The sequence below is a fragment of the Cervus elaphus genome, chromosome 4 (assembly GCF_910594005.1).
Source record: "Cervus elaphus chromosome 4, mCerEla1.1, whole genome shotgun sequence".
NCBI lineage: Eukaryota > Metazoa > Chordata > Mammalia > Artiodactyla > Cervidae > Cervus > Cervus elaphus.
The window spans coordinates 22,763,960-23,917,392 of record NC_057818.1 but is presented as its reverse complement, the minus strand read 5'-3'; the positions used below and the strand labels follow the sequence as shown (position 1 = coordinate 23,917,392).

At 41.7% G+C, this 1,153,433-nt stretch overlaps 7 protein-coding genes, 4 long non-coding RNA genes and 2 other non-coding genes across 39 annotated transcripts; 6 read left to right on the top strand and 7 right to left on the bottom strand.

Annotated features, from left to right (window-relative positions):
- The first annotated feature begins 46,016 nt into the window (after positions 1-46,016).
- IRX3 (iroquois homeobox 3) lies at positions 46,017-49,418 on the top strand. Of its 5 annotated transcripts, XM_043898489.1 has the most exons (5): positions 46,017-47,033; positions 47,203-48,352; positions 48,481-48,547; positions 48,741-48,871; positions 48,992-49,418. In XM_043898489.1, exons 1-4 carry the CDS (start codon positions 46,767-46,769, stop codon positions 48,826-48,828), a joined length of 1,572 nt encoding a protein of 523 aa, XP_043754424.1. In that variant the 5' UTR covers positions 46,017-46,766; the 3' UTR covers positions 48,829-48,871; positions 48,992-49,418. The 5 variants fall into 5 exon arrangements, with proteins under 5 accessions (XP_043754424.1, XP_043754428.1, XP_043754425.1 ...); XM_043898493.1 differs by lacking the exon at positions 48,741-48,871 and having other exon boundaries at positions 47,203-48,319; XM_043898490.1 differs by having other exon boundaries at positions 47,203-48,319; positions 48,741-49,418.
- A 79,316-nt stretch (positions 49,419-128,734) lies between these two features.
- Positions 128,735-128,841, bottom strand: LOC122692916. Its single transcript, XR_006340729.1, has one exon. It is a non-coding gene; the product is annotated as a U6 spliceosomal RNA (small nuclear RNA).
- Positions 128,842-184,320: 55,479 nt separating this feature from the next.
- On the bottom strand, positions 184,321-184,444 carry LOC122693001. The gene has a single exon (XR_006340807.1). It is a non-coding gene; the product is annotated as a U6atac minor spliceosomal RNA (small nuclear RNA).
- A 13,654-nt stretch (positions 184,445-198,098) lies between these two features.
- On the bottom strand, positions 198,099-620,101 carry FTO (FTO alpha-ketoglutarate dependent dioxygenase). The gene is made up of 9 exons (XM_043898487.1): positions 619,891-620,101; positions 507,164-507,241; positions 491,508-492,135; positions 473,533-473,676; positions 452,932-453,011; positions 443,638-443,781; positions 435,073-435,192; positions 383,528-383,652; positions 198,099-200,489 (listed from the first exon to the last, which is right to left on the bottom strand). Exons 1-9 carry the CDS (start codon positions 619,933-619,935, stop codon positions 200,336-200,338), a joined length of 1,518 nt encoding a protein of 505 aa, XP_043754422.1. The 5' UTR covers positions 619,936-620,101; the 3' UTR covers positions 198,099-200,335.
- LOC122691717 lies at positions 342,839-362,962 on the bottom strand. The gene is made up of 2 exons (XR_006340486.1): positions 348,908-362,962; positions 342,839-346,118 (listed from the first exon to the last, which is right to left on the bottom strand). It is a non-coding gene; the product is annotated as an uncharacterized LOC122691717 (long non-coding RNA).
- A 119-nt stretch (positions 620,102-620,220) lies between the features above and the next one.
- On the top strand, positions 620,221-718,520 carry RPGRIP1L (RPGRIP1 like). 3 transcript variants are annotated; one of them, XM_043898483.1, is made up of 26 exons: positions 620,221-620,316; positions 623,575-623,666; positions 625,215-625,359; positions 628,488-628,786; positions 631,137-631,239; positions 632,778-632,921; positions 644,053-644,158; positions 646,157-646,303; positions 647,613-647,686; positions 653,333-653,472; positions 658,387-658,493; positions 658,724-658,774; positions 659,451-659,630; positions 660,181-660,298; positions 669,751-670,203; positions 672,876-673,027; positions 676,012-676,390; positions 680,319-680,509; positions 680,661-680,741; positions 682,200-682,301; positions 683,145-683,307; positions 684,504-684,577; positions 699,761-699,944; positions 708,040-708,124; positions 712,967-713,100; positions 715,580-718,520. In XM_043898483.1, exons 2-26 carry the CDS (start codon positions 623,582-623,584, stop codon positions 715,690-715,692), a joined length of 3,810 nt encoding a protein of 1,269 aa, XP_043754418.1. In that variant the 5' UTR covers positions 620,221-620,316; positions 623,575-623,581; the 3' UTR covers positions 715,693-718,520. The 3 variants fall into 3 exon arrangements, with proteins under 3 accessions (XP_043754418.1, XP_043754420.1, XP_043754421.1); XM_043898485.1 differs by lacking the exons at positions 699,761-699,944; positions 708,040-708,124; positions 712,967-713,100; positions 715,580-718,520 and adding an exon at positions 690,010-690,111; XM_043898486.1 differs by lacking the exons at positions 684,504-684,577; positions 699,761-699,944; positions 708,040-708,124; positions 712,967-713,100; positions 715,580-718,520 and having other exon boundaries at positions 682,222-682,301; positions 683,145-683,301.
- Positions 706,186-742,557, bottom strand: LOC122691716. The gene is made up of 4 exons (XR_006340485.1): positions 742,459-742,557; positions 709,354-710,228; positions 709,045-709,265; positions 706,186-706,344 (listed from the first exon to the last, which is right to left on the bottom strand). It is a non-coding gene; the product is annotated as an uncharacterized LOC122691716 (long non-coding RNA).
- Positions 742,558-799,245: 56,688 nt separating this feature from the next.
- LOC122691710 (AKT interacting protein) lies at positions 799,246-808,478 on the top strand. Of its 4 annotated transcripts, none has more exons than XM_043898481.1 (10): positions 799,246-799,462; positions 801,914-802,027; positions 803,210-803,415; positions 805,495-805,559; positions 805,644-805,744; positions 806,207-806,295; positions 806,375-806,473; positions 806,577-806,684; positions 807,453-807,513; positions 807,679-808,478. In XM_043898481.1, exons 2-10 carry the CDS (start codon positions 801,986-801,988, stop codon positions 807,784-807,786), a joined length of 879 nt encoding a protein of 292 aa, XP_043754416.1. In that variant the 5' UTR covers positions 799,246-799,462; positions 801,914-801,985; the 3' UTR covers positions 807,787-808,478. The 4 variants fall into 4 exon arrangements, with proteins under 4 accessions (XP_043754416.1, XP_043754411.1, XP_043754415.1 ...); XM_043898476.1 differs by having other exon boundaries at positions 807,676-808,478; XM_043898480.1 differs by having other exon boundaries at positions 799,349-799,485; positions 807,676-808,478.
- Positions 808,479-808,533: 55 nt separating this feature from the next.
- Positions 808,534-852,331, bottom strand: RBL2 (RB transcriptional corepressor like 2). Its single transcript, XM_043898475.1, has 22 exons — positions 851,937-852,331; positions 849,357-849,487; positions 846,554-846,754; positions 842,149-842,213; positions 838,504-838,632; positions 836,974-837,134; positions 836,817-836,881; positions 836,044-836,230; positions 831,281-831,447; positions 829,023-829,132; positions 828,185-828,288; positions 826,981-827,118; positions 825,989-826,153; positions 825,064-825,175; positions 822,174-822,443; positions 821,703-821,980; positions 821,434-821,610; positions 815,213-815,284; positions 814,421-814,526; positions 813,391-813,596; positions 812,617-812,781; positions 808,534-809,995 (listed from the first exon to the last, which is right to left on the bottom strand). Exons 1-22 carry the CDS (start codon positions 852,174-852,176, stop codon positions 809,825-809,827), a joined length of 3,420 nt encoding a protein of 1,139 aa, XP_043754410.1. The 5' UTR covers positions 852,177-852,331; the 3' UTR covers positions 808,534-809,824.
- LOC122691713 lies at positions 851,212-902,856 on the top strand. The gene is made up of 3 exons (XR_006340484.1): positions 851,212-851,323; positions 875,925-876,017; positions 902,771-902,856. It is a non-coding gene; the product is annotated as an uncharacterized LOC122691713 (long non-coding RNA).
- CHD9 (chromodomain helicase DNA binding protein 9) lies at positions 879,675-1,099,224 on the bottom strand. Of its 18 annotated transcripts, none has more exons than XM_043898458.1 (39): positions 1,099,107-1,099,224; positions 1,008,519-1,010,138; positions 969,349-969,680; positions 956,144-956,255; positions 952,201-952,347; positions 951,229-951,297; positions 951,091-951,146; positions 950,333-950,450; positions 946,942-947,028; positions 946,574-946,711; positions 943,286-943,407; positions 939,894-940,137; positions 935,931-936,107; positions 934,387-934,530; positions 933,812-934,067; positions 932,495-932,705; positions 930,380-930,575; positions 928,873-929,040; positions 928,010-928,189; positions 923,284-923,394; positions 918,304-918,500; positions 917,656-917,855; positions 914,526-914,685; positions 913,995-914,084; positions 907,521-907,624; positions 906,913-907,030; positions 906,259-906,316; positions 903,888-903,930; positions 903,301-903,520; positions 900,971-901,173; positions 897,841-898,749; positions 896,476-896,639; positions 895,483-895,755; positions 894,584-894,752; positions 890,645-890,784; positions 890,122-890,343; positions 887,794-887,922; positions 884,122-884,226; positions 879,675-883,137 (listed from the first exon to the last, which is right to left on the bottom strand). In XM_043898458.1, exons 2-39 carry the CDS (start codon positions 1,009,971-1,009,973, stop codon positions 882,268-882,270), a joined length of 8,697 nt encoding a protein of 2,898 aa, XP_043754393.1. In that variant the 5' UTR covers positions 1,009,974-1,010,138; positions 1,099,107-1,099,224; the 3' UTR covers positions 879,675-882,267. The 18 variants fall into 18 exon arrangements, with proteins under 18 accessions (XP_043754393.1, XP_043754399.1, XP_043754402.1 ...); XM_043898464.1 differs by having other exon boundaries at positions 896,476-896,636; XM_043898467.1 differs by having other exon boundaries at positions 895,531-895,755; positions 896,476-896,636.
- LOC122691711 (small integral membrane protein 11A-like) lies at positions 989,523-990,065 on the top strand. The gene is made up of 2 exons (XM_043898482.1): positions 989,523-989,568; positions 989,652-990,065. Exon 2 carries the CDS (start codon positions 989,739-989,741, stop codon positions 989,913-989,915), a length of 177 nt encoding a protein of 58 aa, XP_043754417.1. The 5' UTR covers positions 989,523-989,568; positions 989,652-989,738; the 3' UTR covers positions 989,916-990,065.
- On the top strand, positions 1,078,539-1,081,398 carry LOC122691712. Its single transcript, XR_006340483.1, has 3 exons — positions 1,078,539-1,078,659; positions 1,079,426-1,079,554; positions 1,081,276-1,081,398. It is a non-coding gene; the product is annotated as an uncharacterized LOC122691712 (long non-coding RNA).
- Positions 1,099,225-1,153,433: the final 54,209 nt, after the last annotated feature.

Below are 1,153,433 nucleotides of genomic sequence, written 5' to 3'. Positions count from 1 at the left end.
AAATCCTTGGAGACAAAAAGCATATTAGTGGTTGTCAGGGACCAGGCTAGGGCAGGGACTCAGAAGTGACTGCTTTATGGATATGATGTGATAAAAAAGTGTTTTGGAACTAAATAGAGGTGATGGATGTGCAATGTTTCAATGTACTATGTGACACTGAAATTTAAGTATAAAATGTCCATATTTTTTATGTAAATTTCGCCTCCATAAAAATAAATGAATCATAGTCAGAAACTTCTTCATGCTGGACCCTGTGTTTCACTCACCATGATTTCATTTCATCCTCAAAACAAGCCTAGGGGGGAAAAAATTGAGATTTATTACCCCATTTTACTGATAAGAAAACTGAGGCTCCAAGAGATGATATAATTTGCCCGAGGCCCCATAGCTCATGCTCTGCTCTTGGCAGAGCAGAAAACTTTCTCACTGCATGGAAGCTGTCCCAGAATTGCCCAGAAATTCTTCAAGGTTGAGTAAGTTGGCTCAGCAGGGTGCTGAGAACAGACATCCTGACCTGGGTGGTGAGGGGTCAAGGAGTCTCAGGGATTCCATGCAGCGCTGGGTGCTGGGATTCTGAGAATGACAGCGAGGCCTAAAGAACAGCTTGGTCTGTATGAGAATTGGGATGGGGGTGGAGCGGGGGGGTTGCTGGGCAGAGGATGGAGACATCAAGACTCTGCCCTCGGGGAACCAAACATCTTGGGTGGCAAACTGTCCTTGATCCTGCAGACCAACTCTGCCTTAGCTCTCCAACCCTTTTCGTGAAAACTCAGAACAGAGGCTACACAAGGAAATCCAAAGAGCACTGGCTTTAACGTCACAGCCACCGAGTGGGATGTTGAGAGGTAGATCTTTTTCACCTTCTCCTCTTCCTTTTCCTCCTTCTTTGCTTGCATAGCGATTAATAAGATTTACTGAGCACCTCGACGGCTCAGTGGGGAAAAAATCCACCTGCAATGCAGGAGATACAGGCATTGCAGATTCAATCCCTGGGTCAGGAGGATGCCCTGGAGAAGGAATTGGCAACCCACTCCAGTATTCTTGCCTAGAGAATTCCATGGACCGAGGAGCCTGGTGGGCTATAGCCCATGGGGTCACAAAGAGCTGGACACAACTGAACGACTAAACATGGATTGAGCACCTACTCTGGTCATGCCCTGTTCCAAACACTTAAGTGTGGATCTCAACCCTTTGATGGCAGTCACAGTGGTTGACTTGACATCATCCAAACCCTCCCCTCCCAACCCCAATAATTCCCAGTCCACCCCACCTCACCCCTAAGGTGTTGACTCTAGACCAGATTTGGCCATCCCATCCCTCATGCTGTCTGTGGAATCATGGATAAGCGTGGGACCTGATTTCAGACGACGAGGCATGAAGGGGAGATGGAATCTTCTGAGCAAAGTTTCCTTGCCCTAGGAAGAAACAGCCCCTCCTCTTCCCCGGGACATTGTCACATCTGGATGTGACGCCAGAAACTGCTGCAACCATTCCACCTCCACTAGAGGAAGAAGTTAATCTGGAGACGGCAGAGCAGAGAGACGGAGAGATGTCACAAAGACACAGCTGACACAGGGCTGGCACCTCCAGTTATACGAGAGAATAAATCTCCTGACTGTTTAAGCTGGTGTTTGTGCTTGTACATGTGTGTTCAGTTGCTCAGGCATGTCTGACTCTTTGCAACCCTATAGATTGTAGCCCGCCAGGTTCCTCTGTCCATGGGATTCTCCAGGCAAGCACACTGGAGTGGGTTGCTGTTTTCTCCTCCAGGGGATCTTCCCAATCCAGGGATCAAACCCATATCTCCTGCATTAACAGGCACATTCTTTCCCACTGAGTCACCTGGGAAGCCTGGTGTTTGCTCTTATTTGCAGCCAAAAGCATTCTCACTGACAGGTACACAATACAAATGAAAACTCTGAGGCTCGCAGGAGTTAAGGAACTGGCCCAACATCCCACAGGTGGTGGACTGGGACTTGAGCCCAGACCATCTGGCCCCGGACCCGCCCCCCCCCCCCCCCCCCCGCCTCTTCACCAACAGGAGGTGATGCCTACCTCTTTGGATTGCAAATAAAATGTCTGGCACAAAGGATAAAGCTATCTACTGCACAGGAAAGGATAAAAATACCTGCCCCACAAGAGACACGAAGTGTCCAGTATTGGACCTACAGCAGATGGCTGCTCAAGGAACTTGAAACCCACACCCTGTTTCAGCCCTGACTTGATGTCCATTTATTACCAAAGGTTCAGCAGCTAGACTGCCTCCACGCTCCTGCCAGTTCATGTCCCTCCAAGAAGAGCCCGGTTTCCAAACTCTGGCCACAGCCCTCCTCTTCCTGGCAGCCTTCCTAGATAACCCAGTGCATTCTCTAGCCCCACCCATAGTAGCCTGCTTATCGTCCCACACAGGCTTCAAGGATCTTGAGGTGATCTACTGCTATTATCTACACAGCAGCCAGAGGGATCTTGCAAAAGTCAGATCAGAGTCATGTCACTCCCTTGCCTAAAACCCTTTCACTTCTTTCCACTGCAAATGGAGTAAAACCCAAACTCCCAAGCATGAGCCGCCAGGCCATATAAGTCCATCCCCTGCTTTTCTTTCAACTTCATCTGGTACAAACCTTCTCCTCCCTGACTCTGCTGCGGCAACACTGACCTTTTAGTTTCTCAAACCTGAAATGCTTGCTCCTTGGAAGGGAAACTATAACAAACCTAGACAGTGTATTAAAAAGCAGGGACATCACTTTGCTGACAAAGGTCCATATAGTCAGAGTTATGGTTTTTCTAGTAGTCACGTACAGATGTGAGAGTTGGACCATAAAGAAGGCTGAGCACCAAAGAATTGATGCTTTCAGACTGTGGTGCTGGAGAAGACTCTTCAGAGTCCCTTGGACTGCAGGGAGATCAAAGCAGTCAATCCTAAAGGAAATCAACCCTGAATATTCTTTGGAAAGATTGGTGCTGAAGCTGAAGCTCCAGTACTTTGGCCACCTGATGTAAAAAGCCAACTCTTTGGGGGAAAATAAAAAAGAACCCAGATTCTGGGAACGATTGAAGGCAAAAGGAGAAAGGAGCAGCAGAGAATGAGATGGTTAGATGGCATCACCAACTCAATAGACATGAGTTTGAGCAAATTCCTAGAGACAATGGAGGACAGAGGAGGCTGGCCTGGTGTTCTGCAGTCCGGCAAGTCACAAAGAGTCAGACAAGTCACAAAGAGTCAGTCTTGTTTGTACAGCTTTACTTCATTATTCTCCATCATCCCCTTAGAATGTAAACTCCGCCAGAAAGAGAGATGTCAGTTTGATTCCCTGCGAAATCCTCAGCACCTCAAACGACACACAGTACACAGCAGGTGCTCAATAAACACTCACAGAAGGAGTAAAACTTCCTCTCCACTTGCCATCTTAGTAAGACAAGAACTCGTTGATGGGAGTGTGTATTTTATACTTGCTCTTATCTTGACATTTCAAGAAACTTGAGGTTGTTAAAACATACTTTTCTCGGATTCACAGCGAAAAGCACAGACTTTTGGCTCTCACCCTCAGCTCTGCCAGTTTCTCCATGATGGGACCTCGAACAAGTCACTTAACCTCTTTCTGTGTGTCTCCGCAGCCCTGACTGTCAAACAGAAATGATCATTCTCACAGTGTTATTGTGAGGAATGCGTGAGAAAATACACTTGCATTGAGCGTGATGTCTGGTACACAGAGCACTCAATATACAGGCACAGACATTGCTTTGCTTGTTTTATCAGAATGTAAAAGAAAGAGGTGGGGGGGGGGGGAATGGAGGGAGGAAGGGAGGGCGGGAGGGAAGGAGGGGGGAAGGGAGGAGGGGAGAAAGAAAGAAAGATGGAGGAGGGATGGGAGGGAGGAGGGAGAGAGGGAAGGGAGAGGGAGGGAGGGAAGGAGGGAGGAAGGGAGGAGGGGAGAAATAAAGAAAGATGGAGGAGGGATGGGAGGGAGGAGGGAGAGAGGGAGGAAGGGAGAAATAAAGAAAGATGGAGGAGGGATGGGAGGGAGGAGGGAGAGAGGGAAGGGAGAGGGAGGGAGGGAAGGAGGGAGAAAGGGAGGAAGGGAGAAATAAAGAAAGATGGAGGAGGGATGGGAGGGAGGAGGGAGAGAGGGAGGAAGGGAGAAATAAAGAAAGATGGAGGAGGGATGGGAGGGAGGAGGGAGAGAGGGAGGAAGGGAGAAATAAAGAAAGATGGAGGAGGGATGGGAGGGAGAGAGGGAAGGGAGAGGGAGGGAGGGAAGGAGGGAGGAAGGAAGAAATGAAGAAAAATGGAGGAGGGATGGGAGGGAGAAGGGAGAGAGGGAAGGAAGAGGGAGGGAGGCAAGGAGAGAGAGAGGAAGGATGGGAGGAAGAAAGGAGAGAAGGAAAGAAGGAGGGAGGAAGGGAGGGAAAGTGAGAGGGAGGGGAAACAGCAGGATCTGAGTCCTAGCTGCAGGTTCTGGGACAGGCAGCCTGCCTGTGGGTCAGAGAACCTGCAACATCTCAAGGGGGGCCTGGGAAGAAGCAGCAGGAGGTTGGGGTAGGCAGCAGCCGAAGCCTTCCCTGTGGGTTCCCTGGTAGGGTCAGACAGTGCCCAGAATGCAGCACTCCTCCCAGGCTTAATCTGGGGAACGAGTTTTGGGACACCAGGGGGAGAAGCAGGAAATCCACCCCGAGACCCAGGCTCTCAGCAGTGGCAGCCACTGCTAGGGAAAAACTTCATGCCAGGATGAGTTGGGTCTTAATAGCTGCTAATTGGTCATGAGGCAAATGGGGGAAGGTATTAACGAGCAATCCATTTGGCTCCAAGTGAACGGACTATAACCCAGAAGGATTTTATTGGTCTGTCTCTGCTTTTTAAGTTTTCATTTCAGGAGGCCCTAAAATGGTCTGCTGTGACCAAAGCTATGTGATAATGAGCAAAAGATCTGAGGAGCTCAGGCTTCAAGCACCTGCCATCCACCCCTCCCACTTTCCTGTCTACCTGCTGAGTATGGGCTCCTTCAAAGCCCAAGTCCACTCCACCCGCTCATAGCATCACAGGTCTTTCTTTCCACCCATCTCACTGACCCTTCCAGGAGGAATTACCTCCACTCTACTAGGGCATCCACTCTCATTTCTACCCTGAGTAGTCAGGAAGAGACATGCTCACTTTAACTGAGAATTAGCACATCTAACATGCACAGGTTACCAATTTCCTCTTTTTCTTCCTTTTAAAAATGCTTCTACAAGTAATGTATACTACTTAAAAATCCAACAGACATATATAAAGTAGAAAATGAAATACACTCTCCCCCATAATCTTACTCCTCAGACATAACCACCATTAACATTTTGATATAGAACCATCTAGATGGATGGATGGATAAATCTTACTTTGATATTAAATATTTCAGAGATCAATGTAATGAATATCCAAGAACGCACCATCCATCTTAAGAAATAAAACATTACAGACAAAATTGAAAGTCCTTGTGTCTCTTCCTTATATCATTCCCTTCCTCCCTCTCCAGAGGTAACCTTTGTCTGGAAATTATCATTTTGATACCCCTGTTATACTTCCACTTCGTGTATTTGTAGTCATAAAACAACATATAACACTGTTTTATTCAATGCTGCTCGTTACAGAAATAGTATCACAATATGGAAGCCGTCTGCAGCTTGGTTATTCCCCTTCTACATTGTTTGCAGATTCTCCATGTAGTTACATTGTAATACCGCTTTATTCTTTTTTAACCCAGTATCATATTTTACGGTGTCCTTGTACCACAATTTATTTATGCGTTCTCCTGTAGAGAAATACTGGTGGTGTTTCTGATTTTTCACTTTGTGAACAATGCTGCGATGAACATTTTTGTATCCATCTCCTTGTGTACTGAATACATGGGCATAAGTTTCTTCAGTATAGAGCTAGTTGGAAGGTCTGGATATAAGTATCTTTCTCCTTACTGCACATTCACAAATGGCTCAGGAAAATGGCTGCCCTAATTTGTATTCCTGCCACTAATATTAACAGAATAACTTCAGAGAACGATTTTGCAATATCCGTTGGTGTATGAAAGTTTGTGTTGCTCCACATTCTCTACTCCCAACACAATGTTGTCATCATCAGACTTGTGCTAATTGACTGGGTGTGAACTGATATTTCATGGTTATTTTCATTGAATTTCATGGTTACCAATGAAATTGAGCATCTCTTGTATATTTACTGGCCTTTTCTATTTCTTCTTCTGTGAATTGCCTTTTCGTACTCTTTTCCCAATTTCAATGGATAGATAGAAGATAGATAGATAGGAACAATATATATGGAGAGAGATGGATGATAGATGGATAGGTAGATGATAGGCAGAGATAGTTTTTAAAACAATTTTCAAAAAGACCACCATAAAACATTTCCTGACATATAAGAGACATATATAATCCACCTTCTATATAATATTCTGCAATATGCCTTTGATACTCTCACTAAAATTAGTACATCTCCAGGCTAGTACTTTTTCATAATATTTTGCAATGGTGTAATATAGGAATATTATGATTTATTAATTATTTCTCTATTGACATTTAGATTATTTTCATTTACTTCCAGTATAAACAGTGAGTGTTTTTGCAGCAATTTATTTAGGTATAATCACAGCTGTTTCTATGGAAGATTGTCAATTCTCAGTGACTTGTAAGTAGTGTAAGAAAGAGGAAAATAGAATTCAATAAAATTCAGTGAAATAAATTCAGCATTAACTCTCTTCTAAACTTAATTCCTTCTCTTAAAAAGATCCTTAACAAGTCAAAAAGTAATGTGTGAGTGCTCACTTTGGAAATGTTTGGCGAGATCTTCTGAAGTACACATGCATCTAGCTATGACTCAGCAACTCCATTCCTGGATATCCACCCAACAAAAATAAGTTCAGATATCCATGAAAAAACAAGTGGGAGAAGGTTCACAGCAGCTTTATTCGTAAGTAACTTAAAGTTGGATATGACCCAAGTGCGTACCAGTGAACATGTACGATAACATAGATGTCCACAGATGGATATATACATGTTCACATATGTTATCCACAGATAACATAGATGGATCCGAAGACACCATCTTGAACTGAGAATGCAGACACAAGAGTACATACTCTATTATTTCACTGATACGAAGTTCAGGAACAGGCAAAACTAATCTATAGTATTAGAAATAAGGATAACAGGTGTCTCAAGAGCATTGATAGAAAAGAGGCACAATGGGGCCCTGAGAGATGCCGGAAATGTTCTCTATCTTGATCTGAGTCATGAACATATTTGCAAAAATTCATTGAGTTTCACCTTTAAGAGGTATATACTTTTTGTGTGCTGGAGAAGACTCTTGAGAGTCCCTTGGACTGCAAGGAGATCAAACCAGTCAATCCTAAAGGAAATCAACCCTGAATATTCATTGGAAGGCCTGATGCTGAAGCTGAAGCTCCAATACTTTGACCACCTGATAAGAGCCCACTCACTGGAAAAGACTCTGATGCTGAGAAAGATTGAGGGCAAAAGGAGAAAAAGGTGACAGAGGGTGAGATGGTTAGACAATATCACAGACTCCATGGGCATGAATCTGAGCAAACTCCAGGAGACAGTGGAGGACAGAGGCTGGCTTTCTGCTGTCCATGAGGTCACCAAGAGTCAGACACAACTTAGCAACTGAACAACAACAACTTGAGGATGGACGTAGAGAGTATTGTGCTTAGTGAAGTAAGTCAGAGAAAGACAAATACTCTGTTATCACTTATGTGTGGAATCTAAAAAATATGTCAATGTATGGCAAAAACCACTACAATATTGTAATTAGCCTCCAACTGATAAAAATAAATGAAAAAAAAAGAAGAATCACATTCAGCCCCTAAAAAAATAAATAAAAATAAAAAATAAACAAATGAAAATATGTAAGAAAACAGAAGCGGACTCGGGATACAGAGAACAGATCTGTGGTCACCAGTAAGGAGAGGGGAAGGAGGAGGACAAGAAAAGCACAGAAGATTAAGAGATGCAAACTACTATGTATAAAATAAATAAGTGGGAATTCCCTGGTGGTCCAGTGGCTAAGACTCCGTGCTCCCAGTGCAGGGGGCTGGGGTTCGATTCCCAGTCAGGGAACTAGACCTCACATGCCACAGTTAAGAGTTGTTTACAGGTTACAACTAAAGATCTCACAGGCTGCGAGGAAGATAAAAGCTGTTGAGTGTTGCAACTAAGATTCAGTGCAGTCAAATAAATAAATAAACAATTGTTTTAAATAAAAAATGGAATAAATAAATTTTGTATTTTTTAATTTTATAAATTAAAAAAATAAAGAAATAAGGATATATGGTACAGCAAAGGGAAATACAGCCATCATTTAGTAATAACTTTAAATGGAGAATTATCCATAAAAATATTGAATCACTATGCCGTACACCTGAAACTAATATAATACTGTGGTCTTCCCTTGTGGCTCAGCTGGTAAAGAATCCACCTGCAATGCAGGAGACCTGGGTTCGATCCCTGGGTTGAGAAGATCCCCTGGAGAAGGGAAAGGTTACTCACTCCAGTATTCTGGCCTGGAGAGTTCCATGGGGTCGCAAAGAGTCAGATGTGACTGAGCGACTTTCACTTTCACTTTAAATCCACTATTCAATTAAAAATTAATTAAAATTTCAAAGAACACTATAATAAATATCATTGCTACTAAAAAAAAAAGAGATCAATGTATACTTTAGATTTATTATGCTTCAATAACTTTGTTTTTCCTTAAGGAAACAATGCTGTTATTTTAACTGACCATTTGTTTGGATCCAGTCTCAGTGAAAGGAAGGAAACTAATTTTATTGAAAACCAATGCCCTAAGCATTTTCCTAAGTTTTTATAATTTTCAATTATGATTTTTGAAACTATCCTCATAACACAAGGGATGATTGTTCCTTCATTTGCAGATGAAGAAACTGTGGCATGAAAAATGTAGGTAACCTATCCAAGGTCACAGAGCCATTTCAGCTTGACTGATAACCATTTGAATGGAAACTGTATTAGCTGACTACATGTGAGGCATTATTCTGAATGTTTTCCATGTATTATCTCATGTTACCTGCAGTGTGACTCTACGGGATAAGCACCATTATGCATTCCCATTTCACAGATGGAGAAATTGTGGCAGTCAGTCACTTCCCTGAGGTTTGTTGTTGTTCAATCACTAAGTCATGTCTGACTCTTCATAATCCCATGGACTGTAGCGCAAGAGGCTCCTCTGTCCATGGGATTCTCCAAGCAAGAATACTGAAGTGGGTTGCCATGCCCTTCTCCAGGAGATCTTCCCGACCCAGGGATCAAACCCACGTCTACTGCATTGACAGGTGGATTCTTTACCACTGAGCCACTAGGGAAGCCCTTCCTGAGGTTGCACAGCCAATAACTGGAGGACCCTTCTCATTTCTGTATGACCCCAGCCTCGGTTCTGAGTTTTCTGGCTCCGAGATGGTGAGTGGAATTGGCCTCACGGAGGTTATGCTGGAGATGTTTTTGCTTCATTGATGCTGGCAGCTATTCACTTTGTTTAAGGTCTTCTGATGGAAGCTTATGTTTCTGTGTTGACTTCTTTTTCACACTCACTCATCTGTTTAGAGAGTCGGAAAACAGACCCATTAAGCTGGGAAGCCCAAACACTCCAAGATAAATTAGCAGGCAGGTCTCCCCAAGGCAGAGAGGAGCAGGCATGGGAGGGAGATGCAGAATCCCCACTGTTTGCCTCTGCATGGAGCCAGGCCTTACCACCCCAGACGCCAGGGACCCCAGCACAGATAATAACCAGCAGCAAGAGGCTTGTGGCTACATGTTTGTTGCAGAATTGGACCTCACCTGGAGGCCACAATTTAATGGAAAATATAGCTCAATGGAGGTAAACTTTTGAGGGTTATGAAGAAGTGATGGTTTAAGTCAACAGGACCTTTTAGCCATCCTGGGAAGAATGTGAGTAGTAGCAATGTCTCTCTCACACAAGGGAGGAAAGAAGGGATCGGGGATGAGATAGTCAGAAAAGGAGGGAAGATGCCTGACCACCAACCAGTTTACTGTTCACTGAGAGAGCCTGTTACACAGCCTGCTCTCCTTGGTGCTGCTTCCCAGCCACAGGGGTTCCATCTCAGACCATGATCATCCGTCCCAGCTGGTAAACCACTCTTCAAGAGGGAGGGAGAAACCCCCATCACTGGGCATCTCCAGCCCTCAGACTCACTCATCAGAGCGAGCCACAAACATGTGTCCCATTCCCTTTCTCGGTAGGGTAGGTAGGTTCCCACGGGGTCCTTGGTTGGAAGAAATCGGGTGGCTTTCTTCTCACCTTCTCCCGTAAACTGCTCTTATTTCTGCTCCTCTCAGCAACGTGTAAAGTTCACTTAGCTGCCTGAGCAAAACTTCTGAGCAAAATGGCCCAAGTGTGTCTCTTTCCCTGCCCCCCTGCTCTTGGTCCTTTAAGAGACGGAATCCATTTCCCCATCCCATGCATAAGGGCTCCCCTGGGAGCTGACCTGTGGCTACATGACAATGATCCACTCTTCTCATGTTTCTAACCCCTCCCAGCCCTTCTGAGAGCATGCTCTGGCTACCTTCTTGGAGGATGAAACATGCGACAGCCCTGAGTCCACCGGACACCTCAGACTTGTGAGAAAATCCATCCCAGCAAAGCCACCTTCAGGCCCACAAATAAACCCAGACCAGTGAGTGAGTCCTCCAGTGAACTCAGAACAGCAGAACTGCCCCTCCATCAACCCAGAGACCCAGGAGCACACACACACACACAGAATGTTTCTTGGTCTATGCGGTTGGGTTTTTTACATTTGTCATGCAGCGTCATTGGAGTCATAGATAGCAGATACACTCCTCCATATCCTATCAATTACCAAATCGATGTTCAGTTTTAAGAGGGTGACATTGGAACCACACCTCCTAGTTTCAAATCCCATCTCCAACTCCTAGGCAGCTGTGTGAACTTGGCCAAGTTATTGTGATGATGCTAGAAGAACCTACCTCATAGAGTGGTTGTGACTATTAAATGAGTAAATAGTGTGAAATGCTTAGATGAGTCCCTGGTGCATAGTTAATGCTCTGTAAGAATTTGCTTGTAACAGTATGCTCTCTGCTAAATACATTATAAATCTATTTTTCTCTGGATATCCTCCACTGATATTACCCTAATCCAGAACACTCTCTGGATGCTTTTCTGCCCTATCCTACTCCCATTAATCCACTCTCTAGAAGGAAGCCAGAGAAATGTTCCCAAAGTGGAGACCCATTGATGTCATGCTTTGATTAAAAGCTCCAGGGCTGCCCCTTTGTCTTTGGACTAGTTTGAATTCCCCCAAATGATTACAGGGCTTTCATAAACCCACCCCTGTTTAATTCTCTGCCTTTCTCTTCCCCAGTTCCCTACACTCTCCTCAGTACTAATAAAAGTAAGGGGCAGGGGGAACTTCCCCAGTGGTCCAGTGGTTGAGAATCCGTCTTCCAAGAAAAAAAAGAGAATCTGCCTTGCAATGCAGGGGACATGAGTTCAATCCCTGGTCAGGGAACTAAGCTCCCACAAACCTGGGGGCAACAAGTCTGCACTAAGCAACTAGAAAAGCCCCCACACCACAACTACTGAGCTGGCATGCTCTAAAGCCTGTGTGCTGCAGCTAGAGAACCCATACACTGCAACTAGAGAAATCTGGCACTGCAATGAAGACCGAACACAGCCAATAAATAAATAACAGGAGCCTTATTGAGCACTTACTCTGTGCCAGACCTGATTGTAAGCATGTTGTTACGTGATAACATCGACTGATACTGTATACTGTAACCATAAGCATGTTATCACATGGTATCATTGATTGATAGATACAATCCCTATTTTACAGATTAGGAAACTGAAGCCTGACTTGGCCAGAGTCACTCTGCGAGCAGCGGGGAAAGGATGGAAAGCCCATCCCTGCTTCCTTGGCTCTAGGAACCAGGCTGCTCTGTGGGGACATCTTCAGAAGAGTCAGAAACTCTTGAGGGGGCAAAGCTCCTTTCTGCTCTGCCCTTGGCTTTGGGCCCAGACCCCACTAGGGTCTGGAAGGTATATGAGAATAAGAAAACATCCCTGGTATGGTCATGGATTTTCATTCCGTAAAGTGCAAGAAAGTTGGCAGAGAGGGAGGAATCGCAAAGAGCTGCAGCCTGGCAATGCCTTGCTGATCTCAACACCCCTAGTCTAGCACCAAGCTGGCCTGAGATTTACGTTCCTGTGGATCTTGTAGCCTGATTCATAACACACATTTGGTGCCGCGGGTAACAGAACTAAAACAGAGCTTTCAGAGAGCTTACTGTGTGCCAGGCAACTTCCTGAAGCGTATTACACACATGGACAATTTAATACTGACAATAAGTCTCAGAAACATGTACTGTTTTGTCTCGATTTGAGAAAGTGAGGGTCAGAAATGTTAGACTATTTCCCTGGGCTAGATTCAAACCCAGGAAGTCTGGCTCTAGAATCTGTGCTTTTCACCACTGCGCTACACCGGGTCTGAAGAAGGTCTAAGACAAGTTCTTCCAAAAGGGCTCCAGTGAGACACAGCGTGGGAAGGAAAGGGTGGGATGAGTTGAGAGAGGCGCATTGAAATACATTCAGTACCATTTGCAAAATATCTAGCTAGTGAGAAGTTGCTATATAGCACAGGAAGATCAACCTGGTGCTCTGTGATGACCGAGAGGGGTGGGATAGGCTGGGGGTGCAAGGGAGATTCAAGGGGAAGGGGAAATATGTACATTTACGAACAACTCATGTTGTAGTATGGCAGAAACCAACACAACACTGTAAAGTGATTGTCTCCAATTAAAAAAACAATTTTTTTTTAAAAAGGACTCTACTGAGAAGTGCACAGGGGTGGGGGTTGGGAGGGTCCCAAGCAGAAAGAAAGCACTTGGGCTTTGCGGAGAGTCATACAGAAAGGACCAAAAGCCCAGGGGCTTCAGTGGGGCACAGACATTCCTGTCACCAGGATCTACTTCTCTACTGTGGGACACGGGAAGAATGGTAATCCCCTACCTCTAGCACTAGTCATTGAGTCCTTTGAGTCGGTGATGCATCCCTGACTCAATGGATCTGAGTTTGAGCAAACTCTGGGAGATGGTGAAGGAAAGGGAGGCCTGGCATGCTGCAGTCCGTGGGGTCGATAAGAGTCAGACACAGCTGAGCGGATGAACAACAACAACACTAGTCATGGCCAATGAGATGCGAGCAAGCTCAACTCTCTGGCCACCACTTCCCCTGGTAAGAAAGAGCCCTAGAAGCTTCGTGTGAAGATGCCCATGGCATCAGGTGGGCCCTTCCCTCAGCCTGAGCCCCTGAGAGACCAACCACATGGAGGAGAGCCCCCCTTCCGCTAGCCCGCAGGTCCCACCCCAAGCCCTGTCAGACATGGAGTGTGAGTGTGTAATGTGTGTGGGGGGTGGGCGGGCGGATGTGTGCGTGTGTGCATGCTCACTCACTCATGTCCCACTCTTTGCAGCTCCATGGACTGTAGCCCGCCAGGTTCCGCTGTTCATGGGATTTCCCAGGCAAGAATACTGGAGTGGGTTGCCATTTCCTTCTCCAGGGGATCTTCTCAACCCAGAGATCAAACCCACGTCTCTTGCATCTGCTTCACTGGCAGGCAGATTCTTTACCACTGTGCCACCTGGGAAGCCCCCATCAGTGAGTCATAAACTGTGGCTTAAAGCCAGTGACATGTGACATGAAGAGGGTGCTATTTGTTACGACATTGTAACCTAGCTTCTCCTGACTAGTATAAGCAGGCCAGGCATGTGAGAAAGGAGGTAATTTCTGGTCTCTCTACTCTGGCGACCTTTAGGGGTTCCATGCAGCAGGGAGGGAGGAGAAGGGAGAGGATTCTCGGAAACCATCAGGTCTTGTTACTTAGATTTCAGTGGGAATAGGATGTTCTTTCTGCAGATGAACAGACAGATCTTTCCAATCTGACTGGAACATGATCCAAACATTAAAATTAGAGACAAAACTTCATGGCAGAGAAAAACACCAAAACATGATCCATCATGAGACCAGGGTGAAATAGAAGCAGTCCTATTGCATCTGTGGTGGCTCGCTGGGGGGAGGGAGCAGGGAGACGGCATCAATGTCTGGGTCAAATGTGGAGCAGATCTGGCAGAACCAGGATAAACCCAAGCCTTCCCTGGTGACGCAGTGGTAAAGAATCTGCCTGTCAGTGCAGGAGATGAGGGTTCAATCCCGGGACTGGGAAGATCCCCTGGAGAAGGGAATGACAACCCACTCCAGTATTCTTGCCTGGAGAATTCCACAGACAGAGGAGCCTGGCGGGCTACACAGTCCATGGGGGTCGCAAAGAGTCAAACAATGACTTAGCAACTAAACAGCACCAGCCCCCAGTATCCAACAGCAGGATGGGCACCTCCCTCCTACTCCACCACCAGCCTCCGCAGGGTTGAACCTCCGTCTAACCAGAAATCTGATCTCCTTAGCCTTCCAATTCTGCTTCATGAGTACTTTTCAAGTTATGCCTTTCAAAATGTAATCAAGTCCCAGAGATCGCTGATATCACAGCCTGGAGACACTGTTTTGATGCTTAGTTCAGCCTCCTTAGCGGGGACAGAGGCACTGAGTCTTGTCTCAACACCACCCAGTCTCTGAAGGATTCCCCAGCAACCTACCGTCATCCAGGTTAGACTCCAAATCCCCTGCTGCCCCGCCACAGTCAGGGGCCCCGATCACTGGTACCAAAGAAAGGGTCCATATTGTACAATCACTCATATGTGAAAAATAAGACATAGAAGCTTGTGAAAGCTGAAGGAAAGTTGTATTGGGGCTGAATTTAGGTTGGACATGAGATTCTGGCTGGTACTGAGCCAGCAAACCTTTATTAATCTGGCCTCAACTAGCTGAGCACCCGTGGACCCACCAACTGCTTCCGAAAGCTACAAATTCAGAGGGAGGGAGGGGCAGAGATCTCCTAAAAGGTGACCTCTTTGGGAAGTCAATGCACAGGCAAAGACCCAGGGGGCTTCACCATCTACTTCCGGTCTACCCCACGTCCTTCTCAGCTTCTGGGGGCAGTGGAAAGTCAAGGCAGCCCAAGGCAAAGACTCAAGAGGATCAGGAAGCGTGTGGGCAGGGGAAATAGCATAGGAGCCTGTGCTCCACCACTGGCCTTGGGTCCGGCACTGACTTTCCAGGCTGCAGGTGACCCCCTGACACCTGGATTTAGGACTGATACCCCGGGCTTCCCAGGTGGCGCTAGTGGTAAAGAAATCGCCTGCCAATACAGGAGACTCGGGTTTGATCCCTGGGTCAGGAAGATCCCCTGAAGGAGGGCGTGGCAACCCTCTCCAGTATTCTTGCCTGGAGAATCCCTTGGACAGAGGAGCCCAACAGACTACAGTCCATAGGGTCACAAAGAGTCGGACACGAGTGAAGCAACTACTGACGCCCCAACTTCAAGCTTTCCTGCTCCAGATTCGTGATTCTGCCCTCTGCATATGCCATTACTTACCTACAATTTCTCCTAGCTTTGTTAAGTGTACCTCAAAAGAAAACTTTGAATCCAGTGGATATTTGGAAATGGAAAGCCAGTATTCTTTGTCCTCGATTAAAAGGCAACCTTAACAGTAAACGTGACATTTTAGACTAATGCTATTCAAGGCCACTTTGATGCTATTACCTACCACAACCTCTGCTGTGGTTGTTCTCTGAAGCCTGCTGTCTTTGTTCTTGTTTTTGGCTGTTTTTATCATGGCAAAATACACATAACGTAAGATTTACCATTTTCACCATTTTTACATGTCCAGGTACTTCAGCAGTTTTGTGTCCTCTCCACATTGTGTATATATTGTGTGCATGCGTGCTAGATCGCTTCAGTCATGTCTGGCTCTTCGCAATCCCATGGACTGTAGCGTGCCAGGCTCCTCTGTCCATGGGTTTCTCCAGGCAAGAACACTGGAGTGGGTTGCCATGCCCTCCTCCAGGGGATCTTCCCAACCCAGGGATCAAACCCGCATCTCTAACATCTCTTTACCACTAGCACCACCTGTGTACATATTAACACTATTAGCACTCTTCATTTCTAGAGCTTCTTACATCTTCCCAAACTGAAACTCCATCTCCATTCAATAGTAACTCCCCATTCCCCCTCCTCTCAGCTCCTGGCAACCAGCATTCTATTTTCTGTCTCTATAACCTGTCTTTGTTTAAAAGGAGATTAGAAAGAGTTGGGAAAGTGTTGAGGGCACATTAGCACCAAACTGAGATTCTCTTTTTTACTTAATTATGATAGAAAGAGGATTGAAAGGCAACACAGTTCATGCTCTGGAATTTTATGTCACAACGTCACCCAGCGCCCCTTCTTGCAGGGCCTAAACCCCTGATAGTCATCCCAGAGTCAGCAAACAATGCATCCGTGGTCCTTGGGTTTATTTTCTAGATCTGTAGTCTCCTGGCAAGCACACAATAAAATTGGAATCTAACCTACCAGCGAGCAAAGGGAAGAGGATCATACCTCTAAAAGGAACCACAATTTCCTTTACTGCTCCCAACAATGCTGAGAAAAATTATTCCCATTTTCCCAAAGAGGAAACTATAGCTCATGCAGACAGTAACAGCCGAAGTGACACAAGTCACCCACACCAAGGCTTTTTGATCTAATGATAAGCCTCTGTCCTTCCCAGCCCATCTTGCTGGTCTCCATGGGCAAGTTTCAGGAGAAACCAAACCGGACACTGTGAACAATGACAGGGACCATCCTCAGAGGAGCTGCCAGGAGGCTCTGTAAACACAGAGGACTCCTAAGCAGTTCATCAACGTCAATCAGAACAGTGCATGCCTGATACCTGGTTCAGAAGTGGTGCAGTCACTCTCTGGCCATGGGGCCACTAAGCTGGCCCTTTAATGAATGCACAGAAGCAAGACTGGGCACCAGGCAATGTGGGGCCCTCTGCGCACCCCCAGGGGAGAGGGAGCAGCCCTGCTCCTTCCCTGACCTTCACACTGGCAAATGGCTGTGCATACTCACTCTGCATTTGGGTCTTTCTGCCCTGCAGGATTCTGATGCAAATGGATTTGACACAAACCCCGAGCAGCTCCCTCCCAGCTGAGCTCTCCTGTTTGCTGACTGTTTCCATATCCTCCCTGGACTGCTTACCTTCATCTTTTGTGTTTATTTAAATAACAGTCAGGTAGAGACCTCAGTTCAATATCTTCCAAGATGCCAAGACTGGAAGTGTTTCTTTCCAGGGCACCCCACCCCCCAACAGCAGTTTCTCTGTTTGCTGTGGCTTCCTGATCATCTTTGGCTGGTCTCCACTGATTTACAAGCCTGGGATGGATCCACATGAATAAAGCTTGCACATTAGTAGGATTCTCGTGCATTTCCAGGCTGAGGGATTCAGCCAGGTACCCAGCCTGACCCTTCAGCTGCCCACAACCACTTTATTACCAACCCCCCGCCCAGCATGGGATGGCTTATATGCACTGTCCCCCAAGACCTTGTACACACAAACATTTCAGAAAGGGTAATCATATTCTTATTTTTTTTTTAAATCTACCATTGCTGTCTAGTCATCTTTTTTCCTTATTATCATGAAACTGACCTTTTAAAAATGAGTCTATGCTTTGCCCAAGATGAGCTCGTTGCTGGCTACTGAGAGAGAAATGCTCTCTGCCAAGCAGTCAAGAGATGATGGGGTGGATGAAGGCAACTCTTGGGCAAGGAAATCAGGAGTCAGGCTCCAAGCTGAGGGCCTGGTGTGCTTGATTCAGATGGGGCATTGGGGCTATCTTCTGTATGCTGGTGTCCTGGGATTGGAATCAGCCTCCTTCACACCCCTCCAGGGCTATAGTAGCCACATAACTAAGGCCTGGAGATTGGGAGCAGAGACCCTGGAGGAAGACAGATCTAAATTGAACCACAGTCATCCCCCCACCCTCCAGTCCTGGGCTTCTCTGAGCCTCAGTCTCCCTAGCCTTCCTACAAAGCCCTTAGTCTAACTCCTGACACACAGTCATGCCGGATACTGTGGCAGACACAACCAGCTGTCTTCCCTTCACCATCCATCCTGCCTGCTCTTGCTAGCTGAGAGATCTGATTTTGTCCAGGGTGGCCCTGGGCCCAGCACTCCACTGATTACGGCAGGCTGGAGTTGCACTCCCAGCATGCCTTGCAGCTAGAGGGGGTCAGATGACTTTGACCTGACCAACGGCACAGAAGGGGACGGGGGCACCAACTTTCAGGAAAGCTCTTCCTGCTTTTCAGCCCTTTCCCTTCCTCTACCGTTAGTGTGGTGGCCATTTTGTGACGGTTTTGCAAAAAGACTATGAGTGAAAGGCCATAATAGGCCTTTCAGTGAAAGGCTGATAATAGCAGAAGGGATTATAAAAAGAGCCTGGGTCCTCCATGATATGGTTAGACTCCTGGCCCAAACTGGAACTGCCCTCCTCCAGACCTTATTGTGGAATATGATTCGATGGGTACACTGTTTCAGCCTGTCGGTACGGTCTTATACTTCATCCTGCAATTTGCAGCCTAAAGCATTTCTACCCATCCTTCCCAGACTTACCCATATTTCTTTCTCGCGTGGGGATTGGGAAAGAACCCTAGCAGAATGGATTTCCAAAGGAAGACAATCTACACTTGAAAGATAATTATTTTCATGACGCAGAGGTTTCAGTGGTTCTAAGACACCAACTTCAAAACCCGGAGTGACCCCCTGCCTGGGCTGTGACCGCTGAGCTGAGGGGGACGAGCTCTGGGCATCTGTGTGAGATGTGGTCCCCTAGCCACCACAATCTGCCCCAGATACCTCTGGCCAGGTGAGCTGGAGCAAGCCCCTTACCCTTCCATCTACATGCCTCTACTTTCTTAGCTATAAAACTGGGAATCATGATACCAGCTCTACAAAGTTGCTGACTTTAGATAAAAGTTACCCTTCTCCAGACAGGGCCCTTCTAAAGCAAAAAACCAGAGCCCTGTCTGTACCTCCGGGCTCAAGGTCCGTCCTCACCTAGCACCTGCCGACGTCCCGAGCCTCCGTCCCTTGTCGCTCATACGCGCCACCCCAAAGCCCAGCCATGCTGAACTGCTCAGACACACCACGCTCTACATCTTCCGTGCCTTCGCCAATGCAGTCACCCCTGCCTGGAACACTCATTCCCCTGCCCAGCACCTGGCTGGTTCCTGCACCACTGAAGCCTCAGCTTCAAAGTCACCTGCTCCTGGAAGCTTTCCTTGACTCTACTAACACTCACACACACACACACATGGATCTTTTTTAAAGGAGCTCTGCCCTGTGGTCCCACTATCTACTCCACAGCTGTCTTCCCACCACCTGTGTGCTGTGTAAGGGCAGCAATCAGACCCCCAGGCTCATCACGGTACCCCCAGCACCTAAAGCTCATACACAGTCACGGGTATGTGTGCTTAGTCACTCGGTTGTGTCCGACTCTTCGCAACCCCATGGACTGTAGCCCACACGGCCCCTCTGTTCTTGGGGGCTCTCCAGGCAAGAATTCTGGAGTGGGTTGCCGTGCCCTCCTCCAGGGGACCTTCCCAACCTAGGGATCAAACCCAGGTCTCTCTTCATAAATCAGTATTTACTAAAGGAATAAATACTCACAGAAAGTGGTGCATATAAAGAATTTAGCACAGTCCCGGGCACTTGACAGGCACACAGGAAATTCACATCTGCTAAGAGACAGCACCCCAGCAGTGGTTAAGCGCCCTTTCCGTGAAGCAGTCCTTCCTGGGTCTTCTGAATTCCAGCTGAGCCACTTATCAACTGTGTGACCCTGGGCAAGTCTCTTAACCTCTGTGAGCCTTGGTTTCCTTATCTGTCAATGAGAATTTTAGGAATCACAATCTCATAGTATTCTTGTGAGAATTAAATATGCTGATAAAAATAAAGTAGCGGAGACTTCCTGGTGGTCCAGTGGCTAAGACTCCTTGCTTCCAACAGAGGGAGATTGGGTTCCGTCCCTGGTGGGGAACTAGATCCCACATGCCACAACAAAGATCGAGGATCCCCTGTGCTGCAATTAAGACTCGATGCAGTCAAATAGATGGATGAGTGTTAAAAATAATAATAAAGTAGCAGTACTAAGTAAGTGCTATGCTGTGCTTAGTCGCTCAGTCGTGTCTGGACTCTGAGACCCCATGGACTGTAGCCCACCAGGCTGCTCTGTCCAGGAGGATTCTCCAGGCAAGAATACTGGAGTGGGTTGCCTCCTCCAGGGGATCTTCCCAACCCAGGGATTGAACATAGGTTTCCCACATTGCAGGTGGATTCTTTACCATCTGAACCACCAGGGAAGCCCAAGAATACTGGAGTGGGTAGTCAGTCTATCCCTTCACCAGGGGATCTTCTCAACCCAAGTAAGTTCTAGCTATGATTATTGTTATGATGATCACAACTGTTTTTATGCCAGAGCTATCCAAATAAATTCTGGAGGAGGCTAGGCCACCAAGGACCCCCTAGCCCAGGTTTTTGCCATTGCCTAGACTCTGCCAACTCCATGGCTGCCCACTCCACCACCAGTCAGGAAGGCCACCTACCCAACCCGAGGTTTGCCCTCTGCCGCCCCCAGCCTTCCCGCCTGTCCACCGGCGGTCACAGGCGCATTCGCCTGATTGATAAAGTCCCTATCTGGTCATTTACGATCTGGCTGCTGAAGAGGCAGCTCCTGCCAGCTCGAAAAGCAATTAATCTGCAAACAAGCTGGGCAACAGCAGGCCTGGGCATTGCAGTCTCGGGCCGCGGCCGCTCCGGAGAGCAGATAAGGCGGCAGTCGGCTATTTATTGTACATTTTAATTAAGTGCTTGTTAACGACAGTTATTTTAACAGTCATAAAATTACTGTTGTAATGCATTTTGTTGGAGGGAGAATGGAGGGGCCTCAGGACTTTATGAAAGCAACCACAGATTGCCTTCACTTTAAATCAAAGAATAAATTCTGAAGAGGAGGGACGGTCCTGTGATCCAGGCCGAGACGCTAATGGTTATTTAATGCCCTCATCAGTGTTTGTAAGTCCCGAGCATACGGCGCGGACACAACAGCCTCCAAACCGTCTTTAACACTTATTTGAGATGACAGGAAAAATGAAACCGTTTGTGCTTTCAATGGAAAAGCAATCATTGGGACATTATATTCGCCTTGCCCTACCATGCTAATGCATGGTAAAAATGTCACCAAATGTATTTAAGGGCCTGATGGACTGTTACCGTTGGATCTCTGGTACTGGACTGATTAATAAAAATCTTCAATTTGTATGTAAATGCAGCGAGGCCTCCTATCATCCACATACCTGCACCCAGAGAAAATAATAAACTGAAGCTTAATGCAACAATTATCAGCATTTATGGAACTCTTAAAGCAATGGTGGCCCTTGGAAGCAGGCATGGAGGGAGGGCTGGGGATGGGCAAAGATGCTCCTTCTGAACTGCCTGGGCTTCTCCCGGAGGACCAGCATTGGCTAAACTGGTCGTGTCATACCATGGGATCCTGCTCTCATCTGAGGGGTGAGCCAAGTTGGGGGTGAATTGGGCCTGCTGGCAAGATGTTCCTAGAGGAGGCTTCTGTTCCACTAACGCCGTCATTTCAGAACGCGTCTGCAACTTTCCCTACTCTGATTTGTAAGAAGCAGAGGGAGTGTCAGGCTACCTGCCGGGCCAGGTCAAGTGTGGGGATGAGAGACACATCACATGTTTGCAGGGACTTGATATCAGGGTACAAATGGCAACAGTGACGAGAGCAGCCCGCTGCTGCCTGTCTCTGTATCAGGTACAGAGCTAAGTAGTTTATTATATAGTATCTTAATTCTCATAATGTCTATGCCAGAGACTGGCTCACTATTCACCAGACCTATTTCCTTTCCCTCCTGGATACCCAGATAAACTACATTTCCCAGACTCCCTTGCAGTTAAGAGGAGGCATGTGCATTAGTTCAGGTTAGCTGAGAAGTAGACATCACGATAGAATTAGACATGCAAGGGTTTCATTGAGGGCAGGAGAAGAAAGAATGAAGAATTTTCAGGACACATGAGGGTCTGAGTCCTGTGGGAATAAAGTTAGGAGGACGAAGGAGTAGGAAAAGTCTCAGACTGCACCACACCTCCAAGAAAGTCGCTGCCAGGCCAACGTGAGGTCTTCAAGCTACAGTCACCCATTGGAAGAGTCCCTGGTCTCTGCCATGATTAGTTTTGGCTGAGAGCAGTCCAGAAGAAACATGACCTCCATGCTTACTTCTCCTTGTCCACTTGCTACACACAATATGGGAACTTTGGAGCCATGTGTTAAAGAACCAAAGATGGAAGAAGCATCTTTGACCAAAGATTAAAGAAGCCCATCACTTGCAAAAGGGCTGCCCACCAATCAGAAACAACCATTTAGGACATCACTTGAGTGAGAAATAATCTTCCGTGTGTTAAACCACTGAGATTAAGGCTTCCTATTACAACAGTTAGGTTAAGAACTAACCGAATGAATATCATAGCCACAAAAATCAAATATTCTGGTCTCCATTTTTCAGGAAAGAAAAGTCAATCTAGAGAGATAAGTGACTTGCCCAAACTTATACAGTCTAGATATGGCAGGGCTGGAATTCAAATCCAGGTCTGTCTGATTCTAGACACTGATCTCTCCCCTCCTGATTGGCCAGGAACACATAGACCAGGAACATGAAAATATTTCTAGCACCTGTGTGCCTTCCAGATCTTAAAATGCTCCACTCTCCAGAATCTCCCTGAAAAAGGAGAGGGAATGAGTTCCTAACGGAGCTTCAGGAAGGTGGGAGTCTGTGAACTTGAGAGTAAGGAAAGAGTGGAAGTTATGTACTTGGGATGGTCAAGCCTGCCTTCCCACTTGCTCCCCTGTCTGGCTCATGACAGCGCTGAGACCACAACAAGCTCCTTGCCAGGGACAGAAAACCTCATGAGCGCCGAGACACAGTCCATGATGCTTTCCCCTGGAGGCTTTCTCACCCTCCTCGCTTCACCCCTGCTCTATCCTGGGAGCCTACCTCCCTGGGATTTTTCCCAAATCAGCTACCTGCATGCCTGCTTTTGCCTGAGAATCTGCCTTTGGGGGAGTCCAAGCAAAGACAAGGCTTTAATAAGAAATAATCAGTTTCTGGAGAGCTAGAGGTTTGAACTGGGATTTTAAGTAGAAAGTAGTAATAGCTTGGCAGAGAGAAATGGGACCAGAAACCCCAGAAAGACAGGGAGAAAAATTAAGCCAAAAAAAAGAGAGAGAGAGGAAAAAAAAAAACAAAAAAAACGCAATTTGCCAGTTAGCCCACTGCTTTTCTCTCTTTCCAAGTGCCAAATTGCCTTCACTTTCTCTGAATTCCAATCAAGACTATTCCAGAGGAGGCAATTTCTGCCTGTAGACAATCTCGCCTCCTTCCAACCCAGAAGAAGATCTCAACACTTTAGCTAAAAAAACCCCAGCGGACATTAGCAATTTAACTGGAAAAAGAAAAAAACAAAAACTATCCACAGGTCATTGCAGCGTGTTCCAGCTGACACAATAGGTTCACTCACTGCCCAGACACTAAAGAGAATGTGACCCGGAAACCTGGGAGCTTTGTGACAAAAGGGGAGACAGTCAGGTCTCTATAGCCACAGATACTCACACGGACCAACGGAGCAACCGCAAAAACTCACACATTTCCCCCTTTTCCCTCAACGACACACAGATAATAATAAGACGCTTCCCCCCAAATTTCAAAATGAATCAATTTTTAAAAACCTCCTGGCTGCCTGAGCCACTGGCTCTGTCGACCCTCTCACAGTGCTGGTCCTTCTCAAAGGTGGAGTGAGGATGGGTCTTGGCCATGCAGGCCCTCTCCCAGCAGGATATCGGGGGGTCTCGATGCTCTTGGTCACCACTAACACCACCACACCACAAATTCAGGGCATAAGCAAGAGATGGAGTCACTGACTGGGGCGACCACAGCTCCCAGATTAGCAACAAAAAGACTCAGAGGAAATTGAGTCCTGTCATCCCTTTCCTGGGGCCAGAAGAGGGGCAGCATTTCATTTTTTGGGTTTTGTGGATTTTTTGTGGTAAAATACCCAGAACAAAAAATTTACCATCATGGAACTTCCCTAGTGGTCCAGAGGTTAAGAATCTCCTTGCCAATGCAGGAGACAAGGGTTCAGTTCCTGGTCCGGGAATGAAGATCTCACATGCTGTGGGACAACTAAGCCTGTGTGTCACAACTACTGAACTAGTACTGCACCTCCTGCAGCCCTTGCACCAGAGCCTGTGCTCTGAAACAAGAGAAGCCACGACGAAGAGAAGCTTGTGCAGCTAGAGAAAGCCCGTGTGCAACAATGAAGACACAGAGCAGCCAAAAATAACTCATTAAGAAAGGTACCATCATAATCATCTCAAGTGTCCAGTTCAGCATCATGAAGTCCACTCGCACTGTTGGGCAGCCAAACCCACCAGCCATCCACAGCACTCCTTCCATCTTGGGAAAATCAAAGTCTGTACCCATTAAACACTAACTATTCATTTCTCCCTCCCCTAGGTCCTAGGAGTCACCACTTTACCAGCCATCTCTCTGATTTTAACTACTCTAAGTACCTTGTATAAGTGGAATCATACATTAAGTTGTTTTTTGGGGACTGGCTTATTTCACTCAGCATAGAATCTTTAAGGTTTATTCATGTTGTACTATATATATATGTCAGGACTTCTTTCCTTTTTAAGACTGAATTATATTCCAATGTAGGTATTTACATTTGTTTATCCGTTCACCCATCAATGGCCATGTGAGTTGCTTGTACTCCTTGCCTATGGAAGTAAGGTTGCTAGGGGAATATTTGTACAAATATCTCTTTGAGATTCTACTTTTCATTCCTTGGGGCATACAGGGAGGGGATATTTTTGTAACTACAAGTGGCCCCATCCTAAGACTGAAAGAAGGAGGCAGGACCATTGTTATAAACACAATTTTGCTACCAGATAAAACTGGTTTCCAATTCAGATTCTGCCTGTTACTCTACATACAACAGAATAATTAACACTTGTTGGACACTTACCGTAAGAAAGCATTCTTCTCAGCTCTTCTACATATGGATTGACCTTTCTCAATCTTCACAGCAATTCCACATGGTGTATATTCTTAATAACCTTTTTTTACAGAGGAAGAAGGTGCATGGAAGCTAAGCAGTTTACTTGAATCCTAGTAAGTCCTAGAGTCAAGATGTTAATTCAGGCGGCCTGGTCCCAGAGCCCATAAAATGATAATCTAATGAGAATAAGAAGGAGGAAATGGGGGAGGGGGGAGAAAGGCAGAGGGAAAGGGGAAGGAGAGAGAAGGGGGAGCAGAAGAGGAGGGAGGGGGGGAGGAGGAGGAGGAGCAGAAAAGGATGAGGAGGCGGGAGGGGAAGGATGGTGGCGCCAGTGTTGAGGGTTCAAGGGAAACTGGATTCAAAGGAAACTGAGTTCAGTCACTTCTCTCCTGGGACAGAAGAGGACCAACCTTTCTTTTCTCCGTGCTGGTGAAAGACATTTCAGGATGGTGACGGAATGAGCTCACTCCATGTCAGGTGCTGGAAGAACATCTCAATAAATTAACTCATTTGACCCTAATAACTCTCTAAAGTAAGTAGGTTACTTCCCTGTTTTTCTCACAAGGAAACTGACTTTCCAAATGGCTTCATCACTTGCATAACGTCACGCGGCGAATGAGGAGAGGATCCAGGATCCAGATGCTTCGGTTAGCCAAGTCCTCCTTCATCACTGATTTCAGCATGAGTCCCTCTCTGAAGAATGAGGAAGGACTCCGAGCAAAGAGCTCATGTGTTCGCCAACCCTTCTAGCATGTTCTTTTGGCCAGAGCGGACATCCCAGGGACATCTGGCAGAGAGGCCATGTAGAGTGACGTGTGGGAAGGAGGAAGAGGAAATGCCACAGAGGCTACAGATGAGGAACAGACTTGGGGGCATCTGGAGAGCTGGCATCTCTGCAGTGGCCTCAGGATGTGTGAGGACCAGAGAAGAGGGAGAGAGGGGGGCGTTACCATAGGAGGCCTGGCTCTAGATTATGAATTAAATCCACATGGAAGTGTCCCGAGAGTCACAAATAAAATAAGAATTGTTTTAAAGTCCTGTGTATTTTTTATTTTGGACCCTGTTTCTCTAAATCCCACACTGAGGTAAGACTAAGCCACAAACGGCCCCAGCTTATATTGTGGGTTAAACCAGTTGAATAATATGGGCTTCCCAGGTGGCGCTAGTTGTAAAGAACCCATCTGCCAGTGCAGGAGACACAAGAAAGGCAGGTTCGATCCCTGGGTCGGGAAGATTCCCTGGTGGAAGGCTTGGCAACCCACTCCAGTATTCTGGCCTGGAGAATCCCATGGACAGAGGAGCCTGGCGGGCTACAGTCCATGGGGTCTCAAAGAGTCAGACAGGACTGAAGCAAGATAGCAAGCAGCACAGTTGAATAATATCAGTTTTCGGATATGCTAGGTCTGTGGCAATAACTAAGACAGAGATGTCCATCCTCACAGGTCAGGAAGCCCAGCAGAGGGCTGGCTTAAATCAGGAAATGGGGTGCTCAGAGACACTTGGGGTTCTGGACATACTACAGCTTCTTTCTCTTTCTTCTTTTACAAACCACGTGAGGGAAAATCCAAGTGCATCCAAGCTGTCCTTTGGCGTGGGTATCTGTCCTTGGGGTCTCTCCTCTGTCCTGATCCACCCCTCAGGGCTGGGTCCTCCCCAACTCCTTCTCATCCCCTCTCCCCACACTCGGGCTGTCCTTCCACCATGCTGCTCCAATTCAGATGGTGAGTTCAGCATCAGCCCCTTCTCTCTCATTCAAGGCTCCAAAAAGGAGTCTCCCACCCTAGACCCCAGCCCAGGCTTCCATGACCCACCTGAGCCCACGGGCTCCCACGCTGTCCTCAGAGAAAACTGATGTCTGTCATCGATTCCTGGATCCAGGGCCCCAGATGACTGATGTTTGCCTCGAATTCCACTCTCTCTTACCTCCTCTCTCTTCTTACCTAATGTTCTCCCGTCTTTCAGAAACTCTCTTCATTTTCCAGAGTCAAGATTGCTGGGAGAAATATCAATAACCTCAGATATGCAGATGATACCACTCTTATGGCAGAACGCCAAGAGGAACTAAGAGCCTCTTGATGAAAGTGAAAGAGGAGAGTGAAAAAGCTGGCTTAAAACTCAATATTCAAAAAATGAAGATCCTGGCATCTGGTCCTATCACTTCATGGCAAATAGATGGGGAAACAATGGAAACAGTGAGAGACTTTATCTTCCTGGGCTCCAGAATCCCAGCAGATGATGACTGCAGCCATGAAATTAAAAGATGATTGCTCCTTGGAAGAAACTCGATGACCAACCTAGACAGCATATTAAAAAGCAGAGACATTACTTCGTCAACAAAGCTCTGTCTAGTCAAAGCTATGGTTTTTCCAGTAGTTATATATGGATGTGAGAGTTGAACCATAAAAAGAGCTGAGCACCAAAGAACTGATGCTTTTGAACTATGGTGTTGGAGAAGACTCTTGAGAGTTCCTTGGACTTCAAGGAGATCAAACCAGTCAATCCTAAAGGAAATCAGTCGTGAATACTCATTGGAAAGACTGATGCTTAAGCTGAAGCTCCACTACTCTGGCCACCTGATGCAAAGAACTGACTCATTAGAAAAGACCCTGATGCTGGGAAAAGATGAAAGTAGGAGGAGAAGGGGATGACAGAGGATGAGAAGGTTGGATGGCTTCACTGACTCAATGGACATGAGTTTGAGCAAGCTCCGGGAGTTGGTGATGGACAGGGAAGCCTGGCATGCTGTAGTTCATGGGGTTGCAAAGAGTCGGACACAACTGAGTGACTGAACTGAACTCAACTTCATTTTCCAATTGCCCATATTGATTTTCTCAGATTTCAAAACATTTACGTGTAACTTGCACAAAAATTGGAAAATAAGAAAAAGAACAAAGAAAACTGATAGCACTCCAGTCCCTCTACTCAGGGATCACCACTATTCCCGAGGTATTGGGGCACTTGATGTCCATAACCATACTGGAAAAGTAGAGATACGGATATTATTAGCCTAATGCTATTTCACTTAATGTTTTGGTGAAATATCTGGGCCCCTGACAGAGTAATTTACCTAAGGTCACAGAACATGGTGTCAATACCTTGAAATGTAGTTAGAATCTGTGGAGGATGGACTTCCCGGGTGGCACAGTGGATAAGAATCTGCCTGCCTGTGCAGGGGACACCAGTTTGATCCGTGGTCCAGGAAGATCCCACATGCTGCAGGGCAACTAAACCCACGTGCCACAACTACTGAGCCTGCACACTGCAACTTCTGAAGCCCGCGTGCTTCGAGCCTGTGCCCTGAAGCAAGAGAAGCCTCCACAGTGAGCAGCCTGAGTGTCACAGTGAAGACTAGCCCTGCTCATTAGATTAGAGAAAGTCCAGGCGAAAGCAAGAAAGACCCAGTGCAGCCAAAAGTAAGTAAATAAATAAATAACCATAATCTAGAGGATGTTCGTGGGTTCTGGGACTGGCATGGTAGATCCGAGTTTGCTAAGGCACTGTCCTAATCTGGTGCTTAAAAGCAGAGTCTGATCTACTAAAAAAAAAAAAAGCAGAGTCTGAGAAAAGAACTGGAGTGCAGGGAGTCTATTAGGGGGCTGATCCCAGAAGCACAATAAGGTGGGGGCAAAGCGAGGCAGGGAAGGGAGGCAAGCCATGAGAGGTGCATCAGTGGGCAGGTTACCAAGGGACTCAGGCCCTGGGACCCTCAGAGGAACCACGGACACCCCGCCTAAGAGTCATCCCCCAGGGAGACGGGTAAGCTGGGCTGTGTATCCATATGATCCTGGTTGTTCCCCCATCAGTTAGCTAACTAACTATAAATATAAATGTGAGTGAGAATATAAAAGTCCCATCTCACATGACCACCCTGCGTGATATTCCACGTGTGTTTCTCAAGAGAATTCTTTTGTTGGTAGCAAATGTCTCTAGCAAACCATGATCTTCTGGAACCTTACTGTGGCATTTCTTTTCCCTTTGAAATGATGGAAGGGCTCATGACAGCAGAAGTGGGGTTCCTCTCAGATCCTGAGGGGCCCTGTCTACAGCTGCCCCAGACCTTCCCTGACAGTGTGACTGGGACAGAGGGTCTCCCGGGACACTGGGAACATTCTGGAGGACCAGGCCAGGATTTGGATTCTACCAGCGACTCTTCGAGCCTCAGCTGGACTTGAGGCCATAGCTGGATTATCAAAGCACAACAGAGATGGCCCAGGGTCACAGCCCGATGACCCGACTCTGGTCACCAGCCCATCCGGCTCCCTGAGCTACCCGGGACAGGCCCTCTGTTGAAGAGCTCCGTTTCCCTCCCCAGAGGCCTGGAAGTCCAAGGGCCCAGCACTTGGACACTCTCTGCTTTTCAAGTGCTCTTCCTTCCTTCCTTCTGGCTTACACAATGGAGAAAGCCCCTTTATCATTAATCACCCGGGGCCTCCAGGGACGGGAACTGCAGGATTTCTAAGCCCTGAAAAGCCCACATCAAAAGCAACTGCCCCATTTGTGTCCTAATTTGCTCTCCCCAAAGCCTCAGTGCCAGGTTCAGAACTTGTAAGATGTAGAGAAATGAGGGGAAAGGAGGAAACTGAAGAGTCCTCTAGGCTTAGCCCTTGGGGTGTTTTACATGCAGTTTCTTTGTCCCTCACCCCAACAACTGGGAGGACCAGCTACATGATCTACAGGGCCCAAGACAAAATGAAAAATCGGGCTCCTTGTTCAAAAATTATTAAGACTTTTTGGGGACTTCCCTGGCAGTCTAGTGGTTAAGAATCTGTGCTTCCAATGCAAGGAGCAAGGGTTCAATCCCTGGTTGGGGAACTAAGATCCCACATGTCATGAGGCTCCATCAAAAAAAAAAAAATTTAAGACTTTTAGGACAGGAAGAGCAGAGCATCACAGCAAGGGCACAGATCTGCACACCCACGAGGCTGGCCATGCTCAGCATTTGTAAATATTGAGGTATTTCTAAATATTAGGGTATTTCTAAGCTGACGCCTGGTGTCTTTTCCCTGGTCTGTCTCCAAGGCCACCCCTCTTTCTGATTTTTTGCTTTCTCATCTCCTTGTTTTATTTATTTTTTTCATTTTCTTATCATGCTCTGAAAATATTTGTGTCAGTTGGTTTGGGTCCGTGTTTGTGTCCACATTCCCCAGAAGGTAAGCAGAGAGGACAGGAATCCAGCTGACCTCCTATACCACCGTGTCCCTGATGTCCAGCTCGGGGGAGGCCACGCAGAGAGAGCTTAGTCGACGTTTGGCCGTGAGCAGAGGGGTCACTCCATCACACTGGCTCTGTGGCTTCACAGGGTGAGAGGGGCTCGGTGCCTGACTCACACCTGCCCAGGAACACTGTCAGCCCCACTGCTACTCCGCCTTTCAGCTCTAACAGCCCCATCACGAGTCCTGCATGGTTTGCCCTTTCGGCCAACTTTACAGGAAGAGGATATCCTGCAGAAATTAAAGAAAGGTGGGATGTTTAACAAAACCCCATAAATAAGCCCCTGGCGTGCCTTGATGAGACTGCCTGCCACTAGGTCCAAATGTCACATTTTATTTCCACTCAATGGTCAGAAAGGGAAATCATTTGCAAGATATCCAACCCCCGATCTCATTCCCCACCATCACCACCACCACATGGCGTCCTGAAAGAAACTTTGGCGAACTGTTTAGCACAATCTACTGAAGCTGAATACATGCCCATCCTACACCCCGTTCCTAGGTGTATATGTGACAGAAATGCATATATATGTCCACCCAAAGGCATGTGCCAGGGACTTCCCTGGTGGTCCAGTGGTTAAGACTCCGCCTTCTAATGCAAGGGGTGCGGGTTCAATCCCTGGTTGGAAGCTAAGATCCCACATGCCTCCCAGCCAAAATATCAATACGTACAACAAAACCAACATTATAACAAATTCTAAAGACTTTTAAAAGATGGCCCACGTCAAAAAAAAAAAAAACTTAAAAAGGAAAAAAAAAAGGTATGAATGTTCCTAGCAGCACCGTTCATGAAAATGACCCAAACGCCCACCAACAGTAGATAAATTATAAATGAGATCCCATTCAATATGAGAATAAATAATCTACAACCACAAGCAACAATATGCCTTAATCTTATAAACATAATATTGAGCAAAACAGGCCCAAGTCAAAAGAATACATGTTGCGTGATTCTGTTTGCATGAAGTATAAAACTGGACAAAACTAATCTCTGCTGTTGGAAGTCAGGCTAGTCTGGTAGCAGGTGGGAATGGAGTGACCAGAAGACCCAGGCGGCGCCTAGGGGACCACCAGCTTCCATTTTCTGGTGTGGATACTTACATGTTTACATGGGTGTTTTCACTTTGTGAAAATAAATGCATTCTTAGAGTTAGGACACATGCATTTCAAGTAAGTCTCTTATTCTTCAATAAGAAGTTAAAAACATTATTGAAAAACGAAAAATCTTAAATGTTTAGCAAAGTTTGAGTTGTATGTATGAGCAGATCCCAAAGGGTAAGGGTTGGGGGCAAGGGCGGGTGGTGACCATAGGGCTAAAATCCTGAGTGTCTCTTGGTTCTAGCTGTGTGGCCTCAGGCAAGTTACTTAACGTCTCTGAGCCCCAGTTTCCTTAGTCTCTAAAATGAGGGGCACATCAGTCCCTAGCTTATAACGTCATTCTGAGGTTTGAGTGAGGTAATTCTTGGAGAGGGCTTAAAACTGCACCTGGATGTAAAGAGCATTATATACACGTGTTTTTTTTTTTTTTTTTATACACGTGTTTTTATGGATAGACATATGATGATGGAGAAAATAGTATATCCATACGTAATAATATGTGGGAAAGATGTCTTTTAAAATATGTTATACACATATACTTCTATACCATAACACTTAATTATGAGTTCTAAGTACTTCACATGTATTAAGTCATTTAATCCTCCTCTGGGCATTTTACAGATGGGAAAATTGAGGCACAGAGAGGCCAAATAGCTTCCCTGAGGTTCCTGAGAGTAAGAGGCAAAGCTAAGATTTGAGCACATGCTCTTATCCAATGGATCTAGCTGAAGATGGAACCTGAGTTATAATCCATACCCACATCTTGATTGCCTGTGGCAGACCACGAAAAAAAAAAAAAGATAAGGAGCCATCACTGGCACCTGATGAGCCAAAAAAACAATCCTCCAGACCAAGGTGTGAATTTAATGAGGGAAAGACACAAGCTACTGAAATCTTTGCTGGCGAGAAGGAGGTGAGTCCACTGATCTGGAAAAGGAGGAAAGATATAGTTGCCCAATTAAGATTTCACTTTCAGGATAAACCCACTAAATGCAGATGGCTCAAATGGGTACAAACCCTGAAAGAGTCTGGGTTTCGGTTTTCTCTCTTTTTCCCTTCCCTTTCTCCTAAAAGCCTAGAGGAGCCAGGAACGGGGAGGGAGTTGAGAACCCACACACATCCCAGCATGCCAGCCTGTGCCCTGCTGAGAGACTCGACTTGTCTACTGCTTCCAAACAGCTGGAAAAATGTCAAACTGTCATCCGTGATTTAAGTGGGATTTTCCAAAGGCTTCAAAATATTTCAGAATTCAAGACCTTATTCCTCTTGCAGAAAATAAATCCAAGAATTCCCTGAACAGAGGCATTATGGGACCTGGTTTCCTGGTTGGAGTTCCTCTCGGGGTTGCCATGGTGGAATCAGGCAGGCTTGGCCTTTGCTGCATACTCTTTGCAGCTTCAAACAGGTCTTCTGGGCCGTTTTCCCCCAACATAGATGCGTGGGTGCACATGCGCAGGGCTGACGCTCCCCTAGGATGTGTATAGCTCTGTGATGTGATTACCTTGGGTCCATCCGCCCACGCAGCAGGCATGCGAAGCTTCCAAGGAACAGAATTGAGCCTCACCCACCGCTGTGTGCAAGATCCTTGCATAATCTTGGGGCTGGGCACACAATGAAAATGCGAACCCCTTGTTCAAAAAGTACTTAAGAATCTTGAGATGGCAGCAGCAGAGCATTAAACCAAGTCCAGGGTGTTTTTAAGCATGGGGCACTGGGCACAGGTCACATGCCCAGGAAACCAGTCCTTGTTCGCATCATGGAAAGCCCGTCAATGCTCTGTGCACGCTGGCCGAATGTGCATCTTGCCATTTCAAGACCCGCTCTGAGTGTATTCTTCTGGCCCCTAAACTCTTCTTCTAACATTTGCTGAGTACTTACTAAGTACAGGTATTATTCTTAGCACTTGTGTTAGTGCTATCTTTGTATTATTAATTTATATGTAATTATATTATAGAGGTATAATATATTGACATGCAACATATATACATATATATATATATTATGGGACTTTCCTGGCGGCTCAGACAGTAAAGAATCTGCCTTCAATGTGGGAGACCTGGGTTTGATCCCTGGATTGGGAAGATTCCCTGGAGAAGGGAATGTATACATATATATGTGTGTGTGTGTGTGCGTGTGTGTGCTTCTGTGATTAGTCATTCAGTCATGTCTGACTCTTTGCGACCCTTTTGGACTGTAGCCTGTCAAGCTCCTCTGTCTGTCGGATTTTCAAGCAAGAATACTGGAACAGGTTGCCACCCTCCTCCAGGGGATCTTCCCAACCCAGGCATCGAACTCACATCTCCTGTGTTTCCTGGATTGCAGGAGATTCTTCACCTGCTGAGCCACTAGGGAAGTAAGCCATTGGGGAAAACCATATATATACACACACATATATATGTAATTATATTACTTTCTCTTTAATAAAAATGCCATGACGTAGGAACCATTGTTGTCACAGAGGAGGAAACTGAAGCACAGAGAACTGAGTTGCTTGCCTGAGGTCAGAAGTGGGTTTGATTATGAACAGAAGGTCTGGCTACAGACCTTCCCATGTCTTATTGTTCTTTGCATCCTCTCCCCTGTTAATCCCATAAAGGAGCAAATGTTCAGTAGATGCCTGTGAATTCTGTCAGCTTTGTTGAGTGTCTCTTCTGGACCAGGTTGAGGTCTGGCCTTGGAGAGCAGTGGTGATGGGCCCTCTTCTTCCACAAGCCAAGACTGAGGTGGAGCAGTGGCTGGCAGTCGGGGTTTTGTCTTTGGGTGATATTAAATATGCCACCATCAGCATGACATGGGAGTTGACCAATCAGTGTGCGTGCATGCTAAGTCACTTCAGTCCTGTCTGACTCTTTGGAACCCCATGGACCATAGCCCCCAGGCTCCTCTGTCCGTGGGATTCTCCAGGCAAGAATACTGGAGTGTATCGCCATGCCCTCCTCCAGGGGATCTTCCCAACCCAGGAATCAAATCCTCATCTCCTGTTTTGGCAGGGGGGTTCTTTACCACTAGCGCCACCTGGGAAGCCCTACCAGTCAGGGTAGACCCTAAAGACTTGGAAGGCCCCTGCTGTGCCTGCCTTATGCCCTTTGGTTGCTGGATCATTGGGCCAAGGGTCAGGGTGACGGGGGGAGAGGAAAGGGGGTGGTGGGCTGCTGTGGCAGCAGGAGAGCCCTGAGAGGCTTAGGACAAGGTGATAGGAACGTTTCCAGAGTTTACCAACCAACAAACGTACTTAGCAGTGGAACATGTTTGCTTTCTGCTCACCACCCCATGATTACAGAGTCTTCCGTTGTGTGTCCTGCTAATTCCAATCTCTAAAAGGCAATTTAAATCCACAGACACCTGTCACACCTACAGAATGTCATCAACTGCAGAAGTGCCTGAGGGGACCATAGATAAAGGAATGAATGCAGCATTCTGGAATATGATTGAGACTGGGCCCAGCACACAGTAAATGCTCAGTTCACATTTAACATCATTAACATACTAGTTTATTTTCAGTCGCTCAGTCTTGCCCAACTCTTTGGGACCCCATGGACCGTAGCACGACAGGCTTCCCTGTCCTTCACCAACTCCCAGAGCTTGCTCAAACTCATGTCCATTGAGTCGGTGATGCCATTCAACCATCTCATCCTCTGTCATCCCCTTCTCCTCCTGCCTTCAATCTTTCTGAGCATCAGGGTCTTTTCCAATGAGTCAACTCTTCACATCAGATGGCCAAGTATTGGAACTTCAGCTTCAGCACCAGTCCTTCCAATGAATATTCAGGATTGATTTCCTTTAGGCTTGACTGGCTTGATCTCCTTGTTGTCCAAGGGACTCTCAAGAGTCTTCTCCAACACCACAGTTCTAAAGCATCAATTCTTCAGCACTCAGCCTTCTTCATAGTTCAACTCTCACATCCATACATGACTATTGGAAAAGCCATAGCTTTGACTAAATGGACCTTTGTTAGCAAAGTAATGTCTCTGCTTCTTAATATGCTGTTTAGGTTGGTCATAGCTTTTCTTCCAAGGAGTACGTGTCCTTTAATTTCACAGCTGCAGTCACCATCTTGCAGTGATTTTGGAGCCCAAGAAAATAAAGTTTGTTTACTGTTTCCATTGTTTCCCCATCTGTTTGCCATGAAGTGATGGGACTGGATGCCATGATCTTAGTTTTTTGTAATGTTGAGTTTTAAGCCAGCTTTTTCACTCTTCTCTTTCATCTTCATCTAGAGGCTCTTTAGTTCCTCTTCACTTTCTGCCATAACAACGGTGTCATCTGCATATCTGAGGTTATTGATATTTCTCCCGGCAATCTTGATTCCAGCTTGTGCTTCATCCAGCCCAGCATTTCACACGATGAACTCTGCATATAAGTTAAATAAGCAGGGTGACAATATACAGCCTTGGCATCCTCCTTGACGCAACACCTACTACATGGAGCTAAACTGAAAGCAGAAGCCTTAACCCATAACATACAAGCCATGTTAGGCCCATTGTTCTAAATCCTAAAGTCATTGTATTAGTTATTGTTGTGTAACAATTATTCTAAAACACAGCATCTTAAACGGGAATCAATGAACTTTTCCTTAAGGAGCCAGATAGTAAATACTTCAGGCTTGTGGGTTATATGACATTCACTGCAACTACTCAACAGGTTCTGCTGTGGAGTCTGAAAGCAACCATAGACAATGGGCATTCTTGTGTTCCAATAAAACTTTATTTATAAAAACAGGCAGCCTACCCGCCTGTAGTTTGCCAACATTTAGCTTCAAACCACAAACATATATCATTTCACAGTTTCATGAGTCAGACTCCAGGTGCAGCTGGCTCAGGATTTCTTATAGGGTTACGCTCAAGTGGTTGGCCTGGGCTATAGTCCCCTGAAGACTCAGCAGGGACTGGAGAATCCACATCCAAGCTCACCCACATGGTGGCCAGAAAGCCTTATTCCTTGCCAGGTGGGCCCCTTCAACAGTGGTCTAAGCATCTTCACAACATGGCAGCTGGTAATCTCAAGGACAGAGAGTCAGAAGTGCCCAAGACAGAAGCCATAGTCTTTTTATAGTCTCATCTCAGAGGCAACATCCCACTGTCCAGAGTATCCTTTTGTGACCTGTGTCTTAAAAGAACAAAATTCTAGCTTTATAAGTGGACTAATATGGTCTTTGAAGTTCACTTTGCAAAAGCTGTGGGTTTGGGGAGGGTGGTCCCTGCTTATACATCACCCCTGGGCCTCAGCACAAGGACTTAGGCCTCATTATAAGTCCTCATGTTAACAAGCATAGGGAGAGGATGAGATGAATGTACCAAGCAGAAAGGATGGCAAAGTTTGTGTCTAAGAGTGTTGGCAAAGAGAAAGGAGACACCATTCAGGTTGAAGGACTGAACTTCATGGCCACTCTTTCCACTGAGATGGAACAAAGACATATTTACTCTTTGTAAGTTCCACAGGGCTTCTCAGATCAGCTCCCCATGTCTAGCAACATCACCAAATAAATATCAACATGCAGGCTGAGTATTGAAACACTCCTCCCTGCCACAGGGCCTTTGCACATGCTGTTCTTACCTTTAGAATAACACCATGCAATAGAAATATAATGTGAGTCACAAATGTAATTCAAAATCTCCTACTGCCCACATTTAAAAAGGTAAAAGAAGCAGGTGAAATTAATTTTAATAATATTCTTTATTTAACTCAAACTATCCAAAATATTGTTTCAATGTGCCATCAATATTAAAAAATGAATGAAATGGTTTACATTCTTTTCTTTTCATACTAAGTCTTTGAAATCTGGTGGGTGTTTTACTCTTTCAGCTTATCTCAATTTGGACCAGCTGCATTTCAAGTGTTCTATGGTCACATGTGGCTAGCAGCTACCGTATTGGACTGAGCAGCTCTAAAACACACTTCTCTGAGAATTTCACGACTGACTCCATCTCAGCTAAAACATTGTCTCCTCCTTGCAGATCTGTGATTGTGCTATCTAAAGTAACAGCTCGCTTATCCCTCTGTACATTAGTTTCGTAGGGTTGCTGTAACAAATTACCACAAACTAGATGGCTTGAAACTACAGAAATTTATGGTTCTGAAGACTAGATGTCTGAAATCAAGGTGTTGACAGGGCTATGCTCCCTCAAAAGGCCCTAGGGGAGAATTCTTTCTTGCCTCTTTCTAGCTTCTGGTGATTGTCAGCAATTTTTGGCATTCCTTGGTTTACAGATGCATCAATCCAATTTTTGCCCCAGTCTTCACATCACCTTGTTCCCTTCTGTCTGGCTCTGTCTTTTCTCCCCTTCTTACAATGACACTGGTCTTACTGGATTCCAAGCCCATTCTGCTCCAATAGGAGATGAAACCCCAATGTAATGAAAACTCAGTTCATTACATCTTCAAGGGCCCTATTTCCAAATAAGGTTGGGTTCTTGGGTTCTGGGAAAGATATGAATCTGAGGAAGACATCATCCAACTCAGTACACCCTGTATTACTGGTTGTGCTGTTTTGTAGAACTTAACACATCTTAATTTGTCCTCCTTGTTTTCCTCATTGGTATTTGATTGTCCCACTAAAATGTAAGCTCCGTGAGAACAGGGTCCTGGCCTGTCCAGCTCATGTTTCCCAAAACTTAGCACAGTTCCTAGCTTGCGGAAGCCATTCAATAAATGTTTGTTGCAAGGAGAAAGGGAAAGGGAGAAAAGAAGGGAGGAAGCAGGCTTCGTGGCTTAACATTTTTAAGACAGCGCATGGGAACGAAGAAAGGGTTGATGCACAGGATTTCCCTGGTAGTCTAGTGGTTAAGACTCTACCCTCCCAATGCAGGGGGGCTGGGTTCAATCCCTGGTCAGGGAACTAGATTCCCATCCCTCATTCAACAACAACTAAGACCCAGCGCAGCCAAATAAAAAAAAGGGGGGAGGGGGTTGATGCTAAGGATGGGAAAGCAAGCGGGTGGGGGCATCCTACAAATGACTGTTTAGGGACCAGTCTTTCTATTCTGTTCCCAGAAGCTTTAGAATTGGCCTAGCTGGGTCTCCTGGACATCTCTCAGAGCTACACATTTCTTCGACTCCTGAAACCTGCCCTCAACCTGGTTAGCTGGAAAAGCATCTACGCAGCTAACCAGGAGTGTGATAGAGAGAAAAGGAAAGAGGCTCTTACAACACCTTGCCCAGATCACACTCTGTGCTATTTTCTTCACAATGGAGGAGCAGCATCTACTGCAAGGGCTTCCATTCTCTCAATTAAGGATGCAAAGCAGTGCTACCACTCAGCTGCCTGCAGGCAACAGAGCAAATCGGAGCAAATGGGTGTCCAGATACATGAGTCGTTGCTGTGATCTCATTGAAGACAGTCTTGGATTTCTTAAGCCTTCTGGTTTTACTAACAAACTGAAATCTAGATTTTTAAATAAATTCACCTAATTAGCAAGTGTTGGCAAGCAATTCAACTTAAAAAAAAAGACTCTATGGAGACAAAACTTCCCCCCAAAGATGTCTATGACCGGAAAAAAGTGTTAGATACTCAATTGTATCCGACTCTTTGTGACCCCATGGACTGTATCCCGGCAGGCTCCTCTGTCCTTGGAATTTCCCAGGCAAGAATACTGGAGTGGGTAGCCATTCCCTTCTCCAGAGGTCACCCTAATTCTCAGTCTCTGATGCAATGCAATTCCTGCTCGCCCTTAAGAATCTGAAACTTGTTAACAATATGGATGGCAACAAAGCAGGACTCTGGGCTATAAACTCATGCAGGTAAACTGAACCAAAAAAAAAGGCAAGGAACAGCTGAAACACCCATGGTTAGGTCAAGCAAAACAAGAACATCTTCTCCCCCTGCCCCAACCTGGTTGCTAGCTGAGATAACGTACACGCGATTTACTGTATTTTTACCCAAGTCCTCTCCAAATACTTGCAAGAAGTGTGAGGGTCGAGGGGAAGGGAAAACACAGCAGTCCTGTTGCCTTTGTGTGTGTGTCTTTGCGTGTGTGTGTGTGTGTGTGTGTGTGTGTGTGTGTGCACGTGCGCGCTCAGTCGTGTCCAACTCTTTGCAACCCCATGGATTATAGCCCACCAGGCTCCTCTGTCCATGGGAATTCTTCAGGCAAGAATTCCAGAGTGCATTGCCATTTCCTACTCCAGGGGATCTTCCCAACCCAGGGATCGAACCCAAGTCTTTTGCATCTCCTACATTGGCAGGCCCATTGCCTTTACCTTTGGTCAAACCAGGGACTAGCCTTCCAGTAACCTCCTCCCAGACCCCTACACCACCTCCCCCAATCACCCAAAGGTCCAGATCTTCCTCCCAGAGGAGGGATAAATATTAGATGGGGGCTCCAGCCTGGGCTTTGCCAAGCTCTCTAAGTCTTGTTTCCCCTTCTCTAGGGCTGGGTCATACCCCAGCTTTGTGAAGATTAATCTGCTTTTCCTGGAGTGCAGCCCTGAGCACGGAAAGACTGGACTTCAGAGCCTCTTAGCTCTTCAGCGAGGTGCCCTAGTTCAGTGAGCATCCTGCACAACCAGACGTGGTCACCCTAAGCTAGTCTCTCCCTCATAGGTCTATTGTGAGAATTAAATGTGATTTTGTGTGACCATGCTAAACGCAATTATTTGGTAATTAATAATAACTCAACATGTTATTTTTTATCTTGAATTTTTTACACACTCTTCAACAGACTCTGGTAAACCCTAAACCAATGCAGCTTTTAGGATCCTGAACATAATATTAGGTAGTGTGGAGACAGAGAATTAGCTAACATTATTAAATAGTGAGAAACATTTCAATTCTCTCATCTTCTAGAAAGATTCAGTATTTGACATTCCCAACATTTGCTAAAGGGGATGACAGAGGACAAGATGGCTAGATGGCATCACCGACTCAATGGACATGAGTTTGAGCAAGCTCTGGGAGATGGTGAAGGACAGGGAAGCCTGGTGTGCAGTCCATGGGTGCAGACATGAATGAGCAACTGAAAAACAACACTTACTAATACACACACACACACGCACGCACGCACACTGGCACACACACACACACGCACACACACACAGCTGGACCTCTAGAAGTCATTCCCAAGCAAGCAATCATGGCTAAAATGTATTAACATTGCTTGGTTTTACTTGGGTTTATCTTTTACAATTTACTTTTATGGTGAGTAATAGCCACTTGTCCATTTACAGTAGTAATATCAAGTTTTCTTGTAAAAACATGTATTTAAATATTTAACTTGAGTCAACAAAAGGAAAAATACTAAGCAAATAATAGGTGAGGTGGTAGTGGAGGGCTTTAAGTTCGGGGGACAAGATCCAACACAATTCCAGACAAGGCCAGAGCTTGACTTTTTTTTACTTTTAAACCAAAAGCTCTCAACTTTCCCAGTATGAAGTTGGAAGAGAATGGTGGTGGTGGTGGTGGGGTGATTAATGCAAAAGTCTAATGCCCAAAGAATCCCCACTCCACTGTGTCTCGAAAGGGTGAGGTTTCACGCTCTCTGAATTTCCAGCAAGCAGTACGTCGGTTCCATCTTAGCTCAATTCAGAGTTTGTGCTCTTCGAGATCCTGACTTTCACAAACCACCTCTTGGAGAGGCGAGCCTGGGCCCGGGTCCTGAGCTTTGCAGACCTGCTCGGGAAAGGACAAGCCCCTCTAGAAAGACTGGTCCTCCAGGTCGGCTGAGAGCCGGCAGAGCGGACAGCCAAGGGCTTGAGCGCAACCTTCCCTGACCAAGCGCGGCCACTGCGCGCTGCAAGATTAACGAGGAGAGAGCCGGCACGGTACACAATGCGGCTGTGTTTGATCCCGCGACGTGTCACTCGGAATCGCAAACAATTTATTGCCATTAGACGTTGTTGTCAGGCACTAATTTCCTGGTGGCGCTCCATCCCAGGCCTCAAAACAACAGGGGAGGGGGGTCCGAGGCCCCTGGGCTGGGGGCGCCGAAAGAACCGTCGCGAGCCAGGCGGGGGTTCCCATAACGAGGCTTTAATGAGGGGAGAGCAGACAGCCTTTGTGGAGGAGCGCAAGCAGGCGGCGGCCCGCCCGGGCCCTCGCCGAGGTCACTTCCTTCCCCGGGCCCCGAGCACCGTGAACCCGCTGAGGGCCAGCTGCGACCATCAGGCCAGGTGCCCACTCTGGTCACTCTTGGGCCCGCGACACCCTTGCCGGCTCCGAACTGCGGCAGGAAACGCAGCATCTCCACGCAACAATGCAAACGCGCTCATTACCATCTCGTCAATATGCATGAAGAAAATGCGCTAGGCTGGCCGAGCCCCATCACCCAGCTCTGGCCTCAGCATCTAATAAAGCGACATATTCATCTCCCAAGATGGATGAGGAGGGGGCGCCGCCGGCAAAGCAGATCCACGGGGGGGAGGGGACGAATGCTGGAGAGGAAGAGCAGAGAAAATACACGCAGAGAACCTGAGAGACAGACCAAGACATCCACGAAGGAAATAGATTAGGATGAACGAGAGGGACGGGGGAAAAAAGAAAAGAAAGAACGAGAAATGAGGAAGAGGGGGAGAGACGCAGAGTCAGAGAGGGGAAAAAAAGAGACATAAAATAAGGGAAGAGGGAGGGAGCCAAATTGAGAAAAGTGAACTGAAAAGTGGTCCAGACAGGGGAGAAAAAGATAACAGCGAATGAGGGAATTGAGGGAAGAGAAATAAAATCAATGACCTAGAAATCAAATATATGCAAGGTGGGAAAGACAGACAGAGAGAGGAAAAACAAAAGAGGGGGAGGGAGTGAAACTGCTGGAGTCAGGTGGAAAAGATGATCCTGGAGAGGTAAAGAGAAATAACATCACTCGCGTTGAGGGCCGTTTCCAATCCTGGCAGCTCTGGGTGCTGCTGCGCGTCGCGGCTGCTTGGAGACCCAGGGGCTCGGGCCATTTCGAGGAGGGGCAGGAGCGGATTGGGGGAAGCGAGGGGCCCGCTGCCGGCCGGCCTCGCGCCGCTCCTTGGGCAGCCTGGCCACCTCCGAGTGCCCGGGCCTGGCTGGGGGCGCACCCCGCCCGTAGCGACCAGTCGCTGGCCCGGCCCTTCGGGCAGCCTCTCCCTCGCCGAGAACAAAGTTGGCAAACTTTCTCCCAAAGTTTCCCAGTCGCTTCTCTGGGCCCAGAGTAGGGGTCCGAGGCCCTGATAACCGGCAGCAAGAGGCAGTCCGTTCCGGGGCGGCCCACGAGGCCGCGCCCTACGCCTCCAGGGATGCTGGGGTCTGGACTCTTAGCCTGATACAAACCCCTCCCGGTGCGGACACCAGGCCGCGAACTCGGGCGTCCACGCGGCTGCTAATAGCGGAGAGAGAGAGAACGCAGAAGAGAGAGAGAGAGAAAGAAAAAAATATTCTCAGCTCAATTTAAGTCTCATGGAAAGGGCTTACAACTGTAATTAAATCATTAAATTCTTGTCTACGCTTCACAGAGCGGAGAGAAATTAACTTCCCACCAACCTCATTTTCTATTTGAACATGAAATAATGATTTTCTGCCCGTCTAATTACAAAGCCAACATCTGATCAAGCCAGCATCCAGAGGGGATTATCGCATGCACGAGTATTAGACCTCATTACCAGCTTGAGTGCAAAATTATTACATCTTGTAATTGGATGGTGAGATTTATATACAGATCGGCCCGGTTTCTGTAAGATTGTAATTACAAGCTTCGTTGGTTAGCTACTTATCAGAACTTTGCAGGAAAACAAAACAAATGGCTGAGGAAAACGAGCATTTCATTAACCTGTAACCCGAGCGCGGGGGGAGGGAGCGGTGGGAGCGTGCGCCGCGGCGTCTGCAGGAAGCAGAGGGATCGCCGGTCCGCACTGCAGCCCAGGGACTTCGGGCCTGGGAGGGAAGGACAGAAGATGGGCCTCGGCGGAGAAACTTAGGGCTACAGCGGCGCCCCCCGATTGGGACGCGTGGGCGCCGTGAGGCCGAGCGAGGAGGGGGCAGAAGGGGGGCTGGTGACTGGAGGCCCGGGTACAGTGCGCGGCGCAGCCCTTGAGCCAGGCGGGCCACCGGCCCTGGGCACACGTCGGGCCAGCACCTCCAAGGGTGAGACCCGGGAGCGCTGCAGTGAGTGAGCGCTAAGCCAGTGCTATGGACGCCCCCTGCTCATTCCCCACACCCTCGGCCGCGTTGAGAGAGCGTCTACAGCAAGCTTCCGAAGCATTTTGTGCTCTGGGAACGTTGGAAGAAAGCGAGATGGTGGAGAAGGGTTTGTGTGCGTTTTTGCGCGCACGACTTTCCCAAATCAACTTCCCGTGCACCTGCTTTTCCTCCCTGTGCGAGTGTCACTTTGACCCCATCTCTTGGATTAAAAATCCCTGGAAAAGGCTCGGCTGTCCTTGGACCCGTGAGTTCAGTTCAGAGCCGGATTCCACTGGCCTGGTGGCATTGGGGAGCTAGCGCCACGTCGGGGCTCGGCTGCCTAGGGCTCTGGGTCCCGAGGTGGGGCTCGGATCGCCCGGGCTAGGGTCTCTGTTGGAGACCAGGGGAGCGGAGAGGCTGTTCTGCTGAAGACCTGGGGCTCCTGGAGGTATCTAAATAATCGAGTTCCTTGGGTCCTCATCTGGGTTGGAGGTTCGTCTTCCGGGCCATGGGTTCCCTGGTCCGGCGTGGTTAATTCATTGAGCACAGCCTCGCCCCTTGCCTGGCCTCTTTCCCGCCTCTCGCAGTCCAACGCAGCCAGGTCGATAGCGAGTCAATGCGGGCGGAGGAAGCATCTTCTGGACTCATTGTTCTCTGTTTTCTCGAAGAGCTGCGCGTTAAACAAGGGCCCAGCGCAGCCCCAGTTTCTCCACTTCGGCGTCTCGCTCTTGGCTCTCCCCGGGGCGGGTCTTGTGCAAACTCTATAGATTTGTAGGGCCGTCGAGGCTCCGCTTAGGGAACACTCCCGGCAATAACGTTACCCTCAATTTTGTAACCCTGAGATTTTTCTTGAGTCGGTGAGCCCGTGATTCCCTATGCCACTCGGCTGAGCGTTTTAACTGAAAACGAAATCAGGCGCCGGGGAAACATTTCAAAGCTTCCTCTGATACCTCCTCTTCTGGGGAGATTTCAGCTAAGGCCAACACCTGGCATCAGGCAGAAGCAGGTGAGTAGGAGGTTAGGGAAGCAGTCTGACCCAGTTTGAGAAGGCCGCATGTTACTTTCCGCAATCGAACCCCAAACCTAGCTGCCCCAAAACTTTCCCTTGTATCCCGCCCCCCCCTCAACCCAATTTTCTCGACTTTCATGCCCACTCGAGGCGCCGACCTGCACGAAGACTGGTAAAAAGAGGCGGGGAATAGGGGCGAGGTCAAAACTGGGTTTCCAAGGGACTCCCAGCGGGGCTCCCTGGAGCTGCTGAGACCAGAGACTGCTGGGGCCAAGATTCTCCGATCCCTCCGCTCTGCTAGAATTTGGATTAGCTTCTATCAATTAGAGTAAGGAAGCCACTTTCTGCCTCCGAGCCGGGACCGGCAACTCCAAGACTGGCACCGCCTGGGGGTTGTCCCCGGAGCGCTCCTGCTGCCGGCCTGGCCTTTGCGTAGGTCGCTGCAGCGGCCTAAAGCGTTTAGCCCGGAGTCGCCGCAATACCGGGAATTTCAATCCTGCTCTCGGCTGCACGCCCTAACCTGTGAAGGTGGGCGCCCGGATTCTGGGATTTCAGTTTTGGTTTAGGAAATACCCCACTGTGAAACTAAAAATCTTGCCTCCCATCCCCACCCCCGCGGATGGGAGGATCTCTGCCGAAAGAAAACAGGTTGGCGCGGAGACCCCGGGAGCAGGAGAAGGGGGAGGGAAACGAAGAATCTCTACGGACCGAAAATTCCAGTATATTAACTTCTCCAAGCGCTCCCTGAAAGTTCCTGGAGCCTCCGCCACCCGGCTCCCTGCTCCTCCCCCATCCCATGCCGGCTTGGGGCTCCGGCGGGCTCCGTTTCCCTTACATCGCTCCCCAGGATGCCCGGGGCGTCCACTCTGCAGCACCGCCCCCCCCCAACACACACGCCATTTCTAAGAAAGGATTCTGCACCCTGACATCGGCGCGGCGTGAACGCGGTTAATTGCAGGATTTGGTCCTCTGGGAAGGGGGCGACCTCGCCTCCCCGCCCCGCCCAGGGCAGTGAGATGGTCCTTGAAGACTCCCTTAGAGCACACGCCCCCACTTCCCTCACGCCTCTTCCAATCCCTCCCTAAGCCGCTGAGAGTGGCCCAGAGTCTAGAGGTGCGATCTGGAAAGCGGGCCGGGGCAGAGTAAAGTCTCAGCGCCTACCCCGGACCAGGCTCTGTCTGGTCCCGACCCAGATCCCACGCGCTGGGGCAGGGGGAGAGGTACCGAGAGGCGGGAAGCGAGAGGGGTGAGCTGACCCAGTGCTAACCCCGGTCCCCGCGCCTCCCGCGCCCCCTTCCGCCGCGGGCCAGAGGGGGCGGGAAGGGACTCGCTGTGCCGGGGCTCCCGCCCCCGCCCCGCCCCGCGCGCCTTCTCTGCGGGATGGGCGGCCTCGCCTGCAGGGCGCCCAGGCGATTGGCGACTCGCGAAGGAGACGCTAGGAAAAGTCGAATAAGAGGGCGCGACGTCAGACCCGAGATTTGGGGAAGGGCGAGGGAGGGGGTGAGGGCGGGGATGGACACACCGACACAGATATGGACACACACACACCCTCCCCCCCACCCCACCCCCCGCGCACGGCACCCCGAGTGTCCACAAGTTTAGGCCGCCTCAGCCCAGGGCTCAGAGGCCGGGGGATGGGAGTGTGGGGAGTGTGGTGTGTGTACAGAGAAAATAGATTTTAAAAAGAAAGAGTGACGGGAACAGAAGGGAGAGAGAAAGGAACAGTGAGAAAGGGAAAGACGAGAAAGAAGAGTTCCGTAGTCCAGGAGCGTGAAAGAGCCCGAAGGAGCGGAAGCGATCCTGGGGGGAAGAGGAGCGCAGAAAGGGGAGGAGAGAGGAAGGGCGAGGAGGGGGAGTGAAAACTAGAGGAGGGCGAAGGAAGCGAGGCGCGACACTGCTCGGGGAGAGGAGGGCAGCGAGGAGCCAGGCGCGGGCAGAGGCAGCTCCGGCGGCCGAGAGGAGGGAGCGCGGCGCAGAGAGGAGGGGCTTGCCGGCCCGTAGAAATGTCAATCAGATTCCGGAGCCCCGGGAATCTCCGCCAATCTGTTCGGACCTGACCTGGCTCCTCGCCGCCGCCGCCGCCGCCGCCGCCCCGGAGCAGATCAATAGGCGAACGCGGAGCGCAGCGCAGCGCAGCGCGGAAGGCAGCGCGGCCGCAGCCGGGCCCAGCCCCCGATGCGCCCCGGAGCCCGCGGGCGGCGCTGAGCTGGGCGGCCCCGGGGGGCCGGGCCCCCTCTCCGTCCGTGCCCCGCGGGCCACCATGTCCTTCCCCCAGCTCGGATACCAGTACATCCGCCCGCTCTACCCACCCGAGCGCCCGGGGGCCGCCGCCGGCGGTGGCAGCGCTGGGGCCCGGGGCGGCCCGGGAGCCGGCGCCTCGGAGCTGGCTGCCTCAGGGTCCCTGTCCAACGTGCTCTCGTCCGTGTACGGGGCGCCCTACGCCGCGGCGGCAGCCGCAGCCGCAGCCGCCCAAGGCTACGGCGCCTTCCTGCCCTACGCCGCCGAGCTGCCCATCTTCCCCCAGCTGGTAAGTGCCCTGGGAGCCGCGGAAGGGAGGTTAGAGCTGGGGCGCCGGACGAGGTGTGCGCGCTCAGAGTAGACTAGCGTGGCCTGGGCCGGGAGGGTGGAGGCGGCGACGGCCGGGGCTCATCCACGCTCCCTCCGCGCGTGTCCCTTCCTTCTCCATGTGCGTACAGGGCACGCAGTATGAGCTGAAGGACAGTCCCGGGGTGCAGCATACGGCCGCGGCCACCGCGTTTCCGCACCCGCACCCCGCCTTCTACCCGTATGGCCAGTATCAGTTCGGGGACCCATCCCGTCCCAAGAACGCCACCCGAGAAAGCACTAGCACGCTCAAGGCCTGGCTCAACGAGCACCGCAAGAACCCCTACCCCACCAAGGGCGAGAAGATCATGCTGGCCATCATCACCAAGATGACCCTCACCCAGGTGTCCACCTGGTTCGCCAACGCGCGCCGGCGCCTCAAGAAGGAGAACAAGATGACCTGGGCGCCCCGTAGCCGCACCGACGAGGAGGGCAACGCTTACGGGAGCGAGCGCGAGGAGGAAGATGAGGAGGAGGATGAAGACGACGGCAAACGCGAACTGGAGCTGGAGGAGGAGGAGCTCGGGGGGGAGGAGGAGGACCCCGGGGGCGAGGGCCTGGCGGACGACGAGGAGGACGAGGAGATCGATTTGGAGAACTTAGACGGCGCGGCCGCGGGGCCCGAGCTGGCCCTGACCGGGGCGTCGCACAGGGACGGCGACCTCGGCCTGGAACCCATCTCAGACTCCAAGAATAGCGACTCGGACGACAGCTCCGAGGGCTTGGAGGAGCGTCCGCTGCCCGTCCTGAGTCTGGCCCCAGTGCCACCGCCCGTGGCCACGGCCCCGCCATCTCCGCCCTCGCCCCCAACGGGCCTGGACCCCTGCGCTCCTGCACCGGCGCCCGCCTCGGCCCTGCAGAAACCCAAGATCTGGTCCCTGGCCGAGACGGCCACAAGCCCGGACAACCCACGCCGCTCGCCTCAGGGCGCGGGGGTCTCTCCCCCGGGGGCAGCGGTCGCGCCCTCGGCCCTGCAGCTCTCTCCGGCCGCCGCCGCCGCCGCGGCTCACAGACTCGTCTCGGCGCCGCTGGGCAAGTTCCCCGCTTGGACCAACCGGCCGTTCCCAGGCCCGCCGCCTGGCCCACGTCCGCACCCGCTGTCCCTGCTGGGCTCGGGCCCGCCACACCTGCTGGGACTTCCCGGAGCCGCGGGCCACCCGGCCGCCGCCGCTGCCTTCGCTCGGCCGGCGGAGCCCGAGGGTGGAACAGGTGACTGCGGCGCGCAGGATTCGGAGGGAGGGGGTGAGTCTGGGGGTCGCGCCCGGGCAGGTCCCTCGCGGGCGCAGGGCGCTTACCACGCCGCGCCCGCCTCCCGAGGCCCGGAACGCCGAGCGCTCTAAAGGCCCTCCTTTTTCTCCCGCTTCCCGTAGATCGCTGTAGTGCCTTGGAAGTGGAGAAAAAGTTACTCAAGACAGCTTTCCAGCCGGTGCCCAGGCGGTAAGAGACCCCCGAACTGGGGAGGGGGTGTTGGGATTGGCAGGCCGGGGAAGGAAGGAATGCGGAGGAAACTAGGTTTCAGGTCCCTCCACCCCTCCCCGCCCCGGGGGAACACAGCTAGGAAGCGCTTTTACAAGGGGCCGAAACACACTCCTCCTTCGTCCCCGCGGGCTCTGAGACGGCTCTCCGACAGTCCCAGTCCAGACACCGGGGCTCCAGTGAAGCCCACCTCCTACCAGCCTCAGACCTCGGGTCCTGACGCCTCCCGCCCAACCTTATAGTTAAACTGAAAGACCAGCGTCCACAGCTGGACCTCATTTCACAGTGAGATCTGCGTCCCTCATTGCCCCCCGGCCTCCACCCTGGGTTGGGTCTCCCAGTCCTAGGGTGCGTCGGTCCCCCCTAAAAATCTCTTTCTTTACTACCATCGCCTCTCTCTTGCAGGCCCCAGAACCACCTGGATGCCGCTCTGGTCTTATCGGCTCTCTCCTCATCCTAGTTTTTTTTTAAAGAAATTTTTAAATCGTTGTAATAATTGTAAAAAAAAAAATCGCTCTGTATAGTTATGACTTGTAAGCATGTCGGTGTATGAATACCTAAAAAGAAAACTAAAGAAAAAAAAAGGAATAAAACAAATCCCCCCCTCTCAGTCTACCCCCCAGTGGCTTCTGTTCCCCACATTAGCTGAGTTTGTGAGGTTTGTTTGTTCGGTTGGTTTTGGGGGGTGGAGTTTCAGTGAGAATAAGCGCGTCTGACTTTTTTTTTTTTTTTTTTGTATATACAGAAAAAAATGTACATATGTGTGAACCAAATTGTACAAGAAAGTATCTATTTTTGGCTAAATAAATGAGCTGTTGCCACTTTGACTATACACCGCCTGTCTGCCCCGAGAGGGGTCTGCCTGGTGCGTTTTGTTCTGTTTTGTTTTACTCTCCACCCCACGCCCATGTCTGAAGAGTCGCCGGAATCAGCAGAAAAGAAGGCGAGGCGAGTCAGGGACAGCAGAAGCGGAGGAGAGGCCGAAGCGGCCGGGCTGGGGGCGCCGCTGGAGAAGAGGCGGTTGGAGAAGCACCCCGGGCGCTGGAGAGAAAGGGCAGAGGAGACAGGTGGGAAACGGGGCAAGATTCCCCTCAAGGAGCCGGGAAACTGGGCCCAGCTCGCAGTTCCACGGAAGCAACCGCGGGGCCTTGGGGCCTTGTCTGATGACACAGCAGAAGGACTCACAAGAAGGATCTGGAAGCCTGCCCCCCATCCTTCCATAGACACAACTGAGGCTTTCTCAGTCTTGTATAAGGGACTGTGCAAGCTCCGTTTCAGATCCCCTTCCAACCACACGGACCCCCAGAACCTCCTTATAGATATATAGATGTGGGGTGGCAGTGAGTGGGGGTGTATGGAGGAGCAGGAAATCCAGGGGTGCACATCCTTTCCCCTTGTTGACACTGCCCAGCCCGCATTATGAGTTGAGGGGTCGGTTCCGCGCGGCATCTGTGCGTCTTGGCACCCCAGTGAGTTCTCCCCAAGTGCCCAGGAAGGGCAGCTTTCTGAGGTCCCTGCGCAGGGAAGGCGGGGGAGCTGCGGTTCGGGCCGATGCAAGGGTCCAACCCGGAGTCCGGCTCCAGGCCGGACAGGGGTGGGCGGGCCGGGGGAGGGAGCCGGGAAATTTGGGGCTGGAGCTCCCTCTACAGGACAAAAGGGCCGCTCGGCGCTTGCCTCGGCGGCCTCTCCAGCCAGGCCGCGCGTCTCGTCCCTTCCGCGCCTGCTTTTTCTCCGTTGAAGTCAGCCTGCCCTGCCCAACTTTGACTTAAGTTGTAGAGATGCTGGAAGAGTGGCGCCTTGGGATACAAAGTGGGAGTATCCTTTTTGCATCTCCCTTCCTACGTGGAGTTGGTAGATGTATAGAGCGGCCAGACACCCCGTGTTTGCCCCCGCACAGTGGGGCATGTGACAGTCTCGCGGGTCCCGGAAAGTTTGGGGTGGGGAGGGGGGAGCCTGCACACTCGAAGTCATATTGTGCATCTTGGTGGAAGCGGAGGGAGTCCGGCAAGGACCCACCTTGGGGGGCACAGCCGCCAGTTCTGCACCCCAGCTGATCCTCCTGGAGGCTGGGAGAGCCTGGTGTGGCGGCTTCCCGAGAGCGGGCGGGAAGGAGGGTCGGTCTTCAGCCTTTGGGGCCCACTGTGGACGGGTGAGACAGAAGCATATACCCAGCAAAGATGGGACTTGTTCCTCCAGCCCCTAACCCAGAAGAGAGACTTCAGGCTCCTTCCCAGGTGGCCGGCAGAGACTGTGGTTCATCCCTGGCCCTGGATATAGCCCCTCCCGACGTGGAGTCCACTTCCAGCTGCCTGCCCCTTGAACCTCAGAGGCCAGGCCTCCATTCCCCGGGCAGAGGCCTCTGGTTCACATGAGTGTCTTCACATGGACAAGCCTGATAGCCCCTCAGCTAGTAACTCACGGGCTTCATGGAGCACAGACCAGTTCCCCTCTCTGCATCCTGGGATACTCTGGGCAGACAATGAACTTCTCTGCACCCTATTTCTTCACCTGGAAAATGGGAATAGTGACCTGGTAGGGTGGTGGTGAGGATGAGAGACAAAGCGTGTCCAGTGCTGGCACGTGGTAGGAGGAGTAAATAGCTCTAGTCTTGTCCTTATATTCCAGAATCTCGATCCCCACGCCTCAAACTCCTGCTAGTATTCTGCCCCACCCTCTCCCATCAGCCATAAAAGTCAGACATCTGAGGACCCAGCTGAACTTAAGGAGAAGGGACACTGTCCAGGTAGGAGTGCGGCAGGAAGAGCAGAAGTTGGGTGGACAGCCTTTCCACACTGACCGTCCAGCAAGAGATTGAACCATGCATCCGTCCGTTCACAGGGAGATGGGCGTGGACAGGCCAGCCTCAGCTTGGAGAGGTCTGATCTGGTTGCCTGCTGGCTTGGTCAGCATGTCAACTGTCCTATTCTGGGGATATTGGTTCTTGGAGGAGGCCGATCACACCCCACTGAAAGGGCAGGATATGTGATACCAGAGGAGAGCTGAGGTACACCTGGGAGAGACCCAGCGTGTGTGTGTCTTGCCTGTCCCATAGAATACACGGCCACTTCAGATGGCCCCGAGTGTTATTGTTTGGTCATTCAGTTGTGTCTCTTCGAGACCCCATGGACTGTAACCTCCCAGGCTCCTCTGTCCAGGGGATTCTCCCAGCAAGAATACTGGAGTGGGTTACCATTTCCTCCTCCAGGGCATCTTCCCTACCCAGGGACTGAACCCAGGTCTCTTACACTGTGGGCAGATTCTTTACCATCTGAGCCAAGAGGGAAGCCCCAGTGGTCCCAAGGTGACCCCAATAAGATAATGTGATCAAGACAGAAAGGAACCCCATAGGCTTTTCAGCTAATAGGGGGGAAGAGGAGGCCATTTCTCTGCACCACTTTCATTTCACCAGGAAACAGAGTCCCCAGCCTCCTCTCAGGACCTCCTCCTTGAGTTCCCCACCTCATCACTCTCCATTCAGGGATCCCAGAAACTGCCTCTGTCCTTTATCACCTGGCCCTATGATTTAAAAAGGAAGCTAGGGAAGAGAGGAAGAGAAAAACAGGAAGCCAGAGAATGAGAGAGAGAGAGAGAGAATATTTGGGAATCTCATCCTTGGTCCTGATTAAGCTTCAATTAGAAATAAAATATGTCAATCACTCCGCCTGGAAGGAGTTCCTGCTGTCGGGGCTGGTTATGCAAAGCACTGGGAGGTGTGTGGGGATAATCAACTAGGTCAGCGGAAGGAGTAGATGTCACTGCTTCTCTCATTATCTGCATGGAGCTGGAGGTGGGGGGTGTTTCGCCGGGCCAGTGAGCCAGACGAGAATAAAATTATCTCCCTAAGTGATGGCCCACCTCTGGAACCAGCAGGTTCATGGTTTCCAATTGAATTTATTTTGGGGTGGAATGCAGCAAGGAGGAAGCAGGGTCTCTAGTCAGAAGGCAGCATAGAAGGGCCAGGGGGCTTTGGGGAGAGGAACGGATGCTCCAGCCACTCACCTGCTCCAGAGGAGGAGTGGGGAGAGGGAGGGACCACCTCCTGGACTGCTGTCCTCTGGGCACCTGGTGGCCAGGCAGGGCCAGTGGGTCCTCTGTCTTAGGCCTGGGTTCTGGAAGATTAGAGAGAGGGACTGAATGCTTGGGAAGGAATGTCAGATGCCTTCACTGGTTTGTTGGGAGTTTCTGTCAAGAACTCACTTTGGGCCTAATTATTTATATCCTTCTAGAAATGTCCTCTGCATCCTGTAGTTTCTGGTTGTATGTAGTACCTTCTACCTCCATCAAATGAAAATGAGCAATTGCAGGTGTGTAAAAATTGCATCTGTGGTTAGAAGCATTTGCAACTTGAGTGGGGGCAAGCTTCATACTCTCTCAGGCTTTCATCAGCTGCCACTTGGAGGAGATCAGATTAGATGAATTTCTTCAGAATTTCTTACAAATCCAACATTGGCTAGGATGAGACGCGAATGAAAGAAATGTGGGTTCCCAAGACAGAGACATGGAGGAAACGGCCCCGTGACCCCTCTAGAAACCACCCCTGGATCCTAACTGGTCACTGTCACATGGTCCAGCCAGCCTACTTGACCACGTTAAAAAATATCCATCTATTGTGTCACCAACCTTGCTTTAATGTTGCTGCTATTTGCCTTTGAACAGAAGCTCCAGCCCCTCTTAAGGCCATCCTGATGGTCTGGATGGAAAACCCCACAGGCATCTCTTCCTGAAGCTGCAAAGGATGAGTACTCAGGGCGAGAGACCCAGAAGAGCTCCTAAGAGCAGTTGTCAACCAGGTAATTTCCACCCCCCCCCCCACCAGCCCCACTTCTGGGGCAGATGGCAATGTCTGGAGACACTTTCAGTCGTCGTGACTGGGTAGGGGTGCTACCAGCATCTCATGGATGGAAACCAGGGAAGGTCCTATAAGGCAAAGTCAGGCTCCCTGCCACGAAGAATTATCCCAAATGTCAACAGCGCCAAGCTTGAGAAACGTGGAGTTGAGAGAGGGGAGAGGTATCTGGGGCAATCAAGGAAGGTATTTTCTCCCAGAAACCACAGCTTTGCGGAGGTAAACATTAACACAGGGCGCTAAGTGGAGCATTTTTGTTCTTTAAAAAAAACTTTTTAGCCCTGGAATGGGGAAGCGGGAGTGAGGGAGGCAAACAGGAAACTATGCCAGCCTGGGAAAAAGAAAGAGCAGATTTTCAGCTCAGTCTGGTGCCTGAGGAGCCACTGGAGGTGGCATCGTCTTGGGCCAGAGGGACAGAGTCAACCCCAAAGAGGATGCGTGCCTGGAAAGTTAGAGCCTTTTCCCCTGGATATTTATATCAGGAGCAGGTTACGGGAATATGGTCACAGCTGAAAGCTTAACTCCTGCCTCCTAATTATTGCCACCTCTTAACTGTTGCCAGTCCGTCCATGCACATAAATGCATTTGTTTATTTACTTGTTTATTTAACCCGGAGTGCGTGTGTGTGCACATGTGTGCGTGCATGAGCGTGCCCCAGGACAGGGAGCTGGAGCCAGTTGGAGGCAGGCGGGGTAAGGTCTTACTCTGGGGCTGACCGTCTAGGACGAGAAGGCTGTGATTTCATGGCTTTTGTCCTGCATTCTCTCACTGCTCTGGGCGGCTAACAAGTGGGCCCACAGCCCTCGGGGCCTTTGGAGTGCACTCATCTGAGAGACTGTGCTCTTCTCAGCCGCTCAGATTTATTTTGCCAAAGTTACAGGGCAATTATGGAAATGCGCCCTTTGAAGCTGGGCTGATTTCTCTTTATTTCCTTCTCCCTGACAAAGCAGACCTTCCCTGCCTCTGGTGGGCTTTTCTTTTTTTTCTTATCCCCCCTCCCTTTCCTTTTCCTCTCTCCTTTTTTTCAAAAATTATTAGATAGTGGGAGTTTCCAAGGGTAATTTGAAAAAAATCTTTTAAACGGTGATAAAAAAAATATGAAGAGATTAGAAGAAACTTGCTATTATTTAAATGTTATGTTGGGGTCTTTTTTTTTTTTTTTATGGGATTTCAATGGCTAGGAGGAAAGAAATGAATTCATGATAGTAAGAGACCCACCTCTCATGCCCAGATCAGTGTGGGCCTATGGCACCGTTGCCAGCCGGACGTCCAGAGTGGGGAGCCAGGCAGGCCATCTGCCTGGGTCGCAGACTGTTCCAGTCTCCAGGGGTCCTGCCAGGGCCCTGGAATCGTAGCTCCACAAACTTAGCAGGGCAAGAGCTCTGCTCCCCTCTGCTCACACCTCTATATGAATAAGAGTCCTGGACCCAACCAAGCTGTGCGTTTTCTGGGCCTTGGACATTATTCATCACTGTAACATGGAATCTAGAGGCTCTGTGTGAACCAACCCCATTTATTTCTTTGCTCCCATCCCACTTCTCTCGACTGGATGCTGGGGTGTGGAGGGAAAGTGTCTGAAGCCAGACAGTGTCCACCTCAGTGCTGGCGAGGCCGTTGAAAGGGGGTGAGGGTGGGGATGGGGGGGGCTCAGGTCCTATTTTTCAGAGTGGTTTTGAAGTTTTCTTCGTCCATGTTTTGGTTTGCTCCTTCCTTCCTCCCTTCCTGTCTTCAGGGGTGAATGGCTCATTATCTGGCCACAGACTTCAGCAGGAAGTCTCCTCACCTTCAGGAGCTGGGATTGGCCTCCGAGGCCTGTCCAGAGCGGAGGCCATTTCAACTCTTACTTCTGTTACCCTGCTTCAATAAAATACAATCAATTAGATGGAGTGAAGTGTTTATTATTCGATAGGCCCCATGGTAAACACTTTCCGTGCATTTTATTCAATGTTCATCGCCACAGATGAAGACATTCAGGCTTGGGGGAGGGGGATGGAGTTTAAGAAAGTCTTCTGGTAAAGTGAATGATCTTCATGGAGTGAAAAATATCCAGGCAGAATACTCCAGATGGCATGCTATTATCTGAATTAAAAGGAGAATATACATTTGTTTGTATAAGAAGCTGGTAAGAGTGGTCGCCTTAAGGAAAGGACCTGGGTGGCTGGGGATCGGGGCCCTGAGGGATATTTTTCAGTTTCTATCTCTTTGTTCCTTTTGATAAATGTGAGTATGTTAGCTCTTCAAAAAGCTTTTTTTGTTTGTCATTTTTAAATATCTAATATACTTGAGAGAGATAGAGAGCAATTTCTCTGGACCTCACAGTGGAGCTGAGAATCATTCATTCATTCATTCACCAAGCACCCCCAGATATCCATGAAGCAGCAGGGTCAGATGCCCTTGGTTCAAATCCCAGTTTCATCACTCCCTAACTGTGTGACCTTGGGCTACTCACTGCGCTTCTCTGAACTTTTCTTCCTTTAAAACATAAAGAATAATTATAATAATGACAATTTTACCTCCCTCATAGGTTTTATTTTTAGTTTTTATTTTATTTCTTTGTTTTCTTGCAGCACTGTGCAGTCTGTGAGATCTTAGTTCCCCGACTGGGGATCGAACCCAGACCTTCAGCAGTGAGAGCTCAGAGTCCTAACCACTGGACCACCAGGGACATCCCCCCTCATTAAGAGAGTTAAATGAGTTCAGTCACGCTTAGAACAATGCATCGTGCATAATGATTTGCCTCTTGCCTAATAATTACTTACCACATTACAAATATTATTTTTATGGATGACAACAACGAACCTAGGCAATAGCTCTTATTGTCCCCAGTGTGTGCATAGGGAAACCCAAGCTCAGCCACTTGTTCAGCTTGACCGAGTGTTCTGACCCAGACCCTGGGACCCTGATGCCCTTGGGCCTGGCCTGTCTCAGATAGGCCCAGTGCACCCACTGCACGGAGGGCGGTGCCTGGGAGCAGGGCCTGGGCCTGGGAGCAGATGTGCCAGAGGGGTAAGTCTGAGTCTGTCCCCTTAGATTTTATCCTTTTAAGTGAGCACAGGACAGGATGAGGGGCTCTGTCTACTCCTTTCATTCCATCTCCAGTCCTGGTAGAATAGGGTTTCCAATAGAGTTCACACACCAATGGTTTGCTGTAAGAGACCATCCACATTAGCAGCAGAAAGGCTTGTCCTACTTCTAGGTCTCTGGTACTCAATGTGTCATCCCTGGAGCAGCAACATCAGCATCACTCCCAGAGCTTGTTGGAAATGCAGAGTCTCGGGCCTCTTCCACATCCGCTGAATCAGAAGCTGTATTTGCTTAGGACTCTCTGGGTGATGAGAGAGCTTACTGAAGTGAGAGAAGCACTGGCCTAGATGCTCCTCAGCAAAGCCTGTGGTCCTTCCAGGATGGAGACAGGAACCGGCTCTGAGAGGTGGACCTCTGTGGGATGCACAGGGTGGAGGATGCTGGAGGGCGGGCAGGGAAGAAGGGAATGAAAGCAGTCAAGGGAGAAGGCGCTGTATGCCAACCCGAGGCTGAGATTGCCAGGGCTCAAGAGGCATCTCGCCCCTCCTTCCACCTTCGCACGTGTTAAGATCAGCTGTGAGTAACACCAAGTCCCTCATGGCCACGGCCTCTGCCCACATGCCCTTCCAGACACCTCACGGTGTGGTGAGCGTGTGCCTGCTAAGTCACTTCAGTCGTGGCCGACTCTTGCAACGCCATGGACTGTAGCCCGCCAGGCCCCTCTGTCCTTGGGATTCTCCAGGCAAGAATACTGGAGTGGGTTGCCATGGCCTCCTTCCAGGGGATCTTCCTGGCCCAGTGACGGGACCTGTGTCTCCTGCAGCTCTTGCATTGCAGGCAGAATTCTTTACCACTGAGCCACCGGGGAAGCCCTGTTTCATAGCATAGGTGTATGTGTGTGCATCAGTCACTTAGCTGTGTCCGACTCTTTGTGACCCCATGGACTGTAGCCCGCCAGGCTCCTCTGTCCATGGGATTCTCCAGGCAAGAATACTGGAGTGGGTTGCCATTTCTTTCTCCGGGATATACATAAATAGAAAGTGTAGGACTCGATTCAGAATAACTGATTTCTTTTTTTTTTTTTTCAGAATAACTGATTTCTTATAGACTTTCTCACGGCTGATCCCCACTAAACTTGGGGACATCTCATGAAGAGCAGGAAGGAGAGGTGGGAGGAAAAGAGAGAAAGGAGAAGGGGAAGGAAGGAAGTGGGGAGAGAAGGAGGAAGGGAGGGAGGGAGGAAGAAGGAAGGAAGGAAGGAAGGGCAGCTATACCAGATGGGCACAAAATAGGTAGGAACTTCTGGGTCAAGGACTGACTCCTTTGCTTATTTTTATTCATTCATTCATTAAAGAATATTTATCAAGAATAACAATTCATTTATTAATTCATTCAATAATGTGCCAGAGGCACAAAATGAACAAAGTCTCTGCCCTCCTGGAGCTTTCACTCTGTTGGAAACACATAATTTATTCATAATAATAGTCATAATAATAAAAATGCCAGACAGAGGATGAGATAGTTGGGTGGCATCACTGACTCAATGGACACGAGTTTGAGCAAACTCAGGGAGATAGCGAAGGACAGGGAAGCCTGGCGTGCTGCAGTTCACGGGGTCGCAGAGAGTCGGACACAACTTATTGACTGAACAACAGCAACGTGAAGGATAAGAGCACAGTGCTGTAAGCATGCCTAAGGAAGGGGGAATACCCTAGCTTGGGGTGGAAGTTGGACCCCAACATCTTGAAAGGGTGACAAAGGCCAGAAGGATGGGGTCAGATTCTTGGGGACCATGTTTTTCTTAAAGTCATGAACACGCTTGGCATGTTCCCTTCTCTTTAATTGTCCTTCTCTCTCTTGCCCTTTTGTACTTGAACCTGAGCTGGGAGATGCATCTTTAGGCTGGAGATCATCTTGGTGCTGGGTACCTCCCAGAGCCTAGCATTAGTGATCACTCAATAAAGACATTGCTGCTTTGGAATGCAGCAATCAAATTAAGTTTTTTCTAAAAGTGTACTTAGATGGTTAGGGAAACCACCTACAGATACTTTACAAAGTAAGAATTACTACATGTTATCATTCTAAATAGAATTTTGGAGAAATAGTTTAGTAGTCATCAAATACAACAACTTTAAATACATTTATAACATGCAATCATTATACGAGACAGCAAGAGTTACCCTTTGTTCAGGTATGCCCTGTGTCAGGGACTTGTCATCGTGTTTTGCTATATGAAGTCAGCCCAAGAGCATGGTTTGAAGGCAGTAGCCACTCCGTATTCAGTTGTCCTCTGCCCTCCCCCTGCCATACCTGAGTACCCTAAATATATGCCCAGTTCCTCCTGACCACTCATATATTATGGTGCAGTCAGGACTTGTCATGAGGCCAGGCAATGAGGCTGGGGAAACCTGTCATACGCTCTCACTGATTTTTCCTAAGACATTCCTTTACTGGCCATGTAACAGTTGGGCCAGGAGGGCTTCACACCACAGTCTGTTCCCCTGGCAAGGCCCCTGACCTTTCGTGTCCTGGACTTCAGCAGAATAACAGGATGGCACGGCCCTGTTGGAAATAGTACTTGGGAAAAGGCCATTGACTCGACGGTTCGCGCCACAGCACGCAGAATGGCCATTGCCAAAAATATAATTATCCAGAAAGGTGGAGCGAAGACACTGAAGGAGAGAAGAGCTGAGCAGAGATGGGGGCGGGGGGCGCAGAGGGGCGGGCAGAAACGGAGTTCCTCTGTGCCTGGGCACGGTCCCTCTCCGTGGCCCAGCAAGCTGCAGATACAGGGCCCTAGAAGGCACCAGACACTAGTTGTTTTTTGTTGTTTAGGTGCTAAGTGGTGTCTGACTCCTGTGACACTGGACTGTTCCGCACACTAGAGGAACATCTTAGACACTTAGACAACATCTAAGGAAGTTGTCTCGACCATTTCACCTTTCCAGGAAAGGGAGAGGCTCCTTCCATCCCATAAAACGGTGCACAGTCAAACTCACTCTGAGACTCAGGCTAACCCCCTAGGAGATGGCAGAGGAGGAACCCACCCAGCTCATCTCCCTGGTCCTCAGATGGCACATTTGTGATGGGAACATCAGATGGGTTAGAAGTTTGCCTGTGGAGAAACCACAATAGAATGTTCTCTTCTTGCCGACTGAGATCTTTGGCTCACAGGTTTTCATGCAACTACTGAGCTCATTTTGGGGGCAGGGTCCACCCTTGTCTAGTCCTCAATGATGTGCTAATTACAGAAGAGCTGACCTTTCTCTTTGCTCTAGCAACACCCCCTCCAGGTACAATACATGGTTATTAATGGCAAGTTACGGGATTTCTCTGAATTGATATTGGTATCACCAACCCTGAGAATGTGTCACAACACACACCAACACATAAGTGTAACATTTGAAATATTGAACAGCTGGGACTTCACCAGCATCAGGGCTGGCAGGGACCTGAGGCCTTTCACTGGGCCAGACATTGACAAGTTGTTCTGTGAGTGGTGGGAATGTCCAGGAAGTGGAGGAACTGTCCGAGCTAAAGAGGGGACACAATTTACAAACTGGCACAGAACTATTTCTATATTTTAAAAATGGAGACAACGGGATATCCATGTACAAAAGAACCAAGTTCGACCCTTCCTCATTCCATATATAAAAATTAAATCAAAATGTTTTAAATGTCATAGACTTAATTGAAAGAGCTAAAGCTATAAAACTCTTAGAAGAAAATACAGGCAAAAATACTTGTGACCCTAAGCAAAGTAAAGCCTTCTTAGGTATGAAACCAAAATACAAGTTGAACTTTATCAAAATGTAAAACTACAAAGGATAACTATAAAGGTGCTGTAAACGTGCTATGAAGGTGAAAAGATAACAAACATAATGGGGGAAATATTTACAAATTATATATTTGATGAGAGAACTGTATCTAGAATATATATATTAAAACACTATTTCAACTTAACAATAAAGCACAAATAATCCAATTTAAAAGTGGGCCAAGGATCTGAATATACATTTCTCCAAAGAGAAATGACCAATAAGCACATGAAAAGATGCTCAACATGATTAGTCAACAGAAAAATGCAAATCAAAACCACAATGAGATATCACTTCGCATTCATTAGGGTATCTGTAATAAAAAAAAAAAGACAGGTTTCCCTGGTGGCTCAGATGGTAAAGAATCCTCCTGCCAAAGCAGGAGACTTGAGTTCAATCCCTGGGTTGCAAAGATCCCCTGGAGAAGGAAATGGAAATCCACTCCAGTAGTCTTGCCTGGGAAATTTCATACACAGAGGAGCCTGGTGGGGTCCACGGGGTGGCAGAAAAGTTGGATATGACTTAAAGGTTAAATGATAGCAATAAAAAGATAGACATTAACATGTGTTGGTGACAGCATGAAGAAATTGCAACCATGATACACTGTTGATGGGAATGTAAGATGGGCAATCCCTTCAAAAAAATTTGACCTTTACTCAAAAAGTTAAACGCAGTTTCTATATGACCCAGCAATTCCATTCTTAGATACACATTCAAGAGAAATGAAAACAGACATCCACAAAAGCTTGTCCAGGAATGCTCACAGCAGTGTTAACAGCCCCAAAGTGGAAACAACCCAAATGTTTCTCAACTGATGAATGAATGAACAAAATGCGGTATATCCAGTACTACTTGGTCTTAGAGAAGAATGCAGTACTCATATATGCTACAGCAGCAGAAACTAGTTTCATGGAATTTTTCCATGGACCAGAGCTGGGGGGAGGTTTGCGGGTTATTCAAGCACGTAATACCTATTGCACTATATTTCTATTATTATTACATCAGTTCCACGTCAGATCAGCAGGCATTAGACCCCAGAGGTTGGGGACCTCTGTGCTACAGCATGGATGAACTTTAAAAACGTGCTAAGTTAAAGAAGCCCACTTTAAAAGATCACATATTACATAATTCCATTTATCTGAAATATCCAGAATAAGCAAATCTATAGAGACAGGAGGTTGGTTAGTGGTTTCCTAGGGTTGTAAGGGCAGGGCAGACGCGGGGAGTGACTGCTAAAGGGTACAGGGTTTCTCTTGAGTGATTGAAAATGTTTTGAAATTGATTACGGTAACAGTTGCACAACACTGTCAGTTTACTAAAGCCATTGAATACTGTACCTTTAAATGAGTGAATTACAATTTCCTGTGAATTGTATCTCAGAAACTGTTGGGTATGCCCCACTGGCCAACACATACTATTTAAAGACTCTCCCCAAAATGTTCAGACATGTGCTCACACACATACACACACACACACATACACACATACACACACATACACACACATGCGCGTGCACACACACACACACACATAAACACACGCATACACACGCATACACACATACACACACATACACATAGACACACACATACACACATATATACACAGATACACACACATACACACATACACACACATACACACAGATACACACATACACACATACACACACAGATACACACACATACACACACACATACACACACACATACACACACACACACACACAGCGACAACCAGACACAGTGCAAGAAGATAAAGCAACTGAGAGATCTAGGTCAACACAAGCAGGCTAGTGAAGGAAAGTGAACTTTTGTTGCAGAGTTTTGGCATAAGAGGTCCTGTTGAAACTACTTAACAAATTTTACAGATGATTTTACCTCCCCAAAGAATAAGCTTTTGTACCCGCAAATAATGATGTTCTGAAATGTTCTTATTCGAGGAGCTCCTGGGTTGTGCTCATCTCCCTATTATTACAGTAATAAGACTCTAAATGGTCATATTTGAAGGGAGACCTGCATGGGGCTTAATAAAGCAGACGACCTTCCCTCCACATCAGCAAACTGCTGTTGTCCTACACTCACTATGAAGAGGCATGGAAGAAAATGCTTTCTGGAAAACTGCACCACCACGGTGCCTTTCTGTGTCCAGGAAAGATGGAAGTTTGAGCTACACACACCCCCAGGCCAGGGCAGGGAGCCCTCAGTTACACACCGTGTGGGAAAGACTGGGGGAAGAATATTTGCCAAGCAGATTAAACCCACGTATTTATTCCAAAGGCCATGAAATCTATCAAACACACTGGCTGGTTAAATGAAATTCCAGAGAAGATGAGTTTGGGTTCAGGAAAGCAATGTGGTCTTCCCAGTGGCTCCTCTTTTGCACTGCTGCACAAGATCACTGCCATCAAATTCTACTACCATTTAACGTTCGCTGATGCTAGAATAAACACCTATATGCTTTATCTCTTGTAATCCTCAGAACCACTCAGCAAGGTCAGTACCATTGTCATGCCCCACGTTGCAGGTGGGGAACTGAGGTCCCAAAGGCAGAGTGAGGTTTTCTTTTGTTTTTTTTTAAATTTTTTATTTTTTTTTTTCCATTTTTTTTCCATTTATTTTTATTAGTTGGAGGCTAATTACTTTACAATATTGTAGTAGTTTTTGTCATACATTGGCATGAATCAGCCATGGATTTACATGTAATTCATTTATTTGTATTAGTTGGAGGCTAATTACTTTACAATATTGTAGTGGTTTTTGCCATGCATTGACATGAATCAGCCATGGATTTACATGTGTTCCCCATCCCGATCCCCCCTCCCACCTCCCTCTCCACCCGATCCCTCTGGGTCTTCCCAGTGCACCAGCCCCAAGCACTTGTCTCAGGCATCCAACCTGGCGCGGTACATATACACCATGGAATATTACTCAGCCATTAAAAAGAATTCATTTGAATCAGTTCTAATGAGATGGATGAAACTGGAGCCCATTATACAGAGTGAAGTAAGCCAGAAAAATAAAGACCAATACAGTATACTAACGCATATATATGGAATTTAGAAAGATGGTAACGGTAACCCTATATGTAAAACAGAAAAAGAGACACAGAGTGAAGTTTTTAACCCAGTTGCCAAACTCTGAATCACTCAGGTGCTCTGAACACATATTAACAAACTCCTAGCTGGAGAAGACTCTTGAGCATACCTTGGACAGCAAGGAAATCAAATCAGTCAATCCTAAAGGAAATCAACCCTGAAGAGTCATTGGAAGGACTGGAGCTGAAGTTCCAATACTGTGGCCACCTGATGTGAGGAGCCAACTCATTGGAAAAGACCCTGATGCTGGGAAAGAATGAAGGCAAGAGGAGAAGGGGGTGACAGAGGATGAGATGATTGGCTGGCATCACTGATTCAATGGACATGAGTTTGAACAAATTCAGGGAGATAGAGAAGGACAGGAAGCCTGGCGTGATGCAGTTTGTGGGTCACAAAGAGTCTGACAGGACGTAGCTACTGAACAAGAGGGGGAATGGCCAACGAGGGAAAAGACTCATTCCTTTCTTTTTTTGGCCATTGCGTTGAATTACTATTGAAACCCTAGGGAAGCAACATTTTGAAATATAAGAAGCCTATGAGAGGAATGGCCCTATCCAAGGTAAGTGAAAAGAGTTAATAAGGGGAGGGATATATCACATTGAAAAAATCTTCCTGCACATGTTTAGGGAAGACAGGAAGATCAGTGGGTAAGTGAGGAAGATAGCGTGCAGAGAAGACCCTCAAAGGCTGAGCCACACCCCCTTACCTGTGTCCACAAGGGGACCGAGACAGACACCTCCTGATCTAGTGCTCCAGCAGCAACCAAAGATCCTAGAGATGTGGCCTCAGCCCCACGGAGGGTACCCGCTCCTCTTCTGTGCGCATGTCAGATGCCAGGGATCCTTCCCACCAATGAATGAGCAGGGGATGGGAAATCCACTTGCCCTGTGTTGACCTTCACCTGAGGTTCCTCCCTAGGTCCACACCCAGAAGGAAGAGAAGGTTGTGCGACAAGAAAGAGACCCCTGACCGGGGACCTGAAGGACTGGGTTCAAGCCTCAGTCTCAACTCTCACAAGCGAGCCATACGTTTTCATTTCTTTTAATTTTTCAATTTTGACCTCCTTTCAGATTTACAGAAAAATTTGCAAGAATTGTAGGGAGGGGTTCTATACATAACCCCTACCCATTGTACCTCCAATTCCAATGAACACTGTACTTCCAATTCCAATCCAACATGTCAGACTTCGTTAGATCTTTCTTTTTTCCCTATATGTGATTCCCTTCCCTGTCAATGAGAAACCTGGCTCCCATTATGTACAATGTATTTACTTATCTGCTCAATTCCAGTATTTTCAGCATTGCTAACCTATACACCTGCAAAAAAGAAACCAACTATCTAGAGTTTAAGACTCAAGTAGGATTCTTTTTATCTTTCATCCAAACACTGTGTTCCAAAATCCCTGGGGTCAGCTCTCCCTGACCCTTCCTTTCCCTGTGGCTGTGCATTTCTTTTGAAAAATGGTTCAGTTCATTTGTTTTCACTTGTATCTCATTTTAAGACTTTTCCCCAACTCTGATTTTAATTCTCTTTTTTTAGCACATGAAATAATAACATGGTTCCAAAAGTCAGAAGTGTACAAAAAAAGTATACTAGAGACCTGTTACTCCCTCCCATTCCTTCTCCTCTTTCAACCCCACTCCCACTCACTTCCTGTGACTAACAGTTTCATTAGTTTCTGTCTTATCCTTCTAGCACTTTTTTTGCACAAATGAGCAAATACATATATATTTTCTACCCCCCCCCCTCATTCTACACAAAAGGTAGCATCCTACTTTAACAATATGTCCTTTAAATCACTCCCACTTAAGGCCACAGATCTTATCCTCAATCATTTTTATAGCAGCATAGAACTCCATTGGGTAGCTATATCACAATTATGCAACCAGTCTCATATTGTGGATTTTTAGAGGTTTTTCAATGTTTTGCAATTACAAATGATACAGCAGTGAACAACCTTTCATACATACATATTTTCTCATTGTTGGAATGCCATCTGCTTTTAAGTGTTATATATCAGTAATGATTAGACCCAATTGCATGTAATAGAAAACTCAAAATAATAGAAACATTTAACTGGTTATTGTTACATATATGAAAGAAATACTGAGGTAGGCAGTTCAGGGTTGGTACAGTGGCTCCATGGTTCCTCAGGGACCCAGGCTCCTTCTGTCATTCTATTCTTCCATTCTTCTTAGTATGTTGTTTCCATCTGCAGCTACCTCATGATCTAAAATGGCTGCTGACACTCCTGCCATCACATCTATGCTTCAGAAGGGAGAAGGAAGTAAGATAAAAAAAAAGGCCTTCCTCAGCAGTCATTATTTATGGAGACATCCTGAATGGCTCTCCCAACAATTTCTACTTGCATTTCACTGGCCAGAATTAAGTCTCAGAGAAGGTTGGGGGAAATAGTCTTATAGCTGACTGCACTACTATGTGATCAGAGTCCTTTTGGTGAGGAATAAGGGGAGATTAGGCATTAACTGGGCAACTAGCAGTCACTACCATGTTACTACAATGAACGTTTCAGCCCTTCCATTCTACTAAACAACCAGTAAATGTTTCACATACAAGAGTGAACTAAAAAAGTAATTTCTTTTCCTAGGGTACCTGGGACAATTTTAGGAGAATTCTCATAGCTCTGAGGCAGTGCAAGGCCCTCCTCCCCTTGGAGACCAAGAATGCCCCTGAGACAGCAACCACTAGGGACCACCCCTGTTATCTGAGCACAAGGAGGGTCAGTATTTTGGGGAGAAGAGGAAATACAGTGATCCTTCATCAAGCACAGGAGATAAGCTGAGAAGCCAGATGCCACTGTCTTTCACCAGAGGTGAAAGCAACAAGGTATTCAATGTCAGCCAGAGAACCAAATGCATTAGGAGACATTGAAAAGTGCCCTGGTTCATTCCAGTGGGGGATGAGGACTGTCATTTGAAGCAGCATAAGTACAAACTGAATGATGTCGGAAGTTCCAGAAGAGCAGCGTTTCTGTATACGTCTGGGAGCAGAGGCTAGGGTGGGATGAGGTTAGGTGGGGAGGTGGTGAGGCTGAGCTGATGGACTCAAGCACCAGGATACAGAGAGGGGATCCCAGGGATGCCGTGGGGAAAGACACTAGGGCTCTGGCGTCCAACAGAGGTGAGTTCACACCCCAGCTTTACGTGTAACAACCACAAAATCGCTTCCCCTCTTTGGGGCTCCGTTTTTTCCTCCACAAACTACTCTCTAGCTTGGAGCACGTGGAAGGAATTAAAAGATGGATTGAGTCAGAAAGAGAAAAACAAATATTGTGTATTAACACGTATTTATAGAATCTAGGAAAATGGTACTGGTGAACTTGTTTGCAGGGAAGCAGTGGAGACGCAGATGTAGAGAACGGGCTTGTAGATGCAGTGGGGGAGGGCTAGAGCGGGATGATTGGAGAAAGTGGCATCGGCATAGATACACTCTCACGTGTAAAATGCATAGTCTGGCGCTCTGTGATTACCTAGCCGGGTGGGATGGGAGGAGAGGAGGGAGGCTCAAGGGGAAGGAGATATACATATAATTATGGCCGATTCACATCATTGTATGGCAGAAACCAACACAACATAGTACAAACTAAAAAGCAAACAGAAGATCCAGGAAAGTGATTATTTCATCAATCGTTACTTTTGTAACACTGACCACAAAGGCTCTCAGGGCCCTCCCCAGGGGTCAGTGACTAGTCACCGGCTCCTCCCGCACAAGGCAAGTCTGCCTGTGGGAAGCCCTGGGAAAGCAAGGACAGAAACCCAGCATTAAAGGATTCTCCACTCTCCTTGGCTGAACCTCGTAACCCTCCACTAGGTAAGGCTAGAAGGATGGCCTCAGGGGCCAACAGAGGCCCCCTCACATCAAGATACGGGCGGACATTTGACGTTTCCTTTCTCACGTTTCAACATGCTGGGTCATAAAGGACTTTTGTCCCCAAGGCGTTGGCCATTAAGGAGTCAATTCCCTCATACTCAGGACTCCGGGGATGTCAACCTATAATTTAGTGATGTCCCGGTGTCCACTGGACGTGCAGCCCTGAACACATCTCAGCCTCTGGAAACGTCCCTTGTTTCTCCCTCAGGCTGTTTGGAGAAGTCAATCAAATCCCTGCTCTGAATAGTTAAAGTATCAGAAAGTGCTCATGCCCATAAGGCAAATGTGTGGAAAGCACAGTAGTTCTGACTCATTGGATTCTCTTAGATAAGGGGAAAAAAAAAAACTCACCATTTATTGAGCACCTACTATGTTTTGTTGTCCCTGTTACTGTATCTTACCTTCAGTATTGCTATCATCACAGTCTGTAATCATATAGTCACTAAGAGTACACTACACTTATTTCAAAATATTTAAGCTGGGTCTAGGTGGCTCACTGATAAAGAATCCACCTCTAATGCAGCAGACCTGAGTTTGATCCCTGGATTGGGAAGATTCCCTGGAGAAGGAGATGGCAATCCACTCCAGTATTCTTGCCTGGGCAATCCCATGGAGAGGGGAGCCTGGCGGGCTACAATCCATGAGGTCACAGAAGAATCAGACATGACTTAGCCACTAAACAACAACTATGCTTTTATACTGTATATGCGTATCTCCTCTCAGCCTGACAACCATCACGCAGGTATAGGAAGCAATTGTTATTATCCCCATTTTACTGAGACTGAAGTGAGATTTGGAGAACTGAAGGGGCATGTCCGAAGTTACAGATCTACTAAACAGTGGGGCTGGGACTGAAACCTAGTGCCATATAACCCAAACTTAGAGTCATAAAAGGCTAGGCCCTTTAGCAGAGGACCTTTCAAAGAGCAGGCCTTGGATGGGAGGGCGTGGGGCGGGTCCTCAGGTCCCAGAAACTTCCTTGCCTTGGGAGACCCGCCCGAGTCCAGTGACAGTCGCTGGCACAGGGCATCCACATTTCAAAGTCCAGACGCCCCACCCCGACTTTGCTTCTCAGCCACAGTGAAATCAAAGTTTATTTTCATTCTCCCCTTCTCCATGTTAAAGGAAAGCAGAGCTTGGGCCCCAAATTCCATTCTAAATAAGGGATTGGAAGACTGTTCAATCTAATTAAGATGATTGTGTAGTTTCAAAAGAAGTATTTCACATGCACATGTGTATGCCTGCACACACACACACATACACACACACACACACACACACACACCCTTCCAGGCAGACCTAGAATATATTTTGAGAAACAACACTCTTCCTTGTAATAAAGGCAACCAGAGTCCCTTGTATTACCTTCAGGAGAAGGCAGCTGGGATGTGCATGTGACACTACATTTTTAATAATCAGTTCTAAGACCACAAGATGCATAAATCAGGAACCTATTTTAAAGGTGACAGGGAGTCTTGCATCACTTAGGTTTCATCAGGGCCACACCCTCATTGCTTCAAGATTCCAATCTGCATTCCCACAAATGCAGTCCCTCAAACCCAGGGTCCCCGACCCAGCCTCATTACACAGGGACCCTCTCCCTTCACAACAGCACTCTCCTCCCAGGCTCTAGAACTGTGTCTTCACTCCCTCTCCCTTATTACCTCTCACTCCCCTCCCACTCCCACTGCCAATCTCCTCCATCTAATCCATCACCCAGTTCATCGTACTTTATCTCTGTTATATCTTTCAGCCCTCAACATCCTTCTCCTTCCCACTCTGACTATCCGGTTTCCTGCCTCCTAAGCAACCCCTGCCCTCATTTCTCCATTATTCATCCTACCCACTGCAACTGGAGTGATTTCTCAATGCACAGATTCACCTGCTCAAACAATATCGTCCTCAGGCATCATTGTGGGTGAGGTTTACTAAGCACTTGCTTTGCTCTATGTCTTACATGATTTTTCCTAGTCTGAAGACTTGGAAATTGAAGCACATGGAGGCTAAGCAATTTGACTTACATTTAGGAAATGATGGCAAGAGTAGGCTTAGGGTTGGGCAATATGGCTCCAGAAGCTGAGTGCTTCACCCGTTCATGGTCCCACCTGCCTTCACAGGCTGCCAGGAAGGTTACCTTAACCTTCCACCAGCCCTGCTGGCTCCTCCTGTCCCAGCCACGCCAGGCCCATCGCTCGGATGGGTAGTGGTACCCTGACACATCTTCACCCATCAACATCCTCTTGACATCTTTGCTGAAACACGTTTCCTCCGTTGCCCAAACACACCCCCCCAGCTGCTCTTATTAGCGGAATCCTTAATCACCCCTATGAGATGGTCAACTTTCTGAGGGTGAGGATCCGACCTTACCTGTCTATGCCTTTCCTGGACCTCACACATGGTCAGTGCCCCTCTGCCCCCAACCCCCACAGCCCACTCTCCACTCTGCTTTAAAAGATCTGGAGAGAGCTTTAAGTCTTTTTATTACGGAAATTTCCTAACACACACCAAAAAAAATATTTCTGTAAACAGAAGCAGAGAGAACAGTTTGATAGGCCCCTGTCAACTATCTTCAGCAACTATCAACATTTTGTCAGTTTTGTCCTATCTGTTTATCCTTGATGTTTTTGCCTGAGATAGGAAATAAGTCTCAGACATCATGGCATGTCATCCACAATTCCTACAGTCCCTAGCTCTAGTAGATAAGAACTTTTAAAAAACTATAATTATAATATTGTTATCACTGACAAAATTAACATTATCGTACAAAAGGTGTCAGTAAACCTCAGACCTCAGGCCAAATCTGGCCCTTTGTCTGTTTTTGTAAATAAAGTTTTATTGGAACACAGTGACACCCATTTGCTTTCCTGTTCCCTAGGGCTGCTTTCAAGCTGCAACATCAGAGTCGAGCAGTTGTAACAGAAGCCATACATTCCACAGAGCCTAACATATTTACCCTTGCCCTTACAGAAAGTTTGCTGTCCCCTGATATGTAATATCCCATCTGCCTTGAAATATCCCATATTGAAAAGACATCTCTTTATACTTCTTTTATTTTTTTATTGAAGTACAGTTGACGTATATTATGTAAGTTATAGGTATACAAAATGGTGATTCACAATTTTTAAAGGTTATAGTCCATTTATAATCATTATAAGGTATTGGCTATACTCACTGTGTTGTAAAATATAGCCTTGTATTAACAGCTTAGTTTATACATAGCAGTTTGTACCTCTTACCCCTCTACCTCTATATGGCCCCCCGTTTCCCTCTCTCCATTTTAACCACTAATTTGTTCTTTTTGTCTGTGAGTGAAAGATCTTTTTAAATCACAGTTCTGATCCAGTCTCTTACCTCCTTAATTTTCATTGACCTCTTGTTGCCTGAGAGGTGGAAGATCAGAAATATAGTGGAACTTTCCAGGCTCTTACTGCCCACTGCTGCAGCCTAATCTTACTTGTCCTTCAACCCCATGCTCTCTCTGTCCCAGCTTGTTGGTCCTTGTGTAATTCCTCAACAATCCCTTTTTTGGGCCTTTACACAAGCTGTTCCCACCAGTTATCTTCCCCTCCGCAATCACTGTCTTTGCTCAGTTAAACCAGTTCTTTCCTCGGTTGTTAGCTCAAAGCCACCTTCTCCAAAGGGTCCTCTCTGAGCCCCCAAACTTCCGTGAGACCCCAGAACCCTCTGTCGTGGACAGTGTTAGTCTTCTGTTCTACATCATGAGCACACTTGGAACCACGCACATCCTCGTTGTTTGTTGGACCACCGTCTGTTTCTCCGCTGGATGCCAAGTCTAGGAGAGTGGCCAGTATCTTCTTTCTCATCTTTGAGTCCTTGGACTTTAACATGTTGCCCAAAACACAGTAGGAGTTCAATAAATATTTGGCAAGTAGATGAATTGATTAGTTTATACTTGTTGAACTGAAATGTCCCAGGATAAGGAGGCAGACTAGGGCTTCCCAGGTGGCTCAGTGGTAAAGACTCCGCCTTCCAATGCAGGAGACGAGGGAGACATGGGTTCGAACCCTGAGTTGAGAAGATCCCCTGGAGAAGGAAATGGCAACCCACTCCAATATTCTTGCCCTGGGAAATCCCATGGACAGAGGAACTTAGTGGGCTACAGTCCAGGGAGTCGCAAAGAGTTGGACACGACTGAATGACTGAGCGAGCATGCAGTTAAGTGCAGATGATGAAGAGGCAGATATCTGAGCATGCCAGGACAATTTTCCCATCCTCTTAATCAAGAACAAAGAGAGTCATGGGGAGACAAAGATGTTGAGGTCACACAGCAGGAAAATATTAGAGCAAAAACTCCCATCCTGAGTCAAAGTTGCTTCATTGGATATCTTTCTGTTTAATTTTTAATTACAAAAGTAATATAAAAGTGTGAAAAACTACTAAAGAGCATAATGGCAAAGTTCCTCCATTCCAGTTCTGAAATCACTGTTGGTGTATTTTCCCAGGCATTTCTATTCACCTATAAATGTACCTATATGTGTATATATGTATCAGTTCAGTTCAGTCACTCAGTCGTGTCCAACTCTTTGCGACCCCATGAACCGCAGGACACCAGGCCTCCCTGTCCATCACCAACTCCCAGAGTTTACCCAAACTCATGTCCATTGAGTCAGTGATTCCATCCAACCATCTCATCCTCTGTCGTCCCCTTCTCCTCCTGCCCTCAATCTTTCCCAGCAACAGGGTCTTTTCAAATGAGTCATCTCTTCCCATCAGGTGGCCAAAGTACTGGAGCTTCAGCTTCAACATCAGTCCTTCCAATGAACACCCAGGACTGATCTCCTTTAGGATGGATAAATGCACCTATAAATGTATGTATATGTGTGTATGTATATATATATACACACACACACTTACATGTGTACCTACCAATACTCACACACATAGGGAGTTGTACAAACACAGGAGTAATCTCTGCATGTGCTTCTGAATGTGTCCTTGGTGTACCCCACGATCCCTCCCTGTGTCCTCTAGCTTGTCCAGTATGACTTGCATTAGGATCAGGACCAAGGTGAGGCGAAAGAGGCAGCCTGCACTTTAATGACCCCTTGGATACCTCTTTAAATTTTGCACCTTGGGCATCTCATTTTCCTCATCCTAACCTCGGCCATGGCCCTGCTTTGCAATATACAACATCTTCTTATTTAACCCTCACGGGACATCTGTGTTGTAAGTAGGTGCTATTATTATTGGACTTCCCTGGTGGCTCAGGTGGTGAAGAATCTGCCTGCTATGTGGGAGACCCAGGTTCAATCCCTGGGTCAAGAAGATCCCCTGGAGAAGGAGATGGCAACACACTCCAGTATTCTTGCCTGGGAAATCACATGGACAGAGAAGCCTTGTGGCTACAGTCCACAGGTCACAGAGTCAGACATGACTGAGTGACTAACATACTTTCAACACACTATTATTATTACTTTTTTTTTTTTTTTTGCTGTACCACACAGCATGCAGGATCTTAGTTCCCTGACCAGGAATCAAACCCATGTCCCTTGCAGTGGAAGCTTGGAGTCCTAACCACTGAACCATCAGGGAAGTCCCCTCATTATTATTACTACTATTATTTTCATTTCACAGATAAGAAAACTTAGGTCAGAGAGGTAAAGTGATTTTCCCAAGTTGATTCCGGATTGAACCCCAGACTGTCCAACTTCGAAGCTATGTCTTAAACCACGGGCTCTGTGTGATTCTTTGAAGGTTAGAGAGCAGCACAGATGAAGTCTGTACTTGGCAGACTGTCCTGACATTCACAAGAGGAGAGCTGGGCCCTGTAAGGGACAAGGACACGGCTGGAAGGATGGGGAGCGCTCGGAGGAGGTGGCGTTTGAGATGAGATGGAAGGACGGCTACGAGTGCAACAGGAGGTGCTTTGCAGGAGGTTACTCCAGGAGGAGAGAAGAGGAAGTAGGTCGGAGGCGGGAAGGGCAGGGGCTATTCCAGGAAGGTGTATGGTCGAGTTTGGCTGGACCACAATCAGAGACACAGAAAGGAGTGGGAGAGGCACCAGCTGTGGGGCGTGCCCACACAGGGATGCCCCTGGCTGGAGGGCTTCACCCAGCTATGCCCAGGGGCTGGGCAGCTTCTCTTGGGGCTGGGGTGGACTCCAAGCCCCTATTGTGCCTGGGAGTTGCCTACATCTGTGGGCCTCAGATTAGAGCAGGACTTTGCCCCTTCTCACTGGATAAAAAGGAGGAGAATCAAGCAGGGATCTGCAGGTTGCTTGGAGAAAATCTCTCTTGTTTCTTGGCACCAAAGTTTTCAGCTGTAAATCCTGACCCAGAAAGTTCTGGTGAGTCCCGGGGCACAGGGCAGAGTCTCAGAGGTACACATGAGAGACGGTTCCTGGGCTCTCGGGGAGGCAAAGGCAAGGTGGCAGGTGTGATGGGAGGGCTTGCCTCCTGCCCCCGTGATGGAAGATGCCCCTCTTCCCTCCCCATGAACAGACAGCTTGATTTCCTTCATCCTAAAAAGCATGGGAACTTTTAAGGACTACTGGAATGCCCAGGTTTCAGGAAAACAGGCCCTTTCTCAATGATTTGTACCCTCTCTGTGGATCATCTGTGGAAAATCATTAATTCCTTAATGGGCCCCCAGAGCCACCCAGCTGGTTTCCCAGTGACCTCCCAGCAGGTACTTCCCAGAGTGTCTGCCTGGCTTCTCTCTTTGAGCTCTCCGTCCTCAGCACAGAGGGGCATGCCAGGGCCAGTGGTCCACACAGACAGCCTCACCTCGACTCCTCACCTCTTCCCATCAACTGCTTCATCACCTGGGGAGACAGACCAGCATGGGATCCATCCGAGAAGGCCTGTCATTGTGACCATCACAGCCTCACTGCCGGGCACCTAGGAGGTGCTCAGTGAATTACAGGAAGTAGTGAGTCTTTCAAGTGAGGTCCCTGCCAATCCCCAAAGCTGACTTCTTGGTTACCAGACAAAGATCCCTCGGGCAACTCTTACAGGCGTCTACAGCCACTAAGTTTTTCCAGTAACTTAACCCAGCTGCCATGTCTCCTTTATTACAGTAAAATATACGTAACATAAAATTTACCATTTTACCCTAAAGTTAACAATTTGGGGACTTCCCTGGTGGCTAGGACTCTGCACTTTCACAGCCCTGGGTTCTATCCCTGGTAGGGGAACTAAGATCCCGCAAGCTGTGTGATGCAGCCCAAAAATAAAATAAAATTTAAAAATAAAGTACACAATTCAGTGACATCTAGTACATCCACATTGTTGTACACCCATCATCGCTACCTAGGTTCCACAATATTTTCATTACCCTAAAAGAACCCCTACAGTCATTAAGCCTTCTCCCTGTAGCCCTAGGCAGCCACTCATTTGCTTTCTGGTAAGGATAATCCACTTAAATGGAATCAGGCAATACATGGCCTTTTGCATTTGGCTTCTCTCACTTAGCATAATGTTTTCAAGGTTCATCTCTATTGTAGCAGGGGTTAGCATGTCATTCCTTTTTATGGTCAAATAATGTTCCATTATGTGGATATACCACACACTATGTGTTCATCCCTTAGAGGACATTGGGTTGTTTAATGTCCTCTGTCTAATCTGAATAGCACTGCTCTGAACATTCAAGTATAAATTTTTGTTTGAACACCAAGTATATAATCAGGGGTGGAATTACTAGATCATACAGTAATTCTGTGTTTAACTTACTGAGGAACTGCCAAAATCAATTACCAGTTTTTCCCAAAAGGCATACATCTTTATCGTGATTGTTTAGAAAATGTGTGCAGAGAGAAGAAAAAGTTAAAATCACCCATAGTCTTGGCATAAGCCTTGTCAACTTCTCTGAATGTTTCCCACCAGGATTTTTTAGAATGCTAAGTTGATCCATATTAGTACACTTCCTTAAAAATTTTATTTTATTAAAGAATAGTTGATTTACAATGTGTTATTCCTGCTACGCAGCAAAGTGATTCAGTTATGTATACTTCTCATGTTCTTTTTCATTATGGCTGTCATGGGGTATTGAATACAGTTTCCTATGTTAAACAGTAGGACCTTGTTTATCCATTCTGTTTATAATAGTCTGCATCTGCTTGCATTAGTATACTTTTCATTGACCAGTTCACACAAAAACAGAAATGTCATTTTATGCCACCTTCCGGGTGACGTCTTTTTTAAATTATTTAATTATTCATTTTGGGCTGTGCTGGCTCTTCGTTGCTGCACAGGTTTTTCTCTAGCCGTGGCAAGGGGGACTACTCTCTAGTTGTGATGCGTGAGCTGCTCATTTCAGTGGCTTGTTGCGAAGCACAGGCTCTAGAGCACATGGGCTCCATCGCTGTGGCTCACAGGCTCAGTCGCTTCGAAGCACGTGGGATCTTCCTGGACCAGGATCAAACCTGTGTCTCCTGCATTGGCAGGCAGATTCTTTGCCACTGAGCCACGAGAGCAGCCTGACAATAATTTTTTAAGTGAAAACCTTGGTCCTCCCTATCTACTTTCCTGCTATACTTTACCCCCTTACATTCATTGCCATCCAACTCTCCTGTGCTTATCAGAAACCCTGTCAGATGGGATTGCCGACTATTTTGTTCACGGCCCCGCATACTGCAGAGATTTGCTGAGTATTCGTTGAATCAACTAATGTTTGTGAATGAATGAAACATGGCTGCCAATTTAAGATATCAACTGGGTTTTCAATGCATTTGCTGGAGCACAGCAGAAAAGGTTATCCATTATTCCCCACGGATCACCAGCCACACTGGAGTCTCCCCTCCAGCCCTTATTTTTCTTATGAAGAATAAGGAAGCCTGGAGGCAGTCCCTGGAAATTGCATTGGCTCAAACTGAGTGTCTGCCCATCCTTAAACTTTCCACATACTATTTTGCAAGGAGGCCCCCCTTCTCATTTTCACCCCAGGCTCCTGTAAGGGGCTGGAAAAGACCGTCCTGAAAATCTCAGAGCTCCGAGCCCATTTGGTCCTAATTTCAGGACGGGTTTCTTCCGAACTCCAACCAAAGCCAAGGGTCCCCAAGAGGGACCATGTCTCTGCCTCTACCTTCCTGTCCATGTCAGAGCAATTCTCCCAGCCACCTTGTCACGAGCCCGCTGTGCTGCTGATATTAGTTACAGATGATGGCAATTAGAGGCCGAATCTCCCTGGCTCCTGGTAGAATATTGAGACAGAGCTACAGCTATTTTAAGATTTTAAGCAGATTTATACTTAGTGCTTCAAAGCAGGCCAGTCAGCAAGGAAAATATGGTAACTGTTGCTTTAAATTATAGCTATCATTACTTCAAAAGGAGATTCAATCAGAAACCACTGAAGACTAAAACTATTTACATCTCCTGACACTTAAAAGCAAGCGAGCAGTTTTAACCTGTCAGCCTTGGACATGTTGGCTACAGAGAGAAAAGAGCCTCACCGGCCTGCGAAGAAAAACACTTTCAAGGGAGCAGGACCTGGGAAGGGATCTTGGGGGTCCTCTCCATCAGAGCTTACTCCCCTCTCTCTCGAGTGGCCCAGGAGGGATTTGGGGTCTAGGGTGTGGGACTCTGCCCAGGTCTACAGGCAGCAGTCTCTGAACCCCTGGGAAGCCTGGCTGTCCCCAAAGCAGGACTGCCCTTTTCTGTCTGGCCTCTGGCCCCCAGGTCCCTGCCTGGGGGAAATCCCGTCTCATCTCATTAACACGAATCCCAGGACAGGACTGTCCTTGCTTTCTCCAGGCTCCACTGCATGGACTGGACAGGAAGGCTGGGTTATGTATCGATCAACTCAGAGCCTTAGACAGTGGTCAAAAGCATTAGCTGTGGAGACAGACTTCTCTGGGTTAGAGTTCGGGCTCTTGAATTTACTGGCTGTGTGACCTTGGACAAGCCACTTAACCTCTCTGAGACTGAACTTCCTCATCTGTAAGGATGAGGTGATCCCAAATCCCCGTTTTATAGGATTGTTGAGATGCTTACATGAGAGGATGTATGTAATGCAGCCTGCCCCCTCTACACACACACACTCTCACACACACATGTGCACACACACACATGCACACACACACACGCATGCACACTGGCATCTGGCTCTGAAGCTTACAGCACCTGCAACTTTTCCCTGAAGGTTTACCTTGCCTCCCCGAATAGGTCTTTAGCTCCTTGAGATCAGGAATACTATTTTAGAATTCTTCTGGATTTTTCTCTGGCCCAGCTGGGCCTGCCAAGGAGGGACGGAGGCTGGGGAGCACCAGCTTTACTGTCAGGAAGAACTGGCTTGCAGCGTCACCCAGCTGTGTTGCCCCGGGGAAGTGCCTGGAGCTCTCAGAACTTTTTTCCTCACCTCTGAGTGATCCATGGAGATGTTCTGAGGACCAAAACGGGAAAACACAAATAAATTACCTAATGCACTAAAAGGGGCTATTGCTATTATCACAATCATTACTGACACACAAGCCTGAAGGCAAATGAATGTCTTTTCAGTTGCAAGATGGATTCAGTTCTTTTCCAGGGGATGGTGGTATCAAGGAAGGTTTTTAATGAGAACTCCAAACTTGGAGAACTCTCCCGGAGGCCCTACCACTCAGATTCCCCTGTTAGGTTCTTAGCACCTGTTTTGTGTCAGGCAACTCCCCGGGTGCTTCCAAATAAGCTTTCTGGAAGCCAGAAGGTCCAGGCAATAAATAAGTCCCTTTCAGTTCCTCTTTTTTTTTTTTTTTTTCCGAGAAAGAGGAGTGTTGCAGAGAGATCTCATTTTCTAAATGGGTGTGGTCTGTTTTTCTGATGAGGCTCCTTCTTTGCTGCAGGGACACACCCTCAGGCTGTCAGGGTGAGTTCTGAAGCACAAGGGAGCCTGTGGGGTGTTCTGGGCCTGGGAGCACTGATATGAGGTCATCGGATGTCCCCAAAGGGCAGCCATTGGTCCCCAGAAGAAGCCAAGCCGAGGGTGAGACCCCAGGCTGACCAGAGCGCTGCTCCTCGCCTCCACGGAGGAGAGCGGCAACTCGGGACCCAAGGGAGCAAAAAAAGGCCATGGAGCCGTGGCAGGCAGGGAAGATGGTTTCCCAAACAACAGGGCTCTGGGCAGAATCTGCCGGGCGCTGACCACCTGCGTGCCTCACCCCTCAAAGTTGCAGTCCTCTCCTCTCCCTGCTCGGTGGCCCTGGAAGCTGATCCAACCGGTCTGGATCAAAGAGGTCCAGTGTGCTTCCTGCTCACCTCCCCCCGGGGAATTTATTCTCTGGCTCCCTCCCTGGGGCACCTGGGACAGGCAGTGAGGTCAGCAGAGAGCTCTGGGAGGTCCTTTCTAGAGATTCTGACTTCTCGATTCTGATGGCTGCTCCTTACCCTGGTCCCTTTGGGCCAAGAGGTGGCAACAGCTCACTGTCATCCTTGGGTTTCTCTGCCCCCTGCCCATATCTTTGCAAATACAGTAAGTCCCCTACATATGAAAGAGTTCTATTCCGAGAGAGGGTTCGTAAGTCAGGTTTGTTCATTAAGTCCAACAAACTTAGCCTAGGTTCCCAAATAACACAACTGGCTATATAGTACTGTACTATAATAGGTGTACAATGCTTTTCATGCAAATAATACATAAAAACAAGCAAAAAATTAAAGAAAACATTTTAACCGTACAGTACCCTGAAAAGTACAGTAGTACAGTACAACAGCTGGTATAAGGGGCTGAACAGGCAAGAAGAGTTACAGAGAGAGGAGGGAGAGGAACTGGGAGATGGCAGAACTGAAGGCTCGCCAGCAACAGGAGACGGAGGGCAAGCTGCAATTTCTCTCCATGGTAGGTCAGCTGGTAAAGAATCCACCTGCAGTGCAGGAGACCCCGGTTCGATTCCTGGGTTGGGAAGACCCCCCCGGAGAAGGCAACGGCTCTCCACTCCAGTGTTCTTGCCTGGAAAATCCCATGGACAGAGGAGCCTGGCAGACCCCAGTCCATGGGATCGCGCAGAGTCGAACACGACTGAACGACTTCCACTTTCACTTTCTGACGTTGATGACACAGGTTCTGGTTCCCTGCTGGAACCAGAGGCATGTTCGAGTGTTAGTAAGTTGTTTGTGTGTAGGGGACTTACTATAGTGCCTTTCAATGGCCTCCTCGAATGAGTCTGTTTCCTACTGAAGCTCAAACTGCCAGGCTGGCATCGATGGTACCAGCCCTCCCCAGACCTTGTTTTCCGTCAGTATGTGTGATGGGGACACCCCTTCCAACCTCTCCAGAGAGGTGGCTGTGACACAGCGCACCCTCAAGGAGGCCTTGAGGAGAGACAAGGAACGTCACCCCTGCCAGGCCATCAGGGCCCCCAGGCAGCCCAGGAAAGCCCACTTTCTAAGAAACTGACAACCATAAATCATTGTAGGCAAGATGTTGTGAGTGTCCCAGCCAAGCAGAGGAGAGTAGTAGAGCAGGGAGGGAGGAGCAGAGGCAGGAAGGGGTCAGAAAAGGGTTGGAGGAGACAGACAGACCTTACCTAATCTCCTGATGACCCCGGGGAATTCCCTCTATTTCCAAGTGATCATAAAATACTCACCTAATTTAGGAGGAATTGGAGACAAAAGAAGTTGCTTCACCACGAGCACTTTGCACAAGACAGTCTTCATGATAAGTTGTGGAGGATTTAAAAGGTTGCTGACATTTTCCGTTATGTATCTTTTCATTAGAGGTAACTATCACTTTAAGCAAATTGTTTCAGGGCCTGGAATGTGGCAATAAGTGATCTAATTAGTGTAGGTTGTAATTTAGGAAGGTTCATTATGTCACAGACATTATGACTCCTGGGTATTACTAAAGGACTCATTTGTAGCCCTTGAAATGATTTTCTCATGAACACACATAATGTCACCCATCAGACTCGTGTGGAGCCTTCAGATGCCTGGACATGTACGAAACTCCAGCTTTCTTGGGAACTAGGTTTCCAGACGGTAATAAACAAGTGAACAGACAGTTAGAGGAAAACCCAGTTTTGACTAAAACAACACTGGACCCTTCAACTCTGTTACCCAACGTCAAACTAATCATTTAGGACAAACGTGGCATTCAGTGAGAACCAAGGAGCCTATGACCTCTAAATATTTTCAATCTCATGGAGCCAGAAAGCCTGAGAAATGGCTGGCTTTGAGTTTTTGCTATTTTCTTTGGTACCTTTCTGTCGCCCCAAAGAAAGCACACTTGTGATATTCATAGTTACGAAAAGAAAACATGCTGTCAGCTGAACCACCAACTTGTAATGGTGTCACTGGAGTGCAGCAGAGCCTAGCTGCTGTCTACCTACATGTTTCCCTTCCTCCTGGGCAACAAGGTAAACTACATTTCCCAGCTTCCCTTGCAGTTAGGGTGGCCATGTGACTGGGTTCTAGCCAATGGAATATAGGCTGATGTGCATCACTGCTAGGCTTGGCCCATCAAACCTCAGCATCACACTCCATGCTTTCTCTTCCTGCTGCCTACTATCAAAACTCAAAGATCCAGAGTAGGGTTGGCAGATGCTGGGGATGGCAGAACCACGGGATGGAAAGAACCTAGAGTCTGAATGACTGGAGGAAGAGAGTTCCCTCCTACCCACTGTCAGGAGGACAGGACATGGGTGAAAACTAAACTGTGTGTGTGAAGTCACTGAGCTTCATGTGCTTTTACATCAATAGTTAGACTCTGGGTTAATACATGCCATTGCATCAGTCTTTCTCAGCTCCACTGGCTAAGATCTTGAGGTCTCTCCCTTCTATAATTTGTGCTATAAAAGCAATGGGGTTCTTTTCCAGTATTTTCAATATATATTTTTTAAAGAACTATAAAAACATACTGACTTTCAAAACTTTGCAACTACAGACATTCACAGACATGAACAAAGCTGACTGCCAGAGTTGGATCTGCTCCCCATGAACAAAAGTTGCTGATATGGTGTCAGGGAATTGAGTAGCTCTGCTTCCAACTAGATGGGACCAGTCACTGAAGCAAGGTGGATGCACTGCTCTGATTGACCAGGCAGGGGTCATGTGGCCATCTCTAGTGCTAAGAGAAACCCAGGGACTGAGGGTAGAGAAGAGATAGCTTCTGAAGGCAAATCAAGGTGCTGTTATCAAAAGGGAGGAGAAGTGGATGCTAGGCAGGTGAAAACTAGAGGTACCAATTGGACACACGTTCAGATGAGGAAACTAAGAAAAAATTCTAGGCATTTCTCTTGGATTGGTTTAAGAAGATGTGGTATATATTATACACTCAGCCATAAAAAAGAATGGAATATTACCTTCTGCAGAAACATGGATGGACATAGAGATTATCATACACAGTGAAGTAAGTCAGACAGGAAAACACAGATATCATATATTGCTTATATGTGGACTCTAAAAAATAATACAAGTGAATCTATGTAGAAAACAGAAACAGACTCACAGACATAGAAAACAAACTTATGGTTACCATGGGGGAAGTAGATGGAGAGGGGTATAAATTAGAAGACTGGGATTAACAGATACAAACTACTATGCATAAAATAGATAATCAACAAGGATTTACTGTATAGCAGAGGGAGCACTATTCAATATCTTGTAATAGCCTATAATGGAAAATAATCTGAAAATACATATATAACTGAATAACTTTGCTGTGTATCTGAAACTAACACAATATTGTAAGTCAACCATGCTTCAGTTAAAAATGAACGTACAATAAAAAATGAAAACAATTCTCGGGACTTTGCCAGCAACAAACAGCTAAGAAAGGCAATAAAACAAACCATCCGCCCCATGTCAGCTTTCTCCCCATCACCCCTGTGGTAGCACGGGACAGCATGTCCACAGGGCAGATGTTTTTGGCTCTGTGACTCTCAAACTGCCAGCAACTGTGGATAATTATAACCACAGAGCAACCGTGTTCCCTAATGCATGGGCCATAAACCCATCGGCTGTCCAGAGACTGCAGAGGGATTTATAAGAGGCCATTCGTCTAATTAATAATTGGTCTGCTGCCAACTTAAGTGGTTTTGTGCTGTTAACCAAAGTATGTTTTTAATGTAAGGAACTTACTCCCATTAGCTGTCTTCTCTTTTGAAAATATGACCAAGTAAAAGGCAGAGATTTCATAAGCTGAGAGAATCACCTGGCATTAGCTGGCCTCTTAAGAGTTTACCTGCTCAGCCAAGTTTATTTTCGAGATTAAGCCCCAAAGGACCAAACCCATCTTTCGTGGAATAAATATTGAGGGAGAATCCCAGGCAGTGCTTGTCCTTTGGCACTTAATTTTATTCTAGCTTACAGCATCAGGGACCAGGCATGAAATAAAACTTCCTGGGTCGCACTTCCTGGGTGACACTGTCACCTACCTCAGTGATTAGGACTCTTATGTTTTTTGTGCTTGCTAATGCAGAAGCATTTCTAGCAGATATAATTTTGGGAGGTGCTTGTGTCTTGATTTGTTAAATGTTTTGATGGTCTCAAGGTGCTATTGAATAAGTTGTGCCTCCCCCAGATTATTACACTGAAGCCCTATCTCCCAATGTGATTGTATTTGGAGGTGGAGCCTTTGGAGGTAATTAGGTCATGAGGGTTGTGTCCTTGTGATGGGATTAGTGCCCTTATAAGAAGAGATAGGGGCTTCCCAGGTGGAGCTCCTGGTTAAGAATCCAAACCTGCCTAACAATGCAGGAGCTCCAGAAGACACAGGTTTGATCTCCGGGTTGGAAAGATCCCTGGAGGAGGGCATGGCAACCTACTCCAGTATTCTTGCTTGGAGAGTTCCATGGACAGAGGAACCTGGTGGGTTACACTCCATAGAGTTGAAAAGAGTCAGTTGGAAACGACTGAAGTGACTTAGCACACATGTACACAAGAAGAGATACAAGAGAAAAATTCCAACTAATAAAAATAAATGGAAAAACAAAAACATCAAGAATTAAAAAAAAATAAATAAAAGAGCTGTCTTTCTCTACCACACAAGGAACCATCTACAAGCCAGGAAGAAAGCTTCCACCAGTAACCAAATTGGCTGGAACCTTGAACTTGGACTTCTCAGCCTCCAGAACTGTGAGAAATAAGTCCATGTTGTGTAAGTCACCCAGTCTATGGTATTTTGTCATAGCAGCCTGTGCTAACTAAGACACTTGGCTAGGTCATTTTCCATCTGCCAGTCACCCCACTGAGCACCCTCCAGTTCGGAATAAAACAAATTCTTCTTTCTTTTAGGAGCAATGGCAATAATCTGCTTCCCCAGCCTTCTTACTGGTGATCCTTTCAAAATATCCTCAAGAATGTTCTTCTGGACCAGGCACAAACCAGCATTCCTCCAGCTGATTGTGATTTAAAAATACGAGTCATTGAAATGTTTAATTTGGTCCAAAGCTTGCCTTAGCTGCTTGATCTGCTAGATTAAAACAAAAGAAAAAAAAATTTAAAATCCTCCTAGGACTTTTCCAGACTTTCTCTGCTTTTGCCAGGCTGTGATCTAATCCTAGAAACCTCTTAAGGACTCTTTGGGCCTAGTTAGAGTTATTTAAGGCAGGCCGGCCACTCGCTCTGAAAGTGGCACTCAACACCTACCAATAATCAGATGCCTGGGACCTGGATGCTTATATTTAAATAGCAGCTGCACTTTATGACCTCAAGCTTGTTTAATCTGCCCTATAAACATTTGGAAGTTTCAGGAAAGCCCTTTGCATAGAGAGAATAGAGTTGGTTAGGGAAGAATCAATTCGGATAAAGCCTTTCTTTGAGTGGGAAGCAGCTTTAAAAAGATGCTAGGCATGTTAGCCATTTTCCCTTAAACATTTAACTGTTTCTTCTAACTGCTTCCAGAAAATGCAGACAGAACAGTCCAAGAGGAAAGAGCCCAACATCACAGAAAAATAAAAACAAACCCCCTCCTCCAGCCCCCACTGGAGGCACCTCACCTCTTCTTGTTGAGACTTTGCATGTGGGGCCAGCAGTCACACCTACATGGGTGTGCAGTCTGCTAAAGGGTACCTGCCTCTTCCTGAGGTTCACTTGCCCACCAGCCAGTTTCGCCCGCTCTTGCCTATCTGCAGTCAGACCCAGATGTGAAAGAGATTACAGTTTATGTAATTTTTTGAGAGAAAAAATACAAATACTCCCATCTCCTCAGCATTCCCTGCAGTGAAACCAAGCCAGTTAAAGAGAACCCTTGGGAGGGGAAGGGAAGAATTGGGAGTTTGGTGGGTTAGCCAATACAAACTATTATATATAAAATGGATAGACATCAAGTCCCTGCTATATAACACAGGGAACTCCATACTCAATATCCTGTGATCAACCATCATGGAAAAGAATATGTAGATGTATAGCTGAGTCTCTTTGCTATGCAGCAGAAATTAACACAACATTGTAAATCAAATACAGAGAACCCAGGGGAGAACAGGACTGGAAGAGTTGGTACCCAATAGCCCACTCCAGACAGTGCTGTCTCTGCAGTCCTGAAAACATCTGGAGTGTGGAGATGAGGCTCATCTCTCCTCGAACTGGAAAAACACGCACAGCAGAGAGACTGCCAGGGACCTCGGGGAAGGCTGCAGACTTCCCAGCTCACCGCGGCCTTCCGAGGTTAATATTCCAAAGGTAAGGACTCCACCTGAACACTGTGTTCTGTCGTAAGCCCGTACTTTGCTGAATCACTCACTTGATGATTTTTAGCAAGTTTGAGGGCAAGGGCAGCAAAAGGTCTGCAGACAGAAGATGCTACATCCAGAGCAGCGACTCTGTTCATTTGTGGCATCTCGTACTCAGACAAGGGCTTTTAAATCCATTCTCTTATAGGATTTCTGCAATAAAGCTGCCCACAGTGGCCAGACAGTCAGTGACTGGCTCCCCCACTTGATGGATGAGAAAACTGATATATAGAGTTTAAGTAGCCAAAAAAGGACCTTTAGGAAAATCTCCTGTAGGAGCCGCCATGATACCTTCCATGCTGTTGGGTTCAAGTCAAGTCACTGAAATCATTCTTGCTTGTTTTACCACTTTGTAACTGTGTGATCTTTGGTAAATCTCATCCCATCACAGATTTCCGAAACATGGGGCTATAATCATACCTATTTCATAAGGTTGTAGCAAGTAAACTATGTAATTGTATAGACCTCTTAGAATAATGCCTGGCTCATAATGGTTTTGTTGTCCAGTCGCCAAGTTGTGTCTGACTCTTCATGACCCCATGGACTGCAGCACAGCAGGCTTCCCTGTCCTTCACCTTCTCCTGGAGTTTGCCCATGTTCATGCCCATTTCACCAGTGATACTGTCCAATTATCTCATCCTCTGTTGCCTTCTTCTCCTCTGTCCTCAATCTTTCCCAGCATCAGGGTCTTAGCCAATGAGTCGGCTCTTAGTATCAGGTGGCCGTATTAAGTGCTCAGTCAGGGTCAGCAATGATGATGATGATTTTGAAATATATAATTTGTATAGGTTCCTGGAAAATACTAGGTATAAACTTGCCCATCAGAATTCCAGATAAAAGAAGACTATAATTAGATGATATGATGGGCCTTTCATTTCTTCCCAATGTCAAATATTTAAAGAGATGAGAATATGACCTTCTTTCCTCCACTTTGGAGCAGGGTCCTGTGGTCATATTTTAAAAGTTTTGAATTCAGGGATCAGAAAAACTTCTGCTATATATGAACTAGATAACCAACAAGGTCCTACTGTATGGCACAGGGAACTATACTCGATATTTTATAATAGCCTATAAGGGAAAAGAATCTGAAATCAACATATATGTATGTATAACTGAATCACTTTGCTGTATGCCTGAAACTAACGCAGCATTGTATATCAACTCTACTTTAATAGAAGAAGAAAAGAAAGACAGAAAAACTTTTCTGCTCTTCAGTCTTCTATCTTCTCTGCTCTCCAGTGGCCAGTAGAAGAATCTCCCACTTTGGCAGCAATCAGAAGTGATGCAGATAACATCTAATTTGATGCTTAGGGAATAGAGAAAATCTGGAAGCTTTGAACCCACTTCTCTCTCTTGGTCTCTGACATTTTACTGTTTCTTTAGGATCAAGAGCCGTCCAGAGACCCAGGGGCAGAGACACCTGGCACTCCCGATGCCTGTGTTCTCTTTGTGTTCCTGGGCCTTACTTAGGCCTTACTTAGGCCACTGGAATTTGGGAGTGATGGTTTACAAAGTTAGCCTGCCCCTGATTAACAAGGCCACAGTTGTGGCAAAGTCTAAAGCAGTGACTTAGCTGGATGCTGTGCTATGCTCCGTCACTCCAGTCATGTCTCATTCTTTGCAATCCCATGGACTGTAGCCCACCAGGCTCTTCTGACATGGGATTCTCCAGGCAAGAATAGTGGAGTGGGTTGCCATGCCCTCCTCCAGGGGATCTTCCTGGCCCAGGAATTAACTGGGGTCTCCTGCATTGCCAGCGGATTCTTCACCAGCTGCTACCAGGGAAGCCAGACTTAGCTGGGGTCACACAGCTAATTGGTGATTTGGGCTCCAACTTCTTGTTGAAAGCTCTCACTATTAAAAGCCTATTAAAAGATCCCATCCATCAGTTCCTAAAGGCTCTCTAAAGTCAGACGGATGGATGGATGGGTGGATGGATGTATGGGTGGATGGATGGGTGGATGGATGGGTGGGTAGATGAATAATGGGTAACTGCAGGGTTGGGATAGCAGCAGGGATTGTCAATGGATGGATAGATGGATGGGGTGGTGGATGGATGGGCAGATAGGTAGATGGGTGGGTAGGCAATATTCCCATGGTCACTTATCTGCTTAATTGTCTTCAGTTCAGAGAGGAAGTGATCACTCTTAAGTCCTCAGAGGGATGAGCAATCCTGCTTGGAGCTGTGAATCCTGACCAAGGGCAGCTGGATATAGGTTGGAATCACTAGGAAAATTAACCACTCAGACTCACAGAGATCCCCATTCATTCTTACAGTGGCCATTCAGCCCCTCAAGACAAGACAGAAGACAGCTCTCTAGACTGGCATTGGCCAAAGAATAGATTGTATTGATCAAGAAATGGCGGGTGTATCAGCTGGCTGAGCCAACTCCGTCCCATTCATCCACGCTTATCTCCCCCAGCGTGCCGCCCACCTTGAAGCGCAGGATGCTAGAGTCTCCCCTCTGCCCAGGATCCTCCTCCTGCGGGGTGGCAGGGGCTGGGTCCCCGAGCTCAGTGCTCCGCGGGGACACACCAGGCTCTCTGCCTCTGGCAAGCAGGCCCTTTAAGCCTGTCTTTATGTCCTTATCAGGACTCCACGGCAGGCCCAGGTGCCAGGCCTCATTCACTCAATTACCGTCTTCACAGGACACAATGCTCTCTTCTGAAAGCCTACACTGGGCGCAGATAGAGACACTTTCATGGCAAGGGTTCAGAGCTAAATCCTCTTTTGATACTGTCAGAAACTCCCTGCCAAGCTGACACTGTACGTTAGAGGGAAAAGAGCTCACCGGCGCAGAAAGCCGAAATTAAATTAAACAGGATATTAATACCTAGTCGTTAAGGAAATGATATTTCCTTTTTTTGATTCCTCCCTCTCTCTCTCTCTCGATGCCGAAGCCAAAAAAAAAAAAAATGCATCCCAGCTTGGCTGAATCAGCCAGACCCTGGGATTTTAAAAGGAAAACACCAACATGATTCTTCTCAAAGAAGAATCTTCTACAGGGTCTCTTCCCCACCCCCAGCAGCCCCCTGAAATCCAGTTTCTCTCTGTTCTATTGAAATGCAGTCGGTTTAATCCCTCTGGAATAGAAGGAAATTGAAACGCCATGAAAATGGTTGGATTATAGGTGGAGTGTTTTTTTTTTCCTTCTCTAGTCTCTAAATTTTAAAACTTAGGGCTACATTACCTTTATAGTAGAAATTGTGTTTATATGACGAAAAAAGAAAGCGCCCAAGGCCTTCCCGGTGAGCCTGCCTTTCTGTGACATTTCTCTATCAAATGCTTGGCCACAGATCATCATTAATAATAATGACTCTATTGTCATTGAGCCGTTAGTGAATGGTGTTCTTACGGCACTTTTTCATGTGTCAGGCTCTGCGCCAAGCAGTTTATGTGAATCGTGTCATTCCATCCGCGTGACAGTCGGGTCAGGTAGATGACTCCTGGCATCTGCATTCTAAAAATGAGGTGTGCACCCATGTTCAAGCAGTGTTATTCATAACAGCCAAAAGTGGAAGCAATCCAAGTGTCCATCCATGGATGAGCAGGTAACCGAAATGTGGTCTCTACACACTATGGAACATTAGCCAGCTTTAAAATGGAAGGAAATTCTAACACCTGCTACAATATGAATGAACCTTGAGGACATCAGGCTAAATGAAATAAGGCAGACAAAAAAGGACAAATACCACATGATTCCACTTACATAAATTACCTAGAGCAGGGGTCCTCAACTTCTGGGATCTAGTGACTGGGCGATCTGAGATGGAGCTGATGTAATAATAATAGAAATAAACTGCACAATGAATGTAATGCTCTTGAATCATCTTGAAACCACCACCCTCCCAGGTCTGTGGAAAAATTGTCTTCCGTGAAAACGGTCCCTGGTGCCAAAAAGGTTGGGGAACTGCTGAGTCAAATCCAAAATAGACTGGAAGTATTGGTTGGCTAAGATGGTATGGAAAACCCTGAACAAACTTTTTGGCCAGCCCAATAGAATGGAACTTGTCAAGGGCTGGGCAAGAGGATGGGAGGAGATACAGTTTAATGGGTACAGGGGTTCAGTTTGAGGTTATGGAGAAGTTCTAGAAACGGGTGGTGGGGACGGTTGCTTGACAATGTGAACGTGCTTAATGCCACTCTCGAGCACATCTAAAAATGGTTAAAAGGATACATCTTACACTAGGTATATTTCACCCCAGTAAAAAATAAATGAAACAATTGAGACTCAAGAAGGTGAAATGACTTGTCCAAGGGCAACAGCCCATCCGTGGCAGAAGCAGACTCATCTATGCCAAAGCCATGGGCTCACCCTGCCAGGAATTCTGCTTTCCTGTGATAGAGCCCAGGTACTGTCATAAGAAGTCCCTCTTACACCCCAGACCCTCCCATGGATTTCTGTCACTGCTTAAAATACAATCCAAGTAGGAACACCATTTAGAAATAAAAGGGGCTGAACCGAATATACGAGCTAAGACAGGGGCAAATCTCAAAAAAACAAAAAACGCTATACTCAGTGAAAGAAGCCAGACAGAAGAGATGCCATTTGTAGGGAACTTCCAGAAAAGGTGAAGCTATAATGACAGCAGAAAGCAGAGAGTGGATGCCTGGGGTGGGGGCAGAGGGGAGTGGGGATTAACAGTAAATGAGCACAAGAGCTCATACTGGGGTGATGAAAAGGCTCTCAAACAGATTTAGGGTGGTGGTGGCACCATTTGGTAAATTCACTTTAAAAAGCATTGAGTCACTCAGTTGAAAAGGGCAAATTATATACTGTGCAGAATATGCCTCAATAAAGTTATTTTATTTAAATACAATCCAATCCAAGCTCTAAAGGCTTCTCTGATGACTTTCTCCAACTGCTCTCCCCGCTGCTCACTCCACTCAAGTCAAGCCTCTCCCCTGTTGCTTGAACACATCAACTACACGTGTACCTCAGGGCCTTTGCACTGACTGCTCCCTGTTCCTGGAATTATGTTCCCTTGGGTATCCACACAGCTTCCTCACTCCATCCAGATCTCTACTCAGAGGTCGCCAAATCTGAGAGCCCTTTCCTGATCACCCTACCTAAAGGAGCCCTCCTAACCACTCTGTCCCTTTAACCTGCTTCATTTTTTTCTTCTGAGCATGTATCGTAGCAGCCTCCTGACCTGTTATGTCTTTGTTTACTGTTTCCCCACATAGAAACGTAAACTCCACGAGAGAGCAGAGACTCTGTATTTGTCCACCACAGGACTCCCAGAGCCTGAAACAATGCCAGGCATGCACTGGGTATTCAATATGAATATGTTGAACAAACAGATGAATCATCGATTCAGAAAGTAAAAGCAACTCCCTCGGTAAATATCCTCACCCTGTTGGGAAAACAGGGCTTCCCCGGTGGCTCAGTGGTAAAGAATCTGCCTGCCAATGCAGGAAATGTGAGTTTGATCCCTGGGTGGGGAAGATCCCCTGGAGAAGGAAAAGGCAACTCACTCCAGTATTCTTGCCTGGAAAAATCCCAATGGACAGAGGAGCGTGGCGGACTACAGTCCATGGGGTTGCAAAAGGGTCAGACACGACTTAGCAACTAAACAACCGCAGTTTGGGAAAACCAGCTCCTTTTCTCATTTCCGTCCCTCTCGAGTCTGCTGGCCTCCATATCGTGGGGTGGACATTTCCAGTCACCCCTCATCTTTAGCAAAGTCTCAGGGAAATCATGGACATTAATCTCCCAGGGAAGGTTCCCCTCTGGGTTAAGGTGAGGTGGCCTTTCTGATAAGCCAGACACATTCCTTGGCACAACTTTACAGGCACTCAAAGTCACTATCATTATGCTGAACATAGACGTCTGTGTTCAGACCTTGAGGTGAGGAGTCCAAAGATTCCCCAGGCCCATCCCAGTCCTGGAGAAGCTTGCAAAGACCACCAAGGGAAGGAAGCCACTATTTCTGCCAGGGGCTCTCCCAGTCCTGGAGAATGCCTGACTGCCCCGTGACTTCCTGTCCTCTTAGGAGACTCAGAAATGAGTCCAGCAAAGCAGATTTAACTTCTCTTGGGCCACCCTTGTAAATCACATCCGGGTATAGAAAGATTTCAGAGAAGTGGGCCTCCAAGGTCAGAGAGATCCCAGAAATGCTGCATCCACAAGGGCTCTGAGAAGTCCTGTAAGGGAACTTGGTCTGACGGTTCATCTCAACCTTTCCTAAATGAACTTGACCACAGAGCCCGTCTCTCCTCTTCTTTTGCCCACTGAGCTATATAACATGGTAATATTCTTATAATCTCAGGTCAAACTTGGAGAAATGCTGGTTCCAGTCTAGGAGAGAAACCTGAGTCCCAGAGAGGAGATGGGACCCATCCCAAGGTCACAGAGCTGGGACCAGAAGGCAGATATTCCAGCTCCCAATCCCTTCCTTTCATAATTAACCTTCATTTTTAGAGTCCCCACAGATATAAGACATTGTGCCAGATACAGAAGAGAATCAATGTGCCCTGTTTCCCAGAGTTCACCCTTGAGAATGGCAGAAGTACCGAAGAAGACACTTAAAACTCTCACTGCAGCACTGTGACCTTTCTGTATTCACCAGCACTTATTGAGCGTTAACTGTATACAGTGCATTATGTCCACTGCTTCACACACATCAACTCTTTTCACAGGACACTAGCTCAGTGAGGAAGTACCATTTTACAGATGGGAAAACTGAGGCTTTGGCAAGGTCACCTGACTGGCCCAGGACCACACAGCTAGGAAGGCCTGGAGCCTGGATTTGCCCTTCAGTTGTCTGACTTCAGAGCTCATGTTCTCAGTCTCCTTGCGACCGGCTGCCCCTCACCAGTCCCCACTGGAACCTTCCTGTACCCCTAAAGTTAAGAGTTTTACAAATCCCCCTTATTAAACTCTCCCCCGGGGTCTTTAAATGAATAGATATGAGAAGCTGCAGCTTTTTAAAATGTGTGTATTTATTTACTTAGGCCGTCCTGGGTCTTCGTTGCAGTGCATGGGCTTCTGATTGTGGGGGCTTCCCACAGAGGATGAGCTCTAGAGTGGGCTTCAGTAGTTGTGGCACATGGGCTTAGTTGCCCCAGCAGCATGTGTGGGATCTTCCCAGACCAGGGCTTGAACCCATGTCTCCTGCACTGGCAGGCCGAGTCTTAACCACCAGACCTCCAAGGAAGCCCCATAGCTCAGCTTTTTAAGCTTCACATCCTTTATGGATTCCAGGTAAGGCGGGGTTGGGAGAGAAGTCAGTTGACCTAGGCCAGAGTTGGGCTTGTTCTCAAGGTACTGTCTCCATGCGTGTGGCTGGGTGGCCCTTAAATAATAAAAGGTGCTGTATGGAGTGGACAGAACTTTGTTCTCTGAGCTCCACATCTGCAAGGGCACACTCACTGTCTCACTGTTTGTTTTCTCTCTTCTGGTAAAATGAGCTTCTCTGACAAACTCCTGGCACGGAACCCTGCGGAATGGAGACCAGCAGAAAGATTGATCCTCCATAAATCAGTACAGTTCAGACTAACAAGTAATTATGTGATTGCAACAAGCGCTGTCAGAGGGGGCAGACGTGGCCGGCAGCTCTGTTCACAGGACACGCAGCCCTGGTCCCATGTGCTTTGTAGTTGCTGCTGTTGGCTTTTTTCAAACAAAAATCACAAGATCAAAATTCATAGAAAATAAAAGCAAATATAGCCCCAACTGGAAGTAAATTTTGCCTTCCCCCAGTGTCCGCTGAATGAATGCATTTGTCAGGAGTCAGCCAGGGTACAGGGCTGCCTTGTTAAGTGCTCAGGTCAAGGGCACTATGGTGCTCTTACCACGTACTTTGCACATTTTTTCTGCTTGTGAATTTCTGATGACTCCATTAGTATATACTACTAGGATGAATCATATGAAATTGCCATTGACTGTTTCTGATCTATACAGATGCAGTTTCCTGTGGTTTGGTGTCATAACATCATTCCCATTTTGCTGATGAGTAAATTGAGGTTACAGAGAAGGGAAGTCACTTGCCCGAAGCTCCCAGAGTGATGGAGTCAGGATTCCAAACTGGACAATCTGTGGTACGAAGTTGGGCTCTGAATCACCCACCTGCCTCCAGACTGTCTTGTCAGAGTAGTCCTGTCACTGGTCAGGCACTGGTGGGCTTTATTTTTCAGGTGGATGTGTGGTCTGATAGATTAAGAAAGAGCAGCCCAGGAGCCTGACCCATCTTAGGGCCAGCAGACCAAGAAAGACACTTCCAGATGCCTCCTCCAGGTAGCCCAAAGGATCTTGGGGCGTCAGCTGGCTTCTTGACTGAAGAAAAGTGTAGTTATGGGCCCCTGGAGCTGGGAGGTGACAGTAGAAGTGGACATACCTGTAATTTATTATTGTTGGTGGATCACTCTGGGGAGCACAGACCACGTTTGCTCTCAAAGGACAATATCTTCTGTTAATGTCCCAGCATTTATGGCTGAAGGGCTCCTAAGCAACATTCCTAACTTGAAAATTCCTTCTGGCCAAAATCCACCAGCTCCTTTCCTACCATCTCAGAGGTTTCTAGACAGTGGGAAACTCCAAGCCAAGCCAAGGCCAAGCCCCCAAATCACAGCCTTAGAGTTCTTGGGCACCCACTGGGCCCAGATCCAAAGGGCCCAGTCCACTGGTCACTTTCAAATGCCAACTCAGAGCTGAAAAATGAACCTGGGCACAGGACCAGGGTTCAAGCTGTGGGAGCCAAGAGTTGAAAGCCGGTGCACTTTCTTTCTTTAAGTAACAACTTCTGTTTTCTTATTCAAAATAATAAATTTCCATATGAAAGAAACTTAGTGATTTAAATACAAAAATCAGCTGATCTTTATAACAATCACAGGAGGATCTGTTCTACACAGAGGGGAAACTGTGACCCAGATTGTACTGTATTCAAGGTCATGCAAACAAGAACCTATAAAGCTAAGACTCAACTGAAATGTACTTTTTATTATGATGATTTTTCAAGTTTCATCTTTTAGCAGAGACAACCAAGCCTCTGGAAGCCCTGTCCTTAGCCCCTGGGAGGGGCTCCGAGTGGGCACGTTCCCATCCAAGCACAGGCTGGTGAACATACACTGTTCTGACCTCCCTTCTCCATCCATCCCGGAGAGACATCTGGGCCCAAGAACTCTTATCTGATGCACACAGCTTCCCACGCCCACACTCCACTCTATTTCTGATTTAATAGTTAACACGGGGTCTCCAAACACAGCCCCAGTGGGAAGAGTCAAAATGAAGGAAAACCAAAAACCTGTCACTCCCCTTCTTTCCTCATTTTCTCCCCAGTTTTGGCGGGCAGATGATGGTGAGCAGGACATTGGGAGTTAATATTTGAATCCCCTTCCCTGGTAGCACCCGTTCCCTACGTCTCTGTCTTTTGTGCAAGTTTAATAAAATAAATTTTGAATATCAATAAGGTGGGTCCTATTTTTCTTGGCATGTCCTGGCCCTGCTCCATCCTTCTTTTGCAGAAGTCATGCTACAGACAGATCACTTTTCCACAGATCATTGATGTAGTGCCACGAGGACTGCAGATGATTTGCTAAAATGCTCCAAAGGTATTCAAATTTCTTTAAAGAAGAAATTCAATTTATGTGCATTTATATTACAATGTCTGTCAGGAAGAAAGGTTATAATCACCAGCATATTTCAGATTTACATTTTCTTCTGTACATGAGGTAATGGTATTAGAGGAAACTCTGAAGCTCAGAGTTGAATTGGATGCACGGTCCTATTTTCATTGCTGCTAAAAGCAGGTTTTTGAAGTTCTGGAGGAAAGCATATGTTAGCATATGTTAGGGAAATAGCAAGAACAGGAGGCCGGGTGGCTGAGAGTTTAAAACATTTGTCTTTCCTTCTGGCCTCTCCATGTGGGGCACAGACAGGCTATTTCTCTATGCCTCGAACCCTCGGGAAGCCGTCTGGGGTTTCAGCAGCTGACACCAGACTCAGGAACACGGAGTCCAAGCTGAATGAGGCTGTTCCAAGGGCACTGTCCTTCCTCGCTGTGGGAGCACCCAGAGAGCCAACGCAAGGCTCCCGTGAGCAGAAGGTGGTAAACCACTCACGGCCCCAGCAATCCCGGGCCCTGGGTATTTTAAAATTACTTTCAGAGCTTTCTTCTGGGAAAAAAAGGTCTCCATCAGAGGTGCTCAGAAAGTTTCTGACTTCAACTCTGACCAACTGATGGGCCAGTACCGGCAAGATGGCGGCTGACCCTGCTTCATGTAAACAAAAGGCTGAAGTCTCTGTTTCCTTTCTAAGATCCCAAAGCTGGTAGCAGTCCAAGCCAGGATTTCAATCCAAGAGGTCTGTTTCCACCAGCCACTGTGTTAATCCAGTTGCCTTGGGCTAGCCAGGTGGAGACCACATTTAGGTTTTTTGAGCTATGCTCCCTAAATAAGGATCTGTGGGAAGCTGAGTGGACAGATGTCCCTTAGTGATACTGACCAGGTCCTCAGCATCTCACTCTTCCGCTTCAAGGTGGAGACATGGACACCTGGCCTCACTACTTCCAAATCATGCATTTAAAAGATATTCAGTGAGGGCTTCCTTAGTGGCTCAGTGGTAAAGAATCCACCTGCCAACGCAGGGGACACGGGTTCAATCCCTGATCAGGGAAGATCCCACATGCTGCAGGGCAACTAGGCACAATTACTGAGTCTGTGCTCTAGAGCTGGGAGCTGCAACTACTGAAGCCCTCACCCCCTAGAGTCTGTGCTCCACAATAAGAGAAGCCACTGCAGTGAGAAGCCCGTGCACTGCAACTAGAGAGTAGCCCCTACTCGCTGCAACTACAGAAAAGTGATGAAGACCCAGCATAGCCAAAGATAGATAAATAAATATATTAAATTGTTTTAAATTTCTTTAAAAAAAGATTCAGCAAGGGAAGGAGGACAATGTTTCTCCAACTTCCCTTCCATATTTAATACATATTTTGTTTGAAGACTATTTTTAAGTAAACATCACCACTTCTTCTATTGTGTTACCTCCTAAAACAAAAGCAATTAACCACTGAGTGTAGAACATTTGGGAACTATTTAAAATACATAGAAAAGCTGGGGAAAATAAACTCAAAATCAATCTTAGTTCTACTTCCCAGAGGTAACCATTGTTAACATTTTGGTATAACTCTTTCTGTACATTTTATACACATCTGTATTATAACATATTTTATATAAATACATTTTTTCATAAAAGCAAAATCACACATAATTAGTTATTGAATATGGGTTTGCAACAGATTTTGAGCATCTTTTTATATCATTGCATGCTGTGCTTAGTCGCTCATTCGTGTCCAGCTCTTTGCGATCCCATGGCCTACAGCCCGCCAGGCTCCTCTGTCCATGGGGATTCTCCAGGCAAGAATACTGGAGTTGGTTACCGTGCCCGCCTCCAGGGGATCTTCCTGACCCAGGGATCGAACCTAGGTCTCCCATATTGCAGGTTTATTCTTTACCATCTGAGCCACCAGGGAAGCCCCATATCATTAAGTAGTCTTCTACAAAAAAATTTTAACAGCTGCATAGCATTCTTTTCTATGGCTATAACTTATAAGTATTTGATAATCCCCTCTTATTGGAAATGGGGGTTGTTTCCTATTTTTCACTAATACAATCTGTACCATAATATACTTCTGTGTGTAGCTAAATCTTAGCTCACAGCCACAATTATTTACTTAAGACAAGTTCCTAAAAGTGAAATGTGGGACTCATAGGATATATATTTTTTTCATTCTTTTTATCAAGATTGCTACATTGTCTCTAGAAATTTGTATCACTTATTTTGTCATCAGCAGGGGTAAGATTCCATGTTTCATTGCTGTAAATTCTTAACTCAGCTGGTTAAGAAAGCCTCTGGTAGGCTATTATTCCACCTGGAAAAATGACAGATTTCCTGGGAGTTTGACTTTCATCTGGGGGAACAGGAAAAAAAATCACCTTTGGTTAATAGAGGATTGGGGAAGAATTCATGAGAAAGAGTCCATGGCTTGTAAACAGGTCTTCATGGGACACCTATGAGCCTTTTGGGTGATACGAGAGCTAAGGCTCAGATTTTATTTTTTGATTCACTAGGAATCACTAAAACACGATAGGATGAAAATTCCTAGCTGGGTCGTCACCATGAAAGAGAAGATCTTTTGTGCTTAAAAAAAAAATAGTAATACCAAATAGGAGTTGGATGAAACAGTACAATATACATCTTCCTCCAATCCATGAACAAGCAGAGAATTGGAGGAGAGTGAGCAACTAAAAGGAAAGACACAGAGGTTGGCTTAGAATAACAATACCGTTATTCAATACCTGGTTCTGTGGGTTGGCTGGGCAGTTCTTCCGTGGGTTCGGCCTGGCCTCAGTCATGTCAGCTGGGCTGGAAAGTCCCAGAAGGCCTGTCACACTGGCTGCTGATTGGGGTGCTCTGTGCCCCTCCAAGTGGCCTCTCGCCCTTTCGAAGGCTAGACTCGGGATGATGGTCTTTGCTTGGTGGTCTTGGGGCCATGTTCTAAGAAGGCCAAAGCAGAAACGGAAAGGCCCCTTAAGGCCTAGGCGCCAAACTTGCCCACTCTCACTTTTTAAAAAAATTTATTTTTATTGTGATAAAACACTTTTAACATACAAGTTGCCATTTTAACCATTTTTAAGTGTCCAATTCACTGAGATTAAGTACATTCACTTTTTTGGGCCACCATCACACCATCTATCTCGAAGAACTTTTCCACCTTTCCAAACAGAAACTCTGTACCCATTAAACACTAACTCCCCATTCTTCCCACCCCCTAGCTGTGGGTAACCACCCTTCTACCTCTGCCTTTATGAATTTGACCACTCTAGGAAAATTACAGAAGTGGAATCATTAAATATTTGTCCTTTGTGTAACTGGCTTATTTCTCTTAGCATCGTGTCTTCAGGCCTCATCCTTGACACAGCATGTGTCCGAGTGCCCTACTCTTCCCATGCTGAATAACATTCCTAGCATGCGTGCATCACATTTGTTTCATCCATTCTTCTGTCCTTGGACACTTGGACTGTTTCCACCTTTGGACTCTTGCAAATAATGCAACCTCACTTCTGCTACATTCTTCAGGTTAAAGCAAACCCCAAGGACAGCCCATACCCAGGAGGGAAGAGTAATAGATCAATGGTTGGGAGGCGCAGCAGCATCACATTGTGAGACCCGTGGACATAGAGAGACCAGATTCCTTAGGACCATTGTGTAATACTCATCTACTACAGAAGCAAGTGATAGGATTGACATCAAGAGAGCTCTCGACCGAAGCACAATGAAATGAAACAGGTTATGAATGCAAAGTCCAGGGTTAGTTCAAAGAATAACTTGCATGTCCAGAGTAAAAGGAAAGTGGGTGCGTTTGGGGTAGATTTGGGATGAAAGAACTCTGCTTCCTTCCAATTCAAAGATGTAATGATTTTAGTGCTACACTCACGAGTTAAATAGAAACAAGCTCTGTGTCATGAGTGGGCTGCTCTGCACAGTAGTGGTCCCCAAACTTTTTAGCACCAGGGACTGGTTTCCTTTAAGACAGTTTTTCCTTCTGGATGATTCAAGCATGTTATATTTATTGTGCACTTCATTTCTATTATTATTACGTTAGCTCCCCCTCAGATCACCAGGCATTAGATTCTGGAGGCTGGGGACTCCTGCTGTACAGAAGTATTAAAAAAAAGGGGGCAGGAAGAGGCACAGAGGGTCTAAGTCCTAGTCTCCCCAACTCGCCAGGCTACCGATCATAAGCTAATCCCTACCTTCTCTGCACTTAACATTTTCTCAGCAGTAAAATGGAAATCATGGCATCTAGCTTGCCTTGAATAGATGAACTAATGTTTGTGAAAGTCATTAAAAATAAGGAAAATGTTATTGTGTATGGATCCTTCCTCCGTCCCCGGGTGATCTCTTTCAAGTAGCCACAGGCCCTGTTTTGGGGTCTCACTCTCCCTTTCTTCCCATCTGGGGTCACTGACAATGGTCTTGTCTTTGCTCTATCTGATTTCTCTCTGAAGTACAGCCAGGTGCCCCCCTCCTCAAAAGACTAAAGAGCTAAGTTTACCAGGATGCTTCCTGGTACATTTCGATTTCAAAGTGCGCTGCAGGGTCTGATGCATGTTAAACAGTAACGGCGACCACAACAGAAACGGCCCAGCTGCCCCAGCCTCCTTGCTATCCACCGTCTATTTTCCTGTTTCCCTGTGAGGGGTGGATGAACAGAGGCCCCCAGAGGACCATTCAGAGCAGAAGGAAGCTGCCTGCCTGGTCGTGCTTCCGTGCGCTCTCATCACTCAGTCGTGTCCGACTCTTTGCAACCCATGGGCTGTAGCTCACCAGGCTCCTCTGTCCACAGAATTCTCCAGGCAAGAATACTGGAGTGGGTTGCCATGCCCCCCTCCAGGGGATCTTCCCGACCCAGGGGTCAAACCTGCGTCTCCTGCGTCTCCTGAATTGGCAGGCAGATTCTTTACCACTGAGCCACCTGGGAAGTCGATCTGTCTGGTCACTACCCTTCGGTTAGAAGGCCCTGAATTACAAGGCAGGAGCAAAGGCAGTCTCCCTGCACCTCAGTTTCTTCTTCTGTAAAATGGGGATGATGCTGGGCCAGGATTAAAGGTGAGGTGAGCGAGGGCGGGTCACAAAAGTGTAGAGTAGGATGTCTTGTTATTTAAAATGTTGATAATGTGTTCCTCAGAAATTTTTTGCATTGATGTTTTAAAGTGGCATTAAAATATTTTCTTTTGGGACTTTCCTGGCAGTCTGGTGGCTAAGACTCTGTGCTCCCAGTGAGGAGGGCCTGGGTTCCTCCCTGGTCAGGGAACTGAATCCCACATTCCTCAACTAAGAGTTCCGATGCCACAGCTAAGATCCTGCAGAGCCAAATAAATAAATAAAAATAAATAATTTTTTAAAATGTGTTCTTTTAAAATTCGCATTTCTTCATTCATTCATTTATTTATTTGGCTGTGCTGAGTCTTAGTTTCAGCATACAGGATCTTTGATCTTCCTTGCAACATGTAGGCTCTAATTCCCTGACCAGGAATTGAGCAACCTGGGCCCCTTGCATTGGGAGCTTGGCGTCTTAGTTAATGAACCACCAGGGAAGTTCCTAAAATATTGTCTTGATTATTGAATTTTGGGTACCTCTTTAAATTGGGAGCCCGTGTGAGCGACTCACTTGCTTCACCCTGGGCTTGGTCTTGCATGATAGTGCCAATCTCATGGGGTTGCCGCAAAGACTAAAAGAGTTGATGTCGCGGAATCAGTGATAGGCACCCAGCAAGCCCCAGACACAGGTGAGCTGTGGTGATCATCACTGTGTTCTTATCACCCATCCCCCTGCCTAGACCTGGAAACCATGGCTCAGAGAGGTCACACCACCTACCCAAGCTACCCATGCCCAACTACAAAGACGTCCTTCTAGTCTATTTTCCTCCATGCATAGTCGCAGATGGAAGAGGAAATGACAACCCATTCCAGTATTCCTGCCTAGAGAATCCCAAGGACAGAAGAGCCTGGCAGGCTACGGTCCATGAGGTCGCAAAGAATCGGACACGGCTGACTAAACACCAGAGTCACAGAGGCAGGAAGCATAGTTTGGGAGGGCAGGAGAGAAGCCATATTTTTCCCAGGCTAGATAAGCTTTGTCCTTTTTTTCCTTTAGACAAGGTTTTACATGTTGCTGTCCCCAGAAAGGGCCTCTGTCCAGGGATACAGGCCTCAAATTTAGGTCAGGCACGACTGCCCACCATCTCTTTCCACGGTACCAGGTATAGTGCCAGCAGATGCCGCTGTCATGGAGCTGCGTGAATGCACATCATCCATGTCCTCCGCCAGGCCAGGCCGGAACTCCTCCCAGGCAGGCACATCTCTCTCACACTCTGTCCCTGTGGCCACAAGCAGAAGCTGGCAGAGAGCAGACACCCTCAGAACACTGGCAGAATGAAAGAACATTCAAGGGCTTCCCTGGTGGCTCAGAGGTAAAGAACCTGCCTGCCAATGCAGGAGACGCGGGTTCAATCCCTGATCGGAGAGGATCCCATGTACCTTGGAGCAACGAAGCCTGTGCACCACAACTATTGAGCTGGGAAGCTGCAACTGCTGAACTCACGTGCTGCGACTACTGAAACCCACACGCCCTGGGGCCCGTGCTCCACATCAAGAGAAGCCACTGCCCTGAGAAGCTCGAGCACCACAACTAGAGAGTAATCCCCGCTCACAACTAAAGAGTAGTCCCCGCTCACAACTAGAGAGAAGCCCAAGCAGCAGTGAAGATGCAGCATGGTCAAAAATAAAATAAATCCTCTGAAATGAAGATAATATCAAAAGGAAGAAGAAAAATAATAGCTACAACATTATGGGAATAGATGACATTACCTGAGGGTTTCCGGGGCTTCCAATGTGTGCTTGAGGCTGTATATATGTCACTTGTCATCTTGACAGCATCTCTGCAAAGTAGCTGTTATGGACCCATCTTCCAGATGAGGAAAGTGAGGTTCAGAGAGATCAGATAGTTTGCCCAGAGCCACACACCAGAAAGTGGCAGGTCTGGAATTCCAGCCAGGTGGGCCTAACTCCAGAAATGCGTTTTTCCCACAGCTCCATTTTTGTGCCTTTCAGGAAAAAAAAAAAACCTTTCCATCTGGGTTCCCATTCCTAGTTCAAGACTCTCCATCTGACAGTCTGTCTCTCCACCTCTCAGCTCCCATCCCCCACCAGATGTTCCAGAATGAAACTATCTGAGAAAATGAGCTGAATTTCTAAAAACTTCCATCCAAACGTCTGGAAGGCTCTTGCACGGGTGATTAAATTAAGAGAAAGTATGCTTCAACAGAAAGTGCCCCTGCCAAATTGAATTCTTGTTCATCATGTTGTTTTTGGATAAAGAACAGGACCCTCCATGCATGGTTAGGGCTGAGAGGACTCTGCCCCCAGAAGCCCAAAAGAAAGTGTACAGGCTCTCCCGGGCCCAGGGCACAGGACCCTTCTTCTGATTTTAATTTCTGAAGCTCCCCTAGGGAAATGTCTCCACTTGCACCATCCAGGGCCATCTGGTCATCCCTCCACCGCCTCCAGATCACACAGCAAAGATGAAGAGGGGCTGCTGGCACCAAGAGGCTTGTCACAGCTGCTCAGAGTGTGGTCCCCAGACGGCAGCAGCAGCAGCACCTGGGAACTTGTAGAAATGCAGATTTTCAGGCCTCCTGCACCCCTGACCTATCGAGTCAGAAACTCTGTGGCTGGGGCCCAGAAATCTGTGTTTTTCTCAAGTCTTCCAGGGGATTCCCATGCCACAGCAGCCTTCAGCATTTTCATATGATGGATTTCACTTCCTGAAGGAAAGAGTTCTCTCTGATCTTGGCCAAGATGAAGAATTTAGGGTCCCAGAAGAAGAAAGAAGTTATCTGAATCTTGTATGCAAAGCCTAGAGAGGAAGTGATGTAATGGAAAGAGCAGAAACAGGGGGCCCAGTGAGAACGAGATGCCCCTGCAGATGAGCAAAGGATAGAGGTCAGAGCTGAAAAAGACCAACATTTCTTCTTTGGTCTCTGGGCCTTCAGTCCCACCCAATGAGTTGGCCAAGAGATCTTTCTAAGTCACAGATCTCTGATGTCACTTCCTTCCGAGGCTCCCCATCAGCCTCAGACTCGAGTCTGAAACTCCCTAGCACAGGCCCTCTGTAACCTGGCCCTACGACCTCCCCTAAAGCTGAGCACCCATTGGTACCCACAGCTTCTGGTTCCCACCCTCCGCCTGGGCTCTTCGTCTCCAGACTCTGTATGCCTTTCCTTTTGCCTGAGATTATTCATCTACTGGAGTGTCTCAAGGTATCTGCTCCCAAGAGGTCAACCCCAACAGTCATGGCACTCTGTCCCCTCCCCTAACCTCCACCCAATTCTGTTATAAAAGACGTCCATCTGCTGTCAACTCTTCTTAACCTTGAGCCCAAGGGATGAAGCTTCAGCAAAGCCACGTCACTCGGTGAGGGCCACCAGGAGTTATTCAGAAAAAAAGTTGGTACCACTTAGGATGCTTAGCTGGGAATGAGCAAAGTTTTGGGGCCAGAGGCCTTGTACTGGCAGAAAAGTTATTCCGTGCACCCCACCATCCCAAGCCCCTCTGATCCATGATGAAGGTGCACCTCTATTGTCATATTCCAAAGAATCCCTCCTTTCTTCCAGGTCGACTTTCCTAATAGCCACCTATGTTGAGCCTCTGAAAAGCAGGACCTCCTCTGTTAAGAAACTACAACCAACTTCTAGAAGAAAAATTCTGGGCTTTTACCTTGACCCTTACTCATGAATGGGGCTCAGCTGGTAAAGAATCTGCCTGCAATCTGGGAGACCTGGGTTTGCTCCCTAGGTTGGGAAGATCCCCTGGAGAAGGTAATGGTTACCCCTTCCAGTATCCTGTCCTGGAGAATTCCTTGGACTATATAGTTCATGGGGTCACAAAGAGTCAGACACAACTGACTGACTTTCGCTTACTTATGAAACAGCTCAATTCAGTCGCTCAGTCATGTCCGACTCTGTGACCCGATGGACTGCAGCACACCAGGCTTCCCTGTCCATCACTAACTCCTGGACCTTGCTCAAACTCATGTCTATGGAGTCAGTGATGCCATCCAACCGTCTCATCCCCTCTCGCCTCCTTCTCCTCCTACCTTCGATCTTGCCCAGCATCAGAGTCTTTTCCAGTGAGTCGGTTCTTAGCAGGTGGCCAAAGTATTGGAGCTTCAGCTTCAGCATCAGTCCTTCCAATGAATATTCAGGACTGATTTCCTTTAGGATTGACTGGTTTGATCTACTTGCTGTCCAAGGGACTCTCAAGAGTCTTCTCCAACACCACAGTTCCCCAGGGATCAAACTCAGGTCTCCCGAATTGCAGGTGGATTCTTTACCGTCTGAGCCACCAAGAAAGTCCACTCACGAATGAAGTTGTTTGGTAATTATTACCCAGCTTGCTTTAATATTTAACTAGCGTCTTGGGCAGGGGAACACTTGCTTTCCATTGACTTAAAAAAATTAATTTTATTTAGTTAGTTATTTTGGCTATTCTGGGTCTTCACTGCTGCACGCAGGCTTTCCCTAGTTTCTGCGGATACTCCCTCGTTAGTGTGCAGGTCTCTCATTGCAGTGGCTTCCCTTGTTTCAGAGCATAGGCTCCAGGCACACCGGCTTCAGTAGTTGTGACTCTCAGACTCAGTAGTTGCAGCACACGGGCTTAGCTGCCCCGCCGCATGTACGATCTTCCCAGATCAGGGATCGAACCCATGTCCCCCGCATTCGCAGACAGATTGTTAACCTCTGGATCACCAGGGAAGCCTTTTTCCATTGACTTTCACCATGTGTGCTGGGCTTAGTCGCTCAGTCGTGTCTGATTCTATGACCCCATGGTCTGTAGCCCGCCAGGCTCTTCTGTCCATGGGGAGTCTCCAGGCAAGAACACTGGAGTGGGTTGCCATGCCCTCCTCCAGGGGATCTTCCCAACCCAGGGATCGAACCCAGGTGTCCCACATTGCAGGTGGATTCTTCACCATCTGAGCCACCAGGGAAGCCCAAGAACACTGGAGCGGGTAGCCTATCCCTTCTCCGGGGGAACTTCGCAACCCAAGAATCAAACCGGGTCTCAGGCATTGCAGGCCGATTCTTTACCAGCTGAGCTCCCAGGGAAGCCCGACTTTCACAATGGTTCTCCACAATCTGACAACTTTGAGACATCTTTTTTCAACTTTCCAAACCACAGTGGACATGTGCCTTGCAGAGCCCGCTCATGGTAGCCCAAAGCAGCAAGCGTTGTGACCCTGAGACCCACCCAAGGGAAGAAGTCCCCACCAGCTGCAGGGGACACCTGGCAGAGGAAGACTCCCTGAGAGATGAGGAGGAAATTAACAAGGACGACAAAATCAGGAGAAAGCCGACAGCAGGACCCAAACGGTTAAGTGGCGAGGGGGAGGCTGGATCCTGTGCCAGCTTATAGTGAAGTGACACATGTTTCTGCTTTGCGTGATCAGTTTTTACTTTTAACATTGAAGATTAAAATTAAGTGCATTACCATAGATCAGTTTACAGGGATTTGGTACATCTGTTTTGGAAATGTAAAACAAAACTGAGTAACATCATTATATGTATTACCAGAATTGGGGAAAGGTATCAGTAACAGCCTGGACCGCCTCCGCGCCACCTCCTCATTTCAGCAATCCTCACACTTGGAAGGTGTTTGACTGGGGCTGGCAGAAGAGCTACCCCTCCAAAACTGCAAGGAGGCAGTGAGATGCAGTCCAGACCCCCTGGTGGCCAGGCCCCCAAAGCAGCCACCTCCTCAGCAGAGGCCCCAGCCAGCGTTTCCCCCACGCTGTACCCCATGCCTGGCCCGACACCCCTCAGCGCCTCGCATGCCAAGAGTTTCACACTGACCCAGGAGGTCCAGCCAGAAGGGAGAAGACTGGCAAGTTCGATTATTGCTTCAATAATGAGCGAATGGTTTCTGGTTTGCTATTTACACTGCTCTCCGGGAGAGAAAACAAGTCGTCCAACTGAAGTCCTCCAATTTCTACTATTTATCCAAGATTACACATCTAATCCCATAATAAAACACCATTCCTGCCCAGAAAGCAGAGTGATTGCCTACAGATGTGCCCAGACCAAAACATCTGCACATCCGAAATGGCCACGGGCAGGATAGCTTATCTACCCAGGGCTGATGACCGAAAGGGCTAATTAACTTCTGGAAATTTCTGAGTGGAAATCCCAGACAGGGTATGAAGAAGGCAGCCTGGTGACAGAGGCCCTGTATCTTGATGTGCTGCCTGTTAACAGAAGACCGCAACATGCCTGCCTTCAAGTCACACCTTGTAGGAGGATGAAGTTTGGCCCCAACGGCACGCCGTCACTGACACGTGAAAATAAAATGCTTTCCTAATGTGACTGGCACAACATCAGGAAAAGACCTCATCTGAATTTTTATTCCGCTGACAAATGATGTGCGTCCCCATCTTTATCTAGCTGCTTAGATTCAATATCTGAGTGCAGCAAAGATTTCTTAATTTGCTCGTTTCTCTTGGTACCATTTAAACGGAGAGCTTAGAATGAAAACATATCGCGAGGCAGAGAGAGATGTCTACCTTTTTATCGCAAACCCCTGGAAATTGTTGGGCCCCCTTGGATCACATCACAGCATCATCTCAGTTCTACCTTGATTTGTCTCTCAATCTACTGTTTAGAAATGTAACCCAATCACCAAGCCCAACAAGCAGTCTGTTTATTATTACTTTTGATCGAAAGGTTCATAACATCCTGTAATGTGTGTGCATTTTTTATTCTGTTTGGCTACTAGACACTGAAGCCATTTGGGACATTTATTAAAATGCATTCAGCTGCTCTTTAGGATGAGGTTAATGTGGGATTTATGCCTCGGTGGTGTGCAGTGCACAAAGCGGTAATAATGCTTGTTTAGTACTTAGTTCACGTACGAAATGGTCGGCTATAAAAATCGAAGGAATACAAAGATGGGCTGGAAAAAAAAATGCACAGGACGGGAAGGGATTTCTTCAAGTTGGGGGCCTCCAAAGAACACCAGACAAGGAAGAGAAATCTATTTTCATGAAAAATCGAATTCCCTGGTTGCATGAGACAGGCTGGGGGATGGGTGGGGACCCCAGAAGGAATTCTGGCTTGATAGACTCAGGTTTGCCAACCTGTCCAGCAAGTCCTGCGCCCAGGGATGCATTCTGTGAGACCAGGTTTCTGCCTCACGTCTAATTGCTTTCTACCCCAGAGGTCTTCAGATAGACCCAACCCTGCAAGAAGGCCAGAAGCTCGGGGGTGGGGGCGTGGGGAGCCAGTCAAACATCAGGGCCTAGGCCTCTTCAGTATCCAAACCAGATGGACCCAAGGAGATGGGGATAAAAATTCCAAGTAACTTCCTAATGGTTGGCTGGGCATCTGGGCGGCAGGCAGAGCAGGCATGTTGCCTACACCTCTTGGTGATGTGCTTGCCTCCAAGAGCGGAAGTGATCCAGAAAACCCCTAGCAACCTACTAGTGCCACCTCCAGGGCAGGTGATGGGCAGCATCCTGGTTCCCTGGAGGACAGGAGGGGCTTTGAGGGACCTAGGCATGGGAGGGGTCTTCCCTCCTGCTGCATCTTAGCTCAATTCCCTGAGGCCGGGGGGTGCACAGTGAGGAGGACCGAACCCATTCTCCAGCCTGCATTTGCCATTCCAGGGGATTGAACTGGAGGCTCTTCTCTCTGCTTCCCGTCCCAAGAGAGAGCAGGAGGGCTGGAGGCAGACATCAGCAGGGACAGCTGAGCTGCTAGCATCTCAAGGTGGCAGGAGCCCCTTCGCTAGTCTCCCTGCTTCTGCTCACGCCCTTCAATCCGCTGTCCCTGAGCCGCCCCAGGGATCAGCTGAGACTGAAAACCCAACCAAGTCCCTTTCTCACCTGCTCAAATCTTCCCAGGACCTCCCACTGCACTCACAGCATCCACAGTCCTTCCAGAGCCCACGACACCCTACGGGATCTGGTTCTGGCCTCTTGCCACCACGTCACCCCCTTCTGCTCTCACCATGGATCACCCTGCAGCAGCTCCCAGGCCTCCTTTCCATCCTTCCTCTGCTCCAGGCTCAGGACCTTTGCACATGCTGGCCCCCCGCCCAGGATGCTGGTGCTCCAGACACTTGCACGACTGCCTTCTCATTATCTCAGGTTACGTGTTCTCTCCTCACAGAGACCTTACCTTACCACTCAGTCGAATGTGGCCCCCCCCTTCACACTTCACACCACCTTCTAAATATCACCATAGCATCCGATGCCACCTCTTTGCTCTTTTTTTTTTTTAATTGGTGTATAATCACTAGTGGTAAAGAACCCACCTACCAATGCAGGAGACATAAGAGATGTGGGTTCAATCCCTGGGTCCCAAAGATCCCCTGGAGAAGGAAATGACAACCCACTCCAGTATTCTTGCCTGGAGAATCCCATGGACTGAGGAGCCTGGCGGGCTACTGTCCACAGGGTCGCAAAGTTTCAGACACAACTGAAGTGACCTAACACACACACACGCATAATTGCTTTCCAATGTTGTGTTAGTTTCTGCTGCACAACAACATGAATCAGTTACATGTATACATATATTCCTCCCTCTTGAACCTCCCTCACACACCCCCATCCCAGCCTTCTAGGTCATCACAGGGCATCGGCTTGGACATCTCTGAACATCACTGCCTTGTACAGCAGCTTCCCACTAGCTCTCTGTTTTACACATGGTGGTGTGTGTGTGTCAATGCTAGTCTCTCGGTTTGCCCCACTCTCCCCTCCCCTGACTCTGTGCATAGGCCCCTTCTCTATGTCTGTGTCTCTATTCCTGCCCTGCAGATAAGTTTGTCTGTACCATTTTTCTAGATCCCATGTATATGCATTAATATACAATATTTGTTTTTCTCTTTCTGACTTACATCACTCTGTATGACAGACTCTAGGACCATCCACATCACTACGGATGACCTAATTTCATTCCTTTTTATGGCTGAGTAATAGTCCATTGTGTGTATGTGTATATATACATATACACACTGCATTTTCTTTATCCATTCCTCTGTCAGTGGACATTTAGTTTTCTTCCATGTCCTGGTTATTGTAAACAGTGAAACAGTGAACACTGGGGTACATGTATCTTTTTGAATTATGGTTTTCTCAGGGTATTGCCTTTGTGTATTTATTATTGTTGTTTTGTTGTTCTTTCTTCAACCTCTCTGTTTCAGGATATAAGATAAGCTTTCTGAGGACAGGGACCATGCCTGCCTTGTTCACCCCTGTGTGCCAGCTCCTATGTGAGTGAGGCCAGGCACGTAGTAGGGCTTAACAAGTAAAGAGTTGTTGGATGGTTGAAGGGCAGCACTTACTATGCACCAGATGGTGTAAGTACTTTACAGACATGACCTCGTTCAATCCTTGTGACAATCCTGTACTCTGGCTACTGGACTATTATACTGCCCGTTTTGCAGATGCAACAACAAAACTAGATGAAGCACTTGCCCGAGATCACACAACCTAGCAAGAGGAGGTGGTGAGGACACATGCCCAGGGTTGTTTCTGACCCCAGAGCCTGTATTGTTGACCACTAGGCTATACGACCTCAATTGTGGATGACCCAAAAGGAGGATGCTGTGTCTCCCACATCACCCACGTGAAAGGCAAGGCTGTTTTATAAGAGCTTCTGAGTAACCGGGCCTGGAATCACTTCCCTGCTTTCCCCACCCCAAGACTAGTCTGAATTCTTGGTCTCAGCAGATGCCATGCACAAATTTAGCTTCCATGAAGTCCTACAAGTGGCTTAGTGGTAAAAAAAAATCTGCCCACCCAATGCAAGAGACACAAGAGACACAGGTTTGATCCCTGGTTCAGGAAGATCCCCTGGAGGAGGAAATGGCAGCCCACTCCAGTATTCTTGCCTGGAATATTCCATGGACAGAGGAGCCTGGCAGGCTACAGTCCACGGGGTCGCAAAGAGTTGGACACGACGGAGCGCGCACGCAGCAAGTCCAAGGGGAATACAGGAGAGCACATCCCCTCCCCAGCCCCTCCCTCTGGGAACTCTGGCTCCGCCCCCAACCACCTCCTAGAGCACCCAGGATCCCGGGTCATGCCTTCCACCCTCACGCACATGCCTCGTCTCCTTCCCGAACTCTTGTCGGTCCCACCACTGTCTCCCCACCCACACCCCAGTGAGAATGACTTTCTTTAAATGCACAGCGTCCAAAGCATAGCAGAGTGTGAGAAAGTGATGGAGAGCGGCTCAAACTTGACTGTCAGTCAAATCTTTAAAAATGGGTTCTCTGGCTTCCGACAGCTTTCACTACGTGCCTGTGGCTCATTTGAGGAATTATCCTGGGGTACCGTTTGCTCTTCTGGCACCGCATCTCCAGCGTGTGTAATAGACCCATCCCAGGGCGGGGCGCTTTGCTTGGTTACACTGAATGTCGAATGTTTCCACAGCTGCAAACAAGACACTTTGGCTAAGAAGTTGGGGTTGTCAGAGCAGCAGGAGGACCTTATTATTGGTGTTTGAAAGAAGAAAGAGAAAGGAGGTGGCAGAGATCCCTCTAGAAAGCATCAGGGCAAAGGGCAAGCCTAAGAAAGACGGAGTAAGCCTCTGCTGGTACCTTAATAGGCAAGGCATTTGACTGGAAATATACCGAATAATTGGGCTTCCCTGGTGGCTCAGATGGTAAAGAATCCACCTGCAATGTGGGAGACCTGGGTTCAGTCCCTGGGTTGGGAAGATCCCCTGGAGGAAGGCATGGCAACCGACTCCAGTATTCGTGCCTGGAGAATCCCAATGGACAGAGGAGCCTGGCGGGCTATAGTCCATGCAGTGGCAAAGAGTCAGACATGATGACTGAGCAACTGAGCACATATTGAATAATTACAATTGGTAGAGTCCCGCTGTATGCACCACTGGAAAAACAATACAGCAAGCCAGCAAGGATCAAGAGCTTGCTATATGCCAGGCATATATATAACTTCCCTCAATCCTCACCAGAGCTCTACAAATTGGATATTCTGATTGTTACAGATGAAAACAATGACGCATGGGAAGATCAAGTAATCTGCAAGATAAGGAGACTTCCCTGGCAGCCCAGTGATTAAGACTCCATGCTTCCCTTGCAAGAGGCTTGGGTTCCCTGGTCAGGGGACTAAGATCCCATACTGTGTGTGAGGCCAAAATAAATTCTTAATTAAATTAAGAAAAAAATTTTTTTGAATTTGCCGGGGTTAGAAATGGACCCAGAGTGCTCAGTGACATATGTCAGACTCAGCTCCTGCACTAAAATCTTCCATCCTCTACTCTTCAATTCAGATGAAGTAGTGTTTTTGAACCCAACTGCACAGAATCACCTGGAGTGTTCTTTTCAAAACACCGCTGCCCAGACCCTTGCTCAGATTAATTAAATCGGCATCACTGGCAGCGCGGCCCCAGACATGGGGATTCTTCAAAAGCTTTCAGAAGGTGACGTGAATTGCAACCAGACTTGACATCTACTGATCTGGTTAGAATAGTCGTTCTCCAAGTGGGGTTCCCTGGGCTAGCAGCAGTGGTACCTGGGGACTAGTTAGAAATGCAAAGTCCAGGCTGGTGACTCAGTGATCAAGAATCTGCCTGCTAATGCAGGTTCGATCCCTGATCCAGGAAGACCTCACGAGTCTCAGAGCAACTTCCACTGAGGCTATGCTCTAGAACTGGGGAGCCAAAACTACTGAGTCCACGTGCTGGAACTATGGAAACCCATGAGCCCTAGAGCTTGTACTCGGAAACAAAAGAAGTCACTGCAATGAGAAGTCTACACACTGCAACTAAAGAGTAGCCCCAGTTCGGCACGACCAGAGAAAAGCCCGTGCAGCGATGAAGACCCAGAACAGCCAAAAATAAATACATAATAAATAAATTATAAAATTATATTTTAAAAAAAAGAAATGCAAAGTCCAGAACTGACCCTAGACCTGTTGAATCAGAAACTCCGGAGCTGGGAGGAGCCCCGCAACTGATAGTTTAACAACCCCTCCAGGTAATTCTGAAACGTTCTAAAGCCTAAAAAACACTGCTCTAGGCATGGTTTAAGATGTCTTTGAGATGCTGATTTCAGGGGGGTTTTTTGGATGTAAACCCAGAAGCGTGACCGCTGGATCATATGGCAGTTTTATTTTTAACTTTTTGAGGAATTGCCGTATCATTTTTCATAGCAGTTTTACCATTTTGCATTTCCACCAACAGTGCTCAAGTGTTCTAATTTCTCCACATCCTCACCAGCACTTGATGTCTTCTGATTCTGCAGATTGTTTGTATGCTTTACCTGGGACCTGATAGCTCAGTTAGTAAAGAATCCACCTGCAATGCAGGAGACCCCTGGTTCTATTCCTGAGTCGGGAAGACCCTCTGGAGAAGGAATAGGCTACCCACCCCAGTATTCTTGGGCTTTCCTGGTGGCTCTGCTGGTAAAGAATCTGCCTGCAATGTGGGAGACCTGGGTTTGATCCCTGGGTTGAGAAGATCCCCTGGAGAAGGGAAAGGCTACCCATCCCAGTATTCTGGCCTGGAGAATTCCATGGACTGTATAGTCCATGGGGTCACAAAGAGTCAGACACAACAGTGACTTTCACTTTGCTTGCTTTGATAAAGCTATCCTGACATTTGAGATGATGGTGGTTTTAGTTTGCATTCCCATGATAACTAGTGACAAAGTACATTTTTTCATATACCTGTTGGTCATTTGGACAAGCCTGAGTTCATCGTAGCACTAAGCAAAATATCTGAGTGCTGTTGGATATGGAAACAGCCTCAATGTTCTCTGACAGATGAATAGATCAAGAAAATGTGGTGGATCCATACAGTGGACTACTATACAGACTTCAAAAAGTAGGAGGTCTTCATTCTTGGCCAAAGTGGCAATAAGTGCCAAGGCCGTGCAGTCTGATTTAAAAAAAAGGAAGAAAGTCCTGCAATATACAACAACATGGATAAACTTTGAGGAAGTTATGCTCCTGAAATAAGCCAGACACATATAGACAAGTACTGCATGATTCCATTCAGATGAGGTATTTAAAAGAGGCAAAATAATAAAATCAAAGACTGGAATGGTGATTACCAGGAGGAGGAGGGGCAAAGGGGAAATGGAGACATATTCATCAACAGGTATAAAGTTTCAGTTAAGTAAGATGAATCAGTGCTCGAGATCTGGCCAGCATTGCACCCATAGTCAGTAATAACATACTGCACATTTAAAAATTAAAAGGCTAGATCTCATGTTGTGTTCTTATCACAATTAAAAAAAAGAAAAAACACTACTCTTTCTAGAATATAAACTCCATAAAGGCAAGTTTGGTTTACCTGTCTATTGCCAGCACCTACAACCAAAATACTTATACAATGAATGAATGAATGAATGACTACTTGCTATATGATGTTGATGATCTTTCCATTACACTGATAAAACTTGAAGTGGTAAAGATTTAGATCCTACTTTGCAAAGTTAATTAAGGATTTGCCTAGCTATCTATATTGGCAAGATTAAAATCTTTGCAGTCCAAAGTGCTTAGTTAGTCTTTTTTTTTTTTTTTCTTTCAAACAGGCCACAGAGACAATGAAATTGACACCAACCACAGTGGTAACTGCTGGTCTGGCCCCTATTAAGCAAGTAGGTAGCTGATCTGCCAGGCTGTTTAATTTTCGGCCATCACACCCCCAGAGGGTGGAGGGCCACCCATTACTGACAAAGACAGGGAAATTTTCCTAGCAATTGAAAGAGTCAATCCTGCATTCTTCTGCACAGCCCAATACCCAGACTGAGCCGTAGCATAATCAGAGAGAATTAACTAGCCTTCCAGCTCTCCTCATTAAACGATGGAAATGTGCTGTATCTTTTTGCAGTAGCCTGCTTCTCTCACAATTTCCCTTCCCGCAGCCTGACCACAATTTTACTGTGTGTGAAAAATGACTTGGAATTGCAACAGGACTGCAAGGGAGCAATGATTAAATTTGTCCCCACAATTAATGTGGCTATGATTGGCAGAGGGGAGGGGCAGGAGGGCTTGAGAAGGGGGTGTTAAGGAGCAGTCAACAATCAATGGTGGGAAGGTGACCTGACAACCACTGTCTTCTGCCATTGTAATCAATATCACTCCAGCTTCAGCAAGCGCCTCTCAATCTACACTGCTTCATCTCGATAGAGTCTATTCTTGTATAAATATCTTAAATAAATAGCGCGAGGAGAACACCCAGGGATACTTTAAATTACATCCATATCATACAAAGGCAAAAGCGAGTTCCACTGGGGAGAATCTGTCTCTCAGAACCAAACAAGCTTCTCCTTTAAAAACCTCATAATTGGTTATTTACACATTCGGCAACTTTGCATGTAGGCTGCAATCCCGATTATCAAAAGCATTTCCAAACTGACAGAAGCCGACTACGGTGAATATGCAAGCTCTTCTAATTTCCAACGCGGGCTAACTGGAGATGGTGTGGAGCAATGATTTATCTGTTTGTGATTTGAATAGGATAATGCCTGGAGCGTCTCGAAGCCAGGGCTATTTTCTGGGAACATGTGTTGTCTTGAAACTCTGGCTGACACTCTTTAGGAATCACAAAGATGATAGGGGCCAAGATTTTTTGCTGTTGCAGGGTGCGCCTCCTCCCTTCATCTGGGAAGGGGAGGGGAGGAGGGTTCTGCAGAGCAGTTGTGCTGTGGACAACGTCACAGCCCCATGGATGCAGGTCCAGTTTGCAGACCGGTGAGAAGCAGCATCAGTTACATGCAGATCAATTTAACCACAAACAGCAGAGCAGATGGAAAACAAAGGCACTCCCAGAGCTGCTGGCGATGCCAGGGAGGCAGCAACACTTAGGACCCCTCTTGAAAACAATCTTATTGATGAGATCCCCCATGTTGGGATGGAATCCTGGACTACCGGCCTCTCTCCTGCTAATGTGTCGGGTGAATTGGCCCACCTCTGTCTGTGTCTGTTGCTGCCATCAAGCCTGTGTCACCTGGAGTCCAGACTACCCGGAATACTCCTGGGAGCAACCCAGCCCATCCCTGCTTCTTTCCCGCCCCCATCCACCCTTCAGAGGACAACCAAAGAGGTCTTTTAAAAATTATCCATCAGGTCTTGGTGCTCTTATATATAAAACCCTCCATGTCTTCCCACAGTGCTTAGAGGGACAAGGCTTCTCAGGAAGTGGCCCCTACCCACCCTTACCTCTCCAACCCCTTGTAGGCTACTAGCCCACACAATCAGCTGTTCTCTTGAGCACTCCAAGTTTATTCTGACCTCGGGGTTTTCTCCAAGGCTGTAGCACCCTCCTGGACCGCTTTTTGTGCCTCCCCCATGTCTTCAAATGCTGGATTGTGATGTGATATGATGTATCATTACATAATATATCATACACGTAGGCTTCCCTGTTAACTCAATGACTGCCAATGCAGGAGACGCAAGAGACATGGTTTTGACCCTGGGGTTGGGAAGATCCCCTGGAGAAGGAAAAGGCAACATGCTCCAGTATTCTTGCTTGGAAAATTCCACAAACAGAGGAGAGCTCTTGGGGTTGCAAAGAGTTGGACATGATGGAGCACACAAATTCCTTCCTTCCTATATCATGCATATGTATATCTATGTATCTCTGTATTACATCTAGAGGTATCATCTTTTTAAAGATTTTTTTCATGTGGATCATGTTTCAAGTCTTTATTGAACTTGTTACAACGTTGCTTCCATTTTTATATTTTGGGTTTTTGGCTGCAAGCCACATGGAATCTTAGCTCCTTGACCAGGGATCAAACCCACACCCCCTCCATTGGAAAGAAAAGTCTCAATCACTAGACCACCAAGGAAGTCCCTATAGATAGCATCTTATACCTGCCTCAGCTCCAGTGTTACCTCCTCAGAGAAGCCCTTCCCTGACTTCCTACCCAGTTCATCTCCCAGCTGTTCCCTCCATGACTCCATAGCCAGTGCCTGGCACATAGTAGGTGCTCAGGAAATAGTCAGTGAATGAGCTCCAAGAAGGAAGCTCAGTGGCTAGACACCCCTTTGCCCTAAGTCCTGGTTCCACTCACTTGACTCAGTTACTCCACGTGTAAAATTATGACCCAGCTGCCATGGAACTCCTTGATCAGATATGCTAGCCATGTTGAGCAGCCACTGCCAGACCTTTGCTTCTGCTATTTCTGCCTCCTGCCTCCTTCCATATTTCAAGCCCTTTGGAGACCCAACTGAAGATCCACAAGTCTCCTATATCACTTGCACCATCAAGGTATCCGGTCCGTTTAAGAAGGTCTAGTCCTCAAGCTTCCAAAGCTCTACCTAGAGCGGTCCATGGGCCCTTCTCTGCCTCCATCCCCTTCTCTCCATTTGAGAAGAGCCTTCACAGGGAAGCGGCACTGGGCTCCAGTGTTCCCAGTGAAGTGAAGTCTCTCTGTCATGTCTGACCCTTTGTGACCCCATGGACCACAGCCCGCCAGGCTCCTCCATCCATGGGATTCTCCAGGCAAGGATACCGGAGTGGGTTGCCATTTCCTTCTCCAGGGGGTCTTCCCGACACAGGGACCACACCTGGGTCTCCTGCATTGCAGGCAGACTCTTCACCATCTGTGCCACCAGGGAATCTGAAAGCCTACGGCACCCTGGTGTTCCCAGGCAGTCTCAAGTACTATCCAAGCCCGACCCTGCTTAGCTTCTGAGATCAAATGCGACTGTGCGCATTCAGGGTGGTGTGGCCTTAGACATAGTGTTCCCTGAGTGGGAACTATTCTTCTTTCTTCTGGACCCAGCTTGCTGAAAGAAAAGAGAATCATGTGTAGTCACACACACACACACACACACACACACACAGTCCCTGGAACCCCAGCTGCCCAAGCAGCGCCCCTGAAATCCAGGCGTGTACCGGTCCCTGAACCTCCCACACTATGCAGTGCCCGCCCTCCACAGACCAGGAGGTGACCTGTGGTCCTGGTCACGAGCTACCGGCAGAGGAAGTAGCCTCAGCAAGCTCCGGAGAGAGGAGAAAAGTCAACGGCCACCAGGTACCAAGGAGGAGGCCTCACAGATGAGGGGCTCAAAATGTGACCCGAGGCCTCTCTGCAACCTCTCGGCAGAAGAAAGCGAAGTGGGAGACCCAGCCGGGACGGGGCCCAGTGTGTAGCACTTGAGCTCCCCTGGGTCCACGCAGCCACCAACAAGCCCAAAGGGCCTGTGCTCGGAGCTCCTGGCTATTCAACATTTGGAAAGTCTCCCCATGAGCCTCTGGTTGGACCAGTTTTCTCATTTACCATCCACAGACTCAGGGCCACCACCCGCTTTCCCTGTAGTAAACACCCAGTTCTGGCTGGGCTGCTTCTGTTGTCAGGGTAATTGACCTAGTTCCCTTTCCCCTATCTTTCCAAGAAGGCTTCCCCACTTCCACTTCCCCTAAATTTCACCATTAGGGATTCATTCCTTTGTGCTGACCAGATGCAGTATTAAAATACAGATTACTTGGGAGAAGTCCATGCATCATGCATTCACCACATGAAGGGGAGGAGGCCATGGATCAGTGGTTCTTGATCACGGCTATATGTTAGAGTCACATGGGTCATGCTTCAGAATAATCGAAACTAAGTCTCTTGGAGACAGAGCCCAGGCATCCAGAGTTAGGAAAAGCTCTCCAGGTCCTTCTGATGCAACTTGAGTACTGAGCACCACTTCCCCAGGCAAGTCTTCACCTACTGAAATGTACCAGGAGACACACCACTGACCAGTCTTTGTGGATTGCCCACAGAGAGGCCAGGGACTGTTTCGTCTGGGGGCTGCACTGCTCTCTCCCCTGGCTGAGTTCTGTTTTCTGGCCAAGGACCTGGGCCAGGTATGAGATGATGCCTCAGCCTACCTGTGGTTTCTCCATTCTCCTGATGTAGGGACTGTAGAAAGGACTCTGGATTATATGGAGGAGAAGAGAAGAACTGGCTGATGATAAGTGAGCACAGATGTGTAGCCAGGACAGTGACCAGAAAGATGCCTGGCAGATGGGAAGATGTTCTAACTCAGAAATCAGGAGTAAGTAACAAGCACATTCCAGTCCTCACTGCCTCAGCCCACAGCCTGCCTCAAAGGATCCAGGGAAAATGAAAATTAATGGAGTGGGGAAGTAATCAGCGGTGAGTCCCACTTTTGTTAATAACCACCCTCCATCATGGGTAGAATGAGACAGAGCATTCATTCAAGGCCAAGGTCACCTTGAGAAAGGAGGGCAGGAGCCTTTGAAGGGTCTCTCTCCAGCCTGGGGCCTCGCCAGGTCATGGAAGATGGTCTCAGAAATGCGCTGTCCTTTTTGAGCTTTCCTGACCTGAGATGGCTTTAAAGACTGGCTCCATGGATAGAATGAGAAGGTCCACCAGGTCCCTGGCACTAAGTGGTCAGCCCTGCCCACTGCCCCACCCCTCTGCCTTTGCTCCCAGGATTCTTCCACTCTCCTGTCTTTAAGCCCACCCTTCTAGCCCCTGCTGCCTTGCGCCCACTACCAGTGTGTGTGTGTGTGTGTGAGTGTGTGTGTGTGTGTGTGTGTGTGTGTGCACGCGTGTGTGTACTCAGTCATTTCAGTCATGTCCAATTCTATATGACTCTATGGACTATAGCCCACCAGACTATAGTGGATGGAATTCTCCCCACAGGATTCTCCAGGCAAGAACACTGGAGTAGTTCGCCTTGCCCTCCTCCAAGGGATCTTCCCCATGCAGGTATCGAACCCACATCTCCTGTATCTCTTGCTTTGAGGGCAGATTCTTTACCCACTATGCCACCTGGGAAGCCCCTCACTGCCAGAGTCATCATGAAAATGGAGATGCTTTGAGATCAAAGCTGCAAGCAAGTAGGGCAGTCATCAGCCTCTGCCCCCAACACTGCCTCCCAAGACCTCCACATCTAATATGATACCATCTCACTGCCAATCACCCCCACCCTGCCAGCTACCTCAAAAATCACAAGGCCCTATAGACAAACACCTCTTCTGAGGTGGCTCTTTGTTTCCAAAGCCATTTTCATCTCGTATGTGCTTACTCAGCCTCCCCACAGTACTGTGTTGCCTGGTGATGGGTGAGATGGGCAAACAGGAGCCTCCCACTGTAGGTCTTTGATGTGTGCTGTTGGGAGCTGGGAGCAGTGCAAGGCCTGCCATGGAAACCCTGCAATGCGGCTCATCTGGCTCTTGCAGGCATGGAGCATGATGGTTAACCTGCCCATGAGGTCACAGGTCAGCAGGGAAAGTGAGGAACTTCTGCTATTTCCCACATGCCAGGCACCCGGAGAAGCCCTTTACACATGGTATCTCATTTATTCTGCACACCAAGCCTTGGCTAAGTACATACAGATTCATCATGAAGGCTTGGATTCTGGAGCCAGCCTGCCCGCCACTGACTAGCTGTGTGTCCTCCAGCAAGTGACTTAATCTCTCTGGGTTTACAATACCTGTAACTGATCTGTAAAACATAAATATCAGCACCTTGCGAACATGGTTGTTGTAAAGCTTCAATAAGGCAATAGAGAGAGAGACAAAGAGCATTTAAAACAAAGCCAACCTAAATGTCCATCAACTTAGGAATGGATAAAGAAGATATGGTACATATACACAATGGAATATTACTCAGTCATGAAAAATGAAATTGGGTTATGTGTAGAGACCTGGATGTACCTCAAGACTGTCTACAGAGTGAAGTAAGTCAGAAAGAGAAAAGCAAATATCATATATTAAGCATACAGGTGGAATCTGAAACAATTGGTATAAAGGATCGTATTTACAAAGCAGAAACAGAGACAGAGACATAGAGAACAAATGTTTGCATGCCAGGGGGTAAGGGGAGGTGGGATGAATTGGGAGATTGGGATTGAAATGTATACAGTACTGTGTATAAAATAGATAGCTAATGAGAATCTACTGTAGCACAGGGAACTCTACGAGGGGCTCCATGGTGACCTAAACGGGAAGGAGATCCAAAAAAGAGGTCACATATGTGTACCTGTGACTGATTCATTTTGCTGTACAATATAAACTAACAATACTGTAAGACAACTGTACCCTAATTTAAAAATTTCTTCAAATAACATTTGCTTCTAATAGAGAAAACAAAGAAAGCCAAGCATGTTAGTCTGCGCGGGTTACCATAATAAAATATATAGACTGAGTAGCTTAGACAACAGAAATTTATTTCTTATAGGTCCAGAGGCTGGGAAGTGCAAGATCAAAGTGCTGGCCAAGTTAGTTCCTGGTGAGGCCTCTCTTCCTGGCCTGCAGACAGCCACCTTCTCACTGTGATCTGGCCTTCCTTCTGTGTTCACAAGGAAAGAGAGACTCAGTGACTCTTTTTCTTCTTAGAAGACACCAACCCTTGGGACTTTCCTGGTGGCCCAGGGGTTAAGAATCTGCCTTCCAATGCAGAGGACACAGGTTCAATCCATGGTCAAGGAACTAAGATCCCATATGCTGTGGAGCAACTAAGCCTGGATACTGCAGCTACTGAGCTTGTGTACTCTGGAGCCCACATGCCACAACAGAGATCCTGTGTGCTACAGCTGAGACTCACCTCAGCCAAATAAATAATAATAATAAAAAAGACACCGAACCTGTGGGTTAGGGGCCCACCCTCATGACCTCATTTAACCTTAACCACCTCCTCAGAAGCCCTATCTGGAAGTAGAGTCACATTGCAAGTTAGAATTTCAACAAATAAGTTGGGCAGGGGGACATAACTCAGTTCATACTAGCAGGTACTTAACATGTTCTATGAGTGTTACCCATGTGTATCATAACCATCACTACCCCAGTTCACATGAGATGCTGAGGCCCAAGAATCTACAATACTTGTGCATAAACGTGGTAGAGTCCAGATCTGAACCCAGTCCTTGGCAGAAGCCAGATGCTAAATTAGTGACTCTTCCCACCAGATCTCATGGGCTCCTATTCCCCTGCCAGGTACCGTCTTGGAGAATGGCTACTCCTATGGGCACTCAAGAAGCAGTCATACTTCTCGGCCAGCAAGCCAAGATTGTCCGGTTGTGGGTAGGGGCTGGGTGCCAAGCCCAGGGGAGCCACAGCTCAGGGAAATGGAGAAGGTCTCCCCCTTCTTTGTCCACCCTCCCAGAAACTTGCATCTTTGTCCGGATTCCTTTTCTAGCCCTATGTTAGCTGCTTTCAAGGTAAGGCCAGAATTTGGTCAGGTAGGAAAACAAAAAGAACTTCAGCCACAATCACTGTTTCCTATCAGCGAGGCTCTGATCCCAAGAGCTAAACAAGGTTGACCTGAACAAAATTCTCTCCTTATTTAATTGTACTGGAAGGAGCCAGGCACTTCCTCAGTCTCAAAACAAGACTCTGGTGGTAAGTTCTGTCGCAGACATCTGCCTGCCCAGCACACCTCCCATTCTTCTGGAAACAGCATCTGGGTTTCCACCCATTACACATTCTGTCTGTGCAGTTTGATGGGGCCAACTCTAAGCCATCATGTGACCTCAGCCTGACCCATCTGAGCATCACATCTCTCTGGATACTGCAATTGACTTGGGTATTCATGCTGTGTCCAAATCTAGGCAAACCAGAGTAAGAAAGAGTCAATTCCAGGATTATCATGACTGTGACCAGGGAAGAAATTCTCTTCACTGGACTTGTGCCTGAGGGCACGGGGGGACAACCTGGAGCATCTGGCCACCATCTTGCTACCACGAGAATAGAGTCAAAGAGAGGGCATCAGAGCTGCGAGAGGCTAGAGGAAGGATAGAATCCCAATGACAGTGTCTTAGCCCCTGGATAGACCTGTGCCTGAAGACCATTATAGTCAACTAAGGCAAAATATTTCCTCTCTTACTAGTCTGACTTGGGTTTGGGTAACTAGCAAAAATTAAAAGGCCATTTAAAACAGAGGGAAGGAGAAAGGAATTAGAAATTCTGAATAGGGTCAGAGGGGATCAGGAGCCAGCTTGCTCCATGGGCTGGAGATGAGAGTCATGGCCTCTTCTTCAGCACCAGCTTTTCCAACATTACCCCCAATCCCCAGGAGAACCTTGAGAGGTGGGCATGCTATCTCCATTTTACAGATGAGAAGACTGAGGCTCAGAAAGATGAGCTGGAATTTGATTGGAAGGTTTGTAGGTGAGGAGCAGGGGTGGGTGCCAGGGAGCACACCTTCCCTCCTGCCCTGGTGCCAGGATCAATGGTGCTGGGGCTGGCCTGGCCCCTGCTCTGTCTGCTGGACCCAGAGTCCACGACATCTGGAAACCTGCCCTTGCTAAGTTATGGCCTCACTTAACCAAAGTTTGTCAAAGGGCACCCTGAGAGAAGAAAGTCTTATCTCACCAGAGCCCTGCGAAAATCCCAATAAGCCCATTGCGAGCTGGAGATTGAAGTGCGATTTTGGCATCTCTCCTCTGGTGTGGAAAGAGATTACACTGAGTCATATTTCAAAAAGGCAAGCCTGACACAGTATAATCTCTGGTCTTAACTCCCCCTGACCTTGAGAAAGCAGCAGTAGAGCGGAGGGGCTGGAGCACCAGGGAGCAGAGATTTAGACAATCAGGGAGAAGCCGGGCGGGCAGAATCCCATCAGACACTGGTGGGGCAGCAGCGCTGCGGCAGGGACCACTCAGAGCCTGCTCAGGAGTGGAGGCTTTACAGTGCCCTCTTCCACCGCCCCCGTCAGGGACTGACGGGCAGCCTCATCTTCCTGGGACACCCCCACCCCCACCCCAGCTCAGCCCCTTCCCTAGCTCCTCGCCGATTCAAGCCCCAAAGGACCCACCGTGACCTCCTCTCATCTCTCCCCAACATCTGCCTCCCCCAACCCCACTCCCGGCTTTTTCCAGTGACAATAATGAAGCTGAAAATGTCGCCAGAAAAGGCATCGATCTGTTTATCTATCACTTGCTAATCAAAAGTTTCCTGCCTCCTGTTAAAATACCAATGATTTCCTTTGCGGAATCAAACAGGTCTACTCTCAGAGCCTGAGCGCATCAGTGGGGACAGTTTAATTACCGTCTTTGACGCTCCTTCCCCGAATACCAATCTTCCCTGGGTTACATGATGAACACACATTAGGGGGAAGGATTAAATCAAAAAGCAGGAACTGACTCATCACAGGGCGTCTCACGTGGAATCAGGCTTCCCTGTCGTGCCCTCCAGCTCTTCCCAGGACCCAGCTATTCCCGAGTATATACCTGAGGAATTCCAGAACAGTCCCGGGGGCCCCACTATTTTATCCTCTGAGTCCCTTTAATCACATAATAAATGCCATGGTTAGACCGTGGACTTTTGAGTCAAAAAGTCTGGTCTAACATTCTGGTCCTAGCTCTGGCCACTTAATTTCCAGGAGCCTCCGTTTTTTTGCATGTAAAATGGGAATGTTAAATACCCATATAAAGGACTGCTGGGAAGATCAAATCAAATGAAACAGGCAGTGGATGGACTCAGAGGGTATTACGCTAAGTGAAAATGTCAGATAGAGAAAGACAAATGTAATATCACTGATATGTGGAATCTAAAAACTACAACAAGCTGATGAATATAACAAAAAAGGCATAGACTCACAGATACAGAGGACAAACTAGTGCTACCAGTGGGGAGAAGGCGGGGTGGGGAAGGGAAGTACAGGGGAAATTAAGGGAGATGAACTATTACGTATAAAATAAGCCACAAGGAGGGAACTTCCCTAGTGGTACAGTGGCTAAGACTCTGGGCTTCCAATGCAGGCAGCCAGGGTTTGATCCCTGGTCAGGGAACTAGATCCCTCATGCTGCAATTAAGGGTTCAGATGCCAAAACTAAAGATCCTGCATGCTACAGCTAAAATCTGACACAGCCAAATAAATAAATAAAATGTTTTTAAAGTAAAATAAAAATTAAAAAAAAAAGCCTACAAGGGTATATTGTACAACACAGGGAATATAGCCAATACTTTATAATAACTATAAATAGAGTATAACCTCTAAAAATTGTGAATCACTGTATTATACACAGGTATCTTATATAACATTGTACATCAAGTATACTTCTACAAAAGATAAATTTTAAAAATTATTGATAATCCTGCAAAAATAAAACAGGCAAACCTTGATTATTGTGTGTGAGAGCAATTAATGAGCACTGCTATTATCCTTATTCTGATTTAAATAGATCAACAAATAGATGTTTATAATAGATGATATCCTATTTTATTTTAAATACACCACTAAACATTTATACTTTTTTTTAAATCTAAGATGTTATTATAAAATGTGATAGACAGACTGTCTTCTTTATACATCATTGTATGTTCAGTGTCTAGAACCGTGCTGCCCACAGGAAGAGTTCATAAATTTGGAGAATGAATAATTATAACAGGCACAGGGAACGACACATGGTCACACATATGACCTCTCTTCCTGAATGCCTGGCTCTGCCGTGAAGAGATGAAGCAAACAGTCCCTTACAGGGATGCTGACTCGGATCACCGCCGCCCAGACTTTAACTCCTAAGTCACCCTGCAGGAGGGCGCTGACAACATGTGTGCCCACTGACGCAGCCAACTGGCCACGTAACAGGGATGACAGGGTGGTGGACATTTCCACCCTCTCCTGATACCAAATTCATTTGTCAGGAACAAATGACTGTTGTACGATGCCATTTATACACATAACAACCAAGCTTAGATGTTAGATTTTCAAAGAAGCAAATGGTATTTTTTTTTGGCTGTGCTAGGACTTTGTGGCTTTCTCTAGTTGCGGTGAACAGAGGCCTCTCTCTAGCTGCTGCGTGTGGGCCTCTCATCGCGGTGGCTGCTCCCGTCGCAGACCATGGGAAGGGGCCTGGGGGCTTCAGTAGTTGTGGCACCCGGGCCCAGCTGCCCCAAGGCGTGTGGAATCCTTCCGGACCCAGGATTGAACCCATGTCCCCTGCATTGACAAGAGGATTCTTAACCACTGGACAAGCAGGGAAGTCTGATAACATCATTTATAAAAATCAAGAAAGATAATTCCCCTCTTCTATCTGGGAAATAACAAGGTCCTTGACCCCCCTTCCCTCCTTCATCACCCCCAGGTCTTCACCTCTCTGTTTCTGTCTCTCTCGCACACTTGCCCGCTCTCTTCCTACACTGATAATCTCACACCTTCCCATGTGGATGGAAATTGGGTTTCCCCTGCAATTCATCAACTGCCCCTGATGCCATGCTGGGCTCCTCAGTCAGAAAACCAGCCGGAAGCCATGTTCCCAAATCGCTGACTCTTTTTTTGTCAGTGACATCAGGAAGCATGACCTCGTTTGAAGGTTAAAATCTTCAACCTCAGGTGATGGGGGCCTTTCTGCGATGGTCCCACCGACAAGCTTATCCCCATGGCAGCTTCCTGTCCTTCCATGAGTGTCCTGAGTGACATCAGCAGGAGAAGAGAGGCTCTCCATCCATCCCTGGGCACTCCCTGCCAGCACCCAGGGGCACAGGGGACTTCTCCTGTGGACGTTCTTCCAATCACAGTGTAGCCTTCCAATCACAGTGTAGCCTTCCAATCACAGTGAGACTCAGTGGGGTTATCCACTCCCCACACTAAGACTCTGAAGAAAAACCTAGATGCATTATTCTTTAAGATCCTTTCTCCAAAACATCACATTCCTCCATCTATGAGAACTAGGAGGAAGACCCTTTTCTGGAGACTCTACTAGAAGAAACTAAAATGGTGCCATCCAAGTCAACAAATACACACAGAGGGTCAGACTCACATATGTACGTACAGCCAGGACCGTGTGCTTATGTGCAGTGGTGATGAACCTCAGAGCCAGAAGTCCCGCGGGGGAGAGGACAACTCAACAGGCAATTACAACACAGCATGAGACATCTGGGAAGGCTGGGGATGGCAGGACACAGAGGGAATTTTCAGGAATCAGGCAGGGCTTTGTGTGGAGGAGGGGGTTGGCCAGGGAAATGCAAGGCGTGCAAGGGCGGAGGGTAGGAAGAGTCAGGCCACACCGGACTGGTGAGCCGTGTTGCAAGTTCCTCTTGAGGTCAATGGCGAGTCATCAAACCACTTTAAATAGTGATGCAATCTTATTTGCACTTCGCTTAGGGCTTCCCTGGGGGCTCAGATGGTAACGAATCTGCCTGCAATGCAGAAGACCTGGGTGCAATCCCTGGATGAGGAAGATCCCCCGGAGGAGGGCATGGCAACCCACTCCCCACTCCAGTATTCTTGCCTGGAGAATTCCAAGGACGGAGGAGCCTGGTGGGCTAACAGTCCACAGGTTCGAAAAAAGTCGGACATGGCTGAGCAACTAAGACTTCCCTTCACTTTGGGTCATGGGGTGGGTATTTGAGAAACAACCCCAGGAGTCTGATGGTTTGGCTCCTGCAGTGCTTCTCTTCCCATAACTAACACACCAATCTAATGAGACAGCATCGCGGCTACACGGGGTCACCTGGACTCTGCATCCCCATCTCTCTGGGCTTGTCCCTCTCCTCCTGGGCTCCCTTCCCCTCCGTCTGTCTTTTCTCCCTCCCACCCTCTGTCCTCTTTTTCCTCTGGCTCTGTCTCTCTCCCTCTCCCACACCCTCTCCCCAGCGTCTGCATTTCCACCATTTCTCTGTTCTCAGCCCGCCTGGATTCCCCACCTTTTCCGAACCTCTGGCGGCCGCAGACACAGGGAGCTGGATGTCATTTATTTGTGTGATCCCCCCTCCCCACCCCGCTGTCAGCACACACACAATTCCCACCCAGCTCATAATGTAAATATGACCTTTCTGATACTCATTATCAATTAAAGGAACAAATCCCCTTCTCCGAGAGTGCTCCAAGCAGCGCCAGAGACCTTTCCAGGCAAGAACACAAAAGGGCCTTTCACGTGGGCTGCCAGATCGTCTATCTCCCGTCCCTCGGAGGCCTCGGGGCTGGGTGGGGAGACGGGCACAGACAGGGCGGACCTGCAGAAACAAGTGTGGCTCGAGGCCCCTCAAACGTCCTTGTGTCTGTGGATTGCACCGTGTGGCCAATGCCCCGGTCAAACCACGGTGAGTCAGAGGAAAGGCGGGGAATGCCGGCTTTCCATTCCTCTTCCCTCTGTCACCGTGTGGCAGACACAAGTCAGGCTTCTCTTCAGGCCCCTTCTTGCCCAGCTCCGGCCACTGGGGCTTCAGCGGCCATCCTTTGGCCCAACTCGAGAGTCCCTTCTCTCTTCTGGCTGATGGGATAAGCACCCACTTTCAGCCAAAGATGGATCTCAGCCCATGGATGGAGCAGCTCTGGGACCCAAATAGAAGCACCTTGCAAATAACATTTAAAAAAGAAAAAAAAAGTTTACATATTTTATGTTTTTTTTGGACAGCCAGATATCTGGCACGAAACTACCCAGGCAGAGCTGGATGAAGGACAGGACAACCTGCAGGATGGAACACGGGCTCTCCAGAAGGTAGCCGCTTCCCACGACTGCGTCCCCAGGGCCTCTGTCCCAGATTCCCTGACACCGCAGGCCCACAAACCACCCAGGAGGAAACCCTTCGGACAACACCCGACCTGCGGGGCTGTCACAGCCATGGCTTCACGGCTGCTTCGGGAGGGGTGGTAGATCCCCGACACGCCCGAGATGCGTCGGCGGGGACTAACCACACCCGTCTGGGCACGTCTGAGGCCATGCTGTGTGCATTAGAGGCCCGACTCGTGCCAACAGCTTTGGGCATGGTGGTTGCCCCAGTCTGGTTCCCATTCCTAGAGCAACTCACCCATGAGCATCCACAGGAAGAGGGAGGAGGCCAGACTGCCGGGGCGAAGGGTACAGTCGGTGGGCTGGGGTGCGACGACACAGAGGGAGGGAGGGGAAATCTCAGCACCTGCAAATTGTTAGACAGCGTGGCCTCGGTGGCTGAAATGTGGTGAGCTGAGGCCCAAGGTGGATCGCGTTACTGACTCCTGACAACCAGAGGAGTCTCAGAATTCAACCTGAATTCACGACGTGAATCAGATCGTCTTCTCGTACGACCCTGGGCTACAGCAGCACGGGGTTCCAGGTTGTCCCCTGGTGTCTGTCCCTGCCTCTCCTTTCCAGGAGATGGAAAGCCAGGTTCAAGAGCTGATCTCCAGAAAGGCCCAGGGGTCCGTGCGGGTTTGCAGCACCAGATCCCTAGGAGGCCAGCCCGCCTGACTCCAGGCCTCCCTCCCTCAGCATCCGGCCTCTTTGGACCTTCCCTCCAGGATGAGATGCACTCTGGTGGGGCCATAAGGCAGTGCAGGGACACCGCAAAGGTCAAGGCTGAGCCAGGCTAAGAGGAGGGGTCAACATGGGTTGGTCCACAGTGCCCAAGGGACATACTCACACACACACACACAGACACACACCCAGGAGCCAGGGTGTGTGGCTGACAATCTTGCCTAAGTAACGTAAGCCCCTCCATCTGGCCGTCTTTATTTAAGATGTGACACGTAGGGACTTCCCTGGTGGTCCAGTGGTTAAGACTCCACACTTCCAATGCAGAAGGCCCAGGTCTGATCCCTGGTAAAGGAGCTAGATCCCACATGCCACAACTAAGACCAAGAGCAACCAAATAAAATACTTTTTAAATATGATACGTACTGGGGGGTAGACAAGGGGAAAGAGACCCTCTCCCCCACTCCCCTCCCTTGGAGCATGATTTTCTCCTCTAAGAGGACTACCTGCTAACCCTCCTGTTACAACTCTGGCATCTCCTGTCATAATGGTATCTCCCCAGATTCAGCAAATTAAGAAATATAGCATTCTATATAGATACACAGTACCAGGAATTTACCCTATGGGTAGGCCAACCAAAATTTTCCAAAATATCTTCATGGCAGCATTACTTTCAATAGCAAAATAACTGGATACAGTTAAATAAATACAGTTATTTATGGTCTGATACCAGAATCTGGCTGAGTACAAGGTTATGTATCCTAGGCATTACAACAAACAAGGAGTGGGGCAAGAAAAGCAATGCATCTCAGGCCCAGCTCCACAGAGCTCACAGGCCAGTGGAGGGGAGGTGGGCTAAGAATAGCCAGGCCGGACAGCTAAGTGAGCCTGGGAAGAACAGGCCTGCAGGCCTGGAGAGGAAAGAAATTTCCTAGCTGCTCTTGCTTCCACCTCTCCCCAGTCATATATGGTATCCTTTTTAAAAACTTTTTGTTTTATATTGGCATATAGCCAGTTAACACTATTGTGATAGTTTCAGATGGACAGCAAAGGGACTCAGCCATACATATACGTGAATCCACTCTCCCCCAAACTCCCTTTTCATCCAGGCTGCCACATAACACTGAGGAGACTTCCCTGTGCTACACAGCAGGTCCTTGCTGGTTACCCGTTTTATTTTTTTTTTATTTTTTTCTTTTTTTTTAAAAATATGGAACGCTTCACGAATTTGCGTGTCATCCTTGCACAGGGGCCATGCTAATCTTCTCTGTATCGTTCCAACCCCAGTATATGTGCTGCCGAAGCGAGCACTGGTTACCCGTTTTAAATGTGGCAGTGTGTACATGTCCACCCCAAACTCCTTAACTATCCATCCTCCCCTGGAAACCATAAGTTTGTTCTCTAAGTCTGTGGATCTGCCTTGCAAATAAGTTCATTTGTACCATTTCTTTTTAGACTCGGCATGTAAGGGATGTCAACGGTGGGAAGATCTCCAGGTTATGAAGAACATGGTGTCAGCATGTAAGAATTACTCTGTGATTCCCCCTTTACTCCTCACGGAAATGAAATATTCCTTAAGCTAAAAAGTTCAACTATCAATAAACCATGTTTCCTTCTGAAGGAAACACTGCAGTCTAGGCCTGGGCTCAAGAATGTGTCATTTTAGTTATTACATTAACTATTTATTGTCTAGGCATTACATTGAAAAATCACCTGGGGGTAATGTTTAAAGCCCTAAACTTAATAAGACAATAAACGCTTCTTATCTCACATAGTTTCTCCAGGCCAGGAATTTGCGAGCAGGTCCAGGGGTTCTTCGTGAGGTTGCAGTCACCAGGAGGTGTGACTGGGGCTGGAGACTCCGTTTCCAAGGTGGGCAAGGGGCCTAAGTTCATCTCCATGTGGCCTTCTCCAGCAGGCTGCTTGAGCAGCCTCACAGCATGGCCGCCAGCTGCCTCCAGAGAAAGTGATGCCAGTGAAAGTGGGATGAGAGCCAGGTGTCTGGTATGTCCTGGCCTTGGAAGTTGCACACCACCATTTACATAATGTCCTACTCGTGACACAGGTCATTTCTATTGAGTATGAGAGGGGATCACTCAAGGGCATGCATTCCAGGAGGCAGAGATCATTGAGGGCCATCTTTTCTTTTTTGACTGTGCCATGTGGCATGCAGGATCTTGGTTCCGTGGGATCCAAGCACGGGATCGAATCCATGCTCCCTGCAGTGGAAACGTGGGGTCTTCAGCACCCCAAGGGAAATTCTCATTGGGGGCCATCTTGAAGACTGGCTACCGTAGTAATTACCATTCATAATCAATAACACCAAGCACCACCACCTCTGACTCTACTCCACCCACCACTGGCCCCCAGTCCCCCCACCTGCCCCACAAAGACTCCCACTTGCTACCATCTCTCAAAGCCCTTTTGGAACAGAAGAAAGCATAAGTTAACGTATTCACTTTAATAAAACAGTGCCCACCTATCATCCTGTGTTAAAGGTCCCAGGGGATCTGACACTCTCTCTTGTCTTGATTCTACCATTTCTCTTCCACCACCCCATGTTTCAGCCATCTGCAATGACCTGAAGACCCCTAAATATGGATGGTCACCACCCCACTCCCAGCTGTGTATTTGTTAAAACTAGCTGTGTGACCTTTGACAGGTTTCTTAACCTCTCTGGGCTTCTTTCTCCTTATCTGTAAAATGGGGGCTAATAAAGTAGCTGCCTCTCAGAAGTGTTACGAGGATAAAATGAGACTCCATGTGTCAAGTACTTAGAATGCACCTGGCATGGAACAGGCGCTATTAATCTTCCCATTCCTGTTACTCTATCAACATTGTATCCTTCTGGAATCCCCTCTCACCAGCCCTGCTTATCAACATCCTACCCCTGGATCTTCTCACCTCCCCAGGCAGGAGTGAGACCCCACTCCCCTGCTTTTCCAGAGCCCATTTCCACTTTCCTCAGCCTGGTGACATTCTGCCTTACAATGCACAGTCCCCATTCTCCCCCACTCCTCAACCCACACCCACTAAAATGTGAGCCCCTTGGCACTGTCTCCAGTCCTTAGTGCACAGTGGGAGTGCATGTGATTTACCCTCATTAGATGATCAGTAAGCATGTGCTGAAAAGTCATTAGAGGGGTTTCTTTCATGTAGTCCAGTGGGTAAGACTTCCCCTTCTAGTGCAGGGGGTGAGGGCTCTATCCCTGGTCAGGGAGCTAAGACCCCACATGCTTCCTGGCCAAGAAACCAAAACACAAAACAGAAGCTGTATTGTCACAAATTCATTAAAGACTTTAAAATAGTTCACATTAAAAAAAAATTTTCTTTAAAAAAAGTCATTAGAGAACTGAATTTCCCTTAAAAGGTGAAACTTTTGTGCTACTTCCATTTTCCTAGAGCCCATTTCTTCAGCTATAAAAAGGATAAATCATTCTTTAAATCTACATAAATTTTACCATTTTAACCCTTTTTGAGTGTACAATTCTGTACATTCAACTCACAATTATTGTACAGTCATCACCATCATCCTTTTCCATAACCTTCTGTCCCATTAAACAGTAACTCTCCACCTTTCCCTCCCCGTAACCTCTGGCAAACACCATTCTACTTTCTTTCTCTGTGACTTTGACTCTTCTAAGTACTTCATATGAGTGGAATCATACAGTGTTTGCCTTTCTAAGTCCAGCTTGTTTCACTTAGCATGAAGCATTAGTCACCAAGTCATGTACTACTCTTTGAGACCCCATGGACTGTAGCCCACCAGCCTCCTCTGTCCATGGGATTTCCCAGTCAAGAATCCTGGAGTGGGTTACCATTCCCTTCTCCAGGGGATCTTCCCGGCCCAGGTATCAAACCCAGGTTTCCCACATGGTAGACAGATTCTTTACCATCTGAGCTACCAGAGAAGCCTCCTGGTATCTGATAATGTTTATTATTTAAAGCTCACTTAGCATATCTTCAAAATTGTAGCATGAATCAGATTCTTTCCTCTTTAACCCTGAATAATATTATTTTGTAGGTATAGACTACATTTTGTTATCCATTCATCAACTGATGGACATTTGGGTTGTTTCTACCTTTTGGCTATTGTGAATAATGCTGCTATGGCAGACCTTGCTTTCAGTTATTTAGGATATAAACCCACAAGTGGAATTTCTGGATCATACAGTTGTGCCATACATACTGTGTTTTTCACAGAATTTGTACCATTTTACATTCCCACCAGCAGTACACAAGGGTTCTATTCCTTTACATCCTTGTCAATATTTCTTTTCTGATTTTTGGAGAAGAGCCATCTTCATGGGTATAAAGTATGTAAGTCTTATCCTCTAGTGGCTTTTAATTTTTATTATTTAAACCTCCAGCTCAAATGACAATATCACCAGGAGGAAAGGACACTGAAGTCCAGTCATGACTCCAGAAGCAAATACCCCACTTAGCATCCAAAGTGAAAGTGAAAGTCGCTCAGTCATGTCTGACTCTTTGCGACCCCATAGACTATACAGTTCATGGAATTCTCCAGGCCAGAATACTGGAGTGGGTAGCCTTTCCCTTCCAACTGAGCTATGAGGGAAGCCCTACTTAGCATCCAAAGCAGATTCCAAAGCCAGCACCAGCTCGGTCACCTGCCCCTGTGTCTCTTTGGGACGAACAGACCACACACCTGTCTCTATGTGTGGCCTCCGTCTCTTCTCTCCCTGGAGGATTTCAGGAGGAGAAGAAAATGATCACCCCAAATGTAGAAAGGAGAGTGATCTAAAGATCGATGATTCCCCAGCGAGACTTGTCTGAGACCAGTTCCTGAACAGAGCTTGGAGGGTAACTTTCATAAGAAAGAAGACGCTCTTCTAAGACCAGTTTGGAAAGTGCAGTTCCAGAGGCTGGCAAGTCCAGGTCACAGTGACTCAGCTTTGCCTGGTGCCCTGAAGCCTGTCAGACAGCTCCAGAGCGTCCCTCCATTTGCATTCTTCACTCCAGGTGAGCTGACTCTACTGGGCATGCTCAGGGTCTCCCGGAAGTCCTCAAACAAGAGACCCTGTGACGCAGTGGTTGACAAGCCTTGGCTCCCATCTCTGCCTTGTCTCTGGCCAGAGGGACAGGAGGAACTACTTCAACTTTACGAGTCTATGCGAAGGGAGAAGGCAGGGAGCAATGTCATGACCCAAGTGTACCATACCATACCTTCCCTTCCTACTCACAGCTGCAAGTATATACGACAGCCATTCTGCAAACAACCTATGTGTCCAACAAGAGAGGACTGAGTAAATAAAAGTATGTCCATATGATGGGATATTGTACAGCCATTAAAAATGATGCTGACAATGTTCGGAGTTGAACATTAAAAGGAAGTCTACAAAATGCCATGCGCAATTTTATTTTTGTAACACAGGTAAGTACATGTGTCTATACATAAAAGAGGTTTTGGAAAATAGCCCTGAAAGAAGTAAGAGTAGATTTTTTTTTCTGGATGAGAGAGACTGAGTGAGTTTTCCCTTTTCTTCTTTTTACTTCTATTTTAAAAAAAAGAAAAAAAAATATCGCTTTTGTAATAAGAGATAAAAGTCTGTTTTACAATTAGCCCCATACCTAGTAAATGTCAAATGTGGGATTTGAACCTATATTGCTCTCTAGGACACCATGCTGATTTCTGTCCCAGCAGCAAATGTCTGCTCTTGAGTCTCTGTTCACTTTAGGATGATCTCTTTCCCAGGGGGACACCCGCCTCCCCCACCAGCACCACGCCTCACTGAATGACCCTGCTCATAATTTCAAGTACTTCTGCAGGTCTCAGGAGGTTTCATAGGTTGATAAAACCTGGTTTCATCACTCTGCTAGTGGCCTATTCTAAATTATTGGCTAAACCAGTCTCAGCTTTTTTGCTTATACACAGTAAGCCCTAATCACCATTTCACTTGGACATTAAAAAGCCACTCCCTAGGCCACCACACCTGTTCCATGCTGCCTCCAGACCTCTTCCACTAAGCATGAGTGCCAAAGCCAAGAATGGGAATGACCAAACGGTTAAAGTAAGATATTCCCATTTCTGAGTCTATCAAGGTGTCTTAGCAAATTTCCTCTTTAATTTACGTAATTTCGGTTCGCATCACCTCCCTTCCCAAGAGGCTTTTTTGTATCAAACATAAACGGGAAATACGAGCCAGTACTCTCACCTTTGCCAAAGCCTAAATGAAATCAAATAAAGAACAGTAATAAAATAAAATAAATGATGGTCATCACCTTGCCACAGCTATTTCACAGTAACAAGGTCTGACAAGTATTAACTCACAGAGCAGCCATATACATGCCCAGACTATAGGCAGCGAAATTCACTTCCCAGTCCTGTGAACTAAGAATGTTTTTATCCCAAAGAATCTTCAGAATTCAAGTCTATGAAATTTGACCTGTGCAGCGTCTGCAAGAATAAAATTTCACCAGGGAAGGGATTCAGATAGAAGTCCACTGACGGAGGGTTCCACTTGGAATTCTCAGTTTTTAAGAAAGAAGCAAACCTTATCACAAATCCAGGAACACTTTGCCACCAAGAGTGGAAAACAGAACCACTGGAAAATCATGCACTCACAAAAAGATGCTAAACCCCTAAAATCTTTAACTTGGGCAGTAAGGAGTCCGTTTTATGTTTGAAGAGCAAGCCCTTTTCTGGCATGAACTCTTGCGAACTTCAAGGGGACCTCAGAACGTAGAGCAGTGATGCCTTCAGTTAGAAAACTCACCCTGGGTTCAGCAGAGTGGGGAGGGTGAGCTTCATTGGACCTAGGAATTCCTGGGAAAGAGCTTATCCTACAGGAAATGAGAAGCAAGCTGCAGACCTACCGTGTTACAATGATGGGTCAGTGTGGGAAAGGAAGACTGTCTACTACTCAGATGGTCATCCAGCCCAGCCAGGGAATTGATGTCTGAATTCTAGGAATAAGAAGCCAACAGAAAGAGGGAGTAAAAATGAAAAGAGCTAAGAGGAAAATGATGTTAGCTTCACTAGAAAGCTGATGAGAAAAACTTCTCAAAGCATCATAAGAGTTCTTTAAATACTGAAAGCATAAACTAGGCCTGCTCTGTCACTGAGGCACAAACAGCAGGGCTAATATTAAAGGAATGAATGAACTCGGGGGACAGGACTGCCTGCAGATGCACTGGAAAAATGGACAAGACTTCACGTGTGGCGTTAGCAGTGGTAATTGACCAATTAAAAGTAGGACGCAAGGAAAATGGTGGACTCTTGATTGTAGCTGAGATGACTGGAGTGTAAGTATTCGTGAGACACCTCTGATCGCTCCCAGAATGAGCTGGAATGAGTCCAAATGGGTGGAGCGTACATAGAACCGGTGGAAGGAGACTTAGAGCAAGGAGGTCATTACTCTTACTAAGACTTTCTGGTTGGTACCATCCCCGCTTGGCAACAAGGTTGTACACACACCCGCCCTCACTAGATCAAAGACTCAGTTGGTTTCTACTGGGAGTTTATCAATAGAGGAACCCAGATGCCAAGTCAATCGGTTTTAATGAAGCACCTCCTAAGATGTATTCTGAGATTGTTTGGCTTTGATGATGAGTGAGAGCTGTCAGAATCACAGCTGGGAGGATGGGGAGAGGAAGGTCATTTATGTGAAAGAGAACTTAGTCACATCAAGACTGAAAACAGGCAGAATAATCCAAGATCCTCTTCTTCTAGACCCTTACTTCTTTATCAAGCAAGGGCCTGACCTCTCTTCCTTTGTTAGGGCCAAGTCCTGAAATGATTGGGTCATAGGCAAGTTTTTCTTTCTTTGATACCTGCTTCTATCTCCCACCCTCCCCAAACTCATCCCAAGGAGTCTGAATACCTGAAATATCAACTGGAATTTGCAAATTCATAGAAGATTCTAAGTAGTGTAAAATTTCTCCACACTCATAGGAATGGAACTTTAAATGGTAGGAATTCCATGGAGACAGCAGTGAGAAAAAAGTGGAATGATGAGCACAAAAGCTTCCCAGGTGGTTCAGCAGTAAAGAATCCACCTGCAATGCAGGAGCCACGGGAGATGCAGGTTCAATCCCTGGGTCGGGAAGATTCCCTGGAGGAAGAAGTGGCAACCCACTCCAGTATTCTTGCCTGGAGAAGCCCATGGACTGAGGAGTCTGGCAGGCTACAGTCCTTGGGGTTGTAAATAATCGAACACGGCTGAGTGACTAAGCAGTAAAGCAATGCAAGACCATAGGATCCAACAGGAAGACCTGCGCTTCCAGGGCTTTGTACCCTAAGGATTAGAAACGTGAGCTCAAACATTTAGTTCTAGGTGTTGGTCTGCACCACTTTAGAGTAAAACAGATCCGAAACCAATCAGGCTGTGTTTCACCTGGGTAAGTGGCTTTCAGCCTCAATTTGTTTTCTGTAAAATCGGGACAATGAACTTCTGAGAGTTGTTGGGAGACACGAGCACAGTGACTGGTCCACAACATTATTCTCCGTATTGATAACATTGTTCCCCTCCCCGACCTTCTGACATCCACATCTCACATTCCAATTCAAACTGTTTCCTAACAGAGGAGACGAAGTGAAATCTCTCTCCTGGCCTTGCCCCCTTAATGATATCAGAACATGTCAAGATCCTTTTGATCACAAGTGACAGCTACCCAAGTCAAACTGGCCTAGGCAAAGTAGGAATTTACCTGTTCATCTAATCAATTCTTTTAGGGGTGGTATCACTTTATGGCTTTCAGGCATGGCTGGATCCAGGGGCTTTTGTACTATCATTAAGACTTTGTTCTTCTAGCTGAACTTCTTTAGTCTATTTTTCTCTGCTTCAACCATACTATCTGCACATTGGTTTTCTTGGCAACTTCTTAAGCCAGCAATCTCTGCATTAAAAGAAAGGCTCTATTTTTCCAAATAATTATAGAAGTTCTGAAACCAATAACTGGCCAGGATGATGGGATGCTCTAATTGACCTGGAGACAAATGGACTAAATCACTGGGGAGGGGTGTCTCTCCCTGAGGAAACTGGAATTGTATTAACGGAAGAGGAAATGCTATTGAGGCATAAACAACAGAGGTATATGATCAACCTCTTGAAAGAAGGAAACATCAAGAAATGAAGGAATTCCCAGATTTCCATGCAGAGGCTGAAGAATATGCCCAACTCTCTCCAGTACTTGTCATGAGATATGAAATAGAAGGAAACAGAATCGAAGTCTCCAAGAGTATAATATCCACCAATAAGAATTACAATTTTACTCCTGAGAAACCAAAAGCTTAAACTAAGACTTCTAGAAGGGAAAATGTATTGGTCAAACCCATATCAAAGGAAGGGAAGAAAAAAAGAAGGAAAAGGGAAGAAAAAGCATACATGGGCCATCAGGTTTTGGGTGATCAGATTCTGTTTCCCTGGGATCTATTAAAATGTTTCAAACCAAAAAACATATACTATGTTTATTGGCTCCAAAATTCAAAAAGAGAACCATGAAATTGAATAGGTGTTCAATTAAAATGTCTGCAAAACTTAATATTATGTCAACTTTGTTAATGGCTAAATTTGGTATTCATAAAAATTCCATTACGTAGGACAACAGTTTGAAAGGTAGGTCTTTCTCTCCACAGGGATTCCTAGGTACATGTGATGATTGCCAGGAAGTCTTAGCCATCGTCAATGAAATGAGGTACCCATGGCCAAGTCATTGCAAAGGCGAAATGATTTTTAAAAATCTTGTCAACAAAGACTTCCCTGGTGGCCCAGTGGTTAGGACTTCACCTTCCAGGGCAGGGGGCTCAGGTTCGATCCCTGGTCGGGGAATAAGATCCCACTGTGGGCACCTAGGACCCAGTGCAGCCAAAAATAAATAAATACATATTTTTAAAAAATATCATGTCAACAATCTTAGCGACGATGAGAGAGGTAGGTACATTTGAATACGTGTGATGTGATGGGGGAGTCTCCAAAAGTAGGGGTGCCCACGTGTCAAAATAGCACAGCACTTGGGCCACCTTGGAACCAGGGAGGCAGCAGCCAGGGGAATTCTGCTCGGTACCATCCCCCAGGCCCCTTCGGGTGGCCCAAGTCCTGCCCGGCTCCCAGCGCCTCCCTGGCTAAGCCCCTTACCTCTCTTTTAAGTTTCTATCATAGCAACAGCCCCAGGGCCAGATCCCTAATTGCCAGCTTCTTCTAAGTGCCAGGAAAAAAAAAAAAACAACCCTCTCCCACCCTCCCCCCACTCCCCAACACAAGCCCAGGGGGTCAGGCAGGTTCAAAAGGTGAAATAAATGAATCTTTACACATTATAAGGACCCAAGCAACATTCTCTGTGGCATTAGTGCCTGAAATGGCAGCAAGTAAAAGCAGGTGTGCCGGGCGCCCTGTCAGCTAACGACACTGATAAACCTGCCATGCCCGGTTCTGCTTCATTTCAAACAGACTGCTGGAAAAAAAAGGAGGGGGAAGCCAGAGCAGAAATAATTGCTGGAGCTTCCAGTGAGCTGAGAGCCTGCAGGCAGAGATCAACGCTCCTGATTTCATCCTCTTCCTTTTATTTCTATAACCTTAAACGTTCTGCTATTATAAAAGTCATCATGTCAGCTTTCTCCCCAGCCTCTCCGGCTGCCCATTTTCAAATTGTATCAATTGGTAAGGCTTTGGGGCTGTAGGATTTTCATCTTGATTTATGGTTCCTGTGCTTTAAAGATGAAGCAAACTCAACTAGCCCGACTCCAGCATGGAGCCACGCTGTCCTGGGTGTGTGTTTGGAATCAGACCCTCCCCAAATGGTGCAGAAAACGAGGGGAGGCTTGGTGTCTGTCTCTTCTTTTCTTTCTTTAAAAATAATAGATCATTAAAGCATGTGGCAAGTGGATAGCATTTGTCAAGAGTCTCTGGTTAAAGTGGGTGGAGGGGAAGTCTTTGATTCTTAGCAGTAATTTGGGTCTGGGGCAGCAGGCTTTCAGTTCATGAGGCTATTGATAAACTATTGATGACCACTGGCTTCAAAACTGGAGAAGTCGGAAATAAGAGGAAGTGCAGACAGAGCGGGGACCTCGCAGTGGGTTTCCTTCTGAACCACCACTTTCTAAGTAAAGAAAGAAAGGGGCCAAGAAACAAGGGCTCAGCTGGCCTTTTTAACCAGAGGAGTGCATACATGGCAAAGAAAAAATAAATTTAAAAATACAAGCCCGAGCTGCCGATTTTGGAAAGTCCACAGACTTGCTTTCTAAGTACACGTGGCGGGGTCCCTAGAGAGTGAATTACGAAAATGTTGGCCTGCATCCTTGGGGGGGCTGCAGAGCAAGCAGTCACCTCCACAGCTCTCTTCACGCACTGCCCATCGGGAACACTGGCCTAAATGAACTACTTGGCTTGGTTACATAGAAAAGTCTGCCCAGGTTCCACCTGTCACTCAACAGCCCCACCAGGGCAGCAGGCAGTAACTAAGATAGGAAACAGGAGGAGAAAGAAGGGGTTACAACAGATGCAGAACCAGGAGTTGACTTCTCCATCAGGCTCCCACGCAGCATCTTTGGAGCGCGTTTGGAGCTGGGGGTGAGCTGGGTGCAGTGCAGTCGAAGCAGGAGGAAGACTGCTGTGGATGAATCTGGAAACCGTGGGTCAGACTCAGGGGCCCGTGGCCCAGATGCAGCCAAACACAGGTCTAAATTAATCAGACACATGCACTGAGCATTTATCAATGGGACTCTCGGGGTGGAGGTGGCAAAGACGTACGAGGCCCCATCTATGAATTTCCCCAGGAAGGATGATGGCGGCTCCCTGTAGTCCCTTCCCTAATTCTTTCCAATTAATCTCAGCGTGCAGATTACCGGCCTATTGAGTAACAGCATTACCTTTCAGAGCCTCCAAAAATCACTCTTTCCCGAGACTTTAAGCCTCTTTCAAAGGCTGCTAACAAGGGAGGTGGCTCTCCAAGGCCCAGGTAAAGCTGTGACAAGAAATAAACCTCAGTCTTGAAGGAGAAAGAGAAAGGGAGAGGGGGGAGGTTGGGGAGAGAGAGAAAGAAAAAGGGAATGCTAATTGCTCCAGGGATGCTGACAGCTTTGACAGAAGGTGTCTTCATTGAGAAATTGCGATCTGAAGCTCCCCCCTCCTTGTTCCTTCAGAAACCGGAGGAGAGAGGCACGGGGGAACCTGACAGGAAGTGAGGATTCTGGGACTTCAAATACACAGATTAGAAAAAACAAGCAACATCTGCAAACAGTAAGTACTTATTTATATTTTATGGAGTGTGTGCTTGGGATTCTGACAGGTTTTTAAACAGAGACCATATTAGGCCCACTCAGAGGCGAGAATGTCCCTTTTAAAAATGCATTACCCCGCTGCTCGGGCAGGTCGGCCGGGCTCCGCTGGCCTCAGGTGAGCGCTGACCCCTCCCGACCTGGTCTAACGAAACACACATGCGGGGCTGCGCGATGGAACCGTTTAGGGCCCCTCTCTCAAGGTCAGCGCAGGCGGGCGCTGGAGGGTTAGTATTCAGCAGGCTTCTCCCTCAGCTGACAGAGCCGCTTTGAACTTTTCCCTTTTGAACAAATCGGAAGGGAAACCGCCAAGAAACAAGTGCTGGGAATCATAGCAAAGAGTGTGCGGCAACTAAATAAATAAGCCGCAAATAAATAAATAAGTGGCCAGCCGTGCGTCCCTGGGAAAATAAAAGCATCCTTCTCAGATTTCCAGTGTTCCCGTGCATGGGGTGCCTACGAGAAACTTTAAAATAAAAACAATAGGAGAAACCTGCTATCTTTTTTTTTTCCCCTCCCCCTCTGAAGGATGAACCCTTTATTTTTGACAACAAATAAGAAGCAGTTGGCAGGTATGGTGTGCTGTGCACCATGAAATATTTAGTAAGGCAATAACGACTCCCTGGACAGCTTAAGAAAACCACGATTCTATTCAGAGAGAAAGGCACGAACAAACAGAGGGGGGAAAATACAAAGAAAGATAAAGGAAGCCCTTTCATCCGGACTTCCTGTCCAATAAGGCAGCCAGGCTTGATCCATATGTTTTGAGAAAAATCAAAGTGTCACAACTATCCAAAATGTCAATAGCTCCGGTAAGGAATATTGTCTAACATTTTCTATTACACCGTTCAAGAATTTGCCTCCCAGCGCAATTTGGAAGAAAAAACTCTTTTATTTCGAAAACACTCAAAGAAAAGAGACGAGGAGGGGGAAGGAAAAAAATCAGAACAAGGCGCGTTTCAGTGCTGTGTGTAATACAATAATGCTCTGGGCTCCCAGACCATCCTGAAAGCCGATCCTTTGATGAAAGTGAGTTCTTCTCCACACCTCTCATAGGTTCCGTTCTTTCATCGCAGACACTCTTGCAAAGGCACTTCCTGGACAGTTGCATGTAACGGAGCAATCTCCATGCAGAGGGAAACCAGAGACACCAAACTTTCAGCACCCTTAATATTTGGTTTCCCTTGTAGTTGAGTTGGTAAAGAACTTGCTTGCAATGCAGGAGACCCGGGTTCGATTCCTGGGTTGGGAAGATCCCCTGGAGAAGGAAATGGCAACCCTCTCCAATATTCTTGCCTGGAGAATCCCAAGGACAGAGGGGCCTGGCGGTTTACAGTCCATGGGGTCGCAAGAGTTGGACACAACTTAGCGGCTAAACCACAACCACAATATTTGGTTAATTCTGCAGCATGATTTCAGAATTAATTCTGGAAGACTCTCCTGGCTCCTCTACACACCAAGTGTCTGGGCCATTGGGTGACCTACTTTATTTAGAAGGGGATGGGGGAAAGGACCCTGACATAGAAGCAGACAATTGATGCCTGCCTTGGCAACATGTAAACAAAATCCACGCACCTTGCCCTGGGGATCACCTTGGCAGTATCTAGTTTGACAGAATTTGCCATTCAGCATCTCCTGGACCGGCAGCCTCAACATGCTAGAAATTCTAGAGGGAAAAATCACACCTGAATGACTGCTGTCTGTGGCCTGTGGAATCCTAAATAGAATGAAGCAGGCCTCTGACAATCAATATTACTGACATACTAATCTCTGTGAATAAACCGTTGTGCACTTTAAGGCTGTCCCAGTCCTCCCAAATAATCATTTAAATGCAGTGGAGGCCCTTGCGCCAGTGTGTGGGTAGTTTTCCTGGTCATCTGCCTGTGGGTAGCACTCAGATTGTCCAGAGGGATTTGATTTCCTAAAATAAAATCATACAGGAGGCTCAACTTTGCTCCCTGAATCCCCTCTCTACTAGGACTTTCCCTCTGCTTCAGAACAAACATTTGCAAATGCTGAGAAGATTTAACCTACTTAACAGAGGGAGGAGTACAGAGGAGGGCAGGTGGTGGTAGTCTACATCTTTGCCCACACTCAGAGATTTTCAGGGCTTCCCAGGAGGCTCAGCGGTAAGGAATCCACCTGCCATGCAGGAGACACGAGTTCAATCCCTGGGCTGGGAAGATTCCCCAGAGGAGGAAATGGCTACCCACTCCAGTATTCTTGCCTGGAGAACCCCATGGTCAGAGGAGCCTGGTGGGCTACAGTCCATGGGGCCGCAGAAGAGTCAGACACGACTTTGCAAATAAACAAGAACAGTTTATCAGGAATAGTTTGGAAGCATGCGGCCATGTCAAGGTTTCAAAATTCTAGCCTGTTTTTTCTTAAGGAATGGGACGGGCACACAATACATCTAAGAATTCCCAAAGATTCCTAAATTTGTGGGTGGAGGGACTCATATCCAGGGCTAAAATCCACCCAGTGAACACCAATAGTAAATATTGGGATATTTTGAACTAGCTGATAAACAGTCATTTTAACCCAAGCCCTGTGCTGCCCATTGCCCTAGCCTTTCCCCAGAACCTCCTCCCTTCCCTTAATTCAGCACCTAAAGGGTTAACAGCTGGCAAAGCAGGAGAACCTCCAGGACATCTCTGCCACGAGCTGATTGGTGAGGGCCACTGCCCACCCCACGCCTGTGTTAGATATTTTGATATCACCCGAGCTTAGCTCTAGCACATCCATTGCCCAGTCTGAGGTCACTCAGCCTTGGCGAGTTCCTGCAGAATTTCTTCAGGAGAACAAGAAAAACAGCAGACAGACAAGGCTTTTCTGAGCTCTCACCTCCTTGGGACCAGGTCTCTGACTGCCCTCCATCTGAGCCATGGGTGGAGGTTTCAGAACCCTCATGTACATAGAGAAACCAGGCAAACCCCTACTGCGTCTTTCCCAAGTCACGAGCAGTAAACAGCAGCAGAAATCAACAGCCACAAGGGTATAATTGTCATTAGTATGTAAATTTTAAAAGCTCAGTCAAAAATATCAATATCTCCCACTTAATTTATTACTATATAAAGATGGATGGTAGTGAAACATGGCATTGATTTTCAGAGCCCTTTAAAAGAAAAAAACAGCAAGGAAGAAAATAGTCAAAGACAACTTAACACAAAATGCTGTGTCTCAGAATTAATCATTGTGCTTTTTTAAACACACACACGCTTCCCCAAACACTGTACCAACAGCCTGTGTGGTTCGATTTTGCTCAATTGCCTTTTCTGAAAATGAAGAAACGGCATAGACCGTTTATGTAAAGAGTGCTCTCAGAATGGATTAGAGGTAAAGACGGGTGAGCATTTTTACTGTATCGACAGCACACCATTAGGCAGCCACACTCCAGCCTGGCCACTGAGAGGAAATCGAAGAGAATAGTTGCCTGGCTGGGCTGGGCAGGGCAGCCTGTCAGCTCCCCGTCCCCGGCCGGCTGGGCTGGTCACCGTCCCTCCTCCTCCTGCCTGGTATAATTACACCATCACCCTCATATGTACCAAAGTGTTAGTAGAAATCGTCATGACCACTAGATAAATAAGTGAATTCATCACCGTCAGGTTTAAAACTGTTCCAGGGAGCCCATAAGCCGGGGAGATGTATTTGTGTCTGAAATGACGCGGCACTCAGAACATCATCGTTTGGTGTGCGGTTAAAGGATGGGTCATGTCTCCGCTTTTGACATTTGGAGGTGTTTGCATTTATCCAGAGGGAGAAGAGGGGTGGAGAGGAAAGATGGTGAGGGAGCTAAAAAGGAAAAGAGAGCGATAAAGATGTAGAGACGTATTGATTTGGGAAATGTCTGTGCCGTCAAGCCACTCATTTTGTTTTGTTTTTCGGGAACTGTGGCTCTGCGTCTTTGAACAGTCTCCTGATTAAAGCAAGTGAGCCTTTTCTGTAGCCTGGAGAGGGGTTACATCTCTCTACATCTCCTGGAGAGCTAAGATTTCCAAAAGGATAGAAATGTCCATGTTTTAAAGTAAGAAGATAAGGATATTGCCTGCCTCGTGTTTCCCGGATTCCAGAGCACGCTCTCTTTCTCTCGCTCTCTTTAACAAACCCTGTGAACTATGGATGATTGTCTTGGGCTTTATTATGGCATCTGGGGAAACATTTTTTTTATAGAGCTGTTCCCCTCGTAATCAGGCTACAAGCCAAGGGCAGTACCTCACATTCATCAGACTAGAAATATGCACCTTTAGAAGAAACATTTTGTGAAGAGAACCCGTGTCTCCAATAAGGGTTGTTCAGCAGGAACCGTGCTATCGGGCTGATATTGCTAATTTATCGAGATGCTTCTACTGTCTTGAGCAGGGACATCGTTCTCTTCCTCACTTTGCTTACCAAGTAGAACTGTGGTTCCCAATGAACATCCGGTTGCTGGCTGTCTTCTTGCTGTAATTGGATTTAATTCATTATCTTTCATTTCAATAAAATCACAGGAAAACACAAGGATGAAAACATGTAGGCTAATTGCTTATGGAAATTCAAGTGCTGTCCTCGGTATAAATTTACCCCTTGCACGAAGAAGACACAGTTGTGTCATTATCCTGGAATTTTTACAACAATATGTAATTATAGAGAGGAGCAGGTGTAATTAGCCAGTCTTTCCACAAAGCAGGTAGCATTCTTGGTTAAATATTTACAGCTGCGCAAACAGCCGGTAATAATGAGAGTTTTCTCAGGTACACGTTACAGAGCATCCAACAAATACTATGAAAAGTGGTCATTATCAGCCAGGCAAGCACTGCTTTGCCTTTTTGCTGGTAAGAGATGCTTCTGTGCAGTTTGCAGGACAGGAATCCAGGCTGAATCGGCAGTGTAGTTTCAACAGGGATGAAAACACAGAAGATCACCTCTCCCCTTGTTGCTGCCGAGAGGAGCAATTAAAGCTGCATATTTAGAGATGACATCAGCTAGGACTCCTGCACACAGAGAAAGAATGAATCGCGCTTTTTTCCCCTTCCTTCTTCCCTTGTTCCCTTTTCTGTCCAAAGGAAACCCACGGCAAACTGCCAGAGATGCCGAAAGCTGCAGGCTCGCAAACTCCAAACAGCTCACCAAGGGTCAGCCTGACCTGCAGCTGTCGCACAAAATAAAATCAATGCAGCCCCCAGTTCTGTGCAAACACCCTCTGTGGCTCTTTATTACCAAATGATATGAACTTTGACCCAACCTGAGCAAAATTTAATATTTTCTCCCAAATATTTAAAAAATTCATTCTGGGGCGCGAGAGGAGTCAGGCAGTCTGTGAGCCGTAATTTGACATCTGAATTATTCTGAGGCTAATACGGAAAGCTATTCACAAGCTTATTTGGAGATGTGTCAATCAAGATATACTTGTGCAGGGAAGATGGACGCAGGCTTAGGATTGCAGATAGCTTTCTGGGAACCGCAAAATAAAAGGAAGACGAGCTCTGATGAATATGTTACGTCTTCATTCTTGACGATGACATATTTTTTTTTCCTTGAGAGAAGAGTACAAACCTAGGAGATAGGTATCCCAGGGATGTGCTTTTTTTCCCACACCTGTAAAAACACTTTAACGTTTATTAAAAATGATAACCATAAACAACAAACACGGTGTCAAAACTCGCCTCTGCTAATTTCAACACGCTGATTAAGATTTTAAGCAACGCTTCTAAATTAGACTGTCAGGCGGCCATCCTCGAATGCAGGGTTGGGGTTCTGATCTCACGCGGGATTGAGCCAGCAGCCTTTCTGCGTGGATCGCCAGCCGGGCTGAGCGACTTTCAATGTTCTTTTCATTCATTTTCGATGAGATGTGGGTGAGTCAATTAGCCCCGATTGTCCCTGAGATGTGGCCCAAAATAAAGCGGTGGGGCTCTGATCTCCTCCTCCCGGAGGTATTTCCCAGCTGACAAGTAACAATGTTAATTACCCATTGTTGTGATCTGAAAGACACTGGAATTTTAATTATGTAAATTCGGAGCCATTTTGTTCAAAATCAGCGGACTGTTTTTCCATAGAGGGAAATGTAGTCCCTGTTTGGAATCTCGGCACACTTAACTGCAAGGCATGGGATGTGGCAGAGAAGAGTCAACTCCATCCTGGCCTGAGCAACCTGGGGATGACTTATTTCCCAAGAGACAAAGAAGAGGACATTATCTCCAACATCCCGTTTCTCCTGACATCCTTCTTCGGAGGTTCTGACAGCCAGCTTGCTTGGCCATGTCTGCTATTGCAGAGGGTGTCGCTAATGGATGACTTTGCAGTAGGCAAACACCTCCAACTTCAATACCTGTGAGGGTTAAACTGTTACCAAACAGAAACTACATCAAGCACCTCCAATAGGTGCCTCAAAGAAGTTGGCAATGTTTCCTGCTAACTACTAACTCTACTTAGAAAAATTTTGCCAGCTGGAAAAATCAAATCAGAATCATAGTTCTTGTAGAAGATGTAGAGAATTCAGGAACCCTCCTCCCATTTCCCAGGAGAACACTTTATTCCAACATGATGTTCCCCATGGCTGTTCCTTCATCACTTCATCATCCCCTACATCATTAGGGATCTGTCAACTATCCAAGAGGTCCATGGTATCCAAGGAGAACATGTGGGTGTTTATGGGGATCAAGTTGAACTTGATCTCAAGTTGGACCTGCTCTCCCAGGGTTATAAGGTGGTGTCTTTCAGAGGCTTGGGAAAACTAACAGGATGGGGAGGGATCATGAAACTCAGCTAGAAAGGGATATAAAATGTTTATTATTATATTAAGATGCACAGTGATATATTATAACTAGAATTTAAATCTATTGATTTAAAGATGAAACAGGAGACTTGAAAGAAAATGTTTTCCTGGAGTTTAATACCTAACACTTACCTGCATCATATCCCAAACCCTGGGAGGCTGGGTGAAGGATGGTTCAAGTTTATTCTCCTTTGCTTTGAAAAGGTCTGGTATGCCTGGGCCCTCAAAGAGTTTATGATCTGGTGCCTTTTTTTCCTGCTTCCTAGTATGATAAAAATGGCCAGTAGCACTCCTCCTAACCCCACGAATGGGACAATCAATCCAGACATTGCCAAATCACCGGGTGTATGGATGGAGGCCACAAAACCACCCTTGGTTGAGAACCAGTGCTCTAGATGCAGTTCAATGTCTTTAACTCTTGCTTGTTGTTCAGTTGCTAAGTCATGTCCGACTCTTTGCAACCCCATGGACTGCAGCATGCCAGGCTTCCCTGTCCTTCACTGTCTCCCAGCAAATGTCCGTTGAGTCAGTGATGCCATCCAACCATCTCATCCTCTGTTGGCCCCTTTTCCCCCTGCCCTCAATCTTTCCCAGCATCAGGGTCTTCACCAATGAGTTGGCTCTTCTCACCTTGTCGCCAAAGTATTGGCGCTTCAGCTTAATTCCTGCTACTATGTATTTAATTACCAACCACACATGTGAATACAGACCATCTCTCAAATGAGATTGTAGTTCAGACCTCTCTCCCAAGTTAGGCCTTACTTATTGTCATGTAAAATCAGATCTTGGAGATCTCACACGTGCCTCAAACTCAACGCACTCTAAACTGAACCTATTAATTCCTGGGCCCCTCAAAGCTGCCTCTCTTTTAGGTCCCCAGTATCAGAAACAGCACCAGAAACCTGGGAGTCATCCACTATTACCTCTTTTCTTTCAATCTCTACCTCCCTGCCCCCCACACACCCCTCCAACCAGCTACTAAGTCCTGTGGCTTCTAACTTTTGGCTTCTCCTACATCCTTTCACCGCTTCCCATTTTCAGTGCCCCGTTTCCTCCAAATCTGGGGACATCAACCCCAGTGATGTATTCTTAAGGATCTGATCATGGTAACTTCCCTGCTTTTTATGACCCTGTAGTAGTTTCCCACTGCCCTTACCAGAAAGTCTGAATGCCCATCGTGTCTGGAGGCTGGCCTGACCTGGTCCTGGTGCCCTTGACAGGCTCATCTCAAGCCATGCTCCCTGGCCTTAGGGCATCTCACTAAGTGTGGCCATTAGCCTTTCATATATTGGTTATGCCCACCAGGAATGCAGACTTCTCACTTAACAGAACCCCCATTCATCCTTAAGGATTTAGATTTTCCCTGAATTACGTGTCAGGATCCTCCATTCCACTCTCACCACCACTGTAACTTTCATTGTACTATTTTGTTTGCTTGCTTAATTATGGGTCTTCTCTGCTAGATTCTGAGCTCTGTGAGGACAGAGACCATGATGGCTTCACACACCACTGTCTATACCTGCACCCTTGTCTACACCTGCATGCACGGTTCAGCATAGTAGCCACTGTTCCTTTGGAATGAAGCAAGTTGAATTCCAAAGGGCTGGAAGAGTAAAAGAAACACTGGATTTCAAAGATGTAGAACCAAGACAACGTAAAAGGTATTGTCATATTTCAGATCCATTTGTTAAATAAAATAGTAAGCCTATCACCGGTTTTGTTTACTTTTTTCAACGTGAGTGTGTGCTTAGTCATTCCAGGCTCCTTTGTCCATGGAATTTTCCAGGCAAGAATACTGGAGAGGGTTGCCATGCCCTCCTCCAGGGGAATCTTCCCAACTCAGGGATCAAACCCAGGTCTCCCACATTGCAGGTGGAATCTTTATCATCTGAGCCACCAGGGAAGCCCAAAAATATTGGAGTGGGTAGCCTAACCTTTCTCCAAGGGATCTTCCCAACCCAGGAATTGAACCAGGGTCTCCTGCATTGCAGGCAGATTCTTTACCAGCTGAACTACCAGGGAAACCCATGTGGCTACTAGGCTTCAATGTTTCGATGTGACTAGTAAGAAATATAAATTTACTGATGTGGCCTACATTATGTTTCTGTTGGACAATGCTAGTCTAGCTCCAGCACAATATTGGATGTAGAATAGGGGTTTATTTTTGTCTGTCTTAATAAATACAATGAGCAAACTCATCCTCCAGGCAGATGATCTGAAATGCCAATCAGACCTTGTCACTCTGCTACTTAAAATCCTTCAGGAGATTCAAAAAGGAATCCAAGCTCCTCACCACCACCTGCAAGGTCCTTCCACACCTGGTTCCCTCCCGGGTTCCAGCCTCAAGTCTCACACCCCACGGAACCTTCATGTCTTTGTATAGGCTGTTCCTTCTGTCCTTCCATCACCTCTCTGCCCAGCTCTCTCCAACTACTCTGTAAGTTCATCTCCAGGAAGCCATCCTCCAGTCCCACAGGATGGGGAAGAGGCTCCGTTGTATTACAAGTCATCCATTCACTGTTAGCTCCCAGGGATCTAACAGTGAGCAGAAGAGATGCTTCTTGTCCCTAACCCTAACCCTCTGGGAGCTTACAGGTCAGACTCTAGGGAGCCACATCTCTCATCTCTGAAGCCCCATCCTTAGCCCAGAGTCTGATACACAGCACAGGCTTCATAAATGTTTTTATAGATAACAAAATACTGTACCCCCCTCCGCCTCGGGTCTTGCACGAAAGCATTTCCCAGCAGGTGTGCTCCGTTCAGGCTCCAGCCTGGGGTGCTCACCTTCTTGCTGGCTGTTGCCCCCGGGGGAGAGAGGCCGGCTCAGCCAGGGCCTTACCGGTTAGGCCAGCATTTGCTCAGAGATTACTGGGCCCCTTCCAGAAGAGGATTACCCTGTGTCCAGACCCACCGGGCGTGGGAACAGCCCTCCAAATATTTGCAGAGAGTTCCTGACCTTTCCCTCCTGTCCCACAGCCCCCCAGGTCAGGCACGTGAGCCGTGCCTGGGGTGACCCAGCGGCTCCAAGCTTGCCCTTCCCCCTTCCTCCCTGCCATTCCTTTGGTATTCAGACCAGGTCTGGCTGCAAGGGCAGTGTCTCTGCTTAGTCACCTTCCATATTAAATAAGGATGCCGATGCTCCCTGCTGTTGACTCTGCTAAGACCATTCATGCCCTGGGTGGCATCACTTTAATTTGTGCTCTTGAAGCAAACTGCTGCTGCAAGAGCCCTGGCTGGGAAGATATTGCTTATATTAAAGATCAGGCTGGAGGAGGAAGCCAGCCCTGACCTGCTCCAGGGCAGCTCCGGGAAAGAGGAGCCCATGACTGAACATATGGAACCAGGCACAGGAGGTGGAGACAGGGCCTTTGACTGCTGGAAGTTCCAAATTTCCCCCCATCCCCCAGATCAAGATGAGCCACCGAACTAGTCCAAAGGTACTTCATGTTCTCCGCAATGTTGGGGTTCTCCCTGCAGGCCGAGCCAAGAGGACGGGACAACATGGTCACTGCTGACCAAGAGGCAAAAAAAAAAAAAAAAAAAGAAGAAGAGGAAACAGGCTGAGCAGAGTCTCAGCCAGCCACCTCCCATCCTTTCAGGCTGCAGGTTGAGCCGAAGGAGCCGAGCGGCTTTCCTGGTGGAGAGGAGACCCCAGAGTTCCTGCAGCGATAGGAACCACGGTGCCCCATAACATCCTGGATGGCCAGTTAAACGTGGATGGCAGAGAAAACACACCATTCTTAAACAACTTTTTGGTGATACCTTTGATGTATAAAAATCATATATGTCTCTAGCAGACATAAACTACTATGTAAAAGAGAGAAACAAGGTCCTACCGTATAGCACAAGGAAATACTCCGTGTCTTGTAGTAACCAGTAACGAAAAAGAATATGAAAAAGAATGTATATACATATAGAAGCATAACTGAACCACTTTGCAGCACACCAGAAACTATCACATTGTAAATCAACAATACTGCTATTTTTAAAAATATATAAAAATACTAAAAATTGTGTATATCTAAGATGTACTACTCAGTGTTTTGATATATGTTGTTGTTTAGTCGATAAGTTGTGTCCAACTCTTCTGCGACCCCATGGACTATATAGCCTGCCAGGCTTCTCTGTCCACGGGATTTTCCAGGCAAGAATACTGGAGGGGATTGTCATTTTCTTCTCCAGGGGATCTTCCCGATCTAGGGTTCAAACCTACGTCTCCTGCATTGGCAGGCAGATTCTTTACTGCTGAGCCATCAGGGAAGCCCTTCATATATGTAGACATTGTGAAAAGATCATTGTAATCAAGCTAAATAACCTATCTGTCACCTCACAGAGTTTCCATTTGTGTGTGTGTGTTGAGATATAAATGAAGTCTATCCTCTTAGCAAGTTTCAGATAGGCAATACTGTATTGTTGACTATCATCTCCATGCTGTAATCAGATCCCCAGAACTCATAACATCCTGTATAACTCAAACATCATACCCTTTGGTCAAAAGAAATAGTGGTCTGTTTGTACAACGAAATACTGTTCAGCCCTAAAAGAGGGACATCTGCTGTGTGAGACATGGATGAACCTAGAGGGCATTATGTGGAATAAGCCAGACACAGAAAGACAAATGCTGCATGATCTCACCTATATTTGGAATTTAAAACAGTGAGGCTCACAGAAGCCAAGAGTAGGGTGGTGGTTGCCAGAAGTGGGGGTGGTGGGTGGGGAGCTAGAAATAAATAAAGAGGCATTGGTCAAAGGGCACATCATTTGTTTGTATTGTGGTAAAATATGCATGGGGCTTTCCTGGTGGCTCAACAGTAAAGAACCCATCTGCAACGCAGGAGGCGCAGGTTCGATCCCTGGGTTGGGAAGATCCCCTGGAGAAGGAAATGGCAACCCTCTCCAGTATTCTTGCCTGGAGAAGCCCATGGATGGAGGAGTCTGGCGGGCTGACCATGGGTACACAAAGAGTTGGACACAACTTAAGAGACTAAACCACTGCCACCATACATAAGGTAGTACTGGGGCGCTTTGCCACATTCTCCACAAAATTGTCATGTGTCTCTGCTACACGGGAAAGGGGTTGATTGTAAATGGAGCCCTGGTTATGGGGAGAACTCCAGGCAGGTACTGGCAAGTAAAAAAAATGGTGTGTCTTGGGAGTTCCCTGGTGGCCTAATGGTTGGGATTTGGGTGTTTCACTCCCATGGTCCAGGTTCAATCCCTTCTTGAGGAATTGAGATCCCACAAACCTCAGGGCACAGACATAAGAAGAAACATGCTGTGTCTTGCTTCTCTACTAGGCAGGCCGGTGGGTTTTGCCAAGAGACAGGGCCTAGACTCTGGTGTGAAGGATCCCTTTGTAGGCCCCCTATGTCAGTGGCTCCCCACCTTTGGCCTGCATGACTGACACCTCCTTAGAATGGTATACTAGTGCTGGCAGACACAACTTCCCTTACCACGCCCCCCTCCCACCCCTTCAGGCTGGCCTCCCAGAGCCTCTTGTCGAGAAGCAACCATCGACACCCCTAGGAAAGAAAAGAGCACCTTGAAGAGAAAGCAACTAACCTCTCCCAGGAGGGCAGACACCAAACTGAGCTCTCCAAGGAGGGCAGGGTACCTGAAGAAGGAATAGTCCAGAGGAGAAATAGGGGACTTCCCTGGTGGTCCAGGGGGCTTCCTTCGTGGCTCAGACAGTAAAGAACCCCACCTGCAATGCAGGAGACCTGGGTTCAATCCCTCGGCCAGGAAGATGCCCTGGAGGAAATGGCAACCCACTCTGGTATTCTTGCCTGGAGAATTCCATGGACCGAGAAGCCTGGTGGGCTACAGCCCATGGGGTCGCAAAGAGTCAGACCTGACTCGGCAACTAACACTACTACTGGTGGTCCAGTGTTTAAGAATCTGCCTTCCAATGCTGGGGACGTGGGTTTGATCCCTGTTCGGGGAACTAAGATCTCACATGCTGTGGAGCAACTAAGCCAGGGTGCCCAACTACTGAGCCTATACACCACAACTAGAGGGAACTCCCCGCACAGCCCCTTAACCAGGGATGAAGACCCTGTGCACCAAAACTAAGACCCGGCACAGCCAATAAATAAACAAAGGAGAAATAAACACTCCTTCACAAGGTAGCTGAGAAACTTCCAATGCTCCCTGGGTCCAGAGGGGTGCTGGCAGAAAGAAATGAACAGGCACTAGGAGGTCGTAGGCCTAATTCTAAATGACAGAGCTATGACCCAGGTGAAGCTGGGCTGCCTTACCCAGGTCCCCCACCCACCCCACAGTGACAAACAGCTGTGGCAGAGGGGTGGGGGCTCGGGGAGGGAGTGTTTAGGCCCATCACCCTCAGCCCAGCTCAAGACTGATCTGAGAGGCCATCCCAGCCTCTCAGCTCCTGGGAGTTCCCCAAGGCCTCTACCTATGAGCCCATGTCCTCCCTCCTTCTCCTCCTGCAAGTGGTGATCCCAGGCACACTGCTTGTCACAGAGTCCCCCTGCTTTGGGGGAACCCCACCTGCCTCACGAATGCTGGTCCCTCTTCCTCCACTTTCCTGCAACCTGTTTGCTCCCTGTCATCTCTCGGCTCCAGCGCCACTTCCTCCAGGAAGTTCCCTTGGACTGCCCCTCTTCCCCCCTGCAGTCAGGGTCTTGCCAGCATTGGCTTCCCCAGGACTCAGGTGTGCCCTCTTGGGGACTTGATCTCAGTTTGTGATGAGAGTGTTTATGGGGCGACTGTTGGAATCTTGCATTCACAGCCCCGGGGGACAGGGCCAGTGTCTGGTTTTGTCCACTGCATATCCTCACAGCCATCCCATGCCTGGATATATATGTTTGATCAACAAGGGTTCCTGGTAGTGACAGGAGTCAAAGCGCTGTTCCAAGTGGTGTTTCCGGCCTTATGAAGACCCAACCTCAATTATTCCATGAGGCCAAATCCCCTCTTCTGTGACGACCCTTCATCAAAGGTGGGATTTCTCTTCTCATTGAAGAATAGCCCCGTTACCAACCCACTGCCGCACCCACAAACAAGGGGAGGGGATTACCTTTTACCTTGGACCAAAGTGGGGTTTCCCTCCAGGTATACGGGTCTCCTGTGTCTGGCCACCACATCCCCATGATGCCCAGCCCTGGGCTTGGTCCCAACACAGGTAGCTTGTTCTTCTTCCTTTGTTCACAGATCATAGGAGGGCTGGAAGCTGGAGGCCCCGCCAGGGCTGAGGGCTCAGCACCTCTCATAATAGGAGGTCAAACGAAATGAAAACCCACCTCCCTTACCCCATCATCTGAATTCCTACATTGGCTATGACATGGCTAAGGGGAAAATATTGGATTTATTTTTATGAGTTAGTCATCACCCTAAGGCCCTTAAGAGGAACCGTGTGAAGTGAATCCATTCAGAAGGTCAGAAGGTCATCACTAACTTGTAAAAATAAATCCAATATTTTTCGCTCTGTCTTATTAGATTTATATGATGCAGACATCCGAGGAAGGTTTGTTTTTAAAAAAAAAAAAATGGTCATTTTCCAATGCTATTTAGAGTATTTCTTCCTGGCCTCAACCAAATACCCATTCCATCTAGAGGTTTCCATTGATCATTTGGCCATCTAGCAATTTCTTGATTTAAAAAAAAAAATTATTTTGAAATGTTTACCTGAGAGTCTTCACTTCCCTCCCGTCCATCACTCCACCTCTACAGAGACCAGCACCAGTGTTTCTGAGCCTAAAGTTGTCAAATACGGAGGTTGGAAATAAATGAAACTATCTGATGGGTGATGCCCCTCGTGGGTTCAAAAATTCACTTTTCATCTGAAAAAAAAAAAAGACAGGGTAGGATCCATGGACCCACTGCCATCACTCAGGAAACCAGCTGTGCTATCCACACGCTTCTTTCCCAAGTTCTCAGGCTGCTTCCGTCTTGGCCAGCATCTCTCAAGTGAAAAGGAGGGCTTATCCCCAAGGGTCTATGGGGGAAGTCCCTTGCCCTCCTGGATGTTTCCTCAAGCTCCTTCCCCTTTTTCTCTCTCCTTGCTCACTGTCTGCACATTTACTTTCTCTAGCCAGTTTGACACTTAGTTATGACTGTGTTCTGCACCCGAAGCCAGTTTCCCCTCTGGTTACCAGGGCTGCCATAAAGAGTGCCGCAGGCTGGGTGGCTCACACAAGACAAATCGATTTTATTCCAGCTGTGGAGGCTGCAAGTCCAAGGTCAAGGCGTCGGTAGCTTTGGTTTCCTCTGTGGCATCTCTTCTTGGCTTGTGGGGTGGTAAGGAAGAGAGACTACCTCTTCTTTTACACACTGCCCTCCTAGACCCGAGCATGAGAACTGCAACATAGACTATGCAGTCAATCTCTCTAGAACGATCACTTAACCAGCCAGATAATTTCGGGTAACTGTAGATGAAAGCCAACATGAAGCGCATTTTCTTACTTTGGGCCTTTGCAGAGCTTTAATGAGTGGATGTGCCTTAGGAAAGGGCAAGAGAGAGAGCTTCCTTGAAAACATATTTGGGACTATTGAGAGTCCCTGGAACTGCATGGAGATCAAACCAGTCAATCCTGAAGGCAATCAACCCTGAATATTCATTGAAAGGACTGAAGCTAAACCTCCAATACTCTGGCCACCTGATGCAGAGTGACTCATTGGAGAAGACCCCAATGTTGGGAAAGATTGAAAGCAAAAGGAGAAGAGGGCAGCAGAGGATGAGATGGTTAAATAGCATCACTGACTCAACAGACATGAACTTGAGCAAGCTCCAGAAGACAGTGAAGGACAGGGAAGCCTGGTTTACTGCAGTCCGTGAGGTCGTAAAGAGTCGGACATGACTTAGCAACTGAACAAAAACAATATTCCCAAATCCAGTTAATTGCCAAACTGAGATGTTCTTGTTCTCCTGTGGGGTAGTTTTTTTTCTTTTTTGGGGGGTTTAATTTTTATAGATGAAGAGTTTCCTGTGCTGTGTGGAAGAAGAACATTAAGAAGCGAGTGAAGGGGCATAAACCTGATAAAATGGCCTTTGGGCAGACTGAGAAGCAGTTGCATAGACGCGGACCTGTGGAAGACCTGGAAACCTCAAGGACCTCAAAGCCCACTTCATGGAAATCCTGATGGAGAGTGTTATCTCTAGAAGGCATCTGGTTGAATGTTTCAATTACATCGGGCAGGGAGAGAACATAGCATTTCAGAGGAAGTTGATTTGACTTAAGCGTCCATCTTCAGATGAATGGGTAAAGATGTGGTATATGATCACAATGAAATATTACTCAGCCATAAAAAAGAACAAAATAATGCCATTTGCAGCAACATGGTTGCAACTAGAGATTATCATACCAAGTGAAGTAAGTCAGAAAGAGAAAGAAAAAGACCATATGGTATCACTTACATGTGGAATTTAAAATATGACATAAATGAACCTATTTATGAAACAGAAATGGATTCATGTACATGGAGAACAGTCTTGTGGTTGCCAAGGGAGGAGGGGTGGATCGGGAGGTTGACATTAGCGGATGTAAGCTATCATGCATGGGATGGATGAAAAACAAGGTCCTACTGTATAGCACAGAGAACTCCATTCAGCATCCTATGATAAACCATAATGGAAAAGAACATTAAAAATAAAAAGAAAGTGAAAGTGAAAGTCACTCAGTCATGTCCAACTCTTTGCGACCCCATGGACTATACAGTCCATGGAATTCTCCAGGCCAGAATACTGGAGTGGGTAGCCTTTCTCCAGGGGATCTTCCCAACCCAGGGTTCGAACCCAGGTCTCCCAAGTTGCAGATGGATTCTTTACCACCTGAGCCACAAGGGAAGTCCCCACTGAAAAAAAACAATGTGTGTATATATACATATATGTGTGTGTGTGTGTGTGTGTGTATATATATATATACACATGTATACATATATATATAGCTGAATCACTTCACTGTAGTAGAAGTTAACATAGCATTATAAGTTAGCTATACTTCAATTTAAATATATCAGAGGAAGTTGATTTGCATGGATCTGTCCCTGGGTCCCCTGCAGATGTCTAAGGCGGGTAAATCTTCCAGGGATCCAGAAATGAGCAGGAGTTGGGAAAGATGAGGAAGGAGGAGAGCAGGGAATTCAGGGAGAGGGCAGAGCCATAGAGGCAGCCAGGGATGGGAAGCTGGTGCCCCAAGGAACCCTGAAGACGAGGGTCACAGTCATGCCCAAGCCTGACCCTGCTCCCTGGTAACCATCAAATAAACACAACCTCATCCTTAAGAGGGACTTCCCAGGTGGCTCAGCGGTAAAGAATTCACCTGCCAATGCAGACGTCACAGGTTCGATCCCTAGGTCAGAAAGATCCCCTGGAGAAGAAAATGGCAACCCACTCCAGTATTCTTGCTTGGGAAATCCCAACCCACTCCAGTATTCTTGCCTGGAAAATCCCATGGACAGAGCAGCCTGGCAGGGACTATGGCCCATGGGGTCGCAGAAGAGTCAGACACAATTTAAGCAACTCAACCACAACAATATCCTTAGGAAGCTAAGTCCTCTCTTCTCATTCTGGAAAAAGAGAGACAGGGAGAGAGACAGACAGACAGCACAGCTCCTATCTCTCAGAGCTTCAATTTAGCCCTCCCTTTGATGAGCTGCTGGCACGATGTGCACAAAAAACAAGGGCAATTTAAAACTTGGGAAACTCAGCTTTCAATAATTCCCTGCTAGGTTTCTGGCTGCAGAAGAGTAAATAACACAACGGCTACAAACGCTGGGAGCAAAATCGCCAATAACAGCTCCATGCTTATGATAACTTTCCCAATTTTCTGCAATCTCCACCGCTTCTCTCTTGACTTGGGTCTGTATCAGATTTTTTTTCCCCTCTTTATTGAACATCTGCCTTGGGAACCACTGTCACAAAAAGTAATAAACACATCAATCCAAAAGAAAAAGAGAACTACTTAACCAATCAAATGGGGCAGCTGGTGGAATGAAATGGGGAGGGTGGGTGAGAGCTTAGAGACCCACTTCCCAGAGAACGTTTCTAACGATGGTATCCACCCGCGGCTGAAGATGTACCCAAACTGCACCGGGGCTACAGAATAAGTTAATTGTATTTCCTAACGCTAATTATAGATTTCAACCTTTGTTGAGATTTCAAGCCCTGGGATTAATTTGTAAGTCTTTCATTCAGCCAAAATTTGATGGCTCTTGCTTTGCCTCTGCCTCTGCCTCTGCCTCCTCCCAGATAACAAGAGGAAGATTTGTCTTGGAATAAAGATTTTCTTTTCTTAAGAAATAAACCCAAACAATCATATCGCCTCTTAAATTTTTATCAGTGGATTCTGCAAACGTGTACAGGAGAGGGCAATTATGATGTTCGCTGTCCCTGAAGGTTCCCCCCTCCCCACCCAAATAACAACAACAAAAAATGATGCCTGAAAGGGAAACAAAAGCAATTTATGTTTTCCAGTTATCGTCCCAGAAATAGCCAAAGATTACTTGCATACCGAACAGACGAAATCAAATCTTTCACTACTGCTTAAAAAAAAAAAAATCCTATTACAAATTACATTTAACTCAGGTGTGTATAGTTTGCTAGTTCTTATCCCATTGTAAATTAGACCAGGGTTGCCTGTTGGGAGGGAAAAGTGGCTTTTGAAACATGTCTTATTGACTGGGTATAAATTACCTGCAGCAGATTTGTGAAGCAAATTTGAAGCAAGTGATGCCTTCAGGCAACATTGTATTGATTGTAGATTGATATTCAGCTGATTTTAAGGTGAAAAATAAATATTGTTTTAGCAGCAATTTAATTAACAAATCATTGCAGAAACGGTAAGAATATTGTGTTGTCTAATATAGGGATTTAAGCTTTTTTTCTTTTTTAACAATTGTCTGATAAGTGCTTACTTTCCCATGTAGATTAATTGTCTTGAGTCATCACTCCAAGTCTCTCTGTGAATCCGCATAAAGTTAAATAATGGTTATGGGCACTCTGCTCATTTTTCTTCAGACGCTAGGAGTGAGATTTTTCCCTGCTCCTGAATGAAATGAACAGGCTTCCCTTCTGCACTGGAAAAGCTTGAGTTGTGCTGTTTTTAGCAGAGCCCTTGTGGGATATTTGGCTGGAGGAATTTGAGAGGCCCCAGTTGTCAGGCCAGCTCTGTCCTCAAGCTGTCATGTGACCTTGGGCAGATTACTTCTCCTAGGCACCGCCCCCTCCCGGTTCCTTCGTGGATTAGATCATCTCTAAAGTGATGGTGTTCTGATAAACAACCAGCTCTTACAGAGGGAAGGCCCCTGACTGGCAGTGTTTGCCCATTCCCATGGTGTCAATACTCCCACTGCTGCTGATTTCAAGCCTCGGGTTTGACATGACTGGACGTACATGATGCCTCAAGCCACCTTGAGCGAGTTCCAGCTTTACCACTGCCCCTGAGATCCCTTCTAGTTCAAGAATTTCATCACTTTATGAATGTACTGGCTTTCAGAGAAGGAATAAAAACAAATTTTAAATGCGCATCCACAAGAAGAGAATTATACTTTTTGTATCTGAAAATTCAGAAATTGTTTCAGAACCCTCCAGCATACCAGGGTCATAATAATGGACATCAATATGATTTCTCAAGGAAAAGGATGCCCAGAATATCCACTCTTTCTCATTTTGTTCTTTCAGGGGAGGGGGAACAGCAAGACAATAGCAAGATCATCTAATATTGAGGTAACGTCTATAAGGATTCCCAGAAATCTTCCAATGAACTAATATTTTAAAGAATAACTTCTTTCTAGAGCCTATTATACAGAGTGCAGTAAGTCATAAAGAGAGAAATAAATATCATATATTAACACATATATTAACACATATATATGGGATGTGGAAAAATGGTACTGATGAACCTATTTGTAGGCAGGAACAGAGACACAGGCATAGGGAGGAGACTTCTGGATACAGTTGGGGGAAAGAGAGGGTGAACTATGAGAGAGTAGCATTGAAACATACATATTACCATATGTAAGGTAGATAGCTAGTAGGAAGTTGCTATATAACACAGGAAGCTTGACCCCGTGCTCTGTGACCACCTAGCGGAGCAGAATGGGGTGGGAGGTGGGAGGGAGGTTCAAGAAGAAGGGGGTATATGTATACTTATGACCGATTCACTTTGTTGTATGGCAGAAACCAACACAACAATTTGAAACAATTGTCCTCCAACTGAAAAGAAAAAAGGAAAAAATATCTTCTTTTCCTCAATACCAAAGCATTATATATGCACTAAAGAGAATATAGGTGAAATCAGGAAAGAAAAAAAATGTTTAAATCTTGGTAGTTAGCCTCACCCCGAGATTAACATATTGCTATATTATTATTCAGGCTTCCCAGGTGGCTCAGTGCTAAAGGATCCATCTGCTGATGCAGGAGACATGGGTTTGATTCCTGAGTCAGGAAGATCCCCTGGAGGAGGAAATCCAGTATTCTTGCCTGAGAATTCCACAGACACAGGAGTCTGATGGGCTAGAGTCCATGAGGTCACAAAGAGTCAGACATGATTGAGAGATTAAGCATGCATATTATTATTATTCTGTTATTTCTCTCTCCTTTCTATTACACACACACACACTTATTTATACTATTTTTATCAACAAATGGGATCAAACAAGGTTTTGTGACTTTGTACTTGCTTAACAATGAAAATATGCCCATGAAATAAAATAGTCCTGCTCAATTTTGAAGGGCTGCATCACCAAGCTTTAACCAATCGATCAGTCCTTTATGTTTAGACCTCTAGGCTGCTTCCAGTTGTATGCTAATGTAAGACCACTGTGTATTCAGCATCGTAGACTGAATCTTTGTACACTGCCATAATGATTGCATATGAATCAATTTCAAGAACAGGAGATGCTACATCTACTAATGTACTTGTTAAAAAAAAGATCAAACTTGTCACTGAAAGAAACCTGTTAGCATTAACTCTGTATGAGATCAGAGAATACCCATGATCTAGGGACAGCCTCAGATTGATTGAGTGATGTTACATGGCTTTATTTTGTTTCTCCCACAAGGCAGTGAGGAATCAGTAGAGTTGGTTGGTGTTGTCTTGTCTGTCACATATCACTGCCCTTTGTAAGGATGACCAGAGACTTGAGGGGAGAGTTCAGGAGACCAGTTCTTCATCCCTCTTCCCATTTCATAGGAGCTGCTTGGGAAGTACATGGAGGAGACATTAACAAAAACCCACAGAACTGTCCTTTCTTGGAGGAGAGGTGGCAGAGAGAGCCAGCCTCCTGCTATTGGGGCAGAGAAGGCACTGGATGCTGAAACTCCTGCAGGTCTAAGAAAAAGGCCACCTGAAGGGCTTTAGAAACCCCTTTTCTCACCATATAGACTTGCTGCAAGAATAGACAACTTTAGGAAATGTCTGATTTGCTTTTTCAACGGTATTCAAAGGACACTGAGTCCAGAAACTAGAGCAAGCAGGATGAGAAAGAAACAATCTGAGATAAGAGAAGAGCAAATAGAGAAAAAACACAATTGATTAATTAAAAACCATCATCTGAACAGCAGGTTGGATACTGCAGAAAATCAATTTAATGAGGTAAAAGACAAATTCAAGACATTTTCTATTATACACATGGGAAAGTCAGAGAGATACCGACTTTTAGTGACAGAGAAAAATGATCAAAGATGTACTTGAAAAACTTAAGGACTGCTACTAACAGAACAAAATTGGGGTCTGCCTTTTTAAAATTCTTTAATAAAAGAAAGAAATTAAACATTATATTAAAAAAAAAAGAAGAGGAGAGCAAATAAGCCTAAAAGCAAAATGAAATAATGGAAAGCCAAATACTAGTCATAATATATAAATAGATTAACTATTAAATACAAAACCAGATAAATGAGTTAACTCTATTAAATTCAGAGATTCTCCAAATTTTAAAAATGTTATTTAATTAGATAATCCTCAAACAAAAGGACTCAAGAGTATTAAATAAAGATATAAAATTTGAATAATATAATAAGGCTGATTTAATATCAAATTATATTCCCTACAAAGGAAAACTATAGTCTTTAATTTTTCCATAAAACATGTGCAAGAACTATCTTTTAGTTTCCAATATTGATTTTAATCAATTCTAAAAAATGTACCAAGCTCCCAACAGGTGGTTTTAAGATGGAAAATCAAGGCAACAATGATTTCCCCTTCATTTCCAAAATCCCCAAAGGGGGAAAAAAAAATCCCCAAAGAAATTCTTGAAGAAATCTAAGAATAAGAAACTATCTGCTGTTGTCCTAGGAAACTGAGAAGAATACAATTCAGTGGACTCAAGTTTTAAAGAACTTCTGGAAGCTTCAGAAATAGGTTGCAAAACACTCCATCCAGTGACAAAGATCCTGCATTGAGTATCAGGCATGGAGGAGCCCTAAGAAGTACCTGGACACTTCAAGGAGTCCAGGAGAACCTCTAATACCAGAAAGGCCACGCTAAGGATGAAGATGACCCAGAAGCATCCAATAGGGGCACTTAAACACAGTCCTTTTTAAGATTCTGATGACAATCCAGCCCCTACCAGTGATGGGTAGGGTCACTGGGGTGAAATTGATGTGCCCTTCCTGTCTCCTGGGTTCCCTATGGTCCCCAGGCTCTGGTCCCTTGCCTTATAGGTAGTGATGGGTGGTGAAGACCCAGGGAAAAGTCATCATTGTGTCATGCTTTTTCAAAGCATAAATTTTTCACAGTCCTTGTATGGAAAAAAAAAAAAAAGCAGCATCTTCATTCTCAGATTCTAAAATGCTGAGTTTAGAGATTTTTGTCTTTAAATTGGAGGTGGGAGATGGGAACCAGAAGCCAAGCCATATCTTCATTTTAAAAGTGAAGCCAACCTAGTTTTCTCATTTTCTTTCTGGTTTTTGTTTTTCTTGGCGGGGGGTGGATATATATATATATGAATGTCTTTTGAGTTCTTTCCCAAATTCATATTGAATAAAAATCATATAGTCTCATGTTTTACAAAGTGCTTTGAGACAGACATAATTTCATTTGCCCCTCAAACTCATCCTTGTAATTAGGTAGCCTAGGTATTATTGTGCCCATTAAACAGATGATCATTGGGAAAACTGAGGCCCAGAGAATTTAAGTGGCTTGCCCACAGTCATAGAGTGCAGAGCTGACTCTCGAGTCCAGAACCACTTCTAAGAGTGGTATTCTTATTCCTTTGCCAATGACCATAAAACCTTGACCTAATAGCCTTCATGAAGGAAGAGCTTTGGCGTCATTCATGGGAACTGAAATGGTCCTAAAAAACTGAACAGAACTAAGATGAGCAGCTATTACACATGACATTTTCTGTTGAGAGCTCGCCTTGGTCTTCAGCTCATTCTCTTTAATCAATCAGAAGGGTAGTGGGAGCTGCCGTCGCTCCTTCCTGGTCCATTCCCTGCCTCCTGGTCCACTCCTAGGAGCCTCGGAGGATGCAGTGGGCAGCCCATCACTCAAGCAGCAGCAGCCCGAGTGACTTCACTGCAGGGGGACCTGGAGATGGGTGGTCGGAGGCCCCCGGGAGGGAAGGTATCTGCCCTCTTAATGCAGATGAGGTCTCCAAACCTCTCCCATGGGACTTGCCCGTGGCTGAGGACAAGGCTCTCTGAACTCTGGAGTTAGTCGGCTTTTTAGTTCGAGGCTTGGCACAAAGATTTATGTTCCTGATGTGACCGTACTCACCATCCATCACGATTAGTTACAATAAAATCTCTCTTCGTGTTTTTAAAAGCCCTTCGAGTTACATTCCATTATGCAGTTAACATATCGCAGATGGTCGGGCCATTGTTCAACCGGGGAACCATTTTTTGATCTCTGAAGAGGAGGGCAGGGAACCAGCACTTGACCTCCCCAGAGGCCCTGGAAATCCTGAGCCCGGAGTAGAGGAGAGAGAACAAAGAGGGGAGTGGGGGCCCTGGCTCACTCCGGAGCACTCAGTGGTCGGGCTGAAATGAGTGGCTGAACAAAGCAGGTGGGCTTGGATTACAGGCCTTTTTCTTGGGGGAACTTAACCTGTATGCCCCCTGGTCTCTAGAATATCTTGTCTGTCTTCTCTGAAACAACTCAGCGCTGCCGCTAAGGCAGACATTCTCCCTAGGCTGGTTCGTATCCAACTCATTTAGTTCATGTGGGATCAAAGCCCTTGATGGGAATTCAGATGATGAGAAGGGATCGTTAAATGCTGTCCCCCCCGCAAAACTGCTCCCTATCTCTTCCCATCACTGCTCACCCCGCTCTCAATAAAAGGCATGAGCTGCTAGCCCAGGCCTTTCGATAGATTTTATTCTGTTCCAAGGGAGCCACTCCCCACCTGAGATTTGCACTGTGTCTTGTGGGAGGAGTGTACAACTTGCCCTTGCCATTGACTTGGCCACGTGACTAGCTTTAGCCAATGGCACACGAGGGGACGTGAGGTAGGCAGAAGCTTTCCCAGTTTTTGCCTGTTTCGGCTTGTTTTCTTCCTCTTTCCCCCTAATCTACCCTGAAGAAGAGAGGCTGTTCCTTCAGGCCAGATCCTAAAGTGAAATAGACGTGGGAAGAAGACAGCACCCAGTAACCTTCAGGTGGCATGGGACTTAAGTGAAAAATAAAACTGTTTTGTAAGCGACTGAGATTCTAGAGCTGTTTGTTATTGCAGCGTAACTTGGTAAAATTGGATGAATTCACACCCTGAATTGAGGGCTTGTCCCGATCGCCTTCTTTCCCTTAGCCTCCACATCCATCTGCACCAGGCTCTGCCATCACTACCATCAACTCTGTCTGGGATCCACCCACTTTTTTCCATCCCTCCTGTTCCATCTCCATACTCTGCCTCCTGGACCACTCAGCACTCTGCTTCCAGTTCACATTCTTGCTCTTCTCCCATCCTTTCTCCACTCTGTTTTTCAACAATGAAAAATAAATAACGCCTCTCCCATGCTTAAACCCACTTCCAAGATTTCTCATAGTTTTCACAAGTCAAACGCCTCACCCTGCCCACAGTCTCTGCTCAGTAGCTCAGATTTCTCTGCTCTCTCTTCCTCAAACATGCCCATTCTTTTTTTTAACTGTTTATTTTGTATTGGAGTATAGCAGATTAGAGTTGGCTTGAGAGTGCCTTGGACTGCAAGGAGATCCAACCAGTCAATCCTAAAGGAAATCAGCCCTGAGTATTCATTGGAAGGACTGATGCTCAAGTTGAAACTCCAACACTTTGGCCACCTGATGCGAAGAACTGACTCATTGGAAAAGACTAAATCTTTCCCAGCATCAGGGTGGGAGGAGAAGGGGACGCCAGAGGATGAGATGGTTGGATGGCATCACCGACTCGATGGACATGAGTTTGAGTTGGTGATGGACAGAGAAACATGGTGTGCTGCAGTCCATGGGGTTGCAAAGAGTCGGACACGACTGAGCAACTGAACTAGTCAGCTGATTAGTTGATTAACTAGTCAGTTAGCCCATTAAGGATGCTCTGATAGTTTCAGGTGGACAGCAAAGGGACTCAGCCACACATATACATGTATCCATTCTCTCCCAAACTCCCCACCGGTCCAGTCTGCTGCATAACGTTGAGCAGAGTCTCCTGTGCTATCCAGCAGGTCCTTGTTGGTTATCCGTCTACAATATGGCAGTGTGTACCTGTCTATCCCAAACTCCCTAACTATCCCCTCCCTCCACCCCGAACATGCCCATTCTTTTGCTGTCCCCAGATCTCCTCCTGGAATGCTCTTCCCCAGATCTGACTGCTTCTCCAGGAATCAGTACAAACGTCACCTGCTCAGAGAGTTTGTCCCTGAGCAACTCCCCCTCCTCCCAACTCTCAGCGCAAAGGTGGTTCCCATCCATTTGTAATTGTCTTGTTTGTTGGTTTCTTGCTTCCTGTCTGCCCCCTCCATTACAGAGCAGAACGTAAACCCCATGAGAGAAGGGACAGTTATCTTCACTGGTGCATCCTCTGGCACATGGGCACTTGATAAATATTTGCTAAATAATGTCTAAATAAATGGAATGATTTTAGTCAACCTTCTCACCGTATGGGTGAAGAGACCAGGACTGATTCCCAGGGAGTTTGTACCTGGCTGGGACCCCTGCTGTCCCCCAGTTAGCGAACAGCATCACCTGTAAAAGAACCCAGATCTCCTAACCCCATCCAATCAACATTTTCCTCTCTAGGTCACACCTTTTTCCCTCCTTCTCAGGTTCTTTGGTCTCTTTTCCTTCCTCGTTCCTGTATGTAACCTGTACTGAGATCAGAAACTCCTCTCTGTTTAATATATAACCCTCAATCAGCAGTTTATAACCCAATGAATCTAACCACTGACTTATTCATATTCTGGCTAAAGAAATGGCCATGATTCCATCCCCAGCCTATAAAAAGATGGTGCTAATAACAGCTAACCTTCCTTGAGCACTTGCAGGTATTAACTCATTGAATCTTCCCAGCAACCTATAAGGTAGACACTATTATTAGCTTCACGTTTTGGTGAAGACTTGGAGGCACAGAATGGTTACCTAACTTATCCAAGGTCACACAGCTACTGAGTGGTGGGCCTGGGACTTGATCTGGGGCAGCCTGGTTTTGGAGCCTTGGCACTTACCCACAGTGCCATCATGACCAGATCAGTGCTTGTAGGGTTCTTCCAAGTCACATTCAACCACAAATAACGCTACAGTACACCTTTGAAGAAAATACACACATTTTCAAAATCCAACCACACTTCTTCCTTCCTGTCTCAAGGTTCCCGCAATTTTATGGGGGGAATAAAATGGACTCTAAGGCAGAAAATCTGGGTCAGCTATCATTTATTTCCAGGCACAGAGCCACGATCATAGCACATATTATCTCATTTGACAGATAAGGAAACTGAAGCTTAGGAAGGCTGAGTAGGTTGTATAAGCTCACAGTCAGAGAGAGAACATTTCAGCTCAGGCAATTGGACTAAATTACTCCAGTTAAGACACTTAATCCCTCTGAGTCTCATGTAACTCCATCTACGTGTGTGCATGCATGGGTGCATGCTCATTTGCTTCAGCCATGTCCGACTCTTTGTGACCCCATGGACTGTAGCCTGCCAAACTGCTCTGTCCATGGGATTCTCCAGGTAAGAATAATGGAATAAGTTGCCATTTCCTTCTCCTGCGGATCTTCCTGACCCAGGGATCAAACCTGAGTCTACTGCATCTCCAGGTTTGCAGGTAGATTCTTTATCACTGAGCCACCGGGAAACACAACTCCATCTACACAATGATCCAAACAAATAATACAGGAACTTCTCTAGTAGTTGAGCTCCCAATGCAGGGGCTGGGGTTCAATACCTGGTCAGGGAACTAGATCCCACATGCAACTAACGTTCCTGCATGCCACTACTAAGACCTGGTGCAGCCAAATAAATAAATAAATAAAATACTAACAATAAAAATAAATAAAATCTCACATTTCATTCCCTTCTATGGATCAGGCATCAGATGGAAAGGGACTGCCAGGCCTGTGGTCAACCCTGTCTGCCTCCCTGCCCCACAGTTAACCCATCTTGCTTGAGTGGCAGCCATTGAGGCTCACTTTTCCTTCCGACAGGCTTCCCAGGTGGCGTGAGTGGTAAAGAACCCGCCTGCCAACGCAGGAGATGCGGGTTCCATCCCTGGTCAGGAAGATTCCCCTGGAGAAGGAAATGGCAACCCACTCCAATATTCTTGCCTGGAGAATGCCAAGGACAGAGGAGCCTGAGGGGCTAGTCCATAGGGTCACAAAGAATTGGACATGACTGAGTGACTAAGCACAGAGTTCATTAAAAAAAAAAATACACACACACATACACATATATCACAAACAAAACACCCAGAGCGCTGATGGTAGCTAAAAACTAGGGAGGCGTATCACCACTGGGCACAATTGCTCATTAGAAATAACTACCTCTGCTCAACTCTCAAGCAGCCAGGGATTTCAGAGACTCCTGAGAAAAGTATTGATCCACTAACGACCCACCTAAATCGCTAGAAAGCCATCTGCAAACAAAACGCACTTGAGAAATCAGTTGTCACCAGCTCCTTGACCTTCATGGCCGGTGGGGTCAGACAGCAAACTTCATTCCCTAATGTTCTGGTCCCCCGCCCCCAACACTTCCAGAGCTCTGAGCACGCTGGTTAACAGCTTCGGGGACAGGCAGCTAACCTTTCCAGACTCTCCACCTCCCAGCTAAAAAGGAATCGAGCCCAAAGTGACCCCAGAGAGCTCCAAATGAGATTCATTTTCTCTAAGTCCTAATAAATGAGAAGGAGGCAGAGTGTTTCATCTCCCACTTATCAATTGCATGATCTATCCTGGGGATGCGGCCGTGAGGCTGGGAGCATGACAGATCCATCTCATTAGGCGGTGAATTCATCATACTTTCTATCTCTATTCGAGGTGCCTTCTCAGCCCATTCCTGCCTAGTCTTCGTATCCCTGCTATCTACTCAAGGGCATATCCACTGGCCAATCCATAGGGGAGTGGACTTAAAGGGCCCACTTGAAAAATACCAGGGGTCCCTTCCTGAAAGCTTTACTCCCACGGGCTTCACAGGTGGCACCAGTGGTAAAGAATCCATCTGCCATTGCAAGAGAGGCGGGTTCGATCCCTGTCGAGAAGAGCCCATGGAGGAGGAAATGGCAACCCACTCCAGTATTCTTGCCTGGAGAATCCCATGGACAGAGGAGCCTGGTGGGCTACAATCCACAGGATCGCAAAGAGGGACATGACTGAGCAATTGAGGACGCACACAGCATGCACAGTTCTGGAACTCTGGCTGTGCCCAGGCTTATAGTTGGAAGCTGGCAGCGGGTAGCAAGACAGCAGAGATGGAGGAAAGCTAAAATTTGACTTCAGACCCCACACATCCAATGTCGGGGATCTTAATTGGGTGAGGAGAGCAAGATGGCGCCCTCAAGTAAACAACAGGCATCTCCCAAATTCCAGAGTGCCGCCATCTGCCCAGGACTCCTGTTGGGTCCTTCCTGCTCTGGGACAGACTAGGTTTCTGAAGGACACTTTGAGGACTCCAAGCGTTCTTATGAGTAAATTCCTTCAGAGCCCAGAGGCAGGTTTTGTTAGAATCACAAGTCCTTAAGAGGGCAAAAGCCATAATTGGTCATTCAAAGAGATAAGGACTGCTGTGGCTCAGACCATCTGCTCTGTAGAGAGTAGGACAGAGGGGATGCCCTGAGGCATCAAGATTAGCAGAACAGGGACTTCCCTGGTAATCCAGGGCCTTCCAATACAGGGGCCCAGGTTTGATCCCTGGTCAGGGAACTAAGGTCCACATGCTGTGAGGTGTAGCCCAAAATTAAAATAATAATAATAAAGTAAAAAATATATATATACACACACATCAGCAGAAAGTACCACTGATCTGGATCAAGACAAAATCAGGTTTCCCTGCCATCCAAAGCCTGATCTCCATGGAGGAGGAAATTGTCACTCAGTCTAACCTTTATCCTTGACCAGGAGGCAAGAGGCCAAGGATGCACATATGTGCATGCTCAGTCTGACTCTTTGTGACCCCCTGGGCTGTAGCCTGCCAGGCTTCTCTGTCCATGGGATCCTCCAGGCAAGAGTACCGGAGTGGGTTGCCATTTCCTCCTCCAGGGGGTCTACCTGACCCAGGGATCAAATCCATGTCTCCTGCATTGGCAGATGGATTCTTTACCACTGAGTCACCTGGGAAGCCCCAAGGGGAGATTTGAAAAAGCTCATAGGGGAGAATTCAGTATCTGCCTCTACTTTTTAGAGTTTGAAAGCAAATAGGAACTAGTTGCTCTTGCTAAGCGAGGTAAAAGAAAGCTGTAATTGGCTATCGTCGTGGCTCAAAATGTGAACATTTTCTGTCCCTACACTTGGGAGCAGTTTCCCAGCTGTGTCCATAGTGCAAGCCCTCCATATTTCTCCCTCCCCAGAGTATTTTGAAAAAGTGTTGGTCAGCTCAAACAGGAAAAGAGTATTTCTTAAAAGAGAGATGTGCAGTTACCATCTGAATGTTGCTCAGTATCATCTTGGACAGGAAATTAAAGGTGCTTTTAAAAGTCTTTGAACAGGGATTTCCCTGGTGGCTAAGACTCTGTGCTCCCAATGCAAGGGGCCTGGGTTCAATCCCTGGTCAGGGAAATGGATCTCACATGCCAACTAAGAGTAGTGATGAACCTATTTGCAGGGCAGGAATAAAGATGCAGGAGTAGAGAATGGACTTGTGGACATGGGGATTGGGGGGAGGAGAAGGTAGAACGAATTGGGAGAGTGACATTGACATATATACACGGCCATCTGTAAAATAGCTGGTGGGAAGCTGCCATGTAGCACAGGGAGCTCAGCTCAGCGCTCTGTGATGACCTAGAGGGGTGGGATGGGTGGGATGGGGGGATGGTGGGAGGCCCAACAAGAAGGGGAATATGCATACATATAGCTGATTGACTTTGCTGGACAGCAGAAATGAACACAACATTGTAAAGCCATTAAACTCCATTTTTTAAAAAAAGGGTTCACATGACACAACTAGAAGATTGTGCTTGCCCCAACTAAAGATTCCATGTGTTGCAACTAAGACCCAGCACAGACAAATAAATATTTTAAAAGTTTTTGGATAGATAGGATACAAAAAACACAAGCAACCAAAGGGAAAATTAGGTAAATTGGGCTTCATCAAAATTAAAAGTTTTTGTGCTGCAAAGGACAGACCCAAGAAGGTGAAAGATAACTCACAGAATGTGAGACTATTCGGAAGTCCATATCAGATAAAGGATTAATAGCTATAATATATAAAGAGCACTTATTTTTCAATAATAAAGAAAACAGAAATAACTCAATTAAAAGATGAGCAAAGGATATGAAAAGTCATTTTTCCAAAGACAACATGCTAATGGAGAATAAGTACCTGAAAACACTCCCAACACCATTAATCGTTAGGGAAAAGTAAATCAAAACGACAAGAAAATACCACTTCATACCTGTTAGGACAGCTATTATCAAAAATATGGACAATGATAAGTGTTGGGAAAGATGTGCAGAAACCAGAAATCTCATAAACTTCTGATGGGAATATAAAATGGTGTATCTGCTTTGGAAAACAGTTTGACAGTTGCTCAAAACGTTCAACATAGACTTAATAAATGCACAGCAATTCCACTCCTGGGTATATATGCAGGAGAACTTGAAACACATCCATTAAAAAAAAAATTGCACACAAATGTTCATAGCATCATTATTCATGAAAGCCCCAAAGTAGAAGCAACTAAAATATCCATGAATTGACGAATTTTTAAAAAATTTAATGTGAATGAATCTTCTTTATTTATTTGGCTGTGTTGGATCTCAGTTGGGGCACATGGGGTCCTCCACTGTGACCTGGGCTCCTTGCTGTGGCGAAGGGCTTCTTTAGATGCCCAGGATTGTCTCTAATTGTGGTTGGCAGGCTCAAGAGCATGCAGGGTTAGAACCTGAGTCCTCTTCATTGGAAGGCAGATTCTTAGCCACTGGGCCACCAGGGAAGTCCCCACAAATTAATGAATAAATAAACAAAGTGTGGTCTATCCATGTGATGTAATATTATCTAACCATAAAAAGGAATGAAGCATTGATACATCCTACAACATGGATGAACCTTGAAAACATTATACGAAGAAGCCAAAGCCAAAAGCTTCTTCGTATAATGAAAACATTATACAAGCCAAAGGCTACAAATCATATGACTTCATTTATATGAAAGGTCCAGTGAAGGTAAATCTATAGAGACAGAAAATAGATTAGTGGTTGCCAGGGGCTGGGGAAAGGGAGAGTGGGTGTGACTTCTCATGGGTATTCAGTTTCTTTCTGAACTAATGAAAATATTGCTAGTGGTGATAGTTGCATACCTTTGAGAATGTTGAAAAATCACCGAATGGTATACTTTAAGAGGGTGAATTTTAGTAGTCATGTATGGATATGAGAGTTGGACTATAAAGAAAGCTGAGCATCAAAGAATTGATGCTTTGAACCGTGGTGTTGGAGAAGACTCTTGAGAGTCCCTTGGACTGCAAGGAGATCCAACCAGTCCATCCTAAAGGAAATCAGTCCTGAATATTCATTGGAAGGATAAATGTTGAAGTTGAAACTCCAATACTTTGGCCACCTGATTCAAAGAACTGACTCTTTGGAAAAGACCCTGATGCTGGGAAAGATTGAAGGCAGGAGGAGAAGGGGATGACAGAGGATGAGATGGTTGGATGGCATCACCGACTCAGTGGACATGAGTTTGGGTAAACCCGGGAGTTGGTGATGGACAGGGAGGCCTGGTGTGCTGTGGTCCATGGGGTCTCAAGGAGTTGGACACGACTGAGCGACTGAACTGAACTGAACTGAATTATTTCTCGGTTAAAGAAAAACTCTTTGGTAGTGAACACAAGGATCAAAATCAGACTTAACCTGGGGAAGGGCGCCTTCGCTAACTTTAGCAGATCCCAAGCAGGCAGTGGGAAGTACAAGAAGAACGTGAGTGGGGGCACAGCATTGACCAGAGCTGGGTGTGGGGAAATCTGCTGGTGAATGGAAGGGGAGCGATGGAGCAAGAGGACCAGTCAGGCTGCTGCTGGCTTCTCAGGCGAGTGGTTCAGATACAAATGAGTCAGACTTGAGTTTTTAAAGGCAAAGGAAGCTCCTTCTGCTTCCAGTTAACATAAACCCACATGAGCTTAAGGCAGCTGAACAAATCCTTCTGGGTCCTTCAAAGCCTCAGGCACTCAGGATCCCCTGAGAGCATCCCTTCCGTCCATGACACATACATACACTAAGGTCTGGTATTTAGGAATCCTGGTGATCGGCCCCAGTTTTGACTTTACAAGCTATACGACCTCGTGCAACTCATAAATATTTTGGCTCTCAGCCTCCTTCCTCAAAAGTGAAGACGTTGGGACAATGTCTCTAGCTGCAGCAAGCCCCCACAGCAAGCAGAGGCTGTTCTTTGCAGCAGCTTCTTTTGTTGCGGAGCACAGGCTGTAGGCTTGTGTGGTGCAGTAGTTTGGCACAGGGGCTCAATAGTTGTGGTGCATGGGCTTAGCTGTTCCATGGCATTCAAGATACTCCCGGACCAGGGATCAAACCTGTGTCCCTTGTATTAGCAGGTGGATTCTCAGCCACTGGACCACCGGGGATTTCCTGGGCCAGAGTCTTGACTCCCCCACAGGATCTGGCAGGCAGTGCAGCTCTGGGTAGTTTTCCAGTGAATGCCAATGGACATTGAGTTGAAATGTTCTTTGGGATTCAGTCTAATGATGTAGTTGATATCTCCCTTCAGTTATGCAGAGACTGGCCACTCTGTGGGTTGAGAATTAGGAAATCTTAGCAGGAAGGTCTGAGATTGGAGCCCAATATTTCTTAACTCTTGGTAGTTTCAATGGTAGATGCTGGGATTGTCCTTCAGGGTAACTCCCACTTTGGGAGGGACCACTTGGTGGGTGAGTTTATTCATGTAGAGATTAAGTAAGAACCTCCCATGCTATATGAATGGAATCACCCAGAGACACGTGATTCTGAAGAAATGCTAAAAGGCCTGTTTCTTCATGTCAAAGGCTGACCTCATGAAGGACAGGGCTTGTTTCTGCAGACTGTTACGATGTTCACCAATTAAAAAACAAAACAAAACGACTTTTCTCTTAAAAGAGGTCAGGAGTGATGCCTTTGGGCTGGAGATGGGGAGAGAACCATTAGAAAGGAGTTCCTTGCCTGGGAAGAAAATCTAGCACCTACCATATGGTGTGGAGTGGAGGGTAAAGGGGAGAGGTGACAGGTACAGGCCCTTGGTGAAATTGAGGCACTGCTGGCTTCCAGGTGGAGAGATTCCATGTTTCAGGATTTTCTTGTTAGGTTTTCCTTCTTGGTGTTGGCTTCCCTGGTAGCTCAGGCAGTAAAGAATCCGCCTGCAATGTGGGAGACCTGGGTTTAATTCCTGGGTCAGGAAGATCTCCTGGAGAAGGGAATGGCCACCCACTCCAGTATTCTTGCCTGGAGAATCTCCATGGACAGAGGAGCCTGGCAGGCTACAGCCCATGGGGTCACAGAGTCTAACACAACTGAGCGTTAACACTTTGACTGGCTGGTCCCTGTAGTTATCATCAACCTGTCGTCAGCCTTGACATAACCCTTGTTCATCATTGCTGTTCAGTCTCCACTTTCTTATGAGGAACTATAAGAGGGATTCGCGTCTTCCTTTGTGAGCAGGAATCTAAAAGAACATGTGTTTCCCCATGACGGCTCTTCTTACAGGACTCAGGAGGTGCCCAGGAGCAATACAAGCGGCACCCTGACAGGAGCGGAGGTGGGCAGGCGAAGCCCTGGTTCCACTGGCCACAGCTCCAAGCCCTGGACTTCCCAGGGGTGGCAAGAAGCAGCATGCCCAGTGTTCAGGTCCCAAGACACCCAGCTAAGGAGTGATGGTGCCCCTCTGGTCCTCACTTGGAAGCACTGTCAGAGCCAATGATGTCACACTTGATCATAGAATCTCACAGGCCTGGCTGACCAGACCCCCTCAAGCCTGAATCTCCATGGTAGAGCCTTAGCCCCATTCCAAGTGCTCACAGCAGTCCTCACATTCTACACAGACTTCACTTGGAGGGACCTTAAGAACATCTCAGAATGTTAGGAGTCCAATTAAAGGCTTAGTTCCAAAGAAGATGCTGAGTTTTATAGTTGAGCTTTATGTGTTCACCAGGAAACTTCTGGATAAAGTCATAGAATCATGCTGACACTTAAAGAGCATGGAAAAAATATTTTAAAAGGATGTGTGTGTGTGTGTGCGCATATACACACTTGTATATAACTCAATCCCTTAGCTGTACAGCAGAAATTAATACAACACTGTAAATCAACTATATTTCAATTTTGAAAAAGGGAGAAAAAATGATTGGGAATTGGGATCGACTACTAACAAGCATAGGAGCTTCCCAGGTTGGTGCCTGCCAATGCAGGAGATGTAAGAGATGTGGGTTCAATCCCTGGGTCAGGAAGATCCCCTGGAGGAGGGCATGGCAACCCACTCCAGTATTCTTGCCTAGAGAATTCCTATGGACCGAGGAACCTGGCAGGCTATAGTCCATGGAGCTGCAAAGAGTCCGACATGACTGAAGCAATTTAGCATGTACGCACGCACTAGCAGACATAGGGTTTTTTAAGGGGTTGGGGGTGGGGAGGGTGATGGAGTCAGATAGTGTTCTAGAATAAGATAGTTATGATGTTGTACAACCTTGTAAATATATTCAAAACTACTGAATTATGCACTTTTAAATGGTTTATATGGTGAATTGTATGCTATCTGACATTTATATAAATTTTTAAAAAAGGATTAACAAACTGAATTCTTAAAAAAAATCCAAAAATGTAAAGACACATCCGAGAGAGCCTAACTCCAAACACAGTAAACCAGAAAGCTGCACAGAGACCAGATGGAGGCTTGGTTCAGGATGTGGCTTGTGGGAATGAGGCATCCTTCTGGTGAGGCATTCTTGTCTATATGATTTCCGGGGTGCCTCACCCCACACATCTTTCTCACTGAATTTTGTACTTATGCCATCAGCAATGTATTTTTCTGAGTGAATGCTGCCCCCGCCCCAGCCTTGTGTTTAAACAACAAATGCTCCCAGGAGATCTCACGCTCTTCTTAGTATAAATAAGTGCTTTGGTTGAGAAGAGGGCTTGTCAGGAGAGGCATTTGGAAATGGGCATAAGACACAAGAAGAACAGGGATAAAAGACTGAATTCAGCCATATCAGAGTCTGGCTAAGGGCTGCTTTCAAATCTAGACTGGAGCTGAAAGCATTTTCCCCATTTTTAGGGACAACAAATATGGCTTTGTTCTCCTATGGCAAGGAATGAATCAAAAAGAAATTTGGACCACAGTGAAAAACCACTTCGTACCCATTAGGATTGTTAATATTAAACAAACAAAGAAAAAAAAACAGAAAACAATGTGTTGACATGGATGTGGAAGAATTGAAACCCTGTTTGTTGCTAGCGGGAATGTAAAATGGTATAACTGCTATGCAAAACTGTAGAGCGATTCCTCAAAGAGTTAGAAACAGAATTACAATATGATCCAGCAATTCCACTTAGGGGTATAGTACTCAAAATAATTGAAAACAGGTGCTGGAACAGATATGCATAAACCAGTGTTCGTAGCAGCATTCCACCAAAGGTGGAAATGACTCAAACGTCCGTCAATGGATGAGTGGATAAACAAAATACTATTTAGCCTTAAAAAGGAAAGAAATTCTGACATGTGTTACAGCATGAATGAACCTTGAGAACATTATACTAAGTGAAATAAGCTAGTCACAAAAGACACATAAGTATTATTCTCCTTAATGAGATACTTCAGTTCAGTTGCTCACTTGTGTCCGACTCTTTGAGACCCCATGGCCTGCAGCATGCCAGGCCTCTCTGTTCATCACCGATTCCTGGAGCCTGCTCAAGCTCATGTCCATTGAGTCAGTGATGCCATCCAGCCATCTCATCCTCTGCCGTCCCCTTCTCCTCCTGCCTTCATTCTTTCCCAGCAGCAGGGTCTTTTCCAATGAGTCAGTTCTTCACATCAGGTGGCCAAAGTATTGGAGTTTCAGCTTCAGCATCAGTCCTTCCAATGAATATCCAGGACTGATATCCTTTAGGATTGACCGGTTTGATTTTCTTGTAATCCAAGGGATTCTCAAGAGTCTTCTCCAATACCACAGTTCAAAAGCATCAATTCTTCAGCGTTCAGCTTTCTTTGTGGTCCAACTCTCACATCCATACATGACTACTGGAAAAATCATAGCTTTGACTAGATAAATCTTTGTCGGCCAAGTAATGTCTGCTTTTTAATATGCTGTCTAGGTTAGTCATAGCTTTTCTTCCAAGGAGCAAGTGTCTTTTAATTTCATGGCTGCAGATACTTAGAATAGTTGAATTCATTGAGACAGAAAGCAGAACAGTGGTTATCAAAGCCTAGGTGATGTGACCCAGCAATCTCACTCCTGGGCATATATTCAGAGAAAACCATCACTCAAAAGGATGCACGCACCCCAATATTCACTGCAGCACTATTTACAATAGCCAAAATATGGAAACAACTTAAATGTCCATCAATGGAAGAATGGGTAAAGAAGATGTGGTACATATACACAATGGAACGTCAGTCAGCCGTAAGAACAAATGAAATTGTGCCATCTGCAGAGACTTGGATGGACCTAGAGATTGCCATACAAAGTGAAGTAAGTCAGAAAGAGAGAAACAAATATTGTATAATATTGCTTCTATGTGGAATCTAGAAAAATGGTAGAGATAAACTAATTGACAAAGCAGAAATAGAGTCACGGGTGTAGAGAATAACCTTAGGGTTATAACCAAGGGTGGTGCAAATAGGTGGATTGGGGTTGACATATGTCCACTACTATGTATAAAATAGATAACTAATGAGATCCTACTCAGTAAACTGTGCTGACATAAACAGGAAGGAAATCTAAAAACGAGGGTATATATGTATACGTATCACTGATTCCCCTTGCTGTGCAACAGAAACCAACACAGCCTTGTAAAGCAACCATACTCCACTAAAAATTAATAAATTTTTTTAAAGTTCCGAAGACAGATAGTAGTGATGGTTGTACACCAGTGTGGATGTACTTAATGCTGCAAAACTGTATACTTAAAAATGGTTAAACTGGTAAATTTTATGTTATGTACAAGATGTTTTGCTACTAAAAAAATCTTTTTAGGAAAAAAAAAAGAAATTCAGTAACTGAAAAGTAAGCTTCCCTTCCCTTTCGTCTAGGAATACAGTTATGGTCAGAATTCGGATGAGAGCGGATGTGCTAGTTGTGACAGGTTAGGTTATGCTTGGTGACAAGCACTGCCTACATTTCTCACTCATGCTGCGCTTCCATCATGGGTTCCCGGGGGGCTCTGCTCGTCCTAATTCGGAGACTCCAGCTGACAGAGCAGCACATGCCAGAGTGAAAAGGTGTCCAGAGGACCTTGTTTCATGTGTGTGAACATACTCAAGATGGTTCTCCTTTAAAAATTAGAATTTAGGGACTTGCCTGGTGGTCCAGTGGTTAAGTTCCCTGGTCGGGGAACTAAGATCGCACGTGCTGCAGAGCAACGAAGGCTAGGTGTCACAGCTACTGAGCCTGCACACTCCAGAGCCCACGCGCCACAAAGAGAGTCTGGGCACCACAGCAGCCAAAGACCCAGCACGCCACGAAAAAGATCTCACGTGCCGCAACTAAGATCCAATGCAGCAAAATAAATAAACTAAAAATACATACATTTTGAAAATTAGAATTTTTAAAAAGATGAATTTTCAAATCAGTGTAGGAATCATTGATTGTCCATTGACTGGTTACAAGGCAAGTGGACACACTCGGGGGAAGGCACAGAGCCAGAACTTTTTCTGACATCATTCACCACAATAAACGTTAGGTAAAATGAAGATTTGAAGTTAAACAGAAAACAGACAAAGCACCAGCAGAAAACAAAAAGTAATTTGTGATGGGGAGTGCTCGTAGGACAGAAACAAAAGAGAATAATGGAAAATATGAACAGATTTGAATATATTAAAAATCCAAATGTTCATATATGATAAAATATACAATATGTGATAAAAGATACCATAATCAATGTTAAAATACACGTGATTGACCAGGAGACAATACTTGAGACACATACAAGAAAGTGATGATATTCAAAATATATAAAGTTTCTAGGAATCAATTTAAAAGGACTGATTTTTTCTTTTTCTTAATAACAAAGGATATGAAAGTGTTAGCTGCTAAGTCATGTCCAACTCTTTGTGACCCCATGGACTGTAATCCACCAGGCTCCTCTGTCTATGGCATTCTCCAGGCAAGAATACTGGAGTGGGTTGCCATGCCCTCTTCCAGGGGTCTTCCCAACCCAGGGATCGAACCGGGGTCTCCTGCATGAGCCACCACGGAAGCCCCTGACAAAGGATAGGAAGGAGCAGTTCTCAGAAAAAGAAATGGAAATGACTGGCATACCAAAAATATATGTTAAAAATACCCATTCTTGATCCTTTCTTTTTCCTGTCTAATATAGATTATTTGAAACAAAAATGGTTTTCTCACAGTGTCCACTTTGTCTCCACTCTAAATCCATTGCGATCAATCTCCACCTCTCTGGTGAATGTCCCAGTGGAGTCTGTTCAGCTCCCTGGAAGGACTGGGTGTATTTAGGAAACGGAAAGCACCATTAGATTGGAACCAGAGGCTTGGCAGGACTCAGGGAGGAGAGGAGTCAGGCACAGAGATGGGAGATGAGACCAGAGGAGTGTTTGGGGACCCTACTGTAAGGCTGGGTCACATGTGTTTATTCTTTTGAAAGAAGCTGGTTCTGGCCATTGCTGTAGATAACAGACTCAAAGGGCCCAAACTGGAAGAAAGGTCCCTGGGAAAGCTGCTGTCATTGTCCCAGAGGAAATAACAAGGAACAGAAATAAGGTGTTGGCAAATAGAGAAGAAACAGGATTCTGAGGCTGCAGACTTAATGGATGGACGGAGAGTGTAGGTGGGGACCAAGAAAGAGCTGAGGGCAAGCCCCCAGGAGTGCTTCAGGGCAACGTGGTCAAGTCCCATAGAGAGAGAGAGAGAGAGAGAGGGACTCCAGGCATGAAGACACTTTTAAAAGACATTCATTCACAAGCCCCTCCTATTCACCTCTAGATTGTGTTTAGGTTTTGAAGAAAGACCAAGAAAAGAAAGCATTATCACTAAGTAGTATGGTTTTTCCAAGGGTCTGTCTGCTACAATAAATGAAAATCTAGATGCCTTAAAAATGTTATTTGGGAAGATAGCCAACCAAAATAAATAAATAAATTATCGAATGCCCTATAAAATAAGTCGTTAAATATTTTATAGGATCCCTCTTCCTTCAAACATGATCTTTATGAACCAGCCATCTACTCCGCTCCCACCCTCTGTAGGAAGCAGTTGATCAGAGATCTTGGCGTGTCTTTTCTGCAGCCCGAGTCCGGTTAATTGCAGATTTGATTCAAATGATAGCAGTGTTGGCAGAATGAGTCTGTCTTCACTGCATTGATTCCCCTCCCTCCACCCTCATACCAGCTGGGAGCTCTCCTGAAAGAACAATAGATTTATAATACGAGCAAAACAAAGGAGTCGGGAATGAACAGCTCTTGGAAATAAGTAGGTCAAGACACAATCAATTTCCAAATCTAAAATTATGTTTGAAAAATGTACCTTTAATACCAGAGCCGGCTTCGGCCCTGTGGGGCAACGCATGTAAAGTTTAAAGTTCCTGAGTGCCTGCTTTATCAGTAGCCTGAAGTTTACCCTGGAGGTTAAGCAATAAAATGGAAACAAAAATAATTTAACAGTTTTGCAGTTAGTTTAACCCAGCCACGGCTTCTTAAATGGCATTCACCTTCCAGGAGCTTGCCACGCTCATAAAGCTACAAGATGCATTTCAAAGCTATGAATTTGCTAAATAGAACTTCATTTCCTCTTCTTATTAGAGGTAATTAAATTTATTAGACGTCAGTAAAAGCCTTGTAAACAGAAAATATGAATGCTTATAAAAGTCTGCCCTCTCTTTGCAGTCTAATAATTAAGATGCAACGAGAAAGCAGCTAATAACAGCTCATAATTTATGAAGTGTCATTCACCCCCGAAACTGAGACATATTGTGGAGGAATTACAGACTGAAATGAAAATAATACCCACTGAAACACATTATTTATTAAATACATAACCACTCAGAGAAATAAACACATCACACTCAGAACTTGATATTTCTGATGGAAACAGTATATACATCATCTCCTGCTTTGGATATATTACCCATCAAGTCAAATCCTTAAATCAAAGTCACCACTTGTTTAAATGCAAACGGCCTGTGGCAGCCCAGCAAGCCCCAAATTTCCACTAGACATTCACCTTGATGTCAGTTTTCAAAGACTGAGTCGCTGTGAAGGTTTTTCATTATGATTGTTTTTAACATTCTCAAAAGAAAAGAAATCCCTCAGCAAGCGTTAGAGAGAGAGAGAGAGAGTGTGTGTGTGTGAAACAGGAGGGAAGACAAGGAAAAGATTCTAAATAGAAGAGCAGGACTCATAAATTAACAAAAACATCTCCGGCACAGATGAACTCAGAAGCAACTGCAGAATCAATGCCCCCACCCCAGTGATGCTATCTCACTCCGAATGGAATCTCTTTTTATTGCAGCTTAATAATGTACTTTACATCTTTATCAACAGTCCAGCTCTGTACTTTGAGCTCTTTAGAGTAAATGGTGATAGAAATTTTAGATGCCACATTTCGTCAATGCAAAGAGACCCTTGGTTATGCACTATACTGTTATTTTCTGCATTGTTATGAAAGAAAAAATAAAATGCTGCTAATGAAACTATGACGTGCCATTGTTGTAAGATACATCATGATGTCAGAGATGTTAAAACTGTGAGGGGGGAAGGCATTTTAGAATTCACTCAATATAATCCATAAAACTAGATGAGGTAAAGATTAACATCAATCTTAAAACTGTTATCTTGGTTACAGTAGGTGAATTATAGCTCAATAAAGCTGTTATTTTTAAATGTTATTTTCGGACTCAATGCTGAAAATCCTAATACTCAATTGTTAGAAGGTAGCCTAGAAAGGCCTCACTTTGAAGGTGACAGTTGAAGAAGGACCTAAAGAATATGAAGGAGCTGTGTGGGTACCTGGAGGAAGGGGGTTCCAAGAGAGCCAAAAGCAAATGTAAAGGCCCTGGGGCGGGTGAGGACTTGGTGTATGGAAGCCAGAGTGAATGATGCAGAGAGAGATAACCAGGGCTGGAAGTGAGAGTGGAGAGGTTCACAGGAGATGAGGTCAATAAGGTGACGGCAAAAATAAAAGTTTCAGATTTAAATAGACGTTTCCCCAAAGAAGACATACAGATGGACCAAAAAAAAATGTGAAAAGTTGTTTAATATCACTAATTATTAGAGAAATGTAAGTCAAAACTACAATGAGGTGTTGTCTCACACCAGTCAGATTGGCCATCGCCAAAAAAATCTATAAACAATAAATGCTGAGAGGGTGTGGAGGAAAAGGGAGCGTCCTACATTGTTGGTGGAATGTAGATTGTAACAACCACTATGGAGAACAGCATGGAGATTTCTTTAAAAAAATAAAAATAGAACTACCATATGAGCCTACAATCCCACTCCTGGACATATATCCAGAGGAAATCACAATTAGAAAAGAAGACTCAGTCTCCTCAGTGTTCACTGCAGCATTATTTACAACAGCCAAGACATGGAAGCAACCTAAGTGTCCATCAACAGAGGAATGGATAAGGATGTGACGTATATATACAATGGAATATTACTCAGCTATAAAAAAAGAAGAAAATAATGCTATTTGCAGCCACATGGATGGACCTAGAGATCGTCACACTGAATGAAGTAAATCAAATACAGAAAGACAAATAAATATGATATCATTTATATGTGAAATCTATAAAAAGGGTATAAGTGAACTTAGTCACAAAACAGAAGTACATAGACACAGAAAACAAACAAATGGCTGCCAGGAGACAAGGGGGAAGGAGGGATAAACTGGAAGATTGGGCTTGACCTAGACACACTGTGATACACAAAACAGATAATTAATAAGAGCCTACTATATAGCACAGGGAGCTCCACTCAAAACTCTGTAATGGACTGTATGGAAAAAATCTAAAATAAGAGTGCATATATGAATATGTAGAACTGATTCACTTTGCTGTACACCTAAAACTAACATGGCATTGTAAATCAGCTAGACTCTAAATAATACAATTTTTTTTAAGTTTCCTCCAGGTCATAAAAATTTCCTCCAGTTTTCTATGAAGCGGAACAAAAATTTTTTAGGACTATTAAGACTATTCTTCAAAAAACATTTTGGGGGTGGGTTAGGCAGCTCAGTGGTAAAGAATCTTTCTGCCAATACAGGAGATTCAGGAGACGTGTGTTCAGTCGCTGGGTTGGGAAGATCCCCTACAGGAGGAAGTGGCAACCCACTCCAGTGTTCTTGCCTGGAAAATCCCATGGACAGAGGAGCCTAGTGGGCTACAGTCCATAGGGTCGCAAACAGTGGGACATGACTGAGCAAATGAGCATGTACGTATCAATTTCACACCTAACCTCCACCTTGGTAGCTTCTTGAATGGTTTAAGAATCAAGTGACCTTAGCAGTCCTGCCATCTTTGCAGGTGGTTCCTTCCAAAGCAACTGCCGACTGTTCAGAGGGGACATGATCGTTAGACCACCTCCAGGCTATGAAGTGCATGGACTGCTTTCAAACTGTGGGATCCTTGAGGAGGTGCCTTCATTTTTTCATCAAGGATCAGCAATTGCTCTCTTCTACAATAACACTCATGGAAATGTGCCCCTCTTCCCTACTTACTCCCCAACACCGAAGAGCAAAGTCTCTTCCTCAAAAAACTAGGCTTCCCTTTTTTGAGAAGTTACTCTGTTTTGCCCTAAGCTAAGAGCTTTGTGGACTCTTTCTTTTTAACCCTCAAACCATCCTATGTCAAAGATGTTGTTAGTAGTCCCATTTAACAGGAGGGAAGCTGGGGTGCAGAGAGGTTAAGCAACTTACCCGTGGTCACACAGCTGTTTGTGAGTGTGTGTGTGTGTGTGTGTGTGTGGTGGTGGTGGTGGAGGTCTGTTGGGACTGGAACTCGGGTGGGATTTCCTCCAAAGTCCAGGGATCTAACTGCTCCACTATAATGCATTGCTCTTATGTGGCCGTGGCTAAAAGTAACTCTGGTTCCTGACTTTACCAGATCTGGTACCTTCTAGGTTTAGTGGAGCCAGTAACTCGGATGGAATTGAGAACAGTGTCAATCTCAAGCTGGGCAAGAGATATTAAGTGTGCTTAGGCTCTGGAGCCAGATTCCCAGGGTTCACATCCTGTCTCTGCCAGCTACTACCCATGTGATCTGGGGCAAGTTATTTAGCCTCTCTGTGCCTACATTTCCTCACGTGGGAAAAAATGGAGTTAAACAACAGTAACTATCAGATGGGGTTGCTGTGAATGTTTGTGAGACAGTGATGTCTCACACATCAACACAGGCCCACATGGTAGTTATCGTTTCTGTCCATGGGTTTCAGAGGACACTTAGGAACACAGTCTAGCCCAGTGCACCCCAAATATGTTTGGTTAAAGGATCATTTCGGATTATTGGATGTGCCTGTGACCTTGTCTGAAGCAGTCTTATGCAATCAATGCTTGGGGAGAGGGGTCTCCTTCCAGCAGGATTCGTGAAGACACAGCAGCAATGCCCAAGGGAAGCTCGGTCCCCAGGGATGAGTGTAGTTCTAAGGTACAAGCATGAGCGAGCTTGGAGTTTCAGGAGTACAGTCACATCTTATGTGCAAGGAATCATCTACAGTGACAATTACTCTTGAGAGTCCCCTAGGGAGGTGGTATGTTGGAAATGGGAACACTGACTTTTATTTTGTTCAGCCTGACTAGTTTTTTTTTTTTTAATTTTTTAAATTGGCATGTGATTGCTTTACAATATTGTGTTAGTTTCTGCTGTACAACGTGAGTCAGCCGGCCATATGTATACATATATCCCCTCCCTCTCGAGCGTCTCTCCCACCCCCCGACCCCCACTCCTCTAGGTCATCACAGAGCTCACTGTGCTGAACCAGAGCTTCCCACTAGCTAGCTATTTCACACATGGTAGTGTGTGTATATATATATATATATATGGCAATGCTGCTGTCTCAATTCGTAACCCTCACTACCTCCCCCCACTGCGTCCATGAGTCCGTACTCTACAAAAGCAGTGGTTAGATGCCACGAATAGGTGGCAATGCCTTAACCATGTGGGTGTTGTCAGGCCCAAGGGCCTCTTCCAGTTCTGTCAAGGGAGTGCTAACCTTCTCCCCTCTCATACAATACCTGAGCAGTTTCTTTTTTAACTTTTTATTTGGGAATAATTATAGATCCTCAGGAAGTTGCCCCCCAAGTATACAGGGAGGGCCTCTGTGCCCTCCAGCCAGTTTCCCAGGATTGTGACATCTTCGATAACCGTAATACAATATCGAAGTGTCCTATGATACCAAAACCAGGAAACTGACAGTGCTGCAGTCCATTGAGCTGCTTCAGATTTCAACAGCTGCGTGTGCATGTATAAACAGTAAGCACAATTTTTTCCTGTGTGTAGATTCATATAATCCCCACCACCAGCACTGAGATACAGAACTCTTCCATCAGCACGAGTCTGCCTGTACTCTGCTCCTTGATAGCTACTTCCCATCCCTGATCTCTGGCAACCACCAATCTGCCCTCCAGTTCTATACTTCTGATAGTTCAAGGTTATTTAACTGAAATCATTTGTTTGCATACCTGTATAGCATATAACTGTTTGAGATTAGATTTTTTGGTGGTGGTTGTTCTTCAGCATAATTCGCTGGAGATCCATTCAAGTTGTTGTGTGTATCAATAGGTTATTCCTTTTTTATTGCTTAGAAGTATTTCATGATATGGATACACCCAAATTACATCCCTTGTAGTTTGTTTACAGTTTGGGTTATTATGAATAAAGCTGTGGACAGCCATGTACATTTTTAGGAGTAGAGGCTTTATTTCTCAGGGATAAATGATTGAGTATGACTGCTGGGTCCTACGGTTAATTTCCTGTTTCATTTTTATAAGAAACTGCCCAGCTCTTTTTTGGAGTGGCTGTACCATTTCACATTCCCACCAGTCATTTTTGATGCTTCAGCTTCTTACATCCTTCCCAACAAGTGGTGTTATAAAACTATAACACCACTTATACAACTTATAAAATTATAGCTGCTCCTATTGGTGTGTAGTGGTTTAAATGTGCATTTCCCTGATGGCTAATGATATTGACCATCTTTTTATGAGCTTATTTGCCACCGGTAAGTTCTCTCTGGTCAAATGTTTAGGCAGCTTTGCCTCCCCGTTGCTGGAACAGATTGTGTCTTTTCACTTAAGCTCCAGGTGAAGTAACTGTGTTTAGAAGCCATGTGGTACCTTCCCCAAAGAGAAAACAGGACTCTTGTCCCCCATCTCATACTCCAGGCTGGGCACTTGCTGACTGCCATTTGGGGATGGAATCATTATGCTGTTTTGCCCTTTGCTTTGTGTGTGTTTGCTGTGCCTGGATAATTGAATTCTTGAGTAGCCTAATGACCCCAGGTCAGTGGGATCTGAAATTAGTCTTGCCAACCCAAGTCCAGTGCCCCAAGTCCATGTCCACTGAGCTCTTCCAGTCTTCCCTCAGTCTCCATTGGCCAAGGCAGGTGTCTTTGTGATCTTGCTTTCAGGCACTGGCCCTGGATGCCTATACTGAGTGCTACACGACTTGGCTTGGCCTTGACTTCACATGGAAGGTTTGTTTGCACCTTCCTGGGGGTGCCTCCTCTGTTCCCTTTCATCTTAGGCAGAATCAAGGCTCCATATAGTCCCTGCTGCCATGTCCCAATCACCATCTCAGATGCTTGGCTATCATATCCGTGCCTCCTTGATCAAATGCCTCTTTGGGACACAGACTTTGTTGATCAAATTCTCCCCAGCTCCACCCATTCTCAGCTTTATCCTATTGCCTACTGCTAAGTCCCACCATGTTCGAGGCCACTCATCTAGATGCAGAGCCAGAGCCACGGGAGAACTCAGGATGTGGTGCAAAATGAGGCATGGCTGGAACATGGTGAGAAGTAAGTTTGGGGGAGATGAAGTTGGACAGAGAAGTTAGGGGTAAATTTCAAATAGCCTTGTAAGCTGTGGTCAGAAAAATCTTAGGGGAAGGGGGCCTGCGGGGTTGTGGGCGGATTTTAAAGCAGGGGAGAGTGATGATAGATTTTTTGCTCTAGCAAACAGTCAATCAACACACATTTATTGAGTATCTATTATGTGTCAGATAAAAGTTAGCTGGATTGATAGCTAATAAATATTAAATGCTTTGGGAGAGATGAAGTGTGATTCTGGGTGTTACAGAGCCTAATAAAATGGAAGTAAAAATCGGATCCTGTGAGCTCTGCCTTCTGGTATTTCATAGTCCAATATGGAAACTGAATTTGACAAAGTGAAGTAGTATTTATAAACACGCTGGTGGCAGAACAAATGGAAATGATCAACAAATGAAAATGGAGTGACTTATAAGTGACTCAGGGATTCAGACGGCAAGAGATTAGTGCGACGGGAAAGACCTAGGGCATTCCTGGAGAGTTCGGCTGGTAGGGCAGAATGCAGAAGCTTTAAGGAGGCAAAAAGAGCCTGACAGCACAGTGAATGGAGGAGAAATCTATGGACAGCTAGACTCAGCTTGCAACTTCGTTACAATGGTAACAGTCTGAACAAAAATGATAAACTGTGAATTCCCTCATAAAACTCTATAAGCCACCAGAGCTTTTGGGGTGATAAGTTCAACCACAGAATAAGCAGCAGCTGTGTTTTTCTGATCCTTTATAATGACACATTAGTCAGCCCTGTAAGTTATAAAGCACAGGTCCACCCCTCCTCCTTCCTGCCACTCACCTCCACGAAAAAAAATCGTGGACCAGATAACCACCTCTCCTAATGAGACATTCGAATAACCTTAGCAGTGTTACAGGAGCAAGAGAGATGGGGAGCGCTCAGAAACGATTCTTCACCTATCTGTTCAAGGAAGATGAGCCTGCAACTCGCTCTCCTGCAGGCCTGCCCTCCCTTTAAGCAAGATGCCTGACCCTGAAAGACAGGCAGTGGCTCCACCCTCTTGGGATGGCTTGCCCTTGTCCCCTGCCCACCTCACTCAAGCTCCTTTAATTCAGGAAGAACCACGGCTCTTGCTACTAGCCTGTTTTGCTCCTTAACGGTGTTGCCCTTGAATGTTTTTTTTTCTCGTGTTGCTGTATAGAGAGTGGCCTTGGCATGAGTGTTTTGGTTGGGGCACTATAGCAAGATTTAGCATCATCTTTTATATGTGTTGAGTAATTAGTAAGTAATAGACATGATGTGGGTTTGATCCCTGGGTTAGAAGATCCTCTGGAGGAGGGTTTGACACCTAGTCCTGAATATTCATTGGAAGGACTGATGTTGAAGCTGAAACTCCAATACTTTGGCCACCTGATGTGAAGAACTGACTCATTGGAAAAGACCCTGATGTTGAGAAAGATTGAAAGCAGGAGAAGGGGATGACAGAGGATGAGATGGTTGGATGGCATCACCAACTTGATGGACATGAGTTTAATTAGGCTCTGGGAGTTGGTGATGGACAGAGAGGCCTGGCGTGCTGCAGTCCATGGGGTCACAAAGAGTTGGACATGAATGAGCAACTGAACTGAAATGAATGGCAACCCGCTCCAGTATTCTTGCCTGGAAAATCCCATAGACAGAGGAGCCTGGTGGGCTACAATCCATAGCATTGCAAAGAGTCAGACAACTGAAGTGACTTAGCACACGCACACACGCAGACAAGATGTGACTCAAACCGAAGGATCACAGGTTACACAGCAGTCCTTTGAGCTAGGCTAGGGGTCAGCAAAGCTTTTCTATATGGGACCAGATAGTAAAATATTTTCACCTTTGTGTCTCTATCATAACTACTCTGGGAGTGCAAAAGCAGCCATGGACAGATAACATGTAAACAAACAAGTGTGGCTGTGTTCCAATAAAACATTATTTATAAAAACAGGGGGTGGGCCAGATTTGGCTGTGGACCATCATTTGCTGACTCCTGCTCTAGAATTTACTATTGTGACTTCTGCTTAACCTGCCAGTGATTAGGATGATGAATTTGGCCTTTGATTTTAGTTTCCTGTACCATACAGACTGGTTCCAAATAGGAAAAGGAGTATGTCAAGGCTGTATATTGTCACCCTGCTTATTTAACTTATATGCAGAGTACATCATGAGAAATGCTGGGCTGAAAGAAGCACAAGCTGGAATCAAGATTGTTGGGAGAAATATCAATAACCTCAGACATGCAGATGACACCACCCTTATGACAGAAAGTGAAGAGGAACTAAAAAGCCTCTTGATGAAAGTGAAACAGGAGAGTGAAAAAGTTGGCTTAAAGGTCAACATTCAGAAAACTAAGATCATGGCATCTGGTCCCATCACTTCATGGCAAATAGATGGGGAAACAGTGGAAGCAGGGTCAGACTTTGTTTTTTTTGGGCTCCAAAATCACTGCAGTTGGTGACTGCAGCCATGAAATTAAAAGACACTTACTTCTTGGGAAGTTATGACCAACCCAGACAGCATATTAAAAAGCAGAGACATTACTTTGCCAACAAAGGTCAGTCTAGTCAAGGCTATGGTTTTTCCAGTAGTCATGTATGGATGTGAGAGTTGGACTGTGAAGAAAGCTGAGCTCCGAAGAATTGATGCTTTTGAACTGTGGTGTTGGAGAAGACTCTTGAGAGTCCCTTGGACTGCAAGGAGATCCAACCAGTCCATCCTAAAGGAGATCAGTCCTGGGTGTTCATTGGAAGGACTGATGCTGAAGCTGAAACTCCAATACTTTGGCCACCTCATGTGAAGAGTTGACTCATTGGAAAAGACCCTGATGCTGGGAGGGATTGGGGGCAGGAGGAGAAGGGGATGACAGAGGATGAGATGGCTGGATGGCATCACCGACTCAATGGACATTAGTTTGAGTAATCTCCGGGAGTTGGTGATGGACAGGGAGGCCTGGCATGCTGCAGTTCATGGGGTTGCAAAGAGTTGGACATGACTGAGCAACTGAACTGAACTGAACCAAAAATGCCAATGGTTTATGTGAGTAGTTAAAATTACCAGAATTTTGTGGACTTTTGTGGCCTAAGAGAAAACAAATTAATGGCACTTGAACTATTTTCTAAATCAAATCCCTTATGATTACACAGTGGAAGTGACAAATAGATACAGGGGATTAGATCTGATAGACAGAGTGCCTGAAGAACTATGGACAGAGGTTTGTGACATTGTACAGGAGGCAGTGATCAAGACCATTTCCCAAGAAAAAGAAATGCAAAGGGGCAAAATGGCTGTCTGAGGAGGCCTTCAAATAGCTGAGAAAAGAAGAGAAGCTAACGGCAAAGGAGAAAAGGAAAGATATGACCATTTGAATGCAGAGTTCCAAAGAATAGCAAGCAGAGATAAGAAAGCCTTCCTCAGAGATCAATGCAAATAAATATAGGAAAACAATAGATTGTGAAAGACTAGAGATCTCTTCAAGAAAATTAGAGATACCAAGAGAACATTTCATGCAAAGATGGGCACAATAAAGGACAGAAATGGTATGGACCTAACAGAAGCAGAAGATATTAAGAAGAGGTGGCAAGAATACACAGAACAACTATACAAAAAAGATCTTCATGACCCAGATAACCATAATGGTGTGATCACTCACATAGAGCCAGACATCCTATAATGTGAAGTCAAGTGGGCCTTAGGAAGCATCACTACGAACAAAGCTAGTGGAGGTGATGGAATTCCAGTTGAGCTATTTCAAATCCTAAAAGATGATGCTGTGAAAGTGCTACACTCAATATGTCAGCAAATTTGGAAAACTCAGCAGTGGCCACAGGACTGGAAAGGGTCCGTTTTCATTCCAATCCCAAAGAAAGGCAATGCCGAAGAATGCTCAAACTACTGCATATTTGCACTCATCTCACACGCTAGCAAAGTCATGCTCAAAATTCTCCAAGCCAGGCTTCAACAGCACATGAACTGTGAACTTCCAGATGTTCAGGTTGGTTTTAGAAAAGACAGAGGAACCACAGATCAAATTGCCAACATCCACTGGATCATCGAAAAAGCAAGAAAGTTCGAGAGAAACATCTATTTCTGCTTTATTGACTATGCCAAAGCCTTTGACTGTGTGACTCACAATAAACTGTGGAAAATTCTGAAAGAGATGGGAATACCAGACCACCTGACCTGCCTCCTGAGAAATCTGTATGCAGATCAGGAAACAACAGTTAGAACTGGAAATGGAACAACAGAACTGGTTCCAAATCGGGTAAGGAGTACGTCAAGGCTGTATATTGTCACCCTGCTTATTTAACTTACATGCAGAGTACATCATGAGAAACGCCGGGCTGGATGAAGCACAAGGTGGAATCAAGATTGCCAGGAGAAATATCAATAACCTCAGATATGCAGATGATACCAACCTTATGGCAGAAAGTGAAGAAGAAGTAAAGAGCCTCTTGATGAAAGTGAAACAGGAGAGTGAAAAAGTTGGCTTAAAGGTCAACATTCAGAAAACTAAGATCATGGCATCTGGTCCCATCACTTCATGGCAAATAGATGGGGAAACAGTGGAAGCAGGGTCAGACTTTGTTTTTTTGGGCTCCAAAATCACTGCAGTTGGTGACTGCAGCCATGAAATTAAAAGACACTTACTTCTTGGAAGGAAAGTTATGACCAACCTAGACAGCATGTTAAAATCAGAGACATTACTTTGCCAACAAAGGTCCATCTAGTCAAAGCTATGGTTTTTCCAGTAGTCATGTATGGATGTGAGAGTTGGACTATAAAGAAAGCTGAGCTCCGAAGAATTGATGCTTTTGAACTGTGGTGTTGGAGAAGACTCTTGAGAGTCCCTTGGACTGCAAGGAGATCCAACCAGTCCATCCTAAAGGAGATCAGTCCTGGGTGTTCATTGGAAGGACTGATGCTGAAGCTGAAACTCCAATACTTTGGCCACCTCATGTGAAGAGTTGACTCATTGGAAAAGACCCTGATGCTGGGAGGGATTGGGGGCAGGAGGAGAAGGGGATGACAGAGGATGAGATGGCTGGATGGCATCACTGACATGATGGACGTGAGTTTGATTAGGCTCTGGGAGTTGGTGATGGACAGGGAAGCCATGCATGCTGCAGTTCATGGGGTCGCAAAAAATCGGACATGACTGAGTGACTGAACTGAACTGTTTTCTAGACTCCACAAAAATTTCTCCCCTTCGGGCTGCAATTGGAGGGGTAGGCTATTCTTGTCCTTGTTTTTCTTCCTCATATCTTAGGTTTATTTGGGAGGTGGATTTAAGAAAGTCCATATTGGACTTCTCTGGTGGCCCAGTGATTGAGCTTCTGCCTGTTGATGCAGGGGACATGGGTTTCATCCCCAATCCAGGAAGATTCCACAGCTACTGGTAATGCAACAAAACTGCTGAGCCCCTGTGCCCTACAGCCCATGCTCCATAACCAGAGAAGCCACCACAATGAGAAGCCCACAAACTGGGCTGAAAAGTGGCCCTGCTCACTGCACCTAGAGAAAGCTCATGTGTAGCAATGAAGACCCAACACAGATTCCTCATATTCTTTCTTAATCTCAAGATATATCAGAAACTTGAAAACCCACTTCTGTAATTCTTAAATAACTTAATTCTTCTTATCCAGGCTTTAATTGCCTCATCTGTAAAACAGGTACAACATATGAAAACTTTTCTTTGGGATACAGGTCTTGCTTCTATGACTAAAATACTCTTTTATTCTTGAAAGAGCAGAACTGAAATTAAATTCCCTAAGTGGCGTCCAGCTCTTTGCAACCCCATGGACTGTAGCCCACCAGGCTCCTCTGTCCATGGGATTCTCCAGGCAAGAGTACTGGAATGGGTTGCCATGTCCTCCTCCAGGGGATCTTCCCAACCCAGGGATCAAACCCATGTCTCTTTTGTCTCCTGCATTGGCAGACCAGTTCTTTACCACTAGCACCAACTGGGAGCCTGATGACCCCTAGCACAGAGTCTGGTAATTAGGAAGGAATCAGTGAATGTTTGTTAGAAGAATCCATTTTGGCTAAGGAAGGGTCAACCTACCAAGAGATGGCGGTATCTGCCGCCTCTGCCCCAGCAAGGATGCCCCTGACACAGCCAAACTTCTGTTGCTTTGTGCTGGACAGACTTTCGTCAGCCCAAGGCTGTCAAATTCACTTCGATTTTGGCCTCGACTGGGGCTTCATGCTTTCAGAAAAATTTCCCCCACTGCCTTTCACTTCAGATCCCTGGCAGGGATGGTTCTCCCATTCTGCATGCCCAGCTCACTTAGTGGGCACAAAGAAATGGGAAAAAGCTCGGGAAAGGAAAAAAAAACACACACAAACTCAACTCAGTCTAAACCTTGGGAAATCTACCAGGGTCTGCATCTCTTTAAAAACTATACACAGACATTTCTGGTCGAAGTAAAACCATGCTTGTCACAGAGGACTGGAGACAGCAAATGAAGCCTTAGTCATACACAGTTAGTTTCAAACTTATGTTGCCGCTCACAGGGAGAAATCAATGTACAGTATATTAAAAACAATCACCGTGGCCCTTAAATGATCCAATAGTTTAGCTTTGAATGCATTCAAGCTAATGGGAGCTTTAATGGCTTCTGACAGATCATTCCATTGATCAAGAGGCATGTATGAAATAACGCTGCCTACTAAATTCTGTTTTGATTTTGAGAAAAGAAAACTAAACGTCCATGGTAAACAGGGCTTGATTGTTCAGTGTTCACCAAGAGCCCTCTCAGCCTGACCCTGGTCGGGAGCAGAGGCGGGAAGGACAATGGGAATCCTATATACCTGGCTTGCCTCTCTCTGGGCTCTAATCAAGGCGTAATCAACTGAAAATCTCTGTCTGAAGAGCTGGGGGGCGAGGGCGGGGGCGGGAGGGTGACCAGAGGTACCGTTCTCTGAGTTGGATGAGTTATGAGCTGGAGCTCAAGTTGCCCTGAGAAATTGACTCAGCCCTTTTGGGGCTCTGAGGTTGGTGGGTTAACTGCACTTGCTCCAAAGTGGGAAAATCTCAATTCCCTGTTTGAAAAGATAAAAAGCATTTTAAGCTGGGAATGGCCAATTTGCAAAGAAACAAATGAACGTCTGCTCCCTGTATCTGTGTGTCCTGAGGACCCAAGATTATTTTAGCAAGGACTGAACAGTTCTTCACTCTGGAAAGGTATTTTCTCGGGGTTCGTGGTATCTGAAAAAGTTTTAAAAGCAGCCTTAACAATATTTTTTCAAGACTGTTTTTGTGAAAGTACAGCCAAGCTCTGGCTGTTTGCTGTGGCCTCAAAAGGGAGTTGTAGGTCACTAAGGGTCAAACTGGCTTTGCCTGATCAGAAGTGATAAACATCCATAAACTTTTCCATTACACATCCAAATGAAACTGATCTCACAAAATAAATAATAATAATCCTCCTTCTTTGGATTTGCCTAGGGCTTTGGTATTTATAGGCTTCCCTGGTGGCTGAGACCATAAAGAATCCGTCAGCAATGCAGCGGATCTGGGTTTGATCCCTGGGTCAGGAAGATATCCTGGAGAAGGGAATGGCAACCCACTCCAGTATTCTTGCCTAGGAAATCCTATGGACAGAGGAGCCTGATGAGCTACAGCATGCAGGATCTGAGCAACTAACATTTGGTATTTACAAGGTCCTTCCAAACATTGTCTCTGGCGGGAGAGGTGCTAGCCTCATAGAGCTGGTGAAATTTCCTGTCGGTTTCCTGTATATCCTCTGGCTCTCTGTCTCAGAAGCTGGGAAGGGCAAGCAGGGTACCTTTGAGACCCTGGCACCACTAACGGGTGGGTAACCTATGGTCTCTACTGAAAATTGAATATGAGAGCCGGGATCAGCTTCCTGCGGGCAGTCATTCACCAGGCAGTCTGGGATGGTTTCAAATACACAGAGTCCGGAACCACTGGGCTTTTCCTAAACTTCCCGTAGAATGGCCTTCACCTTTTGGTCCCAATCTGTGGGGCACAGTGCTGTCCTGAGCCAGCACTTCCCATCCCTCAGCAGGAAGCCACAGCACTTTACCAGATTAAAAACAACGGGAAAACCCACATGCTAGAAGCATTTATTTGTATTGGTGCCATGTTTAGTCAGTGGCTTTTGTAAAATTGATGAATTTTGTCTAAAGGCAAGTGCAGACAGGCAAACAGATCTGTATCTGCTGTTATCCATTTAGCTTGACACACATGTGCAGCGGAACTATTTTACCTCAGTTCTTTCAGGACTGATGAAAAGAAAATGCAAGCAAAAGTCACGAACTGCATCATTGGAAAAGAATCACTGGATCTAATGCTGGGAGTTAATTAATGCTTCCTTCCCCTGGCAAGAGACGGACCCTGGTACTTAAGACATTCAGAGTCAATAAACAATTGTTGAACACAGATCATCCATTAAAAGGTGATGGCGAGAATTTTTAAAGCAGATCTAAAATTGCAAGGGGGTGACCTAATCCCGTTGTAGTAATGGGGAGTACGAGGGAATCATTTTTCAGAGCATCTCATTTATAAAAAGGTCCACACCATCTGCCGAGAGAAAAAAAAAAGTGGAAGCTGGGAGAGGAAAATGGGATAGAATGGGAGGGTAACATATTGTTCTGGTACTAAGAAGGAGACACAGTGTGAACCACCACGGTGACAGGACAGTTAACCAGCTAGGCGTTATAGAAACAAAGACTGGATCACAGGGAGGTCAAGGGATTTGCCCCAGTCATGAAGCTACAACTGTTATCACAAGAAATCGGGATCGTAATTATTAGAGCCGGCATGCCACCGAAGACCCAGCCCGGGCTGGAGGCATGCTGCGTGCCCATCAACATCTTCATCTTCACGCCAGCCTCAGGTGGTAGATATACTATGACTGTTCCCATTTTGCAGATAAGAAAACAAAGGTTTGAAAGGGAGGCTAGCCTTAGGATCACACACAGAACCAGGACTCTGCAACCAAAAGACTCTCCTGACATCCAGGAATCAGAAGATTCTGAAAATCTGATCCACAGTGACCGGATACAGAGCAGGGGTATTGAGAGGACTGGTGTGCAGTCGTGGGAAGAGGATTTGGGGGCTCCCTGTGATCCAGTCTTTGTTTCTATAACGCCTAGCTGGTTGGGCTATCCTGTCAGCACAATGGTTCACGCTGTATCTCCTACTTAGTTCCAGAACAATATGTTACCATCACATTTGATACCTGGACAATAGGCTTCCCAGGTGCAAAGTGGTAAAGAACCTGCCTGACAATGCAAGAGATTCAAGAGACTTGGGTTTAATCCCTGGGTTGGGAAGATCCCCTGGAGGAGGGCATGGCAACCCACTCCAGTATTCTTGCCTGGAAAATCCCATGGACAGAGGAGCCTGGCGGGCTACAGTCCATGCGGTTGCGAAGAGTCAGACACGACCGTGACTGCACAACAATAACTTGGATAATATTAATAGACTGTGTTGCCATGACAGGTTATGGGGAGAAAGGAAGGGGATGGGCTGAAGGATGGGGGGTCAGCCCTGTTCCGGAGTCAGGCTGGGGTGAGGCTGCAGCACAAGGTCTGGGGGTGCTCACCCATTCTCCTTGTTAATGAGGGACTCAGGTAATCGAGAGAGCCAGGTGTACCCCTTTTCCTGATAATGCCTACAACCAGTCCCCCAGATGCAGCAGCAGCCACGGGAGCCCTGGGCATCGTGCAGGAAGTCATCCCTGGCTGCCCGCTCCTTCCTCCCCCTCCCCGGCGTCTCCCCTTCCTCACCCCAGCCTCTTAAAGCTGCCCGGCTCTCCCTGCAGCCGCAATCATTACAACACTCCTGGGCCTTCCCTCCCCCTTTATGGTTGTCAAATTGATTTCACCACTGCCATACCTATGGCTCCCAATGAAACTTAATTAAAAATACCATTTAATCACAAAGTAACAAAGGCAAACTGGATAAACGGTATTACCACTTCAGCGCATTTTAATCCGCACTGCTCCTCGGTCCTTCTCAATCTGTTTGGATCAGAATTGCCTTTTCAAATAAGAACCCCCTCCCCACCCCTACCCCCGCACCCCGTCTTCCATGGGCTTGCCTCTGACAGATCTCCAAAATAAACAGTATTTAGCATGGCATAGATCCAAATGTATGCAATTTGCCCAGTGGTTAAAATCAGCCTTAACTAGATCAGGGAAGAAAAAAAAATGTTGCTTTCAAAAATACTTTCCCTTGAAATACACACCAAAAAACTACTGAATGTGGTGTGTCCATTTAATAGGGTGATGGAATCTCATTTCTAGCATCCCTCGGTTCGGTTAGTGATGGATTTGGAAGCTTATTACTAAACTTGTGTCACAAGACATGCCACGACCACCCCCCTCACCCCTCTCTTCTCTCTAGTGAACTCCCCTGAGCAGAGGCTGTCTGTGAAAGCAGGGCGCAGGGGGCGGGGTGGACACAAAGTTGTGGGCGCTGCGGGGAGGGAAGCAACAGGAGAACGGGGTGCCGCCTCACGCTCTTGGAGGAGCTGGCAGGACATCTTCCCCACCTGGCCGCAGGAATCGGGAAATTCAAGCCGTGCCTTCAGACTGAGACCCTTCGGAATCCAGAGATCAACCAGGCAATGATTGGAAGCGTGAGACTCTCACACCAATGACCCCCACCCTCTGGCACAGAGCCTTCCGCATTTCTCGGGCACTTGACAATCACATTCAAACGCTGGTCCCATCTCCTTCCCACCTGCATCTTCTTCCCTCCTTCGCCTTGTTTCTCGGCTTCAGCCATCATGGTGCTTTTTCTTCCTTGATCTTCCCACTCCAAGCACCTTCCAGCCTCGGGGCCTTCGTACCTGCTGTCCCCTTTCCTGGGAAGCTCTTCCCCCATCACCCCCTTTCCTGGACTTCCTAAGCCAAGCCATCCTTCCTCAGTCCCCTGCTATGCTCTGTCCCCTTGCCTTATGGGTTTCCATCCTGGTGTTGAAAATGATTGGAAACCATTGTGTTGTTTATTTGCAGGCTGACTGTGTTTCCCCACTATATAGTTAAGTTCCTATTGGGGTCACCACATCCCCTGATCGAGCCTGGGGGTCGGTACACGGGAACCCTTGGAAAGCAGGGACCTCCTTGGATGCCCAGGGCTCACTACACCCCTGAGGTGCAGTAGGTGGTCAAGAAACGTCTGTGGGAAGGGAAAGTCAGTAGCATCTTAGCAGAAAGGGACCTATCTCTTCAGATAACTTCCTGATGATAGTTGGGATGGGGGATGGGGAAGCCTTCCAGGTAGCAGTGAGGACCGCGGACTAAAGGTGGTCCCGGGGCAAAGCTTCCTCCCCACCCCCACTACCCACATGGCCCATGTCCCCAGAAGAGTCCTTCAGTAGTTCACAGGGGAGGAGCAGGAACTGAGTTGACTGTCAGATTAGCACCCCCAGCCATCCCTTTTTTTTTTAATCATCTCTTGCCCTTCTCCCTTCTACCTGTCTGAAACCTACCCTACCCTTCTCCGAGAGCAAGCACAGGTAATTCTCAAACACGCTGAGCTCAAGCTCATTGAAAGCCACCACTTCTGAGAAAACATGATCTCACCTTTTGGATTCACTCCTGGAAGTGGTTTGGAGAAGGCAATGGCAACCCACTCCGGTGGGTTCTCTTGCCTGGAGAATCCCAGGGACGGAAGAGCCTGGTAGGCTGCTGTCTGTGGGGTCGCACAGAGCCGGACACGACTGAAGCGACTTAGCAGCAGCAGCTGGAAGTGGTTTCTCCAACACTGGCTGTTTCCCCACCTGAAAGACCCTGAGCACACTCTTCACTTGCTACCCCACCCCCCTGGGCCCAGGAAGCATGCTCACCTGCACCTGTGAAAGGAGAAATAGAGCAGGCACTCTCTTGATTTCTTATCTCATCCTTTCAATATTTTTTATTGTTTATGCATGTTTTATGAGGTACATGGCATATTAGCACAAGCAGTCCACAACAATAGCCGGATAGTAATACACATATATTGGGGTAAGCACACAACATTATTATTTATTTCTACTCTAGGGGTGCAAGCAAGCAGGTGTTGATGTGAAGGGGTAAAGATGGTCAGGTTCACAGAAAATGATAACAGGGAGCGACAGGGGCCATGGAGGGTTCATGCCCCACCTAAGAGGATGCTACCTAGCTCTCTGCCACATCAGGATGGAGGTCGCTGGATCTCTGAATTTTAAAGAGGATGCACACATCTTTATGTTATATGAAATCTTCCATTTTTAAATACTGGCTCCTCATGAACTATGATAAGGAACAAACATTCTGGGGGGTGAAATAAAACACGAGGCTATGTGGTCCCGAGGCTGCCCTGCACACTCTGCCTCCATGATTTCATCTTTCCCGCAACCATAAGAGGGAGCACTTTATCTTTTACTGATGAGGAGACTGAGGCTTAAGGGCATCGGGGAACTCATCTAAAGATTTGAAGAGTCTCAAGATGGTGAAACCCCGCCTGCCTTGTGTGACGTGTCTCTCTGAGGTTAACTCCGTAGAAACGAGCCCATGCCTTGAACCACTGAGATTCTGATGGTGGGAGAGTTTGGTTCTCAGGGTACCTCTGAATGGGTAAAAAAGCTCTTTGGCTTCCCAAATACTGCAGATGACAAGAGAAGGCAACAGGCTGGGGAGAGGGGCTGACTAGTCTCGTGATTTCTGGGGCCGTCATAGGGTGAGAGCCAGGCCCGAAAGGGAGAGGTGGGTTCACAGCATCATGAGACAAACTGGCACCAAGATTGAGAAAGGGAGGGGAAAATGCCTACAGCAGGTCAGCTTACTGATATATAATATTTTACTAATATTTACTGTGTGTTTAACTACGTACCAGAGATTGTTCTAAATCTGTAGCTAGGTTATTTCATTTCTTCTTCACCTTGGGAATCGGTTTGCCTGTAGTATCCCCATTATACAGATGAGGAAACCGAGGCACAGTCACATATCAAAGATCACAAGCCAGTGGGCATTTGCATCCAGACACTCAAAAACCAAAGCCCAAGTTCTAACCTCTTTCTCATCTCTCTGGTGCTCCAGCATTATCAGGATGGGGCACTAAGATTCTTCAAGCCTCAATTCTAGCATTATGTGTGAAGAGGGGAATTAAAGGAAAACAAATATGTAGTGTGTTGATTAAATCCAAGAAGCAATGTAAATAGAGTTTTGTCTCTTTCATTAGCTCAGGGGAACTTCCTAAAGACAGGATGTCAGTTTTATTTTAATCTTCAACACTGCTCCATTCCTGTGTGCAGAGTACAGAGCTCACAACCTTGGCTGTTTTAGAGAAGGGAAAGAGACTACTTTCCAACGAGGCATTGCTCTCTTCATTTATTCTGCCAGTGGGGAGAGCAGCTACAGAGAACTGGAAGCCAGACTCTCCTGCTCTCAAACTTTTGACAGAAGTACTATCTAGAAGGGCTTTCTACAATGATGAAAACGTTCTATGTCCAATACAGTAGTCTCTAGCCACACCTGGGCTATTAAGCACTTGAAATGTGGCTCGTGCAACTGAAGAACTGAATTTTTAATTACAATTAAAATGGAATTTAAACGGTAGAAGCCCCATCTACCTAGTGGCTACCATACTGAACCACAGAGCCTCTGAAGGGTATAGTGAGAAAATGGGCTAAACGTCTCTAAGTTCAGTCTTCTCCTCCATGACTTGAGAGATCCCCTGTAGAGACTTTGCAAAGGCTTGGGAAAGAGGAAAGGTTAGGTTCTACCAAAGGTGGGCTCACCCTGGTTGCTTCCCAGGCCTCAGGAGTGGAAGGGCTTGCATTAAAAATCCAAGTGGGGAATAGTTTTGTTTTGTTTTGTTTTTGGGGGGCGGGGGGGATAGTACATTTTTTTTTTTTGTATTTTTCATTTAATACCAAATCACTATAACACTGTGTCATTTTCAAACATTTTAATCTTCATGGGTTCCGCTCCCTACTTGTTCCCAACTGGAAATAATCTCCAAGGCCAATCTCTACCATCTCAACAGTTTCTACAATGTCAAGGCCAAGTCTACCCCATACTGCCCTTGCCTAAGCCCATGACAGGGTTGGAGAAGAGGAATTGAAAATAGCCTTTCCTCCTCCATCTGAGAACTGTGCTCTGTCTTTAGGGCCTGGTTTCCAGAAGCAGACCTCTGAGTTCAGAAACGATCTCTGTGAGGTCAAATGGCAGAGGCATCGAAGGATCACCCTTTTCCCAATACGGCCGGCATTCTGGCTTCTGATCAGCAGGCAAAGTTCGGGCAATTCGAGACTGGCACCTGGAAAGGTAAGAATAGGCAGTTAATTCCCAGAAAGAAATGACTGCAAGACCCATGCTCAGGCAACTTGGGGCAACCCTGGCAATCCGCTGTGATGGATGGGTGGTGATGAGGAGGAAGGAAAGACGAGTTTGGGAGGCAGAAAGCAGGTGTGTTTACAAGAAGGAAGAACTGTTCTTGATGAGGCTGGAACTTTTTTATTTCAATTCCCAGATTTGTATTATCTCTCAAGGCTTTGTAGAAGCCAATCATGGGGAGAAATTCAGTTACTCTGCCTTTAAAATGGTGAATTATTTTTTCATTATCTCGACTGTTATTTAAAGTGTGTGATTAAGCCATTATCAGATTTAAATGTTTGTGGGATTTCCATGTATTACTAGATTACTGGGAAAGATTAAATTGAATTTACTGCATTAAAACATCCAAGAATAGATTAAACAATATTACAGACTGGGATTGACTTCGGAGATCCTGGAGATTTACAAGTGTCCCAGCTTGCTGTGCTTGGAAAAAGGCACTCCAAGGAGAGACCGATTTATAAGGATATATGCAAATAGAGGTTAATAATCATTTCCACTGATGAATAGGTGGGGAAAACTTCCACAAAATTAAATTAAGAGGCTAGCAAGAGTGACTCCCTAAGGAAAACACTTAAATCACGGTTTTTATTAAATGGATTATTCATCAATAGTAGAGAAATTAATTATCATATGCAACTAAATTATAGCCTGGGAGGAAAAAAGTTGGGGCCACATTGTCACACCTTGGCAGGCAGCTACCTCTCCAAGAGACCAGCTTACTGGAAATTGGTCTGGGAAAACTCGGTGGCTTTGGCTTTATGTATCCGAGAAATGAGGATCAAAGAGAAGAAAACACAGATTGCAATAAGAAATGAACAATTTCTCTATTCTCGGGACAGTGCGTGCCCCTAAAAAGAATTATTCTTGAGTACATCTGCCTGGTCCTCTCCCACGCCACCCCCACCTTCTCGGCCTTATCCTCTAAATCAATTCAAAAAGTGGCCCTCCGCATCCATCATGTGCCTTCCGTGATCACTATGAAGAGATCAAAGAATGGACCATCCCGACCCTATTTCCAAGCCTTGACGGTCGAGAAGGGTCCTAACTAAAAGACATCTTCTCCTCTGGGGAATTATTAATGGTGAGGGGATCCCCATGGGAAAACATGCTTCAACTTTACACCTATTTTCTCGGGTGGTTAATTGCTCCACCGGCATGCTGTGCACTCAATCCGTCGTACATTACACATAACATTCCAATATATCTTCGGCTCTCCGCATCGGGCCCTGATAATAGCGTCTGTTAACATGCGCTAAGTACTATTATGTAGCACATCACTTCATAAATAATAAGATTAGCTGACCTCAGGGCCCCAAGAAGAGTAATGTGTTTAAATGTTCTCATTATTTATTTAAAACAAGAATTAAAGCAACAGAAGCTGCTTTTGACAATCCTCTTAGCATAAATATTAAACTGTTTGCACTGATAAGCCCACATAGCACTGAAGAACAGAGGCACGTTCTACAGACTACTTAATAATAATAGGTGTTTGAGACGCTGCCGCTCACTTCAGTTCTAGAGATATAGTCTCTAAATCACATGAAAGGGATGGGGGGGAAATTAATATTCAAGGGAAGCTGCGACTAATTACAAAGGAACTCTGTGAAGCTTTTTAAATTGCGCTGTCTCTCGGCCTCGGAATCAGAGAGTAAGGCTCAATTTACCAGAGAGGGAGAGTTATTCCAAATTGAGCACTTCCATCTCACGGCAGGGAAATGATCTCTGCACACGTTATCCTGGTTGGCAGATTAAAGGGCTATGATAAGTGCTGATCCATCTCGGCTAGTGTAAGGTTTGTCCAAAGTCAATAGAGATGCTTTTTCACCTGTCAAATGGGTTTGGCCCCCTCATTTTGAGAAAGTGTTAGAAATATGAACACCTGCTGCAGAAGTTTGCTGACACCATATTGCACAAGTCCACAAGCCCATCCAGTTTTCTTCTGAGTGAAGTTGCTCTGATTTTCTACTATTGTTCTTCTGATGGAAGGGCTGACTGACGTGGGGACTACCTCCTTCTCATGCTGGCCCTGAAAGGCTAGGAGCTGGGTATACCCACTGCCTCCCTCTGGACTAGAGACAGAACCCCTTGCTGGGGCTCTTCAGGGCCTTAATTCAGATCTTTCAGGATCACTTTATTTTTTTTATATATATATTCATTTATTCATTTATTTGGCTGTGTTGGGTCTTGGTTGCAGCACTCAAGATCTTCACTGCATCATGTGGGATATTTCATTGCAGGGCAAGGACCCTCTAGTTGTGGCCCACGGGCTCCAGCAGTTTAGAGTTCATTAATTTAGGGTTTAGTTGCTCCGAGGCACGTGGGATCTTAGTTCCCTGACCAGAGAACAAACCTGCATCCTCTGCACTGGGAGTGCAGAGTCTTAACCACTGGACCACCAGGAAGTCCCCTCAAGAGCACTTTAATGATCTTCCTTTAGGGACTTCCCTGGTGGCCTAGTGGCTCAGACTGTGTGCTCTCCATGCAGGGGACCCAAGTTCGACCCTTGGTCGGGGAACTAGATTCCACATGCCACACTAAGAGTTTGCAAGCTGCAAAACAAAACCAAAACTCTTCCTTTAATGCTCAGCGCTCCTTGCCACTTTGTCAATGATCATGACTGGGCTCCGCAGAGGGCTTGCTGTTGAGGTCATGTATCCACCTACGAGAAAGGACAGTCAGCCCCGACTCAAATCATACCATCCGCTTCAACACCATGCCAGACAGTGGGACTGAAAAAGAAAGGCTTGAGAATGACTTGAAGGCATATCTTCCTGTACTATGCTTAGTCGCTCAGTTGCATTCGACTCTGTGACCCCATGGACTGTGGCCCACCAGCCTCCTCTGTCCACGGGGATTCTCCAGGCAAGAATACTGAAGTGGGTTGCCATGCCCTCCTTCAGGCTATCTTCCCGACCCAGAGATTGAAGCCATGTCTCCCCATTTCAGGTAGATTCTTTACCGTCTGAGCCACCAGGGAAGCCCAAGAATACTGGAGCCAGTAGCCTATCCCTTCTCCAGGGGATCTTCCCAACCTAGGAATTGAACCAGGATCTCCGGCATTGCGGGCGGATTCTTTACCAGCTGAGTTACCAGGGAAGCTCCTGCTCAAACCACGCATTCAGTCTCTCTTCCATCCTAATTTCCTAAGATGGGGAAGCACAGTGGTGAAGGTATCCTCTGGACATGGGGCGTTGCTGCTTCCCTGGGGCCTGACATCTTGAGTATCCTAAACTCACCAAACCTCAGTTTATCATTTGTCTCATGAGAATAATGATGATGACAATGATAGTACCTTACGTATGGGCTTGTTGTGAAAGTTATAGGGATTAACGCATGTGAAGTACTTAGCACACCGCCTGGCACATTATACTAAATACTACCGTCACTATTGTTATTTCTCCTACCAGTAGTGAACTGGTGTCTCCAGTGACGACAGGAGATGCCAACGAGGGGGCTGCCTGTTCCTCCTCTGACTGTCCCCTCCCTTCAACAAACTGAGTGGGGTGGCCTCTGGATTGGCTCTTTGTGGGGGAAACTGGAGAGCCAGAGCGACTCTTTCTGGCTTGAATCAGATGAAGCCTGAGGCTGAATACTAGCACAATGTGACATTCCAGGATGCCAAGGCTTATGTATGCAAGCTGCTGCAACTCTCCAGTGAGAGGCTAAACTACTCAGACTCAGAAAAGACTTAGCGGTTGCTCCTAGAGACCCAGAATTCTTAATGGGCACTCTTGTTGGACTACTTCAGTGGCAGTTGTTTCAGACTGACTTGGCATTTCCAGGAAATGAAGTTGGATGGTTTCTCAGCGTGCAAACTCTGTGGTTCTTGCAAAATCAAGGGGCCCTGAGTTCTCTTAAGCAATGATTTAGGAATCCTGACAGTGGTGGACACTGGCTGTCTTGTGTCTATTCCCATCTTTGCCACAAAGAAGACTCTAATTTTCCTATGGGGAATTTGTCCCATCTCTATGCTTGGCCACGTGGTTTGAGTGGAATTCGTTCCATCTCTTATAGACAGAGGAGAGAAGCCAAGTAGTAAGAAACTCAGCTAAACAGCAAAAAACTCAGCTAAACAGTAAGAAACTTACAGTTTCCCCTTTCCACCTTGTACTCTCTTCTCCCATCCTTAGGGAAAAAAATCCCTCCTTTGAATGCTTTGGGTTAACAAATAAACTTTGATCTACTTAGAAAAGAAAGAAAGTGATGTCACTCAGTTGTGTCCAACTCTTTGCAACCCCGTGGACTGTAGCCCACCAGGCTCCTCCATCCAAGGGCTTTTTCAGGCAAGAATACTGGAGTGGGTTTCCATTTCCTTCTCCAGCAGATCTTCCTGACCTGGGTCTCCTGCAAACCATCTGAGTCACCAGGAAGTCTTGGTAGCTTTCACTTTCACTTAGAAAACCCTGCTCCTTTTATGGAGCATTGCCAGGGGAGCAGAGGAAAATGACATATACTTCATCTTGCTCCCTCCGAAAATCACATTATTTCAATTCAAAGGACTCTATAAGCCACCCTCAAAACTCCCGCTACTGAGGAAGGGTTCTCCCTGAATGACCTAGTGACGTAACAGGAAGCAGCTGAAAGGTGTCATGCTGGCCGGTCTGTGAGCCGACTGTCCAGAGGTCCCACCTCGTCTCCGTCCACAGGTGTAACTCATGCAGGGCCCCACTGCTCGCTGATTTCCCCCAGGGCTACACTTCCATCTGGATCATCAGGACGGCAGCTACATTAGGGAGCACTGGTCGCCATGCTGAAATTAACCACTTTAGCTAAAGTGTGTGTTAATTATGGGTATGCAAGCAGTCAATAAAAGGTTAATGCAAGAGTCAGAGGATAAATTTCTTGCCTTATTGCATCACTTCACAGACTAAATGACTAACATTATACTTTGTGTTTTTAATCAATAGGTTTTACAGTAATGTGCTGGCCATTGATTTTAAGAAAACATGTACGGTCTTCCTCTTCGTCCTTAAATTTTGTGACAAATAAAGAAGGACAGGTAACATTTCCATTAAGTATGCTTGATGAAATGACAAAAAAGATTTCAGGAGAAATGGTTCCTGCTAAAAGATGGGCTGGGATAAAGCAATCATAAAAAAAAAAAAAAAAGAAGAAGTACCAGAAACTAGAACTTGATGGATTAAATATTACCAAGCACAGGCCTTGAGGGGACAAGGAAAACAAACTCCTAAGAGAATTCTTTAATGTGAAAGAAGAGAGTAACTCCTGATAAAGTAAGTACATTCTGTATATTGTTTGAGCATCCTGAAGAATCCTAACACGCAGCACTGATGTGCTCAGTTTTCACAATAATCTGAGAGAGGAAGAGGCTGGTATTTGAACCATGTTTCACAAGAGGGCTGCCTCACCCAAGGTTAATTCAATGGCATGTGGGAGAGCAGGGGATGGGCAGACCTTGGACATCTGGTAGGCTGCCCTTTCTACCATGTTCCATCTTTCTCATGGATTCCCATTTGGACCAAAATGGGCCCTATCCCCTGACTCCTTGGCTATTCTCGCCAAATTTAGATATTCAGGAGATTCCAAACCATTTCAGGGGAACGAAAGGAGCAAAATGTTTTCGTCATGTTTCTACAACAATAATTACAGCAAATGAGCTGATAAAACTTTCTTCTTTTCATTCCAATGACTTTGAGGTTGTCATAGCATAAGTATCTTTTGACTACAGATGTAAAAGATACACCTTCATCTTTTGACAGAGTTTTTTTTTGGCCATGCTCTGTGGCATGTGGGATCTTAGTTCCCCAAGCAGGATCGAACCCATGCCCCCTGTGGTGGGAGTGTGCAGTCTTTACCACTGGGCCATCAGAAAAGTCCCACACCTTTATCTTTTAAGAGTCTAAACTACTTCTAATTATACAGTTATCCCCAGGTACAGACAGTCATCCCCAGGTATATAGAGTCATCCCTCAGTATTTTGGGGGAATTGATTCCAGAATCCCCTGCTTGGGTACCAAAATCCATGGATGCTCATATCGCTTTCAGCGGGCCCTCCATATCCTTGGGTTATGCATCCACCAATACAGAGGTCTGACTGTATATTTATTTTTTTAAAAATCCACGTATCAGGGGACCTTCTTAGTTCAAATCTATTCAGGGGTCAACTGTATTCCTGGGGTGATCCTGAAAAATTTCTTGACCTCTTAGTTTCCTCAACTGCTATGTGAAGTCCATGTTTTGCTGCTTCACTGGACTATGTGAAGATAAAAATTAAACAATGTATATAAAAGTCCATTAAAATATGTAGGCTACTGCACAAATGTTGAATTACACCTCCATAGTCAGTTCCAACTTCTCAGGTGGCTCAGCGGTAAAGAATCTGCCTGCCAAGAAGGAGACACAGGTTTGATCCCTGCGTTGGGAAGATCCCCTGGAGAATGAAATGACAACCCACTCCAGTATTCTCGCCTGGCAAATCCCATGGACAGAGGAGCCTAGCATGCTACAGTCCATGGGGTCGCAAAAGAGTTGGACATGACCTAGCGACTAAACAGCAATAACAGCCCTTTCCAACGAGACACAAGTTCTATTTTTAAAACACAGCTCAGGCAACATTGGCTGGGAGGCCTGTAATACTTCAAAATGTGTGGGGGAAAAATGAATAAACTATGTGCATCCAGACAATGAAATATAATGTAGCCGTTAAAAAGAAAGCACTAAAAAAAAGCCAGTGTGAAAGACATCACTCTTCTAAAGACTAGAACAATTTAGACCCACAGCTTCATCAGAAAATACCCAAGGACTAAAAAAAAGTGCACTCTCCTCCAAGTCAGAGTTTTTTCCTGGAATTTTCATTCATGCTGAGGAGTTGACTGTCCTTCTGATTCACATCAAACAGAAGCCTTTTTCAGGATATCAGCCACATCAGAATACATTCATTCCCTCAAACAGTGTCAACCAGCACCGAGGTTTAAGAGGCTTCACTCAAGTAGAAAATCCTGACGTGTCACATCAAATCGATTAATACATTTAACCTGCAAAACCCAACTGCCAGGACCAGCGTGAACAGTGTGGAAAATAACAATGTAAAGGAGTAAAACAGTTTCTTCAATGGCGTCTATGCTTTGGATGGAGCTCGGACCAATATGAGACTATGAATGCTCTCTGCTCTTAGTCTCCCCAGGCCCAGAAGAATAGAAACATCTCGCCAGGCAGAGTAATTCCAGTGTTTAAAGAAAAGCAGTACTTTATGTGTAGGCTTCCTTGGTGGCTCAGTGGCAAAGAATCCGCCTGCAAGGCGGAAGATGCGGGTTCAATCCTTGGGTCAGGAAGATCCCCTGGGGAAGGAAATGGCAACCCACTCCTGTATTCTTGCCTGGAGAATCCCATGGACAGGAGCCTGGAGGGCTACAGTCCATGGGGTGGTGCAGAGTCAGACACGATCTAGTGAGTAAACAACAACAACTCTGATCCTATACTGTTCTCTCATCGGGAGGGGAAGGGAATAACCCAAGCAAAGCCCAGCTGCTGTAAATATTACAGCTGTTTTCCACATTTGTTTGGAACTCAACATTTTCTATGTAAACAGTGGTTCTCATAGTTCCTAATTCTTCTCCTCAACACCAGTATTACCTATAATTTCTCTGAAATGTAATATTAATATATTAGGTAGCCCGGTAACCATAAATAGCAGGGTGTCAGAGTTCCAACTTGGGAGTCAAGAAGAAATTGCCTTTGACCAGGGTTTCCGGTCCACCTGGTGTATGGACCCAGGACTTCGTCCCACTCTGGATCACTGAAAGAGCCCCTGTGACCTGTGGCAGAGGCTCCGCCAAAGAGGAGAAGCACTGGGGTGAGGGATACGGTGCTCAGATAGTACCTCCAAGAGGTAAGAGATGAAAAGGCAAGGTCCCAAGACCTCTTGCTGGTATAAAAATCAGGGATACTTTTTGGCAATGGAATGGCTTACTGAGCCATTTAACAAGCCTTAAAGGCATCTCTGTTCTTTCTTTCAGGGCCCAGGAGGATTTTGTGTTTCCCTTCTACGGTACAATGCTGCCTCCCCTAGGGTTTTCTCCCAACCCACGTGATTATACTGTGTAATCCTGCCATCTCCTTACCCTCTGCCCTTACGAGTTTTTCGGAGGTTCTGTTGCTATGGGAGATCCTGTAAAGAAATTCTATTTCATGCCACTGCTTCCCTGATGACATCTCTCAGACCAAATGAATAGTAATAATAGTAATAGAGACAGTAAACATAGCCAATCATATACACTGGGCTTCCCTTGTGGCTCAGCTGGTAAAGAAACCGCCTGCAATGCGGGAGACCTGGGTTCAGTCCCCGGGTCGGGAAGATCCCTTGGAGAAAGGAATGGCTACCCACTCCAGTATTCTGGCCTGGAGAACTCCATGGACTGTATAGTCCATGGGGTCGCAAAGAGTCAGACACGATTGAGTGACTAACACACACACACAGTCATACACACTAAGTGTCAGGCACTGTGAAAAGTGAAAGTGAGAGTTGCTCAGTCGTGTCCGACTCTTCGTGACCCCATGGACTATACAGTCCATGGAATTCTCCAGGGCAGAATACTGGAGTGGGTAGCCTTTCCCTTCTCCAAGGGATCTTCCCGACCCAGGGATCGAACCCAGGTCTCCCGCATTGCAGGCGGTTTCTTTACCAGCTGAGTCACAAGGGAAGCCCAAACACTGTATAAGTCTTCTTATTAAATGTATGTCCTCAAACAGGAGTGGAGGTACAGAAGATTAACTAAAACTTGTCCAAGATTTCACAGCTCAAGAAAGGACTGAGGTGGGATTTGGCAAAATTGTCTGATTCTTAATCTCCAGCTCTTTGTAATATTCCAAAATACAGATATTGAAAGAATCATTTTGGATTCTGGTTAAAAACAGTTTTCCGAAGGCACCTAGCCCCAAGCTAGACTTCCTAGAGGAAGGTCCTGTCCATGTGAATTTCTGCATGTGACTCTTCAGACTATGCCAGTCTGCGAAAACACACACCATCTTAACCTGCCACAAAGGACCACAAAATGCTGAAGGTCATATGTGGTGGGGGGACATAAGGGTTGCTTTGGGTCCGTGGAGAACTCACATTAAATTCATCTCCATTTCAGAGGATACTAGACTGAGCATCGGTTCCTGAAGACCTGCAACTTGGCCCCCTGAGCAGGCAACTGGTGACTTCTCAGGGTCCAACGCAGAGAACAGGCCTCCTGGACTCCTTCCCCTTACTTCAGGGACTCTGGCAGGTCCGTGGAACCACTTAATATGTGAGACTGCTTGGCCCACCACTGGGGTGTAAGCCCAGGAGGCGGAGGGTAGAAAACAATTTTATCCCCAGCTTCATTTGTCGGCTTGTCAGTTACATAATGAGAGTGATGAATGGGCTACCTTGACAGCAGAACGTTTAGGAGCTGCTGACCTTTGATCTCTGGTCACATGATAGGGTCATCTGAAACTGGCATGACCTCTACCTGGCTGAGGGAAACAATATAAAGGTCAAATCGGCTGGACGATTATATGGATCAGGTCTGAGGCAGCTTGGTTAGGAGTTTTAAGAGAGGCCGGGTTGGGTTCCCCAGCACACAAAGCTATGGAACCACTGCACGACTGTGCTCAACAAAAGATATACAATTTCAAAGCGGTCTAGAGTAACTTTCCTTGCAAGGGAATAGAATGAATTCATTATTTTTAAAGGGCAACAATGAAAACAAACACTTTGGAAGAAAATATATTCTGCCAGTGATTCTGCCATTGGGAGGGAAAGCATACGGCCCTATGACTTAATGAGTGATATTAATGCTATACCTGCAACACGGCAGAAGGTCCGATTTGAGGCAATTACTGGAACACAATCCCCACGGGGTAGTATCAAACCCTCCTTTCAGCCATCGAATACAGTCTCTCCTCCATCCTCTGTCAGCACCGAACCCCACAAAGGGCCATGATTGATAAAAGATAACCCTTTCCAAATTTCATGACTTCCCCCATTGCCTGAAACTTAAGTAAAGTCTGCATGGGACAGTCTCAAACTTCAGAAAGCTCCCAGAATAACTTACGATCAGAAATTCAAGGCAGCTGTGATTTTTCAGATGCACTGTAACATTTTTAAAAAATGTTTCTTCTTGCAAACCTGAAGATTTTTGCTTTTTGACTATTCGGTTAAATTCCATTTACTCAGAATCAGATAATAGCCATGACAGAGATAACGAATATAGTTATGAAAATGAAAGCTAAGGGGCCAAAGCCATCGATTTTCAGGGTCTAGAAACTTCATAACCCATGGAAGAAGCAGACATTACAGAGGAATCTGGTTACATCAAGAGCTTGTTTCCTACAAAGGATTTTCCCCTGCAAAGTCAAAGACCGACAGACAGACGGCCACTGCCGCATAACCTGCTCATACTCTTGAGAGATGAGCAAAGCAAAGGACAATGGCTTACAGCATAAAAGGCCAGCTGTTCTGACTTTGGAATGCTCATTTGAGTTGTAAGCTGTGAAATAAATTTGAGTTGATGGTTCTCCCATCTGCTCACCTGTCAGTCTCTTTCCACTGGGCTGCTGTTTTTAGAAATACTTGCGAGTAACCTGCTTAATTGGTTTTTGGAGGCCGAGAAGCATCTCCCAAGTTTATTTTAACCTTATACCGAACGTGAGGCTAACTGGGCCTTTGTTCCTCTTCTCTCCTTTAAGAACATTTGTTAATAGGTCAAGAGCACTTACACAGAAAACTCAGTGGAGCCCCAAACCAACAGTGGGGCAGGGGAAGGCAGTCCAAATGTGGAATGAGAAAATGGCAGGCTGAAACAGAATGCCAATTAATCAGGGATATCACATGGACAGAGGAGCCTGGCGGGCTAGAGTCCATGGGGTCACAAAGTGTCAGATATGACTGAGTGACTCACACACACACATCCCAGTCTTTTGATGAATCTATGCTCCACACCCATTTAAGAGCTGAGTCCTGGTGCTTCCTGGTGGTCCAGTGGTTAAAGATTTGGCCTTCCAATGCAGAGGGTGTGGGTTCTATTCTTGGTTGGGGAGCTAAGATCCCTCATGCCTTATACCCCAAAAAATAAAACTATAAGACAGGAGCAAAACAAATTCAATAAAGAATTAAAAAATAAAAATAAAACAAAAACTGAGTCCAAGTCAAAATTCTTACAATGGTCCTCAAGTCCCTACATGACCTACCCCTTGCCCACCCCTACTCCTGGCCTCTCCTTCCACCTGTCCCATTATTCACTTTGATCCAGTCCTACTGGCTTATTTGCTCTTCCTTAATCAGGCAAAGAACACTCTCAGGTATTTGAATCTGCTGTTTCTTCAGCTTTGAAAACTCTTTCCTTAAAATATCCCTGTGGGTCATTCCCCTGTTCCTTCAGGTCATTGATTAAACATAATCCAATGATCAAGGCGTTCCCAGATTGCCCTACGGAAAACAGCAGCACCTCCCCTTCCTCTGTATCCAACCCCCTGCTCCCCACTCCCCGTCTTCTTTTCCTGCCCCATTTTATGCTCCACAACACTTGATACCGTGTGTGTGTGTGTGTGTGTGTGTGTGTGTGTAAGCTCCCCGAAGGCAGGAATTTCTGTTTTACTCTTTGCTATATCCCCCGAGCCTAGAGCACAGTTTGGCACATTGTAGCCACAATAAATGGGCTTTCCCAGGCAGCGCAGTGGTAAACAATCCACCTGCTAATGCAGGAGATGCAAGAGACGCAGGTTTGATTCCTAGGTTGGGAAGAGACCCTGGAGGATGAAATGGCAGCCATTTATAATAAATGGGGTGGGATGCACACATGATGGAAAGCAACTTGCATCATGGGAACTTCCAACTGTACAAAGATGAACTCATCTCTCTGTGATAGCACCCATTTTATGATGATGACAGTAAAAGTACAAGGCACAATCAGAGAAGGAATAATGATAATATCTTATTACCCACGGATAAGGGGGATGAGAGGAAAAAATATTGGTCTGGAAATTTAAGACCTAGCTCTACCACTAACCTATCCGGAGACTGGGGGCAAAACCCTGACTTTCTGGCCACTGGTACTCAGATCTGGAAAATGAAGGGCTGGGTTAGACAATCTCTAAGGTTCTTCCCATCTTTAAAAAAATTGGGATTTTATATAAAAATATATTTAACAATATTTATTTTATTTATTTATTTTTGGTGGTGGCAGGTCTTAGTTGCAGCATGCAGGATCTTTGTTGTGGCACGTGGACTTCTCTGGAATTGCGGCTCTTGGGCTCAGCAGTTGCAGCATGTGGGATCTTAGACTCAAACCTGTGTCCCCTGCATTGGAAGGCGGATTCTCAACCACTGGAGTACCAGGGAAGTCCGTCCCTATATATAAATACTATGGTTTACCTCCACATACCTTATCTCAAGTGACCCTCACTACTCGGATAGGAAATAATCTCCCAGTTGGGGAGATTGGGATGTGGAGGCCTTGCTCTAGTTCACATGGCTGTAAATCATGTAGCTGGGACTCAAATTTAGGTTATTTGCTAGTTCAGCACTTTTCTAGGAAACCTCACGTCTTCTGGTGGAATTGGAAGTACTACCAGTCATTGTTACTCTGATTCAGAAACTATTTTTGCCGGCAAATTCTCATTCCCTCGAGGTAACACATGTGTATCACAGACCCCACTGGACACTGTTCTATTCTAGCCCAAGAATCCACGGATTCTCTAAGCTGCCATTTCAAGATTAGAGATAATAAACAGCTCCCTCCACCTATGGGTGTTTTATGACAGGAATAAAACTATATTTCAGTGGAGCTCTTCAGCAGAAGGGCAAGAAGTCTAGGCAACTGTAGCATCAAGCTTGCTATAATAACAAGGCCCCAAACTCCAAAGATGTCAGCAATGTCCTCATCTTAAAGCCAAAGCAAATCTGCGTTTTATACCCCTAGGAACCGAATGATGTTTCTACAGCTAATGTTTAGAAATTAAAATTGCTTTTACCCACATAAAAAGCTATGCTCCTGGGTTCAGTGATCAAAAAGGAGGAAAACTCAGTAAACTATAATGGGAAAGAATTCAAAAGCATAGATGTGTATATATATATATATATATATATATATATATATACATATACATATATATATATATGCTGTTGTTTAGTCACTCGGGCATGTCTGACTGTAGCCACCAGACTCCTCTGTCTATGGGATTTTCCAGGCAAGTGGGTAGTCTTTCCCTTCTCCAGGGGATCTTCCCAACCCAGGGACTGAACCTAAGTCTCCTACGTCTTCTGAATTGGTAGGCAGATTCTTCATCACCGAGCCACCCGGGAATCCTTATACATATATGTATATATAACTGAATCACTTTGCTGTACACATAAAACTAATAAAATATTGTAAATCAACTATACTTCAATTTAAAAAAAGGATGACAACTCAGTGTGGCTTACCAAGTGCCTGCCTACTGACCTACTGATCAAGATGGGATTGGGGCAGCAGGGGTTTGGTTAGTGCTCTGTGTGTGTGCCTGAGTTCATTCATTCATTCAACAAATATTTACTAGGTACAAGGATCTAGTGGACAAGGAAATGGCAACCCACTCCAGTATTCTTGCCTGGAAAATTCCATGGACAGAGGAGCCTGGTGGGCTACAGTCCATGGGGTCTCAAGAGTCAGACACGACTAATTTTCACTTCACAAGGATCTAGAGATACAGTAATGAACGAGACAAAGTTCCAGGTCTCATGGAGGTAACTATTCTACTGAAAGAAGACAGAATAAGCACATGTATTAGTTATAAGGGGCTTCCCAGGTGGCTCAGTGGTAAAGAATCCACCTGCCAAGCAGGACACACAGGAGATGCTGGTTCAATCCCTGACTTGGGAAGATCTCCTGGAGAAGGAAATGGCAACCCAGTCCAGTATTTTTACCTGGAAAGTCCCATGGATAGAGGAGTCTGGAGGGCTACAGTCCATGGGGTTGCAAAGAGTCAGACCTGACTGAGCGACTCGACAACGGCAATATTAGTTATAAACTGCATCTAGCTGCCAGCAAGAGGGATTAGAAGTTAACAGTGTGGCTGAAGAAGAGGGAAGCTTGTTTTTTCTTTTTCATGGAAGGTCTCATGGCAGCAATCCACAGACACCCAGGACTCGGGCTGCTCCATCTACCTTTCTGCTCTGCCATTCCTAGCTGACGGCTGCCCTCTTTGAACTCAGCTGAAGGTCCAGGTGCTCTGGCCACTGTATCTGGTATCCCAGGCAGGAGCAGGAAGGAGAGAGGGGTGAAATACACCCTTACCACCTCTATCTAAGGAAGACAGCCAACCAACCTCCACCTCTAGCTCACAGACTAGAACTCAGCCCCTGGGCTACAGAAGAGGCTGGGAAGTGCTGGGTTTTAACTGGATGTGCTACCTTCTTTCCTCCATCAATACTGGGATTCTACAAACTTATGGTTGCCAGGGAGGAAGGAATAGCTAGGGACTTCAGGATCGACACGTACACACTGGTATATTTTAAATGGTTAACCAACAAAGGCCTACTCTATAGCACAGGGAAGTCTGCTCAATGTCATGTGGCAGCCTGGATGGGAGGGGAGTTTGGGGGAGAATGGATACATGTATACTATATGTATGGCTGAGTCCCTGTGCTGTCCTCCTGAATCTATTACAACATAGGTAACTGGCTATACTCCAATATAAAATTAAAAGTTGGTTTTTTTTTTGTTTTTTTTTTTAACCTGGGATTCTATACTCAGGAGCAAGGAAAGAAAGGGGACAGGATGAGAAGCTAGTATTCTCTGCCACACGAAGTCAGTGAATAGACATTAAGAAAACTTTCTTCTTTAGGAACTGGGTGGTCATTTCATGAGAGGAAACTTCGACGCTCAACGTACTCGTGGTGTTGAGTTGATGAAGTGAAATATTCTTCTTAAATCTCTTTCCTGGCCTGATGGGCCCTCCCCCCAGGCTGGCTGAGAGGGAGGGGGCAGCACTGAACCTGACCATCCCCATCACTTTGACGCTTTGTTCCCGTTTGCGCTGGAAGAGAAAAGCAGAGCCTCGCTGTATTCCAGAGTTCACTGCAAGTGTATCTTTCGAACGCGACTCACATCCAATTTTCGTTTTTCTCTTCCTTCCAGGGGGCTGTGGATTCAGGCTGAGGAAGAAGGGTAATCTTAGATGCTGGGAGCCACAGACGACTAAGCAGGGCTCTGAGTCAGTGCGGGGATTCCCTCTAAAATGACTGGGTTTGAAAGCAGTGTTTCTTTTTTTTTTTTAATTGCACTTCAATAGAAAGCGGACCAAATTCTGAAATCCTCCAAGCAGAAGCCTCTGCTGGGCTGCCGGCATCGCCACCCATGGACAAAAGCCCGTGGGCGCCTCGGCGAGGAAGGAAGAGTTGCCCAGAGACTGCCTTAGGGGCTGCGCGTGGCCTCCAAACTGCAGGTTAACGGGGCGGGTTGATTCATTAATCATCACAGCCACCGGGTTCCCATCCGAGCATCTCCACGGAGCAAGCAGGCAGAGAGACCGGCCATTATCTATTTATTACTTACAGCCTTGTAGGGTCTCGCCTTGCGCAGGCTGGTGCAAAGCCTTCTACTCCGCGGCTTTGAAAGCTTGGGTCTGCAGTTCCCTCACTGTTTGGGGTGGTGGTGGGGGAACGTGTTCTCCCCACATGGGTGTTGGCTAGTGGGGTGACCTTGGCAAGGGCGCTAAGACAGCATTTTCTCATCTGTCAAGGCGAGACAGCCACCAAGCCCCGGAGTCTCGCCTGGTAAATACTCACACCTGGGCCAAGTACCGGCCACCTCATCTCCGAGCCCCCTTGGCTCCGGAAGAAGGCTTTTTTCCACCGGGGAAAAATGAATGAGGCCGCGTCCTTGCCTGCTGCCAGTGAGAGATGTGGGTGGAGGCGGGGGTGGAAGACCAGAGCATCTCTTTGCAGGAAAGACATCCTTGGGCCCTCGCCGTGAATCCCAGGCGCTTTCTCATTTGCCAAAATCCAGAAGGTCACAGGGAATCAAAGGACGACTCTGCCTGTGCAGAATGTCATTATAGAGGAGGCTGGGAACGAGAGGCCTGTTACAAGTCACCTCTCCGGCTCCCGCGAACAGGCCGATTAATGGAGAGGTTCGGCTCCTGACTGAGCGCAACAGGAGCGGGGTCAGCGGGGAATGGGCCAGGGCGCGGCGGTGAGTCAGGCCGGCACTGCGAGGGCCTGATTAGCGGCTGTCACCTCCTGCCCCCGTGCCTGGCCTGCCAGCGAGCCAGGCGTCTCAGCCGACTGCTAAGTTAGAATTTTACACTTTTTGGAAGAACGGTTCTGCAGTTGAGACCACCTGGGAGTTGGCACAGACTACCCGACTGAGGGCCATTATGCTTTCTCCGCATCTCCCCCCAGCTGCTAGGGGAGCCCGAGTGAGATGGAAGGAGCGTGCTGTTCCTAATTTAAATTGCTCTTTCTAGCTGGAGATGGACTGGCCCAGGTCCTAGTGCCCAACAGCACCCACTAGTAAGTTACAAGGCTGGGGTCATCTGTGTAATTGTCATTGGCAGGTGGCCGGCCCACGTGGCAGGGAGCACAGGTTTTAGGACAGCCTCCTCACTGCAAACAGGTCTTGCTCTGGCCTCTAATCCATGCCAGAAAGTGTACCATTCATTCATTCTTTTTCCCCCCAGTGTACAGAGAAAAAAAGGAAAGGCATTTAAAAACGCAACTGATTCTAAGGAGATGATTTTAAGTCACCTCTTGGACTGATCACGTTGTTTCCTTGATGGAGCAGAGGGACATGTGAACTCCGCTTTCCCTGGGGTGTGAGGAAGGGGGATTCTCTGGAGCCCGATTTTACCTCCGTAACAGTTTCACCCAGGGCTGACCACGTGAGCAGCCTTCTGGGAGAAATCCGTCCAGGAGGCCAGCAAATACAGACTAGCAGCAATTTAATTGGTTCCAAGTTAATGTCCTTTTCCACTTGGTCTCGTGTAAGCACCTGGGAGTTATGGCCACTAACTTAAAATGATTTATAAAGTTCTGTCCCAGGAGAAGGTCTCTGGACAGGCAGCCAGTGAGGCTCTGAATTATGCCTCCATAGTGGGTAGAGCATGAGGATAAAGGAACAGGCTCGGCTGTAAAGAATCTCTCGGAAAAGGGAGGGGAGTCTCATGTTTCAGCGAGGTAATTTTTGACAGTCGTGGCTCTTTTAGATTTCGGATTTGACACAACCTCTATTCTCGGGAGCTCCTCTTAGCTTATATCCTTCTCAGTTGGAGGCTGAGGTTAACAGACTTGCTCAGCTCATCTGTGGCAGAGCTGGGCTTCCCTGATGGCTCAGATGGTAAAGAATCTGCTTGCAATGCCGGAGAGCTGGTTCCATCCCTGGGTCAGGAAGATCTGGAGAAGGGAATGGCTACCCACTCCATCCACTCCAGTATTCTTGTTGGAGAATCCCATGGACAGAGGAGCCTGGCAGGCTGCAGTCCGGGAGGGTTGCAAAGAGTCAGACACAACTGAGCGACTAACACTTTTCACTTTAGGAGACTAAGGATCTGGTCTGAGCATCCAGTTCACCATGGGTTTGTAGGCTTCTTCTCTTTTAAAGGTATAGGTGTAAGAGCTGACATTATTTGAGGGTCTGTGTTGCGCCTCATCAGCATTCTAAACGCTTTATTCATGTAATCCTAATCACCCTATGATGTTCTGATTTTGTTTTCAAGTATCTACTTATTTATATATTTATTTATTTGTGTGCCAGGTCTTGGCTGCAGCACTCAGGATCTTCAGCCTTCACTGCAGCACGTGGAATCCTTAGTTGTGCCATGTGAGATCTGGCTCCCTGATCAGGGATCGAACTTGGGCCCCCTGCACTGGGAACTCGGAGTCTTAGCCACTGGTGCTTAGCCACAGGACCAGGCTAGTCCTGAGGTTATGATTTTTATCCCCAGCTTACAGATGGGAACACTGAGGCACTGAGTGGTGACGTCATTTGCCCAAAGTCACAGAGATTATAACTGATGTGACCAAGATATGAGCCCAGGTGATCTGGCCCCAGAGCCATACTCCAAACTACCCTATCATGTTATTGAAACAGTGCGCATCCACAGTTTTAAATCTAATGATATGGAGTCCCCTGTTCTAATCCATCTCAGCCTGGATTTGTTTCCAACAGTGGTTACCTGGTGTATCTCACACCAGTATGCACCACACTCCTATTCCTTGAGCCTTCAACTTCAGATATAATCCTTTGTCTTCCTGCAGTGTGACATTAGGGTTTGACTCTCCTTATCCTGTGCAAGTGAGACTGGTGTTTGACATAACTAGCCTCCAAACACACCCCCAACAGACCTCGCTTCCAGGATTTACCCATATTCCGAGGCTCAGCTGGCCCTCTCTGTCGTCTACTTGAAACAGTAGATTGCAGCATGGGCGACCCTAGAACAGTTCTTTTAAAAAGCCTGGCAGCTTCTGCTTTTGTGCACTTGGGTGTCTTGAGCCTCACTGCAAGAAGTCTGGGTATCTGCACGACAGACCGCACAGAAAGGCCACGTGGAAAGATGGAGGCTGAGTGATCCCAGAGTCCCCAGCTGAACCCAGCCTTTCTGCTCCGGCTGCTGCCTGACTACAGTCCAGGTGAGAGACCCTCAGTGAGGACAGTAGAAGAGGCTTCTGTCCAGAGGAGTCAACCCACAGAAGACCAGGGTCTTGTATGAGAATTAGTAACTGTGGCTGAGGGTTTCTCTGCTGGCTCAGATGGCCAAGAACCTGCCTGCCAATGGAGACACGGTTCGATCCCTGGGTCAGGAAGATTCCCCCTTGGAGAAGGAAATGGCAACACACTGCAGTATTCTTGCCTGGGAAATCCCATGGACAGAGGAGCCTGGCGGGCTACAGTCCATGGGGTCGCAAAGAGTCAGACACAACTTAGAGACTAAACAACAACAACCGGGTTGTTGTAGGCTGCTAAGTTTTACAGTGATTTGCTATGAAGCAAGTAACTGCAATAGAGTTTTTCTGTATTTTTAGGTCCTTAATTGTATACCTTTGGAATTTTAGATATGCTTAAGTTCTAATCTGGTTCCATTAACTTCTCCTACTGTGTTAAAAAATATATAATGTACAATTTGCCATTTTACCTATTTTCAAGCATACAATTCAGTGGTATTCATTGCATTCACAATATTGTACAAGAATCACCGGTATCTGTTTCTAAAATTTTTTGATCATCACCTCGAAACAGAAATTCATTATGCAATTCCCCATTCCCTCTTGCCGCAGTACCGGTAACCTCGAATCGAATTTCTGTCTCTCTGAGTTTGTCTATTTTAGATAGTTCGTATAAGTGGAATCATGTATTCGTCCTTTTGTGTCTGGTTTATCTCAGTTGGCATGTATTTTTGAGGTTCATACATGTTATAGCATGTGACAGAATTTTGTTCCCTTTTATGGCTGAATAGTATTCCATTCCATGTATATAACATGTTTGGTTTACTCACTCATCTATATCTGCTTGTGGATGCTTGGGTTGCTTCTACTTTTTAGCTATTGTGAATAATGCTATGATGAATGTTGGTATACAAGTATCTATTTGAATCCCTGTTTTCAATTCTTTTGAGTTTATACCTAGGAATGGACTTACTGGGTCACATAGATGGTAATTCATTCAACTTTTTCAGGAATTATTTTCCAAAGGCATTGTGTGGTTTTACATTACTACCAGCAATGTACGAGGGTTCTAATTTCTCCACATCCTTGCTAACTCTTGTTATTTTGTTATTTAAAAAAAATTATTATAGCTGTCTTAGTAGGTGTGAAGTAGTCTCTCATTGTGGTTTTAATTTACATTTCCCTAATGATTAATGGTCATAAGCATCTCTTCATGGACTTATTGGATATTTGTATGTCTTCTTTGGAAAAATAGCTAATCAATTCCTTTGCCCATTTTTTAATTGGGTTATTTGTCTCTTAGTTCTTGAATTTTAGGAGTTCTTTATAGTCTGGATAGTAAACTTTTATCAGATACATGATTTGCAAGATTTTTCCCCCTATTCTGTAGGTTGTCTTTTCACTTTCTTGACAGTGTTCTTTGACACACAAAAGTTTTTCATGTTTGATGAATTTATTTATTTTTTCTTAGGTTCCACTAACTTTTGGCAGAATCTCTCAACTTCCCCCTTTAGAAGATAAGGATAAGAGTGCCCAGTATAGAATGAGAGACTGGGCCAGTTAACAGCCTCAATGGAGTTGCAGGAATAAGAGATACCTAATGTTTCATGAACTCTGGTGGAAGGATCTTTTCCATCTGTGTGTCACTCTTAAGTCAGTTCTTGGTTTTCAGCAAAGCTAAATACTACCTGACAAGATTGTTAACCCTAAACCTAACTGTAGTTAATGTGAATTATTTAAAAAATAACTTAGAATCTTTACACCCACTCAGATTGGAAGTTTTTCATTCTGCACTTCCACAAATGTATAGAATCTGACTGTGTACCTGCCTTATTTCTTCCATTAACCCAGAGGGAGCCGATGAGCATCTCAGCACCTATCCGATTCTAGCCTGGAAGAATGACAGTATCTGATGTCCCTAGTAAGCATTTTCATGGAACTTACCCCTCAAACCTTCTGGCCAAAGATTTTAGTCCTTTAAAAGAATTTCCTGCCATCTTCAATTAGATTTTAAGAGACCAACTTATGGTTATTAACACCATACACGTATGTGTATCCTAATCGGCAAGTCATCCTTTACATAATCATAGACACCTCTTTATAGCATGAGTGTTGGTGAACAAGGCAAATAGAGAACTCACTACCATGGGGGAGAGTTTCCCAGGATGCAACTGCAGTTCAGGGCGCATAGTCTGACCTTCAGTATAACTCAGTCTGCATAACAGCAAACTCACCACAATGACAGTCTCCTTTAATAACAGCTCTACTTGGGCATTTCTTACAGCTGATTATCATTCTTCCCCCTATTGAAAACATTTAATTCACTGCCATCTGGAATGTCTATTTATGTGTGGGGTGCTTATGATACCAAATGTCTCATAATTGTTTTGGTCCTTCCCATCAGAAAGGAAACTTGGCTTGGTAGAAAACATTAAAAAAATATGGGGTCAGGTCAGTATTGAACTATATCAGGTCAGTATAAACATTCTAAAAACTGTATTTGCAAAAGCCAGCACTGCTGTTAAGACAATTACACGTACTCTATCTTGGTTCTAAACGTTTAATGGTGTTTTGCAGAATTGCTTATAATTTGAAAAACTGGAAAAAACTTAAATGTCCATTATTATGGGACTAACACTGAAGGACGGTATATACAACCTATGGACATCTCTGCAACAATTAAATAGGTTTATATCATACGTTCTAATATAGGGAGATACCCAAATCTAGGTACGTTATTGAGTAACAAAAGCAAGCTGGGTACTGACTGGCAGAACCAGTGGTGGTTTGTCATGACCATTTAGGTAAAACAAAGAAAACATATTTGTCTGCAGTCCATCTATAGGTCTATAAATGCACAGAAAAATATTTGGAAGGGTGAGAAGGTCTGAGATTGAGGGGTAGTGCTCAAAGAGGACTTGATGAAGTTTTAATGGTGAAAAACCCAAAATACCTTAGAGTTAGGGATGTGAATCAGCTGTTAAAGAATATAACAACTTCAGTTCTCACTTCTGTTCTACCAGTCAGAATTCTGGAAACTCAGCAAGAAGTAAATTCTTGGTTTAGTCAATATAGGAATTTGAAGTCAACCAGGTAAAACAACTCCTTTGCATCTTAAAGGAGAATTTACCTACAACATCCTGGTTGTTTCAGTAAAGGCAGAGTCCTCTGAGGATTGGAGTAGAAAAGGGATTTATCTAGACTATTTCATCTTCCCCAAACTCCTGCCATTCCACTGAAACTGAAGCCTTGCAAGGAGGGAGAGGAAAAATATAGGACCAGTGGCTATACTTATTTTAAACACCTAAGCTTTATAAAACTTCTTTCATCTACATGTCTCTTAAGAAAACTGTCAAAGCAACAAAGCAGCAAAGTGGAAACAGATGTTTTTCTACCAAAAATGCTCTCAGGAATGGTTTCAGATATTCATGTTCATTTTCTAAGTAACGGTACCAAACCAGCTCTTCTTGTCCACCATTACAGCCCGTGGCATGTTTCTCGGGGCCCCTGACGCATGCTCAGACAGGACCTGGCCCCAGCAGCCGAGGTTCCCAGCAAGCCCTGTGGTCGGAGGCAGGCACGGAGCTCCTGGTCAGCTCAGCCTCTGGGCATCTCAATCTACAGGCCGAAGAGTGCATGTTCTGCAGGCCAAGTGAGGGCAATGGCGTTTTATTCTCCGACTGATTTGGTTTTTCCCTTTGGGGGCAGGGCAGTCCACTAGAACTCCTCTGCGATGTGAAGGGTCCTGGGAACACAGGCTCTTCCCCTCCAGTTCACGACCCCTCCCCCAAGTCTCTGCTTTTAGGCACCTCAGTTGCTAAAGGCATTTAACTTTAATTCCATTTGACTTCAATTGTGTCCAAATTACTGTAAAAAGGAAGAAGACAACAAGCTGTAAATATGAAGAGAGACAGAAAATCATTGAGAATCCTGCCTTTATGAATATTTGATGAAGAAAGGTTAGATCCATAGCTGGTAAATTATAAGAAATTATGTCCATCATGTGACTCTGTCAGCAAAGGTTAATACAAATGGGTTGGGACTTAGTTGGGATGACAACGCAGATTAAAAAAGATTTGTCCTGTCCTCTCTGCAATTAGTTTTTCTCCTATTATTAGTGTAATAGACTTGATCATTAGGATTATGGCAACAGAACAACTGCTCTGCGAAATCATTTTGTTTTGCAGACCCAGCGTTGCATTTTCACAATAAATTTTTCATCTCTGCTAATCTTGCCCTTAATTGTGTGGTTGCTGTGGGCAGGATCCAATGATTAACTCTTTTGATCCTACAATGCCCTTGCCATCAAGTACGCTGATTACATGCAGACTGAATGTGCGAGCCTACATTTTTCTGTAGCTGGATACATGGCTCTCGTGGTTCATTTAGCGCAAGCAGAAAAATGGTTATTTTTGCTCAAATAACAGCGCCAGTCAAGTGTGAAATTGTATATAATTGTGTTATAGGATTTTGCCCAGGTTAAAGGGCTTCTTGGGGTTTGCATTATGAACCTCATTTCTCAGGTATTTATGATTCGTTTTCCACTTTTAAAAAATCTGAATTAGGCTTAACGTTCTCTGCTCCGAGCCCTTATTGTCGTTGTTGTTATTATTATTTTGCAAAGGGGATTAAAGTACTCATCTCGAATTCTTTGAACCAAAGCAGAGAATGTAATTGATGTGAAGCACAATGAGCTGGGAGGTAGAACAAATAGCATGATGGACCCCAACAGCTGAAGGCGTAATTTATCCAAGTGGTGGCTTGGATTTTCAGTGGTACCTTGATGCCCTTTCAACAAAGTTGAAGACCTTGGAGATGGAAGCCAAATAGACGGTGGAGTGAATAAATAACAAGTTAAAGAAAGACAAATCAGAGGGTTCTGAAGTTTCTAGCTATTCCAGACCAGACTTTAAATAAGCAACTGATAAACAAACTGCAGTGAATGAGGCAGTGCCAGCTTATTCATCATCACTCTGTGCTTTTTATAGATAACTCTGCTGCCCTTACTGAGGACCACTCTTTCTTTTGATACCTACACACTGTGTATCACATACCGCTGAGTTGCTACGTAGTTTTTAAAGGAGCGATGTGGCTGATGGAATACTTAAAGATTAGTACCAGATGAGAAAGGCAAATATGACTTCTGCCATGGTGGGGGGCGGGGGGGGGGGGTGTTGTCCAGGAGGGGAAATTGAAGAGAATGGAGCGCACTCACAACAGAAAATAAAAAATAAAAACCTAAGCACATAAATGTCATAAATGCTAAGAAATCAAGAGACCCTAGAGGCCCAATGCAGAAGACAAAGTGTTTTCCCAAGTCTAACGTAAGGCTACAAATGAACTTATTTACAAAACAGAAAGAGACTCACAGACCTAGAGAATGAACTTATGGTTGCCAGAGGGGATGGAAGTGGGGGGGGAGGGACAGTTAGGGAGTTTGGGATCAACATGTACACACTGCTATATTTTAAATGGTTAACCAACAAGGTCCTACTGTATAGCACAGGGAACTCTGCTCAATGTCATGTGGCAGCCTGGATGGGAGGGAAGTTTGGGGGGAGAATGGATACGTGTATATGTATGGCTGAGTCCCTTTGCTGTCCGCCTGAAGCTATCACAGCATTGTTAATCGGCTACACTCCAATATAAAATAAAAAGTTTTAAAAAAAATAAAGTAAGGCTAGAAAATGTAGATAACTAGGGAAAAACAGTCTCAGGAAGGGTTAAGTGTGACAGCTGAAAGAATAATGGGAACTGTCATGCCTGCAGCAATCTCACTGTAGGAGCGGTGTCTAAGCAAGGTCCGCCGAGAGATACCTCCCAACTGAAGCATACACTCTACCCCCACTTACAGTCAGCCCAAAGGAGGAGAATTAACACATCAGGGAGCTTGCCGGATTATCAGATCAACTAATCAATAGCATTGACAATATTCTTGCCTAAAAGCATGGGTGGGGGGAGCAGTAAGTCAGGCACCAAAGCAGACAGAATCTTTGCCAATACATTACCTTGGACCTTTGACTTCTGCCAAGGGCCCCAGAGGCATGGGACTTTTCTTCCCAAGACCTGGGATTTTATGCCTAAGTGACTTTGACCCCCTTGAGCTGAGTCAATTGCATCATTCACCAGCGATGGGTACCGGGGACGTACGCAAATGGCGCAGACCTGGTCTCCCAGGCATCGGAAGCAGCGTGTCGGGTCATGCCATTACTGGCTCCCAGCAGCCCTCCCTCCCAGCCTCTGTAAATCTCAGCTGTGTGTGTGCAACATCGCCGGGCTCAGTGGAATACAAATGGCTTCTCCATGTACCTGGATGGCTCCTGAGACTTGAACCACCTGAAGAGTTCTCTTCCCTCCGTGTGACCTACACCTGGAGGCTCTGAAAAGACATTCTTGCCCCTCAACTCACTGAATTTAATGCTCCAGAAAGTAACCCGATTTCATCACTGAGAATGAAGCTAACTCAGAGAGACAAATACACTCTTCACGTCCCCACATCTATAAAAGAGCGTTCGGGGCCATTCAGAACCCAGCTTATTAAATCCATGCCAAAAATGCTCTGTGGAGTTTGAGCATCTCCCCAAAAACTGCTGCTTCTACTGTGGCATTGTGGATCCTAGCCCCTAAATATCAAGCTGAACCCTAAATTGAGAAACACATTTGTAGCTGGTAAAGCCTAGAGCAGGACCATCAAGGGAAGAGGATTTAATATATAAGTATCTGCTATGGATTAGTTGACTTCCCTGGTGGTTCAGATGGGAAAGACTCTGCCTGCAATGCAGGACACCCCAGTTCGATTCCTGGGTTAGGAAGAGTCCTTGGAGGAGGGAAGGGCAACCTGCTCCAGTATTCTAGCCCGGGGAATTCCGTGGACAGAGGAGCCTGGCAGGCTACAGTTCACGGGATTGCAAACAGTTGGGCACATCTGAGCGACTAACACTACTACTATGGATTAGTTACTTGATTTAACTTAAAAATTTTTTTTATTGAGTTATAATTTATATACCATACAATTCACTTTGCTTTACTTGCACAATTCAATGATAGTTCCCCGACCAGAGATGGAACCCAAGCCCTCGAGATTGTAAAACAAGTCTTAACCGATGAACTGCCAAGGCAAGTTCCGGATTTAAGTTTCTTAACTCTGCATAATCATTTAAAGTTTACTGATGAAGAATCTGAGACTTAAGACAAAGAGATTACATAACTTTTATCCAAGGACACGGAGCTTCTCCAAGGAAAGACTGGAATTCAAACTCAGGTTTGGCAGGCTCCAAACCACTACCCCAAACTCTGAGTACCATCCGATGTTGCCTCATTTCTACCAGAGGGACAAAAGACAGCTTAGTAGACACAGTAAAAGCTAATAGAGGAAATGTCACTCCATCAAACTTCCAAGCTCCCAGAGAATTAGATGCACACTTTGGAAGGGATACTGCTATGGGTGTTTGTTCTGATCTCCATCACGACATAGCATGGGGGTATAAACATGGGCCCACAAGAATTTCTGTGAACACAGAACCCTCATGGTCCACATCTATACCAGTCACTGGGCTCTCTTACCCATGACAAAGCCAAGGTTTTCTAAAATGGGCAGATTATTGTAGTCTGCCTGGCTGTGCTGTAACTATTTCAAGGACTATTAAATTAAACCCTGGAGACAGTTTCCCTTAAGATAAAGAGCATGCTTTTTATTGTGCCATCAAAGGAGACCAGAAAACCTGAAGCTTTCAGCTTTAGAGACAACATAATGAGATCAGAGATTTTGCTTGCAAAGAAATTAACTTTCGGTTAATTAATGAAAGTAACCTTAAACAGCGGGCGTGGTGCCAACAACCAGGACACTGTAATAAAAAGGAGGCGGGGAGATAATGGGCTGCTTTCAAGGGGCCGGGGCTCAGCAGCCCAGAAAAGAAATGTGATGAGGATGCTGCTTGTAAATTTGACCTCAAATTCTTAAGATGAACAAATAATAGTCTTATCTGTAATAAAGTCGGCTACAAATGCTTTCTTTTCACCCATAATTTTCTGTTCAATTTAGATAGAAGATTTAATTAGATGCTGGTGAAACACTAGTTATTTAATAAAACCCTTAATCAAAATCTAATTGATGGTACATAGAAACCACTGTAACAGAATCACAATTTTTAAAAAATACATTTTAGAGTATTCACTTTTTACAATTAAGAAAACCTGCGGATGCAATATATTCTGTTTCCTGCGCGAGGCAGGAGCTAAGAAGGCAAACCCAATTTAAAAAGAACCCCCAAACTGCAACCCTTTCTCCCTTCTCATAAAGTTTGCTTTTAAAGATTTTCTTTTGTCCGTGACAATCAAAAGGGGTCCTTGAGCCAAAATGAAGAATGATCCCTCCCACCTCATAAAGTTTGTAAACTAAAATTTGCTTATCATGAGAAACTGACTTTTAAGAATTCCTAAAATTGTCTGAGAAACAATATGGGCCCCTCAATCTGTTAAATTCAATTGTAGTTTTGCCATTATAGACTATGGGAATCCTGAAATTTCCAAAGAGTATGATAAATTAATGAATCAAGAGTGACACAGCACATATGAAGGTGATGTTAAGGATACTGTGAGTATATGCCCAAGCTTCTAAGTACTTTAACCAGAGGCAGAATTCCAAACTAAACATTCTGAGCACCTCCCAGATTTTACTCAATATGGTGATTTTTTGAGGTCACATTTCCTACATAAACTTTAAAAAGATTGATTTATTTATCTTTGGCTGCACTGGGTCTTTGTTGCTGCAAGTGGGCTTTTTCTAGTTGTGGTGAGCAGGGGCTACTCTCTAGTTGCTATGACGTACGGGGCTTCTCACTGCAGTGACTTCTCTTGTTGCAGAGCAGAGTCTTTAGGCACAGGAGTTTAGTAGCCATGGCGCACATGCTTAGTTGCCCTGGGCTATGTGGGATCTTACTGGACCAGGGGTTGAACCTGTGTCCCTTGCACTGGCAGACCACCAGCGAAGTCCCCTACATATAACTTTTATATTTGTGGGAATGTTGGTTTCCATGTGAAGTTGCTCCTGTAAGCTCTCAGCCTCTGGAGCAAGAATTAAATGGGAAAATTTTTGAAATGTTGGTCATCCGTGTTCTATAGATTAGTGAAAGCTGCTGGAGAGCTTGGAGGCAGAGACACTGCCCTTGACTCAACAGTTCAAATTGTATTTCCTATATGCCACATCTCTTTCCTGACATTGCATAGCTCTGACTGAAATAATTTCCTAGACTCACAGACTGGGGGTGGGATTTAACTTAGTAGAAGCGATAACTCCCTGGTCCAAGATGCTGGTGGAAATCAGTCTCCTTTCTGCTAATATCTTTAACTGACCCAGCACTGAAACTCACAAGCCTATGAAGTGAACTCTCTGTGTCCTTGACCGCGGCCATGTGGTGTCTCTGCTCATGTCTGATTTGAGAAGGTCGATGTTTAATGCATCTGGATGTTGCGATCATCCAGATTTAATCATCAGAATGGGGGTTCCAGTGGCTTCTGCTGTATATAAATTTAAATAATGGCCCCTCCTCTCTTGAAGGAAGGAAAGTCCATAGAATTCGCCCATCTGTTCCACAGGGGCTGTTCATTGTGACTTTCTGATTAGATATCTCCTACCATCCAGGGCACGCCGTAATCTCCAAACAATGCTGCAGTGTTTGGGGGCAGCTGATGATTTATAGTGCTTGTTATTTTTGGTTCAAATCTGCTGCCTCTTTGGCTATTGACCCGAGGGCAGGGCATGGCATGGACTGGACACAGAGCTTATTTCAATCCACTGTGCACAGAGGCGGCCAGTGTGTGTGGTGGCGGGGTGACCATCGGACACTCTGGGGCCACGTAGTCACTCGAGAATGTGTCCTGCGTGGGTGTCAGGCTGGATCTCATTTCTGTGTCTGCCATGCCGACACCTGCACGGCTGGCTCAGCCGCTAGTGCGAGCCCAGCCCCAGACTGGGCTGGAGGACAACAGAAATTGGGGACCTGCCACAAGGTTCCTGGAAAATAGAATGCGGACACGATCTGAAATAAGATCTCATTGCCTCCTTTGGGAAGGCGGGGCTTCAGACAGCCCCCGGAGCCCCTCTGCCTGTATCTCTTTCCAATGGGAGCCACGGCCTATGAGTCACCTTCCCTCCCTACCCTCTACACACTGGCTTCTTCTCTGCCTCCTTGCCAGACCCAGGGACAAGAGACACATTCTTTTGTTGAAAAAAAAAAAACGTTGATGTGCTTCCAGATCTGAAAAGCAAAATAGGGGAAAGAAAAATCCCAACCCCATTTTTTTGGAGAAAGCACAGAGGCGGTCTCTAAAGCTTTCTTAAATATTAACATTATAATGAGAAGACTCCATTTAGCTCCAGTTGTGGGTTTTACACAACATCCTGCCCCAACAGGATCTTCTGAGGCCCCGTGATGCCTCCAAGCACGAGCTGTTCTTCCAGAGGGATGTTGACTTTTGTGGTCTATTAAGCAAGCAATGCATAAGTCAAAGTATATTCTTGCAGGAGAACGCTGACGCAAGTGCTCCAGGGCCAAACTGTCTGAGTTGGTCCCTTCTCCCAAGGGCTTTTGCTAAAGAGAAGTTTCCATAAAGGGACAAGGGTGGTGGCCAGCTTTGGTGTTCAAGCAATTATTGACCAGGTGACAAAAAGCATGGAAGGAGACTGTTACCTTTGTGTTCCCGGGGAAGCCGCTCCTGGGTGATGGGTGGCATTCAAGGCAACCTGGCTCTGGCGTCCTAGTGTAGTGAACAGAGGCCCCACACCACGGGGCAGCTTAGGCTCAGGGGTTGAGACCTTGAGCTCTAAAGTCCAAGACAGGCATGGGCTGGAGTCCTGACTGTATGATTGAACTTGGGAAAATGACAAAATCTTGCTGAGCGTCCTTATCCCTAAGTGGAGAAATGAAAATCCATTTCATGGCACTGCTTTGAAGACTCCCCAAGGTCACAGCTGTGAAGGGTAGGACAGCCCAATGCCTGGCACAGAGTCCTGAGCTCAACAGATGACAGCTACGATTCTCAGCGTAATGTCTTCCCTGGTGCTTGGTGACTGCAAGTGTTAGTGGAAGTGTTATTGCTCAGTCGTGTCTGACTCTTTGTGACCCCATGGACTATAGCCCACCAGGCTCCTCTGATCATAGGATTCTCCAGGCAAGAATACTGGAGTGGATTGCCATTCCCTTCTCCAGGGGATCTTTCCAACCCAGGGATCGAACCCACGTCTCCTGTATTGCAGGCAGATCCTTTACTGCCTGAGCCACCTGGGAAGCCCTGGTGACTGCAAGCTGTGACAGTTTTTGTGACAGTTATTCCAGCATTATCTTTTTTTTAATTAATTTATTTCATTTATTTGGCTGTGCTGGCCTTGGTTGCAGCACTTGCGATTCTTCGTTGAGGTGCACAGACTCTCTAGTTGTGGTGCGTGGACTCACTAGTTGCAAGCAACTAGTTGCACTAAGTTGCTCTGTGGCATGTGGGATCTTAGTTCCTCAGCCAGGGATTGAACCCACATCCCCTGCACCGCAAGGCAGATGCTTAACCACTGGACCACCAGAGAAGTCCCCATCACTGTCTTTAAGTCAAGAGTTGTCTCTACTTTCCTCCTTAATGTGATTCTTAGCCCTCTCTAGTATTTCAAGGCATGACTTCATCCTATGGTTAGCATCACGTGAGAATGGCAGGAACAGTGTAAGACTCTGGTGCAGAGGTGACAAAATGGTGGCTCAAGGGTGACATTTGCTCCCAGATATTTATTGAGGCCCCAATAGTTTTGGCTTTTATACTTTTTTTTTTTTAAGAACTGAATCAGTTGTTTCTTGAAAAGGAAAAAGAAATCTAGAGATTTTGCTCAAACAGTCAGATGCCTGGCTTTGCTTGAAAAATCAAAAGACGTGCTTATCTGGGTCAAAATCCCCCCAGGATGATAACTGGGGGGAGCTGAGTAGCGGCTGCCCCCCTTTAGACAGGACACACGTGCTCCAGTGTGAATCAAATCCCACCTCTCCACGCTCGGCGGGCTTCATTCATCTCTGCTACGTTCTGCGCCAGCTCACTGGGCTGTGAAAGAGCCAGCCCGTGTCTGTGGCCAGCACCACCCACTGGCTGTCTCGCGTCTTCTAGGATGCTGCCATTTTGCTTTCTGAATTCTCAGTTCAGAAGGGCCTTGGTTGAGGAGGGCTTCCTTGTCGTCTCCTGAGTTGCCCCACTCCACAAGAGTTCCTTGGTGGGCTCTGCATGCTTTTCCCAGGGTGACCATCAACAAATAGCCTGTTCCTCATTTATTTTTATTCTCTAACTCTAGGTAATAGGAAAATTTGGCCTTGGAGTACATAATGAAGCAAGGCAAAGGCTTGCTTTTGCCAAGAGAACGCACTGGTCATAGCAAACACCCTCTTCCAACAACACAAGAGAAGACTCTACACACGGACATCACCAGATGGTCAATACCGAAATCAGACTGATTATATTCTTTGCAACCAAAGATGAAGAAGCTCTATACAGTCAGCAAAAACAAGACTGGGAGCTGACTGTGGCTCAGATGATGAACTCCTTATTGCCAAAATCAGACTTAAATTGAAGAAAGTAGGGAAAACCACTAGACCATCCAGGTATGACCTAAATCAAATCCCTAACGATTATATGGTAGAAGTGAGAAATAGATTTAAGGGACTAGATCTGATAGACAGAGTGCCTGAAGAACTATGGATGGAGGTTGGTGACATTGTACAGGAGACAGGGATCAAAACCATCCCCAAGAAAAAGAAATGCAAAAAAGCAAAATGGCTGTCTGAAGAGCCCTTACAAATAGCTGTGAATAGAAAAGAAGTGAAAAGCAAAGGAGAAAAGGAAAGATAAACCCATTTGAATGCAGAGTTCCAAAGAATAGTAAGGAGAGATAAGAAAGCCTTCCTCAGTGATCAGTGCAAAGAAATAGAGGAAAACAACAGAATGGGAAAGACTAGAGATCTCTTCAAGAAAATTAGAGATACCAAGGGAGCATTTCATGCAAAGGTGGGTTTGATAAAGGACAGAAATGGTATGGACCTAACAGAAGCAGAAGATATTAAGAAGAGGTGGCAAGAATACACAGAAGAACTGTACAAAAAAGATCTTCATGACCCAGATAATCACGATGGTGTGATCACTCACCTAGAGCCAGACATCCTGGAATATGAAGTCAAGTGGGCCTTAGGAAGCATCACTACAAACAAAGCTAGTGGAGGTGATGGAATTCCAGCTGAGCTATTTCAAATCCTAAAAGATGATGCTGTGAAAGTGCTACACTCAATATGCCAGAAATCTGGAAAACTCAGCAATGGCCAAAGGACTGGAAAAGGTCAGTTTTTATTCCAATCCCAAAGAAAGGCAATGCCAAAGAATGCTCAAACTACTACACAATTGCACTCATCTCACATGCTAATAAAGTAATGCTTAAAATTCTCTAAGCCAGGCTTCAATAGTATGTGAACCGTGAACTCCCAGATGTTCAAGCTGGTTTTAGAAAAGGCAGAGGAACCAGAGATGAAATTGCCAACATCCACTGGATCATCGAAAAAGCAAGAGAGTTCCAGAAAAATATCTATTTCTGCTTTATGGACTACGCCAAAGCCTTTGACTGTGTGAATCACAATAAACTGTGGAAAATTCTGAAAGAGATGGGAATGCCAGACCACCTGACCTGCCTCTTGAGAAATCTACATGCAGGTCAGGAAGCAACAGTTAGAACTAAACATGGAACAACAGACTGGTCCCAAATTGGGAAAGGAGTACGTCAAGTCTGTATATTGTCACTCTGCTTATTTAACTTATATGCAGAGTACATCATGATAAACACTGGGCTGGATGAAGCACAAGCTGGAATCAAGATTGCCAGGAGAAATATCAATAACCTCAGACATGCAGATGACGCCACCCTTATGGCAGAAAGTGAAGAAGAACTAAAGAGCCTCTTGATGAAAGTGAAACAGGAGAGTGAAAAAGTTGGCTTAAAGCTCAACATTCAGAAAACTAAGATCATGGCATCTGGTCGCATCACCTCATGGCAAATGGGGAAACAGTGCAAACAGTGTCAGACTTTATTTTTGGGGGCTCCAAAATCACTGCAGTTGGTGACTGCAGTCACGAAATTAAAAGACGTTTACTCCTTGGAAGGAAAGTTATCACCAACCTAGACAGCATATTAAAAAGCAGAGACATCACTTTACCAACAAAGGTCCATCTAGTCAAAGCTACGGTTTTTCCAGTGGTCATGTATGGATGTGAGAGTTGGACTATAAAGAAAGCTGAGCTCCAAAGAATTGATGCTTTTGAACTGTGGTGTTGGAGAAGACTCTTGAGAGTCCCTTGGACTGCAAGGAGATCCAACCAGTCCATCCTAAAGGAAATCAGCCCTGAATATTCATTGGAAGGACTGATGCTGAAGCTGAAACTCCAATACTTTGGTCATCTGATGTGAAGAACTGACTCACTGGAAAAGACCTGGATGCTGGGAGGGATTGAGGGCAGGAGGAGAAGGGGACGACAGAGGATGAGATGGTTGGATGGCATCACTGACACAATGGACATGGGTTTGGGTGAACTCTGGGAGTTGGTGATGGACAGGGAGGCCTGGCGTGCCGCAGTCCATGGGGTCGCAAAGAGTCGGACATGACTGAGCGACTGAACTTCACTGAACTGAACTCTAGGTAAACTGATGGATGTGTCTCCTTCTGTGATAGCATTCCTGGCTTCACTTTGGGGGCCAGTTTAGATGCAAAGAATATCAGGCGATATCAGATCACAAAGTCCAGAATCAAGTTCTTTTTGGGTTTGGTCATCCTGTGCATATGTTTCCTTATTATTATTGATTATATCAACAGGCTCTGAATTCACTGTAGTAGCGTTAATCACTCAGTGTGTCCAATTCTTAGCCACCCCATGGACTGTAGCCTGCTAGGCTCCTCTGTCCATGGAATTCTCCAGGCAAGAATACTGGAGTGGGTAGCCATCCCCTTCTCCAGGGACTGAATTCACTCGGTACTCATAAATACTACCCCATCTCCAGGGACATACTTAGCATATGTGACAGCTGAAGCAAATCATTTTTCATACCCCTTGCCTCTATATCATAAAATTTTCTCAATAATTAGCATATTATAATCAGTAATAATATTTTCCTTGATTTAGTCTTCAATTTAAAATAATCAACGAACAATTAAAGAATATATTTAACTTCAAAATGTGATTCAAATTCAATAAAATAGTTTACCTAGGGAAGTGAAAGTTTCATTTACCAAATAAAAACTATTACACAGAGAGATTCTTCAGCTGTTTCACAGCTTTAAATTTTAAACAAAAAAGAAAAACTTCAAGCGGTCACACGGTATGGAGGAGTTGAAGTACCCCAATTATTTTCTGGTCTCGTTGATCACTGTTTATTTCCCATCTTCTGTTTAGATGCAGGAATATGGCAAGCATATATACCACACCTGAAGCAAGGTTCAGTCATTTCCAAATGACTGAAGTGTAAGTGATGAAGTTACTCTTGAGATGAATGGGTACAGTTGAGTACGTACGTGTCAGTTGTTGACTGCACAAATGAGTGGATGTCAGCTGTTGACTGCACAAATTCTCTGAGTGGATGTCTATGCTGAACACAATGTTTTTTAAAGGATGTCTTACTAAAATGTGCTAATCTGATGTTTGTACATACATGAGTAAACTTCAGGAGTAATTCAGAAATTGGATGGATGTTAGACCAATACAAGATTTCTTTAGAGAGGAAGGCGTATTCCATCATGGCTGTTGTTTAGAACTGACAGAGAATGGTGATAACGAAAGGCAGATAGACTCTTATCTGTTTTGTTATTGTTTTTCAACCTTCTATAGACAATGCAGCCCTTTCCTGCCAGCATGGAAGGGTTCTGAGCGGGAGAGCTGGGGTGGACCCTCGCACTGCCCCACCCTTGGCATGTCACTGCCCAGCTTTTAAGTTGATTTCAGTTTTTCATGGTTAAGACATTCTGGTCCAGTTTCCAAACACCTTTTGGCCTAGAACTTCAGTCGGAGCCTTTCCACTCAATCTGGATCCTTGCAACGGCCTGCCATTCTGGCCTCCAGACCTTGCCAGCCTCTTCCTTCGGACTCAGCTCCCCACACCCAACCCCTCATCTACCTCTGTCCTGCTATCTGCTTTTTTTTCCAGCTTACCATGCTTTAGACCTTTCATGATTTCTCGAAAAATGAGCACTTGCCTAACCAAGGGGACTTGATAAATTTTCTGCCTTGATAAGTTTAGCTGAACTCTTGGCACAAATTCCACTGTTGCTGCCTAAATCTCCACGTGACAACCACAGGATAAGTATCATTTTGATAGGAGTAGCCGTGGGGTGGGGTGCAGAGGGGGCCGCTAGGGATGTACACTTGGCCTTGGGTATGACTCACTGGTGGTGTTAGTGACAACCTGCTCAAGGGCATGGATGGGTTACAAATGGCAGCCAAGCTTACCAATAACCAGGCTGAAAGAGGTGACAAGGCTGCAGATGTTGGGCTGGGTCTGGGATTTAATGCTTTATCTGACTCCACGCTGTGTCTACTGGGCTCCCAGAGGCAGCTTTGGAATCCATGATGTCTATTTCTTAGGACAGTATATTGCCCGATAGCAGAATTTATGGTCTTTGGTTCCAAGATGTCAATAAAATCACCTAGCCACACGAGGGTTTTCTCCAGGACAGTCTAATATAGAATGCTTATCTTATTCAGGCACAACATCAGCTTTTAATATCCTACTAAATCTGCAAATCAATCCATGATTTTTAAGATTTCTTTGAGAGGGGGCTTAGGCAGCCTGCAGGTCCTTTATATATGCCGAAGATGACGATCAGTAACTTTATCAGAGAATCACACATGTCAGTAACCACACAGGCCAGTTACTGGGAATTGTTTTTCTTTGCTTTTGCTTAAAATTCTGACCTATTACTATCAGAAACAAGAGCTTTCAAAAAGAGTAGTGGTTGTGTCTCATCTTTCTGGAAAACCAAGACAGAGGTTCAATACTTCATTCTAAATTCTTGGCATCCATTATTAACATATGTGTCTTTACTCATTTGCACCAAGGACCAATAACCCCAGGCTTTCATCTCATTTCAAGTGAAATAATACAAAGGGAACATTTTAAGACGTAGCTATGATAGGCTGAATTATGACTATGTCGTATTTATTTAGCCCCTAAAATCTAACAAAATATCAATATCTAATCCGACAGGCTACCTAACTCCACAAGATAATTTGTATGTATGTAACATATACATAGCACAATGTATACATACATGTGTTACATATACATTCATAAACATGTATGTGTATATGAAATGCTTAGGATATAGACAGTTTCAATGGGAGGGTTTACATCAATGTACTTGAAGAACAGTATTCAAATGATATTTTAAATATTCTTTTCCATACATGCTTGCTTTCTGCGATTCAGATGTTGCCCAGTGCTGCATGGCTGTTATATGTTTCTAGGAGGCGGTTTTGAAAAACCTCGGCCACCTTCAAAGATTTTTTAAAGTGATTCCTTTATTCTCATAAAGAGGAGAAAGGCAGGTTAATCATCTATTGACTCCTCAGTCTTATTACTGGCGTAAAGCTCCGGCTTTAGTAAATTTCCGCTTTTTAGTTACCCAACAAACATACATCAGCAGGAGGTGCAGATAAAGATCGAAAGATTAAGCTTTGTCACTCAAATGATAATTAAAAAGAGTATTTTAAACACACTGTAAATATACACAAGCCATCATAAAATCATCAAAACCCTGCCAGGGCTCACCACCTCCAGAGTATATAGATTATCAGAGAGAGGGATATTGATGTGAAGTCCTGCTTGTCTTGGAAGATTGTCATTAACTGTCCCAAGCCTGCACTCAGCCAGCCATCTGAGCTAGGGCAAGACGGGGAATCCGGCTTCACACATTCTAGTAGCAGATGAGTGGGATTTGGGACAAGCAGTTTAATATGCATTTAATTGTCATCCTTTTCTATCCCATTCCAAGATGCCTTAAAATATATTATTAATATTCTGAGCACTTAAATGAAAACAACAGAAATCAAGATTCTGTTGTCCTGCTTTTAAAACGTAATTTCATATACAGGAAAGATTTGACGAGGGCAGATTAATTTCTACTAAACATTTCATTTATAACATGTCATAAAAAGACACATGAGCCCATGTATATTAGAAGCAAGCAGTAGCATCACCTTTCATAAAAAGAAAAGCTTGTCATCACAATCTTATTAGGATGTCATGCATTGTTAAACTGGTAAAATATTTCTGTATATTCCAATTAGTGCGACCATTTACTGGCACAGACATTACAGTGAAAACTATCTTCTTTCAAAAAAGTCCTTTCCACTGGGAACGAATCCTTTGTTTGACAATTCAGAGAACGTTATTTAGAGATTTTAATTGCTCAGTTGATCTGTGGCTGGATCTCAATAATCAAAACAATAAAATTGTTGGGTTTTTTTCCTTTTTTTGACAACTGTAATAAAATGCTGGTAGTGTCCTGGGATAGTTAACTCGAGCTGGATTGACACTGTCAGATTCTTTCCCATATATCTTTTTTATCAGCGGCAAACAGCCATTTTTTAAAAAGTAAGAAGTGCATGAATAATACTGCCATTATCAAGACATTCCAAATATAACTTAATGTCTTCATGAAGAATCTAACTCGACTGTCTATAGCAATCTCATCTGATTATCTATGAAAAGAGCCACAATTTTTAACTGAAAAGAAAACAATTCTTCAAATCAATTAGAAAAAGCCAAGCACTTCAATAAAAATGGGCAAAAGAACTGGACAAATATTTTACAAAAGAAGACATGTTAAAAAAAAAAAAAGAAGACATGTAAATAACTGTTGAAATAGAAGAAAACACTTCTACCTCATTAGTAATCAAAAAACTGTAAATGAAATCAAGGAGACACTGTTTTCCTAATCTGTCAAAATGAAAACACACACATACACAGGCATGCTCACAGACTACTGGGGGAAGCTATATAATCAGTTCAACCTTTTGGAAGAATATTTCGGTGACATGTATTAGAAACTCTTAAAATGTGCATATTCTTTGACTCAGTAATTCAATTTCTAGTAATTTAAGGTGATACACACACACATAAATTTCAGACAGGAATACTTATCCTGGTGCTTTATATAACACAGAAAAAAAATAGAAATTAACCTAAGTATTCAACAACAGGAGAAAAATGAAATTAATACTGGGTTAATACTATAGAAGGGAATTCTAGTTTCTATTAACAATCATGTTCTCAGGGAATATTTAAAGATATGAAAAACTGCTTATGATATAATAAGTGAAAAAAATTATAATTTTGCTTTAATAAGTATAAATAGCACAGGGAACTATATTCAATATCTCGTAAAAACCTATAACGGAGAAGAATCTGAAGAAGAATATATATATACAGGCACACATATCACTGAATCACTTTGCTATACACCTGAAACTAACACAACATCATAAAGCAACTATATTTCATTTGTTTTAAAAAAGTATATACATGGGTATATATGTATTTTAAAAAGACTGAGAGACAATACACTAGAAAATGTTCATAGTGGTTATCTCAAGGTGATGGGATTATAGGAGACATCTCTTTTCAGATCTATACATCTTTAACTTTTAAAAAGCGATTCAATAAAGTGAAGATTACATGCTTATTTAAAACATGCTCATGGAAAAAGGAAACTCAGAGATACTGTTTATTTTTAAATGTTCCCTACCCTATTTTTGAAATAATTTCCCTTATGGAAAGTACACTTAGATCTACACAAATTTCTTTTCTGAAGAAAAAGAGTCTGGGGTATGTACACAATGGCAAACTTTACAGATACATGGAAATTAGGCATTTTTAAAAGTTGACAAGGCTGGACCTGGATGTTAGGCTGGTCAGGCCCCATAGTTTGTTTTTACAATGTTAACGTGCTGGACAGAACGCAGGACACCCAAAACATGACATTTGGTGCCAAGGGAAACTGAGCATTTGGTTTAGCACAAACAACTGGCTGTCCTAACAGTCCATAGGAGAAACACAAACCAGCAAGGATGTGCACTTAATTCTGATTTTAAAATTCTGTCAATGGGGAAATTTTTATTTTAAATATTCATATTCAGAAGAAGAGTTTCTCTCAGCCATTATCACACCTTTCTCAACCCCAAACACAAATACACAGGGACATTCTGATTTCTTTTTTTCAGGGTCTGCGAAGCCCTGGCATGAACTTAGGGATCACACCCACTACTGAAATCCAAGGCCCACCTAGCTTGACCGTGAAGATGATGACCATTACGACCTTGCTTAAGAGGTGAGATGTTTCACAGTCACAGGATTTTCCACTCTGAGAGTGAAAATTCATTAATTTGCCAACTAAAGAGTCAGGGCAGAGAGAGATCCTCTTATCTTCTCTAACTTTATCTGCCTCCTGCCCAGCATCTGTGCTTCTGCATTTTTTTTTTTTTTCTTTTCTGCTGGATTCCACTTGGGAAGAAAGGCCTCCTGATCCTTGAGAAGGCCATCAGTTCTGGTCTAATTTGAAGGATGGGGAGGAAGGGAATGCATAAGGAATGGAATAGGACATGTATGAAAAGAAGAAAAATGAGTATTGGGCAGGTCAGCAGTTATTGGTGGACTTCCCTGGCGGTCTAGTGGTTGGGAGTCCACTTGCCAATGCAGGGGGCGCAGGTTCGATCCCTGGTCCAGGAAGATTCCCCTAGTTGTCGTGGGGCAACTAAGCTTGTGCACCACAACTACTGAAGCCAGCATGCCTAGAGCCTGTGCTCGGCAACAAGTGAAGCCACTGCGATGAGAAGCCTGCCCACCATAATGAAGGGGAGCCCCTGCTTGCAGCAACTAGAGAAAGCCTGCATAGCAACAAAGACTCAGCACAGCCAAAAATAAGTAATAAATAAATAAGGTTAAAAAAAAAAAGTCATTGGTCTACTGATTGAGCACTCACTATGTGCTGAGTGCTTTATCTCATTTGCATATTATCTCATTTGATTTTGCATATCACAGAATTCCAAACTATAGCCTTGTAAAGTCCTTCTGTCCTCAAACTCCAGCTAGGATAATTCATTATGACCATCAATATTAAGGCATGTTTCAAAACACAAAGTGTAAGAACTAGCTCAGCTGCGGATTTCTTCATTTTTAATACCAGGGGATGGTTTAGACTCATGTCTAGGCAGAAGGTAAAAGTGGCCAGCTCTTCTTTCTGAACTACGAAGATGGGTTGTTGCTGCTAAGTCATGTTTGATTTTTGTGACCCTGTGGACTGTAGCCTGCCCGGCTCCTCTGTCCATGGGATTCTCCAGGCAAGAATACTAGAGTGGGTTGCCATTTCCTCCTCCAGGGGATCTTCCCAGACTAGGGATCGAACCTGGGCCTCCTGCACTGGCAGGTGAATTCTTTACCACTGAAACACCAGGGAACCCTGAAGATGGGGAAGCTCCTCTAAAACAGGAAACCCACTGAGGCACCGGTAGCCAGTCTGGTGCGGAGGCGGATTAACATTGGGGGAGGGGCACAGAGCTGCAGCCTGGGCAAGGGGAAGACGGAATATCTCTGAGCCATGCCTCTCTCACACCAAGATTTCTGAGACTGCTTTTGTTCCAAAGCTTAAATTTTCAAATGCAGAGCAGAATCTGCCATTCCCATCCTCCTCTCAAGCCTGAGAGCCGCACCGCCCCCCACCCCCACCCACCCACCTCCTCAGACCCTAGCTCGCTAAGCGGCTGCATTTATAAATGACTAGAAGGAATGCTTTATGCTTGGCCACCCCTCCAGCAGGAGACAACTGGCTTTCTCTGCGGTGTTCAGCGAGCCCCACCGAGCCACTGCCGATGCCTCATTAGAACGCAAGACACTCCTGCCGGCCCTGGGCGTTGGATGCTAGCCGCCTGTGGTCCGCATCTGTAGTCATGACAGCCGGCCCAGACTGTTGCCTTCCACTGAAGACCGAGTACATGATCCACTGCAGTTAATCAATAGGATAATGGAATGAATCAATAGGAAAGATTTTTAGAAGGTCTTAATTAAAGAAACACTTGCAGATACAAATGATGTCTTCAATCTATTGATAGTGCCAAGGTGAAGGGTTAAACACAAACAAAACCATCAACTTTATTTTGCCGGCATGCCTTCCACGAGAGAACAACCCAGTAGCCTCCTGGCCCCAGGGTCGGCCCATTAATCAGTCCCTTGTCAATTTCACGGCCACACTGTATGGGAAAATCAGGCTATGATCAAAAATTTTAATTACTAAACAGCGGCTCAAAACAACAATGAAAAATAGATCCACACATACCCTGGCTGGCTTTCCTTGGCCCCTAAAGTGGGAGCAGCCTTCTCCATAAAAACCAGATCTGCACACAAACTCCCCTTCTGATGGGATGCACCAAATTAGAATAATTAAAGAAAGTCTAAATTGATGGATCCCATTTAGGCAGGGGAATTCTCCAGTGGGCCTTCTGCTCAAACATGTTACATCAATATTTTTGATTCCCTAGACACCCCTGCAGTAGGTACTGGTTTAAAGAGACATCAATCTCTGATGTCAGCATTTATCTAATGAACCTTCAAAAATCAATGTCCAGGATGGCCTGTTACATGCCGGCACCCCATTTGTCCACCCTCCCTAGACTCACTGGCGAGAACTTGAAGCCCTAAGAAACAGGACACATGGGCTCGAGTGGTCAGGCGGGATGGTTAGACCAGAAGAGGTTGGGATCCTATACTCAGTTTCAACCCTGAGAACTCAGAGGACACGGGGGCGAAATGAGGAAGCCGAGAGACCCCCCTAAGGTTTCTGAGGGTCTCCTGACTCCAGACAGGTACATCCCCAAACAGTATGATTCTTCAGATCATCCTGTCTCCAAATGCACCTTCCCCTCTCATAGTTTCACTCCCTTGACTGTTGCCTGACAGGACTCTGGTCCCACTCCTGACAGCTATGGTAATTTTCTGCTTTTTGGGATTCCATTTAGCTCCACTCCACAGGAGGCCTGTGCTAAGCCCTTCTCTTGTTAGTGTTTATGCTCAGCTCACCCTCACCCTTCTGTGAAGAGGGCTCCTTGACACTGATATCTTGACACCCTAACAGGCAGAAGAGAGGGCCTAAGTTTGTTTCACTTCTTTTTGCCTCTTTAAAATAAATTGGCCTGTACGGGCTGCCACGAGGCTGAGCTATTTTGAGTGCGTAACTCGGGGTGACAGGTATGCCATTCAGCAGGCCAGGGCTTGGCCCGCCTCATCATCTCTGCTTTCATTCGCTGTGGTTCTCTCTCTCCTGACTGCAAGAGTCCGTCCTGAGAGCCGCGAGGAGCTCGGGTGCTCGCAAGATGATGCGTGGTGTAGGCTGAATTCGTTGGCGCACGATTCCTGTCTGTCTCCTGGAATACAGCTTTCAGCAAGCCCCTCGTGCCAAGTTTGAGTCCAATTAAACTACAATGAGAGGTACCATGATTTCATTTGCTTGGATTGTCACATTTCAGAAGTTCAGCAGCCTGCAAAATGTTCGCTGTCTCTCATTAAGCCGGTTCCAGCAACTGTGTAAAGTCTCTAATTTAGCCGCTTTTTTATACTCTGCTTTCAGCCCTGAAAATGGCTGCCTGCAGGGAAGAACCTCTGCTGTCCGGCGTATTAGAAAGTGCTTCTGACCACACAGATAGAACAGCAAAACTGACCCCAGGACAAAAATGAGATGACAGTCTGAGGGTTCCAGTTACGTGTGTCTAGCGTTTCTCCGGAAGAATCCTTGCTTCAGAGAGGAGGTGTGTGTGTTTGCATGTGTGCGTGCCTGTGTACACATGTGTGCATGTGTGTGCACATGTGTTCATGTGCGTGTGTACATGTGTGCACGTCTGTACATATGTTTGGGGGAGGAGTATATTCTATGCTAAAGAATTCTCAGTATGGTGATCACAGTTTCAGAACCACAAATAAAGACCTATAAGGTTTTCTTTTTTCCTGATACAAATGTTTGTTTCTTTAAAAATCCTCTAATGATGGTACTTTGTGGTGGTCCAGTGGTGAGTAAGTAAAGTCGCTCAGTTGTGTCTGACTCTTTGCGACCCCATGGACTGTAGCCTTCCAGGCTTCTGCATCCATGGGATTTTCCAGGCAAGAGTACTGGAGTGGGCTGCCATTTCCTTCTCCAGGAGATCTTCCCAACCCAGGGATTGAACCTGGGTCTCCTGCACTGCAGGCAGACACTTTACCATCTGAACCACTAGGGAAGCCCTAGGGAAGTGGTGAAGACTCCGTGCTCTCAATGTGGGGTGGGGCCCTAGGTTCGATCCCTGATCAGGAAACTAGATTGTGCATGATGCAACTAAAGATCCCGCATGCCGCAACTATGACCCAGAGCAGCCAAATAAACAAAATCATAATAATAATTTAAATTTTTAAAAATCCTAACAAAAACATAAAGTTTCATTTAGATAGACATTAAAAAATGAACTGCCTTTAGTCAAAGAGTGCTACAGGAAATCAGAGTTGTCCTGGAATTCTGAAATATATTAGACCCTGGGTTGATCTCACTTGAGTCTTGGTTGGGCTTAAGGAGGGAAAAAAAAAAAATCACCATCCTGTGGACTGTGAGTATGCTAATTTCTATTATGGCTCTGGTATGACAAGGAAATTGCTATACAGATGCCATTCATGACAATTACAGTTTACTGATGGAGTACTAGAAGCCAGGCATTGTGTGAAGATCTTACACACAGAATCTCACGGCATCCTCTCAATAGTCCATTTTCCAGAGGAGAAGACAGAGGCACAGAGAAAGTTAACTTACTCAAAGGCCTGGCTGGCAAGAGAAAGAACCAAGAATCAAACCTAGGTCTGTCTGACTCCCAGACCAATCTTTCCAGCCATTTCGCCCTACATTTCAAAGGCAAAGGTTGGCTCAATCCCCGTTAGAGTCACAAAATACAAACCAGTAGGTGCACAGTGACAGTCAGGTCTGTCTTGCTAACCTCGGAGCAGAGACAAGCACGGTCACTGAGTCCATTTCACCCTTGGCTAAAGTATTCACTGTGGGAGACAGGAAACTTTTGGAGTTCCAATCCTACTAACCTCTCCATTTTGAAAAATAACACTTCTGAGTAGGATTCCTTTTCTAACTCCAAAAGAAAATTTGGAAAATGTAGAAATGCCCATAGCAGAAAATTTAAATCACATATAATTCCAACACTTAGATATAATCACTCTTGGTGCAAATTTTCTACTGCTTTTTTTTTTTTTTTGGTCTATAAAACTTATGATTTCCACAATTATTGGCTCAGTGTTTGGTAATTTTTTCGGTGAATATACACATCCACCTATATCATGTCCTTCCTGTGGAGAGATGTGTTTATAATCACCGGATTAAATTGGCCACTTCTTGAATGTGAAACCCCTGGTTCTTTTAAATGTGCTGTCATCTCAACTGATTCCATAGAGGCAAAACATGGAACTTTTTTTTTTTTTAGGTCCAGGTGCTGAGAACAGCCCCAGCTGGTTGAGAACCGAAGGTCAGAGAGGCCCTGAGTCTGGCTGAATGTGCCAAACTCTGAATCCCAGAGGCTTAAAATGTAATCAGAGTTCCTCCTACCAGCTCAGAGACCCATGGATCTTCTAGTATTCCTTAAAAAAAAAAAAAAAAAAAGACAGAAAACACTCAATATAAAACTGAAAAGATCAGTTTAATTATGTATTCATAAAACTAATCAAGATCAAAAAACGCTTTCATTTTCCTGGGTAATTTTTTTTCTTTTGAAACATATATGGTTGATATTCTTGCTTAGAAGATGGAAATGATACTTTGGCCTACAGCAGTCAAGGGTTTAACAGAATGGGGGCTGATGCTCTTGGCCTGGCCCTGGGAAGGGTGTGATGAACACGGTCTGAGATCAATATCAGGGAACAGTTACTGCATCTCAATATTATTTGCCGAGATGGGCTGCTGGAAGGGGATGGGGGAAGAGAGAGGTATGTCGATAGCTTTAACGAAGCACTCCACAGCCATGCACAAAGGGAGGTCAAATAACTATCAGCAGACCAATCCCCATTGTAAGTAGTAAAAATGATAAAATCAATATTATTAAATAAAAAGTTAGCACTGCTATTGAACCCTCTCACGGTTTCTTGGCAGTGCCTGGCTGAGAATGAAGGAGGCTATTTTCCAATCTCTTTAGGGGTAAATGTTTAGGATCAGAAACATTTGCAAAACATAGGGGGAGAAAAGAGGTATTTTTCACATAGAGACTGAGCCACAGGAACATCTGAACAATAGGGCCAGGTAACTGCCACCTCAGAAGATGACGACCCTTCCCACCCAGGTGAACATACGCCCCAAGGGCCATGGAAGGTGACTTAATTTAGAACTGGACCTGGCGCCTCTGTCCTTCAGGGTGACAGAGGTCGGGCTGGCTCAGGGCTTTCCAGGAAAAGAGAAAGGTCCTACTTGCTGTCTTTCCAGATCTTGAGAATTAGAAATGTACCAGAAAAAAAAAAAAAATCATGGAGGACAAAAAGGAAACAGGAAAAAAAAAAAAAAGAAAGAAAGCCAAAGGAAAAAGAGGAAGAAAACAAGGGCATTCAACAACCGAGGACTGACCTGTTCATGTCAGCCCAGAGGACTATGGGGAAGCTTCGGGAAGCCAAGGAGGCGTTCTTTGCCGCTGGTGTTGGGTGGGTAATTGTGTAAACCAAAGCAGCCTATAGCAGGTATTGAAAAAGATAAATTTAGACTAAAGATAGCCCAGCCAAAAATTCCTATGAAAGCAGCAAGCTCCAGTCATATCTGGAGGAGGAAAGGAGAAAAAAAAAGAGAGAGAAGAAGATGAAGAATGGGTAAAACTGAGTGACAGCCGGCGGCAAGCCTGCATTGGCTGCTCTGACCTGCATTTAAGCAGAGCTGCTTAGCCTTCTGAACACCTAAAGTTGGCTCCCTTGTTTGCATTTCATAGAAACTACTATAGAAAGTAAACAAGAACCTTTGGTGAATTATTTAGCATACAAATAAACCTGCGAAGAAGGCTAAGTAGGCCTATATGAACTAACTGGATTGAAATATTCATCTGTAAATAACCTTCCAATCTGGTGCTTTCACGTACAAATACTACATGGAACATTAGACACAACTAGCTTCTAGGGATATTTAGGCTCACTAGAGAGCAATTTTTATGTCTCCTGGCATCTGTGGCTAGTGATATGGACTGACTGTTAATATAACCTACATAAAATTTATGTGAACACTCACGGAAATAGGAACACACTGTCAGACAGCTGGTGTCTGATTCGAAGCACATGCGGGTTTTATATGCACTGCGTAAACTAACCTTTGCAATAAAGATTTAGCAGGTTTATTAGTTTAGGAAATCGCTATAATTAAGGATAATTCATAATGGCCGCTTATCCACTCTCCAGCAATAGCTAGCTTCATTTAGGCTCCATTTCTTTGAGCCATAAATAAGTGAGCTGCTATCTTCTGCACAGATGTGCCATTCAACCTGTTCATGTTGGCTGGTTTTTGCTTGTGTTTTAATCAAAAGCATTAGTAAGATAAGACTATAAAAAAGCACAGGCTTTGAAATAAATTAGCAAGAAATGCATAGGTGAAGTTTTATTTTTAACTGCTCAAAAAAAAAAAAAAAAAAGGTAACCTCTCCCTCCAGAGGTAAAACAATTAAAAATAAATAATCCTTTTAAATGTACTTAAAGGAACTTTCATTTACAAACCCAGGGAGAGAGAAAGTGATGGAGCAATAACATTAATGAAGGCTGAAGAAATATGAGTGTGACCTCTCTACAGTATTTCCATTTAACTGTGCATGTAATTAAAGCCTGACCTTTGCAAGGCAGCACACTTGGCCTTGTTGTAGCTTCCCCTGTGATTCAAGATCCTAGCCCGGGCTTCGGGGATGGGAGCCTTCCACAGCTATCTCCCTCTCTCTCCTGCCTCCAGGGTCTGCTCTGAGGGATGGCTGCGTCTGCAATCTGTCCCCCTGCCAGGGACACCTTTCCTCAGCAATACCTGACACTCTTCTTTCATTCATCCACGCCATCTTTGCATTACAGCCCCTGCCCTTTGCAAATACTCAGGGCGTGAGTCAGCGAAAGGCAATCAGTGCCAGAATTTGGGTCCCAGTCATCAGCATCTGCGATGCCAGTGAATTGGTGAGCACGCCCCAGATGAGGGGCACCCCACTAAGCCCTCTCTGGTTCTGGTCTCAACAGCTGGCCAAAGGAGACTTTCTTTTCATGAGATCTCCCCACAGGGAATTGCAGCTTGACTGACAAGGGAATTTGGAATCATCTGAAGGGTGATGCTCTACAGAGACTTAAGGGTAGCTTTGTTCTTGAGGTTTTGTTGATTGCGGGGTTAATCCCACTATAATGCAAAGGGTGTTGGCCTAAGAGATGGAAGGTCTGGGGTATGTTTCCCAGCTGTGTCATCTGTCACCTGCTGTGTCCCCAAGAGAACTAGTCAGCCTCCCTAAGCTTTGGGCTCCCCCTCTGCAAAGTGGGTCATCATCGCCTGTCCCACCTATGGCAAGGAGTGCTCTAAGGACTCTGGGAAACACTGCCCACAAATCTGCTGGGACAGGAAATTCAGCCCAGCCACTCGGTAATGGGACCTCTCCATCTCCAAGTTTTCCAGTAATAGAGCAGGGCCAGTGGTATCTGCCTAGTCACCTCACCACGTTAAGAGGATCAAAAAAATAATAGTGTGTGCAAAGTGGACAGTCAACCCTGAAGAGCTCTGCTGTGCTCATATTTGAAGCCAAGTCTCCTCTTGAGAATCTCCAAAGGTGCTGGTGGCCCAAGGGTCCCAAAGACACCAGTGTCCCTCACAGTCACTCGGACCGAAAGCGGATTGGTGAAGAGGATGTGAGGAGGCTGAGGCAACGTCAAGTGTTGGTGGGCACGATACAAAAATGGGCCGGCCACATCAATTTTGAAAAATTGCATCTTGGGGCTTCCCTGGTGGTCTAGCAGTCAAGGATCCACCTTGAGGTGCTCTGTGACCACCTAGAGGGGCGTGATGGGGTGAGAGATGGGAGGGGGGCTTAGGAGGGAGAGGACGTGTGTACACTGTGGCTGATTCATGTTGATGTATGGCAGAGGCCAACACAATATTGTAAAGCAATTACCCTCCAATTTAAAAACGAGAGAGAGAGAGAAAAGAATCCGCGTTGCAATGCAGGGGACTTGGGTTCGATCCCTGTTCGGGGAACTAAGATCCCACATGCCACGGGCAACTAAGCCCACAAGCCCCAACTACTGAGCCTGCACTCCGCAACCAGAGCCTGTGCACCACAACAAAAGATCCCGTGTGATGTAACTGAGGCCCAACACAGTCAGAGAAATAACTAAATAAATATTTTTTAAAAACAAGTTAAAAAAATCTTAATACCAAAAAACGCTTTTCGATTCCTGGGAAGGTAGCACATGTGGGTGAATTATCTCTGTGAACAGTGACTAGGTGAACACAGGGAGGGCCAGTGATAAGGTAGGTTAAACTCTCCAAAAGAAACTTCTCTCCCAACGCACTCTCATTGAGAATTTGGGTATGGAGCTAAAACTGAGGATGTGAGCATCATGTGATACAGTTTTTAAATTGTTTATCTATTACTGGCTGTGCTGGGTCTTCACTGCTGCTCGGGCTTTTTCTCTACTTGCGGACGGCAGGGGCTACTCTCTAGCTGCAGTGCACAGGCTTCTCAATGAGGTGGCGTCTCTTGTTGCGGAGCGTGGGTTCTAGGGCACATGGGCTTCAGTAGTTGCGGCTCCCGGGCTCCAGAGCACAGGCTCAGAAGTTGTGATGCCCGGACTTAGCTGTTCCCAAGGCTTGAGGAGTCCCCCCAGACCAAGGATCAAACCTGTGTCTCCTGCATTGGCAGGCAGATTCCTTACCATTGAACCACCAGGGAAGCCCCATCTGATGCATTTTTAGTGACAAATTCTGGTAATTGGTGTCCTGGCCATGAAGTTGGCATACACACAGAAGAACAGCAAATAGATGGAGAAGAGAAAGGGTAACTATGACAAACATTAGCACAACTCAGCTGTCCCTGGCCTCAGGGCCCCCTGACAGTGGCCACTGTGGCCATCCAATGAGAAGAAGGAGCTGGATAACTTCCAGAAGAATCTGTGCACATCAGAGTAAGGAGATCTGTAGCTGGGAAAAGCCCCTGGCTTGCATTGCATCACCAAGGCCCCAAGAAGTAGCGTGACCTTGGCTCTCAAATGAACAAAATAAGCCAAGAGTTCCCTTTAGGCTCTGGAGTTCCGGGTACCTGGCAGGTAAGTGGTCCACCCTCTTTTTTAATTCACAGACAGGCCTATGTAATCAGGTGTGCACTGGGAGATCTCCATCCCATTACAAAAGGGATCTTGGCAAAATAAAAATCGAATGCCCTGGGTTGTAAAAGAGCACTGCATCACAGAAACAGGGAGTGAGTGGGGTCAGAGAACGGGCTGGCCCTTCCCCATTCCAGCCTTCAGACTGAAAGTATTAGCCCAAAATGAGGAACATATTTATCAGGAAAATCTTTTATTCTTTTAAAATCGAGTTTCCTTTAGGAGTCAAAGTTCACAGGAACATTTACCATTCTGGGGGCACAAATTGACATCTTTAATAAGGCTTCTGGAAATTCAGAATTTAAATCATGGCTAGAATGATAGGGTCAAAACATGTCAAACTGAGAACCTGGGGTCAAAAGAAAAAAAGAAAAACACCCAAAAAAACCTGTTTTCATTATCATTGAATGGCTTTAAAACAATCTTAGCCTCCCCAAATTATAAACTAAAAGAATCTTAAAACCAACAAATAGGCCCCAGGGTGTTCTAAAGAAAAATCTCATTGCAAGGGTCTGCTGAGAGAGAAGAATAAATGTTTAAATATATACAGCTCAAATAGAAGTGGTAGCAAGCAAAGTAGCGGCAGCATTAGTAATAGTTTAAGCTACATGTAACCAGTTTTGAGGAAACAAGAGTTTCAGAAACACAAGGTGCTCTAGATTAAGCTCCTAGAAGTAAAATTAGCAGAGTAGGTACAACTGACATAAATCAAGGACATTTTCAGGGCTTCCCAGGTGGCACCAGTGGTAAAGAACCTGCCTGCTAATGCAGGAGACATAAGGGAAGTGGATTCAAAAAAAAAGAAGCGGATTCAATCCCTGGGTCAGAAAGATCCCCTGGAGGAGGGCATGGCAACCCACTCCAGTATGTCTGCCTGGAGAACCCCATGGAGAGAGGAGCCTGGAGGGATACGGTCCATAGGGTCGCCCAGAGTTGGACACGACTGAAGAGACTTTGCCTGTGATAAAGGTAAGTGGCAAAAATGACATCAGCGGAACAGGTCACGAGGACTCATTTTGCGGGGGGGAGAACATATTATGGTAATCCTTTTCTTTAAAAATGATGACATTAAAATAGTCAGAACAAGGGTTTGCTAGATGAGCCTCCATGTGCCACTTACAAACATCACCACCAGTGATACAGAAAACAGATTCTTGATTATGGGTTTGCTTTCCTTTCGCCGTCCTGCTAACCTGCACGTAAGACTCGGGGCCCACCCTGCCTGAAATCCTTGGATCCCCAATGTGGTTACACTCATCCATGGGGTCAAACAGTCCTTCTAGGTAAAAGAAGAGCTCTAGATGGCTTTTGCCCCGATCCCTGATGGGGAGCCAAGGAGGTCTTCACTCTTATCGGGTATGCTTAATTGTCACCTCAAATCTCTTTCATAACTTTCCAAGAAGATGACAGGACACACAGCCAGGCTTTAATGACCTCAAGAATAATTAAAACAAAGATGGCATATCCCACACGGTAACACAATGGATTTCAGGACCTGACCAGAGTTCTGTTTGCATCTCCAGCCCAACTGGGAAACAGCAGGTCCAGCATACAGCCTGTTTTTTTTTTCCCCCCAGTGATTCCCTCTGAATCTCTTTCAGTGAAGAAAAGCAGATTCTTAGCCAGAAATAACAAGCCTCTCCAGCATAAAAGATAAATTTAAGCAGCCCCTCCGCGCCTCCCTGGCTACCTCCTGCCCTTTGCCTGGTGCCCCTGACATCAGCGGCTTAGCAGTCATATTTTGCTAACTATCAAGACGTGGATTCATTTGATTTGCAGATGGGGACCCCTATTGGCATGAAAAAAATCCCAGGGAAAGAAAATGGAAATGAAACACAGCCTTCTTAACCAAATAGGCCTGAACTTAACCAATAAAAAGACACAACACCCAGAGTTTCATTTCACCAAGAAAAGGACAGGGAGAGCATTGAAATCCTCTCCTGTCCACCCCCACCGCCACCATCCGCCCCAACAAACACCCCTTGGGAAAAGCCTCCACCCTCCCCAGAGAGGCTCTGAAGCCGACCCCCCGACGCCCCGCGCCGGGGCACGCATGCGCACGCGTCACTCCCGCCGCCGGTGTCACCCGGGCTGCCGTCCATCTCTTTGCTGACAGATCTCCGTGTTGGGCAGGATTTCCAATCCTTCATGACTCTCTATTTGTCACTGCAGGTGAGTGGTGGCACTCAGCCTGATCCCCAGCCACTTTCACAGTTACTTATCTGTCTTTATGGATTCATCCTGTGTGTCAAGCCAGCGCATAACAGCATTACTGTCAGGGTGACAAAACTCTCCCCAGAGTGCCACAAATGATTCTCTCTCCTCACGGCTGCCGGCAGGGGAAGCGCGGTGACACTGCCTCATCTCACTCACATCCTCTCTCCAGCCCGAGCCTGGTTCTGCCACCTCCTCCTGCGTGGAGAGCGAGCTGAGGATGGGTTTAGGGGAGATGTGTGGTCTCTAAAAATTAGAGAGAAAAAGGAGGCGGGGCCGGCATTCACCCCTGCCCGCAAGGCACCCAGGCTCTTGACACCTGCGCGGAGGTGGGACATCCGAGTGATGAACATCTAGCACTGCGGAGGCCCGAGAGTGGGTGACCCCCCTCCTCTCCAGCCCCCAAGGCCTGTCACTTGGCCACCCTCCCCAGCCCACATACAGCACGCAGTGAGGGAACCTCAAGGCTGCTCCCCGCCAAGCCTGTAAATCTGAACGGCCACGGCCGGCAAGCCAGGACCCGAATGTTGTCGTTTTTTTAGAGCAGAGATATTAACTGGAACTAATAATAAATAAGGACTTGGAGGGCACGTTGGATTTGCCAAATGATTTGTAATCATTTTCGGGAGCTGACTGCTTCAAAAATAACATCTCATTTCTTTTCTGTTTTGAGACGGGCGCCCCGGCTCCATTTTCCTCCCCACGCTTCCTTCGGAATGTAATTTTGACAGCAACGTGGTGCCTGTGGCCATGTTAGTTGGAAGGAAGGTTTCTGCCTTTCCTTTATTTTAATCCCACAACAGTGTGCTGAAATTAACACAGGAAGGGGAACACGGGAGTTTTTATTGCCACTGGGAACTTGCTCGAAGATTCTACATTAAGCCATGCTAGTGTCAAAGCAGGCCCACGATCCTTTCACCGGCCTGCCCAGTGACCCTCTAATGCCACCCCACAATTTCACAGATCCCTCCAAAAGCAAGGTCAGCAGAGCCTAGCCCGGCTCACCAGGGCCATCACACTATTATTTGGGGGCTTCAATAGATGCGGAAAAAAAAAAATAGTCAACAAGACATTTTACTCACCAGGTGGAGTCAGGGATGATAGTCTATTGGAAGGTCAACTGGAATACAAGTGCAAGGCAGGGGTGTGCGCACACACACAAACACACGCGCCAGTTCAGACGTGTCTTGCACTCCGCTTTGTTCTTACCCTGATGAGCACTCACTGTCTTGAGTTTTGTTTTTGTTTTTTTTTTTTAAATAAGTTCAATCTGATTTCTGACACTGGAAAAACAAACCTAAAAGCAATTTAGAAAACACCTGCCCGTGAAGTCAGATGGCAAAATATCTAAAGCTTCTCTCGAAATCTGTGACCTCAGAGGCTGACATGGTTTGATGGGAAATTTAATGTAATAGGCTGCGAAAGCCAAGAGGCCTGTTGTCAGCAATGAAGTCTGAAAGTTAGCAGAATTAATAACACTGTACAATGGAAGAGCCCTCAAGGGACAGGCCTGCAGAACCGGGGCAGTGGGGAAAAATGACTTTTGAAGTCATTTCACTATGACATTCTGTCATCACTGCTAAACGGAAATAAAAAATCATCCGAATCGCCACATGTTTCTTTGTGTGTCCTTCCCTTATCTAATATAAAGTAATAACACCCCACCCAGGCTGGGAATGGACCCTCGAGGGATTCCCAGCGCTCCATTTTGAATCGCTAAATGCAATAAGAATAAATGCAAGTGGGAGTCTGTTTAGCAGAGAGTGATGCCTGGTCTGCTGCCCATCGAAAGCCAATAAATCTCAATGCTTCAACAAGAGATGAAAATAGTTATCTCATCATTGCAGTGCCAGGGCGAAATTTTCTCTGAGCCAGAGTATTTTTATAGATGATTTATGTCCGGGAAGGATAGTTATTTAGCAAAATGGCAGATAATGATGAATAGAAAGTAAATATGAATAGCAGCAAGGGAGTGGTACTCTGCTGCTGCAAAAGACCAGACAAAATACCTCCATAAAGTACATGCCATAGATAATTGCCATTACACTGAAACTCGGCATCCCTGGATGACTGGGAGTGAAATACAAATGAGCCCATCTGATTCACTAAGTGACGGCTTTTCGTTGTTCTAGAATACATGCCCCAGGAGTCTGCTAATTTTTCGTGAAAGTGTACTTTGTGTCTTTAGAGTTCTAGTTATGAGCACGGGCTCCAAGCTACGTTGACTGGATTAAAATCTCAGCGCAACTTCCTACTTCTGAGACCCTGGGTAAGTTGCTTAACCTTTCTCAACCTCAGTTTCCCCATCTATAAGATGGAGATACTAGTAATCCCCTCTTAGGTTTGTTGTAAGGATGAATCTAGGGACCCTGTACCATGATTCCTGGGCACAGAATTAATACGACATAAATACTGGCTATTAGTTAGGGACTGGTCACCTGGAGAACTATCTATTACTCTTTTAATTTTATCCAGTCACTGAATCTTCCAGTTGAACCCAGAGTAAGATTTGAAAAGAGAAGAGTTATCCAGGGAAAATTTGCCGTCTACTGATTGGGTGGAGGTCAACATTTTCCCAGCACGTTTTCTGAGCCTTTCACCATCACTAGCTTAATTCTCAAGGCAGATGAGATGGTCACATGATCAAGTTGAAAGAGAAGTAAGGAACAAGAGAAATTATTCATGGAGTTACAATGGAAAAGAAGTCTATTTGAACAATAAACAGAACTGAATTTTTGGAGCCTTTGAATAAAAGATAAGTTGACTGCACACAGAATGTCAAAATGGAACGGAAGGTATTTTTTTTAAACACTGTTTTCCTGTACTGAAGCACCACACAAGGAAAAAAAAAAAACTAATTATAGTTTTAAATGTCCAAAACGCCATGTCCACCAAAAGCCCGGTGCTCATTAGTACTAGTAATTAACTTTACAACTGTCAACACAAACAGCCCACAGGCTGACAGATAGAGAGGAGCTCTGAGGGTGCTAATAAATCCGGAAATAACAACTTGACACACAGATGCACAAAAGGATGCAGGTGATAAAGAAATGTTGACATCAAATCTAATTATCTTCGAAACGGCCAACTACAGCACGAGCCGCGGTAATGCACTGTTATTGCTGGTGATGAGCCCCACTGGAACGGGGCTTAACCGCTGCCTACAACCCAGCTTTTACAGCCCTTGTCAGAGCTGGTGAGGACAATATCAAACAGGAAATTATGAGTGCCATGACCCCTCCAAGTCAAAAATCCAGTGATGAATATGGGCTCAGCAAGGCATAGCAGATTACCCCCTCACGAGTTCTAAAGCTGGGATGATATATGACATTTTTATCAGGCACTTTCTCAGGAATGTCACCAAGAGGGAAAATAAAGGCCCTGCAAAGAGGCGACTAGGTGAATTATGCAACTGTAATTGCCGATCATAACCTGATATGAGTTGAAATTGCTCTGTTTTCATATTGAGATAGCAGAAAATTGTCGGGAAATGCAATGGCTCCTTAATGTGGGCTAGATGAGTCTAATATTCTGATCATTTTTCACTCGGCTGCAAGGTAAATCGAGCTTCCTTAACACAGCCACTGTGGCCCAGGGCAATCGAGGGGCCCAATTTTACACTTGAATTGAGCAAATATGTGTAAACTACGATTTTTCATATTTTCTGCATGCATAAGAAGATGAAACATCTTTATCATCTGTATTGTCTGGCTGAGCTTATACAAAATATTAGTTTATCTCTCCTACTTTGGTTCATTCCATAAGCGAGACACATAGATCTGAAGGACAGGCAATATCCCATATATAAAACAAGTCCATCTTTCATGCAGTCTCATTTCACAAGTTCTCCTATTTAAAACAACAACCACCACAACAAAAAACAGACACTGCCGCAGCATACAAAGGAGGCGCTTTTTCTTTCTTTAAAGGGGAGGAAAAGAATCCAAACAAAAAATTCCTACACACCACCTATGGCTCCTCCGTTCTCCTGGTCGTGAACAGGAGGTGGGAAGAGCCCAAACAATCTTTGGTGTCTCTCCTAGGCTGCCTCCCTTCCCCCCCTCAAATCAGTTATACCTGCAGGAGGACAGTATCAGCATCTTATTGCTTTCACACTGCAGCCTGTGGCAAAAGGAAAAAGAATGTGTCTGCTCTTTTCCTCCTCGGAGTCATCTCTAAAGCTGGGAGCATCCTGACAGTATTATTGTGGTTCTCTGGTGCCTCTTCCTTCTTGTTCCTGAGCCCCAGCCCCTAGAGGGTAGAGGACCCAGGCCCGGCAGAGCTGCTTCTTTATTGCAAAGTGAATTCTCCCCTCTCTGTCACCCATCCTTGGTCAGCCATAGAACACCATCCCTGTGCAGGGAAAGCTTGCTTTAGCCTAGAGGATGAAGTTCTGGAAATGGGTCTACTAATGAATCCCCTGTTCTAAATGGTCCCTACAGAGATGCATTCCTTTCAATTTAACACTGATCATCAATATATCAGGGTGGGACTTCCCTGGTGGTCCAGTGGCTAAGACTGCACTCCCAATGCAGGGGCCCTGGGTTCAATCCCTGGTCTCAGGGAACCAGATCCCATGTGGCACAACTAAGACCAGGGCAGCTAAACAAATAACAAAATACGGGTGGCTCAGTGGTAAAGAATCTGCCTGCCGAAGCAAGAGATGTGGGTTTGATTCCTGGGTCAGGAAGATCCCCTGGAGAAGGAAATGGAAACCCACTCGAGTACTCATGCCTGGAAAATTCAGTGGACAGAGGAGCCTGGTGGGCTACAGTCCACGGGGTCACAAGGAGTCAGACACGACTGTGAAACTGAACACACACAGACACAAAGACACACACACACACACACACACACACACACACACACACACACACACACACACGGGCTATATTGGCTGATGTCTTTATCTTCTCATCATTTTCTAAAAGCATTCCATTGGTGGGCCCTCTTCCTCCTATCGTGTTCAGCCTCCAGCCGCAGTGAAACAAGTGTTTCTACGGCCAGCAAACATACAAAGCATTCAAACAGTCTCATGGTTTTTTGTTCTTTTAAAAATAATCAAACCATTTGTTTCTAATCAAAAGGCTCCTGGATAATAGAGTGTTAGTGACAGAGAGATCAAGGGAGGAGAAAGAAAACGGACAGACTGAGAACAACCATTCAAAAGGAGTCAAGTTCAGCATGGGATGCTCACACTCCAGGGCCAAGAACTTAGGACGTTTCTTCTGTAGTGGCAGACTCGCTCTACGACGACTCAATGCTATGTGGATGGACACCGAACAAAGTTTGCTGAGACTGTTTAAAGCTAAGCTAAGTTACAACTGGGAAACAGTGTCTCCTGTGATGTACTTGTGTGTATATGAGAGGCCACTGTGTTGGTCTTAGGGGACCCTCCCACCCCACCCCGTTCCAGCTTTCTCCTTTGTATGTCCACTGCACCTCTATGGGCAGTGCTTCAGGGCTCCCTGCTTACACGTCCATCTCCCTCTCCTAAACTCTAAGTCCTTGATGGCAGGGCCCTTGCCTTATTTGTCCTGGTGTTCCCAGCATCCCACACAGTCCCTGGCAGAGCTGGCATTCAACAAGGACTCACTGAATGAAAAAGTGAATAAAGTGATGCCTATGGCAACTGACTAGTATATCCATTATCTATTGCTGTGTAACGAATTACCCACCACATCAGGGGCCTAAAACAGTAAGCGTGAGTATCTCAGTGTTTCTGTAGGTCAGGCATTTGGTTCAGGGTCTCTCACGAGGATGCACTCTATGTGTCAGCGGGTGCTGCAGGCACCTGAGGCTTGATGTGGGCTAGAAGGTACACTTGGAAGCTCACTGCCACGGCTGTTGGCTGGAGGCCTCAGTTCCTTACCATGAGGGCTTCTCCAGAAGGCTGTTCACAGCATGGCAGCTGGCTTCCCCCAGAATGAGTGGTCCAGACAGAAAGACTTTTGAGAGTTACCATGATGACCTAGTTATGACCTAGTTTCCCCCCTTATTCTGTTTGTCAGAAGCAAGTCACCAAGTTTAGCCCTCACTGAAAGACAGAGGATTTCACTAGGCTGTGAATTCTGGAAGCTGGGGATCATGCAGGGCCATCCTGGAGGCCAGTTACCATTGCTGGATTCTAAGAAAACAATGAATTCAATCAATAGCTATTGAGTTCCTTCTATGTACAAGACCCTGTGCTGGGTGCTAGGGCTACAACAGTCAGTGGAGAGCAAGGTATGTCTCCTCCCCTCACAGAGTTTACAATCCAGGAGGGAAGCTGGGTATTAAGAAACTAGAATGTGAATATTACATATGGAAAAGTGATGGGAGTGGGGGTAGGAATGTAGGAGCACAGGGCACCCTTAGCTTAAGATATTTAAACTGGAACCATAGGCCGTTAGACAGACTGTGTTACTATACATGCTATTATTATGCCCTAGCCATCATTTTGGCTTCTTCTCAAATAATTATACAGTGTCCTGAAAATACAGTATTGGAGTGTAAGTGAGGATGAGCCTTTAATAGGTAGCAGGCAAGAATCCGAGATGGTTATCAACTTCCTCTCTCCAGCGAGGAACTTCAGGCCAGGAGGGCAAAGACTTGCTCAACTGCACGATAATAACTTTTTATCAAAACACCTTCACTCTTCAGAGAGAAAACAAGTCATAGGTGGAGATAGAAAATCTGCTTTCCAAGCTTGAAAGATGCCCTTCTAATCACTACATAATGGGGGATTCCATTGTGCCTGTAAGTGATCTGAACCCGACTAAACCCAGACAAAACCTTCTTGTGTCATGTATTTACTATTTAAAATGTTCTTTTTTATTTTTCAAGTAATGGAAAGGCAGTGAGTGTAAGTTTTCTTTTGGGGGGGGTGGGTTCTGTTTTTCTTGTTTTGTTTTGTAATCCAAGGATCGACTTCTTTCTTCCTGGGGAATCTTTATTGAATTGCAACGCACTCGATATTATTAAGAATTCCAATCAGAGGTAAACATGCAAAACACTCATTTGAGGGGATTAAGACTCTTTGTTAGTGTTTACATTATCTGTTTTTAATTCCTATATATCCTTTCTTTATCTCAGTGTTTCAACACTAATTGCAAAACAGCTCTTACCAGTGGTAATGAGCCCCGGACCTTTGCAGACCTCCAGATGTAGCTCCTCATGTAGATAAGGCAGCCCCTTAACAAGGCTCCGTATCTGGATCAAGGCCATAGTCTGCTTCTCTACTTTCTTTGGCTCATCTGGCCTTCTAGAGGCTAAACCAGCTCACTAAATAAATCAGGGAGTTCAGGGTGATGGCTTAAGTCTGCCGCGTGTCTCAACTCAGCTGACTCTAATGAAATGGATACGCTGTTCTCGGCTTCTTCAAGATACTTCCTGACTTCACATGAATCAAGATGGAACATCTGTATCTGAGAGTACCAATTCCACCTGGTGCCAAAGTAGGACTGAATCAAAACTGGACCCTGTCCCCCAGTTAACCCCAGCTCGTTGGTATGAACTAAAGTTGGTATGAATTAAGCTTGTCCTCAAGATTTCAAGAATCAGGCATGACTCGAGTCTCCTTCTCTCCCTTCCGTGCATTTTCACGCTGTACTTGGGATAAAGATCGCTCCCTGAGTTCTGCGTGCACTGGAATCACAAAATGTCGAAGAAAGAAGATGAGCTTTTGTATTAATGGGGTTGGTTCAACTGCTGCTTACTCTTATTTTATTTAGCAAGGGAGCAACTAAGTCCTGTCTTTTCTCTCCCGTAGCCCCAATTTTCCACTCAGCCATTTCTATGATTACAAATACCTTTTACTCTTCTTTCATTACCGACTCACCTACCCGTCGAAATGGTACCTATTTCATCTTCCTGTCTTGTCTCTTCCTGTTTGCCCCTTTCCAGAGACTTAATTCAGAGACCGTTGCTAGGCAACTATACATCATAGCAGCCAGTCACCAATAACTAATTGCCCTCAGCACTTTCGCCTGACAAATCTGGACCGCCTATGACAATGGCAAGTAGTTCCGATGGCCAAAAACACACCAACAGGTTTTCTTAGCTCAGGGAAGGCAAAAGCATGAAAAATAAGGTACCACCATCACGACAGAAACAAAAACTTCCGGTCTCTCATACCCACCAAAGCACACGGCTATAAAGTCATCAGCTTGGCACTGCCCTCCGGCCCTGCTCAGGTATCAAATCAGAGGTACGGCTGGAAGCGTCTGAACACACACACTGATGGAAAAGTGAACACTGGTGTTTCACGTTCACTCACCTTCCTCCCTGCTGGCCCGGCCCCATTTCTACAGTCTCTAGTTGAATTGAGGGTCTATGAGTAATCAAATTTCAGCCTCAATTTTATGGTGAGTGTAATGGAGTTAATTTCTTTAATGCTAGCAGTTCATGGAAGGGGTCTCTTGTGGCCGCACAGACCTGGGATTCGCAGCAGCTGTCAAGAGATGCCGCTGAGGAATTCCTTATTAGCTAAGATGCAACCAGGCAGAAAACTCATTACACAGTGCTAAATATACTTAATCACATCTATTAGAGAAAAATGAACTTGATAATTACAACAAATAACTAAACTGCAGAAAGTGTTCAAGGAAAAAAGAAAAACAAAACAAGACAAAACCCAAGAAGAACCCACACCAGGATTTAAGAACACAGGGAGTGTGAGCCGCCCAAGACTAAAGGGAAGCCAGCACTGCAGCTTTGCACTGAAGGAGACACCCTGGTCTCAAGGTAGGTGGGGCTGATCTAAGTTGCCTACGAAAATGACAAATTTCCATTTCAAACGTGCCCTTGTTTATTGGGTATATGTAAAATTTTAATTAGAAAGAAATCCTCAGAGGGTAAATGCTTTGTTTGTAGACAGGTTCCTGGTACTGTGGTGGTGGGGGGGGGGGGCAGTGGGGAGGGTGGAAAGGGAGCCCACGGTAAACACTCCGTTTGACAAATAGAGATCGCTAACAGCTCAGTGGCACACACGACTTTCCCTGGAGCCTCGCCAACGTTGAGAGTCAAATCTGTCTTTCTCTCTAATCACAAACATTGAAGTCCTTGAGTTGGGGGACCTTTGCCATGCCTGACTGAGGAGTTACGCAAAGAGAGCCACTGTAAATATCTCCTACCCATTTTCCCAGTGCCTGACCTCACCCGGGAAAGTCACTACCATTGGAGGTGGTTCAAGGTACTTCTGCTTCTCATGGCAAGACCAGCAGACCAAGGGAACTTTGAGCAGTGACCCAGCAGGAGATGATCTTTGAAAGCCTTGAGGAGGAGGAAAATGAGGGTGGCTAGAGAGAGGAACAGGTAGAATAAAGACCAAACGGGTGCTTTCCTATCCTAGAGGTCAAGGAGAGTCCTGAGGATGTGTGATGAGCAAGGGTCAAAGCCGGCCAAAGCCTAGAGGGGTCCCTGACTCTTTGACAACTTCCTATCCGCAGAAGTCGCCAGATGGATGTGGTTTTTAAGCACAGACATGGCAGGATGGTTTCATCTCCTTTAAGTCTGCTGAACAAAAATACACTGTCACCTGGGGCCACTGCGAGCAGCAGCAGAAAGACACCCACCCACCCGGAACACTGGGAAAATAGGAAGCCAAGCCTGGACATCCGCAGGAATAACTGAGCAGCCCCTCCCTCTTATTATCCATATTTTAAAGGGAATGGAAATAGAAGCAGTGAAAGTGACTAACCCGTGACACCAAGTTTCCTGATCAAAGAGGTCTACTTTCCTGTCTTAATGTTTTGGTGGAATGGCCTTTGGTATAATCTTGGTCTTTTGTGGTTTTTTGGTTTGGTTTCAATATTTATTTATTTTTGGCTGCATCGTGTTACTGAATGCAGCCTCTTCACCGCGGCATGCAGGCTTCTCTCTAGTTGTGGAGCTTGGGCTCCAGAGCTCCCGGGCTCAGCAGTTGCGGCGAGAGGTCTTAGCTGCCCCATGGTCTGTGAAATCTTCCTGGACCAGGGATTGACCCCATGTCCCCTGCATTGCAAGGCAGAGTCTCAACCAGTGGATTTCACTATCCAAGGAAGTCCCCCAGGATACTCTTGCTTTGGTCACCAACTGAGGCTGTGACCTTATCCAAGCTGTCCTCCACGAAAGCTCTTCATTCCAGACTCTGGGCCCCAGGCCGTCGAGTGCAGCCAACCCCAGCCCTGGCATCACCCTGCTCCCCTAGCTTCCATCAAGGCAAAGGAACACCTGTGCTGGGAACACCATGGGATATGAACATGGAAGGAAAGAGCATCAAGAGCAACTGGTCAACATCTTGTGAGCAAGGGAAGAAAGTCTGACTGACAGTGGGACCACCACTGTTGGGAGGGCGTAGCACATGGAGCAGAAGAATGTAGGTCACGGCCGCCTTATCCAAACTCAAGGTCATACTGTACTAAAGTCAGATATCCTTGACCTTTTCAAACACGTGCGTATGTGCTATGTCGCTTCAGTTGTGTTTGACTCTTTGCAACTCTATGGACTGGAGCCCGCCAGACTCCTCTATCAAAGGGGATTCTCCAGGCAAGGATACTGGAGTGGGTTGCCATGCCCTCCTCCGAGCGGATCTTCCCAACCCAGGGACTGAACCCATGTCTCCTCATAGCAGGCAGATTCTGTACCACTGAACCACTGGAGAAGCCCCTTTTCAAACACATGAGCCAATAAATCATCTTTGCCACCACCTTCCCACACATCCCAGCCAGGCTTTTGCCCCAGTTTCAACTTTAAAGATCCTGATAGAGTGTCACCTGCCCACTGTCAACTACAATACTTCCCATGGACTCCGCCTGCCGCCAAGGGAAAGTTCAGGGGATAACCATATGACTTAAGAGGAGAGACCTGAGCCAGCTGACTGTTGACTCTGTTTAGAGCATGCATTCTGCAGTGTAGGTGCCCTGCAAATGAGCGTTTCAGAACCCAGGTACAGCACAGCGGGTCACTGGGCACCCACCCTTAGAGCGGGTAGAGAGATCAGAGGATGTGGGAATATCAGCTCCAACCAGCCATCCAGCTGCACTGCGTTTCATCACGTATCAATTTTTACTGAAAAGAAAACCATACAAATTTAATCAGCTCTTCATATGGAAATATTTAACTTTTTTTTCCCCTGGAGTTGTTTGATATTATTGTTTTAAGAGTCAGGATTACAAAAAATATCAAGATGTGTGATAGTGGCGGACACAGAAAAGCATCCATTTCTGGCAAGAAAGCAAGTCTCATTTCCAGTAGACTCGAGTCTTAAATGCACTGGCGTCTCCGTCAATTGCCCGGCTCAATGAAGAACATATTACTTGCCCATAACCATGAAGCATAAGATGAGAATGATCCATCCTGCACAGCCCTCACCCGTGGTCGAGGCAGGATGCTCTTATTGGTGAGAATAATATGATCTCAGAAAAGCTCCTGTTGTCCCCAGGTTCTGGGAGTGTGCTGTGTTGGCATCCAGACCTCTATGGTTTCTATCTGCTCCTCTGTCCTTCAAAGATGTTATCAAACAGCCTTGTTCCAGAACTTTTAACCTCTGAAAACCTATAACGTGGAACTCTCTTTCACATATACCTATTAAAGAACTATGCTCTCTCTCCATAGTCATAAAATATAAAACACCTCTTAAGAGACTGCCTTTGTTTCCCAGCCAAGGAAGGGCACATGAGACGAAAGAGGCTGCCTTTTAAATATAATTTTAAAACATTCCATGAAATAAAATGAAGTATCGATATACAGAGTGATTGAAAAACGAGGACTGCTTTTGAGATCATGGGGCATTTTGAAGTGTAAAAGTGATGTAAGCTATGCGCCAGTGCCAAGAATTTCGCATCTCAGAAATGGGTCATCAGAAACTTAGGGGTGAGGAAAATATAGTGCATTTGAGGAAGACGTGTGCATCTGAAGACCACACATCACTTGGGCCAGTTTTTGAGGAGGGTGGGTCAGCTACCTGCAGAGTCTAGCCCACCTCAGCTGGGACAAATGTCCATACTGTCCTGAACTGCCTCCAACCAAAGTCTCAAATCCTTAGGGTTAGAAACTTCTAACCCTAAGACACTTGCTAAGTGATAATGTGTTCAAGAGATGCACCTATTAGGGACCTGCCTGTGGTCCAGTGGTTAAGAATTTGCTTTGCAATGCAGGGGGCCTGGGTTCAATCCCTGGTTGGGGAGCTAAGATCCTACACGCTACAACTACTGAACACGCATGCCACTATGAAGACCCATAACAGTCAAAATTTTTAAAAAGAGAGAGAGAGAGCGAGATGTAGCTATTAGGTCATCAATCCAGATTGATTTTCTCACTGCTGTTTCACTGAATGGTGGAAGTGAAAGTTGCTCAGTCGTGTCCGACTCTTTTCGAGTCCATGGAATTCTCCAGGCTAGAATGCTGGAGTGGGTAGCTGCTCCCTCCTCTAGGGTATCTTCCCAATCCGGGGATCGAACCCAGGTCTCCCGCACTGCAGGCGGATTCTTTACCAGCTGAGCCACTAGCCCTGACCTGTCTATTTACTAAATGCCATGATATCTGCCAGGTGGGCAGAGTTAATCTCCCAGGCTCCTGTGAAGATGTCTTCTGGCCTTCATCATGTTAGCAACACTGACCTCTGCCCTTGAAAAAGCGGTGAAAACTGTTAGCAGCAGAGATGAGAGAAGCCTATTCTTGAGAGGTGGAGTTTGGAGAACACAAATCGCAGAAAACTTTATGTCAACGCTATGCAGCATGCTTTTTTTCTTTTTAAGAGGAAGAAGAAAACCCATTTCTATTATGCAGTCAGGAAATTGAAGATGTCTATCTCCAGATAACCCACTGCTTGTGGTGCGATTTCAGATGGAAACTTGCATGTAGAATGTTTTCCTCCTGTCTGTTCTGGTGTTTCTGTCACTTTGCATTGACTTTTTTTTTTTCACTTCTCTGTAGCAAATAAATCAGAAAGTTAATAGTTCTGTTGATTTGTTGGAGTTCCCTCCCCCCCTTAAAAAAAAATAAAAGAACAGATTTAAAGGAGGGAAAAAACTGATCCCAGCGTGTTAACAACTCCATCGTGGTTTCAGGCTGCGGTCATGCCAACTGTCTAGTAAAGAGAGGAATTCCAACATAGCAGAAGTCATAAAATCTTCTTTAAAAGCACAAATACCATGCAGGGCAGAAACCTACACCCTTGCACTGGGACCAGGAAGGTGGGGGTGGTACAAAGGAAAATATGGACTGGAGCGCTGGGGATTAGTGGTCACCACACTGCCTTGGAGGATCTTCCACCAGAAGCAGCTGTTGCCTTGACCCAGAACCTTCTCTTCCTCTTAATCCATCACCCGGAGGATTTTACAAAGATGTCAGCTATTATCTGAAGCTATCTTCATTGTTATTCATATAACAAAATATTTATCACTGACCCACTCTGCTTTTTCAAAGAGGCTGATCTCCAAGATGGGTATTTGGGAGTTTCTCACCAGCACAGCAGCAGGCTTACGACAAGGCAAAATGTGACCGCCCTGGGAGACAGACAGGTGGATACAGGGAAGAAACATGTGCTGTCTGTTCACCAAACCACTGTTATCTTATCCGTCCCCAGACTCCAGAGCCGAGCCTTTGACAAGAGCCCCCTATCTGGATTTCTAGATCTCATAATTGACAAATAATTGACTTGCCTTCCAATCAGGGTCAAAGCTCCCCCCAGTTACCACCCCTGGTGATGAACACAGTGGGCTAAGTGTTCCCCAGGCAGCCGGGAGGAATCCTGTCTGCCCCACAGGCCCCCACTCAGTTACTCCAACAAAAGGCAGCCGTTGAATGCAGAGAAAAAGTCAAGCGAAAAGAGCTCGGATCCTGTGACACGAGGCATTCAGCAGCCAGATTGCTTTCACACAATCACTCAATATCTCTTGATGATGGCCAGACCGAGACGGGGGATCCGTTTGCCAGGTACCGCTCTGACGCTGGGAGCCGGTGGGCTGGGGGCAGACTGCAAAGCCAAATTCCTGTTTCCGAATTCAAGCACTTCGTGAAAACATCCACCTCTTTGACTGCAGAATCCTGGGAAAAGGAGCCGGCAGAGCAAGAGGGCAGGGCCCCACGGAGGGACCTCTCACAGTCTCTACCCCCTGATGGGCTGTCCCTCTTCCCTTTCCCTGAAAACTCTGCTCGAGGGAAGGAGGGGGCCGCTTCTGGGGAAGTGGAAGGCAGTAGCAGCAGCAGCAGCGGCAGCCCAAGCCACCCCCTTCACACTTGAATGAATTAAACGCCCAGATACAAAGACGTGTATTTCATGTCATCTGCCATTTCCTCCGCCCTCCCACCACCCGAGCTGTATGTAAACATTACGATTTCCCCCCCTCACCACTTTGGATTTAATTGTATTCCTAATTGAAAATGAAAATTAATTTGCTTTTGATCAATTCCAGGTGGCAGATCAGCCGGCAATGGTAGCTGAGCGTTTGTTCCCCCCCAGCCCCAGCCCCACTCTCTGAGTGACCACACACACGTGCCCATAAACACCAGCCTGCGTCAGGGGTGTAAACAGGCAGCAGCTTCTTTCTGCACAAGGCCTCCTAGTTCCCAGTGTCTCTCATCCCTTGGCTGATTGGCACCATTCAATTTTCTTTTTTTTTTTAAATAAAAGATTTACCAAAGTGACGATACTTGTGGAAATCAACTGCTGACAGACTTGCAGAGTTAAGTACATAATTAAGGCTGTGGAAATACAGATGTTGAACAATGGCGGCTTACATCAAGATGTATGTGGGGATCCCAAATAACCCAGCATCTGGTTTCTTTATCTAAGTACCTTTCTTACGGTTTGGATCTTAATTTTTTACAGTTGACAGCAGGGTTATTTGAGCCACTCAGTGGCATCTGGCTGCTAGGGGAAAGCAAAAAAAAAAAAAAACAGAAAGCAAGGAAGAAGGGGGGAAAAAAATCTCCATGCACTTTAATTAATTGTGGAGAAATTACATGGTCCTTCAACCGTGTAGTTTGTCATCAGCACACATTACAGATTTATATTAGATGTTTCTCCACAGTGTCAGGAATAATTAAAAGGGGGTAGGAAATGATGCCAACCAGCAATGCTTTACATCAGTGGTGAAAGTTTTATATTTATTACAGCCAAACAATTTTAGAAGAAGATGTCAACTCAGAGGCTTGACTGTGCGTGGAATACATATCAGGCTGGAGGGGAAGCCAAGGCTGCAAGAATAATGGGAGAGCGCTCATGTTTAATCTGTCAGGCCAACCAGAATTGGTGTGGCATGCCAGAGTTATTAAGGACACGGCATCCCCTTTTTAAATCCTAAAAACATTCACCCCAAACAATAAGTAACATATGCCCTTTTTTTCCCCTCTGAAATGATCTGCATCCAAACGTCCTTTCTGATCCTAATAAAGACAGAAAGGCCAACTGAATGCAGGTCACTTTTTTGCTCAATTAATTTGTGCTGCACTTTTGGCTTGGGGAGCACTGGCAGAATTACTTAGTAAAGAGATATCAAAACGACGTCTGCCTTCATTGAGTACACGATTATAGCATCCCTGCCAGGGCTTTCCATGGAGGGGGCCAGGCCCAGACAAGAGCCAGCATGAATGGGGATCACCATCCTGTATCTTAGCTTCCTTATTCCTGGTGCCATGGAACAAACCTGGGCCATATTCCTTTACCTTTTCTAGAGATCACGGCCAAGGACTATTTAGAAACCAAAGGTCACAAAAAAAAAGCTCTTAGAAACGGCCCACGTCAAAGGGCGTGATCCTCCTCAGGACATAAATCTTCTGGTTAATTCTTTCGAAGGACCAGACTTCCTTTTGTATCAGGAGTTCATCAGGCAGCACATTACCGGGCGATGATTAGACGCCCTCAGCCTTCATGATGGGTCTTGCAGGAGAGTCAAATAATCCCCTAATATGCAATGCCTGTCACTTCTTATTTATTAGCTTCTTGCCCTGGATATTTTCATAATTTCCATTTAGCTCATGTGGCCCCAGAAGTGGGGACTTTCTGGGAATCACAGCCTCAGGACATCTTCACCTTTGCTCGCGTGGACTCAGAGGACAGCACTGAGCCAAACCAGGACCCTCTCCTCACTGTCTGCGGGTTTACATGGCGGGAAACCTCCTCCCCGAAGCCCTCACGATGTATGGAAAATGGCAACAGGGTCCTCAGAGCGACGGAGGCCTCAGGGAACGGCCAGGTCGGTCCAACAGGGAGAACTGGCTTCTCCCACCAATAATGGTTTCCCTGATGGCTCAGATGGTAAGGAACTGGCCTGCAATGCAGGTAGACCTAGGTTCGATCCCTGGGTTGAAAGATCCCCCGGAGGAAGGGCTGGCAACCCACCCCAGTATTCTTGCCTGGAGAATCCCCATGGACAGAGGAGCCTGGCAGGCTATGACTGAGCGACTAACACTTTCATAAAGTAATAAGATCTTCAATGGTGTTAAACGATTTCATAACAATATCTTTAAATGTACAGTGTTTTAAAATTTTCAAAGCAGTTTTGTAAATATGATTTGATTTTACCAATCCTTGCATAACTCAACGTGGAGGCACCAGAAGGGGAAGAAACCTCTGTGCGTTCTTCAGTCCTAAATAAAACATACACCTTTGCTGAAAAGTCTGTGTTTGGTTGTCTAAAGTACTCTCTGGACTTCCAACACAATTGAAACTTCTTCCTGTGGCCCTGTGTCCTCTCTGACTATTCTCATCTCCTATCGCTCTGCCTTGAACATGGTTCCCACCTCCTCCTCTTCCCCTAAGACAGCAAGCCCAATCGTACCTCAGGAACTCTGACTCACCGGGGTTCCCTCTGTTGGGAACACTAACTCTATACCCTTACATAGATGTCTCCTTCTTGTCTTTCAAATCTCAGCTTAAATATCACCTCTCAGAGCAGCTTTCTCTGACCTCTCTACTATTACCCACACTTCCACTCCCATTTCCTAAGTCATTCTCTGAAAGGATCTTATTTTTATATTGTTGCTGTTCATTTGCTAAGTTGTATCTGACTCTGCCACCCCAAAGACTGCAGAATGCCAGACTCGTATACCCTCCACTATCTCCCAGAGTTGGCTCAAATTCATGTCCACTAAGTCAGTGATACTATCTAACGATCTCACCCTCTGTTTCCCCCTTCTTCTCTTGCCCTCAGTCTTTCCCGGCATCAGGGTCTTTTCCAACGAGTCGGCTCCTCACAGTACTGGAGTACTGTGCTTCAGTACTGGAGTACTGTGCTTCAGTACTCGAGCTTCAGTTTCACCATCAGTCCTTCCAATAAATATTCAGGGTTGACTTTTCCTTTACGATTGACTGGTTTGATCTCCTTGCAGCCCAAGGGACTCTCAAGAGTCTTCTCCAGCATCACAGTTCAAAAGCATCAATTCTTTGGTGCTCAGTCTTCTTTATGGTCCAACTCTCACATCTGTACATGACTACTGGGAAAACCATAGCTTTGACTATATCGACCTTTGTTGGCAATGTGATGTCTGCTGTTTTATATTGGGTTGGCCAAAAAGTTTATTCAGGTTTTTCCATCAGTGTTACACAGAAAACCTGGAATGAGCTTTTTGGCCAACCCAATACTGGTTTAAAACTGATCTCTCCTGCTGACATGTCAGTACTAAGACAGATTGGCAATATACCACTTCATGGAAGATTTCCCTATGTGCTTAAATGATTAGTCTTGAATAATCTATGTGTCAAATTTTTCTTTAATTCCGTAGAAAGTCTTTAATCTGGTTAGCATAACTGAAATTTTGACCATGTCAATGATTTTTCTTCATCCCATTTGGGTTTCAAAGCCACAGATGGAACCTCTCTTTTGGCACGGCCCTAATGGAATTAACCAAATGGAAAGAGATGTTGACCTGAAATCACTATTATTGGAAAGAAAAGAATCTGAATAAAAGGTCAAGTAAGTGCATCTTGTGTCTCTAAAAGGATTATTTTAAACTCATTTTTTTCTTCCCCCACTGTTAGTATTAAAGCAGTTTGCTCACCAGTCAGGAGGTTTGAACTCTGATTTGAATTGAGGTTTGCAGAGGCTCAACCCTCAATCCCTGCTAAATGCAGCTTCAGGGAGGTGCGACTAAGTGGAGCTGTGGCCAAGGTAACAGTGATGCCTCGCAGGGCCCCGGGGACTCCAGGGCACGGAGGCCTTTTTGTCCCCCATTCCTCCTGAGCAGGAATCTGGCCTCCATGACCTTCTGAGTTTCAAAGGGCAGCACAGTTGCTCATCAAAGGAGAAGCAGCAAGGAAACCACCTGAGGCAGAGGTTCATTGAGATTAGGAGAGGAGCACCTGGGACCCTGCACACACCCTAATCTTGTCAGCAAACCCCACCCTTTTGAAACTGCAGAAGAAAGAATCTAAGACAGTTACTGCCTTGAGCCTTATCACATATTCCTGCCTGACCATAAAACCTTTCCCTACTCACCACGGACAGCTAATACTGTTAGTCACTTAGTTGTGTCAGACTCTTGTGACCCCATGGTCTGCAGCCCACCAGGCTCCTCTGTCCATGGGATTCTCCAGGCAAGAAGTCTGGAGTGGATTGCCATTCCCTTCTCCAGGGGATCTTCCCGACCCTGGGATCGAACCCAGGTCTCCTGCACTCCAGGCAGATTCTTCACTGTCTGAGCCCCCAGGCAAGTCCAAGGCACAGTTCTTGAGGCATTAGCCCACTATGTTTCCCCTTGCCTGACAAAGTTATAAAGCTACTCTTTCCTCTTTTTTTCTCCTCCATAACTCTGTATTTCTGTTTGGCACTGGGGCACAGAGAGCCAAGATTTTTGGAAACAAGAACTGTTGTTTCCAACAATAGTTGGCTTGTGGACTTCCCTGACCCCGGAAGATTCTGAAACAGTTTATCTCAGATTGGGACTTGAACTCAGATGCTGGGACTCAAACCCAGCCAAAACCCATGGTACCTGGTTTCAGGAACTAATGAAGCTCTTGATGTCTCATCACAAAAAGAATTCAGTGAGAGACATAGTGACAGGTAAGAAGCGGATTTATTCAGATTCAGAGAGGAGCACACTCCACAGTGTGTGGGCCATCGCAGAGGCCGAGTGCGGCCTAGAAATGTGGCATGGTTAGTTTTTATAGGCTGGGTAATTTCATACGCTAGAGAGCAGGAAGGAAATGGCAACCCCACTCCAGTATTCTTGCCTGGAAAATCCCATGGACAAGGAGCCTGGTAGGCTACAGTCCATGAGGTCACAAAGAGTCGGACAGGACTGAGCGACTTCACTTCACTTCACTTTAGTGAGCCAGGAGGATTATTCCAACTATTTTTGGGAAGGGGCGGAGATTTCCAGGATTTGGGCCACCGCCCACTCCTTGGTCTTTGGACAGTGCCTTGGAACTGTCATGGCACCTCTGGGTCTTTCATTTCACTTGCTGATTGACGATTAAGGTCTAGTCTTGTCTACCATCTTGCTCCCATTTGATTCTAATCAGTTTATGTTGTGTCCTTGGGCTATGTCATTCTTTCAAAAGTTGTGCCCTGTCCCTTTCCCTCCTGTTACAATGCCACATGCTGTGGACCAACCAAGCCTGGGTGCTAGAAGCAACTACTGAAGCCCGCATGCCTAGAGCCGGTGCTCCACCGCAATGAGAAGTCCGCACACCGCAACAAGGAGCAGCTCCACTCACTGAAACTAGAGAAAGTCCCCACAAAGCAATAAAGACCCAATCCAGCCGAACTAAAAGAAAAAAAAAATTACATAAAGAATCGTTGGCTTGCGCTTCAAACAGCAGGTACCAATGGCAATCTTGCATGCTGAGGGCTGGCCAGGACCAGAAAAGCAATTAGAACAGGGAAATTAGAATCCAACCAAGAAAACAAATATCTACCGGAAGTGAGAGGCCTAATAAGTGACGAACTGACTACAAATCTCTGGAGAGATTACAATTAGGATCCATTCCTGACACTTGCACTTCCTGAGGACTCTGTTGGTTCACCTTTATGACTCATAGTACCTAATGGGCTTCCTGGGTGGCTCAGCTGGTAAAGAATCTGCCTGCAATGCAGGAGATCCTGGTTCAATTCCGAGGTGAAGAAGACCCCCTGGAGAAGGGATAGGCTACCCACTCCAGTATTCTCGGGCTTCCCTGGTGGTTCAGATGGTAAAAAATCTGCCTGCAATGTTGGAGACCCGGGTTTCGTCCCTGGGTCAGGGAAGATCCCCTGGAGAAGGGTATGGCAATCCACTCCAGTATTCTTGCCTGGAGAATCCCCATGGACAGAAGAGCCTGGCGGGTTACAGTCCACAGGGTGTAGCCCGCCCTAAGGACTCAGACATGACTTAGTGACTAAGCACAGCACAGCATGGTACCTAATATATTAAGCACTCAAGATAGATGTGGTGGAGTGAGTCTGGAGGACGTCTTCCCTGTAAACTCCATGAAGACAAGGTCCTGTTTCTCCAGTACTCAGCATAGTGGGAGGTAAAAAAGTTTGTTGAATGAAAAACACAGATCCATGAACAAATCTGTCAATGAATGAATAGGCCAGATCATTCCTATAGGGCTAAGATAATCCTGTAGAGGTGTTGAAATTTCTCACCCAAACTCTACGTTTCTTTCCGGATAGTGAAATATCTTTTGTTCTCCGCCATCCCTCTGTATCGACTCTGAAACAAAGACTGTCCTACTTTTAGAGAAGCAGAAGTGCCTCGGTGGAGGCTCCTGACAACCTGTCCTCTTCATCAAATTCATTAAGCACTATCTTCATTAAGCCCCAACCACACAGCACTGTTACATGTGGTAGAAAAAGCCAGAAGGAGCAGGTTCCTGGGGTCTAAGAGCTAATGGCTTAAAGGCATCTGACAGGTGTGGGACATGTAGTGTCAGCTTGCCTCTTGATCCCTTCCCTTTACTTCTCATGCTCCTTGACAATCTGGTTTGCCCTTTTCAAGTAGAAAAGGAGTGTGCAAGCAAAAGGCCTCCTTTCCGAGGTGCGCCCTCCAGCCCTCACAAGCCCTGCTGGCTGTTCTAGTTGTCCTGTCTTGCTTTACACATGGACTGCCATAAGGGCAGATTAAAAATCAGATGGTGTCTAATGAGTTGCATTTTCTCCCGCAGTTTTGCAGTCAGAAGTAGACAGCAAAGCTTGGGGGTGGGGCGGGGGGAGGGCAGTGGAGAGGGTGGAGAAGGCCTTTTCCAGGTGAAGCACAATCTTTTCTTTTTTTTTAATTTTTTTTTAATTTATTACTGCCTCAGGTCAGTTGCAGCATGCATGATCTTCATTGTGTTGTGTGGGCTTCTCTTAATTATGGCGCACAGTCTCAGTAGCCCCTCAGTTTGCGGGATCTTCATTCCCCGACCAGGGGTTGAACCTGTGTCCCCTGCATTGGAAGGCAGACTCTTAACCAGTGGACCACCAGGGAAGTTCTGAAGCACAATCTTGATGCATCTAATTTCCCTTGCAGAAAGCACTTCACCGAGAGGCTTCTGCAATGAGAGCCCCCATCTGGATTTTAACCAAACTTTTGCCTCTACAGACCTGCAATGCTCTACACTTCTATCACTTCTGAAACCCAGTGGCTCTGAAATTACATGATGTGAGGTTATTCCCAGCTCCTAGATTCTGATTCTACTAAGTGCTTGAAAACATCCTCTGATTGCTTCTGGGGATGGGCCATCTTTCTGGGGTCAAGTCTCTGCTTAGACCCTAATTTAATGCAGCTGGAGCCACAGTGATGAGGATTTCATTTTTGATGTGTTCACTACTGGAATAAAGATTCCAGTGGCTCCGAAAAATACAGCATTATGTTAGGGCAAGTTCACTTCTGTGAGCAAGAATACTAGGTATACAGGTTCGGGAAACCCCACAATGAGAAGTAGGGTAGGTTGTCTTCTTATTAAGTGTACTTTCTAAAATACTAAAAATAACAACAGTCTTAAGGATAATTGAATGTTACATACAATACCACCATTCTAAAAAACCTAGCTGACATTCACACGAATATTTTTACATTCGAACATAAAGAATATAGAATCATTAATTGGCTGTTTTCATTACATCATAAACATTTTTCCATGTTTCCCTGTTGTCTTCACAAACATTACCTATGTTTTTGCTAGCATAGAAGAGTCTATAAAAACCTAAAACAAACCATCTATTAAATAACGGACTATAAATATAAATCCCTTGTAATCCAAAAATTTCTAGGCAATAGGAAAAAATAACACCTGAAGTATGTGTAGCTGTGATACAGCAGGAGAAAACTGAATAAAGGATATATTGGATGATTTTTGCCTAAAAGCGTGAGCACTGGACACTATTCCCTAGCTTTAGGACCTCTGGGAAATTAATCACTTTCTCTTTGCCTTCACTTTTTTCTCCCCCAATGAGACACAGAGGGTAGGGTTGGGTGAACTTTAAAATCCTTTCCTGCTCTAAAATTTTATGTTCAAGCCTTAAAATAACTCTATTTTGAGGGATACAAGGAACTATAGATACTTTAACGTACTCCTTAAAGAAGTGGTACGATGGAAATACACTGGATTGCCTCTCAAACACATGTGACTTCGGCAGTAGGGTCCTGGCGGCCATGTTTGTTCAGGGCGGCCTCACTTCCTGAGCCAGCGTAGATTATTCCAGAACCGGCAGCCATCTTTCAGTCAGTCGTGCGGACAGAGAGACAGCAGAAGTTGGTGTGCAGAAAGAAGGGAGCAAGCAGACGCGCAGGGAGATGCGGAAATCAAAGACAGAAACGTCCCCATCTTATTCCTAAGATCGGATTTAATGAGACCTTCTGAATCGGTCACAGAGTTCTACCAAAACAATCGTGTCCCTTATTTCACTGGTATATCTGCCCTAGCAAAAAGCACTCAGAGTTAACAGTCCTTATTCAGGGTCCTCAGTATTTCTACACAGCTACACACCTCCTGGTAATCTTAAACAGAAAGAAACAAAACAGTATTATTTGTTCCCATCAATAGAAGAGGAGCAGAGGCAATGTGCTTGTAAAAACCCAAACAACACAGGATTGTACCAGCGGAGCTAAAGCTCAATGCACAGCCTCTTGCTTAACACAAAGACTACCTGTTAATTATTTCTGACCCTAGAGCTTAACTTCTGTTTGACAGTGTGGGAAACCATGAGAAGGAGCTAGAACTCTCAAAACTTCAGCATTTTCAGAAATGAACCCATTTCTGAAAGAGCTTGAGAGTTTTTAGATTTTTAATTTTGACCCTTGGATCTGTCTTTATGACTCAGGGTACCTCTTAATTCATTCTGTCTTCAATGCTGGGGACTTGGATTCCAGGCCCCCAGAAATGGGGTCTGGCCTTTTGGTGGATTTCCCTCCATCCAACCCTAATGAATGTTCTCTTATAGATGCAGAGATGTTAAGAGATAGGCAATGTGAAAGCTGGGAACTGAGTCCACCCAGAATATTGGAAACATTAAAGAGCTAAATGTTAGATTAGGACTAATGTGGTAAATTCTGAATACTGAGGGGCAACTGGAACCTGAAAATAGGATAGACAGCTGAAAACATGAGCTTTCTTTTGTGCTCTGCCTTAATCCACCATCTATCTGCAGGTCTAATCTATCAGGTATTTAACCATATACCAGAGATATTTCCTTCAGTCCTTAGGGGAAGAAGGCAAGGAGGAATTGGTTCCATATGAAACAATGTGGTTTTATTACGCTGCTAAATTAAAGTTTCACAGCCCCTGGATGTGATAACTGTGTTTGTTCATTACACCATCTCCACCACCACACCACCACCAAAAATCGCAACCTCGAAAGCAAGAAATTGAAAAGGGAAAGAAATGTATTCAACATACATCCAGCACCCAGGGATCTATGTACCACCAAGGCTTGATTTATTTAAGAGGGAAAAAGTGAGGGGAAGATACAATGAATCTGACAATTCCAGTTATTTCAGCACAGACATAAAGAATATGCTTGGGTTTGTCTCCCTCAGAACTTTCCCAGGGTTTCCCGTAAGTGGCAAGAAGCTGCTTTGTTAAAGACCCTGAAAAGCCCTTGTAACACACTGGGGCAATGATCTACAATTAAGTGTTCTCTAGTGGGCCTAGCATGACAAACCCTAATGGCTCCAGAGGAGCCCTTAAAACCCACCATGTCAGTGAGCTCCCCCAAGCATGGGGATTTAGAGTTATGGATTAGACCTCTTAACCCTTCTCCTCCCCTCAAAATACCTTAAAGACCCTCTGTCCCAGGGGAGGAGCTGTTAGAGCCAGTGTCTGGTTAAGAGATCTTTGGGAAGTCACGTGTTGACATGGTTCCAGGACATCTAATGAAGACTGTGCATTTGGCTGAGACGTCCCCCTTCGTGTTACTGTAAGTCAGACTGAGGGGTCAGAACCACAGCGGCTCCCACCAAAATGAAGAAAAGGCCTCATAGTGGGTCTCATTTCACTTCTGGATGTGAATAGCTATGTGGTCTTGGAAAGACACCTATTTTCTTGGTGCTTTAACTTTTATACCTATCAAGTACTAACTGGCAAGTTATCTTGCAAGTCTGAATTCAGGAATACCTTAAAGTAGATGATCTGACTAAAGAGAATATCTGTTTTACAGCCAAAATAACAAAATGGACACTTCAGTTCCTGTTCCATCAATAAGGTACTTCCTGCTATTAGTCATGTTGAGAGATATGTGAGTTCTTTCAGACCATAAGGAAAAAATTGGAATCAGCTCTGCATTTTCTGACCTCAGTGGTTACAGTAACACACAAAAATGATATTAAGTGGGTGACTCCAAGCTTTGTGTATTTAGCAAGTATTAGCGTTAGTTGCACAGACATGTGACCGCATGGACTGTAGCCCCTCCAGGCTCCGCTGTCCATGGAATTCTCCAGGTGAGAATACTAGAATGGGTGGTCATTCCCTTCTCCACAGGACCTTCCCGACCCAGGGATTGAACCTGGGTCTCCTGCATTGCAGATGGATTCTTTACCATCTGAGCCACAAGGGAAGCCCATACTTAGAAAGGTGATCATATATCATTATTTTGAAAGGGATTTATTCCAATTATGTTTTGCTGGAGACTCATTGTGCTTTGTCCTCTAAGCAGCCACTAATATAATACATATATTAGACTGAGAACCTAATATACGTATAGCTACAGACACCAGATTATTATTGGAAATTATTTCAAGCCAATTTATGTGAAAATGTGAACCATGATTATAAAAAAAAAAAAGTATAGCTCCAGAAGAATTAGAGAAACTGCAGTGGCTTGAAAGCAAAGCATTAACGACCTTTTTATGATCCTAAAATTACTAAAACAGCTCTCTTACCTGGTCTTATGTTCACACCATCCTATTGGTCTCAAAAGCTCAGTTCATTCCCCACCTGTGGCTATGCAGGTTCCAGGCTGAAGTACCATACATAGCACAGCATTTGGGAAATTTTGAGGATAATGACTGTAACAGAGCTGGAAATGATTATGTCCTAATAAAAGCCCCATCCTCCCAGGGTGCTCATGCCAATGGGCTATGCTGAGACGGCAAGGTGAGGTACATTTTTTTTGCGGGGGGGAGGCCCAAATTTTCCATCACTCTTTCCTTTTTCTTATATAGTCAGGGAATTCTTTTCATTTTAGAATCATAAAGCTCTTAAACCCTCATTTTAAGATGGAAAAGCGACGGGATCTTTTATTAGAAGAGTGCTTTCTTTCCTTGTTACATAAACGTCTGCCTTCCCAGAGAGAGGAAACCCAATATTTATCGTAAAGTCTATTTAAAAAGGTGATTTCACATATACCACCTCTTGGTAACAGGGGAAATAACCACTCTTAATTTTATTTTCCGATTTGTAAATGGTTTCAGAATTTGGCCAGCACGGCTCTGCCCCCTCAAAGTGTCAGGGGGCCTGTGCCACAGACCTCTGACCTTCAACTTTCAGAAGTGATGCTGAGATGGCTAAATTGTGGACAGGGCAGCAAAAGACTGAAGACACTGTAAGTGAGACGCTTGGAAAGTTGTTAAGGACCTTAAAGGCCACCGCCTGTTAAAAAGTCACATAGTTTAGAGCTCACACGACTTCAGTGTTTCTGATGAACATGGAATTTTCCCTGTTCTCTGAAATGGGGTGAGTGCAAGTTTCATAAAGACAGTCTTCAACTAGACAACTGTGTGCACTCAATTCAGTCTTTAGCCCGGATCTTTTGGGTTGGCCAATAAGCTTGTTTGGATTTTCCCATCACATTTAATGGAAAAACCAGAATGAATTTTATGGCCAACCCAGTAGATTCCAAGGGCGAGGCAACAGGTTTGGCAGGAGGTACAAGGATTTTCTGCTCCGTTTCTCCTCACTCTTCAAATTTGAGGGTGTCACCCCAGAGAATTCCTGGCCCCACAGCCTCAACTTCGTTGCTCCATTAGACAGAAAGCAGCCAATTCTTCAAGGATTACAGAGGCTAAGTCACATCACTAGCACTTGTTCTTCAGAGACAACAGAATCTCGGTAAACAGCTAAAAAACAGGCAGTTGGGAATTGACAGGTCATTGGTCAATTTGTCAGTTTCTGAGAACCAAGGTGATATGAGTTTTAACCTAAATAGGAACAAAGAGGGAAAATCTGGCCGTCCACTGGTGGAAGCGTCACCAAGCCCTTAATCACAAGGCCCCGTAAGAAGACAGTTTAAGGTAATTACTAACAATGCAATAAAATATCAAAATCATGAAAACATCTGGCAATCTGTTTACTTTCAATTACTGGCTTTGTACTTTAAGTATTCTTACAGCTCAGGTTGCTGAGTTGACATGAAGACTAAAGTAACTCTTTGTAGGACAATTTCATAATTTTCTCAACCAGGAGAATGTCAAGGCAGTGCTTCTTTCTTTGCATTGTAGGTCTTATCAATAGCTATTCACATGGCTGTATCCTTAGAACTTCTCCCTGTGCCTAAGCTAAGTGTTGGTATGCACAACTCGCTCCCTCTAAATGTCTATTTACTGCTAGGTTTGAAATCAAGAATCACCCTTGACTCTGTCCTCTTCTTCATCTCTGTAAATAATTGGTTATAAAATTCTCTCACCTCGGAGGTCCTTTGAAATTCGTATTTCCTTTCTGTATCACTGCTCTGCAGAGGACATGTCCACATCATGTTATTACAAGAATCCTGCTTTCCTCCAAATACATCCCTTTAAATAAGAACAAACCAAATCCATTGTACACCTGCCACCAAACTAATCTTTCTAAAATATTAATATCATGAGCATCATGTCACACTTAGCACTGGAAATCTTTGATGGCTTCTCAGAACTCAGCCATCTCTTAGTATCTCCTACGTACTTGGTCTAAGTTTCTGAAACTTTCTATTTTAGCCAGGAAGCCCAACACACCGAACCTGGTTTACACTAGGTTCTCCTGACCCTCCTAATGAATTCTACCTAATTGGAATGATCTCTCTTCACCTGCCTACATCTAATCCAACTTGAAAGCCGACTATTCCCCCAAAGTCTTATCAACTTGGCTTGAAATGAACCCATCAGTGAACTTGGATCCTTCCAATGAAATGACTAGATTCTGGGTCTGTGAGCCCCACTGGCATCTTCTCAGAGGTCTGTGAGTTTTATCAGAATTTTAAAATTTTATGCTTTTGCGGACTAAGTTGCTTCAGTCGTGTCTGACTCTTTGTGACCCTGTGGACTATAGGGTTCCTATAGACACCAGGTTCCTCTGTCCCTGGGATTTTCCAGGCAAGAATACTGAAGCTGGGTTGCCATGCCCTTCTCTGGGGGATCTTCCTGACCCAGGGATCGAACTCACGTCTTTTATATCTCCTGCATGGGTAGGTGGGTTCTTTACCCCTAGTTCAGTGATAATCTAAAGTAATTATTTTATAAGTTACATAGACCAGATTTCTCTTTAGCTGACATTTTGAAATTGAAAAGCATCTTTATAGAGTAGTACTTAATATTATGGGGATTCAGAACTGGTATCTATGAGCTTTGACTATTAGAAGGATCTAAGAATATGTTTCTTCTAAGAGAAATCTGTGAATGTCTTTGACAATCATGTGTTGTCATGTGACACATCTTCCCCAGTGTTATCTTGAACTGCTATTTGAGTCCTTTTCTTGTTGTTCAGTCGCTCAGTCATGTCCAACTCTCTATGACCCCATGGACTGCAGCACAGCAGGCTTCCCTGTCCTTCACCATCTCCCAGAGTTTGCTCAAACTCATGTCCATTGAGTCCATGATGCCATCCAACCCTCTCATCCTCTGTCACTCCCTTCTCCTCCTGCCTTCAATCTTTTCTAGCATCAGGGTCCTTCATGTTTCTGTCTTATCTTCCCAAATAGATGGCAAACTCTCTGGGGACAGGGATTATGTCTTAGTCTTCTTTGGGTTTAGGATGCACCAAATCTAATCTTGCAAAGAGCAAGTGCTTGGTCAAAATTGGTCATTCTGGTTTTGACTATGAAGGGCTGATCTGGTCAATGGATTCCCTGATGGATTCCCCTTTGATCCATCTACACTGGATGCTAGAGGGGAATAAAACAATGAGGACAGTTTCACCAGCTATCCAACTGAAAATTATGGAAAGGAAGTACTTAAGCAGTCCAAATGTGAGTACTTATCTGCACGAGGTAAGCCTTATCTGTACAAGGGCTGCATTATTTGAAAACATTTCCTGTCCAATCACAGGGCTCCTCGATGAAGCTTTTTATACAACAAAGGCTTTCATTATTCCTTTCTTCTAATAAGACAACAAAAATCAAGACCATTTGGAAGCATTTCTTTCTCATAGCTGGTGAGAGGTACTAGAATTTTTTTAAAAGGTGGTAAATCTGAGTTATTAAAGTTTCTGGTAAATCCTTAATCTATGTTAATTGCATGCTATTGTACAGAGAATCCTAGAAGTACCGTCCATCTGCCACATGATCGGGGTGGTCCTGTGTGTCATCCCAAAGACTTCATTAGTAGCAAAATGAAGCCAGGAGAAGTCAAGGAGACAGGATTAGAAGGAGCAGAGAACCTCAAAATGGGATTTTCCCACTTGAGGACTGAGAGAGGAGTGGAAAATTAATTGGCTCCTATCCATACACAGTGCATCATTGATTACCTGAAATTTTTTCTCATGCAAGTATGTAGACTTGATATATATGGATTTACAGAGTGTACTTTATCATGTTAGTTAAGGACTCAGGCAGCAATCGACAGTAGAGGCTAGCACAAATGAAGCCACGGACTAATTTACTAGAAGAAAGAACATTCTTTAACCAGTGCCTTTCCCATTGTCGTCACCTGCAGACAGGAATGGGATCAACCAGGGAGGTCTAGGACACAAGACAGCTGATGGGATGTGAACTCATCCTGTGGTCCAGTGAATGTCATTCTTCACTAGAGAAAGAGACTTGTGTGGTTTCACGAAGAGAAAAAGATCAAAGCTGAAAATCAGCTGGATTTTACAAACCGGTAACAGATAAATACATAAGCAAATTCAGACACACATTACTTCTTCAAAGATCATTTCAAAGAATGTGCAAGGACTAGGGAAGAAAGTAGGCAGTTAAAGGAACCAATGATGAACTTCTTGCAAAACAGCCTGCCATATGCCTCCCATCTCAACAAACAAAAGGGGACAGGGAAGGTAGTTTTAGGAAGAAAATAACTAAGTCAGGGCAAGTGAGGGAGCTTCTCTTCCTCTGGGAACTGTTCTTTGTTCAAGTGTTACTGTACATTCAGCATGAAAGTTAATTAACACACAGAACACTGCTGCCCGGAACACCTTACGTAACTACGTAATTATGTGTGTGCTTTGTCGTTCAGTCGTGTCTGAGTTGTTGCGATCCCATGGACTGTAGCCCACCTGATTCCTTTGTCCATGAGGATTCTCCAGGCAAGAATACTCAAGTGGGTTGCCATACCCTCCTCCAGGGGTTGTTCCCAACCCAGGGATCAAACCCAGATCTCCCGCATTGCAGGCGGATTCTTTACCATCTGAGCCACCAGGGAAGCCCAAGAATTCTGGAGTCGGTAGCCTGTCCCTTCTCCAGCAGATCTTGCCAATCCAGGAATCGAACCTGGGTCTCCTGCATTGCAGGCAGATTCTTTACTAGCTGAGCTACCAGGGAAGCAACTACATAATTATACTTGGAGTCTAATTAGGTAATGCTCCACTCTTCTTATCTCAGTCAGCTCTCAAGTGTGACGAGTGTTCATTTAGGAAGCCGTGTGACATACCTGTGGAACTGAAAAGTTGTCACTTTCAACATGCTGGATACTCTAACAGTGTAAATGAGCTTTCCCATGTGCCTTTCATGTAGAAACTGAAACCCTGAGAATTTCATCTTCCTGGATGCCTTTAGATTTTCTTCTGGTGTTTCACAGACTCCAGAACAGCATGTTAGGAGAATTCCATTTTATTCAGGCCATAACTCATTGGTATTTGTACTGTTATTTAACTTTCATAGGATGAATTAATATTGTTAATATTAACTCAGTGTTGATGGAATTCTGGGAAATTGAATTTTTTTTCCCTTAGACTTTTCTGGAATTTTCCAAACACTTTACAAGGAAATATCTTTATATTTATCTTTATAAAGATATGTACATCTATATAAATATATGTATTTACATATAGATGATGTTGTTAAAGTGCTGCACTCATTCCAATCCCAAAGAAGGACAATGCCAAAGAATGTTCAAACTACTGTACAATTGTGCTCATTTCTCATGCTAGCAAGGTAAAGTTCAAAATCCTCCAAGCCAGGCGAATGTCCAGAAGTACAAGCTGGATTTAGAAAAAGCAGAGGGACCAGGGATCAAATTGCCTACATCTGTTGGATCATAGAAAAAGCAAAAGAATTCCAGAAAAACATCTACTTCTGCTTCATTGACTATGCTAAAGCCTTTGACTGTGGATTACAATAAACTGCGGAAAATTCTTAAAGAGATGGGACTATCAGACCACCTTACCTGCCTCCTGAGAAACCTGTTTGCAGGTCAAGAAGCAAGAGTTAGAATCGGACAGGAACAAAAGACGAGTTCAAAGTTGGGAAAGGAGCATATCAAGGCTGTATATTGTCACCCTGCTTATTTAAATTATATGCAGAGTACATGGTGTGAAATGCCAGGCTGGATGGATCACAAGCTGGACTCAAGATTGCTGGGAGAAATATCAATAACCTCAGATATGCAGATGACACCAACCTTATGGCAGAAACTGAAGAGGAACTAATGAAGGTGAAAGAGGAGAGTGAAAAAAACTGGCTTAAAACTCAACATTCAAAAAACTAAGATCATGGTATCCAGACCCATCACTTTATAGCAAACAGGAGAAAAAGAAAACAGTGGCAGATTTTATTTTCTTGGGGCTCCAAAATCACTGTGACTGCATAATAACAGCAGCCCTGAAATTAAAAGACATTTACTCCTTGGAAGAAAAGCTATGACAAACCTAGATAGCGAATTAAAAAGCAGAGACATCACTTTGCAACAAAGGTCCATCTAGTCAAAGCTGTGGTTTTTCCAGTAGTCATGTATGGATGTGAGAGTTGGCCCACAAAGAAGGCTGAGCACCGAAAAATTGATGCTTTCCAACTGTGGTGCTGGAGAAGACTCTTGAGAATCCCTTGGACAGCAAGGAGATCAGGTGGCCAAAGTATTGGAGCAACTTCAGTAATATACACAGTGTAACTCATTACTTTGGGATTTTATTTCAGAACTTAAAATATTGTGTACAACAAAATACTAATCTACAACAAAAGCTTTCATTTATACTATCAAATTGAAAAAAATGTACAAGCTATGCTGTAAATTGCCCCCAAGTATGTACAACTCAGTCACATAGGGTACAGATTTTAGTGACACATGATATGACAAGAATTGTAATCAATAAAGGTTACAACAGATTCACTTCAGTTGCTCAGTTGTGTCCAACTCTTTGTGACCCCATGGACTGCAGCACGTCAGGATTCCCTGTCCATCACCAACTCCTGGAGTTTACTCAAACTCATGCCCCTCAAGTCAGTGATGCCATCCAACCATCTCATCCCCTGTCAACCCCTTCTCCTCCTGCCTTCAATCTTTCCCAGCATCAGGGTCTTTTCCAATGAGTCAGCTCTTTGCATCAGGTGGCTAAAGTATTGGCGTTTCAGCTTCAGCATCAGTCCTTCCAATGAATATTCAGGACTGATTTCCTTTAGGATGGACTGGTTGGATCTCCTTGCAATCCAAGGGACTCTCAAGGGTCTTCTCCAACACCACAGTTCAAAAGTATCAATTCTTCCACGCTCAGCTTTCTTTATAGTCCAACTCTCACATCTATACATGACTACTGGAAAAACCATAGCTTTGACTAGATGGACCTTTGATGGCAAAGTAATGTCTCTGCTTTTCAATATGCTGTCTAGGTTGGTCATAGCATTTCTTCCAAGGAGCAAGTGTCTTTTAATTTCATGGCTGCAGTCACCATCTGCAGTGATTTTGGAGCCCTCCCCCCCAAAATAAAGTCTCTCACTGTTTCCACTGTTTCCCCATCTATTTGCCATGAAGTGATGGGAGCAGATGCCATGATCTTAGTTTTCTGAATGTTGAGCTTTAAGCCAACGTTTCAGTCTCCTCTTATACTTTCATCAAGAGGCTCTTTAGTTCTTCACTTTCTGCCATAAGAGTGGTATCATCTGCATATCTGAGGTTATTGATAATGTCTCCCAGCAATCTTGATTCCTGCTTGTGCTTCATCCAGCCTGGCATCTCACATAATGTACTCTGCATATAAGTTAAAAAAGCAGGGTGACAATATACAGCCTTGCTGTACTCTTTTCCCCAATTTGGAACCAGTCTGTTGTTCCATGTCCACTTCTACCTGTTGCTTCTTGACCTGCATACAGATTTCTCAGGAGGCAGGTCCCATCTCTTTAAGAATTTTCGTTTGTTGTGATCCACACAGTCAAAGGCTTTAGCATAGTCAATAAAGCAGAAGTAGATGTTTTCCTGGAACTCTCTTGCTTTTTCAATGATCCAGTGGATGTTGGCAATTTGATCTCTGGTCCCTCTGCCTCTTCTAAATCCAGCTTGAACACATGGAAGCTCACGGTTCACGTACTATTGAAGCTTGGCTTTGGGAGACTGGAGCATTACTTTGCTAGCGTGTGAGATGAATGTAATTGTGTGGTAGTTTGAACATTCTATGGCATTGCCTTTCTTTGAGATTGGAATGAAAACTGACCTTTTCCAGTCCTGTGAGCACTGCTGAGTTTTCCAAATTTGCTGGCGTATTGAGTGCAGCACTTTCACAGCATCATCTTTTAGGATTTGAACAACAGATTATGTTTATGTTTTTCTCTGACCATCATTTCTAAGTGATACCATAAATTACCCTGGAGATTTGTCACTTGGGCTTAGCACACCTTTGTTATCAGGTGAGAATGACAAAGGTAATGCCATGTTCCTAAAACTCTTGATGCCATGAACAGGAAGTTCAGAGGAGCTGAATATCACCTACGGGATTCTGAAAATTGGTGGGAGGGGACGAAGGACTGGGGAGAGTGAAAAGCAGAAGTTAATTATCTGAAACCCTGGGTCCACTGCTTAGGCTCAGCCACACTACCTAAATGGTGGACCAAGCCAAAGGGATCAGAAACAAGTCTAATATAGCCAAGTTTACACTCTGCCGGAAGCCGACTGTCAACTAATGATAGATTAGACAAATCTGATTGCTCTATCAAAACATTCATCTCAAATCTTGATTAGTAAGCCCATTGAATTATGATTAATTCACAAGGGTGCTGCTGACAGATAAGATACTTTATCTGACAATGTGTACTACTTGCTTTGCCTGAAGCAAAAGAAAAAGCAACACAAAACAAAATATAAACTCCTGAAGTTGCTAGGAAAATAAACAGTATCAAGTACAGAACATTGAGAAGGATAATGAGGCTACATGCACCTTTTAATTTACTAAGAGCTTGTTTGTGAGAATCCAGCCCTGATAACAAAACAAGAGGGATTAAGGGAAAGACATACACTGGGAACAATAAATTGCAAACAAGAGAACCCCAGGGTGCCCTCTTGCCTTTTGAGCAAGCAATGTGTAAGAGCTGGGTACTTGGGGTTGCTGGAGGAGGTGTCACCCTCAGTTTGGTAACATCCCAGTTATTCAAGGGCCCTATAGTCAAAGCTTGTGAACTGTGGTGTTGGAGAAGACTCTTGAGAGTCCCTTGGACTGCAAGGAGATCCAACCAGTCCATCCTAAGGAGATCAGTCCTGGGTGTTCATTGGTAGGACTGATGTTGAAGCTGAAACTCCAATACTTTGGCCCCCTGATGCGAAGAGCAAACTCATTGGAAAAGACCCTGATGCTGGGAAAGATTGAGGGCAGGAGAAGAATGGGGTGACAGAGCATGAGATGGTTGGATGGCATCATGGACTCAATGGACATGAGTTTGAGCAAACTCATGTGAAGGACAGGGAAGGATAGTAAAGGACAGGGAAGCCTGGTGTGCTGCAGTCCACGGGATCACAAAGAGTTGGACACAACTTAGCAACTGAGTAACAGTTCCTCAGGCCAGAGCCAGAGCAGAATTGGCCTTCCTTTTTCAATGTTACCATCCAATCATTTTTGTCTCTGGGATGAAGGTGTCGTCGGCACATAGAAATATTCAGCAGATCTAAACTCCTGGAATTGTCAGAAGGTGGTTGTTAATTTTTGTTACTGTTAGGGATTGAAATGATGAAGAGCAGGGAAAGAACTACTACTTTTGTTCTTCGTTTTCTTAAGAAAAGGGATTAGAATGAGTCTTTTAAAATATTTTTCTTTCTTTTCCTTTTGGCTTTGTTGGAGGCAAGGAAACCTTCAATATGATATATGTGAAAGTCTGAGTTTAGTGCTTAAAGACTAAATGACTCCAGAAAAACCACCACAGCATCTCTCATTCCCTTATCAAGCCAGTTCATCCCAAGTCCAAACCTAAGCACTATCAATCAGCCTCTTTCCTTTCAGGGCTTTGTCGATCCCCCAAATTTGGCTGCAGTTGTTGGGGGAAGGGAGGTACACAGTAAGAGGATGCTAAGTACTCGAAATCTCATGTAATTTTAGACGGTATCATTATCTTATCCCGACCTTATGATTTTTCCAAAAGCCTAACGTCCTATAATCACGTTTCTCTTTAGCTAGTATTAACCTCTCGGTGACTTCTCCCTTTTCTCTCTCTCTCTCATAACTACTCTCTGTTAATCAATTCTGCACTGCAGATGGGGGTCAAGGAAACCTACTTCCTCCTTTGATAGCCTCCAATGTTTCTACTCTTGGGGATAAAAGTGCTTTAAATGGAGTTATATTCTAGGAAAATCAATATATGATTACTGCAAAGATTTGTATTGATTGTCCTGTTGCATTGCAAAAAGGCTAAAGAAAAATGGCAGGGCACATTTGCCTTCAATTTCTACTCCACAGAGTTTGTTGTGAATGTTTGGGGCAAGAAGAAAATGTTGGAACTTTATTTGATGACCTAAAGTTTTCATCATTCAATCCACTTCCTTCTCTCTCTACCTGAGAAAACGTTTCATTATAACTCTCCTGGCTTCTCGTCTATAATAGTGGTGTGACATCAGGGACTCCTAGGAGAGAGCTGAAGAGTATCTACGCCCCACAAGGGGACTCTAGCCGAAATTGCTGGCTCCCTTCCTGCATCCATCCTCCTTTTCTCCCTCCCTTACTGAAACCTGCTTTTGTTGGGAGTCACATTGTACTCAGCTGAAAAATATTTCTGTTTCCTTTATCGACAGGTGTGACGAAGTTTTGACTAATGTAATCTAGAGGGAGATTGTTATGTGCTAAGGAGGAGAAGGGGACGGCAGAGGACGAGATGGTTGGATGGCTTCACCAACTCAATGGACGTAAGTTTGAGCAAGCTCCGGGAGATGGTGAAGGACAGGGAAGCCTGGTGTGCTGCAGTCCATGGGGTCGCAAAGAGTCGGACACGACTGAGTGACTGAACAGCAACTAAGTCGCTGCAGTCGTGTCCAATTCTTTATGACTCTATGGATGGTAGCCCACCAGGCTCCTCCAACCATGGAATTCTCCAGCCAAGAATATTGGAGTGGGTTATCGTGCCCTCTTGCAGGGGATCTTCTCAACCCAGGGATAGAACCTGAGTCTCTTAACATCTCCTGCATCGGTAGGCAGGTTCTTTGCCACTAGGTAAGGGCTCCCAGGGAAGTTCTTTAAAAGGGGGAGTGAGTAGAGGGGTGACTATATTGTCAGGCACGTTTACCTTCCCCTCTTTCTTCCTTCTTCCAACCTGGAATGTAGATGAGATGTTAAGAGCTGGAGCAGTTCTATTGTGATCATGAAGCAAACCTTAAGACAGAAGCCATGCCAAAAGTCTGACACAGCAGAAAGACTGAAGGAGCTCCGAACATCGGTAATATTGTGAAGTGTCCATAATGGCCCTAGACTTTGTGGATTCCTCTCACATGAAGGAAATATAAATCTCCATAAGGTTGAAGACACTGTCTTTCAGATCTGCAATATTTATAGCCAAACATGAGATATTTCTCCTACAAAATACCTGATTATGTGGGTCCTCGATGTCATAATGACTAATAAAAATGAGTTACGTTTGTCTCTAATGTCATAGGCAATAGCTATCATAGGCAATAGCTACTGGGTGGTCCAAATACTTCATGATGTCTATAATCATTTAGTTGCTTTTCTAATCATTAGTGTAGAGGAATTACTATAGTAATACAATCTTAAAAGTTCAGCAAATATTTGTTATTTTCAGCTGTGCAGTCTCCATTTCTTTTTCATATAACTCCTTCTAGTAACACGACTCCAATTTTCTCCTGGGAAATTGTTTCCCGCAGTAGTGGGACTTAGCGGGAGTGCCCTACTACTTAGCAGCAGTCTTAGCGGGACTGCCCTCAGGGTGATCGGGCCTCCCCCAGCCGAGAACCAGGCACACGATTCGGGCTGGTGTAAAGATTCACATTACTTTTATGTTTGTTTATTTAAAGACTGAAAATTTGTTTCTTTCTAATTTTATTGATTTTTGGCTGTGCTGGGTCTTCGCTGCTATGCAGGCTTTTCTCGCGTTGAGGCGAGCTGGGGGGGGTCTACTCTCTAGTTGCAGTGCAAGGGCTTCTTGTTGCGGGGGCTTCTCTGGTTGTGGAGCAGGGGCTCCAGGGCACGCAGGCTTCAGGAGCTGCGGCACACGGGCTCAGCAGCTGTGGTATGCAGGCTTAGTTGCTCCGTGGCATGTGGGATCTTCCCAGACCACGGATCGAACCCATGTCTCCTGCATTGGCAGGCAGGTTCTTTACCACTGAGCCACCAGCGAAGCCCTGGGCCCCATAAGATTTTGATTCTTGAGTGGAGCAGAGCTTATTCCCTCCTGATGAGTGTACACGCTTCCCTGCTGCCTGGATCCTAGAAACGACATTGTTTCCTCTCCCGTCTGAGTCATTTTTCACGGGTACTGTAAACCACCCCATAGCCTTTTCTAAAAAGAATCTAAAAAAAATAAAATAAAATAAAAAGAATCTTTCTCTCCTGCCCTTTTTTTTTTTTTTTTTTTGACTTAAGTTAACTGGCATTTGTTTCTGTTGCTTGCCATCAAAGCATTCTAACTCAGAAATTATCCTCAGAAGGGAACTATGACGCAGCCACCTTCCTTTTGTTTAAAAAATGGTCTCAGGGAAAAGTGATTTCCCGTCTCTGCCTGGGGTGGGTAACGCCCAGCCGAGTCTAACCAGGGGTTCTATGGTCAGGCAGGGCAAACTGTTCTGACTCCCTGCTTTGGAAAGCACTGTACTCAGGTCTCAGTAAGAGGCAGCAGATGCTCTGCAACAAAATCATCCCATGAGATAATAAGATTCGTTCCAGTTTTTCTTTGAATAAATTTGAAATCGATTTTCCAAAATTAAGGGACCCAGGAAACCCATTCTTTGTCTTACTGAAAAACCAGCAGACACCTGACATGATTTAATGCACAGCCCAATACCTATAAACAAGTAGGAAACGTGGGTTCTCACTGAATCTAAGAATTGCAGAATGACTGCACCCTAACCCTACAACTTCCAGGTCCATTTAGAGAGGCATTTTATTATTATAAATTAAGAGAGGGGGCTTCCAAAAACCTCTACTTTACGGACAGAATATTCACCCCATTAGCAGGTCTTCCTAATGGCCCATGGCCTGAGCAATTTAACTTTTTCATTGAAAAAGGACAGAATTTGCTGATTATACATCATGATTATGGATCATGAGATAAGTCTGCTCATTATGGATTACAACAATGTTTGCTTTAAAAACCGCACCTTAAATAGAAGGTGATATTAAATTAGGAAAAATGTATAATTTTAGTAATAATCACAGTAATATTGACAAAAGGTAACCTTTATTGAGTGCTTCCTGTCCCCAAAACTTGACATATATAAAGTAATATAATACTCATAATAATCCATGAAGTAAGCACTATTATTATCCCTTTTATTCAGATGGGGAATAATGAGATTCAGAGGAGGCAGGGAGGTTAAGTTATTTGCCCAAAATCATTTTGTTTGTACAAGGAAGAACCAGGATAAACCTCAGTACTGCTCTGATAGATTGTACATTCTTCCTACACTGCTGGTAGTAACATAACCTACCACAACTAGTCCAGGAAGCTATTTAGGTCATGTAAGGCAAAAAGCCACACACACATCTATATCTTTTACTTAACAAGTGCACTTCTAATACTACACTCCAGGTAGACAATCTACACAAAGAAAGCACCTGAAGAGATTTTTATCACAGCATTATTCATAAGCGTGAAACTCAGTGGAAGTAACCCTACTTTCCAATAATGGGGAATGAGTAAGTAAAATACACTATTGAACCTTAATGGATTATTAGCATTATTATTAAAATGCACGACTATTAAATTATAAAGCAACATCGGAAACACTGGTATTTAAAAAAACAGAATACAAAATTAGATGTATTCAATCATGATGTCTAAATTCAACACGGTACTCAGAGCCACACAGCCCACAGCTGGAAATTGACTTTCAAAATGAAAATGGTTATGTTATGACAGTGAGACTGTGGCTATATCCCCTCTTCGCTGTGCTTCCACCCCGCCGAGTTCTTCTCTATCATTTTTAAAATCTCAGGAAGGATGAAAAAGGACACAGGAAAAATGCTTTGCAGAAAGGAGGAGAAAAAGCACCAAGTTTCCACTGCCCCTAGATGCTTCTGGATCTTGATTGGGAAAGTCTATCGTCACCCCTTCACTGTAGATTAACTAGAATGCTTCGAAGGAGGGGAGGCTTAGCCACGCAAGGCTCTTTATCCAGTCAAGGTAAATGAAGTTCGGCTGGTCAGCAGAGTAAATAAGATTAGTTATGGGCTCCAGGTCATCCACTCATGGAGGTCAGCGAGTGTGAGATTATTATCCTTGGTAGAAGAGCAGCAAAATAGCATTAAGGAATAAATTAATGAAAAAGGTAGAAGATTATTTGAACTAAAGCCCTAATCAGTTTAGAGATTTCACTCAACTGCTCTACCGGCCATCAGTCAAGCTCACAAAACAAATATGCTTGTTCTCTTAAGTAATTCCAGGAGATTTCCCTTTCTTGCTTCAAAGACATCCAATCTAAGGAAAGTCATGAATAAAGTTACGCCAGTCTGCTGTTACACCTCATACAAAATCCACCGAAGCATTAAGGTGCATGCTACTAAAATAGTAAGGCAGACTATTTATACTAGACGCATAATTGCCAGTCCTATTTGGTCTCTGATTCCAAATAGAACAGCATTCTACATCCATTCAGAAACACTGAATTCACCAATGCGCAAACTGCATATTTTATTAAATAAACACAAACTGGGAGATAATGACATACATTTGTTTTCATTACAAGGAGTAATGCAATATTTCTCCAAGGCTTACAGCATTAGCATTTCTTGCCACGTTTCAAATGCCTTTGAACTTTCTGAAAAGCTACATCTGTTAGCTCCCGTGTATACAGCCGAAAGTTACCAAGTGAATTAAGTTTTAATATAAATTGCTTTGTTCACTATTAAGATTGATGTCGGACACACTGTACTGTAAGTTGCAAACTGCAATTACAATTCGTTGCAATTATCTGTGGTTGTTAATAGCACAAGATAGCATGTCACTTTCTACCGAGTGTATAATTCATCATTTGTGTGTTTTTTTCCTGGTGAACTCTTGTGGTATTCCAAATGTATAATCTTGTTGTATTTATTTCCCAGTGGTCCAACAAAATGCACAGCAAGTGCTGACTAGAACAAACTAAAAGGCACTGCTATTGACAAGCCGTCACTTGTGCGGTAATGAACATTCCGCCTTCACTTTCACCTCGACCAACCGGCAGCTTTAATTTATGATAAAGCAAAGGAGAGGCAACCTCCAGGTTTATTATACCCCCAGTGCTGTTTCAAATAAAGTAATTAGAAGGTCAAGAGACAGGTCTGGAAAGCCAAATATAAATGCAACCCTTCTGTACCGACATTGAAGAAGAAGGAGGAAAAAAAAAAAAAAAAAGCCTGGTGTGTTCAAAGAGCATTTTATCCATCTTTCTTCTCCAGAGCAGGGCAAGTCAATTTTTTTCCCCCAATACTACCGTAACCAATCAGAAACAGTGGCAACTCCATCCTTTCACTCTCTAATTTGCTCCATATGGACTACAGGCAATACACCTAAGAGATACTGTCCTTAAGAGAAAGTCATGAACTAGCCCCCCAAAACTCTTCTGAACTGTAAACTCAGGAGAGTGATTAGACACTGTATTTTATTTTTTAATAAAAAAATTCAATAGGTGAATGATGGAAAAGTTCTAGAGAAATCTGAGTAATATAACAATAAGCCCGTCCCCTCCCTTCAAAAAAAAGGCTTTAAACATCTATTTAAAAACCTTCTGCTTACAATTTTTTCTTGAAAAGAAATAAATAGGAGTGGAAGGGGTTGAGTTGGAAAACAATCACCCTTTCAATATGTTTTGTTATCGGTGATGAAAAAACAGTTCTAATAAACTAGCATGCTGTTTCTAAGGAATTGTCTGTAATACCATTCTTCCTTTCAAAGGCTCCTAATTTTAATACATACATTGTAGTCTGTTTGCCTTCTCTCTACCTTTTTTGTCTGCTATAGGACAATGATACCATGCTAAAAAAAAAAAAAAAGGCTTGTGAAACCCAATGGACCTTGACCTTATACCCAGTCTACTTTCTGAGGAGTAAGTTAGAAGATTTTAAGGACCACATTCTCTCTTCTAAGCCAGCTGCCTTAAAGTCTTTTCATCCATGGACCCCTTCTGTGGGCGGTAAAGCCCCAGGGATCCACGCCATTTCTTCCCATTAGCCTTGTTGCAAACCCTTGTCCTGGCCCCTAAATGAGAGGAAGCGGGTAGGGGAAGAGGAGACAAGCGTGGGACGGGGAGAAGAGAAGCAAGTGCCAAGGCAAAGAGGGAGAGAAGGTGAGGCCAAGAAGGAGACCAACCAAACCAGAACTTCCAGAACTCCACCGGCTCCCTCGCAGGTTAACTTTAGGAGGGCTACACGAGTCATCGTAGGTGTCATAACCTATAAAAGCTCTAACAGCTACTTGAAGGCTATCACAGTCATCTGGATCCGCCTCTTTTGAGGGACTGTGGAGCACACACTCCCAAAGCCTTTCTGAAACAGCATTTTGTTGTGTCATTTTTGCGTCAGGGACTTTTTACCATCGTCTATCCAAGGAGTTGGTATAATTACGCCTGATTATGTAAGTGGTGGAAATGTATGTAATCTCATAATTAGGACATGTAATTATGTTGTAAAAATCCTTAGGAAATTGTAAAATAGAAAGCCCAAGAAAATAGTAGGTGGGGTTTCTTTTCCTTTTTTTTTTTTTCAATCCCCACTCCCAAAAAAACAACTGACTCAATGACTCCATCATGGCATGCTAGGAAATGGGTAACTTTGGGGCCCCCATTTACCTGGGTGAAGGAGCTGGCAGCTCTGACCCAAGATCACCTTAGGATCCCTGGTGCCAAAAAGTATTTGCAAGTCATGCACTGACAGAGTCAACATGTGTCTCACATGACCGACTGCATACGTGCTGTGTGCTAAGCTGCTTCCGTTGTGTCCGACTCTGCGACTCTGTGGACTTAGCCTGCCAGGCTCCTCTGTCTGTGGGATTCTCAAGGCAAGGCCAGAGTGAGCTGCCATACAAAATGCAAAATAGTACTGACTTTCTGAGGCATACGGTGTCTAGGTTGGTTTCTTCACTTTCCTGGTGGCTCAGTGGTAAAGACTCTGCCTGCCAACTCAGAAGATGCGGGTTCAATCCCTGGGTCAGGAAGATCCCCTGGAGAAGGAAATGGCAACCCACTCCAGTATTCTTGCCTGGAAAATCCCATGGACAGGGAAGCCTGGTGGGCTACAGTCCACGGGGCCGCAAAAGAGTCGGACACGACTTAGTGACTAAACAACAGCTGGCTTCTTCAACCAGAAGACAGGTGGATTTTTTTTTTTTTTCTGTTGTAGCTTTAAAAAATGTTTTTATTTTACCCTAAATTATAATGTTCCTAAATAATCTGTGCCACTAGTGGGGAAGTATGTGTAGAAATAAAGTAGATTCTTTTCAAAATATGCTTTGAGGCAGGAATTTCAGCCATTCCTACGAGGAGATCAAAAGTATGTGACTGACGTGAATTCCTCAATCCCCCTCTTCTTTCCTGGTCTTTTCCTGGAGGTGCTAATGAGGACTGAAATGCTGCGCGGTAGAATCAGATGCACAGAGCCCGGGAGATGCCATCTGGACAGCGAGGCCTGTCTCATCAGGCTGCAAACCTTCAATCTCAGCAGCAGCCCTGACCATGGCATTGCTAGATGTCAAATCTCTACCAAACAGAAAACCCTCCAATCTCTACCTCTTCCCCCCAAGGAGACCCTCAGCACCGAAGGTATACGAAAATAGAGGAGTTCCTGGTTTCCATCTTAGGGGCCCAGCACTGAAGTCAGTTTTTAGAAAAATGTAAACGAAATAGCTGAGAGCGATCAGCGTAAGTGAGGACCTTACAAGCGTCTGCCCAGAACGGGCCAAACCAGTGCTTGCATATATTTTGCATATATTCATTAGATGCATGAACTGTTACTAAAGAATTTTAAATGGTTCTGAGAGTGTGCCAGAGACTGAAGAAAGAAAAGCATGGTGACTGTGGGAGGCACTGTTGGTTACCTCCCCAGCAACCATTTCCTTCTTGTTCCTTGCTAACAGAACCTCTATTTTATTCAGGTGTTCAATATTCAGAGGAAATGGACCCCAGTGCTGGCTCGGGAGGAAGTCTTGGTTAATAAAGCCAATAATGGTGTTTCCACTTCCCTTGCCAGTCCTTGGTTTAGGAGGAGACATCTGACCCAGACCTGGGCAATGAGACCAGAGGGAAGGCCAACTGGGAGTTCTTGTGAAGGATTTTCTCACTCTAGAGAAGGAGACCCTGGAAGAGTTGATCTGTTTCTATTGCTGCTTCTGCATCTGGATGTGATGCCTGGAGCAGCTGCAGCCATTTGAAACATGAAGGAAGCCTGCATAAGGGTAAAGGTTACAATGGCAGAGCTTAAAAGAGAGGAATCCAGGTATTCAGTGACATCATGGGACCTATGATCATATCAACCTACAGCTGTCTTACTTCTGAACTTCCTGTAATGTGAGATAATAATAGGCCTTGTTTAAGCCAACTTGAGTCAGAGCACAATTTGATACTGTATCCATTTGTCCATTAAGGAAACTAGCATTTATATTTTTAGCTTAGCTACAAGCATAACAACACATCTGATTTTAAATCTCATTTACTAAAACTCAACTGGCATCTGCATATATTACTGGTGGGGTTTGTTTTCTTTTTAATTGGTATAATCCTTTTGGAAAGCAGTTTGTCAATATATATCAAGAGTCATAAAGAAGCTTATAAATTTTGATCCAGCATTTCATTTTGGGCAATTTATCTCAAGGAACTAATCTAAAACATGGAGACATATTTTTAATAGAGTATTATGCATTCATTAAAAATGATGATTAAAACTGTTAGTAAAGTGAAAAATATTTATAAGAGGAAAAGAAAAGATTATAATAATAATAACACTAAATCAACAACAACAAAGCTCAACATGTACATAGGTTTATGAGCTCGAAATAAAACCTATGAAAATGTCATGGTAGGAGATTAGGGATGAGTTACTTTTCCCTGTTCTTTTGTTTCCAAATTCCCTAAATACAAAAAATATATATATTTGAAATTTCTACCCTGTATTATTCAGCTGCTTAATACAATTTGTGGGCAATGCTGATTGAAAACGTCTGAGAGGGAGATTGGGCTAGCCTGGGGAAAAGACTTGAGGCAGATGCAGAAAGCTCATTAGCCCCAGGATTTCTTCACAACTAGTTGGATTTCTCTCCTTTAAATTCTGGCTTCCTTTTTCTTCCTTCCTTCCTTTCTTTCTTTCCTTTTTTTTTTTTTTTTTTTTTAAAGAGATGATTATTTCATTGGGTAACAAGAATAGTTACGAAGTATGGGACAGCGAGCTAACACACCACCACCGAAAGCAGCCCACTGGGGGAAAATTCCTATTTCTAAATAAGAGAAAAAAAATTTCAACTGCTTTGATTTGAGTGTTCTGCTTCAGAATAAATTTGCCCAGAAGCACAAAGGGGTACAAGGTGGGAACTGGGAGGCATTAGGGCATTTTTAAAAAAACAATAAAAAGCAGGGACATAGATGCTTCTTCTAGTTCTAAGCCAACAACGGCACTATTGACAGACTCCCAAAGACGCTCACGATATTCCACATAATTAAGAGGGATTGTTGGCATCACAGGGACCAGAAATGTCCTGCAGATTAACTGCTGACTTCATTGCTAATGACTGCCCAATTTCTTTAGACTAATTGGTGCAATCTACATTTTTGCAGCAAAGATGAAGTATCAACTTGATTTGGTGTCGATAAAAAATTGATGGATGCTTCTGACTGCTACTTCTCAACAATACACGGATTATTACTACCATAATTATCATAAATGACAAAACATGGGCAAGTGGTGATTACAAGTCTAATTCTATCTTGAGGTTTTAATGGCATAAACCACTCAGGCTTTACACTCATGATTTACTGCATCATCAAAATCCCTGAAAGGATTACCCTTGGGTGAATGCCACTCATTATCTTACCAATAATGCACTGGTTGGGCCCGACATGAAACAAATAATCGAGACTGAGCTCTTGGAAAAGCCCTTTTAAAATATTTAAATCTTTAGTTTGAGAAGGAGGCAGATACTTGCCAAAATCCTTCTCTGCATGTCTGGATGTTAAGAGTTGCGTTTTGCTCTGACATGCACAGAGGCCAGGAATCTCTGTGTCACACAACAACCTACCAAGCTGTGTGCCAAAGCCTGGAGACGCTGTTACCACCTTGGTTACTGCCAACCAAGCACCAGAGTGCCACTGACCAGGCAGACAGAAAATGTTATAAACCTCACGTGCTCCCCACCTGATTGGGCGCAAACTCTAGACCTGCAGGAACTGGGGGAAGAAGACGGGGAGGAAGGCAGGGAGGAGGAGTTTGCTGCTATTTAGGGGAAATGCACAGAATACTTTGTGCTGCAATAAAAGCCATTTAGGCTACTGCAGAGGAAGCTCCAGCACTAGGGAGACCACAGATTGGAATTGCAAGATAAGAAGCCCACGCCAGGTGGGCGACCAAAGAGTAAACACAGTGGAAGTGAGGGGGCAGTGCCAACCAGGTAAGAGATGCCTGCTCCCTGTAAAACAGGCAGCTACCCATTGCTGCCAAATGATTGTCGCCAGGTGGAAGGGGACCAGTACTGTCCAATCATCTGTTCTTTTTATTTTTTAAAGGGAAGTTGACTTGGTTTTAAAATGTTGGCAAACAAATAGAAAAAGTCTACAAGTAATAAATGCCAGAGTGTCGAGAAAAGGGAACCCCCCCCCCCCACACTGTGGGTGGGAATGTAAACTAGTGCAGCTGCTATTGAGAACAGTATGGGTGTTCCTTAAAAAACTAAAAACAAAGCTACCACATGATCTAGCAATCCTACTCCTGCCACACAGATCTGGAGAAAATGCTAATTTAAAAAAATACAAGCACCTGAATGTTCATAGCAGCACTATTTACAATAGACAAGACATGCAAACAACCTAAATGTCCATCTATAGATGAATAGATAAAGGAGATGTGGTTTATTTACACAATGAAATATTACTCAACCATAAAAAAGAATGAGAGACCTCCCTGGCAGCCTGGGAGTGGTTAAGACTTCACCTTCCAGGGCAGGGGTTCGCTCCCTGGTCAGGGAGCTAAGATGTCACAAACCTCAGGGCCAAAAAACCAAAACAGAAAACAGAAGCAATAGTGTAACAAATTCAATAAAGATTTTTAAAATGGTCCACATCAGAAAACAGAAAAAAAGAATGAAATAATGCCACTTGCGGCAACATGGACAGACCTAGAAATTATCATACGAAGTGAAGTAAGTCAGAAAGAAAAAGACAAGTATCACGATATCACTTATACGTGGAATCTTTAAATAAAAAGATATAAAGCTTATATACAAAACAGACCCACTGACACAGAAAATAAATTTATGGCACCCAAAGGAGAACAGGGTGCACAGCAAGGGATAAATTATGAGTCTGGGAAACACACACTGTGTGTGCATGCATGCAAAGTCGCTTCAGGTGAGTCTGACTCTCTGCGACTCCACGGACTGCAGCCCGCCAGGCTCCTCTGTCCATAGGATTCTCCAGGCAAGAATACTGGAGTAGGATGGAGGAAATAGAATTGAAAGAGACATGTGTACCCAAGGTTCACTGCAGCACTGCTTATAATAGCTAGGGCATGGAAGCAATGTCTATCGGCAGATGAATGGATAAGAAAGTTGTGGTACATATACACAATGGAATATTACTCAGCTATAAAAAAAGAGACTGCATCCGAGTCAGTTCTAATGAGGCGGATGAAACTGAAGCTTATTATACAGAGTGAAGTAAGTCAGAAAGAGAAACACCAATATAGTATATTAATGCATATATATGGAATTTAGAAAGATGGTAACAAAGACCCTATGTGCAAGACAGCAAAAGAGGCACAGATGTAAAGAACAGACGTTTGGACTCTGTGGGAGAAGGCGAGGGTAGGATGATTTGACAGAACAGCATTGAAATGTGGATATTACCCTATGTGAAATAGATGACCAGTGCAAGTTGGATGGATGAAACAGGGCACTCAAAGGGGGTGCTCTGGGACAAGCCGGGGCTCTCTCCCCACCCCACCCCCCGAGGGATAGGAGGCAGGGTTCAGGATGGGGGACACACGTGCACCCGTGGCTGACTCATGTTGATGTATGGCAAAAACCACTACAATAGTGGAAAGTAATCATCCTCCAATTAAAATTAATTAATTAAAAAAAAAAAAGAATACTGGAGTGGGTTGCCATGCCCTCCTCAGGGGATCTTCCCAACCCAGGGATCGAACGTGGGAACCACCTGGGAACCTAGCACCACCTGGGAAGCCCCCATATATACCCGGCTACATATAAAATAGATAACCAATAAGGACCTACAGTATAGCACAGGGAACTATACTTCTGTAATAACAGAATAAACTATATTCTGTAATAACCTATAACAGGGGCTTCCCTGGTGGTTCAGTGGAAAAGAATCCGTCTGCCAAGGCACGAAATGAAAGAGAGGAGGCTTTGATCCCTGGGTTGGGAAGATCTCTTGGAGAAGGAAATGGCAACCCACTCCAGTGGGCTTTTCTTGCCTGGAAAATCCCATGGACAGAGGAGCCTGGAGGGCTACGGTCCATATGATTGCAGAAGTTAGACATGACATAGTGACTAAATAACAACAATAACAACCCATAAGGGAAAAGAATTTGAAGAAAAAAAATATATATATGCATAACTGAATCACTCTGGTGTATGCCTCACCTGAAACTACCACAAATTATATATCAACTATACTTCAATTAAAAAAATTTTTTTATTACAGAAGTGTTGGCAAGCAACTGCTTTTTTTTTTTTTTTTTTTTAACAAAACAGTTAACAGGTTGGATTCTGGGACCAGACTGTCTGGAGTTGCATCTTAGCTGTGCCAACATTTGGGATACATTACTTAATCTGAATGTCACTTCTCCTCACACGTAAATGGGGATAGTAACCACTGCCTACTTCATGGAGTTGTTTTGAGGATAAAATGAAGGAATAAAAGAAGGTACATAAAACAATCCGGACACACAGTAATTGCTCCATAGCTACTCTTGTTACCTGAGGCCAGACCTGGCCTCCTGGCTCTTCATGTGTGACCTCTGCTGCAGGAAGAAATGATACATGAGGTAAGATAAAAAAACAGCCAAGAGCAAGCGCTCTGAGGCCGACCATGTGAGCTGAAAGTCTGTATTCCTTCCCTGCTGGATGCTGTCACACCCTGAGTCACTGGGTGAAGTCTCAGCTTTCTTATCAGGCAAATAGGGATAACAAAGCATCTGCTTCAGAGAGTCTTGTAAAGATGAAATTTAACCATCTACACAATCATGTAGCATAGGATTTGGCATACGATAAGCAATTAAGAAACATGATTGTTATCATTACTCATGTTATATTTTAAGTTGACTTTTTCCAACGTCTTAACATCTTTAAATCTTTATTTTCAAAAGCTAGTCCAGGCTTTCTGCTCTGGTCCCAGTCCCTTCTGCTATGGATACAGCTTTATTACTTTATTATTATTATTATTTTTTATGTGGACCATTTTAAAAGGCTTTATTGAACATTTTACAATATTGTTTCTGTTTTATGTTTTGGTTTTTTTGGCCGAGAGGCATGTGGTATCTTAGTTCCTCGACCAGGGATCGAACTCACACCCCCTGCATTGGAAGGCGAAGTCTTAACCACTGGACTGCCAGGCAAGTCAAGTCTCTGTTATTTTATTATTAGTTATTAGTCACAGGAAATTCCTTTTTGAAAATGAATCTCTTCTTGCCGAGTGTAAAGAACTGTGGTAACACACAACTCTGTGTAAACAGAACAAGGCATGTAGAGTCTTAGGAGTGAACCTTGCTACACTACTTTACATGAAGCCTCATCATTTCTGTGACATGGAAATATCTGACGACATCCAGTTCAAGGCACTCTGCCGTTGAAATAACCAGGACATCTCTCTTCATTTAAAAATGCCTGAAAACCCGGCAGGACTTCCCTGGTGGTCCAGGGGTTAAGAATCCACCTGCCAATGCAGGGGACGCGGGTTTGATCTCTGGCCCTGGAAGGTCCCACCTTCCACAGAACAACTAAGCCCGGGTGCTATGACTACTGAACCCATGCGCCGCAACTACTGAAGCCTGTGTGCGCTAGCACCCATGCTCCACAAGAGAAGCCACTACAAGGAGAAGCCTGTGTACCACAATGAAGAGTAGCCCCCACCTGCCACAACTAGAGAAAGCCCATGTGCATCAATGAAGACTCAGTGCAGCCAAAATAAATAGATACATAATCATTTTCAAAAATTAAAAAATAAAATGCCTGAAAACCTCTCACATCTTATAGCACACACTTTAGACAAGCTTCAGACTCAGGCCAATGAGACTAGCATTCTCCAGGTGAGCCATATGAGTGATGACTTGGTTTAATGGACCAAAATCCTCACACACACATGGGACTAAAGGAGGTTCCCCAGTTTGCCTCCTGGTGCAGCTCACATTGGGGAACCCAATTTCCTCTCTGAAAAAGACAAGAGCTTCAACTGAAGCACTACAGGCTCTTGAAAACCAAAGCCCATCTATCAGTAGCAAAGAAAACTGCATTTCCTTCCAAATATTTGTGAGCAATATAGGATACAGAGTATATAGCAGAAGTATCCGCAGGCACACGCTGCCTACAGTAGACATGCTTCAAGTCACCACAGGCCTTCTATCACTTAACTTATGACTTTCAAATACCCTTGCGAGTGCATGGAGAATCTTATACGTCACAGTTATTTGGAAGAAACAAATTAAGGATATGATCTGGTATTCTGAGAATCACCAGAATGTCAGGTATAGACTTCTGTTTTCCCGATATCAAGTTTTACTCGGTGAGTCACCAAGTAAATCCCTAGGGCTCTCCAAATCCCAAATCATTGAAAGTGAGTCAGTTAACACAGATTTAGAGAATGACCTACAGTTACTGGGGTAGAGGAGTATGGACAGGGGGAAGGGGTAGGTTGGGAGTTGGGGACTGACATGTACATACTGCAACATTTAAAACAGATAACCAACAAGGACCTACCATAGAGCATAGGAAACACTACTCGGTATCCTGTAAGAGCCTAAATGGGAAAAGAATCTGAAAAAGAATAGATATATGTATAACTGAATCACTTTGGGGTATACTCCAAATTAACACAACACTGTTAATGAACTATAGTCCAAAAAAAAAAAAAAAAGTGAGTCAGTTAATAATAAAGGCTGTGCTCTGCAACTGAAAGTTCTTGGAAAATTTCCAAAAGAAATTTCTTCTTTAGATAACCATCAGCATACTTTTCTTGTTGTTTTACACTCCTAGTCAAGGATATTACAACAACTGGATCTAAGTTAACTTTGTTTTCTCTGAGATCACTGAAATATTCAAAAGAGTCATGTTCATAAAGTTATCCTCAATGACTTCAGTGTCATGCCCTTGTAAGTGTGGAGACCATCCAATGCAGGAGAGTCAGAGGTGGGTGAGATTAAAGGCAGGTTCCCTCTGGAAATAGTCTATCGTAACCATCCACCCTTCTTCCTTCCCTGCTCCAAAAGACTCGCGACTTAAAAATGCCCAAATCCAGTAAGAGATATCGCTTACTGTCGGGGATGCACATACCAGAGGAAGTGCTGGGGATAAAGGAAATCTGTGAATCAGAGAAAGATGTTGGTATGCAAGATTGAAGATATACCAGCTGGCCCACTGCTTCAGCTGGTTTCCAGAGGCCAGGAAGAAATTAGTCTCACAGTTCAGTTAAAAGAACACCTGGCCATTCACCCAGAGGCACAAATTCACTCTTGAACAGGGTTATCTTTGTTTCCATACCAAACACACCTAGGAGTTAAACTATTTAAAATCCTGTGACTCTTATCGTCTTAAATCACTCATGTTCATAAAGCTCGAGAGGTGAGGAAGAGGGGCTGGTTGTGAAAATATGAGTGTCAACAGGCCTGATTTTAAAGGCTACAATGGTCTTTCTTTGACCATCACAATTGGGTTGGGGCATGTCATATTGATTTCCCATGTAGGCTCTACTGAGTCTTTACAAATGTGAAGAGCTAGAAGGGAAGGAATTATATTAAAGCCAAAGAACGAGCACTCTGCCCACAATCAAAAAGACCTAGAGCCACTGAGGCTCAGAAAGATGGGGACAATAGCTCTATGTTCCCATGTCTGTTAGGGTCTGCGGAAAGCTCACGGGGATGGTCAAAAATAAACTCTAGTTCCTCAGTGGCTGATGGGTGGGAAATGTCACTCTACAGATGAACCCTCATCTCTGACACTAACTCGTCTTTCTCTAAAGAAGGGTCAGGTTGAGTCTTGCCATGAAGTGCTGAGCAGTGTGCCTGGGTGGCTGAGTCATGGAGGAAGCTACATGATGGTGGAGGAGATTACCGGGCTGGACTCACAGCAGAAAGACCAGTTGTGTCTGGAGGCGGGGGGAGTGGGTGGACAGAGAGCAGAGGGGTCAGCAACCTGTGAAGACAGAATGTGCTGGCAGACACCACAAGCACAAGGCTTGTTGGGAGGCCAGGGCAGACCCGAGGTGGAATGCAGTCTGGGAACTGGGCTCTTGGGAGATACTATCTTGAAACCACTATCAGGCACTGATCTTTGGGAAAATCCCAAGCTGCTGAATTGATTGCTCACTTGTTCTTCTTCTCCCAGTAAATTTCCACCCTCTTTTCTTGACCTGTTTTACGGGCACCCTCCATTTTCTTTTTTTTGCTCCTATCTCTCAAGCTTGTTAGACCTTGAAATCTTTTTTTTCTTAAAACTGAGGTATAATTTACACCGTTTAAGAGCACAATTTGATCGAAAGAAATTTTAAATTTTGGAAATCATTTCAATAGTGCAGAAAAGTTACAAGAATAGGACCCCCAAATGCCCATCCACTCTTTATCAGAATTCATCTCTTGTTAACACCTCCTGTGATTGATATACATGTATCTGTATAAAGTGGTCAGTGTCCGACTCATTGCTACTCCGTGGACTGTAGCCCGCTAGGCTCGAACCCCCATCTCTTGCTTTGCAGGCAATCTCCAGCACTGCAGGCAGATTCTTTACTGACTGAGCCACCAGGGAAGCTGGTGGCTATGTACGTCTCATATATATATGTATGAGACAGCATTCAACGTACATTTACTAAACGCTTACCGTGGAAGCTTGATGCTGGCGAGAGGACAGGATGACAGTCTCTTTCCTCAAGAAACTCAGAAATCAATTGTTAGGCAGCAACAAGATGGCCACTGCCACACTCAAACTGAAAACAAAGTCTGAGTCTTCGGAGATATGTTTACCTGTAGAAGCTGGCACAGGGAAGAAACTGGTGGCAACTACAGTTCTAACAGGAACTGTAATTGGACAATCCAGCCTTTCCCCTCATGGGTCAAACAGCATCAGCAACCGGGCCTATTCAGATGCGTTAACTGGGGATAAAGGAGGAGGGGTTCAGTTTCCCCCTCTAAGCCTTTAGTGGGTTCTGCTAATGGGCTTTGTGAATCTCCAAGAACGAGCAGGGGATTGTATAATACTCTCCAAATGACACTGGCTTAGCTCACAGAATTAGTGTCCCGTGGAACACCTTTGGAAGCATGAAGGGAGCTCGTACTCTCAAAGAAGAAAACAAGAAAAATTTGTGAGCAATATGCAAATAACTGCAAAATATCATAGCCCCAATCCCTTCAGTACCGATGTGATATCAAATAAAGTAGTTAAGAAGGTGAACCAAAGAAAAACCAGGAAACTTAAAAGGAATAGAGATTTGGGAGAGTGTTTCTGCAATAGTATTTGTAGGTTCATTCACTTCTAACCGCATCACAACGACTATTCCATAGAAATCTGAGTTAGCTCCCAAACACGTACTGAATCAAGTCTAGACTCATGGTAAAGGGAGCTGGAACCTACATTTATCGAGTATCTATTGAGTGCCAGGTGTTGCCTTCTCTTCAAAAGCCTTATAAAGTGTGTGTGTTCCTCAGATTGTCTGTCATGGCCTCTACTGCAGCCCGGGCACTTAGGAGAAACTCCGTGAATATTTTTGGAACCAGAATGAACCTGTTTCATAGCGTGAGAATTAATTCATTAGATGGATTTCCACAAGCTCCATTAAAATGTTTCCCTATTAGACCAAAGAGGTCATGAGCTGGTGGCCCATAGCCTGCAGACAGAGCTTTATTTGGCTTGTAGAGGACTTTAAAATAAACAAACTGCAGTGAAAAGAGTTGGGTGATTTTCAATAGAACCCAGATTGTTCAGCTTCCTCTGAAATACCAGAAGATATGGCAACGTGGGACAAGGTCACATCCAGGGCCGTGTGAAGTGGTGGTCCCAGTGAGTAGTCTGCACCGTCCCCACTCACTCCGCCCTGTCTCTACTGCCAGCGATGACTGTGCTGGTACTCCTGGGTGTTGTGAGCATTCAAGTTTGTGATTTTTACTCTATAATATTAACAACCAATTTATGTGTTGCTTATACCATGCCAGATACCATTTTCAACACCTTCACATGTGTTAATTCACAGCAACTTTACGAGGTGGGTACTCTTATCATCTCCATTTTACAGATGATGATCCAAGCAGAGAAGGGATAAACAACTTGCTCCAGGTCTCATTCCCAGGAAGTGGCAGAGTGGGCTTTGAACTCAGACTGATTCCAGAGTTGTGCCCTTCAGTACCAAGGTCCACTTGCCTCTGTCACACACACACACACACACACACACACACATTTTATTATTATGAATTGTTTTTGCATTTTTCATGAAAGTGCATCTTGTGTTTCCCAAAACCATAGTGGACTCAGCAGTATGCTGTGCTGTGCTTAGTCACTCAGTCGTGTCCGACTCTTTGTGGCCCCATGGACTGTAGCCCACCAGGCCCCTCTGTCCATGGGGATTCTCCAGGCAAGAATACTGGAGTGGGTTACCATGCCCTCTGCCACCGGATCCTCCCAACCCAGGGATCGAACCCAGGTCTCCTGCATTGCAGGTGGATTCTTTACTGTCTGAGTCACAGGGAAGCCCAAGAATACTGGAGTGGGTAGCCTATTCCTTCTCCAGCGGCTCTTCCAGACCCAGGAATCGAACTGGGGTCTCCTGCATTGCAGGCAGATTCCTTACGCTGAGCTACCAGGGAAGCCCACTCAACAGTATAAGATGCATCAAATTTCTTTTTAAATTTATTTTTAACTGGAGGATAACTGCTTTATAAGGTTGTGCTGGCTCCTGCCATACATCAACATGAATCAGCCACTCTCTAGAACCTCTCTCCCACCTCTCACCCCATCCCACCCTTCTAGGTCATCACAGAGCCCCAGGCTGAGCTCCCTGCGCTATGTGGCAGTTTTTCAATAGCTATTTTACCCTTGGTAATGTATATATTTCAATGCTACTCTCTCAATTCATCCTACCCTCTCCTTCCCCGGCTGTGGCCACAGTCTTTTCTCTATGTCTGAGTCTCTATTCTTGCCCTTTTGACAGACTTTTTTTTCTCAAATGCCCTTTGATTTCATTTGATCAGGATGATCTGTATATAAGTAAGTATATTTCATAATTCCCCTCACCTCCATTAGGAAGCTAGCCAAAGCTGGCTCCTTAACGAGCAAGCCTGGTATTGGCCCAAACTGCCACAGGCTGGTAGCCCCACATGGTTGACAATGGAGGTCAGCCTTCACACTTCTCACACTGACAAACCCGAGGAGCTTGCGTTACACAGACTCTATGCTGATGGCTGGAATACACATGTATTAGGTTTCATTAGTCCCCCCATTTGGTTCAGTGTGGATTTACCCACACAGCTGGCCTGGAGCCTATTCTTTCACTTAAATTAGTTCTAGTTCTCTGCAGTTTTGATTTACTGACAAAGCACTCTCTTCATGTAGCATAAGAGTTTCATCTGGGTGGCAGAAGACAAACTGTGTTCGTCTGGGTGTACAGAAAGCATGGTTGGTACAATTCGGCCAGTTGGGTCATTTAGCATTTCCACATGGGGCACTCACCACAGAAAGGTATTTTAATTCCTAATTAGTCCATATCGGCAAAGGAAATGTATTTTCCATTATATCTTGACTGGGCATTCTGATTCATAAAATATCTTAAGGAAAACATATTTTACGTTACCGAGTCTTTGATTTCCCAGGGAAACTAATAAATAATCAACAAAAATATGATTAAAGACTGCTTGAACTACCCTCCGAAAAGGAACTCTAGCCGGCAAAGAATCTTTCTGATCCGAATCTTTTTATTCCTAGAAACAGAATTCTTACTTAGCCTTTCAAAAGCCTGATGAAGGCTTCGGCTAAGTTTTGACATAAGATTTTCATATTCAAAATATCTGTTGAAATAAGGAGAGAAGGGATATGAATCTTGAAACTGCATTAGTCTGAAAGAGAGCTTAGTAAGCTAGAAAGGAAAATTACTTCTCTGTAATTGGAATTCTCTCCTAAAAAATCCCTTTGAAATCATGTTCAGCCACTTTCCCATTATGTGTCCCAGAGAAGCTGAGTTTAACCCTTTCTGGAACCCATCATGAAAATTACTTGATGTTTATAAAATGCTCTGGGAAGAGATTCTTGAGCAATGGTCTGCATCATCAAAGAACTTAATAATGAACGAGTAGTTCCCAAGAGTCCTACATACATTTAATGAAATGTTCTCCATAACACCTTTTCCCATTAGCACAGTGATCTTACATTTATGTATCAATTTATCTTGGCCATTGAGTCCTAAGACAGATGCCCCCAAACTCAGTTTGAGTTGTTTTACCTTTGAAATGACATAGCTGAATTCTGTTCCAGCACAGGACTTCCCTGGTAGCTCAGTTGGTAAAGAATCTGCCTGCAAAGCAGGAGACCCCGGTTCAATTTCTGGATCAGGAAGATCCTCTGGAGAAGGGATAGGCTACCCACTCCAGTATTCTTGGGCTTCCCTTGTAGCTCAGCTGGTAAAGAATCTGCCCACAATGTGGGAGACCTGGGTTCGATTCGTGGCTTGCCACTCCAGTATTCTGACCTGGAGAATTCCATGGACCCCAGTCCATGGGTCTCAAAGAGTCAGACACAACTGAGCAACTTTCACTTTCACGACAGGATATTAGACTTGGATTAAGGGTATTTCTGGTGGCTCGGATGGTAAAGGATGCATCTACAATGGACCTGGGTCCAATCTCTGGGTTGGGAAGATTCCCTGGAGGAGGGCATGGCAACCCACTCCAGTATTCTTGTCTGGAGAATCCCCATGGACAGAGGAGCCTGGCGGGTACAGTTCATGGGGTCACAAAGAGTCAGACACAACTGAGCAACTAAGCACAGCACAGGTCTTTAAGTTTTTTGAAGGCAGTGACTGTGTTTGATTTCTCTTTGTATATTTAATGCCTGTACATAGTAGTTGCTTGATAAATGCCTCATGAGTCATGAGTGAGAGGTGGTTGGGTAATCAGAGCAAGTCAATTCTCTAGGTTTTTCACCCCTAAAATGCTAAAAAAAAAAACCTCTCATGAGGATCAAATGAGTACATACACAAGTAATATGTACTATATATATTACATTAGTACAGTTCTTGGAAAACAGTTATGTTATATAGCTACTACTATAACTAATAAGATAATAAAATATAGTACAATACTACAATTATATATGTACATATAAATATACATCCTCCTCTCTCTACCTTGACGTGAAGACAAGAGATCTGGTTCTGCCTGGAGATAACCCATAATGCTAAGGCATTCCATTCAATTTCCCCATCATCAGGCTACATAACTTCATTACATTAGAGTTGGTGACTGGTATCAAAATCAAGAGTATTCATTTGGCCTATGGGAAAACTCTCATGTACATGTGTGACATCCCGTTTTGTATCTGTCCTCTTTGGTTAAGGATGTGAATTCATCAAATAGCATGTGGTATCGAATGTGGGTGTTTTGTAATCACTTGACAGTGACACTCTACTTTCAAGCAGTAGCTCAGCTCATTGTAATGATGAGCAAACATCAGCTTCAATTCGATTTACAAGATGGTCAAAGAATAACCCAACATGGGAAATTCTGCTGCTTTTACTTACAAAAGTCTCATAGGATCACCTCCCTGAAGTTGCAACATGCTAAGTATGTGGCTCAGCTGGTAAAGAATTCGCCTGCAATGCAGGAAGGAGACCTGGGTTCAATCCCTGGGTCAGGAAGATCCCCTGGAGAAGAGAAAGGCTACCTACTCCAGTATTCTGGCCTGGAGAATTCCATGGACTGTATAGTCCCTGGGATTGCAAAGAGTCGGACATGACTGAGCAACTTTCACTCACTTACTCAAATACAATTAGACATATTCTGAGCCCATTTCTTAATTATATTTCTTAAAATATAATTCACATTCCATATGATTTACCAACTTAAAGAGGATACTTTGGTGACTTATACTACTGCCCACACCAGCCCAACAACCACTGAACTACTTTCTGTCTCTTAAGAGATTAGTCAATTCTGGACATTGCATATAAATGGAATCATATTATATGGTATTTTATAACTGGCTTCTTTCACTTAGCAATTCACAATTCATCCATATTGTAAGCATGTATCAGTATTTCATTTTTTATGGCTGAAGAATATTCCATTGTATGGATATACCTGAGAAATCTACATGCAGGTCAAGAAGCAACAGTTAGAACCCGACACGGAACAACAGACTGATTCCAAACCAGGAAAGCAGTGCGTCGAAGCTGTGTATTGTCACCCTGCTTATTTAACTTATATGCAGAGTACATCATAAGAAACGCTGGGCTGGGTGAAGCACAAGCTGGAATCAAGATTGCCAGGAGAATTATTAATAACCTCAGATATGCAAATGATACCAACCTTATGGCAGAAAGCAAAGAAGAACTAAAGAGCCTCTTGATGCAAGTGAAAGAGGAGAGTGAAAAATTTGGGTTAAAACTCAACATTCAGAAAACTAAGATCATGGCATCTGCTCCCATCACTTCATGGCAAATAGATGGGGAAACAATGGAAACAGTGAGAGACTTTATTTTTGGGGGCTCCAAAATCACTGCAGATGGTGACTGCAGCCTTGAAATTAAAAGATGCTTGCTCTTTGGAAGGAAAGTTATGACCAACCTAGACAGCATATTAAAAAGCAGAGACATTACTTTGCCAACAAAGGTCCGTCTAGTCAAAGCTATGGTTTTTCCAGTAGTCATGTATGAATGTGTGAGTTGGACTACAAAGAAAGCTGAGCACTGAAGAATTGATGCTTTTGAACTGTGGTGTTGGAGAAGACTCTTGAGAGTCCCTTGGACTGCAAGGAGATCCAACCAGCCAATCCTAAAGGACATCAGTCCTGAATATTCATTGGAAGGACTGATGCTGAAGCTGAAACTCCAATACTTTAGCCACCTGATGCAAAGAGCTGACTCTTTGGAAAAGACCCTGATGCTGGGAAAGATTGAAGGCAGGAGGAGAAGGGGACGACAGAGGATGAGATGGTTGGATGGCATCACTGACTTGATAAACATGAGTTTGAACAGGCTCCAGGAGTTGGTGAATGACAGGTAAGTCTGGTGTGCTGCAGTTCATGGGCTCGCAAAGAGTTGGACATGACTGAGCAACTGAATTGAACAGATAGATATACCACATTTTGATTACACATTCATTATTCAAGGAACACCTAAGTTGTTTCCATTTTTCCTTTATGAATAATGTTCCTTTTAATATCTGTATGAAAATTTTATGGCGATATATATTTTTATTTCTCTTGGGTAACTAGGAGTGAAATTGCTGGATCACATGGTAATTCTGTGTTTAATAATTTTGAGAATTTCTAGACTGTTTTCCAAAGTTACACCATTTTACATCCACACCGGCAATATACAAGGACTGCAATCAATCCCTATTATCATCAATACTTGCTATAATTTGTCTTTATGAGAACATGTTTTTAAGAGATCACAACACATTTTTTTAGTAGCACCACTTTAAAAATAATTGTGAAAGTCACTATTTATTAAGAGTTTTGAAGGCCTGAAGTACTTCTGGAATTGTAAAAGGAAATGTGAATATCAAGAGAAATAGAAACTTCCTTCCATACAGTAGACACCAGGGAAACATAAGGATGAAGAGGTTAAAGTGGAAATCTATAATCTAGCTTAGAATCAGTTAAAAATGCATGCAGCTTCATAAAGAGACTATAATACTCCTCTTAGTGTCTTCTCCTTCTGTTCTTCAATTCAGTTGCTTTTAGGTGGTAAAAAAAAAAAAAAAAAAAAAAGATGTATTAAAGTAGAAACTTGTGGTCTTTTTCCTGAAGTGTTTAGAACACAATGTCACTAATCATCTAGCTTAAAGGAAGCCCTTTCTGAGGCCAAATTCTACTAGGGTTGGAAGGCTGAGCACCAAGCTGGTGGCTTACGTTTGTCTACGAGCACAACCTGGTGACCACATGCTGAAAGGCAAGTTCCCAAGGGACACTGAGAAAGACTAAGTCTCAGGAGGCTAGTTTAGTAGCCCTAAAAGCCATAAAGTACCATGGGTAGGCTCTGACATGGTTTCCCATTCCAGATTCCACTCTTATCGTTCCTTAGACCAATTGCAAGCAGAGGAAAGGCTCAAAATCTAATGGTGTTTATCGATGAGTCCTATCTTATGCTTTGGAAGTAGGATAAAGGGCAGGGCTATCAGACTCTAAAGTCATCAGAGAAAGCAAAAGCTATAAAGGGACCAAATTACACTAAAAAATCCTTCAAAGTTGAACTCAAATATTTACCTGTCACTTGTAGGTCAATATACCATTTTTCAGTTAAGTCCAGCAGAGCCAGGTTTTCCCCCATCACTGGTATGGCTCTTCACTTAACCACCAAATGTGTAGTTAGGCGTTGAACAACTGCCTTATGTTTTGGGGCCATATTGTGCAAAAACAATATATGTCTTAAAGGTGTTAGAATCACACTCAAAATAGGAAGATATTCACCCTCTGAAAGGCAGGCATAGATTCCTAACTCCTGTCTCACATTTATTCCAGGGCAAATGCTCACAGCAGGGAAAGAACTATTTCTATTGCTATTGCTTTTTTTTTTTCTCTCTCTCTCTCTTGCTTAATATAAGTTAGTTAAGATGTGTATGATGCAATTCACTGAAATCAGTTTCAAAAATCCAAAGTTTAGACAAAAGTCATCTTTGTCATAGATTAAAAAGGAAGAGACTCAATTGCTAAAGAGACATAAGATCCCTGAACTCAGTAATAAAATTCCAGACACTAGAAAAGGTTTCGGATTTTTTTGGGAAATGGAAGACTACTTAGATTTGATCTAGCATAAACCACTCATTTTAGAGCTGAGGAAAATGAGATCCAAAGATATTTAGTGACTTATCCAAGGTCACAAGGCTGATGAGTGGCAGAGCCCAGCTCAGCCCAGCTGAGACTTCCTAATTCCTATTTCATGCTGTTAAATAAAATCTGATGAATCAAACACGTTGCTCAAAGGTGAAAGTATACCTGGTGGTTCCCACTTAACTATTCGTCACACATTATACCAATTAAAATGCAATATAGAGGTGATTATTGCTGGGCTTTAATCATACTGTGTTGTCTACAACATGCTGATGGACATGTGTTCTGGAAAATCAAATAAAACCACAGGGTTGGTTGTCACTGGCTCTATTTCTTTAATTTCCATGGTCTCAGCTTGCCTTTGGGGAATGTACAGACCAAAGCAAACCAGTCCCCTAGAGACACTGTGGCAACAGTTCTTAAAGCTGAGCTATCCTTTTTGTTGTTGCAGTCACTTATAATCAGAGGAATCAGAATAGTGGCATGATTCCACAGGATTACATGGCAACTTCAGCTGGATCAGAATCTCCTCCTGCTTAGTGGCCCCAGGAATCACCAGTAGCTGAGAAAAATATCCACGATCCAGGATCTGACTTGGTTAGGAGAGTTTTTTTACCCCCCTGTAAATATATCTGGCCTCCATTCCCCTAGCCTGACTCCCTTCCTTTTCTTTGAAATTTGAGTATGACTTCTATGTCTGGTGACCTGTTGGAATACATTTGCTTGTTTGCTTTCTTCTGTGTTTTCTTTAATGCAATAACGTGAAATGTCAACATGAGGTGACAAGTAAATCCTCAGTTAAAATAAATTTGCAATCAAACAGGAGGAGGAAGAGAAAAAGGGGTGCAGAAAGCCGACCGTGGAAGCTGTTGAATGGCAGCCAAATCCACAGCCAGAGTGCTAATGGAGCACGGTGTTGGCCACACAAGATCATCCCTGCTTTCCTGTTCGACAGGCTGCCTTCTGGATCTTTTTCTTTGAGTCTCGTCGTTCATTCTGACTTTATATCTCATGCAGCAAATAGGTAAACAGAGTAAATCGCATGCTGTCTGGATACAAAGTCTGGCTCCTCACTGAAACATGTACATTACCACATGCAGGACAGACAGCTAGTGGGAAGTCGCCGTGTAGCAGACGGAGCTCACCCAGTGCTCTGTGACGACCTAGAGGTGTGGGATGGGGTGGGGTGGAGTGGAAGGGAGAGGGAGGTATGCTCATGGTTGATTCATGTTGTTGTAGGGCAGAAACCAACACAACGTTTGAATTTTTTAAAAATTTTAAAGATAAGTTAAAAATATAATAAATTTTTAAAAAATAATAAAAAAATAAAAATAAAACATAAAAAAGATTTTTTTTTTTTTTTTTTAAAATGCTGGCTACTTTTCTCCAAGCCAGAGGTACCTCTAGGAAGAATGTCTGGCAATGCAGACATTCTGTGTGCAGGTTTTTAAAATCTCCTCATGAGGCAGAAACTTAGCAAAGTAATGATGTCCTCTATGATTCAGACAGGGAGAGAATCCAGATCTTCACATTCTAACTTGCCTCAGAGTTTGGGAGGAGGATCCAGCCAATTTATGGCACCGTCTCTATCAGAGGAGAAATGAAGGTCACGGAGTTGTAAACCGCAGAGAGGGGACAACGCCTACCACCCAGCAACGGGCTGTTTTCCCTGGGATCTTTAGCCACAGCTCAGGATTACCAAGTGTCCTGAAAGCAGAAACGCATCCAGGGCGACAATATGGAAAAGTCACATGTTCAGCAGTTTCCACGTTGTCACCATAAATCCTACCCCACTCTTCCTCAGTTTCGTTGTGTTGGCCCCAAGGCGGCCACGGCAGCTCGTCTCTGTGGGACCCGAGCTGAGACGGATGAGTTACAGACCCAAATCCCAGTGATTGTTAAGGGGATTTATGCATTAGGTTCTCTGAAACTTAACCCGGAAAGTCTTCCTCATTCCTCTGGTGGGTTTCCGGGAGAGAGAAATCCCCTTGGCGTATCTCTTTTTGACTCAGTGCTGGCTACAGGCATATATAAATCCTGCTAATGACTTCTGCCTGTGGCTGACAGGTTCTGGTCTTTGGTGAAAGCTGGCTTCTCAAAAACTGCTTTTTGTTTCTTTCTAAAGAGGATTTCTTGCAGGACTTCTTCAGTGAGCATCAGTCAGTATTCCCCAGGATGGCTGTCAACACCCTTGGCTTACTTGGGTGCTCCACACAGAGGGATCTAATTCACGCTGTCAGATGTGGGATGCTACACAATCTGACATTTAGAATTTAAAATCACCTTGGGTAAAAACCTAAGGGTCCTATTTTGGGAGTTAGTTTCCTTTCTTAGAAAGTAAGAGGGAGTTACTTTTTTTTTTTTTTTTAACATATTCAACTCTTGAGATACAGAATTCTTGGTTTTCCTTATGGGAATTAGCACCATTCATGGGAGGAAGGTGATGAGGGTTCTTGGGCACTGACTGATTTAAGTACATTCCTTATCTCCTAGCTACAGGGCTTGATGCAAGGAAGGACACATAATTCACTCAAACTAAGGAGGTATGGTGAGAGGCTAGGGCTTCTGAGAAAGGAAAGCTTTTCTTCTACTAGAGGATTAGTGGTGTGATGGTAGATGTGAAATCTGGACCTGCAACCGTATTACAAACAGAAGAGGCCAAAGCTGCTAGGAGCTGTGTGGAAGCTAAGAATGTGACCAACTAAGAACTTAAGAGCAGAGAGATGGGTCCTGATGATATGGTTAATCTGCATTAAGCTATGCCTGAAGCCAGTTACCATGCACTTTTTGATGACTCGAACCACTAAACTCTTTCTCCTTAAGTCAATTTGAGTTGGCTTTTCTGTCTCTTGCAACTGATAGCTAAATTCAGTAAGGAGACTCTGGTGTGTGTGTGCATGTGTGTGTGTGCGCGTGTCTAGTCTCTGATCTAGAGTCCTACTGACAGCTAAATTCAGTAGGGAGACTCTGGTGTGTGTGTGTGTGTGTGTGCGTGTGTGTGTGTGTGCGTGTCTAGTCTCTGATCTAGAGTCCTACTGATAGCTAAATTCAGTAAGGAGACTCTGGTGTGTGTGTGTGTGTGTGTGTGTGTGTGTGTGTGCGCGCATGTCTAGTCTCTGATCTAGAGTCCTACACAGGCCTAGTACATGGAAACACAGTATTATAACTCTGGGGTGTGTGTGTGTGTGTGTGTGTGTGTGTGTCTAGTCTCTGATCTAGACTCCTACACAGTCCTAGTACATGGAAACACAGTGGTGTGTGTGTGCGTGTGTGTGTGTGCATGTCTAGTCTCTGATCTAGAGTCCTACTGATAGCTAAATTCAGTAAGGAGACTCTGGTGTGTGTGTGTGTGTGCGCGTGTCTAGTCTCTGATCTAGAGTCCTACACAGTCCTAGTACATGGAAACACAGTATTATAACAATCTTGACATCTTGAGCAGAGATGCTGGCAGAATTTCTTCAGGATTCTATCCCTCTTAGAATCTCAAGTACCTTGCTTGCCTTCCCAATCATGCACCCCTGCTCCTGTGTCTATACCCTCCCTCACCACTGCTTTCACCCTTGGTGTAGACACATGCTCTTCACTCTCCCACTTTATGAAACGTCTCTCTTTACTCAGACCCCAATCTAGTTGCCATCCTATAAATCTACTTTCTTTCTCAGTCAGGCTCTCTGAAGGAATAGTCTATACCAACCCTTCTCAAAGCCTCAATTCTGTAGACAGTTGCCTAAAAAAGAGTGTATGGTCAAATATATGTGGGGCAATGATCTAAGCAGTGGCCTCCTTTTGGATAGTTACAATTAACATGAGAGTATTAAGGGCTCTGGGGATTCTTGCAGGAATGAAAACTATTCAATTTTATTTAAAACCAGTGTTTCCCAAATTTATTTGGCCATATAAACCACTCTTCTCTTTTACTCTGCTTAAAATCATTGAACATTCCAAGGATCTAGAGTGATGCACTGGGAAATAAGGCTTTAATGGTTGGGTTTTTTTAAAGATTTTTTTTTTTTGATGTGGGCCATTCTTTCAAGTCTTTATTGAATTTCTTACAAGTTTGCTTCCGTTTTATGTTTTGATTTTTTGGTCACAAGGAATGCAGGATCTTACTTCCCCAACCAGGGATCAAACCCACACCCCCTACACTGGAAGGCAAAGTCTTAAACACTGGGCCACCAGGGAAGCTCCAGTACTTGTTGCTTTCATCTCTTATTTCCCACTTATTCACTTAAAATTTATTATGAATATTTTAAAATACCAAAAGTATACAGAACATTTATAGCTATCACAGTTTTGCCAAATCTTAATGAAAAAGGTCTAGAGCAAAGATGGCAAGATTCTTCAACTTTTCCAAAGTTCCACTCTTACGCTTTTTCCCCTTTGTCTTGAGTGTCCCTTCTCTCCTTTCCCCACCATTCTTCAGCTGGCAAAATCCTATTCCTTCTTCAAGACTCAGATATCAATACCTCCAGGAAATCTTTCCTAACCCTTCCTTTTCCCCAGCCTATCATGGTTCCATGGTTTCCTCTGAATTTCCAGAGTTCCTGAATATACCCCTATCAAAAGATAGCAATGATCACATTCTTAAATTAACTGCCTGCTTATTCACCAGTCTCCCTTAGTAGACTAAAAGTTCCTTAAGGATAGAAACTGTTGATTTTTAAAACCTCTGTATCCTCAACCTCCTGCCTAGTGCTGGGAACATCAGAGATCACTTTCATGTTTCTTGAATGATGATTGTTCCAGGCCTTCTCAGTGAATCTTCCCTGTACTTAACAGAAGTGGACAAGTCACCCACCCCATTTCTTGACCACTATGTTGTCAAGACTTCTCCACATTTTATCCAGTCACTATCTTTCCTCTTAGAATGCTGTCTTCATTTTTATTTTTCCTTCAAAAAGCAATTGAATCAGCTAGGATGTGCTCCGCTGATAGCAGAAAACTAACTCTCAAAAGTTGCATCCATCAGAACACAAATGTATTTAATAAGTCTGGAGGTGGGAGGTTTTGAGTTGGTCATAATGGATCTAGGCTCTTTCTGTCCATCCATTCCTCCAGCATTAGTGTAGCTTTTTGTCCTCATAACTGTCCCCTCATGGTTGAAAACTGGCTGTTAAAGTTCTAACATCATGTCCTCTCGCTGGGTACCAAGGCAGGAAGCCTCTGAAAGGACAGAGGATAAGGCTCTGTCTTTTTACTGGAAGGAAACCCTTCCTAGAAGCCCTTGCAGACTTTGCCTTATATCTCAGAGGTTAAGAGTTTGTCCCATGGTCCCCTATGTGCAAGGGAGGCTGGGAGTGTGAGCATTTAATGCCATGACTTGCTTAACTCAACTCTGATTTACCCCTGGGGCTGGCAGAAGGTCCCTGCAATCAAAGACTCTATCGACCAGCTGAACAAAATTCAACTGTCTTAGCAGGCTGAAGAAGCAGGCTTGGGACAGGGGGTTGGCTGTCAGACAGGCAACAGAGTGTGCCTGCCAGAACAACAGTGGTACAGCTGCCAGGGGATCTGGCTGTGAAACCAGAAGATTCAAGTTTCTAGGCCGTGGTTTCTCACTGGCCACCCTTGGGTTCTTGGCCAGCTCCTGATGATCTCTGAGCTTAACGATCATTAGCTCCAATAGGAGGTTTTCTCAGTCATATCATGTGGGCTGACTAATGACTTTCAAAATGTGGGAAGGGAGGGGAAGCACTTCTATCCACCCAAATTCTTAGGTCAGGCATCCCCTGACATTTCTTAAGGCCAGAAAATATTTGTTCATGCATTCAAGAGTCACTGCCCCAGGTGGTGCTAGAGGTAAAGAACCTGACTGCCAATGAAGGAGACGTAAGAGATGCAGGTTTGATCCCTGGGTTGGGAAGATCCCCTGAAGGAGGGCAAGGCTACCCACTCCAGTATCTCTGCCTGGAGAATCCCATGGACAGAGGAGCCTGACAGGCTACGCAGTTCATGGGGTCGCAAAGAGTGGGACGTGACTGAAGTGACTTAGCACGTGCATCTTCCATGTGGCTGGCTGGGTCACAGAGGGGGTTAAGACCACCTCTGCCCTCAAGAGGCTGGGTTTTGAGTGAACACGACAAACATTCATACAAATAGCTAAGCTTAATGTGATAAGCGTAAGAATTAAGATCAGTGGAAAGTGCCACGGACTAGAGAGGAGGTCAGTTCGCTGGGCCGGGGAAAGGCTGACAGGGAAGCCGCAAACATTGTACACATGTCACATGGGGTGTAGGAGGAAGCCCCAAGTAGTGAGTGAAAAAAGGCCTCTTCAAGGAGGAAACATCTGCATTGGAGGCAAAAGAAAAGTGCAATTTGCTGGGGCAGGCAGTGAGGGACCAGGTGAGCGGGAGAAGGAGGCAGAAAAAAGAAGGAATACACGGAGGGAAAAAAACATGAGCAGAAGAATGGCAACTGGAAAGTACAGTAGATGGAAAAGCTGGGTTACAGTAAATGCTCTGGAGCAGACCCACCATTGGTGGGGAAAATGGGTCAGAGGAAATGAAGGAGGCTGCAAGGCACGTAAGGGCTTTTTACAGCCTGAACCTACCTTCTCCTTCAGTCAGCCGCTGAGAGTCAATGGAAGTTTTAAAGCATTAAAAGTAACCCTTTCCTTCAAAGGTTAGAGAGGCCGACCCCATTTGCAAATTCAGTGGCTACTAAATTGCAGCACTCCTCAATGATTACAAGTAGGTTTAATAAACAAAGACGTTACTATAATGTTAGAGAAACCACTGTCAACTGCCTTTCCAGGTTTTTAAGAAACTCTGATGAAATGAAAAACCTGTATTTTGTCCTCCCATAAAACTGAACAGGTTGGGGATAGATCCCATAAATCCTGCAATTATTTAAAGCACAAAGCCTAGCTTTACTACATTACCGCTTTTTTAAATAACACATCACCAGATCCTGGTTCCCCAAAACCACTTTGGGGAAAAATTGCTTTCCTAAGTGACATCACCCCCATTTTCCACATAAAACGAAAAAAATAAAGTTTCATATTCAGAAGTAGTAGGCTACAAAAGGGTTGCTATACCTTAAGAGCCTGCTATGGAACCCCCTATTGCCCTGAGAGAAACAAAGAAATAAATTAAAAATATAAAAATCCCCAAATACACAGAGTTGAGCTTAAGAGAGGTGGGCTGGTTTTCCCCCAAATCCATTAATAAAATAAATCACTGCATTTCATATTCACAGTCATCTCTGAAAGTTCTCCTCTTAATTGCTCCATGGCATCATGTTTTATTTTAGTCAAGTTCAGGTTTTATGGCCAGGGACTAATGGGCATGGAGTCCCTGAAGAACTTGTTTTAAAACATCAACCAGTCAACCGTAAAAGGGATATTAAAACAGCTACAGAGGCTAAATAAGAATTAAAAAGTATAGCCACTTATTTTGAAATTAGAATCCTCTTTCACATTTAGGAATACAATAAAATGTGTCATAAACTTTCTACTTTCATTCCAAAGTATTGTTGTAAGAATTGACATGGATGCAGACACAAGCCTCCTGTGGTTAAACGGCACTCATTAAAATCTAGCGCTGTTTTTAGGCATTATGAGAGGCACTTAAAAATTATAAATGATTACAACGTCATAAAAACCTTCCAGGGAGAGAAACAGAAAAAGAGCAACGGGAAGGGTCTAATGAACGAGGTTGTTAATAAATTCATACCATCGATGGGTCAAAATTCACAGGCAAGGCAAGGTCAAGTCTTAGTACAGATCTGGATGGAACGTGGAGTCCAATAGGAGACAATGATATGTTCAGATGAGAGCTGTCTGGATCACTGCTGAATCATTTCGTGTGCTCCCTCATGGGGCTTCCCTGGTGGCTCAGAGGGTAAAGAATCTGCCTGCAATGCAGGAGACCTGGGTTTGATCCCTGAGTCAGGAAGATCTGGTGGAGAAGGGAATGGCTACCCATCCCAGTATTCTTGCTTGGAGAATCCCATGGACAGAGGAGCCTGGCGGGCTACAGTCCATGGAATTGCAAAGAGCTGGACACAACTAAGCAACTAACACACTCATGGGGTAGATTTAAGGCTTGAACTTTTTTCATAATCACTTAGCATCTTTCACTTCACTGATATACTATAGTCTCTTTTTTAAAAGCCATTTTTAATTTAATTAATTAATTTTGGGGGCTGCACTACACAGCACTGTGGGATCTTAGTTCCCCAACCAGGGGTCAAACCCACACCCCTTGCATTGGAAGCGTGGAGTCTTAACTGCCAGAGAAGTTCCCTAATAGACTAGGTTCTTGACAAAGGTTTGTGTCAACAATTCGTGAAGTGGCTTCATTTTGCATGCATGTTAAGTTGCTTCAGTCAACTCTGACTCTTTGTGACCGCATGGACTATAGTCTGCCAGGCTCCTCTGTCCATGGGATTCTCCAGGCAGGAATACTGGAGTGGTTTGCCACGCCCTCCTCCAGGGGATCTTTCCAACCCGGGAATCGAACCCATATCTCCCGCATTGGCAGGCAGGTTCTTTACCACCAGCGCCACCTGGGAAGCCCCAGGGAAACTAGCCAGGAGAGAATACATTCGGCCTAGCCTCAAGTTCAAGCTGAGTGGGGCCCTCAGATTCCTAGGACTCTGATAACGAGTTCCTCTCTTCACCCAGTGGCCGAGAGGAGGGAAGGACTGTGCACCCAGGAGGGGACAGCCACTCTGACAAAGCCATGCAGGCGTCCGATCACACACAGAACCTAGAAATGACTTCTCAGGTATAACGGGGAACTAGATACAAAGACAAAGAGGATGGCCTTTCCCAACGGAAGCGCTCTCTTAGCCAAATAGGACAAACACAGGATGTGTAGCAGAAAGGAACCATCTTTGAAGTAAACATGATCTCTGAAAAGGCTCTTAACAGAGATCTCAGCAGAAATCCAGGTTAATGCCAAAAAAGAGAGAAAGAGACAGAGACAGCAAGCTCGGGGCGGGGAGGCCCAGATGCCACTCTCTTTCTAATTCTGAAGCACCTTCCGTTCCTCTGAACAGTTTTCAATAAAAGCATCTTGAACTGGTTTAGATTAGTCCCCACCAGGCACATTTGTAAAGATAAAAAGAACATGGTTGTTTTCCTTCCTCTGAAAGGGGGTTGGGAGGAGAGGACAGGAATGTTTCGGCTGGTCTCAGGGAGGAGAGAAAATAAGAAAAGTCAAGCTTGTTCTTATGCCCACGTTTAAACAGTCATGCCAGCTTGCTTTGAAACTTCACACTCTCTAAGCTGTCCTCCTTTCGATCCCTGGTCTCAGAGACAGCAATGGTTGGGGACTGGGGGGAGGATAGAGGTGGAGAGAAGGGTGTTTTTCTGTCCATCCTGCAGTGCGTGGCAGCCACTAGCTTGTGTAAACATTCGGTAGCCCATCTGAACCCTATTTGAGAACAAAACCATTTCAGTTTTAAAGTGTTTGAATGACTTTCGCTCAATCTGAGGATTTGCCTATTGAATCTGGTGCTGTTCCCTTTCAACTCTGAATGAAGGAAGAATTATGAGACTGGAGTGATTCAATGAGACTTATCTGTCCTGGCACTCAATCAAAGGGATTAGGATTTGGAAAGAAAAGCCTACAGGTGATTCTCCAGGAAGCATACCAAGCAGTTATCAAAAACATACAAGTTCAAAGCAGCTCAATTTTCATATGTTAAATGTACTTGGATGCAGCCTCAGGCTCCTTTCTAGGTAAAAAAAAAATTGTGTTAAAGCTGTTTGTACTTGCATAGTTAGCAGACGGGGGAATAAAAAAAAGCATGTGGTACAGTAGTGCCAGGTCCACCTCGCCCTCATGGAACACAATCAATCAATCTTGTTCTCTCAGTGAAACATGCTCTGACACTGTGTCCAGGACTCCCAGACTCATCCTTGACTCCTGCTACCACGGCAGATACACATTTGCCTCATGGACGCAAACAAGCTGTCACAACACAGGCGCTAGGAGGTCAGCCACCGGCATCAGCAGCTTTTAACAATTAACAGTGAGGACTATTCACAAGTCTTGGGCGTTGTTTTCCCAAGCACCACGATCTGGGTTTAACCAGGTATTACCTACTTAATAGCTTAACTTGGGCACAAAAGGAGAAAAAAGAAAAGGACACACACCGAGATGTAGGTTAGAGAAGTGGGTACGTTTTGGGTGGCCTTCCTGTGCCAGCAAGTCATCAAGAAATACAGTTTACATTGTCATGAACATTCTGCAGGGCACACACTGATGGTTACCGATGCCTTGGGTGGACCCAAAAGACTCTGAAAAAGTGAACGCCTAAGTTACCAAAGAAAGCAAAGGGAGAACATTTAAATCTACATTCTGTCATTAGAAATGCAAGGGGGGCTGCCCTGGTGGTCCAGTGGTTAAGACTTCACCTTCCAGTGGAGAGAGTGCGGGTTCGATCCCTGGTCGGGAAGCTGAGATCCTGACCAGGAAACCAAAGCATAAAACAGAAGCAATACTGTAAGAAATTCAGTAAAAACTTTTAAAATGGTCCACATGAAAAAAAAAAATCTGAAAAAAAAAAGAAATGTAGGCAAAACATACAGCCGCACACTAGACACACAATCCATGCTCAACAAATGGCCATAAAAGGCATAAGAGGGGACAGTACTGGCTTCTGCGAGGCCCATCCTCTATGGAAAAAAGGTCAAAGTCACACCACCACGAGATTTACCCTGACACTGTACAGTATAGAGCACTGGACTAAGAATCAAGACTACTGGTCTGTACTCAGCCCTGCGAGCCCTTGCTGAATGCAGGACTTTAGAAAGCGGCTCCACCCACCCAGACTTCGGTAGCCTCATCTCTCAAATGGGGATGAAAGTCCGCTCACCCAAAGCAAGAGGTGATACTAGTAACTGATACTTACATATTGTGTGCTTTGAGGCACTATGCTGAGCCTGCTACAGCTATTAGCTTATCCCCAACAATATTACGGGGTAAGTATGAAGACTGTTTCCATCTGAGAGATGAGCAAACTGGGAGTGAAACAAATAACCGGCTCAAAGTCACTAAACCATAAAGAGGGAAAGAACAGATTCAGACCCTGGAATATCTTTCTCTCTTTTTTTTTTCTTTAAAGATTTTTTCTTTCTTTTTTTCTTTTCTTTCTTTCTTTCTTTTTTTTTTTTTTTTTTTTGATGTGGACCATTTTTAAAGTCTTTGTTGAATTTCTTACAATACTGCTTCTGTTTCATATTTTGGTTTTTTGGCTGTGAGGCCATGTGGGATCTTAGTTCCCAGATCAGGAATCGAACCTGCATCCCCCCGCATTGGGAGGCAAAATCTTTAACCACTGGACCGCCAGGGAAGTTCCACAATCCAGGACTCTCAGAATAAAGGGTCCATGTTCTTACCTGATGGACTGGATTCTGCCCTCCTAATTACATGATGTTTCTGGAATGATGAACGTCACTATTAGCCTACTGGGTCAGAGACCCCAGTATCCTCCTCAAATTCTCCCTCACCCCCTCCTCTTGCTAATTGATTGCCAAATCTCAACCCCCTGCCTTTGCAAGGTCATTCTATTTCCTGAGTTGTGCTCTTCCTGCCAGTGGCCAACTGAGGCTTCAGCATCTCTCACTTTTAACTATTTCAATAGGCCAGCTTGCATTTTCTTTTTCTAAGTTTTTGCTCATTCTATTCTTGAAGCTTGAAATACCACCTGTATTACCACAATCCTATACATTTCTTCCAGGCCCAGGTCAAGGGATGTTTCCCATGATCTTGATGACTCTGATCTGGGCTCCCAGAACACGTCAGCTGAATCTTTATTTAGTATTCCATCGTCCTTGGTGGTCTTTTTCTCCATATCCCTTACCCCAACCCCTCACAAAGTAGTCTGTAAGTACAGTGAGCACCATGTCTTATTAATTTTTATTTCTGTGTCACCTAGGTCTTTCAAACGTGGCTTTCTGAACTGGGAAAAGGGGGCTATGGGGAGGCAGTCTCTCTTGTTTTTCTAGCTCACAGATGCTTGATTTGGATGATGGAACCAATAAAAAACAAAGAGATGACAGTAACAGCAAAACTCCTGGTATTACATGAGGTATGGAGAAGTACAGGGGGTAAAAATCTAGGTCTTGGTGCTAGATTGCCAAGGTTTAAAGTCTTAGCTCTGTCACTTAGTAGCTATACAACCTTGGGAAAATTCTTAATTTTGCTGGTCGTCTTCATTTCTCTAGATTTCTTCACTTCCCACAAAATGAGTGGGAGAGGGATAAATTGGGAAATTGGAACTAATATATACATATTACCATATATAAAACAGGTAAACAACAAAGACCTACTGTATAGCACCAGAAATTATCCTCAATATCTTGTAATAATCTAAAAATGGAAAATAATCTGAAAGACGGTATATATACTTATAAATGTAAAACTATTTATCCTCTTTCAGATTACTCTGAAAATATTATATATATAAAACTGATTGACTATACACCTGAAACTAACACAACATTGTAAATTAACTATACTTAAATAAAAAATTATCTAAAAAATGAAGGATAACAACAGTAACTATTCATGAGTTTGCTCTCAAGGATGAAATGATATAGGAAGCATTTAGAATAGCACTTGGCATACAGTAAGTATTCAATAAGTGCTATATAGACCATTACATGAAGGGTAGATTTCTTTTCCCTGCCATCTAAAATACTAACTTCTTAAAAGAGGTATGAAAAAGATGTTAGCAATAAAACCCATGCTCCCTCTTTCATAATCAGGGATGGAAAAGCTCTAACAAGTTGGACATGGCAAACCCTGCTGGAATTTTTTTTCTTCATAGCTCAACCTAGGGCCCCAATGTAACAGAGCAACGCCATAAAGCTGGCTCCTCCTGGCTTCATATTGTCTTGGCACTGAACAATCAATTTGAAAGTACATTAAGTTATTTAACAGGTCACCAAGTAGCAGAAAGCTAAAAGTTTAACCATATTTACAAGGAAGAATTATATGAAAATATTTTTATGGATGCTATAAAAACCACCATTAAAAATGACTGCATTGAAAAGCTGAACATGTATGGAACAAATGGGCAACTCTTAAAATATTACCTGGTTCCAGACAGTCCAAATTTTGTGTCTCGTTAGCAAGTAAGATAGATGACTTTGTCTGAAATGATGTTTTATAAATCCTATTAAGAGGCTGTAAGGGACGCAATGGCTCCCAAAACAGGAGAATTAATTTCTGAGTTCAGTCCCCACTGTACACACAAAAATGTAAGAGGGGGAATGGGAGGGGACTTACTGTTGATGCTGTTTTTGGATTAATATACTAATAATGCTCTCTGACAGTTACGTTCTATACTTTTCAAAATACACATACGCTTACCTCACTTTGATCCTCGCAAAAAGCCTATGAGGCAGTTTAAGTAAATATTATTACTCGTGGATTGTTTTTTTTAAATAATTATTATTGTTGTTTAGTTGTGTTGTTGTTTACATAAGCCAGGGATGGTGGTGGTTGTTTAGTTACTAAGTTGTGTCCGACTCATCTGCGACTCAATGGACTGCAGCCTGCCAGGCTCCTCCATCCATGGGATCTCCCAGGCAAGGATACTGGAGTGGGGTTGCCATTTCCTCCTCCAGGCGATCGAACCTGGGTCTCCTGCATTGTAGGCGGATTCTTTACCACTGAGCCACCTGGACCTAAGGCTTCACCAAAGTCAGTGAAAGCCAAACTGAGTTAGACCCTTGCTGCTCACTGACTCCACAGGATGTGGGGTTGTAAGAGCTTGTGTTTATGATGTGGAGATGGTGCAACTCTGTCTGCACAAACCCACAGGATGGAGGAAGCTACATTGTCATTTTAAACTCTGTATCAGATAAATTAAAGGCATTTGTTTGTTCTTTTCCTTAAAAAAAACAAAAACAAAAACAAAAACCTGAAGTGATGTACTCTCACCACCACATAAATAATAGCATAGTGCTTTGTATATTCTATTTTTTTTTAAGAGCAAGACTTACTCCAATGATTGGTGCAATTTTGTTTTTTGCCTTGCCTTGCCAAAAAGAAAATATGGCTTTAATAGAAGTTTACATCTGCGTGGTATTACATGCATGTAAAACAGATGTAACCTAATTACATTTTCATTTAAATTGCTAAATAGCTACTTAAGTAAAAAGCTAAAATAACATACAAACAACAGTTACTATAATAACAAGTGTACTTAGAATTAAATGAAAAGGATCAAAGCTACGGCATATAGAATTTGAGTTGGTCTTTCAAAAAGACAGTGACATAACAACGCTGCCTTCAATTACTCAGTAATCTAATGTCTCTAGAGCTCAGCCTAGACCCGTGGAAGAAAATCCATCGAGTTTTTATAAAGACTCTGGGTTTCATGAAGATTAGACACACTCTACTAGAGATTATATAGCAAAACCCTAAATTGGAAATTAGAATTCCAGGGCAATACAATCAGCTTGATTATAGTTTTAAGCAGACCTGTCTAGGCTGAAATCAGAAGTCGGCTCCCAACTTGGAGATCAGGACGCCCTTTGCGTATTTTTAAAAGAAGACAACGTGACACATGAGGCATTGCATATTCATGTCCCAGCCCTTCCGGGGAGCCGCACAAAGGCTCCACAGAAGGCTCCAGAGCCTTGGGATGATGTTCAGCTTTGGAGCATGGCGAAAGAACACGTGGTCAGTCTTCACAAAGGAGCAGAGGAAAACACCACGTGCTGGGCTGGGGTGGCTGAAACCGTAAACGGTGGACTCGCAAAACTCAACCCGGTTTAACCTAGATTTGTGGGGGTAATGTCCTGTCCTAGCTTTCCCTTTTCGATTTCAGTTTTAACCAAAGTGAATTTCAGGCATTTGGAGATGGTGGTGGTTGTGATTTTAAGCAGTTGGAGAGGAAAACTGAACTTTGAGAGGGTGTGAGTGGTATGAACTCATTTCAAAATGAGAACAGCCTATCACTAAACGCAGACCATTTACAGTAGGACTGCATTTTGAAAATAACCCCCCATTAGCTTTCTTCTCTAAACTAGTCCAGCCAGTTTTCCTAAATTTTGCTCAGGAGTGTAGAAAATAAAGGGCTTCCCAGGTGACGCAGTGGTAAAGAATCCAACGGCCAAAAAAAAAAAAAAGAATTCAACGGCCAATGCAGGAGATGCAGGTTCTATCCCTGGTCTGGAAAGATCCACTGGAAGAGGAAATGGCAACCCACTCCAGTATTCTTGCCTGGAAAATTCCATGACAGAGGATTCTGGCAGGCTACAGTCCTTGTCCTTGTTTTTATTAATCGCTCAGCCATCTCCGACTTTTTGCAACCCCATGGATGATAGCCTGCCAGGCTCCTCTGTCCATGGGATTCTCTAGGCAAGAATACTGGAGTGAGTTGCCATTTCGCCTCCAGGGGATCTTCCCTACCCAGGGATCAAACCCAGGTCTCCTGAATTGCAGGCAGATTTTACCATCTGAGCCACCACCAGTGAAGTCGGGCTACAGTCCACGGGGTCACAAATATCTGGGCACGTATGCACGTACACACACATGTAGAAAATAAAAGATTTAGATCCAGTCAGCCCTTTTGATCATGGGGCTAAAATGTTGAAGAACTGGAAAAAAATTTTTTTCTGCTAAAATTGAGGATTATGCTCTTCAAACTGAGAACTTCCTTATCAAAGACATGGGCAAATTCTTTTCAAAAGAAGCTTCAAATTATACCCCAAAATACCTGACTGTAAACACTTATTTAGTTTCTGGCTTCCCTTTTCACTTTATTCAGCAAATGTCCTCTCTCTAGAGGTGGGATAGGATGAAGAGACTAAGGGTTAGGGGTGAGGATATGAAAGATTTGAAAAATAGGGCCAATATTTGGTGTCAACCGTGGCATTTACTCCCTCAACTCCACCTCACACACATTTTTTTTTTAAAGCCTTTAATTTTATATTGGAGTATAGCAGATTAACAATGTTGTAACAGCTTCTGGTGGACAGTAAAGGAGCTCAGCCATACACATACATGTATCCAATCTCTCCCAAACTCCTCTCCCATGCATGCTGTTCTAAGTCGCTTCAGTCCTGTCAACTCATGATTTCATGGACTGGAGCCTGCCAGGCTCTTCTGTCCACGGGATTTCTCAGGCAATCATACTGGACTGGGTTCCCATTTCCTGCTCCAGGGGATCTTCCTGACCCAGGGATTGAACCTAGGTCTCCTGCATTGCAGGCAGATTCTTTACCACTGAGCCACCAGGGAAGCCCCCTGCCATATAACACTCAGCAGAGTTCCGTATGCTATACAGTAGGACTTTGTTGGTTATCTATGTCAAAAATAACAGTGTGCACATGTTGACCCCAAACTCCCCAACTATCATGTCCTCCCATCCTACCCACCCCCGGTAACCATAAGTTTGTTCTCTAAGTCTGAACACCAGCTCACACATTTTAATGGGTGAAGAAAGGGCTGCAAAGACGCATACTGTCTCTCACTCACGTTCTTTTGCGAATGCCCTGTACTTGAATCATAAGCAATGACTTAAAAGGGCTCCCATACATTTAACATTGAGTGGGAAACATTTTCTTTTTCTTTTCCCTAACCAGGCCTGCTACACCAAAAATGTGGTGACTCCCTGTCTGAGACTGTCTCTGGATCTAACAGTGAGGTGTGTATTTGTGAAGAGGAGAGCAAATGTTCTTTGAGAATCTTCTTGTCCCATCGCTGTTCCCTGGGTCGAGTGCCCTGGATTCATCTCCTCAGGCTGGCTGCTGTTTGCTTTCTGCAGACTGTTCATAAAGTTTCACAATGTGTTGAGAACAAGTTTGCAAAAGGCAAGCGAAGGCTTGCCTTGATTTTGTAACCAATTATTTCATTTGTATTGTATAAATCGGTCATAAATGTCATGGACTAATTGCTGCCCTGTCCCCCTTCCCCACCCCCATACGCCCACTGGAATAAACAGGCAACCTTGTACCACTCTTGCCAGAGGCCAAGAATTAATGGTGGGTTTTAAACTAAACTTCATCTATTTGGAAGGACATCAGTGGTAGCTGAGGGCACACTGTAATTTCTCTGCTCACCACCACTCCCCTCTGCCCCAAAACAAACATATTTCTATCACGGCACTCTTTGCCCAAGAAACTCAGATGCCAGTTAGACATCCTGAAAGAAACCAAAAGAAACAATATTAAAATAATCATGTCATAACATCACTGACTTAGCCAAGGTCTTTTCTTGTCTATCTGATCATTGCTAAACCAGTCATTACTCAAAAGCACACATTAAGTGATGATTTATCTGTTTGACTGTTGGTACAAACACTATCTTCTGTTGATGTTTAGTGGCTCTGGGAAAGGAAACATGAATAATGTCCTGCCTCCGAATAAACTTTGAAGAATAACCACATTCCAAAAGTTGATGGGCGGGAGGAGGAGAGAAAGTAATTACTGTTATGGGTTAAAAGTCAGTAAGAAAAGAAAGCTGAGGGCGGCTCTGCCCTACAAACATTTCTGGAACAACTCCCTTAAGTCGGCCTTGAGAAAGGATCTGTGTCATTAAAAGGAAATGAAATAAATGTGACAAGCTGCTCTCAACCTCAGAGTAACTCTGCACTCTTTGCAGGAAGGTTTAAAACCACAGAACAGTCTTCATCCCAAATACGTTTGTGTCCTTGTGTTCAGTCGGTAAGTTGTATCCGACTCTTTGCGATGCACGGACTGCAGCCTGCCAGGCTCCTCTATCCATGGAATTTCCCAGGCAAGAATACTGGATTGGGTTGTCATTTCCATCTCCAGGGGGTCTTCCGGACTCAGGGATTGAACCCGCGTCTCCTGCATTGGCAGGAAGATTCTTTACCGCTGAACCACCAGGGAAGCCCCCATCCTGGATATACCAGCCTATGAACACTTTCCCTGGGGGACGAGTAAGTATTGCCACTAAGCTGCCAGCTCCACCTTCTGTGGTATTTGAAAGCTGAAGTCACAAACACATGGCTTGCAGGTAAATTCTAGCCTTCAACACGTTTAAAAACACTTTAAAATGTTAGTTGCCAAAATGTTTACACAAGTACACTTCATATAAAAGTCAGGATTTCCGGCTTCTGTCGGAAAAAAGATATCTGACAAGTCCACCACAGTGGGCTCGTTCCCTCATGGCAGCTGGTTGTCCTTTTTAAGCCCAAGGTGGACTTCTGGCTCTTCCTGATCTCCATGCCTTCCTATCACATGGCACCTGGCTCCTGTACGGATCTGCTCCTTTGTGTAACTACTAACGAACTGCCCACCAACACTACTTTTTCCTACTTGAAGGCAGAGAAGAAAAGGATTTCAGAAGCACCAAGTCCTCTCTAGCAATTCCAGCTGTGATGAAAATTCCACTCCACTGAGTCAGTGTTTGAGTTTTGGAAAAAGGTACCACAGACCCTTATATTTGCCTGAAGACGTGCTGGGACCTAATCCACTCAGACCGGTCAGCAGCTCCTCTAAATAGCATCTGGTTTCCTAGGGTCCTGGGCTTCTCTGGTGCTCAGCAGTAAAGAAGTCGCCTGCCATGCAGGAGCCACAGGAGATGTGGGTTTGATCCCTTGGTTGGGAAGATCCCCGGGAGGAGGACATGGCAACCCACTCCGGTATTCCTGCCTGGAGAATCCCATGGACTGAGGAGCCTGGCGGGCTACCGTCCACAGGGTCAGAAAGAGTTGGACATGGCCGAAACAACTTAGCATGCATACAACCCTAGGCTCTGGTGCATGTTTTAAAGGCATACTATGAAAATGAATCTTACTATCCTCTAAAGGAAAAATCCATCACATTCTTACTTATTAATCCAAAATTAAGTGCGTTAAAAGTTGAACTATCCAACATGCATTTTCAGCCTGACTCTTACAGTTGCAATGGACAAAATCTTCTCCTTCCTCATGATATATTTTTTATAATGAGGGCGGCAAAAAAAAAAAAAAAATGCAGAGAGAAATCTCAGAATCTTTGACGATAGAAATGCATGTACATATTTTGCACCGGCCAGCAGTAATTATTATACTACGTGAGGCCCCGGGTAGGTAGTAAGATGCAATACCTTTCAACTTGGCACCATCCCCAAAAAAGACAGAAAAAAAAAAAAAACCCTGACCTCTGACCCTGTTTTGAAGCATCACTTCCCGCTTGGGTAGTGTTTGCATGTTAAAATATTTATTTCCTTCATAAAAAAATCTATCTGAATATCCAGTCTCTCAGCAGTAAAGATTCTGATTTCCATCTTAGCAGAAGCCTTAAGTAATTTGGGGCTATGATCTAAACACTACAAGCTTTACCCACTTAAAACTTTGCCAGCTTCGAGCTGCATATTTTTCTCACTGGCTCCTCATTTGCAAATCATAGTAGAGATTCAGGTGAAAGGTGATGAAGCTTCAACAGCTGCAAAAGCCCAGTTAGAAAACTCTTGTTTCCTGGACAGAGCTTCCAAGAGAGTAATATTTCTGAGCCTTCTGTCACTTGAAGATGTGAATTTGTACCAGTGAGGCTGAACAAGTTCTCGTGAGCAGGTATTATAATGGTAACTTCTGCATGTGGTGTGGGAGAGAATCAAGCCTCCTGACCTCTATGTTGTTATTCAGTTGCTAAGTAGTATCTGACTCTTTGCAACCCCGTGGACTGCAGCAGGCCAGGCTCCCCTGTCCTTCACTATCTCCTGGAGTTTGTTCAAACTCATGTCCATTGAGTCGGTGATGCCATCCAACCATCTCATCCTCTGTCGCCCTCTTCTCTTGCCCTCAATCTTTCCCAGCATCAGGGTCTTTTACAATGTGTCAGCTCTTCACGACAGGTGGCCAAAGTATTGGAGCTTCAGTTTCAGCATCAGTCCTTCCAATGAATATTCAGGGCTGATTTCCTTTAGGATTGACTGGTTTGATCTCCTTGCTGTCCAAGGGACTCCCAACAGTCTTCTCCAGCACCACCTCTAGGCAAGCTGACCCCTATAGGCAAGGTTTTTCACTAAAATCCCTCTGTATAACATGAGGGCACATGAACTACCATCAAGTTCTTCTTCTTCTGTCTGCTGTTACGGTATTTGAACAACAAGTCTAATAAAAAGGATTTAAAATTTAAATTCCCCCATGAAACAGGAAAATGTAAATATCACATAAAGCACGCTACTCTAGCATATTCACCAGCTGAGGCAGGCAAAATGTGCTTGAGGTACGCCATGCCCTTCCATAACAGTGTGACTGTCAACCTACCTCAACAATGAGCTTGAGACTTACCCCAACGCTTCCTTTCTAATGGTTTCTAATCACAGAGGGTGGTGGGGTGAGCCTTTGCTTAATTTCTCAATGAGGTTCAGGACTGTGATACTGAAATTAGGCTCAGAATCGCTCTGAAGAGCAGAAAGGCTTCAGATTTTCCTTCGTGTCTACTGGGGCTTCTCTAGTGGCTCAGACAGTGAGGAATCTGCCTGCAATGCAGGAGACCCAGGTTCAGTCCCTGGGTGGGGAAGATCCCCTGGAGATGGGAATGGCTAATCCACTCTAGTATTCTTGCCTAAGAGAACCCCATGGACAGAGAAGCCTGGCGGGCTACAGTCCATGGAGTCGCAAAGAGTCTGACACGACTGAGCAACTACACTTTCAATTTCTACTGATACTACTCAGAGAAAAGCGACTTCATTTTCTTTTGTGTTTGTTTGTTCGCTTTTGGTAGGAGATCTAGAGAACACAAAGGAATATGGTCCCTCACATGTGGATGCCATTAGAACTTTCCCTCCAAATTTAACAGTAGCTTGTCTACTATTAAAACACTGGAAAACCCTGCTATCTCACTGAGAGGAAAACTGGCGACATTCTGTTTAGAATTGTGGATAACATGACTCTATGGGAACTGAGAATTTTGTAACAACAAGCTGTATCAGAAAACAGCTTTTGTGTCTAATCCTGTGTTAGTTACGGTCACTTCAGAAAAAACAAAAAAATAAACAAAGCCCCAGTGTTGCAATAAAAAATATAACAGTTGTACACTGAATTATTTAAACAGTTTCTTAAGAAACTTTCTATCTAGAATTTAATAATTTTCTGTTTAGATTTATTGATAGGGACAAACCTAAATACTAGAGCAAAATTATGTCCTCAACAGGCTGTATTACCAGTGGCTGTCTAATGCCACTCTTGATTTACAGACAAAAGGTTTTATGGACAGTTTTGTGGATCCAGATCTGCTTGCAGGGAAAGGCTCTTAAGTTGTAGAAACTGTTGATTAGGGTTTTGGAGGCCTCTTTGGCACCTTTAGGCAAATTAGCAGAAGGTGCCCCTATGGGTAAACAGAGTCCCAGTTTGGAGAGGGGAGAGTACCTTGGATTTCAGCTCCTCCCCGCCTCACACCAGCCCCTCCCTCTGCTGGGAGCCTGAAAGAAAAGAGTCTAACTTGTTTACCTAGTACTGAACCTGAAAAATGCATTAAGAGGTCTGTTTTCAGCCACTCTGTTGGTTTCTGGGTAGCAAAAGTCTTGTCAAATAATCTCACCACAGAGCAGAGGTCAGTGACCGTTTCACAACTCTTTAGTAAAATGACTCCCACAGCACCAAGTCAGAAGAATTAGGAATAAATCAAGAGATTCTATAGAGAGACAACACAGAAAAGAGCAAAGTCATGTGGTTTCATTTCATGACGAACCAGTTCTTCTTGACTTCAGGGTGGGACTGGTTCTATCTTCATATTTTTGACTCAGAAAGGGCACGCACATAGCTGAGATCAGCAGGTCTGGTTCGTTCAGTGGCATGAAGAGCCATGAGTGGCGTTCTACTGGTGAGCATCATAAATATGGAAGCCAGGTTTTAAGGTCCTGAGATCTGACTTAATGAGGCAACATGCTTTGGCTTAACGCTTCCTAATAACCCAAATAAGTTTCCAAGGAGACAGCAAACTGAAGCGCTCCTGTAAGGAGGCACGCATGGAAGGAGCTTCCAAATTTACCAAGATTTTACCAAAAGATTATTATTTTACCAAAATGTTACTCCTCTTAAAATTATTTTTAGTCTTCAAAAAATTTTTATTGGGATGCAGTTGATTGTTGTGTTAGTTTCTGCTGTATAGCAAAGTGAATCTGACACACATATATGTACAGATACGTACACACATACACATATATGTATAGATCCACTCTTTGTTTAGATTATTTTCCCGTATAGGTCATTACAGAGTATTGAGAAGAGTTCCTTATGCTATACAGTAGTTCCTTATCAGTTACTTATTTTATATATAGTAGTAGGTATATCGGAGAAGGCAATGGCACCCCACTCCAGTACTCTTGCCTGGAGAATCCCATGGACGGAGGAGCCTGGTGGGCTGCGGTCCATGGGGTCGCTAAGTCGGACACAACTGAGTGACTTCACTTTCACTTTTCACTTTCATGCAATGGAGAAGGAAATGGCAACCCGTTCCAGTGCTCTTGCCTGGAGAATCCCAAGGATGGCGGGGCCTGGTGGGCTGCCGTCTATGGGGTCGCACAGAGTCGGACACGACTGGAGCGACTTAGCAGCAGCAGCGGCAGCAGTACGTATATGTCAATCCCAATCTTATAACTCCTTGATTGCATAATTATTGTTTAGCAACAATAAAGTCTTACCAGATGTATAGAGACTTTTGAAGTTCTCTCCTTTACCTCCTTATTGGGATTTCCACCCTGCTAACATTAGCTCCAAATGTAAATTAGGTAGCAGCATCTTGTTAATGAGTTCAGAGCCATTGTAGCTATTAACCATTAACATGTATGTCTCCAAAGGAAGGATAAAATGCGCTGAAGACATAAGAAGTTCAAACACACACACACACACGCACACACACACACGTGTGTGTGTGTGTGTGTGTGTATACATGGCCAATAAGCATGAAAAAAGTTCAACCACAGAAGCAATAAAGAAGTAAGATATTACTTTTGCCCATAAAATTGGCAAAAAAAGTTTTTTAATGGCACTATTCCATGCTCACAAACATGAGAAGGGATAGCAGTCTTAAAAACTGTTGATGAAAGTGTAAATTGGCACATCTTTCTGGAAATCAAATGTTTTATGTTTTATTCAAAAATTCACTGCACACTTTTATTTATTAGGTATCTATGATTTGTTAGGGATTTAAAATGTATAGTCCCTTCCTCCTTGTAATTTCATACCTGGAAATCTGTTCAATAAAGGGTCAAAGATTCTTGTAAATGGATGTCTGTCATAATATTTAAAAGTGAAAAACAAAAGAGATGTGGTTAAATAAATTATTGTATATTTTGAGGAGAATGATTCTTGAATGAAGTGGAATAGTGAGAAAAAATGATAAAAAAATCTTTTCTGTGAAAAAGACAGGGTACACAAAATTTAAAAACAAACATTCCTAATCCCATCCCAAATATTTACAGTTCTGAATAGCAGCAGCAGTATGGGTGTTTTTTATTTTCTTCCAGTGTTTTTCTATAGTTTTCAATTTTTCTACAATGAACATTTATCAATTTTAAAAGTAGTAGGAAGTAGTAAACAACAAAAAAGGAATTAGCTAAAGAGCAGATGTATTTAGAATCTGAAAAACATATAACTGAACAAGAAAACAGCAAAATGGTAATAGCAAAATTACATATGTACATTTGGGTGAAGATTTACAAATCCTCAAGATATATACATTTGGGGCCCTGAAACAACGTTGAAGGAACGTGTAAAAAGCATCAGAAAATGTTCAAAACAAAAGATCCATTAGAGATTACCTAGTTTAATCTCTTCATTGCACAGTTGTGGAAACAAAGATTAAGTATTACAGTGGCTTGATCCCTCACTGCAAGTTAAGAGACGAAAAACCTAGGACTCCCGCTTTCCAATCTATGCCATCTCCATAACTCTAGGAGCTGCAAATAGGTTTCATCTAAATTACAAGTGCCAGGAGTAGCTGTTTAATATCCTGTGTTGAGAAAGCTCAGGAGGAAAATGTGCATTAAGATCAGTGCTATCAGCCATAGGTAGGAGAAAAGGGAGTAAGTGCTAGGCATGCCAAATGTTTGACATTCCTGCCGAAACTTATATAATACTGTCTTCTCCAAACCAGGTGTTTGTCCCTATAAAATAGGAAATGTCTATTTCTAGGGAGACATTTAACATTAATTAGGCATTAATAAAACTACAGCTTTAACATGGAAAAAAATGAAGAGAGAGAAAAGTTTATCCTTTCCAACTGAAAAGGGGCAATTACAGGTTTCATAAAGGTGCAGCATCATGTTTCAATGAAATATTTATACTCTCTCTCCATAAAGAAGCTGGGAGGCAAGAGCGAAAAAAAAGTTGAAAGAGCAAACTCACGCCTTGACTCTGGAAAGCTATAAATAGAAATAAAGTTCAAAGACATGAGCGAAGCTGCATGCAAAAGCCTTGATGCTAAAATAGCCAAAAACCAATCATGCCTTGGACAAACTTCAAAAGGGTCAACTTCACGTAAAGGTTAGGAATGAATGAGTTCTACTGAGACCTGTTAACACTACAGTCTCTACAAGGCAAAGACATCTACAGGGAAATCTCACTTATGAAAACAGACACAAAAACAATAAATAAAACACCAGAAAATCAAATCCATCTTCATATTACATCAGGATCAAGTAAGGTCTACTCCAGGACTGCAAGGATGGTTCATCAGAGTAAAATCTAATAATCTAATATATTACATTTACAAATTAAAGGAAAAAACATATGACCATCTCAATAGACAGTCTCCTCCTAAAAAAAGAGGGATCTGATTAAATGCAATATCCACTAAAGAGAATAAAAATTCCCTTATTCCGTAAAAGATATTTACCAGAAATCTCAAACTTACTTATAAAACATTAGTATTCTTATTACCAACAGGAAAACCATAAAGATGTCTACTATTCCTACTACTATTCAACTTTATTCTGAAAATTTTAGCTAAGCAAGCAAGAAAGAAAATTTTAAAGTACCTGTGTTAGAATCAACTGATAATCTACTAGAACTAATAAAAGAGTTTAATAAGATAGTTTAATAAATGTAAAAAACCAACAGCTATCTTACATACTTGTAACTCTACCACAAGAGCAATAGATACCATGAAATATCTAGAAATAAACTAAGGAAGATGTGAGGAAAACTTTTAAAACTTACTGAAGTACACAAAAGATGACATAAATAAATATGAAATATATCATCTTAACGGATGAGGAAACAATTTTTTAAAAGTTCTCTAACATATAAATCTATAAATTCAATGCACTCAATAAAAATACCAATGGGATGTTTTGTTTTGTTTTGTTTTCCAATGGGATGTTTTTAAATGAAATTTGACAGATCCTGAAATTCATCTGGAAGAAAAAGGCATGAGAACAGCAACAAAATTATTTTAAAAATAGGAAGGGCAGGCATTATAATATATCAGAACATAATATTTTGGTAATTAGGCAAAAATATAATTCAAATAGAATTGATAGTGCAGAAACTGACATACACATTTGTGGGAATTTGGTATATGATAAAAGTGTCTTTTCAAATTAGTAGAGATAAGAATGGTTTATTTTAAAAATGTTATTGTTCCAATTGGTTTGCCCATTTGGAAAAAAAAAATTAGTAAAGTTAATCTCTACCGAACAACCAGTCACAAAGGTAAAATTTTGGTAGATTAAACAGATAGACATTAAAAACAAAATTATGAAAGCACTAGAATACAATAAAAATGGATTCCTTTCAAAACATGGCGTAAGAAAGGCAGTGTTAAGAAAGCTATACTATGCAAAAACTATACAGGAAAAGATAAAAGATTTGACAAAAGTATCTGAAAAGAATAATATATTAAAATACACCTGAGATAAAAGATATCACAATAAAAAAATTTGAAAATTAAATAATAAGTGACAGACTAGGAGAACAAATTTGTAACACAGAAAACTGAAGAGAATTAAGATATAGAAATATAAATAACTATAAATGAATAAGAGAAAAATAAATAACAGAAAGATGCATAAAGTATTACTTGTATAAACTTGTATAAACAAGTAATATGAGAAGAAAAAAATTTAATGTTCAAAAATAACATGAAAACATGTTCACTAGTGATCAAAAAGTATAAATTAAAACCACAAGATAGAATTTTTCATCTATCAAAGTGGCAAAAATAAAATAATGAAGATTAATAAATGAGTAACAACTCTTCATATGCAAGTGATGGGAACAGAATTGACACAGCTTTTTTAGAGATGATTTAACAGTCACCGAAGTTTTAAATGTGTACACACTTTAACCTATTATTACTATTTCTTGAATTCTAAACTATAGAAATATTCGGTCTATATATGGACCAAGGGGCATGAAAAAGGACATTCACTACAATATGGCTTGTGATAGCAGAAAAAAAAGAAAAGAATTCATACATCACCCATATCTAAGTAGTTAAATAAAGTCAGACATGGAATATCATGCAGCAGTCAAAATGAATTACTTAGATTTGTATGTACTAACACGAATAGCTTTCAAAGTTAGTTTACAGTAAATAAACACAAGTTGTAGAACTATACAGTTTGCACTATTCATAAAAAATAAAGAGAGGAAAAAAATAAAAAAATAAAGAGAGAGGAAAGAAGGAATGAATACAGAAAGGATGAAATTAAGATAAGACATTGCACAGAAAAGAAAAAAGAAAGAATGAAAACAATAAGATAATACCATTATTTTTCTATCAGTACATATATAAATGTGCACAAGAACATAAGAGGCAGATTTAAAAGGATACACATCAAGCTGATTACATGACTTTTTGCAGGGGAAACCAATATTTGGTGATAGAGCCAAAGAAAGTTTGCTTTTCTGGAGAGGCAACATAGAGCAATGATTACAAGCACTGGAGGTAGGATGCCTTGTTCTAACAGCTATTTAAATCAATCTGTGCCTCAGATGTCATCTGTGAGTTGGGGTAATAATAGTACCTACTCATAAGATTTACTGTAATCAATAAATTCATATACATTAAGCACAGGTCTGGCATATAGCAAACATAATATAAATATTAACAGGTAGGGTAATTTGTATAAATTTGCTGATATGTGACTGTTTTGATGTATGAAAATAGTAATTTTATATGGTTCAACTTAACATTATTTATATTTTTTTATTCTTTTAAATATGCATTACATGTTTTTTTTTTAAGGACTGTAGAGAAGGAAGGTTCCGGGTAAGATTAGTAGAGTACAGAGGGAATGGAAGAGTCGGTATGTACAGATGTATTAAATAATTTCAATATCTGAGTGTAGAAAGATCTTATCTTAAGGGAAGAAAGTCAATATTTAGAATACCTTTGCCAAGTAAAATTTGAGATATGCTTTCAAAATCTACTTTGTACATATTTCCACATAAATTCACTGGACCAAATCTTTCTATAGATGACTATTCTGTATAATAGTTATAATCTGATTAAACCTGGAATTTCAAAGAAATACTACAATAATGCATAAATTAGCATAAAATAAATAATAAATTTTCTTTTGTCAAAGTATTACACACTACTTTATTCTAAATAAACAGCATGTTTTCAATCTGTTATAATGATAACATTCATATCATATACAGGACATAGTTGTAACACACACACATGAATATTACAATATTGGAAACCATACGAAATGGATCTTTATATTTTAAAAAGGTTAGGCTGGCCTTAGTTTTATTTTGAATGCTAATATCAATTTTTAAATGCACTCTCTATAAAGACTAGTGAAACAACCTCAGCTGAAGTTAATTTAGAAATAGAAAACTATACATAAATATAAAAACAAATCTCTAGTATTAAATACACAAACAACTCAAGGAGAGAAGAGATTCCTAGGAAACGTTTCCATAAATAGTTTGACATTATTACACAATCTGCTCTGCATATCTCGTAATGGAAACATTGCTACGGGTGATTGAAGAAATAAGCAACTTTGACATTTCTAGATGTAACTTGAGGAGATTATTTCATCATAAAGGATTGGTATAGAATATACTAACCAACAACTCAATATCAAAACTCTCCTTGCAACTCTAAAACAGTGCAGAATGACATTTAAGATAATCCATTTATCACCATCCAATACAGGCTGCTTGTTCACAAAATGTCAGTGACAAGATAGAGCATTCCGATTTCTGGGCAATGAGTGCCTGCGACAAGGAATCTTTAATACAGCACTCACTGCATTTCCTTATATGCTACTGCCATACCTCGGACTTCAGCTCCCAGAAGTTTTGCAATTTATATGAGCAGCTGTACAAATGAAACGCCTTCTCTTTTCCTCACACTCCACAGAAACATTCTCCTCCAAGGATAATGAAAAGTCTGCATGTTCATTTGCAGGCAAGCAATGGACTCCTGGTGAATTCTTGATGTTTTTATTAGCCATCCCGAAAAAGCCCAGTGCTTCTGTTCTGGACAGCAGCAGTTCTAAAAATCTAAATAATTCTTTTGAATAACAATAATGGTAATTGTGACTTGGCTTTACACGCTACTTATTCATGTTTTACAGTGGTTTTGGACAAGGTACTTCATATGCTCTTCACCAGATCCCTGTAAAATTAGCCATGGATTATCAACGTTTTATAGGGGAAGAAAACTGAAGTTTGATTTTCATTTTTTAATTTAAGGTTCAAGCACAATTTTTTGGTTTAAGGTCTGCTAGCAAGCCAGAATCATTCAATATTACAGCTCAAATGATACTTCAGGTAGACTTAAGAAGCCTCCAATTCAAAGAGCACAAACTGATGTTCTGGTTGACTAAACAAGGCCCACAAACCTACATAATCTGAGATTTTATAAAAATATCCAAATTCCTGACTTTTCTTGAAAATGTAGCCACACTGGGGCCACCTTCTGCAGAGAAGCAACTAGATGAAGCTCATCACTATTACCTTCATTTATTTATTTTTAAATGTATATCAGTTATTTTTATTCATAAATAAATTACATAGACTCAATGTTACTTTTATTTTCTCAATTTGATTAAACAGTAGGAAAATAGGCTATAATGATAGTAGCATGTTTTTTCATTGCTGTCTTTAAGTAGAGTACGTGTCCCCCAGTTCACGAGGTTGTCCATTTTACTTACTTTATCTACAATAAAATGCACAGATCTCAAGTAATAAGTTCAGTGAGCTTTGAAAAACATATATAACCATATAACCATCATGCAACCAAGGTATCCATTCCACATCATCCCCAAGTTCCCTCATTTCCAGCTACTTCCCTCCTCTTTCTCTTCCCTTCTCATTCATGTTTGTTATTAGCCAGGTAATAAATGTTACCAGCACTTGACTTTGAAGTTCCTGACCTACTTCAAATTTCCTCAGATTTCAGTCAGGAAACTAAACCCTAAGGAGAGGGAGAGCCAGGAGGAGAAGCGAAGCTCCCGAACCTCTGGTTCCTAACACCACCCTCAAGACGTAGCCCTCTCAACCTGTTGCCCAAGAGGTGACCTGAAAGAAATGCGCCCAAATACCCTCATCGCACGGAATCCCAGGATCACAGAGGATGGGTGAACGATGAAGGCTGTGACTTCACTGGGGATGAATCAGGTTTGGAAATAGCAATTAAGCCGCTAAGAGAAGTAAGTTAAGACAGAGACTTTTCTGGGAGGGTCACTGTGACCTAGATATGAGCAAGTTTACTCTCTCGGAAGCTGTGATGGGCCTGCTCCATCCCCACCATCGAGGGAGCATCTGGGGTCAGCGTCCTGCTGTGGAGCCTCGCCTCTGCTAAACTCTGAAATGGCAGGAGCCCAGAGGCAAAAATAACCTCTGCTGTCCGCGCCAGGCCACCTGCTTCTCGTCTGGGGCTTCTCATCTTTGCTTAGGAGGCTAAATGCCATATGGGATCCTGAACCCCTATTTTTTTTAAAAAATGATATTTATGAAATTAAACCTGAATGCACGTCTGTGTGGAGTCGACTCAGTGCCTTTTTCTTTCTCCCTTAATCCCTTTGGTTGATTCAGCTTCCACCTGAGGGTAAAGGTACTGTATGAGGAAAACCAGAAATAAGGTACATTCCTACTTTTACATTTAAGAGGTGACAGCATCCTTGGGCCAAAGTAAGCAGTTCCATATGGCTTTAAAGCAGCCATGTGACAAGGGTACCTCAACTACTCCATTCTGAGAATTTTTCTGTACTCTCTGGGTGCACGCTGGCACTAGTAGCAAAGAACCCGCCTGCCAGTGCAGGAGACCTAAGAGATGTGGGTTCAACCCCTGGGTCAGTCAGGAAGATTCCCTTGGAGGAGGGCATGGTAACCCACTCCAGTGTTCTTGCCTAGAGAATCCCATGGACAGAGGAGCCTGGTGCGCTACGGTCCATGGGGTCGCGCAGAGTCGGACACGACTGAAGAGACTTGGCTCACGTGCACTTTGTGCACATGGAAGAGTGAAATTCCTCCTTCCTAAAAGTTTGCCCTTTCTTCCCAAGAAAAATGGCTCAGGGGGTTGGATAACCCTGGCATCCAGAGTTGACTTAACCTGCATGCAATCATCAGTACAACCCCTGGGAACTACATAGGATTTTTTCTGTTTATTTCCCCTCACCAAGGTTTGAGTCTGTAGCCAATGAGAAGATACTATAGTTGAAAGCAACCAATGAAAATAATCTGGTCCTGTACTTACACTTTATGAATGAAGAAGCTGATCACCGGAGAGGTAAACTAGTCAAAAACTACACCTTTGTGTACACGTCCTGGGTTCAATACTCAATGCAACTTAATAATAAGTGTGTTTGTGTGTGAGTATGCTAAGTTGCTTCAGTTGTGTCTGACTCTGTGTGAACTTATGAACTGTAGCCCTCCAGGCTCCTCTGTCCATGGGATTCTCCAGGTAAGAATACTGGAGTGGGTTGCCATGCCCTCCTCCAGGGGATCTTCCCACCCCAGGGATCAAACCCACATCTCTTCTGTCTTCTGCATTGGCAGATGGATTCTTTACCTCTAGCGCCATCTGAGAAGCCACCTTAATAAAATACAGGACATCATTTTGGTTCCATGCCAATGTTATGGGTGAAGAGAAGCAACTCCATCTTGCAGATGAGAAGACTGAGACCTTGAGTAATGAAAAATTCACTTTCGTCCAGAACAATGAAGTCTGACACTAGACAAACAGTCATCTCTCTGAGCTCCCGTTTCCTTACCTCTATGGGATAATGACATTTTCTACTTAGTAGGATTGTTATGAAGATTCAATAACATATGAAGAATGCTAAGAAAGTATCTCAACATTCAATACATTCTTGTTGTTAGCTATTATTAACCAAAGGACAGAGCCAATAACAGAACCTTCTTCCATATTACCGGCTCGAGGCCCATTCCATTCGATCATGTTATAAGAAACTCAGATTTTACCTCATCTATACTGTAGTTAGAACACGCACGAAACACAGAGGTGAAGGACGGAAGTGGGGAGGCAACAGAAAAACTATCTGACACATGAAGATTGGCTGTTACTGAAAAAGGGCATCAGGTAATCATCATTCAGTTTTGCAACTGCATTTCATAGAAGAGTGTGGACGGGATTTTATTAGAAGGCTCTGCCAGAAGCATATTGGCAGATACAGTCCTGAGCTTGCAGTTCACCAGACACACAAGAGCCCCTCTTTAGGAAGGGGACCCTGCTTGGGCGCTGGCTCAAGTCCAAGTTAATGCACAGTTAAAAGTGGCAGCTGCAGCCGTGCTGAGACAGGGGGTCCCCTGGAGGAGGGACTGGCCAAGGAGGCTCTTCCCAAATTACTTATCAATTGTTAACAGAGACAACTTTAAACCACACACACAAAAGCAACCAAACCTCAACAGAATTTAGCCTCAGAAAATACAGATGTTAGAAGAATAAGTACAATTAGTCAACAGATGTATGAAAAACCTCAAATAAAGGCAAATCCAAACATCAGTGAGGCTGATTTTTACCTACCAGTTGGCTAGAGGGAATCTCTAAACTATAAGAATGTTGGCAAGAGTACACTGAAAACTTGCATACTCCTATTTTGCTGATTGCAGTGCATACTGGTGCAACCCCTTTGGAAACCAATTTGGCAATACGGACTGAAAACCATAAAAACAGTCATATCTTGATTAAGCAATCCTCCTTTCAGAGTCTAAGGAAGTAATCCAAAATAAGGAAAAAGCAGTATCAGTAAATATGTAATTGCAACATTACTTATAATGGTGGCAGATCAAAAGCAACTTAAATGTCCAACAATAGAGGAATGATTTTGCATATTCAATACATTTCCTTGATGGAATATCTTGCAGTCATATAAGAAAACTGCCTATAATTGTAAGTGAGAAAACAAAGGCTATGACAACTATTTTAAAACATCTGTATAAAATGCATATGCACTAGACAAAGACTCAAAGGGAAATATTCCCAAAACATTACTACTTGTTTGTGGCTGAGTGTCTTTCTATTTTTAAAAAAATGTTTCCACATGGTCAATTTATTACTGAGGAGATCCCCATTTTGCTAAAGTTACCATATTATGCATATATGCATATCAGTGTGTACTAACTAGCAGCCTGGAAAGCACAGCTTACTACAGATGATTTGATCTGACTAAAATGGTTTTATTTATTTTTAACTTAACATTTTAAAAATTTATTCAGCTACACTGGGACTTGGGGCTTCCCTGATGGCTCATGCGCGTAAAGAATCCGCCTGCAAAGCAGGAGACACAGGTTCGATCTCTGGGTCAGGAAGATCCTCTGGAGTAGGAAATGGTAGTAATCCACTCCAGTATTCTTGCCTGGAAAATCTCATGGACAGAGGAGCCTGGTGGACTACAGTCCATGCAGTTGCAAAGAGCTGGACACCACTGAGTGACTAAGCATTCATGCGTTGGATCTTAGTTGCAGCACACGCGATCTTTGGTTGCAACATGAGAACTCCTTAGTTGTGGCATGTAGGATCTAGGTCCCCGACCAGGGATTGAACCTGGGCACCCTATATTGGGAGCATGGAGTCTTAGCTACTGGACCATTAGGAAAGTCCCTGGCCTGTACGGTTCTACAATAGTGAATTACCTGCTAATATCAAAAAGTTCAAACAGTTTCACATCCATAGCTCCTAGTGAGAAATCCAAGCATTCTTCACATCCCCACAAGGTACATCTGGTCAGAATGAAGATGCTACTGATCCTGCAAAAAGTCTAAGTGCTGGCCTGCTCATCACAGCTGCCGCAAGTCTTTTCATCCAAGCCTGCTTTACTGTAACCTGTCACCTCCCTGATTGCCGGTCTGTATGATTAAGAGGGGGGAAAAAAAAAGAACAGATGATGGAAAATGGTACCTAACTGAAATCCTTCTCTAACGGTGAGTCACTGCACATTAAGCTTAGGCTTTGGCCGGACCATTATATCACCAGAAATTCATGGTCCAGTCCACTATTATTTTCACAATACATGGCATAGGTGATTCTGGGGTCTTTCCTACTAACAAAAGGACAGTTGTACCCACCTGGATTCTCAACCCTGGTCATGTTCCTCAAGCGATATTTCTGCCACTGCAATCGGTCTGCTTTTTCCTTGAAGCTTGTCCCTGGCAAAGTCCTGGCCACCTTCTTTCTCCGAGCTTAACAGGACTACAGAGCCTGACACAATTCAGACACCAGTTCACAGCCACATTGCCCGAGCTGCTTTTCCACATTAAAAATCCAAATTATTTTCTGAGTTTCTTGAGATAGAGAGCCAGCAGATTAAAGAAGGTGCTTGCTCTCTCCCTGTATGTATTTGAGCTGTGATCTCACAGAACTCCGGCTCTTTTTACTGCAGGCAGATGTTGGCATTTTTCTTTTCCCAGGGGCAGAGGGTATAAGAACAGAGCCTGTGTCATAGAAAAGTAGAGAGGTAGCATTGCAAGGTATAGGGACCATCATATCTACTGCATAAGGATGCTGCATGTTTAGAATGTCTGGGAGCCTGCTGTTTGCAAATTTCTACCCAAAAGTCACCAATTACCATTAACACTCTGTGTTACATTCATTTACATAAGCCTCTGCCAAAGCTACAACCTTGGTAGATAAATGAATTAGAAAGAAAACAAGCAAAAAATTTTTTTCTTAAGTAATTTACTAGTTTTCATATCTGATCACATAAAAGCCAAAGGAGTGACTCTGGAATGAGGACCTTTAGCAAGCACAAGGACTCCAAGCAGAATGTCCTTAACTGTTTCCTAAAGCTGGGAAAACTGTTCTTCAGGCAAGAGAGAAGATTTATTTCAGATAAAGGACAAATGCTGTCCTTTAATTAACAACATCTATCTCTGGGACAAGCCCATCAGGTATACAATACAGAAGATTCTTTTAATATAAAGGACAGATGGCAACTTCACTCTTGGGACTTTCAAGGCTGCCCCAGAAAAACACACAATTTTAAAAGGCTTTGAGAATCCCCTAAGGAGAGCCAGGCAGGAGACAAGAAAGCTTCATCGCCCCATTTACAAAGTAAACCAGAAAGTGTCTCCGAACCATCCAGAAACACTTGAAGAAGAGCCGGGGGAAGCCGAAAGGGGAAAATAATAATGTCTGCCTCGTAGTCAGACTGTGAGTCTCGTGAGTTTCCTTTCCTCTCAGCCTGAAGGGCACCTGATGAGAAAGGGTATTAATCGAAAGTGCTGAAGAGCATGCCAGGCTCCACCATCAAATAACGAGAGAGCAAAACACAACTTTCAAGCCTCCTCATTTTTTCGTCTTCATCTTTTTTTAAATCGAAGTACAGTTAATTTACAATGTTGAGTCAGTTTCAAGAGTACAGCACAGTGATTCAGTTATCCATATATATCTATTCTTTTTCAGATTCTTTTCCATTAGAGGTTATTATAAGATACTGAGTATAGCGCCCTGTGCTATACAGTAGGTCCTTGCTGTTTACCTGTTTTATAGACAGTGGTGCGTATATGTTTTGTTAATATCAAAAACATCCAACCGGGCCACTGCCACCCAGCCGAGCACTGGGTTTGCTTGGTAAAAGGAGGCTAAGATGAGGTTCCCCAGCCCGAGTGGAATGCCTCTCCTTTTATGGTTCTCATTAATTTGACTCCACGCACACATGTGTTGCTACAAGATTCCTACAGCATGTGTTAGACCTGCCTAACTGGGTGCTAACATTGTAAACCACACATCAACACTTCTTGCCCGGGTGTTAATGTCTGTTAATGTCCTGCTGGGGAAAAGGCTCTTAGAACCAGCCCAGCGCCACAATTCAAGACAAGTTCGAGCCTTGGCGTGTTGACTCTAGACGGTGTATTTTATTAACAGCACTTTGGAGGGGGAGGGGTGCTATGGCACGGTACTTGGTTTCAAGTTGCTGAGATGATCTCCACACGAGAAGCTTAAAGAGCCACACAAATCTGCAGGAATTTAGGGTTGAGGACTTAACCATGTGGAATTCAGCTACTGATACCCCAGATACCAAATTAGGCTTTTCTTCTGCTGCCCTGTGATGCTTCTAACACAAGGATATGGGGAGGAAAAGGGCTTGCCAATGTCATGGTGAGTTTCCCTGTCTGCACGTTTTCTACAATGCCTCTGAGATGGTGTATATTTTCCTCAAACTGTATTTCCTAAGTTCCCAAGAGCACAGATAATTTGCTTATATATGCAAAATGCATATATGCGGGCCACAGATAGAGGTGAAGGAAGTATATACTGTGGGCTTCTTTTCTATAACATAGAAGAATGCACATGCACACACAGATGCACATATATGAAAACAAGCTAATTAAATGACAATTTTAATCATTTGGTGGAGTTTCCTTGAGCTTTGTTTGGCACCACACAAAGTGCATATCTAAGCCACACAACTCCACTCCTGCAAAAAACTGAAGGAAAAGAAAAAGACACACACACAAGCACAACCGTCAAAACCGGATTTGCCCTTCTCTAAATTAATCCAATTATTCAAATGTCAGTTATATCTGTCACAGCCTGGCTCCTTGGGCCGAACCAAACTGTTAAAAATTAAAACTGTTTTACTTCGTTTAGTCTTTCTGCCTTTTTAGTGTTAAATCCACAGTCTCGACAAAAAGTTGTGGGATTTGACACCCAGTGCAACACAACCCTATTGCTGTCATCCATGCATAATTCACTTTGGAAATATGCACTTGCTTTAAAATGTTACTAAAATATACATGTAACATATGCTAATTGCACTGCGTTGGCTTGTAAGCTCCAGCCACTAGGTTAGATGTAAACTTCGCCAAGTGCATACACTGTACATAAAGGGATTATAAATGAAAGGAAATATCTCTGTCCCTAGCTCTCTGTCTCCAGCCTCGGCCAAACTGACAGCCCCAAATCCCAGTACCATCTAACATGCCCTTCCCGTGGAGAAGACAGCCTGTTCTCAGAGTCTTAATTACATCCCAGCTGACTGCCCAGCATTGCCAAAATCAGGCAACAAACGCTGGCCCTTCACTCACAATATGGTCTGCTAAACAGACTCCTGGTCACACAGAAAGAAACTTTCATGACGTGGAGAAATAAAGGGACAAGCAGGAGATCAAGGGAGAGCACAAATAGTAACCTAGGGGATGGAAGAGACAGAAACAATGCTTCCCCACCATGCCAAAAAGGGAAAAGCAGAAAAGAGAGGAGAAGAGAAAAAAACACAAACCTCCTCTTCCCAGAATCCTTGGGTACCACCGAGCCGCAGAATTTTAACAAAGCTATCCTTAATACAATGAAATCAAAGCCCTACTCAGCCAGCCAAGCACTGCTGCTCCTCAAGATGGGATGCTGATACCAAGACTCAGTAGATTAATGATGGTTAAGCAAGACTCACCCGCCCCACACGGATCAGGCCATTATAATTACAGAAGAACAGCGTGCAACATTCTACCATTGCAAATGGTATCATATGTTTTCCTGGCTGGCTTTTTGGGAAGGGTTTAGCTTATTTGACATGGGCAGAAGGTACTAGAATCTTACGGTTTGTATCCACCTGTCTCTCACATCTACATACAGAAAATTAAGTTTCTTTCTGTTTGTGACCACATTGCATATAAGTGACAAACAAGACGGTCACCCAACATAGAGGACATTCTTCGTTTGGCTCAATTCTAAATACAGACGAAGGACATAAATGAAATTTACTTTCAGGAGCTTTGGAAGGTAGTTCTCCAGAGCAATAAAAACCAAGATCAGCAAAAGATCCTAAAAGGGGGGTAAAAGAGAAAAAATTGCCCTGTGTATTAAAACGTCGTATGCTGAGAGAACCAACAGTGGTTTCAAATAATGAGTGCCAAATTAGCAGTTACAAGGGAAATGAGAAATGAACACTTTTCAATAGGTTTCCCATATTTTTCTACATTTGCTTCTTTTTGTCTCGCTTCTCTACAAGGATGGTGTTTTAAAAAATTAATGCACATTTAATTTTACTAATTCATTTTAGTACTGAAATTGTGTTTCTGAGGGTACCATGTATTCAACACAATGGGAACAGTGCCCCCTGGCATTCGATCATGGACCCATCCTGGGTCCATGGACCCATCCTGGTTGATTTGAAATTAAGCTGCTTCTCACATGGGCAACTCCACGAAGTTCCAAAAGGACTATGGACTTAGCTATTTTAATGATAGTAGAGGAGTCTCCCAAACAAAGCAAAGGCAGTCTCTAGTCAAATAGCAAAAATGACTCATAGGTAGCAAGTACCATTTACAAAGCACTTACACATATATACATCTGCACTAAGTTTCAAAGTTACACTGTAAGGTTGGTATTAGTCTTCCCAATTTTATAAAAGAGGCCACTGAAGGTCAGAGAAGTTAGATGGCTCATCCAAGATAATAGGGTTTTTGACCGCAAAATGCATGCTGCCCTGTGGTGTTGCTCTAGAAAACACAGAAGACAGAATGAAGAAACTAAATATTGTGTGTGTACAATGTTGAATAAATCAGAAGAACACTAGTGCCTTACTTTATAGGAAGAGTAGGGAGAGCAGACACGGGCTTCAGGCAGGTGGCAAGGTGTTGAAATGCAGCTCCTTCTACTATCTTCCCTCCTCCCCAACACAGTTACCCTTGGGCAGGGAAGATGAGGACATCAGAGATGCCTTTATTAGGACTTTCAAAGAGCACAACTAACTGCTTGCGCATGCCACCACTTAAACAACACTACCACTATCATCCTAGTACCACTACTAATTCCTTCCTTGTAAAGGAAAATTATGCCACTAGTCCCTATTATACCTGACAACATGATGGGATGTTTTATAAAAGGGGTCATTATTACAGGCCTGGAGTAACAACAAGGAAACTATTACAACTGTTAGGATAAATGATTCTGGGACTCACAAACTAGTTTTTTTCTTTTTTTTCTTTTTTGGTTGTTGTTTGTTTTCAGTTTTACCTCAGGGAAAATTGTGAGTTGAAAAAAAAAAAAGTTTCGTTATAATCTGAGTTTAGCATGGCTTAGCTAGAAATCATAATCTAATGCCTTATACGCAGCCCTAATATTAAATCTTTATACTGTTTTATCCTTTGAGCTGGTATAAAGCTATAAGACAAGAAAACAATGGGTCCAGTATACCTTAACAGTGCTGAGTAACAGCCATGTCAATGATTCATTATTTTCTCTGGAACTTAAATAATGAAGATTTGGAATCCTGCTTCCATTATAGAAACAGACTACATTCAAATTGCATCTTGAGAATTGATACCAAACATCCTTTGGGGATAAATTCGCTGCAATTTGAAGTCTGGGAAGGCAACCAAGATATTTAATGGAAAGAACATGGACACATTAAACATGTGCTTAAAGAAGAAATTTTTAAAAAGAGAAAGAAAACAACTTTAAAATCCAAGCCAACGGGAATGGTTTCAAATTATGCTGAGAGGACATCTCCCTTCCTAGCAATCTATGTATCAACTAATAAATGAAAAGAGAGTAATTCTGCTTGTGTTCTGGTTCCTGTAAACATGTGTCTTCCTCAAGGCTCTTAGGCCAGGGTTTGGCAAGCTAAGGTCCATGGGCCAAATCCTGCCACCTGTTTTAGTAAATAAAGTTTTACTAGAACACAGCCCCCCCAACCCCACCCTCCAGGTTCATTTATATATTGTCGACAGCAGCTCGTGTGCTTCGAGAGCAACCGTGACAAAGACCGTGTGGCCCAAAGCCTAAAATATTTACTATCTGACCTTTTACAGAAAAAGTTTGCCAACCCCTGGCCTTGAAAAAGACCTGCTATGATCCATGTGGCAGGGAGCTCAACCGATTCTAAATAACTCAGGCTTGTGAAAACAGATTTAAAGTTTATATTTGAAGAATTACACTTTGTTTTACGCTCTGGCAGGGTTTTTCGTTTTCATAGTAGTGGCCGAAAGCCTAGTGCTGGGTTAGCATTATTATTAGGAACAACTACAGGGAATTTTAGCAATCTGCTCAAAGTTCCTTGCTCAAAGTTCCACTACCTTCCAAGACAAGAGGAAGTCATCTCACAGAGGCACAAATCTCAAGCTGGTGACCGTAGCTTCAGAAGCAACAGACCCAAGTTGAGTCCCTACCACTAACATGACTTTAAAAACGTGAAGCGGAGGGTTCTCTGGTGGTTCAGTGGTTGAAACTCTGCCCTGCAATGCAGGGGACATGGGTTTGATCCCGGGTCAGGGAACTAAGATCCCACATGGTGAGTAGCAACTAAGCTGGCGCACCACACTAAGCCCTGACCCAGACAAATAAATTAATTAATTAAGAAATAAAAACGTGAAGTGGGAATTATTTCATCAGCTTTCAGAGACCGAGCTTCTTCATCGGGAAAGTAAGGAAAAACCTCTCTGCATGAAGGTGAATGAGATGAGTTGCTACAATGAGTGCGACGCCCTTACACAAGGTCTGACGCTCTCTAACTCAAGTCTAGGAGAGAAGAACGGAATTACTTCAGGATTTGCAGGATAAACTTTCAAGAGGCCTTCCTGCTTATGCACCAGTTTCCCCTCATCCAAATATTTGCTATCTTGAGAATCTTTTTACTCTAGTGACCTGTCTAGAGGTGGCTGAATTCCTAATACTAACAGAGAAGGGGTTTGGTTTCCTTCAATTTTTGTCTTCGGAAAGCCCAAATCTCAGGCAGCCTCTCTGCTGCCCTGACCTCAGGGGTCTTTCAAATTTTGACTCCTAACTCAGGTGGCGTTAGTGGTAAAGAAACCGCCTGCCAATGAGGGAGACATAAGAGACACAGGTTCTATCCCTGGGTCGGGAAGATTCCCTGGAGGAGAGCATAGCAACCCACTCCAGTATTCTTGCCTGGAGGATCCCATGGACAGAGGAGCCTGGCAGGCTACAGTCCATAAGGTCGTAGAGAGTCGGACACGACTAAAGTGACTCAGCATGCACGCAGCAAGCTCTGAGGCAGGCTCTCTGGCTGAGGTCGCTGCCATGTTCTCCGTGCAATCCACACAAAATAGGCCAAATAATCAAGGCCCTATCAGTCACTCAAAAGATACAGAAGAGTAAGTGCAGGCAAGATTTGGAGAGAAGAGCTTATCACTCATGCTGGTGAGATACAGAAGCAGAAATATGAAGAAGAATGAGATCTGGATCTGAAATACACATGTGCAGCTATTATACTGGGCTTCCCTGGTAGCTCAGATGGTAAAGAATCTGCCTGCAACGCAAGAGACCTGGGTTCGATCCCTGGGTCGAGAAGATCCCCTGGAGAAGAGAATGTCAGCTCACTCCAGTATTCTTGCCTGGAGAATCCTGTGGACAGAGGAACCTGGGAGGGTTACAATCCATGGGGTTGCAACGAGCTGGACACGACTGAGTGACTCACATGCTAGACACACAGCTCTGGGAAGAGACCCAGTGAAAGAGGTTAATGCAAACAAGGAGACAGTGAAGATGACTTAGGAGTGAGAACCAGTGATTCGGATGCTTTGGGAGGCTGCGGACATCACATCCCCAGCATACCTGTTCCAGTGATTACTCGTGAGGTGCTCAAGAACTACCAGCCAGAGTGGTGGATGCCAAAGGTGCCTTGTGAGAAGTCTTTTTTCACACTGCCCTTTACCTAAGAGTTCATGATGCAAGAGATTCAGCGATACCACCAAAGATGCGTCATGGATCAGACTGGTGCAAATTGCTGATGATATTGGTTATTCTAACAATTCCCCGGGGGCCCATCCCAACATGTGCTGACTGAATTAATAACAAAAGTGGATTGAAAAGCAGATTTCAGGCAAAGCTGATAAATGTCTGACGAGACCTAAAATTGGAAAGTCTCCGATAATAATGAAACACAAGCCAGTGCATCTAGCTGGCAAAATCCGTCTTCCCAGCCTTGAACCGAAGTTGGAATCTACCCTGGAAGAATGCACAATAGAACTCCCATGAATGAGCTCCAAGAATTTAATACCTGTTGCAATTTTCTCCAATTTAGTCTATGAAATAATAACACAGACAGCAATTACCATAAAGGAAAACTTCAGGTGCAACAGCATTAGTTCAACAGCCGGGATCAAGTGTCAGCCCAGAATAACAAATTTCATTCATTTTATCTCCAGCTCTGGAGACATGCTGCTACTGGCTTTAATAGTCAGGAATGTCTGTTGGCTAAGTGACTCTGCAGAGCTAGTCAACTGAGGGCGGCCTGCAACAGTTTAATTGGGCAGCTCACGAGAATTTTATCTGGGAGCTGGAAGCGGTGGTCCCTAAACACGCATAACGCGGCACCCGATGCTGAGCAGAGCGGACTACAGGAGGAGAAAGGGGAAAAAGGAGAGCTTCTGATGGCGGGATCTCTCATTGACGCTGGCGTCAGCCTGGCTACAGGTGCATGGGAGTGGCAGCCGGAGAGAGGCGGAGTTCAGAGAGCAAGCCATCATTGATCTTGTATTGATTTCTGGACACGGCGCCCTAGATCCATTCCAGGATAGAATGACAGTTGTCGGTTGTGTGCTGATGAGAGATGAAACTGACTCGCACCAAGCAGCCCTCTTGTTTTCTGATCATGTTTCCTTTAGAAACACACCAACCACAGATTTTTCTTTTTTTTTAATTCCCGGACAGAGAAATCCAAACAAGTTTATCACTGAAAAAAGAGGGTTAGGGACTGGTTAATCAGCCATTTGTCTTGGCTGCTCTGGATCTGGGAGTCAAGGGGTCGAAAGCAAGCTCAATCGGGCCCTTTCGTTTTATCTCAGGTATCCCCCCGTCTCTGGTAATTGAACCCACTCTTCGCGGTCAGAGTTCCTGTCACTCATATGCAATGTCTGTCATTACTGAGAAATGCTTCATGTCATATTACACTGACAGAACCACTACGGCAAGGCTAGCGAGATTCCCCCAGCACCACAGCTAAGACAATGGGAACCTCTTTCAGGCCAGTGATGTTTAACATTTTATGTGCTGACACTGTGTCTGTAAGCACAATATAATGAAAGTCTAGTCAATGGGAGATAAAAATTCCTACTCTCGCCTCCTTCAGGGGCTGCCAGGCGAGATCAGAAATAAAACAAGCTGGCAGCTCCAATGATACCACTGCACCAGGGCCACGGCAGGCCTCTTCTAAGTGCGCCATGTGGATGCATACACCGACACACTCACGGCCGTGCACGCGCACTTGCGCCCATTTGTTTTTGATCCGGCTGGTGTACAAAACTCACCCGTCCCTGGGCAGGGCATGCATGAGTCACTGTCACGGGGTCAATGACCTTAGAAATCAAACCCTTCTTGGAATGTGTTCTGGACACTCTGAAGCTATGAAAGGCAGGGAGGGGGTGGCCTGGCAGCACCTTGAACAAAGCATGACTCCATCACTGTTTGGAAGTCTCAGGATGAGTTCTGAGAAAAGGGTGCCCCAGAGAGGTGCTCAAAAGCTCCAGGTCCACTCGGGAGCACCACTGACCCCTGGTTTTCAAGGCCTTCAACCTACTTTCCCAGCCTCACCAGGCTGTGTTTCTTGCCACACAGTGTACACAGAAGGCTCCATGTTACTCACGCCTTTTCACACCTCTTGCTTTCATGCCCCTGGGCCTTTGCACATTTCTGTTTCATTTGGGAAGGGCTTGCTCCCTCCCCCACCTCCCTCAGGGCCCCACTCATAGGTTCCCTGTTTATGGAGGTGGCTGATGCCCCTGAGTGGTTCATCACCCTCTTTGTGGTTGAGAACCTGGAAAGACCCTGGGGGTAGTCTGAGTCCTCATTCTGGCGCTGAAACAAGTTTGAACACTGTGCCTCAGTTTCCTCACTCTAAAATGGGGTTAACAATAGTGTCTACCTCATATGGCTATTGTGAGGATTACATGAGATAGCCCACAGAAGCAGTTACAATGCTTACATGGCTTCCAGACAGTACCCAGTAAAGAGCAGCAGCATTCAATAAATACCTGCTTTCATGACAATAATAATGATGCTGATAAAACATCAACAACAATAATAATAATAATATCACTGCAATTGGTATTCTCAAAGCACTCTATATTGGTGTGTGCTTAGTCATGAAGTGTATCTGACTGTTTGCAACCCCATGGACTGCAGCCCACCAGGCTCCTCTGCCCATGGGATTCTTCAGGCAAGAATACTGAAGTGGGTTGCCATTTCCTCCTCCAGGGGATCTTCCCGACCCAGGGATCAAACCTGCGACCCCTGCATTGGCAGACGGGTTATTTACCACTGAGCTACATGGGAAGCCCCTCTGTTTATAGTAGTAACACAGTATCTCATTTTTTCCACTGTGCTCCTCCACTTGGCACAGGGCCGTGGGCATCAACGCTATCTGAGAACTTGCTAGCAATGCACATTCTCAAGCCCCACCTGCAATCCGTGTGTGCACGTCCACAAGGTGGTCCCGATGGTGACCCCGAGGACACGCCCCCAGGCTCAGGCTCAGTGTCCTGACCTCCTGCTATAGCACTCCAGCTCCTCTGCCTCCCAGACCCATGTTCCTGGGAAATTTACTTAACATCTTTTTGCCTTGGCTTGTCTTGCCCTTGTTAAAATTAGGGATACTATTTAAAAAAAAATACTGATTGTTGTAGAGGTCAAATTAATTCACATAAAGCTCTTAAAAATTCCGGGCCTGGCATGGAGAAGCAGTCACTGAGAAACGAACTCATATGGTGCGTGCTCGGTCACTCAGGCCTGTCAACTCTTTGAAATCCCATGAACTGTAGCCCCCCAGGCTCCCGTGTCCTTGGAATGTTCCAAGCAAGAACACTGGAGTATTCTTGCCATTTCCTGCTCCAGTACCATTATTACCGACACACACAAAGCGCTTGGACGCTTTAGCAGGAGTTCCAAAGAGTTACTCCTGCAGTAGTGTTCACCTGATGTTCAGCCTCCTGCAGGCAGACAGCTTGCCCGATCCATCTCTGTAACCCCCAGGAGCTGAGCTCAGGCCTGGTTCCCTGGAACTCTGGTGAATCCCGAGGCCCAGGAGGCAGGCTGGCTATTGATCTGTGGTTGATGCTGTGTCGGCCACAAGGCAGAGAAACAAGACAATTCACTTCGGACTCAGCGGCGGCTTTCCCGAGGCCCCCAGCCTGTGGACCGATTGTCTTTTGCTCAGATCCCCTCCCCGGTTCAGAGGCTGCCTTCACTAAAGGTCACACCCCCTAAGCCTGGTAACTTTGGATTTAAAAATCATTTTGACTTGATATTTTACAGGGAACATGGCAGGCTTAGTGAGTTTAATCTCTCTCTCTCTTTTAATACACCGGAGGTGGGACACCTTTTAACCTATCTGACAAAGCTTTAAAAAAGCCTCTGCTTAGAAACTGACTGCAGCCTGAAGCAGAATGTAAAAGCTGGCCGTGAGCTTTCCACGCTGGAGGGGGCCAGCCCACAGAGTCACAATCGCTCAGCTCTGCTCCGGCAGAAATCAAACTATACTCGCCAGTTCATCTCCTCCTCGACCCCTCCCTTGAGAAAATCGGAACCGGCAGAGGAAAAGAAACAGCTCTCCGGCCAGTAAGCTGGCCTTCTTTGAATGGCCTGCTTTAACAATCTCTTCAAATTGGCAGGTATACAACACACCAGGAGTATTAAAAGGCTGGTTTTGCAGCAAAGGAATGAGCTAACCTGCTTGGGAAAAGCTCCCATTTTAGACAAGCACCAGAACCATAATTAAGTAGTAAATGTTGGCTGTTGTTTATTGAAAGAAAACATGCTAACTACACTGATTATAAAAAAGACTCACATAGCTAGTCCAGTAGTGAAAACTGTAAGTCTAGGAAGGTCTGCTATTTATCCAACAGAAGACAAGATCCCTTCAAACATATCATCACAAGCTAGAAGGCATCAGCAGTTAGCAGGGGGTAGTCTCTAAGTGTCTAGATCTACAGGCATTGCTAATATCCTGGCAGCTGAAAGAATGTAGTGGGTTTTAAAAGACATATTACATTTAAATCTAAGGGATAAATGAACAGACTCCATATCTAGCCGGCTGTTTCTATCATTCCTTGTCAACAAAAGGTTACCGGTGATTCCAGATTTTTTTCCCCCTACTTCCAGCAGTGAGAATGAAGGGGACTCAAGAATTGAAGATGCTATCTTTCAATCTCTGGGAGCAATATCAAGTAGATCCTGGCAATAGAGAGAGAAGCTGAAATGACACTGGTATAAAAATAATTCACATCTCTCTCTGAAGGCATTACCACTATCAAACTGGACACAATAATATGTCAAGTATGACCCCAGCAAAGCGTCACAAACCCTGTTCCCACTACTGCTTGAGGGCAGACCGTGCTGAGAGTCTCAGACCCTCTCGAGATCCCTACAGTCCAATACTAAGCATTTTTCTGGAGCCCTACCATGAACCGTGAAGAATTCAGGCAGGAGAGTTTCAGATCTCAAAGTACCAGGCTCTGAAGAATAAAACGAAGTCTCTTTACCAAACCAAGTGGGGAAGATGCACGTGGCAAAGATATTTTTTTATGCTGAAATATTACACGGCCAAATGTTCCTGTCAAATTGTGGTTTAATTACCTTGGCCCCCATGCCTCTTATAATCACCTGTCATTAGCGACAATGCTGGCATCTGTTTACACGTCTGTCAGAAATGCCAGCCTAGCTGAAGCCAGGGGAGAAGAAAACTTTTATGGGGCTATGGCCTCTGTTTAAAAAAAAAAGGTCACCTTAAGGTTGACCTGTCACCACCCAGGGCCATCCCTCAAAAGATAACCTAAGGAAAGAACCCCTGAAGCAAACAGTGACTTCCAAGAGAAACACATTTTAAATAGGGTTGTTTATAGAGATGCTCAGACCAAAGAAGAAAATGTTGGTGATTCATGGGCTGTATTATGTCTCCTTTCAAGGCATTTCTGCTTGCCTCCAGGAAATAACACCAGTGATAATGTGTTCTACATTCCAATGTCTTCAGGGTCTTTCCACCCCGGTGCTCCCCTCAACCTTACAAGGTCACACCTGACACCTACTTCTTCCATTAATTCTTCTCTCCTCCTCCGGGGACTAAGTCTGCTCTCCTTGCCACTTAGTAGCTGCCACTGCCTACTCTATTTGAGAGGATTTTCTCCCTGAGACTGGCTTCACTGTAGGCCACCACCTCCCGAGGGTCCCCTTTTTTCCCCACATCCCTAAAAACAAACACACAGATCCTTTTGTCTTGACATTTTAGCACATCAACAGCAGATAAGTGAGAGAGCAAGTGAGAGAATGACTACATCATAGAGCTATTCGAAAACCTGCAACATTTTTAGTTCACGGTTAGTGATTTTGAGGTTCTGATGCTCTTGCAACACATTAAATTGGCCTGAACTGAAGTTCTGACCGTAACTGTCTTTATTTAATTTTTTCCAAATTCAGTTTCATCATCTATAGAGACATTAGTACTCAACATTTGTACGATGACTCGGAGGAAGAATCATGAAAATACATACAAAGCATCAACACACAGTAGGTGCCCAGTATCTGCTGGGCTCCACTTTGTTTCCCTCTTTCTTTCCATAAAAACTTTCCCAACTCATAATGACTACTGATTTCAAAGAGCCCGTGATTTACTTACGGCTTTTGCCATTTAATCTGGCATTTCTCTCACAACCAATTCTGTCCGCTTTCTGCTGACTACCAAACCTCGATTAGAAGACAGCACTGAACACAAAATGGAAACTTTCAAAATGTTCTGTAATGGAATTTGGATCCATTTCTATCCAGAGACACAAACACCGTGATGGCATGAAACCTTTACCCCAGCCCTAAGCTCTGACCGCTCCTGCCCCGCCAGCCCCATCTCACAGTCTCCTCCTCTCGATCACACCTCTTACTCCTGCATGGCCAGGCTTTCTCAGCTCCTTCCACATCAGGCTCTGTCTCCTCCTTGGCACACACGCTGTAAGCTTTGCTGTAACCAAGGCCCCTGCTGCCTCCCTTCTGGCTCAGCAGCCTGTGAGTCCCACCATGAAGGGCAGGGAGGCCAAGATGCACACCCTCCTCCAGCTGCAACGGTGGGAGCACTTTCCTCCACCTTCTAAAATTTTGAGAATATTAGCCTCTTCTCAAATTTGTACGAGGGCCCTTCCTGGACGCACGCCCCCTCTGGAGTTCTGCACTTCATTTTTAGGGCCACCTATCTCCCTCTGACCTTCTCTTCTCTTTGACTTTAACCTTCGGCAACAGTTATCTCAGGGGACTTCCCAGGTGGTCCAGTGCTTAGGACTTTGCCTTCCAAGGCAGGGAGTGCGGATTCAATCCCTGGATGGGGAACTAAGATCCCACATGCCTCAGGGCCAAAAAAACCCAAAACATAAAACAGAAGTGATATCATAACAACTTCAATAAACATTTTAAAAATGATCCACATCAAAAAATCTTAAAAAACATTTTTTTAATCACCCCAGGTTTCAGGGCTGGGCAAGGTGCCTTGTCTTCCCTTAAATGACAAGGTAACATTGTTCCAGGAACATATTCAAAACCCTATCCATACTCTGAGGTAGTTTTAGGGGAAAAACAATCATGTGTCTTGCCAAATAAAAGACCCATCCACATGTTAAGTTTCTGACACATCCTTTAAAAGAAGATGGTTTCTTTGCCCCACAAAGAAATCCGAGAAGTCTGAGTTTGCCTTGGTGGTGATTTCAATAACTCTAGTTACTAATTCCTGATTCCTGATTCTTAAGATGCAGTCACGCTTCCCTGGTGGCTCAGTGGTAAAGAAACTGCCTGCCAAAACAGGAGACACGGGTTCAATTCCCGATCTAGGAAGATCCCACATGCTGCCGGGCAACCAAGCCCGATGATCACCACAACTATTGAGCCTGTGCCCTAGAGCCCGGGCACCTCAACTACTGAGCCCTTGCGCTGCAACTACTGAAGCCTGCGTACTCTCGGGTCTGAGTTCAGCAACAAGAAAAGCCACTGCAGTGAGAAGCCCGAGCACCATAACTAGAGAGATTACCAAATCACAACTGGAGAAAAGCAACTAAAACCTAGCACAACCAATCAATCAATCAATAACTTTTCAGATCCATTTCCTCCCCTACCCTTTCCCTTGTCCCTCTGAGATTCCAGGATGAGTTAGACAGAAAGCTGTGAACTGTCTTCATATATATCAACCATCTATGAGCCTCTTTTCCTTGATAACCACTAGAGCCTGCTCCTGGGCGTTACACTTTGCATAGGACCTTAGCCTTCCTTATTAAGTCTGATGCCATGGGTGAAGGGAAAAAAAAAAAAAAAAGGATTTATTTTACAGATATGCTTTGGGGGCAGCTACTAAAGGGTATTCTGCTAGCTCACTATGGTCAAAGAAATCAGCCATAGCTGGCAACATCACACATTGTTTCAGAAAAATGCACTGTGGAGAACTGACACTGTACCTATAATTTCAAAAAATCTGCTCATGTAAACCAACCAGCGGCATGTTCTGCCACATAATGGAGAAATTCACAGGATGCTGGCCCCCCTGATGGCTTCTGTGGCTATAAAAGCCCCTTCATGCTGGATTTTTTTATATTTGGTAAATTAATAGTTTACTGTTCCAAGATTCCTCCGTGTTTATATTATTGCTTTTCTAACATAAAAGTTTGCAGTTGTTATGGAAACATATGGTAACATTTGCTGCTAAATTTTAAATGCATTTTCTACCCCTGTTACACACCTGAAATGAAGCCAAAAACTCTCTTTGCTTTACATTAGGGTGAAATTCAAACTGGTCTGAATGACTATAAATGGTTACTGTTTGTCTTGGCTCCTACCTGTATCAGATTTAGACGGAGGAATCTTAGGGAAAGAAATTACACGGGATAAAATGGATATTTCTAAATTACAAGGCCTGCAATTCCAGTGGCTCCAAATATCAGCTTTCTGTTTCATCTCAGCCTGCCAGCAAGAAAATGGTGGGGCTGGACAATAAAAGATCGACAACATTTACTCTCCAGAGCCAAAAACTTCTTGTTTTGATTATCCTGAAGGAGGAGGCTGCCAATCCTGATCAGTGAAGTCTTGTTAGCAAATTAAATGGTTGTAGATTACAATGGTGCAAAACGTGAGTTTTAGCCCCTGGCTTCAACGTGAAATGACAAAGGTATACATTCTTCCAACCCATTTTGTTCAGCAATTTTCCTCTTTGAGCATCTCGTGATTCTCAAGTAATTGTTCATGATGACTCTCGGCCCTTGGGGACCTTGGCTTGAAAACACTTACTGAAGTTTTCTAAGTGACCCTATTAGCAATTTCTCCACACCTTCACACCTCATCCAGATAAAGTTTCCTTGTGCAGTGTGACTAGTCATAAACACTGGGAAAAAATGAAGCACTTAGCTCAGAAAAATATCAGATGAGATCTTGCCTGTTTGAGCATCTTTCTGGAATTTTAAATCAAGATGAACCGAGTCACAGAAGAACTTCAGATGTGCACATTCAGTCTTGCTCTGGGATGCAGGAGAACTAATTCCCACCTACATCTTGGTCCTGGGGGCTTGATCTTCCATGTATTTCATTTGTTAAAAGTCAAGATGAACTGTCACAGGTTAACTCTCTGTCTTTTCTTTCTGGGACTATAACCATGTTATGTGCTTAAGATCTCCATTTTAAGTTTCAGACAAAATCAGACATTATTTCTATATATTTGAATTGAATGGGTGAAAGAATTAGGACGTTTTTCTAAGCATGGAAATATGAGAGGTTGCCAAAGATCTTTTGCTCCCTAGGCCCTTGTTTGGTAAGAAATAAGTGTCACTTAATGGGCTGGACTTCTCATGTGGCTCAGTGGTAAAGAATCCACCTGCCAATGAAGGAGATGTGGGTTTGAACGCTGGGTCAGGAAGATCCCCTGGAGAAGGAAATGGCAACCACTCTAGTACTCTTGCCTGGGAAATCCCATGGACAGAGGAACCTGGAGGGGCTCCAGTCCATGGGGTCACAAAGAGTCGGACATGACTGAGCATGAACGCATACATGCATCCCCTAATAACATATAAGCAGAAGGGTCTATGGCAGTAACTAAAAAACATAGCTTTATCATCTCCCTGCCCCGCCCCTTTTCATTAACTTCAATAAAAAATCTCAAGTTCCAAGTCATCTGTGCAATACTTAGTATACTTTAGAATATAGAGCAGGACCCGACCAGTAGCACAGGTTACAGCCTTCACAAAACATGGATGACTACTACATTATTATATTACACATACATAATATGTATAATATATGTGTATAATATCTACAAAGTTAAATATTATTTACATTATACAATGGGCCTCCCTTGTGGCTCAGCGGGTAAAGAATCTGCCTGCAATGTGGGAGACCTGGTTTGATGCCCGGGTTAGAAAGATCCCCTGGAGAAGGGAAAGGCTACTCACTCCAGTATCCTGGCCTGGAGAATTCCATGGACTGTATAATCCATGGAGTCACAAAGAGTCAGACACAACTGAACTACTTTCACTTTCACATTACATAATATATAATTATATGCAGTATGTGTTTTCATGTTTGTCTACCTTTCTTCTTTAGACAACAGAGGGTAATATTTCTTAACCCAACAACATGTAGAAAAATACAATAATTAATTAAGGCAAACATCAGAATTATTTTGCAATATATACATATATCAGATTATCATATTGTACAACTTAAACTTATACAATGTTATACGTGAATTATATCTCAATAAAGCTGAGAAAAGCAGGTGGGGAGAAGACACAAGAAGTTCAGTGCCTGGGCTCAAAGCTCTGGTCTGGCCACTTATAACTTGTTATCTTGCCTTTCTGGGTCTTAGTTACCTTAACTGAAGTATCACCTGAGTTTTAAGGTATCTCTATAAAATGGCAATTAAAACAACTCTGCCTTCACTGGGTTGGCATGAAAAATAAGCCAGGAAGTATGGGGGAAACACTTAGAACAGTACCCAGCACATAGTCAAGATTTACCAGAGGTTAGCTACTGTTATTAATGATGATGATCATCACCATCATCGTCTTCATAACTAACAGCATAATTATGACTAAGATACATGTTTCCTAATCCCTTCAGTTTGTTAAGGACAGCACTTTATGATGTGCTCCACCATCATGATTTTTAGCAATATTCATGAACCACTTACACTATTATATTTCCAGAATTTTTCTTTAAGTCAATTTAAAAAAATAACCACACAACTTAGATTCTTCCCTGGCAGTCCAGTGGTTAAGACTCTGTACTTTCACTGCAGGAGGCATGGGTTCCTTTTGGTTGGGGAACAAAGATTCCACATGTCACGTGGTGTGGTCAAAAAAAAAAAAAAAAAAAGAACTTTAAAAAAAAAAAACAAAAACCAACAACTTAAAGATGGATTTTAGTCCTGTCCTCAACAATGTGACTTGGGAACCATGGATCCAAATGTCAATCACGGTATATTACAAAATCACCTTCTGTACCACCTCTGCATTGCATGTTACTCTTCAGGGGCCTCTGAGTGAGGCCTTGGCACATTTCCAAAGGGCCCACCTAGGCATGAACTGGGAGACCCTTTAGATTTGACAGAAACCTACCACCACCACCATCCACATGGACAATACACAGCCTTGTCAAGGGACTGAAGTGGGTGACTGTTACTGAGCTTACTTCCCTTAGCACATACTCAGGTCTGAATCCTGTCTTGGTGCTGAAGGATTGTAAAGAACACCGTTTCATTAGCCTACGTCCCTAGTAACGAGAGCATCATGCTGGTGGGCGAGACTATAGACAGGGCGGGGGCCTTGTGAAAGAAGAAAAAAACGATGCTATACCAGAGGTCTCCTCCAATCTCTGCAGACCGCATTAAATGTATTTTGACCCCTGTGCTAACCCATTTTCCTGTGATACATTTGGTACAGGAAAAGATTAATTACTTATGAAAATCAAGAGAACATCTCTACAGCAAATATATTATCGCCGTATAGGACAGGACATAAAGGTTTGCACTTGCACCATTAGCTTAGCTATAATAAATGAGATGCTCTATGTGATGTATAATATGGTAAAGAAAACACATCTGTTTGCTTCTGTAGAAAAGTGCATAGCTGCACTGCACCTGAGTCTGCAAACACTTAGGCCCTCCACAACAAAGCTGCATCCCTCAGAACAGCGATGCCTGAAAACCATTATCCATGGATAATTAACTGTGTCAGGACACTGAGGTCCTAACATGAGGTCCTCATAATTCCCCACTAAGGGAAAGACAGTAAAACATTATTATAATATATTACTGATATTTAATAAGAAGACTGTTCTATTTGTGTGTTATTAATGCAAGCTGTAAGTTACAACAGTGTCTGAATTATTCTTAGTTCTTCTGGGCACTCTATCTTGAAGGGCACAGCAGTGCTCGGAGCTGAAGAACCATAAAGAAATAACTTCCACTTGGGATTAAAATTTTCAAGATATATTTGCAATTTGTTCTGTTTATTTTCCCTCTGATCACATGAAGATATCCACGGTGGACATTTATCACTGGAAAGGCCATTGCTAAAATGACCACTATTGAGGAAGTTCAAAGCCACATGCTGGTGAAACATGTCTAGTAGACTCCTTTGATCTTGAGTAGAGTCCATCATTTTGCTTTCTCCAAGTATTTTGGTCATTTTGAGACTCTCCCCTGTAGCACAAAGTATTTAAATTTCTCCATAGCCAGGATCTTTGACGCCTGAAGACAAAAGCCTCTCTCCATTTATTAGGATGACTTCCTACCGTGTGGGGCTGTTCTTTACCTCGTAATTAAAATAGCACCTGAACATGACCATCTGTGAATGCAGATTAAGTTTTTACAAAACGTGAATATTGTTTCATTTTTTCCCCTGCCAAATACTCCTAAAACTCATAATTTCTGTGACATACTCCCCCCTCCACTGCACCAGCCCCCAAAAGCTTAAATAAACTTTTATTCAAAAAAAAAAAAAAAAGGAAAAAACAGTAGGGTAAACATTTTGCCTCTCACGGCAACCTTCCATACATCAATAAAATCCATAAATTAATGTACAGCCCTATAATTTGTTCAAAGAACAAATGAGCTGTCAGTCTTTGCTTTCTGTTTCTAGGATTCTGTCAGTTTATGGCAACCCAGAGACACAGTTTGCCACTTAATTTTCCTCTTCCTTTTTCAAATACACACATTTTGGAAAAGACATTATTTATACAAAAGGCTGCCAAGACATTGGGTTAGGATGGATTTGGATATACAGACTATTTCACAAGCTAGTCTTATTTAACCAAAATAGAGTCTCTTTGGGAGTCTTTTGCACAAACTGCAAATCCATAAATGCAGAGATTATAAACATTGATACAGGCATTCCTTCCAGAGGGTTTTCTGACCTGATGTTAACTTTACATTAGAAATTCATGTTTCTTTAGAAATGTTGGCTTATTTCAGTGAAATGGTTCCTCTGGTATAGTTGGGGTTGTGATGTCAGCCTGGCTCCTTCCTAATAACCCTTATGAAATATTTACAATGAAATTGAACCACGCATGTGTAGCAGTTGACTCTCACAGCCGCCAAGATCTAGAATTATCTTTTTCTTTTTATTAAAGGAAAGAAATCATTTTTTATATTTTCCTCTTCTCCAGAAGATCAAACCCACATGTATTTAACAACTTCCCTGACCACACCTCCACGGGGCCATCAGTCTGAGCAAACAGACTGAAAGATTATTCTGTCCACATGACATCTTTGTGCCATGAAGGAACAGCTGGGTTCCCCCGTGGCGGAGCTGGGGATGAGGCATAAACTTGAGGGTGTAATAGGAGAAATGGTGATCACCAGCAATGGAGTCCCTGCCCTACCTTCCTGAAAACCAAACTCTTCATTGGATTCCAAGCTGCCAACATTTTTGCAGACACCCTTTTTATAGTGACAATGAGCACCATATACACCTCCCTCACTCTGGAAAACTCTCATATGCTTCCTCTGTAAAAGGAAAGATGAAAGATTGCCAAGTTAAAGGCAAAAAAAAACACACGCAAATGTTTCCTCCAAGCAAGAACTGACACAGAACAGAACAACATTACAAGGTCACAGTACTCAGACTGCCTCCTAGTTCCCTGGCCAGGGTCATTGCCTCTCTTCTCTACAAGCATGAGATGGTGGAGAAGATTTTTCACTCAAAGCAGGCAGGGGCTTGCATTCTATACTCAGAACCCTAGCCATACCATCCAATCTGCAGACATGTATTGATTGGCCTGAATAACACATAAAAACCTTTCAGTCAGTTCAGTCCAATTGCTCAGTCGTGTTTGGCTCTTTGCGACCCCATGGACTGCAGCACAGTAGGCTTCCCTGTCCATCACCAACTCCCAGAGCTTGCTCAAATTCATGTCCACTGAGTGCATGATGCCATCCAACCATCTCAGCCTCTGTCGTCCCCTTCTCCTCCTGCTTTCAATCTTTCCCAGCATCAGGGTCTTTTCAAATGAATCAGTTCTTCGCATCAGGTGGCCAAAGTATTGGAGTTTCAGCTTCATCATCAGTCCTTCCATTGAACATTCAGGACTGATTTCCTTTAGGATTGACTGGTTGGATCTCCTTGCAATCCAAGGGACTCTCAAGAGTCTTCTCCAATACCATGGTTCAAAATCACCAATTCTTTGGCGCTCAGCTTTCTTTATAGTCCAACTCTCATATCCATGCATGACCACTGGAAAAACTATAGCTTTGTCTAGATGGATCTTTGTCAGCAAAGTAATGTCTCTGCTTTTTAACGTGCTGTCTAGGTTGGTCATAGCTTTTCTTCCAAAGAGCAAGCATCCTTTAATTTCATGGCTGCAGTCACCATCTGCAGTGATTTTGGAGCCCCCCAAAATAAAGTCTCTCACTATTTCCATTGTTTCCCCATCTATTTGCCATGAAATGACAGGACCAGGTGCCATGATCTTAGTTTTCTGAATGTTGAGTTTTAAGCCAACTTTTTCCACTCTCCTCTTTCACTTTCATCAAGAAGCTCTTGAGTTCTCCTTCTCTTTCTGCCATAAGGGTGGTCTCATCTGCATATCTGAGGTTATTGATATTTCTCCCGGCAATTTTGATTCTAGCTTGGGCTTCATCCAGCCCGGCATTTCGCATGATGTACTCTGCATATAAGTTAAATAAGCAGGGTGACAATATGCAGCCTTGACGTACTCCTTTCCTGATTTGGAACCAGTATGCTGTTCCGTGTCCAGTTCTAACTGTTGCTTCTTGACCTGCATACAGATTTCTCAGGAAATCTTATTTTCAAATAAAAACCTTTGAATTATGGCTAACATTCAAATTGTTAGCTGACACACACAGTCTGAATTTCCCCCCTTCTCTCGAAAATGTAGGAGACCTGGTAAGACAGATGCAGCCTCCTTGCTGCCCACTTCAGATAGGGTGTGAACTTCCCCGTTTACTTTCAACCCCACTTCTCTGTGTTCATTCATCCAAATGATCTGCCAGGCCCTCCCTGCAGACATCTGAGTTTGCAGCGTCTTGTCTGAATTCACTAGAAAACTCACAAGTACCCAGGTATTCAGCTGTTTTATGGTCGAAAGCTCAGAAGAACATGTCTGTGATTAAGTCCAACCTCTCTTCGGGCATGATTTCACCGTTTCACGAGCCCTCAACACAGGGTCTCCCCAGAAAAGACGAAAACTCGAAATCGAAAAATTACAGGTACTCCAGTGTTCATAATAGCACCATTTACAGTAGCCAAGACATGAGAGCAACCTAAGTGTCCATCAACAGACGAACGGATAAGCAAGATGCGATGTGTGTGTGCTTAGTCGTGTCTGACTCTTTGTGACCCCGTGGACTGGAGCCCACCAGGCCCCATGGAATCTTCCAGGCAAGGGATCTTCTCGACCCAGGGATAGAACTCACGTCTCCCGCATTGGCAGGTGGATTCTTTACCACTGGGACACCTGGTTAGCCCCACATATATATATATATATATATATAAAACGTGTACATATTACTCAGCCATAATACTGAGTGTAATAATGTGTAACACTACTCAGCAATAAGGAAGAATGAAATAATGCCATTTGCAGCACCATGGATGGACCTAGAGATTATCATACTCAGTGAGGTCAGACAGAGAAAGACAAATATCATATGACGTCACTTAGATGTGGAATCAAAAAAAAAAAAAGGATATAAATAAAAGGATAAAATATTTACAAAACAGAAATAGACTCAAAGTTATAGAAAACAAACTTATGGTTACCATAGGGTAAGGGCTGGGAAGGGATAAATTAGGAGTTTGGGATTAACAGGCACACACTACTATACATAAAAAGATAAACACGTAGGTAATGTGTAGCACAGGAAACTATACTCAATATTTTGTGATAAACTAAAATGGAAAAGGATCTGAATATATATATAAAACAGAATCACTATGCTGTATGCCTGACACTAATAAAACACTGTAAATCAACTATACTTCTATTAAAAAAAAAAAACAGGTCTCATTCTCTAAGTCACATAGCCCAGATGTGACAGTCTCCGGGGCTGTTGGTACAACACAGTCTCCTGTGTCCTGTGAACACACAGGACGTGCTCCAAAACACACAGGGAGAAATGAGCAGCTCAGGTAAGGACTACTTTCCTTGCCACGCAGAGCCGTCACCCAGCATCAAGCCGGTGCTGTTTTGTGTTTGCACCCCTCGGATTCGCCCTGAGATTTCCACACGCACGCCTACTTTCTTAGCACACCCGCTCTGACTTTTCTGCCACAGCCTGCTTCTATGCTGCTGGAAGATGCTGTGCTTAAGAAGGCTCCCAATCCTCAGAGGCCCCCTCAAAGCTTTTAAAGCGAGCATAACATGAGGAATTTCAAATGAAGAACCAACAGCGGAAAGATCATTTACAGTAACTATACAAACAAGCTAAATGAAAGACTGGTGTTCAAGTCATTAAAAATAATAATGCCAAAGCCCCGAGGGCTGAAATGTAAAGCTTCTGCTTCGTGCGAGGAAACTGAAAAGAAGGGTGTTTATTATCCCAATCAGAGAACCTGTTAATTTATTTAGTAGGCAATTTTAAGAGGATGTTCGTTCACAGCGAAATCTCACTTGATCAGACTGGAAAACCAGTTAACAACCAGAAGGAAAACATCGGCTGAAGCCCAGGCTTTGGCCAGACAAGCATTAGCTGGAGAGACCAGGGCATCACTGGGAAAGATCAGGGCATCACGGGGAGAGCCCAGCGTGGGGTTCCTGGGAGACACAGCCCCTGACGCCTCCGGCCCCTCTCCTCCTGGGCTCTCCGGAACCAAGCCCAGACTTAGTTATAGAGTCATCTCTCTCACACTTTGCAGATGATGCCTAACATCATGACAACAGAAAAGGAACGAGGTCTCCGGACCTGCCTACCTACAAGTTTCTGTAAAGTAATGAATACAGACAGCTTGGGGACCGTTCACCTGTGCTGCCTGCCTCTTCCTGTCTGCAGAGTGAAAGCACCAGGGATTGGCAGAAGGCACTGGTCTGACAGGGCCAGGACAGCCTTCCTCCTTGGTGACAGCCTGGGCCTCCCCTCTTAAACTTGACCCACCGTAATTCCTTCACGATGCGGCCGTGAGGCAGCTGACAGTAGCAGCTGTGGCTCCTAAGCGAGATGGATGGAATTTTCATAACTGGTTCCCCAAGTTACATTTTACCTTCAAGATAATTTATGAGCTGCTCCGGAGCCTTGAAGAGACAATATGCTTGCCATAAAATTAACTGTAACAGTCTTGTAGGTTATAATTAACACTGGGAGGGTAGCACCAACTGGATGAAACACATGGCATAATTGATGGTGAAACTGGAAAGGGGGCGAGCGAACAGTATCATTACGGCACACGCTGCCTTAGCAGAACTGATGCTTTCCAGGGGTTAATTACTATCGCCTTCTAGGGCCGCTGCTCTGGTGGGGAAGAGGCCGGAGCTGGCCAGGGAGGGCTGGAGATTTCCTGGCAGGGTCCCGGGGCACCTGGACACGGAGGCAGAGGCTATCAGCAGGCTGGGGTGAGAGGCAGGCTGAACCCAGAGCAGGTCGAGCATCTGGCAGGATGCTTCCCGGATTTCAGACCGGGAGCTCCACGCGCCTGCCTCCTAGACATGACTTCATTTTCTCCATAAACCGCATCTTTTTCAGTGATGATAAAGATCTGGATCAAAAGAAGGGAGCTGGAACTTCCAAAATGCCCTCCCCAAGGCTTAGGATAAGTCATTCAGAATACAACGTTAACAGAATCGAACCATTTCAATGTAACATGGGCAAAAGTTCGTAAAAAATTAAGATGGTCCATGTTAAACCTCAGGTTTATTAAATCACAAAGTGGCACCCTGTCCAGAGAAGAGGATGAAGAGAAAGCTAGTAAGAAATGTAAGAAAAGGCTAGTCGATCACTCATCTCTTGGAAAGAAACACTAAGCTATGCCTTTCCTGGCGTGGATACTAAAAAGCCTGATCAATACCGCCCAATCGCCGAATATTCTAAACACACAGGAATCACTCAAATAATTTCAATAAGCAATGTTAAGGTGACCGGACCTATTTTTGTTGTTTGATTTGTTTGTTTTGTTTCTGTCCTGGGACAAGACAGTGAAAAATCATCCTGATAAATGAGGCAACAGTGTCCCCTACAGGCCGGCAGAGCTATTCCCTACCCCCACCCTTCACCCCATTCCTTCCTCAACTGAAAGCCAGAGTTAAACTTTTATCTAGAACCTGGAATATCCATTACAGGGAAAATTTATAAAATACACTGGGGACACCCCTAAGATAAAATAAAATTACTGCTCTTCACGTGCGGTAAATTGTTTCCTAGATATAAACATACTGTACTGCAGTGATTAACCCATTATAGAGAAGATAAATGTTACCCGTTCAGCCTAAGGAAATCTACTCAAATCAGCCTTAACTAACCCGGCTCTGAAATTACTCCACTTAAAGGATTTACAGATCCTTGGAGGCTAAACTTTGATGCTCTCATCTGGGCCCCTACTCTCCCAACTTCTAAGAGATTGTAACCAGTACAGAAGAGATGACATAGCTATAAATGTAATAACTTTACTTTCAAGGATTTAAGGTAGGGAGATTTATAAAGTATGAGCTGGAAACTACTTCCTTAGAGAGAGAGAGAGAGATGCCCCCCACAACTAAAAAGTATGAAACGCGCTTAGGTACCAGAGGAAATACACATTTACAGACACACGCCCATCTATCTCCACGCTTAGACCCAGGCCAAGTACTAGGAGAACATGTGAGTGGCTGACAAAGAGGAAAGTCTTATTACTCCAGCTCCGGCTATGGCCACACAGCAGAGGTCTGAGCTGGGTTGTCTTGGCTTAAATTCCATTTCCACTGCAATGTAGGAGACGCAGGAGACGCAGGTTCCATCCCTGGGTCAGGAAGATCCCCTTTAGGCGGGCATGGCAACCCACTCCAGTATTCTTGCCTGGAGAAACCCATGAACAGAGCCTGGCAGTTGACAGTCCATACGGTCACACAGAGTCGGACACAACTGAAGCAAGTGAGCAGACATGCATGCTCTAATAGCTCTGCTGCCCTGGGCAATGACTTTGCATCCTTCTGTCTTCCTTTTCTCACCTCCTAAAGCATTTAAAACTTTGTCTGGCACTTAGAGAGTTCTCACTAAATGTTCACTGCTACTCTGGCTAAAATTAGGACAACTTCAGGTTTCAAGGACAGTGGAGGTAGAAAGGTAAAAGCCTTCAGGAGTGACAACTACCCCAACTTTAGTGGCCCCCTGGGCTCTAACTCAGAGGGTCACACGTTGCCAGAGAGGGAAGATGCCTTCGAGGTCACTGAATCAAGCCACTTCTTTTGTAGACAGAGCTGCTGAGATCCGATGTCTCTGACGTGCCCAGAGTCTACAAGCCAGCTGAAGACAGGATTCAAATTGGTATTCAAGTCTCTGTCAATTTGATGTGACCATCCTTACTCAAGACAGGGCCTGACATGGGTTGAGTTCTAGCTAACGTTCCCTCCTTCACCAATTCAGCAACATTCAGCCATATCACGAAGCTTGGGTTTTACATGGGGGCACTCTCGCAAAGGAGAGGCCAGTTCAAGTGAGTCTGGCTTGCACTGCTCTTCACTTTTTTGTTTTGATCTGAAGAGGAGCGGAATTTTTTTTCCTAATTTTTGGCCACAGCATGTGGCATGGGATATCTTAGCTTCTCAACCAGGGATCAAACCAGTGCCTTCTGCAGTGGAAGCAAAATGTCTTAACCACTGGACTGCCAGGGAAGTCCTTGAAAAGGAGGGGCAATTTTTATTGAGCACATAGTATGTGACAGGTATTTGCTGTAGGTGTTTTCCATGGAATCCCTTAAACATTTCTAAGGAATAGGTTCTCTTACTATCCCCTCAGGCAAGTTACAAATGAGAAAACTGAGGTTCAAAGGGGTTAAGTAACTTGTTGAGTTCATCACAACTTGCCTGGAGTTTCAGAAGTAGATCTGAGATTCAAACCTAGGCCATCTGCTCAGCATCTATGCTCCTAACCTCTATACCGTAGTCATAAACTTTACTCTGGAAGAAATCATTTTTCCCCCCTTAACACTGAGACCTCTCTGGAGACAAGGCAGCCCAGATTTTATCCTCTGGCCCATAATCACATCGAGCTTTCTCCCCTCTCTCACACACACTTGAAAACAGGAGGCTCTTACCCACGTGTAGGCTGTACAGTTAACTCAGTGGAGCAGCGGTCCTCACAGAGGCCGGGCATATAAAGAATCACACAAGAATATTTCCGGTGCACCCGCCACTTTCATCTCTGGGACAAGGACTTCTCCAGAATCCAGACTTAACCCCTTTGCACTGCATTATTAGACAAGATTATTATTTCCCCTGGTCAAGTGTTATTCATTCCTATAACCTGAGGGAGTACAGTAGCGTCTGGTCCCAGGTAGGCACGTGACAGATATTTGCTAAATCAGTGAGTGATGACTGAGTGCTCACTCACAGTCATCATAAATACCATCTATTAAATGCTGGACTGCATTGTCACACTGTCACGTGTAATCTTCCCCCACCCCCGACGCCAATGAGATATGTATAGCTTCTACTGTTTACTCTTAAGAGATACTTGTGAATACAACATGATGTGAATTTAAGCCTTCTTTAAAGCGAAGACATTTAAAGTGACGCATCTTTTGTGTTAAAGTCATTGGAAACTAGGGTGCAAACTATCTAAGAAAAAATTAATGCTGTGGACTCCAAGGATGGTGAGTATCAGAACACTGGCATTCCCTGACTGTGTCACAAATCTGACCCACTAGGACTAGAGTTGCAAGTTTGATAACAAGTGATCATCTTAGGATGAACATGAGAAGAGGAAATTTTATCTCTGTTTCAACTGAATGACTGTATTTTGCTTCTGCTGTGTGCTGAATAGGTAGGACATGGCAACTGTGAACACTTTTTTAAAAAGTTTTTTGGAGTGGACCATTTACAAAGTCTTTATGGAATTTGTTAAATTCCATAAATTTAACAAATGTATGTTATTTGTTAACATAATTGCTTCTATATTAAATTTTTTGGGGGGTTTTGGCCACAAGGCATATGGGGTTTTAGCTCCCCAACCAGGGATCAAACCTGCACTCCCTGAATTGGAAGGCGAAGTCTTAACCACTGGACGGCCGGGGAAGTCGCCACACATTATTTTTTTAAAGAAATGTTCAGAGTTCTACTCAGGAAAACACTTTTTATTGATCATGCCACTTGAATAGAAGCTCCATGAGAGAAAAATGCTCATCAGTTTTGTCCACTGCTGTTTCTAACACCTGGAACAGTGCTTGATAAGTAGCTGCTGCTTGATAAGTATTTAATGAATAAATCAATGAATGAACCCATGTTTTCTCAAAAAACTGAAGAAGCACTGCCTCTAAGAAACAGCCAGCTACCACTCAGAAAACTGCCAGGAGCAGGGCCCATACTGAAGCCTATGTGTTGATTTTACAAATAAGATGCGCAGAAGTCAATTGGCTTTTGTCCCCCATAAAACCGTTCAAATCGTGACAGTAACAATGGTAATAACATTAACAACACTTGCTTCCTTAAGATAAGTTGCTGTATCTTGGAAGAAAGGTAACTTTATCTCTAGACTCATTTAATCCCTGTGCTCTAAATTTATACAATGTTTCATTTCCTACACGTTTATGAGGAGGTTTTATGGAGTTATCCGATTTTATGGAGTAATCTGGTTCAGAGACACAAAGGACATTCTTCTGCTAAGGGCAGCAGAAAGCGGAGACTGCAATTATTAAAGGAGATGGGGCAGACGCATTAAAAAGAATGACATGGATGACAACTAGCCGGCCAGTGCCTCCCTGCTCCCCTACCCCCCACGCTACACACACATTTAGCTCATTGCAGGGGGCAGCCACTGAACTGGAGATGCCACAACTTCTGGTTCCCAACTAACCTGACCATTCAACTGACATGGTCAGATGACTCATCACCTGTTGTCTCACAGGACAACAGCCTCATCATCCCATGGGCCTCCCTGCGGGCTCAGGCTGTAAAGAACCTGCCTGCCAATGCAGAAGACACAGGCTTGATCCCTGGGTCTGGAAGATCCCCTGGATAAGGAAACGGCGACCCACTCCAGTATTTTTGCCTGGGAAATCCCATGGACAGAGGAGCCTGGTGGGCTGCAGTCCATGGGGTTGCAAAGAGTCAGACACGACTTCACGACTGAGCAACAACATCATTCCATAGCCCAACCTCAAGGCTGGTGAGTCCACTTTCTGTGACCACGACTTCCTCGTATTGAAGACAAATTTGGCCCCAATGCCTCGTTGCCAAGCCTGAGCTCATCACTGTGCTGACACCATCAAAGCCCATCCGGATATCAGCAGGTAACCAGCAAAGATCAGCTGCCCTTTGAAATATGGACTCGAAGCCATACTCAGCCTCAGCTCTGCTCTCCAGGCCTGAAACCGACCCCTTACTCAGAGAAATGCCCTGGGGAGGCCCTTTCCCCTCCCCCTGTTCCTCCTTTCTTCATTCATTCAATTTTACTTTCGGGAAGGACAGGGACTCAGGAACGCTGGCTCAAGGAGACCATGTCTGTTTGTACTGGTCCCGGCTCAGTTCCATGCTGCTCACTCCTGGGCTCTTCCTCGAGAACCCAAGCCAGTCTGTGCCCAGAGCGCAAGGGTCAGAGGTGTTGGGTTGGGAGTTAAATCCCAGAGACTCAGCGCCTATCAGAGATCTCCCCTTATATCCAGTTTCCAGGTTTCCATCCTTGGTAGGATTAGACGACTATAAACTCAAAGCAATAGGCCAATATCTCAAATGCTCATTCCTCCTCAAAATTATGAAGGAGGGACTTCCTTTTTTCCCTCTTTTTAATGCATCTTTCTTTTTAATGCGTCTGCTACATTTCCGACAGCATAGAGCACAGTTACCTGTATATAGTAAGCACTCAGAAAATAACTTATAACTGCAAAACTGGACGGGGGCAACCTATCAGGCTTGAGTAGAATTCGGGCCTGCCAGCAGACAAAAAGAGAGATCAGATAACCATGGAGAAAACTGTGTGAGCCTGACAACCAAAGTTGATCCACACAAAATGTTTTACCTGTTGCATCCATATCAGAATTCTGAAGCTGATTAGCTTAGGAAAGTAAACGCTGTTCGTTACAAGATCTCGGTTATAACAACTCGATTTTGTAGCCTGTCCAAAGTGGATCCATCCTGGAGGTAAGTGATGATGGTTGGGGCTGTGGAAGGTAACAGGATGGTCACATCTCAATAATAGATGTCTGGGTGTTTTACTTGCCCAGAAAAAGATGGTAACTTGGCAGTTTTTTGAGAAGCCAAAGCCCAATGTGGGAAAGACATGTACACATAGACATCTAGGGGGACTTCCCTGGTGGTCCAGGGGCTAAGACTTCACCTTCCAGTGCAGGGGGTGTGAGTTCGATCCCTGGTATGGGGGCTAAGATTCCACATGCCTCTTGGCCAAAAACCCAAAGCATAATACAGAGCAATATTGTAACAAATTCTATAAAAGCTTTAAAAATGGTGCACATCAAAAAAAAAATAAAAAAAGACAACTAGGTCTACAAAGCTACTTTTAACTGAAAAGAAGTAGTTCTAAAAGTTTTTCTAAGAAACTACCATAAACAAAAAAAAACCATGATTTCAAGGTTCATCCCCACTGTAGCATGTATCAGTTCTTCATTCTTTTTTATTGCCAAAAAATATTGGCTATAAAAAAGAAAAAAAAAAATTTTCTCTATACCACTTTAAGGCTCCTTGGACCCAACTGAAATTGTCTACTAGGGAAATATAGTAAGCCCTGTTTGAGCCTAGAAGTGGGTAGAGCTTAGGTGAACAGACTTTCCGTTGGATTGGGCTACATTCCCATCCAGTGTGCAATGTTCAGAGATTCTATAATGAAAGAAATCTAGGAGAATGGTAGAAGCGGGATGTAGGGGAGAATCAGAAAGAAATAAATACACACATGGGCCACATGCAAATAAATAAAGGACTGGGCACATTCATGCCAGCTTCATTTGGAGCTCTATCCATCCTACAAGCCATATACCCTAACAGGCTCATGACCTCTTTACCACTTAAAGGATAAGTCCTTAAGTCTGTCATGTTTTAAAATCTCCTAATTAAAAAAAAAGTGGTATTAAACAAGCGCATGAAAAGATGCTCAACATCATTAGTCATCAGGGAAATGCAAATCAAAACCACAAGGAGATAACACTAGGATGTCTATAATATAATCCAAAAAAGGGAAAAGAACAAGAGTTGGCAAGATTGTAGAAAAATCGAAACCTTTAGGTACTACTGGTGGGAATGTAAAATGGTGGAGCAGTTGACGAAAAGAGCTTGGCAGCTCCTCAAGAAGTTAACCATGGAGTTGTTATACGACCCACCCATTCCAGGCTTAGGTTTGTACTCAGAGGAGCTGAAAACGTGCCCCTCAAACACTTGTACATGAGTGTACACAGCAGTACTATTTGTAAGAGCCAGAAAGTTGGAAACAACCCAGATGTCCATCAACCAATGAACAGATCAACACAACATGGTCTATGCATACAACGCAGGATTTTTTGGCAATAAAAAGGAGCGAAGAACTGATACAATGGGGATGAACCTTGAAATCATTATGCTAAATGAAAAGACTTCAAGTACAAAAGGTCACATATTGCTTGATTCCACTCGTATGAAATGTTCAGAATCGGCAAATCTATAGAGACAGAAAGTAGATGAGACAGAAAGTGGTTGTCAGGGACTGTAGGGAGAAGGGAAACTTGAGAGTGGTTGTTCAGTTTCAGGGTTTCATTTGGGGGTAATAGAAATGCTCTGAAATTGAATAATGGGGATGGTTGTACAATCCTGTGTATACTCTAAAAAAAAAAAAAAACACTTAACTGTGTATTTTCAAATGATTCATTTTATGTTACATGAATTATATCTCAATTTTAAAAACCCCTGAATGGCCTGGCTTTCATCTTATTTTTTATATTTGCACCTTGCCGAGCAAAAATTTAAAGGAGAATGCTTTAAAGTTAAAAAGCACACTTCATTCTGGAAGTGTACCTCATCTCCCTGAGTTATCCTTCACCCAACCCAATGAGATTTCTGCTCACTGCAAATCCCTGTGGATATACACAGTCAAGTCAAAACCTAAGATGAAAAATATGGTAACTTTGAGTAATGTTTAGTAGATTTTTATTTCTATTTTAAACATAAGCATTGTCCGGGTGTGGCTTGTATGATGCAGGCAACAGTGTTCAATTAAGGAGTTTTCAACAGCATGGCAATGTTAGATTTCAGAGACATCTACAGTTAAATACTTTCCAGGGAGGGTTAGTGCAAAGGGCCACTCTTGTGGTCACGACAGCTCTACTGCTTTCTCTTCCACTGCTTCCCACAGCCTCTTTCTAGGAATTTGCTCAGTTCTCATCCCCAGATAAACTGGCTGCTGAACACACACTAAGAATTTATCTCATGCACAGCACCTCACACAGTATTTTATATCGAATAGGCATACAAAATACACAAAAATGCTCAGGACTTTCCTGGTGGTCCAGGCATTAAGCATCCACCTTGCAATGCAGGGGATGTGGGTTCGATCCCTGGTGGGGGAATTAAGATCCCACATGCTACAGAGCAACTAAGCTAGCACACCGCCAACTACTGGGCCACACTGCAACAAAGAATCTAGCGTGATGCAAGGAAGATCCCTTGTGTCATAACTATGACCCAAAGTAGCCAAAGAATAAATTTTAAAAATGTATTTTCTAAAATGCTCATTGAATAAAATCACCATCTTTCAGAAAGGATGAGCCTCTGAAGAAGAGCACAGAGATTTGCGAACACCAATGTCGCTGGTCAGAAACCAGGACAATCAGAGCCCAGAGGAAGCTGGGAGAGAGTTTTAGATAGATTGCTTGCTTAGTCGCTCAGTCACGTCTGACTCTTTGCGACCCTATGGGCTGTAGCCCACCAGGCTCCTCTGTCTGCAAGACTTCTCAGGTAAGCATACTGGAGTGCGTTGCCATTCCCCCCTCCAGGGGATCTTCCCGACTCAAGGATGGAACTTGCATCTCCTGTGTCTCCCACATTGAAGGTGGATTCTTCACCTGCTGAGCCATACGGGGAAACCCCTTAGACAGATTACTCTTCTCAATTCACAAGTAAAGGAACACATAGCTTGAGACTGACCCATTGTTGGCTCTAATCAGCACTGTTATGATGTTTCTTTGAAAAAGGGATAAAGAAAGGAATACACATATCTACTCAATTAACATTAGGCACTTTCTTATTTTTACAGGAAAACTGCCAAGTGTAGGAGTAAAACAGTATGCAAGAGTCACATGTATATTTACTATCTAAAAAAAAAAAGAATGTACAACGTTCAGCGGCCAGTTGCTGAAACGGATTGCAATTTTTTGGTAAAGCATTTTTGCTAAGCTTGACTTAGTTACGTTCTCTCGACTAAGCATGCAAGCAGGAAAAATAATAATTTGCTTCACATTCTGACATGTTCAAGGCAAAGGAAGCCCATTCCTTTCCTAAGCTGACTACAAATAATTATTCCATAACAAACACGCCCTCAGATTTTTCAGTGATCTAGGCAAGACGTCAGGGATTTGTGTAAAATAAACAAAGGCACTGATTTTTTTTTTTTTCCTTCTTATTTAGAAAAACAATTCGGGCCTGGACTTGGAACTGTACCTTTTCTTTAGGGTACTTTTCAAATGATAATTTCTTCCACTGTCACCATTAAATCTTAATCCATTCCAGCTCCTTGCATGGGTCATTGAGTCTATATGTACTGCTGTTATTTTAAAATGTTTCCCCTTGGTAGGGAAAGAGGGGGAGAAAAGATGTTGAGGACCAGATGGGCCTCTTCACAGTTCATTTATCAAACCTAATACGCTGGGCTCCACCCTCCTCTCACTCACTACCGCGGTTAAACTTCCATATAATTTGGTAATCATTTTCATTATCAGAGAGTGACCCCTGAGCAGCCGATCCCGGGACACCCAGCCCTTGCAGCTGCTCTTTTTCTGCCTTTTCCTACAGTAGACCTTAAGAACCTTCGAGTTTATTAGCTGCAGACTGACCTTCGGGCTGCAGAGGTCAAGAAGGGGTCAGATCAGAGGGCTTGGCCAGTTCTTTAAAAGCTATAACAAGCTGTCCATCAGGCGGAGTGGACTGTATAAACAAAGCCAAATCTTCAGAAATTCAGTACCACTTCTGTTAACACTTACCCTGCATTCACACGGCTTCTCCCGATGTACTTGGGATCTTTCAACTCCAGGGAAGTGAATAGACAGCCCTAATAAGCCTATTTGGAGAGGGTTGTTTATGGGATTACCGGGCTTGGGGAAGGAAACCCACAGGACTCAGATATGCCTCGAGAATCCCAGGGTCGTGTGACACTGTGACAAACTCAGTTACCCCGAGTCACGCAGAATTGACACTTTCCTCCAAAAGCCAAATTACAGGGAACATATGCTTTCAGTTTAAGAGACTTCAGTGCATCCCAAACAATGGCTCGGCTCCTGGCCCTTGCAGAGACAGACAAATATTTGAAAACCAAGTTACGAGTTGTGCAGAAGACAGCCTCCCTAATATCGTTCACATAAACGAACCTACCAAAGCCTTTATTACAACAAGACTTCCACTAAAGCTAGCACCAGCTGCGGAGTCTCAGTGACCTAAATTTCTTCAAGTCCTACTCTTACTCTTTCTAATGCATTCTCTAAGGTGCAGTATCAGGTAATTAGAGTCATCTGTATTTAACTTTCGGAGGGAAAAAAAAAAATTTCTATTACCTAAATCTCATGGATCCCCTGATAGCTGGGGTGAAAAGTAAAATACTGTAAGCCATTGCTTGGCCTTTGGCAAGCACTAATTATTATCTGTCAGAGTACGTTTTGCCTCGTGTAGTTCCGAATTTACACAATAGGCCCACCTCTGAAACCCAGACCACTCTGGGTTAATGCCAGAGAGGGTGTTTTATAACTTTCACCACCGCATGCCTGATGGACACTCCAGGCGATGCCCAGTTCCAGACGGCCAGGGGAAGCTTTGATGAGGCAAAGAAAGGTGGATGGCAACCGTCTGTTTATACAGACCGCATGGACGAGTCTTTTAGATAGATCAATGGGATGGGAAACATCAAATGGGGCTGGTCGAGGGGTGGGGGTCGGGGGTTGGCGGGGGAAGGATTACGGTTATTGAATACTCTGAGGACACTTCTGAGCTCTCAAGACACTGCCCTCTTGAAATTTTCTTTCAGGTGTTTGGTTTTAAGGAGGTCTGCAGAGTGTCAGCGGCTAAGCTCTTTCTTGTCTCCTCCCCTGCCACAAAGGAAACTCGACAAGTTTTGTTTCAGATGCTAGACTACATCAACTTCAGCCCTGGCTCCAACTCCTGATTAAATTGTTAGTAGTTAAGGGCCAGAAATGCAGCAACCAGACTCCTTTTAAAAACAGGCCACTTTTGGCCATGCCGTCTGATGCGTTGGTGTATTAGGAAATTATTGTTAACAAAGCGAATGCTTTCAGCAGAGGCCGTCCATTCTTGTTCTCAACATTTCTTCTAGCTGTGCTGTCTGCGGAGGGGTTGCGGGGATGGGAGAGGGTTTACAGGGGACTTCTTTCCTTTCTTTTCTTTCCTTCTTTCTCTCTCTCTCCCCTTCCCTCCCGCCCATCATTCCTTCTATCTTCCGCTGTCTTTCTTTCTTCTTTTAATATATTTTCTTAGATTATTTTTTTTTTATGTGGGCCATTTTAAAGTCTTTATTCTATCTGTTACAATATGGCTTCTATTTTATGCTTTGCCTTTCTAGCCACGAGGCATGTGGGATCTTAGCTTCCTGACCAGGGGTCGAACCTATATCCCCTGCATTGGAATGAAAAGTCTTAACCACTAGCCCGCCAGGGAAGTTCCTTCCCTTCCTTTTGTATTTAATAAGAATCACCAGGGGAATTCTCTGGCAGTGAAGTGCTTAAGACTCCACGCTTTCACTGCTGAGGGCCCAGGTTTGATCTCTAGTCTGGGAACTAGGATCCCACAACCCTCACAGCACAGCCAAAAAAAAATCACCAGCAGAAAAGATATAAAAGGTCAAAGAGAGAGAGCAACCTCTTAGATGTCCCCTCATGGATATTCTACAATTTAATAAAATATGCATACTTTAGTGAATATACGTATTTAAATTGTAATAGAAAGAAACATTTTAAATTAATTATTGAAACATCGATTGAAAATCATTTCATGACTGTAGTTGAGAAACTGTCATTCTCCCTGACCACACTACAAAAAGGGGGTAACGGGAAAATGTGACTGGGAATTTTAAAATGATGGTTTCAATGCAAGTCTAAATTCAGAAACAATACACATATGTGAAAAAGCAGCTTTCTGATAACGAATGATAATGGATAGTTCATACTCTTCACTGTCTCCTTTTTTGGAAAATGCTCATCTTCAGCTTTGTTCAAGCAAATCTATTTTTATGATAATTGTTACTAGTAAAGCCATTAATTATTATAAATTCTGTTGCATGAACTCATTTGGAGAATATTATGGCTATCAATAAATGTTCTTCACTCCCAGGCACACAGAATTTTTAAGCATCGAATAAGACTCGGACGCAGAATCCAGCATAATTTTCCTGACTCCTCTCCTCTTGCTCAGAGACTGATGGTAATTCAACAATACACATTACACGTCTAAAGGATAATTTTAACATTTGAAGGAACTGATTCTTTGCTTCTACCAGCAAAGCATTTTTCAAAGAAAAGCAGGATAACATGGTACTTAGCATGCAAGAATCCATTCTGTAAAAACTGATGACCTATAGACACTTTTTACCAGCCACAGCTGTCTAACCACAGTTAAGTCCATGTGCATAGAAACGGGGCTGAAGCCAAAGTCATCTCTATTTGGTCAGTTCTGAAAACGGGGTTGCTGCATAGACTAAGTGTAAGCAATCTGCCTCCCGCGTGATGTAAGAACACTGTGTGAATTTCCTAGACACCTGCCCCAGCTAAACAGCAGTGCTGACTTTTAGACAGTTGATTAAAAGGGTTCTTCAGCATCAGGTACTCAGATTATGTTATGCTCAAGATGTAAACATTTATGCTAAACGCTACACTCGAGGATAAATCATATATGCATACAGATGACATCATGGATCACTGCAATTAATGCAGGTACCATGGGCAGGAAAGAAAACTTTGGCTGAAAGCATCTGTAACTTGCTTCTATTTTTTCATGGCCCCTCCACTGAGAGGGATGAGGCCAGCAGTCAGGAAGGGCTTCCCCAAAGAGAGCCCTCATTTTCCAGGGACAACAAATCCCATTTCGTAATAGAACAAACCTGGCATGCCACTCTCTCCTCAGGTTCTGGCGAGTGGTGATCGCGGCGAGGATGGACGTCAACATCTCATTCTTTTGCTCCATGGAGATCCCCTCTCTTCTAACTTCACGAAGCACAGCGCTTGTCTAGAAGAAACGATCCCAAAAAGAGAAAGTGAAAGTGAAAAATTAATCATGAAAAAAAGCCCATAAGCAAATAAGGACAGTAAATCAATGGCTTTTTTATTACAGTTCCCCTGCTAACAAATCAATACAGTAAATGATGGTCAAAAATGGCCAGCATATATTTTGTACTTAATCAATGTACACGGCACATAAGGTAAACTCTGAAGCTCCGTTGCCTTAAGTAACACGTCAAGATGCTGTGCGTTCTCACTCTAATTTTCTCAGTGCACCAATGATTTTTTTTTCCCTGGCAACTGCCGACCACGAGCTACTATTAGAAATTATTTTCACGTACGCTTCACTCTGTGTTGTTTGTTTGGCCTCTTAAAAAAGAACAGTCTCTGACTTTCCCTCTGTTTCCTGCCACCCAGCTGAGGCTTACTGCACTGCCTTTCTTATTTGAATCATTAATTTCTATTTCCAGCCATGCCAGGAATTTTTTTTTTTTTTTGGTTCACTCCATTTTCCTTGCTTGCTGCAAATCAAGAGCTTACGAAGAAAGGAACACTAACAGCACAAGAATCAAAGAAGAGTACATCTCTATGGATATCTTTCCAGGTTTGAAAATCCACTACCTGCTTCAAATAGTAGAGACAGGGATTCGTATGCATTGTAGACACATGATTTGGGGAAGAATCTGCTATTCCATGGTTATGGCTATGGTACTTAAAAAAAAAAAAATTAGGTGAATACACAGGTGAGTACAAAAACACTCGAAATTTAACACTGCTTTTTTAAGTAGTTGAAAAGCAAGCGCATCACACCTGGCTCACTCTAATAACTAGCGTTGCATCGAAACTCAAATTTGAAATTGTCATTTCAACTTTACAACTCACCTCTGTAGGTTCTTTTTATATGTATCTGAAACATGCAAATGTCTGTGACACTAGAAAAACAATTAAGAAAATAATGGAAAGTATTCTACTGGTACTTGCAATCCAAGTGAACAAATGCCTTTCAAGTTCTAATCACAGAACTTTTCTTCACATGCATTTACCTTCATATATTAACAACTGGAGTAGAAATCTTTAGGGTTTATAAATGTTGTTCTTCATAGAAAGGTTGGGGGGGGGTGCTTCTTTGGAGATGTTATAACCAAAGCAATTGCTAAGGGGAATAAAACTGCCACTTTCTCTGTTCTAATCACTTGGTATATTCCTTATTTTGGAGTAGGAAATGGCAACCCACTCCAGTATTCTTGCCTGAAGAATCCCATGGACGGAGGAGACTGGCAGGCTACCATCCATGGGATCGCAAAAGAGTCAACCACGACTTAGCGACTAAACAATTCCTTATTTAACTGATGTCCACACCTTCACTGATGTGAAGAGTACACTCAACATCTGATTCTCATGGATCTTGACATACTACTATCCTCAATCCTCTATAACATTTTACATTGTATGCTTAATATCTTCAAGACAACCGTGAGAAGACATGTGACACACACTTGCAGTTTTTGTTGCCCTCCATCCATACCCAGCCCCCCTTTCCTGTAACAGCACCCAGCTCTCCTTGTGGGGGAAGTCTTTTATTGTATGTAATCTTAGCGGGACTGTCAACCAAAGTGTTCTGCTCTCCCCCATCAAGGATGTGGGCCAGGCCAACCTAATTCTCTTTTCCAGGACTTCAGACACTTAAGAATGACAAAGAAGGGGGGGGGGGGTTGCAAAATGTAGTAGTAGCAATTTATCTATATTTCCACAGTTCCTACCACCCATGGTCCTCAAAGTATTCCCGGCTTCCTGAAATTTGAGTCCAGATCACTTTCTTTTTTTTCTTCATATACATAATTAAATTTATTTCTTTTTAATTGAAGGATAATTGCTTTACAATATTTTATTGGTTTCTACCAAACATCAAGAAGAATCAGCCATAGGTATACATAAGTCCCCTCCCTCTTGAACCCTGCTCCCACCCCCCTCCCCATCCCACCCCTCTAAGTCGTTACAGAGCCCTGGCTTGAGTTCCCTGAGTCAAATAGCAAATTCCCATTGGCCATTTTATATATAGTGGTTTATATGTTTTCATGCTGCTCCCTCCATTCATCCCACACTCTGTTCCCTCCCCACCCCGAGTCCATAAGTCTGTTCTCTCAAACTCTAGAGTTTCTTTGGACAACTTCAGCTATCCAACATCCTTTCAATAAAGTCCCACTTTGTTCAAATTCACTGGAATCGGTTCCTGTTGCTTACAATCAAACATCCTAACTGATACAAACAGTTAAGACAGGAGAGACTTCGCTGGCCAGTCCAGAGGTAAAGAATGTGCACTTCCAGTGCAGTGGGCATGGGTTCAATCCCTGGTCGGGGAACTAAGATCCTGCATGCTGTGTGGTACAGCCAGAAAAAATAAATAAAAGTACAGACCTTACAGATCAGACAGGAAACGGTATGTCCACTGGAAAGGATCCACAATAATGTGTCTAGCATTAGTCAGGAAAAGGGTCCTCTCTCTGCCTCCTGGACCCAGAATGACAGCTACTCTACTGGTGATATAACCAAATGCATACTGGATGAGCTCCTAGGGCTTCCCTGGTGGCTCAGATGGTAAAGAATCCACCCACAATGCGGTAGACCTAGGTTTGATCCCTGGGTTGGGAAGATCCTCTGGAGGAGGGCATGGCAACCCACTCCAGTACTCTTGCCTGGAGAATCCCCATGGACAGAGGGGCCTGGTGGGCTATAGTCCATGGGGTCGCAAAGAGCTGGATACTACTGAGCGACTAAGTACACATGAGCTCCTAGGATAACAATACTTGTGGCCCCCCAGCACTGGGAGGAATGCTGGGTTTCTCTAGGTGATTCTAAAGCATGACACCCAGGCTCCCAGTGTTGAAAGCAGGGGTTGTAAATTCAAATACTGACAAGGACCAGAAAGGCAACATGGGTAAGTTAAGCAAGGTACCTGAAGAAAGCATATGCTTTGTCTAAAAAGACAGTCGCTACTCAGCCTCAGCCCCAGGCAACTCTGCCATTCAGAAACGCTGTTTTGGTGGAGCCAGATTTATGAATTTTCAAAATAAACAAGAACTCTGTTCTTTTTTTAATGTGAAAATGCCAAATCTTAAAATGTCAGAAACTAATTTTTTTTTAGTTTTTAATTTTATGCAAATTTGATTTGTTTTTAAAATTTTTATTGAAATATACTTGACTTACAATGTTGTGGTAGTTTCAGGTGTACGGCAAAGTCAACCAGTTTTATATATATGTATATTTTTTGTCATTCTCTTCTACTATAGGTTATTACAAGATATTGACTATAGTTCCCAGTGTTATACAATAGGTCCTTGTTGGTTACCTATGTTATATATAGTAGTGTGTAAATTTTAATCCAAAATTCCTCACTTATCCATCCTCATCCCCTTTCTTCTTTGGTAACCATAAGTGTGTTTTCTATGTCTGTGAGTCTGTTTCTATTTCATAAATAAGTTCATTTGTGTCATATTTTAGATTCTACATGTAAGTGATATCCCATGATATTTGCCTTCATCTGACTTACTTCACTTAGTATGATAATCTCTAGATCCATCCAAGTTGTTACAAATGGCACCATTTCATTCTTTGGCTGAGTAACATTCCATTGTATATGTATCACATCTTCTTTATCTATTCATCAGTTGATGGACACTTACGTAGCTTCCATGTCTTAGGCTATTATAAACAGTGCCGCTATGAACGCTGGGGTACAGGTATCTTTTTGAATTAAGTTTTTCCCCAGATATACGCCCAGGAGTGTGACCACAGGATCATATGGTAGCTTTATTCTCAGTTTTGTTTTGCTCTGTTTTTTCTTTTTAAGGAACCTATGTACTATTCTCCATGGGCTTCCCTGGTGGCTCAGTAGTCAAGAATCTGCCTGCTAGTGCAAGAGGCGGGGGTTTGATCCCAAGGTCAGGAAGATTCCCTGGAGAAGGAAATGGCAACCCACTCCAGCGTTCTTGCCTGGAAAATCCCACGAACAGAGGAGCCTGGCGGGCTACAGTCCATGGGGTCACAAAGAGCCAGATAAGACTGAGCGACTAAACAACATACAGTTCTCCATAGTGGCTGCACCAATTTACACTCCCACCAACAATGCAGGAGGATTCCTTTTTTTCCACAACCTTTCCAGGATTTATTATTTGTAGACTTTTTGATATTGGCCATTCTGACTGGTATGAGGTAATACCCCATTGTAGTTTTATTTACATTTAATACAATTTTTAAAAGTTACTTTCCATTTACATTTATTACAAAATATTGGCTATATTCCCTGCATTATACAATACATCCTTGAGCTTATCTTACACCCATGGGTTTGTACCTCCCACCCCCCATCCCTATATTGCCCCTCTCTGGCCCCCCAATTTTTTTAAATACCATGTGGGCCAAACAAGAAACAATGGCTAGATGGAACTCAGGCAGCTGCCAATTTGTAGCCTATAGTGTACAAAATGTCTTATTTCAGAGAGGTCTTGGCATCAATGGGTACTCTAACAACAGCATTGCTCCTTGTCTGTGACACCCCACCTCAAACACTGAAAGTCAGAAGGAACCTCAGGAAGTCATGCAGTTTATCACTATACCTGCTGGTACATATTATTTTACCAAAAAGTGCTTCAAATGGAAAATAAAATACACATCCAGATGGCTCCAAAGACATGATGAAAATAAAATTATTTCTCTATTTGACTTCTTAAAAAAAGTCGTTTATCTCTTCTTGGCCTTTCATATTGTTTAAATTTTATCCAGAAGCCCTAGTTTACCACGGATCCTGAAGAGGAAGGATTGAAGAAAGTTGAGTTCATGAGGGCAGAGGACCACGTCTATTTAGTTACGACTGTATCCCCACTGCTCCCCTAACGACTTTTATTTTTTTTTTTGGATTTTTTTTTTCATTTATTTTTATTAGTTGGAGGCTAATTACTTCACAACATTTCAGTGGGTTTTGTCATACATTGACATGAATCAGCCATGGAGTTACATGTATTCCCCATCCTAATGACTTTTAATAAATGCTTGTCAAACTGGTAATAAAAGTAGGAACTGGAAAAACAAGTATTGCAAAAACAAAGAGCAATGGAAGACTGTCTTCTTTTAAGAAATTACTATTATAGAGTCTGCCTGCAATGTGAGAGACCCGGACTCAATCCCTGGGTCGGGAAGATCCCCTGGAGAAGGGAATGGCAACCCACTCCAGCATTCTTGCCTGGAGGATCCCATGGACAGAGGAGCCTGACGAGCTATATATAGTCCATGGGGTTGTAAAGAGTCAGACACGACTGAGCAACTAACACACACACACATTATTATTATTATTATTACTATTTTATGAGTTGATAAAACTCATAGAAGCTGAGAGACAGTCATGTGCTCCACCAAGGAGCTCTTGTCACTTCACAAAAGGACTCACTTCCTGGTCTATTTAAATAACTAGTTCTCCTAGTTCTGAGTTTCCCAAACTTTCGTCATTCTAGTTCAGTCTCATAATTCTTTTTTTTTTTTAATTGATTAATTTATTTTAATTTGAGGATAATTACTTTACAATACTGTGGTGGTTTCTGCCATACAGTGACATGAATCAGCCTGGGGTGCACATGTGTCTCCACATCCCAAACCTCCCCCCACCACTTCCCTCCCCACCCCATCCCTCTGAGTTGCCCCAGAGCAACAGGGCACCAGCTTTGAGTGCCTTGCTTCATGCATCGAACTTGCACTGGTCATCTATTTTATATATGTAACATACGTGTTTCAATGCTATTCTCTCATAATTATTGAATATGGGTATTCTAACAACAGCATTGGGCTTCCCTGGTGGCTCAGATGGTAAAGAATCCGCCTGCAATGTGGAAAACCTGGATTCGATCCCTGGGTTGGGAAGATACTCTGGAGAAGGGAACGGCTAACCACTCTAGTATTCTGGCCTGTAGAATTCCACGGACAAAGGAGCCTGCCAGGCTACAGTCCATGGGGTCACGAAGAGTCAGACACAACAGCATTGCTCCTTATCTGTGATACCCCATCTCATCCACTGAAAGTCAGAAGGAACCTCAGAAAGTCATGCAGTTTATGACATGTCTGCAGGTACATATTATAATAGATATCAATTATTTGTATATAAAGTATTAATGTCTGTGTTCAGTCACTTCAGCTGTGTCTGACTCTTTGTGACCCTATGGACTGCAGCCCACCAGGCTCCTCTGTCCATGGGATTTTCCAGGCGAGAACACTGGAGTGGGTTACCATTTCCTCCTCCAGGAGATCTTATATTAATACCTAAAATTTTTCTTTCAATCAACTTATATATATATATACTAACTCTAATTCTCTTCAAAAGAAAAATGGGGAGGGGGGGGAATGGAAGACCAGTGCTACTTGTCATAAATGAGAAGATAACCAGAAAAATAATATATTAAAAACAAAGTTAAATGTTCCTCTCATTCTCAGTTCAGTTCAGTCCTCAGTTATGTCTGGCTCTTTGTAAACCCATGGACTGCAGCACGCTAGGCTTCCCTGTCCATCACCAACTCCCAGAGCTTGCTCAAACTTATGTCCATCGAGTCGGTGATGCCATCCAACCATCTCATCCTCCGTTGTGTGCTTCTCCTCCTGCCTTCAAATCTTTCCCAGCATCAGGGTCTTTTCCAATGAGTCAGTTCTTCGCATCAGGTGACCAAAGTACTGGAGCTTCAGTTTCAGCATCAGTCCTTCCAATGAATATTCAGGACTGATTTCCTTTAGGATTGACTGGTTTGATCTCCTTGTAATCCCCTCTCCTTCTAGACGGATATTATTGTTGCTTGCTGAAGGTTCTGAGGCTGAAGCTGGTTTATTCTTTGTAAAAGAGGACATGAACGTGTATGGGAGAATGTTAAAGACATTATGAGTCTAAATGAAGACCTCCTGGACACAGTCATAGAAACTGAAAAGGCGCTGAAGATGTAATCAGCTTCTCTGAGTGATTCTCACTATGTGTAGAGTCCTGGAATACCACCTAGCCTCATCTCAGGTCTGCATCCCATGCTCTAGATGAACTGCCATGCTGTACCAAGTCGTTTTGCTCCACAGTGTCCAACTTTTTGCGACCCTGTGGACTAACCCGGAAGCCTCCTCTGTCCATGGGATTATCCAGACAAGAATACTGGAGTGGCTTGCCTGCCCTACTGCAACGGTTTTCCATACTTCACAGATAAACCTCTTTCCTCCCTAAAGGTATTCTTCTATGAAACTCAACATATAAAACAAACTGGAGCACTTTTTTTTTTTTTGAAGCTTTGAAGGTATGGAGGACCGGAGGTTCTCCCCTTGTTGTGGGGTATCTCTTCAAAAGTCTAAGGAAACGTGAGACACAATTTGCCAACCTCAAGCCAATAGTGTTTAAAATAGCATTTAAGTGTTTAAAAGTTTATACATTTTTTGCTGGTAGGGATGCAACATAGTGTCATTCTGGTAGAGAGTTGGGCAGTTTTTTTATAAAGTTACACACACACTTTATATTATCACCAGCAATCCCATTTCTGGGGATTTACCTAAAGAAATAAACACTTACGTTCCCACAGAAACACATATATAGATGTTGATACCAGCTTTATTCATAATTGCCCAAAACTGTAAATAACCTAAATGTCCTTCAAAGGGCAAGTGGATAAACACACTGCGATACAGCCACACAGTGGAATATTCCTCAGCAAATAAAACTATTGGGCAATTGATACATGCAACCCACTTGGATGAATCTCAGAATCATTAGGCTGAGTGAGAGAGGTGAGGCTCCAGAGATAAAAAACACAGGATCATTCCATTTATCTGACATTTTGGGAAAAGTAAATTATAGGGACAGAGATCAAATCAGTGAGGGAATTTAGGAAATGATAAAACTAGTCTGCAACCTGATTGTGGTGGTGGTTATAGGAGTTTAGACATATGTTAAAACTCACAGAACTGTATATCCAAAAAGGTCAATTTTATCATATGTAACTTTTATAAAATTTAATTTTAAAAGTTCACGTTTATCACATTTTTAGGACAAGAAAGAATGTAGATAACATGTTTACATATAAATATATTTAAAAGAGAAGCAGTTAGTTAAAAAATAGAGAAAAATGTATCTGGATTACAAAACAAATTCTGTTACAAAAATTTTTTTAAGATATTGGAAAAGGCTGGCTGAACTTAGATTGAGCATTCAGACCCTAAAATATAGCATTTCATAAGATTTAGAGTGAAAAGAAGTTCTTTCACAAAAGGAAATCTCAGAGTGTCAAAGGGCATTCTTTTTATAAAAATTGTGATACTTTTATCCTTATAATAGTGTCAGCTCCCCAAGGGTTTCCTTCCCATTTAGGCCACCACAGAGCGCTGAGTAGAGTTCCCTGGGCTGTACAGTGAACTATGTACAATGTGCTATACAGTGGGTTCTCAATAATTATCTATTTTATAATACTGAATATTCTGAATATTCATTGGAAGGACTGATGCTGAAGCTGAAGCTCCAAGACTTTGGCCACCTGATGCAAAGAACTGACTCACTGGAAGAGATCCTGATGCTGGGAAAGATTGAGGGCAGGGGGAGAAGGGGATGACAGACGATGAGACGGCTGATGGCATCACCGAGTCAATGGACGTGTGTTTGAGCAAACTTGGGGAGGTGATGAAGGACAGGGAAGTCTGACGTGCTGCGGTCCATGGGGTCACGAAGAGTTGGCCACGACTTAGTGAGTGAAGAACAACAAAAGTGTATATAGGGGCTTCCCAGGTGGCGCTAGTGGTAAAGAAGCTGCCTGCCAATGCAGGAGACATGAGGGGCGGGTTTGATCCTTGGGTTGGGAAGACTCCCTAGAAGTGGGCATGGCAACCCGCTCCAGTATATGTCAATCTCAGCCTCCCAGTTCATCCCATCCCCTCTTTCCCCCTTAATATCCACGTAAGAGAGCTGGCTATTCAAATCCCAGCTGCCACTTCCTCGCTATGGCCTTTCCCACAACTGTAGGATGGAGAGGACCACAGAGCCTCCCAATGAATTCTGGTGAAGCCTAGTTGCCCAGTCTCATGCCATTATGATTATGAGGGTTTAGTTTCATCTCAAATGCCCTCATCCATCTGTGTCAGGCTCTGCTATTTCAGCAAGAGGATTCCCCAAAGTGTCTACAACTTGAAGATTTTCCAAAGGGGAACAGGCAACCACTGAGTGGCCACAGCCATCAGAAGCCTCTCTCAGAAGCCAGGGGCGCCCTCCTTTGCACATCCCTCACAGGAGAAAAATCCTGATCCTGGGGGGGTGGGCTTTATTTTTAGAATCAGTTTTGATTTCACTGTACATGACATTATTAGTAGATGCCTCTCTCTCTCTGAGACCACTACCCAACATGTGCCCTATTCTTAGTCTTCCAGGGGGGTTCCTCACTGTGGGACCCTCAGCTGTGCTCAGCCCAGGGTTGTCTTGGTTCTCCTGTTCTCTCTGTTGCCTGCACTCTCTGTGGGCAAGCTTCCCCTCCAATGGCTTTACAGGTCCCTGCAGACCAACAACTTCACACGGACTTCTACCTACAAGCAGACCTCTCTGCTGAACTCTGGTCCCACAGAATCAACCACTAGATGGTTCTCCTTCGACATACATCTCAAAATGCCATCTCAGCCCCAGCTCGTCCACTTGTGAACTGCAATTTCTGTTCTCCATCAATCTGCTCCTGCTTCCTTTCAGTTCAGTTCAGTCGCTCAGTCATGTCTGACTCTGCGACCCCATGGACGGCAGCACACCAGCCTTCCCTGTCCATTACCAACTCTTGGAGCTTGCTCAAACTCAGGTCCGTCGAGTAAGTGATGCCATCAACCATCTCATCCTCTGTCGTCCCCTTCTCCCTTCCCTTCCCTAGAATGACAAATGACACCACTACCAGTGCAGTCACCTAAACTAGACATCCAGGAATCATCCTAGTCTCCCCTCTTTCTGTTCTCTGCCCTCCCTACACCTGAACATCAACACCCATCATTCCTCTTTGTTCAACAGGACTCAGACTTACTTCTTCCCCACAGCCTTTAGACTTGGCACAGGACATCTCTCATCTGGGCCATGAAATGGTGTCCAAACTAGCACCTCTGGGTCAGTCTCACCCCTTTTATGAATTTACCTCCTACAAGAGGAGTACGCCAGAGTCAAAGGAGATAAGAAACTTCAGCCTCCAAAACTCCACCTAAGCCAGAGCAGCTTACAGGCTTCACGTTCATACAGACTTCAGTTATCGTATTTGAGAGATACAAAACAATAATTTTTAAAGCCCAGATTCCTTAATCAGAAAAAAAGAAATGAAAAACCTTCTCATTTTTATACAGGCAGTGCTGACATCTCAAATCTTAGCTCCATCTCTCTTCTATTCCACATTAAACTAACTGCCATTCCCTGAAAATACATGACTATTCTAGATTATATATTTACTTGTACCTGGTTATATAACTTACCAGTAACTACTAATTCTTCAAGAAACATCTCAGATAACACCTCCTCTGTGAAGTCCTCCAGGAACCACATCCTTCCACCAAACTAAGTAGAGTGGATCATCCCTTCTTACGGGCCACCCTTGAGCATCTCATAAACCACTTCATATTCCACTGTGATTAATTATGCACTAGAGCTTTCCTCTTCCAGAGTGTGAGCTCTGTGAGAACAGACAGGGTCCATACCCGTTTCTTTTCAATCTCCTCTAAGATGCCAAGTTTGGCGCCAGTTGTGAAAGTGGACTCCTGATAGAGGCTTGTGGAACATATGAAATCAAATGACATGTCTGAGCATGTCTGGTGAAGAAGATGAAGTCTAGTCACAGAGTATTATTCAAGACCAAAAACAATGTGAAAAATAAGCTTTGGTCTGATTCAAACTATTTCTAAAGATAAATCTAAGAAAAAAAGTTATAAAACCTATTTTTAAACAAAAGTATCATGAAAAATGAAGCATTTGCAATCAATCCCCAGGTGACTGCTTGGGGCAATGTTCATTTGGATGGATGTATCTAAAAATAGATAGTTTTACCACAAAGCTATGATAATATCTAATCTATGCATAGCCTCCTGATAAGCCAAAAGAAGAAGTCTTACTTTGTCCATTTCAGCAGAGAAAACTATTTTGAACTCTGGCAACCCACAGCATTCTAATGACCTCCAAGAATTCTGCAGTGTTTTTAGCTTCTCCTGGTTCAAAACTTTATGCATAAAAGATTAAGTAAAAAATAAATAAATAAAATAAATTTTAAAAAAAAGATTAAGTAAAATGTCCAGAACTAGAGAAAGAGAGAGTTTGAGAGAGAAAGAAAGAGAGAGAGATTGAGAGTGAGAAAAGAAAAACCAAAACTCTAAAGTTCTAAGAGGACTTAAATTTTAGGCAAAGGTTTCAAATCTTTCTTGGAAAAAAAGTCTCCCAATCCTGAATTCATTCAATTAACCCTGAGCAATTCACCTAACTCTTGCTGGCTATATTTTTACTTTTGGTAACTTTCAATATGTCCTAATTCTAGGGCATCTTTAGGGAAGCACATTATGAACATAACTTGCAATATGCAGAACTTATACCATATAAGATTTTCAGATAGGAATCATTCTTAGATTTAAAAGGAGAACTACAGTATTTACTCATTTACTAATAATGGAAAGTAAATCCTTCCTTCTTTTGGTTCCTTTCTGACCTGGAGTAACAGCTTCCGACAGGCCTTCAACTCCAAAACCTAGGCTCAATATATCCTTCTTACAAACCAGAGAACTGTGTCTAAGAAAATGTATGGAAACAGGAGGCATTCAACAAATATGGCTTGTGATCCCTTGTCTTAGTTCATTAAAAAAAAAAAAAATCTGCTACTGTTTTTCCAATTTCAAAAGCCATACAAACGCCAGGATGCCAGAAGTTGCATACATTTCCCATCTTCTCAGCATCTCTCAACCCTTACTACCACCAAAAAAATCCTACTGTTGTGGTGGGAAAAAATGCCATTCCTAACACTTTTTATATACATAGCTGCCTCATGTTAGGGCTGTAGTTCCCCGCTGCACACACAAATTACAAAGATATGCCCTGACTGATAATGAGGGCTAAAGGTTCAACTTGCGAAGAAACTTGGTTTAAGATGTTATCAGCTGGGAAAGCTATTTCATCACATCAACATTGCCATGGGCTGTCAAAAACCCAACCCGGGCTCCCTTCTTCAAAAGTCCAGGAACACTTTTTTTTTTCTTTCTTTCTCCCCGCTAACCCAGCCTGGTTTTTTTTTGTGGTTTTTTTTTTTTTTAAAGAAGAAGAAGAAAAAAGGCACAGAACCCACTGAGATAGCCTTGGTCCCATCAAAGAGAGGTCGATCTCGGGTCTGCCTTCATTGACTGAGTGTCAGTTTCAGATGGCTCTTTTGTGAGGCCTCTGCAGCCCGATGCTGAGTGATGCCTCCGCCTTTTCTAAACTGGACTGGGCATCGCCGAAGATTTCCAGCGTGCTTGGATCCACAGCCCAGCAGAACAAATAAACATTCCCCCTCGGCCTTTCTGCCTACATTATCTCCCTCTCCGGGAGCAAGAGGTTTTGAGGGTGCTAATGTTTACACAATGTTCAGACTTTCTTCCCCCTGTTTCCTGAATTTGAGAAGACACATCCTGCATGGCCTGGGCTAAGAGATAACACCAAGTCACCACTGGGTGCCCCCGTCTACCGGATGACTTAAGGCTGCCGTCTTCTCCGCCCCCCACCTTTTTCCTCCCCCACCCCTCGCAGTCTTACCAAGGAGGGCAGGAGATAAGCTGGGCTGTCCTGAAAGACAGACGCTAAGGCAGAAGTCTCCAAGAGGTGGCCAACAAAGCGGCCTTTTATTTCCACCTAAAGAGACGCTTGGTTCAGTTCGTCTCAAAGACCTGCTTTAAGGTGCATGAACATCTCAGTAGAGTTTACCAAGTGAATCCTCAAAAAAATGTACCCAGAAGACATATTCTGGAGCTTATCCATTGTGTGCTATTGAGAGGTGGGAGCCTGCTGGGAGTAATCAGGAATGTCTGTGAGAAAAGAATTCAGGGCAAACCTTTCTTTGATCCATCTTCTCATCTGTCAAGGGGTCTATGTTACCGCATCTAGAGTTCTTGGGACCATTACATGAGATTATCCAGCACAAGTACCCTGCCCAACACTTGGCATACACAAAATGCTCAACAGATATTAGAAATTGTCATGACTGATATCAGCAGCATTCTGTTTAAAAAAAAAAAAAAAACTGGGGGGGAAAGATCAAAGAAGATAATGAATACTGATTTTTTTTTTAAAAAATCCTAAAATACTACAGCCATAAATGGGAATAACTACTTACTTTTTTTCCCCAAGGCACTTTCATGGTTACTTCCCACTTTTCCCCTCCGAACAGTACAGAAATCACCATGTTTAGTGTGGTTCACTAAAAGCTACAGAGCCAAAGCAGCCTGCCTGCCTGGTCCTGGGTGAACTCTCAGGACAAGTCACGTGGGTGCCCGCTGGGATGGCCAGGCTGCTGGGGGAAATGGCAGCCTCGCTCCAGGCGTTAGACCAGGTGCCAGGGCGGTGAGCAGAAGCTGAACCTCAGAACCAAGCTGGCAACCACGGTGTTTCAGAGGACGGTGAACAATGATCCTTGTGATTGTCAAGGAAGGCAAGAAGGAAGGAAGGAAGAAGGGAAGGAGGGAGGAAGTGAGGGGAAAAGGGAGGGAAAGAGGGAGGGAGGAAAAAAAAGAAAAAAGGAAGGAAAGAAAGGCGAAGGGAAAAGGGGAGGAGAAATAAAGAGAGGGGGGAAAAGCAAGCAAGAAAGAGGAAGACAGAAAGAAAAGGAATAAAAGGTGAAGAGGGGAAAAAAGTGTTGTTTATAGAAGCCAGCTGCTGGGGCCGTGGCGCCAGGGACCCCTCATCCTGCTACTTTACGCCTGCAACCCCACTGCCCCCACTGGGACCAGCACAACTAAACGTTGACTTCAATGCTTCAGAGAGCACTCGACTGATTTTGTACATGATTAATTGCCGAAGACATGGCTGGCCATATGGAACAGAGAAAGCATCAAGTCATTCATACTTCTGTATGCGATCGCTTGGCCCCTGTTGTTTTAATGTACAGGAAAGAGCGAGTATTGCATAGCCCTGGTGTCTTGCCCCTGACAGCCCATTAAGAAATCTCAAAGCACCTAGTCGAAGTTAGGCTGTTGGCTTTTCAATAGCAGCCTAATAAAACAGAAGCCAAGCTTTCCAACCAGTCTTAAATCTTTCACATACAGTACATTAACTACTGGGGCTAAAACAACGGGCTTCTTATGATAGGAAATGGGATTTGATTTCTAGTCTCTGCATACTTACTGAAAGCCTTTTTTTTACCTTTATGGAGTTTACAAAAATCATTGTTCTTTTCCCTCTGTTTTCCAAAGAGCCTAATAGATTCGTTTGTTTCAGCAGAGTCAACACTTAGTCACTATTTCGTGCAGTCTGTATAATAAAGCTGATTCATGGGGAAGTGAGAGAAACAGCATAATTATTCTTGCCAAGAGAGCCCAGGAATCATTCTAGCTTCTGAAACATTCACCTTCTTTCAAAACAAGAAAGAAAGAAAGAAAAAACCTATACACTAGGGGGGAAAGTCTCACACACACACACTCTTATTACTCTCGCCTCCCTTTCCCATCACTCTGCGAAATGAACCCATTCACTGTGGGAAAGAATATCCATTTATTTTCCAGCTGTTCTCCTGTTGGCCCAGGGTGACGCTCCACTCCAGGCCAAAGAGGGTGCCACCTCAGGTGTCGTTCTAGTCCCCAGCTTACGGCCTCTTAGCTTTCTCCATTACTAAAATCTTTGCAGACTATTACTTTCCATCTAAGGGAACCAGGTATATATTTCTGCAATACTTTCCTTTCAAGGATTTTCAAATGACAGCACTAAAAACTAATAGCATCAGTAGTTTCCTTTGTCAGTTCTGACATGTGTTGGCAGAGATGACTTTGTTGGTGCTTTTCATTAGAAAATATTTATATCACGTTTCATGTCTCAGGACTTGGAGGTGTTGAAATTATCCTCACACCAGAAGACACCATATATGGGAAATTCCTCTTGACGGCCTATTCATTAGTGGGGCTGTAATTGCCTCTACTGCTGAAATAAGCTAACGGCCCATGGAGGGCTCCAAGTCAATGGGAAATCCCGTCTCCCTGCTGCCTTGCCTTCTCTGCAAGATGCTGGTGACTTCCCGGACGAGCAACTCAACTAATCAACAATATCATGACATAAGAGCATCTGAGCAAGGCCACTGGAAGAAAGAAGCAGCAAAAGCCTTAAAAGTGACTCAGTGATGTGAAACGAAGACTCAAGAGCACAGCTTCTACAAAGAAAAGAGTGTGGGGGCTTCCCTGGGGGTCCAGTGGTTAAGGCTCTGTGCTCCCAATGCAGGGAGCCCAGGTTCAGTTGCTGCTCAGGGAACTAGATCCCACAGGCCATGCAGCCAAAATAGGAAAAAAATCCAGAAATAGCCAAAGTAAAAAAAGAAAGAAAGGGGAGAGAAGAAAAAAAAAAAAAACCTACCAGATCAATAAAAATAGTAAGAAAAAAGACAAGAGAGTGTTTTCATTGACCATTATCTTACAGTGATTGTTTTATTATACTATGCTTTATAAGGTGTGAGGATGATGGGATTCCCATCTCATAGATGGAAAAACTGAGATTGGGAAGGTGAAATGCCCAAAGTAAATACACATCAGTGGCAGAAGGGCTAGAGTGCTAATTCTTTACATTTCTAGCTGACTGTTTACTGAAATGGAAGTTCTACTAGATAATAAATACATCAAGATACTACGTGTAATGCTTTATATTATATACATTTACCTAATAAAGAGAAATACATCTAAAAGTGCCTTTCTAAAGTCTTATGCAAGGAAACAAACCTACCATAGCTGCAAAATCTTCAATAAAGGAAACAGAAAGGTTTGGGGACATTCCTGGTGGTCCAGAGGTTAAGAACTCACTTTGCAATGCAGGGGACATGGGTTCGATCCCTGGTTGGGGAACAAAGATCCCATTTGACTTGGAGCAACTACTGAGCCCATGCACCAGAACTTAAGAGCCCGCACACTGCAACTACTGAAGCCATGGGGCTCTGGAGCACTCTCGCTGCAACTTCTGATTGGCGTGCCACCACCAGAGAGTCTACGGGCTGCAATGAAACACCTCACACATTGCAACGAAGACCTGGTGCTGCAGCTAAGACCCACTGCAGCCAAATAAGTATTTTTTCAACAATAAAATAAAAAAGGAATGGGCCTTTCCACCATTTTAAAAGAAAGAAAGAAAACAGAAATGTTTCAATGGCAGCCATGGTACAGAGCAATACCACCCGGGTCTCGAATTCAGTCTCGACATACACACACACCTCACGTCATGAATACTGTTAATAGAATGACAGCCGACTTCTCTTCAGTTACTCCAGCACTGCCTTGCCTTATCTTCGTCTTTTCATCAAAATCTATTCACTCCACAAATAAGAGCAAGAACTCTCCCAAGGCCACCGCAACACACACACACATGCCCCCAACCCCCAGCCTCCACTTCTAAGAATCTCGCGGCGCTAATCTGTTTGTTGTCGGAACTGTTAATTGAAGGTGGAGAATGGGTAGCCACACCAAGCGCTCTGTAATTGAGCCTCGGATGATGTCTGGCCTAAGAGTGGCTTAGCGCCTTCCAATCCTTGGGCCAGTGAAAAGGTACCCGAGATCTCCATCAGATCTGCTCCCCCTGCCCCTGCAAACATCAGGAACACAAAGGCTGAAGTGGTCTGTCATGCACACTGGATTATATGAAGTGTAAAACATTGGGGGAAGGAGGGGAGGGGAGGCGGGGAGGCCTCTGAAAGGGAACGGGGAGGAAAAAGAAATCACACTTGCAAGAAGATCCAGCTGACAGCTCAGTCCCTAACAAGTGAGCCAAGTGAATATGTTTGAAAACATTGTGATGCAGGAAGAGCGCGGGCCTTTTGTCTGCGGCCCTACAGTGTGTCTAACCCAACTGCTGCCCGCATCACTGAACATATGTTTTCTACACAAGAACTGAAGCAGAAAAGGCTCTTTGTTATCATTCACTCCTTTGTATCTACTGGCTCCCCAACCCTACCTTCTGCCCACCCCCCTCTCAGTCACATCCAGACCAAAGCCCTGGTAGAAATTGTAACTGCTCAGGAGAGCGAGGCCAGAATGACCCGCCAAGAACCTTCGACTGCCCCCTGGGGCCTTGAGAACTGCTTCCCACAAAGCGGCAATAACAGCCCAAGGTTCATTTCTTTATTGCCTACTAGGTGCTAGGCATCGAATCGAGCAATTTATCAACAGGATCTCATTTCATCAAGAAAACAACTGTTTAAGTGCCACCTCTATTTTTTTTTTAATTAAAAACATTTTTAAAATGTATTTATGGCATGCAGGATCTTAGTTCCCGGACCAGGCATTGAACGTGTGCCCTCTGCAGTGGAAGCTCTGAGTCTTAACCCCTGGGATGCTAGGGAATTCCCATCCTCTGTTTTTTAAATGAGGAAATTGAGGGATGGAGAGAGTAAATAACTCCCCAAAGCCGCAGGGAAGAGTCCAATTGTAGACACATGAAGCTGGAAATGCTAGTGGAACATTTTAGCAGACAGATGGTCTAGAGTATGAGAGAAACATGGATGTCAGACTTAAAGATTTGTAAACACACACACACACACACACACACACCATTCTGCACTTAATTGTTACTCTATCTGAGTTGACAACTGGATGGCATAGAACTCAAATTGATTAAGCAAAGCTGATGGGGATGGGTAAGGAAGAGAATGCTACAGGAAGCAAATCAGGAGGTCTCTTGCCCTGTGGATTTTAGGATGAAGAGAAAGGACACAGGCTCTTGAATCTGACTATTTCATGGCTGAGTTAGCCATGGCAAGTGACTTACCCTCCATACCTCATTTCTTCATCTATAAGAGACTATTTCTAGCACCCACTTCCAAGGGTTGTTGTTGTTGTTCAGTTGCTAAGTTGTGTTTGACTCTTTGTGACCCCACGGACTGTAGCATGCCAGACCTCCCTGTCCCTCACCACTTCCCGGAGTTTGCCCAAGTTCATGTTCATTGAGTTGGTGATGCTATCCAACCATCTCATCCTCTGCCACCCTCTTCTCCTTTTGCCTTCAATCTTTCCCAGCATCACAGTCTTATCCAATGAGTTGGCTCTTTGCATCAGGTGGTCAAAGTACTGGAGCTTCAACTTCAACATTAGTCCTTCTAATGAGTATTCAGAGTTGATTTCCCTTAGGATTGACTGGTTTGATCTCCTTGCTGTCCAAGGTCTCTTAAGAGTCCTCTCCAACACCACAGTCTGAGAGCATCAATTCTTTGGTGTTCAGCCTTCTTTACGGCCCAACTCTCACATCCATACCTGACTACTGGAAAGACCAGAGCTTTGACTACACGAATCTTTGTCAGCAAAGTTATGTCTTTGCTTTTTAATACACTGTCTAGGTTTGTCATGGGGTTGATGGGATTCAATTTTTTCATATAAGGTCCTTACAGAATAGTGGCTGACAAAACTACTAAAATTAATCATCATGTTTCTACTTCCTCAGCCTTTGTTTTTCCCTCTCTCCCTGTTCAGTCTATGCAGTTAAGCTGGTACCTCTAAGCTAGATGCCTTCCAGGTGCTGCTGTTGATGGCGATGTTGCTGTTGCTGATGATGATGGTGATGATGGTGACAATGATGATGGTGATGATGGTGCTGATGGTGCTGATAGTGATGCTGCTGATGGTGATGACAAAGCAGCTAACATTACTGAGCACTTATGACACCCCAGGTGCTATTCACATGCATTATATCACAGAATCCTAAAAATAAGTCTGCACGATAAAAGTAGTATTATCTCTATTTTACGTATCTTAAAAAACTGAAATGCAGAAAGGTTAAGTAATTGGCCAAGTTTTACACCATGAGTAAGTAACAGAGCCAAATCTAACCCCTGCATCAGCCTCCAGGGACCAAAGTCAACACATGTGTAAACTGATTTACACTTTACAAAGTGTTTTCATGAACACTGTCTCATGTAATCCTCACAACAGCTACGTGAGTTAGATAGAGCCAGTGTTATTAACCTTCTTATTACAGATAAGGACTCTGAGGCTCGGCTACATTAAATAATGCATTCAATATCAAAATGAATATAGAAATCAAGCTATGACTGGACATCAGGTGCTCCAACTCCAGGCCCAATACATTTCAAACACATGGAGCATAAGGAACAGGTTGTTCTGAAGGCAAATTTCCATGCAATGAATCAAACAATCTGAGTCTCTACTATAAGGCTGTCTGTAGTCTGTAAGGCCATAGTACCTGACTACCAGGAGCTTACTATCTAGATAGACAAATAAAATATATACATGGGGTGGAAGGTGACCAAACAAATAAAATATATACATGGGGTGGAAGGTGACCAAAGGGGTTATGTAAATTAACTGTTGAACTGTCAGAATTGATTTTGATTTACAAAACAGTAAACTGTCCCGTTCATAGCCAAGCATAACCATTACATTATTATTTAATCCTGATCTGCTAAATACTCTTATCCTTTTCATTTTGAGGCAATGGAAACTAAAATGTGAACCCGTGAGAACAAAGATATAACTAAGAAATTTCAACATAAAGATCGGCCCACCCTTAAAAAAAAGTCTTATTTTTCTTGATTCCTGAGGTCAGAGCTATGTCCTGCTGTAATGAAGCTGCTCATGCTATTGACAATGTGACTATTAAAACTCTAAATGAAGTAACAATCTGGTAGGGAAAGATAATTCAGTACAGGTCACGTGGGCAGAGTTGCTGCACTTGTCCACAGATAAAATCTACCCGAGACAAATGCAGTCCCTGCCTATTTACACTCTCTGTAAACACCACTGCCTACCAAGTCTTCAATGTCAGCATTACTTGCTGCTTGGTGCATATCTGCTCAGAGAACACACACACACACACACATACACACATGGTCTGGAGACAGAGTTCTCAAATAGGAATTCAGGAATTATTTAAATGCCTATTAAAGCAGCAATTTAAGTACATATTACTAATGCATTAATAGTAGCTATGAAAAGAAAAACACATTTCAGTGGCTAAATAAATACAACTAGAGAGGTAATAATAACAAAAACCACCAGAAAAATGATCAATGATTGGACCTTTACCACATGCCAGATCCCGTCCTGATCGCTTCTCATGGATTCCTTGTTACTTCCTCATAACAGTTTAGTGAAGCAGATTTATCATTATCCCAACTTACAGACAAGAAAACCAAGGCACACGAGTGTTAAATAACTGGTGTCCAGTCACACAGGTGGTAAGCGGTGGGGTCAGGATTCAAACCTAGGGGGTCTGGTAGCAGAGTTCACTCTCTCAACCACGCAACTGTGTAATGACTCTGGAGCACATCCTATGAAGCCGGGATACGGCATCTCATTTAACCTTTCCAACAACCCCTTAAGGTTGGTTGGTATCATTTACAAACCCATTTTACCAGTGCTTAATAACTGGTCCAGGATCTCATTGTCAGCAGGTGGGAGAGTAACGGTGGTTACCAGAACCGGGGTAAATGCTGCAAAGTTCTTAACAATGATTTCAGTATCAGACTAGGGTTCAGAGATGGTCTCTACCTGTAGAAGAAACAGTGGCTTACTTTCTGATTGTCTGGAGTCCCGCTTAGACACAAAGACAGAAGACCTGAGGTCACAGGGAATAGCATTTTTCAAATCCTGAAGACAACACCAAATGGTTGTTGAACCTCATCTCTACGCAACTATCTTTCCACCTAAATTTGCTTCACATATCCAGACCCGTCCCAGCTATAACGTCCAAATCAAGGCTGAAAATGACATCAATCAGGGCTTTTTTTTCACCCTTTCTCACATTTATGAATATCACACATGAAAGGAATATGAGTGTCAGATGGAGACACTAACTTTTTTTTTCATTTTTATTTTCTATTGGAGTAGAGTTGATTAACAATGTTGTGTTAACTTCAGGCATACAGCAAAGTGATTTGGTTATATACATAAATGTATCTATTCTTGTAAAAATCTTTTTCCCATTTAAGTTGTTACATAATATGGAGTAGAGTTCCCTGGGCTATACAGTAGGTCCTTGTCGGTTATCTATTTTTATAGTAATGTGCATATGTCAATTCTGCACTCCCAGTTCATCCCCACCTCCCCAGACCTTTCCCCTTTGGCAACCATAAGTTCACTAACTTCTGAATGCCAATATTATATAGAAGGTTACAAAAATCTTTGAGTTGGGCAGATTTTACCCTGTTTATATATTTAGTGCCACAGACAGCAGCCATCGTTAGATCTTACATGTTTTGGCTTAAGCAATAGAAATGTAGCTTCTTTCTGGTTAGGCTAATAAACCTGGTGTTCACATCAGCCATTAATACAAGAACATGACTGAAGGAACATCTACAAATGTATCAGATTTGTGTCTGAGGTTTATGAAAATGAGATTTTTCAACTCTAGACTTCTCAGGAATTTATAATAGAAAACTGTCATTACACTGCACTCACTTTCTTAAATTATTCCAGCTGCAATTTGGAGTAAAATCAACAATGAAAACAGCTCAACGAGAACACAGAGGGGGTCCTTCCTGGTGATCCAGTGGCTAAGACTTGGCACTTCCAGTACAGGGTGCCCGGGTTCGATCCCAGGTCCGGGAACTAGATCCCACATGCCACAGCGAGGAGCTGCAACTAAGATCCAGTTCAGCCAAACAAAAAAATATTAAAAAACACAACAAAACACAGAGGGACTCTGCACACAAATGGGCTACTTCACACCTTGCAGCAGAAACAATAATGGGAATCAGTCCAGGAGTCTGCCTTTGCCCTTTAACTCATTTTTTATTTAAAAAAAAAAAAAAAAGGTTTATTTTTCATTTATTTTTGGCTGCACTAGGTCTTTGTTGTGGCATGCGGGCTCTCTCTTGTGGCACATGAGCTTCTCAAGTGGTGGCACACAGGCTCTAGAGCACACGGGCTCAGTTTACCTGTGGTGGGCAGGCTTCCCTAGTTGCAACATGAGAGCTTCGGTGCCCGATGGTATGTGGGATCTTAGTTCCCTGACCAGGAATAGAACCCCTGAGTTGGAAGGTGGACTCTTAACCACTGGACCGCCAGGCAAGTCCCCAACTCATTTTTTAGTGCCTCCTATTTAACGAACTCTGATTCTAAAGCTAGAAACTGTATTTTATTTATCTTTGGGGAAAGAAAACAATTATTTCAACTTCAATTACTGATACCGTTTTAAAACAATCCCTTCCATGAAACACTTTGATACAAACCAGTACAGACTAAGCGGGGTTTCACCTGAGCTTTATAAAGGTAATGTGGTCACCACAAAGTTGCTCTGAAAGCCCCAAAGACAACAGAAACCACATTTCTGTCTTGAGTGATACAATCTAAAAGCTGCTAATACTACTGCTGTTGGCACAAATTCCTACTTAACTAACTGGCTGCACTCAGGGCAGTTTTATGCTTTGATAAGCAGATATTATTGGCTCATCTCATAGAGATAATTGCCTCTCCTGCCTTGTTTAGTGGTGTTACATTCCATACCCGAAGATTAAACCGTTGTAGAAAACCCGTGGTGGGCACGGTCCTTTCATGTCGAAATTGTCTCCGTGAGACTGAACCAGGACACTTTAACTTTGGGGTTTAGACAATGGGTTTTCTGAAAGGATTAGAAAAATGGGCAACAACTGAACCTCCTCCTCCCTCCTGTTCAAGTCCACCACCTGCTGTGGCATTTTTGTTTCAGTAACAATGCAGCCTTCATGTTCGAGGCTCATATTTAATGTTTGCTGAACTGTCCCCTTTGGTTTAACTCTTAAGGAGCAGAAAAAAAATAGATTTCTTTTTACCAAACAAACAAACAAACACACCAACCTACTTTCCTGATTGGCTCCCAATCAATAAACATATGTAGATCATCAGCCCGCTTACCTTCATACACCACCCTGGCATCAGAGTTATCAGAGTATAAGAGATGCTCTTATCTTTAATAAAGTATTATTGGTCACTAAGAGCTGCAAAGCATTTGTGATTTCATGGTTCGCTACAGTAACAGGTGTGGTGGTAAACAGGAATGTAAAGTGTTTTAAAAAAGTGGGGGGGGGGGGGCGGGCTGGTGCGTGGATCACTTCAGAGACATTAAGCAGCTTTAAACACTGACAGCAGAAAAGGGAAAATTTTTAAGCAATTTGGTCGGGTCAGTAAAAAGTAACACAGGTCAGAGGAACAAAATGGTACCCCAAAATTTGGCCCATTGATAAATGGCCGTACTGTCTCGTGGTCGGCTGCACAGGCAAAGGCAGGCAACTGTTGGATGAAAACGAAAATATGCTGTCTTTGTGGTGCTCGGACAATAAGTTACTTCAGCTTGGTGAGCGCCTGAGGCCCCCATTCTCCCCGTGTGCGCGGCTGGGGTATACATTAATGAAAACAAAGGGGTCCGTTTTCATTGTAACCATGCAGAAGGGTTAAGCATTTGACCTTCAAGTATGGTGCGCTTGTGCTGGGTGGAAAGGTTCTTGACAGTATCAACAAGAATTACTGCTGTTCCAGAAAGGAGACACAATTAAAAACAATCTCAGATGCTTGTTGGACAGCTGTTCAAGTTTCAGCTCCGAGTGACCTCTAAGGACGCTACGTGGTTAACGGAGACAATTTAAGATATTTTAGTGAGTCCCTTAACCATTCACCATCACCCTCCTTCCACTTGGGAGTACCTAGTCTGAACCACACAAGTGCTTTTCCAGTGATGAGATTTTTACGCTGTGGGGTTTACCCTGAAAGCCGTTTACCTCCCCAGTCTATCCTCCACTTGCGATCTGACCACCCTGAGGAGCAGCCACAGACCAGACCTTACCGGGGACTTTGGCAGAAGGCTGGAATGTGTGACTTGAGAGAATCCAACTCCTTTAAAAGACAAGGGCGTTTTTTCTTTAAAGCAAAATCTTATCACTCTCTACTTCCCAAAAAAACGATCTTACTGAAGGAAAGTTTTTCTTCTGTTACGTAATGACTTCTCCAAAAAAAGAACTTTCCTTGCACAAAAACAAAATCATCTATTTCCAGTCTGCAAGAGAGAAAGCGCCGAGACACCCCCAACTCGGAAACAGGTCAGGACAAAACAAACAAAAAAAACACAAGCATTTCTTCTGAGAGAGTGAGGAAGACAGTTTGAAGAGAAACAGAAATTCTGAGGTAAAAGACAAACTCCTTTGTCTCGGCTGAGGGAAACCACTGTCTTTCTGCTGTTTGATCTTCTTTGAGTCAGCGAAGACTCTAAGACCCCTCTTCCACAAGTAAGAGGGTCCCTGGGAAGTGACCAGGAGAAGGTGTGGGCTACCACAGGGGCAGGAACATGCTGGAAAGTGGAGGCCATGCCGCCGGGGCCTGCACCCGCCATTCAAGGCACAAACCATCACAGCCTGCCCCGGACTTGAGGAGGTGAGACTTCCCACATCTCAGGAAGAAAGGAAGTCCCATGGAGGTAAAACAAAGGCAAGAGACAGGCCAAATCTCGTAAAGAGTGTGGCATGGGGAGAGTTTTGTTTGTCAAACACACGTTTACTCTCAAAAGTCGCTGGGCTTTGATGTTGCCCCAAACAGAAAACCTACACGGTTTGCAAGATTTACAGCATTTCTAGCTGCAACACTTTCATGCTCCAGGGTTTTTCCTTGGGAGATTAAGGTTTATTTTCTCCCCGATGTTCGCTGTGTCTGACTCTATGAGAGCCTCATGTGAGACGAGGACGTTTTCTTGCCCTCTGACTCATCAAATCCCCCAACTTTTTATTCATCAAATCAAGTTTTTCTTTTTTTTTTTTTTTTCCAGGGAACAAAAGCTGCTGGAGATTTTCCAAACTATGGGCTAATCACTGTCATTCTGACAAGACAGAAGTGTTTCTTTTGCAAACAGTCAACTCCTAAGAGAGATCACAGAAGAGGGACTTAAAAAAGGCTGTGCTAATCTCTACATTATAAAAGGCCACACAATTCATTTCTTAAGTTGAAACGAGGAGACGCAAAGGAGATGGGAAAAGAAACAAATCACCACCTCGGCCTGTACATCAAGGCAGCCTGCTGCAAACCTTAGCGCTCAAATAATCGTAAGTCGCATGGAACAGAAGCGCATCAAAGGGGCCACTAGAGGTAGAGTTCACCGGAAGGCGCCCTTGGCATTTCTACTAGCTCTCCTTTCTTTAAGTTGGATCTGATTCTTCTGACCTCAATGTGAGACCTGATCTGTAAGGACAGAACTTTCTAAGGTATTAGGTCAAGAAGCTGCTAGTAAATTTCAACTGATTCATGCATCTACTTAATTAATTCCAGCTTGGCTTAGAAAAATGGCAGGTTGGACCACAGAATGAATCTTCGCCTGGAGGTTGGTGGCTCAGATGGGAAAGAATCTGCCTGCAATGCAGGAGACATGGGTTTGATCCCTGGGTCAGGAAGATCTCCTTGAGTAGGAAATGGCAACCCATTTCAGTATTCATCCCTGGAGAATTCCATGGACAGAGGAGCCTGGCAGGCACAGTCCACAGGGTTGCAGAGTTGGACATGACTGAGCAACTAACACTTTTGCTTTTTTTTTCTGGATGTTGAGATTTCTTCTCACCATGGCACTGTTGGCCAACGTTTGGACCCATGAGCAGGCCATTTCCTGCTTCTCACACTCCCATCTACCTACACAAGGTTCCTCCCTTCATGTTCTAGTTGTCTAATGTAGTCTGCAGACAATGATTCTATCGCCATGGCAAGTGGGGATCGGCCACTTCTGCCAAAACAAAAGGTGAAACACCAAAAAGAATCCCCTACACACAGACTTAAACAACACAGCCTTGACAGAAAAGAAGTCTATTCCCACTGGAAGGAATGGAAAATGTAAACAAGCCCCTTGGGTGTCTTGTTCATAATGATGCTAATGGAAGATGCTTCTTTCCCACTCAAGTATGTCAATCTCTTCAGAGGGCTTCAAGCATCTCTGAAGTCCTAACACAGAAAACCACAGAAACACACTGGGGCGGAGAAGAGACTTGTCTGACAGCACCATATGATCAGCAGAGGCTAAAACATAACCAGCTATGCTGGCTTCCACCTGCACAACCTTCTAAGGTTACTAGTTGAGGCTGCCTTAGGACACATGTAACTGTACGTGCGTGGCTGCTCAGTCACTCAGTCATGTCCGTCTCTTTGTGACCCCAGGGACTGCAGCCCGCCAGGCTCCTCTGCTCATGGGATGTTTTCAGACAAGAATCCTGGAGTGGGTTGCCCCTTCCTCCTCTAGGGGATCTTCCCACCCCAGGGATCAAACCCGTGAGTCTTGCGTCTCCTACCCTGACAGGCAAATTCTTTACAGTGAGCCACCTGGGAAGCCCACACATAGAGCTGGAAGTGAGATCTTACTCGAAATTGCAACCATCTGAACCTCCTCCAAGCACCCCAGCTACACTCTGATAAGACCCAATCCCTTCCCTTGGCCTTTCCACCATGGACACACACTTGTGCAACAATGAAGGTATGTCTGTCCCTTTGAGGGTCAGTTTCTTCCATGAAGTTGGCAACAAAACACACCTTGGATTTTAAGAGTTCAGCCCTGTAGTTCCAGTATTGATTTTTCATTTTGCCCCATAACTATCACCACAACTGATATATGGCCATGAACAGGCTCCTTGGCCTTAGAGACCAAATTAATCATGAAAATCAACAACCTGTTTTTTTATGCCACAGCGTTCAAGGTTCATTTTCAACATATATTGCAAAAGCCTGAGCTAGCATCCAGTGCTATTTTGGAGATGCGTTGCTAAACTGCCCCCATTTATGTTGGAATATGACGATGGTTTTGCAAATTAAAATGTTTATGGCTCTAGGTCAGCCTTTATTTAGTCAGCTACCAGGCAAGTGAAGGTCCACAGGCTGACAGCTGGAGGAACTCAAGAATTCTGACAGCTAACTGCAGCTCCCCCATCTGGCTAAAACGTACCTCTTCTCAGGCGCCTCGGGTTGACCTACACATCCCTGGAAGACAGAGCTGCTCTGAGAAACCTCGTCTCAGGTCCCATCACAGCAATGTGCAGCCTGGTCCACCAGTCTTCACCCTCCTTGTCCTTCTGCCCTTACCGTCTTCCTGGAATTTTCCAAGCTGAATTCAACAGTAGGGTCCCTCTTGACCCTACTGACCTCCCATGGGGCTCGACACGACGTCTCCTTCAATTCTACCACCTGCCCCTGGTTTTCTTTGCAGCCCTCTGACTGCCATCTCCTATGCTTAACCTTTATAATATTAATAGACTCCACCTGTGATGTCCCTTGACTTCTTCACCGACCTTCTTGCTCACTCACTCTACTTTCTTCTGCTGTCTCCATATTGATGGCTGCCACATGTTAGGGGCTTTCAAACACAGATGAACAGATGGGAGAACACTGCCTGGCACATGATAGGCATGGAAAGAATGTCTGCTGAAGACATGAATCCAACCCCCACGTCTACACTTGCTTCTGGCATCTCTACCAAGCTCCAAACCTTCTGTGATTTCTAGACCATCTTAGATGTTCTACTGGCTCCTCAAAGTCAACATGGCGCTTCATGTCCTCCTCTTCTGTTCCTTAGCTTGGTAAATGGTATCCTCATCCATCCAGTAACTAAGATTGGATAGCTTGTGAAATTTCCCATGACTTTTCCTCATCTCTCGTCCCTAACATCCAATTACGAAGTTCTATATGTGTGCGAGTGTGCTCAGTCACTTCAGCTGTGTGACTGAAGTGGAGTCTTTGCAACCTTATTGACTGTAGTCTAACTTATGTACCTCTCTAAACACTAAGCAAAACGCTGGAATTTATCCCTCTTCTTATTTTCTCCATCACCCTCCCTGGTTCGGAACCTCATTACTGCTCACCAGTATATTTGCAACAGGTCTTCCTGTCCCCAGCCTCTCCTTTCTATAATCTATCCACTGTGCTGCAGCCAGTTACAGTTTTGAAAAATGAAACCTATTCAAAAATCTTTGAAACCAAACCCCTACCATGATCTCTAGAATTAAGGCCAAATTGCTGGGACTTCCCTGGTGGTCCAGTGGCTAAGACTCCATGCTTCCAATGCAGGGGGTCTGGGTTCAATCCCTGGACAGGGAACTAGATCCCACAGGCCTCAACAACTAAAGAGCTCTCATGATCCAACTAAAGATCCCGCTTGCCACAATGAAGATCGAAGATCCTGTGTGCCACAATTAAGACCCAGGGACATATGCATACCTGTGGCCGATTCATGTTGATGTGTAGCAACAACCATCACAATACTGTAAAGTACTTATCCTCAAATTAAAATTAATTAATTTTTTAAAAAGACCCAGTGAAGCCAAATAAATAAATAATTTTTTAAGGCCAAATTCCTAAGCATGCCGTTCAACGCTCTTCATAAGATGGTCCCGTTCTCTCCTTTTCACTTGTTCTCTAGTTCCTAGGTGCCTACCTCTCTTGCTTCTATTTCAGCCCAAAAACAGGCTCCCCAAGCACCAGTGATAAGATACTATATTGTTTCTACAGGCATGCCCTAATGTTCTAGAACTGAGCCCTTGTGCCTGCTGCTGGCCTTGCCGAAAATGGGGCCTGTCCTTCCTCTTCACCTGTGAAAATTCTGCCTATCCAAAGTCAGTTCACTCTTCAAGGTATGATCAAAAGGACACTCCTGTTCCACGAAGGCTTCCCCAGCTTTCTCAATCTGACTCACATGCTCTGGGCACTCCCACAACACTCTGTTTCTCCCTCTTGTTTGACCTTCCACATCGTGCCTTATTTACGAGTATGTCTATCTCCTTAACAAACATGTAAGCTCCATGAGTATAGCAACTCTTGATATGCTCCATTGCCTGACACATTAAATCTTTAAAAAGTCAGTATCTATTTGTTGGGTTCAACAGAAGTCTCACCTGGACTTTGCACCCCTCCAGTGAACGCCAACTGACCACAAAAGTAATCTGTCAAAAGACTTCACAGACTCGACTAGAAGAGGACGGAACAATTAGGGAATGGTAATCTGGGCACCATCCCACGTCAGCTGGTCAAAGCAAGAGGGATACAGGACTCTCGGAGAAGGATGCTAAGTTATCTTAATTTCAGCCCACAGAGTAAACAAATGGATACTCTCTTGGGGGCTTAAAGGTTATCACATTTCTCCCTCATGCTTGAGACATGTTTATAAACACAGAAGGCTATAATAAAACTCACATGAGAGACAAAACTCAACTCCACCAAGTGTTTACATTCTAATCAGGGTAACAAATCACTTCTCACCAGGAGATTCCAAGTCAGTCAGCATGAGGATTCTTGTACGTGTGCCAAAGATACCTTGGGCCGGAGACCCTCGGGTCCCTTCAAAGCTGGATGGTGACTCTGGGCATTGACACAAGAAGCATAAGAAAGAATGGCCTCTAAGTGACACTGCTGAAGCCACTGTCCTCATTCTGCATGGCTCCTAGTGCCAAAATGTTCGGAAATTGCATTTGAAAATGCTGCCCTTAATTGTAAATCCAACCATCCCTGGGTAGGGAAGATCCTCTGGAGAACAGAATGGCCACCCACTCCAGTATCCTTGCATGGAGAATTCCATGGACAGAGGAGCCTGGCGGGCCATAATCCACAGAGTCACAAAGAGTCGGCCATGACTGAGCAGAAAGAAATGGATACTTCAGGAACAAAAGTTCTCAGATTGGATATGTGGGATGGGAAAGGGATAAGTCTCGAGGTTGATTCCTCTACTTCTTGCATGAAGAGCTAGCTGAGCAGTGGGTACCATTTCCTGAGTCAGAGAACTCTAGAAGAAGAAGGTAAGATGGTAAAGAATCTGCCTGCAATACAAGAGACCCCGGTTCGATTTCTGGGTCAGGAAGATCCCCTGGAGAAGGGATAGGCTACCCACTCCAGTATTCTTGGGCTTCCCTGGTGGCTCAGATAGTGAAGAATCTGCCCGCAATGCGGGAGACCTGGGTTCAATCCCTGGGTTGGGAAGATCCCCTGGAGGAGGTCATGGCAACCCACTCCAGTATTCTTGCCTGGAGAATCCCCGTGGACAAAGGAGCCTGGCAGGCTACAGTCCATGGGGTCACAAAGAGTCGGACACGACTGAGCGACTAATCACAGAAGGAGACTAGCTTTGGGGGACTGCCAGCCCCACTCTAGGCAGCTTGAATATAAACTGCATTTCCTGACTTCAACCATTACATGCGCTGTTCCCTCCATGGGAGATGTCTACTCTCTCCCCATTGCCATCGTCACCTGCTGAAATCCTCCCCACTCCATAAGACTCAATTCAGAAGTCCCTGCTGATCAAGAAGACTCTGAAACCCTACCCATCCACATGTACCCCACCACCTCCCAAGCTTTTAAAGCTCTGTGTATACATTTGTTGACATCCTCTTCTACCCTGTATACCAATTACAAACATGGCTGTTTCCCTCCTGAGTCCTCCCCAGCATTTTGGAAATGCAACAGGCACTCAATACATTTGTGTTGTTTTAAAGTGAGACAGCACATTTTTAAAGCTTAAAAATGTTTAAAGTGAGACAATATAGTTGTCCTGGTTTAAAGTCACCGGGCTTCCCTGCTGGCTCAACTGGTAAAAAAAAATCTGCCTGCAGTGAGGGAGACCTGGGTTCGATCCCTGGGTCAGGAAGATCCCCTGGAGAAGAAAATGGCAACCCACTCCAGTACTCTTGCCTAGAAAATTCCATGGACGGAGGAGCCTGGTGGGCTCCAGTCCATGGATTTGCAAAGAGTCAGACACAACTGAGCAACTTCACTTCACTTCACTTCAAAGTGAGATAGCATTTCCCGTTAATTTGTTCAAACGTCCATGTATTCATCCATTTGATCAAACTGAACTTTGTGAGAGGTCAGATACCTGTTGAACAGTCGTTCTCAGCCCTGAATACATATCAGAATCATTTGTGAGGCTTTTTAAACCTACTGCAACTTGGCCACACACTGAAATCCACCAAGCACCACAGATGAGACCAATTAAATCAGTATTGCTAGAGCCAACACCCACAGGATACTTTTAAAAATTAATCTTGCATGATTCAAATGTCCAGCCAAGATTGAAAGTTATATCTGTTGAACCCAAGTCCCTGGACATCATCCTCAAGTTCTTAAAAAGCTGCATAGGGGTCTCTCATGTACAACCTAAGGTTGAAGACCTTGAAGGCAGAGAAATCACATTCCAGAAAAGGCTGAAAAGATAAAGTTTTCAGCAGTTGGTAATGGATCATTATTGGATGTTTTTAAACAAAGGAGTTTGTAGAATGGACTAAACCACGAAGAAGGGACAGCAGACCACTCAACAATATCACAGGGGCTTCCCTGGGGTCCAGTGGTTAAGACTCCTCCCTTCCATTGCAGGGGAAAGTGTTAGTTGCTCAGTCGTGTCTGACTCTCTGTGACCCCATGGACTGTAGCCAACCAGGCTCCTCTGTCCATGGGATTCTCCAGACAGGAATACTGGAGTGGGTAGCTATTCCCTTCTCCAGGGGAACTTCCTGACCCAGGGATCAAATCCACGTTTCCTGCATTTCAGGTGGATTATTTACAGTCTGATCCAGCAGGGAAGCCCCCCATTGCAGGAGGTGTGGGTTCAATCCCTGGTCAGGGAACTAAGATCCTGCATGCCACATAGCATGGCCAAAAAAAAAAAAAAAACCTTTTTAATTAAATACATATATATATATATGTATGTATGTATGTATGTATGTATGAAGCACTACAGGTATAAAAAGGGGCAACTCAGAAAGAGTCTACACCCACAAAGCACGTGTGTCTTCCGTGCACACGAACAGTTACGGTCCTACAGGGTGGGCATTGAGACCACAGAAAGGACAAGGCGGAGTCCCTGCCCTCGAGCTGCTTAAAATTCTAGCACAGGAAACAGATGCATGTATTAGATATCCATTCAGAGAGTGATAGATGCTCTGAGGAAAAATAAAGCAGAGAAAGAAGAGAGAGGAAAGGGCCACTCTGAGGGGGGCTTCTGAACAGAGACTCGAATGGAAAGCATGGATTCTAGGCAAATGTAACCGTAAGACAAAGCTGGGAGTCTACGTGAGCTGGAGGGATGACTTAGGTGAGAGGTGAGGGGGCACTGAATTAGCAAATGGCAGGAGGAATGAAAGAAGAGGACAGGTTCAAAACAATAATGCTGAAAATATGCCAGGCAATATACAAAACACTACACTTACTACTGTGGACAAATCTCACCATAATCCCAATAGGGCAGTACTTTCAGCACACCCATTTTACAGAAGAGGAAGCTTGAGGCTCCCCATGTCACTGCCCAGTAACATACACTCTTACTTAATTCAGCCAGGGCTCAGACTTGGCTAGCCTGAGACCGGAAGTTCTTAACCCAAAAGGATCTAAGCTTGACTACTTCAAAGGGGACAGGACTCAAATCGACAAGACTTGATGACTGATACTGTGGGTTATGCCATCAACAGTAGAACCTGACTTTACAACACAGCAAGGGATGTGACCCATCAGGGCCCAGAGTCACAGAAGGTACCCCACCCAACTCCTGAGAATGAAAGTCTACCAACACAGTTTAGGAAGGGGTCAAAGAGGACCTCTCTACCCCTCCTGAGACCTCTTCTCATCCTTGCCTTTACCTGGAAATATAATTCTAACCACTCTCTGATCATCTCAATCCTGCCCAAAGTCTTCCTGCAATAAATTCTTACCTAGGAACTGTGTGTGCGGGGTGAAGGCTTGAACTCACAGTTGCAGAGCCAAGCAGAAAAGGGCCAGAAGAGAAAATGAATCATTGTTTAAATGACCTAATGAAGACTGACAGATGGAGGAAGAATGAAGGTGAGCAGGAGAGGCCAAGGAGGTTCATCACAGTGGAACACAGCCACCAAAACTCACACCTGAACAAAGTCCAACAGGAACGTAACCTTCAACAGAAAATCAGGCAACATGCCGTGACTCTGGCAGCAAGGAGACCACCCCCACCCTTCCCCTTCCACTGCTGAAAACAGCTACAGCATTGGGCCCTAAGATTCAGCAGGGTAAAGGGCCACTTACTTCCCATATAAAACTCAATCCCACTACGTAATGATATCACTGGATGTCAGAGGAACGATTCTGATCACTTGGACTGATTCAGCTGACTTGGCAGACAACTCCATGGTGAAAGAACAACTTCCTACAGTTACCAGCCAAAGAAATATGAGTGTTCCTTGCTGGAGCCTCTAATTCTGTCAGAATTCTTTGGTCATATGTAACAGAATGGAGCTTCAGCTAAGACTATTACAGTAATTCAGAGAGCAGACCCTGCAACCAGACTGCCTGGGCGAATTGCAAACCCCAGCCCTGTAGCTCACCACTTCTGTGATCTTAACAAAGTCACTTAACCTCTCTGAGCCTCAGTTTCTTCATATGCAAAACAGTAACTGCTCTTCACCAATTGTACTTGCAAAAAGTCTGTTAATATACTGCCACTGGTAAGGATGTGAGGAAAACAGGCATTGCATCACATAAACTCTACATATGAATTGTTGTTGTTGATGTTTAGTCGCTAAGTCATGTCTGACTCTTTAGTGACCCCAGGGACTGTAACCCGCCAAGCTCCTCTGTCCATGGGATTTTCCAGGCAAGAATACTGGAATGGGTTGCCATTTCCTACTTCAGAGGATCTTCTGAGCCCAGGGATCAAACCCACATCTCCTGCATTGGCAGGTGGATTCTTTACCACTACATATGAATACATACATATAAATATACACCCATACACACACATAGAAACTCTATGACAAACTCTATCTATGGAGGGCAATTTGACCATCTCTCTTAAAACTGAAAATACACATATTCTTTGATCCAACAATTTTACTCCTTAGGTATTACCTAAGGATGTTATATGTGAAAATCTTATGTACAGGAATACCTTATTTTTTGCACTTTGCAGATATTACTGTTTTTTATAAACTGAAGGGATCAAAGTAACGACAATATTCCAGAAGCTTAAGTCTGAAGATCAAACTCACAGGGAGTTGTTAATCACTCAAGAATTAACACCTCATGCCTTAGAAGTAATCAAACTAGTCACTAGAAAATAATAACATCACACAAAGAGAAAAAGTGAATGTCTAGCAGAAATCTATATATAAAAGGTGGGAGAGACTAGAAGGAACAGCCACCATTTACATTCCAAACAGTGACTCAGTCTTTCAAGTGGTGTGACTGACATACCAAATTGCAATGGCAAATATAAGACAGCATGGAGGGCCATCACTAACCTGGAGCTATTAGCTGAAGAATGGGTAGACACGCATGGGAAAGAAAACGCTTTTTCAGCCGTGGAAATGACAGATGACCATACCCGCTGTCCTGACTCAAATCAAATAACTCATGAATGACACTCTTGGCTATGTTTCAAAATATTTCTATGCAAATACTCAGGTCCTCAAGACTGTCGCCTCCGTAAGAGGCAGTGGAGATGTCATTCCCTCCAGATCACAATTCCAACATCAGACAGAGAGATAGGAAGGGAGGGAAGAAGAAGGAAGGAAAGCAGGAAGGAGAAGAAAAGCAAAGAGAAAAGAGACCTAAGGTTCCTAAACACAGAAGAGAATGGTGGTGAACCACTGGTTCACATAAGGGAAAACCTTTGACGAAAAGTCCAAAATTATTAGGCTTGTATTCAATTTTTAAAAACATAAGTATAGCTAATTTACAATGTTGTATCAGTTTCAAGGACACAGCAAAGTGGTTCAGATATACACATATATGTATATATATATTTATATATATATACACATACTATATATATATATTTTTTTTCAGATTCTTTTCCAATGTAGGTTATTACAAGATATTGAGTATAGTTCCTAGTGTTATACCACAGGTTCAATACTCATTTTTGAGGCAAAAAAATAACAATAATAATAAAAGACCTTGGTTGGAAAAATGCTTCAACTCATTTGTAATTCTTTTGAAAATGTAGTGTTGTTTGTTTGCTGTACTTAGGATGAAAACAGTGCAAATAATACAATCTTGACTTGTTTCCCAAGGAAAATCTTTACAAATGCAAGACAATAAAGTAGTTTCAAAAAAAAATAATAAAGTAGTTTCATTTTATTTTCCATTGTGCATGTGTGGCACTTGGCTGCCCATGACTTTGATAGGAAAGCCAGTTATGAAGGGGTGAGAGTCCTGTACCTTGCAGAGAAATGCATTAGAAAAAGAAGGCCCTTGTTAATCTTCTCATTTCATTACTGGACTTCCCGAAAGTCTGCTCCATTCAGTCTTTTCAAATCTGTGAGCAGAGCTTGTGTTTTCCTGCAACAGTGTCTCTGGCTTCAGCCATCTTTGAATTGAGTCCACCATGAAATTAAAAGACACTTACTCCTTGGAAGGAAAGTTATGACCAACCTAGACAGCATATTAAAAAGCAGAGACATTACTTTGTCAACAAAGGGTCCATCTAGCCAAGGCTCTGGTTTTTCCAGTAGTCATGTATGGATGTGAGAGTTGGACTATAAAGAAAGCTGAGCACCGAAGAATTGATGCTTTTGAACTGTGGTGCTGGAGAAGACTCTTGAGAGTCCCTTGAACTGCAAGGAGATCCAACCAATCCATCCTAAAGGAGATCAGTCCTGGGTGTTCATTGGAAGGACTGATGCTGAAGCTGAAACTCCAATACTTTGGCCACCTGATACAAAGGGCTGACTCATTTGAAAAGACCCTGATGCTGGGAAAGATTGAAGGCAGGAGGAGAAGGGGATGACAGAGGATGAGATGGTTGGATGGCATCACCGACTCAATGGACATGGGTTTGGGTGGACTCCGGGAGTTGGTGATGGACAGGGAGGCCTGGCGTGCTGCGGTTCATGGGGTCGCAAAGAGTCAGACACGACTGAGCGACTGAACTGAACTGAACTGAACTGACGATCTAGCTATGAAAATCCTCCTCTGTAGTCCCAGAAACCTCTGTCAGAATCCACTTTTCTCCTTTGTTTTCCCTCTCTCGGAATTGCCTACTGCCTTGTGCCTTATCAGTGTGGGAGACACAAGTCCTCATTTTTTGAATAACTTCACAATACCTACCTAAACTGGAGCAAATGAACAATTAAATGACTAGGGTCAAGAAAAAAAAAACAACACTTCTACTCTTTTGAGTCTTCAAATATATCATTATTGTCCAATTTTCTAAGGTACCTTTAACAAGACTATCTCAGCATGGAGTCATAGAAACTACAATGCAAAGGGGCAAAGATTCTGAATTTTCAGAATTTAAAGACAGAAACTAAGTGTCCTCATACACTGCTGCTTTTATGAAAATTTCCTATTCAATTGCCAGGTTTTTATTTTAAAGACAACTCAATAAAAAGGTCAGGTTCTTTCAGGGCTCTTACTTGCCTTCAAAAATATAATCAAGGCTATTCCCATCAAGACAGAAAACAACACTGCTTAATTAACTAAACTAATAAGCCAGATTCTTCCTCTCAATAGAGAAAAAAAGAAAAAAATTAAAAGACAGGTCTCGACCTAGAGATTACCATACTAAGTGCAGTTAAGTCAGACAGAGAAAGACAAATAACCATATATTGCTTATATGCAGAATCTAAAAAAAAAAAAAATGATACAAGTGAATTTACACACAAAACAGAAACAGATCCACATACACCTGAGACCATCACAACACTGTTAATCAACTATACTCTAACATAAAATTAAAATTAAAAGTTTAAAAAGAAGAAATAGACCCACAGTCATAGAAAACAAATTTACAGTTATGAAAGGGGAAGGAGGGGTGAGAGGGATAAATTGGGAGTTTGGGATCAACAAATACACACTACTATATATAACACAGGTAACCAACAAGGACCCTACTATAGCACAGGGAACTATACTCAATATTTTGTAATAACCTATATGGGAAAATAATCTAAAAAAGAATATACATACATATATGTGTGTGTGTGTGTGTGTTTGTATTTATGAATGTGTGTCTGACTTTTTGCGACCCCATGGACAGTAAGCCACTAGGCTCCTCTGTCCCTGGAATACTCCAGGCAAGAATACTAGAATGGGTTGGCATTCCCTTCTCCAGGGATCAAACCCAGGTCTCCAGCACTGTAGGCAGATTCTTTACCAACTGAGCCACCAGGGAATTCCTATATATATATTTGTGTGTGTGTGTGTGTGTACATACATATATATATATAACTGAATCACTTTGCTATACACCTGAAGCTAACGCAACAGTGTAAATCAACTATACTTCAATTAAAAAAATTTTTTTTTTTAAAGACAAGCCTTGAGAACCCCAGCAGGCCACCTTGTGCAATGCATGCCTGCCTAAGTGGTCACCATCTATATTTATTCTTTCTCAAGATGACAATGAGATGGTGCACTCCAGAAGAACCAGTTTTCAGAAGACCTGGGCATCGGCAGCAAACATCTTCCTCAGTAAAGGCAGGGGAGGAGGGGGAAGGAGAGGGGAATCTTCAGCCCCCAGTGGTATTCACCCCAACATCCTCTGTAAGGCTTAGATTCCCCACAAGGAGCCACGTCAGCTACATGGACTCAGCCACGCCAGTTCTGCTGCTTAGAAAATGATGACCAAACTTCTCCCTTTGTTCTGGCAAATGGCTTCCTGTAAGAAAGCAGTCAGCCTTTAAAGTTTTCCAGTGCAAAGGTCTCTCCTGGTTTGTATTCCTCCCATCTCCAGCCCTCCACACACACCACTGCCCCTGGTCATCCCCACCCCCGCTCCCACCCCCCTAGAGGAAAAGCTCAATCCCATCAGAAGGCAAGTTTCTTGGTTCCAAGTTGTGCTGGGTCTCAAGGACTCCTGGAGAGGAGAGAAAGCTGGTCAACTGAACATTCTTTCCTGGGCTCTGTCTGAAGTGCAGACAAGCAGCAAAGATGAATATTAATATGCCTTCCATCATCAAAAGCTATTGCATACCCAAAGGATGATAAATATTTTAATCAATGCTCGGCTTGTCTAGCAGAAGTCAGTTTACTCCTCAGAGACTTCCCTAGTTTTGTGCCCCAAACCTGTCCAGTCCACGGTCCGCTCCCTCGCTGACTTGGGAAATTAGTCATAAAAAGTCCAAGCTTTGCTGGGGAACACATTTACTTTTATGACAATTGTACTTTATTAAGTTTTTCAAGAAAAGGAAAATCTAAAATGTGAAGGATGCCAACAAATGAGGCAAAAAAAAAAAAAAAAGAAAAAACATGATTTTAAGTTTTTGCAGCACTGCTACTCAGGGAAACTTAATAACCTACTTATGTCTCTCATTTCTTTTTTTAAAGAGTTTTCATATTCGCGTATGTTGTTTGCCAGGGATTGCTCCATCTTCACAGGGCAAATGCCAAAGGCATAAAACAGAATGTTCTGGTGCATCATCTGTGCTCTTGATACTGTTATTATTTTTTAATTTTCAAGATGTTTGGGGGGTACTGCTGGGAGGGTTGTGTTGGTTTAAAAATAAAACTAACCCCTCAATATTCCCGTGGATCAGGACCAAACATTCAAGGAAAATGTACAGAGTTAAAAAGAATGCATCGTGACCATATGTAAAATAGATAGCTAGTGGGAAGCTGTATAACACAGGGAGCTCAACCTGGTGCTCTGAGGACCTAGAGAGGTAAGTGGGGTGGGAGGTGGGAGGGAGGTTCAAGAAGGAGGGAACACATGAATACCGATGGCTGATTCATGCTGATGTATGACAGAAAGCAACAAAACACTGTAAAGCAACTACACTCCAATTAAAAGTAATTTTTTTAAAAAACAGAAGCAATATTATAACAAATTCAAATCGACTTTAAAAATTGGGAGAAAAAAGGAAAAGAATGCTTTGAAGGCTGTGCCATTGATCCTGAAAGTGAGGAAGTGGCAGGGCTGGAACAATGACCCAACATGAATTAATTTCCTTTATTATTATTATTTTGGGGGACTGAACCCAGGCTTCCAGTGGAAGCCTGGAATCCTAACCACTGAATCACTGGGAAGTCTCAAGTTCTTTTTTTAACTGAAGTATAGTTAATTTACAATGTTGGGTTAGTTTCCGGTGTACACCAAAGTGATTCAGTTATACATATACATATATTATCTTATTCAGATTTGTTTCCATCATACATTATTACAAGATACTGAATAGAGTTTCCTGTGCTATACAGTAGGTCCATCCTTGTTCTCTATCAATTTAATATATAGTAGTGTATATGGTGGCTCAGATGGTAAAGAGTTCACCTGCAATGCAGAAGACCAGGTTTGATCCCTGGGTCAGGAGGATCCCCTGGTAGAAGGGAATGGCTACCCACGCCAGTATTCTTGCCCAGGAAATGGACAGAGGAGCCTGGTGGGCCACAGTCCACAGGGTTGCAAAGAGTCGTGTCCGACTCACCAGTAGGACACTAGGTGACTAACACTTCACTTCACTTCAGTATGTATCTATTAATCCCAAACTCCTAATTTTCTTTAACAAGTTAAGTGCTAAATATCTACCAGGCTGGATGAAGCACAAGCTGGAATCAAGACTGCAGGAAGAAATATCAATAACCTCAGATATGCAGATGATACCACTCTTATGACAGAAAGTGAAGAGGAGCTAAAGAGCCTCTTGATGAAGGTGAAAGAGCAGACTGAAAAAGCTGGCTTAAAACTCAGCATTCAAAAAACCAAGATAGGCATGCAGTCCCATCACCTCATGGCAAATAGATGGGAAACAATGGAAACAGTGACAGACTATTTTCTTGGGCTCCAAAATCATTGCAGATGATGACTGCAGCCATGAAATTAAAAGATGCTTGCTCCTTGGAAGAAAAGTTATGACCAACCTAGATAGCATATTAAAAAGCAGAGACATTACTTTGCCAACAAAGGTCCGTCCAGTCAAAACTATGGTTTTTCCAGTAGTCATGTATGGATGTGAGAGGTGGACTATAAAGAAAGCTGAGAGCCAAAGAATTGATGCTTTTGAACTGTGGTGTTGGAGAAGACTCTTGAGAGTCCCTTGGACTGCAAGAAGATCCAACCAGTCCATCCTAAAGGAAATCAGTCCTGGGTGTTCATTGGAAGGACTGATGCTGAAGCTAAACCTCCAATACTTTGGCCACCTGATGCAAAGAGCCGACTCTTGGAAACGACCCTGATGCTGGGAAAGATTGAAGGCAGGAGGAGAAGGGGATGACAGGAGATGGAGATGGTTGGATGGCATCACCGACTCAATGGACATGCGTTTTAGCAAGCTCCAGGAATTGGTGAAGGACAGGGAAGCCTGGCGTGCTGCAGTCTGTGGGATCACAAAGAGTGGGACACGACTAAACGACTGACCAACAACAACTTACTAAGTATGGGGCACAGTTTAAGAGCTGGGGAAATAGTAGTGAATGAAACAAAGTTCCTGCCCTTATGAGGATTATATGTAGAGGCAGACTACAAACACGTACATGGTATCACGGCAGGCAGGGGAGAGCAGGAGGAGGAGAACAGAGCAGCGCTATACTCTCTCTACAGTCAGAGAGCTCAGTCAGAGGAAACTCTCCCAGAGGAGGGACAGGAGCAGAGAGATGGAAAGGAAATGAGGGAGTGAGTTAGGCAAATAACCGAGGGGGGAATGTTCCAGACACAGGCAACAGCAAAAGCAAACGCCCTGAGGCAGGAGGAAACTGGGCATGTTCTAAAGATGGTAAAGAAGGGAGACTTCCCTGGTGGGCCAGTGGCCCACCCTGCAACTACTGAGCCCATGCATCACAACTAGGGTCTACATGCCATGACCAAATATCCCACGCGCTACAACTAAGACCCAACATAGTCCAATGAAGAAATCTTTTTTAAAAAGTTCATTCTGTTTTTCTTTTTTTGTAAAGAAGGCTAGTGGAGGAGGGGGAGGGGAGAAAGACTATGCTGGGGAGAGAAGGTGGGGGCAGGAATAGATAGATCCTAGAGGGCATCAGGCCCCTCAGAAGGAAGTTGGATTTCTTTTCTTTTTTTAAATATCCTTTTCCTTTACAGTTTCTCATAGGATACTGAATATGTTAATAGTTCCCTGTGCTGTATAGTAGGACCTTATTATCGATCCTATATCTAAAAGCTTACATTTGCTAACCCCAGCCTCCCACTCCATCCCTCCCCTAACCCCCTCCCCTTGGCAACCGCAAATCTGTTCTCTCCGAGTCTGTTTCTGTTTTGCAGATAGGTTCATCTGTGTCATTGAGATTCCACATATGAGTGATATCATATGGCATTGTCTTTCTTACTTACTTCACTTGCTGCAACATGGATGCAACTAGAGATTATCACATGAAGGGAAACGGGATTTCTGGATGGGATGGTGAGATTGGGACCAGGGAGTGAAATGACTTGACACATTTGAAAGGAACACTCTGACACAGGTGAACATAAGTGGTAAAAATAGGGAGGTTATTTACACCAAGGTGGTTAACAGACAGAGTGGTGACGAGTGGCCAGATCATGACTCTGTTTTGAAAACGGAGCTAACGGGATTCATTGATAGATCAAGAGATAAACCAATAGAATTCCAAGGTTTCTGACTGGGCAGTGAGAAGCACAAATTATTGACCTGTGCAAGGAAGGCTGGGGAAGTTATGGGAATCAAGAGTTTGGTTCTGGAGTTGTTAAGTTTGAGATACTTACTACTATATGGCTGAAGAGCGTATACCCTTCCCAACTACTGTTCAGGTGCCCCAAGATATGAGACCCCAGTACCAACAAAAAACTAAATTATTGCTGGTACTGGCATATTCCGCAACTTTCATTCGTTAAAAATAATTCACTGGTGACTGCATGAAAAGTTTATGACATTAAATAAAATACAAGCCCTCTTAATCCCCCAACATCTGTTAAAGAAGATCTGATGCATAATTCTGGTCAATTTCATAATTGCTCATTTAAATTAATAACATTGAAGTTAGAGGGATATATATATACCATCAAGCAACCACCTGTTCCAGGTGTTTATAACCAGGGCAGGTATGTCTCACACTGAAAATTAATTTTGCAGATGGCTAGGAGACTCCAGATTTTTATGTGAAGGCTAATTTTGTCCATCAATCAAAACCAAGTTGGAGATTATCTGAGATTTTTCCCCACATCAAGGAAAAATTTACAAATAGGACAGTCACAGGTGGTTCCAGGTGGGCTGAGATCATGCAAGGAGATACAAAAAAGATGATCTTAATTTACGTGTTAGGGAAAAGGCAGTGTTAAAAACTATAGCTAGCCAGTGGGAATTTTCTCTGTATGACACAGGGAACCCAAAGCTGGTGCTCTAAGACAACCTAGAGGGGTGGGATGGGGAGGGAGGCGGGAGGGAGGTTTGAGAGGGAGCGGACATGTGTATGCCTGTGGCTGATTCATGTTGATGAATGGCAGAAAGCAATACAAGGTTGTGGAGTACTCTTGCCCTCCAATCAAAAGTAAAATACAATTAAAAAAACATATTGTCATTTAAAAATGAAAATGGCCAGAGATACTTTCAGGAACACTGGAAAGTCTACCTCAGGTTTCTTTAGTTTTTTTTAAAAAAAGGTCATTCTTTTGCAGATGTTGACAAGAAGAGAGCAGGATGATGGTTATGTTTCCCTTAATGCAGGAAAAAGTCAACTTAATATGTTCCCAGAGCTCTCTAGTAAGTCAGATTTTGACACTTGGAGCACATTTGTCCAGAGAGACATTTTTGCAAAATATGGGAAGATTCCCAGCCCTGGCTCCCAAAATATCTAGCCCAAAGTCAAGAAGAAACGTTACCAGAGTAGCCTTGAGCTCCAAACCATTATGAGTCGCTTTAGCTCCAGGACTGATCCCAGTTCTACAGGAAGGGAAATGGGAAATGGGCGTGGGGGGGTGGGGGCGATGCTGATGCCAAGGAGACTGAGTCAAATGATCTCTAAGTAAGGAGTCTGGAATGGCCACTTGTTTACACTTCTAACATCACTCCTGGTGACGCCTTCCACATGTTCAGTACTTTTATACGTTACAAACTCTCTCATTTGATCATCAAAACAGTTTTGTTCAGAAGAGAACAGTTTTAGGGACCTTTCAGTAACCAACCTGGGAAATAAGATCCTACGATCTTGATAATATCCCCAAAAGTTGGCACATTTATCCTTTGGAAATCTTGCTTCCCTTGCAAAACTGTAGGTCTGTAGTTTAAAAAAAAAAAATCATTTTATTCTATCAGACTGAGCTTTTCTAGACTATGTCAAAGATATTTATAAAAAGATAAATGACAGACTAGAGCTGAATTTAATGTCCTACTCCCTACCCCTCCTCCCCCAAGAAACCAGAGGAAGTATACAATTTGTTTTATTCTCTATCTTTTCTAGGAAAAATGGAAATTCCCACCAGCCCAATCTGGCACGAAGGTTTCTGAATTTACATCTGAAATGCTAAGATGGTCTGCTAGTCAAAGCAATCCAAAATAAATTCTAGCAGCCTAGGCTCCCATAGCTCCCTGGGGGAAACTAGCAGGCGCTTCACACCTTTATATCAATCTGAATTTCAGCGTAGTGAAAATCGTATATAACAATAGAATCTGTTTACTTAAAAAATATATAGAATGTATGTGAAATGTGTATGTGTGTGAGTGTGTGTGTTTATTAACACATGCTAGCAAAATTTAGCTAAAGCCTATGAAATCAGGCTCAAATACTAGAAACCTTGGCTGTTTATTCCACTTTTCTCTCACGCAGAGTTCAGAGAGATGGCAAGGCTGTTTCACGTGGAATTTCCCAGCTCCTGTCACTGTCTCACCATCTTCAACATTTTTAGTCTTGTTCCCATTGTGTGCAGAGCAGCAGTACTGAACAATCCTCTTAACAATTCCTGGAATGTAACAGGGACATTCGAGTCCTCGGTACCAGTAAAGCTCAACTCTCACACAGCTCACGGAAGGGTTAAAAACAGAAAGTCCTACCCACTGGTTTGCTCTGATGTTTCTGGAGATATTGTCACTGGATGTATCCTCAGTAGAATTCCATTCAACACCTCTGTCTTTAAGTACAAAGCTGTAGGCTGTAGCAGCTTTAAGAAACATAAGTATCCCTTTTTTCTGCTGCACAGTATCTATGTGTGAAATTCTCTAAAGGGGTTTAAGTATTTACCCTGAACACTATCAGACGGTTTCTAAAATTTTCCTTATCCAGTTGCAAAAACACTTCAAAGAGAATCATAAACAGAGTCCTTTGTGCTTTCTATGCACATTCTGCTTCTAAGGCTTAAGCCTGAATTCTCTTGGAATTGGAAATTTCTTTCCAAAAAGACAGAATTCACAACACTTTTTTTTTTCCTTAATTCATGATTAAGTCTGCAGCAACAAAGGAAAAAAATTGGGAAAATCTGAGAGAAACCCAGAAGGCAATCAAAGGAATCCAAACCTGTTCGAAATTCATTGCTAAATTATCCATACACTTTTCCCCCAGATATTTTACTTTTAATATAACAATACAGAGGTGTGGAAGCAGGGGTGCGAGGGGTGGGGAAGGAGGCATATGGAAAGAACCAACCTTCAGGGAAGACATTTAAGGTAATAAAAAGAATGTGAGCAGAGGATTTTAAGCCACTATAGCCAAAAAAGTGGCTTTTTTCTTTTCTCCAAATTTCTAAAGCTAAACATAGACTATTCCCAGAGCTCAGAATCTGCACACATAATTTGAATTGTTGGGTGCTTGAGACTGTCTACCTGCCTCCAGTCTGCTTCTTCTGAGCCACTCAGTACTGGACCAAAAAGGGGAAAAGGAATTTAAATTTTCATTTAAAACCACTAGACATTTCACACCAGATTCTAAATTAATATGCTTTGCTCCTTTATCAGAAATGCTAACTCTGAAAAACAGAAGGCAGCATTAATATTATTAATTTAGCAAATATATTAAAATAAATAATAATGTAAATAATAGACAATAATTTAGCAAATATATTAAATTAATAAAATTAATATTATTAATTTAGCAAATATAATTTAGTATATACACTAACACTAAAGGCAAGAGATATGTAAATATATATATACACACACACATATATATAAGTTAATGACTTCACCATTCATAAGACAAAAAAGATCAATATTTATATTTATATCATTTTCTTCCTCACACCTTTAAAAATTGCTAATCCTGGAAGTTTAAAATGAACGTAGCTAACTAAACTATAATATGATAGCAAAAAGCAGTATACCCAGGATATATTTCAAGATGTGAAAAAGCAGCCTTGTTCCTCTATTCAGTTACAAAGAATTTAATCTAAAGCACTGTGATGATAGCTTCATTAATCTCTCCAAAAACAAACAAACTGCTCCTGGCTCCATCATTCCCCACCTCTGGGTAACCTACACTAAGGAGGGCTCAGCTAGACAGCAGCGGACAGGCTCCGCACTCTGAGCCTTCTCAGAAGATTTACACGGGCCAGAATGACAAGCTAAAAGGCATGACTCATCTTGAAATTAAACTATTACAACTGACTTGTAAAGGACAACTTTCACATTCTTAAGTACCTTTCTCTCTTAAAACTTTAACAACAAGACACGGGTAACAGTCTGAAATAAAACACCTACTCATTTTCCATGTCTCCCTGCTCTCCCGTGCCAATTGTTAACATAAATGGGTAGAATTAAATGTAGCCGATAGCTTACCTAACATAATTATATGTTGTGTTTTACACTGTTTCAAAACGGATACATTAAAATAATCCAGCCCTGGCTCCAACCCACTAAAGTCAATAAAGGTTATTAAGGCCAACTGCCATATAAATGCACTGCTATCCCAGTGCGAGGAACTGTCAAGACAGGAAATGCAATTCAAAACACTGAAAACGATCAGGATCTACCCTTCTCCTCTAGAAAAAAAAAAAATAAAAATTAAAAAGCCATAAAGGAAGGAGGAGGAGATTTCTCTCCACTACAAAAATCATCTGTATTCTGAAAATGTTTACTCTGGAAACTCTTCTAGAATATTCTATTGGACTATATACCAAATTGACCTCTTTTTTTTTTTTCTTAAGGTCAAAAGGCAAGGAATAAATGTCATCAATTTAGAGGACATCACACCTAGCATTCTTTTCTGTATCTCAGTGAACTTGATAGTGTTAAAGCATTTTTTATAGGTAAAATAAATGTCAGTTTTGCAGAGCGCGATACCAGACCCTATGAGACAAACGGCCTATCCGCTGAATCTCTGGCTACAGTAAGACTTCCTCACCTCACAGGAGAGTTCAGCTTTTCTTTTTTTTTTTTTTTTTTGCCCAGAAAGCAAAGCCTGTGCAGTTTCTTTCAAATGGTAACTCTCTTATCCTGAGATAGCCCCGTAACATGCTAATCTCAGATGTGCAGTGGTGGGCTAGTTTAAAAAATAAAATAAAATACAAATATTTGAATAGCGTTAGAGTGTCATCATACCTTCCTGAAGAGCAGAATTGAGAGGAAAGACTAGGCTAAGTTCCTGGATTATAAGAAAGGGTTTTGGTGCTTTGGGGCTTAATGGCTCATAAATTCATGAGGCAATATTCAGGGAAAATGTGATATTTCATCAGAATGTCATTCAAATATAAGGTTTAACATTTACATCACAAGAGCATGCCCAGAGAAGAAGTATCCTCAGGGAAAAAAAATGGCAAGAATAAACAGTGTGATTAAAAAAAAAAAAAAAGGAGCTTGCTGGAACAGGGGATGGGCAATGGAGGCTAGGGGAGTCTTAGAGATAGCTGACTAAACTTTTTAAAATATGTGACTGGTTATGACATGTGAAGCAATTACCATTAATGGAAGAAATGTGATTTCAAAGCTCATTTTCCCTTCTTCTTTTAGATCCTACCTGAGACTATACCTTCCAACCACAAAGGGGAAAAAAAAAACACAAAGACAGAGAGGAATTCCAACACAAGTCTCTTCCCCAGTACGAGGGCTGTCAAAGGGTGCTTTAATCACAAGCAAAAGGTGAAAAGTAATGTACATATTGCCTGAGGTTTTTTTGTTTTATTTTCTCGCCAAAGGAGATCGATGCTATGTGGCACAACAGACAAAGTGCATTAATTAGGGAAATCTTTCCACAACACATACACAACAAATGCAGAAAAGCATAATGATAAAGAAGAAGCATTTGTCTAAAAGGATCATCATTTTGAGTCACGTATTCCCTGGAAGCCAAGTGAGTGCATTCAGAAAGGCTGTTTGGATTAGTCTAATTCTATAGAATCCAAATGTGCACCAAACACTGCACTTTTTATGTTAAATTGCTGTTGAATTTGTTAACCCACACTGATTTCCTGTGTTATGGAATCTTGGAGATTACAGCTAACTTGAAGCAACAGGGATAATTCTGGACAGTTAATGGTACATTTGTCTGCATTTTCTTGAAAGGCTTAGTTAGCATCCAGGGGCCTCAAACTGGTAGCTCAACATTGCCCCCTACTGCTCACAAATGAAAAAATCGGAGGCAGGCTGGTACAAAGTAGGAATGTAACCAGCCCGCGCCAGTTCCATCCCCAGCACACAACTATCCGTTGGCAGGGCACCACCAGTCACAGAACCATAGCCTTTTCCAATGATTATTCTCGTCTCTCCCAATAGCAAAAGTACATTATTACGAGTTCGTTAAAAGTCATTACAAAAAGGCTTGAAGCAAAGCTTAAATTTAATTTAGAAGTGTCATTCCTTTTATCTTGGCCCAAACCTTCACTCCGCTGATAACCATCATCCTGAGACTTGCTGAGACACAGAGCCCATTGATTTCACTTAGAACACTCAGTAACACCACACCAACTGCAAGGAAACTGGCTCTGGCCAGTTCCCAAGACTGTTCTTCTTTTTAGTATTTTTACACAAGAGTTATGAAGAACAGATAGTTTATCTAAAGAGCCAGCACCACCAAGTTAAAAAATATATATATATATTTTAAACTATTTAGTTTTATATATATATATGTGTGTGTGTGTGTACATATATAACTAGTTTAAGTGAATTCGTAATGAACATCACCCGTAAGCTCACAAAACCAAAGATTTCACTTTAAAAAAAAAAAAAAAAGCCCTCGAACAAAAGCAATTCAAAAATACATTTTTTAAAACACTACAAGTGAGTTTCTTTCTTATTTCACCAACTCTAATTGTTACAGTTTACCAACTCTAATTCAGAGAACTGTTAAATTACAATCCCAAAGTCAACCTATGTCTTACGATCAAGGTTCAGCAAGTAAAGAAGTTCTAACTCGTATGTGCGTGCTAAGTCACTTCAGTCTTATCCAATTCTGCGACCTCATGGACTGTAGCCTGCCAGGCTCCTCTGTCCATGGGGATTCTCCAGGCAAGAATACTGGAGTGGGTCACAATGCCCCCCTCCAGGGGATCTTCCCAACCCAGGGATCGAACCCACGTCTCCAGCAGCTCCTAACTTGCAAGTGGATTCTTAACCACTGAGCCACCAGGGAAGTTTCTAACTCATATAGATAAATAAATAAAACCAGAATTACACTGTGAAAAAGAAATTCTCTCAAAATGAAGCTGCCTTTATATATACATCCCAGGAAAAACTGGATCATACTCTGCACAGCCTAATTTTAGGAACAGAACTAACTGAGGAAATTGCAGCACGAAATTTTCATCACCTCCAATCCAGTTGTACAATGCTCCATTTTGAAATGATTCATGTCTTTGGAGAAATCCATTTTTGTGATACTGTTAGTACGCTAAAAGGATTACAACATTCCTCCCCCTAAACACACATCCATGAAAAGGTGTGGTTTAGAGATTTAAGGAAAAGGCTGGATAGCCGGGACTTCTGGATTCTGATTCAGACTTTCAAACTGGGGTGCCATCACGGTTGTGACTTGGTATTTTCATTATTATAAAACAGGGATTGGCAAAAACTACCTATTTTTGCAAATTGGTCCACTGTTTCTAGCACATCTCATAAAGTCTGCACAGCGGTATTCTCTCAAGAGTTTAGCAGGCTTTTATCACTTTTCCACTATATTCCAAACTTGATGATCTGGAGGCAGAACAGTGAGGGGGTGCAGGGCATGACCCTAGAGCTGGTCCTCCTGAGTTCAAACTCCAGTTCCCCGACTCAGCTGTATGACCTTGAGGAAGTTAGGGGAACCTTTTGTGCTCCAGTCTCCTCGGGCTTCCCTGGTGGCTCAGACGGTAAAGAATCCGCCTGCAATGCAGGAGACCCCGGTTCGACCCCTGGGTCAGGAAGATCCGCTGGAGAAGGGATAGGCTACCCAGGCCAGTATTCTTGGGCTTCCCTGGTGGCTCAGCTGATAAAGCATCTGCCCGCAATGCGGGAGGACCCAGATTTGGCCCCTGGGTGGAGAAGATGCCCTGAGAAGGGAAGGGCAACCCACTCCAGTATTCTTGCCTGGAGAATCCCCATGGACAGAGGAGTCCATGGGGTTGCAAAGAGTTGGACACGACTAAGTGACTAACACACAATACCACACAAAACTCTCTGTGTAAAATGGGAGAAAAATACCTACTTTATGAAATTATCATAGACATTAAATAAATTATATATATAATATTTAGAATGGTGTATGGAACTTAGTAAGTACCATGTGCGTGCATGCATGGCAGTCACTAAATCATGTCTGACTCTGCAACCCCCTGGACTGTAGCCCACCATGCTCCTATGTCCATGGAATTTTCCATTTCCTCCCCCAGGGGATCTCCCCAACCCAGGAATTAAACCTGTGTCTCCTGCCTCAGCAGGTGGATTCTTTACCACTGAGTCACCTGGGAAGCCCGATTTGGTATTATTACTACAATTTAAATTTAGACTTAACCCAAGTGGCCTCAACATACCTTCCAACAAGAGTTCCTACTACACATGCCCTGAATTCCATGCTCTGGTCACACTATACTTCCCCCCTTATCACCTTGTTTCTAGAATGACTAGGACATAACACTTCTCTCAGAATGCCTTCTGCAACCGACCCTCCTTCTCCCCACTCAAGGTTCCCAAAAGCCACATCTGTTGTTCACAACTGTCCCAGCTCCAATGCTCTGAATTTAATACTCCTGCCTCTGGACAGTGATTTTTTTCTTTAAATCTCTATTACAGGATTTCATTTGAGTTAATGTAACACCTGGCTATATTCACGCTTCTCTCCTTGTTAGCCCGAACGCAGTGGTTAAGGGCACAAGCTCCAGAGCCAGGTGGCCTGGGATTCAGTCTCCCTGTGCCACTTACTCCATGACCTTGGGCGAGGCACTTCATTTCTCTAGGCCTTGGTTTTCATGTCTATAAATTAACAGTTCCTGCACCTCACCAGACTGTCGTAAGAACTTTAACAGTTTAACTTTAAAAGTTAATATAGGGAGAACTCTTAGAATAGTGCCTGGTACCTATAAAAATGTAGATGAAGTTTAGGAATTATTGCTGCATTGTTCTCATGGTCACTTCCCAACATATGTCTAACATGGTGCCTTGTACATAGGAAAAGTGAGAAGTGAAAGTCGCTCAGTTTCATGTCCAACTCTTTGTGAACTTATGGACTATACAGTCCATGGAATTCTCCAGGCCAGAATACTGGTGTGGGTAGCCTTTCCCTTCTCCAGGGGATCTTCCCAACCCAGGGATCGAACCCAGGTCTTCCACACTGCAGGCGAATTCTTTACCAGCTGAGCCACAAGGGAAGCCCAAGAATAGTGGAGTGGGTAGCCTATCCCTTCGCCAGCGGATCTCACCAACCCAGGAAGTGAACTGGGGTCTCCTGCATTGCAGGTGGATTCTTTACCAACTGAGCTATCAGCGAAGCCCTGCATGTAGGAAGTGCTCAGTAGAGGTTCATTGCACTGAACTCAGCTTGTGCTGATCAAATCCTGGCTGTCCCCATTACCTTACAAAGAGTAAGTACAGTGGATTTAGAATGTTGTGTTAGTTTCAGGTGCAGACCAAAGCCACAAATACCAAAGCATATATATATACACACATATATAAACCTATTCTTTTTCAGATTCTTTTCCATCATAGGTTATTACAAAATACTGAGTAGAGTCCCCTGTGCTATACAATAGATCCTTTCTGATTATTTTATACACAGGAGTGCATCTATGTTAATCCTAAACTCCCAATTTATCCCTCCTCACCTCCCTTTCCCCTCTGGTAACCATAAATTGGTTTTCTGGGTCTGTGAGTCAACTTTTGTTTTGAAGATGATTTCATTTGCATCATTATTTTAGATTCCACGTATAAGCTATATCATATGATGTGTGTCTTTCTCTTGCACTGACCCAGGCAAAGCAGGCAGCCGAGGGCTGAGAGGGCATAACATCCCAAGAAATCCGCTCCCAGATACTCACCAACCACTCCATCTTCCTCCACATCTCTTCCAGCTGACTCATGGGCTGGTACCACCAGTCAGTACACTTTTTGTGTCGACTGCCTTGAAACCAAAACTGTCTCAGCCATTCAAACTCGACCTGGGGATCATAAAGACAAGACCGTGGTTATAATGTCCCCGTGATGGACAATCAAGGACAGTGGACTTCGTCACTCAGCTCTCCTCCAGTAACTTCACAGCCATAGGGTGAGAAAAAGTGAGAAAAGCTCAGCCTAACCAGTTCCCAATATAACTCAAAGTCTCTGGAGCCTTTTCACACAGTCAGGGAGGAAGTAGACTTAGAGCTTAGGGAGACAACCCAGGTCAGACTGGGGAGGGGGTTTTCAGCCACATTCATCATTCAGACATGAGGAAGCTATCAGTCAATCACGACAAATCCTGAGATCCTAAAGCATATGACAGCCTGCGCTGTGTAGGGTGGGAAAGGCATAATCAAACAAAATATGTTTTCATTAAACATCTTTATTAAAGATTAGTGCTGCAAGGAGATCAAACCAGTCAATCCTAAAGGAAATCAACCCTGAATATGCACTGGAAGGACTGATGCTGAAGTTCCGATACTTTGGCCACCTGATGTGAAGAGCTGAGTCATTGGAAAGACCCTCATACTGAGAAAGACTGAAGGCAAAAGGAGAAGAGGGCAGCAGAAGATGACGTGGTTAGATAGCTCAATGGACGTGAATCTGAGCAAACTCTGGGAGATGGTGAAGGACAGGGAAGTCTGGCGTGCTGTAGTCCATGGGGTTGCAAAGAGTCAGACACGACTTAGCGACTGAAAAGCAACGACGAAAAGAGCAAAACACAGACACATATTAGGAGGTACCAATTTTAAGTAATTTTAGATCTAAAATAATCAAAGCATTTACCCATGGGCCAGGAGGAGCTGGCAGTGAGGTGTTCATGTAGCTGAACAATATAAGGTTAATTACGGAGGCACACATTATACCCACAGAGCCATTCAAATTGTCACTTTCAATTCAGTCAGGGCAAATGACAATGGGTAAAAAGCAATGTAAAGCCACTAATCATTTCTCTTCCTTCCTAAGAACCTACTGTGGTAAATTTCAAATATTTCTCTCCTCAGCACCCTTTACTCTAGCCAAATCCCATGATTCATCTGGTAACCCATTGCCTTTCCCAGTTTCAGTCCACGTGGTCTGGGTAGCGCTCTACTTCTAAAACCAGGAGTGGAACACGCAACCCTATCTGAGCCAATCAGCCCATCACATGTCTCCAGCCACAGAAATGGGCTTGGGGGAAACAGGCATATGATCGATCAGAATAAGACTGTCAGAAGATTCAGGAAAAGGATTTTGCAACCATTTTGAAGACTGGGAAGAATGGAGGCAACACAGTAGGAAGCAGCTGCAAGATGAACAGACTAAAAAACCAGGTCCTAGTCAAATCAACTGACTCTTGATCAAGCTACTCCTGAAGCCCCTCAGGCTTAAACCATTTCAGGTTGAGTTTTCTGCTTCCTGCACTGAAATAATCCCAACATATGTAGGTGAGAGACTAACTTAAGCTTTAAAAGAGTAAGAAGTTGTTTCCTATGTATTTTCTATCACTTATCTTCAGTTTGAAAAGCAAATTTTACCATCAAAGTACAACTTCATTCATCCCAAAGCTCTTTTTACTTCTGCTGTCTAAAGAAATGTAGAGCTTTCACAGCTTAATATTGGTTAAGGTTGGCTTTGCTAAGGTAATCATGTTCCATATACAGGCACTGAGTTATTATAGTCTTCACCTGTTACCACAAAGAATTTTTTGTTTGTTTATCCACGCTGAACTTTCATGAGGCAAACAAAAGCAACTTGTGAAGATTTAACAATGGTGAAAACCACTCAAATGACTAACCTGAGAACACCAAGTCATATGAAAGGGTTTTAGTTTACATTAACTAAATGTTTGTTTGATATGTAGAACTGATTTCAGTTAAAGCTGTTTAAACAGGGAAAAAAGGGAATGTAGACAATATTCAGACAATAGCTGCTAAACTTTATCTGTGGTATTAAAAGACAGTGGTTAACAGAGGCAAACTTTACTGCTTTGAAAGGAAAATGAATACAAGTGTAGGTCAACTTCTCTGAAAATACAGGTTTAACAACATTATTTATTACAAGGAAAAAAAAACAGAGTTCTTTTTAGATTTCACATGAAATTTGTTCACATTACAGGAACAGCCTGTCAGCAAAGCTTCAAGCCCCCATGTTAGGGAGAGTTGAAAGGGTTTTGCTTTTAATTTTTTTTTAATCTTTGGGCTGGTTATTTCCATTATGACAACAAAACACACAAGCCTTGGCAACCATGATATCACAGGAAACAAAATAATTATCGTTTGTAATTAGTTCATTCAGTCTGTAAAGGTACAAGAGTCTGGATTTCAGTAAATGAAAACTCAGAAGAGTGGAGCATACTTGGAAACTCTGCTATAGGACAAGGTAGCAAAGAAAGATCTTGTCCGTTTTAATAAATAATGATGTTTGCTTCCTCTTTAGATGCCCCAACTATCTTTTCAAACAGACAGTGTCACGGTTAAGAATAAAGTCTCTGCAGTCAGTTCTAGGCTCCACTCCCGAACAGCTCTGTCATCTGTAAAATAAAGATAATTACATAATCACCACATAGTTTTGTGGTGAGGATTAAGTGGGTTAATAATGAACAGCCAAGCATGCCGGACACTTGGGAGATACTAAGAATACAGACCAAAGGAGACCACAAGGCCCAGCATTCCTTGTCCTCAAGAATCTCACAATCTTATGAAATTTTTGAGCAAGAAAAGTTTTAACAACCATGTCAATTCATGCTCACCCCCTGTTCCACTGAGGCCGGTCCAGAAAAGTTCAACCCTGAAACTTATACCCAACAAGAGTTTTTTTTTCAGGCGTGGAAGTACTGCCCATGAGATACAATCTTTGTGGGCATGAAACCCACTGGCATGCATTTTAATCAACTCCGTAACCTGGCTTTTTCACTCTGACATTGTGGGCAAAAACTATTACAGGATATTCATCAAATGCTGCCCTCGCCAGTTCTAACATTGCCAAGATAAGCAGTTGGCACTTTCCTTAAAATTAATTAAGAAAGCAAAAAATATTTCCAGCTGCCTGATTCAGTTTGGGTTACCAAAATAAAAGCAATCAGCCACCCTTCTACCCCAAACTCTGCAGATGAGGAAGGAAAGAGGCAGGGCAGATGCTGCATAAAACCAAAGGGCCAGGACTCAGAATAGAGCACAAATCCTATTACTTCAAGGCTAAAAAGAATCAGTCTCACCATACTGGCTGACTGACAACGGTCTAGCCATGACTAGAGGAGGCTCTTCAACTCTTCTCCAGAGGGTAGTCCCTCCAGCCAGGCTCTCAGCTTCTCTTGAGGTGCTGTCATTGTTCATGAGGCTTTTAAACCACACTCCCAGGTTTCAGACATGCACTTAATGGAAATTCACTAATATCTGATCTTTGGCGGAATGGCAACACAATGATACGGAATTCCCACAGGTGTCAGAAGGCGCACTGACAAGTCTAGAGAACTTGCAGGATCCTGAAGGGCCTTCTGAATCATCAGAGAAAAATGAACACATGTTTCCAACAGTGTTAGTTACGTAGCTGTGACCCAGAGAATCATCTCTTAGAACCTTTCTAATTCACCTGCACCTGACTGCTCTGTGGAACAGTCAATAGAGGGGTCAGTCAAGAAAAGCTTTTCTCCTAGAAATGTCTAGAAAACTCTGAAGGTGAAGCACAAACAGAATCCATCTGCTGACCTGAACCGTAGTCACTGGGAACTTAGGCAATGGGGAGCAAAGCTTGTAAGATTCCCAAATCACATTTCTGAGTCACTACATCACTGTACAATTGGAAATCATTTGCATCACTCTTACAGGTAAGCAAACGTCACCTACTTCTGCCAAGTTAGTTTCAATCCTTGGTTTGATCCCAGGTCAGCTTATGCATGAGGGGTGGGAACATGCCCACAGGGGTAAATGTCTCACTGTAGTAAATGAAATAAGTGTTTTCAAGCAGAAAAATATTAGAATGATATTAATATCTAACATTAGATATTAGAACAGGGAGACATGCTAAGGCTCAATCTACAAAGAGTTACTCCATGAAAGCCCTCTCGCAGGAGTTCTAAGGAAGATACAGGTCTGATCAGCACAAAATGAGAACCAAATGATGACATCAAATAGTAATGGGTTGGCCAAAAAGTTCATTTGGCCAATATATTGTGTTCATAACATCTTATGTTTGTAACATCTTATGGAAAAACCTGAATGAACTTTTTGGCCATGGAAAAACTTGAACCAACTTTTTGGCCAACCCAATACATTCTCCTAGGGGAAATTTACTAGGTGACAAGAATGAATTCCACATTTTATAATTTTTAAGAAGGAAAAGACTATTTTATAAACACAGAGGAAGAGTCTATTAAACTTGACCAAAAACCTGTTTAAGCATCTTAAATTGGAAAAACAATATATCCTTCAGGTACTGAGTTCCGATCTCCAAGGTCCCCAAACTGCTTAGTTATAAACTATCTAAGACAAGGAAGACCAACCACATTGAAACCTGCACAGCACAAAGGTCTTCAGACATAAAACCAAAGGCTTCATCCTATAATTAGTCCAGCAAAGGCCTCTGAGAGACAGGAAAGCACACAGTAGGAAGTGTGGGGAGGATTACGGACACTCATGCTCTCATTCACAGAGCAGAACACAGCAGGGTGTGAGCATGCCAACTCGCGTGGCAGAAGAAGAGCATCTGATGACGTGCCCTGACATGTGGAATTCATTCTGAAAGCAAGGACATGACCTTGAAGAATCAAAGACTGGGGGCTGGAGAAGACTGGTAAACATGCTACTTAGATTAAGACCTCCCCATTCAAGCCGAGGCTAGCCTCAAGGGGCTAACGTTTCTGATACATCTCTGCCCCCATCCCCCCCACCCCACTAACATATACAATGTCAAAAGCAGCCAGCCACTTTCTCAAGCACATGGGTTCAGATGACAGTATTTTTCCTCTGGTTAGATAAACAGTGTGATTTTACAGACAACCCCCACCCATCGCTGGTAACAAAACATCACAGTCAGTCACAGAAGACCAGAAAGGATGGAAAAGAGCCCACATACATGTTAAAGAACACATTCATCCCGGTGCATCGCTAGCCTGGCTCCTAAACCTGCAAGGTGTTTACAGAAGGTGATACGGAGTAAGACATAACTTTGCATCCAAGTCTAACTGAGTGAGGTCACTGGGCCCACAGATGCTTCTCTTTCCTCAAGTTCTAGTTCTCAGCAGGGTCTCCAGCAGGAATTGGTGGCAGAGAACACAGGCCACTTGGTAAACAAAAGGGAGTGAGGAAAGTCAGTCCTGGGTTTAGCTGAGCATTAGAAGTGATTATTATTTCCCTGAAAGGCAGAATTTCTCTGCCTTTGGTTCTGGAGATTATGGCATATTTCACAAACTATGGAGCAGCTCATAAGATAATTAAATATCTTTTTAAAGATATTACATGACATTAAGATAGAGACACAGATTTAGAGAACAAGTGTACGGACACGAAGCAGGGAAAGTAGGGGGAATAAATTGGGAGACAGTGACATTTACATACTACTATGTATAAAACAGACAACTAATAAGAACCTACTGTATAGCATGGGGGGAAAAAAAGAAGCGGGACAAAACAGTAGGACATATATTAAGTTAACCTTAAAAATGCATTCCAATATACAGTAGGTACAGACAAATACTGTTTGATTCCACTTACATGAGAATAGGGAAATCCATGGAGTCAGAAAGTACATTGGTAGATGCCAGGAGTCAGGGGTGTGGTGGGGCAGGGGAGGCTGAGGACGGGGAACGGGGACTTAAGCGTTTAATGGGGATAGAGTTTTGTGTTTAATGGGGACAGACTTTCAGTTTAGGAAAGCTAAAAATTTGGGAGACGGATGATGGTGAGAGTTGTACCACAACGTGAACCATAGTGCTACTGAAGCATACAGTCAAATATGTTTAAAATAGTGTGTTTTAAAATAAAACAGTATGTTTTATATTATGTGACTTGTATCACAGTAAAAAAAAAATTGAAAGAAAATATTAATGGCTCTGTGTGAACACTGTTCTCCTCTGCTCAAAACCCCTCAGTGGTTCCCTATTACCCTCAAAGTAAAAAGCAAAGTCCTGGTCCTTACAGACACCTCCAACAACCAATACGACCTTCGGCTCCTCGTCCCCTGACACCGTCTCCATGACCTCATCTCCTGGAACTCTCAGCCCCACTCCCACCACTTACACGGGACTGTCCCTCAGCTAGTCCATGAACACCAGGCATTCTCCCACTGCACCAGCCCATGCAGCGGTTTTTCCCTCTGCCTGAAACACTGAGACCTGGATATCCACGTGGCTCCCTCCCTCACCTCCTTCAAGTCTCTGCTCAAAGGACATCTTATAGTGGGGATGCTCTCTGCTTATCTTAATCTCCTCTACTTTAGTTTTTTCCAACATATTATATAATGAACTGATGGAGGGTGTTTATTGTTCATCATCATCTCCCTGCACTAGAATGTCTATTTTACTTACCAGTCTATCCAAAAACAGTAAAGCGTATGCCTACAATGTGGGAGACCCGGGTTCAATCCCTGGGTCGGGAAGATCTTCTGGAGAAGGAAATGGCAACCCACTCCAGTATTCGTGCCTGGAAAATCCCATGGATGGAAGAGCCTGGTAGACTACAGTCCATGGGGTCGCAAAGAGTCAGACACGACTCAGCGACTTCACTTCACTTATCCAAAAGCACCTTTCCAGAGAGCTTTGTGCATGTTCAGTAATTATTTATTGAAAAGATGATTGAGAACATTTTTGTATTCTAAATTCTCCACAAATCATTCTAACTACATCAAAGAAAAAGTCTTTGATGGATGACAATCTTCAATAATTCTCTACCACTTGGTAACCTCTTTTTTTATATAATTTTTTTTAAGGTATATTTACCCACCATGAAGGGCTTTCCAGATGGCTCTGGGGGTAAAGAATCCACGTACAATGCAGGAGACACAAGAGATGCAGGTTTGATCCCTAAGTTGGGAGGATCCCCTGGAGGAGGGCATGGAAATCCACTCTAATATTCTTGCCTGGGAAATCCCATGGACAGAGGAGCCTGGCGGGCTACGGTCCATAGGACTGCAAAGAGTCAGATATGCTGAAGCGACAGAGCACACACACATGCACCCACTACAAAATTCACCCATTTTCAGTGTAGAATTCAATGACTCTTAGAAAGTGTATGAAGTTCTGCACTAATCTTACTTCTTAACATGAAAAATGAAGACTGTAGGCCCAGTACCTTCTTTAGCCAAAAGCATCTGCTAGAATAGCATAACATTGCTATTTTTCACAGGCTAGAGTTTTCTGGTTATCTTTTCTTTTGGCTGCTGATATTGGCTTTCCACTTAAAAGTGGTAATATAAAGCTTCCTTTTTAAAGATTTTATTTACATAAAAAATGAGCTGATTCTTTAGAAAATACTGAAAAGATAACAATAGATACAGTCCAAAGATATAGCAAAAATTGACAGGGTATTCATGAAAATACCAAACTTTGTGAAACACTGACTCAGGGGACCCAGACCTGCTGGTCTCACAGACTTCAGAATTTTGTAAACAAAAGGCACCTGCTCTGAGGATTCGCCTTCAGTTTCCATCAGTCCTCATTGTAAGATTATCCTTCATGGGCCTCTTGCATTTCTACATGCCTTGCCTTCTGTTTCAGCCTCTCATTGCAAGGATGTGTGTATGTTAATACCCTTGGAAAATATAATTTCTCTCCCCAGAATAAAGGGCAGGTTTGATAACAGACTTAGAGGAAAAAGATGCGCCTTGATATGGAGCAAAGGAAAGGCCTGCCTACTGCCCATCACAAACAGGTTACCCCAGCCCGGGCTCCTCTCCTATTGTGCTAGGCTTGATCGCTCAGTCGTGTCCAACTCTTCAACCCCATGGACTGTAGCCTGCTAGGCACCTCTATCCATGGGGATTCTCTAGGCAAGAATACTGGAGTGGGTTGCCATGCCCTCCTGCAGGGGATTTTCCCAACCGAGGGACTGAACCCAGGTCTCCCTAATTGCAGGCAGATTCTTCACTGTCTGAGCCACCAGGGAAGCCCAAGATAACTGGAGTGGATAGCCTATCCCTTCTCCAGGGGATCTTCCTGACTCAGGAATCGAACAGGGGTCTCCTGCATTGCAGGCGGATTCTTTACCAGCTAAGCTACCAGAGAAGTCCCCTCTCCTATTAATAGAATGTAAACCCTCCATGCACATGCCATCTGGCATATGCTAACTGGCCCTCTGTGCGCGGTAGAGACAAAGGCTGGCAGAACTAGCATGAAAATGCTGATGCTCTGGCTACTATCTTGTTGGAAGCAATGAACCATCCTTGGTCTCTGACACTCGCAGCAAACAGTGGCCGATTACTTCGTGAGCTACAAGTAGGACAGAATCACCACAGTTCTCGGAAGCCCTTACCTCATTGTGGATTTCTTCTCCTTGTTTCAAAACCACCGACTCCAAGGATTTCAAAGAGATTTCCCCGTTGTCTGCCTCATCGCGGACATTCTGCAGGGCCACCTGGCAGCGCTGTGAGATGTATTCCAAGGTCCCCGTCGAGCACTGCGGAGATAGAACCAGCCACCAAGGTGATAAGCGAACTCCAAGTTTACCAACGCCTCCCGTCCTAGGATGCCTGTCCTCTTCCTGGGCATTTACCTGCCGCCCTCTCAACTCAGCCTATGCTTCTTAACCCAAGACTGACTACAGCAGCTTTCTCCTTGGGCTCTGTGCTCCCACCTTGGCCTCCCCTGGGCCACTCATGTTGCTGTTTTCTTATTACATAGGCTTCGCATCTCCAGAGAGTAGGCTTCTGGAGGCTAAAGCCCTGTTTCCAAATATATATACTCTACACATACCACAGCACCTAGAACTGAGTCTCTTTTTTTTTTGGCCCTGTTGTGAGGCATGTGGGTCAGGATTAGTTGCCTGTGGGATTGAAGCTGTGCCCCCTGCAGTGGAAGCATGGAGTCTTAACCACTGGACCTCCAGGGAAGTCCCTGAGTCTTAAATATATATATATATATATATAAAACAAAAACTTAATAAGTACCTATTGGAAAGTGTTAGTCACTCAGTCGTGTCTGAATCTTTGCGACCCCATGGACTGTAGCCAGCCAGGTTCCTCTGTCCATGGGATTTCCCAGGCAAAACTACTGGAGTGGGTTGCCAATCCCTTCTCCAGGGGACCTTCCTGACTCAGGGATTGAACCTGGGTCTACTGCATCACAGGCAGATTCTTTACCATCTGAGCCACCAGGTGATAGGCCGTAAGTACCTATTGGAGGAATAACTAGTTAACCAAGAAGTCAAGGATGCAGACTTTATCTCAAGTGCCCTGCACCTAAAAATGAGGGAAATAAAAAGGTAAACAGACAGTGGAACTGGTTCAAAAACACCCAAAATACAACAGCAATGGTGGGGGGGAAATGGAAGCTATAAACACAGAGCAAAGGATTCATTTTCCTTTTCGGCAAGAAAGTGTACACTAGGCAATTGCAAGTGGTTGGCAGAAGAGAACCTTCAAATCGTGGAGAATCTGTGACTCGTGCCCTCAAGGCATGTTCAAAGGCATCACCTAGTACCTGGGCATGAGCAAAGGCACAGGTAGCAGGCCCATCTCTCTTTCATCTGTGGGAGCAAACAGAGGTCAAAGGGACAAACTCCTTTGAATGAGCATATGTCAGAAAAAAAAAAAGAGGATGCAGGCGGAGTGTGCATCCGTTTGTTTTGATAATGACACAATTTCCTAGGATGATAAAAAGCAAGTTATAAATATCCTTTAGACCCAATGAGGGAAATGTCTCCCCAAAGTATTTTTATTATTTACAATTTAAACGGATCCCGTCGAAATAACCTTGAAGGCTAATCCCCTGGTACAAAAATTCTTTGCACGGTTACTGCCACTTTACACAATGTGACCTGGGCACGCCTGGGGTGGGGGGGCGGGACAAAGTTTCTGTGCCAAAACCAGAAGCTTGACTAATAGGTATTTTAATATGACGATCCCAAAGTGCTGGGAATAGAAGGGCAGCAGCTCCAATGTGCTACAAAGAAAAAACAAAAACTAGAATTGAATTACCACTCGCCTTTGTCCCACGGGCAACTCTACAACATATTTTTTTCATGACACTCTGTCTGTAAACATATTCCACCTGTACCTTTACTTTCCCAAGTATGGTGTAACCTCCATGAGAGGCAATTAACTGAAATGCCATCTTCTATAACAAAAGATTAAAACAACACAGAACTTCCCATCAATAAGGGACCCGTTGAATGAACTCTGGTGAAGCCATACTTGCTGCCACCAAAAAAAAAAAAAAGAGGGGGTAGGAATATATATACATCTTCTGGGTGATTAGAAGTCATCTGATATAAAGAGGAAGATGACTTCTAATCACCCAGAAGATGTAAGATGACTTCTAATCACCCAGAAGAAAGAACCTATAATCAGGACTAGTTTTTTTAGCTAACAGTTGTATTAAGATATATTAATAGCTCACATGTCCTAAAATTTACCCACTTAAAGCATATAATTCAATGTTTTTTAGTATACTGAGCTGTGCAGCCATCACCTCAGTTAATTTTAGAGCACTGTAATCACTTGAAAAAAGAAACCCTGTCCATTTCAGCAATCATGCCGTCTCATTTCTCCCAGCCTTCCCAGCTCTAGGCAAACACTAATCTACTTTCTGGGTCTATAGATTTGACTACTCTGTATATTTCATATAAATGAAATCATACAATCTGTGGTCCTTTGTGACTGGCTTCTTTCACTCAGTCTTATTTTCAAGGTTCTCCCATGTTGAACTGTGTCGGTATCCCGTTCCTGTTTATTGTCAAATAGCATTATCAAATCATTCAGCCATAGGGATATGACACCTTCTGTTTATCCATTCATCAGAGGATGAAACTTTGGGCTGTTTCCACTCTTTGGCTATTATGAATTAAGCTACTATGAACATTCACGTACAAGTTTTCATTTCTCTTGGGTATACACCTAGGCATGGAATTTCTGGGCGATATGGTAATTCTATATTAACCTTCTGAAGAAGTGCCAGACTGTTTTCCAAAATGGCTGCACTATTTCACATTCCCTCCAGCAATGTATGAAGGCTTCAATTTCTGCATGTCCTCAGAACACTTGTTAATGTGATTCTGATTATAGCTATCTTCTCATGTGTTTATGGGCCATTTGTATATCTCCTTTGGAGACATGTCTATTCAGATCCTTTACCTTTTTAAAAGGTTGGATTCATGTCAAAGTATGGCTAAAACCACCACAAGTGTGGTGGTTTAATCGTAAAGCATAATTGTAAAGGATAATTGTAAAGCAATTATCCTCCAATTAAAATAAATTAATTTAAAAATTTTTTTAATTTTAAAAAAGGTTGGATTATTTATCTTTTCAATCACTGACTTGTAAGAGTTCTTCACATATTCTGAAAATGGGCACCTTGTGAGATATATGATATATATATATTTATAATATATTCACAAATACTTTCTCCCATTCTGTCAGTTGTGTTTTTTACTCTTTGATGGTAACCTTTGAAATATCACAATTTTAACTTTGGTAAAGTCCAAATCATCTATTTTTTCTTTGATAGCTTATGCTTTTGGTATCATATCTTTTAAAAAAATTTCCTACTCTAAGAATCACATGCTGCCGCTGCTGCTGCTGCTAAGTCGCTTCAGTCGTGTCTGACTCTGTGCGACCCCACAGATGGCAGCCCACCAGGCTCCTCCGTCCCTGGGATTCTCCAGGCAAGAACACTGGAGTGGGTTGCCATTTCCTTCTCCAATGCATGAAAGTGAAAATTGAGAGTGAAGTCGCTCAGTCCTGTCCGACTCTTAGTGACCCAAGGGACTGCAGCCTACCAGCCTCCTCTGTCCATGGGATTTTCCAGGCAAGAGTACTGGAGTGGGTTGCCATTGCCTTCTCCTAAGAATCGCATACTGATAAGTAATTATTCATCAAGGTTAACTAAAATAAAGCAAAACAAAAAATGCAGAATAGTGTACAGGCTACTAGCTATGTAAGAAATTTTTAAAATTATCATTAAATACATATGTGTTTGCTTATATATTTATTAAATATCACTGAAAGGATAAAAAAATATCTGATAATAGCAGTTGCCTCTGGGGAAGAGGAGCTGGTTGGGTTGAGGAGAGACACATATCAACTGTACACGCTTAGACATTTTTTGAGTTTTGAACCATTTGAGTACCTATTCAAAATATAATTATACATAAAAATTTAAATTTAGAAAAAAAAAACAGATATTCTGTGTTGAATCCCAAGAACATTCTATCACAACCAGAAAAAAATAACCTAAAATCAAATAAAGATTGAGTCATCAGACATAACCTAATCACATTTTTGCAACCAAAAACTGAATAGATTTCTTCTGAGTAACTAAAATGAATTTCAGAACAGCATTTCCTTAAAACAATCTGCTTCCTACATATTGTGAATAGGCAGAAAATAGCAAATTATTTTGTTTGGCACAGAAAAAAGGTCAAATTTAATACTGCATGAGGGAAAGGACAGTTGTAGAACAAGCGAAGCTATAAAGTTGCATGGACTTTTTTCTATATATATTGAAGGAAACAGTAATGTTAACTATAGTGATGGGGAAAAAAAAATCTTTTCCCTCTTCTGTTATTGAAAAACAGTTAACACTGAGGAAACCAGATCTGAAAGAGACACGTGCACCCCAATGTTCATCGCAGCACTGTTTATAATAGCCAGGACATGGAAGCAACCTAGATGCCCATCAGCAGATGAATGGATAAGGAAGCTGTGGTACATATACACCATGGAATATTACTCAGCCGTTAAAAAGAGTTCATTTGAACCAGTTCTAATGAGATGGATGAAACTGGAGCCCATTATACAGAGTGAAATAAGCCAGAAAGATAAAGATCATTACAGCATACTAACACATATATATGGAATTTAGAAAGATGGTAAGGACAACCCTATATGCAAAACAGAAAAAGAGACACAGAAGTACAGAACAGACTTTTGAACTCTGTGGGAGAAGGTGAGGGTGGGATGTTTCGAAAGAACAGCATGTATATTATCTAGGGTGAAACGGATCACCAGCCCAGGTGGGATGCATGAGACAAGTGCTCGGGCCTGGTGCACTGGGAAGACCCAGAGGAATCGGGTGGAGAGGGAGGTCGGAGGGGGGATCGGGATGGGGAATACGTGTAAATCTATGGCTGATTCATGTCAATGTATGACAAAACCCACTGAAAAAATAAAAAAAAAGAAAAAGAAAAAGAAAAAAAAAAAAGAAAAACAGTTAAGATGAAATTAAAAGTTTTAAATAAGATAAAACTGCCACCTTACCCTATTTTAATTGAGTGTGATTCTTCATCCACACATAGCTATAATCAATATACACATATCAATGTATATGCTGTTTTTCACTGTTTGTACATAAGTATTCCAAACTACCATTTGCAATGCTGCTCAATGAGCCAAAATTAACAATTTAATTAGTGAGTCACATAATATGAAGGTGTTAAGGTTCTATTCAACTTTTCACTACTACTAATCATGCCAGGTGAATAGTTTTTTTATATATACACTTCTTTTGAATTTTTTCCTAGGTCTGAGATCAAAGATATTATTTAATATCTTTACCATACCATAAAAATATTCATGGTGCCTTGGACATATCCCAATATAGCTTTCCAAAAAGTATGCTTATTAGAAAAACTACCAGAAGTGCATGAATGTACAGTTTTACTGTAACTTCACCAGCACTGAATATTATCATTTTTGATTTTTGGTAGAAGTAAAAAGTTAAACTTAAAATAATGATTTTTTTTTTAATTACATTTAACTTTAAGGTACTTTTTGAAGCCTGTATATACAGGATCATGTAAAACAGAATGAGAAACTTTTTCTTTTAAAAGGCCAGATAGTAGATATTTTAGGCTTGCAGGTCATAAGGTCTGTGTTCAACTACTCAGCTCTGCCATTGTAGCTTCAAAGCAGCCATAAACAATACATAAGCCTGGCTGTGTTCCAATAAAACTTTATTTACAAAAACAGCTGGCTGGCCCACAAATCATAGAGGGTACTGACCATGATCATATAGAAAGCAGGATAGTCACATCATTCACATTACATGTATCTAACCAGTAAAATAACATAAGCTTCAACTAAAGTAGAGATAAAAGGTACAGGTTTGGGATTATATTTTTCTCCTAAGAGCATCACTGTACATCTCCATTTCTTTTTTTTTTTTATAAATAAATTAATGCTCAAAACTTTCCCTAAAAACTAGAAGACACAAATATAGCTATAACTAAACAGAAAGCTAAACCTCAGGACATTTTTAAAGCACTGCCACTTTAGTAAAGTTGGTCATCTAGGAAAAAAGGAAGTGAGACCAGAGGTGTCCTTTAAAACACAGTTATGAAGGGCTCCTTATTGTAGGAGGTGGAGAAGGAAATATGCTCTGATCTCTTACAAATTTTAATCCCAAATTTCCATTTGTCTGCTGGACCTCTCCACTTAGCTCTAACTCAGACTGTTTAAAAGTGAACTATATTCTTTCCCTAGTGTCTTAGAACGACCTGCTTATAGTAACGTCATTTCCAAATCATCCAGACTTGCAACCTCAGAGTCACCCAAGAGCCTGTCACATGACAAGCATCCAGTAAAGAGATAATTGGTTAGTGTGTTCATTCATTCACTTGTTCATCCATTCATTCATTCACCCACTCATTCACTCTTATATTCCCTCCTCCACTGCATTCAGTTGCCAAGTCTGTCACTACATTTCCTACATTAGTCAAGGGAATTTCTTCTTTTCTCCTGTTGCCACTATTTCAGTTCAGACTAATAGGTTTAATTGATGTCTTTATCATTTTCATCTTCCAAAAGATATCTCCAATATGTCAATACTACAATAAATAAATCATCAATAATCCCCATCTACCAACCAATTTTGGAGTAGGAAATGGCAACCCACTCCAGTATTCTTGCCTGGAAAATCCCATGGACAGAGAAGCCTGGCGGGCTACAGCCCATGAGGTCGCAAGAGTCGGACATGACTGAGTGACTTTCAGTTCACCAACCAATTTAAGTTTGTGAAAGTGAAAGTGTTAGTCGCTCAGTCAAGTCCAACTCTTTGTGATCCCATGGACTGTGGCCTGCCAGGCTCCTCTGTCCATAGAATTCTCGAGGCAAGAATACTGGAGTGGGTTGCCATCCCTTGTTCCAGGGGATCTTCCTGACCCAGAAATTGAACCTGGGTCTCCTGCATTGCAGGCAGATTCACTACTGTCTGAGCCACCAGCAAATCCCCTAATTTAAGTTTAAACACACCTAATATCCAAGATCTTTCACAATCTGGTCCTATTTAGGGATCAGCCTTTATCTGCTAACTCTCCTTTTCTAGCATCCTTGGATTCAGTCAAAGTTGAGCCATTCAATATTCCCCTTGTAGCCCCATCCCAAACCAATCACAATATTTCCACCTGAGTCCTCATCCCACTAGCTGACCTCAACTGTCCTAAAATTCCCTAATCCCTACACATTCAAGTCCTACATGTCTACCTGTCAGATCACTCATGAAGTCTTATGCTGTTTTGCTACTCTCTATTCTGTACTCTACCTCCTCTTAGATGGGAGGCATCTTAAAGATCCCACACATGTCAGTTACTGCTGTTCAGAAGTGTCTAAAAGAATACCTTGAACACTGGAAAGTTACACAGAAGTTTGCAGAATGGATGATAGAACTAAAATCACTTCCCTTCTTCTGAGTAGTAGCTTTTAGTCAATAGCAACTCTTCCAATTAAGATTTGTTGATGACATAAATTCTCTTTACTGTGTTCATTCCAGTGTATCAACAGAGAGTATCGCCTTCCACACAGAGTTTTGGCTGTTCCTGTCTCCTACTAGCTTTTCATCAGGATAATTGAAAAAGACAGTAATAGTAATAGCAGGAGAAATAGCAGTAGCAACAGTTGTAGTAGAGGTAGCAGCAATTTAATATATATGTATAGCAGCTAACCTTCTTTGAAGGCATATTCTATATCAGCCATTGTTCTAAAACACTTACACGTATTAACTCATTTAATCCTCATAAGAACACTCTGAATTAGATATGATTGCTATCCTTATCAAATACATTTTCCCAAACTTCTTATTCATCATTTTACACTAGCCCTCGCAGCACAGCACTAATCACCCTGTCCACTCTTCCAGATTGAATTAGGAAAGATGCAAAGATATGTGCAAGTAGCCACACACTCCAAGTGTGTGGGAAAGTTCTGACTAGAAAGACAGATGTCTATACCACCTTGTATTACACAAAAATGAAATCTTTTTTTGCCTAACACAAAGCACATGTAAGATGCTCTATTCTGCTTGCTCACTTCCTTTTGCCTTCCTTCACTCCTCTCTTTCACCTTCCTTCCTCTTACCTCCTTCCCTTTGTCCCTTCCCCCCTCCCTCACTTCCTTCCTTTCTTCCTTTCTAACAGAACTTACTTTTAGGTCTCTAAGATAAATTATTTGTGCTTTTTTCTATTTAATATTTGCCTCTCAAACTGAAAAGCTAGTTCAGCAAAACTAGTGGGCATACCCATCAAGCTGATGGCTCTCTCTCTCTCTCTCAAGCCTTTAGTGCTGCTGGACACAGAACAGGCCCTCGAATATTTAGATGAATGATTGAATGGAAGAAACAGGAAAGGGAGATAAAGAGAAAGTGGGGTGGGCGGTGGAATGCTTGATGGACTTGCTGGCATCTTGATTTAAACAGGCACACGCCATCTCAGCCACCTAGCAGCATGACCAGTCTACCAGGAAAGCTACTTAATTACCAGCACACGTGACATTGCCTTATAGACGCAACAGTATCAGGACTAGAAAGGCTGCACTTTTGTGTTTCCCTAACACTTTATTTTATCCCTTCTGCCCAACTTTCTCACACTGGTCCCCTGCAGTATAGTGAAAAGTCAAGCTCTAAAAGCAAAGCACAGATAACAAGTTTGGATACGAGGTCAACTTGTAATCCTTTTCATGATCATTCCCCCTGCTCTCTACAACCCTCCCTACCTAAGCACACACAACATCCCAGGGTGACTACTAAGGGCTTCCCTCATCTCTTAACTTTCTATTCTGAACTAGTCTAATCAGCTGACTATCAGCCACTGCAAGTGGTGGCAGAATTTAGCAATCAAGCCTGGGTTAGGAACCCGACCAGGGAGTTCAGAAATTCCCTGGCACCACTGTAACTATCTCCTTAATTTACATTCACATGCCCAGAAGCCTGACCCAAAAGTTAATGGGAATGTAAATTCTCAACCCTCTGAGCCCAGTTACAACTAACACATGCACAAGCACACAGATCTACCCACCTTGACCTTGACCTTGACAGGTACCAACACTTTAGAAAATCTCCAACCAGCAACACCTGTCAAGGTCCCCTCTTGCAGGTACCTTTTCCAAGAAACACAATTTGGAAGAAGCAAAACAGACTTAGCCCAGGCTGTGAAGACACTTTTTACAACTGGATCCAACACAAGTCAAAGCTCAAAAAGCAAGTAAACAGAGGCTAAGGTCTAGTTAGATGGAAGCAATTTTCCTATCAAATATTCTTCCCAAGTTCTATGATAAATTGCTCATGCAACCACTTCTGTCACATCCAATTAAGTTTGAGTCACATTTTTATTTACACTTACCTCTGCCACTCGATGGGTGGAACTAAACCGAGGTGGTAAACCAGCCAAAACACAGTGTTGGTGGGTGGCATTGAGATCATCTGCAGGAAAAATAGCAAAAATTAAAAAGAAAAAAAAAGCATCCAACATGCACTTATCAGTCACTAAATAGTATTTAAATTACAAAGTAAACAGTAAATCCATCATTCAAGAAGAATGACAAGAACCAAAAATATAACAATTATTTTGTATAATCTAAACTATTCTTTGCAAGTAGGATGACTTTATAGAGATAAGTAGATAGATATACATATACATATATGTGTGTGTGTGTGTGTGTGTGTGTGTGTGTATAGTCATATGGTATAAAACCATTGTGGTGTAAAGCCATCAAAAACCATGACACTTTCAATAGAGAAAGGTGATGTGATTAATAATTACCTTAGGACAACAGGCGTAAACCAGGACTATACTTAGCCAACAGGCTATATGGTTACCCTACTTATCTGAAGTCTTACGATACCCACTCACCACTATTTATGGGTTGAACTTCTTTCTCTTTCTCATGATATATCTAATTCTACTCATGCTTTATGAATAAGCCAAAATTCTTTCGTATTATTTGGAATTGAACATCTTTCATCTGAAAATCTGCCTCTTTCCCTCCCCAATCAAAGTATCAATTTTGCCCTAACAATTTTCCAGGCAGCAAACCAACCAACTCAGCACGTTGCAGCGCTTTGGCTCTCAGAAGAGAATTCAAGCCTACAGATTCATGACCCAAAAATGGAGTAGGTGGTGAATTCATCAGCTAAAGAATATGCCTGAAACCACATGCAGTGGGAGAAAAACCAATGGCCAAGTTCTTGTGTATTCTATGAAATGATGCCACATGGGAGGCAAAAATCTGTATCACCTCTGCTTAGAGCATAGCTTCTATTCCTCTGTTAGTAAGAAGAGCACCAGACTGTCCCTGGCAACACATGACTTCCTACCTAAGCGACAAAGACTTCTTAGGAAGACACCAAGAAAGACAACGATTTAAATTAGAAGGCAAAGACCAACTACATGTCAGCAAAAACAACCTATAAAATTACCTCTAAACATAAGAGAGGAAACGAAAAATGCCAATTGCAGGACATTTGTTTATGGACGTTAGGGAGTAACCGAGACAAGGATGGGCTTCCCAGGTGGCAAAGAATCCATCAACCAATGCAGGAGACACAGACGACACAGGTTCAATCCCTGGATGGGGAAGATCCTCTGCAGGAGGAAATGGCAACCCACTCCAGTATTCCTGCCTGGAAAATCCCATGGACAGAGGAGCCTGGCGGACTACAGTCCACGCGGTTGCAAAGAGTCAGATACGACTAACAGACTGAGCGCTGAGGACGATGACAAGGTTGACCTTCTTGCCTCATACAACTATAAAACACAGGAAGACAGAGCACGACACAACCCCAAATACAAGAGAAATTAAACAGGTGAGTCCTACAACTGCCCTGGCTTTCTAGCTGGAAACAGGTTCACAGCCACAGAGTAGGGAGGGAGAAGTCAGAATTCTGAGTGTTCAGCTTTCCCTCTTGCTGAGTTGTGAAGACAAAGAGTAGGAAGACCAGGGAGCAGGGATTTGTAAGACAGAATACTGCAATAGAAGATTTTGTGCAGGGAGAGATAAAGGAGACATCTACAGAAGGGTTCCTTCCAGCCTTTGACTCCATGCTCCTGTGCACATGTGAATGAAAACTTGCCCCAGGCAGGAAAAGCTCCAGAAACCTCAGACTCACATAGGCCAGGACTGAGTTCTCAGCGGCCAGAACGGCTCCTACCACCTCAGACAATAATAGTCTTTGTGCTTGTGTCTTCACTTGCTCAGTCATGCCGGACCCTTCAGGACCCCTCGGACTGTAGCCCACCAGGCTCCTCTGTCCATGGGATTCTCCAGGCAAGAATACTAGAGCAGGTTGCCATTTCCTACTCCAAGGGATCTTCCCAACCCAGGGAACTAACTGGTGTCTCTTGCATCTCCTGTATTTGCAGGCGGATTCTTCACCACTGCGCTGCCTGGCAAGACCCAGATAAGAGTCTTTACAAAAGCATAATCTAAGAAGTAAGGTTAAACAAGTCCTATTTTAAAGATGGCCCAAGATCCACCTAAAAGCTTAAAAGCAAGCCCCAAAAGAATCCAACTTATTCCAAATAATTTACTCACTCACTAGAGCAAAGTCCAACACTACTTAAAAGAGTATAACAAAATCAGACACCAATAAATAAAATTGGCCATAACCAGTATTCACCCAAAAGTTAACAGAGAGAAATAAAAGATATATGATACAATAGATAACTAAAGAGAACCTACCATAGAGCATAAGGAATTCTACTCAATGCTTTGTGGTGACTTAACTCGGAAAGGAATACATATAACTGATATATACATCATACACACACACACACACACATATATATATATATATATATATATATATATATATATATAAAACTGATTCACTTTGCTATACAGCAGAAGCTAACATATTGTAAAGCAATTTACCTTCCAATTTAAAAAATTAAAATTAAATTAGGTTTGTTTTTTTTTTTAACTGTGGCTTAAGGCCTGAAGAAGACTGGATGACCCTTCTCTTTTCAATTTGCCCTCTGAGGATTTCAGTTAAGGACACACCTGAGAATTTCTAGTTGATCCGAACTATTTTATCTGAAGCCAAACAAAAACAAAAAGCAGGGGTTGGAGGAGTTTCCCCAGGCCAGATGCCCATAAAGGATTGAAACAATTTCCAAGAAATATATAGATGCCATTCTCACCTATCCAAATAAAAGCTTCATTGCTCCCTGGCTGTTAACACTGGGCTCTAAAGACATCACAAGGAGGGAAAAAATCATCTTAATGGGCAGATTTCTTAAGAGCTTTTGTTCCACTGAGGGGCAACTCAAAGGCACTTAAAAAGGCAGGCCAAGTGGCAAACACAACATTAGAAGTAATAGTCCGAGGTGTGTACCTTTATTTAAATCCTTGGCAACTCTCTAATCAAACAACTCTTTTGAAACTGCTCCCAAATGTCTCTAATCCTTTATGACTTTTAGAAAGAACCCTGTATTTTCACTGTAGGACTTCAAATTTGTCTAAAACTCTAATTCTATGAACGTGGCTCAAACCTCATGGATTGTACATCTCAAAGGATACACTAAAGATGTCCCTAGCTTTAAAGACTAATCCTAATAATTTTTAGAAAGAAAACATTAAAGAATGCCTATTTGCCAGAGTTATCTCAGAAAACAGCTAAAAAACTGACTATACTCAGGAGCAATCAGAGTTTGTAGAATTCATTCAACAAAACAAATAGAAAAAGAGCTCTCCCTCTTTGCAGGCTAAATGCTGCGTGCTCTATCAGTGGAAGGAGAGAACTCTGGACATTCACTGTAGCATGAAATCTCATCTCATATATAAGAGACCACAGATGCAAAGGCATAATTTACGCTAGGGTGATCAATTCATGCCCAGTACCTTTCTGGCTTTAATACAGAAGTCCCGAATCCTGAGATCCTCACCCCCACCCAGACAAACTGGGACAGCTGGTCACCCCAAATTTAACCCAGCCCTTATTTTCTTGGTTTTGCTGTCCAATGCGTCACCAGGGGCTATTGCGTCCCCAAATTTCTTAAAGTAACAATCAGGAGCTTTGCTAAAGGCACTCCAGAGCTAAATAAGCCCAATACTGAAATCCAATCTTCCCAGTTTCACACAATCACTGAAGCTTTTCATTCTTACTCACCTGTCCATTCTCATCCCTCAATCTTAATATTTATGACCTTATTTTTCCTAGATGTGGGGACATCCATGACTGAGAACATTTTCAGAATTTAATAGCCAATGAAAGGGGGGAGGGGAGTATTCCTGATAAGACGACAGTAGAGACCCAGACCTCTACCTACCCCTTTCCTAGATTCTCAATGAGACGATCAAAGAAATACCAAAAGAATGAAGACTCTTTTCAGTGCTCGATATCAGGGAAAGATGCTCAATATGCCAGAAATTACAAGGGACTCTGCTGGATACAGTATAAGTGGAAAGAGATTAAAGAAAGGTAACATTGTACTATAAATTAATTATACTTCAACTAGAAAAAAAATACCAGGACTTCCCCGGCAGTCCAGTGGTTAAGACCTCCCCTTCCAAGGCAGGGGGTAAGGGTTCGATCTCCAGTCCAAAAGCTGCCAGTGTTTGCTCATACTGTGAGCATCCATACCACTCAAAGACAAAAACAAGTTATTCAGTGCACTCCAGTTTATCAAGTCTCTCCTCTGACCCTGCAAAGATACATTTTCTTTCTTCTTCCTTCAAGTGAAGTATTTGGCCAGGAACCTATACTGTTTTCATAGAACCAATCTTAACACCAAGCTGCCTGTTAGCTGGTGCTAGTATTCTTTCTATAAGGAAAAACAGACAAGGAAAAAAATTACTAGACTGGAACAAAATTCCTATAGTTCTAAGGAAAGGAACCAGTTTGACAGAAACTGCCTCTTCTGAAAAAGTTTTACTCAAATGGTCAGAAAAAAAAATTTCATAAAAGTCTCAATTTTTCAAGAAGCCGCTTGATTCAAGAAGGCACTGCATCTGTAAAAATGGGGCAAAGTAATCATGAGGATGGAACAGCATGAGATCAGGAAAGGCTGCTTGGAGTTGATTTGTTTTTTTAGTAAGTATGGCTTCATTTAAAACAAAGCTTGACTACACCACAGAATGCATGCTGCAGAAAAACCAAATTACCCAAGTGAATGGGAACTCAAGAAATTCTCCCAGAACTCGGAGGGAAAACAAAAATTAGTGACAGCAAAAGATAAGACATGAAGGGCAGAGTCTGGAAGCCAAAAGAGATAGAACAGGAATCTTAGAAGGCAGAAAACAGAGCAATGAAATAATAATCAAAGAAATAACAGAAGAATATTTCCCAAAGTTGTAAAAAGGCCTGAGTCTGTACTACAAAATGGCTAATCAAGTGCATAAACATTTTCCGTTCAAAAATTAAATATAAAATATAAAAAATGTCCAAAGAAAAGGCACAACTTGCTATAATAGGATCAAAATGAAGATGATTTCAGGTATCTCCTTAACATCAAATATTAGAGGTCAAGGGAACAAAATCTATAGAGCTTTAAGGTGGAAACCTCCTTACTCAAGATTCCTATAGCCATTAAAGGAGATATGAATACATGTAGGTATAGTAAGTCACACTCAAATAATGCAAAGACTCAGAAAACACGCCACCACCATTTCCCTATCATTAGCCTTCACTAAACACTGTTAGAACCTATACTTTAGCTGACAAGATGGCAATCAAAATAATTAAAACCACAGTATAAAAAGACTAGCAGTGAACATAAAAGTTGTTAAATAATTTTAACATGGCTACTTAATTCAGCACTAGTAACATAAATGAGCTTCCACGGTGGCTCAATGGTAAAGAATCTGCCTGCCAGTGTAGGAAAGCCAGCTTCAATCCCTGGGTCAGGAAGACTGCCTGGAGAAGGGAATGGCAACCCACTCAGGTATTCCTGCCTGGAAAACCCCACGGACAGAGGAGTCTGGTGGACTACAGTTCATGGGGCCACAAAGAGTCGGACATGACTTAGCGACTAAATAACAACATAATTAATAATAAATGAAAGTAAGTACACTTCATTTAAAAAATTTTCTGTATGAAAACTTATTTTAGGGACTTCCCTGGTAGGCCGGTGGTTAAGACCATAGGCGTCCAGTGCAAGGGGCATGGGTTTGATCCCTGGTTCAGGAACTAAGATCCCACATGCTGGGCAGCAGGGTCAAAAAATTTTTTTAAAAACATTTTTTTAAAGAATTGTTTAGAAAAATCTGAGTCAAAAATTTAAAAGAGTATTTATTTTTTAAATGCCCAGTAAATGAACAGAAGAGCTGAATAAAGTAAGCATCAAGATGCATGTCACTAACATGTCAACAGAAAAATGGGCAAAAGATGATCAGCCAATGAATAGTAATAGAAAGAAGAATACAAATGGCCATGAAACATAGAAAGTGTTCAACATCACCAACAAGTAAGTGTCCTTTAAAACAACAGCATGTTATTTTCACTCACTAAATTGGGAAAAACATTTTTAAATTGTAATGCCTGGTGGTGCCTAGGGTGCAGTAAGGTAGGTTGGTAGAAGGAACTGATAAAACACATTTCATACACTGTAGGTAGGAAGGTAAACGGAGAACATTCTGATAAACAGTCTAACCATACAATATGTACAGTCTTTACGCATCAGCATTCTCATCCTTACTCAGGTGCCTCACTTCTAGTAACTCTTCCTAGAGAAACAACTATAGATGCAGACAAAGATTAGGTACAAAGATGCTCACCAGAGAGATATATTTGATACCAACACACTGGCAATAAACAGCATGACAAAAGTAGAGGACTCCTACTTAAGCCATTTTTTAAAATTCACATTTTCGAGGAATATTTAATAAGGAAAAATATTCAAGATATACAAGTATTGGAGAAAAAAGACATAAAACTATTGGGGAAAAAAACAGGATATAAAACATTACTGTTTTTGTTGCTCTTGTTCAGTCGCTCAGTCGTGTCCGACTCGGTGAGCCCGTGGACTGCAGCACACCAGGCGTCCCTGTCCTTCACTGTCTCCCGGAGTTTGCTCAAGCCCATGTCCATCGAGTTGGTGATACCATCCAACCACCTCATCCTCTGTTGTTCCCTTCTCCTCTTGCCTTCAATCTTGCCCAGCATCAGGATCTTTTCCAATGAGTAGGCCCTTCGCATCAGGTGGCCGAAGTATTAGAGTTTCAGCTTCAGCATCAGTCCTTCCAATGAACATTCAAGCTTGATTTCCTTTAGGATTGACTAGTTTGATCTCCTTGCTGTCCAAAGGACTCTCAAGTGTCTTCTCTAGTATCACAAATCAAAGGCATCAATTCTTCAATGCTCAGCCTTCTTTATGGTCCAACTCTCACATCCATACATGACTACTGGAAAAACTTTAGCTTTGACAATGTTCACCTTTGATGGCAAAGTGATGTCTCTGCTTTTTAATACGCTGCCTAGCTTTGTCATAGCTTTCCTTTCAAGGAGGAGGTGTCTTTTAATTTCACGGCTGCAGTCACCATCTGTAGTGATTTTGGAGCCCCCAAAAATATAGAGTGTTGCTGTTTCCATTGTTTCCCATCTATTTGCCATGAAGGGATGGGACTGGATGCCATGATCTCAGCTTTTTGAATTCTGAGTTTTAAGCCAGCTTTTTCACTCTCTTCTTTCACCTTCATCAAGAAGCTCTTTAATTCCACTTCGCTTTCTGCCATTAGAGTGGTATCATCTGCATAGCTGAGGTTGTTGATATTTCTCTCAGCAATCTTGATTCCAGCTTGTGCTTCATTTAGCCTGGCATTTCACATGATGTACTCTGCTTATAAGTTAAATAAGGAAGGTGACACTATACACCCTTGATGCACTTCTTTCCCAATTTTGAACCACTCCATTGTTCCACGTCCGGTTCTAACTGTTGCTTCTTGACTTGCATACAGGATTCTCAGGAGACAGGTAAGGTGCTCTGGTATTCATAAACATATCTAATATATTAATTTTCTAAACATTATATCTGCTGCTGCTGCTGCTAAGTCACTTCAGTCATGTCTGACTCTGTGCAACCCCATAGATGGCAGCCCACCAGGCTCCCCCGTCCCTGGGATTCTCCAGGCAAGAACACTGGAGTGGGTTGCCATTTCCTTCTCCAAAACATTATATATAATATGATATTAATATCATATTAAAATTATATCTAATACTATATAATCTGATATTAATTTTCCCAGGTATAGGAACATATTTTCCCAGGTATAGGAAAAAAATGCTAGAAGGAATCACACCAAATAGTTATGAATGTGGCTATCTCTGTATGGTCATATTATATGATGTACTTTTGCTATCCAATTTACAGTTTCTTACAGTTTACAAATTCTTTACAGTGAGCATCAATTCTAATATTTCATTTTTAGCATGTCTGAATTTAGAGCACATCTTAAAATTGACAGTTTGTTTTTTGGGGGTTGGTTCTTTATTTTATTTATATTTTTAAATTTGGCTGAGTGGGTCTTCATCACTCAGGCTACTCATTGTGGTGGCTTCTTTCTTGCAGAGCAGGGGTTCTAGGGTGTAGACTTAAGTAGCGTCAGCTCGTGGATTTAGTAGTTGTGGCTCACGGGCTCTAGAGTGCAGGCTTAGTAGTTGTGGCACAGGGGTTTAGGTGCCCTGCAAAATGTGGGATCTTCCCAGACCAGGGATGGAACCCATGTCCCCTGCATTGGCAGGTGAATTCTTAACCACGGGACCACCAGAGAAGTCCTTCACAGCATCTTTGACTGAATAGCATACATTATTACTTTTGTACTTAACAATAAAAAATAAAACAGTAAGTATGATTTTTTTAAATGCAGAAGGGAATGCTCAATGAAGAGGTCCTCAGAAAGGAGATATTCGTTCCCCAAATAGAAATGAAAGAACACCGCAATCAGTAAAGGCAATAACAGCTTTGGTTCGTTTTATACATCTTTTGCAGTATAATTTTCCAGGGGACTGAAAACTCTTTCACAGAAACAAGTACAGAGGTGAAGAGGACCTCAGGGTACACACCTTTCTCCCTCTTTGTTTTCTGAGATTAACTTTTATGGAATGCTTAGTTTATTGTTGGGTTGAGAAGAGAATACTTTCTTGAGGTTAATCATTCATTCCTGATTTCTAAATCAGCAAAAGGAACTTTAATCCCACTTTAGGAAGGGCTACCTTTTCTCATCCTCGTAGCAACTCTTCCCACGAGACAGAAGGGCAGAAGGGGATCATGGAAATGGAGAGGTGAGGTTAGGTTAACAGAAAACTTGAATGAAGTCTCTTCTCTTCCCACTTTGTATATACAAAGCCACTGCTCCAGTGAACTCTGGACCCCAGAACTTCCAAGTAAAGCTAATGAATGAAACTAAAGTAGCCACTTAAACTTTTCAGTTCTGTTCCTTCAAATACCTTTTGACTTCTTTCTTTAGTCACTCCTATTTCAATATCTGATTTTCCACTGGCAATTGAAGATAGCTATTTTTAAAAAAGTAAAAGTGTTAGCTGCTCAGTCACGTTCAGTTCTTTGTGACCTCATGGACTATAGCCTTCCAGGCTCTTCTGTCCTGTAATTCTCCAGGCAAGAATACTGGAGTGGGTTGCCATTCCCTTCTCCAGGGGATCTTCCTGACCCAGGGATCGAACCCTGGTCTCCTGCATTACAGGCAGATTCTTTACTATCTGAGCCCCCACAGAAGCCCAAGATAAGGTTTCTGGCTAATACGTAGGGAGGAAAAAACGCTGTTCTCTCCAGATACTTGGCAAGTTCCTATTCTGTACAAGGCACTAAATGCTGTGTACGGTACAAAAATACACTTAATGGCTCTGGTCTAATAGGTGAGATAAGACTTCTATATCAATTGCTACAGTCTGGAGGGGAGAGAGAGTTATGGCAGCCACACTGAATGGTTGGAGTCACTGTCATTGTGGCTATTAAATTTTTTTAATGTCAATTCTAAATAGGTGAGTTATACATGTACCTAGAATAAAGGAGAAAACACAACATGGTGGAGGGAACAATATGAAAATGTAAGGAGAAAGAGTTATGCCAGGATCAGTTTTAGGATAAAGTCACTATAATGAGCTAAGGACAATAATTTATAACGTTTTATAATTTGTAGGAAATTTCCTAGCACTTTTGATACCGTGGCCAGAAATCATCGGAAAACTAAGATGCTAAAAGCCTCGAACCATGTCCAAAAAAAAGTTGAAATGTTTATTGGGCCTAGAAGAATTATTCCTCAGAGACAGTTTAATGGGGGTATAGTGCCACCATCATAGTGGCAGTGACTTAGTCGCTAAATCGTGTCCAACTCTTGTGACCCCAGGGACTGGAGCCCGCCAGGCTCCTCTGTCCATGGGATTCTCCAGGCAAGGATACTGGAGTGGGTTGCCATTTCCTTCTCCAGGGCATCTTCCACATCCAGGGATTGAATTCGCATCTCTTTCGTCTCCTGCATTGCAGGTTGATTCTTTACCATTGAGCCACCAAGGAAGCCCAATGAGGACATAATCTGCTTGAAATCTGCTGCAGGAACTGACTGATTCAAGAAAGTTAGACTTATTCCTGGTCTAATCCTGAGCTCAGTCAACAAAAATCAATTAAACAAATACATCTTTTAAAGGCTTCATTCATGGTCATTCTCCCACTGTTTTTTATAGAAGGAGCAAAGAGCATACACAGGATATTCAATCAAATTAAAAGTCTGAAAAATTCCTTCCCATAGCCTGTATTTTTATGAATTACGCTGTAGAGATAACACAATAGCCAAAGAGGGCATAGTAAGACTGCCAGGCAGGGACTTCCCTGGAGGTCCAGTAGTTAAGAATGCACCTTCCAATGCAGGGGACTCCATTCGATCCCTGGCTAGGGAACCAAGATCTCACATGCTGCGGGGCAACAAAGCCTAAGCTCCACAGCCAGACAGCCAACACCGCAATGAAGAGCAAGCAAGGCAATGAAAGATCCCATGTGCTGCAAGTGAAACCCGACGGAGCCAAAAGTAAATAAGTAAATATTTAAAAAGAGACAGAGAGAGACTGCCACTCAATGGGGAACACTCCACCTACCCAACCCACATGGAGAATTATCTCAATACCATGTGACTGATTGAATGATCCAAAGAGATTAAAAGGACTTCATAATTCATAGTAATATATTCATCCTCAGCTTAAAAAAAAAAAAACTTTGACGGTTTTCTTATAAAAAAACGTGAAAGAGAATGTACAGATTGATCCAGACACTGTGTCATTTGGAAAATTCTATGATGCCACATCGTTATCTGGATTAGTTATGAGGAAGTAAAGCATGGGTCACTGAAGGAATAGACTGTCATGGAAGATTCTAAAAGCTGTCTCTAGAGATCCCAGAATATAAGATGAATGGCCATCTGTTTTGGCAGGGATCTTCAAAACCTTTTCCAGCCAGGAGCTTTTAAGGATAGAATAAATATTTCCTTTTGCCTATACTGCCATGAATGAAGAGGAAAAAGGCAATCCTTGGTTCATTCATTTCACTCATTGATTCAATCATTTATTAAAGCACCTACCATGTTCAAAGTACTGTGGTAGGTCCTGGAGAGAGTATACATTTTGGGGAATCTAAAATATAGTAGTCAGAGGTCATTTTTAGAATACTCCAGAAAAAGACGAAGACACAGTACCTGAGTGACAACGGAATTCTCCTAGGAGTGCAATGAGAAGAAATCTCAGTATAACTGTGTCAGATGGGTTTGAACAAGGCAGTGTTTATCAAAACATTAAATAAGTAGCATGATACAACATCTAATAGCATAGAGCTAGCACCATAGCATGATCCTCCAGTCAGTAAAAATAGACAAAGGCAATGATGAATTCCAGGGGGAGAGGGAGAACTACCCAACAAGAAAGCCACAGCTCAAACACAAAACTAGCTAAATAATGGAGCATGATTCTGAGCTTTTGATGAGGTATGAAATCTTGACCTGACATTTGCAACACGTTCTTTCAACTGATGCAAGTTTAGTGATTACAGTGGATGAGATCCTCTACGTATGCATCCAGTCACTCCATTTGGTTCTACAATTAATAAGACATACATAAGCACTGTTAAGTATGGGTTTTCAAATTTCAGAATCAATATACAGAGAAAGCATGGTCCTCTTATCAAGATTACAGATGAGTCTGTAAACATTATACAGTTCAGAAGTGTGCAAGCAATGATATGGCTGAAATACCAGAAGTCAAGAGAGTGCGTCTATGTCTTGGCAAAAAGTTGATCAGTTAAGAGAAAAAAACCTTGAAAATAAACATAAACTGGCAAAAGTTAGGAAGACTGAGAGTGTAAGAGAGCCAATCCCACGTTTTCCTTCATGAAGAACTGATAGGCCTTAAAGTTGTTAGATGAAAAAAATTGAAGTATTAAGGATATTTTAACAGTTAAGCAGGAAAGAATCAACTAAAGAATAAAATGTGAATACAGTGAAAAGTAGTTACATCTAAGAAATGGAACTTGGGGCAAGTGGCAAAGAGGTTTTCACTTTCCATTTTAGATCATCCTCCACTGTTTAAATCTTTATTTCCTAGCACATATATTATTATAATAACAACAATAATATGGATGAGGTACTGACATGAAAAATTCTCCAGGACATATTATTAAGTTAAAAAAATCAAGTAGTATACACACACACACACACACACACACACATATGTACATACTCACACACAATAAGTCCCCTACATACAAACAAGTTCTGTTCTGAGAGTACATTCTTAGGTCCAATTAGTTCGTAAGTCCAACAAAGCCTAAGTACTCAACTAACACAATACTGTACTGTCCCATTTGTGTTTTCTTAAAAAGCAGCTGTAACATAAATATATCTACATAACTATTTATCTTAATGCTTATAAAAGGAACAGACAGAAGATAAAAGAGTACTTCCACATTTTATTCTACGCACTTCCATATTATCTGAATCCTTAACAGTGAGAATATATGTGTATTCATCTATGAGTTGGTCAACTAATATTCTTTTTTCCACGTTTTTAAAGAAAAAGATTCCACAACGATATAATTAGTAGAGCTAGCATAGTTCCATGGAAGAAAGAACAGGTTTGGTCTCAGAAAAATCTGGACTTAAACATAAGCTTCACTAGATATGTCACCTTGAGCAAGTGATTTTACCTCTCTGAGCCTCAATTTCCTTTTTAAAAAGGGGTTTTATGGTGCTTTATGGGGATAGAATCCACGTACCTGCTTACCGGTGCTGGTGGCTAAGACGGTAAAGAATCCACCTGCAATGCAGGAGACCTGGATTCGATCCCTGGGTTGGGAAGATCCCCTGGAGCAGAATATGGCAACCCACACCAGTATCCTTGCCTGGAGAATCCCATGGACAGAGGAGCCTGGTGGGCTACAGTCTATGGGGTCACAAAGAGTCGGACACGACTGAGCAACTAACATTTTCACTTTATGGAGCTTTATGGAGATACAATTCACATATCAAATAATTCACTCATTGAAAATATACAACTTACTGCATTTTAGTGCATTCACAGAATTGTGCAACCATCACTATAAACTAATTCGAGAGTATTTTCATACTCCTAAAAGAAACTATATACTACCCACTAGCAGTCCATCCCCCTCAATTTTCTTTTCTGGGGAAAAAAAAATGGTGACTAGAAGGGGACAATTACACACCTCACAGGTTTGTTATGAGAAGTAAATAAAATATATCAAAGCCTCCAGCTTAGTGCCTGGCCCTCAGGAAGTACTCATCACACACATTTCAAGTAAAGTTCACAACAGAAATACTACAGAAATAAACAAAAAGACTAGGTATGATAAGAAAGTGGCAGATCCTTCCAAGGACCTAGGAACACACTCAGGTATCCTATCCTCAGAGCCTGTGACACCAGCCTTGTCCTCTCCCCAATTTGTCTGAATGCCAAAAAATCTGGTGTGTAAAATATGTGTTAGTTGCTCAGTCGACCCCAACTCTTTGCTATCCCATAGACTGTAGCCCGCCAGGCTCCTCTGTCCATGGGATTTCCCAGGCAAGAATACTGGAGTGGGCTGCCATTTCCTTCTTTAGGGGATCTTCCCTACCCAGGGATCAAATCTGGGTCTCTTGCATTGCAGCAGCTTCTTTACCATCTGAGCCACCAGGGATATCAAGTCAGAAAGCCCAAGTTTGAAAATGTCAGCATTTAGGGGAATATTTTAGGGCAAAAAGTTTCAGAAGAGACACATCCTCAACCCTGCAAAAAAAAAAAAGTGAACAGAAGAAGCAGATACTGCGGTTGCTGAGCAGGGAAGGAGCACACGCTAGGTTCGCATTGGACAAGCAGCTGAAACTACACTGTCATGTTCCTACTTTTCAGAGTGAAAATAAACATGACAGGTGCTCATTTGGCTGTTCAAGCACTTTCCACTTAAATGGCAATTCCTCAAGCTTACGACTGCAGCCTGAAGTTATAATTTACTACTATTTCTGTATTATTCCCTTGCCTCGGCAGAAAGCAGAATGTAGCACCTACATTTCAAGACCCATGAGAGGTAATAAAGTATAATTATTTAGAATTTATGATTAAGCCATATATTAGAGGTCTTTTTTGCTTCAGCTGGTCAGCCAGAGGTTGGAGGAGGGAGGGAAAGGGGTCAGAGGAAAAAATAACACAAGCCTTTTCCTTTGAACAAAAGGTCTAAGACAGGGCAGGACTGACGGACACCTGAATGATTTACAAAGCTACCATGGTCTCCAGGCGAAGTCCCAGAAAAGCCCCAGTCAAGAGACTTTTTTAAACTCCTAGAGGCCTCTGTTCTTCCTGCTCACAGAGTTACAAACTCCAACTCTACTGCTTGTGTTGACTCCTGAAATAGAAGCATGGCACATTTTCAGGTTACACCACATCAAACGTTCACAGTGCACCGGGTCTTGCTGCTCTAAGCCATAGGTATTTCAGAGAAGGTGAACCTCATCAAGGAGAAAACCACAGGTCAGGCTCTATAAGTAAACCCGGCCCCCACCAAGGCAAGACTGTGGTTACCACAGAGCTCTGATTCAACAATGGCCAGATGGCAACTCTTCTCACCCGCAAGAATCAATTGGGGAGATTTCCCTTCCTTGTAGTTCCTTTATGTGGCTACAGAAATATATACATGGAACGATTAGGTGCAAAGCCGGCCAAGCTCAGGGCGTGGAGCAGGGTAAGAACCCAGCACTCAGCACTCTTCTATCACCCTCTCCCTCACTGGTTCTCCAATATACCATGACCCAGGTCCCACTCTTCATAATGAATCCCCATGTTCAAGTTGTAATTCAGAAAGCGCTTTCCATAAACTTTCTTTTTTAAAAAAATGTTTTAAATTTCTTTTAATTGTATTTTTTTATTTTATTTTTGCCACATAGTATGTGAGAGCTTAGTTCCCCAACCAGGGATTGACTGGAACCCATGTCCCCTGCATTGGAAGCTCAGCCTTAACCACTAGACCACCAGGGAAGTCTCTATACTCCTTTTTAACTTTCTTTTTAATTGGAGAGTAACTGCTTTAAATGTTGTATTGGTTTCTGCTATGTAACAAAGTGAATCAGCCAAACAGATACACGTGTCCCTCCCTCTTGACCCTCCCTCCCACCCTCTAGGTCGTCCCAGGGCACTGAGCTGACTCTGTGTGCTATGCAGCAACATCCCACTAGCTAGCTATTTTACACAAGATAGTGTATACATTTCCGTGCTACTTTCTCAGTTCATCCCAGCCTCTCCTTCCCCTTCGTGTGCACAAGTCCATTCTCTGCATCTGTATCTCTATTCCTGACCTATAATAGGTTCCCTATACTTCTTTATTTGACTTCACAGTAACCCTGGGAAGCAAGTGTCATGAAGCACCAGCTTTTCAGTGGAGGCAGGGGCTCAGAGTGGAGCTAACAACGCACAGCCCACAGACAAGAGGGGAACCTGGGGGAACCTGGTCCCCTGACCGGACATGGCCTTTCTATTATTCCACCCTAAACTGCTGGTGAGGGGACGCCAGCCCAAAAAGGAGATATTGTGCATTTCAATTGATATTGCTGTTCTCTTTTTTGTCGTGCAATTTTTACTTGGCAACTGGAGCTTTGAAAGAGCTAACTGGTACAATAACAACATGTGAAAATGAGATGTAGTTGGATTTAAGGAAACAAAAGTAAAGAGAGCAGAGAGAATGGAGTCGTGAAGAGTGATATGTGAAAAATAACAATAACAAACAAAGGGGTGGGCGGAGGAGGTTTGTCCAAAAGGTTTACCTAGCACTCACCTTTGTCCGGAACCGTCCCACCTCTACACTCGGCTCCTGCTTAATGAACATGATTTGGTTGATGTCCCTTGAACTGTATAATCGGTTCCACACAAAAAACAAACCCACAGTTTGTCTCCAAGCCACTTTTAAGTCCCTAACTCCCTGGTTGCCTTCAGTCTATGGAAAACATCTGTGGCAAAGTAAATCATCCCATTCTGAGAAAGACCAGAGTGTATTTTTTTTTCTTCTCTAAGTGTGTTTTGAAGTCCTGGTTGGAAAATTAGTGAAAATTGTAAATCTGCTTGCAAATCTGGTCATGTCTAACTCTGAGATTAGGGCAAAGATTCCAATTTAAAAGTAAAACCGTGACAACCCCAGTTAAGCGTGTCCTCAGGCCCCGCCAGCAGGGCCTGCACTCCATTCCACAGGCAGCGGGTTTATCACAGGCACCCGGCACGCTCCCCGTCAGACACCCCTGGAGGGCTGACTTGAGACAGCAGGGTTTGGTCTGCACTTCCTCTGCAGACCAATATATTATTATAAATTGAGCTAAACTGTTTCCTTTTCAAAAGTGCTATGAAGTTCAGATTTCAGGTATCAGCACAGGGCAGGGATCCCGGGACAGGGTTCTTTAGAGTACTTGGCTTTTAAAAAGTAAAGAGAAAAGGTAGCTTTCGACCATGGTTGCTTTTATTTTTGTTTTGGTTAGCCTAAGAGGAGGTGCGGGACAAGTCATTTTAGAAATCAAATATGACATCTTAATAAGAAAACAGATTCCAAGCACAAACTGGAGGTGCAGTGTGCTATGCTTGGCCGAGTTCACTAAGTTATCAGTTATTTCACCTTTATCTGAAGGCAGGAGTTTGGAAATCAGAACAATATGTTCTGCCTCTGATATCAGCTCCTATTAAATGACACCACTCTTCCTTTATCACCTACAACAGCTAAGTGGAACCAATGTATATTCTAAAAATGTATATTCATTATAATAAATAAGTTAAAAGGACAATGCAATTATTTAATATTTTCATTTTTAATGTAATTTCTGAGCCAAAAAAAACCTAACTTTAAAAAGAAATGGAGGGCATCCCTGGTAGTCCAGAGATTAAGAGTTCGCCCTGCGATGCAGGGGACCCTGGTTCAATCCCTGATCTGGGAAGATCTCACATGCTTCAGAGCAGCTAAGCCTGTGGGCTGCAGCTACTGAGTCCATGCTCTAGAGCCTGGGAGCCCCTAACTACCGAAGCCCATGTGCCCTAGATGCTGTGCTCCCCAACAAGAGAAGCCACAATGAGAAGCCCATGCATTGCAATGAAGAGTAGCCCCAGCTCGCCACAACTAAAGAAAGCCCACATAGAGCAACAAGCCGAAAATAAATAAATGAATAAATGATTTTTTAAAAACGAACTGAAAAAGAAAGACGCAAACAGACCACAATCGTTACCTTCTTTTCTGCCCTTCTGAACAATTTAGTCTTAAGCCTTCAGGTAAGGCAGAGGCATCACACTGAGGAAGGAAGAGAAGCCCAGAGCAGAAGTCAGTGCCAGAGATGGGTGCAGAGGGCCTCCAGGCGCGGGGACCAGACGGCCTGACATGGGTATCAGAGCACGGGTGGGCTAAACTGACAAGTTTCAATCCATGATTCTGACCCACTGTGTAACCATGGCTAAGTCACTACATCGATCTAACCTGATCTTTTTTCTCAACAGAGCTGGTATCTACTTCTCAGGGTTACTAAGAAGATTCACAGAAGGCTTGACTTGTCATTAGTCCACAGTAAACATAGCTGTTATTCATATACTACTGTTATTCCTGGGCTTCCCGGTGGCTCAGTGGTAAAGAATCCGCCTGAGAAGGCAGAAGACGCAGGTTCGATCCCTGGGTCAGGAAGAGCCCCTGGAGTAGGAAATGGCAACCCAGTCCATTATTCTTGCCTGGGGATCCCACAGACAGAGAAGCCTGGCAGGCTACAGTCCTTGGGGTCACAGAGGAGTCAGACATGACTTAGTCACTGAGACTCCAACAACTGCCATTCCAGGTACATATTTACGTACACGTTGGAAAGAGTCTAAAAGCAAAGTACCAAAATAGGCATGAACCTGATTTTTAATTTCTTCTTTTCACTTTATACTTTTCAGAGTTTCTTTTCTCTACAATGAGCATATTCTACTTTTTCAATCAGAAAAGAAAACATGAGATGTTACTAAATAAATGGAAAGTAGCTGAGCCTTTACAATGTCATTTACTACTTTTAAACATAGAAAGTTAATAAAGCTATTAAAAATAGCACTATTCTGACTCCCATTTCTTTTAAAGATGCAAAATGTTACCAGAAACTCGAAGAGTACACAAAAGGAAAGTGATTTACTGGATGAAATTACAACCTATTTATACTCACGGTAAATATCCACATCTGGGTGCTATATTAAAAAATGAAATAATAGTCTGTTTTACCTATAAATGATGCTCAACGATGGGGCAAAGACTTGAGAATAGAAACTCAAATCCTGAGACAAGCAGGAGCGGGGTAGATGAAGAGATGACCTTACCCCTAAAAGCATTCCCACCTAGAGATCTTCAATGAATTGGGATCAAATCTAAATGGTCCCTTTGAGAGCAAGAAAAGCACCAAATAAGAAACATGCAACCACATACAGCCCTCTGTCCTGCTTCACACGAACTGAGTGACCTTGGGCAAATTACTTAAAAACAGATTGACATCCTGCACCATCTCCCTAGCAAGGCTGTCTGGAGACTGACTGAGACGGCTTATGTGAAACTGATGTGTAAACTGGAAAGCAACATGCAAATCGAAGGCAAGAGATTTGGAGCTTACTTAGATCAGAGGATGAGATGGTTAGACAGCATCACCAACTCAATGGACATGAATTTGAGCAAACTCCAGGTGACAGTGGAGGAGAGGAGCCTGGCAGGCTACAGTCCCTGGGGTCGCAGAGAGTTGGACACGACCTAATGACTGAACGACAACAAAAGAATAGTGTGCAACAAAAGCAGGACTCCTCCGTGAAAAGAATTTAAGAATTTACTATTGAATCGCACTGTGAGAAAGTAATTCCCTGCATCATGATCTTCCAATCTTCCCGCTGACACAAAGGAGAAAGCCCAAAACTGGTACCATGATTGGGTTAACACCTCTCCCTAATAGTGACTGAAGACAGAACAGGCCTGAGTCTCAGGGTCTTCAGAAAACAAGAGCACCAGATACTTAAGACAACTTCATTTTCACTCTATACAATTCTTCTAATTATGTCAAGTGATACTGGTTTTCCATTTCAGATATAAAATCACCTAAAATAAACTCATTTCCATTCAAGACAAAAAAGAGATTATCTAGAGAGAAATATTACATAGGTAATAATGTGGTGCTAGAGAAGACTCTTGAGAGTCCCATGGACTGCAAGGAGATCAAATCAGTCAATCCTAAAGGAAATCAACCCTGATTGATGCTAAAGCTGAAGCTCCAATACTTGGCCCCTTGATGGGAACAGTCAACTCACTGGAAAAGACCCTGATGCTGGGAAAGATTGAAGGCAAAAGGAGAAGGGGACGACAGAGGATGAGATGGTTGGATAGCATCACCAACTCAATGGACAGGAATCTGAGCAAACCCCAGGAAACAGTGAAGGACTGGGAAGCCTGGCATACTGCAGTCCATGGGGTCTCAAAGAGTCAGACTAGACTTAGCGACCAAACAACAACAACAATAATAGTATGGGTAGCACAGGAATGTGGCAAGAAACTTGAAGCTAGTGTGCGAATGAATGAAATTTGGAAAACACTTAGTGAGGTCATGACTGAATGGCTACCCCAAACTCATAATTCCTAGAAAGCAAGGACCAAGTGTTATCCATTTCCAATATCTCCTACAGAAACTTAGGAAGCACACACAGGACCCTCTACAGACACTCTATTATTGGGAGATAATTCTTTATAATATTATAAATACTGGGTTTGAGCCTTGATGTTCCTGGCTCTAAAACCAAACACATGAGTAGATCCCCCTAGGCAGGTAAGAGTGAGATTAACCCCAAAATAATTAGGAGTGAGAGCCAAGGACAAAATGAACCCTGAGAGGCTCTGTAAGGAAAAAAAAGGATACTGTTTGCATGCTGTGCATCAGAAAGCAGTCTAAAAATAAACCAAAAAAAACCACAAAACCTTAGAGCTAAGAAACAAAAAATGAAGCTCCCCAAACTTCCTAGCTTCAGTGAGGCTGACCATAGCTGAAATATTGTTTCCCAGAGAACTAAGTGAGGGAAATGAGGGGAACTCAGTGGGAGGGAGTAGAGGAAGAGGCTGTGTTGTCAGGTCAGCTGTTCCGGAGAGGAAACTAAATTTAAAACTAGAAAAAACTTTCACTAAAAACCTTCAGAGACAGGGCCATATTTTTTAAAACTTCACATTAATAAGGTGATTGAGATGATTTAGTAGCCCTGATGAAAAAAATTTTGAAACCTGGTTAGGACTTTGGAGAATGCCATCAACACTTAGAATGAAAAGAAAAGCAACTTTTAAAATTAGCAGTATCTTAAAAAGAAAAAAAAAAAAACGATCAAGTTACATGTAGACACTTCATTATCATATGAAAAACTTACAAAGTTTACTTCAAAAGACATATGCAAAATATGTACCCAATAATCGAAAACTTAAGACACTAGAGCATCAGTATAGCTTTGATCCTTGCATTACCAAGCATAAAATAGCAGTCTCCTTGGTGAAGGGGTATCGCCAAACCAGGTGTCTCTATGTCCCACGAGATCTTAAAACCAACGTGCCAAATATCAGGATCTCTGCCTTCAAGTTGAGGGTCATCCTCACTTTCCTCTTCAGGGCCTGTCAAAAGAGAAGAGAGTTGTCAGAGATCTTTCATCTAAAGTTCTGAGTTTCACAGTCACCTTAAGAATAACTGAAGTTTTAAGAAAATATGGATAAGTGACTATATATTCTACTTGCACCATTTAAAAAAAAAAAAACACATTCTCTAAAATATTTTAACATGTCATTTATTTTTTTGATAAAAAAATCTGAAAGTGGTAAGGAAATAACCACAGATATCAAAGAAAATTAAAGATGATTATTTTGTTCAGGTTCATGAAACTAAATCAGAAAATCTGCATAGGTTTTCAGGAAAACATGAATGAACAAAATTGACCCCAGAAGAGGTAGAACGGCTTAAAAAGCCACAGAAGGTATAGAAGAAGTTGTCAAAGAACACAGGTCTAGAGAGTTGCAAAGGAAAATTCTATCGAACAGTTAAGAAGTGTGTAATTTTAATAAATTGTAAATTGTTCAAGAGCACAAAAGAAGTGTCCAGATTCTTTTAATAAAGACAAGAACATGTATTCAATCCAACACTCACACACACACACACACACCAGTCTCACATCCAAAATCAATGCATAATTTCTAAATATATTAATAGTATAGACAGTCCCCAACTTAACTATGGCTCAACTTAATGATTTTTCAACTTTACAATGGTGTGAAAGCAATATGCATAGAGTTGTAACCATACTCTGATGCTGAATTTTGGTCCCATCAGGGGCTAGCAGTATGCAGAAAAGTACTGTTGTAATGCTAGGCAGCGGCCACTCCAAGTCAGCCTCGTGATCAGGAGTGTGGAGAACCAACACACTGATAACTATTCAGTATGCATATAAACCACTCTAATTTCCACTTTCAGTACAATATTCAATAAATTACATGAGATACTCAGCACTTTATTACAATATACTTTGTGTTAGGTGATTCTACTCAACTGCAGACTAATGTAAGTGTTCCAAGTAGGTTTAAGGCAGGCCAGGGTAAACAATGATGTTTGGTTGATTATGTGTATTAAATGCAGTTTTGACTTATGTTATTTTCAACTTAAAATGGGTTTATTGTGAGATAATCCCACTGAAAGTTGAGGAAGATCTATATAAGGAAAAAGAATCAAAATCCAGCAGCATATTAAAAGAATAACATAACGAAGTAGAACTTCTTCCAGGAGTACAAGGATAGTTCAATATGCAAAAATCTATTGCTGGGAGAAATATTAACAACCTCAGACATGCAGATGATACTACGCCAATGGCAGAAAGTGAAGAGGAACTAAAGAGCCTCTTAAGGGTGAAAGATGAGAATGAAAAAGTTGGCTTAAAACTCAACATTCAAAAAACTAAAGTCAAGCATCTGGTCCCATTCCTTCATGGCAAATAGAAGGTAAAAAGTAGAAGCAGTGACAGATTTTATTTTCTTGGGCTCCAAAATCACCACGGACAGTGACTGCAGCCATGAAATTAAAGACGCTTCCTCCTTGGAACGAAAACTATGACAAATATAGACAACATTTTACAAAGCAGAGACATCACTTTGCTGAAAAAGGTCCATCTAGTCAAAGTTATGGTTTTTCCAACAGTCATGTACAGATGTGAGAGGTGGATGCTAGAGAAAGCTGAGCACTGAAAAACTGATGCTTTTGAACAGTGGTGCTGGAGAAAGTTCTTGAGAGTCCCTCGGACAGCAGGGAGATCAAACCAGTTAATCCTAAAAGAAATCAACCCTGAATATTCATTGGAAGGACTGATGCTGAAGCTGAAATCCAATGCTTTGGCCACCTGATGGAAGAGCCAACACACTGGGAAACACCCTAAAGCTGGAAAAGATTGAAGGCAAAAGGAGAAGAGGGTGGCAGAGGATGAGATGGTTAGACAGCATCACTGACTCAGTGGACATGAGTTTGAGCAAACTCCAGAAGATACTGAAGGACAGGGAGGCCTGGCGTGCTGCAGTCCACGGGGTCGCAAAGAGTTGGACACAACTTAGTGACTGAACAACAGCAATGATACTTAAAATTCATCATGTTCATAGATGAAAACAAACAAAAAATACATGAGTCACCAGATACACAGAAATAATTGATAAAATATATCCTTTCATGATAAAAACCTCAGTAAGACAGCAATAGGTGACTAGTTCCTTAACATGATACAATATAGATTTATCTCAAAGCCAACATATTTTAATAGGAAAACATCAGAAACTTAATAGAAAAAGTTAAGACAGTGTCCTTTATCATCATAATGATTCACTTAAACAAATGCAAAGACATATTATGTTCTTAAGAAATAAGGTGAAACATTATGGAAATGCCAGTTCTCCCTAAGTCATCCATAAATTTGACACAAACACAATAAAAATACCAACAGGATTGATGTTTAGTTCACTAGGTTTGGTCCCTAGACAAGCTGACTCTATAATTAACACAGAAACATAAACAAGCAAGCTTGGCCAGTGAATATTTTTTAACCATATATAGAACTTTTACACATCAGAAAGATAAATATCAATAATCAAATAGAAAAATGGGCAAAAGTTATAAAGACAGAAGACATAAAATGGAGTTTGTAAACATATAAAAAAGATTTTTTTATATGTTTTACACACAAAACAAAGCCATAATAGATATTTTTCACCTATTAGATCAGAAAAAAATAAGCACCTTGATAAAATATAATGTTAGTAAGAGTGAAGCAAAATGGCACATTCATATTCTCTGTGGAAGATTATCTGCAATACCTGTCAAAATTACAAATGTATAAAACCTTTGAACTTGCAGGAATTCCACAATACCACTTTTAGAAATGTATACTAAAATTCCTACTTGCAGAGGTTGCAAATTGAGGGAGGATATTTACTAGAGCACTGTTCATAAAAGCAAAAGATCAGAATAACTTCAACATCCATCAATAACCTTCTGGTTTAATAAAATATGAAATGTTCAGGCAATAAAATACTATATAGCCACTAAAAATAATATGGGCATGCAATGATAGAAAACTATCTGCTATATTTTTAAGAGAAAGAAAGGAATAGGCTATAATTTGTATAAAAAAACAACACATACACATATATATGTGTATATGTACAAATATTAATAATATTTCTGTTAAGAAAACTCAAGACTGATTTTTCTGGAAAGAGAATTACATGGCTGGAGTAAACAGTAGGAGAGACATGTCAAGGAAGTAGAAGGCACACCCTATGATTCACCTACATTAATGTCCCACACCTACATAAAAACATGTAAAAGTTCACCTAAGAAATATTTATTGAGCAGTTACAATATAAGACGCACTGCCCTGGGCACGTGAGGTATATCAGTAAATGAAACAAAGATCTATGCCCAGTGGAGCTTTACTTTCAGTGGAGTTGTGAATGTGCATCACTGATTACTAGAAATGGAACATTTTAAACTCCACTAGACTTTAATCCACTAGACTCTGGTCTTCAAATACAGGGTCCATTTTTCTGTTTCAACCATATTTAGAACTTCACATTGGAAGGACTGATGCCGAAGCTGAATACTCTGGCCAACTGATGTGAAGAGCCAACTCACTGGAAAAGATCCTGATGCTGGGAAAGATTGAAGGCAAAAGGAGAAGGGGGGGACAGAGGATGAGATGGCTAGATAGCATCACCGACCCAATGGCCATGACTTTGAGCTAACTCCAGTAGATACTGAAGGACAGGGAAGCCTGTGTGCTGCAGCCCATGGGGTTGCAAAGAATCGGATATGACTTAGCAACCAAACAACTACTGGCATATAAACAACATCCAATGAACATTTGTTCTAAATTGCCTACTTAAACACAATATGCCCTCTCAGGTCACACCATTCATGGTCCTTATTGTGCAAGATGCCAGGAAAAGAAAATGTTGATTATGGCAGAGGGTGGGGGGAATAACAAATGCAAATTAAGTCAAATAACATAATAAAGCATGACACTGCTGAATTAGCACAGTTCTCAACATTCAAGAAATCTAGAGGACAGGTTCAATGCGGGTTAGAACAAGCAGAACAAAATTCTTAGAGATGATCAAACTTGAAAGACAAGTATGGTTTAGACTCACAGAGGGCAGAATACAAAAGATGTAAATTTTATGCAATCAAAATGGACAATAAAACACGTTTTACTTAGCCAGCATCACATACAGCATGTCACAGACACAATCCAAAAGTTACCTGCATCCCAGATGGCACGTATTCACATATAGAGTCCTTAAATTCTGAACATTTTACACTCTATCTAGTAACTGTAAACCGGCATCACAGACAGAAAGAGAAAGGAAAAAAGAACTTCCCCTTTATAACTATTCATTCCCATTATTTCACACAGGTATGGTGAAAAAAAAGACATACCAGAAACACAAGTTCAGGTGTCTCCAAAGAAGGAATGCTACTAACGTTTTTAAGGACACATCCAACTGTGGGTATTCTTCAATTCCCCAAGTCTGAATCTAAAATGTGATACTGCCATAGGAACAGGACTTTACCTTCTGTCCTATCTGTTGCTATTTCTGATATATATTTTCTCAAGTACTCTGTAGTTAAGAGCAATTTCTGGCTAGATTCTTTAAAATCACAGAGTTAAAAAGTCCAATGCCATTTTCTGGGTTAATCCAAAAAAACATTTTAAAGAGAATCCTCTGGAACAGGGTTGACAAATACCTTACATATCAGAAGAAAGTGAAAGTCATTCAGTCGTGTCTAACTCTGCAACTCCATGAACTGTATAGTCCATGGAATTCTCCAGGCTAGAACACTGGAGTGGGTAGCTGTTCCCTTCACTAGGGGATCTTCCCAACCCAGGGATCAAACCCACATCTCCCACATGGCAGGCAGATTCTTTACCGTCTGAGCCACCAGGGAAGCCCAAGAATACTGGAGTGGGTAGCCTATCCCTTCTCCAGCGTATCTTCCCACCCAGGAATAGAACAGGGGTCTCCTGAATTGCAGGCAGATTCTTTACTAGCTGAGATACAAAGGACACAGTGAATTTACTGGCTGTAGCTTTTTTGAGGTCTGGTGGTGAATCACTGTAGGCTCAGCAGGATAGAGTGGTATGATTGATTATTGATGTCTGTCACAGCACTAGAATGGGTAGTTGGCAGCACCTGAATTAGATATGTGCTGCCCATGTCTAATAACACTCACCAAGTTCTTGTTGGTGGTGGTGTTCAGTTGCCAAGTCTTGTCTAACTCTTTGCAACCTTATGGGCTGCAGCACACCAGGCTTCCCTATCCTTTGCTATCTCCTGAAGCTTGCTCAAATACATGTCCATTGAGTCAGCAATGCTATCTAACCATCTCGTCTTCTGCCACCCTCTTCTCCATTTGCCTTCAGTCTTTCCCAACATCAGGGTCTTTTCCAATGAGTTGACTCTTCTCATCAGGTGGTCAAAGTGTGACAGGAAGTTCTTCATTATACATTATACATAATTATACCTGAAAATATCAGCACTTCTAATTTAGATCCTATAGACCAGAAAAGAGTTCTCAAAGGTATATAGCCTGACCTGCACAACATTTTCTGATTGAATCTAAATTAGCTGCCTACTGATAAAAGTGCTTTGCATAAAAATACCAATCCAGCTACTCTTTAAAAAAAATAACTTGCCTAGGTTCACACTGCTAGTAAGTAGAATTCAAATTAGGTCTGTCTGACTCTGAAGCTTATTCTTTTTTTTTTTTTTTAACACAGATTTATTCATTTATGTGACTGTGCCCAGTCTTAGTTGCAGGGATCGAACCTGGGCCCCATGCATTGGGAGCTCAGAGTCTTAGCCACTGGACCACCAGGAAGTTGCTCCAGCTACTCTCGAATTACAAACTCAGGTCTCATTGAGCCAGTCACAAGTGGCCATCAGTAAGAAGTAGCCGTATCTTTCAGACAAGGCACTAGTGGCCGTGCCATCAGCCACGTGACTGCATTAGATACCTGCCTGGCCCCCGAGAGGCATGCAAGTCCATGAACCCCACTCTAGCCCATAGGCAAATCAGTCCTATCACCTGCATCTGTGAAGTTTAACAAGAATAGTCAGGCCCACTCATTGACATACTAGCCACAGCTGATTTCACACATAACAACATGGTTGAGTAGCTAAGATACAGACCAGAGGCCTCTGAAGTTTAAAATCTTTATTATCTGGTCCTTTATACAGAAAAATGTTTGCCAACCCCTGCTCTATAGTCTTGATATCTGTGATTTGATAGAGATGTGCACAGCACATATTAGTGAGGAAGCTGAGGCTGAATACAATAATCATGATGTAAGACTTCCCTAGCAGCCCAGCAGTTAGGATTCAGCTTCCACTACAGACGGTGTGGGTTCAATCCCTGGTCAGGGAGCTAAGACCCCACATGCCACGTGGTGTGGCCAAAATGTAAAAAAAAAAAAGAAAAGTAGAAAAAAAATTAAATTAAAAAAAATGATGTAATGTGACTAATACCTACTAATCCACACGACCAGTACCAACATACAACATAATAAAGCAATTATTTACTTTATTTGAGTAAATTGAGTAAAAATTGATAAGTAAATTGATAAGCAGATTGATTTAACAGAAGAATATTGATAAGAAAAATCAGTATTTATTATCTTTTACACTACAAGTCTTCAGGCTGCTTCATTCTAGAGGGTCCCAATGATAATGGCTGTAGCTTGTAGCCCAAGAAAAAGAATTGTTGTTTAGTTGCTAAGTCATGTCTAACTCTTTTGCAATCCCATGGACTATAGCCTGCCAGGATCCTCTGTCCATGAGATTTCCCAGACAAGAAATCTGGAGTGGGTTGCCATTTCCTTCTCTGAGGGATCTTCAAGATCCAGGGATTGAAACCACATTTCCTGCTTAACAGGTGGATATTTTTACCACTGAGCCATGTGGGAAGCCCAAGAAAAAGAATAGAGACATTTTAAGAAGGTTTTTTGTACATCCATCTCTGGTCAAATCAACAACTTAACTTGAAAAAGAAATGATTTTTAAACTACAAAGACAACCATTTTAAGGAGGTTTTTGATGCCACCGAGTATGGATGTTTACAGGCTAACAGGCTGGTTGCCTACTTTCCCCTCTAACTTTCATCCTCACACTCTTCTCAATATGGCACCAATAAAGTCCTGAACGACAAAGAGAGACAGTAATTGCAATCAGTGTTGCCTGATGTCTCCCATAAATCCAGCACCTTTGAAATGTGCTCATTAAAATAATGTTTTGTTGAAGGTTTGTTTCCTCCATGGGCTGGGAAGGGAGGAGGGAAGATGTATGTCTGATAAATTTTTTATTGCATAAATACAGTGTTGCCCACTTTCTCAATAAAATCAACTTGTAATTATTTATAGCAACTGCAACTGATTACTGTTTCCCTATGTTATTTTGGAAACAAGCAGAGGCAATTGGCTCCTACTTGCCTTTGAACTTCAGCAACACTGAAAGGGTTTTATGTGTCTCAGGGTGTTCAGTGTGTTCCCAGCTCCCACTAACCAAACGACTCAAGAAGTGAAAGATGTGACAAAACGCCAAAGAATGTGAAGTTTAACTGTCAAGTTTAAAATGTCCAAAACTCCGACCCCCAGGTTAACCAATTAATTTTCAACTGCAATCAAGTGTTACTTGTCTATGTGTACCTGGAAGACTTTTCTGTCACGTCTTAAAAGTAAAGGCTTTAAGAAACAAAGGGGGAAAATAGCTAACTAGTTTTTGAGAAAAAATTAATTCCATTTAATAAAAGATAAATGCCATCAAATATTTTGTGTGCATTCTCAGAGCTGTATGCAAACCACTGTTATACAGACAACAAATACAGAAGCCTGAGCATGAAAAAAGAGATGACAGTTCTAATCAAGTAAAATATATCACTTGAAATTTTCTACCACATTTAAAGCATAAAGTGAAAAGTGAAAGTGAAGTCACTCAGTTGTGTCCGACTCTTTGAGACCCCATGGACTAATGTAGCCCACCAGGCTCCTCCGTCCATGGGATTCTCCAGGCAAGAATACTGGAGTGGGTTGCCATTTCCTTCTCCAGGGGATCTTCCTGACCCAGGGATCGAACTCAGGTCTCCCGAATTGCAGGCAGACGCTTTAACCTCTGAGCCACCAGGGAAGCCCATTTGAAGCATAATACCATCAATATTCTTTGTCAATAATTTTGCTGATGTACATATATATATATATATATTTCTCATCACCACACATTAAAAAAATAGATCTATTTCCTATTTCTTATTGCCTTAGCTGGGGCTTCTCCTGTCTGCCAACATAGAAGACGTGGGTACATTCCCTGGGTCGAGAGGATTCCCTGGAGAAGGAAACGGCAAACTACGCCAGTATTCTTGCTTGGAGAATCCCATGGACAGAGGAGCCTGGCAGGCCACAGCCCACGGGGTCACAAAGAGTCAGACACAACTGAGCATGTACGCACACACGCGCATGTTGCCTTAGCCAAGTGCTAAAATTTCTAAGACTCTGGCCCAGACAACAATTTCCTCTGCTTCCTTAACTCCATACCTAGAGGGGCTTACATAGCAGATCCCGTCCTGTCCATGTCACAAATCTTGAGGCAGGAGAAACCCAGAAGTTGCAGAGGCTCAGCTGGTAGGCAAGTCTAAGGATATTTTCCATCCAGCACTGATCTATGACATCCCAGTGCCTGGGACAAGGAATCATTTTTCAAAATGGAGAAACACAAAAGGGGAAAGGGGAAAGGTATGAGGCTGGGAAGACACACTCTAGAAGGGATATGGTAGATGGGGGTTTAGAAACATAATTGATTCCGAGTTGTTAAGAGTGTTACAGACTTCCCAGGTGGCTTAATGGTAAAGAATCTGCCTGCCAAGCAGGAGACTCAGGTTTGATCCCTGGGTCAGGAAGATCCCCTGGAGATGGGAATGGCTACCACTCCAGTACTCTTGCCTGGAGAATTCCAAGGACAGAGGAGCCTGGAGGTCTACAGTCCATAGGGTTGCAAAGAGTCAGACATGACTTAGCAACTAAACAACAAAAACAGCAAAGGACTGTTACTTGAATGACATGGATTAGCACGTGAAAAGGCTGGAGAGGTGGGGAAAGGCCCAAGGAGACATGGCAGGTTTTGTGAACCACGTAAGCAATCTAGACTTATGCTGAGGGCAGTGGCAGACACTGATGGTAACTTTTCCATAGGTCAGATCTGCTTCCCAGAATGATCCCTCTGGAAGGAAGATGCTTCTAAGTGTTGTCTTTGGATAATATTTCTGGACAGGTTTCTAAAATAATGGCAAATGGCATAAGCCAGAGAACACTTGAGAAATATTCCTGAAGAAAGTAAAAGATGTTTTACTCCTTGGAAGAAAAGCTATGACAAACCTAGACAGTGTATTAAAAAGCAGAGACATCACTTTGCCAACAAAGATCCATATAGTCAAAGCTATGGTTTTTCCAGTAGTCATGTATGGATGCAAGAGTTGGACCATAAAGAAGACTGACTGAAGAATTGATGTTTTTGAACTGTGGTATTGTAGAAGACTCTTGAGAACCCCTTGTACTGTAAGACCAAACAAGTCAATCCTAAAGGAAAACAACCCTGAATATTCATTGGAAGGACTGATGCTGAAGCTGAAGCTCCTTTTGGTATTCTTTGGCCACCTGATGTGAATACCCGACTCATTGGAAAAGACCCTGATGCTGCAAATGATTGAGGGCAGGAGGAGAAGGGGATGATGAAGGGTGAGATGGTTGGATGGCATCACTGATTCAATGGACATGAGTTTGAGCAAACTCTGGGAGATAATGAAGGACAGGGAAGTCTGGCATGCTGCAGTCCCTGGGGTTGCAAAGAGTCGGACACGACTTAGCAACTAAACAACAATAACAACCTGAAGGTCTCTGTTCCTTGTAAAGAAGGGTTGGCCAAGAAAGAGATTTCCTGGAAGAACTCTACCATTTAAAAATGCATTCCATGATTGGCTGTGAAGAATAATCAGTCAAGCCGGCTGCTGACCCAGAGCACACTCCTTAGCCACTGAGCAAGGAATGGTCTGAAGAAATAGAGAATTCAGAAGTTTGAAAGAAAAAAAAACCCTCATCAGTCTCAGCTCAAAATCCATGACAAGAAGCTGTTCTAACATGTCTCGAAAGCAGCAATTCAGGGACAAATGTAGTCCCCTGACACAGATGAATTATGAAATTAATTATAAGTTTTCTAGGATTTCATGGGAAATATTGAAAACTCTTTACCGAAAAAATCTGAAGCCTTTCAGCAGGATGTCTGGCTCTGTCAGCTTTCAGATTAAGCATTTGGAAAAAAAATTTTTTTTAAGATATAAATATTCACATCATAGGATAACCTCATTATATCATGTTTCATGGACATGGTGGAATAAAGTGAAAGTGAGAAGAGGAGAGAAAAATTGCTCTGGGGGTTCTTGGCTAAAGCTCTAAGACCATGACATTATTTAAAATAAAATATGAAATGAGAGGCTTCCCTGGTGACTCAGTGGTAAAGAACCCATATGCCAATGCTGGAGACGCAGGTTTGATCCCTGGGTCAGGAAGATCCCCTGGAGGAAGAAGCAGCAACCCATTTCAGTATTCTTGCCTGGAAAATTCCAGGGACAGAGAAGCCTGGCAGGCTACAGTCCATGGGGTCACAAAGAGTGGGACACAACTGAGTGACTGCGTACACACACACACACACACACACACACACACACACACACACACACGAAATGAGGAGAGAAGTCAAGATACTTCTCAAATAAACTTCCTTGAACCAGAGCTTCAGACAACAAAGGTTGCAATTCTGTGGGCAACCTCAGCAAAGTACAGAGTCACAGAGCCTTAGAGAAAACCTGGATGTTGTAAACAATATTATTGCTGTTGTTTAGTCACTAAGTCGAGTCTGACTCTTTTGTGACCCCACGAACTGTAGCTTGCCAGGCCCTTCCGTCCATGGGATTTCCCAGGCAAGAATACTGGAGTGGGTTGCCATATCCTTCTCCAGGGGATTTTTCCTACACAGGGATCAAACCCACATCTCCGGCATTGACAGGTGGGTTCTTTACTACTGAACCACCAGGGAAGACTGTAAACAGCATAGAAGACCAGAATCAAACTGGATTAATCAAAAAAGAATAATTATTTGTTCACCTATCTTCAGGCAAAGCTTTTTATTTAAGTAATTTGTTTTGCTTTGTTTTATTTTTAACCATTTTTGGCTACACTGGGTCTTCATTGCGGCACACAGGCTTCTCTAGCTGTGGTGCACAGGCTAAGTTGTCCTGCAGCGTGTGAAATCTTAGTTCCCTGACCAGGGATAGAAGCCACATCCCCTGCATTGGAAGGTGGATTCTTTTTTTTTTTTTTTCCTCTTTTTTCTTTTTTTTCTTTTTTTATTAGTTGGAGGCTAATTACTTCACAACATTTCAGTGGGTTTTGTCATACATTGATATGAATCAGCCATAGATTTACACGTATTCCCCATCCCAACCCCCCCTCCCACCTCCCTCTCCACCCGATTCCTCTGGGTGGATTCTTAACCACTGGATCACCAGAGAAGTCCCTAGGACAAAGCTTTATCCAGGGTTCAAAATACATGTCCAAGGCACCGTTTCTCTCCTTCTCAAAGCTCCTCAGCAATAAAGAGAGTAGCCACAAAAGCTTGAGGCAGGCACTTGGGGGCCACAAGAAGTTTACCTCCCTCAAGAGAAAAAGCTACAGCTCAAAAAGAGCCAAAATATGAAGGGGAAGGAGTCTGAAGCTGGCCACACTATTACTGTTGAAACAAGGGGCACCTGAAGCCAGTGAGACAGGTCTTAATATTAAATAAAACAATTTCATATTGTCTTAAATCAACCTGTTTAGGCCAAGCATCTGCTATGTGCAATCTAAAGAATCTTAGTATTAAACCGAGGTTGCAGCTGCAGAAATCAAAGAGTTATTGGACAATGGCCACAATGTAGTTAAATAGCATGAACTACTCAAGGACAAGAGATACCTACTAATTTGGGGCAAAAAAAAATATTGATTTGCATTATATGCACATACAAAGAAGGATCAAGACACAAACCATTCCCTCAAAGAGCTTATGATTCTCATTCAAATGTGTATAAAACTAATATATGGCCTTAGAAGTTTAGATAGTGGTTACCATCTGGAAGATAAAGGTAAGAAAACTTCTGAGAGTGGATTACACTCTCAGATTAAAAAAGATTAAAAACAAATAGATTAAAAAACAAGAGAATAAGTAAGAAAATTAGAGGAGACAGCCAGTTTGAGTACCAAACCATATGGATTCTAGAGAGAAAAGAAAGCTGGAGAGGAAGAAATAATTAACAAAGTGATTCAAGAAAATATCGCACATTGAAGGACATGAGTTTCCTTCCAGATTGAAAGGACCCATCAAATGCCAGTATGATCGATGAAAAAAAATCACTGTGAACTTATAAAATATTAGGGGAAAACCCAATCAAAAAATCTTTATCGCATAAGGGATAAAGAAAAAAAATCAGAGCTCTCAACATGAACGCTGAAAGATAAAAAGACACTGGTACATACGACATCCTCAAAATTCTGAAGGAAAATTATTTTCCATCAAGGTTTCCATATGTGAAGTATCTATACATGTCAATGCAGAATAAAGATAAATGGAGACATTCAAGGTCTCAAAAATGTGCTTTCTAAATATCCTTTCTTAAGAAATCACTAGAGGATACGCTTCACTAAAATAAAGAAACTAATCAGGAGAGAGATGGACATGGGACTCAGGAATCTGAAACTCCAACAAAGTAGAGCAGATTATGTTGATGAGAAATCACCAGATGGGACATCTGGGCTGTTCTGTGCCAATGAACCACCTCAAACTTCACATCCTACTTCTGAAACTGCAGAATTCAAATATGTGCAGTTATTGTATGTAAATGACACTCCAATAAAGCTATGGAGAGAAAGGGGAAAGTCCAGGCATTCTTATTGGGCTAGCCTTCTCTTTTTAAAAAATATTTATTTATGTATTTATTTGGCTGTATCAGATTTTAATTGCTTTTCAGGTGGCGTCAGTGGTAGAGAACTCACCTGCCAATGCAGGAGACGTAAGAGATGACCCAGGGTTCCATCCTTGGGTCAGAAAGATCCCCTGGAGGAGGGCATGGCAACCCACTCCAGTATTCTTTTCTGGAGAATCCCATGGACATAGGAGCCTGGAGGGCTGCAGTCCATGGGTTTGCAAAGAGTCAAAGGACACAACTGAAGCAAATTAGCACTGTCTTAACTGCAGTACTTGGGATCTCCCATCTTTGTTGCAGTATGTAGGATCTTCAGTTGTGACGTGTGGGATCTAGTTTCCTGACCAGGGGCCAAACCCACTGCCCCTGCATTCAGAGCATGGAATCTTAGCCACTGGACCACTACAGACATCCCTAGCCTTCTCTGGACAATTGGGAGATGTTGCTGCTGGACTTCTTCTCTGACAGCATTGCCAGTCTTTCCTGGTGAAAAGATATGGGACTCGATACAGCCATGTCTCATCACCTCTGCCTCTTCTAACCTGATCCACCGTCTCTAGTCTGGACTACCCAATGGCCTCTTGCAGCTCCCCTGCTTCCAGTCCTGCCTCCCTTCTACTCCAGCTGCAGTGGCTCCCCATCTCACTCCAAGGACAAGCCCAGGATTGTTATTATTAATACAATAGCCTCTCCTTATCTGCTGTTTCGCTTTCTGTGGTTTCAGTTACCTACAGTCAACAGCAATCTTGAAAATATTAAATGGAAAGTTAAGGGGATCAACAATTCATAAGTTTTTAAGTTGCATGCCGTTCTGAGCAGCACGATGACATCCTGCTCTGTCCTGCCTGGAAAGTAACTCACCCCTTTGTCCAGGGTAGCCTGGTTAGTAGCCCTCTGGTTATCAGGTCAATTGTCATGGTACTGCAGTGCCTGCATTCCAGTAAGCTTGCATTACTGGATCCAGTGCTTGCATTCCCTTACTATACTTAGCAATGATCCCAAAGCATAAGAACAGTGATGCTGGCAATCCCAATAGGCCACAGAGAAGTTGTAAAGTGCTTCCTTTAAGTGAAAAGGTGAATGTTCTCAACTTGGTATGGAAAGAAAAAGAGTTGTATGCCAATGTTTCTAACATCTATGGTGAGAACAAATCTTCTATCTGTGAAGTCGTAAAGAAGGAAAAAGAAATTTAAGCTGGTTTTGCTGTTGCACCTCAAACTGCAAAAGTTACAGTGACAATGAGTGATAAGTGGTTAGTTAAGGCAGGCAAGGTACTAAATCTGTACAATATGATACTTTATGAGAGAAACCAGAACTTTTATTATGGTATAATTGTCATATTTTATTATTAGTTATAGTTGCTAATCTCTTACTGTGCCTAATTTATAAATTCAGCTTCATCATAGGTATGGATGCATAGGAGAAAACGCAGTCCACATAGGGTTCAGTACTATCCATGGTTTCAGGAACCCACAGAGGGTCTTGGAAGGCTTCCCCTGTGGATAAGGGGGGTCTACTGGCAACCCATTCCAGTATTCTTGCCTGGAAAATCCCATGGATGGAAGAACCTGGTAGGGTACAGTCCATGGGGTTACAAAGAGTCAGACATGACTGAGCAACTTCATTTTCACTTTTCACTGTACAATACTAGGCTTCCCAAGTGATGTTAGTGGTAAAGAACCTGTCTGCCAATTCAGGAGATATAAGAGACCCGGGTTTGATCCCTAGGTTGGGAAGATCCCCTGGAGGAGGGCATGGCCACTCACTCCAGTATTCTTGCCTAGAGAATCCCATGGAGAGAGGAGCCTGGAGGGCTAGTCCACGGACTCACAAAGAGTCGGACACAATGGAGCAACTTAGCACATACTGTAGCAATGTTAGAAGGTCCTATCTTCTGCCACCTCCCACCCCTAGTCTTCCAGTCTGTCTTCACCTCTATCATTTTACCTCTTCTCTGCCTCTCTTCCATCCATACTTGTTGCTTCTGAAACATCCCAAAGTCATGTCCCATCTCTGAGTCTTCAAAATTCACTCACATGCTCCTCCCAATCTTTGCTCCAAGGTTACCCAACTGAAGGAAGGCTAACTTTCCTATTTAAAACTGTAAGCCTAAGCCTTACATTTGCAATATATTTAAGCTTATTTGTTTCTTTCCTGTCTCTCCTTGCTAAAACATAGCTCCACGAGGGCAAGAATTTTTGTTCACTGTCACATTCTCAGTTTCTAGAAGAGTGCTTGGCAAACAGTAGATTCGTACTGTTAATTGAATAAATAATTGCATGGGGGTTAAAAAAATGTGACTTATAAGATCAAACAAGTTTTACTGAGCAGTGGAAGTGACTTCAGAAACAACAAACACAGGTATGGCATGACACACTCAAATAAACAAGATCAAATGAGCTTTGAGACCTTAGACAGGGATGCTGAGAGGCTAAGGGGGGAAAAAATTTTTTTTTTTAAATTATGAGTGCTCTAAAACTTCTAGCTGCAATTATAACCTAGCTTTTCCTGATCTCAAAGACAGCTAAGAAGTATAAAGCTACTCACTTTGAAATAAAGAATTAAGAATTATGGGAACAAATGTCCATGCTTCAACGGATTCAGCTTTCCTAGGGTCAGAGACATGGGATCGAACCCAAGTTTCTTGCATCTCCTGCATTGGCAGGCAAATTCTTTACCACTGAGCCACCAGGGAAGCCCAGCTATACTGTAGGGGTAGGAAATACCCGCTCACAAAGCATTTAGCCTTAGCTGTCAGGACTCTGAAGCCAGATTGTCTGAGTTCAAACCCTAGCTCTGCTGATTCATAACTGTATAACCATGGAAAAGTTCACCATCCTCCTGTACCTCAGTTTCCTCATGTGTAAAATGAGGGTAACAGTAGTACTTCATTCACAGAGTTGCAAAAATAACATCAGTTAATAAATGTAAAATGCCCTACCAGCTCCTGGAACATAGTAGGTGCTCAATAAATGAGGGCTCCCAGTATTGCTACTATTATCAGATCGAGTTCTGGGAACTTTGGGGATTAAGAACACAAGAGAATTACCCTGACCCTACAGATTTGCATTCTGCAGTTCCCTCGTCTAGGTGATAAGCACAAGGATGAAGCTTTATGTACTTACATTTATTTGTATACTTTATCAATCTTAACTACTCCCAACCACAGAAACTAGTCATTTAAAATTTTCATTCCTCTCCACAAGATATTCTAGGTTTCAAAAACTATTTGATCACCTACGCTCTGGGAGTACAAAAGGACTATTAAACAGAAAGGCTGAGAGTCTGCAGGAGCACAAAGACACCTTTGTAGCTGTTTGAGCTATCACATACCATTGCCTTGGTTTCAGAGAGTTGCCTCCTTAAGAAAGAAACTAACAAACTCCATTGTTCGTTAACATCAGAGTTCTTGGATGTGATAGTTCTTAAATCCCTGGCAAGGCCTTATTAAAGATCAGAGGTTCGCGGTTCTTTCCATTAGGACGGCATCAAATCTCCTGCAAGCAATTTTCCTGGGTCAGCATCATTATTTGAGATGCCAGTGAAACTAGTAAAATTTCTAACTGCTAAACTAGTTCCTTGTTCCTGGCCAAAGACCGAAGGTAAAGGTGGAAAACATTTTAGCTATCCAGAGGAAATTTTTGAGACTGGGAAATGGTAAGATAGAGAGCAAGGACAGTTTTTTTTTTTTAAATCCCTTTTCCAAAACAGTTGTCTTAGTAAATAAGAGTCAAATAACAATAAAATCCAATTAAAAAACAAGCTTCCGGGAAACAATGACCCTTAAAAGTTCCAGTTGATTCCGGGATGGTATATCTAGAACTCTGGTTTTCCAAGCATTTTTCAATGAATGAGAAGAAAGAGAAACTGGCAAAAGAGCTAACTGCTGTTCTTCAGTCACCCAGTTGTGTCCGACTCTCTGCAACCCCATGGACATGTCAGGCATCCCTCTCCATCAACAAAAGAGCTAACGCTACATCTTATGTTCCTTTGCCAAATGATCAGGCAAAGAAGTCAGTTAAGGTCACCCTGTCCTTGATTTGTCCACCTACCTTTTTTATAATCCTGTTCTGAAAAACACTGGGGACCTTCAAGACACAGAACCTGAACAATCAGAGAAGGAAAATTTGTGCAGACCACAGAAAAGGTAGCCTGCGATCTTTGCTCCAAGGACACCAGGTTTCAGAAACTGTAAGAAAAGGCTGGCCACAGAAACCCTCTCAGGTCTAAAACTGCAGAACTGATGGAAGGGCGGGGGGCGGGTCCGGGGCGGGCTGGAGATATTCCTGAAAATAGAGGTCTGTCAGCTTATAAAACCCACCTCGGCTATTTCTGACGAGGAAGGACAGTAGTCAAAACGGGAGGAAGCCAAGAACAAGTCCACAGTTGACAGATCACTCCCTTCAAGACAGTGATGTCAACTGTAATAAAACATTTTGGCAAGACTGGAAATGTACACCTGTGGGAACCTGGAAGGATTTGACAGATTTTTGTTTTCCTGGCCCTTTATCAGCAAGTTAATTATAACAACTGTACGATCTACTCTGAGCTTTAGAAAAAGGCAGTTGGGTGTGTGAAACCAAGATGAGGCTCCCTAAGGGCTTGGGAAAGACAAAGACAGGCAGTGCTTACGAGAGAAAATATTCTGCGCACAGGATAACAATGAGCCAGATAGCACAAAGGGAGGAGAAAGAAGCATATTCTGTAGCTATATGGGCGCGGCAAACCTTAGAAGGACACACAACATCTACGTACACACACACACACAAACACATGCATGCATGGACGATCACATCCCCAGAGCCTGTGTGACTCTGGTCATGGGACGTTCGGGGCCGCTTCTCCACGGAGCAGACTGTACCTTCACAGCTATAACTGTACACTGCCACCGCTGACCTGTCCACCAGGTTCTCATCATGATGCCAGCTCACGGCCATTTTCCCCATGCCGAAGTACGGCTCCTCTTTCAGGTATGGCATTTTCTGGGGATCCATGAAATTCAACAAAGTGACGTTGTACGCTGCTCGGTTCTTCATGTCGATCTCATCGTGCCCGTCAAAGGAGGACCCCATGCCAACCCTGGGGAAATCGGGGCCTATGCACACTGGCACGGCATCGATGTTGGCCTTCTCCTTGGCAGCCAGCTCTTCCAAAGCCTGGATGGTCTCTACCTGCAGGTAGCTGTTGAGCTTGAGGAAGGTTTGACAGGCGGCAGCTATCTCGGCCTCGTTGTACTTTGCATCAGAGCCTTTCACGGGCCAGGGTACCGTGAAGAGCCTGGTGTTCAGGTACTTGTAGGTGCAGCCGGGGTTACCGATGAGGATGCGAGAGACTGGAGTGAGCAAGTCCTTGCCCTGGATCCTCACCAGATCCCGAAATAAACAGCCGCGCTCGTGCAGCGTGAGAAAGGCTTGTTGAACCTCTTTATGGAGCAACTCAGGAACGCTGGCAGCTTCTCGGAGAATGAGTTTAGGATATTTCAGCTGCCACTAGAACAAAAGCAAAGCAGAAACATGTGTTTATGGATTTTTTATAAATAAATAATTTATAAATAAAAATAAATAAATAAATAATTTTATTATTTCAAAAGTGTGTTTCTTTGTAAGCCTTAAGAGAATAAAAAAGACTGTCAGGGGTATTTCTAAACACGTATCTCTCTAGCCTAAAATAGAAAACTACATAAAACAAAGTCATCAACTCTCCACCCAAGAGTTTTAGGTCCAAGCCCCATTACAGACAATTATAAACGAAATTTTATGAGTTTGAGCAAACTCCAGGAGATAGTGAAGGACAGGGAAGCCTGGCGTGCTGCAGTCCATGGGGTTGTAAAGAGTCAGACATGACCGAGTGACTAAACAACAACATAAATACAATGATAATAATGATTTGGTCTTCGGTCTTCCAAGCTCCCTCTATGACCATTTCTCCCCACCCTCAACCTGTCTTCCAGCCTTTGGCCCTCCAAAAAAACACAATCTGATTAATTGCTGCTTAACACCTACTTTTTTTAAGGGCTTACCTAGTGTTGTGTACTACTCAAAATGATTTATACATACCAACTCATTTACTTCTTACAACTTTATGTGGAGGTACTATTATTAATATTATCTCCAGGTCATAGATGAGAATACTGAGGTAGAGAGACATTCCAAAAACTTGGGGACTTCCCTGGTGGTCCAGTGGTTAAGACTCCACCCTTCCAATGCAGGGGTCGTGGGTTCAATTCCTGCTCAGGGAACTAAGATCCCACATGCCACGTGGCACAGCAAAATTAAAAAGTTATAAATAAAATAAATAAAAACTTGCCCAAAGTCACAAGGGCTGATAATAGGAGAGCTGGAATTTAAAACCCACAGGCTCCAGAATCAAGCTCCAGAAGCATGAGCTCTTAACCACAAGACTGCACAGCCTCTCAATAAATGAAAACCTGGCTTCTGCTTCAGTGCTTTCACTGAAAGAGAAATAACTTTTCTTTGTGAGTCAGACACTGAGTCCCATGAACACAAGAGCCATGAGAGTTTTGTTTCCAACTCTGATACGAGTGCCCAGGACATACTCAGTAACTACTGGATCAAGGAATGGATGAGACGTGCCATTGCAATTTAGAAAGATGTAATAATTCTACTGGTATCACGAGAGGAGAGCACTATAAGATAATGTCCTCCCATAACATGGAAACACAGGGATTTACTGATGCGGTTTAGGACGTCATTCACTTTTCAGCCAATCAGCTCCCTGATTCTACACAGTGAGATTGAGTTTTTTTAAAACCAAAGCCCAGGATCTCACATTACCCCCAGAAAGTGTCATCTGACTGGCACCTTTTCAGTATTGTACTGCCTACCATTTTTGACAAGTTTTCTTCTACATCTTCATTCAGTAATCATTTATATGATAAACAGGGCAAGACCATTTATTTTTCCATACATTTTTTTCATTCAGTGTATCTCTATAGAGCATCTACCACACACTACACAGAAATAAGGTTCCTGGCCTCACAGAGCTTTTTATTATACCAAATCACACAAATGAAGTATTCCAAGTTGTCTTAAGTACCCGGACAGAAACAAGCCAGTGGAAAATCTGTCATTGGAGAAGAAAAGACACTCTTGGAGCTGGCCTACAGACTGAGCCAGGAAAAGAAGGTACCGGCCATGTGATGAACTAGAGAAAGACCTTCCATGAAGAGGAACCAAAACCTACAAAGGCGCTGAGGATGGAGACCAGCCTATTCTAGAGACAAAAATAAGACCTGTTTTACCGAAGCAAAAGAGCCAAAGGCAGAGTGACTGGCACTAAAGATGAAGAGGAAGGCACAGCTGGGTCACCCAGAGCCTGGGGGGGCAAAGTAAGAATCTAGATATCACTCTTAAGTGCACTGGAGGACGTCAAAGGGCAAAGAACAATTTGATTTACATTGTGTGTGGTTTTATTTTTAATTTGATTTACGTTGTGCTTATGTTTTGTGTTTTTTTTTTAATTTGGGGTAAAGTTGCTTTACAATGTCGTGTTAGTTTCTGCTATATAATGAAGTGAACCAGCTATACACATACATATATCCTCTCCCTCTTGGATCTCCCTCCCACCAGACCCTCATCCCATCAATCTAGGTCGCCAGAGAGCAGCAGGCAGAGCTCCCTGTGTTATATGGATGATTTACATTTCATAAAAATCATTCTTAATTAAAATATTGGGCATGGATTGGAAAGAGGCAAATGTCAAAGTGGAAAACTCTGTTGGTATTACAACCATCCAGGAGTAAAATGATAATGAGTCTGAATTAGACACAGAGATAAATGAACAGGTAAAATATGTATTTTGTAGGCAGATCAAATGGAAACAGTATGAACTAGCTGTGAGGAACGAAGAAAGGAAAGAAGCAGCAGATGACTTTTCCAGACTTCTGGACTTAATAACTGAACAAACAATCTTCTGGGGTTTTTGTTTGTTTTTTCAAATATTTATATGGCTGAACAAGGTCGAGATCTTTAGTTGTGGCATGCGAACTCTTAGTTGTGGCATGTGGGATCTAGTTCCCTGACCAGGGGCTGAATCTGGGCTCCCTGCATTGGAAGTGAGGAGTCTTAGCCACTGGACCCCCAGGCAAGTACCAATTTACTATTTCTTTCTAAATAAGAAAGACTGGGGTAAAGCAAAACAGGAAGAAGGACAGGAAGGAATGAGGACACTATAGCCATGAAGATGGCAACAAAATCTTCAGGTGGAAATAAGGAGGCAACTGCAGACATACATCAGGATCGCAGAGGAGAGAGTGTGGCCAGGGAACTCACGGTGGGAGCGGTCAGCACACCACACAGCTGATTTTTAAAGACCTGGGAATGACCGAGGTCTCCTAGGGGAACAGCAAAAACACAGAAGGAAGCCCGAAGCCACTTCCCGAGGCACAGACGAAGGCTCAGCAAAGGAGAACTTTGAGGTGGAAAATCAGGAGAGGAAGAATGCAGAAGCCAAGAAGAGAGGAGTATTTCAAGAAAGATGGACGCGCCAACTATGTCAGCTTCCCCTAAGAGACCAAGTGAGATGGGGAGAAAATTATCCACTAGGCTGAGCAGCATGAAAATCACTGATGACAGCAACCAGGGTCATTTCAACCTGTGAGGGGGACAAGTGAGGGGGACAAGAGCCTGATGGAAGTCAGCTGGGGATGAAAGAAGAGGTGGTAGAGATGGGATTTGTCTATTGGCGTGGTTTTGCTATGATAGGGAAGAGAAAAACGGACTTGATGCAGGGGAATGCTAGACCAAGGGACGACTTTGACAATGGAAGAGAAAAGGGTACACGAGAGTTTGTCAGCGTACTCATGGGAATGAGAGGGGAAGAAGAGGATGGTACAGCAGAGAGGGTGACTAACTACAGGAGCAAAGTCACTGAGTGTCTTGAGCAGGGGGATATCTAATGGAGGATGGAAACTCAGAGAAGGTTTATTTGAATAAGATACCTGGAATATGAGAAGGATCTGCCAGGTACGGAGTTGGGGGAAAGAGACTGCCTTGAAGGGGAAGTACTGAAGTCCTGGGCTCTTGAAGCCAAAGAAAAAGAAGCACATGTGATCCAAGGCAAGAGGAACATGAGTTAACAGTGAAAAAAAAATTGTTTCAATACTTTCCCATGTCATTATTATTGTTATATTTTTAGTGTTGAATTTAATGTTAAGGTATTTATATGTGATCCTCATTTGGTCATGTGAATTTCCCAGGTCTTTAGAGTTATAATTCCCCTGGGTTACATATAACTTCATTAGTCTCTAGGCCCAGTCTGCATTGAACAATAGCAGCGAGAGTGTATGTATGAGTGTGTATTATTTCCAGGCTTCTTCCTCCCTCAGTCCCAGTGGGAGTGTGTTTCAAAACCAAGTTCTTGGGAACGATCTTCCTTTCCTTTAATGTTTTATACTAAGGATTATTTAAAGAACACTGGAATTGTTAAGAAAGTACGGAGAAACTTCCTTTTAATCACTGCTGCTAGCTAAATGTGCTTCCAGTATACTGAGGCCTCCGGGACCTGCTCAGAGAGTAGCCAGTTTAGCAGTAAAATTAGGGTTACTGCTCATGGCTCCAGAATGTTCTGTCTCTTGTTTACTGGGTTATGCCGCACTCCTCATGGGCTGTATAAACAGAAAGTATATCTCTGTGTCTGTTGTTCTACTGGGATAAACGAGGTACAGAAACCAGAACTCCTAGATGGATCCTGGCAGTCTCAATGGCGGTGCACAGCGATGCCACCTAACCTGCTGTCTGTCACTCTGTAATCACACGTCTAACACAGGCACTCTGAGAAGCAGGGCAGTCCTACTGCGCTTTCCTAGTCATTTCCCCACATTTAGACTTGAGTAATTCATCTCCCTTCTTTGGGCTTCCTCAAACTTATTGCACCCCTTCTACTATGTCTTGCCTTCCTGATCAGGCAGAGTAGATAACGCTCTAGTGACAGAAAATGCTCAAATCTTAGTGGCTTCACCCGATGATATTGATCATTTTACATATTATTTGTGGGCTGGCAGAGAATCACTGTCCAGTAAAGCAGTAACTCAGGGACCCAAGCAGCCCCCAGATGGTTATTGTGCCAAAAGGAAAAAGAAGGTTTGGCAGGGTCTGGCACTCCAGGCTAGAAGTGACCGCTGGCTTTTATCACCGGACAGAAACAATCACGTGTTTCATCCAGGATGAGAGGGCCCAGAAGTGTAATTCTGCAGTCGGGGGATGGGGGAGGGGTGGAGAACCGTTTGGCAATCAGCTCCAGGGATCTGCGCACATTCTGAACTAGTGATTCATTTCGGATTTTCATTGAACTGCCCCTCCTTCATCTCTGCAAACTGCCCTGAAACTCACTCATCTGCCTGTTATCAAATTTAGAATGTTATCTGAATGCAAATCTGCTTCTCTTTCCGGCCTATTCCAGAATTGCTGTTGTTTTTGTTCAGTTGCTAAGTCTTATCCGACTCTTTGCAACCCCATGGACTATAGCCCACCAGGCTCCTCTGTAAGCAAAACATTTTAGAAGGATTTTTAAAATATGGTTTATGAAAAACGTTAAGTAACAAATTACTTCTGTATGAGAAATTAGTAACAAGATATTTAGACAATAGAGTCATAGTTTCATACAAAGAAAAATAGTATACGTGTAACTACAGAAAAGAAGATTTGGAAAAAAACAGAGCCAAAATTTTCTGGTAGATATCTCTGAGCAATGCACTTGGATGTAATTTTTTTTCTTTAGACATCTGTATAATTTTCAAATTTTCAGAAATAAATGCAGAATACTTCTTAAATCAGAAAAGATGTCACATTTGAAAATTCTTAATTTCAAATAGCTAATTCTTAATTTCAAATAATACGACACCTCTTGTCTGTGCCAAGAGGTTCTTTTTGATGACTCTAAATTTTCAAAATATTTCAAGATATCTTCTGGTACTGTCTAAATCTTACTTGGCATGTTGCTCAATGCTCTAGGAAATTTTGATTTTACCACAAGGAATACAAATAACAATAACTAACTAATTTTATCATTATCTCCAAAAATGCAGGAGAAAACGTGTCCAAACCTAAATTTAAATACCCTCTCTTATTATTTATGACATAATTAGATGAGTGCTTGACATATAAAAGTACCACGAAGTGCTTGTTAAATTTTTCTTTAAAGACAACAGTGGGTAAAGAAATGAACATTAAATATTTTAATTCAAGAAATGAACATTAGAAAAATTTTGGAAAAGAAATGAACATTAAATAATTTAATATTAATTCACTCCATCAAACAAATAAGTCCCCTTTCCATTTTGGACAGGTACAAGTAGAACATCAGATATCACACAATAATTTGGAACACCTGTTGGCAGATTTTCAAATATGTTCGAATTTTTGGTTGTTATTTAATCCCATTAAAGTTTTTCCAAGGAGTGTACAGATATGTAATTATAATATTAGCAGTTATCAGGTCACATAATACATTCCTTAAGATCTATAAAAGACTCTATGTATATATTAAGAGTTTAGTAAGTATTTGGAAAGTTAATTTTTTAATTGAAGTTAGTTTCAAGTATACAGCAAAGTGATTCAGTTTTATATATATATGTGTGTGTGTACATATATATATATGTATTCTTTTTCAGATTATTTTCCAATATAGGTTATCATAAGATACTGAATATAGTTCCCTGTGCTATACAGTATGAGCTTGCTGTTTATCTATTTTATTATAGTAGTGTGTATCTATTAATCCCAAATTCCTAATTTATCACTCCCCCATGGTAACCATAAGTTTGTTTTCTATGTCTGTAACTGTATTTCTGTTTTGTAAACTGGAAAGGCATTTTAGATATCAGTTGCCAACATGCCAGGCCTTTATCAATGGCTAAAAGATATGGAATGTTAGCTTCTCTGGAGCACAAGCTTTATTTTCTACCTATTTTAAACCATTATATAAAAATTCTCCTTCCTTCTCTCATATCAAGGGATGGTTCTGAAAGACTTTCATCATATGGTAAAGTCAAGACGTGGTGTTGAATAAGGTACCAGTTCACAGGAGGCTCTCCTAAATGAAGACCAATGGAACTCAACCTTTCATAGAGTGAAATAAAATTTAAAATCTTTCAAGTGACCTGGGAAATGGACTTCATTTAAGTGCCAGGACACTCTGATTTCATGGGAGTATATTTCTAATCTGGCTGTTAATAAATTTTGCCAGTTCACACTTTATTTGCACTCTATAGAAACTCACACTATATCAATCACAATATTTTCTACATGATTTTCGTTGTAAATTACTTATGACTTGGCAGCCATCCCAGGACAAATGGGCTAGACACTTATTTGGTCCAGCCCCCCGGCTGCAAGATGCTGAGCTGTCTCCCAAAGGAGGCGGGCGATCTTCCCAAGGCAGCTCCCACAAGGAGTCTTGTGAACACACTACAACGTACACTACAAACTGAGACGACAGGTCGGTTCACTCATTCACTCAGTAGTTCATTCTGAATTTATTTAAAATTTACTGAATATTTATTTGTACCAAACACTGTATGAAGTGCCATAAATATAATGATAAACACGAGTTAGGTCCCATTTTATAGCATCTCATAGTTTAACAGTAGAAACAGAAATAGGAACCAAGAGTTAGAAGAGATCTCAGACTTTTCACAACACAAGTATGAATATACTGCTATGGGGGCAGGGAATGAGTGATTAGGAATGGAGTCTGGAAAACCCTTCCATAAACAAAATTGTTCTTTGTTGTGTGCATGTGCTCAGTCATGTCCGACTCTTGTGAACCCATGGACTGGGAGCCCGCCAGGCTCCTCTGTCCACAGAATTCTCCAGACAAGGATGCTGGAGTGGGTTGCCATGCCCTCCTCCGGGGGAATCTTCCTGACCCAGAGAATGAACCCACATCTCTTACATCTCCCGCACTGACAGGCAGATTCTTTATCACTAGTGCCATACATATTTATTTAGAACATACTATTTGCAGAGCACTAGGTGCTGGGAATATAGAGAAAGCAAAAGTTCCATATGCTCTCCTGGAGCTTATATATATATATATATATATACACACACACACACACATACTATATTTAGTATATATTTATACTCTATGAATATAAACTATATACAGTTCACTGTTGTTGTTTAGCTGCTAAGCTGTGTCTGATTCTTTGCAACTCCACGGACTGAGCCCGCCAGGCTCTTCTGTCCATAGAATTTTCCAGGCAAGAATACTGGAATGGAAATCCCCTCCTTCTCCAGGGGATCTCTCTGACCCATGGATTGAACCCACATCTCCTGCATTTCAGGCAGATTCTTTACCACTAAGCCACCAGAGAAGCCCCATATAGTTCACTATGTATATGTACATATATAGTATTTTATTTATTCATTAATTACTTGTTTATTTAGTAAAATATATTTATTTTATAGTTTAGATTGTGTTTTGTTGTATTATGGTGTATTAATGCATTTTAGATTGTGCTACATGCTATGGAGAAAAACAAACCCAAGTAAGTAGGATAGGAGTGTCAGGGCTGAATTTTACACAGGATGGGCGGAAGAGGCCTCTGATGAGGTGACATCTGAGCCAAGGCAGGCAAGAAATGAGCACGCAAGCCCTGCAGATAGATACCTGGGGGCAAAGAGAGTTCCAGGCTGAGGGAACATTAAGTGCAGAGGCCTTGGGGCAAGAGTGTGCTCGGTTTATTCTAGGAAGAACTAGAATGCCAGAGTAGGAGGGGAGGGGCCAGGACAAGCAGGAAATGAGGGGAGAGAAGTCAGCGGCAGGTTCTGCCCTGCTCTGCAAGTAACCATCAGGACTTAGGCTTTTACTCTGAAAAGATGGGAAGCCATGAAGGGCTTTGAGCAAGAAAATCTAATGAGCTGATCTATTTATTTATTTTTGATGTGCACTATTTCTAAGTCTTTATTGAGTTTGCTACAACATTGCTTCTGTTTTATCTTTTGGCTTTCTGGTCCCAAGGCATGTGGAAACACCTCCCTGACCAGGGCTCAAACCCGCACCCCTTGAATTGGAAGGCACACCACTGGACCACCGAGGAAACATGAGTTGATTTATGCTTTAAGAAGAAAACTACTACTGATGCTGTGTTAAAAACAAACTGGACCTGGAGGCAAAAGAAAATAGGAAACCACTGCAAACACTCAAGAGAGAGAAACGGAGGCATCTTTGGCCACGAAGCATGTGGCAGAGGTAGTGAGAAGCGTTCTGATATTTAATGTACTCTGAACATAACACGAGTGGGACTTCCTGGTATCAACACAGAAGACTGTACTTAAGTAAGGTAAACTTTAAGGGTGAGGAGATGCTCACCAGACAGAGAGGGGCTGAGGGTACTCTAGACCCAGGGGACAAGAGACACAAGGGCAAGAAAGGATGACAGGGCAGAGAAGAGCCAAGAGATAGTGAGAAACTCTGTCTGACCGGAGCTGGAGGCTGGACACAATGTCAGGCAAAGCGGCGGAGACTAGACCAGCAGAGGTAATTTGGGACCATATGCAGAGGAGTTTGGACTTGACTTCAGAGGCAAGAGAGACGGAACCAAATTTACAAAGCAAGAAATGACAAGCCTGTCATATTTGGGGGCTTCCCTGGTGGCTGAGTTGGTCAAGAATCTGCCTGCAATGTAGGACCCAATGGTACAGTCCATGGAGTCACAAAGAGTCAGACACAACTGAGCGACTTAACACACAGACAATAAGGTACACAAAATTGGTTCAAAATATACTGAAAAATTCAACTTCTTTAGGGCTTCCCGGGTGGTGCAGTGGTAAAGAATCTGCCAGCCATATTTATCAGAACACAATTCTGATGGAGTTGGGGCAAGCAAAAGAACATACCAACTAGGAAACTCTTAAAACCGTGCTGGTGGAAGATGACCAATGAGGACCTGAATTCACACAGTGTTGGTGAGACTGGAAGAGAAGAAAACATCTGGGAGACTAATGCTAATTTACTGCGTTCTTTATTGAGATTTTTCTGTCTGTTTATAAAATCAACTGAACCTATTCCAGGGGCCTCCCAGGTGGCACTAGTAGTAAAGAATCCACCTGACAACGCAGGAGACGAGAGCTGATACTTGGGTCGGAAAGATGCCCTGGAGTAGGAAATGGCAACCCACTCCAGTGTTCTTGCCTGGGAAACCCAATGGACGGAGGAGCCTGGTGGGCTACAGTCCATGGGGTCGCAAGGAGTCGGACACGACTGAAGCGACTTAGCACGCACGCAACCTATTCCAAAACAGAACTCTCTTTTTATCATTAATATATTCTCTTAAGTCTCAAAAAGAAAAAAGAAGAAACTATTTGAGATTCTGAAAAACTAGAACTGCCAGGGCCCAGGCAGTAAACAAGGTCTGGAAGCCATGAAGAGAAGCTGAGGACTGCAAAGGCCTGATTTGAACAACAGGACCAGGGGGACGTCACTAGACAAGGGGATGGGAGGCAGGATCCCTGTAGAACATAAGTCATATCCGATCATTCTTGTGCTCCAAACCCTGTCATGTCTTCTCATCTCACTCAGAGTCATGGCCACTGTTCTCACCAAGTTCCTACAGAATCGGGCCACCATGCTCCGATCTCATCCCCTTCTATGCCCTCCAACTCTCTCACTCCCCACCAGATGTTTCAGCCTCAGCTGCATGTCCTCAAACGCATCTTAGAGGCTTTGCTGTTAACTCCGTCCAGAAGCGACTAAGCGTTAAGTCGATTCAATCATGTCCAACTCTTTGAGACCCTGTGGACTGTAGCCTGCCGAAAGGGCTCCTCTGTCCACGGGATTCTCCAGGCAAGAATACTGGAGTGGGCTGCCATGCCCTTCTCCAAAGGATCTCCCCATCTCCCAGGGATCGAACTGGTATCTCTTAAGTCTCCTGCATTGGCAGGCAGGTTCTTTACCACTAGCGCCACCTGGGAAGCCAAAGCTAAGTACATTTGTTTAATTAACTAACAAACTCATGGACTTCCCCAGTGGCTCAGCAGTAAAGAATCCGCCCGCAGCGCAAGAGATGCAGGTTCCATCCCTGGGTCGGGAAGATCCCCTGGAGGAGGGCATGGCAACCCAGTGCAGTATTCTCGCCTGGAGAATCCCATGGACAGAGGAGCCTGATGGGCTACAGTCTGTAGGGTCACAGAGAGTCAGACATGACAGCAACCAAGCAGACAGACAATGAATTCATATAGATCACGAGTAGTTCAATGTCCCTGCAAGACTTTCGGGTAGAACCACCCCACAGTCAGTTGGAACGAGAGCATTACAGGTTATGAGGGAGAAAAGGGATGGACACAGAGGTGTGGGATCATCGGGATAAAATCAAAGCAATCCCAGAATCACCAGGAGATACAGAAGGGCAGTGCTTAGTTAAACCGAGGACCCAGACAGTCTCAATCCCAGCCTTTGACACTTCATGCTTATGTCTTAAACAAAAGTTTTAAACTTCTCAGTGCCTCTGAGTTTCATCTCTAAAAAAAATAAAATAAAAAAATTTTTAACATTCATTTATTTGGTTACCAGATGTGGGATCTGGTTCCCTGACTAGGGATAGAACCCAGGTCCCCTGCACTGGAAGCATGGAGCCTTAGCCACTGAACCACCAGGGAAGGTCCTATAGTAGGGTTTTAAAACAACCTGCCTCAGAGAGGATTTAAATGAGCAAATACATGTAAAGCACCGAGAACACAATGACACACAGAAAGTAGCACCTGCCTGCTTGCTAAGTCACTTCAGTCGTCGACCCTTATTGACCCTACAGACTGTAGCCCGCCAGGCTCCTCTGTCCATGGGGATTCTCCAGGCAAAAATACTGGAATGGGTTGCCGTGCCCTCCTCCAGGGGATCTTCCAACCCAGGGATCAAACCCCTGTCTCCTGCATTGCAGGCAGATTCTTTACCGCTGAGCCACCAGAGAAGCCAACACAAAGAAAGCACAGAATGAATGAAAATAACAGGGAATGCTAAGAAGGGTGGCGCCGTCTCTGGATAAGAGGGACAGACTTCCTATCTGGAATCCAGAGGTTATTTGCAATGTAATTCACTTCCCTGTGCACTGCAGTAAACCAAAAGAGGTCCTCTGGCTCTTCTGCTTGGAGTTTGTTACTGTTGCTGTTTTCTTTCACTGGTTTTCTCCATAGTCTTAATCAGAAGAAACAAACAAACAAAAAATTTGTTTGAAGGAGTTGTGAATTTGAGCAAGGTATACTGGGAGGCAAAGAGTATAGCAGAAAGAGTCTGGGTCTTCAGAGTCAGAAAAATCTGGGCTGGATGCAGCTCTGTCTCTCAGATATGGAGCTTAGTCTGTCCTGATTTGCAAAAGAGGAAGTCAGTGTCTCTATCTCAAGCAATCGAAGCCTGAAGAAGAGGAGGTTGCTGAATCCATAATTGTGGAATGAATGCAAGAGGCTGCTGCGTGGATGAAATGTGACAAGCGTCCAGAAAACGTTGAGCACAGTCCCTGGCACGCCGGCAGGAAGGGTCAATAAACAGACCCAATCTGGAAACTGCAGAAAGTCTTGTTTTGATGACTAGCAGCTGGGTTGGCATTCCTGTGGCTAGGACCTGGGTAAGGGACTCAGTGTCAGAGCTGAACTTCCTATTCACTCGTGTCATTAAAAAGTATTTTCACTTCATCTTTTAAGAGAAGAGATTTACTGGACTAAGGTTTGGTTGAAACACTCCCTTATTACACGGTGCACTTAAGTGATTAGATATTGGTATCAGGTTTGTTGTGGGTCTTAGCAAGATAAAAGCAAAGCCTCGAGAGTTGTTCTGTTTGCCTTGGCGTCTCCTTTCCTGGTTCAGCGAATGTCTGGCTCAGAACACCTGTACTAACCTTGGTGTTTAATTCTTTTTGTACAACTTCTGCCACACAAAAGCTGAAGTGGGTCAGCGGCTGCTTTATAATGCTGTGTGTTATCGTGTACCAAAAAGTTCCTCTCTATGAAAATATTAGCAAGGATTTAAGAACTGATTACATTTGGAGGGTTTACCTGTTGTAAGGGTACTTTTTCGAATTATTTTTTTCCTGATTACCCAAGAACACATGATCATTTAGATAATTTGGAAAACTAGAAAAGCTCAAAAGAGAAAAGCCTACCAGTGTGGGGTATAACATTCCTATAAAAATCCTGTAGATTATTATAGATACCACCTCCCTGGGGAGACGTAAACAAAATTCAAATCACACCAAATATTATTATACGTCATGCTTTTTTTTAAATGAACTAGGGACTTCCCTGGTGGTTCAGTGGCTTTGTGCTCCTGATGGAGGGGACTCAGGTTTGATCCCTGATTAGGGAACTAGATCCCACATGCTGCAGCTAGGACCTGGCACAGCCAAATAATAAATAAATAATTACTAAAACAAATAAAGAATTAATGCCTACAGTAATTCATTCATCCATTCAAGCAAACTAATTAAATACCTACTAGGTGCCAGGCCCCGTATATACCGTAGTACAGAGGATGAGAGAGAGGCGCATGAAAATAAATCATCACAGTAACCTCAGATAATTAAAACACACATGAAGTACTACAGGTGCACAGAAGAGGGAGCAGAGACAAGCCTCTGGGCTACAGAGGTCTCAGGGACGGTGACACTGTAGGAGGAGACACGTGAACTGCTACCAACAGGCAACGCGGAAGTTCACCAAATAAGGGAGGGAGAGGATGTAACAGGAAGACCCGAAATGTAACACGCTGGGTGTGCGCTCAGCCGCTCCGTCATGTCCGACTCTTTGCGACCCCATGGACCGGAGCCCGCCAGGCTCCTCTGTCCATGGGATTTTTCAGGCGAGAATACTGGAGTGGGTTGCCATTTCCTTCTCCAGGGGATTTTCCCGACCCAAGGATCGAACCCGAGTCTCCTGTGTCTCCTACAGGGCAGGTGGATTCTTAACCCACTGAGCCGTCAGAGGAGCCCCAGAGCTCTGAGAGGTGCTGCCAAAACTCAGCGTGGGGAAAAAGATAGAAGGTGGGGAAGACGAGGCTGGAAATGCAGGAGCCAGGCAATGGACAGCCAGGGATGTGAAGCAGGAAGCCGACAGGCTCAGGTTTTATGTTTTGGTTAAAAAAAAAAAAAGTGTTTACTTCAGCTTAAAGGATTAAGAAAAAGGGGCAAAGACAAAAACTAGAACAATCCAAAAAAGGACTGATCAGGTGACAGATGGTAAAGTTCTAATAACAAGGGAGATGGCACATGATGTCCTGGAAGTGAGAATACCCCGGAAGTCAGGAGCCCTGGGATTCTGGATGGGTAAAGCTCCTTCGTTTCTCTCTTCTTTCCCTGGTTACTGAGAATCAATAATGTGACGACAAGCATACACTGGATGCTGCAGAAACCACGATGATGTGGCCCAATTCTTACACACCAAAAGCTAACATCCTCAGAGGAAAGAAGGGGTGAAAGGGGGATATTTTTATTTCTCAGCTTGCCCTTCTCTCTTTCTTTGGTGTTAACAGGGCTCCAATTTCTCTTTGGGATAAACCCTCCATCTCTGACCTACCCTCCCTGCAGTTTGAGTGAGAATGGTCATACTCCAACCCTACTCCACAAGTGGGTGAGGGAATTAGGTCAGGCAGACAGAAGCATCTCAATACCCTGAACGCAAGGATTGATTCGGGGAGGGAAACACGCCTCTAGCCAGGCCAACGAGCTCATACCTGGGAGAATCAGAACCAGGAAAGAAGACATTACCACCTTCTCCTGAGATCCTATGGGCTTAAGACCACACACCCCCAGGGCTGTCAGAGTCCTCTTATACCATCAGGGGAATGCCTATCTAGCATGAAGTCACCAGAGAAAAGCCAAACCAAGAAACAGGGAAAAAGAGTGATCCAACGACACCTTTCAAGAAACTGGATTCAGCCGTGTGCTTCTCCTTGACATCTAAGTTGTCAGTCAATAAATTCCCTTTTTTGCCACAATAAGTTTGTTGCGATTTTGCCACTTGTAATTGAAAAAGTGCTGACTAATTCAGGGGAGAGACACAGAATCCTATAACTGCAATACAGTGTGAGGGGTACAATCAAGGTATTTATATGGTACAAGGAGCACAGAGATGAATGCAAGCAATTCTCTTTGTGGTAAGGTTTAAGTTAAAGAAACTTTCACAGAGGAGGTGATGTTTCAGTGAAGTCTTGAAGAATTAGTCATCTGGCAGCAGGATAAGAGGCAAAAGAAGATTCTCTGCAGAAGAAACAGAAGCAGAGGGAAGGAAGCAGGGGGAAACATGGAACGTTTGGGGAAAAAAAGACAGTCCACTATTCTAAAGCACTAAGTTCACAGCAGAAAGACTGTGCAGGAACTTATATGTTCTGGGAGTGAATCAATGGATGACCAAATCAGACCTTTAACCTCTCATTTTATCTCTCTAGACCACAGTTGCTTCGTAGGTAAAATAGGGTAGATCAAGGGGAAAAAAAAAAAAAAAATCAAGGGAAATTGACAAATGTTAAAAGACCTTACCTGAAATAAATAAATAAATAAATAAAAGACCTTACCTGCTGATAGAATTCATCGTCTTTGGGGGTCAGGTAGGGAAGCCACGTGTCTTCAAGCTCTTCAAGAAGCCTCAGTTTCTGTTTAAAAATAATAATGATTATAGGTGACTAAATTATAAAGAGATCCAAAATATAGGACAATGTCTTTTTTTTTTTTTCACTTTTTGCATTGGGCATAGCCAATTAACAACAATGTGACAGTTTCAGGTGAACGGTGAAGGGACTCAGTCACTCATACACATGTATCCACTCTCCCCTAAAACCCCCTCCCACCCAGGCTGACAATGCCTTATTTTTCTAATAAGAGAATACCCTTCAAAAGTTAGCCAACTTAAATGTATAAACTTTAGAGGGAAAAGCTAGCCAAAAGTCATTTATAAAATGTATCAACTTAATTACCTGCATTTAAATTACATCATATAAAATATTAACTTAGAAATAATTATTTTATTCACTCTCACATTTCAGGAAGCAATTTGCTTCACTCTTTAATATCAGGATCTTTTTCTTCATTGCTAGAGTCATCTTTTGAGTCATCTAATACAGTTTTCCAGAACAAACCTTCCTATCTGTAAAAACTGCTTGAGACAGCAGTTTGTAAATCCTTACTTTCACTGAAAATATCCAACTAAGCCACAAGGATCCAGGGTCAGGGTGTATGAATTATTTGTTCATCCTGTAAACATTTATTTGAGATCGTATTTGAGATCGTATCGTATTACTTTTTAGAAGTAATCTTTCATCTCTAGAATAATTACTAAACCTATGTTGAGCATCTTTGCCTCTTTTCTTCTCCAATTTGATAAATCTTTTCAAGCACCCACAAATAGCACTGCGTGAGGCTATTTCAAAATACCGTGTCTTCCCCAAACAGTACCAGGCAGTTCAAACAAGGAAACTAAGAGAGGACCCCATATTATAACGTCCTTTATAAGGAATCAAATACATCTAAGATGACACCTTTCTTATGAGGGATTTTTTTCAAAGAATATCTGACCTTACATTCAAGAATATATGATGTATGTGTATATGTGGCACATAAATAGCATATACATATGTTTATTATATATGTATGTGTATTTATATATATGTATATGTATATGTATGTATGTGGTGTTGGAGAAGACTCTTGAGAATCCCTTGGACTACATGGAGATCCAACCAGTCCATCATAAAGGAAATTAAAGGAAATCAGTCCTGAATATTCACTGGAAGAACTGATGCTGAAGGTGAAGCTCCAATACTCTGGCCACCTGATGCGAAGAACTGACTCATTTGAAAAGACCCTGATGCTGGGAAAGATCGAAGGCGGGAGGAGAAGGGGACGACAGAGGATGAGATGGTTGGATGGCATCACCAACTTGATGGACATGAGTTTGAGCTCTGGGAGTTCGTGATGGACAGGGAAGCCTGGCGTGCTGCAGTCCATGGGGTCACAAAGAGTCAGGCACAACTGAGCAACTGAACTGAACTGAACTGATGTTTATTGATGCTTTTGGACTGTGGTGCTGGAGAAGACTCCTGAGAGTCAGTCCTTTGGAGAACAAGGAGATCAAGCCAGTCAGTCTCAAGGGAAATTAACCCTGAATATTCATTCGAAGGACTGATGCTGAAATGGAAACTCCAGTATTTTGATCATCTGAAGTGAACAGCTGACTCGTTGGAAAAGTCCCTGATGCTGGGAAAGATTGAGGGCAGAAGGAGAAGAGGGCATCAGAGGATGAGATGGCTGAAGGGCATCACCGATGCAACGAACATGAGCTTGGGCAAACTTCAGGAGATGGTGAGGAACAGAGAAGCCTGGTGTGCTGCACTCCACGAGGTCACAAGGAGCTGGACATGACTGGGTGACGGAACAACAACAACAATGTGTATATAGACACACAGACACGGAGAAATCATCTGGATGCTACAGAAACTCTCTGAGGGAGAGAAAAACAGAAAAGGCAGAAACAACTGAGTTTCAAATAAAACTGCAATGCAATGCATATTCAGGCCGTTATCAGCCACTGAGGCACAATTATAAGAATTAGAAGACGGTATACCTTACTCTGGGTTAATGTAGCCCTAAGCCCTAAAGCAGGACTTGGAGAACACAAACTAGACTTTAGCCTCAACCCACCCCAACGGGCACTGTCTTTACACAGTGAACAACCTGCTCAACCAGACAGAGGGGCCCTGAGAATCGTCTTCCCCCGTGTCTGCACAGCCTTCTCTCACTAACCCATCACAGAGTGCGTGTGTGCTAAGTCGCTTCAGTCGTATCCAACTCTTAGCAACCCCATGGACTGTACCCACCAGGCTCCTCTGTCCATGGGATTCTCCAGACAAGAATGGAGTGGGCTGCCATGCCCTTCTCCAGGGGATCTTCCCGACCCAGGGATTGAACCCACATCCCCTGTGGCTCCTGCACTGCAGGCAGATTCCTTACTGTTGAGCCACCGGGGAAGCCCCAACCCATCACAGAGTAGTCCAGAGCAAACACCCCACTGGGCAGAACTCAAGTTATTTCCAGATCTTTTGTATAATTATCCAAAGTGAATAAAGAGAGGGGGAAAAAAAAAAGAGGGAACAGAAAAATAGCAACCACTTGACCTAAAAGAGACAAAACAGTAAATTTACTCTTATGCAAAATTCTAGCCCGTCTATCTAATTAAACTTTCTGCTTTATCTAATGCTAATCTAAAAGGACTTTTTCATTTGTGATAATAAGACTGGCTTACCAATTAAAATGGGATTTCTCTGTCCATGGGATTTCCCAGGCAAGAATATGGAGTGGGTTACCATTTCCTTCTCCAGGAGATCTTCCTGACCCAGGGATTGAACCCGGGTCTCCCACATTGTAGGCAGACGCTTTACCGTCTGAGCCACCAGGGACAGAGGCACCTGGTGGGCTACAGTCCATGGGGTCACAAAGAGTCGGACACGACTGAACGACTTCACTTCACTCACCAGTTAAAGTGGGGCTTCCCTGATGGCTCAGTGGTAAAGAATCGGCCTGCTAACACAGGAGACGAAGGTTCGACCCTTGGCCTGGGACAATCCCTGGAGAAGGAAATGGCAACTCACTCCAGTATTCTCATCTGGGAAATCCCACGGACAGAGGAACGTGGTGGGCTACACTCCAGGGGGTCACAAAGAGTCAAGAAACACCTTAGCAAGTAAATGACAACCACCACCAGTTAAGCTGTGAAGAGTCTTCCTTTATGAAAGACCTATAATACTAACACAAAAACACTGGTTTAGATAGATCACCGGTTAAGAGGTTTATCTGTTTTCTACATTAGCCGTTATTTGAGACACAGAAAGAACTAATGACATTTCCATGCCTATGCTTGTACATTTATGAACACCATCACAAACTTAATCAAAACCTATACCTCAATTTTCACTTCAAGCTGCATTTTCCTATGAATCTTTTACCAGTCCTTTCTACAGACAGAACATTTAAATGCCCCCCCAAAAAAGTTTTAACGTTCAAAAAATATTTAAAAGCCTTGAATGATGGAAACGCACATGATATCCCAGACCTTGAGATGGCTCCACCTTACAAATACCACCTTAAAATCTCTTCAGGAGAACCCAAAAAGCTAATCTGTATACAAGAAGGAACACAAGGATACAGATTCTTATTGGGAATTACATATTCCACCTTGACCAGATTAAACAGCAAGAGACCTGGCCCAAAGAAGAACAAGCACCCCTGGAGGATGAAATTCTGTTTATAATTACTGTTTACACTTGTTGATACTTCAGTTGAATTATTATAAAAACAATCACTTCTCAGCTCAGTTGAGGTCCACTGTGTCAGACAGACATAAAACATTATAACCTGGAAGGCTGTATTGAGAGGATAAAATTCTTTTTTATATAAAGATAGAAGTCTGTATCTGTTCATCTCAAATTCTGTCCCTCCCCCTCCCTTTCCTTCTGGCAACCATAAGTTTCTTTCCTACGACTGTGAGTCTATTCAGTTCTACTTGTAAATCAGTTCACTTAGGTAATTTTTTTAAGATTCCATGTCTAAGTCATATGATGTGATATTTGTCTTTCTCTGCCTGACTTACTTCACTTAGTATTATAATTTCTAGGTCCATCCATGTTGCTGCAAATGGCATTATTTCATTCATTTAATGGTTCAGCAATATTCCATTGTATATATATACCACATCTTCTTTATGCATTCCTCTGTGGATGGACACTTAGGTTGCTTTCATGTCTTGGCTACTATAAATAGTGCTGCTATGAACACTGGGGTGCACGTGTCCAAAAGGATAAAATTCTACAAGAATATTCCTATCATAGAGCAAGCAGAATATAAGTGGTCTTCCTCCACTAGGAATTTTAACACTGTGAGCACTGTTATATCTCTATGACAGGAGAGAACACGGTCGAGAAACCATTCAACTTAAGGCCACATAGATGAAATCTGCTCTATACATCAACATTCACAACCTGTAATTCTACTGATTAACTAATGAGATCAATTATAAATAGCACCATTTATCAACTTAAAAAGAAGTTTTGGACATATTGCCTTGGTGAACTCAATCAGGAATGATTATTAAACTGAGTTATGAACATCACACATTTCTTAAAAATTAACATTGCTTTAAGAAAAGGCAAAGTCACTTTAGGCAGAACAATGGAGAAACAAGCGTTCTCATACTCAGGAATGCAAAATAGCATAATCTCAATGCACAGCAACAGACAATTCCTATAAAAATTCAAATCTATTCCCTTTGACCCCCAAAATCCTACTTCTAAAGATTTTTTTATGGGTACCATGTTCAGAAGAATGTATGTACACCAGATTACAATTTGCAGAACAGAAACTTGGAAACATACTAAAAACCACTTAACTGTATACTTTGAAAGGTTGAATTTTATGGTGTGTGAATTAACTAAAAAAAAAAAAAAGAAGATTAGAAACAATGCCAGTGTATGTCCATAGAGGATGGCTAAATAAATGGTGGTACATCCACACAATGAATACAACACAACAGTCAACAAGAATGAGGCTCCCTTTAGTGAAATTAAGAGCTTGCCAGGATACCTTAGGAAGTAAAAGGCAAGGGCCAAACCATCTGCTTGTATTTGTATAAAGAAACATAAAGGATATGTGACAAACGATTTAAGTGGTTCTCTCTCTGGGACAAGGGCTTCCTGGTTGGGTGGCTCAGTGGTAAAGAATCCACCTGCAATGCAGGAGATGCGCAGGAGACGTGAGTTCGATCCCTGGATTGGGAAGATCCCCAGGAGGAGAAAATGGCAACCCACTCCAGTATTCCTCCCTGGAGAATGCCATGGACAGAGGAGCCTGTCGGGCTCCAGCCCACGGGGCCGCAGAGTCACACATGACTGAGTGACTGAGCGAGCACGCACACGTGCTCTCAGGGACAGAGGTGGAGAAGAACAACTAGAAGGGACCAGGGATAGAGCGAGACAACACGGAAGATTTCTTTCTGTATTGTTTTGATTTCTGAACTCTGCAAACATATTGCCTATTCAACATATTTCCAATTATCAATGCAAGTATTTGTTGTTGTCATTCAGCCCCTAAGGGGTGTCTTTGCGACCTCATGGACTGCAGTACGCCAGGCTTCCCTGCCCCACACTATCTCCACTATCACTTGGAGTCTGCTCAAGTATATTACCAATTAGTTCTTCACGTGGAATTCAGTATAAAGACGAAGACAACGTGATTTGGGGCTTTATTTTAGAAAGTGCAGATATTTGTGATGCATGATAAAGGATTTCAGAGGGAGACTCGCACAGTAGAGTGAAGAGGGAAAAGAAAAACAGCTCTGACAACTTCTTTGTGTCAACTGTCAAGCAGTTGGTAAACAGACACAATATTCAAATACACTCTGGAGTGGAGGCAGAAGCGGCTCCGGTTTGACTGTCAGATCTGGCGAACGGCTGCTCCTCGGCCTGAGATACAGATAAATACACACAGCTGGGCCCTGCAGCACAAAGCTCTGCTCACAGGCGTCTCTGCGGTCACCCTAGTGCTAAATGCATCAAGCAGCTCACAGATGTCACATAGACAGCCAGGGGGAGAGCAAAGCTGGCTCTAGCACCTGCAGGAGGAGCAGGTCAAGACCCTCCCAAGAGGGCTACACCCATCTACCTCCACAGCTCCTGCAAGGAAGGGATAGCTAGACGCGGGCCTTAGGTAAATCATGTATGCGTCTGTGCTCAGTCGCGTCCGACTGTTTGTGACCCTATGGACTGTAACCCACCACGCTCCTCTGTCCACGGGACTTCCCAGGCAAGAATCCTGGAGTGGGTTGACAGTTCTTACTCAAGGGGATCTTCCCAACCTGGGGATCAAACTCTCATCTCCTGTGTCGCTTGCATTGGCAGGCGGGTTCTTTACCACAGCGTCACCTGGGAAGCCCATATCACAACTCAAAACCATAAAGGCTGGATCCCTAGTAAGATTCTGACTCACTCTGAAAAACTAACTTGTATCTGAGTTTCCGTATCGTATCAAATAGGCATACAGTTTGCGAATCTGACAGTAATTACATAGAAAGATTAACTAGATCATGACTCTTAATGGGAAGGTCTATCTCACCTATAAATGAAGCGTATTCTCCCACTGCTATCTCTTTGGCTTCATCAGATTATGCAAACAGTTTTTCTTCATCTTATACATTTTTCATTTTCCACATAATTTTTACACTAGGAATCATTTTGTCAGGTTCAGTAAAAAATAAACTTTATCTGAGTTTTCAAGATACAATCACAAATAAAAGTTTATGAAAATTCAATATAAAAATAATCACCTAATCTTCTGAGGGTCTCAAATAATAAGTGGGAAAACTGACAGAGTGCTTCGGCAGAATGTGCGTGGGAAAGGAGAGCCTCCCTGAGGAAGACTCTTCAAAACTAATACCAGAAAGACGACTGAGAAGTAGCTGAGCCAAAAGAAGTATAAATAAATATTTCATGTATCCATGTGACATGTTTGTTTTAAAAAGAAAAAGTATCTCACCAAAGAGCGTTCAAGGGACTTCCCTGGAGGTCCAGTGGTTAAGACTCCAAGCTCCCAATGCAGGGGACACAGGTTCAATCCATGGTCAGGGAACTAGTTCCCGCATGCACCATGGTGAAGCCAACAGCAGAATTTGCATCCTGACTCTATCACTTCCTACATGTAGTACCATACCTGAATCAACTTCTCCAAACCTCACTTTACGTATCTATTAAAAAACCCTGTTTCACAGGGTGTGGTGAAGATTAAATAAAATTAATCATATATTAGTGCCTTTTAGAAATTATAAACTATGCAGATATTAGGCAAATAGTATTCAAGTGCAGGAAGGGTCCACAACAAAACTGGAGCATCTAAGCAGCCTGTTAGTTCTAAGACCAGTACTACAAGCCTACACGTGTGATTTGGGACTAGTTTCTCATCTCCCTGTGACATATAAATGAAGCGGTACATATAGAGATCTAAGAATGTCGCCAAGCACATAAAAAACCCTCCATACACTTTGGCGACCACTAGCTACCATCTTTTACCCATTTCTGAAAAGGACAATTTCATTTATTATTGTGAATTATCTACAAGCAACTATGTGTATAACCCATCAAATGCCATAGATCAATGCCACGTAAGAAATTCAGATACTTATTTTCCTGGACAAACTACAGCAGAACTGTCTAAAAACACTCCACGAAACTTTATATATACAAAATGCCTCAATTAACTACACTGGTGATAAAAATAAGAACTGCTCTGAAATTTTAGAACAGATGAAAAAACAAAGCCTCATCCAGAGACACAAAGTGACTGGCAAGAAATTACACTACTGGTCACAACTCATAATCTCATTTCCTAAGTACAAAGGTCATTTCCACTACACTATACCACACCAGGCTAAGATAAGAGAAATCTGATCTTTCAAGAAATGTTCGATTTTTCACTATTACAGTAAAAACTACATATATAAATGCAAACACCTTAAACAATTTTAACTAAAATCAATACTACTTTTAAAATTTAAAAGAAATCCTACTTTAAACATTTAAAACCAATGCTTATAATCACTACTGTTGCACTCTCAAGTCCTCACTGCTTTGGTAGTTCTACGATGCTTTTAAGAATTTTGTTTTTTAGTCATTTCTTGTCCAGTTTCTAATAACAGGAGCCTATGCTGTAGTAAACTAAAAATCTAGCCACAGTTAAAAAAAAACAAACATAAACCCCAAAGCAGGACAAATTCTCAGGAAGATTCTGCCTCAACAGTTGTACCAAGTTAGCCCTGGACTGCCGTTCTGTTCCTTTATAAACAACTTAAAAGCAAGACGGAAAGGATCAAACTAGTCAAAAACTATTATGCATGGAAAGGAAGACAACACTACAAGGCAAGGTAATATGACTGATAAAGAAGATAAAAATCCATCAATTGGAACTGTCCCCAAAATGGAACAGATGACAGAATTATTATAGTAGACAAGTACATTAAAAATAGCAATGTAACTGCAGATCATAAATTCAAGAAGTTGGGAAAAGATTGAACATGGTTAACAGACAAAAAGAAATCAAGCTTCCAACTGTCCTGCAAAAATGAAAAAAATACTTTTCCGGACAAACAAATGCTGAGGGAATTCATCTTCACTAGATCTGCCTTATAAGAAATGCTGAAAGGAATTCAGTAAGCTGTACGGAAAGAACACTAAGTAACACAAAAATATACAACACACTGATAACATATGCAGTAAAATCCAAAATTCCAATACTGAAATATGGTGATGTGCTAATCACTTATCTCTAGTATAAAAGTGTGTTAACCACTTATCTCTCTTTAGTTCTTCTTCACTTTCTGCCGGACGGTGGTGTCATCTGCATATCTGAGTTTATTGATATTTCTCCTGGAAATCTTGATGTCAGTTTGTGCTTCATCCAACCTGGCATTTCACATGATGTACTCTGCATAGAAGTTAAATACGGAGGGTGACAATATACAGCCGTGACGCATTACTTTCCCAGTTAGGAACCAGTCTGTTGCTCCATGTCCCTTTCTAACTGTTGCTTACTGACCTGCACACAGATTTCTCAGGAGGCAGGTAAGGTGGTCTGGTATTCCCATCTCTTTCAGAATTTTCCACAGTTTGCTGTGATCTACACAGTCAAAGGCGTTGGCATAATCAATACAGCAGAAATAGATGATTTTCTGGCATTGTTTTGCTTTTTCAATGATCCAACGGATGTTGGCAATTTGATCTCTGGTTCCTCTGCCTTTTCTAAATCCAGCCTGAACATCTGGAAGTTTATAGTTCATGTACTGTTGAAGTCTGACTTAGAGAATTTTGAGCACTACTTTGCTAGCGTGTGAAATGAGCGCAATTGTGTGGTAGCTTGAACATTCTTTGGCATTGCCTTTCTTTGGGATCAGAATGAAAACTGACCTTTTCCAGTCCTGTGCCATGGCTGAGTTTTCCAAATTTGCTGGCATATTGAGTACAGCACTTTCACAGCATCGTCTTTTAGGATTTGAAATAACTCAACTGGAATTCCATCACCTCCACTAGCTTTGTTCGTAATGATGCTTCCAAAGGCCCATTTGACTTTGCATTCCAGGATGTCTGGCTCTGGGTGAGTGATCACACCATCGTGGTTATCTGGGTCATGAAGCTCTTTTTTGTAAAGTTCTTCTGGGTATTCTTGCCACCTCTTCTTAATATCTTTTGCTTCTGTTAGGGCCATACAATTTCTGTCCTTTATTGTGCCCATCTTTGCATGAAATGTTCCCTTGGGAAGAAGAACTAAAGAGCCTCTTGATGAAAGTGAAAAAGGAGAGTGAAAAAGCTGGCTTAAAACTCAACAGTCAAAAAACAAAGATCATGGCACCTGGTCCCATCAATTCATGGCAAACAGATGGGAAAACAATGGAAACAGAGACAGACTTAATTTTTCTGGGCTCTAAAATCATTACAGATGGTGACTGCAACCATGAAATTAAAAGATGCTTGCTCCTTGGAAGAAAAGCTATGACCAACCTAGACAGCATATTAAAAAGCAGAGACATTACTTTGCTGACAAAGGTCCACCTAGTCAAAGCTATGGTTTTTCCAGTAGTCAGGTATGGATGTGAGAATTGGACTATAAAGAAAGTTGAGTTCTGAAGAATTGATGCTTTTGAACTGTGGTGTTAGAGAAAACTCTTGAGAGTCTCTTGGTCTTCAAGGAGATCAAACTAAGCAATCCTAAAGGAAATCAGTCCTGAATGTTCATTGGAAAAACTGATGCTGAAGCTGAAACTCCAATACTTTGGCCACCTCATGTGAAGAACTGACTCATTGGAAAAGACCCTGATGCTGGGAAAGATTGAAGATGTGAGGAGAAGGAGATGACAGAGGATGAGATGGTTGGATGGCATCACCAACTCAATGGACATGAGTTTGAGCAAGCTCCAGGAGTTGTTGATGGATAGGGAAGCCTGGCGTGCTGCAGTCCATGGGGTTGCAAAGAGTTGGACACAACTGAGTGACTGAACTAAACTGAACTGAACCACTTATCTCTAGTATAAAGGTGTGCTAACCACTTATCTCTAGTATAAAGGTGTGCTAAACACTTATCTCTAGTATAAAGACTGAAACAGTTTAGTAAAAATATTTTTTAAACTATAGCTATAATTTATTAATGAATACACAATACATAGAAGATAAAAGGGGAGGAATTAAAGGATGAATAAAAGGAATAAAAGAATAAAATGCAACTTACCAGCATAAGATACATTGTTACATTTATAAGATGTTTTCTGTAAACCTCATGTTAACCATAAAGTCAAACATTATAGCCTATACACAAACATAAAGAGAGGGAATCCAAACATACCACTACAGAAAATCATCAGTTCATAAAGAAAGTAAGAGAGGAAGAAAAGAACATGGGAATTACAAAACAACCAGAAAACAATTTAAAAGATGGTATTAGTAAATCTGTTCCTATTAATAATCACTCTAAATGTAAATGGATTAAATTCTCTAAACAAAAGACACAGAATGACTGAATGGATTAAAAAAAATACACAACTTTAAGCTGTCTAGAAAGGATTCACTTAAGATTTAAGAACATACACAGACTCAAAGTAATGGGATGGAAAAAGATACTCCATGTAAGTGGAATCCCAAAGAGAGCACGTGTTCTATACTTAAGATGAAACAGACTTCAACTCAAAAGATAAAAGGTCACTGTACAATGATAGAGGGATCAGTTCATCAAGAGGGTATAATAATCATGAATATATACACACCCAACACTGGAACACCTAAATATAGTTATCCCTCAGGATCCATGGGACACTGGTTCTAGAATCTGCCTCAGAAAACAAAATCAGAGTATGCCCAAGTCCAGGAGTTGACTCTTTGTACACATGGGATCCACATCCATGGCTTAAACCAACCACAGATCACAAACTCAGTACACGATCCATGCTTGGTTGAAAATGTGGACTCAAGTCTTTCTTTAAATAAGGAAAATTCTCAACTCTTGGTTCTTCAGATTTTGCTTCTCCATCATGACTTTCTTTCTCTTTTTCTGGACTCTTTTTAGACTCGGTTGGAATCTCTCCATCTATTCTCCAAGTCTCCTGACTGCTTTCTCTTTTTTTCAATCTTTTATCTCTGTATGATATATTCTAAGTGAACTCCTCAGTTCAGTTCAGTTCAGTTCAGTTCAGTCACTTAGTCGTGTCCGACTCCTTGTGACCCCATGAACTGCAGCATGCCAGGCTTCCCTGTCTATCACCAACTCCCAGAGTTTACTCAAACTCATGTCCATTGAGTTGGTGATGCCATCCAGCCATCTCATCCTCTGTCGTCCCCTTCTCCTCCTGCCCCCAATCCCTCCCAGCATCAGGGTCTTTTCCAATGAGTCAACTCTTTGCATGAGGTGGCCAAAGTATTGGAGTTTCAGCTTCAGCATCAGTACTTCCAATGAACACCCAGGACTGATTTCCTTTAGGATGGACTGGTTGGATCTCCTTGCAGTCCAAGGGACTCTCAAGGGTCTTCTCCAACACCACAGTTCAAAAGCACTCCTCAGTACTCTCTTCCAATTCATCAGTTCTCTTTCCAGCTATGTCTGGGCTAAAGTTAATCCTGTCTGTTAAGTTTATTACATCTATGACTATACTTTTCATTTTCTAAATCTGTACCTGGTTCTTTTTTATGTAAAGTTGCTCCTGTTCCATTTTTGGATATTTGGGGGCATTTTTAGATCTCCATCAGTATGATGCCTTTCCTTATTCTTTTGAATTTCTTGAACATGATTATTTCAGTCTTTCACTGACTTTTCTATAAAATTAATCTCATCTGAAATGAATTTTTATTCACATTGTTTATTCTATTTGTGCTTTCCTTAAGTATTTCAGTATTTTGTTTTGAAGACTAATTTTGAGTGGGTGGCTTTTTGTCTTTCCTTTTTTCCTCCCTCCTCTCGCTTTCCACATGCGCTCACCTTTCCCTCCATAATGGTTCAGCAGTTCCCTCCACAAGGATCCTATACCACCAGTCCAGGACTAAGCCTCACACAGTGGTAATTTGGAGCATGACATTCTCTCCGCCGTCACTAGAAAATCAGTCTGATTCAATTTCTACTCTTAAAGGTTTAGTGATCTTCTCCTGCCGTCAAAACCCATAGCTCCATAGAGCTATGTTCCTGACAAGGCAATCTTTTTTCTGTCTTCTTTTGTGAAAGGTATAACTTCACCTCCACCCTTGGCTTCACACAGTAAGCCTAGTTCTGGTCCCATCTCAAGTGGTAAACCTTGGTCCCTGTGATCCATAGGACCTAAACTCACTTTTTGTTTCCATACCAGAAGCCCTTGCAGGGCCATAGTTTCAATCCAGCCTATCCCTTTCTGTTTTGCTCTCTTTCTGGCCAACAACAACATCTTCTCTGTAAGCCCAGCTATGACTCTTTTATTACTTTCTTTTCTTTTAACGTGTTATCTGTCATTGACATGTGTTTGGAACAGAAGGCAAACACAAACTGTGAGCTTAACTGTAGCATACAACACGAAGGCACAGATGATTTCTTTATGATAAAAATCCTTAGTAGGAGATTCACTAGGTCAAAAGGCTCTTTTAAAGCCTGTTGATTCAGATTGTGAAACTGCCCTCCAGAAAAATGATATCTATTTCAACCCATCAATAGACAGTAACCATTTCTTCATATACTCAAATACCAGTTATTATCAAACTTTTACATCTTAAGCTAGTTGACAAATGAAAAAACAAGTTCATACTAATCTATATTTCTTTGATTGTTATTCAGGTGGAGTAACTTTTCATGTTAATTGCCATTTGCAGTAGCTCTTCTGTGAATCTCTTGCTCATGTCTTTTCTCTATTTTTTTCCTTTGCTGTTCTATATCTAAGAATCTATACTTTGTGTCCATATAAAGACAATGAATCTGGGTCTTATGCAAGTTGATAAGTTAGAATTCATTTCTCCTTTGTTCTTTTATGATATGCACCTTTCTAACAAATTACTTAGTTACTAATGGAGTTCACCTCTCTTGCATCAAGCTATAAAGCTACATTTTCCAGCACTTTTTAAATATCCTCCCTAAGACAGCTCTTTTCCCTACATGTCATACTTTCTCAAGTACTCCACAAAGTTAGCATTCCTTGACCTCATAAATTATCTTCTGGGGAAATTTTTTTTAAATAAGCAAAATGACATGTACAAAATATATACTGTAGCTCTTTAGATAATAATTTGAATAGCAAGACCTGTTTACCTCACCAACTTAATCTTAAGTTCCCACCCATGATCATTAATTTTAAGAATGTAGTCCAAGTTTTAAAAGAGAAGAAAGTTTCCTGAAGAGAAAAATTTCTATGGTAAAAAGCAGCTAAACAGGATCTAAAAAGAAATAAAAGTCAAGTAACTTCCCTGGTGGTCCAGTGGCTAAGACTCTGTGCTTCCAATGCAGGGGTCCTGGGTTCTATCCCTGGTCAGGGAATTAGACCCTGTATGTCACAACTAAGAAATCTGCATGCTGCAACCAAGATCAAAGATCCAATGTGTCACAAGTAAGACCCCGTGAAGTCAAATAAGTAAAAATAAAGAAAAGAAAGAGGAAAAAAATAAAGTGAAAAAATAAGCTGAGGAATGTACCGAAAGTTTGAGGGAAGCGCAGTTTACACATGTGAAGGATATAATATTAATATCAAAGTAATAAATGTCTTTAGTAAAACGTTGGGTTCTTCGTTCAGGGATGATAACTCAGAAGTCTAATGTCTTTTGACTTCCTTTGGAGTAGCTGCCTTATAATTTCCTTGAGCCACTTCCAAGTATTCTACTGAAAACAGAGATAATCACTTACCCAAGATTCTTCTCCACAGTCAAAATACTGCCTTTAATTTTGTAAGTGAATACAAGAGCAAGGGCAATACCCTTACAAACCATGAGAGAGATAACAGATTAATTAAAACTCTTTCATGGCCACTGTACCTACATTCTAGCTCCAAAGACCTAATAATGGACTGCTTACATTTTCAAGCGGAAAAAAACATTCCTCTTGGCCACACTTGTTTGTATGAAAAAAGCAAATTCTCTCAATCATGGTTCAATCTTCAGGGAACTTTCTACCTGGAAATTTGATACCTGAGTCGTCTACTCCAAGGTCAGAGCACGGAGCTCTGCGAGATGTCACCTTGTGTCTTGCCCAGCTTAGCATTGGTCTGATCAAACTAAGCACTTTCCCGCAAGCAGTCCAAATGTAAATAATTACACTCGAGACCAGTAGGATTTCTGACTTCTTTGTCATTTTGCAAAGCTTTAACCATTACACCATGATCAAACAACCTGCCATGGGAAAGCAGAATGTACATGGTGTTGCAGTAAAAACATCAGGAAGTGACCTCAGTGACTGTCCATTTAATTATTTTTAGCTCTCCACTGTCCCTCTCTGCAGTTTCCACAGCAAGTGCTGCATAATCAAACATTAAACACTTCCCCTTGTGTAGCCACAACTGAATTATGCAAGACATGATATATAACTTCAACAACAACAACAATAGAAATCCCTCAGCTGCTGACACAGCCATAGCAACTAATAGTTTCTGCCTAGCAGTGATGAAAAGTTTAAAGGAAATAAAACTGCCTAAAAGAATAAGTTATTTAATAACTATTTTAGAGGTCTATAATACAAAGTAGATGTTTCTTTTTGTTTTCATTTATCCATTCCCAGGATTCCAGAAAGTCAATACACACTCTTCATTATCGAAATTTCTTGATAGAGGTATTGAGCAAAACCCTATAACTTCACCAGCACACATTTAATTTTATTTCAATATGTGCATTTTATGTTCACAAGTTTCCTTTTCCAATTATATCACGCGTGAAAAATTACCACTGCCGGCTTGTCTTGATAAAAAGTAAATAATAATTCTTTTTTTTTTTTTTTAATTTTTTTTTATTTTTTTTTTTATTCTTTGAATCAGCCATGGATTTACATGTATTCCCAAACCCGATCCCCACTCCCACCTCCCTCTCCACCCGATTCCTCTGGGTCTTCCCAGTGCACCAGGCCGGAGCACTTGTCTCATGCATCCCACCTGGGCTGGTGATCTGTTTCACCATAGATAGTATACATGCTGTTCTTTTGAAATATCCCACCCTCACCTTCTCCCACAGAGTTCAAAAGTCTGTTCTGTATTTCTGTGTCTCTTTTTCTGTTTTGCATATAGGGTTATCGTTATCACCTTTCTAAATTCCATATATATGTGTTAGTATGCTGTAATGTTCTTTATCTTTCTGGCTTACTTCACTCTGTATAATGGGCTCCAGCTTCATCCATCTCATTAGGACTGGTTCAAATGAATTCTTTTTAATGGCTGAGTAATATTCCATGGTATATATGTACCACAGCTTCCTTATCCATTCATCTGCTGATGGGCATCTAGGTTGCTTCCATGTCCTGGCTATTATAAACAGTGCTGCGATGAACATTGGGGTGCACGTGTCTCTTTCAGATCTGGTTTCCTCAGTGTGTATGCCCAGAAGTGGGATTGCTGGGTCATATGGCAGTTCTATTTCCAGTTTTTTAAGAAATCTCCACACTGTTTTCCATAGCGGCTGTACTAGTTTGCATTCCCACCAACAGTGTAAGAGGGTTCCCTTTTCTCCACACCCTCTCCAGCATTTATTGCTTGTAGACTTTTGGATAGCAGCCATCCTGACTGGTGTGTAATGGTACCTCATTGTGGTTTTGATTTGCATTTCTCTAATAATGAGTGATGTTGAGCATCCTTTCATGTGTTTGTTAGCCATCTGTATGTCTTCTTTGGAGAACTGTCTGTTTAGTTCTTTGGCCCATTTTTTGATTGGGTCATTTATTTTTCTGGAATTGAGCTTCAGGAGTTGCTTGTATATTTTTGAGATTAATCCTTTGTCTGTTTCTTCATTTGCTATTATTTTCTCCCAATCTGAGGGCTGTCTTTTCACCTTACTTATAGTTTCCTTTGTAGTGCAAAAGCTTTTAAGTTTCATTAGGTCCCATTTGTTTATTTTTGCTTTTATTTCCAACATTCTGGGAGGTGGGTCATAGAGGATCTTGCTGTGATTTATGTCGGAGAGTGTTTTGCCTATGTTCTCCTCTAGGAGTTTTATAGTTTCTGGTCTTACATTTAGATCTTTAATCCATTTTGAGTTTATTTTTGTGTATGGTGTTAGAAAGTGTTCTAGTTTCATTCTTTTACAAGTGGTTGACCAGTTTTCCCAGCACCACTTGTTAAAGAGGTTGTCTTTTTTCCATTGTATATCCTTGCCTCCTTTGTCAAAGATAAGGTGTCCATAGGTTCGTGGATTTATCTCTGGGCTTTCTATTCTGTTCCATTGATCTATATTTCTATCTTTGTGCCAGTACCATACTGTCTTGATGACTGTGGCTTTGTAGTAGAGTCTGAAGTCAGGCAGGTTGATTCCTCCAGTTCCATTCTTCTTTCTCAAGATTACTTTGGCTATTCGAGGTTTTTTGTATTTCCATACAAATTGTGAAATTATTTGTTCTAGTTCTGTGAAAAATACCGTTGGTAGCTTGATAGGGATTGCATTGAATCTATAGACTGCTTTGGGTAGAATAGCCATTTTGACAATATTGATTCTCCCAATCCATGAACACGGTATGTTTCTCCATCTGTTTGTGTCCTCTTTGATTTCTTTCATCAGTGTTTTATAGTTTTCTATGTATAGGTCTTTTGTTTCTTTAGGTAGGTATACTCCTAAGTATTTTATTCTTTTTGTTGCAATGGTGAATGGTATTGTTTCCTTAATTTCTCTTTCTGTTTTTTCATTGTTAGTATATAGGAATGCAAGGGATTTCTGTGTGTTAATTTTATATCCTGCAACTTTACTATATTCATTGATTAGCTCTAGTAATTTTCTGGTAGAGTCTTTAGGGTTTTCTATATAGAGGATCATGTCATCTGCAAACAGTGAGAGTTTTACTTCTTCTTTTCCTATCTGGATTCCTTTTACTTCTTTTTCTGCTCTGATTGCTGTGGCCAGAACTTCCAACACTATGTTGAATAGTAGTGGTGAGAGTGGGCACCCTTGTCTTGTTCCTGATTTCAGGGGAAATGCCTTCAATTTTTCACCATTGAGGGTGATGCTTGCTGTGGGTTTGTCATATATAGCTTTTATTATGTTGAGGTATGTTCCTTCTATTCCTGCTTTTTGGAGAGTTTTAATCATAAATGAGTGTTGAATTTTGTCAAAGGCTTTCTCTGCATCTATTGAGATAATCATATGGTTTTTATCTTTCAATTTGTTAATGTGGTGTATTACATTGATTGATTTACGGATATTAAAGAATCCTTGCATTCCTGGGATAAAGCCCACTTGGTCATGGTGTATGATTTTTTTAATATGTTGTTGGATTCTGTTTGCTAGAATTTTGTTAAGGATTTTTGCATCTATATTCATCAGTGATATTGGCCTGTAGTTTTCTTTTTTTGTGGCATCTTTGTCAGGTTTTGGAATTAGGGTGATGGTGGCCTCATAGAATGAGTTTGGAAGCTTACCTTCATCTGCAATTTTCTGGAAGAGTTTGAGTAAGATAGGTGTTAGCTCTTCTCTAAATTTTTGGTAGAATTCAGCTGTGAAGCCATCTGGTCCCGGGCTTTTGTTTGCTGGCAGATTTTTGATGACAGTTTCGATTTCCTTGCTTGTGATGGGTCTGTTAAGATCTTCTATTTCTTCCTGGTTCAGTTTTGGAAAGTTATACTTTTCTAAGAATTTGTCCATTTCATCCAAGTTGTCCATTTTATTGGCATAGAGCTGCTGGTAGTAGTCTCTTATGATCCTTTGTATTTCAGTGTTGTCTGTTGTGATCTCTCCATTTTCATTTCTAATTTTGTTGATTTGGTTCTTCTCCCTTTGTTTCTTAATGAGTCTTGCTAATGGTTTGTCAATTTTGTTTATTTTTTCAAAAAACCAGCTTTTAGCTTTGTTGATTTTTGCTATGGTCTCTTTAGTTTCTTTTGCATTTATTTCTGCCCTGATTTTTAAGATTTCTTTCCTTCTGCTAACTCTGGGGTTCTTCATTTCTTCCTTCTCTAATTGCTTTAGGTGTAGAGTTAGGTTATTTATTTGGTTTTTTTCTTGTTTCTTGATGTAAGCCTGTAATGCTATGAACCTTCCCCTTAGCACTGCTTTTACAGTGTCCCACAGGTTTTGGGTTGTTGTGTTTTCATTTTCATTCATTTCTATACATATTTTGATTTCTTTTTTGATTTCTTCTATAATTTGTTGGTTATTCAGAAGCGTGTTATTTAGCCTCCATATGTTTGAAGTTTTAACAATTTTTTTCCTGTAATTGAGATCTAATCTTACTGCACTGTGGTCAGAAAAGATGACTGGAATGATTTCAATTTTTTTGAATTTTCCAAGACCAGATTTATGGCCCAGGATGTGATCTATTCTGGAGAACGTTCCGTGTGCACTTGAGAAAAAGGTGAAGTTGATTGTTTTGGGGTGAAATGTCCTATAGATATCAATCAGGTCTAGCTGGTCCATTGTGTCATTTAAGGTTTGTGTTTCCTTGTTAATTTTCTGTTTAGTTGATCTATCCAAAGTTGTGAGTGGGGTATTAAAGTCTCCCACTATTATTGTGTTACTATTAATTTCCTCTTTCATACTCGTTAGCGTTTGCCGTACATATTGCGGTGCTCCTATGTTGGGTGCATATATATTTATAATTGTTATATCTTCTTCTTTGATTGATCCTTTGATCATTATGTAGTGTCCTTCTTTGTCTCTTTTCACATCCTTTATTTGAAAGTCTATTTTATCTGATATGAGTATTGCGACTCCTGCTTTCTTTTGGTCTCCGTTTGCATGAAATATTTTTTTCCAGCCCTTCACTTTTAGTCTGTATGTGTCTCTTGTTTTGAGGTGGGTCTCCTGTAGACAGCATATATAGGGGTCTTGTTTTTGTATCCATTCAGCCAATCTTTGTCTTTTGGTTGGGGCATTCAACCCATTTACATTTAAAGTAATTATTGATAGGTGTGGTCCCATTGCCATTTACTTTGTTGTTTTGGGTTCACGTTTATACAACCTTTCTGCATTTCCTGTCTAGAGAAGATCCTTTAGCATTTGTTGAAGAGCTAGTTTGGTGGTGCTGAATTCTCTCAGCTTTTGCTTATCTGTAAAGCTTTTGAATTCTCCTTCATATCTGAATGAGATCCTTGCTGGATACAGTAATCTAGGTTGTAGGTTATTCTCTTTCATTACTTTCAGTACGTCCTGCCATTCCCTTCTGGCCTGGAGGGTTTCTATTGATAGGTCAGCTGTTATCCTTATGGGAATCCCTTTGTGTGTTATTTGTTGTTTTTCCCTTGCTGCTTTTAATATTTGTTCTTTGTGTTTGATCTTTGTTAATTTGATTAATATGTGTCTTGGGGTGTTTCGCCTTGGGTTTATCCTGTTTGGGACTCTCTGGGTTTCTTGGACTTGGGTGGCTATTTCCTTCCCCATTTTAGGGAAGTTTTCAGCTATTATCTCCTCGAGTATTTTCTCATGGCCTTTCTTTTTGTCTTCTTCTTCTGGGACTCCTATGATTCGAATGTTGGGGCGTTTCACAGTGTCCCATAGGTCCCTGAGGTTGTCCTCATTTCTTTTGATCCTTTTTTCTTTTTTCTTCTCTGCTTCATTTATTTCCACCATTTTATCTTCTACCTCACTTATCCTATCTTCTGCCTCCGTTATTCTACTCTTGGTTCCCTCCAAAGTGTTTTTGATCTCATTCATTGCATTATTCATTTTTAATTGACTCTTTTTTATTTCTTCTAGGTCTTTATTAAACAGTTCTTGAATCTTTTCAATCTTTGTTTCCAGGCTATTTATCTGTAACTCCATTTTGTTTTCAAGATTTTGGATCATTTTTATTATCATTATTCTAAATTCTTTTTCAGGTAGATTCCCTATCTCCTCCTCTTTTGTTTGACTTGGTGGGCACTTTTCATGTTCCTTTACCTGTTGGGTATTTCTTTGCCTTTTCATCTTGTTTAGATTGCTGTATCTGGAGTGGGCTTTCTGTATTCTGGAGGTCTGTGGTTCCTTTTTGTTGTGGAGGATTAACCCAGTGGGTGGGGTTAGACGATTGGCTTGTCAAGATTTCCTGGTTAGGGAAGCGTGCGTCAGCGTTCTGGTGCGTGGAACTTGATTTCTTCTCTTTGGAGAGCAATGGAGTGCCCAGTAATGAGTTTTGAGATGGGTCTACATGTTAGGTGTGACCTTGGGCAGCCTGTATGTTGATGTTCAGGGCTATGTTCCTGCGTTGCTGGAGAATTTGCGTGGTATGTCTTGCTCTAAAACTTATTGGCTCTTGGGTGGTGGTTGGTTTCAGTGTAGGTATGAAGGCTTTTGGACAGTCACTTATTACTTAAAGTTCCATGTAGTCAGGAGTTTTCTGGTGTTCTCAGGTTTGGGGCTTAAGTCTCCTGCCTCTGGATTTTAGTTTTATTCTTCCTGTAGTCTCAGGACTTCTCCAACTATACAGCCCTCCTTTCGAAGACAATGGGCTGCTTTTCTGGGCGCCTGATGACCTCAGCTAGCGATCAGAAGTTGTTTCGCGAAGTTTGCTCTGTGTTCAGTTATTCTTTTGATGAGTTTGTAGGAGAGAAAGTGATCTCCCCGTCCTACTCCTCCGCCATCTTGGCTCCTCTGATAAAAAGTAAATAATAATTCTAATAAAGTTATTCTTCTTCTGCAAATATGCTAAGGCTTGCAACCTAACCTAACCATCACATGTGTTAATTTCATTGTGCTGTAAAATATAAAACTTCAACCTGAGATACAATAAGCAGAGGAATGGGATTCCCTGGCAGCTCAGAGGTGAAGAACACGCCTGCCAATGCAGGAGACATGGGTTCGATCCCTGGGTCAGGAAGATTCCCTGGAGAAGGAAATTGAAACCCACTCCCATGTTCTTCTCTGGGAAATCCCACAGACAGAGGAGCCTGGTGGGCTACAGTCCATGGGGTCGCACCGAGTTAGACATGACTCGGTAACTAAACAACAAAGTAGGGGACTAGTCTTTCTACTCACTTCTTCAGACTTTAACTTCAGACACACAGATATTAAGTATCTTCTAAACACAAGGTAAAATGAAAGGGGGCACAGCCTAAAATGATTGTTAAAAACATAGACTCTAGGCCTTATTGGGTCAAATCTCACCCCCCCCCCCCATCCATTAATAGCTGTGTGATCTTGAGTAAGTTACTTAACCTCTCTATGCCTCAGTTGCTCCATCTATAAAACAGACATAATAACCATGCCTACCTCAAAGGTGTTATGAAAATTAAATTAAGTGGGTTATTATTTGTAAAGAAACAAACATGCGTGCAATTCCTTTTACAAAACAAACATTATATAAGAGTTTGATACATTTTATTTAATTATACATGTTAATAAAAGTTTAAAAATGGACCAACAATGTTGCCTGTCCTCAAGGTCCCATTCCTTTCTGTCTGCCTCGGTGTCATGTGCCAATCATCACAGTTCCATTTTACATCATCAAGCAACCTCTTTCTCTTCCCATGTCTCTTCTCTTCATCATTTGCACTTATATTATCTCAGGCTTTAAAAAATAAAACAAACTGCCATCTTAAGAAAGTGTTAATTAAGTAGCTAATTAATTTATTAAACCCTTTCTTGGCTTTTCCTACTTCCCACTCCGGCTACCATCCCAATGCATTCTTTCTTTCTACATCTTTCAAGAGGTTCTACCAACCTCATGAAAAACCATTTGAGATAAAAGACACGAGCTCTCACTGTCTTGTTTTGCCCTAACCCCCATTTTGACCTGGCTTCTATCACTGTCATTCTACTAAAGGGATTCTTCCCAAGATCAGTGACCAACGTCATTTGCTGAAACGCAGCATCATCCTCTCGGTCGTTTGTGAAGCACTGGGCATAGTGAGGTACCTGCATCCCTTTCTCAAAATCCTCTCTTCCACTGGTTTCCATAACATCCGTCGCTTTTATTCCTATACCCTCTGCTCCCTCCTTCTCAGTGCCTGCTTCAGGTCTTTGTTCCTCTGTCCTGAACAGCAGACATTCCCTACCCTTCTTCTTCTTCTTCTCCCTTGATAAAACATTCTTCCTTTAGGCAATCTCATCTAACAGTCAAATCCGTATCTCTAACCCAAAGTGAAAGTGTTAGTCACTCAGTCATGTCTGACTCTCCGTGACCCCATGGATCACTGTGACCTGCCAGGTTCCTCTGTCCACGGGAATCCCCAGGCAAGAACACTGGAGTGGGCTGCCATGCCCTTCTCCGAGGATCTTCCCGACCCAGGGATGGAACCTGGGTCTCCAGCACTGTGGGCAGATTCTTCACCATCTGAGCCACCAGGAAGCTCTCTCTAACCCGAATCTACACCTTGACTTCTCCAGAATATTACAACAGGCAGGTCCCCACTAACACCCTGTTTTCCTTTCCTAACTTCCTGGAGTCCGTTTCTCCTGTTTCTCATCTTAACGTCAGCACCAGTCAGACTGAAAATGTTGGAGTTCTGTTTCCCTGCTGCTTCTCACTTCACTCATGGTGTAACAGGCACTTGTACCTATGCTAACTCTTAATCATTACAAAAATCTAATGAGGGTGAAGCAGGTACCATTTCCCCCATTTTAAAGAAGTGAAAACCAAGACTTGGATAAAATACCTGGTTCAAGATCTCAAAGCTAGTAAAAGTCAAAGAAGGAGTTTGAATTCACATGTTTTATCTTAAACCCAAGCTGCAAGATACACTACACTGGGGATATTTAAACTTACGGATGCACATCCCAACCATCGCCTCTATTGAGAGCCAGGGCGCGAGGAGAGAGTAGGGATCATGACGGATCTATCAAGGACAGATGTTCCTGCCATCATGGATCCCAACCCATGGTACAAGTATCCGACTATTAAACAAGCAAACTATAATCAAAGGCAGGAAGTCCTACGATACAGAAAGCAAAGACTGTAGCACCTAACAAATAAGATAGGATACGGAGCTCCAGGGGAAGGCTTTCCAGGAGTAACATCTGAGCAGAGAACCGAAACACTAGTCGGTGTTAGCCAAGCAAAGAGAAAGGTGGTCAAAAGTGTCCCAGAGATAAGGGCTATTACCAAAAAAAACAAACAAAAAATAATAACAAGCACTGGCATGAGTGCAGAGCAACTGAAACTCCTGTATGCTGTTGGTGGGAATGTAAAACAGTGCAGGTTGTGACAGGAAACAGTTTGGCCACTTCTCAAAAAATTAAAAATTCAATAACTATATTATCTAGTAATTGCATTTCTGGGTATACACCCAGAAGAATTGAAACCTGGGTCTCAAAGGCATATTTGTACACTCATCTTCAGAGCGGCAATATTCACAACAGCCAGAAGATGGAAGAAACCCACGTGTCCATCAACAGATGCTGCTGCTTAGTTGCTCGGTTGTGTGTGACTCTTTGTGACCCCATGGACTGTAGCCCATCAGGCTCCTCTGTCCACGGAATTCTCCAGGCAAGAATACTGGAGTGGGTTGCCATGCCCTCCTCCAAGGGATCTTCCCAACCCAGGGATCGAACCCAGGTCTCCCGCACTGCAGGCAGATTCTCTGACTGAGCCACCAGGAAAGCCCAAGAATATTGGAATGGGTAGCCTATCCCTTCTCCAGGGGATCTTCCTAACCCAGGAATAGAACTGGGGTCTCCTACACTGCAGGCGAATTTACCAGCTTTACCAGCTGAGCTACCAGGGAAGCCCAACAGATGAATGGATAAACAAAATGTAGTATATTCATACAACAGAATCTTACGTATCCTTAAAAAAGATAGGAAGTTTTGATACTTACTATAACATGAATGAACAGCGTGTGTGAAGGTCAGAAAGAAGGAAAAAAAGAACATGGAGAATCTGAAGAAATCAAAAAGTTCAGGAAGGCTGGGGGGGGGAAACAAAAACACACATTTGCAGTTGACATGATTTCTAAACTAGATATGATCTTAAGCATCTGAGGCCACATACTATCCTCCAAATAGAGCAATCATGTATGAGTTTTTGGCATCAGGGAGTCAGACCAGAAAAAAAATTGTTAGCAATTGCCTAATCAGAAATGAGGGTCTTCTTGAGCTTCAAAGTTAGGAAACTTTCATAAAATTCCAAGAGTGCTATAAAGTTTTTCTAGGCTGAGCGTACAGAGGTATCCTACATGAAGTCTAAACCACAAAGAGTCTTAGGGCTTCATCACAGCTCTCTGAAAAGATAAGTAGTACTTGTTGCTTTTGGAGAACAACCTAGCTCAGGAGGGGAGAAAAAAATGCTTCTGCCTGTGTTCTCTGAACAGTTTGTCAATCTTGAGCTTATGTTACAGATCATTACAGCTCTGCCTGCGAGTAGAATTATACACAGGGTTATGCCAATGGTTCCATTTTCAGGGTATCTCTCTCATCCATAAAATTTAATTCAGGCAAAAAGCTGGCACACGAAGTCCTGGCTCAGAGAACACCTTTATTTATATATTATGTAAATTAGCATATACCTGTTCATTTATTTGTATGTATGTGAATAAGCACACACACACAAAACACAGGTAATAGTGAATAATTTTAGAAGTGCACAGCTCTAACAGATTTTAAGACGCTTTCATCACAGTGATATATTATAGCTTTTAAAATGTACTGCAGTCTTAGACTAAAATATTTCCAAAATGGAATGTGGCATGTAATTAATTTATTCAAGCACCTGGTTCTTATTACCGTTATTGACTAGGAAAATACAATGTGTTTGCACACTGACTGAGCACGCACAGTGGGTGTGCAAGTAGGAGACACGCGCCCAAGCTCTCCCTACTCCTCAGGAGGGACCCACCCCGAAGAGACTGAAGAGGCATCTAGTACCGAGTATTCTTCAGGACGCCAGAGAAATGGAGACAGAGGCTGAGCGTGTATAAGGTCAGTTTTACACCAAAAGCCACCTGATGGGAAGAGCCAACTCATTAGAGAAGACCCTGATGCTGGGAAAGACTGAAGGCAGGACTGAAGGCAGAGGACGGGATGGTCGGATGGCATCACCAACTCAATGGACATGAGTTTGAGGAAGCTCTGGGAGATGGTGAAGGACAGGGAAGCCTGGCGTGCAGCAGTCCATGGGGTTGCAAAGAGGTGGACATCACTGAGCACATAAAGAACACCAACAAGAGATGGAGAGGAGGTCAAGAGTAAAGAAAGAGCAAAAATGAAAGAGAAAGAATTTACAAACTTTAGTTAAGGTTTAAATGTGAAGAAGACCCATTAGACTATAATTCCCTCAACTAAGGAAACTATAGCTGATTCCCAGTTCAACGCACATACAGTATAAATGTTGGCAGAACATTACTTGATGGGAAGGAAACATGGCCCACTTTGCTTCTTCTTGATCTTCACACCAGTCCTGCTATTCTTAACAAAAGCATGGCATTTCCAAATACCCATGTTTCCCAGGTGGCGCTAATGGTAAAGAACCCGCCTGCCAATGCAGGGGACTAAGAGCTGCAGGTTTGATCCCTGGGCTGTCAGGAACCCCTGGAGGAGGGCATGGCGACCCACTCCAGTATTCCTGCCTGGAGAATCCCATGGACAGAGGAGTTTGGCGGGCCACAGTCCATGGGATTGCAAACAGTTGGACAGGACTGAAGCAACTTAGCACACATGCATGCTAAGGGAAGCAAGCAGACTCGAGTGGGACAGGGCGCAAAGTGACCAGTTCTAGAATTACCCAATCACGTAGCATCAGCATAACACATTTCTGGATTTGCTCTATCATAAACCAGCAACAGTGAATATTTCAATGTCCCTGACTGGTCTGAACCTTTACCACTCAGCTATGGAGTCTAGACTCAATTGTCTTCTCTCTGACATTATATTTTTTGGCTTGACTGAACTACAATTTCGCTTGACTCACCTAGTCTGCTAGGGACACACTAAGTAGTCTAAGATGAAAGATGTTTATATGATTAGTTAATATACCAGACTTACAGACGAACTAAAAGACAAGGAGAAAGAAAAATTCAAAAGCTTGGAAAAAATGTTCCCCTGCCATCATAACATTAATCTCATCCATTCTTGTCAATATCATTCCCCTCTCTGTTCAATGTTAGGTCTCAAATTTAACCTGCTGAAATGAACAATCTGCTGATGAGTCAGCCTGAAATGGACAATCAGGTTTATGTGAAGTCTAACACAAAAGAAAATTAATTTTATTTTTAAAATTCTACTTGTTCAATTTTCCTTGGGCCACATGTACATGCATAGTTAATGTTTAATGTCAGATGAACCCTTAGTTTCCTTATCTGTAAAATGTGTGAAAGTAGATGACCTCCCTCTGGACTTACATCCAGGGTGATTTTAAGTCCACCAGAATCAAAATTAGCTAGCAAACACTGGTTGCATTTTCCATTAAGAGGAATTCCTCGTCTTGCTCTGCCTCTTCCAACATTAGAGCCGTGTTCACTTTTCCCCTTTGATCTGTAGGTGTCGGTGGGAATTTCAAGCTCTTCCACAAAGCCTTGCAGGTTGGAAAGGCAAGGCTGCTGCCCTGGAAACTGAAGGTGGGTGCTTTTCATGAGGATGATGTTTCTAAAGAATCAGCGCACAAGTTACACTCCACCTCTCTGCCGTCTTATGTTCCAACAATGTTAGGCCAGGAAGAACTGGCTTTGAGTTAATGGTTTCAGAGTACGAGCTATTAGCATTTCAGTTTGCTTTTATGTTTGCCCCCTCCATTTCTGACTGTTACCTATTAAAACTTCACAGTAACAGAGGCTACCCAAGTGGATCACTGAATTCGCAGCAGTCAAAAAGAATCCAGAAGAATAAATCAGACATTCCAAATGCATAACCGATGTTTGTGTTTATAAGAGGGCACATTATCTCATAAACTAGATTTGAGATAATCTCTTCTGAATCCTATTTCCTTCAAGTGCCAGAGCTGAATTTTCTGATTTTATTTTCATTATGCTCTGATCTGCCAAAGGATACACAGTGTGAGTTGCCATTTTGCCTTGAATCCAGGCTGTCAAAAATGCCTGGACCCGCAGACCCATAGCCGTGTACCACCCTGAGTGACACACACGGCTCACCTTCTCCTCTCCTAGGACTCCCCACACTTCAAAAACGGTTGTTTTCTCACTTATGGCCAATAATCCCATAATCCGACAAACACATTTTAAAGAATGTTCATGAAAAGAGAATGTGTGTGTATGTGTGTGTGTCAACTTTCTCAGGCAACTCTCCAAGACCACTGAACAATTTCTCTATGGCAAAATACATTCCAAATCCACCCACTTCTCTCCATTTCCACTGCTATGCCCTTGGGACAGGCTTGTCCCACCATCACCTCTCACTGACCACATTCCAACAGCCTCCTCCTGGTCTTCCTCAGGTTCCCTGCCTATCAGAGTAACCTCTTTAAAAAAGCAGAGCAGATCAGATCATTCCCTTGATTAAAATTTTCTACCTTCCTAATGAGCTCCAAGGCTTCCCCAGTAACTCAGCAATAAAGAATCCTGCCTGCAATGCAGGAGATGCAGGTTCAGTTCCTGGGTCAGGAAGATCCCCTGGAGGTGAAAATGGCAACCCACTCCAGTATTCTTTTCTGGAAAATCCCATGGACAGAGGAACTTGGCAAGCCAAAAACCAAAGGGTCACAAGAGTTGGACATGACTGAGTGTCTACACACACACACACACACACACACACACACACACACAATGGGCTCCCAGCTCCCAGTGCACAGAGAATAAAATTCAAACTCCTTATCTCAAGTCAGCCCCTACTTATGTTTTCAACCTACTACAAGCCTCCCCTCATCGCTATTCACCGGTCATCGGTCTTCCTTCTGTTCTTCAAACACTCTTCCTCCCCAGCTTTGCAAACCTGTCTCTTTCTCATCAGTCTCTTTCCAAACCAGCCCGTTCCTCGCCAGCCTATCAAGAACAGCCTCCTCACGCCAGGCACTATCACATATTCTGTTTATTTGTGCTTATTTTCTGCCTGTCTCTCCCAGCAGACTGTAAGCTCTATGAAAGAAGAGATCAAGTCTATCTTCCCTTCTTCTTTCATATAGGACACATCTTCCTCAACTTATGACGAGAGAACAGCCTGATAAAGTCATCCTAAGTTGAAAACATGTCAAAAATAGATTTAATATACCTAACCTACCAAATATCATGGCTCAGCCCACCTTAAATGTGCTCAGGCAACACAGTAGCCTACAGTTGGGCAAAATCATCTAACATAAAGTGTGTTTCATAATAAAGTGCTGAATATCACATAATTTATTGAATTAAAAAACCTAAATTGAACCATTGTTAAGTAGGGGACCATCTGTAATTATTTTCTGTCTATTTTGGGCAAAGCTAGATTATTAGAATGTAGTAAAACAACAAGGCAAATATCCCTTTCTTTATCCTTTGCCAGCCTGCCCTGTTCATCACTGTATCCCCGTACAAGGTGGCTATTCAACAAATATTTACTGAATGAATGAAACATTATACAGTGATGTGATCCTCAAGTTTTAGTGCTGTACTTTAATACTCCTTTTAAAAATATTTTCATTAAACCAATCAAGTTATTAATAAATGAAACCTATTGAGACTAGTCATATATACATCAGTAAAATATAGTCGATGATAATGTCAAAAATCTTAGCTCGAACATAGGTATTAATTTTAAGAGCTGAGTGTTGTCCAAAGGCAACATGTACTGATCTTAGACAAGAAGACGTTGCTCACCAGTCCTAACCTCTTTTACAGTTTCTCATCAATCACAGCCTCTCTTCACGTCTCTCCACTCCACAACCCCCACCCTGACAGAGACACGTGAACTGAGTTAACTGACGGATTGAAACAGCTTTGATATGTGTGAACATGTCTATAGTTTCTGAACTCTAACTCCAAATAGAGTCAATTTTTTTTTCTTTAATTTGCTTTTGGTCTTTAACAAAAGGAACCTCGTTTATCTATTCCATGGCTGGTAATGAAACCCACTTGGCAATTACCTGTTAGATGGGTCACACCCAATTTAACACTTCCAGCAATGATAATAAGTAAAGCCCAGATGTGAAATCATTTACGCCTCCTCTCCTTTTTGCTGGTAGGATGCCCTGAGTCCCACCCAGAGGAGCCTATCACTGCCAACACCTTCACAGCTCACCCATTTTCAGGTCTGCCGAAATAGGCCTGGCTACCTTTCTGCCAAGTCAAGGAAGAGGAATCCTGAAAACCCATACAACCAGCTCCCATGTTCCACAAAAAAAAAGGATTCACTCTTGAAAGTCACCATGGGACCAAGGCATACTCAATTCATATGGCGGCATCTAATCAAAAAGATAACCCCCACCCATGAAAAGACACAAAAAGAGTCAAATGGGGCTCTGACCAGTTCAGGGATTATTCTTTTGATGTCTGCATTCAGTTGTCTACATGATTTCAAGGAGATTTTAGAGTTAAGTGTACAGACAGAAAATACAAGATTTAACTGTTCTAGAGCTCGCTGGAACAGAAACAAGTACTGAAAAGAACATACAATATCTGAGGAACAGGGAGTTCAACCCAGTGCGGTGTGACAAGCTAGAGGGGCAGGGCGGGGTGAGGGGTGCGAGGGAGGGGATATGTGTATACTTAGAGCTGATTCATGCTGTTGCATGGCAGAAACCACCACAACACTGTAAAGCAATTATCCTCCAATTAAAATGTTTTTAAAAAGAGGGAGAAGAAAAAATAAATCTTTGAGGAAGAGGAAATGTGATTAATACAGAATAGCAGGTCCAGGTTCTAAGACAAGCACTCATGTTCAATGTTTACCTGTAAAGCACAGGTATCTAGCTAGACTGTCTGCTCACCTGAACTGTCTAGGGAGGTACTGCTTTTCTGTACAGCCTCCAAGGTCCCAGCCCAGCTCTACTGATGCCAAATCTCCAGGGACAGCACCTGGCTGCCCATGTGTGTGGGCTTCCCAGGTGGCACTGGTGGTAAAGAACCCACCGGCCAATGAAGGAGACGCGAGAGACGCGGGTTCGATCCCTGAGTCGGGAAGAACCCCCGGAGGAGGGCATGGCAACCCACTCCAGTGGTCTTGCCTGGAGAACCCCTGTGGACAGAGGAGCCTGGTAGAATATGGTCCAGAGTTGCAAAGAGAGGCGACTGAAGCACCTTAGCACACACATGCATGCCCGTGTGTGTGTTGCTTCTGAGATAAAGTGATGATCGACCATACTTAGAAACCGCTGATCAATGGAACCTAAAATCTGAACTCAAATGCCATCAGAAGCCAGGCAGTTTAATGAGCAAAGCAGGTGAATAAAAGACACCTGAAATAATGGAGCATGCATTCAAACTGTATTGGGAAAAGGGGGAAAAAACCAAGAACTGCCAGCCAGATTTGGTCTGCTGTTCGTGACTTTGTTATTTCTGTATTTAGATTATAACTTCTTGAAGTTAGGTACCTTATCTCATTCATTTCTGTGCCTGATATAGTGTCTGATACACAGTAGGTTCAGTCAGTGTTTGCTAAATTACTAATGAAAATGAGGTGAAATCCCAACTCTTCTGATATGATTCAAAGCACTATCAGAGAAACTCATTTGTTCATTCAACCAAAATTTTGGACTTCCTTGGCGGTCCACCATGTTCCCTGCCTCCACTGCAGGGGACACAGTTTCAATCCCTGGTCAGTGAACTAAGATCCCACAAGCTGTGCGGGATGGTCAAAAAAAAATTCTTTTTATTACATATCTAATATGTATATACGGCTCTAAACATACTGAATTAAATAGACAAGATTCCTGCCCATGTGGGGTTGACGTCTGGGGCAGCAGAAGGGGAATAAACATTCATAAATAAGCCAATTTCACACAATGCTGTTTATTCAGCATTAACATGGCTGCATTTAGTCTGAAAGCTTGTTTAAACCACACAGAAGTCAATGGTAAGTACTGGTTTCAGAGAAGGTGAAGAATACCCACTTCATGAGTGGTAAAGGAGGAATTCATACATATTTTTTTAAAACTTAATTTTTATTTTTGGCTGTGCTGGGCTTCATTGCTGTGCGTGGGCTTTCTCTAGTTGCGGACAGCAGGGGCTCCTCTCTAGTTGGGGTGCATGGGCTTCTCATCGCGGGGGCTTCTCTTGTGGTAGAGCATGGGCTTCAGGCACACGGGGTTCAGTAGTTGCAGCAGATGGGCTCTCAAGCGTGGGGTCAGTCATATGGCACGGGCCCAGGTGCTCCACGGCATGAGGGATCTCCCCAGACCAGGGATCAAACCTGTGTCCTCCACGTTGGCAGATGGATTCCTATTCACTGTACCCCCAGGGAAGTCCTAGAGGGGGAATTTAGATGGAGAGTTACATGCCCTCACCTCTGCCACCACACCAGTTGAGGGACCTTGGACAAATCATTCAACTCATCAGGAGAAATGAGAGGAAATTGTCTCTAAGACTTCCTGGCCCTAGGATTTTATTAATATATTCCACTAGTAAAGATGCATGAGCAAAATCTCACATACTGTGATGGTCAGGCCCAATCTAGTGTCCAAATACTTTCAGGTACCTTCCCACAAGGGCTGGCTCGTGACACTGACGTGTTATTATAAACCAAAGATATTTTCCAAGCGTTTCCTGAGCCCACCTCTACGGTTTACCTAAGGCAAAACCACAGCCTCGGATATTTATTGCCACAGTGCAATAACTACTGGCATGCCCGGACAAAGTTACGAAGCTGGCACTGTCACTGGCCCGAGGGCAAAGGAAACCAAATATCAAGTTCAGGGTGATTAAGGAATCCAGAAATTAGTTGAATTCCCTCATTCAACAAACATTAATAAGAAGTTGCAGGAAGCACTGGTCCAGTTCCTAAGGAAAACACGCACACACACACACACACACACACACACACACACGGGCTCTTCCCATAACCATAAGGACCCTGATCCCAGTGCAGAGATGCTTAACCAGGGTTTCAAAGCCTCCATGAACCCCATGAAATTAAATGCCAAATTTGGGGTGTATGGGCACATTTCCAAGGAGAGAATCCATAGCTTTTATTAAATTCTCAAAAGGGCTGATGATCCAAATTGGAGATATGACACAAGATGCTTGAGGCAGGGTCTCTCTTTGACTTGTCGTGTGAATCCCCATTATATAAACAAAGAAACAGAAGTTTAGAGAAGTTAACGTGCCAAAAGGCAGCCTAGAAGTGGCCAAGCAGAAACATGAACCTTGATCTGCCCATCTCCAAAGTCTGTATTTTTCCCTGCGTGTCATGCACTCTCACTCTATTTGCATAGCTTACCAAAAATTAAACAAACAAACAAACAACAACAAAAAAAAAAAAACAAAACAGAAAAAGGCTGCTTAAAAGAATGAGTCAGTAAACCCCATGGACCAAGGACCATTGTCATTTGCTGTCAGGGGCAAAATCAGAGTCCACTATTTCCTAGAAGCTGCAGATGCCGACACTGCCATTTCTCAACTTCTGTCTCTACCTCACCAGATTAAGATGACAGAAGAGGTACAAGAGCCCAAAATGGAGGTTTATGACTTTAGAGATTTTTCCCTGAAGGAGTCAAAGCACATAAATCTCCCCAAGCAGTCCAATCCTAAGGTCACTGCCTTGCACACCCCCAAGACAGGATTTGGGTAACTTCTCCCCACCCCTTGAATTTGGTGGGTTTGCGTACATCTCACTTTCTGAACTTTCCTCTGGATTTAACTCCTGGCCTTGACCCTTCATATTCACAGAAACAGTTGCATTCATTTCATGAGAAATATTGGAATGTACTTACATGAAAAGGCAACCTGAAAATCATGTGTCGAACATGACACACTTTGGAGGAAAGAAATACACACTTCTGTATTTTGGTGTAATGGACAGAATATGGTCTTCCCGGAGTGGGTTGCCATTTCCTTCTCCAGAGGACCTTCACGACCAGAGACTGAACCCACGTCTCCTGCATCTCCTGCATTGGCAGGTGGATTCTTTACCACTGAGCCAGCTGGGAAGCCCTGGGAATGAATCTGGAGTTAGCCTCAAGCCTAGGACTGCTATTTAGACACTGTGTGACCTTGTGTAAGTTACTTTACCTGGCAGAACCCTGATTATACAATTTCTAAAATAGGAAAAGGGACTTCCCTGATGGTCCAGTGGTTAAGAATCTACCTTGCAATACAGGGGACACGGGTTCGATCCCTAGTCAGGGAACTAAGATCCCATGTGTCCGGAGCAACTAAGCCACAATTTTTTTTTTGCCATAACAACTCAGCCCACAAGTCACAACTGAAGAGGCTGTGCACAGCAGCGAAAGATCCCGCATGATGCAACAAAGATCCTACTGCCACAACTACCCAATGAAGTCAAATAAGTAAACATTTTTTAAAAAGGAAAACAGGGGTAAGGATTTTCAGATTTTAATAATCAACAGATCTTTAGTGAGTGCCGACTTGTGCCACTGTTTCAGGCCCTAGGGGTACATTTTTAATGTAACAGCTAAAGTTCCTTTCTTCATAAAGCTTATATGCTCAGTGTAAGACTAAAATAGCCAAATAAAAAAGTAAAAAAAATATATAAAATAATTTTCATAACACTCATCACATTAATGGGGCTTCTCAGGTGGCACAGTGATACAGAATCTGCCTGCCAATGCAGAAGCCACAGAAGACACAGGTTCAATCCCTGGGTCAGGAAGATTCCCCCAGAGAAAGAAATGGCACCTGACTTTAGTATTCTTGCCTAGGGAATCCCATGGACAGAGAAGCCTGTCTGGCTCCAGTCCATGGGGTCGCAGAGTTGGACATGACAGCGAATAAGCAACAACAGCAAGAAGAGATCACATTAATAAAATAATAGCTAGTGGTTCTTGCCTTTTCATTGTGTTCATGGGGTTTTCTTTGGCCACGTGATGCGAAAAGCCGACTCATTGGAAAAGACCTTGATGCTGGGAAAGACTGAAGGCAAGAGGAGAAGAGGGCTATGGCTGATTCATGTTGATGTTTGACAGACAACAACAAAATTCTGTAAAGCAATTATCCTTCAATTAAAAAATAAATTAATTTTTTAAAAAAAAGAGGAGAAGGGGGCAACAGAGGATGAGATGGTTGGATGGCATCCCTGACTCAATGGACATGAGTATGAGCAAGCTCCGAGATATAGTGAAGGACACGGAAGCCTGGAGTGCTGAGGTCCATGGGGTCACAAAGAGTCAGACACAATTTAGCAACTGAACAACAACAATGGTTCTTGAACGTATACATGTGTCAGAAACTATTATAAGTCTTGATTTATTGTATTCTTATAATGGAGCAGCATAAGATTATGATATCCATTTTCTGGAGGAGAAAAAACTAAAGGCCCAAAAGGTTAAGTAACTTGCCCAAAGTCACACGGCTGGCAAGTGGCAGGGCCGACCAAGACGGAAACCCAGACCACCCAACAGCAGAACTTCACTCATCACCTGCACCAGGTGAATGAACACAAATGAAACGAACAACGCAAACAGAGGACGACCGCTGCAGCTTGGCTGGTCGGAGAGGCTACAGTGAGCAGGTGTCATTTCAGGTACGATACAAATCACAGGAAGCAGCAGCCAGGCTCAGAGGAGAGATCTAAAGGGAGATTTCCAGGCAGGAAGAACAGCTGGTACAAATGCCCTGAGGAAGACCAACCTGGGACAGAAAGAAGCCCAGCAGGTCCGAGCACAGTGGACAGGTCTGGGGAGTGGGCAGAAGCCCAATCACGTGGCGCGTGGTCAGCCAGAACACAGGATCTCACTCTGTGTGCCAAGCAGTCACGGAGGGGCTTTAAGTAGGGAAGGGACACAACTCGATTACATTTTTAAAGTCTGAGTCCAACTGATGTGCGGGAAATGGACTAGGATCAGGAGAGGGCTGTGCAAAGTTGAAGTGAAGAGGGGCTTCCCTGGTGGTCCAGGGGTTTTAAAAATCTGTCTTCCCATGCAGAGGAAGTGAGTTCAATCCCTGGGCGTGGGGGTGGTGGGGGGGCAGGCAGGGTGCTGGTTACTAGAATCAGGGCAACTAAGCCCATGCAACGCAACTACTACGGCCTGCTCTGGAGCCTGCACACCACAACTAGAAAGAAGCCCATACACAGCAACGAAGAGCCTGGGAGACGCAACAAAAGATCCTACATGCCGCAACTAAGACCCAACACAGCCAAATAAATTAAAATTTTTTTTTTTTAATTTTTTTAAGTTTAAGTGGGGAGACCAATTTGGGGGTAAGCAAGTCCAATCAAGAGAAGACTGACGGGGAATTCCCTGGTGGTCCAGCGACTGAGACTCCACGCTCCCAGTACAGGGGGCCCGGGTTTGATCCCTGGTCAGGGAACTAGATCCCACATGTTGCAACTAAGACCCAGCACAGCCAGATAAATAATTTTTTTTAAAACAAAGAGAGAGAAATGATGACTTGAAGTAACAGAGATGGGAGAAAGTGTACAGGCTCCAGATGTATCAGAGACATGCCATGAGGATGAGATGAGGATGAACAGAACATCTACTAGAGTATCTGACACACAGCAGCTATTTACATATGTTAATTACCTTCCCAGTCTAACAGTAAGGAAGGAGGCTTGGGCTTAAACCATAAATCATACCCCAAATGACTAAGCCTCCCTGACACCACCACCCCCAACCCCAATTTCTCCAAAGAAGCCCATAGCTCAGAGAGTACCCTGGGAATGCAACAAGTTCAAAACACAATGGAGAATTGATCTATTAAAGGAGCTGGACTGTTAAATTAAAACCGTTCCTGTGTGCCAAGCTGAGACACAAAGGGGCCAGTCTTCTTCAACAATAAAGACCAGTTAAGAGGAGACTCCAGTTACACAATCTCCTCCTCTCCACCGTGAGGCACTTAGATGGAATTTTTTTTAATAGAAAAGACAAACTCTTGAGTAAATGTAATAATTGTCTCAATAATGTGCCCCAACCACCCAAGAAGTTAAAAAAAAAAAAAAAGAAAGAAACTGGAAAATTCGGATTCTTCTCTTACAGGATCGGTTCATTGCTGTCTCAAGCGCAGGTTATATTCACCCCAGCGATGGGATGATACTACTTGGGAGATCTGACAGCCTGATAGCAATTCAAGAAACAGAAAGATTACCTTCCAAGTATAAAAAAAAGAAAGAAGCAAACAAGCTAACTAAAAAAAACAATCAGAAGCTTGTAAATGAGGCCAACTGACTGAAATCATTTTCCCATGTTGTCCAAAATACGTTCTTTTTAGAGAAGCCCTCAAAAATGTCCCAAACAGGCAGGCCTATGGTGAACTCATCTCAAAAATAGCACTTATGTATTCTTTTCTAACAACAAAAACCACCATCAATTGACCTAAGGTAAATGTTAATAACTACCAAAAATACAGAAGCTCCCTGTGTTTCCTAAACTCAAAAAGCTCAAGCCCAAGGAATGAAACCCTCAGCTGAGAGCAAGCATAGAAGAGGAGAGAAGTTTTCTCCTCTGCATTGCCTCACTCAGGCAAAGCTCCAGAGTGAAGAAGAAGTCAGCCTTGAAGTTAAAACTCATAAAACTCTTATTCCATTCTTTGAATTTTTAACCATTCCAGTCTTCCTAACTGCTCTAGCACAATGGTTCAACAAAAGATCTGCAAGATCAATACTATTTTCATAATACTATCATTTGCTTTTTTCACTGTGTTGACATTTGCACCAATGGCTCAAAAGAATGGTGGGTGATGTTTCAGGTACCTTGGCACAAATCTAGCCAAAAGCACAAAACTATACTATCAGTCACTGCGTTCTTTACATCATGCAGTCCAATAAAAAGAGAAAAAGAAAAAAGTTCGTTTCACTTGAGAATGCCCCTGATAAAGCAGTAAAAATGATTAACTTTATTAAATCTCAAAAGTAAGTAAGTAAAGTATTCTGTGTGTCAAAATGGGATGTTTACCTAAAGCACTTCAAAGTAAGATGGCCGTTTCAAAGAAAAGTCCTTGTATGATTATTTGAATTGTGGACTAAACTAGCCAATTTTTTCACAGAACACCATTTTTACTTGAGAAAGCGTATGACACACAAAACAAGGTTAGTCAGACTTTGCAATTTGGCAAACATCATTTCAAAAATTAATGAAGATTTCTAAATTTCTCAATTTTAGTTCCTAACATAATATCACGGAGAAGGCAATGGCACCCCACTCCAGTACTCTTGCCTGGAAAATCCCATGGACGGAGGAGCCCGGTAGGCTGCAGTCCATGGGGTGGCTAAGAGTCGGAAACGACTGAGTGACTTCACTTTCAATTTTCATTTTCTTGCATTGGAGAAGGAAATGGCAACCCACTCCAGTGTTCTTGCCTGGAGAATCCCAGGGACGGGGAAGCCTGGTGGGCTGCCGTCTATGGGGTCGCACAGAGTCAGACACGACTGAAGCGACTTAGCAGCAGTAGCAGCAGCAACATAATATCAATATATATAGAAGCTTTTGGGGGTCCTCAATAACTTTTAGCAGTAAAGTCAGCCCTCTGTATCTATGAGTTCTGCATCTGTGGATTCAATAAATCACATATCAAAAAAACTCAGGGGAGAAAAAATTCCAGATAGTTCCAAAAAGCAAAATTCATATTTACCACATGCAAGGGCTTCCCTGGTGGCTCAGCTGGTAAAGAATCCTCCTGCAATGTGGGAGATCTAGGTTCGATCCCTGGGTTGGAAAAATCCCCTAGAGAAGGAAATAGCTACCCACTCCAGTATTCTGGCCTGGAGAATTCCATGGACTGTATAGTCCATGCATCACAAAGACACGACTGAATGACTTTCACTCACTCACTTAACAAGTATTTACATAGCATTTACACTGTATAAGGTATTATAAGTAATCTACAGAGGATTTAAAATATACAGAAGGATGTGTGTAGTATATAACCTACCCAGTTTTATATAAAGGACTTGGATTTTGGTATCTGCAGGGGGCCCTGGAACCAACCCCCTACAGATACTAAGGGTCGACTGTATAAGTCTAAAAAGGATCCTGAAGCCAGTAAGTTGAGAATTTTGGCTTAGATCAAATATAGAATAGCTGCCCTTTTTCACACACATCCTGCACCAACGAAAAGCATAAAAGAAGATAAACTGAATTTCTTTGGACTCTATTGTGCAATTTACTTAAGGCCCATGGGCCTTGCTAATTTGCATGTCTGATTTACTCCAAATCCTTTCTTCCTCCTCCTCCCTGGCAAGAAACCACAGACAAATTCCATCGCTATTTCACAACCCCCTCTTAAGCAAACTGCGATGCGGCAGTACAGACATGGAGCTCATCCAGCCTGGCAAACAGGGGAAGGAGTTCAGCTCCAGGGCTTTCGAGCCAAGGGCCCTTTTCAAACATTAAATCCACAAAACACGGCATTAGCTTGCTCAAAGCAAATAGTTAATTTGTCCTTTCACAAGAAATCAAAAGGACAAAATCACACAGCTAGACATGGCTTCAGCCCCCACACTAACCCTTCCCCATCCCCCTGTCCCAAGCAAGTAAATGTCTAAGCCATGAAGAATCAACAAGTCAATCAATCCATAACAAATATTTATACTGTCTACATGGGGAAAAAAAAAGGAGAGAACATAATGGTCACAAAAGAAAACTAACAATACAGGTAATTAAAAAAAAAAAGCCCACATAAAACAGTGGTGTGTAAGTGTGAAGAAATGACAAAATAAAAATTAAAAAATACGTACCAACATGACCAAGGGCATGAAAAAATGGGAAGAAGAAAGTAGAAAATTAAACATAGGTAGTAAGGCGTAGCCTGGTAGGCTATAGTCCATGGGATTGCAAAGAGTCGGACACAACTGAGCAACTTCACTGACTGACTAAGGCATAAGAATGCTGAAAGATTAGTAAACGACAGGATCTTCTCAGACACCAGTAATCAGACCTTTTGGCTTAGATGCCATTTCAACAGGGGGAAATGGAAGATGACATTAGAATGTTAGACTTTACCCAGACTATGGAAGGTTCTGAAAGTTCAGGTAAGCAGTCTAGAGTCTATCCCACATGTAATGAGGGGCCACAGAGGCTTTTGAGAAGGACAGGAGCACAATGGAAGTATTCTATTTTATCTGCTGTTCTATTTTTTAAACACTAAGCTATTTATTAATAATACAGTCTAGTTATAAGAACCCAAGACTAGAAGCCAAGGGAGAGGGGGGCAGATAAGGAGACTGAGAAGCCCAGACAGACAAGGGCTGGGCCTGAACAAGGAGATGGCGATGGAAGTGAAAAAGCATCAAAAGCTACATTGAGGTAGATAAATCTGGAACCCAATCTGGTACCAAGGGTGTAAAAACAGGTGGGAAGACCATACACAGAAATAAAGAAGTCAAGGTCATTAACAGCCCATCTACTGAAGGTCTACTAAGCTTCTTGCTATGTGAGGCTGTATATGAAATACTGATTCGGAGGTAAAGATAAGAGATTTAAAACATACTGAGAGACAGAGGGCTATGGATGTGACGGACTGGCACTCAGCAGCCTTCCAATCCTATCACGGTGTCTTCTGATGCTGCAGAGGATGGAAAGCTAAAAACTACATTTCCCAGAGCCCTTCACAGCTAGGGTTCTGGGTGAGGGTATGGTTCTACCAATGACAAGGCTCCGTGTGAGATGTCGAAGGCAAAAGTCAAATGGAGGCCATCTTTTCGCTGTTCCGACTTTTTCTATAGGCAACACAGTTATGGAAAGACTAAAGGATTTCTGCAGCAACATTCCAGGATCTGGCCAATAACTTTGGTGTTATCCAAGGCCAGTCGTAATGGCGGTACCTTTCTGTTCCCCGATAGAAACCACAGCCCGTATGTTCTTAAAACAGTGAACATTCTAGTAATGGCTTCCTGATCCCTTGCCTTCTGAGTATGATGGATTAGCAGTCCACCCGCAGGCCAGTCTGTTTCAGAAGCCCACCTCCAGAGGCTCACCTTCCATTTCTCTAGTCCTCTCAATGACTCTATAAGAATCTATTTCCCTGTCTTGGGCTTCCTTTATCACTGGCTCAGTGATAAAGAACCCACTGTCAATGCAGGAGACTCAGGTTCTATCCCTGGGTCAGGAAGGTCCCCTGGAGAAGGAAATGGCAGCCCACTCCAATATTCTTGCCTGGGAAATCCCATGGACAGAGGAGCCTGGCGGGCTATAGTCTATAGGGTCACAGAGAGTCAGACACAGCTTAGCGACTAAATAACAACACATTTCCCTATCTTACCTAATTTCTGTTTCCTGCAACTAAATGCAGACACACAAGTGGGCTTAAATAAGGGCAGAACAATTAAATGAAAGTATTTGATGAGTAGCTTTAAAACAGTCAGGGACTGTTCCCAACAGCAGTCAGGGACTATGTTAATTCAGTCTCTAAAATTTCCACAACTCATCTTTTGAATCAATAAAGAAAAATCCTCTTAGCTTTCTTAACGAATTATAAACAATATCTTACATTTTTTGGAGCTTTGAAAATAAGTAAAGGCATTTTGAAGAGTTCTCACTTCATTTTAGCTGGCACAGGACACCAAAAGGTTATCATCATCTTTATTTTAAGAAATGAGAGAACCAAAGCCCAGAGAAGGTAAACAATCTGCCTAAGGTCAGAGAGGTGGTAAGTTACAGGTCCAACTAAAGTACTTCCTGCTTGAAACCTATTTTCTCCTGTTTGGCATTCTGTCAGTTAACTCTAACCATGTCCTAAAGTGAATGTTAAAATTGTTGGTGTGGAAATATTAGGAGCCTAAGAGGGCTTGTAAAACCACAGAGAATTCAATGGGGCCTAACTTACAACCATGGAAAAAATTAAAATCCCGTGTGTAATTTTCTTCTCCAATTTTAACCTAAAATGTGGTGTCTGTGGCAGACCCACTGTTCCTAGGACACGCTTCCAACACACACAGTCTGGGTAGCAAGTGTCATCCAACCATTTGGGCAGCTATTCATTTATTTTCCTATCATTCTAAGAGTTGGAAAATTAACAGTGTTGTGTTTACAAACCATCACTGGGCTATTACATAAAAGCTCAAATATGTTTACCTGACTCACAACTCTGGTTTGAAGAAGCTCAAAAGCAAGTTAATATAAACCGATTCTGAGCAAATGTGCTGAAAGTAGCCCTGATAGAAGGAGGTTAAGCTTTGACCTTCCCAACTTTTTTCTCCAGAATGTACGATCCATCACGTACAGGGAAGATGTGAAGTGTTGGTAAGTATGCCTGTTAGTGAGAAATTCTGCTAATTATTACACCAAATAAGCATAGTTAACAGGCCATGGCCACAAGAGGGCCATGTTTCAGGGCATTAAATAGCTGCCTAGGGTGGAGATGAATATATTACACTATGCCCTCGACCAATAAAACAATTTCCCTGACACCTAGAAAGCCAGTCGCCTGAAGCAAGATAACGCAAGGGTTCCAGGATGCTGTTGTGTGAAAAAACGACACTTCAGCGCCATCTAGTGACACGTGCATCTTAACCTGCAGAGAGTTAGGGCAACTGGCGATATCTTCCACCTAAGCTTGGAAGTAAGAAAAGGAAACAGGAATGGTGAGGGCCTCTCCGACTAAATACTGGCTTTTTAAAACATACCTATACTTTTTATTTTTGTACCTTCTTTTTTTCCCTGTGCTATGCAGTGAAGTGAAGTGAAAGTCACTTAGTCATGTCCAACCCTTTGTGACCCCATGGACTGTACAGTCCATGGAATTCTCCAGGGCAGAACACTGGAGCTGGTAGCCTTTCCCTTCTCCAGGGGATCTTCCCAGCCCAGGGATCGAACCCAGGTTTCCCGCACTGCAGGCGGATTCTTTACCAGCTGAGCCACAAGGGAAGCCTGTGCTATACAGGAGGTTCTCATTAGTTATTTAAAACATAAATTACATTCTTTTCTTTACTTCTATTTCTAAAAATAGCAGGTATGCTTCAACTTCAACTCCTCTAAAACCAAATCAAAGTCCCAAACCAATCAGTTGCTTTCTAGAAAGATTTTGCTTTCCTAATCATCTTCTGGCAGAAAACTTCAAAACTAAATGTCAAGAACGTCCAAAGTAGGAAAAGATAGCAGAGGGGTGGTAAATTAAGATGCAATAAAACCAAAGGCCCTGATCCCATAAGGCATTTTTGAAAACTAGCATACTCTGCATAACACAGTAGCATAATGCAGATGCTTTTTTAAAAAGGTAGGAAAACTTACCAATCTACAGGAAGAATTATCTGACAATAATTTTGAGGACTTCCATTCCACCCTCTGACCCAAAATTACCTTTCCCATAGAGACTGTTTCCAGTCTCTTGATTCCTAAAGTGGCACCAGAAAGACACATTGAATACTCCACACAAATATAGTGTATTCCCAAGACACTGCCACCGAAATCCTTGACCTTCTCATGCTGATGGTTTGGTGAAAAGAGACCTGGACTACATTGCTGCAGATGTAGGAGTGAACAAAAGCAGAGTCACTGTCTGTCTCCTGGAGTTCACACTGTAATAGAGGAAGGTAGACAAAAAGCAGACAAGAAAATATATACTATATCAGATGATGGTAAGGGACGGCAAGAAAAATACAACAGGGTAAAGGGAACAGAGACGGCCATCAGGCAATGAGATGGACAGCACTATTTTAGCGTGATCAGAGGAAGCCTCCTGAGAATGTAACACTGAAATAGAGACCTCAAGGAAGTGAGGGAACCAGCCCTGTGGATATCTGGGGGAAGAAAGTTCTAAGACAGAACAGCAAGTCCAAAGGCCCTGGGGCAGGAAGCCATTGCCCTGTCTGACAACAGAATGGAAGGGGGACAGATCAGACAGAAAGTCAAAAGGGTTTGTGTTTTATTGTCTAAATAGCAGCTTCACTGAGATGCAACTGACATACCATGTAATTCGCCCTTTGAGAGTTTATAATTCAGAATGTATATGCACAGAGCTATGCAATCATCACCACAGCTTAATCACAGAACATTTTCATGATACCAAAAAGTACCCCTGCACCCGAGATCAGTCACTCCTCGTGCCTCTCTCCCCAGCTCCTGGCCACCACTTATCTACTTTCTGTCCCTATGGATTTGTTTATTCTGGATATGAAATCATATAACATCTGGCCTTTTGTCACTGGCTTCTTTCACGAAGCTTTATGTTCTCAAAATCCATCCATATTGTACCACGTATCATTTTGATTATTCATTTATCATTTGATGGACACTTGGTTGTCTCCACTTTTTGGCATAAATGCATTTTTCGCATTATGAATAATGCTGCTACGAAGTTTGACACATGAGTTTTGTATGGACAGACATTTTCATTCATCTTGGATAACTAGCAGTGGAATTGCTGGATTATAATGTTATGGGAAACCATAAAAAGTATTGAGCAGAAGAATGATATGATGTGAATTTTTTTTAATACTTGCTTTGGTTTTTGCACATAGAGAAAGCCAAGGAAAGTCATGGCAAGGCTAGTTAGGAGGACATGCCAAGGATCCAGGAGAGAGGGGCCCGTAGGCTGGAGAATGACAGAGGTATGGGGATCCGAGAAGTGGCTGGATTCTAAATAAATTCTGAAGACAGGAGCAACAATTTGCATATAAGATGTGGGATGGGCTTCCCAGGTAGTGCTAGTAAAGAATCCGCCTGCCAATGCAGGAGACATAAGAGACGCGGGTTTGATCCTGTCCAGGAAGATCCCCTGGAGGAGGGCACGGCAACCCACTCCCGTATTCTTGTCTGGAGAATCCCATGGACAGAGGAGCCTGGTGGGCTATAGTCCATGGGGTAGCAGAGAGTCAGACACGACTGAAGCGACTTAGCAAGCACCCACGATGTGGGATATAAAAAGACAAGTTAAGGATGCCTCTGAGGTTGCTGGCCTGAGCAACTATAAGGATGAAATTGCTGTCTACTGAAGTGGAGATGACTGTAGAAGGAATAAGAAACATGAGTTGCCTTCCCATCCCCTTCCTGGAGGGCAGTTTCCCCACACTCCACTCTCAGGGCTCCCTGCAATGCCTGATCAGAAGCAACAGCCGTATTTCTTAGTTTGCCTATCTCTTTCATGAAAGTCTGTATCATAGCCCCAACCTACATCAAAGTCTCTTCTGATCTATTCTGGGCATTTTGTTTTTGTAATCAACGAATCAATTCCAGTTGGTAAGGCTGAGCAAAAAAAAAACAAAAACAGAAGAACCAAAAGCTATTGTAATGAAATAACCCTTGACAAGATCCTTCATAAGAAGTGGTTTTTGAAACTATATCTCCCAATTCCCTGGTCATCCAGTGGGTAGGACTCAGCCCCTTCACTGCCAGGGGTCTGGGTTTGATCCCTGATGGAGGAACTAAGATCCTGCAAAACACGTGAAACAGCCTCCCAAAAAAGAAGTATTTAAAAAGAAAAAAACTACATCTCCCAATGGCCATTCAGTAGTGCCTCACTTTGGAAGAATGAGGAAGAAAGTTCAGGAAGAGGACACCATGGTCCGAGAGGCCAGGAATGACTCAAAAGAAAGACCAATCCAACCCCAGCCTTCAAACATGACCTGTAAAAAGAGAAGGCACTTTTCCTCCCTGCCATCGCCAAGATCAAGAACCGAGGTTATTAAACGTAGTGTAATTTATGTTCTTGGATATCACAGCAGCAAATATTTTATTAGAAGTGAAGAAGAGAGGTGGGGGGGAGAAGAAGATAAGGTGGGGCAGGGGGGACATTGCAAAATGTGTTTAGTCAATCCCATCACATACCTTTGCAAAGCAACTAAAATATGGTCTGCATACACTAACACTCAACAACAGGACTGTTTTAATATCATCTAAGCCATGATCATTGCTATTTCTGAAGTCCCAACTCAAAACTGAAATAAACATATCAAGTTGTACCCGTATGTCACATTAAAGTTGCTTTGCAATAGAAAAATGAGTGGATTTTTAGCATTTTCCATTTGAATTCACTGGACTTTGAGAAGTTCACCGATGATTAACTATAATCTCAGCAATCATCAGCATCAGGCATATTTGGGAATTTTTGAGAAATCAGAAAATCCAACTTATAAATTCATTTCAAATTTAATAACATTTCATGAATACTAAATGTTAACAACTTATGGAGCTAATAGAAGGCTACATTTTATAATCAATGAATTCATGTCAATTCATTTCAATTCTGCAATTTTATGTTTGGAATTGGGAGTCAAAACATGTTTTAAAGTCTTGTACATTTTTATAGATCCCTGAAAAACTCTGGAGCCAAAACTGGTAGCTGCTGAGTTGTGGCTGATGGAATGTGAATGGAATTGATGAGTGCGACTTCTGGGTTTGACCTTTGCAAAACTCCTAAACACTTTTCTGCCTGCTCTCTTCCCCTTCTGACTGACTGGAATGGAGATAAGCTCAGGTGACCTCACAGGCAATGTACCAAAGATGATAGAACCTCCTTTCCTAAATAAACCCATGCAGAAAGCCATCCCACCAACCAGCTTCCCTACTCATTACCGTTACATAAACAAGAAACACATTTTCCTTATGTTCAAGCCATGATACAGTATTTTGATATTTTTGTTACAACAGTAACCTCCCTAATATAAATCCAAAAGGCTAGATGCAATGCCTAAGGATCCCATAGATAAATGGCCCTGATTAATGATTTACACCTTCATCTTTTTTATTTATGCAGTTACTAATTCCTAATAAAAATGTAATACCTAACACTGTATAGCAGTTACTATGTATTCGCTTTGGTTCTAAATGCTTTACATAAATTAACTCATTTGATCTTCCTAACAACCCTCCTTGTAGTTACTATAATTATCCTCACTTGACAGATAATGAAACTGAGGTCAAATTTAAGTAATCTGCCCAAGTTACACAACGAGTTAGTGACAGAGCCAAGACTCAAGTCCAAGTAGTACATGGAAGTGGCTTCCATGCTGTTAGTCAAAATGCTTGAAGTAAAAAGCAACTTGATTTTCTTCCCTCTCTTGCACAAGAAGGCAAGATAAATGGACATAACAGAATATTCAACACGACTCCTCCATGTTTTTCCCATACTGTTTGTCACTGTTTAGTTGCTAAGTCGTGCCCAACTCTTTGAGACCCCATCAACTATAGCCCGCAAGGCTCCTCTATCCATGGGATTCTCCAGGCAAGAATACTGGAATGGGTTGCCATTTCCTCCTCCAGGGATCTTCACGACCCAGGGATCAAACCCGCGTCTTCTGCTTGGCAGGTGGATTCTTTACCACTGAGCCATCTGGTAAAGCCATCTGAAGCCCTTGACCCAGTACGTTCATTATTAACCTTCAAGAGAACTTCAGATAACTCAGGATGGTTATGATTTGCTCTATCTAAACCCTGACTTGAAAAAGGCGCCCGCTGCATACGTGAGTAGATGGGTCCAAAAGTCAGTGGAATTATATAGTCACTGGCCTGAAAATGCAAATATCTCTGAAAGCGGCTAATAAGTAAATCTGTACTTTTCCAAAGAAGCAAGGATTAACTTCATTGTGGGTTAAATTAGCTGAACATCAGAAAAGGACATCCAAAATAAACAGTCATGTACTGGTGGTAGCCAGGGGTGATGTGACCGAACGCACACTTGAGGAGGAATTCCAAATGCCATGGTGAACATTTTCCCAGTTCAAAGTAAACAGAGAAACAAGGCAAGTCTGAACATGGACAAGACATTTGAGATCATAAAAAAGCAGCAGCCTCACCAACAGGCCACAAGTCTAGATTAAATGCATATTTCAGATGACTCACAAACCACCCCAAAATAACTGGGTACTCGAGAGCCAAACAGAGGCCATGTCTCCACTGACGAAGCTGCCTGTCCATTCCACCAAGCTTCTGCTACACAGAAGGCTGGTGTGTTGCCCCTCTGTGCAATCACCAGAGAATTTTAAGAAAGCGTAAGATCCCCTTGGTACCCACTACTAGGATAAGAAATAATTATTCCACCTTCTACCTTAAAAGAAGCCACATCCCCACTTCGCAAAACAGTCTCCCTAAAGGCAGAATTGACCAGCAGCCATGATGCCAAGTCAAGCGACAGCGACCCATTCTGTGTCTGGTAATGCACTAGAAATGTGAACATTTATTATCTCTTCTAACTGCGAAGAATTTGAAAGCAGAGCCCTATCTGGCAGCTAACAAAGAAGACAGGCTGATAAGGGAAATGGTCAAAATGCACGCAGCTGTTTTTGCCAGTAACCAAGCAAAGAATCCAAGGATATCAGGTACTTTAGATGATTTTAGAAAAGATACAAAATTGGCTGACACTTCACGTGTGGAAAGAAATCCCAAATGCTGGAGACATTCATCAGTCACTGTGCATCTACCTGAACACTGCGCTGTGTGCTCAGACCTGTGCCAGGTATTGGGGCTGACAGAAAAGGATTCTGCAGGACTTTTCCTCTGCAGGGAAGTGGTCCTTCCCTGGTGTTCCAGTGGTTAAGAATCCACCTGCCAATGCCGAGGTCACCAGTTTGATCCCTGGTCTGGGAAGATTCCACATGCTCCGGGACAACTAAGCCCATGCTCCACAACTACTAAAGCCCAAATGCCCAACAGACTGCTCTGAAACAAGAGAAGCCATTGCAGTGAGAAGCCTGCACACTGCAACTAGAGCAGCCCCCGCTTGCCATAACTAGAGAAAAGCCTGATCACAGCAACCCAGACCCATCATAGTCACAAAGAAATAAACACATAATTTTTTAAAGGACTCTGCAGCTAATGTCTCATCACAGCAACTAAAACAGCTAACATCAATGAGCACTTACTATGTGTCAGGCTCTGTGCTGAGTGCCTTAGCCTGTGTTAATGCTTTTAAACCTCAAAGCAACCCCATGGGCAATCCAGCCAGAAATTTCAGACAGAATTTCAGAGGCAAATACATGTCTTATGACAGTAGGAAGTCAAAACATTTTATATGAAAAGATTCTTTTCAGATGATTTCTAGGGCTTCTTTATATCCTTCAGGCCAGTAAACAATTTATCCCTTGATTGTTATTAAATTGTTATTAAATTCAAAATATCCTCAGAACCTGACTTGTAAATATTGTTAAGCCTAACCTGTAATTGGAGTATGCTGAATGCACCATATTACAATAGCCACTAGGACATTACTTTCCTTGGTGTAACATTAAAATGGAGGAGTCTCGTGGGTTTAATATTGGCATCTTTAAAAGAGGTACCTTATCCTGTTAAAAAAAAAAAATCCATACAGATAAAGTGAGCCATGTTCCAAAGTACAATTAAAAAAAAAAAAAAAAGGAGGAGGAAAGCCAGATTAAAACATTTTAATAGGAAGTTTCACAGCCAAAGATGCAACATGAACTCCACTGCCATGGAGAAGAAAATCATTCTAAGCAGTGTCCAAATTAGTCTTCATTTTTACTAAGAACAAAAGGGTTCCCATTTTTAAGGTCAGATTAAGGTAAGAGACAGGCTGGATTGAGCCATCCATCAGGTAAAATAAATGCTCCTGGACAGTGCCTAGACTAAACAGGGCCAAGAATTCCTAAGAAAAACACCACTTGTAATAGTGGAGGTCAGCACGGAGGCCTGACCCAGTGGGGAGATGCCCTGTAGCTGCAGGGCTAGAAGCCTACCCTGCAAATTCTCATCAGATGCCTGATCAATATCACGCCTTAGGACCTGAACTGCTACTCTAAAATCAATATTACCTTTATTTTAAGTAGCAGGAGGAACAATGAGATTATCTTGTTCCTTACAAGTCTGTCGTGGAAAATCTGGTTCATGGTGTGCGTCATCTTCTGTTTTTGCCTGGGAGGAACGCGTTTGTGGGGCTTGGAGATGACGGTCTGGTAGTGCAACTCTGAGGCAGGAAAGGTGATGGGTAACATCAGCTCAGGGAAAGGGCCTAAAAATTCCTTACAAGGTAAGGAAAAACAAGGATTCACGAGCAGAGGCGCTGCCAGGCTTAAACCCAGCGAGTGCCTCTATGCTGATGATTCAAAATTTCTATATCCAGCCCCGACCGCCAGACTTCCCCTGCCCCAGAGCCTAAGTGACGGCCCCAGACGTGAGTGAAGGTACAAGGCAGCACGTGTGCTTTCACACCCGCTTCTTCCTCGGTCTTCTGACCTCGGTAAGTGGGCACAGTCCAGTCCGTCAAGCTCAAAACGTGGAATTTACCCCTGATTTCCTCTTTACTTTCAAAACCCTTTCAAGTACTGTCAGCTTTGCCTCTGAAATATATTCTAAATCCTTCTCTCTACCTCCATAATCACCACCTGGGCCTAGCTATCAGCTTAGCTCTCCCCCTGATTTTTCTCCCTAATTCTATCCTTTCTTCACTATTCCCCACAAAGCAGCCAGAGTGATGTTTACAAAATGCAAATCAGATGTGGCCACACACACACACACACACACACACACACACACACACACACACACACACACACACACACACACACACACACACACACACACACACACACACACACACCCTCCAGAGTGATGTTTACAAAATGCAAATCAGATGTGGCCACACACACACACACACACACACACACACACACACACACACACACACACACACACACACACACACACACACACACACACACACACACACACACACACACACACACACACACACACCTCCATCTTCAAACCCTCCAATGGGTTTCCATCAGGCTTGGCATAAAACCCAAATCTTTACCACAGCCTAGATGCCCTAAAGTGATCTGGCCTCAATTCCATCCCCTCTTTGTCTCGTTCCCCTTAAGATCTGGCCACTGAGCTTCTGAGCTCCTCCCACGTGGCTCAGCCATGTCCCTGTGGCTGGAATGAACACCCTCCTTATCCTTCAGATCTCACATCAAAAGCCAACCTCAGACCACTCTCTCCACAGCAGGCCCCACCCCTCAGTCATGGTACCCTACACTTCATCTAGTAAACACAGTCTTATTTATTATCATCTCAAATACCATCTACTATCTCTCTTCCTCTAATAAGATGTTAACCTCCACAAGAGGAGGGAGTCTGGTCTGTTGGTCACCACCGAATCCCCAGAGTCCGGTACAGCCCTGAGCATATCTGGTCAGAGACAGAATTTAAGGACAGACAAACCTTTGACTTGCCCTAGATGGGCTCAAACATTTCTAACAGTTTGCATTTGAAAAGAGTGAGAAGTTCAGGAAAACACAGGAAGGCATAAAATTCTCAACTGTGCACATGCCTTTCTAGTCCAATTTGGAGCAGCAAATAATGACAGTGGAATTTCAGATGGCATCTCAAACCACCAATATCGTATTTATCTCTATAAACCAGTGAATTCAATCCTTCCTTTCCTGATCTGTCCATCATAAAACACACAAACACACACACACACACTCACCAATCTCATGTAGTTGTCCACAGGCTTGGGGTGCCCTTCTGGCTCCCTGCTTCTCTACCTCTATCAATCAAGAACTTCCAAAAGTCTCACTTCCTCACTTCTTAGATAAAACCTTTTTGGTCTAAAAAAAGGAGCTGATGTAGAGGGAGCATCTCCTACGTACTGAGTCGTGCTGAATGCTTAGACACTTTTTCACTGAGACATAAATTATCACTGGCCCCATTACTGGAGATGAGAAAACTGAGTCTTAGGCCCATGAACTGCCAGAAGTCAACAAGTAAGTGGCAGAGGCAGAATTTAAATCCACATCAACCAAACCCTAAAATTCCAATTCTTAACAAGTTATCACTTTAGCAACAAATAAGCACACAATTATTGTCTTACCACTACTGTTTCAATTTGGGAAATAATACATCTTTTCACAAATAGGTTCCTACCACATTTCACTGCTAATGAATCCTTAGACCATAAACTTCTCTATATGCAATGGATTCCTGCATTACAAATAGTACACTCCTTTGAGTATAAGTTCCCTTACTTAGGATCAATGGGCAAAATACTGCACTTTCAAAGCAAAGTCTCACCAGATTTCCCTTCCAACGTTATCACTTTGACTTTACAAGTGACAAAATCTGTCAGTTTAGGACAATGTGACCATGGAGAAAAATTTCCAAATTTGTTTAGTGTGCTGTTGCTGTTCAGCCCCTAAGTCGCGTCCGACTGACGTCCGACTGTTTGCAACCCCATGGACTGCAGCATGCCAGGCCTCCCTCTCCCACATTAGCTCCCAGAGTTTGTCCAAGTTCATGTTCATTGAGTCAGTGATACTATCTAACCTTCTCATCCTTGTATAGCATAACTCATCCCGAATATCCAGGGAGCTCATGATAGATACCAAAGGCAGATGATCGCCTTGAAAGGCCAATGTGCGTGGTCCATCTGAACTTCTGCATTGTTTTTCTTAATTTTTACTGGAGTATCATTGATTTATAATGTTATGTTACTTCTGAGCTCCCTTATTAAAATGTGATTCGATTCTTTCTACAACTGATAAAAAGAAAAAGTAAAAATATTACATTAAAATAGCTCCCAAATACAATCTGTGGCTTTTGTGTTCTTTGCACATATGTCATGAGTAAAATTAAACTTAATAAGTCATATTAGTTTTTGTCAACATTTATTCACTATCAACAATAAGTATTTTCAATAATACTACATAGTAGCATGAAATCTAAGAAGGTTTATCACTATAAGAAAAATTTACATACAAAATTCTGGCAGAGGGACAAAACAAATTGGTCTGGCACGTTCATTTTAGCCATTTCTATCCTGGAACTTATTTGAAATTCTCTAAATATATCAGCTCAGGTAAGTATCTTCTAAACTTTCCTGAAGTAATCTAGACACTTCTTCCATTATATTAACGTTCTCTGTGGATCATTATTAAATAAACACAACACAAGCCAATTCAAAATAGAAATAAAAAATAAATAAATCACATATTTGGTTTGAAAATAAGAACACGATAGGTTATCTGGTTCTTTGCTATGCAAGTCTCTCTTTTTACAGATATTAAAATGAAGGCTTTTAAGGTATGTTAAATCATGAGATGTTGATTAAATCAAAACTTTGAACTTAAGATGGCAAGAAACTATGACTCTACATAGTCATGAATATATGTGTATGTATAACTGAATCGCTTAGCTGTACAACAGCAATTAACACAACAATGTAAATCAATTATACTTCAATAAAATTTTAAAAATTCAAAAAAAAAAGAAACCATGACTTTTTAGTCTCTTTTAAGGATCAATAAAAACTTGGCTTTTTGTAAGGCTGCTGTCCGCAAAAGGAGCCTTGCTGTTATGAAAAACTATTGCAAACAACAAAATATCACCAAATCAATAACTCTTCTTTCTCGTCTTTATTTTCTTTTTCCTTTCTTCCTATCTTTCTGTCTCTCTCTCTTTTTTTTTTCTTTCTGTTTTGCCTTTAAGATCACAGAGTGGTGAGCTGTATGGCATCACGTTCAACCCCAAATGATAAAAACCCACCCACTCCCCTTCCCACCCCAGCGTGCTCTCTGGGTGTAAATATTTCATGGTATTACCATCATTCACTCGATGCTTATATTGTCTGATCAAGCCTCTATTCTGTCTGTTAGATACTCAGGAGGATAGCGTTTTTTCATGTCTGCTGCTCAGTCACATAAAGCCCTTGCTTCTCAAAGGTTCTTCAAAGTTCAATAATTTATTAAACACAGTGCCGGGGTCGGTAAGCACTCACAGAAATGCATAACTACAGAATATGTGGAACTATTAAAAGAGTTTCTTTAAGAAAAAAGGTGACTTTAGAGAAAAAGACAGCGCTGTTCCTTTATACTGGAGGGCATACTCTCAACAAGAGGGACGAGCTTAAAATCAAAGGGCAGTACCTGGGTATAGGTAACAGTCATTAAGCAAACTGAAATAGACTCTCAGGGAAGTCTAAAATCAGAACAGAAGTCCCAGGGTTCCCCTTTTTCAGTATAATGACTAGTCAGGCCTCCATTCCTCCTCTCTACATACAACTGAAAATTTTCCATTTCAGTAAAATCTTTTTGAAGCTGTAGGCCAGTGAGACTCTTAACTTACCGATATTACTCAATATTTTTAACTTAATGACTCATTATGCTTAGTCCTTCCTACAACCTCTGAGCAATAAGTTAAGAGGTCACTGAAACAAAACCACATAAACAAAAGTAATAAAAAAAAACTAAGGATATATTTCAATCAGCAAGTACTGAATTCAAATTCATCAAGAGCCATAAGGGAATATGGAAGCAAACTTCGACATCACCCTATGTTCACAGGCTACAAAACCTAGTTGGCTGACAAAGCGTATATTGAGTGCATAGCGTCTACATGCTCAGTCACTCAGTTGCATCCAACTCTTTGCGACTCCATGAACTGCAGTCCCCCAGGCTCCTTGGTCCATGGATTTGCCAGGCAAGAATACTGGAGCCCCGGTTACCATTCTCCAGGGGATCTTCCCCATCCAGGAAGCAAATCCCCATTTCCTGTGTCTCCAGCAGGGGCAGGCAAATTCTTTACCACTGGCCACCTGGGAAATACAGAGTAAGACCCAAAACAGTATGAAAGGGCTTCCCTACTGGTTCAGTGGTAAAGAATCTGCCTGCCAGCGCAAGAGACATAGGCTTGATCCCCGATTCAGGAAGATCACACACACCGCAGAGCATGTAAGCCCATGCGCCACAACTATTCAGTCTGTGATATACAGACCGCAACTACTGAAGCCCGCATGCCCCAGGGCCCATGATCGGCAATAAGAGAAGCCACTGCAATGAGAAGCCTGTGCACCACAACGAGAGAGCAGCCCCTGCTGGCTGCAACTAGAGAAAAGCCTGCCAGCAGCAAAGACCCAGAGTAGCCAAAAATTAAATTAATTAATTAATTAAATTATTTTTTAAAAAATACATCAGCTTCATCTTTCGGAAGATGAAAGGGGAGTATTAACGAATGTAACAGAACAGGAAAAGTCGAAGCCTACTGGCAGGGCAGGGGTTGAGGAGGGAAAGAGAAAGATGCAGTCACCCTTAATTGGAGGGGGTGGATGCTACCGTCTCCAGAAAGGTTCAGGTATTACAGCAAAGGTGCCTCTGATGGCAGGTGCATTTCAGAAGCAGAGCCGAAAACAAGAAGCTTGGTTAGAAGTCCAGGAACAGGTTAGACAGAGTGCCCTTTCAATCCCAAGCATCAGGCAGCCAGCACAGCCCTGACCAAGTGAAAACTGGTTTACGGTCTGAAAGCAGTTGGCCCAGGGGGTTTGGAGCCAGAGAACCCAGCCCAGCCGAGGACAGAAGTGACACGGCTGCACGTCAGCTCTTCAAGCCTCCTCATTCTCTCTGGGTCTCTGTAACTTCATAAAAAAGGGCCCCGGCGGGGTCATGTTTCAGCTCATGCTAGACACTCAGTGGGCTTTCTGAATTTCAAAACTCACGTCTTGCAGATCAAGAAAATTACCTTGTAGTATTTCTTTGATAATTCCTTCCCTTCTAATATATTGGCTCTTAACTCTACAACTCAGACAGTTAGATACCGGATCACTGGGACTGATCATCTAATTTCGTATCTTTCCGCTCTAATCTTTCATTGCATTTTTTGGTTCTACTTTCTAAGTTTTATTTTCAAATCCTATTGAAATGTTTACCTCTGTTACTGTATTTTTAATTTTCAAGGGTTCTCTCTTGAGTCTCTAAATGCCCCCCCACTTTAAACATTTCACAATGGAAAATTTCAAGCACACAAACACATAGAAAATTATACATTATAACAAGCCCTCACATACTTATTACACAGCTTATTACACAACTGTACACTTGTTACACAACTGTCAACATTTTCCTAATCTTAACTGTTCTATTCCTTTACCCTACCTTTTTTTCTGAATTACTTCAAAACAAACTTCAAGCATCATATTTCAACTGTACATTGAAATACATATGGTATGTATGTATTTGGCATGTATCTCTAATATATAAGGACAGCCTTTTCAAAAATATATACATAACCACAATACAATATCACAACTAACAAAAGTAACAATATGAATGATGTTCCTTTTTATTACTATCCTGTTCCTGTTTCATGTATATAGCATCTCTCCTCATCTCTTTAAGAATATGCATCATCATTTCTTTTGCAGTTTTGTCTTCTGCTCTCCATTGTCCTGTTTCTCTGGGCTCCTTTCTTTCCGTTGTCTCCTTTGTGTGGTCCTTCTTGTTGCAGGCATCCCACAGAGCTTGGTGATCTTTGCCTGTCAGTTTCTAACTTCAAGTGAGGCAAGAAAAATGGGATTGGAAGCACTGTGTGCAGAAACTGAGTTCGTCCACTGATGGGCCCCACTGTAGGGCGATACGAAGGAAACCTGGCCTCTTCTTTAGATATCCCCTAATGTCAACCTTCATATTTTTCTTTGGGCTGGTCCACTTCCTTGAAGAGGAATCCTCACAGTTTCCGGTAACATTAGTTATATAACCTCTCTAAATAATAGAGATCACAAAGGGCAGACCTCAGTTGCTTTCAGTCTGAGAAAGTAAATATGGTATATTTGGATCATATGTGCTTTAAATTTCAGTTAGTAGACTGCTCTTTTTTAAAAAGAGCTTTCAAATAAAAATCCACATTTTCAGTTTCCTCTGAAAACTCTGACTATCTGCAAACACTGGGCCCACATTCATACACTGAAGCTAAGTTACAGCTGGCCCCTGTAAGTGGTAGACCTACTTACTTCACCACTGCACCTCCAGGCCTCCTAAGTAGGTGAAGTGTAAGCTTCCTGCTATAATGAGATGCCACTGCATAAAAGGGAAATGCATTTGTAAAATATACTCGGATTCTTTTATTTTGGGGTATCCTAGAAAAGGATAAACCTGAATAATCCAGCCAATAAGAGAAAACAGACCCCAGCATTTGGCAACAACAAACAAGTGAAACCATTTATAAAAATAAACCTCACTCCAACATCTGAGTATCCTTACCACAACCAGAAGCATCTCTTCTCAAACGGTCATCTGCCAAAGACCCGAATTTCAGCTTAGAGAGAGAAAGAGCCAGAGAAAGAAGCCAGGGGAAGAGAGAAGAGAGAAAAACGAAACGAAGGGTGGGGTAGGAGGTGGGGGGTGGGGTTCACTAGGAAGGCGACACATGTATACGGCTGGTTCATGTTGACATAGGGCAGAAACCAACACAACACTGTAAAGCAATTATCCTCTAAATAAAAACAAATACTTTTTAAAAAAAACATAAAGGGAAGGAAAGGGAAAGAGAGACATGAGGACATGAGAGAATGGAACAGAGATTTATCCCTTGCATTCTCATCAGTTCAATTCAGTCACTCAGTCGTGTCCAACTCTTTGCGACCTCATGGACTGCAGCACGCCTGGCTTCCCTGTCCATCACCAACTCCTGGAGCTTGCTCAAACTCATGTCCATCTAGTCGGAGATGCCATCCAACCATCTCGTCCTCTGTCGTCCCCTTCTCCTCCTGCCTTCAATCTTTCCCAGTATCAGGGTCTTTTCCAATGAGTCAGTGCATCAAGGAGCCAAAGTATTGGAGCTTCTGCACTGGAGTACTGGAGCACTTTTCTCATAGGGAAAGGAAATTCTCAAAAATGCTTTTCCTCCACCAAAGGGTAGGCAAATCACGCTTTACAGGAGTAAAGACAGATCAAGTTCTGAATTCATACTTATAAGGCCTTTCTTTTCTTAGATAATAGATTTGGTATTATCCACACACACACACACACGCACACATATATAGAGTTGTCACATTATACATGAATTTATTTTTCATAATTTACCAATGAATGACATGACGGATATTAACAAACACATCAGGAAAATTCCTAGAAGTTTCCAGAAACCATTTAGACACATTCAAGTGATTTTTTAAAACACAAGGTGATCGGCCATTAAAAATACCCAGTGACATTTTTTTTTTTAACTGGCTGGAAAACAGGTTTTGCTGTGTTTCAGACTTGAAAGGCATCCCCATGACTCCAGGCTATATACCTATTAGCTAAAAACAACAATGCTACAAAACTGGCTTTTGGATTAACAGCCCTGTCATTTATCCTTTAAATGTTTATCTCCTTTGGTCACAATTTTATTGTAGTTAAACAGCAACTAGTGTGGGACCAAAAGCCTTCAGATGCTCTGAGTGCACAAAGAGCACACTGTTCTGCTTTCCGGCTGAATGGACTTTTACTTGTATGAACAAAAGACAAGATCCTGCTATTCTTCAAATGAAAAGGCAAGAAACAGCAAGGAAAAACAGCACAGAAAACCTACCCCTTGGTCCATGTCACAAATGCTAATGAGAACCAGAGAAGTAAATAGCTGTTTTTCGCCTTCCAAAGTTTAAAAAATTGTGAAAAGTAATTACACATCTCAGCATCTCTTTTAAAAGTTGTGTAAATAATAATTTGCAGTGCATGATAGCTAATAGTGGGCTTCCCTGGCGGCTCAGACAGTAAAGACTGCGCCTGCGATGGGGGAGACCTGGGTTCAATCCTTGGGTTGGGAAGATCCCTCAGTAAAGGGAAAGGCTACCCACTCCAGTATTCTTGCCTGGAGAATTTCATGGGCAGCGGAGCCTGGCAGGCTATAGCAATGGGGTCGCAAAGAGTCAAATATGACAGAGCGACTTTAAATATAAAATATGTAAATAGCTAATATAGTGTGTATTATCTAATATAGATAATATTAGAGAAAGGATGGCTCCATGCAAAGATTATGGCCTAAAACCAGTGAGTCAGGCAAAATATAAACTGTGTTAACCAGCAAGAGAACTGAAAGCATTGAACAGACTTGACAATGGCCACCTAAAGTTTTAAAAGCTCCCCAAGTCTTTATGAAAGCAGATGAATACCACTGTAGTGGCAAAAACCACTACAGTATTGTAAAGTAATTAGCCTCCAATTAAAATAAATTAATTAATTTTTTAAAAAAAGAAAGCAGATGAAGTTACATCTCAAAGGCCCTCAAAGATGCTAAAACAAGAAGCTGTTGCTGCCAACAGAAGGTGGGATGGGCTTCCTGACCCAACTCTTACAGAAGGCCATTAGGATCAGCCCTCGTTATCATTTTCCTAAATGAGTTAGATTCTGGTCCAGTCTTCATGCCAAACTCTCTCTCATGTATCTTGCATACTCATATATCTCTCAGGTCTTTATTTCTTAAATAAATTAATGCATTATTGTTATCATTGCTATTGTTTAGTCACTCAGTCCTGTCCAACTCTTTGCAACCCCATGGACTGTAGCCTGCCAGGCTCTTCTGTCCATGGGATTCTCCAGGCAAGAATACTGGAGTAGGTTGCCATTTCCTTCTCCAAGGGATCTTCCCAACCCAGGGACTGAACCCAGGTCTCCTGAGTATCTCCTGCATTGCAGGCAGATTCTTTTACCACTGAGCCACTGGCTGTTTTAATTTGTATTAATAGTGGTTGAAGGGCTTCTCTCGCAGCTCAGTTTGGTACAGAATCTGGCGGCAATGCAGGAGACCCAGGTTGATCCTGTGTCGGGGAGATCCCCTGGAGAAGGAAATGGCAACCCACTCCAGTATTCCTGCCTGGAGAATCCCATGGACAGAAGAGCCTGGCAGGCTACAGTCCATGGGGTCCAAGAGTTGGACATGACTTAGCAACTAAACCACCACCAATAGTAGCTGATGGTGTCTCAGACGGTAAAGAATTTGCCTGCAATGTAGGAGACCCAGGTTCAATGCCTGGGTCAGGAAGATCCTCTGAAGAAAGGAATTTACCCACTCCAGTATTCTTGCCTGGAAAATTCCATAGACAGCGGAGCCTGACAGGCTACAGTCCACAGGGTCACAAAGAGTCAGACATGACTGAGCAACTAACACTTTGACTTTTTTACTTTCAATACTAGTTGAAAGAAGGAAAAGCGAGGGATCTGTTTGAGTTCTGACATCCATATTCAGCACAACAGAAGGAAATCTAAGGGCTTGAGAGTTCCTCTGCTCTTCTGCAACGTGCAGAAACCGTGTATGATCTAGGATTAGGTTGGCTGCAAGTGACAGAAAATGCGAAGTGGCAGTGGCTTCTCCAGGCTGGAATGCTGGTTCCCATGCTGACCTCAGAGACTCAAGCCACTTCCAGCTCACCACTAAGGACTGGCCCTCACTCTCAAGATCCAAAAGCAGCATTTACATTCCAGACAACAGGATAAAAGGAAGGGCCTCAGAAGAAAAGGGCAAAGGGCACACACCAGCTTTCTCTTAAGGAAACATCCCAGGAACTACCAGAGGCTACATCCTCTTAGTCACATGGCCACACTGAACTGCAGGGAAAGCTGGGAAATGCAGTCTGTATTCCAGAAAGCTAACTGCCCTGAAAAGTCCACGACGGAAGGAGGCAAGAAGGGATCTGGGGGTTAACTTGCAGTCACTGCCATAAAGACATTTCCTAGTTTTATAAAACTAGAGGTAGTTGACGCATATGTGCTCAGTCGATCAATCGTGTCTGACTCTTTACAGCTCCATGGACTGCACCCCACTCGGTTCCTCTGTCCATGGTATTTTCCAGGCAAAACTACTGGAGCAGGTTGTCATTTCCTCCTCCAGCAAGGAGGAGAAGGGGGTGACAGAGGGTGAAACGATTGTTTGGTAGCACCGACTCAAAGGACGTGAGTTTGAGCAAACTATGGGAGACAGTGAAGGACAGGGAAGCCTAGCATGCTGCAGTCCATGGGGTCACAAAGAATCGGACATGACTTAGTGACGGAACAACAATTCCAGAGGCTCTTCCCAACGCAGGGATCGAACCCGCGTCTCTTGCATCTCCTGCATTGGCAGGGGGAGTCTTTACTACTAGCGCCACCTGGGAAGCCCAGAGATAGTTGACAATGTCAAACAAAAAAATCTTCAGAAGAAGAAACTTGCAAATGCTCTGAACAGAAGAACCACTGAGACATATGGACTTGGCCATGGAGCCCTTGAACTACTCCCTGTCTCAAGGATCTGGATCAGACAGCTGAATACTCTCATGCTCTTTCTCTGCCCATCCTCCCATTCCCCCCAAGCCCTCGCCAGGATGTCCTGTCCCTATGATCCCCACAGGCCTAGAAGAATCTCCCCTGGGTTGTGTCAACTGTCCAAGTACCTCAGCCTCACAGCCCAATTCACCTCCCATCATTAAGAAGAGAGAGGCCCTTCACATCCAAGGGGCAAATCTCATACAAATGACATTTGGCTGATGCCCAAAGGTGACAGGGATGAGAGCAGGATAAATAAAGAGTAATACAGAAGTCAGCTGGGGCAGCCCTTCATCACGGCCCTTTCAAGAGCTATTAATCTTGGTCATAGTCAGTCGGCTAAAAATAATTACTTCTTCTAAAACATGTTGTACACACCAACTAGCAATAGTAAAGGGTCAGCCCTTTTAACCTAGGAAAGATGTGGCCTCTGGCTTGCCTATAGTCATCTGAAACGGTGTTTGCAAAACTGCCCCAGCCCGACTTCCTCTTCAATCTCATCTAACAATATCAAGAGAAAGAACCACTTATCAGCAATATTGTCAGACTATCGGTAAGTTGTAGAAACAGCTGCAAGAATATTTATTTGAAGACTATTCAAAATACTATATACAAGATTTGTTACTTCCTTTGATTATAATGAAGGGAAATAAAATTTTAAATACTTAAGCATTATTTTTTTCCTAAGCATTACACTGTTCAGGTATTTTAATGGAGTGCCATTTGTCATAATTCACCATCCATTCCGGACTGCCTCCTCTTCAATTCAAGGTGTCTTTGAACTTGTAAGTCTTTCTAGTTAGTGGGAAAAGCTCTGAGTGTGAAAATCTAAAGGACAGATTCAGTTCTGTGGTTAAGCAACTTTGTAACCTTGAAGACACCAACAGACTCCCTGGGCTTCTCTGGGCCTCAGCTATACTATGGGGATCTGTCATGTCCAACTCTTTGTGATCTATGGACTGTAGCCTGCCAGGCTCCTCTGCCCATGGGATCCTCCAGGCAAGAATACTAGAGTGAGTTGCCATGCCCTCCTCCAGGGGATCTTCCTAACCCAGGGGATGAACCCATACCTCTTATGTCTCCTGCATTGGCAGGAGGGTTCTTTACCACTGGGCTACCAGAGAAGCTCGATACTATGGGGAAGTTTGACTCAAAAAGGTCATCTGGCTCTTCAGAGATTCAACAGTACAGATGGATAGGTTTGTATAAACCTATAATACGTGGTATCATTTAATAATAATTGAATAATAATTATCTAAATATTAAACCTATCAATTGGACCTACCTGAAAGAGGGATTATAAGAGAATTTACAGCAGCATTTCTTTAAGTCATGAGCACTTCCAAACCAGTTCACCAACAATACAAATATGATATTAAAAAGTATACCAAGACATCAGTGGCATAAAGGAAAGTGCCCTGGCATGCAAACACATAAACTACAGCGACAGCAGCCTCTAGCTGTGGGTCAGTAGGTAGCAAGCAGCAGGAACACAAAGAAAGTGGAATCTTTTTTAAACAAAAACATTGCAGCCAGATCACCTACAGCTGAAAGGAAACCCAATGTGGAAACGCTAGCGTCATGTGATAGCAGAGATCTTTCGACGTAGGGAGGAGTGCCGCTTCTACTATGCCCCGTTTCCCAGCTGAGGAAATAGTGAGATAGAGCCAGGCGTGCTCGCTTCCAAATGAAAAGACAGCGTCGCTCACTCAGTCATGTCCTACTCTTTTGTGACCCCATGGAGGACTGTAGCCCATCAGGCTCCTCTGTCCATGGGATTCTCCAGGCAAGAATCCTGGAGTGGGTAACCATTCCCTTGTCCAGATGATCTTCCCGACCCGACCCAAAGATCAAACCTAGGACTCCTGCATTGCAGGCAGATTCTTTACCATCTGAGCCACCAGGGAAGCCTGCTCTCTTTCAAAGACACATTTAAATTATAGTCGTGGGCACTGTGTCAAAAACGACTGTGAACAGAAACCACTCACCTCTCAAAATGGCAGTCTTACCAAGCATACGTGGAGCCAGGTGGAGGATTTACAGTGACTGGGAAAGACACGAACCCAAGTGGCACCAAATAATAAAAGCAGGAGTTACAGCCAAATTATGGGACCTCCCAGGACCATGAAAAAAATCCCAGCAAGTATTTTGTAAATTGCATGAAGTTAGCATTATAAACCATGCACAAAACAGATGCAGAACTTGGAAGAATTTTTTCAATTATACCAACAACCAAGAAGTCTAGGTTCCTAGAGAAGCAGCTCTAACTCTTACATGCTCATACTTTACTCATCCTTACTTGTGCATGCGTGCTCAGTTGCTCGGTCATGCCCAACTCATTGCAACCCCATGGACTATAGCCCACCAGGCTCCTCTGTCCATGGCATTTTCCAGGCAAGAATACTGGAGTGGGTTGCCATTTCCTACTTTGGGGTATCTTCCATACCCAGGGATCAAACTCACGTCTCCTATGTCTACTGCCTTGGCAGGTGGATTCTATACCCCTGCGCCACCTGGGAAGCCCCTCATCCCTACTGGGCTTCACCAAATAAATGCGTACAGTGAAAACCTATCTCTGGATTGTGTGTTTTTTAAGCTCTCAATGAAGAATGTTTGTTGCTGCTTTAAAAAAAAAAAAAAATTATAACTACGTGAATTTTCCTTGCAAACTCTTTATACCTTGGGGGAACTTGGTCTACTTTTATTATAACTGTAAACTTCATTTATCATTTCACAGGAGACATTAAAATAATTGTGGGCAATCTGATATTGTCCCTTGCAGGCCACATTTCTGCCCTGCAGATACACTTGCTACCACACAGCTGGGTTAGAAAATGGTGTTAAAATCACTGTGGAACCGCATAATTGCTCCATCATTAGTGGCTGGGGGTGGGGTTGAGGGGGGATTAAGTCTTAAAGCAAATTATTCCACATGGGTTGAAAAAGAGAGGGGCATGAACAGATGCAAGATTAGTTGCTGAGCTGTAGTACAGAAATCAACTTTTTACAAAAAAAAATTTTTTTTGGTACAAATCATGCTTTCGCTTTATTGCTAATTTTGAGGATTTTATTTTTTTAATGGGAGTGTCATTGCTTCTTAAAGGGGCGTCAGTTTCTGCCATACAACAACGTGAATCAGCTACGTGGAGACGTAGATCCCCTCCCTCTTGAGCCTCCCTCCCACCCCGCTAGGTCATCACAGAGCACAGGGCTGAGCTCCACGGCTGCACACAGCAGCCTCCCACTGTCTATTTCACACATGGTAGTGTATACACGTCAATGATACTCTCTCAGTTTGTCCCGCCCGCTCCTCCCCCCGGCCACGTCCAGAAGTCCATTCCCTACATCTGCGCCTCTATTCCTGTCCTGCAGATAGGTTTCATCATTACCATTTTCCTAGATTCCATCAGTTCAGTTCAGTTCAGTCGCTCAGTCGTGTGGACTCTTTGCGACCCCATGAATCGCAACACGCCAGGCCTCCCTGTCCATCACCAACCCCCGGAGTTTACTCAAACTCATGTCCATTGAGTCGGTGATGTCATCCAGCCATCTCATCCTCTGTCGTCCCCTTCTCCTCCTGCCCCCAATCCCTCCCAGCATCAGAGCGATTGACTCTTTTCCAATGAGTCAACTCTTCGCATGAGGTGGCCAAAGTATTGGAGTTTCAGCTTCAGCATCAGTACTTTCAATGAACACCCAGGTCCTTTAGGATGGACCTGTTGGATCTCCTTGCTGTCCAAGGGACTCTCAAGACTCCAACACCATAGTTCAAAAGCATCAATTTTTTGGCGCTCAGCTTTCCTCACAGTCCAACTCTCACCACATCCATACATGACCACTGGAAAAACCATAGACTTGACCAGACGGATCTTTGTTGGCAAAGTAATGTCTCTGCTTTTTAATAGGCTATCTAGGTTGGTCATAACTTTCCTTCCAAGGAGTAAACATAAATATGTGTTAATATATGTTATTTTTCTCTTTCTGACTTACTTCACTGTATGACAGCCTCGAGGTTCAGCCACGTCACTGGAGATGACCCAATTTCATTCTTTTTTATGACTGAGTTCCATTCTATACATGTACCACATCTTCCTTATCCATTCAACAGTCAATGGACATTTAGGGTCTTGATAATATTTGAACACACCTACCCTCTTGAGTTAGCTTCCCTGGTGGCTCAGAGGGTAAAGCATCTGCCTGCAAGGCAGGAGGCCTGGGTTCAATCCCTGGGTCGGGAAGATCTCCTGGAGAAGGAAATGGCAACCCACTCCGGTACTCTTGCCTGGACAACCCCATAGATGGAGAAGCCTGGTGCAGGCTACAGTCCACCGGTCGACAAAGAGTCGGAAACGACTGAGAGACTTCACTTTCACTTTCACCCTCTTGAGTTAAAATTCCTAGAATCAAACCCGATTTATGTTCAAATCCCCACTGACCCAGCTCTTACATGCCTATATGGGTATATCACATTTCATCTGTTCATCAGCTGATAAACAGCTGTGTGGTATTCACTTTTTGGTGATTATGAATCCTACTGTCATGAGGGAAAAAGTGTATTAAAAAAATGTCTAAACCTGCAAAAGTCAGTCAGTCTCCTATTGCTTGAATATCCAAACTTTCCTTCCTAAAGAAGTAATTTTTATCGAATTTTTGCTGAGATATACTATCTTCATGTAAACATTTTATATAAAGAGCAACAAGTATTCTGTACCTTGCTTTTTTTAAAAAATATCTTAAAGATTGTTTCATACTGGTACATTTAGAACTGTCTCCTCTTAATGGTATGAGAATAGTTCACTGGCTACATTTTCCTTAATATTTTTTCTTAATTTAGTTATTTTTAATTGAAGGATAATTACAATATTGTGTTGCTTTCTGCCATACAACAAGATGGATCAACCATAGGTATACATGTGTCCCCTCCCTCCCACCCCACCCCACCCCACCCCACCCCACCCCTCTAGGTTTTTAAAGTGTCCCCTTTGTTGTTGACCCGTCAGTAAGTCATGTCCAACTCTGCAGCCCCAGGGACTGCAGCACACCAGGCTTCCCTGTCTTTCACTGTCTCCTGGAGTTTGCTCAAACTCATGTCCACCCAACCATCTCATCCTCTGTCGCCCCCTTCTCTTCCTGTCCCCAATCTTAAAGCGTCCGCTATGGATGGACATTTAGATTGCATTCTTAGGTTTTACCATTACAAATAATGCCGAGTGAAGAGTCTTGTACATATGTCTTTGTACAGGTAAAGAAAATGGAATAAATTCATGTAAGTAGAATAGCTGGGCCAAAGGGGATCTGAATATAAATCAATCTTCTTTCTAGGAGATTTTAATTCAAGAACGTAAAATACAAGAGAGTCAAGCCCTGTCTGTTGTTTGAATAAGAGGTGTATAGTCCGCAGCATCACGAGAAAACGAGCAATCAGCTGCATAATTTCTGTTAATGTCTTTATTGAGATATAATTCACATAACATAAAATTCACCCATTTAGAATGTACAATTCAATGATTTTCTGCAGAGGCACAGAGTTTTGCAATAATCATCATAACCTAAATTTAGAACTTTGTCATCATACCAAGAAGAAGCCTCGTACCCATTAGGAGTCACCCACAATTCCCATCTCATCCCACTCCTACTCAAGGCCATTGCTAAATCTTTCTATTATGTACAGATTTGCCCACTGTAGTCACTTTTATATAAATGGAATCAGATAACATGTAGTTTCTTTGTGCTTAGCTTTCACTTAGTGTTATGCTTTCAAGGTTCATTCATGTTGTACTATACATGTTGCAACCTCATTCCTTTGTGTTGCAAAATAATATTCCATCATACAGCTACACAACACTTTGTCTATCCATTCATCAGCTGACAGTCATTTGGGTTGCTTCTATTGTTTGGCTACTATGAATAATGTTACTAGAAGCATTTGTGTGTAAGTTTTTAAGTGGACAGATGTTTTCATCTCTTGCAGGTATGTATCTATGAGGTAGCAAATGAATGAGTGAGTGAACAGATAGGAACTCGCATTAAATTTTTTTTTTAATATGAATGTTACACAGCAAAAGAGAGAAAGCAAAACATTGACAGTTGGTAGGTTAACAAGAAGACTCTAACAATACTTTGACGCTAGAGCAGAAGTCAGTATCTTTAAAATGGCATTTTAAATAAGATGGCATTTGTTTGAAAATAAACATGAAAATTAAACATATATCCACACATATTAGGTATAAATAAATCCAGAAATGTCACCAGCCAAGTGAACAGAGAAGGTAAAGTTCTATTCTGTCAGAGCTATGACATTCCATGATTTCTTCTCAGTTCTTATCCTTGAAAATGTCTTAACTCCCATGTTCCACAAACAATTTAATAAAGTAAACTTGTTCTGAGCTTGTGCAATGTTCCATGCACCTTGACAGGCCAAAAGACACAGAAATTAATAAAACCTTTCAGTTCTCATGCTCGAGGAACTCATATTTTAATGGGTGATACTTTTTGATAATTGTATGCAAAGATTTTAAGGATATAAACCAAAGGAGAGCAAACTTTTTCCATAAAGGGCCACACAGTAAATATTTTAAGCTCTGTGGGCCGCATATGGCCCTTATTGAATATTCTCATTTTTCTTTTTTCCTTGACAATCCTTTAAAAATGTAAAAACCATTTTCAGTTCAAAAGCCAACTCCTAGTATAAACTATAAGCAAAGAGAAAAATTACAGGTTCACTATCTTAACCAATTAAACATGCTGAATACAACTTAAAATTCATGAATGTGAGTTATAACAGCCTCAACTCAACTCTGGTTCCTCTCACTAATTAGCCTTTCATTGTCACGACTCTGTTTATACCATTATTTTTTCTCCCACAAATGCTTTGGCAGTTGATGAAATAAACTCTTTTCCTGTCCCTAAATAAAGTCCACCTTTCAATCCCCAACTGACAATATATCTGACAAGGCTAACTGGAATCTTGTTAAGTACCAGGCCCTAGATAAGACACACATACACACACAAAGGTCTCTTCCTATACTAACCCCTCTGTGTTAATGAGAATGGTCACTCCCAAGTCTCAGGGACTTCATACAGAAAGGTCTTTCTTGGTCAAGTTCCCTGCCCAATACAGGCCATTGACGACTCTACACACAGTCACTCATGAACCCAGTCTAACGGAGACTCCACTGTCTGGAACACACAGCCCCCAAGGTTGCTCCGGCAGAGCAAGGGAAAGCATGCAAATAGCACACCAGCTCTTAAGTGTCTTGATTGGGAATTGATACCTACCACTTCTACTTCATTTCATTGGTTAAAACTAATCATGGAATTTCACCTAACTGCAAAGAAGCTAGGAGTTGTGATCTTCCAGTACAATTACAAAGAAAAGCAAAAACCAGGAGTTAAAAAGAAAAAGCTGAAGCAGATACAGGATGCCAGAGATAACCTCCCCAAGGCTGGGTGTGCCTCACTGATCTCAGAGTTACAAGTTATTCAGTACGACTGTGAAGGTACGTACGTGGACTGTGTGTGTACGCTCGGTTGCTCAGTCGTGTCCGACCCTTTGCGACCCCATGGACTACATATATAGCCTGCCAGGTTCCTCTGTCCATGGAATTTTCCAGGCAAGAATACTAGAGTGGGCTACCATTTCCTACTTTAGGGCATCATCTCGACCCAGGGATCAAACCTGTGTCTCCTGCATTAGCAGGCGGATTCTTTACCACTGAGCCACCTGGGAAGTCTTATATAGACTACTCAGAGATAAGTAAATCCCCGTTCACCATCCTCACACTCTCCAAGCTAAGCCGGTCATACCACATTCCTAACTTCAGCAGAAATGAACATGGACCTCAAACCTAGGTGCTTCTGCAGTCACGTTATAGAGCATATCCCTCACGCAGTTCCAACGTCAATCAAGGTTCAGGCTCATCCAACACAATATAAGCTTCACACAACACCATCAATAGCAAATATGCACTGTAATGCATACCTGAGAACATGGTGATAAAATGGTAACTGACCATTTTGACAAAAAGATGCTCAGCATCTTCCACCCGGACCTCATGCCTCTCCTACGTACTCTATGGTCCCTTTGAGGAGACATCACACAAGATCTAAGTTACTTCAGTATACAAACAATGCCAGGCTCAGTACTTCGTAGGTAAGGTGCTCAATACTTCTCTGAATGAAGCACTGAAGGAAGTGAATCAGTGAAATTATGATGGAGCTGAATCCTGTTACAGCATTGCCTCTTTCACAGCAATGTTTGAGAGCTAAAAGGCTGGGACAGAAAGAGCTCCCTGTTTCCCAGAAGAATCAGAGGAGGTATGTGGAGAGGGTCATCAAGTTGGACTTTGGCTCACAATACCCCAAGGACACTGACAAATAGCCCAATAATAACCCATCTGAGTCTCAGAAGTCACTCCTTAGAGCTGCTCTATAAAAGCCAAAAGGAATTATTCATTAGCGAGTGTGAATCACACTGGATACCTCCAGCAGATTGTGTTTGGCCTTGCTGAATTATTCATTAGCATTTGTGAGAAATGTACAATCCAAAGGGTGTTAAACCAATCCAGATTGTTCGGCAATGTTTGTTTTCCTTTAGAAATACTTAAAAAAAAAAAAAATCACCTCCAATCTACAGTTCTTATATTTATATGACCAGTTAAAAAATCTGCCTAGACAAGTAGGTGAAGAGTAGAAAGTCAAGTAAGAAAGGGATCTCCTTATTTAATATTCATCATTATACTGACAGGCAGTAGACTGCACCAATGTTTGTTTACCTGTCCACATCTTGCCTTTTTAGATGTTGTATGGTCAAAGACACTAGGAGCTCCACAATGAGATTCATAGGTGGAGGGGGGAAAAACTCTTTTGAGTCCTGTCACAGAGCAGATGCAAATTTAATTACGGCGCGTTAAGCCTTCCATCTTGTCGAGGTGCCCTTGGAAAACGACTGTAAACAAGCACTGGGCAATCAGGTGTCAGGGGCTCATTTGATCTTCGAGGAAACATGTCACAAATCCCTGGCAGGAAGAGAGTCGGGGAAGGGAACAAAGAGAGAGGGCTGACAGTGTTGGGGGCAGAGCTTGGGGGTGTGCCTGTTAGTGCTGGGGACTGCGCCCACTCCCAGCTCCCACCTCCCGGAGACAGGGCTCCCTGCCTGACAACGCCCTCTCATCTCACATTTGTTATACATTTTCCCGCGGTCTGCAGAAACCACCAGCCCAACTGGGGAGTCAACTGGAGAGCGATGCACAATTAAAGTACTCGAGACTAAGGAACACCTAGCATGACCTGATTTTTTTTTTTTTTTTAAAGACAACTGGAGAAATTTGGAAATTAGTGCAGAATGGAAATTCAGGTAAAAGAGATCTTATCAGCCTGTGGCCTTAAAAGAAAACCCTAGGTCCAGTTGAATTCCCAGCTTTTTGGTGTGCCCCTAATTGGGTAAGAAGAAGGTTCCAGCTAATGAAGTTCCAGGTCTGAACCTGAGCTGTCAAATGCCCGGCTGTTCCTATGATAATGGTTGCTGCATTTGTAGGCAAGGGACAGAAAGTGATCCCTGAGTGTAGTGATTTGTAATTCTACAAAGTAGAATTGTAATTCGTGTAATTGTAAGACTTGTAATTCTACAAGTAGACTGAAGCCTTCTTGAAGGGAGCCCACATCCAGAGCCCAGTACTCGCTTCTACCAGACAACTGCAGAAAATGGATCTCTGCCCTCACAATTATGGTTCCAGAAGTGCTTTCTGCTGAATTATCCTATGGGAATTTTAAATCTGAGTGCTTAAGTTAAATTATCCCTGACATTACTGTCAATTAACAACTTTTAAATGGGGGGGAGCTTCCCAGACAGCTCAGTGGTAAAGAATCTGCCTGCCAAGTGGGAGACACGAGTTTGATCCCTGCATCAGGAAGATCCCCTGAAGAAGGAAATGGCAACCCACTCCAGTATTTTTGCCTGAGAAGTCCCATGGACAGAGGAGCCTGGCAGGCTACAGTCCATGAGGTCGCAAAAGGATCAGACACAACTTAGCAGCTAAACAAAAACAACAAAATGCAGGAGAGTGAAAAACTCGAAAGTAACCAAACTCTATTAAACTTGGAGCAAATTAACCAGTTCCTCTAAGCTTCATTGTCCTCATCTATAAAATCTGGAGGAAAATAGCAACCATGTAGGATCCCTGCGAGGATTACAGAAGATAGTATACGTTAAGTGACAGCCAGTAATACTATATTAAAGAATAAGGGGAATTGATGTTAATAATGGAATTATCATTTGCCTGGTAACACAAGTATTCCCATGATATTAAAACCATTCCTAAAATTTTCTGCAAACTTGTTACAATTATTACCTAACATTATCTAGATGAGCACAGACCTTCTTTCCCTCCACTTCACTATTCTTATAAATGAGAAACAGATATCAAAGATTCATCTCAGCTTCCAGAGAATTAACCTATTACCTAAATATCAGTCTACGAGCAAAGACAAACAGAAGTAGAGAGGAAAGGGTAAAAAAAAAGGCATCTGAGGTCGCCTGAATAGGAAGGAGCCTGAGTAGGAAGGATGTTCAAAAGGGAGGGGATGTTAGGTACAGCTGATTCCCTTTGAAACTAATACAACTGTCAAGTAACCATGCTTCAAAACAATTAACATTTAAAAAAAAAAAGGCAGCTGGGATCATCAGAGAGCAGGTCCCATTCATTTCTTAAATGTTCTCACTGTCTAATCTCCCTTCCATCCATTTCGGGTTCCTGCTAAGAGTGTGGCAACAGAAGGGGCAAAACCAAAAGGAGACATCTAGTGGCCAAGTGAACTTCCATTCAGACTACAGTTAAACAGCAAATAATATCAAACAGCTTTATAATCCAAGAAAACCTCTTTTTTAGCATGCGCTGTGTCAATTAAAATCAAGACAGAGAGAGACACGCTAAGTATAAGAGAAACATAATGCTTTACGTGTTAAACAAAGCTGCATTTTAACTGCTATGCCAGCCTAACTAGAATTCACTGCTTTTACAGATTGGGAAGGACTCTGTTGAGGAAGGAAGACAGGTTTTCTGGAGTTAGACACGCACATACGTGCGTGCATGCTAAGTCAATTCAATTTTGTCCGACTCTTTGCAACCCTATGGACTGTGGCCTGCCAGGCTCCTCTGTCCATAGGATTTTCTAGTCAAAAATACTGGAGCGGGTTGCCATGCCCTCCTCCAGGGGATCCTCCTGACCCAGGCATCAAACCCACACCTCTTGGGTCTCCTGCAACGGCAGGCAGGTTCTTTACCACTAGCAGCACCTGGGAAGCTCTGGAGTTATACACACCTGGGTTCAAATTCCAGCTCTGCCAAGTGCTCGTTGACTGAACAATACTTTCTAACCTCTTCCACATCATGAAGCATGTAGAAAATTATAAAATTTGCAGACCACATTGGAGTAATCAGAAGACGTGATGGGGCCAGAGTTCAGACTCTCTACTAACCCACTCAAGGACTAAGGGGACCATTCTCTCCACAACCAATAATCCATTCCAGGCACACCAGTGGGATGTGCTCCAGAAACAATCTACTTAATATTATTGGGCCTTAGTTTCCTCATCTATTTTTACAAATAATACCCATTTTTTATGAAGATTAAATCAGATAATATGTATGAATATATATTCATACACAAGGGCTTCCCTTGTGGCTCAACTGGATAAAGAATCCACCTGCAATGTGGGAGACCTGGGTTTGATCCCTGGGTTGGGAAGATCCCCTGGAGAAGGGAATGGCTATCCCCTCCAGTATTCTGGCCTGGAGAATTCCAGGGACTGTATGATCCACAGGGTCACAAAGAGTCGGACACTACTGAGCGACTTTCACTTCACTCCACTTCATATTCATAAAATGCACATACTAGTGCTATATAAAGTACTCAATAAATGTTTGTTTTCTTCTTTCTACACTATTTTTTTTCAATAGAACTGCACAAAGATCATATCCACAAATTTCAAAACTATACTATATAATGGATAAGGAGTAACAAAAAACATAGCTAGTGTTTGAGTGTATATTATAAATCAGACAAGGGCTAGGTTGTTACTTCACTGAACTCTTCAAACTACTTTACAGAGCCAGTGTAGTAGATACCTGGGCTTTCCTGGTGGCTCAGTGATAAAGAATCCGCCTACCGATACAGGAGACACAGGAGACCTGGGTTCCACCCCTGGGTCGGGAAGATCCCCTGGAGAAGGAAATGGCAACCCACTCCAGTATTCTTGCCTGGGAAATCCCACAGACAGAGAAGCCTGGTGGGCTACAGTCCATGGGTTCGCAAAGTGTTGGACACAACTTAGCAGCTAAACAATAACAACACAGCAGATACCATCTTTTGCCCACCTAGTACCTATTCTGACAATTTTTCTTATTAACCAAATCCTGATTTTGATGTAGGCAACAATAGGCACATCCAAAAAGTTGGCTATCCTAGACTTCCTCACAGCTGGAGAACCCATGTGGCACTGTCCCAGTTGATGAAATTCAACTGCAAGTTTACTATCATGCCAATGGCCACAAGAGTGACCTTGAAAACAGATCCCCTACACCCCTAGTCAAATCTGAAAATAACTGCAGCCCCAGCCAGCATCTTGAGTGCCACATTATGAGAGACCCTGAGCCCGGGGTACCCTGCTAAGATGTGTCTGGATTCCTGATCCACAGAAATGTAACTGTCAGAGAATAAATATTTGTTGCTTGAAGACATTACACTTTGCGGTAATCTGTTACACAGCAATGACAGAATCTATTCACCATCTTTCAATGAGATGATATGCTTAGAGTGGCAAAGGAGGATGCTAAGAGATGCTGGGTGCTCATGACTTTCAAAAGCTGGTCCACCACCACCTATCTTATAATTGAGGGGGGGGGACCTTTATTTCATTAAACAATTAAAATCAATTAAATTAAATTTCATTAAACAATTAAAATCAATCTTAAGTGACACATTAAGTACTATTATTATCATTACTTTATTATTATTCCCAGGTAACACCTAATGGGCTTACATAATACAAACATAAAATGGGAAGCAGTGGTTCTCAGATTTTAATTCAATGGCATAAAAACAAAAAAGGAACTCAACAGAAGTTACTGGTCAACATAATATGCTGTCGAAGGGTAGATTAGAAAAGCACACAGAATGGCCGCATTGTTTAAAAACTACACACACACAAATATTCACACAAAGGCACGGGAAAAAAGTCTTGAAGGTTAGAGATCAGAGGTCAGCAAATGTTTTTCTGTAAAGGACCAGACAGTAAATATTTCAGGCTTTGGAGGCCGCCGGTTTCTCACAACAGCTCAACTCTCAACTCTGCCGTCGCCTGAGAGAAGGCACATACAATATGAACATGAATAAGCATGGCTGTTTCCAAGAAGGCTTTTTTGTTTCTTTCATTTTTTGGCCAAGCCCCCATGGCACGTGGGATTTTAGTTCCTTGAACAGGGATCAAACATGCACCCTCTGCATTGGACATGCAGGGAAGCTCAGAAGGTTTTATTTACGGAAACTAAATTTTAAATTTCATGTTATTTTCACATGTAATGAAATATTATGCTTCTTTTCATTTTTTTCCCAACCATTTAAAAATGTGAATACCATTCTTAGCTCAGGGGCTGTACAAAAACGTGGCAGGCCAGATCTGGTCCACAGGCCATAGGTGGCTCACCCCTGTTACAGTCCAAAACAGTCACAGCGAATATGCTTGTCCGGGGAGGAAGACTAAAGGAAGACTTTTACTTTCTTCTTGAAACTTTCAGCATTGTCTGAATATGCCATCATTGTTTTCTAATACTTTTCTTTAAAAGATTTTTTTGATGTGGACCATTTTTAAAGTCTTTACTGAATTTGTTACAATATTGCTTCTATTTTATGTTTTGGTTTTTTGGCCTTGAGGCATGCGGATGCCTCAAGGGATCTTAGCTTATCAATCAGGGATCGAACCCGCAACCCCTGCCAGGGAAGGTGAAGTCTTAACCACTGGACCACCAGGCAAGTCCCTACCATCATTCTTATAATTAGAATATGCAGTGAAATTTTGTTCATATGAGGTGAGAGGAAAGGAAAAAAAGTTTCTTGGGTGATACAGGGACTTGGGAAATGCACTGAAAAATCTATTGACCTGGGTATCACCAGATGAGCAATAAAAACTGTTAACTCAGCCACAGATAACATTTTCAGTGGCCCTAATGATTCTCCAAAGTGGACAGAAGCTATGTATCATACACAGAAGTGATATGAGATGGAGGCTTGAGACAGGCTAGCGGAACCGAGCATGACATGTTCCCATAAAAAATAAAACTCTGCCACTGAGCAGAAACACAAGAAAAGCCTGAAAACACAACACAAAGCACTTCTTTAATCCCACACGTATGTCAGAAGCTTCACATCTTCAGAAAATAATCACTGAGCAGAAGTATAACAAGGAAATATAATTTATGATAAAAATTCTCCTTGGTAATTTTCGTCAAATTGTATGTAAAGTCCTTCAGGATCACAAAACTGAAGTCACTGATGATATCCAGTCACTATGTCCAGCTCGTAAAAAAACACACTCTACGCCAAGCCAGGTAGCTACACGTGTAACACTCAGCTTTGTAGGCATTATGTCACAAAGCCATTCTAGCTGCCATCATTCCTGTAGAAAAACAGTAAGACAGGGAAAACACAAGTTCTGGTACTTCTTGTTAACATTTACCAGATGATCCTAGGGGTTAGAGATGACACTGCTAAATATTCATGTCAGAACACAAAGCCGGCGTCTCCCTCTAATTTTGAAAAGGCACTATATAAAGTATGGAAGAAAGTCAACATAATTACCTTACTTCTTCAAAGCAGATGACTTTTGTTTGCTTTCTGGTATTTCCATGCTTGTCCCTTCTGTACATCAAGGATGGCTCCCCAGAAATCAAACTTTGTATTTCTCCCTCTTTTTTAATATAGAAAAGGTATTTTTAACCACATGTAAATTTTTTCTAGACAACTGTTAGAAACACTAACTTGCATTGTTGTATTGCAGAAACCAATACAACATTGTAAAGCAATCTTTCTTCAATTAAAAATAAATTGAAAAAAAAAAGAAGCACTAAGAAATAGGCATGAATAAGAGCTGTCACCTCATAGACTTTAAAATGGTGAATTTTATGTCATGTAAATTACACCTCAATTTTTTTTAACACAGGCAAAAAAAAAAAAAAAATACAACCATAGTGACAAGAAAAAGAGAGAGGGGATGAGAAATGTGACCTCCAACAGAAGTAGCTAATTCAAAAACTTCTAAATTTCTTTTGCATGATTTGCTGTTTTGAACTATCCACGTCTCTTCCTCCCTTCTATTCACACACAAAGTAGGCATCTCATTTCATTGGTCCTTTGACTTGCAGTTTTCACGTATAAAATAACAGTAGGAGTATTTTTCTTTGGCTAACTCACAGGATTATAGGAATTAAATTGAAAGAGATAAAAAATTGACAGTAGGGCTTCCCTAATGGCTCAGACAGTAAAGAATCTGCCTACAATGCGGGAGACCTGGGTTCGAACCCTGGATCAGGAAGATCCCCTGGAGGAGGAAATAGCAATCCACTCCAGTATTCTTGCCTGGAGAATCCTAAAGACAGGGAAGCCTGACGGGCTACACTCCATGGGGTCGCAAACAGTCAGACACTACTGAACAACTAACACACACACACAAGTGTTGGCAAGGGTGCAAAGAAATTACAACCTTTTTTACATTGCTGTGGGGATGTAATATGGTACAGTTGCTTTGGAAAACAGTGTAGCAGTTCTTCAAAAGTTTAAACATAGAGTTACCATACAACTCAGTGATTCCATTCCTGGGTATATACCCAAAAGAAATGAAAACACATCTATACAAAATCGTGTTCACAAGTGTTTATAGCAGCATTATTCATAATAGCCAAAAAGTTAAAACAACAAATGTCTGTCAAGTGATGGACGTGTAAATAAAATGTGCTTTATCCATAAATGGAACATTATTCAGCCACAAAAAGAAATGAAGTATTCACACATTCTACAACATGGGCAAACCACAAAAACATACAGATTATGCTAAGTAAAAGGTGCTAGTCACAAGAAACCACATATTTTATGATTCCACTTATATGCAATGTCTCTAATAGGCAAATCTATAAACAGAGAAAATAAGACTTCCACGTGGCTCAGTGGTAATCTGTCTGCCAATGCAAGAGACACTGGAGACACAGGTTCGATCCCTGGGTTGGAAAGAAGCCCTAGAGGAGAAAATAGCAACCCACTCCTAATTCTTGCCTGGAAGATTCTATGGACAGACGAACCCAACGGGCTGCAGTCCATGGGATTACAAAAAAGTCAGACATGACTGAGCACTCTAAGACAGAGATGAGGGTGGGCAGTTGGTAAAAGTGAACGGGGAAGGACAACACATGGGTACAGGGTTTATTTTAGAAGTTACAAAAATGTTTTCAAGTTAGATTTCAGTGGCGATAGTTCCACAATCTTGTGAATAGACAAAAAAGAAAAACCAGAACACTGAATTGTATACTTTAAATGGGTGAACTGCATATATGCAAATTATATCTCAACAAAGTTGTTTTTCTTTGAAAAGAATGGTCATCTCTAGGTGGGAAGCTGGGGAGGAATAAAGGGGAGAGCTGTTATTTTCCATAATAATCTGTCATAATCCCTGTTGTTGTTGTTTATTCACTAAATCCTGTCCGACTCTTTGCCACCCCATGGACTATAGCCCGCCAGGAGTCTCTGTCCATGGAATTTCCCAGGCAAGAATACTAGAGTGGGTTGCCATTTCCTACTTCAGCAGATATTCCCAACCCAGGGATCAAACTCATGTGTCCTGCACTGGCAGGCAGATTCTCTACCACTGAGCCACCAGGGAAGCCCCATAATCCCTCTGCACAATGTGACTGTATTTTACATATGAATGTTATTAATATGATGAAAAAGTAAAAATAATTATTGGAAAAAGTACACACAAAATAGTACAGATATCAATGAGGACACACATTCTTTGCTCATAAAGTCAAACTAAGAGAAACAACATGCTGCCCTAGAAGGTACCACACAGGTAAAATTAGGGCTTCCCTGGTGGCTCAGATGGTAAAGAATCTGCCTGCAAGGGAGACTTGGGTTCGATGGTTGGGAACATCCCCTGGAGGAGGGTATGAGAACCCACTCCAGTATTTTTTGGAGAATCCCCATGGACAGAGGAGCCTGGGGGCTGCTGTTAGGTAAGAAGGAGCACTCTCATGCACATGTGGGGTGTGTGTGTGTGTGTGTGTGTGTGTGTGTGTGTGTGTGTGTGTGTGTACACATATGTGTGTGTGTTTGTACACATGTGTGTGTGTGTGTGTGTGTGTGTGTGTGTGTGTGTGTGTGTGTGTGTGTGTGTGTGTACACATATGAATCTCTTCCACACAGAGAAACAAGTAAAATACACCCATTGTACAAAATGAAAAATATACCCTCAGGACATCATATCAACCCTTCTGTAAGTGTTAGCACAGCACTCCTATTGGCAAAAACTGCACTGTGCTGTGCGTTGTAGCAACACACGCAGACGAGGTCCTGGCTCTCCAGAACTCACCATCAAAGAGCCACCAACGACATCAGGGCGACAGTGAAGTCCTAAGTGATCAGAAACCGAACCAAATGCTAAGTGGGCACAATGGAAGGAAGGATTTGCAGAGGCAGACACTTTCAAAGTAAATCTTGAGAAGATGCACAATTCTCCCCCAGGTGAACTCCAGGGAAGAAAGACGGTGGGTTGCAAGGATGAACAAATACAGAGTAAATAAATACTCCTGGTAGCAGGGAAGCAGAGAGGGCTAGAGCCAGGAGGGGAAGGTTAAGTTAGATAGTGGTCTAGAAATATTAATAAGGGTATGTGTGCATCTATGGCACTTGGACTTTATCCAACAGGCAACAGCAATGCATTTAACTAAGATCTACAGTGAATTAAGACCACAGTCAAACAGTAAGAAAATCCATTCTGTTAGATAAGTAAAAGATAGACTGGCAAGGACAGAGGATGCATGTGGAAAAGAAGGGAAAGAGACTGGCCAAAAAAAAACAGCTCAGAAGCTGTTACAAATTTCTTTTGTCCAGTCACTAAGTCATGTCTGACTCTTTGCGACCCCATGGACAGCAGCACACCAGGCTTCCCTGTCCTTCACTATCTCCCGGAGTTTGCGCAAAGTCCACTTTGTGTCCACTGAGTCGATGATGCCATCCAACCATCTCATCATTTTGAGATCATTTGAACTAGAGCAGAGTCAGAAGGCATGAGCAGGGGTCAGATTTCAGAGCTGCTGATAAGCTGAAAGACAGTCACAGGCTGAAGATAGATGGGGAGGGAAAGGTATGGTAACCCAAAACTTCTGGAAAGAAAGCAATACTAACTTGGATAAGGGCAGAAATTACTAACTGCCACTAAGCTAGGAGTTTGATCTGGTTTTATCCAATAGACCAGAGTACTGAAAGAGTGCAGTTGACTTTTCTCAGCACAACATGCAGCATGGATTCAGGGGCCAGCCAGCCTGTGTTCAAATCCAGCTCTACCAGTACTAGCTAGAGATCTTCAAGCACATGATTTAATTTCTCTGTCCCCAGTTTCTTCATCTGTAAAACAGTGGTAATTAAAAGGCCTATTTCATAGGGATAACATGTGCATTAAGGGAGATAAAGTGATTAGAAAAGTGTCTTGCAAATATTAAGTGTGCTAACAGCACTTGCTATTTCTACTATGTATGGCATCTGCATAGCAACATATCAACTCCATTTTATACAACAGGCAACTGAAGCTTAGGGAAACCCAGATTCTTACACAGCTAGTTGAAGGCAGAATCTTTTATCTGTCTGGCTTCAAAGGCGATAATATTTCCACTGTGCTACACTTCCTCCAGAGCTGCTGATACAATCACCCCTACATCCATAGGAACAGCTGATTTGCTTGTGTCTTGATTTCCAGGAGAACCTAAGTAAAAAGTGTGGTCAATTCATCAGTTTCTGAGAAGAACTGGCTCCTGCATCTCAGGACTTGGGTGAGGATGTCACCTCCTCCAAGAGGCCTTCCCTGACCCCTGAGTCTGTGTTCACTGATGTCCTCTCTCTGCAGAGGAAATGGTGCTGTCCCCCATTCTGAGCACTAATGCCACTGTGCTGAAACTACTCCCTAATCTCTCTGTCCTACTGGTCTACCAACCTTGTGAGTTTGGGGGCTGTCCACCTTATTCACTGCATGATCCTCAGCTTTGACCAACAAGTCACAATAGCTTAACTGAAAGTGCCAGTTAAACTTGCTGCATGATTGATACCAATTGCCAATCCCAGTTTTATATGTATTTGTCCCAAAAGGTTATATTATACATATATATATTATTTTGTATATATATAGAAACTAAGGCTACAACCTTGGTCATTCCAGAATAAAAGATAAAAATCTCTTTCCCACTCATACGTTAATTGAGTGTGGCAGAAACCACACCTGCTTACTCATCAGCTCTTCCTTCTCTTTGACCCCAACAGAGGAGCAATGAGCACTACTCCACAGAATGGATTATGAGTGTTCCAACCCAGGGATGGCACCTTAGTCAGCTCGGGCAGTCATAACAAAACACCACAGACTGGGTGGCTTAGCCGAATTTTACTGCTTAGCGTTCTGTAGGCTGGGAAGTCCAAGATAGAAGTGCTGACAAAGTAGGTTTAATTCTGAGACTTCTCTTGGCTTGTGGGCAGCCCTATCTCACTGTATGTGCGTATGACCACTTCTCTGTGTGTGCACAAAGAGTGAGCTCTCTGATATCACTTCTTATGAGGGCACTAATCCCGCCATGAGGGCTGCATCCTCATGACCTCATCTGACCCTAATTACCTCCCCAAAACCCCATTTCCAAGTACCATCACATGGGAGGTTAGGGTTTCAATAAACAAGTTTTGAGGGGATACAAACATTCACCCATAACACGTGGAAATATCATTCACTTCTGCTAGATCCTAGATTCCCCAGCCTCCTCTGCAACTGGGAATGGTCAAGCAGTCCAGCACTGGCCAAAAGGGTCTAATGAGGAGTCTGCTAGCAGCTTTGTGGGAAAGATTTTCCACCAAATATAAAACCCCCCTTTTATCTTCCCACCCTCTTCCAGCCTTGAACAGTTACACGAGGACATGATGAATGGCACTACTGCAACCATCTTGTGATCACGAGGTTAAGCCAACAGACCAAAAAGTCCCTGTGCTAAAGATGGAGAGCAGAAGAATAGAAAGTGCCAGCATCCTTGGTTATATTACTAAGTCACTGCTCCAGAAGACCTTCCTTCTTTCAAACAGCTTATGATGTGTAATGAGTCCTGTTTAACCCACAGTTAGATAGAAATTCTGTTACTTGAAGTCAAAGTTTTCAAGTTCATACTGAATAGATGCACAAAACTTGTTAATGCACATCTCCTCGAATGTGATATTGACCACTCAAACTGAGTTGTATACACATGGGATTTACAATCAAGTGAACACCAAGCTCATCTATTCTAGGGGGAAATAACTGAATTTTGGAAACATTTAAAAGCCCCAACATCACCAGAGAATGTCTATTGCTCTCAAATTTTGTATGGAAGGTTCATAACATGCAGAACAGAATAGACAGGGCTACGATTACAAATAACTTCCTTTAAAAAAATAAGAGGTTCAATCTCTTATTCCTAAGAAACCTAAATAAACAGAGCAGAAATCAAGAATCTGAAGTTGTAGTACGATTCAGTTTTTTTCACCACTTACAAATGATGTTCAAAACTAAGGAGAAGGAAAAGGTCAGGCAGGGATCTTCATTATTAGACCTTGATCTGGTAATACCACTAACCACCCCCCACACCAGAAAAAAAACAGACTTTTTTTAGCATTTGTCCATTCTGTACACTTTTTAAAAAATGTTTTGTCATGAGTCGATTCAAAATAGGAAAATAACAAACTTCCAAAAATACCTTCAATGTGTGGAACCCGCGTGCCTCTATTATGTGGCTTAAGTACTGTTTGTTTCATTGCTGCTACTGTTGTATGCTTTCCAGCTTCTTTCCCATCAGTTTCCCATGAATACAAAACTCTTTTGTTCTGGCTAAAGTAAGTTTTGTTTTAAGATTTAAAGTTCTAGAGGAAATCCTTATACAACATTATTAGTGATCCCTCAAGAGTATTGCCATGATAGACAGGAGACAAACCCAACCTCTTCCCAAGACACCTAGAAGTGTCACACATCACTTCTTGTGTTATCTCCGTGTGATTCATATTTCAAGATGACTGGTTAAACCACACCATGATTGTCTAAAAAAAAGCCTTAAATTACATCAAACATCTCAAAATAACCACAGCTTCTTCTAAGAGTTCTCAGATTCTGTCCTCAAACCCGTCAGTAAAATACATCTAACTGAGGAGAAAAATTCTCCTTCCCTGAGGAGTGGCTAATTCTCTAGGTTTCCAAATGGGCATCTCCTCTAGGACTATAAACTCTACGGCAGCCCTGTACTAATTAAGTTCACCTGTAGAGAAGTTTCAGCCAAGCAATGTTGGTGCCATACGAATGAAGAGTAAATAAAACTCTGAAAGACGAGCTCCCTCTAGGGTTTGAGTCTTAGGACTCTGCCAATGGGCTCCTGGTGGTTTAGACGGTAAAGAATCTGCCTGCAATGCAGGAGACCCGGGTTTGATCCCTGGGTAGGGAAGATCCCCTGGAGAAGGGAATGATAACCCTAACTCCGGTATTCTTGCCTGGAGAATTCCATGGACAGAGGAGCCTATCGGACTCCTCTACAGTTCATGGGGTTGCAAAGAGTCAGACACAACTGAACAAATAACACACACACACACATACACACTCTGCCAACAGATTATTACAGGGCTGTGACTAGAGCCCCTCTGAGTCCTCAAATCTCTCTTAAGAAGCCAGACTCCTTTCTTCCCTCATTCATTCATTCCTTCCGCCATAACATTATTCCCTCTTCCCCTGGACCCAGCACATTTCATGGGAAGCCAAAAATGTCAAACATTTCCATGGATAAACAGAAATCTGCTGGCCTTTCTGTTTGTTTTAATGCTTGCTGTTGGTATGAGAGGTGACAACGTGCCTCAGGCACCTGTCTCTCCATCCAGGCCAGGCGGATCATCTTCCTTTCATCAGAAAGGAGGGGCGGTCATCACATTTTAGTGCGTGTTGACACCACGCTAGTAAGAGCAAGATACGAAGTCGATGCCCTTACCGCACCTTAACCTCTCCCTCACCTAAAACAAGGAATTTCACGGTTTCTCCTCTGAAGTTGGGACCAGGAAGTGATCTGACACCATGTGGCCTTGACCACACAGACATCTACCAGGTAATCCAAGAGAAAGCTGTGAAGTGCAGGAGAGACCCTAACTCAGAAGGTTATTCCTCTCTCCTTTGGGCAAGGAAGATGGTTCCTTTAAGAGAGCAACAGTGAGTCAGGATACTGGCTTCTCAAACAAAACAACAGAGGCAAGAATCAGATCCATTTTGAATCACTCATCTGAAAATAGTACTAGTGAACTTAGCTGCTAATTCATAGCTTTCGAATATTTATAACATTTTGAACCATTAATTCGAAAGAAACTATTTTCCACTATTTCCTAGTTTGCTCAAATTCATGTCCATTGAGTCGGTGATGCTATCTAGCCATCTCATCCTTAGTCGCCCCCTTCTCCTAATCTAAGAAACACACTAGCACAAAGAAGATATTCAATACTTTTTACAGATTATCTTGACAATGATTTATACACCTTTTCCAGAAGGTAATTTGGTAATATGCATCAAAGGGCCTTTAAAAATGGTACAATCTTTTGACCTAATTGTTCACAGTTTCTAGAAAGGTATTCATTAAAAAAAAAAAAAAAGAATGCACCTAAAGAGGTCTGAACAAACACAGCATTATTTATGTTAATAAAAGTAAATGAAATAAGCTAAATGGTCAACAATAAGGAGCTGCTTAACTAATTATTATAGACATATGAAGGGTCTACCATGCTTTGGCATCAAAATGCTTCTAATATAATTTCTTTTTAATGCATGACAACACTTTACAGTGTCAGCTGGAAAATGTAAAGATACATGGATGGATTATATATATTATAAAGTTTAATTATTGACTGAACTGGATACTAAATTTAGTGCTGTCTTCCTTGGCCAAAGAAACATAGCATGCTGGATTATTTAAAAAGGCAACATGAAAGTTTACCTGGAGCTAGTTTACTCACTGACTATATCCTAGTAGTAGTATAATTATTAGGAAATTAACATAACACACTGTTTTCTAATGTGTTCACACTCCACCCTCAGTCTCCTTTAATGTGATGTTGGTTATCTGAGGCAGGCCTAAGGGAAGAAATCCCACTAACAGCAGTGGAATATTTTGTCCTAAGATGTCTTCAAAAGGCATATATCCACTCTGATCATATTTAAACTTCGTGATGAATCTGTTCGTAAACAATTCTGTACCTTATGCCACAACAGATGACAGTTTACGGAGAGTTTTTGTTCCAGACACTAAGTCAGATACTGAAAATACAAGAGATGAATAAAGACACAGTCCTTGCCTTTGAGGTACAGGTACAGTGAGGTTAAAGGTTAGAAGGAGACGAAACACTAAGGGTGGCAGAATCAGGTAAGTCTCAGAAGAGGCAGCACCAAAGGCCACTGTTGACAGAACTCTCATTTTCTCATTCTCTTAGAGCCAGTGAGGCAGGAGAAGAGTCCAGGGAGAAACAGCCATGTGTCAAGGCACAGAAGTCAAGTATGTTCAGGACTGCTTTGTTTTCTTACAGGAGGGTATCAGGTGTGAAGTTGCAGGGGCAGAGGGCAGAGGCCAGGGGTCAAGCCCAGATAATGAAGGGAACTGAAACAACAGGAACCTCATATGACAAGCCCAAGGGCCTGAATTTTTTTTTTTTTTTTCTGGGGGCCTGAATTTTTAACATGCAGCCAGTGGCAAATCTCTGAGCAATGGTAAGTAGCGGAGTGCTACGGCCACTTTACATGTCTAACGCTGGCAAGAGAGATAGACCACAGGCTAGGAGCCTAGGAATTTTTTTTTTTTAAACGGCATGAACACAGGAGTGACATGAAGATGAATAGAGGAGACAGAGAGTGGGAGGGAGAGTGGGAAGGAGAGAGAGAGGGAGGGAGGAAGGAAGACATTAGGACAGAGGTCAGAACTTGGTGACCAAATGGCTGACGAGCAAGAGAAAGAAGTGTGACCCCCTTTCATATGGAAGCCCTTCTCCCATCCTCCCAGGGCCCTCCCTCTCCCCTGGTCAGGCCTCTGCTGAAAGAATCCTCTGCTGAGAGCTCTTTCCTGACAACTCAAACAACCCTTGATCCTCTTACCCTGCCTTATTTTTCCCCACAGCCTTTAGAACTATGAAATACCCTGCCTTATTTTTCCCCACAGCCTTTAGAACTATGAAAGAAGTAGTTATTTGTTGACTTGTTCATTAGCTGTCTCTGCTTGCAGAATCTGAGCTCCATGAAGGCAGGTACCATCTGTCTGTGGGTTCACGGCTGGATTCCAGAACTCAGAATACAGCCCAGCACACAGTGAGAGCTCAGAAAATACTGGGTGGTCCAAAAAGTTCATTCAGGTTTTTCCATAAGCTGCTATGCAAAAATCCTTATGAACTTTTTGGACCACTTAATATTTGTGGAGTGAGCAAAGGAGTGAGAAGGCACTCAGGTCACTCAGATTTGTGGTTTGAGTGCTTGACTAAAATGTGTATTATGAACTAAAATCAGTAACATTGGGGGCAAATGAAACACAAAGACAGAGACTCTTGAGTTCTAAAGTATGCTAACTACCCAAGCATTGCCTTAGGACTACATAATAAATCTTTCCTGCTAAGAAAAAGACAAAAAGAAATCAGGAAGTACCTATAGGGGTCCCAGAGGACTGCACAAAAGCAAGTACTCTTCAGAACAAAGTTGAGTCAGTTGAACTGACGTAGATAAATCTAGAGCCTGTTTTACAGGGTGAAGTAAGTCAGAAAGAGAAAAACAATCATATATTAACACATATGTATGGAATCTAGAAAAATGATACCAATGAACCTATTTGCAGGGCAGGAATAGAGATGCAGACATAGAGAACAGACTTCTGGACTTGTGGGGAAGGAGAGAGTGGGATGAATTGAGACAGTAGCATTGAAACATACACATTACCATGCATGAGACACATAGCTAGTGGGAAGCTGCTATGTAACACCGGGAGCCCAGCCTGGTGCCCTGTGATGACCTAGATGGGTGAGACGGGGGTCGGGAGGGAGGGGATATGTGTATACTTAAGGCTGATTCACAATGCTGTAAGGCAAGAAACCAACAAACACTGTAAAGCAATTATCCTCCAATTAAAAATAATTTTTAAAAAAACTTTTCAAACAAAATCTCCTTTCATCCTCACGGACATTCGTACCCCTATTTCTGCAAATAAAGAAACTGAGAAAAAAGCATTAACTGATTTACCCAGGGTGACACAGTTCAACGTGGTAGAAGCAAAACTAGAATTTGCAACCCACTTACTACACAAAGCTAGAAGCATATCAAGTTTGATTTCCAGCATTTTTCATATACTTTAACAATAATGGAGGCTGCCCCTCATCCTTCTCCACCTCAGGATGCTTTTTAATTCAGTCTCAGGTGAATTTCTTCAGTCTCAGAAGAAAAGATGGCTTTCACTACCGTATTTCTCTCTATCTTGCCTAAGACTGACCTCTGAAGTTTCTAAGACTTGGTCACAGCCAATGAAACTCTTATGTTTGAACTTCTTTACCATGAGAAAAAGAAAAAAGAAAGTCTTATCATTCCTTTGTAAATTATTTTTTTTTCCATTCCTTTGTAAATTATTTTAAATTTCAATCCCTGCTTTACGAATCACACAAACTGACCTCGCATCCCCTTGCAAAATTACAAAAATACTAAAGTAAACGTTTCATCCTGTCAGCGACCCCCAGGTATCACTGGGGGAGCATCAAGTCCCTTCAGCAAAATGGCCAAAAGCTGATAGAATATGCAAGACAAGTCTGAGAGTAACTGGCAGAGCTGTTCAGATCCATGTTGTGCTGTTTGAAACTCAGACCACAGGAGACAACAGTTCACTTTTTTCACCGTGGCAACAGATTCAACCTCTTGGCCCTGTGAAAGTCATCTGAATATATTTAACCAAAAGAAAAATGAAAAGAGAGAAAGAGAGAGAGAGAAGAAGAGGGGAGAAACTTTCAGATTGAAGATATATTCAGCCCTCTGATTTTATATGCACATTTGATCATGCTGTTGACAGCCTTGGAAGTTAAGTAATATGGACTGCTGCACAGAGGTTTCAAACCTTGATGGAAACCAATGGCAGGCTCCTTTTGACAGTCAAATAATGACAAGCACGTTGCACGCCGATGCCCGTCATTCACCAGCATCTCCAACCTGCTCCAACCACTGCACAGCCGCTAAGCGGAGGGTCAGAGGTTAAGCTCCAAGAAGCCAGCAATGAAGGGCAACTGTCATGCACCACTGCCCGTGGTGAAGCGGCCAGGAGTGGCTGTCTCTTCCACAACATGCAAAACGGTCTCATTCTGTCCAGGCAGAGACACATCTGAAGGTCCTAAATGAGACCATTGCCAATTCATGAAGCTCCAAACTGACAGCATGCCATTCAAGCTGTCTCCGATTTGACTCCCCCCCCCTCCATTTCAAATCACAAATCCATGCAAAGTATACAGTTAAGCAGAACTCTTCAGCCATGGTTTTAAGCACTGCTAGGCTTTTAGACACCAACGTAGTCTCAGACACACACACCTTCTCAGAGCCTAAAGAAGAGAAAGAAAATGCAAAATTAATGTATTCTTCTTCAGGGAGTTTCTAATAAAGCGTATCATTCAAAACGGCACAGAAGAACCCAGGTGTCAGTTTTCTAGGAAAGTTCCTAAGCATCAAAAGGAAAGAAAATAATCTTGAAAATGAATTATGTCACTTTAATATCATATTACTATGAGAGCATAAGAATGTAATATATGGAGAGAATTTTATTTAATGAAAGCAATATAATTTTAAGTACATAGTAACTTATCAATATTCTTTATATTTTTTGCATTGGTTCCAAAAATAGAGTTCACAAATGATTCAAAGTTTAGCACATGATACAAATACATCCTTCTACCATTCGAAGTTTGAGATCTTATTGCTTTTTTACACAGTGCAATTACATGACCCCACTCAGATATGTGTGTTAACGTATTAACAGAGATTTCTTCTTTGTTTTTATTCAGTAAAAAGAAATGTCTCATCTTATTCAGAAGCTATATGACTGCCACTGAAAGTGACTGGCTAGGATCAAGAATTAAGTTAAACAATTCTTCTTACACCCTTTTCACCATCAATGAGATTTCTGTCCACAAATAAAGCCACAAGTGGCCCTCAAAAGAGAAAGCCTTAGAGGTATGAACTTGAAAATGAACCTTATTTGAAGGTGTTGGTCTTCATCAACTGAAGCACTAACTAGTCAGTCTTTAAGCTTTGATCACTATCACCTACTCTTCCTTAATGAAGTCTGAGGAGAGGAGATAATATCAACTATAAAGAACAAAGCTTACAAAGACACACAACTACTAAAGCTTTTACAGACAGAGGTCAACTATCTGCCCTTTGCTCTAGCAACAAGAACATAGCTAGTCTCTAATACAGAGCTTCAGATAGCCAAACAAGAGTTACTTTAAGTATACATGAATGTGTAATGTACCAATGAATGTGTAATGTACCAGCCTTCTATTCCCAGGCAAAACCAGAAATTACGGTGTATAAACTTAGATTACTATTTGTAACTCTGATCAAGAAAACTACTTCAAGCCACAAGCCACAAGTACCTATTCTGTAATACAAGAGACATGATTAAGAATTTGAATATGAGATGACTTCTCTTTCCTGAGGGATAAAAATCTAGGGGGGGGGGGTAAAATCTCTTAGCTCATATTCAGGCAAGTATGGTACACAAAAATCACAAAGGCTGAATTCCAAGACAGGAATTTCTTCCCCAAATCCCTTTATTTGAAACCTGGGTTGCAAACCCCCAAGTTTAATGTGAACTGACACAGGACAAATAAAAGGAAATACTTCTTCAGGCACTAGAGTCAACTGATGGCGCTCATATTCTTAAGGGATGATACAGAACAAAATTTTAAATGGTTTCAAAAGCAGATTAGCTGCTTAATCAGTCACAGATTCACAATGGGTAACAAAGTTAAACTAAGAATTTAGGAGAGTCAGATCCTTGGGCAGATCCCAAGGATAAAAAAATTCACTTGGATGAGTCCAATGCTCCAATTACTAAAATATAGGCAAAGTCAATACTACAGGAAAAGGAAAGTGTGATGCCTGATTCTGTCATTGACAAGCCCAGATTAAAATGACAAGGCTAAATTCCCTCCTCAGGCCTTCTTCCTCTCTGACGTTGCATGGAGGGTCCCCACATTCATGTAGATGCCATATAGAACATCAACCTGTGGTCCTAATATCCATCATTTATTTTCCCCTTCAAATATCTTATGGGGGCAGGGTTGTCCTTTGATGGACAAAGGAATGCATCAAAATGGCATTTTCTTGGAAAGAAATGCATTTGATTCATATCCTCAAAAAGATCAGGATGACAACTGCTCTGTTTCACTTTCCCCATTCACTCCCTATAATTCTCCCCTACCTTTCCACATATCCCAAATTTCAATATCAAAAAGGTTCTTTCATATATACACATGAGATTCAGCAAGATTCAAAAAAATATTGAATTAAACAACAAGGTTCTACTGTATAGTACAGGGAACTACACTCAGTATCCTGGGATTAAACCATAATGGAAAATACGAAAAGAACTGTATGCATGTGTATGCACGTCACTTTGCTATACAGCAGAAATTAACACATTGTAAATCAACTATGCTTCAATTTTTTAAAAAATTGCTTAATGTGGCTGGATTCAGCAACACTCACAAGCAGTCAAATTAGTGGCTCCTGCTATTTCAAGGTTCCACAGATGAGGGAAGATGAGCACAACACCCACAGGAAGGATGAAGGCTGAAGAATGTGGACTCGACAGCACCCTGGTATTGTTCCAGGTGCTGAGAGAAGCCCAGAGTCCCATTAGACCTGACCGACTTTATTCCCCTCCTCTTACTATGTGTCTTTTTTGTTAGATCCTCAGCGATACAGCTTCCCTAGTGGCTCAGAGATGGTAAACAATCTGCCTGCAGTGCCGGAGACTCGGGTTCAATTCCTGGGTTAGAGAAGATCCCCTGGAGCAGGGAATGGCTACCCACTTTAGTATTCTTGCCTGGGAATTTCCACGGACACAGTGGAGTCTGTCCATGGGCTGGCAAAGAGTTGGACACAACTATCACTTTTCAGTGATACAGTGAAACAGCATTTAATTTTATCTTTCTTTTGTAAATGAAAGCAAAAACCTATAAGCTTAAAGCTCAAATAATAATGGAAATATTGCTACATGCTGTGTGGGGGGTGGGGGGGAGGACATTAACCTAAATTTAAACTAAATGTAGGAACTGCTTTCTCCATGTCTGATTCCATAATGGGAAATGCTCACTGAAAGCCTAGTGGTGGTTTAGTCACTAAGTTGGGTTAAACTCTTGTGACCCCATAGACTGTCAGGCTCCTCTATACATGGGATTTTCCAGGCAAGAATACTGGAGTGGGTTGTCATTTCTTTCACCAGGAGATCTTCCCGACCCAGGGATCGAACACTGGTCTCCTACATTGCAGGTAGATTCTTTACCGACTGACCTACCAGGGAAGCCGAAGTCCTTTGACAGCCTTGGTTTAGAAGATGAGTGAACCCAAGCTGGTACCCTGCTTTCCTCCTTTTTTGATGGAACAAAAGCCAGACACACTCACTTGACCATATTCATTGTACACTGAACTGTACTGTGCAGAGTACCAGTTGCCTCTGGGTCATGAAACAGTACTAAAAACTTTATAATCATTCATTGATTTAGTTTTCAGCATACTATATCATTTGAATCCAATGGGAGCATAAAGAGCTATTTGTGAGGTCAACCACGGTACAGACAGATGCTGACATGCTATTGATGGCAAGGTGGAAAGAAATTGCTAAATACAGCAGATCAATACCTCGTTTCACTGTTACAGCCTTCTGCCGACATAAAATATATATCTTTACAGCTACAAAAATAATAATAATGAAAGTGGGAGATAAATGTTTCCCTCAAGGTAAACTATTTGATTAGCTAAGGGCAAAGGTGACAGCATTGGTTACACTAAAGTAACTTTATAGTCTTAAATAAAAACAGGAGGAAGAGCAGTAGATGAAATGGCAAAATGAACCAGGACACATAGGTGGTTCAGATATAACTCTTTCAAAAAAAAAAAAAACACAGTGATAGGTAAAGGGCCACCAAAATCTAAGGTTCTCTTATGGTCCACAAATAGAATTTCCTGAGATCAATTCTATCATATGGGGATTTGGGTTTGTTTGTTTGTTTGTTTTTTGTAATTTATTTTAAACTGAAGTTGATTTCCGATGTTGTATTAATTTCTGCTGTACACCAAGGTGATTCAGTTACATACACATATACATATTTTTTTTCTTTTTTATATATTTTTCCATTATGGTTTATCACAGGATACTGAATATAGTTCCCTGCATTATACACTAGGGCCTTAGGGAGGGGTTTTTTTTTACGTTTCTAAACAGAATATTTTTTGTTGAAGGAGAACAAATCAAGAGGTGAAGATAAACAAATGCTCTGTAAAGTTAAAAAAAAGAAAAAAAGTTCAACTTCCAGGCTATATATGCTTCTTCCATTTGACTGGAAATGTTGAAAACCAATTGTCTTTAGTACACTGTTAGATGGGCTTCAGGAAGATCCCCTGAAGGAGGGCATGGCAACTCACTCTAGTCTTCGTGCCTGGAGAATTCCATGGACAGAGGAGCCTGGCGGGCCATGGGGTCGCATAGACTCGGTCATGACTGAAGCAACTTAGCATGCACCCATGCACGCCCTTGTTAGATCCATAGAACAAATTTATACCACGGTTCTTAGCCAGAGGGAGCTTACAATCTCCCTAGGAAAAAGATAATTACATAAAACATGAATAAGTACAAATAACAACAAAATGCCAAATTTAATATAACCTAATGTCAAGATGTCAGGTACCATCCACCAGCAAATGTGCCACAGGCATCGTTCATGTTATTACCGTACATTTCAACACAGGAAATAAGGTCAGCAAAGGGAGAGATGAAAAGAATAATCCTCAAAAGGTTTGTGAAAGAGTGGGGAATTTGAGATAATTCCTCAGGGACCAGTGGATCTAACACAACACCATCACATTAGTTTCTAGTTCTCTAAGCTAAAACTTTTTTTTTTTTTTTGGTAAATCCTCAGTTTGAGCTTAAAAACAACCAAACAAAATTGGCTGTCAATTATTTGAGATATAAAGTCTCACAGGAATCTTTAAAAGTTGCCTGAAGGGTATGTGTGTTTTTAAAGTTATACCAACTTTTTCCAGCTACAATGAACTATCAAAAACAAAAAAGTTGGGGGAGTGGGGGGGTTACAAAGAGGACGATACATACACATGCTATACTAGAAGCCACAATACTGAAACGTCAGTGGTTACAAGAACTCTCTCAATTAATACTTTTTTAAAGAAAACATTTAACAATTACACAGAATACAACCAGTCTGCGTTTCGATGGCATTTAGCAATTTAAAAGCAACCTGTTAATCTAAGACTGACTTATCAGATGGTATACATTTCCTCAAAGAACATGCAGAGACTTTTTTTTTTTATGGAAATATAGTTATTTACAGTGCTTAGGTGTACAGCAAAGCGATTCAGATAGACATATGTATTTATATTCTGTTTCAGATTCTCTTCCATTATAGGTTATTACAAGATACTGATTATTGTCCCCTGTTAAACAATAGGCTATTGTTGTTTATTTTATATATAGTATGGGTAAAATTTATCTCTATAATTTATCCCTCCCTCCCTCTCATTCCCCTTAAAGTTTTTCTATGTCTGTGAGCCTATTTCTGTTCATTTGTATCATTTTTTAGATTCCACATATAAGGGATATACAAAAATGGAAACGAATCTTTATGAATTTTATAATTTGTTATCAATATATGTAAATTACACTAGATTTTTAGTCTATATTTTAGGAGGAGAGTATGTATTCAGTTTTCTTTGGCAGGGAAAATAGGACTGTACCAAAAAGTTTATGTTCTCAAACAATACGCATCCATTTCATTGTGTCTTGATGCAGCTATCTATATAACTCCAATAAATCAGAAGCTCTTTGTCTCACAGTAAACTAGACATTTCATGGTTGGGAACAGAGCTCCTAGGTCTTAGTAAACTTAAGGATCAGTAGGTAATAAGCAGTTGAAAAGTGAATTTCAGAAAACATTCAATCAACAAATGTTTACTGTATATCTGCCAACAAAGTTCTGTGGTAGATATTTCAGAGGACACATACACTACACACACACAACACACACATTCACACTCACACACACACACACACACACTCACTCACACGCACACACACAATTGTTTTTTAATAGTTTCTGCTCCAAAAAACTTGATAATTTCTCTGTTGGGGAATGGGGATGGTAGAGTAGTGGATAAGGCAAGAATACTAAAAGCCTTTTATTTTAAATCATATTTACATCCATATAACTTTTTTTTTGTGTTCACAATTCTTTTACATTCATTATCATTTGAAAAAACTCAAGAAGATGCAGAGGGAAGTGAATGATCACTGCCATTTTACAGATGAGGAGACATCACAGACACTGGGGGACTCACACCAGTTAATGAATGCCTAGTAAGTGACAGATATAAGGTCAGAAGTTTAGGCTCCTAACTACCAGTCAAGTGGTCCCACCACGGCAGCTACTATTTCATGTAAAGAGCTACACAAGTCTACACAACACAATGAAAAACTTGGGAACTGGTTAATTCCTTTGTGAAGGGTTAGACTGATTATTTAGGGCGTGTGGTGTCAAGATTCTACACACACTGCAATGCAAAAATAAATACAATGTTGTTTGTAAAATGAAGAAGCAAAGAAAGAGATTAACAAAAAATCATTATAATACTGAAAGGTAAGTGCCACAAAAACATACATAAATTGTTACAGAAACTCAGAAGACTATTTTTAAGATTTTGAAGTGCTTTCCATATTAAAAAAGAATGAAAATAAATGAACAAATTATTCATTTCAAAACCTTAGACTTTATTTCAAAAATAAAAACAAAAGAAATTTAAGCAAAGCAGAAGGAAACAACAAAGGCAGAGGTAAAGATAAGTGAATAAACATAAACAAATTCAAGAGCTAGTTTTAAAACCAGTATAATCAATTTTTGAAGACAATATATGTATACAGAAAGTTATAATTTAAAAGGAGATAAAAACAGTGAATATGGAATTTTTAAATTATGAAACTGTACAATTCTATCTCAGCAAACCCGAAAATATGTTCAATACCATGCCAATAAATTTGAAACCTCAATTTCTGAGAAAACAAAATGACTAAAATTTACTCAAAAAGAAGAAAACTAAATAGACCTTTAACTAGAAAAGATACTGAAAAAGTCATCCAAAAATTATCTTCCCAAGCATCGCATGAAGAGTTTTACAAGTTAATTTAGTTCAAACTTCCGGGGACAAATAATGCTGGTGTTCCATAAATGGCTCTAAAGCACAGAGGAGGAAAATGGCGTAATTCATTTTATGACACATGCTATGTATCAAAACTAAACTATCTATCAAAACTAAATAAAGCACAAAAAGGAATATTTCACAGTATTTTAACTCATTTTATCTCCCTCTATATTAGTCAAAAGAGCTTTATTAAGTTTTACTAACTTGAGTATGAATTATGACCTTAACATGTATATTAAATATGCCTCATTGAAGATTCTGACATACCCCCTGAGGGTATCACTCTCCAGCTTCCCTGGTAATCACTGCTTCAGACCCATCTGACTTTCCTAACTGAAATACAAAAAGGTTGAATTCAGTAGCATGCTAAAAGGCATGTGACCAATTAGGATTTGTCATCAGGAAACAATGTTAGAAACTGTATTAAGAGATTATATCTTATCAGTAGGAGAAGGAAAGATATTACCGTCTAAATAGATGTCAGAAAATATTCAATAGAAATCCAACCTCAGTCCTAAGGGGAAAAAAAAAGTAAACTAAGAATCAAAGATTATTGCCAACAACTACCATTAACCTTAATAGAACAATCCCAAAGCATCACTATTAAAAGCATGGTCATGTTATCGCCACTATTTAGAGGTTCTAAACAACGTAATAACGGAAGAGAAAAAAAGGAGGGGAGAGTGTAATTACTGAAAGTGGGGAGACCAAGTTTTATTTGCAAATGATTAAATTATCTAACTACTAAACACCTAGAAAACCCAAGAAAATCAACAACAAAAATTGTTAGAATGATAAGCATGTGTTCTGTACTGTGGTCAATTATGAAAGTCGCACAGAAGAAAAGTTTTCTCAAGTACAATTTTAAAAATATAATTTAAAAATACTCATTTACAACGGTAACCAAAAATAGTAGTTTAATATGTAAAATACCCAGGAATAATCCTAAAAGGTAATAAACAGTATCTGATTGAATAAAATTACAAAACTTCCTGAGGGTCATAAAAAGAAAGCCTAAATATATGTAAAAGATAACACTGTTAAATAAGAAATTTTCTTTACCATAAATACTACAGTTCTTTCCAAATTAAGCTCTAAAGTTAACACAATAACAGAACACCAAAGAGTTGGTGAAATATACAGGAGATCTTGAAAAAGTGAATTTTAAGTTTCTCTGTAAAGATTTTTAAGTTGCCTTCTCAGTGTAAGAACTAAGGAACTTCCTAAACAAAGAATAACCATGGGGGCCTTGTACTGCTAGATACTGAAAGGTACCACAAAACTCCGTAACTAAAATGATTTTTCAGAATAACAGACAAAACAAAGGAAACAGAATAAAAAGCAGCTATGAGTATTCTGGCATTCAATCTAGTAAATAAATGCAGCAGGGAAAACTGGTTAATCATTTAGGAACAATGAGACATCTACTCCATACCATACACCAACTAAATTTTAGATGCATTACAAGAATAATGTGGAAAAATTAAAATGTAAAATAACTAGACAGACATAGAAGTAACCATTAATTAGATATTTCAGTGGGAAAATTTTTCCTATTCATAAATAAAGGAAAACTTTTGAATAACAAAAATACAAAAAAAAATAAACAAACTAGGAAAAATATTTCCAGCACAAGATTAACAAATAATAATACCCCTAATCTATGAAGTGTTCTTACAAATCAATAAGAAAAGATATATATTAGTAAAATGAACGAAGGCGATACAAATAAGAAAAGATATATATTAGTAAAATGAACGAAGGCGATACAAATGAACAAATCACAAAAGAACTGCATCTGGCCAATAAACATAGTAGGAGGAAATTCAACCATACAGCACTTAGTAATTAAGAAAATATAAACTAGTTCTACAATAAGCTCCTACTCATCTCTTCCAGACTGGCAAATATTTTCATCTTGTGACAGTTCCCGATGTTGGAAAGGATGGACAAATATGCGTTCTCAGGCACTGCCTGTCAGAATGGAAACTGGCATCACCCCTCCGGGTGGCAATCTGACAATGTAAGCCAAAAATCTTTACAAATGTTGACCCGACGATCACCTTCCTTTAATTTACCCTATGGAAAATAGCAGATATTTGTGCAGAGATTTACGTGCAAGAATGGTCACTGAAGGATAATTTATAACAGCAGGAAAAAAAATCCATATGATGAAATATTACACTATACTTGTAACAACATGGAAAAATATTCACAATATACTGGATGCAGGTGAGTAAAAAAGACCAGAGTACAAAATATGCACATTATGATTCCAATTTTTGTTTAAAATATCTCTTGTATAAATATGTATCATATTTATTTTAGATAAAATTAGGATCATATTGCATATATAGTACATATAACAGGCATAATAATAATATGCTAACAAATATGTAACACAGGGAATCTTCTGAAGGATTATGAGATATTTTTTCCTTGCTTGTTATTTTTCTATATATTAAAATTCTTCTAAAATAACAAATTATATAATCAGGAAAAACCAGTACTTTAAATAAAAAAATGCTTTGCCACTTTCTATGCCACACATATTGTGGTCACACATTTACAGAGTCACCTTTCATAAACTACATGTGGAAAATAATTTCATTAGCCTACAGTCACACCCACAGCAATAACAGCTAATGCTTATAAACACAGTACTTATATATGCCATCACTATTCTAAATGCTTCACATATATTAAACCATTTAATGCTCATAACTGTGATTATCCCCATTTTACAGATGAAGATTGAGGCTCAAGAAGATGAGATGACTTGCTCAAGACGGCTCAGCCATTAGAGAGAGCTGGGGAAAAACAAGGTAGGCTGGCCAAAATCCATGCTCTTAACCAGGACAGGTACTGTCTCTCTTGATAAACTATACTCTAAAGCAACAAGACTGACTTACAATATAATGCCAGAACATAAGCAATCAAATAAACACTATCCCCTTCAAAGTAGTCTCCGTGGGAAGCTACACATATCCAAAGATGTGGTCACTGATCGTACATTTTTGGAAATCTTTCTTTTGACTGTCCCCAGGGGGCAGTAAACAAGTCTCCTGAAAGATGAGATTTCTTTCAAACAGCTGGGAATCATTCAGATGCAAGTCTTCAGGTGTGATTAAATTGCTTAATTCTGCTTTGGGTAACACAGCAAGAAAAATCGATGAGGCTGCTTTTGCTATGGTGCCCATAACTCCTATCTGCTCCTAGGAACTACATTCGCAAGTGAGTTTTAACATCTACAATCCTGCATTATTGTAATTATTTGTTCACATGCCTGTCTTCAGATTGAGCTTTGCCCTTTCCTCCCTGGCAAAGACTGTATCTTTTTCATCTTTGAATCCTCAGCCCCGGGTCGTCCTGGCACAAGAAAGTACTAGTTAAGGATTTCTGAATGAATTCGATGAATAACGCCACACAAATGCTTTGAGCAATGACAGTGTATTCGAATAAATAAAAATACTGCCGAGAGGGTATTTGAGTTTGTGTACAAATAAATACATGATGTACACAGAGACTACACTGAATTTTTTAAAAATGAAAGTTTGAAGGAGTAATTCTTCAAATTCTGAATACTAAGGAAGATAGAATTCAGTTTTAACAGGTCTTCTTATTAAAAAAAAATCTAGCTATAGTCATTTCTCACAAAACACAAGAGGAAGGGGCGGAGTAGATATGCTTCATTGTGTAAAAAGCAATCTACTGAACCAAGGGTGCAGAAATAACCATAAACTTTCTCACACAACGATGCCAAAACACATCTGCCACAGAGCAGATACCAGGATGCGACCTGCCTATGAGTTCAATCGACAAAGCACAGCCCAGTGCCTGAAATATAAATCAAAGAACCTTCCCTCCCTGCTACTTATTGACGTTTTGCTACCTGCAAAGTTCTAATGTGTGCAAGATGGGCCTATTTTTATTTACAGCACAAACCACAGACGGAATGTAAAACAAGATGCTTAATAAATCCCGCAGAACATAAAACACCGGCATAATTCAGACAGCAAGACAGACACTCACTCCTTAATTAAGTGGGTGATGTTCTGTTTAAAACAAAAAGACAACCCTGGGCTAGAGCTAAGATTAAGCGCTCCGTGTTCCGAGGGAAACGCCAGCCATTTCCAGGGCAGAGGCTTTAAATCATGAAAAATAAACCATCTGATCGCCTGTATTCAATAGTAAGTAGACAGTCGGGACACAGACTGACTTGGATTAACACATTTTCAGTTATAACGAGTAATTTTACAGAGGATTAGTATCTTGATGGGCTGATCAATACAGAGGCACCGCTGCTATTACAGATGAAAAGAAAATTGCCCCTCTGGTAATAAAGTGTTCGTGTCTTCGTTCCCCTTCATTTGCTGAGTCCATTACTATAATGGTTCCAGCATTAACAGCTGGGGCAATTTAAGCAGCAGGGGTCTGATGAATTTAAAAGCTGGGCACCCTGGCTACTCATCCTTTCCTTTCGGGCACTGCATATGCAATTCGTCTGCCTGGTCGCTTCCAACACCAGGATCGGGTTTTAGCAGAACGACGACGAAGACGTCCCAATTATTTGTCTCATTAATAGTGTTCCCAGCCAATCACGTGACCAACAGAAAACTTGCTCGCAGCATATTGGCTGCTGAGTCGGCGAAAACTGGCACACTATTTACCTAAATAACCAGATTGACGTGACAACAGGCTGGAGTCCGCGGAAACTATACTGTCTGCATTCGCTTTGCCTGATGCTATTTTCAAGGGGGTAAAAAGGTAAGAAAAGGAGGGTGAAACGCTGAATGTTCATGCTGACAGAAAAAAAAAAATCAGCAAAATTTTCCATCTCTGTTTTCAAAAACTGGGAACCTGGAAAACAGTGAGATAAACAACTACTGTACATGGAAAGAGAACATCTGAATTAATGCAGCCTTGAGACTTTAATCATGCCCAGTTCCACAGAATGAGTTAAGGCTGCCACATCAGCCCATTTTATATTATTACTGAAGAAATTCTAGCCTTTGAGGCTCAGCCTTGAATGATCTGGTCGCTAAATGAAGGCGCCAAAGGGCAGACTTAGGGCTAATGCAGAAATCAGAGCTTTGAATTCTCTGATCACAAACAGTTATGAAGACACTCATGCAACTAGCAACAAATCTCCTCAGACCGACGCAACAGAATTTGTTCCTTCAAACTAAGTCGTCCACATGGCTTCCACCAGCTGCACGTGTGTGCTCTGCTCAACCTGCCAGGCTCCTCTGTCCATGGGATTCTCCAGGCAAGAATACTGGAGTGGGTTGCCATTTCCTCCTCCAAGGGATCTTCCTGACCCAGGGATAGAACCCGAGTCTCTTGCATCTCCTGCATTGGCAGGAGGATCCTTTAACATGGCGCCACCTGGGAAGCCCTTCTACCAGCTATAAAGGTCTCAACCCAGACACTTATCCACAGGGCAGTTCTTTAACATAAAGGAAGGCACGCTGCTTCGCAAGCAGGTCATTTACAAAACTACAGGGTAAATATATGATGGGCATGGCATCAGGTCAGATGTCTGTAGCATTAACAGAAATGTAAGCCTACAGAGCACCTGCGTTTCCCCAGTGGCTCAGTGGTAAAGAATCCGCCTGCCAATGCAGGAGACACAGGGTATGTTGGTTCAGTCCCTGGGCTGGGAAGATCCCCTGGAGGAGGACATGGCAACCCACTCCAGTATTCTTGCCTGGACAACCCCATGGACAGAGGAGCCTGGCGGGTTACAGTCCATGGGAACGCAAAGAGTCGGACACAAGCATCTGAGCGCACAGGCACACATGGTAAGTAAAGTAATTTGAAATCCACAGGTGTTGAGACTTAACCATTTTCCATTACTTCTCTCAGGTTCTGGTTCCATCTCTCATTAATGAAAGCCTAACAACCAATAACAGGCTATGCTCTTGGGAATTCATTCGTTCATTTGATAAATATTTATGGAATGCTGACTATATGCCTGGCACCATGTTAAGTACTACGGATAGAATGGGGATAACAAAACTAAAAAGACATGGTGCCCAACTTTTGTTTTCTAAATAATTCACCAATTCACTTTTTAAAAATATTTATTATATATTTATTTGCTACACTAGGTCTTAGTTGCTGCACACAGGAACTTTAGCTACAACAATGCAAACTCTTAGTTGGGGCACATGCGGATCTAGTTTCCTGACCAGGGACTGACCCTAGTATCAGAGTTCTGGCCACTGGACCACCTTTAAACTTTCTTTAAACTTTTTCGATGCACGCAGTCCAAATGCCAAAACCTATACTGCTAAACTCAGCCACTATAAATCCAATCAGCAGCTAGGGAGCCAGTATGATCATTATTAAGGGTCACATGGAACATGTCTCAGATGCTGGGCCTTGATCATTCACTCTTCATTCAAAAGATATTTATAAATTTCTTTTATGTGCAAGACTCTCCACCAAGTACACTGGAAAGATCGAAGGATGAATGAGACATCAGTGCTGTCTTCAAAGAAGCTAATGGTTGTTTAAAGTGTCAGAGACTTTTTTTTCCAATGGCAAACTTAGTTTTCAAAACCAACAGTAAGATCAAGAAGGTTAACAGGATGTGCCTCTGGGGGATGGATGAGTTCCTGGCAAGGGTGAAGGTTGGGCCCTCTTTTCCTGTGTCCTTTGAATTCTGTACCATGAACATGTATTACTGACAGAAACCAATGGAGTTAATTTTTAAACGGCTGGGTCTGTGCAGGGTTTGTTTTGGGGATGATGAAATGTTCTAAATTTAACCACGGTGATGATTATACAGGCTTCCCTGGTGGCTCAGGTGGTAAAGCGTCTGCCTGCAATGCAGGAGACCTAAGTTCGATCCCTGGGTCGGGAAGATCCCCTGGAGAAGGGCATAGCAGCCCACTCCAGTATTCTTGCTGAAAAAATCCCATGGTCAGAGGAGCCTGATGGGTTATAATCCATGGGGTCGCATTATACAACTCTGTGAATACACCATTATACAACTCTGTGAATACACCAAAACCCACTGAATTGCATACTTTAAGTGGGTGGATTATACGGTATGTTGAATTATATCTCAATAAAAGAAAAAAAATAAGGTTAAGAAACAGAACTGAATATACCTGATATTACCACAACATTGTATTAATATACTTCAATTAAAAAAAAAAACCTGAAAATAATAAAAAGTAACAAGAATTCACTGTGATTCAATGGTTTAATTAGTTAATTTTCAAGGAAGGTATTTAAAGTGGTGTAGACACTTATGAGCAAAAAAAACTAACCCTTCTTCTACCCAGAGAAGGTGATCTAAACTATTAAATGATGATTAAAGACTGACCTAAGGGGCTTCCCAGGTGGCACAAGTGGTAAAGAACTCACCTTAAAGAACCAATGCAGGAGACGTAGGAGACACAGGTCCCATCCTGGGTCAGAATGACACCATGGAGGAGGGCACGGCAACCCACTCCAGTGCTCCTGCCTGGAGAATCCCATGGACAGAGGAGCCTGGCGGGCTCCAGCCCATGGGGCTGCAGAGTCTGAAGTGACTCAGCACACACACAAAGACTGACCCACACTCTGGAAGACAGATCAAGTGAAAAATAATCTGGATTTGGGGAAAAAACAGACTAGAATCTGTCAGGTGACATAATTTTTTAAGTGCCCTGGTCATTGGTCCACCACCAAGAATGTTCTACATTTAGTTTCCTAAATTACCATCCGATAAACTGGTAGAACAGTCCAGGATGGCCCATGATGAAGGTAGGGACCAAAAGAACCTTCTCAAAACTTCACTAAAGTGCCAAACTGCAAAAAATAAAATAAACTGAGGTAGAATAAAAAAAAGTGGGCTTCCCTTGTAACTCAGAAGGTAAAGAATCTGCCTGCAATGCAGGAGCCCCAGGTTCAATCCCTGGGTCGGGAAGAGCCCCTGGGGAAGAGAATGGCAACCCACTCTAGTATTCTTGCCTGGAAAATCCCGTGGGCAGAGGAGGCTGGTGGGTTACGGTCCACGGGCTCGCAAAAAGTCAGACACGACTGAGAGACTAACACTTCACTTCATACATAAATAACAAACTTTTTAAATTGAGTTATTACATATTAACAACTCATCAGGCCTTGTAGCCTAAGGCTTATCTTAGATGATATTAAGACAATTATCACCAAAAATGGAAGTCTTTTAAAATGATTTTTATTTGAAAAACAGCAGGCTTATCTATTCTGGATACATTCCTTCACTGATAAAAATGTACATTTTTTTTTCACCACTTGAATCACTTTATTATGAATTAAACAGATCCAGGGTTCATGTCATCACCATGACTTGTTGCCACTGATGATGTTGATCTTGATTATCAGGTTAGGGGAGTGACTGCCGGGTTTCTCCACTGTAAAGTTAAAATGTACATTTCTTAAACAAAATTATTACGTTCCTATTAAGTATATAACCCTCTCAGTAATAAAGGTAAACTCTTTCTATGCTCAACAACTTAAAAAATGATGATCTCACCCAAGCCAGCATTAAGAACCTTGGAAGCTGACTTGGAGTTCAACACCCACATCTTTTCATTCCAGAACTAAAGAACACTTACCATATTTCTGAGCAACCTCTAAAGGAGTCCTGGGCCTGGAATACGGATACACTCTTAAAGAAGTCTTAGGAAGGAATTCCATGACCCCTGCATGCGTGCTCAGGCATGTCCCCTTCACTGTGACCCCATGGACTGTAACCCACCATCTTCCTCTCTCCTGTCCCTAGACCAGCTTAAACAGATCTTCCTGGGGAAGAGATTCCATGATCCCCCTACCACAGTAGATCCTCCCTGCTACCACGTCCTATTCCCATGGTAAAATACACCACTCTAGGGGCTGGTGCACTGGGATGACCCAGAGAGATGGGATGGGGAGGGAGGTGGGTGGGGGCTTCAGGATGGGGAATACATGTACACCCGTGGCAGATTCATGTCAATGTATGGCAAAACCAATACAATATTGTAAAGTAATTAGCCTCCAATTAAAATAAATAAATTTATATAAAAAAATACACCACTCTACTGCTGGTACTTGCTTAATTACATATTTTCCATACAAAAGAAGCCAGTCCTACAGGACCAAACCTGCCATACCTTGCTTGGCACTTAACCAGGTTCCTCAAATGAACCAAGGAACCCAGAAAATAGTTTATGTTCTCAATTCTTCCAAGGGTGGCACATAACTAGCACCATTTGGGATGAAAGGGAAGGAAGTAGAACCCCCTAATTGAGAAAATCTGCCTGATTAAGAGGTAGGAGGTAGATAGATGTCCCCGCTCCCCCCTCCGGCACACAGGGTAGATGCTCAAAGACAAAAAATTGCAGGACCATCAAAAGAACAGGCTGGGCCCTGCCCAGATAGAAGATAAGAGACCACATATTTCTCATTCTCGAAGTGAGGAGGCCTCCCTGACTACACATGCAAAGAAAGGTACCTTGGAGGTCAAAAGGGGAGTGATGCTAAGGGGTGCTAACTACCCAGAGGCCTCTTCGGTAGAATCCATCTTGCCTAAGAGACGTGCAGGCACACACAGGAGGATCCTCCTGAGATAAATACCAAACACAGACTCAGAACCAGGCCAAGCAAGATGACTGGTCAAATGAAACCGGGAAGAAATGTCCCATAAAAGTGATTCACACTACCATGAGGGTGTGACTCTCTCTCTCGGTCTGCCTGTGTGTCTATCCACATGTACTATACTCTTCTTCCTTCTAATAAACACTTGATTTGTTTCACTACTTTCCGTCTTCGTGAATTCTTTTCTGCAAAGCCAAAGAGCCAGGGTCATGCCACTGCCCAGGAGTCAGGTGGCTGGGATTTAGAGCTGTCACCACTGTGACCCAATCCCAATCTCTGGTCAGGAACCGAAGCCCCACTTCAAGCTGCTGCAGACCGAGGCCGCCAGAGCTCAATTAGACACTCAGTATAAGGTCACAGAATGAATGTTCTGAATATAAGCTAAAATAGCTACTGGGATCAGACAGGTGGTAATGATGATGACAATGAGATAGATGCCAGTGATAACAGCAACACAATGTTCCAGGTGCTTCCCCTGTATCTTAGTTCATCCTCATGTCAATCATTAACAGTGCAGCGGTAAAGGGTGTGCCTGACAACGCAGGAGACGCAAGAGACGTGGGTTCGACCCCTGGGTCAGGAAGATCACCTGGACAGGGAAATAGCAACCCACTCCAGTATTCTTGACTGGACAGTTTCACGGACAGAAAAGCCTGGCGGGCTACAGTCCCATGGGATCGCAAAGAGTTGGACCCGACTAAGCCACTGAGCACTCACCACAGTTTTACAGATGAGGAAACAGAGGCACAGAGGAGCTAAGTTACTTAAAGCAAGTGATGGAGCAGGATTCAATTCTGGGATTTCCCTCTAAAGTCTCACACTCTAAACCACTGTGAAAGAAAAGTGAAAGTGTTAGTCACTCAGTCGCGTCTGATTCTGTGCGAACCCTTGGACTGTAGCCCACCAGGCTCCTCTGTCCATTGGATTCTCCGACAAGAATACGGGAGTAGGTTGCCATTCCCTTCTCCAGGGGATCTTCCGGAGTCAGGGATTGAACCCAGTCTCCCACACTGCAGGTGGATTCTTTACCGTCTGAACCACGAGGGAAGCCTGTACTGTGACTAAATGGGCAAAGGTGGGGTGTGGCAGAAAGGAAAATATATTCTCATCTAAAGTGGCAGCCACTATTCAGCTCTAGTTAGTGAAATGCAAGCCCAGTGTGGCCAGACAGTCTAGTTTTTCAAGACAGCCTGCCATCCAGACTTTCATGTGAAATCTCTCGGATGGAAAATAATTCAGAAACTTTCAAACATAGTTCATTTGGGTCAAATAGAACAACTTTATAGGCAGGATGAATATGTAAGTTGTAAATTTGTGATCTCCTGTGCCCCCCATCTTTCCTCAAAAATATACAAGCCAAAAAATGCATATTCTGAATCTGCATATTCTGCAGTCCATGGGGTCGCAGAGACACTACTGAGCGACTGAACAACTGAATCTAATCATAAGGAAGTATTAGATACACAAGAATGCAGAGACATTCTACAAAACAAATAGCCTGCACTCATCATAAAGGTCACTGTCTTACTCATCATAAATGTCAATGTCTTTAAAGACAAAAAAAGGTTGAGGAAGCAATTTAAAGGAGATTAAAGGAGACCAGATTAAAGAAGATTAAAAGAGACCAGAAACATAACAATTAAAGGTAACATATGACCCTGGATTGAAACCTGGACCAGGAAAACGAAAATGCTATAAAAGATACTATTAGGACAATTAGCAAAATTTAAATATGGACTTTGGGCTAAATAAGAGTATTTGATCAGTTAACTTTTCTGAAATTGACAATCAGCTATGTTTATATATAAGAAAGCATCTTAGGAAATACATGCTTAGGAAATTCATGGGTAAAGAGGATTGATGTCACCAATTTACTCTGTAATGGTTCATAAAAAAAAAATAATCGTTCATGTATTTATATATAGGGAAAGAATGAGAGCTGTGAAGCACATGTAACAAGATGTGAGCAAATCTGCATGATAAGGCCGTGAGGGCTCTTTGTTCTACTCCTGCAGCTCTTCTATAAATTTTAAATCATTTCAAAATAATAAATTATATCATCTGGGAAAAAAACACACAAAAATACGGGGGCAGCCTTATATCAGAAAAAGGTTCTTGAGGCAACCCTCAATCAAAGCCATACTTACTGGGTCCCTGGCACTATGGCCAAACCTAATCAGGAAAGGGCAACCTATTCTAGTTTTCTTGCCTGAAAAACCCCATGAACAGAGAAGCGGGCTACAGTCCATGACATCGCAAAGAGTGGGACACAACTGAGTGGCTGAGCACGATTCTAACTCAGCTTTTCAGATACTGAGCTGAACTACCCTGCTGTATGCCTTATTTTAACAATTCATTTTAAAAATTCATGAATATACTTTGGCACCCTCTCCTGTTGTTAACACAAATTAAACAGATGTCATCATAAAAAGCTATTTACTCCAACCTTTTTATTCACCCTCCAGACAAGGGAACGATACAAACGTCTATGACATAAGCGATCACAAGAAAATGTAATCTATTTCAGAGAGAAAAGGAAAACCAAAAGCAATTACCCATCATGGGGGTAAAAAGTTTAAAAAGCAAACAAGAAATCTTTGTGACCTTAGGATAGGCAGAGACTTCATAGATATGACACAAAAAGCAAGAATCATAAAAAGAAATATCGATAAATTGGATCTTTATCAAAATTGAACAATGTTGCTCTTCAAAAGAACATTACATAAAGAAGGGACACAGTATTCACAATACAAATCTCTAACAAAGGACTGATATCTAGAAAATACAAATAACTCATAACACTTAATATTAAGAGCACAAACCAACCAAAAAAAAAAAAGAGCAAAAGATCTGAACAGACGCTTCACCAAAGAAGATTTATACCTGGTCAACCTACACACAAGAAGCAGCTTCACATCGCTGGACATCAGAAAAAGGAAAAGTAAAACTGCTCTGAGATACCACTTCACACCTGCTTTCATAAAGACAGTGACAGGTGATGACAAGGATGTTAAGAACTGTAACCTTCAAACAGGAATACTAAATGACGTGTCCACCTTGGAAATCCATTTAGGCTGCTGTAACAAAATACCATAGACTGGGTGGCTTATCAACAGCAGAAATTTATTGTTCATGGTCTGAAGGCTGGAAGTCCAAGATCTGGGTACCAGCATGGTCTGGTTCTGGTAAAGACCCTCTTCCAGTTTCAGACACCCAACTTAATCATGTATCCTCACATGGCAGACAGGGCAAGGGAGCTCTCTCAGGCCTCTTGTAGAAGGGGACACTAATTCCATTCCTAACTACCTAATCATCTCCAAAAGGCCCTACCTCCTAATACCACCACCTTGGGGGTTAGAATTTCAATAATAAGAGAATTTGGGGGGAACACAAGCATTCAGACCATAACAAACAGTACAGCCAGTTTCTTAAAATGTTAAACACAGATTTACCATGCTGCTGCTGCTAAGTCACTTCAGTCGTGTCCGACTGTGTGCGACCCCATAGACGGCAGCCCCCCAGGCTCCCCCATCCTTGGGATTCTCCAGGCAAGAACACTGGAGTGGGTTGCCATTTCCTTCTCCAATGCATGAAAGTGAAAAGTGAAAGTGAAGTCGCTCAGTCATGTCCGACTCTTAGCGACCCCATGGACTGCAGCCTACCAGGCTCCTCCATCCATAGGATTTGCTAGGCAAGAGTACTGGAGTGGGTTGCCATTGCCTTCTCCGCCAATTTACCATATGACCTAGCAATTTCACTCCTAGATCTCTATCTAAGAGAAATGAAAATATAGGTATATATAAAAAGTAGAACACAGATGTTCATAGCAGCATTATTTGTAATATCCAAATAGTGGAAACGACCCAAATATCCATCAACAGGGGAAGGGATTAAACCAACTGTGATACATTCAGACACTGGAGTATTACATTATTCAGTAACAAAGAGGAATAAAGTATTGATACATGTTACAAGACGGAAAAAGCTTTTCAAAGAGATATTCATTCTCATTAGTCATCACTAAAATGAAAATTAAAACCACAATGAGATACCACCCACCACACACCCACTAGAAGGCCTAAAATTTAAACAGACAATACCAAGTATTGGTGAAGATAGGAGGCAACCAGAGCTCTCATACACAGCTGATGGAAATGTCAAATGGTGCAGCAGGTTTGAATAACACGCCCAAAAAGATATGTCCAAGTCTTAACCACTGGTGCCTGTAAATGTGATCTTATTTGGAAAAAGGGTCTTTGCATATGGAATTAAGTTAAGGACCTTGAGGATCATGAAATTAAGATCATCCTGGATTTAGGGGAGGCCCTCACTGCAATGACTGGTGTCCTTACAAGAGAAAAGACACAGAGAAATGAGACAGAAAAACACAAAGAAGGCAGTCACGGGGAAGACGAGAGCAGAGATTGGAGTTACACTGCCCAAGCCAAGGAATGTCTAGTCACCAGAAGCTGGCAGACTCAAGGAAGGATTCTCCCCTAGAGCAGAGCCATCAGGGGTACTACGGACCCCTTGATTTCAAACATATCTCTAGAACAATGAGAGAATACATTTTTGTTGTGTTAAGACAGCAAGGCTGGAATTTCCCTGAAGTTCTTTCTAGTGGTTAAGACTTTGCCTTCCAATGTAGAAGGTGTGGGTTTGATCCCTGGTTGGGGAGCTAAAATCTCCTATAACCTGTGGCAAAAAAAAAAAAAAAAAAAAAAAACAAGAAACATAAAATAGAAGCAGTATTGTAACAAATACAATAAAGACTTTAAAAGTGGTCCATGTTAAAAAAAAAAAAAAAAAGGAACCTTTTTTTTAAAAAAGGGACATTGTGGTAACTTGTACCAGCAGTCCTGAGAAACTAGTACAAATGGGAGAATCACTTTGGAAAATTGTTGAGCTGTTTCTCATAAAATTAAACACAGAACTACTACAGGACTCACCAAGCGGACTCCTGGTGTTCATCCAAAAGAAATGAAAACTCAGACTCACACATGAATGGCCAGAGCCACTTCCTTCATAATAGTCCAGAAACAATCCAAATGTTCAGCAACACACGAATGAATAAACAAATGTGCCAGAGCCACACTGTACACAGTCAGCAATAAAATGGAATAATAGGCTATTGATACAGGCTTTCCCTGGTGGCTTAGGGGTAAAGAACCCACCTGCCAAGCAGGAGACACAGGTTCAATCCCTGGGTCAGGAAGATCCCCTGGAGAAGGAAATGGCAACTCACTCCAGCATTCTTGCCTGGAGAATCCCACGGACAGAGTCCCATGGATTGTGGGCTACAGTACGTAGGGTCACAAAGAGTTGGACACAACTTAGTGACTAAATACACAGTAGTGATACAGGCAACGACATGCATTAATCTCAAAAATCATGCTGACTGAAAGCAGACAGACTCAATAACACACACAGTATATGTCCATCTATACGAAATTCTAGATAATACAGACTTCATCTACAGTGCTAGAAAAACTACTAGTGGTTGCTTGCGAGCCAAGGTGGGGGAAGAGATTGACTGCAAATCAGCAAGAGGAAATTGTTGGCAGGGATCGAAATGTTCTCTGTTATCAACTGTGGTGGTGGTTTCACAGGTGTAAACATCTGTCAAAACTCATCAAATCGTGCACTATAAATGGGTGCTATTTATGGTACAGAAAGTACACCTCAAAAAGTGGATTAGAAAAAGAGAAAATAATTTATGATTAAATGAACATTTTCTATTTAAGATTTAAAACTTGCTTTCCTATACTTTGCTCTAACGAGTAATATTTCTCAAATAACTTTTAAATAAAGATCAGAGGAATTTTTAAAAGTAAACAGGCGGACAACTTGCTCTATCATTTCAACATGTTTTACAAGCAGAAAATGAAAAAAAGCTTTGGAATGAGAAGACCTTGCTCTGGGCCCTAGTTTCACATAGCAACCAGGTGACCTTGGGCAAGTTTTAACTTCTACAAGCCTCGGTTTCAACATCCATCAGATGTCAATGACACTAACAGCTACCTTACAGGCAACAGTTCAGGTTTTAAAAGAGTAAAAGCTCCTTTGCGCAAGGATTCTATCTTAGCCAAAATCAGAATCCCAGTGTCTGGCAAATGTGCTGTGCTGTGCTTGGTCGCTCAGTCACGTCCAACTCTTTGCAACACTATGGTCTGTAGCCGCCAGGTTCCCCTGTCCATGAGGATTCTCCAGGCAAGAATATGGGAATGGGTTGCCATGCCCTCCTCCAGGGGATCTTCCCAACCCAGGGATCAAACCCAGGTCTCCTGCATTGCAGGCGGATTGTTTAGTCACCAGGGAAGCCCAGGAATACTGGGGGAGGTAGCCTATCCCTTCTCCAGGGGAACCTCCCAACCCAAGAATCGAACCAGGGTCTCCTGCATTCCAAGGGGATTCCTTACCAGCTGAGCTACCCGGGAAGCCCGTCAGGCAAATAATAGGTGCTAAATAAATCTTTACAAAAGACATGAGTAACTTTCAGTGTAAACCAAAAGGTAAGAAAGACATCATGCACAATACCACTGTGTGACATTTGTTTCTTTGAACTATTGTAGATGAATGCAGAAGGATCTTTCTCCTTTGCACCTATCTTTACAGGCTTCCCTGGTGGCTCAGTGGTAAAGTATCTGCCAGCCAATGCAGGAGACGCTGGTTCCATCCCTGGGTCGGGAAGATCCCCTGGAGAAGGAAATGACAGCCCACTCCAGTATTCTTACCTGGGAAATTCCATGGACAGAGGAGCCTGGCAGGCTACAGTCCATGGGGTCACAAGGAGTCAGACACGACTTAGCGACTAAACAACAACTTTAAATACTGCCTTATCACATACAGGTTCAAGCATGAAAACTTCAGAACTCTAAAGAAACTTTGCTATAACTCAGATCACGGTGGTGGTGGTGGTTTAGTCACTCAGTCCTGTCTGATTCTTTGTGACCCCATGGACTGCAAACCACCAGGCTCCTGTGTCCATGGGACTTTCCAGGCAAGAACACTGAAGTGGGTTGCCATTTCCGTCTCCAGGGGATCTTCCCAACCCAGGAATCAAACCCACATCTTCTGCATTGCAGGCATTCTTTACCACTGAGCCACCAGCAAAGCCCTAACTCAGGTCATAATACAGTATATTTTATATCTTAAATCCATAGAGGTACTGCCCTAAGACAAAGTGAGTTCACTTGAGGACTCCAAATTCTGACAGCATAAACAGCGTCTGTTTCATTCATCAATGGCCCTCACTTCCAATAATTGCCTGATACAGAGTGAGCAACAAAGAGCATGTATAAAGGCCCTGAATATTCATTGGAAGGACTGATGCTGAAGCTTAACCTCCAATACTCTGGCCACCTGATGCAAACAGCCAACTCATTGGAAAAGACCCTGATGGTGGGAAAGGCTGAAGGCAGGAGAAGGGACGGAAGACAGAGGACAAGATGGCTGGATGGCATCATTGATTCAGTGAACATGAATTCGCGCAAACTCCGGGAGATGGTGAAGGACAGGCAAGTCTGGAGTGCTACAGTCCACAGGATCACAGAGTCAGGCATGACTTATTGACTGAACAACAACAACAACAAAAGACCCTGTAATCAGATAAAGCAGAGGAAACAAGGTCTTCTAAGAAGGCCAACATGGTTGATGGGCAGGGAGTAGAGAGGGGTCACATCCATTGAGGCTGTGGATGATGCGAGTAGAGTTTACACTATGCAAAACATTGTAGGTCATGTGAGTTTTCTTTTTATCCTAAGAGCAACAGAAAGCCATGAAAGATTTTTTTTTTTTTTTTTTTTGGCCATGCCACCCAGCTTGCAGGATCTTAGTTTCCCCACTGGGGATCAAACTCAAGTCATCACAGGAGCCCCATTGGGCCACCAAGGAATTCCGTGAAGGATTTTTAAACAGCTGGTTGACAGAGGAGCTAAGAAGGAAAGGGCCATGTTACATTTGCATTTTGAAAAGCTCACACACTACAGTGTGAAGAAGTGTCTTTTGTGGAAGGTGGGACAAAAGGAGAGCAAGGAGTGATTGGATGCATAAGTGAATATAGACCAATATGGAGATCACTGGAACAGTCCATTGAAGAGGTAATGGTAGCCTGGTCCAAGGTAGTGAAGATGGAAAAAAGAGATTACCAATATTTTTAGACAAATTGATAGGACTTGATTTGGGGAATGAGAGAAACACTCAACTCTTCTGAGCCTCAAGTCTTCATATGTAAATCAGGACTCTTGATATTCCACCTGTATAAAATCTATCTTGCAGTCTGCTGTGATAAGAATACGAAATAATATAAATATTATGGAACCGCTGAGTCTGATGCGTAATAAATGCTAAAAAAAGAAAATTCCATTACAATTATTATTGTCATCCCTTGGAACAACTGCTACAGCGTGAAGCCCCCAAAGTAGAAAACGGTATTGTAGTTAAAACTCTACATCCGCTGTGCGGAAGACACAGAACAGACAACTGTTTCAAATACACACATCTGATCGCACAAATTATCTCACCTCACCCGATCTCAATCCACAGAAATCATTACCGAAGAGGGAAGCACAACTGATATGATCACAAGCATCTAAGAGTCCGGTAAACTGAGGCACAAGGGTAGCTACAAACTTAACCAAGGAATGAAGTGCAGAAGCAGGACAAGGAAATGGGTGTCTTAATTCTCATGTGAGTCGATCCACTAGGACTAGGCCTGCATCCCGAGCAGCACGTACTCAAAACCCCCAAAGTCTCTGGCTCCCTTGCTGACAAGGCCTTGTAACCCCTTCCCTTAAGACCGTGGGTCCGCTTGCCATCCAAGCAAGTCCTTCCGGTTCCCAGACCCCAGCTACAAGTGCACGAAAGATCCCAGACTCGGGTGAGCCCGAAATACCTTAGCTTCGCGCTCTCGTTCCTCGGCCGTCGGGGTCCGCTTCATGCTGCCGATATAGCCGCCTTCGCCACTGCTAACCGCGTAGATTCCTAGCCCTGGACCCCGCCTCCTCCATGTAGTTTTCTTGGCATCCTGCTCCCGCCTGGCGCCATTCTCGCTCGGAAAGGAGAGAACTACCACTCCCAGGACGCACCGCGGTAAGGCCGGAATGCGCCTCGGGGTTGGAAGCTAGAGAATTTCCCAGGTCCGACAGCTGGGCAAGCGTAGTCCGCTGCTCAGCGAGCGGGCCGGCGAGGGCCCGAAAAGAACTACAATTCCCAGAAGACAACGGTGCCTGCCATGTTTTTCCCGTGCTCCTCTGGGCCGGCCGCCTGACATGCCGTCGGCGCTATAGCAACGGTAGCTAGCGGCTGGGAGAGAGTGACGGTGAGTACACCCGGGGAGCAGAGGGGTGCAGGTAGCCGACCCTCTACCTCTAGCACGGGCCGGGGTCCTGGGGTCTGCTCTACCTCCTGGAGAAGGCCTTGGCGTTCTGCTCACGTGAAGAGCAGCCCAGCACGAGACACCTCACCTACTCAGGCCTGAATCACAGCCCGCCCATTAGCCCGACTCCCAGCATCTGTTTGAAATTTTCTATCCCAGCTCTGAACCTTAGTTGTTGAGGGGTGAGGCTAAGTACAGTGCTTATCCAGGTCCTTCTTCACGCAGAAGGTCACCTGCAAGTAGTTCTCTCATTGCCTCAGTAGATACGAATTTGAGCAAACTCGGGAAAATAGTGGAGGACAGATAGAGTAGCGTGGAGAGCTGCAGTCGATGGGGTCGCGAAGAGTCCGACACGACTTAGCGACTGAACAACAACAAGGAGTTGATTGGGAAACTCCTAAGCCTCCCAAGTAACTTATTTGCTTAATTATTTACAATTACTTGTTTATCGTGAGTACCCCATAGCCTATGAACTGCGTGACGGTGGAGACTTTATTTACTCTTTAGTCTCAGTACCAAGTATTCATTTATTCATTCCATAAACATGAATACTGGCGTCCACCCTGTGTCCTGAGGCACTGTTCTCTACCAGCTAGAAACAGGACCGATGCGGGTCTCGAGATGCTTCTACTTTATTAGTGTGGAGGAAGTAACAATAAAGATAGTGCAAGTGCCCGTCGCTCTGTCGTGTCCGCCTCTTTGCGACCCCATGGACTGTAACCCGCCTGACTCCTCCATCCATGGAATTTTCCAGGCAAGAATACTGGAGTGGGTTGCCATTTCTTTCTCCAGGGGATCTTCCCGACCAGGGATCAAACACGGGTCTCCCGCATTGCCGGCAGACTCTTTACCGTCTGAGCCACCAGGGAAGACCAATGAAGATAGTAAATAGCAGTAAATATGATCATCTTTGGCTTCCCAGGTGGCGCTAGTGGTAAAGAACCCACCTGCCAATGCAAGTAGGCAGAAGAGATGCGGGTTCGATCCCTGGGTCCGGAAGATCGCCTGGAGGATGGCACAGCAACCCACTCCAGTATTTTTGCCAGGAGCATCCCATGGACAGAGGAGCCTGGCAGGCTGCAGTCCATAGGGCCGGACAGAGTTGTATGGGACTGAAACGACTTCCTTTGCACACGTGATAATCTCAAGTACAGATGATGGCTGTAAAAAATAAACAGTGCTGAAGTTGGAAGAGTACAGTAGCATAGGATGCTAAGGGAAGGCTTCTCAGAAAAAAAATGATGTTTGAGCTGAGCCCCAAAGAATGAGGAGCCAGCTAGTGCAAAGACTTTGAGCAAGGCAAGGGTGCCATGGATTTGAAGAATCTAGAGAACAGTGAGTGGCACATAGTGAACCAGGAATGATTGTATGAAACGGTTGGGGAGGCATTACAACATCATGCATTATTTCTCAACCTTGGCGTTATTAACATTTGGGGCCAGATAATTCTTTTTTGTGGTTCCTGTACACTATAGTAGGATCCAGTGCCTGATGATCTGAGGTGGATCTGATGCAATAATAATAGAAATATAAAGTGCAGAGTAAGTGTAACACATTTGAATCATCCTGAAACTATCCTTCCCACCCTGGTCCGTGGAAAAATTGTTTTCCACGAAACCGGTCCCTGGTGCCAAAAAAGGTTGGGGACCTCTGCGATATTTACCATCAATTCTGACTTCTAGATGCCAGTAACACCACCTGCCTGCTTCCCAGTTGTGACCATCAAAAATAGGGCCAAACAGATACTTCATAGATGTGTGACCTTGGGCAAGTTCCCTAAGCTGTGTCTTGGTTTCTTCATTTGTAAAGTAGGACACATTTGAGTAACAACCTCAAGAGTGCCTGGCACATCTTACTAAGCATTCAATTAATGTTAACACCATCACCTTCATTATTGTTATTATTATAAAAGCCACCATAATTCTACTGTGGAAAAGTTATCATTTTCATAGTTGTCCTGTGTTTAAACTTCTTGATAATTTGGTTCCTAAATTGTCGTCTCCTATAGGAGTGTTTCCGAAAGAAGTAGATGATCTCCCAGGCATATGTCTTTAGTTGTTTACGTCACAGTAAAAACTCAATGGTCTGCAACGTTGATAAGTTATAATAAAAGTTATTAACCCTGTCTCTAAAAGATGATGCGTATACACATAATGCATACAAGATTTTGGAAACCACCTCTAACCCCAGACCCTGAAGCCCCAAGGACTCCATTCATTCATTCAACAACTATTTAATGAATGCCAGCTATGTGCCCAGCTCTGTCCCAGCCTTTGAGAATACAGAGGTGAATGAGACAAATCGCTCTATTCTCTCAGACTGTATTCTAGGACCAATGTGCTAGAGATTGGGAACCTCTGCCTTAGGCCATCTTCACTGGTTCTTTGCTTTACTAAACATTGTGTGAACGACTCACATCCACATATAAAACTAAGTTACTATGATGCATCTCTGTAAAGAACAGAAACTGTAAAAATGCCAGAATTAGCTGATCAGCATGTACGTGGATGTAGGCAGCCCTGGGACTTAGGCTTCATGGCAACAAAAGACACAACAAAAACACATCCAGCTGGTGAATTTATGAAACCTCTTTCTCAGGAAACTACCAACTCCTTTGTGCATCAAGCTGAAGATTAGTATTCAAGTGACATTAACATCCCAGGCAAATGTGTTAAATGCCTTTAATTTACCATCTCATGTACCTTTAAAATAACTCTGTGAGAAGAGGTGTTGTTTTCTCCTCTTTTAAGATTAAATTGCTTTCTCCACATGATTATGACTTGACCAGCCAGTAAGTAATAGAACAACCATTTGAATCAAGTTCCTGACTGAAGTGTTTTCATACCTGCTTTCTTTTGGGGAGCAGAGAAAGGGATGTAGGATGGAGAAGAGGTCTTAAATTTGGGGAAGGTTTTGTTTTTTTTTCTCCCAAACAGAGGAAGAAGAAGAAGGAAGAATGATAATCTTACCTCATTTCCTCAGCAAACTATAGGAAATATACTGTTGAAAGGCACACCGGCTCCGTGATTGAATGTAGTATTACTTTTAAAATAGATGCTTTCATCTTCTTCAAGCAGCACATGTGGGCAATAAGATGTCCATTAAAGTTCTAGTGCCTTATTCATTTTATTCGGTTCATTCCATTGCATAGTTAATGTTACAACTTGGAAAGATTTTATTTGAATTTTCTCTTCTCCACAGATAGGCAATGTCTGGTCCAGCTGATGAGACTGCAGGAGACCTACCTGTGAAAGATATAGGTCTAAATCTCTTTGGCATGGAAGGGTTGCAAGGTATGGCCAGCTGTTATATATTACAGTTATGAACTTTGATCAGTAACTTCTTTACTTTTAAAGTATTTCTGATATTCATACAAACAAAGCCATTTAAGGAACTATATAGCTCTTGATTGGACTAAACAAGAAGATGGAGAATTTAGAACAACATATGGTATTTTACTGCATGCATCAATTATCAACAGCTCATAGAAAATGTAAAATCCCCCTCTGTTCTGATAAAGAATTGTTATAAATCATCTTCTTAAAATTCCACACATCAGTAGAATCTACACAGAGAGTACCAAGCCTCCAAAGTGAATTGCCTGGTTTAAATCACATTCACCATTAAAATGTTTCTTTATGCTTAAGTTTTATATGGGAGGAAATGCCATATTTAAAAAATTTTGCCTTTCAAGTAGAGTATCTCTAAATGGTTTGTTTATCCAAGAGATATTGACTTTGTTTTATCAAATTAATACACATTAAAGGTTTTCTTTGTCCTTTTATCACTTAGTGGTTGCTATGGAGCTAAAAAGCACTTTCAAATTGAAAAAGAAATGTACTGCTTTAAGGAACAATTTAGAGGGTAGAGCTGTGTTTGTGTTTGCGTGTAGAGTATGTCAGCCATGCTGGTATGCCACAGCATTTGTCACTGAGAAGCCTAGGATGCAAAATAGATTCCACTAAGTCTTCTTTACAGGCTTGTTAAAGTGTTACAGGTAGCCACCTTGAAGTACTAAAGAAAGGTGGTCAAAATATTACTCATTGAAAAAAATAAATTTGTACAGCTTTTATTGTTAAAGTTAAAAGACTGTATCAGCTTTGCTTTAGATCTTTAGTGGAATATCGGGGATTCAAATACAAAGAAATTTTAAGCATGCAAGGCTATTTTTTAGTGTTTGATACCCTAAGTTCAATTCTTGCCCTCAGTAACCTCCTCATAGGGCTTTAATCTTTGTCCATTTGTTCTTTGTTTCTCGTGGAGGACTGTTGAAAATTGACCAGCTTCACAGGAAAATATCAAATTTAAGCATATGTAAAAGAAATATCATACACACCTGCTAAAAGGTATAAAAGTTATTTTAAAATATGTGATAGCTTATAAATGATTTGTGAAGGTTTTTGTTTGTTTGGTTTTGCAGATTTTATGGTTTATTTTCTATAACTCAACACCCATAACTCAGAAAAATATCTTAATCATATTGTTTTTCTTATAACTCTTACCTTTGCAAAGAAAGAAATACTTCCAGATACCCTTTAGTTTAGTTTTTTTCCAACATTCAGCATACCAATTGAAAAGTCTTTATTGAATCAGAGCTCTGTCTTATACTCTTAAAGACGGTTATTTGAATACATTTTTGAATGGAAACTATTGTTACTCAAATCCTTAATATTGCATATAAAGTATTAATAGCAAAGATTTTTGTTCTTAGGTCCAGTCAGTGACATGAGCAATGCTATAACATTTTCTAAAGCATCAGAGATTATGTTGCTGTCAACAGTTATTGTTTTTAGAGGCTCTTTTAAGGAATCCTACTGTTAATTACCTTGGCGTTTTTGCAGAAACTTCAACAACACGGACAATGAAGTCTCGCCAAGCAGTGTCACGTATCAGTCGTGAGGAACTGGAAGACAGATTCTTGCGTTTGCATGATGAGAACATTTCACTTAAACAGCATGCCCGCAAGCAAGAGGATAAAATTAAAAGGTTATGATAAAAAGCTTTTAGCTTTTCTTTTTTCCTGACTCTGTGAAGTTTGGAGGATATGCTTTTCTATAAACTTATTTGAAAACCCCACCTTGAATCTTTTTTGGAGCAAGCCAGTTTGTAAATAAATACAATTTTAAAAATGGAAAATCTTACAAACTAGTATAATAAACCAAAAAGATTATGAGTTTTTATTATGTCTGAAATTACCATTTGAAAGAAAGAGCTAATAGCTGTGAGTGCCATGAATGTATCATATCTCTAAGTAACTTTTGTTTTAATATTTATAGCTTAATAAGCAAATGACCAAAACATCTGTTCTCTAAACATCCTGATTTGAAATGAAAGTTTATAAAAGTAATTAGCTATTCTAACTTGTTAGAATGCATGTTCCTTTAAGATTTGGGGTTTACTAAGGAAAAACATCACTATCTGGAACATATTTTACTTTGCTTGGATTAATCTAGAATCTATATTTATTTCAAAGAGTCTACTGTTTCTGAAGAAACTGTCACTTTTGTATGCACAGTTTCTATTTCTTAAGAATAAATATCTTTCATTCTTTCTTGTTCAGGAACACTTGCTGTTTTCTGAATGTGTGACTTAAAGTTCATTCTCATGTGTGAGCATGGACAGATCTGTATTCATGTTCTAGATCCAATGGAAAGGTGAGACAGTGATCAAAGAAGGAAGATAGACTTTATTTTTTTCTGCTTGGAACTTAGCCTCTAGAGGAACTTAGCCTCTGAACTGACTTCTAGTCAGTTTCTACTCTGTGGACTTTGTTTTAATGACCCACTGACCTGCTTTGTGCAGAGCTTTTACTTTGAGTTGGTTTTTGAGTCATGATGATGGCTTTTTGCAAGACATGTGACTCACTTGCCTGATTGTTTTCTTGAGCAGTAACATAGCCATCACCCCGTCTAAATGAGGCATTTAGTCTGTGACTGCTTAACAGTTTTTTTCTTTGTAAACCTAATTGGTCAGTAAAAGAATTAAATTCACAACCTTGACCTCATTAGTAATTTGTCCTAGCTAGAAAGTAGAAAACAACTTAATAATGAGCTACGTAGTTTAATGGAAAAAGCACTGTGCTAGGAGTCAAGTTGTGTGCATCTGTTCTTTTATCTCTCTGCCGCTCGCCTGTGGCTTGTTCAAGCCACTGAACCCCCAGGGAGTTTATTTTACTCAGCTCTGAGAATATTGATCCAATGACCATTATAACCCAAAGTTCTAATTTCCTTCTCGATTTCACACCACTGACACTACGTAGATACATGTATAGAACTTTATCCTTAAGATATAATTAGATTCACTTACTTTAGAATAAATGAAGATTTGAAAAACTACCTTTCTAAAGAAGTACTCAAACTTTACCTGATCAGTTATTTCATTAATAGAAAATAATCAAATGAATATTGTTGCTATCACCGGACAAAGAGAGGCAATCTTTCCTTTCTTGGCAAAGCTTCCTTCAATATCTTTGGAGGAATTGTAAGCCTCTCTATGGGTGTACACCTCTTGCCTTAAAAACTGGAGTTGTTTACTTTTCTCTAGATGTTGACTGCTTTTTCACATTAAATCTGTTTCTTTCTTTTGAACGTAATCTCTATCTCTGTGTGAAAGTCTTTGTGTAACAGAAGATTCAGGTATTAGGTTGATGTGTCATTTAAGTGGCCACCATCTCTCTATGGCAGCTGCCTTTGGTGAGGCTAAGGGTCCGAGAGGGCTGGCTAGCACTCATGGCTCTGTTGGGTTGCAATACCTGCCCAAACTTCCCAATGATATATCCTTCTCAGGATTAGGTGGAAAAGGGACTAATCCATTGATTATTTTACTAGGGTGTTTGTGGTACTCTTGGATCTTGGTTTTTATTATCCTATATCCCTTATAAAGCATGTTTAATGGATGTGCCTCAAGGGAAAGAGAAAACAATCTTAACTGATTATGTTATGCATAGCTCTCCCCCAGGCCACATGCTGTAGGCCGAGTAGCCAGAAGTGTAGATAGACATGTATTACTACCGCTTTACAGAGCACTCCGCTCAGGGCAGCAAAAGGTTGTACTATGACATCCCAAAGCTATTAAGGGGTTTTTTTTTAATTTCACTTTTGTTCTCTTAAGTAAAAGCTTCTGTCCATAACCAGGCTAAAATAAAGCAAAACTCCGTTTAAAGAAAAATGAAGTGTGTTTTTATTTTCAATCTCCTGTCTGGGTCTTTATAAAAATAGATTCACTATAAACTAGAATCAGCTATTGAAGATGTGCGACCAATTTTGTAAAGTCTTGAACTTGTGTCTCTCATCAAAGCCACCTTTTCTTTCTTGTACTGCCAAGATTTTTCCATTCACTGTCAAGCATGTTTTCTGTACTTGTATATTACATCACCCCCATGTGCCCTTTCTGTCTTTTGTTCTGTCTAACCAGTTTTTATCAAAACTTAAAAGAATCAAAGGTATAAACTCCTGAGATGTCAAACGCACGGTGTATGTCTAAATTTAAAAGCAACATTGAAATAATATTTTTTTGTGTCTAATTATTTTCTACCGTTAAACAGGCATGTTGCTGGAGCACTGAGCAACATTTAATGGTGCATTTGGGTTTCTTTTTAATTTCTCATTGGGCTTTTAATATGTATCTATGCATTCTAACATTTTTATATTTGTAATATACCTTAATCCCAGAGAAACTGAAAACAGTATATCACCTAAATGCTGCATAGTCTTAATACACTTTTGAAAAGTTTTAACTCACTGTGGCTTGCAGATATAACCCACCACATCCACAATCTGTAGCTACATTTAAGTGCATACAGCATTCCTACATAAGGTCATGCGTTAAAAATTGCATTTGAGGAACATATGGAGTAAATATGTGTCCTCTCTTTACTAACCTTAAATGATAAGCCTTAGGAAACTGTTATTTGTCAGTGCTATAAAGCAGATTGTTGCCCAGTGGTTTCAATTATCATCAAAGGATTCTTCACAGGCAGTAATAGTTACATCAAAACCTGAAATTTATTATTCAGGTTCTGCACTGAAGTCTTCACAGTGATTATGTTCCTTTCAACAGAATGCATTTTATGCTGACTTCTCACATTCCTTTTCATCTTTTTATTATTTCCCTAGAATGGCCACCAAGTTAATACGGCTAGTTAATGACAAGAAAAGATATGAACAGGTTGGTGGCGGCCCCAAGCGGTTGGGAAGAGATGTGGAAATGGAAGAAATGATTGAGCAGTTGCAAGAGAAAGTTCATGAGCTTGAAAGACAAAATGAAGTCCTCAAAAGCAGACTAATTTCAACCAAGCAGCAACTTCAGATCCAGGGTCACAGGCACACTCCGTATAGTTATGTGCAGTCTCGTGTTAACACCGGGCGTAGAAGAATGAATGAAAATGCAGGCTTACAGGAATGCCCCAGGAAAGGTAAACTAAAGCTTACATTAAATCTAAATTAATAGGTTGTTTTACATTCACATACATACATACATGCACACACACACACAGTTTTATTTCTACATTATTCATGTTTTTAAGCATCTTTCAAAAGAGAAAAAAATTGTTTTTCTGATTTTTTGATAAAATCACATTAACATGAAGGTCATTTTATATAAGAATCACTAGATCATGCTCAAATTTGTCTAGTAAAACATTGAACATAAGTATTCATCCTAACAGGGAAAAGCAGCTTATACAAAATTACGTAAAATACAGGTTTAGTTGAGTTTTAGTTGGTTTTTATAGTCAGTGATGAAAATCGCATTGACTCAGGCAAATGGAGAAACCACTAGTTTGCTTATATGGTCACACTGTTGTTCTGAATGATCACACTTAAGTTCTTTGTCCAAAGGCCTTCCATACATTTTACAGAATTATTTAAATTTTTCTCATCATGGGAGGCAGCTTGAGCATGGAATGTGCACATAACTAGGGGTTTAAAAAGTTGTGTCCTTGGTGACCTTGGACAAGTCTTCTAGTGATTCTGAACTTGAGTTTTCTTTGCATGTAGAATAAAAGGATGTAAACAAGTGACCGTAAAAGTCTCTTCCAACTCCAAAAAATCATCATTGGTCAATCACTCTCCTTATGTTGAAAATGAATCACCTAAAACCTACCCAGCTTACAATGCAATTCAGTTGCATATAGAAGACTCAGTAATATACACAGAACCTACATATTTCTAATAAAAATTGCTCTCTCCACCCACAGACTTTATTTTTAATGAAGCAAAAAGTCAATAACTATTTTAATTTTTTTTCATTACAACTACCAGGGAAGGAAATAGAATTTTAGTTCTAATTCATCTTTGTTTGGAATGTGCTTCACGTAAAGACCAAACATTTTTAGGGAAATAAAAAATCATGTAAAACTTTCATTTCAATTCATTGAGGGAATAAAAAACACCATCTGAACAGAAAAAGAGAAAAATTTGTCCTATTTTTTTTCTGCAAGCCAAAATGTGAACACTATCTGTTCCCTAGACAGGGTTCCTTTGAAGTCAATAAGGCCTCCATGCAGGCAGGAGGCAGCTGCTGGATGAAAGGGCTTGGCTACTCCGAGCTATGTGAACTTGGCAATAGGCTTTGAATATAATCAAAGTAATCATAATGAATTATAAATCAAAAATACATTCGTCTGCTAATTAGCTGTTTACATCAAGAGAACACTTGACTTCCCGGAGCCTCATTTTCCCCATCTGTAAAATGGAGTGATAATACCAGATTAGAAGAAAGGTCAGGAGATGGTAGGTCTCCCATGATTTTTTTACCTTTAAATAGTCATTTATCCTCTCTGAACCTTAGTTTTGTCACCTGTGACTTGGGAAAGATGATCCCTATGATCTGTTTGTACTAAATAAAGACAATGCCCAAATATTGGGTTAGCATGACAAGGTATTAGTGCTATGAATTGCTGTCTAAATTGTTTGATAGAAGTGTCTCCTTAGAGAAGAGCCTTGAAGAACAGAAGAACAGAAGAGACTTGAAAATGTTACTCATATAGACTAAAATTTTCTTTGTATTCACTTTATTTACCAAAAGCTAATCATTTAATTATTCTATAAGTGTGAAGTAACTTTTATAACTAAAAGAATGTCTCTTTTTTTTAACAATGGGATTAGGTTTATAAAAATTACATATAATTATTTTTATAAGCAAAATTGTATTTAAAACATTTAGCAACAAAATGTTTTATTTGGAATCTTATTAATGATCTCAACTTACCTTTGTTGAAATATGGATTTTCTTATTAAGGTAAAACAAAATAGGGGAAACATTTTTACTTATGTTCACAGTATCTATGAGTCACACAAATAAGGGTAAGGTTCAGAACATAAAGTCAAATGGTGTGAATGAGTAATTTAGAAATCAAAAAACCTTTATCAAAAATACTAAAAAATAAAAATAAATCATGGTTTTGAAAACTTTTTCCTTCATACCTCAGGTTATATTGTAAAGACCTAAATTTCAAACATTGGTTCTTTCAGAATTTACTTCAGAAGTTCTAGATCTAAGTTGAATAAAAGTATTTCTGGGTAATTTGGTTTATAGTAGAATTTGTTGAATGAGCAGTGCTTGGTGCTGTGCTTTGTTTAATGCCAGATGGTGGCTGAGATCTAACAGTTCCTCTGGCAATGTATGTCTAATTCTCTGTACTGTAGAGCCCGCATCTCTCAGTACGGAAGAGACTTACTTATGTTACAGATTTCTTTACGATAGCAAATCAAGGGTCCTTCTTTTCTAACTTCACTTGTATGATCCTATTAATTTATTTTTAGGTATTAAATTCCAAGATACAGATGTAGCAGAAACTGTGCAACCCATGCCTACAAAATATGGCAACAGTTTACTCAAAGAAGCCAGAGGAGAAATAAGAAATTTGTATGTATGCTTTATGTGATCACTTTAGACCACTGTATATTGATCATGTCTCTTTTGATCCCTCCCTCTCCTTTTTTTTAAACAAAATTGGTTTATATACAAAAAATTTCCTCCAGCTAAATATGTGAGTCAAGAACAAGTATTTCATAACATGCTTGCAGTACAATGAGGAAAATGAATATCTTAACCAACTGCATCAATGGAAGCATATATAGAGAGAATAGTTCTCTTTATTATAATTTCCCCCTCAAAGGAATGGCATAAAGGCCAGTCATTTAGAATAGCATAAGCTTTAGAGGCAACATTTTCATTCTCAGAAGAATTACAGGTAGTTTTTTTTTTTTCTTTTTTTTTTTTAGATCATGAATTAATTAGCCTTTCTGTGGTTTAAAAAAAGAATTGGAGGGAGTGGCTTAAAAGTTTGAAGCTATCAAATACATATGGATTTCAGATTTTGTTTCACTGTGATTCTACGGTACTTCATTCTTCATCATACTATGGTTTCAAAAAAGTTACTTCTGCCACATTTAGCTTACTTTTCTGTTAATGAAAGCCTCATGGTAATCTCAGTGTCTGTAAGTCACACAAATAAAGATAAGAATCTACCTTATCTACAGTACAGGTCTTCACCTGGATCATCAAAAAGTCACAATTCTAAATGAGAGAAAATATGAGACAAAGAATATCATATTTTAGATAGCTGCTTAAGAATAATATGGGCTTAATTTTTTTCTTTTGAATATTTTAAATACCAATTACAGTAATGATTGCCTGTGAATGAAACTAAAAGACTAGCCTAACCTTGTTACCTGTTAGCAGAAAAGCCAGGGTTCAAACCAGTGCTGAGGCTCAGTACACTGGGATGCTGCCAGACCTGGTAGAGAGAAAATATAAACCAAAGACCACTAAGTTATGTTTTGCAAATTTCTTGCCTTCTCTCTATGAAGCATTAATTTGGGTGGTATAGGCAAGTGTGCATATAAAAGAACAAAGGTGCATAAATTATCTGAAGATGACCAGATCATAGAGTGTATAGTAAGTAACCAATAAATACTATGTTGAATTGAACTGCAGTTTAACCCATTGCCTACGACATTATCTAATATAAAGCAGTACCTTGAATTCTTTCATTTTGTTGTTGTTGTTTAGTCGCTAAGTCATGTCAGACTCTTTGTTACTCGCTGAACTGTAGCCCACCAGCTTCCTCTGCCCTTGGGATTTCCCAGGCAAGAACACTGCAGTGGGTTGCCATTTTCTACTCCTGGGGATCTTTCCGAACCAGGGATCGAACCCTCATCTCCTGCATTGGCAGACAGATTCTTTACTGCTGAGCCACCAGGGAAGCCCTTGAATTCTTCCATATGTACTCCCAAATCATCAGATTTAATCTGCTACTATTTCACTATGTTCAGAAGCAGTTAAGCTAAAATTTTTAACTTTTGCTTACCCTTTACTATGAAGCACTTTCTTTGTACTGATCTTAAATCCTGCAGATTTTGCCTCAAACTACAAATTCTTGTAAAGATTCTTTATTTCAGAGAAAATGTTATTGAGTCACAGAGAGGCCAGATAGAAGAGTTAGAGCACTTGGCGGAGATCCTGAAAACTCAGTTGAGGAGAAAAGAAAATGAAATGGAGTTATCTCTTCTTCAGCTTCGAGAACAGCAGGCTACAGATCAAAGGTATGTTAAAATAGAAATAGCACTTTGATAAGGTCAAAATTAGTTTAAAATATTTTATCATGTGCCATAGAAGGATAAGTCTAGTCTATTTAAAAAATCATGTTGTTACTTAGCATTCTTCATATAAGCCCGCTCCAGACCTACTGTTATCAACAGCTCAAGTCTAATGGCATTTTTCCCTAACCTACTCTGCCTCACCTTGTTCCCTTTGCTCATTTACCAAGCCCGTAGGAAGCTCCAAGACCATTTGATTGTACCTCCCAAGAAAAATATGTGGGACAAGGACTCAGCTGTTAGCATACCTTGTAAATAAGCCCAACCTTGTTCAAGCTTCTTTCCCACCTGTGAAAGGTAGTCAATTCTGTAGTGCAGTACCCGTTTTCTCCATCCCATAAGATGTTACCTCTCCTACATTCAGAGTTTGCATTGAATTATGCTGGTCATTATGGTGACACTGGGGCCCTTCAGTAGTCTCCTTGCTGCCCCTGCATGTTTTTTTTAACAAGTATTTATTTATGGCTGCACTGGGTGTTTGTTGCTGTGGTGTGTGGGCTTCTCACTGCAGTGGCTTCTCTTGTTGCCACTGGCTCTAGGATGTGTAGGCACATCCTAGGATGCGAGGAGCACAGGCTCTAGGGTGTCTCTGCTTCAGTTGTTCAGCAAACGGACTTAGCTGCCTATGGAATCTTCCCAGACCAGGGATCAAACCCGTGTCCCCTGCACTTGCGGGTGGATTCTTAGCCAGTGGACCACCGGGGAAGTCCTGCCTCTTCATTTTTGATGTTGGATATTATGTAGAGTTTTCTTTCCCATCCTCTTTTGTCATTTGTTGGTTTCTAATACGTCTTCTCATTTTTGTGCTTCCATGCTGTTCTTCCAATAAGACTGTACCTTTTTACTGTATTCTTTCTTGGATTATTTTCTTCCTTTTGGCCGTTTTCTTTTTTGTTTGGAACAAGCATATCCAAAGGCAGAAAGAGTAATATATTGAAATATCATGTGCTCATCATTCAGCGTTAACAGTTATCAACATGTTAACCTGTCTTGCTTTATCTTTCCTCCACCTTCACGCTCTTTAATTAATTAGCCCATATCAAATATCATGTCCTCACGCCTGTGTATACTTTAGTATATTTGCTCTGTCTGATAAGGAATTTTAAACGTAATCACCATGCCATTATCACACCTAACAAAATTAACAGCAATTCCTTGACACCATCTAATAACTATTTTATATTCCAGCCTCTCTGAAGGTGACTTCTTGCTCTTTGTTTGAGTGAGTATCCAAATGAGATCTACACATTGCATATGACTATTAGATCTTTTTTGTTTCTTCTATTTCTCTATGTTTTTTTTAAACCAGTCCTAGATTCTCTGTTTAGTTTTCCCCTTACCAAGTGATACCATGCTTATGTGACTAGGTTCTTGAAAAACCAAGCGTGATTTTCCACTTTTTCATTTCAGAATCAGAGTTTAATTCTCTTTTCACAAACTAACCTCACATGGTAATATTTGAAAAAGCTAAGATACATAATAGATTTGTTTTTTAAAAAAATAAAGTGGACCTTTTATTTCAGAGATTTAAAAGATTAATATTATCTCTACTAATTTCTATTCCTAAAAAGTTATGTGTAAAATTATGTAATGAAATTCTATATGTTGACATTTCTATACCCTTCAAAGTGCAGAGCAAAAAAAAAATGAATATTTTTGAGAATTATATTTGTATTAGGGAATGTGATTTGAACCCTGGCCTTGAACCAGGGTTTTAAATACCTGGGAATTACCCATGTTCCCCCTAAGAATAAATTTAGCCTTCTTGGAAAACCAAGAAATAGTTCCTTGTGAAGAACAGTGCTAAAGACCCCCAACACTGAATATGGTGATTTTAATGAATTGCCAACAGCTGTATTTAAATATTATCTGAATATAAAAACTGCATTAGTCCAAGCCCAAGCTTGGAGCCATTCCTCAACAGCTGAACACAAGGTTATCAAACTACTTTCTCAGTTGCATGCCTGCTCAGTCACTAAGTCATGTTTGCAACCCCATGGACTATATATAGCCCGCCAGGCTCCTCTATCCATGGAGTTCTCCAGGCAGGAATATTGGAGTGGATAGCCATTTCCTTCTCCAGGGGATCTTCCCAAACCAGGGATTGAACCCATGTCTCCTGCATTGCAGGCGGGTTCTTTACCTCTGAGTCACCAGGAAATCCCAATGTCTTGTATTTCTTAAATTCCCAAAGGGTAAGACTGACCCTATGTTGGCTGTTCCCCCTTCCAAAGGGATATGATCATCTGAGAACTAGTGTTTAGTGTTAAATGAAAGGGAAATCCAAGAGTTCTTCAGTCCTAGGACTAGATAACAGCAGAACTAGAGTAACAGACAGGTCTGCATATTTTCCAGTATACACGTTGCTGGCAGGAGACATCAGCATATACACAGAGAAAAGTTTTCCTTACAAAGTAAACTAAGGCTTTCTTTAGGGGATTGTATTATTCATCCCGATTTTTTGTCACTTAATGTGAAGGATAGAGAAAGTATTACAGTTAGAGAAACTTTTGTTGCAGAGACCAAAGAAAGCAAGCAACTTACACCCTACCTCACAGATTTTATAAATTGAAAATTACTGGTTATTTGCTTAGAAGGAAGGGTACCTATGAATAACATATTGCTTCTTGAGATACAGTTGTTGAAAACTGAAGAAATGACTTCAAATAAGGGCCTTCAAGTCTTTTTTTTTTCTTATATGTTTACACATAGCTCAGAATTTTATGTGTAACAGCAATTTTTTTGAGACTAATGGAAAACTGTTGAAAAATGTTGGGGAGAATATAAGACTTGGTATAATTTACTGTAGAGAAAAATCACAAAATGGAAAACATATTTAAACTTCTCTTTCACGGGTACATTATTTCAGATTTGAAATTCTAGAAGTCTGATCTGAATGTTGGACTCCTTGTTCTCAAACATGAACCTAAAGTAGTTGTAATCTTCAGAGTGTGGTGCCTGATATTTATGGCAAAGAGCCTTTTCATAGAATATTACAGAAACTCTTCGTAGTATGTGTTTAATAGACCAGTTTGGTTTGGCATCAGCTTGACATAAACTTTTGGTTATCCAAAGCCCTTAATTGCTTTGAAGTAAAAGCCCAGTACTGCTCTTTTTTATTAAAATCATGTTTTTTCCTGTTATTGTGGTCTATTTTGGAAGACTGAGTTGTGATTTTTGCATATGTTCTACATAATGCCTCATTAGCAAAAAATCTTGTATCATTTACAAGTAGCCTGAATGTCTGTGTTGTTTTGAACAAAAATCCATATTAAAATTTAAATAATATAAAAATGCATATTTTCTGCTTATTAAAAAGGCAGTCTTAAATTAAATGCAAAGCAGTAACCAGTGAACACATGTACATGAACATTAAAATCAGGATGGTTTTACCTTTTACTGACTTTTTCAATTCCCAAAATATTTATACTGTTACCAAATGTGTAACTAGTTTATACTAAGTGTTTTTTTTTTTTTTTTAAGTAAATGTTAGGGTGTTTACCTTCTTAATTAAAAATCATGTAAGTGCCATAATGTCCCACTGGAAGAAATTTAACCCATAAATATTTCAGACACCCTGACTTGTCCTCTTTCCCTTGGTTGATGGCACATTGTCGGATCTTAAAAACACAGAGACCTTTTGCAGCCGTGCAGTATACAAAGCAGCTTGGCTTTCGGGGCTCCCGTCTTTCCAGCTGTGCACAGACACAGATTACTTCCTGGCACTCAGAGGTCTTCCCCAGCATTTCATTTTGAAAAATGGCAAACCTACAGCAAAGTTGCAAGAATTAGTACCTTGAATACACATACCTTTCACCCCTTGGCATGTTTATGAATGACACAGCCTGTCCTGCATTCTGCCCACTCAGGCACCTGCCCACTCCCCTCCTTCCCTCTGTTTTCTCTCTCTCTGAGAGTTAGGTGCATATATCATGTCACCCTCTCTACGCTGCTAAACACCTTCTATAAACAAGGACATCTTCCTACATAACCACAGGACAACTGTCACACATTCAGGACGTTTCACAATGAATGATAAAACAGCATTATCTTAAATACATAGTCCATATTCAGATTTCCCCATTATCCCATTAATGGCCTTGATAGCTATTTTGTTTTTAATTGCTAATTTTCTTTTGTTTTTCTTTGTTTTAATCTCATATCCAACCAACTAGCATATATTGTAATTAATCATCACGACTTTTATGTTTCCCTCATTCTTGAGAGGTTCGCTAGTCTTCCAGACCACTGATCATGGTTGTTTGCAGAGTGCCCGTCCATTTGGATTCGTCTGATTGCCCAGCCCCTTAACTTAGAGGGCACATCTGGCTCTCGGATGGAAGGGAAACTGGGGCTAGGGATAACCATGTAGACATCGTTGATACAGAGAGGTGATCTGTCATCTTTAAAAAATATATCCAACAAGTTCCTACTGGTGTTTTGAATACCTTAGAATTTGCCTAGTGAAAAGTTATCAAGCTCAAATACTGTCTTTTATCCCCATGTTTTTTATTATGACTGTTATCTAAGATTTTTTTGTGATAGCTGCTTGACATGTTTCCCAAAATTTAAACCACAGAAATTATCAAAATTAATAGTAACTAATATATTAGAGTGTACTTGATAGTGGAAGGAAAGCTGAAACTTAGGAACATCTCAGAGGAAGGAAGCACAAGAGTGGGAAGAATTTCTTAGACCTGGCTCCCTCATGTAGAAACTCTGGCAGAATGCTTTACTTCTCTGAGCCTCAGTTAGCTACCCAGCTGTGAAATGAAGAGGCTGAAATGAGTAAGTGGTCCTCTGTCCTTTAAAACAACAGTTGCTTTTGTCCCCAGGGACCTTGTGATTCTGAAAGATTTTGCCTCTTAACTAAGCAGTATATATTAATTTAATCAATTTGTTGGGTTTTTTCAATCCAAAACCTGTATCATGCTAATCATTTCAAGACAATTGTGACATAGCCTATAATTTTGCACTGATTTGCTATAATTCTCTCAAAAAGTAAAAACGACATAAGGCCTTTAGTTCACTTGTACAACTCAATTGCCACTAAGTCTACATTTCTCACTGGGCTTTTTGATATAGTGAATATAATTCTCAAATTCTCATTACTGGTCAGAATCCACAATCTTGATCTTCAAAATGGCCCCTTAAGAAGATGAGCCAGGATTTGGGTTCTTCCTGTCCCCAACCAGTCTTTGGGAGTGCTCCCTCTATTTTCAGAAGAGTATGATTATATCCATGTAGAAAGGCCTATATAACTGTCCCCTCCCATTCCTTGTGGGTGCTTGAGAATAAGAAAATATTGAGTTCTTATTTATGTTTTGACCCAATACCCCAAGAAAGATGCAACCCACAGGCAAATAAGCATTACACATACAGACTTTTTCCTTTATGCATCTAAAATGAGGGAGCATTATTTTCATCCATGACCTAAAGTTGCAGTTTTGAGCAAAGTCATGACCTTTCAAATAGACTTTGCTCAACTCTTTTAGTGGAGCTTATTTCTTCTAATTTTCTAGTAACCTCCTGTAATTCTATTCAGGAGTGATACTCTATTGTTACCTGTGTCTCCTGCCAATGCAGGAGACAGTTCAGTTCAGTTCAGTCACTCAGTCATGTCCAACTCTTTGCAACCCCATAAGACTGCAGCACACCAGGCTTTCCTGTTCATCACCAACTCTCAGAGCTTACTCAAACTCATGTCCATCGAGTCAGTGATGCCATCCAACCCTCTCATCCTCTGTCGTCCCCTTCTCCTGCCTTTAGTCTTTCCCAGCAGGGTCTTTTCCAATGAGTCAGTTCTTTGCATCAGGTAGCCAAAGTATTGGAGCTTCAGCTTCAGCACCAGTCCTTCTAATGAATATTCAGGATGGATTTCCTTTAGGATTGACTGGGTTGATCTCCTTGCAGTCCAAGGGACTCTCAAGAGTCTTCTCCAACACCACAGTTCCAAAGCATCAGTTCTTCGGTGCTAAGCTTTCTTTATTGTCCAACTCTCACATCCATACATGACTACTGGAAAAGCCATAGCTTTGACTAGACAGACCTTTGCTGGCAAAATACTGTCTCTGCTTTTTAATATGCTATCTAGGTTTGTCATAGCTTTTCTTCCAAGGAGTAAACGTCTTTGAATTTCTTGGTTGTGATTTTGGAGCCCAGGAAAATAAAGTCTGTCACTGTTTCCATTGTTTCCCCTTCTGTTTGCCATGAAGTGATGGGACTGGATGCCATGATCTTAGTTTTTTGAATGTTGAGTTTTAAGCCAGCCTTTTTGCTCTCCTCTTTCACTTTCATCAAGAGGCTCTTCAGTTCCTCTTCACTTTCTGCCATAAGTGTGGTGTCATCTGCATATCTGAGGTTATTGATATTTCTCCCAGCAATCTTGATTCCAGCTTGTGCTTCATCCAGCCCTTCAACCAGTGCTTCAACCAGCATTTCTCATGATGTACTCTGCATATAAGTTAAATAAGCAGGGTGACAATATACAGGCTTGATGTACTCCTTTAGCAATTTGGAACCAGTCCATTGTTCCATGATTGGTTTTAACTGTTGCTTCCTGACCTGCATACAGATTTCTCAGGAGGCAGGTTAGGTGGTTTGGTATTCCCATCTCTTTAAGAACTTTCCACACTTTGTTTTGATCCACACAGTCAAAGGCTTTAGCATAGTCAATGAAGCAGATCTTTTTTTGGAATTCTCTTGCTTTTTCAAAGGATGTTGGCTATTTGATCTCTGGTTCCTCTGCCTTTTCTAAATCCAGTTTGAAGATCTGGAAGTTCTCGATTCATGTACTGTTGAAGCCTAGCTTGGAGAATTTTGAGCGTTACTTTGCTAGCGTGTGAGATGAGTACATTGCGCAGTAGTCTAAACATGCTTTGGCATTGCCGTTCTTTGGGATTGGAATGAAAACTGACCTTTTCCAGTCCTGTGGCCACTGCTGAGTTTTCCAAATCTGCTGGCATATTGAGTGCAGCACTTTCACAGCATCATCTTTTAGGATTTGAAATAGCTCAGCTGGAATTCCATCACCTCCACTAGCTTTGTTCGTAGTGATGCATCCTTAACTTTGGACTCCAGGATGCCTGGCTCTAGGTGAGTGATCACACCATTTTTGTTATCTGGGTCATAAAGATCTTTTTTGTATAGTTCTGTGTATTCTTGCACCTCTTCTTAATATCTTCTGCTTCTGTTAGGTGCATACCGTTTCTGTCCTTTGTTGACAGGAGACAGACATGAATTCAGTCCTTGGTTCGGGAAGATCCCCTGGAGAAGGGCATGGCAACCCACTGCAGTATTCATTCCTGGAGAATTCCATGAACAGAGGAGCCTGGCAGACTACAGTCAGTGGGTCACACAGAGTCGGACACAACTGAAGTGACTTAGCACACATGTGTCTCCCTAATAAGAGCTAGGAATGACCTGTATGCTTACAGACTGTCTGCCACTCTTAAAAAAAAAACTGGAGTTTTTCTTTATTCTAAGATTATTTTCAAGCTTATCCTCCAAATTTAGTCAGCCTAAAACTATTACTCAGAAAGAACCTCTTCATTCTATCTCATAAATATCTTACCTAACAACTTTCCAGAATTTCATAGCCTGCCTTTTGTATTCTAAAACCTTCCCTTCTAAATGGTGCTAAATGGTGCTAAAAATGGTAGTATAACATTTTTGCATCAAATAATCAAGAAGCTTTTTTTTTAGCATTCATAATCCCTACTGTAGCCAAGAAAGAACTGTTGACGGATGTGAAGGCGGGGAGCAACTATGTGCCTAGGAAGTGAAGTATTAGAAACTTTCACTGGAGCAAAGATTTGGACTTCTTAAGCTTTCATATTAGACTATACATTACATAGCACCACTGAAAGTTTTTTCTTCTCCAGTATATTTGAGGTTTTAAGTTTCTGGATTTATTATGGCACCCAGTAGCAGAGCTGGAGTCAAGTGTTTTCAAGGCTTCCATTAGAAATTCCTCTTCCAGAGTTTATTGCTTGACTGTTTCAAATTATATGAGAGAAACTTGGCACATAGGTTTGAGAGCTGGATTACTTTTTTCAACATAAAATCTAATTTACTTTAGTTTGTTTTTAATCTTAGAGATGGGCCAACAGCTCTTCTCATAGTTTTAAAAGATTTGATCATAATTCTAAATAATATATCTGCAAAAGAAAAGAAACCACATTTTCCAACTTAATTTTTTTATGGGTTTTTTTTTTCTTTCAAAATCCTTGTTGAAAAATATGAGAAATTTATTTTCACAAAGCACCTAATTAGTGTGCTTGATATCCATTTGCAGATCATTTCACCATGTATAATGCAGCATGTATGAATTGGTGCATGACCATCTGAGTTCATCTGAATGTGTTTGCTATGCATTGTTCTTTCTGTTCAAATGGCATCATCCTGAAGACTTGATGTTCCCTTCATAGTGCATAGAACAGGGCAGGAACAAATTATGTGGTGGTCACTTAAAATATTGTTCATAAAATTAGCCCTTTCTCTCTCTGCTCTTCAGAGGAGGCCAACCTGAGGCCTTCCTCTGCAGGCAGAGGTCCAGGACCAGCCACTTAGCAAGGACTCTAGCTCCCTCTTGCCTTCAAGTATCCTTCTCACATTCCTTTCCATGACATCTCCTTCCCTTTTTCCTCTCTCACATACACCCGCATTCTTTTACTGTATTTCATCTGTGTAAAAATGTTGATTGGCAGGTCTGAGATGATTTTTCGTTGTACACCTTTCTGAAGACCGGGCCACATTCATCACAGTGCTGCTTTTAACTTTCTTGCGCTTTATATCATCGACTCTTCACTCTCAGCTTAACAGCAAGTTATATTTCCTTTTCACTGTCACCGTCAGAAACACCCCATCATAACGATAACCATTATCTGTCATGCTTAGTCACTCAGTTGTGTCCCACTCTCTGCGACCCCATTGACTGTAGCCCGCCAGACCCCTCTGTCCGTGGAATTTTGCAGGCAAGAATACTAGAGCGAGTTACCATTTCCTATTCCAGGGGATCTTCCAGACCCAGGGATCAAACCTGGGTCTCTTGAGCCTCCTGCATTGGGAGGTGGATTTTTTTACCTGAGAAGCCCCAGCCATTATGTATAGAGCCCCTAAAACTTTAGAATAATTATTAAAGACTTCCAGGTGCTGTGTTGTTTCAGACTAGGTGTACTCTGTAATGAACTGATGTTTTATTTAAAGTACCACATTGTTATCATTGTTTTCTAAATACTACTTCTGTTGTATTTGTGCCTACTCATTGGGCATCATTAGTATAAAACATCAAATCACCTTTCTTGGCAATATTATGAAAAGTTTAAACTCCGAGGACTTTAGGAAATATTCAAGAAAACATCTACCAATTAGACCACTGAAAGTTTTTCTAAGATACTTACTGGCCTTTGTCTGACAAAGAAAATTCAAAATTAAAACCTGCTGTTTATATGACCCTATGAGGCTGAATGGGTTGTTGGGGCTTAATTTTTTGTCGGTGTCATCACATACTAGTTGTTATTCATACATATCTCACATATATTTAATCTTGAAAATATTAACATGCTTAAAAACAAGAAAAATAAGAGATGAATTACAGCTGAAAATATAAGTAGAGATTGAAATTATTTGAACAATATTCTGTCCTTCTGTAATAGTAAATGTCACTCACTGTTGAGCAGTCAAACCAAATAATTCTGGAGAAAACATAAGTTAATTTCAACTTTTAAATATGAAAAAATGTGAATATTTTCTATCGACCTAGTCAAAAAATATTTTCCCTTCATATTATTATTATTTTTTTAGTAAGTAAAATAATACTGAGGGGAATATTGGTGGGTGTACTGTTGAATGTGTGCTCAGAACTACTAGATAACATGTTTTAGACACATAATTATTTTAACATTGTGTTAAGACTGTACCTTGGGCAAGATCCAGGTTCTTGGACTTGTTTATCTTCTGTGTGAGGACAACTAACTGTCCGATGCCAAAATACAATGAACTTTCAAATATCAAAGAGGAAAATTAAGTATTTCAAGTCCTCAGCTGGTTTACAGATGTGTGAGCTTTGTAGTCCATTTTCTGGTTCCAGTAGGGCGTTGTGACAATTTTTCCAATATGTGTATACTAGATAAGTTTTGGAAGTAAAATTACTTACTTTAAATACTGAAATATTTTCTGAACTTAAGATTTTTGTGTTTATTTTTCTTAGAAAATGAAGTCTAAAACCAAGCCTCACAATTTTTAAAATACTTTTGAATGTGAAACATATTAAATTAAGGAACCTTCTTTCTCTGTCAGGAAAATAAATGCCTTTTGAAAACAGGTATTCATTTAGATCTATGATTAACCTTTAACAAGATCTTCCTGTTAAATTCTACGTTTGCTTTAATCTCAGTAGGAAAAATACAAACTAGTATTGCAGCATATAGAGTTTCTATGTACCCTGTGGACGTTAAATGATCTCTTACAGCCACAGGCACATCTGCAACGTATTTAAATGCCAGCTTTGGGCACTATTAGTCTAAAATGCTAAGTCACTTTTTTTTTTGGAAATATTTTGAAAAGTCTGAACTCCAGGAGGAAACGCCAATAAATGATAATCTTATGATACCATTTGTTTCGAGGGAGTTGTGGAAAGATGAGTAGCTGTATGGCATATTTTTCATTTAGAGGAAAATAATATGATAGCCCTCCTTAAAATCAGTCTGAAGTTTGGTGGCAGAATGATGGCTGTGCGAAAGACTGATGTACTTTTGCACATCTTTCAGGACGGTATAAAGTGATGGTATAAAGTGATACTATGTAGAAGTGACAAAATCAAATATGGGGCTCCCTTCAAACCCTGAGAGTCTATGTGTTTATGAAAGTTTAAGAATGATTATTGGTTGGTTTTAAACAGTAAGTCTATCCTGAGTGTATAATAAACTAGAAACCTCAATGACTGATATGCATGTGTGTAAATTTTTTTCTATGTAACAGTCAATGAAAAATTATAGTCTCACCACAGATTTTTTTTTTCCTTTTGTTTTGCATTTTTAATTCTGTGTCTGTCTTTTTCTTAAATATATCATTGAAGGTCAAACATTCGAGACAACGTAGAAATGATTAAGCTTCATAAGCAACTAGTGGAGAAAAGCAATGCCCTTTCAGTAATGGAAGGAAAATTTATTCAGCTTCAAGAGGTACTGTAATAAATTATTTTATTAGGGTGGTACATAGATACAGAGGTTCAAAAATAGTGTTCAAACTTTTTTTAAAGTGGAATGGCCATAACACTGAAAAGTAATTTTTAAAGATTACTCTTTTTATTCTCAAGTGTGTATTATTTCCCTTCTGATATGGTCAGTTGTTTATAACTTAATTAACTAAAGAAATAACTGCTTGGACTCTTTGTGAATACCTGTGTCATCTTAAAATAATAAACACATTTATCATAAATCATCTCATGTCAAGAAAATTTATTCTTCACTCCTTTTATCTGAAATCGTATGAGCATATAGCAATGAAGGTTTAGATGTATTTGTATATATCTTCAGTTCCACGCATTTATGAAGTATCTAAGATAGGTCAGTGCTTAGAATAGGTTAATAACCAAGTTTTGTTAAATCTATTTTGATATGTGGTGTTTTGTTTTTTTACTACTAGTTTCAGAAACTATTTGAATACCCATCACGTCACCTGTCAGTGTATTTGTTTTAAATCCTCACCGTTCAGGTTGACAGTACGTGGTACTCTTGTCCCCATGGTTGTTTTCACAAGGACTGTGGCCCCACAGAAATGTGCCATCAGAGCATTCCTGTTTATTGGCACTGCATAATTAATATAGTTTCTGGAATTAATGAACTCCAAAGCATTCCAGATGAGCAGAATTCATATTAAGCAATATGACTTTCTTTGAAGTCTGAAACAAGGAAAGCAGTAAATTGATGCAAAGCATAGGGTCATCTGAAGCCTAAATTCACTGTTGAATTAGATAAATACTTTCAACCATACTCTGGATAGTGTTTTCCATCCTGCAGTAACCTCTTGAAATGTCAAGTAATACATTGCCTTCCATATAAATATGAGCGTGTATGAAAGAGAAATTAATTAGAGAGTGGCATCGATAGTACTATCAGTAGCTAGATGGAAGAAGGAGGTTTAAAATACATGTAGTTGAAAGCCATCTCTAAAGGAGGAATTAAGAAAGGAATTAAAGAGTGATTCTGCCTTCATTTATCACTTTGACTGTTTTGATTTCCATTTCGCAATGACTCCAGCTATTTGTAGGTATTTGTTTAATATCATGAGTAGCAAGTATCTTTGATAACACAGATACCTCTTTTGGGATTGACATTGGGTAGAGATTTGAGAGGTTGAGACCAACAGCTTCACTGACGTAGCCCAAAGAAAGCTAGCTATAATAATACCAAGATTAACAAAAATTAGACTCAAGGATCTCAATATCCATGTTTCTTTTAAACAATTGAAGAACTTCAGTAGGACTTTAATGATTTAAATTAGCAGAGGAGGCATTACGTGTTATGGTCATATAGACTCTGTGAAAAGACTTTAGTGTAATCACCGTTTTTATTTCTAAAAGATGTGGCATTTAAGTATGTAAAACTGAATTTAAAACATATTCATAAGTAAATCAATTTTTGAAATTAAGACTTCAGTATCTATTTTACGAAATTGAAGTTCATAATTGTATTAAAATTAGAAGCTAACCTTCCAAAGCTGTTTATCTGGTGTGGCAACAAATATTTTCAGTTTGAGTATTTGTGATCAGAATTTATTTTTAACCCATGCAGCAGCATTTTTTAGACAGCATTTCCAACCACTGCACCCACAGCAAAATGAAAAAAAAAAATTATCTGCTGAAACTAACTTACTCACTGGTCACTATCAACAAGTCAAAAAACTAGGGAAAAATAAAGGACAAAAACAGACTGCATTGTGTGACTGTGCTAAAATATTTTCTTCCTCGTGAAACCCTTTGGCCAAGACTACCTTGTATGGAGACATTATACATTGTATGATAGCACATTAATACAGTAGCACATATACAATGTTGGTAAGATAAAGAATAAACTGTGTAACATGAACTTCTGGAGTAAGTTCATTTTTTAGAATGGTAATCATTCATTCAAAGCAGAATCCAAAAATAGTTTTGAAAGGATTTTCTTTTTGTTTTTTAGAAGCAAAAAACTCTCCGGATCAGCCATGATGCCTTAATGGCAAATGGAGATGAGCTAAATCTGCAACTTAAAGAACAACGTTTAAAATGCTGCAGTCTTGAGAAACAGTTACGTTCCATGACATTTTCTGAAAGAAGAATAGAAGAGGTAAGCTCCTAAAATGTTTAGCCATTGGTTGCATTAAAACTTGTCTGTAACTGTTTTGAAAAAGTAAAATAGAGACATTTTAAATATTATATTGACTTCAGAATCCTAAACTACATCCATGGCACTTTGAGCACACCCAGTAATATGTGCATGGCAAATCGGTAGTTAACAATACTTAAAAAATGTGCTGAGATCCACTGTGTATCTAAAGGATTAAGGATCCTTGAGGAAAGGAAAACCATGGTTTTTTTTAACCATGACATTTTTAAACGGGTACCAGATTACCTGAGGAACTTAACTTTCTCAATCTTAACAGTTTATTAGTCATTTGAGATGTCAGAACAATTATAGAAATATATCTGTCTCTAAAGGAGGAGAATGTTCTGCCGTACAATGTCAGCAATTTTGAGAAATTTTTTTTTTTCTAAGAAGTTGTTTGAAAACTCATCTTCCTATTCATGTTGCTTCTCATGTTTCCCAGCTAGCACAATCTTCTGTAGTCTGTTAACCTTGTCCTTAAAGAGAATGGAGAGGAAATAAGATGCCTACTTTCTCTTGTCATCTTGGAAGAGTCTTTTACAGTGTCTCATACTGGCATCAAAAGAGAATTTTGAGAAGGGAATGAATTTTAAGAGTACTCTGATCCATGGGAAAAGGTTGTAACAATAAAATATAATGGTGAATTAAACTGAAATACTAGAAATAAATTCAGAAAGCTACATTTTAGTCATCAATATATAATTATTGGCCTGCGTTTATTTCTAAAAATATTATTCATTTATACATTGGGATAAAGCAAGCTATACAGTTTAATTTGTTCAGTCATTTGAAAGATGTTTCTTTGTAAATTCCAGGTAACATGAGAAATTGTGCGTTCACAGTAAATAGTGATTGACACAATTTGCTTGAACCACAAACCAAAAGAAAGCTTAATTCTTTAATTTTGGGAGGGGGGGAATTGGAAATTAATACAAAATGAATATAATGATGGAATCCATCAGGGAGGAAAGTAAAAAAATGTTTCCCCAAACCTAATAGAAGCTTTTAACACATTCTTTATTGAGTTTTGGCACATGTTGCCATAAAGCAGTGCATACATTCTTACTAAATTAAAACAGAAATATTAATTTCATGTTTACTTAACAACTTGGAAAAAACCGATGCTAAATTAGATACAGACAATATATGTGGCCTAGTTCACGGCTGCAGTGTAGAAATCAAGACTGAAACATGTTTGTCTCCTCGGTTTTCTTTTTGTTTTTTAATCCCTAGGTGGTTTTATGTACTTAATGTGTAATTTTCATTTCAGTTGCAGGATAGAATTAATGATTTAGAAAAGGAACGGGAACTTTTAAAGGAAAACTATGATAAACTTTATAACAGGTAAATAATAATTCCATGTGTTCTCTCCTTCTCTTGTTTGAGATCTTTTCTGTCAAAACACTGAATGTCAGAAAACCTAATATTGATGAAAGAATTAGCCACAGCTGATGGCAAGAAATCTATACACGTAACAAAAGAAAAATAAGCTTTTTTTAAGGGATTGGCAGTCAATTCTTTAACCTGAATAGCAGTCTGTTACTAAGAAAACCATATCACTTTGTTGGCAGTAACAACTGCTATCATTTCTTGAATACAGACTGCAAGCTTGAAGGCACTGTGATAAATACTCTGCTTATGTGTTGTTAGAAATTCCTTGCAACAACTTGGAAATGTAGGTATTATTAATGCCCACTTTGGAGAAATTGAAAATAAAATAGAATTAAGTAAATTTACCTGAGTTCTTAAAGCTATGAAGTAATAGAGATCGTATTTGAACCTCTCTTGGTCTCTCCAAGCCCTTGTTTGTTCTGCTGGGCTACCCAGCCTATTAGCTGAGCCTAATTCCGTTGATGGGAAGCAAAGGTCTTAGTTTTTCCTGGTTCTGAAAAAGAGAAACACAGCATCTTTATCCTAAGGTGTATTTTAGAGAGCTGCTTTCCTTTTTTTTTAAATCTGCTTCATAATTATGGTATTTTAAAAATTAATCCTTTCTAGTAATGTTAGAAACAAAATTCTGCTCCACAGCTCTGTTAAGTAATACACATGTGTGTGTACTTATAAGTTTTTTCAGTGTATGATACCAATAAGTGGTAATACAGATTTACATACAAGTAAATTTTATATATATTGACATATATATTTATGTTAGAGCTGATATTCAACAGTTGCTTCTAATTGGTCACATTCTGAAACATCAGAAAATAGCTATCTGATCTACAGATATAGCTTTAACTTTTTAACTGGGTTTTGTTTGAAATGTTTTGTAAGCTAAATTTACATCTTACAAATTAAACAAGTAGTAAGGAGAGGCTTTTATTTTGGTTTACTTTGAGACGATACCTAAATTAATGTTACGCGTCATTGTGGAGTATCACCTACGTTGCTTATCCTAGTGTTAATTATCTTTGCACAGTGGCTCATTATATTAAAGGTTACTAGTAGTGGGTTCAAACATCAAAGTAACATCTTGGGCTCTCCAGCAAGGACAGACTGGCTAAAATTCTTTATGTGGAATTTACCTTGGACCCCGTTCCAAATCATGTGGCCCTAGTGCTTTGCTCTGGTCCTCACTCTCATCAGCCCTGATTAATTTTATGTAAAACATTTATTATCCTATTTTATCTGTCTCTGTAGAATAATGCATAATATGCCTGTTTAGTAGTTGTATGTTTGAAATCTTAAAATTTCATTGTATAGATCACACAATCACCATATTATATAGCAGAGAAAATAATGTTATCCTTGTATCTTATAAATGAGGGAATTAAGACTCAAGAAAAATTACAAAACCTGTACAGAGTCAGTTTCAGCATTGCTGAAACCCCAGTACAAGACTAGAATCCATTTCTTTTGAATCTGAAACTTGATTTTTTTTTCCTCTATGTCTATCTCTCTGATTTTAATTGCAATGGAAAATTATATGTGCAAAAGGGAAACATTCATGAAATAATAGAACTCATACATTTTGAAATTTTTATTAATTTATAAATATTTATCTTAACATCTTATAATTTCAAGTAATTTAGCATGGTCTTAATACATGAATATAAGTGCCATTTGGTCATTACTTTTACATTTTCTACTCCCCTTCAATGTGAGAATTTACTGAATATACTTTCCTATAATAAAAAGCATTAAACTTTGTTGGGAATAATGCATAAATGAAATTTTAAGAAAAGCATGTTTTTCTCAGAGTTTATCATCATGAAATTTATCTTTCCATATTAGAAGGTGATCTGAGAGTGTAAAACTGACTTTGAAGGATTTTATTTTAATGTTTTGTGCTTGAGCAACCTTTTTTTCCCTGTCACATTAAAAACAGACTTCATTATGCTGCTTACACTTGAAGTTTGTGTGAAGTGTGTAGAAGTAAATGGGTATAATGAGTGTCAAAACATTTGTGTCAAAAAAAAATGTCACTTAGGGACAAAATCCAGCAAGCACACATGATAGCAACTAGAACTATAAAATTCTCTAATACAGTTTTTTAAATACATAATGTGTTTTCAGAAGCATAGTTGAAAAAACTCTACAAAAATCAACATCCTCCCCAGGATTCTTTACAGCTCTTGGATTTCATGGCAGTGTTATTCATCGTTGCCAATAAGTAAGGCTCATCACAAACTACATATATTCCCTTTTCGGTTACTCATAGTGATAGCATGTTTTTAAGAGGAGAGCATTTGTTTGTTATTCAGAATTGGCTGGTTTTCAGTAGAAAAATGTGATGTGCAGATTGCATTCTCATCTTCCTTTTCAAATGGTATTTTGAATGTGTTTATTACTTGACATATGACATATTAGAGAATCATCTGGTAAGATAAAATCTTCATGCTAGTATTTGGTATGAGCCATTTTTAATATGTTATAACATTTTTGATACTTTGCCAAGCCATGAGTATAACTTTAAGAAATGTTCATTAAAAATATTCAGAATAAAATTTTTTGCAATTAAATCTTTTAATTTGATCAGAGAGAAAAGCTGTACTATAATATAGTAAAGCTGTGTCCCATTTTTGAAGTTAGTATATAGTTTTAGGTTAATGCAGCTGATGAATGCAACAGTCTCTCAACTATTACGTATATCAGTAACCTGAAAACAGTAAAATGGAGGTTTCACCCACCCTATGAAACCTCCCCACCTGCCCTTGGCCCTCACCCTCAACACCATTCAATTCAGATTCAGCCAGTTTGAGTTTTGAATCCAGAGACTATTAAAGGTGATTTTAAGGTATTAACTCCTGAGAGACACTAATCCAATGCATATTTAAAAGAAGAGTTGGTCCAGTTTCTGAAGATGATATTAACCATTTTAAGAATTGAATGATTCAAGTTTTTACAACGTGATAGTCATCTAATATCCAAAATTTAAGGGCACACTGCTGACCATCCATAGACTCTCTGTGTTCTATTTCTGTAAATCAAACACCTGACCCCCTATAATCTTCTAAGAAACATGGATGCTCATATGATCCTAAATGAGCACTTTGTGCTTCCCGGAAATCAAACTGGTTACATTGGGGCAGTCATTTTTCCTTTAGTAAGGGAAATGTCCCCATGTTAATATGCATTTAATTTCCACTAGGCCTAACAGAGGTACCTATGGATTTCCTTGTGGAGAATTAGAGCTTATTCTTCCCTATCCCTCACATTAGGATGCCCTTGAACATTGGAACAAAAGGAATTCCTTCCGTAAGAAAAAAGACTTTAGGGCAGAGGTGAATTCTTCAGCTCTTTTTTTTTTTTAATCTTACCATGTTGTTGATCAAGGGTGTGTACTTACAGTATGCTGACCCATGACTGCCAGTGGGCATGCCAGTGACCACAGGAACCAATGGGCATTCCATTGCAGAGGGATACTTTATCACTCCAGAAACGTAATGTAACAATGAAATGTGCACAAAGGCCAACTATGATCCCTTCCTCAGTTGTCACTGTAGGCAATGTACAAAAACATTTTCATGAATAAAGGGTTCTCAAAGACTGTTCACATATGCAGATTTAATCATGTACACAGCCTCTACAAAGAAAATGGAGCCAGATGTGGTTTACCATTTATAGTTACACAGATGGCTCCAAGCATAGAGGAATACAGTAAATTCAAAAGGAATTCCTCATGAAACTCCAGTGGAATGTAATCCTGAATTTAGAGGGAAGATAGCAGTGGACTAAATTCAGAGTGACTTATGCTGATTTACACTAGTATTTTGTGGGTTTGGAAAAACCAGGCTGCTAAATTGTTCTTAATTTAAACACATACAGCTTCTGATGTTTCTGCCAGATTAACTGTTGGTGATCTTTTTGCTGGTACTAATGCTATTGGAACACTACTGTTTCTAATTTTTAGCGGCTGATATAATGTATGGTTGTGCCTATTTCATCATGCTAATTTTTTTTTCCGGGTAGTACATGTTTTTAATAATATAAAACACACACACACATGCATACACACACATACACTCACGTAAATGCATATATGTGTATGTGTTTGGTATACATAATTTGACCAGATATGGAAATATATTTGTTCTTTATAAAAAAATGAAAATGTAAGGGGATATTCTTTACTTCAGTATTTAAAGTACATATTTGGATTTCATTTAAACCTAGGTGACTCTACCTTTGATAAAATTAACATAAAACATTGATATATCAGATCCATGTATTTTTTTAAGGTTCCATATGTGAAATGAGAACACTGATAGAAGAAACAGATGTCATATTTAGAGAAACTCCTAGAATTCCATTTATTTTTAAGGTCATGTTATTTTAAATGCAGTAAAAACATTCAAACTGGAAAATAAATACACAGTTTTTTGTTCTTTTGAAAGACATGCCTCCCAGAAAAGTATCTCTTTTGGAATAAAACCTCAGACTAGCTGGGGGCAACATTTACGGCAATTTTCAGTAACAAGTTTCGGCAATTTTCAGTAACAAGTTTCTTTTCCATTTACTTTATCATCAGTTCAAAACCAGATTTAGTCAATTTCTGCTTCCTTTACTGGGTTTAAAAATAAGTAGAAGGGTCAAACCTGCTGATAATTATTCAGTCATATCAAGCTTCACAGATAATAGTTTTCTGCTGAAATACAGATCAAGATCAGTTTTTCCAAAACCTGGTTATCACCTGGGAACTTTATAAAACTGTGAATTCCAGGGCCCCAGGATCTGCATTTTTAACCTAGCACCAGTGTTTTAGGCCAACATTTGGAAACCAGTGACCTCAACAAATATTTACTATATACCTTCTGCATACCACTTGGTTATTTTGCAGCTGATTTTTCCAGTGTCCTGTGTCTGATCATTAGTAGATTTTCATGATAGTTTAAACTGCTACTTTTATTAATGAATAATAATTCTATCTGTAACATTATTATCAAGGTGCTCTCATTGGGTTTTCACCCCAGTCATGTGTAACAATGTAAAACTGGTTGTTCTTAGCCTGCTGCTGTTTGCTTTTTAGGACAAAAACTGTATGATCACTGCTGTTTAATATCAGAATTGCCATCATTTTGTGGCCAGTATTTTCTGGATATGTTTTTATCCCCGACTCTTTAAAAGTTCAAACTCTAGAATTAACGATCAGGTGGAGAGTCCCTTTTCTCTGTATTAAGAGGGTGCATTCGTGGGAGAGGATGGTTTTGTCTGAGGTCTACTGCTGAGGTTTGGAATTGTGGATTCCTTTGGACTATGTACAGTATCTGAATTCCTTTAGTAGTCCCACAAAAGCTGCACACTGCCAACTTTTCTGACTTTAGAGCTCTAAATTAAGGCCAGTTCCTTTGCTCATCCCACAAACTCTTTCATGTTCCCTAACCGCAGCCTGAGAAAGGCGCCTTGGTTTCAACAGCAGCAGACCAGCATATGTTTACTTAATTCCTAAGACATGATGACAGTGGTCTCTGTGCCACTAAAAGCTTTTCTCTTTATTATTTTCGGTTGAAGCTGATTTCCAAGCTTTCCCTGCCTGTCACGTGTGTTTTGCAGTGCCTTCAATGCTGCCCACGAAGAGCAATGGAAGTTAAAGGAACAGCAGCTGAAAGTACAGATTGCTCAACTCGAGACAGCCTTAAAATCCGATTTAGCAGACAAAACCGAAATCCTTGACAGATTAAAAACTGAAAGAGGTACATGTGAAGTGACTACTGACTTACTCATTTCGGACATGCATGTTATTCATCGTTATTCACTGACTTGATAAGTACTCATTATGGTGCTGTTGCTTTGCCAGGCACCTTGCTGCTTACTGGGGACACAGCCTGTATGAACCGTCATCCGCTTTTATGAGTTTAGTGATTGCTGAAAATTTCCCTTCACTCAGCTTAGCATACATGCCAAACAAATTAGTTTTCCTCAGAGTTACTCTTGTTCAGGTTGTCTTTAGTTTGTTTAATTTTCCTAAATTTATTCAAGTCAACAAGTGTTGATTGAGCACCAGTTTGTGCTAGGCGCTATTCTAAGTTCCAGGGATACAGCAAGGAATAAAACAAAGACCTAGTCCTCATGCAGCATAAATTTGAGAGAGAGAAACTGATAGTAATTAAATAAATATGCAGTACATCAGGTGGTGGCAAGTGCACACGGGGGGAAAAGTGGCCGTGGAAGACAGCCGAGAAGGGCGGAAGTCTCTCTTGGCTGTTTTTGATCTGGCAGACAGGGAAGACCTCTCTAATAGTGAAATGTCGAATTCTACTCTGTGACAGAGAACTTAAATACAGAAGCCTTGTCAAGATGTCCCTGCTAAAATAATAATCATTAATAAGTTACACTTTATGAGTCCCAGATCTCACCCTTCTTGTCTCATAGAAGTAAAATAATTTATAACTAAAGTAGATGTCTGCTCTACTATCTTATACACACGTATACTCACAAATGCACAACCAGGAAAGTGAATTGTTTGCTCCAAGTGTTGTATGTATTTGCTCTTCCGCTAGATAAACCCACTGATGTGCTATTAAGGTTACTCCTTTTGAACATTTGCAATTCAGTTGCATGAGAACATTTCAATGTTTAATACAGACTCAGTTAAAAAAAAAACAATTACATATCTAGGCAGTATTCACTATATTGATTTAGATCACACTGCCATATTTTGTTAACTCTAAGAAAGATTTTTTTTCCCATTTTAACATCTCTGAATTTGGGAAGCATCTTTTTAGCATCACTAAAAAGGTGATAACTTTTTTTTTAATTATGGTCTGATTTTTTTTTTTTTTAGCATTTTAAGAAGTCTGAAATTGGAGCACATCTTGTAATCAATGGGGTCTTAATCTCAATGAAATATATATGCAGTACTTATATTTACCAAGTGGTTAAGTTTGATGGCAGATGGTTTCTGAATTTTTTTCTAGAAGATTGTGAGTAGAATAAAATGGTGACATGATTTCTGACTGGGTGGATATTTTAAAGTTTCTGCATCAAAGATATATAGTTCCTGATTTTAATGTGTAGCATTTTATACCTAACAAAGTGCTTTGTTTAGTAGTTGCTCAATAAAGTCTTCCACCAAAGTAGAAGTTCTCTATATTTCCTTTCTTTTCGTTCTAAAGGAAAGAAAAATGAAGTAAACCTTTCTTACTTCTTTGCTTTCTGTTCTTCCCTAGATATCAAAATTTCCAAACACTCATCTTTTCACATTTACATTGTTCTCTGGAAAGAAACGCTTAAGAGGATAGAATCTTAGTGGTCTTTTTTTCTTTTTTTTTTTTTTTTAAAAACCTATTTATTGCTGTTGGATTAATTCTGGGGGTTCCTGTAAATTATTAAAACAACAATTGCTAAGTTATTTTAATACAACTAGTGCATTCCTTATCTTTTTTTTTTTTACTGGTTCTTAAGTCTTTCAGATTTTTTTGAATAATGAAAATAACTCGTGCATTATTAAAAAAGAAGAATCCAATAAACAAAAAACTTTCTTCTAAAAGTCACTCAATCCCACAACCCACAAAATAATCACTATTATTTATATATGTCTTTCCAGAGTTGTTTCTATATGTATACATGTAATTTAATGTGCTTTTTTTAAAAGTACATGTATAAACCCACATCTTCATTCATAATGGCTGTCATAGTTTTCCAGTGTGAGGATCTGCCATAGACAGTTTAACAGCCTTCTATTGATGAATTTTTAAATAACTTCAGCTTTTTTAAGTATCATAAACCTCTTTCTGCACAGATATTTACACATTTATCCAATTATTTGCTTAAGAAAAATTGCTAGAACCAAATCTTTTTTTAATGCAACTGTTTTAGTTATTTTTGCTTGAATACCTGGAATTTACAGTTCTACTAGTTTCAAGGTTTTGTTTCTTTGTGAAAATGTTCAAATAGATTATAAGAAAAATAATACAGCCTTTAAACAATTTTTTTCCAGGAATTATTAAACCAAAAATTGAATTTGTCTATTTAAGGAAATCTTTTAATATTTAGAAAATTCCTTTTTGTATTACAGATTTTGAAATTGTTTCGTTTTACTTTGAAGTCTCTTCACACATTTACTTTCTTGTGTATCAAGTGTTCTCTGCCAGAAGATGTTTCCCTGGCTTCTTGTAGTCATTCATCTAACTGGCAAATTATTTTTAGAGAATACTCACCTCTTTATTCAAGGTACAAATTAGTTTCAGATTGTGTGAATATGTGGGGGAAGGATATGTAAATGCAGTTTGCATTTGGTTAATGCTTAAATTAACTGCATGTGTTTAAGGGCCTGCTTTTGAAAGTTCCTTTCTATCTTTAGCTGAAATGCATAATTCAGCATAATACATATGGTTATATTGATCACAGCTGAAGATATTAGCACAAAGGAGCTCTGAAAATTGTTTAGTTGAATTGTTCTCTGCGTTCTGCTTATTAATGGTGTGCTCGAAGAACATAATTTTAAGAGTGAAATGTTATCTCATTTGAATAAAATGCTGTTTAGCTTAACCTGCTTTTTGTCAAATCATAAGGTAAGGAGGTTATTTTTCATCTTGTACAGAGTGCTTTGATTTTTTCATATTATAATTCAGCAAGTCTATACCCTCTTTGAACTATAACGTCTCTGTACTTTTAAAGTCCCGGGAGTTATATCCCCCAATAAACAGTTTAAGAAAGGAAAAATACAGTAGATAATTCTACGTAAAATTCTGTAGAGAGAAAGTTGTTGTTACTCAGTAATACCTTCTCCCACTAATAAAGTATTTTCACACTAATAAAGACTTGGTTTTAAAAATAACCAGTGAAGTGGGGACGTGGTTGTTGAAACAAAAGTCAGCAAAGGAAGGAACATTTGAATAAGTTTATTTACACCAGTAACATATACCCTGCTCTGAAAAGTTGAGAGACCAGAAAAACTAGAGCATAGACGTAATATACACGGCATCTGGATGAAGATGGAGCAGTCACGTCCTTACACTTTAGGTCCCCCTCAGAACCCCTGAAAGTTTCACTGGCCCGAGAAGGAAATTACATTATCCCCAGGACCTTGGTTTTACATCTTTCTCACTACATTTACCTTCTTTTTGTTACCTAATCTGGATTGTGTTGTAACCTAATCAACATCAAATAAAGGGTTTCACATTATTGTTTTACTCTCTAACCGAAAAAGCAAATTTATCTCGTAATAACTCACATTTATTATTAATCCTAATTTTTAGTTTAGAGATAAATATTTGAGCTTTACCTTAAAATTTTTCAAGTATTGTTCACATTGGAAAATTCTTTCATTTAGTTCATTGAACAGTAGCCGTTTATACCCTAGGATAACATTTTAACCTTTTGTCAATAAGAAAAATATTTACATATTTGATATTAAAATGGTTTTACATACCCTAGGGTAACTTTTCTTACTTCTTAGTTTGCCAGAAATATGTCATATTAAAAATCATCTAATTTAATCCATTTCTTCTAAACTGTGTGATTTGCAGTTTTTACTTCTATGTAGCATTTACGTCTTGGGAACACAAAGCTTTATGAAAGTCAGAAACATTTTTGTATAAGTGCAGTCAGTGTGCAAATGTATTCATGTAAGAAATTCTTGGCAAATATGTTGATTTCCCTTTTTTTTTTTTAAGAAAAGGAAACAAAAATGTGCAACTTGAGTTGAGGACTTATGATAACCATAAATCTCTGTGAGCAGGATGAAATTAGTAGAGACACTTTGGATGACATGGTTTAGTCAGTCCACAGGGAGACGACAAAGGAGAATACTTGACCGCCACAACGATCTCTAGTGAAGAATACACTTAAGAACATAGGACTGAAGGATAGATTTGTTAGCTAGCCATTATGCTTTTTTTTTTTTTAAGTTAAGCATATTTAAGGCAAAGAGTAAAAAATTCAACTCTCTATGGATTTGCTGTCTTCTTTAGCTCTTCCCTATACCCCAGCTTGTGGGTCCTGGTGAATGAGCACATAGGCAAGGGTAACCTATCTCCATCCCATAATGATAGCTCTGAGTCCATGTCCTAATTAATAGCATGAACTCAATGAATAAAGAATGCCCATGAATTATTATTGATACTACGATGCACTGGTTGAGAATCCATTTCTCTCACCTTAACAGAGTTATTTAAAAATGGGGTTGATGATAATTATGGATCTAGAGTTATCACCAGAGAAATTATCCTGTTTTAATTAAAAAAGACCTTATGCTAAATGGGGAAAAGATAACTCAAGGAAGTCGATTTTAAAAACACTAAAAGACACAATTTTTTTTATTTGCATGCCTTTCAGGACCCTTAATAAGTAAGTAAAAGTCATAGATTTAGAAACATATTTTCTTAGGTATTTTAGATAGTATGTTCCTTTGAAGTCCCAGAGGCACAATTTCCTTATATTAATACTGTGAACCTCAGTCTTAAGTTTCTGATAAGCCAGTGAATCCATATGGTGGACACATGATAGTGTGCGTTTCTTCCTCATTCCCCTGCTGCCTTTGTCTAAGGTGCTAGAGAACAATACTAGCTCGAGCTGAATGTGTATCACCAATTAAGTTAATTTAAAATGTGTTCTTCTACCTCATTCTCACTTAACTTTCTAATTGCGTTGACTTTATTTTTAAGGCCAAAATGAGAAAATCAGTCAAGAAAATAGACAACTCCAGTTACAGTACCTGGAACAAAAGCAACAACTTGATGAACTTAAAAACCGCATGAAGTTTTACAACCAGGTGAACCATTTTCCTATTTAGGAAATGAACTCCAAATTTTTATCTAACTACTTTATACGTCAAGAAAACACTGTACCACAGAGCAACAGAATACAAATATACAACTTAGTTTATTAATCCATGGTATCTTGCAGCTTATGTTCCTTGAGGGTAATCTGTGTAGTTGGAACATCTCTTGTACTTTCCATTAGTATCTCACTGTGAGCTTTTACTTACTCTGTCTTTTGCAGGAGAGTGATATTAATGCTGATGAATTGAGTGAAGCTCTCCTGCTTATAAAGGTAACTTTCTAAACTTCACCATGAATTTCATGTCTACATATAAGTGTTTCAGCATAATGATGACCCTTATCTGTAACCTTTATACTTGCAGAATGAATTATTCAGGAAAGTGGTCAGGTGACATTTAGTTATAGCATATACATATTTCATAATGACATCAAAATTACATTAAAGTAGACCTCAAAAACTCATGTTTAAAGCACTTTCTCCAACTGTAACAAACATTTCACTTTTGTGTGCCCCACTGTAAAACTAATCAACAATTTTCTGTCCTAAGAGACCTTGGTGCACCCTATTATCTTAAGTAAAATATTGAATTATACATGTCACCAGAAGATATTTTCCAGTTCTAGAATATTCTGTTATAAGAAGACACAAGAAAATATATTCCTTTCCTTTTAGGTCATCGCAGTGTAGATTTTAATCAAATGAAGAAATAGAAATAAATGTACTTGATTCTCTTTTACATCATGGAGTAATAAACTGTTTTTCTATTTCTCTGTAATTGTTCCAAATATCTATCCAATTATTGTATTCTATATCAGGACTGCTTTATTCCTAATGGAAAATGGAAATCTATCTGTTTTCAATTAATGATTTCTTGCTATATCTGTGTTAATTCACGATTACATTTTAGAAACTCTTGTTTTGGTAATAAAACGTGTTTTTGTTTTAGGCTCAAAAATCACAAAAAAATGGAGACCTTTCATTTTTAGAAGAAGTAGACAGTAAAATTAATAAAGATTCAGAACGGTCCATGAAAGAGCTGCAAGCAACTCATGCAGAAACAGTGCAAGAACTTGAAAAGACAAGAAACATGTTAATTATGCAACATAAAATTAATAAAGATTATCAGGTACTGTAATACACTAAATCCAGAAGATAGGTTTCCTATAATATTCTATTGATGATGTGCATTTTAAAGCAGTATCCTCTACTATCGTCTATTATAATCTATTGTCATGTGTTACCACGTGCTGGGAATTTAGCCTTGTAACTGGATACTTAGACTAAAGAGTTCTAAAACAAATAATGTTTTTTTAAGTCCTTGGTTTTAGGGAGCGAACTGTGGCGATGAATTCCCCCTTTACTAGTGTTAGCACACTCTGCAGCTGGGTTATAGTCTCTCCTAAGGTCCTGCCACAGCTATGTTTGTATTAGCTTTTAACTAATGGGAATATCACTCCTTAAAAGGAATCCAGAGTTGTGTGGATTTCACTCCTGATTAATGAACATTGTCAAGCATAATTTTCTCAACTGTAAGCTCTTTGAAGTCAAGAAACAGTGGTGTACAGCTCCCAGTATCCCCAGCATCCAAAAACTGCTTGAATCATAGTTGCTTTAAAAAATTTTTTTAAATGGAACAGATCCTAAGTAATGAAGCTTGTTATCTGTATTTTATTTAGATGGAAGTTGAGGCAGTGACCCAGAAGATGGAAAATCTGCAGCAAGATTATGAACTTAAAGTGGAACAGTATGTTCATCTTCTTGATATCAGAGCTGCACGCATCCAGAAACTAGAAGGTACAACATGCACAGTTCTTTGTCCATGGTAACTAGAGGAATGGATTTTTACAACAGTTGAAAATGTCATCCAAGTGTACACTCAGATTTCTTTTTGCTCTTTTCTTTCCTCCAATTTATTAACGATAATAGTAATTTACCAGAAAGGCTGATTTTATCTGATACTTCTCTACTCAAGAATTCCCTACTGCTTTTTTAATTTGGTGTCACAGGCAAGATTTCAGAGTACTTCATAAAGGAGCACAGACTAAATTTAAGCACCTCATTTCTAATTTCTCATGCCTCTCAGCCAAACAAGTGTGCTGCTTGCTCTCGGTCAGATTCATCTCACTCTGTCCAACCACCAGGGCTTTGTCTGCTCCACCTGAACCTCCTTTCTTCTCTGACTCCAAGATGTAACCCTTCCCCACTTCGAAATCTAACGGCATGCCCGTGTTAGGAAGCTGGCTCCCATTACTTCTAGCCACTCCTCTCCTTGAAATGCCCCCACAGTGGTTTCCAGACTTTAGCAAGTAAGAAAATTACATGGGGAATTTGTTTCATAGGTAGCTTCCTGGGTCCTACTCCTAGAGATCCTGGAGCCTGTGATTCTGTATGTTTAGAAATAATTCCAAGCAATTCAGATACAGGGGTAAGACTATACTTTGAAAAAGACTGCCTTAGAACTTACCACTTTTACTCACACATACTCAAGGGACATGGGTTTGGGTGGACTCTGGGAGTTGGTGATGGACAGGGAGGCCTGGCGTGCTGCAGTTCATGGGGTCGCAAAGAGTCAGACACGACTGAACAACTGAACTGAACTGTACTTAAAAGGGGAGATTGTATTATGTCAGTGTTCTTCACCATTGCAGCTTTGCATATTCTCTATGACTACAGTATATAAATTCTCCAATGATACTTTCTTTCATGTTCTCTGCCATGCAGCACTTAAACTCGGTGATCTATGCCAGCAGTAATTTTGCACTCTTAAAGATCACTGAGAACCCAAAAAGGCACGAGTTTATATGGGTTATACTTAAGATATTTATCATATTAGAAATTAAAAATGAGAAATTTTAAAAATATTTGTCATGCTTAAATAATAATAATAAACCCATTACATATTTAACATAAATTACAGTATTTATTTTTTAAAAGCTGCATTTTTCATACCAAAAAAACAGTGAGACGAGTGACACTGTTTTAAACTTTTTAAATTGTTTAGCATTTTTGCATGTCTTTTTAGTGTCTGTCTTAATAGAAAACAGCTGGGTTTTTATATCTGCTTCTGCAGTCAATCAGTTATGATATCACACATCCTGTAGATTCTGGGAAACCCTATTATACATTTGTAAGAGAATAAGAATGAGAAAGGCAAATAACATCTTAGTATTATTTTAAAAATAGTTTTAACCTCACAGACCTCCAGAACAGCCTCAGGAACCCTCAAGGGTTCCCAGACCACACTCTGAGAATCACTGCTCTAAGAAGAAGAATTCAATAAATAATCTATCTGACTGAACAGGGTTTCTGAAAGTCAAAGAGCATGTGTTCCTTTTATTTCAATAAAAATTTGCTTAATGAAATTTTCATGAGTAACAAGAAGGTCACATAGTTTGAGATTTTCATTCCTTTCAAGTGTCACTAAGTCTTTAGCAATATATTTTGTTTCCTAAATTCATTGATGATGCTCCTATTCCTAACATATCGTAAGCAAAGTGCTAGGCAGTGAGAATACAAATAGGAAAAAAGCTCAAACTCGCAAGATGTCAACAAGTGAGTAGGCACACTTTACCGTGAAGAGTGTGAAGTTAGGAAAATGAAAAAGCTACCTAGGAAACATTGAGGAGAGAATGCCTGTTTATATCTGAAGATTCAGAGACGACTCCTTACAGTGGGCTTGGAGTCTTTAATAATGACAGAATTCACCACTAAATAAAAACAGTGAAAGTCATTCCAGGCAGTAGATGAGGCAGGTAAAAAAGCCCTAAATGTGAAGCACCACCATTGATTTAAGAAATTGCGTATGATTTCATCAGTTTGGAACTCAGGATTGATAAAGGAGGAAAACCTGGAGACAAAGCTGAAAAGAACCAAATGCTGAAGGCTGTGTTTGCCACCTGAATGAGTTTGAACCTTATTAACCTAGAGAAGCACCAAGGAATCTTTGGGGTAGGAAGTAGTACACAAAACCACATTTTGGAGACTATGCTATAGGTATTGGGAAGAATGAGTAAAATTTGAAGGAATGAAGAAGTTTGGGCTCCATTAGTAATCTAGGTAATAAACACTCTGGGTGTAAGTAAGGTAGCATCAGTGGAGATGGAGAAGACATGGACAGATTTGCTGAAGACTTAGGAAATGTTTTTGAATATCAGTGACCCTACAGATGTGGGGAGCCCAAAGACAAAGAGCAACCTAGGGTGACTCCGTGGTATCTAGCTTAGGCAGCTGGGTGTAGGCTAACAACATTCACTTGGACTTCAAAGTCCAGAAGGAACTAGAAGAGAATATGAGTCATTCTCCTTTAGGTATATTAAATTTGATGTGCCTAGAGAGTATCTAGATAGAGGGCTTGGCAAGCCACTTAATGTGTGAGTCTGTTATTTAGGAAAGAATTCTGAATTAAAAATAGAAATATTGAGTCTTCAGTATATTGATAGTAACCGAAGTCATAAAAGGGGATGGGATTACTAATTATTAGAGAGATGCAAATAAAAACTACAATGAGGTACCACCTCACACAAGTCAAAAGAGCCATCATTGAAAAGTCTACAAATAACAGGACTTCCCTGGTCCAGTGGTTAAGACTCTGTGCTCCCAATGCAGGGGGCCCAGGTTCAATCCCTGGTCAAGGAACTAGATCCCACATGCTACAACTGAAGATCTGCATGCCACAACTAAAAGCTCATGCAGACAAATAAATTTAAAAAAATTGTTAAGTCTACAAATAAAAATATTGGAGAGGGTGTTGAGTAAAGGGAATCCTCCCACACTATTGGTGGGAATAAAAATTGGTGCATCCACTATGGAAAATAGTATGAAGGTTCCTCAGGAAACTAAAAACAGAATTACCGTATGATCCAGCAGTCGCACTCCTGGGCATAAACACAGACTAAATTATGATTCAAAAAGATATATGCACCCCTATGTTCACAGTATTACTGTTCACAATGGCCAAGACATGGGAATAACCTAAACGTCCATCAGCAGAGGAACAGATAAAGAAGATGTAGCACATAGATAACAATGGTATACTTCCCGGTCATAAATGGGCAAAATAATGCCTTTTGCAGCATCATGGATACAGCTAGAAATTATCATACTAAATGAACTAAGAGAGAGAACGAGAAACACCATACAGTATCACTTATATGTGAAACTAAAACATGACACAGTAAACCTGTCTACAGAACAGAATCACAGATGCAGAGAGCAGACTTGCAGTGGCCGGGGCGGGGTTGGGGGGGAGAAGGACGGACCATGAGGTTGGGGTTCGTAGATGCAAGCTGTTACATTTAGGATGAAAACCCAACAAGGTCCTGCTGTATACACAGGGAACTGTATCCAGTCTCCTGGGATAAACCGTAGAGAAAATGTATATTTGTGTATACCTGAGTCACTTTGCTGTACAGCAGAAGTTAGCACAAGATTGTAAGTCAACAATATTTCAATGATTTAATTAAAAACTAAAAAGGGATACAATTACTCATGAAACATAGACTAAAAAACGGATAAAAGTAGAAGCCTAGCAAACCAGCAGAGAAACCCTTAAGGACTGAGAAGAGTGGTAGGAGGAGAAGCAGGGCAGATGACGACATGGAATCCCACAAAAGTTCACAGAAGAGGATGTGGTCTTCATTGTCAATTAAGCAAGGAAATCAAGTAACTCAGCAGTGGCCACAGGGCTGGAAAAGATCAGTTTTCATTCCACTCCCAAAGTAATGCAGGACCAAAGTCCATTCACTCTAGAAATCAATTGGTTATTGGTGACTTTTTCTGGAGTAGTTACATAAGAAAAGTAAAGCAGATGCTTTTCGAAGGAGATGGAAGAATGTCTGTTACATGAAGAATAGGAGACACAAGTAGACATTACTCCTTAGAAGTTTGGATGTACCTGGGGGAAGACGTGTATTTAGAAAGAGACATATCTTTTTATTTTTTTATTGAAGTGTAGTTGATTTGCAGTATATTCGTTTCAGATGTACAGCATAATGATTCAATATTTTTGTAAATTATGCTTCATTATAAGATATTACGAGACAATGGCTATAATTCACTGTGCTATACAGTATACCCTTGTTGCTTATCTATTTCATACATGGTAGTATGTATCTGCTAATTCCAGACTCCCTAGTTTGTCCCTCCTCTTCCTTCTTGCCTTCGGTAACCACAGGCTTGTTTCTGTATCTGTGAGGTCTGCTTCTGCTTTACATATACATGAATTTGTATCATTTTTAGGTTCCACATACAAGTGATGTCATACACTATTTGTCTTTCTCTGATTTATTTCACTACGTATAATATTCTCTAGGTCCATCCACCTTGCTGCAAATATCAGAATTTCATTCTTTTTATGGCTGAGTAATATTCCCTTATATATATATATGTATATGTGTGTGTGTGTGTATATATAACATCTTCTTTATCTGTTCATCTGTTGATGGGCACTTAGGTCCTTCCAGGTCTTGGCTGTTGTAAATAGTGCTACTATGAACATTGATTGAATCAGAGAGAAAACAAAGGAATTCCAGAACACCATCTACTTCTGCTTCATTGACTATGCTAAAGCCTTTGTGTGGATCACAACAAACTCTGGAAAATTCTTAGAGATAGGAATACCAGACCACCTTACCTGCCTCCTGAAAAACCTGTTTGCAAGTCAAGAAGCAACAGTTAGAACTGGACATGGAACAGCAGACTGGTTCAAAATTGGGAAAGGAGTACATCAAGGCTGTATATTGTCACCCTGCTTATTTAACTTATATACAGAGTACATCATGCGAAATGCCAGGCTAGATGGATCACAAGCTGGAATCAAGACTGTCAGGAGAAATATCAACAACCTCAGTTAAGAAGATGATAACGGTCTAATGGCAGAAAGTAAAGAGGAGCTAAAGAGCCTCTTGATGAGGGTTAAAGAGGAGAGTGAAAAAGCTGGCTTAAAACTCAACAGAAGATCTTGCTGTGATTTATGTCGGAGAGTGTTTTGCCTATGTTCTCCTCTAGGAGTTTTATAGTTTCTGGTCTTACATTTAGATCTTTAATCCATTTTGAGTTTATTTTTGTGTATGGTGTTAGAAAGTGTTCTAGTTTCATTCTTTTGCAAGTGGTTGACCAGTTTTCCCAGCACCACTTGTTAAAGAGGTTGTCTTTTTTCCATTGTATATCCTTGCCTCCTTTGTCAAAGATAAGGTGTCCATAGGTTCGTGGATTTATCTCTGGGCTTTCTATTCTGTTCCATTGGTCTATATTTCTGTCTTTGTGCCAGTACCACACTGTCTTGATGACTGTGGCTTTGCAGTAGAGTCTGAAGTCAGGCAGGTTGATTCCTCCAGTTCCATTCTTCTTTTTCAAGATTACTTTGGCTATTCGAGGTTTTTTGTATTTCCATACAAATTGTGAAATTCTTTGGTCTAGTTCTGTGAAAAATACCGTTGGTAGCTTGATAGGGATTGCATTGAATCTATAGATTGCTTTGGGTAGAATAGCCATTTTGACAATATTGATTCTTCCAATCCATGAACACGGTATGTTTCTCCATCTGTTTGTGTCCTCTTTGATTTCTTTCATCAGTGTTAAGTCACAGCAAGATCCTCTATGACCCACCTCCCAGAATATTGGAAATAAAAGCAAAACTAAACAAATGGGATCTAATGAAACTTAAAAGCTTTTGCACTACAAAAGAAACTATAAGTAAGGTGAAAAGACAGCCGTCAGATTGGGAGAAAATAATAGCAAATGAAGAAACAGACAAAGGATTAATCTCAAAAATATACAAGCAACTCCTGCAGCTCAATTCCAGAAAAATAAATGACCCAATCAAAAAATGGGCCAAAGAACTAAACAGACATTTCTCCAAAGAAGACATACAGATGGCTAACAAACACATGAAAAGGTGCTCAACATCACTCATTATTAGAGAAATGCAAATCAAAACCACAATGAGGTACCATTACACACCAGTCAGGATGGCTGCTATCCAAAAGTCTACAAGCAATAAATGCTGGAGAGGCTGTGGAGAAAAGGGAACCCTCTTACACTGTTGGTGGGAATGCAAACTAGTACAGCCACTATGGAAAACAGTGTGGAGATTCCTTAAAAAACTGGAAATAGAACTGCCATATGACCCAGCAATACCACTTCTGGGCATACACACTGAGGAAACCAGATCTGAAAGAGACACATGCACCCCAATGTTCATCGCAGCACTGTTTATAATAGCCAGGACATGGAAGCAACCTAGATGCCCATCAGCAGATGAATGGATAAGGAAGCTGTGGTACATATACACCATCGAATTTTACTCAGCCGTCAAAAAGAATTCATTTGAACCAGTCCTAATGAGATGGATGAAACTGGAGCCCCTTATACAGAGTGAAGTAAGCCAGAAAGATAAAGAACATTACAGCATACTAACACATATATATGGAATTTAGAAAGATGGTAACGATAACCCTATATGCAAAACAGAAAAAGAGACACAGAAATACAGAACAGACTTTTGAACTCTGTGGGAGAAGGTGAGGGTGGGATGTTTCAAAAGAACAGCATGTATACTATCTATGGTGAAACAGATCACCAGCCCAGGTGGGATGCATGAGACAAGTGCTCGGGCCTGGTACACTGGGAAGACCCAGAGGAATCGGGTGGAGAGGGAGATGGGAGGGGGGATCGGGATGGGGAATAAGTGTAAATCTATGGCTGATTCATATCAATGTATGACAAAACCCACTGAAATGTTGTGAAGTAATTAGCCTCCAACTAATAAAAAAAAATTAAAAGTGAAAAAAAAAAAGAAAAAAAAAATAATAAAATAAAACTATTTTTAAAAATTAAAAAAAAAAAAAAAAAAAAAACTCAACAGAAGAACTAAAATCATGGCATCTGACCCCATCACATCATGGTGGCAGATAGAAGGGAGAAAAGTGGAAGAAGTGATAGATGTTATTTTCTTGGGCTCCAAAATCACTGTGACTGCAGCCATGAAATTAAAAGACACTTGCTCCTTGGAAGAAAAGCTATAACAAACCTAGATGGTGTATTAAAAAACAGAGACATCACTTTGCCAACAAACGTCTGTATAGTCAAAGCTGTGGTTTTTCCAGTAGTCACGTATGAATGTGAGATGAGAGTTGGACCATAAAGAAGACTGAGCATCAAAAACTTGATGCTTTCAAATGGTGATATTGGAGAAGACTCTTGAGAGTCCCTTGGACTGCAAGGAGCTCAAACCAGTCAATTAGAAAGGAAATTAACCCTGAATATTCATTGGAAGGACTGATGCTGAAGCTGAAGCTTCAATACTTTGGCCACCTGATGGGACGAGCCAACTCACTGGAAAAGACCCTCATCCCTCATGCTGGGAAAGATTGACAACAAAAGGAGAAGGGGGCAGCAGAGGATGAGATGATTAGATAGCATTACCGACTCAATGGACATGAATTTAACCAAACTCAGGGAGATAGTGAAGAACAAGGTAGCCTGGCATGCTACAGTTCATGGGGTTGCAAGGAGTCAGACACAACTTAGCAGCTGAACAACAACATGAACATTGGGGTGCATGTATTATCTTTTTCAGTTTGTGTTTTTGGTTTTTTCTGGATATGTACCCAGGAATGGAATTGCTGGATTATATGGTAGTTTTTATTTAATTTTTTGAGGAACCTCCATACTACTTACCATAGTGGTTGTACTAGTTTATATTCCCACCAACAGCATACAAGTGTTTCCTTTTCTCCAAACCCTCACCAGCATTTGTTATTTGTACACTTTTTCATGATAGCCATTCTGACAAGTGTGAGGTGATATCTCATTGTGGTTTTTACTTGCATTTCTCTAAAAATTAGCAGTTTTGAGTATCTTTTCATGTGCCTGTCAGCCATCTGTATGTCTTCTTTGGTGAACTATCTATCAGGTCTTCTGCCATTTTTAATGAAGTTTTTTGGGTTTTTTTTCATATTGGGTTTCATTTTTTCATATTATGTATTTGGGGTGTTAGCCCATTGCAGGTCACATCATTTGTAAATATTTTCCTGCATTCAGTAGATTATCTTTTTGTTTTGTCAGTAGTTTCCTTTGCTGTCCAAAAGCTTTTAAGTTTAATTAGATCCAGTTTATTTGGTTTTGTTTTTATTTCTTTTGCCTTAGGAGACAGATCCAGAAGACATATTGCTATAACTAACTTGGGTCAAAGACTTCTCTCCTGGGAGTTTTATGGTTTCGGGTTTTACACTTATATCTTTAAACCGTTTTGAATTTATTTTTGTATATGATGTGAGGGAATGTTCTAATCGAGACAGATATATATATTTTTAAGAGCAACTTTATAGAATTATAATGAATATACTTTTATTTTTTCCCCAGCATAATGGTTTTATTATGAAAAAAAATTTTAATTCATTATGGGAAAGTTCAAACATATATGAGTGGAAATAATTGTATGGTAAACTCTGATGTACCTATCACATAATCAATCAGTTCATGGCCAATCTTTTTTCATCTGTATCCCCAACTCCCTTCTATCTTACCCATATCCTTTTGAAACAAATCTCAGATACCACATCATCTCATCAATAAATATTTCAGGATGCATCTAACTGAGGTCTTAAAAAATAACAATACAATTATACCTAAAAATGAACAATATTTATTTACTATCATAAAATTTCTAATCAGTATTTAAATTTCCGATCATACCACAACTTTTAAAAGTTTTCATCTCTTTGGATGAACATACTTTAAATTGCACATATTTAAAGTGCACCGTTTGGGAGTTTGGCCTATATATACATCTGTGAAACTATCACCATAATCAAGATAATAAACATATCCATCATCCCCAAAGGTAGAAAATATATATTTGGATAAACTGACAAGTAGGTAGCAGTGGAAAGAGAAATTGATTTTAAAGGAGAGAAGATAATAGAGCCAAACCAAAGGAGCAAGTGGAATCTAAATATTTACCTCAGTTATTCATTCAACAGCCTTTTTTTTTTTTTCCTTTTTCTTTCTCCTTTTCCCTGGTATATCCTGTATTACCACTTAAGTTGTCATTTTTTAACTAATGATGTCAAAATAAATGATAGATTTCTTTAAAACACAGTATCAATTACAGGAAAAGTGTAGCTGTAGAATTTGATTGGGACTATACACCAAAAGCCCTCAGATTTCCTACCACTTCATATGTATCTTTGTATCTTTATATGTCAACACCTTAAAACCTCTAAACTGTGTGTCTTCTCTTGCAGCCCAATTAAAGGATATTGCCTACGGCACCAAGCAGTACAAATTTAAGCCAGAAATCATGCCAGGTGACTCAGCTGATGACTTGGATGAAACCATTCACTTAGAACGAGGCGAAAACCTGTTTGAAATCCATGTCAACAAAGTAACCTTTTCTTCCGAAGTTTTACAGGCATCTGGGGATAAAGAGCCTGTCACCTTCTGTACCTACGCTTTCTATGATTTCGAACTACAGACAACTCCCATAGTACGGGGCCTTCACCCAGAATATAACTTTACTTCTCAATACCTCGTTCATGTTAATGACTTATTCTTACAATACATTCAGAAAAATACTGTCACTCTTGAGGTCCACCAGGCTTACAGCACAGATTATGAAACAATTGCAGCTTGTCAGCTGAGATTCCATGAAATTCTAGAAAAAAGCGGTCGAATATTTTGCACAGCAAGTTTGGTTGGTGAGTACAGTCTTACAGACCGGCTGTTTGAATCCCTGATTGGTTTCTATATCAATAAGGCATTTCACGTTAGTATCTTCTCTCACAAATTCAAGGTGCCTTTAGGTAAGGACAGTTTTCTCTGATTCAGCTGCCCACTGTTGATTGCACTCTTAAATGTCATTGATAATATCAGTACAATGGCTGTTAATTTTTTAAAGCTTCTTAGTACAAATGTTTATTTGCCATGTTGATATCTTTGTTTGATTAAACATGAATTATAGTATGTTGATCAAATATTTTTTAAAGAGCGTGTCGTTATCACTGTTACTAAGCACTGGGAATACTGTGATCGGTGATAAATAAGACAGTTGAAGCCCCTGCCCTCCTGTAGCTTACCTTCTAGAGGGGAAGATGGGCCATAAAACTATACACCTATCCTTAGATATGAAGAAAGATGATCGGGGCAAGAGGCTAAAGAGAGAGAAGGTTGCTTATTGAGATAAGGACTTCCCTACAGGATGACAGTGATAAAGAGACCTGAATAAAGATCCATATCAGCCATGGGGCAGCTTAAGCCCATGCACCACGACTAGAGAGCCCATGTGCTGCAACTAGGGCCCACAGCCAAATAAATAAATACTTTTTAAAAATATTTTTTAAAAGAAAGCTGCATGTCAGGATCCAGGGGAGGATTGTTTCAGGCAGAGGAAACAGCAAGTACAAAGGCCTGAGGGAAAAACAAACCTGACCAATTGGAGGAACATCGAGGAGGCCTATGACTAGAGCAGAGCTGACATTAAAGCAATGGGCAGGGATCAGATCATGCTGCAGAGCTTTGTGGGTCATGTTTGGACTTTTTTTTTTCTTTGAGTGATGCAAGTCATTGGATAGTTTTGAGAAGATGAGTTACAAGATCACACATAGTTTCTTGCTGTTTTTTGTTTGTTCGTTTGGTTGTACTGGGTCTTCATTGCTGCAGTCTGGCTTTCTCTGGTTGCAGCAAGTGGGGGCTACTCTCTAGTTGCAGGTGGCTTTTCTTGTTGCGGAGCAAAGGCTCAAAGGCTTCAGTAATTACAGCACTCGGGCTCAGTAGTTGCAGCTCACGGGCTCAGTAGGTCTGGTACATGGGCTTAGTTGCTCCACAGCATGTGGAATCTTCCCGGAGCAGGGATCGAATCCATGTCCTGTGCATTGGCAGGTGGATTCTTATCCACTGCACCACCAGGGAAGTCCGACACACATAGATATTAGAAGAACCATGCTGGGTGCTGTGGGAAGAATAGTCTATACAGGCCAAGAGGGGAAACAGGACCATTTTCAGGCTATTGCATTAATCTGTGGAAAGAAGATGGTGCCTTGGATTAAGATGGTAGTGAAAGTAGTGATAAGAAGTAGTCATATTCAGTGTAGGTTTGATTAACTCTTCTTTAAAAACTTGTTCATCAACTGAATGTAGAGAAACAAGAGAAACAGACAAGGTGAGAGTTTTGGTGTGAACAACCAGGAGAAGGACGAGGCCATTTGTTGAAATAGGTCAGGGAGAGGAACAAATTTGAGGAAGAAAACTTAAGATGTGTCTGAACAAGATTGACCTGCCTGTTATACAGCCAAGTGGAAATGTCACATAAGCAGTGGATATAATAGTCTGAAGGTCAGGGATAGAAAAGTGGGATTCATTAGCATACAGAATACATTTTAAGCCTTGGACCCAGATAATTTCACATAAAGAGTAACTGTACATAAAGAAGAGAAAAGGACCAAAGATTGAGCCTTGGGAAACTCTAAAATTTAGTATTCGGGAAGAAGAGGAAGAGCCAGCAAAATGAAACTGAGGAGTCACCAGTGAAGAGGGAGATAAACCGAGAGTATACAGGATCCCAGAGGCCAAGTGAAGAAGCTTTCTCGAGAAAGAAAGAAGGTGACTTAGGTTCTGGGGAGGGATTTTATTTTATTGATTGCATAGATAGTATATTCACATGGTTCAAAAAATCCTGCCCTCAAAAACTTAGCGTGGCAGAGAAGTAAACTGGTGAAGTGACAGTTACCAAAGCAGTCAGTACCCTAATGAGGACATAGTCCTCAATTCCTGCAAAGGAAGCAGGGAGCCATAGAGGAAGTCATCACAGAGGAAGAGAGATAAAGAGCCGCAGAGTTGTGAGAAGGACTGAAGATGTGCAGGGCAGACATGCAAGGGTGTTCTATGTACAGTATAGATTTGGCAATAGGTATGGTGTTTTCCCCTGTACTTACGGTACAGTAGAAAAATGAGGAAGGTGCCAAAGATTTCTTGAAATTTGAATTATAATGTGGAATATCACATTCATAGTTTTGAGGTTTCATATTGTATCTGTCAGACTGCATTGAGTGCAGCTTGTTAAAAAAAAAAGAAAAAATAGCGTCAGAAAAAAATCTTTTTATGTGTTAGAAGGATTGAAATAGTGTGAACTGGACTACCTCAAACACAGTTTTTTAATAATATTTAACACACAGTGAAACTCATACTTGCAGAAGTAACTTATTCTCTTTTTCTCTGTTATTTGCCAGTCACACACCATCTGTGCAAGTCATATATTATTTTATTCAGTATAAAATTTATAGTTTTAATGCCTAATACCATTGATGTATGTTTTACTGGTATATATTTTGATTTATGGGGCCATTTTAACAGTGAATTATGTATCGGTTTGTAGGAACTAAAGGAGACATCTCCAATTTTGGCACAGTGGAATACTGGTTCCGATTAAGAGTTCCCATGGATCAAGCGATTCGGCTTTATCGAGAACGGGCAAAGGCTTTGGGATACATAACATCAAATTTTAAGGGGCCAGAGCAAATGCAATGGGTAAGCTTGTTTGACTTTACAACCCTTTTATGACACGGAAATTTTATAGTATTTCTTTGTATTACCATGCTTTAAACTGAAATCACTTTCTTTCACAGCCATCAAGTGGCTTTTTTTAAAACTTTTTATGTCGAAATAATCATAGACTTAACAGGAAGTAACAAAAATGTACAGAGGTCATGTGTAGCTTTCACCCTGCTTCTCCCAGTTGTAATATTTTATGTAACTATAGTATAGTATCAAAGCCAGGAAACTGACATTGGTACAGTACTATTAACTAGGCTAGTACTATTAACTAGGCTACAGACTTTACTCAGATTTTCTAAGATCTACATGCACTTACGTGTGTATGAGTGTACAGTGTTATTTGTGTATGTGTGTGTGTTGTTTGTGTAGGAAGAAGCAGAGTTCAGTGCAGTTTTATCATGTGTATATAATCATGTAACAGCCACCACAATCAAGATACAGAATTGATCTGTCACCCCAAAGGAACTCCCTTGCGCTATCCAGGACACTTTTGAAAAATAGAATTGCAATGCTAATATTACACATCAGCTGTAACTTTCATTACAATTTCTGCTGTTAAGGAAATGAATAGCTATTCTTGGAGTTTCAGTTATTCTTTTTTTCCAGCCGTTTCCAACTTCTTCCAAGCTGTTTCAGAAACCTGTAGCTTTCTGAAATGCAAAGTAGAATGTAAAATGAATATTCTTTTACTGAGAATTAGAGGTTTAAAAGCAATTCCTCAGAGTAGCATTTTCCAAACTGTGTTTCATGAAGTCTTAACAGTCTTATTTCCAGAAGAATTCCATGATCCAATAAATGCAGAAAAGACTGAATTGAGCAAAGTTAAATAAGATCCTTGACTTTAGGGCTTATTTTGAGATTTGAGTATAACTCGAATCTCAAGAGGAAGCATGAAGTATACACTTAAGTAACAAAGGGATAGAATATAGTAGAAATATTTTGGAATGTCTGTTCAAGGCACAATTCTCTTTTTTCATTTGGAACTGCCCTCTCTTCCAGTCCATGGGGCTGGGCCCCTGGTGGCCAGCTTTACATTTGATGACCCTGCTCTCTCCCACTCCACCCAATTATAATTAATGATTTAATAATAGCCACCTGCCTCCAACTGAGCCAATCAGATTCTGCTTTCTGAGATCAAGAGAAAGTAAGACTCCATGGCTGAAACGTGGGAAACTGGGAGCTATGGGGCAGCCATCTGCTACCATGTTAAACTGCAAAGGAAAGAAAATGTATCTAGAAGGAGAATAATGAGCAAGCATACAGAGAAAAATGAAGAACTAGATGGAGAGCAAATTCCTATAGTTTTACAGTCCCATTCCCTTCCTAAGACACAACCACATTTCTGCTACACAGTTCTGTGAAATAGCCCTATAGCCTTATATTAAAGGCTTCCAAGGTAGAGCAGTGATAAAGAAGCCACCTGCCGGTACAGCAGATGTTAGAGATGTGGATTCGATCCCTGGGTCTGGAAGATCCCCTGGAGGAGGAAATGGCAACCCACTCCAGTATTCTTCCCAGGAATAGTCCATGGACAGAGGAGTCTGGTGGGCTACAGTCCATGGGGTTGCAAAAGAATCAGACATGACTGAGTGACTGTGCATGCTCTTATATTAAAGTCTTTTTTCATTGTATTTGCTTGGTGAAATCAGTTTTTATAGCTTTCAGTTAAAAGAACCATGATTAATATAATGTTGATTCCCAAACTTAAAGAATGGCACCCATTTCCCAGCGATCATCGTTCTGGATTAATGTTCTTCAGAGCACACCTTGAGAAATGTCATTATGAGAAAAGGAATTAGAAATAGTGAAACCACATGGTTTATTAATTTTTGTAATTTGAAGAGTTTTAGACTCCCAGTTTATGACTTGAATGAGCCATTTACTGGTGGAACTTCAGCTTTTGTGGGTAGGCTTGAGGGGAGAAGCAGAAAGGATACTTTGTAAACCATTCCACTCTGCCCTCTATAGCTAGATGCAAACTAGCCCTGGGAAAGCAGTACTGTGATTCCCTTCTCAGATTTCCCTTATCCATACCACCAGATGTCTCCACTAAGGAGATTATGACTTCAGTTCTGTTTTCTTTCTCTCATAAGCTTCTCTAGAATCAAAAGTTCCAGTTGTTCAATCCAGATTCAAAAATACAGTGAAAGAGGGGTCCCTGCATGGGAGGTGGAGAATTCTCTGACATTGCAACACTGCGTTGTTTTGTCCCAGATCACATCGGCTACTAAAGGCGTAGCAGCTCGTCAGGGCAGCTGTTCGCTAGAGTACTTGTGCGCCGATTGCCTGAGTCATGGTTCCGTAGAGGGCCATGGAGCAGTTTCCAACTCTCCCGGATAACTCCCTTAGCTCACTTCTCTTCCGAAAAGTCCCTCCAATCCAAGATTTTACCCCTCCAAAGTTTCTCTCTCACTCTGTTCCCTTGTTCCTTGGACTCAGGTATCCGCGTCCCCAGATCCCATTGGTTCAGGATGAGGGCCAACCCAAATATAACAAAATCATCTCTCTGAGTGGGTACCATCAAGTTCATTAGTTCTCACTTAAGAATGTGATATGATCAGAATAACTGGAATGGTTGAAGGATTAGCTCTTAATAAAATTGTAAACTAGGGGACATTAATCTTTGAACCTATCTGCTCACTTTACCTGTTAAGCATTAAATAGAATTAAAAAACATCAGACTATTTTCGTGGCTTTATTTATTTTTGTTTGTTTTAACAGCAATCTCTACATGTATGCTCAGTCTTTTATAGTTTCTGTTAACAGTGTCTGTACACAGGTTCTAGAGAATATTGGTTTTGAATAAGTGTCAAGAGTCTTTTACTGAGAAATTCACTATGAGGTGAAAATCTGCAGTCTTTTGGTCCATTTACAAAATTATTGTGTTTGGGGGTTGGCAGCTGCTGTTTACTTTTCATTGTATTACTACTGTAATATAAATATGTATGTTTTTCCAGTTAAGTCATCAAGCACCCAAAACTGCTCAGCTCAGTTCTACTGATTCCACAGATGGCAACTTAAATGAACTTCATATTACAATAAGATGTTGCAACCACCTGCAGTCCCGAGCAAGCCACCTGCAGCCACACCCATATGTTGTGTACAAGTTTTTTGATTTTGCAGACCATGACACAGCCATCATTCCCAGTAGCAATGATCCACAATTTGATGATCATATGTGTTTCCCAGTGCCAATGAATATGGATTTGGATCGATACCTTAAGTCAGAGTCTCTGAGTTTTTATGTATTTGATGATAGTGATACCCAGGAGAGTATTTACATAGGAAAAGTCAATGTGCCTCTAATTTCATTGGCACATGACAGATGTATTTCAGGTAAGCGTATTTCTTGAATCCATGAGATTGTTTTTTAAAAAAGACCTAAATTATTCCTCAGTGTTATTGATATGATCTATTTGTAACTAATCTTTCTAGCCTTCTAAGATAATCTTAAACTTTGGACCCACAATATTATATTTTTGTAATCATTTTCTTAATAGTTATTCTAAGGATTACAGTATGCACCTCAGTGTGACACAAAGCACTTAAACTTAATGCTAATAACTTCCACTGAAATTTAGAAAAATCTGCCCCTATATAGTTCCATTCCTTCCCCCTTCCTTTATTACATTGTCATACATATATATATATATATATATATATATATATATATATATATATATATATGGTATACCTATATGTGTTATAAACCCAACAGTACAATGTTAGTTATTGCTTTATATAACTTTATGGCCTTTAAGAGAAGGGAGAGTAGATATAGGAGACTTTTATATTAACTTATGTATTTAGCATCTCTGGTATTTATATCTTCATTTGGGTTTGAGTCATTTGAGTCATTGGGTCTGATGTCATTTTCTTACTCCAAATAGCTCTATTTCCTCTCCATCTTCTGTGTTAATTATTTCATATATTTTTTTATCTTTATGTATTATAAATCCAAGATTATAATTTTTTAATTATGCAATTGTTCTTTAAATCAGTTAAGAAATGAGGAAAAACGTATTTATACTTTTTCTAATTACCTATGTAATTACCTTTATTTACCTCTGTTTCTTCATATTGATGTGAGTTACCATCTGGTATTACTTCCTGTTAGCCTGAAGAAATTCTTCTAATTTGTCTTGTGAGTCAGGTCTGCTGGCAGTGAATTCACTTAAGCATTGTTATCTGGCAGTGTCTTTATATGTAGCTTTTATTTTCTGAAGGATAGTCTTGCTGGATATCATATTCTTAGTTGTCAGGTTTAGTTTATTTAAGCACTTTTGTATATCAGACAGTTGATTCTGGCATTCATTGTTTCTGATGAAAAATCATCAGTTAATCTTGTTATGTTCCCTAATACATGATACAGTTTTCAGATTTTCTTTGGGAGTGGGGGAGGTCGTTCAACAATACCACTATCATGTGTTTAGTTGTGGATCCCTTTGTGCTTTTTCTACTTACAATTTGTTGAGCTTCTTTATGTATAGGGTACTATTAGGTATCAAATTTGGGGAGTTTTCTGCCCCTATTTCTTCAGTTATTTTTTTCTGCCCTTTCTTCCACTTCTTAGGTTCCTGTTACACATATGTTCATATGTTTAATGGTGTCCTACAGATATCTGAGGCTCTGTTCATTTTTCTTCATTTTTTTTCTTTTCAGCTTGGACAATCACTATTGATTAGTCTTCAAGTTCATTGAATCTTCTGCCAGCTCATATCTCCTACTAAGCCCCTCTATTGAATTTTTTCATTTCAGTAATTATACTTTTCAACTCCAGAACTCCTTTTTAGTTCTGTCTCTTTTTATTGAGATATGGTTGATGTATAATATGTTACAGGTATACAACATAGTGATTTGTCATTTGTAAGGGTTATACTCCATTTATAGTTATAAAATATTGGCTATATTCCATATTTTATAATATATTCTAGTTCTCTTTTTATAATTTCTCTCTCTTTATTATGTTCTCTGTTTTATAATTCATTGTCATCGACTTTCCTTTAATTCTTTATTTTTTTTGGCTCTTTGAACATATTTACAATAGCTGCTCTGAGGTCTTTGTCTGCTGAGTCTCACATCTGGATGCCCTGAGAAAGCATCTCTGGGTGACACTCTATCTGTGTATGTAGCACATTCTCCTTCCTGTTTCTTTGCGTAGCTCATGATTTTTTTTGCTGTTGTTTAAATTTGGACATTCAGGACACCATATTTTAGCATCCATAGATTCTAACCCTCCCAGGATTTCTGTTGCTGTTATTGTTTGTTTGGTGACTTGGCCTGTACCATTTCTGTAGTTTTGTTTCCCTTGCTATAGCCACTGATGTCTCTGCTAAGTTTTTGTCTTAATTTTAAGCCTGAACATAGTTTAGTGGTCAGCCTATGGTTGTTGAAAGTTGTATTCAAACACCTTGAGCTGTCAGGCTTCCACCCTTTGCCTATGGGTCAATGTATGGCTTAGGTAATGCATTCAATGTTTAGATAGTCTATAAGTCTCACATTCAGCCAGGGACAAGTAGCTTCTTGTTGTTCAGTAGCTAAGTCATGTCCGACTCTTTGTGACCCTGTGAACTGCAGCATGCCAGGCTTCCCTGTCCTTCACCATCTCCCAGAGTTTGCTCAAACTCATGTCCATTGAGTGGTCAAATATTGGAGCTTCAGCCTCAACATCAGCCCTTCCAGTGAATATTCAGGGTTGATTTCCTTTAGGATCAACTGATTTGATCTCCTAGTTGTCCAAGGGACTCTCAACAGTCTTCTCCAGCACCACAGTTCAAAAGCGTCAGTTCTTCCGTGCTCAGTCTTCTTTATGGTCCAATTCTCACATCCCTACAGGACTACTAGAAAAACCATAGCTTTGACTATATGGACCTTTGTTGGTAAAGTGATGTCTCTGCTTTTTAATATACTGTCTAGGTTTGTCAGGTAGCTCTCATAGCTTAGTTGATGAATCTGCCTGCAATGCAGGAGGCCCAGGTTCGATTCCTGGGTTGGGAAAATCCCCTGGAGAAGGAAATAGCAACCCACTCGAGTATTCTTGCCTGGAGAATCCATGGACAGAGGAGCCTGGCAGGCTGCAGTCCATGGGGTCACAAGAGTCAGGCACGACTTAGCAACTAAACCACTAGGTTCATCATAACTTTTCTTCCAAGGAGCAAGTGTCTTTTAATTTTGTGACTGCAGTCATCATCCACAGTGATAAGTCTGTCATTGTTTCCCTTTTTTCCCCATCTATTTGCCAAGTAGCTTACTAGAGTCTTTTCTGACTCCTATTGTTCTTACTGAGGTTCAGTAGATTTTCTTGAACAAGTGCTTGTTAATTTGTTGTATACCTTTGATCAATTTCTGGAGTTCTTAAATGAATATTTTTTATCATTTTATGCAGTATTACCATTGCTTTTTGTGGAAAATATTTACTGATCTCTTCACTCAACCATTCCGTATGTCTCACCTGTGCCTATAATAGAAGTTTCTCACCTCCCTGTATTCCTTTTTTTCTACCTAAAGTCTAGAGTTGTTTAGTTTTTCCTAGCCAGCCATTAGAAGAAGTGTCAAACACTTGAGAACCAAGTAAACAAAAGTTATGCTTGCAATATAGAGTTTTTTTCCAAGTCAGGGATTTTCATATTGAAAACTCTAGTATAACGATTAAAATGTGTGACTCAGTATTACATATTCAGCTAGGTGATACTTTATGTTTTGGGTGGTTTGTTTATTTTCTAGACATTTTTTGTGTGCTACTATTAATTTGGAATGATTTAACAGATCCCAGTAAAATATATTTAAAATTATAATAGAATAATGTAGTAATATAAGGACTCCTTAGGATATATACATTATTATGTATTATATATAGATAAATTTTGAAGTTTTAATGTATTTTTCTACAGAGACACAAGAATATCAAGTCAAAATGAAGGTTCTTATTTGAGTTATAACCCACATAATATCTTGGAAGAAGACTAAAAATTCTGAAGAATCTCTGAATTTAATTTCAATGAATTAAAATATTTATAAGTCAATTTTCTCCTCTTTGAATCAGTATTATCTGTGAGGTCTTAACTTTTAAAAGCAGTGTGCTTGAGAAATGAACCTGTCATAGATCCTTTTGTCTTATTTTATTCTCTTAAGCCATTTGAGTTGTGAGTAAAAGCTAAGTTTATTTTTAAAGTTGTGGGTAGTTTCTTTTTGCTGTTCTTTAATTCTTATGGTAATAAAACTTCCCTCTAGCATTAATTACAATTATATTTTTGTAATTTGACAGGAATATTTGAGTTAACAGATGATAAAAAGCATCCTGCCGGAACCATTCATGTTATATTGAAATGGAAATTTGCTTACCTTCCACCAAGTGGTTCTATAACTACTGAAGACTTAGGAAATGTCATACACAAAGAAGAGTCAGAGGTTGTTCAAAGACTACCTCCAACATCCTCTGTTAGTGCACCTATTGTAGTGAGTAACAGTGACTTTGAATTTCCTATAAAATTATTATTATTCCTACATAATTATTATTATTATTCCTTAATAAATAGCCACATAAAAGAGAAAAGAAATCTGAAAAGTATGTTCATTATGCTCAGTTTGACATGTTGGTTTATCTTAGGCACCAACACCTAAACCAAGACGTTTAACACCTAAAGATAAGAAGGTATCTTTTATGGATATCACACCACATCAGCATTATGTAAGTAGTAAACATTCAAAATACTGCTTCCCCCCACCCTTGTCCCACATAACAAATATTTGAAATAAATGAGTAGTATACCCTACCTGATTAAATGGAAACAGGTAAATAAAACACTTCTTCTTCCTTTATAATTTTACCTTTGTAATTGGCACTGGGTGTAAATGTTAAACAATCTTACTCTTGATCTGAATCTTCCGTTGGCCCCATGTCTCTCTCCAGATATCACCCCCAGTCCTCTTTCCCCACTTACCATAAAGCAAAACAGAACAAAACTCTTCAAAAAGTTGTCTTAGTTCTGTCTCCCTTTCCTCAAACTGTTCCTTGCTCACACTAGTAAAGCTTTTCATCATTAAAGTCACTCTTGCTCAGGCCACAGTGACTCTCACTTTGCTATATCCAGTGATCAGTTCTCTGTCCCTGTCTTAGCTCCCAGTAACTTTTGGCACAGTGGAACACTTGCTCCTTTCTCTCTTGGCCTCTGGGATAGCACACTTTCCTATTTTTCCTCCAGCTTAACTTATTCTTCTCATTCACCTAGACCCCTTCTCTTCTCAGTCTGCATCTAGGTAAAGAGACCTTATCCAAAGAAAACCAAAGGCATGAACAAACATAACAAAACAGAAACATAGTCACAGATAGTCACAGAAACAAAGAACAAGTGTAGTTGCTAAGGGGTTGAGGGGAAGAAAAAAGTAGACAAAAGAGATTAGGAGATACAAAGCCCAATTGTAAAATGGATGGGTCATGGATATGAAATGTTCAATTTGGGGAACACAGTCAGTAACTGTGTAGTATCTTTGTATGCTGACACAGCCTAACCACTGTGCTTATTGTAGTGATCATTTTGAAATGTATAGAAATATCAGATCACTGTGTCATTTAACAGAAAACTAACACAGTGTTACAGGTCGGTTATACTTCAAACCACATACATACACTACCATGTGTTAAATAGAGAGCCAGTGGGAAGCCGCTGCGTGGGCACTGGGTATTCAACCCGGTGCGCTGAGAAAACCGTGAGGGGGTGCGACGGGGCAGGGGTTGGCGGGAAGGTTCAGGATGGAGGGGACACGTGTGTGCTTGTGGCTGATTCACACTGTTGTATGGCAAAAGCCAGCACAATATTATAAAGCAGTTATCCTCCAATTAAAAATAAATTTTAAAAAGCTCATAGGAAAAAAGATCAGATTTCTGGTTACCAGGAGCAGGGGATGGGGGAAGGGAGAATTGGATGAATGTGGTCAAAAGTACAAACTTCCAGTTGTAAAGTGTAAATAAGTATTAGAGATGTAATGTCCAACATGATAAATATAATTAATACTGCTATATGTTATATATAAAAATTGTTAAGAGAGTAAATGCTAAGTGTGTGTGTATGTGTGTGTGAAAAAGTCTTAGGATGATTTAGGATTTAATACAAAATAACATATATGCACATTTTCACATTAATATAAGGAGACCTCTACTCTTCCTGAAGATAGGAAGGAAATTTCACCAGAAGTGGAACTTATACCAGAGAGAGAAATTGATATGCCAACTGTTTCACATATTCCCGAGGTATGTGTTTATGTTAAAATTATCTTGAAAGGTTTCTTTTTTAAATACTTTGTCTTTGCTTTGACATGGATCATTGGGACTTCCCTGGTGGTCCAGTGGTTAAGAATCCCCCTGCCAATACAGGGGATACAGGTTCAGTCCCTAGTCCAGGAACTAAGATCCCACATGCCGCAGGGCAACTGAGATCGTGAGCTGCAACTTTTTTTTTCCCATTTATTTTTATTAGTTGGAGGCTAATTACTTTACAGTATTGTAGTGGTTTTTGCCATACATTGACATGAAGAGCCGCAACTTCTGAAGCCTGCACGCTGTAGAGCCTGTGGTCTGCAACAAGAGAAGCCACTGCAACCAGAAGCCTACACACCACAACTAGAGAGTAGCCTCCACTTGCCACAACTAGAGAAAGCCCACGCGCAGCAGCGGAGAGCCCCGTGCACTGCAGTGAAGACCCAGTGCAGCCAAAAACGAAAAAAAAATTTTTTTTTAAGAAATCATATCACTGATCCCATTCTATATGACTTCCGTGGAACAGAAAGGTCCAACATGTTACCAGTGTAATAGTTATAATTATGCAGAGATTAGTAGGTAGTAAATACACATACAAATTAAAGTATAATGTAAAATTCATTTTGAGATTAATGCTTCTGAATATTTAGTTTGTAATCAGATTTTAATTTATCTGCGTATTTTCATTTGTGCAGCTTAAGTGATTATTTTCTCATGAATCAAATATAAAGTGCATGTCAGTATATTTACTTGCTTTATTATCATTCAAGGGCTTCAGCAAGAATACTATAAATGTGATATAAGCAATAATATATCACTGTGCTTTTGCCTCTTCAGGTTCCTCAGGAAAGCAGTGTAGATGAGGTAAAAGAGAATACTGAGAAAATGCAGCAAGGAAAAGATGACGATGTGACTTTACTGTCTGAGGGTCAACTTGCAGAACGAAGTTTGACTTCTTCTGAAGATGAAACAGAAATAACTGAAGAACTGGAACCAGAAGGTGACTTCCTTTTTTAAATTACCATTATTTCCCTGACTCTGCTTTGCTTAATCTGTTCACGCCTCATGGAACATCGTCATTTAATCATGAGTCTACTTCATGATAGCTGTTTCTTGACAGGAGTGATGGGGTGTAGTTCAATCTCGTCAGGTGTGGTCAGGTGGAATTGTTGCATATCTTATTTCAGACTCAGTGCAACACAACGGAACACAAGTACTGTTGCTGACCATGTGCCAAACTTATATTTTAAATTACTTTATATTCTCTTTGGGTTCAGTACTATTAGCTGGGTTATTCTAGAGGACTTGATTTTTTTAAAATGGAGAAAGAAAAGCAACTTACATACAACATGATTTCACTTATATAAACATCTAGAAAAGGCAAACTAATCTATTGTGACAAAACATTTAAGTGGTTGCCTAGGGAAGGACGAATGGAAATAGAAAGATGCAGGAGGAAAAACTTTACAGGGGGCATGAGGAAATATTGGGGGTGATAGACATGTTCACTATCTTAATTATGGTGATGGTTTCACAGAATTATTTATTTGTCAAAATACATATTTCCAAAATGTAAATACAAATTTTGCACACAAATTTGTGTGGTTTATTATATGTCAACTTTACTGCAATAAAAACTGTAAAACTTTTAAAAATATTTTTAAATAGTAGGAATAACTTGATTTTTTACACAACAGTATAGGTTAGGCTGTTGGAAAATATGATTATCATGTCCTTTTAAAATTTTTTATTTTAATTTTATACTTGAACAAGCAATATTTTTATTTCCTTTTCTCTTTTCTAAAATGTAGTTCAGTTCAGTTGCTCAGTTGTGTCCGACTCTTTCCGACCCCATGGACTGCAGCATACCAGGCTTCCCTGTCCTTCACCATCTCCTGGAGCTTGCTCAAACTCATGTCCATCAAGTTGATGGTCCCATCCAACCCTCTCATCCTCTGTCGTCCCCTTCTCCCCCTGCCTTCAGTGTTTCCCAGCATCAGGGTCTTTTCCAGTGAGTCAGTACTAAAATGTAATGTAAATCTAATTATCTTCAGTGCTAAAAAAATTCAGACATTATTTATCATATTTTTCTTTTATGGTTATCCTTTTAACGTATGCTTATTTCTCTCTATTTCACAGGGTACAAATGTAATTGGTTTAACAGATTTAAACCAACAAAATTTTATTTCTTAACAGATGAAGAAGACAGATCAGCTTCTGACAGTGATGAGTGCATTATTCCAGGTCCTATCTCCAAGAATATCAAACAGGTCAGTAACCTGATATCAACCAAAAATGTTCTGAAATAAAGCTGCTTTTCATTCATAGTTTATAAATCTTTATATATGAAAATCTTAAGGAAGAATATTTCTGGAAAAAATTTAATGTATTATCATAATCTTATCCAAGTAATCATCTAGTATAAGAAAATTGTATTTATACTTTCATTATGTAATGGGCCATAACATATAAGTGTTAGTTTTGCTTACATGTTTTAGAGTACCTAACATCTGTAGCTTCAGTAGTTACTTGTTCAAATCAGTTGACTCCTCTGACTCCTTTGCAGAACCGTTACACAAAGATAGATTAAATCAAATCTGAATTTTAAAGAATTTCCAAAATGAGAGATTACCTTTAAAACTATAATAAGTTACATATGTAAATTCATAAACTGTTCATATCTAAATATGTCATGATAAACTGTTAAAGTTATTTCATTCTGTCCAAAAATTAAACTTTCTTAGAAGGTAATTTCATATACGTATACCTTGCTTGTTTTGTAGCACACTGCTGAAAAGTAGTATACATGTAAATTGAAATGTTGAAAAGAAAGTTATACTTTACTTTACATTGGAAGTATCCCACTTACCAGAGCATTTTTCATTGTCAGGGGAGAAAAAAGGTTTTATAAAGTAAACGTAAGTAAAGTGGTAGCTTTTTTATTCATCCAAGTTAATTTTCCTGAAATGATTAATTGTATTCTTTTATTTTTTTAAGAATTGCAATACTTATTTCAACTCTTAAAAATCTCACATTTTTAGCTTAATCTCTCTACTGAACAAGCTCATAGAACAGAACATTTCAGATGTCACAGGTGCCTCCATAAAATAGAGAAATCCATTGTTTCTGTGATTGAGAAATACAAACATGATTGATAAATACATCATCTGTTCAAAGTTTTATTATCATTGTTATATGATTGTTAATTATAATAATATCATTTAATGTATAATGTACTGATGTATGGAATTCTCCAGTATTCTTGCCTGGAGAATTTCATGGACAGAGGAGCCTGGCGGGCTACAGTCCATGGGGCCACAAAGAGTCAAACATGACTGAGCCAGTAACACTTTCACTTTCACCCACATTAGGGTTTTCCAGATGGCACAGTGATTAAGAATCTGCCTGCCAGTGCAGGAGACATGGGTTCCATTCCTGAATCAGAACATCCTCTGGAGTAGGAAATGGCAACCTGCTCCAGTATTCTTGTCTGGAAAATTCCACGGACAGAGGAACCTGGCAGGGGTCCATGGGCTCTCAGAGTCCGACACAACTGAGCACACACTCATGTAATCCGCTTGACTCAGTCTGCCAGCTCAAATGTTAAATCTCATCCAGAGACACCTTAATAGACTTACCCAGAATAATGTTTGACCAAACAGTTGTATACCTCATGGCCCAGTCAACTTGACATACAAAGTTAACCATCACATCATTTTACTAAGAACACTCCATTTAAGAGTTGTAAGCCTGCAAGTTTGATTCAGATATTTCTTTCTCCCATGCTTCACATTTCTTTCTCAGTAGTTCTGCAAGACTCTGCTTACTTCATCATGATTTTTGGATACCTTACATGGTTTAGCCTTTGAACATAAAAGTATGAGACACTGAATCAGTCCTAGGGCCTAAGGGACTAGTACCAAAGGATTTATTTCTCTAGCAGATTTACAAACAGCACTCATCTCTTTTACTATAACTCAGTGATTCCCAGGGATTCACCATCTGCAATTGGTAATCAAGTCTTCTCCCTAAGTGGGTAAATAGATCATTCTGGCCCTGCCCTCAGGAAACATTATACTAATTGGGAAGATGTGTTCATGAAAAGTCAAGTGTTAATTCATCAGTTAAATTACAATCTAAAACAATCAGGAGACAATACCACCAATGATTAGTAGATATTTGAGCTAAAGAATAAAGCTGTTCGGGGCCCATCTTCCTCATTTTCTGAATAAGTAAACTGAGACCTTGAAATAAGGTGATTTGCTGACAGTCACTAATTAAGGAAGTTCAGAGGAAGGAGAAATTTGGAGTGATTTTTCAGTAGACTTCATTAAGGATATGCCCATAGGCTGCTCACCCACCCTCTTTCTTGTGAGTTTTGTGTCTGCTTTTTCTCATTTTAAGCTGATTTTTTTCTGTTTCACTTGCCCAAAGATAGCCCCACAAAATGCCCAAGCCCAAAGAGAAAGATCTGATCAGCTACATCTAGCCTCTGGATTGGATCCATGTTTATCAGTTGTGGTCCTTGGACCCATTCAGCTGTAACCAGTCACATAGTGAAGAGGAGTGTCCACTTTAACTGTAACATCTCAAATATGGGGATACATGGCAGCAAGCACGAAGTCCTGTGCATGTTAGTGCTGGCAGGGGATGCACAGTATGTTTCAGAAATAAGAATACACTAACTAGAGCAGCCTTTCTGCAGAACAGGGTAGAAGGTTTCAGATATGATGGAGAAGACTAAATATTTTGGATTTTATCCAGGAGATACTAGGGAGACATTGCAACAGTTTATTTTCTAAACATTGTATTCATCATCTAAAAGTCAGTTTCAAAGAATGGGAAGATGTTATCTGAAATTACATCATCTCAGACCAGAGATTTCCACCCGGGGCAGTTTTCCACAGGAGGGATGCATTTTGGCAACGTCTGGAGGTGTTTTTGGTTGTCGCCGTGGGAGGGACGACTACTGGCATCTAGTGGATGGAAGTCAGGGTTGCTGCTTAACCTGCTGCAAAGCTCAGGCCCCACAGCAAAGACCTGTCTGGCCCAAAACGTCAGTAGTGCTGAGGCTGAGAAGTCCTGTATCAGACTTTTCAGTGGAATCGTGTGTATACTGACAGCATTGCTAGCATCTCAGTGCAGTTGTACAGTGCTCTTAACTAAGAATAAAGAATTTAATTTAACAAAGAAGTTTGATGAAAGAGCTATTCCTCTAAAATATTCAACTAATTCTAATGTACACATATATTTTTCCTTTGGAGTAAATTGCATTTTTTCCTTATTACTTCCAGAAAAGTAAATTGTGTTACTTTGCTACAGCCTAATAACAACCTTCACTACCAAAATGCAACGTCCTATAATGATTTTTGATGCCATCTCAGAAGTGTGAATTATTGTTTCAAGCAACCAGCTCTTCTAAGCAGTGCAAAGCCTTGGTAGCCATTAATCAAGTTCCCGTGTGGTTTTTCAAATTCTACGTTTAGTAGAAGGTACTGACCAGTACCTTATGTTAATAGGTGAAATTTAGTTTTATTAAATTATATAACAAATACAGTAAAATAGTATAATCTTTGAACACAGGAACAAACCTCAGGAGATGATCATAATGGTGAAATACAGCATTTTCTAGTGATTGTACCAATTCTTCTGTGTGCTCCTTTTGCAAATCATTTAATACCAGTCATGGAACCTTTGTCTTTGTAAAGATTGCAAAAGTGGTACAAAGAACTCCTGAATACATTTCACTCAGATTCATCAGTTGTTAATGTTTGCTACACTCAAAATCATTTCTATTCTCTCTCCTATATACATACATGTATGTATGCATTATATACACACATTTTTACATACATAATTGTAGTGAATCATTTGATAGTTGCAGAAATCATGCCCCTTTATCCCTAAATACTTCAGAATAATAATACAATACTATTATCTAATCTACAATTCTTAGTAAGATTTTGCAGGTTGTCCCTGTATTATCACTTATAGCAAGTTATTAACCTGGTCCAGGATCAAATCTAGATCACACATTGCATTTAGTTGTCACGCCCCTTTGGCCTCCTTCAATCCGTAATGGTTCCTCAGCCTTCCATGGAGTTAGTCTTTCATAACATTGACTTTTTCTAAGAACGCAGGCCATTTATGTTGTGAAATGTCCTTCAGTTTGAATCTGTGTGATTTCTCCCCTAATTGGATTCAGCTTATGTGTTTGGGTGGGAATCCTACAGAGGCAATGCTGTGTCCTTTTCAGTGCTTGATACCAGGAGACCCAGGATGTCATTTTGTCCCACTGCTGATATTCACTTTTTAAGCATAAAAACTTTTGTGGCTCCTTAATTTCTTCTTACATCTCCTCTTTCAGAACTGCTTCAGGTAGAAATCTCAGGACACTATTATAATAGCTCTCTTTGGAAGGGAAGGTATTACTGAATGGCTAATATGTAATATCTCCTTTAGTTCTCACAACTGTTCATTCATTAGCATCTACTGTGTGTCATACAAGAAGCAATCCATGGCTTCCAAAAATTTACATTCTAGGGGAAATACATTTATAGTGCAGAGGTCGGTGCTGGGAGACTGGAATGCACAACTGCTCTGAGAACATTCAAGAGGGGTGCCTAACTCAGCATGAGGGATCCTCATCAGGGATAGCTTCCTAGAGTTAGTGAAGCCTGAGCCAACTGTGGAAGATGATTAAGAGTTAGTGAAAGCAAAGGAGAGTCATTATAGCCCAAAGGAATAAAAAGCATGAGACTTTGAGAGAGTGCAGAGAACATGGCTTATTCTCAGAGTCAGAATGGTTTTAGGTTGGGCCAAGCCTAGGCACACAGGGGGAGCCCCAGGAGAAGATGCTGAAACAATAGGCCTGTCCAGAGCATTGAGGCCTCTGTATATCAGCTGAGGAAGCTGAAATCTATCCTGATGTTCTATGAGCAGCCAGTGAAGATTTTTAAGGGAGGAGGATGATCACTCACTCATTAAACAGGTGTAGTCAGTAAGCATTTACTGTGTCCCCACTCTTGTTCTAGGGACTGGGAATTTAGCAGTAAGAGAAATAAGTCTCTTGCTTTTGGGGAGCTTACACTCTTAAATCACATTTTAAAAGATCTTGTTATCAATAGTACAAAGAATAGAGGCACAGAGATTAGTTAAAAGGTAATTAACCCTACTCTGGTTATCTCCACTGTGTAGAAATGTTTTAAATTGCCTTTACCTATAGCTATAATGTCACCAAATTGAGACTAAAAGTAGTGTCCTAGATAAAAATCATTTATGCCAATTACACTCTGAATTTCAGTCATCGCCTGCACTATGTAAGCAACTTAAGATCATTCCGTTTCTTTTTTTCATGTTACAGAATCTGACAGCTCATAGTTACTTTTTAGAAATGTCGATCCTTAAAAGGAATCTAACAGATTTCCCAGGACTTAGACATATTACTCGGTTCTTCCTCTTTTCTTCATGTCTGTGATGTATAATTAATCATAGATTACTTCATTTTGTTTCATTTCATTTACAACATTTATGAGCTTCACTTTGTCAGAATGAAATGCTTGTCCCCTCCTTTCCTTTCCAAAGTGGCATAATTAGTGTTAGCATCTTTTTTAACAGGCTACATAAAGTTTAGTGGCTGGATTAAATCAAGTCATTAACATAATGTGCTACCCAATTTGCCCCTATCTCTCTTCGTTTCCAGGACATCAAAGTGCCACAGAGCACCAGTGTAATTGGGCCTTGCTGGCCTGTCAGATTCCGTCAGCCTGATGACTGCTGCTTTTACTAAAAAGCTTCTAGGCATGATAATTAATGGGGGTGGGGGTGGGGAGGGAGTCTGAGAAATGTAAAACTTTGGACATTGCTCTATGAATATTTTATTAATTTGAATAATCAGAAGTTAACAGTATCAATTTGATGTATAATACATTGATTAAAAGCCTTGTTTTAGGTCCTCAAAATAGATATCAAAACTGAAAATTTGCATCTGCCATGGCATTAAGAAAAAAAGAATTATAAATCCTTCTTTCACATTATTTCTAATTTTCACCATTTAAGCAGTGCATCGTTCAGTTTTCACAACTAAATGCGTTGCCTTCAACTCACAGATTTCTTAAGGTGTGCCCACAGGTGAGGATGAGAAATCACAGGCTAAAACAGCAACGCTCTTTTCTGTGCAATGCGTGTTTACATCTTTCTCCATTCCTAACTAACGGCAGTTTTGTAAAAGCTGCCATAGTCAATCGGATTAAAATGCAGTTCCACCTGGAAGCCAGGTTCTCGTGAACAAAGTGAGCAGGCAATCACAGTGTTGATGTCCAGCGAAACTGTTTTAAAGCTTTTGCAAAAGACAGAATGCATGATTCACTCCTGTTGGCATTCCTCTATTGAAAGTGATTAAGTTCAGAGTCAGCACGGCACCCGTCAGTGGGTGAAGCACACCCTCCCACCGTTTACATACGGGAGCCTAGCTACCCAGCCAAACGTGCTGTGTTACTCTCCTGATATTAGGTGCTTTTAAACTTATTTTTAATATTTTGCAGCTTAATTATCTCTTGCTGATATACCATGAACTATATACTGCTACATAGAGCAGTATAGTATATACTAGTATATATACTGTATGTATAGTATGTAGTATATACTATATATAGTATATAGCAGTATACTCTACTTCTTTACACATGTGCATAATATTACATTGTATAGCTAAACTTTATTTATTTAAATAAGTGCCTTTTCATGGACCCTTTGGTTTCTATCAGTTTTTGCCAATATAAACACTTCCAGCTGAAATGTTTTTATACATAATGTGTGAAAATTACTGTTTTCTGACATCACACTTTTTGTCAAACTAATGAGTAAGAAATTATATCACTGATGATTCCATTTTAAAAGCGAATAAAAAGATATATTTGTACATACATGCTTATGTATTTTTATATGAGCAAACAGATCTAACATTGGGGTTCGTGTAAGCAAAGGAAAGGCTTCTCAGGTGGTTCAGTGGTAAAGAATCTACCTGCCAATGCAGGAGAAGCAGGAGACATGGGTTCAATCCATGGTTTGGGAAGATCTGCCCTGGTGGAGGAAATGGCAACCCACTTCAGTATTGTTGGCAGAGAAATCCCATGGACAGAGGAGCCTGGCAGGCTACAGTCCGTGGGGTTGCAAAGAGTCAGACATGAGCACACACAAGCAAAGAAAATGTTTTAAAGTATATAATCAAAACATTGTACTGCAGTATCTCTGGGGCATGGGTCTGGGCAAGAGTCAGCAAACATTAACCCATGTGTCAAATCCAGCCCTCTACTTGTTTTTGTAAATAAAGTCTTATTGGGACACACCACACCAATCATTTACAGGTTATCTGTGGCCTGTTCATGTACAAGAGCAGCGTTGAGTATTGCCACCAGAGACCATTATAGCCTGCCATGCAAAAAATATTTGCTATCTGGCCTTTACCGGAAAGAAACATCTGCCAACTCCTAAGTTAGGGAATGGGAGGAAACGAGGAACTTTGATATTTTACTTTCTAGAATTTATATTGTTGAATTATTTTTAGTGATGAGTATAGACTGCTTCTGGCCTCCCCTACTGGCTCAGCGATAAAGAATCCAGCTGCAATTCAGGAGAGGTGGGTTCGATCCCTGGGTCGGGAAGATCCCCTGGAGGAGGGCACAGCAACTGACTCCAGTATTCTTGCCTGGAGAATCCCATGGACAGAGGGGCCTGGCGGGCTACAGTCCATGGGGTCACACAGAGTCAGACACAGCTGAAGCGACTGAGCACGCACACACGCATAGACTGCTTCTAAACAGGGAATAATTTGTTAGCTAATTGTGTACTAAAATGTTAACTCACAACTGAAGAATAGTTTAATAAAATGTTAACTAATAACTGAAGAATAGTTTAATATGAGTTGTAGAGTTGTAGAAGCTTTTCTATAAATGTCTTAGAGAGGGTCAATACATAGAGGGTGAGTCTTTTCTGGTTTAGAGCCATGGATTTCCCAAGTGTGGTCCTCAGACTAGCAGCATCAGCATGACCTGAGAATTTGTGAGTGATGCAAATTCTTGGACCCCACGCTAGACCTAATGAAACTCTGAGTTGGGAGCCCAGCAATCTGTCTTGTCAGCTCTTTCATGCTGTCCTGGGGTATGCTGAAATTTGACAACCACCTCTTTAGGGAAAGGCGGTACTTCTCACCATGGCTACATGTTAGAACCACATAGGGAGCACATTTAAATGCCAAGGCCCAGGCTTCACTCAAATCAGTTAGACCAGAATTTTCTTTAAAGCTCCCTGAGTGATACTAGTAGGCAGCCAAAATTGAGAGTCACTATTTTATCACATCTGTTCTCAATGATGTTTAAAGTGCAATGGCATATCAAAATCACCTGAAATTGAGGGTCATTTTAAAAATTCTTCCCTTCTTCACAGTACTGCCATAGTAAGCCACAGTTTATGATGGAGACTGTCGTATCCCTCAGGTGTATTAGGAAAAAATATTCCAACCATTGCTTTAGAACATGTGGTAACAAGCTTCTGTAATTTGCTGACCATTATAGATACAGTAATTTTCATGGTATATAAGGAGACAATGTTCTAAAAATAAACGTTCTTAACCTCAGCATCATTTTGATCTCCAACACTGAAGTTTTTACTATTTATATTATTTGTTCAACACAGTATGTTTTAACAGAACATATGATAAAAGAAAGGTTACTGCCACTGATGAAAACTGGATTTTGTTTTGTTTTGTTTGTTAAAAACATTATCACCTTAACAGTTTGTGCTCTTTACTGTTATTTCTCCCAAAGAACTATTATTATTTTTAAAATCAAAGACTTTTCAACCAAAACTCGCATGAAGAATGGATTTGATTGCTAATAAGTGGAAGCTCTGGAGCCTAGTATGAGGTCTAGGGGACTCTTTGAGTCTCTGAGATGCTTGTGCCTACCCCCCAGCCTGAAGAAGGCAAGTTATAAGAATCATCTTTAATCACTAATCATTCCTACCTATTCTACTTACTTATGACTCTATCAGTACCAATGCTGAGTTTGACTTTTTGAACCAAATATTTTGAGCTTGTCTCAGACCTCACTTCAATTAAACTTTTATTCTTAAAGGTCATAGACATAGATTCATTACCTTCCATTTCCATTTTGTCTCAATTATTATAAAGCACCAAGTTCTTCATAGGCTTTATTTTATTTACACACACACATACACAAAACATTTTTATGACGATAAAATAATACTCATGTAAACTTGTGTAACCATTTGGAAAGTAACTTGATAATCCTGTTAATTTCTCATATCTGTGACCCAGCAATTCTAAGAGAACCACTCACATACACAAGAAAACAAAAGGATATTCAATGCAGCATTGGTTTAATTGCAAAAAGTTTTAAACATTTTGTTCATCAGTAGAGAAACAGACTCAGTTCAGTTCAGTCATGTCCGACTCTTTGCGACCCCATGAATCGCAGCACACCAGGCTGTCCATCACCAACTCCCGGAGCTTACTCAAACTCATGTCCATCGCGTCAGTGATGCCATCCAACCATCTCCTCCTCTGTCATCCCCTTCTCCTCCTGCCTTCAATCTTTCCCAGCATCAGAGTCTTTTCCAATGAGTCAGTTCTTCGCATGAGGTGGCCAAAGTATTGGAGTCTCAGCTTCAGCATCAGTCCTTCCAATGAACATTCAGGACTGATTTCTTTTAGGAGTGCCTGGTTGGATCTCCTTGCAGTCCAAGGGAATCTCAGGAGTCTTCTCCAACACCACAGTTCAAAAGAGAAATAGAATAGAAATTAATTTACATATATTATATACATGGAATTCTATACAACAGGTAATATTAATGAATTCGATTTCAATTATAACCATAAATCTCAAAATATAGCATTGAGTGAAAAAATTGCGGAATAATTCATAGATGATGGTATCAATCCATATAAAATCTAAAAACAGAAAACAGTAAGTTGTTGATGGATATGTACATACATAGTAGAAAATATAAAAGCATGAGTGGGCATGGTGCACAGCAACTTCAGGATAGTGGTTACTTCTGGGGGAAATAAGAAAGGATGGGAAAAGAATAGAGGGGGGGCACTTTTCCCTGAATCCGGAATATTTTATTTCTTCCACAGTAAAAACAAAAAGATTTAAATCAGATACAGCAAAAAAGTAAAATCTGTTTAAGATGTTGAGTACTACTTGAACATGTCAAATTATTCTCTTTATAGTTTAAAAAGTTAAAGAAATGCTTGTTTGCTGAAGAATTAAGAATGAAATAAAACTCACATACAATCTCCTACAATAGTGAGATTTAAATCTAACTGACTGAAACAAGTTCCAAACCTTTATCAGAGGACATTCTCAGTTAAGAGCTGTCAAGTTGAATTAAGTTTTTAGAAGCCTAACAATCCAACCCCAGTGTGGCTGCTATGATTGTTGAAACCGGAGAAAGAATTCAGCATGATCTTCTGAAGTAAAACATAAAAAAAAAAAAAAAATATGTAAGCCTGCCAATAAAAGCCTAAGTAAATACTATAGAGAAATATGGCCTAAAATGAGAATTATAGCATCAGTCAGGAAGCAGGAATGGAATTGAGCCAAAATCATGAGAACTCTATTTTTTTTTTCTCTGAGAGTAATGCAAGCTGTCATCACATTTCCAGATCATTCAATCACATAAAGTATAGTGTCCATCCATACAGACAACTGAAAGGAAGTTGCATGCAGTTCTTATTTGAGAGATTTCTATTACTGCTGCTCTCCACAATCAGAAGTTCTCAGTGCTCTTTTTGTATGCTGATGCTGACATCTGGCTAACTAGGGAAGCTGATAGGGTAACTGGTGAACAGGAGAGGAAATGTACTGAGAAGTAGTGAGAAGCCCAAAGCCTGTTCTGGCTAGCTAACCTGCTGTACGGGCAGGGTGTCATTCAGAGGAATGACCGCGTGGGTTCCTCTAGTGGTCTTGAACAGACCTTATTCTGCATCCGTCTGAAATGCTGTGCTTCAGTCACTGTCGTGTGAATCAGTATATTGTTATCCCTTCCAGTTCACCTAATTGAACATTTTCTTTTCTCTATTTCATGATGAGCATTTTCAACACAGAGAACCTGAAATAACAATACCCTACCCCTAGATTCTACCAAACTGACCGGTCTTTGAAACAGTATTATTCAATTAAAATCTAGACTGGCAAGATTTCTGTGTTCTTCAACAGTTAATAATCCCCAACTTCCCAAAATGTAGCAGACACAATCAATATTTGCTAAAGGAGCTGCACTGGTAATTGCAGCTTCACATATTTCTGGCAATATATAAAAGATATTCCCAATATATAGAAGATCCTCAGCATTCCCTTGACTCAATGTCATTAAGTATTTATTGAGAGCCTAAGTGCCAGATCCTAGAGAGGATGTTAAATAGCAAAAGATGAATAAGATATGGTCCTGGCCTCCAGGAATTCACAGTCTACAGGGCAAGGCAGATACGTAAACAAATCCATGCAATCCAGTGTGAGTGAAAAGAGCAGTGAGTGCCCAGAGGAGGGAACCAAGGAAGTCTTGGAAATCAGGAGCAATGCCCTCGTAAAAGGAGTACATGCGTGGCCCAGGGCTTCAGATAAATGGAATTTTGTCTGATAGAGAAGATTTCAGATGCAAAAGCTCAGCAATATAAACAGTACACCACAGGTCTGGGGAAATGGCTAGAGTGTAGGGTTTCCAAGCAGAAAGGTGATACCAATTTGTTTTAGAGAAGGAACTCTACCACCAGAGAAATAGTTGAGGCTGCAGGCAGGGGACCAGACGGAGGAGTGCCTTACCCTTCTCACAGCCATGAGCATAGAGCCATTTATTTTTTGAGTGTGAACTGATACAATCAGCAAGATCTGGCTTCCCTAGTGGCTCAGATGGTAAAGAATCTGCTTGCAATGCAGGAGATCCAGGTTCGATCCCTGGGTGGGGAAGCTCCCCTGGAGAAGGAAATGGCGACCTACTCCGGTATTCTTGCCTGGAGAATTCCATGGACAGAGGGGCTTGGTGGGCCTCAGACCACGGGATCGCAAAGAGTCGGTCATAACACCCTCACAGCAAGACTATAGTCCCTCTATAACTAAACAGCCTCATACCACCGACTGTCTGCTTACAACTCTACCAACCAGTTATCTTTTGTGATTCTTTCTGATTTCTCCCCACTTATTCTGTAGTCATTATTGTTGTTTGTTGTTTAGTCTCCAAGTCGTGTCCAACTCCTTTGTGACCCCATGGACTCTAGCCCACCAGGCTTCTCTGTCCATGGGATTTCCCAGGGAAGAGTACTGAAGCGGGTTGCCATTTCTTTCTCCAGGCCATCTTCCCTGAACCACGAATCCAACCTGCATCTCCTGCCTTGGCAGGTGGATTGTTTAGCCCTGAGCCACCTGGGAAACCCTCCCTCTGCTCATTCTATGAAACTACTTTCTAACTATAGGAAGCTGTTGGATTAGTTCCTTCCTCAGATCATGGTGAGAACATAGAAGAAGTTTCTCTAGAGATAAAAATGAGAAAAGAAAGCACATCTTGTTTTGTCTTTGTATTTCCAGTAGCTGACACAATGTTGAAATATCTTCATTGTGAACCACTGAAATATTTAGGAAGTTAATGGAACAGGAATGAATGATCTATAGGATATGGTGAGTGTGAAAATGGAGATTTGCAAGAATGGCTCCAAGGTCTCCTGGTTGTGGGTGACCAGGTAGATGGTGATGTCATCACCTGAGATAACAAGTATCAGGGTGAATGAGAGTGGTGGAGAGGAGAGAGTGTGAGTTCATTTTTTACACTAAATTGGAGTTGTCTGCTACACAGTTGATGGTGCTTCTTTATCTTCAGAATCTTTGCATATCATCTAGTTGAACTTTTGATTCACAGAGGCATGAGCGGAACCAGAATTGTTCCGATGTTGAAAAAGAAGTTGGCCAGGCCGATTAACCAAAATTTATAATGTTTGGAAATTGTTTATTCAGGGCATGCTTCCCTAGATACATACTGTTTGGAACTTACCCCTTTTTGGACTTAGGTTGATTCGTGTAGCCTTAAAGGAGCAAAGAAATGATAACTGATAACTCTGTTAAGTTAGAGAATTGAAAAGGACATAATCTAGAGTCAAAGAGGCTGGGGAGGTGGGAAGGAAACTAAGAAAAAAGAAAAAATGATCTAGGCCAGAAAGAAGGCAGACATCATAAAAAGAATTTTAAAGCTTTTTTGGGGGAGGGGGTAATATAGTGGGTTTCTTTTGGTTTATTTGGTTTTGGTGTTCTGTTTGTTTGTTATCCAAGTATCTACATTTATTTAGTATGTAGACTATATTTTGTATACAGTCTTATTTGACAGCCTAAGTTCATTCTGACAGTAATACAAGTTTTCATACAGGGATTGTACAGTTAATATATTATTAATTTTTAAAAAAACACTTAAATAAATTTGATTCCCCTGCTATTTAAAAGTTAATTTGTCTCTTCATTGGATTCTGTGATAACCAGATTTTAAATTCCTCTCATTCACAATGTGAAAATAACAATGTATACACCTCTTTTCCTTTTGTGATAGCTGTTTTCTTTTAATTCTTTTGTGCAGAAGCGGTCTAACCACAGCACAGAAATGTTTTATGATATTGTCATAACAATTCTAAGTTTGTCAAATTGCAAGTTATGTAAAAGACTTAATTATGCACTGTGCTGCAGTTGAACCAGAAGTATAAAATAGTTTGTGTGTATGCTGTTTTGACAACCACAATACGTTTTAAGGAAAAATAATATTTAAAATGTTTTCGTTACTCTGTTAGTCCTCGGCAAGCAGAGAAGGGCTTTTCTGAAGTGAGATTAGACAATAGAGCCAACTCATTTTTTATGCACGTGAACAGAGAGGGCTTGAGGTTATTAGTTGAAACCGAGTAACCTTTCCAGGCTTTCATCTCTTTCTTTTCAAATTTGAATATGAAAAGCATATTCAAGTCAAAGACCATCACTTTAATGACATTTGGCAGTCATTTGATTTATTAGGTTTTAGAAAAAATTTTCCTTTAAATATTTCATCATACTATGCTAATCCTCATAATATTGCCAGCTGCAGCCTTGTACCTGTGTTAGTGGGGACAGAATGGTGTGGAATTTTCTCTGTCATCCTAGTAAAATTTCCATGAATCTACTGAATAATAAAATAACCTTATTGAAATATTCAGATTCGGGTTTTTAGTTAAAGTGTCTTAGAATACATAATAAAAGAAAATGTCTTTTGAAAGAAGGGGGTAAAATTACTTCATCAAATATTGAGGGGGTTTGCCAGCAATGGAAATGGTTCTTTATGGGAATATTCTTTACAATAGGGTACTTATGCTTTTCAGTTTGATTAATTATATTATATACTTTGAAATATCAAAATAGTAATTGCTATGGTGAATTTACACACTGATTTACATTTGACAATGAATTCCTAAAAGTTAGTTATATAAGCAGATCTTAGTATCAGGATTTTTAGTATTATTTTAAGTTATATAATTTACAGTAGCATACCTCTGAATTTAATAAAGAGAGATTTAGTAAGGGGGAATAAAGAACAAATTTTAAATTGTAAACATTTAAAATTAAATTGAGTAAACATTTAACTGAGGAATTATCTTGGTGTGATCTAATTTTTAAGTCATAGTCTATTATTTGTTTTAAATTATTGTTCAAGGAAACATATGACTCACATATAATGTTTGTTACACTGAAATCTATTAAATAAGGATTGAGATGAAACTTACACATATATTTTTTCACTAATTCTGTAAAAATGAGATAATAAATTGTAAGAAAATTATGTTAAATTCAATAAAAATTTGTCTTTTGTTTGAAAACTTATTACTCATTAAATGAAATATGTTATGGAAGAATACACATGAGAATGAGCTGTAGCCCTACTTAATATGGATTCATACAGTTATTTATGTTAGCATAATAGCTATAAAGTGTTCAACAGGCTTTGATCTTTGAATAATCAAAACTTTCTCAGGTACCACAGAGTAAAATAAAAGCAGTGATAAACATGTATTTCACTACCTAGTTTGAATCAAGGCCAACTGATGTGTGTCATTCTGAAAGCAGTTGGAGATGAAGATCTCATAATCTTCACTCCTGATGGACTACTAGGGGGTATTTATAGCCTCAAATGTAAATCAGGAGCCTATTGCCATGACACTGTTAACTTCAAACCCTGGGGCATTAGGAGCTCATTCTCTCTCTCTCTGTCGTGAATAATCTATCATGTGTAACTAGACAGTAGGGTACAGTACCATCCAAAAAAATCAATGAAGGCCAGTACCTTCATGTTTTATTTAAAATTGACAGTGAAAAAAGAGTAAAGGATTTTTTTCTTTGTTTCTTTATTGTGCTTTGTTTTTGCTCTTTAAACAGCCACCAGAAAAGATCCGGATTGAGATCATAGCCCTAAGCCTTAATGATTCCCGAGTAACTGCAGATGACACCATCCAGCGACTCTTCGTGGAGTGCCGATTCTACAGTCTCCCCGCTGAAGAGACACCCGTGTCACTTCCAAAACCCAAGAGCGGCCAGTGGGTCTACTATAATTATAGCAATGGTAGGTATGGTATTTATAATATAGACTTTTATCTGTGAAGGAAGCCAAAGGAACACGAGAAAGTACAATTGTCTAATGTTCACATAAAATCATCGAAGTATTATCAGAAGAGATTAATGAAAGCCAAACCTGTAGCATAAGGATTAAGAGATTAAATTTAAAATTCAGTTGGCCCTCTGTGTCCATGGGTTCTGCATCTTCAGATTCAGCTAAAACACAATGGAAAACACCTGGGGGAAAAAATTCCAGAAAATTCCAAGAAGCAAAAATTATACTTACCATGCATCCGCAATTATTTACATCATAAAGTTTCATAAGTAATCCAGAGATGATTTAAAGTGTACAGGATGTGCACAGGTTATAAGCAAATACTATGCCATTTCATACAAAGGACTTGAGCATCCTTGGATGTTGATAGCTGCAGGGATCCTGGAACCAACCCCCCTTGATACTAAGGGACAACTGTAATGCTAAAGTTTTATCAAAAACAGTGGGGAAAAGATGTTCTAGATCTTCCTGCTATATCACAGTATCAGTAGAAATATGCCACTTGCATCTAAAGTTGAATTTAATAAAAAAATGTATTTCAAGGGGAATAAAAGTACTAGTGTTTTTTAAATCATGATTTTAACAATTGAATATCCTATTTTTTCCCACATTTCTGCTCAGTATCGTCACATAGATTTTTTTTACAGTATACATGTATATCTCTCCTAGTGTCTAGATGTTCAGGATTTTAATTGAGTGATATAAGTTCTTACAGTATCTTTTCATTTTTAACCCACACATCCCTTCATAGCAGCCAGCAGGTTTTCTGTTTTAAGGCTTTATCATCTATCAGCTAGTTCACATGACAATCTGCTAGGCCAGTACAGACCCAATAGGCACTCTGTAAATTCTTAGATCAACCAACTTTAGGATGATTTTAAAGATAGTAGGTATCAGTGTATAATTAGAGGGGAGTAAAAAATCTTACCAGGCTGCCATGACCATAAATTAAAACTGCTTATTAACTTCTTCAAAAGCCCTATGTTAAAACAAACCAGAAAGATGGAGTGTTACATTATCTTTAGCAAAACAGGCCATCTCATGCTAGTTGAACACCAATATTTTTTTCTCACAAGTTTTATAAATTTCATTTTGATCAATATGTACAATCATGCTATTGTACCAAAAGGATTGTGAATGCTCATGGTTTGTTTGTGTTGCAACTGGCATTTTTAGAAAACATGTTCATTGCTTGAGATAGTAATCATGAGTATGCAGAGATCTGGTCTAGTCTACCTTGTATCTACAGGTCTTACTAGTTGTGAGAACTTGAGCAAGGTGTTTAAATTTCATGATTCCCCATTTTATCTATTGAATAAGGTGCTAAGAACCCTTCCGGTTCAGATGCTATCATTCTATGATTAAGAGGTAGCTTGAGAAGTCACTTGGGGAATAAGTAGTGTGGTCAGGATAAGAATCTGATTTCTCCTTCCTACCACTGACCTGATCTCACAGAACATTTCCAAAGACTTCCTCACACTTCCTAAAGATCTTTTAACTGCAAAGTATCAGAAAAGTAAACCATAATCACAGTATTATTAGTAATGAAAAAACTGTTACTGAACTAGTTTTAATGAAGGTACCCCCAAGAAAAGAGAGAAGCTCTTCTGTTTTTTTTAAATTATTACTCATTGTAAAGGTTAGCAGGAGACTGTTTGGTTGAACTGACAACAAAATTGTTTTTTAGAAGTTGGTTATGCATTGAGAAATTTGGCCATGCAGCACAACAGATGTTTCCATTTGCTTAAGGAGCAATGCGCGTTATTCTTTGGGGAAACCTGTAGTACATGCTCAAGTTTCCTGAATTTTGTTCAGTCTCACATGATGACCTAGGTCTGTCTGGACTTTTTGTCAGTTGCTAGGTTGGGGCTTCCCTGTGATAGCTCAGTTGGGAAAGAATCCACCTGCAATGCAGGAGACCCTGGTTCGATTCCTGGGTCAGGAAGATCCGCTGGAGAAGGGATAGGCTACAACACTCCAGTATTCTCGGGCTTCCCTCGTGGCTCAGCTGGTTAAGAATCCACCTGCAATGCAGGAGACCTGGGCTGGATCCCTGGGTTGGAAAGATCCCCTGGAGAAGGGAATGGCCACCTACTCCAGTATCCTGGCCCGGAGAATTCCATGGACTGTATAGTCCACGCGGTCGCAAAGAGTCGAACACGACTAAGTGATTTTCACGCACTTCAGGTTGGTTAGTTGGCATTGATTTGTTTTTGTTTTTTTTGATATTTTCCTTTTACTACAAGATACACTACTAACTAATTGGTATTTTAGTATTTCTGATGAATTATTAATAGTCACCTGACAGCAACAAGAAAACCAGTAATCTATTAGAATTGAACTCATTAGAAGTATTTACTATACTTTTCTGCAGCTTCTGTTTCTACCTATTGAGTTTTGACTATATAGAATTTTCAAGATTAATTGAAAAGAATTTTAAGGATATTTATATGGTGGAAAGGGAGAGAAATGTACTTTGGGCTTAGAAGCAAATTAATGCTGTTTTACATCTATAAGTCCTAGATGATCAGAAAATTTGAGAAATAATTATTATTAACCTTGTAGAAGGCTTATTTTTCACTTAAGGAGGGCATATTGAAAGTGCTTATTTTTAAATTATTATGTTTGCATCTCCTTCCTTGTAGGAGAATCTCCTTGAATCTTTGCTTCATAAATAACTTCTCTTATTCATCTAATTATTGTAACGATTTAGCATTCACTTGTTACTTGATATAAAAGGTCAATATAATGTAGCCTTACATTTTCCAAACCTTATTAAATGTTAATGAAAGTAGTTTTATTTCCAAACTGACTCTTTAACTGAGACAAAATTTAAAGGCCAACTAGTGCATGCTGTCTCCTGTTTGAACACCATACCAGTTGAGAGGTGACCTGAACCTTGCGATGATCTTACTCTGCAGTGTGACTTGAATCTACTCAGAAGGGATTTGTATACTGAGGCCTGAATTAGGTACATAAAATGAGAGGTTTAGACTAGTGATCCCCAGGATTATTCATAGCCTAATTCAGTCTTTATTAAGAGGTGTTAGTACCAGTTTCACATACACAAAATAGATCTTTTTTTAAGGCTACTAACACTAGGGGGAAAAAAAAGAATCAAAGTTGAATTAACTTGCTAGACATCGGTAGCAAAAACAAAAGTTGTATTTTATTGGGCTTGAAAATTTTACTTGGAGAGTGCTGAGAGAGCAAGAGAATAGTTTGGTTAAAAAAAATAAGATTAATGGTAGATCTAAAGAATGTTGTCTGGGCTGAATAACATCTTCTAGAGAGTTGACAGTGGGAAGGAAAAAAGATTAATGAAATCGTCCAAAGTTTTTATGAGTCTTATACAGATCTAGGCCTTTAGTCTCTGAGCACTGAACAGTCTATCTGTTGGAACAATTAAAGTTTAATTCAGAAGATGCAAAGGATGCAGAACCTTAGATTTTGTTACTAATGGGAGGAAAAACCTGGCAAAGATAAGGACTGAGGGGAGATAATACTTTAATACAAAAGTTGAGATTCAAGGTTATCAACCCTTAGCCTGCCAGGTGCCTCTGTCCATGGGATTCTCCAGGCAAGAATACTGGAGGGGGTTGCTGTGCCCTCCTTGAGGGGATCTTCCAGACCCGGGGTCGAACCTGCATCTCTTATGTCTCCTGCATTGGCAGGTGGGTTCTTTACCACTAATGCCACCTGGGAAGCCCCCTCATATAATTAAACTATCTGCATTTCTTCTGCCAAATAAGATTGCTAAAGAAAATAGGGATTTCCCCAACCTGCAGATGTGAGGGATGTAGTTTTCTGATTTGTTTTTGTTTTTTATTGGAGTATAGTTGCTTTGTAATGTTCTGTTAGTTTCTGCTCTACAGCAAAGTGAGTCAGTTATACCTATACGTGGGTTGTGTTTTTAATGGTAGAGAATTCAAGATCACCTCAAGTGTTTGGACTACTGGTTTGTATCTTTTTTGAGGCACATCCTTTCACTAAATTTATGTCAAATTGTAGCAAATCCTAAACCCATGTGGCTTCTGATGAGAATGAAAGGTAATTATCTTAACTTTTGGAGAGTTCAGATTCATTTCATAATCACCAGGATTGCTTTTTAATGGATATTTTAAGTTTCGAAATGTAGATTTTTTTTTTTTAACCCACCTAATTCAGAATATCAAATGGATATTCTTGGGATCATAACCTGATTAGAGGTATTAACCTAAGTGTCTCCCACATGTTTAACACACACAAAAAAAAATGTTTTCTAGTTTCTGATCCTTTTCAGAAACCAGGCAAAGGAGCTGATTTCAAAAGTCAACCAAGGGTCTAAACCTTGGTTCTCAATGGTATCCTGGCCAGCAGCTGGGAAGATGTTAGACATGCAGGTTCTCAGGCCTTCCCCACACCTACGGAGTTAGAAGTTGAAGGTGAGCCTAGCCATCTGCATTCTGTCACACCCTGCAGGGATCCTGATGCACATTGAAGACTAAGAACCATCAGAATAGATGGAGCTCCTCACTCACACGAGCGGGAAGCCGCACTTCTCACTTGGTGCACTTTCGGAGAACCAGACTTTTCAGGGAGCAGCTGGAGTTTTTCCAAAAAGGAATTTTTTTTTTCAAGTATAGTTGTACAGTGTTGTATGTTAGTTTTAGGTGTACAGTGATGCAGTTACATACACACATACAGATATATATATATTTCTTTTTCAGCTTCTTTTCCCCTTAGAGGTTATTACAAAATACTGAGTATAGTCCCGTATGCTATTCAGTAGGTCCCTGTTGTTTACCTGTTTTATATAGAGTAGTGTGAATCTATTAACCCAGAACTCCTAGCTTATCCCTCCCCCCACCTTTTCCCCTTCAGTAACCATAAGTTTGATTTCTTTCTCTGCTTTGTAAATAAGTTCATTTGTCTCTTTTTTTTTTCTTATTTTTAGATTCTACATAAAAGCAATATCATATAATATATGTCTTTGGCTTACTTCACTTAGTATGATAATCTCTAGGTCCATCCATGTTGCTGCAAATAGCATTATTTCATTCTTTTCAGTGGCTGAGTAATATTCCATTGTATATACATACATTTATTTGGAAGATGTGGTATTTATTTGGATATTTATTTATTTATTTATTTGGATATTTATTTGGTATTTATTTGGATATGTGGATTTATTTGGAAGATGTGTGCACACACACACACACACACACACACCCCATCTCCATTCACCTGTTGATGGACATTTAGGTTGCTCCCATGTCTTGACCATTGTAAATGGTGCTGCAGTGAACATTTGGGTGCATGTTTCTTTTTGAATTACAGTTTTCTCTGGATCTGTGCCCAGGAGTGGGATTGCTGGCTCATATGGTAGTTCTGTTTTTAGTTTCTTAAGGAAACTTCATACTATGCTCCATAGTGGCTGCACCATTTTACATTCCCACCAACAGTGTAGGTGGGTTCTCTTCTCACCACACCCTCTCCAGCATTTATTATTTGTTGAAAAGGAATTTTTGGAAGTGTTCAGTCAAGAGAATTGGTTAAGGTACCAAGTGTAATGAGGCAGTATCCCTTTAAGAAAGCGTGAAAGGAGAGTGAGATGGCTTCTCTTGACACAGTGATGGAACTCGCTCACATTTCAGTCTGTGCTAACCGCATGGTTGCAGCTTGAACAACAGGAAGAGTTCTGGCCTCGTGGAAGAAGGAGGTTTTAGCACAGAGGTTAAGAAGGCAGGCCATGAGGCAGACCCTGGGTTCAAATTCTAGCTCCGCCACTTCCTAGCTAGGTTACTTGAGGCAAATTACTTACCTTCTCTAGGTCTGCTTGATCATCTGTAAATTGTGGGTCAGCATGGTTCTTAACAGATGTGAATGCAGTAAGCAAAACATTGAGTGTAGTATGTAGTACATAAATGTCACTCACTAAATGGTGGCCGTCACTATTTTCATCTTTGTTAACAGACGAGGAAATACAGTGTGCTAGTCATCTGAAGGAAGCAAAAGCAACATGTGTCCCAGCTACATCAGTTTTCACCAGTTTCAGTGCTGTTCAGTCACTCGGTTGTGTCCCGGCTCTGCGACACCACGGACTGCAGCACGTCAGGCTTCAGCGTCCTTCACCATCTCCTGGAGCTTTCTCAAATTCATGTCCATTGAGTCAGTGGTGCCATCCAACCATCTCGTCCTCCATCATCCCCTTCTCCTCCTGCCTTCAATCTTTCCCAGCATCAGGGTCTTTTCTAAAGAGTCAGCTCTTCACATCAGGTAGCCAAAGTATTCTTCAGTGGTAAAGATGTTTTTTTAAAACATTGAACATAGTATTGCCAAAGATTCAGCAATTATACTTCTGGAAACACACCTAAAAGAATTAAAAGCAAGGACTCTGACAGAGTTTGTACATCATGTTCAGAACAGCATTATTCACAATAGCCAGGAGGTGAACAACCTAAATACCCATCAGAAGACATTAAAATGTGGTGTGGTGTGCATGCTAAGTCATTTCAGTCATGTGCGACTCTTTGCATTCCCGTGGACTGTAGCCCACTAGGCTCTTCTGTCCATGGAATTTTCCAGGCAAGAATACTGGAGTGGGTTGCCATTCTCTTCTCCAGGGGATCTTCCTCACCCAGGGATCAAACCCACATCTCTTACATCTCCTGCATTGGCAGGTGGGTTCTGGTGGCTAAAATGAGGTCCTGTTGCTTTTCCCATACTGGAAGAGCATGACTTTTTTAAAAAGCATGACATTTTAGCTTTGATAAGTAACACACTATATTTATAAAATTTACAAGAACGCTTTGTCTTTTTCGATTTGTGTAAATCACAGTAACTTACATAATTGGTCACACTCACTGGTACGGCATCGTGCAGAGAACAATAAGCCCAGAACTGTAGTGTGACCTTGGTTCTTCCTTCTGTTAAACCCCCAGCCCACCCCGACTCAGACCTCTGCGCACCTCACCGTGTGTGCCTAACTCAGTGCCTGGCATGTGCCGTCTTTGGCCCTCAGTTTTTACTCAACTGAGCCAAGGATTAAATGAGTTGATGGCATCATAATTTGAGATTCAACTCAAATTGTCCAGGGAAACATTCTCAGTATAAAATATGTTTGTTCCCAGTGAAACCTAGCTTTAGAATTGTCGTGGTATCTTTCACACTGTGTGTGATAAAGGGATAATCTCTAAATTGAGATCTGGTCACCAGAGAGACTTTAACTCCAAAATGGCATCTGAAAAAGAAATGTCTTCCACAGCTAAGTTATGACTGAAGGGCTGCCAAGCTGAGAAAAAAATAAGCAGGATGAAAAGTGAAGTGTTCACACTCCAAGATGCCATTTTCCCAAAGTGCAGACACTTATTTACTTTTACGTGTTCACCATCTTCTTCCTGGTGGGATTCAGATGAGTTATCTAATCTGATATTTCAGCTCAGTAAAGTCTAGCCACATCCCTGCATGCCAGCATGTACCTTGAAAACCCACAGACAAACTTCACACCCGAAAAAGCCTCTCCCCGCCTCCCTCCACAAGTCTATCCCGTATCCCCCACCCAACCACGAACAAACGTCAGCCTGTGAATTTCCTCAACCCAACGCACTAGGATGCCTCTTTTATTTCGTGTTGTGGCAGGAAAGAAGGATTAAATTACCGGGGCTGTCAGGAAGGACAAGCTCTCTGCCATACATTATCATTATCACTCGCTCCTTGGGTGAAAGAAAATGCAGTAAATCCCTCAAATACAAAGCAATAAAGACCGCTGGCTCTTACTGTCGTGACTGCCATGCCATTAACAGGCAGTGACAGCGATGTGGCGCTCTCCGATGCCGCGCGTATCCTTTCTGACAGCGCGCTCATAGACCTGCCAGTGACATGACACTAGATCACATGACTGTTCGGATTTGATTCTGGTTTCCAGCGCTGCTTTCTTTTCCCAGGCGTACAAGCGAGGTGGCACGCGTCTCTCAAAACAGGTATTTATACAAATACAGAATGGTACTAACGTCGCATATTCCTGAGTGACTGCCTCCTGTGAATTTTTTTTTTTTTTTTGGTTTAGTGATCTACGTGGATAAAGAAAACAACCAGGCCAAGAGAGACATCTTAAAAGCTATACTACTGAAACAAGAGATGCCTAATAGAAGGTACATTTTAAGCATTCTAAATTACGTGATGGTTTATACAAGGTAGCAGGGTATGGTTTAAAAAAAAAGCACAAGATAAGGAAGCAGAACACACCTTCCCTGATTCGCTCTGTGTCCTTGAACGAGTATGTGACCTCTCTGCGTCTCTTTCCTCCTAGAAATATCGTGACCCTGCCTGTCCTACAGAGTAGCTGTAAAGATCCTACAGTGCTCTGCAAACCAAAAGACCCAGACAGTTAGTATATAAAGCACCCCGCCGCCGCTCTAAAGCTCCTAATAGTGATTGCCAGGAGGGGGCGCCCTGGACCCAGTGTCTGGAGTGTAAATTCTTGTTCCCTCACTAGCTGTCTGACCTCAGACCACCACCGTCTGCCTCACTTTCTGCACCTGTAAAATGGAAATAATAATTCCATATAGGGTGGTTGTGAGGGTTAAATGAGCTGATAACATGTTAGATGGTTAGACTAGCTCCTCACACAGTTTAAGTGCACGGTGGGTATTCACTGCAGTCATGATAAGCAGTAGTAAGTATATAATAATAATAATATTTGTAATAGCTCCTCAGCCTTTGAGACATTTTTACATCACTATCACGGTTTAATAATTCATCATCTCATGTTATTTTTTAATGTCTTTTTGGGCAAATTTGAACAGGGCACTTTGCATTTTGGGACAGTATAGAAATTAAACCCTTTTGAGAAGAAGAAGAATGTGATCTTAGTGAGTTCATGCATTTGAGTGAACGCCCATCCATGCAGTCTGAGGTGTTACCTCAGTGCTGCCTATGAACGCTGAGCTGGGCTTCACCGGTGCCCCTTTACTGGCTCGTCCGCCTCGGCCTGGGGGGCCCCTTTATCTCCCCACTGTCTTCCTCTCCTTGCCTTTTTGGCCCATGATGACACAGCCGCTCACTGCCTTACCTGAGCTTAGCCCCCAACCTGAGAAAGAGGCTCAAGTTCATGTCTTTGCTGGAGGTCATCAAGTGAATGTTCACAACATTAGATTTTTCAAAAGAGCTTTCAAACCAGCATCCAATCTTCTGTTTCATGAAAGGAAACTGAAATTCTTAGTTCTTAGGATCTGACAGTGACTTTTTCTTTAAGTCCTTGAAATACATGTATTGTTTCCTTGGATCTTGATTCTGAAGAAAGAGTAGGAAAACCCTGTTAATTACTTTAAGGTTTGGTGTTTTTCCCAGGACGGTAGATAGTCATTCAGATTTTACTTACTTTGTATACTTCAGCTTCTTTCAAGGCCCCCTCACCTACCACCAGTCCCTCAGGCATCGCAGGTCACTAGTGATTAGACCACACTGGCCATGTCACCTGCTTCTCTGCGGTCAACAAGCTAGGTTATCACTGTCCAGAACTGAGCTTTAAAAAATAAAATTAGAAGTCCACAATAACTATAATGACTCCCACTCCCCCACCATTGTTTCCCTTAAAATTTCTAAATGCCCGCCAAAGACACAAATGTTCGTGTCATTTTAGAAAAACACAGCAAAAGGCGCTGCGGGGGCAAAGTGACTGACTCGGGGCTGATGCAGCCGAGGGAGGGCTTGGAGCGCCAGCCGCGAGCTCCTCTGCCTGCCAAGGGAGGGACGGGGCCATCGCGGGAGGCAGTGTCATTTTCTTAAGAAAAAAAAAGAATTTACATTTGTCCACAGCCAAAAGACAGCTGTGATTCCAGTGAATGTTCTCGCTTCTTGTAAATACTCTGAGGTCACATTACTCCAAGTACCTCCTAGATTATGAGAACGTGTTTGCTCAGACAGCAGCCCTCTCGTAAACTGGTGATAACATATTCAGCCACAGCTAGATAAGTTTGACCAAACTTGCCTGACACACATAAAATGAGGTGCGTTGTATAATATAGTGAATTACATATAGCACCTTTGCTTGCTGCCCCATGCTATATTTACAAGTAGATAAGCGTCACATTAAAAGTGAGGCAACACGCTGAAATGGGAGTCTGAAAACCATTTCTTTGAAGTCATAGTTTGACGCTGCCTTAAGGCTCCTTCTTGGTTTCGTTTCTTCCCTGCAAGTGTTCTTCTGTGCAGATCCAGCATAAAATTCACAGGTGACCCTTAGTCTCTTCTATCCTGTTTAATATAAAAAGGAAGTATTTCAGAGTGTGGAAAGAATGAAAAATGGTAAATGATCTAAGGAGTTTCACTGTCTTCTGGTTTCCCTAAATGACAACAAGCAACGTTTGAGGTCTCAATCTTGAGGCCCACCCAGCACCAAGCTGGCCTTCTCCAGCCAGTCTTCAACTAGGAGGACTTCGGCTTTGCAGTTCACACAGTAGTTCAACAAACATTTATGATCCCTACCTAAGTATCAGGAACTAAAATGCTGGATAAGAGGAAGTCTCTGCACTCATGGAATACACATCTCGCTGAGGGAGACAGCCAACAAGTCAACCAGCTATACATTACAGTAGGTACTAAGAGAAAGCTAAACAAGGGACTCCCCTGGCAATCCAGTGGTTAGGGCTCCAGGCTTCCACTGCCAGGCCTGGGCTCGCTCCCTGGCCTAAGATCCCAAGATCCATGTAGCCCAGCCAAAAAAAGTAGAGTAAAGAAAATAACAACGTGAAGGCAAATCCAAGGAGATGACATTTAAGCTGGTTAGTGAAGCCTCTTCAGCACATAAAGCAGGGTTCCATCTCTCTTGTCTGACAGGGTTCAAGGGAAGATAAGATGTGTCCGCACGAGTCCATGTATGTATATATACAGTTTAGCCTAAACCAAGGCTAAACTATATAGTTTTTAAACTGTCTTAGTGCACCTTCTTCCCTTTTCAGCCTAACAATTTATTTCTGTATTTGATATCTCACTTTGCTCTGGATAGAATTTAAACCAGAAATACTGCTTTTTTTTAATGTTTAGCCCTTTTGTTGGCATTTAAAAGGGTTTTTTTTTTCCTTTTTGTCTAGAATTCTCATATATTCAGTGGAGGTGGTAGTCTGCATTTGTAAATTGATAGATATTATCCTTAGATGAGACATTATTTAAGGATAACACTAAACATTATTGTTATAACCTTGTAGCCTCTATCTTCTCTGTAAGTCTTGTGGGTATAAAATGTGCATCAAATATCACTTCTAATTCCTTCTTTTCTAAGCACACTCATTTTAGGACAATATCTTTCATCATTATTCTTCTTGTTTGAGTGATATAGCCATTGGGTAATTTGGGCGTCTCTGTTTTCTATTGAAACAAGCTTTTCCCATGCCTTCTTTTTCTCTCCCCTTAGAAATGGAGAGGCTTAAGGAACTCTACCTAGGTTAAAAATAATAATAATAAGAGAGCAAACATTTATTTAGTGCTTACTATGTTCCAGGTACTGTTTAATGTATCATCTAATTTGATCTTAACAAGAGCTGAATGAATTATTACTATCCTACAGATAGGGAAGCTGAGATCAGAGAGGTCAAGTAATTTGTATAAAGTCACACAGCTAATAAATAGTAAGGCTGAAATTTGAACCCAAAATGGATGCCCTTAACCACTTAATCTTTTTTTTAACTTTTTATCTTGTACTGGGGTGTAGGTGATTAACAGTGTTGTGATGGTTTCAGGTGGACAGGGAAGGGACTCAGCCATACATACACATGTATCCCTTCTCCCCTGAACCCCTCTCCCATCCAGACTGCCACATGACACTGAGCAGAGTTTCCTGTGCTATACAGCAGGGCCTTGTTGTTAACCACTTAATTTCTCTATTTTATGCATCATATAAAATATCCATCTTACCCACTTTGCAGACCATTCTGTAGTATTCACAATTATAGTTATTGTGTAAATAGGTATTACCTTTGGTTTCAACTTAAGGGATTTCTATTTCCTGAACAAAATGTGTTGCTAGCCAAAAAGCAGGGACTTGGTAAAGAAATGAAATGTTAATACTTTTAGCAAATTATTTTAAAATATTTTCATGTTTACCTGTAAGTATTTGGAAAGGATTTTAACTGTGCATATTTTTCAAGGCACAGTGTCTCAGAGACTTAGATTTTTACTGAAGAATGTTATCTAAGAAACAAGTTTCTTGTTTGCATCTGATTTGGGATGGATACATTTTGAAAATGGTTAATATGGTAGTTTACAAGGATTCATGGTTTAAGCTGTGCTGCCAAGACATATCAAAAGACTACTTAACTGTAAATTCCTGTCATTTGGTCAATCTGTGTTTGGCCCAAACACAAGCCACTAATTCAAATCAGTTCCATCAGAACCCTACAATTATATGTCTAAAAGTAAAATAAAACTTGGATGCTATGATTGTAAGTTAAAAGCTTGCTAAAGTAATACAAACATTTCATATAGCTGTTGGGCAGAACTACAGCATTTATCTAACATAATTCAGAATATATAGAACACAGTTGGTTAAGCTGCTTATTAGAAACTCTATAAAGTTGTGCATTTCTATAGAAACTGTTGCTTTCCTGTTGAAAACACTGCCCTAACCTCCATGGTCTTTACTCACTTGATCCTTTTAGTCTCAACAGTAGACATGTCAAAATATGATCAGATAATTGTGTAATAGAGTGAACATCTGGTTCTTCTCTTCGCCTAGTAATTTTCTCAGATTCTAGAGATAAATGGTAATCAGTGCTGAGAAAAGTGAATTAGTGTTCATGTGAAGTCTGGGTGTGTGCTAATCATTCTAATCACTCATAGAATAATTTATCTAATGCAATTTTCTTTTTATTGGAATGATAGAAAACTTTGAAATGTCACAGTTTGTGATTTTTAAAAAACCCATTCAGGAGTCTTGTTTCGTTTGTGGTGATTTCCTCTCACTTTCTGGGGATGTTCTCCCTTCTTTCCCTCCTCAGTGTTCGCTTCACTGTGGTCAGTGACCCTCCTGAGGATGAGCAGGACCTGGAGTGTGAGGACATTGGCATCGCTACCGTTGACCTCGCTGACGTGTTTCGGGAAGGAAGAGACATCATCGAGCAAAATATCGATGGTACGGGTGGAAGTATTGCTCAATCTGTACCACCAGCAATTGCTGAAACCCAAAGCCTTTATTAAAACCTTATTGCTGGCTGCAAAGATGTTGAGTCACACACGAGCTGAACCCTTTGCAACTCAAGCTGACTTTCTGTTGAAGCTGGAATCTTTCCCTGCATCCCCCTCCTTCTCTGCCTTCCTTTGAGTCAACAGAAATTTAAAAATAATTAATTGCGTTTCACAAGGAATTACTCATTTTGTTAGTATGGGGGGTGTCGGGAAGTGTGACAATAATTTGGCCATTGGATTGTTTTTAATGTTGTTTATAGAAGCCTCATGCCTTATTTCAGCTAAGGCATGCTATTCTGAGTGATTGTTATAGTGTCTTTTGCAAGGCTTCTCTTTAATTCCGTGTTATAATCCGGTGGTAGAGTCACAGCTAATAACTCTGAGTCATTCTGGTCACTTGCTTCTCATCAGGATTCAGGGAAGGAGTTAGGGATTCTTTACAAAAAGTCTGCTCCCTGACTTTCACCCCACCAAGTATGAGTCCCACCAATGCCTAATTTCTACTCTTTATCCTTATATAACACATTTAGAATCTGCTGAAGGAATTGTACTTTACGAAATCAAGACTTTTAATAATAATAATCAGGGATGGCCTGAGCTATACAATAAATGGAGCAATGAGGCTGAGTCCTAGTCTCACTTCTTAAGTCCGCAGAGCCATCCACAGCTGGAAGAATGTAAATGGTTTGTTAACTCATTGATTCATGCATTAACTGAACACTAAACTGGGCACCTCTTAAGTGCCAGGCACTCTGCTTATACCATAATTCAGCCATCAGGCTTGCCCTGGATATGTGTCAAGTGCGCCAAATTCAGGATCAAGCCAAATAATTAACCAAGTTAGACCAAGTAACCAAATTAGAAACCTGTTCTGGGAAATTTTATAAACTGTACACATCACATACATATCATATACATGTCACAACTTTGGCAGGCATAGAAGAAAAAGATGAGAGGATTAAAATATTAACCTAAATCCAATAAAGACAGCCAGAACCAAGAGACAAAAAGGATCAAAATTATCTCTGCTTTGTATTCTTAATCTCTTCTCCAGTCAGTTCTGTTTCACACACCATCTTCTCATTCTGCAAGACCACACGTGACCATATTGACCTGATGTACACACCTATTGTGGCCTTGTTCTGGGAAAGAGTCAGAAAATTAAAACACTAGTCAGGTCAGGTTTTTATTGCTTTGCCAGACATAGACATGAAACATCCCAAAGAAGAGGTGAAGAATCCTCTGTGTACTGGGGACCACCTGTGCCCCCGCAGTCTCCCTATCTGCTCATTTCTCTACCTAAGTCTTTGTATATTAAGTTTTTGTTTGTTTGTTTGTTGTTGTTTTTGTATATTAAGTTTTATATGAAGGTTTCCTTACAAATTTTCTTGGAATTAGGCACACACATATTAAAAGTTCAAGAAAACCACACATACAAAAACAAAAGAAACTATATAGGCTCCTAAGTGCTCTCAGACTTACCAGGGCCAAAATGCTGGCCTTGAAATCACTAGTAGGTATCACTGTTCACAGAGGGTGGAGCCTGAATCAGCAGCCCATTTCGCTGCCACCCCTGAACTCAGAGAATGATCAAACAATCCCCCTTTGGCACACCGTTGAAAGCTGTGCCTCCCTCCCAGAGAAGCCCACTGACACTCAAAAATTTTACATCTTCTTTCCTGCAACATCTGTTCATAGATCCCCAAAACCAGTCCATAGACCTTAAGATTCTGGGTCTGCCATTTTAACTTTTTCTCATTTCACATATCATCTGTTTTTTAGTATCTATTTGGCTGTGCTGGGTCTTAGTTGTAGCATATGGGATCTTTAGTTGCAGCATGCAAACTCTTAGTGGCATGTGGGATCTAGTTCCCCAGCCAGGGATCGAACATGGGCCCCCTGAATTGGGAACATGATGTCTTAGCCACTGGACCGCCAGGCAAGTCCCACATATAATCTATTTTAAATGGAATGTGTTCCTTAGAAAGATAAATAAGCATTTCAAATTATGATCACATAATTTCTTTAGAGTGGGTTGCCATTCTGTTATTTGCTAACACTGTATGTTAGAACAAATTCTCCACTGTCATATATTGATCCCTTTTAGACTTTTTGTTTCTAAGAAATTCTGATTCTATGTGGGAATCATTATCCTATAGCCTTTCTACTAGGTAAAGGTCAGGATCAGATAATTAGTTTTAACTCTAGAAGCAATGTGTATTCATACATGCCTACATGCCATACCTCTGAAATGGGTATACACATTCATACACACATGACAAACTTTAATTCTTAGATTTCTGATACCAGTGAATTTTGGACTTTTATAGAGCTGTTTTCATCTTTTCAACTACTATTTCAGTTAGGCTTATCTCAAGAAAAATCTGTTGAATGATATTAACACTTCTCTGCTATTCTCTCCCTAGTTTTGGATGCCAGAGCAGGTGGTGGAGGTATTGGCAAGCTCAGGGTAACAGTCGAAGCACTCCATGCCCTACGGTCTGTCTACGAGCAATTCAGAGATGACTTGGAGGCTTGAAAGAAACTGTTCCAGAGGCATCTCCTACTCCTGAGTAAATGCTCACATGAAAGCGTTTAGATGAGGTTTCTGTAATTACTCTGGTGTATATAATCTATAATTCATGGGAAGCTGGGGCGGGGAGGACCGGGGTTTGAAGTGTTCAAGTTTTGTATACTTTTTCATTTGTTTATTTTTCTATTCCCTTCTTCCCATGACTGCCACCCCTTGAGAACTTAAGTTCTCCACAGTGGGCAACACCTTCTCAATAATTTATACCTACATGGTAACATGAGAAAGTCTGTTTGCATTTTCAACATTTCCTTATGAAGAACTGAAACGCAATTCCCATTTTTATTTTTAATAAGCAAAATAGCATAAATCTTAGAAAACCTCTGAAAAAGAAATACTTTTATGTTATCCCTAATTTTCCCACTAAATGGAATGCCTATGATTAGCCTCATTAAGAGTTTTATACTGTGAAGATTTTATTAGAAGCAATATATGAAAATTACTTGGATTAATGTGTTAATCTTCCTCTTTAAAATGCTAATATCCATTTTATGCACATTAAAGCTCAGTATGCATTTTCTTTGATGCATGCCATTTCTATCAATTAAATATAAAGAATGAGACTTGGCACCAACTTATTAAATCACTGCAAGTTTTATTTTTCCTTCCTAAAAGGTATAGCTTTTCTTACTAATACTTGTATTGTTTTCAGATATTTGTAATGGTCATATGGATCCAGGGATGTGTGTATATAAAGAAGAAATATTTATACATGAAATATACACTTTGAAAACTTAGCTTATGACAGAGAAAGAAAATACTAAAAATATGACTCAGATTCTGATATGCTTAGTTAGACCTGAAAGGAGTATCTTTTTATCATTTTTTTAAAATTTACATCAAGCTTGTACAATGCTCGGGTGTATCTGGATAACCAGATCCTTGAAAAGCAGCTCAGAAAGTTAATTTTCTAGCTTTTACTCAATCTCACTGAAGGATTTAATTGATATTTTTAATGGAGCTGTGAATCAATGCTGCAAAGGAATTGTCTCTAGAGGTCTAGGATATAATGCATTTCATTTTTTAATTTACTTTTTTATTTGTCATTTTCTTCAAAGGATTTTTATAGGCTGTGGGTTTTCACTGTTTGCAAACAGGCTATGTTCCTTCTTAAGCATATGTAAAGTATTCAGAGAGATAAGTAATTTATTAAAATCTACCTAATTTGCCGTGATATATTAAATCTCTGCTTCAGTGATCACAGACCATTTCATTTAGAGAATTAGGCATTCCCTCTTTGTGTGATTAAAGCTCTGGAAAATGAGTTCTTTGCTCCTATTTGTGAACATTCAAAGCCTGCTAATGGCAAGAAGATGGAATAGATTATGAGACAATTCATTACAGTTCAACAGAAAAAAAAAAAGCAGCTATAATGCAAAAATGCAAGTATGGATATCTGCATATAGTTTGAACCATCTGTGCCCTAATGGCTTCAATAATGACTCTCGTCTCTAAGAGGCTTTGAAATGACATCCGCACAATATTAATTTGTTGATGTACGTTGTGGAACCAGTAGAGTATGACCTGACCACAGAAATCTATAAATTCTGTCTCTACCATTGGGCCTCCCTGTCTGGGGCCTGCCATCTCCAGGAAGAATCTTCTCTCATCAAACTCGGCAAATCTTCATAACAACTCATTCCTCTGAAGCCTTCCAGAGACCACAAACATCTGCAGACTAAACCTCTCCAACCCTAGTAAACAGCCACATGTTTGTTGTCACTTCAGCTGGCTCTGAGCTCATCTTTTTGGCCTCCCTTTCTAGCTTTCTTTGGCTTTAAGCAGTTACAGTGTCATTAAGGCCCGTAATATTCCCTGCAGTAATTTAAAACAGCCGGATTATACCCTGGGATTAACTGAGTGGTTTCTGAGACATTTATTGTGGTATTCTCCCAGGAGGTTTGTGTTATTGTTTTAAAATGCTACATCCCAAACTAAATGCCCTTTCTGTAGGGAGAAGACCAGATTGTGCTGACTTCTTATGATCTCGAAGTGGAAAAGGGAAGTTTTTATTAGAAATCTGCTGAGATCTAGTCAACTGTATAGAATATATATCTCAGCTGACATCAGAGCACTAGCCACATTTCTGTCACTTTCGTGTGTACCATAACAGATAACTTAAGATTCCTTTTCTAGTTTTAAAATACTCAGCCTCAAACTACATGAATTTCCACAAAACTCATTTTCCTAAGGAGTTGAATAACTGCTGGCACACCCTGAAGTGGAGAAGTGATCCTGGATGCTTCACACAGGTTTCTAGGATAGCTTTTTGTTTTGTCTTGGGTTGACCAGAGTTCACTGAAAAGCTCCCCACCTTTTAGGATCAAGAGCAATGTTTTTCTCTTGGTGAGCCAAGCCTGATCCAGTAAGTATGGCTTGAGGGTAGAGGGGCCTGGCCACACAAATGCACCCGTTTAAGGGAAGGCCTGTGTGAGCTTACAGCTCTTGGTGTAAACGGACACAGTACACTCAGCACTTTTGGGGGCTGAAATGCTTTTAGTTTGGAAATATAAATAGAGATGTGATGTGGTATGTGGGAGAGTGTATTTTACATGTTTTTTTGCCTACTGTAGTAGAAATGTCAAATTCCTAGCCACTGTCATGAGAAGCAGTTGACAAAAATAAGTTTTATGGTTTACAGTGTGGTTTACGTAGAGAACATTTCTCTTCACTCTCAGTTTCAACATGTTTTCTAAATTATCATGGTTTATTGCCGTTTAACTTAAATTAGTTTTTTAAAGAATAAATAGAGAATATATTTAATCAAATAAAGAACAGCCACGTTGAATTTCTACTGTTGCTGCCATTCACTCGTTACCACAAAATGCAAATAATTTCTGTGTATTATGAAGAAGTGTGGGCCGAGAGCGGTCGTGTGATTGGGAAGGCTCTGCATGCACCCATGTTCCTACAACAAAACATAAATTATTTTAGTAATCTGACATCAAGAGCTGTGACAATGAAAACCACTTCTTACACATGTTCTAACAAGAATCTGATTAACATTTCTGTGGATATGGAAAATACGTTTTTTTAGTCAACCTGGCACGATTGCTGAATTTAGAATGATTCCCTTATGCTCTGGATATCGCAAAATGTGAATCATGTCTAAGAACAAACACGAGAATAAAATGCTCATCTTTGGGTAGTATAAAACAACCAAGGGAGAGCTTTGGGGTATAAAATTATTGAGTGATTGACAATACCAGGATGACCATTCATCCCCAACTATGAGAGTACATTTTAATAAGTCACTCATGCCTGAAGGCCTCTGACCACCTTAGCAAAGAAAAACTAAACCCATGATTTATTACAGATTGGGCAACATGCCTAATTAGATCCATGAATGGGAGCAAAGGCAGCTTTCCATCCTCTTTGTTCAGCACGAAAACAACCCACAGGTCAACCAGAAAGCTAAAAAATATCAAAGCTACAGAAACAAGTGTTTCAAAATCTGAAAATACAGGATGAGAAAACATCTCATCCCAATCTCTTTTATCTTACAAGATAGACTCTTCACTTCCATTTCAAAGTACCACCAGTGGACTGCCCCTGACAGTCTGACCTCCTGGGAAACAGGGCCCGTGTTCCTGTTACCGTCACACCTTTTGTTCTTGCCCTTTGCGTTTTCCATGTAACATCGACTCATATATTTAAACCGTGTTTCTCCTTCAGTTTTTCTGAAGTAAAACCTGGTTCCCTCAGACTCAGAACATGAGCTCTTTTCTGTGGTAGATGCCTTTGGACTTCTCCTTGCTTTCTGCCCTTTCTCACTCTTTATTGAGGTGCACCTTTCTCATCCTCGTAACAGAATCAGCTCTCCCGCCACTGAATGTCATCAGTTTTCTTTTTAAATCAGATGTACGTGTTGATCTTTATATTTCTGTCCTCTGTTCTCTTCACACCTGTATTCCACTGTGACGTTTCTTCCCACCTGTCTATCCCCCTGCTCGTTTTTAGTTACTAGTCAAAGCACATGTGTTTCCTTCCTCTCTTCTTACACTCTAACCACATCTTTTTTAAAATTAATTTTTGTCGTAGTACAGTTGCTTTACAGTGCTGTGTGGTTTCTACTATACGGCAAGGTGAGTCAGCTATGCGTGTCCATGTATCCCCCCTTTTGGATTGCCTTCCCGTTTAGGTCACCCCAGTACTGTGTATCAATAGTGTATATGCGACAATCCCAATCTCCCAGTTAATCCTACTTCCCCTTTCCCCCCTTGGTGTCCGTGTGTTTGCTCTTCTCTACATCTGTTTCTCTATTTCTGTTTTGCAAATGAGATTGTCTATACCATTTTTCTAGATTCCACATATATGCGATAATATACAATATTTGTTTTTCACTGACTTACTTCACTGCGTGTGACAGTCTCTAATTCCATCCACATGTCTACAAATGACCCAATTTCATGCCTTTTTATGGCTGAGTAATATTCCACTGTATATATGTACCACATCTTTATCCATTCCTCTGCTGATGGACATTTAGGCTGCTTCCATGTCCTAGCTGTTATAAATAGTGCTGCAGTGAACATCGGGGCACATGTGTCTTTGTGAATTATGGTTTTTCTCTGCGTATATGCCCAGGAGTGAGATTGCTGGGTCATGTGGTAGTTTTATTTTTAGTTTTTAAGGAACCTCCCTACTCTTCTCCACAGTGGCTGTACCAATTTACATTCCCACTCTAAGGACGTCTTTAGATACCAGCATCTGTGACAGGTACAACAGCCTTCCCAAAATGTCTCACTGTGTTGTCTTCACTTAATTTAACATAACAGGGGCACTCTTAGTCAGCCATTATGAAACTAAGGAAACAGCAAGCTAATTTTTGTGTCTTTGCTTCTTGTACCTTTGTACAGTGAAGTAACAGAGGCTGAAACTCAGAAAGCTCTTAGGAATCAACTGATAAGAAGCTGAAGCATAAGGTGTTTTTAAGGAAATGTGTCATTAAAAAGAACAGCATGTATACTATCTATGGTGAAACAGATCACCAGCCCAGGTGGGATGCATGAGACAAGTGCTCCGGCCTGGTGCACTGGGAAGACCCAGAGGAATCGGGTGGAGAGGGAGGTGGGAGGGGGGATCGGGATTGGGAATACATGTAAATCCATGGCTGATTCATATCAATGTACGACAAAACCCACTGGGAAAAAAAAAAAAAACAAGTCAAAAAGAAAAAAACAAAACTATAGTCCACCTAGAGGGATGGGATGGGGGAGGGGGAAGCTTCAGAGGCTTGGGATATATGTAGACATGTCTGATATATGTTGTACAGCCGAACTTAACATTGTAAAGCAATTATACTCCAATAAAAAAAATACTTTATAAAAAAAAAAAAATCAAGCTGTATATTCTATACATGTGTTTTGTCATAGTTTACCCATCATCATTAACAACAGAAAAAGTAAGAGGAGTTTTGGAAGAAAACTTGAGAGACTACAATACAGTCTAAAGACTGGGGAGACTTTTCTAACCAAGAGAGGAAAGAAAAGCTATAAAACAAGAGATAGAAGTATTAAATATATGAAACATTAAGGTGGGGTGACAGTTTTAATATCAGACAAAATCTAATCCAGTGTGGAAAACAAGAGACAAAGGTTTTATACTGTTAAAGGGAACAACAGGTCAGAGATGTAGCCAACTTGAATACACACACAAGCACACGCATACGTGTGTACACACACACACACACACACACACGCTTCCCAGATGGAGCAATGGTAAAGGGACCATCTGCCAGTGCAGGAGTTGCAGGTTTGATCCCTGGGCCGGGAATATCTCCATATATATTATATGTGTGTGTGTGTGTGTGTGTGTATATACACATGTGTATATATTAACTATTTCGCAATATAGCCTCAAAATTCATGAAGCAATGATTGACAGGACTATAATAACTACATGGGTCTTAATAGAATTTAATTCTCAAGAAAGTGATAGATCAAAAAGTCTAGATTTATTCAGTATGATTACTAAACTCAAATGGATATAGAATGCATGTAGAACATTCAAAGAAAAATTAACTATGTACTCAACCACAGAAGAAGTCTCTTTTTCCAAAGAATCAAAATCTTAACAATTTGTTTCTGAACAAAATACAATGAACTTAGAACTGAGTAGTAAAAGGCTAGCTAGAAAATAATTTCATCTAAAAGTTCAAAATAAGTGTTTTTACAGTTCAGGGTTCTAATAGGACAGGAAATAACCCAGTCCTACAACATAACTAGAAGAAAATTCTACAAACTTCACTTTATGTGTAAGTGAGGGAAATAAACGTCAGCTCAGAAGCCCACACCAGAGGGGAAGCAGGGCAAAGGTTAAGTGTAAGAGAGGCGCCTGTGACCAGATTCCAGTGGTGGCCGAACACAGATGGTATCAGGTAAGGTTCTCCCAGGAGACAGCCCACCCTGAGAGGAAATACTGAGAACAGGTCTGAGGCCTGGTGGATCAGAGCATTGGTCACTGGGGAAGTGAAAGCAAGGGGCTGGAAATGCAGAGGACCAGAGGCAGCAGTCTTGGAAAGACACCTCTTCTGGAAGAGAACGGGGCATTTTGGAAAGGGGCAGTCTCCCTTGGAGGCATAATAGTGAAATGAAGAAGGAACCAGCTGACACTGTGGGCCCGAGAGAAAGAAGATGGTGTCATTATCTATGTGCGTGTGTGCTAAGTCACTTCGATTATATTCAACTCTTGGCAACTGTATGGACTATGGCCTATCTGAGGCTAGCCCCTCTGTTCGTGGGACTCTCGAGGCAAGAATACTGAAGTGGATTGTCATGCCTTCCTCCAGAGGATCTTCCCTACCCAGGGATCAAACCTGTGTCTCTTATGTCTCCTGCATTGGCAGGCAGATTCTTTACCACTAGTGCCATCTGGGAAGCCCCATAGAAGGTCATTTATTTTTAAAAACTGCACTTCACTATAACAACAAAAGAGGACACTCGTAACCTAAGAAGTCTTTAAAAACCACCCAAATTCCTCCCCACCCATATGATTATCTGCCTTGGCTAGTCCAGGGAAATCCAAATCAACTTTTAATTAAAAATAGAGTCCTGCATCCATTTTCCATAAGGAAACAATGAGAAAACATTTTTCATCAGGATGGAGCTCTACCCCAGGAATAGTAAATTTGATAGTTTGGATCACCCTTCCTGTTAAGAGCAACTTGGAAAGCTCATTTTACATAAGCTGTAAGAAATTATAGGAACAAGATCTGGAAACAGAGGAAAGCCCAGAAAGTGAGCTGACCCCAAAGGCTGCTTTTCTCCTAGATACAGCTGCCAATCTGAAAGCATGGGTAACAGGTTCAGAAGCTGAATAGAGCTTCCAGCAGACTCACAGGGCTCTGAAGAATAAAAAGTGTAATTCAGGGTCCACTGAAGACTAAGAGCCCCAGACTCAAATTATTTCTACATTTTTTTTACATGCAGTGCTTGGTACACATATAAAATTAACTAGGCACATAAGGAGAAAAGACCACATGGCTGAAGACTAAGACAACAGACTTGAAACACACATAAGTAATTCAGATAATGGGATCATTGTCTATGAAATTCATCATGAACTTAGAATTCATTGGGTGGATATTCAACAGCAAATCAGACACACCTGAAGAGACACTTAGGAAACTTAAAGAAAATTAAAAATCAATTTGGATGCATGGAAAGAAAAATGGAAAATACTAAAGAAGCAGAGAGGAAGCAGTTAATAAACCTGGGATTGTATGGAAAGTTATACAGGCCCTCCTTGGAGATATTGCAGGTTTGATTCCAGACCATTGCAAAAAGGTGAATATCACAATAAAGCAAGTCACACAAAGTTTTTGATTTCCCAGTGCATATAAAGGTTATGTTTGTAGTATACTGCAGCCTATTTAGTGTACAATAGCATTATGTCTAAAAAAATGTACATACCTTAATTTTAAAATACTTAAAAAAAATAAAAATAAAAATACTTCATTACTAAAAAAAAAAAAAATACTTCATTACTAAAAAATGCTAACCTTCATTTGCGCTTTCAGTGAGCCATAATCTTTTAGCATAGTAACACCAAAGATCACTGATCAGAGGTCACTATAACAAATAAAATAATAGTGGAAAAGCTGGAAATATGAGAATTATCAAAATATGACACAGACACAAAATGAGAAAATCTTGTTGGGAAAATGGCACCTTGGGAAAATGATCAAGTCAAAAGATTTGATCAATATAGGGTTACCACATACCCTCAATTTGTTTTAGAAAAAAAGAAGCCACATACACACAATATCTGCAAAGCACAGTAAAATAATACTAAGTAGGCCTGTACACATAATTGGAAGTCCCAAAAAGGAAAAAAAAAGAGAATCAGACTCAATATTCTCAGAGATAATGGCTAAGAATTTTCCAGACTATGCATAATTAATTCAATTAGAAGAATGAATTAATCCTATATGCTCAAGTTTTATAAAGTTATTTGAGGCACATGGTAGAGAAACTGTTGAAAACCCAAGACAGAGAAAATCTTCAAAGTCAAAGACCACACTAAGACTAAGAGCTGACTTCCTGACTGAAACATTGGAAGTCAGTAGAAAAAGCATGAAATACTTCTTGGGCCCTACCTCACATTCTCCTCTCCATCTTTTATTCACAGCCAAGGAAGTTAACTCCCCAGGAAAGCTCTTGAGCAATAGGAGTCAGCAGCCAGTGGATGATTACTCCCCCTTTTCATCTCTTAGATGGAAAACCCTGAAGTGCATTCTATAGGATTCCAGCAAGAATAAGTCCCACCACTTACAGAGGTGAGCAACTTGGAAATACAACTTTGCACTGGCGTTTTCCTTCTACTTTACTCCTCCCAGGGCCTCCCTCCTCTTCCTGGGACCATCTCCCAAATAAAGTTGTATGCTAGTCATTAAGTCGTATCTTTGTGACCCCATGAATTCTTGTGACCCCGCCAGGCTCCTCTGTTCATGGGATTTCCCAGGCAAGAATACTGGGAGTGGGCTGCCATTTCCTCTGAGGGGATATTTCCAACCCAGGGATAGAACCCACATCTCCTGAACTGACAGCAGATTCTTTACCACTGAGCCACCTGGGAACCCAAATAAAGTACCTGCCTGCAAGTCCTTGCTTCTGACCCTGCTTTGGAAGAACCTAGGCTAAGGGTAGCTACCAGGAGTGGCCCTAGAAAGCAGAATATCAGGATGGGACTCTGAAGCTGGGTTGCTCACTCATCAAATGGCAAAAAGGGTGACATGATTTATGATAAGTGGTGTGATAAACCCTACCATGTGATAGATTCTTAATGATGGTGGATTAAGACGGTGGGGGGAAAAAGTGAAGCATGGTTATCAGCTATTTACTTTCTGAATTTGTATTTGAACTTTGTAAGTTTAAGAAAAGCTTCTCAGTAGATGCAAACTCCAGAAGAAATAAAACCAGCCCTGATGCCAAAAGAAAATTAATTAATTCAGTATTAGTTAATTAGTTAATTCAGTATTTCAACATGAATTAAATACAATTTAGAAAGGAACTGCAGATAGGAAAAAAACAGATTGGGAGTTTAAAAACTCAAACTATACAAACTGGAACTTATAAAATGGGAACTGATGTTAGGAAAGAAATTGAAGGGAAAGCAAAATGAATCTTGAAATGACTAAATTATAATGTATCTAAGAGAAAATAAATATGACTGAGAAATAGACTAGGGATGACGGTGGATAGAAGTAAAAGGAGCCAAGAAAATAAATAGGTAGAACCAGTGAGAAAATGATAGTTTCGATATAGACAGGCAAACTTAAATAAGTTTTCCTGAAATTAAAGAATACCTGGATCTACATATTGAAAGGGTCCACCATGTATGAAAAGGTTCACCAAGTATGAAAGCTATTTCAAAACAGTCAACTCTGAAATATATCCTAATAAAACAAGGAAACATTAAGGTTAAAGAAAAAATATCCTTTGGTTCCCCAGGCCAAAAAAAAAAAATGTCACTTATAAAGAAAATAAAATCTGGTTGGCATTAGATTTTGCAAGAGCAACTCTGAAGACAGTAGTAAAATACTGATCAAAAAACTCAGACGAAGTGAAAACCAAGGATTTTTTTTATCCAACTCTGCTAAGAAAACCAATTTTTATTGTGGTAAAATTCACATAACATAAAACTAACTATTTTAAAAGAACAATTCAGTGGCGTTTAGTACATTGTTGTGTAACCCCTACCTCTAGTTTCAAAACACTATCATCACTATAAAATCCTGCATAGAGTAAGCATTTATACCCTATTACCCTCTCCACAGCCCATGGCAACCCCTAATCTGCTTTCTGTTTCTATGAATTTCCCTATTCTGGGGCTTCCCAGGTGGTGCAGGGGTAAAGAATCCACCTGCAATGCAGGAGATGTAGGAGATGCAGGTCTATCCCTGGGTCAGGAAGACCCCTGGAGGAGATCTTCAACCCACTCCAGTATACTTGCCTAGACAATCCCATGGACCCAAGAGCCTGACAGACTACAGCCCATGGGGTGACAAAGAGTCAGACATGACTGAGCATGCACACACCTATTCTGGATAGTTCATATACATGGAGTCATATAATATGTGACCTTTTGTGTCTGGTTTCTTCCATGTAGCATAATATTTTTGAGATTCATCTACATTGTAACATTATCAGTACTTCATTCCTTTCTGTGGCTGAATAATATTCCATTGTATTAATAACCACAATTTGTCTATTTATCCATTGATGGACATTGGGATTGTTGCTACCTTTTGGCTAATGTGAACATTGCTGCTATGAACATCTTGGTACAAACATTTGTTTGAGTACCTGTTATCAACTCTTTGGGGTGTAAATCTAGATGAGCAATTGCTGGGTCATGTGACAATTCTATATTATTTCTTCAGGAGCTGACAAACTGCTTTCCGCAACTGAGCCATCTTATATCCTCACTAGCAGTGGTGTGTGTGTGTGCATGCTAAGTCACTTTAGCTGTGTCCGACTCTTTGCAACCCTATGGACTGTAGCCTGCCAGGCTCCTTTGTCCATGGGATTCTCCAGGCAAGAATACTGGAATGGGTTGCCATGCCCTCCTGCAGGGGATCTTCCCAACTGAGGGATCGAACCTGCATCTCTTAAGTCTCCTGTGATGTCAGACAGATTCTTTACCACTAGTGCCACCTGGGAAGCCCTCTAGCAATAGTCAAGGGTTCCAATTTCTCCACATCCTTGCAACACTTGCAAAGACTCAAAATATTAAATTTTTCATAGTCATTCTTATGAGTATGGGGTAGAATCTCATTATAGTTCTTATTTTTTTATTTTTTAATTGAAGGATAATTGTTTTACAGAATTCTGTTGGTTTCTGTCATATATCAACATGAATCAGCCATAGGTATACCTATTCCCCTCCCTCTTGAACCTCCCTCCCATCATTATGGTTTTGATTGTATCTCCCTAATGACTAGTGATGTTGAACATCTTTTCATGTGCTTCTTTACAGAAAAAAAAACATTTTTAGACAAGAATTCCGGGAGTATTGTACTAATAGGTCCTCCCTGAGGAATCTACTGAAAGACCACTTTGGTCCAACTAAATGACGAATGATGAAACTGTTAAAAATACTGGTGGTAAAAAAAAAAAAAAAAAAAAAAATACTGGTGGTAAGCACTGCCTGTATCTAACTATAGGGGAATAAGAGGGAAGAATAGTATGCAGCAAAAATTATGGGCTCTGATAAAGTAGATTTAACACCATTTTATAAAGAAGGGAAAGGGTAAAAGAAATGGGAAAGTAGAATAAATTCATTTTGGTTTCACAAAGATTAAAGGTGAGAGTCAAAGATATCACTTAAAGCAGACAAATCAGATAGCAGAAGCCTAAATAGAGCAATCATGGGCGTTATATAAAGATATTAGTGAAAAGATAATTACTAAAACAAAAACCACAAACCATTCTAATCACCAACATTTTTAAAAACTAAAAGGTGAAAGAAAACAGAGAATGAACAACACATAGTAAATACAGCACAAAACAGTAAGAGCTAAGATCAAGTATTTAAGTCATAATAATAAATGTAAATGATCTTAACTAACTTATGAGAAAAGATTTTCAGATCGTCCTTCAGGGAAAAATTCAATTCTATACTGTAAGAGACACTCTTAAAACAAAGTGCAATTATTAAAAGGGTAGTTAAAACTATAACCAGGCAAATGCACATAAAGAAATCAGAGACTGTGAACTTGATATTTGACAAGATGAAATTCATGGAGGGAATAAGGCTCAATGAGACAAAGAAGGACACTTCATAAAACCAAAAGCCATAACTCATAGTGAAGATACAAGAGTTACTAATAACTGCATCAAATAACACAGCAGCAGCCTTCATACAGAATACAGAAGAGAAACACATGGAAATATACTTAGAAGAGACTTGTAATCCATTCTTAGTTCAAGACAGGGCAAATGGGCTAAATAAATAAACACATAGAAAATAGAAACAACACAATTCCAGGGTAGATCTTATGAATATACATTGAAGCCTTCACCCTTACTAAAGAGAATATTTTTTCTTTTCAAATACATGGCACATTCATGAAAACTGACCATATGTAAGGTCACCAAGAAAACATCAATAAGGTTTTTTAAGTAAAAATAATGCAAACCAACAATACTGAAATGTGATAGGCTTAAATAAAATAAAATGGCAGTAAGTCTTTTTCATCTGGAAAATTTTCAGTTATTAAACAATTCTGTAGCCAAAGGAGAAATATAAATTGAAATTAAACAATTTCTTTCTATTAAAAATAATGATTATGACAACAGTATGTATCAGAGTTTTTGAGATACAATTAAAGCAAAGGTAAAAAGAGAATGCATAGATTAAATATTTATAAAAATCAAAATGAAAGTAATAATAAATGAATTAAATACCTATCTCAAAAATTAGAAAAGGAAGTTTAGAAAGTAGAGAGAAGGAAATAGCAAAGATAAAAGCAGAGACAATTGAGTTAAAAACCAAATAGAACTAATAAATAAAAAGATCTTTCTTTGAAAAAATATCAACAAAATAGATCTAATCATTATAAAAGAAAGCAGGCAGAAGTACAGATTAAAACATGATAACTAGAGATATAACTCTTGAATCAGTGGCTATTCTAAAATATCAAGAATCTTAAATTGCACAATTCTATGCAGGTACATTTGAAAACCTAGACAAAGTGGATGATTTTCTAGAAAATATCCCTTACCAAAATTAACCCTAGTAGAGATAAAAGTTTAAAATGTCAGTTTCCACAGAAGAAATATAGTTATTAAAGGGTTAATTCCCCCAAAAGTACTAGACCCAGAAGGTTTTACAGATGAATTCTAATAGGCCTTCAAAGACTAGATAATTTTAATGCTATTCAAACTGTTTCAGAGGTACAAGATGAGTGAAAATTTCCATAATCTTTTAAAGAAGTGAGTATATCACTGTTTTGCAAACCCAATAAACATTGCACAGACATACTCAAAAGAAAATGAAAGACTAATCTCACTTACGAATATTGAAGCAAAAATCTTCCAAGTAAAATGTTACCAAATAAAATTGAACATAAATATAAATAAATATAAACATATATTTAAATATTTAAATACTCAATGGACATGAGTTTGAGCAAGCTCTGGGAGATGATGAAGGACAGGGAAGCCTGGTGTGCTGCTGTTCATGGGGTTGCAGAGAGTTGGACACGACTTGGAGACTGAACAACAACAACAATTTAAATATTTTTATTAGTATTATATATATATAAATGAAATACACCATGATCAAGAAATGTTTGTTACGGAAATGTAGTGTGGCTCAGAATATCTAGAAAGAGACTCAAATACAAACAAGTTGGCACAGCAAAGGCGGCTTATTAAATAATAGAGAAAAGTAGACCACTCAGTAATGATGTTAGAAGCAATAAAAGGGCATCTAGTAAGAAGTTAATTGGATCCCTATTTACACCATAAAGCAAAATAGATTTTATAAATACATACATGTAAAATAATGAAACCATAAATGCACTAGAACTAAACCAATAGTTATTTTTACAGTTTCAAATGGAGATAACCTCTATAACACAAAATCCAGGAGCTATGAAATAATAATATATTTGACTACACAAAAATAAAACTTTCCTTATAGTGAAAGTGAAAGTCACTCAGTCGTGTCCGACTCTTTGCGACCCCATGAACTATACAGTCCATGGAATTCTCCAGGCCAGAATACTGGAGTGGGTAGCCTTTCCCTTCTCCAGGGGATCTTCCCAACCCATGGATCGAACCAGGTCTCCTGTCTTGCAGGCGGATTCTTTACCAGCTGAGCCACAAGGGAAGCCCAAGAATACTGGAGTGGGTAGCCTTTCCCTTCTCCAGCGGATCTTCCCAACCCAGAAATCAAACCAGGGTCTCCACTGCAGGCGGATTCTTTACCAGCTGAGCTATCAGGGAAGCCCTCATAGTCAAGGAAAAAAATCATAAAATCAAAACAAATGAAAAAATTTGGAAAAGTATTTGCTAAAAAATGGAGCAAATAGCTAGTTTTCTTAATATATAAAGAGCTCCTAAAACAGTAAAAGAACAACAGTATATAGAAAACTGAGTAAACATTATAAATAATTTACAGAAAAGAAACTACAACTGACTTAACGAAGTGAATATAACATTACTGAATGTAATGATATTGATGATGGTATTAAACACGGAAAAGATAGTCCACATGTTCATAATAACAAAAATGCAAATAAAAACCACAGTGAGATAAAATTTTTCAACTATCAATTTGATAAGATTAAAAATTTTATAGTACCTAGTACTAACAGGGCTATGGGAAAGAGACACACTCAAATATTACTAGTGGGAGGGTAATTCCCCACAAATGCTACAGTGATGAGTTTGGCAATTCTATCAAAATTTAACATACACTTATCTTTTAATCCAGTAATTCCACTTTGAAGACTTTATCCCAGGGTTATATTTGCAAATGTAAGGAATAATATTGGACAAGGTTGTTTATTCCATCTTTGTTAAAAGAGGAAAAATTGGAAACACTCTAAATATCCAATTGGGAATTCGTTCAATAAATTATGGTTCTCATGGTCATGAAACTTAATACTATGCCACTATTTAAAAGGAGTCACTTAGATATAATTTAGATTATATTTTAGATTATTTAAGAGGAGTCAACCTTAGATATAATCTCCAAGGTATATTTTTGTTTGATTTTTGGCTTAAAAACAGATATTTATCCAGAGTTCTGAAGGCCAGGTGTTGGCAGGACCATAGTCCCTGTGAAGGCTCCAGGGAAGACTTTGTTCCATGCCTCTCTCCTAGCTTCTGGTGGTTACTGGTAAGTCTTCCGCATTCTTTGCCTTGTAGACCTGTTATTCCTATCTGCCACTATCTTAACAGGGCATTCTTCTCTCTGTTTATGTCTCCAAGATACATTTTTAAATGAAAAAGTAAGGTAAAGAACAGTGTTTGGTTTATGCAATAAATTACATAAAAACACATATGTACATGTGCTTGAATATAAATAAAATATCTTTGGAACTACATCTAAGAAGTTGATAAGTGGTAGCTTCTGGGGAAGGGAATTGGCAGCTAGAAGAAGAAGAAAAAAAAAACCTTACTTTTTACTGTTTCCATTTGTATATTATTCACAGCTATATTGAGATGTATTTCACATACCATAAAATTCATCCATTTAAAGTATATAGTTAAATGATTTTTAACATAATGACAGAGTTCTGCAGTGATCACCAAAATCAAATTTTAGAACATTTTCAGCAACCCCAAAAGAATACACATAAACATAGCAATCATTGTCCATTCCCAGCTTCCCTCCGCTCAGCCCCAGGTAACCACTAATCTACTTTCTGTCTCTGTGGATTTGCCTATTCTGTATATTTCACATAAATGGAATCATAATATGTGGTTTTGTGACAGGCTTCTTTCACTAAATGACATCATATTTTCAAGGTTCATGCACATTGTAGCATGCATCAGTGTCTCCTTCAGTTTTATTGCTAAATAATATTCCATTGTATGACTATCCCACACTTTGTTTATTCACTCATCGAGTGACAGACATTTAGGTTTTTTCCACTCCTGGGCAATTATGAACAATGTTGTTATGAACATTTGTGTACAAGTTTTTCCTTAGAGGTATGTTTTTCATGACTCTTGGGTATATACCTAGGGAACCACAAACAACAAAATAAAACTTGACAAGTGTTTTAACAGAGAGAACGTATTAACGGTTACAATGGGTATCACGTGGTTTCTCCACGGCTAGAAATCCTCCAAGGTCTCTTGTTCTGCTTTCCCCATCTCATCTTTCTGTTTTCTCAAAACACTGATTAGAGTTGGGGGCAGAGACTCTAAATCAGTTTTGGATAGCAGAACCAAAGCAGATGGGGTGAAAAGAGACCGGATGCCTCTGGGGCCCCACCTCACATCCCCACCGCCGCATCTCAGATTCCAGCGATGGCTCTGGGGGCCAGTTCTGCGACAGCTTCCACCCACTTCTCCCTACCAGCATCTCGCCTCAGGTGTGTACCCTGTTCGTTGCTGTGTGCTCTGCAACTTTGCTGAAGCTGTGCACGCCTGTGGCAGCCTCCTCAGCCCGTACCCATTGGTACAGCAATCCACAGCGTGATCGAAATGGCACTTTCAGGATCAGGCAGCCCAGACAGTGCTGAGGAGACAGACAGACAAATGGCCCAAACTCACATGCCACTTGGCAGGCTGACACCAGAGCCTTGTCCTCAACCCACACTTCCGGTCTCTTGGCTTAGGAAGGGCCTTTGCTACTACCAGATATCAGGGAGAAAAAAATCTTGAGTTGATTTACGGGTCAGTAGGCCGGATCTGTTGGTGTGAACTGCCGCACCAAGCCTCACTTAAGGATGCCCCAGAGGACAGGAATGGAGACCGTGTGTGGTACCAAACGATGGCCTCTCTCTCACCACGGCTGGTCCTGGCTACTGCTCAGCCTGTGAGCAGCCAGATGAACATTGAGCCCTCGGTATGGTGCCGTCTCTCAAGGAGACCAGCCAGTCACTGATAATAGCAAGTCGATCCCACTGGACTCCTTCTCCTTTGGAGGGGGCAGGAATTTGTTCTTCCTGGAGCTGCTACCTCCTCTGGAGATGTGTTTGTCTGCCCCGTCCAGAGTGCCTCCACCAGTTCCACCACTGGAGGGATAACAGTGTCTGATTGACCAAACAAGATCCCACATCACATGCCTCAGCTCAAGGGAGGCCTTTCACAGAAATGAAGGGGTGACTGCTTCTGCCCAATATTTCAGTGTCCAGAGGCAGCCATTCTCCGAAAATGAAGGAATGGCCTGTTACAGGCCCAGCTGACGTGCCTTCTTAGAGACAACTGAGTGAACTGAGGTCCTGTCCTCGGGGATACAAATTCTGCACTGAATCTCTAGCTGGTGTGGCCCTCTGTCCCCAGCAGTAAAATATGTGGCTCCAGAAACCTAAAAGTAGAAGTAGGAATGCCCCCTTCACCTCCACTCCCAGGAGCACGCTTGCAGAATAGGTGCTTCCCATGGCCACAGTCTTAGATTCTGTGAGATCCTGGTTCCGAGGGCAATCATTTCACCCCAGGGAACAGAGGAAGAGTCCCACGGAAGCCACAATTACTGCACCATTATTTGGGGCTCTTCATGTCAATGGTCTAAGAGATGGGGTGGGGGGAGAAATTACTAAATGTGGTGAATTAATGATAGCCACAAACTCCCCCCACAAAGATAGGATCTTTTCTTCCTCCCCCGTGTATCTGGGCTGTGCCTGTGATGGGCTTTGACCAGGAGAATACAGTGAAGGTGATGCTCTGGCAGTTCCTGATGTCACCTTTAAGAAGCCCCCATTTCCTTTGAGTTCTTCGTCACTTACCCCTCCATTTGAACTCACTCAGCTGATAAACACACCAGCTGTGGTATCTCTTGGATCAGGAATGCCAATATCTTTTCCCAAAGTTCTCCTTGACATGTATTTCACTGGAGTCCAATTCCTTGGAAGGTAACTGACTTGTTACTGTGACTGTCATTACTTGCCATGGCATACCAACCCCTACTACAAATCCTGATGTTCAGTGTCTCTGTAGAGTATAGTCATTAGCAGCTGTAGTCTTACTGCTGGGAACAGTGAAGGGGGGACACTGTTCCATAGCACATGATTACCAGCTTCCCAGGGAATGGAAGAACACCTCTGTTGATAAGACCTGGCTTTCAGTTCAAGCAAAATGTCAGAAGCAGCAGCTCAAAGAGTGGTTGCTGCTTGCTAATCCCAAATCAGGACTCACATATGCAGCCTAATCTATTTCTACCGCTGACATCTCACTTGAAATAGCTATACCATTTACAAAGTAATTGTAAACATATACGTTTCCGTATTACATGTCCATGGGAATGATTTGCATGGAAGGATCCTCAAATGCCAAATAAAACATTACCATGGAACTCTAGTTGATACAAAATGATTGCTTTTATGGCAGTTGACATCCCTCCTTGGGTTAGTCTCATTATGGTTGTTTTTGTTATTAAAACCAGTGACACAACATCAAAGGCATGATCCATGAAAGAAATAATTGATAAGCTGGACTTCATTAAAATTTAAAACTTCAGCTCTGCAAAAAACACTGTCAAGAGAATGAGAAGATAAACCACAGCCTGGGAGAAAACATTTGCAAAAGAGCTATCTGAGAGCTATCTGATAAAGGACTGTTACCCAAAATATACAAAGTACCCTCAAAACTCAACAAGAAGGAAATAACAACCCAATTAAAAAATGGGCCAAAGATCTGAACCAGACATCTCACCAAAGAAGATAATCAGATGCAAAGTAAGCATATAAAAAGATGCTCTACATCATATGTTATCATGAAATAACAAAATAACAGCAAGTTACCACTATACTCTTAGCAGAATGGCCAAAATCTGGAACACTGATAGCACCAAATGCTGACAAGAATGTGATACAAGAGCAACTCTCAAACATTCCTGGTGGAGTGTTTGGAAGACAGTTTGGCAGTTTCTTACAAAGCTACATGGATTCCTACCATACAATCCAGCAGCCAAGCTCCTTAATATTCACCCAGGCAAACTGAAAACTATGTCCACACATGTGGACCCACATGTGGATGTTTATAGGAACTTTATTCATAAATGCCAAAACCTGGAACAACTAAGATGTCCTTCGATGGATGACCAGATAAATAAACTGTGGTACATTCAGACAATGGAAACTTATTCAGTACTAAAGAGAAATGAACCAAGGAAGCCATGGAAAGACACACAGAAAACTTAAATGCATATTACTAAGTGAAAGCATCCAACCTGCAAAGGCAACATACTGTATGAGGCCAGCTGTTTGATATTCTATAAAAGGAAAAGCTGAGGAGACAGAGAAAAGATCCGTGGTTACCAGGAGGTAGCAGGGGAGAGAGGGATGAACAGGGGGAGCACGGAGGATTACAAGGGCAGTGAGACTATTCTGATACTATAATGGTGGACACATGTCATTAAACATCTGTCCAAATACTAGAATGCACAACACCAAGTGAACCCTAATGTAAACCATGGACTCAATGATGTGTCAGTGTAAGTTCACCGAACATAAGAAATGTACCACTCAGGGCTGAATGTTGATAGTGGGGAGGCTGTGCGTGTGCCAGGGGCTGGGGGATGGGAGAAGACAACATGTACTGTTTGTACTTAGCACTCAGTTTTGCTGTGAACCCATAATTGCTCTAAAAAATAAAGTATTTTTAAAACTACAGACTAGCCTAACATCTTTTTTCCTCTCACTCTCTGCTTCTTTGAAGCCCTGCAGCTATTTAGATATTAAGAAACGCTTTCATAGATGAGTCTTGGGTAACAGAAGAAAAGCATAGCTTCAAACTATCAATATGTGAAAACAGACCACTGAGTCCACTGAACCAAATTCACCACGTCTGCTCCTAACCGACCACATCTCCATAATTAGGCCAACTTCCTTGACCTTTTACCTCAACCCGAATATGAGCCTAGTTGTTATAAAACCACCTGCACCTTGAAATTGTAATTCTTTTCACTTTCCAATTTTATTTCCACATCAGAAAGTGGTAAGGTGTCAGGGCCACCATCACCTTCTACCCAGCTAGTGCAGAAAGAACTTAACTCTGGAGGTCAGGCAGTAACCTGGACTGGATAAACAAGAGGAGAGATGTTGCAGGACCCAAGACATCAGCCAGCAAACCTGGCTTTACTCTGTCCCTCGCAGAGGATCCTGAGCCGACAGGAGATCCCTTGTGACTTCACACAGAGAGGTTCGCAAGCACAGATTCCTCCCCAATAAGGGAAGGAATGAATGGTGCAGTAGAGACATTCCAACAGGACACAGCTGGAATACAGGACACACACAGAAGAAAAACCTTTATGAATTGGAAGGAAAAAGAGCTGTGAACATTTATTATATTTTATATTCTTAAAAGGTAAAAAAGAGGATTACACTGTGTGGATGGCAGAATAACAATTAAACTAACCTCCGGATAAATATATAAAAAAATAACTATCTGAATACACTGGAGAAAGTTCCAAGGCAGGTAAAAACTACAGAAAGTTCTCTCTCTTTCTCTCTCTCTCTCTCTCTCTCTCTCTCTCTCTCTCACTCACACACACACACACACACTCACAGCTTTTTGCCTGAGGGCAGGCCTTAGTCAGCTACTGTGCAGCTGGCTAAAACTAACCCCTTAGTCTCAGAGGCATGAATAATCAGAGGAGTTTAGGGTGACCACAACAGTTAGAAGGTTGGAGAAACATCATGAAAAGAAGAAATCTACAGAGAAACAGCCCTGAATTCAGTCTAAAAACTCTGCTCAAATCTCTGGCTGCCTCCAACCTATACACACCGTTGGGGCAGATTTCAAGCAGTTCCAACTGAGGATAAAAGAACTTAACTGAGATTTCAGTTGCTGTCCACCGCAGAAGCGATAACAATTTGGAGTTTGAATTCACCCCAGTTAACTGCACATTAAGCAGAGAAACAAACAAAAGAGAAATCAAGAGTTTTTCAGAGGAATATAATGAATCCAGGGTCTTTATAACATTTCATCCATAATATTCAGGAAATTATCTAAAATTACTAGACCTACAAAGACACAGAAAAATGTGATTCATACTCAAGAGAGAAGGTAACCAATGGAGACACTAACCCCAAGATAGCCCAGAACTTAGGATTCTCAGCAGGATTTTAAAGCAGTTATTATAACTATGCTCAGTAAAGAAAAATACGCTTGTTATAAGGGAATAGATAGGAACTCTAGGCAGAGAAACAGAAACAATTAAAAAGAAGCAGGTGGAAGTTCTAGAACTAAGAATTAAAACCTGAAATTAAAAATACACAGCTGATGGTAGATAACAAAAGATTTAGTGAGGTTAAAAATGTATCAATTAAAAAAAATGTATCAATAGAAACTACTCTATGGACCACAGCAGAAAAATATTCAAAAGTGAACAGAGCCTCAGTAGAAAAAACTAGTGTAAAAAAAAATCTAGTACACATGTATTTGGAATCCTAAAAGTAGAGGAGAAACAGAAAAAATATATGAAGAAACCAAAATAGGACACACAAAAGGAAACCACACCTAGACATATCACAGTCAATCTCCTGAAAACTAAAAATCAGAGAGACTCTTGAGCAGAAAAAGACAAATGACATATTACATACAATAATGCCACAAATGATCTCTGGCTTATCATCAGACAAAAATGGAAGCCAGGAAACAGGGAAATCACATTTTTTAAATGCTGAGAGAGAAAAAAAGTCAACTCATAATTCAATATCCTTCAAGAGTATGGCAAATTATTTATATATTCTATAAATAAAAGGTAAGAAAATTTGCTACCAGCAGTCCTGCACTACAAAGAATCCAAAAGGAAGTTCTTCACGTTACAGGGAAACAATACTGGCTAGAAAGTCTCCATTAAACTTGTTATTAATAATGTAAAAGACTTATGACTGAACATCACCATCATAGAGGTAAATCAAAGATTTGAGTGCTCTGGTGGCTCAGCTGGTAAGGAATCCGCCTGCTATGTTGGAGACCTGGGTTGGGAAGATCCCCTGGAGAAGGGGACGGCTACCCATTCCAGTATTTTGGCCTAGAGAATTCCATGGACTGTAAGGTCCACAGGGTTGCAAAGAGTCAGACACGATGTGCAACGTTCACTTCACCAGGCTTTTCGTGAGTTATCATCAAGGCCACCTATCCAATACTCAAGACCAATTAATGACATTGTTCTTTGATGTCGTACTTTAGAGAAAAAGTAAAAGAAAGAAACCAAGTCTAAAATTTTAGGTCTTGAGTCTTCCCACAAAGCATCTCTTAGACAAGAATTCACTTCCACCACCAGCCAACTGTGTGATCCTGCCTGGCCTCCTTCGCCTCAGAGTTATCTTCCTCACCATAAATTCCTGCCTGGCCTCCTTCGCCTCAGAGTTATCTTCCTCACCATAAATTTCCTGCCTGGCCTCCTTCGCCTCAGAGTTATCTTCCTCACCATAAATGGAGGGGGTGTAGGGTGACCAAGGTGGGGACTGTGACTCTGCACTAGTCAACCTCCAAGATCCCGGCCAGCGGCAGCATTCTGTAATCTCAGGACTCTGAGAAGTACGTACACCTCCCTTGAGTCGCATATCCTGGAATTCTATCTCATCGTTTGCTGGCTGAAGAAAGGTTTCAAAAAGCTGCCATATGTGATGAACCCAACACAAGCTTTAATAATTAAAAGGTAGGGTGGAGCTGCAGTTGACCAAGATGCCAAACAAAATCCATTTATTAAAGAAATGGGCCCCATTCAAAGACATAAATCATGCTTCCTGCTAATATATTTCCTGCTGTACTTTCCCTCCAAGCTTTGTTGCTCATTTTTCTCACCATCCATAAATAAGAATTATTTGTTACATATGTAACAACTTAAGTGTTTTCCTTCTAAACCCTGGTGCTCTATAGTTAGGGGCACATATTCTTTGCACCTCTTCTGATTGTCATTGGTGTTATTAAAGAAAAAGCCTTTCCAGTTGGGTTTATTCAGAGAGAGTTAACATCTGATTTTACATGATTTATTTAAAAGTAAAAGAGCAACATGGCCTGAAGCGCTTCTAGCATGGGGTGTGGAAGTATTTGATGTCCTGGTGCTTGTTCATAAAGGAATGTTGTTTTGAAATGTGCAGTGAAGTCGGGGAACAGAGATCCAAAGAAAGTTCTCATTAAGACAAAAGCGAATCAACCTCCTTCCCAAAAGACGTCCCTCTCGGGACACCGGGTCCCTGGGGTCGGTGCCCACCATCTGGGCTCAGGGAGGCCCCAGCCTTGCTGCCTCTCATGAAGTGTGAATATGGGCTTGTTCCCAGTCAGGGCACTTGTAAAGGTCATTCGTGTACCAGGACTCATGGTAGCCAGGCCACTCTAGTGGGCCAGAACACAGCTCAATGTCAAGGAAACCAACCCCAATCCTCCGATTCCACTGGCTTTTTTTCTCTTTTGGCTATGCCGGGTCTTAGTTTCGGCATGCAGGATTTTGAGTTAAAGCATGTGAACCCTTTGTTGCGTGATGTGGGATCTTGTTCCCTGACCTAGGATTGAACCTGGGCCCCTGCATTGGGAGCATGGAGTCTTAGCTACTGGACCAGGGAAGTCCCTCCAACTCAACTTTTACCCAGCTCACCTTCTCCTACAAAACAGGACCCACTTGCTTTCTAAGGAAAGTCCCGACGTCCTAGCCAACCACGCCCATCGCCTTTTCTAACATCTGTAAAACTCCCCGTTGCCCAAAATCCCTTGGGAAGAATGCCCCACTGCTTGTGAGGCACTGTACTCCCCCAGTCCATGGATTATTTTCCCTTGAGTAAAGCACATCAAACCTGGTACTGAATTGTTTAATTTTTGTCATTTGACAGCACTAACCAGCCAGAGGAGAGACAGCTGTCAATAGTGAACCAGTCTCGGACAGTACTCTGCAAGAGTGTATCACCCATGCAGCGGCCCTTACCCATGAACCCACAGGTTCATGAATTACTCTTTTCTTTAAGGCCAAATAAAATGATGTCTCACGTCCCCAGGCAGGGCCAGGACCAAGGCAAAGTGAGTAAGATATCCGCCCTGGGCACATTTCAAGGTGTGCCAAAAACTCAGCCATCAAGATAAGTCATATTTTTTTTTTTTTGATAAGTCATATTTTAACACAAGGTTTTAAGAATCATAAATCAACACAAAAAATCAATGATGAATGAATTATCAACATTTTAAATAAAGACAGGATCCATAACAATGCATTGCTCAGTCATATTGCAGCCTGAGGCAAGAGGAATAATCCCTAATACACTAGCTCTATCTTAATTTAAAATTTTGCTATTTTGTTCATCAGACTTCTGTATATTGACAGTTTAAAGGTTGCATCAAAGTATGATTTATCCTGATGGCTGAGTTTGGGGGCACACCCTGAAACGCGCCAGAGGCAGTGCCTCACCCACCTCAAGCTGTCCCAGCCCCAAGCCCCAGGCTCTCTGCAGTAATAGGGTCAGCCCCCCATCCACCTCCCTCACTTTCAAGATGGTTGGAGGAAGACCGGTTTGTTAAGAATCCGTTCCTGGTCACTGGTCACTGCAGCCCCTTACTCCTTGTTATTTATCTCCTCACTGCCTGGAACGACGCCAGCATTTCCCAGGCGCACTGCTGTGAGTGACCGCTGCATTTTACTCACTTGAGGTCTCGGGCAGAGAGAGGAGCAACGAGGAAATCACAGCAATAACTACTGCACTGGTGGGACACAACTCTAAAGTGGAAGTTTCTAGGCCTCAGTTTTGCTAGATCTCATTAACCACTGCCTGCCTCAGACCCTCCACAGATCCTCCAAGGTAAGATATAAGGATGTAACTGAGGGCGGGGGGCGGGGAGAGCTCTTCACTCCTGTCACTTATGCTCAGACCCCAAACTCCTTCTCAGGGTCTCAGCAAGGTAAGTCCATAACTCCTTGCACGTAGCACAACTGAACTCCTCTCCAAACCTCCTCGTCCAGCCCTCCTCCGTCCCACGGGCCCATTAAAGGGGTCTCTCCAAATAGCAGTAGTGTTTTATCCTCCGTGTGGAATTCTCCCAAGGTGCCAAGGGGCTGCAACAGCGGCGGCTTTTACACCAACCTCCTCTTTACCCCTCGCCATCAAATACGGGATGTAATGGCCTGAGAATCGCCTGTAAAGGCTGCATCTTGTTCCTCTCTGTTCCCCACAACCTGGGCCTGGCATGAGGCGAACGCTGGATGAAGACGAAAGCCGCTTCATCCATGGGTGTAGTTTGGGCTCCTGGGGACGGCGGGATGGGGCCTGGGGCAATCACCCCCAAGCCCGCGGCCGCCAAGCTGCTCAGAGCCCCAGTGAGCTTCCGGGAAGAAGCCAGTTCCACCCGCATCTCCCTCGCTGCTGCTTTGGCTCCAGCCCCCTCCCTCTCCCCGCCCCCATCAAGGCTCCTTCTCAGACGATGCTCAGCTTCGGGTCCCAGGGCACAAAGCCAAAGCCCTCCCGCCCACGCTCAGTCTGCGCAGGCGCAGAGACACGCGAGAAGAACATGGGTTCGAATCCTGGCTCCCCCTGCGCGCTGGCGGCACGACCTGTGCTCATTTCATTGTCTCCCTGGGCCTCAGTTTCCGCCTCTGCAGAGTGAGGATCATAAATAGTCATCATTAGTGTGGGGCTTAAATCAGGTATTCCATGCCACAGCACTCAGGAGGACTGCCTGGCACACGGCAAGCACGCTGCGCATCAGCCACTCCCGGGACCTCCTGGCCCCCGGGGGGCTTTATTTTTCGGGGTGAAGGAGGCAGACGGAGCACCAGGTCGTCTTAGCGAGCCTGGGGCCGTGGGTGGGATGCTCTCCCATTCACCCTTGGTTGCATGGGGTGGGGGTGGGGGGTCTTTCCATTCCCAGCAGCACTAGAGGGACTGGGATCCCCTGGAAAAAGAACCCTCTGCACCAGAGAAGAAACTTGAAGTTTTCGAGTGTGAACGACCTTTAAGGCCGGAGCAGTGGGAGTCCAGTGTGCACACACACATCACTTGAAACAGATCCCTGGCTTTAGAGGCAAACCCCAAGCTTTCCCCCTCCCCCAGCCCAGACCTGGAATGGAGTCTGTCTAGTGATCGTAATGCGAAGAGGCAGCAAGCCTGCCTTCTTAAGTGTTTGCATAAAACTTGGGCTTTGGAGCATTTTTTTTTATTTCCAGAGAAAAAGCCTGTGTGGGTGTACTGGGTTAAGAATGCCTTTTCAAGGGGTGCCTCACAGCCCAGCGCCCCAGGGAGGGCTAGGTTCCCTAAGAAAACTTCACAGTAGGAGGGAAAAGGGAACACCCCCTGTCTGTCCTCCAGGTCAGTGAGAATTCCTTGGCTTGTTTAAGCCCCAGAGACCAGCTCCGGCTGTTAGACCCACCCCACCATGTTCTAGCCTCAGCCCTACCTTCCTGCTCGACACCCACACCCCCCCCCCCATCCTCTACTGGCTTGAAAGATGCTATCGGAGTCCAGAATCTCCACGTGGGCCCCCAAAGGAACAGCTGGGACTCGGCCAGCCAGCTCCATCACCCCCCAGGCAGCAAACAGGACCCCAAGACGCAGACTGACATAAGCTTTACAAAAAACTCTCCGGAGCCAGCTGGCCTTACCTACTTCAGAACCAAATGCCAGGAAACTCCGGCTGGTCTGCCAAGTCCCCCGAACGGCCGGATGGAGGACTTGCTGACATGTGCCTTTGTCGGGCGCTTCTCGGCACCCCCCCACTCCCGCCCCCGCCTGCACAGTACACCAGGACTCAGCACTTTACGCAAGGCTGGGAAAGCCAGCCCCAGCAGATCACTGGATTCCCGCAACACCCATTCTCCACACGATGCTGGGAATACACCTGATGGTCCCGGATGCAAGCAGCCACCCCACGACCCACTCCTGGTCAAAAAGGAAAGTGGGTAGGTCAAGTCCAACAAAAGGCCAAATCTATTTCGTGGTGAAACCTCCTTGTCTCCCAGGATGCACCCTGCTTTTCTACCCTCTTCTGTGACCCCAAAGATCTGGACCACCTTAGGCTCCAGGCTCCCATCAGCATCACAGCCCATCAGTGTCAGGGGCAACAACTGAAAACAATTGAGAAGAAAGCAAAATCTTCATCAGGGTTCCTGGGAAAACAGCTGCAAAGATCCCAGGTTCATCCACCACAAAGCTTCTCGCTACTCATCTCTCCATCTCTCCCCTCCCTTGCCCCACCTCCCCTGGTCCCCATCCCCCAAAATAGCCTTCGTCTCTTCTTTCTCTCTCAAAAAACCTCTCCTCCTGCCTTGCCAGATCTGCTTCCACCCAAAGAATCCTTCCTTTAAAATCTCCCTACTGCGGGCTGCCTCTGCAGGCCATTCTTAATCCCCAATGTCAAAAGGCTGGAGAGCCTGGATGGCAGGACCGAATTTTCCAGTTCCCCACCCTGTGACTCCCAGCTTCTATGATCTTGTCTGTATTTACTGCTGTCACCCCTTAACCTGTCAGATGCGAGTCCATTTCCTAATGATGCCAAAAGACCCGAACATCTCAATTCTGGAAACTCATCAAAGGTCAAGCGTTTACTCAGGCATTAAAGCTGTCTGGGCTACAGCACTTTAGATTTGTATTTGCAAGGAAAACATAACTAGTCCAGCAGACATCCATGTATGGCTTTTGTCCATTAACTCAAGCAGGCAAAAAGAAGCACCATCAGCCATATAGAACAAGTCCCATGGGCCTCTCCCCCTCTACCAAAGAAGAGAAAGAGAAGAAACGCTGTAGCAGCCCATTCCCCACCCCCAGGCTCAGGCCCAACCGCACTTGAAGAGCTTGGGGAGCCCCAGCCTCAGTGAGGAGGGGGCACACTTCAGGATTGAACGTTTCCATGTCCCGGATCATCCAAGTCTAGCGTTCCTGTGAGTTTTGACTTGAGCTGAGGTCAGTACAGGCCGAGGGCGGGAAATGTGCTCAAATGCTGACTGCCTGGAAGGTCTTTTCCATTTCGGAGTGTCGGCTGTGGGTCAGACCGTCTCAGGGAATAAACTGTAAGTGGAGGTGAGTCTTTCCATATGTCTCGCATGAAAATTGAAAACGACCCTCTAATGTAGTCCAGAATCCCCACGAAACATTTTTATTGTTTCAAAAGAGAAAAGGAAAAACGTAAACCAGGTCAAACGTCACGGGGTTTCTAATCCAAATGAACAAAGCGGGAGAACTCACCCCCGAAATTTAAGTCAAGGACCCGTCTCAGCGGGAAACAGGTGGGGCTGTGAGTCCAAGTGGACCTTTAATAAGCACAATCTGATGAGGGTGGTGGTAGTAACAGGGATTTTGAAACTGTTGAATGGGAGGAGGGAAGCTGCCAAACTCCTGAGAGATCCTTTAAAATAATTCTCAGTATTTACTATGGGATTTGACGCATACAGTGCGAAACAGTTGGAAAAGATAATGAGCAAGCCATTCCCTCCCAGGACTGGCTCTACACACTACGCAGTGGAGTGGCTGACAGTGTTCCCTCATCCCCTGTCCCTCAGTACAGTCCCTCCCACAGATAAATGAAATTCCACTGTTAGAGCTTCTTTCCTTTGGATTAAACATTGTTAGGCAATCATGGGTAGAGAACAGATTTCTTCCAGATCTCCAGAAGACTAACAGTTACATTGTATTTCCATCCTATTGTGGTGCTTCTGCAGAAGAGTATGGAGGTATATTTAGTTTCAGAATGCCTCAGGTAAATTTTAATTTCTAGTTACAAAAGTGATACATGCTGTATTGAGTGAAATGATGTTATGTCTTGGATTTGTTTTAAAATAAGACAGAAGGAGGGGGGGAGTAGGTGGGGATACTGGTGAAACGACTGACTATGAACCAACCATGGTTGGAGCTGAGTGATGGCTATGTGGGAATTCATTACCCCATACTTTTATATGTTTGAAATTTTCCATAACAGAAAGCACATTTTTTAGAAAGGAAAACAAAAAAAAATGCAATTTAAAAAATTAATGTTTTGTTGCACATGATCCAAAAATTATTTTTAAATATTTTCTAAACTTTGACCTGGGACGTTAATGTCTAATGCTATTCCCCATTCCCACCCCAGCAGAGATTACTGCTGTCAACAGCTAGTGTCTGTTCTACCAGATTTTTTTTTCAAACCGATAATTCTAAAGTCAAAAGGAACCTTGGAAGCCATCTAAGGAGGCCAAGTGTCTTCACCCAGGAGGGAGCCGAGGGCCAGAGAGGACAGATGTGTGTGAGGGGGGCTCTGGTCCCCGCCCCATGGTCAGTCTCCCCTGAACCTTGGCAGAAGCGGTTTTCCAAAGCCTACACATGGTTGCTTCCATAGTTCACAGTCATTCTAGGTTGAGCAGCAAGAGACAAACGCAAGGGCTTTGCATTCGAGACAAGAAGTCGGTCCCACAGAGCTCCGTGATTAAGGCAGGAAACCAGCTCCCACTTCCTCCATCTGGGGGCTGAAGATGCTGCTTACGTTCTTCACAGAAATCAAACTGAACCCCCACCCCCTACCGCAACCCCTGGGATGTATATGGACAGCCCCAGTTGGCAGCCATAGCGACCATTAGCTTAAAACCTGTTGAAACAGAGAAGCTGAATTGGGAAGGAAAAGTAAATCCCATTCCTGCCTCCAGGTACCCTGTTCTTGGGTGAAGAGAAGCAAAAGAGTTGAAGAAAACCTGAAGGTAAACCTCAGGGCATCATCCCACCCGGATAGAGAGATGAACCGGCTGGGGTGCTGTCAAGTCTTGTCCCTGGACCCCTTCTTCTGCCCACATAACCAGCCTTCTTGGCAGATTCCAGGGTTATATCTGCCAAAAGTCCTGAAGAAAGTCAGAAAACGGTCATCAGACTCTATGATTCAGAGGTCACCCCCACATCATACCAAAACCAGCTAAAGCCACCCCAGATCCATATCCATGTCTCCCTTCTTCAGACCCAGAGGAGCCTGCAGCTTTCTTCATTCGCTTCTTATCCTTAACAAGCCGCCCTCACAGGAAATGCACATGTGACCTGCAGGCTTTGCAGGATGGCCCAAAGCACAAAGGGCCTCTCTGTAGAGGCTGCATTTCAACATTTCAGCCAGAGTTGCCACACACAGTAGCACTCACAGGGTTGGTATAATCTCTGTACTAGTCTCTTGTTGCTGCTGGAACAAATCACTCCAAATGTAGTAGTTTAAAACAACCCAAATTTATGATCTCAAGTCACAATTTCAGGTGGGCTCAGTTGGTTCTTCCACTCCAAGTCTCCTGAGCCACAGTCAAGGTGTCAGCCGACCTGGGTTCTCAACTGGAGACCCAGGATGAATCCACTCCCAGGCTCACTCAGTTGTTGGCAGAGTTCAGTTCCTTGCAGCTATCGGCCTGAGGTCCCCACCTCCCTACTGGCCGTCAGCTGGGGGCTGCTCTCCGCTCCTTAGGGCCATCGGCACTTCCTGGCACACTCCCCAGTGGACTGAATCGGGCTCAAGTGTCCCTCATGGGAGACACCGGGGGATGGGCCGCCACAAGCCGAGCAAGGCCCATTCCCTGCCTTCAGGCAGCTCAGATGGAGAGGGAAGCAGGTAAAGGCCGCAGCTGGAGGAAGCACCCACAAACGCAGATGAAAAGACCATGCAATTCTCCTCTTTCAACAAATCAATTTAATTTAAAGCACAAGCCCCCATTCCCTTTCTTCCTGGTTGTCCTGCTGTGTTTTTGTGGCGAGAGGAAGGAGGCGGCTTGTGTGAGACACAGACTCTGGGAAAAGGCGCCTATCTGGCCCATGGGCATCACCTGCCTGTGCAGAGTCCCCTGGGAGAGTTCCGCGCCCATGTCAGGCCCTGAGGCTTCCTGCTGCGTCATTCTTCGTTCCTTCCCAAGGGCCTCTGAGCTTGTATTGGTTTTGAGTTCCTCCAGAATCATGTCAATCGTTTATTTGGAGGTGATACCCCCCAGTAGTAGGGGATACAGCAGTGAGACAGGGAAGGGAAGGAAGCCGCCACAGAGTGTGTTATCACAGTACCCAGTGGGCAAGTGGCATTCAGTCTTGCCGGGAACTCTGAGAAACAGTGGAGAGTGAGTACATGTGAGGGGCGAGGGAGCTGGGGTATTGATCCATCAGCTCCATCAGTGCTGACTTCAGGGCTGCTGTAGTCTCATTTTCCCAGCACACTGGCCTGCCAGTGCAAGGGCAGAGCAACCAGGGGAATCCCTCTGGCAAGGAGACACAGGGGCTGGCAGCTGGCAGGCCAGCAGGCAAGGAGAAGGTGCAGCCCAAGAGCTACGGGGGCTACGGGGGACACCGACCGCTTCTGCTGCAAGGCCCGAGTCTGTGTGTCCCGCGTCTCTCCGTGCCAGGCCGGGAGACTGGAAGCTCACTGTATAAGGCTGAGGCCCTTTCTGCCAGACCTGTCCTATAGTGGCTTTGCCACTAGACTCTCCCCTCAAGCTCAGAGGTCCTCTGCTCTCAGATCCAACAAAGCTGCCTGGTTTCCCACCTGGCACGGGGCAAGGGCACCACCCCTTCTCAAGGCTCCATCAGTGTCTACGCTCCCCATCTTCTTTACCTCTCCCTCTGCCCTCCCCACAGCTGGCCTGAGGACCAGCCGTCTCGCCTCAGGGATGGGAAGAGGTCCTCTTCCACCAACACACGGTGACCTGAAGCTATCGATTTTCTTGCCAGGGACCTCCCCATCCCCCACAGGGCACAAGAGGTCACCGTGGCCGCTCATCACCCTCCTTCTCTTGCAAGGGCAAGCCTGGGAAGAGGGTACTACAACGAAAACCCTTTAAAGGATTATCTTATCTTACAGACACACACTCCAGCAGCCAGAATCCAAAGCAAATAAAACGTGCCACCCTGAAGTCCTTTCACAGGAGAGAGGAATCCCACTGGGAGGCAAGCAAGGAAAGCAGCACGGAAGAGGTGGGAACACGTGCTGTGGGCCTGGGGAGACAAGCGGGAGTCCCGCCAGTGGAGGGGAGGCATGAATCAAGCAGCTGCCTGGGAGGCCCAGACGGGGCAGGAGAGGAGGAGACGGTCTGTGCACCCGGGAGTGTCAAGCCAAGTGGGCCTTCCCAGCCGTGGAGTATTTGGGAGGAAAGAAGTGACCTGATAAGATGTGGCAAAGTCAGTAGGAAAACACAGCATAGTGCATGTGAAATGGCCTTTGACTCAAGATTTCACTCTGGCTTCAAGGATCTGTGTGCGGAAAGAGAGAAGGTGCAGAGAAGGCAGGAGAGAGGAGAGGGGAAGAAGGCAGAGAGAGATGGAGAGAGAAGGAGAAAGCAAGCCAGGGGGAGGCGTCTTGAAGAGAGAAAAGAGAAGAAATGTGAGAGATCAACCAAGCCAGGGAGGGTTTTGAAGTCAGACCATTCATCAAGTTTGGGCCTTTCAGTGGGAAAGGGGAGGTGGGGCCAGCCCCGCTCACCAAGGCCCTGTCTGTGGGTGTGAGACCCTCCGTGAGCCAGGCTTTGGCCAGGAGCCAGGTGAGCCCTGGGGAGCCCGGGCCACTTGGGTGAGTGGCTCTCATGGAAAGAAGGCAAGAGGTTGCAAAGAGCAGGACCCTATCTGCTGTTCATCCGCCCAGGTGGGACTGACAGCCCTGGGGATGCCCTGGAGCAGAGAAATTGTCAGATCGGAAGGTGCTAGAAGGTGATAATCGCTGGGCACATGGAATCTGAAGCCACGCCAACGTCAACTACTGGGCTTCAACCAACAAAGTCAGCTTCGGAGAAAATTAGAAAGTCTGAGTTCGCTGGGTGTTCACACTCACAAACGGAAGCGGAAAAACTTCCATACATCTGGTTCTCCCGGCACAAAACCCCCACCCTGAGCGCTGGGATGCCGTTTAGTAATGTTATGGCTCCATCTACAGCCTGCGGAAGGATGCTCGCCGCCAGGCTTCGACAAACAGCCGGCCGGCACTGCAATTAATGCTAATTAAAGCCCTTGCCCCCGTCTGCGCGTTTATTCAACGCAGACTTGGAACTTCGCTGGAAGTTATTTGTTTCAGGCTGCGTCTACAACAGCAGCTGTTCAGATGATTCTAGAACCCTTTCAGCCAAAATTGGTTGGGAGTTTCTATTTTAAACCCCTGATTGTTATGAATTAAATCTTTTTTTTTTCTTCACTCCCCTGCCTCCCCCCCCCCCCCACGCACGTTTTAACAATGGAACAAAAATGAAAGCCCTCAAAATAGCAAGATGGCCTTTTCTTTCATTCATTCAGCAAACACTCAGCACCTTCTCTGTGTCGGGTTCCATGGTTAAATCACGGAGGGGTAGGTGAGGTCTGGAAACATCCCGTAATTGACCCATAACAGAGAACTTTTGCTACTTCTTCTTGTTGGCTGGAACATTTCCGCAGGGGTCAAAAAGAGGACAGGAGAAAGGCCCAGGTCGCCAGTGGTTGTAGAGCTTGGAACAACCTCCATACACAGTGAACATAAAATCCTGTGACTCATGACAAAATGGAAGCTGAAAGTTCCTTAAGGGTCAGTGAGATTTTTGTCCTGTTCAATACTTTTTCCCCTCAGAAGTGTAACTCGTTTTTTCCTAATTAAAATATATATATATAATATAGATATTATCTTTGTGCAGAAAACTTGGAAAACAGAAAAAGAATACAAAATCAAAAGCATTTATAATTCTGTCAACCGAAGATGACCACTGTTAACTGTAACGTGGCCCTGCACTCCTTTTGTCTTTTGAAACCTGTGCCCTGGTTTCACTAACCCACAGCTGCATGTCCCTGCATGCTCTTCTATGTGATATTTCTTTCTTTATTTTGACTGCCCTGGGTCTTTGCTGTGTGCGGGCTTTCTCTAGCTGCTGTGAGCAGGGTCTGCTCTCTAGTTGCGATGCTTGGGCTTCTCACTGCAGTGGCTTCAGTTGTTGCAGAGCATGGTTCGGTAGTTGCGGCTTAGTTGGGGCTTAGTTGCCCCGGGGCATGTGGGATCTTCCCAGACCAGGTATGGAACCCCTGTCCCCTGCATTGGCAGGCAGATCCTTAACCACTGGACGATCAGGGAAGTCCTCTTCTACGTGATTTTGAATGGCTTCAGGGTATTCTTTCATAGGAATGAGCCATAATTCATTTGATACAAGATTCCCAGGTTTTCACAACTGTAAGCTTTATACACATATTCCTTATGATGAACCCGTAGCCGTAGAACTTCTGGATCAAAGAGGGTGTGTACCTTCGGGGCCTATGAGACCCATCCAGCATCTGTCTCCCAGAATTTCACATCACGTCTGAACCAAAATCCTAAGTTAGGGGCCCTGAGTGTTCACCATTCCGGAAAGAACTTGCTGTGACAGCGAGTGGTTCTCCTCGGCGTTAATGGGTGCTTGGCCGAACATCACAACCAGAGGGAGCAGGGTGGCTCAGAACTGTTTTTGATAAATTCCTTACCTCGTGAGTGATTTAGACTCGATGTCTCTGTAAGACACGCCACAAGCATGTTTTGGACCTGGTACATATGTAGTCAATAGAACATCACCAAAGGCTCAGATTAGGAAGAAAGGATAATTTATTCATCTTCATCACCCAAACGCCACCACTTGCCATGATCATTATCATCCCGACTTTGTTTTTCCTTCTTCCATATCTGTCCTGTTTGTTCCCATGGATGCTTTGCCTTCTCCAGCACATCTCATTAGGTTGAGTCGGGCTCCTCTGGATTCCTCAGAACAGAGTAAGAGGCAACTGCATTCATCAGGTCTTTAGAAAAATCCTGGCACCCCTCAGGATTACATGAGGTGTAATCTGCAGGGTCAGTGGCTTCAGGAGGACTTGCAGACCATCTTCTTTACAAGTGAAACATATTCCTTGTTATCCCTCCAGTCGTTGGGTTTGTAGAGGGCGGAGCCAAATCAAGCAGTGGTGAAAAGCAGATCTGTCAAGATAGGCGTGCACAGCAGCAGTCATTTAGGGGTTAATTTTCAAATGAGAAGGGGCAGATATAATCTGCTTCAGGTGAAAAGGAGAAATTAAATTGTGCTTCTTTGACCTTAGAGGCTGCCTAATTGACACTCATCAGTCACCAATAAAAGGGAAGACATAGCAGAAGACTCCAGGATGTCAGAAACAAGCATAGCCTGAGTAGAGAGGAGGCAGAGACCAGGGTTGCCCAAGGTCATGGCAGAAGATGGGGTGGAGGGAGCCCTCCCTTTCTGACTGCTGGCCCAGTGGTCAGTCCACGCTGACCAAAAGAGGCTACTTGTACTATGCAAGTAAAATGTGAATGCCCGGGTTGTTGGGGAGCAAGAAGACACTCAAAATAGGAGGTGGAAAGGGGGAGCCAGGAGCAGGAGAAACCGGACTTCCCCCTTATGTGTTGATTCATGCCTCTGCTGGTGAACAGGAGGAGGAGAGATAAGTGGATGACTTCAGACCCACAGTCCCTGCCCTGAGGTGACGGCGCAGAGCAGGGCAGCATGGGCGCCCCCTGGTCCTCTGTTTTTACTGAATATTCTCATCACCTTGTCATCCTCACAGCTTCTTTTTAATGTGTGTGTGTAGGGAGTGGGGGCGAGACACAGGCTGTGGTTCACACTGAAACGGTGTTCCCCTCCCTGCCCCGCAGTGTGGGGCAGCACCTTCCACGTGTCCCTGTGGGTTGTTGTGGAGGACGAGCTAGAGGGGTCCTGGGCGCGGGTGGGGGGCGGCACACCAGAGCTTGTGTGGCTCGTTCCCCCTCCCCCCTCACACTTGGGACTGAGCCCTGGCGGATGGAGCTTCTCAAGGCTTTCAGTTCCTGTCTGTCTCTCTTGTGTCCTAATGGTAAAACCATGGAGGAGGCTGGAGGTGGGAGGATGTCCTTATTACAAATGGAAAACCTGAGGCAGATTCGATCGATGCTTCACACTTATACATAGCTCACAGTAGGACCCTTGAGCGTGCCAAACAAAACAGCAAAGATCGAAATTGCACTGATAGAACTAACTTACGTGGCCACACACCTTCTACCTGTCTATCTCTAAGGCAAATAACCTTTTAACTTTGTGCCACAGTGAAATAAAACATTCTGAGGCTGGTGTTTCGATTGGTGCAAGGTTCTGAAGACAGCCGAACACTCTATTCCTTTTTGGGCCATGAATTCCCCAGCTGGAAATACATCATTTGGCCTTACCTCCCCTACTCCATCACCACCTCCTTTTCAGGGATGTGACAAAGAGATAGTTGCAGTGTTTTCCAAACTTGTCTGATGCCAAGAATCACCTGGGAAACTTGTCAAAATACAAACTCCCAGGCAAAACCCTGGACCTAGTGAATCGGCATTGCTAGGGCATTGCTAGGGTGGCCCTGGGCAACTGTAGTTTTAGAAAACTCCCAGCTGATCCATGTGATTGGGTAATCAGGCAAGTTTGCAAAATATTCAGGGAATCCCCATGAAACCCTTTTAATGTTTTAGAAGATAGCAAACTTTATTATCATTATTATTACAGATTAGGATCCCCAGCATTCTCAAAAACATGAGATGTCCAGTTAAATTTGAATTTCACGAATGAATATTTTTAGCAGAAGTATGTCCCAAGCAATAATTGGGATATACTTATGCTAAAAATGGATTTTTTTTTTTTTTAAGCTGCAACCTGGTCAGGTGCTATGCACCTCATTTATTGCATAATATGGAAAGATTCAAAAGGCTAATTTTTAGAAAGAGAAAGCATGTCAGTGATGGAAAGCTGTCCCTTCGACTCTCTCTCTGTGCCTGTCAGTCCATCGCTCTTTTTCCTTGGTCCCAGCTCGCCTACCTGCAGGTAAAAGGAAGCCCCAGAAGCTGGCTCTTCATCATTCTGACCCAAAAGAAACTATTACTGATGAAGACAAAGAGATTGCTGGTTTTTAAAGATAAGATACAGAGGTTTTAAAATACAACTCCACATTCTTGTTTGTAAGCTAATGAGATAAGGAGGCAGGTGTAAGTGTTAATGCCATTCGCTTGCCAATGGATTGCTTGATTTCAAAACAATTTAAGTATTTCTAAGACAAGTGCATTTTTCCCCTCTCTGGTGAAATTTCCCAGGTGACCCCATCCCACGGTTTGGATGCTGCCTCCGCCAGATGACAGCTGACACCTGGCAAGGTTCTTCTCAACACAGATAGATAACATACTCACCCCGCAGTTGGAAATTTCTCCAACAGCGCCCATTTGGAAATTCCATGGTCAGCTATAAAACAGACCTCCCCCGAGGTTGAGAGGAGGAGGGAAAGGCAGAGATGAGTCTGAAAATCCAAAGGACTCTATGGTCTAAGAATGAAATGTTTTCTAAATCAAATTAAGCTACATGGTGAAAATTGAGGAGAAAGTCCTTAAGGTGACTTTTAAATGAAAATGAAATGTCTGCTAGTAAGCTACAGAGGTGTATTGGTACCGAGTGGCAGCCTTGTGTCTCATTAATTTCAAACATAGATTTTTATGTGAGGCTATTTGATTATAATTTGATTATCTGACCCTGTAATTAAAGTTTATTGCCAATTTGGAAGCTTACATGTAAAATGAACTGGTTTTCTTCAAAGCAATATACAATCCTTCGGACTCATTGACTTCTGGTTTTGCATTTAAATGGAAAAGTCAGTTATAACGTGACAAACAGGTTGGGGTTTTGATCATTAATCCTGCTAAAGCAATATTCATAAATTCAATTCTGAATCAGTTGGAATACTTTTCTTTTATTAGTTTCTGTGTTATTAAATGAGATTGTTTCTGACTAATATATTTCTGGACTCAAACTGTAGCTCCAAGCTGTTATTCAAATCAAATAACATGCCCCTTACTTGTGCCTCGCACTAATAAATGCCAACTTGTGATACATTTGCAAGAGACTGTCAGCAATATTAAAGGAGGCAATAACGCCATGGAGGTCTCCAAGTGAGCTGATTTTTCTAAGGGCTGATATCTGTCATTTTTCTTAAAAAAAAAACAAAAACCCAGATACTCAGACCTTTTAGTCTTAAAGCCAAAAGCCTGATTTGAGTCATAGAAATATTGTATAATTCTCTAACATCTAAATAGCCAAGACATTGGAATTAGAAATTTCATAACTTTGAGGTCCTGCATAAGAGGTGGGAAGCTGATTTCAGACAGAGCAGAATCAAACTTACATTTTAGGGGAAAAGTGCCACTTAACTTGGAAACAGATGGGTCGTTTTTTTTTTTTTTTTTTAAATAATACTTAGGTGAGGAGAGGCTACATTGCCTCTTTTTTTAATTGAGATATTGCTATTTTTATTTTTTTGGCATAGCTACAAAACATGTGAAATCTTCATTCCCCCACCAGGGTTGAACCCATGCCCCCTGCAGTGAAAGTCCAGAGTCCCAACTAGTGGACCTCCAGGGAAGTCCCTACATTGCTTTAGAAATTAGAAAAACTATTCACAAATCTTCACTGGGTTCTTGGAGGTTGCTTTTTCTGGCGCTGTTTTACAGAGGCCCGGAGAGAAGTCAGCTCATCAGTTAGTTACACAGTGAGTTGCTGGCACATCCCAAATGCAAACACTCCCTGTAATTTTTCTCAGCATTCCCCCTGCCGTCCAGCCTTCAAAAGGCTCAGAAATATTTATGGAAATTTCACAGGGGCTGGAATCAGAGGCCCAGCCACCAGCTGGCTGTTTGGCCTCCAACCCATCACCCGAACACCGTGAGTCTCAGCCTTCAGATATAGCTCCTTTCACCCTGTTTCTGAAAGGAGATGAGACCAAGTAGATAAACTACAAAGGTCAGATGATGCTCACCTCTTTAAGTTCAAATGCTTTGAGATGTGCATACAATGAACAGTGCATATTTAAAGCATACTATAATAGCTTTCCTAAATAATCATAAGAACATTCTTTGCATTATTTGGGATGATTTTCCCTCATTCGTCTTTTTGAACCTCTAGACTGAGCAGGCTCTTTTCTTCCTCTCTCCTGAGATCCCACACATTTGCTTTGTGACTATAGTTTGCACGTTCTCCAGCCAATGTTCCCCTGGTGGATTTAGGGTGGGTGTTGCTAGGTTTCCACTCTATCACACAGTCATCACGGGGGCAGGGGGAGTGGGGTGGGTGGAATTGTCTTTCCTGCCCCAGAGGGAAACTGTTAAGCCAGTTCAGAGAATTCCAGGGTCTGAGTTTTGAGAAACCTGAGACTCCGCCCTCTATTTCCAACACTGTGAGGACTTCCCAAGTGGCGGTAGTGGTAAAGAACCCGCCTGCCACTGCGGAGACTGAAGAGACATGGGTTCGATCCCTGGGTTGGAAAGATCCTCTGGAGGAGGAAATGGCAACCCACTCCAGTACTCCTGTCTGGAGAATCCTATGGACAGAGGAGCCTGGCGGGCTACAGTCCATGGGGTCGCACAGAGTCAGGCATGACTGAAGCGACTTAGCTGGACCTCTTACCACCCCCTGCCAAGTGCTTGATTCCACAAGTGCTTGATTCCACATCCTCGCTCTAGCTGGGCGCTCAGATCCCAGGCTGGGGTTGCTGAGTCTTCCAGGGAGAAATTACCTGCCCAGCACACGGCAGGTGTGGGAGCGCCCGCTGCCCAAGCACGTGCTGCTGCTTAACATCATGAGGCAGGTGCTTTTTCTGAGCATTTACCTGGGCCTGCAGCCCTCTCCCAGGGATCTGCATCACCCCTCCCCATCCCGACGGGCTCTCAAGCCAGTGTCGTTAGCCTCTGGTCAGTAACGAGGAAACCAGGGCTAGGAGAGCTGGTCATCACCGTCTTCCTCCCCCTCTTCTGCCCTGCAGGTTTGTCCTGACGTTGGAGGAGAAGAGAGCTTCCCAGGAGGAGGCAGAGGGAACACTCCAGGCGGTAGGTGAGACGTGGGAAGGGGCACAGACTGTGGATCTGGAGTGTCAGTGAGCTTGACCCTTTCAGCACTCATTCCCCAGGGGCATCTATCTTGGCTTTGTCCCCGAAGGCCTAGACTCCTGCCTGCCTCCTCTGTGTGCCTCTTGGCACACAGGTGGCGCTAGTGGTAAAGAATCTGCCTTCCAATGCTGGAGACACGAGTTTGATTCCTGGCTTGGGAAGATCCCCTGGAGGAGGAAATAGTAACTCACTCCAGTATTCTTGCCTGGGAAATCCCATGGACAGAGAAACCTGGCGGGCTACTGTTCATGGGCTTGCAAAAGAGTTGGACACGATTGAGCACAACCCAGCTAACTGTTTTGTCTACATCCAATTTACATTCCGTAAAAATGCGTGCTTTATGGAGGTTGTGCAGCCATCACCGCTATCTAATGCCAGAACATTTTCATCACCCCCGAACACACTCTGCCATTTGAATGGAGGTCAGAGTCAAGGCAGACGCATCAGTGTGGGTCTGGATAATGATGCTGGTAATGGTGGTGGTGATGCCCATAGCCATTAATGAGCACTTACTGTATACCAGCTTCTGAGCTGAGTGTTTTGTCTATTACTTCATTCAGTCTGCACCACATCCCAAACAGGTGGCCCCTGTGGTTATCCTGCTTTTGTGGGTGAGGGAGCCAAGGTGCAGAGAGATGAAGCTGGCAGCCCACCATCGCAGGGTCTGAACCCAGGGTGGTGCATGCCCTACCCCTCCACTGCTTTTTTTTTTTTTTTTTTTAATTTAGCTGCACTGGGTCTAATTTAGCATGCACTGGTGTGCAGCATGCAAACTCTTTAGTTGTGGTGTATGGAATCTAGTTCCCTGACCAGGGATCAGACCCTGACCCCATGCACTGGGAGCACAGTCTTAGCCACTGGATCATCAGCAAAGATCCCCCTCCACTGCTGCTTCTTTTTTAAAAATTTGATTGATTTATTTTTTGGTTGTGCTGGGTCTTCATTGTAACGTGCAGGCTTTTTCCAGTTACGATGAGCAGGGGCTACTCTTCGTCGCGGTGCTCGGGGCCTCTCACTGCGGTGGTTTCTCTTGTGGAGCACGGGCTCTAGGCACACAGGCTTCAGTAGTTGCAGCGCTCGGGCGCAGTAGTTGTGACACACAGGCTTAGTTGCTCTGTGGCATATGGAATCTTTTGGGACCAGGGAACTTCCCAGACATGGGTCCCCCAGATTGGCAAGCGGATTCCTATCCACTGTACCTCCAGGAAAGTCCAGATGTTATCATTTTAACCATTATGCAATTCAGTGGTATTATGTACATTCACAGTTTTGTGAAGCGACACACTATCCATCTCAAGAACTCTCATCATCCCAAACAGAAATTCTGTACCCATTCAAAAATAACTCCCCACTTCCCTCAGCCTCTGGTAACCTAGTCTACATTTGGTCTCTGTGAAATTGCTGCTTCTAAGTATCTCAGATAGGTGGAATCAAGCAATATTTGCCCTTTCATGTCTGGCTTATTTTACTTAGCATAAGTTCTCAAGGTTTATCCATGTGGTAGCATGTATCAGAATCTCATTCCTTTTTAAGGCTGAATCATATTCCATTGTGTCTATATGCTGCATTTTGTTTAATCATTCATTGCCGGTGATTAATTGGGTTGTTTCTACCTCTTGGCTATTGTGAATAATGCTTCTATGAACCTGTGTAAGCTTGTTTAACTGCTTTCAGTTCTTTTGGATATATACCTAAGAATGGAATTGCAAGGTTACAAAAGAATCTAAGTTTAACTTTAAAAAAATTTTTGTTTATTTTTGGTTGCACTGAGTCTTTGTTGCTACATGCAGGCTTTCCTAGTTGCAGAGTGGGAGCTACTGTTTGTTGCAGTGTGCAGGCCTGTGGGATCTTCCTGGGCTGGGGATTGAACACATGTCCCTTGCATTGGCAGGCCTATTCTTAACCACTGTACCACCAGGGAAGTCCCTAAGTTTAATTTTTTGAGGCGCCTCCATACTGTTTTCCATAATGACTGCACCATTTTCCATTCCTGCCAATATTGCACAAGGGTTCCAATTTCTCTACATCCTCACCAACACTTTCACATCTTTTGATAATAGCCATCCTCATGGGTGTGAAGTGGTATCTCATTGTGGATTTGATTTGCGTTTCCCTGATGAATAATGAAGGTTGAGCACATAGCTTCTCGGGCAGCTGACTTATTTTCAAAGGTTGCAAAATGGGGAAGAGGGGGCTTTGATGGGGACAGGGCATTATCTGCGACAAAGTGGGCCAGTCTGGTCATGAGCAAGGACACGCATCTGGGTTGACTCTGCATCTGTATTTGCCAGTTTCCTGAGCCAGTGTCCCCTGCCTTTCAGAATCACATGGGGAGATTTAATAACTGTAAAGGCCAGTCCCACCCCCAGAGCTTCTGATGGGAACAGTCCAAGTGGGGCTGACATTGGTTCCTGACACTCCCCTGGTGATTCTCATGGGCAGTCAAATCTGAGGACCACAACTCTAAACAAACCTCATCACCATCACCCTCCCAGCTGGTTTACAAAGCTGTGCTCCTCCAAGCCTTTCTGGTAACAGCTTTATTGTGATGGCACTCACATACCACATCATTTTCATTTCATTTCATAGGACATTTTCATCACCTCCAAAGGAAACTTCAGCAGCCTTCCATCTTATCTTATCCTCCCAGCCCCTGGCAACCACTCATCTGCTGTCTATGAATCTGTCTCTTGTGGACATTTCACCTAAACCAAATCATACAATATGTGACCTTTTGTATCTGACTTCTTTCTTTTAACACAAAGTTTTCAAAGTTCAGCCATATTGTAGAATGTTTCTATGCTTTGTTCTTTGTTGTGACTGCATAATATTCTAGCCACATTTTGTTTGCTTATTCATCAGTTGATGGTCATTGTGGTTGTTTCTGTTTCTTGGCTGGGGTGAACGGTACTGCTCTGAGCAGAAGTATTCAAGGTATCTTCGGTCCTCCAAGCCTTTTAAGGTGCCTCCTACCTGTGTTGGCATACTGTTGGGGATGCTCTCATTTTTCAAGAAAAAAAAATTGAAAACCCTAAACTCCATGCCTTTTTGTTTTAAAAAAAATTTCACTCCAAAATGTTCACTGCTTTTATTTATTCTTTATTTTTTAATTCCATTTTTAGGGAATTATTATATAGGCAAAATGGGGATTTTTTAGCTTTTTTTTTTTTTTTTTTTTGCCATTCTCGGTCTTAGTTATAGCATGGGGGATCTTTGATCTTCTTTGCAGCATGTGCACTCTTAATTGCAACACGTGGGATCTAGTTCCCTGACCAGGGATCAAACCCAGGTCCCCTGCATTGGAGCATGGAATTTTAACCAGTCCCTTCACTGCTTTTAAGTGTTAGTTCTGGGTAGCTGCTGTTTTGCAGCCTTACACCTACTTGGAGATTTAACATAGCTCTGAAAATCACCTCAAAACAGTACCTGAACTTAGGCCAAATCTTCCTTTGGAGTCTAGTTTCCCCTCTTTAGAACTTCAGACAGAGCTCTTGATGGAACGCAAATACCACCCTCACTGATGATGGTAGCTCCCCTCATCTCATTCTCTCCTCACACCCCCTGAGGGCTTGACCTGTGCCAGGCGCCCTAAATCAAGGGAAACAGCTCTGAAATAATTATAACACATGACAATTTCAACACTTGCCCAAATATGGAGGACATACATGTGTGTGTTTGCATGGCTCAGTCCCTAAGCCGTGTCTGACTCCTCGCCATCCCGTGGACTGTAGCCCGCCAGGCTCCTCTGTCCATGGAGTTCTCCAGGCAAGACTACTGGAGAGGGTTGCCATTTCCTCCTCTGGGGGATCTTCCCAACCCAGGGATCGAACCCATGTCTCCTACATTGGCAGGCAGATTCTTTACCGCCGAGCCATCTGGGAAGCCCTATGGAGGATATATCAGCGTGTAATGGGAAATGGTATTGGATGGTACACAGACATGGCATTAAATAACCCCAAATCACCAAAGGACAAAGTTAGTCACTTTTCAGTTATCTTTTAAGCCTTTAGTTAAAGCAGGGAGAACGCCTCAGTTTGGTGCTAATAGGTCTTTACTGCCTCTCTTCAATCACTCAAAAAATTGAAAAGACATAGAGCCCCTGTCTTAAAAATAAGAAGGACTTAGACCCAAGTTTCCAGCTGTAATTGGCACCATCACTCTGCCTTCATTGTATTCATTTTATAGTTGGCTTCAAATTGACTAGTCTCACCGATTTTCTTCCACTTGCTATTGTGACATAAAGTTTACTTTATAATAAACATACTCAAATTTAAGTTTTTAAAAAACGAGTTCATTTGACAGAAAAGATTAAACAGGTGGAGCAGGTGGCCAGCAGGTGTAGCAGGATTCATACAGGTGGTACCCAAATGGCCCCAGGAAGTCTCATGAATGATGAGGGATGCAGGAGCCCCCAGCCCTACCTGGGATGGCAGGAAAGACCATCACACAAGAAGCAGCATGTGGTCAAGTCACAGAATGATGGCTAATAATTCACAGAAGGAAAGAGCCTTAGATATTGGGTCCCAACCACAGCTAATGCAGGTGAAGGAAACCGAAGCTCTGAGGCATTGAGGGTCTGGGGTCCCACAGGTGTCAGCAGGGAGCCAGCACTGGGTTCCATGGCTCTGTACTCACAGCCAAGGATTATATCAGCCACACGCCATCTCATGTGTATCAAGACTGTGTCATGTCATGGGATGTTCTGTTTTCCCAGATGACCCAACAAAGTAGTACATTTTGCTTCCAGTAACGTGACTAAGGCTTCCCTGGTGGCGCTACTGGTAAAGAATCCACCTGCCAATGTAGGAGCTGCAAGAGATGTGGGTTTGATTCCCGGGTCAGGAAGATCCCCTGGAGAATGAAATGGCAACCCAGTCCATTATTCTTGCATGAGAAATCCCATGGACAGAGGAGGCTGGTGGGCTACAGTCCATGGGGCCTCGAAGAGTCAGACACGGTTGAGCGACTGAACAGCAACAAGAATGTGACTAACAAGAACTGTGAATTACGTGATTCTCTCTCTACCACATTGCAGACCTCCATGGATGAGGCTCATTTGTGAAGAATGATACAGCATTCACTTTCTCTCTAGAAGTGAAACAACATAGCTGCAACTTTTATAATGGGCTATTGTCCCCCTCATTTGATATTTCCAATTTTCCTTTCTGAGACATGGTAAGATTATACTTTCTTGCATCTTCTGAGCTTGGGGATGATTTGTTACACAGTGTAGATAGCAGATGGGGCTTCCCAAGTGGCTCAGTGGGAAAGAATCTGTCTGCCAGTGCAGGAGATGCAGGAGACTCAGGTTCGATCCCTGGATCAGGAAGCTCCCCTGCAGGAGGAAGTGGCAACCCACTTCAGTATTCTTGCCTGGGAAATCTCATGGACAGAGAAGCCTGGTGGGCTACAATCCATGGGGTCACAAAGAATTGGACACGACTGAGCACACACGCACGCACGTAGATAACAGATACACTCGGCATAATACAATGGAATTGCATCTGCCTTGTTGCATGTATTAGCTGTTCGTTCCCTCTTATTGCTGAGTAGCATGGCTTTAAACAGCTGTGCCACGGTTTATGTATCCATTTAGTAGGTGAGGAATATGAGAGTTTTCCCCTTTTTGGGGGCAATTATGAATAAAGACTGGCTTCCCCGGTAGTTCAGTTGGTAAAGATTCTGCCTGCAATGTGGGAGGCCTGGCTTCAATCCCTGGATCAGGAAGATCCCCTAGAGGAGGGCATGGCAACCCACTCCAGTATTCTTGCCTGGACAATCCCCATGGACAGAAGAGCCTGGTGGGCTACAGTCCGTGGAGCCTCAAAAAGTCAGACATGACCGGACAGCTAAGCACAGTGCAGCACACACACGAATAAAGACAAAGGAGTGATCTTTGACTTCAGATGCTCTTAACATAAAATGGATTTCTCACTGCGGTCCTCAGGACCTAGGTGAACTGGCTTCCACTGACCACTTCCATCTCTTCTCAAGGTGCTCCCCACCTGCTCAGCTGATCTGTCAGTAGGCCAGGTACTCCCCACCACAAAGCCTTGCACTTTCTGTCCTCTTAGCTTTTCCTTGGCCCTCCCATAGCTGACTCACAGATCCAGTGCCTCCTCCTCTGGGGCCCTTCCCTGACACCTCCCCTTAAAGTCACCTCCAATCGATCCCCTCACTCTGCACATTTCTTTCATATCACCTCTTACAGTCTATAAGTTTTTGTCTGCTTTTTTCTCTCCTTTACTGGAATGTAAATCCTAGGAGGAGAAAGGCTTTGTTTTGCTAAGGTCTTAGCACAAATGCTGGTACTTTCTAATGGAATGATTGTACGAATGAATAGGTAAGTTTGGGAGAGTCTCATAGGCTCAGCTTATATAAGATGTGAGTGCCAGGTTACAAAGTTTGCTCTGTATGTCAGCCACGGGTAAACAGTGTTTACAACGGGGCCTTGGGAAAATTCTCTTGATTCAAAATAAAGTTTTAGTAACAGTGGGCCGTAAAGAAAGCAAGAATTAGTATATATACATGTCTTGAATGAAGGTGAAAGTCACTTAGTCATGTCTGACTCTTTGTGACCCCATGGACTATACAGACTGTGGAATTTTCCAGGCCTGAATACTGGAGTGGGTAGCCATTCCCTTCTCCAGGGGATCTTCCCAATCCAGGTCTCCTGCATTGCAGGCAGATTCTTTACCAGCTGGGCCATAAGGGAAGCTCAAGATTACTGGAATGGGTAGCCTATCCCTTCTCCAGTGGGTCTTACTGACCCAGGAAGTGAACTGGGGGTCTCCTGCATTGCAGGCAGATTCTTTACCAGCTGAGCTATCAGGGAAGCCGATATATATCTTGACAGATATCAAATACACTACAGGGGTGGTTTCTAATTCTATTAGCAGAAGAATACAGGGAAATGGCAGTTAACATTTAAGATATATCTGACTGATTTTATAGCTTGGAATTTGTTAGAATTCAAAGACCTATTATTCAAAAAAATATATAGCCTTGTTTGTTTTTCCCTCAGACCAGTATACAAAATTAAACAGGGAATGATACTATCATTGTGTGTATTCTTGAACAGAAGGGCATAAAATATATTGATGGGTGTGTATCTCACTTTTACTGGCACTAATGGGGTGTGTGTAAAGACCCACATGCCAGTGAATGAGCATACAATACTTTGGTGTATCACACTGTGAGTTGTACATTTATTTTAAAGTTTTTTAAAATTGAAATTTCATTTATTTGTTTGTGGCTGTGCTGTGTCTTCGCTGCCGTGCAGGCTTTTTCTCTAGTTGTGGTGAGGGGGCTCCTCTCTAGTGGTGGTGCAAGGGCTTCTTCCTGGAGTGGCCTCTCTCGTTGCAGAGCCCAGGCTGTAGGCCTGGGGGCTCAGTAGTTGCAGCTCCCAGCTCCAGAGCAGGAATTAGTATGCTAATTAGTATTCATAGTATACTAATTGCCACAGCTCAATAGCTGTGGCTCACAGGCTTAGTTGCTCCGTGACATATGCGATCTTTCCAGACCAGGGATTGAACCCTTGTCTCCTTCATCGGCAGGCAGATTCTTTACCACTGAGCCACCAGGGAAGTCCTGGTTTGTCTTTTTTATAATCTCACGTGGACTTGCTCATCGAAGTCATGCATGACTCATTAGGCATCCGAAACCAGGGTATATGACGGAGACTTCTCAGCAGTGGATCAGTTCAGCTCCAAGTATCTCCTGGCGTGTGTGTAGCTCAGGGTCCATCGCTACCCATGGGCTGGTGGCTGGCTAAGCTAGAGGAGGACCCAGTGGATGTGAGTCAAAGCAAAACAGCCTCTTCAATAATTAGCATGTGACAGCAGAAGTGTCATATTCCTAATCACCTCTTTTCTTTAGCCTTTTCCAAATGTGTTTTCTCCCTTGTAGGCTAGGGGCCTCAGTCTTCCTTAAGGAGAGAGGAGTGGTCAGAGCTGTTTACTGAAGAAAGCAAGAGAAAGAGTCCTGCTCAGGGTCTGCCATTCAAAAGGGGTTTTGCATGGCCAGCCAGACTTGTCTTGGGGAGATTTTCTGAGTTGTTTCATCTCTTCAGTTAGCTTCTTGAGAGCTGAGCTTGGAGGCAGCGGTGCTTGGAGGTCTCCCGCTGTGCAGAGGAGACCCTGTGAGCCCTGGGGTGGGCGGCCTGTCGCTCTGGGGCAGGAGAACTCAGGGTGGAACAGTGACTGCCAAACACGTTCTTCTGGGACCCACAGCACGGGCTCGTTCTACATATTTTTAATTGAAGTAGAGTTGATTTACAATGTCGTGTTAGTTTCTGGTGTACAACAAAATGATTCAGCTTACATATTAATATATCTATATACATATATTAATACATAAATATATAATGTATATTATATAATACATAGTTTATACAACATAAATCATATATATTATATAAATAATGCATATTATGTATGCATTAATATATACATTAATATATATGTATATGGGCTTCCCAGGTGGCACTAATGATAAAGAACTGCCCTGCTAATGCAGGAGACATAAGAGATGTGAGTTCGAACCCTGGGTCGGGAAGACCCCTGGAGAAGGGCATGGTCACTCCAGTATTCTTGCCTGGAGAATTCCATGGACAGAGGAGCCTGGTCACAAAGAGTCGGACACAACCGAAGTATCTCAGCACACATATACGTATATATATTCTTTCTCAAGTTCTTTTCTGTTATAGGTTATGACAAAATATTGAGTTTAGTTCCCTGTGCTACATATTGTTGTGTTAGCACTCATTCGTGTCTGACTCTTTGTGACCCTGTGGACTATAGTCCACCAGGCTCCTCTATCCATGGGGTTTTCCAAGTAAGAATACTAGAGTGGGTTTCCATTTCTGGTCCTTGTTTTTTATGTATTATACTTTATATGTAGAAGTATGTATATGTTAATGCCAAACTCCTAATTTATTCCTCCCCTCGACTTTCCCCTTTGATAAACCATAAGTTTGTTTTCTGTATCTGTGAGTCTAGTTCTGTTTCATAGAGAAATTCATTTGCATCATTTTTTTAGATTGCATATATAAGCAATATCATATATTTGTCTTTGACTTCACTTAGTATGACAGTCTGTAGGCCCATCTATGTTGCTGCAAATGGCATTATTTCATTCTTTTCAATGGCTGAGTAATAGTCCATTGTTTATATATACCATATCTTCTTATCCAATCATCCATTGCTAGACGCTTAGGTTGCTTTCATGTCTTAGCTATCGTAAATAGTGCTGCTGTGAATGCTGGGCTACACGTATCTTTTCCGATTAGAGTTTTCTCCAGTTATTTGCCCAGGAGTTGGAGTCTGGATCACATGGCAACTCTATTTTTAGTTTTTTAGGAGCCTCCATACTGTTTTCCATAGTGGCTGCACCAGTTTCCATTCCCAGTAACAGTGTAGGAGGGTTCGTTTTTCTCTACACAGTCTCCCCTGTTTATTATTTGTAGACGTTGATGGTGGTCATTCTGACTGGTGTGAGGTGACGCCTCGTTGTTGTTTTGATTCGTATTTTTCTAATAATCAGCATGTGGAGCATCTTTTCATTTTGCATTTTAACCAGAACTTCCATGTGTGCAGGCACATGTACATAAAATCAACACAAATTTCAAGGAACAGTTCTTAGCCTTGTCGTATGTGGTATTTACTTGCTTTTAAAATTCTGTTTTTGCTTTTGTCTTTTTGATGGATGCTGGTCATGATCCACCTACTTCATTTCAAGAACACTGGGATAGAGGCACTGGCTTTGGCAGGTGTGGGAGGAGGAAGACGGGAGAGACGGAGTGGGGAGGAGAGAAGTCAGATGCGGGACCTTCTTTCTCTGCTCCGTACGTTGGCCCGGAGAGGGACAGGAATGGCAGAAGCCAAAGGAAGAAGTGCGTCTGCCCTGGCTCTCCTTGCGGCTGCATTTCAGCGGCTAAGTCGTGTCTGACTCTTTGAGACCCCAGGGACTGTAGCCCGCCAGGCTCCTCTGTCCGTGGAATTCTCCAGGCAAGAATACTGGAGTGGGTTGCCATTTCCTTCTCTAGGGGATCTTCCCGACCCAGGGATCGAACCCACGTCTCCTGCACTGCAGGCAGATTCTTAACCACTGAGTCACCTGGGAAGCCCCCAGCTCTCCTTAGGACCCTGGAAATTCATCCCTTGCCTCTGCATCAGCCTGGAGGGGGCCCCAACAATGGGAAGGCAGTATGTGATCAGACAGTGGACCTCAGCTACCCGGAGCTGCCCCCCGTTCCATTCCCCCTCGGTGTGGCTGCACCAGGAGCTTCCCTCGTCCGGGAGACCCAAGAAGGTGCCAGAACAGGTGATAGACGAGAGCCCTACTTAGGCCAGGAGGTCGTGGGTGGGAGGCAGGTTCGACCTGTCCAAGATGAGACTGTCAGGGAGACTGGCCAGGTCTCTAGTTATAACACTTTAAGATGCCAGGCAGGTGAGGGAGAGCCAGTGGTCAAGGGACTCGTCCAGAGAGGCGCAGGCCGTGAAGCCACCTGTCTTCGCCTGTGCCGCTCACTCAAGTGCCACCTGGGAGAGGAGCCGGCTGGGCGGGGAGAAGACTTAAAAAGTCAGAGGCCCAAATTCTTTGCTCGAAACAGGCAGAAACTTACCAAAAGACATGGTTGGAATCATTGCATTAAGTGGTGCTAAATCTAGTCTTCTCCCCGCCTTTGCTTTGCACCAAATGGGGCTTCACAAAGATCTGTGTGGAGGAAACTATGTTCTACCACTCAGCCATAAAAAGGAGTGAAATTTTGCCATTTCCAGCAACATGGATGGACTTGGAGGGCATGACGCTTAGTGAAATAAGTCAGAGAAAGACAAATACTAGATGAGCTCACTAATATGTAGAGTCTAAAAAGTGCAACAAACTAGCTAATATAGCAAAAAGAAGCTAACTCACAGATAAAACTAACTAGTGGTTATCTAGGGAGAAGGTAGGGGGAGGGGCAATACAGAAGTAGGGGATTAAGAGGTGCAAACTATTATGTATAAAATAAGCTACAAGGAGGGACTTCCCTGGTGATCCGGTGGTTGAGACTTCCCCTTCCAGTTCAGGGGCTGCAGGTTCAATCCCTGATCAGTGTGCTAATCCCACATGCTTCACTGCCGAAAAACCAAAACATAAAACAGAAGCAATATTGTAAACAGATTCAATACAGACTAAAAATGATCCACATCCCCCCAAAAATCTTAAAAAGATAAAAGCCACAAGGATAGATTATACTTGGGACTTTCCAGGTGGTCGCAGTAGTAAAGAATCTGCCCGCCAAGGCCAGATACATAAAAGATTCAGGTTCAATCCCTGGGTTGGGAAGATCTCCTGGAGAAGGAAATGGCAACCCACTCCAGTATTCTTCCCTGGAAAATTCCATGGACAGAAGAGTCTGGCATGCTACCAAGTCCATGGGGTCCCAAGGAGTCAGACATGACTGAGTGACAGAGTATGCATGCATGCATATATTGTACAACACAGAGAATATAGCTAATATTTTATAATAACTATTAATGGAGTATAGCCTTTAAAAATTATGACTCACTGGGACTTCCCTGGTGGCCCAGTGGTTAAGATTCTGAGCTCCCAATGAATAGCGCAGCCAAAAAAAATTGTGACTCACTGTATTGTACACCTGTAACATATATAGATATAAATTTTTTTAGGAAAAAAATCTATGTTCTATGCCCATATAAACAAGTAAACATAGCAACAACCCAGCTACTCGTGGGAAGTGAAATTTCCCACATATGTCGTCCTGAGTCAGCCATCGGACTGCTGCTAAAATGTTTGCACATTGGCTAGTGGAGAGGGAGCCCTGATATAAAGCGTTTGCCAATTTCCACGGTGGAAAGACTCTATCTGTGGCCAGTTTCAGGCTGTCGGCAAGGTCACTGGATGGTGATCCTCAGCCATCAGATTCTCTGTGCTCCTTTCTGAGCCAACCAGACCTGGGCATCTGCCCATGGGAGCCTGATAAACTTTCCATCAATAGACACTCGCTTCTTCAGATGCTGACTTAATTCCCTCTACAGAAATGGCACCCTACCCTCATGTCAACAGCCTCTCAATTTAGCTGATGACCGTTTTTGTCTCTTCCAAGAAAACTTCAGAGTCGGTCTATGCACCCACTCTCCCACCCAGCCAGCCAGGATGCTCTTCTGCAGCTAGCCCAGCTGACAGAATCAGAGCAAACCACCCCCTGGAGGGCACTCCAGAGGTCATCGCAGCTAGCCCCCTGCCTCCAGGCAGGTCTCCCATAAATCGTCCTCGACAGAGACTGCCTCGTTGGAGGCCCTTTGCTCGGAGCGCCCTGAGCAGCCGAGTAAAGTTTTGTGCTGACTGCGTAGAGCCCCATCGGTGGCAGCGCCTGCCGCCAGCTCATAGGGGAATCATTAGTGAAACACAGCCCTGTTCGAGGGCCCGAAGGCCTGTGGCAATTAATCACCTCTCCTCCCTGGCAGCCCCAGCTGTCTCAGATGCAGCCATCCTCCAGGTAGCCCTTTAATTGTCCCCGAAGAAGGCAGGTGGGTGAGGGGCCACCTGAGCTCATGTTAGCCCAGCAATCTTCCCAAATAAAAAAAAAATATATATATATATATTTTAGAGTATTCAAATATCTCTCACTTACTTTCCTGAGTCTGTTATTGATATAAAGGTTGAAGCTCAGGCAGCTTAACTGTTATGTGGAATGACCTTTAGTTTTAATATTAATATATTACTGTAAAGTCTATGCGAATCATGAATGCAATTTTGGTATTCATAGAAAATGCCATACGCTGAACCCATTGCAACTTTCTTTCCCCCCGCCTCTTGTCCTCCAGTAGACTGCAAACTGGGCGAATTAATATGCGTCATCTTCTTCTCCCCTTTATTTACTTAGAGAGGGTGGCCGGGCAACTTTATCAAGAGTAACATTATCAAGAGCTTTTCTGCAAGCTTCTTTATCATATTCACATCCGAGTCTGCTCGACACTTGTCAGTGTCAATCAAATCGCAATAATACGCAGATGATTTGCTCATTTGGTTTAATAAAATCTTTCTGCTTATTTGCGGTGCCTCCATTACACCACATAATTGCTGTGCCGCGGAGGTGAAAGGCAGCCAGTTGCCTGGGGGATAAGAGGAGACGATTGCTATATGAAGGATTTGTTTCTTTGCCTCTGTCTCTCCCCAGTCACTCATATTCCTAAAATTAATATTGTATTTGAATCCAGCCCTGCTATTCTTATGCAGCCTAACATTGTTATTACTTATTATTTGGATGTGAAGTCATTTATTTTTAGTTTTATGTCCAAGCTGTCAAGCTAAATTTCATTGTGAACTGCCACATACAATTTTTAACTGCCATTTAAAACGAGATTCAAACTCTAAATTATGGAGTGAGCTTGTTCAAAGGGCCGGCCTGACAGCAAGTGCATTAAGAAGCCCCGATTTCCTTGCAAATCAAAGGGGCTCCTGGTGATTATTTTGGTGGCAAGGAAAGCGCACAGCCTTAGTACTTCCCGATCACCTCGGCGTGGCTGGACACCCAGGTGGGTGTGCAGGGCACAGAGAGAGATGCAGTGGGGCCCTGGGTGGCTGACCGAGGCAGGTTGGCTGGGAGGACACCCCCTGCTGAAGCGATGGAGAATATGATGTTGAGTTAGGGGCTGCTGTGTAACACCCCACCCCCGCAGGAAGCCAGACTCTGCTAAGTTATTGCCGTTGTTTACTCCCTAAGTCGTGTCCAATTCTTTGGGACCCCTTGGACTGTAGCCCGCCAGGCTCCTCTGTCCATGGGATTTTCCAGGCAAGAATACTGGAGTGGATTGCCATTTCCTTCTCCAGGGGATCTTCCCGACCCAGGGATACAGCCCACATCTCCTGTTTGGCAGGCAGATTCTTTACCACTGAGCCACCTGGGAAGCCCCTGCTAAGCTGTGGCAGGGGAGAAAACACAATTAGTTTCAGAGTTGTGCATATTTATGCTTTGGTGTTTGCACAAAGGACACCATTTTTTCTAGAGCTCAAATGTGCATCTGGCAGCTTTATCTTGCCGACGTAGCTAGAGCCTGGTCACGTGGGCAGCCGTCATCCTCAGGACCACATTCGCCTTTACACGTGCTCACATCCAGTAGAGCAGTTAGGTGGGAATAAGCTGCCCACTAATAGCCTGTTCATTAAATGTCTGTGAAGACAGCATCAGGGATAAGTATCAAGCTTGTCATGCAGATAAAAAATGAAGATGCCGAAGTGTAAGGCAGCCGTGATGATGAAGGCTCTGGAAGCACCAAGTCTAGCCCACAGGATGCAAAGAAAGGGGCTTTGCTAGGAGGAGGCCTGAGGGCAAGCAGCGCTGGAAGAAAGAGGCAGCTGCCATGAGCAGCTCTTGGGATTGCAGTCAAAAGACCACCATGGACCTGGGCTTTCTTTGTCCTCCATGGAGGGCCAGTGTTCAAGGAAGCTCGTTGTAGACCAGCCCCGGGAAGAAGAACCGTCACCCAAATCAGAAACACTTGACGGTTCACGGCCAAGGCCGAGCCTCCAGTCTTTTCTCTGTTGTTTGTTAAAAAGTGTCAGTGCTTAGAAAATAAACAAATGGAACCGAATCAAACTTACAAGCTGTTGCCCAGCAAAAGAAGCCATAAAATAAAATGAAAAGATAACCTATGAACTGGGAAAAAATATTTACAAATGATGTGACTGACAAGGGCTTAATTTCCAAAATATACAAACAGCTTATACAACTTGAATTTACACACAGCTCATACAAATTGAAGGTCAGTTTTGGTTCCAGTCCTAAAGAAAGGCAATGCCAAAGAATGTTCAAACTACTGTACAATTGTGCTTCCTTCACATGCTAGCAAGGTAATGCTCAAAATCCTTCAAGCTCAACTTCAGCAGTATATGAACTGAGAGCTTCCAGATGTACCAGCTAGATTTAGAAAAGGTAGAGGAACCAGAGCTCTTGCCTGGAAAATCCCATGGACGGAGGAGCCTGGTAGGCTGCAGTCCATGGGGTCGCTAAGAGTCAGACATGACTGAGCGACTTCGCTTTCACTTTTCACTTTCATTCATTGGAGAAGGAAATGGCAACCCACTCCAGTGTTCCTGCCTGGAGAATCCCAGGGAGGGGAGCCTGGTGGGCTGCCGTCTGTGGGGTCGCACAGAGTCGGACACGACTGAAGAGACTTAGCAGCAGCAGCAGCAGCAGAGGAACCAGAGACCAAATTGCCAACATTCATTGGATCATACAAAAAACAAGGGGATTCCACAGACACATCTGCTTCACTGATTACACTAGAGCCTTTGACTGTGTGGATCATAACAAACTGTGAAAAATTCTTAAAGAGATGGGAATACCAAACTCCTTTACCTATCTCCTAATAAACCAGTATACACGTCAAGAAGCAACAGTTAGAACCAGACATGAAACAACAGACTAGTTCAAAATTGGGAAAGGAGTACATCAAGGTTGGATACTGTCACCCTGTTTATTTAACTTATATTCAGAGTATATCAAGAGAAATGCCAGACTGGATGAATCACAAGCTGAAATCAAGATTGTCAGGAGAAATATCAATAACTTTAGATATGCAGGTGATAACCCACTCTAATAGCAGAAAGTGGAGAGGAACTAAAGAGCCTCCTGATGAAGGTGAAGGAGGAAAGTGAAAAAGGTGGTTTAAAACCCATCATTCAAAAAACTAAGGTCATGGCATCCAGTCCCATCACTTCATGGCAAATAGATGGAGAAAAAGTGGAAACAGTGTCAGTTTTTATTTTCTTGGGCACCAAAATCACTGTGGATGATGACTGCAGCCATGAAATTAAAAGACAATTGCTCCTTGGAAGAAAAGCTATGACAAACTTAGACACTATTAAAAAGTGAAGACATCACTTTGCCAACAAAAGTCTGTATAGTCAAAGCATGATTTTTTCAGTAGTCATGTACAGATGTGAGAGTTGAACCATAAAGAAGGCTGAGCACTGAAGAATTGATGCTTTCAAATCGTGGTGCTGGCAAAGACTCTTGAGTGGCCCTTGGACAGCAAGGAGAGCAAACCAGTCCATCCTAAAGGAAATCAATCCTGAATATTCATTGGAAGGACTTATGCTGAAGCTGAACCTCTGATACTTTGGACCCCTGTTGCGAAAAGTCGACTCATTAGCAAAGGCCCTGATACTGGGAAAGATTGAGGGCAGGAGGAGAAGGGTTGATAGAGGATGAGATGGTTGGATGGCATCATGGACTCAATGGTCTTGAGTTTAGCAAACTCCAGGAGATAGTGAAGAACAGAGGAGCCTGGCATGCTGAAGTCCATGGGGTCAACAAGAGTCAGACACACTTAGGGGTTGAACAACATACAACTTGAAACAAAGAAACAACCAATCAAAAAATGAGCAGAAGGCTAAAATAGACATTTTTCCAAAGAAGATATACCGATGGCCAATAGGCATGTGGAAAGCTGTAATCATTAGAAAAATGCAAATCAAAAACCACAATGAAGTGCCACCTCATACCAGTCAGAATGGCCATTATTAAAAAGTCTACAAATAACAAATGCTGGAGGGGATGTGAAGGAAAGAAAACCCTTGTACACTGTTGGTAGAAATATAAATTGGTGCAACCATTATGAAAAACAGTATGGAAGTTTCTCAAAGATCTAAAAATAGAGTTGCCATATGCTCCACTTCTAGGCATATATCCAGAGAAAACTATAGTTCAAAAAGATACCTGCCACATAACATTGTAAACCAACCATAGTCCAGTGAAAATTTAAAAAAAAGATACATGCACCCCAATGTTTACTGCAATATCATTTATAGAAGCCAAGACATGGAAGCAACCTAAATGTCCGTTGACCCATGAATGGATCAGGAAGATGTGGTGCATATATGCAATGGAATACTATTCATCAGAAAATAAGAATGAAATAATGCCATTTGCAGCAACATGGGCAGACCTAGAGATTATCATACTAAATGATGTAAGTTAGACAGAGAAAGGCAGATACCATATGATATCACTTATATGTGAAATCTAAAGTATGACACAAATAAGCTTTTTATGAAACAGAAACAGTCTCACAGACACGGAAAACAAACTTATGGTTACCAGAGGGAAAAGGGAGATGGGGGAAAGATAAATTAGGAGTTTGGGATTAGCAGATACAAACTATTACGTATAAAATTATCAACAAGGCCCTAGTGTATAGCACAGCAAATTGTATTCAATATCCTATAATAAGCCATAAAGGAAAAGAACATGAAAAAGAAAATACGTATGTATGACTGAATCACTTTATTGTACACCAGAAACTAACACATTGTAACTCCTTCAGTTAAAAAAAAAAGCTTCAGTGCTTAGAATTAGACCCAGAAGATCCTGACTCTGCGTTGGTCCCAGCTAAGCCGGGCGGTCCCAGCCAGACCACGGACAGTCCCAGAGGCCACACTGATGCTTGTCCTAGGCTTCAAGTCACACTGCAAGGAGAGAAGGGGGAGCCTTTAAGTCCTTCCACCCTCTCCTCTTGGTTGACCCCCCACTAATCTCTAATATTAAAAGGGCCTTAATTCTAAACAGACACACTTTGTCTTGGGTGCTACTTCCAGTTTATGAAATACAGCATGTTTTCAGAGGGCAGAGCCGTGACAGTCAACAGGGAAGGGCTGAGAGGGGTTTGCTCCCCAGGAGAGGGTGCTGGTGACTTTTCTGTTTCTCCATCTTTCCCCGCTTTAATGTGGCAAAGAGGCTGGTGTTGTTTTCAATGGGGGTCTTTAAGGGACCATCTAGTCCAACCCCCGCCCCTTGGTTCTGCCCCATGGTGCAGACCCTCCTTCCTGCTTGACCACAACATCAGGCTGTGGTTTTAGGTGGGTGAGTCATGGCATCTTATATATTGTGAATCTTCTGCATATGTGCCACCAACTTTTCTACTTTCAGTATTTACTTATTTGGCGATGCTGGGTCTTAGATCTCCCTGGTGGCTCAGACGGTAAAGCATCTGCCTACAATGTGGGAGACCCAGGTTCAATCTCTGGGTCAGGAAGATCTCCTGGAGAGGGAAATGGCAACCCACTCCAGTATTCTTGCCTGGAAAAGCCCATGGATGGAGGAGCCTGGTAAGCCACAGTCCATGGGGTTGAAAAGTGTCAGACAGGACTGAGTGACTTCACTTTCACTTCCATGCCGGATCTCAGTGGTGGCACTCTGGATCTGGTTCCCTGACCAGAGATTGAACCCAGGCCCCTTGCATTGGGAGATCAGAGTCTTAGATTTCCACTGGGCCACCAGGGAAATCCTCAACTATTCTATTTTTAAATAACTTTACTGAGCTCACATACCATATGATTCTCCTGTTGAAATAGACAGTTTAATGGATTTTAGTATATTCACAGTTGTGCAGCCATCACCACAGTCAATCTGAGAATTTTATCTTTGTCTGAGAGTCTTCAGAGGTGCCCTGCTTCCTAAGCAATCACTAACGTACTTTATGTCTGCACAGATTTGCCTGTTCTGGACATTTTAGATGACTAGATTTATGTAACAGGTTTTTTGTGACTGGCTTCTTTCATTTGGTTCCAAGCTTCATCAAATCATAGTATATTTCAGTACTGCGTTCCTTTTGGGGACCAAGTAACGCTCCATTGTAACAACAGACCACGTTTTGTTTATCATTCATCCAGTCACGGATGTCTGGGTTGTTTTCCATCTTTGGCTATTGGGAATAGTGCTGCCATGAACAATCATGTACAACTTTTTGTTGAAACACTTCAACACTTCACAAACACTTCAACAAGATCAATTCCTTTGGATACATGTACTCCTAGGAGTAGACTCACTGGGTCATCGCCACCAACTTTTGATCGATATTTAAAATTAAGTTTGTCCACATGATAGATTTGTTCCTCACATGTCAACTGTCTCCTGTCCTTCTTTATCAAACTCCTCCCCCGCCAACAATGACTTCTCTTGGCACACACATGGAGTTGGTTGCATATGTTTTGCTAAAGATTATATAGACAGAGCAAGGAAGGGCCCGCCGTGAACATCCTGTGTGCTTGATGAACCAGAGTCCCCATTTGGCCTCCTTGCTCTCATCCTCTCTCGGTTCCTCCAGCCTTTCTTCAATCCATCTCAGTTTTCTCCTCTCCCAGTGCTCCTTTCATATGCATGTGAGCTCACGCTCAGCTCCTTCAAGCCCGCTACCCCCATGAACTTGTTAATGTTCTCTGTAAGCAGAGAAAAGGTCATGGAAGGCCTTACAACAAGGAGGCTAAGTCTGAACTGAGTAAACAGGATCCTTCAGTTACTGGGGTCCATCCCCCACTAGAAAACAATGAGAGACAATATAATACTTCCCAACTTATTAAAACTGCCAATAGGTTCTATCCCAGGGACTGCTTCTCTTCACCCTATCTAGAGTTCAGCTTTCTGCGAGGTCCAAGGGTTATAAAGAGGTCTCCAAGCAGTGACTCTTAAGGTGAGTGGACCAAGCCCTCAATGCTTGAGCAGTTTTTAATTTTCTGCTTTTAAAATTAGGAGATCGCTAGTATATATATTTATGCATATATACATATACATACATACACACACACAGTGGAATATTGTTGTTGTTTAGTCGCTAAGTCGTGTCTGACTCTTTTGTTACCCCATGAACTGTTGCCCACCAGGTTCCTCTGTCCATGGGATTTCCCAGGCAAGAATACTGGAGTGGGTTGCCATTTCGATCTCCAGAGGATTTTTGAGGGCCGGGGATCAAACCCGCATCTCCTCCATTGGCAGGTGGATTCTTTACCACTGAACAACCAGGAAAGCCCACGGTGGAACATTACTCAGCCATAAAATAGAGTGGAAATAATGCCATTTGCCTCAAAGTGGATGGTCCTAGAGATTTTCATGCTGAATAAAGTGTCAGACAGATAAATACCACATGATATCACTTTTATGTGGAATCTAAAATATGACACAAATGTACTTATTTACAAAAGAGAAATAAACTCATAGACATAGAGAATAGATGTGGTTACCAAAGGGAAAAAGTGGCAGGGGGAGGGATAAACTGGGAGTTGGAGAATAACATACACACTACCATTTATAAAATAAATTACCAACAAGGACCTAAGGTGAAGCACAGGGAACTTTACTTAATATCTGTAATAACCTACAAGGGAAAAGAATCTGAAAGAGAATAGATAGTCTATATGTATTACTGAATCACTTCGCTGTACACGAAAACTAACACAACATTGTAAATCAACTATAATTTAAAAAAAAATAAAACTAGGGGATGTCCATTTAAAAAAAATAGATATTAGAAATATACAGGACTCTGAGTGCCTGCTGAGTGCAGTCAGGGACATCAGTGGTGATGTAGGTGATGGACAGTTGAACAGCATGATAAGCAGTGATGTGGCTTAGATCTATCAAGATTGCCACTGAGTTCTGCCTTTCAACAATGTGACACCAACTCAAGGAAGCTGACACTCACTCCCCAGAGAGCCAGCCAAGGGGATGATTCATTCATTCAATGCATATTTATTGAGCATCTATTGTGTGTCAGGCATTATTCTAAATTCTGGGGAAACAGACATGAAGAAAACAGATAAAAATATCTCTGCCCTTGCAGAGTGGACATCCAAGAGGGGGAAACAGATAATATACAAGGCAGAGAAATAAAACACATGGTTTAGTAGATGGTTAGAAGGGTGAATTGATGCTTTTGAACTGTGGTGTTGGAGAAGACTCTTGAGAGTGCCTTGGACTGCAAGGAGATCCAACCAGTCCATCCTAAAGGAAATCAGTCCTGAATATTCATTGAAAGGACTGATGCTGAAGCTCCAATACTTTGGCCACCTGATGCGAAGAACTGACTCTTTAGAAAAGACCCTGATGCTGGGAAAGATTGAAGGCAGGAGGAGAAGGGGATGACAGAGGATGAGATGGTTGGATGGCATCACTGACTCAATGGACATGAGTTTGAGCAAGCTCTGGGAGTAGGTAATGGACAGGGAAACCTGGCGTGCTGCGGTCCATGGATTTGCAAAGAGTCAGACATGACTTGAGTGACTGAACTAAACTGAGAAGGGTGATGGCCAAGCAGGGGAAAGGAGGCTGGTGGTGGAGGTAGGGGAAGGGTTGTGACTGTGGATAGAGTGGCCAGGATAGACCTCTCTGAGGAGGTGGTGTTTGAGTAAAGCCCTGAAGGAAGGGAGGAGGCAAGCCGTGCAGTTGTCTGGGACAAGAATTTTCCAGGATGAATGAGGGAAGAACAATACACCGGCCCTGTGCCTGAATCTTTGAGGAAGACCGGAAAGGCTGCTGCCTCTGAAGTGGGAGAATGGGGGAGGTGAGGTCACAGGCATGGGCCGAGGACCGGAGACTGTCTCGGTCTTAAAGGACCCTGCAAGGAGTTTGGATTTTGCTCTGAGATGGGACAGAGTTGAGCATTCAGGGCAGAAGAATGACATGATCGGAGTTAAGTTTCAACAAGATCATCTTGACTGTTTTCAGGGCAAACAGGGAGACTCAGTGGTTAGGAGGCTTTGACAAAAGCCCAGGTGAGCAGAGAGAGAGGCAATGGCCCGGATAGATCAGGTTGAGGGTGAGAAGCTGCTGGATTCAGGATGTAGCTGAGGCAGGCGTGATCCAGATTGCAGACAGGTGAGAGAGGGATGCCTCAGCAGGAGAAGCCCGTGGAGCATTCATGGATCACACGAGATGAGAGGACCACATCCAGGTAAAAGGCGCACACTAGGCATTTGGTTGGAGTTCAGGCAAAGAGGGCCAGGCTAGAGACTCAGATTGGGAGTCTGTCGAGTGGATGAGATCCCCAAGTGAGTGTAGAAGAAAAGAAAGGAAGTCCGGGGCCTGAGGCCAGGAGCAGGTGGTGAAACCAGCATAGAAGACAACAGCATCAGGTCAGTTGCTGCTGGGGTTAGAAGTTGTTCCCCACCTGGTCATCGTTTACAGGGAAGAAGGTTGGGTGGAAAAGTTCTGCTGACATTTTAACGTGACTGAAATGCAGCATTTTCTCTTGTAATGGCTCTAGGGCCACATCTATAGTTTAAACTTTTGATTAAAATATTTTTGCATGAGAGATATAGTTACACTGTTCAGATTCAACAAGCAGAGTGAAAAGACCTCTTCATTCCCTTCCCCTTGGCTACTTGACTTCTTACCCAGAGTCAACCAGGTTCCCAATTTCTCTCTCTCTCTTTTTTTTTTTTTTTTGGCTGTGCCAGGTCTTATTTACAGCCACAGGATTGTTTCAGTTGTGGCTTATGGGGTTTTTAGTTGTGGCGTGTGGGATCTAGTTCCCTGAGCAGGGATTGAACCTGACCCCCCTGCACTGGGAGGGCTGAGTCTTAGCCACTGAGCCCCCAGGGTGGTCCCCCCATTTTCTTGTACATTCTTCCCAAGAGCATCTTAGCATATACAAGTACTGGTGTGTCTGTGTGGACACCCACTTCTCTGTTTGCCCACTTTTACACAAGTGGTATCATAGGCCTATAGTTCTGCATTGACTGTATCTTGAAGATTGCTCCATGTTAATACATAAGGAACTTTCTCATTTTTGTTTCTGTAGCCGTTCATTTTCTTTATTTGTCTATTATTTGTCTAACCCGGCCCCCAATGAAGAACTTTTACGTTGTTTGCAGTCTTTTGCCACAATTCATAACATTGTATGCTTGGAATTCTGTACCCGTGTGAACATAAATCTTTTGGATAAATTCATGGATGTGAAATTGTTAAGTCAAAGGGCTTGAATGTTTGGATTTATAATAGAAGTTGCCAAAGGTGGTACGAAGTTAAGCTCCTGCAAGCAATATATGAGTGTCTGTTTTGACACATTTTCCAACAGTCTGTAACTAAATTATTCCATCTTTCCCAGTTGCAGAGTTTTTAAAAATGGAGTTTTAGTTTGCGTTACTCTTATTAGAGGTAAGATTGCCTGTGGCTGCCAACACAGCACCCAGAAATGTCACTCAGCAGAAGAATTGTAGGAGCAAAGTCTGTATTTGGTGCCCTTTTCTTTGCTTGCCCTCTTCCAACAGCCCAGACTGTTCTGGGCCTCTTAGCCCAGGAGGAAATACATTAAGAAACTTATTCCCTCAAGGGTTTCAGTGACTGGAAGTGGGATTGTCCCTGAAAGGATTTATTTTCAGAACAGAAAAGGAGGAGCCATACTTATCAAAAAAGGATATCTGGTCCATGATGGAATTTGAGGCTCTGGGCTATTCATTCATTCATTCCAACCTCTATGTTGGAGAGCCTGACATGTATCAGGGCTGGATTTTGAAGACATGAGAATGTTAGGATCGCCATGCCCCAGGAAGCCTATATCCTACCAGCAGCCTGGACAACAATTAAGAAAACAAAGGAGGGAACTTCGTTAGTGGTCCAATGGTTAAGAATCTGCCAGCCAGTGTAGAGGACATGGGTTTGATCCCTGGTCCAGGAAGATCCCACATGCCATGGAGCAGCTAAGCCCATATGCCACAACTGCTGAGCCCATGCACTGCAGTTACTGAAACCCACATGCTCCAGACCCCACGCTCTGTGAAAAGAGAAGCCACTGCAATGAGAAGCCTGTGCAACGCAACTCGAGAGTAGCCCCCACTTGCTGCAACTAGAGAAAGCCCACTTATAGCAACAGAGACCTACCTAGCACAGCCAAAAATAAAATTTAAAAAAAAAAAAAAGGATTTCGGGGAGTCATGAATCCTGCAAAGACAATAAAATCAGATGCTGTAACAGTGATGGAAGAGGGCGAGGTTAGAGAAGGCCTCTGGGGAGGTGGCGTTTGAAGCCTGAAGAAGGATCTGAAGACAGAATTCTCTAGGCAGAGAGCACAGGTTGAACAGAGAACATTCAAGGAGTAGGTGTAGGGCTTGTGGGCTGGTGCAGAGCAGGAGAAGGGAGAGAAATACCAGTTGAAGGTAGAGAGGTGAGCCCCTGAGGCCACAGCGGAATGTCTCTGGTTACAGTTTAAAGAGTAAGGAGACTTTTTAGCAACAGTGGGCTGTTGGGTGTGTAGATGGATTTCAGTGGTGGAGATACCCCTTCATGACCAAGTTCAAATTACTGAAGGGTGGTCCCTAAAGCTGGGGCTGGGAAGGGGTGTGTGTAAAAGACCATCCACAGGGTGAAAATGCTAGCTCTTTGCATCTCAGGATTCATTTTATTGAAAGTGTTCTGCTTTTTACATATTAAAGGGTATTTTCTTTCTTTTTAGTTTTTTTTTTTTTTTAATGTGGACCATTTCTAAAGTCTTTGTTACACTATTGCTTTGTTTTATGTTTTTGGTGTTTGGTCATGAGGCTCCTCATCAGGGATGCAACCTGCACCCCTGCCCCGGAAGTCGTAACCATTGGGCCACCAGGGAAGTCCCAAAGGGCATTTTCTAAAACAAAGTTCAAGCTGGAAAGAGGGAGCTCCAGCACACCACTGGTTTAAGCTGGAGAGTGAGATGCTTTGATTCATGTCAAGATCATTCTGGCCGTCAGGTGGCCTTGTGAGGTCCTTGAAATCACACACGCCTACACCACCTCACTACAGGGCCAAGCCTGTCACTTGCTTGCATTTCTTTCTTATGGCCCATCTTCCTCTCCTGCTAAGGTGTGTACTATAGCCTTAGGTCTTTCTTATTTACATTTAGAGAATTAAGTATTTCCAACTGTTTCTAAGTCTACACACTTCTGAAATTACAGATTTCGAAGACAATGACAGTTTTTGTTAATGCTGCATGCATACTGTTTGTTGTTTATCCATTTGTGTAAAGCTAGTTATTCATACATTCATTTTATTCTGCTGATAAGAAAAGTATTGAATATTCCTTATGAAGATTTATAAGGGAGTTTTGGGCCTGTTGCTGTCATATCCTAATAATAGTACATTAGGAGATATTATTTGGCATAAACACTGAGTTTAGATTCTTTTTAAAACAATTTTCTTAAGTATAGTTAATTTATAATGCTGTTAGTTTCTGCTATACAGACAAAGAAAATCAGTTATACATATACATATACCCACTCATTTTTAGATTCTTTTCCCTTAAGTCATTACAGAGCACTGGGTTCCCTGTGTGGATTCTTTTTTTAATCAATTTTTAAAATTGATGTATAGTTGATTTACATTGTTGGGTTAATTCTTGCTGTATAGCAAAGTGATTCTGTTTCACATAGGTATATAATTATTTTTAATCTATTTTAATATTTTATTTTAATATTTAATTTACTTTAATATTTTCCATTATGATTTATTACAGAATATTGAATATAGTTCTCCATGCTGTACAATAGGACCTTGTTGTTTATCCATTCTATACAGAAAAGCTAGCCTTAGGTCTTAGTTTTATTTCGACAGTGCATTTCATCATTTCTTTGGAGGCTGATTCATTTCATTCCAGGGCCAAAAGCTGCATCTCTTTGACTGTTGTGTGGAGAAGGTCCGGAGCAGAAGAGAAAGCCCTTTCTGACGTTCAGTGCTGATGTCCCTCCTGCCATAGGCACAGAAGTGTACTCTGTGTACCCTGATGCGAGATGCTCCCCATCCCCTGCTGCTGGAGCCATCAGATGCTCCTCTGAGTAGTAGCTGACTGCCTCAGTGCCTGGAATATCACGCATGGGGACAGAGAGACTCATTTCTCTTTCATTTCCATGTCTAATTTCAGGAGGGAATGAAAAGCATAAACAATTTTATGATGTCTCGCCATCCTTAAAATTCTGAAATTACTTTGGTCTTTGTTGGTCAGCAAAGAAATTAATTTTCACTTGAAGAAACATCATTTTTAATGCCTCTCCTCCTTGGCCTGGCCTCATCCCACGGTCCAATTACCGAGGTAACTATCACCAGCAAGGAGACCCTGGGGGCCGTAGATCAGAAATTGTTTACCAGACTTGCAGGCATCGATTTATTTAAGCTACCTGACACAGTTGATCATATTTTATTCTCCCAAATCTTCTCTCTCAAATTGATTTTTCAGAAAGTTTTTAATACAGGTTTATTCACCTGGCTAATCCATTTATCTTCAGTTCCACCTGTAAAGTCAGGGAAATCTCTGGGGTGATCTGTGAAAGGAAAGAGACATACTCTCTGCACTTCCCTCTCCACCCCCCAGCCTCTCTGACCCTTCCCCGCACAGACACTGCACACACATTGTACACACACACTTGCACACACACTCAGGCCCACACACCACCACGTATACAACTGATAAACTATGAGACAGTAAACCTCAGTTTGCCTCCCTCGGTCTCCAAAATGGGAGGATTGCACCATTTTATCTTTAAAGTCCTTTCTCACTTGAGATCTTTAACACCACCAAGTTGAGAGCTGGAAGGTGCGAGGGAATTGCAACCAAACTCCTCTGTTCACGGTGGGAGAGAGGGGACCCGTGTCCCAGCTGAGCGTGATGATCATGGCAGGAAAGTGATGGGGAATGAACTCCTTGATCACGGCTCCGCCAACCCCACTTCCCTGCAGCCTCGGGTTTTTCTGTTTCTCAGGAGCAAAAAGACTCAAAATTGTGGCAACAAAGACCTTTTTCTGTGATGGTTATTCTGTCGTTAAGTCTTGTCCGACTCTTTGTGACCCCGTAAACTGCAGCACACCAGGCTCCCCTGTCCTGCACTATCTCCCGGAGCTAGCTCACACTCATGTCCATTGAGCTAGTGATGCCATCCAACCATCTCATCCTCTGTCGCCCCCTTCTCCCGCCTTCAACCTTTCCCAGCATCAGGGTCTTTTCCAGTGAGTCATCTCTTCGCACCAGGTGGCCAAAGTATTGGAGCGTCAGCTTCAGCATCAGTCCTTCCAATGAATATTCAGGATTGATTTCCTTTAGGATGGACTGGTTGGATCTCCTTGCTGTCCAAGGGGCTCTCAAGGGTCTTGACACTCAGGCAGTTGACTATGGGTTGTCAGATGTCCTGTTGCCGGAGCAATGGGTTGGGTGGAAAGACACAAATCAGAAGCATGGTGTCTTGACTCATGAGTGTGTAGGTGGCTGTGTGTGCTCTCGTGAAGGGCTGACCATGGGAGAAGCTGAAGCGTGGCTCCAGCTTTTCCAGGCTCCTGCATGGGTGGTGTGCCAGGAAACACCTCTGAGCCTGGAGTCCCTGCCCTTCAGTAGGGACTTACTAACTTGTTGACGCAGCAGCAGCCCAGCCTGAGTTACGCAGAAATCGTGCCTGAGTAATCCACTGAGAGTTCTCTGGAGCTGGAATCTGTGTGATCCGTCCGGATCCTATTTCAGACAGGGCTGCCCCTTTGACACACGGCCCTGCCCCTTCCTCCACCGTTGGGAGGCCTTCGTGGGTGTGTGGTTAGCAGAAGGGAAGGGACGAGCAGAAGTATTTGCTGTCAGTGGAGAATCCTCAGTGTCCCTGTGACTGTCAAACCAACTCAAGGGGCATGTCGTGACCACTGTTTTGTCTTTTCCATGCCCCCGTTTCACAACACACTGTCAGCTGTCCCCCCTATAAGCAGAAATAAGGGTAGGTACCTGCCCCACCGAAGGAGGACCCTGGCAGACGGAGGAGGCCTCCCTGAGGCACCGCTAAATTGTGCCAGGCACCACTGTGCTCCCATTCACTCCTCCCAAGCTCTTACTCGGAGAGAACTTTCGTTGAGATTCTCCCTGAGTTCGGGAAGAGGTGGCAGAACTGCAGGAAAATGACTAGAGCGGTGCAGAAGCCTCAGCTGACCGACGGACCCTCTCTTTCTTGAGTGGGCTCCTCTCTCGTTCCCTCATTTTTGTAAGTTGTGTTGTAGATACTGACAATGGAACCTTGCCCACGGGTTTGCTGTGCTCAGTAAAAATAAAATGTGAGCGGCTTCCCTGGTGGTTCCGTGATTAAGACTCTGTGTTCCCAATGCAGGGGGCCCGGGTTCCACCAAATTATATACATATATATACACATACACACACATATACACACACACACACACACATACACATTACATGGGCTTTGCTGGTGGCTCAGTGGTAAGGAACCTGCCTGCAATGCAGGAGACCTGGGTTCGATATCTGGGTCAGGAAGATCCCACGAAGGAGAGCCTGGCTACCCACTCCACTACTCTTGCATGGAGAATCTCATGGACTGAGGAGCCTGGCAGGCTACAGTCTGTAGGGTTGCAAAGAGTCTGGCACAACTGAGGTACCTGAGCATGCGTGCATTTGTACATTATATAAATAGTATATGTTACATATACATCATATGTATTTATATATTATATATAAATATTATATAAGTTATAAATACATAAAATAACATTATTTATATATAAACACATATTATAATGTGAGTGTATATGTGTATGTGTGTATATATATATACACATATACATATATAAAATGTGATCCTTCTCCTGGGTAAAGAAGACAGAAGTCAGGATGCCTTCAGGAGCCACTCGGCCACACCAGGAGGGCTGTGAGAAAGGGTTTTTCCAAGCCAAAGAGACACGTCTGCTTCCCGTCCTGGGTTCCTCACCAGTGCACGATTCGTGTCTCAAGCTGTTCACGTTGCGGCCATCTGCCGCTGGTACCTCTTGTGCGCTTGACAGAGCCCAGCTTGGGCCCGTCCAAGGAAGGACCTGTGCATTAACCCCTCTCTCTTGCCTAGTCAGGCCTCCTTGACTAGACTGCGAGCTTTCTGAGGTCAAACGCCCCCTCTGCTCTTTATTTGTCACTCCCACAGAAAGCCGTGTTTTCTAAGTTGGTTTCCTTGGTGCTACCACCCAAATACAGGCCGATGGCTGGTACATGGCCCAGAATTCTTCATAGAAATATGCTCATCTAGCCCACAGGGGCAATATTTAGCTGCTCTGTAGGAGCTGCAAGCATTGGAGCCCAGAGTCTTAGCCACTGGACCACCAGGGAAGTCCCCTGTGATGTTTTAGAAGCAACGTACCTAGGCAGGCAGATGGCCTGGCCACAGCACCAGAAGTTTTAGATCTATTAACTCAGACCTGGCTTGATTCACATATTCACCTTCTCTGCTGGGCTATCAGCCTTGTGCCCGCAGCTTAGAGGATTCTGTTATCGTGTTGATGGCAAAGGCAGGTCACGGAATCAATGGAGGTGGTTGGAGGGGCCCATTTTGACCCACAGAAAGGTTGTGACCGTCAAGAGTTTTGATCTCAGCTTCCCATTTCCTGTTTGCTCAGCATCCATGGTGGTGCTAAGTGGTGATCTTTGTCCCTCTCCTCCCCTCTCAGCCGCAGACAGCTGGCAAGGTATGGAGGCCTGGCCCCTTCTACAACCATCAGATCCTCCTGCAGGAACCACTCAGCAGAGAAACTTGAAGAACGGAGTCGATTTTAAATTAATTTTTATTGGAGTAGCTTCACCATGTTGCGTGATTAGTTTCTATTGTACCGCAGAGAGAATCGGCTATACGGACGCACAGGCCCCCTGTCTTCTGGAGTCCTTCCGTCTAGGTTCCTGCAGAGCACTGATCGTGTTTGCTGTGGACTGCAGCAGGTTCTCACAGTCGTTATCTACTTTATACATGGCATCAGTAGTATGAACACGTCAGTCCTACCTCCCTGCCCCGCCTTGGCATCCATACATCTGTTGTCTGTGTTTCTATTTCTGCTTTGCAAGTAAGAAAATCTACATCATTTTTCTAGATTCCATATATATGCCTTATTATACGATATTTGGTTTTCTCTTTCTGACTTACTTCACTCTGGATCTATCCAAATCTCTACAAATGACCCAATTTCATTCCTTTGTATGGTTGAGTAGTGTTCCACTGTGTGTGTGTGTGTGTGTGTATACACACATACCATATCTTCTTTATCCATCCCTCTGTTGATGGACACTTAGGTTGCTTCCATGTCCTGGCTATTGCAAATAGTGCTGCAGTGAACATTTGGGTGCATGTGTCTTTTTGAATTATGGTTTTCTCCGGGTTTATGCCCAGCAGTGGGATTACTGGGTCATATGGTGGAAGAACTCAGTCTTGCTGAATGTAGTGTCCAGGGCTGACATCCTCTCATCCTTAGTAATGGGAGTTTCTTGTACCCAGGACTTCTCCCAGGGAAGAAAAACTACAGGGTGGGGACTCTCTAGACTAATTTGTATCATGTGACCATCCTTATATGTGGCATCCATATGTGGAATCTAGGAAAATGGTATAGATTATCTTACTTGCAAAGCAGGTGGAGTAGTGGAGAGTCAGAAGGAATGGAGTATTCTGATTGGTGAGTCCTGGTCCACTTGGAGCTGGGATTGAGGGGAGGGGGTCAGTCCCATCTGAATCAGCTGGACAAAGAACAGATTAGGGAGGATGACTTCTCAAGGGAAATTAGGGTGCTGTTATCTGGAGGAGGAGGAGCAGAGCTTGGTGAAAGGCAGAAAATAAAAATAGATTAGATTTCTGCTTTTTCTCACTGACTGCAGCCTGGTTCTCCAAGCCTCAGATACCTTATCTGTGAGGTAGGGGCAGTGCAAGGTCCCATCTCACTGGATTAGCCCAGGGATTAAAGAGCTAAGATTTACAGAGTGCTTACCGCACCGACCCAGAGTAAAAGCTCGCTAAATGTTAGCAGCAGCAATAATTACAGCTGCTATCACCACCACATCTGCCACCACTGTTACAGGGATCTTTACAGCTCCTTCTGGTTTATGGGGTTTTCTGATTTTAACTGTGGTCAGAGGGTCATCATAGGAGATGGCCAATTCTGCTGACCACACTGCAGGCCATTGGATAAAGCATCATTAGAAGCACCTTGGTACCATCAGCTCCTGAAAAGCTCCAATGTGGCCCATCCACGTGTTGGTACAGGTGTGGGGAAACCTTCCTCACAGGCCAGCTTTCCCTGGGCCAACAGATCCCTCCAGGAGTGAGAGAGACCCAGTGGATACTCATCTTAATACGGGAAGGAGAAAAAGAAGGATGCAGCTATTTCAGGCCTTCCGAAGATATTCATTCAGTCAACAAATATTTACATGCTGTATTTGCTCACACCACCATAACAAAATACCACTGACTGGGTAGCATAAACAGCAGAAATTTACTTTCTCATAGTCTGGAGGCTAGAGGTCCAAGATCAAGATGCTGGCAGGGTTGGTTTCTCCTGAGGCCTCCCTCTTACTACTTCTCCACATGGTCATCCGTCTAAGAGTGTGAGTTCAAGATGTCTCCTTGTGTGTCCAAATTCCCTCCTCTTACCAAGATGCCAGTTGGATTAGGGCTCATGCTAACTTAACTCACTGAAGCCCTATCTCAAAATATAACCACATTCTGAGGTTCTAGGGGTAAGGGTTTCAGCATAAAAAGTTCGGAAGGATACAATTCAACCCATCATTTGCCTGCTGTGTGCCACAACTTTTTTTTTTTTTTTCTTTAGGTAAAAGGGCTATAGAAGTAATCAAAACAGGCAAAAAATTAAAATTCCTGCCTTTACATGGGTCAGAGATGGAGGTGGAAGAGACAGACCATAAACAAACATGTGAATATTTAGTATGCTTGGTGATAAATGCTAAGGGGTAAAATAGAGCAGGTATAGAGGGTAGGGAAGAGTTTAATGTTAACTATGGTGGTCAAGAAAGACCTCACTGGTAAAGGGGGTTTGAGCAGAAAACAGAAAAGATTGGTGAACATAGATGCAAAAATCCTCAACAAAATATGAGCAAACTGTACTCAAGAGCACAGTAAAAGGATCACACGCCATGACCAAGTGGGATTTATCACTGGGATGCAAGGATGGCTCCACATATGCAAGTTGATAATACCACAATGTGATAATGCCGCATTAACAAAATAAGGGATGAAAGTCACATGATCATCTCAATAGATGCAGAAAAGCATTTGACAAAATTCAACACCCTTTTATGATTAAAAAAAAAACCTCTCAACAGATCAGGTATAGAAGGAATTTACCTCAACAAAATAAGGCCATGTATGAAAAGCCCATAGCTAACATCATACTCGGTGGTGAAAAACTAAAAGATCTTTTTAGATCGGGAGCAAGGCAGGCACGCCCACTTGCCACTTCTATTCAACACAGCCCTAGAAATCCTAGCCAAGATAATTAGGCAAAAAAAGAAGGAAAACTAAAGAAAGACATCCAGATTGGAAAGGAAGTAAAATTATATCTCTTTTGTAGATGGCATGATCTTATATGTAGAATATGCTAAGCATTCCACTGAAAAGCTGCTAGAAATAATAAGTAAATTCAGTAAAGTTGTAGGATATAACCAACATACAAAAATCAGTTGTGTTCTACAAAACAAGAGAGTCAGAGAAGGAGCTGGGGACAGGTGAGTTGGTAGCAATGGCTAGATTACCTGGAGTCTCTTAGGCCTTAAGTCTACCTGAGACGGGAAACCGCGGGAGGGTTGAGCGGAGAGTGATGTGGCCTGACTTGAGATTGAATGTGCTCACTGCACTTGCCGTGTTGAGGACAGGTTGAGGGGAGGCGGGGGAAGCCAGAGCCCAGTGGGGAGGCCGGTGCCCTCATTCAGATGAGAGATGTCATTCAGGTCATGGTGGCTTGGACCACGTTGCAGTGGACTGGAGTTATAGTGGAGTGGAGTCATAGCAGTGAGGCATATGAATGGCTCAGGGATTGTCTGTTCGGTGGCATAATTCTTTGCCCCCCCTTCCTCTGTGTGTGTGTGACCTTGCATTTTGCCGCTGGGTGATACTTCTGGTCAGCAAGCAATAGCAACACACCCTCTAATCAGCCAAAGGGCTGTGGCTATGTTAAGTCACTGTGGTTCCTCCAGGGGGGAAGAGCTAGGGGAGCACTCCCACTGTGGGTGTAGACAGGGCCTCCTACTGCTGTACATGCTGGGATTAAATCCCTACATGCTGGGATTTAAGACAGACCCCAGCAGACCCAGATACAGGCTGTGAAGATGTGGATGGATGGCGGTTTCAAACCCTCCTGGAAGTTGGGATTTCCCCAGTGGGCTCATCACCTGGGCTATTCTGCTTTATGGGAGGAGCCTGCCCATACCAGCAGACCAGGGCAACCAGTGTGGCCTCCACTCATCAGTGATTGAGATAAATATTTGTCCTGAGGAGCCGGATCACGCGACCCTCAGGTGATGGCCTAACTCTTGAGTGACTGGGATGCCTGGGAATGCTGCATCACCCACAGACACCTCTGCTCCCGAGTTTCTACCTAAACACAAACCTGATGCCCAGTTGATCACCCTCGTCCTTTGTCACGCAGGCATATTTGGGCTGGCCGTTTCCTCAGCAGTGTTGCAGCCCTTGAACCATGCAAGTGTAGAGCCTTGGAGAGGGGGTGTGGCAGTCACCTGCTCATCCCAGCCCCCGATTTCTCCTAATTCCTTCCCCTCACCCTTCATTCCCCAGACCACCTCCCCTGTAGGATAGAATCAGTCAGCGTGCTCTAGGTCAGTGCCAGAAACGCCACTGTGCGCATTTCATCTCTAGTTTCAGGCCCCAGACTGTGCAGAAGGGTTCAGCTTTCTGTGGTCGTTCATGTTTTAGGGAATGAAGATTCCAAGTTCTGGTTCTGATGGGGGTGAGAGGAAGATAGTTGTGCAGGGATAAAGTCAAGCCTGAGAATACCAGTGGGGAGTTGCTGGGGGGGCAAAGGCATGACGTTTCTTGGTGGGGCAGCCCTGGGGAATGGCTTCTGGAATAACATGCACGGTGTGTTGTTGAAGGCATCTTCGGTGAAAGTTTCAGTAAAAATCTCCCTCTTGAATCCGTTTCTTACCTCTGGGGACTTGATGGAGATGTTGAGACTATTAAGCAACTTTGTGTAAGGGAAACATAACTCTTTTAGCTGTGAATTTTTTCAAGAATACAGATGTAGGCACTGGGTTTCAAGAGCAGGGGCCTGTTTAAAATGTACACAGTATTCTCTAAAACAGACATCCTCCGGGAAATTAATTCCTGCTTTGCTACATGCATTCTTCCCTTTGGCCACCAGAGGGCACTTGACCCCCCCACCAGGAGGGGCTAAGGTCCACCGCCTTTGGGTAACTGACTCACCCAGCACCTTCCCCGCTTGAAGCTGTATTTGGTGAAACAGGGCAAGGTTTGCCAGCTACTGTCAACTGAAAGGGAAGGGCATATAAACGGTGTCAGGAGAAACTGCTGCCTGTTAGGAGAAAATACAAATACATTCATATGAACCCACTAGGATGTACAGTAAGTGTCTGCTGTCAGCTTTGTTTAGAGTCACATTGCCACAGAAAGCAACAGCGCACCAGGCTTTACTATTCCTTCAAGCAGTCTTCATTTTCCCTACTCTACACACTGAGGGATGTTTGGTACCTTGACACCTCAAAATGAGAGAAAAAAGTGAGTGTCCTTATGGTTTACCGTGTATCAGTGAGCAGGAAACAGGCCAGGCTTTGCAGGTGGAAAGTAGCAAATGCCCAAATGTGAATTGCATAAACATAATCTTTGAGAGGCCCCCTTCTCCTCACTAACAGTGGCTAGCACCGCAATCACCCTGTTCCACCTGGGGTCTCCTGAGCACGTTCAGTTTCTTTTTTCAACTGGACTCAGGTGGAGGACTTCTTGGGTAGCTCAGTGGTAAAGAATCCACCTGCCAATGCAGGAGATACAGTAGACGTGGGTTCAGTCCCTGGGTCGGGACGATCCCCTGGAGCAGGAAATGGCAACCTGCTTCAGCATCCTCGCCTGGAAAATCCCATGGACAGAAGAGCCTGGCTGGCTGCAGTCTGTGGGGTAGCAGAGTCAGACACGACTTAATGGAATAAACCACCACCACCACAACTAAGCTGGCGTTAAGTACCCAGCAAGTGGCCACCTAGCAAGTGTGATTGATGGCCTCATTGATATTTGTGAGGACAAAAGTCATTGACAGGAAGTCAGCCTTAAGAGTGAGAAGTAGCAGTGGCAGAAATATCCAATGGAAACTCCAAATTTTACTGTTTACACTGCCAGAGAGTCAAGCAATGTGTGTTAGCACAGACAACGCTTCTGTTTTTAATTGTTCATACATAATCATTAGGATGCAATTCTGCTAAATCAATAGTTCAAGGAGTCAAAATAAACTCCTCCCCCACAAAGTACTCCTGCCAGAAATGCTAAATCTAATCAGGTGTTCAGCCCTTACTGTATTCAAGAAATACAGAGATAGGACTTCCCTGGTGGTCCAATGGTTAAGAATCCGCCTGTCAATGCAGGGGACACAGGTTCAGTCCCTGATCCGGGAAGATCCCACATGCCATGGAGCAACTGAGCCCATGCCCAACTACCGAGTCCATGTACTGCAACTACTGAAACCCGTGTGCCTAGAGCCCATGCTCCACAACAAGAGAAGTCACTGCAGTGAGAAGCCCACGCACCTCAGTGAAGAGTAGCTCCCACTCACTGCAACTAGAGTCAGCCCACATGTGGCAAGGAAGACCCCGCACAGCCAAAAACAATAAATAACTAAATCAGGGATAGAGGATCAAGGTAAACAAAGTCACAAGAAATCCATCCTGGTCTGCTCCAGTGGTTCAAATTATGGGGGCAGGAGGAAGAATTGTTCTGTAATAGTGATTAAAGAGACCTAACAAGCAAGCACAATGAATAAATCTTGACTGGATCGTGGCTTCAGAAAGTCATAACAATAAAAGCACTTTTATGAAATGTGACAATAAGGACTATTTACATAGGTATGGGCATGCAGTGCGGGTAGGAATTTAGAGCATTTTCTCAAGTGTGACTGTGGCCCTGTAGGCAGGGGGATGTCCTAGACCTTAGGAGATACATGCTGAGGTACCCAGGAGTGAAGTTCATGATGACCTCAGCTTAGTTTTTTTTAACTGAAATATAGTTGATTTAAAATATGAAAGTTTCACGTGTACAACATAGTAATTCAGTATTTTTATAGATTGTGCTTGTGCTCAGCCACTCAGTCGTGTCCGACTCTTTGCGACCCCATGGACTGTAGCCCGCCAGACTCCTCTGCCCGTGGGGATTCTCCAGGCAATAATACTGGAGTGGGTTGCCATGCCCTCCTCCAGGGGTCTCCCCAACCCTGGATCGAACCCAGGTCTCCTGCACTGCAGGCAGGTTGTTCACTGTCTGAGCCACCAGGGAAGCCCCCCCACTGTTTTTTTCCATTTTAAGTTATTACAAAATAGTGGCGTATGTCCTTGTGCTGTATAATATGTCCTTGTTGCTTATTTTTTATACAAAGTAGTTTGTATCTCTTAATCCCCTACCCTTCCTTGCTTCTCCCCCTTTCCTCTCCCCACTGGTAACCACTAGTTTGGTTTCTATATCTGTTAGTTTCTGTTCTGTTAGATTTATTCATTTATTTCATTTTTTAATTTCCACACATAAGTGATATCGTGCAGTATTTTTCTTTCTCTATTGGATATATTTCACTAAACATAGTACCCTTAGGTCCATTCATGTTGTAAATGACAGAATTTCATTTTTTTTTAAAGGATGAGCAATATTCCATTGAATGGGTGTGTATACATATACATGTATATATATATTCCATTGTATATATACACACACACTCACACCACATCTTCTTCATCCATTCATCTGTTGATGGGCACATGAGTTACTTCTGTAACTTGGCTATTATAAATGATGCCGCTACAAACACGGACACGCATATATCTTTTTAAACAGGTGTTTTCATTTTCTTCAGATATAATACCCAGGAGTGGAATCTATGGGTCACATGGTAGCTACATTTTTATTTTCTTGAGGACTTGCCACTACTTTCCACAGTGGACTATGGCTGCATTTTGTCTGCATCTTTGCCAACATTTGTCATTTGCAGACTTTTTGAAGACTGCCATTCTGATAGGTGTGAGGTGATACCTCATGGTGGTTTTGATTTGCATTTTTCTCCTGATTAGCTACAGTAAGCATATTTTCATTTGCCTGTTGGCCATCTGTTGGGAAAATGTCTATTCAGGTATTCTGCCCATTTTTAAAATTGGGTTGTTTGTTTTGATATAGAGTTTATGAGCAGTTTTTATATTTTGGGTATTAATGCTTGTCCATCTCATCTACAAATATTTTTTCCCATTGAGTAGGTTGCCTTTTGTTGATTGTTTCCTTTGGTGAGTTCTCAAATTTAACAAATTTAGGTCCCATTTGTTTATAGTTTGCTTTTGTTTCTTTTGCCTTAGAGGCAGATCCAAAAAATCTTGCTACAGTTTGTGTCAAAGGGTATTCTGCCTATATTCTCTTCTAGGAGTTTTATGGTTTCAGGTTTTACGTTTAGGTCTTTAACCCACTTTGAATCTTTTTGTGTATATGGTGTGAGAAAGTTGTTTTATTATCAGTGTTTTACATATAGCTGTCCTGTTTGCCCAGAATCACATATTGAAAAGATTATCTTTACTGCAATGTATATATTCATGCCTCCTTTGTCACAGACTAATTGACCGTTTTATACTGTTCATGGGGTTCTCAAGGCAAGAATTGATCATTAGTGTGTGCACTTATTTATGGCTCTCTATTCTGTTCCACTGATCTCTGCATCGTTTTTTTTGTGCTGGTACCATGGTGTTTTGATTCCTGTAGCTTTGTTGCATAGTCTGAAGTCAGGGAGTATGATACTTCCAGCTTTCTTCTTTTTTCTCAAATTTGCTTTGGCAATCCAGGGTTATTTGAGGTTCTATAATGGCTGCCCCTCTTCAGAAGCCACTCTGGGTCCAAGCCACCTTTGTCCCTCACAACTGAGCTCTCCCCTTGGCCTCTGCAGCCCTCCCTCTAGTGTGGAACTGTGCTGCAGAGCGGGCAGGGCCAGTGAGGATGCTCAGCTTAGGCTGAGTTGAGTGCCAGGGTGGTGCAAGAAACCTGCTAACATCCCAGGCAGTTTCAGTCTGCCCTCTCTGCCCTGTCTTGGGAGGAAGCAAGCATGTATGCCGTCCTCACAGGTGGAGCCCAGGCTTCCCACAGCCTACCTGTTAGTCCTCCCAGCCTTCCAGTCAGCCAAATGGACTCATCTTCCTGGAGTCAGACCCACTCCCCTAGGGCTGGTGTGGCCAATATGTGGCTCAAACTGCTTACACCCCAGGGAGGATCTCAGCCCATGTAATCCCCCTCCTCTCCTGAGCCCTCTCCCAGGGGCATAAGTCCTGACCAGATGCATTCTCTTCCCTTCCTACCCAGGTCCATGTGTATCTTTTTTTACAGCCTTGATTGAACATATCTTTCTGCCAATTTCCAGTTAGTTTTCAGTGAGAATTGCTCCACATGTAGATGTATTTGATGTGTTTGGGGGGGAGGTGAGTTCCCCATCTGCCGTCTTGGTATTCCTCTGCAACTTATTTTTAAATGATTTGGGAGGAAAAAATTAGACAGTAAAAGGAAATACAGCAGAACTATTACACCATTAATACGTTGTTGACCTGGGTGGTGAGCTTAAGGATAGCTTAAACTCTTAAGCTAAGCTTAACTTAAGGATAGCTTAAACTCAGTCATAGAGAAAAGTAGCTTTACTCTACTTTTCTCTATGACTGAAAATTTTCATAATAGAAAGTTGGAACATAGAAATGAGAGTGGTGACATCATTTACTTTGGGTGGCAGACTCTCAAAATCATTGGGACTTCTTGACTTTCACAGATCTCTATTTACCTATTGTAAGAAAGAAAGGTGTCTATGTCAGGAAGAGTACTTTGCCCACAGCAGACCCTGAATTATCAATATTTATTAATAGATGAATATTGCTTTCTACTTTTTTTTCTTTTCTGAAATCTACCACTCTGGCTAAAACTAACCCTAAGCCTTCATCATCTCTCCAAATGCTCTGAAACTGCAGAGTGAGGTGATTTTGCATACAATGCCCATCAGAGAACAGGAGTTCTTGTGGCTGGTGGAATAGCCAGCAGCACGCTAAGAGACTGGGTGGTCATTTGCAGTGTCATGCCACGTTCAAAGCACTGTTTGGTTTATAAAAGAAAATCAGTTCTCTTCTGGCCCTCTGTGAACTGCAATGTTGTATATCGATTACTTTTTCTTAAAGCGTTAATACTCACAGTGGTCTGTCAGCTACTCTGATTTAGATTTGAAATATTGTATTCTGTAAAATTCATCTATTTCATCTACCTATCCAATAATCCAACCATCCACTCACTAATTTATTCAAGAGTCAGGAGTTATAGGAACTAGGTCAGGGAAGAAAATGTGATGCAACCCAAAACTAGAAGCACATTTGTGATGTTATAAGCGAAAATGTCATTATCAGTGAGGATGCAGAAAGGATAAAAGCCACACCATCCTCTGTAGCAGTTTCTCAAATTTAAATCATTGTCAAAAATTCATGATTTCTGCCATATCTGAGGATCATTAACTATAATACTTAATATCCTCCCTTAAACCTATTCACTTTAAAATAAAGATTACTGTGGTCTCAGACTAAACATTCCTACCCATAAAGTCTTGGTAGTGATGTGTTGTTGCATTTTCCTCTGATATATTAAAATAAATGCACAGTTATATAATCATCTCAAGTATCTTTAACAGTAATCATGTAAACAGTGATATACATACCATATTATGTAGGAAAAGGATTTAGGAGGTAAATGAAGTGAGCTTTAAAATACTGGCTCATGTATATGAAACACACATTTCAACTAACCATCATTTGACCCTTTCCTTCTGTTCAGGCCTTCCTTTAGTAGTAAATCAGTGATCTAAACTGGCTTCGTACAGTTAATTTCCCAGAGACCAAAAGAAAAATGGACTCAGTGAATATTTTGCTTATTGGAACACGGGCAGGAGTCTTGACTACTCATAGAGATCACAAGTCTACTGAAGTCCTGGTGCAAGAATTCTTTTTAAATAATTTAAAATTCTTTAAATGTGTTTTAAATTTATTTTTTATTATTTATTGGCTACGTGGCATGCAGGATCCTAGTTCCCCAACCAGGGACCACACTCATGCCCCCTGCATTGGGAGCACGGAGCCTTAACCACTTGGTCACCAGGGAAGTCCCAAGAATTCATCTTTTGACACAAATATCAGATATGCTCCAAAAGGTTAGACTAATGAATATAATATGAAGTGATTAAAAATGTTTTACAGGTAAGGTTTAGGGTCAGTAGCTTTTTTATTTTTTCTTAGTACTTTATATTTTAGTCTTGAAGAAATGGTACCTCAAGGCTACCTTTTCATTTCCCTTTAAATAAATCATCCTCATTTTCATAATCAGCTCCTTGGTGCAGATCTGGAGGCATCAGATTGGTTGGTATTTTAAATATACTGTAGTTGCTTCTAAAGAAAATCAGTCCTGAATATTCATTGGAAGGACTGATGCTGAAGCTGAAACTCCAATACTTTGGCCACTTGATGTGAAATACTGACTCATTGGAAAATATCCTGATGTTGGAAAATACCCTGATGCTGGGAAAGACTGAAGGCAGGAGGAGAAGGGGATGACAGAGGATGAGATGGTTGGATAGCATCACTGACTGGATGGACATGAGTTTGTGCAAGATCTGGGAGTTTGGTGATGGACAGGGAAGCCTGGCGTGCTGCAGTCCATGGGGTCTCAAAGAGTCGGACATGACTGAGCAACTGAACTGAACGGAGTTGCCTCTGCCCTTCATTTGTCAAGGATCTGTTTCATACCCACCACACGCAGGCATTGCACTGGATGCTGGGGAGGCCAGGAACAATGAAACAGACATGGTGCCTGCTTCATGGAGCTTACTATATAGTAGAGAGAGAGATACTAACAAGTCATCTCCCACATAGACAGAGAATTGCCCTCAGGAAGTGGTGTTTGAGCAGAGACATGTTGTTGTTTAGCCGCTGTGCCCCGACTTTTTGAGAAAAGGACGGTGCAGACAAAGGGAACACCCAAATCCCCTCTTGTGGCGGGGCAGACTGGGAGAGCATCACACATCCAAGGAATTAAAAGAATGTGAGTGGCTGGAGCCTGGGCCTATGGGGCTAGACAGATAGGCCCTGCCATGCCAGGCCCACGGTGACTATATTGCCCCAAGAACAGGAAACCACTGAAGGGCAAGACTCCTCAACAAAAATTAAGGCTCTATTAGTCATGAAGAAGGGGGAAATAGTTAACAATACACAGGCAAGAGAACTTAAAGAAACACCCCCAAACATTGCCTAACTGAAACCGAACTATTTCCCCATCCCTCCACCCCTGCAAACACCATGGCTTTTACTGTTTCTCATCTTAGTGAAAGTCCTCACCACTCATCCAGTAGCTCAAGTCAAAATCTAGGCTTTATCCATGACACACCTCTTGTCTTCATCCCCATATCTAATCCACGGGCAAGTCCTGTCTATCCACCTCTTGAATATCTGAACTCATTCACTTCCCCATCTTCACCATCAAATTCATGCAGCTGTCTCTTGCTGAATTGCAGCGTTTTCCCAAGTACTCTCGTGACCCCACAGTCTGTTCTCCAGGCAAAGCTGTTGTTGTTTAGTGACTCAGTTATGTCCGATTCTGTGACCCCATGGACTGTAGCCTGCCAGGCTCCTCTGTCCATGAGATTTTCCAGGCAAGAATACTGGAGTGGGTTGCCATTTCCTTCTCCATGGGTCTTTTCAAAATACAAACCAATCAGTCACTCCTCTGCCTAAAGGCCAGGGACGAGGGTAAATCTTGCTGAGCCCCTAGCCAATCATGGCAGACTCATTCCACTTGACCTTGATTGGTTTCATTGTAGGCACAGACCAGCGCGTGACTTGTTTCTGGTCATTGAAACGTGAGCATTGCTTCTGGGGAGCTTCTGGGAAAGGTATCTTTGCTCTGTGAAAGAGATCTGTGGAAGAAACAGATGCTTTCTGTTTTGCTAGCCATTATCACACCTGGGTGTGTCTAAGGAACCATTCCAGGCACTGGAAGGAAAGCAGTGACTGAAGTCCAGACTGCCACCACTGGACCCTGCCCTCCCATATGAAGCAAATCTCCTTGCTGTGCAAGTCGATTTGAGTTGGATTTTCTGGCATGTGCAGCTGTAAGGATTTTGATACGTGTCTGAAGCATCCAGTGCCGAAATGGGCAGTTGGATACCTGGAGTTGAAGCAAAGTGGAGAGGTCTGAGCTGGAGAAATATATGTGAGTCCTTGGTGAAGCTTAGGGAAGAGATGAGATTGTCAAGAAGGAGGGTTGAAGGTGGGATCAGAAAAAAGTATAGGAAAGAATGATGAGACTGCCAAGAAGTTGAGGAAGGACTGGGTCAGAGAGGTGCCAAGGGAGATCACCTGTGGCCAGGAGAAAGGACTTCCTGCTCATCTTCCTCTTTATATTGACTGGGACTAATAGTAAGGGCATTACAACATTCCCGAGTGTATTTTAACTGGACAAACGGAAGTGGCTCAGGAATGTTTTCACTAGAGGAGGAAGTTGGATTTCAGAACCAACCCTTGGGATTAGGAGCGTTTGGCTGTCTGCCATTTAACAAGGAGGTCATTTTACCAGAATATGAAAGGCCACCAAAAATTGAACAAAACAGCCAGATCAGAGAACATTTCTCCTCTTCTGAGTGTAAGATCCCGAATTTAGGTGGGGATTGGAAAAGCACCCCAAGAGGAGGCACCATTATAAGAAAAGCCTCGGAGGTGTAAAAGCCAAGGGCAACCGCCACAGAATGAGGCCGGAGAGAAACGTGGGAAATGAGATGGGAATATGGGAATGAGGCCAGCACAGGATGTGCCTTGTGAATCAGGCTGCGTTTAGACTTTATTCAGTCTGAAACGACTCCCGTGAAAGGAGTTAGATGTGGTGAAGATGTTCCAGATCACCTTTGCTGGGTAAAAAAAATAACAATTAAAAAATCAGAGGACCGGGACTTCGTTACCGTGCCAGAGGTTCTCAAACGTCAAGGCATACCAGAATCGCCAGAGGAAGTTACGACAAATGTAAATTCCTGGTACTCATCGCCCCTCGGATTCGGATTTTATAGGTCAGGTCCGATAGGTATACTTTTAAAAAGCCCTTCTGGCAGCTAGGCTACTGCCAAGGGGTGACTTGGGAGTTTGGTCCCGTTTTCTGTACCTATGCGCTCCTCCACTCTTTGACATAGAAAACGGGCATTTCTCAAGGATAAACGTTCTCCCAGGTTCTCCCAACCTGACAGCGGCCCCAGCCCCTCCCACTGCGGGCCGGCCAGACCGAGTGGGCCCGACGTGGCGGTCTCCGGCCTGGCGGCGCAGCCGGAGACTGACGGACGAGCGAGGGCGGGCACCGGGGCGGGCACCGGGGCGGGCGCCGGGGCGGTCGGGCGGTGGCCGGCCCCGCCCACAGGCTCCTTGTTCGGGACTTCGGCTCCGCGACCCTACCCACCCCTGACTCAGGCTTGGGAAACCCGCAGTCACAGCCTTCGCGACTAGCACCGGCGGCCACGCAGAGGCCCGTGGGCGGGTCTCCATGGTGACTGGCAGACGCTAGCACCAATTATGTCCTGGCGCTTGTTTCCGCCCCCTCCCTCTCCCCCTAAGCACAAGCCCCCCTCCCCCGCAGGGAGCGATACTTCTGTGACTGACATTTCTCTCCGGGCGCTGTTACGTAAGGGGAGGGTCAAGCGCGGCCCCACCCGAGCCGAGCAGATTTGATTGGCAGGACCTTTAGCCACCGCCCCAAAGCCCCCGGAAGAACGTCTTTGACCGACAGGTATAGGAACCACTCTGCGCCGCGAGGCTGGGCGGAAGCATCCGGGTCCTGGGGCTGGGGCTGTGGGGCGGAGCCGGAGGCTGAGAACAGGGCCGGGCGGGGCGGAGAGTAGGCAGGGGCTGGGCTGGCGCTGCGGCCAGAGATGCTGTGGGACTGCGACGGCGCTCGGCCGCTGGGAGCACTGCATTGAAAACACCGAGGTGAGGAGCGCTGCCAGGCTGTGGTAGGTGCGCGAGGGCCGTGGAGTCCTCAGACCCGGGCCGCCAGCGTCCTCAGGCCCGGCATTTGTGTGCTCTGCCGGGGATTCTACACTGGAGCGACGGCGGCCGCGCTGGGACATGGGGGCGGGGCCGGGCACCTGTCCGCGTTTGCAGGCACCTGCTGCGCAGGCGGGCGCCGACCCCGGGGCCTGGCCCTGGATGCTGACCGGGAGCCGGACCGGGCCGGCCTGAGGAGGGGAGGCGGGCCGAGCTGGCTCGCCCAGTCCGGGGCCTTCCTTCCTCGCCCGGCTCCGTCCCTGCTTCCAGCTTGAGGGTAGCGTCCGAGGACCGCAGCCCCCTCACCCGAGGGTCTCGGGGCCCGGGGCCGGCCTCGAGCTAGCAGCGAGGTCAGGGTTTGGCTCCTGCCTTGCATCATCCCGAGACAGGTTTGTCCAGATTCCTTACGTGCGCGGAGATGGGTTTACGCCCCGGGCGAGGGTGCCGGTCCCGGCTGTCCCCAGAGATCCGGGGCCGAGGCAGTTTTCATCTTTTCCCTGGGTCCTGCTCTGTCACCTCTTAACGTGTGATTTAAGTCTGTTTGGGGTGATGTGCCTGTTTAGGCATAGGAGGTAAGCACCGCCCGTCTCAAGTTTTGGCTCAGTACACGTGCGGATAATTCGTATAGGGCTAAACTACGACTTCTCAGCTGTATGATATTAAGAGACAGTCTTTTGTTATTTGTACGACCAGATCAGCAGAAATTTTTAAATTGTTTCGGAATGACTAGGACCTGTCCTGTGTTTTCTTCCATCTATGGCACATCTGTTGGAAAAATGCTGTACCTGCCCAGTAGACATCTATTAAATGATGTAGTTACTCCTGAAAAGCGTGCTGCAGTTTCTCTAGGTGATTATGTCAGTTGTTGGAAACAAAGGCAGCAGTAGACAATACCTCCTTCTTAAAGGCAGGAGGAACCTGGGGGTAAGTTTGATTAATATTTGATTCTTAAAGGCAGAGTCATAGAATTACTAGGTATTAGACTTGGAAGAGACCTTACAGGTGAGTAATCCACCCCAGTCAATTTACATGGTGGTGAGCACTGTGTCCGAGGGGAACAGGATTCCCCTGTCAAATTAGGTTTGACCTAGATGACGGTTGGGTGCTGCCCATTACTCTGGATCTGAAAACCATGTTGTTTTCATTTGCGCCAAACAGGGATATTTACCCCCACTACAGATTTGGTGCCCTGCCATTTTGGCTTGTATAATAGTCACAGGTTTGCAGAGATCTCTCAGCAATAAGTTGCTGCTTACTGGGTTTAAGTCATTAGGTAAGTGGAAGAACCAGAACCCACATTCTTTTGATTTAATTATTGGGCGACACTATCTTGGAAAGCAGAACAGCAGTAATGGGCACTGGCAGGATAAGAGGCCCACCCGTGTATGTCACGGGCTCGGTGGAAAACAGATTTTTGCTGAATGGGGACATTTGGCACATCCTACTCTAATGACTTGCTTATAAATTTGGTAAAATACTGTTGAAGTTCTGACCCTTTCCACCTTCAGCCTTTTGATTGGTGCAAGTAGGAATTGAGCAGAGCTCTGTATTAAACATGACGGAGCCTGGGGGAATGTCACCAGAGCAGACAAGCTGCTGTCCTTACCGCTCCACTTGCTGCTTCTCCCTTGTATTGTTAGTAAATGACCCACTGACTTTGTGACCTTTAAGACAGGGTTTCTTATCCACTTCATGATGCTTTGGTGGAAGATGTGTGTTTGTGAAAGGTCTCTTTGGCCCTCTTCTGTTGCGTTTGTACATATTGCTTGGCAATTCCTTCAATGCATAATCCTGCTGTTTCCAGGGCTGAAGCAGTTGAAAAGATCAGGTTTTTCTGTGTGTGTATGTGGATGGTCCCAACGGGATCCAGTTTTCTCTGTCTCTCATGCTTTGTTTTTGGTTGCCAGTTTTACTGGAGAGAATCATTCTGTGTTGAAGACACGCTTAAATCAGCTCCCGTGGATCTTCAGTCCCCGTAACCCTGAGAACTATGATAGACCTTTTGTGTCTGTGGGTACAGTGCATTCAGAACCTGGCTTTCCCAGCAGTCGGATGCCTAGATATTCTGCTAGTCGCAACTGTTTAGTCCATATCTTCTGCAATGCTGGCACCAGAGCTGAACTGTGTCACTGAATATTCTGAATCCTGGCCAAAGACTCAGTACACAGATTCCTGTCGGCATTTAAAGATGGGAAAGAAATTGGAGTCAGAAGAGGGAGGGGGTGTAGAAGGAAACTATTTCTGAAGACTTTCTCCCCTAGGTTTTTATAACTGCATATTATATAACATTCTATTGTATTTCTGTTTAGAGGTACAGATTTAGCTCTTAACTATTTCAGAAGTCTTTAACTGTTGGTATCAGTATGTTTTTCTGTTTTCCTGTCTCATTTTAAGGTGAAGTGAATTCTGAGGACAGAAGAATTTGATGACACAGACCACTGAACTTCTTTGTTGGGAGCACACGTTATGAACCCTTTCTGGAGCATGTCTACAAGCTCTGTGCGCAAAGTAGGTATCGTTGATGAACTTAGGGAGGAAACCTATTTGGGCCAAAACAGAGGCCAGAATAATCCATATTAAGGTTGCCTATCGTCTTAGCAGAATTAACTTTGGTTTTCTAGTTTAGGTTTTATTTTTGAGAAATAATTATTTCCTTGATTAAAATCAGCTTCTGAGGCCGAGATCACATCTCAGAAACCATTCTGGTAATCAAAATTCTGTTATTTTGACTTAGGTTATATTCACACATGATGAAATTTGTAACACATATTGTAGGTAGTTTTTCAACAAACTTCAAGATTTCATGATTAGAGAAGTTTTGGGAAAGGCCAGTCCAATGTGGTCAAGTCAGACTTGAGAGCACTGGTTTAATTTATCTAACTAAAATATCTTGTAAAATAAAATGTTTTAGGGAAGCTTAAAATACGCAAACAAAAAGAAAATGTCACCCATAATTCCATGTCTAAGAGAATACCCTAGTAATCTTTTTTTTTTTTTCTTCTGTACCTGATGCTGTGTACATTTTTAATACAGCTGATGATACAGCCTTTGACGGTCCTGGAGCCAAGGAAATACCTGTGGGATGGTAGTTTAGTCTCTGAATCATTTAGACCTTTGTCTTTGACTAAGAATGACAGTTTATACTAATGATAGTCCAAATGTAAAAACATACCAGTTAGGGACCAGATCAAAATCAGACCCATGTGAGTAAGAGAAGAGGTTCATCCTTTGTTTCTAACCAAAGTGCTGACATCAGGGAGTGACTAATTGCAGTCATTACACTATTTGTTTTGAGATGCTTAGCACCTAACTTTCTACATCTACGTGCCAGGGCACCTTTCTAATCTGGTATAATTGTGTAGTAACCCCTTGCCCTCTTTCTGGAGCCTTGAAGAGAAATCCTTTCTTTCTCTGTTTCATGTAAATCCTGTAAACATTGGCTTTATTGTCTTTATAGGATACAGCTGATGAATGAGTTTTTCTAATGGTTTAGTCTTGCATCAGCTTGATTCTGCTGTCTATAATAGCTTGCCCACTCAACAGACTTCCAGGTCATCTCGATCACGATGCTAGAAGGTCCCTGTAAGAGAGTCATTCCAGCTTTTCGGTCAAGGACTGAAGGACATCACACATAGCCTTGTGATTTAAGAATCATCCTAACAAATGTTCTCACCACTTCGTCTTGAATAGCGGTCTGATGGTGAAGAGAAGACATTAACAGGGGATGTGAAAACCAGTCCTCCACGCACCGCTCCAAAGAAACAGCTGCCTTCTATTCCCAAAAATGCTTTGCCCATAACTAAGCCTACATCTCCTGCCCCAGCAACACAGTCAACAAATGGCACGCATGCTTCCTATGGACCTTTCTACCTGGAATACTCCCTTCTTGCAGAATTGTAAGTTCTGAAACTGTCCGGTTAAATTTTGAATGACCCTTAAAGGTGAAGAATGAAATTTATTCTGATGGACTCAGTAAACGGCAGCCATTTAATCTTGACGGTCAAACCCATCCCCCTTCAGTGTGAGCCTTAACGTGTATAGGATGGAATCTCTTGCTGGCAATGTAATCTTTCTTCACCAAGGCCTCAGTGGTGGTATATAAATAACTGCTTCTAAAAGTAACTGTTCTTACTGAGAGCTTGGGTAAGTAAGATTCAAAGACAAATATGTGCTTTAATTTCCATGTCTGTTTTGAAAAGCAAGAGGAGGTAGAAACTGAGATTTATTAAGCATCCAGGAACTTAATTTTCGTCTACCTTTACATGAGGTGGGGAATTCACCCCCTGAAGAGGTGGTTGTAGAGGGCAGGATGGTGGGAGAGTGGCGATCTATTCTTTCTTGGGTCAGACGCAGCTGGAGACTGGTGCCTCATTCTGGCGATCACCCTTACGAGGCATCCTGACAGACTGAGAGGCCAGTCCCAGGAGGCGGAGGTCAGGAAGCCTGACCTTAGGAGTCAACAGTTGAAGGAACAGGAACCGCTAACTTGGAGAAAACTTAGAAAGTACTTATTAAAGCTGTCTTCATATATTTGAAGGCCCATCAATTAGAAAGAGGATTTGAGTTATTCTGTAGGACCCCCAAAGGCAGAAGTAGACAATTGGGAAGTTTTAAAAGATCTGGGCTCCATCTAAGAGCTTGACTACTCACAGAAGTCACAAATTGGACTGAGGTGGTACCTATCCATAGATTGTGAGGAGATGGGCACCTCTGCATAGTCTGGTAGTAATGAAACAGTGCTTGGCCCGTCAGAGGGGCTCAAGCAGTGAGTGAGTGCAGATGGCATTTTATTTGGTCATTTGTTATATGGGCAGCAAGTTTGGAGAATTAATTCTGAGTTTCAGTCATTTAAAAATGCCTTTGCCCATGAAGCTGTTTCAAAAGCACCCTCCAGTGCCCCCTTTCTTTACTCATATTGTAATGGTCAGAGGGTCTGAGGCCCCAGTGCGAATGGCTGAGCGTGAGCTGGTAACTTTATAATGGATGCCTGTATTTGAGGCGAGGCAGTGCAAGCTTATATTGTGGTGTTAAATCTGCTGTATTAGGCCACGAAATCTGCCTTTCTGGCAAAGCTCTGTAGGAGATACATCTGCCATCCACGCTGCTGTTGATGTGCTGAATTGAAGTGATTTAAAAATGGAATAACTACTTTAAAATGATTGAAAAATAAGTGTGATAGCAAATAGGTAAGAAATAAAATGTCAACTGAGATCTAATAAGTTATTCCTCAGTAAAACTGAGGGTTGGCAGGTTAATGTGTTTTAAGGCCCTCAGTTCTTTCCTAGGTCTGGTCACAGCGTTACTTGTATAGGCTCATGGCTCAGCCGCAGGGAGCAGAGCAGAACGACCAGGTCCCAGAAGAGCCAGTGCAGCCTGTCTTCCTTGTCTCAGCTCCCGCCGGCTCCCACGCCAAGGCCTGCAGAGTTCAAGGGCCTGAGTTGGGGGTGAATTCAGGAGCAGAGTATAGTCAGATGCTGCCCATTGACACTTAAAATGACCCCCAAGTGAGGGAAATCCCGTGGAATTTTAATGTCTTAATTACCTAAAATTGGACCTTCAAAGAGCTTTTGAATGTGTGTGGGTAAGATCTGTTGTCCGTGGTCACAAAAGCAATAACCTTACAAATAACTCTCACTGACCTAAAACTTGATGTCCAGCATTAACTATACAGGTTGGCTGCCAAGATGGTGTTTTGGGGAAGCTGATTTCTGGGAGGAAACTTGACTATGAATCCCTGCTTGGCTTTCATTTCTTAACCTGGGGCCCTTTTCTGGCTGTGCTGCTCTGCGCGTATGTTATGAAGCCAGTAGACAGACAGCAGTTAGGGCCAGGTGAGCGATTGTGCTGACTCCGTCTGTGTGGTCAGGGCATCGGCTGCCCTTTGAGGGACTGTTCCTTCTTTACAGAATGTGGGTGGCTTGGTCTGTATGTGTCCTTTACATTCCTGCGGTCTCACTATTCTGCTTCTGTTTTAGTACCTTGGTTGTGAAGCAGAAGTTACCAGGTGTCTACGTGCAGCCGTCTTATCGATCTGCATTAAGTAAGAAGCATTCGCTCTTTTTATAGCATGTTTGATTCCGCTGACGCAAACTTAGCCCTTAAGTGTTTCTATTTTGTCCTGCAGTGTGGTTTGGAGTAATATTCATACGGCATGGACTTTATCAAGATGGCGTATTTAAGTTTACAGTTTACATCCCTGATAACTACCCGGATGGTGACTGTCCAGTAAGTGGGGGATACACTCTGGCTTGGGCTTTCAGAATGTCTTGGTTCTTTTCTGGACCTAATAACTTTCATGATTTCGGTTTCCCAGGATGTTCTGTCTACTGTGTAGTCCTTTGAGGGATTTTTTTTGCTTTGTTCCATCTTTGGCCATGCGGGCCTCTGCCTTCAGCCTTGTTTCTCTCTCTGTGCAGGGTGTGCCTGTGAGGCTGGAAGCTGTGGTGTAGCACTTGCCACGTGAGTGGCGATTGTTCTGCTGTGGTGGGGGAGAGCGACTTTCCCTTTGCTTCTTTGCAAAATTTACTTTGACAGGAAAATGGTGAAAGTACTCAAGTGTCCCTCTCAAGGCAGCTCTTTGACTTTAAGCAACAAGACTGCCTTGTCTTGCTCCTTTTACAACTTCTGTGTGTGGGTTTAACAAGCTCCCCTGCTTCCATTAAAGGCAGTGTCCTTCTCTCACTGTAGCGTTTGGTGTTTGATATTCCCGTCTTTCACCCGCTAGTGGATCCCACCTCGGGTGAACTGGATGTGAAGAGAGCATTTGCAAAATGGAGGTTAGTAAATAAAGAGTTTCTTGTGGTGATGTAAGCCAGCAAGGGGAAGCCTTAGTCACCCCGCTGTGTTTCCCTTTAGGCGGAACCATAATCACATTTGGCAAGTACTGATGTACGCAAGGAGAGTCTTCTACAAGATTGATACAGCAAGCCCCCTAAACCCAGAGGCTGCAGTACTGTATGTTCCTCTGCTTTGTCATTTAAGATACGTTTAAGATACATTTGAAAAGACAGCGAAGGAGATCATGTTGGTAACCTCTTGATTTAAACTTTTGACACAGGTACGAGAAAGATATTCAGCTTTTTAAAAGTAAAGTGGTTGACAGTGTTAAGGTGTGCACTGCTCGCTTGTTTGACCAACCTAAAATAGAAGACCCCTATGCAATTAGGTGAGTGGTACATTATCCAGATAAGCCGCACTTGTACTGGGCTTCTGTTTTCCAGGTGGCCTTAGAATGGGGATTTAAAAGGAAAGTGAGCCATCTGCTAGCCTACAACCTCTCTAACTTGACTTCTGCTTTACATGTATGACACTGGCCAGGAGCAAGCTATTGAGTGACTGGTTTCTTCTCAAAGATCCTGGTAATGTGCTCACTCAAGCGTCAGGACTCTTCCTTCCAATTGGAGCCCCTCTTAAATGGTCATTACCCCATCAACCTACAGATTTGGTGAAAGGAGGGAAACTGATCAGTGTGAGTGAACAGTCTGAGTCATGGGTTCCCCAAGCACTGTTAGCTTGTGTTGGGAAAGAGTGTCTGCAAGTGTTGAGAGCAAGTGACTTAGCTCTTGGGCAGCATGGGTGTTGCTGGGAGACAGGAGCGTAGTGTAGTGTTAAGAGCTTGGGCTCTGCAGTTAGACTGGGTGACATTTGCACTTAATTGGCTTTGGTGACCCTGAGCAGTTACTTAATTTTACTGTGCCTTGCTTTCTTCATCTGTAATAGGACATCAGGGGTGGTTGCAAGGCTTACGTGAGCTAACACAGGAAAAGTGCTCTCTAAGGGATAACTATGTAAGAAAATCATTTAGGTAATGTCTGAAACTTACATACTGACAACTGATTAAGACTGTTCCTTGTTAAGTTCTGTTTGGGGAGCAGGCTTAAAAATGGACATTAAATTTAGTGAGCCGCTCTTTAGTGTTTCTCTCTTCCTTCAGCTTTTCTCCATGGAATCCTTCTGTCCATGATGAAGCCAGAGAGAAGATGCTGACTCAGAAAGTAAGTAAATGGCCATTTTAGAAATCGGTAGCTTGCTGTTTCCTTTCTAAATTGTCTTCATTGGTGACCATTGAGTGTATACAGTGACATTTGGGGAGACAGACTGGTACAGTGCTGAAATCTCCTTATCGGTCTGTAATGTCTGTTTTTTATTGTGCCTAGAAGAAGCCTGAAGAACAGCACAATAAAAGTGTTCATGTCGCTGGCCTGTCATGGGTGAAGCCTGGCTCAGTACAGCCTTTCAGTAAAGAAGAGAAAACAGTGGCGACTTAAGAGCTGGTGAATCGGGTGCACCGCGCACTTTCCTGCCGGACTTCGGCTCGTGAAGCTGACCAATGCGAAGGACCGCCCGCAGAGTAAAACATTGTGAACGGTGGCTGACGTCGGTGTTGTTCGTGTGTGCTTAGCTTCTAACCGCACGTTCTGGAAACCTCTCTTTACGTGATGCATTACTTCTGTCAGGAGTGTCTTTAAGGTGGTTATCTAGTTCAGTACTCCAAATTATTGGGGACCTTGAAGCTTACGTATTTTTTTGAATATAATGCTAAAGGTAAGTTGCATTCATTTAAACTAATGAAGTGAGCAAAGTTCAGCACTGTAATGACTTTTTAATTGGTGGTTTCCGCTGTACATACGTTAGGGCGCAGAGATGAAAGGATAGAGAGAGCAGTTTCCATAGCTTATTAGCACTTTTAAGTGGAGGAGCAGTTGAATGAATGAACCTCAGTCTTCAGCTTACTGTGTTACTGATATACAAACTGCTGTCACTGAGGGACATACTGGGAGAGTGAGAGGAAACCAGAACACTTGTTCTTAGGGGTTTTGTTTTTTTTTTTTTTTTTGAGCAAATTACTGTATTTTTATGGCAGGAGGGAGAAAAAGTGTTAAAACGGTTTCTAATGAAGTCAGATTTAAATGATGAATGACTAGTGTGTTTTGTAGAGACAATAAATCAATGAATGATTGTTCTTTGTCATTTATGCAGGAAACTAAATACCCTTTTCTCATTATAAACAAAGATTAATTTATAAATGCTTTATTGAAAAATACACTTATTTTCATATAAAATTACAGTAGCAGTATCTTGAGAGGTTTTATAAATATTTTTGCAGAACACTATTCTAATTGAACAGTGTAAGTTCCATATTTCTTTCAGAGCAATATGAAGTTACCTAGTAACTTTGTTTATACTGATTCAATTTACAATTGAACTTTCTCCCTAATAAGATTATTCATTCAACTTTAAAACTGCTGGAACAATAGTGATTAATAAAGGTATATATAGATAATTCAGTAGCTGTTAAATTAACATTTTCTAATCTGTATAAATGGTACTGTGTACTAATAAAAACCTAAAATTCTCCAATCTATTTTTTTAAACTTCCAGGAACACACCCAAAGATATTTAAAAATACCACCTTAATAAAGACATGTCTTTTTGGATTAACTACCTCCTAAAGGAAGAGGTCATAATTTTTCATAATAATCCTCTTAATTCAACTTGATTTAAAATCTTTACTTAGCCAGCTGATCCCTATCAACAAAAATGGAGAATTTCAAATACATGCCCAAAAGGTACCTACTGGGACTTTAACAATTTTAAAAAAGTACAAAAGCATCAAAGAAGATATTAAACCTAGAAGTTTTGTACTTAATAAAGTTCACATTGTAGAAAGTGCCATCGCAAATATACAGCAAAATCTGGGTTACAAAATCATGCTTTTTACAGCCCTAAAGTGCCACTTCTTATACAAGTTCACTCACACATTGCACACCAATCAAAGACTTGTCACACTGCACCACACCTACTGGGGTAGGGAAGAATTACACAGAGGAAACGGGAGACTTGGGCTGGTTATCTAGGACCTCCAAATCTGGGCGCTTTCCCAATTTGTTACCTTTTAGGAATGCAGAAATCTCACACTCCTACCAAGTGTTTTAGGACGAAATGCCAAGTTTTGCTTTTCATGAGGGCCAGGGCTGACCACAAAACAGGAATGAACTGAAATATGGTTCCTCTGCTGGAACATGTTAACAGAGACCTCTTCTAAACATGAGTATGCTTCATTCTCTGCAGTACTTGTAATATTTGGAATAGCTTTGCCAAAGAGTTAAAAAATCCAACTGTGTTGGATTCTAGGCAGCCTTGATGGCAAGCACTGCAAGGTAGGAAAAAAGGCAGTTGGGGTAAGTAAAAATACCATAAGGATACTGGAAGGATTCAGGAAAAGAGCCCCATAATCTAGCATGCGTTAAATGCTGCTGCTAAACAGAGTTTGTGAAGAGACAGTTTCAATACAACGGACTAACCTCAGTGGGAACCTCGGTCATTAGCTACATCTTGGAGACGACGTAATAAGGCAGAATGATTTTCTGGGCAAATTCTTTTTGCAGGTGATTCACTTCCATCTTCCAAAAGAATCCCTCTCTTTTTGGTTGGAGTTTCTCCTGTCCGTATCATACTGTTAATTTCTCTCAGTCTCTGGTGGCGGAGGTATAGATAGATACAAAAAGTGTTAAAATTCTAATACACGCAGTTCAGTGTTGCATCAAAGAACCTCAAATTAGTTAAGCAGTTTACTTTGAAGAGTTTGAACATCTTTATAAAGGAAAGAACTAGCAAATTTTACATCCTTCTGGTTTCACTTCTCAGCTAGCTGACATTGATGACTGACTGGGATAGAGGCAGAGTATTTCTGTTTTTTTTTAACATGCTCCAGAGGTGATTTTGATATACACTTTAACAATATAAAAGTTCACAAATCTGATTCTTTTTTACAAAAGTTACAGAGCATCACATTGCTATGCCATATTTAATCAATTTTATAATTTCCATTTTCCTTTTTTAAAAAAGTAACATGACTTTATATAGTATTATGTCCCCTTTTTCCCCAGTTTAGTGTTACTCATTTTAGCAGCCATGGAGTTTCATAGGAGAGGTCTTAATTCCCTGGTAGGTAATTCATAAGTGTAATATAGAATTCTAGAATGTATTATACATCTTCCTCAGAAGAACTGAGGAAAGTCAGGCAAATTTATTTTCTGCATGCTCTGGTTCACGTGAGGAACCTGGAGTGAGAAGAATATTGCCATGGGGCTATAAAGACCGGACCTATGTATAGGTGCCTTCAGCACGAAGTTTCCCCAGAGTCCCAAAAGTCAGCTGTTCCATTATCTTCGGATAATTTTTTTTTTCATGTGCCACTGATTTCATTGTCCATGCTTCCTAGTAGAAAGCATACTGACCAGATTTTACATGCATTTGTTTTAGGACATGTCAAACATGGGAACAGAAAAGCATATATAGTGAACCTTCACATGACCATCACCCTACTTCAGCAATGTTGGCCAGTCTTATTTGATCTATACCTTCATTTCTCATCTCTCAGATGTTTTAAAGCAAATCCTAGATATTTATTTTTTATTCTTAAATAATAGGCTTTTCTGAGGTTTAAAATAAAACCACCACAGTTTTCTATAATCAGTATATGCACCTTCTCAAATTTTAACCATTTTAAGCAAGCTTTCCTCTTTCTCTCCTACTCTCTTGCCTCCCTAAAAGTCTGCTCTGCTTTTTAGTCTCCCACTTACTTGAATATTCTTAAATTGTTAACTATACACTAATTGTACAAGTGGTATTTGTATAATGTATATACATTATATTTTGTATCTATTGTGCAAGTATAATTGCCTTACTATATACATAACATTAATATAGATTAATAACACATTAGTATATATAATTTATATACAGTACACAGTTTTATACACCATAATTTATATAATATGTACATGACAGTTTAAAAATGAATACTTATTCTCCCCCAGATTCATACAGAATATGCCTTCTTGTCCTCACCCAATCCCTAAGGACACTTACTGTTACCATTCATTCACTGAACAGATCAGGCTACTGTGTAGCTTTCTGCTCTTTTTTCTAGGAAGGCATGCATTAGAAATGTAATGTTCATTAAGTAGAGTTTCAAAAAAATTACAATGGTATATTATGTACTGTTCAGTCCCCATTATATCTTACACCTTCTCATATCAGTATATATGGATCACATATCTAACTGCTACATAGTATTCTGTGGTAACCTGTATCGTAGTTTAATCCAGTGTTAACAATTCCTGCGTTTTAGCTGGGGTATTTAGACCACCTATATTTCCTTGCTCTTTGTCTGTTGTCTTCCTTTTTTGGCCTTCTTTTGAACTGAATAGTCCTATTCCAATTTACTTTTCTGTTTAACTTTTTAATCCGTTTGGAACTTAATTTGGTGTGGGATGCAAATCTACTAACAGGGAACCAGCAGAGCAGTATTCTCCCGGCCATCTGTCTGTCACCCATCTCTTCATGGCACTGACATTGTGTGTTTTAGGAATCTGTGCATGTGTTTCTCCTGGGCCATTTGTTATCTCTGTGTGTTTTCTGAACAGTCTTTATAAATATAAGTGTCACTTAAGGACCTTTGAGATTAGCTGCCCCCTTAACAGTGAGACATGTGATTCCCGGAGCTCTAGCCTTACTGCTTCAAGGGCTTTGTTTCCCTCTCTCGTCCACTTCATCCTGGATGCCCTTCCTTCCACACCTCAGCAGCCTCCTAATTTTTCATCCGTTAAGGCTTGACTCAAGCTTCCCTACCCACTGCAGACTGAGGCAGATGCTACCACTTAAATCGGTGCTAATGTGCGTATCGTTATAAAATGCCCGTTTCTCTTCTTAGGCTAAGAATTCAAAGGACAGAGACAGTTCCTGTCCCAGACGCAGGTACTGAGTAATCCGTCAAGGGATCTGGGTTTTCTCTCCCTAACAGAAATTTGGAATTTTAAAGTTTTACAAATGGGACCAAAAAAAAAAAAAAATTCCAGATTTATAGCAGAATGTTCAAATGCACAAATAGGAAAAGAGGGATGAAAATCCAAACCCCTTGCCCTGTTTCCAACTTGAAAGTTCTCCCCCAAACCCTTGTTTTCTGCTGCTGTGGGGCTACTGGTCACTCTTCCTTGGCAGATCCCATCGTGTGCATGCTGAAGGTTTCCCAACAACCCTTAGAATCCTAAGTATGTGGGGCTGGTAAAGGCCAAGCTTTACATTAGGCTCACCTTTGAAGGACTGTTGCTAAAGTAGTAGAAAATCTTTTCTCGAGGAGAAAGCATCGCTTCATTTTTATGTGGGGAAATGTAGACAGGATGGTTCTGAGACAACTGTATTCGGCGAGGAGAGCCCGTTCTTACAAATGGATAGGGAGAGAGTGGAGGAGCATCCATCTGTGTAAAAAAAATTCTACGGTAAACAAAATTCCTAACCAGTTACTTTTTTTGGGAAAATGGTTATTCTTGCTGAATCATTAAAGAGGAATAATAAACCAAATGCTTTATGAATGGTAGATAGTGATGTATTCGCAGCAAAAATTAAACCTAAAGAAAACCATACAATAGGAATCGGTTTAGTGCTTTCCTTATGCCACTGTTTTAACCATTTTTAATACATTCTGTCATTTAATCCTCACAACAACCCTATAAGCAAAGGACTACCTGTATTCCCATTTTATATACAAGGAAACAAAAGGCACAGAGAAAGTTAAATAATTTGCAAGGTCACCAGAGCTGGCAAGTTTTGGGTAATTTGAACTTATGCACTCCGTCTCATATGACTGTACTCTGCAGGGAATCCAAATACAATCTTGTTTAATACTTCACAACAGTAGAAGTTATGTTCATTAAAGAAATTATTTCTGTTAAAAGACTTTCTCAGTTTTACTTAGCAAAAGAATTATTTGTCAAGCTACGTTACACAGAAGCAGCTCAAAAACAAGTGATTTCTCATTCTTCACAAGTGAAAAAAAAAAAGTATGAAATAATCCTCCTCAAACTTACTGCATTTGCCTGTGAGTACTTCATGGCAAACGTCTTAATCTGTTTGATATAGATGTTGTTGTAGAACTGGATGAGGTCTCCTCTCTCTTCCTCCTCCACATCACTGTTGGCCCCCGTGAGGCGAGTCGGGGTCGGCGGGGCGCTGCTCGGCTGTGGGACTGGCAGGGTGCTGCTGGACCTCATGACGGGACTGGAGTCTCTGCTGGCTGCCGGGTGGGATGGAAGGTGTTAAACAGGGAGGCTTTGAAAAAGAGAACTCAGGAAGAGGAGGGTAGACAGCTACCCGCTCCACTTGTTAAATGGCAGCAAATGGGCCCTCTACACCGAGGAGCAAAGCGCAGATGAGGCATTTAGCACTAACTGTGTGTGTGCGTGCTCAGTCGTGTCCGACTCTTTGACAGTCCATGGACTGTAGCCCACCAGGCTCCTCTCTTCATGGGATTATCCCAGCAAGAATACTTGAGCAGGTTGCCATGCTCCAGGGGATCTTCCCACCCCAAGGATCGAACCCGCATCTCCTGCTTTCCTGCATTGGCAGGTGGATTCTTTACCACTGAGCTACCTGGGAAGCCCCACTAACTTTACTATCGTGCTGCTAATGTAGCAAGGGCTTCATTAATTGACACCAAGTATTCATTAGTTGTAGCAAGTATTCATTAATTGACACCAGTTTTCTAGGACCGAGCCCTGCATTAAGTAGTATAAACCAGCAATTAAGGATGGTATTTCCATAGCATGGTTTCTGTTGACATGCCACATTTTTCTGGAACTCAGGTCAACAAATGCCTGTCTCTCTAACCTTTTCTAGTACCTAGAGAAAAATGTTATGCACAATGTGTCCAAAACCATGGAATAAAGGACAACTTTGCTACTAAATTTAGAATTTAGTTTATTGTTCCAATATATCTTTTGCCAGTAAACTGTTGCCACAGTTTCTACAACAGTAATTTTAGTAATTCTTTAGTCCTAGACCTAAAAAATAAGAGAAGCTCCTTATTTAGTTGTATAAATTCGTAAAGATCCCACTTACTTCTGTCTTTGTTTAGTTCTGTCGGAGAATTCTGATGGCTTCTGCTGTCACTGCTGCCAGAATTTCTTCTTCTCCTTTTCCCTTTTATCAAAACACTTCTATACACCTTTAAACAGAGCATGAGACGGCAACAGAACTATATCTATTGAACACATCCTAGACTATACAACTTTAACATGTTATTTAATTCTCACAGTTCCCTACAGTAATAGCTGTCCTACTCAGGGGAGGTTTGTAAATGCAGCCAAGATTATGTATCTTTTAAATAACATTTACAGGATTTACATCAGGGCCTGTCAGGCTTCAACTTTCAAGTGCTGCCTACAATACTACAGAGCAGCAATAATATCTAATTGTAAAATCAAGTCATTCTAAGTCAGATACAAAGATCTTACATGCCTACCTATCTCTTTGAGACAAGTACATAGCATTAAAGGTAAAATGGGTTTTAAAATTTCACTTAATGCTATTTTGGTTAAATGTGCAGCACTGTGTATGTGCTAAACCAGACTGAATTCAAGGTGACATAAAATCCAAACAGCAGCTTCCTAATTTACATCTATCTTGTAATTATCTGGATTAAAAAGGAATCAAATATTTTACATCATTAACTCTGGGGGAAAAGAGAACTTAATCAAGATGTGTGGCTGTCAATAATTAAATAAGATTAAAATAGAGTCCTATTTTTTTATCCTGGAGGAGAGGCTACAGAATCACCTGTAGTTAAATTTTTTTATATGCATCTAAAAGACTTTCATCTTTATTTTCAGCCCTGAGAGAAAATGTAGTCACCTGGCTCCGGGCCTGTGGCTGAGTCCTGTAGCAACGCATAATATTCTGGAAGGACTTGTCTTCTTTTGTGACCTGGCAAAGAATAAGGGTACACTGAGAGTGAATTTGACTTCTAGCATAATATAGTATGAGATGCTCCATGAATCTGCTCCCTAGTGACACTGGTGAAAACTGTACTAAAAAGCAACTGTTTAAAGTCTCTGGAATGTCTCTAAAAAGCATACAACAAATGAAGAAATATATATTCAAGTAAGGCTACTAATTCAGTAACAACAGAGGGAATACGTGGTATCTGAATCAAGACCTAGAATAAACAACCATAGTGACAGAAAATTCATTAGAGGAATGAAAAACTAGATTTGAACTGGCAAAGGAAAAGTTTAACAAACCTGAGATGGAGTTGTTCACAGAACAGAGGACAGAATGAAGAAAAATTAATAAAAGCGCTTCAGAGAAATGGGGCATACCATTAAGCACATAAAGGTCACATAATGGGAGTACCAGAAGGAGTGAAGCAGGAAGAAATGTTTAAAGGCTGAAACCTTCCAAATTTATTTTAAAAACATTAGTCTCAGTTCAGTTCAGTCGCTCAGTCATGTCTGACTCTTTGCGACCCCATGGACTGCAGCTCGCCCTGGTGAGCAGCTCTCCCTGTCCATCACCAACTTCCGGAGTTTACTCAAACTCATGTCCATTGAGTCAGTGATGCCATCCAACCATCTCATCCTCTGTCATCCCCTTCTCTGCCTGCCCTCAATCTTTCTCAGCATCAGGGTCTTTTCAAATGAGTCAGTTCTTCCCATCAGGCGGCAAGTTTTGCGAGTTTCAGCTTCAGCATCAGTCCTTCCATTGAATATTCAGGGCTGATTTCCTTTAGCATGGACTGGATGGATCTTGTAGTCCAAGAGACTCTTAAGAGTCTCCTCCAACACCACAGTTCAAAAGCATCAATTCTTCGGTGCTCAGCTTTCTTTAAAGTCCAACTCTCATATCCATACGTGACTACCAGAAAAACCATAGCCTTGACGAGACCTTTGTTGGCAAAGTAATGTCTGCTTTTTAATATGCTGTCTAGGTTGGTCATAACTTTCCTTCCAAGGAGTAAGCGCCTTTTAATTTCATGGCTGCAGTCACCATCTGCAGTGACTTTGGAGCCCAAAAAATTAAAGTCAGCCACTGTTTCCAGTTTCCCCATCTATTTGCCATCAGATGCCATGATCTTAGTTTTCTGAATGTCGAGTTTTAAGCCAACTTTTTCACTCTCCTCTTTCACTTTCATGAAGAGGCTCTTTAGTTCTTCACTTTCTGCCATAAGGGTGGTGTCATCTTCATATCTGAGGTTATTGATATTTCTCCTTGCGATCTTGATTCCAGCTTGTGCTACATCCAGCCCAGTGTTTCTTATGATGTACTCTGCATACAAGTTAAATAAGCAGGGTGACAATATACAGACTTGAAGTACTCCTCTCCCTATTTGGAACCAGTCTGTTGTTCCCTGTCCAGTTCTGTTTTTTCCTGACGTGCACACAGATTTCTCAGGAGGCAGGTCAGGTGATCTGGTATTCCCATCTCTTTAAGAATTTTCCACAGTTTGTGGTGATCCACATAGTCAAAGGCTTTGGTATAGTCAATAAAGCAGAAATAGATGTTTTTCTGGAATGCTCTTGCTTTTTCGATGATCCAATGGATGTTGGCAATTTGATCTCTGGTTCCTCAGCCTTTTCTAAAACCAGCTTGAACATCTGGAAGTTCACAGTTCATGTACTGTTGAACTCTAGCTTGGAGAATTTTGAGCATGACTTTGCTAGCGTGTGAGATGAGTGCAACTCTGTGATAGTTCGAACATTCTTTGGCATTGCCTTTCTTTGGGACTGGAATGAAAACTGACCTTTTCTAGTCCTGTGGCCACTGCTGAGTTTTCCAAATTTGCTGGCATATTGAGTGCAGCACTGTGCATCATCTTTTAGGATTTGAAATAGCTCAACTGGAATTCCATCACCTCCACTAGTTTTGTTCGTAGTGATGCTTCCTAAGGCCCACTTGACTTCGCATTCCAGAATTTCTGGCTCTAGGTGCGTGATCATCATAATACCATCATGATTATCTGAGTTGTGAAGATCTTTTTTGTATAGTTCTGTGTATTCTTGCCACTTCTTAATATCTTCTGCTACTGTTAGGTCCATACCATCTCTGTCCTTTATTGTGCCCATCTTTGCATGAAATGTTCCCTTGGTATCTCTAATTTTCTTGAGGAAATCTCTAGTCTTTCCCATTCTGTTGTTTTCCTCTATTTCTTTGTACTGATCACTGATAAGGGTTTCTTATCTCTCCTGGCTGTTCTTTGGAACTCTGCATTCAAATGGGGTATATCCTTTTCTCCTTTGCTTTTTGCTTCTCTTCTTTTCACAGCTATTTGTAAGGCCTCCTCAGACAGCCATTTTGCCTTTTTGCATTTCTTTTTCTTGGGTATGGTCTTGATCCCTGGGCAGTGTCACAAACCTCCATCCATTGTTCATCAGGCACTCTCATATCTAATTAGATATCATATATAATAGATATATCTAATCATATCTAGTCCCTTGAATCTATTTCTCACTTCCACTGTATAATGGTAAGGGATTTGATTTAGGTCATACCCTGAATGGTCTAGTGGTTTTCCCTACTTTCTTCAATTTAAGTCTGAAATATATCCACAAATTTTAACAAATTCCAAGTAAGACAAATGCAAAGAGCTCCATACCCAGACACATAGTAAAAAAAGTTGAAAGCCAAAGAAAGGGAGAATCTTGAACGTATCAAGAGAAAAGCAACTTTTTGCTTACTAGGAAACTCTAATAAAGTAACAGATAACTTCTCATTAGAAACTATGGAGGCTATGAAACAGTGTACAAAGTAAAATCTAAGAATCCAGTATGTAACACAATTATCTTTCGTAAGTGAAAGTGAAATGAATACAGTCTCAGCTAAACATAAAGACAGAAAACTTGCTGCCAGCAGAACCATCTTACACGAAAATACTACAGTTCTTCAAGCTAAAAGTAAGTGACTCCACACAGTAATTCAACTACAGAAGAAAAAACAAAGAGCAATGGTAAAAATAATTATGTAACTGGAAAGAATATAAAATGTGTATTTCTTCTCAACTGATTTTTTTTTAATTGTATAAAACAAAATATATATGTGAAGAAATGTGATGTTATATCTCAGTAAAGATGGGACCAAAAAAAGGCAGAGAAAAAAAAAAATAGAAAACCCTAAAGAAACCACTAGTAAAAAAAAGTTAAAAACTCAATGCTGAAATTAAAATGCCATATTAGAAAGTATTTAGTGAATGCACATGAAAGCAGTGAAGGAGAGATCTAAAAGACGTGAGACATAAAAAGTAAAACGTCAGACATAAACCCAGTTACAACAGTGTTACATGTGAATTTATTAACACAAGCAAAGGAAGAAACCCTTACATTAGATTAAAAAAAGAGACCCAACTATATACTCCATATACAAAAGACACACTTTAGGTTAAAGCAAACAGATTTAAAAGAAAAGGATGGAAAGAAGACGTATCATGCAAACAGCAACTCAAGAAAGCTGAGTGGCTACACAAAGATCACACTATAAAACAGACTTTAAAACAAAAAAATTACTAGAGATAAAGAGGGACATTTCATAATGATGAGGGGTCAATCCATCAGAAAGATCTAACAATTAAAAACATACATACACCTAATAACAGAGCACCAAAATACATGAAGTAAAAACTGACAGAAATTAATAGAGAAATAGACAATTCAATAATATTTAGAGAGTTCAGTACCCCGCTGGCAATAATGGATTGATCAACTAGACAGAAGATCAACAAAGAAACAGACTTTAACACTAAAAAACACACTAAAAAACCTTACATCTATAGATGTAACAGATGTAACACCCAACAACAATATATATTCTTCTCAAGTGCACATTGAACACTGTCCAGGATAGACCATATGCTAGGCTACAAAACTTCAATAAATTTAAATGGACTAAAGTAGCTAATACAAAGTGTGTTTTGGAACCACAATGGATTGAAACTAGAAATTAACAGAAATTTGAGAAACTCACAAATACGTGGAAATTAAACAACACACCTAGATAACCAGTAAGTCAAAAGACGTTAGAGAATGCTTTGAAATGAATGAAATAAAGACACAACATACCCTAATTTATGAGATATAGCTAAAGCAGTGCTTAGAGGGAAATCTATAGCTCTTAATGCCCATAGCAAGAAAAAAGAAAGATGAAATTACCTAACCATCCATCTTAAGACACTAAAAAAAAACAGCAAACACAGCCTAGGGAATTCCCTGGTGGTTCAGTGGCTGGGACTGGGCGCTTTCACTGCCGAACGCCTGGGTTCAATCCCTGATCAGAGAACTAAGATCCCACAATCCCTGATCAGAAAACTGAGATCCCACAATCCCTGATCAGAGAACTGAGATCCCACAAGATCCCTGTGTGGAAGCCAGGAAAACAGAACAAAAGTAAGCCTCAAGAAAGCTTGAGAAAAAGAACAAAAGCAAGCAGAAAGAGGGGAATAATAAAGATTAAGAGCATATAATAATCAACCAGAAAGTGGTTCTTTGACAAAATCAACAAAATTAATAAAATGTCAGCTAGACTGACCCAAGGTTTTAAAAAAAGACCATCAAATTACAACTGACAAAGAATAAAAAGGACTAAAAGGAATATTATAGACAATGGTGCCAACAAATTAGAAAGCCTGGAGAAAACAAATTCCTTGGAAGATAGACACTACCAAAACTGACTGTACTGAAGGAATAGACAATCTGAATAGACCAGTAACCAGAAAAAAAGAATCATTCAGCAATAAACTACCCACAAAGAAAAGCATAGGCCCAAAATGTTCATCAATCAGAAGGTAAAATATGGTTAAGATAACAATACTCCTCAAACTAATCTACAGATTCAACACAATCTCTAACTGAACCCCACCTGACTTCTTTATAACAAGAAGAATAGACAAGTTGGTTCTAAAATTCATCAAGAATGTCAAGCAATTTAGACTAGCCAAAACTTGAAGAAAAAAGTTACCGATTTTAAAACTTGGACCATTTGTTTTAAAATGCATAAGGTTATGTGAGTTTCACCTCAATAAATTATTTTAAAGAACAAAGTCAGCAGATGAATGGATAAGGAAGCTGTGGTACATATACACCATGGAATATTACTCAGCTGTCAAAAAGAATTCATTTGAATCAGTCCTAATGAGATGGATGAAACTGGAGCCCATTATACAGAGTGAAGTAAGCCAGAAAGATAAAGAACATTACAGCATACTAACACATATATATGGAATTTAGAAAGATGGTAATGATAACCCTATATGCAAAACAGAAAAAGAGACACAGAAATACAGAACAGACTTTTGAACTCTGTGGGAGAATGTGAGGGTGGGATGTTTCAAAAGAACAGCATGTATACTATCTATGGTGAAACAGATCACCAGCCCAGGTGGGATGCATGAGACAAGTGCTCGGGCCTGGTGCACTGGGAAGACCCAGAGGAGTCGGGTGAAGAGGGAGGTGGGAGGGGGGATCGGGATGGGGAATAAGTGTAAATCTATGGCTGATTCATATCAATGTATGACAAAACCCACTGAAATGTTGTGAAGTAATTAGCCTCCAACTAATAAAAAAATTAAAAAAAAAAAAAAATAAAGAACAAAGTCAGGTAAGTGTTAATGAGAATGTGGAGAAATAAGGATGTTCACATACTATCTGTGGAACTGTAAAATGGTGTATTGACTTTGGAAAACATTCTGGCAGTTCCTCAGTTAAATGTGGAGTTTATCACATGACCCAGCAATATGCTCCAAGGTATATACAGAAGAGAAATGAAAAAATGTCCATGCAGAAACTTATATACACTTGTTCATTAGTGGCATTATTTATAATAGCCCTAAAGTAGAAATAATCTAAATGTCCCTCAACTGATAAATGGATAAACAAAATATCATATATTCATACAATGGAATATCATATTCTAAAACTGACTGTGGTGCTTGTCACACATATCTATGAATATACTAAAATCCACTGGGCTGTATATTTTAAATGGGTGAATTATTCGGTATGTGAATTTTACCTCAGTAAAGCTGTTAAAAGTGTTCTAAGAGTAAGGAAGTAGCATCTTTTTCCTTTTATATTCCTAATGATACTCACCTTTGCCATCACATAAATGGCACACATTAACAACTGGTCCAGATGTCTGTCCATCATAAGTTCAGGACACTGAATTATGGAGAATTCAAAGCAGGTCCAGATTTTTTTCCTCAGTTCATCTGAAATATCCAATTTAGCACAAAGATCCCGAAGGCGGACACCTGCTAAGTGATAAACCTAGTAGATAAACATAAATATTATATCTCAAACTTTATCTAACCCTTGTATTTCCCAAGATCTAGACCTAGTGAGGGTACGTGAAAAATTACCTTCCTAAAGAACAGCGATAAAGAGCTGGTCTTCCTGGGTCTGATACTGCTGCTGGCTAAAGGCAGGCCTTGTTTAAGCTGTCCACCTGGGGAAATCTGTTGAATGGCCACCTGGCCAGGGACCTGCAAGGTTGTTCCTGTCACCTGTTGAGAGCTTAAGCTTCCAGCCAGGGCCTGAGCACTGAGGGGCTGGATGGAGCCGGTCACAGCTTGCGCCTGCCCCCCAACATTGACTTGGACTGGGAAGAACGTTATTCCTCCATTCTCATTGGCAATACCTACAGTTAGTTTCAAAGGAAAAGAAAGCACAAAGAAAATGTTGATAATACCAGATTCTCCGGGCAGAGGGTTCCCATTTTTCCCCTCCCAACCCCCTTCCCACTCCACACTTGTCTCGTATCATCATTCCAGCCAAATCTCAGGTAATAAATGCCAGAGAAAGAAGTCAATATTCAACTCTGCCTTCCTTACCTTGTACAGGAATGGTCACTGTTTGTCCATTGTTGGCTGTGACGGTGGCTGTTGCCATGGTGACCAAGGTCTGTCCAGGAACTGGTGTGACAGATACGGCTTCCCCAGGCACATTCTGCGCAGGGACAGCATTGACCAGAGGCTGCGCGGGAATGCGCCCAGGGGTCCCTCCGTCAGTGGGGCTGTCGTTCTCCACAAATAGTCGCCTTCTGGTAGAACTGGCTGTTGGGGAGCTGTACCTATCATACAGTGTGGTTGGAGATGATATGCCTAGGGTCAGAAAAAAAGAAAAGATCGAACCATTTAACTCAAGGAGACAGATCTGACTGCCATCCAAGATATTATGCTCACAACTAAGTGTTTGAAATATGTTATAATTGAAAAACAAAAATTACAGGAGTCACATCATAGCTAAATTCAATGAATGAAAATTCAACTGAATACTATTAAGAGCATAATTTAAAGGAAGGATTTTTCTTTATTTGTCTCACACAGTTGCTTTTTTCACTACAACTTCTACTAAATCAAACTAGACTTTTCCCTCCACTACCATGAGGTCTTAATGATTTGGGGGCATTTTGATTAACTATTTTTCTACTGTATTCAGTTTCTACCTAACACTCAGATAACACGATTTCACTGTAAAGCTACTACTTGATATGAAGACTTGACGGACTTGAAATTACTATGGTAACATTTGGGGTATTTACTCTCCATTTTATGCATTTTCATCATTGTTACTTTTTACACGTAGAAAGTTACTAAAATACAATGTTATTCAGTAAGAATGGACATATATGTTTTAGATTCAATTAAGCTTAGCTTATTATTCTTTAAACAACCTTACTGAGATACGATTCACATATATTTCACCCACTTAAATTGTACATGGTTTGGGGTATATTACATTACTATTTTTTTTAAAGTTGTGGTAAAATATATATAATTTGGCATTTTACCCATTTTTGAGTATACGATCTAGTGGTATCACATTCACAGAGGGTGTTGCTGGTAGCTCAGTTTGTAAAGAACCTGCCTGCAAAGCAGGAGACCCCCGTTTGATTCTTGGGTTGGGAAGGTTCACTGGAGCAGGGATAGGCTACCAACTCCAGGATTCTTGGACTTCCCTGGTGGCTCAGCTGGCAAAGAATCCGCCCACAATGGGGGAGACCTCAGTTCGATCCCTGGGTTGGGAACATCCCCTGGAGAAGGGAACAGCTGCCCACTCCAGTATTCTGGCCTGGAGAATGCCATGGACTGTATAGTCTATGGGGTTGCAAAGAGTTGGACACGACTAAGTGACTTTCACTTACTGTGCAGACCACCACTACCACCACATATTTCCCCAAAACTTTTTCAACATCCCAAACAGAAACTCTGTTAACCACTGTAGCTTCGTCTGTTGTTAAGTTTGAATCCATAGCAATCTGAATTTTTGAGAAGCATCCCTTTCTCTGTTCCATGTCCAGCTGTAAAAACTGCACATGAGTGGGTTTTAAGTATTAAAATATATGTAGGGAGGTCATAAGAGGATTGATAGTAGTTCTGATAGACTGTGGCTTAACATTTCAATTTCTTGATAATACAAAAGCAAACAAATTTACTAGATTGACATTTGGAACAAAGCTGCAGAGTTAAGAAGAATACATTAATTATGATCATTATCTCTGGATAAACAAAAAAAGTTCTCTTGTATAGCACAGGGAACTATATTTAATATCCTGTACTAAACTATAATAGAAAAGAATATGAAGAAAGAATATATTACATGTATAACTGAATCACTTTGCTAGATAGCAGAAATTAACACAATATTGTAAATCAACTATATTTCAATAGTTTTTTTTAGTGTTTCAAATTATGATCATTATCATGTAAAACAGTAAAAGACCTCATGAAAATGGAAAAGTGCTAAGTACAAAAAATGAAGTTTAAAGTGGATAACAAGCAGAAAAAGTTAAGCCATTATGCCTACTCTTTAAAAAATGAGGAAATTTTCATACAGATCATTCATATTCATTGACTATGCACGGACACAGAGTGATTTCTGATTTTAAAACTGATCTTCTATAGCCAGTGCTTATCAATTACATTAAAAAGTTGATCTAGAAATAATATCTTTCTAATGGCATCTAACGATTGAGAACTCTCTGGATTTACAGAACTGCTTTTAAAAAAGTAGTTTTATCTGAAGTATGTGTTGCACTTGGCAACTGTTATAAAGAGCTGTCTAAAATGTAACCAGAGGAATAGCTTCGCTTTGCTGCACCTCAGGGACAGCAATGCTGTTACGTTAACCAGAGTAGCACTGCTCGGCTGACAAGAGGCAAAGCTAAACATGCCTGGGAATTCCCCGTGACCCGCGGTTGGGACTTGGAGATTTCACTGCCGGGGGCAATCCTTGGTCAGGGAACTAAGATCCCACAAGGAGCAAGGCATGGTCAAAAAAATAAAAAACCTGAACACACTCAGGCCATTCAGTCCTCTCACCTCACTGGCTCGTCTATACCTAATTACATCATAGACTCCATCTTTAAGAAACCTTTTTCTGTTTCTTCTGATTTTAACAGTAATTCATATTCATCTTAAAAACTTTATAGAAATCACCTGGAATTCTATTACCCAACAATAATCATTTTTTATGGTTTGGTTTTTCCATTTCAGCCCTTTTGTATGTTGATAGGAAAAAATATACTTAAAAAATAGGAATCACATTAATATATATAGCATTCTATCTATTTTAAAAGATACTTATACATTTTCTTGTGCTCTTTAACTGATCCACGTGACACTATAATGCACAGATTATTTTCTTCTGTATATACCCTACTAACTTCACTTGGATGGAATTTAAATCCCCAAAATACTTGCCCTAATATTTTAAACTTACTTCTTCCAAGTCCTCCAGTATCAGCACGAACTTCACTCACCCTTCTGGGAGTCAGAGGGGAGCCAGCAATACAAATGTCATCTGCTCTTTCCAGGTTCTGAGGTGGCATGACCTATTAAGTAAGAAATGTTTACACAAAATACCATGATTCAAAAAAGTTTTGTTTTTTTTAAAACATCAAAAAATAATAATCTAAGGCAAAAGGAAATTATCTTGGCTCATCAGTCCCTCTAAATAAAATCACCTATCTTTTTCAATTTCATACTGAAGTTAAAAAAAAAAATTCTGGGACTTTCTTGGTGGTGCAGTGGATAGGAATCTGCCTGCCAATACAGTGGACATGAGTTCGATCCCTGGTCCAGGAAGATCCCACATGCCCCCGAGCAATTACTGAAGCCCGTGCACCCTAGAGCCCATGCTCTGCAACAAGAGAAGTCACCCAATGAGAAGCCTGCACAGTGCGACTAGAGAGCAGCCCCTACTTGCAGCAACCAGAGAAAGCCCACGTGCGCAATGAAGACCCAGCAACAGCCAAAAAAAATAATAAGTAAAGCTTTAAAAAAAATTCTGGCAGGTTTAAAAAATTCAAACCTAATAACTGGATACTAAATACAAATTAACCTTCATTACTCATTTGGAGAATTAGACAATCAACCATTTTAAAGTACAGAAACTTGATTAGGAAATCAAGACACAACACTGAATTCTCACTCTGTCACCAAGACCTTGGGGCGGTCACTACCCATTTGACTCTTGTTTCCTTGTAGACACAGAGGTGACTGTACCAGACTACACCCAGCTGCTGCCCTCCCACACTTATGAGCAAGATGCTAAGTTTAATTGTGGTCAGTGAAAGAGAATTATGAATAGGATAGATGGTGATATGCTTTTTGTCATAGAAAGATGTTAAGATACTTTCACAAACCTCTTCGCATGTGGGAACTCTGTTCTCATTGTCTCTAATTCTGTCCCAGAGCGGAGACTCTGGTTTCCATGCTAAATGATCCAAGATTTGTTCTTCAATCTGATTAAGGTGTTTTACCACCTCTCTACAAAGGCCATCTTCTGCTCTAATGAATACTTCTATCACCTGAAATGTTTAAAAATGTCTTGGTTTGTTTAGTAATAACTTTTAACAAGAAAATTATTCAAGTGGAAAAGCAAAATGGGCAAACATATTTCAATATTTTTAACATTTATAGAAACAGAAGTCAATTTATGAAAAATTATAAGGTTAAAGAATATTATTTTGAAACAGCTGCTCTTCATTTCATTACCTTAATAAATAATTATTTAAACTGCAGGTATGAACCATCTAAAATCTTTTGTAAGGTAATACATTTCAAAAATCTTTAAATTAAAAAACATGCTCTATTGAGATTAAGAAACATGACTCAAAATGTGATATTTAAAAACTGAGCAGTCTATGCCACTATAAAAATTAGTTTTAACTAGTGTATGAGAATTAAGATAAATTTATATACTAAATCAATATCAAAAGGGAAACCAAATTAGTGCTGTGTACCTCTATATAACATGTGAAAAGTTCTTTTCTGAAAGACACTTTCATTTAATTGTCATAAAATTAAAAAGAAGGTTGCTATCATGATTAGCTAGTGATAATTTGCTATTTATAAACTTTCTTACCTTATAAAAAGAAAGTATTCTAAAGACTATCAGATAAATGGAGGAATCATATGAAACTTATATACAAAATAGGTCTATACACATTAAAAGAATTTATATAGTTCTTAAGACTCTTATTTCTTCTCTGCTCCCCATTTAGAGTGGCAATTATTAAATATGTAATTAAAAACAGAAGAAATGTACTTCCATATTAAAATGGATTAGATGACTAAGTACAAGATGTTACTCTCTTCTATAATTTCCTCATCAGTATCAGATTTTCAAAAATACCTTGTAAAAATGATAAAGTGGCACATCGAATATTTCAGTAATAAATGGAAAATTCCCAGGAGGCTTGTAAGAAAAAGTGACGACCTCAAGGCAGCATGCCAAGAGTGATCTGTGGAATGCATCTTGTTCCAGAATGCCCTATAAAAAAAGCAAAGTTTCAACATGTAGGAACATTTTTATACTCTTCTGTATGTCTCAAAATTTAAAACAGAAAAATTGTCCTGAAACAGCCTTTTAAGTTTCTACAACCACACACTACTTTACTGAAGTTCAGGTGATTCACATGTTACAGCAGCCTCAGGAGTACAGTGTCATGACTCAGTACTTTTGCAGATTATGCTCTACAGATAAATTATTATGAGGCAGTGGCTGTAATGCACTGTGCTATACAGTATATCCTGTTGCTTATCTGTTTTGTATATAGCAGTTAGTACAGTTAATCCCACAGTCCTAACTTATCCTTTCCTCCTTCCCTCTCCCCGTGGTAAGCACACGTCTGTTTTCTGTATCAGTGAGTCTGTTTCTGTTTTGCATACTTTTAAGATTACATATGTAAGTGACATTATTTCACTTAGTATTCTCTAGGTCCATCCACACCATGCAAATGGCAGAATTTCATTCTGTTTTATGGCTAACATTCCATTGTATACACAGCCATATTTTTATACAGAATAAAAGCAGTGTAGATAGTTATAAGGAGTCAGAACCATTATGTGTCAATTTTACAGTTTTCACTAAAATGTTATTTAAAGTTAATTTATTTTAAAATTATTTTTATTGAGGTCATTAAAAGTAAGCATTACTTCCACAATCTAGAAAAATTACCTTAGTCACAGATCAATGGTTAAATATTTATGTTAAATTCCTATATAGTCAATACTCAATTTATTCTATACAAGGCTTGAATTAAAACTCCATGTTATTTAAAAACCTCAATTAAAGTTAAGTCTGAATGTGTTAACCTTGACTGCAGAGTCTTATTGCCCACAGAAACTCTAAGTGATAACACATAGCCTACTGCAATGAGAAACACTAAGTGGGCAACTGGAGATGAGAGGCTCAGAACACAAGTTTCCTTAGATGACAATCTTATTCCTTCAAAGTCATATATTATTTTTTTCAATAATGGCTGTTTTCTTGGTGGGTTGGGCTGAAAGGGAACTACATTTTATTGTGCTGCTCAGGACATTGGTTATTTACTCACAGATAAATCCATGTCTCCCAGTCTTTTTTGTTCCTGCTCAATAACAGATTCTAATACTTTATAGTAAAGCATCTCTGCAAAACGAAAATGTTTGCTGGCAATATCTGAATAAATAATAAAAAAAAAACCACAAAAATCACATGCAAAGAACATAAGTATTATGGAAAATGAGGGTCTATCCCATCCCCTACCCACAGAATACCATTTAAAAACCAACCCCAACACTTCATATATTTGTATGTACTTCCCAGAGCTACTATTTCAACTGTCCCTAAAATTCCTTAACATTTTCTTCATAGTAACATGAAATTTTTCTAAAATTGGAAATAAAATTTGTACATAAAAACTGTAATAGCATTCCATCAAGATCACACTTTTTTTCTTTTTTTAAATTCCAAATGGAGCAGCTCTATGCTAAGAAGTATGTAATTGGCTTGCTACTGCACTCCTATTTGGTACTTATACTTCACGACATCAAACAACTCCAAGAACAGGCCTGGGCAGGTAACAGTTATATCTTCCGTCCTTGTTCTTATGAGGAATCACTATAGTTCTATACTTAATATCCAGTCTACAAATGAAAATTAAAGATTTTTTTAAGTGCCAGAAGTCCAACATAATAAAGATTATCAATCTAAAATTTCTCTCTTATTTGAGATTAGCCTAGAAATCAGTTGGTTGACAGAAAAGTTGGATATCCGTATTGTGGCCCTCAGACTAGAGTCAAATCTTTTCTACATATTTCTGACTCAGTTTCCAAGAAAGAAATCCAGATTAATGTTAACATTAATAGTTAAATTTCAAAAATGAAAACAATATGGATAATATTAAGCCTTACCTCTAGCACAGTTACTGCTATCCTCCTCTGACTGGGAATGCTGAGAATATATCTCATACATTTCCTTCAATCTGTTGGCAATAGCCTGGGTTGGATCTCTAGAACATGACCTAAAAAAAGAAGAAGAAATTATCTTATTTAAGTGTCTTACCAAGTCACAAAGTGATAAACTGTTTACAACTCTGGAATTTCAGAGTAATTTTAACCTGTAAATATCAAATACTTTGAGCAGAAACTGTACATGTCCCAATTAATCCAGGCAATCCCATACTTCCTTATCAAAGCTGTTAGAATTACCATTTGAATGAAAAATATTTATTCCATGGAGCAACTCTGACCGGTGCCCATTTGGTGAGCGAGACTGGCCCCCACCTACCCTACACATCTGCAATCACTGTTGACAAACAAAATTGCCCTCAACTCTTTCCCCAGATAGCAGCACAACTCTTATTAAGGACTCCTGGAAGAAAACAGAATGAAGGGTTATATAATCTATACTACAACAAAGTCATAGAAATCATTACTGGCATTCTACATTTTTTCCTCCAAAATGAAGTTTATTTCATTGATTTTTCTATTTTTACTTGAAAGGCACTGTATGTTCAATTCAGAAGCATAATATAAATGATCACCATGTGGGCTTTTGTAATAACTATGTTTTTATCTTGATCATAAACATATATATTCATTGTAGAAATGTAGCAAGTTTAGAAAATTATAAAGGAAATAAAAATCAATTATAGTCCTGATACTAATGGCTACTGAATATCACATGTAAGCAGAATTTTATTTATGAATACACACAGAGGTTACAAAACCAGGACTCTCTGGTTCTACCTAGTATCTACTGGCAATATTTAACCCCACTAATGGTATCTAAGATTAAAGAAGCTGCTATACCTAGTTAGAGACTGCAAAGAGATGTGGAAGACACAGAGGTTGACAGTCTTCCAAAATGTATTTATAAAATGCTTCTGATTTCTAGGTAAACAAGATTCATCTGAGAAATATGACTTAGGAAGAGGTCAGACAGAAAAAGCCTATTGGGTGTCAATCACAATCGAGTTTATGAATAAAGTAGACTTCATTTTTAAAAATGTACAGGAAAAGTGATCAGCCTTGGTATTTAATATGTGTGGCTATGAGTGGGAAATTACTGTATGTTTATATAGGGCTTTCTTATACTATACTGCCAGAAATTTTATGGCCTCCCACAGGGTCTATGTCATTAAATCATAAATGTTTAGGAATAGGAGCAGTCTTTGAGGTAATTTTGTCAAGTAAATTTGCTAAAAATTATGCACAGGTAATGAAATTCAGTCTATTGTGTTTTTCACTAAAGTTCCCTGATATTCTTACTAGTTATCAGACAGATCAAAGGAACTAAAGGCAGCTGACTTCCTTTTTAGGCTAAGGGTGTTTTATAGAACTTAGAAAAGTTACAGTGGTTTTACATTGGCTGTGAATCTAATTGGCTATCTTTTCAAATGTGACCCACCCTTCAGAAATTTGCTCAGATTCAATCCTCATTCTGAAGTCCTTTGACAGATGCCCATCTTTACTGATCCTTCTTTCCTTGAAATCTTAAGATAGAATAATTGATAATAGATAGTTTAGTGTTTCATTCTACAGTATGTAGTGTTATCAGTTACTGTCTCCTGAACTATGTTTAAAAAAATCTGAGAGCTATGAACTGAGTGTCCCTGGCTGCTCCCCTCCCTACTCCCGCCTCAATTCCATGTACTGAAATCTAATCCCCAAGGTGACAATGTACAGAGGTGGGGCATTTAGGAGGTGATTAGGTCATGAGGGGGGCAGTCCTCATGAATGGGATTAGAGCCCCTATAAAGCAAACCCAAGCGAGCTCCCTTCTTCCTTCTGCTACATGAGGACACAGCAAAAAGACAGCTGTCTACGAACCAGGAAGCAGTCCTCACCCGACACTGACTGTTAGCACCTTGATCTTGGACTTCCAGCCTTCAAAACTGTTAGAAATTAATGTCTGTTGTCTCTAAGCCACCAATACTCAGCCTACCATATTCTGCTATAGCAGCCCAAATGGACTAAGATACTGAGAAAAAAGGATCATTTTCTATTCATACCTTCTATGTCCTCTAAGGCCTAGAACAGAACTGAGCATAACACTGATATAAAATTTTCAATGGGTGAATTAAGGCACATATGGCAAAATATTAAAATAAAAACTTGAGAGACAGTCAACAACCAAATCTTAGAAGGCAAGAAGGGCTCCAACTAACCTCAGGACCTGTTCCAGCTTCTCACTCGGGGCGTTCCGGAGGCCCGTGAGCATGGTGTGAAGGCGACTCAAGCTGTGTGTAGCTGCAGAAACTGGAGTTACACAAGGGCTGTTGTCCTTAATGTACCTCACACCGGTAAGAGGTGTGGAGACTCTAAGTGCTTTAGACTAAAGGGGGGAAAGGAACATTATTTTAGGTCAAAGAGACTGTCAATCACTTCATAAACGGGAATTCAAGCCAATCAAACTTTATATTATTCATAAATATTAGTGATTCAAATGTCACCACTTTCTTGGAATTTAAATATAACACCACTAAGGGACATCATTATCCATGTGAAATTGTGTTAAAGGACAATCTATACTTTAGCCAACCAAGAAGTTTGTCTCTTAAAAGTTAAATATTTATGGGAATTCTCCCAGCAGTCCTGTGGTTAGGGCTCTGAACTTTCACTGCCAAGGGCTGTGGTTCAATCACTGGTTGGGAACTAAGATCCCACAAGCCTCACCATGTGGCACAGACAAAAAAAAAAGTTAATGTTTAAAATAAAGAATAGTTCCCTAATATTCCTCCTTCAAAACTTAACTTGAAAGCAAAAAGAAGCATGAAAATATTAAGGCTATCTCTGACAAACATAATTTCATAACTCCATCTATTGTTATTTTTGTAATTATTCAAAGACTGACAAAGAAAGCTGAAAATTAAATCCAGCCCAAATGAAATCCATGATTTCACAAAAGCCCATCTGAATAATCCAATCTGCTTCACAGAGAGGATAAAGCAAACCTTCCTAGATGTAGAACACAACCTGATGCAGAAGAGCCTTCTTTAGTCTTCTTGTCCCTCCTTTAGTTTCTAGAATCTATCATAGGTTTTCCCCCCTCAAGCAGACAGATCTTCAGAGAAATAAGTTCAAGTGAAATTCTTAAACACAAAAATGAAAAAGATACAACTTGATGCCAAAAAATTTAAGCATGAATACATAGTCTAATAAAATATCTTTTTCTATATTTCCAACAAACTCTGAAAGGTTAAGATGGCTTAAGAGTTTTTTAATACTCAAGACGGACTATGTTTCCCTATGTAGTAAATGTATTTATTCCAGAGACAGTTGTAAAAACACCAACCAAAAATTTTACCTGGCAACAGAACTGTTCGAGTTCCACGAGATACAGAAAAACACAGAAATGCACTATACAGAAATAAGTCTATACGCTTTCTCTGTGACTTAAGAGTAGAGCCAAGACTTCCACTCTGCTTCAAAGAAGTTAATTCTATAATTCTTTTAGGTCATTAAGATGATCTAGGTAGATTAACTACATTCAGAAGATTTCCCCCTGTACCTAACAGCTTTTTTTTCCTGGCTTCGTCAGTTCTTAGTTGCCGCACTTGGGATCTTGGCTGCCATGTGCAGGTTCTTTAGTTGCAGCATTGGGATCAGACCTGGGCCCCCCGCATTGGGAGCACCGAGTCTCAACCACTGGGCCACCAGCGGAGTCCCTGGACAGCTTTTCTTGCAGCCACCGTCTTCCCTGTATATGACCCGGTGCCTTCCTGGGAGGAGCAGCATCAGCAGCCAGCAGCATCTCACCACGGTGCCTACAGGCAGCAGTGCTTCCACAAAGGAAATGAGGTAAGACAACCACAAACAACTTCCTGCCCACAGTCCTCAAGGTCGGCATGGGGCTTCTTGGTAGCCCCGTTTAAGTTCTTAGCTTAAAACTTCCTGTGCATTCTGATCAAGAAGAGTCTTTAACTCCTTAGACCTCTTTTATTGCCTGTCAACTCATACTATTAGGTAACGTCTCCTAATTCCATGACTTTAAAAGCCATCTGTATCCTAATGACTCTTATGTGTATGTGTGTGTGAAGTCCTTACATATGGGCTTCACAGGTGGTGCTAGAGGTAAAGAACCCAATATAGGAGACATAAGAGATGCTGCTTTGATCTTGGATCGGGAAGATTCCCTGGAGGAGGGCATGGCAACTCACTCCAGTCTTCCTGCCTGGACAGAGGAGCCTGGCAAGCTACAGGCCGTGGGGTCGCAAAGAGTCAGACACACCTGAGCGCACACACACAGGTACTTATATATATAGCCTTTACATTTGCTGTGAACTCTTGTCTTATATCTCTCTCTTTATTAAAGATTTATTTATCTTTTTTTTTTTGGCTGCACTGGGTCATTGTTGCTGCGTGCAGGCTTTCTCTAGTTGCAGCAAGTGGGGGCTGCTCTTTGTTGCGATGCTCAGGCTTCCCATTGCGGTGGTCTCTCTTGTTGTGAGCACAGGCTGTATGCATGCTGGCTCAGTAGTTACAGCTCATGGGCTTAGTTGCTTAGTTCTCAGCATGTGGAATCTTTCCAGGCCAGGGACTGAATCTGTGTCCCCTACATTGGCAGGTAGATTCTTAACCACTGGACCAACAGGGAAGCCCTAGTCTTGTGTATCTCTTAACTGGCTACTCAGCTCCTCTACTAGAATGTCTAAAAGACATCTCACATTGAACATGCTCATGACTGTAACTCTTGATTTTCACCCCCCCTAGACTTGTTCTTTCTCCCTCAATAACTGTCAATAGTAAATAATTATGTAATGCCTACAAGCACTGAACACAACACTCGTCACAGACCTCCTGAAGCTTAGACTCTAATGCAAGGAGACAGATAATGAACAGTCCCAGTCCGTCTATCCTCCTTCCCCTCTTCCTCCTTCTGTCTTTCTCTACCTGTCATCTTCAGATAAACATTTCTTTCTACCTATCTACCAACCATCAGACAGTGATTAATACTAACACTAATCACAGAGTAAGAGGGAAAAGAAGTCTTGAGGTATGATGGGAGGATGCTGGTGGTTATTATTTTATATCGTAGTCAGGTTATTAGAGATCTGGAGGAAGTGAACAAGTAAACCACATGAGTATCTTGAAGAAACACACCATAGGCCAAGGAAACAGCTTGCTCTGAGTTGGGAGTACGCCTGGCATATCTGAAGAAGGAAAAAGGAGGTTAATGTGACATGAGTGGAAACGGTGAGGAAGAAGGTGGTGAGAGACGAATTCAGAGAGGGAGTGGGGCTAGATCACTGAAGACCTTCCAGACATCTGTAAGGACATTAGCTTTTATACCATACACCCAACTGGAGTCCTCACTGTTTTCTTTCTTGCACACTTGTGCAAGAAATTCTGTGGATGCTGTCTCCATAACAGAGCCCAAATACAACCATTTCTCTGATTCAAAACACCATGAATTTACATGTATTCATGTATTCCCAATCCCGAATACATGTAAATTCATGGTGTTTTGAATCAGAGAAATGGTTGTATTTGGGCTCTGTTATGGAGACAGCATCCACAGAATTTCTAACCCATGGCTGATTCATATCAATGTATGACAAAACCCACTGGAAAAAAAATAAATAAATAAAATAAATAAATAAATAAATAAATAAAAAATAAAACGTAAAAAAAAAAAAAAAAACACCATGAATTATCACCAGAATCATTGCAATAGCCTCTTAATTCCTTACTCCCACCCCTGCCCCATCCCACCTCTTCATGAGCCCTTTTAAAAATGTAAACCAGATCCCATCAGTCACTGTTCTCTACAACACCTTCCTAATGGCTTTCCTCTCAAGCAGAGCAAAAGTGAACCTCTTCTCATGGCTTTCACAGCCCTATATGGTTGGCCTGTCCCTTTGGTCCACCCTCCTTCACTTCTTAGCCATGTTTCTCTCACTCATTCAATTTCTACCACACTGGTGTTCTCACTGTTCCTTTAAAAAGCCAATCAGATTCGTACCTAGTGGCTTTGTGCTTGCTGCTGTCTTGGTTTCAAATACCTTTCCCAGCTGCTCCCATAACTTGCTTCCTCACCTTCTTCAGGTCTGCGTTAATACTACCTCCTCAGAGACGCCTTTTCCAACCACCCTATCTACACCCAGGAGCCCAAGGCCCACCCATTCTCTCTTCTCCTCAATACTTTGTTCTACTACTCTATTTTAGTTTTCTTCATTTATCATCTTCTGATATACTATATATTTACTTGTTTGGTTATTGCTTATCCATCTCCCCACACCAGAATATTAAACAGGATATTCATAGCTGTTTTGTTCACTGATGTAGCCCCAGTGTCTAGGACACAACCTGTATACAGAATATCTTGAGAATATTTGCTGAATGAAAAAACCAAACCAGCCTTGAGTCTGGTCTTACAGGTGAGTGACCCCTTGGAATTAGCCATACTGCCTCTGGAAGTACCTGTCAGAAGTTGCTTATTTTCTATGAACACCACACAATGGAAGGGAAACTCTCAGTCTCTATCATCCTGCCTGATATGACACATGATCCCGAAACTCCGTTTAAGAGAGTTTTCTTAAAGACTACATATTCTCAGTTTCCCTAGTGTCTTAGATGAAAGTACTAATTCGGGTCAATCATTTTCAAAATGCCTACTATGTTCAGTATGTAAAAGCTGCATATTCCTGGCCCATCTTTTCAAAACCAACAACCAGCCTGAGGCATTCGTTGACATGTATATTAAATTCTTTTCCGAAGCTCTAACCAAAACTTGTGAAAGTCAATGTCAACAAAAATTAAAATAATAAAGACAGAGATAACCTTTTCCACTGCAATAGGTAGGATGTGAATTTTCTTTTCCGTACTGGAAGCCAGTAAAACGCACACACACACACAGTTGCCGAAATGAAGCAGAGCCTCGGGCGTGTCTGCTCCCGTGGTGCCCACCTTCTGGCACGGCTTGACTCACCTTGTCGAAGTGCTGCTGCAGGATGTTTTTCATCTGCACCCTCTCAGCAGTCTCTGTTCCTGAACCAGTATTCAGGCACCTTGAGAGAGTCCCAATTTCCTCCTCAGCATCCTCTCCCAGAAAAATCCGCTCATCTAAATTCCCAACAGATAAAACATACTCCTCATAGGCTTTATTGATGGCTTTACTAGAGGGGGGGAGAAAAAACAGACAAAATGTACACTTGCAGAACTGCCATTTGAGGTTGTATGAGGCTACTTGTTTCACTGTTTTCATTTACTAAAAATTCTAACAGTTCTGTGAAAGTTAAATTTCAGTGGGATCACTAAGATAAAAACTGAGGAGTATAAAAATGCAGGGTGCTCCACTATGCTCATGCATTGCACAGGAAGTGTATTTTGCTGACAGTGTTCCAGGGTGGGTGCCCTGCACCAAGCTGCCAGCCGAGTTCTCTCTCCTGGCTGTTCCAGGCACCTGTGAAGACCTCAGTGCTTCTACATCATCATTCACCACCTGGGTAGTTCCAAAAGGATTTCTTTCAAAAATCATGATTCCAAAACTTAACTATCGAAACTTTAAAGAACGGCCACACAATTTTCAACTACTTCAAAACATGTGCTTTGAGTAAGAGGTGATAGAATTTTTTTACTGCGTCCCTATATTCTGCCATAAAACATATTCTATTTTTCCAGGATACAAACAATAAAAACATTAAACTCTGACGTTCCCTGAGCACATAAAGTATGAAAACACTTTATAACAGAAGTACTCACAAACTCTCTCCAAAATTCCCAGGTTCTAAAAAACCAGTAAGATTTTCTTCTTTTCCTTTAAGGAGCTATGATGGAAAAAAAGATCCTTAAGTCATCATATTAAATCAAGTCTTTACTCAGAAAATATTTTCAAATCATTTCTTTACTACTTACAAACCTTTTTTTCATAAAGCTTCCTAATATAAGGTTTCCAGAAATGTTCCTTTATTCCTTTTGCTTCCAAAACTAAGCCGTCATGTAAGGAACACAGCTTCTCAATAACGCAAGGTGGGTCGGAGGAAGGTTTATAATCCTTAGCATGAAAATCTTCAGATAGACCTATGAAGGGTAAAAGCACAGAACAGGGATATCAGGTAGCATTCAACAAGCCTAACTGTAATAAATTAAAATATAAATAACAGAGAGTCTAATCAGCACATGAGTTGTTAGCACATGCGTGTATAGGAAATAGTGTAAGGTACTAATTTAACCATTTAAATACACTTCAAAAATAGCAAATAGAAGTAAAGCTTTTATTATGACTCAAAAGATTTCAGTTATCCAGTTATCTATCTGGAGATAGTTAAAAAAGAAAAACTAAAAAATTATTTTTTATACTACTATAATATCTACAAAACAGAAAAATAAAATTTTGCAAAGAAGTGTTACATTCAAATAAAAAAGTCACTTTGAGAAAAGTTACTGTTCAAAGTGCATACTCTTCATATACTTTGATTTAATTATATTAGATGCTTTTTCTTTCTTTTTTTTTTTTTTTTTTAAGATGCTTTTATTACTTTACACCCCTCCTTGCCCTAGACTCAATGCAAGGCAAAAAAAAATAACAATAATAAATAAATAAGAGGAAAAAAATGAAGGGGACCAGCAATATAGAAACACAAAAGGGAGTTAGGAAGAAAATAAATGAAAGGACAGAATACGGAGAACTCTAGGCTTACCAAACCAGGAGCAACTGAAGTTAATTAACTCCACTAACTTTAAAAATCTACCTCGTGAGTCAGACAAGTTGAAATTCTAATCATAACCACTTCAAAACTGACAATCACTCAGAATCCTACCAAAGTATTATTCAAGCAGCAACAGCATTACATACTAGTTCAATAAGTACTTTTAAAATATTTGCTTTATAAATCATAATTTGGCCTCTTACTGTGTATCATTCATAGAAATTCTATACTTTAAAGCCTACTAAATGCATTACCAAAATAATTATCATTTCCACATACCTTTTAGAGCTGAAAATGCATTTTAATTATTTTAGAACCATAGGTACTCCTCTTCTGTAGAAAAGATTTGAATGAATAAATCTTTCAATAAATCTTTGACTTCCTCCTATGTGTCAGGCATGAAACTTGCCAACACACAAAACCACCGTCAGCTCGAATGTCATCATTGCTACTCCAGATTTCTAAATTCCTTCTTCTCATTGAGTATATATTTCAGAAACTTCTAAAGTTGTCATCTAACACTTTTAAAACGTTGTGGTATTTGCAATTTTTCTTTCTACAAATATTTTTACAGAGAGCTCAACTCCTAGTTCTCAGTACTCTGGGATAACTATGGTGATGAAGCGTGGAAAAGCATTTATGTTCTCTGATGCTAGGAAACCTGTACTATGTATACAACCCCCAAGAGTAAACATAGTGTAGACATGTGAGTCACCGGAGTCCCTGATTTACAAACTTACCTTTAAAATTAGGGTTCACAAGTTCTTTACGATTGGAACATTGAAGGGCATTTCCATAAACTAAGTCCAAAGCACACAGCAGAAGATGATAAGAATTAACCAAATCATCACTAATCATGGGAAAATTACCTACAGGATTATAAACAATTATAGAGTCAAATCTGCATCAACTTTACAATATTATAAAAATAATTTCTTCCTTTAATTAAAATGACATTATACAACAATATGCAGGGCTGACTCAAGAGCTACAGAAAGTGTTTTGGCAAATTTACATTTTGAAATATTACTTACTGTTTAACAAATTTCTAAGAGTTTAAGAAAAACCAAAACTTTACTAAAAATGCCATTCACTTAATAGTTGTTAAATAAGCATTTATTAAATGCCTGTCCAAACTTACTTTCACTGGTTTTTCTTTTGAAAACACTGAACACAACTTCATAAATTATCTCAAGCTGTAAAAAATTGTTGTATATGAAAATACTTTTCTGTCAGGAAAACTGGTATAAGTACTTATTTGGGAAAAGCTAAAAAATTATTAATATAATTATTTTTTAGCATATATGTACTTTAAAAAGACCAGAAACTATCATCAGACCCCTAACAGTAATAGTTCAATGCTTTTTGATGTAGTAATACAAGCTCATACAAACTAACGCAACAGGATCACAGTAAAAGATATTTCATTTCTAGAGCAAATATCCTGGGAATAATTGTTGACGCCTGGTAACAGAGAAAAAAGTAAACCAAAACCTAAACCTATAGAAATATATAACTTTTGTAGTTCTGGTTTATCTCTAACATTGAAAACAGGTTTTTACAGGCAGTTAAGAAAGTTATTCTTAGAAATTAAAACATAGTTCTAGATATTTTGTACCTTTAAGCATACCCCTCCTTCCACTAAACATTGCTTATATATGCTTCGTATTGATTTTACATTCTCATAGTAACAGATGAATTCAATCTAAATAGCTAACATACATCTGAAGAATTATTTCTAAACTTCAACATTTTCACACTAAATACAAACACACACTCACACTACTTTGTTTCAGGCTTGTTTTCTTCTTTCCTCTAAAGAAAGTTACCACTTACCTCAGCATATCAGGATAAGCAATTCATTTTTTTAAATAGGTGAAACATTTCAACAAATGAATTTAAATGAATTAAAGAAAGAGAAAAAAAAATTTTTTCTGTCGCCAAAAACACAAATGATAATTAATAGGTTAAATTCTGCATTGATATAATGAAACTAACTTGCTTGGTTTGACTATAAAGATGCTTAATATTAAAATATACTCAATTCCTCAAATGTAAAACAGGAAGTGGTACCTACCAGTTTCAAATTAAAAAGCCCATCACACTGACAAGCCTAAACTTGTCACTGGTGTGTACTTGCCATAGAAGGAAAAAATCTGCAGCCCAGTAACTTCTTACGAGAAACTTAAATGCCCCTAAAGATCAGAATCTAAATTCCAGGACTCTCCTAACATGACATAGTCTACCTTTCCAATCCTGACTTTAGAAATAAATCCCACTTTGTGAAATATTTTATCTTTCAATCAACAAAGATAATCTGACTAAAGACTTGGGATATCATGTAAAACAGGAAGCGGTGCCTAACGGTCTTCAGGCCACAAAGCCCTTCATGACAACAAGCCCAAACTTGTCACTGGTATGTACTTGCCATTGGAAGTCAACAAAGATAACAGGCAAATGTTAGCTTATTTATCAGGAATGAGATTATCTGGGATGCCCACTGTTGCACACAAAGTCATGAAAAAGATGCCCATAAAAGAACACACCTCCTCCCCCCAAATAATGAATCGAGAACTGAATAAAACCAACTAATCTACTCTACTGGAAAAGATCATAGTGAATCATGAATGATCACAGCACTGGACTGTGAGTAGAAAAAGGCTCTTCAGACCAAATAATTATAGACAATTAATAACAGTAAGATAAAATTCAAACACTGAGTTAACTGTAGAGACAAAAACTATGCCACTCCAGTTGCTCAGCTGAGACCAAAGCCTACTTGAGGGCAATACACTTCTTTTCCAGTAATTTATATATCAGTACTAAATACTTACCTCCAAGTGTACATATACCAAAAAGACATCAAACAGATAAAAATCCTCTAGTCAGATATACCTGCCCATAACCTACTGCCAAGATTAATCTCATATATAACACCAGCCACAGTAAGCCAAGGGGCAGCAAATGTTCAAACTATCATGAAAAGAGTTTATGTGCTCTTAAGATGTTCTACATTTCATGCCACTGATCACACCACCTTCATCTGCACTAGAGAAACATTCAGTGTGATGGAAAGCAAAAATAACCAAGAGCTTACTTCTGACAAGGCAAGATTTTTCTTTTCAATTAAGCATGCAGCTCGGGGAAGGCAGGATGAGTTGTAACCTATAGACAAATCACAGTGACACCGACAGAGTGACACATCCCTGCCGGAGGACCCACACCCCCAGCATGAAACCAAGAGCTGGAAGGTGTGGATTCAAACCCTAGCTCTTGTTCCAGCAGCTGGTTTCTGGGCCTCAGTAACTTACTCTTTAAAATAAATACATTGGGCAAGTTGACCTAATAGTGAGAATCTCTCCTATTGAAGAAACACCTTTCAGCTCTATAATTCTTTGATTTTAGCTTTGCATTTTATTAGGCTATCTTAATGGCAAAGGCATTCTACACAGTCTACAGAAAAAGCTATGGAACCGTACTTTCTTTTCTTCCTTAAATTACTAAGAATCATTTTTACACAGAAACACAGAGAGGACAATGATAGTCATAAAAATGTATTCCACTGAATGCAGACCTTGGGCAGATTAAGTGAGAAGAGAGGGCAGCAAAAATAAATTGTATCTAAAGACATTTGAGCAAGCATGTTTATCTGAACAAGGCATAAAAAGTAATCTAAATTACTTTGAGAATGATTAGTCCCACTTCATTATGTAAGGCATGTCTTGTGCAAAATACACGTCCAAGACAAAAGCACAGACACACTAATGTGTTTTCAGCCCATAATTCAGAGATAATATGCTTTGGAAAAGATGTTGTGTAAGAACAAAACTAAAGGATATTCCATTTAATGCATGATGTTTGGTATACTGTAAAGAAATCCAATGCTGCGGAGCAACTAAGCCGGTGCATCACAACTACTGAAGCCTGAGCGCCCTTGAGCCTGTGCTCTGCAAAAGAAACCACTGCGATGAGAAGCCTGTGCACCGCAACTAGAGAGTAGCCCCTATTGTAAAGTAATTAGCCTCCAATTAATAAAAATAAATGAAAAAAAAAAAAAGCTCAACATTCAGAGAGTAGCCCCTGCTCGCCACAACTAGAAAAAGCTCATGCACAGCAACAAAGACCCAGCACAGCCACAAATAAATAATTTTTTTTGTTTTATAGAACAGAGGGAGATCGAGAGGGAGGAAGTATCAAAGGAAAAAAAAAAGAAGGAAAAGAAATTAAAAAGATTTATTAAAAGGCAATACTTAAAAAAAAGAATGTAGGATTCAAATCCTCGAGAAATTTTTCAGTGAGCATCTTTTCCTGATACACATTATAGGTTGACAGTACCTGAACTTTTAAGTAAGCTAATATTGAAATAAATATTACGCTTTCCTTACCTTTTGCATATATAAAAAGCACCCAACAAAAATGGAAAACTTCAGACACGGTACAGGGCTGTCGCCTTTGGGGGAGAAAAAAGTCATGAGATAACAGAAGAATCAGAAAAAGACATGACACATGACTGTAACCTAGGTGAGAAGCAAAACCCACAGTTGGAGGGAGTGACAGCAGATTCATTTCTCATGGAAAACGTGCAAGAAGTTCTGCTCCAATTGAACACAGGTAAGGAGATAGCTCAGAGCGAGGGAAAGCTCGCTCAGGAGAAAAATTCCGAAGAACTGTAGACGCTTTTCCAGGTCAAGAACGCTAAGGTGGAAAATAAAATGAGTTCTATTTTTTAATGAGTTCATCAAAGCAGGGCAATGATGTTTAATCCTTGCCATCAAGTGGTGAATAAAGCCCTATAATATGATAATCAAGGAGAAGGATCTTGTAGCGAATGAGGAGACTGAGATACATGGAGAGCAAGTGTACAGAGTTAACGAGTGTGGGAACTAAACCCCAGTCTTCAGCTTCTTCTCCTCAAAGCACCTTGTTAGAATAAGGGTACGAACAAAATAGCAGTACGAATGAAATTAACAAAATAACAATAGCTCTTTTGATGACATCAGCAAGGCTAATGTTGCTTTAAGACCCATGTATATAGTCAGATTGGCTTCCCAGGTGGCGCTAGTGGTAAAGAACCTGACTGCCAATGCAGGAGATATGAGATGTGAGTTTGATCCCTGGGTAGGAAAGATCCCCTGGAGAAAGGCAGGGCAACTCACTCCAGTATTCTTGCCTGGAGAATCCCATGGACAGAGGAGCCTGGCAGGCTACATAGTGTCAGACGTGAGTGAAGCAACTTGGCACACACACATGCAGTCAGATAGCCCTCCAATCTTTTTCCCTCTATCACAGCTGATGAACTGTAAACCCTCACCCTCTAAAGACATTCCAGATTATATTAAGCCACAAAAAGACTTTTTTGGGGGAGCACGCTGCATGACATGCAGGATCTTACCCCAAACAGGGATCAAACCTGTGCCCCTGCAGTGGAAGTATGGAGTCTTAACCCCTGGACCACTAGGGAAGTCCCATGAGAGGACTTTTCAGTGGAAATTCTGGGCTTCCTATAATTCCTTATATTTCTATCATTAAGAATACCTGTTATAGGTACTGTTGTAGGGAAGAAGAGGGGGAAAAATAAAAGAGTACCTGTTGTATTTGCTAAGTCATCTGCTAAAGGGAGCTTTAGACCTGTTTAAAACTGGCTTTTCTACCAAAACCTCTGCCAATGCTTAGATGAGACATGTGTTGGCTCCATATCCCAATACCCTTATTCTTACAAGGTGTTTTGAGGAGAAGAAGCTGAAGACTGGGGTTTAGTTCCCACACTGTCATTAACTCAGTACCCTTGCTCTCCATGTGTCTCAGTCTCCTCATCCGCTAAAAGATCCTTCTCTCCTTGGGGAGCATATTGTAGGGCTTCATTCACCAGTTGATAGCAAGGGTTAAACGTCATGGCCCTGCTTTAAAAAGCAGCCTTCCCACCACAGACACATGACAAACTACATAGTTTTGATGCCTACCAAGATAAAAGTCAAACTTTTAGGCTTAACGCTCAAGCCATTCTAACTTTCAGTTATAAGTCCTAGGGATGCAATGTACAACATAATAAATATAATTAACACTGCTGTAGGTTAATATATGCAAGTTGCTAAGAGAATAAATCTTAAAGGGTTCTGATCAGAAGGAATTTTCTTTCTATTTAATTTTGTATTTCTATGTGAGATGCTGAATGTTCACTAAATATATTGTGGTCATCATTTCATAAGTCACATCATTATACTGCACTCCTTAAATTTATATAGTGTTGTATGTCAGTTATATCCCAATAAAACTGGAAGGGAGAAAAAAAATTAAGCTACTCCCAAAACTGGCTCTGTAACTTGAGAACTCTGGAACAAACAACCACCTTAGCCAAATTTCCTCTTTGCTGCTGTGGTATTTTCATTCTTCATCCTCTGCATAGAAGAATCTCTCTCTCTCCAAATTCACCAAAACGGGTACCAAATGATGGGTACCAAAATCCTACCCATCCTTTCAGACATGTTTCTACTTCTTCCATGGAACATTACCTAACTGGCTTATACAGAGTGGATTATTTTTGCCTCAGAAGTCCTACATTTCTATTATCTTTTGCATTTATACATGCCTCTCCCTTATAATACTTACTGTAAGCTCTCAAAAGACAGTAACTGTGGGTTTGGGTTTTGGCGTGTTTGTTTTTAATATTTGTGTCCTACATAATACCTAACAAAGTAGTTCATATAGTAAACTCTCAATAAATATTCAATGACAAATTTTCAAAGACCAGTTTATAAGGAGAACATGGGCTCTCAGGCAGACTCTTTAAGATTCAATAAGAGCTCCACACTTACTGTGTGACCTTGGCCAAATCACTTAGCCTCTCAAAGGCTTGTTTCCCCCACATGTAACAACAGTATCAACCTCATGAAGCTGAAGTAGTGATTAACTCCAGTAATACATGCTTAATTTAAGTCTTAGCAGAGTCCCTGCACCACAATAAATGCTCAGTAAATGGTAGGAATTATTATTACTGTCATTAGGGCAATACAAATGTAGATCTTTTAGTAAACTTATCTTAGAATTTTCTTAATTAGAATTAAGCAATATATACACCTAATATTAATAATATGTATGTGCTCAGTCGCGGCCCACTCTTTGCAACCCCAAGGACTGTAGCCCGCCAAGCTCCTCTGTCCATGGAATTTTCCGGCAAGAATACTGCAGTGGATTGCCATTTCCTTCTCCAGCAATATAATATAAACATAATTAAGAAAATTCTATAATATATATTATAGAATTACTTTGTCAACAAAGGTCCATCTAGTCAAGGCTATGATTTTTCCAATAGTCACGTATGGATGTGAGAGTTGGCCTACAAAGAAAGCTGAGCGCTGAAGAACTGATGCTTTTGAACTGTGGTGCTGGAGGAGACTCTTGAGAGTCCCTTGGATTGCAAGGAGATCCAACCAGTCAATCCTAAAGGAAATCAGTCCTGGGTGTTCATTGGAAGGACTGATGTTGAAACTGAAACTCCAATACTTTGGCCACCTCATGCGAAGAGCTGACTCATTTGAAAAGACCCTGATGCTGGGAAAGATTGAGGGCAGGAGGAGAAGGGGACGACAGAGGATGAGATGGTTGGATGGCATCACCGACTCAATGGACACGAGTTTGGGTGAACTCCGGGAGTTGGTGATGGACAGGGAGGCCTGCCATACTGTGGTTCATGGGGTTACAAAGAGTTGGACATGACTGAGCGACTGAACTGAACTGATAATATATATATGTAATAACATATATCAAAGCAAATACAATCTGACATCATTTTCTGCAACACTTTAAGGAAAGAAGATACTCTATATTTTTCTATAAATGATCATATCAGCTCATTCAGACTCAGAAACAAGCTTCTATCCAAACTTTACAATACTTCATTATAAACAGACAATTCCCCAAAACTGCAAGCAAACCAGACCGGCTGCTTCCACAGCAGTGAGGTCAACTATATAAAAACGTACATTGTCTTATTTTTTAAAGATGCTCACTTACTATAAACATCCATCACAATTTGGGAACATTTTTATATATTGAAAGAGGAGCAAACGTTATTCATTCAATTATAATAACTCACTTTCCCCTACTTTTGTCAACATCTTTCTAGTTCTATTTTCACTTCTACTTTATGAAACAACTTTCCTGAGAAAAGTAGAGAATTTGTATCCCATAACTGCCCTTATCTGCCAGGAAAGATGGAAGACATTGAGCCAGAGTACAGTTTCAGACTTTGCAGACACAGTCAGAAGCACAATTTCATGACAGTTTCAAATCGATTACTCTCCCCCAACTGAATTTCTCTACTTTTCACTGGTTGTAAACATCCGAATACAAGGAGAAGCCTTTTCAGGGGAATTTACTCAGTCTTACATAAAAGTTAAATCAAGAGTTTATATGTATTATAATATGTAGAATATAATAGAAAAAATCAATACAGTCAATAAAAGAAAATTAAGTAATCAAATTCTATACCCAAGGTGGCTAATTGGTGAGAGCACCTACAGTCCTGTTGTTGCATTGTTGGTTGCTTAAAGGAAAAGGAAAAGTTTATATGAACACAGATTCCACACATTTTGCAACATGAAAGAAGCTAAACTCTTCAGAGCTAACATAAAATGAAAAGCAAGAAATTATGATGAGAAAAAAAGATTACTTATGAAATCACATTGATTTCTTAGGACTGGCAAAATAAACTGAGGGATGCGGACCAAGGGATCAAAACTGTAGCACAGACAGAAGAGTGTGTATTCCTGCTTAACAAATATAAAAACATACCGCTGTTTTCTTCCTCTTTGTTGACGTGGCTGGTCCTCTTGAGGATATTTAAAAATGTCCTGAAAGATGGGTTCATATTTCTTAAAAATTACAGCAGAAACAGTGAAGTTTCTTTCTAATCTCTCAGTGTGTTCTCTGAAATGTGGAGGGAGATTGGCCATGTCTTCCCATTTCTTCATCTTGTTAAAAAATTCAATTAAGCTGATAGTAAAAATAAAAAGTGAGATTTTCATAATTAATACAAATATAGGTAAATAAAAGTAAATCAACATTAACTCATTATTACTTTTAGACAGTGATATAAAATCACAACTCATGACTCTGACAGGCTTACTCTCACAGGTCGGTTTATTTCTCTTATCTTCCAAATCTAACTTTCCTAATCTCTTTTTCTGAGATTAAGGTTTTTTTTTTTTTTAATTATGAAATACACATTAATACTATAAAATAAGTAAGTAACCAGAGAACAAAACCAACATTCATGTACCAACTGATTCAACGGATATTAACGTAGCACATAAACTTTGACATGTTTGCTTCAGATGCTATCGAAACAGCCAAAGTTCTCATTTCTACTCTCCCCCAATCCTATTTCTCACTCTTCTTCCCCAAAGATAACCATCATTCTATAGTCTGAGTCCTTCTCATCCAAGTTTTTATACTTACTATGTGGTTATATATGTACCCAGCAACAGTATCTTTTATATGTCTGATTTTAAAGTTTTACATAAGTAGTATACTGTAAGTAGCATTCTATAACTTACTTTTCCATTCAACAATGGCTTTTTGTTTGTTTTGGGGCCTTGTCCTGCAACATGTGGGATTCTAGTTCCCTATCAAACTCACACCCCCTGCAGTGAGAGTGTGAAGTCTTAATCACTAAACCATCGGAGAATTCCCCATTCAGTAATGTTTATGAGATCAATGTTGATATGGATAGATCGAATTCATTCATTTTAATTGCTAGAACTATTCCTCCATATGAACTACTATTTTTTTGCATTTACTCCCCAACCAATGGAAACGGAGCCTTCTAATTTTTCTCTGTAACAAAAAATGCTATAATGAACACATTTTTATACATGTATACTGGAATTTCTTTAAGAATTACCCCCAAGAAATAGAATTGCTGAGTCAGAGAATATGCATCTTCAACTTTACGGGCTGATGCCAAATTTCCCACTGGAGTGACTGTGCCAATTTATACTCTCTCTAACGTACACTAGCAATACAGAGTTCCTATTTCCCTGCATAATGGTATTGTGCGTGCATGCTAAGTTGCTCCAGTCGACTGTGTTCGACTCTGTGTGACCCTAGACTATAGTCCTCTAGGCTCCTCTGTTTATGGAATACTCCAGGCAGGAATACTGGAGTGGGTTGCCATTCCCTTCTCCAGGGGATCTTCCCGACCCAGGGATCGAACCCACGTCTCTCACATCTCCTGCACTGGCAGGCAGGTACTTTAACCCTAGCGCTACCTGGGAAGCCTGAATAATGGTATTAGGAGACTCCAAATTTCCCCAATCTGATGAGAATGAAATAATAGCTAATCTTTACTTTGAGCTTCTTTGATTAGTAGTGAGACTGAACATATTTGTCACATCTATTGGCTACTTGGGTTTAGGCTTCTGTGAAATCATATGCTTTTCCCATTTTTTAGTAGCTATTTGTCAATTATTAACTATTGTTAGTGGTTCTTTATTTAATTCTGGATATTGGCCATTGTTACACTGTAAATATCTTCTCCCAAACTGCTCTTTGCTTTTAATTCATTTAGTCCATTATGGCAGAAAAGTAAATAACCTGAACCCATAGGTAACAAGTTAAAAACTGAGCTTTTAAAAAAAAAAACAACTGAGCTTTTGAAATGGAAATAAAACTGAAGTCTGAGAAATTATTTGTGTTAAAGTATTAGATAAGTTTAGACTAGTAAAGTCTATAATGATTATTCCATAATTTGACCTTTGCTTCTAAAGTTCCTTATCTGTCATTTAACTAGATTACTCTGTCTCCACTTTGCTTCTTTGCAATGATTATACTTAGCACCTTCTTTAAGGTTTATAGCCAAGGTGTTCAATTCTTATCAACTGCCTCTTATTCTTAGGCCTAAATATAACTCAGGATGAAATTCAAGATTAATAAATAGACTACAGCTAAAAGATTACATTTCTTGTTAATTATTTTAAAGTAAGTGATTTTTTTAAACCACTAGGTCCATTAAGTTTTGACAGTGGTATTTCCTCCAAAATGCCAAACATCCTTTTCCCACCAGCCTTTAATAAGCCATGAGAAAATTAACCCAAAGTGCCCAAATAATGAAACAATCAATTCAATTACACAACAGACAGAAAAAGCAATTTCTGCCTCCTCCTTAAAACATTCTTTGGCCTTCTAACTGATTTTGTAATAGTGTTACTTATCCTCCAAATAGGAAACTATTTACACATTACTTATAGAAGATACCAGTCCTGTGCATGTAGTTGCAAGTTTAATACCATAAAATATTTACCTTTTCAATTTAGAGTATCTTTACTTAGAATTCTCCCAATAATTTCAAAATGGTAAGTCATAACCTTTAATAGTAAACTCCTCATTTAAGTGTCAAATACATTAAAATTTAAATATTTTTCTCCAAAGAAATAAAATATAATGGGTACTAACTTAGATGTGGCAAAGGAAAACCATGACCTAACTTCTAAATTTAGCATTCCATAGGCACAAAGGGTCAGAAAGTGAAAAAGAGAATTCCTGCTGTCACTATGCTTTTATATTAGCCGCACTTCAAAAATTCTAACATAGTTACCTCTGCTCTGAACATCTCAGGATTCGAGTTAAAGATACATAGTTTCCTTCAACTGTCCCTTTGCTTACAGTTGGCACAGATTTTCTGCAAGCCACATATAAGGCACATGCTAACCAATGAAGATCATTTCCCTGTAAAAAAAAAAAGAAAGAAAGAAAACTGAGTTTGAGCTAATGACATATTTCAGCTGAAAAATTCTTGTGGGAAACTGCATTTTCAATGATGTTCCTGTCCCAAATGCTTTTATGACACAGTCTTTCAAGGAGAAGTATAAGTTTGTTCTTTGATCTGGCTCCACCAACAGCACAGATGAAAGTGATGCAATTTTCAAGATCATGAAAGGCAATAGGGATTCCACGTGGATCTCTCTCTCTCAGAACATATACCTTAGAAGTCCCAACAAGGACAGAAAATACAAGAAATCAAAAGATGAAAGTCTATAACCAGTATTCTATATTAAATATCAAATGAATTTTATTTTCCACTGTACACTTCCATGAGACTGACACCCCACATGATCTTACAGCCTCCCTGACTACTAGTTCCACCAGAGCAGGGATTTTGATGTTTTTGAGCACTGCTTTACGCACAGCACCTAGATAAGAGTGTCTGGCAAAGAACAGGTGATCAACAACTATTTGGAAAAAAATATTGATTCACTTATTGGGTAAACTGATCTGAAAATCTGAGATCAAAGTCTTTTTTTAAAAAATTGAGCATATTTTACACATATTTTAAAAAATAACTATCTATTATTTGCCACTTGTTTATATAATCCTGGGCTTCATACGACTTAATCACTGTGAGTTAAGCATAAAAAGTGCAAAATTATGCTTTTTCTATTTAATTTACAAGGTTACCCTGAGGGTAAAATAAGAGCTTATTTGGAGGCACTTATGCCCATCACCAAAAATAGTCCTTCTCTTTTGTCACAGGAACCACTAGGAAATAAACAATAACATAGCCTATTCAGTCAGATCACCTAAGCATGTGAAAGAGCTTTGTGAATTCTAAAGCACTATCCATGAATGCTTTATGCTCCAGAAATTCCACATTACCTTACTTAACCTTCAGAACAGCTGTGTAAAGTAGGTACAAATATCTCAAGTGGACATATCACAAAACTGAGTTTGGAGTAGTTAAGTAAATTGCCCAAAGTCACCAAGTCCTGTCAGGTTCTAAAGCCAGTACTTTACTAGCTTTTCCCCTCCTCTGTTGCTGCTGCTGCTGTCTCTTCAGTCGTGTCCGCCTCTGTGCGACCCCATAGGCGGCAGCCCACCAAGTTCCTCGTCCCTGGGATTCTCAAGGCAAGAACACTGGAGTGGGTTGCCATTTCCTTCTCCAATGCATGAAAGTGCAAAGTGAAAGTGAAGTCGCTCAGTCGTGTACGACTCTTAGCGACCACATGGACTGCAGCCCACCAGGCTCCTCTGACCATGGGATTTTCCAGGCAAGAGTACTGGAGTGGGGTGCCATTGCCTTCTCCGTTCCCCTCCTCTAGATGTAACTAAATTAAAATTCTATTAATGCAAGAATAAAAAAAAATAAGAATAAACTTAGTGCCACACAGGCAAAAACACCGTATTACAGTTAAATAACACCTCGGTTAGGCCTTCCCATTCTGAGCCTATTTGCCCTACTCTTTCCACAAACTATTAAACAACTTAAGAAAATCATATGGCCCGCAGTTTAAATACCACTCCCACGAGCAGTCAGACAGCAGATAAACAATACAGACTTCCGTGTCACTTCCCATTGGCCCGTAAAGGGGAGGTGCCTACAGAGTTGAGCCTCACTGGCTAGAATGGCCCTTTTTCTCAATTGCAAGCCCCGTCCGAAGAAAGGGACAAAACATGTCTAGATGACAGCGACTCTTAAGAATCCTGTGCAGTGTCTGGGGTGACCAATAGGTCCTCAAGATCGCCGCAGTCCTGACTTCCTAGAGACAGATATGAGTCTATATCCAGGTAGGCAGAAAGCCCGTTTCATCCGCTCACGGGAAGATTCGTCTTTGTTTACAAATACACAAACACAGCCCGAAACGTAACGCATTTACTCAAACGGCAATGCCTGGACAAAGGCAAGTAGGTACAGCTTTCAAAGAACTTAAGGAGAAGCCTGGAAATGCAGACGCTAAAATCGGGTTAATTACAGTGCTAGCGCAGGCAAGCCCCCCACCCCCATCCCTTTTGAGTACGGTCCTGACAACTGCACCTGTTCAGTCGGCCAACCAGATGGCTGTATTTTTGTAATCAGACCCCAACACGACCTCAGCCTCGAGGTGGTAGTTCAAGGCAAAGGCTGTTCCCCCTTCGGAACCGAAGACGGAAGAGAACCGAGACAGAGTTCACTTTTAGGACCGCTAAGGGCTTTTCAAAAGCCAGGTTTCCAGGACGAAAGTGAGCAGAAAGGACTCCCTTCCCGCTCCAGGCTGGGGGACCGGGAGAGCCGGGGCTGACCTGGGGGGGGGGGGGGTTCCCCCCACGGGGCGCCCGAGCCGGAGAGAGAAGGGCCCCCATCCCCCGCGGCGGGGCGGGACCGCTAGGCCCCGCAAGCCGCTGGTCTCCTCCCCGGGCGCACCTCCAGCGTGTAGCTCTCGCTCATGCTCCGGTAGCTCTCCCAGGCCTCGGCCCGCGCCGCCTCGTCCATGTTCAGGCGGCTGCACAGCTCGTCAAACCGCTGCTGGGTCTGAGGGGCCGGCGACCGGGCCGGTTGCGCGGCGTCCTCCGCCTCGCCATCGTCCTCCTCCTCCTCATCTGAGGCCGCCGCCGCCGGAGGGGGAGGCGGGGGCGGCGGCGATTGGTCGCCTCCCGACGGCATAGCGTACACCTGTGCGGCGGGTCCTCAGGTGAGCCAAGGGCCCGGGCCCGCAGCCATTCAAACCGCGAAGCGCCCGCCGGTCGGCAGCCCTCTCGGCGACTGCGCCGCCGCCAACGGCGCTGGACCTCAAGTCGGCACCCGTAGTTCGGAGCACGGCCTGCTGGGAAATGTAGTCCAGGCCGGCGGCCCACGGGGATCAAAAATCATATTAAAAAAAAAGTCATCGCGCGTCCTCTCCCTTAGCGTGAAATAAAAGCGACTTATCTACATTTCAAGTACCTCTTCATCGGGAGACCCATTCAGCAGGGTTGTCCTGAAAAGAAAGTATCTAAGAAACGTTGACACGTGAAGGTTTAGTGTTCAAAGCGTCCTCAGAAATAATACTTATCACTTGCGTGTCCTAATCTGAAAAACCAAGGTAGTAGTAAGGGCCTGTCTGCCTAAATTCAAATTTTGGCATCACTCTTACAAATTCTAGTTCTTTCCTATATTTCTTTTTTGTCCGAGCTGCAGTGGTTTGTGGTATATTATTTCCCCCATCAGGGATTCAACCAGCGCCCCTTTCAATGGAAGCAGAGTCCTAACGGGTGGACCGCCAGGGAATTCTCCTTTTCTATGTTTTAATTTTATGTGAGATTTTCAAATAATTATTTGATTTTTTTTGGAAAGGAGTAATTCATTTTTCCCCCATAGGGTGAATTGACATTTACCCCTAAGTGACATATTTGTTCTGTTCTCAGTTGCCCAGTTGTCTTTTTTTTTTTTTTTTTAATAATTCAACCTTTATTTATAGTATCAATTACAGATCATCCACATTCATATACATAGATGGCATTACATTTGATTACAGAATTTTAGATTAGATAATGAATGGATGGATCAAAATTTTCTTTTGAACTTTATCTGGAACATTATCTTGGCATCATCTTTCTCCCTGCCCACTCACTTTGCATGATGTGTTTGTCCCACCATTATAAATGCTTTGCTGTATTTGATATATTTTCTAGAATATGAGTACATAATAATCTCTATTTCCAACACTTAACATATTGCTTGGCCAGTAATGTTCAGTATGTGTTTATTAGGAGATTAAGCAAGTGAATTTTCCCCTGGTGGCTCAGCTGAAAAAGAATCTGCCTGCAATGCGGGAGACCTGGGTTCAGTCCCTGGGTTGGGAAGATCCCCTGGAGAAGGGAAAGGCCACCCACTCCAGTATTCTGGCCTGGAGAATTCCACGGACTGTATAGTCCATGGGGTCACAAAGAGTCGGACACGACTGAGTGACTTGCACTTGCACTTGTACTGAAGAGGCATTCAATAAAAGTTGAATATTGTTGATGAGATTGATAATATCATCCTTGAAAAGCTCTTGCCTCATCAATATTATTTAATCAAATAAATTAGATATTATTAACTTATTATTAACTTCCATATAAAATGAAAAACTTTTTTAAGAGATTCAACCAGATATTTTAAGGTCTTTTTCTTTTTCCTGATATATTTATATATCTACAATCCTTCATTTATTCACTTGCTTGTGAAAGTCACTCGGTCGTGTCTGACTCTTTGTGGCCCAGTTGTCTTAAACTTCATTTTTCTTTGCTTTCTCTTTTCAAATCTATATGAATCACTTTATTTCCAGTCCTCTTTGGTTTATAAAGGGGTATAGTATTAACAAGTAGGAGCATTATTTTGCGACAAAAGTCCGTCTAGTCAAAGCTATGGTTTTTCCAGTAGTCATGTATGGATTTGAGAGTTGGACCATAAAGAAAGCTGAGCGCCAAAGAATTGGTGCTTTTGAACTGTGGTGTTGGAGAAGACTCTTGAGAGTCTGTTGGACTGCAAGGAGATCAAACCAGTCAATCCTAAAGAAAATCAACTCTGAATTTTCATTGGAAGGACTGATGTTGAAGATGAAGCTCCCATACTTTGGCCATCTGATGGGAAGGGCTGACTCATTGGAAAAGATCCTGTTATTGGGAAGGATTGAAGGCAGGAGAAGAAGGGGATGACAGAGGATGAGATGGTTGGATGGCATCACTGACTCGATGGACATGAGTTTGAGTAAGCTCCAGGAGTTGGTGATGGACAGGGAAGCCTGGCGTGCTGCAGTCTATGGGTTCGCAAAGACTCAGACATGACTGGGTGACTGAACTGAACTGGTAGTATAAAATGTTTTCGTGCTCCAGGAGCCCAAGGCACTGCTGTTTTGTATGAAGTCACTTTTCTCTCTCTTCATTTGACCCTTTGAATACAGCCACCATACTGCAAGGAAGCCCAGGTCACTTAGGGTAGCCTATTGTCAAAGATAGATAAAGCCAGACATCAGTGAAAGGGATGAAAACATTTTATTCCATCACTCCTGACAGTAGGGGAAAGAGCCAGGCTCAGTCCTGGTTTGTGTGGAGAGGACTAGGGATTTAAAGGGAAAATGAAAGAGGAGAGGCGGGGGAAGAGAGACGAGCTCAAGCCGAACCATTAAGAGGGTTAATGAGTATAAATATAATTAGGGCGGCTGGGCCTGCTAGCTGTCAATTTGTTGAAGGTAGAATTGTATCCTTCACAAACACTGGGAACAGAGACTCTGTCCTTCCTGAGGACTACATTTCAAAGGAATGGCTTTCAGGTCTCTAAGAAAGACACTCTTGATTTGTAGATGATACAGTCAGCCCTCGGTAAACATAGGCTGTGCATTGGCGGATTCAGCCAACTGTGGATCAAGAAATATTTCTTAAAAAAATTCCCAGGAAGGGGGTGGGAGAGATGCTCAAGAGGAAGGAGATATGTGTATACTTAGAGCTGATTCATTTTGTATGGCAGAGACCAACACAATACTGTAAAGCAGTTATCCTTCAATTAAAAATAAATTTTAAAATATTTCCAGAAATTTCCAAAAAGCAAAACCTGAGTTTGCCACACACCCTAGCAACTATTTACACAGCATTTACATTGTATTTAAAACTAATTGCAAAGCACTTCTATTGAGTGGGGCTTCCCTGGTGGCTCAGATGGTAAAGAATCTGCCCGCAATGCAGGAGATCTGGGTTTGATCCCTGCTTCGGAAAGATCCCCTGGAGAAGGGAATGGCAACCCACTCCAGTATTCTTGCCTGGAGAATTCCACGGACAGAGGAAGCTGGCAGGCTACAGTTCATGGACTTGCAAAGAGTCAGAAACGACTGAACCACTAACACTTTCAATTTCTTTACATTGTGTCAGGTATTGTAAGTGACCTAGAGTTGATTTAAAGTTTACAAGAGGATGTGCATAGCTTGTATGGAAATACTACGATGTTTTATATGACTTCGACGCCAGCAGATATTGCATCTGTAGGGCTCCTGGAACCAGTGCCCTGCAGATACCAAGGAGTGACTGTACACCTCAGAAGGGCAGAGGAAGGTATCACAATTGTAAGCCCTATTTAGTAAATGCTGTAGGAAGGGGACAGTTGGGGCTTTTCATCAGATGTTAGCAAGAACAATCTTTAAATTCTGGCAGCACTGAGCTTTCTGAGGCAGGCATTTTAAAAGGAACTGGAGTCATCCTGGGACCCAACCTTATGCTGCTAGAAGCCGTGAAGGGTTTGGGCATCTCTTAGAGCAAGGGTTTGGGCAGCGGTTCTGCTGTTTTCCCCTTGCCCATAGGACCTGAGTCCCCTGGTCCTTAGCCTCAGCCATGCTGAATGAGCCCGTTGGAAGCAGATCCTTCAGCCTCTGGTCAAGCTGTCCTGGCTGGTGCTGTATGGAGCAGAGATGAACCTTCCCTTCTGATCCCTGCCAAACAGCAGATCTGTGGACAAAAATAATAATAATGATTATGATTATTACTGTTTCAAATCATGAAGTTTTTGGGTAGCTTGTTATACAGCAACCACCAACCAAACACCTGCTAAGTGTAAGACATGGATCTATCAATTATCATGAAAGAAAAGAAATCACTTAATAATGAACTTTTTTCTTGGTCAATTTTTATGCCACCACTACTCTCACCAATAGATTAAAAATTTTAACTTTGAAAAGCTAAAATTACTTAATAATTGACATTAACATTCCTTCCAGAAAAAAAGAACTAGGCACTTAAGTCAGAGGCACTTTTGATGATGGCGATTAACTGACTTGGACATGGTTGACATTAGACTTCTAGACTAGGGTTACAAAACTTTTATTTCCCTTACTTCCTTCTCCTCCTAGAGCTTTTAGTGGCCATCTTAAAAATCAATCTTATCACCTCTTTCCCCTGTTTAACTGGTTTCCTGCTGTTCGTAGAAATCAACGTCCTGCTTCACAGCCTACAGATTCCTTTTCATCTCCCTCTGTGTCCTCATTGAAAATTGCTCCCCCAGGCTTCCTTCACCTCTTCAGTCTCTCCTTTCCGTCAGTTAGGTATCAACTTCAATGTCAGTTTCTTGGATTTCCTTATTAAGTATTCTCATGACACTTACTATAATCATAGTGATTTACATGTTAATGTTTCATGTTTATTTCCTGGTTATGTGTTAACTGCAATCACAGTAGCAACCGTGTCTGTTTAGTTCTATTCTGTGACCACAGGGTCTAATATGATTCTGGGCATCTAAATGACTCACCAAACTATTTCATTAATAAATGACTGATTATGATAATCAAGATATAGCTTCTTCTTATTGGAGCCTCAGATTTTGTGCAGGTAAAATCCTTACTCTTGTTATGATCTGATAGTCCAAAAAAATGTCAAAGACCATAAATGGCAGTTAACTAAAAATAAAGTTTATCTTTTATTGTTGTTCAGTTGCTAAGTCATGTCCCACTCTTGGTGACCCCATGAACTGCAGCATGGCAGGCTTCCCTGTCCTTCACCATCTCCTGGAGTTTGCTCAAACTCATGTCCATTGAGTTGGTAATGCTTTCTACCCATCTCATCCTCTGCTGCCCCGTTCCCCTCCTGCCCTCAATTTTTCCCAACATAAGGGTCTTTTTCAATGAGTAAGTTTGGCCACATCAGTTGGCCAAAGTATTGGACCTTCAGCTTCAGCTTTAATTGAAGTTTTTGAAGTAATTGAAGGACTAATAATAAAAATTAGTCCTTCAAAAAGAAAATTAGTCCTTCCAATGAATATTCAGGGTTGATTTTCTTTAGGATTGACTGGTTTGATCTCCTTGCTGTCCAAGGGACTCTCAAAAGTCTTTTCCAGCACCACAATTTGAAAGCATCAATTCTTCAGTACTCTGCCTTCTTTATAGTCCAGCTCTCAAATCCATACATGACTACTGGAAAAACCATAGCTTTGACTATATGGACCTTTGTTGGCACAGTGATGTCTCTGCTTTTTAATACACTGTCTTAAGTTTGTCATAGCTTTTCATCCAAGGAGCAAGTGTCTTTTAATTTCATGGTTGCAGTCACAGTCCATGGTGATTTTGGAGCCCCAGAAAATAAAAGCTGACACTGTTCCCATTTTCTCCCTTTCTATTTACCATGAAGTGATGGGACCAGATGCCATGATCTTAGTTTTTTTTTTTTTTTAATTTTTTTATTAGTTGGAGGCTAATTACTTCACAACATTTCAGTGGGTTTTGTCATACATCGATATGAATCAGCCATAGATTTACACTTATTCCCCATCCCGATCCCCCCTCCCATCTCCCTCTCCACCGGATTCCTCTGGGTCTTCCCAGTGCACCAGGCCGGAGCACTTGTCTCATGCATCCCACCTGGGCTGGTGATCTGTTTCACCATAGATAGTATACATGCTGTTCTTTTGAAACATCCCACCCTCACCTTCTCCCACAGAGTTCAAAAGTCTGTTCTGTATTTCTGTGTCTCTTTTTCTGTTTTGCATATAGGGTTATCGTTACCATCTTTCTAAATTCCATATATATGTGTTAGTATGCTGTAATGTTATCTTTCTGGCTTACTTCACTCTGTATAAGGGGCTCCAGTTTCATCCATCTCATTAGGACTGGTTCAAATGAATTCTTTTTGATGGCTGAGTAAAATTCCATGGTGTATATGTACCACAGCTTCCTTATCCATTCATCTGCTGATGGGCATCTAGGTTGCTTCCATGTCCTGGCTATTATAAACAGTGCTGCGATGAACATTGGGGTGCACGTGTCTCTTTCAGATCTGGTTTCCTCAGTGTGTATGCCCAGAAGTGGTATTGCTGGGTCATATGGCAGTTCTATTTCCAGTTTTTTAAGGAATCTCCACACTGTTTTCCATAGTGGCTGTACTAGTTTGCATTCCCACCAACAGTGTAAGAGGGTTCCCTTTTCTCCACACCCTCTCCAGCATTTATTGCTTGTAGACTTTTGGATAGCAGCCATCCTGACTGGTGTGTAATGGTACCTCATTGTGGTTTTGATTTGCATTTCTCTAATAATGAGTGATGTTGAGCACCTTTTCATGTGTTTGTTAGCCATCTGTATGTCTTCTTTGGAGAAATGTCTGTTTAGTTCTCTGGCCCATTTTTTGATTGGGTCATTTATTTTTCTGGAATTGAGCTGCAGGAGTTGCTTGTATATTTTTGAGATTAATCCTTTGTCTGTTTCTTCATTTGCTATTATTTTCTCCCAATCTGACGGCTGTCTTTTCACCTTACTTATAGTTTCTTTTGTAGTGCAAAAGCTTTTAAGTTTCATTAGATCCCATTTGTTTAGTTTTGCTTTTATTTCCAATATTCTGGGAGGTGGGTCATAGAGGATCTTGCTGTGATTTATGTCGGAGAGTGTTTTGCCTATGTTCTCCTCTAGGAGTTTTATAGTTTCTGGTCTTACATTTAGATCTTTAATCCATTTTGAGTTTATTTTTGTGTATGGTGTTAGAAAGTGTTCTAGTTTCATTCTTTTGCAAGTGGTTGACCAGTTTTCCCAGCACCACTTGTTAAAGAGGTTGTCTTTTTTCCATTGTATATCCTTGCCTCCTTTGTCAAAGATAAGGTGTCCATAGGTTCGTGGATTTATCTCTGGGCTTTCTATTCTGTTCCATTGGTCTATATTTCTGTCTTTGTGCCAGTACCACACTGTCTTGATGACTGTGGCTTTGTAGTAGAGTCTGAAGTCAGGCAGGTTGATTCCTCCAGTTCCATTCTTCTTTTTCAAGATTACTTTGGCTATTCGAGGTTTTTTGTATTTCCATACAAATTGTGAAATTCTTTGGTCTAGTTCTGTGAAAAATACCGTTGGTAGCTTGATAGGGATTGCATTGAATCTATAGATTGCTTTGGGTAGAATAGCCATTTTGACAATATTGATTCTTCCAATCCATGAACACGGTATGTTTCTCCATCTGTTTGTGTCCTCTTTGATTTCTTTCATCAGTGTTTTATAGTTTTCTATGTATAGGTCTTTTGTTTCTTTAGGTAGATATACTCCTAAGTATTTTATTCTTTTTGTTGCAATGGTGAATGGTATTGTTTCCTTAATTTCTCTTTCTGTTTTTTCATTGTTAGTATATAGGAATGCAAGGGATTTCTGTGTGTTAATTTTATATCCTGCAACTTTACTATATTCATTGATTAGCTCTAGTAATTTTCTGGTAGAGTCTTTAGGATTTTCTATATAGAGGATCATGTCATCTGCAAACAGTGAGAGTTTCACTTCTTCTTTTCCTATCTGGATTCCTTTTACTTCTTTTTCTGCTCTGATTGCTGTGGCCAAAACTTCCAACACTATGTTGAACAGTAGTGGTGAGAGTGGGCACCCTTGTCTTGTTCCTGATTTCAGGGGAAATGCTTTCAATTTTTCACCATTGAGGGTGATGCTTGCTGTGGGTTTGTCATATATAGCTTTTATTATGTTGAGGTATGTTCCTTCTATTCCTGCTTTTTGGAGAGTTTTAATCATAAATGAGTGTTGAATTTTGTCAAAGGCTTTCTCTGCATCTATTGAGATAATCATATGGTTTTTATCTTTCAATTTGTTAATGTGGTGTATTACATTGATTGATTTGCAGATATTGAAGAATCCTTGCATTCCTGGGATAAAGCCCACTTGGTCGTGGTGTATGATTTTTTTAATATGTTGTTGGATTCTGTTTGCTAGAATTTTGTTAAGGATTTTTGCATCTATGTTCATCAGTGATATTGGCCTGTAGTTTTCTTTTTTTGTGGCATCTTTGTCAGGTTTTGGAATTAGGGTGATGGTGGCCTCATAGAATGAGTTTGGAAGTTTACCTTCTTCTGCAATTTTCTGGAAGAGTTTGAGTAAGGTAGGTGTTAGCTCGTCTCTAAATTTTTGGTAGAATTCAGCTGTGAAGCCATCTGGTCCTGGGCTTTTGTTTGCTGGAAGATTTTTGATTACAGTTTCGATTTCCTTGCCTGTGATGGGTCTGTTAAGATCTTCTATTTCTTCCTGGTTCAGTTTTGGAAAGTTATACTTTTCTAAGAATTTGTCCATTTCATCCAAGTTGTCCATTTTATTGGCATAGAGCTGCTGGTAGTAGTCTCTTATGATCCTTTGTATTTCAGTGTTGTCTGTTGTGATCTCTCCATTTTCATTTCTAATTTTGTTAATTTGGTTCTTCTCTCTTTGTTTCTTAATGAGTCTTGCTAATGGTTTGTCAATTTTGTTTATTTTTTCAAAAAACCAGCTTTTAGCTTTGTTGATTTTTGCTATGGTCTCTTTAGTTTCTATTGCATTTATTTCTGCCTTAATTTTTAAGATTTCTTTCCTTCTGCTAACCCGGGGGTTCTTCATTTCTTCCTTCTCTAATTGCTTTAGGTGTAGAGTTAGGTTATTTATTTGGCTTTTTTCTTGTTTCTTGATGTAAGCCTGTAATGCTATGAACCTTCCCCTTAGCACTGCTTTTACAGTGTCCCATAGGTTTTGGGTTGTTGTGTTTTCATTTTCATTCATTTCTATACATATTTTGATTTCTTTTTTGATTTCTTCTATGATTTGTTGGTTATTCAGAAGCGTGTTATTTAGCCTCCAGGTGTTTGAATTTTTAACAATTTTTTTTCCTGTAATTGAGATCTAATCTTACTGCACTGTGGTCAGAAAAGATGACTGGAATGATTTCAATTTTTTTGAATTTTCCAAGACTAGATTTATGGCCCAGGATGTGATCTATTCTGGAGAAGGTTCCGTGTGCACTTGAGAAAAAGGTGAAGTTGATTGTTTTGGGGTGAAATGTCCTATAGATATCAATTAGGTCTAGCTGGTCCATTGTGTCATTTAAAGTTTGTGTTTCCTTGTTAATTTTCTGTTTAGTTGATCTATCCATAGTTGTGAGTGGGGTATTAAAGTCTCCCACTATTATTGTGTTACTATTAATTTCCTCTTTCATACTCGTTAGTGTTTGCCGTACATATTGCGGTGCTCCTATGTTGGGTGCATATATATTTATAATTGTTATATCTTCTTCTTGGATTGATCCTTTGATCATTATGTAGTGTCCTTCTTTGTCTCTTTTCACAGCTTTTATTTGAAAGTCTATTTTATCTGATATGAGTATTGCGACTCCTGCTTTCTTTTGGTCTCCATTTGCATGAAATATTTTTTTCCAGCCCTTCACTTTTAGTCTGTATGTGTCTCTTGTTTTGAGGTGGGTCTCTTGTAGACAGCATATATGGGGGTCTTGTTTTTGTATCCATTCAGCCAATCTTTGTCTTTTGGTTGGGGCATTCAACCCATTTACATTTAAGGTAATTATTGATAGGTGTGGTCCCGTTGCCATTTACTTTGTTGTTTTGGGTTCATGTTTATACAACCTTTCTGCATTTCCTGTCTAGAGAAGATCCTTTAGCATTTGTTGAAGAGCTGGTTTGGTGGTGCTGAATTCTCTCAGCTTTTGCTTATCTGTAAAGCTTTTGAGTTCTCCTTCATATCTGAATGAGATCCTTGCTGGATACAGTAATCTAGGTTGTAGGTTATTCTCTTTCATTACTTTCAGGACGTCCTGCCATTCCCTTCTGGCCTGGAGGGTTTCTATTGATAGGTCAGCTGTTATCCTTATGGGAATCCCTTTGTGTGTTATTTGTTGTTTTTCCCTTGCTGCTTTTAATATTTGTTCTTTGTGTTTGATCTTTGTTAGTTTGATTAATATGTGTCTTGGGGTGTTTCGCCTTGGGTTTATCCTGCTTGGGACTCTCTGGGTTTCTTGGACTTGAGTGGCTATTTCCTTCCCCATTTTAGGGAAGTTTTCAGCTATTATCTCCTCGAGTATTTTCTCATGGCCTTTCTTTTTGTCTTCTTCTTCTGGAACTCCTATGATTCGAATGTTGGGGCGTTTCACATTGTCCCAGAGGTCCCTGAGGTTGTCCTCATTTCTTTTGATCCTTTTTTCTTTTTTTCTCTCTGCTTCATTTATTTCCACCATTTTATCTTCTACCTCACTTATCCTATCTTCTGCCTCCGTTATTCTACTCTTGGTTCCCTCCAAAGTGTTTTTGATCTCATTCATTGCATTGTTCATTTTTAATTGACTCTTTTTTATTTCTTCTAGGTCTTTATTAAACAATTCTTGTATCTTTTCAATCTTTGTCTCCAGGCTATTTATCTGTAACTCCATTTTGTTTTCAAGATTTTGGATCATTTTTATTATCATTATTCTAAATTCTTTTTCAGGTAGATTCCCTATCTCCTCCTCTTTTGTTTGACTTGGTGGGCATTTTTCATGTTCCTTTACCTGTTGGGTATTTCTTTGCCTTTTCATCTTGTTTAGATTGCTGTGTCTGGAGTGGACTTTCTGTATTCTGGAGGTCTGTGGTTCCTTTTTATTGTGGAGGATTTACCCAGTGGGTGGGGTTAGACGATTGGCTTGTCAAGGTTTCCCGGTTAGGGAAGCTTGCGTCAGTGTACTGGTGCGTGGAACTTGATTTCTTGTTTTTGGAGAGCAATGGAGTGCCCAGTAATGAGTTTTGAGATGGGTCTATGTGTTAGGTGTCACCTTGGGCAGCCTGTATGTTGACATTCGGGGCTATGTTCCTGTGTTGCTGGAGAATTTGCGTGGTATGTCTTGCTCTAATACTTACTGGCTCTTGGGTGGTGGTTGGTTTCAGTGTAGGTATGGAGGCTTTTGGACGGTCACTTATTGCTTAAAGTTCCATGTAGTCAGGAGTTTTCTGGTGTTCTCAGGTTTTGGGCTTAAGTTTCCTGCCTCTGGATTTCAGTTTTATTCTTCCTGTAGTCTCAGGACTTCTCCAACTATACAGCACTGATAATAAAACTTCTAGGTTAATGGCGAAAAGATTCTCCCCTGTTAGGGACACCCAGAGAGGTTCACAGAGTTACATGAACAGGAGAAAAGGGAGGAGGGAGATAGAGATGAGCAGGAGGAGAAAAAGGGGGACTCAAGAGGAGAGAGACAGATCTACGCAGCTGTCTGTTCCCAGAGTGTTCTCCGTATCTCAGACACCTACAAGGATTCACAGAATTGGATTGGGAAGAGAAGGGGAAAGGAGGAAATAGAGGTGTTCTGAGGTAGAAAACAGAGAGTCAAGATTGCGAGAGAATAATCTTCGGTTTAAAGATAGGGCTTCTCTTTTTTTTTTTGTAAGGTTATAGTGTAGTGAAAATGAAAATGAAGAGTAGTAGAGGAGTAGTAGAGGACTTTAAAAGAAATAAGAGAAAAAGAAAAATAGAAAATAAAAGAGAAAACGGAAAGGAAAAAAAAGAAGAAAAAAGGAAAAAAAAGAAAAAGAAAAAAAAAGAAAAAAAAAAAAGAAAAAAAAAATTTTTTTTCCCCTAATTAAAAAAATCGTAAAAATCTATGAAAATGAAAGTTAAGGAGTAATGGGGGAGTAATAGGGAATTTTAAAGGAAAATAAAAGAGAAAAAATAAAAAAGAAAAAATATAAAAAGAAAAAAAAAATTTTTTTTTTTTTTTTCCTTACTTAGAAAAAAAAAAGTAAAAATATATCTAGGAGTTTCTCTGGAGCTGTTGCGGTCAGTGTGGGTTCGGCTCAGTTTCAGATAGCTCCTCGTTCCAGCTTACACTTCTCGATATCTACAGGGCCCTTCCGGTGAAGTCGGTGTTTTCTACAGGGATTTTAATCTGTTGCACCAGTCCCTTCTGAAGCGGTTCCCTTTGTTTATTTGGCTTCTGTTTGCCGGTCTCTTCAGAGCCTCATTTCCGCCCTGACACAGGCGGGCGGAGGTGGACTCTTATTCAGGTAGCTAGTTCCGTTGCGCTGCGGGGCGGGGCTGACGCTGCGGGGAGGGGCTGGCGCTGCGGGGCGGGGCTGACGCTGCGGGGAGGGGCTGGCCCTGCGGGGGCGGCCTGGCGCTGCCGGGAGGGGCTGACGCTGCTTTCTCCGTCTGCGCTGCTCAGGCTCCCGGCTGTTCTATATGGAGCGCGCCCCGCGCTGCGCTAGGTTCCAGCCCTCGGGTGTTACACAAAAGCGCGGAAGGAAAAGCTGCGCCTGCTCTCTGTGCCTTCCCCGTCAGAGCGGTCCAGGCAGCGAGGGGCTTGATGGGTGCACTATCCCCAGGTGTGGCGCACTCACTCCCTTCCGCGGACCCAGTCTCAGTTTCCGCTGGCGCCAGTCGGGTGCGCGCGCCTTCCGCCCTCTGCGTCCCCCGCCCCAGTCCCCGCCCGCGCCGGTCGGGTGCCTGCGCCCTGTGTCTCGCAGCGACCTTCCCCTCCCCCCTGCCTCCTGCCTCCGGCGGGGCTGGGCGGGTCCGCAGCCTGCGAGCTCTTCTCGGGACTTTCTCCGTCCCTTTGTTCTGCGAAGGGCCGGCAGTGTGTTCCGGCCGGTTGATTTTCTCTCTTTTGGTCTCCCACAGTTCAAGTTGGCACCTCACAGAAGCTCCCTCCGATTGTCCTCAGGGCACTCAGGCCCGGACCCTAGCCCAAGCAAGGCCGCCTAAGACTCCCTTCCCGGGACGGGTCTCCGTCCTTAGCTCTTTTGTCTCACTTTTTATCTTTTATATTTTGTCCTACCTCCTTTCGAAGACAATGGTCTGCTTTTCTGGGCGCCTGATGACCTCAGCTAGCGATCAGAAGTTGTTTTGTGAGGTTTGCTCTGCATTCAGTTATTCTTTTGATGAATTTGTAGGAGAGAAAGTGATCTCCCTGTCCTACTCCTCCGCCATCTTGGCTCCTCCTCCCGATCTTAGTTTTTTGAATGTTGAATTTTAAGCCAGCTTTTTCACTCTCCTCTTTCACCTTCATCAAGAGGCTCTTTAGTTCTTCTTCACTTTCTGCCATAAGGGTGGTCTCATCTGCCTATCTGAGGTTGTTGATATTTCTCCTGGCAATCTTGATTGCAGCTTGTGCTTTATCCAACCCGGCGTTTTGCATGAGGTACTCTGCATACAAGTTAAATAAGCAGGGTGACAATATACAGCCTTGGCGTACTCCTTTCCTGATTTAGAATCAGTCCATTGTCCCATGTCTGGTTCTAACTTTTGCGTCTTGACTTGCATACACATTTCGCAGGAGGCAGGTCAGGTATTTCCATCTCTTGAAGAATTTTCCACAGTTTGTGGTGATCCACATAGTCAAAGGCAGAGTCAATAAAGCAGAAGTAGATGTTTTTCTGGAACTCTCTTGCTTTTTCTGTGATTCAATGGATGTTGGCAACTTGATCTCTGGTTCCTCTGCCTTTTCTAAAACCAGCTTGAACATCTGGAAGTTCTCTGTTCACATACTGTTGAAGCCTGGCTTGGAGAATTTTGAGCATTACTTTGCTAGCATGTGAGATGAATACAATTGTGTGGTTTTAACATTCTTTGGCATTGCCTTTCTTTGGGATTGGAATTAAAACTGACCTTTTCTAGTCCCATGACCACTGCTGAGTTTTCCAAATTTGCTGGCATATTGAGTGCAGCACTTTAACAGCATCATCTTTTAGGACTTGAAATAGCTCAGCTGGAAATCTATCACCTCCACTAGCTTTGTTCTTAGTGGTGTTTCCTAAGGCCCACTTGACTTTGGACTCCAGGATGTCTAGCTCTAGGTGAGTGATCACACCATCATACTTATCTGGGTCATGAAGATCTTTTTTGTATAGTTCTTCTGTGTATTCTTGCTACCTTCTCTTAATATCTTCTGCTTCTGTTAGGTCCATACCATTTCTGTCCTTTATTGTGCCCATCTTTGCATGAAATGTTCCCTTGGTATCTCTAAGTTTCTTGAAGAGATCTTTAACCTTTCCCATTCTATTGTTATCCTCTGTTTCTTTGCATTGATTACTGAGGAAGGCTCTCTTATCTCTCCTTGCTAGTCTTTGGAACTCTGCATTCAAATGGATCTATCGTTCCTTTTCTCCTTTGCCTTTCGCTTCTCTTCTTTTCTCAGCTATTTGTAAGACCGCCTCAGACAACCATTTTGCCTTTTTGCATTTCTTTTTCTTCACATTATGTACTCTGCATTTAAATTAAATAAGCAGGGTAACAGTATGCAGCATTGATGTCCTCCTTTCCCAATTTGGAACCAGTCCATTGTTCTATGTCCAGTTCTGTTGTTTCTTGACCTGCATACAAGCTTCTCAGGAGACAGGTAAGGTGGTCTGGTATTCCCATCTCTTTAAAAATTTTCCACAGTTTGTTGTGATCCACACAGTCAAAGGATTTAGCATAGTCAATGAAACAGATTTTTTTTTTTTTAATTCTCTTGCTTTTTCTATGATCCAGTGTATGTTGGCAATTTGATCTCTGGTTCCTCTGCCTTTTCTAAATCCAGCTTGTACATCTGGAATTTTCGGTTCATGTACTTACTGCTGAAGCCTAACTTGAAGGATTTTGAGAATTATATTGCTAATATGTGAAATCAGTGCAATTGTGCAGTAGTTTGAACATTCTTTGGGATTGCCTTTCTTTGGAATCAAAATGAATACTGACTTCTTCCAGTCTTGTGGCCACTGCTAAGTTTTCCAAATTTGCAAACCACATAGAGAGGCAAAAAAAAAAAATCTTAAAAAACAAGCTACCCAATTTTGAAAATGCACAGAAGAATTGAATAGACATTTTTCCAAAAAAACATACCAATGGCCAAGAGGCACATGTAAAGATACTCAACATCACTCATCATCAGGAAAATGCAAATCAAAACCACAATGAGATATCACCTCCCACCTATCAGAATAGATATCATAAAAAAGGCTGTAAATAACAAATGTTGGCAAGAATGTGGAGAAAATATACCTAGTACACTTTTGATGGGAAGGTATATTGAGCAGCCACTATGGAAAAGAATATGGAAGTTCCTTAAAAAAAAAGAAAAAAAAAAAAGAACTACCAGATGATCCAGCAATTCCACTTCTGAATATTTATTGGAAGAAAATGAAATCACTAACTCAAATAGATATCTGCACCTCTATATTCAGAGGAGCATTATTTACAGTATCCAAGACATAGAAGTAACCTAAGTGCTCACTGACTGATGAATGGATAAAGATAGTTGTATATAATGGAATATTATTCAGCCACAAGAAGAAGGAAATCCTGCATTTGTGACAACAAGCATAGGATCATGAGGGTATTATGCTAAGTGAAATAAGTCAGACTGAGAAAGACAAATACCATATGATATCTGATATGTGAAATCTAACATAAAGGAAAAAACAAAATGAAACTCATAGACACAGAGAAGAGATTGGTGGTTGCCAGAGGTGGGCAGGAGTGGGTAGGTGAAATGGGTGATCATGGACAAAAGGTACAATCTTCCAGTTATAAATAGATAAGTTATGGGGATGTAAAGTACAGCATAGTGACTACAGTTAAAATACCACCTTGTGTGTGTGAAGAAGAAATCTTAAAGTAAACCTTAAAATTTCACATCACAAGAAAAAAAGTTGTACTTATGTGTGGCTATAGATGTTAACTAAACTTGTGATAATCATATATATATATATATGCATACATATATCAAATCACTATGTTATATACCTAAGACTAATACAATGTTATATGTCAATTTTATCTCAATTTTTAAAAGAATTAAAAAGTAACCAATCTCAGTTATTCCAGAGATTTGGTTCTTGGGCTCTGATTATTCTTTCATTCATTTATTCATTCATTCACGTAGCCAGAGATCATGCCATCCGTCCACTCAAATATTCAACTGATGTTTAGTGAGTGCCTATTATGTGTCACGTACTTTTCCAAGCACTGAAGATATAGTAGTGAATGGTAAATGCATGGTGTCTGCGCTCCAGAGTTTATGGTCACATGGGGGAAACAGACCTAGAACAAACAGAAATTGTCAAGTGTGAATATATTACAAAAAAGAAAGTCAGGAAACTATAGGAGTGCATCCTGGAAGAGCTTTACCAGGCACAGGAGTAGGGCTGCCTGGGTGGGTGGAAGCAGACAAAGGCTTTTCCCTTCTTCCCCTTCACTTCTGCAAGAAAAAGTCTAAAATTCATAGCCAGTAGAAGGGAAGGGTTCATTTCAGGCAGAGGAAAAAGCTTTTGGAAAGACTGTGCATCAGGAAAAAGCGTGGGTGATTCAGGGAGCTGTAGGAATGAGAATGTGGTTGAAGTGTAAAAAGCAAGAGGAAAAGGCAGGAGGTATGGATAGAGGTGATGTCAAGTCCTGGTTAAAATTTTGGACTTGATTCTAAAGGTGACTGGAAGGTTAAGGTTTTAGGGTAAGGGGCACAGTGACACTCTGTTACCAAAACCTACAAGAGTGTTCATCACTTAACAGGTATTCTGCTAATATTTATTTAACTAAACACCTAGTTTGACTTCAAGGCCACTGCTGAATTCTGTGAGGCCCAGGTCAAAATGAAATCAATCATACTGATCAAACTGATTTCCTCAGTTTTTATTAAAGATGCAAACCTTTGTATAGCACAGGGAACTATACTTAATATTTTGTAGAAACTTACAAGGGAAAAGAATCTGAAAAAGAATATATGCATACTTGAATATATACACATATTTATAATATATGTGTATTATGTATGTATGTGTATATGTGTGTGTGTATATAGATAGATAGATATGTGTGTGTGTGTATGTGTTAGTTGTTCAGTTGTGTCCAACTCTTTGTGACCCCATAGACTGCAGCCCACAAGGCTCCTCTGTCCATGGAATTCTCCAGGCAAGAATACTGGAGTGGGTTGCAATTCCCTTCTCCAGGAGCTCTTCCTAACCCAGGGATAAAACCCAGAAGCAGGAAATGGCAATCTGTCCCAGTATTCTTGCCTGGAGAATCCAATGGACAGAGAAGCCTGGTGGGCTTACAGTCCATGGGGCCACAAAAGAGTCAGACGTGACTAAGCAACAACAGAAACATTATATAACTGGGTCACTTTGTTGTGCACCTGAAACTAACACAACTTTGTAAATCAACTATACTTCAATAAAAAAAGAGAAAAAAATTGCAAAACCTACCAGTCATTTCCCTCTCAAGTTAAACACTACTTTGGCCAGGATGAAATATCCTTCTCATGACCACTCAGTCCTTTCACTGTGCACTCTGGAATGTCCAGCGTTTCCTCATATCTCCCAGGTTCAAGGTCAGGAGCAAGGGCTGTGTCCTCTCTGCTGTCCCCTCTGCCCACTGGACCCTCACGCTCTCATCCTCAGGTCATGGAAGCCCATCCCCTATTGTCTCCATTTTCTCCCCCTTAGTAAACGGCAACATCATTTTTCTGGTTGGCTAGGCCAGCATACTTTGGAGTCATCCTTGATTCCTCTTTCTCTTACCTTCTCCATCTAATCCATCAGCTCAGTCTTCACCTTTTCAAAATCCAACCACCTCTCAGATCCTCCACTGCCCATTCTCTGATCTGAGCATCTATGTTCTTACCAGCATCCTTGCAAAGTCCTTCCATCTGGCCTCTCTGCTTCTCTCTTTCCTTTTACCATGATTTCTTCTTAACATAGAAGCTGTAATGGTTAAATTTATGCGTTAATGTGGCTGGGTCCCTGTGCCTAGATACTTGGTCAAATACTCTTTCGGATGATTCTGTGAGGGTGTTTATGAATAAGATTTACATTTAAATCAGTGGACTTTGAGCAGATTGCTCTCCATAAGAAAGCCACAATATCAAAATATACTTGCACCCCAATGTTCATTGCAGCACTATTCATGGAAAGAACCTAAATGTCCAATGATAGATAAAAATGTGGTATACACTTAGAATGGAATGGTACTCAGCCACAAAAAAGAATGCAAATAATGCCACTGGCAGTAACATTAGATTGTCATCCTGAGTGAAGTTAAAGACAAACATCATATGATATCGATTATATGTGGAATCTAAAAAAAAATTATACTAATAAACTTATATACAAAACAGAAATAGACCCATAGCTACAGAAAACAACCTTATGGTTACCAAAGGGGAAAGAGGGGGAGAGATAAATTAGCAGTTTGGAAAAAAAAAAAGGGGGGGAGTTTGGGATTAACATACACACAATACCACATGTAAGATAATCAACAAGGACCTACTGTACAGCACAGGGAACTATATTCAATACCTTGTAATGACCTGTAAGGGAAAACCATCTTTCTCATATATTCATGTATATGTATATATGAATGTGTATATGTATATATATATACACATATTCTTGTATATAGGTATGTGTATGTGTGTGTGTGTATATATATATGTATGTGTCCAAATCACTTCTCTGTGTACCTGAAACGAACACAACATGGTGAATCAACTATATTTCAATAACAATTTTTTTTAAAATAGGAAAAAACTAATTTTAAAAAAAAAGACAGGGTGAGATCACCTTGGGAGTAAATGCAGAGAAGAGGAAAAAAGAGGTTCCAGAATTCTTGCTTTTCCTCTTGATCCCCAAGGGGTGCTCTTAGTTGAAGGAGCTGCTAGCTAGTTTGAGCCTCATGGATCAGCAATATATGTAGTTGAAGGGGCAGAGGTTTCCACATCTCAGCAGGGGCTCCAGTAGGGAGACAGAGAGGGTATTTATTAAGGTTAAAAGTTTAAAGATTTCACATTGAGCTTGTACACTGTACTTTCTGTCAGTTTTTAAAAGCAACTTTATTGAGATACAATCCACATAGTATAAAATTCACCCACTTAAAGTATACAATGCAGTTGTTTTTAGTTTATTATATTCACAGTTACGCAACAAACCAAAATCTGTTGAGAACATTTCCGTCATACCAAGGAGATATCCCATACAAAATGAGCAGTTCAATGCCCCCAACCCTAGGCAACTACTAGTATACTTACTATCTCTGTAAAAGTGTTAGTCGCTCAGTCATATCCAACTCTTTGAGACCCCATGGACTGTAGCCCACCAGGCTCCTCTGTCCATGGAATTCTCCAGGCAAGAATACTGGAGTAGGCTGCCATTTCCTCTGCCACGGGATCTTCCTGACCCCAGAATCGAACCAAGGTCTCCCATGTTGCAGGTAGATTCTTTTACCATCTGAGCCCCCAGGGAAGCCTTATCTATCTACCTGACCTATAGATTATATCTTGATCTCTATAGATTTGCCTGTTCTAGACATTTCACATAAATAGACTCATACAATATGTGGTCTTTGGGAAAGTTTCTATCATTTAGCATAATGTTTTCAAGGTTTATCCATGTTGCAGCATGTTTCAGTACTTCATGCTTTTTACTGTTGAGTAATATTTTGTTTTATGGGTATCAGTTCGGTTCAGTCACTCAGTCGTGTCCGACTCTGCGACCCCATGGACTGCAGTATGCCAGGCCTCCCTGTCCATCACCAGCTCCCGGAATTTACTCAAACGCATGTCCCTTGAGTTGGTGATGCCATCCAACCATTTCATTCTCTGTCATTCCCTTCTCCTCTCACCTTCCATCTTTCCCAGCATCAGGGTCTTTTCAAATGAGTCAGTTCTTCGCATCAGGTGGCCCAAGTATTGGAGTTTCAGCTTTAGCATCAGTCCTTCCAATGAATATTCAGGACTGATTTTCTTTAGGATGGACTGGTTGGATCTCCTTGCAGTCCAAGGGACTCTCAAGAGTCTTCTCCAACACCACAGTTCAAAAGCATCAATTCTTTGGCACTCAGCTTTCTTTATAGTCCAACTTTCACATCCATACATGACTACTGGAAAAGCCATAGCTTTGACTAGACGGACATTTGTTGGCAAAGTAATGTCTCTGCTTTTTAATATGCTGTCTAGGTTGGTCACAACTTTACTTCCAAGGAGCAAGCATCTTTTAATTTCATGGCTGCAGTCACCATCTGCAGTGATTTTGGAGCCCAGAAAAATAAAGTCTGGCACTATTTCCACTGTCTCCCCATCTTTTTGCCATGAAGTGATGGGACCAGATGCCATGATCTTAGTTTTCTGAATGTTGAGCTTTAAGCCAACTTTTTCACTCTCCTCTTTCACTTTCATCAAGAGGCTCTTTTGTTCTTCTTCACTTTCTGCCATAAGGGTGGTGTCATCTGCCTATCTGAGGTTATTGATATTTCTCCCGGCAATCTTGATTCCAGCTTGTGCTTTATCCAGCCCAGTGTTTCTCATGATGTACTCTGCATATAAGTTTAAAAAAAGCAGGGTGACAATATACAGCCTTGACGTACCCCTTTTCTTATTTGGAACCAGTCTGTTGTTCCCTTCCCAGTTCTAACTGTTTCTTCCTGACCTGCATACACGTTTCTCAAGAGGCAGGTCAGGCGGTCTGGTATTCCCATCTCTTGAAGAATTTTCCACAGTTTGTGGTGATCCACACAGTCAAAGGATTTAGCATAGTCAATAAAGCAGACTTTTTCTGGAACTCTTGCTTTTTCAATGATTCAACGAATGTTGGCAATTTGATCTCTGATTCCTCTGCCTTTTCTAAAACCAGCTGGAACATCTGGAAGTTCCCAGTTCACATACTGTTGAAGTCTGGCTTGGAGAATTTTGAGCATCACTTTGCTAGCGTGTATGATGAGTGCAATTGTGTGGTAGTTTGAGCATTCTTTGACCTTGCCTTTTTTTGGGATTGGAGTGAAAACTGACCTTTTCCAGTCCCGTGGCCACTGCTGAGTTTTCCAAATTTGGTGGCATATTTAGTGCAGCACTTTCACAGCATCATCTTTTAAGATTTGAAATAGCTCAACTGGAATTCCATCACCTCCACTAGCTTTGTTCATAGTGATGCTTCTTAAAGCCCACTTGACTTTGGACTCCAGGATGTCTGGCTCTAGTGATGTGATGTGATGGTGTGTGATGTGAGTGATCACACCATTGTGGTTATCTGGGTCATGAAGATCTCTTTTGTATAGTTCTTCTGGGTATTCTTGCCACCTCTTCTTAATATCTTCTGCTTCTGTGAGGTCCATACCATTTCTGTCCTTTATTGTGCCCATCTTTGCATGAAATGTTCCCTTGGTATCTCTAATTTTCTTGAAAAGATCTCTAGTCTTTCCCATTCTATTTTTTTCCCTCTATTTCTTTGCATTGATCACTGAGGAAGGCTTTCTTATCTGTCCTTGCTATTCTTTGGAACCCTGCATTCAAATGGGAATATCGTTCCTTTTCTCCTTTGCCTTTAGCATCTGTTCTTTTCACAGCTATTTGTAAGGCCTTCTCAGACGACCATTTTGTCTTTTTGCATCTTTTTCTTGGGGATGGTCTTGATCCCTCCCTCCTGTACAACGTCACGAATGTCCATCCCTAGTTCTTCAGGCACTCTATCAAATCTAATCCCTTGAATCTATTTCTCACTTTCATTGTATAGTCATAAAGGATTTGATTTAGGTCATACCTGAGAGGTCTAGTGGTTTTCCCTACTTTCTTCAATTTAAGTCAGAATTTGGCAATAAGGAGTTCATGATCTGAGCCACAGTCAGCTCCCAGTCTTGTTTTTGCTGACTGTATAGAGCTTCTCCATCTTTGGCTGCAAAGAATATAATCAATCTGATTTTGGTTTTGACCATTTGGTGATGTCCATGTGTAAAGTCTTCTCTTGTGTTGTTGGAAGAGAGTGTTTGCTATAACCATTGTGTTCTCTTGGCAAAACTCTATTAGCCTTTGCCCTGCCTCATTCTGTACTCCAAGGCCAAATCTGCCTGTTACTCCAGGTATATTTCTTGACTTCCTACGTTTGCATTCCAGTCCCCTATAATGAAAAGGACATCTGTGGGTGTTAGTTCTAGAAGGTCTTGTAGGTCTTCATAGAACTGTTCAACTTCAGCTTCTTCAGCATTACTGGTCGGGGCATAGACTTGGATTACTGTGATACTGAATGGTTTGCCTTGGAAATGAAGAGAGATCATTCTGTCATTTTTGGTATATTTATGGGTATATCATGTTTTATTTACCCATTCATTAATTGATAGTCATTTGAGATTTTTATACTCTTGGGCTATTGCAAATAATAATATGAATGTTTGTTTACAAACTTTTGTGTGGACATGTTTTCATTTCTTTGGGTATACACCTAGGAATAGAATTGCTGTCATAAGGGAATACCGTAAGAAATTGCAAAGTTGTGTTGAAAAGTGGCTGCATCATTGTACATTCCTCCAGCAATATGTGAGTTCTAATTTCTCCACATCATTGCTAACCCAAGTTATTATCTGTTTTTTTGATCCTGGCCATTCTGAGGAGTATGGCATTGTATCTCTTTTTGGTTTTGATTTGCATTTATCTGATGGCTAATAATGCTGAACATCTTTTTGTGTGCTTATTTGCTATTTGTGTATCTTCTTTGGAAAAATGTCTTTTTAAATCTTTTGCCCATTTCACAACTGAGTTTTTGTCTCTATTATTGAATTGTAAGAGATCTTTACATATTCTGATAGAAGTACTTTATCAGATATATGATTTGCAATTTTCCCCCAGTTCTGTGGGTTTTTTCACTTTCTTAAAAGTGTCCTTTGAAGAACTAAAGACTTTAATTCTGATGAAGTCCAAATTTTATATAACTGAATCCTTTTGTTGTACACCTGAAATAAATACAACATTGTGAATCAACTATACTTCAATTTAAAAAAAGAAAAAACCCTCAAATGCTCCCAGTCATTTCTCTCTTGGGTTACTTTGGCCAATCTAGATGTCTTCTGTTGCTGTTTTTCTTTGCTTTGGATAGAATTTGCAGAACAATGTTGAATAAAAGTAGTAAGAGCAGACATCCTAGTCTTGTCTTCACTTAGGAGAAAATATTCAGTTTTTAACCATTATGTATGATGTTAGTTGTAGGTTTTTCATAAATGACCTTTATTGAGCAAAGTGTAATCTAGCTTTTTTTTAAATCATGAAATGGTGTTGGACTTTGCAAAATGTCTTTTCTGCATCTATTGAGATACTCACGTTCCCCCCTCCCCCGCTTTCCCATTAACAGTGCATTGATATTTCTCGTATTGTGGAACCATCCTTGCATTCTTGAGATAGAATTGTCTCAAGATAATTTGGTCATCACGTACAGTATCTTTCATGTGCTGCTGGATTCAGTTTGCTAGCAATTTGTTAAGAATTTTGGCATCTGTATTCCTAAGGGATATTTGTTGCCAGTTTTCTTACAGTGCCCATCTAACTTTGGTATTGAGATATATTCGCCTATAAAACAAGTTGGGAAGTGTTTTCTTTTCCATTTGAATATGTGATGAATAGGTGTTCTTTACTTTTTTCGTCCCTCAGTGAAGCCGCCCGGTCTAGGGGTTATGTTGTGGGTAGTTTTTTTTAAAAATTAGTAATTCAGTCTCTTTATTATACTGTTATTATTGTTTCTATTTCTTCTTGATTCAGTTTCACTAGGTTGTGTTCTTGAAATTTATCCACTTCACCTAGGTTATCTAATTTATTGGCATACAATTATTCATAATTATCTCTTACAATCATTTTTATTTCTGTAATATTGGTACAAATGATGTTCTTTCGAGTCTAGTAATTTTTCTTTTTCTTTGTAATGACACGTGGCTTGCAGGATCTGTTTCCCACCATGGATTGAACCCAGGCCTCCATCAGTGAAAAGTGCAGAGTTCCAATCACTGGACCACCAAGAAATTACCTGATTCTAGTAAGTTGAGTCTTCTTTTTTGGTTGATCAGTCTAGCTAAAAGTTTGTCAATTTTGTTGACCTTTTTAAAGAATTACCTTTTGGTTTCATTAATTTTCTCTATTTCAGTAATTATGCCCTTATCTTTATTTCCTTACTTCTTGCCTTGGGTTTAGTTTGAGCTTTTCCTAGTTTCTTAAAGTAGAAAGTTAGGTTGATCTGTGATTTTTTTTTTCTTTCTATAGATACTTATAGCTATACATTTCCCTTCATGCACTGATTTGTTTACATGATGTCTTGGTATATTACTTGTTTCCATTCATTTCAAAGTATTTAATAACTTCCTCTGAGATTTCCTTGACTCATTATTGATAAGTTATTTAATTTTCACGTATTTGTAAATTCCCAAGTTTTGTTACTGATTTCTAACTTCATTCCATTGTGACTGGAGAACATACTTTGTGTGACTTAGTATTTTTAAATTTGAGAACTTTGGACTTGCTATGTGGTCTATCCTGGAGAATGATCTTTGTGTACTCTAAGAACATGTATTCTGCTACTGTTGGGTGGTGTCCAATAGATGTTTCTTAGGTCTAGTTGATTTATAATGTCCTTCAAATCGGTTTGTTGACCTTTTGCCTACGTGCTCTATCCATTATAGAAAGTGAGCTATTAGTCTCCTACTATTATTGCTGCATTGTATATTTTTCCTTTTAGTTTTGTTAGTTTTTCTTCATGTATTTTGTGGACCTGTTATTACGTGTACATATGTCGATAATTGTTTTATTTTCCTGATAGACTGACCCTTCAGTCATTGTAAAATGTTCTCCTTTATTTCTAGTAACATTTTTTTTTTTTTGGTTTGTTCTCAAATCGATTACTCTTTTATCAGTATAGTTACTCCAGTTTTCTTATGGCTATTTCATACATACAATTGATACATCATGTATCTATGATAGATATGATCTAAATCATATATACCTAAATATTTCACATATACATATAAAGATATGCATTACTTAGATTATGACCAATCCAACGCAGGCACGTCACATCAGTGGAGATTATACGCTACACACTGCTAGGACACTGCGTAAGTCTTTGGAGAAATTCAGATTCCTTACCAAAATAAACTCAAATAAGGGTCTATTTCTAATCTGTTAAATGGACAAAGATTTTAAAAAGTGGAATGAGAAAGCCCTTAAAAATATGAAACACTCTTTAATGGCATGGGAAGATATTAGTATGACATGGTAAATGAAAAAAGGTTACAAAATGGTACGTACAGTTTAACCTTACTCTGATTAAAACAATATATAACATGTATATCCAAATAGCGACTCAAAGGTTGACAGTCATGTCTGAGTATTCAACATGGGATTTCTGTTTACTTTGTGCTCCTCTTCCTCTCCTCCTCCTCCTGGTTTTCTATAATATTGTCTTATTTTTCACTAAGAAAAAGGAAGAACAATTTAAAAATTTATTATGATATTAAGATGTGGTTATACACACACACAATTGAAATACCCAGCCATAGAAAAGAATGAAATTTTGACATTTTTTGGCAACATAGATGGATTTGGAGGGTATTATGCTAAGTGAAATAAGTCAGACAAATACTGTGTGGTATCACTTATATGTAGAATATAAAATATGCAACAAGGATATATTGTACAACATGGGGAATATAGCCAATATTTCATAACTATAAATGGAGTATAACCTTTAAAAGTTGTGAATCTCTACATTACACACTATAATTTACATAATGGGGCTTTCCTGGTGGCTCAGTGGTAAAGAACAAACCTGCTAATGCAGGAGGCATGAGTTTGACCCCTGGGTTGGGAAGATCGCCTAGAGAAGGAAACGGCAACCTCTTCCAGTATCCTTGCCTGGGAAATCCCATGGACAGAGGAGCCTTGTGGGCTATTGTCCACAGAGCTGCAACAGAGTTAGACGTGACTTATTGGCTGAACAGCAACTGTTTACATAATATTGTATATCAACCATACTTCAATTAAAAAATGTTATTTTTGCCTGTTAGTAATGGCAAAGATGATTTTAAATGCAATGCACAGTATTAGTAAGAAGTCAAATCATACATAAAATATGTGTTGCTAATGGTGGAATAAACTTGTTACCTAATGTCATTACTGGCATTGGCAACACAAATGAAAAACCTTAAAAACAGAAGTATTTCACTTCTAGGGCTTAAGCAAGTCATTAGAGATGGATGCAAAAAATGAATATATAAACTCAACTGTCCATTTTTAGGTTTTTGGTTAAATTACATCCTTATGAGCAATATATGTATTAAAAATCACATTTGCAGGATACTTATTGACATACAGGCCTGTATATTAAAAGGCAAAACAACAAACATTATGTCCTATATAATACTGATTTAATATGAAAATGTATGTTTCCTAAAGCTACCAACAAACTACCATGCAACTAGATGGCTTAAAACAATAGAAATTTACTCCTACCACAGTTTAGGCCAGAAGTCCAAAATCAAGGTGGCGGCAAGGTTGGCTCCTCCCAGAGGCTCTGGAGAATCTGCTTCATGCTTCTCTCCTAGCTTCTCGTAGTTGCTGGTAATCCTTGGTGTTCCTTGGCTCGTAGCTGCATCGCACTGATCTCTGCATATTGCCTCATGGCCCTCTCCCTGTGTTTATGTCCTCTTGTTGTAAGGACACCAGTCATTGAATTTAGGGCCCACCTTAATCTAGTATGACTGCATCTTAACTGATTTTATCTGCCAAGATCCTATTTCCAATGAAGAAGGTCACATTCTGAAGTTCTGGGTTGATGTGAATTTTTTTAAGACACTATTCAACCCACTATATGTATATAACTTACATATAAATAAGATTGGATAGCTCCATGAACAGTATTTCAGGGTAGGTTGATGGATAATTTAAATAATTTTTGTTTTTCTGCATTTAAGAATAAATCTTATGTTCTGAAGTTGCATTTATGTAAGTTCTAAATTTATTGTGAGTTGAACATCACTTGTAGCCAAAAATTACTCTCCCCACAACTCACTCTTTCTTCCTACAGCTCAAAATATATAGAATACATCATTTTATATATCATGTATCTTCTTGCAAAAACATCCAACATAGCCAATTCTTCCTCCAGCACTGAACATATTATTGGCCCTCTGGGTAAGCATCAGATGAAGCAGCCGACTTTTGTCTACCTTATTTTACAAAAATGAAAAAAAAAAAAAAGATTTTCTAAGCATGACAGTATAATTCAATGTGGTCAAGTTAAATGAGTGAGTAATGAGACTCCACTGTTCCACTTTTACAGTTTGAGGGAAAACAAATTTCTTTTGTATTTACAAAAAAAAAAACCAAACACTACAAACAACAGTGATAAATTAGAAAAGCCTCTATAACCAAGGGAAAAATAATTACTGATTTCCACAATGGATTTCTTTAAGAGGTTAGGTATATCTCTGAGACTTTCTGGATATTTAAAGGTCCAGGAGAAGAGAACTTAAGGAAATAATAACATTGTGGGTATAATTATAGCCTGATTCTGTCTCTTAAAAATTCCTCCAATGTTTGCTTTCCTTTTAAAGATTTATGACTAATGTTTCTTTCATAACTGGAATAAACTACATATAAAATAATAAAAGTATTGTCATGTACAGAGGCTGACATCATGGGTAGTCAAAGAATATGTTTAATAAAAAATAATTAAACTTCCATTTGCTCTATAGAACATCATAGAAAGTAATTTAATAAATTACAAATGACTTTTTAAGACGTTTGCTCAACTACAGAAAGCAAATTCAGACTACACAAAACACAACTGGTAAATATTGCAAATGTCCAAAAGAAAAATTGGACTAAGACTTGAATCATGAAACCTGAAACAGGGCTATAAATACAAGGCAATAACAGCTATAATTCTTTTAGTAACTACCAACACATACTTGGATATCCTTTCAACTGCAACTTTAATATTATGTAATTCTACTGATTTCTTTTTTTCTTATAACCCTTAACTTTACACAACCATGTTTGCATGTTTTTTTTTTTTAAGCTGATAGCTGGACAACTTTTCCCCAATCAGTACTAGACAGAAGTATCTTGAAACCCAAGAGAATGTTTAAAGTTAATATTAGCCTTAATGCTTTGAAAACTGCAACTGCCTTTATTACATAGAAAGAGAATCACTAAGATGTTAACCAAATCCATTTGATCTAATTAGGAAAATACTTTATCTCATAAATTTGATATAAATTAGATTTTACTGACAAGATTTAGGGTTTTTTATTTCCCTTTTAAACTGGAGACAGAAAGGAATGAAGATCATGTGGGTAGGACTAGAGGGAGAGAAGGGAAATACGGATGGTGCTGAAATACTCCACCGGCAACCTATGTTAACTGTGTTTGAAAACTTTGGCTATCTCATAGTTGTATTCTAGTTAAACAAAAGTGCAATACTGCAAAGGGAAGATACTAAATATGTAATATATCATTTTCATGATGAAGAATTACTACCCACTTCTCCTGGAAGGGCATTATAGTGACTATTGCTAAGACATTGCATAAAGGACTATCAATTCAAAGTACTATTTTGGGAAAATACAAAAATCAATACAATCCCAATGGAACTGATATAATTTTGTAAATACATGTAACACTGTCTCTCTAATAAGGGATTATTTTACATACAGAAACATAATTTACTGGTAAAGGTCTTGGAAAATTCAATATAATTGCTTAATTCTTGACAAAGCAATAGAGTTGTATCAAAACAAACTGAAAGTTAATTTTTCTGTGGGAGAGAAGTGGGGTAGTTTTCCCCTAGCAAAGTTTGTCACTGACTTATTTATTTAAGTACCAGAACAATGCTTATCTCTCCTTAGGATGTAAATGATATTTTATAAACAATTTAACTCTGTTTTCAATATATATGAAGGTGAACCTGGACCTCTACCTTGTCAGAATAATAGCAGCTTTAGCAGGAGAAACTGTATCACAAATCAAATATCAGACAAATTTTACATGTTAAAGGGTTCTAAGAAATTGATCAGAAGCCTTAGACTTCCTTTTTTTGTGGTTTACAGGAATAATGTATATATTTTTTGAGATTATTAAAAGTGCATTTTCAAAATGGGCAATTCAGTATATTTAACATAAACTGATAACCCAACACTGATTCTGGGCCAACATTTAGTCTGCTTATACCTAGAAACGCAAAATGAATTTAGACTATCTGCATATTACTTTACCCTATTATCTGTTAATTTTGGAATATTTCCATGACATAAAACACAAATAGAAATCTACACAAATAAAGCAAACAAACAATTTCTTTTACATGAAGTATGCTGTGTTGAAAAGTTCTTTTCAGTGGTATTTCATGATTTACCTTTTCTGAACCCTGGAAACAGACATTACTCATCTGAGACATAATTATTTCTAATAGGAGGCCAAACTTTGAGAAGTTAAAACTAAATGTGTCTAGAGGGTGTCAAAATCACATGACACGGGATTATTTTATGACTTAATTTTACTGATTTTAGAGTTAAGCTCAGCAAAAAGCAAGTCATATTTCTTGCCCGATTAACATGATATATAGGATGTGTTTAAAAAACCCCTGAAAACAAGTATAGAATTAGAAACGAATGTAAACTTCCTAAACTAACTCAGCTGAGGTAACAGGTAGCCAGTTAAATTGGCCGATTGGGAAACTTATTTCTTCTTTAAAACACACTTGTACCTGAATTGGAAATATCAGCAGTGCATCACAACACTAGAGCATTTTCATGTAATTAAAGCAATGGATGGTGATGTAGATTCTACAGCTTTCATGACATTCATTAGCTGCCCAAATTATTGCTGAGTTTTGATCTGTAAATTATAGGTGTCAAGGAGGCTGTAAAACTATATTCAAATTAAATCAGTAATATGCATAAAGTATTCTGTGTTCACTGCAAATATATTAAATATACAACTCTTATTGAGCATAATTTTCATAAAATTAACCCCCAACAAAATTATAATGCCTTTTGTTGTAATTTTACACCTTTATGTATTTGATAGTACATACGAGTTCAGAAACTTATGAATCTTAAGAAATATTACATGCAAAACGTCTCTGAAAGCAGTTTGCACTTCTAAACAAATAACTGAAATGTTCGGTCAGTAAGTTATTGATGCACTCAACACTGGCATATTTACAATTAATAATTAAAGGGAAAAAAAAAAATCCAAAATCAGTTCATAATTTAAGTGCAGTCTGAGAATCAGTCTTCATTACTAGAATCTGAATCCTCGGATGACGATGATGTACTATCAGATCCAGATGAAGCATCGGCTTTCTCTGAACCCTCATCTGTGCTGTTTTCATGGAGAGGACTCGGTTCAGTTCCCCCTTTGTCTTCCTGATCTCTAACTCTGGAATCTTCTTCCTTTACTTCCACAGACTTAGATGAGCCTAAGTCACTGTTTTTGTTTTTCTGTACATCAAAACTGTTGGACTGAGACAAAGTTGGAATATGAAGATTAAGGCCTGGAGTGAGAAGCATCCCTGGATAAAGAATATTAGATAGTAACAGTGGGTTCAGGGCTAACGGGCTGGCGGCTGCAGCTGTACTTAACGCAGCAGCAGAGGACGCTGCAGGAGAACCTGACACAGAGTTTTCACCGCCCTTCTCGGAGTTTTGGCTCTCTGTCCTCTCTTTTTTCCCTTCTACCTCCTTAGAGTCATTTCCCTTTTTTTCTTCTGTTCCGGATTCTGTCGGCTTTGTCAGGAGCCCTCCCATGCCCAACAGATTTGGCATTCCCGACAGCAGCATGGGGAACATGGCGGCCACGTTTTTAGCTTCTCCTCCAGAAGAAAGGCCAGCAGGCATTCCCATCAGCCCTGCAGTCACTTGCAGTGATTGCAAGTTTTGTAGGTTTTGTTGTAAGGCCTGAAGAGTTGTGAGGTCCACACCTGGAAGTAATCCATTGGCTAGCAAAGGATTGCCTGAAATACTGGTGGCAGTTGCAGCTGCTGCTGCCGCTGTGGCCTTCGCAATTCCACTTTTAGGTCGTCTCCCTCGCCTGCTTACTTCCTCTCTGACCACGGGACCAGTGAGAATACGTTCATACATACTTTCTGGAAGAAATCCCTAAAAAAAAAAAAAAAATCCATCAACAATAACCATTTTAAAATAAAATCAATAGCTATTAACTTATGATACAAACAAGCCATTAAAAACATGAAATTATTCATAACCTTATTCTGCATTGATACAAAATAACCAATTATGAAAGAGATAACCCAATTTTATCTTATTTTTAAGTAGGGCTTGAAAGAGTTCTTCCACTTCTCATTTTATCTTGAGAGCCTCTGGTTCTCTCTTGTAACTGTGAGGCATAGGTTTGTAAAATAGTTCTGGAAACTGAAAGACCCAAAAAATTTTATTCCTGCCATGCCCTTACTTGTTCACATCACCAGAAGACTAAAGAAATGCCCTTCTCCTAGTCTGGAAGAGCAGTATGCAAAGGACAGAAGTAAGTAACGATGAAAATGAGGTGCTTCTGACTCTTTTCTGACTATCCCTTTGGGAATAACGGAGACAGAGCCACGATGGGGGAAAAAATCACTTGGCTCAGAACAGTGGTAGCACCTGCAGACTGGGAAGCACCAAGTCCCAGGCAGTGGAGAACAACCACGGGGAATTTCTTGAAATTCCCCCAAGATTTTCTGAGGTTCAAAACTCCTAGAAGAACAAAACGAAATGAAACCACCCCCCTCCCACAACAAACAAACCAAAATTCCTAAATTTTAGGAGTTTAGAACCTCTAGATCAGCACTGTCCAATAGAAACAATGTAAACAACATATGTAACCTAAAATTTTCTAGTAGCCACAATAAAAAAAGGCAAAATAGAAATATTACACCAGTTAGTATACACTGATTCTGCATTCTAATTCAAGTATCTGAGAAGTTTGCAATGTACTCTGCAAAATAAAAATAGTGAACTAAAAAATATCATCACATATTTATGGAATATTTTGTTAATTCTTAACTTAAAATTTAATCTAAGATGGCATTAAATAGCATTTCATTTAAAAAATGATGTCTGAACTAGTGTTCATGAAATACTCACAGACTGCTTAACAACATCCCCCCATTCAGGAGCTACTCCATATTCTGCATTTTCTTTCAGGAACCGACACAAATCTTTCAGAGGGGGAGCAAATGCACCTCCAACCTATAAACGAAAAGCAGACTCTCAGACACTTAAGAGCATATTAAATGTGACGACATTTCTTTCTTTTAATCTGTGCTATTCAGAGTTTATTTCTTTAAAACACATATATTCTTTGAACCACTCTGACAATCCTTATTATAGTAAAGAGGACTACCACAACCCATAAGAACTATCAATATACTACATAAACACATGCTAACATAAATGTTAGATGTTTCATGTATAGTTCCTTGGGCAGTAAAATAACTACCATGTACTGTGAAGTTACTATGTTGGGTAGGCAGTGTAGCCTAGTTAAGAGTATATCCTTTGGAGTCATCAGACTTACCACCTACAACTTAGGCAAATCAGAAAATATTTTTGAGCCTCAGTTTTCTGATCTGCAGAATGGAGTTAACAATAATACCTCCCTCATACGGTTTTATGAAAATGAGATAATTCAAGCACCTCAGCAAAGGGTCTGGCACATAATAAATATAAGTTGTTATTATTATACTGCCAACTATCATGCTAAGGACTTTAAGTACATAATTTATTTTAGTTCTCACTATATCCATTTGAGAATGCATTATTTCTATTTTTCAAATGAAGGAATTAAGCCTCAGAGAAGTTATACAAGCTGCCTAAAGCTAACTAGTAAGTGTCAGGGTCAGCCTTCAAACTCAGGTCTCAAAAAACCAATGCACTTATCTTTTATGCAAATTGATACCCTAAAAGTTGTATTTGTAGGCATCACTGGAGTTTTTTTTTGGTCAGGTTGGATGCCAGGCTGAAATGCCAGGCTGGATGAAGCATAAGTTGGAATCAAGATTACCAGGAGAAATATCAATAACCCCAGATATGCAGATGACACTACCCTTATGGCACAAAGTGAAAAAGAACTAAAGAAACTCTTGTTTAAAGTGAAAGAGGAGAGTGAAAAAGTTGGCTTAAAACTCAACATTCAGAAAACTAAGATCATGGCATCTGGTCCCATCACTTCATGGCAAAAAGATGGGGAAACAGTGGAAACAGTGCCAGACTTTATTTTGGGGGGCTCCAAAATCACTGCAGATGGTGACTGCAGCCATGAAATTAAAAGATGCTTGCTCCTTGGAAGTAAAGTTGTGACCAACCTAGACAGCATATTAAAAAGCAGAGACCAAAAAAAAAAAAAAGCAGAGATATTGCTTTGCCAACAAAAGTCCATCTAGTCAAAGCTATGGTTTTTCCAGGAGTCATGTATGGATGTGAGAGTTGGACTATAAAGAAAGCTGAGCACCGAAGAATTAATGCTTTTGAACTGTGGTGTTGGAGAAGACTCTTCAGAGTCTTCAGACTGCAATGAGATCCAACCAGTCCATCCTAAAGGAAATCAGTCCTGAATATTCATTGGAAGGGCTGATGCTGAAATTCCAATATTTTGGCCACCTGATGTGAAGCACTGACTCATCTGAAAAGACCCTGATGCTGGGAAAGATTTAAGGTGGGAGGAGAAGGGGACGACAGAGGATGGGATGGTTCGATGGCATCACCGACTCAATGGACATGAGTTTGAGTAAGCTCCAGGGGTTAGTGATGGACAGGGAAGTCTGGCATGCTGCAGTTCATGGGGTTGCAAAGAGTCGGACATGACTGAGTGACTGAACTGAACTGAACTGAACCCTAAAAGTATAAAAATAAACATATCCTTTTAAATATTTAAATGATTTCAACCTACCAATTTAATGTTCCTTTGGAGTCTAAGGACACTCTTGAATAATTCCTTTTCCCACAGCTTTCTGAATGAACATGTACTATATCTTGTTAGGATACAGACAGGGTTTAATGTGGCCAGTCATAATAACTATATTGTTATCTAATTATTTTCTATAGTTTTTACTTAGTCTCTCAATTTTCCGTTTCTAAAATTTCCTTTATTTTATTTATAAAATTTCCTTTTTATCATCTCCTTAATTAAGCTCCAGTTTAAACTAGAGGCCCTCTGTATGGTTCAAAGCCTGTACTCTAGAAACTCAGAACAATAAAGAAATCTAAAACCAAGGGAAATGAACAGGTCCTTTACTGGGCTACTACAATTAAAAATAAAATTTAGAAAAAAAAAAAAAATAAATAAATAAATAAAATAAAATTTAGGATGTTTAATATTCAACCAAGTAAAAATTTCAAAATGGTTCCATGTCCTTAAAACTGGCTAAGACAAATTTATTCATACCTAGAAAGTTTAATTTTTGTTATAAGATGAAGTGCAAAGATTTGTAACACAATCTGTGTAAGCACAAAATTTAAGTAAAATGCAACTAAAATGTCATCTTGTTCTTCCCTTAATACATTTGACATCATTTTAATCTACTAACAAAAGCTGAATAAACCTGGGGAAAAATTAGTATTAATTTTAATGAGTTAGTACATACAATAATATTAAGACAAATGTTATTTTAAAAATGGTATTCTTCCAATTTCAATACTTCTGAGAAATTAAAATGATTTCATGTATTTTTATACTAGCAGTGAGGTCATTCAACAGAGAGCAAAACAGAAGTAGGGAATTAACTAGGGATATATGTAGGGTAATTTAATTTGTAGGTGAAGGAACTCAATGAGAAACTTGATGGTCTTACTTTGAAGGCCATTTCTTTTTTTTTTTAACTTACTGTGCTGCTTGCTCATCAGAATAAAAAACAATAAAAGTGTCAAAGCTATAAACTTACAAAAGGGTGCCTCAACTGTTCTATAATTTACTTTGTGAGGTAAAAGAGACATATACCAATCCATACATAAAACAGAAACAATTTGGGGAAACAACTGTTGAGCCGCATTTGATTCAGAAACAAGACTGGAAAAACCTGGTCCTCAATAAATAAAGCAAGAAGATAAGCACGGGGTACCATTTGTCTCTAAGATAAGACATTTTATCTTTGCTTTAAGACATATGATTTAAGGCATTTAATTTCCACCCATCAGGAAATTATGTAATATGCCAATGTTGATAGAAGACGACACCTTAAGGCCTAATGATGGAATTATCCATACGTGATAAATATATATAAATCTGTAATGGCTATGATGAGAATAGTGTTCCGTTTCAGCAGAGTTTCTCAACCTCTGCACTACAGACCATTTTGGATTGGTGTCGTGGGGGTGTCCTGTGCATTGCAGGAGGTGTAGCAGTGTTCCTGGCCTCCACCCGCCGAGGCCAACAGACTCCGGCCAGCAGCTCACCACCTCTCCAACACCCACCTCCTTCATCTGGAGATAAGACTATCAAAAACGTCCCCTGATCGCTCAGTGTCCCTTGGAGAACAAAGTTACCCCCTTTGGACAACTACTGCCTTAGATGCAGTGCCCTGGCTCAGTGCCACTGCAAAGGTACAGATATATAAAGTAACTTATTTCATTTGACAGCTTAGCCAAAGGTGTGGGATTTGAAATTAGACTGCATAAAATTGTAGTCCGTGTCTTTCCCCTCAAATCTTCTAGATTTAACCCTACTAGGTCTGTTAGAAAATACTGCATAATGAAACAGTGTTCTAAAGATTTCTTACATAGTGCATCAGTATGAAAAATTAACAACAAATATGCAAATACCTTTCTGGCATTTCTTCTGTTAATCAGCTGAACACGTTCTTCTCCAGTGAGACTATTAACGTCTAATTTATTGGGGTTTCTGCAACGATGCCTTTTTTGTTTGGGTCTCCCCTCATGGAGTTGCATTCTCTAAAATATATAGACAAAGAAATAGCTGTAAAATCTTTAACTATGCAAAGGGAACAAATAAGCTGATCCAAGTAATTTAACCATGTAAAATTGAAGATATGTGGTATGTATAAGATATAGTAATACAGTTAACCTTAAACAACATGGGTTTCAACTGTGTAGGTCCACTTATATGTGGATTTTTTTTCAGTGACTACACAATCCATTGTTGATTGAATCCAAGGATGTGTAACTGAGGACATGGAGGGTAACTGTAACATTATACTTGAATTTTTGGCTGTGGAGGGTGGCATGCGTCAATATCTCTTAGCTCCTGTGTTGGTCAAGGGCCAACTATTTATGTTATATATTGAAGGGATAGTACATAACATCACGTTACAATCCTTTTGCTGTAGACATACCACAGTAGCATGTGAGAGCCAAGAAACCATTAACATCAAGTGCCCTTGGGAAATCATACCAACATTATGTTGTATTTTCTACTCAAACAAATGTGGCTTATAGCAATGTCTTAAAATTGTTTTATAACATTATATAAAACATTGTGATAAAAGGGTTATTTGCAGTGAAAATGATGAATTGCTCTAAGTTAAAAAAAGTAATAAAGACTCCTTTGCAGTAGTAAGAGAAAGGTCTGAGAATCTTCAGAGACGAGAGTATAATTGCCAAAAGGGCAAGAACTTTATATTGTTCACTGTTTTATCCTAAATCCCTTACAACAGTAACTAGCACACAGCAGCTGCTCAATAAAAATTGACTAAATAAATGTTATTTACTAACATGTTAAGAAGTTACCAGTATAACAAATCATCCTCATCATCTTCAGAAAGCAGTACTCGTTTTATTATTGCTCATCTTACTGAAAACCTGTCCCTTACAAGAGCTTTATTTGGCTTTTTTTTTTTTAATAAAAAGAATTAAGTGGAAGTTTGAGAATTTGTGGCATTTTCTGAAAGAACTAGGGATATGAAAACCAAGACTGAGGTAGCCAAGACTACCACGTTACCTCTTGGTTATAGTAACAACAATATAAAACACTACACACACACACACACACACACACACACACACACACACACACACACACACACACCAAGTACAGTCACATTCTAGGGACTGGAGCTTCTGTGGTTCTTTTGCATGAAAAAATAAGGCAATTAATTTTTTTTCTGTTAATAACAATCACTTTACCTTTAAATGGTATTCTTTCATTTTTCAAAAGGTTTTCATTTACAAATCATTGACTCAGTAAATATTTACAGGGAACTAGATACCATTCTCTGTATCAGAAATTATGTGCTAAATCCTGGGGCTACAAGGTGAATAGGACACAACCCTTAAGCAGCTCACAGGGTAGGGAACAACATTACTGGGTCATCTTCGTAATGGAGGCAGATAGCGTAAGACTACTACTGGCATACAGGGGATATGCCACTACTCTTTTACCTTATAAAATATATAGAAACAACAAGGGGGACCAACACAAAATCTGGTACATAAGCATCTGATAGTAAAGCACTGCAAACTGAAATAGTACATTTCTATGAGTAAGAAAGCCATATGCCCATAAGATAGTGAGTAGGAAGTATTTCAGAGGATAAGGAAAATGCAAATGAATATATCTATTCTCATCTTGACTAATATAATCCATGTACCTGTATTCTTATAAGATCTTAAGAGCAGAGGTTTGGACAGTGGGTTTAAGACTTATTAGCTGTGTGGCCTTGTACTATTTATTTAAAATTTCAGTTTCCATTTCTTTATCTATAAAGTTACAACAAGGCCATTCTGATAAAGTTTGGGAGTGTTAAATGAGATTATGCATGTAAGTGCTAAGTATAAAGCCAGGTACAGAGTTAAGTCTCAATAAATGTTTATTTTACTATGATCATTTTTATTATTTTAAAATAAACTTGAGGAAAAGGATTGGAGGTTTTATACCTTTATAACTGTCATTGGGTCTATGATAGTACTCTGTATATGAGCAGTGACTTTTATTAAACACATTGATGCAGAATGAAAAATGGAAAATAATATTATATCATAGGAAAGATGTTCATTAGTTTTTGTTGCTAATTTTTCCTACATCTTGGGCAGAACACATATTTAACGTAAGTGGGTGAGAATTTATACTTCATCATTATAGATGTGATGAATCATAGAGATAAAATATACTAAGATTTATAAGGTAGCACCTACAGGAATAAAAGCTCCTAAATCTTCCACATAACCTGGGTGCTCCTTAAGCCACTTTTCCAAATCCTTTCTCTTCGGTGCATCATCGCCTGCAAGTCTTGTCCCATCTTTAAGGTTAATAACTGGAACAGGAGTTTCTGTATCAGGAATTCCTTGAGGTTGAGTATAGGATAGTGCTGGATTTATCCCTGTAGAAATCTGTGAGGTGGTTAAGCCTAACGCAACCTGTAGAAAAACACCAAATGAAAATGTTATTTCCATGCGTTAGCATTCCGATTTTGGTCCAATGAAGCAGCTCTTTTCGAAGAGAAACAAAAATTGTTTAAAATTTCTTCTAAGTCTTTCAAATTTAAAATTTTCATGAATCTTGGCCAGTGCTGGACTGTACTGAGATGCAATCTGAAACTATACAGTATACTCCTAATTTTCCAGTTATTTTTATTGTTCACAAAGCAGCAATATTTATCTTTACTAGGATGAATTTTGGACTCAAGGATCAGTAGCTTTTAAGCATTACTTTACTTACATGATTAGGTGGTTTATTTCTGTTAAAAAAGAGGATGTCAACACCTTCTACATTCTTCCTCCTTCCCCGCCTTTTTTTGACTACAGGCTGGTTGTCTAATAAAACTCCATTGGCACCAAGGGTTGATTGAATGGGAGTACCTAACAAATTAAAAATGCAAAAGAGTGATAAAAATCTAGTTCTTAAATTAAAAGTAATCACTTTCGGGGGGACGGACTGGGAGTTTGGGATTAACAGATGCCAACTATCATATATAGGATTGATAAACAATAAGTCCTACTGTATAGCACAGGGGACTATATTAAATATCCTGTGATAAACCATAATGGAAAAGAATGTGTGTTAGGGTGTGTGTGTGTGTAAGTGACTCACTTTGTTGAATAGCAGAAATTAATACAACATTATAAGTAAACTATACTTCAACAAAATAAAATAATTAATGCTTGTAATGAGACTCATGATCAAAATAAAATGTTAAATTCAAAAAAACATAGTTTTTTTTTATACAAGTCTACCTTTATTTGTAAAAAATAATATACAACTAAAGCTAATTTGATTTTTAAAATCAAAATTCATTTAGTGATAATGTACATTTTATAATAAAATTGTAGTAAAATACTGACATTTGATAGTTTAAACAAAGTATCATTCATGTAAAAATCATGTTGCATATAAAATTTAATTAGAAAATTCATAGTTCACAAAAGTACATATATTTTGTTGATAGCTCATGAGGACATTATCATAAACTTACTTAAGATACAGAACAAAATTCACAGTTAGTTTGACATTTAGTACTATAAAGTTTTAAGGTGAATCCACTGATATTTTTGTTAATAAGGTACACTTGAAACAATTCAGACTACCAATGAATTGACATTTTATTGTATAACCAAGATCTATTGGTTTTACAATATGTCTAGTAATCAGTTAGTTTTTTTTTTTTTTTAACTAAAAATACCACCCCATTTCTCATTCAAAAACCAGGAGAACTGCAATCCAGGCCTCCTTCAAGTTTTAACATGTCTCCCCAAAATTTTCCCTTGGATAGCCACATATCTTTTCTTTCGTCCCCTTTCAGAGGAAGAAGCATGCCTTTCTCACGTACAAGGCAAACCTTTCCACCTTTTTTGAACCCATTAATTCCTACTTTTTCTATTAAGTATAAGTTTGTTTTACCATTTATCTTTGCTTTTTTGGTGCCGAAATATCTTAATCTATATTAGCTTTGTATCAACTTAAAATCATAGCCCAACACAAACAAAAAACAAACTTTCTTTGGCTTTTTCATAGCCTTCAAAACTTCTGAAATGGTATCTGTCATGCTCCTCTTTTTCATGACAAACTTCACACCTCAAATTCCCAAAGTCCGCCCCTGACCAGACTATTTAAGGTATTTTCCCTAAGATCACCAGTGTTTCTTGCCAGTTAAAGACTCCTTATTTCAGTAGGCACTCAATAAAAAAACGTTTGTAAGAGGTATGAATGAAACAGTTCCATGCATTCATTTTTTCCCAACAGATACATATTTTTAAACAGCTACGTACAAAGGACTAGGATGGTTCAAAGGTAAGACACAGTTCCTGACCTTAAAGAGTACATCATCTAGAATACTCTTATGAAAGAAAATATTATTAAGAATGAGATGTTTGCTTATAATGGTTCAGCTTGTAGTGAGAAATACATTTTCAGTCATCCAAGGAGAATTTCTTGAGCAAGTCCTGTGTACTCATGAAAGACACTTCCTTTTCTTTCTTCTTGAGAGTGATTTTCATAAACATTACTGATTTATTTTGGGCTAGAATCCAAAATGGAAATTTAACTTACTCTATTTCATAAAGCCTGTGTTGTCTTTTCTAAGATGTAATTATAATAATATTAAAATTTAAAATAAATATTACTTTCTATTGAGTGCCCACTAGTTGTCGCCATAAACTAGGCTAAGTGTTACAAATGTCTTCTTAAATTACCAAAAACAGAACAAACAAGACAGAGAGGTATTAAGCCAATTTTATAAATGTGATCAGAAATGTTATGCTGCAGGCCCATGTCACAGCAGTTGGTAAATGACAGAATTCAACTCCAGGCTCTTTAGTTCTACCATCTTTTGATTACTATTCCAGGTGGTTTCTGGAATAAACTAAAGACTTATAATTTATGCTATTTTACTTTATTTCATTAATTTACATTATATATCTTCATTCAAAGCTTTTAGATAAAATTCAGAGGCATGCTCATATAAACATAAAAAGGGCTTAATATGAAGAATTACAATAGCACTTGTTCAATACCCAATTCTAAAACCTAATTTTAGCATCTGTTTAGCATCTAATTATGTGCCAAGTTCCATTCCAGCCACTTCACATGTATTACTTAATCTACCTGACAATGCTACCTTTCCTCTGACCCCAACCCCTCACATCACAAACAAGAAAAGGCTCAAAAATGTTATCAGGTTTCCTAAGAGTCCTGTAAGAAGACAGAGCTAGATTTCACATTGAAGGGGATTTCCCTGGTGGTCTAGTGATTAAAACTTTGTGCTCCCAATGGAGGGACACAGGTTCAGTCCCTGGCTGGGGAACTAAGATCCTTCACACCATGTTGCATGGCCAAAAGGAAGATTTCACATTTGCAATTATTAAGATGAATGAGATACAATTCTTAAATAATTTTATCTAGTTTTAATGTTTTGGCTTTTTAATATTTTGTATAGGTGCAAATTAGTGTTATAATTACTACTGACACTATCAAGACAGTATTATTTACCAAAGAATTACTTATAGGCAAAGGCTGTAGTCTTTGAAAGTCTTCAGCTGCAATAGCAATAAAATGTTCAGATGATAGAAGTATCAATCCCACTTTATAGTTCTGGAGTTATCAAAGTACAAGCAGCAGTATTATTAAACGCATTTATGTTGGGGAAAAAAATCCCAGAGCTTATCTTCCCCACCTCTTCCCATTTTCTCATGGAAAAAAGAAATAACAACAACACTGCCATACTGCCATTGTAAGCACAATTTGAGGGATTTATATTTCAGTAAGAGATCTATGGCTCATTCATACTTGTCCGAAAGTCTAGTAATTAGAGAATTACAGTGAATGGTAATGAAACTATGAGACAAAATTCTGATGACTCTAATTCATAACTTAATTATAATTTACAACTAGAATGTGGTAATAGCAGCTACTGGAAACAGCAATCAATTTAACATTTATAATGCAGCATTATTTCCCAAAGTTTAGGAAATTCACACCCTGCACAAGCACAGGAGTTGTGAAACGTTTTCACGTGTTGGATGGCAACCGAAATAGGGTCCTCAACTGTATGTGTGCAGAGGTGCAAAGGCAAGTCCAGTCCCTCATCTGCTTTTAACCGAAAAGATATATTTTTTTTACGATTAGTATGTTGTGGTCCATACATTTTAAGACTCAACTACTCTTAACTAAAATTCTCAATTGTTGACAGCACACTTCAAGAGGGACACAGACAAACTAAAGTACAACTATATCAACAGGAACAAAGCAAATTCTCATGGATGGAATCCTCAGTGCCTTTAGAGTACAGAACACTTGGCACTAATTCCGTATTTAATAATTACTGATTCACATTGCCAAAAAGTTAGAACAAAACACAGTCTCAAGGGGAGGTATTATCATTGTTTTCAAAATGTTAAGATTATCATGCAGACATTTGACTAGGTTATTTCTGTGATGCCTTTAAAGACAAAAATACAATCATTGAGAAGAACGAATTGCGGGCAGAATTTGCTTCCAAAGAAGAAATTTTGTGGTATTTTAGAGCTTTCTTATGATAAAAGGGCTGTTTAAAGTAGACACAATCTCGTTCTTGCAAGTATTCTGTGAGTAAGTGAGGATTTAGGAAGGACGTAGGAAGAATGGACTATTTCATGCTGAGGCAGTGATTACCAGCATATTCACCTGATAGTGGTATGGATTTTGGGAAACTGGCGAGGCTGCTCTCTGACGCACCTTGAAGGTCCCGAAGTCTAGTGAGGTACTGCTGCTGCCCAGGAGCACAGTCTTCACTGTCCGGTGGCCTTCTCTGAGTGAGCCCTTGCTTCTGAAATGTCAACTTCAAACCACCTTCCTGTTAAACAGATGCCATTATCAAGAAAGAAATGATTAAAATCACTGCAGTATATTAAGATAAATTTTTTACTTTGAAAAAGTGAGGTAAAAACCCTGAAAAATCAGTCACGTTCTCTTCTTGTTCATACATCAACTAGAGAAAAACATTTAATCAATTTCTATAATGAATATTAAAATTTCTATCTTTAAGTGGAAAAAAATTCTAGGTATTACGTACACTTTTCTGAGCAAAACCAAACTTTTCATGTGACTAGTACATTGTAACCCCTTCAGTGATTGACATATATCTGTGTACATTATTCACATGACATTTTAAGAGATATTACCCATGTTTTAGGCATCAGTTCAGCTTCAAAAATCACACTGAACAATGAAATGTTACTGTAACAAGGCATGCTAAATATTTAAAACAGAAAGTGCACTGACATACCATTTGAATATTATATAAAAGAACTAAACAATAAGAAATTGTCAGACTGTTTAAGAAAGCATCTTGATCAGCAGAAGGACTATTTTCAGAAGTATAGGTAGAGAAACATATTTAATGATGATCCCTCTAGTAGAATATTCAAGTTTAATAACCTGGATATCAAAAAGAAAAAACAATCCAAATACCAGAAAACAAGTATGTGAAGGAAGTAAGAGTAAGAGCAGGCAGCCATTTGCAGGAAAAGCATGCTGCACACCGCAATCGCAATCAGGTCCTAGGGCAATAAAAATAAACATACGTCTTTGATTTTCACTGTAAACTCCTTTTCTCGTACATGCTTCTTCACCTTTGACATCTGTGCTGACTGATCGTGCTCGTCTTTGACTGCAGCACCTGCAGGAGGGGGCGCGCTGGGCTCGCTGTACTCTGTGGCTGCACCAGAGCTGTCCAGCAGCTTTGTGGTATAGAAAGAAGCCATGGCGTTGGCATCGTAACTTCTTCTAGCTGAAGGCCACTTCCCTTTCAGGACTGTTTGACAAATACTGTCCAGCCGGTTGATCATCACACGATCCTACAACAGCATGAACATCAAGGGGTAATTTTAGTCATTGAGCCAGACCTTTGGGGATCACAGCTTTGATGGATTTATCCCTGGTACAACTTATGTATACCTGGTATGCATACATTTTCTCACATACATATTACAATTCTGTATAAATTTCCATTGGTGAAGTTAAAAAAATATACTGTAAAGATATTTTGCTGTTCTTTTGTTTTTATAAGAGTAATACAGGGTCCTCATAAAAAATTCAAACAACTCAGAAGTATACAAAAGAGTAGAGAGTTCTCTTCTCTCTCATTTCTAAAGTTAAGTACTCTTCTACTAATCCAGTCACATACTGGAAGAAGGAAGAACAGTCTTAATACAGTCTAAGCTTCCACCACTATATGTACCTGTACTTAAAGGAACATTTCTCTAGGTCACAACTGGCTCATAAATTTTCTTAAAGACCCACTTAAAAGCACTTATTTCATAAAGAAGCATCTGAATTGTATGTGAACATAAGCATTCATTATCTTTTCTTCAGAGTATTCTAAGGTTGAGAATCATATACGTTTAAGGACATATATCTAACAGAGTAACAGTTGACAATAATAGTTGTTACTTTTCATGCTAACACCAAATGGTCATCCCACACATAATAGTGACTCTTTTTTCCTACATAAGACTATCTACCATTAAAGACAGAAAAATATTTTTAAAAATGACCTATATCAGCAGCAAACTTACCTTTGGCCAATATGATGCTGCCAGCATGTATCCACCCTGTAGGATGTAAGCAGACTCTGCTGTCCCATTGTTCATCTGGAAACTATCCTGGGTCTCATCCTGGGTAGTGCTCAGTGATGCGACGCTTTCTTCATCATAGGCTTTCATGTGAGGGGTACCTTCTGCTAAGAATAATTATGACCAATTATAATTGTTTTAAAGACTGTGTAACACACAATTTTGCATATACTTATCAAATCCTATATAATTAGGATTATCAGACATATTTGAAAATGAAAAGTTGAGAAGTAAAAAAAAAAATCACGTAGAATACAATAAAGTACTCATTATTTTTGAAATTATAGCAAAAGCCAAATAAGTGGCATTAAGGAGTTTGAAGGAAAAGGTTAACCAAACATCCCTTTCTGCAAGAAGATTTGACCTGTGGTAACTCTCTAGGTCTGTTTCCCTGAAAACACATACACTCCTGATTGGTAAACTCAGGAGTTTACCAGTCTAGACTGGGAGGGCACAAATATCTGCCGGGGAGGCTATCATTCTTTCAGGAGGGGACTCTCGTAATTGGGCATGTCCTGTGTGAAAACCCAGAAAGTCATGCTTGTGGAGATGTTACAGGGGATGCTTGCTCTTGTGGGTCTCAGGATGGCTCCTGTGCCCATTTGATGTTGACTCATTTCCTTACAGTCTTCCCTAGTGGCTCAGATGGTAAAGAGTTTACCTGCAATCAGGAGACCTGGGTTAGATCCCTGGGTCAGGAAGATCCCCTGGGAAAGGGAATGGCTACCCACTCCAGTATCCTTGCCTGGAAAATCTCATTGATGGAGGAGCTTGGTGGGCCCCAATTCACGGGGTAGCAAAGAGTTGGACACGGCTGAGCGACTAACGCACTCACACTCACTCACATTTCCTTACACCCAAGCTGTCAGACTGCAATAAGGACACCTGCAGAAGAGGACCACCTACCACTACTCTGTGGACAGGTGGAGTTCCTCTGCTAGATCTTTCTGAGTAGGGCCAAGTTGGGTCCTGTTAGTCGGACTGGTGTCTATTATAAAATTATTATCTTTATTTGCTCACTGATGAACTTCTTTTAGGAAAAATACAATACTAAATTTAAGGCAATCACAAATAAATAAAATTATTGTGCCAAGTCTCTAATCCTGTTTGACTAACCCATTTTGCAATGTGAATACTGAATACAGAGTATGAAACAGTAACCTAGCTGTGTTTTCAGCAGTTCCTCTTTAAGAAAATCTGTACACGTAAAATTTAAACTAACAATTTTAAGCATGCTTAAGCAATCTGAATCACTTCTCATTTGCATGTGAAATGTCTTAAAATAGCAAAAGCACTTTATGCATATACCTCTCTTTTGGACTTCCTCTTCTTCACTGTCACTTTCTTCTGACGAAGATGAGGAGGAGGAGGAGGAAGAGGAAGACGAGGATGAGGATGAAGATGATGCTGAAGAACAAGAGGAGGAGGAAGAAGAGCTAGAGCCTGATCGAGAGTGGGAACACGAAGAGGAGGAAGACGAGGAAGAAGATGATCTGGAAGAACAGGATGATCTCTCAGAATCAGAGTCAGAATCAGAACTAGACTCTGATCCTCTTTTGTGGACTCGCTGCTTCTTAGAAGCTGGGTTTGGAGTTAGAGGCTCAGTTCTGGCTGCAACCATGCGTCTGTCTGTTTCACCTTTTCCACCAGATTTCTGGTCTCCAGTAGCCTGTGGTAAAACACCATTCTTTGGACTTACAGGCTCAGACTTTATTAGTGTCCTGGTTTCCTCAGAAGACATAGACTCTTCTTCAGAAGACTGAGGCTCCTCTTTAAGGTTTTCACTTTTAACTTTCACATCCTCTAGAATAACAGCTTTAGGATCTAGGAGCCTAGGTAGAGAGGTAAGAGGAGAAGCAGAAAGTGCTACTTGATATTGCTGTAAAAGTGGGGTAGAAGTCCTTGAATGAGCCATCTTACTTTGACTGTAGTTCCTCTGAGCGGCCATAAATGAGAGTTCAGGGTCCCGAAGAATGTGATAGTCTGTTCGGCTCACCCCGTGTTTAGCAGCTCCAATGAGCAAGTCCCTATCATGAGAGCCACATTCCCACCAGACTGGTAAGTCTGGATTTGGATGGCAAAGCTTCAAGCGCTCAAACAATTGTGGATGTCGGAGGGCCTGTTCCCTTACTTTCCTTAGAAGTTCAATGCGATATAAAGTCCGAGAAGCACGTTCTTCTGTGATTGGCTGGATAAAAATACTTGGATCCACCAATTCTATATTGAGGCAAGAACAAACACATTACCCTAAAAAATACTTCATTATAGGTTTAAAACAAATAATGCAACTTCTAAAATATATGTGTACTCAATATCATTGTATAGTTTCAGAATTTCATTTTAACATTTTTAAATGAGGAGAAATATAAGTCTTAGAAATATTAATAAACACATAACACATAACACTGGGTCTATAGAAAGTTAAATAAACATTAAGATTACTTTCAAAGTGTGTTAATTTAACTAGGACGTACTTTTAAGAAATTCTCTGTGAGCTAATGTCACACTACTCTGTTTTAATCTAAGAGAAAAGCACTCAAACTCACTTATAAATATAAATTAAAACTGTTAAAATAACATCCCATAAGCAAACTTAAGTCTGTATATCTTTAAGTGCACTGAGGTAACCTCAGAGCATTACAGTGGACTCACAGGGACGCCAAAGTCTTTCTTAAAAATTTGATATAAACATAGGAACAGTTGTCAAACAGTGTATGACTACCAGTCTGAGACAGTTCCACTGCAACATCAGACCACACTCTCTTCTTTTTGGTGGGGTCATATCTTTATCAGCAGAGATACTGGCAGTTGGAAAGTACTCAAAAAAAGATAGAGGCTTGTTGGAATAATGTAGAGACTACCTGAAGAGCTACTAATGGCCAGATTTGGAACAATCTGAACACCAGAATTAACACTGACAGTACTGGATTATAACCTACAGAATAAAAAATACTCATTTGAATAAATACGAACATGAATAAATAATTGAGTAGACTAGGGAGAAGGAACAGTTTTTCCGTGCAGTAGAACTGCACAGTTAAAAACTGCTGCAGACAAGATCTACTGATGGTTACTGAAATCAATGGGTGAAAGCTTGAGGAGAATAGGATTTGTGTGGTCTCAAAGTATCTTCTTAAGATATCTGTTAACTACAGGGGAGAACATAATTTTACACTGGAGAAACACAGCAGGAACTACCTAAGCTTAACAAAGAATCAAGGGCTACATCAGTAATAAGACACACTGACATCATGAGCCCCTTGATGTTACATTCTGAGAAAGACACAACATCAATTCTAAGTTACTCTTGCAAAAAAAGGCATAACCCAACACAATCATGTGAAAACACAAGACAAATTCAAATTGAAGGGTTTTTGGCAAAATTGATCAAAGGCATTAGGGTCATTAAAGACAAAAAAAACAAACAAACCCAAACTGAGAAACTGTTAAGACGGCAGGAGGTGAAGGAAAAATAACAATGGAATACAACATGGGCTCTTGGAACAAAAAACGACATCAGTAGAAAAACAGGTAAGACTTGAAATGGTGTTTAGTTAATGGTATTGTACTAATGTTAGTTTCCTGGGCTAATAATTTCAGAGAAGGCAATGGCAACACTCCAGTACTCTTGCCTGGAAAATCCCATGGACAGAGGAGCCTGGTAGGCTGCAGTCCATGGGGTCTCGAAGAGTCAGATATGACTAAACGACTTCATTTTCACTTTTCACTTTCACGCATTGGAGAAGGAAATGGCAACCCACTCCAGTGTTCTTGCCTGGAGAATCCCAGGGACGGGGGAGCCTGGTGGGCTGCCGTCTATGGGGTCGCACAGAGTCGGACACGACTGAAGCGACTTAGCGGCAGCAGCAGCAGCATGATTAGTGATATAAGATTTTAACATCACAGAAGGAAAAGTGAGGGATATATGAAAACTCCCCACCTGGGATTCAAAATCATTTAAACTGGCTGAGAATTAGCAGGTCTTGATTAATTGCTCTTGTTTTGGTTTTGTTTTCTGAAGGCCCTGGGTGGTTTTTCCTACTAAATTTTCTTTTGAATGGAGGCCTCATTTCTTGCAAAATCATTTGTGCTAAATAAGCCCTCCAGCACAGTTCCTATCAGATGGACTAAAAATATAGGTTAGTTCTATTTATCAAAAGTTATCCTTTATTTTCCCACCCCCGACAATCATAAATCTAATTCTAAATAAAAACACTGACTATTTTCTCAAAATTAAATGTGTACCTGTACTCTTTAGCTCTCATTTCAATAGTAGAATTAAGGAATAAAAGACTGTTAAGCAGAGTTTAGTTACCATTCAGAAAAACTGGTGAAATGTTGAATTAGATGATACTATATTAAAAATCTAGGAATTTCTGAAATTTAATTCTGTTTCTTTGATTGAAACAAAGGAAAAAAACATTTTTTATTTACATACCTTCTTTGGAAGGAAGACGACAAACCCTCCGACACATAGACATGAAAGCGTACAGGTACTTCTCCAAGCTATCGTCAGTTTTCTTATGTAGCCGAGCCATGGCCCTAAATTTTGTCCAATCAAACTGGCCTCTGTCAGGATCAAATACCACTCCAAATGTAGATACAACTCTGTAAAAATCGGCTTCTTCTCTTCTTGTCCATCTATTTTGAATTACAGAAAAAATCACATAGCTCATGGAAATAATATTAATGCTGAATAAAAATTACTGTAAAATTCAGAAATATTTCAAGTACCTAACACTTTAAAAGATTAAATCCAGGGTTACTGCCTTATAAACACATTTAAAAATGCTAGTTGACTCATCTCTACCCATGCTTCTTTTCCTTCAGACAATAATGGTTTTTTTGCATACTTAACTGTGTGAAAAAATATGCATGGGATACAAAAATGTATAAGACATGATGACCCTCCCTTTGGGCAAAAGATAAAACATTTCAAATATATTTACAGTATAAGGTAGTATTTTATAGTTGTATGTATTATAGAAACCACAAGTTTAGGATAGCACAGAAGATGGAAGGATTTGTTCAAACTTGAAGAAAGACATCACAGAGTTAAGTGGCATTTATTTACAGCTTAGATAAGACATGGAAAGGAAAAGATGCATGTTATTATAGGATCTTTTATCATTTTGAAAATGACTAGTTTTATTTAGGTAAGTGCTATGTGAGTGCAGAAAACAAAGAATACTGTGAGCTAGTCTAGTGCAGGAAAAAATCAGCAGAGGATACAGAACCCATGCTGAACACTGAAGGAATAGAAGGGCCATGTATGGACTAAAGAGTTCATAAGAGTATTCTCGGTGACAGGGGACAACTTAAGTAGGATACTGAACCAAGACTAAGTGGGGCATTCTGGCTGAGGAAATAGTAGTGAATAAAATTATAAATGCATGCTAAGGCCTAAACTGAAGAGACTCTTGAATTAAGGCTTAAGAAGTTAAACTTTATCCTTTTACTAAATAAAGGGCCACTGAATACTAGGATAAAACTAAAACTTTAGGAAGATTATCTAAATCTTCCAGACTGAGGGAAAATGTATGTGGCAGACTGAAGATGGCCACCAATTCTTTGCCATTCTTCCATTTGAGAGGTGCAACTCATTTCCCTTAAATTATGGTTGGCCCTGTGCTGTGACTCTGTAACTGCTGAGGCTAGGCCATGAAAAACCTGCAACTTCAACCTTTGCCATTTGGAATATTCCCTCTTGGAAACTGCCTGCAATGAAGGAGACCCAGGTTTGATCCTTGGGTTGGGAAGATCCCCTGGAGAAGGAAATGCCAACCCACTCCAGTATTCTTGCCTGGAGAATTCCACGGACAAAGGAGCCTGGTGGGCTGCAGTCCATGGGATCACAGAGTCAGACGTGACTGTGCAACTAACTCTTGATTTTCAAACCCTCCCCAGACTCCAGCCAACACCTTAGGAAGCAGAAGAACCACCTGGTCAACCCACAGAATTGTGAGAAACAAAAAACTGATGTTGCTTTATGTTACTGTGTTATGGGATAGGTGGTTATGCAAGGACAGATAACTGAAACAGTGTATTTACAAAGGCAGCAGCATTTGAGTATTACATCTAGGATAGCTAAAATCTTAAGTGTCAGACTAAATTCTGGTTACAATGAATGTGCCTCAAGTGAAACAAAGGAACAATGATTTATCTTTCAGAAAAAATCCAAAGATCCAGGTTTAACAAGGAGGCCAGGTTATTGCTAAACTTTCTTATTCTTTTCCAGGGATCCTATCCTTTTTAAGAAGTTAAAGTTTTGGGAATGAGAGAAGTGTGCCTGTCCTCCTAACAAGATCTCTTGCAAGAAGTTCTACTACTATTTATTTCCCTTTGACATCAGTAGCTTTAAGGGTTCATCCTCGGTAAAAAGCAGAGACGAACTTCTCTTTCATGAATTCTGTACTTCATTAATGTCATCGTGTAAAATAAGACACAATGGAATTTATTTCATGTAATTTAAAAATACATTTCATTTATAATTTAATTGTTGAGTTTTCACCTTCATTTCCCTTACACCTCATTGTTCATAAACATGAATTACACATAAAATAAGACCTAGTAACTATAAAATGCAATTAGTTTAACCATCTTTGTATGTGCATATACTTATATACATGTGTATGTGTGCATAAAGCATTTTGCTTTGACCAACTTCTCTACCTAGATATGTTTTTAGCAAAGTGAGATAATCATAGCCTAACAGACTTCAGAATGAATAGTATATTTAGATACTATCTATTAAAAACTTAGTCTTACCTCTGCTGTCTTTCTATCTTGGCTGCTATTTTAGGGTTAAGAGTGGCTTCTTCATAAAGAGGCTGCATAACACTGGCAGGCACAGGGAAAGTAGGTTGTATCTGTTGGATTTGTCTGTTTTTATTAGTACGCTGATATGCAGTAATGAGACGCCTCAAACGGGTAGTTAAGGCTGACTGAGTAGGCCAATAAATTTTATCACCCTCCATCAGCTGACCATCTACATTTAAAGAAACTCATGTCAATTAAAAAAAAACACAACTAGAAAACAAACACACAAAAAAACTCAATAGATACTGCCATGAAGCTCACAAAAGCAGCAAAATTACCCTACTTAATTTTTTCTTTTAATTCAGTTAACTGAAAAGCAAAAACAAATCTCTTTCAAAAAAAGCTTTAATTAGAGCTCTGACAACTAAAAATACTGTTAAACTTTCAATCAACTATGTTTTATAATGATTGCAACTATCTTCAATAAATTTCATGCACATTTGAAACATATAATAGTGTACTAGTTTACTGATCTCATGGTATCATGGGAATGCTAATTTACAACAATACTGAAGAAAGAAAGAAATGTTATTTACCTCCATCTGCTATAACAAGATCTCCTGGTGAGGAAACATCATCCTTTCAAAAGAAAACAGAAATGTGTCACAGGGAAACTGGGTCAAAATACAATAAGAGAATCGATTTTCTTTATAATACTTTGTTTTGCAAAAGAATTTTAAAAATTTATTTAAATTAAAAAAACTCAAACCAAAAACAGTTCACCCATTTCCACCTCATCTCTAACTCCCAGCCTCTGGCAAGCACACTCTGTTCTCTTTATCTATCAATTTAGTTCAAAAATATGTTCTTTTTTAGATTCCACATATTAAGTGATCATACAGTATTTGTCTTTATCTGACTTATTTCACTTAGCATAGTGTTCTCAAGGTCCATCCATGTTGTTGCAAAGGAGAAGATTTCATTTTTTTTTAAAGACTGAATAATATTCCATTGTATACATATATACATAAACATAGACATGAAAACGTGTGTTATGTATATCACAATCTCTTTACCCATTTTTCCATCAAGAGACACTTAGGTTGTTACCACATCTTGGTTATTATAAATAATACTTGAAACAACATGTGATCGGGGTGCATATATCTTTTCAAATTTGTGCTTTTCTTTAAAGGCTAAGTACCCGTAAGTTTGACTGCTAGATCACATGACAATTTTTAATTTTTAAGGAACCTCCATATTGTCTTCCATAGTGGCTACACCAATTTACATTCCCGCCAACAATGTACAAGGTTTCACTTTTCTCTGCATCCTATCCAATACTTGTTATTTCTAATCTCTTTGATAACAGTCCTCTGCTTACTATGGCCATACCCTTAGCCCTCGTGGGGACAGGATCCTTCCCTGGGTGCTGTATCTCAGCCGTAGGAGCAGTGGCTATTACATTCTTTAGAGTCCCCGACACTTCTTTCTACTCTCTCTCTCATTATTTCAGTTCCTCTATCACAATCAGTAAGTCTTTACATCAAGCTTTCCCTATTGAAATTACTATGTGGTTTCTCTCTTTTTGGCTCAAACTGATTCATCATGCTACATTTTGGATAATTTCCTCTATATTGTAAATAATTTCTCCTCTCATGAACTGTGTCTAATTTGCTTCTCCAGCACAAGGTTTAACTTATTTGTGGAGTTTAAATTTCAAGGTCAATATTTTCCACTTCTAAAGTTACATATAATTCTCCTTCACATGTCCCTTTAAAAATCATATGCTTTCTTTTGTTCTGTTCTTAGTTCTTTCTTTAATCAGTAAAAAATTTATTTATTTTCTATTTCAGGAGATCTATTATTACAAATTCTTAGACATCTAATCTTGTTCTTTGTTGTATTTGCTAACATGAATTCATGGTAAATTGTTCCTCATAGATGAAGTTTTGGATTTTGACCTTATTTCATGGAAGGCTATCTTCAGGATGCAAATATAATCTCAACTGAAGTTGTTTCTTCTGTTAGTTCTTTATCTTTGTTTGTTTTCCTTCACCAGGTACCTCAATGGTATTACCAGCTTGGGATCTCTTTTTATATTACATTTTTTGCCTTGAGAATTCTTGGACCATGCAGATTAAAAAAAAAAAAAAAATCAAACCATAAACTCAAGAAAAGGTAGGCCTATGGTTATGAATTCTCAGGGGAGATAATTTTCTCCTTACCTGAAGCCCATGCTGAGATAGATTTCTATGTTTTCATGTGCAGTTTGGCGGGAAGTACTACCCTTTAAGGGTTCTGATTTTACTGGCTATCATTCTCACCGGTACACACTGGCCTAAACTTCATCTTTCTTCCTCAATATCCCATTCCCTTGGCAACCAAGGCCAGCAAATCCTACCTGACAGCCACAGCATTGTTTAGTCTTTACTATGTTCTCAGAAATACTGGAAAAATTCCTCTCCTCTTTTAATATCATTTCTCCAATCCAACAGATTCTTTTCTGTACTTTCAACAACTCTTTTTCTTCCTTTTGACTTTCTATAAATAGACCACTTAGAATTGTGCTTTGGCAGCTCAAAATTCCTCCAGGCTCTACCCTCTATTTCAAACTGCTTTATGGAGGCCCAGTTTCTGACTGTTGCTCTGTGCTCAGTATCTAGTTCTCACTCTGCTTTGGGATTTTGCCCCTGAATACTGTCTCTTTGGTTCCTAGCAGTGTAGCATGTTGGCAAGTTCCATTTCATCCATATGTCCAAACCAGTCTCCAGCTTGTCTAGAAGGGGAGATCAAGCAAATTCTAAATGCTTATTTGTGATGTCTGGCAACCTATGTTGGTCACTATCTTGAGAGAAATGATGCATAATAAAAACATATGAAGGAAAAACACACAAAAGAAAAATCAAGCAAAAGAAAACATGGATAACTAGAACTGATGACTTAAAAACATGATCCAAAGCATACCTCTATATCATCTTTAAAGATAGCTGGGGCAGGTTTGTATTCTGGATCTTCCACATCCCTGTTAAATACCAACAAATGCCATAATTATTGTTCCCGAACTTCAAATTTCCCTTGGCTGGACAAACAAATGGGGTACTGTTGGAAGGACTTTTTAATATGTTTTAAAGGTCAGACTGAAGTCTCTGTTGTTTAGCCAGAGGAGCTCACCTAATAGCATGAAGGCAATTACATGGCAAGTCAGAAGAAAGCTAGTTCTAATTTACTCTAATTTACCCCCAAGCTCACTTATAAATGTGGTATTAATCTTAACATAGACTCTTACTTTTCTCTTTCGGTGAGAAAAGAAACAGGTATAATGAACATCATATTTCTCTTCAATTGTGTATGCTTAGCTTTCTTTTTCCCTCGTACACCTTCAAAATTTTATGGGCTTAATTGCTGTGACTACTAAGAATGGACAAGTGAAGAACTCATCAAATGAATGGGTGTGGGGAACGTTCAGTCCCTTTCTTCATTCACACTCTGTTTAACAAGTGCTAATTTATTAGACTCTCATTAGCTACTACTACTTTATCTAAAGAGAAACATCACTGACAGAACACACTGATGTTGACAGAGATATACGGAGAACTCATGCTTCTGAAATGCACGTACCCATCCATATAATCATTTGCCCTCTGTTCCGCAGCAACTGCTTTCTCATCAGGTTTTCCTACTCGTTCCAAAAAGCACAATGCTGGGTCTGCTCGGATAGTGTTATACTTTTCATAACCTAGAGGGACCACCAATTTTGGAAGTAAAAAGGATAAAAAGAAGAAAAACATGTAAGTATTTCTCATATTTATGATGGGTGATCTTCCTACACTAAAGGGACCATATATTAAAATGATACAGGTTAAACATTTTCTAGAAATTATCCCAAACATTACATGGTCTGACAATAAGTATATTTAGGAATCTAGATTAAATTTATCAGTTAAGCTGAAAAAGAGAAAAATCTGATCACATGCAACAAATTTCACATAAAAACTCTTCCTTAGAGGGAATGTTACATGAGACATGTCTGGGAGAAGCAGTTTATATATGCCACCCACTCATAAGAAAATGTAGTGACTAATGGACAGTTCGAGAGTGCATGCTTTATATATATATTCAATGGGTGTTACTGAAATAAAGCTGTAAGTGGAAATAAAAAAATTAAGACATAGCTGACTTAACAGTATACAGAGATGAAGACTCTACTTATCTTACGTCTCACTTACCATGTTTAAAAACCCCAATAAGGAGCGACTTATCAGCATCAAAGTCCCACCACTCAGCTGGGACTTCTGAGTGGTCTGGTTCTGGGACCCAAACATCAATGTCACTTAAAAAAAGCATGATACGAGTTTATGGGTTACTATAAACAAGTCTAAGAGGAGGCAAAATTTTACATAGCTTATAAAAAGCACTGTGGTTTTTAACAAAAAAAGGATATAACTTTATTTTCTTATTTCCCACAATTATCACCAATTAAAATTATAAAATTGCACAATAACTACAAAGATATCATAAAATGAATTAATAATTTTAAGCACAACAGAAGTAAGTTTCAACAGGTTTACTTTATCCTTAAGGAATAATAGTCTTTCCACTGATTTCCTTTAGATACAGACAAAAATCTATCTGATTATGTCAGCAAACAATGTGGCCAAAATCATCTGGTTCAAATATTTTATTTTGTATATGAGGAGACTGAACCCCTAAAAAGCAAATCAATTGCACTAGGCTGTAAAACAGGTTATGTCTCTTTTAGACTGCTATTGCTAGGAATAGGAAATCAATCCTGAATCAATCATTGGAAGGACTGATGCTGAAGCTGAAGCTCCAATACTTTGGCCGCCTGATGCAAAGAGTCCACTTATTAGAAAAGGCCCTGATGCTGGGAAAGACTGAAGGCAGGAGGAAAAGGGGATGGCAGAGGGCGAGATGGTTGGATGGCATCACCGACTCAATGGACATGAGTTTGAACAAGCTCTGGGAGATGGTGAAGGACAGGGAAGCCTGGCGTGCTGCAGTCCACGGGGTCGCAAAGAGTTGGACACGACTGAGTGACTGAACAGCAGCAGCAGTTGCTAGGAAATCACGCTGAAAAACTACGCGCTGCTTACAAGTGGGGAGAATGCAGGTTCTTGATTAGTGATTTGATGAAAACACTCCAAGTGCTATTTTTTATGCTGTTTATAATACATGCCACAAAATGACAATATGATAATTTACTGAAACCACAATGATAAATCCATGATGCTCTGGTAATGTGGTGGTTTTCATTAATATAAAACAATTACAGCACTTATAATTTTATAAATATAACTTTCTTTTCCTTTATCACTTGAAATTATTATTTTCCCAGAAACATTTCTGCAAGTAACACACCTCTGAAGTAATATACACCTCTAAAAAGGGAAAGATGCCATGCATAAAAGGACTGAAATGTTCACTTCTTTACCAGAGATTCAAACCATTTAAAAACACAACACATAAAAAAACCCCCACAAATTTAGCTTCATCGTAGCATCATAAATTTTATAAATCAATTAACAAAGGACTATGGATGTAAGATATGAAGAGTTTCCTATAAGTTGGTTATCCTTGGGAATTCAAAATAAACTTTCAGATAGAAGATAAGTGATCAATGTTTCTGGTCTCGTCCACAAGAACCTAATACTTAACCACTAATGTAGCTGAAATAAAAGACACTGACAATGAAAGAGTTGTAAGTTTTATAAGTAATTAAAACATAAGAAAATCACTGTTTATTTTTCATAAGCGTTTTGCCAGGAGACTGAAAGACATTTTTCGGCATTCTAAAATGCACATCTCATTATATCTTATTTTGCTTAAAAAGAGAAGTGTCACAGTCACAATATTTTTTAGTTTAGTGCAGGAAGAGGAAGAGAGGTTTTCCTGTGATATGGCAAAAGCTGAAGAAAGATGAGGAAAAATACAGTTAAACAAGATACTTAGTTTTGATTGCATTCCTGTTCAGGATTAATCAAAGCAGAAGCACAAAAGATAAAGGAATAAGAGGAAAGAACACTGGAGACAGGATACCCAAAGGGGAATCATCAAGTGGGTCAGATATGTATTTCCCTTTACAAACCATCAGGTGGCACTCTAAGCTCAAAATGCTGTGACATCTGAGGTGGAAGGTTTTTATCCTTCTTTTAAAGAGTAAAGGGGGCTTCCCTGATAGCTCAGGAGACTCCACTTCCTGGGTGGATTCCTGGGTTAGGAAGATCAGCCGGAGAAGGGAAAAAGCTACCCACTCCAGTATTCTGGCCTGGAGAACTCCATGGACTGTATAGTCCACGCGGTCCTGAAGAGTCATATAGGACTGAGTGACTTTCACTTTACAGAATTCCCTGAAGCTCAAACGGTAAAGAATGTGCCTGTGATGCAGGAGACCAGAGTTCTAGGGTGGGAAGTTCCTCTGGAGAAGGGAATGGCAATCCACTCCAGTATTCTCGCCTGGAGAATTCCATGGACAGAGAAGCCTGGTGGGCTACAGTCCGTGGGGTCACAGAGTCGGACACGACTGAGCGACTAACATACACAAAGAGTAAAGCGCACTCAGTATATACCTCCTGGTTTAAATGTGCCATATGCATGTTAAGTGTTCATTAACTGCTGGGGAAAGGAATACAATAAGGTGCATATACTCCTGTTGTTAATTTCTGCAATCTCTTGCATAAAGCCTCTGACTTCCCCTGGCCAGATCATCCATGCAAAATAGATTTAAACAGTATTCACTATGTGCTAACAATGGCAATAACAAGATAGACATAACCCTGCCCTTCTGAAGAAGTATCTGCAAAACCTCTTCAATACCTGTGATGAGTGCTGTGACAAGGCACCCAGCTGAGAGGACAGGGAGGCTGAGTTGATGTCTTCTGAGTAGTAAGAGAGGGAGAAGGGAGGAAAATGGGAAAGAGAATGTTGCTCCAAGAATGCAAAGGCTGGGAGGCAACGAGGGAGTGTGTTGAGAGAGATATGAATACGTTAAAATCCAAATAAAACCCAAAGGAGAAGCCAGTGAGGGAGAGAATAATGAAAGAGGATAATTCAAAGATCACAGTTCCTAGAAATCACAAGAGTGTTGAATTCAATCAGATCAAAGAAAAAGAGGAGCTGATAAGTCAACAACAAATTATATTTACTGATTGTTACTATTTCCCAGGCTCTAGGGGCTAGGAATATGATCATCAATAAGACGGACAGCATATGTCACCTTGAATCAAATTAAATTGTACTGACAGGAAAAATACAATTTAAAAATAAATACAATTTTTAATACTAGTAGGCATCATGAATGAGATAAAATAAGGTTAAGTCATAGTCAGTGACTGGTGGGCTGCTCCAGCTAGAGTGGGCTGGGAAGGCCTATCTGCAGAGTGAAACCTAAGCTGAGACCTGCATGATGGGAGCAGGCACTTCTGAGGAAAAAGAGGGGAAAGAGTATTTGCACTGGGCAGACAGCACAGAATGAGCCTGACATGCTGGGGGAACACTGGATGAAGGACAAAGTAGAGCAAGAGGGCCCAGACTGATGTAGGGCACTGCAGGATGGGTCTTTACTCTAAGAGAAATGAGAAGGTTCTGAGAAGAGGATTGCCTTGGTCTGATTTTTGCTTTACAAAGATCACTCTGGCTTCTGTATCAAGGTCCAACTGTAGAGAGGCAAAAGATGCAAAAATGGCAATTCCCTGGCAGTCCAGTAGTGGTTAGAACTCTGTGCTCCCACTGAAGGGGGCATGGGTTCAATCCCTGGTCGGGGAACTAAGATCCTGCAAATCTTGGGGCCGGGACAAAACAACAACAACCAAAATCCAACTACTCTTGAAAAAGAAGAGGCAAAGGGACTCAATAAGGAGGCCACTGCAAAAGTCTAAACATGAGATGATGGCGCCTTGGACTAGGGAGTCAGCAGAGGAAAGAGGAAAAAAGTGCTCAGACTTCGCATATACTTTGTCAAGCTAGCAAGTCTTCCTGTAGGGTTTGAGAAGAGAATAATCAAGAATGATACCAGAGCAACTGGGTGGTAGATTTACTAGGATGGAGAAGGCCTGTATGTGGGAAGGCGGGGAGGGAACAAAAGGAGACAGAGGATTTGGAAAATGCAGGGGAAAATTGATATGTTAATCAGATATTTCAAGTGGAAATGTTTGAGGCAGCTGCTTTAGACCTTAGAGCTGAGGGGAAAGGTCTGGGATGAATATGTAAATATGACAGTCATCTATGTATAGATCACATTTGATATGATGAGGCTGCATAAATTCACCTAAGGAGAAAGGACAAGAAAGCAAGCTGAGGACACAGCTCTTGACCAATCCAACATCTAGAGATCTATCAGATGAACTGTTGTTGTTTAGTCTCCCAGTCACATCCGACTCTTTGCGACCCTGTGAACTGTAACCTCCAGGCACCTCTGTCCATAGGATTTCCCAGGCAAGAATACTGATGTGGGTGGCCATTTCCTTCTCCACGGGATCGTCCGACCCAGGAATTGCACCAGCGTCTCCTGCATTAGCCGATGGATTCTTAACCGCTGAGCCAACTGGGAAGCCTCTATTAGAAGAGTACGAGCTAGCAAAGGAAAAGAGGATGACCAACGAGGAAAAAAGAACCAGGTGGGTGTAGAAGCATGGATGTCTCCTGAAGACATCATTTCAAGAAGGGAGAAACAGACTAAGTTCAGAGACATCTAAACTTCACACTGGAGATTATTAATGGCCTTACTAAAAATCATTTCAGTCAGAGAGTGGAGATACAGGATTAACTGGAACAGGCTGAAGAGAAAATGCAAAGTAAAGAGGTGTAAGATTATCAACCCACACAGCTCTCTATTTGTGTGAAGAAGAGCAGAGAAATGGATTAGAAGGATGTATGTACATTATAGTAGGTTTTTTGTTCTTTTTAAAATGAATGACATTAAGAAACGTATATATGCCAAGAGAATGATTCAGTAAAGAGTGGGGGAAATGATGATTCAGGAAACAAAGGTGTAAAATCTTTACAAGGTAAGAGATGAATTCCAAGCATAAGGGCTGCTCTAAGGAGGATGAGGAGGAGGATTTCTAGGGCATCCTGAGAGAAGGAACAAATAGGGGGACACACACGACAAGTAGAACTGAAGGTAGCTCTTGTCTGTTTCTATTTTCTCCATGAAATATACACCAAAGTCATTACTGGAGGGGATGCTAGTAGGATAGGAAGATGGTTTGAGGAGAGAGGAATGGAATGGTCCTCTTGAAGAACCAGTAAATGAACTTTCTGGTCGTGTTGGTTAAACATCTTATTTGTGTTTAATCACATGTGAGATTAATGATCATAAATTTGAAGTGAGTCATTTGGCAGAGTGTGTGTGATTTTCTCCAGCAATGTTCAACTGCTTAGTTATAGGCAAAAAGGTAAATGGATTTTTAAGTTTAACATGAATTGGGGTTGTGTCATGTATGTAGAACAGAGGGAAAAGCAGGCAAAGAACTTTAGTGAGTACAGTGCTAGACTACAGAATAGTTATTATAATGAGGAAAGTGGGGGATGAAAGTGATGATGCATAGTAGGTGGTAACATGGGGACACCAACACCATGATGAAGCTAGAGAATTACAGTTTTAGGGCTTAGATAAGGTAGTAGGAGCCCTAAAACTTAAGTTTCCTCCCTCTTACTACAACGAGAAACTTTTGCATCCTCAAGTGATCCATCCAATACCTTGGTCTCTCAGTTCCTTGACCTTTACATTATCTTTTTTTCCTCTCTACCTCAGCCACACATGCACACAGTCATATACTTAATCTTATCATCACCAATAGCAGCATAATCTCTTCAATCAGAATTCCAACTGTCAGTTCCTTCCAACTCAATTAACTTGGGTACTTTTCACTATAATTCTCTAGCTTCACCACGGTGTCCCCTATCTTACCACTTACTATCCATCATCACTTTCATCCCCCACTTTCCTCATTATAAATAACCATTCTGTAGTCTAGCACTGTACTCACTAAAGTTCTTTGCCTGCTTTTCCCTCTGTTCTACATACATGATACAACCCCAATTCATGTTAAATCTAAAAATCCATTTACCTTTTGCCTATAACTAAGGAGTCGGACACGACTGAGCGACTGAACTGAACTGAAGTGAAGCAGTTGAACACTGCTGGAGAAAATCACATGAACCCTGTCAAATGACTTACTTCAAACTTATGACCATTAATCTCAAATGTGATTAAACACAAATGAGCTGTTTCACCACCACGACCAGAAAGGAGGGCTTCCCTTGTGGCTCAGCCAGTAAAGAATCCACCTGCAATGCAGGAGGCGGGTTTGATCCCTGGGTTGGGAAGATCCCCTGGAGAAGGGAAAGGCTACCCACTCCAGTATTCTGGCCTGGAGAATTCCATGGACTGTATAGTTCATGGGGTCGCAAAGAGTCGGACACGACTGAACGACTTTCACTTCACATGGTAGTAGGAAACTACTACTACTGCTGTTTTCACTCTTATAATTTTCAGTGACAGAGCCAACAATGAGATTAATAGACAAAAGGCAACAAATTGACAAGGATTACTCTAAATTTGGAAGATTTTCCTTTCTGTGAATTTCACTGAATAAAGAGTCACTTAATATACAATTTCCTGGTCATTTAACTTTTGCCTCATTATGTTGCTAAAAAATAAACATAAACATGTTATTTACCTTGCATCAACTCCATCAAAAACTTTCTGACACTCATTTCCAATGACTTCTTGCTTTAGATAATACAGCATTCTTACACGAAGCAAAACTCTAAAAATGAGGGGAAAAAAAATCAAAAGACATTAATTATCATTAAAGAAAATTCATCCATGGGGTTAAAATTAAAAGAATTTGTATACAGAATTTTTATAGTGAAATAATTAACAATTACTTCTGATTAAATTAATCCCATTACTACTATATGCGTGTGTGTGTGTATATAATAGGTTACTCCAAAATCTTCACAATCATCATTATTTAACAGCCAAGTAAGGCACAACAAGATCACTTGGAGGTCAGTTTTATTCTCTCTCTTGATGAATAGTGACACAAGAGGTACCATGATTTGCTGAAGGACACCCTATAAGATTAAGAGTAGGATTGGTCCTAGACCACACTGTCTTTGTACTCCAAAGCAGCATGCTTTAAGATTGTTAGAAGTCAGAAAAGTAAACTTTTAATGAGTTGTGTTAAAAATACCCCACTACCTACTTATTACAGTGGTGTTTTATATGTTTTTTGTAGCCTTCATCTTGAAGTAGTTGCTCAGGATTGTATTTTCGAAGCCATTCTGCTTTTTGTATATCAAATGAGCTTGTCTGAGTCTTTACTTTCTTTCCTTTTCGACCTCTAGGTACCGGGGCTGACAGGCCTGTTGAAATGAGGACATGTGAAATCAGGGATAATTTGTATAAAGATGTTCTGTTTGAAACATTTTTACAATGCAAGCAACTTCTGGAGGCTTTCAGAGGTCTGTCAAGGCTATACAGAGATCTTTGAAATGTTAATGGTACCAATATTAACTAAATTGCAAGATGATACAATGATTCCGTACATATTAACATGATGTCTGCCAAACACCCAATTTAGTATCTCTAAGCAATCATTCTGATTACCTCTATGTTCCAAAACATTTTTTTCTAAATGTAAAAACCAAAAGATCAAACCTTTCCCTGTGCTTTACTTTATGCTTCCTTAGTGACAAAAGTGTAAGTTGTGGCTAAATGATCTGTTTTGCAAGAGTATGTTTACTCTGCTTTCAAAATCATGGTATATTTGAAGTATCTTTTCAAATATTAGTATTTTAGAAGTTTTCTTTTTATAGTCTTTGTTTCCTACAATTACATTTTAGCAATTTGTTTTAGTCTCTCATTCATGTTGGAGACTTTCCCCAGATTTCTGCTAGTCTTGGTTATTTGCTCATATTTAAGAATGAAAGGAAAACTGACTGGCAGTCTGAATGAATGGAGATGACTGTGGACTGCCTCTTTGAAGGGTAATCTGACTGGCTTTTTCCTGTCATTATCTTTATGTTTTGCTCTGGTCAGATTAACCAAGGAAAATTTCTTAGTTTTCTTCCTTGAGTATGACATTGTCCACTATACATATTAATTTAACAGTCATTTGGTAAGTCCATGTTGCAAATCCCAATGCAATGCAGACCTTATTTTATTTTCTCTAGAGAATAAACATTCAGTCAGTCTTTATATCATGGCTATATGGAGCTGAAGAGGGTATTTAGGGGTCTGATCTCCCCTTTAAACAACTTTCAATCAAAGCGCCTGTCTTTTATACCCACTTTCAGAGGTCATGGATGTCACAAACTCCTGAAACTTTTGGATAACCTATTAAGCAAAATCAGTTGGTTGTTGCCCTTTCCTAATGTTGACCTAAGATTCAGTTTTCTCCAGTTGGTTAAGTTAGTTACCACTAATCTAATGCTTCGAGATTCCAAAATTCTTTTCCCACCCTGTCTATTTTTAAAGGTTTATTCTTATTTATTTTTAAATTATGTAATTAAGTATACACGAAAATAGATGGAATAATACGATGGAGCACTGGGTCCTATCTTCCAACTTCATTATCAATTCACAGCCAATTTTGCTTCATCTATATTATGTTTGTTCCCCAAACTCCAATACTATTTTGAGATAAACTGAAGACAATAATCACCTCTAATAAATGTCCGAGTCTTTTAACACATGTAAAAGACCTCCTTAAAAAAAAAAAAATTACAATACCCTACAACATGTCAGCCCCAAAAAATGCAATAATACTTACTTAATATTTAGTATTCAGATTTAAAATTATCTAATAAAAATAACAGAGAAATTTCCCCTGGGCTGCTACTTTCAATCAGGACCCAAATAAGGCTCACACATTATAACTGGCTGAGGACATTTAAACCTTTCAGATTATAGCAAGCTTTTCAATCCTGGCACTACTGTTATTGTGAGCGGCACAGTTTCTTATTGTGGGTGCTGCCTGTGCACTCATGGCCTCTACCCATTAGATGCCACTGACATCCTCGAAGTTGTGACAACCCAGAGTGAGAGCAAGACTGGGGCACAAAATCATGTCTGGTTGTGAACCACTGATTTATAGATGCCCTCTCCATTTCCTTCCGTTCTACTATTTAAGAAACTAAAATTTTTACCTGTATACTTCATCAAGCTTAATGCCTTGAATTTTTTCCTCTTTATTGACATTTAAGTTGGGTTTCAAGGAAGAATGAAATTATATTTGTGTAATATACACAATCTTGTCTCTTTACCAGAAATCACTCTTCACATTAATAACTTCATTCCCTCCTGCTGGGACAGAACCCCAGTGACCACCCAAATCTAAACCACGTGCTTTCTGTTCTTCTCCATCTCAGTCCTTGGTTTATTTCCTTCACAGTATTCATCATAATCTACAAGTATTTAGGTAATTTCATTTTATTGGGCTCCAAAATCACTGAGAATGGTAACTGCAAGCCACAAAATCAAAAGACACTTGCTCCCTGGAAGAAAAGCTATGGCAAACCTAGATAGCACATTAAAAAGCAGAGATATCACTTTGCTCACAAAGGTCCATATAGTCTAACTCTGCCTGACCAGAATGTAAGGTTCATGAGTTCAGAGATCTTGTCTGTGTCGTTCCTTCTCATTTTCCCAGTACTTTGCAAAGAAGCACATGACAGGTGCTTTAACAGGTATTTGTTGATTAAAGGGAACAAAACTGTAACACAAATTTAAGGGAAGAGTCATCTTTTTTATCTTTATAGAAAATTTAGTTATTTTATGGAAAAAAACGAATGTTCTGTTAGCAAGGTTACAAAGATTACAAAGAAAAATTTCCAGCCCTTTGATAAGACTATAAATTGGCATAGCCACATTGGATGGCAAATTAAAATATTAAAAAAAAATTAAATGGATTATCACTGTTTTCCAAATTTTAATATACATACTAATTGCTGAGGAACTTGTTAAAACGTAGATTCTGATGCAGTAGGTCTGAGGTCTAAGATTCTTCATTTCTAAAAAGCTCCTGGGAAAGGCTCACAGACCACATTTTAGATGCTATGGATGTGTATATGCTGTACCTCAACAATTCCATTTCTTGATATTTACTTTAGTGCAAGATTTGTTCCTGTGCACAACGAGGAATGTACAGGGATCTTCACTGATACCTGTTTTTCAATTGTCTAAAACTGGAAATGTCTTAAATGTCCATCATTAATGGAGATGCCAAATGAATTAAGAAATGTCCATATTATGGACTACTAAGCGGGAGTTTAAGTGCTAGTGAGTGATACAACTAGAGCTGAATTTTAAAAGGAAATAAAGGATGTTCCTACCTAGATGATTCTGCAGCTCTCGTGTCTGCCCATCTTCAGTTGGAGTAATGAGATCCCATATGAAGCCTTTAATTTTCTCGTCTCCTCGGTAGTGAACAAGGCAATACGCCAAGAGGGCTCGGCAGATAATTTCTACATCGTGCTCGTTTAGCTGCCTTTTAAAACGGCCATGAGACAGAATCTCCCTCCATCGGCCCCATCTAGTTAAAAAATGTATATTTACATTAATATTGTATGAAATCCTAGAGAAAAACATAACTCATGGATAAAGGCCAGAAAACTGCAAAAAACACATCTTGTCATTAACAGGATTTACCTAATAAAAGTTTTTTCCCCATAGAATAAAATGCAGAATCATGGTAATTTCTAGTACATTTTATTCAATAATGGATAACAATATTATCCATTTTGTTACTGAATATGCAAATCTGAGAACAATAAGGAGTTTGACATTAGCAATACATTTATAATTTTAAAATTTAAGGTATCTCATCATTCTGTTAAATATGTTAAATATATAAATGCATGATACTTTAAAAATAATTTTATTGATTCTAACAAGACAAAAAGTATAGTAAAATATAGTATATGTTTCCTATAATTTATATACCAGACAACTAACAGTAAACATTAAAAATAATATTTTACCCATAAACTAGCAGATTTTTCTCTACTCTAAAGCATTCAGTTCTTCCATAGCCATTCGAACGCTCACAGGGTCTCCGAAGTTTGGGCTTTTCATCTCCTTCACTTTCGGGTTCAGATAATTCAGCTAACTCATCTTTTGTGGCACTGAAGGGTCTTGTTTGCTTCCTAATTCTTGGAGTGTCAATAACCAAGCTGTTCTGTAAAATTTAATAGCTATTACTTGAAGGTCCTTTTACTATTTTGTTTATGACAGTATTTTTCATTTTTACCTCTCAAGCTATACAAACAACAAAATAATTATATAAAGCCAGAAGAAATAAATTACTAACAATTCCACTGACCTACTAAATCAACTTAGAATTTTTAATATTTCTTTAAAATCCTCATTACCATTTCTCATAAATTCATATTACAATCATAGGATAAAAAGAATTTGGTAAATGACTTTATTATTAATCTGTAAATTATTATTTGTGCTTCTACAACAATCATAAACTATATTTTAAACTGAATTTAAGCATCATAATTATTTTCTTTACCTAATTAAACCATAATTTAATTTAGATTGTCTTCAATTTTTAAAAGATACAATGCTAAAGTGAATCTTCGTACTTTATCCTAAAGTCCAAAGAAGTGAAATATCCAGAAATAGAAATATTGGTTAAAGGGTATACTTTGTTTTCATGGATCTGGAATCACGTTTCAGTGCTTTCCAAATGACTCATACTAATACTCGCGCTGCAGTCCATGGGGCTGCAGAGAGTCAGACACGACTGAGCGAACGAAGGGAACAGAATATACAACAAGCAAGGTAGTAGGTGTGTGAACCTCACTAGGTTCAGTGCACTTTAATTCATTCGAAACAACCTAAGTTGACAAACTTTTACCTTTATTGAGCAATTTCTCTAAGTTAGGCACTATGTTATGGGCTGCAGGCGTAGCTGTGACTAAGACAGTTTTCTGCTCAGGAGAAATTGATAGTCTTGAAGATCAGACTAATGTGTAAACAAATGCTTTTCAGGATACAATACGTTATGATACAAGACAGGTACAAAAAAGTCAGAATGATTTACAAAGTAGTGATTCTTGAAAGAGATCTCTAAGAAGTAGTTTGCCAGGCATCCAAGGAAGAGATGACATTCTAAGTGATGAAAAGAGCAGTGGACCTGAAAAGGCATTCGATGTTTAAGTCCCAGAGCAGGAGAGGGTAAAGTGTAGGGGGAAGCGGGCCAGGCAGGCTCTGCTATCCCACAGTGAGTATGCACACAGGGCACTGAATTTAATGGGCTATAGAATGCTAGTATGTCATTACTCATGACACCAACCCTCTCTATTAAGTTCTTCCACTGCAAACTTACTAGTTTTCCTTTTGTAATTAATAAATATTTCGAAAGTTATATATAAGTTTAGCTTCTCTTTATATTTTAAACTAATTTTAGAATTCATCAATAGGGTGGATTAATTGAGATTTTCATTTCTCTTATTTCTTCTACATTTATTAACTGGCATCTTCTACATAAAAAAAAGCTGACAAGGACCTAGTGTATAACACAGAGAATTATACTCAATATTTTGTAATAACCTGTAAGGGAAAAGAATCTGAAAAAAAAATTTATGTATTTATAATGGAAACACCTTGCTGTGCACACAAAACTGAAACAACACTGTAAACCAACTATACTTCAATAAAAATTAAGAACAAACCAAAGAGTCGTTCCTTTCCCTGGTCACCACCCCCCCCAGAGAAAAAAACCTTAGTTTTATTTTCTCAGGTAAATTTTCAAGTATTTTTTTGCCCATAATCTGTAAAGATTTTGATTTATTTATACCTGTGATCAATTTACATTAGCTTTTTTTTAAACTGCTTTACAATGTTGTGTTAGTATCTGCTGTATAACATGAATCAGCTATAATACATCAACTTTTATATAATAAAAATACTTTCATATATACTTCTGTTACAGTCACCAGTCAGATAGCACCTTTTTCCATTACATAGTTTTTTGTCATATATTTGAATATGCCAATTATTTCCTTTGTGATTTCTAATTCAGAATGTTTTCCCATCAAATATTTGATAAAATAGAAATCAGATTTCCTATTTTTCATGTTTTATTTGAAAAATACACTTACCACAAATTGGAGTTTACTTGGTATAGAGCATATTATTAAAATACTTCCCCAATGCTAACTGAATATTCTAATCATGATTATTACATAATTCCTTTTCCTCTAATGCTATTTATTTACATCCTATAAATTGATTTTCTCCTGTTCTTAGTCTATTCTTTGCTCTCTATATACTTCTTTCAATATCTTAGTTCCTTTATTATATGTTAATATACTTTTACATTTTAAACATATATACCCATCTGTCTTGATGATACTTCTTGCTGGAAAATATAAAAAATTTTAAACAGTGTATAAATCAGAAAACATAACTGCACAAGTGTTAAATGACTATGTTGTTGTTTAGTCACTAAGTCATGTCCAACTCTTTGCAAGCCCGTGAACTGTAGCCCACCAGACTCCTCAGTCCATGGGATTTCCCAGGCAAGAATACTGTAGTGGGTTGCCATTTCCTTCTTCAGAGGATCTTTCTGACCCTAACCCTAACCCTTGACCTGTGTCTCCTACACTGGAGGGCAAGTTCTTTACCATGGAGCCATCTATATGCTTATACAAATTTATTTATAAAATCCTTAACTCCATAAGATTATCTATAAGGTACTGTTGATCTGAGCCGTATCTATCATCCCTGACCTAAGCTGTCACCACTCTCAACACCTCCCTGTGTTCTGACACAAAGCCATTTCTATTTCTGGAACACACTAAACTTGTTTCAACCAATGGCTCACTGCTATTCCCTCTACCTTGCCATTTTATTTCTCATGTCTTTACATTGCTGCCTTGTTCTCATCAGTCAAGTCTCAGGACAGGTGTCCCCCTCAGAGTCCCCTAATGCTATCTCCACTAATGCTAGTCCCCTAATGCTATCTCCACTCCTTCATGTACTCTCTACCATCTTACGATTTTATTTTCTTTGGTCTCAGAAATTACCTTATATATTTGTTTATATACCCACCAGAACTTATAAGCTCTATTAAAGCAGTGGTTCATCTGTCTCATTCATTTTAGTCATAGCATAAGAAAGGTACTTAGCTTATAGTATGCTCTAGCTGGAGCCAGCACAAATATACAAGTGTCTGTGTTATTACCATTATATACTTTTGAAAAATCATAAACCAAGATCACACTGTAAGTACTGTTTTTCTCTGACTCTTTAAAGTTAACTATCTTATCTTAGGGGGCCTCCCAGGTGGCTCAGTGGTAAAGAATCCACCTGCAATGCATGAGACGTGGGCTTGATCCCTGGGTGGGGACGATCCCATGGAGACTGAAATGGCCACCTACTCCAGTATTCTTGCCTGGGAAGTCCCACGGAGAGAGGGGCCTGGTGGACTATAGTCCATGGGGTTGCAAAGAGTTGGACATGACTTAGTGACTAAAACATCCTGTTTCAGAGCTCTAAGTGAGTATGTAGGTACTTACGTGATGATTTCTACTTACTGCATTAGATAATATAAAAGTACTGATTATATATAATTTTTTTCTAAAATGAACAATGCAAGCGATGTACATCAATGTACCACATTATCATTAAACATCTGTGATTATTGCTGAGTCAGATTCCTAAGAGTTGATTTAGTATTCTTGAATATTTATTATTTCAGGGGAATTTTTAGATTTTGTTTGGTTGGATGAATAAATTGTTAATATTTTTGATGGGGTTGCATTTCTATGTTTATAAACTCAAGTTTAAAATGTTTAAAATGTACAGTTTTTCTAATTGACAAATCTTACAATTAAGTTTGGTAATTCACTTTATTAAAATCATACATGACCAGCTGGTATACCCATAAGTGTTCTAATCTTTTTTTCTACTATGAAGTAGATTTCCTCTTCCATAATTTTTCTACTTCTGGTAGTACTGATATTTAAGAAGGCTAAATGTCATTATTTATCCTCTATCCTGTTAATTCACTAATTCATTAATTTTATAGTGGTTTGCAGATTCCATTGACTTTTCAGGCATATAAACATGCCAACATGCAAACAGTAATATTTTAATAAACATCTCTTTTCGAATTTACTTATTTATAATGCTTCACACATAGTTATACATATTTCCAAAACCTATTATACAGTAATGATTATTTGGTAGTCGCATTATTCTTCATTGTAAAGTTTTACATTTTAAAAGGCTATCGATTAAAATGGATCCCATGCATCAATGCTTAATATAAATTTCTTTAAACCATTTAACAGTTATTTTGACAGAAGGTAAGACTTACAAACATTGATTCCTATAAATTATTAGACAGGTGTCTTTCAAAGTGAACAGTTATATTATTATCAGTTCCATGAATTCTGTGTTAGCTTTTTAGCCCTTTCTTAACTCCAAAGGGTTTTAAGTTTAAAAAGCAACTTTCTTATTTCTTTAAATTTCATAATACTTATTAAGCATAATAGATTCATGTACATAAGTAGAACTGGATTTTAAATTTTTTCAGTTGTCAGAATTTGAAAATGCCCCTTTTTTGATTGCTTTTTTCTCTTTTTATAGTTGACTAGATCATCATTAATAAGATCTGACACCAAAAAAGCAAAATGAAAGTTAAAGAGTGAAATAAAAGTAATCCATTATTTGAAGACAATTAGAAAACTTAAAAGCACATTATAATTTTAAGACATAAATAACGTCCAAAATTTAACTCTCCCTGTATTACAACCTATCATATCAGGTATTTGAAGAATTAAATCGAAGCAGTGCCTGGTTCAATATGTTATCATTTAACTGCCTTGTATCAATTTATTTATGCAGATAAATTTCAGTAAGTACATAGCTGAACACCTTAAAATATTATAATAATAAAATATATCAAAGGTAACTTTTTTTTAAGGGACGGAAATACTTACTCTACCACTGATGGCATCTATATCTATTTCTGCCTTTTTCGCCCATTTTTGCCAGAAGTTGGGATCGTCTAATGAAATATCTGTTCGGTTTCCAGATGCCACAAAACTTGCCTGAAATACATAATGGTAATTTTTCAAAAATCTTTTGAAGCTTAGAGGAAAAATCTATTAAAGTGTATCTAAAATCTTATCTCCTCATATTTACTGTGGACAGAATTTGAATTCAGCACAGACATAACATGCACACTCAAAGGATGTTCCAAACTGCAATGACGTGAAACACAGACAGCATCTGCTTATGGCAAAAAGCTCAACACCAACAGAGGCTGGGGTTTTAGGAGCAAAGTTAAAACAGTTATTTAACTTTGGGTAAGCTGGGATCAAATCTTTTTGGTCAAAAAAAACCACATGTTACAGAACTAATTTTTAAAAATACTACACGAATATAAAGAAATTAGGTTACAAGAATTTTAAACCTATTTGCCCTATACAGTTCATTTTCTGGTATTCTCCTACTTTATTTCCATCCCATTTTTAAGTAGATACATCTGCTTAAAAATGCAATACAGAAGATGAGAAATAAAGAAAAATGAGTCACTGCCTATTTTTCTTTTAAAAACTCTTTTCCTAACAACAAAAATACTGCATAAGCACTGCAAAAATTAAGAAATTACAGAGGAATAAAAAAACAAAAATGACTTATTTTCTTAAATATTATAGAAATTATATAAAATCTTTAAACTAAACCAAACTTTAGACATTATAGTTCAACACTGCGATTCATGAATAACCATTATCTGCAACTTAAGTTCCTAAAAATACAAATGCTGCTTCAAAGAAAAGTCATCACAGTGCTCTTTATAAAAATGAAATATGCAGTAAAGATGTATAATACTTTAAGAAAAGAGCCTAAACAGTGGCAGATTTTATTTTCATCCTTCAAAATCACTGTGTAGGATGACTGCAGCCACAAAATTAAAAGAAGGTTGCTCCTTGAAAGAAAAGCTATGACAAACCTAGACAGTGTATTAAGAAGCGGAGACATCACTTTGCCGACAAAGGTTATATAGTCAAAGCTATGGTTTTTCCAGTAGTCAGTCATGTACAGATGTGAGAACAGGATCATAAAGAAGGCTGAATGCCGAAGAATTGATGCTTTTGACCTGTGGTGTTGGAGAAGATTCTTGAGAATCCCTTGGAAAGCAGTGAGAGCAAACCAGTTAATCTTAAAAGAAATCAACCCTGAATATTCAATTGGAAGGACTGAGGGTGAAGATGAAGCTCCAATACTTTGGCCACCTGAAGCGAAGAGCTGACTCACTGGAAAAGACCGTGACACTGGGAAAGATTGAGGGCAGGAGGAGAAGGGGACAACAGAGAACGAGATGCTTGGATGGCATCACCAAATCAACGCACTTGAGTTTGAGCAAACTTTGGGAGATAGTAAAGGACAGGAAAGCCTGGCAGGCTACAGTCCATGGGGTTGCAAAGAATTGGACACAACTTAGCAACTGAACAACAAAACCTCTATGAAAATAAATGAAAAAATATAGTCACATAAAATGATTTTCAAAGGAGAATATAATTAGTGAATGCCTGCAGGATAATGGCAAATTATCTGAGGGATAATCAAATGATAAAAATCTCCATTTGCATCTCAGTTGAACTTTAAAATGTAGAAAATTACACATAGGTAATAAAACTACTACAAGTAAACAAGCCATTTATGAAATTCAAGATAACTGAAAGTTTTAACACTGAAAAACTGATGGATGGTATTAAGGAATTAGTGTTGGAAATTCCCAGGCAGCCCTGTGGTTAGGACATTGCACTTTTATTGCTGAAGAAGTGGGTTCAATCTCTGGTTGAAGAACTAAGATCCCAGCCCCCCACACCCCCCCAAAAGTGTTTACTATATTTAACTAAGTCTGGTTAGTCTTATTATGCACGCTGCTCCATATATGCAGTGAAGAAAGTGAAAGTGTCAGTCGCTCAGTTGTGTCCGACTCTTTGCGACACCATGGACTGTGGCCCACCAGGCTCCTCTGTTCATGGGATTCTCCAGGCAAGAATACTAGAGTGGGTAGCCATTCCCTTCTCTAGGGGATCTTCCCAAACCAGGGATTGAACCCAAGCCTCCTGCATTGCAGGCAGATTCTTTAGCGTCTGAGCCATCAGGGAAACCTGCTCCACATATGGAACTTCTTATCAAAAACTCTTTGGTAATGCAAAGAAACACATATTGTAATTACAGTTACATAAAACCACTGAAAACAACTGAGCAACTGAAGTTCTGGAAATTCCAGGGAAAAGCCAAAAAGAGTACCAACTTAATTCCTTTGGTGCCACTACATAGAGTAGTGCCATATTCTACTATGCCAAATGCCCATCATACAGTGGCATTTCCACACAATTATGGAAATGAAAAAATTTTAAGTACAGGCTTATGAGGTACCTCTTCAGCTACTGTAGTGTTACTTCTTCAGTAGGCTCTTTTTTTCAAACGCAACAATTACTATCTGGTCTGAAGGTTTAAAATAGATACTTAAGTGCTTAAGTATTTCACATTCTTAGAGTACAGCTGGTTATGATTAGATATCTGAGGAAAATAAAACTCACAGAGCACTTTATAGTAAAGAAGGAAAAGGTCGAGCATGATGATTATGTTCTCCTCTTTCAGGACAAGAAAAACTCATCAATGTTAACTGTCCAGGGTCACTAAGCTTATGAGCAAGAATTCAAGTCTTGCTGTTCTGACTTTCCATGATTATTATAATTAACACTGTAAATGAAGATACGCCTTCACTAATTAAAAAATAATTAAGGAGAATATCCCTATGCTTAGTTTAACCAACAAAGGTGATTTCTATGACTAATACGTTTTGGTTAAATTAACTAAATTTCAGATAATTTCAGGCAAGAGGGGGAAAATATCTGTACATAGTGTGTTGACAACTTGAGTAAGGAACACAAAGGAAACAACATTTCCCAGGAAAGAAGCTAGACCCAGGGTATATCTAACTAATCATGACTAGTTTTAGTTCTTAACCTTATACTTCTACAGTATTTGTTTCCACAATACTACTTTCTTCTGCTTTTTTCTCTGACTCCCAAATCTGTATCTGTAACCTAGGCAACTCTTCTGGATATCTCCACTTGGATGCCCTATAAATGTCACAAATATAGCAGCTCCAATATTTTATTTTCTCCATATGAACTTCCTTCTTCTGCATTCTCTGTTTTACTTAATAATACCAGAAATTGGGCTAGAAATTTACATTAAAGTTATCTTTGACACCTCCTTCCACAAATTTCTAACTGCGTATCAATTCTTGTTGATTCAGATGGGTCTCCACTGCTCTGGTTAGCCCATCGACACAGCTTACAGAATGCTCTTATCTGGCCTCTACACTTTCAGTCTTTCACATTTCAATCTCATTCTCTACACTGCTGCTAGAGTTAAATTTCTAAATCAGACATGTCCATTTTCTGCTTGAAGAGATTTAAAAACTTTTCAACTGCCTCACAATCAAGTTCAAATACCTCAAAATGGAATTTTTTTGAGCTTTTCACAATTTAGGTCCAATCTCCCTAATCTTAATTTGATCTCCATTTTGATTTACTCTGCACACCCATACACACCTGGCACCATAGTTCTTGAAATCTTCCTTGTAGTTTAGCAACATGTAGTTCCTTTATGTGGCTTTCTCTTTTTGTAACAAAACTAAATTCAAACTTCCTTCCAGAGTCAGCTTAAACGTATTTCCTCTGCAAAGACTTTCTTGATTTGCTGTTCTCCCAAATACTTTCTTTTATTCTTTTTCAGTGACTAGAATCCTTTAATCTTAGTATTCCCACCACTTAGTAAAGCACCTGACATGATTACATTAGTATGCTTACTGAATGCAAGAGGAACATTTTCACATGAAGACTGATATCATTACTTGTGGTGCAACACCTAGACTACTTGCCATACTACACTGCTCTCCATAAAGATGTACAAAGACTTCTGGGCTGGAAGTGGAGAGGGGACAAAGGAAGAAAATGCAGAAAGGAAATAAAGTGTGAAGGAGAAATCTGTATGAATCACTACAGGTGGGACAGAATACTGCAATAAAAAAGTCTTTAGATGAACACAAGATATACGTTTACAAGCAGGGAGGTGGGGGAGGGAAGAAGAGAAGAGGGTCGGCATAAAGGCAGCTAGTATATTTTTAAAATCTTTTCCCCAAATAGCAATGCTAAAATAATTAATATTTCTTTTCAATAAGCAAACTTCATCCTACTCTCCCTAAACTTGATTTAAACACTTAAAATGAAATTAGAAATCCTTTCTCTCCTTTAAGTACTCTAAATTATTACAAGTTAATGTAAAATGATTTAACCTCCTACGCTATGTTACTTATATTTTGCTCTAACTTTCACATGTATGTTCTTTCATTTCTTAATTTAACTTCAAGTGTTCTACTCTGATTAATACTTAGAACCATTTCTAGTTATTAACCCCTACTCCATCCATTTCACTAGCATAACAGTACATGTGAAATTTGATATGAGACAGCAGATAAAAATGAAGGAAAATAATATATTACCTACTTCTTTTGAGTAATTCTATTTATTTAGACATTAAATAGGTGCTCCTCAAATAATAGTAGAGTAAGAGACAGTTAAATTTTTTTAGGAGAGAATACTACAGGTATATTTATAAAATACCACTCACTGTTACCTTGGCAAATGTTGACCCACGTCCTTCCGACTCAATTGTAATGGTTTTTGTACGACGTAGTAAAATCTGATCAATATCTTCTTCACAGAATTTAGAGCCTTCATCTTCTTCTTCCATAATGGCACCATAAGCACCTCTTCGAAGCAGATCTTCTATTTCCTTTTTGGAAAGCTGTTGAATCTAAAGAGAAAAAATTTTGGTGATAATTCTGTAAAGTTCGTAAAATGAGAAAGTATACATAAAGAACACTAAAATCACAGAAGTCATGTTTAAATTGCATTTTGGGCTCGGGGAGTACCGAGAGAATTCTCTGAAGAACATATTGAAGTTGTTGACTCTTTACTATCTTTAAACTAAGATATGCCATTTGCCCATGATAACTTCAGTTAAAACAAAGCCTCTGGGGCAGGTAATCGCTCAAGGTTCTTTTTAGTACTAGGATTCAAATAGTTGTTATAATCATAAGGTATAAAAAAGATTTTGAGGGGAAAAATGCCAAAAACATCATTTATAACAAGACAAAGCCAACAGTAGTAGTTTAGCCCTAAAAAAACCAATTTGAAAACTTTTTTATAGAAAAAATTTGGGAAAACATAATACAAACATCTCGAAAAAGAAAGAATTTCTACTTTTGAGAGTAGTGAGTCCTACTCTTAGGATTCACAACTACTGGAGCTATATAGACAGAACAGATTCCAAAACTGTTAACTAATAAATACAGTTCTATTCTGAAATTCCTCCTTATATAAAAATATCTACTTAGTGTTCAATATGGATCAAAATTAAATAATATGCTATCTGGGGTTTAAATTAAATGTAAACAAAAACAGGAAAACTCCAAGTAAAGAAGAAAATATACATACACCACCAACATTACTTTCTCTTCCACTCATGCTCTGTAACACAGCCTTATCTAGACCCAGTTTCAGACTGGCTCGGTCAAACATCTCTCTTTCATATGAGTTACGAGTCACTAGTCGGTAGACTTTAACTGCTTTATTCTGACCAATTCTGTGACAACGAGCTTGGGCCTGTAAAAAATGAAATGTTACAGATTCAATTTATTTTATAAAATAGCATAAAAGGCATTACACATTAAGCAATCTTGATGGGATATAAAAATATGTGTAAGAATATTTTAGACACTCCTGCTACTGAATTGCATATAATCTTTCTCTGGAAGTGAAGGCAGAGCTTACTAAAATGAGAAATGATTCCAAAATCAGCAATAAAATAAAATTTAAATGTATAGTTCAAAGAATATGAATCCATGAAGAAATATCACAATCAGCAATGAGTTAAAATTTAAACTTACTATGTTGAGAACATAAATCCATGAAGTAATACTATTTCTTAAAGAGAGTGTCATCAATACAATTCTAGACAGGAACATAAATTCTATGAACAAATTTTTTTAGCCGCTGGCTTTAAACTTAAACTTTAACCCTAAATTTCTAGTTTTTTTCTCTCTGCTACATTATCAACAATCCTTTCAATATATTTTAGTTAAGCTGGGTAATTCTGAGAAGGCTAAAAACTTAAGGTGAATAACTCTGGAGGCTCAAATTTTACTTAAACATGCAAAGAACAAATTATCTAATATGTAAACATTTTGAAAGTAAAGACAGCAGAGATTACATAAGAGCTTCATATATTATCTCAAATTCCTACTGAACTTAAACTCCGATAAATTTTGAACTAGATTATACAAATGAAAGGTTAAACACTGTTTATTAAGTCAGGTATATTCTCAAGAATAATATCAATACAGTAATACTGAGACTACTATGAACAATAAAAGAAGAATTTCTCTAATACTTTGATCTCGTCTAGTATCCTTCCTAGAAACACATTTTCTGTAAACTCTGACTCATTATAACCACTAATTAATATTCCCATGCTTTTAGGAAGTTCAAGTAGTCTTAATTTAAATGCATACATTAATTTTCTCTAGCATTTCACAAAAAGCAAATTCAATTATGTCTCAATTCTATGCATACTACATTATGTGATGATTAAAAAGATGAAATCAGAATAAGTAACCACTTATTTTTAAAGAAGTAAAATAAGTTATTCTTAAACTTATTCTAAGCATTTCACAAATATATATGATATAATTTAAACAATATTACACTCAAGGAGGTAGAAGATATGTAATGTAATAAGTATAAATAAGTATAATAAATAAATAAGCATATTTTATTATATTTTACTGTCATTAAATTAAAATAATTTAATCTATTTTATTTGGCACTAATATTTCTTAGGGAAACATACATGTTAATTGTCCAAATAAAAATAAAACAGGTGGATTATCAAAGATAGCCATGGAAATTTTAAAAAATTCTCTTAGCCAGGGAATTTGTTTACCTGAAGGTCATTTTGAGGATTCCAATCAGAATCAAAAATTATACATGTATCAGCTGCAGTTAAGTTGATGCCCAACCCACCAGCTCGGGTACACAGAAGAAAGACAAATCGATCTGAATCAGGTTTACTAAATCGATCTATAGCAGCTTGTCGAAGATTCCCTCTGACTCTTCCATCAATTCGCTCATATAAATATCTATCAAGTGTAATGCAATAAATTTAGATAGATGAATATAATGAAAATAAAGGCATTCTATCAAGTTGACAGACATATAGCTATCAATTTTGCTGCAACATTAATGTTTACTACCAAATTAAGAAGTGATATTACCCCAACTAGTTTCTATGCTTTTATAATTCTCGGTGTTTGTGCTAAACAGGAAACACAAAATGATATAAAGTTAACAAAATCTCTGCATTACTGGATGTATAGGTAAAAAGCTTTACAATTAATATACTTTACTGATCTCACTGGGCTTCCCAGGTGTTGCTAGAGGTAAAGAAGCTGCCTGCCAATGCAGGAGACGTTAAGAGACATGGATCTGATCCCTGGGTCAGTAAGATCCCCTGGAGAAGGGCATGGCAACCCACTTCAGTATTCTTGCCTGGAGGATCCCATGGACAGAGGACCCTTGTGAGCTACAGTCCATAGGGTCACAGAGTTGGCAGGACTGAAGTAACTCAGCATGCATGCACCAATGTCACCGTAACAAGTGATTTTTTTTTTTTTTGGTGGGGGGCAAGAAGCAAAGGTTTAAATAAAACTTGATACGAGAAGCTTAAACATTTCTTGCTACCTCATTCATGTTACTCCCTCAATTGATATACTTGCCTATAAACCATAATTTCTTAAAAGTAAACTATAACGCTAATTCTTCACACTCATCACTGACAAATAATTACATTTTAACTTCTTTTATCCTTCCTCATTTAACATAAAACTCAGAAACTGCTAGACATCAATAAATATAAAATACATAAAGATTTAGGAACCAGAAGAAGAATACACATGACTCTTGCCACACCTCTGGTTTAAGAAACTTCTTTCCACCTATAATTTAGTCTTATCAGCAGTTGCACTGTTATCTCTGGGGCCTGTGAAATGGGGAGTGTGACTCCTAATAGTGTTACTTTTGAATGAAAGAAATCTGAGGTTTTCCATGAAATTCATCATAAGTCAAATTTATCTTTATCTTATAAAGTTCTTTGTGTAAAGACATCAAGAAAATGCAAGGATGTCTATTTTAAGAATATTGCAATTTAATCCTCCTTCTACTTGGTATAAAACGGGCAATACAAGTTTTGGAATGAGACTAAAGGAGAGAACACTGACACTAAGAGTGGAACTGAAAACAAAATGAAAAATAAAAATGTACTATAAAATATCTGAAAATATAAACTAACATAGACTGATTTTTATTTATTAATAAGGGTCAAAATATCATAAACTAAAATTACAGCTGAATCTTCAGATTCTCCTTTATATTAATGTGTTGATTTCTAGTTGGTCCACAAATACTCTGATAAATATCCTATGATAAATATCTTATTTATCTAAATAATGATTAGATATTATTGCAGAGATTATCTTACTGCCACACACCAAAAAACCAAACCAAAACAAAAAACCCACATTAAACACATGAGAAAGGATGAAAACAAGAGCAAATATAATACAGTGTACAATAAGTCAAAGTCCAGCAAGTTCAGGTTCTAATTTTCACACTGAAAAAGATCTGAAAAAGAATCTTGAATCATTTTCTTTAATTTTGAAGACGGTTATTAAATCCATTTAAAATGTCGCTACTACAAGGTTAACAAACACATCAAATAAAATGTAACCTAATACACCCATCAATAGGTCAGCAAATATCTGTCAATGTGCAAAATTTTCTTAGTCTCATTAGCCCTGTCTACTATTGCAAAATATGTAGGTTAGGAAAACCTGATACATAATCTTAAACAATCTTTATGTACAGATTTAAATGGATTCTTATCTACGTAAAAAAGAAGACTTGAGTAAAGTTGGGTTACAGTAAACCGTTCTGCAGAAACCTTAATACCATATACTTAGCATACTTTATAGTATAAATCACGGTGAACTACATGCCTTACCTTTTATGTATAAGATAGTCCTCCAGGATATCTAGGCAGCGTACCATCTGAGAGAAGATGAGCACTTTATGACCTCCTGCTTTCATTTTGGGAAGCAATTTATCAATAAGGACCAATTTACCAGCAGACTGGATCATTGCTTGAAGATGAAAGTCAGAAGCAGCTGGATTATATGTATCTCTAAATTCTCCAAGTATTTTTTCCTCAGCACCTGTCAAAGAGATATAAGACGACAGCATCAACACACAAATGCAGATACTCTCAACTACTTTCTTTTTAAATTAGTTATCTTCTATGCTTCTTTAACACACTGAAATTTTTTAATGTGGTACACTGCTTTTGTTAGAATTATTTATCTTTGTGGGTAAATCCCCACCAACACCAGCCTATAATTCCACTGAGGATAAAGACAGTGTCTTAAGCATTTTTTTAATCTCCCAAGAAAACTGGCATGTCTTACAAATTTATGTTTGCTAAATGTTGAATGGATGTTCTTAGGATAAGAATTAGTGAAAATGCAGTTGTATCCGAAGTGAGTAAACACATACTTTTAAATAAGTTTCTAGTATTTAAAAACCAATATAACAGTGGTCACCACTGCAAGGTGATCATAATCTAGATGTGTCTATAGGCATCCTGCTTGCCATCAAAACAAGCAAACAGGAAAAATTAAAAGGGAAGTCAAGTTATAGTTCTTTGACCACACTTCTCCTAGAGTCTAGATTAGCATTAAGGGTGCTCTCCTTTCCTCCAGCCTGTCTAGCCCTAAGAGTACCAGATTTGCAAGCGAGTTAGTTACTGGTCTAAGAAATGGCTTGTCTTGCATAAAGAGTATATTCCCAGGAATAAGTAAAAGTACTCAAATGTACAGACGGATCACTAATAGAGAAGCTGACAAGACCTTAAAAAGTAATGTTATCAGAGCACACAAATTTAGAGCCAATAACTAGAGTATCCAGACTGAAAAGAAACCAGGAAGAAAAATGTAAATTCGGAGATTCAAACATGGTAAAGCCCATGTCTTTGTCCATAAGGAGGATTAAGCTGGTGGAGGAACTGCACTCCACGTCAGACTGAACACGTCTCTTGCTTTTGTAGTCCGGTGATGCTAACATGGGACACTGTTACGAAGCAGCTCACACTGCCCCCGACTCTGGAACAACTGTAATCCCACAAAACACCAGGGTGGAGAGTTACAGGGTCAGTGCCTTTCCTTGTAGCAGCTACTACATCTGTGTTAGTTTTATTGAGCATCTGTTATTTTTTCATGAGTATTTGTTGAAAGCAAAGGATTTCTCTGCAATCCTTTTTGACTACCTTTGATAAGATACGGGTGATTACAGCACTTCCTGAGCTCCATCATGGTATTGACCAAGTTGGGTACATTAGTCTGCCCTGCTCCTTTGGATAAAAATGAAAAGTTCTTCTCCAGAATAGCCCGGTAGTATTTCTTCTGAATGTTAGTAAGTTCTACTTCAATGATGGTTTCTTCCTTAGGTGCCAACTTCTTTTCCACATCTTCTTTCAATCGTCTCAACATCATTGGTTTCAAGATAGCCTGAAGTTTCTGCACCTGCATAAAAAATGATGAAAATATAGGTAGCATAGTGAAGAAAGAGAAGTCGCTCAGTCGTGTCCGACTCCTTGCAACCCCATAGACTATAGCCTACCAGACTCCTCCGTCCATGGGATTTTCCAGGCAAGATACTGGAGTGGGTTGCCATTTCCTTCTCCAGGAGATCTTCCCAACCCAGGGGTTGAACCTGGGTCTCCCTCATTGTAGGCAGACACTTTACCATCTGAGCCACCAGGAAGTCCATAGGTAGAATCCATATGCATAGTTACAATGAGAAGAGATTTGATGTACCTATTTACAAAGACTAATAGGATACCTGTTCCTCTGTTTTCAGATCCCCAAATTCTTGCATAAACGTTGATTCAGAAGGAAACCTTAGGGGCTCCAGAAAGTGAAGAAGACTGAATAGTTCTTCAACTGTATTTTGGAGAGGTGTGCCAGTCAAAAGCACCTTGTGTTCCTAAAGAAAGAAAGAATAACATGACAATAAATGTATCATGTTTATGCCAATATCCTGTCAATGTCCATGTCCATGTCAAATACCATTGTGCTAAGATGATATGAAAGTTGACATAGATTATTAAATGTTTCCATGTTTTTGAAACGCAAACATTTTTATGACCATAATTTTCAAGAATCAACTCAAAATATATCTCCATCCACTCTTCATTAATTTAAATTACTCTCATTAATTTACTCTGCATTATTCTCATAATAGCTTACTTTGTCTGCTATTAATTTTTACCTATTGCTTTTAAAAGAAAAATAGTAAATAATGAGAAGTGTATTTTTAGGTTTTTATTCAAGGAAATAGACAAATTCTTGGGGGGGGGGTACTTAGCAATTCTTGGTATGGTAATTTGTATACAAAACAGTGCTCATTCTTTATAATTTAGCAGATCATCACTTGATTTCTTACAAAAGAACAAGTTCTTACATCATTAAAGTAACAATGTAACAATGTGAAGGGCTGACGGGAATATTTCTGAGCTAGAAATGCATTACAAATTAAATATAATAGTAACAAAAGGAAATAAAGTATTTTAATGATAATAGTATAAAGTATTTAAAATCTGATTTGAAAATATCTCTAAATTCTTAAGCAAAATATTTATATATGTATCTGCATGTCTACGTAAGTATTCGATGTTAGTAAATAGTTAGACTAATATATACCAATCTGTAAATACTGGAGTAAGGAGTGGAGAGTGCGAGTGGGCATGGATGAAGACTACGAAGGAGCACTTCACTGCTTTACTTGATGTAGTTCTGTACTTCAGTTCTTTTACTTGATGTAGTTCTGTACAAATATACTTGAGTCATTTGTTCAAGTGCTCATGTACTAATTACGTGATGCTAATTAAATTGAAATGTTAAAAAACACAAAATACTTTGATTTGAAAGCAAACACATTAATAAGATGACTTTCAAAAATCCCATTAACTATAATAAATACATGCTAATTGTGCAGAAACTTTATTCCTCTATGATAAAATGATCTGAATACTATTTTAACTTTGGTGAAAGGGCTTTTTATTGAGGAATTTAGCGTTAAAACTTATACTTTTCTTTCTTTTCAATAGGACACTGTCCCAAGGTTTCTCTCTTTTTTTTTTTTTCTCTTTTTAAATTACAAAATTATTAAAGCTTTCAAGAGAAAAGTACTAAAAAATTTAAGTCTTAGAAAACAGATGAGATTTTTTCCCCTTTCTAATTAAAGCAAAATAATCTTAATTATCAGATAGAAATTAGAAATCTGTATTTTAAAATTTAAAAAAAAAGGAATACATTTTTGGCACCAGCTCTTTTTACTATGTAGCTAAGAAATGGAAGTTATTAAAATGACATTAAATCACTTACCAGATTCATGAGTTTCAGACCTTCTAGAAGTTTACAGTTTTTATTTTTTAACCTATGTGCTTCATCAATAATTACACATCGCCATTCAATTGCATTAAGCTCTCCACAGCCTCCAAGAATCATTTCAAAAGTGGTGATGATGGCTTGGAATCTGTAAGCTCCTCGAATAATACGCCCCTAGAAATTTATTACCAAATGTAATAATTTGCTAGAATGTCTTGATCATAATTTTTAATTCCTATCAATTAGCATACAAATCACTTAATGACATTTGCTATAAAACATTTTCCATAGAAATTTTTATATATGCAGAGATACTCCCTTAAAATGAGGAACCTTAGCATTAAAACTGTATTAGACTGTAGTTTTCAAGAATGTTGTCAAAAATTTTGCCAAAACAATGACACAATTAATTATATCCAAAAAAGTATTCCTTGATAAGACATTTTATAATTTTTAAGAATCTTAATAACAATGTTAAGTCAAAAAAGAAATGGTTATTATAAAATCTAGTCAAAAAAATTTCAGTGTTTAATGTTTATTATTTATATCCATGACTCCACACATATAATAGCAAATAAGTAGTAAATATAAAAACTGGCCACTCATATAATTTAGTTAGCAAGTATTTATTGGGTGTTTATGTGCTAGACTCTGTTCTAGTTGCACAAGATATAGCAGTAAACAAGACAGACAAAACTAATTATCCAAGTGGAACTTACATTCCAATTACTCAAATATAGAACATAGCCATTAAGGAAAAAAGAAACCCCAAAATTAAAAAACAAAATCAAAGAAATCATTTTAGAAAGTCATAGAGGTCACAGACTCATAACACAGGGATGTGTATGGGAAGTAGGGGCTTGGAGGTGACCATTCCAACTATTTACAATGGCGGGGAGGCCATCACTGAGTGGCATTTGAGCAAAGTCCTAAAGATCAGGGAGGAAGGCATGCTGATATCTAGAGATCTGGACCAGGAAGCATTCTTGGTAGAAACAGAGAATGTGAATGCCATAACATGGGAATATCTTTAGCAGTATTCAAATATTAGCAAGAAAGCCAGTGAGACTAAAATCCAGTGAATGAGGGGATGAGGCTTGTATAGGGTCTTGAAAGCTGTAGGTGAGGACTCTTGGCTTTTACTTTGAGCAAGAAGCTATTAGAGGGTTTTGAGACAAGAAGTATCATGATTTGACATATTTTAAAAGAATTCCTTGGCTGTTCTGGTAAAAATAGTTTGAAAAAGGCCAAGGACAGGATCACAGAAACCAGTTAAGAGGCTGTTGTAACTCAAACAAGAGATCATCAATGGAGGCCATGAGATTTGGAGGCCTCCATCATCAATGGAGGCCAGTTCTGGATTTAATTTGAAGGTGGAACCAACAAGATTTACTAATGGATAGGAATGGGGTGAGTTTAAGAGAGGACTCAAGTTTCGACTAAACTTTTGGGATCAAACAACTAGAAGCTGGGGTTGCCATTTACTACCATGAGGAAATGCAGGATTTCAGTTTTGGACATGTTATGTTTGAGATGTCTATTAGATACTCAAGTGGAATAATTGAGTATGCATTTGCATATGACTTGAATTTAGGAAAGAGGTTAGAATTGGTGATCTAGATTTGGGAGTTTCCAGCAGTACAGATGGTAATTAAGTCATGTGACCAAATGAAATCTCTGATGGAATGAGTATGGATATAAAAAGTAGAAGACTGAGCCCTGGGTCACCCCAAGTTTAGATAAGACAAGAAGGAATCACTTAAAGAGGGCTTCAAAAGGAAAGTGATATAGGACCAGAATAAAGTCCTAGATTCCAAGTGAAGAGAATGTTTAAATGGCATTGAAAATTATAAACTATTAGGAGAAACGAAGTAGGTTAAGAAAGATCATGTGATCTGATTTAGATTTTTAAATTCCTATCAACTTAAATTATGGTAATTTTACAACAATTCATATTGATTGCATACACTGCCCATTAAGCTGAACAATAACTCCAGTAGAATATTAGAATAGATACAAAATGTAAGTCTATACAGCTCTAAAAACCCAGGATATGATGCATTCAGTTACAGTGATATTGTACTGTTTAAAAACAAAGGTTCTTGAGTCTGACTTGGGTTTATTAATACCAGTTTTGCTCTATGATTTTAGGGAAAACCATATCATATCTTTTTACTTCAGCTTCCTCATTTGTAAATGACGAAGATATCACCTATTTACAAGGTAGCGATTACAAAGATTATGTGAAATACTACATGTAAACTGTTTAACATAATGCATGGCACATGGTAAATAATAAATGTCTGTAGATATTAGTGTTATTATCTGTTACTTTTTCCAGTGCAATTCAGAAAATTACAGCATAATTTTGCCATTTCTGTGATTTCAAATTATTTAATAACTTGGAAAAAAGCAGAACTTGAATGTTCATTTAACTTATAAAAAAAAATATTTGAAAGAGTTAACTCTGAAAGTTATTTCTATATTTAAAGTGTAGATCTATTTATCTCATTACATGAGACATCCTTAACTCTTGAAATTTTAAACTCTTCACACAATATTCTGGAATGTATAACATTTACCATAAAATATAATTTAATACATACTATTCAGTTTATAACACATCAGGAATCTTTCAGCTTTCTGGTTATCACATTTATAACAAATTCATAAAATACATATTGAATCTCTTAAACTTCTAATATTTTAAAAATACCTTTAAATGGTTTTAATGATATCATACAGCTCTAAAATTCTACAAATGTGCAATTAAGAATAAAACATTATGGAAGGAAATCAAACAACTTAAGTTGTCATAGGCTCCAAAATGCAAAGTTGATAATTTTCAGTAGAATTGATTACAGAAATGCCTAATTTCATAGAAATCTAATTGTTTCAAACATTAAAGTAGAAGAAAAATGAGGTTAAAGGAACAAAATCAATTAACTTTACTGATATTCAGCCTCAAATAAGTAGAAAATCAGTTATAATTGGTAGGCAAAGGTAAAAGGCTATGCACTTTATCTTACCTTAACCTATATCATATCTCATGATCTGGCCATATGTTATAATGATCCTTATAAAATGTTAAGAATCAGTAAAAGAAAATAAAATATTAAGGTGCTATATTGAGGCAGAGTGCCATAATCTTTTCTAACAAAACAGCACAATTTTGTGTGAAATGTGTTTTAGTTAACTTTGTTTCTTATTTCTTAGTAAAAGTTTTACCTAAGAAGAGTCAAACTACTACTCAAAACTGCAACTTGGCATTTTATGTTTTCTAAACTTAACCTTCTGCTAGGGAACTCTTTCATATAATGTCATCTCAATTTTATGATCTGTATATTTAGCAGAAAAAGGGGTATTCCTTCCTGAAGAGTTAGGTGGTCAAGGTAAAATGGAAAATATTCCTCTAGAATATGGAGAAGAAAACCATCAAAGCAAGGGAAGAAAGATACAGAAGTATGTGTGTACCAGTATACAAAACAACCCAAAATGTCTAACATCAAAACTGAACACACAAGACAACCAATGGTTTCACCTCAATGGGCATTCAAACCCATGGTGGTCACTGAAGAAGTAACTTTTTAAATGGAGGGAAAAAACTGGAAGATGATCAAAGATACAGTTATTATTTTTAAAATAAATTTAATGTGTATTTAAAACAATTAGTAAAACAATTATTCTAGCTAAAAATTTAAGTATAAAATCAAATTTGTACATTTGTATAAATCAGCACACTTCCTTTCAGTGAACTACAGTGTGAACTTGCCTACTTTTGTCATTTCTTTCTTCAGCTACTAAAATTTATTGTAAAATAAATATGATGAACAAAGAGATCAAACTAAGATCTAAGTAGGCAATTAAAATCTATCACAAATTTGAAAGTAATTAATACGTAATGCTTATCTTTTTAAAATGTGACCTTTCAAACAACAAACAAAATCACCAGTAACACACCTGTGAGTCCCTGAAGTACATCTCATATTGCTGTATCATTTGTCTGCTAATCAGGCTCCCATGATAAACCACAACATTAATATCAGTCCACGTACGAAATTCTCTCTCCCAGTTTGCAATAGTAGAAAGTGGAGCAATAATCAGGAAAGGTCCTCTTATACCAGTCAGAAGGATTTCGTAGAGGAATGTAATTGATTGAATGGTTTTGCCAAGACCCATTTCATCTGCTAAAATGCAGTTTCGTCTGAAATAAACAAATATATTACCCATGTATATTTTGGGTTTTCTGTATACTACAATGTTTTAAAAGATATATATAAAAAAAGCAGAGAGATTAGGTTAAAATACTTGCATTTATAAAAACGTGAAAGTTTCTGAAGTGCAGATTTGGTTAAAGATTATAATTTTATTATAGTATTGCAAAGGGAAAACTATAGATTTATTGTAGCTCCAAAATAAAGATACCACCTCTTAGATACTTGAGTTTTTAAAAGAACAAAATGGCAAGAACAAAGCAAACTAAATGTTACTTTTTCAGGAAACATTTATTAAATGCCTTCTTATCTCAGGGATATATATATATATAAATATAAAGAACATGTTCTCTGCCTTCCAGGGGCTTGCATCTATTAGGAAAGCAGACATAAATAAATAGTCATGCAACGTGCTATCACAGAAGCACAAATAAAGAACTGGTTTTCAATTCTGGCTATGTACTGGAACAGCTTAAGAAATAATTACCCATGGTCTTCTCCTTTACATTCTGATTCAATGTGCAAAGTAGGATAAAAGCAACTGAAATTTTTAAAAGAAGCTGCACAGATGATTGTGATATATGGCCAATTAAGAATCATCAGTGTTAAGTTCATTATGGAAGCTCAGGTGAGTAAGTATCTATCTGCGTCTAGAAGAGCTGAGAGAAGTAAGACTGCCTTCAGAGAGGAGGTCAGTAATGAGCAGGGTTTTGCCAGAGGGCAGAACAAAGGGGTACAAGTGTAAAGAACAAGGTTACCTGGGAGGCAACAAGTAATTTAATATAGTTTTGAGGGAATGGTAAAGGAAGGGATATTACTAAGATAAGCAGGGGTCATAAATACAGGTTATGGACATCATTTTATTGAGAATGGGAGTCACTGAAAATTGTTAAAGAAACCTGATGAGATTAGGTTTGTACTTGAAGCTACTCTGGTGCCACGGGAATACTAGAAGGTGAGGTGACTTGAAGTTGGGACAGTAATTGGGAAAGTACCAAAACAATACAGCAAAGAATAGTGGACCTTTGGACTAAGGTAGGAGGGATCAAGAGAAAACTGATTCTAAACTTAACCACATGTTAGAATGATCTGGACTTAATGATCAATCAGATATATGGAATGTAGGATGACAGTCAGATTTAAATTTGGGTGACCGAGTAGGTTGTATTATTCTTAACCAAGATGTAAAATATGGAAGAATAAGTTTGATACAGAGGAAACAGGAAAGAATAAGGTTAATTGTGAATTTGTTGTGTTTAAAATATCACTGAGATAGACATTAAGGTATCAAGAAGCAAACAAATATGGGCTTGAATTAACACCTTAGAGATGTTGCTGCTAAGTGAAGACTCAGGGGCGGGGGGTGGGGGCAGTATAAAGTTTGGCTTAGGCAGAACAAACATGTAATATGAGAAGACAGCAAAAAATCAAACGTTGGGAAAGAAAAAAACAACACTGAAAGGGTAGGCAGAGGAAGAAGAACCAGCAAAGACTATTGAAAGGAATAGTTACAGAGGTACTGGAGAGCTGGGAGTGTTAACGCTATAGAAGCAGTTGGAAGTGAGAATGGGAGAAAAGTTTAAAAAAGGACTAGAACTACTATCCAGTGCAGCAGAGACAGCAATTTAAGGCTGAGAAAAACACTGTAGATTGGAAAATTAACAGTTTCAGAGATGATACAGAATTAAAATCCAAACGACAGGTTTAAGGAGAATTGGAGATAAGAAAACACGAAGAATTCATGATGGCTATACTTCCTAGACCTCTACCTTGGAAGTTACAAAGAGGGATCAAGGTAGCTAGAAGGAAAAACAGAGCTAAGAGAAGATTAATCCTTTCCTTTAAAATTTTTATATATAGGTTAAACCCAAATTTGTTCACAGACTGAAGGAAATGGGATAGTTTGAAGATACAACAGAGAAGGCTGATAAGTGATTGAAGTGAGTTTCTGAAGACTGGATGAGATGCCTGTCAAGAGTTGAGGTTGTAGCATCAGTCTTGGTTCTGGGGAGGCACCGTTTAACTGTGATAGGACAGAGGCAGGAATGGCTAAGGATGGAGATCCATGTTTAGGCTTGGGTGTGAGAGCAGGCAACAATCTGAATGAATTCAACTACTGGTCCTAGACTTGTCTAAGAAGCAGTCATATAGAGAGTGAATGATAAAGTGCTTCAGGAAAATGGCACAAATTTAAAACAAGCACCTGAGAAAGGGTACTGATAAGAGAAGACAATTAAAATTTTGTTGACTATTTTACCAGGAAGATTCTCTTGGGAAAAATGGTAACACTTAGAAAATATAAACAAGGGGAAAGAGCACTGTGTGGGATGACAGATCCCCCTAACTCCATCTGACGGAGTTGATGGATGCACCATTGCCATGGACTCATGACTCACTGTTACTTAGTGAAACAGAAGAATCATGTGACAAGTAAAAACACAGAAAAATGATTCTGAATAAGTGACATAAAATTTTGCTACCATTACTAACAATAGTACCTTCATTTGCTCTTATATACATAATCAGACTTCTTTATCAATCAAGATACCATTTTTTACTTCTTTTGCAATTAATTTTCCATCTCACTAAAAAAAGGTGACATAATATTCCAAAAAGTTTTTTAAACAGTTTGGAAAATTAATAGTAAGTGGGAGTAATTCATTACCAGGTTCTTATATTGATTCTTATAGAATCTTGTATTCTATTCCTTATCAATTACTGAAAATCTGCTTCCTTGAAGATGTACATTACAGACTTATCAAACTCTTTATATGAAACTGCTCACACCTTAGGAACTAGATTCAATTACTGGCAGACAGTAGTGTAAGTTGAAAAACATTCGATAACATAGTTGATGTTTGATGATGTTAATTAAGAAAGGTATTTCAAATTTGATTATGAATCAATATATCAACTTTCTTCTATTCTGATTGCTACATATTTAAGGGAAGCAACTGTAGTCAAAATTCTAAATTATAATGTACATTATCTTCCAGAGGTAACCACAATTTTTCTTTCAATAATGAAGACTGCACGATAGTAATAATGTAGCAACATTAGTATCAATTTTACTTAATGTATTCTGGAACACATTTTAAAAACACACATAAAAATTTTTTATTAATACATGCTACATACCTATTGTACCAATTGAATAAGAGCCAGTTGAGTCCTTCCAGTTGGTATTCCCTGAGTTGATTGCCATTTTTATAATCCCTGGATTGATCTATTTTTTTCCAAATATTAGGAGGAGGACGATCCTTTGTGGAAAAACAAATGAACGATGTATTTCAGACTTTTTAATTTTCCATACATCTCATACATGGTAAAAGCACTGTTTTTAAAATAATCACAGAAGAATAACATTGTACGGCATTATGATGAAATTTTACAAACATCTAAGGACCAAATAAGTTTTACATAAACTCTTCCAGAAAACTGAAGAGGAAGGCATAGGCTCAACTCATTCTGTGAAACTCTGATAATGAAATTAGACAAAGGCATTACAAGAAAGCTAGAGACCAATATCCTGCATAAACAGAGATAAGAAATTCGTAACAAAATTTTAGCAAATGGAATCTATTAACATATAAAAAGGGTAATACAGCCTGACCAAGTGTGGTTTTTCCCAGGCATGGAAGGTGGATTAAATGTGAAAATTAATCAGTGTTGATCAGACTAAAACAATCTATGATAATCTCAGATCGATGTAAAAAAGGGGATTTGAAAACTCCAGTGTTTATTACTAATAAATAAACTCTAATTAAATTTTGAATAGAGGGAAATTTCCTCAACTTAATAAGATGCATCTATGAAAAAGCCATCTATTATATGTTCTGGTTAAAAAATGAATACATTCTCCCTAAAATCAGAAAAGGCAAGGATGTCCACTCTCATCACTTCTATTCAACATGGTACTATAGGTTGTAATAGGAGTAATCAAGCAAGAAAAAGAAATAAAGTCATCAAGATTAAAAAGGAAGAAGTGAAACTTTATTAATTTCCAGAAGACATGATTTGACTATACAGAAAATCCTGTGAAATCTAGAAAAAATACAAACTAAGAAGTGATTTTTACCAACACTGCATAAGATCAGTGCATACAGAAAATTGTATTCTACATTGTAGAAACAACTATAAATAAATTTTAAAAGTACTATCTTATAATAGACCCAAAAAAGAAGTGTTCAGGGTTTACCAAAAAAAAAAAAAAAAAAATTTTCTTAAATTGTAGCCAATGAACTTTAAAATAATTAACTATAATGTATTTTAAATTATTGTTTAAAATACTTTCCACATTAAATAATATTCTCCAGTAATTTTCCTTTCAGTAATCCAATCACTATTTCCTTAGTTTAGGAACAAATTTCATTTGTTCAAAAATACTTCACATGTTTTATATGTTTTTTTATCTAATAGTGATAGACTGGCAAAAAGAAAAAAAATCACTTACCTCCTATATTACTTGACTTTGATAAACTAGCACTGTTGTCAAATTGATTTTACTTTAACTAAAGGGATTAATTCTATTGGCTACATTACCAAAGACTACAAATGTATCTAAGGCAGTGGCTCTTTCCATCATGTGCATCAAAATCGACTTTTAACACCTGGGGTCCACTCAGAGATATTCTGATTCTGGAGCCAGGATACAGAAACTAGGCACCTCTAATTTTTGAAAAGTTCCAAAGTGGTACTGATAAGCACCTCTGACGGACAACCACTGATCTAACAGTTTACTTAATAAGGCTAAAGATCAGCTTACCACTGAAATATGGACCTCACCCCAAAAAGAAAATTTTTCCTCTTCATAATATCCTTTAGACTGCTCCTCCCTGAATTAGTGAACACTTTCCTTTCCTGGCTCAAGAAAAGGCACTTGGAAGACAAAAGGAATAGAGGTGAGCTGCTATTCTCTTGGTAATAAGCTATGGGTATTATTGGGAGACAGATTAAGAAGACCAGAAAATAAAATGACAACCAGAAAAAAAAATTGTTATAAAAACAATATGGTCTCTTCCATGGAACAATTAACTTCCTTCTTTTATATTACATCTCCACACTTTTCATAGCAGCCTTCCTTAATTCTGATTCTAATTGAAAAGTGATCTCCTCTAGTCTTTTCATATACCAAATCCCTCTTTAGTGAAGAAATTTCTGTGACCAAATTACATTTGAAAGAGGACTGGCGAAAATATTTAATTAAAATCATAGTATATCTCTTTGTGAATTTCTTTTGGTTGGTTCTGCAAACTGGATTCACATGATAACAATCCTATGCTTTAAGTAAAAAAATATGTAATTATTAAAATAACACAACTTGCCATATAACCTTCTAGAATTCTGTAGTCTCTGTACTAGAAAAATCAGTAACTGATTCAGTTTTTTTTTTTAAAGCAACGAGAGACAAGGATGAATCATATAAGAAACCAGTGTACTTAATTTATGTGGATCTTTAGTAATATTCTATACAAAAGGTTTTTCTAAAAATAAAGCTACTATGAAAGTAGAAGAACTATTCCGTTATAAAGAAATAACTGAAAAAAAAGCCTGTTTTTTCTCAATACACCTTTAAAGGTTTTTAAATTGTTTCATATCTGGTCGAGATTTTTAAGAACCTCATTTTTAATTTGTAATAAAAGCTTACAGCTTGATTTTTAAAAAAAAAAAAAGTCAACAAACTGCAAGCACCTGTTAATAAAGGTCTCAAATAAAAAAAAAAAAAAAAAGAAATAACTGGTTTACAGAAAGCAAGGGAAAGGTGGATATATTAAAGATTTTTCTTTGACAGAGAATTAATAACACTGCTTAGAGCTAAAACTGATATCCTTGACATTTTTATAAATGACCTGAGTAAATTCACAATGAAGTAGAAGTATTTGAAACTTTTCTGGAGGGAAATTTAAAAGGAAATACTTACCAAAAATTTTTTTAATATTTTTTAAATTTATTTGGCTGCACCAGGTCTTAGCTGCAGCAGCATGTGAGATCTTCTTTGCTGTAGTCATTGTAGCATGCGGAATCTTAGTTTCCCAACAAGGGATTGAACACAGGCCCCCGAATGCAGGCCCCCTTCATTGGGATCATGGAGTCTTAGCCATTGGACTACCAGGGAAGTCCCTTCTTATCAAAACTTTTAAACGCACATATGTTCTGACCAAACAATTATATTAATACTTCTGATTTCACTTATAAAGGATTCCATGTTTCAATGTAGCACTGTTTAGAATAGAAAAAACCTGGAGTATCCACTAATAGAGGAATAGTTAAATTAACATATATACAATACTAAGTAGTAATTTTATTTACTATATAGTCATTTTAAAAATATAGTATTAATTGCACACCAGACTAAATTCAAAATCACACTACACCTCTTGATTAAGGAAGTGATTAGATTTCATGATGATAAAGGCATATTCTTACCAAATGTCTTGTGTCAGGCCTTGAAGCTTGCAATTGCTCAAACTCTTCTATTTTTGCAAGATCTACATCTTCTTTTAGTTCCCAAGTACTATCTTCATATGGTAATGAGCACCACTTTACTAAATAGTAAATAACAGGCTGTAAAAGAAAGTTTTTTTTCACTTTATTAATTTGAAAAAGAATAGTAAGAAACAGTTTAAACTGAGAACCTCAGAAACAATTTAAATATATTAATCTTTACTCGTAAAAACTTATGAAACTTTGTCTAGTGTTTTTAGATCATTACCTTTAAAAAAGTAATGTTTTAATACCTGGAAGGTTTTAGATTTTTCTTACTTACTCAAAAAGTATTTCAACCAAATATTTACCTCACCAGTATCTTTATCTTCACAAAAAGAGACTTCTAACACTCTGTCTACTTCAACGTAGTCTGGGTTAAATGGTTCTTCTTCCATCTAAAATTAAAAGCAACTTAATTGATATTTGACAAAGAAGTAGAAAAAATAAAAGTGAAATAAAGACAAATTTATTACTAGCTATTCACTATAGAACAAACACTTCAGTTTGACTGTAACTGAATTTCAAAAAATGGAATACTTTCATTTTAATTTCTAAAAGATTTCTATGATTTGTCTGTACTATGAATCACCAAGTTATGTACAAAAAAAGCACTAAAAAATAAGGTACCTCAGCCAAGTAAGTTACTCTAGAAGGTATATCCTTTAAAATTTCCTAGTTGGAAAAGAGGCTTTCCTTTACCTTTCTTGTGCTACTTTCCTCAGCAGTAACCAGGTCCAAGAGTTGAAGACCAATCACCTGACCTGAAGGCTCCTCTCTAATTTGTATCAAACACTATCTGGAGGTGGTTCTTGTGCTCAAGACCCCCTTACCTAACTAAACGCAAACTGTCTGAGCTACCTCACACCCAACTGCACCCATTTACACTTCAACCTGTACTTCTGCCTGTAGTTTCTAACTGGGCTAATGGCCAACACAGCACCAACTTTATGCTACACTACTCCCAGTTACACAAGCCAGCAACAGAGAAGTCGTCTTAGATTCTTTTCTTTCATCTCCCACATCCCTTAACTCATTGATTCACACAGATTCTAATTTTGTTTATAACTCAAATTGGCTCCTCCTTTCTCATTCTCACTGCCTCATGTCTTCTTTCTTGGATCTTTACAAATAACTTCCTAACTAGTCACCAACTACTGCTTTGCCTCCCTTTATTTTCACACTTGTTGTTCAGCAGCTAAGTCATATTTGACTTTTTGCGACCCAAGGGACTGTAGCATGCCAGGCTTCTCTGTCCTCCACTACCTTCTGATGTTTGCTACTGATTATCTTGATTCATGTTCCCACTCTTTCTCAAATATAAATCTTACATGTTGCTCCCTTGTTTCAAATTCTTTACTGACTCTCCCCTGTTTGGGAACCAAGCCCGCATTAGTTTCTGTGGAATAAACAGGCTCAAACATCTTCCTCCAGCCTCATTCCTACTGCCTGACACAGCCACACCCCAGATATTATGCTTCAAAAGTACTAAACCACATGCTTTTCAAATTCCATGTTCTGTCACACCTTCATGTTTTTATTCTGATTTTTCTCTCTTCTGAATAGATGGCTGTTCCTTCTCTTGTCTGCTTAGCTGATTCGTAATCATGCCTGAAAGCCTTACTTCCAAAGCCCATCTCAGTTATCTTTGCTGCATCTCTTCTTCTGTTTAACCTCTAAATGTTACAGTATTCCACGGCTCTGCCTTTAGTTCTCCTCATTATCTTAATCCATTCCTGATCAATACTATCATCTCCACGTACAAGACACACTTGGTAATAAAAGAGCACTACCCAACACCAGAATGGTAAAAAAGTACTCTAAGAAAATCTGCATAGCTCCGGTTTATCTTGTACCTGAGGCACATTAAAAAAAATTAACCTTCAGGAAAAATTAAAAGATTATCAGTTAAGTACTTCTAAAATCTTTTGCTCATTGTGCATGCTCAGTCACTAAGTCGTGACTATGGACTGAAGCCCACTAGGATCCTCTGTCCAAGGTTTCTCCAGGCAAGAATACTGGAATGGGTTGCCATTTCCTTCTCCAGGGGACCATTCCGACCCAGGGATCAAGCCCGCATCTTCTGCATCTCCCATACTGGCAGGCGGATTCTTTACCACTGAGCCACCTGGTAAGCCCCATCAGCTCAATAGAGATTTTGGTACCAGAGTGAGGAAGTGAGAAATTTTTGAGGACCTCCCAGCATCCATAAGTTGATAGGTCATTTCAATCAACAAATTTTTGAAGTAGACTTTACAACTACAAAAAATAAAAATAGCTTCATGGTGGAAAAATCTGCCATAAGATATCAACATAATCTAGTGACTCAAGTTAACACTACCAGTAATTGGGTAAATAGGTATCATATACCTCCTGACATGATTCACTGAGAATGCTCCTGCATCATTTCTATAATGTTCATTTAAAAAAAATGCATGACCTGAAGCTGAGGAAACATCAAGATAATCCCAAACTGAGGGACACGTTACAAAATAAACCACCTAAATTCTTTAAAAAGAAAAAAGTCCAAGTGATGGAAAACAAAAAAATACTGATTAAAGGAGACATGCCAACTAAATGTATCATGCACTGCAGAACTAGACTTTGGATCAGAATAAGCAAAAACATACTTTAAAAAAAATTTTTGCTATAAAAGTACTAGTGGAACAATTAGTGAAATATGAATTAAGGTCTATAGATGTGAAAATATTACCATGTCAGTGTTAATTGTACTATTATTATGGGAAAATGCTTCTAGAAAATACTGAAATTGAGAATTATCAAATGGCTTAGAAAAAAATTTATGTACATGGGAGAGAGAGGCAGAAAGAGGGAGAGAGGTGCACAGAGGCAGAAGAATTAATGTGAGTGATAAAGCAAATATGATAAAATGTTAACATTTAGGGAATCTAGTTAAAATATATGTGGGAATATCCAGTAGCAAAATTTTCAAATAAAAAGTTAAAATAATTAGATGAATCTAAAACTGCTCTAAAAAGTCTATTAAAAGAAAAATTAAAAAGTTTAGAGCAGGGAAGGACATCTGACTTTTTAAAAAGGCCTGGAAAGGTTAATGAATTTTTCCAATGATGTTCTGTTCATGCATACACAAAGCTGATAGAGAAAATATGCAATATCTCACATACTGAAAAATCTTCTTTTTCATTTATTTGCTATGTCACCATTACTTGAATAAGTTTGCTGATAAAATACTTTAAGATATTAATATACTCACATTCAACTCTAAAAGGTATTGAAATAAATGTTAACTTTAAAATACAGGACATATCTACCATTCTGATTTATTAGTGTTCTGTTTTAGCTACTTTCCAAGCTAAATTTAGGGCTTCCCTGGTAGCTCAGACGGTAAAGCGTCTGCCTACAATGCGGCGACCAGGGTTTGATCCCTGGGTTGGGAAGATCCTCTGCAGAAAGCAATGGCAACACACTCCAGTACTCTTGCCTGGAAAATCCCATGAACGGAGGAGTGTGGCATGCTATAGTCCACGGGGTCGCAAAGAGTCGGACACTACTGAGCTACTTCACTCACAAGCTAAATTTAGGGGGGAAATAAGTAGATATCATTTATAGTCAAATATCAAAAGTAGAAGCCTAAGAATTAAAATGAATAATATTTAAGTTTTTGATACATAATACGGCATGTATTCAGAGTTCAACACATAATAGTCTTTTTCTTCTTACATCTGCAAAAAAGTGTGCTCTTTGTGCTTGTCTCAATTTGAATCGTTTGATTTTCTGCTGGATCCTTTTATCTTTCAGAAGCTGCTGTTCTGTGGCCCATTCACAGTGAAGATAAGAGCTAAAATTTTATAAAAGTAGTATATTAGAATGATACAGAAAATCATGTTTTGTTTTTAGATTTATTTTTAATCATGGCCTCTAAAAATATTATCTTCAACTTTCCAAATATGCTGTTCATCATTTCATTTAATGTCGACAGACTCTCATATAATTTCTAAAATAAAGCCACTGTGATCACTACACAGAATGGTAAACTTAATCATAAGGATAACAACACATTGACTTTTCATTAATTTCTTCATTATAACAGTTTTGTCATGATGAGAAAGAAAACTTGTTTTGAAAGCAATGTAATTTTATTTAAAACACCTTCTTTCACCAAAGCATAAGAAAAAGTTGAACAAAACCTGAAAAATTTAACAGTATAATATGATGGAAAATGTCTATTGTTTCCAAAAGCATCATTTATAAATATTCCTGCATTTTGATGTTAGTAAGTAGTTTTCTGGAAAAAAAAACTACTCACTATTAACATGAAAAGTTTTCAAAGTCTATTCACTTTTTAATGATTTTTAACTTCATGCAGTAACAAATATTTTAAAATACAGATAAAAGAAAAATAATAATTTAACATATTCAAAATATTAATTCATATTTAAATATCATCTTTCTATTATTTTTCTAGCTCAAATACTTACTAATTCTTGTATTTTACAAAAAATTCTTCTGTATCAATCATCACTCCAGGTGATATCTAAGAAAAAGATTCAATAATTATGAGTTTTATAATCAGGCCATGCAATATAAAGTACAGAATGTACCATATCATTACTTACTTCTTTTTTAATAGTTCTAGAAGACAGTATCTTGTCCACAATTGCAGCATCTTCTTCACTCGGATTCTCCTATGTGAAGGCAGAAAAAAAGTATGATGATACATTCTGAAAACATTTCAGTTGCCACTCTGTATGTCTATAAATATACTAAAATCCAACAAACAATTATTTAACATGTCAGGGACCATGTTAAATGTTAGAAATACAAAATGAAAAAAATCAATTGGTGTTACTCTCCTCAACATCATTGGCATCACCATCATAGTAAACATATTGGGCTTTTTAATCTCTTATGCATTATTCTCAATAGTTTACATTTTGCAGACTAGAAACCTCTGGCATAGACAAGATTACTACTTGTTCAAAGTGTCAGATGAAAAAAAAAAACAAAAAAACAAAGTGTCAGATGATTCAGCAAGGAAATGAGTAGCTGGGTTACAGTCCAGATAAGGGAGAGTAAAAGAACTCTACAAAGAGGAAAATGCCTATGTAAAGACATAAAGGTGTCAAAATATGGCATCCAGACAACTATGTTTATGAAACCAGAGGACTGAGAGTTTACAGAGAAGTGGAAGGACATAAGGCCAAAAAATCCATACGAAAGGCTTTATAAGCTATAATAAAAAGTGCATTTTCATTTGTTTCTGACTTAGGACACCATTAGAGGAGTTTTCAAGAAAAGTACTGTTATTAGGCTTGTAATTTACAAACACGCCACAAAAAACATGGAGTTTGGAGGAGTCGCAGGAAAATATATTTAGGAGGCAAAAAATTGAATGCCATGAAGTAAAGATTAAAAAAAGAGAGAACAAATACCTAGGTTTCTGATCCAAATAATGAATGGTTCTATTAACTATAATATGGAATCTAGGAGGAAAAGTTGATGCAGGTTTTAGGAGGAAAGATATTGAAGATTTTTAATTTACATTGGTTTAAAATGTTTTTTGTCATATAACCCACAATCTGTCTTACCACAAATAACTGTAAAGGCTGTTCAGCAGGCAAAGGAGCTGAATTCTTTTTTATTTTCACAGAGCCTTTAACCTCTTCTTCAGACTGCTTCCCTTCTACATCCTCTGCATACTTTTTCCTTTTAATTTGTCGATTTGATCTTCTTTTCTGTAATGAATGATAAGGATCATATTCACATGATTTATTTTAAAGGGTCATGTGACAATTTTGTACATTAAATTTTCAAAACTGTATTCTGCATTCATCTTTTCTCATTTTTACTTTTAATTAAAGGAAGATTATAATTTTCACTGTGCCAAAGGTTTGCAATCTTTAGTTATCTTTAGTTATACTTCCTAAAATGTCAAGTAAGAATGATTAACAATAATGCCTTTATTACTTTTCTTTTGAATTTGTTAAGAATAAAAAGGTCTTTTTATTTAACTATTTCACAGATTGGGAAACATGTATTTTAAAATATTAATGCTAGCAGTTTTTGCTTCAAACCTAGAAAGTCATCAGATGAATACTGGTTTAATAATTAACCAGGGGCATAAAACTAAAAGAAATTAAAACTTTGACACAAAACCATGAACCTGTGTCTAAAACAGAAAAAAACCAAATAACATAAAATGTTTTAAAAGAGATACACAAAATAACAAAGGATGAAATCTACTAAAAAATTAAATGTGAATGAAGGAGGAACCACTGTTTTACTGCCTTTACTAGCTTCCCTTAAAAATAAATAACACTATCATAAAAATGGAAGAAAGCTTTTCAGAAAGTATTCTGTGTAGTAACATGATTTTAAAATAATCTAAATAATTTAAAAGCAAGTATCAAATGCACATGGCTTTACTTACCTCCCTAAAAATCTAGTATCTGATGTTCCCACTAAAAAACAAATTACACAATTGCTTGACAATCCCAAAGGACTTAGTTTTAATTTTGCACACCTCCCTAAAATCCCATGGATGGAGGTACCTCAGTCAACTGTTCTACTACTCAATATTCCTTCTTCCTTTTACTATTCTTCTATGTATTTAGTAACTCCCATGACATTTCCCCAAAATGCAACTAACAGAATAACCCATGTGTTCTCCTTTTGGTTTCTGCCAATGTCTTCAATGTGGTAGGTCTTTCATACTACCATTGCCATAACAAAACTGAATCAGTGCAGCAGTGTGGGGACAAACTTATTTGTGTTCCGAAAGGCTGCAGTGCCTCTTCTCTTGAAAGTAGTGGAATATTGAGAGAAAGAAAGGCACTACTGTGGTGAGGCAGCTCAGCCAAATGTAGTAGAAAACTCCATGCTTCAATTAGGATGGGTCACCGTCTCTTAGCCATGAAGATACTTACATTTGCAAAACTCAAGGTGACAATTTTGTCACTATGGGAGGCAGGAAGGTGGCATACAAAAATTATATAAAAAGGACTGAACATGAGTCTCCTGCACTGCAGAAAGATTCTTTACCATCTTAGCCACCAGGGAAGCCCATAAACGCTGGGGAGTTCACTCTAGGAAATATACTAGCTTTTGTTTACTTGCCAAGTCATGTCCTACTCTTGCAAACCCACGGACTGTAGCCTGCCAGGCTCCTCTGACCATGGAATTTCCTAGACAAGAATACTGGAGTGGGTTGCCATGCCCTTCTCCAGGGGATCTTCCTGACCCAGGGATCGAACCTGCATCTCCTGGGGGCTCCTGCACTACAGGAGGATTCTTTACTGAACCACCTGAGGAAGCCCAAGGGACTTATAAAAACCCAATTCTCCCACATCCTCTTTTGGAAAAGATATGAAACATTTATTATTCCCTGGGAGAGAAAAGTCTATGGATCTCTAGTACTAGGCTAAAGAAATGTTTGGAGTTCTATTACAGGCATCAGTTCTTAATGCTCAAAAATAGCTTAATTTAATAACCGTTCAGGACAATTATTATTCTAACAATAACATATATTATGAATGTTATGTCTCACTAGGCACAAATAGTTTATATAATGAAGTCTGGTAATAATTTGGTACACTTCTAGAAGATTCTATAGATGATTTCAGCATTAAAGTTTCCTTTCTGATCACTTAGGTCAGGTACTTTGAAATGCCATATACAATCCTTAGTAAGTAGTAGTAAACAAGTGGCCTGAAAGAATCATTTTAACTCACAAATGTGCACATTCAGGTAATTCTTTACAAGATGGAATAAGAGCCACATACTGTAAACTGCTCCCTCATTCTATGAAGATTTTTATCACTCTCTGAGTAATTTAAAATACTGTGAGTTTTTTGTAGTTTTTCAACTGACTTCACCAAATCTTAAATTCCACTGGAGCATATAGATACATATTAGGCAAAGAGAAGTAAGGTGACACTCTTACCAATTAGCTTTCTCTGTTATATAACAGTTCCACTACCGTAAAAATACAGAACTAATTTGAATGTCCATATTTTAGGCTAATGTGGATTGCTTTGGCTTTCTTTTTCTCCATAGTATTTTTCAAAGGACAATTTAAAAGTGACAAACTATTTCTTCAAATTTCTTTTTACTAACTTTTCCTTAATGTTTTAAAGGCTTCAATCAACTGCACTTTACATAAGAGGTCAGAAACATTATGTTCTTAAATGACTAAATACTTCATTATGATAACATACCATTTGTTTATCATAAACCTAATAAAATGTGCTACAGGAGCTTTTAAAAATAATTTAAGTCTCTAAATATAGTTAGATTACTGAATTATTCTCTATCAGGTAAAAAATTAAATATCATAACCACATTTTTAGATTTTTCACTTGACTCTACACCTTCAAGTACTTTGCAAGCCTTCAAATCTTGACAATACATTGTGGTTGAAAACTACTTTTAGATATTTATACATAATTTATATACTCATATATTTAAATATATCAATAATACAGATTTATGATTGTTTACCAGAAAATATTTCTTTCCTTCTCCATTAAAATTTTTGTGTTAAACCAAAACACTTGTCGAAGCAACCTAGTTAACTACTGTGAAAGGCATGGAAGAAATGTGCATGTTAACCTATTCTACCATTTCATTGTTTGGTAATTACATAATGGAAAAATGGCCAGCATTATTTTAGTAAAAATTTAACTACATTTCTCATATTGAATAATGATAAGTGTGCCTAAGTTAAGGATAACATATGAAGAAAAAGCCAGGCCATATAATATTAGGAGCTTCAGTCACTGCCCTTACCTCAACTCTTGCAGCAGCCCAGGAGCCTTGAGCCACTACTCTCCCATTGGATAAGAAGCTGCATAAGGAAGAAGAAAGGCCATTCAGGGGCTTTCTGGCCCCATAATGCAACAACTGCCACCACCCCTACGGCCTAGGGTCGTACTTTAATTATTAGAGAGCAGAGGGTGGCCTGAATTATTATGACCTTCACTATATAATTTTTTAACTTCACAAGGTTATTTTGAATATACAGCTATTAAAAAAATGAAAAGGAAAAATGCACAGTATTTTTGTCTGCTTTAGGGGATTTTTAATATACCTGTTTATCTTCTCTTCAGTAGAAGCAGACCAAAGAAATTATCTCCAAGAATGATTCAACCCATTTGCTTTATCATTGGTATGTGACTTTTAAAATTAATATCTCCATCAATAAATTCATTTAATAATGCTCTATAGGTACAGGGTAATAATATCACTAGATACTCTCCATGCTAAAAGCCACCAGGGTTTTTGGATTGTTACTTAAACTCTCTTGGGCTTCAGTCTCATTATTTGAAAACTGAGAGGGTTTGAAGAGGATGTGTAAGTTTCCTCCCAGGTCTAACACTGTAGGACCATACTATAATAATGTTTTGTCATATAAGTTCTATGAAAATAAAATGTAATTTCACCACTAAACTACAGTATAAATAACCACAAAACAATATCATGCTATCTAAATCTGCCAGTGCTTCATTTCTCAGAAAAAAATTTTATACTCACTTGAGAGTCTTCCTCTTTGAATGCATGCTGTGTCATCTGCTCTGCATCAGATATTTCATCTGAAGACTCATTCTTTCTCTTTTGTTTCTTACCCAATGTAATAATGAGTTTCCTGTTTTAGGAGAAAAAGAGTAAACAGTAAGATCCCTTTGTATTTTTCCATTTTTGGTCAAAGTAAGATCTCAATGATAAATTTTCCTCTGTTTTATATCCCTTGAATGTCCAACTTTCAAAGATGCTATTTATCATGAAATAAAAAATGATATTTTCAAATGATAAACTCTATTCCAAAGGAACAAACAGAAACCAATGATACAGTTAACACATTTCAAGCTTAGAAATATAGTTAAATTCTAGCACTTGTTTCTTTAGGCTTACGATTATTTTTCATGAGAAAAATGTCAGGTGATTTAATTATTTAATAATTAACATAATTCATTTATTTTATTATCTTGGATAGGTTTGGAATGAGGGATTCTTTTTCCTTCTACTACTTTTCATTTCAAATTCCACTTAATTTCTTTGAATCCTACCTATTCTCCAAGTCTCCACTTGTTTTTACACTATAGCAGTTTTTCCCTTACTTAAAACACTTAAACAATTACTTGTTCTTTGATTATTTCACTTAGGGCTTTTCTCAGTTGCACTCTATCTTTCTAAAGAGTAAGATTTTTTATATTTCTACAGTATGCATACATTTACCTGTCTCTAATATATACACGTATAAATGTATATTAACACACATTGAATGTAAATGTCTAAAATGAAAATGTGTTTTCTATGTTTGTTTCCTGATGAAAGACAGAAATACATGAGTACATCCCACATTTTCTTATCTGGTTCAATAGATGAGATGACATGATCACTATTAGGAAAGTTCTATTTTAGATATCTATATTCCAAACATAGAAAGCTTCTCAATTACATGAAGGCATGATATATTAGAAATATATCAAAAAACTTTTCAACAGTTATTTACTAACGTGGGAAAACTTGAAGGTTAAAAGCATCCACTTTGAAATCATAGTTTCAAAAATATAAAAGCCTGATGTCACCATTTTACCTGTCTTGTGTGACACTGGGGAAATTACTTGATAGCTTCCTTGCCTGTAAAATAGGGATACTGCAATAGCTAGAGCCATAATTTTGCTGAGAATTAAGTGGGATAATATATGTCTGAGGACAGCCTTTAACACATAGCAGTTTCTCAACTAATGGTAGCTACATCTACCTGTGACATGCCAGGCACTTTCCTGGGTTCTAGGATTTGAAGGTAAAGTCGACAAAGTTCCTAAGCTTACATTATCATTGTTAGAATATGATCTCAGCTAAAATAAAGAGGAAGTTAGAACAAGATGTAATGTGAAGACAAAAAAGAAATGCTTACATTTACTGAAGAGTAAAGAAGGCTTTACAGAAAAGACAATGTTTGAGAAAGGGAACTGAAAGATGAAAGGGAGCCCAACAAGTAGTGAAAGAAAAGACCGGGTACATTCCAGACAGGGGGATACCACAGAAGATGTGAGAATATGCAACGGTAAGAGCATGTTAGGACCACACAAAGTACTACAGGAAGAGGTGGGTCAAGGTCACAGAAGACCCTGTATTACACGCAAGGAGTTCATGTTTTTAGTTTAAGGCCATCTTTAAGCTCCACAGGGCAGAAATTGAAAAGAAATCTGTCTTGCTCACCACTGACAACAAATGGCACGGAGATATTTTGAATGGATAAGAAACTGTAAAGCAACCAGAAGATGCTAGAATTTTAAACAAATTCTAGGGATGTAATGTACAGCCTGGTGACTATAGATAATAATATTGAGTTAAATATTTGAAAGTTACTGAGAGAGTAAACCTTAAAAGTTCTCATCACATGAAAAAATATATATAACTATGTGAAGGTGACAGATGTTAACAAACTTACTGTGGTAACAGTTTCACAATATATACACACATCAAATTATTATGTTGTACACCATAAATGAATACACTGTGATATGACAATTACATCTCAATAAAATTGGGGGGAAAATGATTTTAAACAAGGAAAAGCAATGCAACTAGAACAAAATGAAATGTAAATGAGGGAAACCAGCAATAAGGCTGCCAATTCAGGTGAGAAATGAAGAATGAAATACAGGACCATGGTAGGGTGGATGAAGAAGTCAAGAAAGATACATAATTTTTCATTTTGGAAGCAGAAACAATAGACTTGGTTATTGATTGGATAATGAGATATGAGGTGAGAAAAAATTCTAGAATGATTAACTCCTAGGGTATTCTCATATTGGTTTGATCACCACTTTCAACATGATAATGGTAAGTTTTACTTGGTTATCTCACTTGCACTTTTCTGAGTATGTAAAACAAATGACATAGAGTAAACATACAGTTTACACTGAAACCAGGAAATCAGAGAAAGTGTAAAAGCATACTCTGACCCAGCATTAAGGAACTGCCCACAGTCATGCTCTGTCCCCTGTTTACACAGGTCATCATCTCTCTAAATTCCAGTCCCTCTTCCTTTACTTTGGTTTCTCTCCTAAAACAAAAATCTCCCTTGAGGTAGTATCTACTATTAGACACCACATCATCTTGTTCTCCCCTCCCTATCCACAGTTCAAGAGTCACTTATACTGTTCCTTTCACTCCTCAATCCACTATAATCAAAACTCTTAAAACAACTTTCCATGTGTATAGTGAAGTCGCTCAGTCGTGTCTGACTCTTTGCGACCCCATGGACTGTAGCCTACCAGGATCCTCAGTCCATGGGATTCTCCACGCAACAATACTGGAGTGGGTTGCCATTTTCATATTCATAGCTTCCATTTACTCAATGTTCACTGAGTCAACCTCTGCTGACTTTATATGCATTCTCTAACTTTGTGTTCATATAGTTCTGAGAGCAAATTATACAAGAGGAAACTGAGGCTTAGAGAAATTAAAGTCATACCAATAGTAAGAACTGAGATAGAAAGTAAAAGTGCCTCACTCCAAAGACTGACTGCCTAATGTCTATGGCTACCAATGACCCTTGTAATGCTAAATCCGATGGAAATTTTAAAAGATTTTATCTACCAACACATAACTATTCTTTCCTCGTCTCCACCCTCTCAGATTCATGACATAACATTCTTCTGGTTCTAACTAAACTTCTTTGGCTCTTCTTTACTTTGTCATTTTTCAATAGGATTCAGTTTTGTTTTTTTCCCAGTCCCTTAAACTTTGGTGTTTCTCAAAGTTGTGTCTTTAGACTTCCCTCTCTGTATACTATTCCTAGGAAATTTAATCCATTCGTAACAACCACTTAGAAGTTGAAGATTCTCAAATCTCTTATCTCTAGTTCAGACCGTTCCTCAACTTCAGATTCATATAACCAACTGTTTATAAGACATATCCATATGGATATCCCACAGACATTAAAATCTCAAAATGGTCCCAAATGCAACCCCTCAGTTTTCCTAAAAAAGTGTACTAATACTACAGTATAATGTAAATTCAGAGAAGTGCACATATCAAAAAAGTATATAGCGCAGTGAATTTTCTCAAACTGAACATAAATGTATAACCAGCTCCTAGATCAACAAACAAGACACTGGTTTCCCAAGAGTCTCCTGTCATGCTTTTTCTTCAAGTAACAACCTCCTTCTACGAGTAACCTTTATGTTACTTCTGGTTATTTAATATAACCTAAGCCACTTGGGGCAGGTGATCTTCAATGGCAAGGTAAGGGATAACTCAAAGTAAAAATGATTCATAGAAATACAGTTTGCATGCACCCCCTCATCTGCTATCCATCACCAAACCCAAACGCATCATTTAGATTAGTCTGTAGATGAGGACAACACGAGTGGCAGGAAAGTTGTTAGTTAATAACAACTTCCTATGGAGAAGGAAATGGCAACCCACTCCAGTATTCTTTTATTTTTTAATTTTATTTATTTATTTGGCTGCCCTGGGTCTTAGTTGTAGTATGTGGGATGTAGCTCCCTGACCAGGGATCAAACCTGGGCCCCCTGCACTGGGAGCTCAGAGTCTTAGCCACTGGACCACCAGGGAAGTCCCTACTCCAGTATTCTTGCCTGGAAAAGTCCATGGACAGAGGAGTCTGGCGGGCTGAAGTCCATGGGATTACATGACTGAGCATGTGTGCATAAGGGTGGAGGGAGATGGGTTGGTAGCAATAAAGTGGTAGAACTAAAAAAAAAAGAAAAAAAAAAAGACTTCCTATGAAATGCAGATCAAGGCCCGTTAATACCTGTCAGTACATTGCTAAAAAAAGCATTTTATTAGTGTTTGGTATGCTAAATAAATTCTGTATGTGAAATATATAATCTCATATGGTATCTATATTGCTGCTTAAAGACTCAAATCCCACTCAATAAAAACTTCAATGAAATCAGGAGCAGAGAGATTTAAAATTTGATATTTATGACTATGAAGAGATTGTACTTTTCCTTTCTAGTAGTATAAAGTAAATAAGTTTTCACTCTAAGGACACTGAACTAAGTAAGTTGCTTAAATAATGTTTTTATAAATAAACACTGGCTAAATACTAAGTGCTAAAAAAACACTAAGTGCTACCAAATTAGTCTTGAATACTCACTCTTTTTGGTGGAGGTGGATAAGTTAGATCTAAGTGTTTTAATACTTTATATTAAAAAGCAGAGACATTCTTTTGCCAACAAAGGTTCATCTAGTCAAGGCTATGGTTTTTCCAGTAGTCATGTATGGATGTGACAGTTGGACTATAAAGAAAGTAGAGCACCCAAGAATTGATGCTTTTGAACTGTGGTGTTGGAGAAGACTTGAGAGTCCTTTGGACTGCAAGAAGATCCAACCAGTCCATCCTAAAGGAAATCAGTCCTGAATATTCATTGGAAGGACTGAAGCTGAAGCTGAAACTCCAATACTTTGGCTACCTGATGTGAAGAACTGACTCATCTGAAAAGACTCTGATGCTGGGAAAGATTGAAGGCGGGAGGAGAAGGGGACAACAGAGGATGAGATGGTTGGATGGCATCGCCGACTCAATGGACATGAGTCTGTGTAAACTCCAGGAGCTGGTGGTGGACAGGAAGGCCTGGCGTGCTGCAGTCCATGGGGTCACGAAGAGTCGGACACTACTGAGTGACTGAACTAAACTGATAATACCTAAGGTAAACCTCCATTACATTATTTGAAAAATGTACTTACAAACAAAACTACCTTCAAAATTTATTTTTCTTATATTCTGCATTTTCTTCCAATATTATTGTATAGGCCTGGAATAACATCTTAATTCATAAACTAATTATCATTAATCCATGTAAAAGTATTTTTCAAATTCTAACTTTGCAAGAAATATTTCAAATACAGTAGTTTCCTACTAAACTTCTGAGGTCCAAATACTTACACATATGACCATTCTGTTCAAAAAAGCTACATTTCTTCTGTAGGAAAAAGGTTTATTCTAAAACTTGAAGTCATTCTTGACTGACATAATTCTGAGTTTAAAAAATATATATTTTATATAAAATGTATACAGTTTATATATATGTGCATACACACATACATACACATATCCTATGGTTACTTACATAGAACACTGGTTCTTAGAAATAATGAAGTATATCAGTTTATTAAACATTCTAAAATGGTATACAAGGGATACTACAAAGCACAAACATTTGGTTAGTTTTGATCAGTAATTCCTAAACATGTGAGTCAGATTTTATTGAAAGTTTGTTTGTTAAAAATAGAAATTCCAAATTGAGAGATTCTGTGAAATAAGGGACTTCCCAGGTGGCTCAGTGGTAAAGAATCTGCCTGCCAGTGCAGGACACGCAGGAGACACAGGTTCAGTTCCTGGATCAAGAAGATCCCCTGGAGGAAGAAATGGCAATCCACTCCAGTATTCTTGACTGGAAAATGCCATGGACAGAGGAGCCTAGTGGGCGACAGTCCATGGGGTTGCAAAGAGATGGTCATGACTTAGCAACTGAGCACTACAAAATAACTGCCCAGTATGCATCAAAGAGGAAAACGTCAAAGACTGAAGTCACCCCAAAATGGAGGAGTATGAGGAGATAAGACAATAAAATGAAATATAAAATCCTTAACTGGATCCTGGCCAAAAAAAAAATGGAACTGACACAATTTGCACTGAGCTATAACTCAGTTAACAGGATTGTGTTAAGTGTTTACTTCCTGATTTTGATCACTGCGCTTGGGTAACACAAGATATTATTAACATCTGAGGAAGCTGGGTGAAGAGCCTAAGGGAACCCTAACCTATTTTCACAAGTGTGAGATTAGTTCAAAATAAAAACTAACAAAACAAAACTCCAGATTTGTAGGTCCCAACTCCAGAATTCTGATTCTTGTAAATGGGATCCCTTATCAGACTTTATAAGAATTCCCACCAGGTTTCAGAACCACTGGCTCAAAATAATTAGTGAAGAAAACTCCAGGAACAAAAATTTAGGATAATAGAACTATTCTATACTTACAAAATACTTAAAATTTCAAAGTGCTTTTGTCTATAACATCTCAGTTGACCCCGAGAAAAGCTCATATATAGGTGAGGCGGTCATCAATCCCACTAAATAGAGAAACTTTAGCCCTAAAAGATAAAACAAATTGCCAAAACCACACGTCTAGTAAAAGACAAAAGTCTCCTCACTCCTACTCTGCTATTTTCAACATATCTTACTGATTTTAAAATAAAATGATACCATACTTCAACCAGTCACTAGATAATTTAATATCAATATACTTTAATGAATAAAGAGGATTATGAAACTACATTATCTTTTAGAAAATCATTATGGTTAAAGTTGGCTGGTTTTTGAACAACCAGGGATATCTATTGCCTGTACAATGACAATTGATAGCCATAAATGTTATCTGAAGGAAATCAGATGATCCAAAAGTAGAAGAAATAAGATAAAATCAGTTAAGTAAAATATCCAATTACCAAAGAGCATTCCATTCCTCCATGATGAATTACAGAAAGTTTACTATGTTAATTCTAAAATAAAATGTCATTATAGGTACATTCTTCAAATAAAGTGACAGTCTGCTTTTTAGAAATGTCACAAAGTAAAGCAACAAAGTAATACAGACTATGATGATACTAAAGACTTTAAGCAAGTTTTGTTTTTTTAAAACATTAAAGGGATCTGTTATCAATGTTAGCAAACTGCAGCAGCAAGTATCCAGGCATGTAAAAGAACTAAATAACAAAACATAGCTTGTTTTCAGACAGCAAAGGGCAATTTCAAACCAAGTATAAATTTGAAATGTTAATTCATTTCATAAGTACACATACTAGAAAACCTCAGTGTTTATATACTTGACAGTTATATTTGATTTTCAGATGTAATTTATGCACTCATCTAAATCCTGCCCACGTGTTATTAGTAGAAGCTGTGTAACAAGCTACATTCTTCGCAGTGTCAATCTGTAATTGCCCCCTGTAGATTCTCTCATTGCAATAATTGGACAAACAATGAATCTTATCCAATTTAGTCCATTTGTTGTAATTAATGCATCCAATTCATCATCTGTAGAGGAACCAAGCAAAACTACTATTATACATTATAATTTTTTTTCTTTCTAAGTCCAGTTACAGGCACTGGGCTGTATCTGATGATTTTTAAAATCATCAGATATATACATGTGTATTTTTTTTTAAGAAGAAGCATATTTAACTTGATGAAATTATTCCAGTTTAAAGTTCAACTCAAGACTCTAGCTTAAACTTATCTGGAAAAAAACAAGTTTTAAAGCGGTTTTTAGTTAATCTTTAAATTTATGAAAGGAGGACTGTATTTGAGGTTTTTAGTAACGTGGATTACAAATGACTTCCTTTTTATGAAATTCCCTGGAGGTTCAGTAGTTAGGACTCTACACTTCCATTGTAGGGGGCGTGAGTTTGATCCCTGGCTGGGAATTAAGATCCAGTACATCATATGGCATGGACAAAAAATAATACTAAATAAAACAAATAAATAATCACTTCCAGTTTAAGATTGGACATCATTTTTTTCAAAATGTTTAGTTCACTGAGTTGTTTCATATAAATAGTCACTAAAGTCCAAGTATTAGCTAATCATAGTCAGTATATTTATCAGCATAGTTTAATCCTTATTCTTTAAAAAACTTACTTCTTCTCTTTAAAAAAAAAATTTATGCTTAAAAATACTGACAAAATAGGAAAATTAAAATAAAATACTACAATGTCTCTAAAGTACACCCTTTCCCCACGTATTAACATCTATGAAATCAAGATTCACCTAATAATCAAAGGTATGCCATAGTTTTAACTGTTAATATATTTTTTCTAACTGACACATAAAATAATAGTGTCATAATTAATGACATTTTAAACAAAATAATTGCACATTATTCACTAGTGACAGACCTTATAATACATCTTATATAAAGATATATGTATTAAAAATGGACCTGTAAATCTTAAATTCATAATAATATATAAAGTATACATTAATTCTTTCTGTAGATGAATATTCCAGATTTTCATTGAACTTAAGTTTAGAAATAAGGAGTCAAATCAATAAAACATTTTGTCTTCTTACCATTTAAAAATTACAGAACTTACACAGTCTACTAATGGCATGATTAATAATTAAAAATACACAATAAATTTATACCACACATTTTTTAAAGTGTTTTCTTATCATATGCTGAGAAACATTTAATTAATACACTTATATTTTAGCCAAACACAAACTAAATTTCTACTACTCTGAATGTTTGCAATCAGGGTCTCAGTTGTTACTTCCTGTGAAATTCGGGGTAGCTGACTGACCAGGGATGAACACCCACCGTTTGGCAGTGAAAGGGTGGAGTCTTAACCACCTGACTACCAGGGAAGGCTCTCATTTTTTATTTCACTAACATGGAATATAAAGTGATAATTCCCAATTTCTGCTGATTCCTCTTCTTTTCCCCTCAGATTTTGTTCATACGATTTTCCCCTTACATTATTATTTAAATGTGTCTCTCTCTATAGACACACATATGGATATACTTACATGTTTGTTTTGTTTAAAAATACAAACATACATACATATGTATATGCATAAGTAAGTAAGTGTTAGTCGCTCAGTCGTGCCCGACTCTTTGCGACTCCATGGACTACAGCCCACCAGACTCCTCAGTCCATGAGATTTTCTAGGCAAGGATACTGGAGTGGGTTGCCATCTCCTTCTCCAGGGGATCTTCCCAACCCAGGGATTGAACCCGGATCTCCTGCACTGCAGGCAGATTCTTTACCAACTGAGCTACAAGGGAAGCCCATGTATATGCGTAGTAGGTAATTAATAAACGTTACTTTGCTTATCCCTTCTTGGGCGCTCAGAACAACAATTGCAAATAAGGGCACAATGTAATTTCCAAATCTAATTAAATGTTTTACTGTTTTTCTTTATAACATGACACCCTTAATTCCAACTTGCTTTGATAAATATTTCCTAATTTAGATGATTTCTGCTTTAACTAAAGAGAAAAGCTACTTCTAGCACTTGTTAACTGCCATTCTTGTAACAACAGAAAGAACAATTATGAGTAATACAAAGAAGTATTTTTTAACCTTTAATCGTGAAGGTTTTACCTTTACTGATTAAATTTACAGGGCTACAAGAACATTTTTAGGTGTAAAAAGCATTCTACTTGTCTGATCATCTAATGCAAAGAAGTAAATCATAACTGACAACATGGAAACATAGTTTAAATGTCAAAGCTATAAAACATAAACCTAAAAATGCTTCAATCAAATCTAAAACCAAGCTATAAGAAAATTCTACTAGAAGTCTTAGAATGAATTTATTTTAGAATTTACTTCATCACTACTAAACCATTAATTTTGTCCCTGTGACTTAGTGAAGGATTAGCTTGCCATTTCTGATTTTAACAAACCAAATGCAACCATTTGGCATCATTTAAAATTTAATCTTCAATTCATTCATTCTTTTCATAAAATTCATTCCTTTCCATTCATGGAGCTTCTATTATGTAGCAAAGATCACTCAAGAAATACCCACTCTTCTATTTGAAAGGTGGCTTTTTATAACCTGACTGCTAAGATCATGAAAAATGTCAAAGGAGAAAAAGTCCTATACCTCACTCTTCATTTCACACCTGCTATTTCCATTTTAACTCACACCACCCCTTCCATATAACCATGTAATTCCTTTCAAACTCCAAGCACGTTTCAAAACAAAATTTCCTGTCCTAAACGCCACTCTAGCTAATCTGATAAACAGAGGCTTACAAATAAGTAAAAAATATTAGTAAGTTAAACTACTCTCCTTCTTATCAGTTTTAGCAACTGTTTCTGTTTTCATTTTGTCTGCTTGATTTTTAAACTCATCTTATTCAGGAAGAGAGCCTTAATAGAAAGAGAACCTAGGCAGATAGGTGAGAACTTAAGTTTCCAACAAGGGGCAGAGCTCCTGGCCTTGGGTTTTTCCTTAAATAGCTAAATGCTATTTATGTTTTCAGAAAATAATGGCTAACATTATTTACAGGTATTGTTCTATATGCTTTAAATGTTATTAAATCATTTCACCCTCAATATAACACTACAGGGCAAGCACTATCATTATCCTCATTTTATGCTATGAGTAAACTAAAACTTGGAGAGGTTAAGTATTTGTCCAGGGTCACACTGCTTCTAAGCGATAAAGGGGGAATGTGAATAAGTACAACTGGTTCCAAAGTCAAAGCACTTAACTTCATTATCATACTGCATGTCCAATCTAACTCAGAAGTGCTGTAAAGATTATATCAAAGTCTCTGAAAAGAAAACTCTATTCCTCGAATTAAAAAAAATTAATCTATGAAAGTGACAGAAAAAATACAAAGGTTTCAAGCATATTAGCAAGCATAGGCAGTATTGGTTTTCTTCAGATTAGTATTAGTATATAATAATTCCTAGATTATATATCACATATGTGCATTAAATGAACTCTGACTATACAATCATAACTTATTGGGTACAAATTTAGTTATTTTTGAAATTTATGTTTCACAATGCTCATGGTTAAGTTCTAGCACACACTCCGTTTAATTTTATCTGATATAAATCATCTGATATTAGAAAAAGTTCGATTCTTTTAAAACTAAGAAAAACAAAACCTTTACAAGAAAACATTTAATACATCATGAAATATTACTAAAATGATGAAAATAAACTTAACTATTTAAAGGATGGTTGGTTCTTCACAAAAAATTAAAAACTCGACAAATTCAAAATAATACAATGTAGTGGGCTAACTGGAAAGCACAGTAATGAAAAGTGACCAATACAGAACTCCAGGTTGTACATGAATTTCATTTCCATCCACGCTTTTTCTTCCAACATGAAAGTAATCTTTGGTTGTCTAATAAAATTGATCAAGAAACTGTTGCACTCCAACAGCTTAATAATATATGGACAAGCTTCACTTCTACTTGCCTGCAACTTATAAATTCCTCTATCAAAAAGTCATCCACTTTCAGCAAGTGATTTTTCTATCACTTACTCAATACCTGACCATGGAAATATCTTTCCAATACAATCCTGACCTCTTCTCACGAATGCTATCTCTAAAAAACAAGTACTAAATTGATCATGCTGTACAATATTGAACTAATTTATCGTTACTAATCTATATCTAACAAAAATACAAATATTACAGAATACAGATACTCTAATATATTACTATCCCCTACCATGTGAATCTACACTTTTAAAAACTCCAGGTTTCTCTATTATAATTTATTTCTAATTTCCCTTTATATATTGTTTTCTTCTTGGACCAGGTTCACCTGTTATTTTTTCCCTCTAGTTATCCTCCCATCCCCCCCATTTAAACTAACTGTAACTCTTGAAGGTTCTCTAAGGTTTCCTCTTATGATTATTTTAAATATCCTTTCAAACAGTGCTACCACTTTGTCCATATCTCTGTATAAGTTAAAACTGGAAAACTTTAATTACAGTAACTTTTAATACATTAAAGGATTATATATGGGGTTTCCTAAATTAAAACTAGACAAAATATTGAAATAATAAGATACCTTCATACCAAAATATTTAAACATAAAAAGAACAGAAATCTAAATTTCATGTTAGCTATCTGCAAATAAAATATAAAATAAGTAATATTAATTATTTCTCTATTAAAACAAGAGAGCCTATGTTATTTAAAGATTTGAACCGAAAGACTTCAGGACCTAATGATATAATTCAGTTTGATGGTTGCATCTAAAATGCAGTGAATAAACTGTTATAAAATTGTTTCTGTTCTAAGTATCTATATAAAATATAAATAATTTCTTAAGCAAATGAAGATTTTAATAATATGAAACTTCTCTTTTACTGTGTACTCTTTTATGTGGACAAAAGAAAATTAAATGCTTTATTAATATTTCATATAAAGCATCCAAAAATAACCAAATATTCCCATAAAAACAAGTCTAAACTCCGTTGGCCTTAGTTTTACCCTTGTATACATAAAATAAACATACACATAAAAGAAATAATACTTATTCCATTTTGTTTTTTGAAAATGTATTAGGCAAGTAGTCAAATAAAAACACCTAGGATTAATGTACTCTCCAAAAGCAATTCTTTATCCTTATAATTCTCTTAGAGCATTAATCCTCACCTGGCCTCTTTATTACATAAAGTAAATCAGAAAGACTATAAGGAAGTAAGTCTGTAAGAATTGAGAGCTGCTTATTATTGATTTAAATGGTCTTAGTTTCCTTGCCATTCTATTTATTTCAAAGTTGTGGGTTTATGAGAAATTAGATTTCATGTTTCCAAACTATAAAGTACCCAGTGAAATACAACTAAGAGAGAAAGAAATCTATAACTATGAAGAATTCCAAGGCGCTTTTAAATTTTAAATAAATTTGGAACTGGCACAGCAATGTGGCCAGTTTTTTGTTTTTCCTTTTTCTGTTTTATATATAAAATATTTTCCTATTTTAAATTCTTTTTACTAACAAAAAGGTATGTTCATATATTAGTAAATTTAGTAAAATTCTGGAATATTATCAATACCTAATTCATTCAAAAAGGCAATGAGGTTAACTTAAAAACTCCAAAGTGAGAGTAAACATATCACACGCAAATCAAAAGTAAAAGATTAGACAGACAGTGCTTTTACAAAAACTTCCAAGGAAGAAGATTTAATTCTTAACCAACTTACCCAATTTTTGTCTTCTCTTTTAATTTAGAACAAGTTTTTGTCTTTTTGCTCTCTTTGTCCTTTGGCTTGGTTTTCATCCTTCTTCCTTTCTTTTCCTCTTTTCCTTCAATTGAAGCACTAGGAAAGTTTTCAGGGCTCATTACTCGTGGAATATTGCGTTCCCCTCGCTCCTTTGCTTTTGCTATGGCCTCTGATATTATACGATTAGCCTTTTCTTGCTTGCTTTCTGATTCCACCTTTTTTCTCTGCTTCTTCTCGGACATGATCCTCACCTGGGTATTCTGCAACTTAGTGTATGTCCCAGAACCATCACTCTTCTTGGAAGATGGAGGCTAGAGAAATCAAAATAATTTTTACACAATATATAAAAGTACATTTAAACAATTAACACAAACAACCAAAACTTCAGAATTAAGCTTAAAGAAGTAAAATACATAAGCAAATATATGTGTTACAGTTTAAAATTAAAACATTTTGCTGATTTAGATATTAGTCTAGGTGTAAAATAAAAAGCCGAACTATCGCTTTTAAAAATGAAGATTAAAGAAGGGTAATATAGATTCACTGATATTTTCATAGCATTCTTAATTAGCTGATTCGAATTTTGTCCTATAAATACAGCTAATACAAATTTAGTCATATAAATATTCTGGGCACTTGGAATAAGTATCTTCTTTCCTCTTCATTCCAGAACTCTGAAAATTATTAATAAATTTAAAATATCAATTTTCATTTAGAATGACTACTCCCCATAGTTTATTATGATTTTTAGAAAAACAAAGCCTCTCTGCTTTACAAGAAACTGGAACTAGAACCTGAAACCATTTAAATCATTTTAATGTGCAGTCTATGCGGCAATGTAGCTAGTTAGTAAACAGACAAAACCATACTAAAAATTAGAGAAAGTTTTAGTTCTTCTGTGAAAGAGTTAAATGAGGATTTTTTTTCTCTTTCTATATCATAATATTTTGCTCAAGCAATTCTGGAAAAAAACAAATATATAGTTTTATGTTAAAATTATTAATATTTTAGCAATATCACAGGAAGCAAATCAATAGCATTTTAAAAAGAATATTCTCTTCAAACACGCAGTCATCCACATATTCTTAGATCACAGTTTTGTTACATTCTTACCCGTAAACATGCCTCTGACTACAGCAAGGGAAAAAACCACCAGGAATTTCCAAACACATTTTCATGCTGATTCCAGTGTGCTTCACTGGATATCTTTTCTATACCTGCCTCATCAAAGGTTTCATAGCAGTGCTACAGCACTGAGAAAGGAAGGAGGGTTTAGAATCGCTCACTAAAATGCCACCTTAAGGCCTACAGGCTATAACAAATAACCAAGACGCGAGAAAACAGCAACAAGCTCAAGATGGCGATGCAGTACGACTCCCGCAGCAGCAGCCAGTAATAAGGAAGGTTATTCAATCCCATTAGCCTTTTAGCCCAAAGAACCCCTCCTCCTCCCACTCATTCAGGCTTTCACTTACCCTTCCTCTTGGCCTCTTCACTGAAGACATTTTTGGCGTCAGACAAAGGCTTGCCCTCTGCTTTTTCACCACCCCAGGCAGTGCTCAAGAAAAAAGCATTGAAAGAAGATTCCTAAATGGCCTATTTAGCAAGCTGCAACCAAGAGATGCACAACCCTCCACAAATACACATTGTGATTTATCAACACATTTCTGCCTTGGCAAGTTTATATCCACTGTTCATCCTAATTAGATATAAAAAAGGCGTAAACCCCTCCTAAAAAGCTGAGTTTCCTCAATAGCTGTAAGCAGATAGCCAGATTCCAACAAAGCACAGAAAGAAATGAATGCACAAAGCATCAAAATGCATCAGCATGAATATTAGAGATGTCGTTAAAAATACTGACTCCTTCTGCGGAAGTAGGCCAGCAGATGGTGCTACCAGTTATTATTCCATTAGACTCTGCAATTTAACCCCCAATGGACTGTTCTTCCCTCCATGTAACATATTTAACTCTCACTCTACCATTTCCTGTAGTAAAAGTTTTTAAAATATAGACGTAAAAACTTGATTTCAAAAAATTATTTGAAAAGGAAAACAGTAGTGAAGTGGCTTTATGTAGCTATCATCATTAAAAAAACAAAGTCCAACGCAATTTTTACCAGAGAAAAATACTTTTTTCTCCGTGATACTCTAAAATATCTGAAGCATAAACACAGCTGAAGAGGAGTGAAGGGTTAAAGAGGAGGTCATGCAAATGAACACATAACAAGTGACTTCTCTTTAAGAAATTAGATAAGGTCTCTCATTATTCTCCTAACAAAAAGCTAACAGTGTTATTTTTAAAACAGAGAACTGAAGCTATTTCCATTTAAATTCTAAGAAGAAGCTTAAGATTTTGAAATGAACACATAAGATCTGTCTATAAAAAATAACTAATCCTACTTAAAATTTTCTGTTACTTAAACCTGAATTCATACATTAATTTATTTTCCTAACCTCAAAAAACTCCTAAAACATTCCTGACCTTTAGTCTCCACATTCTATTCCAACTAAAATGTTGAGTTTTTCATATAACAATTTGAGTTTTAGTCCCTTGCTAAAAACAAGTAAGTAGCAAGTCCTCCTGAATTTGATAATTAATACTATTTTTCTCCTATAAAATATTGAGACTATTTTAGTAGTCTGAAATACCTAAAACAAAATTTTCACCGCTTCAAAATTCACATTTACCTCTTTCATTAATGCCATTTTTTCAACTGGTCTTGGCAGATCATCTGACATCTGCATCAAAGAACCTGTTTTTAGTTTTTCTTTCCTTTTAGGCATCAAAGCTCCTGAAATGGAGCTACATTATATGAATAGTATCCTAGAAAGACCAAAGTAAAGACCAGGAAAGGATATTAAAGGCACAGGATCATTAATGGCAAGAAAAGGATCTTAGCATCCTGAGAGATCATCTATGTAAAAACCATAACAACCAATAATAACGCCACCACCAAACGCTTATCAGGTGACAGGTACTATTCTAAGCACTTTACATGTAATAATTAATTCAATCCTGAATAATAGGGTAATAGTGATAATGGAGAGGAGTAGCAAATGAGAGAGATTCTTACAGTAGTATTTCAAAATGAGAGACTAGACTTAGGGGCACAAACAAGTTTTAAAAACAATAATAATAATAATAAGAGCTAACACATTTCATCCTTACTATGTTCTAGGCACTATGCCTAATATGACAAACACATGAACAACGTGGATTTAAACTGCCTGGGTCCACTTATATACAGATTTTTTCCCCCAATAAATACTACATAATCCACCACTGGTTTCATCCAAGGATGTGGAACCACAGATATGGAGGAATCATGAACTGCAAATATGCAGGAATCACATAAAGGGAAAACTGACTATAAATTATAATTGGATCTTTCAGTGAGTCTCTAACCCTACATTGTTCAAGGATCTACAGTACAGTAACTTGATTAATCTTAAAGACAAGACAGCATGGTACTGGCACAAAGACAGAAATATAGATCAGTGGAGCAGAATAGAAAGCCAGAGATGAATCCACAAACCTATGGACACCTTATCTTCGACAAAGGAGGCAAGGATATACAATGGAAAAAAGACAACCTCTTTAACAAGTGGTGCTGGGAAAAATGGTCAACCACTTGTAAAAGAACGAAACTAGAACACTTTCTAACACCATACACAAAAATAAACTCAAAATGGATTAAAGATCTAAATGTAAGACCAGAAACTATACAACTCCTAGAGGAGAACATAGGCAAAACACTCTCCGACATAAATCACAGCAAGATCCTCTATGACCCACCTCCCAGAATATTGGAAATAAAAGCAAAAATAAACAAATGGGACCTAGTGAAATTTAAAAGCTTTTGCACAACAAAGGAAACTATAAGCAAGGTGAAAAGACAGCCTTCAGATTGGGAGGAAATAATAGCAAATGAAGAAACAGACAAAGGATTAAACTCAAAAACATACAAGCAACTCCTGCAGCTCAATTCCAGAAAAATAAATGACCCAATCAAAAAATGGGCCAAAGAACTAAACAGACGTTTCTCCAAAGAAGACATACAGATGGCTAACAAACACATGAAAAGATGCTCAACATCACTCATTATCAGAGAAATGCAAATCAAAACCACAATGAGGTACCATTACACGCCAGTCAGGATGGCTGCTATCCAGAAGTCTATAAGCAATAAATGCTGGAGAGGGTGTGGAGAAAAGGGAACCCTCTTACACTGTTGGTGGGAATGCAAACTAGTACAGCCACTATGGAGAACAGTGTGGAGATTCCTTAAAAAACTGGAAATAGAACTGCCATATGACCCAGTAATCCCACTTCTGGGCATACACACCAAGGAAACCAGATCTGAAAGAGACACGTGCGCCCTAATGTTCATCGCAGCACTGTTTATAATAGCCAGGACATGGAAGCAACCTAGATGCCCATCAGCAGATGAATGGATAAGGAAGCTGTGGGACATATACACCATGGAATATTACTCAGCCATTAAAAAGAATCCATTTGAATCAGTTCTAATGAGATGGATGAAATTGGAGCCCATTATACAGAGTGAAGTAAGCCAGAAAGATAAAGATCATTACAGCATACTAACACACATATATGGAATTTAAAAAGATGGTAATGATAACCCTATATGCAAAACAGAAAAAGAGACACAGATGTACAGAACAGACTTTTGGACTCTGTGGGAGAAGGCGAGGGTGGGATGTTTCGAGAGAACAACATCGAAACATGTATATTATCTAGGGTGAAACAGATCACCAGCCCAGGTTGGATGCATGAGACAAGTGCTTGGGCCTGGTGCACCGGGAAGACCCAGAGGGATCGGGGTAGAGAGGGAGGTGGGGGGGGGGGAAATCGGGATGGGGAATACATGTAAATCCATGGCTGATTCATGTCAATGTATGACAAAAACCACTACAATATTGTTAAGTAATTAGCCTCCAACTAATAAAAATAAATGAAGAAAAAAAAAAAACATGATGATGTTAAAAAAAAAAAAACCCTACAAAGAAAACCAAAATTCAAAGAGATGCATTCCAATGTTCACTGCAACACTATTTACAATAGCCAGGACACAGAAGAAACCTAAATGAACATCAACAAAGAAATGGATGAAGAAGATGTGCTACATATATACAATGGAATATTAGCCATAAAAAAGAACAAAATAATGCCATCTGCAGCAACATGGATGCACTAAGAGACTGTGATACTCACTGAAGAAAGTCAGACACAGAAAGATAAATATCATATGACACTGCTTATTGTGAATCTTAAAAGGGTACAAACGACCTTATTTACAAAACAGAAGTAGAGTACATGCAGAAAACAAATGTGTGGTCACCAGGGGATGGGAGGGGGGTAAATGGGAGACTGAAATGGACATATACCCACTACCACTGCAGCTGCTTAGTCACTAAGTCGTGTCTGACTTTTCGCAACCCCACGGACTGGGCCCACCAGGCTCAGGCAAGAATACTGCAGTGCGTTGCCATTTTCCTTTCCAGGGGAGTTTCCTGACCCCAGGATCAAACCCGCATCTCCTGCTTGGTAGGCGGATTCTTTACCTCCGAGCCACCTGGAAAGCCTCACATACACATTACTACATGTGAAATAGGTAAACTGATAAGAACCTGCTGTATAGTACACAGAACTTGACTCAATTCTCTGTAATGGCCTATATGGGAAAAAATCTTTTAAAAAAGTGGATATACATATATATATATATACATATATATATATTAATATATGTATAATCTTGGATGCACACCTGAAACTAGTGCAACATTGTAAACCAACTAAACGCCAATAAAAATGAAAAAACAAAAACAACTCTGTGAGGTACGTACTACTACCTCCTCACTCTATAGCTGAGCATACTAAGGCACAGGGGCTTCCTAGGTGGCGCTAGCAGACATAAGAGACACAAGTTGGATCCCTGGGTGGGAAGATCCCCCGAAGGAGGGCATGGCAACCCACTCCAGTGTTCTTGCCTGGAGAATCTCACGGACAGAGGAGCCTGGCAGGCTACCGTCCATAGCGTTGCAGAGAGTCAGACACGACTAAAGTGACCAAGCAAGCACGCACTAAGGCATAGAGAAATAACCTGCCTGAGACCAAAAGGTTAAGGAAAGAGGGAGCAGGGATGAGGAGGCAGAAAGCCCTATAGTGGAAACCATGGTCTTAACCACTGTATAATACAAGTAAGTTTTGTATTTGTGTTGTAAGTTACATGGAGTGGTTCAAATACCAATATATTACAGAGATTGGTTCAAATACCCTAAGTTATAGAGATTAATTTGAATACAAAAGAAGGTAAATGACTTTCTCAAAATTGCAGAGATACTAGTAATGAAGCAAGAAACAAGTTCAGTTTTTCCCAGTCCTCTTTCCAAGATGTAGAAATCAACAATACATGGGTGGGTATGGTTGACAAGCAGGAAGAGTCAATACTTGTTTTCTAGACCAAGTACTGGTATAGGAAATCTAGTTGAGAAAGGGTGTGTATGTTTGCATGATTTAATTCTTTTCACACTGAGCTTAAAATGGAAAGTTTGAGTAATTGCAAATTTGGGACTGGATCCTCAGAAAGAAATAAGGGGTGAAATATAAGATATAGATTCACCTGCCATTTTCTTAACTCACTGACATTATTCACAGAACTTAGGGTGATTTCCAAAATATCTCACTTCTCGTACAAAGCTTCTCAGGAGATTCCATTACTTGATTCAAAATCCCATTTAACGATGAGTCTTAACAGTAGATAATTAAATATTTATAATCAAACATTTCTTCTACTGTTCAGTTTAGTCGCTCAGTCGTGTCCGACTCTTTGCAACCCCAAGAATCACAGCACACCAGGCCTCCCTGTCCATCACCAACTCCTGGAGTTTACCCAAACCCACATCCATCGAGTCGGTGATGCCATCCAGCCATCTCATCCTCTGTCGTCCCCTTCTCCTCCTGCCCCCAATCCCTCCCAGCATCAGGGTCTTTTCCAATGAGTCAACTCTTCGCATGAGGTGGCCAAAGTACTGGAGTTTCAGCTTCAGCATCAGTCCTTCCAATGAACACCCAGGACTGTTCTCTTTTAGGATGGACTGGTTGGATCTCCTTGCAGTCCAAGGGACTCTCAAGAGTCTTCTCCAACACCACAGTTCAAAAGCATCAAGTCTTCGGCACTCAGCTTTCTTCACAGTCCAACTCTCACATCCATACATGACCACTGGAAAAACCATAGCTTTGAGCAGACGGATCTTTGTTGGCAAAGTAATGTCTCTGCTTTTAAATATGCTATCTAGGTTGGGCATAACTTTCCTTCCAAGGAGTAAGCGTCTTTTAATTCCATGGCTGCAATCACCATCTGCAGTGATTTTGGAGCCCCAAAAAATAAAGTTTGACACTGTTTCCACTGTCTCCCCATCTATTTCCCATGAAGTGATGGGACCAGATGCCATGATCTTAGTTTTCTGAATGTTAAGCTTTAAGCCAACTTTTTCACTCTCCTCTTTCACTTTCATCAGGAGGCGTTTTAGTTCCTCTTCACTTTCTGCCATAAGGGTGGTGTCATCTGCATATCTGAGGTTATTGATATTTCTCCCAACAATCTTGATTCCAGCTTGTGCTTCTTCCGGCCCAGTGTTTCTCATGATGTACTCTGCATATAAGTTAAATAAGCAGGGTGACAATATACAGCCTTGACATACTCCTTTTCCTATTTGGAACCACTCTGTTGTTCCATGTCCAGTTCTAACTGTTGCTTCCTGACCTGCATACAGGTTTCTCAAGAGGCAGGTCTGGTGGTCTGGTATTCCCATCTCCTTCAGAATTTTCCACAGTTTATTGTGATCCACATAGTCAAAGGGCTTGGCATAGTCAATAAGGGAGAAATAGATGTTTTTCTGAAACTCTCTTGCTTTTTCGATGATCCAGCAGATGTTGGCAATTTGATTTCTGGTTCCTCTGCCTTTTCTAAAACCAACTTGAACACCTGGAAGTTCATGTTTCATGTATTGCTGAAGCCTGTCTTGGAGAATTTTGAGCATTACTTTACTAGTGATATAATATTTTAAAACTATATTCTCATGGAACATCAACACTGAAGTGTTAAGTAACTAATCATTTTTAATGTAGGCAATTTCCCAATTTACACAAGTATACAAAAGGGTAGTTAATAGTAACTTTTCTCAATGTTACAATTTTTCTTTTTCACCCACATAAGCAGTCAACAAATTCTGTCCAAGCTGCTTAATTGTGTTTTGTTTCCTTTCTCTCAGTCCCAATAGCTCCTGCTGTATTAACTTCCCACTCGTTATGGTTATATAGGAAAATATTATCTGTAGAACATTTATTATTAATAATATTTATTAATACTTATTGTGTGTGTTAGCTGCTCAGCTGTGTTTGACTCTTTGCGACCCCATGGACTGTAACCCACCAGGCTCCTCTCTGTCCATGGGATTCTCCAAGCAAGAATACTGAAGTGGATAGCCATTCTCTTCTCCAGGTGGTTTTCCCAACGCAGGGATCAAACTCAGGTCTCCTGCATTGCAGGCTGACTGTTTACCATCTGAGCCACCAGAAAGCCCAAATATTTATTATTAAATAGGAAATATATCAAGTCTTTGGGATGATGGAACATCAGGTTTGCAGTGCACTCTCCAATTCTTTACAAAGAAGACAGTAGTGCAAACCAAAACAGCAAGTTTTGAATACCTGGAGATGAAGAGGAGTCAAAAGAAGAAAAACAAGAAGACAACTACAAAAATGGTAAAGTGAGCATCACGAGTATTGAAATGGAAGTCAAAAGGCAAGAGTGAAAAGCTCTGCCGTCAAAAGGAAAGCAAAGGTGGTCCAGTGGTTAAGACTCTGAACTTCTACTGCAGGGGGTGTAGGTTCGATCCCTGGTTGGGGAACTAAGATCCTTTATATGTCTCAGCACAGTCAAGTAAAAAAATATTTTTAATAAATAAATGTAAAGTAAATATCTGAGAGCAATTTGATATTATAAACCTAACTTGGAAGGCATTTTAGTTCTGTAAAACTGTTTATGGTAAACCAGGGTGCTCGTTTTTAATATTTTTATTTTAGGATGAATTATATAATTATTTCCTTAAGTATTCATATTAAACCAAACTCTAAAAGCAATACATTTATAGTTAATTTTAATAATAAGTATCAAACATTAGTGGTAACAACTTCTGCATTCATTACATAACATTATTTCCACAAAGTACCAATAAAGACTTGCTTTTAAAGAGGAAAAAAAGCAGGAAAAACTTATCCAAATTATTATGTCAAAGTCTTCTGAGTTTTACCCATAGATTTGTTTTCTGAGTTTTTGATAGATGTGAGGCAATTATTTTATTTTGTTTTCTTCACATCTGTGAACTCCCAGGTTCACAAATTAAAAGGCTTACTGTTGTGACTTGTGCTAGTATTCAGGTTTCCACTTCTAGCTAATGATGACATTCTCTTTTTTTAATTGTCTTAAGTTCTGAATTTTACATTGATAAGGTAATATTATAGTATTTCATTTATTTTAACCATCCACATAGTTCAGACAAACAGTAGATATTCATGAAAGTTATTTTTTTTAAATAAAAATTTATTATTATGTGACAGGAAATACAGAGAGAAAAAACATGTTAGAGCATACCATGGGAATGTATTCAGCAAAATCCAGAATGTGGGAAACTCTAAAGACAGATGGCTCAGTTTCTTTACAAAGAAACTATAAGAAACAAAGTGTAACCAGAGATCAAAAGAGACTTAAGACTAAATGTAATGCCAAAATTAAAAAAAAAAATAGAAAAATGAAAATAGACACTCAAAATTTCATATCAACTCAATGTAGTGTGTGGCCCTTGTCTTGACACAGACCTGAGAGAGTGTGTAAGACTATATTTGTTAATACTAGGGAACTTTAACTTTGATTGGATATTTGATTATGACGGAATAATAGCTATTAAGTGTGAAACTAATTTTGAAGTGTTTTAAAGCACAAACCTTTGTCTTCTAGGTATATAAACTGATATATAAACTGGAATATTTACAGATGACACGATACCACTGAGGTGTGATTCAACATAATTGCTAGAAGGGGTGGGTATGATAGTCATAGGGTCATCTAGACGAAAAATTGCCTATAAACTGATGGCTGTTGTAGCTGAGTGACAGATACTCTGATTTTGTGTACACATGAAATATTATATATAATAAAGAGATTAAAACAGTTATATTCTGGGAATAACAAGTAGTTTGGCATGACAAGAAAACGATGCATGCGGAAGAATGATAAGCAATTAAGACAGAAAGGTAATGGATTAGATTATCAAGTTTTGTAAGTTATGCTAAAATATCTGGACTTCATGCCAAACTGAAATAGGGAATCAGTAATTGATTACATACAGAGAAGTAATAGGACAAGATTTTTACACTTAGGGTTGCTAAGTAGTTTCAATAAAAATAACCAAATATTTCATGAAAACTTTTTTGTTACAAAAAGGTTATACATGATATAAAAACAAATAATATTTAACCTATTTTACATTAGTTTGTGTTGCTTTTTCAATGCCGTATTGTTCAAAACTTCATCTTTTGTTTCCAAACAAAACTGTATCTTAAACACATTAAACCAGATTTCATGAAGTTCCTTACTGACAACATTAAATACGCTGAATTCATCAGTGCATAAATTACTAATACACTAAACGCTGTTCTCAGCATAATGCAGTGATTAAAGCAAAGCGCTTTGGACTCAGCCAGCCCTGGGTCCCAGTTTCATCATCTGTAAAATGGAGATAATAATAGTGTCTATCTTCTAGGGCTATTGTGAGGCCTAACAGATAATGCTAGTAAGGGCTTAGTGTGGCATCTGGCACACAAATACTCAGGAAATGTCAGACACTATTGTTACTGCTGTAACGTGACACTGTGCCCACCTCACTGCATCACTGTGTCAGGGTTACTGTGATGACCGTATGTCTTATAACTGGTACTGTTAACTTTGATCCCTTGGTTAAAGTAATGTCTGCCATAACTCTCATAAATTTCTCCTTTTATAATTATTAAGTATCTTATCAGACTATGCAAATATCTTGCTTCTCATAAATATTTGCCTAGTTATTTTAGCTTACACTGATGACTCCTGCCTATAACAATTATTATTACTGTGGTTATTTGCCTAATGGAAAATATTTATTTCCATCATTCCTTGCACATTTTCAACTGGAATTCTACTACAAACAAAAGTTGCCTCTTCTCTTTATTCATTCAGTCATTCACTTATTCAATTATTTATACTTGTATAGACTCATGGACTGGTATAGACTTATTTTATTCTACAGGTTATAATCTGATAACATGATTATTTGTCATTCAAATTTTTCCAGCTTTGAGCATTTAGAGCTCCTTCAAGTTGGTTCCTAAGTTCTGTTTACCAGCACCAAATTTTGAACACTTCTTTACTTTCTGGCACTGTAAGACAGTCCAGGTTACTGGTAAGAATAGTTTAATGGAGTGGTTGAGGTAGAAGCAATAATACAGTAGAGTAAGAAGCAAATGGGAAGAAAGTGACAGTGTTACATACTTTACTTAAATAAATGAAGGGAAAATGGCAGGCTACAGTGGAATTGCAAACTTGGGGATATTTACTGTATGAGAGAGAGAAAAAGAAATTAGAGAATGAATTTTATCACAGTATAAAATTTAAAGCCCTTTCCACAAAACAATTCAAAATTATCATACCACCAATAAAAAATTAAAATATCAGGGCTTCCCTGGTAGTTCAGTGGTAAAGAATCTGCCTGCCAGTGCAGGAGTTTCGGTCTTGGTCCTTGTTCTGGGAAGATCCCACATGCCTTGGAGGAACTAAGCCTACTGAGTCCATGTGCCGCAACTCCTGAAGCCAGTGCTCCGCAACGAGAGGCACCACAGTGAGAAGCCCATGCGCTGCAACTAGACACTAAATCCCTGCTTGCCGCAGCTAGGGAAAGCCCATGTAGCGACAAAGACCCAGCATAGCCAAGAATAAAATAATTATAAAAAAGAAGAAAATGAAAAAGACACTCTATCAAGAAAATTAAAATATCATATATAAATATCACTTTGGTAAATAATACAAACTTCCCAAAGCACCTTTTCTAAAATGCTTCTTGTTCAGTCGCTCAGTCGTGTCTGCCTCTGCAACCCCACAGACTGCAGCAGGCCAGGCTTCCCTGTCCTTCACCACCTCCCGGAGCTTGCTCAAACTCATGTCCATTGAGTCTGAGACGCCATCCAACCATCTCGTCCTCTTTCCCCTCTTGCCTTCAATCTTTCCAGCATCAGAGTCTTTTCTAGAGTCAGGTCTTTGCATCAGGTGGCCAAGGTATTACAGCTTCAGCTTCGGCACCAGTCTTTCCAATGAAGGTCCAGGACTGCTTTCCTCTGGGACTGACTGGTTGGGTCTCCCTGCAGTTCTAGGGACCCTCAAGAGCCTTCTCCAGCACCACAGTTCAAAAGCATCAGTTCTTCAGCGCTCTGCTTTCCTTATGGTCCAACTCTCACATCCATACATGACTATTGCAAAAACTACAGCTTTGACTACACGGACCTTTGTTGGCAAAGTAATGTCTCTGCTTTTTTTTTTTTTTAGTTCTACCACTTTATTGCTACCAACCCATCTCCCTCCACCCTTGTGCACACATGCTCAGTCATGTAATCCCATGGACTTCAGCCCGCCAGGCTCCTCTGTCCAGGGACTTTTCCAGGCAAGAATACTGGAGTGGGTTGCCATTTTCTTCTCCAGGGTCTCTGCTTTTTAATATGCTGTCTAGGTTGGTCATAACTTTTCTTCCAAGGAGCAAGAATCTTTTAATTTCATGGCTGCAGTTGCCATCTGCAGTGATTTTGGAGCCCAAGAAAATAAAGTCTGTCACTGTTTCCATCGTTTACCCATCTATTTACCATAAGATTTCTAGAATATGTTAATTCAGAAATAATTTTCCTTCCCAAAAGTTTCCACTATTTCTTATTTGACTTCACAAAATTCCTCTTAATCAAATTATTAAAGTTAATCAAATATTAATTATTCCTAACTGCAGATGGAAGAGTTCAGGGACAGACAGGACAAATGTCTATCACACTGAAATAACAGCAAAGTTCAACTCTTCTGCTAAGTTATTGTCATAGATGACTACTGATCCAAAGTCCATAAAGCATTACATTTATGACAATGAATGAGCAATCAGTAGCCTTTCCAAAGCAGTAAATCCTGCTATTTTCTATTTCTTCCAGATAAAAAGAAAGACTGAAGTGTGGTAGTGGCAGTCTGACAAAACCCATGGGTGAAATACATTCTTACAGCCTTGAGAAAACCTGGTACAGTAGAAGGGCAATAGCGTAAGCAAATTAGCCAGCGCACAGTTGCATAATTTGGTGGACAACACTAATCATCATATTCTAAATTCTTTGGACAATGTTTTCAAAGGTATTAATAAAATAAATATAAAAGAAAAAAAAAAACAACCGTCAAATCTTTAAAGAGGAGATTGAGAACTGGTTATGTACAAAGACACTGGTTTTTTGTATACAATGCATTATGAAAAATCAATTTTACTTTCAGAATTCTGAGATATTTAAAAAACTACTTGCATTCAAGTAATTACTAACATAAATAAAAATGATGGTAAGGGGAGGCTAATTTAAATACATTTGCAATAAGGAAAAATTTTTAAGTAAGGTATCTGAACTTGATTTACATCTTTAGGCAAGAGAAAATCAAATACTGAAGAGTAGCTATATATAAAAAGTCAAAAGCATTTTAGAAATCACAAAATATACTTAATTTCATCATATTAAAATTTTATCTTGCAGAATGCAAAAGAGGTTATGAGAGAAACTACATCTCTGGATGTAACTCTAACCACAACAGAAGTTATTTGTGGAAGTAGAAGTGATGGGAATTATATGAAAAAACTAAACATGACCTTTTGGCATCCACAACACGCTTAGGCATACTAGCTGTGTGTCATAAATGTAGGTAGGCCTTTTGATGTTAAAGAAAAAAAAGTATCATCATATGGCCTGAAACTTATAAAAAGCACAAGACAGATCAATAAAGTCAGGAAATACAGTCCAGCAAGTCAGGACTCAAAAATCAAATTCCAACAATTCAATAAGAAATGATTCTAACAACGACAGATGTAGTATATCTAAAAATACTGGTTGCAAATTTACCAGATTTCAAAATGCAGAGTACAAAAGACAGGATTAAGAAGAATATGAGGGGCACTGACCTGTAGGAATAGTGCTGGGAAGTTCACAATGACGTAAGGTTTGATAAATGATAAAGGGCAATTAAAAACGCTCCATTGACTGCTTTAAACAAGAGGGTTAGGGTCTTGAGGACATAGTGTGGGAGGGTGGGATGGCCAGGAAAGGAAAATCAGGGAAGGAAGAGGGGACAGATGCAAGAGAACATAATTCTTCAAGTATTACTACACTCATGTCCATACTAAGTTTCAAAGCGAGTAATATTTAGATTCACGAAGGGTTTAACTCCAATGCTAGGTCTGAACATGGCAGAAATCATGCTACATTTCTTTTAAGAATAGGAAGAAGCAAACCTATGCATGTCAACTGAGATCTTCCAAAATCTGTCTGACAGAATCTACTTCCTCAACTTGCACATAGCCCCTCCAAATGAATGAATATTTTCAGCTTAAATCTGTGATCCAGTCAATCTTCTGGGTTCCTCTAGCCTTTCAATTCAGCTTAAGATCTCTTCAGCAAAGCTACCATTAGTTCTTAATTAGCCTCCCTCTTAGACCATACTCAAAAATGCTGATGAAAAAAATCTTAAAAGGCCAAATCTATAAATGGGTATTCTCGTAAGCACGCGTGTACACGCACACATGCACACACAAACACTCCTACCTACTTAAAAAAAAAAAAGGCAGGGAGAGAAAAAGTATGTACAACAGTTCATGTGAAAAATACCAGGAAATTTTAGCTCACTGTAAACTAAATGAATATATGGTATAATGAGCTTGCCAAAAAAGTAAATGCAATCTTAGACTGCACAAACAGGAAAGAAGTATAATGAACAAGGGAGGTGATAATTATAGTATACTCTAGTCTCATTCTCTTTGGGGTTTAAGAGGAACACAGACTAGATCACTCATTCAAGACATAAGATTTGAGTACATACTATCTACCAGACATGCTGTTTTAAATACCGGGAATAAAACAGTAAGCAAGATAAAGCCCCTGATCTAATGGAGCTAACATTTTAAAGAAAGAGATAAGCAAATGGGGGGAAAAAACCAGGTAAGGGTAATGGCTATGCAAAGAATGAAAACAGGATGATGTGATTAAAAGTGATGGGGTGACTATTTTAAAATGGACTCAAGGGAAGTCTAACTGAGGAGACCACTTACTGAAATGTGAATGAAAAGAAAGAACTAGCAACACAAAGATCTGAGGAAAGATGAATCAAATTATTCTAAGCAGCTTTGAGAAATTAGCAACAAAGCACAAAAACCAACATTCTGATTTTTATATTTTAAAAATCCAAGTTCCCCTATTGGATAACATTTGCACTAATTACACTGTCCTTTCCAGTCTGTACTTCTGGAGACCACTCCATGCAAGAGAACCTCAATTTCTCTTCCGATCTTATCTGTTCAGGTCCTACAGTTTTAAGCTGGTTCCTTCTAATTAGCCATCACTATTCTCAATGGTGTGATTTTCAGCGTCAGGTTTTTTTTAACTATGAACTAAAATCTCATTACAAGCCATCAGTTCAGGGGATAGCCATTAACATTCTTTATAAATGTAGTGGACTAGTGTTTTCAGATTGGAGAAGGAAATGGAAACCCACTCCAGTGTTCTTGCCTGGAGAATCCAAGGGACAGGGGAGCCTGGTGGGCTGCCATCTATGGGGTCGCACAGAGTCAGCCACGACTGAAGCGACTTAGCAGCAGCAGCAGTGTTTTCAGAAACACTGGTTACAGGTTAATACATACACACCCCTACATATATACATTCATAAACATTAAAAAACACACCTATGCTGGGTCCCAGGAAAAAAATTTTGAAATACACAGTTCTAAGAGGTTAATGAATGCTTCAATTTTATTTCATAGGGGTTCAACGCAGACTCTTCACTTAGGGTTGGAGGGCTGTGAGTCATCTGGTATTAGTCTACCTGGAGGATGGGATCGACCATATTGGGCAATTAGTTAATCAATCAAAGAGATAAACAGTTATAGCTATTTAATGGATATAATAAAAATAAAAACTGACCCTGAAGCTCAGGTGAGCATCACTGATTAACAATATCCCATGCGTATTGCCACACATCAAAGGTGGGACCACCTAAGACAGCGCTTTGTGTTTGAAACCCTCTGAAGCTGCCTATGCATCCCTTCTTTTGACAAGTTTAAACCCATGACCACAGTCCATGTGGTCACAAAGAGTCAGACACGACTGACACACACACAACCTATAACCTGTCCTGTAATAAACTGTAACCATAAGTATATAAAAGTTCTTCAGCAAGTTCTGCTAGCCTACTATTTAAACTAAGGGTGGTTCTGGGAACCTCCAGAATGTGTAGATGGTGTCAGAAGTAAAGGCGGGGGCTTCCCTGGTGGCTCAGTGGTAAAGAATCCGCCTGCCAATGCAGGAGACTCGGGTTTGACCCCTGATCTGGGAATATCTTGCTGCAGAGCAACTAAGCCCATGCACCACAACTACTGAGCCTGTGCTCTAGAGCCCAGGAGCCGTAAGTACACATGGGCTCACATGCCCCAAAGACTGAAGTCCAAGTGTCCTAGAGCCCACGCTCTGCATCAAGCCACTGCAATGAGGAAGCCCATGCACTACAACTACAGAGGAGGCCCTGCTCTCCACAACTAGAGAAAGCAGTAATAACGGCACAGCAATGACAACCTGGCACAACCAAAACTAAAAAAGAAATAAAACTATTTTTTTTTTTTAATTAGAAGAAAAAATGAAGGCAGTCTCGGGACTATGTTAGCTTTGCAGTTTATTTAACTCTTGAGTAATACTTTTGAATGAAAACAAGTTTGATGATAAAATGACGAGATCTTGATCTGACAACTATCTTCGAATGTTAGCCTATTGCAAAAATTTTCAAGTTTTTTAAGATGTATAAAACTACCAATGATTCCATTCTATTTCATTCCATACAATGAAACCTGGACTGAGAAAACTATTTCCTTAAATATTCCTATGCAAATCTTAAAGTAAAAAAATTTGTACATAGGAAAATATCAATATGCCAAGAAACTCAGTAAAGAATACAGTAGATTTAGCTGTTTTCACTATTACATATAAATCTGCAATTATCTCAAGATAAAAATGTTTAATTAAAGAAGACAGCTTAGGCCTTCCTAAGAGCTCAGAGACAGTCTCCTTCTGGCCTCAAAGAAATAAGCTGTTATGAGTCCTACAGCTGCAAGGAAATGAATTCTGCCAACAATCCCGTGAGCCTAGATGAGGGTGTGAGTCTTTGATGAGATCACAGCCCCAATGGACTTGCTGGATGCAGTCTTATGAGACCCTAAGCAGAGAAACCAGCTAAGCTGTGCCTGGACATCTGACCCAAGGAAACTATGGGATAATAAATGGATGCTGTTTTAAATTACTAAATATGTGGTTGATTTGGCACTACATTCACATACCCTACAACTGAACAATTTCACTCCTGGGTACACACTCCACATAAATACACAGAAAGTTCAATAATAGGCAAAACTAATCTATGAGCGTGTAAGTCAAAATAGTGAGTACCTTTAGGAATAGGGCAAGCAAGCCTAGTAGGAGGCCTGAGGAGATTTTTAGGATTGTGATAATGTTCAATTTATTGATCTGGATTGGTAAAGTAGATGATGTTGAGTCTCTGAAAATTTATCAAACTATTTACTTATAATTTGTGTACTTTTCTGTATGTTCAGTTCAGTTCAGCTCAGTCGCTCAGTCGTGTCCGACTTTTTGCGACCCCATGAATCGCAGCACGCCAGGCCTCCCTGTCCATCACCAACTCCCGGAGTTTACTCAAACTCATGCCCATCAAGACTCTGAAAGTGCCTACTATTTAATCTTACTATCATTAATCTAAGTAAATAATGATTTATTACACCCAGATATTTAAGAAAAAACCATCTGTTCTAATGCATTGATGTCTTAACACTAAAAACAAATTATTTTTCCTTATTGTGTTATCATGGTATTTAATGTTTTTTATCCAAATAAATAGTAAAAAATAAAAAGGAAATATTATGTATCTTCTCCAATACCAGGAGAAATCTATAAGATACTGAAAGACATCTGAGACTTTACTTCAACCAATGTAATTAGTGATGGGGGAAAGAAAGGAAATTTTTTAAAACCTACAATCAAAATGCAAAGGTTTTAAACAGAAATAGAATATTTTAAGTCTATACTCATTTTAGATTGTTAGCATTTCTGAATAACATGATCATCTTCTCTTTTTCCAGTTATGTCTCCAATTTCCAAATACTGAAATACATTTTTTTTTAAAGTTATATCAATGAATTTACTGTTTCAGTTGTTTGGAGTGCCCTTTCTCTAAAAGGTAGCCAAGCAAAGATCTTATTCAAAATTCGGTGTAGATATCACTTCCTTTTTACAACATGTAATTTTACTGCTATGTTTGCCAAAGCATATTGTAGTTATTTAGAAGTCAAGGTCATATTCGATTTGTATCTTTAAAACCTAGCCAGTGTTTGATACAGTTGCATCGTCTACGCAATGAGGATAATCACAGTATCTATAGCTATGGCAAACCTATACAGCATATTAAAAAGCAAAAACATCACTTTGCTGACAAAGTTCCATATAATCAAAGGTATGGTTTTTCCAGCAGTCATGTACCAATGTGAGAGGTGGACCATAAAGAAGGCCGAGAGCCAACGAATCAATGCTTTCAAACTGTGGTATTGGAGAAGACTCTTGAGAGTCCTGTGAACTACAAGGAGATCCAACCAGTCAATCCTAAAGGAAATCAATCAAATATTCATTGGAAGGACTGATGTTGAAGCTGAAGCTCCAATTCTGTGGCCACCTGATGCAAAGAGTCGACTCATTGGAAAAGACCCTGTTGGTGGAAAAGACTGACAGCAGGAGGAGAAGGAGATGACAGAGAATGAGATGGTTGGATGGTATCACCGATTCAGCAGACATGAGCTTGAGCAAACTCCAGGAGATGGTGAAGGACAGGAAAGCCTGGGGTGCTGCAGTCCATGAGGTCGCAAAGAATCAGACACAACGGAGTGACTGAACAACAATGCCCATGTGTGGAATCCAGAAAGGTTTTACAGATGAGCCTGTTTGCAGGGCAGGAATAGATAAAGATGTAGAGAACAGCCATGTGGACATGCGGGAAAAGGGTGGGTGAGACAAATGCTGGGACAGTAGGACGGACATATGAACACTTCTGTGTGTGAAACAGATAACGAGTGGGAACCTGCTGCACAGCACGGGAGCTCAGCTCGGAGCTCTGTGGTGACCGAGATGGGTAGGATGGGGTGGTGGGAAGTGGGTTCAAGAGAGAGTGGAGATATGTATACGTATACCTGCTTTACCTGATAGTAAAGCAATTATACTGCAATTTTGAAAAAAAAAGAAAAAACACTTATTTCTATTTTTTCATCTTTTCAACCTTAAGAGAGATTTCAAATAAATAAGGCAAATATGAATATCTATTTAATCTCATTTCATGAAGATTAGCTTATTTTCTCTACCTTAAAAATAGTGTGTAATTAACCATTAACAATAAAAGAAAATAGTGACTCTGGAGTTAGGTAATCTTGGGTTTAAAATTTCTTTCTGTTACATATCAGCCATGTAACTTTGGGCAAGTTTGTTAATCTTTCCAAACTATAGTGCCCTCATCCATAAAATGTGTATAATACTGGTACCAGCTATAAAAGATTGTGTTCAGTATTAAAGCAAGCTAATTCATGCAGTGCATAGTGTAATATAATTGGCTATAATATTTTTTGAGTGCCTATTTCTTAAGCTCTTTATAAATATTATCCTATTTAATCTTACATGTATCAATCACTAAAAGAGATAGCTACAGGCACTATGGGAATCTCGGTGGTTTGTGCATGGCCCCGGAGCTGGATCCTCCGCGGCCTGGAGCTATGGGACGGAGGCCCCCAGAGGGGAGTCACTTACCAGAGCGAGTAGGCCCTTCATCCAGAGCTCAAGTCTTCTGACTCGTGGGAACAGTGGGACCTGCCCCAACTGGGTTCCCTCTCCTCCTTGTCTGCGTGGCCCTCACGACCAGGAGTGAACTCCCAGTTGGTCCAGCATGAACTGGAAGGTGCTTGAACACTTCCCCCTGCTGCTGTGTATCTTGGCGGCGAAAACACTAATCCTCTCCCTGGCGTTTGCCGGAGTCAAAGTCTACCAGAGGAAACGACTGGAAGCAGAGCAGCAAAAGCTGGAAGCTGAGAAGAGGAAGCAGGTGGAGAAGAAGGAGAGCTAAAGGGGAGTGAAAGATTTCATGGTGTAAATGTCAGCTCGAGTGGACTCCAGCTGAGAAGAAAGTCTTAATTATTGAACGATATGTCAGAAGACAAACTCGAAGCCTCTAGCCTAACTGAAAATGATGTGAATTTTTATATGCTTTTAGAAGAACCAGTATTTTGTTTGCTAAAATAAAATAACCTTTGTAGAATTAAAAAAAAAAAAAAAAAGAGATAGCTACAGAACTAAAAGTGTTTGTATATAGTGATTTGCAATTCAATTGTTTTGTTTTTTTAAGGAAAAGGAAACATTTTATTTTAATGAGTGAGTGAAACAGTAGCGAGAGATTTGGGAAGTTATGGTGTCATGTATGAGGCTTTGAGTGCCAGGCTAAGTGAAGACTTTGGGCAGGAAAAATTATGATAAAAGCTATACCGGATTAACCTGGCACCAAAGTGGAACAAAGCAGAGGCAGTAATTTAGAGGAGGTATATCTAAGTTATCAGCCCTCACTGCCCATCTATAAAGAGGTCTACATTCAAATGAAAAATGTTAAATTAGATTTAAGAAGGTATGTATTTGGGGAGTATCTTGTACAAAGTAATACAAGAAGGCTTGGGATACCATAAAATAAAAGAAGTAGAAAATATAGAGTGAAAAGCTAAGAGAGCTTTAGCCAGAATCTTGGAGAATCTGGATCAGTGCACAGGAGAAAAAAGAACCAAGAAATTGGAGAAAGAATAATCAGCCTAAGACTTTGTAGTGAAGCAGATCCATAGAATCTATATGGATTCTTGAATTCAGATCCCTGAATCCATAGAAACAGATCCCAGAAAAAGTGATGAGCAAGTGTCAAAAACTGAGTAGCTATGAGAAGTAATTGGTCTAACCTTTACTCTACATTTCAAGAAGTCTAGATGGTTTATTCTCACCAGAAGTACTGTCATCTATATTTTTGCCTTAATATATCACTAAAACAGTTTTCAAATATTTATAATCTCTCATTCTTCTCTTCCCTCAAAAGAAAGCTAAGAGATTGCAGTAACTCACTTGTTTTCCTCAAATTATGTAAATCCCTTTCATTTATCCCAATTTTAGCCAACGTTTTCCCTGAAGGAAAAAGTACATTTAGAAGGCACGTTAAAACAAAGGGGAAAAGTAATTAATTTTTAAAATGTCAGAAAGAATTCATAGCTACTTACAGACCACTGTTCCTCAAAGGACATCCTGGCAACAAGAAAATATATAAAATTTGTATGTCAGGATAATTTAAATTGGTATGCCAGGATTATTTAAAAAAATTTTAATGACAAAGCAATGAAGACGTGGATATACTTTTAATTCTAAAGTCATGACCAACACCATTTCAGTGGGATATCTTAAGTAAAAATGATTTTAAAAATTCAGTAGTTTATCCTAACAGTTGGAAAAACTTGAATATGAATAAGATTTTAAGTGAAATGTGAAATTACTATTGACTATCTTCAGTGACCAACCTAGACAGCATATTAAAAAGCAGAGACATTACTTTGCCATCAAAGGTCCATCTGGTCAAAGCTATGGTTTTTCCAGTGGCCATAATATGGATGTGAGAGTTGGACTGTAATGAAAGCTGAGCGCCAAAGAATTGATGCTTTTGAACTGTGGTATTGGAGAAGACTCTTGAGAGAGTCCCTTGGACTGCAAGGAGATCCAACCAGTCCATCCTAAAGGAGATCAGTCGTGAATATTCACTGGATGGACTGATGCTGAAGCTGAAACTCCAATACTCTGGCCACCTGATGTGAAGATCTGACTCACTTGGAAAGACCCTGATGCTGGGAAAGATTAAAGGCAGAAAGAGAAGAGGGCAGCAGAGGATGAGATGGTTGGATGTCATCACCGACTCGATGCACATGAGTTTGAGTAAGCTCCAGGAGTTAGTGATGGATAGGGAAACCCGGCGTGCTGCAGTCCATGGGGTTGTGAAGAGCTGGACACAACTGAGCGACTGAACTGAACTGATCTTCGGTGTGATAATGGTTGTATTAAAAACCTCTCTCTCATTCTTTAGGAGATTTTAACATGAAGTATTGAGAGGTAAAGTCCTGTGAGGACTGGAATTTACTTTCAAGTCATACCACCCAAAACAATAAAATCTACAAACTTATCTATAAAAAGCAAAAAAGGCAAAATGTTACACCTACTGAAATGAAAGAACATTTATTTACTACTTTTATTTATTTAGTTCATTTTATTTGTTTTTGGATACTGAATATTTTTCATTAGAAAATAACTTGTCCTAATCCACTACCATACTAACAATTCATTGACTGGAACACACATATGTATTAATAGGACAATTTCACTTTAATCCCAAGAATACTGACAGCTTTGCTTTTAAGAAAAATTTAAAACTATACAGTCTACAAACTCTTAATTCACAAATCAACTATATTTGAATTGACAGATATAAAGCCCAAGGTATGGATAATGATAAAGATTTCCATAAAGAGAAAATCTTTCTCTTGGTCTTAGACAAGCTCACTACCTACATCCCCAGCTTACCGGCTCTCACAACACACTTCACACATCTGTGTCGTTGCGTGTAAAGGAAACGTCTTTCTTTACATCGGGCAAGAGGAGTCCCTCTCCCTTGTGAAGGAAACGTCTTTCTCTACATCAGGCCAAGAGGAGTCCCTCTTCCTTGTGAAGGAAACACCTTCCTTTACATCAGGCAAGAGGAGTCCCTCTTCCTTGTGAAGGAAACACCTTCCTTTACATCAGGCAAGAGGAGTCCCTCTTCCCTGAGCTGTACAGTTTGGAGGGTTTGATTCTTCTGTCACACCCCTCCTCAAGGCCAAAAGAATGTACTACCTCTTCCCTCTTCTAGAACATGCTCCAGGTATGTAGGAATTCCCTACCTAAAACAGTTTCACACTCACTTGCAGAGCCCACCTGGGTCTATTCCCTAGGTTTGTTCTCTCAAGGAAAACCTTGTTTGGCAAGGAACACTTTGTATGGCAAGGGTAAAGAGATGGGAGCAAAGGGGAGCCTGGATATGCAGGCTGAAAAGTCCACATTGTGTTCGTGAGGCCACTTGAAATACAAGATAGCAAGAGGAGTGGAAAGAGAAGTAGAATGACCTATTTCTGCCATATTCTGGGTGTGGAACTCCATAGGGCCCAAAGATTTCTATTTTCAAACAAATGCTTCTATCTCTCAAAGCAAAACAGAACATATTTAACAATTTATTGATGTCACAACTTTAAATATTTTGACATACAATTTAAGAGCTTACATTTGTACTCTTTCCCTGGGACTCACAAATTTTAGAGGCAAGCCAGCATAAAAATGAGTTAAAGAAATAGTTACATAAGAAAGTAGGGGAGTGTAAAAAAAAGTTATGTAAGAAAAAAAACAATAAAAGGAAACAGAATCAGATTTTAGATTATGCCACTTGGGCTTCAGTTTCTGTAACTATAAAATTTTAAAAAGTTGATTAATAATTAAAGGTCTTTCTAGTTATAATTTTTTTTTTAAATCCTTGAAGCAAGGAATCATTATCAAATAATAAGCTGACTTTACAATTTACAGGGCACTTTCAAATTTACTGTCACATTTATTAATAAAAAATGTTAAAAAATATACAGCCACATACTACAAATGAGAAAACTTGCCTAAGACTACTACGATAGTAGACAACAGGGCTAGGACTCAAGCCTAGCTCTCACTACTACAAATCCAGTGCTATTCCTACTTTATCAAAGAAACTTATGTTCAAAAACCAACCTGCAAAATATTTATTATCCAACAATGGAACTGAGAAATGAATGACAGATACCAAGAACAGAAAAACTGATTTATCTTCTTCATAAATAACTCATTTGTCTGGTGACAAAAATTCATGAATTAAACTTTCTAGTAATTATGGCTCAATTCAGTAAGAGATACAACCACATGAGTAATAATAAGAAAGTGCTGAAAGAGTAAGTTGCAAAGAAACAGAGTCAAGCCAAAAAAAGAAAAAAAAAAAAAAGTAAAAAACAGCAGTTTTACAAGATAAAATACAACACTTTGGAAATCAGATTATCTGATTTTAAAAAAAAGTACTATTCCCTGCAGTACTACAATATCTAAGATGCTTATGAATTTAACCTGGAATTATATAAGATTATTTTATAATAAATATTATGTAAATAATTATTAAAACAACTAAGCAAAGTACTGAATTATGTATTACAAAATCATAAATGATTTACCTTTTCTTTCTCTTTTTTAGGGGGGGTAGTACATGAGGCTTGTTCCCCAACCAGGGATGGAACTCAGGCCCTTGGCAGGGACAGCACAGAGCCCTAACCACCAGACTGCAGGGGATTCCCTCTTTATCTTTTCTCACTATCTAGTTTTCTCAAATCCGTGTTTGTCTTTGCTCTGTGACTTATAAACTGTGATACCTTCAGTTTTTTTTTTTTAATTTACAAATTAAGGTGCCACAATGAAGAGTAGGATAAAATGTGATGACATATAAAAATGTATCCAAAAAAAAAAAAATGTATCCAACACCATCTGTATGACCCTGAACAAGCTATGTAATTATTCTGTACTTCAAGTCAATATCTGTAAAAAGAGATGATAAGATCTACCTCAGAGTTGTTCTGACAATGAAAAAAATATGTAAAGACATGATCTTTTAAGTATAACTGCTCAATGTTTATTGGCATTCTTATTATCATAATTGTTCTTGTATTGTTATTCTTGTATTGTATTCTTGTTATTGTATTGTATTGTTATTGTATTATTATTATTATTCCTAACTGTATAAATCATCAAAGCAAAGTCTGTACATCTACCTTGATATTCTAGGAATCTAATTATAAGCACACACAATAATTTACCTACAAAGATACTGGTTATACTATACAAGGCCAACTGGCTACAGAAATCATACTACTTCTATATTATAAATTATTACACAGTCATTAAATGGTGTTTCAAGTCCTCCAATGAAAGCCAAGCTGGAGTAACAGGAACTGGATTTATCCTCACACTTAAAACAACCATAAAACCAAACACAATATATAAAACAATAGTTTCTAGATGGTGGACATCAGGCAACCCATGGTGGTAACCCCTGAGAGAACGGAAACAATTAAGCCAGGGCTGACTATTATCCTACTTTAAGCTGCAGAACAGGGAGATCAGGAAGTCAGGTGGAATCTCACAAGCTGAGTTGAGGAGACAGAGCTGAAAGTTCAGGGGAATCAAAGCAACTAGTTTGCAGGGGAACATTCTGCAGCAGAGAGAGCTTCACAGGGAAAGACCTCTGGAGATCTTCAGAAGGTCTCCTCTCAAGGCTTTAGATAAGTACTGATCAATACTACCAGTTTGTGAAGTTCCCCAAGGCCCAAAACAACCTGAAAGGAACCGAGATCTCACACTAAGGCCAGGGATAGTCCATCCACCTTCCCATCAGCCAGAGTGGAAAATTTTCTATTTCACAAGGCATTGGAAAGAGAATTCACAATGCTATTATTTTGTCAGTTGTGGGGGAAAATTAGTCCTAAAGACTGTCCATCCAAACAAAGCTTGAAAACAGATCTTACAAAGACAAACCAATTTTCAAGTAGCTTAACTCTATCCCAGAACAAAACTCAAGAATATTTACAGAAAGGCAAAACTTTCCTAGCACTCAACAGGGTAAAATTCACAATGTCTGGCATCCAGTCAAAAATTATCAGGCATGCAAAGTGCCAGGAAAATACAACCTACATTAAGGAGAAAAATCAATCAATAGAAGCAGGCTCAGAAATGGCACAGATAATACATATAGTAGACAAGGAAAAGTAACATGGTTAGTATAATTATATTTCAAATGTTCAGTAAATTAGAGGAAAGATTAAGTCTGCTAAGTATAGACATGGAAGACATAAAATGAATGAAAATGAGATTTAATAAATACATTGGCTGGAATTAACAGATTACACAACAAAAGAAAAGAGTAGTGAATACATCCAAACACAAAACAAAAATAAAATTCAAAACTAACAACAAGGAAAAAGCTATAGAAAATACATACACACATATACACACATGAGTGAGCTGTGGTACAACTTCAAATAGTCTACTCTACCTATGTCGGAGAACAAAAACAAAAAAAATTTCAAAGAAAAATGTTCATGCTTGACAAAAAACTATAAGCACAGATCTAAAAAGCTCAACAAAACTCATGCAGAAGAAACATGAAGAAAATCACACCAAGTATCAGAATCAAACTGTTTAAAAATAATAAAAGAGAAGATTTATAAAAGTTAGCAGAGAACAAACCTATGTTACACACAGAGGAACAAAGAGAAGAATTACAGAAGTCTTCACATCAGAAACAAGGAAAAACGAAGACAGCAGAGCAACATATTTAAAGGATAAAAAGAAAAACCACTGTCAACCTAGAAGTCTACATCCAGCAAAAATGTCTTTCAAAAACAAAGAGGAAATAAAACTTTTTAGACATCAAAAATTAAAAGAATTCATGACTATCAGACCTGCACTATAAGAAATGTTAAATGAAGTCTTTTAAGCAGAAAAAACTTGTATCAGATGGAAACCTGGCATCGACATGAAGAAATGAAGAATACTGGAAATGGTATACATTTAGTTAAATATAAAATATATTTTTTTCTTATTCATAAAATTGTATTCAAAGATAATTGACTGCCTAAAGGAACATTAGCAGAAATTTAGTGTGGAGTTTATAACTTATATAAACAACAACAAAAGTACAAAGGCCAGGATGGTGGGAAATCGAAGTACACTGTGATATCAGTCAAATGTATTCATATTGAAGATGTATATTATAACTGAAGGTAAACTGTGATAAGTCAAATATGTATACCATTAATCTTAAAGCAACCACTAAAATAATAAAACAAAAAGTACTAAACAATACCTCACCAAAGGCTTACTTTACATGCCAGATGTCACTTTATTACCCCTCAGGTCTAAATCTATACTTCACTGTCTACACTACAATAAAGGAGTAGAAACTTGTACACATTTTTCTCTGCCAGTGGCACAATGTTAAGCTTTGCTAGCAGGGGGCATTAGAATGTAACTGGAAGATGATGGGATTTCAAATCCTAGTTCCAGTGTATTGTCTTCAACAAGCTACAGAAGAAAGTAATTAGCCTCCAACTAATAAAAAAAAAAAAATAAAAAACAAGCTACAGAAGAATGCAGGAGCCAGATGGACACAAAATCACCCCATGTTTAACTTCCCATGACACCTTTTTAGGCAGTTTCACAATAGAAGTTTTGAGTCATAACAACAGTATATGGGCATCAACTCTGCCCCTCCCTCAGCGCCTCAAACAGTAGATTCCCAATCGTTGTTATTCAGTCGCTGAGTCATGGCAGACTCTTTGCAGCCCCGTGGACTGCAGCACACCAGGCTACCCTGTCCTTCATCAAGTCCTGGAGCTTGCTCAAACTCATGTCCATCAAGTCGGTGATGCCATCCAACCATCTCATCCTCTGTCGACCCCTTCTCCTCCTGCCTTCAATCCTTCCCACCACTAGGGTCTTTTCCACTCAGTCAGTTCTTAACATCAGGTGACTAAAGTATTAGAGCTTCAGCATCAGTCCTTCCAATGAATATTCATGGCTGATTTCCTTTAGGATTGACTGGCTTGATCTTCTTGCAGTCCAAGAGACTCTCAAGGGTCCTCTCCAACATAATTTAAAAGCCTCAATTCTTCAGCGCTCAGCCTTCTTTATGGTCCAACTCTCACATCTGCACATGATTACTGGAAAAACCATAGCTTTGACTATACACAGGACCTTTGCTGGCAAAGTAATGTCTCTGCTTTTTAATATGCTATCTAGGTTTGTCATAGTTTTTCTTCCAAGGAGAAAGCATCTTTTAATTTCATGTTTGCGGTCACCATCTGCAGTGATTCTGGAGCCCAAGAAAATAAAGTCTGTTACTGTTTCCACTTCCCCAACTATTTGTTATGAAGTGACAGGACCAGATGCCATGATCTTCATTGTTTGAATGCTGAGTTTTGAGCCAGATTTTTCACTCTCCTCCTCCACCTTTATTAAGAGGCTCTTTAGTTTCTTGTCACTTTCTGCCGTAAGGGTGGTGTCCTCTGCATATCTGAGGTTACTGACATTTCTCCTGGCAATCTTGATTCCAGTTTGAGCTTCATTCAGCCTGGGATTTCACATGATGTACTCTGCATAGAATTTAAATAAGCAGGGTGACCGTATATAGCCTTGATGTACTTCTTTCCCAATGGAACCAGTTCATTGTTCCACGTCCGGTTCTAAATGTTGCTTCTTGACCTGCATATGGGTTTCTCAGGAGGCAAGTAAGGTGGTCTGGTATTCCCATCTCTTTAAGAATTTTCCACAGTTTGTTGTGATCCACACAGTCAAAGGCTTTAGCATAGTCAATGAAGCAGAAGTAGATGTTTTTCTGGAATTCCCTTGCTTTCTGTATGATCCAACAGATAGAGGTAATTTGATCTCTGTTTCCTCTACCTTTTCTAAATACATCAGGTACATCTGGAAGTTCTCAATTCAAGTTGTGTTGAAGCCTAGCTTGAAGGATTTTGAGCATTACGTTGCTAGCATGTGAAATGAGTGCAACTGCGCAGTAGTTTGAACATTCATTGGCATTGTCCTTCTTTGGGATTGGAATGAAAACTTTTTCAGTCCTGTGGCCACTGCTAAGTTTTCCAAATTTGCTGGCATATTGAGTGCTGCACTTAAGCAGCATAATCTTTTAGGATTTTAAATAGCTCAGCTGGAATTTCATCACCTCCACTAACTTTGTTCATATGACAGGTGTTCAAAATATATTTACTGAATTCATAAACAAATGAATGTCTTATAAACAAAGCTGTCTTAGAACTACAACTATATTAGTGCTCAGCATATAGTACGCTCTCAAAAATTTGTATCTAACTTATTAAGAAAAACTCAAACCCCTCTGTTCAGCATGAGTTTAACCTAAATCAAATACCAAGCAAGGACTACATCTCATTTCATACATAGCACCACATGAAATAATAGATGGTGACAAAGTACTTATGAAAGTGAGTCAAAAATTTCTGGATCACAAGGTTCTAACACAAAAACCCAACTAAGAAATTACAAATAGTACTCAGATCCATTACATTACATGGTATAAGCAAAGCAAATGAGCTCCTTAAAGAAATGGCTGATTCCAGGTCTGAGGCAAAGCAATTAAATATGTCTTCTTACATCAGAAAGTGGAAGTACTTAGAGAATAAAGAGGACACATTAGAAGGGCACAGAGTTGGCTTGCAAAGATTCCCACTGGCAAAATATTCAAAAAGAATAATAAGGGCAACAGACTCATTATAACATATTCAGTATTTTTTAATCTATGGATCCAACTCTTTATAGCCAAATCCCACTTACTAATTACAAAGGAGTGAAGGTAATTTTACTAAGTGATAAAACTTAGCATCACCAATAATGGGACAAACTCCTAGTATGACCCAAAAGAACTGCATCTATGTGGCACCTTCGCCAAGAAATGTTTAATTTGAAGTATGAAGAAATAATTAGATAAATACAGACAGAGTATAGACTTTTTTAAAAAATGGTGACATTGGAAAAGAACAACAAAAAAGCATGAAAACCCCTGTATTAGGATAAAGAATATTAAAGAGACATAACTAAATGCAATGCCTGATCTCTGACTGGATCCTGTATTTTAAAATAAACATCTATAAAAATTATTAGGATAATTAAAAGATATCTGAATTTTGGTCATATGATATTCTGTTATTGATGATAAGTTTTATCACATAGTAAAAGTAACTTTTATTTAAAATGAAAACAGAGTGAGAAGACAAATGAGGCAAGCAAAAAACCAGTGAGTCTATGTGAATGGTACATGGATGTCCACTATATTATCCTTTCAACTCCTAAGTTTATTTTTTTTCTGAATAAAAAGGTAGGAAAAGTAGATATTACTATAAATATAAACAGATTAAGAAATTCATAATATTCATATTTCTAATATTGCTTAAGTTGACTGGAAGTCGTCTTTACTCTTGTAATATAACAAAAATACAGATTTGCAGGTATAGCCTTAGAGGTCTCTTTGCATTTGTAATGTCAGTACCCAGCACAGTACCTGATATATAAACAGCAGGTACTCAATGAATATATTTGTTGTTTATGTTCTTTTGAGTTGATGTGGTAGAAAACACAATGAATTTTAAAGATTTTTAGATAGGTTACTTTCCCTCTTGATACCCGAAGTACTTAATCTGTAAACTCTGAGAAATAATACCAACTTATATATACCTCAGGTTATTACTAAAAAATTCAAACAATGTAAGTAAACCACTCAAAATATTATGCAAATATATTTCTATTTCTAATTACACTCAATGTTTATTTACCACATTAATTTTAAAAAATTACTTCTGAAAGTCTTACTTTCATTTGAGGTATTTAGAGGGGGAAAAAATCCTAGGAAATTTATCTAGCAATGTAATCTTTTAAGCATAATGTATCTCTCAGTAAGTAGTTATTTCTCTTTTGACAAAAAAGTAGTGTTAAAAGTTGAATCACATAGTTTTTTTTCTTAAAATAGTTTTGTAACAAATAGTTTGTAATAAAATTAAACAGATTAGAAACTCAAAAGAAAAGGGCCTGCTCTCTTGACTCTGCCATTTACAAGAGCAGTTGGATATTATATGTACATACATTAAAATACGGATATAAACGCATACAAAGGATCAAGTAAGTACAGAATGACAAAATGTCATGTAACAAAGAGCTAATCTTAGAAACTTAGAGGAATACCTACTTTAAATCGGATGGATCAAGGAAATGAATTGTTTATAATCATCACTCATTCAAAATCACTTAGTTGGAGAGCTGAGGAGTGTTAGAAACCTATGTCAACTGAAACTGAATCACAACTGAAAAGAGAACACCTCTGAAATTACAATACAGATCAATGGGAAAGTATGACTTAATTTTCAGTTTGAGTTGTTCAAAGGCAAAGGACCACATCTGGTTCATTTTTGCAACCTCAGTGCCCAGCACAATCTCTTACACCTGGTAGATATCTAATAAATACTAAACAAAGAGAAGCAGCAAAAACGCAACATTTCCAAAACATGGATATTACACAAAATTTAGTCATTCACACATACACAGTTTATATCTACTTTTGACAGGGACGGCGGAGCCTGGTGGGCTGCGGTCTATGGGGTCACACAGAATCGGACACAACTGAAGCGACTTAGCAGCAGCAGACAGATACAATAAGTGTTCTAGTTTTTTAATACTAGAAGTGTGGTTAAAAACTTAAAACACACTGAAAGACAGACATACCAAAAAAAAAAAAATCCCACACAAAAATAAAACTGAGCAACTCAAAAATATCAATATTTATAACACATTAATTTTAAGTGCCTGGCAATTCTCATTTCTGATCACGATTAAATACTATAGAGTTTAAACTATAAGAAGGAATGTTAACCAGTTGTATGACAGCAAGCAAAATGACCTAACACTGTTTTTGCTTTTTGTATTAGGATAGGGTAAAATATTATCCAGCTCCAAAATTCTATAATCCTAGGAAATGGAAATGTTCAACATAAACTCTTCAGGTACACAAATGTAGATTAATCTAGCAAAAAACTTTGCTTAAAGATTGGCTCTTAGCCCTTATTACCTCATAATAACTTTAAATGCAATATAATCCATAAAAATATTCAATCACTATGCTGTAACCTGAAAGGAAGATAATATTGCAAATAATATAAAACTTCAATACAAAAAAGAAGACTGCTTCCTTTCATAACTTGTAAGGTAGTACTTGCATAATAAATGTGCAAGTTATTATTTGCATAGTTGACTATAGTAAATTACCAGATTTTATTTAACTGATAACTGTAGTCTAAGCTTCCTATGTGCTTACCATCTCCTTCCATGTATTATTCATAGCATATTGTGTTAAAATATTTCTGTAGTTTAAAATCATTTCAGTCCAACTATCCAAATAAAGAAACCTGATCTCCCATACTTAAATATTTCAAAGTATTCATATTATCATAATAGGAATAAAGTTTGATGGTTCAGCAGCCCCTAACACATTTTTTTCAATTTCAGACATTAATAAGGATAAATGACTGAGTAGTTCTAAGGCATCTGGGAGTGCACCTCAGTAAAATTAAGTACCATGCTATACCTGTAACTTATATGATCAACTGCACTTCCATTTAAAAAACATAGCAAGAAAGAGTAAAACACAAAAGCAAAAAACCTGAATACAATAAAACTCTCTCAGACCTACTTTGAAGTTTGGCTTGAATCTCATGCTCTTCACACACTGCACAAATCCACAAATTTCTCACCAACTGCCGCCTCTTCCCCACCCCTGGAATTCACTTCCTGTTCACCTCTCACCCTTAAGTATGCATGTCAGAAGTCAACAGCCTTAAAGCTACTGTTAACAACTAGTGTCATTACTCAGTGCAGAACTCAATCCCTCTAATATAATATAATACACAGTTTAATAATTAAGGTATTTCAGAAGTTGCTAATATTACACAAATTTCCAGTCCAAACAGAACATTTTAATCTAGAAGATTCGACAGAAATGTCAAAACCAAAAAAACTAGTCCACTTTATCTGAAAAAACAAAAACCAACTGAACAGGAAATTCCTTCACAGAATTCTATTTTGTGTATTAGCTTAGACAACTAAGAATTTTGCAACGTCTTATAAGCAATAGCATACCAAATGCATAAAGATGCAAATACATTTTGATAAATAGAGGGATGTTACTTTACAAGAATTTAAATTATTCAATGAAACAATCTAAACACTACTTAGGTTGTTTTTTTCTCTTCTTTTTGTCTGGGACATAAATGGAATGACAAATTTTGAAACTATTCATTATATGTTGACTTTTTGATGTAGGAAAAGTTACCACTATCAAAAAAACCCCAAACCAAAAATAACTAGAAAAGACCTCAGGATCCTCTGAATTCAACGGGTATGAGCAAAGTATAGCAAATTCCTTGCTTTAGATTTACATTCAGTTTTAGGAAGTTTTCCGCTTTGTTTTTTAATAATGATTTCATTTACAGGAAAAATTATTTGTACTGCTAAGATAACTTTGAAATATCTAAAATTCTTATTTAAGTGAGGGTGATTCCTGGAGGTGTAACAATAATCATTACAAATTTGAACATACAGGACCTCCCTATAAAACTTTTAAGAGTTTTTTCATCTTAACTGATCATTCTACCACCATTACCATCACTCTTGGGGTGGGGGTTGGGAGAAAGCCATAAAATTAAAGGTTTTGAAGCTTACTAGAACACACTTCCACTATCTGGAAAATTTACCCATCTGTGATAAATAATTCCCAGGTATTCCTGGATAGCAGAGAACTTGTCACATATCTTTACTTTTCTTCATTATTTGTAATAGCCACTCAGGAGCTAAACAGGCAATATGAATAATACATCTCACAAAGAAACTCAAAATTATAACCACAGAATAGCTGAAAAGGACCTACCAATTTAGTCCATTTTCCACCTCCTGGCTTTCAGTGAAAGTGTTTTACTTCAAACTTCCTTATACTAATCTACTTTTCTGTGACTTCCACTTGGTAGATGCAATTCCGGCCTCAAAAGTCCTTCAAATATTTGAAGGTAATTATGAGGTTTATCTTTAAGGCATTTGTTATTATCATCTTAAACACAACCTTATTTTTTAAAAAGTGAAAACACTTTTTGAAGCAATAGCTATTTCACTTTACTTTTGTTTTTTGTTTTGGGGTTGTCTTTCCCTCTGATAATGAATAAACTATCTGTCAATATAGCCAGAATAACTGAGCTGAATGGTCTTCACTTAAAGACTCTAAAGCAAGTTTTTATCTCATCAGTAGGTATATTTCTGAAGGGGTAGGGGGAGGGGGCAGGGTGAGAAGGGAGGAATCACTTAGTGTATTATTGTTAAACATCACAGTGCATTAATACACTCCGAAGTAAAGTGAAAGTAGTTAAGACCATATATAATGGAGCTAAATCCGATTTGAATCTAGTCAGGTCACTTGGCTGTGTGACTTTGGGTATATTACTTAACTTTTCTGTACCTCAGTTTCCTCATATGGAAACTGAAGGAGTTAACTAACTCCAAATAAAAGGACTGCTGTGAAGGATCAATGTGTTAGTAACATATATCAAGCATTTAGAACAGCACTGGCACAAACATAATGCTCTATCATAGGGCATATTCTTATTTTTGCTTACTATCACACACCTACTTCAAATTGAACTATTACAGTAATAAACACAACAAAAATATAAAATATTTTAATTACCTTGACTCAGATTTTTTCCAGATCTCAATAACAACTTTACTTTTATGTTGCATTTTAGCAACCTTGGGCTTCCCAGGCGCTAGTGGTAAAGAACCCACTGGCTAAGAAGGCAGGAGACATAAGAGACACAGGTGGGATCCCTGGGTCGGAAGACCCCCCTGGAGAAGGGAATGGCAACTCCCTTCAGTATTTTTGCCTGGAGAATCCCACGGACAACGGAGCCTGGCGGGCTACAGTCCACGGGCTCACAACGAGCTGGACAGAACTGAAGCAACTTAGCACTCTTAGCAAACTTAAGGCGGCAAACTTTTAGTCATTCAGAATCATTTCCAGAAAAATACTTCACAGCATGAAAAATGCCTGCAACATATTAATTTGATGCAATAACTTGTTGCAATAATAATAATTACAAAAAAGCAATTTGCCAAAAAGCATAAACTATATGATCCCAACTTTGTTCTTAAAAATGCAAAAATACATAGGGAAGAGACAGACAGCAGGTCTCACTGGAAACTTACAGAATGTCAGCAATGGCATCTTCTTGTAGTGATACTACAAGTAACTTATTTTTCATCTGTTTTCTATGTTGTTCAGTTTTTAAATAATAATTATGTATTAAATTTTTTGTCAGAAAAGAAGCCCAATATTTTCTTATTTATTTATTTGGCCGCACTGTGTGGCCTGTGGGATCTTAGTTCCTCAATCAGGGATTGAACCCAGGCCCTTGGCAGTGAAAAGTACAGAGTCTTAACACTGGACCACTGGGGAATTCCCCCAAATCCAGTATTTTAAAATGTGCCTTACATAGGCTGTTCAAACCTCTAAGTTTTTTTTTTAAAGCTTATAAAAAAGACAGGTTTCCCTACCTTCAGGGAAAATAAAAAAAAAAATTCAAGGTGGTAAACAAAGTTATAAATTCATCAGAATACAAAAGCCAACAAGGAATTATGTACAATTATATACCTCCTAAAATTCTATTTCCTATGCTGATAGCTATTTTAGCTATCCCACATATCTTTCACTGCTATAGAACTTTTACAGTAAATTTAATTTACAAACATTCAAAGATCACACAGTGCTCCATATAGTATTCCCACTTAACAAATAATCAGACAAAAATGAAAGATTCTCTGTCACTACAGAGCAGTATTTATCATAAAAGAGCAAAGAAAAATTTATGGTATTATTTTCTCAATATTCCTTTGCTCTAACAATCAGAGATGAAAATAAGTTAGTATTTTCTCTATTATGTTTTGTATTTACATTTAGAAATGCTTCCTGTAGAACCTCACTTTTTTTCTTTTCTTTTTTCTTCTTTTCTCTTTTTTAAATGGTAAAATTCTAGAGTCAATTATATAAGAAATTTTCTCAGCAATATTCACTGTTTTTAATGACTGACACAGATTCTAAGATTTTGAAATTATACCCACAAATACTCCACCTAAATTGGGAAATAAGAAAAAGCAAGGCTTACAGATACTCTTTACATACTTAATACTCTCAGTGAAGGTTTCTACAATTATAGAGTGCCATCCACGAGTTTTCCAACGATAGATTAATGAATATCTTGTTTTGGCTATAACAATATGTGTCCTTTTTAAAATTCTAATAAACCAAAAATTATGCCACTTCCTTAGTTTTTAATCTGTTAACTTCTACACACATACTTAACAATGCTAATTTAGTCTGAAATGAAATTACTATATTTAAGCAAGAGACTTAAAAAAAAAAACTAAGAAAAAATTTCTTTTCATAGAACTTGGGGAAAACTGTAATAATACAACATTTTGGCTATGTAGTAACCATTATCGTTCAGAAAATGCCAAAAAATTCTGATAAAAGACTTATATATGCTCTGGCAAAATTCATCATAAATTATACATACTGAATACTTTAATTTCACATATTGGGATATCTGACATAATTCTATACATATAAAATCTATATCCAATCTCTATTAACCATATTATAATCTCCTACCTTCTCTACCAATCCATCTCTTCTCTCCACCCCCACAATCAGAAACTCACAACTCTAAGTCTTAACACAAAGAAATAATAGGAAACTTGAGAACAGACTTTCAGTAAGTCATGTAAGTATTCAAAAACATTTGCCCTTTATCAGATTTTAAACATGTAACAAAAATAATAAGTTAGCAAAATGAAACAAACTCTGAAACAAGAAGATGAGTAGATTTAAATAAAGCCTTATGAATGTATCAGTGTAAATAAGATGATTTATTAAAGGCTGATGGATTGGTGTGAAAAGAATTTCTCTCAGATAGCATTAAGGTTGAGTATTAGTATTAGATTTAGTACTAATATTTAAATATTAGTATTGGGGACTATTTTAGATATTTATAATTATTCTCCATTCATTCCAAATCTATAGAAGAAAGTCTTAACTTCTTTTTAAAGTCAGGAGTACATGTTTAGGAAAACATGAATTAAAAAAAAGTCCTTAGAAAATAAAATTAAGGAAATAAGTTAATAAATTTCAGATTTAATAACTTCAATTATATGTTGGACAAGTTAATTAGTCAAACTAGTCAGAAGTATACGTAAAAACTGAATACATGATCCTGGGTTTGGTCAGTGGTTTTTCCCCAAGGTCCAAGATGCTTGACCCTCTTCCAGTAGAGGGAGCAAAATCATAATATTATATTCAGGCCACAAAAAGGGGAGGAAGAGAATTTACAAGTTGCTTTTAAATATCTTAAATCTATCTAGACAATTCAAAAGCTGTACTAAAAACATCATGACCCACAAAGCAAAAGATAAAGATTTTATCCTCTTCAGACACTTCAAAGCTTTGAAATTAAAAAAAAATGGTCCGTAAATACTTAATTTCAAGAACCATGCTATATTTCATTGTCTACCAAATCTCAAAAGTAAACAAGGTATTAAAGCAATTTTATAAATCTTTAACAACAAACTTTCAGAAAGTTGATACAGTACTACATTAAATACACCAAAAGAATTTTAAAGTAATACATTCATATGACAAAAACTATAAAAACCAAAGGCAAGAAAAGCATTTGCTACCCTAAAACAACTTATTTTCTTTCAGTATTTTTCATAAGTATATTTTCAAACTGCTATGAAAAAAGTATAATTATAAAAAAAATTTGTTAAGTGCTTATTATATGCTAAGCATGTATTATATGCCAGGCAGTTTTAAGCACTTTATTTATTTTTTTAGTTTTAAGCACTTTACATGTTATAACTCGCTTCATTCTTATCAAAGTCCTATTATTATTCCATATTTAAAGATGAAGCAAATGAGATGCACCAAAATTATTAACACTTAATAAGTAACATGAGCCAAGATTCTAACCCAGGTAGTGTGGTACCAGACCCTGTACTCTTAACCACTTTACTGGGATCTTAATTTTGAATTATGCTTTTCCACCATTATTAACATATTGTCAGTTTTCAAAGTCTTTTTAACGCCTATAACAGTTCATCCAATATAGATATGATAATAAATTGTGCTGTTTCCAATTTTCCCTTCTAGATACAGCAGGAGAATTATCTTTGGGTATATTACTTTAGCCGTATTTGGGTTATTGTAATAAAGTTTTTATACTCAAATATGCCACGTGCCACCAAATTGCTTTCCAAAATACCTGTATCATTTACAAAGCTATGTGAATTCCAATTTCACCATAAGTTTGCCAATATTAAGCATCAAATTAAAAAAATTTTTTCTAGTAGATAAAAATGAAACCACACTGCAACTGAATTATTACTAAAGTTGCATATCATTCTGAATGTCAAGTTTACTGACTTTTGTGAATTTCAGCTTTTACATTTTATTTAATCATCAGCTAATGAGATCTCATCAAATTATCAAATTATTTTTATAGGAGTATTAACTCTATGTCCATTATATTGGCAATAAAACATTCCCAATTTATTGTTTTCCTTTTAATTATGGTTAGTAAGTTTTTGTTTTTGATAATAAATCTTTCTGTCAAAGGCAATCATAACTGAAAGTTACAAAAGATGTCTTAACATCTTATAAAAGATATATATTTTTAAAAAATCTAAACAATAGAAGTTTATTGTTTTGAGCAAATCAATGAAGGACTTTCAAATATAAGACTACAGAAACAATATAAATCTACATCAAAATATGCACATTCACCTGACAGAATTATTGAGTTTGAGAAATTCTGAGTGCGACTCATATGAAATAAACTCAGTGAGTAAAACCCCCATGCTACCCCAAACCAAAATAAGAGTTACATACCTGTCGCTGTAAACACAGGCGATTTCTATCATGTAAATGCTGATGATTAGAAAGTGATGAATGCCAACTCCGAGCCTGATTGTGCAACTGAGTTTGAACCATATCAGAAGGCCGTGTTACAAGATGTGAAGTAAATTGCCGATCAAGGTCATGATCTAAAACATGACTTGAATTATCCTGCCCAAACGCTGACTCATCAAACTGGGGAAGGAGACCCTCCTGCAGGAGGTCTTCTGGGTCAAGTCCTGTGAATGGCTCAGTTTGAGACTCCACTTGATGAAGTAAGTTCTCTTCCAAAGACGGAAAGCCATTGGTTTCCACATGATCACTGAAGTGGCCCATCTGAGCTCCTGAGTCCACAGGATCCGGGAAGCTCATGTGCACAGGAGACAACTTTGAATTGTAATTACCCTGAGGATGTGACGAATGCAACATTTGGAAGGTACTTGAATTCAACGATGTATTGGGATTTAGCATATGCTGAGTCGATTCTTGCTTGATTCCCCTATGAGGTGAAAAGGAATTACTCCCAGTAAAATCAGACAAAGTCTGATTTGTATGATTAGCTGCAAGAACTGCAGAGGGTTGAAGAAGACTATTTGGTGACACATGATTACTGGAAAAGGAATAATGTGAAGAAAACTGCTGTGAATTACTGACAGAACAAGAAGTCATATTTGGAGAAGGTCCGTTAAAATTACCTTCTTGGTGACTGCTACACTTGAGGAAGTGTACTGAAGGGTTTGATGTTTGGGAAAACTGCTGCATCGAAAGGGACTGTTGTGAAGTAGATGCATTATTCATTTGTGGTGGATGGTTAACACTGACTCTGTGTGGACCAGAAACATTAACATCCATGAAAGTTTTAGACTGACTAAGAGAATTTTGCCCTGGGTTAAGATTATTTCTGTTTTGTTGTGAGCGTAGCGAAGTGCACTGTGTTTGTTGTTCATTGGCCTGAAATAAGGCAAAGTCATGGTGTGCCACAAAGCTTTTAGTTTGATGCATAGAGTGAGAATGTCCTGGTTGGTGAAAAGGAGACCCATTTTGATTTGAAATGCTAGTAGCTGTCTGATGGCCCCACATAGGACTGCCATCTGCTACATCTGGAAACAAACCATTCGGTTGGTTCTGGGGGTGGATTGGAGAACAATTAAACTGAGAGTGTGGTGATAACACATGTTCAGCTGGGCTACCAAAAGACTGATTAACTTGGTGAAATTTCATTGAATCAAATTGATTTAACTGTTCATAATCAGTCATCTTCTGATGTGTTGGAGTACCTTGAACATGATTCAGTGAGTCTATGTGCAAAGGTTCAAATTCTGCACCCAAGTTCAATTCATCAACTAGTGAAACAGGTCCTGGTTGTACAAATGCATCATCTGGCAAACCTTCTAAGGTCTCACCAAACAGATTGGCATCATCAAAAAAGTCCATCATGGGATCTGTCATCTTGAAAACTTCAATAATAATCTGGGCTGTTCACTCCAAATGGAGTACATTCAGTTTCTCTGTAGTAGATATTATTGGATCATTTCCAAAGGTCATCAACTAATCCGTAACAGGTCAATGTTCATTATTGCTCTGGATAATGACATGTCATGAAGTGTCAGAATCCTAGGAAATAAGAACAAAAGCAAAGTTTAATAATGAATATTCATTAAAGTTTTACAAAGTTTATACATGATTTAAAAAACATACAATCTCAGTGTATAGTATGTTTTGGTAGAGTAATTCATTGCAAATAGCTCAGTGATATTCCCTACAAGGAAAAAGTTGCTGCTACAGGGGACATGACTATGTATATATATGCATTTAAAAGTAATAACATATATTACTTCAGTTTGAAGTTACATTATGACAGAATGTAAAGTAAACTTGAGAATGGAATGTCAGACTCTCCCACACCATGAAATGGCCAGCACTCCCCAACAGCTCTAGCATGTACAAAGTATTTATGCATTACACTTGAAAGTTATGTTGCGCTAAGGTAACTGACAACAGATCCTCTCAGATTAGCAAGTATGTGATCTTTTGCTCTACACCTCTTGAGCAGATAAAGCTACTACTTTATAGGGTACACATGAAATTACAGCAAGAAGAGCAATTGCATGAAGTCATGATAAGCTGGCCCCAAATGAGATAAAACTTAGCCATCTGGTCAGCTGACAGACAACACAGACATGTGGAATGTTGGAGATGCTGTATCATATTGCTACCATGGTTCTCTTGTTCAGCTACCATGGAAGATCAGCCTCCTGAGAGCCAAGTGATACAGACATCCATGTAGCAAAACCAAGCACCTTTTTGTTAACAGCTATATTCATTACTCTACCCCTAAGTCTCCCACCATTAAATCATTTGGAATATACCTATTGCTTATTATATTTATTAAACTGTGCAAAATAAAATGTACTGATAATCAAGCTGAGGCAAAAACAAACAGTAGCTTAAGCTAAGCAATAAATTAGTCTTAAGATAATCGCAAGAGAAAAAAAATGGCAACATTTATACACACAGACACATCACATAAACATACACAGAATTTATGTGTGGAAAGGATCTAATAGGTTACTTGCCAATTTCGTTGCAGGCTTGTATTATTTATTCCAAACCTTTTCAACAAAGGTAATTTAGAGTTCTGCCCTCGCTGTCTTGTATACAGAGCCCAAATGAAGATTCTTGCTCCTCTACATATTAATTTATTCAAAAACTAGCAAATGTCTAAAAAACTCTTGCAGAGCTTCTATTTTGGGAGGTCCATATTAGAAAATATAAATTTCCTAAAGAGAATGTCTGCTCATAATTTATTTATTTATTTATTTTTTCTGCTCACAATTTAAATGAAAAAATACTCTTGAAAATTTTCTGAGAAGGAAAAACTATGTAAATTTACATTAATTTTACCTGGAAATGGACTTATCAATCACAATGGTATACAAGTACTTTAACAAAAAACATAATTTTAGAAAAAGTAAAATACAGAAAGAGAGAAATTTTTTCCAGATTTTATAACTGTGAGACTAAATGGACAGAGTGCTATGTGCTCTAATCTGAACATAGCATTAGCCAAAAAGAAGAAAAAGAAAGAATAAAGTAGGTTAAATCAATTCTCTGGACCATATCTTATGTTCTGCTATAGACACTAGACAAGGGAACACCTATGTATACCTAACCCATTAATCAGAGAAAGCAATGTCCTATATTTTTTTAATGGATGTATGATCATTTACCAAGAGGGAAAAAGAAGAAATACAACAGAAGTTATGAAATCCAGTATATTGTCAAATATAAGGTACATCATTAGTTGTACCATGTAACATGAAGAAATAAACTATGACATTATATCACTTTGAATCTTTATTTTATAATCTATAACTTTTAAAAAAACATTTTTAGAAGTAGACTTATTCTGAAGGATTTGACAGTTTCTTCTTCCAAGAAGTACTCTTTTTGGTCCAGAAACACCTGATTGTTGCTCTGTAAAAAAAATGTAGAATTGCTGTCATTTCTTCAACAACAATTATCTGTTTCACTAATGAATATATGAATAATGAATTTCAATAATGAATATTCATTGGAAGGACTGATGCTGAAGCTAAAACTCCAATACTTTGGCCACCTCGTGAGAACTGACTTATTTTAAAAGACCCTGATGCTGGGAAAGATTGAAGGCAGGAGGACAAGGGGATGACAGAGGATGCGATGGTTGGATGGCATCACCGACTCAATGGACATGAGTTTGAGTAAACTCCAGGAGTTGGTGATGGACAGGGAGGCCTGGCGTGCTGTGCTTCATGGGGTCACAAAGAGTCAGACACGACTGAGCAACTGAACTGAATATTAAATTTATGCTTCGCTACTCTGTCTCTGGGCCTCTGTGTATAATCAGTAACTTTTTGTTTAAAAGCTGAATAACTCTATCCTTTGAGACCTTTAAAATAATTAAACATGTCCAGTACTCTTGCCTAGAAAATCCTATGGACGTAGGAGCCTGGTAGGCTGCAGTCCACGGGGTCGCAAAGAGTTGGACACGACTGAGCGACTTCACTTTCACTTTTCGCTTTAATGCATTGGATAAGGAAAATGGCAGCCCACTCCAGTGTTCTTGCCTGGAGAATCTCAGGGACGGGGGAGCCTGGTGGGCTGCCGTCTATGGGGTCGCACAGAGTCGGACACGACTGAAGCGACTTAGCAGCAGCAGCAGCAGCACACACAGCCCAACTGAAGTGATGGCAACGTAAACAGCTATGACTAAGTTTCTGTACACACAGCCAACTGACAACTCCTCCCTGACAGCTACCAGGCAGACAGTGACTGAGACACATCCTAATTTCAGAGATATTAAAAGGAGAAAAAATATGCATCTTAGAATGGATTAAAATAATTTCTTGAATATATAGAATCTATTACTTCAAGAATTCAGAACTACAAAATCTACTGCCCAGTTGAATGTTGAAAGTAAATTACCTGAAGCATATGACATTAGTTCATATATTCCCAATTATTGTGATAACGGTAAACATTCCCAAATTTATACTATGTACTATAGGCCTGAACATCTGTTTTATTCTTAAGAAATAGTTAAAGGTTTTTTAGAACACTGTTCTGGAGATACACTTAAGATGTAATATTCCAATTAGGAAAGAAATGGTACAGTCTTTGAAGTTTGTACATTATGATAGATTATACTATAGCAAACTATTTTCTACATTTATATAACCCAAAGCTTATTGAAAATATGAGGAGTAAAAGTTTTAAATAAGAAAACAATTTTGCTGCTTACTCTTCTAACAAACACTTATTGAAAAACAACTTCCAGGCACTAGGATGATGAATAACTGACCTCTGAAAGGAGATCTAGACAGGTAAATATCAATACAATACATTACCAATATAATACAATATTTGTGCTTTTATTAAAGTACATTCAGAGGAGGAACATCTAATGAGGAAAATGGACACCTTATATCTAAGAAGATATACATTTCGTATGCGACAAGACACACGTAAGAAGTCAATGTTAGTTATAAAAATAGAAACTAAAGATAAACTATAAAAAAGTGCCCATAAAATCTAAAAAAAAGTCACCTTTTCTGATTTAAACACTTCATTCTACAACTGATACAATGCTCAATTAAATTCCTCTTTAAGATCTATCACCTTATTTCATTCTAATAAATGTACTATCTTACAAATTCATAAAAAGGTCAGTCTAATTTTAACTTTCCATTTAACTAAGCAAATATTATGGACTGTCCATTACATCCAAAGCAACTCTGTAGAAACTACAAAGGCCACTACCCTCAGGAAGTTCAGAATCTAAATGAGGGAGATAAGGAGTAATGGCACAAGAAGAGCACATCATATACGGAATAAAATATGGTAAACATGGCCTATGAGAAGCAAGCACAAGTTTATCTATAAGGCGATTTCTTAAGAGAAGAGAGCGCACACTTGGCAAGTTATTTAGGAAAAGCTCCTTAGAACAATTAGCATTTGAAGGGATCTTATAAAGTGATTGAAAGGACAGGCCAGGCAAAGAATTCAGAATAAAGAAATGGCAGGAGGGAAGGAAGTACATATTTAGGAGTAGTATGACCATTTTAGAGTATACAAAAGGGGAAAACTGAAAAACAGAGGTAGAAATACCAGTTGGAGCAACAATGCAGGGGACCTTATCATTAAGTACATTAAGACATTTGGGGCACAGAATTCTAAAGTGAGTGAAGTCGCTCAGTCATGTCCGACTCTTTGCGACCCTGTGGACTGTGTCCATGGGATTTTCCAGGCAAGAGTGATGGAGTTGCCATTTCCTTCTCCAGGGGATATTCCTGACTCAGGGACTGAACCCGGGTCTCCTGCATTGTAGGCAGACGCTTTACCATCTGAGCCACCAGGGAAGTCTCAGAATCAAAAGTAAATTACTTGCCTATCTTTGTTTCTACAACTATCCCATGCCAAACATGATGATCATATAAAATGGATTAAAAAATCATTTGGACAGAATCCCTGCCTTCAAAAATTCTAGAGGGGAAGAAAACACATAAACAAATAATATGATATACATCTTAGCAGAGATACAAATCACTATGTTATACAAAGCACTGTATTACAGTAGCATATATTAGACAGTAATTAATTACGTCCAGAAAAAATCAGGAAAGGCATAAAGAGGTAACATTTGAGCTGGGCCATAAGAGTAAAAATAAAGCCTCTAAATATGTGTTCTATAGCAGAATTTATACATATATATATATAAAAACTTACTTCAGTGGTAAATTTACTTTCCACAGTATCTAATAGTTGCTTTTTTTCTAAAACATTTCTATATTCTCTAAATAAGTCTCTCAATATTTTTCTACTAAATGAATGTCTTCCCAGTAAGTTCTACATATTAATAGTTTTTCCAACTTAGTATAATCATTGATCCCTACCAAATTATTCAGTCCTCTATTATAGTCATGTCCACAGCATTTGTATACAGTATTAAATCTGTGCTGCATTAATTTTTACTTTGGGTTTCTCTGGTGGCTCAGCAGTAGAGAACCCACCTGCAGTGTTTGAGAAAATTCCCTGGAGAAGGAAATGGCAACCCATTCCAGTATTCTTGGCTGGGAAATCCCATGGATAGAGGGGCCTGGCAGGCTCTGTCTATGGGGTTGTCAAAGAGTTGAACACAACTTAATGACTAAACAACACAATTTTTACTTTGCTTATGAGCTACTTACAGATATTTCATACTTGTACCTGCAGAAAATTCAGTTTAGGATTCACCTATAGAAGGCCTCTGCCTACTCAACCCTGGTTTAGTAACCTGTGCACACAATAAATAATTTTTCATTATAATAATATATTACTGTTTCTCTCCAATAGACTCTACCCTTGGGAAAAAGGAACACCTTTATAACCTTTGTATCCTTATTAGTATGTTGCCCAGCATGGTAGGCAGGGGATATATTTTAACTAAATCAGTGAATGACTACAAAGAAATTATAAAGAACATGATACTTCAAACAAAGAAACACAAGACCTGAGTCCTGGCTCTACCACCACCTAGCTGTGTGACCTTGAGAAGATCACATACTTTCTGCTTTCATCTGTAAAAAACCAAAGAACAAAAATAACTATACAAACTATTAACTACTGTCCTATCTGCTTCAAAGGTGTAAGATAAAATACTGTCTCTACCAGCAAGCAGTAATCCCTATTCATGTAGAGAACAGGTCTTTTACGATTCCCTCACTCTCTTGCATGGTACCTAAAATTGGCAAGAGCACAGAGGAAACACTAAAGAAGTGACCAGAGGTGAGGCAGGACAGGACATTTTGGGAACTACTTGATAGCATAATGTGGCCAGAACATGCTACTAGCCAAATAGAGAGATGGTGAGAAGCAAGCAGAGGTCAGATATCCAGGCCTTTTATTAGCCCTGTTAAGAAATCTGGACTTTATCCTGGAGGCAATAGGGAACTATTTCACTGATTAAAATTTCGTCTCTGGCTTAACACTTGATGAACATTTTTACAGTAGCTACTACTATTTGAAGTTATTGTCAGATAGCAAATAGCACCTCTACTAATGACAGTGACCAATATTTCAAAGAATAAGACGATAATGATATTAGTCATTTTAAAGATTTTTCCTGGGAATTCCTCTCTATTTGCTAGATGGGATGCTGCCCAATTCATGAATCATTTAATAAAGCCAATTAGATATTTTAAAATTAAAAAAGAGAGAATATTCTTATTTGGCAAAATAAAAAGCTGGCAAACTGGAGTTTGCCATTTCTTTGTTAAAAGAAAGAAAAGTCTGTTGATGTCTAGAAATAAACACTTGTTAAGGCATTCAGACTGTCTGAGTACCTGTTCAAAACTTCATCAAGTCAAATTTCCTCCTGCCTTCCTAAGCATTTACTTTGAGACTGTTATAAAATAAATCTAATTGTGACAAACCTTCAAATTCTTGAAGATTTATGTCTCCCTTTAAAACTTCTGTTTTCAAAGCTATCTGCAAAATATTCCAGCTTATTGAAATGTGAACATTTTTATCTCAAATGGATAAAATAAAAGGTTTAGTGTTAAAGGGATAAACCTTCAACTATTGGCCACATATTGCTAATTTCCTTAGGGTTTCTAAATAGTGCTATTAAGGATATGACAGATAGTACAAAATCTGACAAGGTTTACTAGCCTAATACTAGTAAATTTATGTGATAATATACTAGTTACTAGGTGAAACCACACTGAAGTAGTACTAATTAATTTTCCAATAGTGTATCACAGAAGGCCTATCATCAGCTTGTCTGGGTGAGTCAGCTTAAACCAAGGTATAGAAACTTTGCTTAACAAGGTGATTTTAAGTTGCAAGGCAGCCTTAATTACAATAGTTAACAGAACCAAGATACAAAACAATCTCAAGAGAATGGAGCAATGGATCAAGTCTAATAATTTTTAATCCCGGAATTCTGTTTTCAGTGCAGATAACCAACTCTACAAGAATATTCAGGTTGCAAATTCTACAGAGGCCAGGCGGCTGACAGTGAGAGAAGCTGGCCAGAAGAGAAACATGGCTAGCTAAAAAGAACAAAGGGAAAGCCACCAGTCAGTTTCAGTTAATTGTTGTTTCTAAGCTGTAAAGAGGAGCTGGAAATTCATCCAGACTTCTTTGGGAAATCCCCTAATTTTTAAATGCTGATAACTAATTCACACTCTTTATATAAAATGCTCTTAGATAACTCAATACTATAAATATATAAATTCTCTGTATACTATTATACATATATGTGTGTGTGTGTGTTTATGAGCTCTCTTTATACCAATGTCTGATATTACTGTGGTCTCAATAAAAATTTCAATAGTTTTTTCAAGAGGCAGACAAGGTGTTTCTAAATAGACAAAAAGCAAAACCAGGAAAAGATCTGAAAAAGAAGGACAACCAGGAAGAACTAATCCTACTAAATAGTAAAGCATTGTAAAATTTCATTTTTTAAACACGAGAAGCCATACAGATACAAAACAGATTGATTTAGTATCTCAAATTGAAGGGAAATGAACTATAAAATAAACAAGACAATTGGATGGCCACCTGAAAAAAAGTTAGATCCATAGCTTGTTCTCAAACCAAGATAAATTACAAATGGATCAAAGATAAAAATTTCGGAAATGAAATGCCATGAAAATACTAAAAGAAAACATGGACAGAGCACCTTATTTTCTGTTTATGGAACAAAATATAGATGTCATTAAAGAATCACCAATTAGGTTACATAAATTTTTCATAAAGTTTTATGAAAAGATTCATAAATTAGGGAATTTCCTGGTTGTCCAGTGGCTTTCATTGCCAAGGGTGCAAGTTCAATCCCTGCTTGGGGAACCAACATCCTGCAAGATGCATGGCAAAAAAAAAAAAAATCACAAATCAGATTATAAAAGAAAATTAGCAAACTGATCTGCAACTCATTTACTAATGAAGTGCTGATCTTTCTCCAAGGCTGAGCTGAGCTCACAAGCCGATCAGGGATGGAACCTGGGCCCACTGCAGTGGGAGCAGGGTCTTAACCACAGAAACACCAGGGAATTCCCTGAGGTGCTTACCTTTCAATATATCAAGATTTCCTATAAAATACTAAAAGCCTATTAGAAAAGTGGACAAAGGAGACCAACAGTCAATTCATATTCTTATTTGAAACAAGAGAATGTCAATTAGAACTACACTTATACACCATCTTTCACCTATCAGATTCACAACAATTCCAAAGTTTAATAACTTATTAGTGAAGTTAAAAAAAAAAAAATTCTCATACTAATGCTGTGAAAGCTAAAATGGTAAAACCTCTAAGGAGAGAAATTTGCTAATATCCATAAATATTTCAAGTGCAGGACTTCCCTTCCTCAGTGGCGCTGAGGATGCGAATTCACCTGCCAATGCAGGGGACACAGGTTCAATCTCTGTTCCGGGAAGCTCCCACATGCTGCAGGGCAACTAAGCCCATGTGCTGCAACTACTGAGCTCGCACTCTAGAGCCCATGAGCTGCAACTAATGAAGCCCGTGTGCCGAGGGCCTGTGCTCTGCAGCAAGAGAAACCACAGTGAGGAGCCCATGCACCACAATGAAGAGTAGCCCATGCACCACGACTAGAGAAAGCCTACACAAAGCAACGAAGACACAGCACAACCAAAATAATTTTTTAAAAAAAAGAGTATTAAAATATTTCAAGTGCACATACCCTTTGATTGAACAAATTCTCTTCTAACAATTTATTCTATAAACATGTTCATGTACGAGTGAAATGGCAGATGCAGGTATTTATTACTTTGCTCCAGCAAAAGACTGAATATAGCCTAGACGTCCAACAACAGGATGCTGGTTAAACAAAATGTAGTATCCACTTATGCTAGTAACACCAAACCTGGGTATAACATTCAAGCTTGACTAAAGAAGAACATAGACAAAACGGCATATACTCAGAGGACAGCAAGGAGACTGGTGAAGTTACCTGAAACCATGCTTCTCAGAATCCCTCTTCTCAGTACTCACCTCATTCTAGACATCCTCCCTAGGTAAACGCATTCTCTATTATCTATATGCTGGCAACTTCAAACTTTATGTCCAGTACCATTTTTTCAGCTGCCCCCTGGACTTGCCCACAAGTATAAACTAAACAGACCCAAAACCAATCATTCTTCTAAAATCTTTCTCCTACATGCTTTATTTGGTTAAAGGCACTGTAAAATCAACAGTTCTGCCCCAAATCTTCTCCCTCTGTAAATCTATCCTGCACATTGTGACCAGAGTAAGTTTTGTAAAACAGAGATTTTGTTAGTTGCCAATGAAAACTTAATTGATCTAAGAATTTCATAGTAAATACCTCAAATCTTATGATGATATGAAATTACAAAAAATTAGGAAATGCATTTTCCCCAATATCAAGAATAGACTAGGATGCCCACTTTCACCACTTCTTTTCAACATAGTACTAGAAAATTCGTCAGACAAAATAGAAGAAAAAAAAGAAAAGGAATTAAAGATGTAGTATAGATTGGTCTATATACCTATAAACTTTGTTGAAACTCACTAATAAGTAACTTTGAAGTGCTACATTATGACCAAGAGTTCTCAAATGCCAGTGATCAGAAGGAACTTTAAGACTTGTCCAGTCCATTACAATATGCTACTGGACTCCTTTTCAATCTCTCTATTGAGGTCTCAGTTAGTCTGTTAAAAATTGGAATATGTAACTTTAGTAATAAGGAACTCATTATCTTTGCCTTTGGATAGCTCTATTTCAAATTCTTTTCTTATACTGAGCCAAAATACTTTCCCCTATAGTTTCCTGGTATCTTATCATTCTAGACCAGCCGTTTGGGGTCCTACAGATGGCATGAGTAATAGCATGGAAAGTGAACAATAGGATATGCTAGATAACAAGTAGATTGGTGTGATTAGATTGTGGGGTGGTAACTGGAGATGAGAAAAACTTTGAAGGGCACATATTTAGCATTAAGGAACAGTAAGTTTTATACCACATATGTAAAAATTCAAATAGATCAAAGATGTTAATTTAAAAGCTAAAACTACAATGCTCGGAGAAGAAAATATGGAGGCAAATCTTCATGACTTTGGTTTTGGCAGTGATTTCTTAAATATAACACTAACGGCATAGGTGACAATTAAAAAAAGAAAAAAACAGGTAAACTGAATTTCTAACAATTGAAAATTTGCGCATCAAAGGACACTATGAAGAGTGAAGACAACTCACAAAATGGGAGAAAACATTTGCAAATCATATCTAATAAAGTTTCAATATTCAGAATCTACAAAGAATTCCTACAACTAAATATCAATACTATAAAGACAACCCAACTTAAAGGAATGGCCAATAAACACATGAAAAGATATTAAACATCAGTCATTAAGGACATGCAAATCAAACTCACAAGGAGGTATCATTTCATACCTACTACAGCTGCTATAAAATAAAAGAAGGGAACAGGTGTTGAAGAGAATTGAGAAACTGAGACCCTCCTACATTGCTCGTAGAAATGTAAAACGGTACAGCCACTGAGGCAAAGAGGATGGCGGTCCCTCAGTTAAACACAGAATAACCATATAACCCAGAAGTTCTATGCCTAGGTATGCATACATTCAAAAGAATTGAGAACAAGGACTCAGATATCTATACAACAGTGTTAACAGCAGCATTCTTCACAATAGCCAGAAGTTGAAAAAAACCCAAATGCCATCAACTGATAAACGAAATCTGGTAAAATGGAGTACTATTCAACCACAAAAAAGGGATGAAATTCTGATACCTGCTACAACAGGGGTGAAACTATAAACACTGTGCCAAGTATAAAAGGCAGACACAGAAGGAAAAACAGAGTATGATTCCTTATATGAACTATCTAGAATAGGCAAATTCAAAGAAACAGAGGTATCAGAGGTTGCCAGGGGCTGGTAAGAGGAGAAAAGTAGGGAACTATTTCTTAGTGAGTAGAGTCTCTCTCTGCGGTGATGAAAAATGAAAAACTTCTGAAATGGTGCTGATGGCTGCACAACACTGTGGATGGAAATGCCAGCGAGCTGTATACACAATGCCTAAAAGGGCCTATTTTATGTTTTATATAGCGTATATATAAATCCCCCGTCACACACACACACACAAAAGCCAAGCGAGCTCCTTCCTCAGGGCCTTTGCACTTGCTGACTACATTCTCCCCTCATTTTATGTAAATGCTTTCCTCAAAAACACTTTCTTGGTAAGGTCATTCCTGACCAATCGTGTCCGACTCTTTGCAACCCTGTGGACTGTAGCTTACCAGGCTCCTCTGACCACGGGATTCTCCAGGCAAGAATACTGGAGTGAGTTGCCTTCTCCAGGGGCTCTTCCCAACCCAGGGATCGAACCCAGGTCTCCCGCATTGGAGGCAGATGCTTTAACCTCTGAGCCACCAGGGAAGCCATCTAAAACGTCACTCTCCTCCAACACTTCATATCTCTGCCCCTCCCTTTATTCACCTAGTATTAGCTATATGTTTTTCATATTTAGCCTGTTTAAAGCTTATGTTCTCCAAAAAACATACGTTCTAAGAGGTCAGAAATCTATCTTTATTTTACAATAAGCAATCAAAAAATACTTATCCATGGAACATGCACATAAAACTTTCTCTCTGGATGAGGGGAAAAGGAATGCAATGTAAGGCAGAAACTGTGTTTGTCCTTTTTAAAAATCTTACATGAAACTTCCTTAAAAATGGCATTAGTGGTTATCTGGAAAATGAGCTATGGCCTATTTAAAACTATTTTTAATTTTTTTCTTCCAGTTTTATTGAGATGTACTTAACATACAGCATTGTGTAAGTTGAAGGCATATAGCAAAATGCTCTGACATACATGATGAATGGTTATTAAGAGATCACTCATCATCTCACAGATACAAAATTGAATAGAAAAAAAATTTGTGATGAGAACTCTTAGCATTTACTTTAACTTTCATATATGACAACAAACAGAAGTGTTAATTACCTTATCATGTACCTTTTGATGGCCTTCATCCAATTCCCCTCCCTCCGGGTATCCCCTACTCCGGCCTCTGGTAATCACAAATCTGATCTCTTGTTTCTGAGTATGTTTTTTAAGTATAATTCACCTTCACTATGTTAGTTCCTGTTACACAACATAATCTTTTTCTATATATTTCAAAAAGATCACCATGTTAAGTCTAGCTATGACATCACCAAAGATATCACTTGGTTAACTATATCCCCCAAACTGTACACTTCACACCAGTGACGTTCACTTTGCAGCTGAACGTGTGTACCTTCCCACCTCCCTCGCCTCTTTCTTTCCTCCTCCGCGCCATCTTCCCTTTGGCAACCACCTGTTTGTTCTCTGTATCTCTAACTCCAGTTCCTGCTTTGTTATGACTTTTGTTAGATTCCACATGCAAGTAAAAGCATATAGTATTTGTCTCACTTCAGGTAGCATAATATCATCCAGGCCTATACATGTTGTTACAAATGGCAAGACTGCATTCTTTTTTCTATATAGACCACATCTTTTCAATCTATTCATCTGTTTGATGGGCATGTGGGTTGTTTCCATATCTTAGCTATTATAAATAATCCTGCAATTTACACAGGGGTGCACATATCTCTTCAAAAAATTAAATGTTTTTATCTGCAAAACACAAAATATTTTAAAGTTTTAATTGTTGTAAAACACATAAAATTTGTCCTCTTAACCATTTTTAAGTGTACAGGTCAGTAGTTTCAAACATATTGATTTTTTATGCAACCAGTCTTCAGAATTTTTTCACCTGGCAAATTTGAAATCTTTTCTGTTTATTTAAACAACTCACTATTCCTCTTCCTCCAATCCCAGTCCCCTGGCAACATCATTTTACTGTCTGTTTCTAATGAATTTGACTACATTAGATATCTCATACAAGTAGAATCATATAGTATTTGTGTATATGTGTGTAACAGGCTTATTTCACTTAGCATAATGTATTCAAGGTTCATCCATGTTGTAGCACATGTCAGAATGTCTTTTTTAAGGCTGAACAATATTCCATTTTATGTATATTATGGTATGTATACATTTTATATATATTACGGTTCATGCTAGAGTCCATGGAGTAACAAACAGTTGGACACGACAGAGGGACTGAACTGAACTGATGGTTCATAAAAAATTTTTCCAGTGTTTTTCAAAGTCTTTGTGAATACGAAGCATGATATGCTATAGAAGCTACCCTGTGTAGTACACTTAGCTATTTTATGGGAAGTAGAGTAAAAGATGTCAGGATACCAAACCCCAAACTATGACCCAATTATCAGACCTAACCTGCTCAGGGATAACCAAAATATTATACTGTGAATTTGATGAACATCAACTATGTCTCTGCTTAATTTACCTGGTAGTGCCTTATAAGCCTAAACAGAAATTTTCAAAGTAAACTAAAAGGATTCAAAAGAAAAATCTCCTTACCCAACACTATAAACTAAAACCTACTAGTATTATTTGATTTCTCCTATATAGTGCAGAGACCAAAATTCTAATTCCTGGAACTACTCAAATGTGTCACAGCATATTTAACCATCTGGCCCCCCCAATTTCCTTGTCAATAACAGGCTTCGACTGAATGCTTATGAAGGTGTCATTAATCAACATTGTACACTTGGTTAATTTTCTACTCACACACTCACACAAACACCTAACCAAACTAGAGATACCAGGGAAAAAAGCTTAAAATCTTCTTTACGGAATAAATGCAAGGAAGATAAAAAGTAGTAGGCTCTATACTCTAAAATATTTAGGTTGGCCAAGTTTCTTCCATACTACCTTGTGGAAAGAACAAACTTTTAGGCCAACCCAATAAACACTTGTGAAAGGTAACTTACTTAAAAAACATTTTTTTAAAATATAATTTTATGTATGTATTTATTTGTTGGCTGTGCTGGGTCTTTGCTCCTGCTTGGGCTCTTCTCTAGTTGTGGTAAGCAGGGCCGCTCTCCAGTTGCCGCACGCGGGCTTCTCACTGTGGCGGCTCCTCTTGTTGAGGAGCAGGGGCTCCAGCAGACCCGGCACACGGCTCCAGCAGCTGCAGCTCCCAGGCTTCCGAGCACAGCGTCAGGAGTTGTGGCGCACGCGGTAGATGGCTCTACGGCACATGGGATCTTCCCTGGTTAGGGGTCGAACCCGCATCGCAGGTGGATTCTTTACGATTGAACCACCCGTATCGGAAAGCCCCCAAAACACCTTTTAACTTTTAAAAAACTGACTTTTTTCCTGTGAAGACATCACCCATAATGTTCTATACTTAAATTCTAAAAAAGAAATTATGCTACAGAATATTGTTCTAACCTTCTACTATTTGCAGGAATATCACTGTCCTCACTGAAAAAGATTTTCAGGCTAATTTGACCCTATTACATAACAATATCAATACTAACAAAAACTAGAACAGAAAGATAAACTAACTTGTTAATAGTTATATAGAAGGATATCCTTCAAGATTTTCCCCAGTAGACAAGATAATTTAGGTTGTTTCATTAACGTACAACATACTAAATCATCACAGAAGCCCACATAAGAAGTTGTACAAGTCATGTATTCCAATCTGTTACATTTGTTTATACAACTCTATTAAAGATCATCCTTACCTCTGTTCTCTGTATACTTGGTATGTTTCAGATTAACTGCATTAGGCATCCATCCAGCTAATTAGTTATAAAATAAATTACATTACTACTCAATAAGAAAAATCTCTGGCAAATACTGATCAGCCATAGCACAGTTGAAGAAGATCAGTCATGAGTTTGAATTCTAACTGCCATTTCCAAACTTTATAACCTTCAGTGGTTCTTTGAAATTCTTTTTCCTCACCTGACCTTCCACACTGCAGGGTTGATGCAGAGTTCAGAAGGAAATCTAAAATATGCTAAGTGTTCAATAAATACATATTTCTTCTCACTGATGTGTAGAACTATGAACATATATCAAGATTCTATGTTGCCTTGAGGAAAAATTAGTAAGAGCCTGTTACATCTGATTGTACCTAGTTTCCAACTCATTAAAAAAAGTATTTATACTAACCATTAGTATCATTAAGTGCCTAAACTCATCTCCCAATATATTTACTTGCTCAATACATTCCTTTGGACTCCCCTGGTAGCTCAGCGAGTAAAGCATCTGCTTACAATGTGGGAGACCCAGGTTCGATCCCTGGGTCGGGAAGATCCTCTGGGAAGGAAACTGCAACCCACTCCAGGGCTCTCGCCTGGAAAATCCCATGGAAGGAGCAGTGTGGTAGGCTACAGTTCATGGGGTCACAGAGTCAGACACAACTGAGCAACTTCACTTTACATTCCTTTGCTGAAGATACCACTGCCTCTCCACCCGTTTTTGCTTCTATTTCCCCATAGGTAATCCATGCCTGGGGCTTCCCAGGGGCTCAGTGGTAAAGAATCCACATGCAATAACAGGAGATGTGGGTTCAATCCCTGGGTTGGGAAGATCTGCTGGAGAAGGAAATGGCAACCCACTTCAGTATTCTTGCCTGGGAAATCCCATGGACAGAGGAGCCTGGCGGGCTACAGTCCATGGCATCGCAAAAGAGTCGCACCTGACTTAGCGACAAAACAACAACAGTCCATGACTTAACCACATTGAAATGCTGCTGGAATTCATCAAATTTTCTCATATCTCCGTTAATATACACAGGAAGTTCTCTTCACCTCTATCACTTCCTACCACCCCGTTCCTTCAGCTGATAATGCTCTGATATTAAACTCAAGTTCTACAATCTCAAGGAAGCTAGTACATGGTACGTACACACACACACACACACACACACACACACAGCCCTCTAGAAAGGTTAAGCATTCATTTTAGGGTGGGTTGGTTGTTTTGAGTTTGGGGGGCCATGCCATGTGGCATGTGGGATCTTAGTTCCCCAACCAGGGATTGAACCCGCGTCCCCAGAGTCTTAACTACTGGACTGCCAGAAGTCCCAAGCATTCATTTTTTGGATTCCACACTTTACACACTGCATTATCATTCTTGGTCTACTTGTCTGTTTCCCTACTAAATAAGAATGGTTCTTACTCATCTTTATCCCGAACATCTAGTGTAATTCCTGCCACATAGTAAATCCTCAAATGTTTTCAAGAATTCAATGTCGTAACGTTGAACAAAACAAAATCTCTCAATTCTTAACAACTGCACCAAAAATTGAGATTCAAAAGCTTTCTTTTAAGCAACAATATATCATTTTTATGACTTGAAGTATGCCTCCACTGGACTGCACTTAAAAATGGTTAAAATAGTAAATTTTAGGTATTATGTATTTACCCTACACACACACACACACACACACACACACACACAGTCGTGTACATGAGAATGCCTCCAATGATCCAACTGAAGCTTAATGCCCAGTTATCCCACAAAGCATTCTGCTTTCATTGATAAGTTATTCTACAAGGGACCCTATAACACAGCAAGTAAAAGTAAGGGCTTTGAAAAGAGACTGGTCAGCTTTACCACCTGTTGTGTGTGTATTCAGTTGCTCAGTCATGTCAGACACTGCGACCACACGGACTGTAGCCCACCAGGCTCTTCTGTCCATGGGGTTTCCCAGTACAGAATACTGGAGTAGGGCCACGTAATCTTAAATCACTTAATCATTTTCAAGCTCAGTTTCTCCATCTGCAAATGGGGAGTGTAATATAATCATACCGATCTCCTAGAACTGTAATAAATAACCCCCAAAAAGCACTCTGTAAATGCTGTTTTCAAACTGTGCTCTCTAGATTTCAGGGTAACACTTAGCCAAAGGAAGGAAAGGCTTTAGACTACCCCTTCCCCCATTTCTTCCCCTGTAAGATTTCGCCCTGCATATTCTTTTATTTTACAGATTAAGCTTTCAAGTAGGATCTTTTAAAAACAAAGCATTTCTTGGCTTAAAAGAACTCAAACTACTAATCTAAACAGCACTCAAGGAATGCTTATATTAACATTTCTGGTCTGTAGATCACCACTTACTAAATTCAATTACTTACTCTGTAGGTATTCATACTTAATTTAGTGTTGGTTTACATCTCACAGAAAGAAAATCTTTAAATTACAATCTCATCTCTACTCTTCGTAAAAGCTAACTGGGAAAATTAATTTTAGGCTGATACTGAAGAAAGATTAAAAGTTTCCTATTTGCTACTGAGTCAGGCTAAGTTGTTTAATTAAGTGGTCCTGAATATTGGTCTTACTCATAACCAAATTAAATGTGTGTGTATACTATTAACATTAAAAACAGGAAACTGATTTAAATGCAGAATTTTCCAAAATTTGAAATACACTAAAAACTGAGACTCAGGCTGATTACCACCATTTAACTTGCAAAGTTGTTGCATAGTTTAGAAGCACATTCAAAGCTCCTAAAATACAGTAAGTGCTTAACAAATGTAGCTTGCTCTGACTGTAAAGAATTGGCCTGCAATGTGGAAGACCTGGGTTTGATCCCTGGATTGGGAAGATCCCCTGAAGGGAACAGCAACCCACTCCAGTATTCTGGCCTGGAGAATTCCATGGACAGAGGAGCCTGGTGGGCTACAGCCCATGGGATAGCAAAGAGTTGGACATGACTGAGCAACTCTGACTTCCCTCTCATACCTCTTCTCTCTTTTCTGACTTCCCAAGAACCTATAGTCATCCAAACCTTCTGAAGACTGTTAGGCTTCTCTGCTGCTGCTAAGTCACTTCAGTCGTGTCCGACTCTGTGCGACCCCATAGACAGCAGCCCACCAGGCTTCCCCCATCCCTGGGATTCTCCAGGCAAGAACACTGGAGTGGGATGCCATTTCCTTCTCCAATGCATGAAAAGTGAAAAGTGAAAGTGAAGTTGCTCAGTCATGTCTGACTCTTAGCTACCCCATGGGCTGCAGCCTACCAGGCTCCTCCATCCGTGGGATTTTCCAGGCAAGAGCGTTGGAGTGGGGTGCCACTGCCTTCTCCAGATAGGCTTCTCTAGACCTCCTCAAACTCTTTCACTAATTATCTCCAATGCTGTCCTCTCATCATTTTCAATACCACTGGGTCCTTTGACACTCACTCAACCCACCATACTTTATTAACATCCCCACTGTAAATTTACCTCCTTGCCTCAGTCCATTTCAACTAACAATTTCAATATTTATAATATTTCTAACAATTATTACATGCCTGGCACCTAACATTGGCCTTCAATGTGGTCCCTGCTTTTGTTTAATGTTTAAATTCACTTTCCCAGGCTCTGAGGCTATCTCTTTGCAGTTCTTTTATGTTTTTCTCCCAACTCTGCAATCCTAACTTCCCCATTTTCACCCCAATCAATTTTGCCTCTTAGTTTTCTGAGGTTTTTCAGTTGAAATTCACCAATCACCTTTGCCAAAGTATGTATCTGTCTTTGAATCTATTCCTTTTTTCTTTTATTATCCTCTTTTGAAAAGAGGAAGTATGACTCCTTCCTAAAGATTAATCTTTCACCTCTTAATAGTCACCATTCCATCCAGCCTTTCATGTTCCACCTCTGGAGGATCTTTAATCACCCTCTGCAATTACCTGCTTCCCTTCTAACTTTAGGCAAGAGCAAATCTCTCCTACTTTAACAAAAATGTAAATGTACAAATAAAATCATCTTGTTTTCTATCCTTCTACTCAAAAACAAATATTGAAAATAAATTCTACACTAACTCCATTTTCCAAATACCTATATGCTTGTTAACCTCTTGTACTTTAGTTTCTGCCCCCATAAAATTACTGCAACTCTTTCAAATTAACTGAGAAAATGCAGAAACATACTGCATTCAAGTCAGCTAATTCGATGAAAAAAATTTTTAATTTACTCAAACTGTAGTAAAGTACAAAATTTTAAGACAAAACATTTTATGCAAAATATATGAAACCTAAACATTATCCTCACCACCTTTTCCTTCTCATAAAAACAAAAAAACCTAGTAAGATGTATTATCTTTCAGGTGAATAATCACTGATTTCCAATATTCTTTTTTTGGGGGGGTGTGCCCACGACTTACAGGATCTTAGGCCCCCAACCAGGGATTGAACCAGGGCCTTCAACAGTGAAAGTAAGAAATCCTATCCACTAGACTACCAAGAAATTCCCTTTATTTTCAATAGAGGGCTGCTGCTTAGTCAGGAACTTAACCTGACATAACCAATGGCCAAGAAAGATAAATGTCCCCCTCCTCAAATTTCAAGCCATGTCTATTTGGAACAATAACAACATCCAAAATTACTGGTTAAAGAAAGTTTTAAAGCACAAACCACCCCTCTCCAAAAAAAAAAAACAAAAACAAACAAACAACCCCCTAAACTTATTTAGCTAACTTCACTTAACTATGCCAAATTATAACAAAAATATCAACATCTGTAGCTATTTGATAAACAATAGCTACTAATAACCTAAGGTATAATTTTTACTCATAAGCACCAGAAGCCTCATTAAAGATACATTTACTATCAGGCTACTTACAGGCTAATAATTTTAAAGATTGCTGATTTCCTGAGGATATCAAGACTACAAGACTTGTATTCTGCACCATCACCCAAGTAATACATAAACCCATCTAATAGTACACTCAAGTTTTTTTTTTTTTTCCCTTAAACCTCTGTATCAATGTAATCTACAGTAAGTCAAAGGCACTCAGTCGTGTCCGACTCTTTGCGACCCCATGGACTATACAGTCCATGGAATTCTCCAGGCCAGAATACTGGAGCGGGTAGCCTTTCCCGTCTCCAGGGGATCCTCCCAAACACAGGGATCGAACCCAGGTCTCCAGCATTGCAGGTGATTCTTTACCTCCCGAGCCACAAGGGAAGCCCATTCTACATTAAGATATTCACAAGCATTCAAAAACTGAAGAACACTATTATAAAGGTCATTTCAGTTACCAATTTTTCTAACATAAATAGGAAGTCTACTCCTTTCTCTCAAAACACAAGCTATGAACATGTCATAGTGTGGTGTCACACACAGTTAAAGCTATCCTGACTGAGGCATCTACCACTCAGATAAAACCAGTCCCCACCTATTGAAGACACCTGTCTATGGACAGTATTCAAAACTTTCTCACCACACCTTTCTTCTCCCTCATCTTCTCAGTACATCTCACCACCACCTAACTCCTCAAGCCAGGAACCTAGAGGTCATTTTTGACACCTTTCATTTACATTCAGTTCACCATGAAGTTAACAATTTCTCTATCATTTCTATCTCCTTGTCTCTATCAAATTTTATATATACAAATACACATGTCACCTTTTCCATTCCCTCATCTCTATAGCTGCTACCCTAGTTCCAGTCAGCACTGTTTTACCTCAATGATGATAGTAGCATAACGTCTTTGCTTTCACTCTTGCCTTTAGCTCCAATTGAAATGAAGGTGATATTTTAAAAATTAAAGTATATTACTCCTCTGCTTCAAAATCTTCAATGACTGAAATGTCCTTAGCAAAACCCTAAAGTCTTTAACGTGTCCTGCATGGCCCTGCATGATCTGCTTTCTCCCCCTCTCATTTCACCCTGTGTGGTCTCCCTCCATTATGCTCTTGCCACCCTGAACTTCTTTCATTTCTTCAATGTATTGTTTTCTTGCCTTCATATGTATTTTTCTCCATTCTAGGACCCTCTTTTCCTGCCTGGCTTCTTAGTCTAGTCGTCACGACTGAAACAGCAGCACCTGAGAGGCCTTCTGACCACACACACGCTAAAACCGGCTCCATTTTCCCTCTTACACCACTCTGTTCTCTTCCCTTAATGTATTCACCCCAAGTTGAAATCTGACATTTGCTTGTTGTTTGTTCATTATGCGTTTCCACTGTTAGACTGTATATTCTAGAAAGGCATAGATCACATTATAGTACATATAAGAAATTACTAAATAAAAGGACCACTTAATAAATCTGCTTAATGGATGTGTATGACCTGGAGTCCAGGAAACAAATTACAGCTCAACGTGGCCTTCCCCTCCTATGGGTTTCTCACCATCACTTTTTCAACTTTCCAACTGCTTCTAAAAGAAAGGAACAAAAAGTATTCCTGCAAACTCAAAGGCAATACAATAGAAGGAATGCCAGGAAACTACACAATGTCAAAAAAGTGAGACAAATAATAATGCTAAAATTTCATGGGAAGGAGAAATCCTTAAGGGCTACGATGATAAAAGATGATTTTACTCACAAGGTGGAATTTGACTTGAGTATTCACAGACTGGTAAAACTCAGAGAGGTGGAATGTATGGGAGTGAAGCCCAAATAAGGAGTAAAGAGACACAAAGTGTTAGAAGACAGTTAGAAAACTGGAATGTGGCAACTTATATTTGCAAAGTAGATAAGTGTAAAAAAGCTAAATCTGTATTTTGCTAAAACATGTTAATCATGTTAAGACCACAACATCTACAAAACATTTGAAAGGTTACAATAAAATCACTCTATCTCAGTCTCCATGAATCCCTTCTAATTCCAGTCTTTGGCTTTTAGAGTTTTTCAAACATTATGACAACACATAATGTTTTCATAATTCATTTTCACTCTGACCAATCACCTCAAGTTTCCATATTCTCATCGCTATGTTTTTTATTCATTATACTAACACCTGATGAGATTTCCCCAGTAGATTACTTGAATCATATTCCTTTTTCCTTTTTAGACTTTGATCTGAGGCTTTTTTTTCCCCTTTGTTGTCAAAGTATAATAGTTGACTTTTTCTTGTATTACATTTCTATCACTGATCCAACTCTTCAGAAAATCTAAAATATTCATATGTACCGACATTTTCATTTTACTATTGGTAGAAGCTTCAATAGGTTTTACTTCTAAATCTGTGATGCTACTTCAGTTCCCTGTCCTAAATTTACACAAGCCTCTCCTTCAATTCTATCTTATTTCCATAGTTAAACCACCAAGGTGTAGTTAGTTCAGTGTCTTATGGAAGGCATGCAGTCATATTAGACACAGGCTTTGGAGTTAGAAGTATCTAAAAATACTTCCAAGTTGAAAGGCTATGATTTCATTAATCTTTTCTTGTCATGGGCTTTTTCCATTGACAACACTGCATTCTTACCTTTATCCATACTTGCTCACTTGAGGTTATTCTAAAAATGTTTCCCAGAAGGGCCAATTTACCTGAAATATCAATATACCACTATTTCTTTCAAAATCTCTGCCTTTTTGAAAACTTAAATCCAAGGATAATTTGCATTTCAGAGAAAAATCTCAGGATATTTAGAATCACAGATTTGTTAAATGGGAGAAAATGAAGGTTCATAGCATTTAATTAACTTGACTACAACTATACAGCTAGTAAACTGACAAAGTTCTGATTCTCTCCAATCAGCACTCCATCCAAGACAAGAAGGCTTTACTGGTTACACCAGCACAATATTTTCTTCCTAATATTATTTCCAATATCGTTAGGACACCATTTTCTCCTAGTTAATCAATCACAACGGTTTTTGTTTTAAAACTCTACAATACCCACTATCCTAAAACTGTTCAAGGATGACAGAGATACCAAAGGCAAGCCTGGGAGGCAACTACTTTGCTTTTCCTCAGATCACTTTATGTCTATATTACAAGAGGTAGATTTTATAGGAAACTCCCCAAGGACTGAGACCTGCCAAGACTTTGGAGTATACCATAACTATTTAATGTGAAGGCAACAGAAGGGCGTCCCAGGTAGCTCAGTGGTGAAGAATCCACCTTAGACAGCAAGATCAAACCAGGCTGAAGGAAATCAACACTGAATATTCACTGGGAGGACTGATGTTGAAGCTGAAGTCCAACACTCTGGTCCCCTGATGTGAAGAGCCAACTCACTGGAAAACACCCCGACGCTCGCAAAGATTGAGGGCAGGAGAAGAGGGAAACAGAGGATGAGATGGTTGGATGGCATCCCCGTCTCAATGGACATAAATTTAAGCAAACTCTGGGAGACAGTGAATGACAAGGAAGCTTGGTGTACTGCAGTCCATGGGGTCACAAAGAATAAGACACAATTGAGCAATGGAACAACAGCAGCAAAGAATCTGCCTGCTAATGCAGGAGATGCAGGTTTGAGCCCTGGGTCAGGAAGATCCCCTGTAGAAGAAAATGGCAACCCACTCCAGTATTCTTGCCTGGGAAATCCCACGGATAGAGGGACCTGGTGAGCTACAACAGTCCATGGTGAGCTACAGTCACAAAAAAGTAGGACACAACTTAGTGACTAAACAATAACAAGGCAATATAAACAGAAAAGTCTTGAAAGCTACATGGTAGCAATAGTTATTTTTCATTTAGTAAATATTTTGTTGTTTATTAAAAAATATTTTATTTAACAGAAAATATTTTGTTGTTCAGTCATGTCCAACTCTTTTGGGAGCCCATGACTGTAGCCCGCCAGGCTCTTCCCATGGGATTTCCCAAGCAAGAATACAGAAGCGGGTTGCCATTTCCTCCTCCAGGGGATCTTCTTGACCCAGAGATGGAACTGGAGTCTCCTGCGCTGAAGGCAGATTCTTCACAACCCAAGAAACCCAAAAACAGTATTTATCAAACCTTGGTCATATGTAAGGCTCTGTGCTACCTATTAGCAAAAAGTCACATTAAATTCAAGTTCTGGATATCTAACATAAAAGAAACACTAAGTTCATCCTTTTGCATTGCAAAAACCAAAAACCAAACACAGCAACCCCCCCCCCCCAGCAAAGAGGAATCCCCCCTTAAGTTCCCCTTCTGTACATTCAAGTATTTGTAAACCTAATGGTTCTAAGTACCTGTACAATTATGCAGAGTTTAACCTAAGTAATATTAACAAAAATTCTGTTCAAGATCATAGATGCTTAAGTAAAACTAGAGTCTGAAATCGGAGCAAAGAAAAAGCTGAGAAGTAGAACGCAAAACTAAGAAATTAAATTGTGATAATGACTGCATTCATGAAGATAAACTTTATTTAATGGGGAGGGGCTCTGAAGTACTTATGAGTATTTCACATAAATTGATTAAAAGTCACTATAGAGTCAAATCTTAGTCTTTCAAGAAAGTAACTGTGTTAACACTGGTAAATAATCACAATTAAAAAAAAAAAAAACCTCGTCTACTTTGTTCTGAAAAGTTTTATTTTCCTTAAGAAAAGGGGCGGGGGAGGGGGCAAAACAAAACCAAAAAAGGAACAAACAGAAACCACTCTGAGCTGGCGACTGCGACAGGCCAGCCAGACACCCAGGCTTTCCGGGTCGTGCGTGGCTTTGGGATGGATGTCCGCGAAGAGAGCCCTGGAACCACCCATCACGTCCCACACCCAGATGCCAAGAAAGCAGCAGTCACGGCGGAGGCCCGACACACACAGGGGCTGGTGGGGTCGGGGCCCCGCTGCAGACGTGGAGAGGCCCTCGGGGCGGGGTATCGTAGAGAGAGGCACTGCGGTCGTAACCCGGTCGCCCAGGCCTGGGAAAGCGCCGGGGGCGTCCCGGGCTCGAGGGCACCCAGCACTCGCGCGGGACGCCTTGTCATGAGTCACGGAGGCGAGAAAGCAGGCGGGCGGGGGAAGAAGCTGCAGGATGGAGGGAAGCCCGACCCTCGGGAGGGAAGCGAGCGGGCGGGGAGGCCCCGACCTCAAGCGGGGAAGGGAAGGGGGGGGGGGGTCTTGCCAACCCACGCCCTGCCCGCCCTGCCCTCACCTCCATCCGACGCAACAGGCTCTGCGACCCGGTCCCGACCCCGGGGTCTGCGGGCTGGGAGGCGGGGGCAGCTGCCCGCAGCCATGACAGGCGCGGGGCGGGCCGCTGGCGGGCAGGGCCGCACGTGCGGGCAGCGCCCCCTCCCAGGCCTCCCTGGGCGCCTGCCCGTCCCCGGGCGCCGGCCCCTCACCTCGGCGGCCGCGACGCGGCCCGGCCTGCCCCGACCCCCCCCACCCCCACCCCGGCCGAGCGGCGGCGGCGGCACGTACTCACCGCCGCTCGCGGGCTCTCGGGCTTCGCCATGACTGAGGCGCCCCCGCCGCCCCGCGCTTCGACCGAGACTGACACGCGCGGCTGGCCGGGCGGGGGCGGCCTCAGGCGACCACCCGGATGACAGAACCCGCCCCCGCCTCTCCCCACCAGTTGAGCAGCGGTCGCTGCCCATGGGCGCCCCCGGGGCTTCCTCCCCACGCCTGGGGCGGCGGGTGGCAGCGACGGGTGGCGGCGGCACTTACCGGCGGCGCGGCCAGGCCCCCCTGTCAGCGCGGGGCCGGGAGGGAGCGGAGGGAGGAGTGAAGGGGCACCGCCTCCCCCGCGCCGCCACGCACCCGCCTGATTGGCCCAGTTCACTCCCCCAGCGCGACCCCACCAGCCCCTGCGAGCGGCACTCCGGCAGCACCGGCGCGCTATTTGCATATTTGTGCCCGCGCCGCTGATTGGCCCGGGCTCGGAGGGGCGGCCGAGGCCTCGGCAGCTCCCGCCGCCGCTCCCGCCGCGCCGGGCGCCCAGGGAGGGAGGATTCCCCTCTGTCGCTCCCCTTCCCACACGACCCGGCCTGACCTGGGGCGGAGGGCGGCGGGAGGCGGGGTCGCTGCCCGGCTCCAACATGGCCCCGCCACACCGCCGACCCAATCGCCGGTGCGGTTACTCCGGGAGCCCTGGGCGGCCTCGGGGCGGGGAAGTGTTGGGGCCGGGCGCCCTCTGGCCGGAGCGCGGGGCAGTGCAGTGGCCCGGGCTCTCCTCGCCGCCCCGCCGCGGCCGCCACGTCAGGCCGCGCCCTCGCGGCGGCCTCTCCCCTCCCCGCGGCCCCGCCGCCACGTCAGGCCCGGCAGGCACACCCCGGCCGCGAGCTGACCGGCGACGGGGTCGGCGCCTAGGTCACTCACTCGCTGGGCATTTCCCCGCCAGGCTGGGGTCCGCCGAGGAACCGGGAGGGTTTCCGGAGCCTCCCTCTTGACAAGGTCGTGATTTCGGACCCCAGGTTCTCCCTTCTGTCTGAGACGGCGGGGCACACGCCTGTGCCTTAAAATCGGGAGCCAGGAGAGTGTCGCCGCGATGATACAGCGATTCAGTCCAGGTGCTAAGCACCAAGCGCGAAAGGGGCGCCAGGCTAAGGAGAGACCCAGCCCCATGTCCCCATCTAGAGAGAGCGCGCGCACCTCAAGTGGTGGAGAGCCGGGCTGACACCTCGTCATCCCCATGATCAGCCCCGCGTTCTAAATTGCACAGCTCTGAAAGGAAGGAAAGAACAACCTTCTCCAACTCTCCCGCCCCCCCCGCCCAAAGTGGGGGAGGAACTGGTCCAAGACTAGGGAGCATACTAGAAAACCACTGGCTTACGAAGGCCTGGGGACACCTGGGTTCCTACTCAGTCACTAATTAACTGGGTGACCTACATTAAATCATAACGTGTCCCAAGGCCTCGGTTTTCCCTTCTGTGAAGTGAAGAGGCTGGACACATTTTCTAAAAGCCTTCCGATTCTAAAAATTCTACGGGTCTCTCAGGTCCTGAGCTGGCTTTAATACCCGATTAAAACTTTAACATCCATATAAGAACGAGAGAAGACAAAATAATGGAAGGTTACAAGTTCAGTCGGCCTTCCCTCATAGCTCAGTCGGTAAATCATCTGCCTGCAATATGCAGCACCCCCTTATGTTTGTTCCGTTTCCCATCCTAGGAGGGTAATAGTTAACATTCACTTTGAGAAGGGATAGACTACCCACTCCAATATTCTTGGGCTTCCCTTGTGGCTCAGCTGGTAAAGAATCTGCCTTCAGTGCTGGAGACCTGGGTTCGATCCCTGGGTTGGGAAGATCCCCTGGAGAAAGGAAAAGCTACCCACTCCTGTATTCTGGCTTGGAGAATTCCATGGACTGTGTATTCAGTGGGGTCGCAAAGAGTTGGACACGACTGAGCGCCTTGCACTGCACTTGGCAGTTGACAGAAATCTCTTGACTTTCTGTCTTCACAAAGAAGGATGGAGCAATGTCACTGTGCTTGTTTACGCCTGATCAAAATGGAATGGCTGCAGTATACAGACAGCTAGTTGCCAAGTAATTGCACTCTTTATGAAGGTTATGTAGATCAACACAACATTGTTTAGCTGAGATGCTGAACCGGGGTTGGGAGAAAACCCTGCTGAGGGAGAAGGTACAATTACAGTTTGGATTCCCCTGGATACTTAGTAACAACTACACGCTAGGATAAGAATACACAAAAAAGAGTCCACCTTTGAGCTCCCTACACTACTTATTTGAATGCCACTTTAGCTTGCAAATTCTACCTGCTGAGTCAAATCCAAGGCCAGTAACATCTCATTTATCTGGCAAGATACTCCATTTAAATGAAACCTTTATCCACTTGACAGAATTCCTCTCCCCAAGAAAACCCACATTTTCTTGAATACAACAGCCCTTTGAAAAATACATGGTTGGTGATTAAGGAGCATCGTTATCATTATTACCATTATTGCATTCTATTATGACCAATGAATGCCCTTAAAATTATGTAGATCTATGTCTCTATAATAAATTACCTCTAGAATGCTGTTTTATGATTACTTTAGATTTACATCTGTTTGTTTTATGTCTCCTTTCTCACTACTGGGCTGACACTTCTCCATTCTTCTACCTAACAACCTTCTTTCCTGTTTTTGCTTGTTTTTAATGATTCTATTGTACTATGAACTTAGACACAGATAAACTTCTATTATTAGTTTAGACTTTCAAGTTTTGAGTAATGATTTTCTGTGGGGCTGTCCTGTGCATTAAGCACATGAGGTTGTGTGACATCTGTTTTAACTGCTCAATAACTAGTTTTCAAGATTGCCGGGAGAAATATCAATAACTCAGATATGTAGATGACACCACCCTTATGGCAGAAAGTGAAGAAGAACTAAAGAGCCTCTTGATGAAAGTGAAAGAGGAGAGTGAAAAAGTTGGCTTAAAGCTCAACATTCAGAAAACTAAGACATGGCATCCAGTCCTATCCAGTTCATGGCAAATAGATGGAACAGTGGAAACAGTGGCTGACTTTATTTTTCTGGGCTCCAAAATCACTGCAGATGGTGATTGCAGCCATGAAATTAAAAGACGCTTACTCCTTGGAAGGAAAGTTATGACCAACCTGCTGCTGCTGCTAAGTCGCTTCAGTCGTGTCCGACTCTGTGCGACCCCATAGACGGCAGCCCACCAGGCTCCCCCGTCCCTGGGATTCTTCAGGCAAGAACACTGGAGTGGGTTGCCATTTCTTTCTCCAATGCATTAAAGCGAAAAGTGAAAGTGAAGTCACTCAGCGGTGTTCGACTCCCAGCAACCCCATGGATTGCAGCCTACCAGGCTCCTCCCTCCATGGGATTTTCCAGGCAAGAGTACTGAAGTGGGATGCCATTGCCTTCTCCGATGACCAACCTAGACAGCATATTAAAAAGCAGAGACATTACTTTGTCAACAAAGGTCCGTCTAGTCAAGGCTATGGTTTTTCCAGTGGTCATGTATGGATGTGAGAGTTGGACTATAAAGAAAGCTGCTGCTGCTGCTGCTGAGTCGCTTCAGTCGTGTCCAACTCTGTGCAACCCCATAGACGGCAGCCCACCAGGCTCCGCCGTCCCTGGGATTCTCCAGGCAAGAACACTCGAGTGGCTTGCCATTTCCTTCTCCAATGCATGAAAGTGAAAATTGAAAGTGAAATCGCTCAGTCCTGTCCGACTCTTAGCGACCCCATGGACTGCAGCCCACCAGGCTCCTCCGTCCATGAGATTTTCCAGGTGAGAGTACTGGAATGGGGTGCCATCGCCTTCTCCGAAAGAAAGCTGAGCGCCGAAGAATTGATGCTTTTGAACTGTGGTGTTGGAGAAGACTCTTGAGAGTCCCTTGGACTGCAAGGAGATCCAACCAGTCCATCCTAAAGGAGATCAGTCCTGGGTGTTCATTGGAAGGACTGATGTTGAAGCTGAAACTCCAATACTTTCGCCACCTGATGTGAAGAGCTGACTCATTTGAAAAGATCCTGATGCTGGAAAAGATTGAGGGCAGGAGGAGAAGGGGATGACAGAGGATGAGATGGTTGGATGGCATCACTGACTCGATGGACATGGGTTTGGGTGGACTCCGGGAGTTGGTGATGGACAGGGAGGCCTGGCGTGCTGCGGTTCATGGAGTTACACAGTTGGACACGACTGAGCGACTGAACTGAACTGAACTAGTTTTCACTTATTTCTTAAATCTTAGTAGTATTCTTGATAACTGAAGTTTCTGAATATGTGCACTCTAGAAAAACCATTGCAAAGGGTGGCTCTACATTTTAGGATTTAGAGGCTACATCAGTAAATACTACTTTTTGCAATTTAAATGAATAAGAATCAATAATCATCAACATCTAAATCTAGTAATAATGGCCTACTAGTTCCTCAGGCAATGGAGTATCCACAGCCAGGCAATAGCAATGCTCTCTCCAGGTCCCTCTATTCCACTCTAAAAATGGCTCCATTCCTGTCCAAAGTCTTTCAAACCCAAAAGACCCCATATCTGCAGACACAATGTTTCAGGTCTCTAGGAAGCTGTGCTTTGTCAGACAACTGTTCTTCACACCCTGAATGAAGCATTCCACAAGTGTATGCAGTCGGTACCATTTACTGAAATCTAACTAGTCCCAAGCACTGTGAAGGGTTTATAAGGGTTTAGTTAAGGAAGCTAGCAACTTCCAGCTTTGTTATGGTATTAATTACATAATTGTAATTTTATTTTACATTCATAGTGACTCTATGATAAAGGGGTTATTCTCCCCTATTTTACAGATGAAAAGGGTTCAAAATCTTGCCCTGGTTACACAATCACTGAGTGGCAGAGATAGGATTCAAACTTAAAAAAGCCTGTAACTCTTAGCCATTATACTATATCCCTCCCTGAGCTTTAGTTTCCAATTCCAAGTTTACTGAGGAAACGTACATTAACTAATTTGGCACCTTGCAAGGAGGAATTCCCTGCACAGCCATTTTGGTTGAGATTACCAAGAAAGGAATATCTCAAAATGTATATAGTGTATCAAACTTGGCATTTTCTTGCAAGTTTGAGGGGTATGAACCAATGCTCTGATACTGTGCACTTTGGGGAATAACTGGTAAAATCAAAATTCTAAGATGGCCAAACTAAGGATTAGACCCTACTTCAGTGAGACCTACAGAAGTGATGCCCACAGAACAGTCAAAACAACCTTAAAGAAAGAAGAAAGTTGGAGGATGCTTGCTTCCTGACTTCAAAACGTACTACAGCATTGCAGAAATTGGACAGTGTGGTACTGGCATAAGGATAGACATATGGATCAATGGAATAGGATTGAGAGTTCAGAAAAAACCCTTACATTTATAGTCAATTGATTATCAACAAGACTGCCAAGACATTTAAATTGAGAATGGCAACTATATGTGCTAGAGAATGAAGTTGGATCCCTACCTCACACCAAATACAAAAAAGAATAAATGAAAAGGGATCATAGACCCAAATGTAAGAGGTAAAACTATAGCACTCTAAGAAGAAAACACAGGAGTAAATCTTCAGGAACTTGGGTTAGGCAATGGTTTCTTATATATGATACCAAAAGCATAAAAAATAAAATATAAAATTGGACTTCATTAAAATAAAAAAAACTTTTGCACAAGCAACCAAAGAAAAAGATAGATAAACTGAACGTCAAAATAGAAAACTTCTGTGCTTCAAAGAACACTATTAAGAAAATGCAAAGAAAGACACCTACAGAATGACAGAAAATATCTGCAAATCATACATCTGATAAGGGTATAGTATCCAGAATATATAAAGATCTCTTACAACTCAGCCATTTTTTAAAAATCCAATTTTAAAATAGGCAAAGTATTTTTGAATAGACATTTCTCTGATGAAGATATACCACAGCCAATATGCACATGAAGAATGCACTCTAATAATCGGTAGTTATTAACGAAATGCAAAGCAAAACCACAGTGAAATACGACTTCACATCCATTAGGATGGCTATCATAAAAAAGACTGGCAATAACAAGTGTCCATGAGGATGTGGAGAAATTAGAACCCTCATACATTGCTGGTAGGAAAGTATTCAAAAAATGGTGCAGCCACTTTGGTCAATAGTCCTTTCAAAGGTTAAACATAGTTATTATATGACCCAGAAGCCCCAATGAGATGAACACATGTGTATAACTTATACATAGAAGTTCATAGCAGTGTCATTCATAATAGCTCCAAAGTGGAAACAACCCAAATATCCATCAAATGATGAACTGAACCAAAGTGTTACATCCATACAATGGAAAATTATTCAACCACAAAAAGGATTGATTGACTACTGCTACCTAATACAACATGGAAGAAGATTGAAAACATTCTGCAGAATGATAAGAGCCAGATACAAAAGACCACATATATGGTTCCTTTACATGAAATGTCCAGATTAAGGAATCAAGGGAGAAACGAGGTGGATTAGTGGTTGCCTACGGCTGGGTTGGGGAGAAAGGGATGAAGAATGAAGAGTGACTGATAATAGATACTTATGGGGGATGGCGGGTAATGAAAATGTTCTAAAATTAGATTGTGGTGATGTTTGTACAACTAAATACTACTGAAGTGTGAATTTTTATGGTAGGTAAATACTATTTCAATAAAGCTTTTTTTTTTTTACATTTCAATTTGTTTCAATTGTTTATTAATGGACCAGATTACAAAAATAACCCTAGTAGATACTTTAGTTCATCCTTCTAATAAGCTAAAGCTGTTTTTTAAAAAGTAATGCCTACCAGCAACTTCCAACTTTGTTACAGTATTACATTCATTAAATTCATATATTTATGTATACATATATATATATACACACACACACATGTTGAGCAAAAGGAGTAGATACATTTTAATTATATTTATCAATTAAGAAGCAAATAATTTTTTTAATCTGAAGATTATTGGAGTGGCACTGTTATTTCTCACATTGGGCTCACCAGTTTGGTGACTTTGGGGTAATTTATACGCATTTAAATACCCTCACCATGTATGTCTACCAGGTTGGGAACTGTGTTGGCTACAGAAGAAGGGATCGTTATTCCCATATAAATAATCATGAATTATTAATAATAAATACTGAACAAATGTGTGTAGATAAAATATTTTTTCATTCATCTTCTTTGACATTCCTTCACAGGTTGAGGCACTAAAGTAAATGTTCTTTCACAGAGTATACTTTTGTAATCTTTTACACATTTTATGTAGATTCATAACTTAAAATGTTTTTATGCCCCATTATATTATGGATTTCCATCTTTCTGCAATTATAAGTAGTAGCTTGAGGAGCTTAGATACTTTTCCACTTTAGGAAAAGAATCTGAAAGGAACTTTAGTTGGTTCATGTGTGTGTGAGTGCATGCACTCAGTTGTGTCTGATTCTGCGACCCCATGGACTATAACTTGCCAGGCTCCTCTGTCCAGAGGATTTTTCAGGCAAGAGTACTGGAGTGGGTTGCCATTTCCTTCAGTAGTGAGTAAAAACTAACTTCACATTAGCCCCTGGGTGTTGTGAAATTTCCTGAATTCCATGGAGAATACAGGTTGTTTTTAGAACAGGGGTAAAGGACATCACTAGAAAGCTCTTTAGCTTTCCTTTTCAGGCTCTTGTTCAAGCAAATAGAAAAGAGGGTCGGCTTTCAGTTGTAGTTTAGAGCACCTCAGAGATCAATTAAAAGCATGTTCAGCACTGTTTTCAAATCTAGAGGCTGCTGATAAAAACATCCAAAGGATATATTCAGCCAGGCAGCCCGTTCTTCAGACTCTTATCTTAGGCCTACTTAATCAGGGAAAGATCTTAGAGTCTCTAAATTGTATCTATTTTATCCCCTGCTTTTAGTTAGGAATATACCTCAAAGCATGATCCTACTTGACAGTTCAAATCTTTCACTGTTTTGATTTTCTACAGTTGCTTGTCCTGGGAATTTCCTGGTGGTTCAAGGGCTAGAACTGCACACTCTCACTGTCAAGGGTCTGGGTTTGATCCCTGGTCAGGGAACTAAGATCCCACATGCTTCATGGCATGGCAAAATAAAAAAAAAAAAAAGAAAACACAATTGCTTGTCCTAATCTTAAAAGAGATTTTGCTGTTTTCCTTGATAAGACATCCTGAACATCTTATTCCCTCTCTTTGTCCATCTGCTTTTCTTTGGGTAACATGAGCACTCCTGGAGAAGTTTCTAAATCAAGTTTGAGGGGATGAAATGTATGATGTGCAGCTGCTATTTAAGAAATTAATTCATTCAACAAATATTTAAAGAATATCTGTGAATGGGAATTCCCTGGTGGTCCTGTGGTTAGGCCTCGACACTTTCACTGCCTAGGGCAGTGAAAACAGGAAAGTCATAGAGATTAAGCATTCTACAGGCTTATATTTGATTTCTCCATTACAGATATTTGGGCTTCCCAGGTGGTGCAGTGGTAAAGAAACAGCCTGCCAATGCAGGAGATGCAAGAGACATGGATTCAATCCCTGGGTCAGGCAGATCCCTTTGGGTAGGAAATGGCAACCCACTCCAGTATCCTTGCCTGGGAAATCCCACAGAGATTTCTGGAGCCTGGAGGGTTACAGTCCATGGGGTTGCAAAGAGTCGGACACAACTGAACGCGCATGCACACACACACACACACACAGATATCTGACAAACATCCCACCTTCCAGAAAGTCTGGTTGGCTGGAGAACTCAAAAATAGTATGTCAGAGAGTATGTGGGTTCAATCCCTCGTGAGAGAACTAAGATCCTGCAAGCCTCATGGTGCACCCAAAAAAGAAAAGGAAGGAATACCAGTGAGGTGACAGGTGCAGCGCTAGGTGCTGGAAATACAACAGTGAAAAAATAGGCATGGTTCTTTCCCTGATGACAAGTTTTGTAAAGTAAATAAACACCCATGAATTAATTATTTTTACTAATTTCCTAATACTTAACTTACAGGTACTGTGATTGGTGTACTTAAAAAAAAAAAGTATGCTCTACATCATAGAGCCTAAGGACTAATGGAAACTGTAGACTTATATTTTTCTAATCAACTAGATTGTTTTAGAGGTATTATGGGCATCTTATTTCAAGGAGAAATCCATCCTGGTGCAACTGAAATCCATCTTGTCTTGTTTCAGCTTCAAAAAAAGAGAAAATTGTACCAGGTTTCCTGTGAATATTTCTCAACTTGTTTTTCCTCATTCATTATAGCCATGACTATTATTTGGTCACCATCTTTCCATAATCCTATTGGCCAGGTTTCACACTTCTTGTTGTGTCTTAGAAAGAGCTTAGAGAACTCATGTATTATTGCTAGGAATAAACTCTTTAACAATTACTTTAGTCTTGTATTTAAAAAAAATAATAATAATTGAATTTTTTTTCTTGCCTCATATGAATTTCTTCAGAAGGGCTATCTTTCTTATTAAGATCATCTTTTAAAAAGCACTTTTATTTTATCAGGGCAACATACCATCTCTTATGTAAAAGCATGAGGGGATTATTGGAATTCTTGGACATTCTGGTTGAGGGTACATATTAATTATAGTTGTTTTCTCTGCAATGAACCTCATGGTTTGTTTTATAGAGAATGAGTAACAACATGCCAACCAGGAAAATTAATTCCAGGTTACATGATTGAAAAAAAATTGTTTTAAATTCAAGAGCAGAGAGGCCTTTAGAAAGCTTTGCTGAAAATAAATCAGTGTAGCTTTTTATTACTCTGGTTACCATTACACAGTAAGCAGTTAGTAACCCTGCAATTTTTTTTTTTTTTCCCCGCCCTTCATGGCTTGGGGGAAATCTCATCTTAGTTCCCCGACCAGGGATTGAACTTGGGCCCTCAGCAGTGAAATCACAGAGTACTACCCACTGGACCACCAGGGAATTCCCAAATCCTGCACAACTGAAGTAGAAATCTTTATGAAAACAAAGAAAGGAACTGAGTCAATGTTTCTTAAAACAAGATATTCATAGAAATTAAGCCTCTCAGTCGGTAAACAATCTGCCTGCAATGCAGGAGACCGGGGTTTGATTCCTAGGTCAGGAAAATCCCCTGGAGAAGGACATGGCAACCCACTCCAGTATTCTTGCCTGGGAAATCCCATGGACAGAGGAGCTTGGTGGGCTACAATCCATGGGGTCATAAGCGTTGGACACAGCTTTGCAACTAAACCACCATAGGCACAAATTTGATTTCTCCAACATTACAGATATTTGACAAACATCCCACCTTCTAAAAAATTTGGTTGGGTAGAAACCTCAAAAACAGTATGTCAGAAAACTGAATTTCTTCCAAAAGGAGGCCAGATCTGCCACACTGATAAGACTGTATTTGAGTGATGGCTAACAACAAGGTAAAAGACTAAAATGTTAGGCCAAATCCTCTGGATATCAAATATATAATTGAATTTACCCCTTTTCACAGTTTATCTCAGTGTCACGGAGGTCTGCCTAGCTTTTTCTCACAGTTAGCAATTTTTGGCTAATCCTGTGGAGCCCTGTATCCAGCACACAGTACCCGGGCTCCTGGGGGACACTTCTCTTTGGGGTCCCTTTGCAGAGTGTGTGTTGTTTGGCAGGGACATGCTGAGCGATGTGTGCAAACTATAAGTAATGTCAGGCTAGAGTTTGCTCACTCTCTGCCACTCCCCTTTCTAGATAAACGAAAGGGACTGCAGGCTTTTCTGTTCCTCAAACACACCACTCTCCTTGGCTTGGGATTTTTTTCACCCTCTATTCCCTCTGCCTTACCATAGGCTCTGGGTTCAGCGGCTCCTTCAGGTTTTGCAAAAATGGTTCCTCTTAGAGGCCTTCCTTGATGCCTAATTACTGACTGTGTTTGCTTCTTAACACCACAGTCGTGTTTGTGTGTTTGCCTCTGCCCACTAGAAAGCAAGATTCTGGAGGCTGAGGCAGGGTCAGTCTTGCTCCTGGAAGTATTTTCAGCACCTAGAACACTGGTGCTCAAGAAATGTGTATTTTCACTACTGTATTTATAATAGATAACCAACAAGGACCTACTATATAGCACAGGGAACTCTCCTCAATATTCTGTGATAACCTGAATGAGAAAAGAATTTGAAAAACAATAGGTACACTTATATGTATAACTGAATGACTTTCCTATACACCTGAAACTAACATGTTCATCAACTATGCTCCAACATAAAAAGCTCTCACTAAAAAAAAAAAAATATCTATTTTATACTGATGAACTGCTTACCCAACATATCTGTAATGTCCTGGCAGGAAGAACTGCTGTCATTTGGGGTTATCCCACCTGGTTTTGAACAAGATACTGGAAGCCTCAACTGGAGATCCTCAAGCCTTATTGCATACTAGTATCACTGGGGAAACTTAAAAACTATCTTTGCTTAGACCCAGCCCCAACCTAGGGGTGATGGGTCTCAGGCACCAGTATGTTTTATTTTTTTGTTTTATTTTTTTTTAATTTTTCCATTTATTTTTATTAGTTGGAGGCTAATTACTTTACAATATTGTAGTGGTTTTTGCCATACATTGACATGAATCAGCCATGGATTTACATGTGTTCCCCATCCCGATCCCCCCTCCCGCCTCCCTCTCCATCCCATCCCTCTGGGTATTCCCAGTGCACCAGCCCTGAGCACCCGTCTCATGCATCCAGCCTGGGCTGGTGATCTGTTTCACCCTTGATAGTATACTTGCTTCAATGCTGTTCTCTCTGAACATCCCACCCTCGCCTTCTCCCACAGAGTCCCAAAGTCTGTTCTGTACATCTGTGTCTCTTTTTCTGTTTTGCATATAGGGTTATCGTTACCATCTTTTTAAAATCCATAGATATGATGTTTTAAAAGCTCTTTGTGTCTTTGCTTGTGTAACCAAGGTAGAAAGTACTGGTCTAAGTGACATGGAACTGAGTAACTACCCAACTGCCATGTTCTTGTCCTCTAGGTGGGTCATTCCTGTGTCACCGCTGTTTAGGGAAACTCAAAGTGTTCTTTAGACTACCTTTGTGGCTTCTGAATATCTGCCTTGCTATCACAAAGGGGCAGAATTAGGCATAAACCAGATGAAAAATTAACCTCTCAGGAAAAAGACAAGGTGTCCAAGTAACCTAGGTTCATCTGTTAGTTGTTATTTAGTCTCTAAGTCATGTCCAACTCTTTGTGACCCAGCTAGGCTCCTATGTCAATTGGATTTCTCAGGTAAGAATACTGGAGTGGGTTGTCATTTCCTACTCCCAGGGATTCTTCCTGACCAGGGACTGAACCTGCATCTCCTGCGTTGGGACAGGAGGATTCTTTACCACTGAGCCATCTGGGAAGCCCTCATCTGTTAATACGTGCTCTGAAAACCTCAAACTCAAAGGGGAAAGTTCCAGCACTTTTCTTCCTTCATAAAAGAAAGTCATCAATAAACTTCTTCATTTAGCTGTAGAAATCAGAGGCAATCATTCAAGTGCAAAGCACGCAAAAAAACAATGCTCCCAGAAGAGGGATGTGTCCAAATTCCATCCTCTTCTTTGTAAGAAATAGGGACCAAGTAGTGGTTGGTTCAGAAACACTTGTCCAAGGACTTCCCTGGTGGTCCACTGGCTAAGACTCTGAGCTCCCAATGCAGGGGACCCGAGTTCCATTCCAGGTCAGGGAACTAGATTCCACATGCTGCCACTAAAGATCTCACGTGGTTCAATGAAGACCAAAGATTCCCTGGATTGCAACTAAGACCCAGGACAGCCAAATAGATACATAAATACTAAAAAAAAAAAAAAAAAAATGGAAAAGAAACACTTGTCCATACTTTTTGTTATGGCAAACTCTAAACTTTTAGACCTTACATAAAATTGGGACCTCCACTTTTTTCTTTTTAAGGAAAAGCAACTGTTATTGGTATTTTCCTCAAATTGTACAACTTAATAAACTGTTTTCTTCTTTATTTTTCAAAACCACCATCAGAACTGTTCACAAAAGCTAGATTCATGCTAAACGTCAATGTTGTTTCCCCTCCAGTTAGAAAACCTAAACAACTATAGTAAAATGAGCGTGCACACAGGATTAGAAATAGGAATATTTGAGCTACCATCCAGGCCCTATCACTTGCCAACTGATCAGCAATCTTTCTGGCCCGTTAAATGAGAATCAGAACACCTATGCTCCCTGCCCCACGTCATTGTTTCTTGCTAGCAATATTCACAAACTTTCTCTGAAAATGTTGCGGTGTGCAAATGAAAATTACTGGGTGGGAGGGAGGCTCAAGAGGCAGGGGATTCATGTTGTTGTATGGCCGAAACCAATACAACATTGTAAGGCAATTATCCTCCAATTAAAAAATTAATTAATTTAAAAAAATGAAAATTCCTGGTCTTCCGTCTTACAGTGAACTTTTAAGCAAAAAAACAAACAACTACAAAAAACCAGTGGTTACAGTAATTAGAAATGTTGACCCAGGATATACTAGGTGTCCAGCAAAATGCTGAAGAAGTTGTTCCTGAATCCATTAAACCAGAACAGTAGGTAGATCACCCAACAGGGAAAGCCATTTCCTCTGCAACAGGAGAAACTCAGCTCGGCCAAATCCAGACATGACACAATAAATCCACTTATTCATCCCCCAAAGTCTGTTTCCACCCCTTAAAGTTCCTTCATCTCCCGCAAAAGATGTCCAGGCTATGGAAGGGATTATTTAAAATCAGAGACTTTGGGGTTTCCCTGATGGCTCAGGAGTACAGAATCCACCTGCCAATGCAGGAGACAGGGGTTCAGTCCCTGACCTTGGAGGATCCCACATGCCGCAGGGCAGCTAAACCCGTACACCGCAGCTACTGAGTCTGTGCTCTAGAGCCCAGGAACTGCAACTACTGAAGCCCAAGAGGCCTAGAGCTTGGGTTCCCCAATGAGAAGCCACCCTCCTGCCACAAAAGAGGAGGCCCCTCTCGCCACAACTGGAGAAAAGCCCAAGCAGCAACAAAGACCCAGCACAGCTAAAAATAAATAAATAACATTATTTAAAAATCAATAAATTCAGAGAACCTCTAATTTAGTCAAGATCAGGGCACTGAACTTGAATCACTATGAGTTTAAAATTCTATTCCAGGCTAATTCCAGGGTAATTCTATTCCAGGTAAATTGCTGATACAATTTACCAAGTCATATGAACCAAAAAAAGCTTTGTTGTTGTGTTTAGTCACTAAGTCATGTTTGATGCTTCTGCAACCCCGTGGACTGTAGCCACCAGGCTCCTCCGTCCATAGGATTCTCCAGGCAAGAATACTGGAGTGGGTAGCCATTCCCTTCTCCAGGGGATCTTCCGAACCCAGGGACTGAACCGAGGTTCGATCCAAAACCAGGGATTGAACTGAACTGATGACTCTACTGTATATGTATACATAGTATCACAGAAGAACACATCTGCGGGCTTCCCTGGTGGTCCAGTGGCTAAGAATCCACCATCCAATGCAGGGGACAGGGGGTCCATCCTTGGTCAGGGAACTAAGATCCTACATGCCATGGGACAACTAAGCCCACACACCACAACTAGAGACTCCATGTGATGCAAATAAAGATTCCATGTGTCACAACGTAAGACCTGATGCAGACAAATTAATTAATTAATTAAAAAAACAAAGCCAAAAACAAAACCCACCTCTCTTCATCAAAGCAAAGATTTTTTTCAGTTCAGTTCAGTTCAGTCGCTCAGTCGCATCCAACTCTTTGCGACCCCATGAATCGCAGCACGCCAGGCCTCCCTGTCCATAACCAACTCCCGGAGTTTACTCAAACTCATGTCCATCGAGTCGGTGATGCCATCCAGCCATCTCATCCTCTGTCGTCCCCTTCTCCTCCTGCCCCCAATCCCTCCCAGCATCAGGCTCTTTTCCAATGAGTCAACTCTTCGCATGAGGTGGCCAAAGTATTGGAGTTTCAGCTTCAGCATCAGTCCTTCCAATGAACACCCAGGACTGATCTCCTTTAGGATGGACTGGTTGGATCTCCTTGCAGTCCAAGGGACTCTCAAGAGTCTTCTCCGACACCACAGTTCAAAAGCATCAAGTCTTCGGCACTCAGCTTTCTTCACAGTCCAACTCTCACATCCATACATAACCACTGGAAAAATCATAGCCTTGACTAGATGAACCTTTGTTGGCAAAGTAATATCTCTGCTTTTTAACATGCTGTCTAGGTTGGTCACAACTTTCCTTCCAGGGAGTAAGCGTCTTTCAATTTCATGGCTGCAGTCTCCATCTGCAGTGATTTTGGAGTCCAGAAAAATAAAGTCAGCCACTGTTTCCACTGTTTCCCTATCTGTTTGCCATGAACTGGATGGGACTGGATGCCATGATCTTAGTTTTCTGAATGTTGAGCTTTAAGACAATTTTTTCACTCTCCTCTTCCACTTTCATCAAGAGGCTTTTTAGTTCCTCTTCACTTTCTGCCATAAGGGTGGTGTCATCTGCATATCTGAGGTTATTGATATTTCTCCCAGCAATCTTGATTCCAGCTTGTGCTTCCTCCAGCCCAGCGGTTCTCATGATGTACTCTGCATGTAAGTTAAATAAGCAGGGTGACAATATACAGCCTTGACGTACTCCTTCTCCTATTTGGAACCAGTCTATTGTCCCATGTCCAATTCTAACTGTTGCTTCCTGACCTGCATATAGGTTTCTCAAGAGGCAGATCAGGTGGTCTGGTATTCCCATCTCTTTCAGAATTTTCCATAGTTTATTGTGATCCACACAGTCCCCTCAAAACAATCTACTGAACTGGGTCATGTGTCTAGTCTTCCCAAACTCTTTATTGGCTGCATGTTGATTTGGTTTATAAGTGTAATAGCAGGCAAAACAGACAAGCTGCGGTAGACCAATGGAGAAAAGTCCTATCATTCTGATTAGGTGCAGGCCTCATAGAGTTTGCAAAACTTACCTAGTAACATCTTACTGATACTGATAAACTAATTCAATGATTTTGAAATCTTTCTGAAGACAAGGAACTTCTTTCTTTAAAAAGATTATTATTATTATTATTATTTTCAGAAGCTCAAGATCTAAAACACAGAAAAGCAGAAGTCCCAAATGCAAAAAGAGAACCAAGGCCAAGGAGCCTTTCTGTGAGCTTAGGCACCCTCTGCCCTTCCCCACCCTTAGAAAGGCATCTTTGAAGACTTCCTGGGCTTGGAGGGGGACATTTTGAAAAATCCCTTCAGTCCAGCCCTTCATTCTGCAGATAAGGAGATTAAACCCCAAGAAATCCACTCAAGGTGGCTCTGTGAGTCTATGAAAGAACCAACCCTGGGACCCAGGCCTCTGACTTCTCTGTTCAGCATTTTCTTGACTCAAAGGTTACTCGTTTTGAATTTTTCAAACAGCATAGCTGGGAAATTTTGATTTATTTCCCAAGATAACTGGTTAAATAGGTGAGGCAGAACCTTGGCACAGCTGGTCAACTCTCTAAAAAATTTATCTTCTTAATAGAAGGTTGACCAGATGTCCCTCTTCTGTCTACCTCTGCTATCATGTTCTGTGGTGTACTGAAATTCTCTGTTTTATACCAGACATCATAAATGGCCTGCACAGTATATCCAACTCTCTTGGGCTGGTTGCCCTCATTTAAAAATCAGAAGATTTTTGCCTAGAAATGTGGATTTCCAACTTCTGCTGAAAATGGAGAAATCCTAGCAATACTGAATTCTCATTCCTAGGTAACACTCCCAGGAGCTGAGAAGAGGCCGGCACTCTTTGGTGTGTCTCAGTCCCCACCCATCCCTACCTGCTTGTGTCCATTACCGTCTATCCCCTGTAGGCATTTGAGTTTGTGACCCAGGGTCTAAAGCTTTTCTCTATAGAAGCTTTTTTCCTTTTTTTTGAGAATGGAACTTATAGAACTTACAGAAACAAAGGTAAACCTAAGAATCGGACACAGGGGATAATCTCATTTCAAAAGATGAGGTGAGGCCTCCTCCCTGGCGGTCCAATGGATAAAAATCCACCTGTCAATGGAGGGGACACAGGTGTGATCCCTAGTCCAGGAAGATCCCGCATGCTCTGGGCCAATTAAGTCCCAGCACCCAAGCGACTGACCTTGGATGCTGCAATTAACGAAGCCCGAGCACTCGAGAGCCCACGCTCTGTGACAAAAGAAGTCACTGCAAGGAGAAACCCCCGCATCACAACTAGAGAGTAGGCCCCACAACTAGAGAAAAACCCGGGTACAGCAACAAAGACCCAGCGCCGCCTTACAGTTAAAGAAAAAAATGAGGTGAGTGTCACCACATATAATGCTGCTCTCTTTCATTGATTAAAGACTAAACTTTAGAGTGTCCTGACTCATTTATTTTTCTGAGGGCTGTTAAAATACCCACAGACTAACAGAGTTCCAAGGCTTAGCATTGCTTCCCTGTGTGTCCCCTTTTATATGACTGTCTGTAGCGCGACTCCAAACCCTCCGAGCCCCTCGGGAGATGCTTTATTAAACCACACATCAGCCTGTTTCCTATATCCCAGGGCACCTCCCTCAGCGCTACCGTTAGGAGGAATCACGCCCAGGACTGGGCAACACCGGTGGAGAGACAGCAGGCAAAAATGAGACAATTCCTAAGGAGCATTCAGTCCTCAGCTCCCAGCTGCGGCAACCCCGGGCCTCCTGTCACACTCTTGCTCTCTGCGCGTCCCCAGATCTGTGATCGCCTCACACACCTCTACCAGTTCAATAACCTTACTCTATGCCCTCACTAAAATTTACAAAAGCATCGGATAAACAGGTTCACCCTAAGGTTTTTTTTTTTTTTTTTACAATCAATAAAACTTTTATTATGGGTTCTGATATTATTTCCAAGTGGTCTAATTGGATTATACTAAGGATAATGTAAAAGAATATATTTATGTTAGATATAAATATATTTTGTTTTTGTCCCATTCTTGATACTATTTTCTGCATATTTTAGGATAAGTTTTTTTTTTTTTTAATCTTTAGAAATTTTTTTTTTTTTTTTTTTTTAATTTCAACTACAGAGGGCAGGTCTTTATTCCCAATCCCGATCCCCCCTCCCACCTCCCTCTCCACCCGATTCCTCTGGGTCTTCCCAGTCACCCTAAGGTTTTAATAGTTCAGAACTGTGCATTTTTAAATTATTTTTTATTGGAGTATAGTTGCTTTACAATGTTATGTTAGCAAAACTGGATATTTTTTATTTTAGCTTTTCAACCTAAGTGCGTATCACTAATGACAGAATTTTAGGGATCATGATTAGTTGATGAAAAGAACAGCTGGAAACAAAAAAAAGGCTTACTTTCAAATTATACCACAAAGGAGGAGGTTTATTTACTTTGTGCCTGAAGGGTTACCAGTTATACCACCTCCCCTCCTTCAGGATGTTGTTCAAATGCCACTCTCTCAGTGAGGCCTTCCCAAAACACATAAATTAAAATTATGACCACCCCCCCCCCGCCCCCACACTCCCTACTGCATCCCTTGTATCTCCATATCACTTAGCACCATTTGATACACTGTATCTCATTGTTATTGTTGTTTACTGTCTCCCTGCCTCCAATAGAACGGAAGCCCCCATGGGACCAGGGTCTCTGTCTGTCCACCACATCCTCTGTGCTGTGGCAGTGCGGGGTCCACAGAAGATGCTCCACAAAGGTTTATCAAACAAATGAACTTGTCACGTGTCATGCCCAGGCCTCAGGGTGACAATTATTTACATAGTCAACAGTTAGATACATAGGAGAACTTCTTGATGATGAGAGTGGCTACATATTTTAAAGCTGGAAGGGTGCTCAGAAGCTGTGATGTCTTTCCTTCCAAAAGCTGAAGTCAGTCGCACAGTCGTGTCCGACTCTTTGCAATTCCGTGGACTGCAGCCTGGTCCCGCTCCTCTGTCCATGGAATTCTCCAGGCAAGAGTACTGAAGTGGGTTGCCATTTCCTTCTCCAGGATCTTTCTTTTACATGTAAGTATACATACATCTATCGGGCTTCCCTGGTGGCTCAGACAGTAAAGAATCTGCCTGCAATGCAGAAGACCCGGGTTCTATTTTGGGTGGGGAAGATCCCCTGGAGAAGCGAATGGCAACCCACTCCAATATTCTTGCCTGGAGAATCCCAGGGACAGAGAAGCCTGATGGGCTACTTGTCCGTGGGGTTGCAAAGAGTTGGACACACTGTGTGATTAACACCTCCACTTTCATACATAATATGTTTGAAATATATATATATATACCAAACAAATATACATATTTCCTTTCCTAAATATTTTTAAGGATGAGATACAGTCTTCTTTTTTTTTTTTAATCTGGAATTGACATCGGGTAGCCTATCTGGGAAGCAGGAAGCTGAATAAGATGACTTTTTTCCCCAAAATGCTACAGTGTAACCAAATGTGTGTAAGATGTGGGATGTGCGACATGATGGGGCGGCAGTGGTGAGGTGTTTGTGTGTGCGCATGTGTGTTTAGTGTGGCAGTTGCATCTTTAACTAGATTATGAACCTTTCTTCATTTCCTCCGAGCTAACGAAGATGGAGTTTAGTTCTTTATCTGAAATGTGTCCTAGTAAATACATGTAATAAGACCTAATTTGAAAAAGCAGCAGAGGATGTTTCTGGCTATTTAACTTTGCAGCACTGCCTTCCAGCTGTCCTTTGGGAAATAATTGTTTATTATTTTTTGTTTTTATTGGTATTTATACCTTTTTACTATGCTTCTTTGACATCTTTGAACAGCATGCATGGGAAACTTTGATTAATTCCCCAAATACAAACAACATGAAGCCTGGACTTCTGGTTCAAGTGTTCTAACCTGGCACCAAGGTCAGAACACAAATCCACTGGTGGACCCCAGACTAGATTAGATTCATGGTGCTAAAGTGACATATGCATTATTTGTATGGAACTAACTGGCTAATGTCCTGAGCAGGGGTGGGCACAGGGTATCAGTGAAAAACAGACAATTTCAGCACAAGAAAGTAACCTCTTCAGAAAAGTTATTTTATCACCATGTCACTAGAGACATCACCACTAGAAACTTTTAAGACCTAGAGCATAGAAGATTAGGTTACCAACCCCAGATCAAAGGAGTGTAGAAGAGAGACAAGAAATGACCTGCTTTTTAAGTACCTGAACTTATGAAACCTCCCAGACATAATCTAACAGTAGAACCTTATTTCTGGTTTCTATTATGATCCATTCTAAGGAATAACACATGTACAAGGTTATTCATTACAGTACATCAGTAAGTAATGGCAAAAGTTTGGAAACAAGTGATCATCTTGGGGGCCTGGTTAACCGAACTATGGAATATCCATACAATAGAATACACTTAAATAAATTTTAAAATGAGAATATTATCTATGAATGGAATTAGAATGCTTTCAAATGACAGAACCAAGATGTGGAATAATAGAGTATGCTACCATGGGGACAAAAGGTAAAACAAAAATGCATACATACAGGGACTTCCCTGGTGGTCCAGTGGTTAAGACCCCGTTCTCGTAATGCAGGGGACCTGAGTTTGAGTCCTGGGCAGGGAACTAGATCCCACATGCCTCAACTAAGAGTTCACATGCTGCAACTATGACCCTGCCCAGCCAAATAAATAAATATTTTAAAAAACACAAAAGACTGATCTAGGAACATTTTAAAAAATTAAAAAACAAAAATAAGACACCAAGAATACACACATACAGTTATATTTTCTTGTATACATATGAAATATCTCTGGAAGGGTACATAATAAACCGAATCACTGGCTTCTTCTAGTGAAAGTACAAACTATTGGGTGTAAGATAGGATGTATTGTACAACATGGGGAATATAGCCAATATTTTGTAACAACTGCAAATGAAGTGCACTCTTTAAAAATTGTATAAAAAATTCTGGATAACGGGGTTTGGGATAAACTTCTAACTGAATATTCTCTTGAATTTTGGATCAGACAAATGTAATTTCTACTGAAAATTTAAAAAGTTAACATTTTAAAGTGAAATAAAATTACATTAAATAAAATTTCTAATGTTAAGTAAGCCCTTCTTGAAAGGGGAGGGAGGGGAGTAGGAGGTACAAACTATTGGGTGTAAGATAGGATGTATTGTACAACATGGGGAATATAGCCAACATTTTGTAACAACTGCAAATGAAATGTAATCTTTAAAAACTGTATAAAAAATTTAAATCTTTTAAAAGTTAATTAAGCCCTTCTTAATCTAGGAGGTACCATTTCTGTAGGTTTGAAATTTTTTCAAGATGAGATGATCTAGCAAAAGCAAACAACAAGAATATGCTCTGCTCTGGGGTAATAAGTTGGGTGCCTCCAGCTCAAGGCTGTCAAGGAAGGGGAAGTGCCAAAGATAATTTGCTTGCTTCAGACATATACTTATGTTGGCCTGCAAGCTGAGGGCAGAGTGGAAATCTTTTCTTTGCTGCCATCAGAAAACAGGTTTCCAACACTGGCGATGCGGTTTCTGATCTTGCCATCCGAATCAGGCACAACCCTCTTTAACTGAAAATGGCCAGCTCCCCCACCCCCCCCACCCCCACCTTGGGCTGGTTACACACAGGTGAAAAAACAAAATGTCACAGTTAACCTTTTCTCTCCATGTTTGGCCACCCAGCAGATAAAATGCTAAACATGTAGTAAAGGACCTAAATGGAGTCAAAGCTTCAGCTTTGGAAAAGTTTTTCTTGGCAAACCCCTGGTAAGAGGGGCAGCCCCTTGGGGACTCATAGCAAACAAGGGATTTCCTCTGTATGGGCTCAGCAAGAGTCAACGTGCAGTGAGGTAGTTTTGATGGAGGGATGCCTGGATGAAAAAGGGAGGAGAGTCAACAAACTCGTGTTTCAGTCCTGAATCTACCTCAGAACTTAGCACAGGATCTTAATTTTTAAAGTCTGAGTGCTTCCCTGGTAGTTCGGATGGTAAAGAATCTGCCTGCAATGTGGGGGACCTGGATTTGATCCCTGGGTCGGGAAGATCCCCTGGAGAAGGAAATGGCAACCCACGACAGTATTCTTGCCTGGAGAATTCCAGGGACAGAGGAGCCTGGAGAGCTACAATCCATGGGGTCGCAAAGAATCGGACACGACTGAGTGACTAATACACACACACACAGCCTCCTCTGTAAAATGGAGTCACAGTCATTGCCGCATCCACCTTCCTGGACCAAAAGATAAAAAAGAATACAAAGCTTTCATTTGCTTGTTTTGGGGTGCACATGAGGCATGTGGGATCTTAGTTCCCTAAACAGGGATCAAACCCACACCCCCTGCACTGGAAGCCCAGAGACTCAACCACCGGACCACCAGGGAGATCCCTGCAAAGCATTTTTAGAACTCTTTAAGGCACCAGAGGCAAGCGATAAGTTACGAAATACAACACAAAATACCTTTCAGTGATAACTGTGAAGTTTACAGAGAGGCAAACATCACCTTTAGAATCAGACATATCGTAACTTTCTAGTTCTCAACCTTTATCTGCTATGTGACCTAGGACAAGCCTCCTACCATCTCTGAGCCTTAGTTTCCTCAATGCAAAATGCTGTTAATGCTACCTATTTAACAAAGCAGCTAGCTGTGAGAATTAAGTGGATGAGCCTACCCAAGTAGAGAGCTCACCAGTTCCTTTTCCATGTACCTTCGGTAATGAATCATGGTCTCAATCAAAGGATACTTCATTTGCTGATTTGCTACATTCCTCAGACTCTCAGTACTGTTGGCTCAATTTTTCTGTAAATCTACAAGTTTTATAAAAAATAAACTCTACTAGTTAAAAAAAGATATTTACTGAAAATGTATCGTATTGAAAAGGGGGACTCTCGAGCCAGACTGCATGGATTTGAATCACAGCCTCACCATTTACTTGATGGATGACCTGGGGAAATTTAGTAACAGCTTTATACTTCAGTTTGCTCATCTATAAGCACTACGTAAATTTTTGCTATTAATACAAAACAATGCTAATGATTACTTTTAATATTATTACGTTATACTCAACAATGGGAATACAGTGATGGACAAGGCAATTTAAGCAAAGCACTTTGAAATCACCTACTGTTATCTTAAATGTAGGCCCAAAGAGGTTAAGTTACTCCACCAAGGCCATGTAGCTAGTTAATAAGACAGGACTTATGGGCTTCCCAGGTGATGCTAGTGGTAAAGAACCCGCCTGCCAATGCAGGAGACATGAGAGACGCAAGTTCAATCCCTGGGTTGGGAAGATTCCCTAGAGGAGGGCATGGCAACCCATTCCAGTATTCGTACCTGGAGAATTCCATGGACAGAGGAAACTGGTGGGTACAGTCCATGGGTTGCAAAGAGTTGGACACAACTGGGTGACTGAGCGCGCACACACACACACACACACACACACACACACACAAGACGAGCCAGGGCTAGTGAGAGAAATTCTAGACTGCAAGCCACTGTCTCTCCACTGCTCTGGGCTGTGCAACCAGATTTGAACCCGGACACTACCGAGTCCTGGAAGTATCAGAGTAGATTCAGGAAGTCAGTTGGAACTGGCCCAATAATTCTGCGCATTCCTGACCTCCACCCTCTTTCTACATCCCATTCCATGGGGTGTTGTCCTAGCCTGCCTACATGTGGACCTTCCTGCAAATTTCAGATTTGGCATCCGTGGTGGAGACTACATGGAAACACCACACCTCCCACACCATGTGGATTTCTTTCGTGCTTGTGAATCTTTAGCAGAATAATGGTTGGGTCTCTCAGAGACCTCCTGCAAAGGGGCAGATCCAGGTTTGGTGGGGTTTGAAGTGTAAATACTGTGGACGCTCTTTCAGGAAAGAAAATACATAATTACGAATTAAAAATTAGGTACCAGGCCTTGGAATGCATGCAAATGAAAGGCCTTAAAGTTTAAGCATAATTAGCTTCCTGGGAAATCAGCTCTGCTCTTAAAGTTACTCATTCCCTTCCTTCCTTCTCTCTTCCCTTAGTCTTTTCTTCCATCCAAGTCACCTGCACCTGCTCTTCCATCAAGCACCCAGCATGCACCAGGGGGTAGGTAGCTTCCTAAGTTTACATTCTGAAGAAAAAAGTAGACTTTGCTCCAGTCTACAGATTATTGTCCGAATTACAATATAGACACGGCTTTTCTTGGTATGAAAGAATAAAACGCTGCAGTTAACCTGTGGGTACTGTGTAATCAAGCTCTGTGGGGCTGTGCGTTCAACTTGATAGACCACAATGGAGCTAGAAGCTACAGTTTTCTGTTTGCATTTGTGAACACACCCAGAGGCAGGCTCTTCTATGTCTGGGACATTCAGTAAATAAGATGATCCTCTCAGAAGGGAGTGGGGAGTGATGTAAAAAGCTAGAGAGGAGACCATATCTTATTGTTGTTCAGTCACCAAGTCGTGTCCGACTCTTTGCGACCCCGTGGACTGCATCCTGCCAGGCTTCCCTGTCCTTCACTATCTCCCGGAGTTTGCTCAAATTCACATCCATTGATTTGGTGATGCCATCCAACCATCTCTCTCTCTGTCACCCTCTTCTCCTCTTGCCCTCAATCTTTCCCAGCATCAGGGTCTCTTCCAGTGAGTCAGCTCTTCGCATCAGGTGGCCAAAGTATACAGTTATACATAATGATACATGATTGACAGAACATTTTTACACATATCATCTGTCCTAACACTCACGCCATCTGATTTATGTGGTGTGGCTTTATTTTAAACCCTCACCCCCAATGCCAGACTGGAGAGTGAGGCCCACAGGGACTGAAGTTTGATCCTGAACTCTTCCCTGTTAATCTTTTTCCACAGCACTGCATCCCTCCCCGCACCGCCCCCCCCCCCCCAACCCCCAGTTATCCCCCCAACCCCCTGGTTATCCTCACATCCCGGGGACACAAAGCCTGAACAGACAAAGAACCCATAGACAAAATAAGTCGGGTTCATTCTGTGGGGAATTTGGGGATGGGAACTTGTTCCTGGTGGCTGGGGTGGGGTGGGGCTTGTGTTCTGGGCTGGGATTAACCAGATGAGTCATCTGGGACGAAGTTGATCCCAGGCTTTGCATAGTTCCTCACCTTTCCCCTCCCCTTGGGGAGCCCGGTCGCCCGACCCTGGAGCCGGGATGGTATGTGTCCTTCCCTGCCCGGCTTGTCCCGGGCAGCCTGCTGCAGTCAGGGCTTGGCACGGAGCCACCGGCTCGGGCTCCGAGCAGGAGGGGAGGAAGCCCGTCTCCCAGTAGCTGTCAGCTTTCCCAGCTGACTCAACTCGACACCTCCCTCCCCCGCCGGGCACACAGCCTCCTAACTTTCCATTTTTCCAGCCCGTCTGGTGGTTCTCCTTCTCAGCCCGGGGGAGGGTGGGGGAGAACCATCCCCTCCCACTGTCCTGGGGCGCCCGCTCAGCAGCCTGGGGCTGCCAGCAGCGGGCACCCGGGCATCCTGCCCGCTGGCCCCGGCGGGCCCTCTCTCGGGACCATTCAGATCCGCTGTCCTGGAGAGTTCGGAATATAGGTCAAGGTGCTCTCGGAAGCGCTCAGGGCAAGATCACCTGACCGGGATAGGGGTGACTCAGCGAGAAGGGACGACGGGGTGGGGGCTGGTGGAAGAGGTCAAGTTGTCCCCGTCTGGCTGCCGGTCAGGGGGAGGGGAAAGAAGCTGCTGGAGGCAGACGGAAGGATAAAATGACCTCCGGTGACCCACGGAGGGCGGAATTCACATCCTCCCCGGAGCTGACCGTCACCCTCTCCCGGAGCTGAAGCCACTCCCAGGTCAAACTGCCACTGTGGCTGCAAAGAACCAATTAGCGGCCTCCCCTTCCCCAAGTGAGAAATCAGGAGAGCAGGGCGCTCAGGACTCCAGCCTCCGTTCACCTGGGCTCCTAAAAGAAACCCAAGCTCCCCGGCCTGGCAGGCAAAGGCTGCCATCTCTCTAGAAACGATCTGGTTTTCCCCCCAATTAATCCTGAATATGAAAATTACCAACTCCTTTGACTTTACATCTCCACGCAGCGGGGGGTGCGGTGGGTGGGTGGCCTCCCTTCAGGGGTGCTCGGCAGGGGCTGCAGTTGCTGGAACAGCAGCTGCTCTGTCTGAGCCTCACTTCCTCTGGCTCCAGCTGCAGGTTCCTCCAGGCCAAGCGGGGAGTTTCCTCATTCTCGGGGCTTTCGGCTCTGAGAAGGCAGCCACCCTCACCTCCCACCCGCCCCTGGTGGCCCGCTGCCCTCCGAGGGTAGCGAGTTTGGGACTCCCTGGTTCCATGAGTCAGAGCGGGTTGGAGACAGACAGCAGGCTTCCTTTATTAAATCAGCCTCCTTCCCTGTACAACCACAGAGGGAAGCTATAATTACCCGTTTGGCCCGGCTCTGAGAACAGCCACAGATGCTTAACTGGGAGGGGTGGTTCCTGATTCCTGCCTTTATCCAGCGCACCCCAGTCTGGAATATGACTAACAGCCAGGGGTTCAGGCCTGTTACACACATGTCAGGTGTTTTGCACATATAACACGGTGCACTGGACCTGGACACTCACGGAGACTGCTAGAAAAATTCCTATATTGAAGTTGCCAGGAGCTTTTTATTTAGTTATTTTTTTAAATGCCTCCTGCTAGTCTCATTTGAGGCAGGCTGCTCACTGCTGATGTTTTTGGTTTTAAAGAGATAAATGAAAAGGCAACAGAACATGGTTTTGGATCCTCAGGACTGTTTTAGCCATTAGGCACAGAGACACAAAATCTCTGGCCTCCCAGACCTATAGAAATACTTGAAACCTGAACCCTGAAAAAAAAAAAAAGACTTGGCTTCAAAGGAAAAAATGAAACCAGCAAATCAAAATAACATAGCCGATCTGCATTAGCTGTTCAATTTAGTCTTCGTTGGCTTATTCACTCATTCACCCATTCATTCACTCCTGGAAGCATTCATTCACCAAATATCTGTTGAGCTGTTTCTTTGGCCATGTACAGTTTTGGGCACTAGGGCCACATCAGCGCTAAACCAATTAAAGAGGTAGACAGAACTAAGCAGACAAATATTCCTGTCTTTGTGGGAGAATAACAGAGACAACAATAAGTAAATTATATGGTAGGTTAGAGATAATAAGTGTGATTGATAAGAGGAAAAAAATAGAGCAGGGTTATGGAATTACTGGTAAAAGAGAAATTCATAAACATCTTATGACATTTAAAAACAATTTGTAGGTTAGAGCTCTCTCACAGTGGGACTTCTCCAGTCTGCATAATGATTGCTGAGAAATTATAACCAATCATAGATTGTGAGTTGCATCTGACTGGAGTAAAATTATAAAAATCCTCTAAGCTTTGTTTATAACCAAAATATAGGTGCAGGTTAAATAATCTGATAGGAGATAAAAAGTAAAAGTGACAAGGCATCTGACCCTGCCTCTGGTTACCTGTAAGTAAAGACACTTCATTCAACTATTATTGGACACCTATAATATCGTGGTTAAGGGCTTGGATGTCACATGCCAGGGTTCAGGTACAATAAATGCCTCCATCATTTACTGCTTGTGTGATTTCTGGGAAAGACATTTAACATCAATTCCCCCTCTTTTATAACGGAGTAATACAGAACCTACCTTATAGAGTTTCTGAAATGATGCAAAAAGATAATAAAAGTAAAGGTGTTAGTTAGCATAGCACTTGGCACTTAGTCACTTAGTGCTTAATCTTTTTTTTTTTTAAGTTGTGCTGGGTCTCAGTCCTGCATGTGGGATCTTTTAGCTATGCCATGTGGGATCTAGTTCCCTGACCAGGAATCAAACCCGGATCACCTGCATTGAGAGCACAGTCTTTGCTACTGGACCACCAGGGATGTGGATCCTTAGTCGCTCAGTCGTGGTCAACTTTTGGGACCCCCTGGACTGTAGCCCACCAGGCTCCTCTGTCCATGGGATTCTCCAGACAAGAAGACTGGAGTGGTTGCAATTCCCTTCTCCAGGGGATCTTCCCGATCCACAGATCAAACTCAGATCTCCTGTGTTGCAAGCAGATTCTTTACTGTCTGAGCCACCAAGGAAGCCACCTTAATCTATTATCACCGTTGTTGGTATGATGGTAACTGTGTGGCACCATGTTGGATATCAGGGACCTAGAGCTGAACAAGACAATGATATGGTCCCAACTGGAAGAGGCTTTTGCAAGCATTCTGTGCTTCATTAAATCTCATGGTATCCTGGCAGGGTGATTCCCATTGTACCACTGACCATTGTTAACCATACTTGGATGAATAAAAACAAGCAGACCACAATGAGACACTACTTGATAACCTTTCAGTTGAAAAAAATTAAGAAGCCTGATGATGCCAAGTATTGGATAGAATGTGGATCAACAGGATTTTATACATTTGTTGTTGGTGAGACTGTAAATGGGTACATTCACAGTTTTCCATAAGACGTGTGCAAAGAAGTGAAGTGAAAGTCGCCCAGTTGTGTCTGACTCTTTGCGACCCCAAGGACTATACCGTCCATGGAATTCTCCAGGCCAGAATACTGGAGTGAATAGCCTTTCTCTTCTTCAGGGGATCTTCCCAACCCAGGGATCAAACCCTGGTCTCCTGCATTGCAGGCGGATTCTTTGCCAGCGGAGCCACAACAAGAATGTTTAACTCAGCCATTCACAGTGGAAAGCTGGTAACAATACAAATGTTGATTGACAGGAGGATAAATAAATACTTGTGGGACATAACAGTAAAAGGACTATAATAGTGAAAACAAAGAGACCATAGCTCTAAACTAAAATGTGGATGAATTTTAGCAATATAACAATTTGAGAAAAAAGTATATTCCAGAAGGCTACACACAGCCTTATATTCTCTTAAGCAATATGAAAACAAGATCTAAAGGATGCAACTTTCAGAAAAACACACTAAAATTACTTTTTAGAAATATAAAGGAATTGGAAAGTCAAGATTCAGGATGGGGGACTTCCCTGGTGGTCCTAAGAATCTGCTTTGCCAGAAATGAAAGAGACACGTGTACCCCAGTGTTCATTGCAGCACTGTTTACAATAGCTAGGACATGGAAGCAACCTAATGTCCATTGGCAGATGAATGGATATAAAAGCCGTGGTACATAGACACAATGGAATATTACTCAGCCATTAAAAGGAATGCATTTGAATCAGTTCTAATGAGGTAGATGAAACTGGAGCCTATTATACAGAGTGAAATAAGTCAGAAAGAAAGACACCAATACAGTATATTAACATTTAGAAAGATGGTAACAATGACCCTATATGTGAGACAGCAAAAGAGACACAGATGTAAAGAACACACTTTTGGACTCTGTAGGAGAAGGTGAGGGTGGGATGATTTGGGAGATAGCACTGAAACATGTATATTCAGTTCAGTTCAGTTCAGTCGCTCAGTTGTGTCCGACTCCTTGCGACCCCATGAATCGCAACACGCCAGGCCTCCCTGTCCATCACCCACCCCCAGAGTTTACTCAAACTTATATCCATCGAGTTGGTGATGCCATCCAGCCATCTCATCCTCTGTCGTCCCCTTCTCCTCCTGCCCCCAATCCCTCCCAGCATCAGGGTCTTTTCTGATGAGTCAACTCTTCGCATGAGGTGGCCAAAGTACTGGAGTTTCAGCTGCAGCATCAGTCCTTCCAGTGAACACCCAGGACTGATCTCCTTTAGGATGGACTGGTTGGATCTCCTTGCAGTCCAAGGGACTCTCAAGAGTCTTCTCCAACACCACAGTTCAAAAGCATCAATTTTTTGGTGCTCAGCTTTCTTCATGTATATTACCACATGTGAAATAGATCGCCAGTCCAGGTTCGATGCATGAGACAGAGCACTCAGGGCCAGTGCACTGGGACAACCCAGAGGGATGGGATGGGGAGGGAGGTGAGAGGGGGGTTCAGGATGGGGGACACATGTACACCCGTGGCTGATTCATGTCAATGTATGGCAAAAACCACTACACTATTGTAAAGCAATTAGCCTCCAATTAAAATAAATGGATTAATTTACAAAAAAAAAAAAAAAAAAAGAATCTGCTTTGCAATGCAGAGGACTCGGGTTCAATCCCTGGCTGGGGAACTAGGATTTCATACACCTCGGGGCAACTAAGCCTGCATGCCGCAACCAGTGAGCTCATGCACTCTAGAGCCTGTGCTGCACAACATGAGAAGTCTAAGCGTCAGAACCACAGAAAGCCTGTATGCCACAGCAAAGACCCAACGCAGCAGAAAAAAAAGAAAGGATTCAGGATGGATGCGGGAGGTCAAGTGACGGGAAGGGCAGAAACACAAAGTGATATTCCGCAGGGCCCTGTGGGACTCCTGGGCAGAAGGCCTTTCCGTGTCCCCCTTTTATTTGATTATAGGAAGCAGCCTTCACTCAGCCTCCATGATGTTCCCTAAGTCTCAGTGGGCAAGCAGTTGTTAATTAGAGAAGGGAGGAGATGGGAGACCAGGGAGAAACAGTCAAGAGAAGCCTTGGGGCAAGGGCCTGTTTCCCCATCAAGGGATACACACAACAATATCTTTGAGCTATTTTGCAGATACTGAAACCCCTCCAGGTGGGAGGAGTTAACGATTAATGATGATACACTGCCCACAAGTATGGAGACCCCAGACTAGTTGGACCTGAAGGCTGATATGCCGACTCCTACTTACCTCAACACCAACCCATCAGAAGAATGTCCACGAGCTGACCACACCCGCTTAAGGACAATTAATATAAAACTTCTCACTATCTTTCCCAAGTGCGGATATATGGTTTTGAGGACATTAGCCTGCTGTGTCCCCCCTTGCCTGGCAAAGCAATAAAGCTATCCTTTCCTACTTCAACCCAAACCCAGTCTCCGAGATTTGATTTGGCACCAGTGCACAGAGAAGCTGGGCTTTCTGCATCAATAGGAAGAAGTACGTGGTGGGATCTGAGGTGTTTGCATGCATGTGGGCTGTGTCGCTTCAGTTGTGTCCAACTCTTTGAGACCCCTCTGTCTGTGGGATTCTCCAGGCAAGAATACGGGAGTGAGTTGCCATGCCCTCCTCCAAGGGATCTTCCCAACCCAAGGATTGAACTTTCAACTCTTAGGTCTCCTGCATTGGCAGGCGAGCCCCCTCATAGATGTTTACCATATTACAAATATATAAGTAATCATAGATAAATAATAAATAGTTAGATGTATGCTGTGCAAGGTCCAAATGAAGATGAAAGCATATCATGAATCAAAGATTATGAATGATCCTGTATGAAGTGAAAGTGAAAGTGAAGTCGCTCAGTCATGTCCAATTCTTTGCGACCCCATGGACTGCAGCCTCCCAGGCTCCTCCGTCCATGGGATTTTCCAGGCAAGAATATTGGAATGGGTTGCCATTTCCTTCTCCAGGGTATCTTCCTGACTCAGGGATTGAACCTGGGTCTCCTGCATTGCAGGCGGACGCTATACCCTCTAAGCCACCAGGGAAGCCCATGATCCTGTATACCTGGAGTCAATAAAAGAGAAAATGAAACTCTACTCTTCGGATGGGTATGAAGCACACCTTGGAACGGTGTGGGCTTGTCAAGACAGAGTGAATAAAGGACCCTAAAGAAGGACAGGGCTGCGTGAATTTCCGTGAGGATTAGGCAGTGCTGACCTTGAGGGTGGGGGACCCTTCACCAGTCATGCTCCTGTGTAGATTCAGGTTTTTCACCCACGGTCAGAGGGACAGGGTGACTGGTCACCCTGATGGGGTCAGGCAAATGCCCCGGGGCAGAGCCCTGTTCAGGTCCTGGGCATCTTCGAGAGGTGGTTGGCCTGCAGTGCCCTTTCCATGGGGTTTTTGCTAGGCCTGCCCTCTACAGACTTCCAGTTTCTGTGTGTGTTCTCAGATAGGACCAGTCTTGCCTGGTCTGGCCTTGACTAAGGGGATGATCCCGGCTGTGTGCGGAGAACCCCATTCTAGCTTGGGGTTCTGACACCTCCCCAAGGAGATGTGGGTCACTGAGCCCACAGTCCCAGCCCTTCTCTCTCCTGTGTTGGGGGGAGTCCAGGGGAAGATGCTCTTAGACAGCTGAGCTGCCTGTTCTCATAGCCAGGCCCACGGGCCACAGGCTGGAGCAAGTGCTTTTTCATTAATGAAATCTTCTTAAAGCCCTGGAAGCTGGCACCTAGACAGAGAATACGTTTGCGCGTGAGGCACAACTGACTGACTTCATGGACAGAACTAACTGGGACTCTGAGAGGCACACGGAAGGCTGTCCTCTCTCTCTCTTTTGTTCTACTGTTGGAGGGGTCAGGGCTTTCAGGCTCTTGTTCAGTTGCTAAGTCATGTCCGACTCTTTGTGACCCCATGGACTGCAGTATACCAGGCTTCCCTGTCCTTCACTATCTCCTGGAGTTTGCTCAAACTCATCTCCATTGAGTTGATGATGCCATCCAACATCTCATCCTCTGTTGCCCCCTTCTCCTCCTGTCCTCAATCTTTTCCAACATCAGGGTGTTTTCCATGAGTCGGCTCTTCACATCAGATGGCTGAAGTATTGGAGCTTCAGCTTCAGAATCCATCCTCCCAATGACTATTCAAGGTTGATTTCCTTTAGGATTGACTGATTTGATCTCCTTTCTGTCCAAGGGACTCTCAAAAGTCTTCTCCAGCTCCACAGTTCAAAAGCATCCATTTTTAGGCGCTCAGCCTTCTTTATGGTCCAACTCTCACATCTGTACATGACTACTGGAAAAACCACAGCTTGGCTCTGGGAGCTGCTTACAAGACGCTCACCCATCCCCATGCCTGGGAACAATCACTGATATCTCAAGAGACTGGAATCAGAAAGACTCCAGACCAGGTTGTAGGTGGGCAGTTTCTAATTGTCACATTAGCTTAATTCTCTAAACCCAAACAACAGAGACAATCATACGGCCTCTGCTTGACTAAATGGCATCAGTGAGGACATGACATAACTGAGAACAAAGTACTTATCAAACAGAAAGATCTGATCCATTTGTGTCAGAACACACGTCTGTCAAGGGTGGGAACCATATTTGACCCTTTCTTTGCTGGATTCCTAAAATCAAGGACAGAGCCTGGCACACAGTAGGTGCTCAATAAAAATACTTCTGGAATGAATGAACTGGATTATTATGGATTAGAGTAAAACTAATGATGATGAGGATAATTCTTTACTACGACATGATAATTAATCGCGTCTTAACTATGTGCCAGGCAAAATGCCAAAAGCTTTTCCATTTAAGCTTCACATCAACCCACTGAAGGAGGTGCTAGTATTATTCCCATCTTGCAGGTGAGTTAATGCGATACAGGGAAGTTAGTGAATTTTCCAAGGCCACACCCTGGTGGAATAGGTTGTTACCCAAGAAATATAATTCAGGGGGTTCGGAGAGGCTCAAGTCCTGAAGGTGGAACACAGATGGCCTTGGTATCTAAGAGGTCACCGAGATGATCACTGGATTTTGACACCCTTTTCATGCTTCAAGATTCCAAACAAAAGTGCAGATGTCTCTGGAAAACAGTTCAACATAATGTCTAATAAGGGAGTAGTAATCTGGTTTATCTGTTTGCTTCCTAAGTGTGGATGGTAGAGTTCTCTTGTAGGGATGGGATTCAAGGGAGGTGCCTCAGTGAGTGGGGATTACACGTGGCAGACTGCAGGGCTGCTAGGAAAGGGGCTGAGAAAGGGTCCAAGATGCATGTTGACTGTTCTGCTGAGAACTGGCCTAGGACTTCAGGAGGGCAAGAGAGGATTTGGGTCCCTGAATCGCGTTTATGGGGCACCTTAGAGAGCAGCTAGAAGACACGGGAGGAAGGCTGTCTCAGAGAGAAGTAGCACATGGTCACAGGAGTCTCGCTTTCCTGCTTAAATTTTTATCAGGAGAATATATTCTACTACTTGTGTGGTTAAAAATCTATTGAGAGAAATGAAAAACGAAGTGAAGCAGGGGTGGGGGAAGGTTGAGAAAAGGTCATGGGTTGGATTTGCAGCTTCCAAGCCTGCACAGCCTGAGCCAGGCTGCGGTTCTCCAGGGCTTGGCTGATTTACTGGAGATGAACGGCAGCCCCCGGCCTTCTCAGGGCACAGTGGCCAATGAGCCTGATCCGCAGCTGGGGGGGGGAACGTATTTGCCTTTGCAGTTGGCAGCATCTCCGTGCCTCTGAGCCTTCCTCATGAGAGACTCATTATGCAGTTTGGTCACATGCCCTATGCATTTTAATGAATGAGTCAGGGGACAGACTCAATTTGAAAGAGGAATCGCAGCTCTCTCGGCTGGGTGAAGGGCTCTCAAGGGGTGCTCTCACAGCTTGGAGGACAAGAAAAGGAAAGACGGAAGCTATTTTCGTTTAGCAAAACGAAGGTCAGAAGGAAGGAGAGAGGAAGGAAGGAAGGGGAGAGGGAAGGGAGCAAGGAAGGAGGGGAGGAAGCAAGGGAGAAGAGAAAAAAGCAGAAAGACTGGAATGGTCCAGAGTTCAGAAAAGAGCCCAGGAGCAGATGCAGCCACCCACCATACACTCCCTAGCTCCTTTACCATCCACTTATTTACTCAAAACACTTAGTGTGCTTTTAAAGTGCCAGCTACCATCTAGGTGGGGGAGTTACAAGATAAATGAGATAGAGTCCTTGCCCAAAAGGTCTCTGCAATTAAAAAAAAAAACAAAAACAAAAACCCAGTTTGGTCAAGTCAGAGTAACTACCCAGAGGTCTCCTTTGGGAGGTGGGATGGGCCAAATAGGTGATGTTCCCTCCCTTCCTGAGGAGGAAGATCCCCTTCTGATGGTCAAGGGCTACCATCTCTCAGCACGCCCCACTTGCCAGATGTGGGGTGAGCATTCCACAGTTAGCATCTCGTTGAATCCTGGCAAAGAGCCCACGAGGCAGCTCCTGTTGCTGTCACATTTTTTCATAAAGAGGAAACCCAAGTGTGGAGACAGCAGCCTGCCCAAGGTCACCCAGGGATTTGAACTCGGGTCTGTCTGACTCTGGAGCCCTTGGCAGCTCGGGTCTCTGCTGTCGGCCAACCGCTGCATGGGGAAGGCTGGGGAAGGCCTTTCCCTTCCCAGGCTTCCTTCCAAGAACACTCTGAACCCCCAGGAGGAAGAGGTTGGGGTGAGTCCAGATGCAGTCCGCGCCAGGCAGCCTGGGAGCGGATCTGAAACCTCCCGGCGCGAGGCTCTGAGACCTGGAGCCCAAGGGCAGCGGGGAGAGGAAGGAAGCGCAGCCTCGCGGCGGTCAGTAGGGGCGGCGTGCCCGTTCCCAGCCTCCACACCGCAAAACACAGGGCAGCAGATGCTCGGCAAATGGGTGTGTGGGAGGGAGCCATCCCCTCAGATGGCGGGCGGGCGGGCAGTGTCACCGAATTACTCAACAAAGCCACCTCGGCTTTGAACTTTGAGCCAGGCTCTGCTGGAACAGGGCCTGGGGGCGGGGGGAGGAGGGCTCCCACCACTGCGGAGAGGATGTCTGCCACCCCACCCCACCGCCCTGCCCCCCAAGTGGGGAGAACACAGCCTGGGAAGAAGCCAAGAACTGCGGAGCCGCTGCACACCCACAGTCTCATGAATTTTTACAGCTGGAGAGAAAGAGCCCGAACACAAACACAGCGGGACTCAGGGGGCCCTGGGCTTCGGTGCTGGAGAGAAAAGCAAGGCCACCTGCCATGAACCGGGACTCTGCACAGAGACAGGCAGCTTTTACTGAGTGATTACTGCACGCCGGGGCTGTCACACACAGCATCCGCTCCCACCCCCCACCCCCGCCAGTCCTTACCACCGAGGGAGGTACTGTTATCACCCATTGTGCCCAGAAGCGACGGATGCCCAGAGAGATGAATAATTTGCCACGGTCACATGTTTTCCCCACTTCTGGTTTCCATGAGGAGGGATTTTCCCTAAATACACTTTGGATCTTGACTCTCACTGCCCTTGCCCACGGAATGACATCTGACTGAAAAGCTCAGGAAGGCCAATCCGCCACGTTCCGCCACGTTCCGCTCCGTTCCCTCTGCCTTCCAGGTTGTTAGGAAGCCAGTTTTTGTCCTTCCACTAAATGACATCGCCCATGCTAGCTTTCGTGATAATTAAGGTGGTACCTTGGCTCTCTGCCATTCCTTTGTCTTTTGATTCAATGTGTTAAGAACTTGCATGTGGAAGAGGGGTGTTGTGTTTTGAGAAGCTCTTTGGAGAGCCCAGGACTTCCCTCGTGGCTCAGATGGTAAAGAATCTGCCCTGCAATGCAGGAGACCCAAGTTCAATCCCTGGGTGGGGAAGATCTCCTGGAGAAGGGAATGGCAACCCGCTCCAGTATTCTTGCCTGGAGGATTTCATGGACAGAGGAGGCTGGCGGGCTACAGTCCATGGGGTCACAAAGAGCTGGGCATGACTGAGTGACTAACACTTGGAGAGCCCAACAACACTTAAGAGGATCCCGAGAACTTCTGGCCAAACCACCCCCATTTGACTGGGGATTCTTCTCTCTCTCCACTTCTTGGCAAAGGACACTCTTGGCTCAGGGACCAATTTCCCTTGGGAGAAGTCAGCCCGGCAACAAACACAGCCTTAGCCCTCCCCTATCCCTCGTTTTTTTTTTTTTTTCCCACTGATTTTTTTTTCCTGGGATGAGGAAAACTAAGCCCTGTACTCAGTTCCTTGTGGTAAAGGGAGTGGGTCATGAGAGGGTGTCCCTGGGGTGGCAGAGGCTTGGCCCATGAACCAACTTTCTCCGCTCCCATCTGCCAGGCATCAGTGATGGGTACTTGACCCACCCAGACTGCTGCCAGTCTACACTGCTTACTTTGGAACGAACCTGGGCAGCTGATCCAAACTCCCTGTCAGGTCCTGATTAACCCATACGTGGTACATCCCAGTTTCCAGTTCCAGTGGGTCTGCCGGGGAATTCAGAGCCAGTTATGGTGGCGAGGTGGTAAAGAATCTGCCTGCAACGCAGGAGACCGGGGTTCGATCCCTGGATGGGGAAGATCCCCTGGAGGAGGGCATGGCAACCCACTCCAGTATTCTGGCCTGGAAAATTCCATGGGTGGAGGAGCCTGGCAGGCTACAGTCTACGGGGTCACAAAGAATCAGACAGGACTGAGCACACACTCTCATGTTAAGGGGGACTGTCGGCCATCACACCCATATGACCTTGCTGTGTGACCGTGGCCGAAGTCTTAACCAGCTCTGTGACTGATATCCTCATCTGTAAAAGCGGATAGTACCAGTCCTCCTGTCTGTCTCCTAGGACTGCAATAAGATCAAAGATGTAGCACATATTTGAAAAGCCCCCACTTCCCTGGTGGCTCAGATATTTGAAAAAGAATAAAAATAATTCATGAGATAGAAGGGAATTTTTAAAAAATCATTTTCATGAGCTTTGATAATGTGCCCAAAGATTTACAAAGCATCTAAAGTGAATATCTTCAATACTGTCACCAGTGCTCAGCCACATTCGTTCTGGTAACCTTGCCCAACTTCCTCTGCAATTTCCTTCTAATAATCACCCACACACACCCCCCTCCTCCCCGGCCCCCCAGTTATACAGATCCAAGGGCTCTGCCTACGCAAATGAGTGCATCTCATTTCCCTGGATCACATGACTGTGTCACAGATAGTCATGTGACCTAATCAGGGTCAGTGAGACTTTTCCTAGGACTTTTGGGAAAGAGATTATCGCTGAAGATCTGGAAAGGATACAGGGGCTAAAACAGATGCTGTCATCTTCTTTACAACTTTAACCCAAAACTCAGGTTGAAACATAAAAGGTGGAGCCATGAAGCAGAGAGAAATCAAGTCCTGATTTTGACATTAGAACCCCAAACCCAGCCAAGCCCACCAGTGATAATGTGATTTATAATGAGAAATATTTGGTCTTTTTCCATAGCTGCTGGCACGGAGGTCCTAATACTCTTGGAATTTCCTTAGTGAAGAGAGCTATAAAGGTGTCCTTTGTTATGTTAATAATGTGGCTTTTGGAAAGTGCCTAAGGATGGGGGCTGGTTACCAAGAGAACCAAACAAGTGATTAGAAGATTGAAACTTTCAGTCTCGCCCTTGTGGACTTCCCCGGAGGGGAGAGGCTTGGAGACAGAATTCATTTCCCTGTGGGCAATGAATTAATCCGTCAGGCCTCTGTGCTAAGGCCTCCAAAAAACCCCAAAAGGACTCTATTCAGAGAGCTTGCTGGTTGAACACGTGAACTGGGGAGACTGGTGAGCTGGAGAGGGTATGGAAACTCTCCACCCTTTCCCTTCACCTTCCTCACGCATCTCTTCCATTTAGCTGTTCCTGAGTTACATCCTTTTATAATAAACTGATAATCTACTAAATTTCTCTGAGTTCTGTGAGCTGCTCTAGCAAATTAAAAACACCGGAGGAAGAGGTCCAGGGAATCTCTGATTTATAGCTGATTGGTCAGAAGCAGAGGCTGGATTTATCATTGGTGTCTGACATGGGATGGGCTTGGAGTGAAGGGCAGTCATGTAACCTGTGGGATCTGGTACTATCTCCAAGTAGATGGGGTCAGAACTGAACTGAATTGTGGGATACTCAGCTGGCATCTCAAAGAATTCCTTGATGTTGTGGGGACCGACCCCAAAATCACACAATGGAAATTGGGTCCGAAACCTTTTCACCACCCCTGGACTTCTCAGCTTAAGATAAGCCCCCAAGTTCCTTTTTTGCCCAAAGGTGTCTTGGGTTGGATTTTCTGTCCCTGGTTACCAAGAGAATCCTAATGGATATGGCATTATCTCATTTAATCTATTCACCAACTGTGAGCTAGGTACTGGAACCTCTACAGAGAAAGAGAAAAGGGCACAGAGAAGTGATGTTTAGTACAGGCAGACTTGAACTAGGTCTCCTGGTATCCGGAGCCTGCATTCTATCCACTCTCCAGGGGTTGGGAATACATCTAAGATTCACAATCAGCTCCATCACAGACTCTAACCAGGCAATGCAGAAGACCTAGGTTCAATCCCTGAGTCGGGAAGATACCCTGGAGAAGGAAATGGCAACCCACTCCAGTATTCTTGCCTGGAGAATCTCATGGACAGAAGAGCCTGGTGGCCTACAGTCCATGGGGTCCCAAAGAGTCAGATACGACTGTGCAACTAACACTTTCACTTCCAGAGCATCTGCTGGCAGAGGAGAACCCTGATTCTCCTGCAGCCAGTGGTTGAGGGAGGGTTTAATTCACTTGGTGATCTCTGCCCCGCCACGTGCCCTCTTCCTGGAAGAAAAGCACCAATAGAGGAGGAGCTTAGTCAACTTCTGCAGGGTTTAAGCTTGGATGTCAAAGGCCTGGAGGGCTTGGAGTGGCCCAATATCATCTCCTTCCAAGGACTGATGCTTCAGTGTCTATGTTTTAGACTTCTATCCTCTCTCTCTCTTTTTTGGCCACACCACATGCCATGTGGGATCCCAGTTCCCCAACCAGTGACGGAGGGGGAAGGGTGGAAAGTTTCCATACCCTCTCCAGCTCACCACTCTCTCCAGTTCACATGTTCAACCAGGATTCTCTCTGAGGAGAGGTCCTTTTGGGGTTTTTATGGAGGTCTCACCACATAGGCATGATGGATTAAGTCATTGCCCATAGTGGATTGAACTCTTTCTCCAGCCCTCTCCCCTACCCTCACTGTGGAAGCATGGAGTCCTAAACACTGGACTGCCAGGGAATCCCCTAGAGTTCTACTTCTTTCTCTGCAGATCCCTGAGTCTGGTAAAACCCAGGGCTTAAAACCTGAGCTGACAGTTTCACAGGAATAATGGCTTGAAGAGGGGTTTAGGGTACTAGGTATACGGTGGGGCTGAAAGAGGAAAAGGGTGCAACAAGGGATATCTGAGAATTGGGTACATTTCAGTTGGTTGAGGGAGCAAGTCAGCCATGTAATTTGGATAATGGGATCAAATAACAAGCTATCTGAGACATGCTACAAAATAACAGGGGGATGGGGAGAGGAGGTAGAACTATAGATGAAATAAGATTGAGCACTAGTTGGTCATTGTGGAAGCGAGGTTACCGGTGTGTGAGGGTTTATTCTGTTTGCATGAGCATACATTTGAAATTTTCCATAGTGATATTATAAAGTATAATGAATACTTTTTTAAAAATATGTTTTATGGTTTATTCTTTGCAGTTCCCTTGACGCATATCTTGTGTGCCCCTCACAAATGATTTGTTCCCCATTTTAAAGATGGTAAAACTGAGACTCAGAGAGGCTAAGTCACTTACACAAGGTAGAATTGAACCGAGGCTTTCCAACTCTTGTATTCCAAGGTTAGTCTGGGGTGGAAGGTAGCAGAGGCAGGCTGGCAGCCCCTGCTTGACTGGGACTGACAGGCAAGGACAGGGACAAGATGAGCCTCTCCCGTCCACATCTGTCTCGCCCGGAGGCGGCCCAGCCTGTGTGTAACTGGTGTGGCACAGGCGGTGGCAGGGCCTCAGGGTTAAGAGGGCCAGCAGGGAAGGCTCCCAGCCACCGATTTCACGTGTTCCGATTTCATGTGTTCCTCGGTAGTTAAGAAAACACTGGGTCTGGCACAGCAGGCTCTGGCTCCAGCCCCTTTCATGGGCATCCTGAGGACTGTTGCCTGAACATCTGGGTCTGATAAAGCCCACGTGGGGTTCCCCGCCACCTCTGCCATAACCGTTTCCGCACAGACCCTTGAAGCTCTGTGCGTGTGGCTGGTCTTTTTCTTTTCTTTCCTCCCAAACATATGGATTCCCAGCTCCGATTTCAAACTCAACGACTCCTCTGCTATAAACTCCCCCAAAGCTCTCAATTTCCTTTTTCCATTGCTCATTCTTTCCTAAAGTGCATGAAAAAGCCTCTTAGCTCTGTTCCAATTTCCTTGTTTATGAAAGAAGGGCAAGGAGAACAGTGATTGCAATGATCAAAGTTAAGCAAGGCCTGATTCCTTCCCTAGGAGAACACACCTCCGTGACCCGGCAGATTCTGACTTCCCAGGTATGAGTGCAAATCACAGGAAAGCTGACTGCCCACCCCCCACCCCCAAATGCTCACCCTGCAGGAGGTCTGATAAGTGCAGTCCACTTCCTTTATCTGGCTGAAACATCCACTTTGAAAGTCACTAATGGAATAGAAAGAAGGAAAATCACGGGCATGATTCCCGGAAGGTTATTGCTGATGTGGGAGTGTATTATCTGGGAAGGGAAGAACAGGTCCTTGCCTGCTCCTTAGCCTGTGGCCTGGTATTTCTTCATGATGATGGCAACGTACGACTTACAGGCAGAAAGACTTCAGGCCCAGTCTTGGGCCCTGAAATACTTACTGGACACGTCAACATCAACAGGGCGAGGGAGGAGGAAAAGGGGCTCCTGAAGCATCTGGGGGACAGAAGATCCCCATCCAGGGAGAAAGAGACCTGAGGCTTCTCCGGTAGCTCAGGCGGTAAAGCGTTCTACCAGGGAGAGATCTGCAGGTGCCTTCAGGGGCCCAGCAGGTACCATTAGTGATGAAAGGTAGTGGACACTGGTTTCAGCCTGGAGGAGGTGGTGGTGGTGGTTTAATTGCTCAGTCATGTCTGACTCTTTTGTGACCCCATTGACTGCAGCCCGTCAGGCTCCTGTGTCCATGGGATTTCCCAAGCAAGAGTACTGGAGTGGGTTGCCATTTCCTTCTCCAGGAGCTCTTCCCAACCCAGGGATCAAATTCTGGTCTCCTGTATGGCAGGCAAGCTCCTACATTGCAGGTGGATTCTTTACCAACTGAGCCACCAGAGAAACCACCTTTAGCCTGTCGGAGCCCGGGCGGTAGCAGTGGGATCTGGAAACAGCACATCCTCTCAGAAAGGCACAGCAGCTGCTGACCTCTGACTTGTTATTCTTGTGGGAGAATGTGAGCCTGGTGTTGCCAGATCTTGCATTTTTCTACAGACGTGGAGATCTGGATTTTACATGAAGTCTTCCAATTTGGGAACTGATTTCAGATGAAAAATACTGACATTATGAGCTCAGTAAGATCTGTCTGGTGGTTAGCCCCAGTTTGCGGCTCCAACCTAGGGGCTCTACACGTGGTCAGCAGGCCCCTGGGAGAAGCAGCCAGCAGGTCAGATGCAGCCACGGGGCAGAGGGCCCCGCCCGGCCCAGGAAGGAGGTGGCCCTGCCTACTGATCCCTGGTTCATAAAACACTTGGAGGCTTCTGTCATGTTATCACACTGGGTCAGCTGCCAGCTGGGTCCTTACCAATCACCCTCCCATCCCCTTTGGAGATTCTCCTCCCCAAAGGCAGTTCACATGGCCAGCTCAGAACTCTTTCTCTAGGAGAGGCAAGTCGACATTTCAGCCTCTAGCCAAGTCTGAGACAACCTTCAAGACAACTTAAAATTCACCTGCCTGTGAAAGGGCAAGTGACACCTTCTTGTCTCTCAGGCTCAACCAAACCATGACCAGGATGCTGCATATTTAAGGAGCTCTTTTCTTCCCCCCAGAAAAGTCAGACTGTGGCAGCCTGGATGACGGGGAGGAGTTTAGGGGTGGAGAGTGAATACGTGTATGAGTATAACTGAGTCCCTTTGCTGTCCAACGGAAACCATCACAACATCGCTAATCAGCTGTACACCAATATAAAATAAAAAGGTCTTTTAAAAGTCACGTGGTGCTTTGAGGACAACTTCTGTTCCTCTCTGCAAGATAGAAAAGAGCACAGAGTTGGGAGCTATTTGCCCAAAGACACATTTACGAGGACTCTGAATAGCTGGCAGAACCATGCACTAAGCTTTCTTTTTTTTTTTTTAACTTCAGGTGTCTTCCTGATTTGTACATAATAAAGGTAAGTAGAATGTCCTTACAATGGGACGGTGCAGTAATTTAGAGGGCAGAGAGAGATGAGAAAAGATTTTAGGCATGGGAATTCTCGGAGGTCCAGTGGTTCATACTCCTTGCTTTCACTGCAGGAGGCTTGGGTTCGATCCCTGGTGGGGGAACCTGGATCCAGCAAGTCACAAAGGTGTGATCATGGAATCTCTTTCCCTGGCATTACCTTTACTCTGCCAGTTAGGTTTGCAATTCCCTGTATACATGGGATAAGAAAGCTACGTGGGAGGAGTTGACAAGAGGCAGAGTTTCAGACCAAGGGAAAGTACATTGCACAAGCGATTGCCTGCAGCAGGGTGCGTGCGTGAATCTCGGGGTGTGTGTGGGGGGGGGGATTTGCACGCTTCATTTGTATGCAAGTCATTCTGGTAGGAGGAGAAAGGAGAAGTGTTGTTTCTATACTTCAGTAAATACAAGACTCAAGAGAACCTTCTTGACTCCTGTCTCTCTCATCTCACCAACACACTTTTGCTATTCATCTAATCAATATATATTTATTTGAGCACCTTCTCGGCATATGGCACTGTGATAGGCACTGAGATTACATCGATGAACAAGAAAGACACAGTCTTTGTCTGCAGGGGGTCCACAGTTTATGAAGGAGGCAGGCGAGTGAATGGAAAGATGCCATTCTCAGACAGGGGACGTGGATAAGGAAAGGCCATGGAGGAGCAGGCATGACCTGATAGGCTTGGGGGCGGGGCGTGGGAAACGTATTCTGGGAGAACTGAGGTCTAAACTGAGATCTGAAGGATGAGTTAGAATGAGCCAAGCAATAGGGACAGGGAGCATTTCAGGCAGAGGAAACAGCATGAGCAGAGATCTGAGGATCACATTCCCCCGAGCATTGGATGAAAACCTGCTGTTTGAGCTAAGGTGAGATCCATCCTCCGTGTGTGTGTGTGGGGAGGGGGGGATGGGGGGATTGGCGGCGGGGTGGGGGGGGGGGGGCGTCGTTCGTGGAGTTCTGGAGCCACACAGGGGACCAACATGGCACTGGTCAGAAGCCAACCTTGAAAATCATTGTTCTCTGATTTTTTTGGTTGTTGTTGTTCTCTGATTTAAACTGCTCAGTTAGCATTTAAAATGCTCCCCAGGGACTTCCCTGGTGGTCCGGTGGTTGAGACTCCACACTTTCAATGCAGGGGGTGTGGGTTTGATCCCTGGTTAGGGAACTTAGATCCCACATGCCCCATGCCCAAAAATTTAAAAAAATAAATAAAAATTAAAAAAAAAATAAATGCACTCCAGTCGTTAGGGTGCTCAGAATATAGCATGGAGAACAAAGTGTTCAGGGGACACAAATGTAGACCCTTATTCTGAGGAAAGACACAAACACTAAGGGTAAAGCCCAGAACCTGAGTCAAACTGACTTTCAAATTCCAATTTACAACAGAGGACATTCATGCTGCTTTGTATCTCTCTCTGTCACACACTCACACACACATGCACACACGTGTGCAGGAGCACTCACCTGGCGAACTAGGCAGGTTAGATTTTTTTTTTTTAATGTTATTTATTTATCTGTTTGGCCTCACCAGGATCTAGTTCCCTGACCAGGGATTGAACCCGGGCCCCTTGGTTTGGGAGTATGGAATCAGCCATTGGACCACCAGGGACATCCCTATGCTATTTTTTACAGAGAAAGAAACTGAGGTTCAAGGAGGCAAAGGATCCAAGGTCATGGGCTCATTCATTCCTTCACTGACTCAGCAACCATTAGTCGACACGTGCTGCTGGCAGGCTGGCCCTCGGTGCTACGGAAACAGCGGTGAATGACACACAGCCCCCCCACTCAGGAGTCACGGTTCAAACCCACTGCTTCCAGTCCCCATCCCAGCACCCCTCCCAATCCACTGAACTGCAGTTGCATATGTGGTCTCTGGGGTCAACATTCCAGGAGACAGGTGTTTTTGTCGGCGCTGTCCCTGTTCCTAAACATACCATCGGAGCAAAAACAGCAGAGCTGCTATACAAATGCATCTTCAAGGCAAGGTGCAGACCCAGACGTTCCCTGTAAGCCCCTCCCCTTTAGAAGCTGTACCCACCAAAGCTGTACCCCCTCAGGAAGCTGGCCCTGGTGGTCTCTGAGTCACTGAGAAATGTCCTGTCCCACCTCCACCCCCTGTACCAGTCCAAAGCGAATGCTTTTAAACCCTCACCTTGTGCAAGCCTTCCCTCTAAACACTGTCTCATGGAAGTCGGAATGGGATAAAGGTTCTTTCAAAGCAAAACGGGGAAGATGGAGGGGAAGAGCAGCAGGGAGTGAGCAAGGGAAGAAGCGACACCAGACCCACCCGGCTTCCCGCACCACGGTGCCATGAGCCAAAGCTGGCCAAGGTCGGAGACGACTGGCAAAACCCAACCAGACAGACACCCAACCAGACAGACGGCCCTCAGAAGCCTGGGAGAGGCTGGTACATCTCCCCAGAGCCTGGGCAATGTTATTTCCTGGGGCAAAGCATGTCACAAAGGATGAAAGCTGATGACTGAATGTCTGGGGCTGGGTGGGAGGCCCTGCCAGGAGGTGGGGGGTGGCGCGGTGGAAAGGGAGGAGGGGTGGAGGCTTGGCTGGTTTTGCACAGACACATCTCTTCATTTTTCCAGACTGGAAAAAGCTGTTTGGGCTGTGCACATTTGCAGAGAGTCACGGTATTTACTACGCTTCCTGGCTCGACAGATTTCTTTCTGTCATTCAGTTGAACGCAGCTTGTATTTTTCAGAGCCAGAGCTGAACAGACCATGGAAGCTCTTCTTCCCCCACGTTATGTTCAAAAACACAGCCCGAGCGACTCCCAAAAGCCAGGCTCGCATGGGCAGCGGGAGCGGGTGGGGGTAGCATGTTGTAGAGATAAAGACCCATGTTTAGACAAACAGTGTCTTCCCCTTGGAGGGGCTAAAGGATGCTCCTTGTTTTCTCAGCCCACGTTGTTTTTTGAGCAGCTGGAAGAGCCAACTGCTGTAGTAGAAACTGATGCCTGCACTTTGCACATGACTCTCTGTTATCAATACCGATGGCCGTGGGTAGTTCAGGGGAGTGCAATAAAGTGGTTAATAATAATACAGAAAAATCTTTCTCGGGACTTCCCTGGTGGCCCAGTGGTTAGGACTCTGTGCTTTCACTGCTGGGGGCCCAGGTGCAATCCCTGATAGGGGAACTAAGATCCCACAAGCCATGCAGGGCCGCACAACAAAACAAAACAAAGTTATCTGTTGAGCTGCCATATGCTAAGACATTAATGCAACTCAACAAACAATAACCAAGCATATTCCATGTGCACGGTACGGTGCCAGGGGTGGAAGGTCCAAGCTGACCACAATTTAACATGCACTTTACCTTTTTAATAGAAAAGGGCCTGTGAGCCCAATGGCATTCACAGCCAAAGGTGGAATTCCAGGCACCAGGGATGGGCCAAGTCAGTCAGGAAAGTCTTTGGGGGTGGGGGTGGGGAGGGGAGAGCTTTGTCAAACCCCTTCACTTCATTCTCCCAGGTTCCTGTCCGCGTAATGCCAGCCCAACCAGCCAACCCACCACGCTGAGAGTGTAGTCATTAAATCTTGCTCGGAACCTCAGAGTCATGCTGCCCAACAGTGGAAGCTTCATCTTCAGAGATGACATAATGACATATTCAGACAACCTCTGACCTCGCCAGCTAGGGGGAGGGTAAATAAACAAATACCACTGATGACGCTGGTTAGCATTACATGATGCCATGGTAAAGAGCCTCTAACCTCATCCTCTTCTTGAATTGGCAAAGCAGAGTCCTCTTGCATTAATTTAAAGAGACAAAGAACTCACCCAGGCTTCCCCTCAAACCTGCTTTTGAGTCAGGAGCCATGGGGTGTGGGAGGGGTGGAGGCAGGTAAAGGAAAGTGGGGGAGGGTCTCCATGAGACCAAGGGAATCGGGGGAGCTAGGAATTCTGAACAGTCCAAGTTGACGATGCCAGATGTAGCTCAATTTTTTTTTTCTTTTAAAAAACTATTATGGGTTTCCTTTCCAAAGTGGAAATGCAGGGATAGAAAAATGAGTTTCGGTTGCCATGGAAATGGGAGTTGGCTGGGGCCTGCAGGAGCAGCAGCTGGAGCAGAGCTAGTGGCCGGGAACCTGGCCCCATGACAGAGGGGGCTTCCGGCTGGGGATAAGACAACAACAGGCTTTAGCAGGAAGGAGAAGGAGGAAAGAAGACAGAAGAGGAGACAGAGATTGTGTCTCCAGACACCACAGCCTATAAATTCTGCAGACATTTGGAGGGCTACAGAATGGGGGGTGGGGGGATGTGTGCGTGCATGTGTGGCTGTGCTGTATGTGTGTCCTCACAGGCCACAAAAATGAGAAGCAAAATAAATCCAGTGCCTGAAAAAGAAAAAGCTAAGACAGCTGAATGCCTGGAGAGGAGAGGCCTGCCATTTAGAAGCCCTTCCAGGAGGCTGGGGAAATGCCTGAGCAGGGACTGGCCCTCACATGCTGTACTCCCTCACCTTTTGTCCTCACTCAACTCCTCAAACTGAAACTGGCGTGGGCCAGTAACACAGGCGACAAAATCCCCACAGGGTTAGCAAGACTATGGGTGTGGGTAAGCTGGCTGTTCTATTTCATCTGTACCTCTGGCTGACTGCTTTTGTGCCAGGGAGAAAGTATCCAGGACTGTGGTGTCTTCCAGCCTGAGGCTTTGCGGTGGTCTGGATGTTCTCAACATCACATTCTGGGAAGATGCTTTGATAAGGCCTTGGGGACTTCAAGCCTCTCCTGGATCCCTCAGTCGGGCCCACCTGAGGGAATTGTCATTCCCATACCTACCCCAGTAACAGGAACCACTTAGGCTCTTTCCTCCCGTCACAGTGGGGGATAGTGGACAGGGAGGCCTCACATTCATGAAGGGACTCCAAGTTAGGCTTCTGTCACTATATAGTCCCATTTCTCTCTCTATATGTGCTGTCCCTGAGAAACACTGAGAGGGTCTTACGGTTTAAACTGACCACCATTCTGGTATCTTGTTTTATATTTCTTCATTTCGCAATATACCAGGAGCTTCAAAAAGTACAAGTGAGCACAAAAAAGAATAAAACACTTAGGACTAAACTGAACTAAGAAGGTGAAAGATTTGTACACTGAAAACTGCAAAACATTGCTGAAAGAAATTAAAGATAAAAATAAATGGAAAGACATCCCATGTTCATGGATTAGAAGACTAAATATTAAGACAATACTCCTCAAAGTGATCTACAGATTCAACTGCAATCTCTACCAGAATCCCAATAACTTTTTTTTTGCCGAAATAGAAAAATCCATACTGAAATTCATAAGGAATCACAAGGAACCCCAAAAGCCAAAACAATCCTGAAAAAAAAAACAAAGCTGGGGGACTTCCCTGGCAGTCTGGTGGTTAAGACTCCACCTTCCAATGCAGGGGGCACAAGTTTGATTCCTGGTTAGGGAATGAAGATCCCACATGCTGCATGCTGCAGCCAATAAATAAATAAACAAAAAAAATTACAAAAAGCAAAAACAAAGCTGGAGAACTCAGACTTTAGGATTTCAAACCTTTCAAAAGTATAGTAAACAAAAGAACATGTGACTGCTATACAGATATGTAAACCAGTAGAATAGAAAAGAGAGCCTAGAAATATACCCTGGAATACACATGGTCAAATAACCATTCTGATCTTATTTCAACAGGGTGCCAAAACCATTCATCTGGGAAAAGACAATCCTTTTAACAAACAGTGTTGCGAAAACTGGATATCCATATACAAAAGAATGAAGCTGGACTTTCACTTTATACCATATACAAAACTTACCTAAAATGGACCAAAGATTTAAACATAGGATCTAAAACTGTAAACTCTTACAAGAAAACATAAAGGAAATGCTTTATGTCATTGGAATTGGCAATGTTAGGGTTAGGGTTAGGGTAATGATTGCTTGGATATGATAGCAAAAGCAGAAGCAACAAAAGAAAAACTAGGTAAACAACTTCACAAAGGACACTACTGCATAAATAGAACTTCACAAGGACACTAGTGAAAAGGGAGAATGGGAGACAATATTTGCAAATCACATATGTGATAAGGGATTAATATCCAGAATACACAAAGAACTTCTACAACTCAACAACAGAAAACTCATTCTGATTAAAAATTGGGCAAAAGATTTGAATAGACATTTCTCCAAAGAAGATATTCAAGTGACCAATAAGCACACAGATGATCAACATCCCTAATCATTAGGAAAATGCAAATCAAATCTATGAGATCCTATTAGAATGACTATTAATGAAAAAACAAATAATCAAAACAGAAAAAAAAAAACCCCAGAAAATAACAAGTGTTGGCAAGGATGTGGGGAAATAGGAACCTTTGAGCATTGCTGGTGGGAATGTAAAATGGTACAGCCACAGTAGAAAATGGAAGGCTGTTTCTCAAAAAATAAAATGTAGAGTTACCTTACGATCCATTCTGGGTATATATGCAAAAGAGTTAAAAGCAAAAATATCTGTACACCCATGTTCATAGTAGTATTATTCACAATAGCCAAAAAGTGGAAGCAGCCCAAATGTCCATCAACAGAAAAATGGACAAACCAAATGCTGTAGGTACATACAATAGAATATAATTCAGCCTCAAAAAGGAAGGAAATCCTGACATATGCTGCAACATGAATGAACCTTAAAGACATTATATTAAGTAAAATACTCCAATCACATAAGGACAACTGTTAAGTGATCCATCCTTACAAGTAAGGTACCTAGAGTGTCAAAATCATAGAGACAGAAAGTGGAATGGTGGTTATCAGAGGCTGGAGGAAGGAGAAAATGGGGGAGGAAACTAAAACTGATTAAACAGTTAAATCCATTGTTTAATGAGTATGAAGTTTTCATTAGGAAGAAAAAGGTCTGGAACCACGCAGAGAGGGATTGTGGTGATGGGTGCAATTGTACTAATGACCCCGAACTGTATACTTTCAAATGGTTAAAATGGTAAATGTTAAGCCCTGCATATTTTACCATAATATAAATATATATATATACACACGTATATAAAAGTTGGAAGTGACCTAGGGTCAGCACCTCGACCTCTGGGAAGTCCAATTAGGCCCAGTAAGCACTGAGGAAACGGCCTTTCCCCTGCTTCTTTTGTCTTGTCAAAACTCAGCACAGGTGCAGACAAGACCACAGGCTGGTGTGGGGGGCTCAGAGGGTGCAGGCAAGATAGAAAGATGAACAAAGATGAGGACTGCTGGGGGGAGGCCTCGGGGGTCTCAAGCGATAAGGGCTGTTGGGCAACAGCAGGCACAGCGGGGCTCCGGCAGCTCCGGGCAGAGGGAGGGGGCCCTTGCCGCGGGGCTGCTGGGCGGTGCCCCAGGAAGGGGGGCTGAAGCAGCTTGAGGGGGTGAGGATGTGCAGCTGTGAGCTGCCGGGGGGCACACGAGGTGGGTCGTCTGGCAGGCGCGTGGTGTGACCGAGAGGCAGACGTTGAAAAGGAAGACGAAATCGTGGAGCCACCTGCAGCTGGAGAGGAGGCTGGTGGGCGGGGAGAGGAGGTGACCTGGGAGAAGGGGACCCCTCGCAGGAACTCTGGCCAGTCATCTGGGAAACGAAGCGCTGTGCAGGCATGAGGATGCCTTCGTTTCTTGCGAAGGATGTTGGCCTTCATTTCCAACCATCTGGAGCCAGAATCAGATGGAATGTGAATGCCGAACAATAATAATAACTTCTATTGACAGAGGACATACTAAGGGCATCTTAAAAAAAAAAAAAAAGAGTTGGGGTATAGTTACTTTATAATGCTATGTTATTATCTGCTGTACAATGAAGTGAATCAGCTATATGCATGCATATAGCCCTTCCTTCTTGGACTTCCTTCCCATCCCCCGACCCTACCCCTTTGGGTCACCATGGAGCATCGAGCAGAGCTCCCTGAGCTATACGGCAGCTTCCAACGAGCTATCTATTTCACACATGGTGGCGTATATATGCCAATCCTAATCTCCCAATTCATCTCACCTCCCCCTTCCTTCCCCCGACTGCTGTGTCCACACGTCCATCGCTACATCTGCATCTCTAATCCTGCCCTGCAAATAGGTTCATCTGTACCATTTTTCTAGGCTCCACACATATGCATTAATATATGATCTTTGTTTTATCTCTTTCTGACTTACTTCACTCTGGATGACAGACCCTAGGTCCATTCACATCTCTCTACATGATCTATTTCATTCCTTTTTATGGCTGAGTGATATTCCAACACCATCCCAAAGAAAAAGAAACGCAAGAAAGCAAAGTGGTTGTCTGATGAGGCTTTACAAATAGCTGAGGAAAAAAGAGAAGTGAAAAGCAAGGGAGAAAGGGAAAGATATACCCAGCCGAATACAAAGTTTCAGAGAATAGCAAGGGGAGATAAGAAGGCCTTCTTAAATGAACAATTCAAAGAAATAGAGGAAAACAACAGAATGGGAAAGACTAGAGATCTCTTCAAGAAAATTGGAGATATCAAGGTAACATGCAAGGATGGACAATAACAATAAAGGACAGAAATGGCAAGGACCTAACAGAAGCAGAAGAGATTAAGAAAAGGTAGCAAGAACACACAGAAGAACTATACAAAAAAGGTGTTAATGAACTGGATAACCACGATGGTGTGGTCACTCACCTAGAGCCAGACGTCCTGGAGTGTGAAGTCAAGTGGGCCTTAGGAAACATTACTACAAAGAAAGCTAGAGGAGGTGACAGAATTTCAGCTGAGCTATTCAAAAATCCTAAAAGACGATGCTGTTAAAGCACTGTACCCAACATGTCAGCAAACCTGGAAAACTCAGCAGTGGCCACAGGACTGGAAAAAGTCAATTTCATTTCAGTGCCAAAGAATGTTCAAACTACTGTACCATTGTGCTCATTTTACATGCTAGCAAGGTTATTCTCAAAATCCTCCAAGCTAGGCTTCAGTAGTACATGAACAGAGAACTTCCAGATATACAAGCTGGGTTTAGAAAAGGCAGAGGAACCAGAGATCAAACTGCCAACATGTGTTGGATCATAGAAAAAGCAAGGGAATTCCAGAAAAACATCTACTTCTTTTTCATTGACTATGCTAAAGCCTTTTACTGTGTGGATCACAACAAACTGTGGAAAATTCTTAAAGAGATGGGAATACCAGACCACTTTACCTGCCTCCTGAGAAACCTGTTTGCAGGTGAAGAAGCAACAGTTAGAACTGGACATGGAACAAGACCGGGAAAGGAGTACGTCAAGGCTGTATGTTGTTACCCTGCTTATTTAACTTCTATGCAGAGGACATCATACAAAATGCCAGGATGAATAAATCACAAGCTTGAATCAAGATTGCCAGGAGAAATATCAACAATGTTAGATACACAGATGATACCACTCTAATGGCAGAAACTGAAGAGGAACTAAAGAGCCTCTTGATGAGGGTAAAAGAGCTGGCTTAAAACTCAACATTCAAAAACTAATGGCATCCAGTCCCATCACTTCAGGGCAAATAAAAGGGGAAACTGGAAGCAGTGACAGATTTTCTTTTCTTGGGCTTTAAAAATCACTGAGGATAGTGACCGCAGCCATGAAATTAAAAGACGCCTGCTATGACAAAAGTTATGACAAACCTAGACAGTGTATTAAAAAGCAGAAACATCAGTTTGCTGACAAAGGTCCTTATAGTCAAAGCTATAGTTTTTCCAGTAGTCATGTACAGATGTGAGAGTTGGACCGTAAAGAAGGCTGAGTGCCAAAGAACTGATGGTTTTAAATTGTGATGCTGGAGAAGACTCTTGAGAGTCCCTTGGACTGCAAAGAGATCAAACCAGTCAACTTAACAGAAATCAACCCTGAATATTCATTGGAAGGATGGATGCTGAGGCTGAAGCTCCACTCCTTTGGCCATCTGATGGGAAGAGCCGACTCATTGAAAAGATTGAAGGCAAAAGGAGAAGGAGGTGGCAGAGGATGAGACGGTTAGATAGCATCACCAACTCAAGGAACATGAATTTGAGCAAACTCTGGGAGACCGTGAAAGACAGGGGAGCCTGGCGTGCTGCAGTCCATGGGGTCACAAACAGTCAGACACGACTTAGTGACTAAATAACAGCAACAATATTCTATTGTATATATGTACCACAGCTTTATCCATTCATCTGTCAGTGGACATTTAGGTCGCTTCCGTGTCCTGTCTCTTGTAAACAGTGCTGCAATGAATACTGGGGTGCATGTGTCCTTTTGAATTATGGGTTTCTCAGAGTATATGCCCAGTAGTGAGACTGCTGGGTCATATGGGAGGTCTATTTTCAGTTTTTTAAGGAACTTCCGTACTGTTCCTCATAGTAGCTATATCAATTTACAAACAACCCAATGTAATTAAAAAAAAAAATGGGTGGAAAACCTAAATAGACATTTCTTCATAGAAAACCTACAGACGACCACAAGGCACGTGAAAAAGATGCTCAACAGCACTAATTATTGGAGAAATGCAGATCAAAATTACAATGAGGTTATCACCTCACGCTGATCAGAAAGGTCATCAGGAAAAAATCTACAAACAGTAAATGCTGGAGAGGGTGTGGAGAAAAGGGAGCTCTCTTGCACAGTTGGTGGGAATGTAAATTGAAACTAAGTGCATCTTAACAAGCCTAAGTGGTGGGCAGCAATCTCAGCTCCATCTTCAGCTGGGAAAACTGACGCCCCAGTAGTAGAGCAACCTGCCAAGAATACACACACAGCCAGGAAGTGGTGGGGCTGGTGTGTAAACCCAGGCCTACGTGGATCCCAAACTCCAACACGTATAATAAAGGCCTCGGGAGCGACTTTAAAGAGAACTTTGCAGGTGGCTCAGTGGTAAAGAAACCCGCCTACCAGTGCAGGAGACACTGGTTTGATCCCTGGATCGGGAAGACCCCCTGGAGAAGGAAATGACAATCCACTCCAGTACTCTTGCCTGCAGAATTTCATGGACAGAGGAGCCTGGTGGGTCACAAAAGGTCATACACAACTGAGCACACACACGCAACTTGAACAATGGCGGGCGAGCTGTTGTTTAAGTTTGTTAAAACTTAAGCTGTTTAAGCTGTTTGTTAAAAACACAAACTCCTTTTCTAGTGGCCAAAGCTAGAATAACTTGAGCAACAAAACAAAGTAGTATCGGATTATAGCCTGGGGTATAAGATAAAATCCACAAGTCCGTACTATTACTAATAACAAGAAAAATTAATCAGTGGGAAAGAGGAGTTCAACCTCCCCTGCACAATTCTAAATAAATCCTGAAGGGGCTTCCCTGGTGGTTCAGTGGTTAAGAATGCACCTCCCAATTCAGGGGATCCCTGGCAGGGAACTAGGATCCCACATGCCATGGGGCAGCTAAGCCTGCACACCACAACTAGAAAGAAGCTCTTGTGCCATAAGAAAGATCCCACATACTGCAAGTAAGACCGGACAGCCAAATAAATAAATAATGTAGACACGTGACCCTAAAGGAGGAGGGGTAGAACTGTACACAATAATCTTCCTTTCAAGAGAACAGTGTGGAGTGGGGGAAACAGAGTAGCTTCACATAGAAACCTGACAAATGCACGTCAGCCAGGTGATCCAGGGCAGTAGCAACAGTGGAAGGTCATGTTGATATCACGGACATGTGATGTGATGAGAAGTGGCACTTTATTTCTGTGGACTTTATTTCCACTTTATTTCCTCGCCAAAACCCATAACCAGAGTCCAACTGTGAGAAAAATATCACACAAATTTCAACAGGGTGGTACTCTGACAGTACACTTGTCTGGTATGCCTGAAAACTGGCAAGGTGAGTTAGAACAAGGGAGTTCTGAAACACGGTCACAGCCAACAGGAGCCTAAGGAGACGTGACAACTAGGGGACCACCCTAGAGGTCTGGTGGTTAAGAATCTGCCTTCCAAGGCAGGGGACGTGTGTTCAATCCCTGGTTGGAGAACTAAGGTCACACAAGGCATGCCACAACCAGAGAGCCCCCCACCCCCGAGCATCACAGTGAAGACCCAATGCAGCCAAAAATAATAAAATGAAATAATGTGGGGCAGTGGGTGAGATCCTGGAATTTAATAAAGGGCATTGGGTAAACTCTGAGAAAATCTGAATAAACTGTGGGTTTGGGTTATCCATCAGGTATCAGTGTGGTTCATTCATCAGAACCAATGGACTGTGGGTTACCAAATGGTTAGTAGGGGAACCTGGGTGTGGGGTGTATGGGAATTCTCTACTGTCATCACAAGTTCTCTGTAAATCTAAACTGGTCGGGGAAAAAAAAAAAAAGTCTACTAAAAACAAATTCCTAGGTTGACCCTCAGAACCCTTGGCCTTGCGGTGCGCATTTGCACAGCTGTAGTGGGGCTGTGAAGGAAGCCAGGCCCACCACCTGCTCACTGACAGGCTGAGGAGGTGCAGCGGATACAGCCAGAGCCCGCAGGGAGAAGGGGCCTTCCACTCCAAGGACGCGGCAGGAACCTCCTCCATCCGACTCCCCGAGGTGAGGGGCTGTGCCTCTCTCGTTAGACTGGCAGCCTTCTTCAAGTGGGAAGTGGAGCCCCTGGTCAGCCCACGCATCCTCTTGAGGTGCTCCAGGAGACCCTTCTCTAAATGCATTTTATCTTCCATTATGTGAGTCAAGCTTCTTTATATGGGTGGGGAAAGAGTTTATGTGCAAAGTGCACATTAAAAAAATTTGAAGGCTAGTCATTTTACAATGTTGGGTTAAGTCTCAAGTGTACAGCAAGGTAATTCAGTTATACATATATAAATAGTCTCTCTTTTATTTGGCCACACCGTGTGACTTAATTTGCCTACTAGGGACTGAACCTGCACCCCCTGCATTTGGAGGCATGGAGCCTTCACCATGATCATCAGGGATGTCTGAACAAAATGTACACTTTAAAAAATATATATTTATTTATTTGGCTGCATCGGGTCTTAGTTCGAGGCATGCGAGCTCGTAGTTGTGGCATGTGAAATCTAGTTCCCTGACCGGGGGTTGAACCCAGACCCCCCGCGTTGGGAGCTCGGAGTCGTAGCTGTTGGACCACCAGGGAAGTCCCTAAAATGTACATTTTTAATGGCTGGCTAAAGATCTCTTTGCTCCAAAACAACAGGATTCCTAACTCCTTGTTTTTTGTTTTGAAGATTTCTTTCTTTCTTTTTGGCTGCGCTGGGTCTTCCTTGCTGTGCTCGGGTGCAGCGAGCTGGCGCTACTTTGCAGATGTGGGGCTGGGGCTTTTCACTGGGGGGGCTTCTCTTGTTCCGGAGCACACCCTCTAGGGTGCATGGGCTTCAGTAGTGCAGTTCCTGGGCTCCGGAGTACAGGCTCAATAGTTGGGGCACACGGGCTTGGTTGCTCCACAGCAAGTCGGATCTTCCTGGACCAGGGATGGCACCCTTGTCCCCTGCGTTGGCAGGTGGATTCTTAACCACTGGGCACCAGGGAAGCCCCACTCCTAACTCTATGGATGAGCATAAGTGACGGTCACGAGCAGCACACTCAATAATTTATGGGGTTTAGTGTCTTAAACCTCCTCTCCTGGCCCCTCTCTCTTCATCGCACCTTGTACCCCAGTCCTCAGGCATAGACGAGTGATAACAGTAGTAATAGCTGAAAATTGTGATGCTGCCAATTCTATAATGGAACAAAACTCAATATCCCAGAAAGCTGTTTCTTGACTGCAAGAAGCTGTGACACAGAGGGACGCAGCAAGTCACCCTGAAATGTGGGGGTGCAGGAGTATGCAGGAGAAACGTCTGTGATTACTGATCTGCAAAAGTTCTTAAGGACAGGACAGGATGTGCCTCTGGTCAAAGCAGGAAGAGCAAGGCCTGGAAATCAAATCAAAACTTGACAATGGGAGGGGTGGGAGAGGCCAATTGTATTAACATAAACTGAAGGAATGTTGGGTAGAGAGATGTGGTAAACGTGTGAGGAGCTGAGGGAAAAAAAGGGTAAGAAAGAGCAAGTCTTTGAGAGTCTATCTTGTCTTTCATATTGTCCACAGTAAGTGGAAATCCCTTGAGCCTTACAGGCAGCTCAGAGCTTCCTGGAAGTCTTTCTTGATCAGGATCTTAAGGTTGGTCCAGGGAGCAGCAGGAAGGCAAAGATTGGGTTATTGTTTAGTCATGTCTATCATGAGCACCGGGAAGGAGAATTAGGCCGGGAGCCACTCTGGACTCCTGTGTCCCCCAGAGGATAGAAATATCTCGGGCCATCCCGGCTATGAAAATCATTCATCTTGTTCACCTTGTTTGGATTCCATGAATACCAGCCTCCTAGCTAGAATCTGGCATCCCCCGTGACTTTCCTACAGGGGAAAGAATGTGCTGACAGGCTGACATCAAGATCTCAGGCTGCTTCACGGTGCTTATCCCATCTCACATATTTTTGATCTGGCTTCCTCACCAGGCTCCTGTGAATTTGGTGAGTCTGTCCCTTTCAGCCTGATCAGCTTCACCTGCACTAAAGGCTCTCCTTCTGTAACCTGAAAAGAATGAGTGGCATCACCAGCCTCCAGCTTCCCCCACCCACCCCTCCACCCCACCCCCGTCACACTGGCCCTGAGAGGTTCTTCTCCCAACATCACTAGCCAGCTGCTCTTTGCCACGTCAATCACCCCGACCACAGCCATCTCCCCTGAGCCTAGAATGAGCTGTGGGAGGCCTGCAAAAAAAAAAAAAGGTGCTAGAGACCAAAATAAGTTCTGTTGAATAGAAAAGAATAAGGAAGAAAGAAATCCTGGGCTTGGGGGTGGGGTGGGGGAGATGCCAAGAACACTTGATAGAAAGCAAGTGGAAGGAACTGGCAGTGTTTAATCTAGAGCAGGGAAGATCCCAAAGGGCCAACGGGTTTCCAGTCACCAAATATCTGGAGGACTGCAGTGAGGCAGGGGGGATAGATCTGTTCCCTGGGATTCTGGAAGAAAGTACAGCAACCATGGGGGTGGCAGATACAGGGAGACGGTTTCAACAAGACAAAGTAGAGAAACTTAAAAAAATTTGGGGGGCCACATCTTAGGGGATGCAGGATCTTGGTTCCCCAAGCAGGGATCGAACCTGGGCCTCCTGCCTTGGGAGCATGGAATCTTAACGACTGGGGAAGTCCCCGCAAAGAGGAATTTTTAAAGGTAATATTCCTTTAATATCAATCCTTCAAATATCATCAAATAAGTTCTTTATTTTTTTTTTTTAATGTGGACCATTTTTTAAATCTTTATTGAATTTGCTACAATATTGCTTCTGTTTTATGTTTTGGTTTTTAGGCTGCGAGGCATGTAGGGCCTTAGCTTCCTGATCAGGGTTCAAGTCCGAACCCCCTGCATTCGAAGATGAAATCTTACCCACCGGACCACACAGAAGTCCCAAATAGTATCACTTTTTTCCTTTCTTCTTTCTTTGTCAGGTTTGTGAGATGCAGTATAACTAATCAGGAACACAGATTAGAAGAGGAACTCCTGGGTTCATTTTCCAATTCTGTCATTTTTTGTTGTTGTTTTGGCTAGTGGCTAAGTCATGTCTGACTCTTTGAGACCCCGTGGACTGTAGCCCACCAGGCTCCTCTGTCCAGTTCTGTCACTTACTAGCTATGTAACTTTGGGCAAGTTACCTTACTTTCCTATGCCTGTTTTCTCCACTAATAATTGTATCTACCTCAAATAGTACCTAACCCATGTGACTGTGCTGAGGACTGGTTAAATTATACATGCAAAGTGCTTAGAATAGCACCCAGTATGCAGTATGTTCTTAGTAAGTGGTAGCAATTATTACTATTTTTATTACAATCTAATATCACTTATACTATTATGTACTATTTCTCTTTAAGCAGACACATTATTTCTATAAATTTATTTGAAAGGAAACTTTATATTACTACTGTAAAGGCAAAGCCAGAAGCACTTGCCAAAGGCAACTGTACAAATAAACATAAAACAATGTTATTAAATCTTAGCTAGCAACTGCTGCCTGTCCCATCCCCTAAACTTGAGGACCACTGCTTTTTCCATAAGAAGGGAGACAAGTAAGTGTTACAAAAGATGGTCTGGTACTTCACTGAGACTTCTTTTGTTTACTGTGGTGAAAAGGAAATGAAGTGTTAGTCACTCAGCTATGTTTGCGACCTCCCGGGCTGCAGCCCGTCAGCCTCCTCTGTCCATGGAATTCTCCAGGTAGAATACTAGAGTGGGTTGCCATTCTCTTCTCCAAGGGATCTTCCCCACCCAGGGATCAAACATGGGTCTCCTGCCTTGCAGGCAGATTCTTTACCCTCTGAGCCATCAGGAAAGACTGTGGTCAGAAGGAAAAGTCTGGCAAGTTCAAGGTAGTGAAAAGCTGCAGCTCCTGCTTTAGGGAGAGACAGCGGCAAAGTGCTGGGGAGGGAGGCAGCGCAGGATCAAAGAGATGGTTTAAAAAGGAAATAACCTCTTTTTCTCGAATGAGGTTTCGTGATCTTTAGTGCCATGACGGTCTGTCACACGAAATCATCTCAACCGCCACCCGGTGGTATGATGGTTGTTTCTTAGTCGCTAAGTTGTGTCCAAATCTTTGAGACCCCACGGACTGTAGCCCGCCATGCTTCTCTGTCCATGGGATTTCCCAGGCAAGAATACTGGAGTGGGTTGCCATTTCCTTCTCCAGAAGATCATCCCGACTCAGGGATTGAACCTACATCTCCTGCATTGGCAGGCAGGGAAGCCCAGTGGTATGATCAGTACACTTCAAAAAGCAAAATTAGAAACACGCTGTAGACGGCCATACTCACCAGCGCCCCCAGAGGACACCTGCAGCAGTTTCCAGACACACCTGCTGCCTCTCACTTCTTTCTACTTGAAGGCATTTCCTGGATGCAGGGTGTGTTCTCCAGACTGCATGCAGAAATTGGGGGGAATACTGGGACACACAGTCTCTCTGAGAACCCCCAGAGAGGCTGAGCCCTTTGTCCCACAGTAACTCATTCATCAACATATCCTTTACTGGATTTCCCTTCTTCCCCAGTCCATTTCAATCTCACTGGGCTTTCTGGGATCTTCCAGATATATATATATACCTTCCAATATAAATAAATTCCAGGCACCCAAATCCTGGTCTCATGATATGCTTTGGGGAAACCCCAATTATGGCACAGTTTAACTATGGAGCTGAAGAAATGGCTGGGGATACTCCATGGAGATTCATGAATTGGGAAAGAATTCAAGTAGAAGGACATTTAGTATCCTTCTGACACTTAAGGTCCACGATTCTAGATCAAGAGTCAGCAAACTACAGCCCATGGCCCACAGGCACCCCCATCCCCTGCCTGTTTTTGTATAGCCTGTGAGCTAAGAATGGCTTTTACAATTTTAAATGGTTGGGGAAAAAATCAAAACAAGAATAACGTTTTGTGGCCCATAAAAATGATATAAAACCCAGATTTCAACATCCATCAATGAAGTTTTATTGGAAACACAGCTACACTCATTCATTCCTATACCATCTATGGCTGCTTTTACTCCATAACTGCAGAGTTGAGTAGTTGCCACTTAAACCCTAATGGGTTCCAAACCAGTCAATCCTAAAGGAAATCAACCCTGAATATTCACTGGAAGGACTGATGCTGAAGCTGAAGCTCCAATACTTCGGCCACCTGATGTGAAGAGTCAACTCACTGGAAAGACCCTGACGCTGGGAAAGATTGAAGGCAAGAGGAGAAGAGGGCAACAGAGGATGAGATGGTTGGATGGCATCACCGACTCAATGGACATGAGTTTGAACAAGCGCTGGGAGCCAGAGAAGGACAGGGAAGCCTCGCGTACTGCAGTCCATGGGGTCGCAAAGAGTCAGACACAACTTAGCAATTGAACAACAGCAACACCTGGAACTCTATGGTCTACAACACTCAAAACATTTACAGAAGGATTTGCTGACCCCTATTCCAGATCATTATCCTGCAGGGACAAGAGGCAGATTGAGACCTTGTTGCCCCTGGGTGAAGAGCCTATCACCAGACCTAGTATTGAGGGGTTTTTTGGATTAGCCACTCACATTTCCTTTTCTTACATCTCTGTGGCTTCCCTCCGCTCTCTGCAGGTACTTAGGACTCTTCTCCTGAGACATTAACGTTTTAACACCAGGAATAATTTTATTTTTAAAAGGACAGAGATCTTACCTTCTCCCACACTCTGCCCACTGTCCCAGGTGGTTTCATCCACTCTGGATGGCTTCATTCAGTAACTGATTTCTCCCCAAACCAAACCAAATCCCTGGACCAGGATCGTGTCCTGAGATCTCAGACCAACACTCAAACGTCTGTTCAACATAAGATTCACATCGGGTAGGGGAGGTGAGTTTTACTGCTTACCAGTGGTGTAACCTTGAGCAAGGCATATAGTTGCCCGGGGCATCAATGTCATCACTTGTCAAAGGTGAAAACCATCCAGCCTTGCCTGCCAGGATTACCGTGCTAACTGGACGAAAGGAGAGCTGCCCACGAAACGCTGCCACCCAGCCCCAGCCTCCTTCTCCAGCATATTATTACATTATTAGGCCTCTGCTTCCTCCACATGTCCCGCACACTGGCTCTTCTTGAGCTCCTTGACTTTGCTACCTGTCGGCCTTTGCACACGCTGTTTTTCCTGCCTGAAACATTTTTTCCCCATCCCACCGTCTGTCTGGCTGCTTCTCAGCCTTTTTAACCCTCAACCCAAGGCAGGCGCCTTCTGTATGCCTCCCCATCTTTGTGCTGGATTCTCTCACTGCATGTGCAGTAATTTCTAATTAGAGTCAATTCTCATTATTCACAGTGGTTATGTTCTCTGAAGCTGCCATGAACACGAAATTAGCAAATACTGAACCACTGCTCCTAAAAGGAAAAACCTAAGGGTAGGTTTCTGCAAGCCTCTGGTCACATTTTCATCAACAGATCAATACCTAACCTTGTTTGATGTGTGTTTCTGTTTCAAGACCCCTTATTTAACATATATTGTTGATTCTGACAGTGAACTCATGGCCAGTGCCACTACAGCTCAGGCCTGAACAAAGCTTATCAAATACACATTTTCCCCATAAGGCACAACACGGCCTTCCTGGGCTTGGGAACACCAGATAGCACTTCAGCAGTATGTTTGGGGGCTGATTTTTTTTTTTTCCAAACTTATTTTTAATTGAAGGAAAATTGCTTCACAATATTGTGTTAGAAAGAAAGTTAAGTCACTCATTTGTGTCCAACTCTTTGCAACCCTATGCACTGTAGCCTCCCAGGCTCCTCTGTCCACGGGATTCTCCAGCAAGAGGACTGGAGTGGGCTGCCATTTCCTTGGCCTCTGCCACACATCAACATGAGTCAGCCGGAGGTATACACATGTCCCCTCCCTCCTTAGCCTCCCTCCCACCACCCACCCCATCCCACCCCTCTAGGTTGTTACACAGCCCTGGTTTGAGTTTCCTGAGTCATGCAGCAAGTTGGTTGTCTTGGGGGTGATTTTTAAACAGAAAAGTCACCGACAGAATGCACAAAAAAATGCAAAAACAACAAACAACAACCCACAGCACTAAACAGACCATAAAAGGGATGCTTGCTCACAGTTCTGAGAGTTGGAACAAGAAGGCAGTGTCCTCCTGTTTTGACCTCAGGTGGGAACAAGTATGTTGAGTGACTCAAATTTTTTGCCATTCTGTTCACGTCCATGAATGACCATGAGAAGTGCTGCAGATACTGACTTGGGGGTTACAAATCAATTTTAGCGAGTGGGGGAATTCGCCAATCCAGAGTCTGCAAACAAGGAGGATCCACTGTACTTTCCTCTCATTTCTCTCATTCACTAGAGTGTGAGTTCGCTGAGGACTGGTTTGCCTCTTACTCACTGTGAGACCTGTAGCATCTGGATTACAACCTGGCACACAGTAGGCTTTCCACAATAAATCCAGTTTACATGAACCCATGAGTCAATCCTGTGAAAATGCTCCACTGGAAGCAATGACAGCTAGTGTTTGTGGAGGAGGCACCATGAGCTGCCTTGTGTTATGTGCGTTTTCTATGTTCCCTCCGTCAAAAAGGGAAACAGCAACTCATTGTACTTTTGCCATGGGCTCTAGAATCACACTGCCTGGGTTCAAACACAGGATCTGCTTCTAATTAATTATTTAACTCTGAGCAAGTTCCTTGCCCTCTCTGAGCCCCAGTTTCCTCAGCTATCAAACGGGTAGTTAGTATAGTTAACACCTTGTGGGTCATGGTGAGGAGATGTGGCCACACAGAGAAAGCATTTAGCATAGTGCCAGGCACAGATGAGCATTTATAGGAAACATTACCTCTTGTGGTCAATAATTTCCATGGCAAATCTAAGAGTTTTATACTATTATACCCATTTTGCAGATGAAGAAACTGAGGCTAGGGGTGATTCTATGAGTTTTTGAGGGTCACACAGCCCAGGGAGGGCGGGCTCTGGGAACTCTAAGCCTAGGCTCATAACTGCTTTGTTGTAAACATAGCATTTACTAAAATGATGAGGGCTGCTCCAGGAGGCCCCCTGAACTTCTGTGGGATCAGGGTAAGGACAAACTCCTCTTTCCCCAAGAGCCTTCTCTCATATTCTACATCTGTGTCTTTCTGTTCCCTGCCCACTTTCGAGTTCAACCCTTTCAGTACCAGCCCTGTTGGGAGGGAGGATGTTGGTTTGTTATCTTGGGTTTGACAGCTCAAAGGCGGAGATATTTCCTGCTTAAAAGACTCCCTGAAGAAGAAGGAGGAGGAGGAGAATCAGCATTGTGGGCTGCAACAACCGTCTTCCTTTTCCTCCAACCCTTTGGGTCAAGGGTCCTCACCCTTGGTTGCTAGTTGGAATCGCCTGGGAAGCTCTGAAATCTCCAGAGGTCCAGGCCCCAACCCAGACCACTTCCATCTGAGCCTCGGAGCAGGGTGGGGTGGAGGGCTACGGGGCATCGGCATTTTTTTCATGCTCCCCCCCAAGCGATTCCAGCGTGCACGCAAGTTGGAGAAATGGTGCTTTTGGAACAGCCCTCGGCTCCAACGCTAAAGTCGATTTGGGGAGCAGCAACTCTTTTCTCCTCCTAGGACTAGCTGCTGGGGGATTCGGGCAGGCTCTCCAGAGGAACCAGCCAGTGGAGGATGTTTGCGTGCGAGCGATCTGGCGTCCAGCTGTGCCCCGAGGCCCAGCTTGGAGACGGCGGGTCTCCGGGTCCCCGCAGGCAACGACACGTGCGGCCGCTTCGACCTGTCTGGTTATCTACCGAGACCGCCAGCCGACCTCGGCGGCCGCCGCGCGGCCCACCCAGACCACAGAGGTTCGCAGGAAACGCCCGGGGCTCGGGAATTCCTACCTTGGCTGCCGGCGCTGCTCTCCGGTCCCCGGAATCCTGCCACTCCGGTTCGATCTGTCGCCGGGGCTCGGCGGTCGCTTTCGTCTGCGCCCGAGAGGCGCCCACTAGAGCGCAGGCGCCACCTAGTGGGCGCGGGGCGGAGGCGCGGGGACCGGGCGGGGAGGTGGGAGAGCAGTCGGTCCCTGGCGGAAATGCTGCCCCGGCTGCCCACGTGGGCGGTTTTCCAGCACGCTGCGCACCCTGGGCGCAAATCCCGGCTGGGTGGGATCACCTTCACTCCCTAGAGGGCACTGGAATCTGAACTTGCTGAACTTTCTCTTGGAGGCACGGAGGGGCAGCCAGGCCCTGGCTGCTGGCCTGAGATCCATTCTGGGATTTTCCTGGCTGGACTCAGGGATCTTGCCTTTCATCCAGAAGCTTTCAGTACACCCCGAATTGGCAGAGCCGAATCTTTTAAATATATAGCGAGCATCACAAGATGCAAGGGACTGGTCCTCTCTCAAGCCCAGGGAGGCCTTTGCCCTACTAGCGATTCGTTCTTTTAGCTCCACCTCCCACCCCACCCCAACCCCACCACACCGCACCCCCCATTTCCTATCCTCCCGCTCCCGAGCAGTTACCTTTCCTTCCCTGTTCCTTCCAGTCTCTTTCGTTGTTATTAAACATCCAGTCTGTATCACACCGTGTGTATAGAATCCAGAGACACAGGCTCCTAAGGAGTTGGCAGTGCAGGTTATATTTCTGACCCAGGCGCCTTTGACATTGACATTTCTTTGGTTGGAGGCTTCCTGGCACTGCTGGACATTTACATCTCTGATTCCTTGGGGCTGAATGCCAGTAGCCACCCTGAAGTCATTGTGACAACCAAAACCACCCCTTCAGATTTCCAGTTGTCTCCTGGGTTGGGGGCGCACCGCCCTAGTCTGAGAACCTGTTAGCTGCTTATTAAGGTAGGGAAAATGGTGGATTATTGAAAGTGTGTACATTTCATTTCTTTTTTTCCCCTCCAACCAATGTTAACTGAGCACTTACTATGCACCAGACACTTTCCTATGAATAGAAGATACTAGAAAGGACAAAACACCTAAGTCTCTGCCCTTGCTGAATTTACGTTTATGTAACAAATGAACTTTTAGCACACACACAGAGGCAATGAATGCAATGTAATTGAGCTCTTGGCAGGATAAGTACAGGGTTTATTTTTTTTTAATGTAGCAATCGATCGGGCAACAAAGGTGGAGAGTGCCCTGGTGATGGAGGCAAGTGTGGCAAGTCTTCTTTTAAGGCAGTTTATCTCTGGGGTGATAGTTGGGGATAAGTTGACCAAAGTGGAAATATTAGAGAGAATTAGTGACAGTGAGACCTGGGTGATTCTCCCACCGCCACCCCCACCTGCCTGTGTCTATCTAAACTTCGGTCTCTCTGTACTGGTGTCATCTGGCCAAAGTGACCATCAAGGACAGAGAAGGAGGGGGAGGGAGTATTATCTATGGGCAGTACCTGGAGTGATGAGGGGTGTGTGTGTGTGTGTGTGTGTGTGTGTGTGTGTGTGTGTGAGTGAGAGAGACAGGGGCCACCCCCAGCCTACTCAGGGCCAGTTTGTGCCCTGGTCAAGGTGAGTCTGTCAGAGAAGTGCTGACAGGTACATTTCCCATTCTGTCACTTTCAAGTGTCTCTGAGTCACTTTCATGCCTTGCAGGAGCTCCCTTCTCCACCCCACACACCACCATCCTGTGCCCCAACGCTTGCCCAGGCAAAGACCTAGCTTTAGAGCATAACCTCTGTGATTCTGATGCCAGGCATCACCTGATGAGGTTAAAGGTTTCCAAAAGAATTTCTCCTCTGAGTTCTTCTAGCATTCTGTTCATTCCACTAATTACAGAGTTTTGGGGACTGTGGTTATCAACAGGTCTGTTTTTATCTACAGGTTCTCCATAAATGAACTCCTTGTGGGCCCGAGCCATGTTTGATAGGTAGAAGTAGTGTCAATAATAATAAAAATAATTTGTAACATATTAAAGTGAAGTCACTCAGTCCTGTCCGACTCTTTCCGACCCCATGGACTGTTGGTTACCAGTATTCTGCGTCCATGGGATTTTCCAGGCAAGAGTACTGGAGTGAGTTGCCATTGCCTTCTTCAGGGGATCTTCCTGACCCAGGGATCAAACCCGGGTCTCCCTCCTTGTAGGTGGACGCTTTACTGTCTAAGCCACCTGGGAAGTCTTATAACATATTAGGTAATAAGAATTTTATTTTATTTGGCTGTGTAGCTTGTGGGATCTTAGTTCCCTAATCAGGGATTGAACCCAGGCCCTTCATGGTGAAAGCATGGAGTCCTAATCAGGGGACCACCAAGGAATTCCCAGCACTAAGAATTTTTTTTTTTTCCAATTTCTCCTTTATTTATTTATTTTTTTTTTCAGTGGGTTTTGTCATACATTGATATGAATCAGCCATAGATTTACACGTATTCCCCATCCCGATCCCCCCCGCCACCACCTCCCTCTCCACCCGATTCCTCTGGGTCTTCCCAGTGCACCAGGCCCGAGCACTTGTCTCATGCAATTATCTTTAAAAATTTATTTTGGCTGCGTTGGTCTTAGTTGCAGCACATGGGATCTTTGTCGCTTCATGCAGGATCTTTCCTCTTCAGCTATGGTGATCAGGCTCCAGGGCCCGCGGGCTCCGTCGTTGTGGTTTTCGGGCTTAGTCGCTGAGTGGTTGCAGCACACAGGCTTAGTCGCTCCCTGGCAGGTGGGATCTTAGTTCCCTGACCAGGGAGCGAACCTGTGTCCCCTGCACCACAAGGCAGATTCTTAACCCCTGGACCCCCGGGAAAGTCCTGGCACTCAGAATTTTAGACTGACTGGTTAAATCCTCACAATAATCCTATGAAGCAATCACTATTATTTCACCCATTTTATTGAGGAAGGAACTTAGGCCCGTAATGCTTAAGTAATTGCCGTTGGGTAGGAGAGTTAGCAAGCGGTGTGGCCAAGACCTGAATTTGGATTGCCCGCCTGTACAACCTTTGCCTTTGAGCACTCCATCACTGTTGACTGAGACCTGGACAGCCATGCTGGACACTGTGTCTTAGATATGGGACAGGATGGACAAGGGCTCTCCTCTGTATCCCTCTGTGCTCCTGTTCTGTCCATTCTTTCCTTCAAAGGGAGAATTTTCTTTGCTGCATTTTGTTTTCTAATAAATTCATGCTGTGAGATGAAACCCATTTTTTTTTAGTAGGCAAGAGCTTCTTTGTCTTCTAGAATGATGCTCCATTATGGAAGGTGAGGGGAAGTCTCTGGCAGTCAAGTGGTTCAGAATTCAGGGCTTTCACTGAGGGTTCAATCCCTGGGCAGGGAATTAAGATCCCTCAAGCTGGGCGGAGAGCCCCACCCTGCAAAAGAAGGTGAGAATCCTCTACTCTTCAAAGTGGGTGGAGCTAGAAATGGGGGCCCTGGGGACATGGGCAGGATGTCAGGACCCTGGCAGAAGGAGGGGTAGAGAAGGAAGGAGGCGAGGATGCCAGAGACCAACAGGAAAGGAGCTGGTACCCATCCCAGGAAGGGCACTTGATCTTGTGAGGCTGGCCCTTGGACTGAATGGCAACTCGACTTTGGGGGTCCTAGTATGTTTATGGCAGAAGTAAGGTTGGTCACTTTCTGGTCATGAACTGCACATGCAAACCCTGCCAGCTATGAGATGTCCTAGCAGGATGACACATATGCTTTGTCATTGATTCTTTCCCAAAGTCCAGGAAACTGAGAGTCAGAGAGGTTAAACAACCTGCTGTACACGGATAGCATGTACATATAGAGTTAGTTTTCAGTCTCAGGTTCCTCTCATGCTGAATTGGGGTGCTTCTTTTTATTTGTTTATTCGGCTGCGCCAGGTCATAGCTGTGGCATGAAAGATCAGTCTTTGTAGCGGCCTGCGGATCTTTAGCTATGACATGTGAACCCTTAGTTTCGACATGTGAGATCTAGTTCCTTGGCCAGGAATGAACCTGGGGCACCCGACGAGCCTTGGCCACTGGACCACCAGGGAAGTTCCTGAATCTGATGCTTCTAACCATGACTATTAGTTGCTCAGTCATGTCCAACTCCTTGCAACCCCATAGATTATACAGTGCCAGGCTGCTCTGTCCTTGGGATTTCCCAGGCAAGAATACTGGAGTGGGTTGCCATTTCTTCTTCTAGGGGATCTTCTTGACCCAGGGATCGAACCCACGTCTCTTGCCCCTCTTGCATTGGTAGGCAATTCTTCATCACTGAGCCACTTGGGTTATTAGCTGTCTTTCCACAAACGAATGATGAAATGAACTGAACTCCTAAGGACGGATTTGCGTTCTTCGTTGTGGCCAGGATATCAGTTCCTCCTCTACCAGCTAATATTCTCCTCATCCTTCTGGGTCCATCTCTGGGAAGCCAGTCCCGCTCCCCTTTTTCCAACGTGGCCCTTTTCCCTGTGTTAAAGCACTGCATTCTGCCTCACAGTTTAATTCCCTGCAAAGATGTTGCCTCCCCCTACAGATTCTGTGTCCTTGAGAACATGATCCACGTGGATTGTGCTAGATGGTTTGTTTACTTCTCCACATCCACTCTCCTTTTCCACCCTGCTCTGCATCCTGGGGGACTGACCTAAATGAGCAGGAGCCAAAGGCTTCTGTGTCCACTGGCTTCAAGTTGGGTTTGGCCGGCAGGAGACCTGGGAGGGACTAAAGTGAGGGAGGAGAGTGAGGTTGGGATGCTTGTGGCCCCAGCTCCCTTCCTGCAGGGTGCTTGGGCTGGCCACTCCCCTGCCTACAGCCAGAGCTTTCAAGTTATCTTCATACATCCCCCTCTGCCTGCACATCCAGGCCTCCTTAATGGAAATTCACTAAGGTTCTGGAAACCACACTGCACCTCCAAATGGAACCTTGTATCATGTGGCTCAACAAAGAGCTGTCAAGGTAAATTAGGGGCAGGTGTGTGTGTTTGTTTGTTTGTTCAAATGAAAACCAGGAGAGAAAAAGGATTTTAAATGATCTGGAGTACTAGGACCAGATGGCAAATAAGCCCCTGGGCTCCTGGCAAAACAGTTTTTATTTATTTTTGTTTGCTTGTTTGGATGCTCTTAACATTTTTTTTTTTCTTAAATTAATATACAGCAAATTTGGCTTTAAAAAATTTTTGATGTACAGTTCTATGAATTTGAGCATGTAGATTTGTGTAACGATATAGATTTGTGTAACTAGCACTGCAAACAGGACACAGAAAACCAAAGGAAAAAACTCTTTCAAGCTATAACTTTGTAGTGACACCACTGATCTGTTCTCCATCTTGGAGAGAACATCTCCATCTATGGTGCGTACTAAGTCACTTCAGTCATGTCCTACTCTATGTGACCTTATGGAGTGTAGTCCACCAGGCTCCTCTGTCCATAGGGATTCTCCAAGCAAGAATACTGGACTGGGTTGCCATGCCCTCTTCCAAGGGATCTTCCAGACCCAGGGAGGGAACCCACATCTCTTATATTTCCTGCATTGGTAGGCAGGTTCTTTACCACTAGTGCTATCTGGGAAGCCCTATATATCCTTGTACATACAAATGTATGTATAGTTTCTTGCTTGATTGGCATGTGGGATCTTAGTTCCTGGACCAGAGATTGAATCCATACCCCCTTGCTGTGGAAGCGCAGAGTCTTAACTGCTGGATTGCCAGGGAAGTTCTCTCTATCCTTGTATTTTTGTCTTTCTGAGAATGTCATGTGAGTGAAATCAAGCAGTAGATAATCTTTTGAGACTGGCTTCTTTCACTCATGAATATCTTTGAAATTCATCAAATCTGTTACATGTAACTGCAATTTTCCCTTTTTATTGCTGAGTAACAATCTGTTGTATAAAGGTTTATCTGTTGTACCACTGTTTATCCATTCACATTTGAGTTGTTTCTAATTATTGATTATTAATAGAGCTGCTCTAAATGTTCATGTACAGGTTTTCATGTGAGCATAGGTTTTCTGGATTTCAAAAAGGCAGAGGAACCAAAGATCAAATTGCCAACATCCACTGGGTCATAGAAAGAGCAAGAGAGTTCCAGAAAAGCATCTACACCTACTTTACTGACTATGCCAAAGCCTTTGACTGTGTGGATCACAACAAATTGTGGAAAATTCTTCAAGAGATGGGAATACCAGACCACCTTACCTGCCTCCTGAGAAATCTGTATGCAGGTCAAGAAGCAATAGTTAGAACCAGACATGGAACAACGGACTGTTGTTCCAAATTGGGAAAGGAGTACGTCAAGGACGTATATTGTCACCCTGCTTATTTAACTTATATGCAGAGTACATCATGCAAAATGCTGGACTGGATGAGCCCAAGCTGGAATCAAGATTGCTGGGAGAAATATCAATAACCTCAGATATACAAATGATACCACCCTTATGGCAGAAAGCAAAGAGGAACTAAAGAGACTCTTGGTGAAAGTAAAAGAGAGTGAAAAAGCTGGCTTCAAACTCAACATTCAGAAAACGAAGATCATAGCATCCAGTCCCATCACTTCATGGCTAATAGATGGGGAAACAATGGAAACAGTGACAGATTTTATTTTGGGGGGTTCCAAAATCACTACAGATGGTGAGTGCAGCCATGAAATTAAAAGACACTTGCTCCTTAGAAGAAAAGCTATGACCAACCTAGACAGCATATTAAAAAGCAGAGACATTACTTTGCCAACGAAAGTCTGAATAATCAAAGCTATGGTTTTTCCAGTAGTCATGTATGGATGTGAGAGTTGGACCATAAAGAAAGCTGAGTGCCAAAGAATTGATGCTTTTGAACTGTGGTGTTGGAGAAGACTCTTGAGAGTCCCTTGGACAGCAAGGAGATCCAACCAGTCCATCCTAAAGGAAATCAGTCCTGAATATTCATTGGAAGGACTGAGGCTGAAGCTGAAGCTCCAATACTTTGGCCACCTGATGCAAAGAACTGACTCATTTGAAAAGACCCTGATGCTAGGAAAGATTGAAGGCGGGAGGAGAAGGGGATGACAGAGGATGGGATGGTGGTATGGCATCACTGACTCAATGGACATGAGTTTGAGCAAACTCTGGGAGTTTGTGAGGGACAGGAAAGCCTGGTGTGATGCAGTCCATGGGGTCACAAAGAGTTGGACACAACTGAGTGACTGAACTGATAGGTTTTCATTTCCCTTAGGTAATGTTATGGATTTAATGTGTCCCTCCCCAAATTCGTATGTTGAATTTAATACCCAGTGTGACTGCATTTGGAGATTGGGCCTTTAGGGCTTCCTTGGTGGCTCAGTGGTAAAGAATTTGCCTGCAGTGCAGGAGATGCAGGAGATGTGGGTTCAATCCCTGGGTTGGGAAGATCTTTTGGAGAGAGAAATGGCAACCCACTCCAGTATTCTTGCCTGGGAAATCCCATGGAGAGAGGAGCCTGGTGGGTTGCAGTCCATAGTGTCGCAGAGTCAGACACAATTGAGCATGCGAGCATGCACCGAGGTAATTAGGTTAGATGGAGTCATAAGGGTGGGGCCCTAATCCCATTGAACTAGTGTCCTTATAAGAGAAAGGGCCACCAGAGTTCTTTCTCTTTGTGAATGCAGGGGAAAGGCCATGTAAACATACATCAGGAAGGTGGCCATCTACAAATCAGGAAAAAAACATCCCTCCAGAAACCAAACTTGCCAACACCTTGCTTATGGATGTCTTAGCCTACAGAACTGGGAGAAAATGTCTGTTGTTTAGGCGACCAATTTGGTGGCATTTTGTTATGGCCGCCTGAGCAGACTGATATGGGTAAATAGCCTATGCTAAGTGTATGTTTAACTGACGAGAAGCTGCCGGACTGTTTTCCAGAGTGATGTTACCATTTTGCATTCCCAGCAGGAACATATGAGAGTTCTGGTTGCTCTGAAGCTTTGCTAACGTATGATATTGGTAGTTTTTATTTGTAGTTTTTTTTTCTTTTTTGGCTGCATTGTGCAGCCAACCAGGGATTTAGTTTAGTTTCCCAACCCTGGATTGAACTGGGAAACTTGCATTAGGAGCAGGAAGTCTTAACCACTTGTTTGACCACCAAGCAAGTCCCTATTTGTTCTTTTCTTTTTTTTTTAATATTTATTTATTATTTTTTGGCTGCCTCAAGTCTTAGTTGTGGCATGTGTATCTTCACTGTGTAACATGGGATTCTTCATTGTAATGCTTGGGTTCAGTAGTTGCAACACACAGGCTTAGCTGCTCCAAGGCATATGGGATCCCAGTTCCCTGACCAGGGATCAAACCTGAGTCTGGCACTCTAAGGCAGACTCTCAACCACTGGACCACCAGGGAAGTCTCCCTATTTGTTCTGTCTGTTAGTATCTTCTGCATGCTATGTTGTATAGATAGTAAAAGTTAAGAAGGCATTTTAAAGCTGAAAATATATTGAAATTATCCTACTAAAGTCCCATCCATCATTGTGGGCCATATCCCATTTCTCTTTCCTTGTCTTTCCACTGGCCTCATTCTGTTCCTAGGGCAATGTCCCCTAGGCAGATGCAGCTAGTGATCTGGCAAATTACAGCCTCCACAGAGGTGAATCCATTTCTGAAAAAGTTAGGGAAGAGGTTAGGTGTGGGCAAGTCTGGCTTCATGGGCCTTTATGCTTCATTTAAAGTTCTCCTGTCACCATCTTGAAATTCTTAGTGATTTTTTTTTTTTTGTTAGTGATTTTTTGAACAAGGGCCCACATTTTAGTTTCACACGGGCCCCACGATTGCGTAACCTGTCCTGGGTGTGGGCGTCACGGGCAAGGCAAGGCTTCTCACCAGATTCACTCTGAAAAGGGCCCTCATCTATTCTCACCAACCACACCTCTAAATTAACCCAAGCCCAACATGAGGGTTTTACCTGTCTCCTTGCTACTCCTGCTGCCTGTCTTTTGTGCTGAGTTGGTATAAGCATGATTAATCTGGAGGTTTCATGAGAGAATCATTGGCTTAGCATCTCAGTATCTAAATGAGTATTTGCCTTAATTAGGGCCTCTTAATTGGAAGGCAAATGCAACCTCCTTCTCCCACCCTGACACCTCCAGACTGTACTTTGGGGTTTAAATGGGAGAGGTAAATTGACAACATTAAATGCCTTCCTAATTGTCATTCTGCCAGCCTGGTTGGCAAGAAGCTCATTCAAAGGCAGGTGATTTATAGGAAAGGCTTACCACATTCTTGTGGATTACTGAGTGCCTAAGTCCTGGAAGATAAATGGCATGAACCAAAGGCAGTGGCGGTGGGGGCGGGAGGGGACAAGGACAGGGAAGATTCCAGAGCTTGCAGGCAGCATCCTGAACTGGCTGCCAGACACGGAGTTGACCTCAGGCCACTGACCTAACCACTCTGGACTCAATTATTTCACCTCTAGAGTGGCTTAATAATACTCCCGCATGGGGCTGTTTGATTGTGATGAGTAAACGAGAGGACTTGTATGAGATATCCGAGGCTGGCATGTACCCACCCCTCCATCAGTGAGTGGGAGCTAATGTCACTTTCGATGGCTTTGTGCATACTTGGAAAAGACTGCACTCTGTGCTGCTCTGAAAAGCTAGTTTGTAGACCTGCCTGATCCTCTTTCCAGCTTCCTGGGAGCTGGGCCAGAATTATTGGGCTCCTTTTGGAGTTAGGAAAAGAAAAGCAAGGTGATCAGACATAAAATAGAAGTCAAATGTAGAGTGTTTGGCTTCCCTGGTGGTTCAGTGGTTCAGAATCCACCTGCCAATGCAGGGGACGTGAGTTGGATCCTTGATTCGGGAAGATCCCACCTGCCTCAGAGCAACCAAACCCATGTGCCACAGCTACTGAAGCCTGAAATCCCTAGAACCTGTTCTTCAAAATAACTGCAATGAGAAACCCACGCATGCAACTAGAGAAAGCCTGCTTGCAGCAACAAAGACCCAGCACCACCAAAAAAAAAAAAAAAACTAACTTAAAAATATACAGAACATTTGTTCACAGCTTTGAAAACCTTTACTCATATGTCCAGATTAAAAGAGCAATGACAGGCCTCCCAAACTGATGACACATTTGATGGTGCATGAAGATGGTCTGATGGGGTCTTTAAAATAAATGAGAATGGTAATAGAGTGGAATCTGAGGGATCCGAGTTCAAATCCCACCGCTGCTGTTTCCTGGCTGTTAGACCTTAAGTTATTCAGTCTTTCTGAATCTCAGTGTCTCCATCTGTTAAATGCAAGTTAAATAACACAACCTACCTCTTGGAATGGTTGTGAAGATAAAAGAAGATGATGAATGTAAATTGTGCTTGGCACAGAGTAGCACTTGGTACCTGTTAATTTGTTTATGTATTTGTTTATTTTTCTTCCAGTTTTATTGAGATATAACAGACATAGCACTGAATGGGCTTCCCTGATGGCTCAGTGGTAAGGAATCTGCCTGCAGTGCAGGAGATGCAAAAGACTCAGGTTTGATCCCTGGGTTGGGAAGATTCCCTGGAGTAGGAAATGGCAACCCATTCCAGTATTCTTGCCATGGAAAATTGCATGGACCATGGAGTCTGGCAGGCTACAGTCCATGGGGTCACAAAGAGTCCCACACAACTGAGTGACTGAGCATGAACGATAGCACTGTATAAATTAAGGTGTACAGCCTAATGTTTTGACTTTGCTATATCATGAAATAATTAGCACAATAAGTTTAATCAACATCCATCCTCTCTTAAAGATACAACGTTAAAGGAACAAAAAATTCTGTGTGTGTGTGATGAGAACTCTTAGGATTTACTGTTACCAACTTTCATATTTAACATACAGCACCATTAATACTAGTTCTTTTCATTACTTACTTGTTTGGGTAACCCCTGGAATCCACGATCTTAGGACTTCCCTTCCCATTCTTCTTCAACCTGGGTGGAGGTGGCATCCTAGGGTGGGGATGGCCTCCAAGTGGGGGGTCTGTGAGCCCCGGGAACTGAATATGACCCTGGGACAAGGGGGAGGGGAACAGCTAGTTGCTTAGTAACAGGGCTTTCTTCGCGTGCGAAGAGAGGCCTGGTGTTTACAGGTAACTAGGTGGGGGGGGTTGTAATTTGTAAAGAAGTTACAGGTTAAACAAAAGGGAATTCTTCCGATGGAATGAATAGGGCTTGGTTGAACTAGTTGGCTTAGCCGGAAGGGCCACCTTCCAGGCTCAGCCCACCCGACAGATGCAGGGGGAGGAGGGGGTTGGGGGGCGGCGTTGTCATTATGCAGATTGGACTGGTGTCTCCCGGTGACCATGGAAACCAAATCCGTTCTCTTTCAGCTGTGCTCTGAGGAAGGGTTATTTAACTCCGGCCCCCGCGGATCAGCCGCACAGACCCCACTCACCTCGGGGCCTCCCAGGGCACTCGCCCTCTGCGTCCGACTGAGATGGGGTGCCACTCCAGCAAGAGCACCGAGGTGGCGGGGGAGCCCCAGAAACCCGCAGAGCAGCCCGAGGGAGAGGAGCCAAATCTGGGGGCTGGCCCAGAGGGCGCGGACGGCAGAGACACCTCGTTGAAGGACGGCGCCCCGGAACAGAAGAACTGAGATGCTTCGCTGTGGATTCGCGGACCCTCACCTCAGCCCTGGAACTGCCTTTGGCCAGTGAAACTCGAGAGGAGCCCCGTCCCGAGAAGCTCCTAGGAGAAGGAGGAGAGGGAAATCCCCGCCTTGGGGATCCAGGCTGCGGAAGTCACCTTCACCAGGCTTTGCTCTGGAGCTGTGAGGGGTCGCGGCCCGGGTAGCCCTATTTCCCCAGCTCCCCGATAGACAGAGAGGATGAAAGAAGTCATCTCACATGATGGGACTTTCCCCTGAGCCCCCTGGCTGACTGACTGCTCTGACTGATCAATCTCTGCCGCTGAGATGTGCCGGTCCTGTGACCCCCATCCTTCCAGTGCTTCACTTCTCTGGACTCTGAAGGCTCTCTGGCCACGGTGTTGATGGGGACGTGTGGCTGGCAGTTTCTGGTTTTGCTTTCCCTCCCTCTCCTTTTTCTAATAGCAGTCTGAATAGCCAGTGCCTCTCACAGGAAGCTTTGGGGTTTGGCTCAGTCCACACTGTTCGTTTGAACACTTCAATATTTAACTTGCAGAATGGTTAATGAGTTATGGGGACAATCAGAATCAGACTGTGATCATGGCGATGGAAGACAACAAGGCCTTGATCATCCAGTAAGTGGAACGCTGAGTACTGGTGGGAAGGAAGGAGGAGGGTTTCATGTTCCTGGTGTTTTAATCCCCAGAAAAATGCCCCTCTACTGATGTTCCTGTGTCTCTTCCTGTCAATTTGAACACTCGAGCGTTTGAGCCCTCTGTATCCAGCCTTTGGAAATATTTCGCTGTTTACTCACATGTCTGTCAGCCTCTCTTTTCCCCCTCCTTTCATGTGTTTTGCTTTTAATGTGACTCAGAAGCATTTTAATTTGAAATCAAACAGACATGTTTGCAAATAAATGATGACACAACACGTTTGAAAGACAGGACTGGGGAGCTGAGATTAGAGGATCAGCGGGGAAGGGTGGGTGTAATTCAGCAGAACGTGATGAGAAACGGGGCTATGAGCCTTTCCTTGGTTTCAGGCGTCACGGTGAGGATTTACACGAGTGGTTTAATGTAGCCACCACAACCATCCCCATTTAATAGATGAGAAGGTTGAGGTAGGAAGAGATTAAATAACTTGCCTGAGCATGGCCAGCCAGGATGGGGCAGAACCCAGATTTGAGCCCCAGATTTGACTTCCCCCAGCAGCTGAATTCACCTCTGCAGAGTCCTGCATAAAGTTGGGGGGTGGGTCTTTCCCACAAGTAAATGGAAATCCATGTCCTGTTCCAGCCTGTGTGTGGCGGGGGCCATTTCTCTTTACTCAATTGAATCTACTTGCCTATAGGGGAGGCAACTGGTCAACTAGGATCACCCCCCCGCCCCCCACTTGCAGTCCGGGTGATGCTTTGTGTGCTTGCTGAGTCGTGTCCGGCTCTCTGTGACCCCGTGGACCGTAGCCCTCCAGTCTCCTCTGACCACAGGATTTTTCCAGGCAAGAATAACTGGAGCGGGTTGCCATGCCTTCCTCCAGGGGATCTTCCTGACCCAGGGATTGAACCCGTGTCTCCTGCATTGGCAGGTAGATTCTTTACCACTGTGCCATGGGTGATGCTTTGAAGGCCTTTTATTTATTACTCTGGGAGTGTGGGGTGGGTTGGGTGATGAGAAGCAGGGAGATGGAAGAATGGAGAAAAAGAGGCAGCATGCTACTGGAAATGACCCTTGTTTTGGCCATCAAAACCTCAGAAACTGAATAGGATTGTTTTGAGGATCTGGCAGTGGGGGTAAAGAGAAGGAATGACCAGAAGTAAAGCAATTTGGCCTGCAACTTGACTACAAAAACGTCACTTTTGCTTCAGCAGAGCCTGACGTCTTTCAAGGAGGGAGCAGGAGAGATGGGGCCTCCTCAGCTGGCCCGAAGCCCTGCTCTTTCCCGGGGGTAGGAAACTTGCAGCGGGCCAGGAAACAGGCCTGGGCTTGCAGCTGGGGATCAGGAAGTTTGGGGCCTCTTTCTACAGCTTTCTGGGCATAGGCCAAGCTCTGGTAACTGCTTTCAATTTTTTTTTTTTTTGAAACACAGTTCTGTTTTTCGCCCTCCTCCCTCCTAATGGAAATTCACCCTGCAAAACAGGATGGTGTCTGGTCAGGAGCTGCTCACAGTGTCCACCCTCAGGACCCTTGGAAAAAGTTCAGCTGGTGGTGAGGTTTGCAGGCAGGGTGGTGCTCATTTCCATTAGCTCCTGAGGGGCAAAATGCACTCAACTTCTTACCAACTCCAAATGAAGGGGACTCCAGGTCCTTAGAAGTTCAGAAACAGGGTGGTTTGTTTGGCTTCCTCCTGGGATGGTGCAAAATGCTCATTTAATTAAATGCGAGATCTCTGAGGGTTTTAAAAACAGGATTCTCAAAAAAAAACAAACAAAAAAACAGGATTCTTCATCCACCTACAGCTGTGGCAGGCATGTTGCAATTTGCCAGGAAGTTAATCTGTAACAGGAAAAAGGACCCAGTTTCTTTTTAACTATATTCCAGTTGTGCCACAGGGGCCCAGTATCACCCATCTATCTCCCTCTGAGGCTCAAGTGCCTAGTGTAAGTGGTGAGAATTATGTCTACGCAAATGAACTTTAAACCCTTTAAAGGCAGGCCTGCATAGACTCAGCACATAACTTGAAAGCCATTTCTCTGGCCCACTTCCACAACTACTGGAGGAGGAGGATTTTGCTTACTAGTCACCTTACTATCCACTTATCTCTCCATCTATTCATCCATCCTCCCATTTATCCAGTCCATTCAATCCATTTATCTAGTCAGTCTGTCTATCTATTTACCTACCTACATATACTGTTTACCTTTACCCTGATGCTGGAAAAGATTGAAGGCGGAAGGAGAAGAAGGTGACAGAGGATGAGATGGTTGGATGGCATCACCGATGCAATGGACATGAACTTGGGCATACTTCGGGAGATGGTGAGGGACAGGGAAGCCGGGCATGCTGTAGTCCATGGGGTCACAAAGAGCTGGACACGACTTGGCAACTGAACAGCAACAACCGATACATTCAGCTCTTCCCTTGGATTTTTCAGTTCTATGAGTCAGTCAACTTCCCATTTCAAACCAAATTCATTCATTAAGCAAATATTTACTGTTTCTCCCGCTCAGTCACTTATTCCTTGCTCTATCCATCCATTGATCCGGCAGTTACTGGGAGACTGTGCTGCTGCTGTGCTATACTTAGTTGCTCCGTTGTGTCTAGCTCTTTGCAACCCCATGGACTATAGCCTGCCAGGCTCTTCCGTCCATGGGGAGTCTCTAGGCAGGAATACTGGAGTGGGTGGCTATGCCCTCCTCCAGGGGATCTTCCCAACCCAGGGATCGAACCCAGGTCTCCTGCATTGCAGGTGGATTCTTTACCAGCTGAGCCACCAGGGAAGCCCAGAAATACTGAAGTGGGTAGTCTGTCCCTTCTCCAGGGAATTTTCCTGACCCAGGAATCAAACTGAGGTCTCCTGCACTGCAGACAGATTCTTTACCAGCTGAGCTACCAGGGAAGCCCTACTCGGAGACTCCTCTGCGCCAAACACGTCCTTGTTAATAAAATGTTGAGGTAGTCCTTGTGGGAGTGCAGCCTGGAGCAGGAAAGTCAGCTTTGATGAGACCTATATGGAGCCTTTATGAGTAAGTAGGAATTAGCTAGTGAAAACAGGGTAAGTGTTTCAGGAGAAGGGGAACATATGGGCTGCAAGGTTGTGATATGCAGTGTTGTGGGAGCAAAGGGCCCATCACACAGTGACAGGGAGGTGAGGCTTAATAAGTGAAAAGGACCACAGATCATGGAGGGCCTTGTGGTTCATACTGAGAGGCTAAGTGTTCATCCTAACGGTGATGAGGAGTTCATTGGAGGACTTTAGGCAGAGGAATGATGCCAAGATATCACTTGCTTTTGACTGCTTTGTATCTTGCCTTCTGGTAACAAATCCCTTTTTTCCCCTTGGGGAACCCTTTGCTTATCCACTCTTGGTTTACATGACTTGATGGGGCTGATCCCATTCTCGGGTACAAGGCTGAGCACTGCACCTCCCTGGTCAACGTGACTAATTCAAGGAACGGCATCCAACCCAAGTCAGTACAGTGAGTCTTCTGGGAGACTTTCTGTTGGCACAATTATGAAAGACGTATTCACTTTTTTTTGGAGTTAATAAAATAGTAGGATTTTAGCTTGGCACCTCTTGATGGCATTTTCCCCACCGGGCTGGAGAGGGTCTGCTTGAGAATGAAGCCACAGAAGAGAGTGGCGTTCTGAGAAGGAGAGACGTATTCCCAATGAGCTTGTTTGGGCAACTGGATCCAGCCGTGTGAGCAGCTATGACCACCCCTAAAGATTTACACAAACTGATAGATTCTCAGTCCCCCTCCCCCCCACCAAGAGTGATTTGAATTTGGTTTCTGTCATTTTCAAAGAACTATGAGTAAGTTGGCTCAAGTCAGATTTGCACTTTAAGTAGAGGAAGCTGGTAGCCATTTGAAGGATGCAGTTGAGAGGAGTAAGGCTAGAAATGGAAGCAGCAACGAGGAGACAATGGCCTGCCCCAGGAAAAATGCATCAGGCAGGTATTCCTGTTAAGAGCTGGGACCTCCCTGGGAGTCCAGTGGCTGAGACTCTGTGCGTCCAATGCAGGGGCCCTGGGTTTGATCCCTAGTCAGGGAACTAGATCTCATATGCCGCAACTAAGAGTTCACATGCCACCACTAAAGATCCTGCATGCTGTGATGAAGATGGAAGATCCGGGGTGCTGCAACGAAGACCCAGTGCAGCAAAAAAAAAAAACAAACAAAAACAACCCAAAACTATTTTGCAACCACAAAATCTCAGTGGCACACAGGCATAAGCTTTTCCTTCAAACTCGTGTGCCTCTGGGTCACTGTGGTTCAGGCAGTCGTGGCTACCTGAGGAGTGTTTCACGTGATAATGGCAGGAGCGCAAGAGCCTGAGTCCAGTTTGCAGAGCTCCAGTCACGTCTAATACTATTCCATTGCCCACAGCGAGTCATGTGGCCAAAACCAACATCAACAGGGTGGGGAAGTGCTAAGCAATAATCAACTCGGACAGAAAAATGAGAATGAAGAGAACAAACTCAAGCAGTATTTAGGGGTTAAAATGAACCCGTTTTAGTGGTTGATTTTACATGGGGTGAAAGGGGAGAGAGAAATCAGGGTTTCTGCTTGGGTGATGCAGCTGGTGGTGGTGCCACCACATGACAAAGGGACTCTTCGAGGAAGGAAATGGGAGGAAGGAAAAGTTTATCTATGTTTTTATGACTTAAAAAAAACTGCACCAAGAGGCTTGGTGGGATCTGTTTCCTGACCAGGTACTGAAACCAAAACTTTGGCAGTGAAAGCACAGACCCTTAACCACTGGACCGCCCAGGAATTCCTGTGGGACAGGTTTGGAGAGAAGATGAGCTTTGGAACGGTTGAGTTTGAGAAGCTTATAGGACAGAAAAAAATTATAATTCTTTGGCTTGGTGATCTAAACATACTGTGGTGATCATTTTGTAATATACCTAAATGTTGAATCATTAGGTTGTACATTTGAAATGAATATAATGTTATATGTCAGTTATACTGCAATAAAAAAATAACAATAGGAAACACTTGTATCACTCTTACTGTGTCCAGGCATTGTTCCAAATGTTTCACACATAGGACTTGTTTAATCCTTTCAATCACTCCATCCTCTTTCTGCATATTGAAACACAGAGGAGTGAGTAATTTACCCCAGGTCTTTCAACTTTCTCAGACAGAGCTGGAACATGTACTAGGCAGTTTGGTTCCAGAGGGTGAGACTTGGAGAACTCCACTGAGAATTGTGGTGATCCTCTTGGACCCTCAGAATTGGTATAAAGATTATTTTAAGGTGAAAACATTTGAGCACAGAAGGTGCAGAAATGAATGCTTTGTAAATTTCCTTTAGCTGCCTGAATCAGAGCCATTACAAAATACAGCTGCCATTAAACCTCCTCCGAGGCAGTTTCCTGTGAATTTAACTGCCAAGAAGAGGGACTGTCCATTCTCATTAGCATCAAAAAGCCCAACAGAACCTTCCATATTCTCCCATTGAAGCCCTAAACCCACCGCTCTTTGTTTAATGGTCTATATACACATTCCTGTAGAAGGAAATGGCAACTCACTCCAGTATTCTTGCCTGGGAAATCCATGGACAGAGGAGTCTGGTGGGCTAGTCCATGGGGTCATAAAAGAGTCAGACACAACTGTGCAGGCACGCACACACATCTATACCTTTCCTTTGGGTTAGTCCAAGAGTTTTCCACGACTGGGAGCTCCCACAAGCTTGTGTGAAAATTAACATTCTGTTTTCTCTTGTTAATCTGTTTTTTTTCTTTTTCTCATTTAAATTACCAGGCCAATTGTTGGACAGAAGCTGGAAAAGTTTTCTCCCCAAGACTTCTGGCAATAAAGATGGGATGGTTGGGACTCTCCACTCTCAGGGGACTGCTGCTGAGATCCCAGGACCTTTGACCATGCCAGCGAAGGTAAACTTTATTTTACCAGTTGGAATCCTGGGTCTCTGCCAGACTCTGGCCAAGCAAGGACAGTAAGAGCCTTTCCCTGCCTTTCTGAAAAAGATTTTCCGAATTTTTGATTTACAGAAGAAAATTTTTGGTTAAAGCCAGTTCTTTGCTGTTTTTAAACAAGGGAGGAACAGCCAAGAAATCACCCAAGGCAAGATTAAAAGGACCAGGGAAACTTATCAAGATTAGGAGACTGGCCACCTGGGAGATGAGATGAAGGGACTGCCAACCCTGCCTAAAGCCTGATTTTGTCAGAGACCCCAGCTTTGAACCACCGTTCTCAAACCCTTCATCAAAGTCTCTTGGGTAGAGATCACCTGAGACAGGATTAAGGGAGTGCAGGCCCTTCACGCACCCTAATCTTGAGAGGAACCCCACCCTTAAATTGTTCCTATTAAGTGTTAGTCTCTCCATCGTGTCTGACTCTGCAACCCACCCAGACTGTAGCCTCCAGTTTCCTCTGTCCATGGAATTCCCCAGGCAAGAATACTGGACTGCGTTGCCATTCCCTTCTCCAGGGGATCTTCCTGACTCAGGGACCGAAGCTGGGTCTCCTACACTGCAGGCAGATTTTTTACCGTCTGAGCCACCAGGGGAAGCCCCTTGTTATAGAACTCCTTATCAAATCCTCCTGGGCTGGGACTTACACTTTTTGAAGGGCAGGCACCCACCATGTCCTCCTTTGCCTGGGAAAGCAATAAAGCCATTCTTTTCTACTTCATTCCCTCCCAGTCCACTCCTCCCATCCCTGAGTTCTTTGGATACTGGGACTTTTGCTACAGGTAGCTGTCCTGTCTGTCTTTTGTGCTACTGTTTTGTCTCTTGATTGCTAAAAGTGTTGTTACCTGAGAACCTGGTTTTGGAAACTGAAAAGTTTACTCTGGTTTTCTACCTGCTTAAGGGTAGAAATGGGGCTTCCCAGGTGGCTCTAGAGGTAAAAAGCCCACCTGCCAATGCAGGAGACTTAAAAGTCGCAGATTCGATCTCTGGGTTGGGAAGATTCCCTGGAGAAGACATGGCAACCCACTCCAGTATTCTTGCCTGGGAAACCTCATGGACAGAGGAGCCTGGTGGGCTACAGTCCATGGGGCCAAAAGGAGTCGGACACGACTGAAATATGGGTAGTCTGGGTACCACATCTGGAGTGGGGTTCTACTGACCATTAGCAACTCTCAGGGAATTCATCTAAATCTAAATCTTGAAAGATCTCATCCTATAAGGACTCTTGTCTCTCTCCCCACTGTCTCTGTTCATCACTATGGCAATGGAGAGCCTTCCTTCCTTCCTCCTTGGCTACCTTTGGGTATGAGGGTTGCACCTCCTGTGCCCTCTTTGATTTTTGGCCCTGTGAAGTGAAGAAAGTGAAAGTTGCTAAATTGTGTCCAACTCTGCAACCCAATGGGTCTGCAACAAATCTCCCAAGCTGGATTTTCTATCTTTCCATTTTAGCCCTTCAGCTCCCTATAGTCACTGGAACTTCAGGTAACCCTTGGTCCTCCTCAGGGGCTCTCAAGGGACTCTTAAAAGCAACCACATGAGGCTGAGAAAGAAGAAACAGACTAATGGAAAACAAAATTTAGTCCATAGCCTCCTTAAGTTTATATTAATATATCAAGAAAAAAGGAAGAAATCTTAGAAATTTCCTCTACAAATATTTAACCCTCATACTGAGGAGGTGACAGCTTGTTCCATTTGCCAGAAGTACAGTTCAGGTGAAAATGTAAAGTGGAGCAAAGACGAGGACCAACTTTTGTATGCAAACGAGTGACATTTGTGTTATTGCGTGTCGTAGTCAGTTTGGGCTGCTTTAACGAGATATCATAAATTGGGAGGGTCACACAGCAAATATTTATTTTGCACAGTTTCAGAGGCTGGAAGTCCAAGATCCGGATACAAATGTTCTGGGATTGTGGTGAAAGGTCATTTTCTGGCTTGTAGGCTTCTCCCTGTATTTTCACATGAGAAGGAAGAAGGAAAGAGAGAAAGAAAGAAAGGAAGGAAGAGTGGGAATTCCCTGGTGGTCCAGGGGTTAGGACTCCAAGTTTTCACTGCCGAGGGCCCGGGTTCAATCCCTGGTTGGAGAACTGGGATCCCACAGGCCATGTGGCACTGGTTAAAAAAGAGAGAGAGACAGAGTGCATGTGCACAAGAGAGCACTTTCTCCTGTTTCTTCTTCTTCTTCTTTTTTTAAAATTTATTTTGTGTATTTATTTGGCTACATTGGGTCTTAGTCGCAATGCACAGGCTAACTTGCCCCACAGTATGCGGGATCTTAGTTCCCTGACCAGGGATGAAACCCGTGTCCCCTGTGTTGGGAGATGGATACTTAGCCACTGGACCACCAGGGAAGTCCCCTTGCCTTCTTCTTTTTTTTTTTTAAATTTTTTTAGAAAAGTTTCATTTTTATTTTAAGTTTTTTTTTGGAGGAGAGAGTAACATGGAAACTTATATTACCATATGTAAAATAGATAGCCAGTGGGAATTTGTGTATGACTCAGGTAACTTAAACAGGAGCTCTGTATCAACCTCGAGGGGTGGGGTGGGGAGGGAGATGGGAAGGAGGTTCAGAAGGAGGGGACATATGTATACCTACAGCTGATTCATGTTGATGTATGGCAGAAAACAACAAAATTCTATAAAGTGATTATCAATTAAAAGATAAATAAATTTTAAAAAAGATAATTACTTTACAATATTGTGCTAATTTCTGCCATACATCAACATGAATCAGCCATAGGATCTAAAGCTTATTGTACAGAGTGAAGTAAGTCAGAAAGAGAAAGACAAATATTGTATATTAGCGCATGTATATAGAATCTAGAAAGATGGTACTGATGAAACTATTTGCAGGGCTGCAATGAAATTGACCTGACTTCTTATTTTTACATAAAGACTAAAGATACTTGGACCTGTTAATAAACATGTTCTTTTGCCACATTGGGAAACTGTACTATGAGGAAGCATATGGCTCTAGAAATTGTGAGATGGTATATTCATACTTTTGCTTATCAACTGCTGCTGCTGCTAAGTCGCTTCAGTTGTGTCCGACTCTGTGTGACCCCATAGACGGCAGTCCACCAGGCTCCCCCGTCCCTGGGATTCTCCAGGCAAGAACACTGGAGTGGGTTGCCATTTCCTTCTCCAATGCATGAAAGTGAAAAGTGAAAGTGAAGTCGCTCAGTTGTGTCCGACTCTTAGCGACCCCATGGACTGCAGCCTACCAGGTTCCTCCGTCCATGGGATTTTCCAGGCAAGAGTACTGGAGTGGGTTGCCATTGCCTTCTCCGCTTACCAACTACTGAATGCTATATGGTATATCACCATTGTTTATTTCCTAGTTTTTTTTTTTTTTTTGCTTGATCACTGGACTTTCTTAAGATGAAATCACTGATAATTACATAGAAGCTACTTGCCTAAGCCCAAATCCTTGAGATTCACATGAACTTGATTACACAATAAACAATGTGTTCAAACCATAAGGAAATATGCCCATGCCAAGGTGATGAAGGCTGGGGTGGATGAATCTGCACACTCATTTCAAGTTATTAAACAGTTTGTGGATCACACAGTGGTCCCTCACATGCAAGAAGTTTAAGAGCTCCTCTGCGCAGTCATCCTCTGTCTGTGACCTGGAGGCTACACGCTCATCTCAGAGCGCGAGCCACTCATGAGCCTTTACACAGTTCTCCAGCCGCTCGCATTGCCCTCTCACTGTTGTTAGGGGGTCCGCTCATTCCTCCTCCACTTCTTCCTCCTCCTCGGGGTCTCCAGGCCCAGTCAGCAGGTCAGCATCCTGTGCATATCCTCTAGCCTCCTATCCGGCTGCGGTTCTGGACTCAACACAAGCTGCAACAGCGGCATCTATTCCACCACAGGATCAAAAACTATTTCCTAGTTTTCTCTTAAAAAAAAACAAAACTAAGGATTGAGAATTATAATTAGTATATGTAAGAGACACTACTAGAAATAATAAGGATGAAGGGAAAAAAATCTATGCAAAACATGCCAGGAAAGTAGGATATGCTTTTGATAAGAAAAACTATACAAGGTGTTAAGGCTATGTTTCTGTTAAGGAAAAAAAGAGTAATTTCATCCTAAAATAGTTGTGTCAAAGTTACTCCAGAATAAAAAAGAGGAAAATGTAGGACAAGAACTGAATGGGTCTAGAAACTTGTAAAAGGTTTGTGAGAAAGAGAGACAGGGGAAGAGAAGGAAAGAGAATATTTAATCTCATGTGGTCAAACTGGATACGATTAAGTGGATTTGTTATAAGATTTTAAAGTGAACTTTATCGATAGTGCACTAATGCAAAACTAGAGTGTGATTTTTATCTCTCTTAAAAAGACAAAGTATGTTGAATGGTTGGCCTGTTTTCAATAAGAGATTATAAGATATTTTCTCTATCTTTTGATTAATCCACCTAGGAAACAACTCTGAATCTTATCACAATAATTTCCTGTGTTGTCTTTGTCATGCCCTCAATTATTTAAGAGAAACAATTTTTCTCACTTTTTATAAGAGCTGTTTTTTTTTTTTTACAACAAAGTTGCTCTCTATATTTACTTTTGAAAATTTTTATTGTTATTTTGGTTAAATTGACAATTAAGTGTTGTTGCATAGTGATCTGTGCTCCTGGTAAATGAAGTGTTTAAACACTTTGACATTTTTGACAACTTCCCCAAATAAAATTCTAAATGAAGTCTTTTTGACCTTGAACTGACTTTGAGATTTCACAGAAGGCTCCTAGAACATCTCAAAGAGTTTTTTTTTTTCTCTCTTTGTAAAAAGAGAGACGTTAGACTAATTAGGTTTGTTTGATGTGTTAAACTGCATGAATGAAGTGAAGTGAAGTGAAGTTGCTCAGTCGTGTCCGACTCTTTGCGACCCCATGGACTGTAGCCTACCAGGATCCTCAGTCCATGAGGTTTTCCAGGCAAGAATACTGGACTGGGCTGCCATTTCCTTCTCCAGGGGATCTTCCCGACCCAGGGATCAAACTCGGGTCTCCTGCATTGTAGGCAGACGCTTTACCATCTGAGCTACCAGGGAAGCCCAAAACTGCATGAATGACATTGTCAAATAAAAAGTGATGCTTAACCTTCCCTAGGCTTTATTTGTATGGATAAATATTATTAATGTATGTATTCAGAAACTGTATGAAATTTCTAGAAATTTATCAGTTCAGTTCAGTTCAGTTGCTCAGTTGTGTCCGACTCTTTGAGACCCCATGAATCGCAACACGCCAGGCCTCCCTGTCCATCACCAACTCCCGGAGTTTACTCAAACTCATGTCCATCGAGTCGGTGATGCCATCCAGCCATCTCATCCTCTGTCATCCCCTTCTCCTCCTGCCCCCAATCCCTCCCAGCATCAGGGTCTTTTCCAATGAGTCAACTCTTCGCATGAGGTGGCCAAAGTACTGGAGTTTCAGCTTCAGCATCAGTCCTTCCAATGAACACCCAGGACTGTTCTCTTTTAGGATGGACTGGTTGGATCTCCTTGCAGTCCAAGGGACTCTCAAGAGTCTTCTCCAACACCACAGTTCAAAAGCATAAATTCTTCAGCGCTCAGCTTTCTTCACAGTCCAACTCTCACATCCATACATGACCACTGGAAAAACCATAGCCTTGACTAGACAGACCTTTGCTGGCAAAGTAATGTCTTTTTTTAAAATATGCCATCTAGGTTGGTCATAACTTTCCTTCCAAGGAGTAAGCATCTTTTAATTTCATGTCTGCAATCACCATCTGCAGTGATTTTGGAGCCCCCAAAAATAAAGTCAGCCACCGTTTCCACTCTTTCCCTATCTATTTCCCATGAAGTGATGGGACCAGTACATTCCATGAAATATCCTGGCATAATGTTAGCAGTCATAATTCCAATTATTATTTAGAATGTTATATATCACAGAAACAACCAAATTGTGTTACTTTTATAAAGAAATTTCATCAAATTTTAAACCATGGTCATGTTAAGTCTCTTATTATTTACAAATAGTGCTTTATGATCAGATAAAATCCAGAATGCTTCATCTTCAAAAAAAGGGACCATCTCAGGCTCATAGAAAGGGCTATGACGTGTACCCTGGGGTACAGACTTCTGATGGTATTAGTAACTTTGAGATGATTACCCTGGACTGGGTATAGAGAATTCTAGTTGAAACTGCTAACCCAACAGCAAGTAGAACAATAATTAATTACATGAGACTGATAGAACTCATGAAAAATTATTATAATTTTTATGGCTTTTTTAGGGGAACATTGCTGGTTCTTTAATGTTACACCTTCTGGATATAAGGAAACCCTTTTTCATTTCTCTTAAGATATCTATAACTTACAACAATTTTGTATATTAAATGTTTGTAAACAAAAACTGAAGCACTTCTCTTTTTCTCCCTTCTTGATCCTTCCAGAATTCAGATACTTTTTTTCGAGTGTTGTTATTTTCACGGCAATATAGTTACTTGCATAAGTTAAATAAGAACCTGTCTTCCTTTTAATAGTATATAGTTGGAAAAATTGATCATGTAACCAAAGTTTTTACTAGAATGCTGTATTTGAGAATGATATACATACAATCAAATACTACCAGACAGTTTTAAGAAAATAAAATTGACTTTATGGAGCCATTGCTTATGAAGCTCTCTTGAAACAATTGGCTTATTCTCTGAATTATGGGATTCCCAGCCACACAGGTGAATAAGGAAAGTCACTTTCTGGAAACGGGATATTCTGGGGACCTTGAGAAGAGAGGATTTTATCCAAAACTTTAGGCAGAGTAGATAGTTGATGGCAAGTTCTTGGCTTGACTTGCTAGTCTAAAGTACACTTTCAGAAGTCCAATCTGAGATTTTTTTTTGAGAAGTTCTGAAGCAGGAGGGAAGGGGGACAGGGCACAAACTTGAAAAGAAGGGACATAGACCAAGGACATGACATAAACTGATTAGAACCAAATGCGTCCAAGATGGCGGACAAGTTGACTTCCACCAGACCTTGAGCCTCAGTATACACTCATCTTAATACATCAGCAAGCTGAAAGACATACCCACCAGTGCCATGACAGTTCTGAGGCCAGCCAGAGACCAAAAAGTGAGTAGTGGCCTAATTCCTGAAAATCCCCACCCTGTCCCTGAAATGGTTGGAATAATCCTCTCACTCTTTAGCTATAAAATTACCCAGCCCATTAAAAACTAACCATGCCGTATTTCAAGGCTGCTCTTACCTTCTGAGGTGGCCCATGCTCTGTCTGTGGAGTGTGTTTCTCTCTAAATAAATCCACTTCTTAACTATCACTTTGTCTCTCACTGAATTCTTTCTGTGATGAGACATCAAGAACCTGAGCTTCATTAAGTCCTGAGACCAAGTATGATCTCAGTTAAAAGACCACAGGTTCATGTCCCAATCTCAGTAACACAGTTTTGTTTCCAGCAAAGCAAACTTTAATAGAACTATGGCATTAGTTACCATTCATGATGCATTTATGTAAATAAGCAGGTCAAATTCAATGAAATCAGACTTACTGTGCAATCAATAATGATCTTACTTTGATTATTTTAGATGAAAATAGGTGATTGTAGGAGAAATTACATGTTTCTATGGAAAACTATAACCCACTCTTGTGGGTTTTTGGATACTAGTCCTGTTTCTTATCTTTGAACTCTTTTTCATCTTTTTGTAAACTGGATCCTGCTGTCTCTTGCATTTTGTCAGTAATTAATACTTCCAATTTTTCTCCCACTTTGCTGACTTGACATGATTGAAAACTAAAAATGCCCCTTTCTGGAAACCCTGAAAACTGGAGCTGGACTTGATAGAAATTCAAAGGATCTATCAGGGCAGGTCACTCAGAGTTCACTGGAAAACCTATGTCTTCACGCTCTGCTTCAGGAAGTTACCATGACTGTCACACCACTGTTAGGAGAAACACTGACTGATACCGCCCACACTGGCCAGGCGCCATGGTAACCATTTCCGTGAGTTATTTTATGACAGGAGGTCCTGCCTAGGAACACAGCACTAACAAGCCACTGCCAACCAGAAGAATTCCTGAAAGGCCAAAAAGAGATACCACATGCCCTCCCACATCCCAGAATCCTCCTCGCTGGAATCCATCTTGGGTGAGCAATGTGTGCGCCACCAGGAAGGACCCTGGGTCACAATGATTGGCTGGAGACAACTGGAAACTAACCCCATCACCAGGAAACCTGAGAATCCAAGCCGTATGGCAGAGCAGCCTCCCTGGTTTCCTTTGCTCTCCTGCTCTCCACCCAGGCTCCCCTTGGTCAGCACCGGTGGCTCCTCAGATAATTCATTTCTGAGGGTTAGACAAGAGCCCACTCTCAAGCCTTGGAAGGGGTCCTCCTTCCTGCAACACTGCCTCTAAACATCTTCCCTAAAGATGCTTCAAATCCAACATCTAAAAGTTGAAGCTGAGCTGGACCCTGTGGGGCTCTCTGGAAGAGAGAGCTCTTTCTGTGTTCCCCGTTTCTTGAGTTCAGAAAAAGACTTTAGCCTCCTAAGTCTTCCTCGAATTCCAAAGGGCAGATCCAAGCAGTTACTAATTAGGAAAGTGAGGGAATGAAATGGCGCCCTGTGTGCTAAGTCACTTCAGTCATGTCCAACTCTTTGGCCCCATGGACCATAGCCTGCCAGGCTCCTCTGTCCATGGGATTTCCCAGGCAAGAATACTGGAGTGGGTTGCCATGCCCTTCTTCAGGGGATCTTCTCAAACCCAGGGATCGAACCCGAGTCTCTTACATCTTCTGCATTGCAGACAGGTTCTTTACCACAAGTGCCGCCTGGGAAGCCCCAGAACAGAGTCTTAGTTCCTCTTCAAGAGATATACATAAGATCTGAGTTGTGCAGAAACGAACACCCTCAGGTACTGGACCCCAGTTGGATTGGAACCAGAAGATTGATGATTGAGATTCTTGAAACATCACCATATCATCTTGCCACTAGCCAATCAGAAGAAAGTCAGGCACCCTGTAGCCTTCACCCCAAATATTGCCTTTGAAAACCCTTGGGGAACCTGCTGCATAGCTGGGGGAGCTTAGCTCGGTGCTCTCTGATGACCTAGATGAGTGAGGGGTGAGGTGGGAGGGAGCCCTGAGAGGGAGGGGATATATGTATCCATATAACTGAGTGACTTCATCGTACAGCAGAAAGGAACACAATAGTGTAAAGCAACTATATCCAATAAAACAAAACAACCCTTATCTGAAAGCCACTGGGGATTTAGGGTCTTTTGAGTGTGTGTGGTCTGTCTGCTCTTCTTTCATGGCCCTGCAATAATAAACCTTTCTCTGCTCCCAACTACAAACTATTTTAGTTTGTTTGGCTTCACTGTGTGTTGGGCAGGCAAACTTGTGTTCAACAACAAAATCTCGACTGGCTGCTTCCTGAATGCAGAGACTGCGTTTATAGCTTACTTCAATCATTTTTCTTTTTCAATTTCTCGTTCTAATCCCTATTCTTCACTCCCTTTGGAGGTCTTTTACCTTACAACTTCTCACTTAGCTCTCCACAGCAAACTACCTAGTTTCTTTTCTTGTGTGTAAAACTTCTAGGGGAGTTTCAGATGAAGGAAATCTGGAGATTCTTTCGGATCCCCAGAATTAGTATAAACACTAATTTTATTTATTTATTTAGGCTGCATTGTGAGGCACATGGGATCTTAATTCCTCAACCAGGGATTGAACCTGTGCCACCTGCAGTGGAAGGGCAGAGTCTTAAGCACTGCATCACCAGAGAAGCCTTATTAAAGTGAAAACATTAAAACATGTAAAGTGAGCACAGTCATACAGAAAGAAATCTTATCTGAATTTTCTTTATCTGCTCAAAGCAGAGCCTCCTGAAAATATAGGAGCTATTGCCCTCCCTCCTAGGGAGTTTCCTGGAAATTCAGTTGCTAAGAAGACAGACTGCCCATTACCACTAGCATTGAGAAGCAGTAGAAACTTCCATATTCTCTCACTGAAACCCTAAATAAAACCCCCCTCTTTTGTTAAATTGAATTGATACATATGTACACTTTCCCTTGGGATTTTCCATGAGTTTTCCATTATTGAAAATTCCTGTATGCACGTTTGAAGAGAAACCTTGTCTTTTCTTCTGTTACTCTATTTTTTTTTTTTTTCAGTTAAAATTTTCAGGCTCCCAACCACTGGATCCAAGTTGAAAAAGGAAAAGTTTTCATCTCAACAGAATCATCAGAACACACATATCCCAAGGGGAGGAGCTGCCTGCGGCAGAAGAGTAGGGAAGAAAGAACTCTTAGAAAAACCAATATTTAAGAGCAAGTTGGATAGAAAAGCACAGAAAAGCCCAAAGAGGATGAAGAGTTAGATTGATGGGAGATGATGACCAATGCCTCCAAGTGTGGACACTTTCCAAAGGCCAGGCAGTGTGCTCAAAGACTTTATAAACATTACCTAATTTGCTCTGCAAGGCCATAAAACTCACACACGATGGGTGAGACAACACATTTATGAAGGTCAGGTGAATTATCCAAATTCACACAACTACTTAGGTTAAAGACGCTGATGCTGGGAAAGATTGAAGGTGGGAGGAGAAGGGGACGACAGGGGATGAGATGGCTGGATGGCATCACCAACTTAAAGGACATTAGTTTGGGTAAACTCCGGGAATTGGTGATGGACAGGGAGGCCTGGCATGCTGCAATCCATGGGGTTGCAAAGAGTCAAACACGACTAAGCGACTGAACTGAACTGAACTGACTTAGGTTAAGACAAGAATTTGAACTCTAGCATACATGCTTAGTCACTTCAGTTGTGACTGACTCTTTGTGACCCTATGAATGATAGCCTTCCAGGCTCCTCTGTCCATGGGATTCTCCAGGCAGGGATACTAGAGAGGGTTGCCATTTCATTCTTCAGGAGATCTTCCTGACCCAGGGATCGAACCCTGGTCTCCTGCAGTGCAGGCAGATTCTTTGCCAACTGAGTTACCAAGCAAACCCAAACTCTAGAGGCCATGGCGTTAATCATGGGAGTGGGTTGAAGATTATCCCCTGCCATTTATGTCCAGAACCTTGGGATGAAATCTTATTTGGAAACAGGGTTTGAAGAAGTAGTCAAATTAAACTGGATTCATGATGGATTAGAGTGGGCCCTTCATCCAATGACTAATGTCTTTATAAGGGAAAGAAGAAGATCTGGATACAGAGACATAGGAGAAGAAGACCATGTAAAGGTGGAGGGTGAATTATTTGAAACATAACTGAGCCCTTAGGAGGTTGAATGAGAGGTATGGTAGTTTCATGACAATGTCTATTTGGGTGTGGTGGGGAGAAAGAAGATCAGAGTTGCTTTGGGGGAGGGATTTATGACAACTGAGTTTTTTCTTTTTTGTAGAAGTTTTTCTTTTAGGCTGTTAAATTAATTACACAAGGAGGCCATTGGACTGAGGCGGCTGTAGTGGTGTGGTGGCCCACATCAATGAATCAAAATCTAATCCTGTAACACCCGAAGTTTAAGACATAGAAACACTAAGGATAATCAGTCACAAACAGCCAAATGGGCTTTAAACTAGTCAGTCAGATAATTTCCTTCCTTTAATTCTTCATCTTCTCTGTGGAATCTTTCCCCTAAGCTTCGGTCAGTAGAGTATTCCCGACCACTTCCTGTTTGGTGCTGCCCGATTTTAATTGATTTTTGCTCGAATTAACTCTTGAAATTTTTAATATGCCTTGGTTTATCTTTTAACATGCAGATAAGAGATTCCAAGAACTCAAATGCCTTCTTATTCAGTTGCTCAGTCACGTCCGGACTCCTTATGGACCCCATGGACTGCAGCACGCCAGGCTTCCCTGTCCTTCACTATCTCCCAGAGTTTGCTCAAACTCAAATGCCATGAACTCAACCTAATTCTTACTGCCACCTATAAATTGGCACTTGCCTTCTACCTCTACAAGGACTGAATTATAAACTGCCAGCTGCATTCCTTCAACGCCCCCTGAGAGGAGTTCAGGGTGGAGGAGATCAGGAATGAGGCACTCTGAGCTCTGGGAAAAACTGGCAGGACAGAACTTCAGATAGTTAGATACTCACAGGAGAAGATTTTATGAGTCCAATTCTTGTATCTCCCCATGTCTAGAAAAGCACTAAAATACTTCATGGCGACATCTGGTGCTCATGACTAGTAGTAACCTTCACGAGACAAGCAGCAATGTTCTGCAAAAAAATATGTGCTTGAGAGCATGAATCACCAAAATCATACGTATGCTGAGCATCCCCCCTGCCTCTTTGGAGTGGTTTTTCATAACTATCTGAAAGGCAGTGTTCTGAGTGATAGCCCTCATTTTGCACCAAATAAAACTTAACTAACGACTCTCTACAGCATGTTATGGGGTGGCAAACTTTAATCCCCCTTCCAATGAATTTTTTTTTAATGCCCTGGCCTCATGTCCATCTGCAGTAGATGGAGGATATCACAACAGAGGAATGTCAAAAATGCAATCCTCCTAAACCCCATAGCACAAGATGCCCAGTTTTAATGATGTTCAAAAAAACCAGTCTATGAACTAAAATTAATTGAAAAGGAATTTCAAGTGTTACTGCTTCACTTCAAGAACCTTAAGAAAGATCCATTTCAAAACCCAGAGCAACACATATTAAAATTCCTTTCCCTCTCCTACTCAATTCTCCTACACTCAAAACGGCCCTTGAGGCTCTTGTCAAATGCCCTCAAAACTCTTTCCCAACTTCCAGTTCCTGGGACTTTTCTGTTTCTCATCCCTCTCCATCTTCCTCCTTATTCTTCATTCTGCAGATCTATTTTGCCTTGCTATTTTATTTTCTGTTAAAGTTTCTTTTCTGCTTGGCTCGTTACCTGGAAATTCTCCATAAGGAAAAAGAGGCCAGGAATTAAGCAAGTTAGAATCTCTCTTCTTTCTTCTCTCTTTTGCAGAATCAACTTCATGTCAATATCACAAAACCTCTGAAACCAGTAGGCAAAGAAAGAATTCTTCAGTGTGGGAATATTGGGAATGCTCACACTTTGATAAACGTATTTCTGTTACACAATTACACAATTCTGCTTTGTCCTAAGATTTCTTTCTTTCCTTTTAGAACTTATTAGGCATCAAATGCATTTGTATTTAATTGTTCCAAAGTGCATATGAACACACACATCATACACACATTGTCAATCCCTTTCTCTTTCTCCCTCTCTCTCTGGGCACCCAATGATTAAAAATTTTGTTTTCTTTCTTTGTGCCACTATAGAAACTAGGAAATCTTCCAAGAGAATGTGTATTAGGCAAAACATTTAGAAGACCTATTTCAAGTCCTGGTTTATACACCAATGATAGTCCACTTTTTAAAAAAAAAAAAACAAAACAAAGACTGTGATCAGAGAAAAAGAAAGGAATTACATATGATAGAGAGGTCAGTCCAGAAAGAGGATATAACATTTGTAAATATTTATGACACCAATGCAGGAGAACTTAAATTTTAAAGCAAATGTTAACCAATCTAACATTTGTTCATGGGTTTCTCTAGGCAAGAATACTAGAGTGGGTTGCCATTTCCTTATCTAAGGAATCTTCCAAACCCAGGAATTGAACCTGGGTCTCCTGCATTGCTGGTGGATTCTTTACTGACTGAGCTACCAGGGAAACCCAAAGAGAGAAATAGCAATACATTAATAGTTGGGGACTTTGATACCCTACTTTAATCAATGGATAGATCGTCCAGACAAAAAAATCAATAATGAAACATTAGCCTGAGACAACATATTATACCCCATGACTTAGACAAATATAGAACATTACATTCAAAAGCAACAGAGTACACATTCTTCTCAAAAAGTAGGAGAAAGAAGGAAATCTTGTCGTTTGCAACAACATGGGTGGACCTCAATATAGTCCACTTCTAAAAACATAGTTATAATTTGGTTATCTTTCTGACAGCAGATGGAAGACAAGCAGCTGTCTTCAAATATTTGATCTGTTCCTTTATAGAAATACAGTAGCTTAATCTATGTCATCTCTGAGGTGGAAACCAGAAATAATGAGTGGAAGTTACATAAAGACAGATTTCAACTCAATATAAAGAACTTTTTCAATATTTAAAGATATTCAGTAATGAAATGTGCTATTTGAAGACATGGTGAGTTTCCTATTTTGGCAGATGTATAAAAAGAAATTTAAGGACTTTCTTGAATGTCCGGTGGCTAAGACTTCCAGCTTCCACTGCAGGAGGCGTGAGTTTGATCCCTGGGTGGGGAACTAAGATCCCACATGCTGTATAGCATAGCCAAATTAAATAAATTTATAGAAAAAAAAAGACACTTTAAAAAAATGGAATGGGACAATTCTTTGCCATGATTTTAGGGGACTGTTCGGGCATGGAATAGGACTTGGAGTAGAGTGGAAACAGTATACAGCGATGGTTAAGAACCTTCGTTCAAAGCCTCATTTGACCACTGACCAGTTATGTGGCCTTGGAGAAATTACTTGCCCATTCTAATCCTCAGGTTTTTCATCTGTTAGATATTATGTAATATTATAATATGTATATGTCATATATACATATATAGTAGAAGATATTATACATTTATAGAATATTCATGAAAATATAATATCAAGTTGTTTGACAGATTAAACAAGATGATGAAAAGTATGTGACATAGAGTAGATAATAAATAATAGTGTCTATTATTATCTCCATTGTAGTATTTACATGTATTTATCAGAATGTATTCCCAGCTATATTGGTATATTGGTAAGTATTATGAGAATACAAGTTTGGTGTTTAAATCAATTTGGAAATATATTTCTCACAGAGTTTCAACAAGTTCCTTTGCTGTAGGGTTTTTCAGTTCCTTTAATGTCTTGATGTACATCATAACATTTAAAAAGAGCAATAAAACATAAAATATTTTTTTCAAGCTTTTTGGATTATGGTATAATTTTGTTTCTGGGTATCTTCAGAAGACAGTGTTCCATGGAATTCACCTTGGGTAAGGCTAGAGAGATGGATCCAGCTAGATCCAGCTTGACTTCCTCCTCAAGTCTTGATGTTTCTCTAATTCTTCTGCTTATGGACTCTCACAGTTTTCTTCACTACCTCCTCAAAGTTCTTGACTCTTAAGTCTGAGGATTTTCAGGGAGAAATGCTTCCCAAGGTGTGACCATGGTTTGAATGAATAAGAAAATAAAAAAGCATTTTACATTGCTTTCAATGTAAATGGTCTCACTGGGTGTCCATGTGAATGGAGATACTAGGATGACACCTTAAGACTGGGTCTCACCTAGCATACTCCAGTTTGGTTCTTGAGTAATGTCATAGAAGACATGAGGGGGTGGCTACTTTGGCAAGGCAGGAATGAAGGTAGGAAATGGAATTTCTTGGTCAAAAGACACTGAGTTCAGTATTTCATGTGTAACTGGGTCTCAGAAAAAGTTTATTGAATACTGACTAGATTTTTCATCTGCTTGGTGTGGAAAAAAAAATGTTTCCTTCTGCCTATCTTAGCTTCATTGGCTGCGGCCCTGGCAGTTAGACTAACAAAAGATAGATTAATGAGAGAAAAATAACCAATTGTTTATTACCGTGTGCATCATACATCATGCATACACCCAGGAGTACTCGGTGATGAGTAACTCAAAGGAGTGATTAGAACTTGGGCTTATCTAGCATTTCAAGAAAACATACATAATTTTGTAGAAAAGTGATGAGACAAAGACAAGGACTGATCTTTTAGGGGTGGTAAATTTCCAGAAGGCAAATATACGAGGAAACTAATGATGGATAGGGGTTTCCTCAGTGGCTCAGTGGTAAAGAATCAGCCTGCAATGCAGGAACCACGGGATACATGGGTTCTATCCCTGGGTCAGGAAGATCCCTTGAGGGAAGGCATGGCAACCCATTCCAGTGTTCTTGCCTGGAGAATCCCATGGCCAGAGGAGTCTGGCAGACTACAGTTCACGGAGTCGCAAAGAGTCAGACACGACTGAAGCGGCTTAGCACAGTGGTGATAGATAGATAAGGCTCAGCTAGTAAGATCTGTTGGTAGAGACTTTTTCTCAGGGCCATCACATCTCTGACGATAAGACTGTTTTTCCCTTCTTGGTATGGGAAGGAGTGGGGGCTGCACCTTCAGGAGGGGAATTTATGTTCTGCTTTCTGTTAGACTAAGGGAGGGCAGACAACTTATTTTGTGTCTGTTTTTTTGTTAATTATCTTTGGCTCAAAATAATTCTTATGTCAGAGTGGAGGCCTGGGGATGAGCTATAATGTAAACTCTATAAGGGGAAAAGTCTATAATAGTACCTGACATGTATTAAGTGATCAATAAATGCAGTTTTAAAAAATTATTTGTTGAATAAATGAACGGACCAACATATCTACTTGAATGTCCTAAAGGCATGTTAACCTTAATTTGCCCACACCAAACTCTCGCTCCTCTCGTTGCCTGCTCTCCTAAATCTGTTTCTCTGACAGTGTTCCCTGTTATGGGAAATGGTACCACTATCCATCCTGATATCCTGCTCAGCTGGTAAAGAATCTGCCTGCAATGCAGGAGACCCGAAGTTCAATTCCTCGGTTGGGAAGATCCCCTGGAGAAGGGATAGGCTACCCACTCCAGTATTCTTGGGCTTTCCTAGTGGCTCAGATGGTAAAGAATCCACCTGCAGTGCAAGAGACCTGGGTTTGATCCCTGGGTCAGGAAGATCCCCTGGAGGAGGGCATGGCAACCCATTCCAGTATTCGTGCCTGGAGAATCCCTACGGAGAGAGGAGCCTGGTGGTCGCAAAGAGGTGGACGTGACTGAGCGACTAAGCACAGCATTCAAACCAGAATCTGAAGTTATCCTTGATGCATCCCATCCTTTGCCATCCTCCCACTTCTAATTCACCACCAACCCAGTTATTCTCTTTATATCCTTTGACTCCGTCTTCTTTATTCTACTTCTGCCACCGTTACCTAGATCAAGTCCCATTCTCTCTCACCAGGACTACATGAGTAGCCTTTGAACGAGTCTTTTAAGAAGCCATGGCTTAGCTGTAATCTATCTTTAAAAACACATCTGACCACCTGTGGGGCTTCCCTGGTGGCTCAGCGGTAGAGAACCTGCCTGCCAATGCAGGAGACATGACAGAGGTGAGTTCGATCCCTGGGTCGGGAAGATCCCCTGGAGGAGGGCATGGCAACCCACTCCAGTATTCTTGCCTGGAGAACCCCGTGGACAGAGGAGCCTGGCGGGTTACAGGCCGTGGGGTCACAAAGAACTGAACACGACTGAAGCAACTTACTATTCACACACAATCACCTATGTGATCCCAACAAAACAAAACAAAAAAGAAGCTTTCTTCAATGGTTTTCATAGAGATCAACATTTGTATGTGGTCAGCAAGACCCCATAAAGACGGTCCTTCGCTTACCTCTCCAGTCTCCCATTCTTACTTTTTTACATCCCAGCTACGTGTAACTTCTTTTGCTTCTTCAAATGTATCCCATTTTCTCTTGAGATCTTGGATGTGCTCCTCCCTGGCCTTTTGGACATTGTAATTCTAACCCTTCCCTCATGGTTTCCTCTATCCTCACTTCCCCTGGGAAGCCTTCCCTAACCTCCCTGTCAAGTCGATTCTCCATGACTCTGTCCTCTGCATCACTATCGCAGCTGTCATTTCACATTCATCTATGAGGTCTGTTGTCAGTCTCCCAAGCTAGGTCTCCATGAGGGCAAACATGGTTTTCTATTATCTAAAAGGTGGCTTTATCCTGCGGTAGCATTTGATAAGTATTTGATAGATAGATGCATGGACAGACTTTTAAAGTTCTTTGAACTAAGCTTCCCTGGTGGCTCAGAGGGTAAAGCGTCTGCCAGCAAGGTGGGAGACCTGGGTTCAATCCCTGAGTCGGGAAGATCCCCTGGAGAAGGAAATGGCAACCCACTCCGGTGGTCTTGCCTGGAAAATCCCATGGATGGAGAAGCCTGCTCCCGGCTACAGTCCGTGGGGTCGCAGAGTCGGACACGACTGAGCGACCTTTCACTTTCAAGGTTTAATACACATATGGAAAAGTGAATATATAATATGTGTTCAATGAATTTCCATGAAGTGATGGGTAGATTTGTAAAAAGTTTCTTTTTAGGTTTTGGATTCTTAAACTTTGCCAAGAGAAATGGTGTCTAAAGATAACTATAGCAAGTGAACACTAGAGGGCAGTAGAGGCAAAGGAATGCCGACTCAGTTCCGTTAGGCTGTGATCTAGGAGAGCAACGGATGCCCTGCCGTTTCTCAGAGGTGCGAAGGATTCTGGGAAACTCCATGGTCAACCAGTCCAGCCTCTGGAGGCAGAAGGCCAAAGCAGCCTCCTTTGCGATGCTCAGCAAGCAGGAAGATGCCTTATTATTGCCGTTGCTTCACTGTGCTTGTCCTTTAGGTAGGAGGATAGCATGAATGAATAATTTTAGGAATACCCAGAGATGTGAAGGAGACAGATTTGTCCCAGCAGTCGCACAAGGAGGGTCTCAAAGAACTGGAATGAGCTGCAATAATGATCTGGCCATCTTGTCACCCCTGAAGAGTAGGTATCGGCTCCTCCCTAATCTTGTAATGCTGTTGTACTTACGCCTTTTCGGTCTCTGCTTCTTTTTGAATGCTTCTGCCTCCATTTCCCACTTCCACTACTTCCTCTTCATTTCTGCTGCCTTCCTGCAGTCCTCCACCCCCAAATACCTTACACCAAACTCTGTTTTGAGCTGCTGACTAGTAGTGATCAGGTCGTGATCAAGTAAGCATCCACTATCTGCCTGGTTGTAACTGACTTTGTGTTCAGCCTGCTGTAATCAGCAGTGTGGACAGTATAGAAGGTCACACAACACCAACCACCACAACTTGATGGAAAGAAGCCCTCGTGGCCTCTTTCCTCAGGAAAGTGCTGACTTATTTTCCAAAACACTTGAAAATGAATTAAAAGTGTGTGCCAACCCAGGAATATGTCAAGTCTGCATATTGTCACTCTGCTTATTTAACTTATATGCAGAGTACATCATGTGAAATGCTGGACTGGATGAATTACAAGCTGGAATCAAGATTGCCAGGAGAAATATTAACAACCTCAGATATGCAGAGGACACCACTCTAATGGCAGGAAACAAAGAGGAGCTAAAAAGCCTCTTGATGAGGGTGAAAGAGGAAAGTAAAAAAGCTGGCTTAAAGCTCAACATTCAGAAAACTACGATCATGTTATCCAGTCCCATCACTTCATGGCAAATAGAAGGGGGAAAAGTGGAAACAGTGGCAGATTTTATTTTCTTGGGCTCCAAAATCACTGCGGACAGTGACTGCAGCCCTGAAATTAAAAGATGCTTGCCTCTTGGAAGGAAAGCTATGACAAACCTAGACAGTGTATTAAAAAGCAGAAATGTCATTTTGCTGACAAAGTTCTATATAGTCAAAGCTATGGTTTTTCTAGTAGTCAAGTACAGATATGAGAGTTGGACCATAAGGCTGAGTGTCGAAGAATTGATTCTTTTGAATTGTGGTGCTGAAGAAGACTCTTGAAAGTCCCTTGGACAGCAAGGAGATCAAACTATTCAATCCTAAAGGAAATCAACCTTGAATATTCATTGGAAGGACTGATGCTGAAACTCCAGTACTTTGATCATTTGATGTGAAGAGCAGACTCATTGGAAAAGACCCCGATTCTGGAAAAGATTGAGGGCAGGAGGAGAAGAGGGAGACAGAGGATGAAATGGTTGGATGGCATCACTGACTCAATGGATGTGAGTCTGAAGAAACTCCTGGAGTTGGGGATGGACAGGGAAGCCTGGTGTGCTGCCATCCATGGAGCTGCAAAGAGTTGGACATGACTGAGTGACTGAACTGAACTGATTATCCACCCAGCTAAGCAGTTTCAGGCTACACTTCCTTTAATCATTATCTTTATTAGTTATTGAGTATACGTTACCCTCCATTCATTCTGGTCTAAAGGACTTTGAGGCTGACACTTTTGTTTGAGTCTATATTAGGTCACTTGGAAACTATGTGTCCTTGTGATCTCAGGAGGTCTTGGCCTGTGGTGGTTTAAAATAGGATTCTGGTTCCCCAGTCAGAGATTGAAGTCAGCCCACGGCTGTGAGAGTATTGAATCCTAGCCACTAGACCAAGGGCCAGTGACAAGACCCTGGCCTGTCAGCTGTGTAGAAATGAATTTTCACAGAGAGAAAATAGTGAAACAAGTGAAGTGTTTATTAGGAGGGAAAGGAGGACAGTATGTGTGGATGGTCATAGGGGCAGGCTGAGAGAGTGTGGTGCCCTCATGGTACTTTGAATCATTTTCATGGGGCATTTCTTCCCTTTGGACACCCATGGGTGTCCTCAGGCCTACCATCTTGCTTTGCCTGGTTCTTGGTTTGTATTGGGTTTATCTCAGGCTCCTCCTCTGTGTGCATGGCATCTCCTAGCCAAGATGATTCTAGTGAAGAGGCCTGTGGGTAGATTGACATTACTCCCTTTTTGACCTCCAAGGAGCCTTTCTGCCTATACAGTCAGGAAGATATCCTTGACCTCAAGAATGAGAAAGGCATGGACTCTTTTATCCGGGCAGGGCTTGGCGCTTCCCCCTCTTCATCTTGGAGCATCTGTTGACAGGGGACAAACTCCTGTGGTTCAGCCTAGGACCCATCTGTGTCCTGCCTCAGGTGGGCAAGTCACTTAAGTTCTCTGAGCCTCAGTTTCCATTTCTGTACAATGGGTTGATCATTATACATCTTAGAGTTGAGGTGAGAGCTCTTTCCAAGCTGCAGACCATTGGATCAGCTGTACATCAGAACCACTGTGGTACTTTAAAAATATACAGATGTCCAGTCCCTGCCTCTAGAAATGTTGACTATCTAGGGCTGTTTTGCTGCTTGGGTGGCATGTTTAAAATATGCCATATGTGAATTCATTGCATATGTTAAGCGGAAGAATCTCTGCACTTCACCAAAGATAAATGGTATTTTTATTATCTGGTAAAGCCAAAGAGCTGACGCCATGACTCCTGCCCACTCAACTATCCCCTGGTCTTCATTCTTGGCAGAAGCTAGCCTGCATTAAAGTACCAAGTTGCATCAGGGATCCCGCTCCGGAGCATACAGGCAAAGACAAACCCCTTGAGGCCAATGACCTTGGGCAGGATGAAAGTCATGGGTAGGGCGTGTAAATGACGAAGGGGCATACACTCCTAAAAGCAGACATTTACAGATCAGGTGAGTTGAAGTCCAAGTTCAGGGCAGACCTGTGGAAGGAAAAATTACTCTAGAGAAAGTCAAACTGAATGAAGGTGAGTTCAGTCCCTTCTCTTGGGAAGGAGGAGTTTTAACATCCCCTGAAGCCCTACACCATGTCGTTTCTAATGAGCTGGCTCAGAAAAACCTGATTTCCACCCATGAAAACACAGATTAAACAAAAATCAATTCCAATTTAAATGCATTCCAACCTTTTCATATTATAGTTGTAGAGCTAATTGCTCTGAATTGTCATATGCTGTAAGGCAGAAAGGCATCATTAAAGCACTAAAAATTCTTTCCATGAAATGGATTTGTGCCAGAGAGAGAAGGCCACTGATGAGTTCTGCTTAAGTAGGTTTCATTGTATATGGGTATATTTTTAAGGTATCTTTGGGAATAACTCTCAAATTTGCAAGAGGGGACACTTTGATGGAACTTGTACAGTTCTTAACAAACAATGACTGCAGGGGTCTGTGCTTTGGAGGGTTCATTGATCTATCCCTTCATTCATTCATTCTTTCATTAATTGCTTTTTAAAAATTTGATGGATGTTGTATGCTTATTCCAGATATACATACATCTATATACATATTCCAGGCTTTGTGGACCCTAGGGATCCAGTGGTGAGCAAAAGAAGACATAGTTTTATTCTTCATGGTGTTTATAACCTAGTAAGGATGCTAATCAAATAAGTGTGGAATTCCAACTGTGACAAATATGTTGAAACCAAAAATGGGGGAATTTGACTGAGGGATGTCAGGGAAAGCTTGCTCTGAGAAAAGCGTTGTGTGTGTTGAGATACCCAGATCTCAAATTAGTAGGTATTAACCATGCTAACAGAGAAGGCAATGGCAACCCACTCCAGTACTCTTGCCTGGAAAATCCCATGGACGGAGGAGCCTGGTGGGCTGCAGTCCATGGGGTCGTGAAGAGTCAGACAAGACTGAGTGACTTCACTTTCACTTTTCACTTTCATGCATTGGAGAAGGAAATGGCAACCCACTCCAGTGTTCTTGCCTGGAGAATCCCAGGGACGGGGGAGCCTGGTGGGCTGCCATCTATGGGGTCACACAGAGTCAGACACAACTGAAGTGACTTAGCAGCAGCAACCATGCTAAGGGCTTCCCTGGTCCTCAGAGGTTAAAGTGTCTGCGGGCAATGTGGGAGACTTGGGTTCGATCCCTGGGTCGGGAAGATCCCCTGGAGAAGGAAATGGCAACCCACTCCAGTATTCTTGCCTGGAGAATCCCATGGGCAGAGGAGCCTGGTGGGCTACAGTCCACGGTATCTCAAAGAGTCGGACACGACTGAGTGACTTCACTTTCACTTTTCACTTTCACCCATGCTAAAAGGTCAGCATGTGCAAAGGCCCTGTGGTGGGAGGATGTTTGACTCCTGGGAGAAGAATATCAGTTTTCTGGAGTTGAGAGAGAAATAGGCATGGATGTGAGATAAGGTCAGAGGGAGAATGAGAGACCACACTTTGCTGGACATTAGGCCACAGTTATGCAGCTGATCCTTATCTTGAGAGCAGTAAGGACCCTCTGTTGTTGTTGTTCAGTCACTGAGTTGTTTCTGACTCTTTGTGACCCCGTGGACTGCAGCATGCCAGGTTTCCTTGTCCTTCACTATCTCCTGGGGTTTGCTCAAACTCATGTCCATTGAGTCAGTGATGCCATCCAACCATCTCATCCTTTGTCGTCCCCTTCTCCTCCTGCCCTCAATCTCTCCCAGCATCAGGGTCTTTTCCAATGAGTTGGCCCTTTGCGTCAGGTGGCCAAGGTATTGGAATTTCAGCTTCAGCATCAGTCCTTCCAATGAATATTCAGGGTTGATTTCCTTTAGGATTGACTGGTTTGCTCTTCTTGTAGTCAAAGGGACTCTCGAGAGTCTCCTCCAGCACCACAATTCAAAGGCAAGACTCTCTGACATGGCTTTAATCAACATGGGATGTGATGGAGGAGGGTATGAGTGCTATGGCCGCGATGTGGCAAAACCAGTTAGGAGGTTATCAGTGTTCACAGAGATGAGGACTTCTCAGAGCAGACTGGGTGCTTCTCCCAAGGCCAGCATGTTGGCAGTTTGTTCCTCTGGGGCTGGGGCCAAGTGCACTCAACAATGCCCCCTCCTTCCCTCAGCATTCTTCACAGCATCTCAGGGACTACACAGCAAGTCTTCACCAGCTCCTCCCTTTTCAAAGAGGAATGAGAAGAGAAAGGGCTTTTAGCAAGTGTATTTGGTTTTGTGCTTGTGGAATTCATTTGAATTTCCTGAAGACATCCTGGTGAATGTGAGCCAAAGGAATTGAATAATAATCCAGAACTGGTGAGATGAGCTCAAATAAGACACTGTCGCTTGCTTTTTCTTCAAGTATGTGTGCATACTAAAAGTCATCTGCTAAGAGATACTAGATGAAAATTTAGGAACATGATGTGATTGGCTGTATTTTAATCTACGTTAGTCTCTTTTGTCTATATCATTAGAAAAAACACTTTACTGAGCTGTAATTCCCTTACCATAAAGTTCACTCTTTTAAAGGAGTCCATTCAGTGTTTCTTGTTTTTATCTTTCTTTTAAATATAATCAGAGGGTTAGGCAAATATCCATTAAAAATAGTGCCATTTTTCCTTTCATTGAAAATTTTTGTTTATTTGTTTATTTTATGAGCTTTCTATCATAGAAATTTTCAAACATATGTAAGTTGAGAGACTAATAGATGAAATTCCTAGTACTTAATACCCAGCTTTGGCAACTGTGAACTCAGGCCAACCTTGTTTATCTCTCTACCCTCCTTCTCCACCAGGTGATTTTGAAGCCAATCTCAGAGGTCATGTCATTTCAGCTGCAAATATTACACATGAATCTTTTGTTTAAGAAAATAAGGAGAATATGTTATTATCAACCACAAATACTAGTAAAAATTCCTAAACTCATCATGTATCCAGTGAGATTTCAGAGATTGGGTCCTCATTCTCTCTCTTTTATTCCTGCCTCTCTTCTTTACTCCCTCCCTCCCTTCCTGTTTTTCTCCCTTCTTTCTTTTTCTTTTCTCCTTTCCTTTCCTTTTCTTCAACAAATGCCTTGTTTGGAAGGCAGCTATGCTCACTGTTATTCCACCAGAGCTGTACACAATGGTTTGTTTGAATTAGAATCCAAGCAAAGCTCATTCATTGTCTGTGGTTGATACAGCTCTTATGTCTTTTTAATTTACAAGTCCCTCCTCTCTCTCTTTCCTTTGCAATCTATTTTTGAAGAAATTGCTCTATTTACTTGATCAAATTTCCCAAAAGTATTTATTTAAAAAAATGTTTATTTTTAGAACCAGACCAAAGGAGGAGTGAGAACAGAGTTTGGCGCATGCGTTTTGGAGACTCGTGTGTATCCTGGTGCCGTTTCCGGCTCTGTCCGTACTTGGTGAGGCCCTGGAGAACTGCTCCTCCCCGTCAGCGGGCACAGAAGGGGCATTATGTTGAAGACTAAGAAAGATAATGCATAGAAAGTGCATGACACACAGGTTCTCTATAGACCCTCCTCCTCTTCTTTTTATTTATTTTTGTAGTTTATATTACAATTTATGTTATTTATATCTATTACATTAACTATACAATAGTGTTATTTTTGCACAATTGTGTAACATATTATTTCTTCCCAGGTGGTGCAGTGGTAAAGAGTTCACCTGCCAACATAGGAGCTGCAGGAAACACAGGTTCAATCCCTGGGCTGGGAAAATCCTCTGGAGGAGGGAATGGCAACCCACTCCAGTATTCTTGCCTGGAGAATCCCATGGACAGAGGAGCCTGGCAAGCTACAGTCCATGGGGTTGCAAAAATTTGGACATGACTGAGAGGCTGAGCATGCATGCATACATGTAACATATTATATTTTGATGTATGTACATATAATGATTTATATATAATTATAAAATATGTTTTATGATTCTTTTTAATTTTCATCATTATTTTACTTTCACGTGGAGATAGAAGTCATTAATCCTCAGTTCTGGCTCATCTGGACTTGAGAAATTGGTGAGCAGTTACTCTGGATTTTAAAGGAGGGCCGGAGATCTGGGAAGTGTAGTACTGAGGAGTATAACTCAAAACAGATTCCTCTGCAGAGCTGGGGGGATTTCTTTCTTTATTTTTTCTGACATCACCGTTAATTTAAAAAGGATTTATTTATTTGGCTGTGTTGGGTCTTAGTTGTGGCACGTGCAGTATTTGTTGCCGTGTTTGGGCTTCTCTCTAGTTGTGGAGCCGGCTCCAGAGCTCTACAGTTTAGATGTGCAGGCTTAGTTGCTCCATGGCATGTGGGGTCTTAGTTCCCTGACCAGGGATTGAACCCACGCCCTCTGCAATGCAGGGCAGATTCCTAACCACTGGACCACCAGGGACATCCTGAGCTGGGAGGATTTCTTCATTACTACTCACCCCGACACCACCTTTTACCATATTCTTGGACATGTCTCATGTCCATTGTCATTAGGTTCCACAGTTTCCTGAGACAGGGAATGGCAGGTGATAAATGAATCCATGCAGACATATTAGCCATCCATATCTTGTCCCATCAAAGAACATTTAAAACAAAAAACTTAGAAGAAGATAATATTTAATCTAGACAAAACCATCTGGGAATAGTGGGGATTATTCAGGCCCTGTGAGATTTGGAGGGAGAGAAGTTTTTTAATGTAGTGGGCAGTCAGAGCCTATCACAAAGATGATCTTTGCATGAGACCTGCAAAGATAATTCAGTTCAGTTGCTCAGTCATGTCTGACTCTTTGCAACCCCATGGACTGCAGCACTCCAGGCTTCCCTGTCCATCACCAACTCCTGGAGCTTGCTCAAACTCATGTCCATCGCGTCAGTGATGCCATCCAACCATCTCATCCTCTGTTGTCCCCTTCTCCTCCTGCCCCCAATCCCTCCCAGCATCAGGGTCTTTTCCAATGAGTCAGTTCTTTGCATCAGGTGGCCAAAGTATTGGAGTTTCAGCTTCAGCCTCAGTACTTCCAATGAATATTCAGGACTGATTTCCTTTAGGATGGACTGATTGGATGTCCTTGCAATCCAAGGGACTCTCAAGAGTCTTCTCCAACACCACAGTTCAAAAGCATCAATTCTTTAGCACTCAGTGTTCTTTATAGTCCAGCTCTCACATCCATACATGACTATTGGAAAAACCATAGCTTTGACTAGATGGACCTTTGTTGGTAAAGTGATGTCTCTGCTTTTTAATACGTTGTCTAGGTTGGTCATAGCTTTTCTTCCAAGGAACAAGTGTCTTAATTTCAGTCACCATCTGCAGTGATTTTGGAGCCCCCCAAAATAAAGTCTGTCACTGTTTCCATTGTTTCCCCATCTATTTGCCATGAAGTGATGGAAACCAAGGCCATGATCTTAGTTTTCTGAATGTTGAGTTTTAAACCAACTTTTTCACTCTCCTCTTTCATTTTCATCAAGAGGCTCTTTAGTTTTTCACTTTCTGCCATAAGGGTGATGTCATCTGCGTATCTGAGGTTATTGATATTTCTCCCAGCAATCTTGATTCCAGCTTGTGCTTCACCCTGCCCAGTATTTTGCATGATGTACTCTGCATATAAATTAAATAAGTAGATGACAATATGCAGCCTTGACATACTCCTTTTCCAATTTGGAAGCAGCCTGTTGTTCCACGTCCAGTTCTAACTATTGCTTCTTGACCTGCATACAGATTTCTCAGGAGATGGGTCAGGTGGTCTGGTATTCCCATCTCTTTCAGAATTTTCCACATATTGGAAAATGTTGTGATCCACACGTAAAAGGCTTTGGCGTGGTCAATAAAGCAAAAGTAGATGTTTTCTGGAACTCTCCTGCTTTTTTGTTGATCCAATGGATGTTGGCAATTTGATCTCTGGTTCCTCTGCCTTTTCTAAATCTAGGTTGAACATTTGGAAGTTAATGGTTCATGTACTGTTGAAGCTTGGCTTGGAGAATTTTGAGCATTACTTTGCTAGTGTGTGAGATGAACACAATTGTGCTGTGTTTTGAGCATTCTTTGGCATTGCCTTTCTTTGGGATTGGAATGAAAACTAACCTTTTCTAGTCCTGTGGCCACTGCTGAGTTTTCCGAATTTGCTGGCATATTGAGTGCAGCATTTTCACAGGATCACCTTTTAGGATTTGAAAGAGCTCAACTGAAATTCTCTTACCTTCATTAGCTTTGTTCGTAGTGATGCTTCCTAAGGCCCACTTGACTTCACATTCCAGGATGTCTGGCTCTAGGTGAGTGATCACACCATCGGGATTATCTGGTCATGAAGATCTTTTTTATATAGATCTTCTGTGTATTCCTGCCACCTCTTCTTAATGTCTTCTGCTTCTGTTAGGTACATACCATTTCTGCCCTTTATTCTGCCCATCTTTGTATGAAATGTTCTCTTGGTATCTCTAAGTTTCTTGAAGAGATCTCTAGTCTTTCCCATTCTGTTGTTTTCCTCTATATCTTTGCTTTGATCACTGAGGAAAGCTTTCTTATCTGTCCTTGCTATTCTTTGGAACTCTGCATTCAAATGGGTATATCTTTCATTTTCTCCTTTGCCTTTAGCTTCCCTTCTTTTCACAGCTATTTGTAAGGCCTCTTCAGACAACCATTTTGCCATTTTGCATTTCTTTTTCTTGGGGATGGTCTTGATCACTGCCTCCTGTACAATGTCATGAACCTCTGTCTATAGTTCTTCAGGTACTCTGTCTATCAGGTCTAATCCCTTGAATCTATTTGTCACTTCCATTGTATAATCGTAAGGGATTAGGTCATACCTGAATGGTCTAGTGGTTTTCCCTACTTTCTTCAATTTAAATCTGAAGATAATTGCCTTTCTGTAGATTCATCCATCCATCCCTCCATCCATCCATAATTCATTCATCAGCCAACATTTACCTCCTATGTGAATAAACAGATAGAGTCTCTGGTATCTATTTTAAATTCAGTCTAATGCCCATGTGGTCTCTTGACTCCACTCTACACCTGTTTTCAAAGACTCTCTGGCTTGAATATGAACTCAGGTGCATCTGGGTGACAGAGAAGTGAGATGATCCTGATTCCTCCACAGAATCCAGTGCTGGACTCTGTGATTTTTCTATCACATGTTCAAAATACAGCTTCCTTTCATGGCTACTTAATTATTATGGCTCAGAAGACCATAATACTAAATTAAAGTGAAATGTAATTGCTCTGGCAGTTTTCACATCCGGTAGAATTCAGCTGATAACCATAGGATTTCATGTGCATCTCTAAGTAAGGATTTGCTCTCAGTGACTGGAGGAAGGAAAAGAAAATGAACTTTTCTCTCCACATTTGCCCTGCAACTAGGCTGACACAACAGAAATGGAAAACAATTGGTACAGGCATAAAATTCTATGACAAAAGGAAACTTGTGAAATAGAAAAATGGATTTCTTGGGAGAAAAATATAACTTCCTCTGACAACACTGTATTTAGGAAAAGAATTCTGTAGTCTGAGGATATTAAGGTCATTAAAAGTTGCAGGGTTTTTGGGGGAGGTGGGCATGGAGGCTCTTAATAACCTACATCTCCCCCAATTTTCTCCTTCAAATCTATATTAAAGTTAATCATCAATTGAAAGCCAGGAATGATATTGGAAAATCATTCTTTTACAAACGGAAACTATTATAATTTAAAAGGGTGCAAATGAAACCATACATTTTCAGAAGGAGATCAATGAAAAGCACTTTATTAGAAAATATAAATCACTTTTTAATTTCAGATGCAACAAGAAAAGAACTCATTTTTTCAGTTTCATTGAAATTGATTGGTACACCTGCAGAGAAAAGCAGCTTTATCATCTCGTTATCAGCCAATTAATATGCAGGTCTAAATGTGAATACTATTCCAGTTAACTAGAAATGGATGATTTTATTGAAGTCTTAATAGACTAGGAAAAGCTGCCTTCCACCCTGCTAAATGAGGTCAGCTGAGAAAAAAAATCAGAAGAGCATTACTTGGGATGGGTGGAATCTAAAACAATTTCTCTAACTCTTCAACCACAGAGAAATGGAAGCAAAGTGGCATATCTGAAAGCAGAGGGACCTGTTTTATAGAAGAAAAATCAGAATATTGAGTTGCCTTTTAATTGGAAAAGAGAACTATTTGGGTTTAATTCTGAAGTCTGACACTCTCACTATTCAAAACATGCCAGTCCTTAGTTCTTACTCTCATCTCAATTTTAATCTAAAGGCAAGCAGAATTGTAAAACGGATGAAGTCTATTTACCATTTCCCATTTTTTTTTTTTCCTTTTTGTGCTCATTTTCTGCCCAGAGATGTTCTCTCAAACACATAGAAGACATGGCCTCCTCAAGTTCTCTGTAACCCTTCCCCTACCAAAACAACTAAGTGACCTTGGGATAAACTAATTCACACCGAGTGTTGTCATCTCCAGTGATATTTTAAAGGGGTGTAATCTGAAGCAGAGGTCAGCAAACTTTTTCTGTAAAGGGCCAGATAGTAAATGTTTTCCAGTTTGCAGGCCATAGAATTTCTGTTGCAAGTATTCAACTCTGCCATTAGAATGCAGCCATAGACAATACACAAGTGGTGTAGTGTGTTCAAATAAAACTTTATTGACAAAGCAGGTAGTGGGCTGAATTAGGCCTGTGGGCTGTAGTTTGTCAATCCCTGATCTAAAGCAATGAGGCTGGTATGGAGAAAAGAAAACCCTGTTGAACTGCGGGTGAAATGTAAATTGTTACAGCCACTAAGGAGAACAGTATGGAGGTTTCCTAAAAATAGAACTACCATATGACCCAGCAATCTCACTCCTGGGCATATACCCAGAGAAAACCATAATTCAAAAAGACACATGCACCCCAATGTTCATTGCAGCACTATTTACAATAGCCAGGAAATGGAAGCAACCTGGATGTCTGTTAACAGATGAATGGCTAAAGACATGGTACATGTATAAAGTGGAATATCACTCAGCCATAAAAATAATGAAATTGGGTCATTTTCAGAGATTGGATGCACCTGGAGACTGTCATACAGACTGAAGTAAGCTGGAAAAAGAAAAACAAATATATTCATGCATATATTTGGGATCTTAAAAAAGTTGATATAGACCATCTTATTTAAAAAGAAGAAATAGAGACACAGAAGTAGAGAACAAATGTAATGATACCAAGGGGGGGAAGGGGGTGGAGGAAAAAGTTGAGAGGTTGGGATTGACATATACACACTACTGAGACTATGAATAAAATAAATCACTAACAAGAACCTACTGTATAGCTCAGGGAACTCTGCTCCGAGCTTTGTGGTAACTTGAATGGGTTAGATTTCCTAATCTAAAAAAGAGGGGACATACAGCTGATTCTCTTTGCCTACAGCAGAAACGATGCTTACAATGATTCACAGCATTGTAAAGCAGCTTTACTCCAACAAAAAGTTAAAAAAAAAAAGTGGCTCTCCCACTTCCATTCTGAGGTCAGTAGCAGAACATTCTAAGAGCCCCATCTCTCTCCTGGTGCCTCTCATCCTTCCTTGCGTGTTGTATTACTGTTAGGGACTGAGAAGCCAGAAAAGTGAGGCTCATAGCATTCCAGGAGCTGGTCCTGATGAAGACTGAAGGCTTGCCTATTTACGTGTTCCTCAATGGTGAATTTCTCCACGTGCCTTTCAACATCTCTCATTCATAGAGAAGCCAACCTATTCAAGCCATCCTTGAGAGATCAAGCCCTGAGCCTTTGGAGTAGCAGCACTGACTCCAAGACCCTAGACTATCAGAGAACTAACCCTGGGGAGTATCAAATAGTGAGAACTCACACAAAGGAAACCACTTGAATACAAGACCTGGCATCACCCAACCACCAGTAACACCCTGTGCAGGACGCCTCATCTAAACAACAACAAAAAAAACAAAAATACAAACCCAACCGTCAGCAGACAGGATTACCACCTCACTCAGCCTTGCCCATAAGAGGAAAAACAAACAAGCAAACAACTCAGCACAAATCTTACCTTATACAAAGCTTACACAAACCACTGGACCAACCTTAGGAGGGCAGAAACCAAAAGGAAGAAAGAATTCAACCTTGAAGCCTGGGAAAAGTAGACCTCAAACACAATAAGTTAAAAAAAATAATGAAAAGGCAGAGAAATACTGCACAAATGAAGGAACAAACTAGAAACCCAGAAGTCCAAATAAATGAAGAGCAAACAGGAAACTGCCTGAGAAAGAACTCAGAATAATGATAGTAAAGGTGATCAAAAACCTTGAAAACAAAACGGAGAAAATACAAGAATCAGTTAACAAAGGCCTAAAAGAATTAAAGAATAAACATACAGAGACAAACAACACAATTACTGAAATTAAAGATACTCTAGAAGGAATCAATAGCAGAATATCTGAAGCAGAAGAACGAATCAGTGAGCTAGAAGACAAAATGGTGGAAATAACTTCTGAAGAGCAGAATAAAGTAAAAAGAATGAAAAGAACTGAGGATAGTCTCAGAGACCTCTGGGACAATATCAAATGCACCAACATTAGAATTATAGGGGTCCCAGAAGAAGAAGAGAAAAATAAAGAGTATGAGAAAATTTTGGAAGAGATTATAGTTGAAAATTTCCCCAGCATGGAAAAGGAAATAGTCAATCAAGTTCAAGAGGCACAAAGAATCCCATACAGGATAAGCCCAAGGAAAAACTCTCCAAGACACATACTAATCAAACTAACAAAGACTAAACACAAAGAAAGAATAGTAAAAGAGGCAAGGGAAAAACAACAAGTAACATACAAGGGAAACCCCATATGCTTAACAGTTTCTTTCAGCAGAAACTCTGCAGGCCAGAAGGGAATGGCAGGATATATTTAAGTACTGAAAGGGAAAAATCTACAACCAAGATTACTGTACCTGGCAAGGATCTCATTCACATAACTGATGAAGAAATAAAAAGCTTTTCAGACAAGAAAAAGTTAAGAGAATTCAGTACCACCAAACCAGCTTCACAACAAATGTTAAATGGACTTATATAGTCAAGAAATACAGGAGAAGAAAGAGATCTACAAAATCAACCCCAAACAATTAAGAAAATGGCAATAGGAAGATATATATCAATAACTGCTTTAAATGTAAACAGATTAAATGCTCCAACCAAAAGACACAGACTGGCTGAATGGATACAAAAACAAGACCCATATATATGCTGTCTACAAGAAATCCACTTCAGACCTCAAGACACATATAGACTGAAAGTGAGAGGATGGAAAAATATATTCCATGCACATGAGAAACAAAAGAAAGCTCAAGTAGCAACCCTTGAGACAAAAGAGACCTTAAAATAAAGAAGATTAAAAAGACAAGGAAAGACACTATATAATGATCAAGGGATCAATCCAAGAGGAAGACACAACAATTATAAATGTCTATGCACCCAACATAGGAGCACCTCAATACATAAGACAAACACTAACAGACATAAAAGGAAAAATTAACAGTAATGCAATCATAATAGGAGACTTTAACACCCGACTCACACCAATGGACAGATCATCAAAACAGAAAATTAATAAGGAAACACAAGTCTTAAATGATACATTAGATGTGATGGATCTCATTGATATCTTCAGGACATTCCTTCCAAATACAGAAGAATTCACCTTATTCTCAAGTGCACATGAAACATTCTCCAGGATAAACCATATCTTGGGTCACAAATCAAACCTCAATAAATTTAAGAAAATCAAAATCATATAAGCCTCTTCTCTGATCACAATGCTATGAGACTAGATATCAATTACAAGAAAAAAATTGTAAAAAACACAAACACATGGAGATTAAACAGTACATTTCTAAATAACCAACAGGTTACTGAAGAAATCAAAAGCATAATCAAAAAATTTCTAGAAACAAATGACAATGAAAACATGACAACTCAAACCTATGGGATGCAGCAAAAGAAGTTCTAAGAGGGAAGTTTATAGCAGTACAATTCTACCTCAAGAAACAAGAAAAACTTCGAATAGACAACTTAACTTTACACTTAAACACCTGGAAAAAGAAGAACAAAACCCCCCAAAATTAGAAGAAGGAATGAAATCATAAAGATCAGAGCAGAAATAAGTGAAAAGGAAATGAAAGAAACAATAGTAAAGATTAATAAAACTAAAAGCTGGTTCTTTGAGAAGATAAACAAAATTGACAGACCTTTAGCCAGACTCATCAAGAAAAAAAGAGAGAAGAAACAAATCAACAAAATTAGAAATGAAAAAAGAGAGGTTACAGCAGACAATGCAGAAATACAATAGATTTAAAGAGACTATTATGAACAACTATATGGCAATAAAATGGATAACCTGGAAAAAAATGGACAGATTCTTAGAAAAGTTCAATTTTCCAAGACTGAACCAGGAAGAAATAGAAATTATGAACAACCCAATTACAAGTACTGAAATTGAATCTGTAATAAAAAATCTCCCAAAAAACAAAAGCCCAGGACCAAATGGCTTCACAGAGGAATTCTATCAAACATATGGAGAAGAGCTAATGCCTATCCTTCTAAAACTCTTTCAAAAATTTGCAGAGGAAGGAACACTTTCAAATTCATTCTACAAGGCCACCATCATCCTGATACCAAAACCAGACAAAGACAACACAAAAAAAGAAAACTACAGGCCAATATCACTGAAGAACATAGATGAAAAAATCCTCAACAAAATTTTAGCAAACAGAATCCAGCAACACATCAAAGAGCTCACACACCATGATCAAGCTGGGTTTATTCCAGGAATGCAAGTATTCTTCAATATATGCAAATCAATGTGATACACCATATTAACAAATTGAAATATAAAAACCATATAATAATTTCAATAGATGCAGAAAAAGCCTTTGACAAAATTCAGCATCCATTTATGATTAAAACTCTTCAAAAAATGGGCATAGAAGGAACCTACCTCAACATAGTAGGCCATATATGATAAGCCTACAGCAAGCATTATTCTCAATGGTGAAAAACTGAAAGCATTCCCCCTAAGATTAGGAACAAGATAAGGGTGTCCACTTTCACTGCTTTTTTAAAAAAAATTAATTTATTTATTTTCATTGGAGGCTAATTACTTTACAATATTGTGGTGGTTTTTCCCATACATTGACATGAATCAGACACACAGTACACATGTGTGTACATGTACACACATGTACATCCCGAGCCCCCCTCCCCCCTCTCTCCCCATCTCATCCCTCTGGATTATCCCATTGCACTGGCTTTGGGTGTCCTGTTTCATCCATTGAACTTGGACTGGTCATCTATTTCACATATGGTAATATACATGTTTCAATGCTATTCTCTCAAAGCATCCCACCCTCCCCTTCTCCCACAGAGTCCAAAAGTCTGTTCTTTACATCTGTGTCTCTTTCAGTGTTTTGCATATAGGGTTGTTGTTCCCATCTTTCTAAATTCCATATATATGCATTAATATACTGTATTGGTATTTTTCTTTCTGACTTACTTTGCTCTGTATAATAGGCTCCAGTTTCATCCATCTCATTAGAACTGATTCAAATGTGTTCTTTTAATAGCTGAGTAATATTCCATTGTGTATATGTACCACAACTTTCTTATGCATTCATCTGCTGATGGACATCTAGGTTGCTTCCATGTCCTAGCTATTGTAAACAGTGCTGCGATGAACACTGGGGTACACGTGTCTCTTTCAATTCTGGTTTCCTCAGCCACTTTCACCACTATTATTCAGCATAGTTTTGGAAGCCCTAACTACAGCAATCAGAGAAGAAAAAGAAATAAAAGAATCCAGATTGGAAAAGAAGTAAAGCTCTCACTGCAGATGACATGATACTGTACATAGAAACCCTAAAGATAGTATCAAGAAATTACTAGAGCTAATCAGTGAATTTAACAAAGTTGTGGGATACAAAATCAATACACAGAAATCACTTGCATTTCTATATGCTAAAAATGAAAAATCAGAAAGAGAAATTAAGGAATCAATCCCATTCACCATTGCAACAAAAAGAATTATTTATCTAGGAATAAACTGACCTAAGGAGACAAAAGAACTGTACACAGAAGATTATAAGACACTGATGAAAGGAATCAAAAACAACATGAAAAGATGGAGAGATATTCCATGTTCCTGGGTAGGAAGAATCAATATTGTGAAAATGACTATACTACCAAATGCAATAAACAGAATCAATGTGATCCCTATCAAATTACCAATGGCCTTTTTCACAGAACTAGAATGAAAAATTTCACAATTCACATGGAAACACAAAAGACCCTGAATAGCCAAAGCAGTCTTAAGAAAGTAGAATGGAGCTGGAGGAATCAACTTTCCTGACTTCAGATTATACTACAAAGCTACAGTCATCAAGACAGTATGATACTGGCACAAAAGCAGAAATATAGGTCAATGGAACAAGATAGAAAGCCCAGAAATAAACCCACGCAACTATGGGTACCTTATTTTTGGCAAAGGAGGCAAGAATATACAATGGGGCAAAGACAGCCTCTTCAATAAATGGTGCTGGGAAAACTGGACAGCTACATGTAAAAGAATGAAATTAGAACACTTCCTAACAACATACACAAAGATAAACTCAAAATGGATTAAAGACCTAAATATTAGATCAGAAACTATAAAACTCTTAGAGGAAAACATAGGCAGAACACTCAATGATATAAATCAAATCAAGATCCTCTATGACCCAAGAGGAATGGAAATAAAAACAAAAGCAAACAAGTGGGACCTGATTAAACTTAAAAGCTTTTGCACAGCAAAGGAATCTATAAGCAAGGTGAAAAGACAACCTTCAGAATGGGAGAAAATAATAGCAAATGAAACAACCGACAAAGGGTTAATTTCCAAAATATACAAGCAGCTCATACAACTCAATGCCAGAAAAACAGACAATCC

Coding starts and splice junctions, on each gene's coding strand:
- FTO (XM_043898487.1), bottom strand. CDS start 619,935: ATGAAGCGGACCCCGACGGCCGAGGAACGAGAGCGCGAAGCTAAG. Junction 453,012..473,532: donor AGACTGCTATTTTATGCTTG/GTAATGCAAGGA, acceptor TTTTTCCTGCAG/ATGATCTCAATGCCACCCAC. Junction 383,653..435,072: donor GGAGGAAGATGGAGTGGTTG/GTGAGTATCTGG, acceptor CGTTTCTTCTAG/ACAAGCGCTGTGCTTCGTGA.
- RPGRIP1L (XM_043898483.1), top strand. CDS start 623,582: ATGTCTGGTCCAGCTGATGAGACTGCAGGAGACCTACCTGTGAAAGAT. Junction 670,204..672,875: donor TTGCACAGCAAGTTTGGTTG/GTGAGTACAGTC, acceptor ATCGGTTTGTAG/GAACTAAAGGAGACATCTCC. Junction 676,391..680,318: donor ACATGACAGATGTATTTCAG/GTAAGCGTATTT, acceptor GTAATTTGACAG/GAATATTTGAGTTAACAGAT.
- LOC122691710 (XM_043898476.1), top strand. CDS start 801,986: ATGAACCCTTTCTGGAGCATGTCTACAAGCTCTGTGCGCAAA. Junction 806,685..807,452: donor GAAGACCCCTATGCAATTAG/GTGAGTGGTACA, acceptor CTCTTCCTTCAG/CTTTTCTCCATGGAATCCTT. Junction 807,514..807,675: donor AGAAGATGCTGACTCAGAAA/GTAAGTAAATGG, acceptor TATTGTGCCTAG/AAGAAGCCTGAAGAACAGCA.
- LOC122691711 (XM_043898482.1), top strand. CDS start 989,739: ATGAACTGGAAGGTGCTTGAACACTTCCCCCTGCTGCTGTGTATCTTG.
- CHD9 (XM_043898458.1), bottom strand. CDS start 1,009,973: ATGACAGATCCCATGATGGACTTTTTTGATGATGCCAATCTGTTTGGT. Junction 969,681..1,008,518: donor GCCTGTGTTTACAGCGACAG/GTATGTAACTCT, acceptor TGATTTCTCTAG/CCTCCATCTTCCAAGAAGAG. Junction 914,085..914,525: donor ATAAAACACCACTGTAATAA/GTAGGTAGTGGG, acceptor CCTCATTTTTAG/AGTTTTGCTTCGTGTAAGAA.
- IRX3 (XM_043898489.1), top strand. CDS start 46,767: ATGTCCTTCCCCCAGCTCGGATACCAGTACATCCGCCCGCTCTACCCA. Junction 47,034..47,202: donor TGCCCATCTTCCCCCAGCTG/GTAAGTGCCCTG, acceptor ATGTGCGTACAG/GGCACGCAGTATGAGCTGAA. Junction 48,548..48,740: donor TTCCAGCCGGTGCCCAGGCG/GTAAGAGACCCC, acceptor GCTCTCCGACAG/TCCCAGTCCAGACACCGGGG.
- RBL2 (XM_043898475.1), bottom strand. CDS start 852,176: ATGCCGTCGGGAGGCGACCAATCGCCGCCGCCCCCGCCTCCCCCTCCG. Junction 849,488..851,936: donor GCGAGAGCTACACGCTGGAG/GTGCGCCCGGGG, acceptor TTTTTTTTACAG/GGAAATGATCTTCATTGGTT. Junction 826,154..826,980: donor CACTTTATCATTTTTACAAG/GTATTTTTGAAA, acceptor TAAACATTTCAG/GTGATAGAAGTATTCATTAG.